At 39.9% G+C, this 1,153,433-nt stretch overlaps 4 protein-coding genes, 2 long non-coding RNA genes and 9 pseudogenes across 39 annotated transcripts; 5 read left to right on the forward strand and 10 right to left on the reverse strand.

Moving 5' to 3' along the window:
* Positions 1-672, forward strand: part of LOC711071 (SHC-transforming protein 1 pseudogene) — a 1,551-nt pseudogene extending 879 nt beyond the window's left edge.
* Positions 673-63,286: 62,614 nt separating this feature from the next.
* On the reverse strand, positions 63,287-65,037 carry LOC100424210 (la-related protein 4-like; annotated as a pseudogene).
* Positions 65,038-145,141: 80,104 nt separating this feature from the next.
* LOC106995223 (grpE protein homolog 2, mitochondrial pseudogene) lies at positions 145,142-151,650 on the reverse strand (annotated as a pseudogene).
* A 26,929-nt stretch (positions 151,651-178,579) lies between these two features.
* LOC100424394 (biogenesis of lysosome-related organelles complex 1 subunit 2 pseudogene) lies at positions 178,580-178,946 on the reverse strand (annotated as a pseudogene).
* Positions 178,947-206,243: 27,297 nt separating this feature from the next.
* LOC144338724 (uncharacterized) lies at positions 206,244-213,462 on the reverse strand. Its single transcript, XR_013413047.1, has 2 exons — positions 213,158-213,462; positions 206,244-209,576 (listed from the first exon to the last, which is right to left on the reverse strand). It is a non-coding gene; the product is annotated as an uncharacterized LOC144338724 (long non-coding RNA).
* Positions 213,463-253,755: 40,293 nt separating this feature from the next.
* On the reverse strand, positions 253,756-373,662 carry ZC4H2 (zinc finger C4H2-type containing). 3 transcript variants are annotated; one of them, XM_015127581.3, is made up of 6 exons: positions 373,550-373,662; positions 370,978-371,093; positions 259,891-260,062; positions 258,152-258,324; positions 257,118-257,280; positions 253,756-256,002 (listed from the first exon to the last, which is right to left on the reverse strand). In XM_015127581.3, the coding sequence occupies exons 3-6, from the start codon at positions 260,044-260,046 to the stop codon at positions 255,889-255,891; spliced, it is 606 nt and encodes a 201-aa protein (XP_014983067.1). In that variant the 5' UTR covers positions 260,047-260,062; positions 370,978-371,093; positions 373,550-373,662; the 3' UTR covers positions 253,756-255,888. The 3 variants fall into 3 exon arrangements, with proteins under 3 accessions (XP_014983067.1, NP_001248665.1, XP_014983068.1); NM_001261736.1 differs by lacking the exons at positions 370,978-371,093; positions 373,550-373,662 and adding an exon at positions 316,651-316,757 and having other exon boundaries at positions 254,568-256,002; XM_015127582.3 differs by lacking the exons at positions 257,118-257,280; positions 370,978-371,093; positions 373,550-373,662 and adding an exon at positions 316,651-316,779 and having other exon boundaries at positions 255,835-256,002.
* A 117-nt stretch (positions 373,663-373,779) lies between these two features.
* On the forward strand, positions 373,780-798,803 carry ZC3H12B (zinc finger CCCH-type containing 12B). Of its 5 annotated transcripts, XM_077989675.1 has the most exons (11): positions 373,780-374,190; positions 420,771-420,839; positions 672,513-672,580; positions 735,940-736,068; positions 738,128-738,297; positions 756,676-756,787; positions 779,423-780,186; positions 788,064-788,203; positions 789,924-790,158; positions 790,804-790,910; positions 792,706-795,268. In XM_077989675.1, the coding sequence occupies exons 7-11, from the start codon at positions 779,579-779,581 to the stop codon at positions 794,124-794,126; spliced, it is 2,511 nt and encodes an 836-aa protein (XP_077845801.1). In that variant the 5' UTR covers positions 373,780-374,190; positions 420,771-420,839; positions 672,513-672,580; positions 735,940-736,068; positions 738,128-738,297; positions 756,676-756,787; positions 779,423-779,578; the 3' UTR covers positions 794,127-795,268. The 5 variants fall into 5 exon arrangements, with proteins under 5 accessions (XP_077845801.1, XP_014983073.1, XP_014983071.1 ...); XM_015127587.3 differs by lacking the exon at positions 672,513-672,580 and having other exon boundaries at positions 792,706-798,803; XM_015127585.3 differs by lacking the exon at positions 672,513-672,580 and having other exon boundaries at positions 735,940-736,064.
* On the reverse strand, positions 695,526-696,485 carry LOC106995227 (mortality factor 4-like protein 1 pseudogene; annotated as a pseudogene).
* Positions 729,992-730,638, reverse strand: LOC711542 (peroxiredoxin-like 2C pseudogene; annotated as a pseudogene).
* A 4,989-nt stretch (positions 798,804-803,792) lies between the features above and the next one.
* LAS1L (LAS1 like ribosome biogenesis factor) lies at positions 803,793-825,499 on the reverse strand. Of its 25 annotated transcripts, none has more exons than XR_013413233.1 (15): positions 825,192-825,499; positions 824,315-824,440; positions 823,277-823,346; positions 822,112-822,193; positions 820,357-820,641; positions 819,974-820,020; positions 819,022-819,131; positions 815,837-815,922; positions 815,436-815,486; positions 814,928-815,134; positions 814,432-814,579; positions 811,572-811,687; positions 808,840-809,333; positions 806,034-806,181; positions 803,793-804,112 (listed from the first exon to the last, which is right to left on the reverse strand). XR_013413233.1 is itself a non-coding variant. In XM_015127591.3 (14 exons), the coding sequence occupies exons 1-14, from the start codon at positions 825,425-825,427 to the stop codon at positions 803,986-803,988; spliced, it is 2,217 nt and encodes a 738-aa protein (XP_014983077.1). In that variant the 5' UTR covers positions 825,428-825,499; the 3' UTR covers positions 803,793-803,985. The 25 variants fall into 25 exon arrangements, 17 of the variants coding, with proteins under 17 accessions (XP_014983077.1, XP_014983076.1, XP_077845805.1 ...); XR_013413232.1 differs by having other exon boundaries at positions 806,034-806,184; XR_013413235.1 differs by lacking the exon at positions 815,436-815,486.
* Positions 825,500-881,792: 56,293 nt separating this feature from the next.
* LOC144338851 (uncharacterized) lies at positions 881,793-920,362 on the forward strand. Of its 2 annotated transcripts, XR_013413240.1 has the most exons (4): positions 881,793-882,338; positions 883,386-883,509; positions 912,876-913,117; positions 914,850-920,362. It is a non-coding gene; the product is annotated as an uncharacterized LOC144338851 (long non-coding RNA). The 2 variants fall into 2 exon arrangements; XR_013413241.1 differs by lacking the exons at positions 912,876-913,117; positions 914,850-920,362 and adding an exon at positions 887,010-887,181 and having other exon boundaries at positions 881,818-882,338.
* Positions 920,363-958,320: 37,958 nt separating this feature from the next.
* Positions 958,321-1,033,774, forward strand: MSN (moesin). Of its 3 annotated transcripts, XM_028841824.2 has the most exons (14): positions 958,330-958,529; positions 959,020-959,055; positions 1,008,325-1,008,408; positions 1,019,475-1,019,570; positions 1,021,082-1,021,356; positions 1,022,751-1,022,834; positions 1,023,538-1,023,684; positions 1,024,889-1,024,985; positions 1,027,078-1,027,241; positions 1,028,602-1,028,732; positions 1,028,985-1,029,145; positions 1,030,359-1,030,451; positions 1,030,804-1,031,028; positions 1,031,566-1,033,774. In XM_028841824.2, the coding sequence occupies exons 3-14, from the start codon at positions 1,008,346-1,008,348 to the stop codon at positions 1,031,728-1,031,730; spliced, it is 1,701 nt and encodes a 566-aa protein (XP_028697657.1). In that variant the 5' UTR covers positions 958,330-958,529; positions 959,020-959,055; positions 1,008,325-1,008,345; the 3' UTR covers positions 1,031,731-1,033,774.
* A 35,609-nt stretch (positions 1,033,775-1,069,383) lies between these two features.
* On the reverse strand, positions 1,069,384-1,070,293 carry LOC709252 (homeobox protein NANOG-like; annotated as a pseudogene).
* A 13,500-nt stretch (positions 1,070,294-1,083,793) lies between these two features.
* On the forward strand, positions 1,083,794-1,097,984 carry LOC711957 (eukaryotic peptide chain release factor subunit 1 pseudogene; annotated as a pseudogene).
* Positions 1,097,985-1,122,901: 24,917 nt separating this feature from the next.
* LOC100424854 (cyclin-Y-like protein 1 pseudogene) lies at positions 1,122,902-1,123,919 on the reverse strand (annotated as a pseudogene).
* Between the last annotated feature and the right edge of the window lie 29,514 nt (positions 1,123,920-1,153,433).

Consider the following 1,153,433-nt stretch of genomic DNA (forward strand, 5'->3'; position numbering starts at 1 on the left):
CTTGGGCATGTAGTATACATGAGGCTTCGGGAAGCAGCCACTCTAGGGGCTGCTCAACCCTCTCTACCCAGTGCCCAGACCCCCAGCCACTTGGGAGCTACACTGCCTGTAGGATAGCCTGTTGGGGGAGATCCAGAAGTTTGCAAACAGATGCCACCTCCACCACCCTGTCCAGGCAGAGAGCTCTTTGATGATCCTTCCTGTGTCAACATGCAGAACCTAGACAAGACCCAGCAAGCAGGGAGTGGTGCTGGGCCCCCCAATCCTGCCATCAATGGCAGCACAACCTGGGACCTGTTTGACATGAAGCCCTTTGAAGATGCTCTTCATGTGCCTCCTCCTCCGCAGTTGATGTCATGGCTGAGCAGCTCTGAGGGGACCCCTGGTTCCATGGGAAGCTGAACCAGCAGGGGGCTGAGGCACTGCTGCAGCTCAAAAGGGACTTCCTGGTGAAAGAAAGCATGACCACACCTGGCCAGTATGTGCTCACTGGCTTGAAGAGCGGGCAGCCCAAGCATCTGCTACTGGTGGACCAAGGGTGTAGTTTGGACAAAGGATCACCACTTTGAGAGTGTCAGTCACCTTCTCAGCTACCACATGGACTATCACTTGCCCATCATCTCTGTGGGCAGAAAACTGTGTCTACAGCAACCTGTGGAGTGGAAACTGTGATCTGCCCCAGCACTCTCTTCCAGAAGATGCCCTCCAACCCCTTCCACCCTATTCCCTAACTCTCAGGACCTCAGTTGGGAGTGTTCTGTGGGCATGGCCTTGTGTCAGAGCTGGGAGTAGTGTGGACACTGGGTTTCATATCCAGCTGAGTGAGAGGGTTTGAGTCAGAAACCTGGGGAAGAATCCTGCTTCTCCCCAAGCATTAATCATCAAAGTATTAATGTACAGAGTGGCCCTTTACCTGGGTCTTTTCTGTGTCAACCTGATGCCCCTTCCCCAAGAAGGTGAGTGCTTGTCATGGAAAATGTCCTTTGCTGACAGGCCCAGTGGAACAGTCACCCTTCTGGGCAAGGGGGAATGAATCACACTTCTGGGCTTCAGGGTACCCCAGACCCCTCTCAACACCCCTACCCCTATGTTTAAACTTTGTGCCTTTGACCATCTCTTAGGTCTGAAGATATTTTACATAAAGAGTTATTGGGACCCTGAGTTCAATGACAGGGATGCCAGCACCTTCTTGGCTTCTGGGACCTGTCTTCTCCTTGCTCAGCACCCTCTCCGGTTTGGGTTGGGAGAACAGAGGCAGGAGTGGCGGCTGTCCCCTCTCTCTGGGGATATGCAACCCTTAGGGTTTGCCCCAGGGCCCCCTCCTGGCCAGGGAGGAGATGGATCCCTCCCTTGCTCAGTGGCTCCTGGCTGGGGGCCCCTCACCCCAAGGTGTCTGCATATACATTTCATAAGGCCCACCGTCCCATGTAGCATGCCTATTGTACTCTACAGCCAAAGTGTAGCCCTCCCTCCTGGAGCCTCTGCCCTGCCTCCCTTTCTGGGAGGGGGGTGGGGGTTATTGAATTGGGGCCTCTTGTAAGTTAACTCTCCCAGGTGGATTTAGTGGAGGTAGGAAAAGGGGCATTGAGATTCTAAAGCAGTAGACAATCCCCAAATACCATCTGTAGAATTGCAACTGCATTCTTTCAAAATTTTGTATGCATATATTTTAGGGCTGTAGACTTACTTTTCTAATTTTGTTTTCCATGGTTTATTCTTGAGCACAAAATGTTAATCAGTTATTACATTTATACATCACCTTTTTGACTTTTCCAAGCCCTTTTACAGCTCTTGGCATTTTCCTCCTCCAGGCCTGTGAGGTAACTGGGACCGGCAGCATTATCTTTTATACCAGAGACCTGAGGCAGATGAAATTGATTTCCAGCTAGGACTAGAAAAACTTGGGCCTCTTACCGCGAGGCTGAGAGGCAGAAGTTTGCCTGAATGCTGGTCAGTTTCACGGATGGGAAACGCAAGACCTACAATTCCTGAGTACCTTCTACAGGCCTGGTACAGCCTAGGCCCGGGGTGGCCACACCACAGCAAACAGGCTCCTCTCTTTCGGCCTTGTGGATAAGGGAGAGTTGACTGTTTTCATCCCACCCTCCTTTTGTTGTTATTTGGATGTTTCCACGGTCTCGCTTATACCAAAGGGAAAACTCTTCATTAAAAAGTCCGTATTTCTTCTACAAAAAAAAAAAAAAAAAAAAAAAAAGTTTTATCTGAGATTCCTTCTATGGAACAAAGTTTCATCAAAGCCAATTTAAAAGTCTATGTAAAAATGATTATTCTTGCTGCACGGTACACAAATAATTAGGCCAAGTATAATAAAGCTAACCAGTCCTACTGTAATCTGTCTTTAGTTAAAATGGAAAACTGGAGAGAGAAAAGTTATGTTTAAAAACTGTAGTACATCTGTTGTTAGATTCTAGCCTTACCTAATTTTTTAAAATTTTTATTATTTTCTACAGTTTGAACCAAATTCTAATTTTTCTTGACTATAAGACTGCTAAATAATGTTTTTATTTTTTTCCTTTTTCCCCATTTTTCCTAATTTGAAATTACTGGAAACTAAGCTGTGCTTTCATAAAGCCATGAATACTGAAGCTGGACAACTTAAACTTCAGAAGAAAATAATAGCATCCTATGTACATACGTAAGTGACTTCCATATCTGCCTACTGACGTATGAACTTCAGACTATGTGGCCTATATTGATTTTCCAAGATTGTTCTTTTGTTTGTTGTTGTTTTCCTCCCTTTTTTACCCCTATTTTCTCTTCACAGGACCTTCTAAAAATGAGCTTTCCTAATAACTCAGGGCCTACCTTTCTAGGAATAAAACGACCTAGCCATGAGAGATCAGATGAAACCTGAGACCAAAGACTCATTTTATTCTACTATGCTTTCTCCAAAAGATTTTTAAAAAGAAAAGGGGGAAAGTGTGAAAGAAAAATATCTTGGGACCCTAAAATCACTGAGCTAAAAAGGAAAATTTAAGCTGGGAACTGCTTAGGGCAAAACTGCCTCCCATTCTATTCAAAGTCATCTCTCCTGCTCACTGAGATAAATGCATATCTGATTGTCTCCTTTGGAAAGGCCAATCAGAAACTTACAATAATGCTACTATTTTTCTCTCATCTACCTGTGACTTGGAAGCTCCCCCTCTGCTTTGAGTTGCCCCTCTTTTACTTCAAATTGTCTCACCTTTCTGGATAGACCAATGTTCATTTTACGTATATTGATTGATGTCTCATATCTCCCTAAAATGTATAAAACCAACCTGTGCTCTGACCACCTTGGGTACATGTTATCAGGACCTCCTGAGCCTGTGTCTTGTGCAGACATCCTCATCTTGGCAAAATAAACTTTCTAAATTAACTGAGACCTGTCTCAAATTTTCGGGTTTCATAAGATAAAGCATTGTGTAAGTGCTTCAGGGTTCATAAAAGACTTTTATTATTTATTAATTCAACAAATATTCATTGAGTGCCTATTATACACTTAGTGTGAAGATATAAATTACAGTATTATGTAGTAAGTTACATTAGAAAATGTATTTATTTATTCCTTCAAATATTTACTGAGTGTTCACTATGTTTCAAGCACTGTTTCAAGCACTGACAACGTAACAGTACACAACATAGGAAAAAACAAAACAAAACAAAAACCTTGCTGTCATGGTGTAGCAGGATGAGCCGCAGACAAAACCCCACAGACACAGAAGTAGTGAAGGAAGTCACTTTAATCAGCTGGAAGCATCAGCAGACTAATGTCTGAGCTTCTTGAGTGCACAATTTCTGTCCCTTTTAAGAGCTCACAACCCTAAAGATTTTACATGAAAGGGCCGTGATTGATTGAGCACCCTAGGGGGTATGTGACAGGGGCTGAATGCACTGGTAATCAGAGTGAAACTGAACAGAATGGGAAGTTTCACAATGTCCTTCCATACAGTGTCTGGAATCTATGGATAACATCAGTTGCTAGGTCAGGGGTTGAATTTTAACTACCAGGTTAGGTCAGGGAGGCCCAGGCCTGGTTTTGGGTCTGGTTTTGGGTCTGGTGCCTGGTGCTGGGCTGCCTGCCTTTGGTTTCACTTCCTCGTTTCTTCTTAAAACAGGTACTGAGTATAAAACAATATAAAACAATATGGGGGGGGGGGTCTCTTTCTCTCTTCTCTCAATGGAACTTACATTTTAACCTGGGAGATAGATAGTACACAAAATAAATAGTACACAATGTGTCAGATGATGATGAGTTCCAAGAAAGAAATCAGAAAAGGTAAACAGGGAGTGCTGGAGCAGAGTGGGGGAAGTTTTACAATTTTAAATATTGGAGTTAAGGAGTGCCTTACCTATATCTAGTGTGTATCTAGGGGAAAAATATTCCAGACAAAGCAAAGGCTATGAGGTAAAGGCAAGATTGGTATGTTTGAAGCTGGAGTAAAGTGAACAAGGAAGGGAAGGGAATATAGGGAGATGAGATAAGTTATGTAAGGTAGATCTCATAAAGTCTTACAGGACTTTATGTTCTACTTCAGATTATTTGGGGAGCCTTTGGAGAATTTTGAGAAGAGGGTTGATATGATCCGACTTGTGTTTTAATGAGATGACTCTGGTTTCCATGTTGAGAACAGACTGCAGAACGGAAGAGGAGGAAGCAGGGAGACCTGTTAGGGGGCTACTGCAAATGATCCAAGTGAGAGATGATAGCAGCACAGACCAGGTGATAGTAAAACGGCCTTTGCAAAAATTATAGCAGTGAGAAAATTATGACACTGTAAGAGATCTGATCTAACCAACCCTTATCTTGCCTTTTTTTAAAAAAAAACAGGTGGGGTCTCACTCTGTCACCCAGGATGGGGTGCAGTGATGCGGTTATAGCTCACTACACCTTTGACCTCCTAAGCGCAAATGATCCTCCTGCCTCAGCCTCTCAAGTAGTGGGGACTACAGGTACATGTCACCAGACCTGACTAACTAAAAAAACAAATCCTTAAGACATGGTTTTACTATGTTGCATAGGCTGATCTTAAACTCTTGACTCAAATGATCCTTCCCCCTCAGTCTCTCAAGGTGCTGGTATTACAGAGGTGAGGAACCACGCCTGGCCCACATCTTGCCTTTAACCTTCAAATGTCCCTTAATTATTCCCGGGCTTGCACCAAGCTAACTTTGAGAGAAATTTGGTTTATAGTTTAAATGATAACAGCCCTTCCCCCAAAACTAAGCTGCCTTTATAAAGCTAATGAAAGGCCACCAGGTTAGGAGGATGTGAGAATCCTGAATTCTGCTAAGGTGTAGACATAAATGATTACCAGTAATGATTCCAGAGGTCACAAGATTTGCAACTTCCCCAATTATTTCTGCAGATAACATCACTATTGTAGAACCTAAGATTGGCCTTTTGAGATGTCTTTTCTGGTTTTTGCATTTCTGACAACTGATGGACCAATGGCTGCACCAGGACCTCTGATTCCCACTGACCATTCCTGTGGCCCCACCTAGAAGCAGATTCCCATGCCTTCCAAACTATCCTTAAAAAATGTTAGCCTCCAAATTTGGGGGGAGAATGATTTGAATAATAATAAAACTCCAGTCTCCTGTTCAGCTTGCTCTGTGTGAACTAAGCTCTTTCTCTATTGCACTCTGTCTTGATAAATCAGCTCTATTTGGGAAGCAGGCAAAATGAACCCATTGGGTGGTTATAGTAGCATGGGATATGGTAATAAACAGTTTGATTCTGGATGTATTTTGAAAGTAAAGCAAACAGAATTTGCTGATGGATTGGATGTGGGGTGTGAGAGAAAGGGAACATTCAAGGATAATGTAACCACCTGATGGGTTCTTCCCACTCACTGCACAAACAAAATCAACTCACAGAGACCATGGTGTTGCAGTAAATAAAGCATTTAATTGATGTGAGACTAGCCATGCCACATGGAAGATGGACTTATTACTCAAATCAATCTCCCCAAAGGCTCACAGGTTAGAGATTTTTTAAAGATAGTTTAGTGAGCAGGGGACTAGTGTAGGGAGCATGCTTATTGGTTGGGTCAGAGATGAGATTACAGGTAATCAAAGCTGTCCACTTATGCTGAGTCAGTTCCTGGGTGGAGGCCACAGGACTATTTGTGGGTCCTGGTGGTGAAGGCATCCGGTTGTCAAAAATGCAAAAATCTGAAAAGACGTCTCAAAAGGCAGTTCTTAGGTTCTATAATAGTGATGTTATCTTGAAGAGTAATTGAGGAAGTTGAAAATCTTATCACCTCCAGAATAATGACTGGCAATTATTTAAAATTCAGGTTTCCCTCATTCTCCTAACTTGGTATTCTTTCATTAGTTTTAAACAGTTTAGTTTTTGTGAAAGGTTATTATCATTTAAACTGTAAACTAAATTTATCCCAAAGTTAGTTTGGCCCATACCCAGGAATGAGCAAAGACAGCCAGCTTGTGAGGCTAGATGCAAGATGGAGTCAACCATGTCAGATTTCTCTTACTGTCATACTTTTGCAAGGGTAGTTTCAATAACACCAAGGTTCAGACCTTAACAACTGGAGGAATTTGTTATTTGCTAAAATGGACAAGACAGCAGGGGGAAATTTTGTGATGGGGAGCATGAGGGGATTGTAGATTGGGAGGTCAGTTTAAGTCATGTTAAGTTTAAGATGCCTATTAGACATCCAAACGAAAATAGAAAATGTTAAAGAGGCAGTTGGTTATACAAGTCTGCTATATATGTTTGGCATCCAGAAGATATGTCTGGATTGGAGATATCAATTTGGGAGCTTACAGAATATACATGGTATCTAAAATCACAATAATGGATGAGGTTACCAAAGATGTGGGTGCAGACAGAGAAGCCAGCCACATGGTTAGTCTGTGGCAGTGATACAGGAGCTAAGAATAAATTACTTAGGCAGATAGTAAGGGTATGGGAATCCTTGGTAAGGCTTTTCTTTTTAATGAAAAGCAGCCCCAAGTCATTTTCCTTTTTAACAAAGAACAGCCTGTAAAATTGAGCTGCAGATATAGATATCGGAAGTTGGGCCAGTCATGTTCAAGATGGCGCCTCCATCTTCCCTTCTCTTTGTTAGCCATGTGTACAGTAAGAAGCAGACAAGATGGTGCTGATCAACTGGAATGCTCATTTGCATAATAAGATTAGGGTGGGGCAACCAACCTTCCCCACCCACTATGTGGACATCATAACTGATTGAACCAATCTATGAGCCCCATGTAAATCAGACACCACCTCCTCAAACTGGACTATAAAACTCAGTGCATTCACACCAGCCAGTTCTTTTTTCCACTCTGACATTCTCTTTTGGGTTTTCTCAACATGAGGTAGCTTTTTCTCTCTCTTTTCTTTTTCTATTAAACCTTCTGCTCCAAAAGCCACTCCTCATGTGTGTTTGTGTCCTGAATTCCTTCTCGACAGACCAAGAGCCAGGTTATATACCCCAGACAACAGAGCCATTTCAGCAGGACTGGAATCAGTGATGTGCTAATAAATGTTTAACAACAAATTTTCTAAAGGACAGAAGCCCTAATTTATAGCATTTGCCAGTTTTTGTGATGTAAATTCTTCTACTGTGGCCAATTTCAAGCTACAAGGTGATGCCAACTAGTCACGAAATTCCTGAAAATTTATCAATTATCTCCCACTAGCTGATATAAGTGAGTTCCAGCATACCACCAGCTGGGATAGAATGTGGATCCCAGACATGAGATCTGAGTCCCAGTCTTCCTGACATTTGGGTCAAATCAGAGGTGTGTTAAAAAAAAAAAAAAAAAAAAAAAAAAAAAAAAAAGAGGTTAGAAGCAGTATCTGAGTCTTGAGTCTTTTTGGGTTTGGCCTACTGTTACTTACCAGAGGGATATATATATTACTTCACCCTTTGTTGGGAAAAAAACCTTCCTATCTACAAATCAATTTTCAATTTTCCACACTGCCTCCTTTAATAAAAACATCCTCTTCAAAAGACTATTGGCAAAATGCCAAGGTGAGTTCTACAAAGGTTGGCATGTTAACTCCTTAGCACTAATTAATATTACTTAGCTCTAGTCAGTTACTCCGCTGAGCACAAGGGTCCTGAGGAAATGATACCCAGGAAACGCAAATTTTGACAGGATATTAGGGTAATGGAAAGACAGTAGGAGATAGAAGTGACTACAATAAGGTCTATATGATTTCAGCATTTCTTCTCTCCAGAAATGTGCCACCATCTTCCCAAATGCTTAAGAAAGGCACTTGGCGATCATCTGTAACTATTCCTTCTCTTGCAAATCTACCACCACTCATCATCAGTCACCAAGTTCTGTTGATTATATTTCCTAAGTTTCTCAAAAGTCTGTCCACTTCCTTTTCATTGCCACCTGCACTACACTACTACATGCCACCCTCATCTCATTCCTAATGTCACCTTCCAGCTAGTGTCTCCCCCTTCAGGCTATGTATCCCACTGCCAGCCTATTCTCCACAAAGTAGCTAGAATGATGTTTTTAACATGCAAATCTGATGGCACTCTCTTATCTAAAACACTTCGGGGGCTTCCACTTACCCTTAGGATAAAAACAGGAAACCCCACCATAGCCTACAAAAGCCTGGCAACATTATGTTCTATCTACCTATTCAATTTTACTTTTCACTACAGTCCTTTCCTGTACACATTAGTCATACCTTTGGGAGCTGTGCACATATGATTCCTTCTGCCTGAACCCCTCTTTCCCTCCCTCATTAACTTCTGCCCTCTGGTGTCTCTTGATTATGCCTTCTTTTTTTTTTTTTTTTGAGACGGAGTCTCGCTCTGTCGCCCAGGCTAGAGTGCAGTGGCCAGATCTCGGCTCACTGTAAGCTCCGCCTCCCGGGTTTAGGCCATTCTCTTGCCTCAGCCTCCCAAGTAGCTAGGACTACAGGCACCCGCCGCCTCGCCTGGCTACTTTTTTTTTTTTTAGTAGAGACGGGGTTTTACCATGTTAGCCAGGATGGTCTCAATCTCCTGACCTCATGATCCTCCCATCTTGGCCTCCCAAAGTGCTAGGATTACAGGCTTGAGCCATGGTGCCTGGCCTTGATTATGCTTTCTCAGACTTCAGATTTCATATAAAAGTTGAACCAAGGACAAAAACCATATGATTATTTCAATAGATGCAGAAAAGGCCTTTGAAAAAATTTAACAGACCTTTACCCTAAAAACTCTCAATAAATTCAGTATTGATGGAACGTATCTCAAAATAATAAAAGTTATTTATGACAAACCCACAGCCAATATCATACTGAATGGGCAAAAACTGGAAGCATTCCCTTTGAAAACTGGGACAAGACAAGATGCCCTCTCTCACCACTCCTATTCAACATAGTATTGGAAGTTTTGACTAGGGCAGTCAGGCAGGAGAAAGAAATAAACAGTATTCAATTAGGAAAAGAGGAAGTCAAATTGTCCCTGTTTGCAAATGACATGATTGTATATTCAGAAAACCCCATTGTCTCAGCCCAAAGTCTCCTTAAGCTGATAAGCAACTTTAGCAAAGTCTCAGGATACAAAATCAATGTGCAGAAATCACAAGCATTCTTATACACTAATAACAGACAAACAGAGAGCCAAATCGTGAGTGAACTCCCATTCACAATTGCTTCAAAGAGAATAAAATACCTAGGAATTAAACTTACAAGGGATGTGAAGGACCTCTTCAAAGAGAACTACAAACCACTGCTCAACAAAATAAAAGAGGACACAAGCAAATGGAAGACCATTCCATGCTCATGGATAGGAAGAATCAATATCGTGAAAATGGCCATACTGCCCAAGGTAATTTATAGATTCAATGCCATCCCCATTAAGCTACCAATGACTTTCCTCACAGAATTGGAAAAAACTACTTTAAAGTTCATATGAAACCAAAAATGAGCCCACATTGCCAAGACAATCCTAAGCCAAGAGAACAAAGCTGGAGGCATCACGCTACCTGACTTCAAACTATACTACAAGGCTACAGTAACCAAAACAGCATGGTACTAGTACCAAAACAGAGATATAGACCAATGGAACAGAACAGAGCCCTCAGAAATAATACCACACATCTACAACCATCTGATCTTTGACAAACCTGACAAAAACAAGAAATCGGGAAAGGATTCCCTATTTAATAAATGGTGCTGGAAAAATTGGCTAGCCATATGTAGAAATTTGAAACTGGATCCCTTCCTTACACCTTATACAAAAATTAATTTGAGATGGATTAGAGACTTAAATGTTAGACCTAGAACCATAAAAACCTTAGAAGAAAACCTAGGCAATACCATTCAGGACATAGGCATGGACAAGGACTTCATGTCTAAAACACCAAAAGCAACGGCAACAAAAGCCAAAATTGGCAAATGGGATCTAAGTAAACTAAAGAGCTTCTGCACAGCAAAAGAAACTACAGAATGGGAGAAAATTTTTGCAATCTACTCATCTGACAAAGGGCTAATATCCAGAATCTACAAAGAACTCAAACAAATTTACAAGAAAAAAAAAAAAAAACAACTCCATCAAAAAGTGGGCAAAGGATATGAACAGACACTTCTCAAAAGAAGACATTTATGCAGCCAACAGACACATGAAAAAATGCTCATCATCACTAGCCATCAGAGAAATGCAAATCAAAACCACAATGAGATACCATCTCACACCAGTTAGAATGGCAGTCATTAAAAAGTCAGGAAACAACAGGTGCTGGAGAGGATGTGAAGAAATAGGAACACTTTTACACTGTTGGTGGGACTGTAAACTAGTTCCACCATTGTGGAAGACAGTGTGGCGATTCCTCAAGGATCTAGAACTAGAAATACCATTTGACCCAGCAATTCCATTACTGAGTATATACCCAAAGGATTATAAATCATGCTGCTATAAAGACACATGCACATGTATGTTTATTGTGGCACTATTTACAATAACAACAACTTGGAACCAATGCAAATGTCCTTTAGTGACAGACTGGATTAAGAAAATGTGTCATATATACACCAAGGAATACTATGCAGTCATAAAAAAGGATGAGTTTGTGTCCTTTGTAGGGACATGGATGCAGCTGGAAACCATCATTCTGAGCATACTATCACAAGGACAGAAAACCAAACACCGCAAGTTTTCACTCATAGTTGGGAATTGAACAATGAGAACACTTAGACACAGGAAGGGGAACACCACACACCGGGGCCTGTCATGGGGTGGGAGGAGGGGAAGGGATAGCATTAGGAGATATACTTAATGTAAATGATGAGTTAATGGGTGCAGCACACCAACATGGCACATGTATACATATGTAACAAACCAGCACATTGTGTGCATGTACCCTAGAACTTAAAGTATATATATATATATATATACACAAAAAAAAGAATGAAAAAGAAAAAGAAAAGTTGCTTTCTCTAGAAAGCCCTCAAAGAATATTCATACTAGGTTAGGTCCATCCAGGATATGCCCCTAAGCACCCTGCACTTGTCTTTCAGATTTTCAAAGAACTTGATCATTGGTCATCCTTCTCTATCAGGCTGATAGCATGAGAAGAGTTGAAATTAGTTTGCCTCATTCACTATTTCACCTCTCCACAATCACATAATAAATGACCAGTAGATATTTGTTTAATGAATCAATGAATTAATAGTTTTTAGGATCCTAATTCAAGCACATTTGGAGGCTGAAGAGGAAGAATTGCTTGAGCCCAGGAGTTCAAGACCAGACCAGACAACATAGGGATAATCCATCTTTACAAAAAATAATTTTAAAATTAGCTTGGCTGAGCTCAGTGTCTCATGCCTATAATCTCATCACTTTGAGAAGCCAAGGCCAGCATATTACTTGAGGTCAGGAGTTTGAGACCAGCCTGACCAACGTGGTGAACCTTGTCTATACTAAAAATAAAAAAATTAGCCGGCCATGGTGGTGCACCTGTAGTCCCTGTTACTCAAGAAGCTGAAACAGGAGAATTGCTTGTACCCAGGATGTGGAAGTTACAGTGAGCTGAGATTGTGCCACTGCACTCCAGCCTGGGTGACAGGGTGAGACTCCATCTCAAAAAAATAAATTAATTAGTTAAAATAAAAATTAGCCAGGCATGATGGCACATACCTGTAGTCCCAGCTACTTTGGAGGCTGAGGCAAAAGGATGCTTAAACTCAGGAGTTCAAGGCTGCAGTCAGCTGTGATTGTGCCACTGAACTCCAGCCTGGGTTATAGAGTGAGAATTTCTCTATTATCTATCTGTCTGTCTGTCTATCTATCTATCTATCTATCTATCTATCTATCTATCTATCTCTATAATCCTGCTCACTTTTGGTTTCCATTTGCATAAAATATCTTTTTATGTGATATTTCGATTACCTTCACATCCTATCAAAATTTGCTTTTCCTGGGTCTCATTCCCTCAGGACCCTTGTGCTCAGCAGAGTAACTGATATATACATATTTCAAAGTACATACAAAGATTTATATATATATATACACACACACATACACAGAGAGATTTTTCATCACATAAAAAGATATATGTATATTGATGTACATGTATAAATATCTTTCTCTGTACATATATACATACACGTACATTTATATGATATATATATCTACAGATAGATATACATACATATATGTACAGATAGAGACAGAGAGAGGCAGCATATGTCTCACTCTCTCTCTGTCTATATATATATAGAGAGAGAGAGACAGAGAGAGAGATAGCAGATTAAAAATAACATAGACAGCATAAACAAAAAGCAGTAACAACTTCTGGAAATGAGGGACACGCTTAAAGAAATGCAAAATGCACTGGAATGTCTCAGAAATAGAATAACATAAGTAGAAGAAAGAAATTCAGAGTTCAAAGAACAGGCTTTTGAATTAGCCAAATCCAACAAAGAAAAGAGAATTAAAATAAATGAACAAAGCCTCCAAGAAGTTTGGGATTATGTTAAATGACCAAATCTAAGAACAATTGATGTTCCTTAGGAAGAAGAGAAATCTAAAAGTTTGGAAAACATATTTGAGGAAATAATCAAGGAAAACTTCCCTGGTCTTGCTAGAGATACAGATATCTAAATACAAGAGCTGAAAAAAACACCTGGGAAATTCATCACAAAAATGTCACCGCCTAGGCACCTAGTCACCAGGTATCTAAAGTCAAGATGAAGGAAAGAATCTTAAAATCTGTGAGGCAAAAGCATCAAGTAACCTATAAAAGAAAACACAGCATATTAACAGCAGATTTCTCAGCAGAAATCCTACAAGCTAGAAGGGATTGGAGTCCTATCTTTAGTCTCCTTAAACAAAACAATTGTCAGCCAAGAAGTTTGTATCCAGCAAAAGTACGCTTCATAAATGAAGGAAACATAGTCATTTTTCAGACAAATGCTGAGAGAATTTGCCAATACAAAGCCAGCACTACAAGAACTGCTAAAGGCAGATGTAAATTTTAAAATAAATCTTTGGAATACACCAGAATAGAACATTCTTAAAACATAAATCTCACAACACCTACAAAACAATAACACAATAAAAACAACAACAACAAGGTATTCAGGCAACAAATAGCACAATGAATAGATGAATAGAAGAATACCTCACATCTCAATACTAACGTTGAATGTAAATGACCTAAATGCTCCACTGAAAAGGTACACAATGACAGACCAGATAAGAATTCACCAACCAAGAATCTGCTGTCTTCAAGATACTCACCTAAAACATAAGGACTCATATAGACTTATGGTAAAGGGATGGAAAAAGATATTTCATGCAAATGGAAACCAAGTGTGAGCAGGCGTAGCTAATTTTATGTGAGACAAGACAAGCTTTAAAGCAACAGCCCTTTAAAAAGACAAAGAGGAACATTATATAATGATAAAAAGACTTGTCCAACAAGAAAAAATCACAATTCAAAATATATATACACCTAACACTCAAGCTTCCAAATATATAAAAGTATTATTACCAGACCTAAGAAATGAGATGGACAGCAACACAGTAACAGTGAGGGACTTCAATACGCTGGTGGGAATGTAAACTATTACAACCCTATGGAAAACAGTGTGACAATTTCCTAAGAAATAAAAGTAGATCTACCATTTGAGTTAGCAATCTCACTACTGGATATCTACTTAGAGGAAACTAAGTCATTATACTGAAAAGATACTTGCACACACATGTTTATAGCAGCACAATTTGCAATTGCAAAAATATAGAACCAGACCAAATGCCCTTCAATCAACAAGTAGATAAAGAATTCCTGGATGGAATTGGAGATCATTATTCTAAGTTGAGTAACTCTGGAATGGAAAAACAAACATCATATGTTCTCACTCATAAGTGGTAGATAAGCTATGAGGGTGCAAAGGCATAAGAACGATACAATGGAATTGCAGACTTGGGGAAAGTGTGGAAAGGGAGTTAGAGCTAAAAGATCATTAATTGGGTACAGTGTATACTGCTTGGGTGATAGGTCACCAAAATCTCAGAAATCACCATTAAAGAACTTATTCATGTAACCAAACGTCACCTGTTTTCCAAAAACCTATTGAAATACAAAATTAAGAATTGTCTTCCTGAACATCATTCAGAGGCTAAAGTGTATCAGAAGATACACTTTATCCTATCAATTTGCTTTCTCTACTAATTGAATGTTGCTCCTGGGACCATTAATTTTCTCTGCATTTCTAAGCTACTTTTGAGCAAGCTCTACAGCATCAGAAAAGGCAGTAGGGAAGAATGCAGAAAGATGTTTATTGTGTTCTTGAGGTAGGACATTAGTAGCTTCAGGTAAGTCAGAGCTGTCAACCACAGCTGCAGGTAGACTCAGAGGTAGCTCAAAAGGATGTGATGTGGGTTCCAAAGGTTTCTGCTCAACTACTGCATTAATTTCTATTGATGTGTAAAACAAATTACCTACCATCTTAGCAGTCTTGTTTCTTTGTTTGTTTGAGACAGGGTCTTGCTCTGTCACCCAGGCTGGAGTTCAGTGGTGCCATCATAGCTCCCTGCAGCCTCAACCTTCTGGGCTCAAGTGATCCTCCCACATCAGCCTCTGGAGTAGGTAGGGTAACATGCACATGCCACCATGACAAGCTAATTTTTTAAAAGAAAAAAAGTAGTAGTGAGGAGATTTTGCTGTGTTGGTGAAGCTCATCTCAACCTCCTTAGCTTAAATGACCTTCCTGCCTCAGCCTCCCAAGTGCTGGGATAACAGGTGTGAGCCACAGCACCGGTCCAAATGTAGTGATTTAAAACAAAACTCATTTATTAACTTGCAGTTCTGTATGTCAGAAATCTAGATGGGTTTAACTGAGTTCTTTGCTTAAAGTTTTACACTGCTCAAATCAAGATGTCAACCAGGCTGGACTCCAATCTTAAGGCTCTGAGGAAGAATCCACTTCCAAAATCATTCAGATTACTGGCAGAATTCAATTTCTTATGGTTATAAGACTGAGGTACCTATTTCATTACTGGCTGTCAGCTGCTGAAGATCACTATCAGATCCTGGAGGCCATTCTCAGGCACTTTCATATGTCCTCCCCCACATAAGAAATGAAGAATCTTCCTCATTTTAAATTTAACTCAATTTGAATCACTCTGGCTTCTTCTTTTGCTTCCTTTTGGATCTGCTTTTGAAGGGCTCATATGATTAGGCTAGGCCCACCTGGATAATCTTCTTTCTTAAGGTCAACTAATTAGTAATATTAGCAATATCTGCAAAATCCCCTTAGCAATGTAATGTAACATAATTACGGGAGTAATACCAAGGAACAAAGGTTATGGAGGTCATCTTAGAATTCTTCCTACTTTAACTATCATCTACTTAGTTGCATCCTTTTTCTCCTCTCTCCCCATATTCAATCACTACATCATATCAATTCTACCTTGCCTCCAGTTTTTTCTATTTCGACCCTCTCCTCTCCATCCCACTACTACCCGGAGTCAGGCCCTATCTTCTCCTACCTGTACAATTGAAACAATCTCTTGAGTGATCTCTCCACTTTCAAGCTCACTCCTCTCTAGTTCATTTTCCACAATACAGTCAGTCAGAATTGTGTTTCTAAAGTGTTGTCCAAATCATGTCACTCTGCTTTTAAACTTTTTTATTGTTTAAAGGAGAAAGCTTAAATAATTTACATTTTATTTATGTATTCATACTCTGCCTTTCCAACAAACAAATGATAGCAACTTATAAAATATCTCATACAATATTATAGTAAATAATAAAGTCACAACACACAATAATGGAAGACAAACAGAAAATGAGGATCAAGGGAAAGAAAAAATATATAATGAAGATTATAGGGCTAGTTGAGTTTTACCCTAGGTTCTGAGCTTCCCCATAAGCAAGACAATGGTGGGATATGATCAATTACATTAATCTCCTTACCCAGAAAGGGGGAAGTAAATATGTGGTTATCACTTGGTCATGAAATAAATGATGTTTTGCCCCAACCTTTTTATGGTATAAGCAGCAATGAGATTTCAAATAACTATATATGAAACAGCTGGGCAGAACACAGCACGTTCTTTGCAGTCCATCTTTTACTTTCTTTTCAGACCCACTTCTGCCATTCCTTAAGAAAACAATTCTGCCTTGGGGCTGGGCGTGGTGGCTCAAGCCTGTAATCCCAGCACTTTGGGAGGCCGAGGCGGGTAGATCACCTGAGTTCGGGAGGTCGAGACCAGCCTGACCAACATGTACAAACCCTGTCTCTACTAAAAATGCAAAATTAGCCTGATGTGGTGGTGTACGCCCGTAATCCCAGCTACTCGGGACGCTAAGGCAGGAGAATTCCTTGAATCTGGGAGGTGGAGGTTGCGGTGAGCTGAGATTGTGCCATTGCACTCCAACCTGGGCAACAACAGTGAAACTCTGTCTCAAAAAAAAAAAAAAAGAAAAGAAAAGAAAAGAAAAGAAAACAATTCTGTGTTAGCTCTCAAGAATACTTTCTGCCCTGCAAACATAGCTTGTGGGTTGATGCATCCATGACTTTGCTTGAGTCTGTCCCTCTGCCCTATTTTTTAAGGCCTAGGTCAAATATTTCCTCTGTGAATTGTTTTTGTCACCTACTCTAGAGTACTCCCCTTTATAATAGAGGTTGAAAACTCAAATGCTTTCAGGAGTCAGACAAATATAATAGCAGCTGTGGAGAGATTATTACATTAACTCTTTAAATGTTCACAACTATAAGTTGGCACTATTATCTTTCCCATATAATGATAAGGAAATTGAAGGACAGATAGTAAGTGAGAGGTGCAGGCTATGTAAGCAGGAGATCTGACACCAGAGCCCCAGTATTCTTAGCCATTGCACATACTGGCTCTCAGAAAGCAGGTATGACAATAGGGAGTGGTATGGACTCCAGAGTTTATACCCCATGTAAAAGCCATTAGGCTAATATTTTTTAAAACACCATGCTGGCAAAACATACATGACCTCAGGTGATTAGGACACTAATTACTAGTTTGCCACCTTTGCTTTATCCTCTTAACCATAAGCTGTTTTACATTACTCTTAATGAGCTATATCCCACACCAGGTGCATCCTGAGGCCAAGTCTGCTTTCATGAATATTTCCTCCTTATGGTCCCCCCTCACCTCTTATCCAGGTTTCAGCCAGCCAGAGGGTGAAGCAGCTGTATTGCCAATTGCCACTTCCAATGGGCCAGGAGTAATACAGAGCTTAAGCTCTGCCTTTTTTTTTTTTTTCCAAGATAGTTTCTGGAACTGAGCCTATGAGAAGGGGATCTTACGTCTAATGGGGTTCTATCCATCTAGCAGATCTGCTGTTCAATTTCCTTTGACTAAATAAATTTCAACACCAAATGCTGGTAACAAAAAATAGCCACATTGCTGCTTGTGGTCTGGGTCTTTCCTCCTTCTCTTCCTCACTACTTCATTTGGTGCAGCACCCCAGGATTATGCAAGACTCTATTCAATCTCTCTTTGTCATTCTCCACTGATCACCCTCCACAAAAATGGGGTCTTATTCTACTTCTGGCATGGCCCAACAAGAGAGAGAGATATGCACTTTTCTTCAAATATTGAAACCTATTTGCGGAGGAAGAATTCCCTTCTTTAAGCAAACCAAGAGGATAACCCAGATTGTAATTGATTCAACAAAGAGCAAGCCAAACCACCTCTCAATTCTAGAAATCTGCTCTGAATCTGTTTCAGTTTAGAAAACAGAAAATTCTCTGACTTTCCTGCCTCAAGCAGCTTTCAGATCATTTTCATGGTTGAATTGTGGGTGTGCCAAGTCCATACACTTGGCTCTACCTGGGACATAGGCAGTAAGCACCTGGGAAATGGGGTGGGTGTCTGAAGATCAGTGAACAAAAAGTGAGTAGTTAAACCTAGAAGGTGAAAGCGCTGTGCCTGAGGTGAGCCGTGGAGTCTAAATTGGCCATAGGCTTAGTATTCTTTCAACAAGCCCTGCTGCTTCTACTCCATCAGTCTTCTATCCTCACCTTTTAAATTTATTTTTTTACTCCATTCTTGTCAACAGATTCTAAGAGATTTGACTCTGCACTACTCTGACCTTGTCTTTTGACACTGGTTTTCTCACTTATGGGTAGAATGTGAATGGGAAGGACATACCTTTTTCACATGGTGGCCTGAGAGAGGAGAGTGTGTATAGGAGGAAATATCAAAAACTTATAAAACATAGAAATATGGATGTTTGAGTGTTATAGTTACTGCTGTACCCCAGTAATCAGCACAGTGCCTGCCACATAATAGGTATCCAATAAATATTTGTTGAAAGAATGAATGAGTAAAAAAATAAACATAGATTTACAAGGGCCTACTATGCTGCAGATGTTATGTTAGACTATGCTGAGAAAATGAGATGGAAGGTATATTAGTCAGGGTCCTTTTCCTCAGTGCAGTTACCCTGGTGAAAATCCAGAGGTCTCCTTGGAGAAAGGAGATTCACTGCATACATTGTCAGTAATGTAGTGGGATCCTTTCTCAAGGGAACCCTGCCTGTCCTTTATTCAAGAAGTTCTGGGTCTAAAAACTGGCTCAAGTCTGGAAACTGAGGGGCCATGATTCTCTGGTTTTATAATTCAAATTAGTCTTTTGTACATTTGACCTAGAAATTTTCTGCTTGCATGAATTAGGTAGAAATGTATTAGGCTTCCTATCAATTTCACTTCTAGGCACACCGCGATTAATTAGCCCTATGCCAGAGCTCTACACAAGTTAGACTATTCTGATTGCTGGTTTGTCTCTGCTGTCAATTATGGTAGCTATGCCCAGCTAACTTTTGACAGTTGGGTGCCACCACTTGGCCCCACAGAGCTATCTAGTTATTCCCATTGTATTTCAATTTTATGGTTTAGTGACTGCAGTTTCCCCCATTAGATCTGACATACAGAGAAAAGCAATTACAGGGCTCTTCAAAGATGCAGGTGCTGCCTTCACAAATCTATTTCACAAGGTATTGGTCAAAGGTATGTCTTCTGTACCCTCCCAAATGGGATGAGTAGGCCTAAAGTGACTAATTCACTCCACCATCCCAACCTCCCTAAGCCTTTTGATCCTTCTCTACAATAAACCAAGGGAAATCAGGCATTTCCAGCTCACTCACAGTGGGCCACCTTTTAATCCATATTTCAGCAGACCAAGCAATGAAACCGTTAGAATCTTCTTAGCTTCCCGAGCTGAAACATTAAATGCAGAGCCCCTACTTAGTGGGCCCAAATCAATAAATTCAGCCTGATCCAACTCCATGTTCCTTCCACTATTTTCTGAAACCCTTACTATCCATTCCCATGCCTGTTCTCCAGATTTCTGTTTATATAAATTAGAAAACTCAAGCAGTTCTTTTTGCATGTAGTGCACCTCCTCATGGGTTACACTCTCAACCTTACCTCCAGGGGTCTACCAGGACTGAAGTCTAGTTATAGGTCTAGAAGCAAAGAGGAGTGTTGGAGGTGACTCCTGAGGAGAATCAACATTACCTTGCCTGGCAACTGCCTCAGGGGAGGCCACCACTGTTGCCTCAGGCATTGCAGGGTTTATCTCCTAAGACAAAGGTGGAAAGGCTGATGGCAGCATGCATAGGGGAGGAGACATTGCCACTACTGCCGATGGGGAGCTGTATCTTCTGGCAAAAAAGTTTCATCAGAGTTTACAAACTCAGTGTCCCCAGGTTCATCAGGGTCTTCCCACAAGTCCTCATTCCAAGTTGCAAGTTCCCACTCTTTTTCGATCAATGCCCTCACTTTAACGTAGAAACCTGGCGAGACTGTGCATACATCTTTCATTGCAGGTCAGCCACTTGCATGATAAGAGCTGTGTCTGTTTTTCTACAATTTCAGCTCTTTCTCTACAGGAGATAAGACTCTCACTCAGGGCAATCTTAGCAGATTTGAGGCTCAGTAAATGCTTCTGAAGCCAGGAGATAGAGTCTCTGAGTTCATTTTCTTTCATCACTTTGCCCTCTGAGCTTAGGAGCAACCAATCAGCTTCATTATGTCCTTTGGTTCTCCAAGTATGGTCAAAGTTATTATGTATAGAATCACTAAACTCCTTGCCTCTCATGAGCAATTAATCATGAGTGTCAAATGCATTTTTTGTATTACTCTGTAAACAGTTTACACAAAGGACAATCAGTGTTCTCTATACTATTAGAAGTAGAGTCCTTAGCACTTTCGGGTCTAATCATATCAAGCAGCCCACTCCAGAAACCCCAAAACCAACAAAATAACTCCATCTTTAATATTATGTTCCTCTAGAACCATTCCTGGTACCAAAATCTGTTTTAGTCAGGGTTCTCTATAGAGACAGAAATAATGGAATATACGTATATATAAAGGGGAGTTTATCAAGTATTAACTCACACAATCACAAGGTCCAACAATAGGCTGTCTGCAGGCTGAGGAGCAAGGAAAGCCAGTCCGAGTTCCAAAACTGAAGAACTTGGTGCCTGCTTATATTCTAGCTGTGCTGGCAGCTGATTAGATTGTGCCCATTCAGATTAAGTGTGGGTCTGCCTTTCCCAACTGACTGACTCAAATGATAATCTTTTCTGGCAACACCCTCAGACACATGCCCAAGATCAATTCCTTGTATACTTCAATCCAATGAAGTTGACACTCAATATTAACTGTCACAGGTGGAGATAGAGTCTCTGTCCTGTTATTGAAAGAGATGTTATAAATCAGTCAGGCAGCCAAATCTACCCATGAGTAGCTCTCTTGAGGTACGATGTGGTAGCTGCCATGACAAGAGCCAAAGAATGCTCAATGGGAGGACACAGGTGAGACAAATTAATCCAGAATGAAGTAATTTGTGGAAAATTTTGAAGGAAATGGAATTTGAGTTGTGGTTATGGTGATAAGCAGAGCGGTCAAAGCAGAGAAGCAGCAAACAGAAGAGAATTTCAGGTATAGAGGGGATAGTTTTAGCAATGGCACAAAAAATGGTAGAAACATTTGGACAAACAACAGGTTGTCTATGATGGCTGGCTGAAAAGTAATTTGCACTGATGGAGGCTAGAGTGAATGAGAAAGGCTGACTAGGGTCAGGGAGAGAGATGTCTGGCCCTTTAGACAAATAATAAAAATTAACAGACACCTGAGAGAGATAAATAGTGTGCATTTATAAAAGCAAGCAGTAAGCATACTGGCCTCATTTTTTTAAACTCTAACCTTTTTGCCCAATTAATGAAATGAAACACCAGAAAAGTCCATGCAGGAATACTTGTGGATGTTGAAATATATAGAAGATATTTTTCAGGCTCTTTGATTTTTCTGAACCTGAGTAGAAGCCTGATTTTAGATGTCTCAAAAGGCTGCTACCTCATTCTCACAACTTGAGACAAATTCTTGCCACCAAAAACATCTGTATTTTTTTTTTCAAATGACCCATCATCCATGAAATCTGGAAGAATTGCTTGCTATTTATAAAAAAATTCCATGCCCATTTCTAGTTTAAAATCTCCCAAGCCTCCATTGCTTTCTTGTAATGTCAGCTGTCTAGTATATTCTGCCCCATCACTGTCATCTTTGTTATTGCCATCATCACTGCCACCACCATATTTATGCTATTATTTCTTTAGAGTAAGAAGAGGGAACAAGGAGTGTTTCAGGGCTTACTTGAAGATGCTCTTTATCCTTGAAGATCTTTCCTCTCTCAACCAAGAAGGACCTTAGTATGAGCATCTTTGTCTGAGTGTTTGTTTTTACATTCCCAGTGTCCTTTTTTTTTTTTTTTTTTTTTTTTTTTTGCCTTTTGGTAACAGCCTCCTCAATTTCCTTTTGGGGAACATCCCCTTTCATTGTAAATCCATGTGGGTCAGATGGGCTAATACACTTCCTCCTCCTGACTCCAATGCGTTGGTACATAATATAGCTCTGGCCAATGAGATCTCAGAGTGAATGTTCAGGGATGGAAAATGACCAAAACTGAGCCAACTCTGGGACTTTTGCTGGGACTATTGGTAACAGTATGTTTTATTTCCATTGGAATTAATAGATGTTAAAATTAAGATAGTCACAGCAAGTACTTGTGGAATATTTATTATTGTTCTAAATCCTTTATGTATATTAACTTGTTTCATCATTATAAAAACTATGTGAGGTAAATAGTAGTATTATCCAGATTTTATAGAGGATACAGAGTCAAGTAACATTCAAAGTCATACAAAGTAAGTGGCAGAACCAGGATTCAAACTCCAGCAGTGGGACTCCAGAGCTTGTGCTCTTTACCACAATGGTATATTGTAGATGAATGTATGATAAAAGCCTGAAGTTGCTGAGGGTGGAGCTGGAGATGACTGAGGGTGAACGTGAACTATGAAGAGAGAGGCCAGGTTCTAAAGATGAAATTGAACTTCTGAATCCAAACTTCCTTGGTCTATTTAGGTATCTGAATTAATACAGTTTTTTGTTTGTTTGTTTGTTTTTTGTTTGCTTAAGCCAGTTTGAATTGAGTTTCTGTCACTGGCGGCCAAAATAATTTTGACTAGCCTCCCTTCCCTTCTTTCCTTTTATCTTATTCACAGCCTCAGATTTCTGTGAGTTGGAGGGAGGAAGGAAGAGTCCTGCATAGCATCAGGTTCTTACTGCTTCCTCATCTCTCACATCTGGAGCCACATGTCCTCTGCCTATAGGTGGAAGGCCACACTGGCCTTTGGAACTATCACTGACTAGAGACGAGGGAAGTGAAAGCAAAGCTCATTAGATTCCTCATCAAGTGTCGTTTGCTGGGAACCTTGCTTACATCTTGAATCACAATACTATTCACTGGGCTTTCGAATTGTTATCCAGACACTGCCCCTACCTTAAATCTTGGTTTTAGTCAGTCATTCACTTCCTGGATTACTTTTTTTCCCCATTGCCTTGGAAATCTGCCTAAAATTCCCAGCTCTCACTAACAAGGGTCAAGGATTGTTCTTGTCATTTACTCTTAGCTACTGGAGTCCATCTCGAAGCCCCAAGTTGATGGCTGGGGTTCTGCTATCTACTGAGAGATATCCCAAATGCCAAATATCTGCCTGAATTTCCTTGTATCTCACATATCTGTCTTCCATATGGGTCTTGCTATCAATCTGTCTTTGGTCTCTTGAATATAGGACATGCTCAGTAAAAGATAGCTGATTGTGATGGACACTTATTGTTTACCTTTTAAACAGCTATTGTGCAACAATTAACAACCCCATTCTCAACAATTCCAGATTTCTATTTTTTTTTTTAAGACCCACCATTTTCATGGCATATATTTATAGGATACAATGTAATTTTTAAAACATTTATTATAAGTTCAGGGGTACATGTTCAGGTTTGTTACACAGGTAAACTTGGAGGATGGGGGTTTGTTGTACAGGTCATTTAATCACCCAAGTATTAAGCCTAGTACCCATTAGTTATCTTTCCTGATCCTCTACCTCCTCCCACCCTCAACTCTCTAATAGGTACTATTGTGTGTTGTTCCCCTCTATGCATCCATGTGTTCTCATCATTTAGCTCCCACTTATAAGTGAGAACATATGGTATTTGGTTTTCTGTTTCTGTGTTAGGTTCCTAAGAATAATGGCCTCTAGCTACATCTATGTTCTGGCAAAGAACATGATCTCATTCTTTTGTATGGCTGCATAGTATTCTGTGGTGTATATGTACCACATTTTCTTTATCCAGTCTAACATTGATAGGTGTTTGTGTGGATTCCATGCCTTTGCTATTGTAAATAGTGTTGGAATGAACATACATATGCATGTGTCTTTATAATAGAATGATTTATATTTCTTTAGGTGTATACCCAGTAGTGAGATTGCTGGGTCAAATGGTATTTCTGTCTTTAGGTCTTTGAGGAATCACCACACTGTCTTCCACAATGGTTGAACTAGTTTACACTAACAGCAACAGTGGATAAGCATTCCTTTTTCTTCAAAACCTTGCCAGCATCTGTATGTTTTTAGCTTTTAAGAATAGCCATTCTGACTGGTGTGAGATAGTATCTCATTGTGGTTTTGAGTAGCATTTCTCTAATGATCAGTGATGTTGAGCTTTTTTTAAACATGCTTGCTGGCCTTCTGTATGTCTTCTTTTGAAAAGTGTCTGCTCATGTTCATTGCCCACTTTTTAATAGAGTTGTTTGGGTTTTTTTGTTCTTGTAAATTTGTTTAAGATCCTTATAAATGCTGAATATTAGATCTTTGTTGGATGCATAGTTTGCAAATATTTGTTCCCTTTGTACAGGTTGCCTGTTTACTCTGTTGATAGTTTCTTTTGTTGTTTAGAAGCTAATTTGTTTAATTAAATTCCATTTGTCAATTTTTGCTTTTGTTGCAATTGCTTTTGCTGTCTTTGTTATGAAATCTTTGCCTGTGCCTATGTCCAGGATTGTATTACCTAGGTTGTCTTAAAGGCTTTTTTTAGTTTTGGGTTTTACACTTAAGTCTTTAATCTCTCTTGAGTTATTTATTGTATATGGTGTAAGGAAGGGGTCCAGTTTCAATCTTCTGCATATCGCTAGGCAGTTATCCTAGCACCATTTATTAAATAGAAAATTATTTTCCCATTCCCTGTTTTTGTCAGGTTTTTCAAAGATCGGGTAGTTGTAGTTGTGCAATCTTATTTCTGGTTCTCTATTCTGTTCCATTGGTCTACATGTCTGTTTTTGTCCCAGTACCATGCTGCTTTTGTTATACTATCCTGTAGTATAGTTTGAAGTCAGGTAGCGTGATGCTTCCAGCTTCGTTCTTTTTGCTTAGGATTGCCTTGGCTATTTGGGATCTTTTTTGACTCCATATACATTTTAAGATTTTTTATTTGAGTTCTGTGAAGAATCTCAATGATAGTTTATTAGAAATAAAGCATTGAATGTGTAAATTACTTTGGGCAGTATGGCCATTTTAACAATATGATTTCTTTCTACCTATGAGCATGGAATTTTTTTTTTCATTTGTTTGTATCATCTTTGATTTCTTTGAGTATTGATTTTTCACTTCCCCTTGTAGGGATCTTTCACCTCTCTAGTTAGCTGAATTTCTAGGCATTTGATTCTTTTTGTGGCAATTGTGAATGGAAGTTCATTCCTGATTTGGCTCTTGGCTTGATTGTTGATGGTGTGTAGGAATGCTAGTAATTTTTGCACATTGATTGTGTATCCTGAGACTTTGCTGTAGTTGTTTATCAGATTAAGAAACTTTTGGGCTGAAACTAGAAAGTTTTTTTGATATAGGATTTTGTCATCTGCAAACAAGGATAGTTTGACTTTCTCTCTTCCAATTTGGATGCCCCCCCAATTTTTTTTTTTTTTTTTTTTTTTTTTTTTTTGCATGATTGCTCTAGCCAGGACTTCCAATACTGTGTTGAATGTAAGCAGTGAGAGAGGGCATCCTTGTCTCCTTGTCATGTGTTGATTTTCAAGGGGAATGCTTTCAGCTTTTGCTCATTCTGTGGATGGCTGTGGGTTGGTCATATGTGCCTCTTATTATTATGAAGATAGTTTTTTTTTTCTTTTAACGTGAATGAATGTCTAATTGTACTGAAAGACTTTTCTGCATCTATTGAGATAGTCACGTGGTTTTTGTCTTTAGTTGTGTTATGTGATGAATCATGTTTCTTGATTTATGTGCATTGAATCAAACTTGCATCCTGGGGATGAAGCCTACTTGGTCATGGTGGATAGAATTTTTGGTGTGGTGCTAGATTCAGTTTGCTAGTATTTGTTGAGAGTTTTTACATTGATGTTCATCAAAGATATTGGCCTGAAGTTTTCTTTTTTTTGCTGTATCTCTGTCAGGTTTTGGTATCAGGATGGTGCTGGCCTCAGAGAATGAGTTAGGGAGACGTCCATCTTCCTTAATGTTTTGGAGTAGTTTCAGTAGGAATTGCACCAGCTCCTTTTTGTAAATCTGGTAGAATTCAGCTGTGAGTCTGTCTGGTCCTGGGCTTGTTTGTTTATTTGTTTGTAGGCTATGTGTTACTGTCTTAATTTCAGAGCTCATTATTGTTCTGTTCAGGGTTTTAATTTCTTTCTGGCTCAGTCGTGAGAGGGTGTATGTGTCCAGAAATTTGTCATTTTTTTCTAGATTTTCTAGTTTGTGTGCGTGGAGGTGTTCATAATATTCTCCGATGGTTGTTTGTATTTCTAAGGGCTCAGTGGTAATATCTCCCTTGTCATTTCTGATTATGTTCATTGAAATCTTCTCTATTTTTTATTTTTCTAGCTAGCAGTCTATTTATTTTATTACTATTATTTTTAAAAAAACAGCTCCTGGATTCATTAATTTTTTGAATCTTTTTTTTTGTGTGTGTGTCTCAAGCTCCTTCAGTTCAGCTTTGATTTTGTTTTTTTCTTGTCTTCTGCTAGATTTGGGGTTAGTTTGCTCTCGGTTCCCTAGTTCTTTCAGTTGTGATGTTAGATTGTTAACTTGAGCTCTTTCTAGCTTTTTGATGTAGGCATGTAGTGTTATGAATTTCTCTCTTAACACTGCCTTAGCTGTGTCTAAGAGATTCTGGTATGTTTTATCTTTGTTCTCGTTAGTTTCAAAGAACTTCTCGATTTCTGTCAATTTCATTATCTACTCAAAAGTCATTCCGGAGCAGGTTATTACATTTCTATTTAATTGTATGGTTTTGGGCAAATTTTTAAATCTTGAGTTGTAATTTGTTTGTGCTGTGGTCTGAAAGACTGTTACTATTTCAGTTCCTTTATATTTACTAAGGAGTGTTTTACTTCCAACTATGTGGTTGATTTTAGAGTATCTGCCATGTGGCAAAGACAAGAATGTATATTCTGTTGTTTTGGGTGAAGAGTTCTGTAGATATTTATCAGCTTAATTTGATCCAGTGCTGACTTCATGTCCTGAATATCTTTATTAATTTTCTCTCTCAATGATCTGTCTCATGTTCTCAGTGGGGTATTAAAGCTTCTCACCAGTATTGTGTGGGAGTCTAAGTCTATTTGAAGGCTTCTAAGAACTTACTTTATAAATCTGGGTGCTCTGATGATGGGTGCATGTATATTTATAATAATTAGGTCTTGTTGAATTGAACCCTTTACCATTATGTAGTGCTCGTCTTTTTCTTTTGTTCTTTGTTGGATCAAAGTCTTTTTTTTTTTTTTTCAGAGACTAGGATTGCAATCTCTGCTTTTTTTTTCTGTTTTCCATTTGCATGGTAGATTTTTCACTATCTCTTTATTTTGAGCCTATGTGTGTCATTGCATGAGAGATGGGTCTCTTGAAGACAGCATACCAATTGGTCTTGGTTCTCTATTCAGTTTGCCACTCTGTGTCTTTTAATTGGGGAATTTAGCTCACTTAAATTTAAGGCTATTATTTATATGTATAGATTTGTTCCTGTCACCATGATGTTAGCTGGTTATTTTGCATAATATTCTAAAATGTTTTTCAAGTTGGTTCCAATCTTTTCATCTCTTTCAGGTACACCAATCTGTCATGGATTACATCTCTTTACATAATTCCATATTTTGTGGAGCTTTTGTTTATTTATTTGTATTTTTTCTCTATTCTTATCTGCCTGTTTTATTTTGGAAAGGCAGTCTTCAAGCAGTTAGATTCTTTCCTCTGCTTGTTCTACTCTGCCATTAATACTTACGATTGCTTTATGAAATATTTGTAGTGTGTTTTTTAGCTCTGTCAGGTCAGTTACATTCTTCTCTATACAGGCTATTTTTTCTATTAGCTCCTGCAGTGTTTAATCATGATTTTTAGCTTCCTTGCATTAGGTTATAACATACTCCTCTAGCTCAATGAATTTCATACCTATCCTCTTGGAGGAAAGAAGTCACTCTGGCTTTTTGTGTTTTCAGTGTTCCTGTGCTGATTCTTTCTCATTTTTGTGGACTTATCTAACTTCAATATTTGAGGTTGCTGAGTTTTTGATGTTTCTTTTTCTTTAATCTTACTCAACGACCTTCAGGGTTTGATTGTGGAATTAGGTGGATTCAACAAACTGTCTTCATTTCTGGGAGATTTTTAGGGGGCTAATGCTCAGCTCCCAATTCCATGATTGCATGCTCTAACTCTGGGGGTCTTTTATTGGGCCCTGACTTTGTTCTCTATCTCCTTGAGGTTTAAAGTTTACTGCGCTGTGAAGGTCGAGGTGTGGCAGCTGCTGCAGAGTACTAGCAAATGCAAAGATGCCTATTTCCCTGTGGATGTTCACCACAGTGGTAGAGGCAAGGCAGCTTGGGTCGGGGGGTGCAGGGGGCCCCTGTTGGACACTGTGTGCACTTTTGCACTTGAGGTGGTATTGGCTTAGGACAGTGTGCTGGCTAGCACATATCTGGGTACCTTCTCTGTGTCCTGTAAGCAGGAGTGATTGGTCATTTTGTGGGAGGATCCCCTGTTCTCTCTGCAGTGTTAGTGCAAGGGCAGGGCACTGGCAGCGGCAGGGCTTTCTGGCTTGGTGCTGACCAAGGCTGTCTGCAATGGTGGTTGGCAGGGATGTAGACGTGTACTGCAGTACCACCTGCTGGCAGAGTAAGCAAAGCAAAACCCACCCAGGCAGACTTGTGCCAGCAAAGTGATGTGGGGAGTTGCCATGGGCTTGAGGTAAGCTGCAGTATAAAGAGAAAACATGTGGACTGGTGTGTCACCATAGGGGCCACCTTGCTGGGGCTCTCCACTGCTCAGGTATGGTCTGGCAGCACAGAAGCTATGGTGTGGATGCTCAGGGCACTCAAGACTGCCCTGTAAGCAGGTGTGGCCAGACTGGGACCCTGGGAGAGGCCAGCAAATGAAGGAGTACTCAGGTAAAACCAGCTTTGTCTGATGTGCAAGACCACCCTGGAGAGATCAGGTCCAAGAGTCCCGCTAGGGCTAATGTCTCTTACGGGAGCAAGTAGAGCCTAAAGGGATGGCTGTCCCTGGCTGTGGTCCACTACAGACACTCCAGCACCAAACCCTCTGGGAACCATATCTGCTGTCTTGCTGTGCCACCATGTTGCTTGTCTCGTGAGTGTTCTACCCCAGAGAGATACAGGTCATCAATTGCTCATGACAATCAGCCCAGGATGGAGACTTTGTGCTGTGGGCCCAAGCCAGGGGTTCTTTGTCTGGTGATGAGCACTGGGGTGTGTATGGGACCCAGAGAAGATGGACTGTCCTCCTCTCCTTGGGTTGACTGCAGCTTTTTAGAGATGTGGGTAAAGCATTTAAGTTCTTGGCACCTTCGTTAGTCTGCGGGAATCAAGGACAGTTCTACTGCAGAGGCAGTAGCAGAGAGGCTTTCAGTTGCCCCTGGATGCTCTGTCCAGAGAGTTGCAGAGCTGCTGCCACTGGTTCAATAGCTCTGGTGGGGCTGGGTAGAGGCCCAGGCCTGGAGGACCTGCCCAGTGAGAAGATATGGGAAAGTACATCCACATAACAATCTGGCCGCTTTCCCATAATGCTGCTGTTGTATGCTGGAGGTTCCTAATCATCTTGGATTTTCCAGTACCTGGAGGTATCACCAGTGAAGAGTGTGAAACAGCAAAGATGGCAGCCTGTCCCTCCCTCTGGGAACTCCATCCCAGGAAAGTATGGACCTGTTGCTTGCTCAAATGCCCTGTAGGAGGTGGCTGGAGATCCTGGTTAGAAGGTCTCACCCAGTGAGGAGAAATGGGGTTTGGGTCCTACTTTAAAAAGCAGCCTGGCCACATTCTCATAGAGCAACTGCGCTGTGCTAGAGGTATGTTTCAGTTCCTGGTCGCCTCGGACACACCAAAGCCCAAAGGCTGGAATGGCTAGGTCGTCCAAATAGAAAAGATAGTGGCCTGCCCCTCTCTCTGGGAGCTCTGTCCAAGAGGTCTGAAACCTCTGTCAGCTGGAGAACACTGTTTGGGGTAGCTGGAGATTCTGGTTGGGAGGCTCCACCAGTGATGAGGAATGGGATTGGAGACCCACTTATAAAAGCAGTTTGGCCATGTTTTTGTAGGACAGCTGTGCTGTGCTGGAGTACTCTTGCCCCCAGTCAGTGTAAACTCTCCAAAACCTGAAGGTCGGAATGGCTAAATTGTCCAAACAGCAAAGATGACAGCCTTGCACTCCCTCTGGGAGCTCTGATCCAGGGAGGTTTCAAAACTATGTTGGCCGGAGAACATCGACAGGGGTGGCTGGAGACCCCAGTTGGGTGGTCTTGCCCAGTAAAGATGAAAAGAATTGGGGACCTGCTTTAAGAAGCAGCCTGACCAAGTTTTCACAGAGCAGCTGTGCTGTTCTTGGGGACCACCTCTAGCCTTGTTTGACTTGGACTCTCCAAAGCCTGAAAGCTGGAATGGCTAAGTCACCCAAACAGCAAAGATGGTGGCTTAACCCTCTCTCAGAGAGCTTCATCTCAGGGAGGTTTCAAAACTCTGTTGGCCAGAGAACACTGTCAGGTGTGGCTGGAGACCCTAGTTGGGAGGTCCCACCCAGTGAGAAGAAACAGGATCAGGAACCCACTTTAAAAAGCATTCTGGCCACGTTTGTGTAAAGCAGCTGTGCTGGGATTTTTTCTGTCTTTGATTGGCTTGGACTCTCCAAAACTCAAAGGCTGGGACAGCTAAGTTGCCCAAACAGGAAAAATAGCAGACCAAACCTCCCCTTGGGAGGCCCATCTCAGAGAGGTATAATGCTACTACTGGTGTCCAGCTGGAATTCCAAGCCAGAGGATCTTATCCTGAGAGGCACCATGGAAGTGAGGCCTGAAGATTCTTGCTGCTCAGACTCTGTGGATTTAGTCTCTTTCCTAGGAGTATGTATGAGAGTCTAACGTCCTGCTTTAATGGAGTTGCAGCTGCTTTAGACAGAAAGCCTGAGTATTTAACGCTCTTGGGTTTCTATGTGTGTCTGAGCAGCTGCTCTGCCAAGCCTCCACATAGCTCTGTGTGTCAGACTGAAGGTCCTGGGTTCATGAGGTGATCTCCTGACCTGAGGGTTACAAAAATGCATGGGAGAGGCATGGGTTTCCAGGTTCCCACATACATTCACCACTTCCCTGGGCAGGGGAGGTTCTCTTGGCTCTGTGTCACTCCCAAATGGGCCATCATCCTGCCTTGCTTTTCTCTATTCTGTGTGGGTTGTTTCCTTGATTGTTCCTAATGGGAGTACCTGGATATTTTGATTGACAGTTTTGATTGACAGTTTACTTGCCTCTTTCAGTTTTTTACCTGCCTTTAATTGACCATCTTGGTCACCTCCCCTTTCTGATTTCTTTTGGGGATCTATGTGATGTGGATTCAAGGAGGTTAGCCTATCCATAACTCTAGGGATTGAGCAATCAATAAATTGTATCCCCCATACACAGAGATTAATGGGTGGTTATGTGATTCAAGCTGGTCAAATCAGAATGAATCTCAGGAATATAAAGGGAACACTGGAATGATGATGCTTTCTTTTTTTTGTAGAAAATTTTGTAAAAATTGAATCAGGTAGGCTTTGTAGATATTGTCAGCCATCTTGGGATTCAACCTTAGTTTGAAGCCAACATCATGGCAAGCTGGGTGGAGAGAAGGAAAGAAATCAAGTCCTTTTAGACAATGTTGAGCTGCCAGATAAAGCCTCACCTGAATCTAACACTATCTCTGGACTTCTCAGTTATGTGAAATCATTTTATTTCTTAAATTGGTTTGGACAGGATTTCCTTTTACATGCAACCAGAAGAATCCTAAATGATATACCTATTTTTTATTGTGGGCCAAAGTATTTCTGGCCAGGTGCTAACCAGGCTACTCACAATAGCTTTGAGATATAAGATGCTAACATATGCTTTACGAAAGACAGAAATGAGTGGGGACAGTGTATGGAAACAATGTAAGGACAAGATACTTGAGTTAGAGGATGGCTATTTTTTAAAGTCTAGAGATGTACTGTCTAATCCAATAGCTGTTAGCTACATGTAGCAATTCAAATTTAAATAAATTAAAATTAGAAATTTTGTTTCTCTATCTCACTAGCCACATTTCTGGTTTTTGTTGTTGTTGTTGTTTTGAGACAGGGTCTTACTCTGTTACCAAGGCTGGAGTGCAGTAGAGCAACCACCAATCACTTCAGCCTTAACATTTTGGGCTCAAGTCATCCTCCTCTCAGCCTTCTGAGTAGCAGGAACTACAGGTGTACATTACCAGGCCTGGCTAAATTTTATTTTATTTTTTGTAGAGATGGTGTCCTCACTATGTTACTCAGGCTGGTCATGAACTCTTTGGCTTAAACAATCCTCCCACCTCGGCCTCTCAAAGTGCTGGGATTACAGGTGTGAGCCACTGTGCCTGGCTGATAGTCACATTTCTAGTACTTAACAGCCACATGAGTGGTAACTATATTGGATAATGCAAATTAACCAACTTTTTCATCATCAGAAAAAGTTCAATTGGACAGTGCTGCTCTAGAGTAAGAAGCAAGAGCAATGATTTTCAACCATAACTGCACACTGGAAACATCTGGGGAGCTTAAAAAAAACAAAAATGCTAACATTCACACTCCAAAGAAGATCAAGTCAATCAGGATTTCAGGGGCTGGGGCACAGTATCAATTTTTTAAAAAGCTTCCAGGATGTTTCTAATGTGCATCCATGGCTGCAAAACATTATGAGCCTTGCTATTTAAAATGTGGGCAAAGAAAACCAGCAGCATTGATGTTAAGGCTATAAAATCTTAGACACTGCTTCAGATCTACTGAACCGGAAACTGAATTTTAACAGAATTCCTAGGCGATTTATATGCACATTAAAGGTTGAGAAGCACTTTTCTATGAGAAATCAGGAAGGGCCAATAAAGAAACTGTATTAAAAGGTATGAATCTTAGGGGATACCCAAGCCAAACTGGAAGGTGTTGCTTTTCTCTCTAAGCTTCCATTTAATCTAACTGTAAAATGAAAGGGTCAGACAACATATCTATGGTCCTCCAATTTGCTTGGCTTTGTGTTGACAGGGACCTTAAAAGTCTGTGGCTCAAGGTTTCCAAGCCTAAACTAGACTTCAGAACAGTAAGTGGTCTACTATGAATCCTAGGAATAAGGAACAGAAATTGAGGAGCAAAATATTTGAGATTGAATGGTTTTCACCTTGAAAAGGGTGAGAGAGGGAACAAGCTTGAATAAGTAAAAATCTGCCTCAGTGAGTTAAGGACCAGTGGCTGGTAAACAGTACTTGTGGCTAATTGCTCCCAACCTAAAGCTTGAATTCATCTATGGCATTTCATCTAACTGGCTGTTCTACCCCTTTTTACAGATCGCAGTGATCAGATTTCCCCTAACTCATCAACAAGGTCCCTCATTCCATTCATGGTCAGCCCTGCAAATTCTTCCTTTTGTTGAGAACTCGATATCCCTATGTTTCTAACTATGGGTCCTATAGCTCTGGCCCTTGAGTTACACAGACTGCACCCTCTGTCAGGTGAGAGCACATCAATGGTTCAAAGACAGAGACCTTGTTCCCCTGAGTCTTTTCTACTCCAGACAAGATACTCTTGGTTTCTTCAATTAGTCTTCATGGAGCTTGGCGTAGAGCCCTCTCCCCAACCTGCTCACTACCCTCTGGACATGCCCCACATTTTCTTTCTTTTTTTTTTTTTTATTATTATTATACGTTAAGTTCTAGGGTACATGTGCATAATGTGCAGGTTTCTTACATATGTATACTTGTGCCATGTTGCTGTGCTACACCCATCAACTCGTCAGCACCCATCAACTCGTCATTTACATCAGGTATAACTCCAAATGCAATCTCTTCCCCCTCCCCCCTCCCCATGATAGGCCCCGGTGTGTGATGTTCCCCTTCCCGAGTCCAAGTGATCTCATTGTTCAGTTCCCACCTATGAGTGAGAACATGCGGTGTTTGGTTTTCTGTTCTTGTGATAGTTTGCTAAGAATGATGATTTCCGGCTGCATCCATGTCCCTACAAAGGACACAAACTCATCCTTTTTTATGGCTGCATAGTATTCCATGGTGTATATGTGCCACATTTTCTTAATCCAGTCTGTCACTGATGGACATTTGGGTTGATTCCAAGTCTTTGCTATTGTGAATAGTGCCGCAATAAACATACGTGTGCATGTGTCTTTATAGCAGCATGATTTATAATCCTTTGGGTATATACCCAGTAATAGGATGGCTGGGTCATATGGTACATCTAGTTCTAGATCCTTGAGGAATCGCCATACTGTTTTCCATAATGGTTGAACTAGTTTACAATCCCACCAACAATGTAAAAGTGTTCCTATTTCTCCACATCCTCTCCAGCACCTGTTGTTTCCTGACATTTTAATGATCGCCATTCTAACTGGTGTGAGATGGTATCTCATTGTGGTTTTGATTTGCATTTCTCTGATGGCCAGTGATGATGAGCATTTTTTCATGTGTCTGTTGGCTGTATGAATGTCTTCTTTTGAGAAATGTCTGTTCATATCCTTTGTGGACTTTTTGATGGGGTTGTTTGTTTTTTTCTTGTAAATTTGTTTGAGTTCTTTGTAGGTTCTGGATATTAGCCCTTTGTCAGATGAGTAGATTGCAAAAATTTTCTCCCATTCTGTAGGTTGCCTGTTCACTCTGATGGTAGTTTCTTTTGCTGTGCAGAAGCTCTTTAATTTAATGAGATCCCATTTGTCAATTTTGGCTTTTGCTGCCGTTGCTTTTGGTGTTTTAGACATGAAGTCTTTGCCCATGCCTATGTCCTGAATGGTACTACCTAGGTTTTCCTCTAGGGTTTTTATGGTATTAGGTCTAACATTTAAGTCTCTAATCCATCTTGAATTAATTTTCGTATAAGGAGTAAGGAAAGGATCCAGTTTCAGCTTTCTACTTATGGCTAGCCAATTTTCCCAGCACCATTTATTAAATAGGGAATCCTTTCCCCATTTCTTGTTTCTCTCCGGTTTGACAAAGATCAGATGGCTGTAGATATATGGTATTATTTCTGAGGACTCTGTTCTGTTCCATTGGTCTATATCTCTGTTTTGGTACCAGTACCATGCTGTTTTGGTTACTGGAGCCTTGTATTATAGTTTGAAGTCAGGTAGCGTGATGCCTCCAGCTTTGTTCTTTTGACTTAGGATTGTCTTGGAGATGCGGGCTCTTTTTTGGTTCCAGATGAACTTTAAAGCAGTTTTTTCCAATTCTGTGAAGAAACTCATTGGTAGCTTGATGGGGATGGCATTGAATCTATAAATTACCTTGGGCAGTCTGGCCATTTTCACGATATTGATTCTTCCTATCCATGAGCATGGTATGTTCTTCCATTTCATTGTGTCCTCTTTGATTTCACTGAGCAGTGGTTTGTAGTTCTCCTTGAAGAGGTCCTTTACATCCCTTGTAAGTTGGATTCCTAGGTATTTGATTCTCTTTGAAGCAATTGTGAATGGAAGTTCATTCCTGATTTGGCTCTCTGTTTGTCTGTTACTGGTGTATAAGAATGCTTGTGATGTTTGCACATTAATTTTGTATCCTGAGACTTTGCTGAAGTTGCTTATCAGCTTAAGGAGATTTTGGGCTGAGACAATGGGGTTTTCTAAATATACAATCATGTCATCTGCAAACAGGGACAATTTGACTTCTTCTTTTCCTAACTGAATACCCTTGATTTCTTTCTCTTGCCTGATTGCCCTAGCCAGAACTTCCAACACTATGTCGAATAGGAGTGGTGAGAGAGGGCATCCCTGTCTTGTGCCAGTTTTCAAAGAGAATTTTTCCAGTTTTTGCCCATTCAGTATGATATTGGCTGTGGGTTTGTCATAAATAGCTCTTATTATTTTGAGGTACGTTCCATCAATACCGAATTTATTGAGCGTTTTTAGCATGAAGGGCTGTTGAATTTTGTCAAAAGCCTTTTCTGCATCTATTGAGATAATCATGTGGTTCTTGTCTTGGTTCTGTTTATATGCTGGATTATGTTTATTGATTTGCGAATGTTGAACCAGACTTGCATCCCAGGGATGAAGCCCACTTGATCATGGTGGATAAGCTTTTTGATGTGCTGCTAATCTGGTTTGCCAGTATTTTATTGAGGATCTTTGCATCGATGTTCATCAGGGATATTGGTCTAAAATTCTCTTTTTTTGTTGTGTCTCTGCCAGGCTTTGGTATCAGGATGATGTTGGCCTCATAAAATGAGTTAGGGAAGATTTCCTCTTTTTCTACTGATTGGAATAGTTTCAGAAGGAATGGTACCAGCTCCTCCTTGTACCTCTGATAGAATTCAGCTGTGAATCCATCTGGTCCTGGACTTTTTTCCGTTGGTAGGTTATTAATTATTGCCTCAATTTCAGAGCCTGCTATTGGTCTATTCAGGGATTCAACTTCTTCCTGGTTTAGTCTTGGGATAGTGTAAGTGTCCAGGAAATTATCCATTTCTTCTAGATTTTCCAGTTTATTTGTGTAGAGGTGTTTATAGTATTCTCTGATTGTAGTTTGTATTTCTGTGGGGTCGGTGGTGATATCCCCTTTATCATTTTTTATTTCATCTATTTGATTCTTCTCTCTTTTCTTCTTTATTAGTCTTGCTAGCAGTCTGTAATTTTGTTGATCTTTTCAAAAAACCAACTCCTGGATTCATTGATTTTTGGAGGGTTTTTTGTGTCTCTATCTCCTTCAGTTCTGCTCTGATCTTAGTTATTTCTTGCCTTCTGATAGCTTTGGAATGTGTTTGCTCTTGCTTCTCTAGTTCTTTTCATTGTGATGTTAGAGTGTCAATTTTAGAACTTTCCTGCTTTCTCTTGTGGGCATTTAGTGCTATAAATTTCCCTCTACACACTGCTTTAAATGTGTCCCAGAGATTCTGGTATGTTGTATCTTTGCTCTCATTGGTTTCAAAGAACATCTTTATTTCTGCCTTCATTTCGTTATGTACCCAGTAGTCATTCAGGAGCAGGTTGTTCAGGTTCTGTGTAGTTGAGTGGTTTTGATTGAGTTTCTTAGTCCTGAGTTCTAGTTTGATTGCACTGTGGTCTGAGAGACAGTTTGTTATAATTTCCGTTCTTGTACATTTGCTGAGGAGTGCTTTACTTCCAATTATGTGGTCGATTTTGGAATAAGTGCGATGTGGTGCTGAGAAGAATGTATATTCTGTTGATTTGGGGTGGAGAGTTCTATAGATGTCTATTAGGTCTGCTTGGTGCAGAGATGAGTTCAATTCCTGGATATCCTTGTTAACTTTCTGTCTCGTTGATCTGTCTAATGTTGACAGTCGGGTGTTGAAGTCTCCCATTATTATTGTATGGGAGTCTAAGTCTTTTTGTAAGTCTCTAAGGACTTGCTTGATGAATCTGGGTGCTCCTGTATTGGGTGCATATATATTTAGGATAGTTAGCTCTTCCTGTTCAATTGATCCCTTTACCATTATGTAATGGCCTCCTTTGTCTCTTTTGATCTTTGATGGTTTAAAGTCTGTTTTATCAGAGACTAGTATTGCAACCCCTGCTTTCTTTTGTTCTCCATTTGCTTGATAAATCTTCCTCCATCCCTTTATTTTGAGCCTATGTATGTCTCTGCATGTGAGATGGGTCTCCTGAATACAGCAGACTGATGGGTCTTGACTCTTTATCCAGTTTGCCAGTCTGTGTCTTTTAATTGGAGCATTTAGTCCATTTACATTTAAGTTTAATATTGTTATGTGTGAACTTGATCCTGCCATTATGATATTAACTGTTTATTTTGCTCATTAGTTGATGCGGTTTCTTCCTAGCCTCGATGGTCTTTACATTTTGTCATGTTTTTGCAATGGCTGCTACCGGTTGTTCCTTTCCATGTTTAGTGCTTCCTTCAAGGTCTCTTGTAAGGCAGGCCTAGTGGTGACAAAATCTCTAAGCATTTGCTTATCTGTAAAGGATTTTATTTCTCCTTCACTTATGAAACTTAGTTTGGCTGGATATGAAATTCTGGGTTTAAAATTCTTTTCTTGAAGAATGTTGAATATTGGCCCTCACTCTCTTCTGGCTTGTAGAGTTTCTGCCGAGAGATCTGCTGTTAGTCTGATGGGCTTCCCTTTGTGGGTAACCCGACCTTTCTCTCTGGCTGCCCTTAAGATTTTTTCCTTCATTTCAACTTTGGTGAATCTGGCAATTATGTGTCTTGGAGTTGCTCTTCTCGAGGAGTATCTTTGTGGCATTCTCTGTATTTCCTGTATTTGAATGTTGGCCTGCCCTACTAGGTTGGGGAAGTTCTCCTGGATGATATTCTGAAGAGTGTTTCCAACTTGGTTCCATTTTCCCCCTCACTTTCAGGCACCCCAATCAGACGTAGATTTGGTCTTTTTACATAATCCCATACTTCTTGCAGGCTTTGTTCATTTCTTTTTCTTCTTTTTTCTTTTGGTTTCTCTTCTCGCTTCATTTCGTTCATTTGATCCTCAATCGCTGATACTCTTTCTTCCAGTTGATCGAGTCGGTTACTGAAGCTTGTGCATTTGTCACGTATTTCTCGTGTCATGGTTTTCATCTCTTTCTTTTCATTTATGACCTTCTCTTCATTAATTACTCTAGCCAAATCAATTCTTCCAATTCTTCCACTTTTTTTTCAAGATTTTTAGTTTCTTTTTGCTGGGTACATAATTCCTCCTTTAGCTCTGAGAAGTTTGATGGACTGAAGCCTTCTTCTCTCATCTCGTCAAAGTCATTCTCCGTCCAGCTTTGATCTGTTGCTGGCGATGAGCTGCGCTCCTTTGCCGGAGGAAATGCGTTCTTATTTTTTGAATTTCCAGCTTTTCTGCCCTGCTTTTTCTCCATCTTTGTGGTTTTATCTGCCTCTGGTCTTTGATGATGGTGATGTACCGATGGGGTTTTGGTGTAGGTGTCCTTCCTGTTTGATAGTTTTCCTTCTAACAGTCAGGACCCTCAGCTGTAGGTCTGTTGGAGATTGCTTGAGGTCCACTCCAGACCCTGTTTACCTGGGTGTCAGCAGCAGAGGCTGCAGAAGATAGAATATTGCTGAACAGCCAGTGTATCTGTCTGATTCTTGCTTTGGAAGCTTCCTCTCAGGGGTGTACTCCACCCTGTGAGGTGTGGGGTGTCAGACTGCCCCTAGTGGGAGATGTCTCCCTGTTAGGCTACTCAGGGGTCAGGGACCCACTTGAGCAGGCAGTCTGTCCCTTCTCAGATCTCAACCTCCGTGTTGGGAGATCCACTGCTCTCTTCAAAGCTGTCAGACAGAGTCGTTTGCGTCTGCAGAGGTTTCGGCTGCTTTTGTTGTTGTTTAGCTGTGCCCTGTCCCCAGAGGTGGAGTCTACAGAGACAGGCAGGTTTCCTTGAGCTGCTGTGAGCTCCACCCAGTTCGACCTTCCCAGTGGCTTTGTTTACCTACTTAAGCCTCAGCAATGGCGGGTGCCCCTCCCCCAGCCTCGCTGCTGCCTTGCCGCGAGATCACAGACTGCTGTGCTAGCAATGAGGGAGGCTCCGTGGGTGTGGGACCCTCCCGGCCAGGTGTGGGATATGATCTCCTGGTGTGCCTGTTTGCTTAAAGCGCAGTATTGGAGTGGGAGTTACCCGATTTTCCAGGTGTTGTGTGTCTCAGTTCCCCTGGCTAGGAAAAGGGATTCCCTTTCCTCTTGCACTTCCCAGGTGAGGCGATGCCTCGCCCTGCTTCAGCTCTGGCTGGTCGGGCTGCAGCAGCTGACCAGCAACGATTGTCCGGCACTCCCTAGTGAGATGAACTCAGTACCTCAGTTGAAAATGCAGAAATTACCGGTCTTTTGTGTCGCTCGCGCTGGGAGTTGGAGACTGGAGCTGTTCCTATTTGGCCATGTTGCTCTGCCCTCTGCCCCACATTTTCTACCTCATTGAGTTGCAAATCCTAAAACTGAACAAATACTCTTGGAGGTGTCAGACCAGTACAGAATCAACTATTTAATGTAGACCTACAGCAGAGGTGGCACATGTATCAGCAGGCAATATTATTTCATGAGTAGAAGCTAAGGCATTGCTGAGATCTGTCACCAATTCAAGATCCCCATCCTTGGCCAAGCATGGTGGCTCACGCCTGTGATCCCAACACTTTGGGAGGCTGATGTGGGAAGATTGTTTGAGCCCAGGAGTTTGAGACCAACCTGGGCAACATAGTGAGACCCCCATCTCTACAAAAAAATTTAAAAAGTAGATGAGTATAGTGTCATTCACCTGTTGTTCCAGCTACTTGGAGGCTGAGGTGGGAGGATAGCTTGAGCCTGGGAGTTCAAGGCTGCAGTGATCCATGATCATGCCCCTGCACTCCAGCCTGGGTGATGGGGTGACACCCTGTCTCTAAAAATAAAAATAAAAATAAAAAATTACAAAGGATTCCCATCCTTAAGTTGTGAGTCAGCCAGCTACGTTAATATCCTGATGATTTCTTCCCCAAATGTCGGAACCAAAATTCATGCTTTCCTGCCCTAATGAAGATCAATAATTCTGTAAAACCAAATGATCTAAGTTCACGTAGGTGCATGTGTATTCCCTTGTAGAAACCCGTATGGATTTGTATTAAAACATTAATTCAATTAACACAATTACTTGACAGCTCTTTTAAGGGGTATTGTGTCTGCTGGCCGTATTTCAGAAAGACAAAGTGCAGGAGGAAGAGTATTAGTCTACTCAGCCCAGGAAGCAGCTGTAGTCACTGTCAACAACATTACATTCAATCAAATTGCTAGTTTTTTTTTTGTTTTTTGTTTTTTTTTTCTTGTCAGAACCTATGATTCCTTTCTGCAAAGGGACTGTCATCTGAGAATGAGGATTTTTAATGCAAGTGGAAGTTACAATATGTAATTTTGGATCTGGATCCCCAAACCTTGATAGACTCACCTGCATTTACTGAGCACCAAGTATTTGCCAAATACAGTGCTAAGCACTTTACATATACAAGCACACCTAATATTTACCATCTATGGAAGGTAGATACTAGGATCCCTGCTTTTCAGATGGTCTAAAGTTCAAGGTCTATAGATGCCGTGAGTCTTTCAAGATTACCTTCCCAGTGTGGTGGAGCTACAGCCCAAACTTAGTACTGCCTGTAAAGATCATGCTTTTTTCCTATTATACCACAGATATGCCCTTCAAAATTAGCTAGTATTTCTCAATGACAACCAGTAAGCCTACCCAACTTGAATGATCATGATTTGGATATTACACTGATGGCTGTAATTCTCAACCAGCACTATATTTTAGGTGGGCCGATGGGTCTGAGATAGCAGAGGATCTAAACCAGAACAAGTTTGTATTCATGTAGTGATAGATTGAAAGTTTCCTCTGTCTTCCAATACATAAAACACTTAGATAATAATTTTACAGGTGTGAATTAAATAGAACTGGAGTCCAGCAAGCCTCAAGAATTTGACAAAATCTGGATTTAGACAAAGGAGTAACTGGAGAGGTAGAAGAATGGTTGGTAGGCATGGCTATAACTAAGCATGAGGGCATGATTAACCAAGACAAAATTCTAGGCTGGCAGATAAGTGGTAGAGTTACGGCTGATAAATCAGAAGGGAAGATTCAGAAGGCCTTACATATACATTATCATTTGATCCAGCAATGCCATTTTTGGGAATTTATTTTACATATACATTTGCACAAGTATGAAATGATGCATGTATGAGGTTATCCATTGTAACGAATGTAAAATTTGCTTCTAATAGCAAGAGACTGAAAACAACCTTAGTTCATCAATAAAAATTTGGTTAAATGCTATATATACATACTATACTATAATTAGTATGATCATACAAATAAATATTATGAAACTACAGAAAAAATATGAAGACATTCTCTGTAATTATACGAAAGATCAGCAAGATATATTATTAAGGGAAAACAGAGGACAAACAATATGTTACATTTGTTTAAGAAATAGAGAAAATAACAACACATATTTGTATTGGTTATATTTGGTTATATTTCCATAAGTAAAAGCTCTCTGAAAGGCCACAGAAGAAAATTAATAAGAGTGGCTAATTGTGCAAGTGGGGTATGGGGAAGAAAAGAAGCAGATAAAGCAGGGGTGGGAATCAGACTTTTTGCTTTATACCTTTTTATATTTGTTGATGTTTTAATCATGTGGGATTTTTTTTTAACATGGGTTTTTATTGCTAGAAAAGACAGAGCGGGGGGGCGGAGAGAGAGAGAATGAGAGACAGAATAAAGAAGCAGGGCAGCTTGAGAGTTAACTTCTGGGGCAAGAAGCACACAGATTTTAATGAAAGCTATTATAAGTATTACAAATATGCAGAAAAGTGTATGTGGCTATCCAGATCCCAGGGTCAGCTGGAAGCCGGAGTCTACTCAGCTTAAAATCCAGGACTCATTAAAGTAGGCTCAACTCTTAACATGTAATATACTATGTTCTTATCTTCCCAGGACTTGAGCATCCCTGTAGGTGTGTAATGTGGGTGGATTTAGGTCATTCTGAATGGGGAAAGCTCCTAGTTGTTCTTTTGGGCCCCTTGGGTTTCCATTTTCCTGAGCCTTCCTTTAGGATTCTCTACCACTGAGGGTGGCATCCAGGTTTTGGCAGAAAGCCTCCAGCTCACTCCTGGACAATTAAGGTATTTTGGCACATCAAAATGGACTATGTTCAGCCTGGCAGAGTGATCCATTCTGCCTTTATTTGTGTGTGTATATATGTGCTTTTACTTCATTTTATTTTTATTTTTTTCCAGCTTTATTAAGGTATAATTGACAAAAATATGTATACTTATGGTGTACAATGTGATATTATGTGCTGTATATGTGTTGTATATATAGTGAAATGAGTAAATCAAGGTAATTAACATATTCATCAACTCACATACTTATATTTTTGGTGAGAACATTTAAGATCTATTATCTCAGAAATTTTCAAGTATGTCATGTTATTTTTAACTATAGAAAGCTTGCTGTGCAATAGATCTCCAGAACGTATTCTTTCCATCTAACTGAAGCATTATATACTGTGACTAACATCTCCCCATTTCACCACACTCCCACCATATCCAGCTCCTGCCAACCACCACTCTACTGTCTGCTTCTATGAATTCAACTTTTTTAGATTCCACATGTAAGTGAGATTATACAATATTTGTCTTCCTGTGTCTGATTTATTTCACCCAACATAATATCTTCCAAGTTCATTCATGCTGTTACAGATAGCAGGATTTCATTCTTTATTAAAGTTGGATAGTATTCCATTGTGTATATATACCATATTTTAAAAATCCATTCATCTGTTGATGGACACTTTGGTTGATCCTGCAATAAACATGGGAGTGTAGACATCTCTTCAACATCCTAATTGCCATTCCTTTGGACATGTACCCAGAAGTAGGGTTGCTTCGTAATGCCCTTGTCTGGCTTCGATTTCAGGGTAATACTGGCCTAGTAAAAAAAGTTTGGAAGCGTTCCCTCCTCTTCAGGTTTTTGGAAGAGTTTGAGAAGCATGGGCATTAATTCTTCTTTAAATATTTGGTAGAATTCACCAATAAAGCCACTTGGTCCTGGGCTTTTCTTTTTTGGGAGGTATTTGAACAGATTCAATCTCTTTAGTCATTATTGTTCTGTACTGATTGCCTGTTTCTTCATGATGCAAGCCTGGTAGGTTGTAAATAAAATTATAAATGAAAGAGAACACATTGCAATTGATACCACAGAAATACAAAGGGTCATTACATACCACTATGAATAATTATACAGCAAATTGGATAAACTAAGAGAAATATTTTTTCAAATAACATTTTATTGATATATAATTCACATACCATAAAGTTCACCTTTTCAATGTGTAACATTAGTTAATTTTTTGTATACTCACAGAGTTCTGTGACCACCACTATCAGTTTGAGAATATGTTCATCAACCCAAAATGAAACACTGTATCAAATTCTTACTATGTCTTCCTGAGACCCTCCCCACAAGCCCAGAACTTGGCAATCACTAATTAACATTTTGCCTTTATAGATTTGTTTATTCTGGAAATTTTGCATAAATGGAATTCTACAGTATGTGGCTTTTCAGGACTGATTCGAATGTTCATATAAGTTTTCTATAGAAATATAATTTACATATCATCAAATTTACCCTCTTAAACTATAAGATTGATGGGTTTTAGTATATGTATGTAACTGTACAACCATCACCACTTTCTCTCTCCCTTTTTTTTAACTTTTAGATTAAGGGGTACATGTGCAGGTTTTTTATATAGGTAAATTGAGTGTAACAGGTGGTATACACATTATTTCATCACTGGGATAATAAACATAGTACCTGATAGTTTTTCAAGGCTTTCCATCCTCCCATCTTCCACCTTCAAGCACACATGTATCCATGTGTATTCAAAGTTTAGCTACCACTTATAAATGAGAACATGCAGTATTTGGTTTTATGTCCCTGCATTATAGTTCCCTTAGGACAATAACCTCTAGTTCCATCCATGTTGCTGCAAAAGACATTGTATTAATCTGTTCTCACACTGCTCATAAAGACATACCCAAGACTGGATAATTTATAAAGGAAAGAGGTTTAATTAAGTCACAGTTCAGCATGGCAGGGAAGGCCTCAGGAAACTTACAATCACTGGGGCAGGGAAAGTGAACACATCCTTTTTCACATGGTAACAGGAAGGAAAATGAGTGCTGAGCAAAGGAGCAAAAGTCCTTTATAAAACAATCAGATCTCATGTGAACTCACTATCGCAAGAACAGTAGTAGGGGGGTTACCACTCCCATGATTCAATTACCTCCCATCAGGTCTCTCCCAGGATACATGCGGATTATGGGAACTAGAATTCAAGATAAAATTTGGGTGAGAACACAGCCAAACCCTGTCAGACATGATCTCATTTTTTTTTTTTTTTTTTTGGCTGTATAGCATTCCATGGTGTATATGTACCATATTTTCCTTTTATTCATTTATTTTTAATTGTTGTGAGTACATAGTAGGTGTATAAATTTATGGGGTATATGAGATATTTTGGTATAGGCATGCAATGTGAAATAAGCACATCACAGAAAATGGGGTATCCATCCTCTCAAGTATTTATCCATTGAGTTACAAACAATTCAATTACACTCTTTATTTTAAAATGTACAACTATTATTGACTACAGTCACCTGGTTGTGCTATCAAATAGTAGGTCTTATTTTTTTTAAAACTGTTTTTTTGTACCCATTAACTATCCTGGCCTTCCCCACTTTGGCCTCCCACTATATTTCTGAGCCTCTGGTCACCATCCTTCTATTATCTATGTCCATGAGTTCAGTGGTTTTGAGTCTTAGGTCCCACAGATAAGTGAGAACATGTGGTGTGTCTTTCTGGGCCTGGATTATTTCACTTAACAAAATGATCTCCAGTTCCATCCATGCTGTTGCAAATAAATTGATTCCATTCTTTTTATGGCTAAATAGTGCTCCATTGTGTACACATACCATATTTTCTTTATCGATTAATCTGTTGATGAACACTTATGTTGCTTCAAAATATTACCTATTGTAAACAGTGCTACAACAAACATAGGAGTGCAGATATCTCTTCAATATACTAATTTCGTTTCTTTTGGGTATATACCAGGTAGTGGAATTGCTAGATCATATGGTAACTCAGTATTTACTGTTTTGAAGAGCCTCCAAGCTGTTCTCCAGAGTGATTGTATTAATTGATATTTCCACCATTAGGGTACAGGGGTTCTCTTTTTTTCGCATTCTCACCAGCATTTGTTATTGCTTGTGTTTTGAATATAAGCCATTTTAACTGGTGTAACACCAGCTAAAATGGTATCTCATTGTAGTTTGATTTGCATTACTCTGATGATCAATGACATTGAGCACGCTTTCATATGTCTATTTACCATTTGCACGCCTTCTTTTGAGAAATGTCTATTCAAATCTTTAACCCATTTTTTGATAGGATTATTATATTTTTTTCCAATAGGGCTGTTTAAGCTCCTTATATATTCTGGTTATTAATATCTTGTCAGATGGGTAGTTTACAAATATTTTCTCTCATTATTTCAAGTGTCTATTCACTTTGTTGACTGTATTCCTTGCTGTGTAGAAGCTTTATAACTTGATGGTGATCCAATTTGTACATTTTTTGTTTTGTTTACTTGTGCTTTTGGGGTATTGCTTAAGAAATTTTTACCCTGACAAATGTGAAAATTTTCTCCAATGCTATCTTGTAGTAATTTCATAGTTTGAGGTCCTAAAGTCTTTAAACCATTTTGATTTCATTTTTGTATATGGTGAGAGATAGGGGTCTAGCTTCATTCTTCTGCATATGAATATCCAGTTTTCCCAACACCATTTATTGAAGAGACTGTCTTTTTCACAGTGTATGTTCTTGGTGCCTTTGTTGAAAATGAATTCATTGTAGGTGTGTGAATTTGCTTCTGGGTTCTTTATTCTGTTCCATTGGCCTTTGAATCTGTTTTTATGCCAGGATCATACTGTTTTGATTACTATAACTCTGTAGTATAATTTGAAGTCAGGTAATGTGATTTTTTCCCCCATTTTCTTTCTTTTTGCTTAGGATAGCTTTGGTTATTCTGAGTCTTTTGTGGTTCCATATAAGTTTTAGGACTTTTTTCTATTTCTATGAGTAATGTCATTGGTATTTTAAAGAATCTGTAGATTGATTTAAGTCATATGGACATTTAAAAATTATTGATTCTTCCAATCCATGAACATGGTTTTTTTTAGTTTTTGTTGGTCTCTCAATTTCTTTCATCAGTATCTTATAGTTTTTATTACAGAGATCTTTCACTTCTTTGCTTAATTCCTCGGTATTTAATTTTATGTGTGGCTATTGTAAATGTAATTACTTTTTTTTTTTTTTTTACTTTTTCAGATCGTTCACTGTTGTCATATAGAAATGTTACAGATTTTTGTATGTTGAGCTTATATCCTGCAACTTTACTAAATTAATTTATCAGATCTAATAGTTTTCTTGAGGAGTCTTTAGTTTTTTTCAAATATAAGATCATATCATGTACAAACAAAAATAATTTGAGTTCTTCCTTTCCAATGTGGATGCCCTTTATATATTTCTCTTTTCTGATTGCTCTAGCTAGGAATTCCAGTACTACATTGAATAACAGTGGTGGCAGTACACATCCTTGTTGTGTTCCAGATCTTAAAGGAAAAGCTCACAGATTTTCCCCATTCAGTATGATACTATCTGTGGGTCTGTCATGTATGGCTTTTATTATGTTATGTTCCTTATATACTCAAAGTTTTGAGTTTTTTTATGATAAAGGGATGTTGAATTTTGTCAAGTGCTTTTTCAGCATCAATTGAAATAATTACATGATTTTTATCCTTTATTCTGTTGATATAATGTATCACATTAATTGATTTATGTATGTTGAACTATACTTGCATCCTAATCTCACTTGGTCATGATGAATGTTATTTCTAACATGTTGCATAAATCAGTTTATTAGTATTTTGTTGAGAAGTTTTGTATCAATATCCATAGATATTGGCCTGTAGTGTTTTTTTTGTTTGTTTGTTTTGTTTTGTTTTGTAGTTGAGATTTCTTTGCATAGTTTTGGTATCAGGGAAATACTGAGTTCATAGAATAAATTTAGAAGTATTTCCTGCATCTCTATCTTTCAGAATAGAGGATAATTGGTATTAGTTTGAGTAGAATTGAGTAAAATTAGTATTAGTTCATTAAATGTTTGGTGGAATTCAGTAGTGATGCTATCAGGTCTCAGGATTTTCTCTACTGAGAAACTTTATTACAGCTTCAATTTTGTTAATTGTTATTGGTTTGTTCAGGTTTTGTACTTCTTCCTGGTTCGATCTTGGTAAGTTATATGTGTCTAGGAATTTATCTCTTTTTCTGTAGGTTTTCCAATTTATTGGCATATAGTTGCTCATAATAGCCACTAATTATCATTTGAATTTCCAAAAAATCAATAGTAATGTCTCCTTTTTCATTTTATTTATTTGCAACTTCTCTCTTTTTTTTCTTAGTCTAGCTAAAGGTTTGTCGATTTTCTTTAAATTTCCAAAGACCAACTATTTGTTTTATTAACTATTAATTTTAATTTTATTTATTTCTGCTCTATTTATTACTATTTATATTCTTCTGCTAATTTTGTTGGTTTGCTCTTGCTTTTCTAGTTATTTAAGACGCATCATTAGAATGTATATTTCAAGGTTTTCTTTTTTTAATGTAGGCACTTATAGCTATAACTTCCCTCTTAGTACTGTTTTTGCTGTAGCCTATGAATTTTGGTATGTTATTTTTCAATTATCAATTGTTTCAATACATTTTATATTTTAAAAAATTTCTTTATTATCCCACTGGTCATTCAGGAGCATATTGTTTAATTTCTATGTATATGTATACTTTCTAAAATGCCTCTTGTTATTAACTTCTAGTTTTATTTTATTATGGTCAGAGAAGATGCTTGATATATTTCAAAATTGTTGAAAGTTTCAAAGCTTTTTTTGTCGCCTAACATATGGACTATTCTTGAGAATAATTTATGTGCTGAGGAAAAACATGTGTATTCTGCAGCCATTGAATAAAATTCTCTGTAAATATTAATTTGACCTATAGTGCAGATTAAGTTTGATATTTGTTGATTTTCTGTCTGGATGATCTGTCTAATGATAAAAGGAAAGTGGTGTGTTGAAGTCTCCAATTGTTATTGTATTAGGGCCTATGTCTATCTTTAGCTTTACTAATATTACCTTTTACATCTGCGAGCTCCAGCGTTGGTGCATATATATTTAAAATTGCTACATTCTGTTGATGCATTGACCCCTTTGTCATTATATAGTGACCTTCTTTATTTCTTCTTATAGTTTTTTTATTATTATATTTTAAGTTCTAGGGTACATTGTGCACAACGTGCAGTTTTGTAACATAGTTATACAAGTGCCATCTTGGTTTGCTGCACCCATCATTTACATCAGGTATTTCTCCTAATGCTATCCTTCCCCCAGCTCCCCACCCCCTGACAGATCCCAGTGTGTGATGTTCCCGGCCCTGTGTCCATGTGTGCTCATCATTCAATTCCACTTATGAGTAAGAACATGCAGTGTTTTGTTTTCTGTCTTTGTGACACTTTGCTGAGAATGATGGTTTCCAGCTTCATCCATGTCCCTACAACGGGCATGATCTCATCGTTTTTAATGACTGCATAGTATTCCATGGTGTATATGTGCCAAATTTTCTTAATCCAGTCTATCATTGATGGATATTTGGGTTAATTCCAAGGCTTTGCTATTGGGAATAGTGCTGCAATAAACGTAGGTGTGTATGTGTCTTTATAGTAATATGATTTATAATCCTTTGGGTATATACCCAATAATGGGATTGTAGGGTAAAGTGGTATTTCTAGTTATAGATCCTTGAGGAATTGCCACACTGTCTTCCACAGTGGTTGAACTAATTTACACTTCCACTAACAGTGTAAAAGCGTTCCTATTTCTCCGCATCCTCTCCAGCATCTCTTGTTTCCTGACTTTTTAATGATTGCCATTCTAACTGGCGTGAGATGGTATTTCATTGTGGTTTGGATTTGCATTTCTCTGATGGCCAGTGATGATGAGCATTTTTTAATGTTGGCTGCATAAATGTCTTCTTTTAAGAAGTGTCTGTTCATATCCTTTACCCACTTTTTGATGGGGTTGTTGTTTTCTTGTAAATTTGCTTAAGTTTTTTGTAGATTCTGGATATTAGCCCTTTGTTGGATGGATAGGTTGCAAAATTTTTCTCCCATTCTATAGATTGCCTGTTCACTCTGATGGTAGTTTCTTTTGCCATGCAGAAGCTGCTTAGTTTAATTAGATCCCATCTGTCTATTTTGGCTTTTGTTGCTATCACTTTTGGTGTTTTAGTCAGGAAGGCTTTGCCCATGCCTTTGTCCTGAATGGTATTGCATAGGTTTTCTCCAAGGGTTTTTATGATGTTAGGTCTAACATTTAAGTCTTCACTCCATCTTGAATTAATTTTTGTATAAGGTGTAAGGAAGGGATCCAGTTTCAGCTTTCTACATATGGCTAGCCAGTTTTCCCAGCAACATTTGTTAAATAGGGAATCCTTTCCCCATTTCTTGTTTCTCTCAGCTTTGTCAAAGATCAGATGCTTGCAGATGTGTGGTATTATTTCTGAGGACTCTGTTCTGATCCATTGGTTTATATCTCTGTTTTGGTAGCAGTACCATGCTGTTTTGGTTACTGGAGTCTCATAGTATAGTTTGAAGTCAGGCAGTGTGATGCCTCCAGCTTTGTTCTTTTTGCTTAGGATTGTCTTGGCAACGCGGGCTCTTTTTTGGTTCCATATGAACTTTAAAGTAGTTTTTCCCAATTCTGGGAAGAAAGTCATTGGTGGCTTGATGGGGATGCCATTGAATCTATAAATTACTTTGGGCAGTATGGCCATTTTCATGATATTGATTCTTCCCATCCATGAGCATGGAATGTTCTTCCATTTGTTTGTGTCCTTTTATATTTCACGGAGCAGTGGTTTGTAATTCTCCTTGAAAAGGTCCTTCACATCCCTTGTAAGTTGGATTCCTAGGTATTTTATTCTCTTTGAAGCAATTGTGAATGGGAGTTCACTCATGATTTGGTTCTCTGCTTGTCTGTTATTGGTGTATAGGAATGCATGTGATTTTTGCACATTGATTTTGCATCCTGATACTTTGTTGATGTTGCTTATCAGCTTAAGGAGATTTTGGGCTGAGATGATGGGGCTTTCTAAATATACAATTATGTCATCTGCAAACAGGGACAATTTGACTTCTTCTTTTCCTAATTGAATACCCTTTATTTCTTTCTCCTGCCTGATTGCCCTGGCCAGAACTTCCAACACTACGTTGAATAGGAGTGGTGAGAGAGGGCATCCCTGTCTTGTGCGAGGTTTCAAGGAGAATGCTTATCAGCTTAAGGAGATTTGGAGAGGTGGGGTTTTCTAAATATAGAATCATGTCATCTCCAAACAGGGACCATTTGACTTCTACTTTTCCTAATTGAATATCCTTTATTTCTTTCTCTTGCTTGATTGCCCTGTCCAGAACTTCCAACACTATGTTGAATAGGAGTGGTGAGAGAGGACATCCTTGTGTTGTGCCGATTTTCAATGGGAATGCTTCCAGTTTTTGCACATTCAGTATTATATTGGCTGTGGGTTTGTGATAAATAGCTCTTATTATTTTGAGATACGTTCCATCAATACCTAGTTTATTGAGAGTTTTTAGCATGAAGGGATGTTGAATTTTGTCAAAGGCCTTTTCTGCATCTACTGAGATAATCATGTGGATTTTGTTGTTGGTTCTGTTTATGTGATGGATTACGTTTATTGATTTGTGTATGTTGAGCCAGCCTTGCATCCCAGGGATGAAGCTGACTTGATCATGGTAGATAATATTTTTGATGTGCTGCTGGATTTGGTTTGCTAGTATTTTATTGAGGATTTTCCCATTGATGTTAATCAGGGATATTTGTTTAAAATTCTTTTTTTTTTTTTTTTTTAAATCTCTGCAAGGCTTTGGTATTAGGATGATGCTGGCCTCATAAAATGAGTTAGGGAGGAATCCATCTTTTTCTATTGATTGGAATAGTTTCAGAAGGAATAGTATCAGCTCCTCTTTGCACCTCTGGTAGAATTCAGCTGTGAATCCATCTGGTCATGGACAATTTTAGTTGGTAGGTTATTAATTATTGCCTCAATTTCAGAGCCTATTATTGGTTTATTCAGAGATTCAACTTCTTCCTGGTTTATTCTTGGGAGGGTGTAGGTGTCCAGGAATTTATACATTTCTTCTAGATTTTCTAGTTTATTGTGGGATTAGTGGTGGTAACCTCTTTACCATCTTTATTGCATCTATTTGATTCTTCTCTTTTTACTTTTTTATTAGTCTTGTTAGTGGTCTATCAATTTTATTGATCTTTTCAAAAAACCAGCTCCTGGATTCATTGATTTTTTGAGGGTTTTTTTGTGTGTCTCTATCTCCTTCAGTTCTGCTCTGATCTTAGTTATTTCTTGCCTTCTGCTAGCTTTTGAATTTGTTTGCTCTTGCTTCTCTGGTTCTTTTAAGTGTAATGTTAGAGTGTCAGTTTTAGATCTTTCCTGCTTTCTCTTGTGGGCATTTAGTGCTATAAATTTCCCTCTACACACTGCTTTAAATGTGCCCCAGAGATTCTGGTACGTTGCGTCTTTGTTCTCATTGGTGTCAAAGAACATCTTTTTCTCTGCCTTCATTTTATTATTTACCCAGTACTCACTCAGGAGCAGGTTGTTCAGTTTCCATGTAGTTGTGTGGTTTTGAGTGAGTTTCTTAATCTTGAGTTCTAATTTGATTGCACTGTGGTCTGAGAGTCAGTTTGTTGTGATTTCTATTCTTTTACATTTGCTGAGGAGTGCTTCACTTCAAATTATGTGATCAATTTTAGAATAAGTGCGATATGGTGCTGAGAAGGATTTATAATCTTTTGCCTTGGAGTGGAGCATTCTGTAGATGTCTATTAGGATCGCTTGTGCAGAGCTGAGTTAAAGTTCTGGATATGTTTGTTAACCTTCTATCTCATTGACCTGTCTAATATTGACAGTGGGGTATTAAATCTCCCATCATTATTGTATGCCAGACTAAGTCTCTTTGTAGGTCTCTAAGGACTTGCTTAATGAATCTGGGTGCTCCTGGATTGGGTGCCTTTACATTTAAGATAGTTAGTTCTTCTTGTTGAATTGATATCTTTACCGTTATGTACTGGTCTTGTCTCTTTTGATCTTTGTTGGTTCTGTTTTATCGGAGATGAGGATTGCAACCCCTGCTTTTTTTTGCTTTCCATTTCCTTTGTAGATCTTCCTCCATCCCTTTATTTTGAGCCCATGTGTGTCTCTGTACGTGAAATGGGACTCCTGAATACAGCACACTGATGGGTCTTGACTCTTTATCCAATTTGCCAGTCTGTATCTTTTAATTGGGGCATTTTGCCCATTTGCATTTATGGTGAATACTCTTATGTGTGACTATGATCCTGTAATTAAGATGTTAGCTGGTTATTTTGCCCGTTAATTGATGCAGTTCCTTCATAGCATCGATAGTGTTTGCAATTTGGCCTGTTTTTGCAGTGGGTTGGTACTGGTTGTTTCTTTCCTTGTTTAGTGCTTCTTTCAGTAGCTCTTGTAAGGCAGGCCTGGTGGTGACAAAATCTCTCAGCATTTGCTCGTCTGTAAGGGATTGTATTTTCCCTTCACTTACGAAGCTTAGTTTGGCTGGATATGAAATTAAGAGTTGAAAATTCTTTTCTTTAAGAATGTTGAATATTGGCCCTCACTCTCTTCTGGCTTATAGTGTTTCTGCAGAGAGATCCACTGTTAGTCTGATGGACTTCCCTTTGTGGGTCACCTGACCTTTATCTCTGGCTGCCCTTGACATTTTTTCCTTCATTTCAATCTTGGTGAATCTGATGATTATGTGTCTTGGTGTTGCTCTTCTCGAGGAGTCATTTTGTTGTGTTCTCTGTATTTCTCGAATTTGAATGTTGGCCCGCCTTGCTAGGTTAGGGAAGTTATCTTGGATAATATCCCAAAGTGTGTTTTCAAACTTGGTTCCATTTTCCCCATCACTCTCAGGTACACCAATCAAACGTATATTTTGTCTTTTCACATAGCCCCTTATTTCTTGGAGGCTTTGTTCATTTCTTTTTACTGTTTTTTCTCTAATCTTATTTTTTCACTTTATTTCATTAGTTTGATCTTCAATGACTGATATCTTTTCTTCCACTTGATTGAATCAGCTATTGAAGCTTGTGCATGTGTCATGAAGTTCTCGTGCCATGGTTTTCAGCTCCGTCAGGTCATTTAAGGTCTTCTCTACATTGTGTTTTCTAGTTAGCAGTTCATCTAATGTTTTTTCAAGGTTTTTAGCTTCCTCGTGATGGGTTAGAGCATGCTCCTTTAGCTCAGAGAAGTTTGTTATTACTAACTTCCTGAAGCCTACTTCTCTCAACTTGTCAAGTTCATTCTCCATCCAGCTTTGTTCCATTGCTGATGAGGAACTGCAATCCTTTGGAGGAGAAGAGGCACTCTGGTTTTTAGAATTTTCAGCTTTTCTGCTCTGGTTTCTTCTCATCTTTGTGGTTTTATCTACTTTTGGTCTTTCATGGTGACCTACAGATGTTGTTTTGGTGTGGATGTCTTTTTGTTGATGTTGATGCTATTCATTTCTGTTTGTTAGTTTTCCTTGTAACAGTCAGGTCCCTCAACTGTAGATCTGTGGGAGTTTGCTGGAGGTCCAGTCCAGACTCTGCCTGGGTATTACCAGAGAAGACTGTAGAACAGCAAATATTGCTGCCTGATTCTTCCTCTGGCAGCTTCCTCCTAGAGGGGCACCCACCAGGATGAGGTGTCATTCGGCCCCTACTGGGAGTTTTCTCCCAGTTAAGCTACATTAGTCCTCAGGGACTCGCTTGAGGAGGCACTCCATCCATTCTCAGTGCTTAAACGCCATGCTGGGAGAACGACTGCTCTCTTCAGAGCTGTTAGACAGGGACGTTTAAGTCTGCAGAAGTTTCTGCTGCCTTTTGTTCAGCTATGCCCTGCCCATCGAGGTGGAGTCTATAGAGGCAGTAGGCCTCGCTGAGCTGTGGTGTGCTCTGCCCAGTTTGAGCTTCTCAGCAGCTTTGTTTAACTACTCAAGCCTCAGCAATGGCAGGAACACCCCACAACCCCCACCAGGCTGCTGCTTTGCAGGTTGATCTCAGACTGCTGTGCTAGCAGTGAGCAAGGCTCTGTGGGTGTGGGACACCCTGAGCCAGGTGCAGGAGAGAATCCTCTGGTCTGCTGGTTGTTAAGACTGTGGGAAAAGCACGGTATTTTGGTGGGAGCTTCCCATTTTTCTAGATACAGTCTGTCTCGGCTTCCCTTGGCTGGGAAAGTGAAATCCCCCAACCTCTTTCACTTCCCAGGTGAGGTGACACCCCACCCTGCTTTGACTTGCCCTCCATGGGATGATGAACTAGGTACCTCAGTTAGAAATGCAGGAATCACCCATTTTCTGCGTCGATCACACTGGGAACTGCAGACCAGAGCTGTTCCTATTCAGACATTTTGGAACTGCCTCCTACATTGATTCCTCTTCTTAGAGTTTTTATGTTAAAATCTATTATAAGTATAGTGACTCTTTCTCTTTTTTTGATTTCCATCAATGTGGAATGTCTTTTTCTATTTTTAAACTTTTAGTCTATGTGTGGGTTTACAGGTGATATGTGTTTTTTGCAGGCAACAGATCAAAGAGTCTTGTTTTTTCATCCATTTAGACAGTTTATGTCTTTTGTTTGGAGAGTTTAGTTCATTTACATTCAATGCTATTATTGATATGAACTTACTCCTGTCATTTTTTTAATTTGTTTTCTGATTGTTATGTGGTTTTGTTTTCTTATTTCTTTCCTTCCTGCTTTTTTAATTGAAAATAATTTTCTCTGGTAATGGGTAATAATGATACAATTCCCTGCTTTTTACTTTGGTGTGCATTGTATATTTTTTGTTTGAGGTTACCCTGAGGTTTGCAAATGCTTTATTATAATTCATTATTTTAACCTGACAACAACAAAACTGTTTGCAAAAACAAAAAGAAAACTAATAAAAACTCAGTGCCTTTACAGTAACCAAAACAGCATGGTACTGGTACCAAAACAGAGATATAGACCAATGGAACAGAACAGAGTCCCCAGAAATAATACCACACATCTACAACCATCTGATCTTTGACAAAACTGACAAAAACAAGAAATGGGGAAAGGATTCCCTATTTAATAAATATTTCTGGGAAAACTGGCTAGCCATATGTAGAAAGCTGAAAATGGATCACTTCCTTATGCCTTATACAAAAATTAATTCAAGATGGATTAAACACTTAAATGTTAGACTTAAAACCATAAAAACCTTAGAAGAAAACCTGGGCAATATCATTCAGGATATAGGCATGGGCAAGGACTTCATGTCTAAAACGCCAAAAGCAATGGCAACAAAAACCAAAATTGACAAATGGTATCTAATTAAACTAAAGAGCTTCTGCACAGCAAAAGAAACTACCATTAGAGTGAACAGGCAACCTACAGAATGGGAGAAAATTTTTGCAATCTACCTATCTGACAAAGGGCCAATATCCAGAATCTCCAAATAACTTAAGCAAATTTACAAGAAAAAAATCAAACAACCCCTTCAAAAAGTGGGTGAAGAATGTGAACAGACATTTCTCAATAGAAAACATTTATGCAGCCAACAGACACATGAAAAAATGCTCATCATCACTGGTCATCAGAGAAATGCAAATCAAAACCACACTGAATCAACCCAAATGTCCATCAGTGACTGGATTAAGAAAATGTGGCACATATACACCATGGAATACTATGCAGCCATAAAAAAGGATGAGTTTGTGTCATTTGTAGGGACATGGATGCAGCTGGAAACCATCATTCTCAGAAAACTATCGCAAGAACAGAAAATCAAACACCGCATGTTCTTACTCATAGGTGGGAACTGAACAATATCACTTGGACTCGGGAAGGGGAACATCATACACCGGGGCCTATCATGGGGAGGAGGGAGGGGAGAGGGATTGCATTGGGAGTTATACCTGATGTAAATGACGAGTTGATGGGTGCTGACGAGTTGATGGGTGCAGCATGCCAACATGGCACAAGTATACATATGTAACAAACCTGCAAGTTATGCACATGTACCCTAGAACTTAAAGTATAATAATAAAAAAAAAGAACCACAATGAGATACCATCTCACACCAGTTAGAATGCTGATCATTAAAACGTCAGGAAACAATAGATACTGTAGAGGATGTGGAAAAACAGGAACACTTTTACACTGTTGGTGGGATTGTAAACTAGTTCAACCATTGAGGAAGACAGTGTGGTGATTCCTCAAGGATCTAGAACTAGAAACACCATTTGACCCAGCCATCCCATTACTGGGTATATACCCAAAGGAGTATAAATCATGCTGCTGTAAAGACACATGCACACGTATGTTTATTGTGACACTATTGACAATAGCAAAGACTTGGAATCAACCCAAATGTCCATCAATGATAGACTGGATTAAGAAAATGTGGGATATATACAACATGGAATACTATGTAGCCATAAAAAAGGATGAGTTCCTGTCCTTTGTAGGGACATGGATGAAGCTGGAAACCATCATTCTGAGCAAACTATCACAAGGACAGAAAACCAAACACCGCATGTTGTCACTCATAGCCGGGAATTGAACAATGAGAACACTTGGACACAGAAAGGGGAACTTCACACACCGAGGCCTGTCATGGGGTGAGGGGAGGGAGGAGGGATAGCATTAGGAGATATACTTAATGTAAATGATGAGTTAACGGGTGTAGCACACCAACGTGGCACATGTATACATATGTAACAAACCTGCACATTATGCACATGTACCCAAGAACTTAAAGTATAATTAAAAAAAAAAAAACTAAATGCCTTAACTTTGTTCCCCAGCTTTTTATCTTTTTATTTTCTCTATTTATATTTAATTATACTACTATGTTTTGAAAAGTTATTGTAGTTATTATTTTTGATTAGTTCATCATTTAATCTTTTTACTTAGGATAAAGGCAGTTTACACACAGTTTAGTGTTATAATATGTTGTGTTTTTCTGTGTACTTTTTTTTCAACTTTTATTTTAAGTCCTGGGGTACATGTGCAGAATGTGCAGGTTTGTTTTATAGGTAAACGTGTGCAATGGTGGTTTGCTGCATAGATGAATCCATCACCTAGATATTAAGTTCAACATCCATTAGTTATTCTTTTTGATGTTCTCCCACTCCCCACTTCCTCCTGACAGGCCCCAGTGTGTTGTTTTCCCATGTATCTGTGTGTTATCATTCAGCTCCAACTCATATGTGAAAACGTATGGTGTTTGGTTTTCTGTTTCCACGTTCGTTTGCAGAGAATAACAGCTTCCAGCTCCATACATGTCCATACAAATGACCTAATCTCATTCCTTTTTATTGCTGCATGGTATTCCATATTGTAAACATACCATATTTTTTAAATTCACTCTAACATTGATGAGCATTTTGGTGGATTCCATGTCTTTGCTATTGTGAATAGTGCTTCAGTGAACACATACATGCATGTATCTTTGTAATGGAATAATCTATATTCCTTTGGGTATATATCCAGTAATGTGATTGCTGAGCCCCATTGTATTTCTGACTCTAGGTCTTTGAGGAATCACCACACTATCTTTCACAGTGGTTGAACTAATTTACACTCACACCAATAGTTTAAGAGTATTTTTTTCTCTGCAACCTGGCCAGCATCTGTTGCTTTTTGACATTTAATAATTGCCATTCTGATTGGTATGAGATGGCATCTCATTGTGCTTTTGAGTTGCATTTCTCTAATAATTCTCTGATGATTGTTTATGTATTTATGTGGAGTCAGTGATAATATTCCCCTTATCATTTCTGATTGTGTCTGTTTGATTCTTCTATTTTTTCTTCTTTATTAGCATAGCTAGGTGTCTACCTATTTTATTAATTTTTTTTTCAAAATATCAGCTCCTGGATTCTTTGTTTTTTTGCAGGGTTTTTAATGTCTCTATCTCCTTCAGTTCCTATCTGATCTTGGTTATTTCTTGTCTTCTGCTAACTTTGGGGTTTGTTTGCTCTTGACTCTCTAGTTCTTTTAGTTGTGATGTTAGATTGTTAATTTTAGATCTTTATAGCTTTATAATGTGGGCATTTAGTGCTATAAATTTTCCTCTTAACACTACTTTAGCTGTGTTCCAGAGATTCTGGTACATTGTCTCTTTGTTTTCAGTAGTTCCAAAGAACTTCTTGATTTCTGCCTTAATTTCCTTATTTACCCAGGAGTTATTCAGGAGCATGTTGTTCAATTTCTGTGTAGTTGTGTATTTTGGGTGAATTTTTTAGTCTTGTATTCTAGTTTGATTGCACGATGGTCTGACAGACTGTTAAAATTTCAGTTATTTTGCATTTATTTAGGAGTGTTTTTCTTCTGATTATATGAGCAATTTTAGAGTAACTGTTATGTGACAATGAGAAGAGTGTATATTCTTATTTTTTTTTTTGAGAGGGGGGTGTGGAGAGTTCTATAGACATCTATGAGGTCCCCTTTATTCAGAGCTGAGTTCAGGTCCTGAAAATGTTTGTTAATTTTCCACCTTGATTATCTGTCTATTATTGTTATTTGGGTGTTAAAGTCACCCACTATTATTGTTTGGGAATCTAAGTCTCTTTGTAGGTGTCTAAGAACTTACTTTATGAATCTGGGTGTTCTTGTATTGGGTGTACATAAATTTAGGATAGTTAGCTCTTCTTGTTGAATTGCTTTCCTTAAATATCAAGCTGATTGGTTGTTATATCTTCAGGTACAATCAGAGCTTAGCAACTTGTTGAATAAAATATTAGAAATGTCAAAAAAGCGGACAAAATTTCAAACTAGAAAAAAATCCATTCACCACGTGAGCCAGGATGGTCTCGATCGCCTGACCTCATGATCCGCCCGTCTCGGCCTCCCAAAGTGCTGGGATTACAGGCTTGAGCCACTGCACCCGGCCAGAATTGATTCCTGGAAAAAAATCTCTGCAAATATTAATCAAAAACAAAATTATAGAAAAATTATGCTTTTTAAATCTATGTATGTGTGGATAAATAGTTAGATAGATAAATTAATGGATAGATAGATAGGAATCCTTCAGCCTTTAAAAATCACATTAGGGCTGGGTGCGGTGGCTCACGCCTGTAATCCCAGCACTTTGGGAGGCCGAGGCAGGTAACTTACAAGGCCAGGAGATCGAGACCATCCTGGCTAACACGGTGAAACCCCGTCTCCACTAAAAATACAAAAAATTAGCTGGGCGTATTGGCAGGCACCTGTAGTCCCAGCTACTCGGGAGGCTGAGGCAGGAGAATTGCTTGAACCTGGGAGGTGGAGGTTGCAGTGAGTCGAGATTGCACCACTGCACTCCAGCCTGGGTGACAGAGCAAGACTCTGTCTCAAAAAAAAAAAAAAAAAAAAAAAAAAAAAAAACATTAAAGGTGAATTTTTGGGGACCGTATCTGATACAGTTTGGCTGTGTCCTTACCAAAATCTTATCTTAAATTTTATTCCCATCATCTCCACGTGTCATAGGAGAGATCTGGTGGAAGATAATTAAATCATGGAGGAAGTTACCTCATGCTATTCTCGTGATAGTGAGTGAGTTTTCTTGAGATCTGATGGTTTTATAAGAGACTTTTCCCCCTTTGCTTGGCACTTCTCTTTCCTGACACCATGTGAAGGGAGACATGTTTGCTTCCACTTCCACCATGATTGTAAGATTCCTGAGTCCTCCTCAGTCCTGCAAACTGTGAGTCAATTAAACTTCTTTTCTTTGTAACTTACCCGAGTGTGGGCAGCTTTTTATAGCAGCATGAGAATGAATTAATATAGTAAATTGGTACTGAGGGAGTGGGACGCTGATGTTAGACTACTCAAAAATGTGGAGGTGACTTTTTAACTGGGTCACAGGCAGAGGTTGAAACAGTTTGGAAGGCTCAGAAGAAGACAGAAATATGTGGGAAAGTTTGAAACTTCCTAGAGACTTGAATGATTATGACCAAAATGCTGATAGTGATATTGACAATAAAGTCCTGGCTGAGGTGGTCTCAGATGGAGATGAGTAACTTGTTGGCAACTGGAGCAAAGGGATCATTGTGATGCTTTAATAGAGACTGACAGCATTTTGCCCCAGCCCTAGAGGTCTGTGGAACTTTGAACTTGAGAAAGATGATTTAGGGTATCTGGTGGAAGAAATTTCTAAGTGGCAAAGCATTCAAAAGGAAGCAGAGTATAATAGTTTGGAAAATTTGAAGGCTGATAATGAGATAGATAGAAAATAAAAACCAATTTTCTGGGGAGAAATTCAAGTCAGCTGCAGAAATTTGCATCAATAACAAGAAGTCAAATGTCAATCTCCAAGAAAATGTCTACAGGGAATGTCAGAGACCTTTATGACAGACCCTCCCATCACAAGCCTTGAGGCCTAGGAGGGAAAAATGGTTCCTGGGCCAGGCCCAGGGCCCCCTGCTCTATGCAGCCTCAGGACATGGTGTCCTGCATTCCAGTTGTTTCAGCTCAAGCTGTGGTTAAAAAAGCCTAAGATACAGCTCAGGCCATTGCTTAAGAAGCTGTAAGTCTCAAGCCTTGGTGGCTTACACATGGTGTTGAACCCGTGGGCGCACAGAAGTAAAGAATATAGGTTTGGGAACATCTGCCTAGGTTTCAGAGAATGTATGAAAATGACTGGATGTCCAGGCAGAAGTTTGTTGCAGGGGCAGAGCCCTCATGGAGACCCTCTGCTAGGGCTATATGTGACAAAAATGTGGGATTGGAGCCCACACACAGAGTCCTCACTGTGACACAGCCTAGTGGACCTGTGAGAAAAGGGTGACTGTTTTCCAGACCCCAGAATGTTAGATTCACCACCAGCTTGTATAGTGAAACTGAAAAAGCTACAAATAATTAATTCCAGCCTGTTAAAGCAGTTGGGAGGGAAGCTGTACTTTGCAAAGCCACAGGAGTGGAGCCCCCCAAGCCATGAGATTCCACCTGTTGCATCAACCTGAGCTGGATGTGAGACATGGACTAAAAGGAGATCATTTTGAAACTTTAAGGTTTAGTGACTGCTCTATTGTATTTCAGACTTGCATGGGGCCTGTAGTCCTTTTGTTTTGGCCAATTTCTCCTATATGGAATGGATGTTTTTACCCAAATGCCTGTACTTCCATTGTATCTGTGAAGAAACTAACTTGCTTTTGATTTTACTGGGTCATAGGTGGAAGGGACTTACCTTGTCTCAGATGAGACTTTGGAGTTGGACTTTGGGGTTAATGTTGGAATGAGTTAAGACTTTGGACGACTGTTGGGGAGGCATGATTATGTTTTGAAATGTGAGTACATGAGATTTTGGAAAGATCAGGGATTGAGAAATATGGTTTGGCTGTGTCCCCACCCAAATCTCATCTTGGATTGTTGTTCCCATAATCCCCTCTTGTTGTGGGAGGGACCCAGTGGAAGGTAGTTGAATCATGGGTGAAGTTACCCTCATGCTGTTCTCTTAATAGTGAGTGAGTTCTCATGAGATCTGATGTTTTTTTATAAGGGTATTTCCCCCCTTTTCTTGGCACTTCTTCCTGCTGCCATGTGAAGAATGATGTATTTGCTTCTTTTTCTGCCATGATTGTGTTTCCTGAGGCCTTCCCAGCCCTGGGGAACTGTGAGTCAAGTAAATCTATTTTCTTTATAAATTACCCAGTCTCAGGCAGTTTTTTATAGCAATGTGAGAACTGCCTAATACACTATCACTCACAACTCCAAAATCCATAATGATTTAAGGATGTACTTTCTCATGCTTCCCTCCTGGTTACCACCTCCACTCCAAAACAGTTCAATATAGCCATGGCTCAAGTTTAATAGGAAAAAAGAGAAACTTTTGAATAGTTTTTTGGGGTTGCCTTTGTTGTTTTGTACTTTGGTGATTTGGGTGGTACGTATTCCTCTTTGCCATTATATTGAGTAATTCCCTGAGGTATAGTCCTATGGCTAAACTGGCATCTCTTTTCCTTGATTTTTCCACATTTTCCCTGAGAATGGTATTGCCTCCAAAGCCAGAATAATCCTTACTCATCCTGGCTTCTGGCTTCTCATGTGGTTTCTCAGTGGATTTCTCAGGAACTTCCTTGTCTTCATTTTTGGTGGTAGACACTACAATGAGTGACTTTCCCAGAGTGGCTGCACAAAAACTGAAGATGGCTCTTTAGGGAGCTTTTTGCACACTTCAGCATAAATTAACTTTAGGGGTTCCTGTAGATCCACAGCTACATCTGCATTTATGTTATTATTACATGGTGAAGCAGTATTTGCCATTGACAACTTTGTAGCACTTGGAGGAGAAACTAATATAGTCATCTGGTTGAAACTGTACCTCTGAACAGAGGAATTGTCTATTAGATCTTTTTCTTGTGGAGTTGTGGTTAATGTAGGAAGCTCAGCTGCACATGGAGGACTGGTACTCGAGTTGATTTACCCTGATCAGAAGTGCATTGTCTGCTCATCTACAGGCACTGGACAACAAACAACTCTTTATTATCCTTTTCTTTGTAGACAACTTTAACAGCATAAGAAATCCTATTCTCCAAAATGAGTTCCCCTGGCATTCTTGATAAAGGTGGAAAATTTGAGGCTAGTAAGCCAAACTTTGTTGTTGGATCCTTTGATTCAGCTGTTGAACGATGGGGTCTTGGGATACTATCATCTTCTCATCACCTTCAACCTCTGAAAAGAGTTCTTCTGCTTCTACCATAGTCTCCATTCTGTTTTATCTGCACAGTGGAAGTCTCCTTTTGAAGTTAAGTTTGCTCCAGATGCTTCATTACTGTAGGATTATGTTGTTCAGTTTGGAAAGTTTCTTGAACTACATGTGTTCAATGATCCACCCTCCAATAATACAAAGCCCTCTATTTAGTGTTCTGAACCACTAGATGACCCAAAATGAGGTTTCACACACTTTTTTTTGGATGGTAGACCCATATTCATAGCAGCAGCATTTATTTTATGAGACCCTGGTGAATTAAAATTATTTGCAAAACTACCATTGGGAAAGGAAGCCAGTGGTGTTTCACAGTAAAGTGCAAGATTTGGAGATCAAGACTGAGGCAAAATACCGTAGACCGAGTGCTGTTGGTGAGGATTATATACAAGCTGCACAAAGACTGGTGAGGCATACTGTGCTTGAGTTTGAATGGGCTGGCTATATACACTAGAATCCATCAGTTGATAATCATTCTTAGCAAATAAAATGTATTGATGGCCTTTATCCTTGCAATGATTGGCTTGCCCTGAAATGTTTTAACTTATTCTCTTAAGCATTTAAAAGCCTGTTGTGCGTCTGTGTCTGACTGGAAAGTGATATACCAGTTGCGATTGTGTGCAAACTCACAGATTATCACTTTGGTTCAGTTTTCACTTTTGATCAAAGCTTTTTCTTCCTCTATTGATGTTCCAGAAATCTAAGAATCGCAATACAATGCTTATGACTTGATCTCACTTTCTCACCCTTCTCGTCAACTTGTACCATAGGAGAAGATCTCAACACTTCAAGAATTAGATCAGGGTCTGTGGTCAACTTTTTTATTTCCTCTATGTTGGCAACTGTCCAAATTTAGATGAAAAAATCAATATCCGTTGGAGATATCAAGTAAAGATCCTTTGACAACTTTTTTTGTGTGTGTGAAAAACACAATTCTAATTGTTTCTTCAAACATTCTTTTAAGTCTTCTGTAGAAATTGCTGAATTGTTTTCTGTAAAAACATCATATATTTGGTAATTCAGATCTTTTGGGCTTGAAATTAGTTTTCAGTTGATTCTTCAATGCCTGTAGTATTTCTTGTGATTTCACAAGATAAATAATACATTACTTTATATTCTTTACACATGTCTCCTGAGAGCTCTGCATTACTCTCAGGATGAGCACCTGATATAGCTGCTGTTTCATGCCAAGATATTTCAGTTTCATGAGTTACTTGGGTGGCATCAGTATTTCCAGAAGCAATTTTTTGCCATACTTTGGCATTAGGATTTAAACCAGTTCCTTTAGATGTTACCTGTGCATTTCACCTTTCTCCCTCCACAGCCTCACATGTTGTTCGCTTCCCTCCCAGAGGGCCTCAAAATATCTCCCTGTGTACTTACTATTACCAGTGAGTTTTTTACCCTCAGATAATTTCTTATTGTTTATTAATGTCTTTTCCTTTCAGATTGAATTGTTTCCTTAGCATTCCTTTTAAGACAGGTATGGTGTTGAAGAAAACCCTCCACTTTTTTTTGTTAGGGAAAGTCTTTATTTCTCCTTCATGATTGAAGGATATTATTGTCAGATATACTATTCTAGGATATTATTTTTTCTTCAACACTTTAAATGTGTCATGCCATTTTATCCCGGCCTGTAAAGATTCCACTGAAAAGTCTGCTATCAGACATGTTGGACCTTTACTGTGTGTTCTTTGTTTTTCCTTTTTCTCTTGCTGATTTTAGAATTTTTTCTTTATCCTTGGCCTTTGGGAGTTTGATTATTAGATTCCTTGAGAAAGTCCTTTTCGGGGTTAAATCTGCTTTGTGTTCTATAATGTTCTTTCACTTGGATATTGATATATTTCTCTGGGCTTGGGAAATTCTGTTACTATAGCTTCGAGTAACCTTCTTCAAGCTCACTATTTTTTTCTTCTTCTTCTTGATCAATTCTGCCATTAAAGAACTCTGATGCATTGTTCAGCATGCCAGTTGCATTTTTCAGCTCCAGAATTTCTGCTTGATTCTTTTAAATTATTTCAATCATTTTGTTAAATTTATCTGACAAAATTCTGAATTCCTCGTTCATGTTATCTTGAATTTCTTTGAGTTTCCTCAACACGGCTACTTTAAATTATCTGTCTGAAAGGTCCCTTCCCTGGTGCCTTACTTAATTAACTTGGTGAGGTCATATTTTCCTGGATGGTGTCAATGCTAGTAGATGTTCTTCAATGACTTGACATTGAGGAGTTAGGTATTTATTGTAGTCATCACTGCCTGGACTTATTTGTACCTGTCCCTGGGAAGACTTTCCAGATATTTGAAGGGGCTTGCTTGGATGTTGTGTTCTAAGCTGTTTCTTCTTTATAGGGCACCTGTAAACCCAGTAATGTTCTGGTTCTTGCAGACTTGTAGAGATACCATCTTGATGGTATTTGACAAGATCCAGGAGAATTATCTGGATTACCAGCCAAAGATTCTGATTCTCTTCCCTTGTTTTTTCCCAAACAGAGTCTTTCTCTCTCTCTGTTCTGAGCCATCTAAAGCTGGGGTTGAAGTGGCACAAGCACCTCTGTGGCCACCACCACTATGACTGTGCTGGTTCAGACCTGAAGCCAGCACAGCACAACACTGGGTTTCTCTCAAGGCTTGGTGTAACAACTCCCTGGGAGCCTGAGAGTTTAAGGCTGCAGTGAGTTATGATAATGTCACTTACTACAAACTGAAAGGCTTTCAGTTTTTCCCCATTCAGTATTATACTACCTGTGGGTCCTTTGTATATGGCTTTTATTATGTTGAGATATGTTTATTCAATAAACAGTTTTTTAAGGGTTCTTATCATGAAGGGATGTTGAATTTTATCAAATGCTATTTTAGCATCAATTAAAATAATCATAAGGTTTTTGTCATTTATACATATATTAAACCATACTTGCATCTCAGGGAAAAATCTCACTTGATCATAATGGATGATCTTTTTAATGTGTTGCTGAATTTGGTTTGGTAGTATTTTGTTGGAAATTTCTGCATCACTATTCATCCATGATATTGGCCTGTAGTTGTTTTTTTTTTTTTTTTTTTTTTTTTCTGTTTGTTTGTTTGTTTTGTTTTGTTTTTAATGTGTCTTCAGTTTTGGTGTCAGGGTAATACTGGCCTCATAGAATGAGTTTACAAGTATTCTCTTTTCCACTGTTCTTCAGAATAATTTGAGTAGAATTGGTATTAGTTCTTCTGTAAATATTTGGTAGAATGCAGCAGTGAAACCATCAGATCTTCGGCTTTTCTTCACTGGGGAAGTATTTATTATGGCTTTGATTTTTTTTTATTTGTTATTGGTCTGCTTAGGTTTCTAATTTCTCCATGGTTCAATCCTTGTAGGTGGTATGTGTTTGGGAATTTGTCTATTTTTTCTAGATTTGTCAATTTATGGCATATTGTTGCACATAGTAGCCACTAATGATGCCTTCAATTTCTGCAGTATCAGTCATAATGTCTCCTTTTAAATCTCTGATATTATTTATTAGGGTCTTCTCCCTTTTTGCTTAGTCTCCTTAAACGTTTGTCAATTTTCTTGTTCTTTTAAAAATCCAACTTTTTGTTTCATTTATCTTTTATGTTGTTTTCTCCATTTCAAATTCATTTATTTCTGCCCTCATACTTATTTTTTTCTTTTAATAATTTTGTGTTTGGTTTGCTCTTGCTTTTCTAATTTTTAGACATGCATTGTTAAAGTTATGTATTTGAAGTTTTTTTTTTTCTTTTTTGATGTAGGCACTTATAGCTATAAACTTTTCTCTTAGTACTGCTTTTGCTGTATCCCATAGGGTTTGATATGTTACGTTTCCATTATAGCTTATCTCAAGAAAGTTTTCAATTTTCCTTATAATATCTTCATTGTCTCACTGGTCATTCAAAAGCATATTGTTTAGATTCCATGTGTTTTTTAGTTTCCAAATTTCCTCTTATTGATTTATCATTTTATTCCCTTGTGGTCAGATAAAATGCTTGATATATTTAAATTTTTTGAACGTTTTATGCCTTGTTTTGTCACCTAACATATTGTTTGTCCTTAAGAATAATCTATGTTCTGAGCAGAAGAATGTGTATTTTAGAGCCATTAGATGAAATGTTCTATAAATATCTGTTAAGCCCATTTGCTGTGTAGTGCAGATTAAGTCTGATGTTTCTTTGTTGAGTTTCTCTCTGGGAGATGTGCCCAATGCTGACACTGAGGTTGTAATGTCTACAGCTATTATCTTATTGGGATATATTTCTTTCTTTAGCTTTAATAATATTTGCCATATATATCTGGATGCTCCAGTGTTAGGTGCATAAAGATTTACAACCATTATATCCTGTTATTGGATTGACCCTTTTAGCATTATATAATAACCTTCTTTATCTTTTACAGTTTTTTCCTTGCAATCTATTTTCTCTGATATCAAAATAGCTACTCTTGCTCTTTTTTGGTTTTCATTGGCATGAAGTATCTTTTTCTACCTCTTTATTTTTAGTCTATGAATATCTTTGTAAGTAAAATGTGTTTTTTTGTAGGCAATAGATCATAAGGTCTTGCTCTTTCGTGCATTCAGCCACTCTATGTCTTTTGATTGGAGAGTTTAGTCCATTCACATTCAATGTTATTAATGATAAGTAGGAACTTACTTCTGCCATTTTGTTAGTTTCCTGAATGTTTTGTCGTGTTCTCTTCCTTCTTTCCTTCCTTCCTGTCCTTCTTTGAGTGAAGATAAATTTTCTCTGGTGGTATGATTTAATTTCTTGTTTTTATTTTTATTTTTGTATCTATTGTATGTTTTTTTATTTGAGGTTACTCTGAAACTTGAAATTACTGTCTTATGACTCAGTATTTTAAACTGATGACAACTTAACACTAATTGCATAAACAAACAAAGAAAACATGCAAAAGACACTAATAAAAACTCTACACTTCAACTTTATCCTCTCACTTTTTAACTTCTTGTTGTTTCTTCTTATGTCTTGTTGTACTGTGTATGTCTTGAAAAGTTGTTGTAGTCATTTTTTTATTGGTTCATCACTTAGTTTTTCTACTTAAGATATATTTATACACCACAATTACAGTGTTATAATATTCTGTGTGCTGACTATTACTAGTGAGTTTTGTATCTTCAGATAATTTATTCTTGCTCACTGAAATCCTTTGCTTTTAGATTGAAGAACATTTTTCAGCATTTGTTTTTAGGACAAATCTGGTGCTGATGTAATCCCTCAGCTTTTGTTTGTCTGAGAAAGTCTTTATTTCTCCTTTGGGGTTGAAGAATGTTTTCACCAGATATCTTCTTCTCGGGTAAAAGTTTTTTTTTTTTTTTTTTTTCCTTCAGCTCTTTAAATATGCCATGACACTCTCTCCTAGACTGTAAGGTTTCCACTGAAAAGTCTGCTGCCAGACGTATTGAACCTCTATTGTATGCTATTTGTTTTTTGTTTTTTTCCTCTTGCTGGTTTTATAATCCTTTCTTTATCTTTGACCTTTGGGAGTTTGATTATTAAATGCCTTGAGATAGACTTCTTTGGGTTCTATCTTCTTGGTGTTTTATAGCCTTCTTGTATCTGAATGTTGATATCGTTTTCCAGATTGGGAAGTTCTCTAGTATTATCCCTTTGAATAAACTTTCCACCTGATCTTCTTCTCTACTTCCTCTTTAAGGCCAATAACTCTCAGATTTGCCCTTTTGAGGCTATTTTTGCATTTTGTAGCTTTGCTTCATTATTTTTTTTCTTTTGTTCTCCTATGACTGTGTACTCTAAAAGAGACTGTCTTCAAGCTCATTAATTCTTCATTCTGCTTGATAAAGTCTGCTATTAAGTGATTCCAATGCATTATTTGGTATGTCACTTGCATTTTTGCTTAATTCTTTTAAATTATTTTAATCTCTTTGTTAAATTTATTTGATAGAATTCTGAATTCCTTTTCTGTGTTAACTTCAATTTCTTTGAGTTTTCTCAAAAGGGCCATTTTCAATTCTCTGTCTGAAAGGTCACATATGACTGTTTCCCCAGGATTAATCACTGATGCCTTATTTAGGTCATTTGGTGAGATCATATTTTCCTGGATGGCCTTGATGCTTGTAGATGTTCATCCATGTCATCAGGGCATTGAAGAGCTATTTATCGTAGTTGTCACTGTCTGGGCTTGGTTGTGACTGTCCTTATTGAGAAGTCTTTTCAGGTATTCAAATAAACTTGGGTCTCAAGCTAAATATTGCTGTGGTTTTTGCAGATTTGTAGAGGTACAAAATTGGTAATTTTGGATAAGATGTAGAAGAATTCTCTAGATTACCGGGTAAGGACTCTTTTTTTTTGCCTTATTTTCTCTCAAATGAATGGTGCCCCTCTGTCTGTGCTGAGTCACCTAGGACTGGGGGTGTGGTGGTGCAAGTATCCTTTGGCTGACACTCCTGTGCTGGGTCAGACCTGAAGTCAGCACACACTGGGTCTTGCCCAAGGCCTGCTGTAACCATTACCCGGCTACCACCTATGTTTATTCAAGGTCTTAGGGCTCTACAATCAGCTGGTGATAAAGCCATCCAGGTTTCTGTTCTTCCCTTCAAGGCTGCAAGTTCCCCTAGGCCTCAGGCAGGTCCAGAGATGCCAACTGAGGTCAGAATTTGAAGTTAAAAACCTTAGAAGTTTGCCTGATGTTCTATTCTACTGCAGCTAAGCTGGGACTCATACCACAATATAAAGTCCTTCCCACTTTTCCCTTCCCTTTCCACAGGCAAAGGAGCCTCTCTCTTTGGGCACAACCACCACCAGCCCATAGAGCAGGGTGGGTCATTCTACCAGTCCACCACTAATGCTCACAAAGCCCAAGATCTTTTCAGTCATTTTGTGTTGAATGATGCAGGTCTGAGACTCACCCTTTAGGGCAACAGGCTCTACTCTGGCCCGGGGCAGGTCCAGAAATGCTGTCCAGGAGCCTAGGCCTGAACTTGGGGACCCTAATAGTCTGCTTCTTGCTCTATCCCACTGTGATTGAACTGGTACCTAAGGTACAAGACAATGTGCCCTTTACTTGTCCCTCTGCTTTTCTCAAACAGAAGGAGTCTCACTGTAGCCACTACAGCTGGAAATGCACTGGGTCACATCTTTAGTCGGCACATCTCAGAGCCCAGGGCCCATGGTGTACTGCCTGGATATTGCTGTTTGTTATTTAGGGACTAAGGACTTTTTAGTCAGCAGGTGATGAACTCTTCTAGGTCTGGGTCTTTCCCTTCAAGGCAGCGGGTTCTCTTTTGGTTCAGGCTGTGTATAGAAATGTCATCCAGGAGCTCAGACCTGTAACGAGGACCTTACAACTCTGCCTGGTGACATATTCTACTGTCGGTGAGCTGCTATCCAAGATTCAAGACAACACCCTATTTACCCTTTATTATCTTCTCCTTAAGAAGAAGAAAGAAGATGCTTTCATTGTTGTGAGCTACACTGCCTGGGGTTGGGGGAGGGGTGAGGCAAGCACTCCTTTAGCTGCCCCAGCAGGTGTCTCCAAAGATCACATGCCACTCTAGTCCTCTGGCTCTGAGCCCAGTCTAGCACTAAGAGTTGCCTAGGAATTGCAGTCCTTGTGTCCTAGATTGCCTTCCAAGTTTACCTAGTACCCTAGATCACTTTGGCCCATGCTGGTGAGGCTTGCTGAGAAACTCAAGTTCTGACGGATGGGATGGGCAGTTCTCCTCTGGCTAAAGCTGGTCCAAATACTTCTTCATGCACAAGTACTCGCTGAGCCCAGCACAGCTTCATTCTGTCCTGTGACAGGGTAGCACAGAGTTCAATGCAATGTCCCACAGTCACTGCACTCTCCCTCCCCAAGTGCAAAGACTCACTGTGCTTCATGGTGACCTGTGGGAGATGAGAGATAGGTGCCATTGGGGATTCAAGACTGTCTCTCCAACCATCCTCAATGCCTCTTTTAATGATATGAAGTTAAAACCAGGTACTGTGATTGCTCAGCTGATTTTTGGTTCTTGTTATGATGCTTTTCTGTGTGCAGGTAGCTGTTAAAATTTGGTGCTCCTGCTGGGGGTATAAATGGTTGTAGGCTCCTATTCTACCATTTTCTGTGTGTTATTTCTATTTTGAGAATGCCTTTGTAACTCGGAAATTATTTCAAAATATGCTCAGAGCTTCAAAAATGCTCACAACAGGAAATCTAACTGGCACAGTTTGGATCATGTGCCCATGCCCAGTCCAATCAACCATGCTCAGTCCCTTGGCTGTCCTTTTACTAATATGGGTGCTGGACATCAAGATTGTGAATAAAGGAGTTTCTTTTTTTTTAAAAAAAAGGTAAAGGGTAACAGCTTGTGGGATGAACAGACACCCCATAAGGTGATCATAATATGTCACATGCCCCCATTCATGAGCACCACATCCTGTTTCTTCAGAGGAATCTCACCATCACCAAGACTAAAGTAGTATTTTAGCCAGGAATTTCCCTTCATCTCTACATAAAGAATGTCAAAACTGGAGAGGCTATCAGAGATCCTTAGGATGAGCCTCATCATTTGTTAAGGATGAAGAAATAAGGCCCAGAAAAGAAACTGATATCACACAATGGGACAGTATTACATACAGATTCTGTGACTCAATTTCATGTTCTTTCTCCCAAATGAAATTCTACTTTAATCTGAGAAGGGATTCAGAATCTCATCTGTAGGGTTACACATTGGTTCTCAGTTGGCTAAAGCCTTAATTTCTGATTTCAGGAGATTTATTAATATATATGTGTGGGAGTGAGAATATTCATCCTTTTCCACCCTGGCTGTTCTACCCCTACCTCATCCTTCCCCCATTTGCAATTCCCCCTCTACCAGCCGCTCTTGGTAAGCTGGAAGATGTTGGGCCCATTCCTCAATAGGGGATGTTAGTGATTCTGGGTAAACTTATGTTGTGTTTTTGGCCAAGCCCAACCTCTTAGTGTGTGATTGGCTTTCCTTTTCTCTGTAGACTTTACCAATGGTTCCGATGTCAAAATATCTGGAGGTTCATGGACAAATTTTTTAAATATGTATTTTACAATATATTATATTGTGTGATTCCTTTCTGCTATCATATGCATTTTTGCAACAGCTGCAGCTCTCCTTTCAAATATGAAATTCAGCCTCACATTAGGAAGCTGGATCAGTAGGTTCAACCCACCTCCATTAAGACCACCCTCATCCCACACTACCTGGTTCCATCTAAAAAGGGATCTCCAGCATACTCTTACCATTTGGGTTTACTTCTAGACTGCTCTTTTTGACTGAGTCTTCACAATAGATTCTTTTTATTCAAAATTTACTTTATTTAAAATGTTTTTTATCAAAGCAATATATAGCTGGAATAGCAGGGTATTCCATCAACCCCATTTCTCAATAGATGCCAGTAACTCCTTCTGACTCCCCAGCCTATTTCCCAGAGTTAAACATCTCTAAATCTTTTTTTTTTTTTTTTTTTGGCTTGGTTAATTTTTGTATTTTTAGTAGAGACGAGGTTTCACTATGTTGGCCAGGCAGGTCTCGAACCACTGACCTCAAGTGATCCTCCTGCCTCGGCCTCCCAAAGGACGAAGGTTACAAGAGTGAGCCACTGCATCCAGCCCAGGTTTCTCTTTCTACATCTCCTAGGAGACACTGACCAGTTAGTTGATGGGTCTGTGATTCGAATCGGACATCCAGCAAAGCCCCCACGAAGCATTACTCACTCTTGCGGGAGAAATGAAGAAGAGTTTCCAGTAGGCTGTTAAAATGAGAAGCATCAGATTCTTAGTTCCATGGAAATGAATGCCTCTTGGAGTGTTTCATCTTTTAAAATAGAGAAGGAAGCTGAGAGTCATTCAGGCCATGCTCAGAGATGTCAGCCCAGGAACTCCAGGAACCCAGTATTATTTTCATTTCTTTCTCTTTTTTTTTTTTTTCCTTTTTTTTTGTAGCAATGGGTTTTCCTCATGTTGTCAAGGCTGGTCTTGAACTCCTGGCTCAAGTGATCCACCTGCCTGGCATTGGGGTCCCAAAGTGCTGAGATTACAGGTGTGAGCCACTGTACCCAGCCTATTGTGATTTTTTTCTTTCTTTTTTTTTCTGAGACAGGGTCTCATTCCGTCACCCAGGCTGGAGTGCAGTGGCACGATCTCAGTTCACTGCAATCTCCGCCTCCCAGGTTCAAGCGATTCTTGTGCCTCAGCCTCCTGAATAGCTGGGATTACAGGCACCTACCACCACACCTGGCTAATTTTTGTATTTTTAGTAGAGACAGGATTTCTCCATGTTGGTCAGGCTGGTCTCAAACTCTTTATTATTATTATTATTATTATTATTATTATTATTATTATTCTTTAAATTCTAAGGAACATCTCTAAATCTTTTTTTAAAAAATTTATTTATTATTATTATACTTTAAGTTGTAGGGTACATGTGCATAACGTGCAGGTTTGTTACATATGTATACTTGTGCCATGTTGCTGTGCTGCACCCATCAACTCGTCATTTACATCAGGTATAACTCCCAATGCAATCCCTCCACCCTCCCCCCTCCCCATGATAGGCCCCGGTGTGTGATGTTCCCCTTCCTGAGTCCAAGTGATCTCATTGTTCAGTTCCCACCTATGAGTGAGAACATTCGGTGTTTGGTTTTCTGTTCTTGGGATAGTTTGCTGAGAATGATGGTTTCCAGCTGCATCCATGTCCCTACAAAGGACACAAACTCATCCTTTTTGATGGCTGCATAGTATTCCATGGTGTATATGTGCCACATTTTCTTAATCCAGTCTGTCACTGATGGACATTTGGGTTGATTCCAAGTCTTTGCTATTGTGAATAGTGCTGCAATAAACATACGTGTGCATGTGTCTTTAAAGCAGCATGATTTATAATCCTTTGGGTATATACCCAGTAATGGGATGGCTGGGTCATATGGTACATCTAGTTCTAGATCCTTGAGGAATCACCATACTGTTTTCCATAATGGTTGAACTAGTTTACAATCCCACCAACGGTGTAAAAGTGTTCCTATTTCTCCACATCCTCTCCAGCACCTGTTGTTTCCTGACTTTTTAATGATCGCCATTCTAACTGGTGTGAGATGGTATCTCATTGTGGTTTTGATTTGCATTTCTCTGATGGCCAGTGATGATGAGCATTTTTTCATGTGTCTGTTGGCTGTATGAATGTCTTCTTTTGGGAAATGTCTGTTCATATCCTTTGTGGACTTTTTGATGGGGTTGTTTGTTTTTTTCTTGTAAATTTGTTTGAGTTCTTTGTAGGTTCTGGATATGAGCCCTTTGTCAGATCAGTAGATTGCAAAAATGTTCTCCCATTCTGTAGGTTGCCTGTTCACTCTGATGGTAGTTTCTTTTGCTGTGCAGAAGCTCTTTAGTTTAATGAGATCCCATTTGTCAATTTTGGCTTTTGCTGCTGTTGCTTTTGGTGTTTTAGACATGAAGTCTTTGCCCATGCCTATGTCCTGAATGGTACTACCTAGGTTTTCCTCTAGGATTTTTATGGTATTAGGTCTAACATTTAAGTCTCTAATCCATCTTGAATTAATTTTCGTATAAGGAGTAAGGAAAGGATCCAGTTTCAGCTTTCTACTTATGGCTAGCCAATTTTCCCAGCACCATTTATTAAATAGGGAATCCTTTCCCCATTTCTTGTTTCTCTCAGGTTTGTCAAAGATCAGATGGCTGTAGATGGGTGGTATTATTTCTGAGGACTCTGTTCTGTTCCATTGGTCTATATCTCTGTTTTGGTACCAGTATCATGCTGTTTTGGTTACTGTAGCCTTGTAGTATAGTTTGAAGTCAGGTAGCGTGATGCCTCCAGCTTTGTTCTTTTGACTTAGGATTGTCTTGGAGATGCGGGCTCTTTTTTGGTTCCATATGAACTTTAAAGCAGTTTTTTCCAATTCTGTGAAGAAACTCATTGGTAGCTTGATGGGGATGGCATTGAATCTATAAATAACCTTGGGCAGTATGACCATTTTCACGATATTGATTCTTCCTATCCATGAGCATGGTATGTTCTTCCATTTGTTTGTGTCCTCTTTGATTTCACTGAGCAGTGGTTTGTAGTTCTCCTTGAAGAGGTCCTTTACATCCCTTGTAAGTTGGATTCCTAGGTATTTGATTCTCTTTGAAGCAATTGTGAATGGAAGTTCATTCCTGATTTGGCTCTCTGTTTGTCTGTTACTGGTGTATAAGAATGCTTGTGATTTTTGCACATTAATTTTGTGTCCTGAGACTTTGCTGAAGTTGCTTATCAGCTTAAGGAGATTTTGGGCTGAGACAATGGGGTTTTCTAAATATACAATCATGTCATCTGCAAACAGGGACAAGTTGACTTGTTTTCCTAACTGAATACCCTTGATTTCTTTCTCTTGCCTGATTGCCCTAGCCAGAACTTCCAACACTATGTTGAATAGGAGTGGTGAGAGAGGGCATCCCTGTCTTGTGCCAGTTTTCAAAGGGAATTTTTCCAGTTTTTGCCCATTCAGTATGATATTGGCTGTGGGTTTGTCATAAATAGCTGTTATTATTTTGAGGTACGTTCCATCAATACCGAATTTATTGAGCGTTTTTAGCATGAAGGGCTGTTGAATTTTGTCAAAAGCCTTTTCTGCATCAATTGAGATAATCATGTGGTTCTTGTCTTTGGTTCTGTTTATATGCTGGATTATGTTTATTGATTTGCGAATGTTGAACCAGCCTTGCATCCCAGGGATGAAGCCCATTTGATCATGGTGGATAAGCTTTTTGATGTGTTGCTGAATCCGGTTTGCCAGTATTTTATTGAGGATTTTTGCATCGATGTTCATCATGGATATTGGTCTAAAATTCTCTTTTTTTGTTGTGTCTCTGTCAGGCTTTGGTATCAGGATGATGTTGGCCTCATAGAATGAGTTAGGGAGGATTCCCTCTTTTTCTATTGATTGGAATAGTTTCAGAAGGAATGGTAACAGCTCCTCCTTTTACCTCTGGTAGAATTCAGCTGTGAATCCATCTGGTCCTGGACTTTTTTTGGTTGGTAGGCTATTAATTATTGCCTCAATTTCAGAGCCTGCTATTGGTCTATTCAGGGATTCAACTTCTTCCTGGTTTAGTCTTGGGAGAGTGTAAGTGTCCAGGAAATTATCCATTTCTTCTAGATTTTCCAGTTTATTTGCGTAGAGGTGTTTATAGTATTCTCTGATGGTAGTTTGTATTTCTGTGGGGTCGGTGGTGATATTCCCTTTATCATTTTTTATTGTGTCGATTTGATTCTTCTCTCTTTTCTTCTTTATTAGTCTTGCTAGTTGTCTGTCAATTTTGTTGATCTTTTCAAAAAACCAACTCCTGGATTCATTGATTTTTTGGAGAGTTTTTTGTGTCTCTATCTCCTTCAGTTCTGCTCTGATCTCAGTTATTTCTTGCCTTCTGCTAGCTTTTGAATGTGTTTGCTCTTGCTTCTCTAGTTCTTTTAATTGTGATGTTAGAGTGTCAATTTTAGATCTTTCCTGCTTTCTCTTGTGGGCATTTAGTGCTATAAATTTCCCTCTACACACTGCTTTAAATGTGTCCCAGAGATTCTGGTATGTTGTATCTTTGTTCTCATTGGTTTCAAGGAACATCTTTATTTCTGCCTTCATTTCGTTATGTACCCAGTAGTCATTCAGGAGCAGGTTGTTCAGTTTCCATGTAGTTGAGCGGTTTGGATTGAGTTTCTTAGTCCTGAGTTCTAGTTTGATTGCACTGTGGTCTGAGAGACAGTTTGTTATAATTTCTGTTCGTGTATATTTGCTGAGGAGTGCTTTACTTCCAATTACGTGGTCGATTTTGGAGTAAGTGCGATGTGGTGCTGAGAAGAATGTATATTCTGTTGATTCGGGGTGGAGAGTTCTATAGATGTCTATTAGGTCTGCTTGCTGCAGAGATGAGTTCAATTCCTGGATATCCTTGTTAACTTTCTGTCTCGTTGATCTGCCTAATGTTGACAGTGGATTGTTGAAGTCTCCCATTATTATTGTATGGGGGTCTAAGTCTCTTTGCAAGTCTCTAAGGACTTGCTTGATGAATCTGGGTGCTCCTGTATTGGGTGCATATATATTTAGGATAGTTAGCTCTTCCTGTTGAATTGATCCCTTTACCGTTATGTAATGGCCTTCTTTGTCTCTTTGGATCTTTGATGGTTTAAAGTCTGTTTTATCAGAGACTAGTATTGCAACCCCCGCTTTTTTTTGTTCTCCATTTGCTTGGTAAATCTTCCTCCATCCCTTTATTTTGAGCCTATGTATGTCTCTGCATGTGAGATGGGTCTCCTGAATACAGCAGACTGATGGGTCTTGACTCTTTATCCAGTTTGCCAGTCTGTGTCTTTTAATTGGAGCATTTAGTCCATTTACATTTAAGGTTAAGATTGTTATGTGTGAACTTGATCCTGCCATTATGATATTAACTGGTTATTTTGCTCGTTAGTTGATGCGGTTTCCTCCTAGCCTCGATGGTCTTTACATTTTGTCATGTTTTTGCAATGGCTGCTACCGGTTGTTCCTTTCCATGTTTAGTGCTTCCTTCAGGGTCTCTTGTAAGGCAGGCCTAGTGGTGACAAAATCTCTAAGCATTTGCTTATCTGTAAAGGATTTTATTTCTCCTTCACTTATGAAACTTAGTTTGGCTGGATATGAAATTCTGGGTTTAAAATTCTTTTCTTTAAGAATGTTGAATATTGGCCCCCACTCTCTTCTGGCTTGGAGAGTTTCTGCCGAGAGATCTGCTGTTAGTCTGATGGGCTTCCCTTTGTGGGTAACCCGACCTTTCTCTCTGGCTGCCCTTAAGATTTTTTCCTTCATTTCAACTTCTGTGAATCTGGCAATTATGTGCCTCGGATTTGCTCTTCTCGAGGAGTATCTTTGTGGCGTTCTCTGTATTTCCTGGAGTTGAATGTTGGCCTGCCCTACTAGGTTGGGGAAGTTCACTTTCAGGCACCCCAATCAGACGTAGATTTGGTCTTTTTACATAATCCGATACTTCTTGCAGGCTTTGTACATTTCTTTTTCTTCTTTTTTCTTTTTGTTTCTCTTCTCGCTTCATTTCATTCATTTGATCCTCAATCGCTGATACTCTTTCTTCCAGTTGATTGAGTCGGTTACTGAAGCTTGTGCATTTGTCACGTATTTCTCGTGTCATGGTTTTCATCTCTTTCATTTCGTTTATGACCTTCTCTGCATTAATTACTCTAGCCATCAATTCTTCCACTTTTTTTTCAAGATTTTTAGTTTCTTTGCGCTGGGTACGTAATTCCTCCTTTAGCTCTGAGAAGTTTGATGGACTGAAGCCTTCTTCTCTCATCTTGTCAAAGTCATTCTCCGTCCAGCTTTGATCCGTTGCTGGCGATGAGCTGCGCTCCTTTGCCGGGGGAGATGCGCTCTTATTTTTTGAATTTCCAGCTTTTCTGCCCTTCTTTTTCCCCATCTTTGTGGTTTTATCTGCCTTTGGTCTTTGATGATGGTGATGTACTGATGGGGTTTTGGTGTAGGTGTCCTTCCTGTTTGATAGTTTTCCTTCTAACAGTCAGGACCCTCAGCTGTAGGTCTGTTGGAGATTGCTTGAGTTCCACTCCAGACCCTGTTTGCCTGGGTATCAGCAGCAGAGGCTGCAGAAGATAGAATATTTCTGAACAGCGAGTCTACCTGTCTGATTCTTGCTTTGGAAGCTTCCTCTCAGGGGTGTACTCCACCCTGTGAGGTGTGGGGTGTTAGACTGCCCCTAGTGGGGGATGTCTCCCTGTTAGGCTACTCAGGGGTCAGGGACTCACTTGAGCAGGGAGTCTGTCCCTTCTCAGATCTCAACCTCCGTGTTGGGAGATCCACTGCTCTCTTCAAAGCTGTCAGACAGAGTCGTTTGCGTCTGCAGAGGTTTCTGCTGCATTTGTTATTGTTGACTGTGCCCTGTCCCCAGAGGTGGAGTCTACAGAGACAAGCAGGTTTCCTTGAGGTGCTGTGAGCTCCACCCAGTTTGAGCTTCCCAGAGGCTTTGTTTACCTACTTAAGCCTCAGCAATGGCAGGCGCCCCTCCCCCAGCCTCGTTGCTGCCTTGCTGCGATATTGCAGACTGCTGTGCTAGCAATGAGGGAGGCTCCATGGGCGTGGGACCGTCCCGGCCAGGTGTGGGATATGATCTCCTGGTGTGCCTGTTTGCTTAAAGTGCAGTATTGGAGTGGGAGTTACCCGATTTTCCAGGTGTTGTGTGTCTCAGTTCACCTGGCTAGGAAAAGGGATTCCCTTACCCCTTGCGCTTCCCACGTGAGGCAATGTCTCGCCCTGCTTCAGCTCTCACTGGTTGGGCTGCAACAGCTGACCAGCACCGTTCGTCCGGCACTCCCCAGTGAGATGAACCCAGTACCTCAGTTGAAAATGCAGAAATCACCGGTCTTCTGTGTTGCTCACGCTGGGAGTTGGAGACTGGAGCTGTTCCTATTCGGCCATCTTGCTCCGCCCCAGAATCATATATTTTAGATGACATTTGTGACAAACTTTTAAGTCAAAGTTTCTCCTCAGAATTCATTCTAGAGAATGCTGACAAAATAGCTTCCAAAATAACTGAATGCAAGGTACACATCCGTAGCAAAATAAGCTCAAAGAATAAAACATTATGAACACAGGTAGCCAAAATGTGACCATCATAACACTATTTCTTCCGTGGCACTTAAATACTCAATATTTTAATGAATTTTGAATAATTTACCTACTGTAAAATGTGAAAGTATAAATTTTAGGCTATCGGTGTTTTGTTTGTTTGTTTGTTTTGAGACAGTGTCTCACTCTATCACCCAGGCTGGAGTGCAGTGATGCGATCTCAGGTCACTACAGCCTCAACCTTCCAGGCTCAAGTGATCCTGCTATCTCAGCCTCCAGAGTAGATGGGAGTGTAGTCACACACCACAACACCTGGCTTTTTTTCTTTTCTTTTTGGTATTTTTTGTAGAGACAAAGTTTTGCCATGTTGCCCGGGCTGGTCCCTCCTGAGCTCAAGCGTTCTGCCCACCTTGGCCTCCAAAAGTGCTGGAATTACAGGCGTGAGACACCATGCTCAGCCTAGCAAGCAGTTTTAAATCATAAAATATTCAGTAGTTAATCACTATTCTTAAGGTATTTCCTTCATATCCTTCTGAAGAGTTTTCTCACAATATTCATGGATTTCACTGAGGAAAAGAAAACACTTGGCATTTTCTTTAAAAGTTAAACATAGACATACCACATGATCTGTCCTTTCAAATTCTAGGTATTTACTCAAGAGAAAGGAAAACACACATCCACACAAGACTTGTACATGAATGTTCATAGAAGCTTTATTTATGTATTTATTTTTGAGATGGAGTCTCGCCCTGTCACCTAGGCTGGAGTGCAGTGGCACAATCTCGGCTCACTACAGTTTCCACCTCCCGGGTTCAAGCAATTTTCCTGCCTCAGCCTCCCCTGTAGCTGGGACTACAAGTGCCCACTACCACAACCGGCTAATTTTTGTATTTTTAGTAGAGACAGGGTTTCACCATGTTGGCCAGGCTGGTCTTGAACTCCTGACCTCAGGTGATCCACCTGCCTCAGCCTCCCAAAGTGCTGAGATTACAGGCGTGAGCTACTATGCCCAGCCAGAAGTTTTATTTTTAATAACAAAAAACTGGAAATGACCCAAATGTCCCTTAATGAGTTAATGCATAAACACATCTTGGTATATCCATAAACTTGAATATTACTTAGCAATATAAAGAAATGAACCATTGACACTAAACAGCTGGATAATTAACAACATAATTATGTTGAGTAAAAAATTCAGAAAAATAAGAACATATACTTTATGGTTCCATTATATGGCTCTCTAGATAATTCAAACTAATTTATACTGATAGAAAATATGTCAATGATTGCCTGGGGATGAGTGGGAAAGATTGCAAAGGGACATGAAAAAATGTTTGGGAGTGGTGGATTTGTTCATTTTCTTGATTGTGATGTTGGTTTTGTGGCTTTATGCATATATCTGAAGTTATCTAATGGTACACTTTATACATGTGCACTTTACTAGATATCAATTATACCTTAATAAAGCTGTTCAAATGTATCAACAACAACCATAAATCCAAATAACAATGGATTAAATAAGATAGAGTCATTTTTTTCTCTCTCATCATAACAAGAAGTACAGAGATGGGCAGTCCAGGGCAGGAACAGTGGCTCTAAGGATGTCAGAACAAGGTTTCTGATTCTGTTGGCTTTTCGCTCATGGTGGAGCACAGTATGGCTGCTTGACACTCCAGTCATTATTTACACATTTCAGTGAGGAAGAAGGAGCAATTACAAAGGCAAAATTATATGTGTCATCTGAGCTTCTTTCATATTTCTGAAAACATACACACACGCTGCTATGGTTTAGATATGATTTTTTGCCTCACCAAGTCTTGTGTTAAAATTTGATCCTCAGTATTCAAAGTGGGACATGATGGGAGGTATCTGGGTCATTGGTACAGATTCCTCATGAATGGATTGGTGCAATCCTGGTAGTAATGAGTGATTTCTCCCTGTATTACCCACCACCATCTGATCATTAAAAGAGCCTGACACCTCCTACACTCTCTCTTGCCTCCTTTCTCATCATATTATCTCTGCACGCACCATCTCCTCTTCCCCTTCCTTCATGAATGGAAGCAGCCTAAGGCTCTCCCAAACGCTGGCACCTTGCTTCTTATACAGCCTGCAGAAATGTAAGCCAAATTAACTTCTTCTATTTTTAAATTATCCAGCCTCAGGCATTGCTTTATTAGGAGCACAAATGGAATAAGACACACACATATTTTAAAAGCTTGCCACAAAGCACCACCAAATAAATTTTGGTTACATTTTATAGTCCAGTACTGTGTTTTATGACCATCCTTACCTGCAAGGAGGTAGGGAAGTGCTGACTCTTTAAAGTCTGAGAACATTCCTACCCCCAACAAAATCATAGTTCTGTTAGTCAGAAAGAAGAGGAGACTGGATATTGAGTAGACAATTAGCAATCTCCACCACAGATGAGAGCTACCTTTAGTTTTAAAATTTATCTTATTTTTTTTTTATTATTATTATACTTTAAGTTGTAGGGTACATGAGCATAACATGCAGGTTTGTTACATATGTATACTTGTGACATGTTGGTGTGCTGCACCCATCAACTCATCGTTTACATCAGGTATAACTCCCAATGCAATCCCTCCCCCCGCCCCCCACCCCATGATAGGCCCCGGTGTGTGATGTTCCCCTTCCTGAGTCCAAGTGATCTCATTGTTCAGTTCCCACCTATGAGTGAGAACATGCGGTGTTTGGTTTTCTGTTCTTGTGATAGTTTGCTAAGAATCATGGTTTCCAGCTGCATCCATGTCCCTACAAAGGACACAAACTCATCCTTTTTGATGGCTGCATAGTATTCCATGGTGTATATGTGCCACATTTTCTTAATCCAATCTGTCACTGATGGACATTTGGGTTGATTCCAAGACTTTGCTATTGTGAATAGTGCTGCAATAAACATACGTGTGCATGTGTCTTTATAGCAGCATGATTTATAATCCTTTGGGTATATACCCAGTAATGGGATGGCTGGGTCATATGGTACATCTAGTTCTAGATCCTTGAGGAATCGCCATACTGTTTTCCATAATGGTTGAACTAGTTTACAATCCCACCAACAGTGTAAAAGTGTTCCTATTTCTCCACAGCCTCTCCAGCACCTGTTGTTTCCTGACTTTTTAATGATCGCCATTCTAACTGGTGTGAGATGGTATCTCATTGTGGTTTTGATTTGCATTTCTCTGATGGCCAGTGATGATGAGCATTTTTTCATGTGTCTGTTGGCTGTATGAATGTCTTCTTTTGAGAAATGTCTGTTCATATCCTTTGTGGACTTTTTGATGGGGTTGTTTGTTTTTTTCTTGTAAATTTGTTTGAGTTCTTTGTAGGTTCTGGATATTAGCCCTTTGTCAGATCAGTAGATTGCAAAAATTTTCTCCCATTCTGTAGGTTGCCTGTTCACTCTGGTGGTAGTTTCTTTTGCTGTGCAGAAGCTCTTTAGTTTAATGAGATCCCATTTGTCAATTTTGGCTTTTGCTGCCATTGCTTTTGGTGTTTTAGACATGAAGTCTTTGCCCATGCCTATGTCCTGAATGGTACTACCTAGGTTTTCCTCTAGGATTTTTATGGTATTAGGTCTAACATTTAAGTCTCTAATCCATCTTGAATTAATTTTCGTATAAGGAGTAAGGAAAGGATCCAGTTTCAGCTTTCTACTTATGGCTAGCCAATTTTCCCAGCACCATTTATTAAATAGGGAATCCTTTCCCCATTTCTTGTTTCTCTCAGGTTTGTCAAAGATCAGATGGCTGTAGATGTGTGGTATTATTTCTGAGGACTCTGTTCTGTTCCATTGGTCTATATCTCTGTTTTGGTACCAGTACCATGCTGTTTTGGTTACTGTAGCCTTGTAGTATAGTTTGAAGTCAGGTAGCGTGATGCCTCCAGCTTTGTTCTTTTGACTTAGGATTGTCTTGGAGATGCGGGCTCTTTTTTGGTTCCATATGAACTTTAAAGCAGCTTTTTCCAATTCTGTGAAGAAACTCATTGGTAGCTTGATGGGGATGGCATTGAATCTATAAATAACCTTGGGCAATATGACCATTTTCACGATATTGATTATTCCTATACATGAGCATGGTATGTTCTTCCATTTGTTTGTGTCCTCTTTGATTTCACTGAGCAGTGGTTTGTAGTTCTCCTTGAAGAGGTCCTTTACATCCCTTGTAAGTTGGATTCCTAGGTATTTTATTCTCTTTGAAGCAATTGTGAATGGAAGTTCATTCCTGATTTGGCTCTCTGTTTGTCTGTTACTGGTGTATAAGAATGCTTGTGATTTTTGCACATTAATTTTGTGTCCTGAGACTTTGCTGAAGTTGCTTATCAGCTTAAGGAGATTTTGGGCTGAGACAATGGGGTTTTCTAAATATACAATCATGTCATCTGCAAACAGGGACAGTTTGACTTCTTCTTCTCCTAACTGAATACCCTTGATTTCTTTCTCTTGCCTAATTGCCCTAGCCAGAACTTCCAACACTATGTTGAATAGGAGTGGTGAGAGAGGGCATCCCTGTCTTGTGCCAGTTTTCAAAGGGAATTTTTCCAGTTTTTGCCCATTCAGTATGATATTGGCTGTGGGTTTGTCATAAATAGCTGTTATTATTTTGAGGTACGTTCCATCAATACCGAATTTATTGAGCGTTTTTAGCATGAAGGGCTGTTGAATTTTGTCAAAAGCCTTTTCTGCATCAATTGAGATAATCATGTGGTTCTTGTCTTTGGTTCTGTTTATATGCTGGATTATGTTTATTGATTTGCGAATGTTGAACCAGCCTTGCATCCCAGGGATGAAGCCCACTTGATCATGGTGGATAAGCTTTTTGATGTGTTGCTGAATCCGGTTTGCCAGTATTTTATTGAGGATTTTTGCATCGATGTTCATCAGGGATATTGGTCTAAAATTCTCTTTTTTTGTTGTGTCTCTGCCAGGCTTTGGTAACAGGATGATGTTGGCCTCATAAAATGAGTTAGGGAGGATTCCCTCTTTTTCTATTGATTGGAATAGTTTCAGAAGGAATGGTACCAACTCCTCCTTGTACCTCTGGTAGAATTCAGCTGTGAATCCGTCTGGTCCTGGACTTTTTTTTGTTGGTAGGCTATTAATTATTGCCTCAATTTCAGAGCCTGCTATTGGTCTATTCAGGTATTCAACTTCTTCCTGGTTTAGTCTTGGAAGAGTGTAAGTGTCCAGGAAATTATCCATTTCTTCTAGATTTTCCAGTTTATTTGCGTAGAGGTGTTTATAGTATTCTCTGATGGTAGTTTGTATTTCTGTGGGGTCGGTGGTGATATCCCCTTTATCATTTTTAATTGCGTCGATTTGATTCTTCTCTCTTTTCTTCTTTATTAGTCTTGCTAGTGGTCTGTCAATTTTGTTGATCTTTTCAAAAAACCAACTCCTGGATTCATTGATTTTTTGGAGAGTTTTTTGTGTCTCTATCTCCTTCAGTTCTGCTCTGATCTCAGTTATTTCTTGCCTTCTGCTAGCTTTTGAATGTGTTTGCTCTTGCTTCTCTAGTTCTTTTAATTGCGATGTTAGAGTGTCAATTTTAGATCTTTCCTGCTTTCTCTTGTGGGCATTTAGTGCTATAAATTTCCCTCTACACACTGCTTTAAATGTGTCCCAGAGATTCTGGTATGTTGTATCTTTGTTCTCATTGGTTTCAAAGAACATCTTTATTTCTGCCTTCATTTCGTTATGTACCCAGTAGTCATTCAGGAGCAGGTTGTTCAGTTTCCATGTAGTTGAGCGGTTTGGATTGAGTTTCTTAGTCCTGAGTTCTAGTTTGATTGCACTGTGGTCTGAGAGACAGTTTGTTATAATTTCTGTTCTTGTACATTTGCTGAGGAGCGCTTTACTTCCAATTACGTGGTCGATTTTGGAGTAAGTACGATGTGGTGCTGAGAAGAATGTATATTCTGTTGATTTGGGGTGGAGAGTTCTATAGATGTCTATTAGGTCTGCTTGCTGCAGAGATGAGTTCAATTCCTGGATATCCTTGTTACCTTTCTGTCTCGTTGATCTGTCTAATGTTGACAGTGGAGTGTTGAAGTCTCCCATTATTATTGTATGGGAGTCTAAGTCTCTTTGTAAGTCTCTAAGGACTTGCTTTATGAATCTGGGTGCTCCTGTATTGGGTGCATATATATTTAGGATAGTTAGCTCTTCCTGTTGAATTGATCGCTTTACCATTATGTAATGGCCTTCTTTGTCTCTTTGGATCTTTGATGGTTTAAAGTCTGTTTTATCAGAGACTAGTATTGCAACTCCTGCTTTTTTTTGTTCTCCATTTGCTTGGTAAATCTTCCTCCATCCCTTTATTTTGAGCCTATGTGTGTCTCTGCGTGTGAGATGGGTCTCCTGAATACAGCAGACTGATGGGTCTTGACTCTTTATCCAGTTTGCCAGTCTGTGTCTTTTAATTGGAGCATTTAGTCCATTTACATTTAAGGTTAAGATTGTTAAGTGTGAACTTGATCCTGCCATTATGATATTAACTGGTTATTTTGCTCGTTAGTTGATGCAGTTTCTTCCTAGCCTCGATGGTCTTTACATTTTGGCATGTTTTTGCAATGGCTGGTACCGGTTGTTCCTTTCCATGTTTAGTGCTTCCTTCAGGGTCTCTTGTAAGGCAGGCCTAGTGGTGACAAAATCTCTAAGCATTTGCTTATCTGTAAAGGATTTTATTTCTCCTTCACTTATGAAACTTAGTTTGGCTGGATATGAAATTCTGGGTTTAAAATTCTTTTCTTTAAGAATGTTGAATATTGACCCCCACTCTCTTCTGGCTTGGAGAGTTTCTGCCGAGAGATCTGCTGTTAGTCTGATGGGCTTCCCTTTGTGGGTAACCCGACCTTTCTCTCTGGCTGCCCTTAAGATTTTTTCCTTCATTTCAACTTTGGTGAATCTGGCAATTATGTGACTTGGAATTGCTCTTCTCGAGGAGTATCTTTGTGGCGTTCTCTGTATTTCCTGTATTTGAATGTTGGCCTGCCCTACTAGGTTGGGGAAGTTCTCCTGGATGATATCCTGAAGAGTGTTTTCCAACTTGGTTCCATTTTCCCCCTCACTTTCAGGCACCTCAATCAGACATAGATTTGGTCTTTTTAAATAATCTCATACTTCTTGCAGGCTTTGTTCATTTCTTTTTCTTCTTTTTTCTTTTGGTTTCTCTTCTCGCTTCATTTCATTCATTTGATCCTCAATCGCAGATACTCTTTCTTCCAGTAGATCGAGTCGGTTACTGAAGCTTGTGCATTTGTCACGTATTTCTCGTGTCATGGTTTTCATCTCTTTCATTTCGTTTATGACCTTCTCTTCATTAATTACTCTAGCCAAATCAATTCTTCCAATTCTTCCACTTTTTTTTCAAGATTTTTAGTTTCTTTTTGCTGGGTACATAATTCCTCCTTTAGCTCTGAGAAGTTTGATGGACTGAAGCCTTCTTCTCTCATCTCGTCAAAGTCATTCTCCGTCCAGCTTTGATCTGTTGCTGGCGATGAGCTGCGCTCCTTTGCCGGAGGAAATGCGTTCTTATTTTTTGAATTTCCAGCTTTTCTGCCCTGCTTTTTCTCCATCTTTGTGGTTTTATCTGCCTCTTGTCTTTGATGATGGTGATGTACCGATGGGGTTTTGGTGTAGGTGTCCTTCCTGTTTGATAGTTTTCCTTCTAACAGTCAGGACCCTCAGCTGTAGGTCTGTTGGAGATTGCTTGAGGTCCACTCCAGACCCTGTTTACCTGGGTGTCAGCAGCAGAGGCTGCAGAAGATAGAATATTGCTGAACAGCGAGTGTACCTGTTTGATTCTTGCTTTGGAAGCTTCCTCTCAGGGGTGTACTCCACCCTGTGAGGTGTGGGGTGTCAGACTGCCCCTAGTGGGAGATGTCTCCCTGTTAGGCTACTCAGGGGTCAGGGACCCACTTGGGCAGGCAGTCTGTCCCTTCTCAGATCTCAACCTCCGTGTTGGGAGATCCACTGCTCTCTTCAAAGCTGTCAGACAGAGTCGTTTGCGTCTGCAGAGGTTTCGGCTGCTTTTGTTGTTGTTTAGCTGTGCCCTGTCCCCAGAGGTGGAGTCTACAGAGACAGGCAGGTTTCCTTGAGCTGCTGTGAGCTCCACCCAGTTCGACCTTCCCAGTGGCTTTGTTTACCTACTTAAGCCTCAGCAATGGCGGGTGCCCCTCCCCCAGCCTCGCTGCTGCCTTGCCGCGAGATCACAGACTGCTGTGCTAGCAATGAGGGAGGCTCCGTGGGTGTGGGACCCTCCCGGCCAGGTGTGGGATATGATCTCCTGGTGTGCCTGTTTGCTTAAAGCGCAGTATTGGAGTGGGAGTTACCCGATTTTCCAGGTGTTGTGTGTCTCAGTTCCCCTGGGTAGGAAAAGGGATTCCCTTTCCTCTTGCACTTCCCAGGTGAGGCGATGCCTCGCCCTGCTTCAGCTCTGGCTGGTCGGGCTGCAGCAGCTGACCAGCACCGATTGTCCGGCACTCCCTAGTGAGATGAACTCAGTACCTCAGTTGAAAATGCAGAAATTACCGGTCTTTTGTGTCGCTCGCGCTGGGAGTTGGAGACTGGAGCTGTTCCTACTCGGCCATCTTGCTCTGCCCCCCCTTATTTTTTTATTTACTTTTTGAGGCAGGATCTTGCTCTGACACCCAGACTAGAGTACAATGTTGCAATCACGGCTCACTGCAGCCTCAATATCCCAGGCTCAAGTGATCCTTCCACCTCACCCTCTCAAGTAGCTAAGACCACAGGCATGTGTCACCATACTTGGCTTTTTTTTTTTTTTTTTTTTGTAGAAATGCTGTCTCACTATGCTTCCCAGGCTGGCCTTAACTCCCTGGGCTCAAGCAATCCACTCACCTCGGCTTCCCAAAGTGTTGGGATTACAGGTGTGAGCCACTGTACCTGGTCCAGAGCTACCTTAGTCTGATAAAAAGTTTCTACAAAAAGTGTACAGCAGACATCACACTTAAGAGTGAAACATTAGAAGTATTTCTTTCAAAGTCAGGAGTAAGACAAGGAGACCCATTACTAGTTAACACTTTCTACTACCACCGCTACTACTCAATGCTGTTCAAAAGGTTTTAGCTGGTACAGTAAGACACACACACACACACACACACACACACACACACACACGAGAGAAAAAGTACTAGTAATTGGAAAAGAATAAATAAAACTCATTTTTCATAAACAATATGTTTGTCTACTATTAAACTCAAATAAAAAACCTCAAATAACCTATGTGAAAATTATAATAAAAAGTTGAGCAGTGCTGTCGGGTGTATGATCAATACATAAAAATCCACTGCATTTCTATATGCCAGCAATAAACAGCCTGAAAGTGTAATTATTTAAAAAATTACCATTACAATGACAATGAAATTTATCAAGTATCTAGGAGTAAATTCAACCAAAGATGGACATGACCTTCGTGGAAAAAAGTATACAAATTTATTGAAAGACTTAAAAGAACAAAAACATGGTGAGACATATTGCTCTTATTTATAAGATACAAAATCATAAGAATGTTAATCCCCCAGACTAATTTATAAATTCAGTGCAAATCCCAACAAAATTTCTAAAATGAAATTTGACAGACTTAGTTGAAAATTTATATGGTATATTAAATATGCAAGAATAGCCAGAATAATTTTTAGAAAGGACAAAGTTAAAGTACTCTCTCTATAAGATATCAAGATGGATAATAAGGTTATATTGATGAAAACAGTGTGGTAATAATAAGAAAAGGGCAGACAAATACACAAATGGACAAAGAATAAGAATAAAGAATCCAGAAACACATTAATGTATATATGAAAATGTAGTACATCATAAAGTTGACATATCAAATAAGTTGAAAACAAACAAATAGTTTAATAAATATCTGTGGACAACTGAGCATTCATTGGGGGGAAAATTAACTATTTGTTTACTATCGTACACTTTTCATAAAATGCATCCCAGTTATATTTTAAATGTTTAGCCGCCAAAACCAAAACTGTAAAAAAAAAAGTATTTGAAAAATTATAGGCACATATGCTCATGGGTTTAGAGTATGGAATGCCCTTTTAAAGAGGACACAAAAAACATAAGAAAAATATTGGTAAATTTGACTACATTCCACATAAAATTTTTGTACAGAAAATAATCATAACTAATGTAAAAGACAAATCACATGCTAGGAGAAAATATTTGCAATATAAATAATAGACAAAATATTTGCATCCAAAATAAATCATGGGCCTCTACAAATCAAAAAAAAAGAGACAAATGACTCAAGAGAAAAAGAGGCACATGACAATTCACAGAAAAGTAGGTTGAAATTCCCACCTAGACAATTCACAGAAAAGGAATTATAATGTGGCCTACAACCTGGTAAAATTATACATAATTACGGAACTTCACTAGTATAATCGACGACATACAAATTAAAATAATTATGAGAAATCATTTTATACCAGCAGTTTGTTAAAAAGTTAAAATATTAATAATATAAAGTGTTTAGGGTATGGGGAAATGAATACACAGTTTGAACAAGTGCATATTAGTATGGCTACTGCAGAGGCCTAAGAAAAAAAATGAGATGCTTCTAATAATTAAGAAAACAGCAGCTGTAATCCAAAAGGCCCTCACATTCCTTTCTTTTCTTTTTTTTTAAAATTTATTTATTATTATTATACTTTAAGTTGTAGGGTTCATGTGCATAACGTGCAGGTTTGTTACATATGTATACTTGTGCCTTGTTGGTGTGCTGTACCCATCAACTCGTCATTTACATCAGGTATAACTCCCAATGCAATCCCTCCCCCCTCCCCCCTCCCCATGATAGGCCCCTGTGTGTGATGTTCCCCTTCCTGAGTCCAAGTGATCTCATTGTTCAGTTCCCACCTATGAGTGAGAACATGTGGTGTTTGGTTTTCTGTTCTTGTGATAGTTTGCTAAGAATGATGGTTTCCAGCTGCATCCATGTCCCTACAAAGGACGCAAACTCATCCTTTTTGATGGCTGCATAGTATTCCATGGTGTATATGTGCCACATTTTCTTAATCCAATCTGTCACTGATGGACATTTGGGTTGATTCCAAGACTTTGCTATTGTGAATAGTGCTGCAATAAACATACGTGTGCATGTGTCTTTATAGCAGCATAATTTATAATCCTTTGGGTATATACCCAGTAATGGGATGGCTGGGTCATATGGTACATCTAGTTCTAGATCCTTGAGGAATCGCCATACTGTTTTCCATAATGGTTGAACTAGTTTACAATCCCACCAACAGTGTAAAAGTGTTCCTATTTCTCCACATCTTCTCCAGCACCTGTTGTTTCCTGACTTTTTAATGATCGCCATTCTAACTGGTGTGAGATGGTATCTCATTGTGGTTTTGATTTGCATTTCTCTGATGGCCAGTGATGATGAGCATTTTTTCATGTGTCTGTTGGCTGTATGAATGTCTTCTTTTGAGAAATGTCTGTTCATATCCTTTGCCCACTTTTTGATGGGGTTGTTTGTTTTTTTCTTGTAAATTTGTTTGAGTTCTTTGTAGGTTCTGGATATTAGCCCTTTGTCAGATGAGTAGATTGCAAAAATTTTCTCCCATTCTGTAGGTTGCCTGTTCACTCTAATGGTAGTTTTTTTTGCTGTGCAGAAGCTCTTTAGTTTAATGAGATCCCATTTGTCAATTTTGGCTTTTGCTGCCATTGCTTTTGGTGTTTTAGACATGAAGTCTTTGCCCATGCCTATGTCCTGAATGGTACTACCTAGGTTTTCCTCTAGGATTTTTATGGTATTAGGTCTAACATTTAAGTCTCTAATCCATCTTGAATTAATTTTCGTATAGGGAGTAAGGAAAGGATCCAGTTTCAGCTTTCTACTTATGGCTAGCCAATTTTCCCAGCACCATTTATTAAATAGGGAATCCTTTCCCCATTTCTTGTTTCTCTCAGGTTTGTCAAAGATCAGATGGCTGTAGATGTGTGGTATTATTTCTGAGGACTCTGTTCTGTTCCATTGGTCTATATCTCTGTTTTGGTACCAGTACCATGCTGTTTTGGTTACTGTAACCTTGTAGTATAGTTTGAAGTCAGGTAGCGTGATGCCTCCAGCTTTGTTCTTTTGACTTAGGATTGTCTTGGAGATGCGGGCTCTTTTTTGGTTCCATATGAACTTTAAAGCAGTTTTTTCCAATTCTGTGAAGAAACTCATTGGTAGCTTGATGGGGATGGCATTGAATCTATAAATTACCTTGGGCAGTATGGCCATTTTCACGATATTGATTCTTCCTATCCATGAGCATGGTATGTTCTTCCATTTGTTTGTGTCCTCTTTTATTTCACTGAGCAGTGGTTTGTAGTTCTCCTTGAAGAGGTCCTTTACATCCCTTGTAAGTTGGATTCCTAGGTATTTGATTCTCTTTGAAGCAATTGTGAATGGAAGTTCATTCCTGATTTGGCTCTCTGTTTGTCTGTTACTGGTGTATAAGAATGCTTGTGATTTTTGCACATTAATTTTGTATCCTGAGACTTTGCTGAAGTTGCTTATCAGCTTAAGGAGATTCTGGGCTGAGACAATGGGGTTTTCTAAATATACAATCATGTCGTCTGCAAACAGGGACAGTTTGACTTCTTCTTTTCCTAACTGAATACCCTTGATTTCTTTCTCTTGCCTAATTGCCCTAGCCAGAACATCCAGCACTATGTTGAATAGGAGTGGTGAGAGAGGGCATCCCTGTCTTGTGCCAGTTTTCAAAGGAAATTTTTCCAGTTTTTGCCCATTCAGTATGATATTGGCTGTGGGTTTGTCATAAACAGCTCTTATTTTTTGAGGTACGTTCCATCAATACCGAATTTATTGAGCGTTTTTAGCATGAAGGGCTGTTGAATTTTGTCAAAAGCCTTTTCTGCATCAATTGAGATAATCATGTGGTTCTTCTCTTTGGTTCTGTTTATATGCTGGATTATGTTTATTGATTTGCGAATGTTGTACCAGCCTTGCATCCCAGGGATGAAGCCCACTTGATCATGGTGGATAAGTTTTTTGATGTGTTGCTGAATCCGGTTTGCCAGTATTTTATTGAGGATTTTTACATCGATGTTCATCAGGGATATTGGTCTAAAATTCTCTTTTTTTGTTGTGTCTCTGCCAGGCTTTGGTATCAGGATGATGTTGGCCTCATAAAATGAGTTAGGGAGGATTCCCTCTTTTTCTATTGATTGGAATAGTTTCAGAAGGAATGGTACCAGCTCCTCCTTGTACCTCTGGTAGAATTCAGCTGTGAATCCATCTGGTCCTGGACTTTTTTTGGTTGGTAGGCTATTAATTATTGCCTCAATTTCAGAGCCTACTATTGGTCTATTCAGGTATTCAACTTCTTCCTGGTTTAGTCTTGGAAGAGTGTAAGTGTCCAGGAAATTATCCATTTCTTCTAGATTTTCCAGTTTATTTGCGTAGAGGTGATTATAGTATTCTCTGATGGTAGTTTGTATTTCTGTGGGGTCGGTGGTGATATCCCCTTTATCATTTTTAATTGCGTCGATTTGATTCTTCTCTCTTTTCTTCTTTATTAGTCTTGCTAGTGGTCTGTCAATTTTGTTGATCTTTTCAAAAAACCAACTCCTGGATTCATTGATTTTTTGGAGGGTTTTTTGTGTCTCTATCTCCTTCAGTTCTGCTCTGATCTCAGTTATTTCTTGCCTTCTGCTAGCTTTCGAATGTGTTTGCTCTTGCTTCTCTAGTTCTTTTAATTGCGATGTTAGAGTGTCAATTTTAGATCTTTCCTGCTTTCTCTTGTGGGCATTTAGTGCTATAAATTTCCCTCTACACACTGCTTTAAATGTGTCCCAGAGATTCTGGTGTGTTGTATCTTTGTTCTCATTGGTTTCAAAGAACATCTTTATTTCTGCCTTCATTTCGTTATGTACCCAGTAGTCATTCAGGAGCAGGTTGTTCAGTTTCCATGTAGTTGAGCGGTTTGGATTGAGTTTCTTAGTCCTGAGTTCTATTTTGATTGCACTGTGGTCTGAGAGACAGTTTGTTATAATTTCTGTTCTTGTACATTTGCTGAGGAGTGCTTTACTTCCAATTACGTGGTCGATTTTGGAGTAAGTACGATGTGGTGCTGAGAAGAATGTATATTCTGTTGATTTGGGGTGGAGAGTTCTGCAGATGTCTATTAGGTCTGCTTGCTGCAGAGATGAGTTCAATTCCTGGATATCCTTGTTACCTTTCTGTCTCGTTGATCTGTCTAATGTTGACAGTGGAGTGTTGAAGTCTCCCATTATTATTGTATGGGAGTCTAAGTCTCTTTGTAAGTCTCTAAGGACTTGCTTGATGAATCTGGGTGCTCCTGTATTGGGTGCATATATATTTAGGATAGTTAGCTCTTCCTGTTGAATTGATCCCTTTACCATTATGTAATGGCCTTCTTTGTCTCTTTTGATCTTTGATGGTTTAAAGTCTGTTTTATCAGAGACTAGTATTGCAACCCCTGCTTTTTTTTGTTCTCCATTTGCTTGGTAAATCTTCCTCCATCCCTTTATTTTGAGCCTATGTATGTCTCTGTACTTGAGATGCGTCTCCTGAATACAGCAGACTGATGGGTCTTGACTCTTTATCCAGTTTGCCAGTCTGTGTCTTTTAACTGGATCGTTAGTTGATGCAGTTTCTTCCTATCCTCGAAGGTCTTTACATTTTGGCATGTTTTTGCAATGTCTGATACCGGTTGTTCCTTTCCATGTTTAGTGCTTCCTTCAGGGTTTCTTGTAAGGCAGGCCTGGTGGTGACAAAATCTCTAAGCATTTGCTTATCTGTAAAGGATTTTATTTCTCCTTCACTTATGAAACTTAGTTTGGCTGGATATGAAATTCTGGGTTGAAAATTCTTTTCTTGAAGAATGTTGAATATTGGCCCCCACTCTCTTCTGGCTTGTAGAGTTTCTGCTGAGAGATCTGCTGTTAGTCTGATGGGCTTCCCTTTGTGGGTAACCCGACCTTTCTCTCTGGCTGCCCTTAAGATTTTTTCCTTCATTTCAACTTTGGTGAATCTGGCAATTATGTGTCCTTGAGTTGCTCTTCTCGAGGAGTATCTTTGTGGCGTTCTCTGTATTTCCTGGATTTGAATGTTGGCCTGCCCTACTAGGTTGGGGAAGTTCTCCTGGATGATATCCTGAAGAGTGTTTTCCAACTTGGTTCCATTTTCCCCCTCACTTTCAGGCACCCCAATCAGACGTAGATTTGTTCTTTTTACATAATCCCATACTTCTTGCAGGCTTTGTTCATTTCTTTTTCTTCTTTTTTCTTTTGGTTTCTCTTCTCGCTTCATTTCATTCATTTGATCCTCAATCGCTGATACTCTTTCTTCCAGTTGATTGAGTCGGTTACTGAAGCTTGTGCATTTGTCACGTATTTCTCGTGTCATGGTTTTCATCTCTTTCATTTCGTTTAGGACCTTATCTGTATTAATTACTCTAGCCATCAATTCTTCCACTATTTTTTCAAGATTTTTAGTTTCTTTGCGCTGGGTACGTAATTCCTCCTTTAGCTCTGAGAATTTTGATGGACTGAAGCCTTCTTCTCTCATCTCGTCAAAGTCATTCTCCGTCCAGCTTTGATCCGTTGCTGGCGATGAGCTGTGCTCCTTTGCCGGGGGAGATGCGCTCTTATTTTTTGAATTTCCAGCTTTTCTGCCCTGCTTTTTCCCCATCTTTGTGGTTTTATCTCCCTCTGGTCTTGATGATGGTGATGTACTGATGGGGTTTTGGTGTAGGTGTCCTTCCTGTTTAATAGTTTTCCTTCTAACAGTCAGGACCCTCAGCTGTAGGTCTGTTGGAGATCGCTTGAGGTCCACTCCAGACCCTGTTTGCCTGGGTGTCAGCAGCAGAGGCTGCAGAAGATAGAATATTTCTGAACAGCGAGTGTACCTGTCTGATTCTTGCTTTGGAAGCTTCCTCTCAGGGGTGTACTCCACCCTGTGAGGTGTGGGGTGTCAGACTGCCCCTAGTGGGGGATGTCTCCCAGTTAGGCTACTCAGGGGTCAGGGACCCACTTGAGCAGGGAGTCTGTCCCTTCTCAGATCTCAACCTCCGTGTTGGGAGATCCACTGCTATCTTCAAAGCTGTCAGACAGAGTCATTTGCGTCTGCAGAGGTTTCGGCTGTGTTTGTTATTGCCCTGTCCCCAGAGGTGGAGTCTACAGAGACAGGCAGGTTTCCTTGAGCTGCTGTGAGCTCCACCCAGTTCGAGCTTCCCAGCAGCTTTGTTTACCTACTTAAGCCTCAGCAATGGCGGGCGCCCCTCCTCCAGCCTCGCTGCTGCCTTGCCGCGAGATAACAGACTGCTGTGCTAGCAATGAGGGAGGCTCCGTGGGTGTGGGACCCTCCTGGCCAGGTGTGGGATATGATCTCCTGGTGTGCCTGTTGGCTTAAAGCGCAGTATTGGGGTGGGAGTTACCGATTTTCCAGGTGTTGTGTGTCTCAGTTCCCCTGGCCTGGAAAAGGGATTCCCTTCCCCCTTGCGCTTTCCAGGTGAGGCAATGCCTCGCCCTGCTTCAGCTCTCGCTGGTCGGGCTGCAGCAGCTGACCAGCACCGATCGTCCAGCACTCCCTAGTTAGATGAACCCAGTACCTCAGTTGAAAATGCAGAAATCACTGGTCTTCTGTGTCGCTCGCGCTGGGAGTTGGAGACTGGAGCTGTTCCTATTCGGCCATCTTGCTCCGCCCCCTCCGAGACAGCGCTTTTGGTGTTTTAGACATGAAGACTTTGCCTATGCCTATGTCCTGAATGGTATTACCTAGGTTTTTTTCTAGTATTTTTATGGTTTTAGGTCTTAGGTTTAAGTTTTTAGGTGTTACCTTTAAGTCTTTAAACCATCTTGACTTAGTTTTTGTATAAGGTGTAAGGAAGGGGTCCAGTTTCAGTTTTCTGCATATGGCTAGCTAGTTTTTCCAACACCACTTATTAAATAGGAAATCCATTTCCCATTGCTTGTTTGTGTCAGGTTTGTCAAAGATCAGATGGTTGTCGATGTGTGGTGTTATTTCTGAGGCCTCTGCTCTGTTCCATTGGTCTACAGATCTATTATGGAAGTAGTACCATGCTGTTTTGGTTACTGTAGCCTTATAGTATAGTTTGAAGTCAGATAGCGTGATGCCTCCAGCTTCGTGTTTTTTTTTTTTTTTTTTTTGCTTAGGATTGTCTTGGCTATGTAGGATTTTTTTGTTCCATATGAAGTTTAAAGTAGTTTTTTCCAATTCTGTGAAGAAAATCAATGGTAGCTTGATGGGGATAGCATTGAATCTATAAATTACTTTGGGCAGTATGGTGATTTTCACAATACTGATTATTCCTACAAATGAGCATGGGACATTTTTCCATTTGTTTGTGTCCACTCTCATTTTCTTGAGCAGCGGTTTGTAATTCTCCTTGAAGAGGTCCTTCACATTCCTTGTAAGTTGTATTCCTAGGTATTTCATTCTCTTACTAGCAGTTGTGAATGGGAGTTCACTCATGATTTGGCTCTCTGTTTGTCTGTTATACCAATAACAGAAATGCTTGTGATTTTTGCACACGATTTTGTATCCTGAGACTTTGCTGAAGTTGCTTATCAGCTTAGGGTGATTTGAGGCTGAGAAGATGGGGTTTTCTAAATATACGATCATGTCATTTGCAAACAGAGACAATTGGACTTCCTCTTTTCCTATTTGAATACCTTTTATTTATTTATCTTTCCCAATTGTCCTGTCCAGAACTTCCAACACTATGTTGAATAGGAGTAGTGAGAGAGGGCATTCTTCTCTTGTGCTGGTTTTCAAAGGGAATGCTTCCAATTTTAACACATTCAGTGTGATATTGGCTGTGGGTTTTTCATAAACAGCTCTTACTATTTTCAGATACTTTCCATTGATACCTAGTTTATTGAGAGTTTTTAGTATGAAGGGGTGTCGTATTTTGTTGATTTGCATATGTTGAACCAGGCTTTTATCCCAGGGATGAAGCCAACTTGATCGTGGTGGGTAAGCTTTTTGATGTGCTACTGGATTTGGTTTGCCAGTATTTTAATGAGGATTTTCACATCGATGTTCATCAGGGATATTGGCCTGAAAGTTTCTTTTTTTGTTGTGTCTTTGTCAGGTTTTGGTATCAGGATGATGCTGGCTTCATAAAATGAGTTAGGGAGGATTCTCTCTCTATCGTTGGGAATAGTTTCAGAAGGAATGGTATCAGCTCCTCTTTGTGCCTCTGGTAAAATTTGACTGTGATTCCATCTGGTCCTGGACTTTTTTTGGTTGGTAGGCTATTAATTACTGCCTCAATTTCAGAACCTTTATTGGTTTATTTGGGGATTTGACTTCTTTCTAGTTTAGACTTGGAAGGGTGTGTGTGTCCAGTAATATATCCATTTCTTCTAGATTTTCTAGTTTATTTGTGTAGAGCTGTTTATAGTATTCTCTGACGGTAGTTTGTATTTCTGTGGGATCAGTAGTGATATCCCCTATATCATTTTTTTATTGCATCTGTTTGATTCTTCTCTCTTTTCTTTTGTATTAGTCTGGATAACAGTCTACCTATTTCGTTGATCTTTTCTAAAAACCGCCTCCTGGATTCACTGATTTTTTGAAGAGTTTTTTTGTATCTCTATTTCCTTGAGTTCTGCTCTGATGTTAGTTGTTTCTTATCTTCTGCTAGATTTGAATTTGTTTTCTCTTGTGCTATAAATTTTCCTCTACACACTGCTTTACATGTGTCCTAGAGATTCTGGTATGTTGTATCTTTGTTCGCATTTGTTTCAAAGAACTTCTTTATTTCTGCCTTCATTTCGTTATTTACCCAGTAGTCATTCAGGAGCAGGTTGTGCAGTTTTCATGTAGTTGTGTGGTTTTGAGTTAGTTTCTTAACCCTGAGTTCTAATATGATTGCACTGTGGTCTGAGAGACTGTTTGTTGTGATTTCTATTCTTCTGCATATGCTGAGGAGTGTTTTACTTCCAATTATGACGTCAATTTTAGAATAAATACAGTGAGGTGCTGCGAATAATGTATATTCTGTTGATTTTTGGTGGAGAGTTCCGTAAATGTCTATTAGATCTGCTTGGTCCAGAGCTGAGTTTTAGTACTAAATATTCTTGTTAATTATCTGTCTCATTGATCTGTCTAATATTGACAGTGGGGTGTTAAAGTCTCCCATTATTATTGTATGGGAGTCTAAGTCTCTTTGTAAGTCTCTAACAACTTGCTTTATGAATCTGGGTGCTCCTGTATTGGGTGCATATATAATTAGGATAATTAGCTCTTCTTGCTGCATTGATCCCTTTAACATTATGTAATGCCCCCCCCTTTTTTTTTTTGTCTCTTTTCATCTTTGTTGGTTTAAAGTCTGTTTTATCAGAGATTAGGATTGCAACTGCTGCTTTTTTTTTCTTTCTATTTGCTTGGTAAATATTCTTCCATCCTTTTATTTTGAGCCTATGTATGTCTTTGCACGTGAGATGGGCCTCCTGAACACAACACACCAATAGGTCTTGACTCTTTATCCAATTTGCAAGTCTGTGTCTTTTAATTGGAGCATTTAGCCAATTTACCTTTAAGGTTAATATTGTTATGTGTGAATTTGATCCTGTCATTATTATGTTAGTTGTTTATTTTGCCCGTTAATTGATGCAGTTTCCTCATAGCATCAATGGTCTTTATAATTTGGCATATTTTTTTTGCAGTGACTGGTACCAATTGTTCCTTTCCATATGTGGTGCTTCCTTCTGGAGCTCTTGTAAGGTAGGCATGGTCATGACAAAATCTCTCAGCATTTGATTGTCTGTAAGGGATTTTATTTCTCCTTCACTTAGTGAGCTTAGTTTGGCTGGATATGAAATTCTGGGTTGAAAATTTTTTTCTTTAAGAATGTTGAATATTGGCCCCCACTGTCTTCTGGCTTGTAGTGTTTCTGCCAAGAGATCCACTGTTAATCCGATGGGCTTCCCTTTGTAATCCGATGGGCTTCCCTTTGTAGGTAACCCGACCTTTCTCTCTGGCTGCCCTGGACATTTTTTCCTTCATTTCAACTTTGGTGGATCTGGCGATTATGTATCTTGGGTTTGTTCTTCTCAAGGAGTATCTTTGTGTTGTTCTCTACATTTCCTGAATTTGAATGTTGGCCTGTCTTGTTATGTTGGGGGAGTTCTCCTGGATAATATCCTAAAGATTGTTTTCCAACTTGGTTCCATTCTCCCCATCACTTTCATGTACACCAACCAAATGTAGATTTGGTCTTTTCACATAGTTCCATATTTCTTGGAGGCTATGTTTGTTTCTTGTCATTCATTTTTCTCTAATATTGTCTGCTCGCTTTATTTCATTAAGTTGATTTTTAATCTCTGATATCCTTTCTTCCACTTGATTGATTCAACTATTGATACTTGCAGATGCTTCACGAAGTTCTCGTGATGTGTTTTTCAGCTCCATTAGGTCATTTATGTTATTCTCTAAACTGGTTATTCTAATTAGCAATTCATTTTACCTTTTTTCAAGGTTCTTAGCTTCCTTGTATTGGGTTAGAACATGCTCCTTTAGCTCGCAGGAGTTTGTTATTACCCACCTTCTGAAGCCTACTTCTGTGAATTTGTCAAACTCATTCTCCATCCTATTTTGTTTCCTTGCTGGTAAGGAGTTATAATCCTTTGGAGGAGAAGATGTGTTCCGCTTTTTGGAATTTTCTGACCTTTTGCACTGGTTTCTCCCCATCTTTGTGGATTTACCTACCTTTTGTCTTTGATGTTGGTGACCTTTGGATGGGGTCTCTGAGTGGATGTGTTCTTTGAGTTTATTAGTTTTTCTTCTAACAGTCATTCCCCTCTGCAGCAAGTCTGCTGGAGTTTGCTGGAGGTCCACTCCAGACCCTGTTTTCCTGGAGTTTTGTAGCCACCAGCGGAGGCTGCAGAACAGCAAAGATTGCTGCCTGTTCTTTCCCCTGAAAGCTTCGTCCCAGTGGAGCACCTGACTTATGCCAGCCAGAGCTCTCCTGTATGAGGTGTCTGTCAGCCCCTACTGGGAGGTGTCTCCCAGTCAGGATACCTGGGGATCAGGGACCCACTTGAGGAGGCAGTCTGACCCTTAGCAGGGCTTGAGTACTGTGCTAGGAGGTTTGCCGCTCTTTTCAGAGCCATCAGTCAAGGACGTTTAAATCTGCTGAAGCTGCACCTACAGCCACCCCTTCCCCAGGTGCTCTGTCCCAGGGAGATGGGGGTTTTATCTATAAGTCCCTGACTGGGGCTGCTGCCTTTTTTTCAGAGATGCCCTGCCTAGAGGGGAGAAATCAGGCAGTCTGGCTACAGCAGACTTGTTGAGCTGCCAAGGGCTCTGACCAGTTCAAACTTTCTGGCTGCTTTGTTTACACTGTGAGGGGAAAGCCAACTACTAAAGCCTCAGCAATGGCGGATGACCCTCCCCGGAGCAGGCTCAATCCAAGTCAGACTATTTGTCGCCCTGGCTTCAGCCCTCTTTCCAGAGGAGTGAACGGTTCTGTCTCACTGGCATTCCAGGAGCCACTGGAATTTTTTTTTGGGGGGGAAACACTCCTGCAGTTAGTTTGGTGCCTGTCCAAACGGCCGCCCAGTTTTATGCTTGAAACGCAGGGCCCTGATCGGGTAGGTACCAGAGGTAATCTGGTCAGCAGGTTATGAAGACCATGGGAAAAGCACAGTATCTGGGCTGGAGTGAACAGTTGCCCATGCTCAGTCCCTCATGGCTTCCCTTGGGTAGGGGATAAAATTCCCCAACCCCTTGCACTTCCCGGGTGAGGCAACTCCCCACACTGCTTTGCACTTCCCCGGTGAGGTGACTCCCCACTCTGCTTTGGCTCGCTCTCTGTGGACTGCACCCACTGTCCAACCTGTCCCACAGAGATGGACCGGGTATCTCAGTTGGAAATGAAGAAATCACCCACCTTATGCATCAATGTCACTGGGAGCTGCAGACTGGAGCTGTTCCTATTTGACCATCTTGCCAGCAATCCCCCTAAGTATTACTTAGCTTTTAAAACAGGGATCCTGCCATTTGTGACAACATGGATAAACCCAGAAGACAAGATTAGGCTCAACAAAATAACCCAGACAGAGAAAGAAAAATATCACATGTTCTAATTTATATGTATGATCCTTAAAAAAAGACATAGGGCAGGGCCAAGATGGCAGACTAGAAGCAGCTCACGTGCACTGCTCTCAGGAAGAGGAAACAATGGCTAGCGAACATTGACCCTGCAGGCTGATCTTCTTGGAAGCCCCATCAGCATTCATCAAGGCACGAAAAGAGCACAGAAAGCAGAGACGAGAAAAGCTGGGCACCAGCCTGTCTCAGCTCAGTGCAGATCCAGAAAAATCTCTCTATCAGGGAAAAAGGTGGGTGAGTGAGAGTTCCTAGGGGATTCACACACTCCACAAGAACCTTTGCAAAACTAGGAATAGGAGAATCCCCATCTCCCATGCACCCCTCCCCCAACTGTGCTTCTGGACGTAGAGAGCTACCTTGTGGAAGCAACTCTGAAGTCCAAGGGATTTCTATAAGCCTAGGGCTATGGAGCTGACTAGCCCTGGTCCCATAACCTCAATAGAGGCTGCAGTTATGATGTCCTGGAGCAGAAAGAATGTTCTACCCACCATTGCCAGATGAGACCCAGCATCAGCTTCTGACCCAGCAGTCCTGCTTTGGCCCAAATTTGGCTGACCACTCCACCTACCCCCGCCACTCATAGCCAGGTAGACAATGCTTGCTAGAACTTCCAGCCCAGTGGTCCCACTTTTGGGTGAATTCCGCTGGAGGGCACAGCCTCCTGATATCCCAGGAAACACCCAGAGGGCAGGGCACATAACCTTACCCACCTCTGCTACTGATAGCCAAAAGGGCAATGCTTACAAGAGCTTCTGCCCCAGCCGTCCCACTTCTTTGTAAACTCAGCTGGAGGGCACAGCTTTCCATTCTCCTGGGAAACACCCAGACGACCGAACACGTGACCACATATGCCCCTCTACTGGTAGCCAGGTGAGCAACATCTGTTAGAACTTGCAGGCCAGCAGCCCCACTTCTGTGTGAGCTCATCTAGAGGACACAGCTTTCTGTTGTCCCAAGAAACATCTAGATGGTAGAGCACATGACTCCATCCACACCCACCACTGGTGGCCAAGTGGGAAATACTTACTAGAGCTTCTAGCCCAGTGGCCCCACTTCTATGTGAACTCGGCCAGAAGGCTCAGCTTCCTGTTGTCCAGGAAACACCCAGACAGCTGAATGCAGGACCGCACCCACCTCCACCACTGGCAACCAGGTAACACTTGGTAGGGCTTCCAGCTCAGCAACTTTGCTTCTGTGTAAACTCAGCCAGCAGGTGCAGCCTCCTGTTGTCTCAAGAAGCACCCAGATGGCAGGGCATGTGATATGGTTTTGCTGCATCCCCACCCAAATCTCATATTTAATTCCCACATGTTGTGAGAGGGACTGGGTGGGAGGTAATTTAATCATGTAGGCAAGTCTTTTCTGTGCCGTTCTCATGATAGTAAATAAGTCTCACAAGATCTGGCCACTGATGGCCAGGCAGGCAACACCTACTAGGGCTTCTGACCCAGTGGTCCTGCATCTATGGGAACTTAGCTGATGAACACAACCTCCTGTTGTTCCAGGAAGCACCTAGACATCAGGGTGGGCATCCTCACCCACCCTTGCCGCTGGTAACCAGGGGAGCCATGTCTGCTAGAGCTTCCAGCCCAATGGTCCTACTTCTACCTGAATTTGCCAAGGGGCACAGCATTCTGTTGCCCTAGAAACACCCAGACAACAGGGTGGGCAACTACACTCAACCCTGCCTCCCATAGCCAGATGGGACACACTCACTGGGGCTTCCACCTAGTGGTCTCACTTCTCCCTAAACTCTGCAGGATGAGGCAACCCCATGTTTCCCCAGAAAGCACGTGGACAGCAGATTAGGTCTCCTGGGAAGGATACTTTTGGCTGCTAGCTACAATCTCTGCCTGAGGGAGCCTTGTGGACCAGAACACCCAACAAAAGAAATGCAGGTAAAGACACAGTAATTGTAGGGGGCTACTCCAAGACCCAGGAGCAGACTAGAATTGAAGCCGGTGAACCAAACCCAACTTATAACATAATCAAACCCTATAGGTGTCAGAGAAGAAAAAAGCAGAACAAAATCTGTCCAAAAAACAACAACTTTAAAGACTGAAGGAACATCAAACCACCCAAATGACAAAGAACTAGCATGAGAACTCTGGCAGCTCAAAAAGTCAGTATCTTCTTTCATCCAAATTACCACACTAGTTCCCCAGCTAGGGTTCCTTATGAGACTAAAATGGCTGAAATGACAGAAATAGAATTCAGAATATAGATAGTAATGAAGATCACTGAGATTCAGGAGAACATTGAAACCCAATTGAAGGAAGCTACAAATCACAGTAAAAAGATACAGGAGTTGATAGACAAAATGGCTATTATAAAAAAGAACCAAATTGATCTTATAGGGCTGAAAACCCACTATAAGAATAGCATAGGCCGTGTGGTGGCTCACGCCTGTAATCTCAGCATTTTGGGAGGCTGAGGTGGGCAGATCATGAGGTCAGGAGATCAAGACCATCCTGGCTAACATGGTGAAACCCCATCTTTACTAAAAATACAAAAAATTAGCCAGACGCGGTGGCAGGCATCCGTAGTCCCAGCTACCCGGGAGGTGGAGCTTGCAGGAAGCCAAGATCGCGTCACTGCACTCCAGCCTGGGTGACAGTGCAAGACTCTGTCTCAAAAAAAAAAAAAAAAAAAAAAAAAAAAAAAAAAAAAAAAAAAAAAAGAATTGCATGATGCAATTGCCAGTATTAACAGCAGAATTGACCAAACTGAGGGAAAAAATCTCAGAGCTCAAAGACTGGCTGTCTGAAATAATTCAGTCAGACAAAAATAAAAAAGAATGACCAAAACATCTGAGACATAGGAAATTATGTAAAGAGACCAAATATACGACCCATTGGCATCCCTGGACAAGATGAGGAGAAAGTAAGCCACTTGGAAAGTGTATTAGGGATATTGTCCAGGAGAACTTTTCCAACATTGCTAGAGGGGTCAATATTCAAGTCCAGGAAATGAGGGGTACCTCTGTGAGATAATACACAGGAAGACCATTCCCAAAACACATAGTCATTAGATTCTTCAAAGTAAAAATGAAAGAAAAAATATTAAATGCAGCTAGAGGGAAGGGGCAGGTCACCTATAAAGGGGATCCCATCAGACTAACAGCAGATCTTTTAGCAAAACCCCAACATGTCAAAAGAGATTGAGGACCCATATTCAACATTCTTAAAGAAGAAAATCTGCAAGCAAGAGTTTTATGTCTAGCCAAACTAAGCTGTACAAGTGAAGGAAAAATAAGATCCTCGTCAGACAAGCAAATGCTGAGGAAATTTGTTACCACTAGATCTGCCTTACATGAAGTCCTGAAAGGACCATTACATAAGAAAAGAAAAGACCATTACCAAACACTACAAAAACACACTGAAGTACCCAGATCACTGACACTGACACTTACCCAGACACTGTAAAGCAACCACACAAACAAGTCTGCATAATAACCAGCTAACAACAAGATGACAGGATCAAATCTGCAAATATCAATACTGTCCTTGAATGAAAATGAGGTAAATGTCCCAATTAAAAGGCACAGAGTGACAAGCTAGAAAAGAAGCAAGACTCAATGGTATGCTGTCTTCAGGAGACCCATCTCACATGCAATGACATCCATAGTCTGAAAATAAATGGATTGGGAAATATCTACCAAGCAAATGGAAAACAAACAAGCAGGGGTTGCAGTCTTAATTTCAGAAAAAGTGGACTTTAAACCAACAAATGTAAAAAAAAAAAAAAAGAGAAACACTATATAATGGTAAAGGGTTCAATTTAAAAAGAAAACCTAACTATCCAAAATTCATATGCACCCAACACAGGAGCACTCTGATTAATAAAGCAAGTTCTAAGAGACTTACAAAGAGACTTAGAGTCCCACACAATAATAGTGGGAGAACTCAACACCCTACAAACAATATTAGATCATTGAGGCTGAAAATTAACAAAAATATTCAGGACGTGAACTCAACACTTGACTGAATGGACCTATTATGAATCTACAGAACTGCCCACTCAAAAACAACAGAATATACATTCTTCTCATTAACACATGGCATGTACTCCAAAGTTGACCACACAATTGGACATAAAATAGTACTAAGCAAATAAAAAAAAAATTTCATACCAACCACACACTAGGGCTGCAGCACAACAAAGATAGAGATCAATACTAAGAACATCACTCAAAACCACACAATTACATGGAAATTAAACAACCTCCTCCTGAATAACTTTTAGGGAATTAATTAAATTTAGGAAGAAATCACGAAATTCTTAGAAACTGAGCACAAAGATACAACATACCAGTATCTCTAGGACACAGCTAAAGCAATGTTAAGAGGGAAGTTTATAGCACTAAACACTCACATAAAGAGTTGCAAATATCTCAACTCAACAACATAACATCACAACTAGAAGAACTAGAAAAGCAAGAGCAAACCCACCTCAAAGCTAGCAGAAGAAAAGAAATAACCAAGATCAGAGCTGAGTTAAAGGAAGTGGAGACACAAAAAAAATCATACAAACTATCAATTAATTTAGTATTTTGTAATTTGAAAACATTAATAAGACATACTGCTACCTAAATTAATGCAAAATAGACAAATATCCTAATAAACATAATTAAAAATGACAAAGGGGACATAACAACTGGCCCCACAGAAATATAAAAAACATTCAGAGTACTATGAACCTCTCTATGCAGACTAACTGAAAATCTAGAAGAAATAAATACATTTATAGACACATACAACCTCTCAAGACTGAGCTAGGAAGAAATAGAATCCCTGAAACACCAATAATGGTTCTGAAATTAAATCAGTAATAAACAGTTTACCAAGCAGAATAAGTCTAGGACCAGAGAGAGTCACAGGTGAATTTTACCAGATATACAAAGAAGAGCTGGTACTATTTTCACAGAAACTAATCCAAAAAATCTAGGAGGAGGATGTCCTTCTCACCTCATTCTATGAGGCAACAAGCATCAGTTTGGTAGCAAAACCTTGCAGACACACACACACACACACACACACACACACACACACACACACACACACACAAGAAAACTTCAGGCTGATATCCTTGATGAACATAGATGCAAAAATCATCAACAAAATACTAGCAAACTGAGTCCAGCAACACATTGCAAATCTAATCCACCATGATCCAGTTGGTTTTATCCCTGGAATGCGGGGTTTGCTCAACATGCACAAATTGATAAATGTAATTTATTAAATAAACACAGCTAAAAAATCAAATGACATGATCATCTCCATAAATGCAGACAAGATTTCAAAGAAATTCAATGTCCCTTCATGTTGAAAAGATTCAATAAACTAGGCATTGAAAACACATACCTCAAACAATAAGATCCATCTGTGACAAACGTACAGCTAACATCAAACTGGATGTGCAAAAACTGGAAACATTCCTCTCGAAAACTGGCACAAGAAAATGATGCCCTCTCTCATCACTCATATTCAAAATATTATTGGAAACCTTGGCCAAAACAATCATGAAAGAGAAAGAAATAAAAGGCATCCAAATAAAGAGAGGAAGTCAAACTATTGCTGTTTGTGGATGACATAATTCTATATCTAGAAAACTCCGTAGTCTCTGCCCAAAAGCTCTAGATCTGACAAATCCAACAAAGCTTTAGGATACAAGATAAATGTACAAAAATTATTAGCATTTCTATACACCAACAACATCCAACCTGAGTGTCAAATCAGGAATGCAACCTCATTCACCATTCCCACAAAAAGAATAAAATACCTAGGAATACAACTAATGAAGGAGGTGAAAGATCTCTAAAAGGGGTACTACAGAACAGTGCTCAATATAATCAGAGATGGCACAAACAAATGAAAAAACATGTCATGCTCATGGATAGAAAGAATCAATATCATTAAAATGGCTATATTCCCCAAAGCATGTATAGATTCAATGCTATCCCTATCAACCTACCAGCTACATTCTTCACAATTTAAAAATTAATATGGAATCAAAAAAGAACCTGAATATCCAAGGCAATCCTAAGGAAAAAGAACAAAATGGGAGGCATCACCTTATCCGACTTCCAAATATAGGGCCACAGTAACCAAAACAGCATGATGCTGGTAACTAAAAAACAGACACATAGACTAATGAAGCAGAATAGAGAATTCAGAAATAAGGCTGAACACCTACGTGTATCTGATCTTTGACAAAACAGACAATAACAAGCAATGGGGAAAGGACTCTTTTTCAATAAATGGTTCTAGGATAACTGGTTAGCCATATGAAGAAGATTGGAACTGGACCCTTACCTTACACCACTATTCAAAAGTCAATTCAAGATGAATTAAATATTTAAATGTAAAACCTAAAGCTATAATAACTCTGGAAAATAATGGAGGACATACCATTCTGTACACAAAACTTGGCAACAATAACATGAAGAAGTTGTCAAAATAAACTGCCACAAGAACAGAAATTGACAAATGGGTCTCGTTAAACTACAGAGCTTCTGCACAGCCAAAGAAACTATCAACAGAGTCATCAGACAACCTACAGAATGGGAGAACATATATATTTGACAAAGGTCTAATATACAGAATCTAGAAGCAACTTAAACACATTTGCAAGGAAAAATGAAACAACTTTGTTAAAAAGTGGGCAATGGACAAAAGCAGACATTTTTTCAGAAGAAGACATACACATGACCAACAAGCATAAGAAAAAAATGCTCAACATCACTAGTCATTAGATAATATCAAATCAAAACCACAACGAGTTACCATCTCACACCAGTCAAAATGGCTATTGTTAAAAAGTCTAAATTAATATATTCTAGTGAGGTTGTAGAGAATAGGGAATACTTATACATTGCTGGTGGGAGTGTATATTCGTTCAGACATTGTTGAAAGCAGTGTGATTATTCTTCAAAGAACTTAAAACATAATTACCATTCAACTTAATCTCATTATTCAAGATATATCCATAGGAATATAAATCATTCTACCATAAAGACACAGGCACATGTATATTCATCAGAGCACTATTCATGATAGCAATGGTAGACTGCATAAAGAAAATGTGGTACAGACACACTATGGAATATATGCAGCCATAAAAAAAAAAAAAAAAAAAAAAAAAAAAAAAAAAAGCTCTTGAAAACTTGCAGAAGACAATGATGCCTTCTCTCACCACTTGTAATCAAAATAATATTGGAAGCCCTGGCCAGAGCAAGAAACAAGAGAGAAAGAAACAAGATCATGTCCTTTGCAGCAACATGAATAAAGCTTGAGGCCATTATTCTTAGTAAACATATGCTGGAACAGAAAACTAAATACCACATGTTCTTACTTGCAGAATGGAGCTGGAGGCCGTTATGCATAGCAAATGTATGCAGGAACAGAAAACCAAATACCACATATTCTAACTTATAAGTGAGAGCTAAATAATGAAAACACATAGACATTAGGAGGGGAACAACAGGCACTGGGGCCTACCTGAGGGTGGAGGGTGGCTGGAGGGAGAGGATCAGAAAAAAATGCCTATTGAACACTATGCTCATTACCTGAATGACAAAAAATTTGTACACTAAACCCTCATGACATGCAATTTACCTATATAAAAAACTTCAACATGTGCCCCTGAACATAAAATAAAAGTTTTTTTAAAAACAGAATACATAGCAACAGAGAGCAGAATAGTGGTTATCAGGGGTGTATGGGGGTGTGAGGAAGATAGGAATATACAGACCAAAGGTACAAAATTACAATTATGTAGAATGAGTAGGTCTAGAGATATAATGTGCAGCATGTGAGTTATAGTCAGTAATATTGTATTGTACACTGGGAATTTACTAACAGAGTAGATTTTAGTTACTGTTACCAAGAAAAAGAAGAGGAAAAGTAACTATGTGATGTAGCAGATACGTTAATTTACTTGACTGCAGTAATAACTCTACTATATATATCAAAACATCATGTTGTACACCTTAAATTTAGCCATACAATAATAAAAATAATTGTACAAAATAAGCTACTAAGAGTGCTATTTAACATAAAAAATAATCCTTAGTAGAAGGAAAACTGAAACATTCAGAAATATGTAGAAATTAAATAGCACACTTTTGAACAACCAATGGGCCAAAGAAGAAATCAGAAAGGAAATTAGAGATGATCTTGAGAAAAAAATAAAAATACAACACGCTGAACCCTATAGGATGCAACAAAAGCAATCCAGTACTAAGAAGGAAGTTTATAGTGATAAATGTCTACTTTAAAAAAAGAAAGATCTCAAGTGAGCAACCTAATTTTACTACAAGGATATAGAAAAAGAACAAAGTAAACCCAAATTTAGCAGAAGGAATAACAATAATAAAGATCAGAGCAGAATTACACAAAGAATAAAAAACAGTAGAAAAGTTTCAAAACTGAGGTTTTTTTTGAAAAGACAAAATTAATTTTCAGCTAGGCTTAATAAGAAAAAAAGAGACAAATCAATAAAATCAGAAATGAAAGAAGAGACATTACAACTGATGTCACAGAAATAAAAAAGATCATAAGAAACTAATATGAAAAATTAGATGCCAACAATTTGGCTAACTTAGAAAAACAGATAAATTTCTGAAAGCATAAAACCTACCAAGATTGAATCATGAAGAAGCAGAGAATCTAGAAAGAAAAATAATGAACAAGGAGATTGAATAGGTAATAAAATGTCTCAAAAAAAAAAAAAGAAAAGAAAAAGAAAACCCAGGAACAGATGGCTTCACCTGTCTACCAAACACTTAAAGAAGAATTATTACCAATCCTGAAACTCTTCCAAAAAATTTGATAAGGGGAAAAACTTATTTTATAATGCGAGTAATTATCCTGATACCAAATCCAGAGAAAGACACACAAGAAAACAAACTACAGGCCAATATCTCTGATGAATATAGTTGCAAAAATCCTCAACGATATACTTGCAAACTGAATTCAACAGCACATTAGAAGGCTCATGCAGCATGACAAAGTGAGATTTATTCCTGAAATGCAAAAATGTTTCAAGATGAGGAAATAAATTAATGTGGTACACCACATTAACAGAATAAACAATAAAATCATACGACATTCTCAATAGATGAAGAATAACCATTTGACAAAATTCACCATCCTTTCATGATAAAACTTTCAACATACTTTACCAGGCTAGTGTGGTGGCTCAGGCCTGTAATCTCAGCACTTTGGGAGGCTGAGGTAGAAGGATGGTTTGAGGCTATAATTTCGAGACCAGTCTAGGCAACATAAGGAGACCCATCTCTACAAAAAAAAAAAAAAAAAAAAAAAAAAAAAACCAATAAATTTTGCTTGGTGTAATAGCACACGACTGTAGTCCCAGCTAATCAGGAGGCTGAGGTGGGAGGATCACTTTAGTTTGCAAGGTTGAGGTTGCAATGAGCAGTCATTCTGCCACTGCACTCCAGCCTGTGCAACAGAGTGAGACTCTGTCTCAAAAAAATAAAATAAAATAAAATAAAAAATTAAAAAAGCGAAAGTACCTCAACATAATAAAGGTTATATATGCAAAGTCTATAGCTAACATTATATACAACTTTGAAAATCTGAAATATTTTCCTCCAAGATTATGATTGAGGCAAGGATGCCCACTCCTGCCACTTCTATTCAACATAGTACTGGAAGTCCTAGACAAAGTGATACTGCAAATAAATAAATAAAAACAAAGAAATAAAGGACATACAAATCAGAAAGGAAGAGTTAAAACCATCCCTGTTTGAAGATGACATTATTTTGTGTATAGAAAGCCCCAAATACTTCATTTAAATACTGTTAGAACTAATAAATGAATTCAGTAAAGTTGTAGGATACAAAATCAACATACAAAAACAGTTGTGTTTTTATACACCAACAATGAAATATCTGTAAAAGAAATTTTTAAAATCCCATTTACAATAACACCTAAAGAATAAAATAGGAATAAACTTGACTAAGGAGGCAAAAGACTTGTACATTGATAATTTTAAAACATTAATGGATAAAATTAAAGATGACACAAACAAATGGAAAGACCTCTGGTGTTCATGGATTGAAAGATTTAATATTATTAAAATGTCCATAGTACCCAGAGATTCAATGCAATTCCAGTGGCATTTTTACATTTTAAACATCCCAGTAGCTTTTCCTTACAAAAATAAAAAAATAAATAAATTCATGTGAAGCCACAAAGGACCTCAAAAAGCCAAATCGAGCTTGGGGAAGAACACAGCTGGAGACACCATGCTGCTTGATGTAAAAATACATTACAAAGGTGCAATAATTAAGCTCTATGGAAGTAGCATAAAGTCAGACATAAAGACCAATAAAATAGAATACAAGGCTCAGAAATAAATCCTTGCATATATATGTTTAATTGATCCTCTACAAGGATGCTATGAATACACAGTGTGGATGAGACAGTCTCTTCAACATATGTTTTTGGGAAAACTAGATATCCACATGCAAAAGAATGAAATCTAACCCTTATCTCACAACATATACAGAAAATCAAAATGTATTAATGAATGCCTCACATCTAGGACCTGTAACTATAAAACTCCTAGAAAAACAAAACATACAATAAAAGCTTTATGACATTGGTCTTGGCAATGCTTTCATGGACGTGACACCATAAGCAAAGGAAAGAGAAGCAAAAATAAATAAGTGTGACTACATCAAACTCAGAAGCTTTCGCACAGCAAAAGAAACAACCAACTGAGTGAAAAAGCAACCTATAGAAGGGGATAGCACACTTACATATTTCTGGGGATCTTGCAGAATATCATATATCCAAAAAGGAGGTTAATCTCCAAAATGTGTAAGGAACTCCAACAGCTCAACAACAATAAACTGATAACCTTATTTTAAAAATAGGCTATAGTAATGGAGAGTCATATAGATATTTCTCCAAAGAAGATATATAAATATCCAATAGATGTATGAAAAGATGCTCAATGTCATTAATCATCAGGGAAATGACAGTCAAAACCACAATGAGATTATTATTTCATACCTATTAGAATTGGATATTGTTTTAAAAACCATACAAAAAACCACAAGTGTCATCGAGGATGTGGAAAAAATTGGAACCCTTGTATAGCAATGGGGAGCATGTAAATTGGGTCAGCCACTATGAAAACAATATGAAAGTTCTTTTAAAATTAAAAATAAAATTATCGTGTGATCAAGCAATCCCGTATCTGGGTATTTATTTCACAAAGTTGAAATGAGCATCTCAAATAGACAATAGTACTCCTGTGTTTATTGATTTTAGCACTATTTACAATAGCCAATATGTGGAAACAAATGTCAATCAATGGGTGTATTGATGAAGAAAATGTGGTATACACATACAATGAAATATTATTGATCTTTTAAAGACAATTCTGGGGCATGGCAAGGTAGCTCATGCCTGTAATCCCAGCACTTTAAAAGGCTGAGGCAGGAGGACTATTTGAGGCTGGGAGTTCAAGACAAGCCTGGGCAACGTAGCAAGACCCTGTCTCAATATTTTTATTAAAAATAATTATCTGGCTACAGTGAACTATTATTGTGCCACTGCACTCCAACTCCAGCCTGGGCAATGGAGCAAGATCCTTCCTCTTTAAAAAAAAAAGAAAGAAGAAAATTCTGAAATATGCTACAACCTGGTTAAGCCTGAGGACATTAAATGAAATAAGTCAGGCACAGGACAAATACTGCATGATTTCACTTATATGAAATATCTAAAACGGTCGAACTCATAGAATCACAGAGTGGAATAGTAGAATAGTCAAACTCATAGAATCAGCCAGGGGCTACAGGGAGGGGAAAATGAGCAGTTACTAAACAATAAGGATAAAATTTCAGTTTTGCAAGACAAATAAGTTCTAGAGATCTTCTGTACCACATTGTACCTGGAGTTAACAATATAGTATTTATATGCTCGAACATTTTAAAGATGGTAGATCTTACAATTTGACCTTCTTACCAAAAAATAAAATAAAATAAAAATTAAGAGAACAACACACACACTACAGGATAGTGTGTGTGTTAATTAGATGTTAACTAGATAAGTGGTCAAGTTCATTAATACCTCACTTGATACAATGTAGATATTTAATAAATGGGTGATATTATTACTAGTTTCTAAATAAAAATAGAATAAATGAATGGTGAATGTTTGTGAGTCCAAGTAAGATAGAAAAGATAGCTATAATCTCGTCTAAACTAGCACATCATTTAAATATTTTTCTAGCCATGAAAGTTTCTTTTTTCTTTTTTTTTTTTTTTTTTTTTTTCAGACAGGGCCTCAATTTGTCACTCAGGCTGGAGTTCAGTGGTGCGATCTCGGCTCATTGCAACCTCAACCTCACATGCTCAAGCTATCCTCCCTCCTTAGCCCACGAAATAGCTGGGACTACAGGTGCGCACCACCACACCAAGCTAATTATTGTATTTTTTGTAGAGATGGGGTTTCACTATGTTGCAAAGGCAGTTCTCAAACTCCTGGACTGAAGCGATCTGCCCACCTTGGCCCCCCAAAGTGTTGGGAGCACAAGCACAGTGCCTGGAGCCTTTTTTTTTTTTTTTTTTGCCAGAGTCTTGATCTGGCATTCAGATTGGAGTGCAGTTGTGTAGTCTTAGCTCACTGAAGTCTTGAACTTCTGGGTTCAAGCAATTCTCCCACCTCAATCTCCCAAGGAGCTGAGACTACAGGTACAGCTACCATGGCTGGCTAATTTTTAAAATATTTTTTCTGCAGAAATGGGATCTCACTTTGTTGCCCAGGCTGATCTTGAACTCTTGGTCTCAAGCAATCCTCCTGCTTCAGCCACACAAAATGCTGAGATTACAGGCATAAGCCGGGCCTTGTTTAATTTTTTAAAGAGAACATAGAGGTGTCTACGTTTTGGGGGGCTGTGGGAAGAAGATTGTAAAGTAACTATGCTGTAATGGCATTAGAGTTACAAGTGAGGCAGGAGGGCTTCAAGCACAGAGAACATGGCTGGAAAACTTAATCGCAAGGGAGGTGATGAAAATTGAGGTAATTTTATAAAGTACATCTGCCTGGAGATTAGATGCACTAGCCAAAGTTTTAAGGTGCAAGAGATATCAAACCAAATCAAATTTTGGACTCCCAGTCATAACATCCATGGTAATATTATTTCATTTTCTCACTATTTGAGATAGCCTGAGCTCCTGAAGGATATGTGTGTGTGTGTGTGTGTGTGTGTGTGTCAAAGAGAAAGAGAGAGAGATACTTCTTTTCTTCTATGGAAGAAGTTTACTTCATGAAATTCCTGCAGGCTGCTTTTCACTATTTTCTACTTCCTTGCCTGGTAGGGCCCTCTAGTACTCATTCTATCACCAGAAAAAGACTTGAAATGCTCCAGCTTTGGAATAAGCACCAGTTTTATCATCCGCCCACCATTTTCTTGATGCCTACAGTGTGTCAGACATAGGTCCTGGGCAAAATGCTGGGTATACAAAGATAGCTTCTCTGCTTCACTTTCCTCCTTTGAAAAAATGGTGTAATAATTGAGTATCCTTCATAGAACTGTTGTGAGTCTTAATGATTTAATAGGTTTAAACACTTGGAATGGAGCCTGCACATAGTTTAGTGTTGCTACTGTCATTAATACGAATAAGATATGGCCCTTTCTCTTAAGTCTAATACTGTGGGACTTTAGGCAAGTCTCATAGTCTCTCTATGTACTTTGCAGAGTTTGTATTTTAAAAGATAACAACTCTGCCATACTTGATACAATAACCGGCAAAAAGTAGAGACTCAATATATGTTCCTTCTTTTCTTCTGTCCCAGGAACACTGTAACATCAAATCTGTCACATTAATTCACTTACCTCTAGAGTGAGGTTTAATGGGTTCTTGTTCTATCATTAACTACAATGTTCCAGTTTAGAACCTTGATTTGGCTAACATCTTTCTTTTTTTTTTTTTTTATTATACTTTGAGTTCTAGGGTATATGTGCATAACGTGCATGTTTGTTACATATGTACACTTGTGCCATGTTGGTGTGCTGCAACCATCAACTCGTCAGCACCCATCAACTCGTCATTTACATCAGGTATAACTCCCAATGCAATCCCTCCCCCCTCCCCCCTCCCCATGATAGGTCCCGGTGTGTGATGTTCCCCTTCCCGAGTCCAAGTGATCTCATTGTTCAGTTCCCACCTATGAGTGAGAACATGCGGTGTTTGGTTTTCTGTTCTTGTGATAGTTTGCCAAGAATGATGGTTTCCAGCTGCATCCATGTCCCTACAAAGGACACAAACTCATCCTTTTTGATGGCTGCATAGTATTCCATGGTGTATATGTGCCACATTTTCTTAATCCAGTCTGTCCCTGATGGACATTTGGGTTGATTCCAAGTCTTTGCTATTGTGAATAGTGCTGCAATAAACATACGTGTGCATGTGTCTTTATAGCAGCATGATTTATAATCCTTTGGGTATATACCCAGTAATGGGATGGCTGGGTCATATGGTACATCTAGTTCTAGATCCTTGAGGAATCGCCATACTGTTTTCCATAATGGTTGAACTAGTTTACAATCCCACCAACAGTGTAAAAGTGTTCCTATTTCTCCACAGCCTCTCCAGCACCTGTTGTTTCCTGCCTTTTTAATGATCGCCATTCTAACTGGTGTGAGATGGTATCTCATTGTGGTTTTGATTTGCATTTCTCTGATGGCCAGTGATGATGAGCATTTTTTCATGTGCCTGTTGGCTGTATGAATGTCTTCTTTTGAGAAATGTCTGTTCATATCCTTTGCCCACTTTTTGATGGGGTTGGCTAACATCTTTCTAAACCCATAGGCAGCCTTCCCTCTCCATCACCAGCACCCCACCCCTCCCAAACAAGTTTATTCATTCTTTGCGATCCCTCAAATACTGTAAGTTCCTTTGAGAGTAAGAACCACAACATTCATTTATACATCACCTACAACATTCATTTATACATTGCCTACAACACTCAGTGTAAAACTGAACACAAATTAGGGACTCCATAAATGTTTGTGAAACTAAACAACTGATGATCAAAAATCTTTCATTATATATCTTTTAGGAATTATGCTGTATAACTGAAAATATTTCCAGTATCTTCCAATCTAGCAACATGCTTTTTTCCTGTCTCCTTCACCCCTGTTGAGCGAAATTTCTTTGGCTTCAAACTTAGAAATTTTTCTTTTCTGAATAGGAAGTTAAAATGGACAGGTTTAAAAAATCTTTGTGCCTTGTGTCCTTTTCCTTACAACAACAGCACAGATGAAAACAACTAATCCTTTCCCAGACATTCAGAGAGTAAGAGGGGGGACTCAATTTCAGCTGGTAATAAATTCTGGTATTTAATAATTAACTCAGATAACAGCCCAAATAAATATGGAGAGTCACACTGAATATGTCTTCTCACTTTCTCTCTCTTTTCGTCTCCCCATTTATTTGACATTTCTGCTCTGAATTGCTATGTGAGTATACTTGGAGACCTATTAAAACAGATATTTTTATAAGTCGTGTGGCATTAAATGAGGGCCATTTAAATTGATTGTCCAGAATATAATCCAAAGCATTTCATCAAATACTACTACACATCACTACATGCTTTCAGACATTCTGAATCAAAAGACATACTGATGCACCAACAGGGTGCATACATGCCTTCATTTATTATTCACCCATTCATTTTTTTATTCACGCAAACATTTATGAGCACTTGGGGCTAGACTATGTGTTATTTTTCAAAGAGATAAAGATGAGCAAGATACAGCCTCTGCTTTTGTGTAACAGTTAGACATGAAAATGGACAACTATAAAGTCAGCAGAATATGAACAGATATACTTAGAAGGGCGGTAAGGTCTACTGAGAATAGGGCAATGAACTGTCCCTAGGGGTGGACACAGGAATGACTTTTCATAGTGCAGTATTGAAGACAATGTATAAATTTATCTGGTAAGGGTAGAAAAGAGAAAATTCATTCCAAACAGAGGAAATATCATGTGTAAAGCCACCAATAATAAAAATGCATAAACTATTTAAGGACCTAGATGTACCCAAACAGGCATAAATTAGCAATTGCTAGGAAATGAGATTGGAAGGGTTAGCAGGAGCCAGATTATTGTACACAATGAAGAGTTTTGGGTTATATACTTTAGGCCAGTGTTCCCTAACCTTTTTGGCAGCAAGGACCAGTTTGGTGGAATACAGTTTTTCACAGACCAAGGAGAGGATGGATATGGGATAAAACTGTTCCACCTCAGATCTTCAGGCATTAGATTATCATAAGAAGTGTATAACCTAGATCTCTTGTATGCACAGTTCACAATAGGGTTTGTGCTCCTATGAGAATCTAATGCTTGTAGCTGATCTGACCAGGGGCGGAGCTCCGGTGGTAATGCTCCCTTGCCCACGGCTCACCTCCTGCTGTGCAGCCTGGTTCTTAACAGGCCACAGACCAGTACCATGTTGGTGAGAGCATGGAGGAGAACTTGGGAGGGAAAACAGAACTAGGGAGGCAGAGAGACCAGTTGAGAGACTATGTTACTAGTCCTGGTAAAATATAATAATAAGGGCCTGAAATAGACTGGTGGCAGTGGGGATAAAGAATGAAAGAAATTGAAGAGGCAATTAGGCAGTAGAACAGAGGTGATGTGGTAACTCATTGAATATGGAGGCAGTAGGAAGAAGGAGATGGAGTAATCAAGGACAAGTAAGCTTTTTTGGGTACAGAGTGGTGCTGTTCCCAGAGCAGGGAACACAGGAGGAATGGGGGATCACAGAGAGAGAATGATTTCTGCAAACATGGTGAGTATGAAGTTCTTAAGACCCAGCCAGGTGGAGATGTGCAGTCAGCAGTTTGAAATGTGGATCTCAATACAGGAAAGGAGGTGACTATATATTTTGGAGCAATTAGTATGTTAAGAGTAGCTACCTAAATCCTGGACATTCAATACATGCAGAAATGTAAAAAAAGAGGATGGAACAGTGGGAAAGAACAACATTGAAGGGGTCAGTAAAGAAGAAATGATCTAGAAGAAATAGTATCACAGAAGCCAAGGGTGGGGTAGGGGTGGTGTGGTGTTACTTGTGGCTATCATTATTACTGGTGGTGTTTACCTTTGTTGAGGATCTGATTGACAAGTTTATATTTGTACTGAGAAAATAAATTCAAATCATGGAATATTTCAATGTAACACATGCTGAATCTTAAATTGGCTACCAAACTCTCATTGGGACCACTATACAGGTAATGTAGTCAGTACAGGTAGAGTGCTAGTTTAGTTCTGGGTCCTTTACATTAGAGAGGAAAATTCAAATAGAAGTACATTTATTGGGAGACATCCTAGAAGATACAAGATCTAACAGAGGCAACAATTAAAGAAACTAGCCATGCTTACCCTAATGAAGAGAATATTCTAGAGGAGGTGACCACTGCATTCAAATATCTGAAAGGCTAACATACGGAAGGGAAATTCATCTTCTCTGTGTTGTTCTAGAAAGCAGACCTAGAAACAATTAGAATCTGACTTAATGGAATACAAAGAAGAACTGCCTAGCTAGAGGAATTGCTCATTAATGTAACTGGCCTCATTTTACTAGAAATAGTGAACTCCCTATCCTTGAGGTATTTAAGCAAAGCCTATATGGCAAAATATCAGGAGTATGGTACAGAAGGCTTCTGCACTGACTGGGAGGTTAAAATAGATCTTCAAGGCCACTTTAAAGGTTTTTTTTTTTTTTTTAATTTCATGTGGAGCTGTGTAGTAACAAATGAGGCTATAGATTTCAATGCCTGTTGCTTTTTTTTTTAGAGTTAACGTTCTCAATTCCTTTCACCACAGTATGGGTTTCTCTACCTGCTATTGGTCCAGTTTATTTCTTTATTGTTATGATATTCATTAACTTACATTTATCGAGCACCTGTTCTACCAATAAAAGGTAGCACTGGTCCTAAAGAAATTTGAAAGAAAGATTAATATCAGAAAATCAAGCAATAGGCATCTGATTCTACTTTCCAGCCTTTGGATATTAGTTTTTTGGGGTCTCTGGGTCTTGAGTGCAGAAACTCTGAGTTAAAAGGTGTAGGTATATGTTGGGTTCTGATAAGTATATGGAAATCATTGAGGCAGGGAAGGGTATATCTTGGCTGGAGGTAGGAATTTGGAAACAGAGTGGGGGACACTGAAAATGCGATGTCAAAAAAGATTTAAAAGTGAGTGAAGGATGAAAGAGGGAGGCTATGATAAGCAGAGGAGCACTTTCTTTAAAAAGTCCAAGTGTCTCTCAGTGACTCACTTTCATTTTTTATTTAGGATTAATCTTACTTTTTGCTTTTTCTTCCTGACTCAAGGCTGCTATGTCACCAAAAATGAGTATTACATGTGCTGTGGTTTACATATGATTTGTTTGTCCCTACAAAAACTCATATTGAAATTTGTTCCCCAGTATGGCAGTGTTTGGTGGTAGGAACTAATGGGAGATGTTTGGGTCATGGGACACTGTCCTTGCTGGTGGCTTGGTGTCATTCTTGCAGTAGTGAGTTCTTTTTCTGGCAAGATTGGTTTAGTTCTTGAGGAAATTAATTAGTTCCCATAAGAATGGATTTTTATAAAGTCAAGATACTACTCAGGGTTTGTCTCTTCTCATGTGTTTTCTTCCCCTTTGACTTTATACACTGTTGAGTTCCAATTAGGGAAAAGGATTCAGGGTGGTGGGAGCAGAAGAAAGCAGAAAGAGAGACCAGATAAACTCTAAGTCTGCTTTTCTTCATGGTCCAGGACACATAGCCCTCCTGTGCAAATGACTCACAATTTTCCTGTGCTCATCTATAACCAGACCTTCAACTGACACAAAAAATACAAGTTAGCTAGCTCACCACATCCTTGGCGTTATCAGTACTGCACAAAGCCCTCTTCAGCTCACAGTACAGCACCATTCTATAAAATCCCCAGCAAGCCTTTGTCTGTTTGCAGTCAGTTCTTCTCATGCTGATCTGCCCATTGCTTTCTTGCAAAGTATTTTTATACTTTTTCTAATAAATCTGCCTTCTTTTACTCAGAGCTGCCTTAGTAAATTCTTCTTACCACTGTGTAATGGCCTTGAATAGTTGCTGCTCACCCACAACATACACCATGTTATGATGCAGCATGAAAGCCCTCTCCAGAAGCTAAGACCCTTGAACTTCCCAGCCAGAAGAACTGTGAGCTAAGTAAACCTTTTCTCTTTATAAATTAACCAGTCTTAGATATTCTGTTGCTACACGAAACAGACCAAGACAACCTGCAAATTCTGTGTTGTAAAAAGTATTGTTAAGTTAAAGGCACACTCTGCTACTGATTTTCATGTTTTGTGACAGGTGAAACCAGTTAATACAATATTTTTGTGTGTGTAAATCAGAAATACAGTTAATATGTTAGTACTCCTACATGTTCTAGGTGTTTTGCATGTTACCTCATTTAATTCTAACAATGCTGTAAGGTTGGGAGTATTCTCTTCATTTAAAGAGAAGAGGACACAGACACACATTAAATTACTTGCATTTAGTGGGAATATAGCTCTGGCCAATGCCAAATCTAGTCTACTTTCCTTTCTACCACATGGCCTATCTTCAATGTCCACACTTTAATGCAGATGCAGACATGTGAGGTGGCAGCATGAGTTTCGCAGCAGAATTCCTTTCCTATCAGGAGATGAGTGGCTTATCTAATGATGACCAAAATATGAGGTATTATCTGACTGAAGAAACTAATCAGCCTGGGAAAAGGCAGCATTGAGATGGAAATGTACTCCAGACTGTCAGCCCATGTGACACAGAAAACAGTAGTCAGTATTTCCCAGCAGAGACCTTGGGAATCTATTCTGCAGAACAGAAAAGATTTGTATGTTTCTTGGCTGGTGGGGCATGAGAACCTGGGAAGATTTAGAGGAAGGAAATGAAGTCACAGGCAGCACCAGTACAGGTATCCCAACTCACTGAAACAGTGGCTACCAGGTTCTGTGGGAGAATTCCCCTAACCTGGGTTGGAGGAGAAGACCCCAAATATGTTTTTCACATGGTAATATACCTTTACCAGACCCCAACAACTCTTCTCTAACAAGAGCTGCCACTGAATAATAATGAGAATCAAATTCCTGAGTATCTGCTCAGCACATGGCTATCATTTGCACAGGTCAGTACTGATGAACTGAAAGGGAAGTTTTAGGAAAAAGTTGTTACTGTTCTGGGATAAATGGCAGTGAGTAGCACATAAAAGAAAATGAATTACTTTCTGGGCCACCATGCAGTGTCAGTGCTTTTCTTCTGGAGAATGAACACTCTGTAAACTGATCCATGTTACTGGGATTTCGTGGATGAAAGGCAATGACATGCATTTAACATTCCAGAAACTACTAAGCACTTTTTCTTTCATTATTTCATGTGAGTGTCTTGACAATCTTGGTACCCACCTATTACAATTATCCCTATTTTACAGCTGAGAGCAACATGTTTCAGAAAAGCTGACACTTCTAATGTCAAATAGCCAGCAATTGGTGAATCCACACTATGAAATCTCAGGTTTTTCACTTGTAAGCAAGGATAAGTAGATGTAATTATTTCTTTGATCAAAATAAGTTACAATCATGATAGTGTGAAAGGAAAATATCTTGGACCCCCCCAAATCACTAAACTGTCAGGAAAATTTCAGCTAGAAACTGCTTAAGGCAAACCTGCCTCCCATTCTGTTCAATGTCATCCCTCTGCTTACTGAGATAAATGCCTATCTGAACTCCTCCTTTGGAAAGGCTAATCAGAAACTCAGAAAAATGCAACTGTTTGTCTCTCAACTACCTGGGACCTGGAAGATCCCTCTCCACCTTGAGTTGCCCCATTTTTTCTTCAAGTTGTTCCACCTTTCCAGACCAAACCAATGTTCATTTTATATATGTTGATTGATGTCTCATATCTCCCTAAAATGTATGTAAAAAATGTATAAAACCAAGCTGTGCTCTGACCACCTTGGGCACATGTTGTCAGGACCTCATGACGCTGTGTCACAAGTGTGCATCCTCAAACTTGGCAAGATAAACTTTAAAAATTTTTTTTTACTAAAACAGTTATTGCAACAGAGGCTATTTTTGGGTTTTTAATGGAACAATGTAGTTTAGACACTTAGAAATGTACTTGTTTTTAAAAAATTAAGTGCACTGTAAAAGCATCATGTGGTCTAGCCTCATAATAATTCTTCCTTTTTGGAAACCCAGGATAAAGTGGGCTCTGCCCAGAGCTTAGAGATCCAGTTAAAAAAAAAGAAAAAGATGCTCCCTATCTAAGTAAAATTGGTCTCCGTATACAATCTAACAATAGTTGCATCTTGAATTTAGTAAGGTTATCATAACTTCTAATCCTGTGACTTTAGGCAGTCTAGTCCACAGGCAGTAAGGAGGTTTGTTTTGGGAAATGACTGCTATCACCTGTGTTTCAAAGATAAACTATTAACTACGTTCCTCCCAAAGTTAGTTCGGTATATGCCCAGGAATAAGCAAGGACAGCTTGGAGGTTAAAAGCAAGATGAGGCTGGGCATGATGGCTCACAGCTGTATTCCTAGCACTTGGGGAGGCCATGGCAGGCGGATCACAAGGTCAAGAAATCACGACCATCCTGGCTAACATGGTGAAACCCCATCACTAATAAAAATACAAAAATTAGCTAGGTATGTTGGCACATGCCTATAGTCCCAGCTCCTCAGGAGGCTCAGGCAGGAGAATCACTTGAACCTGGGAGGCAGAGGTTGCAGTGAGCTAAGATCATGCCACTGCACTCCAGCCTGGTGACAGAGTGAGACTCCATCTTAAAAAAAAAAAAAGAAAAAACAGAAAGATGAAGTCAGTTAGGTCAGCTCTTTTTCACTATTACAGTTATTATTTTGCAATGGTGATTTCATAACTTTAAGTGATGATTATCACAGTTTTCATAAATAATATAGGAACAATTAAAATAATTAGGTAAATGTAATGGGATAAATACTTGTAGACAAACCTGTCATTATTTAGAATATAAAGTTAAACTAAATAAAAAATACTTTATTATTTGGCTATTTTCTTTATTATTATTATACTAGAAGTTCTAGGGTACATGTGCACAATGTACAGGTTTGTTACATAGGTATACATGTGCCATGTTGGTTTGATGCACCCATCAACTCATCATTTACATTAGGTATTTCTTCTAACACTATCCCTCCCCCAGCTCCTCACCCCCCAACAGGATCCAGTGTGTGATGTTCCCCTCACTGCATCCATGTGTTCTCATTGTTCAACTCCCACTTATGAGTGAGAACATGCGGTATTTGGTTTTCTGTACTTCTGATATTTTGCTGAGAATGATAGTTTCCAGCTTCATCTGTGTCCCTGTAAAGGACATGAACTCATCCTTTCTTATGGCTGCATAGTATTCCATGGTGTATATGTGCCACATTTTCTTTATCCAGTCTACTATTGATTGGCATTTGGGTTGGTTCCAAGTCTTTGCTATTGTGAATAGTGCTGCAATAAACATACCTGTGCATGTGTCTTTATAGTAGCACGATTTATAATTCCTTGGGTATATACTCAGTAATAGGATTGCTGGTCAAATGGTATTTCTAGTTCTAGATCCTTGAAGAATTGCCACACTGTCTTCCACAATGGTTGAACTAATTTACACTCCCACTAACAGTGTAAAAGCATTCCTATTTCTACACATCCTCTCCAGCATCTGTTGTTTCCTGACTTTTTAATGATCAGCATTCTAACTGGTGTGAAATAGTATCTCGTTGTGGTTTTGATTTGCATTTCTCTGATGACCAGTGATGATGACCATTTTTTTCATATGTGTGTTGGCTGCATAGATGTCTTCTTTTGAGAAGTGTATGTTCATATGCTTTGCCCACTTTTTGATGGGATTGTTTTTTTCTTGTAAATTTGTTTAAGTTCTTTGTAGATTCTGGATATTAGCCCTTTGTCAGATGAATAGATTACAGAAAATGTCCACCATTCTGTAGGTTCCCTATTCATCCAAATGATAGTTTCTTTCCTGTGCAGAAGCACTCTAGTGTAATTAGATGCCATTTGTCTATTCTGGCTTTTGTTGCCATTGCTTTTGGTGTTTTAGTCATGAAGACTTTGCCCATGCCTATGTCCTGAATGGTATTTCACAGGTTTTCTTCAAGGGTTGTTGTGGTTTTAGGTTTTACTATAATTAAGTCTTTAATCCATCTTGAGTTAATTTTTGTATAAGGTATATGGAATGGATGCAGTTTCAGCTTTCTACATATGGCTAGCCAGTTTTCCCAGCACCATATATTAAATAGGGAATCTTTTCCCCATTTCTTGTTTTTGTCAGGTTTGTCAAAGATCAGATGGTTGTAGATGTGTGGTCTTATTTCTGAGGCCTCTGTTCTGTTCCATTGGTCTATATCTCTGTTTTGGTACCAGAACCATGCTGTTTTGGTTACTGTAGCCTTGTAGTATAGTTTGAAGTCAGGTAGCATGATGCCTCCAGCTTCGTTCTTTTTTCTTAGGATTGTCTTGTCAATGCGGGCTCTTTTTTGGTTCCATCTAAAATGTAAAGTAGTTTTTCCCAATTCTGTGAAGAAAGTCAGTGGTAGCTTGATGGGGATAGCATTGAATCTATAAATTACCTTGGGCAGTATGACCATTTTCACAATATTGATTCTTCCTATCCATGAGCGTGGAATGTTCTTCCATTTGTTTGTGTCCCCTTTTATTTCCTTGAGCAGTGATTTGTAGTTCTCCTTGAAGAGGTTCTTCACATCTCTTGCAAGTTGGATTCCTAGGTATTTTATTCTCTTTGTAGCAATTGTGAATGTGAGTTCACTCATGATTTGGCTCTCTGTTTGTCTGTTGTTAATGTATAGAAATGCTTGTGATTTTTGCACATTGATTTTGTATCCTGAGACTTTGCTGTAGTTGCTTATCAGCTTAAGGAGATTTTGGGCGGAGACAATAGGGTTTTCTAAATATACGATCATGTCATCTGCAAACAGAGACAATTTGGCTTCCTCTTTTCCTGACTGAATATCCTTTATTTCTTTCTCCTGCCTGATTGCCCTGGCCAGAACTTGCAATACTATGTTGAATAGGAGTGATGAGAGAGGGCATCCTTGTCTTGTGCCCGTTTTCAGAGGGAATGCTTCCAGTTTTTGCCCATTCAGTTTGATATTGGCTGTGGGTTTGTTGTAAATAGCTCTCATTACTTTGAGATACGTTCCATCAATATCTAGTTTATAGAGAGTTTTTAGCATGACAGGCTGTTGAATTTTGTCAAAGGCTTTTTCTGCATCTATTGAGATAATCATGTGGTTTTTGTTTTGGGTTCTGTTTATATGATGGATTACGTTTATTGATTCACATATGTTGAATCAGCCTTGCATCCCAGGGATGAAGTCGACTTCATCATGGTAGATAAGCTTTTTGATATGCTGCTGGATTCGGTTTGCCAGTATTTTATTGAGGATTTCTGCATCGTGGTTCATCAGGGATATTGTCTAAAATGCTCTTTTTTTGTTGGGTCTCTGCCAGGCCATCATGATGATGCTGTCCTCATAAAATGAGTTAGGGAGGATTCCCTCTTTTTCTATTGATTGGAATAGTTTCATAAGAAATGGTACCAGCTAAAAAGTCAGGAAACAACAGGTGCTGGAGAGGATATGGAGAAATAGGAACACTTTTACACTGTTGGTGGGATTGTAAACTAGTTCAACCATTATGGAAAACAGTATGGCGATTCCTCAAGGATCTAGAACTAGAAGTGCCATATGACCCAGCCATCCCATTACTGGGTATATACCCAAAGGATTATAAATCATGCTGCTATAAAGACACATGCACACGTATGTTTATTGTGGCACTATTCACAATAGCAAAGACTTGGAATCAACCCAAATGTCCATCAGTGACAGACTGGATTAAGAAAATGTGGCACATACACACCATGGAATACTATGCAGCCATCAAAAAGGATGAGTTTGTGTCCTTTGTAGGGACATGGATGCAGCTGGAAACCATGATTCTTAGCAAACTATCACAAGAACAGAAAACCAAACACCGCATGTTCTCACTCATAGGTGGGAACTGAACAATGAGATCACTTGGACTCGGGAAGGGGAACATCACACACCGGGGCCTATCATGGGGAGGGGGGAGGGGGGAGGGATTGCATTGGGAGTTATACCTGATGTAAATGACGAGTTGATGGGTGCTGACGAGTTGATGGTTGCAGCACACCAGCATGGCACAAGTATACGTATGTAACAAACCTGCACGTTATGCACATGTACCCTAGAACTTAAAGTATAATAATAATAATAAAAAGAAATGGTACCAGCTCCTCTTTGTATATCTCATAGAATTCAGCTGTGAATCCATGTAATCCTGGACTTTTCTTGGTTGGTAGGCTATTAATTATTGCCTCAATTTCAGAACCTGTTATTGGTCTATTTAGAGATTCAACTTCTTCCTGGCTTAGTCTTGGGAGAGTGTATGTGTCCAGGAATATATCCATTTCTTGTACATTTTTTGGTTTATTTGTATAGAGGTGTTTATAGTGTTCTCTGATGGCAGTTTGCATTTTTGTGGGATCAGTAGTGATATCCCCTTTATCAGGTTTTATTGTGTCTATTTGATTGTTTTCTCTTTTCTTCTTCATTGGTCTTGCTAGCAGTCTATTTTGTTGATCTTTTCAAAACACCAGCTCCTGGATTCAATGATTCTTTTAAAGGGTTTTTTTGTCTCTGCCTCCTTCAGTTCTGCTCTGATCTTACTTATTTTTTGTCTTCTGCTAGCTTTTGAATTTGTTTGCTCTTGCCTCTCTAGTTCTTTTAATTGCAATGTTAGAGTGGTGATTTTAGATCTTTCCTGCTTTCTCTTGTGGGCATTTAGTGCTATATATTTCCCTCCACACCCTGCTTTAAATGTGTCCCAGGGATTCTGATACATTGTGTCTTTGTTCTCATCCATTTCAAAGAACATATTTACTTCTGACTTAATTTTGTTATTTATCCAGTAGTCATTCAGGAACAGGTTGTGCAGTTTCCATGTATGTGTGCAGTTTTGAGTGAGTTTCTTAATCCTGAGTTCTCATTTGATTACACTGTGGTCTGAGAGACAGTTTGTTGTGATTTCTGTTCTTTTACATTTGCTGAGGAATGTTTTACTTCCTATTATGTGGTCAATTTTAAAATAAGTGGGATGTGGTGCTGAGAAGAATGCATATTCTGTTGATTTGTGGTGGAGAGTTCCGTAGATGTCTGTTTGGTGTGCTTGGTACAGAGCTGAGTTCAAATCCTGGATATCCTTGTTAATTTTCCATTTTCTAATAAAAATAGATTGTAGGAAAACATTCTTTCTTAAAAAATGTGTCATTTATAAAGGGTGAACCATTTTTATCTAATTCAAAGCTTATTTAAAGGTTCTGTATAAAACAAGGTAAAAAGAGCCAGGACATCAGAGAAATGTAAATAAAGTTATAGAAATAAAATTTTATTTTTTTGTTAGTAACAAAGCTTAAAGTGAAATAATTTTATATGAGAAAGAATCATGTGTGGTAAATTCAGAGCTAAAATAAAATGACTGGTTTTTTAAGAAAGCAGCAGGTTCAGGACAAACCAGAAAGTCCAAGCTTGTTATGAATGGTCTATGTAAGTTACAATAGAGGGATATCTATATATCTATATATATTATATAGATATTATATATTTTTTACATAGATTTTTAAATTGGCTTTGATGAAACTTTCCTCCATAGAAGGAATCTCAGATAAGACTTTTTAAACTTGAGGCCAGCCATAGATTCAAGGAGGAACTCCTTGAAATTCAAGGAGATATATATATATATCTCCTTGAATCTATCTATCTATATATGTATCCTTGAATATATATATATATATATATATATATATATATATATATATATATATATCCTTGAATTTCAACCAAATTTAAGCGAAATTTAACTTTTATTGCATCTCTCCATTTTCAGTTTTCTCTCTCCTTTTAAAGGGCATTAAATGGTATTGCTCTCTTTCAACTTATTTCTAGCTCATATAAGTTTTTCGCTTTCATTTTTGTTTTTGTTTTTGTTTTTGGAGTTCTGTTGTAATGGCCTGATGCTAAGAATGTTTCTTAAAGGTCTAAAGAAAATGTTTTCTTCCAACATATTATTCTTTGCAGTGCAAAAGGTCTTTCTTCTAACTTTTGGTAACTGGCCTAACAGATTTACATTTTATCAAAACAATTCCTATGTCATTATTATTAAGATTTAGTTTGCTTAGGAAAAAAAGAGATTTTTTTTAATCAAAGGTTCTTACTTTTGTGTATCTCTCTGTATTGCTTTTAAAGTACTTGTGACATTGAGTTTTAGTGCTTTGACTCCTAGGTCTAAAATGGACACCAAGTCCTGCTAAATTTTAAACACTGACAGTAATTAAAGCCCCATCTTCAGGCCACATAGAAGATGCCAATGAAAATAAACTGCATTCCTAAGACACAATGCCAGAAATTAAAGCTATTTCAACTCAAGACCCAGGGACTATTGCAGAAGAGGTTGATGCATGATGCGTGAAGTTGTAGGAGTCAATTTCGTACAGTAAAATAAATTCGGTTTCTCTATATATTAATCATTAATGTTAAAGTCACACTGATGCAAGACCAGCATATGGGCTACTGTGTCAAATTAACAAGATTATCTTGAAGCATTAACCAACTCCTTAATAAGCATTATGAAGGCTAGAAAAGGCTTATGGAAGTTATATCTTACCATCACAATAAAAATTTTATATATTTTTGTCAAACTTTTAAAAACAAATTTAATTGGCTTCATGCTATTTATATTAGGGCTTATTGTTTGAAAAATTATTTCTCCCTTCTCAGAGAATGAAGGTTTTTGTTTTTCTAAATCTTTGAGTTATCATTTTGTTTAAATGAATTACTTAGTTTAAAATGACTGTGAACCTATTTTGTGATATCAGTTGTTTTAAACCTTTGATAGTTGACAAACTTTCCAAAATCAAATTATATATTATGCCTTTTTCTGGCCTAATAAATCCTTTAAGATATTAGGTTTCCTAAAGTCCAAAAAAATGACATAATTTGGTTTATTTGGTATAAAAATTATACATGAAGCATTGTCAAATATGAAATGGTGTTTAGTTTTTTTGCGGGGCTGTATTTGTATAAATATGTTAGTGGTATGTTTTCCAAAATTATGGAAAACTCCTATAATTCTGATAAAACTTAGTGTGTATTATTAGTAATTGTTATAACTGCTATATTAAAGTATTGTATGCCACAAAGGTGACAAACTTTCTTGTCAATTGTGTCTTTGACTATGGCTTCCCTAAAACTTTTTGTCATCCATAGACAATTGTTGTATTGTTTTGGACCTCTTTAGAAGGTGGTTTTATAATCAACTATAATACTCTAATAGGTGCTCTTGAATGCAGATTTCTGATAACTTTGGAGATTGTAACTTCAGAATAGAGAAAAAGCTTTCAAGACTCATGGAGAGCTAAAACATTCATGAATATAAAGCAGTCCAGGAATTAACTGGATGGACTGAACTAATCTTCTTGAATTTTTTCTTAAAGTGTTTCTGATCCTTTGTTTTGTTTTTCAGAGTCTTGAAACTTTTCTTTTGAGATATTGACAGTTTTAACAATTTAGTATACTCCTATGAACAACATTTGGAGCATATTTGTTTCTCTCTATGTGATTTCTAGAGAATTAGAAGCTATGTGTGAGTATTCTTAACTTATGGCAATACAGTTATTTGCATAAGTGTGATAAGAATCTGTTTCTATTTGTAACAGGGCACAATTGGAGAAACTGGTTATTTTATCAAGGCTTTGACTGGAATGGTGTGCTTTCTTTTAAGGAATCAAACCTGACTAATGGAGCCAAGGGAAGCCCTTGGGAAAACTGGTCTCATATTTTTTGTACACAGTTCCTGTACAGGCTTTCTGACCTGTGGTAAGTAAATAAGGTCACTTTCTGACAGGACCAGGAGCCCCAGGTTTATATTAGAACCTCAAGAGGAAAGGAAACACATCTACGGCTGGGCTCAGCTTTAAAAACTCTTATCTGAGATTACTTCTATGGAAGAAAGTTCTATCAAATTTAAAAATCTATGTAAAAAATAAATCTACCAATTAAAAAAAATCTATGTAAAAAATAGATTTAAAATCTATGTAAAAAATCTATGTAAAAAAAATCTACCAACTTAAAAATCTATGTAAAAACTAATTATTGCTTCACTGTATACAAATAATTAGGCCAAGTATAATAAAGCAAACCAGTCCTGCCATGATTTGTCTTTAGTAAAAATGGAAAACTGTAGAGAGATAAATTGTTTCAAAAACTGTAGTACAGTGGGGTCTTTTTTTTTGGTTCCATATGAACTTTAAAGCAGTTTTTTCCAATAGTGTGAAGAAAGTCATTGGTAGCTTAATGGGTATGGCACTGAATCTATAAATTACCTTGGGCAGTATGGCCATTTTCACAATATTGATTCTTCCTATCCATGAGCATGTTATGTTCTTCCATTTGTTTGTGTCCTCTTTTATTTCACTAAGCAGTGGTTTGTAGTTCTCCTTGAAGAGGTCCTTTGCATCCCTTGTAAGTTGGATTCTTAGGTATTTTATTCTCTTTGAAGCTATTGTGAATGGGAGTTCATTCATGATTTGGCTCTCTGTTTGTCTGTTACTGGTGTATAAGAATGCAACCATTGTGGAAAACAGTGTGGCGATTCCTCAAGGATCTAGAACTAGAAGTACCATATGACCCAGCCATCCCATTACTGGGTATATACCCAAAGGATTATAAATCATGCTGCTATAAAGACACATGCACACGTATGTTTATTGCGGCACTATTCACAATAGCAAAGACTTGGAATCAACCCAAATGTCCATCAGTGACAGAATGGATCAAGAAAATGTGGCACATATACACCATGGAATACTATGCAGCCATAAAAAAGGATGAGTTTGTGTCCTTTGTAGGGACATGGATGCAGCTGGAAATCATCATTCTTAGCAAACTATCACAAGAACAGAAAACCAAATACTGCATGTTCTCACTCATATGTGGGAATCGAACAATGAGATCACTTGGACGCAAGTAAGGGAACATCACACACTGGGGCCTATTGTGGGGAGGAGCGGGGGAGGGATAGCATTAGGAGATATACGTAATGTAAATGACCAGTTAATGGGTGCAGCACACCAACATGGCACAGGTATACATATGTAACAAACCTCACTTTGTGCACATGTACCCTAGAACTTGAAGTCTAATAAAATAAATAAATAAATAAATAAACTGTAGTACATCTGTTGCTAGATTCTAGTCTTGCCTGATGTTTTTCAATTTTTATTATTTTCTACAGTTTTGACAAAATTCTAGTTTCTCTTGGCTTCAAGTCTTCAACATAAAGTTTTCAATTTTTTTCTTTCTTTTTTTCCCGTTTTTCCTATTTTAAACTGTGCTTTCATAAAGCCCCATGAACAAAGACTAGATAACTTAAATTTCAGAAGAAAATAATAGTCACCTATTTACATGCATAAGCCATTTTCATACCTGTCTACTGATGTATAGACTTTAGAGTAGTGTGGCCTATATCAATTTCCCATGATTTTTTTTCCATTTGTTGTTATTTCTCTCCCTTTCTATTCTTGTTTTCTCTTCATAGGACATGGGACTTCACAACATTCTAAAAATGTACTTTTCTAATAACTTTGGACCTACTTGTACAGGAATAAACCATCCTGGCCATGAGAGGTTAGATAAAACCTGGGACCAAAACTCTTTTTTTTTTTTTCTAAAATGATTTCTACAAAAAATTTTCAAAAAGAATAGGGAAGAAATGTGAAAGGAAAAGGACTCCCAAAATCACTAAGCTAAAGAAAAAATTTAGGCTGGAAACTGCTTAGGGCAAACCTGCCTCCCTTCTATTCAATGTCATCCCTCTGCTAACTGAGATAAATGCATATCAGATTGCCTCCTTTGGAAAGGCTAATCAGAAACTCAAAAAAAATTCAACCGTTTTTTTCTCACCTACCTGTGACCTGGTAGCCCCCTTCCTGGTTTGAGTTGCCCCACTTTTACTTCAAGTTGTCCACCTTTCTAGACCGAACTGATGTTTATTTTATATATGTTGCTTGATGTTTCATATCTCCCTAAAATGTATAAAACCAGGCAGTGCTCTGACCACGTTGGGCACATGCCATCAGAATCTCCTGAGGCTGTGTTACAGGTGCATGTCTTCCACCTTGGCGAAATAAACTTTCTAAATTAATTGATACCTGTCTCAAATTTCTGAAGTTCATAATGGCATGTGCATGTGCCACATTTCTCTTCATGCATGTCTGCATTAGGTTTTTGGCTTATGTTTGGACCATGGACTACTATTGTGTATTATTCATCCTTTGATGATAGAATTTAGATGGAAGATTTCACTTAAATTCATCTTTTTAAAAATAAAAGCCATTTATTTTAGACTACACCGTGATACTAGATTCTCAGGATCTTGTTCTTGTTTGGAAAGGGAAATGTGTAATACCATTCATAGAAAGGAATTGAAGGGGTATACATCAGAGTCAACCATGAAGATCAGGAGTACAGAAGCAATAGCTGTATTTCAGCAAACCACTTGCATAATTAGGCAACCAGAATGGGAAGGAGTGAAAGTCACAACTCAATTTACCAGGCTAGAGAAAAAAGATGATGGTTCCAAGATCTCATTGATACTTTTTTTATGGCATATAAAAGCAGTATATGGCCTTCAGAACACAGTCACTTCCCCCATTGCCTTTGGGTGATTTAATTCATCTCCTGATTTAAAATGAAAAATATTGACCAGAAGGAATAATAGAATATCAAACGTGTAAAGAGACTTTAGAGGTCATCTAGCTCTACTTCTACTGAGAAAGCTCAGGCCATCATTGCTCAGAATTAATAGTTAGAAAGCCTTTTGCGATATCTCCCTAGATTTTCCTCCCGTTGGTTCAGGATATGTCTCTGGGAGTCACAATGAAACAAATTTGCATCTTTTTTTCCACAGCAACTTTTCAGAGGTCTGAAGGGACAATGGTCTCCTTCAAACCTCTCTCAGCTTCTTTTTCTTCTAGATTCTGGTGACTCATCTGTCCCCACTTTATTTCTTTGGCCCTTCACAGCTGGGTTAACTGGTAGGCTCTATCTATCCCATTCCCATTCTGAATCAATCTTGACCCTACCTTGAAGTGTCATTCAGGTTGGTTAACAGTATCAGTCACACAATCCAGTGGGGCTTGAGGTTAAGTCTCATAGACCAGATATAGGACCTGTAGATTTACCCCTGACTGCAGGGCTCCCACATGCCCCTATACTTCCACCCATGACTCCTTTGTTGAGGGAATGATTGTATCCTGTTTATCTTGCAATGCTTGGGAATATATAATTCCCAGGTACACTACCCAATAGAACAAGTATCTACATATGTATAGTGTCCTAAGTTCTCCTAAGGAAAAAAGTTCCAAGGAGACAAGAATGGGTAATTCTGTTAAATTCTGGGAAACACTTAGAAAATTCAGAAGTATTGACAAGCTTATTTTCATTCTATGTCCTACAGTCTAAATGAAGTAAGGGTTGTGCCCAACTAACAAATGATTTATGTACTAAAAGTGTGATTTTTGTATCAGTGTTTGGAACTTGATGATGTATTTCCATAGAATTTTTATAAAGTTCTACTCATCCTTTAGAATCTATTTTAAATGTTAACCAACCTCAAAACTGTTTTTGATCCCACAAGACAAACTAGATCTTTTTACTCACATAACACTTTGTGACATTTAACATATGCCTCTATTATTTATCACATTGCATCGTAATTTCTTGTTTATAGATCTGTCCTTTCCTTAATTCTTAAAGGAAGAAACTGTCCTTTTTTGCATCTGTAGCACATGGTATACTGTCTGCTCACCAATATAATGTCAAATTAATATACAAATAGCTTAATGTGCCCACATAATTTTTGTTCTGTAATTTCCTAAATAAATGAATCTGAGAAAATTACTTACACTTTTGAAGTTGAATTTCGTAGACTATGAACTAGAGGTAAAAACTATTTCCATGGGGTCACAGTGAGAATGTTCAATGAAATACCCGAAATGAAAGTTCATGAAACAGGGTACAATCTCAATTAATGTTTGTTGTATTAGAATGATGGAAATCAATGTTATATATGATGGTCATTTCTCAGGTATGGAGGTAATATAAAAAGAGAGAAGGAAAGTAAAATTTGACTACAGGACATCTGCAAGTTATATTTTATGTTAATTTGAAATATGATTATATCAATCAGTGATTTAGTACAAAAAAAGAGACTCGAAATGCTAAGATTAGATAGCCAGAAGACCAAGATCAGGGAGAAAAGAAAGAGAAAAATAGCTGAGAAGTAGGAAAGAAGCAAAAAAGCTGTAGAGACTGTAAGAGCAGAGTTTAGGAGGACAGGGTGATTATTTTGTGTCAAATTCTGAAGATGAGTATATGAGGAAGAATATTGAGAAATGGTCACTGAAAATGACAAGAAAATCACCAAGTATAATCTTCAATGTACATATTTTTTAAAGTCTCCTTCAAAAAACAACCAACATAAGCTAGGTGCCCACACTAACTGGAGGTGGTTTCTTCCAAGAGATCTCATTTTTTTGTGGTTTTATTTGCATCCTCTTAGTAAACAGTTGGAGAAGTGTCCAAGGACAATCTTGTTGGAGCAAGATGATAATCTAGAGGGTCTTCTGGATGATCTAGGTGCTCTAGGATGCCTCAGCTATTCAGGGACTATGCTTACTCACATCAACTGTCTCATGGAAGGACCAAAACACAGGGAAGTAGTTTGATAGTTCAAATATAGTTTATAGATGACAGCATGTCCTTTGTAGGAACATGGATTAAGCTGGAGGCCATTATTCTTAGTAAGCTAATGCAGGAACAGAAAACAAAATACCTCGTGTTCTCACTTATAGGTGGGAGCTAAATGATGAGAAGACATGGATACATAGAAGGGAGCAACACACACTGGGGTCTATCAGAGTCAGAGGGTGGAGGATGGGAGGAGGAAAAGTATCAGAAAAATAACTAATGAGTACTAGATTTAATACCTGGGTGACAAAATAATCTGTACAATAAACCTCTATGACACAAGTTTACCTATATAACAAACCTGCACAAGTACATCTGAACTTAAAATAAAAGTTAAATAAAATAATAATAAAAGTAAGCCCTTATTTGTAAAAATTAAAAAATATATAATCTCCAAGTGTATTTCCTGCTCTTAAAAATATTTAATTAATAAAGTAATTAATTCATTAATTTTTTTGAAAACTTGATGGGTAGACAGGGAAGTGTCTCCAGAAGCCACAGAGCCTACTGAGGCACCTCCTAACCCCAAAACAACAACAACAAAAAGGGCAATAAAACAATCACAACAAGAATACAAGAATATAATTACAGTCATGTCAGCTAGGGAAACATTATTAAATCTAGAATTCATCCAGCAATCAGGATGAGCCTGGTAGCCCAATTACCATCTAAACAAGAGCTGTTATGTATTGTTAAATGGACTCTCCAGATAAATAAAATTATTTTTTTACTCCAGTCCTTTGCAACATCAAAGAACATTAAACATGAGGGAGATGTGTTATAAACAAAAAAAAACTGAGGAAACCAAAAGTAGCTTGAACCACGCTAGTGAAATCCTAGATGCTCAAAAGATGTAACTTTGTGTGTGGTGTGTGTGTGTGTGTGTGTGTGCGCACATGTTTTAATTAAACACTGTTTGTTTCTCCTCATCTCCCAAATGGAGCTATGAAATATTAAGCATGCATTTCTTGCCTCCTAAAATCAGTGGATAAGTCTTGTAAAACTCAACATGGCTCAAGATAAGCAAAGCAGAATTTCTCTGTGAGTTTTCCCTTTTCCCACAGTTTCGGGGTACTCTCTATCAACATTTCTTGGATGTTGACGAAGGTTCTTTGCTTGACCAAATTTTTGTCAGGCTCTTGAACCTTTTTCTATACCTATCTGCATACTTGCTTGTAAAATCCAGTTTTATCAAGAATCCTGCTGTCAGCGTAGCAAGAACTCCCCACCCTTGATATCTGATCACATATCTTAATATGTGATCGAGTTTCTCATTCTCTATTATGCCCCAGGTGATGTCTGCTCACCTTGGCCTGTCTTCAGAATGAGTTCTGTCAAGCTGATTTTGCCAGAATGCCTCTTACCCCTGACGTTTCCTGATGATTTTCCATTTGCTGACCCTCATCCTGCTCCTTGGCTGTAAATCTTTGCTTGTCCATGGTGTATTTTGAATTGAGCCCAGTTTTGTACTGAAGTCTCTTTTTACCTATTGCAATAGCCCTGAATAAAATCTGTTTTTACCACTTTACTCTCCAACTCTGGCTTTTTTTTTGTTTTGTTTTTGATAGTGGTTCTCATTGTGTTCAGATTCTAGATGCTCAGTGAGGCCACCCAATTTCACAAGATAAAAGTACTGTGAGGTTTTTTCTGGAAATAATTAAATAAAGAAATGAATGGTCCAAGTTTCCTTTCCTTTAATTTCTTAATGGGTTATTTAATGTGCTCTAAGGTGAGAATAAGAGGGAGAGAGGATGATGACAAAGCAGACCCTTGTAATTTAGTCAATGGATGTTCAACTTTGTATCACTGGGGAGTAACTCCATAAGTACTTCTTTTTTGCAGTTATTTGAATTCAGGTTTTATCAATGTTGTTTCTGAATTTTTTTTTCAGTGATCCTTGTTCTGATGAATGTTACATTTCATCCTTAGTTTTGCTCATTTGTTTTTTGCTTTGATATTTTAAGAACTCTTATTCATTTATAAAATCCTTTGCTATGAATGAGAGCACCAAATAGCTTACCAATCCCCAACTACCTGATTCCTTTTTAGCAGTAAAAAAAAGTCAGTAAAGGGTTTGTACAATCCAAGTACTAAAACATCAAAATCCCCCCTTCAGGTTAGAGTGAGCCAAAGTTTCCTTAGTATCATCTGTAAGCCAATGTATTTTCACTATACCATTAAGATGAAAATAATGAAGAGCACTGACACGATTTTCTTGCTCTTTCCATCTAAAAACGTGGGTTTCTTGTGGTGTGGCTAATTTTTAAAAAACCAAAAACTGGAGGGAAAATAAGTCAGTGAATGATTAGCTCACATGTTTTTTCTGTTCATCATTAATCAGTCTTCCCTTTTCCCTAGATTTTAGGCAGCCATAAAAAGCCAGGAAAACAATAAGCATAATAAAAAAATAAATAAATAAATATCGGAGAGCCTACTGTAGTAGCCTTTTAACACATTTCACTTAATCCTCCAAATGTTGCAAAAGAATTATAATCATTTTAGAAATAAAGAACTAGGCTCAGGAGTGTGAAATGACTGGTGCCTAAAGTCATGCAAGTGACTGAGCTGGGATTTAAGTTCAAGCCTATGCTCTATTATGCTGCGTGGCTCTCCAAAGCCCTTCAATTTGACATTCTTACTACTATAGCTTCATCTTCTGTTTTTTCTTTTTTTATTATACTTTAAGTTCTAGGGTACATGTGGATAACGTGCAGGTTTGTTACATATGTATACTTGTGCCATGTTGGTGTGCTGCACCCATCAACTCGTCAGCACCCATCAACTCGTCATTTACATCAGGTATAACTCCCAATGCAATCCCTCCCCACTCCCCACTCCCCGTGATAGGCCCCGGTGTGTGATGTTCCCCTTCCCGAGTCCAAGTGATCTCATTGTTCAGTTTCCACCTATGAGTGAGAACAGGCGGTGTTTGGTTTTCTGTTCTTGTGATAGTTTGCTGAGAATGATGGTTTCCAGCAGCATCCATGTCCCCACAAAGGACACAAACTCATCCTTTTTGATGGCTGCATAGTATTCCATGGTGTATATGTGCCACATTTTCTTAATCCAGTCTGTCACTGATGGACATTTGGGTTGATTCCAAGTCTTTGCTATTGTGAATAGTGCCGCAATAAACATACATGTGCATGTGTCTTTATAGCAGCATGATTTATAATCCTTTGGGTATATACCCAGCAATGGGATGGCTGAGTCATATGGCATTTCTAGTTCTAGATCCTTGAGGAATTGCCATACTGTTTTCCATAATGGTTTAACTAGTTTACAATCCCATCAACAGTGTAAAAGTGTTCCTATTTCTCCACATCCTCTCCAGCACCTGTTGTTTCCTGACTTTTTAATGATTGCCATTCTAACTGGTGTGAGATGGTATCGCATTGTGGTTTAGATTTGCATTTCTCTGATGGCCAGTGATGATGAGCATTTTTTCATGTGTCTGTTGGCTGTATGAATGTCCTCTTTTGAGAAATGTCTATTCATATACTTTGCCCACTTTTTGATGGGGTTGTTTGTTTTTTTCTTGTAAATTTGTTTGAGTTTTTTTGTAGGTTTTGGATATTAGCCCTTTGTCTGATGAGTAAATTGCAAAAATTTTCTCCCATTCTGTAGGTTGCCTGTTCACTCTGGTGGTAGTTTCTTTTGCTGTGCAGAAGCTCTTTAGTTTAATTAGATCCCATTTGTCAATTTTGGCTTCTGTTGCTGTTGCTTTTGGTGTTTTAGACATGAAGTCCTTGCCCATGCCTATGTCCTGAATGGTGTTACCTAGGTTTTCTTCTAGGGTTTTTATGGTATTAGGTCTAACATTTAAGTCTCTAATTCATCTTGAATTAATTTTCGTATAAGGAGTAAGGAAAGGTTCCAGTTTCAGCTTTCTACTTATGGCTAGCCAATTTTCCCAGCACCATTTATTAAATAGGGAATCCTTTCCCCATTTCTTGTTTTTCTGAGGTTTATCAGAAATCAGATGGCTGTAGATGTGTGGTATTATTTCTGAGGACTCTGTTCTGTTCCATTGGTCTATATCTCTGTTTTGGTACCAGTACCATGCTGTTTTGGTTACTGGAGCCTTGTAGTATAGTTTGAATTCAGGTAGCGTGATGCCTCCAGCTTTATTCTTTTGACTTAGGATTGTCTTGGAGATGCAGGCTCTTTTTTGGTTCCATATGAACTTTAAAGCAGTTTTTTGCAATTCTGTGAAGAAACTCATTGGTAGCTTGATGGGGATGGCATCGAATCTATAAATTACCTTGGGCAGTATGGCCATTTTCACGATATTGATTCTTCCTATCCATGAGCATGGTATGTTCTTCCATTTGTTTGTGTCCTCTTTTATTTCACTGAGCAGTGGTTTGTAGTTCTCCTTGAAGAGGTCCTTTACATCCTTTGTAAGTTGGATTCCTAGGTGTTTCATTCTCTTTGAAGCAATTGTGAGTGGAAGTTCATTCATGATTTGGTTCTCGGTTTGTCTGTTACTGGTGTATAAGAATGCTTGTGATTTTTGCACATTAATTTTGTATCCTGAGACTTTGCTGAAGTTGCTGATCAGCTTAAGGAGATTTTGGGCTGAGACAATGGGGTTTTCTAAATATGCAATCATGTCATCTGCAAACAGGGACATTTTGACTTCTTCTTTTCCTAACTGAATACCCTTGATTTCTTTCTCTTGCCTGATTGCCCTAGCCAGAACTTCCAACACTATGTTGAATAGGAGTGCTGAGAGAGGGCATCCCTGTCTTGTGCCAGTTTTCAAAGGGAATTTTTCCAGTTTTTGCCCATTCAGTATGATATTGGCTGTGGGTTTGTCATAAATAGCTCTTATTATTTTGAGATACGTTCCATCAATACCGAATTTATTGAGAGTTTTTAGCATGAAGGGCTGTTGAATTTTGTCAAAAGCCTTTTCTGCATCTGTTGAGATAATCATGTGGTTCTTGTCTTTGTTTCTGTTTATATGCTGGGTTACATTTATTGATTTGCATATATTGAAGCAGCCTTGCATCCCAGGGATGAAGCCCACTTGATCATGGTGGATAAGCTTTTTGATGTGCTGCTGGATCCAGTTTGCCAGTATTTTACTGAGGATTTTTGCATGGATGTTCATCAGGGATATTGGTCTAAAATTCTCTTTTTTTGTTGTGTCTCTGCGAGGCTTTGGTATCAGGATGATGTTGGCCTCATAAAATGAGTTAAGGAGGATTCCCTCTTTTTCCATTGATTGGAATAGTTTCAGAAGGAATGGTACCAGCTCCTCCTTGTACCTCTGGTAGAATTCAGCTGTGAATCCATCTGGTCCTGGACTTTTTTTCGGTGGTAGGCTATTAATTATTGCCTCAATTTCAGAGCCTGCTATTGGTCTATTCAGGGATTCAACTTCTTCCTGGTTTAGTCTTGGAAGAGTGTAAGTGTCCAGGAAATTATCCATTTCTTCTAGATTTTCTAGTTTCTTTGCGTAGAGGTGTTTATAGTATTCTCTGATGGTAGTTTGTATTTCTGTGGGGTCGGTGGTGATATCCCCTTTATCATTTTTTATTGCATCGATTTGATTCTTCTCTCTTTTCTTCTTTATTAGTCTTGCTAGCAGTCTATTAATTTTGTTGACCTTTTCAAAAAACCAACTCCTGGATTCATTGATTTTTTGGAGGGTTTTTTGTGTCTCTACTCCTTCAGTTCTGCTCTGATCTTAGTTATTTCTTGCCTTCTGCTAGCTTTCGAATGTGTTTGCTCTTGCTTCTCTAGTTCTGAAAAGATCTAAAATTGACACTCTAACATCACAATTAAAAGAACTAGAGAAGCAAGAGCAAACAAATTCAAAAGCTAGCAGAAGACAAGAAATATAGCTTCATCTTCTAATTCTAAATTTACACTTTTAAGTCTGTAAAACTACTGAATAATAAAATAATCGAAAGTTATTCTCAATTTACTTGGCAAAACGGGAGATGTAATAGAGTACTAGAAAATGCTTCTAGCCTGGGCAATATAGTGACACCCCACCTGTAAAAATACAACCAAAAAACCAAACCAAACCAAACCAGAACAAAACAAAACTAGCCGGGCATGGTAGTGCACTTGCCTGTAGTCCTGGCTACTTGGTAGGCTGAGGTGGGAGGATCACTTGAGCCTGGTAGATAGAGACATCTCTAGGTAATCGTAGCATTCCATACCTAAAATTATTGTTAATTCTAATTAATGTTAATTCTAACTGATAATGGTAGCTAGCAATAAAAATCATTTGAAAAAGACACACAGAGAATAATTATAATCAGTTCATTTTCTTATTGTCACCATCTGTCAATCTCATAGAAATGAAGGCAAAAAAGGCAGCTTCCTACTGTGAACCTTGATTGTTCATTAAATTTACAATATACACTTAGTGAAATGCCAAAAGATGTTCTGGTTTTAAAAGCTTACCACCAGTCTTTTGATTGCATTTTAAAAGTGCCTTTTTACTTGTTTTTTAGGTGTCTAAATCTGATGAAGATGGTAGGGCCCACAAGGAGATGGCTTTGTTGATACATTTGTGTGCTGTCTTAGAATTATCTATAATGTGTAAAAGGATAACTTTTTACCACTCCACTGAATGAGGTCATCGAGTTCTAGTAGAAATGGAGTTATTTTATGAGTAGTAACTTAAACCTAAACCTATACAATCTGGACATCCAACAACATCTGATTGTCTGCTGGAAACTTATTTGCATGCCCATTAATCTTAAATGTTGGATGTTAATATCTAGTTGTTCCTTATATTCTCACTGAAATTTAGTCAATAGTTTAGAGATTCTTTTCCTTTGGTCCAGTCCTAAAATGACTACATTTTCATACTTCCGAAGCAGAAAAGGTGAGATTTGATTATTAAGGCTATTCCAACATTAAAATATCCATAATTGACTGCCTTCCTTAAGTTTTACTGATATATCATTCATTCATTAAGTCACTTATTGGACAAATCTTTTACAGAACACCAGCTATAAGACTGAAAAAAAAAAAAAAACTACATAAGCTCATTAACTCTTGGAGATTAATATGTAAAAGGTGAGCTAGATGTTTACACAAATGTGACCTAACAGATACAAAAAATAGGAAATAAAGGTTGTCAGTATAACAGAGGCAGTGATTGGTGAGTACCAACTAAAAAAAGAAATTCTCAGGCACAGTGTTGAGTGCCTGTAGTCCCAGCTAGTTGGTAGGCTGAGGCAGGATTGCTTGATCCCAGGAGTTGGATGTCAGCCTGGGCAACACGGAAAAAAATTGCTAAGAGGAGAGAATACTTACATTTAGGTTCTTGTCACAAAAATAACATAAATAAATCAAGAGGAAACTTTTAAAAATTTCAGTAAGGGCCGGGCGCGGTGGCTCAAGCCTGTAATCCCAGCACTTTGGGAGGCTGAGGCGGGCGGATCACGAGGTCAGGAGATCGAGACCATCCTGGCTAACACGGTGAAACCCCGTCTCTACTAAAAATACAAAAAGAAATTAGCCCGGCGTGGTGGCGGGCGCCTGTAGTCCCAGCTACTCCGGAGGCTGAGGCAGGAGAATGGCGTGAACCCGGGAGGCGGAGCTTGCAGTGAGCCGAGATCGCGCCACTGCACTCCAGTCTGGGCGACAGAGCGAGACTCCGTCTCAAAAAAAAAAAAAAAAAAAAAAAATTCAGTAAAACTATTAATAAACGAAATGAGAAGTCACGCAAACCTAACACTTTTGTCCTGATCATCACCTCCCATCATCTAATAAAGGATTATAAGGCTAAATTGACAAAGGGGAAGAGGAGTAAGGGCTGGTGAAATGAGAAGTTGTAGGTAAATTATCTGAATAGACCCATCTGGGTCTTTAGCTGTTAGTGTTGCCTCAATTTGCCAGAAATGATTATATGACAGGGAAGCTGAAAATAATTTGAAGATAACTCAGAGCAAAGACAGCCCAAGGCTTTTTGGTCATTCTTGTTTCAAAGGGTCCTGGGTATCTCAAATTTCCTGATGTTCCTTGCATTCCAAGACTCACCTAGACCTTTAGCCCCTGCAAATGGGGATGAGAAAGGGTGGGTATGAGATAATGATGTGAGCATAAAGCCTATGTAGTTGGGATTACAAGGACAAAAGATGACTAAAAGGAAAGAAAACAAAAGGTAAAGTCCTGAAAATCTATGTGAATAAAATAAATCCAAATGATTTAAATTTATACAGGAATAAATTTACAAGAATACAAAGACGCTTTATCCTCTAAGTACCTAAATGTTGAACCAATCCCTACAGTCACCTTTTTCCACAAAATACAAGATACTATACAATTCCTGTTATGGGGACCACTAGGAAGGAACATGTAGTTGAAAACACATAGTTAAAAGAATTTTGGATTCAAATTCATCAGAGTACCAATTCTGCTTACCATGTTTTCATAAAGGCCATCGGAAGACTTGTCACACTGTTCAAAGGCCCAATGGTAAGACTTCTGATGAGACCAAACAGGTCACATTAAATCAATAGAATATCTTAGACATAAAACCAGTATGACTAAATCCAAAACATATCACATGAAGTACCTCATGTACAATACAAACCTACTTTACTAAATAAATGAAGCACAGGTGACTGCGCTCTGGGAGAACATTGAGTTCCTGATGGCCTCTTCACAGTCTTCTCTGAGACTCCACTGCCACTTCTACCTGGGCAAGCCTAATGGTGCAGCCATGAAGTTTGTAACCATCTTGTCTTATTAATGCCATGGTGCCAGACTGCACCACAACACCAGCTGGCACATGACAGAGGATTCATGCTCGTGGGAATCATATTTGTCACCAATGGGTGTCAGTTTCTCCAGGCCATGCTTGGCAAACACACTTTTCAGCTTTGCTTCTAAAAGTGACAACCATTGGATGACCTTCTCCAGAGTGAGCTTCTGGTCCCCAGGCTCTGACTCTTCAGAAATGCACTCTGTAGTCTTCTCCAAAATGTCAGCCACCTCCACCAAGTCCTTACAGAAACTCTGGATTCCAAATATTTTGGCATCTTCCACACATCTCTGGGTTCGCCTCCTTATGTTTTCACAATCAGCTACAGCTCTCTGGTATCTCAGTTAAATCTTGGACTTCCTTCTCCAGTTTAACAGCTTTTACCCTTAAGGCTTGTTAAGCAAGAGAGGGCCCAAGCTTATCAGGAGGGTCCTCAGAATGGCAGTCCTCACCAGCTGTTCCCTGGGTGGCAGTGGGTGGTTTTCTGTTTCTGCATTAGTTTGCTGACGATAATGGCTTCCAATTTCATCCATGTTTCTGCAAAGGACATGATCTAGTGCCCTTTTATGGCTGCATAGTATTCCATGGTATATATGTACCACATTTTCTTTATCCAGCCTATCATTGATGGGCATTTGGGCTGATTCCATGTCTTTTCTATTGTGAATAATGCTTCAGTGAACATATGCATGCATGTATCTTTATAATAGAATGATTTATATTCTTTTGGGTATATACCCAGGAATGGGATTGCTGGCTCAAATGGTATTTCTGGTTCTTAATCTTTGAGGAATCACCCTACTACCTTCCACAATGGATGAACTAATTCACATTCCCACCAACAGTGTAAAAGTGTTCTTATTTCTTTTCAACCTTGCTAGCATCTGTTGTTTCTTGACTTTTTAATAGTTGACATTCTGACTGGCATGAGATGGTATCTCGTTGTGTTTTTTATTTGCATTTCTCTAATAATCAGTGATGTTGAGCTATTCTTCATGGGTTTGTTGGCCTCATGAATGTCTCAGTTTTTTTCAGAAGTGTCTGTTCAAGTCCTTTGCCCCCTTTTTAATGGGATTGTATTATTTTTAATGGTAAATTTGGTAAAGTTCCTTGTAAATTCTGGATAATAGACCTTTGTCAGATGGATAGATTGCAACAGTTTCTCCCCATTCTATAGATTGTCTGCTCTCTCTGGTAACAGTTTTGTTTGCTGTGCAGAAACTCTTTAGTTTAATTAGATCCAATTCATCAATTTTGGATTTTGTTGCAATTGCTTTCAACAATTTCATCATAAAGTCTTTGCACATGCCTATATCCTGAATGACACAGCCTAGATTTTCTTCTAGGGTTTTTATGGTTTTGGGTTTTACATTTAAGTCTTTAATCCAGCTTGAGTTAATTTTTGTGTAAATTGTAAGAAAGGAATCCTGTTTCAATTTTCTGCCTATGGCTAGCCAGTTCTCCCAGCACCATTTATTAAATAGGGAATCCTTTCCCCATTGCTTGTTTTTTGGGGGTTTGTCGAAGATGGGATGATTGTAGATGTGCTGTTTTACTTCAGACTTCTCTATTCTCTTCCATTGGTCTATGTGCCTGTTTCTGTACAAGTACCATGCTGTTTTGTTTATTGTGGCCTTGTAGTATAGTTTGAAGTAGGGTAATGTGATGCCTCCAGCTTTGTTGTTTTTGCTTAGGATTGTCTTGGCTAAGTGACCTCTTTTTTGGTTTTATATGAATTTTAAAATCGGGTTTTTTTTTTTTTTCTAATTCTATGAAGAATGTCAGTGGTAGGTCAATTGGAATACCACTGAATCCATAAATTACTTTGGGCACTATGGCCATGTTTATGATATTGATTCTTCCTATACATGAGCATGGAATGGTTTTCCATCTGCTTGTGTCCTCTCTGATTTCCTTGAGCAATTGTTTGTAGTCCTCCTTGAAGAGGTCCTTCACTTCCCTTGTTAGCTGTATTTCTAGGTATTTTACTTTCTTTGTGGCAATTGTGAATGGGAACTCATCTATGATTTGGGTCTCTGCTCATCTGTTGTTGGTGTATAGGAATGCTTGTGATTTCTGCACATTGATTTTGTATCCTGAGACTTTGCTAAACTTTCTCAACAGCTAAAGAAACTTTTGGGTTGAGACAATGGGGTCTTTTAGATATAGGATTATGCCATCTACAAACAAAGACAATTTGACTTCCTCTCTTCCTATTTGAATACCCTTTATTTCTTTCTCTTGCCTGATTGTCCTGGCCAGAACTTCTATCACTATGTTAAATAAGAGGGATGAGGGAGGGCATCCTCGTCTTGTACCAGTTTTCCAGGAGAATGCCTCTGGCTTTTGAAATTCAGTATGATACTGGCTGTGGATTTGTCATAAATAACTCTTATTATTTTGAGGTATGTTCCATCAATACATAGTTTATTGAGAGTTTTAAACATGAAGAGATGTTGAATTTTATCAAATTCAAGGCCTTTTCTGCATCTATTGAGATATTCATGTGGTTTTTCCCTTTAATTCTATTTTTGTGATGAATTGTGTTTATTGATTTTTGTATGTTGAACCGGCCTTGCATCCCGTGGATGAAGCTAACATGATCATGGTGCATAAGATTTTTTATGTGCTGCTGGATTCGGTTTGCCAGTATTTTATTGAGGATATTTGCATCAATGTTCATCATGAATATTGGCCTGAAGTGTTGTGTTGTTATTGTTGTTGTATCTCTGCCAATTTTTTGTATCAGGATGATGTTGGCCTCATAAAATGAGTTAGGGAGGAGTCCCTTCTTTTCAATTGTTTTTAATAGTTTCAGAAGAAATGGTACAAGCTCCTCTTTGTATCTCTGGTAAAATTCAGCTGAAACTCCATCTGGACGTGTTTTTTTGTTTTTGTTTTTGTTTTCTTTTTGGTAGACTATTTATTGCTTCCTCAATTTCAGAACTTGCTATTGGTCTATTCAGGGATTCAACTTCTTTCTGGTTCAGATTTTGGAGGGTGTAGGTGTCCAGAAATTTATCCATTTCTTCTAAGTTTTCTAGTTTATTTGCATAGAGGTGTTTATAGTATTCTCTGATGGCTGTTTGTATTCCTTTGGGTACAGTGGTGGTATCCCCTTTATCGTTTCTGATTGTGTTTATTTGAAACTTCTTTGTTTTCTTCTTTATTAATCTTACTAGTGGTCTATTTTGTTGACTTTTTCAAATAAACAGTTCCTGGATTTGTAGATTTTTTGAAGGGTTTTTTTCATGTCTCTGTCTGCTTCAGTTCCACTCTAAGCTTAGTTATTTCCTGTTTTTTGCTAGCTCTGGAGTTTGTATGCTCTTGGTTCTCTAGTTCTTTTACTTGTGATGTTAGGGTGTAGATTTGAGATCTTTCTAGCTTTTCAATGTGGGCATTTAGTGCTATAAATTTCCCTCTTAATACTGCTTTAGGTGTGTCCCAGAGATTCTGGTACATTGTCTCTTTTTTTCTCATTGTTTTCAAATAACTTCTTGATTTCTGCCTTAATTTCATTATTTACCCAGGAGTCATTCAGGAGTATGTTGTTCGATTTCCATGTAGTTGTGTGGTTTTGAGTGGGCTTTTTAATATTGAGTTCTCATTTGATTGTGCTGTGGTCTGAGAGATTGTTTGTTATGATTTCAGGATTTTTGTATTTGCTGATGAGTGTTTTACTTCCAATTATGTGATCAATTTTAGAGTAAGTGTCATGTGGTGCCAAAAAGATGTATACTCTGTTGTTTTTGGGTGGAGAGTTCTGTAGATATATATCAGGTTCGCTTTGTCTAGAGCTGAGTTCAAATCCTGAATATCTTTGTTAATTTTCTGCCTTCATGATGTGTCTAATACTGACAGTGGGGTATTAAAGTCTCCCACTATAATTGTGTAGGGTTCTAAGTCTCTGTGTAGGTCTCTAAGAACTTGTTTTATGAATCTGGGTGCTCTTGTATTAGGTGCACATCTATTTAATGTAGTTGGTTTATTTTGTTGAATTGAACCCTTTAACATTATGTAATGCCCTTCTTTGTCTTTTTTGACCTTTGTTGGTTTAAAGTCTATTTTGTCAGAAACTAGTATTGCAACATCTGCTTTTGTCTGCTTTCCATTTGCTTGGTAAATTTTCCTCCATCCCTTTACTCTGAGTCTATGTGTGTCTTTGCACATGAGATGTGTCTCTTGAATACAGCACACCAATGGGTCTTGTCTTTGTATCCAGCTTGCCATTTTGTGTCTTTTAATTGGGGCATTTAGCCCATTTACATTTAAGGTTAATCTTGTTATGTGTGAGTTTGAACCTCTCATCATTATGTTCACTGGTTAGTTTTGCAGACTTATTAATGTTGTTGCTTCATAGTGTCATTGGTCTGTGTATTTCAGTATGTTTTTGTAGTGGCTGGTAATGGTTTTTCCTGTCCATGTTTAGTGCTTCCTTGAGGAAGGCCTGGTGGTGACAAAATCCCTTAGCATTTGCTTGTCTGAAAAAGCTTTTATTTCTCCTTCGCTTATGAAGCTTAGTTTGGCCAAATAAACTCTGGGTTGGAATTTCTTTTCTTTATGCATTTTGAATATTAGCCCCCCGCCCCCCTAATCTCTTCTGGGATGCAGGGTTTCTGCTAAGAGGTTAGCTGTTAATCTGATGGGCTTCCCTTTGTAGGTGACCTGGCCTTTCTCTCTTTCTGCCCTTAACATTTTTTCCCCTCATTTTTAAATTAGAGAATCAATGATAATGTGTCTTGAGGTAGATCTGTTCATGAAGTATCTTATTAGGGTTTTTTGGATTTCCTGAATTTGAATATTGGCCTGTCTTGCTAGGTTGGGGAAGTTCTCCTGGATTATATCATTAAGTGTGTTTTCCAACTTTTCTCCAACCTCCCAATCTCTTTCAGGTACTCCAACTAGTTGTAGGTTCAGTCTTTTTACTTAGTCCCATAATTATCGGAGGTTTTGTTTGTTCCTTTTCATTCTTTCTTCTCTAATCTTGTCTGCCTGCCTTATTTCAGCAAGATAGTCTTTATGCTTTGTTATTCTCTCTCCTGCTTGGTCTATTTGACTATTAATGCTTGTTTTTGCATCATTAAGTTTTTGTGTTGTGTTATTCAGCTACATCAGGTCGTTTATGTTTCTCTCTGGACTGGTTTTTCTAGTTAACATCTCCTGTAATCTTTTATCACAGTTCTTAGCTTCTCTGCATTGGGTAAGAACTTAATCCTTTGGCTCAATCAAATTCATTATTACCCACTTTCTAAAGCCCACTTCTATCAGTTCATCCATCTCAGTGTCAGCCCCATTCTGTGCCCTTGCTTGTTAAGTGTTGCAATCATTTGGAGGAGAAGAGGCATTCTGGCTTTGGGAATTTGCAGCATTTTTGCACTGGTTTTTCCTATTCTTTATTGTTTTCCTCATCTTCATTGATTGTTCCTCATCTTCATTGATTTTTCCTCATCCACCTCTGATCTTTGAGGCTGATGACCTTTGGATGGGTTTTTGTGGGATCTTTTTTGTTGATGTTGTTGTTACTTTTTGTTCATGTTTGGTTTTTTGTTCGTTTGTTTTCTAAAAGTCAGGCCCCTCTTCTGTAGGTCTGCTGCAATTTACTGGGCTTCACTCTAGACCCTGTTTGCCTTGTATCACCAGTGAAGGTTGCAGAACAGCAGAGATTGCTTCCTGCTCCTTCCTCCAGAAGTTTTTTTCCACAGGGGCACCAACCTGATGCCAGCCAGAGCTCTCCTGTCTGAGGTGTCTGCTGACCCCTGTTGGGAGGTCTCACCCAGACAGGAGGCACTGGGTCAGGGACCCTCTTAAGGAGACAGTCTGTCCCTTAGCAGGGCTGGTGTATTGTTGAAATGGGAAAAGTTTCCTTATCCTCCTCACAGGGCATGCAATGGGGGTGTGGCTCGCTTCTTTGTTGCCCCAGTGCTCAAACCCCTAAGGGGAGCAGGCAGATGGGCAAGTTGTGGGACTCTGACCTGACAGCAGTGTCTAGGGGTGAATGTTTACAGCTCCTGAGGTCCCAGTGAGTGTGTGTTATTGTGTGCTCTTTTAGTTTAGCCGTCTGTAGGTAGCTTGTGTTAGTCAGCTCAACTAGACCCTCTGCCTTATCACAAGGACAGAGGGTTTTCTGTATCCTGGGGTTTCTTGTCTTAGTGTACCAGAAGAGTCAGATCACATGTGGGCTTGGAGAATGAGTGCAAGATTTTATTGAGTGGAAGTAGCTCTCAGCAGATTGGGGAGCCAGAAGGGGATAGAGTGGGAAAGTAGTTTTCCCCTGGAGATGGGCCACTTAGCAGCTGGGCTCCTTTCCAACCACCCCAGACAAACTCCGCATAGTTCTGCTGGTCGATGCCTGCTGGCCTGCCAGTGTCTGTCGGTGTGCTCTTCCACTGGCATGCTCCTCCTAACATTCTCTCAACATCCACCTGCTTGTGTTTTCTCCCAGTGATGTGTTCTTTTCAACATCTAGCATGCTTGTGTGCATGCCCACTAATGTCTCAGGGTTTTTATAGGCACAGGATGGGGATGTGGTATGCCAGGGTGTTCTTGGAAAATGCAACATTTGGGCATAAAAACAGAAATGCTTGTCCTCACCTAGATCTGTGGGCACAGGCCTGGGAGTGAAACCCTAGCCAGGGACCAGACCCTTCCCTTCCCACGACTTCCCTGCCCACCTTCCATATCACTATGTTGGGGGAATCCCCCTCATTGGGATCAGCTGATTTCTTCAGAGCCAGCAGGAAGGAAAAATTAAGTCTCCTGAACCCGGGACTATGGCCAAGCCTCCCCGCAGGTGCTCTATACTAGGGAGGTGAGAATTATGTTTATAAGCCCTTGACTGGAGCTGGTGGACTTCCTGCAGGATGCCCTGCCTGGTGAGGAGGGATCTAAAGGAGTCTGGGCACAGCTGCTTTGCTGTAATGTGGAGAATTCTGCCCAGCCCAAACCTCCAAGTCTCCTTAGCACTGTCAGGACACAAGCACCTACTAAAGCCACAGTAATGGCAGTCACCCTTCCCTCCTCTCAGAACTTGGTCATCCCAGGCAAACTCCAGACTACTGTGCTGGCAATGGGGATTTCAAGCCAGTGATTCTTAGCTTGCTGGGTTCCGTGTAAGTGGGACTTGCTGAGTGAGACTGCTTGGCTCCCCAGCTTCAGCCCCATTTCCACTGGAGTGAATGGTTATCCTGTCTCCCTAGAGTTCCAGGTGCCACTGGAGTATGTAAAAATTCCTGCAGCTCAGTGCCTGCCTGAATAGTGACCCAGTTGCATGCTTAAGACCCAGGGCCTGGTGGTACAGGCCTGATCTGAAGACTGCAAAACTCCATGGGAAAAGTGTAGTACTCCTGGTGGGTAGCACAGGCTCTCATCTCTTCCCTTGACTGGGGGAGGGAGGTCCCCCCACTCCATGCATTTCTCAGGTAAAGTGTCACCCCAACTTGCTTCTGCTCACTCTCCATGGGTCATGCCCACTACCTAGCCGGTTCCAATGAGATGAACTGGGTACCTCGGTTGGAAATGCAGAAATTACCCACCTTCTGCATTGGTCTCACTGGGAGCTACAGACCAGAGCTGTTACTATTCCAATTATTTCAACTTTTCACTTCCACCAATAAGCAAGAACATGCAAAGTTTGTCTTTCTGTGTCTGGCTTATTTCACTTAAAATAATAACATTCAATCCCATCCATGCTGCTGCTAATGACAGAATCTCATTCTTTTTTATGACTGAATAGTACTCCATTGTTTATATGTACCACATTTTCTTTATCCATTCATCTCTTCATGGACATTTAGGTTGCCTCCAAATCTTGCCTATTGTAAACAATGCTGCAATAAACATAGGAGTTTAGATATCTCTTCCATTTACTGATTTGCTTTCTTTTGACTATATATCTAGAAGTGGAAATGCTGGCTTGTGTGTTAGCTCTCTTTTTAGTTTTTTGAGAAACCTCCAAACTGTTCTCTACAGTGGTTATACTAATCTAATTTTCACCAACATTGTATGAGTGTTCCCTTTTCTTCACATTCTCACCAGCATTTGTTATTGCCTGACTTTCGGATAAAAGTAATTTTAACGGGGGTAAGATGGCATCTAATTGTAGTTTTGATATGCATTTCTCTGATGATTAATGATGTTCAGCAGCTTTTCATATACTTGTTTGCCATTTGTATGTCTTCCTTTGAAAAGTTTCTATTCAGATCTTTTGCCCATTTTTGTAATTATTTCTCTAGTTGCAAACACCTAGCTTTAAAAAACATGTCTTGCATATCCGCAGCTGTTTCTATACTGCTTTCCCCTCCAATCTCTAACTGGATAACTACATGTTACTTTACCACTCCATACTCACTTTGAATAGCAACCAAGTCATTTTGGGATGATGATACTTTGAAACAACCAAGTAACATCGCTGACAATCTTTCTACATTGATTTCCTTTTAGGAGAATATTGTTTGCTTGTTTAATGAATGTATGAACATGTTAAACTTTGTTTGTCTTTTATGGCTGACAGCTCAAGATAATTCCTCAGATAATTTTTTGATGAGCGCCTTCTTGAAACATTTGGTCTCTCCTTTTTATCAGCCACTGCTCAGTGATCTTTGGGAATACTCTCAATCCTTTTATTGATTTTGATCCTTTCCTTTTTCTTTCTATCTGTGAGCCCCTAATAACCCCAATGAAGGCCAGAAAGCAAGGGAAGGGTAGTACTAGTGATACAAAATCCTGATGTTTTTAACAGAAATAAGCAATTTAAGAAACACTCTATCATAAAATTGACAGACAGGTGGCATGCACCTGTAGTTCCAGTCACTAAGCAGTTGTAGGTATGTGGGCTACTTGAACCCAGGAGTTTGAGGCTGCAGTGAGCTATGATCACACCACTTCACTCCATCCTAGATGACAGAGTAAGACCTTCTTCCTAAAACATAAAAAATAAAGCTCTAAAGCCTTTGAAAGTGTCTACAGATCCCATTCAGAATCTCCATGAAATTCTATCAAATTCTGCAAATTACTGTGTTTAAATTTGTTATTACCTCAAGTACTGGTATTCAAAACAGGGAATTTTTCTTATTCAATTTTATTGCTTTTCCATTTTAATAATTAAAATTACAATAATATTTTATACTATTTATTGCAAATATATGTTATTTCAGTTGCATAACAAGATTAAATATACATTGTGGGCTAATAGACATAATCACCACTTATAGTATTGCCTCTATGAAAAACTACACTTTGAGTTATTACACCAAAACTTGCAAGCGAAGTTTTGAAATATGATAACTTTGTAAATTAGTGACTAACTATATATTTAGCTGTAACCTCTCATCTGCACTTCAGTATCATATTTCCAACTGCCTTCAGGACACCTCTATTTCTATATAAAGCTGTCAGTAAGTTCAAAATGTCTAAAATCAAATTCATTACATTCTCTAACCGTTCCTTTACTGCCCCTTCCCTTATATCTCAAGCTTCAAGTCTCAGTTGCTAAACAAAGTACTTTTGTTTGTTGTTTTCATCTTGTTTTTAAACTGTTTTGACTTACTCATGCCAATGCTGAGATTTCCTTTCTCTGAACTCATGACATTTGATTCTCCAGTCATGCCAGCCTTGGCGGACAATCAAGGCTTGGCAAAAGATGCACTAGCATTTTCTTGGAGAAGTATGCAAGGAAACATGCAGTTACTTTATTATGTTCTGTACCAGGTCAGGTGCATAAAAGAGTAATATTAATATCTGCCCTCAAAGAGTACGGTCTGGGGAAGGCAAAAGAGACAAGAGAAAAACAGGTAATTAACAAACAATGTAGTAACTGTTGTAAAAAAGTAAGTGAAAAGTGCTTTTTGCTTACTAAGATGGAGGTGGGAAAAATCTTCACAGAGAAGATGACAACTAGCATACCCTGTGAAGGGTTAATAAGCACTTGTTGGTTGAAGAAAAAAGAAAAATCATACCACATGATAGAAAATAGCATCCATAAAAGTAAAGAGAAATTAAAGAGGATGGAACATTTGGAGAATGGCAATAATTATGGTGTGACTGACTTGCGGTGGAAAGCAGAGCAAGAAAGCTGACGAGTTGATGGGTGCAGCACACAAATATGGCACAAGTATACATATGTAATAAACCTGCACGTTGTGCACATGTACCCTAGAACTTAAAGTATAATAATAATAATAAAAAAGAAATGGAGACTCAAAAAAAAAAAAAAAAAAAGAAACAGTTGAAGTGAGGAGTAGGCTGGGATCCCTCAATGTGAGTATTCTAAGAAGTATTGAATAGACTTTATTCTAAGGTATAGTGGAACCACAAGGAAGATTTCTGAATTGAGGAGTGATATTATCGTGTGTGGGCTTGAAACATTATTTCTTTGGTAAACTGGAGAGATTGAAGCAGACTGTTTGCTGATTCATCCAGTAAATATTTATTGCACCAGCAGTATGAGTCAGGTATTATGCTAGGAACTGGAAATATAATACTAAACAAAATCAGGCAAGTTCTCTGCCATTCTGGAGCTTACCAGTCTAACGGGAGAGACAGGCAGGGTAACTGAATGGATACCTCTCAAAAGAAGACATAAAAACGGCTAATAGATAGATTTTAAAATGTTCTACATCACTAATCATTAGAAAGATGTAAATTAAAACCACAATGAGATATCACCTCAAACCTATTAAAAATGGCTATAATTAAAAAGGCAAAAGATAACAAGTGTAGGTGAAGATGTTGAGAAAATGGTATATTTGTGCACTGTTGGAGGGAATATAAATTAGTACAAATGAGACAAGATAGTTCCCTTGATCCCTCCAAGGGACTGTTGAAGGCATGGCTTGCTTACTCAGCCCACAGTTCTCAATCTCCTTGTGGGCAGGAGAGCACACAGGTGAATAGACAGGTGTTGGGTACATTATTCTTTACACTGCTTCTATGGGTAAAATATTTTATCACATTTTGACTATAATGTACCTCGGAAAGGACTTTTTTGAGTTTACACAGTTTAGTGACTTTCAGGATCTGAATTTTGTATCTTCCCAAAATTTGGGTCTTTTCTACAATTATATTATTATATCCATTTTCCTATTTCTTCTCCTTTGGAAACTTCCATAAGGTGAAAATTTGGTTGCTGAATAATGTTTCATAAGTCTTGGAGGCTTCTCCATTATTTTTAATTCTTATTTTTTTCTGACAAGGTTATTTTAAGAAGACCTAGTCTTCCAGTTTAGAAATTCTTTTTTTTCTGGTGGATCTAGTCTGTTGTTAAATCCCTCATTCATTGAATTATTCAGCTCCAAGATTTCTGTTCAGTTCTTTTTATAGTATCTATCCCTTTGTTGAATTTCTTATTCAGATACTAAATTATTTTCCTAATTTTATTGAATTGTCTAACTGTATTGTCTTGCATCTTGCTGAGTTTTCTCATTTTTTTTTCTTTTGAGACAGAGTCTCACTTTTTCACCCAGGCTGGAGTACAGGGGTGTGATCATGGCTCACTACAACCTCTACCTCCTGGGTTCAAGCAATTCTTGTGCCTCAACCAGCCAAGTAGCTGGGATTACAGGTGTGAGCCACTACACCCAGCTAAGTTTTATATTTTTAGTAGAGATGGGATTTCACCATGTTGGCCAGCCTGGTCTTGAACTCCTGGCCTCAAGTGATCTGCCCACCTCAGCCTCCCAAAGCGCTGGAATTACAGGAATGAGTCACTGTGCCCAGTCTAAGATTATTATTCTGAATTCTTTTCAGGCTATTATAAATTCCTACTTCTTTGAGGTCAGTTACTAGAGAATTATTGTGTTTATTGGTAGTGTTATATTTCTCTGCTCTTTCATGTACTTTGTATTCTTTCATTAATATCTGTCCATATGGTAGACTGGTCACCTCTTCTAATTTTGTAAGGTATTCATACAAAAAGACTTTCTCCTGCAGTTGTGTCTAGGGTGCTGTTGGATAGGGTACATTCGTTTTCGTCTGGGTGGGTGCAGGAGGGTAGTCTCCCTGCAGTTTATTCAGCTATAGTCAATATCAGCAATGTCTTCATGTGCTTTGATGGCTCAGGTGATAGAATTTTGTGTAGCTGATGTGCCTACTTGGGATATGCTTTCCTGGAGGTTGTGTGCCTGCCTGCTTCCTGCTCCAAGAAAGAGCAGTGCTGGTTAACCAGTGGATCTGCTTGGGGGCTGCTTCCCTGGGGGTGGTGTGCTAGGCTGGATCACATTCTGGGGAAGCCCAACGCTGCTTCACAGTCTTGAGACTTGCCTCAGTTGAAATGAATAGCTATATGGAGATATCTGGAAGGATTCTAAATACAGGGGCTTTTTTTTTTTTTCTCCCAGATCCATCCCTCTGGCATGTAGATGTATTCTTTTTTACCAGCCTGAAAGCCCTCTGAGACACGAAAGTTTTTAAGAACTGTGTGACTGTACAATAATTTGTCAGAGACAGATAAATGGAATGTCTTATACACTATTGGTGGGAATGAAGACTTAAGAGGTAATTTGGAAATATCTAGTAAAGTTGTATATGCGCACATTCTATAACCCAGAAATTACACTTCGAGATATATACCCCAGATAAAGTGTTAAACATGCGCATACATGACATGGGCAAGATTGTTCGTTGTAGCATTGTTTGTAATAGTGAAAAAGTAAAAACTGTCTAAATGGTCATTAGCAGAGAAATGGATATGGTATAGTAAGTAATACAGAATACTATATTTCAATGGAGATGAATAAATAACTACATATATTAACAGAAATAAAAATTAAAAGTGGAGTAAATAAACAAATTGCAGAAATCTATGTGTATATGGAGCCATTTGTAAAGAAATTTAACTCTATGAAAAATACTGCCATTTTGTAAATATTTACACATGTAATAAAAATATAAAAACAGGCATGGAAATAATAAACCTCAAATGTAAGATATAATCATTACCTCTGAGATGTAGGAATAATGCAATCAGGGAGATAAATGAGATTTCAATTATATTTGTAATGTCTTATTTTTAAAAACTGGATGGTTCATTTTCTGACCTGAAGGATTTCATCACCACTAGCTTGCCTTTGTAAAGAATGCTGAAGGGAGTCTTACATCTGAAAGCAAAAGGACGATAACTACCATCATGAAAACATCAAAAATTATAAAATTTACTTGTAGAGAAGATGCACAAATGAGAAAGGAAACAAACCCAGTCACTGCAGAAAACCACCAAGCCTCAAAGATACACAATAAAAAGAAGAGGGTGGGAGAAAAGTAGAAAAGATAACTATTGGGTACTAGGCTTAATACCTGTGTGATGAAATAATCTGTACAACAAACCCTCATAACACGAATTTGCATATGTAGAAAACCTTCACATTTACCCCCTAAGCCTAAAATAAAAGTTAAAAAATTAAAAAATTTAAAAAGTAAGAAATAAAGTATATACAAAAAACCAGAAACAACAAAATGACAAGGGTAAGTTCTCACCTATCAATAGTAACTATGAATGTAAGTGGATTAAATTTCTCATTTAAAATATATAGACTGGATGAATGGATTTAAAATATTTCCCAAATATATAATGCCTACAAGAACCTCACTTCGCCTGTAAAGACACAAACAAACTAAAAAGTGAAAGGATAGAAAAAAATATTTTATGCAAATGGAAACCAAAAGCATGAAGCAATAGCTATATATACATAAAATAGATGCTAGGTCAAAACCTGTAGACAGAGACAAAGGTCACTGTATAATAATAAAGAGATCAATTCAGAAAGAGGCAGTAACAATATATGTAGACCCAAAACTGTAGCATGTAGATATATAGAACATTATTAGAAATAAAGTGAGATCGATTCCAATACAACAATAATTGGGAATTTCAACACCCCATTTTCAGCATTAGATATCATATAGACAGAAAAATGAAAAAAAAGAAATATCAGATCTAAACTGCATTATAAATCAAAATGATCTAACCACCATTTACAGAACAATTCATTCAATAGTTGCAGTATATACATTTTTCTTACCAGTACACGAAACATTCTGCAGAATAGACCACATTCTAGGTCCCCAAACAAGCTTCCACAAATTCTGAGAAAACAAAATTATCTCAAGTATCTTGTCTGACCACGATAGAATAAAACTAGAAATCAATAACAGGGAGAACTTCGGAAACTGTACAAATATGTAGAAACGAAACAACATACTCCCGAATGACCACTGGGTCAAGGAAGAACTTGAGAAACAGATTTTAAGTTGCTTAAATTAAGTGAAACTAGAAACACTGCACGTAAAAAATTGTGGGATACAGTAAAAACAGTATTAAGAGAGAAATTCATAGCAATAAACGCTTACATCATAAAAGTAGAAAGATTCAAATAATCTAACAGTGTACCTCAAGGAAGTAAAAAAGCAAGACAAAAACAAAACCCAAAAATTAGTAAAAAGAAAGGGATAATAAAAATGAAGCAGACATAAATTAAATAGAAACTAAAATATACAAAAGATTAATAAAACAAAATGTTGGTCTTTTGAAAAACTTAAAAAAAATTACGTAGACTAACTAAAATAAAAAGAGGGAAGACCCAAATAAATAAAACCAGAAATGAAAACGGAGACATTACAACTTATAGCACACAAATAAAAATGATCAGGGGAGGCTATTATGAACAGTTATGTGCCAACAAATTGAAAACCTAGAGAAAATTATCAAATTCCTGGACACACATAACCTATCAAGAGTGAATGAGGGAGAAATAGAACATCTGGGGGGAGGCGCCCAAGATGGCTGAATAGAACAGCTCCAGCCTCCAGCTCCCAGCATGAGCAACTAAGAAGACGGGTGACTTCTGCATTTTCAACTGAGGTACTGGGTTCATCTCACTGGGGTGTGTGGGACAGTTGATGCTGGTCTGTGGGTGCAGCCTGACCAGTGAGAGCTGAAGCAGGGCGAGGCATCACCTCACCTGGGAAGCGCAAGGGGGAAGGGAATTCCTTTTCCTAGCCAAGGGAAATTGAGACACACAACACCTGGAAAATCGGGTAAATCCCACCCTAACACTGCGTTTACCAAGGGTCTTAGCAAATGGCACACCAGGAGATTATGTCCCACACCTGGCCCAGAGGGTCCCATGCCCACTGAGCCTCCCTCATTGCTAGCACAGCAGTCGGAGATCTAACAGCAAGGCGGCAGTGAGGCTCGGGGAGGGGTGCCCACCATTGTGCAGGCTTAAGTAGATAAACAAAGCCGCCAAGAAACTTGAATTGGGTGGAGCCCACCACAGCTCAAGGAGGCCTGCCTGCCTCTGTAGACTCCACCTCTGGGGACAGGGCATAGCTAAACAAAAAGCAGCAGAAACCTCTGCAGTTGTAAAAGTCCCTGTCTCACAGCTTTGAAGAGAGCAGTGGTTCTCCCTGCATGGAGGTTGAGATCTGAGAACGGACAGACTGCCTGCTCAAGTGGGTCTCTGACCCCTGAGTAGCCTAACAGGGAGACATCCCCCACTAGGTGCAGACCGACACATCGCACCTCATATGGCTGGGTACACCGTGAGATGAAGATTCCAGAGGAAAAATCAGACAGCAACACTTGCTGTTCAGCAATATTCTATCTTCTGCAGCTTCCACCGCTGATACTCAGGCAAACAGGGTCTGGAGTGGACATCAAGCAAACTCCAAAAGACCTGCAGCTGAGGGTCCTGACTGTGAGAAGGAAAACTAACAAACAGAAAGGACACCCACAACAAAATCCCATCAGTACATCACCCATCATCAAAGACCAAAGGAAGATAAAACCACAAAGATGGGGAAAAAGCAGGGCAGAAAAGCTGGAAATTCAAAAAATCAGAGCACAACTCCCCCTCCAAAGGAATGCGGCTCATCACCAGCAATGGAAAAAAGCTGGACAGAGAATGACTTTGATGAGTTGAAAGAAGAAGGCTTCAGTCAATCAAACTTCTCAGAGCTAAAGGAGGAACTACATAACCAGCGCAAAGAAACTAAAAATCCTGAAAAAGAATGGATGAATGGATAACTGGAATAATCAATGCAGAGAAGACCTTAAAAGAACTGATAGAGATGAAAACCACGACACGAGAACTACATGACAAATGCACAAGCTACAGTGACTGACTCGATCAACTGGAAGAAAGATTATCAGTGATTGAAGATCAAATGAATGAAATAAAGTGAGAAGAGAAATGTAGAGAAAAAAGAGTGAAAATAAATGAACAAAGCCTCCAAGAAATATGGGATTATGTGAGAAGACCAAATCTACATCTGATTGGTGTACCTGAAAGTGATGGGGAAAACGGAACCAAGTTGGAAAACACTCTGTAGGATATTATCCAGGAGAACTTCCCCAACCTAGTTAGGCAGGCCAACATTCAAATTCAGGAAATAAAGAGAATGCCACAAAGATACTCCTCGAGAAGAGCAACTCCAAAACACATAATTGTCAGATTCACCAAAGTTGAAATGAAGGAAAAAATCTTAAGGGCAGCCAGAGAGAAAGGTCGGGTTACCTACAAAGGGAAGCCCATCAGACTAACAGCAGATCTCTCGGCAGAAACTCTCCAAGCCAGAAGAGAGTGGGGGCCAATATTCAACATTCTTAAAGAAAAGAATTTTCAACCCAGAATTTCATATCCAGCCAAACTAAGTTTCATAAGTGAAGGAGAAATAAAATCCTTTAAAGACAAGCAAATGCTTAGAGATTTTGTCACCACCAGGCCTGCCCTACAAGAGATCCTGAAGGAAGCACTAAACATGGAAAGGAACAACTGGTACCCGCCATTGCAAAAACATGCCAAAATGTAAAGACCATCGAGGCTAGGAAGAAACTACATCAACTAACGAGCAAAATAACCAGCTAATATCATAACGACAGGATCAAGTTCACACAAAACAATATTAACCTTAAACACAAATGGACTAAATGGTCCAATTAAAAGACACAGACTGGCAAATAGGATAAAGAGTCAAGACCCATCTGTTTGCTGTATTAAGGAGACGCATCTCAAGTACAGAGACATACATAGGCTCAAAATAAAGGGATGGAGGAAGATCTCCCAAAGCAAATGGAAAACAAACAAAAAAAGCAGGGGCTGCAATCCTAGTCTCTGATAAAACAGACTTTAAACCAACAAAGAGCAGAAGAGACAAAGAAAGCCATTACATAATGGTAAAATGATCAATTCAGCAATAAGAGCTAACTACCATAAATATATATGCACCCATACAGGAGCACCCAAATTCATAATGCAAGTCCTTAGAGACTTACAAAGAGACTTAGACTCCCATACTATAATAACGGGAGACTTTAACACCCCACTGTCAACATTTGACACATCAATGAGACAGAAAGCTAACAAGGATATCCAGGAATTGAACTCAACTCTGCACCAAGCGGACCTAATAGACATCTACAGAACTCTCCACCCCAAATCAACAGAATATACATTGTTCCCAGCACCACATCACACTTATTCCAAAATCGACCACATAGTTGGAAGGAAAGCACTCCTCAGCAAATGTAAAAGAGCACAAATTATAACAAACCGTCTCTCAGACCAGAGTACAATCAAACTAGAGCTCAGGACTAAGAAACTCAATCAAAACCTCTCAACTACACAGAAACTGAACAACTTGCTCCTAAATGACTACTGGGTACATAAAGAAATGAAGGCAGAAATAAAGATGTTCTTTGAAACCAATGAGAACAAAGATACAACATACCAGAATCTCTGGGACACATTTAAAGCAGTGTGTAGAGGGAAATTTATAGCACTAAATGCCCACAAGAGAAAGCTGGAAAGATCTAAAATTGACACCCTAACATCACAATTAAAAGAACTAGAGAAGCAAGAGCAAACACATTCAAAAGCTAGCAGAAGGAAAGAAATAACTAGATCAGAGCAGAACTGAAGGAGATAGAGACACAAAAAACCCTCCAAAAAAAAATCAATGAATCCAGGAGTTGGTTTTTTGAAAAGATCAACAAAATTGATAGACCGCTAGCAAGATTAATATAGAAGAAAAGAGAGAAGAATCAAAAGATGCAATAAAAAATGATAAAGGACATATCACCACCAACCCCACACAAATACAAACTACCATCAGAGAATATTATAAACACCTCTTTGCAAATAAACTAGAACCTAGAAGAAATGGATAATTTCCTGGACACTTACACTCTCCCAAGACTATACCAGGAAGAAGCTGAGTCCGTGAGTAGACCAATACCAGGCTCTGAAATTGAGGCAATAATTAATAGCCTACACACCAAAAAAAGTGCAGGACCAGACAGATTCACAGCCGAATTCTACCAGAGGTACAAGGAGGAGTTGGTGCCATTCCTTCTGAAACTCTTCCAATCAATAGAAAAACAGGGAATCCTCCTTAACTCATTTTATGAGGCCAACATCATCCTGATACCAAAGACTCACAAAGACACAACAGAAAAAGAGAATTTTAGACCAATATCCCTGATGAACATTGATGCAAAAATCCTCAATAAAATACTGGCAAACTGAATCCAGCAGCACATCAAAAAGCTTATCCACCATGATCAAGTGGGCTTCATCCCTGGAATGCAAGGCTGCTTCAACATATGCAAATCAATCAATGTAATCCAGCAAATAAAGAGAACTAAAGACAAAAACCCCATGATTATCTCAATAGATGCAGAAAAGGCCTTTGACAAAATTCAACAGCTCTTCATGCTAAAAACTTTCAACAAATTCAGTATTGATGGAACGTATCTCAAAATAATAAGAGCTATTTATCACAAAACCACAGCCAATATTATACTGAATGGGCAAAGACTGGAAGCATTCTACTTGAAACCTGGCACAAGACAGGGATGCCCTCTCTCACCACTCCTATTCAACATAGTGTTGGAAGTTCTGGCCAGGGCAATCAGGCAGGAGAAAGAAATGAAGGGTATTCAATTAGGAAAAGAAGAAGCCAAATTGCCCCTGTTTGCAGATGACATGATTGTATATTTAGAAAACCCCATCATCTCAGCCCAAAATCTCCTTAAGCTGATAAGCAACTTCAGCAAAGTATCAGGATGCAAAATTAATGTGCAAAAATCGCACACATTCCTACACACCAATAACAGACAAACAGAGAACCAAATCATGAGTGAACTCCCATTCACAATTGATTCAAAGAGAATAAAATACCTAGGAATCCAACTTACAAGGGATGTGATGGACCTTTTCAAGTAGAATTACAAACCACTGCTGAGTGAAATATAAAAGGACACAAACAATGGAAGAACAATCCATGCTCATTGATAGGAAGAATCAATATCGTGAAAATGGCCATACTGCTCAAGGTCATTTATAGATTCAATGCCATCCCCATCAAGCTACCACTGAGTTTCTTCACAGAATTGGAAAAAAAACTGCTTTAAAGTTCATATGGAACCAAAAAAGAGCCCGCATTGCCAAGACAATCCTAAGCAAAAAGAACAAAGCTGGAGGCATCACGCTACCCGACTTCAAACTATACTACAAGGCTCCAGTAACCAAAAGAGCATGGTACTGGTACCAAAACAGAGATATAGACCAATGGAACAGAACAGAGTCCTCAGAAATAATACCACACATCTACAGCCATCTGATCTTTGATAAATCTGACAAAAACAAGAAATGGGAAAAGAATTTCCTATTTAATAAATGGTGCTGGGAAAATTGGCTAGCCATAAGTAGAAAGCTGAAACTGGATCCTTTCCTTACTCCTTATACGAAAATTAATTCAAGATGGATTAGACACTTAAATGTTAGACCTGATACCATAAAAACCCTAGAAGAAAAGCTAGGTAATACCATTCAGGACATAGGCATGGGCAAGGACTTCATGTCTAAAACACCAAAAGCAATGGCAACAAAAGCCAAAATTGACAAATGGGATCTCATTAAACTAAAGAGCTTCTGCACAGCAAAAGAAACTACCACCAGAGTGAACAGGCAACCTACAGAATGGGAGAACATTTTTGCAATCTACTCAATCTGACAAAGGGCTAATATCCAGAACCTACAAAGAACTCAAACAAATTTACGAGAAAAAAACTAAAACCCCATCAAAAAGTGGGCAAAGGATATGAATAGACATTTCTCAAAGGAAGACATGCATACAGCCAACAGATACATGAAAATATGCTCGTCATCACTGGCCATCAGAGAAATGCAAATCTAAACCACAATGCGATACCATCTCACACCAGTTAGAATGGCAATCATTAAAAAGTCAGGAAACAACTGGTGCTGGAGAGGATGTGGAGAAATAGGAACACTTTTACACTGTTGGTGGGATTGTAAACTGGTTCAACCATTGTGGAAGACAGTATGGCGATTCCTCAAGGATCTAGAACTAGAAATACCATATGACCCAGCCATCCCATTACTGGGTAAATACCCAAAGGATTATAAATCATGCTGCTATAAAGACACATGCACATGGATGTTTATTGTGGCACTATTCACAATAGCAAAGACTTGGAATCAACCCGAATGTCCATCAGTGACAGACTGGATTAAGAAAATGTGGCACATATACACCATGGAATACTATGCAGCCATAAAAAAGGATGAGTTTGTGTCCTTTGTAGGGACATGGATGCAGCTGGAAACCATCATTCTCAGCAAACTATCACAAGAACAGAAAACCAAATACTGCATGTTCTCACTCATAGGTGGGAATTGAACAATGAGATCACTTGGACTCGGGAAGGGGAACATCACACACCGGGGCCTATTATGGGGAGGGGGGAGGGGCGTGTGATGGCATTGGGAGTTATACCTGATGTAAATGAGGAGTTGATGGGTGCAGCACACCAACATGGCACACGTATACATATGTAACAAACCTGCACGTTATGCACATGTACCCTAGAACTTAAAGTATAATTTAAAAAAAATAAATAAAATAAAATAAAAAGAACAAGATCATGTCTTTTTCAGGAACATGGATGCAACTGGAGGCTATTATCCTCAGGAAATTAACACAGGAACACAATAACAAATAGTGCATGTTCTCACTTTTAAGTGGGAGCTATATGATAAGAACTTATGAACACAATGACGGAAACAACAGACACTGGGGTCTGCTATAGCAGGGAGAGTGGAAGGAGGAAGAGGAACAGAAAAGATTGGGTACTGGACTTAATACAGCAGTGATGAAATAATACATGCAACAAACTCCCACGACATGCGTTTACCTATGTAACAAACCTTCACATGTACCCCCAAACCTAAAATAAAAGTTAAAAAATGGAAAAAAAAAAGTTAATGAAAATAAAAAAAGAAAAAAAAAAAAAGAAATAGAACATTTGAAAACACCAATAGTAAGTAATGCAATTGAATTAGTAATAAAATGTTTCCCCAAAAAGAATAGCGCAGGACCAGATTGCTTCACTGCTGAATTCTACCAAACATATAAAGAAGAACTAAAACCAATTTTTCTCAAACAAATTCAAAAAAATGGAAGGGGATACAATTATTCCAATCTTGTTTTATGAGGCCAGCATTACTCTGATACCAAAATCAGACAAGGACAAAATAACAGAAGAAAACTACAACAAATACCCTTGATGATACATGCAAAATAATCAAAAGTACTCGCAAACCAAATTCATAGCACATCAAAAAGATTATACACCATGATAAAGTGGAATTCAACCCAGAGATGCAAGAATTGTTTAACATATTCAAATCAATAAAAATGACACACCACATCAACAAAAGACAAAAAAAGATATATGATCATCTCAACAGACATGGAAAAGCATTTGATAAAATTTAATATCTACTTATGATAAAGAAAAAAGCCTCAACAAATTACATATCAAATGATTATGCCTAAACACAATAAAGGCCATATATATAACCAACCCACAATCAACATCATACTGAATGGGGAAAAGTTGAAACTGTCTCTGAAAAAACTGAAATTAAACAAGGATACTCACTTTCACTGCTCTAATTCAGCATAATATTGGAAGACATAGCCACAGCAATTAGGCAAGAGTAAACAATAAAACACATGTAAATTGGACAGGAATAAATTAAATTGTTCTTGTTTGCAGATGACATTATTTTATATATAGAAAAATCTAAAGATTCTACCAATGAACTCTAGAATTGATTAACAAATTTAGTAAAGTTCCAGGATATAATATCAACACGCAAAATTCAGTAGCATTTCTATACACCAATAATGAACTAGTTGAAAAAGAAATCAAGAAAGCAATTCCATTTATAATACCAATAAAAAATAACTAGGAATAAATGGAATAAATTTAACCAAGGGTGTGAAAATCTCTATAATGAAAACTATAAGACACAGATGAAAAAAATTGAAGATACAGACAAAAAACCCTGAAAAAACATGCTATGTTTCTGGATTGGAGAAATACATATTGTTAAACTGATCGTACAATCCAAAGTAATCTACAGATTCAATGAAACTATATTCAAAATATCAATGACATTCTTCAGAGAAATATAATAAAGAATCCTAAAATGTGTATGAAACTGCAATAACCCTGAATAGCCAAAGCAATTCTGAGGAAAAAGAACAAAGCTGGAGGCATCACACTATCTGACTTCAAAATATAGTATAAATCTACATCAATAAAGACAACATGCTACTGGCATAAAAAAAGACACACAGCCTAATGGAATGGAATAGGGAACCCCTAAATAAATCCACATATTTACAGCCAACTGATTTCTGACAAAGGTGTCAGGAATATACACTGTGAAAAGAACACACTCTTCAATAAATAGTGCTGGGAAAACTGGATAACCACATGCAGAAAAATAAAGCTAGATTACTATCTCTCACCATATACAAAAAATCAACTCAAAATGAATTAAAAATTTAAATGTAAGATCCCAAACTTTAAAACTACTAGAAAATACAGGGGAAATTATCCAGTGCATTGATCTGGGAAATGATTTTATGGTTGAGACCTCAAAAGTACAAGCAACAAAAACAAAAATAGACAAATGGAATTATAGCAAACTCAAAAGCTTCTGCATAGCAAAAGGAATAATCAGCAGAGTGAATAGACTACCTGAAGAATGGGAGAAAATATTTTCAATCTATTCACCTGATAAGGGATTAATATACAGAATATACAAGGAACTCAAACAATTCAGCAATAAGAAATAATCTGAGTAAAATATAGGCATAGACTTTGAACAGACATTTCTCAAAAGAAGGCATGCAAATGACCAACAAATATATGAAAAGCTGCTCAACATCACTAATTATCAGAAAAATGCAAATCAAAACCACAGTGAGACATCATCTCACCTCTTTTTAAATGGCTTGTATCAAATCGACAAAAAATAACAAATGCTGATCATAATACAAAGGAAAGGAAATTCTTGTACACTGTGGGTGAGAATGTAAATTAATAAAACCATTATGGAAAACAACATGAAGATTCCTCAAAGAGTTAAAAATATAACTACCATGCAATCCAGAAATCCCAACTCTGGGTATATATCCAAAGGAAAGGAAATCAGTATGTCCAGAAGATAACTGCACTTTCATGTTTCTTGCAGCACTACTCAGACTACCCAAAATATGGAATCCAACTAAGTGTCCATCAACAGATAAATGGGAAAAAAATTGATATATATAAACAATGAAATTAATTGTTTAATAAATTTATTTTATTAAACATAAAAAGGCCATAATAAAGAATGGAATTCTGTTATTTGCAGCAACATGGATAAGACGGGAGGAAATTATGTTAAGTGAAATAAGTCGGGTACAGAAAGCTAAATATCACATGTTCCCACTCATATATGGAAGCTGAAAAAAGTTGTTACAAAAAATGGAGAGTGGAATAGTTGTTACTAGAGGCTCAGAAGAGGAGGGAAGAAGGGGATAGAAAACGATTAGTTAATAGATACAAAATTACAGCTAGATAGAGGGAATAAGCTCCAGTGTCCTATAGCACTGTAGGGAAACTATAGCAAACAACAATTTATTATATTTTTAAAAATTTCAAGAAGGGAGAATTTTGAATGTTACTAACAGAAAAAATGATAAGATTTGAGGTAATAGATATGCTAATTGTTCTCCTTTATTTATTACACATTGCACACATGTATCAAAATCACACGGTACCCCCAAAATATAATTATAATAGTAAAATAATAAATACAAATTTCATGTGTCAAAGAAAAAAATATATTTATATAGTCAAAAGTTTCTTTTTTTAAATAATTATATAATTATTTATTTATTTATTATTATTATTATACTTTAAGTTCTAGGGTACATGTGCATAAAGTTTCAAATTTAATTTTCTAATTAAAAATAGAAAATCAGGTATAACTCCTACAACTTAAAGTATAATAATAATAAATAAATTTAAAGAAAAAAAAATAGAAAATCAAGACATACAACGGTATAATCAAATTCTAGCATACAAATATTGTACTAATCCTATTTCTTTCATTTGATTCTGTACATTTTATTTTCAATTCCAAAAATTGCTCCTCCTTCACTCTATTCTTATAAGATCATGGGGAACCAGGATTATCAACAGGGTTGGGAGACTGTCCTGATTGGATTTTATTTATAACATCAGCAGAGCCACAATCCTCAAACTGCAATCTGAGCCAATTTCCTCTATTATTCTTAGTTCTCCTCTCCTTCCTTCCAATATTACCAACTTCTTCCCATCCTGACTACTGTCACCTATAAATATCTAGATCACTGTCTCACATGTGCTGTCATATTTGGAATCTGGTTCAAAATCTGCCACTTTTTTCCTGGGAGATGCTCTGTGTGTGTGTGTGTGTGTGTGTGTGTGTGTGTGTGTGTGTGTGTGTGTGTGTGTATCTTTTTTTCCTTCAATCACTACCTATTCTCTTAGGCTATCCAGATTCCAATTTTGCTTTATTTTCTTCCCTACCCAGCCCAGACCTCAGGGGCAAAAGCTTCAATTGCCCTCTCACAGGCACCGTCCATTCCTTCAGTCTCTTAACCTTGTAGTGTAAATTCCCAACCTTGAAAACAAAAAACTAACAAACAAATAAAACCCACTTGTTCATTTTGTATACTCTGCTTCAGCTCCCAGGCTATACTCATATTCCGTTACATTAGCTCCAGTCTCAGCTAGGCCATCAGTGATGTTCAAAATCTTTCACTGGGCACCTTTCCTTTTCTCTACAGCAACTTTTCGGAAGTGTCATCATCCATACCCCTCTACCCTTTTCACTCTAAGAAAATTACTTAATTTTCTACTTAACAGAAAAAGATAGGCTTCAATTCCCATAACATTGTTCTCTAGCATCTTCAAAATCACATATATCTCCAATGATTTTTATCTCTTTTTATAAATTTAGTTTTAATTTTTATCAAAATTATATGGGAACACAAAGAGACAAATAATTTTACAAGGCTCATTAAGAAAACAACAGTCCCTTACTTGTCCCCACATGAACCACTTCCCACTCCCTGGAAACAGTCATTTTCAACTTTCTTAGATTATTCTTTTGTAAATATATCTCCATCTCTCTAAGTAAGAAAGAAGTGATCACTCATTTATTTTTTATATGTAGGGATTATCTATTGAATTCCCTCCAACAAAGATGAGGATTTTTCTCTTTCACCATCACCATTCTCCACCCTCAGTCACGCACAGGTAGCTTCCTAATACCACATGACTAAATTGTAATTTTGGTAATATAGATATGCAATGTTGACATTATTACGTTCAGGTAAAGCTATTCACTAACTGAACCACAGAGTAAACTATGATTACTTTTCTTTTACTGTATAACTCTAATTTTCTTGACGTTAATAATTATCTCATTTATTAGTTTTCTATGTGCTTATTACTAGTTCAACCCAAGTTATTCACCATTCATCTCAATCCTTCAAGAAATTCAGACATATCAAGTATTTAACAAATGTATTTTGTTGAGGAAAACTCTCCAAAGAGTTCCAATATGAATTAGTTGTCTTTTATTCAAATATTTTATTGTAAATAATTTCTCCCATTTGTGGGTTATCATTTTAATTTTAAGGTATCTTTGAAGCACAAAAGCTTTAATTTTTTAAAGTCCAGTTTACCTAATTTTTCTTTCTTTCTTTGTGTTTTGGGGATCATATCTCATAAAGTTTTACAACTATGTAAAGTTTTATATTTTCAGCTCTCACATTTAGCTCTCTGATCAATCCTGGGTTAATTTTCCTACTTTGTGTGAGGTACAGACCTGACTTCATTTCTTTGCATGGACTATCAAGCTTTCCCAGCATAATTTGTAGGAAAGATGATTATCCCCTTTTTCCTCAGTTGAATTTCTTGGTTTCCTTATTAAAAATCAATTGATGTTTTAGACATGAAGTCCTTGCCCATGCCTATGTCCTGAATGGTATTACCTAGCTTTTCTTCTAAAGTTTTTATGGTATTACGTCTAGCATTTAAGTCTCTAATCCATCTTGAATCAACTTTCGTATAAGGAGTAAGGAAAGGATCCAGTTTCAGCTTTCTACTTATGGCTAACCAATTTTCCCAGAACCATTTATTAAATAGGGAATCCTTTCCCCATTTCTTGTTTTTCTGAGGTTTATCAAAGATCAGATGGCTGTAGATGTGTGGTATTATTTCTGAGGACTCTGTTCTGTTCCATTGGTCTATATCTCTGTTTTGGTACCAGTACCATGCTGTTTTGGTTACTGTAGCCTTGTAGTATAGTTTGAAGTCAGGTAGCATGATGCCTCCAGCTTTATTCTTTTTGCTTAGGATTGTCTTGGCAATGCGGGCTCTTTTTTGGTTCCATATGAACTTTAAAGCAGGTTTTTCCAATTCTGTGAAGAAACTCATTGGTAGCTTGATGGGGATGACATTGAATCTATAAATGACCTTGGGCAGTATGGCCATTTTCACAATATTGATTCTTCCTATCCATGAGCATGGTATGTTCTTCCATTTGTTTGTGTCCTCTTTTATTTCACTGAGCAGTGGTTTGTAGTTCTCCTTGAAGAGGTCCTTTACATCTCTTGTAAGTTGGATTCCTAGGTATTTTGTTGTCTTTGAAGCAATTGTGAATGGAAGTTCATTCATGATTTGGCTCTCTGTTTGTCTGTTACTGGTGTATAAGAATGCTTGTAATTTTTGCACATTAATTTTTTATCCTGAGACTTTGCTGAAGTTGCTGATCAGCTTAAGGAGATTTTGGGCTGAGATGATGGGGTTTTCTAAATATACAATCATGTCATCTGCAAAGAGGGACAATTTGACTTCTTCTTTTCCTAACTGAATACCCTTGATTTCTTTCTCTTGCCTGATTGCCCTAGCCAGAACTTCCAAGGACATAGGCATGGGCAAGGACTTCATGTCTAAAACACCAAAAGCAATGGCAACAAAAGCCAAAATTGAGAAATGGGATCTAATTAAACTAAAGAGCTTCTGCACAGCAAAAGAAACTACCACCAGAGTGAACAGGCAACCTACAGAATGGGAGAAAATTTTTTCAATCTACTCATCTGACAAAGGGCTAATATCCAAAGCCTACAAAGAACTCAAACGAATTTACGAGAAAAAAGCAAACAACTCCATCAAAAAGTGGGCAAAGGATATTAACAGACATTTCTCAAAAGAAGACATTCATACAGCCTACAGACACATGAAAAAATGCTCATCATCACTGGCCATCAGAGAAATGCAAATCTAAACCACAATGAGATACCATCTCACACCAGTTAGAATGGCAATCATTAAAAAGTCAGGAAACAACAGGTGCTAGAGAGGATGTAGAGAAATAGGAACACTTCTACACTGTTGGTGGGATTGTAAACTAGTTCAACCATTATGGAAAACAGTATGGCGATTTTTCAAGGATCTAGAACTAGAAGTACCATATGACCCAGCCCTCCCATTGCTGGGTATATACCCAAAGGATTAAAAATCATGCTGCTATAAAGACACATGCACACATATGTTTATTGCGGCACTATTCACAATAGCAAAGACTTGGAATCAACCCAAATGTCCATCAGTGACAGACTGGATTAAGAAAATGTGGCACATACACACCATGGAATACTATGCAGCCATCAAAAAGGATGAGTTTGTGTCCTTTGTAGGGACATGGATGCAGCTGGAAACCATCATTCTCAGCAAACTATCGCAAGAACAGAAAACCAAACACCGCATGTTCTCACTCATAGGTGGGAACTGAACAATGAGATCCCTTGGACTCGGGAAGGGGAACATCACACACCGGGGCTTATTATGGGGAAGGGAGAGGGTGGAAGGGGGAGGGATTGCATTTGGAGTTATACTTGATGTAAATGATGAGTTGATGGGTGCTGACGAGTTGATGGGTGCAGCACACCAACATGGCACACGTATACATATGTAACAAACCTGCACGTTATGCACATGTACCCTAGAACTTAAAGTATAATAATAAAAAAAGAAAATCTATTGACCCTAAATGTAAGGATTTATATGTGGACTCTCAACCCTTTTTGCTTATAAAGTGAGACTTTTTTAATATCTTTATATTAAAGTGTCAAATACACATAAGGCAAAATCAAAATATCATAAAACATGAGGATACTATACTGCCAAGTAACTTCAGTTTTAATCTGTCTAGTGAGGCTAGACTGTGAACTGCTCCAGGAAAGGCTTATGTGCTTATTTTTTATTCATTTTTGTTCCCCCATGCTAGCACAGTGCCTGGCATCCAGCTCATAAAGAACAGTTAAATGAACACAATCTAATTCAAACAATACAGTTCTGGGGTTTTATTTCTTTTGCAGTGGCTATCTTTAAGGCTATACTTGTAAATAGTTTTGTTTATCCTGGATTTATCACCTCTTTGTTTTCCTCCTTTAGAAAAGGGAAGAGAGGGAAGGGACCTTAGTAAATGATAAGCAAAAAGAGCAGAAGTGAGGAAAACAAAGGTGATGAATAGGACAAGAGTTCCATATTAAAGAAGGGGTATCTTTATATTCAGGGTATGGAAACGGCTTATTTATCAGTTAAAGCATTTCTTTGACAGTGACAGAAACTGATTTTGGGTAACTTGACAAAAAAGGGTTTCAACTTAAGGCTCATGGGTGCTCCCTGGATCAAAATAAGGCTGGGAGGCTAGCCTTGGTTACAGGTACCAAGGGGGCTACCATGCAGCAGGAAGCAGAGCAGCCTAGTCAGGATGCTCCTCACAGTTTTTGTTATTGTTGTTGCTGTTTTACAAGGAGGTTGGGTGCTAAAAGGAAAGGGACGTGGGTCCTGGTATGCCAAAGGGGATATGTGTGTACCATTTGTACCACCGAATGATTAGGCTAGAGAGGATTGTGAATGTCATCTAGTCCCTCCTTCTTGTATCACAGAAGTGGACTCTAAATTTTATTTCTTAGATCTGTGTGTCTATCCCTATGCCATTGCCATGAATTCTTAAGTACTGTAGCTTTGCAGCAAGATTAGAAATGAAGAATATGAGTCCTCTAACTTTGTTCTTTCCCAAGATTGCTTCAGGTGTTCAGGATCCCTTGTATTTCCATATGAATTTTAGAACTGTCTTGTCAATCTATTTAAAATATGCAGTTGGGATTTTTATAGGGATTGCATCGAATCAGTAGATCAAAATTTGGAGAGTATTGCCATCTTAACAATATTAAATTTTTCCATTCATGAATACAGGATGTCTTTCCATTTATGCAGAATTTTTTATTTCTGATTTTGGTAATATAAGTATTCTTTAATTTCTCTAATAATGTTTTATAATTTTTTGTCTATACCTTGCACTTCTTTTGTTAAATTTATTCCTCAGAATGTTATTATTTTTGATACTATTGATATTATTGTAAATGAAATTGTTTTCTTTCCATTAGTTTCATATATATGTGAAACTAATAGTATATGACTATTTATGAGCTATATATAATAGACATATTAAACTAATAATAATATATTACTATATATGAAACTAATAATAATATGACTTTCCATTAGTTTCCATTATTTGTATATAAATAGATATATGAAACTTTACTTTATATACATATATGAAACTCTCCATTAGTTTCATATATATATACATTTTTATATAGTTTCATTTCAAACATGAACTATAAAACTATAAAAACTATAGTTTATCAAGTGTAAACAACTATATATAGTTTTATTTTTGTATTGTTCATTGCTAGTGCATGAATATAACTAAATTTTGAATATTGGTCTTTTATACTGCTTGCTCAGCTAGTTTATTAGCTCTAATAATTTTGTGTATGGATTCCTTAGGATTTCCAAAATACAAATCATGTCATTTGTGAAAGAATGTACTTTTACTCATTGCTTTCAAGTCTGGAGGCTTTGTATTTGCCAAATTTCCTTGGCTGTAGCCTCTAGTACAGTTTTGAATAGAAGTGGTGAGAGAAGACATCCTTTTCTTGCTCTTTATCTTAGGAGAACACTTTCAATCTTTCACTATTAAGTATGATAGTAGATGTGGGTTTTTCATAGGTGTGCCTCATCAAATTTAGGATGTTATCTTTTATAATTAGTTGTTAAGTGTTATTTTCATGAAATGTTGTTAGATTTTGTCAAATGACTTTTCTACATCTCATGAGATGGTCAGTGTATTATTCTATTAATAAAGTGTATTACATAGATTGATTTTTGTATGCTGAAGTAACATTGCATTCCTGGGATAAATCCTACTTAATTATGGTGTATGATCCTTTTTATATACTGCTAAATTCAGTTGCTAATATATTGTTAATGATTTTTGCGTTTGTATTTATAAGGGATATCGGTCTGTAGTTTCCTTTAGACGGTTTTGCCTGGCTTTGGTCTCTGGGTAATGTAGTGCTCTCATAGAATGAGTTAAAAAGTGATTCCTCTTTTTATATTTTTGGAAGAGTTTATGAAACATTTGGTAGAATTCACCAGGGAAACCATATGGTACTGGGCTTTTATTTTGGAAAAAAAAAATATTACCGCTACTCAGTCTCTTTATTTTTAAGAGATATTCACATTTTCTATTTATTCTTGACTCAGTTTTGGCAGTTTCTGTACATCTAGGAGTTTGATAATTTTGTCTACATTACCTAATTTGTTGGAACAAATTGCTTATAGTATTTCCTTAAAAACATTTTTGTGCATATGGTTCATAGTAATGTCTCACTTTTTATTCCTGATATTGGTAATTTAAGTCTTCTCTCTTCTCTTTCAACATTTATCAGTTGTGTTGATCTTTCAAAGAACCAGCTTTTGGTTTCATTGATGTTCTCTATAGTTTTTAAATTCTCTATTTCATGAATTTCTGCTCTAATCTTTATACTTTCCTTCTCTGCTTGATTTATTTTGCTTTTCTTTTCCTAGTGTCTTCAGGTGGAAGGTTATCGAATTCAGATTTTTTTCATTTCTAATATAGGCATTTATAGCTATAAATTTACTTCTAAGCATTGCTTTACTTGCATCCTGTAAGTTTTGGCATGTTGTATTTTCATTATTATTCACTTTAAAGTATTTTCTAATTCTATTGATTTTTTTCTTTGAATCTTTGCTAGAAGAATGTTGTTGGATTTTCACTTTTTTGTGTGAATTTCCCAAACTTTCTTCTGTTATGTATTTTATTTGATTGTCTCTGAGTAGGAGAACATAAAGTGAACTACATTTCTATATACCAGCAACAAACGGTTATGAAATATAATTTAAAAATACACTAATCTTAATAGCAACAGAAATAGAGAGTATCTAAATCTAATGAAATATGTGCAATATCTTTGTGTATAAATTATAAAACTTTACTAAGAGACATTAAAGAATACCTAAATAAATAGATATAAAAAGTTTGTGGATTTGAATATTAAATATTACAAAGATATTGATTTTTTCCCCAATTCATCTACAGATCTATAAAATGCAAAATAGAGTCAAATCCCAGTAAAGATTTAAAAAACATTTTTCATGGAACTTGATGAGCTGATTCTAAAGTTTGTATGGAACAACAAAGGTTAAATAGTAGCCGAAATACTCTTGAAGAACTGCCTGGTCAGGGGACTAGATCTAGTGTGTATCAGTACATTCTTAAACTATAATAATTCTACCAGTGTAGGCTTGGTGCTGGTATAGACAAATGAATGAGGGAATCAAATAGAAAGCCAGAAAAAAATGCTTGCCTATATGAAGATGATATGTGTTGGAGCAGACATTGCTGATCAACAGGAAAAAGAAGGGATACCTTGTAGATAGTGCTGGGATTATAAAATTATTGTTAAGTATAACTCATAAATAAATAAGTGTAGAAATAATATGCATGTTGATTAGCTTGACTTAGCCATTCCACAATGCATACATGTATCAAAACATAGTGTTGTACATCACAAATATAAAAAAATGTTTTCAATTTTAAAATGATATGATAGTTCATATGCAAAAAGGGATATCTTTCTCCGTATATTGAAAATCAATTCCAGATGGATCAAGTCTGAAATAGAAAAAGTAAAACTTTGAAATATCTAAAAAATATACTAATAAAAATATTTTTTGACTGCAGGGTAGAGAAGCATTTCTTCCTTTTTAAAAATTTTATAAAATGCTATATTTTATAAGTGACAACTTCCATATCCCCCCCCAAATCATGCACACATATACATATCTTGTCTTTGTCTTTAATACATTTCCAAAAGGGGCCAGTTATCAAGATGTCATCCATCTCCAAACATCTGACTCACGTAGAAGAGAAAAGAGTTGTTTATTTCATAGACCAAGCTATCAAAACATTCCTTTCACTATTTCTGCTCAACCTAAAAGATGCAGCCTGGAATTATTTTAAGCTGTTTATGTTACTTGCAATATTATGAGAAAGTAAATTACTAACATTCAGAAGGTTATAAGCTGCAAAATAACTACTTTGTTTTTTTAAAAGAAAATTAGAATCTCATTAATGATATATTAGTATCATTAACAGAAAAAAAATCATTTACAATAACTTAAAAACCAGCCATGTAGGAAAATAATGTGTTAACCACTACAGAGAAAATAGGTCCTCTTATTTGATTTTACTGGCACACCCAAGTGTATCTTGAACTTTGAGAGTCTCTATCCTGAATAGATGATGAAGCATTCAGGTAAAAATAAACAGTTGTAAGTGTGAGTTTTCAAGGGTTACTGCCTCAAAGGAGGTACAGGAGTAGCCACAGTCCTACAGTTTATTTCAACATTGAGATCTTCCTAGAAAGATCAGCATAATTTTATTTTGAGGAGAGTTGACAATTCATCAGCCTCAGTATTCACATCTTATAAAAAACATTCTTCCACATTAAAAAAGACTTTGTCCCAAAGAAATATGTTTTTCATCACTTCTCCAACTTTTTGTACTTGACTTCCAGTTTTTTTTTAAATATGCATTTATCTTTTAAGCTGTCTGCTCAAGAGCTGCTACCTGCTCTTCAATGATATTGATCTGATCCAGATAAGGCTGCAGTCCAGCAAACAACTGAACTTAAACTTAAGTCCTTTAAGTATCTACTAATGTTTATAGCAGTATCTTTTATTTCAAGATACTTCAAGCTGAGTAGTTTATTCATTTTCCAGGAGCTTATAGTCTTCACTGGTGGTCATCAATTCTCCAGTAAGATAAATGTCCATTTTGGAGAACATATCCCAGAAGAGCTCAGTGATCTCAGCTTCAGCAGGCTCCTTTGTTTCCTCAGGTGTCTCCATGGTGGCAATGTCTCAAGTTAGTTTCTCACATCGGGTCACTAGGACACCTCAGGCACCATCATCATGGCAGGTTTTGTGCTGCTTGAGAATCTTTTCTTTCCTTTTTCCATTTTTTAATTTATTTTCTTTCCATTTTATCATTTTTTATTTTCTTTTGATTTTTTCATTATTTTATTTTATTTTAAGTTCCGGGATACATGTGCAGGATGTGCAGGTTTGTTCCATAGGTAAAAATGTACCACGATAGTTTACTGTACCTTTCAACTCATCATCAAGGTATCAAGCCCAACACACATTAGCTATTTTTTCTAATGCTCTCCATCCCCATGCCTGCCCTCCACTGACAGTGTGTGTTCTCAATGTTCCATGTGTCCATGCGTTCTCAATGTTCAGCTCATACTTATAGGTGAGAACATGTGGTGTTTGGTTTACTGTACCTGCATTAGTTTGCTGAAAATAATGGCTTCCAGCTCCATTCATGTATCTGCAAAGGACATAATCTCATTTCATTTTATGGGTGCACGGTATTCCATGGTGTATATATAACACATTTTCTTTATCCAGTCTATCATTGATGAGCATTTAGGTTAATTTTATGTTTTTGCTATTGTGAAAAGTGCTGCAATGAACATACGTGTGCGTGTATCTTTATAATAGAATGACTTATATTCCTTTGGGTATATACCCAGTAATAAAATTGCTGGGTCACATGAAATGGTATTTCTGTCTCTAGGCTTTGAGGAATCACCACACTGTCTTCCACAATGGTTGAACTAATTTACATTCTCACCAACAGTGAAAAAGTGTTTTTATTTATCCACAGCCTCACCAGTATCTATTGTTTCTTGACTTTTTACTAATCACCTTTCTGACTGGCATGAGATGTCAACTCATTGTGGTTTTGTATTTGCATTTCTCTAATGATCAGTGATGTTGAACTTTTTTTCATATGTTTGTTGCCTACATAAATGTCTTCTTTTGAGAAGTGTCTGTTCATGTCCTTTGCCCACATTTTGATGGGGTTGTTTTATTTTTTATGGTACATTTGTTTAAGTTCCTTGGAGATTCTGGATATCATACCTTTGTCAGATGGATAGATTGCCAAATTTTTCTTCCATTCTGTAGGTTGCCTGTTCACTCTGATGATAGTTTCTTTTGCTGCGCAGAAGCTCTTTAGTTTAATCAGATCCCATTTGCCAATTTTTTGTTTGTTGCAATTCCTTTTGATATTTTTGTCATAAAATCTTTGCCCATGCCTATATCTTAAATGATATTGCCTAGATTTTCTTCTAGGATTTTTAGAGTTTGGGGTTTCACAGTTAAGACTTTAATACATGTTGAGTTGATTTTTGTATACGGTGTAAGAAAGAGGTCCAGTTTAAATTTTCTGCATATGACTAGCCAGTTCTCCTAACATCATTTAATAAATAGGGAATCCTTTTTCATTGGTTGTTTTTGTCAGATTTACCAAAAATTAGATGTTTATAGATGTGTAGTCTTATTTCCGAGTTCTCTATTCTGTTCTGTTGGTCAATGTGTCTGTTTCTGTACCAGTAGCATTACTGTAGCCTTGTAGTACAGTTTGAAGTTGGGTAGTATGATGCCTCCAGCTGTGTTATTTTTGCTTAGGATGATTTTAGCTATATGGGCTCTCCTTTGGTTTCATATGAATTTTAATGTAGTTTTTTCTAATTTTGTGAAGAATGTCAATGGCATTTTAATGGGAATAGCATTGAATCTGTAAATTATTTTGGGCAGTATAGCAATTTTCACTTCACAATATTGATGCTTCCTATTTATGAACATGGAATGTTTTTCCATTTGTTTGTGTCCTCTCTCATTTCCTTGAGAAGTGATTTGTAGTTCTCTTTTAAGAGGTCCTTCACTTTCCTTGTTAGCTGTATTCCTGAGTATGTTATTCTCTTTGTAGCAATTGTGAATGGAAATTAATCCACAATTTGGCTCTCTGCTTGTCTATTGTTGGTGATAGGAATGCTTCTGATTTTTGCACATTGATTTGAATCCTGAGACTTTGCTGAAGTTTCTTATCAGCTTAGGAATTTTTTAATCTGAGAAAATGGAATTTTCTAGATATGGGATCATGTCATCTGCAAAAAGAGACAATTTGACTTCCTCTCTTCCTATTTGAATATGCTTTATTTCTTTCTCTTGCCTGATTGCCCTCGCTAGAACTTCCAATACTATGTTGAATAGGCATGGTGAGAGAGGGCATCCTTGTCTTATTTCGTTTTTTAAGGAGAATGCTTCCAACTTTTGCCTGATCAGGATGATATTGGCTGTAGGTTTATCATAAATTGTTCTAATTATTTTGACATGTTTCATCAATACCTAGCTTATTAAGAATTTTCAACATGAAAGTGTGTTGAACTGTACCGAGGGCCTTTTCTCCATCTATTGAGATAATCATGTGGTTTTTGTCTTTAGTTCTGTTTATGTTATTAATTATACTTATTGATTTGCATTTGTTGGAACCAACCATGCATCCAGGACACAAAGATGATTTCATTGTGGTGTATAAGCTTTTTTGATGTGCTTCTGAATTTGGTTTGCCAGTATTTTATTGAGGATTTTTGCATCATGTTCATCAGGAATATTGGCCTAAAGTTTTCTTTTTTCTTGTATCTCTGTCAGGTTTTGTATCAGCATGATGCTGGCCTCATAAAAAGAGTTAGGGAAGAGTCCCTCATTTTCAGTTGCTTGAAATAGTTTCAGAAGAAATAGTACAAGCTCCTCTTTGTACCTCTTGTAGAATTCAGCTGTAAATTTATCTGGTCCTGGACTTTTTTTGATTGGTAAGCTATTTATTACTGCCTCAATTTCAGAACCTGTTATTGGTCTATTCAGGGATTCAACTTCTTCCTGGTTCAGTCTTAGGAGGATGTATGTGTCCAGGAATTTATCCATTTCTTCTAGATTTTCTAGTAAATTTGCATAGTGTTGTGTGTAGTATTCTCTGATGGCTGCTTGTATTTCTTCAGGGTCATTAGTGATATCTTCTTTATCATTTTTCATTGTTTCTAATTTGTTCTTCTCTCTTTTATTCTTTATTAGTCTAAGTAGTGGTCTATTTTATTACTTTTTCAAGAAAAAAAAAAGACAGCTTCAGGATTCGGTGATTTTTTGAAGGGTTTTATGTGTCTCTGTCTCCTTCAGTTCTACTATGGTCTTGGTTATTTCTTGTCTTCCATACCCTTGGGGTTTGTTTGCTCTCAGTTCTCTAGCTCTTTTAGTTGTGATGTTAGAATGTATATTTGAGATATTTCTAACTTGTTGATGTGGGCATTTAGTGTTATAAATTTCCCTCTTAACACTGCTTTGGCTGTGTCCTGGAGATTCTGGTACTTTGTCTCTTTGTTCTCATTGGTTTTAAAAAACTTCTTGATTCTGCCTTAATTTCATTATTTACCCCGGAGTCATTCAGGAGCACGTTGCTCAATTTTCAGATAGTAGTTAATTTTGAGTGGGGTTTCTAATACTGAGTTCTAATTTGATTGCACTGTGGTCTGAGAGACTGTTATGATTTCAGTTTGGCTGCATTTGCTGAAGAGCATTTTACTTCCAATTATGTGACCAATTTTAGAGTAAGTGTCATTTGATGTCAAGAAGAATGTATACTCTGTTGTTTTTGGGTGGAGAGTTCTGTAGATATTTATCATGTCCACTTCACCGAGAGCTGAGTTCTTGTCATGAATATTCTTGTTAATTTTCTGTCTCAATGAGCTGTCTAATGTTGAGAGTGCAGTGTTAAATCTCCCATTATTATTGTGTGGCAGTCTGAGCCTCTTTGTGGGTCTATAAGAACTTGTTTTAAGAACCTGGGTGCTTCCATATTGGGTGCATATATATTTAGGATAGTTAGCTTTTCTTGTTGAATTGACCCCTTTACCATTATGTAATGCCCTTCTTTGTCTTTTTTGATCTTTGTTGATTTACAGTCTGTTTTGTCATAAACTGGGATTGCAACCCCTGCTTTTTTCTGCTTTCTATTTGTGGTTGTATTTTTCTTTTTCCCTTTCTGTTGAGCTTATTTGTGTCTTTGCACATGAGATGGGTCTCTTGAATACAGCACACCAATAGGTCTCCACTCTTTATTCAGTTTGCTATTTTGTGTCTTTTAATTGGGGTATTTAGCCCACATACATTTAAGGTTAATATTGTTACGTGTGAATTTGATTATGTCACCATGATGCTAGCTGGTTATTTTGCAGCCTTGTTAATTTAATGCTTTGTAGTGTCATTGGTCTGTGTACTGCAGTGTTTTGTTTGTTTGTTGTTGTTGTTGTTGTTGTTGTTTTTAGTGACTGGCAAAGATTTTTCCTTTTCATAGTTAGTGGTTCCTTCAGGAACTCCTGGAAAGCAGGCCTGGTGGTAACAAATTCCCTCTCAGCATTTGGTTGTCTGAAAAGAATTTTATTTCTCCTTTGCTTATGAAGCTTAGTTTGGCCAGATATGAAACTCTGGTTTGAAAATTATTTTCTTTAAGAATGTTGAATATTGGTTCCCAATCTCTTCTGGCTTGTAGAATTTCCACCGAGAGGTCTGCTGTTATTCTGATGGGCTTCCATTTGTAGGTTACTGCCCTTTCTTTCTGACTGCCCTTAACAATTTCTTTCTTCATTTCGAACTTGGATAGTATGATGATTATGTGACTTGGAGTTGATCATCTCACAGAATATCTTACTGGAGTTCTACGGGTTTCCTGAATTTTAATGTTGGCTCATCTTGCTAGGCTGGGGAAGATGATATCCTGAAATATGTTTTGGATGATATCCTGAAGTAGCTTTGTTAACTTTGTTTCATTCTCACTGTTTCTTTCCAGCATCCCAATCAGTCATAGGTTCAGTCTTTTTACATAATCCCATATTTCTTGGAGGTTTTGTTTGTTCTTTTTAATTCTTTTTTCTCTAGTCTTGTCTGCCTGTCTTAATTTTGGCAATAATGGCTTCAAACTCTGAAATTCTTTCCTCCACTTGGTCTACTTGTCTATTGATACTTGTGGTTGCATCGTAAAGTTCTCTTGTTTTGTTTTTCAGCTTCATCTGGTCATTTATGTACCTCTCTCAACTGGTTATTCTAGTTAACAGCCCCTTTACTATTTTATTATGGTTTTTAGCTTCTTTGCATTGGGTTAGAACATGTTCATTTAGCTCAGCGAAGTTTGTTATTACACACCTTCCGAAGCCTACTTCTGTCAGTTCATCCATCTCAGCCTCAGCTCAGTCCTGTGCCCTTCCTGGAATGGTGTTGTGATCATCTGAAGGAGAAGAGGCACTCTGGCAATTACAGTTTTCAGCATTCTTTCATTGATTCTTTCTCATCTTCATAACTTTGTCTACCTTCAATCTTTGAGGCTGCTGACCTTTGGATGGGGTTTTATGGGGACTTTTCGTTGATGCTGTTGTTGTTGCTTTCCGTTTGTTTTTCTTTTAATAGTCAGGCCTCTCTTCCATAGGGCTGCTGTGGGATGTGCTGGGGGACCACTTTACACCCTATTAACCTGGGTCCCTCCTGAAACTGGCGATGTCACCAGTGGAGGCTGCAGAACAGCAAAGATGGCTGCATGCTTCTTTCTCTGGGAGCTCTGTCTCAGAGGGGCACCAACCTGATGCCTGCAGGAATGTTCGTGTATTAGGTGTATGTTGACCCCTCTTGGGACATCTCACTGAGTCAGGAGGCATGGTATCAGGGACCCACTTAATGAAGCACTCTGGCTATCCATTGTTGGAGGGTTTGTGTTGCACTGGGGGGACTCCCACTTGTCTGGACTGCCCAGATTTCTCAGAGCCAACAGGAGAAAAGATTAAGTCTGCTGATTGATGGAGATTATGGCCACCCCTCCCTCTAGGGGTTCCCATTTCCAGGGAGATCAGAGTTTTGTCTGTAAACTCCTGGCTGGAGTTGCTAAAATTCCTGCAGGGAGACCCTGCCTGCTGAGGAGGGATGGGTCCAAGTTCACCCTAAGAAAGCAGTCTGGACACAATCTGCCACAGCCACTGTGCTGGACTGTGGGAATTCCTCCTGGTTCCAAACTGCCCAGTGTCCCCAGCACCAGCAGGGGAAAACTGCAGACTGGAGCTGAGCTGCAGTGATGGCTGCTGCCACTCCCCTTAGGAACTCATCTTAGGAAGTAGGCAGCTGCAGTGGTGGTGGCTGCCCCTCCTTTCAGAAGCTCAGTTGTCTTAGGCAGCAGGCAGCCACAGTGATGGCAGCCACTCCTCACCAAAGGAGCTCAATCATCTTAGGCAGCAGGCAGCTTCAGTGATGGTGGCTGCTTCTGCCCCCATGAGCTTGGTAGTCTTAGGCAGTCTCCGGTAGAGCAGCTGCTGAGAATCTGCACAGCTCTGTGCTTAAGGCCCAAGGCCCTGGTGGTATGGGCTTACAAGGGGATCTCCTGATCCATGGTGTATACAGATCCATGGAAAACATGTGGCTTCCTGGGCAAGGTAGCACAATCACTCAGTGCCTCCCTTGGCGGGGAGTGAAAAAAGCATCTAAATGCCACATACGGTATGGTTTCATGTATTGTAAGTTAAAAAAAAAGAAGAAGAAGATATATACACATAGTGGTCAAACAATAAAGAAAAAAAGGCATAATTAATACAAAACTTAAGATAATGTTTATCATCATTGGCAAGAAAGGGCAGTACATTCTGGGTGAGTTATACAGAGGACTTTTGCACTACTAGCCATATTCTATTTCTTGCCCTAGGGTGGGTCCTTCTTGCAGGGGTGGGTCCTTCCCTTGCCCCGTGCAGCTCCCAGGTGGGCCATCATTCCACCCTGCTTTTTATCACTCTCTGTGGGTGATACCCACCACCTAATCAGTCTCAATAAAAGAACCTAGATACCTCAGTTGCTGGTGCAGGATTCACTTGCCACTTTTGTTCTTGGTGGGAGACTTTGACCACAGCTGTTTTTAGTCAGCCATCTTTGCCTCTTCCTTGGGAAACTTTTCTTAAACAAGACACTAAATATCCAAACCATAATGAAAAACTGTAACAAATTCAACTACGTTAAAATAAGAATTTATTGTCATCTAAAAATTACCACAAAAAGATGAAAATAAATAAGTTACAACTGGGAGAATAATATTCAATGTATCCAGCCAGAGTATTAGTAACCAAAAACACAACACACTTCTAGAAGGCAATAAGAAAAAGATAAACGCTTAATAGAAAAATCAGCAAAAAGCATGAATATGCCCTTGACAGAAGAGAAAATAAAAATGATACATAAATATATACAAATATATACAATATCATTGGTTATGAGGAAATTGAAAAATGAGTTCCTGAGATAACCTTTTACCAAAATCAGATGCGAAAAAAATCAAAAGTTTTGTAAACCAAGTTTTGGTGAAGATGTAGTACAATGGGAACTCTCACACATTGCTGAAGAGAATTTAAATTGGTAACCACTTCCAAAACTTACTATTTGTATCACCCAGAATAGTCAAGCATTTGCATTCTCTTTCATCCAACAATTCCCCTTAAATTAATTCTTGCATATTTGCTCCCAGGAAACATATACAGGAATGTTTCAGCGGCACTGTTTGTAATATTAAATATAAGGAAAAAACCCAAATGTCCATCAACAGGAGAATGGATAAATACATTAATGTATAAAGATAGAAAAGTACACAGCCTGAAAAAATGAATAAACTACAGCTGTATTGAGTGACATGTATGAGTCTCCAGAAAATAATGTTGAGTGAAAAAATCATCTAAAAACCACATACAGTATGGTTTCATGTATTGTAAGTTAAAAAAAAAAAAAGATATATACACACAGTGGTCAAACTATAAAAAAAAAAGGCATAATTAATACAAAACTTAAGAGAGTGTTTATCACCATTGGCAAGAAAGGACAGTGCATTCTGGGTGGGTTATATGGAGGACTTTTGCAATACTAGCCATATTCTATTTCTTGCCCGAGGTAGTAAGTATACAGATGTTGATTTTATTATTCTTTAAACTGTACATATATTATAGATAATTTTATGATGTATGTTTAATGCACAATAAAAATAGAAAAAGGTATACTACAGAATTAAGGTATTGAAATACTGTATCAGAAAACAACTGAACAAATGAATAATACATAATAAAATTAAAAGAGATGAGCAATACTGTATTAAATGATGATAGACATAAAGCCAATAGTTCGGAGTCCATTAATAGTGTAAAATTAAAATTTAAAAGCGTCATTTTTATTAAAACATGCTTTTCTCCTTATTTAAAAATGAATTGTAATAGTAATAAGAAAATGGCACAGCTAACACTTACATTAATATTTCCAGTGATCCTTCAGCCACTCTACTAGTAAAAGCAAGCAAATGAAAAAACCACTGATCCAATCAGATTTCATAAATTTGAACATGAATTTCAAAATTATCAAGACAGGTGTATGAACAGTAAAAATTAATATCTAAGCATCCATTAACAGTAAACTGTGTATTTGTTTGTTCTCACACTGCTATAAAAAAATACATGAGATTGGTAAATTTATCAAGAAAATAGGTTTAATTGGACTCAGGGTTCCACAGGCTGTACAGGAAGCATGGCAGCATTTGCTTCTGGGGAGGCCTCAGGGAACTCGTATTCATGGTGGAGGACAAGTGGGAACAAGCATCTTTCATGGCAGGAGTAGAACCGAGAGTTGGGAGGTGCTACACACTTTTGAACAACCAGATCTCATGATAACTCACTCACTCATTGTCACAAGAACAGGAAGAGGAGGATGGTGCTAACCCATTCATCAGAACTCTGCCCTCATGATCCAATCTTCCACCAGGCCCCACCTTCAACACTGGGTGTTACAGTTCAACAAAAGTTTTGGTTTGGGTGGGTACACAGATCCAAAATGTATCACGTTGTCTTTAGTCTTTCTAAAATAAATACTAAGCTGCTGAAACAAATTGAATATATAATCAGAGCTTTGGATGGTCATACCAAATGTTATACCAAGATCTTAAAAAAGCATATTCAATCACATTGCTACATCTAGATAATTTTTCAGTGAGAGTAAAAAGTTTTATTTTGCCATCAATAAATATACATTTAAAATTTCAATAATGTCATTTTCATCATCCTGTAATTAAACATGTCATATTTTGTGTACATTATTACAATGTTTATAATGCTCATACCATGATATAAAATTTATAAATGAATAAATATGTATGAGAATGCCTGTTCAAAAATGATTCACTGAAAGGGATGCAAAATTGCAGCATCAACATGTGTGACGACCACCACTGTAGTCAGCATTAAGGTACTAAAAGTGATGTAAACTCTCAGTGTGTCATGATTAGTTGTGAGGTACTTGAAAAATAATTCTATTTATTTATTTCTTAAATTTACATTTAGTTTTGAGTTTATTATTTTAAATGTCATAAATCTGAATGATGAAGTACCATTTTTTGTTCAGTTTTGAAGAAGCTTTTAATTCAAGTTCAGATGCAAACATTTATGCATTTTATTTTAAATCTTTCTTTAGAACTGTTATTGTTTTGTATTATTGTAGATATATTGCAGTCTTAAAAATGAAATAGGAATTTGGGGGTGAAGCAAGATGGCCGAATAGGAACAGCTCCAGTCTCCAACTCCCAGCGCGAGCAACACAGAAGACTGGTGATTTCTGCATTTTCAACTGAGGTACTGGGTTCATCTCACTAGGGAGTGCCGGACAATCAGTGCTGGTCAGCTGCTGCAGCCCGATCAGCGAGAGCTGAAGCAGGGCGAGGCATCGCCTCACCTGGGAAGCGGAAGGGGGAAGGGAATCCCTTTTCCTAGCCAGGGGAACTGAGACACACAACACCTGGAAAATCGGGTAACTCCCATCCCAATACTGCGCTTTAAGCAAACAGGCACACCAGGAGATCATATCCCACACCTGGCCGGGAGGATCCCACGCCCACACGCCTCCCTTATTGCTAGCACAGCAGTCTGGGATGTAACCGAAAGGCAACAGCGAGGCTAGGGGAGCGACGCCCGCCATTGCTGAGCCTTAAGTAGGTAAACAAAGCCGCTGGGAAGCTCGAACTGGGTGGAGCTCACAGCAGCTCAAGGAAACCTGCGTGTCTCTGTAGACTTCACCTCTGGGGACAGGGCACAGCTAAACAACAACTACAGCAGCAGAAACCTCTGCAGAAACAAATGACTCTGTCTGACAGCTTTGAAGAGTGCAGTGGATCTCCCAACACGGAGGTTGAGATCTGAGAAGGGACAGACTGCCTGCTCAAGTGGGTCCCTGACCCCTGAGTAGCCTAACTGGGAGACATCCCCCACTAGGGGCAGTCTGACACCCCACACATCACAGGGTGGAGTACACCCCTGAGAGGAAGCCTCCAAAGCAAGAATCAGACAGGTACACTCGCTGTTCAGCAATATTCTATCTTCTGCAGCCTCTGCTGCTGACACCCAGGCAAACAGGGTCTGGAGTGGACCTCAAGCTATCTCCAACAGACCTACAGCTGAGGGTCCTGACTGTTAGAAGGAAAACTATCAAACAGGAAGGACACCTACACCAAAACCCCATCAGTACGTCATCATCATCGTCAAAGACCAGAGGCACATAAAACCACAAAGATGGGGAAAAAGCAGGGCAGAAAAGCTGAAAATTCAAAAAATAAGAGCGCATCTCACCCAGCAAAGGAGCGCAGCTCATCGCCAGCAACAGATCAAAGCTTGATGGAGAATGACTTTGACGAGATGAGAGAAGAAGGCTTCAGTCCATCAAACTTCTCAGAGCTAAAGGAGGAATTACGTACCCAGCACAAAGAAACTAAAAATCTTGAAAAAAAAGTGGAACAAACGATGGCTAGAGTAATTAATGTAGAGAAGGTCATAAACGAAATGAAAGAGATGAAAGCCATGACACGAGAAATACGTGACAAATGCACAAGCTTCAGTAACCGAGTCGATCAACTGGAAGAAAGAGTATCAGCGATTGAGGATCAAATGAATGAAATGAAGCGAGAAGAGAAACCAAAAGAAAAAAGAAGAAAAAGAAATGAACAAAGCCTGCAAGAAGTATGGGATTATGAAAAAAAAGACCAAATCAACGTCTGATTGGGGTGCCTAAAAGTGAGGGGGAAAATGGAACCAAGTTGGAAAACACTCTGCAGGATATCATCCAGGAGAACTTCCCCAACCTAGTAGGGCAGGCCAACATTCAAATCCAGGAAATACAAAGAACGCCACAAATATACTCCTTGAGAAGAGCAACTCCAAGACACATAATTGTCAGATTCACCAAAGTTGAAATGAAGGAAAAAATCTTAAGGGCAGCCAGAGAGAAAGGTCGGGTTACCCACAAAGAGGAGCCCATCAGACTAACAGCAGATCTCTCGGCAGAAACTCTCCAAGCCAGAAGAGAGTGGCGGCCAATATTCAACATTCTTAAAGAAAAGAATTTTCAAACTAGAATTTCATATCCAGCCAAACTAAGTTTCATAAGTGAAGGAGAAATAAAATCCTTTACAAATAAGCAAATGCTTAGAGATTTTGTCACCAGTAGGCCTGCCTTACAAGAGACCCTGAAGGAAGCACTAAACATGGAAAGGAACTACCGGTACCAGCCATTGCAAAACCATGCCAAAATATAAAGACTGTCGAGGCTAGGAAGAAACTGCATCAACTAACGAGCAAAATAACCAGTTAATATCATAATGGCAGGATCAAGTTCACACATAACAATATTAACCTTAAATGTAAATGGACTAAATACTCCAATTAAAAGACACAGACTTGCAAATTGGATAAAGAGTCAAGACTCATCAGTCTGCTGTACTCAGGAGACCCATCTCACATGCAGAGACATATATAGGCTCAAAATAAAGGGATGGAGGAGGATTTACCAAGAAAATGGAGAACAAAAAAAAGCAGGGGTTGCAATACTAGTCTCTGATAAAACAGACTTTAAACCATCAAAGATCAAAAGAGACGAAGAAGGCCATTACATAATGGTAAAGGGATCAATTCAACAGGAAGAGCTAACTATCCTAAATATATATGCACCCAATACAGGAGCACCCAGATTCATAAAGCAGGTCCTTAGAGACTTACAAAGAGACTTAGACTCCCATACAATAATAATGGGAGAATTCAACACTTCACTGTCAACATTAGACAGATCAACGAGACAGAAAGTTAACAAGGATATCCAGGAATTGAACTCATCTCTGCAGCAACTAGACCTAATAGACATCTATAGAACTCTCCACCCCAAATCAACAGAATATACATTCTTCTCAGCACCACATCGCACTTATTCCAAAATTGACCACATAATTGGAAGTAAAGCACACCTCAGCAAATGTACAAGAACAGAAATTATAACAAACTGAGACTCAGACCACAGTGCAATCAAACTAGAACTCAGGACTAAGAAACTCAATCCAAACCGCTCAACTACATGGAAACTGAACAACATGCTCCTGAATGACTACTGGGTACATAACGAAATGAAGGCAGAAATAAAGATGTTCTTTGAAACCAATGAGAACAAAGATACAACATACCAGAATCTCTGGGACACATTTAAAGCAGTGTGTAGAGCGAAATTTATAGCACTAAATGCACACAAAAGAAAGCAGGAAAGATCTAAAATTGACAGTCTAACATCACAATTAAAAGAACTAGAGAAGCAAAAACAAACACATTCAAAAGCTAGCAGAAGGCAAGAAATAACTAGGATCAGAGCAGAACTGAAGGAGATAGAGACACAAAAAACTCTCCAAAAAATCAATGAATCCAGGAGTTGGTTTTTTGAAAAGATCAACAAAATTGATAGACCACTAGCAAGACTAATAAAGAAGAAAAGAGAGAAGAATCAAATAGACGCAATAAAAAATGATAAAGGGGATATCACCACCGACCCCACAGAAATACAAACTACCATCAGAGAATACTATAAACACCTCTATGCAAAGAAACTAGAAAATCTAGAAGAAATGGATAATTTCCTGGACACTTACACTCCTCCAAGCCTAAACCAGGAAGAAGTTGAATCCCTGAATAGACCAAAAGCAGGCTCTGAAATTGAGGCAATAATTAATAGCCTACCAACAAAAAAAAGTCCAGGACCAGAAGGATTCACAGCTGAATTCTACCAGAGGTACAAGGAGGAGCTGATACCATTCCTTCTGAAACTATTCCAATCAATAGAAAAAGAGGGAATCCTCCCTAACTCATTTTATGAGGCCAACATCATCCTGAATACCAAAGCCTGGCAGAGACAAAACAAAAAAAGAGAATTTTAGACCAATAACCCTGATGAACAACGATGCAAAAAACCTCATAAAATACAGGCAAACCGGATTCAGCAGCACATCAAAAAGCTTATCCATCATGATCAAGTGGGCTTCATCCCTGGGATGAACATTCGCAAATCAATAAACATAATCCAGCATATAAACAGAACCAAAGACAAGAACCACATGATTATCTCAATAGATGCAGAAAAGGCTTTTGACAAAATTCAACAGCCCTTCATGCTAAAAACGCTCAATAAATTCGGTATTGATGGAACGTACCTCAAAAAAAATAAGAGCTATTTATGACAAACCCACAGCCATTATCATACTGAATGGGCAAAAACTGGAAAAATTCCCTTTGAAAACTGGCACAAGACAGGGATGCCCTCTCTCACCACTCCTATTCAACATAGTGTTGGAAGTTCTGGCTTGGGCAATCAGGCAAGAGAAAGAAATCAAGGGTATTCAGTTAGGAAAAGAAGAAGTCAAAATGTCCCTCTTTGCAGATGACATGATTGTATATTTAGAAAACCCCATTGTCTCAGCCCAAAATCTCCTTAAGCTGATCAGCAACTTCAGCAAAGTCTCAGGATACAAAATTAATGTGCAAAAATCACAAGCATTCTTATACACCAGTAACAGACAAACAGAGAGCCAAATCATGAAGGTACTTCCATTCACAATTGCTTCAAAGAGAACCAAATACCTAGGAATCCAATTTACAAGGGATGTAAAGGACCTCTTCAAGGAGAACTACAAACCACTGCTCAGTGAAATAAAAGAGGACACAAACAAATGGAAGAACATACCATGCTCATGGATAGGAAGAATCAATATCGTGAAAATGGCCATACTGCCCAAGGTCATTTATAGATTCAATGCCATCCCCATCAAGCTACCAATGAATTTCTTCACAGAATTGGAAAAAACTGCTTTAAAGTTCATATGGAACCAAAAAAGAGCCCACATCTCCAAGACAATCCTAAGTCAAAAGAACAAAGCTGGAGGTATCACGCTACCTGACTTCAAACTATACTACAAGGCTACAGTAACCAAAACAGCATGGTACTGGTACCAAAACAGAGATATAGACCAATGGAACAGAACAGAGTCCTCAGAAATAATACCACACATCTACAGCCATCTGATCTTTGACAAACCTGAGAGAAACAAGAAATGGGGAAAGGATTCCCTATTTAATAAATGGTGCTGGGAAAATTGGCTAGCCATAAGTAGAAAGCTGAAACTGGATCCTTTCCTTACTCCTTATACGAAAATTAATTCAAGATGGATTAGAGACTTAAATGTTAGACCTAATACCACAAAAACCCTAGAAGAAAACCTAGGTACTACCATTCAGGACATAGGCATGGGCAAAGACTTCATGTCTAAAACACCAAAAGCAACAGCAGCAAAAGCCAAAATTGACAAATGGGATCTCATTAAACTAAAGAGCTTCTGCACAGCAAAAGAAACTACCATCGGAGTGAACAGGCAACCTACAGAATGGGAGAAAATTTCTGCAATCTACTCAGCTGACAAAGGGCTAATATCTAGAACCTACAAAGAACTCAAACAAATTTACAAGAAAAAAACAACCCCATCAAAAAGTGGGCAAAGGATATGAACAGACATTTCTCAAAAGAAGATATTCATACAGCCAACAGACACATGGAAAAATGCTCATCATCACTGGCCATCAGAGAAATGCAAATCAAAACCACAATGAGATACCATCTCACACCAGTTAGAATGGCAATCATTAAAAAGTCAGGAAACAACTGGTGCTGGAGAGAATGTGGAGAAATAGGAACACTTTTACACTGTTGGTGGGATTGTAAACTAGTTCAACCATTATGGAAAACAGTATGGCGATTCCTCAAGGATCTAGTACTAGATGTACCATATGACCCAGCCATCCCATTACTTGGTATATACCCAAAGGATTATTAGTCATGCTGCTATAAAGACACATGCACATGTATGTTTATTGCGGCACTATTCACAATAGCAAAGACTTGGAATCAACCCAAATGTCCATCAGTGACAGACTGGATTAAGAAAATGTGGCACATATACACCATGGAATACTATGCAGCCATCAAAAAGGATGAGTTTGTGTCCTTTGTAGGGACATGGATGCAGCTGGAAACCATCATTCTTAGCAAACTATCCCAAGAACAGAAAACCAAACACCGCATGTTCTCACTCATAGGTGGGAACTGAAAAATGAGATCACTTGGACTCGGGAAGGGGAACATCACACACCGGGGCGTATCATGGGTAGGGGGGAGATGGGAGGGATTGCACTGGGAGTTATACCTGATGTAAATGACGAGTTGATGGGTGCTGACTAGTTGACGGGTGCAGCACACCAACATGGCACAAGTATACATATGTAACAAACCTGCACGTTATGCACGTGTATCCTAGAACTTAAAGTATAATAATAATAATAAAATAAATAAATAAAAAATAACTAACAGTGAACAAAAAGAAAAAAAGAAAGTTCACTTCCCTCACACTTTCAAAGCATCAATGAGGAGAAAATCTTTTAAAAATGTTACTCATCTTATTTAATCCATATCTAATTACAAGGGCTAGTATTAAATTTTTAGGTTGCGGCACAACAACTAATTTATAGTAAGGCAGGTGTCAGCTTACTATTCTCCATAGCATAAAACTACAGGATAGTAGGAGAAACGAAGCAAATTTTGGGGAGTACAAATTAAGGCCTGACCTCAAAACTTCCACTTACAAAATTGCAACTACCATTGCTTGTGGCAAGTTCTTATTTTTTTAATTATATAGATGTATATAAAATGCAATTCAGTGTGAGGCAGAAATGCAGATAACTTTGGAGTAAATGTTCAGTCTAATGCAAAACAGATGATAAGTGTAAGTATTACTTAAACTCCTGATTCAAAGACATTAATATATTAATTAGGGAATAATTGCTGTATACACCAGACTAATACTATTCCTCAAGAGCACATCAAAAGTTTAGCAAACAGTGGCTTCCTGCTCATAATCATCAATGCTCAGACACCCAGGAATCAAGCAGGAGGTGGTTATGTTGATGTAGTAAGTGCTAAGAGAACTAAAAATCAAACAGCAAAAAATTTATCTTCATTCTACCAAATATATAAGTTTCTAGTCAATCAAGTGTCCAGAAATTTCAATCTCTAATGCTGTTACTTAAAATGAGAATCATAATGGGTACCAAAATAAGAAAAAATAAAGACCTATTATTTGATGAGCACAATAGGATTACCATAATCAATAATAACTGAATTGCATGTTTTAGAGTAACTTAAACAATTTAACTGCATTGCTTGTAACACACAGGATAAATACCTTAGGAATGGATGAATACCTCATTCTCCATGATGTGTTTGACTTTGCAAACTTGTATCAAAACATCTTATGTACCTAGTAAATATATACACCTACTATGTACCCACAAAGATATTAAAAATATTAGGAATAATAAAATAAAATGAGAATCCAACATTCAAAAGAAGGGTTGACTGATACAGTTTTACAGCTATCTATTCTAATAACTTAGCATTCCCATGTACTTTAAAAATTCCTTTGAGTTATTAGCATATAAGAGAGACCAGATCTAACTCTTTTCAAACTCACTAAATACAGAACAAAGGTAATGAGATTTTCTCGAGAGGAAGAAGAAGTGAGGAATAAAAATGATTCTGCTCTGAACAGGTGAATTATGTAGGTCATCTGTAAATTAAGAAGAAAGGTGAACTACAATACCCTTGTCTGAAATCAACACATTACGTTACTCTAATTAGATAATTTCCAAGATCTGTTGCAGATTAAGCAATTTATGATTAAAACTTGATGAAGAATAAGTGTCCCTTAGAAGGTTTCCCTAGGTCTTTTGTATTACACTAACTTCCTTGCAAGTCCCAATACAAAGAACAGTAAGCTTACTCAGAACTCAACATAGCAAGATCAAAAACTAGGTACTAAATTAGCAAGAAAACTTGCTCATTTGACCATCTAGCAGATTCCTTTTTCCAAAATAATCATGTGATCTTGTGTAAAATCTTTACCTCTCTGGACCTCAGTTTCTTTCTCTGAAAAAAGCAATGGGAGAGTGAACTAAATTATTTTTAACAATTCTTCTAATTTTATATTGTATGACTACAACTAAGGGAGACACAAATGGAAATAATTGGTTAGACTTTAACATATAAGCCTTAAAAAGTCATTTTAAAAAGCTACTGGAATCAAAGTAGGAGGGAAAAATTGAGATCAGTCAGGTGGATTCTGTGAAATAAAACTGTAAAGGTAAACTCCCAGAGAATTGGGAGAATCACTAGCTTGCAATATGTCTTTTCCAAACTCTCAGGTTGCTTTCCTCATGCTGATCCCACAGATACACATTTTACAAATCCACAAAGCTCATCAAACCCAGCTAGAAAGTGATTCTTGCTTACAGCTTTATATAAAAGCATAAAAAACGGTGCATTTTTTTGATAACATTACATAATAAATTTTAACTAATTAGGTGTAATTGAAGATGAAGTAGGAGAGTGACAGGAGAGGGCAGTTTGAACTAACATTTAGATATCTAAATTACTGACCAGATTTAAAACATGGAAGTTTGTTACTTTCAAGAGGATATAAAAACTTTCATTAAGTTCACAACGCTCTTTTTTTTATCAATCAAAATAAGCTATGTCTTTCAGGTGCCACCTCTTCAGTGTAAAGCCTTCTCTGATATCCCCCAGTCAGAAAGAATCATGTCTTTTTTTATTCTTTCACAGTGTATAACTATCCACTGTTAAGTACTTATGACATTCTATAATATGGTACTGGAAAGTATTTATACTTGTGTCTCACTCACCAGATTGTAAATCCACTCTGTAGACTCTCTAGGTCAAGCAAAGTACCTTGTGAATATTGGGCATTAATTAGCAGATGTTAAATTGAATCAATCGGTAGAAATAAATCAGTTGATACATGTTTACAAGAATAGACAATCAGGAGATTTAAGTGAGCAAGTTAATTCTGTGTAACAATCCCAGCAGCTTTTAACATGGTCAAGGATGCCTGAAAATAGCTTTTTTACTTAGCTTTTATCTGTTCCTTTCTGTCCACCTCTGTCAATCTTGTTCATATAATCAATTTTCAGGATGAAGAGAAAGTTTGTCAAGAAAAGATACACTTTTCCAGAACCTCTGTCCATAATCATAAGTTTTGAATGAGCTCAAACTGAAGATTACACTATATAACACAGATAGTCTCAGAATGAGCCATGTAATAACTAATATCTACCTCACATGCTCTCAAGAAATGTGGAGTGCTTTGAAAACCTGTAGCTATTTCTTTAACGTTTATAGTTTTTTTATGATATCCTAAGATACAGTTAGTTTCAATAACCATATCGATTTTATAATAACACTAATAGCACCAGACGGATTCACAGCCGAATTCTACTAGAGGTCAAAGAAGATCTAGTATCATTCCTACTGAAACTATTCCAAAAAGTTGCTTTATTACTTGCTTATAATCTTTTGGGTATCCATCTTATGATATTAGATTTAAGGTAACCATGAGGCTTCCAAATACAATCTTACAACTCATTCAGCTGTAAGCTGATAGTAACTTAACACTGTTTGCATAAAGAAACAAAGAAGAGGCCAGGTGCTGTGGCTCACGCCTGTAATCCCAGCACTTTGGGAGGCCGAGGCTGGTGGATCACAAGGTCAGGAGATTGAGAACATCATGGCTAATATGGTGAAACCCCATCTCTACTAAAAATACAAAAAATTAGCCGGTTGTGGTGGTGGGAGCCTGTAGTCCCAGCTACTCGGGAGGCTGAGGCAGGAGAATGGCGTGAACCTGGGAGGCGGAGCTTGCAGTGAGCCGAGAGCACGCCACTGTACTCCAGCCTGGGAGACAGAGCGAGACTGTCTCAAAAAAAAAAAAAAAAAAAAAAAAAGAAAAGAAAAAAAAAAGAAAGGAAAAGAAAAGAAAAAAAGAAAAGAAACAGAGAAGAAAAATAAAAACTAATAAAAATTCTATACCTTAACCTTTCCCTCTGCTTTTTTACTTTTCGTTGTTTCTATCTTACTGTACTGTCTGTTCCTTGAAAAGTTGTTGTAGGCCGGGCGTGGTGGCTCACGCCTGTAATCCCAGCACTTTGGGAGGCCGAGGCGGGCAGATCCCAAGGTCAGGAGATCGAGACCACGGTAAAACCCCGTCTCTACTAAAAATACAAAAAAAATTAGCCGGGCGCGGTTGTGGGCGCCTGTAGTCCCAGCTACTTGGGAGGCTGAGGCAGGAGAATGGCGTGAACCCAGGAGGCGGAGCTTGCAGTGAACCGAGATCGCGCCACTGCACTCCAGCCTGGGCGACAGAGCGAGACTCCGTCTCAAAAAAAAAAAAAAAAAGTTGTTGTAGTTATTAATTTTCATTGGTTTATCATTTGATCTTTCTAACTGAGAGTAGTTTACATGGTATAATTACAGTTTCCTAATATTCTGTGCTTTTACTATTACCAGTGAGTTTTATATCTTCATATAAACATCTCTTTTTGATTCATTTTAAAAGTATTTGCTGATAGGAACAGCTCCAGTCTCCAACTCCCAGGGCGAAAGACACAGAAGACAGATAATTTCTGCATTTTCAACTGAGGTACTAGGTTCATCTCACTAGGGAGTGAGGGACAATCGGTGCTGGGCAGCTGCTGCAGCCCGACCAGCGAGAGCTGAAGCAGGGCGAAGCATCGCCTCACCTTGAAAGTGCAAGGGGGAAGGGAATCCCTTTTCCTAGCCAGGGGAACTGAGACACACAACAACTAGAAAATCGGGTAACTCCCACCTTAGCAAACGGGCACACCAGGAGATTATATCCCACACCTGGCCGGAAGGGTCCCACACCGACAGAGCCTCCCTCATTGCTAGCACAGCAGTCTGCGATATCGCAGCAAGGCAGCAGTGAGGCTGGGGGAGGGGTGCCCTCCATTGCTGAGGCTTAAGTAGGTAAACAAAGCAGCTGGGAAGCTCGAACTGGCTGGAGCTCACTGCAGCTCAAGGAGTCCTACCTGTCTCTGTAGACTCCACCTCTGGGAACAGGCCACAGCTAAACAACAACAACAACAACAACAAAGCAGCTGAAAACACTGCAGACGCAAACGACTCTGTCTGACAGCTTTGAAGAGAGCAGTGGATCTCCCAACACGGAGGTTGAGATCTGAGAAGGGACAGACTGTCTGCTAAAGTGGGTCCCTGACCCCTGAGTAGCCTAACTGGGAGACATCCCCAACTAGGGGCAGACCAACACCCCACACCTCACACGTGGAGTACACCTCTGAGAGGAAGCTTCCAAAGCAAGAATCAGAGAGGTACACTCGCTGTTCAGAAATATTCTATCTTCTGCAGCCTCTGCTGCTGATACCCAGGCAAACAGGGTCTGGAGTGGACCTCAAGCAATCTACAACAGACCTACAGCTGAGGGTCCTGACCGTTAAAGGAAAACTAACAACAGGAAGGACACCCACACCAAAACCACATCAGGACGTCACCATCATCAAAGACCAGAGGCAGATAAAACCACAAAGATGGGGAAAAAGCAGGGCAGAAAAGCTGGAAATTCAAAAAATCAGAGTGCATCTCCCCCTCCAAAGGCACGCAGCTCATCGCCACCAATGGATCAAAGCTGGACGGAGCATGACTTTGACGAGATGAGAGAAGAAGACTCCAGTCCATCAAACTTCTCAGAGCTAAAGGAGGAATTACGTACCCAGTGCAAAGAAACTAAAAATCTTGATAAAAGAGTGGAAGAATTGATAACTAAAATAATTAAGGCAGAGAAGGCCATAAATGAACTGACAGAGATAAAAACCATGACAAGAGAAATATGTGACAAATGCACGAGCTTTAGTAACCGACTCGATCAACTGGAAGAAAGAGTATCAGCGATTGAGGATCAAATGAATGAAATGAAGTGAGAAGAGAAGTCTAAAGAAAAAAGAGGAAAAAGAAATGAACAAAGCCTTCAAGAAGTATGGGATTATGAGAAAAGATCAAATCTACATCTGATTGGGGTGCCTGAAAGTGAGGGGGAAAATGGAACCAAGTTGGAAAACACTCTGCAGGATATCATCCAGGAGAACTTCCCCAACCTAGTAGGGCAGGCCAACATTCAAATTCGGGAAATACAGAGAATGCCACAAAGATACTCCTCGAGAAGAGCAACTCCAAGACACGGAATTTTCAGATTCATCGAAGTTGAAATGAAGGAAAAACTGTTAAGGGCAGCCAGAGAAAAAGGTCGGGTTACCCACAAAGGGAAGCCCATCAGACTAACAGCAGATCTCTTGGCAGAAACTCTACAAGCCAGAAGAGAGTGGGGGCTAATATTCAACATTCTTAAAGAAAAGAATTTTCAAACTAGAATTTCATATCCAGCCAAACTAAGTTTCATAAGTGAAGGAGAAATAAAATCCTTTACAGATAAGCTAATTCAGAGAGACCTTGTCACCACCAGGTCTGCCTTACAAGAGACCCTGAAGGAAGCACTAAACAAGGAAAGGAACAACCGGTACCAGCCATTGCAAAAACATGCCAAAATGTAAAGACCATCGATGCTAGGAAGAAACTGCATCAACTAATGAGCAAAATAAACAGCTAATATCATAATGACAGGATCAAGGTCACACATACCAATATTAACCTTAAATGTAAATGGACTAAATGCTCCAATTAAAAGACACAGACTGGCAAACTGGATAAAGAGTCAAGACTCATCAGTCTGCTGTATTCAGGAGACCCATCACACATGCAGAGACATACATAGGCTCAAAATAAAGATATGGAGGAAGATCTACCAAGCAAATGGAGAACAAAAAAAAAGCAGGGGTTGCAATTCTAGTCTCTGATAAAACAGACTTTAAACCATCAAAGATCAAAAGAGACGAAGAAGGCCATTACATAATGGTAAAGGGATCAATTCAACAAGAAGAGCTAACTATCCTAAATATATATACACCCAATACAGGAGCACCCAGATTCATAAAGCAAGTCCTTAGAGACTTACAAAGAGACTTAGACTCCAATACAATAATAATGGGAGACTTCAACACTCCACTGTCAACATTAGACACATCAACGAGACAGAAGTTTAGCAAGGATATCCAGGAATTGAACTCATCTCTGCACCAAGCAGACCTAATAGACATCTATAGAACTCTCCACCCGAAATCAACAGAATATATATTCTTCTCAGCACCACATCACACTTATTTCAAAATTGACCACATAATTGGAAGTAAAGCACTCCTCAGCAAATGTACAAGAACAGAAATTATAACAAACTGTCTCTCAGACCACAGTGCAATCAAACTAGAACTCAGGACTAAGAAACTCAATCAAAACCACTCAACTACACGGAACCTGAACAACCTGCTCCTGAATGACTACTGGGTACATAACAAAATGAAGGCAGAAATAAAGATGTTCTTTGAAACCAATGAGAACAAAGATACAACACACCAGAATCTCTGGGACACATTTAAAGCAGTGTGTAGAGGGAAATTTATAGCACTAAATGCCCACAAGACAAAGCTGGAAAGATCTAAAATTGACACTCTAACATCACAATTAAAAGAACTCGAGGAGCAAGAGGAGACACATTGAAAAGCTAGGAGGAGGCAAGAAATAACTAAGATCAGAGCAGAACTGAAGGAGATAGAGACACAAAAAACACTCCATAAAATCAATGAATCCAGGAGTTGGTCTTTTGAAAAGATCAACAAAATTGATGGACCACTAGCAAGACTAATAAAGAAGAAAAGAGAGAAGAATCAAATAGACGCAATAAAAAGTGATAAAGGGGATATCATCACCGACCCCACAGAAATACAAACTACCATCAGAGAATACTATAAACACCTCTACACAAATAAACTACAAATCTAGAAGAAATGGATAATTTCCTGGACACCTACACTCTGCCAAGACTAAACCAAGAAGAAGTTGAATTCCTGAATAGAACAATAGCAGGCTCTGAAATTGAGGCAATAATTAATAGCCTACCAACCAAAAAAAGTCCAGGACCAGATGGATTCACAGCTGAATTCTACCAGAGGTACAAGGAGGAGCTGGTACCATTCCTTCTGAATCTATTCCAATCAATTGAAAAAGAGGGAATCCTCCCTAATTCATTTTATGAGGCCAGTATCATCCTGATATCATAGCCTGGCAGAGACACAATAAAAAAGAGAATTTTAGACCAATATCCCTGATTAATATTGATGCAAAAGTCCTCAATAAAATACTGGCAAACCAGATCCAGCAGCACATAAAAAAGCTTATCTGCCATGATCAAGTGGGCTTCATCCCTGGTTTGCAAGGCTGGTTCAGCGTACGCAAATCAATAAACATAATCCAGCATATAAACCGAACCAAAGACAAAAACCACATGATTATCTCAATAGATGCAGAAAAGGCCTTTGACAAAATTCAACAGCCCTTCATGCTAACAACGCTCAATAAATTCGGTACTGATGGAACATATCTCAAATTAATAAAAGCTATTTTTGACAAACCCAGGGCCAATATCATACTGAATGGGCAAAACCTGGAAAAATTCCCTTTGAAAACTGGCACAAGACAAGGATGCCCTCTCTCACCACTCCTATTCAACATAGTGTTGGAAGGTCTGGCTAGGGCAATCAGGCAAGAGAAAGAAAGAAAGAGTATTCAGTTAGGAAAAGAAGAAGTCAAATTGTCCCTCTTTGCAGATGACATGATTGTATATTTACAAAACCCCATTGTCTCAGCCCAAAATCTCCTTAAGGTGATAACAAACTTCAGCAAAGTCTCAGGATACAAAATTAATGTGCAAAAATCACAAGCATTCTTATACACCAGTAACAGACAAACAGAGAGCCAAATCATGAAGGAACTTCCATTCACAATTGCTTCAAAGAGAATCAAACACCTAGGAATCCAACTTACAAGGGATGTAAAGGACCTCTTCAAGGAGAACTACAAACCACTGCTCAGTGAAATAAAAGAGGACACAAACAAATGGAAGAACATACCATGCTCATGGATAGGAAGAATCAATATCGTGAAAATGGCCATACTGCCCAAGGTAATTTATAGATTCAATGCCATCCCCATCAAGCTACCAATGAGTTTCTTCACAGAATTGGAAAAAACTGCTTTAAAGTTCATATGGAACCAAAAAAGAGCCCGCATCTCCAAGACAATCCTAAGTCAAAAGAACAAAGCTGGAGGCATCACGCTACCTGACTTCAAACTATACTACAAGGCTACAGTAACCAAAACAGCATGGTACTGGTACCAAAACAGAAATATAGACCAATGGAACAGAACAGAGTCCTCAGAAATAATACTACACATCTAAAGCCATCTGATCTTTGACAAATCTGACAAAAACAAGAAATGGGGAAAGGATTCCCTATTTAATAAATGGTGCTGGGAAAATTGGCTAGCCATAAGTAGAAAGCTGAAACTGGATCCTTTCCTTACTCCTTATACGAAAATTAATTCAAGATGGATTAGAGACTTAAATGTTAGATGTAATACCATAAAAACCCTAGAAGAAAACCTAGGTAATACCATTCAGGACATAGGCATGGGCAAGGACTTCATGTCTAAAACACCAAAAGCAATGGCAGCAAAAGCCAAAATTGACAAATGGGATCTCATTAAACTAAAGAGCTTCTGCACAGCAAAAGAAACTACCATCAGAGTGAACAGGCAACCTACAGAATGGGAGAAAATTTTTGCAATCTACTCATCTGACAAAGGGCTAATATCCAGAACCTACAAAGAACTCAAATAAATTTACAAGAAAAAAAAAACAACCCCATCAAAAAGTGGGCAAAGGATATGAACAGAAAGTTCTAAAAAGAAGACATTCATATAGCCAAGAGACACTTGAAGAAATGCTCATCATCACTGGCCATCAGAGAAATGCAAATCAAAACCACAATGAGATACTATCTCACACCAGTTAGAATGGCAATCATTCAAAAGTCAGGAAACAACAGATGCTGGAGAGAATGTGGAGAAATAGGAACACTTTTACACTGTTGGTGGGATTGTAAACTAGTTCAACCATTATGGAAAACAGTATGGCGATTCCTCAAGGATCTAGAACTAGAAGTACCATATGACCCAGCCATCCCATTACTGGGTATATACCCAAAGGATTATAAATCATGCTGCTATTAAGACAGATGCACACGTATGTTTATTGCGGCACTATTCACAGTAACAAAGACTTGGAATCAACCCAAATGTCCATCAGTGACAGACTGGATTAAGAAAATGTGGCACATATACACCATGGAATACTATGCAGCCATCAAAAAGGATGAGTTTGTGTCCTTTGTAGGGACATGGATGCAGCTGGAAACCATCATTCTCAGCAAACTATTGTAAGAACAGAAAACCAAACACCACATGTTCTCACTCATAGGTGGGAACTGAACAATGAGATCACTTGGACTTGGGAAGGGGAACATCACACACCGGGGCCTATCATGGGGAGGGGGGAGGGATTGCATTGGGAGTTATACCTGATGTAAATGACGAGTTGGTGGGTGCTGACGAGTTGATGGGTGCAGCACAGCAACATGGCACAAGTATACATATGTAACAAACCTGCGCATTATGCACATGTACTCTAGAACTTAAAGTATAATAATAATAAAAAACATTAAAAAATTAAAAAAATATATCTCTTTTTTTTCTCATTAGCATCCTTTTCTTCTTTTCTTTGTGAATGAAGTACTCCGTTTAGTATTTCTTCTGTTTGTTCGGTTTCAGTTTTTTTTGAGACGGAGTCTTGTTCTGTCTCCCAGGCTGGAGTGCAGTGGCGTGATGTCATCTCACTGCAACTTCCACCTTCTGGACTCAAGCCATTCTCCTTTCTCAGCCTCCCCAGTAGCTGTGATTACAGGCATGCACCATCACGCCCACCTAATTTTTGTGTTTTTAGTAGAGATGGGGTTTCACCATGTTGGCCAGGCTAGTCTTGAACTTTTGACCTCATGATCCACCCACCTCAGCCTCCCAAAGTGCTGAGATTACAGGTGTGAGCCACGGGACCCAACATTTCTTGTAGGACACGTCTGGTGTTTTTGAAATATCTCACCTTTGTTTGTTTGGAAAAGTCTTTATTTGTCCTTCATATTTGAAGAATATTTTCAAGGGAAATACTATTCTAGAGTAAAAGACTTTTCCTTCAACACTTTAAATATGTCATGCCATTCTTTCTTGGCCTATAAGGTTTCCACTGAAAAGTCTGCTGCCAGATGTGTTGAAGATCCATTGTATGTTATTTGTTTCTTTTCTTTTGCTGATTTTAGGATCCTTTCTTTATCCTTGACCATTTGGAGTATGATTGTTAAATGCCTTGAAGTAGTCTTCTTTGGGTTAAGTTTTCTTGGTTTTCTTTAACTTTCTTGTGCTTGGATATTGATATATTTATCTAGGTTTGGAACGTTCTCTTTTATTATCCCTTTGAATAAACTTTCTGCTTCTTTATCTTTCTCTACCTCCTGTTTTAGGCCAATGACATTTAGATTTGCCTTTTTGAGGCTAGTTTCTAGATCTTGTAGGCATACTTCATTTAATTGTTTTTGTCTCTCCTGACTGTGTATTGTTTAATAGCCTACCTTTGAGCTCACTAATTCTTTCTTCTGATGAGGCTGATGCATTTTTCAGTATGTGAATTGCATTTTTCAGTTTAAGAATTTCTGTTTGATTCTTTTTGGTTATTTTGACCTCTGTTAAATTTATCTAATATAAGTCTGAAGTCCTTCTCGTTTTCTTGAATTGCTTTGAGATTCCTTTAAAAAGCTATTTTGAATTATTTGTATGAAAGTTCATATGTCTCTGTTTCTCCAAGATTGATTTCTGATGCCTAGTTAGTTAGTTTGTTTGGTGAATGTTGGGGTCCATGCCGGGGGTGGTGGAGAATGAAAGAACACACAAAAGACAAAGACACACAGAGAACATGGCGGCCGCACTCAGAGCCTCCGCCTCACTTTATTTATACTCCATAAACCCCACGTCAGCAGAAAGAATGCAATGCAAAACAAACTTTCTTTTCCCAGATGTAACCTTCTACTCAGTTCTTTGTTTCTATGCTCTTCCTTATCTGCCCACCTTCTTGGCGCCTACGGGAGTTCATTAAAAGTTCAATTGGAGATACTGTCCTTGAGCCCTATCTATTCTCAGCATACTGTTTTCAAAGGCCCCTGCATTTCCCCCCCTTTTTTTTGTTTTGCCTCAATCCTAAAAAGGTAGCCCATATTTGTTCTTGTGTTTTCTTTTGTTTTTGGAGGCAACGGAGGGAGCATCGAATCACCAAAAGAAGTAGACCCAATCCAAGTGCCCAAAGCAATATACTTCCAGAGATTGTAGAAATCCATGTCTTCATCTGGGTCCATGGGTTAAAGGCAGCAAGGCGCTGACCCAGCTCCTGAAGGGTTACAGTTCCGGACAACACATGTAATTGTTGTCGAAATGATTCGGAAATGTTCTGAGTGAGCTCTTGGATGTCCAAACTAATATTTTTATGGCCTACTAATAATTTTCGGATTACAGTCCAATTTTGAGAGATGTTAAAAGGCACAGGCCTTACACAAAATTGAGTGGAGTTCCAATCACATTGTAATGTCATCCGAGTACTGAGTACAGTGAGCTGATCTCCAAGCCAAGTCAATGCTTACTCCATGTTGTCCAATCTTTCAGCAAGTTAAGAGTCAATGTTTTGTTGTTGAAGCCATAACCGGTGAGATTGTTCGTGCCATTGCTGCATAAATTCAGCATTTTGTATGCTTTGACGAAGAGCGAGTCCTGCTATGGCTGCAGTGGAGACGATGGCGACAAGGCTCATCACCGAGGCAATTATAAGTCCAAGGGCACAGAGGGTTCACTGGAGAGAAGTCCAAATATAAGTCTCAAGAGGTGATGCCCCCCATGGTCGCGTAAGGTTAACAGGTAGCCAAATTTCCTTATGAGCCCTGAGGATATAAATATCCCCAGTAAAGTTGTGCCACCAGGAATGATTGAGGCAAGACAAAAATGTACACGTATCTGTACAATTAACAATCCCCGTAAGATTATCCCATGTCAAATTTCCTGCTAATAATAGGTAGGGCTTATGTACACAAGCAATAATATATCAGGAGGTATTCCGATATAACTGAATATGAAAGGAGTTATTCGGGTTAGAAAGATTAAGGGGCATATTCCCCACAAAAGTGCTAATGGCATCGCCTGCAACTAACAACTTCCAAAAATAACTCTGTACTTCAGGCCTCCTTCACGCCATACCAAGGTTTCATTACTGTTAGCAGCAATACTTTTATTTACCCAGTGTCATTTCAAAGGTATGTGACTAAATTTTGTTTGAAAATCACCGTGCACACTTCAATCAGTTATTTGCATCCCATTGTATTCTAATAAAATCCGGGGTTTAGTTCCCCGACATTGTTGTCACTCCAGCACCTCAATATTAGGAGAAACCTCTAGAATAGGACAAAAAAGTAAAGAACTAGGAACAGTTTCATTACTATATACAGTATGATTATATTAAAAACTTCTAGTTACAATAATAACAGTATTAGCAGCCACATGACTATGATTATAATGAACAGCCCAAGCTTCATGCGATTTTCGGAGACAATGAGGACTATTTCCCATACATATTGGAAGTCCTTCCACTCCAAATTGGTATGTGCTGATTATAATTGCTGTTTCCCGTTCTATGTTGTCCTTGTCCATATAGGGGGACGGCATCCAAGTAATGTTATTGGTGAAAACCTTAATTTCCGCCTCCTCCCAGGTGACTCCCTGATACAAGGGTGGAAAGGGAATATAAGTCCAATATTCATACAAAGCCTCACTAAGAGAAATAAGTCCCCCGCCGAGGAACATCTAACAAAGGAAGAAATGCATGCTGAATCCAGTTTTCTTTTCAACAGGGTTTCAATCATCTTGTAGGAAACCACTCAGGTCCACTCCCTGTAAGGACAAGAGCATAGCCCTGTCCCTGTTTTAGAACTTGCCCTTGAACATACTTACCTTCTTCATTAGGATACCAAACCTTTAAACTGTCAGCGGGGACTATCACCGAGGGAGTTGAGGAAAGATGGGTTACAACAGCAGAGTCTTGCAATTGTCTCCATTGATTCAAAAAAATTAAGGTAAAAAGAACCTTCAAAATCTGGTTTCAAAATCTGGTTTCTGGGGGGCTCATTTCCCCCTTTTTGTTTTGTTTTAATAGTTAAGTTTTTAAAGTTAAATTTGCGCGCTCAATGATGGCTTGACCTTGACTGTTGCCCGGGATACCGGTGATATGTTGAATATTGTATTGCTGTAAGAAAACTTGTAATTTACGAGAGACATAGGCAGGGGCATTATTAGTTTTAAGTATGAGGAATGCCCATGATGGCAAAATAAGCTAAGAGATGAGTAATAACAGAAATGAGAAAAGGTATCAATGGTATGATGAACATACTTTAATCGTCTAAAAGAAGGGACACCTCGTGGATTAACCCCAGGATGGAAGGATGGAATGCTCAAAGGAGCACAGGAAGGACAAGCTCGAATAAGAGAACGAGCTTGTTTATAAGTTAAATGAAACCATCGTTGAAGGCCAGAACTATTAGTATGATGTAGAGTATATTTTTGTTCTGCAGCATGTAGGTGGCCTATTAAAAGCAAATCAATCTGAGTATTACCATGAACTAATGGTCCAGAAAGTTGAGAATGAGAACGAAGATGAGTGATGAATAAAGGAGCTCGACGTTGGCTCAAAGTAAAGGATAACAAAGAAAAGAATTTCTGAAGAGAAGAAGTAGCACAAAGAGGTAAAGTGGCCTGAGAAATATAAGAAGTAACATAAACGGCATATTGAGAATCACTAACAATGTTACAACCAGTAGTAGGGAAATCAAGTAAGATCATCAGAACAGCAAACAATTCTCCCTGTTGCACCGAGGGATAAGAATAAACTGTAACTCAAGATTGATGAAGCTTCTTGCCAAGAATCAGAAGTTGCAAGAAGATAAGTGATCTGACTATGAGTGAATTGAGAGATAATTAAGGAAGGATCTCCTCCCCAAAGTTGTCGACAGTGATGCTGTCCTTTGATGATCAGTTCTGCTAAACGATCGATATAAGTAGCCAAGCGTTTAGATATTTTATTGGACAAAAAGATCCATTTTAGTGGTTGATTAGTTTGATGAATCATTCCTGTGGGAGAAGGTAAAGTATGAAATAAACAAAAGGAAGGGCCTTTTGAAGTTGCTCTTCAACAAGCTGGAGTTCCTGTAAAGCCAAAGGAGTTAAATGGCATGAGTTGTCCAAGTGACTGTCTCCTTCTAGAATAGAAAAAAGATGTTATAACTGATACGTTGGTATTCCTAAAACAGGACGCATCCAATTAATGTCTCCTAGAAGCTTTTGAAAATCATTTAATGTTTTTAAATGATCACGTCGAATTTGAATTTTTTGGGGTCGAATATTTTGTGCCCCCAAGGTATAACGTAAATATTGAATAAGAAAATCCAGTTAAATTTTTTCTGTGGCAATATTAAGTGAGTAGAAAGAAAGCTGAGTTTGTAATGATACAAAAGCATCTTGCTGCTTTTCTCTGGTTTTAACTTTGTGGGATAAGGGCAGGATTAGGAAGACCAGGCTGTAAACTTTCCCTAGGTTTAATGTAAACATTTATAGTTTTAAGACAAGACAAAGACGGGAATTCCATGCAGAAATACGTGGCTTTATATTCCTCTCAGCCATTTGTTTTTTGACTTACTCTTTTAGAGTCCTAAGTATTTCTTTAAATAATGGTCACTGTTTCACCTAAATAGGAGTGGTGGCTATGAGTTTAAAGGATTGTAGCCCATTTTGAACATCTTATTTTTGGCAGCTGAGGAAATATGAGGAATGTTTAAAAAAGCAGCAAATTGTTGTGAAAGATCTTGTTCCCAAAAATTAATATTGATAGGAAAAATATAAAAATAAAAAAAACCACTTGACCTTGTTGACCTTTAGGACCAACACAGGTTAAAGGTTCTACGTCTTGATAAATCACAGAAGCAGCACCCAAGCCAGTGAGTATAACTGAAACTTGTCTTTTTTCCCATTGTATAGGCCACTAATTTAAACAAATAATAGACATATTCACCCCCATATCAATTAACCCTTTAAAAACTATTCCATTAATATGCAATGAACATAAGGGCTTTTGATTAGAAACTAAAGTTTCCCAAAAAACAGTTTTTTCTGTGCTACCAAATCCTCCCTATTGAGAATACGTTCCCCTGCCTCTAGGCGTATAAATTGTGAAACTTGTACCATAATAAGAATTTTATTAGTAACATCAAGATCAATGATTTCTGGAATCATCATTAACTTCCGTATAGCACTGTTGTTTTGACCTAACAAAAGTCCTACATGTCCTTTTGGCAAAGGGTCACACACTCTAATAGCTAATTTATATACTCCTCTATTAGGAGACAAAGTATAAGGCTGAGTAATAGCTAAGTCAGCAGCGGCGCTCTGCTTAGTTGCCGCATAATGCTGAGAAACTGGGGTAAGGTGTGGGATCCTTAAGGAGGACTTGAATTTATTCCTTAATGTTGTAGGCCATTGCTCACTGAATATTGTAGTAGACTTGTATTGTAATTGTTGGGGCCCCAAGCCTGTGGGCCCCGACTCCCGTTTCCCAGGAGAGGAGACAGTAAATTTCCATTTTTATCAGTTTTGGAACGACATTTATTTGTCCAATGTCGACCTTTACCACAATATTTGTACACCTCTGAAGGCAGCTTTCTGCCTTGAGGGATAAAAGTGTTCAATTTTTATGACATTCTTTTTTTTGAAATGTCTAGGTTTACCACACTGCAAACAAACACCTTGTTTGTTATTTCCTTTTAAGGCTTTAGACAAAGCTCCAGCAAATAATTGAGCATCATAAATAGCCCCTCCAACACTAACACAAGTTTTAATATATTTATCTAAATTGGCCCCATTGGCCTTTAACGATTTTAACAATTTTTAACAGTCAGCATAAGCATTTTTAACAGACAATGTTTGTAACAAAATTTTTGAAGCAAGGCCAGCACCCACAATTTTGAAGACAGCATCCTGAAGACGGGCTACAAAATCTGAATATAGTTCATTTGTGCCCTGTAAAATCTTCACAGAGGAAAGGGAACATTTTCCTGTTATCTCTACCTTATTTCAGGCCCTTAAAAACAAAGTCTTGATTTGAGTAAAGGCAACATCATCTAAACCAGCCTGAGCATTAAGAGTAGCATATTGGCCCGTGCCTGTGAGTTGTTCCTCAGTGGGTCCAGGGGGATCACACATAATATTTTTCCTAGCCTATACATGTGCCTTGTTCATTTATCAGCTGTGCAATTGTAACCACTGAGAACGATCAAGAAAAGCCTTCGCCAAAGTCTTCCAGTCTATAGGAATCATCAAATTTTCTGATGAAAAAACATCAAGAAGACCAAGGATAAAAGGAGATTGAGATTCATAGTTAGAAATGGCAGCTTTCATTTCTTTTTAAAAATTTAATTTGTAAGGCATTAAATTGGACATTATTGCCACCATTTGAAAACTGAGCATTAGGAGCAAAAGAAGCACAAATAATTGGAAACAGATCCAGCTCCTTAAATTTTTTTTTAAATTAAAAGTATATATAATATATAATAATACTCATATCCCCAAATATAAAGAATCTCAACATATTAATAAGAAAAGGCAAATAACCCAACCAAAAGTAGCAGAACAAAGAAATGACAATAAACCTATATGTCTAACATCATTACTCACTAGGAAATATGTATATTAATACCAAATTGAGAATCATTACATACACAATACAATGGTTAAAATTTAAAAACAGAAAATATCAAGAGGTAGTTAAGGTGTTAAGCAACTCGAATACTCAACTTCTGTTTGGAGTGTAAATTGGTGGAACCTATGCACCCCTATAACATAACAATTTCCTAGCTGGGGTTATTAATACTATATTAATATTAATAGTTAATATTAATGTGTTTATTTATTGACTATTGAAATACTCATAATATTTTAACAAACAATAAGATATACATATACACTGGTTTTAACATATTAAACAGGTGTTTAGTATAAATTTAAAGTATGTCTCATGTGAACAGGGCTTCAACTTTGCCAAACAAAGGCAAAGATAAGGAAGCCGGGGGATTGGAGGCTCTGGAAAATCCTCTTTTAACAGGGCAGAAAGAAAAGAAACAGGGAAAGCTCGCAAAGGTGAATTAGAAGAATATATCTGTAATATTTGTTGAAGCATTTCCATAATACTCTGCATGTCAGAATTTCCCTTAGAAGAAGGAAGAGCTGGCTTTTTCTCTTCTCCCCCTTTTGCTACCCCCCCATCCTCTGTTATCCTGGCACAAATGGGCTTCATTTCAGATTTATTTTTTTTCCAAATCCTCAGATACCTTTCCTCCTGTGGCTACATTACCACACTCTGAATCAGTCTCAAGTAACTCTAATGTCTGAGTGATAGAGTCACACAAGGTCCACAATTTTAAAGGCATAATATCCCCTAACTGGAGAGCTCTAAGCAGAGTTTTTAATACCTGTAACCATTCTCTGCGATTCAGCTGCACTTTAGTCTGATACTGAAACCAGTAACAATGTTGTTCAACATGGGCAAACAATCACTTCAAAGTCTTTTTCTTTCACTTCTACTCCTATAGACAGCAATAGTCCTTGAAACAGCCGTAAATATTCTGAGGCCAGAGAGATGGAATTCCCCATAATGAAAGCTTAAGAAGGTTCCCCTTAACAATATCTGGGCCTTACCAGCCCCTAGGGGGTTCCCCTTCTTGTTCTCCCCTACTCACCCGTGCTGACCCTGCTCGCTGCGCCACTTGTTGGGGTCCGTGCCGGGGGGGGGGTTGGAGAATGAAAGAACACACAAAAGACAAAGACACACAGAGAACATGGCGGCCGCGCTCAGAGCCTCCGCCTCACTTTATTTATACTCCATAAACCCCACGTCAGCAGAAAGAATGCAATGCAAAACAAACTTTCTTTTCCCAGATGTAACCTTCTACTCAGTTCTTTGTTTCTATGCTCTTCCTTATCTGCCCGCCTTCTTGGCGCCTACGGGAGTTCATTAAAAGTTCAATTGGAGATACTGTCCTTGAGCCCTATCCATTCTCAGCATACTGTTTTCAAAGGCCCCTGCAGGTGAAGTTGTGTTCCTGAATGGTCTTGATGCTTGAGGATGTTTGTCATTGTCCAGACATTAAAGAGTTAGGTGTTTTTCGTAGTCTTCACAGTCTGGGCCTCTTTGTACCTGTCTTTCTTGGAAGTCTTTCCACGTATTTGAAAAGACTTAGGTGTTGTGTTTTCAGCCATATCTGTATTAGGGGGCACCCCAAGCCCAGTAACACTGTGGTTCTTGCAAACTCTTAGAGGTGCCACCTTGATCGTCTTGGATAAGATCTAGAGTAATTCTCTGGATTACCAGGCAGAGACTCCTGTTTTCTTTCCTTTCTTTATCCCAAACAAACAGTCTCTGCCACTGTGCTGAGACACTTGAAGTTGGAGAATGGGAGACGTAAGCACCCCTGTTACCACCCCACTGGGACTATGCTTGTTTATACATAAAGCCAGTACAGCCCTAGGTCTCACCCAAGGCCTACTGTAACCATTATTTGGCTACCACTTATGTTTATTCAAGACCCTAGGACTATGCAATCGATAGATGCTGAGGCAAGCAGAACTTATGTCTTTTACATCAATGCAATAAATTTCTCTGGGTCCTGAATGTGTCCAGAGATACCATCCAAGAGCCAGGTCTTAGAGTCAGAAACCTTAGAAATCGATATGGTGCTCTATTTTACTGTTTGTGAGCTGGCACCCAAACCACAAAATAAAGTCCTCGCTTTCTTCTCTCCTTTCTCCAGGCAGTAGAGTCTCTTTTCATGTTCTTCAGCTAACAGGCCCAAGGAGAGTACTGCCAGGCTACTACCAATGTTCACTCAACTCTCAAGGGCTCTTCGGTCAGCTTGCAGTGAATACTGATAGGCTTGCAACTCACACTTCATGGAAGTGGCTTTTCCTCTGTTAAAGCGCAGTTCCAGAAGTGCTGCTCTTAAGCCAATATATGGATCGAACTCACCAAGAACCCACTTGGTGGTTTAGGTGGTACCTAAGATGCAAGACAAAGGCCTCTTTATTTTTCCCTCGGCTTTTCTTAAGCAGAAGGAGTCTTTCATTGTAGCCACTACAGCTGGAAATGTGCTGGATCTCACCCGGAGCCAGCATATCTCAGATTCTCACCTAAGACCCATGGCATACTACTTGAGTATTAGTGCTGGTTATTCAGGACCCGAGGGCTTTTTAGTCAGCAAGTGATGAGTCCTGCTAAAAACTGGATTCTTCCCTTCAAGGCAGTGCTTTACCTTCTAGCTCAAGATGTGTCCAAAAATGTCATCTGGAAGCTACAGCCAGGTATGGTGGCCTCACAACTCTGACTGTTAACATATCCTACTGTGGCTGAACTGGTATTCAAAATAAAGGACAAAGTCCTCTTTACTCTTCTCTCTCCTCTACTCAAGTAGAAAGAAGGGATCTCTTTTGGTGCCATGAGATGTGCTGCTTGGGGTTCAAGAGGTGGCACAGGCACTCCCTTAGCTGCCCCATCTGGTGTCTCAATAGTTCACATGCCTCTCAAGTCAAGCTCTTAGCACTGCTCAGCACTAGGACTTGTCTAGGATTTGCAGTTCTTGTGGCCCAGTCTACCTTTCAAGTTTATTTAGAATCCCAGAGCACATTATCCCACAGTGGTAAGGCTTGCTGGAACTCAAATTCTGACCACTGGGATGCTCAATACTCCTCTGCCTAGAGCTTGTCTAAATACTCCCTCCATGGGCAAGCATCAGCTGAATTCAGCTTGGTTTTGCTTTTTGCTGTGACAGGGCGGCACTGAGTTTAATGCAAAGTCTCACAATCACTATGCTCTCCCTCTACCAAGCTGCTCAAAGATTCACTCTCCTCACCTGATTTTTGGTTCTTATGAAGGTCCTTTTTTATACTGATAGTTATTAAATTTGGTGTTCCTGTGGGAGGGCATGATCAGAGGAAATTTCTATTGCTCTGTTCCTTCCCATTTTTTTGAACTGTTACATAGTATTCCATAAAGAAGATAGTCTATTATTTATTTAGCTAGTTTCATATTCATGAATATTTAAGCTATTGTCAATCTTTTACTTTTTCAACCAGTGCTATCATAAGCACATTTGTACATTTCTCACTGTGTACATGCATATGTTTTTCTTCTGAACAGATGTCCATAAATGGAATTTCTGAGTTGAAAACTTGTGCATTTTTCCTTGCAATAGGTACTTTCAAACTGCCCTTCACTAAAATTGTACTAACTTACACTGTCACCAATAGCCAATGATATACCAGTTTTTTACAGTGAGGCAATATTGAGTTTGTTAACTTGTGTATAGGCAGTGATATAGTTTGGCTTTGACCCCACCCAAATCTCATCTTGAATTGTAGCTCCTATAATTCCCATGTGTTGTGGGAGGGACCCTGTAGGAGATAATTGAATCATGGGAGAGTTTCCTCCATACTGTTCTCATGGTAGTGAATAAGTCTCATAAGATCTGATGATTTTATAAAGATAAACCCCTTCACTTGGCCCTCATTCTGTCTTGCCTGCTGCCATGTAAGATGTGCCTTTTGCCTTCCACCATGATTGTGAAACCTCCCCAACCACATGGAACTCTGGGTCCATTAAATCTATTTTTTTATAATAATTTTATAAATTACTTAGTCTCAGGTATGTCTTTATCAGTAATAAAATTGGACTAATACAGGCAGCCAGTACCTCTCAGAAGTACGGAAATTTAGTTTCTCTGTATCTCCACAGCTGAAATTCCTAGGCTTAAAGACATGAGAATGAACACAGTCCTAAAAAAAAAAAAGTAAAATTTTACTCTTATGTAAATAAGATTGTAGAGTTCATATATGAGACCTTTTTAAAATTTGCTCATGCCTATACTTGCAACGCTTTGGAAGACTGAGGCGGGTAGATCGATTGTGGTCAGGAGTTCGAGAGCCTGGCTAACATGGTGAAACCATGTCTCTACTAAAGACACAAAAATTAGCCAAGCATAGTGGTGGGTGCCTGTAATCCCAGTTAATTGGCAGGCTGAGAAGGGAGAATACCTTGAACCTGGCAGAGATTGCAGTGAGCTGAGATCGTGCCACTGCACTTCGGCCTGAGTGACAGAGTGAGACTCTGGCTCAATAAATAAATAAAATAAAATAAAATAAAATAAAATAAAATAAAATAAAATAAAATAAAAATTTGCCTGCATTGTTTCACTCAGTGTGGTAAAGTTCTATAGGTATTGACAAATACATAAGGTCATGTATCTACCATTATAGTACAATACAGAAGAGTTTCACCACCCTAAACATCCTTTCTTCTTCATTATCACTCTCACCTTGAACTCCTGGCAATGACTAGTTTTTTTTCCCAGACAAGGGAGTACAGTTTTGAACTTCTGGGCTCACCAAACTTCTCACCTTGTCCTCCCAAAGTGCTGGATTATTTTTAGCTTGTTGTTTTGATACATTTTCAGTTTTATAAAAAAGTTGCATAAATTGTTTAAAAATCCCATAAACCCTTAACCTCTATCTTCCAAATGTGAGTATTTTACCATCTTTATTATTAATTCTCCACTCCTCCACATACACATACATCTTTCTTTTGAAACATGTGAAACTTGTAGACATGGTGGTTTTCCCCCCAAATCCTCCAGTGAATATTTCCTGAAAACAAGGGCATTCTAAGTGAACTATTGTTAAAATGACTTATAGCATTTAATAAATTACATAGCAGTTAAAACAAATGAAATAGATCTGTGTGTGGTGGCTTTCACTGCCAACTGCAAAAAAAATTGTAAAGTTGTAAAGTAGTATTATACCATTTTTTAAAATTAGGATTTACCAAAAAAAAAAATTATTTTTCCAGAGAACAGAATTATGGATGATTTTTACTTTTTCTGAAATCTGTTTCTGAAACTTTTTTTTTTTTTAATTATACTTTATATCCTAGGATACATGTGCAGAACATGCAGGTTTGTTACATTGGTATACATGTGCCATGGTGACTTGCTGTACCTATCAACTTGTCATCTAAATTGGGTATTTCACCTAACGCTATCCCTCCCCTATACCCCCACTCCCCAACAGGCCCCAGTGTGTTATGTTCCCCTCCCTGTGTCTATGTGTTCTCATTGTTCAACTCCCACTTATGAGTGAGAACATGTAGTGCTTGGTTTTCTGTTGCTGTGTTAGTTTGCTGAGACTGATGGTTTCCAGCTTCATCCATGTCCCTGCAAAGGGCATGAACTCATCCTTTTTTATGACTGCACAGTATTCCATGGTGTATATATGCCACATTTTCTTTATCCAGTCTATCATTGATGGGCATTTGGATTGGTTTTAAGTCTTTGCTATTGTGAAGAGTGTGGCAATAAACATATGTGTGCATATGTCTTTATAGAAAAATGATTTATAATCCTTTGGGTATGTACCCAGTAGATTGCTGGGTTAAATGGTATTTCTAGTTCTAGATCCCTGAGAAATTGCCACACTGTCTTCCACAATGGTTGAACTAATTTACACTCCCATCAACAGTGTAAAAGAGTTCCTACATCCTCTCCGCATCTGTTGTTTCCTGACTTTTTAATCATCGCCATTCTAACTGACATGAGATGGTATCACATTGTGGTTTTGATTTGCATTTCTCTGATGACCAGTGATGATGAGCTTTTTTTCATGTTTGTTGGCCACATAAATGTCTTCTTTTGAGGTATGTCTGGTCATATCCTTCACCCACTTTTTGGTGGAGTTTTTTGTTTTCTTCTTGTAAATGTGTTTAAGTTCCATGTAGATTCTGGATATTAGCCCTTTGTCAGATGGGTAGATTGCAAAAATTTTCTCCCATTCTGTAGGTTTCCTGTTTACTCTGATGATAGTTTCTTTTTGCTGTGCAGAAGCCCTTTAGTTTAATTAGGTCTTATTTGTCAATTTTGGCTCTCATTGCCATTGCTTTTTTTGTTTTAGTCATGAAGTCTTTGCCAATGCCTATGTCCTGAATGGTACTGCCTATGTTTTCTTCTAGGATTTTTATGGTTTTTGGTATTAGGTTTCAGTCTTTAATTCATCTTGAGTTAATTTTTGAATAAAGTGTAAGGAAGGGGTCTAGTTTCTGATTTCTGCATGTGGCTAGTCAGTTGTCCCAGCACCATTTATTAAATAGGGAATTATTTCCCCATTGCTTGTTTTTGTCAGGTATGTCAAAGATCAGAAAGCCGTAGATGTGTAGTGTTATTTCTGAGGCCTCGGTTCTGTTCCATTGGTCTATATATTTGGTTTTTTTACCAGTACCATGCTGTTTTGGTTACTGTAGCCTTGTAGTATAGTTTGAAGTCAGGTAGCATGATGCCTCCAGCTTTGTTCTGTTTGTTCAGGATTGTCTTGGCTATGTAGGCTCTTTTTGATTCCATATGCAATTTAAAGTAGTTTTTTCTAATTCTGTGAAGAAAGTCAATGGTAGCTTGATGGGGAGAGCATTAAATCTATACATTACTTTGGGAAGTATGGCCATTTTCACAACCTTGAGCAGTGGTTTGTAATTCTCCCTGAAGAGGTCCTTAACATCCCTTGAAAGTTGTATTCCTAGGTATTTTATTCTCTTTGTAGCAATTGTGAATGAGAGTTCACTCATGATTTGGCTCTCTGTTTGTCTATTATTGGTGTATAAGAATGCCAGTGATTTTTGCACATGGATTTTGTATCATGAGACTTTGCTGAATTTGCTTATCAGCTTAAGGAGATTTGGGGCTGAGACAACGGAGTTTTCTAAATAGACAATCATGTCATCGGAAAACAGAGACAATTTGACTTTCTCTCTTCCTATTTGAATAGCTTTTATTTCTTTCCCTTGCCTGATTGCCCTGGTCAGAACTTGCAACACTATGTTGAATAGGAGGAGTGAGAGAGGGCATCTTCTGCCAAGTTTTGGAATCAAGATGATGCTGGCCTAATAAAACGAGTTAGGGAGAATTCCCTCCTTTTCTGTTGTTTGGAATAGTTTCAGAAGGAACGGTTCCAGCCCTTTTTTGTACCTCTGGTAGAATTTGACTCTGAATTCATCTGGTTGTAGGATTTTTTAGGTTGTTAGGCTATTATTACCTCAATTTCAGAACTTTTTATTGGTCTATTCAGGGATTCCACTTCTTCTGGGTTTAGTCTTTGGAGGGTGTATGTGGACAGGAATATATCCATTTCTTCTAGATTTTCTAGTTTATTTGAATAGAGGTGTTTATAGTATTCTCTGATGGCAGTTTTTATTTCTGTTGGATCAGTGGTGATATCCCCTTTAACATATTTATTGTGTCTATTTGATTCTTCTCTCTTTTTTTCTTTATTAGTCTCACTAGTGGTCTATCTATGTGTTTAATCTTTTCAAAAAAAAAAAAAAAAAAAAAACAGCTCCTGGATTCGTTGATTATTTGAAGGGGTTTTCTCGTCTCTATCTCCTTCAGTTCTGCTCTGATGTTAGTTATTACTTGTTTTCTGCTAGCTTTTGAATTTGTTTGCTCTGGCTTCTCAAGTTTTTTAAACTGTGATGTTAGGATATTGATTTTAGATCTTTCCCGATTTCTCCTGTGGGCATTTAGTGCTATAAATTCCCCTCTTAACATGGCTTTAGTTGTGTCCCAGAGATTCTGGTACTTTGTGTCTTTGTTCTCAATGGTTTTAAATAATTAAATTATTTCTGCTTAATTTTGTTTTATACCCAGTAGTCATTCAGGAGCAGGATTTTCAGTTTGGATGTAGTTACACCGTTTTGAGTGAGTTTCTTTTTTTTATTATTATTATTATAATACTTTAAGTTCTAGGGTACATGTGCACAAAGTACAGGTTTGTTACAAATGTATACATGTGCCATGTTGGTGTGTTGTACCCATTAACTCATCATTTACATTACGTATATCTCCTAATGCTATCCCTCCCCTCTCCTCCCTCCCCACAATAGGCCCTGGTGTGTGATGTTCCCCCTCCTGTGTCCAAGGGATCTCGTTGATAAATTCCCAGTTATGAGTGAGAATATGCAGTGTTTGGTTTTCTGTTCTTGCAAAAGTTTGCTGAGAATGATGGTTTCCAGCTGCATCCATGTCCCTACAAAGTACACAAACTCATCCTTTTTGATGGCTGCATAGTATTCCATGGTGTATATGTGCCACATTTTCTTCATCCAGTCTGTCACTGATGGACATTTGGGTTGATTCCAAGTCTTTGCTATTGTGAATAGTGCCACAGTAAACATATGTGTGCATGTGTATTTATAGCAGCATGATTTATAATCCTTTGGGTATATCCCCAGTAATGTGATGGCTGGGTCAAATGGTATTTCTAGTTCTAGATCCTTGAGGAATCGTCACACTGTTTTCAACAATGGCTGAACTATTTTACAGTCCCATCAACAGTGTAAAAGTGTTCCTATTTCTCCACATCCTCTCCAGCACCAGTTGTTTCCTGACTTCTTAATGATTGCCATTCTAACTGGTGTGAGATGGTATCTCATTGTGGTTTTGACTTGCATTTCTCTGACGGCAAGTGATGATGAGCATTTTTTTATGTGTCTGTTGGCTGTATGAATGTCCTCTTTTGAGAAATGTCTGTTCATATCCTTTGCCCACTTTTTGATGGGGTTGTTTGTTTTTTTTTTCTTGTAAATTTGTTTGAGTTCTTTGTAGATTCTGGATATTAGCCACTTGTCAGATGAGTAGATTGCAAAACATTTTCTCCCATTCTGTAGGTTGCCTGTTCACTCTGATGGTAGTTTCTTTTGCTGTGCAGAAGCTCTTTAGTTTACTTAGATCACATTTGTCAATTTTGGCTTTTGTTGCCATTGCTTTTGGTGTTTTAGACATGAAGTCCTTGCCCATGCCTATGTCCTGAATGATATTACCTAGGTTTTCTTCTATGGTTTTTATGGTTTTAGGTCCAACATTGAAGTCTCTAATCCTTTTTGAATTAATTTTCGTATAAGGAGTAAGGAAAGGATCCAGTTTCAGCTTTCTACTTATGACTAGCCAATTTTCCCAGAACCATTTATTAAATCGGGAATCCTTTCCCCATTTCTTGTTTTTATCAGCTTTGTCAAAAATCAGATGGCTGTAGATGTGTGGTACTATTTCTAAGGGCTCTGTTCTGTTCCATTGGTCTATATCTCTGTTTTGGTACCAGTACCATGCTGTTTTGGTTACTGTAGCCTTGTAGTATAGTTTGAAGTCAGGTAGCATGATGCCTCCAGCTTTGTTCTTTTGGCTTAGGATTGTCTTGGTAATATTAGGTCTTTTTTGGTTCCATATGAACTTTAGAGCAGTTTTTTCCAATTCTGTGACTAAAGTCATTGGTAGCTTAATGGGGATGGCATCGAATCTATAAATTACCTTGGGCAGTATGGCTATTGTTGCAGTTGCAGCCCAATCAGTGAGAACTGAAGCAGGGTGAGGCATCCCCTCATCTGGGAAGCTCAAGGGGGAAGGGAATTCCTTTTCCTAGCCAAGAGAAACTGAGACACACAACACATGGAAAATCGGGTAACTCACACCTTAATACTGTGCTTTACTAAGGGTCTTAGCAAATGGCACACCAAGAGATTATATCCCATGCCTGGCCCGGAGGGTCCCACACCCACGGAGCCTCTCACATTGCTAGCACAGCAGCCTGAGATCTAACTGCAAGGCGGCAGCGAGTCTGGGGTAGGGGCATCCGCCAATGCCCAGGCTTAAGTAGGTAATCAAAGTCGCTGGGAAACTCGAATTGGATGGAGCCCACCACAGCTCAAGGAGGCCTGCCTGCCTCTGTAGACTCCACCTCTGAGGACAGTGCATAGCTAAACAAAAAGCAGCAGAAACCTTTGCAGATGAAAATGTCCATGTCTGACAGCTTTGAAGAGAGCAGTGGTTCTCCCAGCATGGAGGTACAGATCTGAGAACGGACAGATTGTCTTCTCAAGTAGGTCCCTGCCCCTGAGTAGCTTAACTGGGAGACATCCCCCACTAGGTGCAGACTGACACCTCACACCTCACAAGGCTGGGTACACCTCAGAGATGAACCTTCCAAAGCAAGAATCAGACAGCTACTCTTGCTGTTCATCAATATTCTATCTTCTGCAGCCTCTGCTGCTGAAACCCAGGCAAACAGGGTCTGGAGTGGACATCAAGCAAACTCCAACAGACCTGCAACTGAGTTTCCTTACTGTTAGAAGGAAAACTAACAAACAGAAAGGACACCCACACGAAAACCCCATCAGTAAGTCACCATCATCAAAGACCAAAGGCAGATAAAACCACAAAGATGGGGAAAAAGCAGTGCAAAAAGCTGGAAATTCAAAAAATCAGAGTACATCTCCACTTCCAAAGGAACACAGCTCATTGCCAGAAACAGAACAAAGCTGGACAGAGAATGACTTTGATGAGCTGAGAGAGGAAGGTTTCAGTTGATCAAATTTCTCAGATCTAAAGGAGGAACTACGTACCCAGTACAAAGAAACTAAAAACCTTGAAAACAGAATGGAAGAATGGATAACTAGAATAACCAATGCAGAGAAGTTCATAAACAAACTGCTAGAGATGAAAACCATGACATGAGAACTACGTAACAAATGTACAAGCTTCAGTAACCAACTCGATCAACTGGAAGAAAGCGTATCAGTGATTGAAGATCAAATTGATGAAATGAAATGAAAAGAGAAGTTCAGAGAAAAAAGAGTAAAAAGAAATGAACAAAGCCTGCAAGAAATATGGGATTGTGTGAAAAGACCAAATCTACATCTGATTGGTGTGCCTGAAAGTGACAGAATGTAAGCAAGTTGGAAAACACTCTGCAGGATATTATCCAGGAGGACTTCCCCAACCTAGCAAGGCAGGCCAACATACAAATTCAGGAATACACAGAACGCACAAAGATACTCCTTGAGAAGAGCAACTCCAAGACACATAATTGTCAGATTCACCAAAGTTGAAATGAAGGAAAAAATCTTAAGGGCAGCCAGAGAGAAAGGTCGGGTTACCCACAAAGGGAAGCCCATCAGACTAACAGCAGATCTCTCGGCAGAAACTCTCCAAGCCAGAAGAGAGTGGGGACCAATATTCAACATTTTTAAAGAAAAGAATTTTCAACCCAGAATTTCATATCCAGCCAAACTAAGTTTCATAAGTGAAGGAGAAATAAAATCCTTTACAGACAAACAAATGCTTAGAGATTTTGTCACCACCAGGCCCACCCTATGAGAGATCCTGAAGGAAGCACTAAACGTGGAAAGGAACAACTGCTACCAGTCATTACAAAAACATGCTGAAATGTAAAGTCCATCGATGCTAGGAAGAAACTGCATCAACTAACGAGCAAAATAGCCAGCTAATATCATAATGACAGGATCAAGTTCACACATAACAATATTAACCTTAAATGTAAACAAACTAAATGGTCCAATTAAAAGACATAGACTGGCAAACTGGATAAAGAGTCAAGACCCATCAGTTTGCTGTATTCAGGAGACCCATCTCAGATGCAGAGACACACATAGGCTCAACATAAAGGGATGGGGGAAGATCTACCAAGCAAATGGAAAACAAAAAAAGGCAGGGGTTGCAATCCTAGTCTCTGATAAAACAGACTTTAAACCAACAAAGATCAAAGGAGACAAAAAAGGCCACTATATAATGGTAAAGGGATCAATTCAACAAGAAGAATTAACTATCCTAAACATATATGCACCCATTACAGGAGCACCCAGATTCATAAAGCAAGTTCTTACAGACTTACAAAGAGACTTAGACTCCCATACAATAATAATGGGAGACTTCAACACCCCATTGTCAACATTGGACAGAACAACGAGACAGAAAGTTAACAAGGATATCCAGGAATTGAACTCAACTCTGCACCAAGCGGACCTAATTGACATGTACAGAACTCTCCACCCCAAATCAACAGAATATACATTCTTCCCAGCACCACATCACACTCATTCCAAAATTGACCACATAGTTGGAAGTAAAGCAAAAACAAAAGGAAGAGCATACCATGCTCATGGATAGGAAGAATCAATATCATGAAAATGGTCATATGGAACCAAAAAAGAACCCGCATTGCCAAGACAATCCTAAGCCAAAAGAACAAAGCTGGAGGCATCACACTACCTGGCTTCAAACTATACTACAAGGATATAGTAACCAAAACAGAGACTTCAATGTTAGACCTAAAACCATAAAAACCATAGAAGAAAACCTAGGCAATACCATTCAGGACATAGGCATGGGCAAGGACTTCATGTCCAAAACACCAAAAGCAATGGCAATAAAAGCCAAAATTGACAAATGGGATCTAAGTCAACTAAAGAGCTTCTGCACAGCGAAAGAAACTACCATCAGCGTGAACAGGCAACCTACAGAATGGGAGAAAATTTTTGCAATCTACTCATCTGACAAAGGGCTAATATCCAGAACCTGCAAAGTATTCAAACAAATTTACAAAAAACAAACAACCCCATCAAAAAGTGGACAAAGGATATGAACAGACATTTCTCAAAAGAAGACATTCATACAGCCAACAGACACATGAAAAAATGCTCATCATCACTTGCCATCAGAGAAATGCAAATCAAAACCACAATGAGATACTATCTCACACCAGTTAGAATGGCAATCATTAAAAAGTCAGGAAACAACTGGTGCTGGAGAGGATGTGGAGAAATAGGAACACTTTTACACTGTTGGTGGGACTGTAAACTAGTTCAACCATTGTGGAAAACAGTGTGAAGATTCCTCAAGGATCTAGAACTAGAAATACCATTTGACCCAGCCATCACATTACTGGGGTTATACCCAAAGGATTATAAATCATGTTGCTATAAAGACACATGCACACTTATGTTTATTGTGGCACTATTCACAATAGCAAAGACTTAGAATCAACCTAAATGTCCATCAGTGACAGACTGGATTAAGAAAATGTGGCACATATGCACCATAGAATACTATGCAGCCATAAAAAAGGATGAGTTTGTGTCCTTTGTAGGGACATGGATGCAGCTGGAAACCATCATTCTCATCAAACTATCACAGAAACAGAAAACCAAACACTGCATGTTCTCACTCATAGGTGGGAATTGATCAACGAGATCCCTTGGACACAGGAGGGGGAACATCACACACCGCAGCCTATTGTGGGGAGGGAGGAGAGAGGAGGGATAGCATTAGGAGATATACGTAATGTAAATGACGAGTTAATGGGTGCAGCACACCAACATGGCACATGTATACATTTGTAACAAACCTGCACATTGTGCACATGTACCCTAAAATTTAAAGTATAATTTTAAAAAAAGTCAGCACACTGAGTCTCCAGTGACCTTCCTGATAGGCATTATTTTACAGTGTTGTCACAGCTAATTGTTGGTGCAATTGTGTGTGTCCTGTGCGATTCCACTGAAAATGACTCTTGGAAGCCTATACCTGGTTTCCTCTGACTTTACCCCATCTCCCTTTTATTTGGCTGCTCTTGCTTTGTATCCTTTAACTGTAATAAATCATGAACATGGACTGGATTGAATCATGATGCTGAAACCTGTGAGTCCTCCTATAAAATCTTCTAACATGGAAGTGGTCCTGAGAACTTCCATCAAAACCACCATCCCGGAAACTTTCCTCATTCCTCTTCCCTGTTAATCCTAACATCTAATCCTTCAGAAACATTGTTCTAATTTCTTTCCCTATAAATTCATTTTGCCTCTTCTAGAACTTCTTATAGAATGTAATCATACAGGATTTACTCTTGTGTCTGACTTCTTTCAGTCAGCATAAGTGTTTTTTTAAGATCCGTATGTTGTCCACTATATCAAGAATTTGTTTCTTTTTCTTGCTAAATAGTATTCTTTTGTATAAATGTGTCATAGTTTGTTTATCTGTTCTTTTTTATTTCAATAGTTTTTGGGGAACATAATTTTGACTGTTGATTACATGGATAAGTTCTTTAACAGTAATTTCTGAGATTTTGATATGCCCATCACCCGAGCAGTGTACGCTGTATTCAGTGTGTAGACTTTTATCCCTCACCCCACTCCTGCCCTTCCACCTGAGTCCCCAAAATCCATTATATCATTCGTATGCCTTTGCATCCTCATAACTTAACTGCCACTTATAAGTGAAAACATAAGATATTTGGTTTTCCATCCCCGAGTTATGTTACTTAGAATAATGGTCTCCACCTGCATCCAGGTTGCTGTGAATGCCATTATTTCATTCCTTCTTATGGCTGAGTAGCAGGAAAAAGAGAGGGTGTACAGGGGAAATTCCCTTTATAAAACCATTAGATCTTGTCAGACTTATTCACTATCACAAGAACAGCACAGAAAAGACCTATCCCCATGATTCAATTACCTACCACTGGGTCCCCCCACAACATGTGGGGATTGTGGGAGCTACAATTCAAAATGAGATTTGGGTGGTGACACAGCAAAACTGTATCATTCTGTCCCTGACCTCAAATCTCATGTTCTCACATTTCAAAACAGTTCATGCCTTCCCAACAGTCCCCGAAAGTCTTAACTTATTTCAGCATTAACTCAAACATCCATAGTCTGAAGTCTTATCTGAGACAAGGCAAGTCCCTTCTGCCTATGAGCCTGTAAAATCAGAAGCAAGGTAGTTACTTCCAAAATACAATGGCAGCATTGGGTAAATACAACCATTTCAAATGGGAGAAATTGGCCAAAATGAAGGGGCTACAGGTCTCATGCAACTCGGAAATTCAGTGGGGTAGTCAAATCTTAAAGCTCCAAAATGACCTTTGAATCCAGGGCATCCAGGGCATGCTGATGCAAGAGGTGGGCTCCCATGGTCTTGGGCGACTACACCCCTGTGGCTTTGCAGAGTACAACCCCTCACCCTAGCTGCTTTCACAAGCTGGCATTGCGTGTCTGTGACTTTTCCAAGCACACGATGCATGCTTTCAGTGAATCTACCACTCTGGGGTCTGAAGGACAGTGGACCTCTTCTCACAGTTCCACTTGGTAGTGCCCTAGGGGGGACCCTGTGTGGGAGCTCCCACCTCACATTTCCTTCCTGCACTGCCCTAGCAGAGGTTCTCCATGAGGGCTATGCCACTGCAGCATACCTCTGCCTAGACAGCCAGGAATTTCCACACATCCTCTGACATCTTGGCAGAAGTTCCCTAACCTCAATTTTTGACTTTTGTGCACCTACAGGTCCAACACCACATGTAAGCTGCCAAAGCTTGAGGCTTGCACCCTCTGAGCAACAGCCTGAGCTCTACATTTGTCCCTGTTAGCCACAGCTAGGACACAGAGCATCACATCCTGAGACTACACAAAGCAGCAAGGCCCTGGTCCTGGCTCAGTAAACCATTTTTTCCTCCTAGGCCTCCAGGCCTTTGATGGGAGGGGTTGCTTTGAAAGTCTCTGACATGCCCTGGAGACCTTTTTCTCATTGTCCTGGTGATTAACCTTTGGCTCCTTCTTATGCAAATTTCTGTAGCTGGCTTGCATTTCTCCCCAGAAAAATGAAGTTTCCTCTTATATTGCATTGTCAGACTGCACATTTTCCAAACTTTTATGCTGTGCTTCCTCTTGAATGCTCTGCCACTTAGAAATTTGTTCTGCCAGATATCCTAAATCATCCCTCTATTTCAAAGTTCCACAGATCTCTAGGGCTGGGGCAAAATGCTGCCAGCCTCCTTGCATAGAAGAGTGACCTTTACTCCTGTTCCCAACAAGTTCCTCATCTCCATCTGAAACCACATCAGCCTGTACTTGATTGTACATATCACTATCAGCATTTTGGTCAGAGTCATTCGGCATGTCTCCAGGAAGTTCCAAACTTTCCCACATCTTCCTATCTTCTTCCGAGCCCTTGAAACTGTTTCAACCTCTGCCTGTTACCTAGTTCCAAAGTTGCTTCCACATTTTCTGGTATCTTTACAGTAGCATCCCACTACCCAGTGCCATTTTACTGCATTTGCCTGTTCTCATGCTGCTAATAAAGATGTACCTGGGACTGGTTAATTTATAAAGGAAAGAGGTTTAATTGATTCACAGTTCCACACGGCTGGGGAGGCCTCAAAATCATGGCAGAAGGTGAATGAGGAACAAAGATACGTCTTACATCATGGTAGGCACAAGAGAGGTTGTGCAGAGGAACTCCCCTTTATAAAACCATCAGATCTCATGAGACTTATTCACTATCATGAGAACAGCACAGGAAAGACCCACTGCCATGATTCAATTATCTCCCACAAAGTCCCTATCATGACATGTGGGAATCATGGCAGCTACAATTCAAGATGAGATTTGGGTGGAGACATAGCCAAACTATATCAAATCATGATGCTATTTTGGTGGAAATTCCATTGACTCTGTAGATCGCTTTTGGCAGTATGGTCATTTTCACAATATTGATTCTACTCATCCATGAGCATGGGATGTGCTTCCATTTGTTTGTGTCATCTATGTTTTCTTTTAGCAGTTTTGTAGTTTTTCTCGTAGAGATCTTCCACCTCCTTGGTCAGGTATATTTCTAAGTATTTTATTTTTTGCAACTGTTGTAAAAGGGATTGACTTCTTGATTTGTTTATCAGCTTGGTTGTTGGGGCTATATAGTAATGCTACTGATTTGTGTACATTGGTTTTGTTCCTGAAACTGTACTGAATTCATTTATCAGGTCTAGGAGTCTTTTAGATAAGTCTTTAGGGTTTTTTAGGTATATGATCATATTATCAGTGAACAGTGACTTTCTCTTTACTGATTTGGATGCCCTTTCTTTTTTTTAATGTTCTTTTCCTTTTTTTTTTGAGACAGAGTCTCACTCTATCACGCAGGCTTGAGTGCAGTGGTGTGATGTTGGCTCACTGCAGCCTCCATCTCCCAGGTTCAAGTGATTCTCCTACCTCAGCCTCCCAATGAGTTGGGATTACAGGCACGTGCCACCACACCCAGCTAATTATTTTTGTATTCTTAGTAAAGATGGAGTTTCTCCATGTTGGCCAGGCTGGTCTTGAGCTCCTGACCTCAAATGATCCACCTGCCTTGGCCTCCCAAGATGCTGGGATTACAGTTGTGAGCCACCATGCCTGGCCTGAATGTCCTTTCTTTCTTTCTCTTCTTTGATAGCTTTGGCTGGGATCTCTGATACTATGTTAATAGAGGTGGTGAAAGTGGGGATTCTTGTCTTGATCCAGTTCTCAGAAGGAATAATTTCAACTTTTCCCCATTGAGTATAATGTTGGCTGTGAGTTGGTCATAGATGGCTTTTATTACATTGAGGTATGTCCTTTCTGTGAAAATATTGTCGAGGGTTTTCATCACAAAGGGATGCTGGATTTCATCAAATGCTTTGTCTGCATCTATTGAAATAATAATTTTTGTTTATAATTCTGTTTATGTGATGTATCACATTTATTGACTTGCATATGTGAAACCACTGGGATAAAACCCACTTGATCGTGGTATATTGTGTTTTTGATATGCTGTTGAATTTGGTTAGCTAGTATTTTCTTGAGGATTTTTAAATCTATGTTCATCAGGGATATTGCTGTGTGGTTTTCTTTTTTGGTTTAACTCTGTCCTATTTTTGATATTAGGTTGATACTGGCTTCATATAATGGTTTACAGAGGATTCCTTCCTTCTCTATCTTTTGGAACACTGACAGTATTCCAAAAAAGTCCTGGGCTTTTTGTTGTTATTGTTATTGTTGGCAATTTTTACAACTACTGTTTTAATCTGGCTATTTCTTATTGGTCTGTTCAGAGTTTCTATTTCTTCCTGATTCAATCTAGGAGGGTTGTATGTTTCCAGAAATATGTCTATCTCTTCTAGATTTTCTAGTTTGTCTGTGTAAAGGTGTTCATAATAGCCTTGAATGATCTTTTGTATTTCTGTGGTATTTGTTGTAATGTCTTCCATTTCATTTCTAATTGAGCTTACTTGGATCTTCCATTTTCTTTTCTTGGTTAATCTCACTGACAGTCTATCACGTTTGTTTATCTTCTCAAAAAACCAGCTTTCTGTTTTATTTATCTTTTGTATTTTTTGTTTATTTGTTTCAATTTCATTGACTATGCTCTGATCTTTGTTATTTGTTTTCCTCTTCTGGGGTTGGGTTTAGTTTGTTCTTGTTGCTCTGGTTCCTTGAGGTGTGACATTCAGTTGTCCATTAGTACTCTTCCAAACTTTTTGATGTAGGCGTTTAATACTATGAACTTTCCTCTAAGATTTACTTTTGCTGAATCCCTGAGGTTTTGATATATTGTGCCACCGTTATTTGGCTCACAGAAATTTTTAATTTCTATTTTGATTTCATTGTACCCTCAAAGCTCATTCAAGAGCAGATTAGGTAATTTCCATGTATTTGTATAGTTTTGTGGGTTCCTTTTGTAGTTAATTTCCAGTTTTATTTCACTGTGAATGAAGAGGATACTTGATATAATTTTCTTAAGTTTATTGAGACTTGTTTTGTGACCTATCATATGGTTTATTTTGGAGAATCTTCCATGTGCTGAAGAAAATGCCATATGCTCTGCAGTTGTTGGATAAAATGCTCTGTAAATATCTGTTAAGTTCATTTGTTCTAAGGTATAGTTTAAGTCCATTGTTTCTTTGTTGACTTTCTGCATTGATAACCTGTCTAGTGTTTCCAGTGGAGTGAAGTTCCCATCAATATTTTGTTGCCATGTATCTCATTTCTTAGGTCTAATAGTAATTGTTTTATAAATTTGGGATCTCCAGTGTTAGGTGCACATATATTTAGGATTGTGATATTTTCCTGTTGGACTAATCCTTTCGGGGTTTATTGTTCTTGTCTTTTTTTTTTTTTCTTTCTTTCTTTTTACTGTTGTTGCATCAAACAACAGTTGTCTGATATAAGAATAGTGACTCCTGTTCAATTTTGGTTTCCATTTGGGTAGAATATCTTTTTCTTCCCCTTTGTCTTAAGTTTATGAGTCCTTATGTGTTACGTGAGTCTCTTGAAGGCAGCAGATTCTTGATTGGTGGATTTTTATCCATTCTGCCATTCTGTATCTTTTCAGTGGACCATTTAGGCAATTTACATTCTGTGTAAGTATGGATATGTGAGGGGCTGTTCTATTAATCATGCTAGTTGTTGCCTTAATACTTTGGTTTATTTGCATTGTGATACTGTTTTGTAGGCCTTGTGAGATTTATGCTTTAAGGAGGTTCCATTTTGGTGTATATCAAGCTTTTGTTTCAACATTTAGGACTCCTTTTAGCATTTCTTGTAGTACTGGCTTAGTAATGGTGACTCTCTCAGCATTTCTTGGTCTGAAAAAGACTTTATCTCTTCTTCATGTATGAAGCTTAGTTTTGCTGAATACAAAATTTTTGGCTGGCAATTATTTTGTTTCAGGAGGCTAAAAATGGGACCCCAATCTCTTCTGGCTTGTAAGGTTTCTGTCAACAAACCTGCTGTTAAACTGATAGGTTTTGCTTTATAGGTTATCTGATGCTTTTGTCTGACAGTTCTTAAGATTCTTACCTCTGTCTTGACTTTAGATAATCTGATGACTATGCACCTAGGTGATGATCTTTTTGCAATTAATTTCTGAGGAGTTCTTTCAACTTCTTGTATTTGATGTCTAGGTCTCTAGCAAGGCCAAATAAGTTTCCTCAATTATTCCCTCAAATAAGTTTTCAAAACTTTTAGATTTCTCTTCTTCTTCAGGAACATCAATTTTTCTTAGGTTTGGCCATTTTAATAATCCCAAATTTATTGGATACTTTGTTCATTTTTTTACTTGTCTTTGTCTGTTTGGGCTAATTCAAAAGCCTTGTCTTTGAGCTCTGAGGGTCTTTCTTCTACTTGTTCTACTTGTTCTAGTCTATTGTTGAAACTTTCACGCATTTTGTATTTCTCTATGTGTGTCTTTCATTTCCAGACACTCTGATTGTTTTTTCTTTATGCTATATATTTATCTGGAAAATTTTTCATCCAGATCCTGGTTGTTTTTGTTTTTTTAATTTCTTAAAGTTTGTTTTCACCTTTCTCTGGTATCTCCTTGAGTAGTTTAATAATCAACCTTCTGAATTCTTTATGTGGCAATTCAGAGACTTATTTTTGCTTTAGATCAATTGCTGGGGAGCTTGTGTGATCATTTGAGAGTGTTATAGAACCCTGTTTTGTCATATTAACAGAATTACTTTTCTGGTTCCTTCTTATTTGGGTAGACTATTTCAGTGGAGAGGTCTGAAACTCAAGGTCATCTCAGATTCTTTTGCTCTATCAGGTGATCCCTTGATGTGGTGCTCTCCCCCTTTCCCTAGAGATGATCCTTCCTAAGAACCAGACTGCAGTGAACATTATTGCTCTTCTGGGTCTACCCACCCAGTGGGGCTACCAGGCTCCAGGCTGGTGCTGGGGAATGTCTGCAAAGAGTCCTGTGATGTGATCCATCTTCAGGTCTTCTAGCCATGGATATCAGCACCTGCACTGGTAGAGCTGGCAGGGAAGTGAAGTTAGACTCTGTAAAAGTCCTTGGTTGTAGATATGTTTAGTGTGCTGGCTATCTCCAATGCTGGTTATGCCAGAAGTGAAGTTGTCCTCTGGACCTCTGGTTAGCCAGGATGTTGCAGGAAGTAGAATTAGATATTATCTTATCCTTCCTAGGATCAGGGTTATCCTGTCATGAGTTGCTGTAATGATCTGAGTTGGTCGACTTCCAGGCAGGCAGTGGCACTTTCAAGAGACCACCAGAGTTTCTATCCATTGTGTTTGGTCATCAGGGTGGGCCAAGAAATACCATCAAGTGGAGTCAGGGTTAGGTGGGTTTGGGCTCAGACTCTCCTTGGGCAGGGCTTGCCATGGCCACTGTGGGGGATATGGGAGGTGGTTCTTGGGCCCAATGGGGTTATGTTCCAGAGGAGATCTTGGCTGCCTCTGCTGTGTCATATACTTTGTCGGGGAAGTGGGAAATAGACAATAGCAAGAGGCCTCACCGAGCTCCCATGCAGTTGGCAAGGCTGGTCTCACCCCCTCAGTGCCCTGCTCAGAACTTGCCCCAGGCCATAAACTTCCCTGCTGGGAAAGCAAGCCTGGCTTTTGGACCTAGGCCCTTCTTCTCTCCCCCCTCTGTTGGAAGAGGCTCCTGTGCTCCTGTACTCATATCTGACTCAGGTCCCACTCATCTCCCAGACTTCACTCAAGAAAATTTTTGACCAGTTAAAACCACTACCAATTTTAATTGGAAGCTTTCTTCACCACATGACCCTTCCCTAATTCTGCTGGCTGCCTACCTCAAGGGACCTTGTGAGGTATAGTCAGGGATGGCTTCCCTGAACTCGAGCTGGAGACTGGGAGTACCACCAAGGCACTTCCCACTGTGACTTCTACTATTATATTTCATATGATTCCCCAAATCCATTTCTACTCTAGGTAAGGTTAAGTCCTTCTCCTATGATCTGGATTTTCAGACTCCCTAGTGGGAATGTGTGTTCAGAGGCAGGTTTTCCCTTCTCACACTTTGGAAACTCACAGTTTTGCAGAATTTGCAGTGCTGTGCTGCTTCTTTCAAAGGATCTTTGAATTCTCTGTTTTCCTGGTATGTTGCTGTGGTGGTTATAGCAGCAAAAGATTGTGGTGTGAGTCCTCACCTTCCGTTCTGTCCTTCCAAGGGGAGCTGCACATTAGCCCTGTCTCCTATCTGCCATCTTGTTCCTGAGTGTCTTATCCATTCTTTTATTGATAGGCACCTGAGCTGTATTTAGATTGGAGTTGCCATGGAAAAAACTGCAATGAACATTCATATGTAAGACATTAATGGACATTTTAAATTTCTCTTAAGTACATGTCTAGTAGTTATATGTACTACTGGGATATAGTGTTGCACTATAGTGCTGGTGACTATTTCATTTTAAAAGAAACTTCCAGGCCTTTTCCAAAGTGATTGATTTTAAGATTTTACATTCTCTCAGGCAGTGTATGAGAGTATTGGTTGCTCCACTTCCTCATCAACATTTGATGTCATCAGTCTTTAATATTGTATTAGCCATTTTAGTGGGTGTGTAGTGGTATGCATGGTCTGGTTTCATTACAAAGGTCAAACATACTTATTAAAAATAAAACAATTCAGAAGTATCAAGTATAGTAAATATTTCTCATCTATAATTCTTACCACCAACCACCAACCCCTATCTCACAGCCCATATGGGACCACAGGGAAGTGTTGGGTCCTCATTCTTCAAAGCTTTTCTCAAAAGGGAAGTCCCTGTCCTAGCATCAGGGGGCTACCAGAGTTGTGTAGGGAATAGCTCTCTCTCCATGCCTCAGCCCAGCCTGGATTTCCCCCCACTACACTGGCCAATATACCCAATTTCTATGTGGGGTGATTTCTAGGGAGAAAAACTCTAGCTCCTAGCAACTGATTATACTGTGGAAGTCACAATTCCCAATTAGCAAAGTACCTCTTCAAAACTACTCATTTGACCCCGGGGAAAAAAATTACACCATTCAGGGGCTGGGATTCAGGTCTACATTCCTGAAGCATTGACAAGTTTGCACTAAACCTCCTAATGTTACAGGCCAGAAATGCTCTAGTCATTTATTTTATCTTCATCCCTTGCTAAACATGAAGAGGAAGACGCTGGGCCTCAGGTTCTGAATTAAACCTTCTCCCTCATTGTGGCAATCGTTTTTTGTTTTCTTCCTTCCCCAGGAGCCCTTTTTCTCCCTTCTGAATTTTGGCTAAATCTGTTCCTCTCACACAATCCCTAATGCATTGTCTTAGTTAAGACACTTTTGCCTTAACTATTTCAGTAGCCTCCTAGATGATCTCTCTGCCTTTGTCTCTCTCTCACATCCACCTTTCGTGTTGCTATGTAAAACTATACTGAAGAAAAGACCAAGCTGTTTTGCCCAGCATGAGAACTGTATATTTTTCTGCACCTCAGCCTTTGGGTTGTGTTGCTGCCTTAGCCTGGAAAACCCTTTCTTCTCTGGTTCCACCTGTCCAAATTTTCCACAGCTTTCACAGTGCTTTCTGTGTGGATTTATCTTTAATTTCCCAGTCTTTCTGCAAAAGCTGAAAATAAGCTCTCCATGTGAAGAATTCTGTACCATTATCTTGGGAAATCATGGGGTTATTTTCTACCTAGTAGTAAAGTGGTTAACAACAAAAACTCTGAGGTTGAACAGATTCAAATTTAAGTCCTAATTCTACCACTTATTAACTGCTGCATTAGGCAAATTAATTAAGCAATTGAGCTTCATTTTTCTTAATAATTAAAATGAGGAGGAAAACAAAAAATATCCCTGCCTCCATAAAGCTTTTGTGAAGATTCCATGATAAAATGCATGTAAAATATTAGGCATGGTTTTTGGCACATGGCAAGTGCTCAATAAATGCCCATTGTCATTATTCTCCTACTTGTCTAGAGCTCAGGTGGGAAATCTGCATACAGAAATGCAGGTGATTGTTGTAGAGGGGCTGTTGAAATCAGGAAGTGGATGATATCTCTCAAAGAATTTGTTGTAACATGCAAAAAGAGAGCTGAGGTTGACACCTCAAGGTAGATCAGCTTCCAGAAAGCGGTCAGAGGTATAAGAATCTACAAAGAAGAATACAAAAGAGTCGCCATGGTAGGAGAAAGAACCTATACAGAGCATTGCAAGAAGCCAGGGAGTGTCATCAGTGCAAGAAGAGTTAATCATACAGTAGGCAAAGAAAGATCAAGTAGGATCAACTCAAGTCCATTGACTTCCATAATGTGAAAGTAATTTGAGTTTTCTCAGAGGTTCTTCATAGATTGGAAAACAAAGGTAAATTATAGTGATGGAGATGTGTATAAAGAAGTGGAGACAGTTGGCACAGACTATCTAGAAGTCTATGTAGAAGTTTGAATAAAATACAGAAGGAGAGAGGGTGGGATGTGAGAAACATAAAGTCTTAACAGGGGTGTCTCTTTTTGTTTCCTTTCCTTCTTTCTTTCTTTCCTTTTTTTTTTTTTCTAAAAGATGAGCACTAATTGAGCTTGTTCATAATCCAGGGTAAAGGTTGGGATTGGGGGAAAGAGGATGGATAAGTGATGGAATTAGTAGGGCTTGAGTGAGCAGAAAAAGGTGGGTCCACACAAAGATGTAGGGATTGGCTTTGGCTGGTCCAGAGATGAGAGGGAAGAGTATGTATGGATACAGGAAAATGTGTCTCATATGTCTTTGACTCTCCAAAACTTAGCAAGGCAGGGAGTGATATGCACTTGACATGCAGTAGGCCTCTGGGAAATGACAGAGTGACAAAGTACTAAGGAAAGTTGTTGAGAGACAAGCTGCCAGAATAGGAACTTTTTTTTTAATCACAAGAATTTCCCAATGCACAAATGATAAAGCCTGATATTGGGGCTGAGGAATGAGGGACATGAGGGGACAAAAAGCCAGAGGGTGAAGAGAGTTGTGTGTAGTATGCACGTGTGCACACGTATCAGAATTAGCAATGCATTGAAATGCCATTTACTACAACCTGGAAAACAGTAATTAAGTTGAATTAGGGTTAGTTCTGCTCTCCTGAAAGGCATCTCTTTCTTGTCATGGCTTAGTACCAAGGCGGCTGGAAATAAGTCTGGGATTGAACAATTAATGGCACCCCTTCTGACTGCCCCCTGTCTACTGTCCTCCACAATTGCAGCCTAATTTAGGTGAAATCTGCCTGGCAGTGTCCTAGGGGAAGCAGTGGTTGGATGACCTGTGCCAGTTCTCACTTTCCTATCTCCAGCTTCAGTTAGAGACCCAAACTGAGAGACAGATGAGAAACTATTTTTTTAGGAATAAAGGAGCTCATCTGTAATATGCTTCTGAAAGGCTTTCTCAGTCTCAGCAGCTCAGTACCTACTGGTAGAGGAGAGTGGTTTAGGCAGTTGAGGATACAGGATCCATTCTCTGGGAGCTCAGATTTAGTAGAGAATGAAGGCAGACAATCAGGGGAAACACTAATATATGTGCCTGTCAAGAGGGCAAAGGCTAGCTTGAACACTGGGTGGGGAGAATTAACCCCAGTGGCTTCTTATTGTAGCGTGTGACTTTGTCTCATCAATTTTCCTCCTCTCCTCATTGACTCTGAGCCAAGAAAAGATTCAAGCCTTCAAACTCCAAGTCTAGAGGAAGAGAATGAAATGTTATTAAGGACGTAGTTGTATCACATACTCTTCCAGGCATTTTTGGGATACAGTAGGATCAGACAGACCCAAATGTAAAGACACTTGACCTCTCCCAACCTCAATATTTTTGTCTCTAAGTTGATGACACTGAGTGTTGGTAGGAATATTTGATTTGTTTAGTTATTTATCAAACATTCAAATAATGCTTTTTATGTTCACATTATGAATATTAACTCATTTATTCTCCATAACAATCCAATAAGGTAAATTCTACTATTATCTCTATTTTACAAATTGGGGTACTGAGATTTCAGGAAGTTAGTGAGTTCACCAAAGGTCACATAGTTAGCAAATGGAATTTGCTGAGACATGAATCCAGACTATCTGGCTTTAGTATCCATGCTCTTAGCGATTATACTATGCTGCATCCCTTATGTAATTAAGTATATGAAAGCACTTAGGACAAAATCCACAACATTATGGGTATCCAATGAATGATGATTCTTTCCATCACTCTTTTTTTAAATTTTTTATTTTTAAATTATTATTATTGTACTTTAAGTTCTAGGGTACATGTGCATAACGTGCAGGTTTGTTACATATGTATACTTGTGCTGCAACCCCACACAGCAGGTATTATCTAAATTTTACAGATGAGAAAAACAGGAGATCAGAGAAGTTTAATAACTTGCTCAAGAATGCACTGCTACTAAATAGAAGATCTGGGATTTGAACACAGAAACAATTGGCTCCTGAGTCAGTGTCATTTCCCTGTACTGTGCAATATGGAAATCACTGAAGTGCAAGAGATCCTAGACTACTGATGGGGAGTACTTGTTTAAGGATGGACTTCTCTTCCCAGCCATAAGCAGAACAGAATGTAGTAAAAAAGGGAAATTTTACTTAGTTTTCAGGAAGGGCCTGTGTCCTTTACAACCATTAAACAGGTTAAATGACTGGTGGCAGCTGAGCCTCAGAGTCTTCTCAATCTTCAGGAAAGGCACCATGACTCCTAGCTGTCTGCTTGCCCTTTATGGGAGACCCTATACAAGGACAACCCTTCACCCATTGCACCGTCTGATTTTGCACATTTGGAATTCTGAGTAAGTCTTTATCATCATCATCATCATCTTCATCATCATCATCATCATCTTCATCATCATCATCATCATCATCATCCTTGGCTTCTCAGGAAGCTAATCATCATTACTAATATCTTCCGCATGACTACCACTAATTGAATACTTTTCAGGTACTCCTTTAGGTGCTTAACATGTATTAGCTAACTGAATCTTCGCGACAATGCTATAAGAAAAGGACTATTTAGCTGTTGAGGGGGCGGAGCAAGATGGCCAAATAGGAACAGCTCCAGTCTCCAACTCCCAGCGCGAGTGACGCAGAAGACAGGTGATTTCTGCATTTTCAACTGAGGTACTGGGTTTATCTCACTAGGGAGTGCCTGACAATCAGTGCTCGTCAGCTGCTGCAGCCCGACCAGCAAGAGCTGAAGCAGGGCGAGGCATCACCTCACCTGGGAAACACAAGGGGGAAGGGAATGCCTTTTCCTAGCCAGGGGAACTGAGACACACAACACCTGGAAAATCGGGTAACTCCCACCCCAATACTGCGCTCTACAAAGGATCTTAGCAAACGGGCAAACCAGGAGACTATATCCCACACCTTGCCAGGAGGGTCCCACGTCCACGGAGCCTCCCTCATTGCTAGCACAGCAGTCGGCGATCTACCAGCAAGGCAGCAGCCAGGCTGGGGGAGGGGCGCCCGCCATTGCTGAGGCTTAAGTAGATAAACAAAGCGGCTGGGAAGCTTGAACTGGGTGGAGCTCACAGCAGCTCAAGGAGTCCTGCCTGTCTCTGTAGACTCCACCTCTGGGGACAGGGCACAGCTAAACAACAAAAACAACAACAACAACAAAAAGCAGCTGAAACCTCTGCAGACGCAAATGACTCTATCTGACAGCTTTGAAGTGAGCAGTGGATCTCCCAACATGGAGGTTGAGATCTGAGAACAGACAGACTGTCTGCTAAAGTGGGTCCCTGACCCCTGAGTAGCCTAACTGGGAGACATCCCCCACTAGGGGCAGACCGACACTCCACACCTCACACGGTGGAGTACACCCCCTGAGAGGAAGCTTCCATAGCAAGAATCAGACAGGTACACTCGCTGTTCAGCATTATTCTAACTTCTGCAGCCTCTGCTGCTGATACCCAGGCAAAGAGGGTCTGGAGTGAACCTCAAGCAATCTCCAACAGACCTACAGCTGAGGTTCCTGACTGTTAGAAGGAAAACTAACAAACAGGAAGGACACCCACACCAAAACCCCATCAGTACGTCACCATCATCAAAGACCAGAAGCAGATAAAACCACAAAGATGGGGAAAAACCAGGGCAGAAAAGCTGGACATTCAAAAAATAAGAGTGCATCGCCCCTTGCAAAGGAATGCAGCTCATCACCAGCAACGGATCAAAGCTGGAAGGAGAATGACTTTGACGAGATGAGAGAAGAAGCCTCCAGTCCATCAAACTTCTCAGAGCTAAAGGAGGAATTACGTACCCAGCGCAAAGAAATTAAAAATCTTGAAAATAAAGTGGAAGAATTGATTACTAGAATAATGAATGCAGAGAAGGCCATGAACGAATGGACAGAGATGAAAACCATGACACGAGAAATACGTGACAAATGCACAAGCTTCAGTAACCGACTCGATCAACTGGAAGAAAGAGTACCAGCGATGGAGGATCAAATGAATGAAATGAAGCGAGAAGAGAAACCAAAAGAAAAAAGAAGAAAAAGAAATGAACAAAGCCTGCAAGAAGTATGGGATTATGTAAAAAAACCAAATCTACGTCTGATTGGGGTGCCTGAAAGTGAGGGGGAAAATGGAACCAAGTTGGAAAACACTCTGCAGGATATCATCCAGGAGAACTTCCCCAACCTAGTAAGGCAGGCCAACATTCAAATTCAGGAAATACAGAGAATGCCACAAAGATACTCCTCGAGAAGAGCAACTCCAAGACACATAATTGCCAGATTCACCAAAGTTGAAATGAAGGAAAAAATCTTAAGGGCAGCCAGAGAGAAAGGTCGGGTTACCCACAAAGGGAAGCCCATCAGACTAATAGCAGATCTCTCGGCAGAAACTCTCCAAGCCAGAAGAGAGTGGGGGCCAATATTTAACATTCTTAAAGAAAAGATTTTTCAACCCAGAATTTCATATCCAGCCAAACTAAGTTTCATAAGTGAAGGAGAAATAAAATCCTGTACAGATAAGCAAATGCTTAGAGATTTTGTCACCACCAGGCCTGCCTTAAAAGAGACCCTGAAGGAAGCACTAAACATAGAAAGGAACAACCTGTACTAGCCATTGCAAAAACATGCCAAAATGTAAAGACTATCGAGGCTAGGAGGAAACTGCATTAACTAACGAGCAAAATAACCAGTTAATATCATAATGGCAGGATCAAGTTCACACATAACAATATTAACCTTAAATGTAAATGGACTAAATGCTCCAATTAAAAGACACAGACTGGCAAACTGGATAAAGAGTCAAGACCCATCAGTCTGCTGTATTCAGGAGACCCATCTCACATGCAGAGACATACATAGGCTCAAAATAAAGGGATGGAGGAAGATTTACCAAGCAAATGGAGAACAAAGAAAAGCAGGGGTTGCAATATTAGTCTCTAATAAAACAGACTTTAAACCATCAAAGATCAAAAGAGACAAAGAAGGCCATTACATAATGGTAAAGGGATCAATTCAACACGAAGAGCTAACTATCCTAAATATATATGCACCCAATACAGGAGCACCCAGATTCATAAAGCAAGTCCTTAGAGACTTACAAAGAGACTTAGACTCCCATACAATAATAATGGGAGACTTCAACACTCCACTGTCAACATTAGACAGATAAACAAGACAGAAAGTTAACAAGGATATCCAGGAATTGAGCTCATCTCTGTAGCAGGCAGACCTAATAGACATCTACAGAACTCTCCACCCCAAAGCAATAGAATATACATTCTTCTCAGCACCACATCACACTTATTCCAAAATTGACCACATAATTGGAAGTAAAGCACTCCTCAGCAAATGTACAAGAACAGAAATTATAACAAACTGCCTCTCAGACCACAGTGCAATCAAACTAGAACTCAGGACTAAGAAACTCAATCCAAACCGCTCAACTACATGGAAACTGAACAACATGCTCCTGAATGACTACTGGGTACATAACGAAATGAAGGCAGAAATAAAGATGTTCTTTGAAACCAATGAGAACAAAGATACAACATACCAGAATCTCTGGGACACATTTAAAGCAGTGTGTAGAGGGAAATTTATAGCACTAAATGCCCACAAGAGAAAGCAGGAAAGATCTAAAATTGACACTCTAACATCACAATTAAAAGAACTAGAGAAGCAAAAACAAACACATTCGAAAGCTAGCTAGCAGAAGGCAAGAAATAACTAAGATCAGAGCAGAACTGAAGGAGATAGAGACACAAAAAACTCTCCAAAAAATCAATGAATCCAGGAGTTGGTTTTTTGAAAAGATCAACAAAATTGACAGACCACTAGCAAGACTAATAAACAAGAAAAGAGAGAAGAATCAAATAGATGCAATAAAAAATGATAAAGGGGATATCACCACCGACCCCACAGAAATACAAACTACTATCAGAGAATACTATAAACACCTCTATGCAAATAAACTAGAAAATCTAGAAGAAATGGATAATTTCCTGGACACGTACACTCTCCCAAGACTAAACCAGGAAGAAGCTGAATAACTGCATAGACCAATAGCAGGCTCTGAAATTGAGGCAATAATTAACAGCCTACCAACCGAAAAAAGTCCAGGACCACATGGATTCACAGCTGAATTCTACCAGAGGTACAAGGAGGAGCTGGTACCATTCCTTCTGAAACTATTCCAATCAATAGAAAGAGGGAATCCTCTCTAACTCATTTTATGAGGCCAACATCATCCTGATACCAAAGCCTGGCAGAGATACAACAAAAAAAGAGAATTTTAGACCAATATCCCTGATGAACATCGATGCAAATATCCTCAATAAAATACTGGCAAACCAGATCCAGCAGCACATCAAAAAGCTTATCCACCATGATCAAGTGGGCTTCATCCCTGGGATGCAAGGCTGGTTGAACATATGCAAGTCAATAAACGTAATCCAGCATATTAACAGAACCAAAGACAAGAACCACATGATTATCTCAATAGATGCACAAAAGGCCTTTGACAAAATTCAATAGCCCTTCATGCCAAAAATGCTCAATAAATTCGGTATTGATGGAATGTATCTCAAAATAATAAGAGCTATTTATGACAAACCCACAGCCAATATCATACTGAATGGGCAAAAACTGGAAAAATTCCCTTTGAAAACTGGCACAAGACAGGGATGCCCTCTCTCACCACTCCTATTCAACATAGTGTTGAAAGTTCTGGCTAGGGCAATCAGGCAAGAGAAAGAAATCAAGGGTATTCAATTAGGAAAAGAAGAAGTCAAATTGCCCCTCTTTGCAGATGACATGATTGTATATTTAGAAAACCCCATTGTCTCAGCCCAAAATCTCCTTAAGCTGATAAGCAACTTCAGCAAAGTCTCAGGATACAAAATCAATGTGCAAAAATCACAAGCATTTTTATACACCAGTAACACACAAACAGAGAGCCAAATCATGAATGAACTTCCATTCACAATTGCTTCAAAGAGAATGAAACACCTAGGAATCCAACTTACAAGGGATGTAAAGGACCTCTTCAAGGAGAACTACAAACCACTGCTCAGTGAAATAAAAGAGGACACAAACAAATGGAAGAACATACCATGCTCATGGATAGGAAGAATCAATATCGTGAAAATGGCCATACTGCCCAAGGTAATTTACAGATTCAGTGCCATACCCATCAAGCTACCAATGAGTTTCTTCACAGAATTGGAAAAAACTGCTTTAAAGTTCATATGGAACTAAAAAAGAGTCTCTTTGCCAAGACAATCCTAAGTCAAAAGAAAAAAGCAGGAGGCATCACGCTACCTGACTTCAGACTATACTACAAGGCTACAGTAACCAAAACAGCATGGTACTGGTACCAAAAGAGATATAGACCAATGGAACAGAACAGAGTCCTCAGAAAGGATACCACACATCTACAGCCATCTGATCTTTGACAAACCTGAGAGAAACCAGAAATGGGGAAAGGATTCCCTCTTTAATAAATGGTACTGGGAAAACTGGCTAGCCATAAGTAGAAAGCTGAAACTGGATCCTTTCCTTACTCCTTATATGAAAATTAATTCAATATGGATTAGAGACTTAAATGTTAGACCTAATACCATAAAAACTCTAGAAGAAAACCTAGGTAATAGCATTCAGGACATAGGCATGGGCAAGGATTTCATGCCTAAAACACCAAAAGTAACAGCAACAAAAGCCAAAATTGACAAATGGGATCTCATTAAACTAAAGAGCTTCTGCACAGCAAAAGAAACTACCACCAGAGTGAACAGGCAACCTACAGAATGGGAGAAAATTTTTGCAAGCTACTCATCTGCCAAAGGCTAATATCCAGAACCTACAAAGAACTCGAACAAATTTACTAGAAAAAAACAAACAAACCCATCAAAAAGTGGGCAAGGGATATGAACAGACACTTCTCAAAAGAAGACATTTATGCAGCCAAGAGACATATGAAAAAATTCTCATCATCACTTGCCATCAGAGAAATGCATATCAAAACCACAATGAGATACCATCTCACACCAGTTAGAATGGCAATCATTAAAAAGTCAGGAAACAACAGGTGCTGGAGAGGATGTGGAGAAATAGGAACACTTTTACACTGTTGGTGGGATTGTAAACTAGTTCAACCATTATGGAAAACAGTATGGCGATTCCTCAAGGATCTAGAACTAGAAGTACCATATGACCCAGCCATCCCATTACTGGGTATATACCCAAAGGATTATAAATCATGCTGCTATTAAGACACATGCACACGTATGTTTATTGTGGCACTATTCACAATAGCAAAGACTTGAAATCAACCCAAATGTCCATCAGTGACAGACTGGATTAAGAAAATGTGGCACATATACACCATGGAATACTATGCAGCCATCAAAAAGGATGAGTTTGTGTCCTTTGTAGGGACATGGATGCAGCTGGAAACCATCATTCTCAGCAAACTATCCCAAGAACAGGAAACCAAACACCGCATGGTCTCACTCATAGGTGGGAACTGAACAATGAGATCACTTGGACTCGGGAAGGGGAACATCACACACCAGGGCCTATTATGGGGATTGGGGAGTGGGGAGGGATTGCATTGGGAGTTATACCTGATGTAAAGGACGAGTTGATGGGTGCTGATGAGTTGATGGGTGCAGCACACCAACATGGCACAGGTATACATATGTAACAAACCTGCACGTTATCCACATGTACCCTAGAACTTAAAGTATAATAAAAAAAGTAAAAAATAAAAAAATAAAAATAAAAAATTATAAAAATATATATATATAAAAGAAAAGCACTATTTGAGGCCCAGAGAGGTTAAGTAACTAACCTAACAGTACATGGACTTGAGTTAATAGCCTTCCCCACGTTGAGCTTGGAAGATGTTGATCATTGTAAATATGCTGAGAGTTGCTATGGAAAAGCTGAGAGCATAATGATAACAGGAAACTGGACTTTACGAGCAGGACTGTTAAAATCACCTGACCTTTCCCTGTGGAGTGAGGTCCTACCTTTAGTGCAAGAGTCAGCCAGCAAAGCCTCTGTAGCCAGACTGTCTCTCTAGATTCCTCCTCTCTGGTCAGGGCATCTCTAGAAAAAAAGCAGCAGCCTCAGTCAGAGGCTTAAAGATAAAACCCCCATCTCTCTGGGACAGAGCACCTGGGGGAAGGGGCAGCTGTGGGTGCAGCCTTCAGCAGATTTAAACGTTCCTGTTTGTTGGCTCTGAAGAGAGCAGTGGTTCTCCCAGCACAGCACTTGAGCTTTGCTAAGGGACAGACTCCCTCCTCAAGTGGGTCCCTGACTCCTGTGCCTCTTGACAGGGAGACACCTCCCAGCAGGGGTTGACAGATACCTCATACAGGAGAGCTCCGGATGGCATGTGGCGGGTGCACCTCTGGGACAAGGCTTCCAGAAAAAGGAACAGACAGTAATTTTTCCTGTTCTGCCGTCTATGCTGGTGATACCCAGGTAAACAGGGTCTGGAGTGGACTTCCAGAAAACTCCAATGGACCTGCAGCAGAAGGGCCTGACTCTTTGAAGAAAAACTAACAAACAAACAACAACAAAAAAGAGCATCAACATCAACAAAAAGGAGGTCCACGCAGAAATCACATGCGAAGGTCACTGACAACAGAGTCGAAAGGTAGATAAATCCACGAAGATGGGGAAAACCCAGTGCAAAAGGCTGAAAATTTCAAAAACCAGAATGCCTCTTCAACTCCAAAGGATCACAGCTCTTTGTAAGCAAGGGAACAAAACTGGATAAAGAATGAGTTGATGAATTGGCAGAAACAGGCTTCAGAAGGTGGGTAATAACAAACTCCTCTGAGATAAAAGAGCATGTTCTAACCAATGCAAGGAAGCTAAGAACCTTGAAAAAATTAGAGGAATTGCTAACTAGAACAACCACTTTAGAGAAGAACATAAATGACCTGATGGAGCTGAAAAACACAGCACAAGAACTTCGTGAAGCATACACAGGTATCAATAGATGAATTGATCAAGTAGAAGAAAGGATATCAAGAGTGAAGATCAACTTAATTAAATAAATCATGAAGACAAGATTAGCAAAAAAAAGTATGAAGAGGAATAAACAAAACCTCCAAGAAATATGGGACTATGGAAAACGACCAAACCTACACGTGATTGGTGTACCTGAAAGTGATGGGAGAATGGAACCAGGTTGGAAAACACTCTTCAGGATATTATCCAGGAGAACTTCCTCATGCTAGCAAGACAGGCCAACATTCAAATTCAGGAAATACAGAGAACAATTCAAAGATACTACTCAAGAAGAGCAACCCCAAGACATATAATAGATTCACCAAGATTGAAATGAAGAAAAAAATGTTAAGGGCAGCTAGAGAGAAAGGTTGGGTTAACCACAAAGGGAAGCCCATCAGACTAACAGTGGCTCTCTCTGCAGAAACCCTACAAGTCAGAAGAGAGTGGGGGCCAATATTCAACATCCTTAAAGAAAAGAATTTTCAACCCAGAATTTCATATCCAATGAAACTAAGCTTCATAAGCAAAGGAAAAATAAAATCCTTTACAGACAAGCAAATGCTGAGAGATTTTGTCACTACCAGGCCTGCCTTAAAGGAGATCCTGAAGGAAGCACTAAACCTGGAAAGGAACAACTAGTAGCAGCCGCTGCAAAAGGATACCAAATTGTAAAGACCATTGACACTATGAAGAAAGAGCATCACTAATGGGCAAAATAACCAGCTAGCAACATAATGACAGAATCAAATTCACACATAACAATATAAAACTTAAATGTAAATGAGCTAAATTCCCCAATTAAAAGACACAGACTGGCAAATTGGATAAAGAGACAAGACCCATTGGTGTGCAGTATTCACCAGACCCATCTCACGTGCAAAGACACACATAGGCCCAAATAAAGGGATGGATGAAAATTTACCAAGCAAAGGGAGAAAGAGAGAGAGAGAAAAAAAAAGCAGGGGTTGAAATCCTAGTCTCGGTTAAAATAGACTTGAAACCAACAAAGATCAAAAGAGACAAATTAGGGCATTACATAATGGTAAAGGGATCAATTCAACAAGAAGAGCTAACTATTCTAAATATATATGTACCCAATACAAGAGCACCCAGATTCATAAAGCAAGTTCTTAGAGACCTGTAAAAAAACAGGCTCTCACACAATAATAGTGGGAGACTTTAGCACTGCACTATCAATATGAGACAGATCAACAAAACAGAAATCAAGAGACTATACATCCTTCTCAGCACCTCATCACACTTATTCTAAAATTGACCACATAGTTTGAAGTAAAACACTCCTCAGCAAATGCAAAAGAATGGAAATAATAAGAAACAGTATCTCAGACCACAGTGCAATCAGATTAGAACTCAGTATTAAGAAACTCACTCAAAACTGCACAACAACATGGAAATTGAACAACCTGCTCCTGAATGACTACTGGGTAAATAACTAAATTAAGGCAGAAATAAATAAGTTCTTTGAAACCAATGAGAACAAAGACACAACATACTAGAATCTCTGGGACACAGCTAAAGCACTGTTTAGAGGGAAATTTATAGCACTAAGTGCCCACAAGACAAATGAGGAAAGATCTAAAATTGATACCCTAACATCACAAGTAAAAGAACTAGAGAAGCAAGAGGAAACAAATTCAAAAGCTAGCAGAAGACAAGAGTTAACTAAGATCAGAGCAGACATGAAGAAGATAGAGACATGAAAAACCCTTCAAAAAAATCAAAGAAGCCAAGAGTTGGTTTTTTGAAAACATCAACAAAATATATAGATGGTTAGCCAGACGAATAAAGAAGAAAAGAGAGAAGAATCAAATAGACGCAATATTGTTCAGTTCCCACCTATGAGTGAGAACATGCGGTGTTTGGTTTTCTGTTCTTGTGATAGTTTGCTAAGAATGATGGTTTCCAGCTGCATCCATGTCCCTACAAAGGACGCAAACTCATCCTTTTTGATGGCTGCATAGTATTCCATGGTGTATATGTGCCACATTTTCTTAATCCAGTCTGTCACTGATGGACATTTGGGTTGATTCCAAGTCTTTGTTATTGTGAATAGTGCTGCAATAAACATACGTGTGCATGTGTCTTTATAGCAGCATAATTTATAATCCTTTGGGTATATACCCAGTAATGGGATGGCTGTGTCATATGGTACATCTAGTTCTAGATCCTTGAGGAATCGCCATACTGTTTTCCATAATGGTTGAACTAGTTTACAATCCCACCAACAGTGTAAAAGTGTTCCTATTTCTCCACATCCTCTCCAGCACCTGTTGTTTCCTGACTTTTTAGGAAGGGGAACATCACACACAGGGGCCTATCATGGGGAGGGGGGAGGGGGGGGGATTGCATTGGGAGTTATACCTGATGTAAATGATGAGTTGATGGGTGCAGCACACCAACATGGCACAAGTATACATATGTAACAAACCTGCATGTTATGCACATGTACCCTACAACTTAAAGTACAATAATAATAAATAAATTTAAAAAAAATAGATGCAATAGAAAATGATAAAGGGGATATCACCACTGATACCATAGAAATACAAAGTACCATCAGAGAATACTATAAACACCTCTAAGCAAATAAACTAGAAAATCTAGAAGAAATGAATAAATTCCTGGACACATACACCCTCCCAACTCTAAACCAACAAGAAGTCGAATCCCTGAATATACCAAAAACATGATCTGAAATTGAGGCAGTAATTAATAGCCTACCAAGCAAAAAAAGTCCAGGACCAGAGGAATTCACAGCTGAATTCTACCAAAGCTACAAAGAGAAGCTGGTACCATTCCTGCTGAAACTATTCCACAAAATAGACAAAGAGGGACTTCTCCCTAACTCATTTTATGAGGCCAGAATCACCTTGATACCAAAACCTGGCAGAGACACACACAAAAAAGAAAATTTCAGGCCAATATCCCTGATGAACATTGATGCCAAAATCCTCAATAAAATACTGGCAAACCGAATCCAGCAGCACATCAAGAAGCTTATCCAACACCATCCAGTCAGCTTCATCACTGGGATCCAAGACTGGTTTAACATATGCAAATCAATAAATGTAATCAATCACATAAATAGAACCAATGACAAAAACCACATGATTATCTCAATAGATGCAGAAAAGGCATTTGATAAAATTCAGCACCCCTTCATGCTAAAAACTCTCAGTAAACTAGGTATTGATGGAACGTATCTCAAAATAGTAAGAGCAATTTATGACAAACCCACAGCCAACATCATACTGAATGGGTAAAGACTGAAAGCATTCCCTTTGAAAACCAGCACAAGACAAGAATGTCCTGTCTCACCAATGCTATTCAACACAATATGAGAAGTTCTACCCAGGGCAATCAGGCAAGAGGAAGAAATTAAGCATATTTAAATAGGAAGAGAGGAATTCAAATTGTCTCTGTTTGAAGATGACATGATTGTATATTTAGAAAACCCCATTGTCTCAGCGCAAAATCTCCTTAAGCTGATAAGAAACTTCAGCAAAGTCTCAGGATACAAAACCAATGTGCAAAAATCACAAGTATTCCTATGCATCCATAATAGACACAGAGAGACCCAAATAATGAATGAACACCCATTCACAATTGCTACAAAGAGAATAAAGTACCTAGCAATACAACTTATAAGGGATGTGAAGAACCTCTTCAAGGAGTACTACAAACCACTGCTAAAGGAAATAAGAGAGGACACAAACAAATGGAAAAATATTCCATGCTCATGGATAGGAAGAATCAATATCATGAAAATGGCCGTACTGCCCAAAGTAATTCATAGATTCAAGGCTATCCCCATCAAGCTAACATTAACTTTTTTCACAAAATTAGAAAAAACTACTTTAAATTTTGTATGGAACCAAAAGAGAGCCTGCATAACCAAGACAATCCCAAGGAAAAAGAACACAGTTGTAGGCATCACACTACCTGACTTCAAACTATACTACAAGGCTACAGTAACCAAAACAGCATGGTAGTGTTACCAAAACAGATATATAGACCAAAGCAACAGAACAGAGGCCTCAGAAATAGCACCACACAGCTACAACCATCTGATCTTTGACAAACCTAATAAACAGAAGCAATGGGAAAAAGATTTCCTATTTAATAAATGTTTTGGGAAAACTGGCTAGCTATATGTAAAAAGCTGAAACTGGATCCCTTCCTTATACCTTATACAAAAATTAATTCAGGATGGATTCAAGACTTAAATGGAAGACCTAAAACCATAAAAACCATAGAAAAAAGTCTAGGCAATACCACTCAGGACATAAGCATGGGCAAATACTTCATGACTAAAAGACCAAAAGCATTGGAAAATAAACCCGAAATTGACAAATGGGACCTGATTAAACTAAAGAGCTTCTGCACAGCAAAATAAACTATCATCAGAGTAAACAGTCAACCTACAGAATGGGATAATATTTTTGCAATCTATCCATTCACAAAGGGCTAAAATCCAGAATCTAAAAAGAAGTTAAACAAATTTACAAGAAAAAAACAACCATCAAAAAGTGGGCAAAGGATATGAACAGACACTTCTCAAAAGAAGACATTTATGTAGCCAACAAACATATGAAGAAAAGCTCATCATCCCTGGTCATTAGAGAAATGCAAATCAAAACCACAATGAGATGCCATTTCATGCCAATTAGAATGGCGATCATTAATAAAATCAGGAAACAACAGATGCTGGAGAGGATGTGGAGAAATAGGAACACTTTTACACTGTTGGTGGGAGTGTAAATTAGTTCAACCACTGTGGAAGATAGTGTAGCAATTCCTCAAGGATATACAACCAGAAATACCATTTGACCCAGCAATCCCATGACTGGGTATATACCCAAATGATTATACATTATTCTACTATAAAGACACATGCACACAGATGTTTATTGCAATACTGTTCACAATAGCAAGACTTGGAACCAACCCAAATGCCCATCAATGATAGACTGGATAAAGAAAATGTGGCATATATGCACCATGGAATACTGTGCAGCCATAAAAAAGGATGAGTTCTTGTCCTTTGCAGGGACACAGATGAAGCTGGAAGCCATCATTCTCAGTAAACTAACAGAAGAACAGAAAGCCAAATGCCGCATGTTATCATTTATAAGTGGGAGTTGAACAATGAGAACACATGGACACAGAGAGGAAAACATCACAAACCAGGGCCTGTCATGGGGTGGGGGGCTATGGGAGCTATAGCATTAGGAGAAATACCTAATGTAGATGATGGGTACATGGGTCCAGCAAGCCACCATGGCATGTGTATTCCTATGTAACAAACCTGCATGTTCTGCACATGTGCCTCAGAACTTAAAGTATATATATATACATATATATATAAAGGCAGCCACCTCTAGCACAAAACATGCATACAATTAACCTCTGCTGTGTAAGGCATATACAGAATGCTACAGTCTGAGTGATTCCCAGATTGGAAGGCTTAGGTTCTGGTTATGGCTTTGCTCATAATTTGCTATGTAATCTTTGTTGGGCAAGTTGGTTTCCTTATCTGGGCCTCATCTGTAAAACGTGTGTGTTAATAATACATTCTTTACCAACAGAACAAGGTGAGCATGAAATGGAAATGTTGAAGAAAGTGCTTTCGATGTAAAGCAAATATAAAGGATACCTTGTCTTACTTCTGTTACTCTTCTTATTCACCCTCCTTTTCCTTCTTGTCTCTCTCTCCCAACCCCCTTGTCTTCTTTTTCACTATATTTTTTGTTCCTTTTCTTCCTTTCTTTATTCTCTGTTAACCAGGTCTTGGGTTCACCTGCAGCACTGCACTTAGGCAAAAGAAACACAGGTTTTCCAGGTTGACAGACTTGAGTCTGACCTGGCTTTGCCCCTTCCTACTTGTTTGTTAAGCAACAACTTTACCCTTTTTGAGTCAGTTTTATCATCTATAAAAAGGGACGCATATTACATTGGTACCAAAGTAAATGTGGTGTCTACCATTGAAAGTAGTGGCAAAAACCACAACAACTTTTGCATCAATCTAATGACACCTTCCTTAAAATACTGTTGTCAGAGAATGTGGTAGATTGTCTGTAAATATGGCTGGCAACAGCTCCTCCCATCAAAAGATGGAGTATTACCCCTTAAACCTGAGCTGGCCCTGTGACTCACTTTGACCAATAGAATGCAGAGGCAGTATTGCTATATGACTTCTGGTTTTATGCCACAAAAGGCCTTGCTGTTTATATGTGTTATGTGTCCATTTTTACAGATGATAAAACTGAGGCTCAAAAAGGGTAAAGTAATTGCCCAACAAGTAGGAAGTGGCAAAGCCAGGTCAGACTCAAGTCTGTCTACCTCAAAAGTCAGTGTTTCTTTTGCCTAAGTGCAGCGGAGCAGGTGAACCCAAGACTTGCTTAAGGGAGAATAAACAAATAAGAGAAGGAACAAAAATATAATGAAAAAAATAATACAAGGGGGTTAGGAGAGACAGAGAAGAAGGAAGCGAAGGGTAAGTCAGTCTGCTTTGGTTTTCACCCTCTTGGATGCCAGCTACCAGGGTAAAAAAGTCTGAATATTGAAGTGCAATGCCAAATGGAGAGAGGCCCTGGAGGATAAAAGACTACAAAGGTTGGAATGGGTATTAAGACATCCAGCCCACTCCTGTTCCAGCCACCCCAGGTGAGGTGCCAGATGAGAGTGCAGCCGTCTTGGATCTTACAGCCTTAGCCAAGCTGTCTGAGGCAAGACCACATAGAACAGAAATTAGCCGTTCCCAGCAAGTTCTGCTCAAACTGCAGAGTCATGAGCAAATAAATGATGGTTGTTTTAAGCCATTAAGTGTTTGTGTGGTTTGTTTCAGGGCAATAGATAAATGAACCAGAAAGACTACAAGACACTAGTGCCCTACCAAGTGGCTGGCAGGTGTAGGTGCTCAACACATGATTATTCTCTTCCCCTTCAAAAGCATCCCTAGGAAATGGCTTGCCTGGCTGTTGGTGCTAGGAGTTCAAAACCTCTTACCATTACTACAACATAATTGACAGACCTGGCCTCCTTTGTGCCAAGGATGCAGAGCTATGGCCATGCCTCCTGTGCTTTACAGGGACTCACTAAGGCCTATACAGGTTAAGGTGTACTCCAAGTTGTACAGATGAGTGTCCTCTCTTTGCCCAGAGTGAGCCTGAGCCACTTCAAAAGAAGGCCTGTAGCTATACAAAACCTGGGGTGATAAGGTAATGTCAGGGAAGATGAGTAGTATAATTTTTGACTAGTGTTCCAATCTACCTAAACCCAGAGGCACAGTGGATAAAAGGATGTTAAATACTTACGAGTGCTTACTATGTGCCTCACTTTGTTTACTTTCCCATGAAATAAGTGCTAATATTTTCCCCATTTTCCACAAGAGGACACTGAGGCACAGAGAGGTTTTATTTAGCTGTTGAATTCCCCAACAAGCAGAGAGAGAGATTAGTGTACAGGATATTACTTAGGGAGCCCTTGGGATCAACACCTGTGGAAGGGAAGGGGCGGTAAAGAAGTAGGATTAGACAGAGGGAGATGCTTACCTGTGATGCAGTCTTAATGGCAAACTCAGCTTACTCTAAGGGAGCTCTGAAGCTGGGATATCCATTCAAAGTTGTTCCCTATTGTATCCCTACAGGCAACAAGGCCTTTATATCCCTAAATCAGTCATTTGATACCCAGTTCTTGATTTCAGTTCCAAAGTTATTTCAACCACTCTCATCATCAAGCCATTCCAAAAGGGAGAAAGGTTTTCTTAAAAATGATCATGGAGAAGAAGTAGAAAAAAAATGAGCTCTGGAGTCGGACAAAGGTGGCTCCAAATCCTGCAATTTCCTCTTACTAGCTGTTTAACTCTGAAAAAGCTTTTAAGTTTTTGGAGGTTCAGTATCCTTTTTTTAAAAAAAAAAAAAATGGTGGTAAGAATACTTAGCTTGTAAGGTGTTTTGGAAATCAAATACAATCATTTATAGAGAGCAACTTGCATAGGGACCTGGCACAGAGTAGGTGCTAAGTAAATGGAAATTATTGTGATAATTAGGTAAATTATTGGCCTTGGTGCCTGGCTTTCTCATTTGTAAGGTAGAATGAATAAGAGCAAACAAGAGCTACCCAGAAAGGTAAATGACATTACATCTTTTGTATTATCCAATACACAGTAGATACTCAGAATTTACTCCAATGAATGCATGTTAAAAGGATTTGTACAGACACAACACTCTTACTTTCAAAGAGCAGAGGAACATTTTATATTATAAACACATACACACTGTGGCAATGTAAAACTACTTAAGGAAGGAAAAATATCCCCCTCCCCAGCCAGGGACTGAGACCTAGGGCTAAAATTTTTTGTCAGTCAGCCCCCATCCCCATCCCTTGTCTTCCAGTAACCTTACCAGGAAACCTGGCTTTGGTGGAAAGGAGAGCTGTGGGGCTTGGGGAGCCTGATGCCTTTTCTTTTGGGAGGAAAGGCCACCTGCACAATCCACAGGACAGGAGTGGCCAGCAGCTGTCCTGAGCTGAGGCTACAGAAGAAGTCAGATCCAAGAGAGTAAGGGATGAATGGAAGGAAAGTCTCACCCACCTTCATATGTAAAGTGATTGGCATTTACTCTAATCTAAATCTACTCCTCTCCTCCCTGCAATATACCATTGAGCATGTGCCAGAGTAATGGTTCTGAACAAAAGCCAACACAGATGTCAGCCTGGGGACCCTCTCAGCCTAAGGAAGCCCCTACAGCCCAGCCCTCAGCCCTAATGACTTAGGCAGTAGGTTACGCAGGAGATGTAGAGTTGGTCTGGCTCACTGATTTCACTGTGGAATCTTCTACTAGAATTTGCAAAGACTAGATATTGGGGAAAGGGTCACTGATCTTAAGATCCCAAGACACACAGCCTAGTACCTAAGAATTTTAGTATATCTGGGAGACAGAAGTGGAGCAAGCTAAAGAATTACAACAAGGCCTCCCAAATGATTGTGAAAAGGAGGGCTTGTCCAGGCTACCTTTGGGCCTTAAGGCTGAGATGAAGGTAGGAGTAGGGGGATACATGCACCCAGCCTGTTGGAGAATCCAACATGAAGACTATTGTCCCTTCAGAACCTAAGGCAAAAGTACAAGGAGGGGAAATACTGGGTCCTTTACCTGAAATAAGATATGGGCCTCCTCTGCCCCTCAGACCCTACAGCTCCTTAGGCTCCAGGCCTCAGGCACAAGAGATAGAGAATCATATCTGAGCCTTTTGCCCTTCCCTTAGCTCCAAACAAGGGCAGGGGTTGAAATGTGAGTGAGAGAGAAGGGATCATCAGACATACTGTTTAGCACCTGAACCACATCTCTTCCTAAACCGGAAATCCCAAGAGCAGAAAGAAATAGGAGCAAAGTGAGAGAGGGGTTGTGCTTCCATCACATTAAATAGGAGACTTCGTGGGGTTGGGCAAGGGTTGTTTCACATCAGGACATCAATGACTCTGGTCAAGGTGAGGGGTTATAATTAGCAAAGCTTCATGTGCTCTCCCTTTCTTTATTCATCCTGCTTCCGTTTCGGCTTTTTGGGGTTCCGGGACCGACTCTTGGCCTTGCATAGAGGGCATATAGGTGCATTCCGGTGAATTTGCTGGTGACATGACAAGCAGGCCTGGTGAGGGACACAGGAAAAAGAAAGTTAGTGGTCAGATTCTTCCAGGCAACAGCTTAGACTTCTGATTCCCCAGGGGTCCAGAAAGCAAAGTGATTTCCCATCAGAAGGGAGCAATAATCAGTGAGTAGACTCATATATTCTTGGATACCATAGAAGATGGGAAGGACGATATAACCCAGTTCAGAGAAAGGTGTTGAGAAAAAGTATACAAAACTAGAAAGTAAGGCAAAATGAGAACTACACATCTATTCATCATTATACTGAAACGTTGTCTAACAGGCCCACTTAAGGACTATTTAATTTTCTAGAAAGGGGTCAACAAACATTTTCTGTAAAGGCCAAGATAGCAAATACTTTAGATTTTTTACATCATATGATGTTTGCTGCAACTACTCAATTCTGTTTTACATGAAAGAAGTGATAGACAATAGCTTGCAAACACAGACATGCATGTGGGCCAATAAAACTTTAACAAAAACAGAGAACAGATTAGATTTGACCTGTAGGCTGTAGTTTGATGACCCCTGCTCTAGAAGAATGTCTCTTTGTTTGACTATTTATCAATTGATTAGGACCCAGACTCTGTGATGTTACACTAATAAGCTGCAAATGGCTTTTGCCCAGTAGAGATGCAAATTACTTCTGTTTGGAAGAAACAGCAACTATAAAGGTTACAGTTGTATTGCCCTGTAGGATGTAAACCAGTTTTGTATCTAACTTTGCAAATTTGTTTCAGCTTTCCTCTCCTTTCTCGATGATATAGATATCTGTGCCTCAAATGCTGCTGGAACCAGCTTTATAATCCTGCTGGTTCCTTCATTTACGATACATGCTCATTACATATTTGTGTAAGAGTTGTTTCCAACTTTTAGAATTGCACTTCAGCAGGGCCTGAAAATATCCCTGCATTCTAACACCTCTGGGAACATGGGGCAACAAAACCTGCGGGTCCAACACAGCACACCCATGTCACCCCCTCCTCTGTGTCACAAGCAAAGGCTATTAAAAGAAGGCCCAGCATAAACAAGGCCAAAGACCCAGAACTAGCCTTCCACAGCCCTTCCATGGGAGGATACTTTGCTTCCTCCACAACCCTTACCCAGCTCACTTACCTTCATAGGAGGGGGCTGCTGCCTGAAGGTGGCCGTCTGCCGAGTGTCCTGCTTCCTAGCCACTTGGAGCTGTTGGGCGGCAGCGGCTGCAGCGGCCAGGGACTCAGGGATGGGGGGCTCCTGAGGTTCCGTCTGCCATTCTGCTTTCTGCTTCTCAAAGTAACTTTGAAGATGAGAGACACTGGCTAGATCATTCTGAAAGCAACGAGAACCTTGCTCCTCTTAAAGACTCCATACCATATAACCAAGGGTTGAGCTGTGGCTCATTCTAGAAGGTCCCCAAACCTTTCCAAGCACAAGGCTATTGTCCCTGGGTACAAGGCCCAATCTCTGATGAGAAGGATAATCCTCTTGGTCCTTAGCTCTGATAGACCAAGAAGACCAAGAAATCTTGAGCTAGCAAGGTCCTTTAAGGGTATTCAGTCCTATCTGCTATCTCATGCTGTTTTGAGTATTCCTATTAAGTGTCCTAAGGCCTCTGGTGACATATCTCTAGGAAAAGGAAGCTCACAAACTCCACAGACACCTTGCTCTACCTTTAGGAAATGGTTTCCTCTACCAGGCCAAATTCTGTCTCTCTGCAAGACAAGCCTAGTTCTTAACTCTGAGCCTGGAGATGAAGTCCCAGGCTAGTCCCTGAAGACCAGGAAAGCTCAGTCTTTTGTGTTTTTAGAGGTTTCTAGATATCCCCTTCTAGACCCTGACTTGGGAAATGATCTCTTAAGAGTTATAGACATAGTCTTGTATTGTTAATATCACACAAAGAATTTAAAAAGCCACTTAGCAGTTGTTCTAATTCATCTAGTAATTCATCCAGTTTAATAATCCTCCTCCTGTTTTAACAAGCCGGCACAGAGACTTGCCCAAGATCACACGATGAGTCAGTCACTGAAAGGCCTGGAACTAAAACTAGGCACTCTGACTTTCAGGCTAGGCTTTGTATATGTATACATGCCCATGTATGTGTAGGTACATAGGTATGTATATGTGTCGGAGGGAGGGTATGTTGTAGAGACTGGGGGCAGGTAGCTTACTCCAAGGAAAGCTTCTCCTCTTCTTCACACAAATCAGGGAGCCTCTGCAGGCCCAGAGTCATGCGCAGGGCATCCACATGTTCTTTCAGTGGCTTATACTCATCATGCAGCCTCCTTGTAGACTCTAGCAGCTTGTTTAGGTCATTCTCAGATTGTTTGATAGTGTTTTCCATCTGGAACATAGAGTGGGACAGGCAAAGAGAAAAGATCCTAAGGTTCTCAGAGAGGCTCTATAGCTCAGTGAATAATAGAACAAGCTCCAGAGTTTGTTCAGTCTATATTCAAGTCCTTGATCTCCCATGTCCTCTCTATGTAACTCTAGTCAAGCCTCAGTTTCTTCATCTGTATAATGGTGATAATCTAGTGCTTAACTCATGCAATCTTGGTGAAGATTTAATGATAGAATTCATATAAAGCACTCAGTAAAGGGGCTACATTTAGTATTTACTACTAAATAAATGGTATTCTTCAAATACAGTATTTTAGAGTTGGAATGTCCTTCAGAGCTCATTTAGTCCACCTTACTCCCATTTTATAGAAAACTGAGGCTCAAAGAGAAAAAACGGACTTTCCTGGGGAAATACTTCTTAGTGGCAAATGCTGCATAAAGACTTAGGGCTTCCACCTCCCAGGCCAGCAGTCTTTCTCCTAGATCAGTGATTCTCAAAATGTGGCCAAGGGATCAGAAGCATCAGCATCACCTGGGGACTCAGAAATGCATATTCTTAGGCTCCACCTAAGACATACAAAGTTAGAAAATCGGGGGTGGAGTCTAACAACATGTGTCTTAGGCTCTCAAAGTGACTTTGATGCATGCTTAAGTTTGAGATCCACTGGCCTATATACTTAGCACTTCTGGCAAATATCTTCCTCATTTAACTGGCCCTGCATCATTGGTTAGCTGGCAGCCAAACTGTCAATACTTTACGAGATCTAGAATTCTGTGATCTCTAACACAGAAAATCCCAATTGCTTACTGTCCAAACCTCATTCATAATTCCTTTATGATCCTAGATCTGACAATATCAGAAAATGAGTATTGCCACAGAAATGAGTTTCCAAGAAATATAAACTTAGTTCCTTCGAAAGCAAATTTAAAAAATATATTCCTCATTGTTATAGGCGATAAGGGTTTGAAAAGACCTTACTGGTCAGCACTGCCAACCTCCTTCCTTGTGAAGGAATCATCAGTACAGCAGCTCATACAAGTGTCCATTAAGATGCTGCTTGAATAACTCCAAAAGAGGGGGGCTTACCACCTTAGCAGACAGTTCATATTCCATGTTCCAACAGTTTCCAAAGGAGATACCAATGAGGAAGCCCCACTTTGGTAGCAAGTAGAAATGATTTGTTTGGTCTGATTGAAAGCTTGGAGTGCTTTAAACTACATTCCAGAGGCAGCTGCCTGCTCTGCTTTTCCCCAAGACCAGCTCTCAACTCCTAGAATCTCAGAATGAGAGCACATCAAATCAGTACATTTAGAGGGTACTGAGTCCCTCTTATAGTGCAGAGAGGGAAAATGAGGCCCAGAGAAAAGGGACTTGTCCAGTGATATACAGTCAGTTAGTGACAGAGTCAGGGCTGGACCTTAGAACTGCTGAATTCTTCCACTCCACCACAGCCTGCACTGATACCTGCTCCCCGAGCTTGGCCAAAGTCACATCTCAAGGAGAGGTCCTATCATTCACCACTACCACTTTCTCAAGGGCTTTAGAGATAGGCTCCAGGCAGCCACGTACCACATTAATGTCAGCATGGATCAGTCGGAGCTCCTCCACATGGGCCATCTTCTCCTGTAGCAGAAGGTCCATCTCCTGCTTGTATTCCTTCAGGTGCCTTTCCTCTGACTCAAGTGCCTCAAACTCAGCCTTCAAACGAGCCTTGATCTTCTCCATCTGCAGGGTCTTGTTCCTGCAATTTGCAAAAAGTAGGAAACAGGTCAGCAAAAGAAGGGAGAAAACAGAAATGGAGCCAGCATTTTCTTTCTAAGCCTGCTTTCCAAGCTTCCCCCTCTCCAGGCAGAGCCAACCTGAGGCCATCTCAAAAAAGAAGGCCAGGTGTAGTGGCTCATGCCAGCAATCTCAGCAATTTGGGAGACAGAGGCAGGAGGATCACTTGAGCCCAGGAGTTTGAAATCAGCGTGGGCAACATAGTGAGACCTTATATCTACAAAAAGCAAGCAAGAAAGAATTAGCCATGCATGGTGGCACATGCCAGTAGTCTCAGCTACTCAGGAGGATAAGGCAGGAGGATTGCTTAAGCTATGAGTGCACTACTCCACTCCAGCCTAGGTGACAGAGCAAGACCTTGTCTCAAGAAAAAGTTAGATGTTTTCCTCTAAGATAAAAGCTCAGTGGGTCTCGAATGGTGTTAATTTTGTTCCCTTATGGGGCATTTGCAAATATGGAGGGTGTTTTGGCTGTTAGATTGACTCAAGGAAATGTGTCACTGGCATTTAGTGGACATGGGCCAGAGATACTAAATAGCCTCTCAATGCACAGGAAAGTTCTAAACGCAAAGAACTCCCACCCAAGAAACCAAAAATGACCTCTTGAGAAACTCTAAGGAAGCACTGCCTAATAAACTTACTACAGTGATGGAAATGTTTTGTATCTGTGCTGTCCAGTATAATAGCCACTAGGCACATGTGGCTACTGAGCACTTGTAATGTGGCCAGTGCTACTGAGGAACTGAATTTTGAATTTTATTTAATTTTATTTACTCAAACTTAAAATTTAAACAGCCACATGTGGCTAATGGCTGTCATATTAAACAGCACAACTCTAGAGGGTGTGTTTATCAGTTCCAGAAAAAGAAGGGGACAGGATACTGTGGGTAATTTCTTTCTTAGAAAAACAAAAACCTGGTTTTGGTCATTAAATCCCAATTGTATACCCTCTGGGTCAGGAATCCTATACTTGGGAATATATTTTAAGGAGGTAATTCAAGGAAGCAAAAAGTTAATACACAGAGATGTACTTTCTGGGCTTTCAGCAAAATTAGGATATTTGACAGCCATTGAAGACTTGTGACATAGACAATGTTGGAGATAAGATACTCACTAAAAAAGTGTACACACTAAGATTACAATTTCAAAATTTACATGCATGTGACTAAATAAGAAGAAGGTCTGAAAGAAACACAGTCTCAAGGGCCTTTAATAAGAGCATTTGAAGCCTGCCGCTGGGAAAGGGCTACAAAGTTTTGAAAGGGGTCCGCTCTAAGGCATGTTGTTGTCTTCCCACTGGCTCCCTACCATGCTTCTCAGGATCTGCCTAGCCATTATCCCCTTACTTAGATTTTGAGTATCTTTTCTTCTCCCTCAGTAGCTGATCTTCCCCTCTGCCCCAGTCTATCCTACGGGTGATCCAACTCCACACACTGGACTCTGGCTTCTGACGTCAGCCTGCTTGTCTTCAGTCTCTCTTTTTTCAGCATTGCCTGTGCCTCTTGCCTCACGAAGTAGTCTTCAATGGCACAGAACTACAGAAAGAACTGTTAGGTGGGTAGGATGGTGGGAGAAGTTTCTCTTTCTATACTAAGACAACATGTTTTCATGTTATTGTATTTTTTTTAACCTTAGAAATGGGTTAAAATGTGGGTGTTACCCCATTTGTAGAGAAGGGAATTGAGTGAGGTTCAGGGAGGTAACTTGCCTAGTACCACAGAGCTAGTAAATTGGATGTTGGGATTTGAACCCAGGGCTCTTTAACACCGAAGGCTACATACCATCCACTACTCTATATTGCCTTTGAACAGGGTTTCCAGGCTGAAGGGCATAAAAACATCAAAGGTTCTTATTATAGCTCATCAACTGTCTTGCAGAGGGATGATACTGATTTGTATTGGTTAACTCCTTATTTACTTATATCCCCATCTATCTAGACTTCTATTCTCCTCCTTTTCTAGGTTACATGAAGATAAATCTGAGCTTTGCCTACCCCCATAACCATTTTACAGATGGGAAAACTAAGATTCAGTGTAGTATAGTGTCTCACCCTAAGTATCACACAACCAGTTAGGGCAGTGCTGGGCCAAGAACCTATTTCTGCAGACAGAGTCATATCATAAAAGCATGCACTTTAGACTCAGACTTCGATTATAAATCCTGGTTCTGCCTCTGATTAACTATTTGCTTTTGGACAATAATAACAACTGTATTTTAACCATATTTATGAGCACTTATTATATATTAATTATAGAGGGTTTCAATATATAATCACTCAATATTTATCGAATACTTATCATGTGCAGGCATTGTACTAGGTACTAGGGTACTAGGGATAGAGCAGAGAACAGGACAGTTTATAGACAGCAAGTTTCATCTAATGAAGAAAATTGATTCTGAACACAGGGTTGCATGTAAACTCATATTAGTGGCAGGGAGGAGATGCAGAATGTGGTAGAAGGACACAACAAAGGGACCTAACATAGTCTGAGGGACACTATAGAGTAAAGGGGACAATCAAGGGAGGCTACCCTGAGAACTGAGGATGTGAAATCTAAGCTGAGACCTGAAGAATGAATAGGAGTCAGCTGGTGAGCACAGGTGGGCACACAGGAGAACAGTCCAGACAAAAAGAATAGCATGAGTAATGGCCCCACAGAAGAAGAATATAGCACATTAAAGGAACTGAGTAAAGAGCAGTGTGGCTGAAGCACCTACTGCAAGAGGGCCTAGATAAAACTAGGGAGGTTGACGGGGCCTAAAACACAGCTTGGAGACTGGGACGAGTTGGGACTTTTATCCTCAGAGGAAGGGGGGATTTTAGAATTTTAAGTATCAGGAGAGTGACATCTGATCATCTCACTTCACTTCCCTCAGCCTTGGCTTCCTCATCAGCAACACAGGAATAATAATGGCACCTACTTTACACATTATGTGGTGAGGATTAAATGAGCTAAGACATGTAAAGTCACCAAGCAGAGTATGTGGCACATGGTGGGCAGTCAACAAATGATAGGGTCTTTCTTTCTCCAGTCTGTCCAACTCTTCCACCATGGATATCTCCTTCACCATAGTGGTTTCCACTACAGCAAATAGGGTTTGTGTGTGTGCACATGCATGAGTGGCCAGGTATATTGCTGGTTACTGAGATTAAAATAATAATAATTAGTGGGGGAATGGGAAGGGAACAAGGGTTGAAAAATTACCTATTGGGTACAATGTTCACTATTTGGGTGATGGGTACACTAGAAGCCCAAACCTCAATATTATGCAATATATTCATATAACAAATGTACACATGTAGCCCCTGAATCTAAAATTTAAACAAATATTAGCTAAAGTCACATAATAATGTCAACATAAATAACAACATTTTATAAAGTTGACCCAAGCCTTCCCAATTTGTAATTAATTCGATTAAGATGAAAGTAACTACCACTAACTGAAAACAGGGGTAAGAAGGTCTCTCCCCTTGTCATTTAATAGAAATCAGCATAGTGCAGCTAGCCCTGCTTGGATGAGTCCCTTTTATCTAATCCTCCTTCCTCCCTCCATGCCTACTTCTGTTTACAGAAACCCATGTTGTTGGGCAAGAGACATGAATGCCAAAGTAAACCAAAGATTTTTCACCTCATATGTCCAGGGTCACAGTTAAGTGCTGACTTGGCATGGAAAATCAAAGGCACAAACCTTTCCTCAAAGCAACAGTGGCATTTCCTCTCTTTGGGGTGGAGGGCTGCCACCAGCAAGATGGTAGCTAAATCCTTTGGGTACAAGGTACATAGCTGCAATATCTGCCTCCATCCAAGGTGGTTGGGAGCCTTTGTCTATTGCCCACCGTGGCAAGAAATACCAAGGACCAAGACCCTGACTAAAGGGCAGAAAGACAAAAACTCCTTGTTAGGGGAGGGAAATGTGTTTACAAAGACAGGTTTCAGAAAGAGCCTCTATTTACTATTTGTAAAGTCAGTTTCTCTGAGGGAAGCCTGGCCCATGCTTTAGCGGAGGGACAGCAATGTCACTGCAGGCTTTGATGGTGCCGCTAATATCTTTCAGTAGTGGTGCATCAAGTACAAGGCAGTAACAACACTCTACCCTGGGGTGAAGACAATAAGGGGGTGTGCTGTGTGTAGACAATTAAAATACAAAAATGAAACCAACTAAAGTTGGTCTACTCTTTATTATCACCATGCAATGGCAATCTCAGACAACGTTTATTAAAGGACATCTAGACTGACTCTAATTTTTGGTAATTATGAATAAAGCCACTATGAATATCCATGTGCAAGTTTTAGGGTAACCATAAGTTTTCATCCAAGAGTACAATTGTTGGGTTATATGATAATTGCACATTTAGCTTTTCAATAAACTGTCCAACTGTTCCAGAGTGTATCATTTCACATGCCCACCAGCAAAATATGAGTGATCCAGTCCCTCCAACTGGCCAACTATTTTATTTTAACTATCATAATAAATATGTAGTGATACTTCAAAGTGATCTTAATTTGCATTTCCCTAATGCCTATTGATGTTGAACACCTTTCCACATACTTATTTGCCATCCGTATATCCTTTTCTATGAAATGTCTGCTCATGTCTTTGGCTCATTTTCTAACTGGATCACCACTGACCCTTGAACAACATGTGTTTGTACTGCACAGATGCACTTGTACATGGATTTTTTTCAGCAAAATATGGATCAAAAATACAGTATTTGCAGGATGCAATACCTGCATATATGGAGGGCTGGCTTTTTGTATACTCAGGGCTGACTATAAGATTGAGTATGGATATGTGAGAATTTTGGTACAGGTAGAGGCCTAGGACCAATCCCCTATATACACTGAGGGACAACTGTATTTGTTTTCTTACTGTTGAGTTGTAATACTACTTTATATATTCTAGATTTGAGTACTTCGGCAGACATGTGGCTTGAAAATATTTTCTCCCACTCAGTAGCCTGCCTTTTTGTCACCTTGAAAGGGTCTTTGGAAGAGTATTTAAAATTTTTTTATAAAGTCCAATTTACCAAATTTTTCTTTCTTTTTTAATTATTATACTTTAAGTCCTGGGATACATGTGCAGAATGTGCAGGTTTGTTACATAGGTATACACACGCCAATGGTGGTTTGCTGCCAACATCAACCCGTCATCTACATTAGGTATTTCTCCTAATGCTATCCCTACTGTAGCCCCCCACCCCCCGACAGGCCCTGGTGTGTGATGTTCCCCTCCCTGTGTCCATGTGTTCTCCTTGTTCAATTCCCACTTATGGGTGAGAACATGCAGTGTTTAGTCTACTTTTATTAATTAATTAATTAATTAATTTATTTATTTTTTATTATTATACTTTAAGTTCTAGGGTACATGTGCATAACGTGCAGGTTTGTTACATATGTATACTTGTGCCATGCTGCTGTGCCGCACCTATCAACTCGTCAGCACCCATCAACTCGTCATTTACATCAGGTATAACTCCCAATGCAATCCCTCCCCCTCCCCCCTCCCCATGATAGGCCCCGGTGTGTGATGTTCCCCTTCCCGAGTCCAAGTGATCTCATTGTTCAGTTCCCACCTATGAGTGAGAACATGCGGTGTTTGGTTTTCTGTTCTTGGGATAGTTTGCTAAGAATGATGGTTTCCAGCTGCATCCATGTCCCTACAAAGGACACAAACTCATCCTTTTTTATGGCTGCATAGTATTCCATGGTGTATATGTGCCACATTTTCTTAATCCAGTCTGTCACTGATGGACATTTGGGTTGATTCCAAGTCTTTGCTATTGTGAATAGTGCCGCAATAAACATACGTGTGCATGTGTCTTTAGAGCAGCATGATTTATAATCCTTTGGGTATATCCCCAGTAATGGGATGGCTGGGTCATATGGTACATCTAGTTCTAGATCCTTGAGGAATCGCCATACTGTTTTCCATAATGGTTGAACTAGTTTACAATCCCACCAACAGTGTAAAAGTGTTCCTATTTCTCCACATCCTCTCCAGCACCTGTTGTTTCCTGACTTTTTAATGATCGCCATTCTAACTGGTGTGAGATGGTATCTCATTGTGGTTTTGATTTGCATTTCTCTGATGGCCAGTGATGATGAGCATTTCTTCATGTGTCTGTTGGCTGTATGAATGTCTTCTTTTGAGAAATGTCTGTTCAGATCCTTTGCCCACTTTTTGATGGGGTTGTTTGTTTTTTTCTTGTAAATTTGTTTGAGTTCTTTGTAGGTTCTGGATATTAGCCCTTTGTCGGATGAGTAGATTGCAAAAATTTTCTCCCATTCTGTAGGTTGCCTGTTCACTCTGATGGTAGTTTCTTTTAAGTGCAGAAGCTCTTTAGTTTAATGAGATCCCATTTGTCAGTTTTGGCTTTTGCTGCTGTTGCTTTTGGTGTTTTAGACATGAAGTCTTTGCCCATGCCTATGTCCTGATCCTGAATGGTACTACCTAGGTTTTCCTTTAGGGTTTTTATGGTATTAGGTCTAACATTTAAGTCTCTAATCCATCTTGAATTAATTTTCGTATAAGGAGTAAGGAAAGGATCCAGTTTCAGCTTTCTACTTACGGCTAGCCAATTTTCCCAGCACCATTTATTAAATAGGGAATCCTTTCCCCATTTCTTGTTTTTCTCAGGTTTGTCAAAGATCAGATGGCTGTAGATGTGTGGTATTATTTCTGAGGACTCTGTTCTGTTTCATTGGTCTATATCTCTTGTTTTGGTACCAGTACCATGCTGTTTTGGTTACTGTAGCCTTGTAGTATAGTTTGAAGTCAGGTAGCGTGATGCCTCCAGCTTTGTTCTTTTGACTTAGGATTGTCTTGGAGATGCGGGCTCTTTTTTGTTTCCATATGAACTTTAAAGCAGTTTTTTCCAATTCTGTAAAGAAACTCATTGGTAGCTTGATGGGGATGGCAATGAATCTATAAATAACCTTGGGCAGTATGGCCATTTTCACGATATTGATTCTTCCTATCCATGAGCATGGTATGTTCTTCCATTTGTTTGTGTCCTCTTTTATTTCACTGAGCAGTGGTTTGTAGTTCTCCTTGAAGAGGTCCTTTACATCCCTTGTAAGTTGGATTCCTAGGTATTTTATTCTCTTTGAAGCAATTGTGAATGGAAGTTCATTCATGATTTGGCTCTCTGTTTGTCTGTTACTGGTGTATACAAATGCTTGTGATTTTTGCACATTAATTTTGTATCCTGAGACTTTGCTGAAGTTGCTTATCAGCTTAAGGAGATTTTGGGCTGAGACAATGGGGTTTTCTAAATATACAATCATGTCATCTGCAAAGAGGGACAATTTGACTTCTTCTTTTCCTAACTGAATACCCTTGATTTCTTTCTCTTGCCTGATTGTCCTAGCCAGAACTTCCAAAACTATGTTGAATAGGAGTGGTGAGAGAGGGCATCCCTGTCTTGTGCCAGTTTTCAAAGGGAATTTTTCCAGTTTTTGCCCATTCAGTATGATATTGGCTGTGGGTTTGTCATAACTAGCTCTTATTATTTTGAGGTACATTCCATCAATACCGAATTTATTGAGAGTTTTTAGCATGAAGGGCTGTTGAATTTTGTCAAAGGCCTTTTCTGCATCTATTGAGATAATCATGGGGTTTTTGTCTTTGGTTCTGTTTATATGCTGGATTACGTTTATTGATTTGCGTACGCTAAACCAGCCTTGCAAACCAGGGATGAAGCCCACTTGATCATGGCAGATAAGCTTTTTGATGTGCTGCTGAATCTGGTTTGCCAGTATTTTATTGAGGATTTTTGCATCGATGTTCATCAGGGATATTGGTCTAAAATTCTCTTTTTTTGCTGTGTCTCTGCCAGGCTTTGGTATCAGGATGATGTTGGCCTCATAAAATGAGTTAGGGAGGATTCCCTCTTTTTCTATTGATTGGAATAGTTTCAGAAGGAATGGTACCAGCTCCTCCTTGTACCTCTGGTAGAATTCAGCTGTGAATCCATCTGGTCCTGGACTTTTTTTGGTTGGTAGGCTATTAATTATTGCCTCAATTTCAGAGCCTGCTATTGGTCTATTCAGGGATTCAACTTCTTCCTGGTTTATTCTAGGAAGAGTGTAAGTGTCCAGGAAATTATCCATTTCTTGTAGATTTTCTAGTTTATTTGCATAGAGGTGTTTACAGTATTCTCTGATGTTAGTTTCTATTTCTGTGGGGTTGGTGGTGATATCCCCTTTATCATTTTTTATTGCGTCTATTTGATTCTTCTCTCTTTTTTTCTTTATTAGTCTTGCTAGCGGTCTGTCAATTTTGTTGATCTTTTCAAAAAACCAACTCCTGGATTCATTGATTTTTTGGAGGGTTTTTTGTGTCTCTATCTCCTTCAGTTCTTCTCTGATCTTAGTTATTTCTTGCCTTCTGCTTGCTTTTGAATGCGTTTGCTCTTGCTTCTCTAGTTCTTTTAATTGTGATGTTAGAGTGTCAATTTTAGATCTTTCCTGCTTTCTCTTGTGGGCGTTTAGTGCTATAAATTTCCCTCTACACACTGCTTTAAATGTGTCCCAGAGATTCTGGTATGTTGTATCTTTGTTCTCATTGGTTTCAAAGAACATCTTTATTTCTGCCTTCATTTCGTTATGTACCCAGTAGTCATTCAGGAGCAGGTTGTTCAGTTTCCATGTAGTTGAGCGGTTTTGATTGAGTTTCTTAGTCCTGAGTTCTAGTTTGATTGCACTGTGGTCTGAGAGACAGTTCATTATAATTTCTGTTCTTGTACATTTGCTGAGGAGTGCTTTACTTCCACTTATGTGGTCAATTTTGGAATAAGTGCGATGTGGTGCTGAGAAGAATGTATATTCTGTTGATTTGGGGTGGAGAGTTCTATAGATGTCTATTAGGTCTGCTTGCTGCAGAGATGAGTTCAATTCCTGGATATCCTTGTTATATTTCTGTCTCGTTGATCTGTCTAATGTTGACAGTGGAGTGTTGAAGTCTCCCATTATTATTGTATGGGAGTCTAAGTCTTTTTGTAAGTCTCTAAGGACTTGCTTTATGAATCTGGGTGCTCCTGTATTGGTTGCATATATATTTAGGATAGTTAGCTCTTCCTGTTGAATTGATCCTTTTACCACTATGTAATGGGCTTCTTTGTCTCTTTTGATCTTTGATGGTTTAAAGTCTGTTTTATCAGAGACTAGTATTGCAACCCCTGCTTTTTTTTGTTCTCCATTTGCTTGGTAAATCTTCCTCCATCCCTTTATTTTGAGCCTATGTATGTCTCTGCATGTGAGATGGGTCTCCTGAATAGAGCAGACTGATGGGTCTTGACTCTTTATCCAGTTTGCCAGTCTGTGTCTTTTAATTGGAGCATTTAGTCCATTTACATTTAAGGGTAATATTGTTATGTGTGAACTTGATCCTGCCATTATGATATTAACTGGTTATTTTGCTCGTTAGTTCATGCAGATTCTTCCTAGCCTCGATGGTCTTTACATTTTGGCATGTTTTTGCAATGGCTGCTACCGGTTGTTCCTTTCCATGTTTAGTGCTTCCTTCAGGGTCTCTTGTAAGGCAGGCCTAGTGGTGACAAAATCTCTAAGCATTTGCTTATCTGTAAAGGATTTTATTTCTCCTTCACTTATGAAACTTAGTTTGGCTGGATATGAAATTCTGGGTTGAAAATTCTTTTCTTGAAGAATGTTGAATATTGGCCCCCACTCTCTTCTGGCTTGTAGAGTTTCTGCCGAGAGGTCTGCTGTTAGTCTGATGGGCTTCCCTTTGTGGGTAACCCGACCTTTCTCTCTGGCTGCCCTTAAGATTTTTTCCTTCATTTCAACTTTGGTGAATCTGGCAATTATGTGTCTTGGAGTTGCTCTTCTCGAGGAGTATCTTTGTGGCATTCTCTGTATTTCCTGGATTTGAATGTTGGCCTGCCCTACTAGGTTGGGGAAGTTCTCCTGGGTGATATCCTGAGGAGTGTTTTCCAACTTGGTTCCATTTTCCTCCTCACTTTCAGGCACCCCAATGAGACGTAGATTTGGTCTTTTTACATAATCCCATACTTCTTGCAGGCTTTGTTCATTTCTTTTTCTTCTTTTTTCTTTTGGTTTCTCTTCTCACTTCATTTCGTTCATTTGATCATCAATTGCTGATACTCTTTCTTCAAGTTGATCGAGTCGGTTACTGAAGCTTGTGCATTTGTCACATATTTCTCATGTCATGGTTTTCATCTCTTTCATTTCGTTTATGACCTTCTCTGCATTAATTACTCTAACCATCAATTCTTCCACTTTTTTTTCAAGATTTTTAGTTTCTTCACGCTGGGTACGTAATTCTTCCTTTAGCTCAGAGAAGTTTGATGGACTGAAGCCTTCTTCTCTCATCTCGTCAGAGTCATTCTCCATCAAGCTTTGATTCGTTGCTGGCGATGAGCTGTGCTCCTTTGCCGGGGGAGATGCGCTCTTATATTTTGATTTTCCAGCTTTTCTGCCCTGCTTTTTCCCCATCTTTGTGGTTTTATCTGCCTCTGGTCTTTGATGATGATGGTGACGTACTAATGGGGTTTTGGTGTAGGTGTCCTTCCTGTTAGATAGTTTTCCTTCTAACAGTCAGGACCCTCAGCTGTAGGTCTGTTGGAGATTGCTTGAGGTCCACTTCAGACCCTGTTTGCCTGGGTGTCAGCAGCAGAGGCTGCAGAAGATAGAATATTCCTGAACAATGAGTGTACCTGTTTGATTCTTGCTTTGGAGGCTTCCTCTCAGGGGTGTACTCCACCCTGTGAGGTGTGGGGTATCAGACTGCCCCTAGTGGGGGATGTCTCCTAGTTAGGCTACTCAGGGGTCAGGGACCCACTTGAGCAGGCAGTCTGTCCCTTCTCAGATCTCAACCTCCGTGTTGGGAGATCCACTGCTCTCTTCAAAGCTGTCAGACAGAGTCGTTTGCAACTGCAGAGGTTTCTGCTGCTTTTGTTGTTGTTTAGCTGTTCCCTGCCCCCAGAGGTGGAGTCTACAGAGACAGGCCGTTTTCCTTGAGCTGCTGTGAGTTCCACCCAGTTGGAGCTTCCCAGCAGCTTTGTTTACTTACTTAAGCCTCAGCAATGGCGGCGCCCCTCCCCCAGCCTCGCTGCTGCCTTGTGGTTAGATGGCAGACTGCTGTGCTAGCAATGAGGGAGGCTCCGTGGGAGTGGGACCCTCCCGGCCAGGTGTGGGATATAATCTCCTGGTGTGCCTGTTTGCTTAAAGCGCAGTATTGGGGTGGGAGTTACCCGATTTTCCAGGTGTTGTGTGTCTCAGTTCCCCTTACTAGGAAAAGGGATTCCCTTTCCCCTTGCGCTTCCCAGGTGAGGCGATGACTCACCTTGCTTCAGCTCTCGCTGGTCGGGCTGCAGCAGCTGACCAGCACCAATTGTCCGGCACTCCCTATTGAGATGAACCCAGTATCTCAGTTGAAAATGCAGAAATCACCAGTCTTCTGTGTCGCTCGCGCTGGGAGTTGGAGACTGGAGCTGTTCCTATTCGGCCATCTTGCTCCGCCCCCTGTGTTTAGTCTTCTGTTCCTGTGTTAGTTTGCTGAGAATGTTGGTTTCCAGCTTCATCCATGTCCCTGCAAAGGATAAACTCATTCATTTTTATGACTGCATAGTATTCCATGGTGTATAAGTGCCACATTTTTTCTTTATCCAGTCTATCATTGATGGGCATTTGGGTTGGTTCTAAGTCTTGCTATTGTGAACCGTATTGCAATAAACATCTGTGTGCATGTGTCTTTATAGCAAAATAATGTATAATCATTTGGGTATATATCCAGTAATGGAATTGCTGGGTCAAATGGCATTTTGGTCTAGATCCTTGAGGAATCACCACACTGTCTTCCACAATGGTTGAACTAATTTACACTTCCACCAACAGTGTAAACGCATTGCTGTTTCTCCACATAATCAGCATCTGTTGTTTACAGACTTTTTAATGATCACCATTCTAACTGGTGTGAGATGGTATCTCATTTGGTTTCCATTTGCATTTCTCTAATGACCAGTGATGGTGAGGTTTTTTCATATGTTTGGTGGCCGCTTAAGCGTCTTCTTTTGAGAAGTGTCTGTTCATATCCTTCACCCACTTTTTGATGGGGTTCTTTGTTTTATTCTTGTAAATTTAAGTTCCTTGTAGATTCTGGATATTAGACTTTTGTAAGATGGATAGATTGCAAAACTTTTTTCCCATTCTGTAGTTTGCCTGTTCACCCTGATGATAGTTTCTTTTGCTGTGCAGAAGCTCTTTGGTCTAATTACATCCCATTTGTCAATTTTGGCTTTTTTTTGCCATGGCTTTTGGTGCTTTAGTCATGAAGTCTTTGCCCATGCCTATGTCCTGAATGGTATTGCCTAGGTTTTCTTCTATGATTTTTATGGTTTTACGTCTTACATTTAAATCTGTAATCCATCTTGAGTTAATTTTTGTATAATGTGTAAGGAAGGTGTCCCATTTCATTTTTCTGCATATGGCTAGCCAGTTTTCCCAACACCATTTATTAAATAGGGAATCCTTTCCACATCGCTTGGTTTTGTCAGGTTTGTCAAGGATCAGATGGCTGTAGATGTATGGCATTATATCCGAGGCCTCTGTTCTGTTGCATTGGTCTATATACCTGTTTTGGTACTAGTACCATGCTGTTTTGGTTACTGTAGCCTTGTAGTAAGCATAGTGATGTTAAGCAGGTTTTTCATATGATTACTAGCCATTTGTATATCTTCTTTTGAGAACTTACTATTCATGTCCTTTGCTTGCCTTCTTCTTCCTTCCTTTCTTCTTCTTCTTCTTCTTCTTCTTCTTCTTCTTCTTCTTCTTCTTCTTCTTCTTCTTCTTCTTCTTCTTCTTCTTCTTCTTCTTTCTTCTTCTTCTTCCTCCTCCTCCTCCTCCTCCTTTTCTTCTTCTTCTTTTTTTTTTTCTTTGAGGCAGAGTCTCACTCTGTCACCCAGGCTGAAGTGCAGTGGCATGATCTTGGCTCACTGCAATCTCCACCTTTCAGGCTCAAGAACTTCTCATGCCTCAGCCTCCCAAATACCTGGGACCACAGGCATGAGCCACTGCACCCAGCTTATTTTTGTGTTTTCTTTTTAGTAGAGACAGGGTTTTGCCATATTGGCCAGGCTCGTCTCAAACTCCTGCTCAAGTGATCCACCTTCCTTGTACTCCGAAAGTTGTGGGATTACAGGCGTGAGTCACTGCACCTGCCCCTTTGCCCACTTTTTGATGGGATTTTCTTTTTTCTTATTTGTTTGAGTTCCTCATAGATTCTGGGTATTAGTCCTTTGTCAGATGTATAGTTTGCAAATATTTTCTCCCACTCTATAGGCTGTCTGTTTACTCTGCTGATAATTTCACTGTACAGAAGATTTTTAGTTTAATTAGGTCCCACTTATTTATTTTTGTTTTAGTTGCATTTGCTTTTGGAGTCTTAGTCATGAATTCTTTTCCTAAGCCAATGTCCAGAAAAGTTTTCCAATGCTATCTTCTAGTATTTTTATGGTTTCAGTTCTTAGATTTAAGTCTTTGATCCATTTTGAGTTAATTTTTGTATAACATGAGAGGTGAGGAGCTAGTTTCATTCTTCTACATGTGGCTTGCCAGTTTTCCCAGCACCATTTATTGAATAGGGTGTCCTTTCCCCACTTTATGTTTTTGTATGCTTTGCCAATACTTACAGAAGGCTGTAAGTATTTGGCCTTATTTCTGGGTTTTCTATTCTTTTTCATTGGTCTTCATGCCTATTTTTATACAATTACCATGCTGTTTTGGTAGCTTATAGCTTTGTAGTATAATTTGATGTTGAGAAATGTGATGCTTCCAGATTTGTTCCTTTTGGTTAGTCTTGCTTTAGCCATGTGGGCTCTCTTTTGGTTCCAATGAATTTTAGATTGCTTTTTTCTAGTTCTGTGAAGAATGATGATGGTATTTTGATTAGAATTGCATTGAATCTGTGGATTATTTTGGGCAGTATGGTCATTTTCATATTATTGATTCTACCCCCTCCATAAGCCTGGAATACGTTGCCATTTGTTTGTGTCATCTATGATCTGTTTTAGGAGTGTTTTGTAGTTTTCCCTGTAGAGATCTTTCACCTCCTTGGTTAAGTATATTTCTAAATATTTTACTATTATTATTTTTGCAGCTGTTGTAAAAAAGGTTGACTTCTTGATTTGATTCTCAGCTTAGTCACTGTTAGTGTATAGCAGTGCTACTGATTTGTGTACATTGATGTTGTATCCTGAGACTTTACTAAATTCGTTTATCAGGTCAAGGAGCTTTTGGATTATTCTTTAGGGTATTCTAGGCATATGATTATATCATTAGCAAACAGTGACATTTTGACCTCCACTTTTCCAAATTTGGATGCTCTTTACTTCTTTCTCTTGTTGGATTACACTGGCTATGACTTCCAGTACTATGTTGAATAGAAGTGGTAAAAATGGGCATCCTTGTCTTGTTCCAGTTCTCAGGGGGAATGTTTTCAACTTTTCCCCATTCAGTATAATGTTGCCTGTGGGTATGTCATAGATGGCTTTTATTATCTTGAGGTATGTCTCTTCTATGTCAGTTTTTTTGAGTATTTTTATAAAAAAGCGATGTTCAATTTTATCAGATGCTTTTTCTGCATCTACTGAGATAATCATATGATTTTTTATTTTGATTCTGTTTATGTGGTGTATCACATTTATTGACTTGTGTATGTTAAATTATACCTGCATCCCTAGGATAAAACTGACTTGATCATGGTGTATTATCTTTTTGATATGCTGTTGGATTTGGGTAGCTAGTATTTTGCTGAGGATTTTTGAATCTATGTTCATCGGGGTATTGGTCTGTAGTGTTTTTGGTGGTGTTCTTTCCTGGTTTTGGTATTGGGGTGACACTGGCTTCATAGAATGATTTAATGAGGACTTCCTCTTTTTCTGTCTTTTGGAATGGTTTCAGTAGGATTGGTACCAATTCTTATTTGAATGTCTGATAGAATTCAGCTTTGAATCCATCTGGTTCTGAACTTTTTTTGTTGGCAATTTTAAAATTACAGTTTCAATCTCACTTTTTGTTATTGGTCTGTTCAGGGTTTCTCTTTCTTCCTGATTTAATCTAGGAAGCTTGTATATTTCCAGGAACTTGTCCATCTCCTCGACACGTTATAGTTTGTGTGTGAAAAGGTGTTCATAGTATACTTGGATAATCTTTCGGATTTCCATGGTATCAGTTGTAATACCTCCAGTCTCATTTCTGATTGAGTTCATTTGGATCTTTTCTTGGTTAATCTCGCTAACAGTCTATCAATTTTGTTTATCTTTTCAGAGAATCAGCTTTTTGTTTCATTTATCTTTTGTATTGTTTTTGTTTGTTCCAGTTTCATTGAGTTTTGCTCTGATCTTTGTTATTTCTTTCCTTCTGCTGGGTTTGAGTTTCATTTGTTCTTGTTTTCCTTGTTCCTTGAGGTGTGACATTGGTTTGTCCATTTGTGCTCTTTCAGACTATTTGATTTAGGCATTTCACACTATGAATTTTTGTCTTAGCACCACTTTTGCTATATCCCAGAGGTTTTGGTAAGCTGTGTAACTATTATCATTCATTTCAAATAATTTTTAAATTTCTATCTTGATTTCATTGTTAACCCAAAGCTCATTCAAGAGCAGATTACTTACTTTCCATGTATTTCTATAGTTTTGAGGGCTCTTTTTGAAGTTGATTTCCAGTTTTATTCCCCTGTGGTCTGAGAAAATGCTTGATATAATTTTGATTTTCTTAAATTTATAGAAACTTGTTTTGTGGCCTATGATATGGTCTATCTTGGAGAATGTTCCATATACTGAAAAAAAATGCATATTCTGTAGTTGTTGGAAAGAATGTTCTGTAAATATTTGTTAAGTCTATTTGTTCTAGGGCATAGTTTAAGTCCATTGTTTCTTTGTTGACTTTCTGTCTTGATGATCTGTGTAGTGCTGTAAGTATGGTACTGAAGTCCTCCAATATTATTGTATTGCTGTTTATCTCATTTCTTATGTCTAGTACCAATTGTTTTATAAATTTAGGTGCTCCAGTGTTAGGTGCATATAATTTAGGATGGTAATATTTTCTTGTTTTGCAAATCCATTTATTATTATATAATGTCCTTGCTTGTCTTTTTTTTTTTTTTTAAACTGTTGTTGCTTTAAAGTCTGTTTTGTCTGATGTAAGAATAGCTACTCCTGCTTCCTTTTGGTTTCTATTTGTGTGGAATATTTTTTACCACCCCTTTACCTTAGCTTACATGACTCCTTATGCATTAGGTGAGTCTCTTGAAAACAACAGATACTTGGTTGGTGGTTTATTTAATTCATTCTGCCATTACATATTTTTAAGTGTAGCATTGAGGCCCATTTACATTCTATGTTAGTATTGAAATGTGAGGTACTGTTTTACTCATCACGTAGCTGTTGCCTAAATGCTTTGGATTTTTTTCATTGTGTTATTGTTTTATAGGCCCTGTGAGATTTATGCTTTAAGGAGGTTATATTTTGGTGTATATCAAGGTTTTGTTTCAACATTTAGAACTCCTTTTAGCATTTATTGTAGTGCTTGTTTGGTGGTGGCAAATTCTCTCAGGATTTGTTTTTGAAGAAGACTTTATCTTCCTTTCATTTATGAAGTTTAGTTTTGCTAGATAGAAAATTTTAGGGTGACCATTACTTTGTTTCAGGGGGCGAAAGGTAAGAGTCCAATCCCTTCTGGCTTGTAAAGTTTCTGCTGAGAAATCTGATGTTAATCTGATAGGTTTTGCTTTATAGGTTATCTTTTATCTCACAGCTCTTAAAATTATGTTTTTTTCATCTTGACTTTAGATAACCTGAAGACCCTGTGCCTTAATGACAATTGTTTTGGAATGAATTTCCCAGGAGTTCTTTTGACTTCTTCTATTTGGATGTCTAGACCTCTAGCAAGGCCAGGGAAGTTTTCCTCAATTATTCCCTCAAATAAGTTTTCCAAACTTTTAGACTTCTGTTCTTTCTTAGAATCACCAATTATTCTTAGGTTTGGTCATTTTACATGATCCCATATTTCTTGGAGACTTTGTTTGTTTATTTTATTCTTTTTTATTTGTATTTGTCTGTTTGGATTATTTTGAAAGTCTTGTCTTCAAGCTCTGAAGTTCTTTCTTCTACTTGTTCTAGTTTATTGTTAAAATTTTCCACTGTATTTTGTATTTCCCTAAGTGTGCCTTTCATTTCCAGTAGCTCTCATTGTTTTTTCCTTTATAATATCTATTCCTCTGAAAAATTTTTCATTATATCCTGATTTTTTAAAATTTAAGTTGGTTTTCACCTTTCTCTGGTGTCTTCTTGAGTAGCTTAAAAATCAACCTTATGAATTCTTTATCTGGCACTTCAGAGATTTCTTCTTGGTTTGGATCCAATGCTGGGGAGCTAGTAGGATCTTTTCAGGATGATTTAGAACCCTGTCTTGTCATGTTACCAGAATTACTTTTCTGGTTCCTTCTCATTTGGGTAGACTAGTTCATCAAATTGTTCTTGAATTTATTTTTTATTGGACTGTGTTTCTTTTTAACTTCTTTTTTTTCTTTCTTAAGGATCATACTTTAATGTTTATTTTAACCTAGTTTGATTCTTGGTGATTTTAGGATGAAAACTCTTTATGAGTTTCCTATTTATAGAGAATCTTTTCCAACTGGCTTCCCCAGATGATGGTTTTAGCAGTTAAGTTCTTGATGTGTGGGCAAGTTCACCGTTTCTTATGGGGTCGGAATGGCAGGGATCTCTTAAAGCTTATTTCCTTCTCTCATGGTGTACACGTTGTTTATTTAATTTTCCCCCATTTTTATATTTGCTGAGTTGATGATTCAGGCTTCAGGTCAAGAGGAAAGGTATCCCTATATAGGTATCAATTGTAGCTAAGGCAGGTAGGTAGACATCATACATAATGGTAGGCTAAGTTCCCAGACTTGATGAGGGTGCTGGAGGAGCTCTCAATTAGATGTACTGGAGTTTTATCAGGGTGAAGAGTGGGAGCTACCTCAACTCCCCTGCCAGGTGAGCAGGAAAGCTATCCACCTCACAGCCTCACCCTTCTCCCAGTGTTTCGGGTATTCAGATCAGATGGACACCTCTGTTCCTATCAGCAGGAAGACCTGGGAGAGAAGGCCTGCTGTTCAGATTCTTTTGTTTCACAGAACAAAAGAATTTTGTTGTGGTGCTCTCTCCCTTCCCCTAGGACTCTTTTGTTGTGGTGCTCTCTCCCTTCCCCTAGGACTGTGGCTTCCTGAGAAACAGATTGGAAGATTCTCCTTAAACATTTGGAATATTCTCCAAAAATTTTTAACATTTTTACTCCATTGTAACATCTGGGCCTGAAGATTCGATTTTTGGAAATTGTTAAATTACACATTCAATTTCCTAAATAGTGACATAGGGTTATTCTAATTCTCTAATATATTGTGGGTGGACTGTGGTAGTGTTTGGATGAACTGGTCTATTTCATGTACTTTGTCCAATTTACACGTACACAGTTGCTCATAGTTGTTATTCTTTTGAAGCCTGTGGGGTCTGTAGCAATATCCTCTATTTCATTCCTGATATCAGAAAATTTGTGTCTTGATTGCTGGCAAAATGGCCAAATAGGAACAGCTCCGTCTGTAGCTCGCAGTGAGATCAAAACAGAAGGTGGGTGATTTCTGCATTTCCAACTGAGGTACACAGTTCGTCTCATTGGGACTGGTTGGAGAGTGGGTGCAGACCAAGAAGGGCGAGTCAAAGCAAGGTGGGGCATTGCCTCAACCGGGAAGTGTAAGGGGTCGGGGAACTCCCAGTCAAGGGAAGCCATTAGGGACTGCATTGTGCACTATAGCTCAAATAATGTGCTTTTCCCACAGTCTTCACAATCCGCAGATCGGGAGATCCCCTACCGTGCCTACACCACCAGGGCCCTGGGTTTCCAGCACAAAACTTGGTGGCCATTTGGGCAGACACCGAACTAGCTGCAGGGTTTTTTTTTGTTTTTTTTTCCCCCCATACCCTAAACACCAGCAAGAAAAAGACATTCACTCCCCTGGAGAGGGGCTGAAGCCAGGGAGCCAAGTAGTCTTGCTCAGTGGGTCCCAACCCCATGGAGCCCAGCAAACTAAGATCCACTGGCTTGAAATTCTCTCTGCCAGCACAGCAGCAGTCTGATACCGACTTGGGACACTCCACCTTGGTGGGGGGAGGGGCAACCGCCACTGCTGAGGCTTGAGTAGGCGGTTTTCCCCTCAAAGTATAAAAAAGCCTCAGGGAAGTTCGAACAAGGCAGAGCCCATGGCAGCTCAGCAAGTTTGCTGTGACTAGACTGCCAGATTTCTCCTCTCTGGGCAGCGCATCTCTGAAAAAAAGGCGGAAGCCCCAGTCAGGGACTTATAGATAAAACCCGATCTCCCTGGGACAGAGCACCAGTGGGAAGGGACGGCGGTGGACACAGCTTCAGTAGACTTAAAAGTCCCTATGTGACAGCTCTGAAGAGAGCAGTGGACCTCCTAGCACAGTGTTCGAGCCCTGCTAAGGGACAGATGGCCTCCTCAAGTGAGTCCCTGACCCCCGTGTTTCCTGGGTGGGAGATACCTCTCAGTAGGGACCAACAGACACCTCATACAGGAGAGCTCTGGCTGGCATCTGGCAGGTGCCCCTTCAGGAGAAAACTTCCAGAGGAAAGAACAGGCAGCAATCTTTGCTGTTATGCAGCTTCCGCTGGTGATACCCAGGCAAACAGGGTCTGGAGTGGACCTCCAGCAAATTCCAGCAGACCTGCAGCAGAGGGGCCTGACTGTTAGAAGAAAAACTAACAAACATAAAGGAAGAGCACATCCACTCAGAGACCCCATTCTAAGGTCACTAACATAAAGACCAAAGGTAAATAAATCTACAAAGATGGGGAAGAACCAGCACAAAAAGGCTGAAAACCAGAATGCTTCTTCTCTAAAGGATCACAACTCCTCACCAGTGAGGGAACAAAACCAGATGGAGAATGAGTTTGATGAACAGACAGAATTAGGCCACAGAAGGTGGGTAATAACAAACTCCTCTGAGCTAAAGAAGCATGTTCTAACACACTGCAAGGAAGCTAAGAACATTGAAAAAGGTTAGAGGAATTGCTAACTAGAATAACCAGTTTAGAGAAGAACACAAATGACTTGATGGAGATGAAAACCATAGCACAAGAACTTCGTGAAGTATACACAAGAATCAATAGCTGAATCGATCAAGCAGAAGAAAGGACATCAGAGATTGAAGATCAAATTAATGAAATAAAGCATGAAGACAAGATTAGAGAAAAAAAGAATAAAGAGGAACGATCAAACCCTTCAAGAAATATGGGACTATGTGAAAATACCAAACCTACATTTCATTGGTGTACCTGAAAGTGATGGGTAGAATGGAACCAAGAGGGAAAATACTCTTCAGGATATTATCCAGGAGAACTTCACCAACCTAGCAAGACAGGCCAACATTCAAATTCAGGAAATACAGAGAACACCTCAAAGATACTCCTTGAGAAGAGTAACCCCAAGACACATAATCATCAGATTCACCAAGGTTGAAACAAAGGAAAAAAATGTTAAGGGCAGCCAGAGAGAAAGGCCGGGTTACCCAAAAGGGAAGCCCATCAGACTAACAGCAGATCTCTCTGCAGAAACCCTAGAAGCCAGAAGAGAGTGGGGGCCAATATTCAACATTTTTAAAGAAAATAATTTAAAACCCAGAATTTCATATCCAGCTAAACTAAGCTTCTTAAGTGAAAGAGAAAAAAAAAATCCTTTACAGACAAGCAAATGCTGAGAGATTCTGTTACCACCAGGCCTGCCTTACAAGAGCTCCTGAAGGAAGCACTAAACGTGGAAAGAAACAACAGGTACCAGCCACTGCAAAAACAACAAATTGTAAAGACCATCGACACAATGAAGAAACTGCAACAAATGGGAAAAATAACCAGTTAGCATCAAATTGACAGAATCATATTCACACATAACAATATTAACCTTAAATGTAAACGAGGTAAATGCCCCAGTTGAAAGACACAGACTGGCAAAATGGATAGAGTCAAGATCCATCAGTGTGCTGTATTCAGGGGACCCATCTCACATGCAAAGACACACATAGGCTCAAAATAAAGGGACAGAGGAATATTTACCAAGAAAATAGAAAGAAAAAAAAAAGCAGGGGTTGCAATCCTAATCTCTGATAAAGCAGACTTGAAACCAATCTTTGTTGGTTGTGTTTGTTGGTCAAAAGAGACAAAGAAGGGCATTACATAATGGTAAAGGGATCAATGCAACAAAACGAGCTAACTATTCTAAATAAATATGCACCCAATACAGGAACACCCAGATTCATAAAGCAAGTTCTTAGAGACCTGTAAAGAAACACAGACTCTCCCACACAATAATAGTGGGAGACTTTAACACCCCACTGTCAATATTAGACAGATCAATTAAACAGAGAATTAACAAGGATATTCAGGACTCGAACTCAGCTCTAGACCAAGCAGACCTAATAGATATCTACAGAACTCTCCACTTCAAATCAAAAGAATATATATTCTTTTCAGCATCTCATTGAACTTATTCTAAAATTTACCACATAATTAGAAGTAAAACACTCCTCAGCAAATGCAAAACAATGAAAATCATAACAAACACTCTCTCAGAACACAGTGCAATTAAATTAGAACTTAGGGTTAAGAAATTCACTCAAAACCACACAACTACATGGAAACTGAACAATCTGCTCCTGAATGACTACTAGGTAAATAATGAAATGAAGGCAGAAATAAAGATGTTTTTTGAAACCAATGAGAACAAAGACACAATGTACCAGAATCTCTGGGACACAATTAAAGCAGTGTGTAGAGGGGGCATTTATAGCACTAAATGCCCACAAGAGAAAGCAGAAAAGATCTAAAATCGACACCCTAACATCACAATGAAAGGAACTAGAGAAGCAAGAGCAAACAAATTCAAAAGCTAGCAGAAGACAAGAATTCACTAAGATCAGAACAGAACTGAAGGAGCTAGAGACATGAAAAGCTCTTCAAAAACTCAATGAATTCAGGAGCTGATTTTTGAAAAATATCATCAAAATAGATAGACTGCTAGCCAGACTAATGAAGAAGAAAAAACAGAAGAATTAAATGGACACAATTAAAAAATGACATAGGGCATATCACTGCGGATCCCACAGAAATACAAACTACCATCATAGAATACTATGAACACCTCTACGCAAATAAACTAGAAAATCTAGAAGAAATGGATAAATTCCTGGACACATAACACCCCCCTCCCAAGTCTAAACTAGGAAGAAGTCGAATCCCTGAATAGACCAATAACAAGTTCTGAAATTGAGGCAGTAATCAATAGACTACCAACCAAAAAATGTCCAGGACCAGAAGGATTCACAGCCGAATTCTACCAGAGGTACAAAGAGCAGCTGATACCATTCCTTCTGAAACTATTCCAAACAATAGAAAAAGAGGGAATACTCTAACTCATTTTATGAGGTCAGCACCATCCAGGTACCAAAACCTTGCAGAGACACAACAAAAAAGGGAAATTTCAGGCCAATATTCCTGATGAACATCAATGTGAAAATCCTCAATAAAATACTAGCAAACTGAACCCAGCAGCACATTAAAAAGATTATCCACCACGATCAAGTCGGCTTCATACCTCGGATGCAAGGTTAGTTCAACATATTCAAATCAATAGTTGCAATCCATCACATAAATAGAACCAATGACAAAAATCACATGATTATCTCACTAGATGCAGAAAAGGCCTTTGACATAATTCAACACCCCTTTATGCTAAAAACTCTCAATAAACTAGGTATCAATGAAATGTATCTCAAAATAATAAGAGCTATTTATGACAAACCCACAGCAAATATCATACTTAATGGGCAACAGCTGGAAGCATTCACTTTGAAAACTAGCACAAGACATGGATGCTCTCTCACCATTTCTATTCAACATAGTATTGGAACTTCTGGCTAGGGCAATCAGGCAAGTGAAAGAAATAAAGTGTATTCAAATAGGAAGAGAGGAAGTCAAATTGTCTCTGTTTGCAGATGACATGATCGTGTATTTACAAAACCCCATTGTCTCAGCTCAAAATCTCCTTAAGCTCATAAACAACTTCAGCAAAGTCTCAGGATACAAAATCAATGTGCAAAAATCACAAGCATTCCTATACACCAATAATAGACACACAGAGAGCCAAATTATGAGTAAACTCCCATTCACCATTGCTACTAAGAGAATAAAATACCTAGGAATACAACTTTCAAGGGGTGTGAAGGATGTCTTCAAGGAGAAATACAAACCACTGCTCAAAGAAGTAAGAGAGGACACAAATAAATGGAAAAACATTCCATGCTTATGGATAGGAAGACTCAGTATCATACAAATTGCCATCCTGCCCAAAGTAATTTATAGATTCAATGCTATCCCCATCAAGCTACCATTGACTTGATTCATAGAATTGGAAAAAAAACTACTTTTAACTTCATATGGAACCAAAAAAGAGCTGCATAGCCAAAACACTCCTAAGCAAAAAGAACAAAGCTGGAGGCATTACGCTACCTGACTTCAAACTATACTATAAGGCAAGAGGAACCAAAACAGCATGGTACTGGTACCAAAATGGATACATAGACCAATGGAACAGAACAGAGGCCTCAGAAATAACACCACACATCTACAACCATCTGATCTTTGACAAACGTGACACAGACAAGCAATAGGAAAAGGATTCCCTATTTAATAAATGGTGTTGTCAAAACTGGCTAGCCAGATGCAGAAAACTGAAACTGGACCCCTTACTTACACCTTATACAAAAATTTACTCAAGATGGATGAAAGACTTAAATATAACACGTAAAATCATAAAAATCCTAGAAGAAAACCTAGGCAATACCATTCAGGACATAGTAATGGACACAGACTTCATGTCCAAAACGCCAAAAATAATGGCACCAAAAGCCAAAATTGACAAATGGGATCTAATTAAACTAAAGAGCTTCTGCACCGCAAAAGAAACTATTGTCAGAGGGAAAAGGCAACCTAAAGAATGGGAGAAAATCTTTGCAATTATTATAAAAGCTTTCCTATTTCTCCACATCCTCTCCAGCTTCTGTTGTTCTCTGAGATTTTAATGATCAACATTGTAACTGCCATGAGATACTATCTCATTTTGGTTTTGACTTGCATTTCTCTAATGACCAATGATGATGAGCTTTTTTTCATATGTTTGTTGGCCAAATAAATGTCTTCTTTCGAGAAGTGTCTGTTCATATCCGTTGCCCAATTTAATGGGTTTTGTTTTTTTTTTCTAGTAAACTTGTTTAAGATCCGTGTAGAATCTGGATATTAGATCTTTGTCAGATGGATAGACTGCAAAAATTTTCTCCCATTCTGTAGGTTGCTTGTTCACTCTGATGATAGTTTCTTTGTTGTGCAGAAGCTCTTTAGTTTAATGAGATCCCATCTGTCAATTTTGCTTTCGTTGCAATTGCTTTTAGTGTTCTAGTCATGAAGTCTTTGCCCATGCCTATGTCCTAAATGGTATTGCCTGGGTTTTCTTTTAGTTTTTTTTTTTTTTTTTAAATGATGATTTTAGGTCTTACATTTAAGTCTTTAATCCATCCTGAGTTAATTTTTGTATAAAGTGTAAGGAAAAGGTCCAGTTTTAGTTTTCTGCATATGGCTAGCCTGTTTTCCCGACACCATATATTAAATGGAGAATCCTTTCCCCATTGCTTGTTTTTGTCAGATTAGTGAAAGACCAGATGGTTGTAGACGTGTGGTGTTATTTCTGAGGCCTCTGTTCCGTTCCATTAGTCTATATATTTGTTTTGGTACCAGTACCATGGTGTTTTTGTTACCGTAGCCTTGCAGTATAATTTGAAGTCAGGTAGTGTGATGTCCGCAGCTTTGTTCTTTTTACTTAGGACGGTCTTGGCTATACAGGCTCTTTTTTCATTCCACATGAAATTTAAAGTAGTTTTTCCTAATTCTGTGAATAAGTTCAGTGGTAGCTTGATGGGAATAGCATTGAATCTATGAATTACTTTGGGCAGTATGGCCATTTTCATGATATTGATTCTTCCTATCCATGAGCATGGAATGTTTTTCCATTTGTTTGTGTCCTCTCTTACTTCCTTGAGCAGTGGTTTGTAGTTGTCCTTGAAGCAGTCCTTCACATCCCTTGTAAGTTGTATTCCTAGGTATTTTATTCTTTTAATAGCAATTGTGAATCAGAGTTCACTCATAATTTGGCTCTCCGTGTGTCTATTCTTGGTTTATAGGAATGCTTGTGATTTTTGCACATTGATTTTGTATCCTGGGACTTTGCTGAAGTTGCTTATGAGCTTAAGGAGCTTTGGGCTGAGACAATGGGGTTTCCTGAATATACCATCATGTCATTTGCAAACACAGAAAATTTGACTTCCTCTCTCCCTATTTGAATACCATTATTTCCTTCTCTTGCCTGGTTGCCCTGGCCAGAAGTTCCAATACTATGTTGACTAGGAGTGGTAAAAGAGGTCATTCTTGTCTTTCACTGAATTTCAAAGGGAATGCTTCCAGCTTTTGCCCATGCAGTATGATATTGGCAATCGGTTTGTCATAAATAGCTCTTATTATTTTGAGATGTGTTCCATCAATACCTAGTTTATGGAATGTTTTTAGCATGAAGAGATGTTGAATTTTATCAAAGGTCTTTTCTGCATCTATTGAAATAATCATGAGGTTTTTGTCATTGTTTCTAGTTATGTGATGGATTACGTTTATTGATTTGCATATGTTGAACTAGGCTTGCATCCCAGGGATGAAGTTGACCTGATCGTGGTGAATAAGCTTTTTGATGTGCTGCTGGATTCAGTTTGCCAGTATTTCTCTTTGATGTTAATCAGCAATATTGGCCTGAAATTTTCTTTGTTGTAGTTGTTGTGTCTCTCCCAGGATTTGGTATCACAGAATAATGCTGGCCTCACAAAATGAGTTAGGCAGTAGTCCCTCTTTTTCTACTGTTTGGAATAGTTTCAGAAGAAATTGTACCATCTTCTCTTTTTACCTCTGATAGAATTTGGCTGTGAATCCGCCTGGTCCTGGACTTTTTTTGGTTGGTAGGCCATGAATTACTGCCTCAATTTCAGAACTTGTTATTGGTGTAATCAGGGATTCGACTTTTTTCTGGTTTAGTCTTGGGAGTGTGTTTGTGTCCAGAAATTTATCCATTTCTTTTAGATTTTTCTAGTTTATTTGCATAGAGGTGTTTTTAGCTCTGATGGTAGTTTTTATTTCTGTGGAGTCAGTGTCGATATCCCCTTTATCACTATTTATTGTGTCTTTTTGATTCCTCTCTTTTCTTGTGTATTAGTCTGGTCAGCCGTCTATTTTGTTAATCTTTTCAAAAACCAGTTCCTGGAGTCATTGATTTTTTTTTTATTATACTTTAATTTCTGGGATACATGTGCAGAATGTGCAGGTTTGTGCCAAGGTGGTTTGCTGCACCCATCAACCTGTCATCTACATTACATATTTCTCCTAATGGTATCCCTCCCCTTGCCCCCCACTCCCCAACAGGCCCCAGTGTGTGATGTTTCCCTCCTTGTGCAACATTCTCATTGTTCAACTCCCACTTATGAGTGAGAATATGCAGTGTTTGGTTTTCTGTTCCTGTGTTAGTTTGCTGAGAATGATCGTTTTCAACTTCATCAATGTCCATGCAAGGAACATGAACTCCTTCTTTTTTCTGGTTGCATAGTATTCCATGGTGTATAATGCCACATTTTCTTTATCCAGTCTATCATTGATGGGCATTTGCATTGGTACCAAGTTTTTACTATTGTGAATACTGCTGCAATAAGCATACATGTGCATGTGTCTTTATAGTACAATGATTTATAATCCTTTGGGTATATACCCAGTAACGGGATTGCTGGGTCAGATGGTATTTCTAGTTCTAGATCCTTGAAGAATCGCCACACTGTCTTTCAGAAGGGTTGAACTAATTTACACTCCCACCAACAGTGTAAAAGCATTCCTATTTCTCCACATCCTCTACTGCATCTTTTGTTTCCCGACTTTTTAATGATCACCATTTTAACTGGTGTGAGATGGTATCTCATTGTGGTTTTGATTTGCATTTCTCTAATGACCTGTGATGATGAGCTTTTCTTCATGTTTGTTGGCTACATAAATGTCTTCTTTTGAAGTTTTGTGGTTTTGAATGAGTTTCTTAATCCTGAGTTCTAATTTGATTGCACTGTGGTCAGAGAGACTGTTTGTTAGTATTTCTGTTCTTTTGTATTTGCTGAGTGTTTTACTTCCAATTATGTGGTTGATTTTAGAAAAAGTGCTATGTGGTGCTGAGAAGAATATATATTCTGTTGATTTGGAGTGAAGAGTTCTGTAGATGCCTATTAGGTCCACTTGGTCTAGAGCTGAGTTCAAGTCCTGAATATCCTTGTATTTTTTTCCATCTCATTGATCTGTCTAATATTGAGAGTGGGGTGTTAAAATTTCCCATTATTATTGTGTGGGAGTCTTAGTCTCTTTGTATCTCTCTAAGAACTTGCTTTATGAATTTTGGTGCTCCTGTATTGGGTGCATAGATATTTAGGATAGGTAGCTCTTCTTGTTGCAGTGATCCCTTTTCCATCATGTAATGCTCTTCTTTGTCTTTCTTGACCTTTGTTGTTTAAGGTCTGTTTTATCAGAAACTACGATTGCACCCCATGCTTTTTTTTGCTTTCCATTTGCTTAGTGAATATTCATCAATCCCTTTATTTTGAGCACATGTGTGTCTTTTTTTGCACATGAGATGGGTCTCCTTAATACAGCAGAGTGATGGATCTTGAGTCTTTTTATCCAATTTACCAGTCTGTGTCTTTTAATTGGGGAATTTAGCCCATTTACATTTAAGGTTAATGTTGTTATGAGTGAATCTGGTCCTGTAATCATGATGCTAGCTGGTTATTCTGCACAATAGTTGATGCAGTTTCTTCCTAATGTCATTGGTTTTTATATTTTGGTATGTTTTTGCAGTGGCTGGTACCAGATTTTCATTTCCATATTTAGTGCTTCCTTCAGGAGCTCTTGAATGGTAGGCCTGGTGGTGACAAAAATCTCTCAGTATTTTCTTGTCTGTAAAGGATTTTATTTCTCCTTTGCTTGTGAAGCTTATTTTAGCTGGATATGAAATTCCGGGTTGAAAATTTTTTCTTTTTTCTTTTCTTTTCTTTTTTTTTTTTTATAAGGAGTCTCACTCTGTCACCCAGGCTGGAGTGCAGTGGCATGATCTCGGCTCACTGCAAGTTCTGCCTCCTGGGTTCATGCCATTCTCCTGCCTCAGCCTCCCAAGTAGCTGGGACTACAGGTGTCTGCCACTATGTCTGGCTAATTTGTTTGTTTGTTTTTTTTTTTTAGTAGAGATGGGGTTCCACCATGTTAGCCAGGATGGTCTCGATCTCGAAATTTTTTTTTTTAAGAATGTTGAATATTGACCACCACTCTCTTCTTGCTTCTAGGGTCTCTGCAGAGAGATCTGCTGTTAGTCTGATGGGCTTCTTTTGTTGGTAACCTGACCTTTTTCTCTGTCTGCCCTTAACATTTTTTCCTTTGTTTCAACCTTGGTGAATCTGACACTTATGTGTCTTAGGGTCAGTCTTCTCAAGGAGTATCTTAGTGGTGTTCTCTGTACTTCGTGAATTTGAATGTTGGCCTGTCTTGCTAGGTTGGGGAAGTTCTACAGGATAACATCCTGAAGAGTGTTTTCCAACTTGGTTCCATTCTCCTCATCACTTTTAGGTACACCAGTCAATCATAGGTTTTGTCTTTTCACATAGTCCTATATTTCTTGGAGGCTTTGTTTGTTCCTTTTCATTTTTTTTCCTCTAATCTTGTCATCATGTTTTATTTCTTTAAGTTGGGCTTCAATCTCTAATATCTTTTCTTCTGCTTGATTGATTCAGCTATTGATTCTTGTGCATGCTTCATGAAGTTCTCGTGCTGTGTTTTTCAGTTCCATCAGGTAATTTACATTTTTCTCTAAACTGGTTATTCCAGTTAGCAGTTCTTGTCACCTTTTATAAAATTTCTTAGCTTCCTTGCATTGGGTTATAACATGTTCCTCTAGCTCAGAGAAGTTTGTTAATACCCACCTTCTGAAGCCTACTTCTGTCAATTTGTCAAAATCTTTCTCCATCCAGTTTCGTGCCCCTGCTGGCGAGGAGTTGTGATACTTTGTAGGAGAGGTGGCATTGTAGTTTTTGGAATTTTCATCTTTTTTTGCACTGGTTTTCCCCCATCTTCATGGATTTATTTAACTTTGATCTTTGACTTTAATGACCTTTAAATGGGGTTTTTGTGTGGGCATCTTTTATGTTGATGTTGATGTTATTGCTTTGTTTTTGCTAGTTTTCCTTCTAACAGTGAGGTCCCTTTTCTGCAGTCTGCTGGAGTTTGCTGGTAGTCCACTCCAGATCCTGTTAGCCTGGGTATCACTGGTAGAGGCTGCAGAACAGCAAAGACTGCCACCTGCTCCTGCCTCTGGAAACTTCATCCCAGAGGGGCACCCGCCAGATGCCACCCTGACCTTTCCTGTATGAGGTGTCTGTTGACTCCTGTTGGGAGTTGTCTCTCAGTCAGGAGGCATGGGGGTCAGGGACCCACTTGACAAGGCAGTCCATCCCTTAGCATAGCTCTAGCACTGTGCTGGGAGGTCCTCCGCTCTCTTCAGAGCGGGTAGGCAGGAACATTTAAGTCTGCTGAAGCTGACCCAAGAGCCACCACTTCCCCCAGGTGCTCAGTCCCAGGGATGGGAGTTTTATTTATAAGCCCCTGACTGGGGCTGCTGCCTTTCTTTCAGAGATTCCCTGCCCAGGGAGGAGGAATCTAGAGAGGCAGTCTGGCCACAGTCGCTTTGCCGCGCTATGATGGTTTCTGCTAAGTCCGAACTTCCTGATGGCTTTGTTTACACCCTGTGGGGAAAACCACCTACCCAAGTCTCAGTAAGGGGGCAAGCCCCTCCCCCCACCAAGTTCGAGCATCCCAGGTCAACTTCAGACTACTGTGCTGGCAGTGAGAATTTCAAGCTGGTGGATCTTAGCTTGCTGGGCTCTGTGGGGGTAGGACCTGCTAAGTGAGACTACTTGGCTTTCTGGCTTCCACCTCCTTTCCAGAGGAGTGAACGGTTCTGTCTTGCTTGGGTTCCAGGTGCCACTGGGGTGCAAAAAGCAAACTCCTGCAGTTATCTCAGTGTCTGCCCAAATAGCTGCCCAGTTTTGTGCTTGAATCCCAGGGCCCTGGTGGTATAGGCCCATGAGGGAATCTCCTAGTCTGCAGGTTGCAAAAACTGTTGGAAAAGCATAGTATCTGGGGCAGATAGTGCAGCCTCACCGCTTCTCTTGGCTAGAACAGGGAGGTCCCTGGCCCTTTGCACTTCCTGGGTAAGGCGATGCCCCACCCTGATTCTGCTCGCCCTCTGTGGGCTGCACCCACTGTCTAACCAGTCCCAATGAGATGAACCGGGTACCTCAGTTGGAAATGAAGAAGTCACCCACCTCCTGCTTTGGTCTTGGTGGGAAATGCAGATCAGAGCTGTTCCTATTCAGCCATCTTGGAAAAACCCCTTGGTTTTTAAATTTTTTTATTATTTTATTTTATTTTTTATTTTTTTTGAGACGGAGTCTCGCTCTGTCACCCAGGCTGGAGTGTGGTGGTGCGATCTCGGCTCACTGCAAGCTCCGCCTCCCAGATTCACGCCATTCTTCTGCCTCAGCCTCCCGAGTAGCTGGGACTACAGGCGCCCACCACCACGCCCGGCTAATTTTTTGTATGTTTAGTAGAGATGGGGTTTCACAGTGTTAGCCAGGATGGTCTCGAGCTCCTGGCTGACCTCGTGATCCACCCATCTCGGCCTCCCAAAGTGCTGGGATTACAGGCGTGAGCCACCGCGCCCGGCTCCTTGGTTGTTTTATTTTATTTTATTTTATTTTATTTTTTTTTGAGACGGAGTCTCGCTGTGTCGCCCAGCCCAGGCTGGAGTGCAGTGGCGCGATCTCGGCTCACTGCAAGCTCCGCCTCCCGGGTTCACGCCATTCTCCTGCCTCAGCCTCCCGAGTAGCTGGGACTACAGGCGCCCACAACCGCGCCCGGCTAATTTTTTTTTTTGTATTTTTAGTAGAGACGGGGTTTCACCGTGGTCTCGATCTCCTGACCTTGTGATCCGCCCGCCTCGGCCTCCCAAAGTGCTGGGATTACAGGCATGAGCCACCGCGCCCGGCCTCCTTGGTTGTTTTAAATACACACACACACACACACACGTATATTTAAATATAAATTTCACTCAGGATCAATCCCTAGTTGTTCTATATATATTAAATATATATATTTAGATAGATAAATAGAGAGATAGATACTTAAAACAACCAGGGATTTATCCCAGGATTGGGATTTCACAGCACAGGTAATGTGCATGAAAAGTGTGTATGTTGTTTTAAATATGTAAATGTTTCATTCATTTCTTTGTTGCTTTTCTAGTCTCAATTTCATTGATTTCTCTGCTTACCTTTATTAGCTTCTGTTTTTTTGCTTGCCTTCATCTTATTTTTCTCTTTTTCCTAGAGTTTCTTGAAGTGGGAGCTTAGATTATTGTTTTAAGGCATCTCTTCTGTTATAACGTAAGCATTTAGCACTGTTAATTTTTTTTCATTACTGCTTTTACTGCATCTCACAATTTTTGATATTTTTCAGCTCACTCAGTTTAGTGTATTTATATTTTTCTTGAGACTCTATGAAATACACATCATTCAGATATATGTTGTTTAGTGTACAAGTGTGTGTAGATTTTTTTTTTCTGGCTTACTGGTTTTTTGTTTGATTTTATTAATGTCAGACAACACATTTCTGTATTTCTGTTCTTTTAAATTTGTTGGGGATTATTTCATATCCCAGGAAATGGTCTATTTTGGTATGTGTTCCATGAGCACTTGCAAAGAATGTGTATCCTGCTGCTGGGTGAAGTGTTCTATAAATGTCAGTGAGATTCTGATGGTTGATGGTGATGGTTCTATATCCTTGATGATTTCTGGCTTGTTTTATCAAATGTTGATAGAGGTGTGTTAAAGACTCCAGCTATACTTAGACTGTATACTTAGGCTAAACTAAATTTATCTTTAAAAATGTCTTTCTTCCATAATAAATTAAACTTAGGTTATTGCAATGTTTTTACTTTATAAACTTTAAATTTTAAAAAAACAATTTTACTCTGTTAAAGCAAACTAAATATGGCTGAGAAAGACTCAGTACTTCTACATTTGATACCTTGTGGATGAACCATAACCTAGTTTGAAGATTAAAAAGATTGAAAACCCAATTTAGGAGTATGTGTCTGTAACAATAGCTGAGCCTTGGCTAATCCCAGAAACCATACTTCAACCACTCATACACTGCTGAGTGTTCAAACTGTGAATAATGCAAACACCAAGCTGTGACCAATCCAGTTGTTTCTGTACCTCACTTCCAGTTTTTGTATGTCACTTCCCTTTTTTTTGTTTATAAATCTTCTTCCACGAAGTGGCTGTGCTGGCCTCCCTGAATCTTCTGTGATTCTGATTGCTATCTGATTCATTGTTCAGTTAAACTCCTTTAAATTTACTTTGGCTGAATTTTTTCTTTTAACAGATGGTGTCAGAAGTGGGATCTGAAGTAGAACTTCTAACAACCCCCAGGATCACTGAGTGAACAAGCAAGGTACATGCAAGGACCTATTTGTGTCGTTTGATCTCTCAGAGGAGCTGGAGATCTTGGTTATGTTCTCTCTTGGGTTTCAGAGCTTCATGAATTTGTGTTTTGAGCTCTTTGAGTTTCTTTGGGCGAATTTCTCATCCAAACTTGGTTTGTAAGTCACTACAGAAACTGTCCTTGGTCCAGGACTGGATTTGTTCCAGTGATTAACTGGCTTGGATCCAGTTAGAGGACTTTTACACCTGACTGGGTCAGAAAAAAACTGGCAGTAAATGGCAATATTGTAGACACTGAAAAAATTGGCTTCTACATATTCATGAGGATTTTTGTGTTCTACCCCTTTGTTTCACTTTTTTTTGTGCACACCTAGGTAGGAAAAGTCACTGGCTAAGTTCATCAAGGGAACCTGAGAGCAAAGTCAATATTTAATTTCTGAAGAACTGAGTTCCACTGGCTTACACATGCATAAATGTTAACCCGGGAAGCAGCGAAGTCTAACAGAAATGATGAAAGAGTCACACCTTATCTGTACTTCTGTCTGATTTCCTAGTATCCAAACCTACTACATAATTAAAATTACTTACTTGCCAGGTTTTTTTACCAAAAATAAAAATTCTGGAGAGTTACCATTATAACATGTATTTGAGACTACTGAAAAAACAGTTTTATTTGCAAGGTATATGAAGACAGTAAAGTATTTTTGGTAAAAGATTATAATAAGACATGGGAATGTAAATGTTTGCCTAGATTAGAGGGCTAAAGGATTGTTTTAAATTAGATAAGATAAAGGTAAACGTTTGACCAAGCTGTAAAGGGTTTGTAACAATTAATATTGTAAAACAAATTTTGTATGTAAACATATTGACTAAATTTAAAGAGGTATTATTATTTGTTTTTTTCCATAAAATTGAACATTGAAATAAAAGCACAACAGGGTCTTCTTAGAGCACTAATCTGCTCTTCAACAAAAATTTGTAAAGGGTAATAAAAGGTTTGTGGGAATCTCACCTTATGATACTAATGATTAAGATTGAATCAATTTGTCTGTAAGATTTCTTAAGAATTAGGGTTAACATTCATGGTACCCTAATGCCAGGGTGAAATTTTGCTTCCTCTCTTGAACAAGACTTTCATGTAATAGTAAACGATAATAGAAGATTTTTGTTTGCCTTCTGAATAAACTACCAAAAAAGAAGGGAAAGACAAGAGACAGATTGTTTGGAAAGCTAAGTTTTCTGCCTATTAATGAGTAATGGTTTTCACCTTTTTAAATTTTTTGAGTCATCATTTTGGCTAAATGAATGACTTACAGTACCTAGAATTCTATTTCATCATATCAAACTGCTTTAAATCTTTACCATATTTGATAGGCTTCCCAAAATCAAATTTCAGCTTCAAAATTATATTTCATGACCTCTAGCTTTGGAAGGCTCCAGAGGGCCCCTTAAGCACCCAAAGGAAAGGTAAACAGAATTATTTGACATATAAAGTTACATGGGAAGCACTGTCAAAAAAATTAACTTTCTTCAGGTTATATTTTAGTGAACGATATTAATATATGTTCCAAAATTGTATGGGATTTCAAAATTTTTAGTATATCTGAGTGTATGCTATTCATCATTATTATGGTTATTATGTTAAGTTATTGTAGACCACAGAAATAATCAAATTTTTCTTTCAATTGTGTTTTTAACTATAACCATTTGAAGTCATTTCTACAGTTAATTGCTTAATATTGATGCTGTTTCTGAAAAACTTCACAAGCATGCAAAATCCTAGAATATGGTGTGTTTTAGTAGGTTCATGAAAAGATGGGAAGGACCCTGAAAATCACTCTTGAATACAGGTTTCTAATAACTTTAAAATCATATCATTTGGACTGGATAAGAATTCCTGAAACTTTAATGAAAAGACTGACTGGTTTCTAAAACTGCTAACCCAAGTAGAACAAAAATTGATTGAATAACAAGAAAATACTCTGCCAGATTTGAATGCTAAATCAGCCAATACTGAAATTGTTTAGGTATACAATTTGAATAAACTCCATGGTCTAAGTCAAATTACCTATGATAACCCACCAATTATCAGTGCTATGTACCTAATTTGGAGAAACAACTGGTATTCAAGAAAACATAAGTCTAATGTTAATTAAGCATGGACTCATGGAGAAGCAGGACAGCCACTTTGTCCTCCCTGAGTCCTCAAAGCTTTTGTTATTAAAGGTTCTGTATTCCATGACTCATCATGGAAAAGATAAAATGATCCAAATTAATTATGTATTAATGTGGTATCTCCTAAATTCCTAAAATACTTTATGACCAATATTTGGTTTGTCACACCCATATTCCTGGGAAAACAATCAAAGCTTCAGGTGCATTTGGTTAGCTGATGGGCCATTTAAACATTTTATATAGGAATTTCATTCAACTATCATTTTCAATGCATGTTTTCTGGTTGTAAAAAAGTTTTTCCGTGCAAGAGCGTTGCTGTTATAACAGTAGATTATTATGCTACAGAGTATTTTCACCAGGTAAAGAAAGTTTTTATGGATCACTGACTGAGGACAATCAATCCCTTCACAATCTAGAACCCAAAAGTTGGATCTTCTGAGAACATCACAGAAAGGCTGTATTTGCCATCCACACTACAACAAAACTTCAAGACCTTGAATTTTAGGTTCATAATCTCACAACTGAGAAGGGTCTCTCCACACTCTCGGAACTGTACACCCAGTGGAGCCCTTAAAGTAAAGCTAACCAGGGAAGTTTCTCTCCAGAAGAAGATGGCATCTCTGATGTGAATAGCTTTTCCCAAGATCACAGATCAAGACTTCTCTAGTATCAAGAGATTCTTGTCTATTTTTTTTCCTTGCTTATGCCTCTATGAACAATAGAAGTGAAAAGAGGGTCTGTTGTGTGCACTTATGGGTTATACTTTTACTTGTGAAGGATTTTGCAGCCAGCCTTATACATGGACAACCTTATACTTCGATAGATAAAAGATGAAGGCTCAATGTAGATAAGAAGCTTTAACGGTACACATGTTGCCTCATAATCAATCAGAAAGAGAACATTGGTTCACTCCTCTTAACCCACATCATGGGTTAAAGCGAACATTATGAGGAGGCCTTCACTCTTCTAGAGGGCATCATTTGTTAGATCTTTTTTCCATGGTTTGGAGTAAAAGAAGCAATGATTAAAAATGTATCCCTCCTGATAGGCTCTATAGCAGATTTTACTGTAAAGGCTATGGTTACACAACAGACTAAATTCTCTTATGAAAGTTATGCTAAATAATAGAATTGGCTCAATGGAAAAGTATCTGTGCAGCTGCTGGCACTTGTCGCCTATGGATAAATACATCAAATGTAGATGATAAAAATTCAGTTGTAGGGGAATAATGGAAAGACTACTTAGCTAAGTGAGTAGACTCTATCTAGCCCATTCTTTAATCTATTTAATTTTAGGTAGTTTGATTTACGGGAACCCTGGGTAAGGAGCATACTACAAACTGTTGGTGTTATCCTCCCAATAGTCATAATAGTAGTCTCCCTTGTGTGCTGCATTCTCTCAAAAGTTTTAAATGTTTGCATGCAGCCATCTATAGAATATCAAAATGGTCTCTCTTCAACTGGGATGAACAAGAGCTGAAAAATATATGCGACCATGAAGATATGGTAACTTATGAATTACATGCTGAGACCAGAAACCCAAAATGATGTTAAGTGAGAGTGGCACTAAGGCCCTAGGTTTTGGTCACACTCTCACCTAAGTGAGAACCTGACCCCAAAAGGGGAATTTTTAAACAAAATTACAGGAGGCCATTGTTTTGGACTGAGCTCTTGCATTAGGCCCTAACAGATCAAACCAAACAAACATGGAGTCGCTCATGCTAAATGTGACATAATCAAATTAAGATTTTAAGGAAACACATAGATCCTAGAACAGACCAGATTTTATTTTTCTCCTGCAAACAGGATGTTCCAGCATAAGGAGGTACCGTCTACTCCGTCCTTGTTCTCACCTTGTAAAACCCACTGTTCTACTGTTTTCCAGTGGGTTTCAAGACCAAATAAGTACATTTACAATGGTGATAGTGACATCAATGACTAAAGTTTTGGTCAACATCTCAAAATTGAGAAAGTAACCAAAAGGGAGGAATTGTTAAAGCAAACTAAATATGGCCTGAGAAGGTCTCTACTTCTACATTTGAGTCCTTGAGGACAAAGCATAACCTAACTTAATAGGTAGACAAGATTGAAAACATAACTTAGGAGTATGTGCCTATAACAATAGCTGAGTCTTGGCTAGTCCTAGCAGCCATAGTTCAACCACTCATACACTGCTGAGGGTTCCAACTGTGTTCAAATAGTGCAAGCGCTGAGTTGTAACCAATCCAGTTGTTTCCGTACCTCACTTCCGATTTCTGTATGTCACTTCCCTTTTTTTGTCTATAAATCTTCTTCCACCACATGGCTGTACTGGAGTCTCTCTGCAGCTGCAGTAATTCTAAGGGCTGCCCAATTCATGAATCATTCATTGCTCAACTAAATTCCTTTAAATTTAATTTGGCTGAAGTTTTTCTTTTAACAACTCTTTGCAATAACATTTAGCTTGACACAAAAACATACTGTATAGGTGTACAAAAATATTTTATTTCTTTATATCCTTATTTCATAAGCGTTTTTTCTATGTTTGTATTTATTTATTTATTTTTGCTTTTTGGAGGTTTTGGTTAAACATAAAGATACAGGCTGGGCACAGCGGCTCAAGTGTGTAACCCCAGCATTTTGGGAGGCCAAGGCAGGAGGATCGCTTGAGGCCAGGAGTTCGAGACCAGCCTAGGCAACATAGGAAGATCCCCGTCTCTATAAAAATATATATATATATAAATTAGCCAGGTGTGGTAGTGCATGCCTGTGGTCCTAGCTACTTGGGAGGCTGAGGTGGAAGGGTCGTTTGAGCCTGGGATGTCGAGACTGCAGTGAGCCATGATTGTGCCCCTGCACTCCAGCTCGGGTGAGAGAGTGACACCAGGTTTCAAAAATAAAAAAAAATAATAAAAATAAAGACAGAAACACACATATTAGCCTAGGCCTACACAGGGTTAGAATTGTCAATATCACTGTCTCCCAACTCTACATCTTGTCCCACTGGAAAGTCTTCAAGGGCAGTAACAGGCATGGAGCTATCATCCACTATGAAAACAATGCCTTCTTCTGGAATACCTCCTAAAAGTCCTGCCTGAACCTGTTTTACAGTTATTATTTTTTTTAATAAGTAAGAGGAGTACACTCTAAAATAATGATAAAAAATATAGTATAGTAAATGCATAAGCAAGTAACATAGTCATTTGTTATCATTTTCAAGTATCATGCACTGTAGATAATTTTATATGCTAGACTTTTATATGACTGGCAGTGCAGTATCATCACAAACGTAATACATTGCACTATGATGTTACAGTGGGTACGTCACTAGGTGATAGGAGCTTTTCAGCACCATTGTAATCTTCAGGGACCACACTATGGTATATGTGGTCCATTGTTCACTGAAACATCATTATACAGCACATGCCTGTATATGTGTATATGTGTGTATATCTATGTGTGTGCATATATTTATGTACATATATGCGTATATATAAATTGTTATATTGGCCAATTTCCAAAATATGGTTTTCACACAGCAATCTCAAGTTAATATCCAGAATTCCTTGCTTCTATATATGGCTATCAACCACATTTTATCTGGTGACTCTTCCAGGGACAGATTCCCACTTTGCTTCCATCTCCCCACCTCCAAAACAACATTTAAATGAATAGCCTTGTACCCATCTCAGTAATTTTTTTTTTTTTTTGGTGGTGGTGGCGGGTGGTGATTTATCCCAGGAGTGGGATTTCAGGGGCCCAGGTAATGTGCATTTTTATTTTGACTAAGTAGTGCCAATTTGCTCAGCAGGATGGCTATAACAGTTCACAGTCTTACCAGCAGTTCATAAGGGCTCTTGTATCTGTGTTTGCATTCAGAAAGCTGGAGAATTAAGAAGGTGCTGGGGGTGACACCCAATTGGAGATCTGTAGGAGAATATACCCTGAGCTGATCTCATTTCTCTCTTAAACAACACAATACTTCCTGTCTCCCGAAATTCATTCTCCCCTCTTTCTATAGTAATAGACCCTCTGATTTTCAGTTGGGCATGTAGATTTCTGGAATAAGGACCATATTACCCCATACCTTTTGCAACTATTTGTGACCATATGACAACTTTCTGGCTAATTTTATGGAAGCAGAAATGATTTCTACAACTTCTGGATTGTGACTATAAATGGAAGAGCCATTCCCATTGCTATTTTCCTATTGGATAAAATCTGTACACAACAGTGGGCAATCTTGAATCATATAGATGAGGGCAATACCCTGTATACAGTGAAGCAACAATATAAAAATAGCCTAGGTCCCCAACATCAAACACCACCACAAACCACAAATACCTTGTTCCCAGATCAATAATGTGAGAGATAATTAAAACTGTCTTGTTTTAAACACTGTTATTTTAGGACTTTCTTGGATTAGCATTATTAACATCCTGGCTAATCAGTTATTTTATGTAATTGAATCTAGGATGCCTTTGAATGTAAGGTACACATTATTTTGTATGCTACTAAGAAAAAATGCTACCAATTACATTATAACAAATTGTTTTCTTATAATTCAAAATTTACATTTTATACAAATTGAAAGACCTAATGTAGACTTATTCAAGAGATTATTTTTATCAGAGTTTTCTGGTCTGAGTTCTTCTTCATATAAAATAGTTTTCTATTTTCATGGAGAATCATGGTGAAATCTTGTTGAGGACATTTTAAATGACAATTAACCTAAATACATGGTGGCAACTATGGACAGTACATGTTGGCAACCATGGACATAACTCAGTTTAAGAGAAGACAATATGAACAGTCATGGCAAAGTTCACATGTGCTCAGATATTGACAACAACCCCACAGCTGCATCCTGGCCAACAGCAGTCACATGTTTAAGCATGATTAAAACACCAACGGATTTTAAGACACACCCTGACTTTAGATTTTTTAATGTAAAATATGTGTCTTAAATGACAAAATCTGATCTTTTGAAACCATATTTGAGAAATAACCTTGACTTTCACTTCTAGTCAAGATAGAGTAACAGGGATCAGATTTACCCTCCCAGGCATAACTAAAAACAGAAAAAACTGACAAAATATAGGAAAAAATAGCACTTAAGTCACTGGACTTCAGGCAAGTAAGGTCAGCAATCTCTAAAAGATGGAAAGGCTTAGATGAGCCCTAAGATGGCCATATCTTCATGCCTAGATAAATGTTCTAGGCTGCAGGGAAGGGAAACTCAGTCAGAGCCTGCTAGTTTCCTTCAATTGAAAAAAATGGAGCCATGACTCTAGGGAAGCCAAGGTATCAAAAATTTTCAGAAAAGGGTTTTGGAGAGTGTAGACCTATGTAGAAAGAGAACTCTATTGCAATAGCACTGTTTTTATTTTTTTTTAATGAAAAAAAGGATTATCTCAATTTTCAGAAGATCCACACCCACCAGTTATTCAGTTAAATACTGATCAGCACATGTGTATGAGAAAACTACATAAGGCCAGGAAAATAACCACCCAAAGGGGACAGTGATCAGAGCCTACATGGACCTGAGAAGAGTCACTATTTCCAAAAGCCAAGGTAGAAGAACTTCACAATTCATAAAGCATTAAAGTACAAAGAAGGGTTTTGTAATAGCACTGGGGAAATGACTTCTAGACAAAACACTACTTTGGTTCCACTTAACTATGCTTAACAGTAAGACTTACAGGGATAAAACTGATACTAAGTATAGGAATACAAATACATGCAGCAACCAACAAGATAAAATTCACTATTTCTGGCATCCATTCACACTTTACTATTACCAGATGTAGAAATAGGCAGGAAAAATATAACCCTTAAGATGGATATTTGTGAATTTTCCAGTTTTCCTTCTACTGTTGAATTTCACTGTAGTCAGAAAAGATACTTGGTAGGATTTTGATCTTCTTACATTTGTTAAGATGTGCTCATTGTCCTAATGTGTTCTATCCTGGAGAATGTTCTGTGCACAGTCAGGAAGAGCATCTATTCTGTTGCTCTTGGGTTTAATGTTTTATATGTCTGTAAGGTCCATTTGGTCTGTAGTGTTACTCAAGCCTGCTGTTTTTTATTGATTTTCTGTCTGACTGTTCCATTCATTATTAAAAGTGAGGTATTGAAGTCTCTTACTATTATTGTTTTTCTGTCTATTTCTACCATCAGTTTGTCAATGTTTCCTTATATATTTCAGTGTTCTGATATTGGGTGTATATATATTTATAATTGCTATATATTTCTGGTGAATTGATGTTTTATCATTATATAATGATCTTCTTTGTTTTTTAATGACAGTTACCTGTATTTTTAGCCAAATGAAGTTGTCCCATAATTTGCTCTTACTGTTTATTTTTAAAAATCTTTAACTCTATGTATTTTGTTTGGGATAATGTCTATTACTATTTCTGGAAGTTCACTAATCTTTTCTCCCTCTTTTTCTAAACTAAGAAATTTTTAAATCTTAGACATAATAGTTTTCATCTATAGACTTTTTATTTGAATCTTTTTTATCTTTACCATGTCTCTACTTGGTCAGTTTTTCCTCAAGCTTTTTGAACATATTAAATGTACTCATAATAACTTTTAAAGTCATTAGCTAATAATTCTATTAACCATGTGATTTATTGGTCAGTTTTGAAGGAAATAATGAAGAGAGAGCAGAAATAAGCGAAATAAAGAATCAATTTTTAAAAATTCAACTAAGAGGGGTTTTTTAAATTAAAAAAATTGGCAAATCTTTAGCTAGACTAAGAGAAAATAGAAAATAATCAACTAATTGAAATCAGAGATGAAAGATGACACACTACAACTGATGCCAAGGAAGTAGAAAGGATCATAAGAGACTACTATGAAGAATCACATATCAACAAATTGGATAACATAAAAAATGGCTAAATTCCTAGAAACATACAATCTGGCAAGACTGAGTCCTGAATAAATAGAAAATCTGAGTAGACCTGTAGTTAGTAAGGAGATTGAAACAGTAATAAAAAACTTCCCAACAAAGAAAAGGCCAGGACCAGCTGGCTTCAATGGTAACTTCTGACAGACACTTAAAGAAGAGTTAATGCCAATCCTTTTCAAGCTTTTCCAAAAAAGTGAAGAGGCGACACTTCCAAACTCATTTTATGAGCCTAGCACTACCCTAATAATAAAGCTAGATGAAGATACTGCAAGAAAAGAAAACTAGAGGACACTATCTCTGATGAATATGCATGTAAAAATCCTCAACAAAAGACTAGCAAACTGATTTAACAGCACATTAAAAGTATCATACGACACGGCGAGTGGAATTTGTCCCTATCACGTGAGGATAGATCAGCAGGCAAAAATCAATTAATGTACTATATCACATCAACAAAATGAAAGATAACAGTCACATGATCATCTCAAGAAATGCAGAAAAAGCCTTTGACAAAATTCAACATTCTGTCCTGATAGAAACTCTCAACAATTAAAAATAGAAGGAAATTACCTCAACATAATAAAAGCCATATATGAAAAGCCCACAGCTAAGTCATACTTAATGGTAAAACACTAAAAGATCAGCAAAAAGACAAGGATGTCCACTCCTGCCATTTCTATTCAACATAGATCCTAGAGACCTAACCAGAGCAATTAGACAAGAAAATGAAATAAAAGTCACCAAAATTGAGATGGAAATGATATGATTATTGCTGTTTTCAGTTGACATAATCTTATTTGTAGAAAACCCAAAAAATTCCAAAAAGACTGTTAGAACTAATAAATGAATTTAGTAAAGTTACAAGATGCAAAATCAACATACAAAATCAGTTGTGTTTCTGCACATTATCAACAAACTATCTGAAAAGGAAATTCAGACACAATCCCACTTATGATAGCACTAAAAAGAACAAAATACTTAGCAATAAATGAAACTATAACATATTGATGAAAGAAATTAAGGTAGACACAAACATATGGGAAGACATCCATGTTCATGGATTGGAAGACTTAACCATACCACTCAAGGCAATCTACAGATTCAATACAATCCTTATAAAAATACCAATGGCATTTTTTTTTAACATCCATGTAAACTCCAAATAGCCAGAATAATCTTATTCCCTGATTTTATAATATATTACAAAGCTGCAGTAATTAAAACAGTATGGTACTGCCATAAAAACAGACATAGAGGCCATGGGAAAACATAGCCCAGAAATGAATCCACCCACATACGGTCACTTGATCTTTGACAAAGTTTACAAGAATACACAATGCAAGAAATGAAAGTCCTTTCAATAAATGCTATGGGAAAAACTATGTCCACATGCAAACGTACAAAATTGGACCCTTACCTTATACCATACACAGAAATTAACTACAAATGTATTAAACACTGAATATAACTTCTGAAACTACAAAACTCCTACAAGAAGCCATAAGAGAAAAGCTTCAAGACTTTCCTTGTGGTAGTGATTTAATGGATATGACACCAAAAGCACAGGCAACAAAAGCAACAATGACCAAGTAGAATCACATCAAATTAAAATGTTTCTGCACAGCAAAGAAAACAACAAACAGAGTAAAATGGCAACCTGCATAAAGGATGAAATATTTGCAAATCATATATCTGATAATGGATAAATTTGTATAAAATATAAGAAAATCCTACAAATCAATAGCACAAAAACAATTAACCCGATTGAACATTGGGCAAAGGAGTTCCATAAACATTATTCCAAAGAACATAAAAATGGCCAACAGGTATAAAAAGAGATGTTCAATGTTGCTTATCATCAGGGAAATATAAATCAAAACTATAATGAAATACCACCTTGCACTGGCTAGTATAGGTATTATTTTTTTAAAAAGTATATTGCCAAAAATGACAAGAAATTGAAGCCCATGTTCATTGTTGGTGGGAATGCAAAATAGTACAGCCACTATGGAAAATAGTATGAATGTTACTCAAAAAAATAAAATACAACTACCATATGATCCAACACTCCTAATTCTAGGTATTTGTCCAAAAGAATTGAAATCAGGATCTCAAAGAGATATCTACACTTCCATGTTTATCACGGCATTATTTACAATAGCCAAGATATGAAAACAACCTAAATAAATGAATTAACAATGTAGTATATTTATGCAATGGAATATTATTAAGCATTAAAAAGAAGGAAGTCCTACAATATGAGATAACATGGACATAATCCTAAGTGAAATAAGCTAATCACAGAAGGAGAAATACTGCATGATTCCACTTATATGAGGTATTTAAAGTAGTTAAATTCATAGAAGCAGAGAGTAGAATGGCAGTTGCCAGGAATTGAAGGAGGGGGAAACGTAGAGCTGCTATTCAATATGTATAAAGTTTCAGTTGTGCAAGATGATAACTGCAAGAGATCTGCAGTACAACATTATGCTTCTATTTAACAATACTGTATTATAAATATAAAAATTTGTTGAGGGTAGATCTCAAGTTCTGTGTTCTTGCCACAGTAAAATTAAATTAAATTAAATTAAATTAAAAATACAGATAACTGAAGACCAAGAAGAAAGAGGAAGATAAAAATATTTGAAGAATAAATGGCCAAAACTCTTTCAAATTTGATTAAAGCTATACACTCACTGATCCAATAGATTCATCAAACTCCAAGCATAAAATCCATAAAGAACGTGACACCAAGCTATATCATAATCAAATTGCTCAAAACCAGTAAAGCAGTCAGAAAAAAAGGACACATTACACAAAGAGTATCAAAGAATGATGGAAGCAAGATGACAGTGGTGTATCACTTTTAAAGTACTGACAAAATCCATGCCAATAAAGAATTATTTACCCAGGGAAAACAACTTTGAAAACAAAAGTAAAATGAGAACTTTTCACACAAGGAAAGATAAAATGCTATATCTTCAACAAACCTGCACTACCATAAATGTTAAAGGGAGTCCTTCAAGCAAAAGGAAAATGATAGCAGAGGGAAATGTATCAAAACAAAGGAATACAGAGCACTGAAAATGGTAACTGCATAGAAAAATATCATGATTATTTTCTTCCTTAATTAAGTTACTTAAAAATATAATCAACAGTTTAAACCAAAAAGTACAAAAATGCAATAGCACAGAGGCCAGAAAGGGAGAAATATAGTGTTGTATGCTTCTTACATTATATGTGCAGTATTATGAGCTCAATTGAAGGTAGGTTGTGATAAGTTAAGGATGTATATTATAAACTCTAAAGCAGTCACTGAAATAATAAAACAGCATTATAGCTAACAAGTCATAAAATAAGTTAAATGGAATCATAAAAATGCAATCTTGTATCTTGGATTAGATCCTAGAACACAAATAGGACATTATTTCATTTCACACTGGTGAAATCTAACAAACTAATCTATAGATCCAACAAAATCCTATTAAAATCCCAGTATGGTTTTTGATAGAAATTGACAAGGGGAATCTAAAACTCATAGAAATTCAAAGTGCCTAGAATAGCCAAAATTATTTCTGAGGAAGAATAATGAAGTTGGAGAACTTACATGACCTGATTTCCATAATTATTAAAAAGATATTGTAATCAAATCAGCAAACTATTGGCATAAAGATACACAAATAAAGAAATGACGCAGATAGGTCAGAAATAAACCCGCAGATACAAGGACAAGTCTTTCAAACAAATGATAGTGAAACAACTGAACATCCAAATGCAAAAGAAAATCCTTAACCCATACCTTGCACCACACAAAAAATTTAAGTGAAAATGGATCACAGACCTAAACATGAAACCTAAAAATAAAAGTTCTGGAAGAAAATATAGGAGAAAATCTTTGTGAACATGACTTAGGCAAAGATTTCTCCTAAATGGCACAAGAACTCACAATCCATAAAACATACTGATAAGTTGGATTTCTTCATCAACATCAAAATTTTCTGGCTGAGTGCGGTGTCTCACACCTATAATCACAACACTTTAGGAAGCCATGGCAGGAGGATCACTTGAGCCCAGGAGTTCATGACCAGCCTGGGCAACATAGTGAGACCCTGTCTCTACAAAATATTTAAGAAAAATTAGCCAGGCATGGTGGCACAAGCCTGTAGTCCAGTTATTGGGGAAGCTGAAGTGGGAGAACTTCTGGAGCCCAGGAAGTCAAGGCTTCAGTGAGCCGTGATGGCACTGCTCAACTCTAGCCTGGGTATACACACACACACACACACACACACATATATACAAGTCTGTAATTCAAAAGACACTGTTAAGACAATGAAGAGATAAGTCCCAGACTGGGAGAACATGTTTGCAAATCAAGTTTCTGGTCAAAATGTGTTTACAGAAAATTTAAAGAATACTCAAAACTTACAATCAGTAACCAAACAGCCCAACTGAAAAATGAACAAAAAGTTTGTAGAGAAACTGGGACCCTCATACACTCCCTCTTGGGATGGAAACTAGGACATCCACTTTCAAAAACACTTGTATCTTAAAAAGTTATACATATACTTACAATATGAAACAGAAATCTCACTCCTGAGAATCTAAGCAGTAAAAATGAAAACATTTTTCCACACAAAGACTTGTATACAAATGTGCAGAGCAGCATTATTCATAAGAGCCAAAATGGTGGAAATAACTGAAATGCTCCTTAACATGTGATTGAACACCCAAAATGTGGGATATCCATGCAATGGGATACTATTTGTCAACAAGAAGGAATGAAATACTGTTACATGTTGCAATGTGAATGAATCTCAAAAACAATAAACTAAGTGACTGAAGGCAGACCCAAAAGGCCACATTTGTATAACTATTTATGTGCAGCATCAAGAAAAAGCCACTCGATATAGACAGAAAATATATTACAGGTTTCCTGGGGCTGTGAATAAGAACAAAGATCAACTGAAACTGAACAAAGAGCCCATTTTGGAATGACGGAAATTTTCTAAAATATTATGGTGATGATTGCACAACTCTTTAAATTCATTAAAACATGCTGAATTGTACACTTGAAATGGATGTTTCCTATAGTATATAAAATACAACTCAAATTATTCTGTAATGAGCTTTTACTGTACCCAGAATTAAATCTAAACCTACAACTCCCAGTAAACATAACTCCTAAGCACGCTCATATTTTCCCAGAAAAATAAATGACTTGTCAAAAGGCTTACATAGAGGGAATGGATTTTTTTTAAGTTTGCTGATTAAGGCAGCCAGGAGAAATGAGAAGGAGCTTAATGGCTTAATAATAAATAAATAAATAAATAAATAAATAAATAAATAAATAATTTGTTGCATTTGAGGTAGATTGTCTTTACTATGCTCTTCAGGATTTGTATCTAATTCCCAGCCTTCCATTCTCTGTCCAGCATTTGAGAAGTTTGAGCTAAGCTTAAATCTAAATAAAAGGCCCTTCCTCTCTCTAATGTGCACTGAGTGTCATGCCAGTCACTGCTTAGATGTACTCACAATACCAAATTCACTCTTTACAAACTTCCATCAATCAAGCAGACTTAAAGATTATATTAAGCAAGCACCATTTATCCAGAAGTGTGCTGGTTCTTGTGGATGAATGATAAGATCCTTTCCTTCAAATAAAATAACTGATTGAGATCCAATATAGAAAACGGAACAAATCATAACTGTTATGGTTAAAGTGGAAGTGGGACCCCCAGAGTCATTAATCTGTCCTCGAATTCAACCATCACCTGACTCTATCACAGTGGCCCTTTATTACTCTCCCTAGAATTCCCTGGGCTATTTCAAAGTCATCCATGAAATCTATCCTCTTTATTTCAGAGGTGAATAAATAAAGGTCCAGGATGGGAAAGGGACTAGCACAAGGCACATAGTCATGGTTCTCTGAGTCCTCTAAAAAGTACAGATTTATGCATGAAGCAACTTGAAATCAGAGTATATACATGAGAGCTTTCTAGACAGTGGCACTATACCGTATTTCTCTCTTTAACCTCCACATCACCTATCATTCTGCTTTGGCCATAAGCGGGGCTCAATCATTACATTTGGAATGAAAACATACTGAATGCAAACAGGTGGTAAATCCAGGGGAGTGATTATAGCATCAGTAGCCTCAGAGAAGAAAAAACATTACCATGGGTGGCAAGGATTTCATTCATTTGGTTCACATTTATTAAGAATCTATAAGTGCCAGGAACTGAAAGCAGCCGTCTGTTAAGAAAGGCTTTATTTAATAATGGCTTTATTTAATAATAGCTTTATTTAATAACAATAGCTATTATATTTGTGGTGCCTACTATGTTCCAGCAACTGTATTAGGCACTTTTTATGCTATCAAAATTTAATCTTCACAAGAACCATACCAGCAGGTATGTTTTGCTTCATTTTTACACATGAAGAATTTGAGGCTGAGAGAAGTAAAGTGACCTGCCCAAGAACACTAATTCAGGAAGTGGAAAATCCAGTGTTGTAAATCTGATCACCTTTCCATCAAACCAAGGAATTTTCATCATATGATGGATTTAAAGTCATAAAAACCAGGCCAGTAGGGTGAATTCTTGTCCTGGCTCAGTCATCAATTTTCAGGGTGAAATAGTGCACTTCATGGAATCTTTTGGCACCTTGGAAATTCTACCTGGAAAGTAAGACTCAGTGTAGCCTTGCATGGAATTGTTGGATGATTCAATGAGATGAAATCTGTGGAATGTTTGGCCCTACAAGTGAGGAAGGCATCCAGATCATTAAAGATGCAATTTTATGTATAAAAATGTCCTAATGAGATTCTTCCAAGAGGTTAAAGCACAGCTAGTATGCCTAGTGAACCACAGGAAAACCACAGGGTTTTTAGGGTACTTTAGGGTTTCCACAGTCACCAGGATGACAGTCTTAGGTAACTTTTGGACCAGTATTCCTGAGTTCCTGTCCTAGTCTGTCTGTTCTTCTGTAACACTATACCATGGACTGGGTAATTTGTAAAGAACAGAAATTTATTTCTCACAGGTCTGAAGGCTAGGAAGTTTAAGATCAATGTGCCAACACATTTGGTGTCTGGTGAGGGGCTTGGTCTCTCCTTTCAAGATGGCACCTTGTTGCTGCATTTTCAGGAGGGAATGAATGTTTTGTCTTCATATGGTGGAATCACAGAAGTACAAAAAAGGGTCTAAACTCACTCCAAGTCATTTTCTAAGGCACTAATCCATTCTTAATGGCAGAGGCTTCATGACTTAATTACTTCCCGAAAGGTCTCTCCTCTTAATATCATCAAAATGGTAGGATTATGTTTCAACATATGACATTTGGGGTACATTCAAATCATAGCAGATTGCTAGGCCACAGGTTCTCCAGACAGACTCCTGAGCCAAGACTAAAACATTCAGCTGGATACCTTCTTTTCAATGATTTCTTTCTGGCAAATATGGAAGAAGACAGGTGCAAAGACGGAGAAGTTCTAGGGCCATGGATCATCGACTGCCAGGACAAACTTGGCAGGCTCATCTGTCACCCAGCTTCAGAGGTTACTCAGCCCCAGTGCTTACTCAAAAAGCAGGGTAGAACAGCTGGGACCTATAGGCCTCAAAGATGGGAAAATTAAGTGAAAAGATACTGTTTACTGGAGATTGATGGAAAAGTGCTAGTATTTGTTAATAAGTTGAGGGGATGATAAGAAGTGGACAATTCCAGATTATATTGTATAGGTATAACTGGCCAGGTCTTACTAATGCAGTTGTTCTCCACATGTAGTCCCTGCACCACCACCGGCAGCATTGCCTGGGAACTTGTTAGAAATGTAAATTCTCAGGCCCCACTCCAGATCTACTGAATCACAGACCCTGGAAATGGGGCTCAGCAATCAATGATTTAACAGCCCTTTAGGTGGAGCCTCCTGCATGGTCAAGTTTAATAACCACTATGCTAATGGTATGGATGGAGAGGGTCACATAAAAAGAGGAATAAAGAATGGCTTCCAGATTTCAGCATAGTGAGGCATTTACTGAGATGGGGAAGACTGGGAAAGAAAAATGTTTAGGGGTGGGGCTGGAGTTAAAGGCCTGTTCGAGATGCTAGTGATACATGCAAGGGTGTAAGTTAAATGGGCAGTTAGATATGTGAGTCTGGAACTCAAGGGAGAGATCAGAGCTATTGACTTTGATTAGAAGATCCTTCCAACAGGTCTAATTTATTGTAAGTGATGGGCTACCACAGGATAGCCCAACCCTGATTATGGCCCAGATCAGGTGCTCAGTAAATGCCACTGAATGAACACAAAGGAGCTAGCTTTTCCTACTTACTCCAGTCTGGTGAGAATATTGCCTAAGCACTAAGCATTCTTCCATGCAATATTTATTTGCTCAACTGGAAACAAAGCTACTGTCAGCAAAGTAGGTTTCTTATAACAGTTCATTCTGAAAACTTTCTCACATCTCAATACCAAATGCCAATAACTTTTCACTCTCTCTCCTCTGGCCAGCATTGTTTGGCTTAACTTGCCCATCCACAAGTCCCAGAGGATCCAGTTATCCTGTGCCTTGCTCTTGAGTAAGCACTGGTTCTGAGTCAATCCCCAAGCCAGGTAACAGAGGAGCCTACCGAGGCTGCCACAGCAATGGTGGAAGGAAGGGAAGAAGGGAAGAAGGGAGGAAGAGAGGAAGGGAGGAAGGGAGGGAGGGTGAGAGGAAGGAAGGAAGGAAGGAAGGAAGGAAGGAAGGAAGGAAGGAAGGAAGGAAGGAAGGAACATATGAATTCAAAATTGCATCATTAGATGGGATAACTTGAGTGCTATAATAAATCTCCCTGTGGAGACTGTGGTAGGGGTATTGTAATTCATTTTAACTGGGGAACTTGAGAAGGTTTTGGAGAAGATGAGGCATTTCATACAGGTCTTCCTTGAAAAATGAGTAGGACTTAGATGCTTGGAATGGGAGAGTGGCATTCTAGAATGAGGAATCTGCAGACGCAAAGGTCTGGCGGAATGAAAATATATAAAACAGTTAGAACTTCTATATGGCTAAAGGATAGGGTGAATAAAAAGCAGTAGTAGCAGATAAGGTCAGAATGGTGGGTATGGGACAGATTTCTGGGGAGGCAGCATGAATGCCATGGAAACACTGATAGGCAAATGTGTGTTCAACAGAGACACAGTAAGAAATGACGTAAGTGAGAAATGAATTTCACCTCATGACACAATACACACATACACATATTTAAAACTAAACAAAACCTTCCTCAAAGTATACCTACTTCTTCATATGCAATGTAAGTTGATAATTTCCTTTTTAGTTTAAAAAAGGTTTTTTTAAAAGTGCTACTAGGGACCAACCAAATTATTTTTATGAGGTAATAATGGGACGCAGCCTGTATTTTTCAAAAAGATTGTCATACATAATGAAAAGTTAGTGAATATGTTTGAGAAATAAAATAACACCCATGCTTTAGGAAGGTAGTTCTCATAGCTTCCTATGTGGATGACATTGCAGATACAGCAGAGACTGTATACAGGGAAGTAATTCTTCAGATGGAAATGGATACTGCATTACAAATATCCATGCCAGTTATAATGAAGGCTTGAAATGGAGCAGTAAACTGGGAGGTGGAGAGTGGGGCAGGTACTGAGTAAGATATTCAGGATAGAAATAGTAGAATTTGCTAAGTGATTGCAGGTGAGTCATTAAAGAGAAATAGGAGTCAACATTGACTTTCAGATTGCCATCTGAGGTAACTGTGCAGGAAATGGTGGCATTAAACCAAAGGTTTGGGGGGAGGAGCTTGATTGCTGTAGGAAGAGATGTAGATATAAATCTGAGAGTTATCTGTGAAACTTCCAGGCGGACAAGCCCACTAGGCTGTCATATGTGTGGGCTAAAGCATGAATGTGGGTGGAGTATACAGGTTGGAGATTTGGAAGATAATATTTGAAGCCATGGAAGTACAGGAATTTACTCAAAAGAGTGTGTAGAAAGAAAAAAAGAAAAGAAGGACCCAGTTGAGAAACATTCATTTAAGAGTATCTACTTAACACAACATCTCCTTCCAAAATGGTTTTTCTTTTTTTCAAGTGAGGAAAGCTCTTTGTGTATGGATATGTGTACATCAGGGTGTGAGTGTATGCAATACACATGAATGGATGGCATGTGCATTTTAAGGAAATATTGTTATGTACTTGGGGAGCTGGTGTAGGGCTCTGGTCCATTTAATGGTACCTGTACTCACTGTCTCTGTTTTATTACTGTTATCCCCCTTTCCCTCTTTTCTATCATCCTTCTTTTGTTCCATTCTTGTCTCTCTTCTTCCACTTATCTACATGCTCCTTCATCACCATTTAAAAGTCCAAGGAAAACATGGGCAAAATAGATTAGTTTGGGTTTTGGGGGCTGAGGTTGGGAACATAATGTGGGAGTGTGATTGGGATTGGCCTGAAAGACAGGGGTGGGCATGTGTTCAGAGTTAGAAGCAGAAAATGGTCTGTGGTGGGAGAATCCACTTCTGATGTTTTTCCCACTGCAAATTCTGCCATTGGTGTGAGTGCTGAGTATTAATGTGTACATTTCTGGGCTCGTGTCTGAATGTGTGTAAGGCTCTTAGCTTGACTTCAATAGGTCATTAGATGATGCTGCCGTCATCATTCCTGCTTCTGTCCAGCAAACATTATTTTTTTTTTAACAGAAATATGCTGCCATGCTTATACTTCAGGAGATTTAGGATTAGAGCAGTTAAGAAGGAAGGAAGAAAGGAAGATACATATCAATTCAAAATTGCATCATTAGATGGGATAACTTGAGTGCTATAATAAATCTCCCTGTGGAGACTGTGGTAGGGGTATTGCAATTCATTTTAACTGGGGAACTTGAGAAGGTTTTGGAGAAGATGAGGCATTTCATATAGGTCATATAGGTCATATTCACAGTGAATATGAATAATGGTTAATCCGATAATTAGCATTTGTAAGGGCAGTTAATAACATTGAAATGCATATGCCATGTGAATAGGAGGATATATTATTTTTTCTTTCCTAGCTGTGTAACCATGGGAAGGTTGCCTAACCTATCTGATCCTCAATGTCCTTATCCATAAAATGGGGGTAATAATTCCTATCCCAGATTTTCTTTGGGAAGACTAAAGAGTAAATGAGCCAGGAGCTTTGAAATTAAAAGGTGCTTGACAAATGTTAGTTCCTTTCTTCAGTTTCTTTGACTCTTTGCTCCTTCCTTGTTTCTACCTCCCATACATGTTTACCTGTCCATATGTGAATGTGAAGTATATGTTTATAGTACTTTCTCCACTTTAAATTCTTAAACCAAGTGGCTTAACCTTTGTATATTACTGTAAAATTGTCAAAAGCAGGTTAATTTAAGTCCCTTTTGGAACACACACATTTATTTTTCATTAAGTAATATCCATCTCTGTCCCTAGGAATTTTCTTTGCTCTGAAGTCTGTATTATTTGATATTAAGATGGCCATTCCTGCTTTATTTTGATTAATGTTTGCATGGTATTTAGACCATTTGTTGTGAACATAATTATTGATACATTAAGGCTATGTCTGCCTTTTTATTTTTTGTTTTCTGTTCTCTGTAATTTTAGTTTCTCCATTTTCTTTGCCCTGCCTTCCTGTGGGTGACGAGCATTTTTAAAAAATTCATATTGATTTATTTATAATGTTTTGAGTACATTTCTTTGTATAGCATTTTCAGTGTTTTCTCTCAGTAATATATTATATATACATAACTTATTTAATAATCTTCTGACTTCACCACTTTACATGCTTGAATGAAGTGTAGAAGCATGTCCTCCCCTTTACATCTCTTTACATTCCCCAGTTTACAATATAAATGTGTTAAATATTTCCTCTACATATGCTGAGACCACATTAGGTAACATTATACATTTAGCTTCAATTATCAAACATAAGAAATTTCAAGAGGAAAGAGAAAGTCTGCTGTATTAACCATGTTTTTGCTTACTGTTTATTGTTTCTTTTCTGTTTTCAGAGCTTACTATCATCTTTTTTTAGGGTATATCTAAATTTCCTTAGTATTTCTTCATTGGAGAATGTCTTGATTATCCATTCAGTACTGAAGGATATTATTATTGGACATAGATTTCTGGGTTGTCACTTCTTTTCCTTCAGCATTTAAAAAATGCTAGGGCATCATCAGTTTCTGATGATAAATCTGTCATTCTAAAGTTTTTTTTCCTTTGTAGAATTGTTTCTCTTCAGCTGCTTTGAAGAAGTTTCCTTTTTCTTTCATTTTTCAGAGGTTGATTACAATGTGTCCTGGAGTGTATTTCTTTGTGTTGATTATGTTGGTGTTTGCTCCTCTTCTTGAATCTAAATGTTTATGTCTTTTGCAAATTTGGCAAGTTTTTAGTCATTATTTTTCCTGATACTTTTCCAACCCTGCCCTCTTTCTCTGGGGAATCTGTTGGCATAAATGTTAAAGCTTTTGTTATAGTTCCACAGTGATTTCTACTGTTTTATATTTGTAAGCTATTTTTTTTCCCTCTGTCTTCTCCACCTTACTGTTGAACCCATCCATTGGGTTTTTGTGGGGTTTTTATGTTACTGTATTTTTCAGTTCTAAAAATGTCACTTTGTTCTTCTTTATGTTTTATATTTCTTTGTTGAGACTTTCTATTTATTTTCTGAGATTTTCTGCATTATCACTTGTTTCAAGTGTATTGTAACTGCTCACTGAAATGTTTTTATGACAGGTGCTTTAAGATCCTTATCAGATAATTCTAACATGGGTGTCATCTCAGTATTGGCATCTGTTTATTTTCTTTTCTCATTCAAGTGGATATCTTAGTATGGAAAGTGATTTTTTGATTAAAAGTTGGATACTCTGGATCTTATTTAAATCTTTTGTTTTAGCAGTTCTCTAACACTCTCCTGGATGGAAGAGGGACGGCAGAAGTCCAGTTTCTCCACTGTCTCTTGACATCCAGATTGGGGAGGGGCTGTTTGTTACTGCTGGTTAGAGGTGCAAGTTTGGCCTTTTCTCTGGGCCTATGCTGATTCCATCCTAGCTGGTTGAGGTAGAAACTCCTAGTTACCACTGGTAAGGGTAGAAGTTATGGTTCTCCATGTGGTCTTCACTGGGAAAGGTCTATTTTCACTGGGGATTAAAGTCCTTGCTCACAACTGGTCCTTTTCTGGGCATGGGGTGGTGGTTCCTTTGAAGCTTGGTGAGAGTGGAAGTCTAGGCTCTCCATTTGCAAGCCTAAGCTTCTGACTAGCTGCATTGTTATTATGACAGCTGGCATTCTACTGTACCAAAGTGTCACATTTTCTAGCTAACTTCTGATGCTTTTGCAAAAAAAAAAAAATTGCAACATATTCCTTTCTCCTTTCCAGACTTTGCCTAGGACATAGTGGGAAAAGGAATACCTTTGCAGGCAGACCAACAAAATGTGGCACTTTCAAGCTGGGTGGCTGTGGGAAAATCACTCAAATTCTCTGGGCCTCTATTTCCCCAGCTGTAAAGGAGGAGTAGGAAGCTCACAGGACTCTTGCTGAATGAGCAAAATTAGGTCAAAGGGCCTGGCACACAGGGGCGGGAGGGGGCTCAATAGATGATAGTTCCCTTCCTTTACCTCTCCTGTAGAAAGAGAGATGCAACCCCCCAAGAGGAAGAAGAAACCAAGGTGTTTTACCTACCACCACTAATCACCACGTGTAGGTCTCATCCAGCACTCTAAGGGTTAAATCTCATGCCCAAAGTCTTATTTCTTAAAGAGACACACTTGACATCTTCCACCTTGGGTTCTCAGAAAACACTCCAGGGAGACAGCTTGACCCAGGCCACTCTCAGAGTGAGAGCAAAAGCCAAAGCAGGGGCTCACGCTGAGAAGGGGAGGTGAAGACAGACCTTGTGCCAGCCCACACAGCCCGGCGCTATTGTGTTCTGAGCAAGGACAATATCATCGCTTTGCCAAAAGCTGCTCCAGAAGCAACCGGGTGGCGGACTCCACTTCGGCAACTCCCATTTTGCCAGCCTGCCTGTCACCTCCAGCTCCTCAGAGCAGCTGTCGCGATCCCACCATCAGCGCAGCGACCGCGTCCCCAATCCCCATTGCTCCCATCCCCCTCCCAAGCGCGGGATAGGAAGGAAGAAAGTGGCGAGTGAGTGAAAGGAAAACGAGCGCGCGCCATTCTCCCAGCTCCGCCCGCTGAGATTCCTCTGCAACCCCCACTTGGCAGCCCCTGGCAGCAGCCACCAGCCCTGATGCGCTAGACTTGGCTCTCAAAAGCCTTTCCCAAACTCCAGGTTCTCAAGTTGAACAAGAGACTGGAAAAAAATCTCGACTCCTAAAGAGCAAGGAGCCAAAGACACCTTGGGGCACACAAGTACTTTTTAAAAACGTGACCATGAATGCAGAGTCCTGACCCCCACCTCGAAAAATAAAACTGTCTTGGGACCAGCCCTGTGTTTCTTCCTCTTTGCTTTCTCAGCCACATCTGGCAAGCGGTCTCTCTCTCTCTCTCTCTCTCAACTCTCCTCAGCGCCCCTCCCATCCTCACCTCTCCTGCAAGTCTGTGGTGAATGGGCCCCTTTCCAGCTCCCCAGACAAGCAGCCCAACAATAGATAATTAGCCCTCTCCTGCAAGGAAGGGTTGGTTGGAGGGGGGCGGGGGGTTGAGGGGGACAACGTGCCACTTACCTGATCTCTTTAATGCTTTCCAATTTGCACATGATTTCTTGCTCATCTGCCATACTTTTCACTGACAATTTCACGTCCCGAGAGATGTACAAATACACCAGCCAAAGGATACAATAGACACAATGTAGCCACCTCCTCCGGGCTTGGGGCTCTGAGCCTGTGCGGTAGGGGCTTGGAGAGGCCTGGGAGCTGTAGTCCACAGCTTCAGGGCCAGCCAGGCAGCCCGGGGGCCTGTAAGACTACAACTCCCAGAAGGCCAAGCGAGACATGCCTGTTTCCCTTCCTGCAGCCGCACTTTAAATCAATTTGTTATAGATAATTATGTCAAAGGTTGTGAAGAGTGCAAAGGAATGGGGATATTCATCTGGCCCGTGTGTGGGAAAATGGGGAAAAAAAAAACTCCTGAAGGCCATTGGAGAGATGAGAGACGTACCCATTCGCTCCCCTTCGGGGGTCCTTGCACCTACTCACCCGCAAAAGATTAGCGGTAGTTGCTAATTATGCCTTGCGGATGGAAACAAAGCCTGCAGGGAAAGTAGCTTCGGAGATGTTGAATGTGCTAGCTGCTGCCTGGGGACCAGTAACTTTGGCATTCAAATTAGGGTGGGGCGGGGGTGGGGAAGAGGAGGATGGGAGGAGGAAGATGCTGCAAAAGCTGGGGGAAAGGAGAGTGGGGAGGAGAACCTTGTTACTTCCAGCTACCCGTTCAACAAACAATTACTTAAGCTCGGACTTTGTCAGTCAATGGAAGAAGTACTGTAGGAGTCACTGGGCGAGGCAGATAAATAAAAGCAAATCCTTGCCTTTGAGGAACAGAAGAGGCTGAAAATTTACCTATTAATTACAGTACAGTGTGGTGTCAAACAAAATACAGGAATAGATAAGGTGTAACCTGTGCAGAGAAGATGTAAATAGGTCTCAAGAGTGACTAACGATTTGTCAGACCATAGAGGAAAATAGGCTTTCCAGGTGAGGATACAATAGAGAGAGAAAGGAAAGGATGAGTGGTTCAGAGTGCCTGAAATATAGGATTCTTATATGAGGTGTAGAGGTGGAAAAAAGAAATGGGAGATGTAGTATTTAGAAAAGGCAGGTAGGAGCCAGACTATGAAATATGTTAAATGTCAGACTAAAGGGTTTGGACTTAATCCTATAGGCAGACATTTATCTAATAAACTTTTAAATTTATTTATTTATTTATTTATTTATTTATTTATTTATTTGACAGTCTCACTCTGTCGCCCAAGCTGGAGTGTAGTGGCACAGATCTCAGCCCACTACAACCTCCTTCTCCTGGGTTCAAGCAATTATCTGGCCTCAGTCTCCCAAATAGCTGGGATTACAGGTGCCCATCCACCATGCCCAGATAATTTTTGTGTTTCTTAGTAGAGATGGAATTTCATCATGTTGGCCAGACAGGTCTTGAACTCCTGAGCTCAAGTGATCCACCCGCCTCAGCCTCCCAAAGTGCTGAGATTACAGGCATGAACCACCACGCCCGACCCTAATAAGCATTTTTTAAGTGCTTACTCTGCACCAAATAATGTTTAATTATTGTATGTTTCAACGCACGGTAGTGATAAGGTTGGAGGAATATTTTAGGGAGAGACTCTGGAAGCAAAGTAGAGAATGATTAGAGGACATGAGTAACTGCCCAGGTAAGAGGCAGTTACTCAGAGTGCACAAATAGGCCTAGAGAGCTGGACTTCGGACAAAAGGAAGATGGTGACTCACTCCCAACTAAAGGTGAGTCAGAACTCTCCCTGAGTTTGTCCTTTCTTTTACTGAGCTTCAGTTTCCTCATCTGAAAAATGTACCTAGTGAGCCCACCTCAGAGGCTTGTTGTGAGGCCTCTATGAGATCATTCCCATCATCATGCTGAATACAGGGCTTGGTATATTGTAGGAGCTTGAGAAGTTTGTGCAACATGAATCTCATGTCATTCTGGATGTCCACAGTGATTTTAAGCATTCTCCAGGGAAGAAATTAAAGCCCTTCTCTTCTTTGGATCAAAGATGTAATAACTTTCTTAACCATAAAATTCTCCCTAGTGTCTACATTTTCCTATCATCTTGAAGGTTGCTACCTTGTAGAGCCACTAGTTGGTATTTAAAGAACACTGAGTTGGTTAGTCACAAACCCTGTGGATCCAGAGCCGAGAACTGGCCCCAGCTCTGTCTCATAAGGGGAGGAGGTAAATGACAAGCCTGTGTAAGTGCCTAGCATATACTGGCTACTGTGCTGAGTCTGATATGTACAACCTATCATTTTATCCTCACAACCAATATGAAGGGGGCAAGTAGATTCATCCCCTTTTAGAAGGAGGAAAACTGACTCAGATAGGGAAAGTTGTTTTGCCAAGGCCACACAATAAGTTATGAAGCTAGAGCCTGTGCCCACTTTGGACCAAGTTACTTGCAGATTAATGAAGATAGCATGTCTGGAAAAAAAAATATAGCAACCAAAACTAAAATGGGGTCCTGAGTGTACGTATCTATGTCAAACATAAAGTGGTTTATAATGCGTTAATGCTGGCTTGGGGAGAAGTGGAGGGTTTGTAAGGGATGTGTGGGAAGCAATTTATGAACCGTCTTTGAGATTTTAAATCTAATGTCTCTCTCTTTTTCCACTATCCCCTTCACCCAAAGAATCCTTACCACTGACTATGTTCACACATCTGGTAAAAGTCTGGATGTGGCTACGTATCTGTTTCAATTAAATATGTTAATGGGTTTAGAGTCTGATTTGGTAATAATTTGGGAACTATCTTGTCTTTCAAGCCTCACAGAAATCCTAGTTTATAGATGAGGAAACTGAGACCAAGAGAGGCAAAGGACTTGTCCGACGTCACCCAACTTGGCTGAAACAGAACCAAGACTCCTGACTCAAGGGCCTGTGCTCTTCCTATGGCCCCACGCGGCCTGTATGAAGCTGCTACTGCTACCATGGGGCCTGAATGCCTCTGTTACTTTTCAGCCAGAAGGTACACTCCAATATAGGGTGTCTGCAGAGGGCCAAGCATGTCCCATGCCTCCAATCTATGGACATTAAAGGAAGATAACAGTTAATCTAACAGAAGAGGCTGTGGGAAAACCTGGAGCTTGGAAGAAGGCTTGTGCTATTTGTAACAATTAAAATGTCCAAATACAGAAAGAGTAATATGCCTCTTAGCTTCTGTTGGTTTGCTTTTGGCTCTTTGACCTCTTTGAGAACAGATGTTTCACCTGTTCCTTGCTGAGTTTTAAGAATCCAGGCTAGCAATGAAAGGAAGGAAAATGTTGTAGAGAAAGTATGAGGAAGAGAAGGAAACCATAGCCTTCTGCCCCTTCTTCTGAAGCAGCACTTAAAACAGTATCTGCAAGCCAAGGTGGTGGCTTTTCCATAGTAAGTATTCAGTAGCTCTCAATTGATCAGAAGTTTGCAATGGCTGAAACAATATTTAAGATATGGGCTAGCAGTGAGTTCTAATGCATGATTTTATTAGAAGAACTGATTGATTTGAGGGGGTAGAAATAAAAAAAAATTCTTAGTTTTATCAGGGCCAACATTATTCTTATTGCTAAGAAACAAGTAAGTCAGGCAGGGTATGTTGGGGTTAATACCATTAAAATGCAAGAAATTAGCAAAAAGGAAGTCAGTCAGTCTCTTGTTAACATGATCATACTTTCAGGGAATAGATCAAGACTTTAAAAATGGAGGCCAGAATATTGAATTCACAGATCTTTCTTTGTACTTCAACAGTGAACTGAACTAAGAGGAGGCAGAGATGCAACAACATCCTTGGTCCCAAATTGCCTTTGAAAAAGTAGTGCAAATTACTTATTAAATTTCTCATTATATTTCTTAATCAGCATTTCTAAGAGAAAAATGAGCCAAAAGTTTTCAGCCCAAAAATGTTTATTGTATACTTATGATGTGTCAAGAACCATCAAGGTTTCAGTGAAGATTTCATAGCAGATATGACAGACATGGGCCTTGCCCTTACCAAGCTTACCATTTAGTGAGAGATCAGCTATTACAAAGATCATGCATACATATATAGCTATACCTAGCAATCAGGGCTTGAAATAAGTCTAGGTTCTGTGAGCACACACATAAGGGGAGAACCAACTTAGTCCTGAGAAGTGAGCAAGGAGTCAGGGAAAAGCTTCCTGAACAAAATTAGGCAGGAAGGGAGAGGAAGGGAGGGAAATAGCAGGAGGCATGGAGGATTAATTCATGCAAACAGCTAACAAATATTTACTGAACACTTACTACATGCCAGGCACTCTCCTAGGTTCCAGGGATATATAGTGCTTTGCAGGTATTAAGTTAGTTTAATCCTTGCAAAAATTTCACAGGAAATATATATTATTATCATCCTTATTTTACAGAAGAGGAAGTTGAGGCACAGAGAAGTTAAGTAACTTGCCCAGAGTAACACAGCTAGTAAGTGGCAGAATTGAGATTCAAATTTAGAGAGTCTGCCTCCAGAAGCCATGCTCTCACTTACTGTGTTCTATTAGTTACCCAGGATCCCAGTTCTCAGGAAGTTTACATTCTAGTACGAGGAGCCAGACAATAATGACAGAAAAGAAAAAGAAATAAACATAATAATATTAGGGGGAGATAAGCCCATGAAACACTAATTGAGGATAATAGGAGAGAATAGTGGCAGGAGGGGGAATGTTTTAGTTAGGATGTTCAGGGAAGCCTGCTGTTCAGAGATGACATTGTAGTGGAAACGTAAGGAGTTCGCCATACAATGATCTGGAGGAAGAGTACTCCAGGCAGAAGGAATAGCCAGTGCAATGGTCCTGAGTCAGAAAATGCTTAGCCTATGAAAAAAAAGTAGGTAGGGCTCTGGCTGATTAAGGGGAGCAGAAGTAGACTGAGGAGACAGTTTATGTCATTGAACTTTTATTCTAAAAACAGGGTATTGTAAACTATGGTGATGAGTTTGGATTTTATTCTAATTACAATAGGCAGATATTGAGGGTTTTAAGCAGGGGAGCAACATGATCTAGTTTTTAAACATCACTGACTGCTGTGAGAACAGATTTTATTGGGGCAAAAGTGGAAGTAGGAAAACCAGTGGGAAAACTATTACAGTTGTCCAGGAAAGAAATGATGGTGGCTTGAATTACAGTAGTAATAATAGATATGAAGAAAAATGGACTGATTGTAAACATATTATTGGGCACAGAAGTGATATGATTAGCTCATGGATGGGATGAAGAGGTACGGAGGGAAAGATAAGGCATCTAAAATGACTCCTGGATTTTTGGCTTCAGTAATAAGATCAGTGCCATTCACTGAGACAGGAAAGACTGGAAGGGAACCATACGATGTTAGGGCTGGAAGGCACTCATGTGGTATATGGAAAAACTGAAGAACAGAAATGGTAATTGACCTCCCTAGGTTAGGGAATTAGGAGCTGAGATAGGTAATCTCATTCTTCACACTCTCTCAGAAAATTTTCATGTTCTCCATCACTTCAGCCCTTCAGCTAGGGTGTTGAGGGGTGTGTTTGAAGCCTTAACTTTGAAGATTCCCCTAGGAGATGGGACTTGTGGATGATTAGCTAGAATTTGTATCTGCCTACATAGACTGTGCTAGGTGTTCTCAGGCAATGTTTCAGCTGAGATTCTTGCTGTTTTTGATGGCTTTATGTCATTGAACTTTCACTCCTGTATTCTTTCTCACCTACCCAATGTCACTGACCTAGATCCCCCAAATGCAAATTTCAGGGAACAAAGATCTGGCAGTGGGAGTAGGGGAGTCCCACTTTTTCCCTTTCCAAGTCTGAAAAACCCTAGTGTAAAAAATCCTATTATAAAAAGCAGTCTAGTGTACATCTACTGCATTTTCTTAGTAAACTTTCATCCACACCCTCCCCCTTCTTCAATTCCCACCTCTTTGAGAGTGACCAAAACTGACTCTCTAGCTCCAATGACCTTCCATTTCTAACAGCCTCCTTTATATCACCAGAACTAAGTATGGGATTGAGTTTCCCAAAGGACTGAGTCTTACCAGGTTCCCTGCACATCTTTCCCAGGCTGGGGTACTTTAGAACTATTCACAGGGCCCTTGTCCCCCTCATAGAGCTGTTTAATGATTAAATGAAAATAGATAAGGTATGAGAAAGCACCTAGCATGTTGATTGAAATATAATGGGCATTCAGTACAGGTCAATATCCCTCATCCTTCTCATCACTTCCCCTAATTCTCAGAGTCATTTTGAGAACCCAAATTTGGAGATAATTCAGTGAATAGAAACAGGAGAGGACCATGAAAAACTACAAATAAGTTGTCTTGATTTAAGCTTGAGAAGATAATGATACAGGCTTCATTTAAAGATCTCAAAATGGACAGGGCAGCATTTGATGTGAAGGTTGTAGCCATTATTTCCCCTGAGTCTGGGGCAAAAATGGTTTCAATTATAGTAGAGGCTTTAGAGGGATGATAACTTGTAAAGCCACAATGACAGATAAGCAACCCCAAGGAAAAGATGGACAGATTCAACTGTATAAAAATGTACAATGAAAAGTGACACTCATAAAATAAAAATGAAACAGACTGGGAAAGTAAAAATAACTCATAAATCTTAGTATTACCCCACCCAGGGGTTGGTTGCATTGTAAACAATAGAACAAACCTTATGCCTATGAATGAAACATCTGGCATCTGCAAGTAAATGGATTGGGAGAGGAGTGGGAAGGCAGATGTTCTCTCCTGGGCCTTCAAAATCCCCTTGCATATATCACATATAATTTCCCAGCTTGACTTCCCAGATAGCGCTTCCTTTCCTAGCACAGGTGGCAGTATGCATAGTGGTGAGGCACCCAGACTCTTCAGTCAGGCTGCCTGAGTTCACCTCTGCTCTCTACTGTTTTTAGCTAACTGACTCAAGGGCAAATAACTTCCCCTCTATGGGTTTTGGTCTTGTCATATGGAAAATGGAAATGATAGTAATTGTGACTAACTCTTAGGGTTGTAATTAAATTAATATATGTAACTGGCTAAAACAGCATAATAAATACAATAAAAGTGTCTGCTATTATTAAGATGGATATTCTTCAATAAACTTTCTTGTTACCTCCTTGTTTTCCATCATTGGCAGCCTAGCTACCCTACCAGACAGGTTCCCATTATCCTCTAAATCACAAGACTTGAAAAGGATTGTGCTTATCTACTTGGAAATGAAAATACCAAATATGCATCATAGATATGCCAATCTGTCATAAAATTGAGGATATAACAAATTTAAACATCTGACATTATTTAAAAATAGGAAAATCATGTTCCCAGTCCTATAAAATGATCATAAATTTACTATATACACTGATTACATAATCTACTCTTCCAATTAATAAGATAAATCATATATAGTATATGTTAGTACATAAAAAATATATCTCAACTTACATCATAAACTGGATCAAAAAATAACATGCGGCTCTACTGAATACTATTCAAACATTTAAGTTAAAAAAGTTTTGTCTTCTAAAAATTTAGATAAGCTTTTTGGGGAATAATTTGAATGATTTTGGGTTTCTTGAGAGAAAAAGAGTAATTGAAGAAACAAAGGAATTTAAGGAATTTCTTCCTGACCCAACATTTCACTTCAACATGTTTATTAGTACCCTCCTTGTTTTCTTTGTTGAAATTTTAGATTCAGGGGGTATATGTGCTTGTTTGTTACATGGATATTGTATGCATAATGGTGAGAGTTGAGCTTCTAGAATACCCATCACCAAAATATTGGACATTGTACCCAGTAGGTAATTTTTCAACCTGTACCTCCCTCCCATCCTCCATGGTTTTTGAGTCTCCAGAGTCTATTTTCTCCACCTTTATGTCCATGTATACCCTTTGTTTAGCTTCCACTCAAGTGAGAACATGTGATATTCTATTTTCTACTGCTGTCACTTAGGATAATGTAATCACCCAATGGTTTCATCTTGATCACTGCCCAGAAAAGGCAATGCATTGAGAACAGAAGGTTTTCGCAATAGAAAAAGAATTCAATAAATGCAAAGCCAGCTAAACAAGAGGACAGGAGTTTATTATTACTCAAATCAGCCTCTGTAAAAATTTAGAGGCTAGGGATTTTTAAGAACAGTTTGGTGGGCAGAGGGCTAGGGAATGGGGAATGCTGTTTGGTTGGATTAAGGATGAACTCACAGGGAGTCAAAGCTTGTTTTCTTGCACTGAGTCAGTTCCTGGGAGTAGGGGCACAAGACCAGATGAGCCAGTTTACTTGTCTGGGTGGCCCAGCTGGTCCATCAGAATGCAGGGTCTGAAAAATACCTCAAACACCAATCCGAGGTTTTACAATAGTGATGTTATCTATAGGAGCAACTGGGGAGGCTAGCAATCTTGTGATCACTGGCTGCATGAATCCTGAGCCATTATTTCTTATCTTGTGGCTACTTTGTTAGTTTTACAAAAGAGGCCTGATCCCCAAGCAAGAAGGGGATTTGTTTTGGGAAGGGGCTGTTCCCATCTTTGTTTGCTAAACTACAAACTAAATTCCTCCCACAGTTAGCTTGGCATATGCCCAGGCATGGGCAAGGGCAACTTGGAGGTTAGAAGCAAGATGGAGTTGGCAGTTAGGTCAGATTTCTTTCACTGTTAGAGTTTTCATATGTCAGATTTTCCTCACTGTCACAATGTTCACAAAGCTGGTTTCAATAATGGCCTCCAACTCCATCCATGTTGCTGCAAAGAACATGATTTTGTTCTTTTTATGGCTACATAGTATTCCGCGGTGCATATACACCACATTTTCTTTATCCAATCAACTGTTGGTAGACACTTAGGTTGGTTCCATGACTTTGCTGTTGTAAATAGTGCTGCAATAAACATACGAGTACAGGGATCTTTTTTGTTATAATGACTTCTTTTCCTTTGGATAGATACCCAATAGTGGGACTGCTTGGTTGAATGGTAGTTCTGTTTTTAGTTCTTCGAGATATATCCATACTGTTTTCCATACAGGTTGAACTAATTTACATTCTCATCAACAGTGAACAACTGTTCCCTTTTTTTCTAACATCTGTTGTTTTTTGACTTTTTATTAAAAGTCATCTTGACTGATGTAAGATAGTATCTCAGAGTAGTTTTAATTTGCATTTCTCCAATTATTTCTGATGTTGAAAATTTCTTCATATGCTTGTTTGCTGTTTGTATGTCTTCTTTTGAGAAGACATGCCCTTTGCCTGCTGTCCTAGGGGCTGGAGATCCAGAGAAATAAGAACAGTTCCTGCTTTGAGGATGCTCATAGCTTATTTGGAGATGGGCCAGTAAATAAGTAATGACAATACAATGTGAGCTGTGTTATAATGGAGGAGTGAATAGTAAACTCTGGGATAACGTAAGAGGGATTAAGAAACTCTACCAGGGATAATCTGAGAGGGTTTCCCAGACAGGTGTTTTCAGAACTAGATCTGTGGCAGGCACCATTAGAAACCTTGAATCAATTTTCCTATGGCAAGCAGAGGCATGCTGGTTGCTAGAGCACACTCCTCTAAGCCATCACATTTTGAGTAGAGGCTAACTGAACATTTCTCCTCTTGACCCTCTTACTTCCTCAGCTTATTTAGCCCTATAAATGTTAGTGGGCATCAAAGCTGGAAAGGCCTCTCAGAAGACAGCTATATCCATGGTTTTCAAACTGGGTTTGGCAGAACCCTAAGATTTTAGAGTGAAGGGAAGCCACCCCTACTCCTTTTTAAACTAGAACTTAATTGGTATTATTTTCATATTTGGGGATTTTGTGGAAGATATTTTTCAATACAGTGATCTGTTGCTTAAAAAGTATTTGAAAAACAGTGATTTATTCCAATTTGTCCTTATTTTAAAGATAGAAAAACAGAATCAAAGTAAGCAAGGCTTGGCCAGAGATCAAAGAAATGCAACAACAAAACAAGTGCTATCAAGACAAACATGCTTATCCTTTACTTGTCAAAGACAGCTTTTTGGTCTATTAGTCCTCCAGTCCCAAGCTAGATGCTCTGCCTTCCATGTTTCAAGATGTGGCCTGGTATAGCTTTATTAGCAGTGGCAAGCCAGGTCAAGCTAAAAGGGGCCAGAATCTAAGGCCAGGCATTCCTCCCATCTCCCTGCTGCTACATAATGACGTTGGAGTTAGTGAGTGGGGAGAGAAGACTCAGGCTCCGGGTATAAAGCTGGACTACAGTATATTAAGTGGCAAGCCACAGTTCAGGGAGTCAGTGGAGTATGACGTAAATTAGTAGGGGCATCCCAACAGGTAGAAGATGCAGAACAAGGAAGGCTCCAAGGCAGTCCATGTTTTGAAGGTCCCAGTGGGCAGTTGGTTCCAAGATGGTGTGTCCATAGAAACAGGGGTTTCAGCTACCAGACTTCAGGTAGTCTCTAAGATGGAAGTAATGGAGGAAGGTAGACAGATTGTCCAGTGAGAGAAAAGCAGGTCTTCATTTTAGAGGACCTGGTGACCTGGACAGCAAATTGGGGCATAAAGAACAAGGCAGGAGCCTAATGATAAACACTGGGACAAAATGTCAATTATCTCCAAATTGACATACAGGTTTAATGGCAACTGATATCAAAATCCAGAAATATTTTTGGTAGACACAGACAAGATAGTTCTAAAATTTATATAGAAAGGCAAGGGAACTGAAATAGCTAAAAACAATTTTGAAAGAGAATAAAGTGGAATAAATCATTCTACCTGATGTCAACATTTATTAGACAGCTACAGTAATCAAGGCTGTGTAGTATTGGTGGTGGAATAGACATATGGATCAATGGAACAGAATACAGGACCCAGACATAGACTCACACATATATGCCAAACTGGTTTACTATTTCTTTCTTTTTCTTTTTTTTTTTCCCACAAAGGTGAAAGGAAGATCTTTTCAACAAATGATGGTGGAGAAAGTGAATATCTGTTAGGAAAAAAAATTTTTACTCGAAAGACCTCACATCTTATGCAACAATTAACTCAAAATGGATGACGGATTTAAATGTAAAATGTAAACCTATCAAACTTTTAGGAAAAAAAAAAAAGGAGAAAACCTTTTGGATCTTGGACTAAGCAAAGGATTCTTAATTTGACACCAAAAGCATAATCCATAAAAGGAAAAGCTGATAAAATGGACTTTATCAAAATTGAAATATTTTTCTGTGTGAAAGAAGATGAAGAGACAAGCTATACACTAGGAAAAAATATTTGAAAACTACATATTCAACAAAAGACTAGTATCTAAAATATATTAAGAACCCTCAAAGTTCAACAGTAAAAACTTAACACAATTTAAATAATTGTCAAAAGATATGAAGAAACATTTCACTAAAGAGGTTATACAGATGGTAAATACATGAAAATTTCTTCAATGTCATTAGCCATTTGGGAAATGCGAATTAAGACCATAACACAATATCGCTATAACCTATCAGAAAGGCCAAAATAAAAAATGGTGACAGTACCAAATGCTGGCAAAGATACAGAGAAACAGAGTCACTCATACATTGCAGGTGAGCATGCACAATGGTACCACCATTATGGACAATGGTTTGTCAATTTTGTATTTTTTAAAAAGAAACACACAACTACCACATGACCTAGTAATTGCAATCCTGAACATTTATCCCAGAAAAAAGTGAAAATTTATGTTTATAACAAACCTATACATATTTATAGTAGTTTATTTATAATAGCCCCAAAATGGAAACAACCCATATGTTTTTCAACAGGGGAATGTTTAAACAAATTGGTATATCCATACCATGGAATACTCCTCAACAATAAATATTGATACATCTGTGGGTAAATCTCCAGAGAATTATGCTGAGTAAAAAAAGTCAATCCCCAAAGGTTACACACGATATGATTCTATTCATGTAACATTCTGGGAATGACAAAATCATAGAAATGGGAAACAGATTTGTGGTTACCAGAGGTTACAGAGGGAATGGTAGTGGGAGGGAAGTAGGTGTGGCTATAAAAGGGCAATATGAGGGTTCATTGTGGTGGTGGAAACGTTCTGTATCTTGATTATATTAATGTCAATATCTTCTCTGTTGTATTGTACTATAGTTCTGCAAGGGGTTACTTTGGGAAAAACACAGTAAAATTTACATGAGATCTATCCGTATCATTTTTCTGCAACTGCATGTGAATCTATAATAAAAACAAAAAGTTAATTAAGAAAAAATATTGTTTATCTTGATTACTGAGATTTTCAGCATTCCCTTAAAATTATGCTCAAGGCAACTACCTCCACTCACCTCACTCTAGTTTCAGCCCTCTTCCTTCTCTTTCTGTGTCTCCAGGGCCTAGTATAGACCCAGCCCTCAGTGAATTAATGCTGTACAGATGGGGAATGAATGACTTCCCCTCAGATGAATTATTCCCAGTCATACTATGCTCACAGAGAGAAACAATATGCCTTCTCTCTTCCTCCCCAATTTCTTTCTTTCCCCTCTGGTGTTAATGATCAACTTTCAACATTTTTGAGGCTGTCTGATTTCAGTTTGCGAGCCCAAATATATCAGCAATCTTCTACCTTTTTCAGAGGCACATAGGGGCAAAGACTACACTGAAAGGATCCTAGACCAGGTGTTGAAAATCCTAGTATTCAATGTAGGCTTAACAACTGATTGGATGTGGGACCTTGGACAAGGCACTTTACTTCTTGGAGCCTCAGTTTCTCATCTGCAAAAATGGGAAAATAATAATGCCTTCCTGCGAAGAAAGTATCATTACCTGGAAAATTCAGAGTAGCTGAAAGATTTGAATATTCACTTTACATCTCCCTATCTCTGTGAAATGAAGATGAAAGAGGGAAGGTATGGGAAGATGTAATGGTGATTGTATAAGAGCTTACTTAGGGGTTGTGGTGCTACATTGTCACTATTATCTCCACTGGACCTTCAAGATCATCCCAGTGGTCAATACAGGTTAAGCATAGGACTTAACAGTTGTTGAATGGCTCAAATTTCTTCCTATTTTTTAAGAATCCTGACATATTACAAAGTGGAGGGGTGCAGTGGTGTGGGCCTGTAAATCCAGCTACTCGGGAAGCTGAGGCAGGAGGCGTGCTTGAGCCTAGAAGTTCAAGACCAGGCTGAGAAACATAGCGTGACTCTGTCTCAAAATAAAACAAACAAAACTATTCCCACAGCTTGCCAGGAGTAAAAGAAAAAAAGTAGAAACATTGGCAGTTCCTCAAAAAGTTAAACATAGAATTACCCACATGACTCATTAATTCTACTCCTAGGTATATACCCAAGAGAAATAAAAACATATATCCACACAAAAACTTGTATGTGAATGTTTATAGCAGCATTAACCTTAAGAGCCCAAAAAGTAGAAATGAACCCAAATACCCATCGATTGATGAGTGGATAAATAAGGTTTGGTCTGTCTTTAAAATGAAACATTATTCATCCATAAAACAAATGAAGTATTGATCACATGCTAAAGCAAATGAACCTTGAAAATATGATGTTAAGTAAAAGTCAGACACAAAGGACTATATGTTGTATGATTCCATTCATGTGAAATATACAGTATAGGCAAGTACATAGAGACAGAGAGTAAATTAATGGTTGCCAGGGGCTGCCGGGAGGAAAAAATGGGGGAGTGACTTCTTAATGGTTATGGGGTATGAAAATGTTCAAGAATTAGATAGTCATGATGGTTCCAAAACATTGAAAATGTACTAAATTATACACTTAAAACATAACTGTATATTTTTATTGGTGAAACTTATGGTGAGTTATATCTTGATAAAAATGTCAAACCATGCCTTATTTCATTGACAATATAAACTCTTCAGTCTCAACTTAAGACCTTTCATAAATGAGACATTCAGAGCAAATAAGTGTTCCTGTTCCCCTTCCCCTCCTGACTCCAATCTCTGATAGGCTCAGATTGAACATCCCTCAATCTATGTCATCTACATGTCTGCTAAGATTGTAGCTGTATCCACTAATGCCCACATCGAGGCTCAGATATGCTCCAGTTTATAAGCTCATCAGCAAGACTTATAATAACCTCTGCCCACTGCCTTGTGGGGTTCAGAATTTATTCACATTCTCAAACTTGGGTTTGGGTGATCCCTCACAATAGCTGAATTCCCCAAGCTTCCTTTATCCCAAGCATACCCACAGTTCAGTGATCCCAGGGATCAGACCTGGTCATGTTGGTACGTCATTCCCTAACTCTAACTTGCCTGCTCTGTCTCATGGTGTGCCCAGTTTTCAGGGCTACATTTCTGCTTTTTTCCATCTTTTGTGCTGATGGTTTACTGTGGTCGATACCGCCAAGTTCCATTCCCTCTTTTCCTCCCACACATACCAAGCACTATCAAGGCTCATCATTCCCCACCCTGCTTTCAGTGTCTGCCAAAACCCTTATTTAAGACAGATCTGATCCTCGCACCTCCTGGATTCAGACCATGTTCTGGAGCAGAATCTTCCAAAATCCCAGGTGCTACCTCCTTGGTGATTCCTGAGTATTTCACAGGAATCTGGATCCTTGGCTGCCTGACACACCTACTAGAAAGCTTAACTTAGTGATGTCACATCAGGTATTGGACCCTGGTCCTGGGCCACTTAACTGCACTCTCATTAGCCAACTTCTGCAAGCAAGGCTGTTGCATCCTCCACATAGAGTTGCAAGATTTATCAAATAAAGATACAAGATGCCCAGTTAAATTCGAATTTCAGATAAACAACAAATACGTTTTTCGTACAAGTATGTGCCATGCAACATTTCAGACATATTAGGTTTTTTTGTATATAAAGTTCAAATTTAACAGGCATCTTGTATTTTATTTGACAACATTCCTCCAGTGGAGATGGCATCAGCTTAGCCACCTCTTCCCTTCAAGCTCCCTGTCTTGGTGTTATCACCCTGCCATTCATGTGTTGTCTGATTTATTGACAACACATGATTCTTAATTCCAGGTTTCCTAGTTGCTATTACCTGAATCTTTGTGTTCCCCTAAAAAAAAATTATGTTAAAATCCTAACACCCAAGGCAATGGTATTAGTAGCTAGGTCCTTTCTGAGGTGATTAGGTCAGTGTTCTTATAAAAGGGGACAGAGAGAGGCTCCTTCCCCCTCTGCCATGTAAAGTTACAGTGAGAAGAGAGCCATCTATGAGGAAGCAGTCCCTCACTAGACATGGAATATGTTAGTCCCTCGATCTTGGATTTCTCAGCCTCCAGAACTGCAAAAACCAAATTTCTATTGTTAATGAGGCACCCAGCTTATGGTATTTTGTTATAACAGTGCAAATGGAATAAGACCCTACTTATTGCTAAGGGTCTTCCTCTACCCTACTCCCCCAGAGCCTCCCCTCCTCTTCATTTTAAACCTGCCGACTCTTTTTTTCAGAATAATAATAAGAAATGTTTGAGCACTTATGTGCAAACACTCTGCTTGGTGCTTTACCTGCAGTCTTTCATTTCATCTTCAAGGCAGTTATTAGTTCAACTCTCGTTTTACAGATGAGAAAACTCAGATACAAATAGATGAAGTAAATTTGCTCAAAACCACTTACTAAATGGCAGAGTCAAGATCCTACTTATGTGTATTTTCATGTGTCTAAGATAATTACTTCCCACTTAAAAGGTCTATATCAGAATTTTAAAATGTTTGTGTCTCCACTTAAAAAAATGCCTCAAGTATTTTATTTTGCCAGTTATGGAAATATAACTTCACTTTTGCATGATGATTCATCATTAAATAATAAGTAACCTTCATTGAGTGATTAATATAGCCTAGGCACTGTTAACCCTTTACAGGTATTAATTACTATGATTCTCACAACAATGTTATGAATTAGGCTCTATTATTATTTTCATTTTTAAAGCGGCAGAAACAGACTCACAGAGAGGTAATGTAACTAGTCAAGGTCACCAAGTTCATAAGTGACACAGCAAGGGTCAAAGCCAGGCAATCTGACTACAGAGCTCATGTGTTGACCACTATGCAATACTTCATATAAACAAGTCAAATAAAACGTTATTATATCTATGTTGTTCAAATTAGGATATTCTTAGGGATCCATGAAAAGTTTTGCTTTATATTATTCAAGTTTCAGAAACCCTGCACTCTTTTTTTAGTTCCAATTTGTTCCTGTTAACTTTATCATTTCCAGCCTATGAACTTCATGGTTAAAAGGCAGGTTCAGGAATTCATTTCACAATCATGAATTATTATCTGTGATATACTTTTTGTGCTCTGCTTGGCTTTTTTATTTACTGAAGCAATATTGTGGTGTTAAAGCAACAGAATTTCAACAAATACTTATGGTAGATTCTTTAACAGTTTAAAGGTGACCCAGTAGTAGGTGAAAATATTAGAATCTTAATCCTATTCCCTTACTTGTCTCTCACCTTCTTCCACAAAAAGAATTTCATGCAGTTTACAGAGATACAAACATTGCAAAACAAACAAAAAACAAAGAAAATGAAAGAGTAAAGAGGGACAAATGGGAAATAAAAGCATAAAGTAAGATACATACAGAAGTAGAACTAGAAAACAAAATCTTACATAACTGCTAGTGGTAGCCACAAATCTATCTCAGAGCTTCTTAACAGCCAAAGTCGTAAGGAAATTACAAAATCAGTCATGCTTTTCTAGGATTCATGGGGAAAAAAGTAAATCAGTTTCACACAATCCCCTTGTCATTAAAAAACAGAATGGACTTTCTAGGTAATATCAGGAAAATGGCAGAGTAAACGGCTCCATTCCCATTCCTCTACAGGAATATTTAAAAAGAAGCAGAAACTATCAGAATCAACTTTATCAGCCTCTCAAAAAGAGTGGTTTATAGTAGCTGAGAACATGCCAAATCAAGAAAAAGGCAACTTTAAAATGGTAGGACATCTTGTGATGTTTTTACTTGCCTTTGCCCCACTGCCTCTCAAGCTTAGCAGTGGTCTTTTGTTTTGTTTTGTTGAGATGGGGTCTCACTCTGTCATCCAGGCTGGAGTGCAGTCCATGTCTCACCGCATCTTATGCCTCCTGGGCTAAAGTGATCCTCCCACCTCAGCCTCCCCAGTAGTTGGGACCACAGGCATGTGCCACCACGCCTGGCTAATTTTTGTATTTTCGGTAGAGACGGGGTTTCACCATATTGCCCAGGCTGGTATCAAACTCCTGAGCTCAAGCCATCCACCTGCCTTGGCCTCCCTAAGTGCTGGGATTACAGGCGTGAGCCACTACATCAGGCCTTAGGTACACTTAGCTACATCTTGAAGATGGTAGCTACACTCTCAGAGTGGAATCCTGGTCCCTGGTTCTGGAAGAAGCATAGCAGACCTCACATGCCAAGTATTTTCTAACTGTCTGGGGGCTGCCTGAAGGAATGATGCAAGGTACTCTTTTCTGTTTTACCTACCTTGAAATCCACTCAGACCAGAAAACTAGTGAGCATTGCTTAAAAATATTGTAAAGCAAGGCAAATAAACAACATGAAGATGCTTGGGGCAATAGATTACTCATGAAATATGCAATAGGTCTGGGAGAAAAATCTGGGGGAGTTTGCTTGGGAAATCAGGGCATTCAAAGTATCTGTGTACATGAAATAATTTAGAAAGCCACAGTTACGCCCAGGACAAGATGCATACTCAGAAAAGACCTGATAAGAGCACAGATTTCCACCTTGAGCTGATCCCTAGGCTCAGTGTTTAAAGGCTAAGATCAGGCTAAGTGATGATGGAGTGGCCCAGGATAGAGAAAATTTGTAAAGACAGAAATAGGTGAATTTTTTGTTTGTTTGTTTTAGCTCCTGGAATTCAAGGAAATATGTGAAAACCATAGGTGAACACAAGCTATGAAACATAAACTTCAGTAACCACAGACAAGAAATACAGTATCTGCAAAAATAGGAAAAGTAATGAAACAGGCTATTACAGTGTTTAAAAAAAAAAAAACAGCTAACTCTGAGAAAGAGAAATAATCAGATTTCCAGAGTTACCACATTATAATATTCAAATGTCCAGTTTTCAACAAAAAAGCACAAGGCATAAAAATAAACAGGAAAAGAAGGCTTATTCAAAAAGAAAATAAACAGACAGAAACCATTCCTGAGGAAGCACAGATGTTGAGCAAGCACAGATGTTGAGCTTACCAACAAAGACTTTAACACAACTGTCATAAATATGCTAAAAGAGCTAAAGGAAACCATGAGCAACGAACTAAAGGAAATCAGTAAACAATGTATGAACAAAATGAAAATATTCATATAGGAATATTAATTTTACAAAGGAACCAAACAGATTTTTAAGCTGAAGAGTACAATAACTGAAATAAAAACAATTCACTACAGGGGTTCACTAGCAAATCTGAGCAGGCAGAAGTCAGAATCAGCAAACCTGAATATAGGACAACTGGAAGTACCCAGTCCTAAGAACCACAAAGAGAAAATAATAGAGAAAAGTGAATAGAGCCTAAGGGACTTGTGGTATACCATTAAGTGAACCAACATACAAATTTGGGAATCCCAGAATGAGAAAAGAGAGAGAGAGAAATGGTAGAAATAATATTTCAAGAAATAATGACTGAATACTTCCAAAATTTGATGAAAGGCATGATTGTATACATCCCATAAGCTCAACAAATTCCAAGTATGATAAATTCAAAGTGATACAAACTGACACATACTGTAATCAAAGTATTGAAAGCCAAAGACAAAGAGATAATTTTGAAAGCAACAAGAGAAAAGCAACTCATTCTGTATATGGGATCCTCAATAAAGTTAACAGCTGATTCTCATCAGAAACCATGGAGGTCAAAAGGCAGTGGGAAAACATATTTAAAGTGCTAAAAGAAAAAATTGTTAATCAAGAATTTTATATTTGACAAAACTATCCTTTAAGGATGATGGTGCCATCAAGACACACCCAGACGAACAAAAGGTAAGGGAATTCATTAACACTGGACCACCCCTATGAGAAAACATACAGGAAGTCCTTCAGGTTGAAATAAAAGAAAACTAGATAGTAACTCAAAACCATATGAAGAAATAAAGATTTCTCGTAAAGGTAACCAAACGGGAAAATCTAACAGCCAGTAATATCGTATTTTTGGTTTCTAACACTGATTTTTATTTTCTACCTGATTTAAGAGATAAAATCATAAAAACAATTATAAATGTCTTACTGGTCACACAATATACATAGAAGTAATTTGTGACAACAATATAAAGTGTGGGGCAAAGATATATAGTGGCATTTTTTTTTGAGACAAGGTCTTGACCTGTTGCCTAGGTTGGAGTGCAGTGGTACAATCACAGCTCATTGCAGTCTCGACCACCTAGGTGCAGGTGTTCTTCCCACCTCAGCCTTCTGAGTAGCTGGGACTACAGGCATGGCAGGACTACACCACCAACAAAGAATATATATATATATTTGTTGTAGACATAGGGGTTTCACCATATTGCTCAGGCTGGTCTCAAACTCCAGGGTTCAAGCAATCTGCCCACTTCAGCCTTCCAAAATGCTGCGATTACAGGTGTGAGCAACTGTGCCTAGCCAAGTAGCAATTTTTGTAGGCTATTAAAGTTAAATCAGTATCAATTCAAACTAAATTGTTATAAATTTAGGGTGATAAATGTAATCTACATGGTAACCATAAAATATCTAAAAGTATAAACAAGAGGGAATGAGAAGGCAATAGAAACAGTGCATGCAAAAAAAGTCAACTAAATACACAGAAAAGACAGTAATGGAGGAAATAAGGGACAAAAAAAGATATAAGACATACAGAAAGCAAATAGCAAAATGGCAGAAGTAAACACAAAATATAAATAAACTCTCAATGAAAAGGCAGAGATGGACAGAATGTATTTACAAACATGATTCAATTATATGCTGTCTACAAGAGAATTCCTTTAGATCCAAAGATGCAACCACACTGAAAATGAAAAGATGGAAAATATATTCCATCCAAATAATATCCAGAAGAGAGCTGGTGTGGCTATACTAATGTCAGACAAAATAGACAAAAATACTTCTATTATAAGAGACAAACTAGGACATTATACATTGAGAAAAAGGTCAGAAATATATTCCAATTATAAATATATCAAACAATAGAACCTCAAAACATATGAAGCAAACACCAACAGACTGGCTAAATTGGTGGCCTAACATATCATCTATCCTCAAAAAGATATGCACTTGAGAAAAATGTGTATGCTATTGTTGTTGTGTACTGTTCTGCATATGTTAGATCTAGTTTATTGTAAAAGTTCTCTATATCCTTACTTATCTTCTGTCTGATTGTTCTACGAATTATTGAGAGTGGGATATTAAAGTCTCTAACTATTATTATAGAATCACTATTTTCTTCCTTCAATTTTATCAGTTTTTACTTCATATATTTTGATGATCCATCAAGTGTATAAATTGTATAATTTTATATTGGCTATATCAAATGCTTTATTAATATATAATATTTTTCTTTGTCTGTTATAATCACTTTTAAATCAATTTGTCTGATATTAGCATAACCAATCCTGATCCCTTTGAGTTACTATTTGCATTTAATATGAAAATATTCCATCCTTTCATTTTTGATTTGTGTCTTTGGATTGAAAGTGAGTCTCTTGTAGACAGCATACAGTTGGATTATGTGGGTTTTTTTTTTTTTTTTTTTTTTTTTAAATCTATTCTGCCAATCGTTGTCCTTTGATTAAAGAGTTGAATCTGTTTGCATTCAAAGTAATTACTGGGGTGGCTGGCAAGATGGCCGAACAGGAACATCTCCAGTCTGCAGCTCCCAGGGAGATCAATGTAGAAGGTGGGTCATTTCTGCATTTCGAACTGAGGTACACAGCTCATCTCACTGGGACAGATTAGACACTGTGTGCAGCCCACTACAGAGGGCGAGCTGAAGCAGGATGGGGTGTCACCTCACCCGGGAAGCACAAAGGGTTGGGGAACTCCCTCTCCTAGCCAAGGGAAGTACTGAGGGACTGTGCCTTGAAGAATGGTGCATTCTGGCACAGATACTATGCTTTGCCCATGATCTTCACAACCTGTAGACCAGGAGATTCCCTTGGGTGCCTATGCCACCAGGGCCCTGGGTTTTAAGCATAATGCTGGGCGGCCATTTGGGCAGACACTGAGCTAGCTGCAGGAGCTTTCTTTTCATACCCCAGTGGCTCTTGGAATGCCAGTGAGACAAAACCATTCACTCCCCTGGAAAGGGGGCTGAAGCCAGGAAGCCAAGTGGTCTAGCTCAGGAGATCCCACCCCCATGGAGTCCAGCAAGTTAAGATCCACTGGCTTGAAATTCTCACTACCAGCACAGCAGTCTGAAGTCGACCTGGGACACTCGAGCTTAGTAGGGGAGAGGCGTCCACCATTACTGAGGCTTGAGTAGGCAGTTATCCCCTCACAGTGTAAAGAGATTCGCCAGCATGTTCGAACTGGGTGGAGTCCACCGCAGCTTGACAAAGCCTCAGTAGTAAGACTGCCCCTCTAGATTCCTCCTGTCTGGGCAAGGCATTTCAGAAAGAAAGGCAGCAGCCCCAGTCAGGGGCTTATAGATAAAATCCCCATCTCCCTGGGACAGAGCACCTGGTGGAAGGGGCAGTTGTGGGCACAGCTTCAGCAGACTTAAATGTTCCTGCCTGCCAGCTCTGAAGACAGCAGTGCATCTCCAAGCACAGCACATGAGCTCTGCTTAAGGGACAGACTGCTTCCTAAAGTGGGTCTCTAACCCACATGCCTCCTGATTGGGAGAAACCTCCCAGCTCACTTCATACAGGAGAGCTCGGGCATCTGGCAGGTGCCCCTCTAGGAAGAAGCTTCCAGAGGAAGGAACACATAGCAGTCTTTGCTGTTCTGCAGCCTCCGCTGGTGACACCCAGACAAACAGGGTCTGGAGTGGATCTCCAGCAAACTCCAGCAGAGGGCCTGACTGTTAGAAGGAAAACTAACAAAAAGAAAGGAATAGCATCAACATCAACAAAAAAAGAATGTCTAGACAGAAACCCCATCAGAAGGTCACCAACATCAAAGACCAAAGGTAGATAAATCCACGAAGATGAGGAAACACCAGCGCAAAAAGGCTGAAAATCCCAAAACCCAGGATGCCTCTTCTCCTCCAAAGAATCACAACTCCTCTCCAGCAAGGAAACCAAACCAAACAAGAATGAGTCTGATGAATTGAGAGAAGTAGGCTTCAGAAGGTGGGTAATAACAAACTCCTCCAAGCTAAAGGAGCATGCTCTAACCTAATACAAGAGAGCTGAAAACCTTGGGAGAAAGGTTAGACGAATTGCTAACTAGAATAACCAGTTTAGAGAAGAACATAAATGACCTAATGGAGATGAAAAACACAGCACAAGAACTTTGTGAAACATACACAAGTATCAATAGCCAAATTGATCAACAGAAGAAAGTATATCAGAGACTGAAGATCAACTCAATGAAATAAAGCACAAAGACAAGATTAGAGAAAAAAATAATGAAAAGGAACGGACAAAACTTCCAAGAAATATGGGACTATGTGAAAAGACCAAAATACATTTGATTGGTGTACCTGAAAGTGACAGGGAAAATGGAACCAAGCTGGAAAACACTCTTCAGGATATTATCTAGGGGACCTTCCCCAACCTAGCAAGACAGGCCAACATTCAACTTCCAGAAAAAAAAGAGAACACCACTAAGATACTCCTTAAGAAGAGCAACCACAAGACACATAATTATCAGATTAACCAAGGTTGAAACAAAGGAAAAAATGTTAAGGGCAGCCACAGAGAAAGGTCAGGTTACCCACAAAGGGAAGCCCATCATACTAACAGCAGATTTTTTCTGCAGAAATCCTAGAAGCTAGAAGATTATAGGGTTATTGTGGGGGGGGGGGGCGGTCAATATCCAACATTCTTAAAGAAAATAATTTTCAACCCAGAATTTCATATCCAGCCAAACTAAGCATCATAAGCAAAAGGGAAGTAAAATCCTTTACAGACAAGCAATGCTGAGAGATTTTGTCACCACTGGGCCTGCCTTACAAGAGATCCTGAAGGAAGTACTAAACATGGAAAGGGAAAAGCTACCAATCACTGCAAAAACATTCCAAATTGTAAAGACCATCAACACTATGAAGAAACTGCATCAACTAATGGGCAAATTTGACAGAACCAAATTCACACATAACAATATTAACCTTAAATGTAAATGGGCTAAATGCCCCAATTAAAAGAAACAGAATGGCAAATTGGATAAAAAGTTAAGCTTATTGATGTGCTGTATTCAGGAGACCCATCTTATGTGCAAAGACATGTATAGACTCAAAATAAAGGGATGGAGGAATATTTACCAAGCAAATTGAAAGCAAAAAAAAAAAAAAAAAAAAAAAAAAAAAAAGCTGGGGTTGCAATCCTAGTCTCTGATACAACAAATTTTAAAACAACAAATATCAAAAAAGACAAAGAAGGGCGTTACATAATGGTAAAGTGATCAATAAAACAAGAAGAGCTAACTATCCTAAATATATATGCACCCAATACAGGACCACCCAATTTCATAAAGCAAGTTCTTAGAAACCTAAAAAGAGACTTAGACTCCCACACAATAATAGTGGGAGACTTTAACACCCCACTGTCAATATTAGACAGAGCAAAGAGCCAGATAATTAACAAGAATATTCAGGACTTGAACTTAGCTCTAGACCAAGTGGAACTAATAGACATCTAAAGAACTCTCCACCCCAATTCAACAGAATATACATTCTTCTCAGCACCACACCACACGTATTCTAAAATTGACTACATAACTGGAAGTAAAACACTCCTGAGCAAATGCAAAAGAAAGGAAATCATAACAAACAGTCCCTCAGACTGCAGTGCAATCAAATTAGAACTCAGGATTAAAAAACTCACTCAAAACTGCACAACTACATGGAAAGTGAACAACCTGCTCCTGAATTACTACTGGGTAAATAACAAAATTAAGGCAGAAATAAATAAGTTATTTGAAACGAATGAGGACAAAGACAACATACCAGATTCTCTAGGACAAAACTAAAGCAATGTTTAGAGGGAAATTTATAGCACTAAATGCCCACATCAGACAGTGAGAAAGATCTAAAATCAAACACTAACATTACAATTAAAACAACTAGAAAAGCAAGAGCAAACAAATTCAAATGCTAGCATAAGACAAGAAATAACTAAGATCAGAGCATAAGTGAAAGAGATAGAGACACGAAAAACCCTTCAAAAAATCAATGAATGAAGAAAAGATTAACAGAATAGATAGACTGCTAACCAGAGTAATAAAGAAGAAAAAAGAGAGAAGAATGAAATAGACATGATAAAAATGTTAAAGGGGGGCCGGGTGCAGTGGCTCATGCCTGTAATCCCAGCACTTTGGGAGGCCGAGATGGGCAAATCCCGAGGTCAGGAGATCGAGACCATCCTGGCTAACATGGTGAAACCTCGTCTTTACTAAAAATACAAAAAATTAGCCAGGCAAGGTGGTGGGTGGCTGTAGTCCCAGCTACTTTGAAGGCTGAGGCAGGAGAATGCTGTGAACCTGGGAGGTGGAGATTGCAGTGAGCCAAGATCGTGCCACTGCACTCTGGCCTGGGTGACAGAGCCAGACTCCATCTCAAAAAAAAAAAAAAAAAAAAAAGAAAGAAAAAAAATTATAAAGGGATATCACCACCAATTCCACAGAAATACAAACTAACATCAGAGAATACTATAAACACCTCTACGTAAATAAACTAGAAAATCTAGAAGAAATGAATAAATTCCTGGACACATACACACTTCCAAGACTAAATCAGGAAGAAGTTGAATCCCTGAATAGACCAATAACAAGTTCTGAAATTGAGGCAGTCATTAGTAGTTTACCAACCAAAAAAAAAAAAAAGGCCCAGGATGGATTCATAGCCTAATTCTACCAGAAGTACAAAGAGGAGCTGGTACCATTCTTTCTGAATCTATTCCAAACAACAGAAATAGAGGGACTCCTCTATAACTCATATATGAGGCCAGCATCATCCTGATACCACAACCTGGCAGAGACACAAGAATAAAAGAAAATGTCAGGCCAATATCCCTGATGAACATTGATGCGAAAAACCTCAATAAAACACTGACAAACTGAATCTGGAAGCACATCAAAAAGCTTATCCACCACAATCAAATCAGCTTCATCCCTGGGATGCAAGGACAGTTCAACATACGCAAATCAATAAACTTAATCTATCACATAAACAGAACCAATGACAACAACCACATAATTAACTCAATAGATGCACAAAAGGCCTTTGATAAAATTCAACACGGCTTCACGCTAAAAACTCCCAATAGTGTAGGTATTGATGGAACACATCTCAGAATAATAAGATCTATTTACAACAAATCCACAGCCAATATTGTACTAAATGGGCAAAAGCTGGAAGTATTCCCTTTGAAACCTGGCACAATACACGAATATCCTCTCTCACCACTCCTAGTCAACGTAGTATTAGAAGTTCTGGCCAGGGCAATCAGGCAAGAGAAAGAAACAAAGGGTGTTCAAATAGGAAGAGAGGAAGTCAAATTGTCTCTGTTTGCAGATGACATGATTGTATATTTAGAAAACCCCATCATCTCAGCCCTAAATCTCCTTAAGCTGATAAGCAACTTCAGCAAAGACTCTGAATACAAAATTAATGTGCAAAAATCACAAGTATTCCTATACAACAATAGACACACAGAGAGCCAAATCATGAGTGAACTCCCATTCACAATTGCTACAAAGAGATTAAAATACCTAGGAATACAACTTCAAAGGGATATGAAGGGCCTCTTCAAAGAGAACTACAAACCACTTATCAGGGAAATAAGAGAGGATACAAACAAATGGAAAAACATTCCAGGCTCATGGATAGGAAGAATCAATATTGTAAAAATGGCCATACTGCCCAAAGTTACTGATAGATCCAATGCTACCCCCATCAAGCTACCACTGACTTTCTTCAAAGAATTGGAAAAAACTACTTTAAATTTCATATGGAACCAAAAAAGAGCCCTCAGACCCAAGACAATCATGAGCAAAAAGAACAAAGCTGGAGGCATCACACTATCTGACTTCAAACTATACTACAAGTCTACAATAACCAAAACAGCATGGTACTGGTACCAAAACAGATATATAGACCAATGGAACAGAACAGGGGACTCAGAAATAATGCCACACATCTATAACCATCTGATCTTTGACAAACCTGACACAAACAAGCAATGGGAAAATGATTCCCTATTTAATAAACGGTCTTGGGAAATCTGGCTAGCCATATGAAGAAAACTGAAACTGGACCCCTTCCTTACACCTTATACAAAAACTATTACTCAAGATGGATTAAAGACTCAAGCATAAGACCTAAAACCATAAAAACCGTAGAAGAAAACCTAGGCAATACCATTCAGGACATAGGCACGGGCAAAGACTACATGACTAAAACACCAAAAGCAATGGCAACAAAAGCCAAAATTGACAAATTGTATCTAATTACACTAAAGAACTTCTGCACAGCAAAGGAAACTATCATCAGAGTGAATAGGCAACCTACAGAATGGGAGAATATTTTTGCAATCTGTCCATCTGGAAAAGGGCTAATATCCAGAATCTACAAGGAATGTAAACACATTCAGAAGAAAAAAGAGAAACAAACAAACAAACAAACAAACAAAAAAACCAAAAAAAACCCAAGCAACCCTATTAAAAAGTGGGTGAAGGATATGAACAGAAACTTCTCAAAGGAAGACATTTATGCAGCCAAAAAACATATGGAAAGAAAGCTCATCCTCACTAGTCTTCAGAGAAATGCAAATCAAAACCACAATGAGATACCATCTCACACCAGTTAGAATGGCAATCATTAAAAAGTCAGGAAACAACAGATGCTGTAGAGGATGTGGAGAAATAGGAACGCTTTTACAGTGTTGATGCAAGTGTCAATTAGTTCAACTATTGTGGAAGACAGTGTGGTGATTCCTCAAGGATCTAGAAGTAGAAATACCATTTCACCCAGCAATTCCATTACTGGGTATATACCCAAAGCATTAAAAATAATCATATTATAAAGACACATGCACATGTATGCTTATTGCAGCACTATTTACAATAGCATAGACTTGGAACCAACCCAAATGCCCATCAATGAAAGACTGAATAAAGAAAATGTGGCACATATACAACATGGAATACTATGCAGCCATTAGAAAGAATGAGTTTATGTCCTTTGCAGGGACACTGATGAAGCTGGAAACCATCATTCTCAGCAAACTAACACAGGAACACTCATAAGTGGGAGTTGAACAACGAGAACACATGGACACAGGGAGGGGAACATCATGCAGAGAGGCCTGTTGGGCGATGAAGGGCAAGGGGAGGGACAGCATTAGGAGAAATTCCTAATGTAGATGACAGGTTGATGGGTGCAGCAAACCACCATTGCACCTGTATACCTATGTAACAAACGTGCACGTTCTGCACATGTATCCCATAACTTAAAGTATAATAATAATAAAAAAGTTAAAAAAGTAATTACTGATAAGAATGGATGTACTTTACCATTTTGCTTTGTGATTTTTTTATACGGCTTTTTTTATCCCTCATTTCCTGCATTACTGTTTTCTTTTTTAGTTAATTTGGGAGTGAAATGTTTTGATTTGTTTTTCATTCTCTTTAATGTATAGTCTGTTGCTATTTTCTTTGTGGTTTCCATGAAGATTACATTTAACATCCTAAAGTTATAACACTCTAATTTGGTTTACAGAAGCTTAACTTCAATAACATACAAAAACTCAGCTCCTTTTCAGTTCTGTTTACACCCATTTGGGCTGTTGATATCATGAAATTCTATCATTATACATCGTGTGCTGCAAAACATAAACTAATAATTGTATTACATGCATTACTCTTTTTAAATTATATAGAAACCAAAATGTTGAGTTTCAAAGGAAAATAACAAAATGCTAGCTTTTAGATTGATAATTGTTTTTCTCTTTTATCCATTAAAACATTAGAAAACAAAAAGCAGTTACAAAATGCTACAGTAATATTAGCTTTTAAAATTGTCCATGTATTTATATTTCTTGAGATTTTATTTTTTCATATGGCTTCAAGTTACTGTCTATGGTCCTTTCATTTCGTTGTGCAGGATTCCCTTGAACATTTGTTGAAGGGCAGGTCTAGTGGTAACGAACTCCCTCAGCTTTTGTTTGTCTGCAAATGTCTCAATTTCTTTCTCACTTTTTCATGAAAAATTTTGCTAGATATAGGATTCTTAGGTTTTTTTTCTTTTAGTCCTATAAATATATCAGTTCACTATCTTCTGGCCTAACTGTCCTAAATATATATGCATAACTATCCTAAATATATATGCACCCAATACAGGAGCACCCAGTTTCATAAAGCAAGTTCTTAGAAACCTAAAAAGAGACTTGGACTCCCACACAATAATAGTGGGAGACTTTAACACCCCACTGTCAATATTAGACAGAGCAAAGAGCCAGATAATTGACAAGAATATTCAGGACTTGAACTCAGCTCTAGACCAAGTGGAACTAATAGACATCTAAAGAACTCTCCACCCCAATTCAACAGAATATACATTCTTCTCAGCACCAGTGTTTCTGATGAGAAATCTGCTGTAATGTTATTGAGGAGTCCACGTATGTGATCAGTTGCTTCTCTCTTGCTGCTTTCAAAATTTTTTGTTATTATAATATGTATTGCTGTGGGTCTCTCTCAGTTCATCTTACTTGGAGTTCACTGACCTTCTTGGATGTTTATATTCATGTTTTTCATCAAATTTGGGGATTTCCACCACTATTTCTTTCAATATTCTCTCTGCCCATTTTTCTTGCTTTTCTCCTTCTTGTATTCCCACAATGCATATAATGGCCAGGTTGATGGCTGATGTTCTATAGGTCCCTTAGGCTCTATTCATTTTTTTTCAATCTGTTTTCTCTCTGTTAATCAGACTTAACAATTTCTATTGCCTTATTCATGTTTGTCAATTCTTTCCTCTGCCTCTTCAAACCTGCCCTTGAATTCCTCTAGTGAATTTTTCATTTCAGTTGTACTTTACAACTTCAGAATTTCTTTTTGATTTTGTTTCAGATTTTCTCTTCTCATGGATATTTCTATTTTGTTCAAACATTGTTTACTGTTTTTCTCCACATCTTCCTTTAGTTCTTTGAGTATCTTTAAGACAACTGTTTTAAAATCTTTGTCTGATATACCTGCCACCAGATCTTTCTGAGGGACAGTTTCTGTTTATTTATTCATTTCCTTTAAAAGGGCCATACTTTTCTCTTTCTTTGTATGCCTTGTGATTTATCATTGAAAACTGGACAGTAGAATCTAGTAATGTTGGTAACTCTGAAAAGAAGACTGCCTCCCTTACCTAGGGTTTTCTAGCTTTTGTTACTGTTTTTATTTATTGCTTTGAAGTTTTTATTGCTGTAGACTGTCTCTATGCCAAGTATCAGCCTGAAGTGTAAATCTAAAGTCTTCTTGGGTAATTTCTGAGCCTTTCCCTGGGCAGGCACAGTCATTTTCTAATTTTCCCCATATATACAGTTGTTTTTGAATGTCCCAGTCTTTAATATCTGGCTCTGAAGAGGGGAAAAAGAGAAAAGTAAAAGGGGGAAAAAAGGGTGCCAACCCTTCAAACTTCTTGGAAGTCACTGCAGCCAGAGGAGAAGGGACTTGTAATAATTGGGGAGGTGCAACAATAATGGCTTCTGGCTTTTTTGTATCTCTGTGATCAGAAGAATCAATCACTCTTCAATAAATGGTGCTGGGAAAATGGGATATTCATATGCAGAAGAATGAAACTAGACCCCTATCTCTCACCATATACAAGAATCAAAATCAAATTTCATGGGATTAAATATTTAAATACAAGACCTGAAACTATGAAAATACTAGAAGAAAACCTTGGAGAAACACTCCATAACATTGGTTAGGGCAAACTTTTCTTGAGTAAGGCCCCAAAAACTCAGGTGACCAAAACAAAAATGGACAAACAGGATCACATCAAGCTAAAAAGCTTCTGCACAGCAATGGAAACAATCAACAAAGTGAAGAGATAGCACATAGAATAGGATAAAATATTTGCAAAGTACCATCTGATAAGGTATTAATAACCAGAATATATAAGGAGTTCAAAAAACTTAACAGGAAAACAACAACAAATAATCTGATTAAAAGATAGGCAAAATAAGTGAAAAGAATTTTCAGAAGACACGAACAGCCAACAGATACAAAAAAAAAAAAAGCTCAACATCACTATTTATCAGAGAAATGGAAATCAAAACTACAATGAGATTTTGTCTCATCCCAGTTAAAATGCCTTTTATCTGAAAGATAGGCAATAATGGATGTTGGTGAGGATATGAAGAAAGGAGAACCCCTGCACACAGTTGGTAGAAATTTAAATTAGTACAGCCACTATGGAGAACAATATGCAAGTTCTTCAAACAATTAAAAATAGAACTACTATATGATCGGGCAATCCCAATGCTGAGTACATCCAATACAAAGGAAATCCATATATCAAAGAGATAGCTGCCCTCCCATGTTTACTGGAGCACTATTCACAATAGCCAAGCTATGGAATCAATCTAAGTGTCTATCAACAGATGAATGGATAAAGAAAATGCAGTAAAGACACACAATGAAATATTATTCAACCATAAAAAAGAATGAAATCATGTTATTTCCAACAATCTGGATGGAACTGGGGCCATTATGTTAAGTGAAGTAAGTCAGGCATAAAATGATAAATATCACATTTTCTCACTAATATGTGGGAGGTAAAAATATTGAACTCATGGAGATAGAGTAGAATGATGGTTACCAGAGGCTTGGAAGGGTAGTGGGGAGGCTGGGATAAAGATGGGATTGTTAATGAGTACAAAAATACAGTTAAACAGAAGGAATAAGATCTAGTGTTTGGTAGCACAATAGGGTCACTATTGTTAAAAATAATTTATTATATATCTCAATATAGCCAAAAGAGTAGAATTAGAATGTTCCTAAAACAGAGAGATGATAAATGTTTGAGGTGATGGACACCGCAATTGCCCTGATTTGACCATTACACATTTTATGATAGTATTAAAACATTATATGTACTCCATAAATATGTACAACTATTATGTATCCACAATAAGTTACAATATTTTATTATTTTTTAAAAAAATTATTGGCAATACAAGCAAAGTTCTCCAATATTTGGAAGACAAGGTCCTTTTTGTGCCCTGCAGACTCCCACAAGCTCTTTGCAAGCTACTTCAGGAACACAGGGCACAGCTGCCTGCCACACAGATGAGTGCAGGGAGAATGGGTAGCTGCTACTGTGCTAAGACCTGAAATTGACCCAAATTAACTGCACCTTACTGTCCAAGCCTTCCCTCAGAAGTTGCAAGCCTTCAATAGACTCCAGAGTTTGAAAATAGTTACTATCAGGCAGACTCTGCCAGTGCAACTGCTGTCTAGGTGGGCAGACAGATTCGTGATGGTTTCCACTCCACCATCGTCCCAGAATCCTCTATTCTGTGCCAACTATCTTTTCAAGGATGTTTGTATAGCAAACAATCTTGGAAAATAGAGATAAGTGTCTTCATTCAGAGGATAGAAGGTTTGCTTATTCTTCAGTATAATAAAGGTAATGTTTCCCTGCAAAGCAAAAGTCAGGCAGGTTTGTTTACTGTGTATTATGAAAGATTCAGGTTCCCTAAGTTCAGTGTTCCTCAGCATGGCACAAATCCACTACATGTGCATCCGTACACCTGGGCCTTTTTAAATTACTCCTGTGAGATTTGGGTGGCAAGGGTAACCAACATAAATGTGATGTTTATGGTACTTGCTGTGCTGTAAGTAATAAAATCCTTTGTCTTTGACCCAGGAGTGTCATGTCTTCAGTCAGCACTAATGAAACTATGTCAGCCTAACTTGTTATCTTGCACATAGGGTAAAATCTCATACTCTTCAGAGTTCCTGACACTACATAACCTAAGTAGGAATGCCTGGAGCAGTCACATTTAATGCCAGAATTTGTGAAGACAAAGGAACATATTGAGAATTATTGAACTCACCTTCTTGAATAAAGACAATATGACGTTTTACTATCTATTAGCCTAAACTAATGTATAAAACAACCATAAAAAGGATGCATCAACTTCCATGTGCCCATCAGTCACAAATTAGGATAAACCTTTAGTTTCTCTTTTGGTCTTTTTAAAATTTCTCTTCACTCTGGTTCTGTTGGTCTCCACAATGGAATTGTCTGTCTTCTTTTTTATGAATATCTTTTTATTAATTTTTAGTGTATTTGAGCCTTATTGTCAAGTATTCTTGGAGATTTGAATTTTTTTTATTATACTTTAAGTTCTAGGGTACATGTGCACAACGTGCAGGTTTGTTACATATGTATACATGAGCCATGTTGGTGTGCTGCACCCATTAACTCGTCATTTACATTAGGTATATCTCCTAATGCTATCCCTCCCCCTTACCCCCTCCCCACAATAGGATGTCCCCCTTCCTGTGTCCAAGTGATCTCATTGTTCAATTCCTATCTATGAGTGAGAACATGTGGTATTTGGTTTTCTGTTCTTGCGATAGTTTGCTGAGAATGATGGTTTCCAGCTGCATCCATGTCCCTACAAAGGACACAAACTCATCCTTTTTTATGGCTGCATAGTATTCCATGGTGTATATGTGCCACATTTTCTTAATCCAGTCTGTCACTGATGGACATTTGGGTTGATTCCATTTGAAGGTCCTTATTGTTTGTGTTTCTGCTCATATGTGTAATGGACATCTTATTTTCAATCTGCACACTGAGATGTGCAAAAATTGTAACTTTACTTACAATCAAACTTAGTACTACATCAAGTCCCCTTCCTGTCCAGTGACAGAAAACTTAACCTAGTAAAGTCCAGATATACTGAGTCACATTTTCTCAGTTATACTCAAATAATTCAGGACTTTCAAATCTTTTTTTTATTTTGGGATTGACTTAAATTCCCATAAGGAATATTTCCAATCTTTCTTGGGATTCCACTCCTATTGAAGCTATCCCATAGTAGGGGAAAGGTGGGATTAGGGGATGGAGTACTTTGTAAAAGAGCCACAAATTACTTTGTATTCCTCCCCAAATCTCTCCGCTTACTGGAGCTTAGAGGAGCTTTACCTTTTAGACTGAGTATGTCAATAAGATTTTTTCCAAAATATTTCTTAAGCCACATAAAATACTTTAATTAGGGAAAAGACCGCATGTTCCTTTATTGACATATTTTAGAATATGCATTTATTTAAACATATTCAGTAAAACATAATTTAAAGCCAATGTGATGAACTTATTGTTGATAGGACATGGAGAGATTATTTAAAATAAATACATAATTTATTTTCATAGTTACTATTTTCAAACTGTTACTTCAATTATTGAAAGTAGTATTTGATTATACCTGCATAAACTCAGAGAAATTAAAAAATTTAGATAACCTCTTTGGTGAATTAGTTTTTTCAGCTTAAATGCTGAGGCTTTCAGAATAAATGAGATTTTAGTTGGATCTTGAGAGTTGGTAGCCGAGAAACAGAATAAACAGTCTTTTTCCTCTAAGCTTTAGATAAATTTTTCACACACACACAAGAAAAACAAAAACAAAAACAAAACACTTCATCATGCCAAGCGTAAGGCAAAGAACTTTTCTACAAATGTTGATACTTTTGTTCCTCACTATAATTCTGTGATAGGTATTATTATCCTTATATTACTGTTGAGGAAGCCGAGGCTCAAAAAGGTGAGTGACTTGTTTCAGGGTCACTTAGCTAAGTGGCTAAGGCTAGATTTGAGTCTGTCTGACTCCAAAGCCCATATTCTTTCCACTGTGTTACACCATGTTCCCCCTTTGCTCAATACATTTTCTTGGCTCAATTCTTATCTGATTCTGGTCTGTGAGAGAATGAGCTGGATTTAGAGAGGCCCTGGGTGAGGGAGAGTCTGGAACCCAATTTCAATATTTGTATAAGGTATGGTGGCAGTGAAGTTCTTCTGCCAGGATTCAATTTACAGTCTTTTTTGACAATCAGATTATGGTGATAAACCAAGAAAATTACAACCCCATAGATCTTGGACACAAATTGAGATGAACATCAACAAATATTTTGTGGAAGTGAACGAGTTCCCTGTTGAGTCTATCTGCAGTGACTGGGGCCAATAATGGCCAGATGCAGGAGATAAAGTATATCATCTTTTTTGTTGTTGTTGCTGTTATTAGATGGAGTCGCACTCTGTCGCCAGGCTGGAGTGTAGTGGTACGATCTCGGCTCACTGCAACCTCCGCCTCCTGGGTACAAGCGATTCTCTTGCCTCAGCCTCCCAAGTAGCTGGGACTACAAGCACGTGCCACCACACCCAGCTAATTTTTGTATTTTTAGTAGAGACAGGGTTTCACCACGTTGGCCAGGATGGTCTCGATCTCTTGACCTTGTGATCCGCCCGCCTCAGCCTCCCAAAGTGCTGGGATTACAGGCATGAAGGTATGCCATCTTTGAGTGACCTACATTAATGTAGCTGTTTGGTAGACTTCAGTCTAGGTAGCTCTACAGCTATGAAAGCCATAAAGAAATTTAGTACATTAGCCTGTAATCCTAGCTACCTGGGAGGCTGAGGCAGGAGAATCGCTTGAACCCAGGAGGCAGAGGTTGCAGTGAGACAAGATTGCGCCATTGCACTCAAGCCTGGGTGACAGAGGAAGATTCCATCTCAAAAAAAAAAAAAAAAAAAAAGAAAGAAAGAAAAGAGAAAAGAAAAAAAGAAAGAAGTCTAGTACATTGCAATCTTTAAGTCACATGCTTAAAAAAAATAACTCAAGTATTCATGCAAGGCATGTTTGGTTGCCAGTTACAGAAATTAGCTCAAGTAATTGAGGGTTATTGTAATGATACAGTAGAGAATCTTGTGTAACACACTTAGAAGAATGCAGTTATGTCTCAGAGAACTGGAAAATCTTTCCATCTCTTGCTCTCATTCACTCTCTCTTGTACTACATAATCTTACTTCTTCTTTCAAAACATCTGCTCAACAATCATATTTTTAAATTTATCCTCTGCTCACTATCTGAGTATGCTTAGCTAATCATAGCTGTCCAAAAATGTAAGTCCCAGTTCTCTACATGACTACATCAGGTAGGCATGGTTTCAGCAGCAATAAACAATTCCAACTACAGTGGCTTAAACAAGGGTTTTTCTCATTCAATAAGTATAAATGCAGGGGGTTATGGATGTTGATAGATTAGCTCAATGATAGCAGGACCAACATTTCAGTGACCTTCTCCATGTGCTTGCAAGGTGGTTACTTCACTTCTGGCCATGATATCCGCATTCGTGGCAGGAAAAATAAAGGAAGAGATAGAAAGAAATTCTATCTGTTTCTGTCCCTTTTTATTGGGAAAGAAAAGCATTTTCAGAAATGCCCATCAAATTTTCCCTTACATTTCATTGGCTAGAAATAGCCTTATGGCCACCGCAAGGTGCATGCAAAGGGAGCAGGGGAAGTGAACTAGGCACATGGTGGACCTGAAAAAAAATCTCAGGTGTGCTAGCAATGAAGAATATGAAAATGGATACTGTGTTGGCAGTTACAAGTCTCCGATACAAGGACCTGCCAGGTCAAATCACTGCAGCAAGTGACATAGTCTCTGTGTGATCTAATCCAAGTCAGTGTCTAACCTCCAACCCAGGGCAATCAGGAAACAGTGAGAAGGGTTACCTTGTTAGGGCTTTGCCAGGGATAGCTATTCTAGGGAGTGTAGAAGTATTCATGTAATAGGTAAACTTCTAAAGTGGCCTCCAGTGATCCCTGCCTTCTAGTATCCATTTCTCTGTGTAACCCCCTCCTATTAGGGGTGGCCTAGACTTAATGACTTGCTTCTGATGAACAGAATATAGCAAAACTCATGGGATGTCCTTTCCTAGATTAGGTTACAAAAGTTTGCAACTTCCCTCTTGCTAGCAGACTCTCTTCATTGATTTTTTTAGCTTGCAGGCCTTGATAAAACATGCTGCCATGTTGAAGAGGCTCTTGTGACAAGGAACTAATGGCAGTCTCTCTTCAATAGGTAGCAAGGAACTGAGGCCCCTCAGTCCAACAATCCACAAATAACTGAATCCTGCCAACGACCATGTGAACTTGAAAGTAGATTACACCAAAATTGAGTCTTGAGATGACTAGAGCCCAGCCAACACCTTACTAGAGCCCAGCCCAACCTGTGAAAGATCCTGAAGCAGAGGACTCAATCAAGCTGTGCTTGGATTCTTGACCCACAGAAACAGTGAGATAATAAATGTCAGTTGTTTTAAGCTGCTAGATTTTAGGGGTAATTTATTATGCAGCAAAACAATTACAGGAAAGAAATGATGGCCATCTCCAGAACATCCATTTAAACATTCTGCCATGGGCCAACAACTCATGATTCAGATATTTTCTCTTCTGCTCTCTCTTCTCACAGCTGTCTGCTTGTGTAGAAAAAAAAGTTTTCTAATAATCAGGTTAGAGCAGTCCAAAATTGGAAGTAAATCTTTCATAGGTGAATGAGTTCCCCATCTTTGAAGGTATTCAAGCAGAATCTGACTATCTGTTAGAGATTTTTGTGGAAAGGATTCAGGCCTCATATGAGTGGATGGACTAGAAGGATGCTTTCTAATTCTTTTTACATGATAGAAAATAATACTTGTATGTATAGCACACTGGAGGTAAAACAACAAGGCTGCCTGTGGCTTGAGTGACTAGTTTCCGTAGGTCCTACACAACCATTTTGAGGGCAAAAGGGATTCCTCTGCACACTTATAATTCACACCAGTGTACCTTGGTCCACTGATTTGGAAACCCAAGATGAGATGATTTCAGGCTTTTGTATACTTAGATTCTCTGGAGCTATGGTTCCCATGGTGTCATTCCAAGAACAGCATGGTCAGCATAACCTGGGCACTTTTAGAATGCAAACTCTCAGCCTTTCCCTAAACCTACTAAGTCAGAAACTATGGGAGCAATTCATGGGAGGAACAGTGGGAGCCCAGCAATTCATATTTCACCAAGTTCTACAGAAAAAACTGGGTTTAAGTCTTCATATTTGCACTTTTTGTCTGTAATCTGTGGGAAAGTCACTTTGCCTCTCTGGAACCCAGTTATATAATCCATAAAATTGGCTGAATAAACTATCTCCAAAGAATAAATGCTATATTTATAAAGTGTGTAGTGTAGTGCTCAACACATAATAGTTATTCAGTAAATGTTAGTTCAAAAAACTGAACTGAATTTATTTTAAAGAGCACTTATGAACATATTCAGTAGCTTGAAAATTGCACAAAATGATACAGAAAGCAAAAATCACCTACAATTTCATATAATTCTCAGCATTATGTGTCTATTATTCCAGTCTTGTCTCTGTACCCAGTTATACTTAGAATAAATGAACTGCCTAAACAACTTCTAATTGTGAGTAATGGCTGTACACTGCCAATTCTTGATTATCCATTTGGCTAATCATTCGTGGCAAATTAAAATCCCAAACTGGTTTCCCTCTGTCACACGGTGTGTATCTGTACGGCCTTCCCCTGCCATCAATTAATATTTGCTTGAGAATAAAAATTCATTTCCATATCAGCCTAAGGGAAACAAAATGCCAAGAAATCAGAGCCAGTGTTCCAGAGCATGCTAGAAATAGGACTCAGATTACCTGGCACATTATTTCTCTCCATAAAAGCAGAGCTTTGAAAATTGGACCGTTAAGCACCTAGTAGGTTTTAGGCATCTCGTTTAATAAAACACTGAATCAGACACACTCTTAATGGACAGTCTATTACTAAAGGAGTTAAAATAGGTATATTGAGAATTTCAATATAGGTCAGGTCTATTCAATTGAACTCAACAAGTATTTATAGATTATCTATGTTCCATGCAATGATGGGTATGATGGTACCTCGCTCCTCAAGGGGATCACCACTTGGTAAGGACAAGAAACACATATAATCCAAATGTTGGCTGGGTTAGCCTTACTCCTCAGAGATCTTGGAATAATTGGTTTAGGCCTCTCTCATTCCATGATATGTGAACTCCTGACTTTCCTCAAGATTCTATGATAATCCGTGGGGCTTATACACTCTTTTCTCAGGTTCTTTTCTCTGCCTCCTGCATCTACACATGCTATACATATTTCACTCTAATACAATATACATATGGACCTCAACCCTTCACTAGTTTACACAAGAAATCTATTCACAATAATACTTTCATGAGTTCTAGACTTTGTTAAAGATTTGGAGGTAAAGAGAAAGCTCAGAGGAGGAGCCACGTGTCCTTCCATCATCTTCTTTCTCCTCTTCCCATCTCTTCTCTTAGTCCTCTCCCTCCAAGATTGCTCCCATAGTTCCAAGCACATTCCCCTCTATTATGCAGAACACTTTTATCCTCCCCAATTCCTTCCTACTAGCTTGCTTACCTCAATACATAAAGATATATAGCCAAAAAAGCTCATTTTTAAAATGAATTACTCTCCTTGCAAGGCAGCTAGGTTTATATTTAGCAAATTTATTTTTGCATTATATCTATAAATAAATATATTAACGTGGCAGACCCTGTTAATTGCCTTCCTAATACCCATTCCCCTTTTATTCCTTGACAAAAGAGACTTAAATTTGTTCTGGGCATCAGTGTGGCCAGCTTCAGGTGAGATACTAACCTGTCTAGCTTCCTTCAAGTCAGGGTAGCCATGCACCCCGTTTTGACCAATGATCTTAAGTGGGAATCAGCTGAGGAAGCTTATGGAAAAGCTCTTGCTTTTCTGATAAAAGAGACAGATGCAGCTGATGCTGCTTCTTTACCCTAGGGAAAGTACTGACTGGCCTGCCTGAAATAATGTACTTATCCCCTGGTCCAATCAACTATGTTTAGGGCGTATGATCATGTTGTAATAATATAACAACTCTTGTTGCAACCATGTAGGTTGTAGGATGGACAAAAAAGATGACAGCAGACTTTTAAGAGAGAGTTTTGGAGTAGATAATCTCATAAGTACCTGCTAGCATAAAGTTAGAAGATGAATAGTACTGGGAATGTGAAGAGATTTTGTTGGTTTTGGCTAGAATAACCAAGAATGCTCAGATTCTGCCTTACTCTTCATTCTCAATTGTTCCCTGAGAACAGAACAATTAAAAAATTGGGAACAGAGCATCATGTTATTATTAGTTGGACCAGGGCCCAATATGTCTAATACAGAGTTCTGGGAAACCTGATTTGAAGTACATGGCTAGAGTTCTAAGAGAGTCTAGTATTTCCCTAACTCAGGATGAATAAAAATATTACCTTTCTATCAACTGCATATAGCTAAAAAGAAAGAACTTTGATGATCCCAGCAAAATGGAAGGAGCAGCTGGGACCAAGGATTTGCCCACCTGCCTGGTCTGTAGTCCAGTGTTCCCATTCTTTGGCCTACAAGTAAATGTGATCCAGGCATGTCTCGCATTATGATCTATTGGTTTGATGTTCCCTTCCGTTTAGAAAGAGGGAAGAAAATAGGAAAATATGTGGAAACCATCTGCTAGAGTTATTTCTGATGTGAAAAAAGGCATCAGGACACCTCTCCCCTTAGATTATTTTGCATTTTTTCTCTCACCTCTTTGGGCTTAATAGTCAAGATGATGGTCAGCCATAACCATCCCCCTTGTGAGGGAAGACCCATGGACTATCAGAAAAGAAGTTCTACCCCTCCTTTTCTAGCACCATTTCCCTGACACTCATCAATTATTTTGTTTATCCTCCCAGGACCAAAGCTGCACAGCAGTTCAAACATTTACCTGCTATTTTATTTCACATATCAAATTATGCATATCTACAGTTCTCAAACCTGGTTCAATGAGTACTGCATGGTAGTATAGTCCAAATAATGCAACATCAGCACAGCAATATCAGAATGTCTACATTTGAACAATATGAAACCACTCTAAGTATTAAGTTTCAGGAAAGTTAAAGTTTCATGCTGAAATCTATGTACTATGTAGAAATTGAACTCCCAAAGAAATTAAAGCCAAAAATAACTTTCTCCCCAATTTATTATTTTGCTATATCTCAGCCAGAGGAGGTTTCACTCAGATTCCTAGGTGGAGTCTATTTTCCTTCAGCAGTTGCATGCTTGGCTGTATTTCACTAGGGTTGTAACTCCTCTGAAGTTGCAATGATACAAATTCAAGTCTCCCTTGGATACCACTTTTCTTAAGTTCCAGTTCCACACTCATGAAATGTAGGATCAAGTGCTTATGACAATCTTAAGCAAAAATAACATTATCATATTGCTGTTACCAAGCCTGTTGTTCAGATAACAAGGATAGAGGGTGAAACAGAAAAAAATCGGGGATTTAACTTCATCTGTATGCCTGTCAATTTGTGCTAATTGTGCAGTGTCTATAACCCATTAAATAAAATTCAACTGAGAATTCTACCACTGAACCACCAATGCCAGTATCTAAAGAGCTTCTGCATAGCAAAAGAAAACATCGATAGACAACTCACAGAATGGGATAAAATATTCAAAAACTATGCATCTGACAAGGGTCTAATATTCAGAATCTATAAGGAACTTAAATCAACAAGCAAAAACTAAATAACTCCATTAAAAAGTAGGCAAAAGACATGAACAGACACTTCTCAAAAGACGACATACAAGCTGCCAACAAACATGAAAAAATGTTCATCGGTTGCTGGCAAGATGGCCGAATAGGAACAGCTCCGGTCTGCAGCTCCCAGCAAGATTGATGCAGAAGGTGGGCGATTTCTGCATTTCCAACTGAGGCACCCTGTTCATCTCATTGTGACTGGTTGGACCGTGGGTGCAGCCCATGGAGGGCGAGACAAAGCAGAGTGGGGCGTCGCTTCACCTGGGAAGCGCAAAGGGTTGGGGGATTTCCTTCCCCTAGACAAGAGAAGCCGTGAGAGACTGGACTTTGAGGAATGGTGCACTCTGGCCCAGATACTGCGCTTTTCCCACAGTCTTCACAACCAGCAGACCAAGAAATTCCCTCCAGTGCCTACGTCACCAAGATCCTGGGTTTCAAGCATGAAACTGGGCAGCCATTTTAGCAGACACGGGGCTAGCTGCAGGAGCTTTTTTTTTTTTTTTTTTTTTTTTTCCATACTCCAGTGGCACCTGGAATGCCAGCAAGACAGAACCGTTCACTCCCCTGGAAAAGGTGCTGAAGCCAGGGAGTGAAGTAGTCTGGTTCGGGGGGTCCCATCCCCACAAAGCTGAGCAAGCTAAGATCCACTGGCTTGAAATTCTCACTGCCAGCACAGCAGTCTAAGGTTGACCTGGGACACTCAAGCTTAGTTGGGGGAGGGGCGTCTGCCATTGCTGAGGCTTGAGTAGGCAGTTTTCCCCTCAGAGTATAACCAAAGCCACCAGGAAGTTTGAACTGGATGGAGCCCACGTTAGCTCAGCAAGGCCACTGTGGCCAGAAGGCCTCTCTAGATTCCTCCTCTCTGGGCAGGGCATCTCTGAAAAAAAAGGTAGCACCAGTCAGGGGCTTATAGATAAAATCCCATCTAACTGGGACAGAGGACCCAGGTGAGGGGCGGCTGTGGGTGCAGCTTCAGCAGACTTAAATGTCCCTGCCTGACAGCTATGAAGAGAGAAGCAGATCACTCAGGACAGCGTTCAAGTTCTGATAAGGAACAGACTGCCTCCTCAAATGGGTCCCTGACCCCCATGTATCCTGACTGGGAGATACCTCTCAGCAGGGGCCAACAGACACCTCATACAGGAGAGCCCTGGCTGGCATCTGTCAGGTGCCCCTCTGGGACAAAGCTTCGAGAGGAAGGAACAAGCAGCGATCTTTGCTGTTCTGTAGCCTCTGCTGGAGATACCTAGGAAAACAGGGTCTGGAGTGGACCTCCAGCAGGCTCCAGCAGACCTGCAGCAGAGGGGCCTGACTGTTAGAAGGAAAACTAACAAACCGAAAGGAATAGTATCAACATCAACAAAAAGGATGTCCACTCAGAGACCCAATCCAAAGGTCACCAACATCAAAGACCAAAGGCAGATAAATCCACGAAGATGGGGAGACTAGGGTAAAAAAGCTAAAAATTCCAAAAACCGAATGCCTCTTCTCCTCCAAAGGATCACAACTCCTCACCAGCAAGGGAACAAAATTGGACAGAGAATGAGTTTGACAAATTGACAGAAGTAGGCTTCAGAAGGTGGGTAATAACAATCTCCTCTGAGCTAAAGGAGCATGTTCTAACCCAATGCAAGGAAGCTAAGAACCTTGAGAAAAGGTTAGATGAATGGCTAACTAGAATAACCAGTTTAGAAAAGAACATAAATGACCTGATGGAGATGAAAAACACAGCACAAGAACTTCGTGAAACATACACAAGTACCAATAGCTGAATCGATTAAGCGGAAGAAGGGATATCAGAGATTGAAGACCAACTCAATGAAATAAAGCATGAAGACAAGATTAGAGAAAAAAGAGTGAAAAGAAAAGAACAAAGTCTCCAAGAAATATGGGACTATGTGAAAAGACCAAATCTATGTTTGATTGTTGTACCCTTGAAAGTGACGGGGAGAATGGAAAAAAGTTGGAAAACACTCTTCAGGATATTATCCAGGGGAACTTCCACAACCTAGCAAGGCAGGCCAACATTCAAATTTGGGAAATACAGAGAACACAACAAAGATACTCCTTGAGAAGAGCAACCCCAAGACACATAATCGTCAGATTCACTAAGGTTAAAATGAAAGAAAAGATGTTAAGGGCAGCAATAGAGAAAGGTCGGGTCACCCACAAAGGGAAGCCCATCAGACTACAGCAGATTTCTCGGCAGAAACCCTAGAAGCCAGAAGAGAGTGGGGGCCAATATTCAACATTATTAAAGAAAAGAATTTTCAACCCAGAATTTCATATCCAGTCAAACTAAGCTTCATAAGGAAAGGAGAAATAAAATCCTTTACAGACAAGCAAATGCTGAGAGATTTTGTCACCACCAGGCCTTCCTTACAAGGGCTCCTGAAGAAAGCAATAAACATGGAAAGGAACGACCAAAACCAGCCACTGCAAAAACATACCAAATAGTAAAGACCATTGACGCTCTGAAGAAACTGCATCAACTAATGGGTAAAATAACCAGCTACCATCATAATGACAGGATCGAATTCACAGATAACAATATTAACCTTAAAAGTAAACAAGATAAATGACCCAATTAAGACACAGACTGGCAAACTGGATAAAGCGTCGAGTCCCATCTGTGTGCTGTACTCAGGAGCCCTATCTTACCTGCAAAGACACACATAGGCTCAAAATAAAGGGATGGAGGAATATTTACCAAGCAAATGGAAAGCAAAAATAAAGCAGGGGTTGCAATCCTAGTCTCTAAGAGACTTTAAACCAACAAAGCTCAAAAGAGAAAAGAAGGGCATAACAGAATGATAAGGGATCAATGCAACAAGAAGAGCTAACTATCCTAAATATATATGCACCCCATACAAGAGCACCCAGATTCATAAAGCAAGTTCTTAGAGACCTACAAAGAGACTTAGATTCCCACACAATAATATTGGGAGATTTTAACACCCCGCTGTCAATATTAGACAGATCAATGAGACAGAAAATTAACAAGAATATCCAGAACTTGAACTCAGCTCTGGACCAAGTGGACCTAATAGACATCTACAGAACGCTCCACCCAAAATCGACAGAATAAACATTCTTCTTAGCACCATATCACACTTATTCTAAAATTGACCACTTAATTGGAAGTAAAACATTCCTCAGCAAATGCAAAAGAATGGAAATAATAACAGTTTCCCAATCCATAGTACAATCAAATTAGAACTCAGGATTAAGAAACTCACTCAAAACTGCACAACCATATGGAAACTGAACAACCTGCTCCTGAATGACTACTGGGTAAATAACAAAATTAAGGCAGAAATGAAGATGTTATTTGAAAATAATGAGAACAAAGACACAATGTACCAGAATCTCTGGGACACAATTAAAGCAGTGTGTCGTGGGAAATTTATAGCACTAAATACCCACAAGGGAAAGCAGGAAAGATCTAAAATCAACACCCTAACATCACAATGAAAAGAACTTGAGAAGCAAGTGCAAACAAATTCAAAAGCTAGCAGAAGACAAGAAATAACTAAGATCAGAGTAGAACTGAAGGAGACAGAGACTCGAAAAACCCTTCAAAAAAATCAATGAATCCAGGAGCTGGGTTTTTGAAAAGATTAACAAAATAGACCACCAGCCAGAATAATAAAGAAGAAAAGAGAGAAGAATCAAATAGCTGCAATATAAAATGTTAAAGGGGATATCACCACCAATTCCATAGAAATACAAACTACCATCAGAGAATATTATAAACACCTCTACGCAAATAAACTAGAAAATCTAGAAGAAATGGATAAATTTCTGGACACATACACCCTCCCAACTCTAAACCAACAAGAAGTCAAATCCCTGAATATACCAAAAACAAGATCTGAAATTGAGGCAGTAATTAATAGCCTACCAAGCAAAAAAGTCCAGGACAAGAGGGATTCACAGCTAAATTCTACCAGAGGTACAAAGAGAAGCTTGTACCATTCCTTCTGAAACTATTCCAAACAATAGAAAAAGAGGGAATCCTCCCTAATTCATTTTGTGAGGCCAGCATCATCCTGATACCAAAACCTGGCAGAGACACAACAGCAAAAGAAACTTTCAGGCCAATATCCGTGATGAACATCAATGCGAAAATCCTCAATAAAATATTGGCAAACCAAATCCATCAAAAAGCTTATCCACCACGATCAAGGAGCTCATCAAAAAGCTTATCCACCACGATCAAGTTGGCTTCATCCCTGGGATGCAAGACTGGTTCAACATACGCAAATCAATAAACGTAACCCATCATATAAACAGAACCAATGACAAAAACCACATGATTATCTCAAAAGATGCAGAAAAGGCCTTTGACAAAATTCAACACCCCTTCATGCTAAAAACTCTCAATAAAGTAGGTATTGATGGAACGCATCTCAAAATAATAAGAATTCTTTATGACAAACCCACAGCCAATATCATACTGAAAGGGTGAAAACTGAAAGCAAAGTCTCAGGATACAAAATCATTGTGCAAAAATCACAAGCCTTCCTATACACCAATAACAGACAAACAGAAAGCCAAATCATGAGTGAACTCCCATTCACAATTGCTACAAAGACAGTAAAATACCTAGTAATACAACTTAAAAGGGATGTGAGGGACGTCTTCAAGGATAATTACAAGCCACTGCTCAAGGAAATAAGAAAGGACACAAAGAAATGGAAAAACATTCTATGCTCATGGACAGGAAGAAACAAAATGGACAAAATGCCCAAGGTAATTTATAGATTCAATGCCATCCCCATCAAGCTACCAATGACTTTCTTCATTGCTTCTTTTTATCAGGTTTGTCAAAGATCAGATGGTTGTAGATGTGTGGTGCTATTTCTGAGGCCTCTGTTCTGTTCTATTGATCTATATATCTGTTTTGGTACCAGTACCATCCTGTTTTGGTTACTGTAGCCTTGTAGTATAGTTTGAAGTCAGGTAGCATGATGCCTCCAGCTTTGTTCTTTTTGCTTAGGATTGTCTTGGCTATGAGGGCTCTTTTTTTGGTTCCATATGAAATTTAAAGTAGTTTTTTTCCAATTCTGTGAAGAAAGTCAATGGTAGTCCTGAGATTTTGCTGAAGTTGCTTATCACCTTAAGGAGATTTTGGGCTGAGATGATGGGGTTTTCTAAATATACAATCATGACATCAACAAAGAGACAATTTGACTTCCTTTTTTCCTAATTGAATACCCTTTATTTCTTTCTATTGCCTGATTGTCCTGGCCAGAACTTCCAATACTGTGTTAAATAGGAGTGATAAGCGAGGGCATCCTTGTGTTGTGCTGGTTTTCAAAGGGAATGCTTTCAGTTTTTCTCAAAAGAAGACGTATATGTAGTCAACAAATATATGAATAAAAGCTCATCACTGGTCATCAGAGAAATGCAAATCAAAACCACAATGAGATACCATCTCATGCCAGTTAGAGTGGCAATGATTAAAAAGTCAGGAAACAAGAGATTCTGGTGAGGATGTGCAGAAATAGGAACACTTTTACACTGTTGGTGGGAGTGTAAATTAATTCGACTATTGTGGAAGACTGTATGGCGATTCCTCAAGGATCTACAACTAGAAATACCACTTGACCCAGTAATCCCATTACTGGGTATATACCGAAAGGATTATAAATCATTCTACTATAAAGACACTTGCACACATATGTTTATTGTGGCACTGTTCACAACAGCAAAGACTTGGAACCAACCCAAATGCCCATCAATGATAGATAGACTGGATAAAGAAAATGTGGCACATATACACCATGGAATACTATGCAGCCATAAAAAACGATGAGTTCATGTCCTTTGAAGGCACACAGATGAATTTGTAAACAATCATTCTCAGCAAACTAACACAAGAACAGGAAACCAACCACCACCTGTTCTTATACATAAGTGGGGGTTAAACAATGAGAACACATGGACACAGCGTTGGAAACAGAACACACCGGGGCCTGTCGGGGGTTGGGGGGTGGGGGCTAGGGGAGGGATAGCATTAGGAGAAATACCTAATGTAGATGATGGGTTGATGGGTGCAGCAAACCACCATGGCATGTCTATACGTATGTAACAAACCTGCATGTTCTGCACATGTACCCCAGAACTTAAAGTATAATAAAAAAAAAATGTTTACCATCACTGGTCATCAGAGAGATGCAAGTCAAAACCACCATGAGATACCATCTCACACCAGTCGGAATGGCTACTATTAAAAAGTCAAAAAACAACAGATGCTGTTGAGGCTGTAGAGAAAAGGGAACACTTATACACTGTTGGTTGGAATGTAAATTATTAACAGTTCAGCCCCTGTGGAAAGCAGCTTGAAGATGTCTCAAAGAACTTAAAGTGGAGCTACCATTTGACCCAGCAATCACATTCCTGGGTATATACCTAAAAGAATATAGATCATTATACAAAAAAACAAAAACAAAAAACAAAAACAAAACCCAAACCACATGCACTTGTATGTTAATCGCCACACTATTCACAATACCAAAGACATGGAATCAACCCAGGTGCTCATCACTGGTAGATGAGATCAATTAAATGTGGTATATATACACCATGGAATACCACACAGCCATAAAAAATTGACACCATGTCCTTTGCGGCAACATGGATGGAGCTGGAGGCCATAACCTAAGCGAATTAATGCAGAAACAGAAAACCACATATTCTCACTTGTAAGTTGCCGCTAAACATTGAGTAGACATGAATGTAATCATGAGAATAATATACACTGTGACCTGCTAGAGAGGGGAGAAAATGAGTGGGGCTTGGGTTGAAGAACTACCTATTGAGTATTATGCTCATTACTTTGGTACAATATATCCATATAACAACCCTACACATGTACTCCCTGTACCTAAAATAAAAGCTGAAAATAAAATACAATAAAATTCAACTGAGAGAAATTGCCTGTGGAGAGGGCGGTTGAGCTGCCATATTTATTTTCTAAAAACTTCATGAAATTCCAAATCCATGTTTTTTTATTGGTCTGTTTTTTGCTTTTTTTTTTTTTTTTTGGTCACGGTCTTTCTCTGTCACCCAAGCTGTAGTGCAGTGGCACAATTACAGCTCACGGCAGCCTCCACCTCCTAGGTGCAAACCATCCTCCCACCGCAGCCTCCCAAATAGCTGGGACCACAGGTGATCACCATGTCTGGCTAGTTTTTTAAAATATTTGGTAGAGACGAGGTCTCAATATAGTGCCCAGGCTCCAAATCTTTACTAGTTCTGTGCTGCTACTATTGGCACTTATCAAACATCCATAATCGCATTGCTTTCCTTCAGATTTTGAATTCTCTGGACTTTGGTTGTCTAAATGGTAATATAAACATTTCTCCTACCATTTACATTCCTGCCACAAAAAGATGTGATCTCTCTGGAGAAATATACCACTCCTCAGCTCCGGGTGAGAGAGTGGGATTGGGGAAAGCAAGATGCCATCCCTCCAACCAATGCCCCAAAATATGCAAACCAAAATCATTTTTTATCCATAGAGGCCATAAGGAGAATTTTGCTTTCTCCATGTGGAACTCTGCCTTCTAATCTAGTTTAAGTGGAGCTCTCCTCTTCAGTCTACATTCCCCAAGGATCTCCAATTTCAGGAGAGAATCTCTTTCCCTCCAAATACCAGCTGCAACTCTGATTACTAAACGTAGGATGCTGCACAAAATATTTTCTGTATAGAGCTATGGGAAAATGTGATTAAAAAGTGGCTCACTTGAACCCTTAATGAGGTTCCCTAATGGCATTCCTGTCCCCAAGCTCAAATCCAAATGTTAGTGTTCTCTGACCCAGCCACATAACACATAAATCTGAATTGATGCCAGTCTTCTTAGATACAGAAAGAGAATATTGCTGAAACTGCCTCAAGATAGGCCCTGGCCCTCTTACAGTATCCACCCACAGGGAAAGAGGAATAGGAATGGAAGGACCACGAATGGGTATGAGACCTATTTGCAAATATCGACCCTACCCTTTATTAAATCTGATCTAATCAGTGTCATGCCATCTGACCTATAATATAAATATTTCCCTTTGGGGAGGAAAGAATGAAGGAAGTAAGGGCAGAGTAGAAATATAGGTACCTTTCGGATACAGGTAAAGGGCCATTATAAATATAAATTATTCAGGCAAAACGGTTGTGGAAATAACTACTGTTTTGCAGGCAAAGGGAAAAGAATAAGCAAAGATACAGAAGAGCTAAGCAGCTTAATATGGGAGAGCAGAATGTTTGTACAGTTACTCAATTCAAACTAGCTTGAGCAACAAAAGGAATTTAGCACAAGGATAGAGGAGTGTCTTATGGAACCCAAAAACAAGAAGGCAGGTGGGCTTCAAGGAATAAGCTGCAGCTAGGAACTCAACTGCTATCTGGACTCTCTACCTCTCTCATTGCTGCATCTCTCTATGTTTCTGCTTCATCTTTTATAGCAGACCAGCATTTTCTTTTTCCCCAGACCATATGGTAGAAAAATGGCTGCTGCCAACAGCTATGAAGTTTATACTGCTCAGCGTAAGAAAGCAACCAGACCAGGATGAAATATCTTAATCTAGATTCCAGATTCCCAAGGAAGGACTATAGTAGTTCCAGATTGGTTGGTTAACTGTGGCCAATGGGTCACATAACATTAAAAACTTCTACAGTAACATTAGGATGGAAGTGGTGGAAAGAGAAGCTCCAAGAAGGGGGATGGTCAGCAAAGAACTGCAAGGAGTATTAGATTCCTGAGCATGAAGTAGAATGTAGAGAATGGTAGGGGATATGACTGGAAAAGAGACAGATTATGAAAAGTAATATGGAGTTTGAAGTGTAATCAATAAGGAATGGGGAATAGATCTGAAACGTTTTTAAGCAGGGAGAGAATGTGATAAGGTTTGCATTTTTAGATAACTTATTCAAGAAGCAGTGCAGAAGATGGTTTGGAAGAGAGGTAAGAACGAAGGTAAGGAGCCTGATTAGGAAGTTGCTGAAATACTCCTGAAAAAAATTAGAAGGAAATAAATAAATTAGGGCAAAATTGGTGATGGTGCAGGTGTAAAGGAATGATGAATGAATATGAGAGCTATTTGGGAGATAGAATCAGCAAAGCTTATTAACTTAATTAGATGTAGGAGGTTAGAAAAGAGACTCTGAGGTGACCTTTATGTTTTTTGTTTAGGAGACAAGGTAAAATACACCTACCCAGAGAGGGACAATAGGACTGTTGGGGGCCTGCCAAACTTGGAAGTGTATCCACTCTTGGGATTAGATCATACTTTGCTTTGTTTGGTATCAGTGAGACAGAAATTTCAGCATACCAAGAGAGAGCGAGCTCAGGCAAAGGGTTTCACGTGTCCTTTATTCACTATTGAATATAATGCCAAACGAGGTACCAATCAACCTTCTGTTTGAAGTGGGCATCTTCAGTTGCCTGAATTGTCTTGATTCCAGAAGATGACATTCCTTATGCAGGAATTGAAGGCATACTACAAAGGAGATTTTCCTAAAGCAGAGATCTGAGCATCTGGAAGAGCTGAAGAACTACCAAATGGCTATTCCAAGAGGCAGATAAAGTGTTTTTATCCCTCCCTCCCTCCTTTTTCTTTCCTTTCAATAGGCAGAAATCTGGGTGAAGTGCAGTTATAATTTCCTTTTGTCCTATTTCAGACACAAAAAGATATATACCTCCTTAATCTATGTATATACATTGATATAGATCTATATCTGTCTAGCCAGCTATCTAGCTAGCTAGTTAGCTGCTACAATCTAGTGGAATTTCCAAAGGGCCTTTAAGAAGAGGATATAGAAATTCATCCATTCATTTATTCGACAAAGATTTATTGAGAGCCTACTATGTGGCAGGTACCATTCTAAGCATTAGAGATACAGCAGTGAACAAAGTAGGCAAGAATCCCTGTCTTCATGAAGTTTCAATTCTAGTGATTCAACTTATTCTTCCTTGGTGCATATATGCAGCTTATTTTTCAGGAAAAGGTACAGAAGTCTTGGCTTGACTCACATAAAATGATCATAATCCAGTCATTTCATCTGTTTCTGTGAGAAGGTGAAATCATTATGTGACAATACCAGGGTCTCCCTTTGGGGATTTTTTTTTTTTTTTTTTTTTTTGAGACAGAGTGCAGTAGTGCCATCCCGGCTCACTGCAACCTCTGCCTCCTGGGTTCAAGTGATTCTCATGCCTCAGCCTCCCAAATAGCTGGGACCACAGATGTGAGCCACTATGCCTGGCTAATTTTTGTATTTTTAGTAGAGACAGGGTTTCACCATGTTGGCCAGGCTGGTCTTGAACTCCTGATCCGCCTGCCTCAGCCTCCCAAAGTGCTGAGATTACAGGCATGAGTCACTGTGCCAGGCCTCTCTTTGGGGAAATTTTTTTGGGAATCTACCCCCAAAAAGACAAATAACCCATTAGCATGGGAAAATATATTCAAGCATGGACAGGTTGAATTTGAACTGCTTGGGTGGCGTCCAAGTCAGGATGTTGAGTGGACAGTTGGACCAGTTTATCTAGATCTCAGGACGGCGGTCTGAGCTAGTAATATATATTTTAAAGTCATCCATGTGCAGGTAATAGAGCATGGAGAGTAGAACAAAAGAAATAGGCCAAAAGTGGAACTATGGGAGGGGGAAAACTAACATTTAATGGGTAGGTTGAAGGAGAAGAGTCCATGAAAGTTACATAAATAAAAAAGATAAAGAGGAAGGAAAAGAACAGAGAGTATATGTCTGGAATCAAGTGGAGTCGAAACTTTCAAGCAGACCCAAATGATAAATACTATCATATGTAGCAGTGAGGTCCAATAACAAACACTGAAAAGTGTCCATTGCATAGGGAAATTTGTCAGTAACTGGTGTTCTTAACAAAATAGCTTTTAGTGGAGAGGTAGAGGTTAAATCCCTATTACAGTGGTTGGAAAGTGAATGGGAAGTGAAGAAATAGAGGCAGTGAATGTAAGATAACCCTTCTCTGGGTGAGAAGGAAACATGATAGGGTAACAGGAGACACTTCTAGGAAACGGAAGGAGGCTCCAGGATCACAGGATAGTATGTCTTTTAAGAACGGAAGAGTCTTGAGTATGTTTACAGGCTGAGGAGAATAATGTAGTTGAGAGGGAGAGTTGTAAAGTACGTGAGATAGAAAGAAAAAGTGGGTAAGACCTGTACGGTGCTAGACGAGACAAAGATCAGGAGCTCAAATAGGAGATTTAGTCTATGTGAGACTGGAGGAATAAAGGTATAACATGGGAGCAGATGCAGATTGTAGGTGAGAAAAATTCCTGTTACCTGCAATTTTTTTAAGGAACATAGGTAATAAAGTCACCAGTTGGGTGGCAGATTTGCTGAGTGAAGGATGAGGTCATCTGTCATAGTAGAGAATGGTTAAAGTTTGGAGAAATAGCTGAGGGGAACTGGAGAAGGACTGACCATGAAAAAGGATTGCGAAGTAGTTCGGAGATGAGAAACTAAATCTGTGGCAACATCAATTTGCATTAAAAGGTCATAGTGATTTTCTTCAGAGGAGCTTGAATAGAAACAGTGAACAAAAGATGAAGATCTATAGCATACAGACACAAAGGGTTCAAGGGTCTGAAATTCTGAGAATTACTTCAATTCTGGAGACTCTTTTTTTTTTTTTTATTTTTTTGAGTCAGGGTCTGGCTGTCTTGCCCAGGATGGAGTGCACTGGAGCAACTGCAGTTCACTGCAACCTCTGTCTCCTGGGCTTATGTCGTCCTCCCACCTCAGCCTGCTGAGTAGCTAGGACTACAGGCACATGTCACCACACCCAGCTAATTTTTGTAATTTTTTTTTGTAGAGACTGGGTTTCTCTGCATTGCCCAGGCTGGTCTCGAGCTCAAGCAATCCACCTGCCTTGACCTCCCAAAGTGCTGGGATTACAGGAGTGAGCTACTGTGTCTAGCTGACCTTTTATGTTATATGTCAAGATGAAATCATCCAAGGAGCTTTCTCAGAAACTTCACTCAAAGTCTATTTCCAATCTCATACCCTCCCCCACAAATACATCTGTCAATTTGATTTCATTTATGTAAATTATTTATTAACTTGTCTTCCTGCATCATTAGATTATAAGCTCTTTGGGGCTGAAGCACTGTTTAATATTTCGGCTAGACTCCTAAACAAGTAATAGTACCTTGCCTCTGACAAAGACTCTCTCCTTGACCAAATTTGAGTTAGGCTCTTGTAAGACCTTCTTCTCAACTAAGCTCTGACCTTGGGCTCTGTCCTTGCCTTGCTTAGTTCAGTTTCAGCAAGAATCCTGCTGAGTCAGTTTAGTGGAAATTCCCTACCCTTGGTATCTGATCATTCTGGATATCTGATTAGATATCTCATCTCCCACCCCTGATATCTTATTACCCTGGTCTGCCTTTAGCAAGATTTCCATCAAGTTGGTTTAGCAAGAATACCCCTAGAATTAATGTTTCCTCTTAGTAATTTTCCATTAACTGATGCCTCCACTCTGCTCCTTGTTTATAAATTCCCACTTATAAATGTTACTCCCCCCTTGTTGGACTCAGAGTTAAGCCTCATCTCTCTCCTCTACTGTAAAACTCCATAACAATAATCCTCCTTGAATTAAGTCTTTCTTACCATCTTTAACAAGTATCATGAAAAAATTTTCTTTAACACCATATTTAGCAATCAGATATAGACCTTTTCCAAACTTTGGCGTGGCATACAAGGCATTTCACAATCTTTGCTCAGTCTACTTCTCTATATTCAACTCCATTACAACTTTACACTTCCCAGCCCATAAACACAGATAAAATAAGCATAAGTCACACTTTTCTACTTTTGCTGAATACGTCATGCACTTTCAAATTTTCTGGGCTTTTGAATATACCTTTTACTTTGCATGGGATATTTTTATCCCCTTTTGGCAAATTCCCACTCATCTATTGACACCTTCTTCTATGACTTTATTTATTCAAGGAAGATCTACTCTTGATTTACTAAGTGCATCTACTGTGCCAGCACAGAGTTCTGTTTTTGAAGAACTCACTGATTTGTAATTGTAAAGGTAAATGAAGGTGAATAAGGAAAAAAAAAAAAAAAAAAAAAAGAAATGAAAAGCAGGTGAATAAGGAGAAAGAGATTATTTTCTCCCCCTTAGTTCTTAATGTATCGCCTTGGGAGGCAGAGTGAACCTTTATCCTTTCTCTAACTTTTGGAATGTAGATAAATCTCTCCAGAGACCACAGAGAGACTACGCACACATATGTCCAAGGTCAAGGTCACATTTGTCTTTGAAATGCAAAGACATGTCTTCAAAGTTAATGTAGGAGCCCACTTCAAGGTGTAACCATTTGTCTTTCAGGAAGATGAGAGGTATCTTTGGGGAGGTAAGAAAAGTTTTATTATTCTGTTGGAAGAATTCAATTAACTAAACAAATAGCTGCCTCAATTCTCAAGTGGACTTTGTATCTGTTGTAATATATAAGTTGTGTAGAATTTCATTTTGAATTTGCAGTCTCTTGAAGGCTACTTATATGCGTGTACTCTGTTGTGCTTACTCAATAATAAATCAGCTTTCTTTTTTTTTTCCATGTTGACATAGAGAGTTCTGTTTGTTGTAGGAGTTTTTACCTTTCTATCGTAGTAAGGCAGATGCACTGATGTGGGCAAAGGAGATGAGATTTTATCTTGAAACCCCAGGAAAGATACTGAAGGAGTTTAAGTACAGCAGTGACACAGTTCTGTATCTAGAAAGGAACACAGAAGAATTAAAGATGATCAGCAGGATTTTATATACGTATTCCTCTATTCACTGTTAAAAAATGTGTGATATAATGTGATTAGTTCAATAAGTGAACAGAGAATGTAGGTTTTATGTGGCAAAATACAGGCTTTAGAAGATATAAGCAAATTTTGTAAAAAGTCTTTCCCCGTGAGTTACTGATGGTCATTAGAAAAGGCTGAACACTACGGAATTGTTTTCCTTTGAACCTGAAAGGCATGTCTGTTCCATATGGAAGGAAAGGTATGAGCTGTGTGAGAACTCTATCCAAGCTCATTGCTACATTTATACTTGTAATATATATTCCCTATGTTATGGTCCTCCACATTGGTTACAGCTTGTTGATGATCTCCAATCTGATACTTCTATTTAATTAGTTCTAGAGTGATTCACTCTTTTCCCCTTTCCAAATGTTCTTCTCTTTCTTCAGTCCTTTTTGGCTGATCTGTATAAAGTTTCATTTTAGTGTGACAGTCCATTTGAGCTCTCCTCTAGTGTTTCTTTTCTCTCTCTCTCTCTCTCTTTCTTTTTGGGACGGAGTCTCATTGTGTCACCCAGGATGGAGTGCAATGGTGCCATCTCGGCTTACTGCAACCTCCACCTCCCAGGTTCAAGTGATTCTACTGTCTCCGCTTCCCAAGTAGCTGGGATTACAGGCAAGTGCCACCACGCCTGGCTAATTTTTTTATTTTTAGTAGAGGAGGGGTTTCACCATGTTGGCCAGGCTAGTCTTGAACTCCTGACCTCAGGTGATCTGCCCACCTCGGCCTCCCAAAGTGTTGAGATGACAGGCGTGAGCCACCGCGCCCAGCCTGAGCTGAGATTCTTAACCTGTCTGAATCTGTTTCCTTATCAGTAAAATGGGGATAATTATAATACCTATAGAGTAGTTATGAGGATTAAATGGAAAAGTGCATGTAAAGCCCTTAACATACATAACTTACTGTGGCTCAGAGTAAGCACTTAGCAAAAATTGGAGTTATTTTTCAATAGATTCATTATCTATAATAAAGGAGAAAGTACAGATTTCCTAGCTTAACATTCAAAGTCCTCTAAGTTTCATTTTAGTGTGACAGTCCATTTGAGCTCTTGCCTCTATTTTTCTAGCCCTAGCTCCTTCCACGCCTCCTTAGGCACCCAGCTACAGATCAGTTTTTACCTTTTCTGAGACACATCTAGATCTATAAAGTGATTAGACATCTTTCCCAAAGGTTCACCTGGGTAAGAAATCTGCATAAACCCTCCAGTTAATGAACATGTAAATATCCAGTGATTCTTCCAAAACTACACTTTTTAATTTTAAAATATTGACACTGAGAATTGACATGTAGGCAATGGCTATGTACAAACTTGTGTGATATTCTAGGGACTTATTTACTTGATGTTTTTGAGATTAGGTTTAGAGTTTCTGTATTAAACTTAATACAATGTGTAAACATATTTACAAAATGTGCCCTGCTGGATGTTTATTTGGTAAAATATTTAAACATTTTAGAAAGTGTAAAAATAGCTACGCCATGTGTAAAAACTCTAAGAAGTCCTACGATAAGTGCCAGTGAAACATTAGTGGAGGGCCTGTAATCCCAGCTCTTTGGGAGGTGGAGGCGGGCTGATCACTTGAGGTCAAGAGTTTGAGACCAGCCTGGCCAACATGGTGAAACCCTGTCTCTACTAAAAATACAAAAATTAGCCAGGTGTGGTGGCTTGCACCCGTAGTCCCAGCTACTCAGGAGGCTGAGGCAGGAGAATCACTTGAACCCGGGAGGAGGAGGTTGCAGTTAGCCAAGATGGCGCCACTGCACACCAGCCTGGGCGACAGGGTGAGACTCTGTCTCAAAAACAAAAAATAAATAAAAATAAAAATAAAAAATAAATAAATAAATAAATAAATAAATAAAATTCTAGCTCAAGGAAACAGAGCTACTTGGTGGTGGAGCAGAAATTCAAATTTGGCTGTAATTTCAAAGCCCATTCTCTAAGCCACAAGGAAGTGAGATTAGCTTTTCATTTGATCACTGGTACAAGTATGAGAACAAATTGCAGAAAGACAAATCTAAAGGCAAAGAAACCAGAGTATGCTGTTGCAGTAGTAAATAACTGTTAGGCCCTATTAAGGGAGGTGACCCTTAACCACCTGAGTTATGCAGACCAGTGACATATCAGAGAAGTTATTTAGAAAATTACCCTGGCAGCCCTTGTGAAGGATGAATTGGAGGAGCCAAGGCAAATAAGTAGGCAAATAAAATAAAAGGCAAATAAAAGACAAATAAAAGGCAGCGAGACAAGTAGTGAGGTTGTTGGTACTGTCACTCTTAATTAACCGCAGAGGTGCCTGTCGAGGGGCTGAGAGACTGTCGTATCCCAAGTCCTCGGGCCTCTCGAATTGCAGAGCATCCTGGACCTCTCCTCACCCACCCTTACCTTCACGTCGCTCCTTCTAGGCCTTAGGAAGTGGGGTTTTGAGCACTTTCTAGGTCGCAGGCCTGCTGGTCTGAGCTCCGACAGCGGCGCCAGCGGTGGCAGCAGTCGCCGACAGGGGTGGGGCGCATGCGCACAGTTGCTAGGCAACGGCGGTCGGGCGCCGCGGCGGTAACCGCGCCGGGGCTGTGTGTGTAGGCAGCGGCGCCAGAGGAGGAGGAGCAGGAGGATGCAGATGCGACCGCGGCCCCAAGAGGGAGCCGCCGCTGCTCTGTGGCCAGGGGGGCCCAGGGACGGGAATCAGGCCTGGGGGTCGCGTTGCTGAGGGGACTGGGAACGGCGGTCACTCCAGAGGCTCAGGCCTTGTACCCCAGGAGGGTCCGGGCCGCTGGGCGAGCGCCTGCCCCCCATCGCCTCCCTTTGTCCCTCCACGTCGATGGTGGTGAAGTTGGCGGCGCCACGGAGCGCAAGGCACCAAGCTGTCTCCCTTGCACCCAGCTTCTCTCTGGCCCCGGCTCTTGGACACCTGCGCCGCCGCCTTCTCTCGCCCGCCGAGCCCACCCCCGGCGGCGGGCGGGGGAGGGGCTCCCCCCTGCAGGGGCTGCGTCGAGCAGGGCGACGACCGGGACCATAGGAGAGTAGGGGTGAGTAGTGGCACCGCACTCGCTCGGTTCTAGGGCGCCTTTCCGGCCTCCGGGGCCCCGGGAGGCGAGCGAATCGCTGCTTTCGCCTGCAGAAGCTTCTGACGCCTCTCCCACATCTGCTCGCGGCTCTCTATTCCCTTCGAGGTAGTTTTCCTTCTCATAGCCACCACTTTTTGGTCTCAACCCTGGCGTCCAGGAATGCGGGGTGGGTGCTTAAGGCCTGGCTTTGCTTCTTAGATGCCATAGATGCTGATAATTCTACGTACAGTCACGCAGTCTGGTTCCTGATTCGTGGACAGACTCTCCCAGTGCTGAGCTCGCCCCTTTCCCCTTGCTTTGGCTCTCGCTCTCAGGAGGCTCAGCCTGACCGCGGGCTTCTCAGGAGCCCATTCCCCGGGCTGCTGCCACTCCATGCCTCAAGGCTTGAACAGATAGCTGGAGTGGCCCCTTACTTTTCAGTGTTGTTGCTACTCGTGTGCTGAGAGCTCCCGAAAGCCTTGTGCCTGGCTTCTGACTCCTGACATGTACGTTAGGAAGATAGTACTTATATTAAATAATAAAAACAATAAAACAAACACACACTCCACTAGACTTCTAAAATGCCATCAAACTTGAGAAGTAGGCAGAATGGCTGATTGATAATAAGGGAAACTGGTTTTACAAACTACTTTTCATCGAGAATGGCATACTTCTTTTTTATTATAAATATGATGATGAAACCTAAAATATCCCAAATAAAAGCGAGGATGAGTTGTGATATATCTGTTCTTCCTGAGGTAGCCTGCAGTTGAAGATAATTCTGTGAGCAGACAATAAAAGATGGGTTCTTTTCCCTCCCTATTGGTTTTTAAGCCATTTCAGGTTTCTTTTATCTGATAAGACGTGGCGAGAAAGAAGCGTAATAATGGAAAAGCTAAATTTTCCTTTCTTTGTAAACGCTTTTGAGCTAAAGATTTTTTAAAAGGATATATAGATGCCATTTATGATTAAATGTATTGGATGAATCTGTCAAGACTGCAAACTTTGTTAGTTTGGGGTAAAATGCTTTGCTTTGGGAGCTTTCATGTTGTTTGAGGTTCTTTGGGGGTATAGTTTGAATTAAAGCACAATATAATTCTAGTACCCCTGCAAAATAATCTTGGACCTCGGAGAGTATTGTTTGTTTTGTGCGTTAGCAAGCTGACATGCTTCTAGTTGCTAGAGTCCAAAGACAATTTTTTTTTGTTTTGTTTTGGAAAAGCTTTTGATGAATTTAAGTCTGAATTATTTGGAATAATAGTGTATCATATGAATACTTGCTCTTCACCTTCAAATACTTAGAGGACCTGGCAGTAATTTGAATCCAATCTAGTATTCCATTGAAATGAGTATGGCTATGAAGGTGCCACATACTCTAAAAGCATTTACCTAGGGTGTCATAAACACATTATAAAATAAAATTGATGGCTTATTTTGCAAATGCTATCAAAACACTTGATCAGTGAACTCTTTTTTTTTTTTTAAGTGACTTTTAACAAGTTTTTATTTTCTAGCTTCTAATGAATGCCTACTACTATACCAGGTATTGTGGAGAATAGAAGAGAAATAGCAGTTTACCAGTTGGGTAAATTGCTTACCCATTAGAAAAAGGAAAATACATATATGAGACATCATGGTCAACAATTGGAACATAGAGTCATGTTGAATAAGGACTAAAAGAGTTACGAGTAAAGGGAGATTACTGTAGGCTGGATTTGTCTGAGAAAGCTTTGTAGAGAAAGTCATACTTGATTTGGCTCTTAATAGAAGTATACGCTTTCTTAGAAGGGGGAAGAGTTCAGCATAGCATGAGCTAAGGCACTTGATTTTCTAATCCTTGTGCATATTTTCTCCTAGATAAACCTAAAGGAGAAGAGGACTGTCAGTGGCAATTAACTTCTTTGTAGTGGGCATAATTTTCTATGATAAACTATATACTAAATTAACAAATTAAATATAATTTCACAGATATACATGCTATAGAAATCAGGCTTTAAAATAATCATCCTATTACCTGAGGCAATTGAGAATGTTTTCTAAGCAGATGTAGGTAGAGTGTTAAGTTCACATGTTTTTGTAACCTGTATATTTTTTTACTGTCCACTAAGAGACGGTTATATTCTGAGTGTTTCATACAACACTGGTCTGATTAGTACAGCCTTAAATTATTAATATGCTCCAAAGACTATTTCTTGATAAATTAAATTAGGGAAATTTTATATGCAACATTCATTTTGATCCATTAGTATATGGTAACTTAGTTTTTAGTACTATATTTAGTACTGCTATTGCTTTCATTTTCTGAAAACAAAGGGAGGGGTACATCAGAATCCCACAAATTGATGTCAGTCAAAGTTCTAATATCATGTTATTAATAATGTATGTATTAATAATTGACAACTAACATCAATGTTTAAACTGCAATTACAAACCTCTGCAAAGCTTATTTTGGTACATTTCTAATATCCTTTTGCTATATTGAAAATTAGTCAGATGACTAATTGTCTCCTAGGTTTTAGTCAGCCATTGTAAGTTGGCATTTACACATAGAAAAATAACAAAATATGGAGTTATTCCATCCATAGAGAGGTATGTCTCCTAACATAAATTCACATATTAGAATTCCAAATATAAAGAATTCACAGATTTACTCTCAGGAGCAATATACTCAAACTTGAAATTTTTGAGGATTTATACACCTTCTGTACCTTTTATTTGGTATCTTTTGCTGCCAGCAATAGTCTTCTCTGATTAAAGTTGACTTTAATTCACAGTAGCAAATAGTTTCTAGGCTCAACAAATATAATTGTTATTTTGAATATCCTCTACTTAGAATATCAGCTATTAAATAAACAGGTTATTAGAGAACAGAATGGCCTATGTGGACACAGTCAGCAAACAGCTATGATTATTGTTGGAAATTAACCAGTTAACAGATAACAAAATGTATTCAGAAGGCATTGGAGTAAATCATTTTTGCTAAGTTAGTATTGTACATTTCTGGTCTTATGACAGTATCAAAGGGATGATCTTTGGAAAGAGGAGGGAAACTGCCAAGAAATTAAAATTACCTTGTATGTCAAATTGTAAGTACTGTGGTGATTTAAGGCAGGTACATACTTTAGTTAAATTGCTAGGGCTCAGTGGTGGCAGCATGTAAAATAGGGTAAAGAACTGTCAGTTTCTGTTAAGTAAAATAGGCTCATTCTCAATATTTTTACCTAATGACTGAGTCTGGAGGTAGCACAGTATTACATTAAGTACCACTGATGCATCCAGAAGTTATAATTTTCCTTAAGTATGTGGTTTTAAAAGAATTATATTCTAAAGTATGATCTTTATTATATCATTGGACTAAAAGTTTTCCCAGCTGAGCACACATCTCTCAATTGTATGATGGAAGTTTGTGAGATAAATGACTTTTTGCCAGCGATTATTTTTAAGAGCAAGTTTTCCTGGAACATAACATTTTTTACTAAGTGAAAGATACCTATAGCCACTTCAATGTAGGAAAAAAAAGTGGAGACTAGAATTCCTTCTTAAAGTGTGCTATCCACAAAGAAAATACAACAAAAACCTTCATATATAAGTTGTAAACTAATATCCGCAGGAACTGTCTCATACACAGTTATCATTCTCTCAATATCATATCTTATGAATTGTTAATCCCCTTTAGACTCTTGGTATCTAAAAGTTCCCCTGTAGTCTGACTCATTCTTCTTTTCCTATTGACAAGTGCACCACTGGGATTTGACAGAAAGATTAACTCTGTTACTGACAGTATTCTACTGTAATAAGTTTTTTGTAACAATTTTTAAAATGCAATAAATATTAACTGAAACCTGAAATTGAATTTTGACACGATTAATAATGTGAAAATGGATATATTTCTAAAATAATATTCACTTAAAGCCATTGTACAGTAAGTTTTAATATCACTATAACCTTTCACTGCCTCAAATTACATAACTCCTCATTATGCTCACTTTTCTGTACCTCACTTCTACTTTTCCTAACTACTGTGGATATTGGTTTGTTCTCACTGTCACTCTTCACCTGCTTCTTTGGCCCTTAAATTAGTTTCACAAAAGATATCTATCTTTTTATAAAGTTATTTAGGAAAGATTTTCTGTGATTGTCTAAAAAGCCAAACCCAGACTGGATAAACTGCATTTAAAACTGGGTGATTTGACTGGAAGTGGTATTGAGAGGAAGAATTGCCCAGGTTCGTTTAAAATACTGTGACTAAATCAGGCAATTTTTGAATCACTAGGTTTTTATTTCAAAAATAATTTATTTTCTTTACCCTAGGAAGTAAAAAGTCAGAAGAGATTGGGTCCTTCTGGAATAAAAGTAGGGATCCTTTCATTTGGATTGTTTCAGATTTCCTCATTGCGTTTTTACCATCTAAACTTTACGTAGTTATACTTAGGAACTTTTTCATTTTAGAATAATGAAGAATATCTTCTCTATTCTTCCAGACTGTCTTATTACTACTGCTTTGTATTTATGTAGCATCTTTTATCAGATGAATTCAAATAGTTATTTTTTATTATGTGACATTTCTTACCATCTTTTTGGGATTAATTTTATTTTTCTTTCAAATTGAATACTAGTTGACATATTGGGGTGTGACCTAAGTAATAAGTTTGATTCCACAGGTCGTATATAAGCCAGTCTCATTACTTTTAAGTTGCTCCTTGTCCTTTTCAGGGCTGGGTGTATATTATATACTAATATATGTAATGGTTCTTGCTGAGTTTAATCTTTAAACGTGCACATAGATCCTTATATTCTATTTCTCTTCCTGCATACTTTTAGGACTATCATTATTAACTTTTTTTTTTTTTTTTGCTTATTATCAATAGATTTAATCTTGGATTATGTAGTTGTTGCTGCCAAATTGGTTCAGATACCTGTGAGTCTGTAGAAACAAGGAAAAAAGATAGGGGTATGAGAAAAATGAGTCTTAGATTTTATATGTTTCAAATTTTTCTTAATTTGCAATAATTTAGGGAGAACAAGTCTAAAATGGGCGAAGTTTTGAATTTTAGAATTTTTTTATGAACTGTAGTTTTTATGGTTTTCTTGTACATATATTAACCAGGATTAGATCAAGATCCCTTAGGGATCTTGATTTAATAAATATATGAGAGTGATTTATAGTTAGTGTATCGTTAGTGTATCAATGGATTACATGTAAAGAGATATTTCTAAAGTACTTAAAGGTGCTTGGAAGCATTGTTTAGTTTTTTTGTTTTGTTTTGGGAGGGGGAAGTTGAGACAGGGTGTCACTCTGTTCCCCAGGCTGGAGTGCAGTGCCATGATCTCGGCTCATGGAAACTTCCGCCTCCCTGGCTCAAGAGATCCTCCCACCTCAGCCTCCTGAGCAGCTGGAATTACAGGTGTGTGCCACCACGCCCGGCTAGTTTTTCTATTTTCAGTAGAGACCGGGTTTCACTATGTTGCCTAGACCGATTTTGAACTCCTGAGCTCAAGTGATCCACCCACCTCGGCCTCCAAAAGTGCTGGGATTACAGACGTGAGCCATCGTGCCTGGCCACATTTGTTCTTTTAAGTAGTTTTAATATCCTTTCTACTATCTTGTTTTTAAATTTGTTTAGTAAATTCTTTATGCAAAAGTAACCCTAAAGTCACTTTAATTTCAGCTCCTTTCTGAATTATTACAAATTCTGAATCAGTGGGGTCCAGATTACAGTACAACAAAATTTCATTATTTCAGGCCCCACTAACCAAAAACTTGTTATAGGCTAGATATATATATAGTAGTCATGCTAAAAATGAATTACACTCTACAGGAGAAGCAGCCAGAGTCCTACAAGAGGTTAGGCAGTATTGGAGCTTCTTTACTGGGTATCTGCATATGATACTGAATTAAAATAAGTTACAAGAATGGAGGAACATCTAAGTTTTGTGTATTTAAAAAATCTTCTAAGTGCTGTATTGCTAATCAGAGCCATTAATTGTATTGGGCTGTTTACAAGAAAAGGGATTTGAACATCACTTAGTGTAAGCAAAATTGAGGCAGGCTGTGGTAAACTGCTTTCAGATGTTTTAAAAACTGTAGTACCAATATTATCTGCAAGTAAATTCTGTGCACTTACAAACTCTTCCTATGAATTCATCAGAGTAAGAAAGTAAAGTGTGCATTAAAAGTTACACTTAGTAGTCTTTGTTGATGGTGTTGCTGCAGCTCTTAAAGTAGTAAAACTTCAGGATCTTCTTCTTCCCCATTTCTGAAATAATAATCATATAATGAGTGCATGCATATTGGTACTGGTTTGTTCTATTTATGTTATGATGCAAGAAGCACTAAGATCCAGCATTTCTGATGTTCTGAGATGAAATTCTTCTGACAATAAACTGGAACTTCTGGTCTGGCTAACTTGTTAAAGTTACAAGGTTAACTTGTTAAAGACTTGAACTATGAATGTCTTCTTTTGAGAAATGGCTGTTCATATCCTTTGCCCACTTTTTGATGGGGTTGTTTGTTTTTTTCTTGTAAATTTGTTTGAGTTCTTTGTAGGTTCTGGATATTAGCCCTTTGTCAGATGAGTAGATTGCAAAAATTTTCTCCCATTCTGTAGGTTGCCTGTTCACTGTGATGGTAGTTTCTTTTGCTGTGCAGAAGCTCTTTAGTTTAATTAGATCCACACAGACACATGAAAAAATGCTCATCATCACTGGCCATCAGAGAAATGCAAATCAAAACCACAATGAGATACCATCTCACACCAGTTAGAATGGCGATCATTAAAAAGTCAGGAAACAACAGGTGCTGGAGAGGATGTGGAGAAATAGGAACACTTTTACACTGTTGGTGGGATTGTAAACTAGTTCAACCATTATGGAAAACAGTATGGCGATTCCTCAAGGATCTAGAACTAGATGTACCATATGACCCAGCCATCCCATTACTGGGGATATACCCAAAGGATTATAAATTATGCTGCTATAAAGACACATGCACACGTATGTTTATTGCAGCACTATTCACAATAGCAAAGACTTGGAATCAACCCAAATGTCCATCAGTGACAGATTGGATTAAGAAAATGTGGCACGTATACACCATGGAATACTATGCAGCCATCAAAAAGGATGAGTTTGCGTCCTTTGTAGGGACATGGATGCAGCTGGAAACCATCATTCTTAGCAAACTATCACAAGAACAGAAAACCAAACACCGCATGTTCTCACTCATAGGTGGGAACTGAACAATGAGATCACTTGGACTCAGGAAGGGGAACATCACACACTGGGGCCTATCACGGGGAGGAGGGAGGGGGGAGGGATTGCATTGGGAGTTATACCTGATGTAAATGACGAGTTGATGGGTGCAGCACAGCAACATGGCACAAGTATACATATGTAACAAACCTGCACGTTATGCACATGTACCCTACAACTTAAAGTATAATAATAATAAATAAATTAAAAAAAAAAAAGAGTTGAGTGAGACAAAAAAAAAAAAAGACTTGAACTAGGGTGAAGCAGTCCATAGAGCACAACTACACCTAATACTAGAGTTGCTAGAGGCATGTTATTTACTATTTATGCTCTTTTTTCTTCCATCGATAAACCATTTTTTTTTCTTTTTTATTATACTTTAAGTTCTAGGGTACATGTGCACAATGTGCAGGTTTGTTACATATGTATACTTGTGCCATGTTGGTGTGCTGCACCCATCAACTCGTCAACACCCATCAACTCGTCATTTACATCAGGTATAACTCCCAATGCCATCCCTCCCCCATCCTCCTTCCCCATAATAGGCCCCGGTGTGTGATGTTCCCCTTCCCAAGTCCAAGTAATCTCATTGTTCAATTCCCACCTATGAGTGAGAACATGCAGTGTTTGGTTTTCTGTTCTTGCGATAGTTTGCTGAGAATGATGGTTTCCAGCTGCATCCATGTCCCTACAAGGACACGAACTCATCCTTTTATGCCTACATAGTATTCCATGGTGTATATGTGCCACATTTTCTTAATCCAGTCTGTCACTGATGGACATTTGGGTTGATTCCAAGTCTTTGCTATTGTGAATAGTGCCGCAATAAACATACGTGTGCATGTGTCTTTATAGCAGCATGATTTATAATCCTTTGGGTATATCCCCAATAATGGGATGCCTGGGTCATATGGTATTTCTAGTTCTAGATCCTTGAGGAATTGCCATACTGTTTTCCACCATGGTTGAACCAGTTTACAGTCCCACCAACAGTGTAAAATTGTTCCTATTTCTCCACATCCTCTCCAGCACCAGTTGTTTCCTGACTTTTTAATGATTGCCATTCTGACTGGTGTGAAATGGTATCTCATTGTGGTTTTGATTTGCATTTCTCTGATGGCCAGTGATGACGAGCATTTTTTCATGTGCCTGTTGGCTGTATGCATGTCTTCTTTTGAGAAGTGTCTATTCATATCCTTTGCCCACTTTTTGATGGGGTGGTTTGTTTTTTTCTTGTAAATTTGTTTGAGTTCTTTGTAGGTTCTGGATATTAGCCCTTTGTCAGATGAGTAGATTGCAAAAATTTTCTCCCATTCTGTAGGTTGCCTGTTCACTGTGATGGTAGTTTCTTTTGCTGTGCAGAAGCTCTTTAGTTTAATGAGATCCCATTTGTCAATTTTGGCTTTTGTTGCCATTGCTTTTGATGTTTTAGACATGAAGTCCTTGCCCATGCCTATGTCCTGAATGGTATTACCTAGGTTTTCTTCTAGGGTTTTTATGGTTTTAGGTCTAACATTTAAGTCTCCAATCGATCTTGAATTAATTTTCATATAAGGAATAAGGAAAGGACCCAGTTTCAGCTTTCTACTTATGGCTAGCCAATTTTCCCAGCACCATTTATTAAATGGGGAATCCTTTCCCCATTTTTTGTTTTTCTCAGATTTGTCAAAGATCAGATGACTGTAGATGTGTGGTATTATTTCTGAGGACTCTGTTCTGTTCCATTGGTCTATATCTCTGTTTTGGTACCAGTACCATGCTGTTTTGGTTACTGGAGCCTTGTAGTATAGTTTGAAGTCAGGTAGCGTGACTTTATTCTTTTGGCTTAGGATTGTCTTGGCAATGCATGCTCTTTTTTAGTTCCATATGAACTTTAAAGCAGTTTTTTCCAATTCTGTGAAGAAAGTCATTGGTAGCTTGATGGGAATGGCATTGAATCTATAAATTACCTTGGGCAGTATGGCCATTTTCTTGATATTGATTCTTCCTATCCATGAGCATAGAATGTTCTTCCATTTGTTTGTGTCCTCTTTTATTCCGTTGAGCAGTGGTTTGTAGTTCTCCTTGAAGAGGTCCTTTAGATCCCTTGTAAGTTGGATTCCTAGGTATTTTATTCTCTTTGAAGCAATTGTGAATGGAAGTTCATTCATGATTTGGCTCTCTGTTTGTCTGTTACCAGTATATAAGAATGCTTGTGATTTTTGCACATCCATTTTGTATCCTGAGACTTTGCTGAAGTTGCTTATCAGCGTCAGGAGATTTTGGGCTGAGACGATGGGGTTTTCTAAATTATACAATCATGTCATCTGCAAACAGAGACAATTTGACTTCTTCTTTTCCTAAATGAATACACATTATTTCTTTCTCTTGTCTGATTGCCCTGGCCAGTGCTTCCAACACTATGTTGAATAGGAGTGGTGAGAGTTTTTAGCATGAAGGGCTGTTGAATTTGTCAAAGGCATTTTCTGCATCTATTGAGATAATCATGTGGTTTTTGTCTTTGGTTCTGTTTATATGCTGGATTACGTTTATTGATTTGCATATGTTGAACCAGCCTTGCATCCCAGGGATGAAGCCCACTTGATCATGGTGGATAAGCTTTTTGATGTGCTGCTGGATTCAGTTTGCCAGTATTTTATTGAACATTTTTACATGGATGTTCATTAGGGATATTGATCTAAAATTCTCTTTTCTTGTGGTGTGTCTGCCAGGCTTTGGTATCAGGATGATGTTGGCCTCATAAAATGAGTTAGGGAGGATTCCCTCTTTTTCTATTGATTGGAATAGTTTCAGAAGGAATGGTACCAGCTCCTTCTTGTACCTCCAGTAGAATTTGGCTGTGAATCCGTCTGGTCCTGGACTTTTTTTGGTTGGTAGGCTATTAATTATTGCCTCAATTTCAGAGCCTGCTATTGGTCTATTCGGGGATTCAACTTCTTCCTGGTTTAGTCTTGGGAGAGTGTAAGTGTCCAGGAAATTATCCATTTCTTCTAGGTTTTCTAGTTTTTTTGCGTAGAGGTGTTTATAGTATTCTCTGATGGTAGTTTGTATTTCTGTGGGGTCGGTGGTGATATCCCCTTTAGCATTTTTTATTACGTCTATTTGATTCATCTCTCTTTTCTTCTTTTTTTAAATTTTATTTATTTATTTATTTTCTCTTCTTTTTATTTATTTATTTATTACTATTATTATACTTTAAGTTCTAGGGTACATGTGCATAATATGCAGGTTTGTTACATATGTATACTTGTGCCATGTTGGTGTGCTGCACCCCTCAACTCGTCAGCACCCATCAACTCGTCATTTACATCAGGTATAACTCCCAATACAATCCCTCCTCCCTCCCCCCTCCCCATGATAGGCCCCGGTGTGTGATGTTCCCCTTCCCGAGTCCAAGTGATCTCATTGTTCAGTTCCCACCCTTGAGTGAGAACATGCGGTGTTTGGTTTTCTGTTCTTGTGATAGTTTGCTAAGAATGATGGTTTACAGCTGTATCCATGTCCCTACAAAGGACACCAACTCATCCTTTTTTATGGCTGCATAGTATTCCATGGTGTATATATGCCACATTTTCTTAATCCAGTCTGTCACTGATGGACATTTGGGTTGATTCCAAGTCTTTGCTATTGTGAATAGTGCCGCAATAAACATACGTGTGCATGTGTCTTTATAGCAGCATGATTTATAGTCCTTTGGGTATATCCCCAGTAATGGGATGGCTGGGTCATATGGTACATCTATTAGTCTTGCTAGCAGTCTATCAATTTTGTTGATCATTTCAAAAAACCAGCTCCTGGATTCATTGATTTTTTGAGGGTTTTTTGTGTCTCTATCTCCTTCAGTTCGGCTCTGATCTTAGTTATTTCTTGCCTTCTGCTAGCTTTTGAATGTGTTTGTTCTTGCTTCTCTAGTTCTTTTAATTGTGATGTTAGGATGTCAATTTTAGATCTTTCCTGCTTTCTTTTGTGGGCATTTAGTGCTATAAATTTCCCTCTACACACTGCTTTAAATGTGTCTGAGAGATTCTGGAACGTTGTATCTTTGTTCTCATTGGTTTCAAAGAGCATCTTTATTTCTACCTTCATTTCGTTATGTACCCAGTAGTCATTCAGGAGTAGTTTTTTCAGTTTCCATGTAGTTGAGCGGTTTTGATTGATTTTCTTAGTCCTGAGTTCTAGTTTGATTTCACTGTGGTCTGAGAGACAGTTTATTATAATTTCTGCTCTTGTACATTTGCTGAGGAGTGCTTTACTTCCAACTATGTGGTCAATTTTGGAATGAGTGCGATGTGGTGCTGAGAAGAATGTATATTCTGTTGATTTGGGGTGGAGAGTTCTATAGATGTCTATTAGGTCTGCTTGCTGCAGAGTTTTGTTCAATTCCTGGATATCCTTGTTAACTTTCTGTCTCGTTGATCTGTCCAATGTTGACAGTCGGGTGTTGAAGTCTCCCATTATTATTGTATGGGAGTCTAAGTCTCTTTGTAGGTCTGTAAGGACTTGCTTTATGAATCTGGGTGCTCCTGTATTGGGTACATATATATTTAGGATAGTTAGCTCTTTCTGTTGAATTGATCCCTTTACCATTATGTAATGGGCTTCTTTGTCTCTTTTGATCTTTGATGATTTAAAGTCTGTTTTATCAGAGACTAGGATTGCAACCCCTGCTTTTTATTTATTTTCCATTTGCTTAGTAGATCTTCCTCCATCCCTTTATTTTGAGCCTATGTGTGTCTCTGCATCTGAGATGGGTCTCCTGAATACAGCAAACTGATGGGTCTTGACTCTTTATCCGATTTGCCAGTCTGTGTACATAATAAATGTGTACCTCAAACTAGCTTAAAGTAAAGAAGCATTTATGTTAAGTACAAGAGGAAAAAGAAAGAGCAGAAAGTGTAGTCTAGGTACATGAGAGACTCCAACTAAGTTGAGGAGCTGTCCATAGCTAATGGAATTTTCCTCCCTCTTTCTCTTCTCCTTCACCACCCCTGGGGCTGTAGGGTCATCTGTTTATCTCTGTTTCTTTCAGTGTATGTACTTCATTATTCTCACTTCCTCAGCACACAGCCAAACCTGGTTTATTCAAGAGATCCCAAGTTTACATATTCTGAATTCAGGCAATCAGAAGAGACTCAGTATCTCCGAATTCCAATTCCCAATTCTGATTGACACAGGTTGGGCTATATGTCCAGCCAGGATCTGATTATCCATGGCTAGAAGGGCAAGATCATGTCATATAAATATGGTTATAAATATGGTTATTAAGCCCCCACCCTAAGTGAAGGGACAATCAATTCCCAGAGAAGGGAAGATTGTGGGCTAAACAGAATCTCAGGTAGTGTCTACCACTAAGTGTAAACTGTGGTGCATGGAATAAACTATATGAAGACACATGTATGTTGCTTAAAAAAAAGCAAAATAGAGCACATTTGCCATATGTTTTTCTTCATTCATAGAACAATAATGAACATTAGAGATCATATTATGTACCCTCCTCATTTTAAGGAGAATCAAATTGAGGCCTAGAGATAATTAATAAAAATATAAAAACTTATCTAAGCTTTTATATATAAATTTATATATATATAATTATATACATTAACACAAAATATTAATAGAAAACTGTGAGTATAATCTGAACCTTGTGGTTTCTAGTTTTTCCTAGATACTGGCATCTCATTAACCAGAGTATCTGATAAAATGTTAACACACTTTAAAGAAGTCTCATAAAATATGCAGCAATGTTTGATAGATATTTTTGTCTAACCAAAGTAAATAAAGAGGTGAAGCAAAACCATTTCCCCATATCAATACGGCAAAACCGAAATAATATCAGAAGCCCATACATAATATCTGATTTTTCAAAAATAAAATCTTAAAAGATATATAAAAACAAAAGATTTGAATAACAAATAATTAATTTGATTATATAATATGAATTTGCTACACTTAAAGAAGCAATGATATAAATATGATATCTTGGCTACTGGGAAACCTAGATTGTAATCAAATCAGTTTTTCTCTTTTGATCTATATATTCATTCAACATTTATTGAGTGTTGCTACATGCACAGCCCTGTTTTAGGCACTAGGGAAACAGTGGTAAACAGAACAAAGTCCCTACATTCATGAGGTTTGCAATCTAGAGGATGATACATACAGTGAATAAACAAATAATACCTAATATATAACAGCAGATAATGATAAGAGCTATAAGGCTGATAAAACAAGATAAGGAAATAAGGAGCAATAGATGATGCTATTCTAGATACAGTGGTCAAGAAAGGGTATCTGATGAGGTGACATTAAGCAAAGACCTGAATGAAGCAAGGGCGTAGGACATGTGAATATCTGGAAGAAGAACATTTCAGACAGAAAGAATAGAATATGCAAAAGCCCTGAGGTGGGAGCCTGCTTGGTATGTTCAATGAATAGCAAGGAGGCTAATGTATCCAGAATGTAGAGAGTGTGTGAGACAGTGGGATAAAATAAGGCCAGAGATGTATTCAGAGGCCAAAACATATAGACTTTTGTAGGATAAAATAGGAATTTGGGATTTTATTCCATGTGATGGGAAGGCATTGAAAAATCGAGAGAGGGTGATTTGATTTGATTTATATGTAAAGAGAGAATATTAACTTGATTCGATTTACATGTAAAGAAAATATTCTGGCTTCCACATGGAAAGAGCAAGAGAATAAGCAGGGAGACCAATTAAAGAGGATGTTACAGTAACCCAGGTGAGAGAAAATGGTTGGATTAGGGTAGTAGTAGTGGGGAAGTGAAAATTAGTCAGATTATGAAGATACACACACACACACAAATATGTACAGTCACAGCTCACAGATATTGCAGGTTCAGTTTCAGACGACCACAATAAAGTGAATATCACAATAAAGCGAGTCATGCACATTTTCGGTTTCCTAGTACATATAAAAGTTATATTTATGGCCAGGAGTGGTAGCTCACACCTGTAATTCCAGCACTTTGGGACGCTGAGGTGGGAGGATTGCTTGAGCTCAGGAGTTTGATACCAGGGTGGGCATCATAGCAAGACCTCATCCCTACTTAAAAGTTATGTTTATACTATACAACAGTCTCTTAAGTATGCAATAGCACTATGTCTAAAAAGTCTTAATTATTTTAATTAAGAAATACTTTCTTACTAAATAAAATGCCAAGAATCACTTGAGCTGTCGGTGAGTTGTAATCCTTTTGCTGGTGGAGGACTTTTCCTTGTTGTAGGTAGCTGCTGACTGATCAGGGTGGTGGTTCCTGAAGGTGGGAGTGACTACATCATTTTCTTAAAATAAGACAAAAAAGGAAGTTTTTTGCATCAATAGACTTTGTTTCACAAGAGGTTTATCTGTAGCATCTGATGCTGCTTGACAACATTTTACTCACTGTAGAACTTCTTTCAAAATTAGAGTCAGTCCTATCAAATCCTACTGCTACTTTATCAACCAAGTTGATGTAATATTCTTAATTCTTTGTAGTTGCTTCCATAGTGTTCCTAGCATTTTCTCCAGCAGTAGATTCCAACTCAAGGAACCACTTTTTTTGCTCATTCATAAGAAGCAACTCCTCATCCATTATCGTTTTATCATGAGATTGAAGCAATTCAATTACACCTTTTGTCTCCCCTTCTAATTCTAGTTCTTTTGCTATTTCTACCAAATCTAGTTACTTATTCTGGTGTAGTCTTGCACCTGTCAAAATAATCCATGGGGATTGGAATCCACTTCTTTCAAATTCCTGTTAATGTTGATATTTTGAACTCCTTCCATGAAGCAAAATGTTCTTAATGGCATCTAGAATGATGGATTGTTTCCAGGTTTTCAAGATCCAGCAGAGGAATCATTATCTCTGGCAGCTGTAGATTTATGAAATGTATTTCTTAAATAGTAAAACTTGAAAATCCAAATTACTCCTTGATTCATGGACTGCAGAAGGGATGTTATGTTATCAAGCATGAAAACAACATTAATCTCTTTGTACACATCGATCAGAGCTCTTGGGTGACTAGGTATATTTTCAGTGAGCAGCAATATGTTGAGGGAAATATTTTCTTTGGAACAGTAGGTCTCAACAGTGGGCTTAAAATATTCAGTAAACCATGCTATAAACAGATGTGCTGTCATCCAGGCTTTATTGTTCCATTTATAAAGCACAGGCAGAGTAGATTTAACATAATTATTATGGGCCCTAGGATTTTTGGAATGACAAATGAGCATTAGCTTCAATTTAAAATCAACATCTACGTTAGGCTGTAACAGGAGATAAAGTCTGTCCTTTGAAGCTTTGAAGCCAGACATTGACTTCTCTCTAACTGTGAAAGTCCTAGATGGCATCTTCTTCCGATAGAAGGCTGTTTTATCTACGTTGTAAGTCTATTGTTTAATGTAGCTACTTTCATCCATTATCTTAATTAGATCTTCTGGATAACTTGCTGCAGCTTCTTCAGCACCACTTGATGCCTCACCTTGCACTTTTATGTTATGGATACAGCTTCTTGCCTCAAACCTCATGAATCAACTTCTGCTAGCTTCCAACTTTTTTTCTACAGCTTCTTCGCCTGCCTCAGGCTTCATAGAATTAAAGAGAGTTAGGGCCTTCCTCTGTGTTAAGCTTTGGTTCAAGGAAATGTGGATGGTTTGGTTTTTCATCCAGACCACTAAAACTGTCTTCTTAACAGCCATAGGTTGTTTTGCTTTTTTATTATTCATGTGTTCACTTTTAATTTCCTTTAATAACTTTTCCTTTACATTCACAGTTTGGCTAGCTGTTTGGCACAAGAGACCTAGTTTTTGGCCTATCTTGGCTTTTGATATGCCTTCTTCACTAAGCGTAATCATTTCTGGCCTTTGATTTAAAGTGAGGGATGTGCTATTCTTCCTTTCACCTGAACGCTTAAAAGGTCATTGTAGGGTTATTAATTATCGTAATGTCAATATTGTTATGTCTCACAGAATAGGGATGCCCGAGGGGAGGGAGAGAGATGGGGGAATGGCCAATCAGTTTAGCAGTCAGAACATGCACACATTTATTGATTATGTTTGCCATCTTATATGGGCACTGTTTGTGGTGCCCCCAAACAATTACAATAGTAACATCAGAGATCACTGATCACAGATCACCATAACAGATAAAATTATAATGGAAAAGTTTGAAATATTGTGAGAGTTAACAAAATGTAAGAGAGACATGAAGTGAGCACATGCTTCAGTAAAAATTGTGCCAATAGATTTGCTCAATGCAGGGTTGCCACAAAACTTCAGTTTGAAAACAAAAAACAAAAAACACAGTATCTGCAAATTGTAATAGAATGAGGTACCCCTGCATATTATTTTTGAAATGAAGATTCATAGAAAGTTGCAATAAATGTATAGGAGATCCTGTTCATAGCTCACCTAAACCACTTCAATGTCATGTTGCATAACTACAGTATGATACAGAAACCAGGAAACTAATGTTTATCTTATTCAGTTTTCCTTACTTTTGTAAGCACTCTGTATGTGTGTGTGTGTGTGTGTATAGCTCTACTCATCTTCTCACATGTGTAGTTTCTAACAATCATCACCACTCCAAAGGCTCTTTCAGGATAACACTTTATAAAGACACACTCATCTCCTTTTCCTCCTTCTCATACATCTGATCTCTAATTTGTTCTGTCTCTGTAATTCTGCTATTTCATGAATATTATATAATGTCCCTCTTTCTCCCTAGTAATTTAAAGTCTTCTTTATCTTACGTTAGTATATGTACTGGTGTTTTAAAAAAATCATATTTCAATGATATATCTTTTTCCATCCATTTACTTTCAACCTACCCATTTTGTTATATTTGAAGTGAATTTCTTGTAGACTGCATATAGCTGGGCTAAGCTTTTTTTTAAAAAAAGACTACTCTGCCAGTGTCTATCTTTTAATTGGTATATTTAGACTAGTTTATATTAAAATAATTACTCATATGTTAGGGCTAAGTCTTTAATTTTTAAAATTCTGGTAAAAAATAACATGATATCTACCCTCTTAAGAAAATTTTGAGTGTACAGCACAGTATTATAAATTATATGTACATTAATGTCCAGAAGATATCTAAAACTTTGTATCTTGCATTATTAAAACTCTATACTCATTGAACAGCATCTCTGCTTTTCCCCTTTTCCCTGGGTTCTATCAGTTTGATATACCTCCTGCAACTGAAATAATGTAGTATTTGTCCTTCTGTGACTAGTTTATTTCACTTAGCATAAAGTCCTCAGTGTTCTTTCATGTTGTATACCTGGATTGTACGACTGGATATGACAGGATCGTCTTCTTTTTAAAAGCTGAATAATATTCTATTATGCACATATGCCACATTTTCTATATCTATTCATCCACCGATGGACATTTAGGTTGTTTACATGTCCTGGCTATTGTAAATAATGCTACAATGAAGATAGGTGTGCAAATATCTCTTCTAGATACTGTTTTCAATTCTTTTGGATAAATACGCAGTGGTGGGGTTGCAAGATCATATGGTAGTTATATTTTTAATTTTTCGAGGAACCTCCATACTATTTTCCAAAGTGGCTACACCGTTATATAGTCCCAACAATAGTGCACAAAAGTTCCATTTTCCAATAACACTTGTTATTTTGTTTTTAAAGTAAATGTTATTATACATAAGTGAGGGGTGTATGTGTGTGTGTGTGTGTGTGTGTGTGTATATATAATGATGTTATGAGATACACATATATAGTAAAAATATTGCTATAGTGAAACAAATCAACATATTGGGTCATCTCATATAGTTACCTGTTTTCCCTCCTGTGGCAAGAGCAGCTATAATCTGTCATTTGGCAAAAATCATGAATACAGTGCACTACCGTTAGCTATAGATGTCATCTTTGTAAGACCTAATGTACGACACTAGTTATTTTCTGGTTTTTGTTTTGCTTTGTTTTAATCATGGCCATTTATTAGGCATGAGGTGATTACTCATTTTGGTTTTGATTTGCATTTCCCTGATGATTAGTGATGTTGAGCATCTTTTCATATACTTGTTAGCCATTTGTATGTCTTCTTTGGAGAAATATCAAGTCCTTTGCTCATATTATAATCAGTTCTTTTTTTCTATTGAGTTGTACGAGTTCCCTTTACAGTTTGGATATTAACTCCTTATCAGTTGTGTAGGTTTTCAAATATTTTCTCCCATTCAGTGGGTTTCCTTTAACTCTATTGATGTGTTCCTTTGCTGTGCAGAAGGTTTTTAGTTTGATTTGGTCTCACTTGTCTATTTTTCCTCTTGTTGCCTGTGCTTTTGTTGTCTTATCCAAAAAATCATTCCCAAGACTGATGTTATGAAGCAATTTCCTTATGTTTTCTTCTAGGAGTTTTATAGTTTCAGGTATTACAGTTAAGTCTTTAATCCGTATTGAGTTGATTTTTGTATATTGTATAAGATAAGGGTTCAGTTTCATTCTTTTGCATGTAGATATCCAGTTTTTCCGGCACCATCTGTTAAAGAGACTATCATTTTCCTATTATGTAGTCTTGGCACCATTGTTGAATATCATTTGACTGCATGTGTGTGCGTTTGTTTTCGGGCTCACTATTCGAAATTGGTCTATATGTTTGCCTTTATGTCAGTTTCATACTGGTTGTTTTTTTAATTTTTCAACAGAAATTTACTTATTATACAGCAAATAAAAACTTAAAGTGCATGATGGTTTACTGATTTCGTACAGAGTTTAAGGTGGAGAATTAAAATGTAATTAGACAAAGCACTGATAACATCAAACAATTGGAGGAAACATTAAGATTTTTAATAAATGTTGAGATACATCCTATTGGAAAAATATTTCTGGAATTATAGCAAAAGTCACTATAGAATATGACACAATATAAAAATACTATGAACTAAACACTGCTTAGTTGTAGACAACCAAGTACAAGTTTTAAAGTAGGCGTTAATGAAAAAAATCATTAGTCACATATTATGTTTGCCCAGTGATATCATTTAATATTTCTTTATTTTATTTTATTTTTATTATTATTATTATACTTTAAGTTCTAGGATACATGTGCATAACGTGCAGGTTTGTTACATATGTATACTTGTGCCATGTTGGTGTACTGCACCCTGTAGCTTTGTAATATGTTTTAAAATCTTGGAGTGTGATGTCTCCAGCTTTGTTGGTCTTTCTCAATATTGTTTTGGCTATTGGGAGTCTTTTGTGGATCTATGTGAATTTTAGGATTGTTTTCTATTTTTGTAAAAAATGCCATTGGGATTTTGATGGGGATCGCATTGAATCTGTAGATCGCTTTGGGTAGTATGGACATTTTAACATTATTAAAGTCTTCCAATCCATTAATACAGATGTATTCAACTTATTTGTGTCTTCTTTAGTTTCTTCCAACAATGTTTTGTAGTTTTGTAGATGTAAACTTCGGTTGTTAATTGAGATCGATCGATCTATCTTTCTTTCTTTCTTTCTTTCTTTCTTTCTTTCTTTCTTTCTTTCTTTCTTTCTTTCTTTCTTTTTAACGTAGATTTTTATCTCTATTAAATTCCGTTAGTACTGCTTTTGCTGCATCTCATAAGTTTTGGTATGCTGTGTTTTCATTTTTGTTTGTTTGAAGATATTTTGAAATTTTTATTAAGATTTCCTGTTTGATCTATTGGTTATTCAAAAATGTGTTTCTTAATGTACATATTTTGAATTTTCCAACTTTCTTTAAGCTGTTATAAAAGTCCTTTGTCACCTTGGTTAAGTTTATTTCTAAGTATTTTATTCTTTTGATGCCATGGAAAATACAATTGTTTTCCTAATTTTTTTGGATTGCTCATTGCTAGTCAATGGAAGTGCAACTGCTTTTTATTTGTCGATTTTGTAATTCTTCAACTTTATTGAATTTGTTTATTAATTCTAACAGGTATTTTTGTGGAGTCTTTAGGATTTTTTTATATATGAGATCACTTCATCTGCTAAAAGAGATAATTTTTCTACTTTCTTTCCTATTGGATGTTTTCATTTATTTTTCATAGCTAATTGCTCTGGAGAGGATTTCCAATGCTCTGTTGAATAGAAGTGGTGACAACAGGCATCCTTGCCTTGTTCCTGATCTTAAAGGGAAAGCTTTCAGTTTTTTATCATGAAGTATGATATTAGGTGCAGACTTTTCATATATGATTTTGTTGACCATATATGGTTTTGTCGAAAATTGTTGAGGCAATTATCTTTTGTTCTTAGTTTGTTTAGAGTTTGTCATAAAAGAGTGTTGAATTTTGTCAAACAATATTTCTGTGTCTATTGAGATGACCATGGAATTTGTATTCTTCACTTTCTTAATGTAATGTATCATTTTAAGTGATTTTTTATATGATTAGCCATCTTGGATTCACAAGGATAAATCTCACTTGGCCATGATTTAATAATCTTTTTAATATGCTGTTGGATTTGACTTGCTAGTATTTTGTTGAAGATTTGTGTATCTATGCTTATCAAATATATTGGCTTACTGATTTATTTTCTTGTTGTGTCTTTGTCTGGATTTGTTAATAGGGTAATGCTGTCTTCATAAAAGAGTTTAGAAGTATGCCTTCCCCTTCAATTTTTTTGGAAGATTTTAAGAAGGATTGTCTGTGGGAGGTGGGGTTATTAACTGATTTAATCTTCTTTACTAGTTATAAGTATGTTCAGATTTTCTTTTTCTTCATGATTCAGCGTTGGTAGGTTATAGATTTCTAGGAATTTATGCCTTTTTTCCAGGTTATTCAATTTGTGGACACATTGGTCATATTGGTTTATTTTAATCTTGTTAATTTCTGTGGCATCAGTTTTTATGTTTCCTCTTTCATTTCTGATTGTTTTGAGTCTTCTCTTTTTTCTTAGTCTAGCTAAAGATTTGTCAATATTTTTTATCTTTAAAAAAAGCAGCTTTTAATTTTATTGATCTTTTCTATATTTTTTTCTCTATCTCTGCTCTGGTTTTCATCATTCCTTTCCTTCTGCTCACTTTAATCTTAGTTTGCTCTTCTTTTTCTAGTGCCTTCAGATGTAAAGTTAAGTTGTTAATTGAGATCTTTCTTTCTTTTTTAGGTGGAAGAAATATGGATATGCTGTATTCTGTTTGAAAGGATTCATCATGAACCAGAAAAAATCAATGAAAGGGGACATTTCACCTAGATTAAATTTTGCAATTTTTAAAAAGCATATGAGCAAAGAAACTATCCTTCAAACATCCAAATAAGGAAGAATAGATTACCTAACAATAGGAACAAATTAAAAATAATTGATTCAGCCTAAGACTTTTTTTTTTTTTTTCCAGCAAAGAAGTAGTTTAATAATTGCAGGGCCAGCCAAGTAGGGAGAAAGGGAAAAAATTTCTCAAACCCATCTCTCTGAGAATTTGGAGGCTAGAGTTTTTGAGGACACTTTGGCAGGCAGGGGATAGGAAACTTTTTAAAAAATGATTGATTGGGGATGAAATCACAGGGGTGCCTGAAACTGTCTTGGCTTAGCTGAGTCAGTTCCTGGGAGGGGGGTGTCTTAGGACCAGGTGGCATCTCTTGGTCGGCTCTTGGTCTGCTGCTGAATCTGAAAAATATGTCAAAGACCAGTTTTTAAGTTTCATAATAGTGATGTTATCTATAGGAGTAGTTGGAGAAGTGTAAAACTTGTGACCCCAGTTATATGACTCGGCAGCTGTAAGCAAATTATAGAAAAACACATAAAGCAATGGCAGGTAATTGTTTAACTATGTCTACCGTTTAACAAAATTCAAGGCCCCACCATAATTCTTTTTCTAATTATTATTATTTTTAAAAATGTTTGTGGATACATAGTAGATATTTATATATTTGGGGTACTTGATATGTTTTGATACAGACATCCAATGTGAAAAAGCACATCATGGAGAATAGGGTATATATCCACTCAATAATTTATTCTTTGAGTTATAAGCAATACAATTCCACTCTTTAAGCTATTTTAAAATGTACAATTAAGTTATTGATTATAGTCACCCTATTGTGCTATCAAATAGTAGGTCTTCTTTGTTCTTTTTATTTTTTTTTTTTGTACCCATTTACCATACCCACCTCCCCCTAGCACCCTACTTCCCAGCCTCAATTGTTTTGATTTTCAGATCCCACAAATAGGTGAGAAAATGTGATGTTTGTCTTTCTGTGCCTGGCTTATTTCTCTTAATATAATGATCTCCAGTTCCATCTATGTCATTGCAGATGACTGGATTTCATTCTTTTTTATGGTTGAATAGTACTCCGTTGTGTATATATGCCACATTTTCTTTATCCATTAATCTGTTAATGGACAAATAGGTTGCTCCCAAATCTTAGCCATTGTTAACAGTACTGCAACCACCATAAAAGTGCAGATATCTCTTTGACATACCAATTTCATTTATTTTGTATATATACTCAACAATAGAATTGCTGTTATATTTGCTATCTCAATTTTTAGGTTTTTGAGGAATCTCCAAATTGTTCTCCATAGTGGTTGTTAATTTACTTTCCTACCAGCAGTATGTAAGGGTTCACTTTTCTCTACATCCTCACCAACATTTGTTATTGCCTGTCTTTTGAATATAAGCCATTTTAACTGGAGTAAGATAATACTTCCTTATAGATTTGATTTGCATTTCTCTGATGATCAATGACATTGAGCCCCTTTTAACAATTTAGAAATATTCCCTCCTGCTCTGTTGTTCACATGCCTGTTTGCCATTTGTGTGTCTTCTTTTGAGAAGTGTCTATTTAAATATTTTGCCCAATTTTGATCGGATTATTAAATTATTTTCTATAGAGTTGTTTGAGCGCCTTATATATTATGCTTATTAATCCCTTATCAGATGTGTGCTTTGCATGTATTTTCTCCCATCCTGTGGATTGTCTCTTCTCTTTGTTGGTTGTATCTTCTGCTGCTCAGAAGCTTTTTAACTTGATGTGATCCCATTTGTTCATTTTTGCTTTGGCTGCCTGCACTTTTGGGGTATTGATCAAAAAATCTTTGCCCGGACCAATATCCTGGAGATTTTCCTCAACGTTTTCTTGTAGTAGTTTTATATTTTGAGGTCTTAGATTTAAGTCTTTCATCAATTTCAATTTGATTTTTGTATGTGGCAAGAGCAGAGGTCTAGTTTCATTTTTCTGCATATGTATATCCAGTTTTCCCAGCACCTTTTTTGGAAGAGACTGTCTTACCCAGTGTATGTTCTTAGCACCTTTGTTGAAAATGAGTTTAGTGTAGGATTGGGGATTTGATTCTGGATTCTCTGTTCTGTTCCATTGGTCTGTGTGTCTGTTTTTATGCCAGTACCATGGGGTTTTGGTTACTATGGCTCTGTAGTATTATATAATTTGAAGTCACATAATGTGATTCCTCTAGTTTTCTGATTTTTACATAGAATAGCTTTGCGTATTCTGAGTCTTTTATCATGCCATATAAATTTTAGGATTGATTTTTCTATTTATGTGAAGAATGCCATTGGTAGTTTGATAGGAATTGCATTGAATATGTAGACTACTGTTAGTATGGGCGTTTTAACAATATTGATTCTTCCAATCTATAAGCATGGAATATTTTTCCATTTTTTGGTGTCCTCTTCAATTTCTTTCATCAGTGTTTTATAGTCTTCATTACAGCCATCTTTCACTTCTTTGGTTAATTCTCGTCATTTAATTTTATGCATGGTGATTGTAAATGGGATTACTTTTTAAATTTCTTTTTCAGATTGTTCACTGTTGACATATAGAAATGCTACTTAGTGTTGTTATGTTGATTTTGTATCCTGCAACTTTACTGAATTTATCATTTCTAGTAGTTTTCTTGTGGAATTTTAAGGATTTTTTAAATATAAGATGATATCATCTGCAAACAAGGATGATTTAACTTCTTCCATTCTAGTTTGGATGCACTTTATATATTTCTCCTGTCTCATTGTTCCAGCTGGGAATTCCAGTATTGTGTTGAATAATAGTGATGGCAGTGGGCATCCCTGTTGTGTTCCAGATCTTAGAGGAAAGGCTTTCAGTGTGAAACTAGCTGTAGGTCTGCTGTTTTTGCCTTTAATTATGTTGAAGTTTTATGTTCCTTCTATCGCCAGTTGTTTTAGGGTTTTCAACATGAAGGGATGTTGAAATTTATCACATGCTTTTTTCCACATCAATTGAAATGATCATATGATTTTTATGTTTCATTCTGTTGATATGATGTATTGCATTGATTGATTTGCATATGTTAAACCATCCTTGCATCACAGAGATAACTCCCACTTGCTCATGATGAATGATCTTTCTAATGTATTGTTGATTTCAGTTTGCTAGTATTTTGTTGAGGATTATTGCATCAGTATTCATCAGATACATTCACCTGTAGTTTTCTCTTTTTTTTTTATCTATCTTTGTCTGGCTTTGGCTTCAGGGCAATACTGGCCTCATCAAATGAGTTTGGAAGCCTTCGTTTCTCCTCTGTTTTTTGGAATAGTTTGTGTAGGACTGGTTATTTGTTCTTCTTTCAATGTTTGGTAGAAATCAACAGTGAAGCCATCAGGTCCCAGGCATTTCTTTACTGGTAGACTTGTTACTATAGCTTCATTTTCATTACTTGTTACTGGTTTGTTCAGGTTTTGGATTTCTTCCTGTGTCAATCTTGGTAGGTTGTATATATCTAGGGATTTGTCCATTTACTATAGATTTTCCAATTATTTGACATATAGTTGCTCTTTGTAGCCACTAATGATCCTTTGAATTTTTGCAATATCAGTTGTAATGTATCTTTTTTCTTTTCTGATTTTTTTTATTTTTATTCTTATTTTTATTTTTGTATTAGTTCTGGGATACATGTGTAGAACGTGCAGGTTTGTTACATAGGTATACATGTGCCATGGTGGTTTCCTGCACCCATCAACTCGTCATCTAGGTTTTAAGCACCACATGCATTAGATATTTCTCCTAATGCTATCCCTCCTTTTGTCCGACATTCCCCAACAGGCCCTGGTGTATGATGTTACCCTCCCTGTGTCCATGTGTTCTCGTTGTTCAGCTCCCACTTATGAGTGAGAACATGCAGTGTATTGTTTTCTGTTCCTGTGTCAGTTTGCTGAGAATGATGGTTTCCAGTTTCATCCATGTTTCTGCAAAGGACATGAACTCATTCTTTTTTATGGCTGCATAGTATTCCATGGTGTATATGTGACACATTTTCTCTTTATCCAGTCTATCACTGATGGGCATTTGGGTTGATTCCAAGTCTATGCTGTTGTAAATAGTGCTGCAATAAACATACATGTGCCTGTGTCTTTATAGTAGAATGATTTATAATCCTTTGAGTATATACCCAGTAATGGGATTGCTGGGTCAAGTGATATTTCTGTTTCTAGATCCCTGAGGAATCGCCACACTGTCTTTCACAATGGTTGAAGTAATTTACACTCTCACCAACAGTGTAAAAGCATTCTTATTTCTCCACATGATGTCCAGAATCTATTGTTTCCTAACTCTTTAATGATCGCCATTCTAACTGGCATGAGATGGTATCTCATTGTAGTTTTGATTTGCATTTCTCTAATGACCAGTGATGATGAGCTTTGCTTCATATGTTTGTTGGCTGCATAAATGTCTTCTTTTGAGAAGTATCTGTTCATATCCTTTGTCCACTTTTTGATGGGGTGTTTTTTTCTTGTAAATTTGTTTAAGTTCCTTGTAGATTCTGGATATGAGAGTTTTGTCAGATGGATAGATTGCAAAAATTTTCTCCCACTCTGCAGGTTGCCTGTTCACTCTGATGATAGTTTCTTTGCTGAGCAGAAACTCTTTAGTTTAATTAGATCCCATTTGTCAATTTTGGCTTTTGTTGCCATTGCCTTTGGTGTTTTGTCCATGAAGCCTTTGCCCATGCCTGTGACCTGAATGGTACTGCCTAGGTTTTCTTCTAGGGTTTTTATGGTTTTAGGTTTTAGGTTTAAGTCTTTAATCCATCTTGAGGTAATTTTTATTTAAGGTGTAAGGAAAGGTTTCAGTTTCAATTTTCTGCATATGGCTAGCCAGTTTTCTCTGGAACCATTTATTAAATAGGGAATCTTTTCCCCATTGCTTGTTTTTGTCAGGTTTGTCAAAGATCAGATGGTTGTAGATGTGTGGTGTTATTTCTGAGGCCCCTGTTCTGTACTATTGGTCTATATATCTGTTTTAGTACCAGTACCATGCTGTTTGGTTACTGTAGCCTTGTAGTATAGTTTGATGTCAAGTAGTGTGATACCTCCAGCTTTGTTCTTTTTGCTTAGGATTGTCTTGGCTATACGAGCTCTTTTTTGGATCCATATGAAATTTAAAATATTTTTTGTAATTCTGTGAAGAAAGTCAATTGTGCCTTGATGGGAATAACATTGACTCTATAAATTACTTTGGGCAGTGTGGCCATTTTCACGATACTGATTCTTCCTATTCATGAGCATGGAATGTTTTTCCTTTTGTTAGTGTCCTCTCTTATTTCCTTGAGCAGTGATTTGTAGTTCTCCTTGAAGAAGTCCTTCCCGTCCCTTGTAGGTTGTATTCCTAGGCATTTTATTCTCTTTGTAGCAATTGTGAATGGGAATTCACTTATGATTCGGCTCTCTGTTTGTCTTTTATTTGTATATAGAAATGCTTGTGATTCTTGCACACTGATTTTGTATCCTGAGGCTTTGTTGAAGTTGCTTATCAGCTTACGGTGTTTTTGGACTGAGACCAAGGGGTTTTCTAAATATACAATCATATCATCTTCAAACAGAGACAATTTGACTTTTTTCTCTCTATTTGAATATCTTTTATTTCTTTCTCTTGCCTGATTGCCCTGGTCAGAACTTCCAACAATATGTTGAATAGGAGTGGTGAGAGAGGGCATCCTTGTCTTGTGCCAGTTTTCAAAGGGAATGTTTCTAGCTTTTGCCCATTCAGTATGATATTGGCTGTGGGTTTGTCATAAGTAGCTCTTATTATTTTGAGATATGTTCCATCAGTACCTAGGTTATTGAGTGTTTTTAGCATGAAGGCCTGTTGAATTTTATTGAAGGCCATTTGTGCGTCTATTGAGATAATCATGAGGTTTTTGTCATTTTTTCTGTTTATGTGATGGATTATGTTTACTGATTTGCATATGTTGAACCAGCCTTGCATCCTGGGGATGAAGCCAACTTGGTTGTGTTAGGTAAGCTTTTTGATGTGCTGCTGGGTTCAGTTTGCCAGTATTTTAGTGAGGATTTTCACATCGATGTTCATCAAGGATATTGGCCTGAAATTTTCTTTTTGTGTTTTTTTACCAGCTTTTGGTATCAGGATGATGTTGGCTTCGCACAATGAGTTATGGAGGAGTCCCTGTTTTTCTATTGTTTTGAGAAGTTTCAGAAGGAATGGCACCATCTCTTCTTTGTACCTCTGGTAGAAATTGACTGTGAATCCCTCTGGACCTGGGCTTTTTTTGGTTGGTAGGCTATTAATTGCTGCCTCAATTTCAGAACTTGTTTTTGGTCTACTCAGGGATTCGACTTCTTCCTGGTTTAGTCTTGGTAGGATGTATGTGTCTAGGAATTTATCCATTTATTCTAGATTTTCTAGTTTATTTGCATAGAGGTGTTTATAGTGTTCTCTGATGGTAGTTTGTATGTCTGTGGGATCTTTGGTGATATCCTTTTTATCATTTTTTATTATGTCTATTTGATTCTTCTTTCTTTTCTTCTTTATTATTCTGGCTAGCAGTCTATCTATTTTGTTAATCTTTTCAAAAAACCAGCTTCTGGATTTACTGAGTTTTTGAAGGGTTTTTCATGTCTCTATATCCTTCAGTTCTGCTCCGATCTTAGTTATTTCTTGTCTTCTGCTAGCTTTTGAATATGTTTGCTTTTGCTTCTCTAGTTCTTTTAATTGTGATGTTAGGGTGTTGATTTTAGATCTTTCCCAGTTTCTGATGTGAGTATTTAGTGCTATAAGTTTCCCTCTAAACACTTCTTTAGCTGAGTCCCACAGATTCTGGTATGTTGTGTCTTTTTTCTCATTGTTTTCAAAGTACTTATTTATTTCTGCCTTAATTTCGTTATTTACCCAGTAGTCATTCAGAAGCAGATTGTTCAGTTTCCATGTAGTTGTGTGGTCTTGAGTGCGTTTCTTAATCTTGAGTTCTAATTTGATTGCACTATGGTCTGAGAAACTTTTTGTTATGTTTTCCATTCCTTTACATTTGCTGAGGAGTGTTTTACTTCCAATTGTGTGGTCAATTTTTGAATAAGTGCTATGAGGTACTGAGAAGAACGTATATTCTGTTGAATTGGGGTGGAGAGTCTGTAGATGTCTATTAGGTCCACTTGGTCCAGACCTCAGTTCAAGTTCGAAATCTCCTTGTTAATTTTCTGTCTCATTGATCTGTGTGATATTGACAGTGTGCTGTTAAAGTCTCCCACTATTATTGTTTGTCTCTTTTTCATTCTCTTAGAACTTCCTTTATGAATCTGGGTGCTCCTCTATTGGGTGCATATATATTTAGGATAGCTCTTCTTGTATTGATCCCTTTACCATTATGTATTGCCCTTCTTTGTCTTTTTTCATCTTTGTTAGTTTAAAGTCTGTTTTACAAAGACTAGGATTGCAACTCCTACTTTTTTGTTTTTCTTTCCGTCTGCTTGATAAATATTTCTCCATCCCTTTATTTTCAGCCTATGTGTGTCTTTGCACATGAGATGGGTCTCCTGAATACTGCACACTGATGGCTTTTGACTCTTTATCCAATTTGCCAGTCTGTATCTTTTAATTGGAGCATTTAGCCGCTTTACATTTAAGGTCAATATTGTTATGTTTGAATTTGATCCTGTCATTATGATGCTAGCTAGTTATTTTACCCGTTAATTGATGCTGTTTCTTCATAGTGTCGATAGTCTTTATAATTTAGTATGTTTTTGCAGTGAATGGTACCAGTTTTTCCTTTCCATATTTAGTGCTTCCTTCAGGATCTCTTGTAAGGCAGGCCTGGTCGTGACAAAATCTCTCAGCATTTGCTTGTCTGGAAAGGATTTTATTTCGCTACTGCTTATAAAGCTTAGTTTGGTTGAATATGAAATTCTGGGTTGAAAATTCTTTTCTTCTAGAATGTTGAATATTGGCTCCCACTCTCTTCTGGCTTGTAGGGTTTCTGCAGAGAGATCCACTATTAGTCTGATGGGCTTCCCTTTGTAGGTAACCTGACCTATCTCTCTCTCTGCCCTTAACAATTGTTCTTTTGTTTCAGCCTTGGTGAATCGGACGATTATGTGTCTTCAGTTTGCTCTTCTCGACGAGTGTCTTAGTGGTGTTCTCTGTATTTCCTGAATTGAATGTTCGCCTGTTTTGCCAGGTTAGGGCAGTTCTCCTGGATAATATCTTGAAGTGTATTTTTCAACTTGGTTCTATTCTCTTTGTCAGCTTTAGGTACACCAATCAATCATAGGTTTGATCTTTTTACATAGTTCCATATTTCCTGGAGGCTTTGTTTGTTCTTTTTTATTATTTTTTCTCTAATCTTGTCTTCCTTCTTTATTTCATTAAATTCATCTTCAATCTCTGATATCCCTTCTTCTGCTTGATCAGTTTGGCTATTGATACCTGTGTATGCTTCACACAGTCCTTCTGGTGTGTTTTTTCAGCTCCATCAGGTCTTTTATGTTCTCTAAACTGGTTATTCAAGTTAGCAGCTCCTGTAACCTTTTTCAAGGTTCTTAGCTTCCTTGCATTGAGTTGGAACATGCTCCTCACCTTGGAGGAGTTTGTTATTACCCACCTTCTCAATCCTACTTCTGTCAATTCATCAAACAAATTCTCCGTCCAGTTTTGTTCTCTTGCTGGTAAGGAGTTGTGATCCTTTGGAGGAGAATAGGCATTCTGGTTTTTGGAATTTTTAGCATTTTTGCCCTGTTTTTTCCTCATCTTAGTGGATTTATCTACCTTTGATCTTTGATGCTGATGACCTTTGGATGGGTTTTTTGTGGGTGTTCTTTTTATTGATGTTGATGTTATTGCTCTCTATTTGTTAGTTTTCCTTCTAACAATCAGGCTCCTCTTCTCCAGGTCTGCTGAAGTTTGCTGGAAGTCCACTCCAGACCCTGTTTCCCTGGGTATCACCATCGAGGCTGTAGAACAGCAAAGATTGCTGCCTATTCTTTCCTCTGGAAGCTTCGTCCCAGAGGTGCACCCACCAGATGCCAATCTGAGCTCTTCTGTATGAGGCGTTTGTCAACCCCTGCTGGGAGGTATCTCCTAGTCAGGAAGCATGGGGGTCAGTGACCCACTTGAGGTGGCAGTCTGTCCCTTAGCAGAGCTCGAGTGCTGTGCTGGGAGATGCACTGCTCTCTTTAGAGCTGGCAGGCAGGAACATTTAAGTCTGCTGAAGCTGCACCCAGTCGCCCCTTCCCTCATGTGCTCTGTCCCAGGGTGATGGGAGTTTTATCTATAAGCCCCTGACTGGGGCTGCTGCCTTTCTTTCAGAGATGACCTGCACAGTGTGCAGGAATCTAGAGAGGCAGTCTGGCTACAGCCGCTTTGCTGCCCTGCGGTGGGCTCCACCCAGTCTGAACTTCCTGGTGGCTCTGTTTACACCGTGAGGGGAAAACCACCTACTCCATCCTCAGTAATGGCAGATGCCCCTCCCCCAACCGAACTCCATTGTTCCAGGTCGACTTCAGACTGCTCTGCTGGCAGCAAGAATTTCAAGCTAGTGGATCATAGCTTGCTTGGCTCTGTGGGGGTGCAACCCACTGAGCAAGACCACTTGGCTCCCTGGCTTCAGCCCCCTTTCCAGAGTGAATTGTTCTGTCTCGCTGGGGTTCCAGGGGACACTGTGTTAAAAAAGAAACTTCTGCAGCTAACTCAGTGTCTGCCCAAACAGCCGCCCCATTTTGTGCTTGAAACCCAGGTTTCTGGTGGTGTAGGCACCCGAGGCAATCTCCTGGTCTGCAGGTTGTGAAAACCGTGGGAAAAGTGTAGTATCTGGGCTGGATAGCACCATTCTTCACAGCCCAGTCTCTCACAGCTTCCGTTTCCTAGGGAGGGAGTTCACCAGCACTTGAGCTTCCTAGGTGAGGTGAGGCCCTACCCTACTTCTGTTCACCCTCTGTGGGCTGCACTCACTGTCTAACCAGTCCCAATGAGATGAACCATGTACCTCAGTTGGAATGAAGAAATCACCCTCCTTCTGCGTTGGTCTCGCTGGGAGCTGCAGACCGCAGCTGTTCCTATTCTGCCGTCTTGCCAGATCCCATTTCTGATTTTATTTATTTGCATTTTCACTCTTTTTTTCTTAGTCTGGCTAAAGGTTTTTCAATTTTGTTTAATTTTTCAAAGAATCAACTTTTTGTTTCATTGATCTTTTTTATTATTTCAATTACATTCATTTCTACTCTGATCTTCGTTGTTTCCTTTCTTCTACTAATTGGCATTTGGTTTGCACTTGCTTTTGTAGTTCTTTATGATGCATCATTGGAATGTTCATTTGAAGTTTATTCTCTTTTTTGATGTAAGCATTTGTACTATGAACTTCCCTCTTGGTATTACTTTTGCTGTATCCCTTAAGTTTTGGTATGTTATGTTCCATTATCATTTGTTTCAAGACATTTTTCATTTTTTTCTTAATTTCTTCATTGACCACTGGTCATTCAGTGGCCTTGTTTAATTTCCATTTATCTGTGTAATTTCCAAAATTTCTCTTGTTATTGATTTCTAGTTTTCCACTGTGATCAGAGAAGATGCTTGATATTACTTTGTGTATGTGTGTGTGTGTGTGTGTGTGTGTGTGTCTTTTAAGACTTGTTTTGTGAACAGATCAGTGTGTCTTGTTTTTTTTTTTTTTTTACTCATTCAGCTAGGTTCTTTCTTTTAATTGGAGAGTTTTGTCCCTTTATATTCAATGTTATTACTGATAAGTAAGAACTCCTGCCATTTTGTTGTTTTCTGGTTGTTTTCTGGTCTTCTCTTGCTTCTTTGCTTCCTGTCTTCCTTTAGGGAAGGTTCTTTTCTCTGGTGATATGACTTACTTTGTTGCTTTTTATTTTTTGTGTATCCATTGTATGATTTTTGGTTTGAGGTTACCATGAGGCTTGGAAATATTATTGTATAATTCATTATTTTAACCTTATACTTCTTAACACTCTGCATAAAAAAAAACCAAACAAGCAAAAAGGAAACTAACAAAAACTCTATGTCTTAACTTTGTCCCCTTGCTTTTTAACTTTATGCTGCTTCTATTGATATCTTATTGTACTGTCTGTCTTAAAAGTTGTTGAAGTTATTACTTTCAATTGGTTCATCGTTCATTCTTTCTACTTAGTATAAGAGTAGTTTGTACACCACAGTGACAGTGTCTGTGTTTTTCTGTATGCTTAATATTACCAGCGAATTTTGTACCTTCAGGTGACTATTTATTGCTAATTAGCATCTTTTTCTTTCTAGTTGAAGTATTCCCTTTAACATTTCTTGGAGAATGTCTTGTGTTGATGAAACCTCTCATCTTTTGTTTTTCTGGGAAAGTATTCTTTTCTTCTTTATGCTTGAAGGATATTTTGGCCAGATATACTATTCTAAGATAAACTTTTTTTTTCCTTAAGTATTTTAAATATATCTTACTACTCTCTCCTGACCTGTAAGGTTTCCCCTGAGAAGTCTGCTGTCAGATGTATTGGAGCGCCATTGTATATTATTTGTTTCTTTTCTCTTGTGCTTTTAGGAATTTTTCTTTATCTTTTACCTTTGGGAGTTTGATTATTAAATGCCTTGAGATAGTCTTCTTTGGGTTAAATCTGCGTGGTGTTGCATAAACTTCTTGTATTTGGATGACAATATCTTTTTTTTAGGTTTGGGAGGTTCTCTGTTATTATCCCTATGAATCAACTTTCTTCCCCTGTCTTTTTTTCTACCTCCTCTTTAAGACCAATAACTCTTAGATTTATTCCTTTGAGGATATTTTCTAGATCTTGTAGGCGTGTTTCATCATTTTTTATTCTTTTTTCTTTTGTGTCCTCTCAATGTGTATTTTAAAATAACCTGTGTCCAAGCTTACTAATTCTTTCTTCTAATCACTAATCCTTCAGTTCTGCTACTGAAGAACTTTGATGCTTTCTTCAGTATGCCAATTGCATTTTACAGCTCCAGAATTTCCATTTGATTAACCTTAATTATTTCAATCTCTGCTAAATATATCTGATAGAATTCTGAATTCCTTCTCTGTGTTATCTTGATTTTCTTTGAGTTTCCTGAAGGCCCTGGGGTTCTGAAGTCAACAGGTGGCAAAGCAAGCCAGGCCTGTGTCCTCCTGCTTTAATGAGAGTTTTTAACATAAAGTGATATTGAATTTTATTGAAAGCCTTTTCTTCATCTATTCAGATAAGCATATGATGTTTGTCCTTAGTTCTTTTTATGTGATGAATTGCATGAATTGATTTACATGTGTTGAACCAACCTCGTATCCCAGGGATGAAGCCTACTTGATCATGATGGATTCACTTTTTGATGTGCTGCTGGATTCAGAATACAGTTTGCCTGTATTGTGTTGAAGATTTTTGCATCTATGTTCATGAAGGATATTGGCCTGAAGTTTTATTTTTTGTGTCTCTGCCAGGTTTTGGCATCAGGATGATGCTGGCCTCATATAATGAGTTGGGGATGAGTCTCACGTTCTTAATTTTTGGAACAGCTTTTGTGGGAGTGGTGCAGTTTTTTTTTTTTTTTTTTTGTACATCTCATAGAACTCGACTGTGAATTAGCTTTCTGTTTGTTTGTTTGTTTGTAGGCTATTTATTACTAATTAAATTTCAGAGCTCATTGGTCTTACGGGGATTCAATGTCTTTTTTATTTTCAGTCTTGTGAGTTTGTATGTGTTCAGTAATTTATCGTTTTCTTCTAGAGTGTCTAGTTTATGTGCATAGAGTTGTTCATAGTAGCCCCTGATGGATATTTTTATTGCTTTTTTTTTTCATTTTTTTCCTTGTTTCTATTATTTTCTTTTTTTTATTTTTATTTTTATTTTTTTTAATTTATTTATTATTATTATACTTTAAGTTGTAGGGTACATGTGCATAACGTGCAGGTTTGTTACATATGTATACTTGTGCCATGTTGGTGTGCTGCACCCATCAACTCGTCATTTACATCAGGTATAACTCCCAATGCAATCCCTCCCCCCTCCCCCCTCCCCATGATAGGCCCCTGTGTGTGATGTTCCCCTTCCTGAGTCCAACTGATCTCATTGTTCAGTTCCCACCTATGAGTGAGAACATGCGGTGTTTGGTTTTCTGTTCTTGTGATAGTTTGCTAAGAATGATGGTTACCAGCTGCATCTATGTCCCTACAAAGGACACAAACTCATCCTTTTTGATGGCTGCATAGTATTCCATGGTGTATATGTGCCACATTTTCTTAATCCAATCTGTCACTGATGGACATTTGGGTTGATTCCAAGTCTTTGCTATTGTGAATAGTGCTGCAATAAACATACGTGTGCATGTGTCTTTATAGCAGCATAATTTATAATCCTTTGGGTATATCCCCAGTAATGGGATGGCTGGGTCATATGGTACATCTAGTTCTAGATCCTTGAGGAATCGCCATACTGTTTTCCATAATGGTTGAACTAGTTTACAATCCCACCAACAGTGTAAAAGTGTTCCTATTTCTCCACATCCTCTCCAGCACCTGTTGTTTCCTGACTTTTTAATGATTGCCATTCTAACTGGTGTGAGATGGTATCTCATTGTGGTTTTGATTTGCATTTCTCTGATGGCCAGTGATGATGAGCATTTTTTCATGTGTCTGTTGGCTGTATGAATGTCTTCTTTTGAGAAATGTCTGTTCATATCCTTTGCCCACTTTTTGATGGGGTTGTTTTTTTCTTGTAAATTTGTTTGAGTTCTTTGTAGGTTCTGGATATTAGCCCTTTGTCAGATGAGTAGATTGCAAAAATTTTCTCCCATTCTGTAGGTTGCCTGTTCACTCTGATGGTAGTTTCTTTTGCTGTGCAGAAGCTTTTTAGTTTAATGAGATCCCATTTGTCAATTTTGGCTTTTGCTGCCGTTGCTTTTGGTGTTTTAGACATGAAGTCTTTGCCCATGCCTATGTCCTGAATGGTACTACCTAGGTTTTCCTCTAGGATTTTTATGGTATTAGGTCTAACATTTAAGTCTCTAATCCATCTTGAATTAATTTTCGTATAAGGAGTAAGGAAAGGATCCAGTTTCAGCTTTCTACTTATGGCTAGCCAATTTTCCCAGCACCATTTATTAAATAGGGAATCCTTTCCCCATTTCTTGTTTCTCTCAGGTTTGTCAAAGATCAGATGGCTGTAGATGTGTGGTATTATTTCTGAGGACTCTGTTCTGTTCCATTGGTCTATATCTCTGTTTTGGTACCAGTACCATGCTGTTTTGGTTACTGTAGCCTTGTAGTATAGTTTGAAGTCAGGTAGCGTGATGCCTCCAGCTTTGTTCTTTTGACTTAGGATTGTCTTGGAGATGCGGGCTCTTTTTTGGTTCCATATGAACTTTAAAGCAGTTTTTTCCAATTCTGTGAAGAAAGTCATTGGTAGCTTGATGGGGATGGCATTGAATCTATAAATGACCTTGGGCAGTATGGCCATTTTCACGATATTGATTCTTCCTATCCATGAGCATGGTATGTTCTTCCATTTGTTTGTGTCCTCTTTGATTTCACTGAGCAGTGGTTTGTAGTTCTCCTTGAAGAGGTCCTTTACATCCCTTGTAAGTTGGATTCCTAGGTATTTGATTCTCTTTGAAACAATTGTGAATGGAAGTTCATTCCTGATTTGGCTCTCTGTTTGTCTGTTACTGATGTATAAGAATGCTTGTGATTTTTGCACATTAATTTTGTATCCTGAGACTTTGCTGAAGTTGCTTATCAGCTTAAGGAGATTTAGGGCTGAGACAATGGGGTTTTCTAAATATACAATCATGTCATCTGCAAAGAGGGACAATTTGACTTCTAGTTTTCCTAACTGAATACCCTTGATTTCTTTCTCTTACCTAATTGCCCTAGCCAGAACTTCCAGCACTATGTTGAATAGGAGTGGTGAGAGAGGGCATCCCTGTCTTGTGCCAGTTTTCAAAGGGAATTTTTCCAGTTTTTGCCCATTCAGTATGATATTGGCTGTGGGTTTGTCATAAATAGCTCTTATTATTTTGAGGTACGTTCCATCAATACCGAATTTATTGAGCATTTTTAGCATGAAGCGCTGTTGAATTTTGTCAAAAGCCTTTTCTGCATCTATTGAGATAATCATGTGGTTCTTGTCTTTGGTTCTGTTTATATGCTGGATTATGTTTATTGATTTGCGAATGTTGAACCAGCCTTGCATCCCAGGGTTGAAGCCCACTTGATCATGGTGGATAAGCTTTTTGATGTGTTGCTGAATCCGGTTTGCCAGTATTTTATTGAGGATTTTTGCGTTGATGTTCATCAGGGATATTGGTCTAAAATTCTCTTTTTTTGTTGTGTCTCTGCCAGGCTTTGGTATCAGGATGATGTTGGCCTCATAAAATGAGTTAGGGAGGATTCCCTCTTTTTCTATTGATTGGAATAGTTTCAGAAGAAATGGTACCAACTCCTCCTTGTACCTCTGGTAGAATTCAGCTGTGAATCCATCTGGTCCTGGACTTTTTTTGGTTGGTAGGCTATTAATTATTGCCTCAATTTCAGAGCCTACTATTGGTCTATTCAGGGATTCAACTTCTTCCTGGTTTAGTCTTGGAAGAGTGTAAGTGTCCAGGAAATTATCCATTTCTTCTAGATTTTCCAGTTTATTTGCGTAGAGGTGTTTATACTATTCTCTGATGGTAGTTTGTATTTCTGTGGGGTCGGTGGTGATATCCCCTTTATCATTTTTAATTGCGTCTATTTGATTCTTCTCTCTTTTCTTCTTTATTAGTCTTGCTAGTGGTCTGTCAATTTTGTTGATCTTTTCAAAAAACCAACTCCTGGATTCATTGATTTTTTGGAGAGTTTTTTGTGTCTGTATCTCCTTCAGTTCTGCTCTGATCTTAGATATTTCTTGCCTTCTGCTAGCTTTTGAATGTGTTTGCTCTTGCTTCTCTAGTTCTTTTAATTGTGATGTTAGAGTGTCAATTTTAGATCTTTCCTGCTTTCTCTTGTGGGCATTTAGTGCTATAAATTTCCCTCTACACACTGCTTTAAATGTGTCCCAGAGATTCTGGTATGTTGTATCTTTGTTCTCATTGATTTCAAAGAACATCTTTATTTCTGTCTTCATTTCATTATGTACCCAGTAGTCATTCAGGAGCGGGTTGTTCTGTTTCCATGTAGTTGAGCGGTTTTGATTGAGTTTCTTAGTCCTGAGTTCTAGTTTGATTGCACTGTGGTCTGAGAGACAGTTTGTTATAATTTCTGTTCTTGTACATTTCCTGAGGAGTGCTTTACTTCCAATTACGTGGTCGATTTTGGAGTAAGTACGATGTGGTGCTGAGAAGAATGTATATTCTGTTGATTTGGGGTGGAGAGTTCTATAGATGTCTATTAGGTCTGCTTACTGCAGAGATGAGTTCAATTCCTGGATATCCTTGTTAACTTTCTGTCTCGTTGATCTGTCTAATGTTGACAGTGGAGTGTTGAAGTCTCCCATTATTATTGTATGGGAGTCTAAGTCTCTTTGTAAGTCTCTAAGGACTTGCTTTATGAATCTGGGTACTCCTGTATTGGGTGCATATATATTTAGGATAGTTAGCTCTTCCTCTTGAATTGATCCCTTTACCATTATGTAATGGGCTTCTTTGTCTCTTTTGATCTTTGATGGTTTAAAGTCTGTTTTATCAGAGACTAGTATTGCAACCCCCGCTTTTTTTTGGTTCTCCATTTGCTTGGTAAATCTTCCTCCATCCCTTTATTTTGAGCCTATGTATGTCTCTGCGTGTGAGATGGGTCTCCTGAATACAGCAGACTGATGGGTCTTGACTCTTTATCCAGTTTGCCAGTCTATGTCTTTTAATTGGAGCATTTAGTCCATTTCCATTTAAGGTTAAGATTGTTATGTGTGAACTTGATCCTGCCATTATGATATTAACTGGTTATTTTGCTCGTTAGTTGATGCAGTTTCTTCCTAGCCTCGATGGTCTTTACATTTTGGCATGTTTTTGCAATGGCTAGTACCGGTTGTTCCTTTCCATGTTTAGTGCTTCCTTCAGGGTCTCTTGTAAGGCAGGCCTAGTGGTGACAAAATCTCTAAGCATTTGCTTATCTGTAAAGAATTTTATTTTTCCTTCACTTATGAAACTTAGTTTGGCTGGATATGAAATTCTGGGTTGAAAATTCTTTTCTTTAAGAATGTTGAATATTGGCCCCCACTCTCTTCTGGCTTGGAGAGTTTCTGCCGAGAGATCTGCTGTTAGTCTGATGGGCTTCCCTTTGTGGGTAACCCGACCTTTCTCTCTGGCTGCCCTTAAGATTTTTTCCTTCATTTCAACTTTGGTGAATCTGGCAATTATGTGTCTTGGAGTTGCTCTTCTCGAGGAGTATCTTTGTGGCGTTCTCTGTATTTCCTGGATTTGAATGTTGGCCTGCCCTACTAGGTTGGGGAAGTTCTCCTGGATGATATCCTGAAGAGTGTTTTCCAACTTGTTCCATTTTCCCCCTCACTTTCAGGCACCCCAATCAGACGTAGATTTGGTCTTTTTACATAATCCCATACTTCTTGCAGGCTTTGTTCATTTCTTTTTCTTCTTTTTTCTTTTGGTTTCTCTTCTCGCTTCATTTCATTCATTTGATCCTCAATCGCTGATACTCTTTCTTCCAGTTGATCGAGTCGGGTACTGAAGCTTGTGCATTTGTCACGTATTTCTCATGTCATGGTTTTCATCTCTTTCATTTCGTTTATGACCTTCTCTGCATTAATTACTCTAGCCATCAATTCTTCCACTTTTTTTTCAAGATTTTTAGTTTCTTTGCGCTGGGTACGTAATTCCTCCTTTAGCTCTGAGAAATTTGATGGACTGAAGCCTTCTTCTCTCATCTCGTCAAAGTCATTCTCTGTCCAGCTTTGATCCGTTGCTGGCGATGAGCTGCGCTCCTTTGCCGGGGGAGATGCCCTCTTATTTTTTGTATTTCCAGCTTTTCTGCCCTGCTTTTTCCCCATCTTTGTGGTTTTATCTGCCTCTGGTCTTGATGATGGTGATGTACTGATGGGGTTTTGGTGTAGGTGTCCTTCCTGTTTGATAGTTTTCCTTCTAACAGTCAGGACCCTCAGCTGTAGGTCTGTTGGAGATTGCTTGAGGTCCACTCCAGACCCTGTTTGCCTGGGTATCAGCAGCAGAGGCTGCAGAAGATAGAATATTTCTGAACAGCGAGTGTACCTGTCTGATTCTTGCTTTGGAAGCTTCCTCTCAGGGGTGTACTCCACCCTGTGAGGTGTGGGGTGTCAGACTGCCCCTAGTGGGGGATGTCTCCCAGTTAGGCTACTCAGGGTTCAGGGACCCACTTGAGCAGGCAGTCTGTCCCTTCTCAGATCTCAACCTCCGTGTTGGGAGATCCACTGCTCTCTTCAAAGCTGTCAGACAGAGTCGTTTGCGTCTGCAGAGGTTTCGGCTGTGTTTGTTATTGCCCTGTCCCCAGAGGTGGAGTCTACAGAGACAGGCAGATTTCCTTGAGCTGCTGTGAGCTCCACCCAGTTCGAGCTTCCCAGCCGCTTTGTTTACTACTTAAGCCTCAGCAATGGCGGGCGCCCCTCCCCCAGCCTCGCTGCTGCCTTGCGGGTAGATCACAGACTGCTGTTCTAGCAATGAGGGAGGCTCCGTGGGTGTGGGACCCTCCCGGCCAGGTGTGGGATATGATCTCCTGGTGTGCCTGTTTGCTTAAAGCGCAGTATTGGGGTGGGAGTTACCCGATTTTCCAGGTGTTGTTTGTCTCAGTTCCCCTGGCTAGGAAAAGGGATTCCCTTCCCCCTTGCGCTTCCCAGGTGAGGCAATGCCTCGCCCTGCTTCAGCTCTCGCTGGTCGGGCTGCAGCTGCTGACCAGCACGGATCGTCAGGCACTCCCCAGTGAGATGAACCCAGTACCTCAGTTGAAAATGCAGAAATCACCGGTCTTCTGTGTCGCTCGCGCTGGGAGTTGGAGACTGGAACTGTTCCTATTCCAGATATTTTTATTTCTGTGAGGTCAGTGGTAAAGTTCCCTTTGCCATTTCTGATTGCATTTATTTGGATCTTTTCTTTTTTTCTTTATTAATGTAGCTACTGGTTGGTCTAGTTTCTTCAACCTTTGGGATCATCGATGTTTTGTATGTTTTTTTGTGCCTCAATCTCCTTTATTTCATCTCTGATTTTGGTTATTTCTTGTCTTCTGCTAGCTTTGCAATTGGTTTTCTCTTGCATCTGTAATTCTTGTAATTGTGATGTTAGGTTGTTAATTTGAGACCTTTTTAACTGTTTGATGTGGTGTTTAGTGCTATAAATTTCCTTCTTAACACTGCCTTAGCTGTGTCCTAGAGATTCTGGCTTGTTGTGTCTTTGTTCTCATCAGTTTCAAAGAATTTCTTGATGTCTTCTTTAATTTGATTATTTACCCAAAAGTGGTTCAGGAGTCACTTGTCTAAGTTCTATATAATCGTATGATTTTGAGCAATTTCCTTTGCCTTGATTTCTATTTTTATTGCATTGTGGTCCAAGAGTGTGGTTGGTTTGATTGCTGTATTTTTTTTTTTTTTTTGAGTTTGCTGAGGGTTGTCTTATGTCCAATTGCATGGTTGATTTTAAAGTATGTATCATGTGGCAATGAAAAGAATGTATACTCTGTTGTCTTTTGGTAGAGAGTTCTGTAAATGTGTTTTAGGTCCATTTGGTCAAGTGTTGAGTTCAAGTCCTGAATTTTTTTGTGATTTTTTTAACCTCAATGATTTTTTTTCATATTGGCAGTGGGGTGTTGAAGTCTCCCACTATTATTGGGTGTGAAACAAAGTCTCTTCATAGGTTTCAAGGAACTTGCTTTATGAGTGTGAATGCACCTGTGTTGAGTGCATGTAGATTTAGGATAGTTAGATCTTCTTGTTAAATTGGACCCTTTACCATTATATAATGCCTTTCTTTGTCCTTTTTGATCTTTGTTGATTTGAAATCTGTTTTCTCTGAAATTAGAATTGCAACCTCTGCTTTTTTTTTTCTGTTTTTCATTTTCTTGGTAGATTTTTCTCCATCCTTTATTTTGAGCCGCTGGGTGTCATTGTATGGAAGATGGATCTCTTGAAAACAGCATACCATTGGGCCTTTCTTCTTTATCCAGCCTGCCTGTGCCTTTTAGTTGAGGAATTTAGCCCATTTCCATTCAAGGTTGATATTGTTATGTGTGGATTTTCTCCTGTCATTATGTTAGCTAGTTATTATATAGACTTGTTTTTGTGGTTGCTTTTTGTTGTCACTGGTCTATGTACTTAAATGTGTTCTTGAAGTGGCTTGTAATGATCTTTCCTTTTGATTTGTAGTGTTTCCTTCAGGAGCTCTTGTAAGGCAGGTCTGGTGGTAACAAATTTCCTAAGCCTTTGCTTTTCTGGAAAGGATCTTTTTCTTGTTTGCATATAAAGCTTAGTTTTGCTGGATATGAAAATTTTGACTGACATTTCTTTCCTTTAAGAATGTTGAATATTGGCTCCCAATTTTCTTCTGGCTTGTAGGGTTCCTGCTGAGAGGTCCACTGTTAGTCTGATGGGCTTCTCTTTGTATGTGACCTGACCTTTCTCTCTAGCTGCCTTTAACATTTTTTCCTTTATCTTGACCTTGGAGAATCTCATGGGTATGTGTCTTGATGATGATCTTCTTGTGAATTATCTTGTGTGGGATCTCTGCATTTCCTGAATTTGAATATTGGCCTCCCTAGCTAAGTTGGGAAAGTTCTCATGGATGATATCTTGAAATATAATTTCCCAGTTGCTTCCATTCTCTTCATCTCAGGGACACCGATGGGTCATGGATTTGGTCTCTTTACATAATCTCGTATTTCTCATAAGTTTTGTTCATTCATTTTCATTCTTTTTTCTTTATTCTTTTCTGACTATCTTATTTCAGAAAGGCAGTCTTCAAGCTCTGATTCTTTCTTCCTTTTGGTCCATTCTGCTATTAATTCTTGTGATTGCATTATGAAATTCTTGTAGCGTGTGTTTTCAGCTCTATCAGATTAGTTATATTGTTTTTTATGCTGGCTATTTTGCCTGTCAGTTTCTGTAACATTCCAGCCCACATTTCTTTCTTTTTTTTTTCCTTTATTATTATTATTATCATCATTATTATTATTATTATACTTTAAGTTCTAGGGTACATGTGCATAACGTGCAGGTTTGTTATATATGTATACTTGTGCCATGTTGCTGTGCTGCACCCATCAACTTGTCAGCACCCAACAACTCGTCATTTACATCAGGTATAACTCCCAATGCAATCCCTCCCCCCTCCCCCCTCCCCATGTCCACATTTCTAATGTTGTTTCTGTGATTTCAGCCATCTCGGCCTGGTTCAGAAACCTTGCTAGAAGGCTACTGTGATAATTTGTAGGAAAGAAAGCACTCTGACTTTTTGAGCTGTCAGGTTTCTTGTGCTGGTTCTTTCTCATCTTTATGGGCTGATGTTCCTTTATTCTTTGAGGTTGCTGTCCTGTGGATGAATTGTTTTTCTCTTATCCTATTTGATGACCTTGATAGTTTGTGGTATTTGGTGGGTACAGTCAACTTGCTTTGTTTCTGAAGATATTAGGGGGCAGGGCTCACTCTGATGGGTGGCGGCAGCCAAAGAATTTCATGGGGTTGTGGCAGTGAGATCTGTTCTTGTTCACATGTCCTAGCAGCAGTGGCAGCAGCAACATGCTTGTTGGCTACCACAGGGCATTAGCAGGTGCCAGGGTGCAGGTCTCCATATGGGTGTTTGCAGAGGCAGAGGAGGTTGCATGGCTTGGGCACTGGGGGGACCCCTACTTGTTATAGTGCACCTCGTCATGCCAGTGTTGTTGTCAGCACAGAGGTGGGGTGTTGGCAGAAGCAATACTGTATGTGCCCCCTGTGCACATTCACACAGGTAGAGGTGGCCTCTCAGGGTGGCAGAGTGTCATTTGTTTTCTAAGCCTAGTTTTACTCCAGTGGCAGTGTTAGCCCAGAGGCAAGATGCTGATAGGAGTGGTGCTAACAGGCTCTGTGCCTGCAAAGACTCTGACTGCAATGGCCATATGGTTGGGGGATGGGAGGAATAATGCAATCACACTGGCAGCAGTGGCAGTGCAAGGTATACGTACACAAACACACACATACACACACACACATGCACACGCACACACACACACACACACAATGGTGGGACAGAGAAGGCAAAGTCTGTCCATGCACATGCATAGTGGCAAAGCAATGGCAGGGGGGGAGGTGTCCATGCTCTCGTGGGAAGCTGCAGTGGAGTGTGGGAGGGGACAGGCTGTTATGTGTTGGTGGGGGTCACTCTGCTGGAACTCTTTTCTGGTCAGGCATGGTTCACCAGTGCAAGAGCTACAATGTAGGCCCCCAGGGCACCTGAAGTCACACTGCAAGCAAGTCCAGCCAGGCTGAGGCCCTGGGAGAGGCCAGCAGACCAAGGGGTGTTCAGATTGGACCAGTTTTGTGTAATGGGCAAGTAAATTCTATAGAGTTCAGGTATGGACAGTTCCCCTAGGACTAAAGTTTCCTATGGAAGCAAGTTGAGCCTAGGAAGATGGCCATCCCTGGCTGCACTTCACTATAGACATTCCCACATCAAACCCTCTGGGCTCTACACCAGCTGGAGTGCTGCCCCTACCACTTCTCTAATGGCTTTCCCTGTCAACTCAAGTGTCCATGGTGGGAGGGAGTCTCCTCCTGCCAGAATTCCAGAAGCCCATTTTAGAGCATGTTGCTTCTTGCCAGTTCAACTCACCCATTCTCCCAGAGTTGTCAGAGGCCAAGAACAAGTCCTGCTGCACTGTCGCCCTGTGCAGGGTTTCCAGCTTCCTCCTCCTTCAGCCAAGCTTCTGGTCTTTCCTCCATCCACTCTTAGTGCCATACGTCTGAAGATCTGTTAGGAGTGCACCAGTTGTCCCAGTCCCTCAGTAGCAGCTGGTTCACCTGGATGCATCTAGTCAGCCATCTTGCCTAGCTTCTACAGTATTATAATATTTTGTTTTGTCCATATGTTTACTTTTAGCAGTAGAGGTTATACTTTCATTTGTCTTTGTGCTGTTTTCTATTATCCTTTCATATCAGCTTCAAAGGACTCACTTTAGCATTTTTTCATAAGGCACATCTAGTGGTGATGAACTCTCTCTGCTTTTGTTTATATGGGAAATCATTTCTCTTTCTATTTAGAAAGACAGTTTTTCTGGATATAATATTGTTAGTTAATAGGTTTTTTTTAATTACTTCAAATCTATCACATCATTCTTTTCTAACCTGCAAGGTTTCTGCTGATAAATCTACTGATAGTTTTATGGGACTGTCTTATATGTCATGAGTCACTACTTCTTTAAAAATTTTCTCTTTGTCTTTGACATTTGACAATTTAGCCATAATGTTGTCAGTTTGAAGTCCTTTGGTTTCCTATTAGTTGGGTTCTGTTGGGCTTCTTGAGTCTAGATGTCCATATTGTTTCCCAGATTTTGGATATTTAGGCCATTGTTTCTTTAAATAAATGTTTGTCCCTTTATGTCTCTTCTTTTTCTTTTAATATCATAGTGCATATATTGATCCACTTGATTGTGTCCCATAAGTCCTTTTAGACTTTCTGCACTTCTTTATTATTATTATTATTATTATTATTATTATTATTTTATCTATTTATTTTTTTTTTTGAGACAGAGTCTCGCTCTGTCGCCCAGGCTGGAGTGCTGTGGCCGGATCTCAGCTCACTGCAAGCTCCGCCTCCCGGGTTCCCGCCATTCTCCTGCCTCAGCCTCCCGAGTAGCTGGGACTACAGGCGCCCGCCACCTCGCCCGGCTAGTTTTTTGTATTTTTTAGTAGAGACGGGGTTTCACCGTGTTAGCCAGGATGGTCTCGATCTCCTGACCTCGTGATCCGCCCGTCTCGGCCTCCCAAAGTGCTGGGATTACAGGCTTGAGCCACCGCGCCCGGCCTCTTTTTTATTATTTTTGTTTCTCTGACTAATAATTTCAAATTACCTGTATTCAAGTTTGTGGCTTCCTTCTTCTGGTTGATCAAGTGTGATGTTCAAACTGTCTAGTGAATTTTTCAGTTCACTTATTGTATTCTTTAGCGCGTAATTTTCTGTTGGGCTCCTTTTATGTTTTCAGTTGATTTGTTATTTTCATTTTATTTATGTATCATATTCTGAGCTTGTTGAGCATCTTTATGATGGATATTTGAATTGTTTGTCAAATAATTCATATATCTCCTTTACTTTAGGGTCAGTTCCTGGAGACTTATTTTGTTGTTTTGGCTTTGTGCCATGTTTTCTTGTTTCCTTGTTTGCTTTGTACCTTTATGTTGGATCCATACATTTAAGAAAATGACCACCTCTCCAAATCTTTATAGGCTGGCTTTGTGCAAGGAAAGACCTTCACAAATCAGCCTAATTAGAGGGTCCTTTCAGACATTTTATGTGTATATTTCTTCTCTGGACTTGTATATGCAAATTTTTAATTAAAGAGATTTATTAGTTCACATCTCCCTTTAGTTCTTAGTTTCCCCCAGGCTTCTAGAGTGTACTGAACCATATCAGTGCTTTTTATCTAGTAAAATAAATTAAAGTCTGTTTTAAAGTAAAACAAGTTTCTTGGTCAGACCCCAAAAAGCTATAATGTTGAACACACACTTTACTCTTCTGTCTCCCCTCCCTGAAGGAGAAGCCTTTGAGCTGTGTTAACATCTGTCTTCTCTACTGCATGTCCTGTGGAATAGCAGCAAATCACTTACATCTCTTTTGTTTTCAGCATCCCCCAGAGATCTAGAGTATGCCAGCCCTGTCCACCTTCTCAGAGCAATGAGACAGAAACCCATTTCTCGAGCAGTCCCCCCAAAAAGACAGAATGTGGGACGCATGCCACAACTTTTTCCCTTCCTAGAGAGAAGCTGAGAGTTGGGAGTTTCACCCTCTCGTTCTATGCTGAGCTGGGAGGAGGGAGTATGGTGAGTGAGTGCTTTTTGTCTAAACTTTTGCCCTTGTTCTCAGTAGCCTTCAACCTAGCACACTTTTTCACGAGTCTCCAGATACAGGGAAGACAGAAATTATTTCCTCAGCCTTCCCCTGAAAAAGTCTTCATATTGGACATAGGTTTCAGCCTTCTTCTTTTTTCTCTCTAGGAAGAAGCCAAGAATTGGGAGTTTTCTGCTGATCATGCTATACTGAGCTGGGCAGAGAGACCATGGCGAGTGAGTACCATTAATTTTCCTACCAGCTTCAGTGTGGCTGGTTTTAGCTTGTCTGTGATGCAGGAGCCTTTTAACTAGTTTTTGGATTTCTCTTGAAGGGAATTGACCTGTGTATTTTTGCTTGTTGAATTGGTGTCTCCTTTGGGGGAAGAAGTTTTCTGACTTTCTATTTTGCCATATTCCTGACATCACCAGTCTCTATTTTATTATTTGTTTTCTTTTTGTTACTTTTGTTTCTTCTTCTCTTTTTTCCCTTCCTTCCTGCCTGCCTGCCTGCCTGCCTTCCTTCCTTCCTTCCTTCCTTCCTTCCTTCCTTCCTTCCTTCCTCCTTTCTTCCTTTCCTCCTTTCCTCCTTTCCTCCTCTCCTCCTTCCTTCCCTTCCTTCTTTCCTTCCTTCCTTCCTTCTTTCCTTCTTTTCTTTTCTTTTCTTTCTTTCTTTCTTTCTTTCTTTCTTTCTTTCTTTCTTTCTTTCTTTCTTTCTTTCTTTCTCATTCTTTCTTTCTTTCTCTTTCTTTCTTTCTTTTCTTTCTTTCTTCTCTCTCTTTTTTCAGCATCTTGCTCTGTCACCTAGGCTACTGGAGTGCAGTGGCGTGATCAGAGCTCACTGCAGCCTTGAACTCCTGGCCTCCTGTGGCCCTGTAGCTAAGACTACAGGCATGTGCCACCATGCCTGGCTGATTTTTGTTTCATTTTTGTAGGTATCAGGTCTCAACATGTTGCCCAGGCTGGTCTCAAACTCCTGGCCTCAAGCAATTCTTCCACCTCAATCTTCCAAAGAACTGGGATTACAGGAATGAGCCACCATGCCTGGCTTGTTACCCCTGTTTCTTGTTATTATTTAACTACTATTTCAGCCCCACATTCTTTCTCATCTCCTACTGGGATTCTGATAACAACAGACAGTGGTCCTGTCTTTTGTTATTGTTCCACAGATCCCTGAGGCTCTCTTCTTTTTGTTTCTTTTTCATGATACTTTCTCTTTGTTTGGATTGAATAAGTTTTGTTGATATGTCTTTAACTTCACTGATTCTGTTCCTTACCTCTAATCTAGTATTGAGTCCATCTGATGAGTTTTAAATTTTATTTTGGCTATTTGTATTTTTTAATTTTATAATTTACATTTGGTTCTTTTTAAAAATTAAATAACTCCTTTATCTTTGTTGAGATATTCTGTTTGCATTTGTTTAAAGGTATTTTTAATTACTTGTTGAAGCATTTTTATGAGAGCGGTTTTAATTTTCTTACCAGTTGACTCCAACTTCAGAATAATATTGATATTAATATCAGTTAATTATGTTTTCTCAGTCAAATTGTAGTTTTCCTTGTTCTTTGCATAAGGAATGATTTTCCATTTTATCACGGATATTTTGGTTACTATTTTAGGAATTTCTTGATTCTTAAATCTATTTTAGCAAGCAGTGATCCTGTTTAGGTTTAGAATATAGGTTCTGACCTATTTTTGTGGGTTTTAGGTCTAATGACAATTTAGTTTTCAGAACCATTCTGATGTATTTTGTCTTTCTGATGGTGCTTCAGTTTCCATTTATTCCCTATTAGTGCCATCTGCCATGGCACAAAGCACTCTGCTGGGCCACCTGGTGTCATTGAGCCACGTTATCCTGTAGGGGTTGAGTCAGAAGCTACGGGGACTGAGTCTTCTTGTGCCAATTAATAGAGGACTAAGAGATGATGGTGCCCTGGGTTTGGAATGGAAATTGGGTGGACCAGCCCTTCTCTGCTTCCACTGCAGGTAGACCAGCCTGCAAGCACTGCAGGTGTTTAGCCTGCAAGCACTACAGGTGTTGAGCACTACAGGTGTTGGGTTGGACTGCTGGAGCTTCACTGCTACTCCTGTGAGCTGTCAGTGTCCTAGTTGTGTATCAGGAGTTAAGATGGCCCATCAGGGTTCTGAAACTACTTATGTGGGCAGATCAGTTCACCTGCTGATGACCTCGTTGTGGGTGGAAGCTGGATTTTCCAGGAGCTTTGCAGCTGCCTCTCTGTGCAAATCAGGTTATTCTCAGGTACTTTGGTTGTAGAACAGGAGTTGGGGCTGTCCGCTAGGTCTCTGTTGGGCTTTTTATCAGAACATAGATCAGAGAAAGCAAGGTTAAGTTTGTTTTTGTTTTTGTTTTTGTTGTTTATGCCTGTTGGCAGTTCTGGATTGCAGGTGTCCCCAGTGCCTAGTCTGAGATATTTAGGAGGTAAAAAGAAAACTCAGGGAAATCATAGCATTCTTATTCCTCAAATCTTTAGGTTGCTAACTCATATAGTTTCTTACCATATTTCAGAGTCCTTTTATTTTTTCTGTTCAGTAATTTCCAGAGTATTTACTTGAATTTAGAGGATGGTAGCATGGAAAAGTAAGTTTACAATATCTTGTTCCAGAGTTTCTGGATATATATTAATGGTGAAACTAACAAGATTTGGTGATGGATTGCATTTTGGATGTGAGTGAAAGAGACTCAAGGGTCGTTCCAAGGATTTTATCCTAAGCAACAAAGTTAGTGGTGGCAGCATCTACCAAGAAGGGAGACAATGGAGGAAGACCAGGTTTGGTAGGACTAGGGCTGGGAATTAAGAGGTTGTTAAGTTTGAGATATGTGAGTGATAATGTCTATTACAAAGTTGGATTTACAAATATGTATTTCAAGGATGGAGATATAAATTTGGAAATCATCAGATTATAAGTTGTAAATATAGCTGTGAGACTCAGTACAATGACTTAGTGAATAAGTATAGATAAAGAATGAGTCCAAGGACCAGCTCTGGCACATTCCAACATTTCAAGTTCAGGAAGGAAAAGAATCGAGTGAAAGAGATGAGAATGAGTAGCTAGTAAGGTAGGAGGAACATAAGAAGAAATTATTGTCATGAAATCCAAGGGAAGTATTTCCAGAATGAGGGCAAAATCAATTGTCACAAATGTTGCTGAGCGATCAAACTAAATGTGATTTGAGGATTGACTATAGGATTTGACAATATGGAGATTATCAGTGACCTTAGTGAGAGAGATTTCAGTTGGAGGCTTGAAATCAAAGATTGATTGAAGTGTGACAAGAGAGTGACAATACATGGTATGGAGACACAGAGAATAGACAACTCTTTGGAGGAATTTTCTTTTGTTTTAATTTTTAATTTTTGTGGGTACATAGTAGGTATATATAGTAATGAGGTACATGAGATATTTTGATATAGACATGTAAGACATAATAGTCACATCATGGAAAATGGGTCATCCATACCCTCAAGCATTTATCCTTTGTGTTAAAACAATCCAATTATACTTTTTTAGTTAATTTAAAATGTACAATTAAATTATTATTCATTATAGTCACCATTTTTTGCTATCAAATATTAGGGCTCATTCATTCTTTCTTTCTAATTTTTGTATCGATGAATCATCCCCACTTTCCCCAAAAACCCCTACTACCCTTCTTAGCCTCTGATAACCATCCTTCTACTCTATATCTCTACAAGTTCAATTGTTTTGAATTTTAGATCCCACAAATAAGTGAAAACGTGTGATGTTTCTCTTTTTCTTCCTGGCTTATTTCACTTTACATAATGACTGTGTCATGTGATTTGAATGCCAACTCAGTGGCAGTACAAGAGAACACTAGATGGACATCTAAGGTTTTTTACTTCAGTCCCTGACACCGGGATGGCACCTCTGGACTCACCTGGGACTTGAGGGACCTCACTGCCCTGAAGGGAAGGATGCAGGGCTGGCCTGGATTGCTTTGCCACCTTCTGATTAAAGAGCTGCAGGGCTTGGAGTGAACATAGGCAGTAACCAAGGAGTGGTTACATCAGGCCTTGGGTGAGACCTAGTGCTGTACTGGACTCAGGTCTGACCCAGCACAGTCATAGTGGTGGTGGCCACAGGGGTGCTTGTGTCACTCTACTCCCACCTATAAGTGGCTCAGAGCACAGAAAGAGACTCTGTGTAGAGGAAAGAAAGGGAAAAGAACAAGCATCTGCCTGGTAATCCAAAGAATTTTTCTGGGTCTTGTCCAAGACCATCAAAGCAGTACCTCTGTAAGTCTGCAAGAACCACTGTGTTACTGGGCTTGGGTTGCCCACAAAAGCAGATACAGATTAGAACACAACACATAAGTACTTTCAAATATCTGGAAAGCCTTCCCAAGAAGGAAAAGAACAAACAAACTCAGACAATGAAGACTACAATAAATACTTAACTCTTCATTACCCAGACACCAAAGAACATATACTAGCATCAACACTATCCAGGAAAGCATGACCTCACCAGGTGAACTAAATAAGCCACCAGGGGCTAATCCCAATAAACAGAGATACATGCTCCTTCAGACAGAGAATTCAAAATAGCTGTGTTGAGGAAACTCAAAGAAATTGAAGATAACACAGAGTTGGAATGCGGATTTCTCTCAGATATATTTAACAAAGCAATTAAAATAATTTTTAAAAATTAAGCAGAAACTCTGGAGCTCAAAAATTCAGTTGACATACTAAAGAATGCATCAGAGTCTCACAACAGCACAACTGACCAAGCAGAAGGAAAAGTAATGAGCTTGAAGACAGGCTATTTGAAAGTACATATTTAGAGGAGACAAAAGAAAAAAAATGAATCACACCTATGGGATCTAAAAAATATCCTCTAAGGGCCAAATCTAGTGACCTTAACGAAGAGGTAGAGAAAGAAAGAGATAGGGGTAGAAAGTTTATTCAAAGAGATAATAACAGACAAGTCTCAAACCTAGAAAAAGATATTAATATCCAAGTACAAGAAGTTTATAGAACACCAAGAAGATTTAACTGAAAGAAGACTAACTTGAGGTATTTAATAATCAAGCTCCCAAAGGTCAAGGATAAAGAAAAAATCCTAAAAGCAGCAAGAGAAAAGAAACAATTAACATACAATGGAATGTAAAAATATGTGGCAGCAGACATTTCAGTGGAAACCTTACAGGCCAGGAGAGAGGGCATGATGTATTAAAAGTGCAGAAGGGAAAAAACTCTCACCCTAGAATAGTATATCTGGTGAAAATATCCTTCAAACCAGGAGAAACAAAGGCTTTGCCAGACAAATAAAAGCTAAGGGATTTAATCAATAACCGACCTATCCTAGAAGAAATGCTAAAGGGAGTAATTCAACTAGAAAGAAAAAGATGTTAATAAGCAATAAGTAATCACCTGAAGGTACAAAACTCACTGGTAATAGTAAGTACACAGAAAAACACAGAATATTATAACATGTCACTGTGGTGTGTAAACTACTCATATCTTAAGTAGAGAGACTAAATGATGAGTCAATCATAAATAATAACTAAAAACTTTTAAGATGTAGACAGTATAATATCAATAAAACAGTAAAAAGTTAAAAAGCAGGGGACAAAGTTAAGTAATAGAGTTTCTATTAATTTTCTTTTTACTTTTTTTTAATGCAAAGACCATTAAGTAGCTTTCAGGTTAGAATAATGGATTATAAGATAGTTTTGCAATCCTAATGGTAAACCTTGAACTATAAAACATATGGATACAAAAAAATAAAAATTAAATAAACTAAATTATATCACCAGAGAAAGTCACCTTCAGTAAAGAAAGAAGGGGGGGGGGGCAAAATGGCCGAATAGGAACAGCTCCAGTCTCCAACTCCCAGCGCGAGCGACACAGAAGACCAGTGATTTCTGCATTTTCAACTGAGGTACTGGAGTCATCTCACTAGGGAGTGCCGGACAATCGGTGCTGGTCAGCTGCTGCAGCCCGACCAGTGAGAGCTGAAGCAGGGCGAGGCATCGCCTCACCTGGGAAGCGCAAGGGGGAAGGGATTCCCTTTTCCTAGCCAGGGGAACTGAGACACACAACACCTGGAAAATCGGGTAACTCCCACCCCAATACTGCGCTTTAAGCAAATGAGCACACCAGGAGATTATACCCCACGCCTGGCCGGGAGGGTCCCACTCCCACGGAGCCTCCCTCATTTCTAGCACAGCAGTCTGCGATATCGCGGCAAGGCAGCAGCGAGGCTGGGGGAGGGGCACCCGACATTGCTGAGGCTTAAGTAGGTAAACAAAGCCGCTGGGAAGCTCAAACTGGGTGGAGCTCACAGCAGCTCAAGGAAACCTGCCTGTTTCTGTAGACTCCACCTCTGGGGACAGGGCACAACAACCTCTGGGGACAGCTAAACAACAACAACAACAACAAACAGCAGCAGAAACCTATGCAGATGCAAAGGACTCTGCCTGACAGCTTTGAAGAGAGCAGTGGATCTCCCAACACGGAGGTTGAGATCTGAGAAGGGACAGACTGCCTGATCAAGTGGGTCCCTGACCCCTGAGTAGCCTAACTGGAGGACATCCGCCACTAGGGGCAGTCTGACACCCCACACCTCACAGGGTGGAGTACACCCCTGAGAGGAAGCTTCCAAAGAAAGAATCAGACAGGTACACTCGCTGTTCAGAAATATTCTATCTTCTGCAGCCTCTGCTGCTGATACCCAGGCAAACAGGGTCTGGAGTGGACCTCAGGCAATATCCAACAGACCTACAGCTGAGGGTCCTGACTGTTAGAAGGAAAACTATCAAACAGGAAGGACACCTACACCAAAACCCCATCAGTACGTCACCATCATCAAAGACCAGAGGCAGATAAAACCACAAAGATGGGGAAAAAGCAGGGCAGAAAAGCTGGAAATTCCAAAAATAAGAGCACATCTCCCCCTGCAAAGGAGTGCAGCTCACGCCAGAAACGGATCAAAGCTGGACGGAGAATGACTTTGACGAGATGAGAGAAGAAGGCTTCAGTCCATCAAACTTCTCAGAGCTAAGGGAGGAATTACGTACCCAGCGCAAAGAAACTAAAAATCTTGAAAAAAGAGTGGAAGAATTGATAGCTAGAGTAATTAATGCAGAGAAGGTCATAAATGAAATGAAAGAGATGAAAACCATGACACGAGAAATACGTGACAAATGCACAAGCTGCAGTAACCGACTCGATCAACTGGAAGAAAGAGTATCAGCGATTGAGGATCAAATGAATGAAATGAAGTGAGAAGAGAAACCAAAAGAAAAAAGAAGAAAAAGAAATGAACAAAGCCTGCAAGAAGTATGGGATTATGTAAAAAGACCAAATCTACGTCTGATTGGGGTGCCTGAAAGTGAGGGGGAAAATGGAACCAAGTTGGAAAACACTCTTCAGGATATCATCCAGGAGAACTTCCCCAACCTAGTAGGGCAGGCCAACATTCAAATTCAGGAGATACAGAGAACGCCACAAAGATACTCCTTCAGAAGAGCAACTCCAAGACACATAATCGCCAGATTCACCAAAGTTGAAATGAAGGAAAAAATCTTATGGGCAGCCAGAGAGAAAGGTCGGGTTACCCACAAAGGGAAGCCCATCAGACTAACAGCAGATCTCTCGGCAGAAACTCTCCAAGCCAGAAGAGAGTGGGGGCCAATATTCAACATTCTTAAAGAAAAGAATTTTCAACCCAGAATTTCATATCCAGCCAAACTAAGTTTCATAAGTGGAGGAGAAATAAAATCCTTTACAGATAAGCAAATGCTTAGAGATTTTGTCACCACCAGGCCTGCCTTACAGGAGACCCTGAAGGAAGCACTAAACATGGAAAGGAACAACCGGTACCAGCCATTGCAAAAACATGCCAAAATGTAAAGACCATCGAGGCTAGGAAGAAACTACATCAACTAACGAGCAAAATAACCAGTTAATATCATAATGGCAGGATCAAGTTCACACATAACAATATTAACCTTAAATGTAAATGGGCTAAATGTTCCAATTAAAAGACACAGACTGGCAAACTGGATAAAGAGTCAAGACCCATCAGTCTGCTGTATTCAGGAGACCCATCTCACATGCAGAGACATACATAGACTCAAAATAAAGGGATGGAGGAAGGTCTACCAAGCAACTGGAGAACAAAAAAAGCAGGAGTTGTAATCCTGGTCTCTGATAAAACAGACTGTAAACCATCAAAGATGAAAAGAGACAAAGAAGGCCATTATATAATGGTAAAGGGATCAATTCAACAGGAAGAGCTAACTATCCTAAATATATATGCACCCAATACAGGAGCACCCAGATTCATAAAGCAAGTCCTTAGAGACTTACAAAGAGACTTAGACCCCCATACAATAATAATGGGAGACTTCAATACTCCACTGTCAACATTAGACAGATCAACGTGACAGAAAGTTAACAAGGATATCCAGGAATTGAACTCATCTCTCCACCAAGCAGACCTAATAGACATCTATAGAACTCTCCACCCCAAATCAACAGAATATACATTCTTCTCAGCACTACATCGCACTTATTCCAAAATTGACCACATAATTGGAAGTAAAGCACTCCTCAGCAAATGTACAAGAACAGAAATTATAACAAACTGTCTCTGAGTCCACAGTGCAATCAAACTAGAACTCAGGACTAAGAAACTCAATCCAAACCGCTCAACTACATGGAAACTGAACAACCTGCTCCTGAATGACTACTGGGTACATAACGAAATGAAGGCAGAAATAAAGATGTTCTTTGAAACCAATGAGAACAAAGATACAACATACCAGAATCTCTGGGACACATTTAAAGCAGTGTGTAGAGGGAAATTTATAGCACTAAATGCCCACAAGAGAAAGCAGGAAAGATCTAAAATTGACACTCTAACATCACAATTAAAAGAACTAGAGAAGCAAGAGCAAACACATTCAAAAGCTAGCAGAAGGCAAGAAATAACTAAGATCAGAGGAGAACTGAAGGAGATAGAGACACAAAATACTCTCCAAAAAATCAATGAATCCAGGAGTTGGTTTTTTGAAAAGATCAACAAAATTGACAGACCACTAGCAAGATTAATAAAGAAGAAAAGAGAAAAGAATCAAATAGACGCAATAAAAAATGATAAAGGGGATATCACCACCGACCCCACAGAAATACAAACTACCATCAGAGAATAGTATAAACACCTCTACGCAAATAAACTAGAAAATCTAGAAGAAATGGATAATTTCCTGGACACGTACACTCTTCCAAGACTAAACCAGGAAAAAGTTGAATCCCTGAATAGACCAATAGCAGGCTCTGAAATTGAGGCAATAATTAATAGCCTACCAACCAAAAAAAGTCCAGGACCAGATGGATTCACAGCTGAATTCTACCAGAGGTACAAGGAGGAGCTGGTACCATTCCTTCTGAAACTATTCCAATCAATAGAAAAAGAGAGAATCCTCCCTAATTCATTTTATGAGGCCAACATCATCCTGATACCAAAGCCTGGCAGAGACACAACAAAAGAAGAGAATTTTAGACCAATATCCCTGATGAACATCGATGCAAAAATCCTCAATAAAATACTAGCAAACCGGATTCAGCAGCACATCAAAAAGCTTATCCACCATGATCAAGTGGGCTTCATCCCTGGGATGCAAGGCTGGTTCAACATTCGCAAATCAATAAACATAATCCAGCATATAAACAGAACCAAAGACAAGAACCACATGATTATCTCAATAGATGCAGAAAAGGCCTTCGACAAAATTCAACAGCCCTTCATGCTAAAAAACTCTCAATAAATTCAGTATTGATGGAACGTACCTCAAAATAAGAAGAGCTATTTATGACAAACCCACAGCCAATATCATACTGAATGGGCAAAAACTGGAAAAATTCCCTTTGAAAACTGGCACAAGACAGGGATGCCCTCTCTCACCACTCCTATTCAACATAGTGTTGGAAGTTCTGGCTAGGGCAATCAGGCAAGAGAAAGAAATCAAGGGTATTCAGTTAGGAAAAGAAGAAGTCAAATTGTCCCTGTTTGCAGATGACATGATTGTATATTTAGAAAACCCCATTGTCTCAGCCCAAAATCTCCTTAAGCTGATAAGCAACTTCAGCAAAGTCTCAGGATACAAAATTAATGTGCAAAAATCACAAGCATTTTTATACACCGGTTACAGACAGAGAGTCAAATCATGAATGAACTTCCATTCACAATTGCTTCAAAGAGAATCAAATACCTAGGAATCCAACTTACAAGGGATGTAAAGGACCTCTTCAAGGAGAACTACAAACCACTGCTCAGTGAAATAAAAGAGAACACAAACAAATGGAAGAACATACCATGCTCATGGATAGGAAGAATCAATATCGTGAAAATGGCCAACATGCCCAAGGTTATTTATAGATTCATTGCCATCCCCATCAAGCTACCAATGAGTTTCTTCACAGAATTGGAAAAAACTGCTTTAAAGTTCATATGGAACCAAAAAAGAGCCCGCATCTCCAAGACAATCCTAAGTCAAAAGAACAAAGCTGGAGGCATCACGCTACCTGACTTCAAACTATACTACAAGGCTCCAGTAACCAAAACAGCATGGTACTGGTACCAAAACAGAGATATAGACCAATGGAACAGAACAGAGTCCTCAGAAATAATACCACACATCTACAGCCATCTGATCTTTGACAAACCTGAGAGAAACAAGAAATGGGGAAAGGATTCCCTATTTAATAAATGGTGCTGGGAAAATTGGCTAGCCATAAGTAGAAAGCTGAAACTGTATCCTTTCCTTACTCCTCATACGAAAATTAATTCAAGATGGATTAGAGACTTAAATGTTAGACCTAATACCATAAAAACCCTAGAAGAAAACCTAGGTAGTACCATTCAGGACATAGGCATGGGCAAAGACTTCATGTCTAAAACACCAAAAGCAACGGCAGCAAAAGCCAAAATTGACAAATGGGATCTAATTAAACTGAAGAGCTTCTTCACAGCAAAAGAAACTACCATCACAGTGAACAGGCAACCTACAGAATGGGAGAAAATTTTTGCAATCAACTCATCTAACAAAGGGCTAATATCCAGAACCTACAAAGAACTCAATCAAATTTACAAGAAAAAAAAACAACCCCATCAAAAAGTGGGCAAAGGAAATGAACAGACATTTTTCAAAAGAAGACATTCATACAGGCAACAGACACATGAAAAAATGCTCATCATCACTGGCCATCAGAGAAATGTAAATCAAAACCACAATGAGATACCATCTCACACCAGTTAGAATGGCAATCATTCAAAAGTCAGGAAACAACTGGTGCTGGAGAGGATGTGGAGAAATAGGAACACTTTTACACTGTTGGTGGGATTGTAAACTAGTTCAACCATTATGGAAAACATTATGGCGATTCCTCAAGGATCTAGAACTAGAAGTACCATATGACCCAGCCATCCCATTAGTGGGTATATACCCAAAGGATTAAAAATCATGCTGCTATAAAGACACATGCACACGTATGTTTATTGCGGCACTATTCACAATAGCAAAGACTTGGAATCAACCCAAATGTCCATCAGTGACAGACTGGATTAAGAAAATGTGGCACATATACACCATGGAATACTATGCAGCCATCAAAAAGGATGAGTTTGTGTCCTTTGTAGGGACATGGATGCAGCTGGAAACCATCATTCTTAACAAACTATCACAAGAACAGAAAACCAAATGCCGCATGTTCTCACTCATAGGTGGGAACTGAACAATGAGATCATTTGGTCTCGGGAAGGGGAACATCACACACTGGGGCCTATCACGGGGGCGGGGGGAGGGATTGCATTGGGAGTTATACCTGATGTAAATGTCGAGTTGATGGGTGCTGACGAGTTGATTGGTGCAGCACACCAACATGTCACAAGCATACATATGTAACAAACCTGCACGTTATGCACATGTACCCTAGAACTTAAAGTATAATAAAAATAATAAAAATTAAAAAAAAAGAAAAAGAAAGCAAGAAAAGGAAGAAGAAAGGGAAGATCAGAGAACAAACAGAAAACAAATATCAAACTGACATGAGTAATTTCTTATTTATCAATAATAACATCAAATGTAAATGGACTAAACTCCTGAATCAAAAGATGTAGAGCGACTGATTGGATGAACAAAGAAGATCCATTGATCGGTTGCCTACATGAAACACACATTACCTATAAAGACACACATAGTCCGAAAATGAAGGGATGGAAAAAGATATTCAGTGCCAATGGAAACAAAGAAAAGAGTTGGAATAGCTATACTTACATCAGACAAAATAGATTTGAAGACAAAAACTATAAGAAGAAACACAGATCACTATAAAATGATAAAGCGGTCAATTCTACAATATGATGTAACAATTTAAAGTGTATATGCACCCAACACTGGAGTATTTGGGTGTATAAAGAAAATGTTATTGGTGATAAAGAGAGGGATGGACCTCAATACAATAATAGCTAGAGACTTCAACACCCCAATTCCAGCATTGGACAGATTTTCCAGACAGAAAACCAACAAAAATAATCAGACTTAATCTAAACTGTAGGCCAAATGGATCTAATAGATATTTATAGAACATGTCATCCAATGGCTGCAGAATACACATTCTTTTTCTCAGCACATGGATCATTCTCAAGGATAGACCATAAGTAATGTCACAAAACAAGTCTCAAAAAATTGAAATATTATCAAACATCTTCTCTAACCACAATGGAATAAAACTAGTAATCAATAAGAAGAGGAATTATGGAAACTATACAAATTACACAGAAATTAAACAGTGTGCTCCTGAATGACCAGTGGTCAATGAAGAAATTAAGAAAGAAATTGAAAAATGTCTTAAAACAAATGAAAGTGGAAACACAACATACCAAAACCTGTGTGATACAGCAAAAGCAGTCCTAATGGGGAGTATATATCTATAAGTGTGTGCATCAAAAAGGAGGAAAACTTTGGAATAAATAATCTAGTGATTCATCTTAAAGGACTAGAAAAGCAAGTACAAACCAAACCCAAAATTAGTAAAATAAAATTGATAATAAAGATCAGAGTAGAAATAAATCGAATTGAAATGGAGAAAATAATACAAAAGACCTAGGAAACAAAAAGTTACTTTTTTGAAAAGTTAAGCAAAATTTACAAACGTTTAGCCAAACTAAGAAAAGTAGAGAAGATACTAATAAAGTTAGAAGTGAAAACGGATACATTACAACTGATACTGCAGAAATTCAGAGGATCATTAGTGGCTATGATGAGCTATATATGTCACTAAAATGGAAAATTTAGGAGAAATGGACAGTTTCCTAGCCACATACAACTTATCCAGCTTGAACAAGAAAGATATCCAAAACCTGAACAGATCAATAGCAAATAATGAGATCAAAGCTGTAATAACAAGTCTACCAATAAAGAAAAGCCTGGGGCCTGATGACTTCACTGATGAATTCTACCCAACCTTTAAAGAATGAAAAGCAATCCTACTCAAACTATTCCAAAAATTGGAGGAAGTGGGGGGACTTCCACAATCATTCTATGAGGTCAGTATTACCCTAACAAAACCCGGTAAAGACGTATCAAAAAAAACAAAAAGAAAACTGGAGATCAATATTGTTGATGAGTTTTGGTGCAAAAATCCTCAACAAACTCTAACAAACTGAATTCAACAATATATTAGAAAGATCATTCATCATGACCAAATTGGGTTTATCTCTGGGATGTAAGAATAGTTCAAAATACACATATCAATCAGTGACGTACATCATATCAACAGAATGAAGGATAAAAAACATATGGTCATTTCGATTGATGCAGAAAAATCATGTGATAAAATTCAACATCACTTCATGATGGAAACCTGCAAAAGAACAGGGGATAGAAGGAACTTATCTCAAGATAATGAAAGCCATATATGACAGACCCACAGCTGGTTTCATACTAAATGGGGAAAAACTGAAAGCTTTTCCTCTAGATTCTGGAACACAACAAGGATGCCCACTGTCACCACTGTTATTCAACATATTACTGGAATTCCTAGCTGGAGCAATGAGACAAGAGAAAGATATAAAGGGCATCTACATTGGAATGGAAGAAATCAAATTATCCTTGTTTGCAGATGATATGATCTTATATTTAGAAAAACCTTAAAATTCTACAAGAAATCTACTAGAAATGGTGAAAAATTCAGTAAAGTTTCAGGATACAAAATCAACATAACAACATTCAGTAGCATTTCTATATGCCAGCGATGAACAATCTGAAAAAGAAATTGAAAGAGTAATCCCATTTACAATAGCCACACATAAAATTAAACACCTCAAATTAACCAAAGAAGTGAAAGATTGCTATAATGAAAACTATAACACTGATGAAAGAAATTGAAGAGGACACCAAAATATGGAAAAAATATTCCATGCTCATAGATTGGAAGAATCAATATTGTTAAAATGTCTACACCACTCCCAGTACTCTACAGATTCAATGCAATCCCTATCAAAATACCAACGACATTCTTCACATAAATAGAAAAAAAAAAATCCTAAACTTTATGTGGCATGAAAAAAGACCCAGAATATGCAAAGCTATTCTAAGCAAAAAGCAGAAAACTAGAGGAATCACATTACTTGACTTCAAATTATATTATACTACAGAACCATAGTAACCAAAACACTGTGGTACTGGAATAAAAACAGATACACAGACCAATGGAACAGAATAGAGAACCCAGAATTAAATCCACAGTCTTACACTGAACTCATTTTCAACAAAGATGCTAAGAACATACACTGGGGAAAAGCCAGTCTCTTCCATTAATGGTGCTGGAAAAACTGGATATCCATATGCAGAAGAATGAAACTAGACCCCTACTCTTGCCGTATACAAAAATCAAATTGAAATGGATGAAAGACTTAAATCTAAGACCTCAAAATATGAAATTATTACAAGAAAACATTGGAGAAAATCTGCAGGAAAATGATCTGGGCAATGATTTTTTGAGCAGTACCCCACAAGCACAGGTAGCCAAAGCGAAAATGAACATATGGGATCACATCAAGTTAAAAAGCTTCTGCACTGCAAAGGGTACAACCAATAAAGTGAAGAGACAATCCACAGAATGAGAGAAAATATTTGCAAATTATGAATCTGACAAGGGATTAATAAGCAGAATATATAAGGAGCTCAAACAACTCTATAGGAAAAATAATCTGATCAAAAATGGGCAAAATATTTTAATAGGCATTTCTTAAAAAATGACATACAAATGGCAAACAGGCATATGAGAAGGTGCTCAACATCATTGGTCATCAGAGAAACACAAATAAAAACTGCAATGAGATGCCATCTCACCCCAGTTAAGATGGCTTATATTTAAATGACAGAGAATAACTAATGGTCGTGAGGATGTGAAGAACCCTTGTACACTGTTGGTGGCAACGTAACTTATTACAACCACTATGCAGAATAGTTTGGATGTTCCTCACAAAACTGAAAATTGAGCTACCATATGATCCAGCAGCCCCATTGCTGGGTATATACCCAAAGAATAGAAGTCTGTATATTTAAGTGATAGTTGCACTCTCATGTTTCTTGCAGCACTTTTCACAATAACTAAGAGTTGGAAGCAACCTAAGTGTCCATCAACAGATGAAGGGATAAAGAAAACTGGTACTTATACACAACAGAGTATTATTCAGCCATAAAAAGAATGATATCCTCTTATTTGCAACAAGGTAGATGGAACTAGAGATCATTATGTTACATGAAATAAGCCAATCACAGAATGACAAACATCACATGTTCTCACTTGTTTGTGGAATCTAAAAATTAAAACAATTGAACTCATGGACATAGTTGAAGGATAGTTACCAGAGGCTGACAGAGGTAGTGAGAGGATGGGAGTGGGAAGGTAGAGATAAGTGATGGATACAAAAAAATAGTTAGAAAGAATGAATAAGACCTACTATTTATTAGCACAACAGGGTGATTGTAGTGAATAATAACTTAAGTGTAAATTTAAAAATAACTGAAAGAGTATAATTGTACTGTTTGTAACACAAAGAATAAATACTTGAGGAGATGGATGCCCTATTCTCTTTGATGTGATTACTTGACATTGCATGCCTGTTTCAAAACATCTCATTTACCCCATAAACATATACACCTACTATGTACTCACAAAAATTAAAAATAAAAAAAAATCAAAAATGTGAAACCAAATCAACATGGTTTTGTGGTATTTTGTTTTTATTCTTAAGATTCAGAGGCTGGGTGTAGTGGCTCACACCCCAGTTTGTGTGGCTGAGATTGAAGGATTACTTGAGGCCAGGGGTTGAAGACCAGCCTGGGCAACATGGTGAGACCCCATCTATACAAAAAATAAAAAATTAGCCAGGCCTGGTTTGACGCACTTGTAGTCCCAGCTACTCGGAAGTATAAGATGGGAGGATCGCTTGAGCACAGGTGTTCGAGGTTATAGTGAGCTATGATTGTGCCATTGCACTTCAGTATGGGCTATACCCTGTCTCAAAAAAAGAAAAAAAAAAAAGATTTTGAAAGAATCACATATTTAGGGAAACGTTGGACATCTAGTACAAAGAACTTTTTAAAACTACCATTTGAGAGTCAGTTGCTGACCTGATTCATTATCACCCTTGAATATTTTAATACATATTTCCCACAAACAAGGACATTCTCCAACATGATCACAGAGCATGCAGCAAAGTAACAATGATATCAGATATTAGATATTAGATAACATTCTAATCCTCAGATTTAATTCACATTCTACCAATTGTGTTAATAATTTTTTTTTTTTTTTTTTTTGGAACATAGATCACTTCAAAATCATGTGTTACATTTATCTGTCATGTCTTTTTAGTATCCTTCAGTTGGGACAGTTTCCTACTCTTTCTTTGCCTTCTATGACCTTGGCTCTTTTGAAGATTACACACACTATATTTACATCTGTATTTATTTTTATCTATAAATATTAAAAACCATGAATTCTAAAGCCAGTCCTATATCACAGGGTTTGTTCTTGTTTTCTCTTTTTCTTTGTAACAATAAGAAACCTGACTTCTATTTTCCTTAATATATTTACTTGTTTGAGAAATTTCCTTGTAACCAATCTTTCATTTCCACCAGGATGCAGATAATCTCCTTGTCTTGTTCAGGAATTGACCTCTCATTCCAGCACACCCTTTCCACACAGTTACCATTTTCACTGCTGTGGTCTGAATGTTTGTGCCCCCCACCGAAATCCATATGTTGAAACCTAATTACTGATGTGAGGCTGTTAGGAGTTGGGGCCTTTAGGAGGTTATTAGGTTATAAGCACAGAGTTTTCACGAATGTTGTTAGTTATTGCCATTATAAAAGATCCAAGATAACTTCTTTGCTCCTTCAGCTATATGAGGTTACCGAGAAAAGAAGGTTGTCTGTGAGCCAGGAAGTGGCCATCATCAGGCACTGAATTTGTGGGTGCCTCGATCTTGAACTTTCCTGTCTCCAGAACTGTGAGAAATAAATTTATGTTGTTTATAAGCTACCCAATTTATGGTATTTTGTTATAGCAGCCCAAACAGACTAAGACATTCTTCATTCTTTGACTCTGATAACTCATGCCAGGCTTCGCCTCCACAAGGATAGGGTCCTAAGCTTGTTTCAGCTCTGATACCCAATGCTGGGCTGGCCTCCAACATGGATACCCACCTTACTCTGCTTGGACTCTAATATCCCAAGCTAGAGCACCCTGAGCATGGATACCTCCCTTATCCTGCTGGGGTTCTGATGCACTGGCTGTCCCTGTAAGTGGGCACCCTCTCTAACACACCCAGTCTCTGAGTCTTCTTTTTAGGTCTGCTCTCTGAATCTAATGGATGCCTTCATCATTACATTTAGCTCCAACATCCACAATAGGTGCGTTCCCCTCATCATCAATGCCCTTCTCACCTCCCTTGGGCTCTGGCATACCAGGATGCCCTCTAGGTGAATGCCCTCCTCATCCTGTTAGGACACTGACACCCTATGCTAAGCTAACACAGGCACACCCCCTACTGTGGACATCTTTCTTGCTTTTGCTTTATTCTACCTAATGGCTTTAGTACTGAATTGTTTGAAAAAGAAGAAGGATTGATTGAATTTAACTAAAGTTGGCAGTTTGCCAAGGCAGTATGACAAAGCCAGAGACTGGCAAGGGAGTTGAAGATATGTACAAGGGATAATTAAGGTGATGGATTTTAGAATCTAAACTGAATGAAGACATGAGAGGACATAGGGGCGATCGAGAGTCAAAGGTGACAAGATGAACAGAATAGATGTGCAATCAAAGAATTTTAGGAGTGCTCCTATTCTAGAAAGCCAGTAAAGAAAAGGGTAATAGAAAGTAGTATGCATGAAAATGAGACTTTGGAAGTGATATCATTACAGATAAAGGTCTAGGATCTGACCTAGGACACGGTAGCTAAGCTAAGGTGGAGGAAGATTAGTTGAAGGTCAATAAAGGAACTGAGAGTACAGAAAACTATTGTTTGTGTCAGTAGAAAACTTCAGAAATACTTGGGGCAACAGGTAAATACTACTCTTAACTCAAAATATTTCATACCGTGAGTTGAAACCCATTGGTTGGAGTCATGAAATCAATTTCATGTGTTATGGTCAGTAATTTTTAAAAGTTGAAATAGGAATAGAAAATATCAGAGTGCATTGGTACATAGTAAGGAGAAGTACTATTTAGTAATTTTGCACTTAGTAATGATGTAAAATGTATTGGCTATTATGGGTCATGTTTAAAACTATTTGGAGACTATTGCCTTAATGTAATCTGTGGCCTCCAGATATATCGTTGAGATGGTGACGGTGATAATGTTTACATTAGCCTGTGTAAGATTCCCAGCCTGCTGGATAAAATTAACATTCATAAAATCTTTCAAGTTACCGCTGAATCTTGTAATCTCTCTTTAAAAATCATCTATGATAGTGACTCTCAAAAGGGTGATAAGACTGCCTTTTTGGGTGGAGTAAGAGTTCCTCTGGGGGGACTTCTGTAAACTACCCAGACCTACTTTCCACCATGGTTGCAATAGTGGGGTTTTCTTTAGTGCCAGCAGTGATTTGTACTCAACTCTATCTAGATACTAGAACATTTTCAGCAGTGGATGGATGCCCTTACATTCACTCGCCACTCACTCATTGAGTCACCCAGAGCAACTTCTAGTTCTGCAAGCTCCATGGATGGTAAAAATACTGCATAAAAGGTTAAAAATGGTACTTCTCTATAGGATACTTACCATGTGTTCTTTTTCAGCTTCTGCTTAATCATTTCTATTAATGGGAGACACATAACCTGACAAAGCAGATTCAGAATGACCTATTGAACTCCTTCAAATTGGTAATTTTCAGCCCTTAGTCTTGGTCTTGCTTTCTATAATGACACAGACTAATTCTAATTCCTCTTCTACCTGATAATTCTTCAGTTATTTAAGGATTTTTTTTTCACTTTCTGAAATTGCTCTTCCATTTCCTGCTATGTTAATAAAGCAATATAGCTAAGTTGTGGGCTCTAGAGCTGGATTACCTGGGTTTGAACCTGGCCTTGAAGTTTACTATTGTATGTGATTCTGAGCAAGTTACTTAATTTGTGCCTTGGTTCTTCTGGAAAATAGGGACAATTAACACATAGTATCTACATCATAGAGTTATTGAAATAATTAAATTAGCTAATATAAGTAATATATTTAGAACAGTGCCTGGCATATTTACCATAAATATTAGTTATTTTTATGGATCTAACTTTTTAGTTCTTTCATGATCATAGTTATTTCCCCCTAGAAATGCATCAGTTTTTCATTGTTTCTTTTTAAATTGTGGTAACAAACTTCTGTCTTGTGTTACTTAATGTTGGGAATATATTCTAAGAAATGCATTATTAGGCAATTTTGTCATTGTGTGAGCATCATAGAACGTACTTACACAAACCTAGATGGTATAGCCTACTACACACCTAGGCTATATGGTATAGCCTATTGCTCCTAGGCTACAAACCTGTACAGCATGTTACTGTTCTGAATACTATAGGCAATTGTAATACAATGGTATTTGTGTATCTAAACATAGAAAAGAGACAATAAAAGTATAGTATAAAACATTTAAAATGGTACTTCTCTATAGGATACCTACCATGAATGGAGCTTGCAGAACTAGAAGTGGCTCTAGGTGAGTCAATGAGTTAGTGGTGAATGAATATGAAGGTCTGAAACATTACTGTACACTACTGTAAGTTTTATAAACACTGTACACGTAAGCTATACTAAATGTATTAAAAATATTTTTCTTCAATAAGAATTAATTTTAGCTTAGTATAACATTTTTACTTCATAAACTTTTAATTTTCTTAACCTTTTTGACTGTTTTGTAATAACACTTAACTTGAAATAAAAACACATATACAGCTGTACAAAATATTTCCTTTTTATATTCTTATTATATAAGCTTTTAAAAATTATTTATATTTTACTTTTTAAACTTTTTTTGTAAAAGCTAAGACACAAACACGTACATTAGCCTAGGCCTATTCAAGGTCAAGATAATCAGTTTCACTGTCTTCACCCTCTACATCTTTTCCCACTGGAAGGTTTTCAGGGACAACAATACACATGGAGCTGTCGTCTCCTATGATAACAATGCCTTCTTCTGGAATGCCTTCTGAAAGACCTCCCTGAGGCTGTTTTACAGTTAACTTTTAAAAATAAGTAGATGGGGTATACTATAAATCAGTGACAAAAAGTATAATATAATAAATACATAAACTAGTAACAGTCATTTATTATCATTATCAAGTATGTACTATATGTAATTGTATGTGCTATATACTTTTATATGCATGGCAGTACAGTAGGTTTGTTTACACCAGCATCACCAGAAACATGTGAGTAATGCCTTGTGCTACAATGTTGCAGTGGCTATGATGGTACCAGGGGATAGGAATTTTTAAGCTCCCTTATAATTTTATGGGACCACCTTTGTGTATGGGGTCCATCATTGACTGAAACATTGTTGTGTGGTACATAGCTGTATAATATTCTAAGTGTGATATAGCTAGGCCTCTTGTATAATATTCTAAGTGTGATATAGCTAGGCCTCTTGTCTCTGCACCCTCTACTTCTTTTGATAAATACATGTAGTATTTTTTTTTGTGTGTGTAATCAAGTCACACTGATGATCACATTGATTGCATCTACAATAATCTTGTTTTTAAATAATCTGCTGTTTATCTAGGGTTCTTCCCTACTCTGAACTTGAAACAGTTTTTTTTTTTTTTTTTGAAACAGTTTATTTTTTAATCTAGATGGTGACTTTACTTTTATACCTTGTGGTTGGCTCTGGACGATATCCAGCCCTACTCCCTGGAACCTGTGAATGTTACCTTATGTAGTAGAAAGGACTCTGCAGGTGTCCCTTTTAAATAAAGGATCTTGAGATGGGGAGATTATCCTTAGACAATCCGACTGGGCCCTGTTATAATTTGGATATGTAGCCCTACCTATATCTCATATTGAATTGTAATTCCCAGTATTGGAGGTGGGGCCTGGTGGAAGTGATTGGATCATGGGAGCGGATTTTTTATGAATGTTTTAGCACTATCCCTTTGTTGCTGTCTTTGCGTTAGTGAGTTTTCATGAGATCTGGTTGTTTAAAAAGTGTATAGCATCTCCCTGCCTCTCTCTCTTGCTCCTGATTTTGCCATGTGAAGTAGCTTCTCCCATTTCACACTATGATTATAAGCTTTCTGAGACTTTCTGAGAATCAGATGCCTCTCTGCTTCCTGTACAACCTGCACAACTGTGAGCCAATGAAACCTATTTTCTTTATAAATTATCCACTCTTAGGTGTTTCTTTATAGCAATGCAAGAATGGACTAATACAGCTCTAATGGTGTTATACATGTCCTTATAAGAGGGAGACAGAAGGAGATGTGTGATCAAAGATGAAGGCAATGTGGTGACTAAAACAAGATATGATACTGATGGTTTTGAAGATGGAGGAAGGGGCAAAGGAATGCAAGGAATGCAGCTCTAGCAGTCAGGAAAGTCAAGAGTCTCTGGAAAGAGTGTGGCCCTATTGACACATTGATTTTGGCCAAGTGAAATTGATTTTCAGTTTCTGACTTCCAGAACAGTAGAATAAGTGTTTGTTGTTTCAAACCACCAAGTTTGTGGTGATTTGTTTCAGCAGCCATAGAAAATTAATACATGCCTATTATGCTTCATTTTGTTATTTTTAGCCTATTATTCTAGCCTGTCAAGATTATTTGGTTGTTAAATAAACCTTTTGTATTTTTAGATGTTGAGTACTAGCTATGGATGAGGTGTGATGTAACATGTTACTTAGAGTGTCTCTACTCCTCTTGATGATACTTTATGTGAATATTATTAACCTCATTTTATAGATGAGAAAACTGAGGTTCAGAGTAAGTGGTTTGTCCAAGATCATACAAAAAAAATCTTACCTGTGTTCAAATACAAGTTTGTAGTTAGGAAGGTTTTGCATATGTGGAGACAAGGGTTATATGAGAATTATCTGTATTTTCTGCTCAATTTTGCTATGAACCTAAAATTGCTCAAAAATTAAAGTTTATTAATTAAAATAAAACAGGGTAATATGGTTTGGATCTGTGTCCTCACCCAAATCTAATGCTCAAATGTAATCCCCAGTGTTGAAAATGGGGCCTGGTGGGAGGTGATTAGATCATGGGGGTGAATCCTTTGTAACTGGTTCAGCACCATCCCTTTGGTGCCATTATCATGATAGAGCTTTCATGAGATCTTGTTTAAAAGTGTGTAGCACCTCATTTCTCACTGTCTCTTCATCCTCCTCTGGCCTTGTGAGGTGCCAGCTCCCTCCTTTGCCTTGCATCATGATTTTAAGTTTCTTGAGGTTTCCTGAGAAGTGAGCAGATGCCGGCATTATGCTTCCTGTACAGCCTGTGGAACCATAAGCTAATTAAATATCTTTTCTTTATAAATTACCCAGTGTCGTGCATTTCTTTATACCAATGAGATAATGGACTAATACAGAAAATTGACACAGAGAAGTGGGGCATTGTTATAGAGATACCAGAAAATGTGGAAGCAATTTGGAACCTGGTAATGGGCAAAGGTTGGAAGTGTGTGGAGGGCTCAGAAGAAGACAGGAAGATGAGGGAAAACTTGGAAATCTCTAAAGATTGGTTAAATGGTTGTATTCACAATGCTGACAATGAAGGCCAGGCTCAGGAGGTCTCACATGGAAATGAGGAACTTATTGGAAACTGAAACAAAGGTCACTTTTGTTATGTATTAGCAAAGAGGAACGCTGCATCATGCACAGATCTAGGAATCTGGAAATTTGAGCTTGAGAATGATGATTTAGGGTATCTGGCAGAAGGAAATTCTAAGCAGCAAGACATTTAAGATGTTGACAGACTGCTTCTAACAGCCTATGCTCATATGTGTGAGCAAACAAATGACAGAAAACTGGAACTTATATTTAAAAGGGAAGCAGAGTGTAAAAGTTTGGAAAATGTACAGCCTGACCATGTGATAAAAAAGGAAAACACATTTTCTGGGGAGGAATTCATGGCAGTTGCAGAAATTCGCATAAGTAAAAATGAGGCAAGTGCTGATAACCAAGACAATGCAAAAAAGGCCTCCAAGGCTTCAGAGACCTTTGTGGCAGCCCCTTCCATCATAGACCCAGAAACCTAGGAGGCAAGAATGGTTTCATGAGCCAGGCCCAGTGCCCTTCTGCCCTGCGCAGCCTTGGGACACTGCTCTCTGCATTCCAGAAGCTCTAGCTCCAGCTGTGTCTCAAAAGGGCCCAGCTGCAGCTTGGGTCACTGCTCACGAGGGTGTAAGCTGTAATTCTTGGGTGGCTTTCACGTGATGTTAAGCCTGTGGGTGCACAGAATCCAAGAGTTGAGGCTTGGAAGCCTCCATCTAGATTTCAGAAGATGTATGGAAAAGCCTGGATGTCTAGGCAGAAGCCTGATGCAGGAGCAAAGCCCTCATGGAGAACCTCTGCTAGGGCAGTGCAGAGGGGAAATGTGGGGTTGGAGTACCTATACAGAGTTCCCACTGGGTCACTGCCTAGTGAAGCTGTGAGAAGAGGGCCACTGTCCTCCAGACTCTAGAATGGTAGATCCACCAATGGGTTGCACCTTGTGCCTGGAAAAGCTGCAGACACTCAACACCAACCCTGAGAGCAGCTGTGTGGAGTGAACCCTGCAAAGCCACGGTGGCAGGGCTGTGCAAGGCCTTGAGAGCCCACCCTTTACATCAGCATGCCCTGGATGTCAGAAATGGAGTCAAAGTAGATTATTTTGGAGCTTTAAAATTTAATGACTGCCCTGCTGGGTTTTGGACTTGCATGTGGCTGTAGCCCCTACTTTTTGGGCTGATTTCTTTCTTTTGGAATAGGATTATATTTACCCAATGCTTATACCCCCATTGTATCTTTAAGTAACTAATTTGCTTTTGATTTTACAGACTCATAGGTGGGAGGGACTAGCCTTTTGTCTCAGATGAGACTTTGGATTTTGGACTTCTGAGCTAATGCTTGAATGAGTTAATACTTTGTCAACTGTTGATAAAGGATGATTGTATTTTGCAATGTGAGCACAGGTGATTTGGGAGGGGCCAGGGTGGAACGGTATGGTTTGGACCATAACTTGATATTTGGATCCAAATATCATGTTGAATTTTAATCCCCAGTGTTGGAGGTGGGGCCTGATGAGAGGTGATTGGATCATGAGAGTGGATTATTCATGAATGGCGTAGCACCTTTCCTTTGGTGCTGTTCTCATGCCAGAGTTCTCATGAGATCTGGTTGTTTGAAAATATGTGGTATCTTACTCTTTCTCCTGCTCCAGCCATTGGAGGTTCCCACTCCCCCTTTGCCTTCCACCATGATTGCAACTTTCCTGAGGCCTCCCAAGAAGCTCGGCAGATGTCAGCATTATGCTTCCTATGTGGACTGTGGAACTATTATGAGCCAATTAAGCCTCTGTTTTTTAAAATAAATTACCAAGTTTCAGGCATTTCTTTATAGCAATTCGAGTACTGACTAATACATTGGGGATTAAGGTAATGAAAAATGAAACAAGTTTGTACAACTGCAAAGCCTATAGAGGAAGCAGTGGTTAACTCCAAGTTTGTATGATTACAAAACCCATTATTCTTTTCAGCGTACAAAGGGCTCTCAGAGTGTGGTCCAAGGACCCCTGGAGTTCATGAGACTTTCAGGGGACCCAGGAGGTCAAAACTGTTTTTAATATAGGGCCTACGAAGTTATGATTTGGATTTTAAAAAAATGTTTGATAGTTTCACTCTTGGGGGAAAAACAGCTGTATCTGAGCACAAATTACAGCAGTGGTACTAAACTGTACTAGTATTTATTGTATTCTTCAGTACCACACACTCACAGTAAAATTAAAAAGTCAATTTTCATTAAAAATGTCCTTGATGAAACAATTAAAATTGTTGTAATTGTATTATATTTTGATCTGGAGTACATAGTCATTTAATATTCTTTGTGACAAAATGGGAAGTACACATAAAACATGTTTCATCATGAAGTATGGTGGTTGCCTTGAGGAAAAAACTTGTGTTTGAGTTGCAAGCCAATGTAGCCATTTTACTTATGGAATTGAACCCAAAGGAACAATTAACAGAAAAATAGTTATTCAGACTTAGGCATTTTGCAGACATTTTTCTCAAAAATGAATGAAATGAAATGAGTTTGTCTTGTCAAGACAAACTGGGAATATTTATTACCAGTGATAAAATTTGAGCTTTCAAATGAAAATTACAATTTTGGGAAACTTCTGTCTATCACTGTGAGCTTGACAGCTTCAAATACTTAAAAGCTGTTCTGATGAAATCATTGGTGATATTAAGTCAAATGTTTTTATTTTGTTAGATTACAAAATGGATCAGTATTAGGAGAATCTACATAGTTCAGTGGATCAATACAGATGACCAAACCATGATGTTACAGAATCATGAGTTTAAAAGATGCATTCAAAGTATAAAACAGAGACTTCTGATTTATGGCCTGGCATGTAAAGAACTTGGAAGTTGTAATTCGATCCTGACAACAGAAAAAAAGGACTGTAGAACTCTTCCCCTTCCTCTACACCTTACAACCACATCACTAAAGGCCTATTTACTGCAGTTTCTTTTAAACTGTGCATTATGCCCACCTTTCAACAAAAGATTACAAGGCATATTAAAAGACAAAAAAATACAGTTTGAAGAGACAAAGCAAGCATCAGCACCATAGTTAGATATGGCAGAAATATTATAATTATCAAATCAGCAATTAAAGATAACTATGATTGTGAATAGTGTTGCAATAAACATACAAATGTGTGTATCTTTGTAATAGAATGATTTATGTTACTTGGGCACAGGGAGGGAAACAAAACACACTGTGGCCTGTCGGGAGTTGGGTTGCGGGGAGGGAGAGCATTAGAAAAATAGCTAATGCATGCTGGGCTTAATACTTAGGTGATGGGTTAACAGATACAGCTAACCACTATGGCAAACGTTTACCTATGTAACAAACCTGCACATCCTGCACATGTACCCCAGAACTAAAAATAAAAACAAATTAAAAAACGATGATTAATACACTAAGGGTTCTAATGGAAAAATAGACAACATATAAGAATAGATGAGTAATGTAAGCAGAGACATGGAAATTCTAAGAATCAAAAAGAAATACTGGATAGAAAAAAATATTGTAACAGAAATGAAGAATGCTTTTAATGGGCCTATTAATAGACTGAATATGGTTGAGAAAAGACATTCTGAGCTTGAGGATATATCAGTAGAAAACTGCAAAACTGAAAAGCAAAAAGAAGGAAGACTGAAGAAAATGGAACAGAGAATCATTTTTTGGCCTCTTGGCTAAGAAAGATCAAGTTAAAATGGAGTAGACTATCTAAGAATTTTGCCACAACTGCACAAGTGAGACATTGAAGAGATTTGTAAAAGTATAAAACAGTACCACTTTTCTCACTTTTTTTTTGTAAAAAATAATCATTTTTATATTAATGTAAAGGGCCTATTGTTATTGAAAATATATTAATAATTAAAAATTGCTCTATTATAATATGGTTACTATTGATAGAATTCACATAAACAAAAGTTCTTTGGAGTCTTGTAAACTTTTCAAGAGTGTAAAGGGACCCTGAGACCAAAAAGATTGAGAAATATTATACTATACCATGTTACCTTATTCATCCCACTATCCATCCAACCCAGACTTGGCAATCATGCCTCCTTTGTCCATAAATTGTTAAAATTTTTTAGAAGAAAAGGACAAAAGTGGAGCCTTTACTGATTTGTTCCTAGATACATTTCTCCAAGTTGACATTAATTCATTAATCTTATCCTTTCTTTGTAACCTACTAGTTACAAGTTCATCTAACTTTGGGGTATCTTGAAAAATATGTCAAATCTTAAACTGAACAAGATAGAGCATATCTCTGGTGTGTGTTAGCTCTTTCAGTCTAATCAACCAAAAGAGGTTAATTTGGCATTACTAGTTTTATTGGGTTCATGCTGGCTACTACCAATATCCTTTCTAGGTTATTCATGAATCATCTATAATGGTAATTTACTCTAGAATTTTTTGGGGCTTTCATGTTACTTTTGATATTTTATAGTTTATATAGTTATTGGTTTTTCCCTTTCCTCCATTTTAGAAAAGCCAGAAAATGTTATATACAGTGTTCAGGTATCTCTTCTACTTTCTAACTCCTATCAGCCATTTTATGTGTACAAGTTTATAATGTATCTGGTCCTGGAAATGATATTATTTTAGAATAGCTGAATATTCCTTTACTCTGTCCTCATATATCCTAATGTACTTCAGTTCTCTCATGACCGTATTTGTTCACTTTCTAGTTTGATAATCATTTTCATAGAGAAAATGAAACAAATAGAGGTTGAATAGTCCTGTTTTTTCATCTGATAACATGATAGTGTATTTTAAAAAGAGTGAGCCCGTTACTTACATGGGACTTTTTGGTCTGATTCTACTTTTAATAAACCATTTTGCATTGTTATTAGCATCTTTGTAACCCTTATGCCACTCTGGGCTTTAGTCTTAATACAATTCTTAGAGTTATTGCCCTGTGACTTTTGTGTTCTCATCCTTTGTCAAATGTTCCTTCTTCCATTTTGATATATCTTTCTTTCAAATATGACTTCGTTAAAGAGCTGCTTAAGGGCTGTTTGATGTGTCATATGTCTTGTTTAAACACCATTTTGTTTTTTATCAGGATCCTTTAAAATTATTTTGGGAAAATGTTGCTTTTGAAAAATGCCGTTCTTAAACCAGCTCTTAGAATGTGTGTGCATCTCATTTATTAAGCACCTGTTATGAATGAGGGACAAAGGTCAAACTTTTATTTTTTTATTTATTTATTTTCTTGGTTAATATCTCTTTTTTTAAAATTTATTTATTATTATTATACTTTAAGTTCTAGGGTACATGTGCATAACATGCAGGTTTGTTACATATGTATACTGGTGCCATGTTGGTGTGCTGCACCCATCAACTCGTCAGCACCCATCAACTCGTCATTTACATCAGGTATAACTCCAAATGCAATCCCTCCCCCCTCCCCCCTCCCCCCACCCCATGATAGGCCCTGGTGTGTGATGTTCCCCTTCCCGAGTCCAAGTGATCTCATTGTTCAGTTCCCACCTATGAGTGAGAACATGCGGTGTTTGGTTTTCTGTTCTTCTGATAGTTTGCTAAGAATGATGGTTTCCAGCAGCATCCATGTCCCTACAAAGGACACAAACTCATCCTTTTTGATGGCTGCATAGTATTCCATGGTGTATATGTGCCACATTTTCTTAATCCAATCTGTCACTGATGGACATTTGGGTTGATTCCAAGTCTTTGCTATTGTGAATAGTGCCGCAATAAACATACGTGTGCATGTGTCTTTATAGCAGCATAATTTATAATCCTTTGGGTATATCCCCAGTAATGGGATGGCTGGGTCATATGGTACATCTAGTTCTAGATCCTTGAGGAATCGCCATACTGTTTTCCATAATGGTTGAACTAGTTTACAATCCCACCAACAGTGTAAAAGTGTTCCTATTTCTCCACATCCTCTCCAGCACCTGTTGTTTCCTGACTTTTTAATGATCGCCATTCTAACTGGTGTGAGATGGTATCTCATTGTGGTTTTGACTTGCATTTCTCTGATGACCAGTGATGATGAGCATTTTTTCATGTGTCTGTTGGCTGTATGAATGTCTTCTTTTGAGAAATGTCTGTTCATATCCTTTGCCCACTTTTTGATGGGGTTGTTTGTTTTTTTCTTGTAAATTTGTTTGAGTTCTTTGTAAGTTCTGGATATTAGCCCTTTGTCAGATGAGTAGATTGCAAAAATTTTCTCCCATTCTGTAGGTTGCCTGTTCACTCTGATGGTAGTTTCTTTTGCTGTGCAGAAGCTCTTTAATTTAATGAGATCCCATTTGTCAATTTTGGCTTTTGCTGCCGTTGCTTTTGGTGTTTTAGACATGAAGTCTTTGCCCATGCCTATGTCCTGAATGGTATTACCTAGGTTTTCCTCTAGGATTTTTATGGTATTAGGTCTAACATTTAAGTCTCTAATCCATCTTGAATTAATTTTCGTATAAGGAGTAAGGAAAGGATCCAGTTTCAGCTTTCTACTTATGGCTAGCCAATTTTCCCAGCACCATTTATTAAATAGGGAATCCTTTCCCCATTTCTTGTTTCTCTCAGGTTTGTCAAAGATCAGATGGCTGTAGATGTGTGGTATTATTTCTGAGGACTCTGTTCTGTTCCATTGGTCTATATCTCTGTTTTGGTAACAGTACCTTGCTGTTTTGGTTACTGTACCTTGTAGTAGAGTTTGAAGTCAGGTAGCGTGATGCCTCCAGCTTTGTTCTTTTGACTTAGGATTGTCTTGGAGATGCGGGCTCTTTTTTGGTTCCATATGAACTTTAAAGCAGTTTTTTCCAATTCTGTGAAGAAACTCATTGGTAGCTTGATGGGGATGGCATTGAATCTATAAATGACCTTGGGCAGTATGGCCATTTTTACGATATTGATTCTTCCTATCCATGAGCATGGTATGTTCTTCCATTTGTTTGTGTCCTCTTTTATTTCACTGAGCAGTGGTTTGTAGTTGTCCTTGAAGAGGTCCTTTACATCCCTTGTAAGTTGGATTCCTAGGTATTTGATTCTCTTTGAAGCAATTGTGAATGGAAGTTCATTCCTGATTTGGCTCTCTGTTTGTCTGATACTGGTGTATAAGAATGCTTGTGATTTTTGCACCTTAATTTTGTATCCTGAGACTTTGCTGAAGTTGCTTATCAGCTTAAGGAGATTTAGGGCTGAGACAATGGGGTTTTCTAAATATACAATCATGTCATCTGCAAAGAGGGACAATTTGACTTCTTCTTTTCCTAACTGAATACCCTTGATTTCTTTCTCTTGCCTAATTGCCCTAGCCAGAACTTCCAACACTATGTTGAATAGGAGTGGTGAGAGAGGGCATCCCTGTCTTGTGCCAGTTTTCAAAGGGAATTTTTCCAGTTTTTGCCCATTCAGTATGATATTGGCTGTGGGTTTGTCATAAATAGCTCTTATTATTTTGAGGTACGTTCCATCAATACCGAATTTATTGAGCGTTTTTAGCATGAAGGGCTGTTGAATTTTGTCAAAAGCCTTTTCTGCATCTATTGAGATAATCATGTGGTTCTTGTCTTTGGTTCTGTTTATATGCTGGATTATGTTTATTGATTTGCAAATGTTGAACCAGCCTTGCATCCCAGGGATGAAGCCCACTTGATCACGGTGGATAAGCTTTTTGATGTGTTGCTGAATCCGGTTTGCCAGTATTTTATTGAGGATTTTTGCATCGATGTTCATCATGGATATTGGTCTAAAATTCTCTTTTTTTGTTGTGTCTCTGCCAGGCTTTGGTATCAGGATGATGTTGGCCTCATATAATGAGTTAGGGAGGATTCTCTCTTTTTCTATTGATTGGAATAGTTTCAGAAGGAATGGTACCGACTCCTCCTTGTACCTGTGGTAGAATTCAGCTGTGAATCCATCTGGTCCTGGACTTTTTTTGGTTGGTAGGCTATTAATTATTGCCTCAATTTCAGAGCCTGCTATTGGTCTATTCAGGGATTCAACTTCTTCCTGTTTTAGTCTTGGAAGAGTGTAAGTGTCCAGGAAATTATCCATTTCTTCTAGATTTTCCAGTTTATTTGCGTAGAGGTGTTTATAGTATTCTCTGATGGTAGTTTGTATTTCTGTGGGGTCGGTGGTGATATCCCCTTTATCATTTTTAATTGCGTCTATTTGATTCTTCTCTCTTTTCTTCTTTATTAGTCTTGCTAGTGGTCTGTCAATTTTGTTGATCTTTTCAAAAAACCACTCCTGGATTCATTGATTTTTTGGAGAGTTTTTTGTGTCTCTATCTCCTTGAGTTCTGCACTGATCTTAGTTATTTCTTGCCTTCTGCTAGCTTTCGAATGTGTTTTCTCTTGCTTCTCTAGTTCTTTTAATTGTGATGTTAGAGTGTCAATTTTAGATCTTTCCTGCTTTCTCTTGTGGGCATTTAGTGCTATAAATTTCCCTCTACACACTGCTTTAAATGTGTCCCAGAGATTCTGGTATGTTGTATCTTTGTTCTCATTGGTTTCAAAGAACATCTTTATTTCTGCCTTCATTTCGTTATGTACCCAGTAGTCATTCAGGAGCAGGTTGTTCAGTTTCCATGTAGTTGAGCGGTTTTGATTGAGTTTCTTAGTCCTGAGTTCTAGTTTGATTGCACTGTGGTCTGAGAGACAGTTTGTTATAATTTCTGTTCTTGTACATTTGCTGAGGAGTGCTTTACTTCCAATTGCGTGGTCAATTTTGGAGTAAGTACGATGTGGTGCTGAGAAGAATGTATATTCTGTTGATTTGGGGTGGAGAGTTCTATAGATGTCTATTAGGTCTGCTTGGTGCAGAGATGAGTTCAATTCTTGGATATCCTTGTTAACTTTCTGTCTCGTTGATCTGTCTAATGTTGACAGTGGAGTGTTGAAGTCTCCCATTATTATTGTATGGGAGTCTAAGTCTCTTTGTAAGTCTCTAAGGACTTGCTTGATGAATCTGGGTGCTCCTGTATTGGGTGCATATATATTTAGGATAGTTAGCTCTTCCTGTTGAATTGATCCCTTTACCATTATGTAATGGCCTTCTTTGTCTCTTTTGATCTTTGATGGTTTAAAGTCTGTTTTATCAGAGACTAGTATTGCAACCCCTGCTTTTTTTTGTTCTCCATTTGCTTGGTAAATCTTCCTCCATCCCTTTATTTTGAGCCTATGTCTGTCTCTGCATGTGAGATGGGTCTCCTGAATACAGCAGACTGATGGGTCTTGACTCTTTATCCAGTTTGCCAGTCTATGTCTTTTAATTGGAGCATTTAGTCCATTTCCATTTAAGGTTAAGATTGTTATGTGTGAACTTGATCCTGCCATTATGATATTAACTGGTTATTTTGCTCGTTAGTTGATGCAGTTTCTTCCTAGCCTCGATGGTCTTTACATTTTGGCATGTTTTTGCAATGGCTGGTACCGGTTGTTCCTTTCCATGTTGAGTGCTTCCTTCAGGGTCTCTTGTAAGGCAGGCCTCGTGGTGGCAAAATCTCTAAGCATTTGCTTATCTGTAAAGGATTTTATTTCTCCTTCACTTATGAAACTTAGTTTGGCTGGATATGAAATTCTGGGTTGAAAATTCTTTAAGAATGTTGAATATTGGCCCCCACTCTCTTCTGGCTTGTAGAGTTTCTGCCGAGAGATCTGCTGTTAGTCTGATGGGCTTCCCTTTGTGGGTAACCCGACCTTTCTCTCTGGCTGCCTTTAAGATTTTTTCCTTCGTTTCAACTTTGGTGAATCTGGCAATTATGTGTCTTGGAGTTGCTCTTCTCGAGGAGTATCTTTGTGGCGTTCTCTGTATTTCCTGGATTTGAATGTTGGCCTGCCCTACTAGGTTGGGGAAGTTCTCCTGGATGATATCCTGAAGAGTGTTTTCCAACTTGGTTCCATCTTCCCCCTCACTTTCAGGCACCCCAATGAGACGTAGATTTGGTCTTTTTACATAATCCCATACTTCTTGCAGGCTTTGTTCATTTCTTTTTCTTCTTTTTTCTTTTGGTTTCTCTTCTCGCTTCATTTCATTCATTTGATCCTCAATCGCAGATACTCTTTCTTCCAGTTGATCGAGTCGGTTACTGAAGCTTGTGCATTTGTCACGTATTTCTCGTGTCATGGTTTTCATCTCTTTCATTTCGTTTATGACCTTCTCTGCATTAATTACTCTAGCTATCAATTCTTCCACTTTTTTTTCAAGATTTTTAGTTTCTTTGCGCTGGGTACGTAATTCCTCCTTTAGCTCTGAGAAGTTTGATGGACTGAAGCCGCCTTCTCTCATCTCGTCAAAGTCATTCTCCATCCAGCTTTGATGCGTTGCTGGCGATGAGCTGCGCTCCTTTGCCGGGGGAGATGCGCTCTTATTTTTTTGAATTTCCAGCTTTTCTGCCCTGCTTTTTCCCCATCTTTGTGGTTTTATCTGCCTCTGGTCTTTGATGATGGTGATGTACTGATGGGGTTTTGGTGTAGGTGTCCTTCCTGTTTGATAGTTTTCCTTCTAACAGTCAGGACCCTCAGCTGTAGGTCTGTTGGAGATTGCTTGAGGTCCACTCCAGACCCTGTTTGCCTGGGTATCAGCAGCAGAGGCTGCAGAAGATAGAATATTTCTGAACAGCGAGTGTACCTGTCTGATTCTTGCTTTGGAAGCTTCCTCTCAGGGGTGTACTCCACCCTGTGAGGTGTGGGGTGTCAGACTGCCCCTAGTGGGGGATGTCTCCCAGTTAGGCTACTCAGGGGTGAGGGACCCACTTGAACAGGGAGTCTGCCCCTTCTCAGATCTCAACCTCCGTGTTGGGAGATCCACTGCTCTCTTCAAAGCTGTCAGACAGAGTCGTTTGTGTCTGCAGAGGTTTCTGCTGGTTTTGTTATTTTTACTGTGCCCTGTCCCCAGAGGTGGAGTCTACAGAGACAGGCAGATTTCCTTGAGCTGCTGTGAGCTCCACCCAGTTCGAGCTTCCCAGCAGCTTTGTTTACCTACTTAAGCCTCAGCAATGGAGGGCGCCCCTCCCCCAGCCTCGTTGCTGCCTTGCCAGGGTATTGCAGACTGCTGTGCTAGCAATGAGGGAGGCTCCGTGGGCGTGGGACCCTCCTGGCCAGGTGTGGGATATGATCTCCTGGTTTGCCTGTTTGCTTAAAGCGCAGTATTGGGGTGGGAGTTACCCGATTTTCCAGGTGTTGTGTGTCTCAGTTCCCCTGGCTAGGAAAAGGGATTCCCTTCCCCCTTGCGCTTCCCAGGTGAGGCAATGCCTCGCCCTGCTTCAGCTCTCGCTGGTCGGGCTGCAGCAGCTGACCAGCACCGATCGTCCGGCACTCCCCAGTGAGATGAACCCAGTACCTCAGTTGAAAATGCAGAAATCACCGGTCTTCTGTGTCGCTCACGCTGGGAGTTGGAGACTGGAGCTGTTCCTATTTCGCCATCTTGCTCCTTGGTTCCAAACTTTTAAACTGTGACCCATAGTTATAAATGTATTTTCCAGTCATGTCCTAGTACACACGCGTGCATGCGCTCGCGCGCGCACACACACACACACACACACAAACTTGAACAGAAATTTAGAAAATAATTTTATTGTGTCAAAGAACAATCAAGAGATATTAATAGAAACCAGAAAGTAATTTGAACACAGAAAGTTATTATAAGGAATTAACAACTATAACAAAAGACTGGAGTAGTGGGAGACTGACTGATAGGGGATAAAGAGAATTCCAAAGAATACAGGAATAGGGGAATCTGGCAAGGTTGTGGAATATGAATTGCTCCAGTCTGCAGCTCCCAGCGAAACCAATGCAGGAGGCAGGTAGTTTCTGCATTTCCAACTGACGTACCCTGTTCATGTCATTGGGACTGAATAGGCAATGAGTGCAGCCCATGGAGGGCGAGCAGAAGCAGGGTAGGGTGTCACCTCACCTGGGAAGTGCAAGGGGCCAGAGACCTCCCTTCTCCAGGCAAGGGAAGGCATGAGGGACTGTGCTATCTGGCCCAGATACTACACTTCTACCACACTTTTTGCATTCCACAGACCAGGAGATTCCCTCATGTGCCTACACCACCAGGGCCCTGGGTTTCAAGCACAAAATGGGACGGCTGTTTGGGCAGCGATAGAGCTAGCTGCGGTTTTTTTTTTTTTTTCCTACCCCAGTGGTGCCTGGAACCCCAGCAAGACAGAATTGTTCACTCCCCTGAAAAGAGTGCTGAAGCCAGGGAGCTAAGTGGTCTCACTCAGCGGGTCCCATTCCCACAGAGCTCAGCAAGCTAGGAACCACTGGCTTGAAATTCTTGTTGTCAGCAGAGCAGTCTGAAGTCCACCTGGGATGATTGAGCATGGTGGGGGAGGGGTGTCCACCATTACTGAGACTTGAGTAGGTGGCTTTCCCCTAACCCTGGTAAGGACTGGGCGGAACTAAACACAGGCAAAGCAACTGTGGCCAGACTGCCTCATTAAATTCCTATTGACTGGGCAGGACATCTCTGAAAGAAAGGCAGCAACCCCAGTCAGGGGCTTATAAATAACACTCCCATCTCCCTGGTACAGAGCACCTGGGGGAAGGGGCGACTGTGGGTGTAGCTTCAGCGGACTTAAATGTTCCTTCCTGCCAGCTCTGAAGAGAGCAGCAGATCTTGACAAGGGGAGTTCTCCCACCACAGTGCTCAAGCTCTGCTAAGGGACAGACTGCCTTCTCAAGTGGGTCCCTGACCTCCGTGCCTCCTAACTGGTAGAAACCTCCCAGTGAGTTCACAGACACCTCATACAGGAGAGCTCTGGCTGGTACCAGGCCCGTGCCACTCTGGGACAAAGCTTCCAGAGGAAGGAGTAGGCAGCAATCTTTGCTGTTCTGCAGCCTCTGCTGGTGATATCCAGGCAAATAGGGTCTGGTGTGGCCCTCCAGCATACTGCAACAGACCTGCAGAAGAGGTTCCTGACTGTTGGAAGAAAAACTAACCAACAGAAAGCAATAATTTCATCATCAACAAAAAGGACCCCCCCCCCCCCCACATACACACACACACACACAGAAACCCCATCCAAAGGTCATCAGCCTCAAAGATCAAAGGTAGATAAATCCATGAAGATGAGGAAAAACCAGCTCAAAAATGCTGAAAATTCCAAAAACCAGAAAGCCTCATCTCCTCCAAATCATTGCAACTCATCTCCAGCAAGGGCACAAACTGGACAGAAAATGAGTTTGACAAATTGACAGAAGTAGGCTTCAGAAAGTCAGTAATAACAAACTCCTCTGAGCAAAAGGTGGATGTTCTAACCCAATGCAAGGAAGCTAAGAACCTCCACAAACGGTTACAGGAACTGTTAACTAGAATAACCAGTTTAGAGAAGAACATAAATGACCCGATGAAGCTGAAAAACACAGTACAAGAACTTCGTGAAGGATACACAAGTGTCAATAGCCGAATTGATCAAGTGGAAGAAAGGATATCAGAGGTTGAAATCAGCTTAATGAAATAATGCATGAAGACAAGATTAGAGAAAAAAGAATGAAAAGGAACGAACAAAGCCTCCAAGAAATATGGGACTATGTGAAAAGACCAAACCTACGATTGATTGGGGTCACTGAAAGTGATGGGGAGAATGGAACCAAGTCATTAAATGTACTTTGGGATATTATTTAGGAGAACTTCCACAACCTAGCAAGACGGGCCAACATTCAAATTCAGGAAATACAGGGAACACCACTAAGATACTCATCCAGAAGAGCTGATTGCACCAATTAAAAGACACAGAGTGGCAAGTTGGATAAAGAGTCAAGACCCATCAGTGTGCTGTATTCAGGAGACCCATTTCACATGCAAAAACACACATAGGCTCAAAATAAAGGGATGGAGGAATATTTACCAAGTAAAGGTAAAGCAAAAAAAAGAAAAAAAGCAGGGCTTGCAATCCTAGTCTTTGATAAAACAGACTAAACCAACAAAGATAAAAAAAGACAAGGACATTACATGATGGTAAAGGGATCAATGCAACAAGAAGAGCTAACTATCCTAAATATATATGCACCCAATAGAGGAGCACCCAGATTCATAAAACATAAAACAAATTCATAGAGACCTACAAAGAGACTTAGACTCCCACACAATAATAATGGGAGACTATAACACCCCACTGTCAACATTAGATCAACAAGACAGAAAATTAACAAGGCTATTCAGGAATTGAACTCAGCCCTAGACCAAGCAGACCTAATAGACATCTACAAAACTCTCCACCCCAAATCAACAGAATATATATTCTTCTCAGAACCTCATACTACTTACTCTAAAATCGACCACATAATTGGAAGTAAAACACTCCTCAGCAAATTCAAAAGAATGAAAATTATAACAAACAGTATCTCAGACCACAGAGCAATCAAATTAGGACTCAGGATTAAGAAACTCACTCAAAATGGCACATCTACATGGAAACTGAATGACCTGCTCCTGAATGACTACTGGGTACATAATGAAACTAAGGCAGAAATAAAGATGTTATTTGAAACCAATGAGAAAAAAGATACAATGTACCAGAATTTCTGGGATACAGCTAAAGCAGTGTTTAGAGGGAAATTTATAGCACCAAATGCCCACATCAGAAAGCGGGAAAAATCTAAAATCAACACCCTAACATCGCATTAAAATAAGTAGAGAAGCAAGAGCAAACAAATTCAAAGGCTAGCAGAAGACAATAAATAACTAAGATCAGAGCAGAACTGAAGGAGATAGAGACAAGAAAACTCATTAAAAAAAAAAAATCAATGAATCCAGGAGCTGGTTTTCTGAAAAGACTAACAAAATAGATAGACCACTAGCTAGACTAATAAAGAAGAAAAGAGAGAAGAATCAAATAGACACAATAAAAAATGATAAAGGGGACATCACCACTGATCACACAGAAATACAAACTACCATCAGAGAATACTATAAACACCTCTATGCAAATACATTAGAAAATCTAGAAGAAATGGATAAATTCCTGGACACATACACCCTCCCACGACTAAACCAAAAAGAAGTCGAATCCCTGAATAGACCAATAACAAGTTCTGGAATTGAGGCAGTAATTAACACCCTACCAACCAAAAAAGCCATGACCAGATGGATGTACAGCCTAATTCTTCCAGAAGTACTAATAGGAACTGGTACCCTTCTAATACTATTCCAAACAATAGAAAAAGAGGGACTTATCCCTAACTCATTTTATGAGGCCAGCATCATCCTGATTCCAAAACCTGGCAGAGACACAACAAGAAAAGAAAGCTTTAGGCCAATATCCCTGATGAACATTGAGGCAAATATCTTAAATAAAATACTGGCAAACTGAACCCAGCAGCACATCAAAAAGATTATTCACCATGATCAAGTTAGCTTCATCCCTGGGATGCAAAGCTGGTTCAACATATGCAAATCAATAAATGTAATCCATCACATAAACAGAACCAGTGAGAAAAACTATATGATAATAGCAAAAAAAGGCCTTTGATAAAATTCAACACATCTTTATGCTAAAAACTCTCCATAAACTAGGTATTGATGGTACATATCTCAAAATAATAAGAGCTGTTTATGACAAACCCATAGCCAATATCATACCAAATAGACAAAAGCTGGAAGCATTCCCTTTGAAAACTGGCACAAGACAAGGATACCCTCTCTCCCCACTCCTATTCATCATAGTATTGGAAGTTCTGGCCAGAGCAATCAGGCAAGAGAAAGAAATAAAGGGTATTCAAATATGAGGAGACGAAGTCAAATTGTCTCTGTTTGAAGATGACATGATTGTATATTTTAAAGAGCCTATCATCTCAGCCCAAATACTCCTTAAGCTGTTAAGCAACTTCAGCAAAGTCTCAGGATACATTTCTTTTTCTTCTTTTTTCTTTTGGTTTCTCTTCTCGCTTCATTTCATTCATTTGATCCTCAATCGCAGATACTCTTTCTTCCAGTTGATCGAGTCGGTTACTGAAGCTTGTGCATTTGTCACGTATTTCTCGTGTCATGGTTTTCATCTCTTTCATTTCGTTTATGACCTTCTCTGCATTAATTACTCCAGCCATCAATTCTTCCACTCTTTTTTCAAGATTTTTAGTTTCTTTGTGCTGGGTACGTAATTCCTCCTTTAGCTCTGAGAAATTTGATGGACTGAAGCCTTCTTCTCTCATCTCGTCAAAGTCATTCTCTGTCCAGCTTTGATCCGTTGCTGGCGATGAGCTGCTCTCCTTTGCCGGGGGAGATGCGCTCTTATTTTTGGAATTTCCAGCTTTTCTGCCCTGCTTTTTCCCCATCTTTGTGGTTTTATCTGCCTCTGGTCTTTGATGATGGTGATGTACTGATGGAGTTTTGGTGTAGGTGTCCTTCCTGTTTGATAGTTTTTCTTCTAACAGTCAGGACCCTCAGCTGTAGGTCTGTTGGAGATTGCTTGAGGTCCACTCCAGACCCTGTTTGCCTGGGTATCAGCAGCAGAGGCTGCAGAAGATAGAATATTTCTGAACAGCGAGTGTACCTGTCTGATTCTTGCTTTGGAAGCTTCCTCTCAGGGGTGTACTCCACCCTGTGAGGTGTGGGGTGTCAGACTGCCCCTAGTGGGGGATGTCTCCCAGTTAGGCTACTCAGGGGTGAGGGACCCACTTGAGCAGGCAGTCTGTCCCTTCTCAGATCTCAACCTCCGTGTTGGGAGATCCACTGCTCTCTTCAAAGCTGTCAGACAGAGTCCTTTGCGTCTGCAGAGGTTTCTGCTGGTTTTGTTATTTTTACTGTGCCCTGTCCCCAGAGGTGGAGTCTACAGAGACAGGCAGATTTCCTTGAGCTGCTGTGAGCTCCACCCAGTTCGAGCTTCCCAGCAGCTTTGTTTACCTACTTAAGCCTCAGCAATGGCGGGCGCCCCTCCCCCAGCCTCGCTGCTGCCTTGCCGGTAGATCACAGACTGCTGTGCTAGCAATGAGGGAGGCTCCGTGGGTGTGGGACCCTTCTGGCCAGGTGTGGGATATGATCTCCTGGTGTGCCTGTTTGCTTAAAGCGCAGTATTGGGGTGGGAGTTACCCGATTTTCCAGGTGTTGTGTGTCTCAGTTCCCCTGGCTAGGAAAAGGGATTCCCTTCCCCCTTGCGCTTCCCAGGTGAGGCAATGCCTCGCCCTGCTTCAGCTCTCGCTGGTCGGGCTGCAGCAGCTGACCAGCACCGATCGTCCGGCACTCCCCAGTGAGATGAACCCAGTACCTCAGTTGAAAATGCAGAAATCACCGGTCTTCTGTGTCGCTCGCGCTGGGAGTTGGAGACTGGAGCTGTTCCTATTCGGCCATCTTGCTCCGCCCCCCGGAAAATTGAAGTCTCAGGATACAAAAATCAATGTGCAAAAATTACAAGTATTTCTATACACTAATAATAGACAAATAGAAAGCTAAATCATGAGTGAACTCCCATTCACAATTGCTACAAAGAGGATAATATACCTAGGAATACAACTTACAAGGCACATGAAAGACCTCTTCAAGGAGAACTAAAACCACTTCTCAAGGAAGTAAGAGAGGACACAAACAAATGGAAAAACATTCCATTTTCATTGATAGGAAGAATCAGTATCATGAAAATGGCCATACTACCTAAAGTATTTGTAGATTCAATGCTATTCCCATTAAGCTACCATTTACTTTCTTCACAGAATTAGAAAAAAACTACTTTAAATTTCATATGGAACCAAAAAAGAGCCTGTATAGCCAAGATAATCCTAAGGAAAAAGAACAAAGCTGAAGGTATCATGCTACCTGACTTCAAACTATACTAAAGGCTACAGTAACCAATATAGCATAATACTGGTACCAAAACAGATATATAGACCAATGGAACAGAACAAAGGACTCAGAAATAACACCATATATCTACAACCATCCGATTTTTGACAAACCTGACAAAAACAAGCAATGGGGAACTGATTTTCTATTTAATAAATGGTGCTGGGAAAACTGACTAGCCATATGCAGAAAACAGAAACTGGACCTCTTCCTTACACCTTATGCAAAAAGTAATGCAAGGTGGATTATAGACTTAAATCGTAAACCCATGAAAACCCTAGGAGAAAACCTAGGCAATACCATTCAGGACACAGGCTTGGGCAAAGACTTCATGACTAAAATACCAAAAGCAACTACAACAAAAGCCAAAATTGACAAATGGAATCTAATTAAGCTAAAGAGCTTCTGCTCAGCAAAAGAAACTGTCGTCAGAGTGAACAGACAACCTACAGAATGGGAGAAAATTTTTGCAATGTAACCATCTGCAAAGGTCTGATATCCAAAATCTACACTGAACTCAAACAAATTTACAAGAAAAAAATCAAACCCATCAAAAAGTGGGTGAAGGATATGAACAGACACTTGTCAAAAGAAGACATTTATGTGGCCAACAAACATATGAAAAAAGCTCATTATTACTGGTCATTAGAGAAATGCAAATCAAACTAAAAGGAGATACCATCTCACGCCATTTAGAATGGTGATCATTAAAAGTCTGGAAACAACAGATGCTGGGGAGGATGTAGAGAAATAGGAAATGTACACTGTTGGTGGGAGTGTAAGTTAGTTCAACCATTGTGGAAAACAGTGTGGTGAGTCCTTGGGGATCTAGAACCAGAAATACCATTTGACCCAGCAATCCCATTACTGGGTATATACCCAAAGGATTATAAATCACTCTACTATAAAGACACATGCACACATATATTTATTGCAGCAGTTTGTACAATAGGAAAGAGTTGGAGCCAACCCAAATGCCCATCAATGATAGACTGGATAAAGAAAATGTGGCACATATACACCATGGAATACTATGCAGCCATAAAAAAGAATGAGTTCATGTCCTTTGCAGGAACACAGATGAAGCTGGAAACCGTCATCCTCAGCAAACTAACACTGGAACAGAAAACCAAACACCACAAATTTTTAGTCATAGGTGGGAGTTGAACAATGAGAACACATGGACACTGGGAGGGGAACATCTCACACCGGGGCCTGTCAGGTGGTGGGGGACAAGAGGAGGTAGGGAATTAGGACAAATACCTAGTGCTTGTGGGGCTTAAAACCTAAATGACTGTTTGATAGGTGCAGCAAACCACCATGGCACATGTAAATCTATGTAACCAACCTGCACATGCAGCAGATGTATCCCAGAACTCAAAGTTAAATTTTAAAAAAGAATACAGGAATAGCCGACATAGGGAGCAGTTACTACTCTTAATGCTGGGATAGAGTGCCCAGTGAAGGAAGAAACCTAGAAGATCGTCTTTCCCTTGGCCCAGGACTGAGATCTAGACCTTGTTGGAAAGGTCATGGTCATGACTCACTGTTTGGTAGAGAAATTAGCTGAGATGCTACACTGAAATGACTCACAGAGAATCTGGGGAAATTTGTTTTCTGAAATCCTACGGGGAATTATTCATGAAGAGGTACCCTGCCTTGGAACCTACTTCAGAGGTGCCTGAGGAAGTAGTAGGGGTAGCCATTCATGTGGAGGTGTCATGCAAGCAGCATTTTTTTGGGAAACTGCTTGGGTGGTGATAGGGAAGCATTTTATGGGAAGAAGCCACACTGATGGTACTCTATGCCTAAAGGATTGCCAGAGAGAAGCTTCCCATGGGGTGATGCTGCACATTGCTGTTCACCATTTACTGGATGAGTCTGCTAAGAAGGGCTTTTGGAACTGAAGGCAGTAAATTGATAACTGGAATTTTATTCTTATTATGTGCAGTGCTCTCTGATATCTTTTATTCTGTTTTATTTTTTAAAACAATGCTAGTGTGACACACTTAATTGCTTTAATTGGTCGTGGCCTGTAGTTTAGAAAATAATGAAGTAAAATATATAGAGATATAAGCAATGGTTCTTGACTTTGGGGAGCATTAAAACCCAATATGCCAAGATAATATTTTCATAAAGAAATGAAATATAAGGTAATGTAGATCAAGGGTTGCACAAATGCTATGGTCTCATGGGCATCCACTAATCATTAATAGCTTTGAAAGGTATAAATTAGATAAGTAGATAAGTTGGTATATATAGTAACGTATTAGATAAGTAGAGAGGAGTGTGGGGGGCATTGTGCTTGGACTTAAGCAAGTGTATGAATTGCCATTACAGAATTGTAAATATGGACATGATTTGGTCAGACTAGCATTTCATTTATTTGTTTTAACTTACCTTTTATGTATATTGCTCTGTGGGTAGTTTAGAGGATGAATTTGAAGAAGACAACATCAGAGGAAGGGAGATTGTGTAGGAGGTATTATAGTTCTTAAAATGCCTAAAATCGAGTATAAGTAATAGTGATAGAGAGGGAAAAAAGACTAAGAATAATATGGGTAAAGCCATTTCGTATTTGTTCTTGTTTTAATAAGAAGAAAAGGAAGGAGGTAGTTAAGAGTCCCAAGTTTTTGGTTGCAGAGACTGGAGAGATAATGAGGAAAGAACACATGGGAAGGACCAAGTAAGACAGGAAGATGACACATTCAGTTTAGTGAATAATAGTAATTATAATTTAAGCTAACATGAACTGATCACTTACCACACTGCAGTCAGTGTCTTAAGCAGTATATATGTATTAATTAATGTGATACTCATAACAATCCTATAAGGTAGGTACAATTATTAGTATTCCAATTTTCATATAAGATTATGTAACTTTTCCAGGGTCACACAGCACAAGTTGAAGCCGAGATTCAAACTCAGTCTGGTTCCAGAGCCTGTGAAGTGCCTATGGAAGATATTCACGTGGAGATGGATACTCAAATGAATGTAGGTTGAGATGGGAGATCTAGATATGGAAGCCATTAGTAAGTTGGTTGATAGTTTAAAAAAGAAGAGGTGAATGAGATCACCTGGGAAGTATATTAAAGAGTGCAAAAAGTTAGGAGGCGGCCAGATTAGGAAGGACCTTGAATGACAAATTTGCATTTTTAGCTCTTGAAAGTGGAGTGCTGCTAGAACTTTTTAACTCAAAACGAGATGAGGCAGGGATGTGCAAATATGGCTGTAAATGTAGGCAAAAGCTTTGTGGGGCAGAGAATAAAAGGAAAAAGACCAGTTAGTGGATTTTGGTCATCAGTTATGAGACAATAAAGACCTAGGTCAGTGTTAACAAAGAGGCTACAGAAAAAAGGGGTCTCTAGTCATCTGGTGGGCAGCATTTGAGTACAGTCATGTATCACTTAACTATAGGGATTCTTTCTGAGAAATGAATTGTTAGGCAATTTTGTCATTATGCGAATATCATAGAGTATACTTACACAAATCTAGATGGTATACCTTGATATGGTTTAGCTCTGTGTCCCCACCTAAATCTCACCTTGAATTGTAGTCCCATATCCCCATGTGTCATGGGATGGACCCGGTGCTCAGAGATAATTTAATCATGGGAGCAGTTACCCTCATGCTATTCTCGTGATATTGAGTGAGTTCCCACGAGATCTGATGGTTTTATAAGGGGCTTTCCCCCTACTGCTCGGCACTTTTCCCTTTTGCTGCCATGTGAAGGACACGTTTGCTTCCTTCCACCATGATTGTAAGTTTCCTGAGGCCTCCCCAGCCCTGCGAAACTGTGAGTCAAACCTCTTTCCTAGTCTCGAGCAGTTCTTTATAGCAGCATTAGAATGGACTAATACAAGTCTATTATACAACCAGACTATATGGTATAGCCTCATGTTCCTAGGCTACAAACTTCTCCAGCTGTTACTATAGTAAATACTGCAGGCAATTGTAACCCAAAGACAAGTGTTTATGTATCTAAACATAGAAAATGGAGAGTAAAAATATGGTGTAAAAGATTAAAAATGGTACACCTGTGTTTGACACTTCCAGTGAATGGAGCTTGTAGAACTGGAAGTTGCTCTGGGTACATCAGTGAGTGAGTGGTGATTGAATGTGAAAACCTAGGACATTGCTATACATACTGTAGACTTTATAAACACTGTATGCTTAGGCTACAGAAAATTTATTTTTAAATTTTTATTTAATAATAAACCTTCACTTACTATAACTTTTAACTTCGTGAATTTTGAAAAGGTTTTAACTTTTAAATTTATTTATAATAACACTTAGCTTAAAATACAAATACATTGTATAGCTATACAATATGTATTCTTTATATCCTTATTCTATAAGCTTTTCAATTTTAATTTAATTTCATTTCTTTTAACTTTTAAAACTTTTTGTCAAAAGTAAGACACACACACATTAGTGTAGGCCAACAGAGGACCAGGATCATCAATATCATTCTCTTCTACTTCCACAACTTGTGCCACTAGAAGATCTCCAGGGGCGGTAACATGCATGAAGCTGTCACCTACTATGATAACAATGCCTTCTGGAATACCTCCTGGAGGGCCTGCCTGAGGCTGTTTTACAGTTAACTTAAAAAAAAAATAAAAACTAAGTAGAAAGTGTACACTCTAAAATAACAATAAAAAGTATGGTGAAGTAAATACATAAACCAGTAACATAGTTGTTTATTATCATTGTCAAGTATTATTTACTGTATATAATTGCATATGCTCTATGTTTGTGTGACTGGCAGCATAGTATGTTTGTTTACACCAGCATCACCACAAACATATGAGTTATGCCTTATGCTACAATGTTATAATGGTTGCAGAGTCACTAGGTGATGGGAATTTTTCAGCTCTATTATAATCTTATGGGACCACCAACATATATGTGATCCGTTGTTGACCAAAACATCGTTATGTGATGCTGACTGTACATATCTTCAAGGTTTTCTGGGTTTGCCCCAGCTTTTGCCTGAAATGTCTAGTTTCACCATGGTGCCAGTACTTCAGGGTTAATTCAGGTACTAGTACAATTCAACACAAACTACCTCCTTCAGTATATTCCTAGAGTACATAATGACTAAAATATTCTTTTTAGCCACCAGATTATTGTTGCCTTCATCATTATATTTTACTTTGGGGACAGCTTTACTGAGATATAATTTATACATCATACAATGCACCTGCTTAAAGTGTACAATTTGGTGGCTTTTAATGTTTTCAAAGTTATGATTCCATTATGACAATTCATGTTAGAACATTTTCATTACCCCAAAAAGAAATCCTGCATCTCTTAGCCATCATCCCCTAATCAATACATTTCCTCCAGCCCAAGGCAACCACTAATCTACTTTCTGTTTTAACAGATTTGTCTATTCTGAGCATTTCATCTAAATGTAATCATAACATTTGTGGTATTTTGTGACTAGTTTCTTCCACTTTGTATGTTTTCCAGGTCTATGCATGTAGTAGCCTGTATCAGTACTTCATTCATTTTAATGCCCAAACAATATTCCATTTATAGATATACTACATGTAGTTTATTGATTCACTAGTTAATGAACATTTGGGTTGTTTCTGTCTTTTGGTTGTTATGAATAATGCTGCTATGAACATTTTTGTACAAGTCTTTTTGTTGACATATGGTTTCAGTTCACTTGGGTATGCACCCAGGGAGTGGAATTGGTGGGTCATGTGCTAACTTTATATTTAATTTACTGAGAAACTGTCAGATTGTTTTGCAAAGCAGATGTACCGTTTTATATTCCCTCCAGCAAATGTATAAGGGTTCTAATTTCTCCACATCTTCATCAACACTTGTTATTATCATTTTGTTAATAGCCATCCTAGTGGGCATTACGTATATCTCATGGTTTTGATTTGCATTTCTCTAATGAGTAATGATGCTGAGCATCTTTTCCTGTGCTTATTGGACTACTTTGTATTTTAGCCCATCTGACAGGTGTGCAGTGATATCTCATTTGTGTTTTTAATTTGCATTTCCTTAGTGGCTAGTGATGTTGATCATCTTTTTATGTGCCTGTTTGCCATCTGTATATCCTCTTTGCTAAAATGTATTTTCATGCCTTTTGCTTGCTTTCTAATTTGATTTATTTTTACTCTTGAGTTTTGAGAGCACATTCTAGATACTGGTCCTTTATTGGATATGCAGTTAAATATTTTCTTCTAACCTGTAGTTTGTCTTTCATCTTCTTAACAGAGTATTTCACGGAACAAAAACTTTATGTTGATAAAATTCAGTCTATCGATTTTTCCTTTATGAATTGTGCTTTTGGTGTCAAGTCTAAAAATTCTGCCTAGCCCTAGATCCTATGTATTTTCTTCTGCTTTTTTTTTTTTTTTTTTTTTTTTTTTTTTTTTGCTAAAAGTTTTATAGTTTGTTGTATTATATTTAAGTCTTTGATCCATTTTTAGTAACTGGTAAAAGACATGAGAATCAGATAGAGGTTTATTACCTATGGATGCAGAATTGCTCCAGCATTCCATTTTTGAAAAGGCAACTTGAATTTGCACCTCTGTCAAGTATTAGGCATATTATGTGGGTCTGTTTCTCTTCCACTAGCCTGTCTATTCCAGCATTAATTCCACACAATCTTGATTACTGTGACTATATAACTGTTCAAATCAAGAAGAATGTTTCTTTCCACTTTCTTTTCAAAATTGTTGTAACTGTTTTAGTTTCTTTATCTTTCCATATATATTTTAGAATAATCTTGTCTATATCTACCAAATATCTTGCTAGGGTTTTTTTAGGAATTGTCTTAAGTCTGTATATTTATTTAGGGAAAATCGACTTATTTCTATTTTAAGTATTCCAATCCATGCATTCATACCTCTGCATCTATTTAGATCTTCCCTAATACTTTTTCATCAGCATTATGTAGTTTTCAACATACAGATCCTCTCTATATTTTGTTATATTTATACCTAAGTATTTCAGCCTTTGGCCAAATGTAAATTATAAATGGTATTGTATTTTTAATTTTGTTGTTCACATGGTCATTGCTAATATTTACAGATACACTTGATTTTATGTTGATCTTGTATCCTGAGACCTTGCTGAATTCACTTATTAGTTCTGGGAGTGTTTTGTGGGTGCCTTGGGATTTTCTACATAGACAAGTATATCATCTACTAATAGGGATACTATTATTTCTTCCTTTCCAATTTTATATTGTTATATATAACAGTATATAACAATATATACTGTTATATGTAATTATATATACTGTTATATCCTTGTCTTGCCTTATTGCAGTGTCTGGAATTACTAGAACTATGTCAATTAGGAGTAGTAAGAGCATACATCCTTGCCTTGTTCCCAATTGTAGGGAGAAAACATTCAGCTTTTCACCATCAAGTATAATGCTAGCTGTAGGCATTTTGTAGATGTTCTTTATCAAGTTGAGGAAGTTCTCATGTATTCCTGGTTTTCAGAGAGTCTGTATCATGTAAATGTGTTGAATTTTAGCAAATGCTTTTTCTGCACTGAAGGAGATATATATACACACACACACACACACACACACACACACATATATATATACTTTGTCTTATTGCGCTTCACTTTATTGCAATTTGCAAGTATTGCAATTTTTTAAACAAATTGAAGGGTTTTGGCAGCTCTGTGTCAAGCAAGTCCATGGGTGCCATTTTTCCAGCAGCATGTGTCACATTTTGATAATTCTCACAATATTTCAACCTTTTTCGTTGTCATTATATCTATTATGGTGATTTGTGATCAGTGATCTTTGATGCTATATTCTAATTGTTTTGAGGTGCCACAAACCATGCCCATGTAAGATGGCAAACTAAATCAATAAATGTGTGTGTTCTGATTAATCCATGGACTGGCCATTAACCCCCTTCCCCTCCCATTTCCTGTCTCTTTCCCTCTTGTCTTGTTTCCCTATTTTCTGAGACACAATGGCCTCTAAATATTCAAGTGAAAGGAAGAGTAGCATATTTCTCACTTTAGATCAAAGGCCAGAAATGATTACACTTAGTGAAGAGGGCATTTTGAAAGCCAAGATAGTCTGAAAACAGGTTGCTTGCACCAAACAGCCAAGTTGTGAAAAGGAAAAGTTCTTAAAAGAAATTAAAAATGCTACTCCAGTAAACACATAAAGGACACGAAAGTAAAACTGTCTTATTAGCGGTAGGAAGAAACTTCTAATGGTCTGGATATTAGATCAAATAAGCCACAAAATTCCCTTAAGCCATAGCCTAATTCGGAGCAAGACCCTAACTGTCTTCAATTATATGAGGGCTGAGAGAGGTGAAGAAGCTGCAGAATAAAAATTGGAAGCTACCAAAAGTTGGTTCATGAGGTTTAAGGAAAGAAGCTGTCTTCATAACATAAAAATACAAGGTGAAGCAGCAAGTGCTGATGGAAAAGCTGCAGCAAGTACTCCACAAGAACTAGCTAAGATAGTTGAGGAAGGTGGTTACAATAGACAGCAGATTTTGAATGTTGATAAAACACCGTTCTATTGGAAGGAGCTGCCATCTAGGAGAAGTCAATGTCTGGCTTCAAAGCACAGGCTGACTCTTGTTAGGGGCTGATGCAGATGGTGACTTTAAGCTGAAGCCAATGCTCATTTACCATTCTAAAATCCTAGGACCATTAAAATTATGCTAAATCTACTCAGTCTAAGCTCTATCGATGGAACTATAAAGCCTGGATGACAGCATACCTGTTTAGAGCATGGTTTATTGAATATTTTAAGCCCACTGTTGAGACCTACTGCTCAGAAGGACTCATAAAATATTACTACTTATTGACAGTGCATCTAGTGACCCAAGAGCTCTGATGGAGATGTACGAGTAGATTAATGTTGTTTTCATTCTTGGTAACAGAATATCCCCTCTACAGCCTGTGGATCAACGAGTAATTTTGACTTTCAAGTCTTATTTAAGAAATACATTTCATAAGGCTCTAGCTGCCAGAAATAATGATTCCTCTGATGGATCTTGGAAAAATAAATTGAAAACCTTCTGGAAATGATTCACTGTTATAGATGCCATTAAGAACATTTGTACTTCAGGGGAGGAAGTCAAAATATCAACATTAACAGGAATTTGGAATATGTTGATTCCAACCCTTATGGATGACACTGGGGGGTTAAAGGCTTCTGTGGAGGAAGCCACTGTTGATGTGATGAAGATAGCAAGACAAGTAGAATTAGAAGTGGAGCCTGAAGATGTGACAGAATTGCTGGAATTTCATGATACAACTATAACGGATGAAGAGTTGTTTCTTATGGCTGAGCAAAAAGTGGTTTCTTGAGAGGATTCTACTCCTGGTGAAGATGCTATGAACATTGTTGAAATGACAACAAAAATTTTAGAATATTACGTAAACTTAGTTGATTAAGCAGTGGCAAGATTTGAGAGGATTGACTCTAGTTTTGAGAGAAGTTCTCCTGTGGGTAAAATTCTGTCAGGCCAGGTGTGTTGGCTCATTCCTGTAATCCCAGTGATTTGGGAGGCCAAGGTGGGAGGATCACTTGAGGCCAGGAGTTTGAGGTTGCAGTGAGCAATGATTACACCACTGTCCTCCAACCTGGGTGAGAGAATGAGACCTTGTTTTAAAAAAAAAAATGCTATCTAACAGCATTGCATGCTAGAGAGAAATCTTGCATGAGAATCCATTGATGTTGCAAACTTCATTGTTGTCTTATTTTAAGAAAACGCCACAGCACTCCAACCTTCAGGAACCACCACCCTGATCAGTCAGCAGCCATCAACATCGAGGAAAGACCCTCCACTAGCAAAAACATTCCAACTCAATGAAGGCTCAGATAGCATTTTTAACAATGAAGTATTTTTAAATTAAGGTATGTACATTTCTAGACATAATGCTGTTGCACACTTAAGAGACTGAAGTGTAGTATAAACATAACTTTTATATGCACTGGGAAACCGAAAAGTTTTTGTGACTCACTTTATTGTGATATTTGCTTTAGGCAGTTGTGTGGAACTGAAACAGCAGTATCTGAGATATGCTTGTATATATATATTTTTCATCTTTAACCTGTTAATATGGTGAAGCACATTGATTTCTGTATGTTTGAATATTGAGCAAATCTTATACCACTGGAATGAAGCCCACTTGGTCATGATACATGTTAAAATTTTCTGCTGAGTTTTATTTGCTAGTAGTGTGCTAAATATTTTTGTATTTTGTTCATGAGGGATATTGGTCTGCAGTTTTCTTGTACTGTTTTATTTTCTAAATTTGATATCAGTGAAATAGTAGCTTCATAAAATGAATTGGAAAGAGTTCTTTACATTCTGGAAAAGATTATAAGGAATTGGTTATAATTCTTTTAATACTTGGTAGACTGATTTGGTGAAACAATCTGTGATTGGAGATTTCTTTTTGGGAGTTTTAAAATTATGAATGTAATTTTCTCTAGGGTTCTAGAGCTATTCTAATAATATATTTCATATTGAATTTCTTGTGAGAGTTTGTATTTTTTAAATAAACAGTTTATTTTACCTAAGTTGTCAGATGTCTGTGTGAAGAGCTCATCATAGTATTACCATATTATTGTTTTCATGTCTGGAGGTTTTATAGTCACATCCCCTGTTTCATTCTTGATACTAATAAATTGTGGTTTTATTTTTTTCTTTGTCCATCTTGATTGAGATTTACTAATTTTATTGATATTTTCAGAGAACCAGATATTTAATTGATTTTTCTCTAATATTAAAATAATTTCTTCAAATTCATTGATTTATCTGATTTTATTTACTATTTTCTTTCTTTCACTTGTTTTGGGGTTATGTTCTGTTTCTAGGTTCTAGAGGTGGAAACTCAGATTATGAACTTGAGACTTTTATTCTTTTATGGCTTATTCAATTAGTGCTATTAATTTCTCTTTCAGCACTGCATTAATTGTGTCTCAGGATTTATTTTACTTTCCACAGATGTTTACAATGTATTTTTTACCTTACAAAGTTTTTAAATTTTGGGGGGTACATAGTGGGTTTATATATTTAGAGAGTACATGAGATTTTTAATTTTTATTATTTTTCTGTTTCCATAGGTTTTTTGGAACAGGTGGTATATGATTACATGAATAAGTTCTTTAGTAATGATTTCTGAGATTTTGGCACACCCATCATCTGAGTCGGGTAAATTGTACCCAATGTGTAGTATTTTATCCCTTGCCATCCCTCACCCTTTTCCCCGAGTCCGCAAAATCCAATGTATTATTCTTATACCTTTGCATCCTCATAGTTTAGCTCCTACATATGAGTGAAAACATAATGATATTTGGTTTTCCATTCCTGAGTTACTTCACTTAAAATAATAGTCTCCACTTCCATGCAGGTTGCTGTGAATGCCATTATTTCATTCATTTTTATTGCTGAGTAGTATTCCATTGTATATATTTACCACATTTTCTTTATGCATTCATTGATTGTTGGGCATTTGGGCTGGTTCCATATTTTTGCAATTGCAAAACATGCATGTGCTGTAAACATGCATGTGCAAGTATATTTTTTGTATAATGCCTTGTTTTCCTCTGGGTAGATACCTAGTAGTGGGATTAATGAATCAAACAGTAGACCTACTTTTAGTTCTTTAAGGAATCTCCCCCCATTGTTTTCCATAGTGGTTGTACCAGTTTACATTCCCACCTGTGGTATAAAAGTATTCCCATTTCAATGCATTGATGCCAACATGTATTTTTTATTTTTTTTATTTTTTGATAATGGCCATTCCTGCAGGAGTGATATGGTATCACATTGTGATTTCGATTTGCATTTCCCTGATTGTTATTGATGTTGAGCATTTTTCTATATGCTTTTTGGCCATTTGTATATCTTCTTTTGAGAATTGTCTCTTCATGTCCTTTCCCTACTTTTTTGATGGGATTGTTTTTTTTTTTTTTTTTTTTCTTGTTCATTTGAGTTCCTTTTAGATTCTTGATATTAGCCCTTGTCAGATGTATTGATTGTGAAGATTTTCTCCCACTCTGTGGGTTGTCTGTTAACACTGCTGATTATTTCTTGTACTGTGCAGGAGCTTTTTAGTTTAAGTAGGTCCCATCTATTTATCTTTGTTTTTGTTGCATTTGCTTTCGGGTTCTTGGTCATGAAGTGTTTGCCTAAGCCAATTTCTAGAAGGGTTTTTCTGATGCTATCTTCTAGAATCTTTACAGTTACAGGTCTTAAATTTAAGTCTTGGAGCCATCTTGAGTTGATTTTTGTATAAGGTGAGAGATGAGATCCAGTTTGATTCTTCAACATATAGTGTGCCAATTATCCCAGCAACATTTGTTGAATAGGGTGTCCTTTCTTTATGTTTTTGTTTTCTTTGTCTAAGATCAGTTGGATGTAAGTATTTGGGTTTATTTATGGGTTCTCTGTTCTGTTCTATTGGTCTATGTGCCTATTTTTATACCAGTACCATGCTGTTTTGGTGACTGTGGCCTTATAGTATAGTTTGAAGTCAGATAATGTGTTGCCTCCAGATTTGTTCTTTTTGCTAAGTCTTGCTTTGGCTATGCAGTCTCTTTTTTGGTTCCATTTGAATTTTAGAATGCTTTTTTCTTTCTTTTAAATTATACTTCAAGTTCTAGGGTACATGTGTACACTGTGCAGGTTTGTTACATAGGTATGTATGTGCCATGTTGGTGTGCTGCACCCATTAACTTGTCATTTACATTAGGTATATCTCCTAATGCTCTCCCTCCCCCTCCCCCCACCCCATGACCCCAGTGTGTGATGTTACCCTGCCTGTGTCCAAGTGTTCTCATTATTCAATTCCAACCTATGAGTGAGAACATGCAGTGTTTGGATTTCTGTTCTGATGACAGTTTGCTCAGAATGATGGTTTCCAGCTTCATCCATGTCCCTACAAAGGACATGAACTCATCCTTTTTTATGGCTGCATAGTATTCCATGGTGTATATGTGCCACATTTTCTTAATCCAGTCTATCATTGATGGACATGTGGGTTGGTTCCAAGTCTTTGCTATTGTGAATAGTGCCACAATAAATATACATGTGCATGTGTCTTTATACAAGCATGATTTGTAATCCTTTGGGTATATCCCCAGTAATGGGATGGCTGGGTCAAATGGTATTTCTAGTTCTAGATCCTAGATGAATTGCCACACTGTCTTCCACAATGGTTGAACTAGTTTACAGTCCCCCCAACAGTGTAAAAGTGTTCCTGTTTTTCCACGTTCTCTACAGTATCTGTTGTTTCCTGACTTTTTAATGATCACCATTCTAACTGGCATGAGATGGTATCTCATTGTGGTTTTGATTTGCATTTCTCTGATGACCAGTGATGATGAGCATTTTTTCATATGTCTGTTGGCTGCATAAATGTCCTCTATTGAGAAATGTCTGTTCACATTCTTTGCCCACTTTTTGATGGGGTTGTTTGATTTTTTTCTTGTAAATTTGCTTCCATCTTTGATCTTTTGGCTTAGGATTGTCTTGGCAATGCGGGCTCTCTTTTAGTTCCATATGAACTTTAAAGTATTTCTTTCCAATTCTGTGAAGAAAGTCATTGTTAGCTTGATGGGAATGGCATTGAATCTATAAATTACCTTGATTCTTCCTATCCATGAGCATGGAATGTTCTTCTATTTGTTTGTGTCCTCTTTTATTTTGTTGAGCAGTGGTTTGTAGTTCTCCTTGAAGAAGTCCCTCACATCCCTTGTAAGTTGGATTTCTAGGTATTTTATTCTTTTTGAAGCAATTGTGAATGGGAGTTCACTCATGATTTGGCTCTCTGTTTGTCTGTTATTGGTGTATAGGAATGGTTGTGATTTTTGCACATTGATTTTGTACCCTGAGACTTTGCTGAAGTTGCTTATCAGCTTAAGGAGATTTTGGGTTGAAGCGATGGGGTTTTCTATATATACAGTCATGTCATCTGCAAACAGGGACAATTTGACTTCCTCTTTTCCTAATTGAATACCCTTTATTTCTTTCTCCTGCCTGATTGCCCTGGCCTGAACTTCCAACACTATGTTGAATAGGAGTGGTAAGAGAAGACATCCCTGTCTTGTGCCAGTTTTCAAAGAGAATGCTTCCAGTTTTTGCCCATTCAGTATGATATTGGCTGTGAGTTTGTCATACATAGCTCTTAGTATTTTGAGATGCGTCCCATCAATACCTAGTTTATTGAGAGTTTTTAGCATGAAGGCTGTTGAATTTTGTCAAAGGCTTTTTCTGCATCTATTGAGATAATCATGTGGTTTTTGTCTTTGGTTCTGTTTATATGATGGATTACATTTATTGATTTGCGTGTGTTGAACCAGTCTTGCATCCCAGGGATGAAGCCCACTTGATCATGGTGGATAAGCTTTTTGATGTGCTGCCGGATTTGGTTTTCCAGTCTTTTATTGATGATTTTTGCATTGATGTTAATCAGGGATATTGGTCTAAAATTCTCTTTTTTTGTTGTGTCTCTGCCAGGCTTTGGTATCAGGATGATGCTAGCCTCATAAAATGAGTTAGGTAGGATTCCTTCTTTTGCTACTGATTGGAATAGGATGGTTTTCTCTAGTTCTGTGAAGAACGATGGTGGTATTTTGATTCGAATTGCATTGAATTTGTAGAATGCTTTTGGCAATATGGTCATTTTCACATTATTGATTCTACCCATCCATGAGCATAGGATGTGTTTCCATTTGTTTTTGTCATCTATGATTTCTTTCAGCAGTGTAATATAGTTTCCTCGTGGAGGTTTTTCATGTTCTTAGTTAGGTATATTCCCAGTTTTGTGTGCTTGTTTGTTTGTTTGTTTGTTTTGCAACTTTTGTGAAAGGGCTTGAATTATAGATTTAATGTTCAGTTTGTTCGCTGTTGTTGTATAGCAGAGCTACTCATTTGTGTAAATTAATTTTTTATACTGAATCTTCACTGAATTCATTCATTAGTGCTAGGAGCTTTTTGGATGAGTTTTTAGGGTTTTCTAAGTGTATGATTATATCATCAGCAAGCAGTGACAGTTTGACTTCCTCTTTACTGATTTGGATGCCCTTTATTTCTTTCTCTTGTCTGATTTCTCTGGCTAGACTTCCAATAGTGTGTTGAATAGAAGTATAGAAATGGTAAAAGTAGGAATCATGTCTTGTTCCAGTTCTCAGTGGGTATGCTTTCATCTTTTCCTGTTCATTATAATGTTGGCTGTAGGTTTGTCATAGATGGTTTTTATTACATTAAGGTATGTCCATTCTATGCCAGTTTTCCTGGAAGTTTTCATTGTAAAGGGTTGCTGGAATTTTTTAATGCTTTCTTTCTGTCTATTGAGATGATTATGTGATTTCTGTTTTTGATTCTGTTTATTGGGTGTATCACATTTATTGACTTACATATGTTAAACCATCCCTGCATCCCTGGTATAAAACCCACTTGATTATGGTATATTATCTTTTTGATCTGCTGTTGGATTCAGTTTGCTGGTATTTTGTTGAGGATTCTGCATCTATGTTTGTCAGGGATATTGGTCTGTAATTTTCTTTTTCTATGTTATTTCCTGGTTTGGGCATTAGGGTGATACTGGCTTCCTAGAATGATTTAGGGAGGATTCCCTCTTTCTCTGTGTTTTGGAATAGTGTCAATAGGATTGTTATCAGTTCTTCTTTGAATATCTCATAGAATTCAGCTATGAATTTTTCTGGTCCTGGACTTTTTTTTTATTGGCAGTTTTTAAATTACCATTTCAATCTTGCTGCTTGTTATTGGCCTGTTTAGAGATTCTGTATCTTCTTAGTTTAATCTAGGATGGTTGTATATTTTCAGGAATTTATCCATATCCTCTAGATTTTCTAATATATGCGTGTAAAAGTGTTCATAGTAGCCTTCAGTAATGTTTTAAATTTCTGTGGTATCAGTTTTAATATCTCCCATTTCATTTCTTATTGACCTTATTTGGATCTTCTCTCTTCTTTTCTTGGTTAATCTCACTAATGGTCTGTCAATTTTTCTTATCAAAGAACCAGCTTTTTGTTTCATTTATCGTTTGTAATTTTTTCATTTTAATTTCATTTATTTCTGCTCTGATCTTCATTCTTTCTTTTCTTCTGCTGGCTTTGGGTTTGGATTTTTCTTTTCTCTCCAATTTTTTGAGGTGTGATCTTAGATTGTTTATTTGTGGTCTTTCAGAGTTTTTTGATGTAGGCATTTAACGCTATGAACTTTCCTCGTAGGACCACTTTTGCTGTAACTCAGAGGTTTTCATAAGTTGTGTCACTATTATCATTCAGTTCAAAGAATTTTAAAATTTTCTTCTTGATTTCATTGTTAACCCAATGATTGTTCAGAAGCAGGTTATTTCATTTCCATGTATTTGCTGTATTTGCATGGTTTTGGAAGTTCCTTTTGGAGTTGATTTACAATTTTATTCCACTGTCGTCTGAGAGAGTTCTTGATACAATTTTGATTTTCTTAATGTACTGAGACTTATTTATGGACTATCATATGTTATATCTTGGAGAATGTTCCAAGTGCTGATGAATAGAATGTATAATTGTCTGTTAAGTCCATTTGTTGTAGGGTATAGTTTAAATCCATTATTTTTTGTTGATTTTCTGTCTTGATGACCTGTCTAGTGCTGTAAGTGGATTATTAAAGTCCCCCATTATTATTGTGTTGCCATCTATCTCATTTCTTAGTTATAATAGTAATTGTTTTATGAATTTGGGAGCTCCAGTGTTAAGTGCATATATATTTAGAATCTTCCTGTTGGGTGAGACCTTTTTATCATTATATAATTTCCTTCTTTGTCTTAGTAAACTGCTGTTGCTTTAAAGTTTATTTTGTCTAATATAAGAATAGGTAATCCTGCTCATTTTTGGTGTCCATTTGCATGGAATATCTTTTTTCACCCCTTTATCTTAAGTTTGTGTGAATTCTTACGTGTTAGGGGAGTTTTCTGAAAATAGCAGAAACTTGCTTCGTGAATTTTTATCTATTCCGCTATTCTGTATCTTTTAAGTGGAATATTCAGGCCGTTTACATTCAAAGTTAGTATTGAGATATGACGTACTATTCTATTAATTGTGCTATTTGTTGCCTGAATACCTTGTTTTTTGTTTTTTTTTTTTTCTTTTTTTTTTTAATTCAGAACTTTTAAGGAGGTTCTGTTTTGGTATATTTTGAGGATTTATTTCAAGATCTAGAGTTCCTTTTAGTGGTTTTTATTTAGTGGGGGCTTCGTAGTGGCATGTTGCCTCAGCATTTGTGTGTCTGGAAAGTACTGTATCTTTTTTTCATTTATGAGGTTAGTTTTTCTGGATACAAAATTCTTGGCTGATAATTGTTTTGTTCCAGTAGGCTAAAGATAGGACCAAAATCCCTTCTAGTTTGTATGATTTCTGCTGAGAAATCTGCTACTAATCTGATAGGTTCTCTTTAATAGGTTACCTGACGCTTTTGTCTCATAGCTCTTGCGATTCTTTCCTTCATCTTAACTTTAGATAACCTGATGCCTGTGTGCCTAGGCAATGATCTTTTTGTGATGAATTTCCCAGATGTTCTTTGAGCTTCTTGTATTTGGATGTCTAGATCTCTAGCAAGACTGTGGAAGTTTTTCTTGATTATTCCCTCAAATAGTTTTTTTCCAAACTTTTTGATTTCTCTTCTTTCTTGGGAACCCCAATTATTTTTAGATTTGAACGTTTAACATAGTCCAAAACTTCCTGGAGATTTCGTTCAATTTTTTTTTTTTTTTTACTCTTTTTTTCTTTGTGTTTGATGGATTAGGTTAGTTCAAAAGCCTTGTCTTCAAGCTCTGAAGCTCTTTCTTCTGCTTGTTCAATTCTATTGCTGAGACTTTCCAACATATTTTTCATTTAATCAAAGTGTGTCCTTGATTTCCAGAAATCAAGATTGTGATTGTTTTTTATTTATGCTATCTATTTCGCTGAAGAATTTTTCTTTTATATTTTGTATAATGCTTTTGTTTAAGTTGGACTTCATCTTTTTCTGGTGCCTTCTTGATTAGCTTAATATTTGACCTTCTGAATTCTTTTTCTGGCAATTCAGAGATTTAATCTTGTTTTGGATCCATTGCTGGTGAGCTGGTATGATCTTTTGGGGCTGTTAAAGAACCTTGATATGTCGTATTAGTCAGAATGGATTTTTTTGTCCCTTCTCATTTGGGTAGACTATGTCAGAGGGAAGATTTGGAATTAAGGGCTGCTGCTCAGATTCTTTTGTCCCACAGGGTGCTCCCTTGGTGTGGTGTTCTCCCCCTTCCCCTAGGACAGGGGCTTCCTTAAAAACGAATTGTAGTGATTGCTTTTGCTCTTCTGGGTCTAGTCATGCAGCAAAGCTGCCGAACTCCAGGCTAGTACTGGGAAATGTCTGCAAAGAATGCTGTGACATGATTCATCTTCAGGTCTTGCAGCTGTGGATACCAGCACCTGCTCTAGTGGAGGTAGCAGGAGAGTGAAGAGGACTCTGTGATGGTTCTTGGTTTTTTGCTTAGTGCATTGGTTTTGTGTTGGTTGGCCTCCAGCCAGGAGTTGCCAGTCTTATAGGGAGGATGCAAACTTGCCCTAGGGACACCTGGTTTAAGTATTCAGGTTTTTCAGGTGGTGGGTAGGGCTACAGAGCTCCTAAGAGATTATGATCTTTGTCCTTGGCTACCAGGGTAGGTAGAGAAAGACCACCAGGTTGTGGCAGGGATAGGTATGTCTCAGCTCAGCCTCTTCTTGGGGTTGGCTTTCTGTGGCTGCTGTGGGGGATGGGGATATGGTTCCCAGTCCACTGAAGTTATATTCCCCGGGAGATTATGGCTGCCTCTGCTGAGTCATACAGTTGTCAGGAAGTGGGGGAAGGCTGGCAGTCACAGGCCTCACCCTGCTCCCATACAGTCTGCATTCCCAAAGGCCAGTCGCACTTTTATTGTTTTCCCCACCAATGGCACAGTCTATTTCCAGGTAGCCAGTTTACCAAGACTGAGAACTTGCCCCAGACCACGAACCTCCTTGTTGAAAAAGCAAGGAGACTCACAGTTTTTCTGGCATTTTAGAGAGCCTGTAGCAGTGACCTAGTTCCTTCAAAGGGTCTGTGGTTTCTTGGCTTTCCTGGTATGCTTCTGTGGTAGTTCTTGGATGAAAGTTCACAATGTCAGTCTCTACATGCTGCTTTGTCTATCTGAGTAGGAGCTGCAAGCTAGTTCTGCCACCTATCTGACATCTTAATCCAAGTCCAGAGATGTTTTGATACAGGCATGCAATGTGTAATAATCACATCATAGAGAATGGGGTAGTATCTTAGGAATTTTGATGTTATATATTTTTTTTACTCAGTTCAATGTATTTTATTTCTTCTGAGATTTTCTTCTTGACCTATGGAATATGAAGACTGTTTTTTAATGTCAACGTGTTTGTAGGTTTTTGTATTATCTTTCTGTTATCAATTTCTAGATTGATTCCATTGTGGTTAGAAAACACACTTGGTATGATTTCAATTCTTTTAAATATTTTGAAGTTAGTTTGTGTTCCAGATACGTTCTATGTTGACATATATTTTGTTGGTACATTGAAAGAATGTGTATTCTGTTTTGGAGTGGATTACTCTAAATAAATATTGATTAATTCCTGTTGGTTTGTAGTGCTCTTGCATTCTCCTATATCCTTGTTTATTTTATAATTGTTCTATCACTTGTTAAGAGAGGGGTGTTGAATTCTCCAACTAAAATTGTAAGATTTGTCTATTTTTCTTTTCAATTCTGTCAGTGTTCACTTCACACATTCTAAAGCTATATTATTTGGTGCATTGACAATTATGGTTGCTGAGTCTTATTAGTGAATTGACCTTTTATAATAACATAATTTTCTTCTTTGTCTCTCGTATTTTGTTTACTCTGTTATCTACTTCAGCTAATATCAATATAGGCACTCCTGATTTCCATTGGTTAAGGTTTGCATGTTGTATCTTTTTCTGTCTTTCACATTCAGCTTGTTTATTATGTTTGAAGTGATTATCTTGTAGGTGGCATATTGTTAGGTCATGTTTTTTAGTCTACTCTATTAATCTCTCTTTTACTTGGTGTATTTATTTTATTTCCATTTAATGTAATTATTGACATGTTAGGGCTTATAAGCCTGCCCTTTTATTGTTTGCTTCAGAGTATTCTTTGTTTCTTTTTTTTTGCTCACCGTTTCTTGCCTTCTTGTGGGGTACTTGAACATTTTTTAGAGTTTCGTTTTGATATATCTATAGTGTTTTTTGAGTGTATCTCTTAGTATATCAATTTTGATGGTTCTGTTATGTGTGTATTTATATATATACACTAGAATATATATGTCACGTGGGTCTGTGTGAAGAGACCACCAAACAGGCTTTGTGTGAGCAACAAGGCTGTTTATTTCACCCGGGTGCATGCGGGCTGAGTCCAAAAAAAGAGTCAGTGAAGGGAGTTAGGGGTGGGGCAGTTTTATAGCATTTGGGTAGGTAATGGAAAATTACAGTCAAAGGGATTGTTCTCTGACAGGCAGGGGCAGGGGGTCACAAGGTGCTCAATGGGGGAGCTTCTGAGCCAGAAGAAATTTTGCAAAGTAGTGTCATCGGTTAAGGCAGGAACCAGCCATTTTTACTTCTTTTGTGATTCTTCACTTGCTTCAGACCATCTGGATGTATATGTGCAGGTCACAGGGGATATGATGGCTTAGCTTGGGCTCAGAGGCCTGCCATTCCTGTCTTCTTATATTAATAAGAAAAATAACATAAAATAGTGTTGAAGTGTTGGGGCCACGAAAATTTGGGGGTGTGGTATGGAGAGATAATGGGCAATGTTTCTCAGAGCTACTTCGAGCGGGATTATGGGTGGTGTGGGAACCTAGAGTGGGAGAGATTAAGCTGAAGGAAGATTTTGTGGTAAGGGGTGATATTGTGGGGTCATTAGAAGGAACATTTGTCATATAGAATTATTGCTGATGGCCTGGATACGGTTTTGTATGAATTGAGAAACTAAACAGAAGACAGAAGGTCTGAATAAGATAATGAGAGAAACAGGTATTAAAGGACCCAGGTATTAAAGGTATTAAGAGGACCCAGGACATTTAATTAGAGAGTGTCCAAGGGGGTTTAGTGTGATTATCTGCTTGGTTGGCGAGTTTTTGGGCTCTATCCTTGACAGAGTCCTCTTTTATTAAGTTGGAGGCTGAGCTTGGTGAGGTGTGTTTTTAAAAGACCATTAGTCAGTTTTACCTTTCATGAAGATTGAAGACAGTAAGGGGTATGAAGGTTTTACCGAATACCAAGAGCCTGAGAAACTGCTTGGTTGATTTGACTATTAAAGGTCAGTCAATTGTTGAACTATATAGAGGTAGGAAGGCCAAACCTAGGAATTATGTCTGACAGGAGGGAAGAAATGACTGCGATGGCCTTTTCAGACCCTGTGGGAAAGGCCTCTACCCATCCAGTGAAAGTGTCTACCTAGACCAAGAGGTATTTTAGTGTCCTGACTCGGGACATGTGAGTAAAGTCAATTTGCCAGTCCTGGGCAGGGACAAATCCCCGAGCTTGATGTGTATGGAAGGGAGGGCGCCTGAACAATCTCTGAGGAGTAGTAGAATAGCAGATGGAATACAAAGAAGTGATTTCCTTGAGGATAGATTTCCACAATGGAAAGGAAATGAGAGATTCTAAGAGGCAGGCCTAGTGGCTTGTAACCTACGTGGAAGAGGTTATGAAATGACGACAGAATAGAATGGGCCTGTGAGGCTGGAAGGAGATATTTTCCTTGGTCCAGAAACCATTTGCCGTGTGTGGGAGGAGATTGATAAGTGGAAGTTTCAGCAGGGGAGTAGGTGGGAGTGACCAATTAGAAGGAGAAAAACTGCCATAAGGGATAGAAGTTGGAATTCTAGCTGCTTTTTTAGCTACCTTATCAGCATAATTGTTGTCCTGAGTGATGGGATCTGATGCCTTTTGATGGCCCTTGCAGTGAATGACTCCAGCTTCCTTTGGAAGTAAAGCGGCCTTAAGGAGTTTTTATTAAAGAGACGTTAATGATGGAGGACCCTTGCATAGTGAGGAAACCTCTTTCAGCCCATATAACAGCATGGTGGTGCAGGATATGGAAGGCATATTTAGAGTCAGTATAAATATTGACGTGTAATCCTCTTGTAAGAGTGTGGACTCGAGTTAAGGCAATGAGTTCGGCTTGCTGAGAGGTAGTGGAATGGGGCAGAGCGGTACTTCAATGATAGATGTGGAAGACACTATAGCATTGCCTGCCTTTGCTGGTGAGGGGCAATTAGGTGTGGTGGAACTGCCATGAATAAACCAAGTGTGATCAGGGTGAGGAACAGGAAAGAAGGAAATATGGGGAAATGGAGTGAATGCCAGGTAGATCAGAGAGATACAGTCATGGGGATGGGGGCCAGCCCAAAATAGTAAGGTTACGTTGTTTGGACAGAAAGGCTACAGGGCGCAGTCCCAGGTCTTATGTAAGAATTTTGGCTTCACAGCCTCGTACTTTGGCTGTGTGTAGTGAAATGGGTTGGGATGAGTTAGAGTTAATGTGGGAGCAGCTTCTAGGGCCATTTTTAAGGAATGGAAAGAGGGGTGGCAAAAGGATTTAGGATCTATGGGATCAGCTAGGTTTGCTTTTGTGAGTTTATGTAATGATTTAGTCAGGATGGTAAAACAAGGTATCCAAAGGCAGAAGTACCTAACCATGCCTAGGAAGGAAAGGAGTTGTTTTGTAGAAGGGGTTGGGGTTTGGGAGATTAGCCAGACACAATCAGCAGGGAGAGCACATGTGTTTTCATGAAGAATTATACCAAGGTAGGTAATGGATGGAGAAGAAATTTGAGCTTTGGAGGGGGATACCTGATATTCCTTGGAGAATAAATGTTGAAGGAGCAGGAGGATGTCTTGTTGAGAAGATTCAAAGGAGGGGCTACAAAGTAGGAGTCATCAGTATATTGAATAAGGTGAGAAGCGGAGGGGTGGAAAGAAAGTAAATCATGAGAAAGAGCTTGGCTGAAGTAATGAGGGCTGTCCCTGAAGTCTTGCGGCAGTACAGCCCAGGTAAGCTGCTGGGACTGATGGGTGTCAGGGTCACTCCAGGTAAAAGCAAAGAGAGGCTGGGATGAGGGGTGTAAGGGAATAGTGAAAAATGCATCTTTAAGATCAAGAATGGAATAGTGAGTTGTGGAGGAAGGTATTGAGGACAAAAGAGTGTACGGGTTTGGCACCACAGGGTGGATAGGCAAAACAATTTGGTTGATAAGGTGCAGATCCTGAACTAACCTATAAGACTTACCCGGTTTTTGAACAGGTAAAATGGGAGAATTATAAGGAGAGTTTATAGGTTTTAGAAGCCCATGCTGTAGCAGGTGAGTATAACAGGCTTTAATCCCCTTAAAGCCTGTTGTGGGATGGGATACTGGCGTTGAGTGGAGTAAAGGTGATTAGGTTTTAATGGGATGGTAAGGGGTACATGATCAGCCCTAAGGAGGGAGTAGAGGTGTCTCATACTTGTGGATTAAGGTGGAGAGATACAAGGGGAGGATGCGAAGGAGGCTTTGAACTGGGGAAAAGGGTGGCAATGAGGTGTGGCTGTAGCCTAGGAATACCTTAGGGAAGCAGATAATTTAGCTAAAATGTCTCAGCCTAATAAGAGAACTGGACAGGTGGGGATAGCTAAAAAGGAGTGCATAAAAGAATGTTGTCCAAGTTGGCGTCAAAGTTGGGGAGGTTTAGAAGCCTGGCTGTCAATACTCACAACAGTTATGGAGACAAGGGAAACAGGCCCTTGAAAAAAAGGTAATGTGGAGTGGATAGCCTCCGTATGGATTAAGAAGGGAACGGACTTACCCTCCACTGTAAGAGTTACCCAACTCTTACCCACTGTAAGAGTTACCCAAAGTTGTCTGTGATGGTCTAGGAGGCTTCCGAGGTAATTGGGCAGCGTCAGTCTTTAGCCGATAAGCTGAGAAGATCTGGGAAGGAGCCAGTCAGAGAGACTTGGGCCAGAGTTCCAGGGGCTCTGGGAGTGGCTGCTGGGTGAATTGGACAGTCCAATTTCCAGTGGGGTCCCACACAGATGGGACATCACTTAAGAGGAATTCCAGGCTGCAGGCATTCCTTGGTCCAGTGGCCAGATTTCTGGCACTTGAAGTAAGATCCTGGGGGAGGCAGTCCTGGAGGAACTCCTGGTCACTGTGGTTCAGGCATTTGGAAGTTCTTGTGTGCTGGAGATGTGGCTGGGGTATGTCTCACAGTGGAGGCAAGGAATTGCAACTCAGAAATACGTTGCTACTTGGCTGCCTCTACTCTATTATTGTACACCTTGAAGGTGAGGCTAATTAAGTCCTGTTGTGGGGCTTGAGGGCTGGAATTTAATTTTTGGAGCTTTTTCTAATGTCGGGAGCCGATTGGATAATAAAATGAATATTGAGAATAAGACAGCCTTCTGGCCCTTCTGGGTCTAGGGCAGTAAAGCGTCTAAGGGTTGTTGTCAAACGGGCCATGAACTGGGTTGAGTTTTTATATTTGATGAAGAAGAACCTAAATGCTATCTGATTTGGGGGAGGTGGGATAAAGAAAAAGGAATATTAACCTTGGCTATGCCTTCAGCTCTAGCCACGTCTTTAAGAGGAAATTGTTGGGCAGGTCGGGGAGGGCTAGTCGTGGAAAGAAACTGTAATCCGGATTGGGTGTGAGGAGGGGAGGTGATAAAAGGATTATAGGGTGGGGGAGCAGAGGCTGAGGAAGAATTGGGACCTGGCTTGGCCTAGTGAGGAGTAGCCTGGGGAGGAGGGGAGAGGTCAGATGAGTCTGTAGAAAAGGAGGATTCAAAGGACTCAGATCTTGGGGTGGAGACTGAAGGAACAGACAAGAGAGAAGGAAGAAAGATTTGGGATGAGTCGCATTGGAAGCAGAGACGAGGGAGGGACCAATGTGTAAAAGAATGCTTGTACGTCAGGCACCTCAGACCCATTTGCCCATTTTTTTTTCCCAACAGAAATCATCCAGGTCTTGTAAAATGGAGAAATCAAAAGTGCCATTTTCTGGCTATTTAGAATCATTATCGAGTTTATATTGGGGCCAAGTGGTGTTGCAGAAGAAAATAAGACGCTTAAGTTTTAGGCCAGGTGAGAGTTGAAGAGGTCTTAAGTTTTTGAGAACACAGACTAAGGGAAAAGAAGGGGGAATGGAGGGTGGAAGGTTGCCCATAGTGAAGGAGGCAAGCCCCGAGAAAAAAGAGGGTAGAGACACAGAGAAGGGGGGTGGTGAGCAGCCCTGAGCTGCAATGTGGGTTAGCAGCCAAAACAGGCATCCATGCAATTGACTTGCCACCACGGGAACATGGGTGAATGACCAAGGCAGGCGTCCCTGTGGTGATCAGACACCAATGGAGTCTGGGTGAATAATCAGTCATGCGTCCCTGCAGTGATTAAACACCAACAGAAGACTGTCTTCCCGAGTCCATGACCGGTGCCGGAGTTTTGGGTCCACAGATAGAATGTGTCCCCTTTGTCTCTACTAGAGAGGAAAAAGAACTGGAATTGGAAGGACAGGGAGATTGAAGGGTAGCAAGAGAGGCTGGAGAAGAGAGTAAAAAGACTGCTTACCCAATTTGAAATTCATGAGATGTTCCTTGGGCTGGTTGGTTTGAGGACCCGAGGTCGTAGGTGGATCTCCTCACGGAGTGAGGGTGAGGACAGGGGACCAGTCTCCCGAAGGAGTCCTCCTGTCCCGAGTCTTTGGCACCAAATGTCACGGGTGTCCATGTGAAGAGACCACCAAACAGGCTTTGTGTGAGCAACAAGACTGTTTATTTTAACTGGGTGCAGGCGGGCTGAGTCCGAAAAAAGAGTCAGTGAAGGGAGTTAGGGGTGGGGCAGTTTTATAGGATTTGGGTAGGTAATGGAAAATTACAGTCAAAGAGGTTGTCCTCTGGCAAGCAGGGGCGGGGATCACAAGGTGCTCAGTGGGGGAGCTTCAGAGCCAGGAGAAGAAATTTCACAAGGTATTGTCATCAGTTCAGGCAGGAACCAGCCATTTTTACTTCTTTTGTGATTCTTCACTTGCTTCAGGCCATCTGGATGTATATGCGCAGGTCACAGGGTAGGTATATGATGGCTTAGCTTGGGCTCAGAGGCCTGACAATATATACATATACTGAAGTATATATACACACACATATGTAAAAACAGTCTACCAGTGTTATCATTTTTTCCTAGTGAAGTGTATAAAGCCTACCAACTTTTATGTTAATTAACTTTCCCACATTTATAGTTTTCTTCCCTCTATGTAAATTTAGAAGCACATCAGACAGTGTTGTAATTTTTGCTTAAACTCTCAAACATAATCTGGAAAACTCAATAGAGAAATCTATTTACTCATATTTTTTGTTACTAGGTTTTTAAAAATTTTTTTTCCTGAAAGTCCAAATTTTATTTTTTTAAATTTCTTTTCTGTTTAGAGGACTTCTTCATCCATTCTTTTGGACTTACCTTAAATAAGGTGTTCTTTTTCTTTGGTTGCTTTCAGGATTTTTTGTCTTAAGTTTTACATGTTTAATTATAATATATATAATAATGGATATATTTGAACATCTTTTTTCTGGGTTTTCTTCACCTTCTTGAATCTGTAATTTTGTAACACTGGCTAAATTTGGGATGTTTACAGCCAGTTATTTCTTATAGTACTTTTTCAGTCCCAGCCTTTTTCTTCTCTCCTTTTGGGACTTCAACGATACAATATTGGTTAAATATATTTTTTTTTTAGCCATGCATGTCTCTGACACTATATTTGTTTGTTTTCTTTTCTTTTTTTTTTTTTTTTGAGTATTTTTTTCTCCCTTCCAGTTTGCTGATTTTTTAATTTCATCATCCTCTTCATTCTGTTGAGCATATCCATTGGCCTTCTTATTTCAGCTATTTTTCAGTTCTAAAATCTCCATTTGGTTCTTCATTATATCTTCTGTTTCTTTGCTGAAGTTGTCTTTTCATTTGTTTCAAGTGTTTTCATAGTTGTTTACTATTATATATATTTTATTGTTCTATTATATCAGCTTTCAAACATTTGTCAGATTATTGGAATTTCTCTATTTTCTGAGTGTTGTCATCTATTAATTGTCTTTTAAAATTCTGGTTGAGACCTTTCTGGTCTTAATATGACGAATGATTTTCAATTGAAACCTCAGAATATTTGCTTTATGTGATGAGACTTTGGGCCTTGGTTAAGTGTTCTGTTTTTTAAACTGGCTTTCACTGATACTACAACAGCTAATGGGAGAAATGCCTCATTACTTGTAGATGGAGGTAATAGTCCAGGTTTCTCATTGAGCCTCTGTTGACAGAGGACCAATGGGGAGGGCCATTCATGACTTCTGGGTAGGGATGAGAGTTTTGTATCCCCATATGGCCTTTACTGACACTGTGTGTGTTTGGTGTGAGAGTTTTATTACTGGCTGATAAGATGAAAGTCTTGGCTTCCTACTTGGCCTTCTGAGACACTATGTTGGTGGGATTGTTAAGGCTACTTGTTATAGCCTTGCAAGAGTGGCTATCTAGGCTCCCCATTCAATTTTTGCTTGCATGGTTTGGGGTAATCTCACATTTTTTTCTTTGGTGTTTTGCTAAAAGATTTTGTTCTGCTAGACTGCCCTTTCTATGGTCCTTTGGCTAGAGAGAGCAGGCTTTTATTGAGACTTTTATTGTCTGTCCCAGTGGCATTTCTGGAATGCTGGCTTCTTCATTTTCAAGTTTGAGATATGAGACAAAATGAGAACCCAGAGGAACTCATTGCTGTGTTATCCCTCAACTCGTGAAGTCCCTAGCTAGGCTGCCTTCTTTTCTTCACCTTTCAGTCTTCTTATTTTTGTTTTATATATAATGTTCAAGAGTTTTGTTTGTACTTAGCAGGAGAAATAGGAAAAAGAATGTCTATTTCATCTTCCTGGAAGCAGAAAGTGGACCATGTGATTTAAAGATTCATTATTTCTCTAAAGTTCTATATTAAACAATCTAAAGTGCATGTGATTGTATTTATAGCCTCACAGCTGATATTTTATAAATTCATCTGGAAAAAATACTACTTAAAAAACTCACTTTAAGGAAATATAATTTAGTAAAACAACTTTACGTTATTTACCATTTAGATTATTTCCACTAAGACTATTTCAAATTTAGCAAACTTTTATTTAATTATACCTTCTACTAATATAAATTGAAAGTATTTTAGAAGCTTTTATAGTGTTAAAAAAGCTAATCAGTTTTTACATAAGATTTTTCAATTTAAAATCTTAGCATATCTGTTTAACAAAGACACAAATAATTTATTTTGATTTTAAATTTAGGGATGCCAATATTCACTTGTGTGTCAAAGCAATATTTAAGCTTTGTGAAAACAGTTTGGATTATGAGTAAAGAAAAAAATTAATAAAATTTCAGTGTTACTTGTTTGAGATAACACTTTCTGATGCTTATATTTGCTATCTCTGACCTTGATATGGTTTTGAATAGTTCGTTATGATGAAATTCTATTTTTGAGGCTGAGAATATAGAAACAAGTAATCTAGAATAAAATATAACTCTCTGTTTAATGCAATTTAAGCCACTCATAAGTAAACTATAGATAACTTAATTTTATATCACATGAGGAAAAATTATAAAAACAGTGGGTCAAGATCTGAATTATCTTTTTATTTCCAAATGTAAAAATTTGTTTGAACTAGATTTGTGTCATTTTTCAGTGTCATATTTATTTTTTAAATTAAAAGTGGATTCTCACATTTAAATATTTTGGAGTTAGTTTTTAATTTAAGAAAAAATATGTGAAATAATTTTAAATATCTGAAAGTTCAAAACAGTAAGATTTATTGTTTCTACTTAATATTTATTGACCATAGTCACATTTTTTTTTTCTTTTTGAGACAGAGTTTCGCTCTATCGTCCAGGCTGTAGGGCAGTGGCATGATCTCGACTCACTGCAACCTTCACCTAGTGGGTTCAAGTGATTCTTCTGCCTCAGCCCCCCGAGTAGCTGGGATTACAGGCATGCACCACCATGCCCAGCTAGTTTTTGTATTTTTAGTAGAGACGGGGTTTCACCATGTTGGCCATGCTGGTCTTGAACTCCTGACCTCAGGCGATCCTCCCGCCTCTGCCTCCCAAAGTCCTGGTACTACAGGCATGAGCCACTGTACCTGATCCATAGTCACATAATTCTTAGGGGAGTTTTATATATTGGTTCCAAGCATACTTTGGATTATCCCTAGATCACATTCTTGGGAAAATGCTAAATATTTTTTACTTCAATAGAACATGCTGAAAAAGGATTGTGAAAGATAATGAATTTACTGAGAAGGTGACTTAGAGCTTCTTTGGTCCACAGGACTGGATTAATTTTAAATGTATTTTGTGTTTGGCATCCTCTTTTCAGAGTTCTTTTTTTTTCTTTTTGAAAAAAAGAAGATTATTATTATTTCATCTATCTTTTAAATTTTTAACATTTTTGTTTTAAATTTTATTTTAACAAATATTGTACATATTTATTTTATAAAGCATAATGTTTTGAAGTATATATACATTTTTGAATAGCTTAATCAAGGTAATTGACATATGCTTTACCTCGCATATCATTTTTTTTGTTGTGAGAACATGTAAAGTCTACTCTCAGCAGTTTTTAATAATACAACACATTGCTGCTAACTCTAGTCACCAAATTGTATAATAGATCTCTTGAACATATTTCTATCTAACTGGAATTTGATATCCTTTCACTACATCTCCTCACTCCCTTTCTCCTCCACCCCTAACCCTTTCCAACCACCATTTTACTCTCTGATTTTATGATTTCAACTTTTTTAGATTCTACCTGTGAGATTGTGTGGAATTCGTCTTTTTTGCCTGGCTTATTTTATTTAACATTGTGTCCTCCAGGTTCATTCATATTGCCACAAATGACAGGATTTTCTACTTTTAAAAGGCTGAATACAATTTTATTGTGTATATATACCACATTTTCTTATTCCATTCATCCATTGATGAACACTTATGTTTATTTCATATTTTGACTATGTTGAATAGTACTGCATGAACATGGGAGTGTAGAACCTCTTTGAGATACTGATTTTATTTATTTCTATTTTTTGCACATATACCCAGTAGGATTGCTAAATTATGTGGTCATTTTATTTTTAATTTTTCGAGGAACCTCCATACAGTTTTTCATGATGGCTGCATTAATTTATTTCCCTCCAACAGTGCACAAAGGTTTCCTTTTTTTCTACATACTTTCTACCGCTTAATATCTTTAATCTTTTTGATAATAGCCATTGTAACAGGTGTGAGATGATATCTCATTATGGTTTTAATTTGCCTTTCCCTGACGATTAGTGATGTAGAGCACCTCTTCATGTACCTGTTGGCCATCTGAATGTCTTCCTTTGAGAAATGTCTACTGAGATGCTTTGCCCATTTTTAAATTGGATTGTTTGTTTGTTTTTTTACCATTGAGTAGTTTGAGTTTCTTATATATTGTGGATATTATCCTCTCATCAGGTGTATGGTTTACAAATGTTTTATCCCGTTTCATAGGTTGTCTTTTCACTATGTTGATTGTTTACTTGGCTGTGCAGAAGCTTTTTAGTTTGACATAGTTTCATTTGTCTGCTTTGTTTCTGTTGACTATGCTTTTGGTATCATATTCAAGCAATCATTGCCAACACCAATGTCAAGAAACTAGTCTTCTATGTTATCTTCCATTACTTTTAGAGTCTTCTGTCTTATCATTAAATCTTTAATCCATTTGAGTTGATTTCTTCATATTGTGTGAAATAAGAGTGTAGTTTTATCCTTCTGCATATGGATATGCAATTTTTCCCACACCATTTATGGAGGAGACTTTCCTTTTTCCATTATGCATTCCTGGTAACTTTATGGGAAATTATTTGACTATAAGTGTTTGGATTTATTTCTAGATTATTTTTCTGTGTTGGCCTATATGTCTGTTTTAATGCCAGTAGCATGCTGTTTTGGTTGCTATAGCTTTGAGGTTTACTTTGAGGTCAGGTAGTGTGATGCCTCCAGCTTTGTGATTTTTGCTTAAGATTCGTTTGGGTGTTTGGTACCTTTTGTGGTCCGTTATGGGTTTTAGGATTCCTTTTAATATTTCTGTGAAAAAATGTCATTGGAATTTTGATAGGGATTACATTGAATATATAGATTGCTTTGAGTAGTATGGACATTTTAACAATATTAATGATTTCAATCTATGAACACAGGATAGCTTTTCATTTATTCATTTGTATCATTTTCAGTTTGTTATCAGTGTTTTATAGTTATCAGTGTAGAGGTATTTGACCTTCTTGGTTACATTTATTCCTAAGCATTTTACTTTTTGTGTAACTATTTTAAATTGAAATGTTTTCTAGATTTATTTTTCCCAATAGTTTGTTGTTACTATATAGGAATGCAATTAATTTTTGAACATGGATTTTGTATCCTGTAAATTTACTGAAATATTAGTTCTAAAAGTATTTTTTGTTGGAATTTTTAGGTTTCTCTCTATATAAGACCATGTTGTCTGTAAATAGGGACAGTTTAGCTTCTTTCTTTCCAATTTGGATGTGTTTTATTTATTTTTCTTGCTTAATTGCTCTGACAAGAACTTCCAGTGCTATGTTGAATACAAGTGTTGACAGTAGGCATTCTTGTCTTGTTTTTGATCTTAGAAGAAAAGCTTTCATCTTTTTACTGTTGAGTAGAGTATGATATTAGCTGTAGGTTTTTCATATATGGCCTTTATTGTTTTGTGGTACCTCCCTTCTATACCTAAATTGATGAAAGTTTTTATTACAAAGGGATGTTGAATTTTGTTGAATGCTTTTTCTGCATCTATTTAGATGATCAACTGGTTTTTGTCTTTTTGCCTGTCACTGTGGTATATCACATTTATAAATTTGTGTGTATTGAACTATCCTTGCACTTCTGTGATAAATCACACTTGATCTTGATGAATAAACCTTCTAATGGGCTGCTGAATTCATCTTGCTAGTATTCTGTTGAGGACTTTTTATATCTATGTTCATCAGAGATTTTGACCTTAATTTTCTTTTCTATTATTTTCCTGTTGTGTCCACTGTAGTGTCCACTGGCTTTGGTATTATGTCTTCAATTTTTTGGAAGAGTTTGAGAAGGATTAATACTAGTTTCTCTCTAAATATCTGGTAGAATTTAGCAGTAAAGGCATCAGTTCTTGGGCTTTCCTTTGATTGGATAAATTTTATTAGTGATTTAATCTCCTTACTTTTTATTGATCTGTTCAGATTTTATGTTTCTTCCTTATTCAGTCTTGTTAGGTTGTATGTGTCTAGGAATTTAGCTATGTTTCTAGGTTGTCTAATTTTTTGATACATAGTTGTTCTTAGTGGTCACTTATGATCCTTTACAGTTTTATCATATTGTTTGTAATGTCTTCTCTTCTATTTCTGATTTTGAGGATTCTCTTTGATTATCTGTTAGTTTAACTAAAGGTTGTTGATTCTGTTTTATGTTTTCAAAAACCCAACTCTTACATACATTGATTTTTTTTCTTTTACTGTTTTCTAGTCTCTTTTTCATTTATTTCTTTTCTAATCTTTATTATCTTCTAGCTCCTTGAGGTGTAAAGTTATGTTGTTTATTTAAGATCTTTCTTCCTTTTAATGTAGGCATTAATTACTAAAAGCTTTTTTCTTAGAACTGTTTTTGCTGAATTTTGTAAGGGTGGTATGTTGCATGTCAATTTTCATTTGTCTCAAGATTTTAAAAGATTTCCGTTTTCATTTCTTCTTTGATGCATTTTTGTTCAGGAGCATGTTGTTTACTTTTTTATTTTTTATTTAATTGATAATTTATTAATATAAATCACAATAGCATTTTTGAAGACATACTACACATACACGGACTCCTTAATTTACCCTCATTAATAGTGTTATTATAATAAGGGTTCTATTTATTTCCATTCAATAGCTACATATGCCCTTTTTGGCTTTTTTTCTATTTTATTATTATTATTATTATTTTAATTTTTTATTTCCATAGGTTATTGGGGAACAAGTGGTGTTTCGTTTCATGAGTAAGTTCTTTAGTGATGATTTGTGAGATTTTGGTGCACCCATCACCAGAAGACTATACATTGCACCCTATTTGTAGTCTCTTATCCCCCTTCCCACCATTTTCCCCTACGTCCCCAAAATCCATTGTGTCATTCTTATGCCATTACATCCTCACAGCTTAACTCCCACATATGAATGAAAACATACGATGTTTGGTTTTCCATTCCTGAGTTACTTCACTTAGAATAATAGTCCCCAATCTCATCCAGGTCTTTGTGAATGCCATTAATTCATTCATTTTCATGGTCACGTAGTAGTCCACTGTATATCTACACCACAGTTTCTTTATCCACTTGATTGATAGGCATTTGGGTTGGATTCTTGTTTTTGCAATTGTGAATTGTGCTGCTGTAAACATGCGTTTGCAACCAACTTTTATTGTTTAATGATTTCTTTTCCTCTGGGCAGATACCCAGAAGTGGGATTGCTGAATCAAGTAGTAGTCCTACTTTTAGTTTTTAAAGGAATCTCCACAATTTTCCATAGTGATTGTACTAGTTTATATTCCCACCAGCAGTGAAGTATTCCCTGTTCACCACATCCATGCCAAAATCTGCTATTTTTTTATTACAGCCATTCTTGCAGGAGTAAGGTGGTATAACATGCTGGTTTTGATTTGAATTTCCATGATCATTAGTGATGTTGAGCATTTTTTATATGCTTGGTGGCTATTTGTATATCTTCTTTTGAGAATTTTATATTCATGTCCTTAGCCCACTTTTTGATGGGATTGTTTGTTTTTCTTGTTAATTTGAGTTCATGGTAGATTCTGGATATCATTTCTTTGTCAGATATATGGGTTATTAAAAACCTTTTCCCACTCCATGGGTTGTCTGTTTACTCTGCTGACTGTTCCTTTTGCTGTGCAAAAGTTCTTTAACTAATTCCTGGCAATTTTTCTTTGTTTTTATTACATCTGCTTTTGGGTTCTTGGTCATGAAATTCTTGCCTAAACCAATGTCTTGAAGGGTTTTTCCAATGCTATCTTCCAGAATTTTTAGTTTCAGGTCTTAGATTTAAGTCCTTAATCCATCTTGAGTTGATTTATGTATGAGGTCAGAGATGAAGATCCAGTTTCATTCTCTTAAATGTGGTTAGCCAATTATCCCAGCAACATTTCTTGAAAAGGGTGTTTCTTCCCTACTTTAGGTTTTTGTTCACTTTGTCAAAGATCTGTTGGCTGTAACTATTTGTCTTTATTTCTGGGTTCTATGCTTCTGTTTCATTGGTCTATGTGCCTATTTTTATACCAGTACCATGCTGTTTTGGTGACTATGGTCTTATAGTACAGTTTGAAATCAGGTAATGTGATGCCTCCAGATTTGTTCTTTTTTACTTAATCTTGCTTTGGCTACATGGGCTCTTTTTTTGTTCCAAAAGAATTTTAGAATTTTTTTTTCTAATTATGTGAAGAATAATGATGGTATTTTGATGGGAATTGTGTTGAATTTGTAGATTGCTTTTGGCAGTATGGATATTTTCACAATATTGATTCTACCTATCCATGAGCATAGAATGTGTTTCTATTTGTTTGTGTCATCTGTGGTTTCTTTCAACAGTGTTTTGTAGTTTTCCTTATAGAGCTCTTTCACGTTCTTGGTTAGGTATCTTCCTAAGTTTTGTTTGTTTGTTTGTTTGTTTTTTGCAGCTGTTGTAAAGGGGCTTGAGTTCTTTATTTGATTCTCCACTTGGTCACTGTTGATATACAACAGAGCTACTGATTTGTGTACATGAATTTTGTATGCAGAAACTTTGCTGAATTATTTTATCAGTTCTAGGAGCTTTCTGGAGTAGTCGTTAGGGTTTTCTAGGTAAATAATCATATCATCAGCCAACAGTTACAGTTTGACTTCCTCTTTACTAATTCGGATGTTCTTTGTTTCTTTCTCTTGTCTGATTTCTCTGACTAAAACGTCCAGTACTATGTTGAAGATAAGTGGTGACAGTGGGCATCCTTGTTTTGTTCCAGTTCTCAAAGGGAATGCTTTCAATTTTTCCCCATTCAGTATGATGTTGACTGTGGATATGTCATAGATGGCTTTTATTATATTGAGGTATGTTCCTTGCTTGCCGATATTATTGAGAGTTTTAATCATAAAGGGATGCTGGATTTTGTCAAATGCTTTTTCTGCCTCTATTGAGATGATCAAGTGATTTTTTTAATATTGTTTATGTGGTGTATCACATTTATTGACTTGTGTATGTTAAACCGTCCTTTCATCTCTGGTATGAAACCCACTTGATCATGGTGAATTCTCTCTTTTTTTTTTTTTTTTTATATGTCACCCAGGTTGGAGTGCACCAGTGTGATCCCGGCTCACTGCAACTTCCACCTCCCAGGTTCCAGTGATTCTTCTGCCTCACCCTCCTGAATAGCTGGGACTAGAGGCGAGCACCACCATGCCCAGCTAATTTTTTTTTTTTTTTAATTTTTAGTAGTGATGGGGTTTTGCCATGTTGTCCAGAGTGGTCTGGAACTCCTGACTATGAGTAATCTGCGTGTCTTGGCCTCCCAAAGTGCTGGGATTACAGGCGTGAGCCACTGCACCCGGTCTTGACTTATCTGTTTTATATGTTTTTGGATTTCGTTAGCTAGTATTTTTGTTAAGGATTTTAGCATCTATGTTCATTTGGCATATTGGTCTTTAGTTCTTTTTGGGATTATGTCCTTTTCTGATTTTCATATTAGGGTGATACAGGCTTAATGGAATGATTTGGGTAAGGTTCCCTCTTTATTTTGTGGAATAGTGTCAGTAGGATTGGTACCAATTTTTCTTTGAATGTCTGGTAGAATTATGCTGTGAATCAGTCTGGTCTTGGAATTTTTTTGTTGGTAATGTTTTAATTGCAATTTCAATCTCACTGTTTTTTATTGGTCTGTTCAAGGTATCTGATTCTTCCTGATTTAAGCTAGGACAGTTGTATCTTTCAAAGAATTTATCCATCTCTTCTAGGTTTTCTAGTTTATCTACATGACGGTGTTCATAGCAACCTTGAATGATCTTTTGTATTTCTGTGGTGTCACGTGTAATATCTCCTGTTTCATTGCTTATTGAGCTTATTTCAATTTTCTGTCTTCTTTTCTTGGTTAATCTTGCTCATGATCTACCAATGTTATTTATCTTTTCAAAGAGCCAGCTTTTTGTTTTATTTATCTTTTGTATTGCTTTTATGGTTTCAATTTTATTTACTTCTGCTCTGATCTTGGTTATTTCCTTTCTTCTGCTGGTTTTGGGTTTGGTGTGTTCTTGTTTCTCTAGTTCCTTGATGTGTGATCTTAGATTGTCTGTTTGTGCTCTTTCAGACTTTTGGATGTAGGTGTTCTGGGCTATGAACTTTTCTCTTAGCACTGCCTTTGCTGTGCCCCAGAGGTTTTGATTGGTTGTGTCACTATGGTCATTCAGTTGAATAATTTTTTAAAATTTCCATCTTGATTTCATTTTTGACCCAATGATCATTCAAGAGCAGGTTATTTAATTTCCATGTATTTGTATAGTTTTGGAGGTTCCTTTTGGGGCTTCCAGTTTTATTCCACTGTGGTCTGACAGAGTGCTTGATATAATTTTGATTTTCTTAAAGGTATGAGGTTTGTTTTGTGGCCTATCATTTGGTCTATCTTGGAAAAAGTTCCATGCACTATTAAATAGAATGTATATTCTGCAGTTGTTGGATAGAATGTTCTGTATTTGTCAGTAAAATCCATTTGTTCCAGGGTATAGTTTAAATCCATTATTTCTTTGTTGACTTTCTGTCTTGATGACCTCTTTAGTGCTGTCAGTGGAGTATTGATGTCCCTCACTATTATTATGTTGCTGTCTATCTAATTTCTTACATCTACTATTAATCATTTTATAAATGTGGGAACTCCAGTGTTAGGTGCATATGTAGTTAGGATTAGGATTGTGGTATTTTCCTGTTGGACAAGGCCTTTTATCATTATATAATGTCCCTCTTCTTTTTTTTTTTTTTTTTTTTTTTTAACTGCTGTTGCTTTAAAGTTTGTTGTGTCTGATATAAGAATAGCTACTCCTGCTCACTTTTGGTGTCCATTTGCATCATGTCTTTTTCCACCCCTTTACCTTAAGTTTATGTGAGTCGGTATGTGTTAGATGAGTCTCTTGTAGGCAGCATATAATTGGTTGGTGAATCCTTATCCATTCTGCAATTCTGTATCTTTTAATTTGAGCATTGAGGCCATTTACATTGCATATTAGTATTGAGATGTGAAGTATCATTTTATTCATCATGCTATTTGTTGCCTCTATACCTTCTTTTTTTTTGTTTTTTGTTTTTGTTTTTTAACTTGTGTTTCTGTTTTATAGGTCCTGTGAGATTTATGCTTTAAAGAGGTTCTGTTTTCATGTGTTTCCAGGATTGACTTCAATATTTAGAGCTCCTTTTGACAGTTCTTGTAGTGCTGGTTTGGTAGTGTTGAATTCTCTTAGCATTTGTTTGTCTGAAAAAGACTGTATCTTTCCTTCATTTATGAAGCTTAGTTTCACTGGATGCAAAATCCTTGGCTGATAATTGTTTTACTTGAGGAGGCTGAAGAGAGGGTCCCAATGCCTCTTAGCTTGTAAGGTTTCTGCTGAGAAATCTGATGTTAATCAGATATTTTTTCCTTTATAGGTTACCTTATGCTTTTGTCTCATAGCTCTTAGGATTCTTTCCTTTGTCTTAACTTTCAATAACCTGATGACAATGCCTAGGTGATTATCTTCTCTGATGAATTTCCCAGGTGTTCTTTGTGCTTCCTGTATTTTGATGTCTAGGTCTCTAGCAAGTCCAGGGAAGTTTTCCTCGATTATTCCCCCAAATATGTTTTCCAAACTTTTAGGTTTCTCTTCTTCTTCAGGAATATCAATTATTTTTAGATTTGGTTGTTTAACATAATACTAGGATTTTTGGTGTCTTTGTTCATATTTTCTTATTCTTTTTTCTTTGTCTTTGTTGGATTTGGTTAATTCAAAGACCTTGTCTTCAAGCTCTGAAGTGCTTTATTTTACGTGTATAATTCTATTGCTGAGACTTTCCAGAACATTTTGCATTTCTATGTGTGTCCATTGTTTCCTGACGTTTTGATTGTTGTTTTATTTATGCTGTTTTCTTGAATATTTCTCCCTTCACTTGGAATTTCTTACATTGGGCTTCACCTTTGTCTGATGCCTCCCTAATTCACTTAATAACTAACCTTCTGAATTCTTTTTCAGGTAAATCTGGGATTTCTTCTTGGTTTGGGGCCATTGCTGATGAGCTAGTGTGATTTTTGCAGGTGTAAAAGAACGTCGTTTTGTCATATTACCTGAGTTGGTTTTCTGGTTTCTTCTCATTTAGGTAGTCTCTGTCAGAGGGAAGGTCTAGGGCCGAAGGCTGTTGTTCAGATTCTTTTGTCTCATGGGGTGTTCCCTTTATGAAGTACTCTCCCCCTTTTTGTATTGATGTGGCTTCCTGGGAGCCAAGCTGTAGGGATTATTATCTCTCCCCTGGATCTAGCTACCCAGCAAGTCTACCAGGCTCCAGACTGGTACTGGGGATTTTCTTCACAGAGTCCTGTGATGTGAACCATCTGTGAGTCTGCCAGCCACAGATACAAGCACAGTATTTGGGATGTCTCCTAGGTCCTGCAGGAACAATTTGCTTCTTTCAGCAGGGGTCTGTGGGTCCTCTCAGGTTTTCTGATTTATTCTTGCAGTTGTTCTGGAGCAAAAGTACATGATGCAAGCTTCCACATGCCACTCTGTCCATCCAAGTTGAAGCTGAAATCTAGTCTGTCTGCCATCTGCCACGATTCCTCCTTTCACATGTTGTTTACTTTTTATGTATTTGTGAACTTTCCAAAATTCCTCCTGTTATGGAATTTGAGTTTTATACTATTGTGGTTGGAAAGATGCTTGATATGATCTGCACATTTGAAGAAGTGGCATTTTATTCCAGTTTTTACATACTGACTTTGGGAAAGCCCTTCACCAGTCAGCTCATCTAGAGATTCTAGGCAGGCTGTCTGGCATAGTCTGCTGGCAGGCTTGCTGCTGGAGTCCTCAGGAAGGCTGATCTGGTACCTTGGTCAGAAGTTGGATGGGCCCAGTGCCTGAGTATGTGGAATTGGATCTTGAGCCTGGATCCATTAGCATGTACCTGTTGATTGGGTGTGAGAGGTTGGGCTCAGAGCTTGGGTCTATGAGGGTGGGCCTGGAGCCTGTGTCCTTAGGAGCCAGCCTGAAGCCTGGGTCTATAGGGGCTGACCTAGTTCTTTGGTGGTCCTTGAGCAAGAGTCTGCAAAAATCAGGTAGGTCTTGGGATTGACCTGGCACCTGGGTCCACTGGGACAGGCCTGGAGCTTGAGTCCATGTTTGTTGGCCTAGTTCTAGGGTGGGTCTAAAGCCTGAGTCCATGGAGGCAGTGCTGAGTTTTGTGTCTATGGGAATTGGCCTAGAGCCTGAGTCATCAGGGATAATCCTAGACCCTGGATCTACTGGAGTATCCCTGAACCCAAGGTCTACTGGAGTCTGGGGCCATGGAGATTGTCCTGGAGCCTGGAGTTTGCCTGGCGCTGGAGAAAGCATGGAGCCTGGGTCTGCGGGGGCTGATCTGGAGCCTGGGTTCATGGGCTGGCCTTGAGCATGTGACTATGGGGACTGGCCTGGAGCCTGAGTGTCCTGAGGGGAAGCTTGCAGGCTGAGTACTTACCTGGAGACTAGGTTTTCAAGGCCTTGGTAATGAAGCCATGTAGGTTGGCCTGGAACCTGGGTCTCTGGAGGCTGGTCAAGCACTGGGGTCTAATGGGACGAGCTGGACCCTAAGTCTGCTGAAGCATGGGGCTACAGGGGCCAGCCTGGAGGATAGGGCCACAGGGACTGGCCTGGCATTGGGCAGTCCAGGGACTTATATCCACAGGTGCCAGCCTAGTTCCTGAGACCAGGAGTGCCAATCTGGTGCTAAGGTGGGCCTGAAGTCTGAGGCTATATGGGCTGACCTGGCTCTGGGCTGACCTGGCTCTGGGCTGATCTGAAATCTTGGACAGGCCTGGAGCCTGTGACTGTGAGGGATGGCATAACGCTCAGTGGGCCTGGAGACTATTTTCAGAGCCAGCCTGGAGGCTGGGTTCATGGGGGCTGGCCTGAAGCCTGGGGCGGCTGTGAGATCAGCTTAGTACTGCTGGTGGTCCAGAGCCCACAGCTGCTGGGGCCAGTCTGGTCCTGGAGCATGCCTAGACCCTAAGTCTCTGGAGGCAAGCCTAGTGTTGGCATTCATCTGGAGACCAGGTTGGGCTTGGAGGCTCAGTATATGGGTACCCGTCTGGAGTCTGAGTAGTCTAGCCTGCACAGCACTGGGCTTTGTTAGGGCAGACCCAGTGCTGAGGTCCAAGGCAAAGTCTAGTGCTCATTTCCCTCTTCTTCTCCCAAGCAGAGGGTATCTCTCCCTGTGCACTATGCTGCTTGGGGTTTGGGGAGGGGTGACATGGATAATGCATAACTGTCTTTACTGTCCTTTTATTGCATCTTTTCTTATTTCTGTGCTACACACAGATGTTGTAATGTCTCATCTGGTTTCTTTAGTTCTTGTGAAGATGTTTTAGTGTGTGGATAGTTATTCACATTGATGTTACTGTGTGGGGATAAGCACTGGAGAATTTTATTCCACCATCTTCCTGATACCTGGACGTGTCAGTGCTCTTTCTCTTCTTCTTCGTGTCTCCTCTATCTCTTTTTTTTTTTTTTTTTTTTTTTGTCTCCTTTTATGTTTCCACAAATCCATGCTAGTGTTAACTGGTTAATAGAAGTTTTAGTCGTTTGGGTTTAAAGTGTGTTTCTCTGTGTTTTTTTGGTTAGGACTTGTGAAGGAGAGACTATCTGGCCCCATTGCTCTCATTTCCCACCCTATCCATCCCTGTCTCAGGCCCCCAATGTATCTAAAACCTCAGGAGCCTTAAGCTTGGAGGAAAGATGCATCAAGGGTTCCCTATGAGACATCTACCTGTGCTTTACCAAGCCCACGTAATCTCCAGTCCTGTGAGAAAGCAACTGCTTTTCTGAGCACCAGCTGGGCTGCATCCTCACCTGGTCTCTGCCTCTAAAGAATGTGTGCTGTTGAGTTTTTTGATTTTTCTGTGCCCAGGTTTCTTTGTCAGTTATATAAAAATGTGAATAACAGTTTTCTAGCTCTTGAGGTTGTTATTAGGTTAAAATTACATAGCAGATAGTTATTTAACATTCCTTTAGGATAAAAGCACTTTTAAAAGTAAAGTATTATGGGCCGGGTGTGGTGGCTCACGCCTGTAAACCCAATACTTTGGGAGGCCAAGACGGGCGGATCACGAGCTCAGATCGAGACCATCCTGGCCAAGTGAAACCCCGTCTCTACTAAAAATACAAAAAAAAAAAAAAAAATTAGCCATGCATGGTGGTGGGCACCTGTAGTCCCAGCTACTCGGGAGGCTGAGGCAGGAGAATGGCTGAACCCAGGAGGTGGAGCTTGCAGTGAGCCAAGATCGCACCAGTGCACTGCAGCCTGGGCCACAGAGTGAGATTCCATCTCAAATAATAATAATAATAATGATGATAATAATAATAATAAATAAAAAGAAAAGTATTATGGGCATCTCCAGTAACTACCCTTATATAATGCTACTTATAGTAATGTTTATGTCTTACTAATAAAATCACTTAACAATTTACCACACATTGTCCAAGTAAAAATCAATAGAAAGCCAGTAAACTGATTGAGTTCGTTAAGTATCTGACTTTATTAAAAACTATTACCATAACAACTTAAATATCTATGAACATATTCTTTCTTCATTTGAAACCCCAGTGTCATGTTTTATTTTTATTTTACTCTACTACCTCTAATTAGTTGAGAACTCTTTTGAATTTTCACTTTGTCGTATCTCCTTTCCCTTTTCCTATTGCTACAGTTCTACTATATGTTATTATTACTTCCTTTTTGCACTGTGGCTACTGAACTTAAAGGTGGCAGGAATCTTCAAGGAGATTTCATAATGAAGCGATATGAACATTACTCATTTAGTGCTAGAAATAAATATTTTTTCAGCACCTACATCAAATGAACCCACTCCTTCTGGACCTTCACATTTGCTGAAACAAAGACTGAACATTTCAGTTTTTCTTAAAATTCTATTTTAAGTTCTGGGATACATATACAGAACATTCGGGGTTTTTTAAAACATATATATATATATATATACACACTTTAAGTTCTAGGGTACATGTGCACAACATGCAGGTTTGTTACATATGTATACATGTGCCATGTTGGTGTTATGCACCCATTAACTAATCATTTATATTAGGTATATCTCCTAATGCTAACCCTCCCCCTTCCGCCCTCCCCACAAGAGACCCCGGTGTGTGATGTTCCCCCTCCTGTGTCCAAGTGATCTCATTGTTCATTTCCCACCTATGAGTGAGAACATGCAGTGTTTGGTTTTCTGTTCTTCTGATAGTTTGCTGAGAATGATGGTTTCCAGTGGCATCCATGTCCCTACAAAGGACACAAACTCATCCTTTTTTATGGCTGCATAGTATTCCATGGTGTATATGTGCCACATTTTCTTAATCCAGTCTGTCACTGATGGACATTTGGGTTGATTCCAAAGTCTTTGCTATTGTGAATAGTGCCGCAATAAACATACGTGTGCATGTGTCTTTATGGCAGCATGATTTGTAATCCTTTGGGTATATACCCAGTAATGGGATGGCTGGGTCAAATGGTATTTCTAGTTCCAGACCCTTGAGGAATCAACACACTGTTTTCCACAATGATTGAACTAGTATACAGTCCCACCAACAGTGTAAAAGTGTTCCTATTTCTCCACATCCTCTCCAACACCTGTCGTTTCCTGACTTTTTAATGATTGCCATTCTAACTGGTGTGAGATGGTATCTCATTGTGGTTTTGATTTGCATTTCTCTGATGTCAAGTGATGATGAGCATTTTTTCGTGTGTCTGTTGGCTGTATGAATGTCCTCTTTTGAGAAATGTCTGTTCATATTCTTTGCCCACTTTTTTAGATAAAACTAATAACTCCCTAGAACAGAGCACCTGGGTGAAGGGGCAGTTAGGGGTGCAACTTCTGCAAACTTAAACGTTCCTGCCTGCCAGCTCTGAAGAGAGCAGTGGATCTCCCAACACAGCACTCAAGCTCTGCTAAGGGACAGACTGCTTTCTGAAGAGGGTCCCTGACACAATACAAAATGATGGAGGGGATAACACCACTGATCCCACAGAAATACCAACTAACATTAGAGAATACTATAAACACCTTTATGCACACAAACTAGAAAATCTAAAAGAAATGGATAAATTCCTGAACACATGCACCCTCCCAAGACTAAAGCAGGAAGATGTCAAATCCCCAAATAGACCAATAACAAGTTCTGAAATTGAGGCAGGAGCTAATAGCCTACCAACAAAAAAAGACCAGGATGAGACAGTCAAATTCTACCAGGGACACAAAGAGGAAATGGTACCATTTCTTCTGAAACTACTCCAAACAATAGAAAAGGAGGGACTCCTCCATAACTCATTGTATGAGGCCAGCATCATCCTGATACCAAAATCTGGCAAAGAAACAACAAAAAAGGAAAATTTCAGGCCAATATCCCTGATCAACATTGATGCAAAAATCCTCAATAAAATACAGGCAAACCAAATCCAGCAGCACATTGAAAAGCTTATCCACCACATTCAAGTCGGCTTTATTGCTGGGACACAAGGATGGTTCAACATACACAAATCAGTAAACGTAATCCATCACATAAACAGAACCAATGAGAAAAACTTCATGATTATCTCAATAGATGCAGAAAAGGCCTTCGATAAAGTTGAGCACCTCTTTATGTTAAAAGCTCTCCAGAAACTAGTTATTGATGGTACATATCTCAAAATAATAAGAGCTATTTATGACAAACACACAGCCAATATCATACTGAATGGGCAAAATCTGGAAGCATTCCCTTTGAAAATAGACAAAAGAGAAGTATGCCCTCTCTCACAACTCCTATTCAGCACAGTATTGGAAGTTCTGGCCAGGGCAATCAGGCGAGTGAAAGAAAGAAAAGGTATTCAAATAGGAAGAGAAGAAGTCAAATTGTCTCTGTTTGCAGATGACATGATTGTATTTTTAGAAAACCCCATCATCTCAGCCCAAAAACTCCTTAGGCTGATAAGCAACTACAGCAAAGTCTCAGGATACAAAATCAATGTGCAAACATCACCAGCATTCCTATACACCAATAGTAGACAAACAGCCAAACCGTGAGTGAATGCCAATCACAACTGCGACAAACTGAATAAAATACCTAGGAATACAACTTAAAAGGAATATAAAGGGCCTCTTCAAGGAGAACTACAAACCACTTCTCAAGGAAATGAGAGAGGACACAAACAAATGGAAAAACATTCCATGCTCATGGATAGGGCGAATCAATATTGTGAAAATGGCCATACTGCCCAAAGTATTTACAGATTCAATGCTATCGCCATCAAACTACCATTGACTTTCTTCACAGAAAAAACTCAGTTTCATATGGAACCAAAAAATAGCCTGTATACCCAAGACAATCCTAAGAAAAAGAACAAAGCTGGGGATATCATGCTACCTGACTTCAAACTATACTACAAGGCTACAGTAACCAAAACAGCATGATACTGGTACCAAAGCAGATACATAGACCAAGGAAACAGAACAGAGGCCTCAGAAATAATGCCATACATCTACAACCATCTGATCTTTGACAAACTTGACAAATACAAGCAATGGGGAAAGTATTCCCTATTTAATAAACAGTGTTGGAAAAACTGGCTTGCCGTATGTAGCAAACTGAAACTGTATGCCTTCCTTACACCTTATACGAAGATTAACTCAAGATGGATTAAAGACCTAAATGTAAGGTGTAAAACCATAAAAACTCTAGAGGAAAACCTAGACAATACCATTCAGGACATACGTGTAGGCAAAGACTTCATGACTAAAACACCAAAAGCAATGACAACAAAAGCCAAAATTGACAAATGGGATCTAATTAAACTAAAGCGCTTCTGCACAGCAAAAGAAACTATTATCAGATTGAACAGGCCACCTACAGAATGAGAGAATATATTTGCAATCTATCCATCTGACAAAGAGCTAATATCCAGAATCTACAAGGAACTTAAACAAATTTAGAAGAAAAAAACAGACTTTATCAAAAAAGCAGGCGAAGGATGTGAACAGACAATTCTCAAGACATTTATGTGGCCAAGAAACATATGAAGAAAAGCTCATCAACACTGGTCATTAGAGAAATGCAAATCAAAATTGCAGTGAGATACCATCTCATGCCAGTTAGAATGGCAATCATTAAAAAGTCCGGAAACAGCAGATGCTAGAGAGGATTTGGAGAAATTGGAACACTGTTGCACTGTTGTTGGGAGTGTAAATTGGTTCAACCATTGTGAAAGACAGTGTGCGATTCCTCAAAAATATAGAACCAGAAATACCATTTGACCAGCAATCCCATTACTGGGTATATACCCAAAGGATTGTAAAGTATTCTACCATAAAGACACATGCACATGTATGTTTATTGCAGCACTATTTACAATAGCAAAGACTTGGAACCAACCCAAATACCCATCAGTGATAGACAATATAAAGAAAATGTGGCATATATACACCATGCAATACTATGCAACTGTAAACAAGATGAGTTCCTGCCCTTTGAATGGACATGGATGAAGCTGGAAACCATCATTCTCAGCAGACTAAAACAGCAACAGAAAACCAAACACCACACATTCTCACTCATAAGTGGGAGTTGAACAATGAGAACACATGGACACAGCGAAGGGAACATCACCCATTGGGGCCTGTTGGGGTGTTGGGGGTAAGGGGAAGGATAGCATTAGGAGAGATACGTAATGTAGATGATGGGTTGATGGGTGTAGCACACCACCATGGCACGTGTATACCTATGTAACAAACCTGCATGTTCTGCACATGTATCTCATACCTTAAAGTTATTTTTAAAAATCTAAAAAAAAGGGCTAGAGAAGCAAGTGCAAACAAATTCAAAAGCTAGCAGAAGACACGAAATAACTAAGATCGGAGCTGAACTGAAGGAGACAGAGACACAAAAAAAACCCTTTGAAAAATGAATGAATTTAGGGCTGGTTTTTTGAAAAGACTAACAAAATAGGTAGACCACCAGCTAGACTAATGAAGAAGAAAAGGGAGAAGAATGAAATAGACACAATAAAAAAATGATAAAGAGGATATGACCTCTGATCCCACAGAAATACAAACTATCATCAGAGTATACTATAAAAAACCTCTATGCAAATAAACTATGCAAATTGCTACAAAGAAAATCTAGGAGAAATGGATAAATTTCTGGACACGTACTTACTCTCAAGACTAAACCAAGAAGAAGTCGATTATCTGAATAGAACAATAACAATTTCTGAAATCGAGACATTAATTGTCTGTCTACCAGAAAAAGCCCAGGACCAGATGACTTCACAGGCGTATTCTTCAAGAGGTCTAAAGAGGAGCTGGTATTATTCATTCTGAGACATTTTAAACAATAGAAAAAGAGGGACTTCTCCTTAACTTATTTTATGAGGCCAGCATCATCCTGATACCAAAACCTGGCAGTGACACAACAAAAAAGGGAAATTTCAGGCCAATATCCCTGATTAACATTGATGCCAAAATCCTCAATAAAATACTGGCAAACCAAATCCAACAGCACATCAAAAAGCTTATCCACCATGATCAAGTTGGCTTCATCTCTGAGATGCAATGCTGGTTCAACATTTGCAAATAAATAAACATAATCTGTCACATAAACAGAACCAATGACAAAAACCACATAATTATCTCAATAGATGCAGAAAAAGCCTTTGATAAAATTCAACACCTCTTTATGCTAAAAACTCTCAATAAACTAGGTATTGATGGAACATATCTCAAAATAATAAGAGGTATTTATGTCAGATCCATAGCCAATATCATACTGGATGGACAAAATCTGGAAGCCTTCCTTTTGAAAACTGGCACAAGACAATAGGAAGAGAGGAATTCAAATTGTCTCTGTTTGAAGATGACATGATTGTATATTTAGAAAACCCCATCGTCTTAGCCACAAATCTCCTTAAGCTGATAAGCAACTTCAGCAGAGTCTCAGGATACAAAATCAATGTGTAGAAATCACAAGCATTTCTATACACCAATAATAGACAAACAGAGAGTCAAATCATGAGTGAACTCCCATTCAGAATTGCTACAAAGAGCATAAAATACCTAGGAATACAACTTAGAAGTTACATGTAGAACCTCTTCGAGCAGAACAGCACCACACTCCTCAAGGAAATAAGAGAGGACCCAAAGAAATTGAAAAAAAAAAAAAATAGGAAGAATCAATATCATGAAAATGGTCATAGTGATCAAAGTAATTTATAGATTCAATGCTATTTCCATCAAGCTACCATTGACTTTCTTTCTCTTTTTCTTTTCTCCATTGCACTTTTATTTGAATGTAATGTTTGGGAAAATTATTCAAAAGGGCCAATATTTCCCAATTTAATCTGAAGTCATAACAAAACAAGCAACAAAACAGTGTTTGGGATTTCAGTTTCTCACCCTTATCATCAAGACTCACTGCCTCCTATCATCAATATTTATTGAGCATTTACAGTGTACTAGGCACAACAGAACATACAGAAAACATTGTCCCTGCTCTTGAGGAGCTTACATTCTAAAAGAAAAAATACACCTCTTTTAACATGGCATTTTTGTTTGGTGTTTTCTGCAAAGTACTGAGGAAATATTTTGTAAAGTGAGTTTTGGGTATAACTTAGCCGCATCATTGTTTAGAAAATAGAGGAAGAAGAAAGAGGAAGGATTTTAAAGGCAGACAATGACAGCCCACTCAGGATAGGTAGGGTTTTAAAGGGAGATAAACACAATCTCATTAACTACGGAGAGATTTGCTGCAGTAAATAGGATGAGGGAAATAGTCTGTGGGATGCAAGCGAAGGAAGCAGGGTGCCTTAGACATTGAGTGGAGTCAGAAAGATCATGCGGCCTTTTTCCAAGTACATGGCCACTAAGTAGGAATGGTTGATGACAAGACAGAAGGCTAAAAAGGAAAAGTAATCTTGTGCACCTGACAAATAGAAAGAATAAAGGATCAAATTCAAAGGCAGGCTATAAGAGTATCAAGAAATTCTTAAAAACCAAAAGTGATTTGGAAGCACAAAACTTATAGTTAATGCTACCCAGTGTCATAATGGGCAAAGATCACTGTGGCTTCCTTTTAAGTTAGAAAATGTCATATACCAAAATTTTAAATCGAACATAGTACATTTTTTTTCCCAATCAATCTCCCCCTCTCCCAGAAAAAATAGGAACTCATTGTTTTTCAGGGTTGGGAGGAAGAGAGGGGATCATGGGACATGGAAACAGTAATTATATTAGTAGTATTTTTGTTGTTATGATAAATTTTGTGTTTAAACTTGGAAAAGCCCATTAGCTGCCAAGAGGGAATAAGGAATAAAGTTTTAAAAATGTACAATTTCCTTTAGAGAAGCTTCAGAACCAAAAGACTAATTTACATGAAAAGCTGTAGAGAAAGTAGTTGAAAAATCCATTCATAAAACTTTTATTCCACTTATATGAATTTAATACATGTGTTCTTAACAATTATGCTTAGATTCATGAAAATTTCATAAGACATTAAACAAAGCTAGCCATCATCTCAAGTTATTTCCCTGTTAACTATTTTTACAGCACTTGCATGTTAGGCAAGTACCAAAAAAAAAAAAAAAATCACAAAAGCAAAAAACCTAAAAAAGTTAAACACATGGGTTTTTATTTTACTGCTGTGCTTGATATACATGAAGTAATGAATACCAAGCAATTCATTTTTACTGCATCTTTACTTTTACATTTGTTCTTAGGTTGCCTAAAACATTTAAATACAAATAAAATGAATGAAAGCTATCATTGACTTTCTTCTCAGAATTACCAGAAACTACTTCAAATTTCATATGGAACCAAAAAAAAAAAGCCCATGGAGCCAAGACAATCTTAAGCAAAAAGAACAAAACTGGAGACACCACGCTACCTGACTTCAAACTGTACTACAAACCTACAGTAACCAAAACAGCATGGTACTGGTACCAAAACAGACATATAGAGCAATGGAATATAATAGAGGCCTCAGAAATAACACCACACATCTACAATGATTTGGTCTTTGAGAAACCTGACAAAAACAAGCAATGGGAAAAGGATTTTCTATTTAATAAGTGGTGCTGGGAAAACTGGCTAGCCATATGCTGAAAACTGAAACTGGACCCCCTTTTTACACCTTATGCAAAAAATTAACTCAAGATGGATTAAATAGTTAAATATCAATCCTAAAATTATAAAATCCCTAGAAGAAAACCTAGGCAATACCATTCAGGACATATGAATGTGCAAAGACTTCAGGACTAAAACACCAAAAGCAATGGCAACAAAAGCCAAAATTGACAAATGGAATCTGATTAAACTAAAGAGCTTCTGCACAGCAAAGAGCTATCATCAGAGTGAACAGGTAACCTACAGAATGGGAGAAAGTTTTTGCAATCTAGCCATCCGAAAAAGGTCTAATATCGAGTATCTACAATAAACGTGAACAAATTTATGAGAAAAAAAAAACTCATCAAAAAGTGGGCAAAGGATATGAACAGACACTTCTCAAAAGAAGACATTTATGCTGCCAACAAACATATGAAAAAAGCTTACCATTGCTGGTCATTAGAGAAATGCAAATCAAAACCACAATGAGATACCATCTCACAGCAGTTAGAGTGGTGATCATTCAAAAGTTAGGAAACAACAGATGCTGGAGAGGATGTGAAAAAATAAGAATGCTTCTACACGTTGGTGGGAGTGTAAATTACTTCAACCATTGTGGAAGACAGTGTGGTGATTCCTCAAGGATCTAGAACCAGAAATACCATATGACCCAGCAATCTCATTACTGTGTATATACCCAAAGGATTATAAATCATTCTACTATAATGACATATGTTCATGTATGTTTATTATAGCACTGTATACAATAGCAAAGACTTGAAACCAACCCAAATGCCCATCTATGATAGACTGGATGAAGAAAATATGGCATATGTATACCATGGAATGCTATGCAACCATCAAAAAGAATGAGTTCATGTCTTTTGCCTGGACATGGATGAAGCTGGAAGTCATCATTCTCAGCAAAGTAAAACAGGAACAGAAAGCCAAGCACTGCACATTCTCACTCATAAGTCGGAGTTGAACAATGAGAATACATGGACACAGGAAGGGGAACATCACACACTGGTGCCTGTCGGGAGGTGGGGGCAAGGGGAGGGAGAGCATTAGGACAAATACCTAATGCATGTGTGGCTTAAAACCTAGATGATGGATTGATAGGTGTAGCAAACCACCATAGCACATGTTTACCTATATAATGAACCTGCACTTTCTGCACATGTATCCCAGAGCTTAAAGTGAATTAATTAAAAAATAAATAAATAAAAATAAAATGGCGGTGCTTGTCCAAGATCATGATGCTCCTGCTCTGTCAGTACCATTCTGTACATAGGCCATGACAAAGATTTCATGATGAAGACACCGAAAGCAACTGTAACAAAAAAATTAAGAAATATGACCCAGTTAAACTAAAGAGCTTCTGCACAGCAAAGAAACTATCAATAGATAGACAACCCACAGAATTGAAGAAAATATTTGCAATGTGTGCATTCACAAGGGCCTAATATCCAGAATATTTAAGGAACTTTATCAGTTTCACAAACAAAAAAGACAAAAAACGCTATTTAAAAGTTTGCAAATGACATGGACAGACACATTTTAAAAAGAAACATAAATGCAGCCAACAAGTATATGAAAAATTGCTCAATATCACCAATTATTAGAGAACGCAAATCTAAAGCACAATGAGATATCATCTCATACCAGCCAGAATGGATATTATTAAAAAGTCAAAATGAACAGTTGCTGGCTAGGTTGTGAAGAAAAGGGAACACTTATACACTGCTGATGGGAGTTTAAATTAGTTGAGCCATTGTGGCATGCAGTTTGGCAATTTTTCAAAGAACTTATAACGGAATTGCCATTTGCCCCAGAGATTCCATTACTGTGTTTGTACCCAAAGGAATGTAAACCAGTCTACTCTAAAGACACATGCACACATATGTTCATCACAGTATTATTCACAATGGCAAAGACATATAATCAAGCTAGATGCCCATCAATGGTAGACTGAATAAAGAAAATAAAATGTAATTCTATGCAGCCATAAAAAAGAATGAAATTGGCCGGGCGCGGTGGCTCACGCCTGTAATCCCAGCACTTTGGGAGGCCGAGACGGGCGGATCACGAGGTCAGGAGATCGAGACCATCCTGGCTAACACGGTGAAACCCCGTCTCTACTAAAAAATACAAAAAACTAGCCGGGCGAGGTGGCGGGCGCCTATAGTCCCAGCTACTCGGGAGGCTGAGGCAGGAGAATGGCGTGAACCCGGGAGGCGGAGCTTGCAGTGAGCTGAGATCCGGCCACTGCACTCCAGCCTGGGTGACAGAGCGAGACTCCGTCTCAAAAAAAAAAAAAAAAAAAGAATGAAATCATGTCTTTTTCATCAACATGGATGGAGTTGGGTACTATTATTCTAAGCAAACTAACACAGGAACAGAAAAGCAAATACCACATGTTTTCACTTATGTGTGGAAACTAAACATTGAGCACATATGGACACAAAGAAGAGAACAACAGACACTGGGGTCTATTTGAGGTTGGAGGGTGGGAGGGGGGTGAGGATTGAAAAATTACTTAATTGGATACTATGCTCATCATCTGAGTACACCAAACCCCAGTTACACACAATTTACCTACATAACAAACCTACACATGTACCCTTGATCCTGAAATAAATGTTAAGAATATTATACATATATGAAGAAAACAGTCTTATGGTTGTGGAATCAAAATTACACTTGGAGAAGTTATTGTTATTGGTGAGATACTTATCTTTTCCTGATGGAAATAAAGGTAGTAAAGGTTAATATATTTTTATAGTTACAGGTTTGGTTGTTTATTATCTGTCTTCCCAAATAGAATATATAAGGGACTTATCCCTATTGTTCATTGTTGAATCCTCGTGTCTGGATCATACTTAATATATAGTAAATGCATACGTTCTTTAGTTCAAGGAATATTTATAGATAAGTTGGAAATTAGAAAGGAAATAATTTGGGGAAGTTTTTACCTGATGCCCTTTATTATGTTGGCAAAGTAGAAAAGAGACATTCTGTGGGTAAATGAGGGTGGTGTATAGGATAATTTTTTAAAGTCAACTCTGAGAAGAATTGAAATAGGAAGTAAATGGACTGCCCAGCATATTTGGAATTCCAGGTGAGGTTGAACTTTTTCAGTTTTGAACTCCTATTGATACTATATATGTAAAGCACACAACATATTAACATATGGTAAGTATCAGATAAATGTTAGTTGCCTTCCTCTTCCTTTTCCTGATACCATGTGGCATTTTAGACTTTAACTTGTTTGAAGTATGTTATCTCAATATTTCTACATTTTTTATATCTTGATAGCAGAGTCCATGTCTTGTATTTATTTTGTTTTCTCAACCCCCTTTCCTCTTTTGATAGAATAATTATGACAATAGCAATATTAGCAAACTCATGTATAGTACACCATGTTGTATTTTACAGAGTCCTTTTGCAGATCATCTCATTTGATCTTTAGAGCAACATAGCTGTGGGTTTCACAGCAAGGTGGAAGAGCAGAACTCGACATCCTGCTAGATAATAGATCTCAATACATACCACCTGACTGAATCTGTGAGATATTGCAGAAGGTGGATTTTGTAATGGATGGAATTTGTAAACTAGTAAAAAGGGCAGTCAGAGATTGGTGGATACTAGGACCTTTTGAACAGTAATATGTAAATCGAGAATAGAAACCTTTGGGAAAGGGATTAAATTAGAGAGGGATTATTAAACGTATGTATAATTTGGAACTGTTGAAGTGTACTTGAGTTGTAAAAAGTGCTGCACTACAAATCACATCTAAAAAGAGATCTTACTAGAGAAACATGGTATACATGTATACAACATGGTATGCAACAGACTACTTCATTAGTAATATGTAAAGCTGAAAGTCTAAGGAGTATAATCCTGAACTGTAGCCCATCAGCAGTAGATTTTAACATAATATTCATTTCTCATGTTTTACTTTGTTTTTAATTGACACCTAATAATTGTACATATTTATGAGGTACTGAGTGATGTTTTGATACATATATACATTGTGTATATTATTTTTTTCATTTATACAGAAAATGTCCCAGTTAAGCTTAATGAAATCTACATAGACTTTTTCTCAGGTTTTGAAGAGCTTCAATTTTGTCCAGATCTCCATGCTCTTCACTGTACTAAGATTTTTTTTTTTTCCAGTTTCAGCTAGTTTCTCAACAGCTGTAAACCATAGCTAGGACAATCACAATATATTTTAAACTTAAAAGGTTTTTCAGTGGTTCCATCATGCCACAATGGATATGGATGGTATACAATCTGTTCAACTATTTCTTCACTTGTATAAATAGTGACTAACCATACAGCTTGTTTGTGTATCTTCAAATCTGCCTTTATTAAGACAAGGTCAAAATAGCCAAGAAATAATGACTAGAGGAAAGCAACAAGAATGGAACTTGTATGTGGTCCTGACAGATAGCTGTGATTTTTGACATTGTTCTTGCAGTTTTCTTCTAAATATTCGTTTTTGCTTTAGTAAGCAGGCTAGGGAAAACTGAAAGTGCATCTACAATCTGATTCTGTTGGTCTGTTCTACAGACAGTGTTTCCTGTGTCTCTTTAGACTAGTTGCATAGCTGGTAATTCAGTAGCTCCTAAAACCTTTATGAGCTGTGGCAAAACTCTTGTTTTTAAAACAATTTAAGTTGGTTCATTTGCACCATCAGTGAGGTAGGAAATAGTCTGCAGATATCCGTAAATACTTCAAGATCAATATGATACAGAAGATAAACTAAAGTAGAGAGAATTTGCTTAACAGCATCTAATAGTAGAGTTGGATTTTTATGACAACAAAAATTGGAAAGTGTCCAGGTAAAATTATATAAATAACCACACGCCAAAGATGATATATCAGAAACTGCAAGCAGAATTAATCAAGTATCTATTGCACCATTCTTGATAACCAAATCTTGAAAGATTTCCTAAAGCTCATATAGCTTATTTACTGATGTGTGAATGGTAAGATGCCAACAGAGCAATGAATGCTCTTCATCTACCACAGCTTTAGTCTATTGCGATTTCCCAAAATCTATATTAGCAAGTGCACCTAAACAAATTAAAGTTTAATAGTACTACAGAGAAAGACATGCATTTTGGAATCAAACCAATCTGGATTATGTTTATGGAGGGTTGTTTTTCCATAGAAAATAATTTTCTAGCACCTTTGGTAGCTTGTAGTTAGAGTACCAAATTATTACTCTTTGTGTCTTTCACAGTGACACCAACAGAACAATTTACAAAGCCCTAGTTGCTATGGTTTTTCTGTGATAGAAAAGTAGCAGGTGCTGGGTGCAGTGGCTCACACCTGTAATCCCAGCACTTTGGGAGGCCGAGGTGGGCAGATCACTTGAGGTTAGGAGTTCAAGACCAACCTGGCCCACATGGTAAAACCCCATCTCTACAAAAAAATACAAAATTAGTCAGGCATGGTGGTGGACACCTGTAATCCCAGCTCCTTGGGAGGCAGAGGCAGGAGAATCCCTTGAACCCGGGAGGCCGAGGTTGCAGGGTACCAAGATCTCACCACTGTACTCCAGCCTGGGCCACAGAGCAAGACTCTTGTCTCCAGAAAAAAAAAAAAAAAAAAAAAGAGTGGCAGGAAAAGAGCTTATATTTCTTTTGTTTTAAATTTAAATACGTTTTTGTGAAACAGGTCGTGTTTAGTTACGTGAATAAGTTCTTTAGTGGTGATTTCTGAGATTTTGGTGCACCCATCACCCAAACTGTACACTGTACCCAATATGTATTCTTTTACCCCTCACCGCCCTCCGCCCTTTTCCCCAAGTCCCTGAAGTCCAGTGTATTATTCTTATGCCTTTGCATCCTCATAGCTTAGCTCCCACATATGAATGAGAATATACGATATTTGGTTTTTCGTTCCTGAGTTACTTAACTTAGAATAATAGTCTCCAATTCAATGCAGGTTGCTGCGAATGCCATTATTTCATTCCTTTTTATTGCTGAGTAGTAGTCCATGGTATATATATACCACGTTTTCTTTATCACTCATAACACTCATTGATTGGTGAGCATTTGGGCTGGTTCCATATTTTTGCACTTGCAAATTGTGCTGCTATAAATGTGTGTGCAAGTATCTTTTTCATATAATGCCTTCTTTTTCTCTGGGTAGATACCTAGTAGTGGGATTGCTGGATCAAATGGTAGATCTTCTTTTAGTTCTTTAAGGAATCTCCCCACTGTTTTTCATTTTTTAGCATCCCACCTATCTTTCTTAGCTTTCCTCAGTTTCATATTAACTTCTATACTCTATTGTATCATTTCTCTTCTTTCTCTTTGTTCTTCCACCTGTAAAGGTGGACAGCTGGTGAATTGTCCTTCACATTGGTGGATGTATTTTTAGACCATTGAGAAAAAGTTAGAAGATAGTGTGGATCTGGCTCAGGTTCTATGGGTAACAGGGTCAGGGCTCACAGGCCTCAGGTCAGCACTTTCTAGATGGCTGAAAAAATTATACTTTAAAATTCTAAACTATAAATGCTTTCAGAGCTAATCTTTTGATTTTCTAATGATGTATGGAAAATGGTAAGAGACTCTACCATGGTGGGAAAATATATTTCTAATTCAGAGGACATTACTGAAGAGAGAAAAATATCTACCAATTGGAAAAAGTGATTTGGACAGTATTTAGTCAAGTGTATGGTAGAATGACTTTGCAATTATTAATGGCAAAAACCGCAATTACTTTTGCACCAGCCTAAATATTTTTATTGATTTTACTTTTTCTGGTACATAGTAGGGATATATATATATGGAGTACATGAGATGTTTTGATACAGATATACAATGCATAATAATCTCATTAGAGTATATGGGGTATCTATGATCTCAAGCATTCATTATTTCTTTGTGTTATAAACCATCTAATTATACTTTTAATTATTTTTAAATATAAACTATTGTTGACTGTAGCCACCCTGTTGTGCTATCCAATACTAGATGTTACTCATTTTATCTAATTATTATTTTCCATGCATTAATCATTCCCACCCTTACCCTCCAACCACTATCTTTCTCAGCCTTTGGTAATCATCATTCTACTCTTCATCTACGTGAGTTCACTTGTTTTAATTTTTAGCTCTCAGAAATATGTGAGAATATGCATAGTTTGTCTTTTGGTACCTGGCTTTTTTCACTTAACATAATGACCTCCAGTTTCAGCCATATTGTTGCAGATGATAAGATTTCATTCATTTTTATGGCTGAATATTATTCCATTGTGTATATGAACCACATTTTAAAAAATCTATTCATGTGTTGATAGACGCTTAGGTTGCTTCCACATTTTGGCTATTGTGAATAGTGTTGCAATAAACACAGGAGTGCAGCTATCTTTTCAATATACTGATTTCCTTTCTTTGGTCTATATACCTAGCAGTGAAATTGCTGGATCATGTGGTTGCTCAATTTTTTTTTTTTTTTTGAGGAGGCTTCAAACTGTTATTCATAGCGATTTTACTAATTTACATTCTCACTAACAGTGTACAAAGTTTCCCTTTCCTCTATGTTGTTGCTGGTATTTGTTATTGCCTGTCTTTTGGATATAAGCCATTTTAACGGGTGAGATTATGTCTTATTATAGTTTTGATTTGCATTTCTCTGATGATCAATGATATTGAGCACCTTTTCACATGCCTGTTTGCCATTTGCATGTCTTCTTGTGAGAAATGTCAGTTACATTTATTCTTAGGTATATTATTTTATTTGTAGCTACTGTAAATGAGATTATTTATTGGTTTCTTTTTTAGATTGTTATTTGGCATGTAGAAATACTACTGATTTTTGTATGTTGATTTTATATGCTGCAGTGTTGCTGAATTTTTATATTAGTTCTAAAAGTCTTTAAGTTTTTTCAGATATAAGATCATATAATCAAACAAGGATAATTTGACTTCTTCCATTCCAATTTGGATACCATTTATTTCTTTTTGTTGCCTGATTGCTCTAACTGGGACATTCAATACCATTTTGAATAACAGTGGGGTAAGTGGGAATCTTTGTCATGTTTTAGATCTTAGATAAACGGCTTGCAGTTTTTCCTCAATGTGATAGTAGCTGTGGGTCAGTGGTATATGGCTTTTATTTTGTTGAGGTATGCTTCTTCTATACCCAGTTTTTTGGGTTTTTTTTTTTAGGAGGGATGTTGAATATTATCAAATGCTTTATCAGCATCAGTTGAATTTATCATATGATTTTTGTCCTTCATTCTTTTGATATGATGGATTACACTGGCTGATTTGTATATGTTGAACCATTCCTCCCTCCCTAGGATAAATCCCACTTGGTCATGATGAATGATTTTTTTTAAATGTTTTCTGTTTCACTAATATTTTGTTGAGGGTTTTCACATATATATATTTATGTATATGTTTTTATATATTTGTGTGTATATATACAAATATTTATATATTTATATATGTAATATATATGTAATAAATATATATAATAAACATATTTATATAAATATATTTATATATAAAAATATATAATATATATAAATATATTTATATTGGTACCTAGATTTTTTCACTTAACATAATGACCTCCAATTCCAGCCATATTGCTGCAGATGATAAGATTTCATTCATTTTTATGACTGAATATTATTCCATTGTGTATATGAACCACATTTTAAAAAATATTTTCATGTGTTGATGGACACTTATATTTTTTGAGATGGAGTCTTCCTCTGTCACCAGGCTGGAGTGCAGTGGTGTGATCTCAATTCAGTTCAAGCGATTTTCCTGCCTCAGCCTCCTGAGTAGCTGGGACTACAGGTGTGTGCCACCACATCCAGCTAATTTTTGTATTTTTAGTAGAGATAGGATTTCACCCTGTTGGCCAAGATGATCTCAAGCTCTTGACCTCGTGATCTACTCGCCTCAGCCTCCCATTGTGCTGGGATTATAGCTGTAAGCCACCACGCCTGGTCTTTTGCATCAATATTAATCAGTGATATTGACCTGCAGGGTTTTTTTTTTTTTTTTTTCTCATTCTTTCTTTTAATGTGTCTTTGTCTGGTTTTGTTATCAGGGTAATTCTGGCCTCATAGAATGAGTATGGAAGTCTTCCTTCCTCCTCAATATTTTGGAATAGTTTGAGGAGGGTTGATATTAGTTCTTTAAATGTTTGGTAAGATTCAGCAGTGAAGCCAATTTGCTGGAAGATGTTTTATCCTGTCTTTGATCTCATTACTTGTTATTAGTCTGTTCCAGTTTTGAATTTTTTCTTTTTTTTTTTTTTTTTTTTGAGATGGAGTCTCGCTCTGTCACCCAGGCTGGAGTGCAGTGGCCGGATCTCAACTCGCTGCAAGCTCCGCCTCCCGGGTTCACGCCATTCTCCTGCCTCAGCCTCCCAAGTAGCTGGGACTACAGGCGCCTGCCACCTCGCCCGGCTAAGTTTTTTGTATTTTTAGTAGAGACGGGGTTTCACTGTGTTACCCAGGATGGTCTCGATCTCCTGACCTCGTGATCCGCCCGTCTCGGCCTCCCAAAGTGCTGGGATTACAGGCTTGAGCCACCGCGCCCGGCCGAAGTTTTGAATTTTTTCATGGTTCTGTCTTGGCTGGTTGTATGTGTTTAGGAATTAATCCCTTGCTTCTAAATTTTCCATTTTATTGGCACATAGTTGCTCACTGTAGCCTCTAATAATCCTTTTTCTTTCTGCAGTATGGGCTGTAATGTTTTCTTTTTACCTCTAATTTTATTTATTTGAGGTTTCTCTCTTTTTTCTTGTTCTAGCTAAAGGTATGTCAATTTTGTTTGTCTTTTCAGAAAACCAACTTTTCCTTTCATGAATCTTTTGTGTTGTTGGTTTTTCTTTCATTTTCATTTCCTTTATTTCTGCTCCAATTTTTATTATTTCTCCTACTAATTTGGGGTTTCGATTGGTCTTGCTTTTCTGGTTTTTTAAGATGAATCATTAAGTGATTTATTTGAAATTTTTCTACTTTTTTGATGTAGGAATTTTTACCTATAAGCTTTCCTCTTAGTGTTGCTTTCTCTATATCTCATTGTATTAGTCTGTTCTCACATTGCTATAGGATATACCTGAGACCGGGAAATTTATAAAGAAAAGAAGTTTTATTGGCTCATGGCTCCACAAGCTGTATAAGTACCATAGTGGCTTCTGCTTCTGAGGCAGCCTCAGGGAGCTTTCAATCATGGCAGAAGGCAAAGGGGGAACCAACACTTCATATGGCTGGAGCAAGAGGAAGAAGGGTGGAGATGTCACATATTTTTAAACAACCAGATATCACGAGAGCAGTGGCACAGGGGTAATGTACCCCCATAATCCTATCAACTCCCACCAGGTCCCACCTCCAACACTGGGAATTATAATGTGACATGAGATTTCGGCAGAGACAGAGATCCAAATCATATCACCCATGGATTTTGATGTGTCACATTTCCATTATAATTTGTTTCAAGAAATCTTTTAATTATCTTCTTAATTTCTTTATTGACTCACTGGTCATTCAGGGGAATATTTTGCTTAATTTCTGTGTTTGCATAGTTTCCAAACTCGTCTAGTAATTAATTTCTAGTTATTGGGTGAACCCCACCCCCAATATTCAATGTGGGTTCTTTTCTATTTCCGTAAGTGTTGGCTTGTCTGAGAAATAAACGGAAAGGGTACAACAGAGAGATTTTAAAGCTAGGTGTCTAGGGGAGACATCACATGTCAGCAGGTTCCATGATGCTCCTGAGCTGTAAAACCAGCAAGTTTTTATTAGTGATTTTCAAAATGGGAGGGAGTGTACAAATAGGGTGTGGATCACAGAGATCACATGCTTTACAAGGTAATAAAATATCAAAAAGCAAATGGAGGCAGGGCAAGATCACAGGACCACAGGATGGGGCAAAATTAAAATTGCTAATTAAGTTTTGGGCACGCATTGTCATTGATAACATCTTATCAGGAGACAGGGTTTCAGAGCAGACAGCCGGTCTGACCAAAATTTATTAGGCGGGAATGTCCTCGTCCTAATAAGCTTGGGAGTGCTATGGGAGACTGGGGCTTATTTCATCCTTTTGTCTACAACCATAAAAGACAGCCATCCCCAAAGTGGCCATTTTAGAGGCCTCCCCTCAGGGACGCATTCTCTTTCTCAGGGATATTCCTTGCTGAGAAAAAGAATTCAGCAACATTTTTCCTATTTGCTTTTGAAAAAAGAGAAATATGGCTCAGTTCTGCCCAGCTCACTGGCAGTCGGAGTTTAAGGTTATCTCCCTTGTTCCCCAAACATTGCTGTCATCCTGTTTATTTTTAAGGTGCCCAGATTTCATATTGTTCAAACACACATGCTGCACAATTTGTGCAGTTAACGCAATCATCACAGGGTCCTGAGGCGACATCTATCCTCCTCAGCTTACGAAGATGACGGGATTAAGAGATTAAAGTAAAGACAGGCATAGGAAATCACAAGGGTATTGATTGGGGAAGTGATAAGTGTCCATGAAATCTTCACAATTTATGTTCAGAGATTGCAGTAAAGAGAGGTGTAAGAAATTATAAAAGTATTAATTTGGGGAACTAATAAATGTCCATGAAATCTTCACAATTTATGTTCTTCTGACATGGCTTCAGCTGGTCCCTCCATTCGGGGTCCCTGACTTCCTGCAACACTAGTTTTATTCTTTTGTGGTCACAGAAGATAGTTGTAATTTCAAATTTTGTGAATGTTTTAAGACTTGGTTTTGACCTAATATATGGTCTATCCTTAAGAATTATCCATGTGCTGAGGAGAATAATGTCTATTCTGCAGCCTTTTAATGAAATGTTCTGTAAATATCTGTTAGGTCTTTTTGGTAGATAGCACAGATTAACTCCAATGTTAGTTGATTTTTTGGTCTGAGTGATCTGTCCAGTGCTGAACTTCGGTTGTTGAAGTTTCCAGTTATTATTGTATTGTGGCCTGTCACTTTAGCCCTAATAATTTATTGCTTTATATATCTGGGTACTCCAGTGTTGGATGCATATATATTTAAAATTGTGATATCTTCTTGCTCAACAAATCCTTCATCATTATATAGTGACCATATTTATCTCTTTTTTTTTTATAGTTTTTGTTTTGAAATTTATTTTTTCTTCAATAATTGTAGCTACTGCTGCTCTTTTTTTGTTTCTCTTTGTATGGAATATCTTTTTCCTTTATTTTCAGTCTAGTGTGCCTTTAAAGATGCAGTCCATTTGTTATAGTGAACAGATCATTGGGTCTTTTTTTCCTAAATTCATTCAGCTACTCTCTTTTTAATGGAGAGTTTAATCAAGTTCCATTTGCTGTTATTATTGATGAGTTAGGGTTTACTTTTGCTATTTTGTTATTTGTTTTCTGGTTGATTTGTGGTCTTCTTTCTTTCCTTTCTTCCTGCCTGTCTCCTTTTCAGTGGAGGTGATTTTCTGTAGTGTTATGCTTTAATTTCTTACTTTTTACAGTTTGCGTATCTGTTGTGGGTTTTTTGACTTGAGGTAACTATGAAGCTTGCAAATACCTGTAACCCGTTATTTTAAATTGATGATAAATTGGCACTGATTGTATAAACAAACAAGAAAAGAGAACACTAATAAAAACTCTACACTTTAACTTCATACCCTGCTTTTTAACTTTTTGTTGTTTCTCTGTCTATCTTATTGTACTATCTATGTCTTGAAAAGTTATTGTATTTTGTTAGGATTTGATCAGACTGGTGGGGAAAATATTAAAGATAGTTATAGTAATAGTCAAAAACTCTCTTGGAATGCCTGAGAGTTTGCATAGCTTCAGATTGCTTGGCTGAAGGCAGCCAGGGTCTCTTTGCAGGAGCCAGAAAAATTAGGTTGCAAGCACAAAGGAATGTGGGAAGTTTATGTTACTAACCTGTTTACTTATATAGGTTTAAGACTAACACCTTTGTCCTACTGGGAGTTACTTTACTGCCTCCTGCTCAGGGAGTTGACAGAAGTTTATTGCCCCCAAATGGTGTTTGCTTTAAGCCTGGAATCTGGCCTTTAATCTTTACCCTATAGTGGTGTTTACTCACAACTTTTGTTAATTAGTCTTACTGAATAAATGCAAGCCTCACTTTTTGATGAGGGCCAAGTCGAACTGTTTACAGAACTCAGCTTGGAGCCTGTAAGTGGCTGGGATCCTCAGCTAGACTGGCAGAACAGAATATCTGTGTGTCAGTGTACTTTATTCATCCATCGCTGAATCAGGGGCCTGCAGGAACAGACCACCCCCTCCCACCGCAGGTAGTGTCCCCGCCAAAGGAGTGCTGCCTCAGCTGGTGCCCCATGTGAGGACAGCCAGGGGTCTGCAGAAACACTCCCCCTGCAGTTGGAGCCCCCTGTGAGGCAAGCTGCAAAGGAAGTGTGAGGACCACCCTCCTGAGGAAAGCTATGAAGGAAGCGTGAAGAAGATGCGACCCCCCAAAAAATGAGGGTGAAAAGAGGAACTACGTGGTCAAGTCAGTGAGTAATCAGTAAGTCATTGGTGCCTATTCGAGGTTACCAAATTCTGGGGGGAAGTCGGGTCAAGCTGAGGTTTTATCATGGGACAACAGTTATCCGCTCAACAGAAACAGTATATAAAAGTGTTGAAACAGTTGCTTAAGGCTAGCAGAGTATCAGTTTCACAGGCTCAATTATAATGCCAACTGTTGTAACCCAAAGCCCATGTTTCCCAGAAGAAGGACCACCGGAAGTAGAACTCTGGGAACAATGGGGAGAAATCTTAAACAACATCAGGCACAAAGGCAACAGGTCCCAGTAACACCTTTAATGTTATGGGCTTTAATTAGAGCAGCCCTGGCTCCGTTACACACACAAGAGCCTAAAAAGGGAGATGAGGAGAAAACATCACCTGCCTTATCACCTCCTCTTTCCTCAGCCCTAATATCACCAGGCCAAAATAGCAAAGAGGAAATGGAGGTTTTACCTGAGCCGCCTCCTCCAATAGACAGGAAAAAAGACAGGATAAGCTACAGCTATCAGTCCCTTTCTTAAGCAGGCAGAATTAAAAGGAGAGGTCTTAGCCCACCTGGTAATGAAAGATCATCAAAGCGATTAGGTACCTAAAGGGTTAAAAAAAAAGGCATTAGAAGCCAAAGCCAAAGCAGAACAAGATTAAGTTAAAAAAGAAAGGCTTGGCAGCAGGGACTTTAACAGAAACCGAGCCAGCAAGTGCCCCCAGGAACTCCGCCCACAGGGCAGCAGTGGCAACAAAGAGCCTACTGGGGAAAGGCAAAAGGCATGTGACAAAGTCTGCCCCAGCAGGGCATGCACTACAACCCTAGCCGGCAACAGCCACCCTGCTGCTGGGAGAGGGAGCCAGCACAGGCAAAAAATGGCACAGGAAAAAAACTGGGCCTTTTTACAAACCTAAAACAGGCGCCACCGAGGGAACCACCTGCTCAAGCTCTCTAGCTCTGCAGGCAGCCCAAGGCGAAATCTCCTGTGCTCCTTGTTTACAAGCGACATCCCAGATTATAATTCTCTGTTAAAATTTAAGTAAAATGTAAAAATTTGAAAGATCTCTTTCTTTTTTTTTTCTTTTTTTTATTTTATTTTTTATTATTATTATACTTTAAGTTCTAGGGTACATGTGCATAACGTGCAGGTTTGTTACATATGTATACTTGTGTCATGTTACTGTGCTGCACCCATCAACTCGTCAGCACCCATCAACTCGTCATTTACATTAGGTATAACTCCCAATGCAATCCCTCCCCCTTCCCCCCTCCCCATGATAGGCCCCGGTGTGTGATGTTCCCCTTCCCGAGTCCAGGTGATCTCATTGTTCAGTTCCCACCTATGAGTGAGAACATGAGGCGTTTGGTTTTCTGTTCTTGTGATAGATTGCTAAGAATGATGGTTTCCAGCTGCATCCATGTCCCTACAAAGGACACAAACTCATCCTTTTCTATGGCTGCATAGTATTCCATGGTGTATATGTGCCACATTTTCTTAATCCAGTCTGTCACTGATGGACATTTGGGTTGATTCTAAGTCTTTGCTATTGTGAATAGTGCCGCAATAAACATACATGTGCATGTGTCTTTATAGCAGCATGATTTATAATCCTTTGGGTATTTACCCAGTAATGGGATGGCTGGGTCGTATGGTACATCTAGTTCTAGATCCTTGAGGAATCGCCATACTGTTTTCCATAATGGTTGAACTAGTTTACAATCCCACCAACAGTGTAAAAGTGTTCCTATTTCTCCACATCCTCTCCAGCACCTGTTGTTCCCTGACTTTTTAATGATCGCCATTCTAACTGGTGTGAGATGGTATCTCATTGTGGTTTTGATTTGCATTTCTCTGATGGCCAGTGATGATGAGCATTTTTTCATGTGTCTGTTGGCTGTATGAATGTCTTCTTTTGAGAAATGTCTGTTCATATCCTTTGCCCACTTTTTGATGGGGCTGTTTGGTTTTTTCTTGTAAATTTGTTTGAGTTCTCTGTAGGTTCTGGATATTAGCCCTTTGTCAGATGAGTAGATTGCAAAAATTTTCTCCCATTCTGTAGGTTGCCTGTTCACTCTGATGGTAGTTTCTTTTGCTATGCAGAAGCTCTTTAGTTTAATGAGATCCCTTTTGTCAATTTTGGCTTTTGCTGCCGTTGCTTTTGGTGTTTTAGACATGAAGTCTTTGCCCATGCCTATGTCCTGAATGGTACTACCTAGGTTTTCCTCTAGGGTATTTATGGTATTAGGTCTAACATTTAAGTCTCTAATCCATCTTGAATTAATTTTCGTATAAGGAGTAAGGAAAGGATCCAGTTTCAGCTTTCTACTTATGGCTAGCCAATTTTCCCAGCACCATTTATTAAATGGGGAATCCTTTCCCCATTTCTTGTTTCTCTCAGGTTTGTCAAAGATCAGATGACTGTAGATGTGTGGTATTATTTCTGAGGACTCTGTTCTGTTCCATTGGTCTATATCTCTGTTTTGGTACCAGTACCATGCTGTTTTGGTTACTGGAGCCTTGTAGTAGAGTTTGAAGTCAGGTAGCGTGATGCCTCCAGCTTTGTTCTTTTGACTTAGGATTGTCTTGGAGATGTGGGCTCTTTTTTGGTTCCATATGAACTTTAAAACAGTTTTTTCCAATTCTGTGAAGAAACTCATTGGTAGCTTGATGGGGATGGCATTGAATCTATAAATGACCTTGGGCAGTATGGCCATTTTCACGATATTGATTCTTCCTATCCATGAGCATGGTATGTTCTTCCATTTGTTTGTGTCCTCTTTTATTTCACTGAGCAGTGGTTTGTAGTTCTCCTTGAAGAGGTCCTTTACATCCTTTGTAAGTTGGATTCCTAGGTATTTTATTCTCTTTGAAGCTATTGTGAATGGAAGTTCATTCATGATTTGGCTCTCTGTCTGTTACTGGTGTATAAGAATGCTTGTGATTTTTGCACATTAATTTTGTATCCTGAGACTTTGCTGAAGTTGCTTATCATCTTAAGGAGATTTTGGGCTGAGACAATGGGGTTTTCTAAATATACAATCATGTCATCTGCAAAGAGGGACAATTTGACTTCTTCTTTTCCTAACTGAATACCCTTGATTTCTGAAAGACCTCTTTCTAATAATGGCCACTGTTGTTTTCTGTGTCCAAATTCAATTTAAGTAAAACATAACTTCTAAAGGGAGAGACATTACAAAAGGCCAATGAGTTAGTTAAGGACTAATTGAAAGCAAACTTCGCTCCCCATTAAAAAAGTTTCCTAATTACAGGATTATTAATTTTATGGGTGATATTCTACTAACAGCCCTTGGAATTTACCTATATACATCATTCCCAAAAAGTCTAGTAAATGTTTTACCTACAAAAATATTTTACTCTCCCATACCTAATGCTTTAACACTGTTTACTGATGGGTCTGGTAAACATGGGAAAGCGACAGTCTGGTGGAGACCACACAATGCAATCACTCAATCTGGGTTTACTAGCACTCAGAGAGCTGAAATCGGGGCTCTGATTCTGGCCTCGGGAACTTTTTCCCCTCAGCCCATAAATACGGTTAGTGACTCTGCATACTCTGTTTATATACTGCAAAACCTTGAGACAGCACTGATTTAGTCCAATCTGGAGCCAGCCCTGTTTACTCTTTTTCTCCAACTTCAGCAATTTCTAGATCAACGTACACATCCATTTTTACTACACACTTTCGATCCCACAGCTCTCTGCCTGTCCCATTGGCTTATGGCAATGATCAAGCCGACCTTCAGGTTATGACATCACTGCTAGACCAAGCCACCCAATTGCATCAATTTTTCCACCAAAATTGGAGAAACTTATCTAAAGAATTTCAACTTACCAAGAGGCTGGCAAAACAAATTATCCTACAATGCCCCCCCTTGCCAGCTCACATGCACAGTATTTATTATATTTTATTGGATTATCTGACTTCCAACTCAAGACATGGATAGTTTACGCATTATATTTACAGTTTTATAGCATTCTGTGTTTTTCTGTGTACTTACTGTTACCAATAAGTTTTTGTACCTTCAGATGATATCTTTATTGCTGATTAACATCTTTTTCTTTCAGATTGAAGGACTTCCTTTAATATTTCTTTTAGGATCTTGTAGGATAGGTCCAGTGTTGATGAAATGCCTCGATGTTTTTGTGTGTGGGAAAGTCTTCATTTCTTCTTCTTCTTTTAAGAATATTTTTGGTGCATATACTATTCTGTGATAAAAGTTTTTTTGGTACAGATTTTTAAATATGTCATGCCACTCTCTCCTGGCCTTTAAGGTTTCTACTGAAAAGTCTGCGGCCAGATGTGCTTTTGGGATCCTTTCTTTATGTTTGACCTCCATGTGTTTGAAAATCAAATGTCTTGAGGTTGTCTTCTTTGGATTAAATTTGCTTGCTGTTCTATAACCTTCTTGAACTTGGATATTGATTTCTTTCTCTAGGTTTGGGAAGTTCTCGTTATTATCCCTTTAATAAAGTTTCTGCACCAATCTCTCTCTCTACCTCCTTTTTAAGACCAATAACTTTGTTTTTTCTTTTTGGGACAGTCTCACTCTGTTGCCCAGAATGGAGTACAATGGCATGATCTCAGCTCACTACAACCTCAGCCACCCAGGTTCAAGTGATTCTTATGCCTCAGCCTCCCGAGCAGCTGAGATTACAAGCATGCATCACCTCACCAGATAAGTTTTGTATTTTTAGTAGAGATGCAGTTTGGCCATGTTGACCAGGCTGGTCTTGAACTTTTGGCCTCACGTGCCCACCTTGGCCCCCCGAAGATAAGACCAATAAATTTTAGATTTGTCCTTAAAAGGTTATTTTCTAAATCTTGTAGGCATACTTAATTGTTTTTCTTTTGTCTCCTCTGACTGTGTATTTTCAAGTAGCTTGCGTTCAAGTTCAGTAATTCTTTCTTCTGCTTGATCAGTTCTGCTGTTAAGAGACTATGATGCATTCTTCAGTATTTCAACTGCATTTTTCTTCTACAGAATTTCTCTTTGATTATTTTAAATATTTCAATCTCTTCATTAAATTTATCTGATAGAATTCTGAATTCCTTCTCTGTGTTATCTTGAATTTCATTGGGTTTCCTCAAGGCAGGTATTTTTTTTTCTTCACTTTTATATTAAGCTCAGGGGTACATGTGCAGAATGTGCAGGTTTGTTACACATGTGCCATGCTGGTTTGCTGCACAGATCATCCCATCACCTAAGTATTAAGCCCATCGTCCATCAGCTATTCTTTCTGATGCTCTCCCTAACCCCACCTCCCCCAACAGGTCCTGGTCTGTGTTGTTCTCCACTATGTGTCCTTGTGTTCTCATGATTCAGCCCCCACTTATAAGTGGGAACATGCAGTGTCTGGTTTTCTGTACCTGCATTTGTTTGCTGAGGATAATAGTTCCCAACTCCATCCATGTCACTGCAAAAACATGATCTCATTTTTTTTTTTTTTTGTAACTGCAGTATACCATGGTGTATATGAACCACATTTTCTTTATCCAGTCTATCATCGATGGACATTTAGGTTGATTCCATGTGTTTGATATTGTGAATAGTGCTGCAATGAACATATGTGTGCATGTATCTTTATAATAGAGTGATTTATATTTCTCTGGGTATATACCAACTAATGGCATTTCTGGGTCAAATTTCAAATGGTATTTCTGCCTGTAGGTCTTCGAGGAATCACCACACTGTCTTCTACAATGATTGAACTAATATACACTCCTACTAATGGTGTAAAAGCATTCCCTTCTCCACAACCTCACTGGTATCTGTTATTTTTTGACTTTTTAATAATAGCCATTCTGACTGGTGTGAGATGGTATCTCATTGTGGTTTTGATTTCCATTTCTCTAATGATCAGTGATGTTGAGGTTCTTTTCCATATGTTTCTTGGCCGCATGTATGTCTTCTTTTGAGAAGTGTCTGTGCATGTCCTTTGCCCACATTTTAATGGGTTTGTTTTCTTCTTGTAAATTTGTTTAAGTTCCTTGTAGACTCTGGATATTAGACCTTCATCAGATGGACAGATTGCAAAAATTTTCTCTTCTGTAGGTTGTCTGTTCACTCTGATGATAGTTTCCTCTTTTTTTTTTTTTTTTTTTTTTTTTTTTTGACACGGAGTATCACCGTGTCACCCAGGCTGGAGTGTAGTGGCACCGTCTCAGCTCACTGCAACCTCTACCTCGCAGGTTCAAGCGATTCTCCTACCTCAGCCTCCCGAGTAGCTGGAACTACAGGTGCACACCACCACACCAGGCTAATTTTTTTTTTTTTTTTTTTTTTGTATATTTAGTAGAGTTGAGGTTTCACCATATTGGCCAGTCTGGTCTCGAACACCTGGTCTCAGTGGATCTCCCCACCTCAGCCTCCCAAAGTGCTGGGTTTACAGGCATGAGCCACTGTACCTGGCCTCTGATTATAGTTTCTTTTGCTGTGCAGAAGCTCTTTCGTTTGATTAGACACCATTTTTCGATTTTTGTTTTTGTTGCAATTGCTTTTAGTGTTTTTGTCATGAAATCTTTGTTATGTGTGTGTTGAACCAACCTTGCATCCCAAGGAGGAAGCCGATTTGATCGTGGTGGATAAGCATTTCGATGTGATGCTGGATTCGGTTTGCCAGTATTTTACTGAGGATTTTTGCATTGATGTTTATCAAGGATATTGGACTTAAGTTTCTCTTTTTGTTGTATGTCTGCCAGGTTTTGGTATCAGGATGATGCTGGCCTCATAGAATGAGTAAGGGAGGAGTCCCTTTGTTTCAATGTTTTGAAATAGTTTCAGAAGAAATAGTACCAGCTCTTCTTTGTACCTCTGGAAGAATTCAGCTGTGAATCCATGTGGTCCTGGGCTTTTTTTTTTTTTTTTTTTGGTTCATAGGCTATTCATTGCCACCTCAATTTCTGAACTCAGTATTGGTATATTTAGGGATTCAATCTGTTCCCTGTTCAGTCTTGAGAAGGTGGGTATGTCTAGGAATTTATCCATTTCTTCTAGATTTTCTAGTTTATGTGTATAGAGATGTCTATAATATTCTCCGATGGTTGTTTGTTTTTTGGTGGGGTCAGTGGTGCTATCCCCCTTATCATTTTCGTTTGTGTTTATTTGATTCTTTTTTCTTGTATTCTTTATTAGTCTAGCTAGTGGTCTATTTTATTATTTTTTTCATAAAACAGCTTCTTTATTCATTGATTATTAAAAGGTTTTTTGTGCCTCTATTTTTCTTTTTCAGTTCAGTTCTATTCTTGTTTTTTTTGTTTTGTTTTGTTTTGTTTTGTTTTTTGTTTTTGTCTTCTGCTAGCTTTGGGGTTTGTTTCAACAGCTATTTTGAATTGTCTATCTGAAAGATCACATATCTCTCTCTCTCCAGGATTGGTTCCTGGTGCCTTAGTTTGCTTGTTAAGGTCCTTGATATGGTTTAGCACTGTCCTCCCCCCACCCCCAAATCTCATCTTGAATTGTAGTTCCCATAATCTCCACATGTTATGGGAGGGAACCAGTGACAGGTAATTGAATAATGGGGTTGATTTTCTCCATGCTATTCTCATGACATCAAGTTCTCAGGAGGTCTGATGCTTTCATAAAGGGCTTCTCCCTTCGCTCAGCTCTTATTCTTCTCCTTTTGCTGCCCTGTGAAGAGGTGCCTTCCACCACGATTACAAGTTTCCTGAGACCTCCTTAGCCATGCAGAACTGTGAGTCAATTAAACCTCTTTCCTTTATAAATTACCCAGTCTTGGGTATGACTTTATTAGCAGTGTGAAAACAAACTAACAGTCTTTTTATCCTGGGTGGTCTTGAAGCTTGTGAATGTTCATCAGTCTCTGGGCTTTGAAGAGTTAGAAATTTATTTTAGTCTTCACTGTCTAGTATTGTTTGTACCTGTCCTTAGGAAGGCTTTTCTCAAATTCAAAGGCACTTGGTTGTTGTGATCTAAGGTTTTGGTCAATGCAGCATAAGTGGGCACTCAAATCCCAGTAATGTTGTGGCTTTTTAGACTCAGAGTACAGCCTTGGTGGTCTTGGATAATAACCGGAAGATGTGTCTGGGTTACCAGGAAGATACTCTTGTTCTCTTCCCTTTCTTTAAAAACAGAAACAAAAAAAATGGAGTCTATCTCTTTGTTCTGAGCTTTCTGGAGCTTGGGCAGGGGTGACACAAGCACTCCTGTAGTCAATACCACTGAGACTGCACTGGTTCAGACCTGAAGCCAGCACAGCATTGGGTTTTACCTAAAGCCTGTGGTAGCCACTGCCTGGCTACCACCTATGTTCATGCAAGGCCCTAGGACTCTACAATCAAGTTGGTGAAGCCAGCTAGCCTTGTGTCCTTACTTTCCAGGTGGCAAGTCCCCCACAGCCCTGGGAAGGTCTAGCACTGTAGTCCAGGAGCTTGGGCCTGGAGTTAAAAACCTTAGGAATCTACCTGGTTCTCTGTTCTACTGTGACTGAGCAGGCACCCAAGCCACAAAACAAAGTCCTTCCCACTCTCCCCTTTTTTTCCAATCAGAGGAATCTCTGTGGCCACCACTGCCCCAGGACCATGACAAGTTCTGCATGGCTACTGCCAATGTTCACTCAAGGCCCTAGTACTCTTCAGCCAGCTTTTGTTGAATTCTGCCAAGCCTAGAACTTTCTCTTCAGGGCAGTGAGCTCCCCTCTGTCCCAGGGCATGCCAGAAATGCCATACAGGAGCCAAGGCTTAAAACTGAGGACTCTAGGAGCTGCTTACAACTCTTCCTCCTCTGGTACCTAAGGTGTGAGACAAAGTCCCGTTTACTTTTTCCTCTCCTTTTCCAAAACAGATGGAATCTCTTTCCATAGCCACCACAGCTCGGAATGTTCTGTGTTACACCTGAAGCCAGCACACCTTAAGTTATAGCCAAGGCCCATGCAAGTACTGCCTGGTTATTACTGCTGAACGTTCAGCGCCCAAGGGCTCTTTAGTCAGCGGGTAATGAATTCTGCCAGGATTGGGTCCTTTTCTTCAAGGTGGTACATTCCTTTCTGGCCCAGAGTGGGTCTAGAAGTGTCATCATGGAGTTGGGGCCTGGAATGGGAGCCTCAAGACTCTACCTGCTACCCTATCCTACTGTAGCTGAGCTAGTATCCAAGTTGCAAGACGAAGTCCTCTTTACTGTCCCTTCTCCTCCTCTCAAACAGAAGGAAGGATCCCCTCCTGGAGTTGCAAACTGCACTGCTTGGAGCTGCGGGATTGGTGTGGCAAGCACTTTCTTGGTCACCCTGGCTAGTGTTTTAATAGGTCGCATGCTCTGCAAGCGCACTGGCACTAAGCCCAGCACAGCACCAGGACTTGCCCAGGAATTCGAGTCTTTGTCTTTCACGTGTTTTGAGGACCACAGAGCACTGTAGCCTGTCATGGTGGGGCTTTCCTGAACTGAGGTTCCAAATGCTGGGATGAGTGATGCTCCTCTAGCTAGGGATGTTATAAATGGTTCTTCCTTGTGTTCCAGATTTGTTGTCTCATGTTGTTTTCCACTGTTACAGGCCAAAACTGACTTCGAATGCAGAGTCCCACAATCATTGTGTTCTCTATCCCTCAAATGCACATTCTCTCTCTATCCCCTGTGGCTGCTGCCAGGATATGAAGGAGCAGTGGTGTTGTCAATTCAGAACTGTATTTTCTACCCTCTTCAGTGCCTTTTTAAGGAATATGAAGCTAAAAACAGGTATTGAATTTATTCATCTGATTTTTGGTTCTCATGAAAGTGCTTTTCTATGTGGATACTTGTTCAATTTTGTGTTCCTGATGGGAGGCTGATTGGTGGATCCTTCTATTCAGCCATCTAGCTCTGCCTCTTTCATCTGAATTATTTTATTCTTAAATGGGTAAATTAGAGGTTTGGGGAGAGCGAGTTTAGATTTAACTAGAATTATGTGCTTTATTTTTTGCTCCTACTAAAATGCCTGCCATTTTTCAAAAGTATAGTATTATCAATGATTAGTATCTATTATAAAATAATCATAATTATTGACAGAAAAAAATCACATTTTCATTCTTCCTAGACTTTAGCTTAAAATACCTATAAAGACACAACACAAACTCATATCAACAAACTGTGGATGTTCTTTTCCCTGGCTTGTAAACAAACTGAAAATTAAGATGGGTAGGCAACATGTAATTAAGATTTATTTTCAAAGTGGCAGCCTTACCTTTTGAGAGAAATTTTCCTAGTTATAAAAGTAGCTCAATTTCTAAACTGAACATGCATCATCAATGTTAACAAAATTAGCTCTTAAAAACCTCACATATTTTGGAAATAACTCTTTTCTTTCTTTATTTCTTAATTGTGTTTCAATGGATTGTCTATATATTTGAATTTAAGAAACTCAGTAAGCTGTTATCTGCTGCTCATTTCCTACTCCTTTTCTCTGCAACTTTTATATGCAAGCTTTTGGGAAGGAGCAAAATCTCATTTTAAAGACAATTTAGTGTTAGTATTTCACAGTTGTTATTCAAAACTACTATTCTTCCAGCCTTGGAACTGCAGTAATCCATTATCTGCCTAGCTTAATTACAAAATAACTCGTTACATGTAAATATATGTATTGTAGGAATGGTAGCTTTTCAGTTCGTGAGAGAAAATATTTTCAATTTTGATGAGTACTTATAGAATCTTTGATTTCACAATAGAAAATACCAAATGTATTTTGACTTTTTTTTTGTTCAGCCAGATTATCCTTAACATTCTTTAACTCTACTTTCCAGTTTCTCCCTTCTTTCTTTTTTTTTTTTTTAAATATGATTTTTTTTTAAATTTATTTATTATTATTATACTTTAAGTTGTAGGGTACATGTGCATAACGTGCAGGTTTGTTACATATGTATACTTGTGCCATGTTGGTGTCCTGCACCCATCAACTCGTCAGCACCCATCAACTCATCATTTACATCAGGTATAACTCCCAATGCAATCCCTCCCCCCTCCCCCCTCCCCCCTCCCCATGATAGGCCCCTGTGTGTGACGTGCCCCTTCCCGAGTCCAAGTGATCTTATTGTTCAGTTCCCACCTATGAGTGAGAACATGCGGTGTTTGGTTTTCTGTTCTTGTGATACTTTGCTAAGAATCATGGTTTCCAGCTGCATCCATGTCCCTACAAAGGACGCAAACTCATCCTTTTTGATGGCTGCATAGTATTCCATGGTGTATATGTGCCACATTTTCTTAATCCAATCTGACACAGATGGACATTTGGATTGATTCCAAGTCTTTGCTATTGTGAATAGTGCTGCAATAAACATACGTGTGCATGTGTCTTTATAGCAGCATAATTTATAATCCTTTGGGTATATACCCAGTAATGGGATGGCTGGGTCATATGGTACATCTAGTTCTAGATCCTTGAGGAATCGCCATACTGTTTTCCATAATGGTTGAACTAGTTTACAATCCCACCAATAGTGTAAAAGTGTTCCTATTTCTCCACATCCTCTCCAGCACCTGTTGTTTCCTGACTTTTTAATGATCGCCATTCTAACTGCTGTGAGATGGTATCTCATTGTGGTTTTGATTTGCATTTCTCTGATGGCCAGTGATGATGAGCATTTTTTCATGTGTCTGTTGGCTGTATGAATGTCTTCTTTTGAGAAATGTCTGTTCATATCCTTTGCCCACTTTTTGATGGGGTTGTTTGTTTTTTTCTTGTAAATTTGTTTGAGTTCTTTGTAGGTTCTGGATATTAGCCCTTTGTCAGATGAGTAGATTGCAAAAATTTTCTCCCATTCTGTAGGTTGCCTGTTCACTCTGATGGTAGTTTCTTTTGCTGTGCAGAAGCTCTTTAATTTAATGAGATCCCATTTGTCAATTTTGGCTTTTGCTGCCGTTGCTTTTGGTGTTTTAGACATGAAGTCTTTGCCCATGCCTATGTCCTGAATGGTACTACCTAGGTTTTCCTCTAGGATTTTTATGGTATTAGGTCTAACATTTAAGTCTCTAATCCATCTTGAATTAATTTTCGTATAAGGAGTAAGGAAAGGATCCAGTTTCAGCTTTCTACTTATGGCTAGCCAATTTTCCCAGCACCATTTATTAAATAGGGAATCCTTTCCCCATTTCTTGTTTGTCTCAGGTTTGTCAAAGATCAGATGGCTGTAGATGTGTAGTATTATTTCTGAGGACTCTGTTCTGTTCCATTGGTCTATATCTCTGTTTTGGTACCAGTACCATGCTGTTTTGGTTACTGTAGCCTTGTAGTAGAGTTTGAAGTCAGGTAGCGTGATGCCTCCAGCTTTGTTCTTTTGACTTAGGATTGTCTTGGAGATGCGGGCTCTTTTTTGGTTCCATATGAACTTTAAAGCAGTTTTTTCCAATTCTGTGAAGAAAGTCATTGGTAGCTTGATGGAGATGGCATTAATCTATAAATGACCTTGGGCAGTATGGCCATTTTCACGATATTGATTCTTCCTATCCATGAGCATGGTATGTTCTTCCATTTGTTTGTGTCCTCTTTTATTTCACTGAGCAGTGGTTTGTAGTTCTCCTTGAAGAGGTCCTTTACATCCTTTGTAAGTTGGATTCCTAGGTATTTTATTCTCTTTGAAGCAATTGTGAATGGAAGTTCATTCCTGATTTGGCTCTCTGTTTGTCTGTTACTGGTGTATAAGAATGCTTGTGATTTTTGCACATTAATTTTGTATCCTGAGACTTTGCTGAAGTTGCTGATCATCTTAAGGAGATTTTGGGCTGAGACAATGGGGTTTTCTAAATATACAATCATGTCATCTGCAAACAGGGACAATTTGACTTCTTCTTTTCCTAACTGAATACCCTTGATTTCTTTCTCTTGCCTAATTGCCCTAGCCAGAACTTCCAACACTATGTTGAATAGGAGTGGTGAGAGAGGGCATCCCTGTCTTGTGCCAGTTTTCAAAGGGAATTTTTCCAGTTTTTGCCCATTCAGTATGATATTGGCTGTGGGTTTGTCATAAATAGCTCTTATTATTTTGAGCTACGTTCCATCAATACCGAATTTATTGAGCGTTTTTAGCATGAAGGGCTGTTGAATTTTGTCAAAAGCCTTTTCTGCATCTATTGAGATAATCATGTGGTTCTTGTCTTTGGTTCTGTTTATATGCTGGATTATGTTTATTGATTTGCGAATGTTGAACCAGCCTTGCATCCCAGGGATGAAGCCCACTTGATCATGGTGGATAAGCTTTTTAATGTGTTGCTGAATCCGGTTTGCCAGTATTTTATTGAGGATTTTTGCATCGATGTTCATCAGGGATATTGGTCTAAAATTCTCTTTTTTTGTTTGTCTCTGCCAGGCTTTGGTATCAGGATGATGTTGGCCTCATAAAATGAGTTAGGGAGGATTCCCTTTTTCTATTGATTGGAATAGTTTCAGAAGGAATGGTACCAACTCCTCCTTGTACCTCTGGTAGAATTCAGCTGTGAATCCATCAGGTCCTGGACTTTTTTTGGTTGGTAGGCTATTAATTATTGCCTCAATTTCAGAGCCTGCTATTGGTCTATTCAGGGATTCAACTTCTCCCTGGTTTAGTCTTGGAAGAGTGTACGTGTCCAGGAAATTATCCATTTCTTCTAGATTTTCCAGTTTATTTGCGTAGAGATGTTTATAGTATTCTCTGATGGTAGTTTGTATTTCTGTGGGGTCGGTGGTGATATCCCCTTTATCATTTTTAATTGCGTCGATTTGATTCTTCTCTCTTTTCTTCTTTATTAGTCTTGCTAGTGGTCTGTCAATTTTGTTGATCTTTTCAAAAAACCAACTCCTGGATTCATTGATTTTTTGGAGAGTTTTTTGTGTCTCTATCTCCTTCAGTTCTGCTCTGATCTTAGTTATTTCTAGCCTTCTGCTAGCTTTCGAATGTGTTTGCTCTTGCTTCTCTAGTTCTCTTAATTGTGATGTTAGAGTGTCAATTTTAGATCTTTCCTGCTTTCTCTTGTGGGCATTTAGTGCTATAAATTTCCCTCTACACACTGCTTTAAATGTGTCCCAGAGATTCTGGTATGTTGTATCTTTGTTCTCATTGGTTTCAAAGAACATCTTTATTTCTGCCTTCATTTCGTTATGTACCCAGTAGTCATTGAGGAGCAGGTTGTTCAGTTTCCATGTAGTTGAGCGGTTTGGATTGAGTTTCTTAGTCCTGAGTTCTAGTTTGATTGCACTGTCGTCTGAAAGATAGTTTGTTATAATTTCTGTTCTTGTACATTTGCTGAGGAGTGCTTTACTTCCAATTACGTGGTCGATTTTGGAGTAAGTACGATGTGGTGCTGAGAAGAATGTATATTCTGTTGATTTGGGGTGGAGAGTTCTATAGATGTCTATTAGGTCTGCTTGCTGCAGAGATGAGTTCAATTCCTGGATATCCTTATTAACTTTCTGTCTCGTTGATCTGTCTAATGTTGACAGTGGAGTGTTGAAGTCTCCCATTATTATTGTATGGGAGTCTAAGTCTCTTTGTAAGTCTCTAAGGACTTGCTTTATGAATCTGGGTGCTCCTGTATTGGTGCATATATATTTAGGATAGTTAGCTCTTCCTGTTGAATTGATCCCTTTACCATTATGTAATGGCCTTCTTTGTCTCTTTTGATCTTTGATGGTTTAAAGTCTGTTTTATCAGAGACTAGTATTGCAACCCCCGCTTTTTTTTTGTTCTCCATTTGCTTGGTAAATCTTCCTCCATCCCTTTATTTTGAGCCTATGTATGTCTCTGCGTGTGAGATGGGTCTCCTGAATACAGCAGACTGATGGGTCTTGACTCTGTATCCAGTTTGCCAGTCTGTGTCTTTTAATTGGAGCATTTAGTCCATTTACATTTAAGGTTAAGATTCTTATGTGTGAACTTGATCCTGCCATTATGATATTAACTGGTTATTTTGCTCCTTAGTTGATGCAGTTTCTTCCTAGCCTCGACGGTCTTTACATTTTGGCATGTTTTTGCAATGGCTGGTACCGGTTGTTCCTTTCCATGTTTAGTGCTTCCTTCAGGGTCTCTTGTAAGGCAGGCCTAGTGGTGACAAAATCTCTAAGCATTTGCTTATCTGTAAAGGATTTTATTTCTCCTTCACTTATGAAACTTAGTTTGGCTGGATATGAAATTCTGGGTTTAAAATTCTTTTCTTGAAGAATGTTGAATATTGGCCCCCACTCTCTTCTGGCTTGGAGAGTTTCTGCCGAGAGATCTGCTGTTAGTCTGATGGGCTTCCCTTTGTGGGTAACCCGACCTTTCTCTCTGGCTGCCCTTAAGATTTTTTCCTTCATTTCAACTTTGGTGAATCTGGCAATTATGTGTCTTGGAGTTGCTCTTCTCGGGGAGTATCTTTGTGGCGTTCTCTGTATTTCCTGGATTTGAATGTTGGCCTGCCCTACTAGGTTGGGGAAGTTCTCCTGGATGATATCCTGAAGAGTGTTTTCCAACTTGGTTCCATTTTCCCCCTCACTTTCAGGCACCCCAATCAGACGTAGATTTGGTCTTTTTACATAATCCCATACTTCTTGCAGGCTTTGTTCATTTCTTTTTCTTCTTTTTTCTTTTGGTTTCTCTTCTCGCTTCATTTCATTCATTTGATCCTCAATCGCAGATACTCTTTCTTCCAGTTGATCGAGTCGGTTACTGAAGCTTGTGCATTTGTCACGTATTTCTCGTGTCATGGTTTTCATCTCTTTCATTTCGTTTATGACCTTCTCTGCATTAATTACTCTAGCCATCAATTCTTCCACTTTTTTTTCAAGATTTTTAGTTTCTTTGCACTGGGTACGTAATTCCTCCTTTAGCTCTGAGAAATTTGATGGACTGAAGCCTTCTTCTCTCATCTTGTCAAAGTCATTCTCTGTCCAGCTTTGATCCGTTGCTGGCGATGAGCTGCGCTCCTTTGCCGGGGGAGATGCCCTCTTATTTTTTGAATTTCCAGCTTTTCTGCCCTGCTGTTTCCCCATCTTTGTGGTTTTATCTGCCTCTGGTCTTTGATGATGGTGATGTACTGATGGGGTTTTGGTGTAGGTGTCCTTCCTGTTTGATAGTTTTCCTTCTAACAGTCAGGACCCTCAGCTGTAGGTCTGTTGGAGATTGCTTGAGGTCCACCCCAGACGCTGTTTGCCTTGGTATCAGCAGCAGAGGCTGCAGAAGATAGAATATTTCTGAACAGCGAGTGTACCTGTCTGATTCTTGCTTTGGAAGCTTCCTCTCAGGGGTGTACTCCACCCTGTGAGGTGTGGGGTGTCAGACTGCCCCTAGTGGGGGATGTCTCCCAGTTAGGCTACTCAGGGGTCAGGGACCCACTTGAGCAGGGAGTCTGTCCCTTCTCAGATCTCAACCTCCGTGTTGGGAGATCCACTGCTCTCTTCAAAGCTGTCAGACAGAGTCGTTGCGTCTGCAGAGGTTTCGGCTGTGTTTGTTATTGCCCTGTCCCCAGAGGTGGAGTCTACAGAGACAGGCAGGTTTCCTTGAGCTGCTGTGAGCTCCACCCAGTTCGAGCTTCCCAGCAGCTTTGTTTACCTACTTAAGCCTCAGCAATGGCGGGCGCCCCTCCCCCAGCCTCGCTGCTGCCTTGCCGGTAGATCACAGACTGCTGTGCTAGCAATGAGGGAGGCTCCGTGGGTGTGGGACCCTCCCGGCCAGGTGTGGAATATGATCTCCTGGTGTGCCTGTTTGCTTAAAGCGCAGTATTGGGGTGGGAGTTACCCGATTTTCCAGGTGTTGTGTGTCTCAGTTCCCCTGGCTAGGAAAAGGGATTCCCTTCCCCCTTGCGCTTCCCAGGTGAGGCAATGCCTCGCCCTGCTTCAGCTCTCGCTGGTCGGGCTGCAGCAGCTGACCAGCACCGATCGTCCGGCACTCCCCAGTGAGATGAACCCAGTACCTCAGTTGAAAATGCAGAAATCACCGGTCTTCTGTGTCGCTTGCGCTGGGAGTTGGAGACTGGAGCTGTTCCTATTCGGCCATCTTGCTCCGCCCCCTCTCTCCCTTCTTTCATAGCTGTCACTTGTCACTGTCATTAAACCCAATTCTGGTTTGTTTAGCTAAATCTAGCACTTACCAGCAAAAGAAGTAACCAAAATTTTAAAGAGTTTTATGTTAATAAAAGTGAATAGACTTGAATGACAGTCAGAGGGCTCCTTGGTGCACAACATAAATAGAATTAAAAACAAAAATCACATGACCATCTCAATAGATGCAGGAAAAGTATTTGACAAAATCCAGCATCCCTTATGATTAAAACCCTCAGCAAAATCAGCATAGAATCAACATACCTTAATGTAATAAAAGCCATATATGACAAATCCACAGCCAACATGCTACTGAATGGGAAAAGTTGAAAGCATTCCCCCTGAAAACTGGAACAAGACAAGGATGCCTACTCTCACCATTCCTCTTCAACATAGTACTGAAAATTCTAGCCAGAGCAAGTGAAAGTAATAAAGAGCATCCAAGTTGGTAAGGAGGAAGTCAAACTGTCACTGTTTGCTGGTAGTATAATTATATACCTAGAAAACCCTAAAGACTCATCTAAAAAGCTCCTAGAACTGATAAATGAATTCAGCAAAGTTTCCGCTTACAAAATTAATGTACACACATCAGTAACTCTGCTCTACACCAACAGTGACCAAGTTGAGAATCAAATCAAGAACTCAACCCCTTTCACAATAGCTGCAAAAAAAGTAAAATACTTAGGAATAACCTAAGCATGTGAAAGACCCGTACATGGAAAACTACAAAACACTGCTGAAAGAAACCATAGACAACACAAACAAATGGAAACACCATGCTCATGGATGGCTAGAATCAATATTGAGAAAATAACCATACTGCCAAAAGCAGTCTAAATTCAATGCAATTTGAATCAAGATACCACCATTATTCTTCACAAAGCTAGAAAACAATCATCCTAAAATTCGTATGGAACCAAAAAAGAACCCGCATAGCCAAAGCAAGACTAAGCAAAAAGAACAAATATGGAGGTATCACAGTACCTGACTTTAAACTATAGTATAAGGCCATAGTCACCAAAACAGCATGGTACTGGCATAAAAATAGGCACATAAGACAATGGAACAGAATAGAGAACCCAGAAATAAAGCCTAACACTTACGGCAAACTGATCTTTGACAAAGCAACAAAAACATAAAGTAGGGAAAGGACACCCTATTCAACAAATGGTGCTTGAATAATTGGCAAGCCACATGTAGAAGAATGAAACTGGATCCTCATCTCTCACCTTATACAAAAATCAATTCAAGATGGATTAAGGATTTAAATGTAAGACCTGAAACTATAAAGATTCTAGAAGATAATATCAGAAAAATCCTTCTAGACATTGGCTTAGGCAAAGACTTCATGACCAAGAACCCAAAATCAAATACAACAAAAGCAAAGATAAATAGATAGGACTTAATTAAACTAAAAAGCTTCTGCACAGCAACAGAAACAATCATCAGGGTAAACAACCCACAAGAGTAGGAGAAAATCTTTGCAATCTGTACATCTGACAAAGGACTGATATCTAGAATCTATAAGGAACTCAAACAAATTAACAAGAAAAACACAGTCCCATCAAAAAGTGGGCTACGGGCATGAAGAGACAATTTGCAAAAGAAGATATAGCAGTGGCCAACAAACGTATGAAGAAGTACTCAACAACACTAATTATCAGGGAAATGCAAATCAAAACCGCAATACGATACCACCTTACTCCTGCAAGAGTGGCCATAATCAAAAAATTTTAATAAAGGATGTTGGTGTGGATGTCGTGAAAAGGGAACGCTTTTACACTGCTGGTGGAAATGAAAACTAATACAGCCATTATGGAAATCAGTATGGAGATTACATCAAGAACTAAAAGTAGAACTATCATTTGATCCAGCAATCTCACTACTGGGTATCTACTTAGAAAAACAGAAGTCATTATACAAAAAAGGTACATGCACACACATGTTTATAGCAGCACATATATATGTGTGTGTATATATATATGTGTGTGTGTGTATATATATGTGTGTATATACACACACACACACACCATGGTCTACTACTCACCCATAAAAAGGAATAAAATAATGGCATTTGAAGCCACCCAGATGGAATTGGGGACTATTATTCTAAGTGAAGTAACTCTGAAATGGAAAACCAAACATCATATGTTCTCACTGATATGTGGCAGCGAAGCTATGAGGATGCAAAGGCATAAGAATGATAACAATGGACTTAGAGGGCTCAATGGAAGGAGTGGGAAGGGAGTGAGGGATAAAAGACTATACATTGGGTACAGTGTACACTGCTCAGGTGATGGGTGCACCAAAATCGTAGAAATTACCAGTAAAGAACTTTTGAGACGTGTTTGTTCATATCCTTTGCCCACTTTTTGATAGAGTTGTTTGTCTTTTTTCTTGTAAATTTGTTTCTTTGTAGATTCTGGATGTTAGCCCTTTGTCAGATGGATAGATTGCAAAAATGTTCTCCCATTCCATAGGTTGCCTGTTCACTCTGATGATAGTTTCTTTTGCTGTAAGAATTTACTTATGTAACCAAAAACCACCTGTTTTCCAAAAACCTATGGGAATAAAAAATAACAATAATAAAATAATAAACCAAAGAGTTCCTTGGTAATAATAATAATAATAGTTGCCATTTACTGAGCACTTACTATGTTCTAGGCACCATGCTAAATTCTTTAATATACATTATATTGTTTAATCTTCACAACAGCCCTATCAGTTAGGTGGTACTATTTCCATCTTAGAACTGGAGAAACTAAATTCCAGAAAGGTTAATTAACTTGCTCAAAGTCATACATCTAGTAATTGATAGAGTTGGGTGCCAAACACAGATTGGCCAAACAACTTAAAATGATAATTATGCCTGTAATTATATATGTATTTCTCTTAACATCTTTCTGTCTCCCTTAGTTAGACTGTCAGCTCTATGAGAACATTGACTATATCTGGTTTGCTCAACATCATATCTCCAGCTTCTAGCACAGTGCCTGGAATGTACTAAATAGTCTGTAAATATTTTATTAACTAATAAATGATAATAAAGTCCAACCAGTTTGTTCACTTAATTATTCTTAGTTCATGGCACTTACCATCATTGGTCTGTGTAAGGGGCATAATTTGTTTTTGTTTTTGTTGGTTTTTGAATTTTTTCACTTTTATTTTTTATCCATTCCCTATTCTCTTCTCCACCTCCCCATATTATACCCTTCTGATGTATGATATATTCTTATGTGTGAATCCTTGTAAATTGTTTATTTTTTCTCTGCATATATTATAAAATTTATATGAATGATATTATATATATAATTATTGCCTTTTATTCAGCACTTAAAAGAAACTATCAGTGTGTCCATGAATATACCAAGTCTATTGTTTGGCTTGCTGCCTAATATTTTTTATACTCTATCTACCACATTTTATTTATTCACTCCTTTAGTAATGGGCACCTAATTTACTTCTAACTCTCCAACACCACAAATATTATTGCAATTAAAATTCTCATACGTGTTCCAATACTCTGTGAAAATTTCTCATAATGGGATCACTTGGCCCATAGGGTATACAGGTTGAGTATCTCTTATCTAAAGTGCTTGGGACAAGAAGCGTTTCTGATCTCAGAATTTGGGGATTTTGAAATATTTTCACTATACATGGTTGATAGAGTTTGAATGTTTGTCCCCTCCAAATCTCATGTTGAAATGTGATCTCAATGTTGGAGATGAAGCCTGGTGGGAGGCTCCACCTTTCTAGTTTTTTCTAGTCAGGTAACTATGAAGTGGTAATATTGTTTTTGTGTATATTTCTCAAATTACTGATGAATTTCAGCACATTATCTTGTGTTTTTAGTTTTAATGATTACTTACTTTTTGAAATACCTGCAGCTCTTCATCTTTATTACTGATTTCTAGGCACGCATTAAATATACAGGCAAACCTTGGAGATATTGCAGATTTGGTTTCAGACCACTGTATTAAAGCTAATGTCACTATAAAGTAAATCATTTGGAGGCAACAAGGTAAAAAATATATACACACACACACATACACACACACACACACACACACACACACACACACACACATATATATATAACAAGTCACATGAATATTGTGATTTTCCAGTACAAATAAAAGTTATGTTTACACAATATGGTATTCTCTTAGTGTGAAATAGCATTGTGTCTAAAAAATGTACATATCTCATTTCAAAGGTAATTTGTTGCTAAAAATGCTAATGATCATCTCAGTCTTCAGTGAGTTGTAATATTTTTACTGGTGGAGGGTCCTGCCTCAGTGTTAATGGCTGCTGACTGATCAGGGTGACTGATAAGGGTGGCGGTTGCTCAACATTAGGGTGGCTGTGGCAATTTCTTAAAATAAAACAACAATTAAGTTTGCCACATCAATGGGTTTTTCCTTTCATGTAAAATTTCTCTGTAGCATGTGATGCTGTTTGACAGCATTTTACCCACAGTCAAACCTCTTTCAAAATTGGAGTCAGTCCTCTAAAATTTTGCTGCTGCTTTATGAACCGAGTTTCTGTTGTATAAATTTATGTAAAATTCTAAACTTTTGTGTCATTTCCACAATTTTCACATCATCTTTACCAGGAGTAGATTCCACTTCAAAAACTTCTTCATTTTCTCAGTCATAGGAAACAACTTTTCATCCGTTTTACCACGAGATTGCAGCAATTCAGTCACATCTTCAGTCTCCACTTCTACTTCCAGTTCTCTTGGTATTTCTACCACATCTTCAGTGACTTCCTCCACTGAAGTCTTGAACACCTCAAAGTCATCCATAAAGTTTGGAATCAACTCACCTAAATCTCTGTTAATGTTGATATTTTTACCTCCTCTCCTGAATCATGAATGTTCTTTATGGCATTTGGGATGGTGATTTTTTTCCACAGGGTTTCAGTTTAATTTGTGCAGATGCATCTGAGGAATCACTATCTCTGGCAGCTATAGCTGTACAAAATAAATATCTTAAATAATAAACTTGAAAGTTAAAAATACTTCTTGATTCTCGAGTTGCAGAATGGATGTTGTGTTAATAGGCATGAAAACAACATTAATCTCCTTATAGCTCCCCATCAGAGCTCTTGAGTGACTAGGTGCATTGTCAATGAGCAGTAATATTTCGAAAAGAATTCTTTTTTCTGATGAGTAGGTCCCAACAATGGGCTTGATATGTTCAGTAAACCATGCTATTAGCAGATGTACTGTCATCCAGGCTATGTTGGTCCATTTACAAAGCACATGTGGAGTAAATTTGGCATAATTCTTAATGGCCTTAGAGATTTTGGAATGGTAAATGAGCATTGGCTTCAACTTAAAGTCATCAGCTGCATTAGGCCCTAACAAGAGTCATCCTGAAGCTTTAAAGCTTTAAAGTCAGGCGCTGACTTCTGTCTAGCTGTGGATGTCCTAGATGGCAGCTTATTCAAATAGAAGACTGTTTCGACTACACTTTCAGTGTAGCCACCATCATCTATTATCTTATCTAGATCTGGGAAACTTGCAGCTTCTCCATTAGCATGTGCTGCTTTACCTTGCACTTTAATCTTATGGAGATGGCTGCTTTAATTCAACCTCATGAATCAACTTCTGCTTGCTTTTAACTTTTCTTCTGAAGATTCCTTACCTCTCTGAGGCTTCATAGAGGTGGAGAGAGTTGGGGCCTTGCCCTGTATTGGACTTTGGTTAAGGGAATTTTGTTGTTCATTTGATCTTCAATCCAGACCACTAAAACTTTCTCACTATCATCAACAAGGCTGCTTCAATTTTTTATCATCTGCATATTCACTGGAGTAACATTTTAATTTCTTTCAATATATTTTGTTTTGCATTCACAGCTGCTAACTGTTTGGCAGAAGAGGCCTAGCTTTCAGCCTGTCTTAGCTTTCGACATGCCTTCTTCACTAAGTGTAATCGTCTCTAGCCTTTTATTTAAAGTGAGAGATGTGCTACTGTCTCTTACTTGAACACTTAGAGGCTGTTATAGGGTTATCAATTATTTTAATTGCAATATATTTTTGTCTAAGGGAATAGGGAAGCCTGATGAGAAGAAGAGAGATGTGGAAATGGCCGGTCATTATATAGCCCAACAATTAGTGATTAAGCTTGCTACATATGGGTGTGGTTTGTAGGACCCATATAATTGTTATATCATCAAAGAACACTGATCGAGGAAGAAGGCAGAGCAGCATGGCCAAATAAAATCCTCCAGCAGTTGTCTCCCCATAGGAACACCGAATTAAACAACTATATATGCAAAAGAAAGCACCTTCATATGAACCCAAAGCCAGACAAGTGGTCACAGTATCTGGTTTCAACCTAACAACAAGGAAAGGGTTATTGGAAAGGGTAGGAAGGACAATCTTACATTGCCTATATCACCTCTCCCCCAGTCCTAGGCAGTAAAGCACTGAGAGAGTATATGTGTGCTTGAGGGAGAGACAGCAAAGTGAGTGTGGGACTTCACAGTGGAATTCAGCATAGCCCTGTCACAGAACTCAACACTGGGCAGAAGTTTGATGGTGTCCACGGAGGGAGCATTTATAACAGCCCTTGGGCAGAGGGGAACCTTCCACCCCGGAGGAAGGAATTTGAGTCCTGACTGGCTATACCACTGGCTGACTAAAGTGTCCTGGGGCTCTAAATAAGTTTGAGTGTCAGTCAGGCTACAGAGAATGTAGTCCTTGGAAAAGCCCTGGTACAGCATTGGTCTCTGAGGCAGTGGGCTTGAGATACAACCCAGTGCAACACCTGCTGCAGTAACCACATGAATGCCCACTTCATTCTTTCCCCACCACCAGGCAGTGCAGTGCAGGGAGAGACTCTCAGCCTGAGGAAAGGAGAAGGAAGAGATCAGAAGACTTTTTCTTACCACCTGAGTACTAGCTCAGTCACACTAAAAATATCAGAGGGATTCCTTAATCCCCATATTCCAGGTCTTTTCCTTTGGATGGCATTTCTAGACCCACCCCAGACCATAAGAGAATATGCTGCCTTGGTGGGATGGATATAGTTCAGGGAGTGTTTACCACTTGCCGATTAAAATAGCTTTGGGGCTTGAATTAGTGGCAGTTAGGCAGTAGCAGCCACAGGCCTTAGGCTGGTGCCCGTACTGGGCTGGTCCAGGAGGTTATAGGCTTCAGGAGCAACCCAGAGCAGTACCAACTGTTGTGGCCACAGGAGTGCTTATATTGCTTCTCCCCCAACTCCAGGCAGCCCAGCACTGAGAGAGACTGCTCCTTGGGGGAAGGATGGAAAAAAGCAAAACTTTGTCTGGGAACCCAGGGAATTCTTCTTTATCATTTCCAAATCCACCAAGCCTGCATATCCAGGAGTCTGCATGAGTCGTAGTGTTTCTGGGCTTAGGAGGGTTCTCCTAGTACTGAAATGGCTGTGGGAACCACAAGTGTAGGTTAACAACACTCATTGTCCTTTGAATTTTTTGGAAACCCCTCTCAAGAAGTACGGGTACAAAGAAGCCCAAACTGTGAAGATTGGAATAAATACCTAACTCTTCAGTTCCCAGACATCTATGTACATCCACAAGAACCAAGAATATGTGGGAAACAGACCTCAGCAAACAGACTAAATAAGGCGCCAGTGACCAATCCTGTAGTGATGGAGATATGTGACTTCTCGGACATGGAATCTGAAATAGTTTTCTTCAGGAAGTTTGACAAACATCAAGATAACACAGACAAGGAAATCAGAATTCAATCAGATAAATTTAACAAAGATATTAAAATAATTTTAACAAGCAGAAATTCTGAAGATGTAAAATTCAATTAACAAATTGAAAAATGCATCATTGTCTTCCAACAGCAAAGTTAATTTAAAGATGAAATAATTACTGAGCTGTAAGATGGGCTGTATGAAAATATACAGAAAGAAAAGAAAAATGGAAAAGGAATAGAAAGAATAAAGCATGCCTACAAGACCTAGAAAAAGCCCAAAGGGGAAAACTTAAGAGCTGTTGGCCTTAAAGAGGATGTGGAGAAGTGATGGGGGTAGAAACTTTATTCAAATAAATAATATCAGAGAACTACTCAAAGCTAGAGAAACGTATGAAGACCTAGATACCAGAAAGTCAAGGAACACCAAGAAGATTCAACACAAATAAGACTAACTCAAGACTATATCAAGTGTTCAATGTAATCATCAAACTCTCTAATTTCAAATAATTCTAAAAGCAGCAAAAGAAAAGCAAATAACATATAAAGGGACTCTGTTACATCTTACGTCTCAGAAGAAACCTTATGTGCCAGGAGGGAATGATGTGATGTATTCTAAGTACTGAAGGAAAAGAAGGAAGAAGGTGGCAGATAAGAGGCAGGACTAACTTGCAGCTCCCTCTTAGATGGACAGAGCAGCATGTGGAGATCTACATCATGAACTTTTGCTCCAGGCATTACCGCAGGAACATACAAGGAAAGCCAAGATAATTCATAGACCCTTTGAAGGAAGTGGATTGCCACTGCAGGCTACATGGGACAGCTGAGGAACTGCGAGTCAGCTTGCTTTCTCAGCTAGGAGGCTTGTAGCCTGGAGAAAGTTCTTAACCCTGCTCACTGGCTGCCAGGAAATAAACTTGGTGCTGTTCACAGGGTAGGGTGGGAATGAGACAGGACTTTTCGGCTATAGGCTGCGTGGGAGCTGGGTGAGGCCTGTGGCTCCTGGCTTTCCCTCATTTTCTCTAGTGACCTGTGTGACACAGCAGAGGCAGACACAATCTTCCTGGGAACATAACTTCATTGCCCCAGGAACCACATGCCCATCCCACACAGCAGCTGCAACAAGCCCTGTCCAAGCAGAGTCTGATCTGAGACACACTTAATCCTGCTCCCACCTGATGGTCTTTCTCTACCCACCCTGGTAGCAAAAGAAAAAGGACATAATCTCTTGGGAGCTCGATGGCCCCACCTGCCACATGATTCTTTCTATACTACTGCAGCTGATGTACTCTTGAAAGGACCACCTCCTGGCTGGAAGACAATCAACACAAAAACAGTACACTTAACAAAAATGAAACCAAGGCCCCTCACAGAGTCCACTTCACTTCATTGCCACCTCCAACAGAGCAGGTGCTGGTATTCATGACTTGAAGACAGATCATATTACAAAACTCTTTGCCACTTTCCAGTAGCAGCCTGGAGACTAGTAGCTCTGCTGGGTGGCTAGATCCAGAAGACAAATAACAGTCACTGCAGTTTGGCTCTCAAGAAGCTCCATCTCTAGGGGAAAAGGTAAAGCACCTTATCAAGGGAACTTGCCTTGGGACAAAAGAATCTGAACAGCAGCACTTGAGCCCCAGATCTTCCCTCTGACGTAGTCTACGCAAATGAGAAGGAACCAGAAAAATAGTTCTGGTAATATGACAAAACAAGTTTCTTTAACTCCCCCCAAAGATTACACTAGCTCACCAACAATGTATCCAAACCAAGATAAAATGTCTGAATTGCCAGAAAAATAATTCGGAAGGTCAACTATTAAGCTAATAAAAGAGGCACCAAAGAAAAGTGAAGTCCAACTTCAAGAAATCAAAAAATGATACAGGATATGAATGGGAAAAAGTCCAGTGAAATAGATAGCATACATTAAAAAAAATCGCAACTTCTGGAAATGGACACACAGAGAATTGCAAAATGCACTGTAACCTCTCAGAAATATAATTGAAGAAGTAGAATAAGGAACTTCAGAGCTCAAAGGCAAGGCTTTTGAACTAACCCAGTCCAACAAAGACAAGAAGAATTTTTAAAAATGTAAAAAGCCTCCAAGAAGTTGGGGATTTTGTTAAATGACAAACCTAAGAATAATTGGTGCTCCAGAGGAAGAAAATAAGTGTAAAAGTTTGGAAAATATATTTGAGGAAATAATAAAGGAAAACTTCTGCAGCCTTGCTAGTGATCTAGATATCCAAATACAAGAAGTGTACACATACACACACACACACACACACACACACACACACACACACACCACCTGGGAAATTGTTTTGCAAAAAGATCATCACTTAGGCACATAGTCATCAGCTTATCTAAATTCAAGATGAAGGAAATTATTTTAACAGTTGTGAAGCAAATGCATCAGGTAACCTATATAGAAAAACCCATAAAATTAACAGCAGATCTCTCAGCAGAAACCCTACAAGCTGAAAGGGATTGGGTTCCTATCTTTAGCCTCCTGAAACAAAACAATTATTAGCCAAGAATTTTGTATCCAGGAAAACTAAATTTCATAAATGAAGGAAAGATATAGTCCTTTTCAAACAAATGCTGAGAGAATTCACCATTATGAAGCCAGCACTGCAGAACCTGCTAAAGGGAGCTCTAAATTTGGAAACAGATCATCAAAATACACCAAAACAGAATTTCCTTAAAGCATAAATTTCACAGTACCTATAAAACAACAACACAATGAAAAAAACACAAGGCATTGAGACAACAAATAGCATAATGAATAGAATAGGACCTCATATCTCTTTTTTTTTTTCTGAGATGGAGTCTCTCTCTGCCGCCCAGGCTGGAGTGCAGTGGCCGGATCTCAGCTCACTGCAAGCTCCACCTCCTGGGTTCATGCCATTCTCCTGCCTCAGCCTCCTGAGTAGCTGGGACTACAGGCGCCCGCCACCTCGCCTGGCTAGTTTTTTGTATTTTTTAGTAGAGACGGGGTTTCACCATGTCAGCCAGGATGGTCTCGATCTCCTGACCTCGTGATCCGCCCGTCTTGGCCTCCCAAAGTGCTAGGATTACAGGCTTGAGCCACTGCGCCCGGCCAAGGACCTCACATCTCAATACTATCATTGAATACAAATGGCCTAAATGCTCCACTTAAAAGATACAGAATGACCAAATGGATAAGAATTCACCAACCAAATATCTGCTGTCTTCAAGAGACTCACCTGACACATAAGGACTCATATACATTTTAAAAAGGTGGAAAAGATATTTCATGCCAATGGATACCAAAAGGGAGCAGGAGTAGCTATTCTTATATCAGACAAGACAAACTTTTAAGCAACAGCAGATAAAAAAGACAAAGAGGGACATTATATAATGATAAAAGGACTAGTTCAACAGGAAAATATCACAATCCTAAACATATACACAGCTAACACTGGAGCTCCCACGTTTATAAAACAATTACTACTAGACATAAGAAATGTGATAGACAACAGCAAAATAATAGTGTGGGTCTTCAGTACACCGCTGACAGCAGTAGACAGGTTATCAAGACAAAGTAAACAAAGGAACAATGGACTTAAACTATACCCTAGAAAAAATGGATTTAACAGATATTGCAGAACCTTCTACCCAACAACTGCAGAATATACATTCTAATCATCAGCACATGGAACATTCTCCAAGACAGACCATATGATAGGCCACAGCACAAGTCTCAGTACGTTTAAGAAAACTGAAATTATATCAAGTATTCTTTCAGACCACAGTGGAATAAAATTGGAAATCAACTCCAAAAGGAACCCTCATTACCATGCAAATACATGGAAATTAAATAACCTGCCCTTGAATGATCCTTGGTCAACAATGAAATCAAGGTAGAAATTTAAAAATATATTTGAACTGAATTATAATGGTGACACAACCTATCAAAACCTCTTGAATACAGCAAAAGGTGATGCTAAGAGGAAAGTTCATAGCATTAAATGCCTACATCAAAAAATCTGAAAGAGCAGAAATAGACAATCTCAGGTCACATTTCAAGGAGCTAGAGAAACAAATCCAAATCTAGCAGAAGAAAATAAATAGTTAAGATTAGAGCCGAACTGAGTGAAATCGGAACAAACAAACAAAAAACTGTACCAAAGATAAATAAAACAAAAAGCTGTTTCCTAGAAAAGATAAAATTGATAGACCATTCACAAAATTAACTGAGAAGAGAGAAGTTCCAAATAAGCTCAATTAAATACAAAATGGGAGATAATACAACCAATATCACAGAAATATGAAAGATCATTCTAGGCTACTGTGAACACCTTTATGTACATAAACTAGAAAACCTAGAGGAAATGGATAAATTTCTGGAAATATGCAACCCTCTTAAATTTAACCAGGAAATAATAAAGCTCTGAGCAGATCAGTAACAAGGAGCAAGATTGAAATTTTAATATAAAAAGTTACCAAGAAAAAAAGTCCAGGACTAGACAGATTCACAGCTGAATTCTGTCAGGCATTGAAAGAATTGGTACATGTCCTATTAACAATATTCCACAAGATTAAAATAAAGGAAATCCTGTCTAAATCATTCTATGAAGCCAGTATCACCCTGATACCAAAACCAGGAAATGACATAACAAGAAAACAAACAAACAAACAAACAAAAAACTATAGACCAATATTCCTGATGAACATAGATAGAAAAATCTTCAACAAAATACAAGCTAACCAAAGCTACTAGCATACCAAAAAGATAATCCACCATGATCAAGTGGGTTTTATATCAGAGGCACAGGAGTAGTTTAGCATCTGCAAGTCAATAAATATAATACACCACATAAACAGAATTAAAAACAAAGCTCACATGATCATCTCAATAGATGCAGAAAAAGCATTTTACAAAATCCAGCATCACTTTATGATTAAAACCCTCAGCAGCAGCATCATAGAAGGGGCATACCTTAAGGTAATAAAGGCCATCTATGACAAATCCACAGTTAACATGATTCTGAATAAGGTGAAGTTGAAAGCATTGCCTCTGAGAACCAGAACAAGACAAAGATGTTCACTTTTACCACTTCTGTTCAACATAATAGTAGAAGTCCTGGCCAGAGCAATCAGAAAAGAGAAAGACATCAATGGCATCCAAATCAGTAAAGTGGAAGTCAAACTGTGGCTGTTTGCTGATAACATGGTTGTATACCTTAAAAATTCTAAAGACTTATCCAAAAAGCTTCTAAAACTGATAAATAAATTCAGCAAAGTTTTTGGATACAAAATTAATGTACACAAATCAGTAGACATGCTGTACACCAACAGCAATTAAGCTGAGAGTAAATTCAAGAACTCAACCCGTATTACAATAGCTGCAAAATAATAATAATAATAATAACACTTAGGAAATTACTTAACCAAGTCTGTGAAAGACCTCTACATGGAAAAACTACAAAACATTATTGAAAGAAGTCAGATGACACAAAGAAATGGAAACATCCCATGCTCATGGATGACTAGAATCAATATTGTGAAAATGACCATACTGCCAAAAGCAGTCTACAAATTCAATGCAATTCACATCAAAATACCAGCATCATTCTTTACAGAACTAGAAAAAAATCATCTTAAAATCCATATGGAACCAAAAAAGAGCCCACATAGCCAAAGCAAGACTAAGCAAAAAGAACAAATCTGGAGACATCACATTACCAGACTTCAAACTATAGTATAAGGTTATAGTCACCAAAACAGCATGGTACTGGTATAAAAATAGGCACATAGATCAATGGAACAGAATAGAGAACCCAGAAATAAAACCAATTACTTACAGCCAACTGATCTTTGACAAAGCAAACATAAACATAAAGTAGGGAAAGGACACCCTATTCAACAAATGGTGTTGGATAATTGGCAAGCCACAGGTAGAAGAATGAAACTGAATCCTAATCTCTCACCTTATACAAATATCAACTTGGCCGGGTGCGGTGGCTCATGCCTGTAATCTTAACACTTTGGGAGGCCAAGGCAGGCGGATCATGAGGTTGGGAGTTCAAGACCAGGCTGAGGAATATGGTGAAACCCCGTCTCTACTAAAACTACAAATGTCAGCCAGGCGTGGTGGCACATGCCTGTATGCCTAGCTATTCGGGAGGCTGAGGCAGGAGAATCACTTGAACCCAGGAGGTATAGGTTGCAGTGAGCTGAGATCGTGCCACTGTGCTCCAGCCTGTGTGACAGAGGGAGACCCCATCTCAAAAAAAAAAAAAAAAAAAAAAAAAAAAAAAAAAAAAAAAAAAACACCTCAAGATGGCTCAAGGAATTAAATGTAAGATCTGAATCTATAAAAATTCTGGGAGATAACATCAGAAAAACCCTTTTAGGCATTGGCTTAGGCAAAGACTTCATGACCAAGAACCCAAAAGTAAATACAACAAAAACAAAGATATCAGGGCAACCAGCCCCTGATATTTCACATAGGTTCTTTTCTATTTCCCTATGTGTCAGCCAGTCTGAGAAATAAAGGGAAAGAGTATGAAAGAGAGAAATTTTAAAGCTGGGTGTCTGGTGGAGACATCACATGTTGGCAGGTTCCGTGATGCCCCCCAAGCCATAAAACCAGCAAGTTTTTATTAGTGATTTTCAAAAGGGGAGGGAGTGTACAAATAGGGTGTGGGTCACAGACATCACATGCTTTACAAGGTAATAAAATATCACAAGGCAAATGGAGGCAGAGCAAGATCACAGGACCAGGGTGAAATTAAAATTGCTAATGAAGTTTCAGACAGGCATTGTCATTGATAACATCTTATCAGGAGACAGGGTTTGAGAGCAGACAACCAGTCTGAAAAAAATTTATTAGGCAGGAATTTCCTCGTCCTAATAAGCCTGGGTGCGCTATGGGAGACTGGGGCTTATTTCATCCCGTATCTACAACCGTAAAAGACATACGTCCCCAAAGTGGCCATTTTAGAGACTTCCACTTGGGAACGCATTCTCTTTATCAGGGATGTTCCTTGCTGAGAAAAAGAATTCAGCAATATTTCTCCTATTTGCTTTTGAAAGAAGAGAAATATGGCTCTGCTCTGCTCGGCTCTCACGCAGCCACACCTAATGGTTATCTCCCTTGTTCCCTGAACATTACTGTTATCCTGTTCTTTTTTCAAGGTGCCCAGATTTCATATTGTTTAAACAATTTGTGCAGTTAATGCAATCGTCATAGGGTCCTGAGGCAACATACATCCTCCTCATTTTATGAAGATGATGGGATTAAGAGATTAATGTAAAGACAGGCATAGGAAATCACAAGAGTATTGACTGGGGAAGTGATAAGTGTCCATGAAATCTTCGCAATTTATGTTCAGAGATTGCAGTAAAGACAGGCATAAGAAATTATAAAAGTATTAATTTGTGGAACTAATAAATGTCCATGAAATCTTCACAATGTATGTTCTGCCATGGCTTCAGCCAGTCCCTCCGTTCAGAGTCCCTGACTTCCCGCAACACAAACATAAACAGATGAGACTTAATTAAAGTGAAAAGCTTCTACACAGGAAAAGAAATAATCAGCAAAGTTAACAGACAACCCACAGAGTGGGAGAAAGTTTTTGTAGTCTATACATCTAACAATTAATGCTCAGACTCTAGAAAGAACTCAAACAAATTAGCAAGAAGTAAACAAACAATACTATCAAAAAGTGGGCTAAAGACATGAAGAGACAATTTTCAAAAGGAGATATAGAAATGGGCAACAAACATATGAAGAAATGCTCAACATCACTAATGATCAGGGAAATTCAAATCAAAACCACAATGTGATACCACCGTATTCCTTCAAGATCGGCCTTAATCACAAAATCAAAAAAATAGTAAATGTTATTGTGACATGGATATGATGATGAGGGAACACTTCTACACTACTGGTGGGAATGTAAATTCGTACAACCACTGTAGAAAACAGTGTGGAGATTCCTTAAAGAACTAAAAGTAGATCTACCATTTGATCCAGCAATCCCACTCCTGGGTATCTACCCAGAGGAAAAGAAGTCATTATATGAAAAAGATACTTGCACATGCATATTTATAGCAGAACATTTCACAATTGTAAAAATATGGAACCAGACCAAATGCCCATCAATCAACGAAGGCGTAAAGAAACTGTGGTATTTATATACAATGGAATGTTAGCCATAAAAAGGAATGAAATAGTAGAATTCACAGCATCCTGGATGGAATTCCAGATTATTATTTTAAGTGAAGTAACTCAGGAATGGAAAACCAAACATCATATGTTCTCATAAATGGGAGCTAAACTGTGAGGATGAAAAGACATAGGAATGATACAATTGCCTTTGGGTACTCGGGAAAGAGTCAGAAGGTAGTAAGGGATAAAAAGCTATGAGTTGGGTGCAGTCTACACTGCTTGGGTGATGGGTGCCTCCAAATCTCCAGAATCACCAGTAAAGAACTTATTCATATAAACAAACATCACCTTTCCCCCTTCCCCCCCCCAAAAAAAATTGAAATTTTTAAAAGCATGGAAAAAAAATTCTAGCCCAAATATTATATTCAGCAATTATTCTTTAAACATGAAAGAGAAGTAAAGATTTCCACAGACAAGCAAAACCTATGGATTTATATCAACATCAGACCTTTATTATAGGAAATGCTTAAGGGAATTCTTTAGTCTGAAAGAAAAGAATGCTAATGAACATCAAAAATTTGTCTGAAGGTATAAACTCACTATCAAAAGTAACTACACAGGCCAATATAGACTACTTTAATGCTGTAATTTTGGTGCGTCAACCACTTCTATCTTTAGTATGAAGACTTAAGGATAAACCTATTCAAGATAATAACTATAACAATTTGTTAAAAGGTAGGCAATTATTGGTGGAACCAGTCCCCAATATTTAAACGTCTTTTCTATTTTCCCTAAGTGTTGGCTGATCTGAGAAATAGAAGGAGTACAAAGAGAGAAGTTTTACAGAAATTTTATGGTGGTGCCATCATATATTGGTAGGACCATGATGGTGACCCCGTGCCACAAAACCAGCAAGTTTTTATTAGGGATTTCAAAAGGGGAGGGAGTGTACGAATAAGGAGTGGGTCACAGAGATCACGTGCTTCAAAGGGCAATAAAAGATCACAAGGCAAAGGCAGAGCAAGATCACAAGGCAAGGGCAAAATTAGAATTACTGATGAGGGTCCGTGTCCCACTGGGCACACATTGTCTTGATAAACATCTTAACAGGAAACAGCGTTTGAGAGCAGACAACTGGTCTGACTAGAATTTACCAGGCTGGAATTTCCCAATCCTACTAAGCCTGAGGACACTTCAGGAGACCAGGGCATATCTCAGTCCTTTTCTCAACCGCATAAGACAGACACTCCCAGATCTACCCCGGGAATGCATTTCTTCCCCAGGGTCTCAATTACTAATATTCCTTGATGGAAAAGAATTCAGTGATATCTTTCCTACTTGCACATCCGTCTGTAGGTTTTCTGCAGGAAGAAAAATATGGCTATATTCTGCCTGACCCCACAGGCAGTCAGACCTTATGGCTCTCTTTCCTTGTTCCCTGAAAATTGCTGTTATTCTGTTCTTTTTCAGGGTGCACTGATTTCATATTGTTCAAACACCCATGTTTTACAATGAGATTTCATATTGTTCAAACACACATGTTTTACAAACAATTTTTAGAGTTAACGTAATCATCACAGGGTCCCAAGGTGACATACATCCTCAGCTTATGAAGATGATGGGATTAAGAGATTAAAGTAAGACAGGAGGCCGGGTGTGGTGGCTTACGCCTGTAATCCCAGCACTTTGAGAGGCCGAGGCAGGTGGATCACGAGGTCAGGAGATCGAAACCATCCTGGCTAACATGGTGAAACCCCATCTCTACTAAAAATTAAAAAAAAAAAAAAAATTAGCCGGGCATGGTGGCAGGCACCTGTAGTTCCAGCTACATGGGAGGCTGAGGTAGGAGAATAGCATGAACCCAAGAGGCAGAGTTTGCAGTGAGCCGAGATCGTGCCACTGCACTCCAGCTTGGGTGACAGAGCAAGACTCCATCTCAAAAATAATAATAATAATATAATAATAATAAAGTAAGACAGGTGTAAGAAATTATAAATATTTTGAATTTTGGTAACTAATAAATCTCCATGAAATTTTCACAATTTTTGTTCTTCTGCCGTGGCTTCAGCCAGTCCCTCCATTCGGGGTCCCTGACTTCCCGCAACAGGCAATGTAAAAAGATAAAGAACACAAAGTCAGAAGGTGGGATGGATGGAATTAAAGTGCAGGGTTTTTAGTATTTTCATTGCTTGTTATTTTGCTTTTCATTGTGATCAAAGTTTTAAAATAATTGCTTATAATGTGTTATTTGCAAGCCTTATGGTGCTCACAAAGCAAAAATTGTAATAAGTTCACAGGTAATGAAAAGCAATAAATTAAAACATGCTACCAGAGAAAATCACTTATACGTAAAGGAGGACAAGAAGGAAGGAAGAAAGGGCTAACAAAACAACACTAAAACAAATAACAAAATAGCGGTCGTAAGTCCTTACATATCAATATTAACATTGAATGTAAATGGACTGAATTATCCAACCAAAAGACATAGAGTGGCTGAATGGATGGGGAAGAAAAAAAGACTCAACTATATGTTGTCTACCAGAAACTTACTTCACCTGTAAAGATGTACATAGTCTGAAATTTAAGGATGGAAAAACATATTCCCTGCAAGTGGAAACCAAAAAGGAGGAGTAGCTATACTTATATCAGATAATATAGTTTTTATGCCAAAAATATTAAAAAAGACAAGGATGTGATTTATATAATTATAATAGGGTCAAGTTATCAAGAAGCTATAACAATTGTAAATATTTATGTGCCCAACAGTAGAGCATACAGATATTTAAAGCTAATATTATCAATGCTAAAGAGAGATATACACCCCAATACAGTTACAGTGGGGGACATTGAAACTCCTTTTTCAGCACTGGATAGATAATGTAGACAAAAAATTAACAAAGAAACATTGGACTTAATCTGGTGTATAGACCAAATGGGCCAAATAGACATTTACAGAACCGCTACAGAATACACACTTGTCTCCTCAGTATATGAAACATTCTCAAGGATAGACTATATGTTAGGCCACAAAGCAAGTCTTAAGTAATTCAGAAAAATTAAAATCATATTAAAGATCTTCTCTGACTACAATGGAATAAAACTTCAAATCAATAATAAGATTATTCATCATCATGAAGTGGAATTCATTTCAGGGTTTCAAAGATGGTTCAGCATATGCAAATCAATAAGTATGATACATCACATCAACAAAATAAGGGACAAAAACCATATGGTCATTTCAATATATGCCAAATAAATACTTGATAAAATTCAACATTTCTTCGTGATAAAAACTCTTTAAAGAACTTGGTACAGAAGGAGCATACCTCAATATGATAAAGTCAATATATTACAAACCACAACTATTATCATCCTGAATGGGGAAAAACTGAAATCCTTTTCTTTAAGATCTGGAGCAAGACAAGGATGCCCATTTTCACCACTATTATTCAACATAGTATTGAAAGTCCTAGCCACAGCAGTTAGGCAAGAGAAATAAACACAAGGTATTTAATTTGGAAAGGAGGATGTCAAATTATTTTTGTTTTCAGATGGTATAATTTCATATTTAGAAAAATCTAAGGACTCTACCAAAAGAATAATTTAAAAAGCCTATTTGAACTAACAAAGAAAATCAGTAAAGTTGCAGGATATAAAATCAGTAGCATTTATTAAGTTCCAGGATACATGTTCAGAATGTGCAGCTTTGTTACATAGGTAAACGTGTGCCATGGTGGTTTGCAGCACAGATCAACCCATCATCTTTGGTATTAAGCCCAGTATCCATTAGCTATTTTATTCTGTTGCTCTTTCTCCCCCTAACACTTCTCCAGACAGGCCCCAGTGTGTGTCGTTTCCTCCCCATGTGTTCTTATCGTTCAGCTCCCGCTTATAACTGAGAACATGTAGTGTTTTGTTTTCTGTTACTGCATTAGTTTGCTGAGGATAATGGCTTCCAGCTCCATCCATGTCCCTGCAAAGGACATGACCTTGTTCCTTTTTTTGGCTACATAGTATTTTTTTTGGTGTATATGTATTACATTTTCTTTATCCAGTCGATTATTAATAGCTATTTGGGTTGATTTCATGTCTTTGTTTTTGTGAGTAATGCTGCAGTGAACATATGCATGCATGTACCTTTATAAATATAAATTATATATAGAATAAATTATATTCCTTTGGGTATATACCCAGTAATGGGATTGCTGCATCAAATGGTATTTCTGCCTCCAGATCTTTGAGGAATTGCCATTTTGTCTTCCACAGTGGTTGAATTAATTTACACTCCAACCAACAGTGTAAACACGTTCCTTTTTTCTCTATGACCTCACCAACATCTGTTGTTTTTTGACTTTTTAATAATTGCCATTTTGACGGGCATGAGATGGTACCTCATTGTGGTTTTGATTCGCATTTCTTCAATGGTCATGTTACAGGATTCCTTTGGTGCGATTTCACCAGCTGGAAATCTCTCCAGCCACTGCCATCTCTGCCTGGGCCTCCCTCAGGGCCTGCTGGGCTCACTTTGCCCACTCAGCCTGGCAGGCTGAGTTTGGCTTGCATCCCAGCCTGGATTGCTTGCCTGCTGTGGCTCTGCACTCAGCCCACAGCTAGCCTGGGCATGCTGCAAGTAGGTTCCGACTTGGGCACCTGTATCTATATCAGGAGAACGTGGTGGTGCCCCAAAACTCGAAGATGCCAGCAATCGCGGTGCTTCAAGGGGTGTTACAGCTCTTGCTCTGGGAATCCTGAGGTCTGAGCTTCCACGAGATGTCACAGCTCTTTACTTCCATAGCTCAGCAAGTGGGACCGTGTTACCTCAGTTTTTACTTCCACCGTTCGGCAGTTTCTGGGTTCTTGTTTCATGACCAAGTGGAATAAAGTACATGGACACCAGAGAGTTAGTAACACAGAGCAGAATTTTATTGAGCAACAGAAGGAAAGCTCTCAGCTCTGAGAGGGAACCTGAAAGCAGGCAGTGGTCTTTGAAGCTGAGTCTGGCATTTTTATGGGCTTAGAATGGGGGAATGCCTGGTGATTGGTTTATGGTTGGCCTTTGGGAAAAACACCATTTTATTTTGTAAAAGGTATCTATCAGAAGGAAATAAACAAGAGAGAGAAGCTAAGACAGGGATAGAAGTTCTCACTCTGGTTGTGGACTCTATCCAGAACCGGCAGCACGGATTTCAGGCTTTCAACTCTCTTGGCTTGAAGATTGAATTTCACCAGGGACCTGTTCCTGTCTGCGTTGGAATTTATCTGTTTCCTGTGGCTATCAGCCACCGATGTTTAGCTTTTTTTCATATGTTTCTTGGCCACATGAGTATTTTATTTTGAGAAGGATTTGTCCATGTTCTTTACCCACTTTTAAATGGGATTGTTTGTTTTGTTCTTTTATATTTGTTTACATTCCTTTTAAAATCTAGATATTAGACTGTTGTCAGATGGACAGATAGCAAAAATTTTCTCTTACTCTGTAGGTTGTCTATTCACTGTGGTGATATTTTCTTTTGCTGTGCAGAAGCTCTTTCACTTAAATAGGTCCTATTTGTCGATTTTTCCTTTTTTCCAATTGCTTTTGGCATTTTTATCATGAAATATTTGCCCATGCCTATTTCCTGAATGGTATTTCCTAGATTTTCTTCTGGGATTTTATAGTTTTGTATTTTACATTTAAGTCTTTACTCCATCTTGAGTTAATTTTTGTATAAGGTGTTAGGAAGGCTTCCAGTTTCAATTTTCTGCATATGGCTAGCCAGTTCTCCCAACACCATATATTAAATAGGGGTCCGTCTTCCCATTGCTTGTTTTCATCAGATTTGTCATAGATCAGATGGTTGTAGGTGTGTGGTTTTATTTCTGAGTTCTCTATTATCTTCCATTAGTCTATGTGTCTGTTTTTGTACCAGTACCATGTTGTTTTGCTTACTGTAGCCTTGGAGTATAGTTTGATGTTGGGTAGCATGATGTGTCCGACTTTGTTCTTTTTGCTTAGAATTGTTTTGGCTATTTTGGGCTCTTTTGTGGTTCCGTGTGAATTTTGAAATAGTTTCTTCTAATTCTGTGAAGAGTATCAATGGTATTTTAATGGGAATAGCATTGGATCTATAAATTACTGTGCGCAGTATGGCCATTTTCATAATATCAATTATTCCTGTCCATGAGCATGGAATGTTTTTCCATTTGTTTGTGTCCTCTCTGATTTCCTTAAGCACTGGTTTGTAGTTTGTTTGTTTGTTTGTTTGTTTTGAAGAGGTCCTTCACCTCTCCTGTTAGCTGTATTTCTAGGAAATTGATTTTTTGTAGCATTTGTGAATGGGAGTTCATTTGTGATTTCACTCTCTGCTTGCCTGTTGGTGTGTAGAAATGCTAGCGATTTTTGCACATTCATTTTGTATTCTGAGACTTTGCTGAAGTTGCTTACCAGCTTAAGATGCCTTGGGTCTGAGATGATGGGATTCATTAGATATAGGATTATGTCATCTGCAAACAGAGATAGTTTGACTTCCTGTCTTTATAGTTGAATGCCTTTTTTTTTTTTTCTCTTGCCTGATTTTCCTGTCCAGAACTTCCAATTCTGTATTGAATATGAGTTGCAAGATGGGCATACTTGTCTTGTGTCCTTTTTTAAGGGGAATGCATTTAGCTTTTGTCCATTCAGTGTGATACTGGCTGTGGGTTTCTCATATATGGCTGTTATTATTTTGAGGAATGTTTCTTTAGTACCTAGTTTATTGAGAGTTTTTAACATGAAGTGATGTTGAATTTTATTGAGGCCTTTTCTGTATCTATTGAGATAATCATGTGTTTTTTGTTTTTAGTTCTGTTTATCTGATGAATTACATTTGTTGATCAGTGCATGTTGAACCATCCTTGCATACTGGGGATGGAGCCAACTTGATTGTGGAGGATAAGCATTTTGATGTGCTGCGTGATTCAGTTCATCAGCATTTTATTGAGGATTTTTGCATCGATGTTCATCAGGAATGTTGGCCCGAAGTTTTCTTTTATCTCTTTCAGGTTTTGGTATGAGGGTGACGTTAGCCTCATCAAATGCGTTATGGAAGAGTCCCTCCTCAATCTTTTGGAATAGATTCAGTAGAAATGTTACCAGCTCTTCTTTGTACCTCTGAAACAATTTAGTTGTAAATCTGTCTGGACCTTAGCTTTTTTGTTGGTTGGTAGGCTACTTATTGCTTTATCAATTTCAGAACTTGATATTGGTTTATTTAGGGATTCAGTGTTTTTCTCATTCAGTCTTGAGAGGTGTATGTGTCCAGAAATTTATCCATTTCTTCTATACTTTCTATGTTATGTGTATAGAGGTGTTTGTGGTATTCCCTGATGGTTGGTTGTATTTCTGTGGAGTCAGTGATGATATCCCGTTTATCATTTTTGCTTGTGGCTATTTGATTCTTCTCTCTTTTCTTCTTTATTAGTCTAGCTAACATATCAATTTTTTTTTTTTCAAAAAACAAGCACCGGATTCAATGAGTTTTGTGAAGTTTTGTTTGTGTCTGCATCTCCTTCTATTCCACTCTGATCTTGGTTATGTTTTGTCTTCTGCTAACTTTGGGGTTTGTTTGCTCTTAATATTCTAGTTCTTTTAGTTGTAATGTTAGGTTGTTAATTTGAGATTCTATAGCTTTTTAATTTGGGCATTTAGTGCTATAAATTTCCCTCTTAATACTGCTTTAAATGTATCTCATTCTGGTACGTTGTCTCTTTGTTCTCATTAGTTTCAGAGAACTTCTTGATGTCTGCCTTAATTTCATTACTTACCCAGGAGTGATTCAGGAGCAGGTTTTTCAATCTTCATGTAGTTGTTTGGTTTTCCATGAATTTCTTCATCTTTAGGTCTAATTTGATTGTGCTGTGGTCTGAAAGAGTTTCTTATGATTTCAGGGTTTTTAAATTTTGCTGAGGAGTGTTTTATTTTTTATTATTGGTATCAATTTTAGATTAAGTGCCATGTGGCAATGAGAAGAATGTGCATTCTGTTGTTTTTGGGTGAAGAGTTCTGTAGATGGGTCTACTTGATCCAGAGGTGAGTTCAGATCCTGAATATGTTTAATTTTCTTTTTCAGTGGTCTAATATTGTTAGTGGGGTGTTTAAGTCTCTCATTATTATTGTGTGTGAGTCTAAGTCTCTTTGTAGGTCTCTAAAACCTTGCTTTATGAATCTTGGTGCTACCATATTGGGTGCATATGTATTTAGGATAGTTAGGTCTTATGTAATTGACCCCATTTACCATTATGTAATGCCCTTCTCTGTCTTTTTTGGTCTGTTGGTTTAAAGTCTGTTTCTTCAGCAACTAGGATTGCAACCCCTGCCCTTTTCTTTTTTCCATTTGCTTGATATTTTTTCCTCCATCCCTTTATTTTGAGTTTATTTGCACATGTGTTTATCTACACATGTGATGGTTCTTTTGAAGACAGCATACTGATGGGTCTTGACTCTTTATCCAGCTTGTCATTCTATGTTATTTAATTAGGGCATTTCTCCCATTTACATTTAAGGTTAATATTTTTATGTATGAATTTGATCATGTTAAGATGGTAGCTGTTTATTTTGCAGACTTGTTTATGTGGTTTCTTGATAGTGTCACTAGTCTGTGTACTTCAGTGTGTTTCTGTAGTGGTCGATAGCAATTTTTCTTTTTTCTTATTTAGTGCTTTTTTTGGCACTCTTGCAGGCTTGCCTGGTGGTGACAAGTTTTCTTAGCATTTGCTTGTCTTAAGGGGATCTTATTTCTCTTTCACTTGTGAAGCTTAGTTTGGCCCAATATGAATTTCTGGGTTGGAAATTTTTTTCTTTAAGAATGTTGAATATTGGCCACCAATCTCTTCTTGCTTGCAGGGTTTCCACCGAGAGCTCTGCTGTTATTCTGATGGGTTTCCCTTTGCAGGTGACCTGGCATTTCTCTCACTTCCCTTAACATCTGTTATTTTATTTCAATCTTGAAGAATCTATTAATTATGTGTCTTGGGGTTGATTTTCTTGTGGAGTTTCTGACTGGGGTTCTCTCAATTTCCTAAATTTGAATGTTGGCCCCTCCTGTTAGGTTTGGGAAGTTTTCCTGGATGATATCCTGAAGTATGTTTTCCAAGTTTGTTCCATTCTTCCCATCTCTTTCATGTACCCCAATCAGTGATAGGTTCAGTCTTTTTACATAGTCCCATAATTTTGGTGGTTTAGTTCGTTTTTTGATTTTTTTTCTCTTTTTGTTTTCTCTGTCCAATTTCAGAAAGATAGTCTTCAAGCTCTGAGATTATTTTCTTTGCTTGGTCTATTTTGCTATTGATACTTGTTATGGCATTGTCAATTTCTCATATGTTTTTCAGCTCCATGAGGTCTTTTACATGCCTGTGTAGAGTTGCTATTCTGGTTTTCAGCTCCTGTGTATTTTTCATGATTCTTAGTGTTTTTGCATTGGGCTTGAAGATGCTTCTTTAGCTCGGCAAAGTTTGTTATTACTTACCTTCTGAATCCTACTTCTGTCACTTCAGCCACCTCAGTCTCAGCCCAGTTGTGAGCCCTTACTTGAGAGCTGTTGTGGTCATTTGGAGGATAAGAGGCACTCTGGATCTTTTTATTTTTCAACATTTTTGCACTGATTCTTTTTCATCCCTGTGGACTTATTTATCTTTGGTTTTTGAGACTGCTGACCTGTGAATGGGATATTTGTGGGGGGGTTTGTTAATAATGTTTTTGTTGTTGCTTTCATTTGTTTGTTTTTAACAAGCCACTTTCCCATATGGCTCCTGTGTTTTGTAGGGTGATCATTCCAGACCCTAGTTGCATTGGTTTCCCCTTACCTGGTGAAGGATGCTTCTTTCTCTGGGAGCTCTGTCCCAGGGGAGGTACTGACCTGTTGTTGCCCAGACAATCCTGTAGGAGGTGTCTGTAGACCCCTGTTGGGAGTTCTCACCCAGTCAGGAGATACAGGATCAGAGACCCACTTAAAGAAGCAGACTGGCTGGTTTTGGGTAGAGCAGGTATGCTGCATTGGGTGTAACTCTTCCTTGTTCAGACCTGCTGGACTCTCCAGAGCCAGCAGTCTGGAAAGGCTGAGTTGACTGAACTGCAGAGTTGTCAGCCACCCCTCCTCCTGGGGGCTTTTATTTAGGGAGAGATCAAAGTTCTGTTTGTATAACCCTGGCTGGAGTTGCTAGACCTGGAGTATACAAACCCAGGCTAGACCTGCTTAGTTGACTGAACCACAAAAATGGCAGCTGCCCCCCTTTCTGGGGGCTTCATCCCTGGAAGAGATCAGAGTTCTGTTTGTATAATCCTGGCTGGAGTTGCTGAAATTCCCACAGGGAGGTCGCCCCTGAGTGAGGAGGAATTGATTGGAGTTCCACTTTAAAAAATAGTCTGGCCATGATCTGGCACAGCAGCTGTGCTGCATTATGTGGGATTTCTCTTCAGGCAGACTGCCTGGACCCCCTAGATCCAGCAAGCTAGAATGGCTGATTCAACCTAACCACAGAAATGGCAGCCATCCTTCTCACCAGAAATTCGTTTGTGTCAGGCAGTCTCCAGCCTGTTGTGTTGGCTGGCTGGAATTCCAATCCAGTGGGTCTTAACTTGTGACGTGCCATGGAGGTAGGGCCTACAAAAAAACACTGCTTGGCTCTGTGCATTAAGCCCTTTTTCCGGTAGAGTATACGGATGGATCTCCTACTTTGCTGGCATTCCTGGGGCGAGAGTCAGTAAAACTCCTGGGTTTCTGTGAGCCTGAACTACTGTTCTGCCAAGATTCTGCAAACCTTTTTGGACCCAAGGCCTTGGTGGAGTGGGCTCACGAAGGGATCTCCTTATCCGTGGGTTGCAAAAATTTGTGGAAGAACTGTGGTTTCCCGAGTAAGGTTACACAATCACCACTTTCCTTGGCTATGGGTAGGGGTTACTTTTGGTCGGTGCCACTCCTGGGTGGGCTATCACCCCATCATGCTTTTTTTCATTCTCTGTGGTTTTAGCCGTTCACCTAGTCAATCCCAATGCAAGGACCTGGATATTTCATTTGAAGGTGCTGAATTTACTTGAAGTTTTCATTCTTCTCTGTGAGAGCCACAGACCCCAACTGCTTCTAATTTGCCATTTTGGCTTGTTTCCCCAAGTCAGTAGCATTTCATAAACCAATAGTGAACAGTCAGAAAAAAACAAGAAATTAATTTCATTTACAATAGCTACAAATAAAGTACCCAGAAATAAACGTAATCATAGAAATGAGAGATCTCTATAATGAAAAGTATAAAACAATGAACAAAATTAAAGAGGACACAAAAATGGAAATATTCTGTGTTAATAGATTGGAAGTATCAATGTTGTTTTTAATATGTCCATTGCCATCCAAAGTGATCTACAAATTTAATGCAGTTTCTGTCAAAATACCAGTGACATTTTTTGAAAATATTAAAAGATCCTGAAATTTATATGGAACCACAAGGACCCAAAGTATCCAGACCAATCCTGAGCGAGCAAAAAGAACAAAGCTGGAAGCATCATATTACTTAATTTCAAATTATACTACAAAGGTATAGTAGCCAAAACGACATGGTGCTGTCATAAAAGCATATGCATAGACTTATGGAATAGTTTATGCAAACCCAGAAATAAATCCACACATTTGAAGTCAACTCATTTTTGACAAAGGTTTCAAGAACATATTTGAGAAAGGACCATTTCTTCAATACATGTTTCTGGAAAACCTAGATGTCCACATGCAGAAGAAAGAAAATACTCTCCTGTCTCTTGCCATACATGAAAATCAAGTCACAATGGATAAAAGACTTAAATGTAAAACCAGGAACTATAAAATTTCTAGAAGAAAACATTGGGGAAATTTCCCAGTCTGTTAGTCTGGGCAAAGATGTTTTGAGTAAGAACCAAAAAGCACAGGCAATCACATTATAAATGGACAATTGGTATCACATCAAGGTATTAAGTTTCTGTGCAGCAATGGAAACAATCAACGAACTGAAGAGATAACACATAGAATTGGAGAAAATATATGCAAACTATACAACTGACAATGGATTAATAACCAGAATATGGAAGAAACTCAAACAACTCAATAGGAAAAACAATAAATGTTCTGTTTTATAAATGGGTGAAAGATCTGAATACACATTTGTCAAAAGAAGACATAGAAATGACCAAGAAGTATATGAAAAATGTTCAACATCACTATTTATCAGAGAAATGCAAATGAAAACCACAATGAGATATTGTCTTACTCCAGTTAGAATGTCTTTTATCAAGAAGGCAAAAAAATAATAAGAGATGCTGGTGAGGATGCAGACAAATGGGGAACTTTGTACATTCTTTGTGGGAATGTAAATTAGTATAGCCACTATGGAAAACAATATAGAAGGTCATCAAAAAACTAAAAATAGAATTATTATATAATTCAGCAATCCTCAAATGGGAATATATTTAAGAGGATGAAAATCAGTATATTGAAGAGATATCTGCGCTTCCATGTTTATTGCAGCACTATTCAAAATATCCAAGATATGGAATCAACCTAAGTGTCTATCAATGGACAAATGGGTAAAGAAAATGTGGCAAAAATACACAATGGAATATTATTCAGCAATAAAAATAATGAAGGTTTTTTATTTGCAGCAACATAGATGGAATTAGAGGACATTATATTAAACGAAGTTAGCCATGAACAGAAAGTCAGATACTACTTATTGTTGCTCATATGTGGGAGCTAATATAAAATTAAACTCATTGAGATAGAGAGCAGAATAATGCTTACCATAGGCTGGAAAAAGTAGTGGGAAGGAGTTATAAAGAAAAATTTGTTAATGAGTACAAAAATATAGTTAGAGATTAAAAGATCTAGTGCCCAGTAGCACAATAGCATGACTATAGTTAACAATAATTTATTACCTATTTCAAAATAACTAGAAGAGTGGAATGGTACTATTCCTAACACAAATGATATATGTTTAAGATGATAGCTATCACAGTTATCCTGATTTGATCATTATACATTGTATACTTGTATCAAAATATCAAATATACCCCCAAAATATTTATGCCTATTATGTATCTATAAAAATTAAAAGTTAAAAAAAATGGGGGGCAGAGCAAGATGGCCGAATAGGAACAGCTCCAGTCTCCAAATCCCAGCGCGAGCGACACAGAAGACCAGTGGTTTCTGCATTTTCAACTGAGGTACTGGGTTCATCTCACTAGGGAGTGCCAGACAATCGGTGCTGGTCAGCTGCTGCAGCCCGACCAGCGAGAGCTGAAGCAGGGCGAGACATCGCCTCACCTGGGAAGTGCAAGGGGAAACGGAATCCCTTTTCCTAGCCAGGGAAACTGAGACACACAATACCTGGAAAATCGGGTAACTCCCACCCCAATACTGCGCTTTAAGCAAACAGGCACACCAGGAGATTATATCCCACACCTGACCAGGAGGGTCCCACTCCCACGGAGCCTCCCTCATTGCTAGCACAGCAGTCTGCGATCTCGCGGCAAGGCAGAAGCGAGGTTGGGGGAGGGGCGCCCGCCATTGCTGAGGCTTAAGTAGGTAAACAAAGCCGCTGGGAAGCTCAAACTGGGTGGAGCTCACAGCAGCTCAAGGAAACCTGCCTATCTCTGTAGACTCCACCTCTGGGGACAGGGCACAGCTAAACAACAACAAAAGCAGCAGAAACCTCTACAGACGCAAACGACTCTGTCTGACAGCTTTGAAGAGAGCAGTGGATCTCCCAACACGGAGGTTGAGATCTGAGAAGGGACAGACTGACTGCTCAAGTGGATCCCTGACCCCTGAGTAGCCTAACGGGGAGACATCCCCCACTAGGGGCAGTCTGAAACCCTACACCTCACAGGGTGGAGTACACCCCTGAGAGGAACCCTCCAAAGCAAGAATCAGACAGGTACACTCGCTGTTCAGCAATATTCTATCTTCTGCAGCCTCTGTTTCTGACACCCAGGCAAACAGGGTCTGGAGTGGACCTCAAGCAATCTCCAACAGACCTACAGCTGAGGGTCCTGACTGTTAGAAGGAAAACTATCAAACAGGAAGGACACCTACACCAAAACCCCATCAGTACGTCACCATCATCAAAGACCAGAGGCAGATAAAACCACAAAGATGGGGAAAAAGCAGGGCAGAAAAGCAGGAAATTCAAGAAATAAGAGCGCATCTCCCCCTGCAAAGGAGCACAGCTCATCGCCAGCAACGGATCAAAGCTTGACGGAGAATGACTTTGGCGAGATGAGAAAAGAAGGCTTCAGTCCATCAAACTTCTCAGAGCTAAAGGAGGAATTACGTACCCAGCGCAAAGAAACTAAAAATCTTGAAAAAAAAGTGGAAGAATTGATGACTAGAGTAATTAATGCAGAGAAGGTCATAAACGAAATGAAAGAGATGAAAACCATGACATGAGAAATACGTGACAAATGCACAAGCTTCAGTAACCGACTCGATCAACTGGAAGAAAGAGTATCAGCGATTGAGGAGCAAATGAACGAAATAAAGCGAGAAGAGAAACCAAAAGAAAAAGGAAGAAAAAGAAATGAACAAAGCCTGCAAGAAGTATGGGATTATGTAAAAAGACCAAATCTACGTCTGATTGGGGTGCCTGAAAGTGAGGAGGTAAATGGAACCAAGTTGGAAAACACTCTTCAGGATATCATCCAGGAGAACTTCCCCAACCTAGTAGGGCAGGCCAACATTCAAATCCAGGAAATACAGAGAATGCCACAAAGATACTCCTCGAGAAGAGCAACTCCAAGACACATAATTGCCAGATTCACCAAAGTTGAAATGAAGGAAAAAATTTTAAGGGCAGCCAGAGAGAAAGGTCGGGTTACCCACAAAGGGAAGCCCATCAGACTAACAGCAGATCTCTCGGCAGAAACTCTCCAAGCCAGAAGAGAGTGGGGGCCAATATTCAACATTCTTCAAGAAAAGAATTTTCAACCCAGAATTTCATATCCAGCCAAACTAAGTTTCATAAGTGAAGGAGAAATAAAATCCTTTACAGATAAGCAAATGCTTAGAGATTTTGTCACCACTAGGCCTGCCTTACCAGAGACCCTGAAGGAAGCACTAAACATGGAAAGGAACAACCGGTACCAGCCATTGCAAAAACATGCCAAAATGTAAAGACCATTTAGGCTAGGAAGAATCTGCATCAGCTAACGAGCAAAATAACCAGTTAATATCATAATGGCAGGATCAAGTTCACACATAACAATATTAACCTTAAATGTAAATGGACTAAATGTTCCAATTAAAAGACACAGACTGGCAAACTGGATAAAGAGTCAAGACCCATCAGTCTGCTGTATTCAGGAGACCCATCTCACACGCAGAGACAGACATAGGCTCAAAATAAAGGGATGGAGGAAGATTTACCAAGCAAATGGAGAACAAAAAAAAGCAGGGGTTGCAATCCTAGTCTCTCATAAAACAGAGTTTAAACCATCAAAGATCAAAAGAGACAAAGGCCATTACATAATGTAAAGGGATCAATTCAACAGGAAGAGCTATCCTAAATATATATGCACCCAATACAGGAGCGCCCAGATTCATAAAGCAAGTCCTTAGAGACTTACAAAAAGACTTAGACTCCCATACAATAATAATGGGAGACTTCAACACTCCACTGTCAACATTAGACAGATCAACGAGACAGAAAGTTAACAAGGATATCCAGGAATTGAACTCATCTCTGCAGCAAGCAGACCTAATAGACATCTATAGAACTCTCCACCCCAAATCAACAGAATATACATTCTTCTCAGCACCACATCGCACTTATTCCAAAATTGACCACATAATTGGAAGTAAAGCACTCTTCAGCAAATGTACGAGAACAGAAATTATAACAAACTGTCTCTCAGACCACAGTGCAATCAAACTAGAACTCAGGACTAAGAAACTCAATCCAAACCGCTCAACTACATGGAAACTGAACAACCTGCTCCTGAATGACTACTGGGTACATAACGAAATGAAGGCAGAAATAAAGATGTTCTTTGAAACCAATGAGAACAAAGATACAACATACCAGAATCTCTGGGACACATTTAAAGCAGTGTGTAGAGGGAAATTTATAGCACTACACGCCCACAAGAGAAAGCAGGAAAGATCTAAAATTGACACTCTAACATCGCAATTAAAAGAACTAGAGAAGCAAGAGCAAACACATTCAAAAGCTAGCAGAAGGCAAGAAAAAACTAAGATCCGAGCAGAACTGAAGGAGACAGAGACACAAAAAACCCTCCAAAAAATCAATGAATCCAGGCGGTTGGTTTCTTGAAAAGATCAACAAAATTGATAGACCGCTAGCAAGACTAATGAGGAAGAAAAGAGAGAAGAATCAAATAGATGCAATAAAAAATGATAAAGGGGATATCATCGATGATCACACAGAAATACAAACTACCATCAGAGAATACTATAAACACCTCTACGCAAATAAACTGGAAAATCTAGAAGAAACGGATAATTTCCTGGACACTTACACTCTCCCAACACTAAACCAGGAAGAAGTTGAATCCCTGAATAGACCAATAGCAGGCTCTGAAATTGAGGCACTAATTAATAGCCTACCAACCAAAAAAAGTCCAGGACCTGATGGATTCACAGCTGAATTCTACCAGAGGTACAAGGAGGAGTTGGTACCATTCCTTCTGAAACTATTCCAATCAATAGAAAAAGAGAGAATCCTCCCTAACTCATTTTATGAGGCCAATATCATCCTGATACCAAAGCTTGGCAGAGACACAACAGAAAAAGAGAATTTTAGACCAATATCCCTGATGAACAATGATGCAAAAATCCTCAATGAAATACTGGCAAACCGGATTCAGCAACACATCAAAAAGTTTATCCACCATGATCAAGTGGGCTTCATCCCTGGGATGCAAGGCTGGTTCAACATTCGCAAATCAATAAACATAATCCAGCATATAAACAGAACCAAAGACAAGAACCACATGATTATCTCAATTGATGCAGAAAAGGCTTTTGACAAAATTCAACAGCCCTTCATGCTAAAAACGCTCAATAAATTCGGTATTGATGGAACGTACCTCAAAATAATAAGAGCTCTTTATGACAAACCCACAGCCCATATCATACTGAATGGGCAAAAACTGGAAAAATTCCCTTTGAAAAATGGCACAAGACAGGGATGCCCTCTCTCACCACTCCTATTCAACATAGTGTTGGAAGTTTTGGCTTGGGCAATCAGGCAAGAGAAAGAAATCAAGGGTATTCAGTTAGGAAAGGAAGAAGTCAAATTGTCCCTCTTTGCAGATGACATGATTGTATATTTAGAAAATCCCATTGTCTCAGCCCAAAATCTCCTTAAGCTGATAAACAACTTCAGCAAAGTCTCAGGATACAAAATTAATGTGCAAAAATCACAAACATTCTTATACACCAGTAACAGACAAACAGACAGCCAAATCATGAATGAACTTCCATTCACAATTGCTTCAAAGAGAATAAAATACCTAGGAATCCAACTTACAAGGGATGTAAAGGACCTCTTCAAGGAGAACTACAAACCACTGCTCAGTGAAATAAAAGAGGACACAAACAAATGGAAGAACATACCATGCTCATGGATAGGAAGAATCAATATCGTGAAAATGGCCATACTGCCGAAGGTCATTTATAGATTCAATGCCATCCCCATCCATCTACCAATGAGTTTCTTCACAGAAATGGAAAAAACTGCTTTAAAGTTCATATGGAACCAAAAAAGAGCCCGCATCTCCAGGACAATCCTAAGTCAAAAGAACAAAGCTGGAGGCATCACGCTACCTGACTTCAAATTATACTACAAGGCTACAGTAACCAAAACAGCATGGTACTGGTACCAAAACAGAGATATAGACCAATGGAACAGAACAGAGTCCTCAGAAATAATACCACACATCTACAGCCATCTGATCTTTGACAAACCTGAGAGAAACAAGAAATGGGGAAAGGATTCCCTATTTAATAAATGGTGCTGGGAAAATTGGCTAGCCATAAGTAGAAAGCTGAAACTGGATCCTTTCCTTACTCCTTATACGAAAATTAATTCAAGATGGATTAGAGACTTAAATGTTAGACCTAATACCATAAAAACCCTAGAGGAAAACCTAGGTAGTACCATTCAGGACATAGGCATGGGCAAAGACTTCATGTCTAAAACACCAAAAGCAACGGCAGCAAAAGCTAAAATTGACAAATGGGATCTCATTAAACTAAAGAGCTTCTGCACAGCAAAAGAAACTACCGTCAGAGTGAACAGGCAACCTACAGAATGGGAGAAAATTTTTGCAATCTACTCATCTGACAAAGGGCTAATATCCAGAACCTACAAAGAACTCAAACAAATTTACAAGAAAAAACCAAACAGCCCCATCAAAAAGTGGGCAAAGGATATGAACAGACATTTCTCAAAAGAAGACATTCATACAGCCAACAGACACATGAAAAAATGCTCATCATCACTGGCCATCAGAGAAATGCAAATCAAAACCACAATGAGATACCATCTCACACCAGTTAGAATGGCGATCATTAAAATTCAGGAAACAACAGGTGCTGGAAAGGATGTGGAGAAATAGGAACACTTTTACACTGTTGGTGGGATTGTAAACTAGTTCAACCATTATGGAAAACAGTATGGCGATTCCTCAAGGATCTAGAACTAGATGTACCATATGACCCAGCCATCCCATTACTGAGTATATACCCAAAGGATTATAAATCATGCTGCTATAAAGACACATGCACATGTATGTTTATTGCGGCACTATTCACAATAGCAAAGACTTGGAATCAACCCAAATGTCCATCAGTGACAGACTGGATTAAGAAAATGTGGCACATATACACCATGGAATACTATGCAGCCATAAAAAAGGATGAGTTTGTGTCCTTTGTAGGGACAGGATGCAGCTGGAAACCATCATTCTTAGCAAACTATCACAAGAACAGAAAACCAAACACCGCATGTTCTCACTCATAGGTGGGAACTGAACAATGAGATCACTTGGACTCGGGAAGGGGAACATTACACACCGGGCCGTATCATGGGGAGGGCGGTGGGGGGAGGGATTGCACTGGGAGTTATACCTGATGTAAATGACGAGTTGATGGGTGCTGACGAGTTGATGGGTGCAGCACACCAACATGGCACAAGTATACATATGTAACAAACTTGCACTTTATGCACATGTACCCTAGAACTTAAAGTATAATAATAATAAATAAATTTTAAAAAAAAAGGAAAAAGAAAATGTGGCACATATACACCATGGAATACTATGCAGCCATAAAAAAGGATGAGTTTGTGTCCTTTGTAGGGACATGGATGCAGCTGGAAACCATCATTCTTAGCAAACTATCACAAGAACAGAAAACCAAACACCGCATGTTCTCACTCATAGGTGGGAACTGAACAAATGAGATCACTTGGACTCGGGAAGGGGAACATCACACACTGGGGCCTATCATGGGGAGGGGGGAGGGGTTAGGGGGGAGGGATTGCATTGGGAGTTATACCTGATGTAAATGACGAGTTGATGTGTGCTGACGAGTTGATGGGTGCAGCACAGCAACATGGCACAAGTATACATATGTAACAAACCTGCACGTTATGCACATGTACCCTAGAACTTAAAGTATAATAATAATAAAAAATAAAAAATATAAAAAAAAGTTAAAAAAAATAAAAAAATCCACATAACGGTAATCAAAGATCACCATTACAGATGTAATAATAATGAAAAAGTTTGAAATATCGTAAGAATTGCCAAAACATAACACAGAAACATAAAGTGAGCATATGCTCTTGGGAAAATGGATCTAATAGAGTTGCTCATCACAGGGTTGCCACAATTCTTCATTAGTTAAAAAATTCTGGGTGTGGTGGCTCACATCTGTAATCCCAGTACTTTGAGAGGCTGAGGCAAAAGGATTGCTTGAGCTCTGGAGTTTGAGACCAGCCCGGGTAATATAGTGAGGTTCTGTTTGTACAAGATAAAAAAATAGCCAGGTGTGGTGGTGTGCACCTGTGGTGTGCACCTGTGGTCTTGAGAGGCTGAAGCAGGAGAATTGCTTGAGCCTGAGAAATTGAGGCTGCAGTGAACCATGACTGCACTGCTGCACACTAGACTCCGTGAGAGAACAATACCTTGCCAAAAAGAAAGAAAGAAAGAAAAAAACACAAATTATTTAAAGTGCAATAAAGCAAATAATGATGATAAAACAAGGTATGTCTGTATTGTATATTATAGTTTCTAATACTTATTTTGTATATTTGATTAAGAAATGACAACAAAGCCCAAAATTTTCAGTGTTTTACCATGATACCTGATATGGTTACAAAGCTCAGTCTTTAGGATAGCTATCTTAGGGTCTTCGTTTGAAGTTTTTTATCTCTTTACTATTGGTTACAGTTGTCTGAAATATGACATCTTGATAGGTAGAGAAGATTCAGATAATCACAATCAGAAATTATAAGAGGGACATTAAAACTGACCCTCCCCTGAAATACATACAATCATAAGACAATATTATGAACCCCTCTATCTACATAAACTCAACAATCTATAAGAAACGGATAAATTCCTGAACACATACAACCTCCTAAGACTAAACCAGGGAGAAATTGAGTTCCTGAACAGACCAGTAAAAAGTTCTGAAATTGAAGCAGTGAAAAATAGCCTACCAACCAAAAGAAGCCCAGGACCATTCCTACTGAAATTATTCCAAGAAAGTAAGGAGGAGGGATTCCTCCCTAACTCATTCTATGAGGCCAATATCATCCTGACACCAAAATCTGACAGAGATACAGTAACAGAAAAACTGCAGGCCAATATCCTTGATGAACATCAATGCAAAAATCCTGTAAAAAATAACTGGCAAACCGAATCCAGCAGCACATTAAAAAGCTTATTCACCGTGATCAAGTAGGCTTCATTCCTAGAATGCAAGATTGGGTCTACATACGCAAATCAACAAGTCTGGTTCATCATACAATCATAACTAAAGGCAAAAACCACATGATTATCTCAATAGATGCAGAAAAGGCTTTTGATAAAATTCAACATACATTCATGTTAAAAAAAAATCTCAATAAATTAAGCGTCAAATGACCATACCTCAAAATAATAAGACCCATGTATGACCAACCCCTAGTCAGCATCATACTCAATGGGCAAAAGCTAGAAGCAGTCCCCTTGAAAACTGGCACAAGACAAGGATGCCCTCTCTCACCACTCCTGTTCAACATAGTATTGGAAGTTCTGGCCAGGGCAGTCAGACAAGAGACATGTATACAAATGTAACAAACCTGCACGCTGTGCACATGTACCCTAGAACTTAAAGTATAATAATAATAAAAAAAAGAAATAAAGGGTATGCAAACAGGAAGAGAGGAAGTCAAACTATCCCTTTTTGCAGGTGACATGATTCTATATTTAGAAATCTTCATGGCCTTAGCCCAAAAGGTACTTAAGCTGATAAACAACTTTAGCAAAGTATCAGGATACAAAATTAATGTGCAAAAATCACTAGCATTCCCAAACACCAATAATAGTCAGCCCAAGATCCAAATCATGAACGAACTTCATTTCACAATTGCCACAGAAAGAATGAAATAGGGAGGCGAAAGATCTCTACAGGAGAACCACAAATCACTACTGAAGGAAATCATAGATGGCACAAAAAAATAGGAAAACGTCTAATGCTCATAGATAGGAAGAATCAATATTGTTACAATGGCTATGCTTCCCAAAGCAATTCATTGATTCAATGCTATTTTTATTAAACCATCATTGACATTCTTCACAGAACTAGAGAAAACTAATTTAAAATTCATATGAAACCAAAAGAGAACCTAAATAGCCAAGGCAATTCTAAGCAAAAAGAACAAAGCTGGAGGCATAATGCTACCTGACTTCAATCTATACTACAATCTATACTACAATGCTACAGCAACCAAAACAGTATGGTGCTGTTACAAAAAAAAAAGACATGTAGACCAATGGAATAGAATAGAGAACCCAGAAATAAGATTGCACACCTGCAACTTTTCAATCTTCAACAAACCTGACAAAAGCAATGGGGAAAAGATTCCTTATTCAATAAATAGTGCTGGGGAACTGGCTAGCAATATGCAGAAGATTGAAATTGGACCCCTTCCTTACACCATATACAAAAATTAAGATGGATTAAAGACATAAATGTAAAACCCAAAACTGTAACAACCCTGGAAGACAATCTAGGCAATATCATTCAGAACATACACACGGGCAAACATTTCATGACGAAGACACTAAAAGCAATTGCAACAAAAACAAAAATTGACAAATGGGACCTAGTTAAACTAAAGAGCTTCTGCACAGCAAAATAAACTATCAACAGAGTGAACAGACAACCTACGGAATGGGAGAAAATGTTTCCAAATTATACATTTGACAAAGATCTAATATCCAGCATCTATAAGGAACTTAAACACATTTACAAGCAAATAACAAATAACCCTATTAAAAAGTGGGCAAAGAACACATGAAAAAAGACGTACTTGTGACCATCAATCATATGAAAAAAAGCTCAACATCACTGATCATTAGAGAAATGCAAATCAAAACCACATTGAAGGCCATGTAACAACAATCAGAATGGCTATTATTAAAAAGTCAAACAATTACAGAGACTGGTGAGGTTGTGGAAAAAAAGGAATGCTTATACAATGTTGGCAGGAGTATAAATTAGTTCTGCAATTCTGGAAGACAGTGTGGTGATTTTTCAAAGACCTAAAGACAGAAATACCATTTGACTTAGCAATTCCATTACTGGGTTATATACCCAAAGGAATATAAATCAGTCTACTATAAAGACAAATGCACACATATGTTCATTGCAGCACTATTTACAATAGCAAAGACGTGGAATCAACCTAAATGCCTCTCAATGGGATACTGGATTAAGAATATGTGGTTCATATTCACAATGGAATACTATGAAGCTGTAAAAAAGAATGAGATAATTTCCCTTGCAGGGAAATGGATGGATTTGGAAGCCATTATTTTCAGCAAACTAATGAAGGAACAGAAAAGCGAACACTGCATGTTCTCACTTATAAGTGAGGGCAGAATTATGAGAACACATGGTTGGGAACAACACAGACTGGGGTCTGTTGCTGGGGTGGAGAGAGAGAGAGAGCATCAGGAAGAATAGCTAATGGATGCTGGGCTCAGTGTCTAGGTGATGGGATGATCTGTGCAGCAAACCTGCATGACATATGTTTACCTATGTAACAAATCTGCACTTGTAGCCTTGAAATTATAATAAAGGTTTAGTGTACTTTTATTGTTACCTATTTGAAATTGTTAACATGCCTTAAAAACTTACAATAAAAGACAAGCTTGAAAATATGTTTGAAAATTGACAAAATTGTTTTGAAATTCTGTTTGGAAGATCAAATAGGCAAGATTAGCCAAAAAAAAAAAGAAAAAAAATTTTTTTTGAGGTGGAGTCTCGCTCTGTCACCCAGTCTGGAGTGCAGTGACATGATCTCAGCTCACTGCAACCTCTCAGTTTCAAGCAATTCTCCTGCCTCAGCTTCCTGAGTAGCTGGGACCACAGGCACACCACCACGCCCAGCTAATTTTTGTATTTCTTTAAGTAGAGACGGGATTTCACCATGTTGGCCTGGCTGGTCTCGAACTCCTGACTTCAGGTGACCTTAGCCTCCCAAAGTGCTGGGATTACAGGCCTGAGCCACCACGCCCAGCCAGAACATTTTTTAGAAAGGAATATTTGGGAGAGCTTCCTTCATCAGGTAATAAAGTGACTTTTCAGACTAAAATACTCAAAAAAATGTAGTCTTGGAATAAGAACTGATATATTGCTCAATGGATAGAATATTTAGCCCAGATAGAAACCCTAGCATATTAAATCAGCAAATATTTATTCAGTGCTTACTATGCTGAATTACTGGGTATATACCCAAAGGATTATGTATCATTCTGCTATAAAGACACATGCACACGTATGTTTATTGCAGCACTATTCACAATAGCAAAGACTTGGAACCAACCCAAATGTCCATCAATGATAGATTGGATTAAGAAAATGTGGCACGTATACACCATGGAATACTATGCAGCCATAAAAAAGGATGAGTTCATGTCCTTTGCAGGGACATGGATGAAGCTGGAAACCATCATTCTCAGCAAACTATTGCAAGGGCAAAAAACCAAACACCGCATGTTCTCACTCATAGGTAGGAATTGAACAATGAGAACACTTGGACATAGGTAGGGGAACATCACACACTGGGGCCTGTTGTGGGGTAGGGGGAGTGGGGAGGGATAGCATTAGGAGATATACATAATGTAAATGACAAAGTTAACGGGTACAGCATACCAAATGGCACATGTATGCATGTGTAACAAACCTGCACGTTGTGCACATGTACCTTATAACTTAAAGTGTAATAAAAAAAAAATTAAGGCACTATGGACGCAGCAGTGAGTATAACAAGATCTCTGCTCTCATGGAGCCTACATCTCATGGCATGTCAAACTGTCAAATGGTAGTTCTACTTTTAGTTCTTTGAGGAATCTCCACTCTGTTTTCCGTAGTGGTAGTACTAGTTTACATTCCCACCAACAGTGTAGAAGTGTTCCCTGTTCACCGCACCCATGCCAACATCTACTATTTTTTATTTTTTTTATTTTTTTATTATGGCCATTCGTGTAGGAGTAAGGTGGTATCGCATTGTGGTTTTGATTTACATTTCCCAGATCATTAGTGATGTTAAGCATTCTTTTATGTTTGTTGGCCATTTGTATGTCTTCTTTTGAAAACTGCCTATTCATGTCGTTAGCCAACTTTTTGATGGGATTGTTTGTTTCTTTCCTGTTGATTTGTTTGATTTCATTGTAGATTCTGGATATGAGTTTTTTGTCAGATGGAAAGATTGTGAAGGCTTTTTTCTCACTCTGTGGGTTTTCTGTTTACTCTGCTGATTGTTCCTTTTGCAGTGCAGAAGCTCTTTAGATTCATTAAGTCCCAGCTTTGTGTTTATTGCATTTGCTTTTGGTTTCTTGATTATAAAATCCTTGCCTAAGCCAACATCTATAAGGGGTTTTTCAATGTTATCTTCTATAATTTTTATAGTTTCATATCTTACATTAAAGTCCTTAAGCCATCTTGAGTTGATTTTTGTATAAGGTTAGAGATGAGGATCCAGTTTTATTCTACATGTGGCTAGACAATTATCCTAGCACCATTTGTTGAAAATGGTGTCCTATCCCCACTTTATGTTTTTATTTGCTTTGTCAAAGATCAGTTGGCTTTACTTTTGGGTTCTCCAATTTGTTCCATTGGTCTGTTTGTCTACTTTTATACAGTACCATGCTGTTTTGGTGACTATGACCTTATAGTATACTTTGAAATCAGGTTATGTGATGCTTGCCGTTTTGTTCTTTCTGCTTAGTCTTGCTTTGGTTATGTCATTTTTGGTTCCATATTAATTTTAGATTTTTTTCTAAGTCTGTGAAGAATGACGGTGGTGTTTTGATGGGAATTGTGTGCTGAAACTACTTTTGGCAGTATCGTCATTTTCACAATATTGATTCTAGCCATCCATGAGCATGGGATGTGTTTCATTTGTTTGTGTTGTCTATTATTTCTTTCGTCAGTGTTTTATAGTTTTCCTTATAGAGGTCTTTCATGTTCTTGGGTAGGTATATTCCTAAGGTCTGTTATGGTTGTTATTTGTTTGTTTGTTTTTGTTTGTTTTGTTTTGTTTGTTCGTTTTTGCAGCTATTGTAAAAGGAGTTGAGTTCTTGACTTGACTCTCCACTTGGTTGCTGTTGATGTATAGAAGAGCTACTGATTTGTGTACATTTCTCTAATTTTTGTATGAAGAAACTTTGCTGAATTCTTTTATCAGTACTAGGAGCTTTCTGGAGGAGTCTTTAGGGTTTTCTAGGTAAATGATTATATCATCACCAAATAGCAACAGATTGGCTTCCTCTTTACTGGTTTGGATGTCCTTTATTTCTTTCTCTTGTAGGATTGCTCTGGCTAGGACGTTCAGTACTATGTTGAAGAGGAGTGGTGAGAGTGGGCATCTTTGTCTTGTTCCATTTCTCAGAGGGAATGGTTTCAACTTTTCCTCATTCAGTATTATGTTGGCTGTGGGTTTCTCATGGACAGCTTTTATTATATTGAGGTATGTCTTTTCTATGCTGATTTTGCTGAGAGTTTTAATCATACAAAGATGCTGGATTTTGTCAGATACCTCTTCTGCTTCTACTGATGATCATGTGAGTTTTCTTTTTAATTCTGTTTGTGTGGTGTATCACATTTATTGACTTGCACATGTTAAACTATCCCTACATTCCTGGTATGAAACCCATTTGATCATAATGAATTATATTTTTGATATGTTGTTGGATTTATTTTGTTTTGTTTAGTTTTGTTTTTGTTAGTGTTGATATATACTTTTTTATTACTATTCTACTTTAAGTCCTGGGATACATGTGCAGAACATGAAGTTTTGTTACATAGGTAAACATGTGTCATGGTGGTTTGCTGCACCCATCAACCCGTCATCTACATTAGGAATTTCTCCTAATACTATTGCTTCCCTTCCCCCCACCCCCTGACAGGCCCTGGTGTGTAATGCTCCCCTCCCTGTGTCCATGTGTTCTCATTGTTCAACTCCCACTTATGAGTGAGAACATGCATTGTTTGGTTTTCTGTTCTTGTGTTAGTTTGCTGAGGATAATGATTTCCAGCTTCATCCATGTTCCTGCAAAGGACACGAACTCATTCTTTATATGGCTGCATAGTATTCCATGGTGTATATGTGCCACATTTTATTTATCCAGTCTAACATTGGTGGGCATTTGAGTTGGTTCCAAGTGTATGCTATTGTGAATAGTGTTGTAGTAAATGTACATGTGCGTATGTCTTTCTAGTAGAATGGTGTATAATCCTTTGTGTATATACCCAGTAATGGGATTGCTGGGTCAAATGGTATTTCTAGTTCCAGATTCTTGAAGAATTGCCATACTGTCTTCCATAGTGGTTGAACTAATTATACTCCCACCAACGGTATAAAAGCATTCCTATTTCTCCACATCCTCGCCAGCGTCTATTGTTTCCTGACTTCTTAATGAACACCATTCTAACTGGTGTGAGATGCTCTCTCGTTGTGGTTTTGATTTGCATTTCTCTAATGATCAGCGATAATGAGCTTTTTTTCCGTATGTTTTTTGGCCACATAAATGTGTGTTTTTGAGAAATATATGTTCATATATTTCACCCATTTTTGTAGGAGTTGTTTGTTTTCTTCTTGTACATTTGGTTAAGTTTCTTTTTTTGCTTTTTTATTTATTCATTTATTTTTTTTTAATTATTATAATTTAAGTTCTATGTGCACAATGTACAGGTTTGTTACGTGTGCATACATATGCCATATTGGTGTACTGCACCGTTAACTTGTCATTTATATTAGATATATCTCCTAATGCTATCCCTCCCCACCTCCCCCCACCCCACAACAGGCCCCAGTATGTGATGTTCCCCACCCTGTGTCCAAGTGTTCTCATTATTCTATTCCCACCTATGAGTGAGAACATGTCATGTCTGGTTTTCTGTCCTTGCAATAGTTTGCTCAGAATGATGGTTTGCAGCCTCATCCATGTCCCTACAAAGGACATGAACTCATCCTTTTTTATGGCTGCATAGTATTCCATGGTGTATACATGCCACATTTTCTTAATCCAGTCAATCATTGATGGACATTTGGGTTGGTTCCAAGTCTTTGCTATTGTGAATAGTGCTGCAATAAACATACGTGTGCATGTGTCTTTATAACAGCATGATTTATAATCCCTTGGGTATATGCCCTGTAATGGGATAGTTGGGTCAAATGGTATTTCTAGTTCTAGATCCTTGAGGAATCGCTACACTGTCTTCCACAATGGCAATCCCACCAACAGTGTAAAAGTGTTCCTATTTCTCCACATCCTCTCCAGCCTCTGTTGTTTCCTGACTTTTTAATGATTGCTATTCTAACTGCTGTGAGCTGGTATCTCATTGTGGTTTTGATTTGCATTTCTCTGATGGCCAGTGATGATGAGCATTTTTTTCATGTGTCTGTTGTCTGCATACATGTCTTTTTTTGAGAAGTGTCTGTTCACATCCTTCGCCCACTTTTTGATGGGGTTGTTTGATTTTTTCTTGTAACTTTGTTTAAGTTCTTTGTAGATTTTGGATATTAGCCCTTTGTCAGACGGGTAGATTGTAAAAATTTTCTCCCCTTCTATAGGTTACCTGTTCACTCTGATGGTAATTTCTTTTGCTGTACAAAATCTCTTTAATTAGATCCCATTTGTCAATTTTGGTTTTTGTTGCCATTGCTTTTGGTGTTTTATTCATGAAGTCCTTGCCCATGCCTATGGCCTGAATGGTATTGCCTAGGTTTTCTTCTTGGGTTTTTATGGTTTCAGGTCTAACATTTAAGTCTCTAATCCATCTTGAATGAATTTCTATATATAAGGTGTAAGGAAGGGATCCTGTTTCAGCTTTCTACGTGTGGCTAGCCAGTTTTCCCAGCACCATTTTTTACATATGAAATCCCTTCCCCATTTCTTGTTTCAGTCAGGTTTCTCAAAGATCAGATGGATGTAGATGTGTGGTATTATTTCCGGGGGTTCTATTCTGTTCCATTGGTCTATATATCTCTTTTGGTAACAGTACCATGCTGTTTTGGTTACTATGGCGTTGTAGTATAGTTTGAAGTCAGGTAGTGTGATGCCTCCAGCTTTGTTCTTTTTGCTTAGGATTGTCTTGGCAATGCAGGCTCTTTTTTGGTTCCATATGAAGTTTAAAGTAGCTTTCTCTGAATTCTTTGAAGAAAGTCATTGGTAGCTTGATGGGGATGGCATTGAATCTATTAATTACCTTGGGCAATATGGCCTTTTTCACAATATTGATTATTCCTATCCATGAGCATGGAATATTCTTCCATTTGTTCATGTCCTCTTTTATTTCGTTGAGCAGTGGTTTGTAGTTCTCCTTGAAGAGATCCTTCACATCCCTTGTAAGATGTGTTCCTAGGTATATTATTCTCACTGAAGCTATTGTGAATGGGAGTTCACTCATGATTTGGCTTCTGTTTGTCAGTTATTGGTGTATAGGAGTGCTTGTGATTTTTGCACATTGATTTTGCGTCCTGAGACTTTGCTGAAGTTGCCTATCAGCTTCAAGATATTTGGGGCTGAGACAATGGGGTTTTCTTAATATACAATCATGTCATCTGCAAACAGAGACAATTTGACTTCTTCTTTTCCTAATTGAATACGCTTTATTTCTTTTGCTTGCCTGATTACCCTGGCCAGAACTTCTAGCACTATGTTGAATAGGAGTGGTGAGAAAGGGCATCCCTCTCTTGTGCCAGTTATCAAAGGGAATGCTTCCAGTTTGTGCATGTTCAGTATGATATTGGATGTGAGTTTGTCATAAATAGCTCTTATTATTTTGTGATCCGTCCCATCAATACCTAGTTTATTGAGAGTTTTTAGCATGAAGGGCCATTGAATTTTGTCAAAGACTTTTTCTGCATCTATTGAGATAATCATGTGGTTTTTGTCTTTGGTTCTGTTTATATGATGGATTACATTTATTGATTTGCGTATGTTGAACCAGCCTTGCCTCCCAGGGATGAAGCCATCCTCATCATAGTGGATAAGGTTTTTGATGTGCTGTTGGATTCGGTTTGCCAGTATTTTATTGAGGATTTTTGCATCGACATTCATCAGGGGTATTGGTCTAAAATTCTCTTTTTTTGTTGTGTCTCTGCCAGGCTTTGGTATCAGGATGATGTTGGCCTCGTAAAATGAGTTAGGGAGGATTCTCTCTTTTTCTATTGATTGGAATAGTTTCAGAAGGAATTATACCAGCTCCTCCTTGTACCTCTGGTAGAATTCAGCTGTGAATCCATCTGGTACTGAACTTTTTTTTGTTGGTAGCCTATTAATTATTGCCTGAATTTCAGTGCCTGTTATTGGTCTATTCAAGGATTCACCTTCTTCCTTGTTTAGTCTTTGGAGGGTGTTTGTGATCAGGAATTTATCCACTTCTTCTAGATTTTCTAGTTTATTTGCATAGAGGTGTTTGTGCTATTCCCTGATGGTAGTTTGTATTTCTGTGTGATCATCAATGATATCTCCTTTATCATTTTTTATTGTGTCTATTTGATTCTTCTCTCTTTTCTTCTGTATCAGTCATGCTAGCTATCTATCAATTTTCTTAATCTTGTCAAAAAACCAGCTTCTGGATTCATTCATGTTTTGGAGGTTTTTTAGTGTCTCTGTCTTCTTCAGTTCTGCTCTGATCTTAGTTATTTCTTGCCTTATGCTAGCTTTTGAATGTGTTTGCTCTTGCTTCTCTAGTTCTTTTAATTGTGATGTTAGGGTATCAATTTTAGATGTTTCCTGCTTTCTCTTGTGGGCATGTAGTCCTATAAATTTCCCTCTACACACTGCTTTAAATGTGTCCCAGAGATTCTGGTATGTTGTGTCTTCATTCTCATTGGTTTCAAAGAACTTCTTTATTTCTGTCTTCTTTTCCTTACGTACCCAGTAGTCATTCAGGACAGGTTGTTCAGTTTCCATGTAACTGAGCGGTTTTGAGTGAGTTTCTTAATCCTGAATTCTAGTTTGATTGCACTGTGGTCTGAGAGACAGTTTGTTATAATGTCTCTTCCTTTACAATTGCTGAGGAATGCTTTACTTCCAACTAGGTGGTCAATTTTGGAATAAGTGTGATATGGTGCTGGGAAGAATGTATGTTCTGTTGATTTGGGGTGGAGAGTTCTGTAGATGTCTATTAGGTCCACTTGGTGCAGAGCTGAGTTCAATTCCTGGATATCCTTGTTAACTTTCTGTCTTGTTGATTTGTTAAATGTTGACCGTGGGGTGTTAAAGTCTTTCATTATCATTGTGTGGGAGTCTAAGTCTCTCTGTAGGTCTCTCAGGACTTGCTTTATGAATTTGGTTGCTCCTGTGTTGGGGGCATGTATATTTAGGATAGTTAGCTCTTCCTGATGAATTGATCCCTTTACCATTATGTAATGGCCTTCTTTGTCTATTTTGATCTTTATTGGCTTAAAGTCTGTTTTTTCAGAGACTAGGATTGCAACCCCTGCTTTTTTTTTTTTTTTTTTATTTCCATTGGCTTGGTAGATAAATCTTCCTCCATCCCTTTATTTTGAGCCTATGTGTGTCTCTGCATGTGAGCTGGGTCTCCTGAATACAGCACACTGATGGGTGCTGACTCTTTATCCAATTTGCCAGTCTGTGTCTTTTAATTGGAGCATTTAGTCCATTTACATTTAAGGTTAATATTTTTATGTGTGCATTTGATCCTGTCATTATGATGTTAACTGGTAATTTTGCTCGTTCGTTGATGCAGTTTCTTCCTAGCATTGATGGTCTTTACAATTTGGCATGTTTTTGTAGTGGCTGGTACCAGTTGTTCCTTTCCATGTTTAGTGCTTCCTTCAGGAGGTCTTGTAAGGAGGGCTTGGTGGTGACAAAATCTCTCAGCATTTGTGTGTCCATAAAGGATTTATTTCTCCTTCACTTATGAAGCTTTGTTTCACTGCATATGAAATTCTGGGTTGAAAATTCTTTTCTTTAAGAATGTTGAATATTGGTCCCCATTGTCTTCTGGCTTTTATAGTTTCTGCTTAGAGATCCACTGTTAGTCTGATGGGCTTCCGTTTCTGGGTAACCATACCTTTCTCTCTGGCTGTCCTTAACACTTTTTCCTTCATTTAAATGTTGGTGCACTTGAAAATTATGTGTCTTGGAGTTGCTCTTCTTGAGTAGTATCTTTGTGGCATTCTCTGTATTTCCTGAATTTGAATGTTGGCCTGCCTTGCTAGGTTGGTGAAGTTCTCCTGGATAATATCCTGAAGAGTGTTTTCCAACTTGGTTCCATTCTCCCCGTCATGTTCAGGTACCCCAATCAAATGTAGATTTGGTCTTTTCACACAGTCCCATATTTCCTGGAGGCTTTGTTAGTTTCTTTTTACTCTTTTTTTCTCTAAACTTCTCTTCTCACTTCATTTCATTCATTTGACCTTCAATCACTGATACCGTTTCTTCCACTTGATCAAATCAGCTATTGAAGCTTGTGCATGCATCACGTAGTTCTTGTGCCATGGTTTTCAGCTCCATCAGGTGATTTAAGGACTTCTATACACTGTTTATTCTGGTTAGCTATTCAACTAATCTTTTTTCAAGGTTTTTAACTTCTTTGTGATGGGTTTGAACATCCTCGTTTAGCTTGGAGAAGTTTGTTGTTATTGATCATCTGAAGCCTTCTTCTCTCAACTCAGCAGAGTCATTCTCCATCCCGCTTTGTTCCATTGCTGGTGAGGAGCTGCATTCCTTTGGAGGAGAAGAGGCACTCTGATTTTTAGAATTTTCAGCTTTTCTGCTCTGGTTTCTCCCCTTCTTTGTGGTTTTATCTACCTTTGGGCTTTGATGATTGTGACATACCGATGGGGTTTTGGTGTGGATGTCCTTTCTGTTTATTTGTTTTCCTTCTAACAATCAGGACCCTCAGCTGAAGCTTCGTCTCAGAGGGGCACCTGGCTGTAGGAGGTGTCAGTTGGCCCCTACTGGGAGGTGTCTCCCAGTTAGGCTACTTGGGGTTCAAAGACCCATTTGAGGAGGCAGTCTGACCATTCTGAGATCTCAAACTCTGTGCTGGGAGAACCACTACTCTCTTCAAAGCTGTCAGACAGGGACTTTTAAGTCTGCAGAAGTTTCTGCTGCCTTTTGTTCAACTATGCCCTGCCCCTAGATGTGGAGTCTACAGAGGCAGGCAGGCCTCCTTGAGCTGTGGTGGGCTCCACCCAGTTCGAGCTTCCCAGCTGCTTTGTTTACCTACTCAAGCCTCAGCAATGGGAGACGCACCTCCCCCAGCCTCGCTGCCACCTTGTGGTTTGATTTCAGACTGCTGTGCTAGTAGTGAGTGAGGCTTCGTGGGCATGATACTCTCCAAGCCAGGCACGGGATATAATCTCCTGGTGTGCCGTTTGCTAAGGGCGTTGGAAAGGTGCAGTATTAGGGTGGGAATGTCCCGATTTTCCAGGTACCATCTGTCACGGCTTTCCTTTGCTAGGAAAGGGAATTCCCCGATCCCTTGCACTTCCTGGGTGAGGTAATGTCCCACCCTGCTCCGTGGGCTGCACCCACTGTCTAACAAGCCCCAGTGAGATGAACCCAGTACCTCAGTTGGAAATGGCAGAAATCATCCGTCTTCTGTGTCACTCAAGCTAAAGCTGCAGAATGGAGCTCTTCCTATTCGGCCATCTTGGAACCTCTCTCTCTGGTTAAGTTTCTTGCAGATTCTGGATATTAGCCCTTTGTGAGATGGATTCAGTTACCCAGTTTTTTTGCTAAAAATTTGAGCAACTATGTTCATCGGGGATATTTGTCTGCAGTTTTCTTTTTTGGTTATGTTCTTTCCTTGTTTTGGTATTACTGTGATACTAGCTTTGTAGAATGATTTATGGAGTGTTCCCTCTTTCTCTATCTTGTGGAATAGTTTCAATAGGATTGGTACTGATTCTTTCTTGAATGTTTGGTAGAATTCTGCTGTGAATCCATCTGCTCTTTGACATTTTTGTTGGTAATTTTTAAATTACCTTTTTAATCTTGCTACTTTTTACTGGTCTGTTCAGAGTATCTAATTCTTCCTGATTTAAGCTAGGAGAGTTGTATCTTTCCAAGAATTTATGAATCTCTTCTAGGTTTTTTAGTTTATACATGTAAAGGTCTTCATAATAGGCTTGAGTGATCTTTTGTATTTCTGTGGTGTCAGTTGTAATTTTTCCCATTTTGTTTTTTATTGAACTTATTTGGATTTTCTTTCCTTTTCTCATCATCAGTCTTGCTGCGGCTGCTATGGGGGATGGGGGTGAGGTTCCCAGTTTAATTTAGTTATGTTCCTAGAGGATTATGACTGCCTCCGTTGTGTCATGCAGGTTGTCAGAGAAGTGAGGGAAAGCCAGTAGTCACTTGCCTCACTTAGCTCCCAAGCAATCTGAAGGACTGGTCTCACTCCCATTGTTCCACCCCCACCCCCACAACAGCACAGAGTTTGTTTCTAGGCAATGGGCAAGCAGAACTGAGAACTTGCCCCAGGCTACCTGCCTACCAGCTGCAAAAGCAAATATGGCCTTTCTTCTTCCCCAGCATGTGGAGTCTGCACAAGGGATTCACATCCTCCCCCGAGATTTGGCCAGGAGGCCTCTCAATCAGTTCAAATTGTTACAGAGTTCAGCTGGAGATTTCCTTCTCCCTGTAGCCTTTGCCCAGTGCCTGTGGCCACCCTCCTGGAGGACCCCTTTGAGGTCAGGTGGAAACAGGTTCCTAGGGGACCCAACAAGCTCCCAGGGGTTTTCCTGCTGCTTTCTCTACCCGTGTATTTCACTTGGCTCTCTAAATTCACTCAGTTTCAGTTAGGGTAAAAATCTCCCATAATCTAGGTCTTCACTTTCCCCAGTGGGGGTGTGTGTTCAGGGGTGGACAATCTCTTTTTTCCACTTCCACAGTATGGGCACTTACAGTATTTGGGTTGTCTCCCAAGTCCTCCAGGAGTGATCCACTGTCTTCAGGGGGTCTGTCTATTTATCTTAAGTAGAAAAACTAAATTGTAAACCAATCAAAGATAATAACTACAACAACCTTTCAAGAAATAGACAGTATAGCAAGGTATACCTAGAAAGAACAAAAAAGTTAAAAAGCAGAAGTGAGGAAGAGATGAAGTTAAAGTGTAGAGATTTTATGAGGTATTTATTTGCTTGTTTTATAGTTTGCTTGTTTTTCTTCACAATCAGTGTTAATTTGTCAGCCATTTAAAATAACGGGTTATAAGATGTTATTTTCAAGCCTCTTGGTAACCTCAAATAAAAAAGTCTGCAACAGATACACACAAAATAAAAAGCAAGAAATTAAAACATACCACAAAAGAACACCACCTTCACAAAAAGAAAGACAGGAAGGAAAGAAGGAAGGAAGAGGAGACCACAAAACAACCAGAAAACAACAAAATGTCAAGATAATATTCTTACTAATCAATGATAACATTGAATGTAAATCAACTCAACTCTCCAATCAAAAGACATACATTGAATGGATTGAAAAATAAAAGACCCAACAATTTGTTGCCTACAAGTAACACACTACCTATAAAGGAACACATAGACTGAAAATAAATGGATGGAAAAAGATACTCCTTACCAACGGACACCAAAATAGAGCAGATGTAGCTATATTTGTTTCAGGCAAAATACAGTTAAAGAAAAAAAAGTATAAGAAGAGACAACTAAGGCCATTATATTATGGTAAAGGGGTCAGTTTATCAAGAGGATGTAACAATTTCAAATATATATACTTCCAACCCTGGAGCACTTATATATATAAAGCAAATATTATTAGAGCTAAAGAGAAAGATAAGACCCAATGCAATAAAAGCAGAGGACTTCAGCACTCCACTTTCAGCACTGAACAGATTACCCAGAGAGAAAATCAACAAAGAAACATCACTTATTCTACACTATAAACCAAATGCACCTAACTGATATTTATAGAGCATTTTATCCCATGGCTGTCAAATATACATTTCTTTCCTCATTACATGGATCATTCTCCAGAATAGACCATATGTTACTTCACAAAAGAAGTCCTAAATAATTGAAAAAATTTGAAATTATATCCATTTCTTCTCTGATGATAATGGAAAAAAATTGAATTCAATAACAAGAGGAATTTCGGAAGCCATACAAATACATGGAAATTAAGCATTATGTTACTGAATGACCAATAAGCCAATGAAGAAATTAAGATGGAAATTTTAAAAGAAATAAAAATGGAATCACAACCTACCAAAACCTATGGGATAAAGCAAAGGCAGTTCTAAGAGGAAAGTTTATAGCTATAAGCACCTACATCGGAAAAAAAAAAAAAAGAAAGAAAGAAAGAAAGAAAGAAGAAAGAAAGAAAGAAAGAAAGAAAGAAAGAAAGAAAGAAAGACTTCAAAGAAACAACCTAATGATATATTTTAAAGAACTAGAAAGGCAACAGCAGCAAAACTCAAAAATTATTAGAATAAAGTAAATAATTCAAGCAGACCAGAAATTAGTCAAATTGAGAAAATGATAGAAAAAAATCACCAAAACAAAAAGTTGATTTTTTGAAAAAGTAAACAAAATTCACAGCCCTGTACCCAGATTTGAAGACAATAGGAAAGATGCAAGTAAATAAAATCAGAGATGAAAGAGGAATCATTACAATTGATACTTCAGAAATACCAGGAATTATTAGTGCCCACTATGAGCATCCATAAGCCAAAAAATTGGAAAATGTTAAAAGGGGATGAATTTTAAACACATACAACCTTCCAAAATTGACCCATGAATAAATCTAAAACCTTAAATGAATATATGGTTTGACTGTGTCTGCACCCATATCTCATCTTGAATTGTAGCTCCCACACAATTCCCACAATTTATGGGAGTAACCTAGTGGGACATAACTGAATCATGGGGGCAGGTTTTTTCCATGCTGCTCTCATGATAGTGTATACATTTAATGAGATCTGATGGTTTTATAATGAGGAGTTCCCTTGTACAAGCTTTCTATTTTTGCTTGCTGCCATCCATATAAGACATGACTTACTCCTTCTTGCCTTTATTCATGATTTTGAGGTCTCCACAGCCATGTGGAACTGGGAGTCCATTAAACCTCTTTCCTTTATAAATTACCCAGTCTCATGCATGTTTATATTAGCAGTGTGAGAAAAGAGTAATACAGTAAATTGGGACCACTAGAGTGGGGTGCTGCCATAAGATACCAGTAGAGTGGGGTGCTTTATAAGATACCTGATAATGTGGAAGCAAATTTGGAACTGGTTAAAAGGTAGAGGTTAAAACAATTTGGAGTGCTCAGAAGAAGACAGAAAAATGTGGGCGGTTTGGAACTTCCTAGAGACTTTTTGAATAGTTTTGACCAAAATGCTGATGATGGTATGTACAAAGAAATCCAGGCTGAGGTGGTGTCAGATGGAGATGAAGAACATTTTGGGAACAGGAGTAAAGGTGGCTGTTGCTATGTTTTAGCAAAGAGACTGGTGGAATTTTGTCCCTGCCTTTTGTGGATCTTTGAACTTGAGGGAGATGATTTATGGTATCTGGTGGAAGAAATTTCTAAGCAGCAAGGCGTTCAAGAGGTGACTTGGGTGCCATTAAAAATCATTCAGTTTTTAAAGGGAGACAGAGCATAAAAGATCAGAAAATTTGCAGCCTAACAGTGCAATAGAACAGAAAATCCCATTTTCTGAGGAGAAATTCTAGTTGGCTGCAGAAATTTGCATAAGCAACTAGGAGCCAAATATTAATCACCAAGACAATGGGGGAAGTGTCTCCAGGTCATGTCAGAGATCTTCACAGCAGCCCCTCCCATCACAGGCCTGGAGACCTAGGAGTAAAAAAATGATTTCATGGGCTGGGCCCAGGGCCCCCCTGCTCTGTGCATCCTAGGGACATGGTACTCTGTGTCCCAACCAGTCTACTCATGGTTAAGAGGGGCTAATGTACAGCTCGGGCTGTTGCTTCAGAGGGTGAATGTCCCAAGCCTTGGCAGCTTCCATGTGGTGTTAAGCCTGTGGGTGCATGGAAATCAAAAACTGCGGTTTGGGAACCTTCGACTAGATTTCAGAGTATGTATGGAAACGCCTGGATGCCCAGGCAGAAGTTTGCTGCAGGGGTGGGGCCCTCATGGAAAACCTCTGCTAGGGCAGTGCAAAAGGGAAATGTGTGGTGCAAGCTCCCACACAGAGTTCCCACTGGGTTAGTGCCTAGTGGAGCTGTGTGAAGAGAGTCCTTCAGACCCCAGATTGGTATATTTACCATCAGCTTGCACCATGCACCTGAAAAAGCTGCAGACAATGCCAGCCCATGAAAGCAGCCAGGAGGGGGGCTATATCTTGCCAAGCCATAGGGGTAGAGCTGCCTAAGGCTATGGGAACCTACCTCTTGCATCAGCATGACCTAGATGTGAGACTTGGAGTCAAAGGAGATCATTTTGGAGCTTTAAGATTTTACTCCCCCACTGAATTTTGGACTTGCATGGGGCCTTTAGCCCCTTTGTTTTAGCCCATTTCTCCCATTTGGAATGGATGTATTTATCCAATGCCTGTACCTCTGTTCTATCTAGGAAGTAATTGCTTTTGATTTTACAGGCTCATAGGCAGAAAGGACTTGTCTCTGATCATACTTTAAACTATGGACTTTTGAGTTAATGCTGAAATGAGTTAACACTTTTGGGAACTGTTGGGAAGGCTTGATTGGTTTAGAAATGTGAGAACATGAAATTTAGGATGGGCCAGGGTCAGAATGATATGGTTTGGCTGTGTCCCCACCCAAATTTCATTTTGAATTGTAGCTCCCATAATTCCCACATGTCGTGGAAGAGACCTGGTGGGAGATAATTGAGTCATGGGCGTGGTTTCCACCATACTGCTCTTGTGTTAGTGAATAAGTCTCATGAGATCTGTTGGCTTTATAAGGGGAAACCCCTTTCACTTGGTTCTCATTCTCTCTTGTCTGCCACCATGTAAGATGTGCCTTTCACCTACCACCATGATTGTGAGGCCTCCTCAGCCACGTGGAGTCATGAGCCCATTAAACTTTTTTTTTTCTTTATAAATTACCCAGTCTCTGGTATGTCTTTACCAGCAGCATGAAAACAGATTAATACAAATGACAAATAACAAGTAATGAGATCAAAGCCACAAGAAAATCTCCTAGCAAAAAAAAAAGCCTGAGACCTTATGGCTACACTGCTGAATCCTACCAAACTTTTAAAGAAGTAATATTAATCCTATTCAGCAGATTTTGAAAAACTGAGAAGCAAGGAACACATCCAAACTCATTCTACCAGGCCAGTGTTACCCTGTTAACAAAACCATACAAATGCATATCAAAAACAAAAACTATAGGACAATATTCCTGATCAATATTGATGGAAAAATTCTCAACAAAATACTAGCACTGGATTTAACAACAAATTAAAATGATACAATGAAGAAAAGAGAGAAGATTTAAAAAAAAATTAGAAATGACAAAAGGAATATTACCACCGACCCCACAGAAATACAAAAACCCTTCAGTGACTACTGTTAAGATGTTCATCTGCACAAACTGAAAAATCTAGAAGAAATAGATATATTCATGGACACATACACCCTCCCAAGTTTGAACCAGGAAGAACGTGAACGGAATAAATCAGTAAGGAGCTCTGAAATTGACTCAGTAATAAAGAGCCTACAGGAAAAAAAAAAAAAAAAAAAAAAAAAAAAAAAAAGCCCAAGGCCAGAAGGATTCACAGCCAAATTACCAGATATACAAAGAACTGGTAACGTTTCTGCTAAAACTATTTTGAGAAATTGAGAAGGAGATACTCCTCCCCTATTTAATATACGAGGCCAGCATAATCCTGATACACAACCTGGCAGAGACACAACAAGAAAAAAAGAAAACGTTAGGCCCGTATATGTCAACATTGATGCAAAAGTTCTCGACAAAATACAACCAAATTAAATCTAGCAGCACACCAATAAGTGAATCCACCATGATGAGGTAGGCTTTATCCCTGGGATGCAACGTTGGCTCAACATACACCAATAAATAAATGTGACTTATGCGATAAATCACATAAACAGAACTAAAGACAAAAACCTCATGATTATCTCAATAGATTCAGAAAAGACTTTTGATAAAATTCAGCATCGCTTCATGTTAGAAACTCTCAATAAACTAGATACTGAAGAAGCGTACCTTAAAATAATACAAGCAATCTATGGCAAACCCTTAGTAAGCATCATACTGAATGGACAATAGCTGGAAGCATATTCATTGCAAAGCAGCACAAGACAACGATGCCCTCTCTCAACACTTTATTCAACTCAGTATTGTAAGTAATGGCCAGAGCAATCAGGCAAGTGACAGAAATAAACAGCATCCAAATATAAAGGGAGGAAGTCAAACTATCCTTGTTTACAGCTGACATAATTCTATATCTATGAAAGGCCAATAGTCTCAGCATAGAAGCTCTTTAAGCTGATATCTTCAGCAGTGTTTCAGGATACAAAAGCAACGTACAAAAATCACCAGCATTTTTATACAGCAACAACAGTGAAGCTGAGTCAAGTCCAAAACACAATCCCAATCACAATTGTGACCAAAAAATAAAATGAAATATCTAAGAATACATGTAACCAGGGAGGTGAAATATCTCTACAATGACAACTAAAAAACAGCAAGGCTGGTTCAACATTTGCAAATCAATAAACATAATCCAGCATATAAACAGAACCAAAGACAAGAACCACATGATTATCAATAGATGCAGAAAAGGCTTTTGACAAAATTCAACAGCCCTTCATGCTAAAAACGCTCAATAAATTCGGTATTGATGGAACGTACCTCAAAATAATAAGAGCTATTTATGACAAACCCACAGCCAATATCATACTGAATGGGCAAAAACTGGAAAAATTCCCTTTGAAAACTGGCACAGGACAGGGATGCCCTCTCTCACCACTCCTATTCAACATAGTGTTGGAAGTTCTGGCTAGGGCAATCAGGCAAGAGAAAGAAATCAAGGGTATTCAGTTAGGAAAAGAAGAAGTCAAATTGTCCCTGTTTGCAGATAACATGATTGTATATTTAGAAAACCCCATTGTCTCAGCCCTAAATCTCCTTAAGCTGATAAGCAACTTCAGCAAAGTCTCAGGATACAAAATTAATGTGCAAAAATCACAAGCATTCTTATACACCAGTAACAGACAAACAGAGAGCCAAATCAGGAATGAACTTCCATTCACAATTGCTTCAAAGAGAATCAAATACCTAGGCATCCAACTTACAAGGGATGGGAAAGACCTCTTCAAGGAGAACTACAAACCACTGCTCAGTGAAATAAAAGAGGACACAAACAAATGGAAGAACATACCATGCTCATGGATAGGAAGAATCAATATCGTGAAAATGGCCATACTGCCCAAGGTAATTTATAGATTCAATGCCATCCCCATCAAGCTACCAATGACTTTCTTCACAGAATTGGAAAAAACTGCTTTAAAGTTCATATGGAACCAAAAAAGAGCCTGCATCTCCAAGACAATCCTAAGTCAAAAGAACAAAGCTGGAGGCATCACGCTACCTGACTTCAAACTATACTACAAGGTTACAGTAACCAAAACAGCATGGTACTGGTACCAAAACAGAGATATAGACCAATGGAACAGAACAGAGTCCTCAGAAATAATACCACACATCTACAGCCATCTGATCTTTGACAAACCTGAGAGAAACAAGAATTGGGGAAAGGATTCCCTATTTAATAAATGGTGCTGGGAAAATTGGCTAGCCATAAGTAGAAAGCTGAAACTGGATCCTTTCCTTACTCCTTATACGAAAATTAATTCAAGATGGATTAGAGACTTAAATGTTAGACCTAATACCATAAAAATCCTAGAGGAAAACCTAGGTAGTACCATTCAGGACATAGGCATGGGCAAAGACTTCATGTCTAAAACACCAAAAGCAACAGCAGCAAAAGCCAAAATTGACAAATGGGATCTAATTAAACTAAAGAGCTTCTGCACAGCAAAAGAAACTACCATCAGAGTGAACAGGCAACCTACAGAATGGGAGAAAATTTTTGCAATCTACTCATCTGACAAAGGGCTAATATCCAGAACCTACAAAGAACTCAAACAAATTTACAAGAAAAAAACAAACAACCCCATCAAAAAGTGGGCAAAGGATATGAACAGACATTTCTCAAAAGAAGACATTCATACAGCCAACAGACACATGAAAAAATGCTCATCATCACTGGCCATCAGAGAAATGCAAATCAAAACCACAGTGAGATACCATCTCACACCAGTTAGAATAGCGATCATTAAAAAGTCAGGAAACAACAGGTGCTGGAGAGGATGTGGAGAAATAGGAACGCTTTTACACTGTTGGTGGGATTGTAAACTAGTTCAACCATTATGGAAAACAGTATGGCGATTCCTCAAGGATCTAGAACTAGATGTACCATATGACCCAGCCATCCCATTACTGGGGATATACCCAAAGGATTATAAATTATGCTGCTATAAAGACACATGCACACGTATGTTTATTGCAGCACTATTCACAATAGCAAAGACTTGGAATCAACCCAAATGTCCATCAGTGACAGATTGGATTAAGAAAATGTGGCACATATACACCATGGAATACTATGCAGCCATAAAAAAGGATGAGTTTGTGTCCTTTGTAGGGACATGGATGCAGCTGGAAACCATCATTCTTAGCAAACTATCACAAGAACAGAAAACCAAACACCACATGTTCTCACTCATAGGTGGGAACTGAACAATGAGATCACTGGGACTCAGGAAGGGGAACATCACACACCGGGGCCTATCATGGGGAGGGGGGAGGGGGGAGGGATTGCATTGGGAGTTATACCTGATGTAAATGACGAGTTGATGGGTGCAGCACAGCAACATGGCACAAGTATACATATGTAACAAACGTGCACTTTATGCACATGTACCCTACAGCTTAAAGTATAATAATAATAAATAAATTTTTAAAAAAAGAAAATAGCCCAAAACAATAAAAGAAATTATATTTGCTAAGGAAAAAAAATAAAAATAAAAATAAAACCAGCTCAACGAAATCAGAGACGACGCAAGGAAAAAGCATTCCATGGTAATGGATAGGAAGAATCAATATAAATAAATGGTCACATCGTGAAAATGGCCTTACTGCCCAAAGTAATTTATAGTCATTGCTATCCCCAACAAGCTACCACTGACTTTCTTCACAGAATTGGAAGAAACTAAACTTCATATGGAACCAAAAAAGAGCACGCATAGCCCAAACAATCCTGGACAACAAGAACAAAGCTGGAGGCATCATGCTACCTGACTTCAAACTATACTACAAGGCTACAGTAACCAAAACAGCATGGTACTGGTACCAAAACATATATAGACCAATTAAACAGAACAGAGGCCTCAGAAGTAGCACCACACATCTACCACCATCTGATCTTACACAAACCTGACACACACAGCAATGGGGAAAAGATTCCCTATTTAATAAATGGTGTTGGGGAAACTGGCTAGTCATATGCAGAAAACTGAAACTGGACCCCTTCCTTACACCTTACACAAAAATCAACTCAAGATGGGTTGCAGACTTAAATGTAAGGCCTAGGACCGTAAAAATCCTAGAAGAAAACCTAGGCAATACCATTCAGGACATAGGCATGGGCAAAGACTTCATGAATAAAACACCAAAAGCAATGGCAACAAAAGCCAGAATTGAAAAATGAATCTAATGAAACTAAAGGGCTTCTGCGCAGCAAAGGAAACTATCATCAGAGTGAACAGGCAGCCTACAGAATGGGAGAATATTTTTGCAATCCATCCATCTGACAAAGGCCTAATGTCCAGAATCTACAAGGAATGTCACGTTTACAGGAAAAAAAAAAAAAAAAAAAAAAAAAAAAAAAAAAAAACCCTATTAAAAAGCAGGTGAAGGATATGAACAGAAACTTCTCAAAGGAAGACATTTATGCAGCGAACAAGCATATGAAAAAAAAACTCATCATCACTGGTCTTCAGAGAAACGCAAATCAAAACCACAGTGAGATACCATCTCACGTCAGTTAGAATGGCGATCATTTAAAAATCAGGAAACAGATGCTGGCGAGGTTGTGAAAAAATAGGAACGCTTTCACACTGTTGGTGGGAGTGTAAATTAGTTCAACCATTGTGGAAGACAGTGTGGTGATTCCTCAAGGATCTAGAACTAGAAATATCATTTGACCCAGCAATCCCATTACTGGGTATATACCCAAAGGATTTTAAATCATTCTACTATAAAGACACATATACACGTATGTTTATTGTGGCACTATTCACAATAGCAAAGACTTGGAACCAACCCAAATGTCCATCAATGATAGACTGAATTAACCACACACAGCATAGAATCTACTCTTATCCTTAGAAATATAGCACTATTTATTGTAATAAATTTGTACAGAATATCATGATGATTAAAAACAGAGAATCTGGAAAAAAAAAAAAAGAAAAGAAAATGTGGCCTGTATACACCAAGTAATACTGTGCAGCCATCAAAAAGGATGAGTTTATGTCCTTTGCAGGGACATGGATGAAGCTGGAAACCATCATTCTCAGCAAACTATCACATGATCAGAAAATCAAACACTGCATGTTCTCACTCTTAAGTGGGAGGTGAACAATGTGAACACATGGACACAGGGAGGGGAACATCACACACCGGGTCCTGTGGGGGTGAGGGGCTAGGGGAGGGATGACATTAGGAGAAATACCTAATGTAGGTGATGGGTTGATGTGTACAGCAAACCAACATGGCACGTGTATACCTATGTAACAAAACTGCGCATTCTGCACATGTAACCCGGTACTTAAAGTATATATTTTAAAAAGGCCATACTACCTAAAGCAGTTTACAGATTCAATGTTATTCATATCAAACTACCAATGGCATTCTTCACAGTACTGGAAAAAAATATTTCAACATTTATATGGAACCGAAATATAACCCAAATACCCAAGTCAATCCTCAGCAAAAAGAACAAGTATGGAAGCATCATGTGTTTGGACTGCAAATTTTACTAAGGGCTACAGCAACCAAAACAGCATGGTACTGGTACAAAAACAGATACATAAACTAACAAAACAGTATAGACAGCCAAGAAATAAAGCCACATACCTACGACTATCTGATTTTTGACAAAGCTGACAAAAACAAGCAATAGAGAGAGGACTCTGTATTCAATAAATAGTGGTGGGATATTGGGCTACCTATATGTAGAAGATTGAATCCGGATCCCTTCCTAGCGCCATACACAAAAATCAACTCAAGATGGATTAAAGATATAAATGTAAAACCAAAAATTGTAAAAACCCTGGAAGACGACCTAGCCAATACCATCCTGGACATAGGAACAGGCAAAAATTTCATGACAAAGACGAGAAAAGCAATTGCAACAAAAGCAAAGATTGACAAGTGAGATCTTATTAAACTTAAGAGCTTCTGCACAGCAAAAGAAACTATCAACAGAGTAAACAGAAGACCTACAGAATGGGAGAAAATATTTGCGAACTCTTCATCTCACAAAGGTCTAATATCCAGCACCTATAAGGAACTTAACCAAATTTACGAGAAAAAAAGAACCACGTTAAAAAGTGAAAAAAAAAAAAAAAAAGACATGAACAGACACTTTTCAAAAGAAGACATACATGTAGTCAATGATCATATGAAGAAAAATTTAATATTACTGATTATTATACAATTGAAAATGAAAGCCAAAATGAGGTAACACCTAATATCAGTCAGAATGGCTATTATTAAAGTCAAAATATAACAGATGCTGGTGAGGTTGTGGTGAAAAGTGAATACTTATACACTGTTGGTGGGAGTGTAAATTAGTTTAACCTTTGTGAAAAGCGTGGTGGTGATTCTTCAAAGAGCTAAAAACAGAAATACCATTCAATCCAGCAATCCAATCAGTGTATATATAACCAAAAGAATGTAAATTGTTCTGTCATAAGTACACATGCCCGTGTATGTTCATTGCAGTACTATTCACTGTTCAATCTAAATGTCATGAAGATAGAGAGTAAAAAGATGGTTACCAGTGGCTGGGAAGAATAGTGGGGAGGGGTGTTGGGTGGAAGTGGGCGTCATTAATGGTACCAAGAAAAACAGAAAGAATGAATAAGACCCAGTATTTGATAGCACAACAGAGTGACTATAGTCAATAATAATTTAATTGTACATTTAAAATAACTGAAAGAGTATAATTGGATTGTTTGTAACACAAAGGATAAATGCTTGAGGTGGTGGATACCTTATTTACCATAATGTGATTATTATGCATTGCATACCTGTATCATAATATCTCCTGTACACCATAAATATATACACCTATTATGTCCCTATGAAATAAAAAACAAACTACAGTAAAAGAAATTATAAAGAAGGACAATGTAAATTCTGATGCTCAGAAGAACAGTAACTAAAAGGAAAAATATTTAGAGGATTAAATGGTTGATTTGAGGAGGCATATGATAAATTTAATTAATTAGAAGTTAGGTCAATTGGAGTAATCCAATCTCATGAGCAGAATGAAAAAACAATAAAATAATATTAACAAGTCTATGAAACCTGTAGTACATCAAGTATACCAATGTATAATAATTATAGACTCAGAAAAAAAGGATAGAAAGAAACAAAAGTACTTGAATGAATTGTTACTCATTTTTCTAAAGTTCAATGGAAGACATGAATCTGTAGATCCAAGATGCTTAAGTAATTCCAAGCAGGATAAACTGAATGAAATCTACTGCAAGGCATATTAGAGTCAAATTGCCTATATTATTAAAATTAATTTGCATTAATTCAAACTGAATTGTTATAAAGTTAAGATAGGAATTGTAATCCTCAGGTTAACAAAAAATGAACTGAAAAATACATGAGAAAATAAGCAGGGATTCTAAATGGTATAATAGGAAAAATGAATTAATTATATTTAAGGCAGTAACTGAGAAATTTCTAATTGAAACCAAAAACAGAGGAAAACTGAAAAGAAATCACAAATATGTAGCAGTTAAACATCCCATTCTCCAGTAAGAAATTGGCCAAATAAGAAAATACAAGGAAATAATAAAATACTCTGAGATGAATGAAATTGAAACATAACATAAAACTTATGGGTTGTAAGTGAAAGTATTGCTGAGAAAGAAATGTATAAATATACATGTTTAAACTCAAAGATCAATCTGAAATCAATAACCTGACTTTAAACATTAAGGATCTAGAAGTGGAAATGCAAGGTAAACCCACTACTTGGAGAAGGAAGCAAATAATAAATACTAGAACAGTAATAAATGAAATTGAGAAATGGAAAATAGAAGAGAATAAAGTAAACTAATATTTGGTTATTTACATTGTTCAGCAAAAGTGGATATTACTACAGACCTCAAAGATATCAAAATAGTTATAAAATTATATATAAACCAATCGATTTGATAACTTACATAATATGAACAAATTTTTAGTAACACAAGCTACCAAAACTGACTCAGAAAGAAGTAGAAAATCTGAACAGATCTATAACAAGTGAAAAGATGAATCAGTGATCAAAAACCTAACCACAGGTTAAAGACCAGGACCATATGTTTTCATTCTTAAAATTTCCAAACAGTGGCATTTATCTCAGGAATGCTGTGGTGGTTGAAAATTTTAAGAAGTCAATCAACATAATACACCAGAATATAAGAACCCTTGCTCCAAAACAGAAAGACAAACAACTAAGAAAGAAGCAAAGGGCATAAATAGATAATTGTCTAAAGAAGATATATGAATGACCAACAAGCATTTGAATAGATGCTCAACATTACTAATGAGTAGGGAATTGCAAATGAAAACCTCGGTGATATATCACTTGGCATTCACTAGTATAGCTATAATAATAATTTTTAAAACTATAAAATAACATGTTGGTGAGAAGGATGAGAAATTGTAACCCTCATACATTCACTGGTGGAAATGTAAAATGGTGCATTTCCTGTTGAAAATAGTTTGATAGTTTCTAAAAAAAGGCGAACATAAAGTTACCCATATGAACAGCAATTTAGCTCTTAGGCATGGAATTTTCAAAAATAATTGAAAACAGATATTCAAATATATATTTTTACCCAGGTGTTAATAGCAGTACTATTTACAATACCTATCAGATGGAAATACCCAAATCTCAATCAACTGATAAATGGATAAACAAAAGTGTTACATCAATACAATGAACTGGTACTCAATAATTAAAAGAAATAAACTGATACATGCTATAATGTGACTGAATACTGAAAATGTCATGATAAATGAGAAATGCCAGACACAAAAAGGTCACATATTGTATTAGCCCATTTATATGAAATATTAATATCAGCAAGATTCATACAGATATAAAGATTAATAGTTGACAGCAGTTTGGAGAAGTAGGAAATTAGGGCTGTCTGCTTAGTGTATTCAGGCTTTTTTTTTTTTTTTTTTGAGTGATGAAAATGTCTGACACTAGATGGAAATCATGTTGGGATAACATTTGGAATATAGTAAATACCACCGAACTGTATACATTAAAATGGTTCATTTTGTCACGTTAATTTCATTGCAATATTTTAAAAGTACTGTTATTTATTTGTTTTCTTTGTACTTTTTAAGTTAACATATAAAAATCATATATTTTATGGTGTACACCATGTTTTGATATATGTATACATTGAGGAGTGGCTAATCAATTTAAGTAAAATATCCATTACCTCACATATTTATCATTTCCTTTGTGATGAGAACACTTACAATCTTCTTTCTTAGCACTTTTCAAGTATACAATGCATTGTTATTAACTGTAGTCGCCATGTAGTACAACAGATCTCTTGAACTTACTTCCCCTGTATGATTAAAATTTTGTATCATTTCACCAATATCTCCCCAATCTTGTTACTAATCTTAGGGGAAAAGCTTTCAGCTTTTCACCATTGAGTATAATGTTAGCTGTGGGCTTTTGATATATGGCCTCTATTGTGTTGAGGTACATTCCTTCTATACCTCATTTCTTTTTTTCTTTTTTCTTTTTTCTTTTTTTTTTTTTTTTTGTTGAATTAACAGTTTAATTTAGAAGGCACTCTAGATGTTTTCCCAACCAGGATTTATGGGACACCTTCCCCAAGCCAGGCACTGAGCTAGCCTAGGAGATATGATGCCGAGCATGACAGACATAGCTCCTGTCTCCAGGGAGCTCACCTTCATGAATAGGAGACACACTTAGATAAGCACTAACTATGAGGTGTGAGCAGTGCTATGGCAAAGTGGTGCCCTGCACTCTGGATTTTAATGATTTGTCTTTTTTTTTTTTTAATTTATTTATTATTATTACACTTTAAGTTGTAGGGTACATGTGCATAACGTGCAGGTTTGTTACATATGTATACTTGTGCCATGTTGCTGTGCTGCACCCATCAACTCGTCATTTACATCAGGTATAACTCCCAATGCAATCCCTCCCCCCTCCCCCCTCCCCATGATAGGCCCCGGTGTGTGATGTTCCCCTTCCTGAGTTCGAGTGATCTCATTGTTCAGTTCCCACCTATGAGTGAGAACATGCGGTGTTTGGTTTTCTGTTCTTGTGATAGTTTGCTAAGAATGATGGATTCCAGCTGCATCCAAGTCCCTACAAAGGACTCAAACTCATCCTTTTTTATGGCTGCATAGTATTCCATGGTGTAGAATCAACCAAGCTGAGGAAAGAATCTCAGCTTGAAGAAAAGTTCTCTGACATAACTCAGACAAAAATAAAAAATAAAGAAGAATAAAAAACACCTCTGAGAAATATGGAGTTGTGTAAATAAACCAAATCTGTGATTCATCAGTGTCCCTGAAAGAGAGGGAGAGAAATCGAGCAACTTGGAAGACATATTTCAGGATACCATCTAATAAAATTTTCCCAACTTCACTAAAGAGGCCAATATTAAAACTCAGGAAATGGAGAAAACCCCTGTGAGATACTATACAAGATGACTATTCCCAAGACACATAGTCATTAGCTTCTCCCAGGTCAAATTGAAAGAAAAAATGTTAAGTCAGCTAGAGAGAAGGGGCTGGTCACCAACAAAGGGGAAAGTATCAGGCTAACAGTGGAACCCTCAATAAAAACCCTACAAGCCAGAAGAGATTGAGGGCTATAAGCAATATTTGTAAAGAAAAGAATTCATAGCCTGCCAGACTAAGCTTTATAAGTGCAGACGAAATAAGGTTCTTTTGAGAAAAGCAAATACTAATGGAATTTGTTACCACCTGGACTGCCTTAAATAAAGTCCTTAAGGGAATTCTAAACATGGAAATGAAAGACCATTACCAGCCACCACAAAAATACACTTATGTACATAGACCATTAACACTATAAAGCAACCATACAAAAAGTCTGCATAATAACCAACTAGCAACGTAACAGAATCACATCCATACCCGTCAGTACTAACTTTAGAATGTAAACAGGCTAAGTGTCACAATTAAAAGGCGCAGAGTGGAAAGTTGGATAAAGAAGCAAGACCTGGAATCAACCCAAATGTCCATCAGTGACAGACTGGATTAAGAAAATGTAGCACATATACACCATGGAATACTATGCAGCCATAAAAAAGGATGAGTTTGTGTCCTTTGTAGGGACATGGATGCAGCTGGAAACCATCATTCTTAGCAAACTATCACAAGAACAGAAAACCAAACACCGCATGTTCTCACTCATAGGTGGGAACTGAACAATGAGATCACTTGGACTCAGGAAGGGGAACATCACACACAGGGGCCTATCATGGGGAGGGGGGAGGGGGGAGGGATTGCATTGGGAGTTATACCTGATGTAAATGACGAGTTGATGGGTGCAGCACACCAACATGGCACAAGTATACATATGTAACAAACCTGCACGTTATGCACATGTACCCTAAAACTTAAAGTATAATAATAATAAATAAATTTAAAAAGAAAAGAAGCAAGACCCAATAGTAAGCTGTCTTAAAGAGACCTATTTCACATGCAATAGCACACACAGGTTGAAAGTAAACGGATGGAGAAAAATCTATGAAACGAATGGAAAACAGATAAAAGCAGAGGTTGCTATTCTAATTTCGGACAAAACTGACTTTAAATCAACAATAATCAAAAAAGTCAAAGAAGGGCAGTTCATAATAGTAAAGGACACAATTTAACAAGAAGATGTAGCTATTTTAAATACATATGTGCCCAACACAGGAGCACACAATTCATGAAACAAGTTATCAGAAACCTATGAAGATATATACATAACCACACAATAATAGCGGGAGACTTCAACACCTCATTGACAACATTAGACAGATAATTGAGGCAGAAAACTAACAAAGATATTTGGGACCTGATCTTGACACTTGAACAAATGGGACCGACAGAAATCTACAGAACTCTCCACCCTAAAACAACAAAATATACATTTTTCTCATCTGCATATGGCACATAGTCTGAAATTAACTACACAGTTGGACATAAAACAATCTCCAGCAAATTAAATACAAAACTGTAATTATACCAAACGCATTCCAGGACCACAGCACAATAAAAATAGAGATCAATAGTAAGAAAATCAATCAAAGTCATACAATTACATTGACATTAAACAACCTGCTCCTGAATGACTTTCAGATAAATAATGAAATCAAGGCAGAAAATAAGAAATTCTTTGAAACTAATTGGAACAAAGATGCAACGTACCGCAATCTCTGGGACACAGCTAAAGGAGTGCTAAGAGGGAAGTTTATAGCTCTAAACGCTCACATTAAAACTTAGAAACATCTCGAATTAACAACATAACATTACACCTAGAGGGCCTAGAGAAACAAGAGCCAACCAACCCCCAAGCTAGCAGAAGACAAAAAATAACTAACAACAGAGCTGAATTGAAGGATATTGAGACATGAAAAGCCATACAAAAGATTCAAGAATCCAGGAGTTGGTTTGTTGAAAGAATTAATAAGACAGACTGCCAGCAAGGATATGAACAGATACTTCTCAAAGGAAGACTTTTATGCAGCCAGCAGACATGAAAAAATGCTCATCATCACTGGTCATCAGAGAAATGCAAATCAAACCACAATGAGATACCATCTCATGCCAGTTAGAATGGTGATCATTAAAAAGTCTGGAAACAACAGATACTGGAGAGGATGTGGAGAAATAGGAGTTCTTTTACACTGATGGTAGGAGTGTAAATTAGTTCAACCATTGTGGAAGACTGGCAATTCCTCAAGGATCTAGAATTAGAAATACCATCTGACCCAGCGATCCCACTACTGGTTATCTACACAAAGGATTATAAATCATGCTACTATAAAGATACATGCACATGGAATATTTATTGCAGCACTATTCACAATAGCAAAGACTTGAAACCAACCCAAATGTCTATCAATGATAGACTGGATTAAGAAAATGTGGCACATATACACCATGGAATACTATGCAGCCATGAAAAATCATGAGTTCATGTCCTTTGCAGGGACATGGATGAAGCTGGAAACCATCATTCTGAGCGAACTATCACAAGATTAGAAAACCAAACACCACATATTCTCACTCATAGGTGGGAATTGAACAATGAGAACACTTGGACACAGGGTGGGCAACATCACACCCCAGGGCCTGTCATGGGGTGGGGGGCAGGGGCAGGGATAGCATTAGGAGAAATACCTAATGTAAATGACAAATTAATGGGTGCAGCAAACCAACATGGCATATGTATACCTATGTAACAAACCTGCACATTGTGCACATGTACCCTAGAACTTAAGGTATAATTTTAAAAAAGAGAAACTTTAAAAATATATATATAGACTGCCAGCTAGACTAATAAATAAAAAAGAGAAAAGGTTGAAATAATCATAAATGACTCAGGGGATGTTACCACTAACCCCACAGAAATACAAACAAACAAACAAACAAAAACCTCAGAGACTACTAAAACACTCCTATGCACACAAACTAGAAAGCCTAGAAGAAATGGGTAAATTTCTGGAAACATAAAACCACTGAAGATTGAACCAGGAAGAGATCAAAGACCTGAACAGACTAATAATGAGTTTCAAAATTGAATCAGTAATAAAAAGACTACCAACTGGAAGAACCCCAAGACCAGGCAAATTCACAGCTGAATTCCACCGAATATATATAGAAAAAAGAGTTGGTACCATTCCTACTTGAAACTATTCCAAAAATTTGAGGAGGAGAAACTCCTCCCTAACTCATTTTATGAGGTCAACATCATCCTTATACCAAAACCTGACAGACACACACACACACAAAGGAAAACTTCAGGCCAGTTTCCATGATGAATGTAGATGCAAAATCCTCAACAAAATACTAGCAAACCAAATCCAGCAGCACATCCAAAAGCTAATCCAACCACAATCGAGCACATCAAAAAGCTAATCCACCACAATCAAGCAGGCTTTTTGTCCCTGAGATGCAAAGCTTGTTTGATATACTCAACTCAGTAAATGATTCATCACATAAACAGAACTGAAAACATAAATCACATGATTATCTCAATAGATGTAAAAAAGGCTTTTGATAAAATTTAACATTCCTTCATGTTGAAAACCCTCAACAAACTAGACATTAAAGGAACATCCTTCTAAATAATAAGAGCCACCTATGACAAACCCACAGCCAACATCATACTAAATGGCCAAAAGCTGTAAACATTCTCCTTGAAAACTGGAACAAGACGAGGATGTGCTTTCTCAACACTTCGATTCCACATAGTACTGGAAGCCTTAGCCACAGCAATCAGGCAAGAGAAAGAAATAAAAGCATTTAAATAGGAAGAGAGGAAGTCAAACTATTTCTGCTTGCAGACTATATGATTCTATACTCAGAAAAACTCGTAGTCTCTTTCTTAAATCTCCTCAATCTTATAAACAACTTCAGGAAAGTTTCAGGATACCAAATCGATGTACAAAAATCAGCAGCATTCCTATATACCAACAATATGCAAAATGAGAAATTAAGAACACAATTCCATTCACAAAAGCCACAAAAAGAATAAAATACCTAGGAATACAGCTAACCAGGGAGGTGAAAGAACTCTACAAGGAAAATTACAAAACATTGCTCAAAGAGATCAGAATTAACACAAATCAATGGAGAAGCATTCCATGCCCATGGATAGGAAGAATCTATATCATCAAAATGCCCATACTGCTCAAAGCAATTTACAGATTCAATGTTATTCCTATCAAACTACTAGTGACATTCTTTACAGAATTAGAAAAATATTAAAAATTCGTGTGGAACCAAAACGAAGCTGGATAGTCAAGGCAATCGTAAGCAGAAAGAACAAAACTGGGGGCATCATAGTGCCCAATGTCAAACTATACTACAAGGCAACAATAATCAAAACAACATAGTACTGGTACAAAAACAGATATATAAACTAATGGATCAGAATAGAGAGCACAGAAATAATGCTGCACACCTACAACCATACAATCTTCTATAAAACCAATGAAAACAAGCAATGCGGAAAAAATTCTCTATTCAGTAATTGTGCTTGGATAACTGTATAGCCATATGCAGAAGATTGAAACTAGATTTCCTCTTTACACCTTATATGAAAGTCAACTCAAGATGGATTGAAGACTTAAATGTAAAACCTAAAACTATAAAAATCCTGGAAGATAACCTAGGGAATACCATTCTGGATATAGGACCTACCAAAGAATTCATGATGAAGATGCCAAAACCAAGTGCAAGTAAAATAAAATTGACAAATGGGACCTAATTAAACAGAAGGGCTTTTGCACAGCAATGGAAATACTTTTACACTGTTGATGGGAATGTAAAGTAGTATAACCATTATGGAAAACAGTGTAGAGATTCCTTTAAAGAAGTAAAAGTAGATCTACTGTTTTATCTAGCAATCCCACTACCAGGTAGCTACCCAAAGGAAAAGAAGTCATAATACGAAAAAGATGCTTGCACACACGCATGTATAGCAGCACAATTTGCAATTGCAAAACCATGGAACCACCCCAAATGCCCATCAGTCAATAAGTGGAAAAAGAAAATGTGGTATATATACACCGTGGAGCACCACTCAGCCATAAAAGAAAATGAAATAAAGGCATTTGCAGCAACTGGGATGGAATTGGAGACCGTTATTCTAAGTGAAGGAACTCAGGAATGGAAAACTAAATATCATATGTTCTCACTCATATGTAGGAGTTGAGCTATGCGGATGCAAAGGCATAAGAATGATACATTGGACTTTGGGAACTCGAGGGAAAGGGCAGGAAGTGGCGAGGGATAAAAAACTAGACATTGGATACAGTGTAGATGGCTTAGGTGATGGGTGCACCAAAATCTCAGAAATCACCGCTAGAGAACTTATTAATATAACAAAACACCGTCTGTTCCCAAAAACCTATTGAAATAAAAAAAATTTTAAGCAGTAACATTCCCTTACACCAACAATGTGCAAGATGAGAACTAAATTAAGAACACAATAGCCACCCAAAAAAAATAAAATACCTAGGAATACATCTAACCAGGAAAGTGAAAGAACTCTACAATGAAAATTAAAATGGGGTTGTATTCTTAATTAGTAGACACTAGGGACTACTTGAGGGTATAGGGTGGGAAGAAGATTAAGGATTTAAAAACTACCTATAGATTACTATGCTTGTTACCTGGCTGTCAAAATAACCTGCACATCAAGTCTTTGTTACATACAATTTACATGTAAACCTGTACATGTACCCTGAACCTAAAATAAATGTTTTAAAAGACAAAGAATAACAAATATTGGTGAGGATGTGGAGAAAAGAGAATGCTCATACACTGTAGAAATGTAAACTAATACAGCATCTATAGATAACTGTGGGAAGATTTTTAAAAATTAAATAAAAATAAAATTTCTTCTCTTTAAATCCTTTTGTTGATGTTCTACCTTTTTACATAGAGGTGAGTATAATATACTGAAAAGAAATTCACCTTTGCATTCAGAGACTGGTATAAATTCACAACTGTGTCACTTATATTAGCTGTTTGACTTTGGACAAATTAGAAAATTACCTGAATCTGAGACTGCTTATCTATAGAGTTAGGAAAATAGTATGTGCCTTGTAGAATTATTAAGCAATGAATGAGATAACTAATGTAAAGCCATAGCACAGTGCCTGTTATATACTGTAAGCATTCAGTAATATTTACCTTCTCTGCTTTTCATCACCTTTCCTTATAAAAATAATTTTAAGTGCTTAAAATAAAACATATAAAGAAATTCATTAAATCAAATTAAAAAATCACATTATACTAACCACAAAGATTAATATAGTTGCTAAGACTGAGCATCAGAGGTGTTGTAGAGCTTCTTAGCAACCAAGGTAAGAAGAAATGTAACAGAGCTTTCATTATGAAAAAGAACAGAAATAACCAAGTGTTTTCTGACACTAAATTTGAAAGTAAAGTTTTCATTTGGGACCTTGCACAGATATTAAACAAGATAATCAGCAATGTCTTTAACCCTTTCACAGCAATTTCAATTTGTATGTCTAGTCATTTTATATGACTATTTCTAGAAATAGCCCTCCATAATGTTATGGCAGTATAGCATTAAAGTACACCTTCTAATGATGATTTTGTAAGACATTGACTTAATATGGGCAAAGTATATAGACTTTCAGTGATCTCTCTTAATCTGAGGCAGTGTTTCCCAAAGCGTGGTATACATCCATACCACTGCTGGCACCTGAGATGATTTGAAGTATACTTAGATGGATTTATTTTATTTTACCTGTAACAGTTATGTGTTTATTTGATATTTATTAGGAAAAATTATCTACCTATCACATCAAACCCATAATTTCATGAATGAAATTTTAAAAAGGCTAAGCAAAAGATTTAGGAAAAGTATTTTAAGGGAAGTTTAAGAAAAGGTTAAATAAAAGTGAGTCAACTAAAAAAATCATAATACATGTAATACCCAGATATTATAATGCAGGTAGTAAATATCTAGATATGTCAAAACTTGTGAAGGTGGTTTGAAAAAATCTGAAATATAAGAATCATTTATCTAAAGAGAAAATTGCCTAAATATGCAGATGCTTAGCACATATTTTAAGTTTCACTCCCTAGATATAATTTAGCATAGCTCATTTTTTTTTTGTCTGTCAGTCTTTGAAGAGTTCATGTACCCTTAGTAAATTTTATAGTATTCATTTTTACTGGCACCCTCTTTTATTATGGGCTCCTTTTTATAGGCTCTTTAAAGTCTGTGGTTAGAAGTAGACTTAATTGAAAGGAAGTACTTTCACACTAGCTCCCAAATATAACCTATTATATAATCAATTTAGTATTTTAATTGTTTTAAAAAGCAAAGTTTTCTGATAACCAGGAAACTAACTCAGTTTTTCAAGCTATTCATTTGACCACAATTATATGGAGTTGGTACCTACCTATAGATTTTAATTGATATTAAGTTAGGTTGCTAAGTTCAGTGAAAAACCTTCAGTAGTGACCATCTGGAAGGAAGTCGATATCGTCTTCTGAGGAATCATTCATGTTCCCAAATAAATAAGCAGATTCTGCCAGCAGTATCCTCTGGCAGACTAGTTATGATTTCAATGGTTCTCTATTTTCTGAGCCTACAAAGTTTGAAATTTAATCATTTTGGTCAATTTGAGTGATGTTGTATAACTTGCTTGATAGTTTTATAGTGGTAAAGATAAAAACGTAGTAAGTTCCATTTCATTCATATTAGTCAAGGAGATCCCCCAAATAAATAGAATCATAGAATGTACAAGTTGAATACAGCATGAGATCATTTAGTGTATGGATGGGAAACTGAGATTTAGGAGGAGAAATAGTCACACAGCAAAACAGTGGTAGAGCCAAGACTAGAATTCAGGGCTGCAGACTTCCTCTCTGCGATTAAGACAGCCTTAGACAAAACCTTCCTTAGGCATAATAATTATGATCTCTAACATATTCAATGTCAAGTACTATGCTAACTATTTTATGTAGATATGTACATTTTGTCTTCTGAGGTAAGTAATACTATCTACTTCCCTTTTCAGAGAGACCTGATGCTCAGAGAAGTTAATTAGCTTGTACAAGAATAAAAGTAAGTAGGCAGGTAATCAAGATTTAAACATAGGCTGCCTAATTCCAAATTTACAGACTAGTGAAATAACAAATATCTGATACAGTGGGTCTAATAAAACAGGGATTATGGGCAACTGGAGTGTGCATGGTCCACCAAAATATATTGAAATTCAAGTTTTTAAATTAGTGTACTGGTCAAACAAAATTAATTAGTGAGCCATATCCAGCCTACTGGCAGCCAGGTGGCAGCCTTTATACTACTTCTCACTCAGTAGGAATTTTAGTGAAAACTGAATGTCTGGATTATGGCAACCATTAGAGGTCCTATCTCATGAGCAAGGGAATGGCTTGTAAACATTTCCTAATGTATGAAAATAGGTCTATAGACCATTTACATCGTTGCTACAATTCCACATACTGTAGCTGTATTTCTGCCAGTTTCTTTTAACCTTCTGAAGTCCTAATCAATTTATTTTAATGTCAAAGATATTAAGTAAGCACATCATTTGTTGTGGTTGTTGTTATTGTTACTGTTGTTTGTAACTTTCTGATTCTGGCCATGACAAAGTAATTGGAGTTCAACTTGCCTTGTTGACATAAATAATAAAAAAAACCAGCCGGGAGAGGGGAATAAATGAAACCTATTTCCAGACTGTGGCATAGTGGGTGGTAACACAACTAGAGCACAGTGGTCTCCCTGAATTGAGAAGCTAGATCAGAATTTGAGGAGGCTGAAATGGCTGGGAATTTTGCATGAGAATATTAGAGAGGCCATAACTATAGAGAGAAATAGCCCCAGAAAATTGCTTAAAAATTCTTTTGAGTATTTGGCCAAATAAAAAGCTGCATATGCATATAGTGAAATTCAGCAATAGCTGGTAAAGACAACTACCAGGGACTGTAATCTATTTCTTAGAACTCATACAGAGCTAGAGCTACATGGAACTAAAATTCCAATTAGAAAGATTAGAAATATCCATGTTACATTCTCAGGCATTCAGGAGAGTGAGATCCCCAAAGAGTCAAGTCTTAATTATAGTACCAAACTATCCCTAAAATCAAAGTCACTCCAGATCTGCCCTGGCAAAGCTTTAAAACAAATCTAGAAGGGACTGACACCACTGGAAATGGCAAATTAGGAAACTTGAGGGCTCTATTCCTCCACAAAAGCAACTGATGAGCTGAAGATAATCATCAGAATCAACTTTTGCAAAGTTGGGGAATTTATGAAAAAACTCAAAACAACCAAAAAGAGGCTTGAATAAATAAGCTGTTGTTTTGCAGTAAAGGAGTGCTATGGAATGTTGAATTGCTGCCCACCGTACCCCACACCTCAGATTAGTGGGGGCCATGAGGGCAAATCTTATGTTCCTGATGAAAGTTGCTACTGCCAGAGGGAGCACAACAAACCCTATTCTCAAAGAATTGTGTTTGTGGGTTTTCCACCTCTCTGGCAACTACCTGACCAGTGCAAGGGCTTGCCTTTGTTTCCTCTCAATCAGAATTTTAATGGTTGAGGTGGCTTCATGGGCAGCTTTTGTTAAAAGGATTTAAAGGTACAATTATTGGTCACAGCACATCAGGGCAAGGAACGATAGGACAAGCAATAGACTGAAAAGCCTGGAAGGAGGAGTCTGTGAGAGGCAACACATAGAGGAATAAGGGCGTTTTAAAGCTCCCTGGGAAATTAAGAAGTCCACATGAATCCTCAGAGCTTGACACATGCTCGGAAAAGGCCTGAGAAGACACTAAGCTTTCACCTCTGGCTGACATTCAGGCTCCACACAAGCAGGATATGAAAACTAAAGCAGGGTTGTAAAAAGGCTGCCTAAGTTTTGAAGGAGTGCCCCAAAACAGACCAATCTGCAAAGAGTGAGAGTATTTTCTTTTTCGTATTTATTTATTTATTTATTTATTTGGCTTTAGTTGTTTAAGAAAACTATGTTTAAAACACCAGCTGGCTGCTAAGCTAACAAAACACAGAATTCACTGGCTACACAAGAAAAAGAATTCAGAATTTAAAAACATAATTTATAAAAGTCACTAAACAAGCTAATACCAACCCACAAAAAACAGCAACAACAAACTCTGTAGAAGAGAGTGAACCTAAGTTCCAGGGTTACCACATTATAATATTCAAAAATTTCAGGTTTCAACAAAAAAATGAAGAAGTATGCAAAAAAAATATGTTCTATACACGGGGGAAAAAAAGGAAAAAAAAAAAAACCTGTCTGTAAGGAAGCTCAGATATTGGACTCATTAGAAAAAAATTTAAATCATCTGTGTTAAATATGCCTAAAGATCTGAAAGGAACAGTATACAAAAATCTAAATATAACCACAAGAGCAATGTCTCACTAAATATAGAGTAACTCTCCTGTACAACCACTGAGTCAAAGAAGAAATCAAAAGGGGAATTTTTAAGTATCATGAGAAAAGTGACAATGGAAAAACAACATATGAAAATCTATTGATTCAAGAAAAGCAGTTCTAAGAAAGAAGTTTGTAGCAATAAATGCCTAATTTTTAAAAGGATATTACAAATAAATAAGCTACCATTATATCTCAAGGAGATAGGAAAAGAAGAACAAACTAAATCTAAAGTTAGCAGAAGGAAGGAAATAATAAAGATCAGAACAGAACAAAAAATCAAGTAGCAGGAAAACCATAGGAAAAAAATGATAATCCTGTGAGTTGGTTCTTTGAAAAACTCAAATCAATAAGACCCTAGCAAGACTAACAAAGAAAAAAAGACATGAGACTCAAATAACTAAAATCATAAATGAATATGGAGACATTACAACAGATACCTCAGAAATAAAAAGGAATATAAGGGAGTATTATGAACAGTTGTATTTCAAGAAATTGGATAACCTAGAGGAAATGAATAAATTTCTAGAAAAATATAACCTACCATGATTGAATCAGGAAGAATTGGAAAGCTCGAATGTGTCAATAACAAAGAGATTGAAGAAGTAATTTTAAACCTTTCAAAGGAAAGCACAGGGACATATTATTTTATGGCTGAATTCTACCAAATGTTCAAAGAAGAATTGTTACCAATAATAATTTTTAAACTCTTTCAAACAAAGAGAGCTACAGGGACCACTTTCAAGCACATTTTATGAGGCCAACATCACCTTGACACCTAAGCCAAAAGAAAAAGACACCAAAAACAAAAAACCACAACTGCAAGCCAATATACTTAATGAACATTGATGCAAAAAATCTCAATGAAATATTAGCAAACCAAATTCAATATATAAAAAACATCATACATTGTGATTATGTGAGGTTTATGTCTAGCATGCAAATCTGCATTAACATATGCAAATCAATGTGATACATTAGATTCACAAAATGAAAGATAAAACCCACATTATCATCTCAATTGATGCAGAAAAAATAATTTGACAAATTCAGCATTGTTTCTTGATGAAAACTTTTGACAATTTAGGTATAGAAGGAAAGTTCTTCAACATAATAAAGGCCATATATGAAAAACCTACTATAATCAATGGGAAAAAACTGGAAAGTTTTCCACTAGGATCTAATACAAGGCAAAAATGCCCACTCTCACTACTTATATTTATCATAGTGTTAGTAAGAGCAATCAGACAAGAATAAGCAAAAAGTCACTCAGATTAGAAAGAAATAAAAGTATGTCTGTTTGCAGATTACATGACTTTAAATTTAGAGAATCATAAAGATAAAAAAGCCTGTTAGAATTAATTAATAAATTCAGTAACATTGCAGATACAAAATCAACGTAGAAAAATCAGTATTATCTCAGCCAGGCATGGTGGCTCATGCCTGCAATCCCAGCACTTTGGGAGGCTGAGGCAGCTGGATCACTAGGTCAAGAGATCGAGACTATCCTGGCCAACATGGTGAAACCCCATCTCTACTAAAAATACAAAAATTAGCTCCACATGGTGGTGCACGCCTGTAGTCCCCGTGACTCGGGAGGCTGAGGCAGGAAAATCACTTGAAACCAGGAGGTGGAGGTTGCGGTGAGCCGAGATTACACCACTGCACTCCAGCCTGGTGACAGAGCAAGACTCCGTCTCAAAAACAAAAACAAAACAAAACAAAATGAAAGAAAAATCAGTATTTTCTCTATACACAAATAACGGCCTAGCAGAAAAATGAATCAAGAATGCAGTCCTATTTACAATAGCATCAAAAAAATTAAAATACTGAGAAATAAATTTTATTTTTATTATTATTAGTTTTTTTTAATTTTTTTTATTTTTATTTATTTATTTTTTTTTGACAGGGTTTTACTCTGTCACCCAGGCTGGAGTGCAGTGATGTGATTATGACTCACTGTAGCCTCAACTTTCTGGCCTCAAGCATTCCTCTTGTCTCAGCCTCCTGAGTAGTTGGTATTGGGAAAACTAAATTTCAACATGCAAAAGCAAGAAATTGGACCCTTAACTTAAAGCATACACAAAAATGACTCAAAATGGATAAAAGACCTAAATGTAAGACCTGAAATTATAAAATTTCTAGAAGAGAACAGAAGGGGAATAGTCCTTGATACTGGCATTGGCAATCATCTTTTAGATATCATACCAAAAGCTCAGACTTCTGGTGCAAAAATAAGTAAATGGGACTACATCAAACTAAAAAGTTCTGCATAGCAAAGAGAATAATCAACACAATAAAAAGCCAACCTACAGCCTGGGAAAATATTATTTGCAAATCACGTAACTGACAGAGGGTTAAAACTGTACAACTCAATAGAAAAAAAAAAAATGAACAAAGTGAGAATTTTAACAAAGAGATAGAAAATATTAAAAAATACAAAACATTTTCCTCTTGGCATTGGCACTGCCTTCTGGAAGAGTCATGAAGGCAATAGAGTTATATCACTATTTTATGGCTGGATGGAATCCATGTCCATCTATCCTTTCCAAGCCCATGAAGACCCAGCCAAGTTTGTCATGCCTGAGAACATGGCATCCTGGAGCACCATCCCCACCAGGACTGCTGGAGGCTACAGGAAATGTTCCTATAAAGACTGAAAAGTCATTTCAGATCAATTTAGGAAATATCTACATGGCAAAAGAGGCTGCTAATGCTCTTAGAACAAGCTTTCAACCAAAAGGAAAGGATAAAAAAGTAAAAATAGAAAAAGTGATATGACCATTACATATGATGCTGCCACCATTCTGAAACAAATGTAAGTGTTACATGCAGCAGCCAGAATCCTAGTGGTGCTGTCTAAGGCTCCAAGATATAGAAGTTGGAGATGGCACCACATCAGTGGTCATTATTGCTGGATCTCTCTTATAGTCCTATAATAAGCTTCTTCAGAAAGGGATTCATCTAGCCATCATCTCTGAGTCATTCTAGAAGGCTTTGGGAAATGGTATTAAAGTTGTAACTGACATGTCTTAACCTATGGAAGTAAATGACAAAGAAACATTTTAAAATAGTATAACCAACTTATTGAACTCAGTGCTTATTTTTCAGTACTCCAGTCTAATTTATCCAATGAATATAGATACAGTGATTAAAGCAAGTGATCTAGCCACAGCTACCATTGTGTATCTTAGGGATATGAAAGTAGTTATGTAACTTGGTGGGACAGTTGATTGCAGTGAGTTAGTGAAAGTGATTATGACCCAAAAGGTGGAAAATTCTGGGATAGCCAGAGTTGAAAAGGCTAAAACTGGGCTTATTCAGTTTTGCTTCTCTGCTCCCAGAACAGATGGATAATCAAATAGTTTCAGACTTACCCATGTGGAACAAGTGTTGTGAAAAGAAAGAGCCTAATACTAAATTTAGTTAAAAAAAAAAAAACTGAAGATAACATCCTGCTCACACAGAAGTCTCTTCTAATTGGTGCTCTTAGTGATCTTGATTTACGTTTTCTAAACAAAATGAAGATTATGGTGATTAAGGATATTGAAAAATAAGGCATTGAATTTATTTGTAAGACAACTGGAAACAAGCCAGTTGCTTATATTGACTAATTCACTACTAACATGGTGGGTTCTGCTCCTTTAGCCAAGGAGGTCAATTTAAATGGTTCTGGCAAATTGCTCAAGACTGCAGGCTATGCACGCCCTGGAAAAGCAGTTATAGTTGTTGTTCTTCATTCTAATAAACTGATTATTGGAAAGCTAAATGCTCCATTTATGATACCCTATGTTTTATTTCCTGTTTAGTGAAGAATAGAGTTCTTATTACAAGAGATGGTGCTCCAGAAATCAGAGCTAGCTCTAAAATTACCTGAATATTCATTAACATTGAGAGGTATGGAATCCTACTGCATTTATGACTTACAGATGATATGGAGGTAACTTCATTTACAGTAGCTAAAAACACTGGCCTGAATCACATTTCTTCATTAGCAGAACTAGGAAATCAATATGCATAAGAAATAAATACTGTAGGTATTACTGTCCAAAAGGGTGACATTCTTAACATTTTAGAAGTAATTATTGCCCGACCTCTGTTGGTTTCAATTGGTGCCCTGACTTTAGCAACTGAAAGTCTCTGAGGCATTCTGAAACTGGATGATATGGTAAACACTTAACATTCTGGATAACACTGGCTGACTGTTCTGTTATGGCCACTAACAGTGTGACTTCAGTGAAAGAAGAGTATCTTGGTTATCCTTGATTTTTGGAATGATATTTTCTCTATGAATTTCCAGGATTGGTCTTCCAGTTAGCACTTGCTTGAAATTATATTGATACAATCTAAAGAAATGGTTAAGTGTTTAGTCCCAAAATTTTTAAAGAAATGTAGCAAATAGTTCCAAAGTTTTAAAAGAAATGTATCAGATAGACATCTGGGAGCTGAAGAATACAATAACTGAAAAATTCACTAGAGGGTTTCAACAGTGGACTAGATCAAGCAGAAGAAATGCCAGTGTAGTAGAAGACCGGTCATTGGAAATTATCCTGTCTGAATAGAAAAAAAAATGGAAAAGAGTAAAGAAAGCTTAAGGGACTTGTGGGACATGATCAAACAAGCAAATATATGCATAACGAAGTCCCAGAAAGAGAATAGAAAGAGAAAGGGGTAAAAATTTTATTTAAAGTCATAATGGATAAAAATTTCCCAAGTCTGGAGAAACAAATTGCCAGTCAGATCCAGGAAACTCACTGTGTCCCATATGAGATGAACTTAAAGACATCCACAGTAAGACACATTATAATCAAATTGTCAAGTTAGAAACAAAGAATTTCTAAAGCAGCAAGAGAAAGTGACTTGTGACATAAAAGAAAACCCATAAGATAATCAGGGAATTTCTAAGCAGAAACATTACAAAACAGAAGGGAGTGGAATTATAGACTCAATATACTGACAGGAAAAAAAAAACCTGCCAAATAAGTGTACAGTGCCTGCCAAAACTAAACTTCAGAAATTAAAAATAGGAGTAACATCAGCAAGATGGCTGACTAGAGATGCCTTGTATTCATCTTCCTTACCCAGTAAGGGAACACAGCAATTAATAAACAGCTAAGATTTTACTGCAGTGTCAAAGGAGTTTGTTGGAGTGCAGCAGGAGATTGGAGATGCAACTGTGGTTATTGGAAGTATAGGAGGGCAGCATGGAGTCACAGGGTCTCTGCAGCTTTGTCTCCCCCACTCAGACTGGATCTTCCTGGAGTAAGGAGGGACTCCTCATTGTGGGGAAAAAGTAAGCAGAAGATCCTCATTACTCCCCATTTCTACTGCAAACACCTACAGTCCTTACAACAGGAAAATTTCACAGTCCTTGCATGTCCTGGGCCAAGTTTGGAGAGTTGCTGAGAATTTATGCAGCTACATTGCCCAACATTAGGAGCCCAAGATGTGCACTTCCCATGCTCTGTGAGCTAAGCTGCAGCACCTCACCACCATCTTGGGACCAGAGACTCAGTGCACCTTGCTCTAGGGGCCAGTAGCTTCTGCATCTCTCCAGCACTGGGGCTCCATCTTTATTACACTCAAGCCCACATGGGTGTCTGAATGCCACAACCCCAACTGTGTGGAGCCTGAGTCCAAAATAGGCTTTGACTCTGGTTCTACACAGCAAGAAAACCAACCCCCATTGCCACACTTCTATCAAGAGCTTCAGTCCTACACATGGTGAACCCACTCTTGAGCCAGACAGACTGCTGCATACCCAACCCCAAGCAGAAGAGATTTCTGAGCCTCCAAGAAGCTGATATGCCGCTGGACCAGTGAAGTGACTGTGTGCTTCCACTCAGAACCTGATAAACAGCCCCACAGCATGCTCCCCCCTCAGACACCCTCCTATCCTGTCCAATGGCCATGTGCCCCCAATAAGGGTCTCAGAAACAGTCCTGCAGGTTGCCTCTTGCAGGCAGTCCCCCAGTCTGGCCAAGCATCCAATAGCCTATGTCCTGGACCTAAGAAACAGTCCTGAGGGACACACCTGCCAGACAAGCTCCAGGCCAGACAAGCAGCCTAGTATCTACATCGAAGACCTGAGAAATAGATCCTTGGGCCACCCCGGTAGACACACCCACAGGCTGGCCAGTAGCAGTGTATCCATATTTCATGCCTGAGAAACAACCCTGGAGGCTGCCTGTAGTGGACACATCCTCAGATTACTCAAGCAGCTTTGTGCCCACATCCAAGGTCTGTAAGACAGCCCTGTGGACTACCTTCTGCATAAATGTCCCACTGCCCAGCTAAGCAGCTGTGCAACTGTGTCATGGGTCTGAGAAAAACAACCCTCTGCTCACGTCAGGCAGACATGCCTTCAGGCTGGCTACATAGCCTTGAACCCATGTTCCAAGCCAGAGAAACAGTGTGATAAGCCACCACTGGCATTTAAGCCCCCAGGCCAGCCAAACAGCCTTCAGTCCAAGTGCCAGACCTGAGAAATGGCCCGGCAGGCTGCTCCTGGCAGGCATGTCTCCAGGCAGGTCAAGCAACTGTGTGCCTGTGCACCCAATCAGAGTTATAGCACCATGTCCCAAATGCAGTGAAGCAGGCTAAAGTTGACTGACCCACTATCTTCATGCATGTATTCCTGACCTGAGAAATAGCTTAGCAAGCTTATGCCTAGCAATCTGCCCAACTACCACCAGAAACTCTCTCAGCCTAAGCAACTGAGAAACTCACAGATGCTACTAGTGTGAATTACAGCTGAAGTAATTACAGAGGCCACACTACTGTGACCACCTGGAAGAAAGGTCAATGCACTTCACAAAACCAACACCTCAAGACCCATTTATACAAATCTCTTTTTTCCTACAAAATGTACTCCATAAAGTTGGAAGAGAAAACTTTTACACCAAATGCATGAAAATCAACATAGGGACACATCAAGCATGAAGAAGTCAAATAACATGACACCTCCAATGGAAAAGAATAATTCTACAGACTCCAATCATTGGAAAATATACACGATTTCAGAAAAAGTATTCAAAATAATAATCTCAAGGAAATTCCAGTGAGATGCAATAGAATACAATTAGACAATTCAGTAAAATCAGGAAAACAATCCATGATTTAAATGAAAAATTCAACCAAGAGATAGATGTAGAGAAAACCCAAACAGTAATTCCAGAGTGATTAATTAAATGAATTAAGTAACAAATACAGTTAAGAGCTTCAAGAACAGACTAGACCAAGCAGAAGAAAGGTTTTCTGAACTTGTAGATAGGTCTTTTGAAATAACACAGGCAGACAAAAAAGCAAGAAAAAAGGAATAAAAAAGAATTAAGAAAGCCAACAGGATTTATAAATTACCTTTAAGTGAACAAATATTTGTATTATGGATATTTCCAAAAGAGAAGGGAAAAGCTAAGGAAAACATATTGAATTAAATAATAGGAGAAAACTTTCCAAATCTTGGGACAGATATGAACATCTATGTCCAGGAAGCTCAAACAACTCCAAATAGATTGAACCTAGACAGGTCCTCTGCAAGACACATTACAGTCAAATTGTCAAACATTAAAGAAAATAATTATAAAACCAGCAAGAGAAAAGCGTCAAGTCACGTATAAGGGAATCTCCATTAGACTAACAGTGAATTTCTCATCAGAAACTTTACAGGCCAGGATAAAGTGAGATGATGTATTTAAAGTGTCTGGCAGAAAAAAACTATAAGCCAAGGATTTTATTTCCAGAAAAACTATCCTTAGGAAATGAAGGAGAAATAAAATATTCCACAGACAAGCGAAAACTAAGGAAATTCATCACCACTAGGCTGGTTTTAGAAGAAATGCTCAAGTGAGTCTTACATCTGGAAACTGTAAAACTCACTGGTAGAACTGACACACAAACGAGAAAGGAAAAGGAATCAAACCTTATCACTACAGAAAGAAACCCAACGTCAAAAATAAATAATAAGAGAGTAAGAACAAAAGATAAAAACAAACAATAAAATGACAAGCACAAGTCCTCATCTATCAATAATAACCTTGAATGTACATTTCTCATTGAAAAGATATATGTTGGCTGAATGGATGAAAAAACAAGACACAACTATATTCTGACAAGAAACTAACCTCATCTGTAAAGACACACATAGACTAAAAGGGAAGAAATGGAAAAAGGTGCTACATGCAAACAGAAACAAAAAGTGAGCAGAGTAGCTATAATTATGTCAGACAAAATTGATGTCAAGATTTAAAAAGAGACAAAAAATGAGTTATATAATAATGAGATCAATTAAGAAAGAGAAAATGACAGTTGTAAATATATATGTACCAACACTGGAGCACTTAAGTATATAAAGCAAATATTACTAAATCTAAAGAGAGAGAGACTTTAGTACAGTAATAGTTGGGGAGTTCAGCACCCTAATGTCAGCATTGGACAGACCATTTAGACAGCAAGTCAACTAAGATACATCAGATTTAAACTGTAACACAGACCAAATGGACCTAACAGACATTTACAGAATATTTCCCCTGATAGCTGCAGAATACACATTATTTTAATCATGAAATGGAACATTATACAGGATTGGTCATATGTTAGGACAGAAACAAGTTTCAAAAAAAATTTAAAAAATAAAATCCTCTCAAATATCTAATCTAATGACAATAAAATAAAACTAGTTATCAATAACAAGAGGAACATGCGAAATGATACAAGTGCATGGCAATTAAACAACATGCTTTTCAGTAACAAATGAGTGAAGGAAGAAATTAAGAATGAAATATAAAAATTTCTTGAAAAAATGAAAATAGAAGCACAAGATGCTATAAAATCTATGAAAAATAGTAAAAGCAATATTAAGAGGTAAGTTTATGGTAATAAATTCTCACATCAAAAAACTGGAAAGATTTCAAATGAACAACTTAATAATACACTTCCAGTAAATAGAAAAACAAAAGTAAACCAAATCCAAAATTAGTAAAAGGAAGAAGATAATACAGATTACAGCAAAAATAAATGAAATTGACAATAAAGAATATGAGAGATCAATGAAAGGAAAAGTTGTTATTTGGAAAAGGTAAACAAAATTGACAAACAATTAGCTAGAATAAATAAGAAAAAAAAATCAAAGAAGACCTAAATAAAATCACAAACTTAAAGAAGGCAACCCAACTTCAAAAATAAATAATATCTATCACAATGGATAACATTGTGTTATCAACATTGTGTGTGATCCATCACTGTGGATAACATGAAAATGCAAAAGATTATTAAAGACTAATAAAAACAAATACATGCCAATAAATTTGAAAACCTAGAGGAAATGGATAAACTCCTGGACACATACAATGTATTGAGTGACCTCTCATTGTCCTCGTGGCTCATTATATGCTAATTATAATGCACTAGTATGCTAAAAGACACTTCCACCTGTGCCATGACAGTTTACAACTGCCATGGCAATGTCAAGAAGTTACCCTATCTGTTCTGAAAAGGCGAGGAACCCACAGTTCCGGGAATTGCACACCCCTTTCCCAGGAAACTCATGAATAATCTCCGTTTAGCATATAATCAATAAATAATAATAAGTATCCTTAGTTGAGCAGCTCAAGCCATTGCTCTGCCTATGGAATAGCCATTTTTTTCCCTTTACTTTTTTGATAAACTTGCTTTCACTTAAAAAATAAATGAACTAAGAAGAAATAGAAAACCTAAACAGACAATAACAATGAAACTGAATCAGTAATATAGCCTTTCAACAAGTAAAGTCCAGGATCACGTGGCTTTTATTTTAATGTTTATTTTGGCTTCAGGGATTCATGTGAAAGTTTGTTACATAGGTAAACAGGTGTCACGGGGATTTGTTCAGATTATTTTATCATCCAGGTATTAAGCCCAGTACTCAATAGTTATCTTTTCTGCTCCTCTCCCTCCCCCTACCCTCCACCCTCAAGTAAACCCCAGTGTCTATTGTTTCCTTCTTTGTGTTCATAAGTTATTACTTAGCTCCCACTTATAAGTGAAAACATGCAGTATTTGGTTTTCTGTTTCTGCATTAGTTTGCTAAGGATGATAGCCTCCAGCTCCATCCATGTTCCTGCAAAAGACATGATCTTTTTTATGGCTGCATAGTATTGTATGGTGTGTATTACCACTTTTTTTTTAATTTAATCTGTCATTGATGGGCATTTAGATTGGTTCCATACCTTTGCTATTGTGATTAATGAACATATGTGTGTGGGGATCTTTATGGTAGAATGATTTCTATTCATCTGCATATACACTCAGTAATGGGATTGCTGGGTCAAATGGTACTTCTGCTTTCAGCTCTTGAAGGAATTGCCAAACTGCTTTCCACAGTGGTTGAAAACTAATTTTCAATCTCACTAACCGTGTTTAAGTGTTCCTTTCTCTCCACAACCTTACCAGCACGTGTTATTTATTTATTTATTTATTTATTTATTTATTTACTTATTTAACTTTTTAACAATAGTCATTCTGAGTGTTCTGAGATGGTATCAATTTTGGTTTGACTTGCATTTCTCTAATAATTGGTGATATTGAGGATTTTTTCATATGTTTGTTGGCCACATGTATGTCTTTGACAAAGCTGACAAAAACAAGCAATTGGGAAAAGACTGCCTATTCAATAAATGTTGTTGGGATAACCGGCTAGCCATATGCAGAAATTTTAAGCTGGACCCCTTCCTTACACCATATACAAAAATCAACTCAAGATGGCTTAAAAAATGTAAAACCCAAAACTATAAAAACCCTGGAAGACAGCCTAACCAATACCATCCTGGACATAGGAAAAGGCAAAGATTTCATGGCAAAGACACCAAAAGCAATTGCAACAAAAGCAAAAATAGACATGTGGGATCTAATTGAACTTAAGAGCTTCTGCACGGCAAAAGAAACTATCAACAGACTGAACAGACAACCTACAGATTGGGAGAAAATATTTGCAAACAATGCATCTTGCAAAGGTCTACTATCCAGCATCTATAAGGAACTTATACTTATTTACAAGAGAAAAATGAACAATCCCAATAAAAAGTGGGCCAAGGACATGAAAAGACACTTCTTAAAAGACATAGTGTGGCTTAACTGCTGAATTCTACCAAACACTTAGCAAAAAGGTAATGCCAGTTGTTCTGAAACTATTCCACAAAACTGAAGCAGAGAGAATTCTTTTTAACTCATTTTATGAAGACAGCATTACTCTGAAACCAAAAGCAAGCAAGGACACAACAAAAAAGGAAAACCACAGGCCAATATCCCTGACAAATATAGACACAAAAATCCTCAAAAAAATTACTCTGAAACTAAATTCAACTAAACACTGGAGATTACAACATGACCAAATGGGATTTATCCCAGGACTGCAAGTATGCTTTAAAATATTCAAATCAATAGACATCATGAATCACAGCAATAGAATTATGAACAAAAACCATATGATCATCTCAATAGAAGAATAAAAAGCTTTTGGTAAAATTATCACTTTATGATAAAGTCTCTTAATAAATTAGGTACAGAAGAAAAATATGTCAACATGATGATGATTATATATGACAAACCCACAGCTGACATCTTACTGAATGGGGAAAACCTGAAAGCTTTTTCTCTAAGAACTAGAACAAGACAAAGATGCCCACTCTCACCATTTTAATTCAACATAGTACTGACTGCCCATTAGGCAACAAAAAGAATTAAAGGGTATACAAATTGTAAAGAAGGTAGTCAAATTGCCCCTGTTTGCAGACAACATGGTCACATATAGAGAAAAACCTAAAGAATATCAGAAAACTTTTAGAACTGAAAAACAAATTCAGGAGATTTTCAGGTTACAAAGTTAATAGACAAAAATCAGTGGCATTGCTATACATGAACAACAAACTAGGTGAAAAAGAAATCAAGAAGGCAATATCATTTACAATAGCTACCAAAAAAAAATAAAAATAAAATACCTAGGAATAAATTTAACCAAGGAGGTGAAAGACTACAAGGACAACCATAAAATATGGATAAAAGAAATCAAAGATGATACAAACAAATGAAAAAACATTTTATGCTCATGGATCTGAAGAATATTATTAAAACGGCAATACAACCCAAAGCAATCTACAGATTTAATGCAATCTCCATCAAAATACAATGACATTCCTTACAAAATATAAAAAAGTAATTCCAAAATTCTATGGAACGACAAATAGCCAAAGTAATTCTGATTAAAAAGAACAAGATGAAGATATCACACTAACAGACCTCAAAATATACTAAACAACTCTAGTAACCAAAACAACATGGTAATGGCATTTAAAAAGGCATTTAAACCAATGAAATAGTATGAAGAACCTAGAAATTAATTCACATATCTATAGCCAACATTTTTTTTCTTATATTTTAAGTTCTAGGGTACATGTGCACAAGGTGCAGGTTTGTTACAAATGTATGCATGTGCCATGTTGGTGTGCTGCACCCATTAACTCGTCATTTACATTAGGTATATCTCCTAATGCTATCCCCCCCGCCCCCCTCCCCACAATAGGACCCAGTGTGTGATGTTCCCCTTCCTGTGTCTAAGTGATCTCATTGTTCAATTCCCACCTATGAGTGAGAACATGCAGTATTTGGTTTTCTGTTCTTGCGATAGTTTGCTGAGAATGATGGTTTCCAGCTGCATCCATGTCCCTACAAAGGACACAATCTCATCCTTTTTTATGGCTGCATAGTATTCCATGGTGTATATATGTGCCACATTTTCTTAATCCAGACTGTCACTGATGGACATTTGGGTTGATTCCAAGTCTTTGCTATTGTGAATAGTGCCGCGATAAACATATGTGTGCATGTGTCTTTATAGCAGCATGACTTATAATTCCTTGGGTATATCCCCAGTAATGGGATGGCTGGGTCAAATGCTATTTCTAGTTCTACATCCCTGAGGAATCGCCACACTGTTTTCCATAATGGTTGAACTAGTTTACAATCCCACCAACAGTGTAAAAGTGTTCCTATTTCTCCGCATCCTCTCCAACACCTGTGGTTTCCTGATATTTTAATGATTGCCATTCTATCTGGTGTGAGATGGTATCTCATTGTGGTTTTGATTTGCATTTCTCAGATGGTGAGTGATGATGAGCATTTTTTCATGTGTCTGTTGGCTGTATGAATGTCTTCTTTTGAGAAGTGTCTGTTCGTATCCTTTGCCCACTTTTTGATGGGGTTGTTTGTTTTTTTTCTTGTAAATTTGATTGAGTACTTTATAGGTTCTGGATACTAGCCCTTTATCAGATGAGTAGATTGCAAAAATTTTCTCCCATTCTGTAGGTTGCCTATTCACTCTGATGGTAGTATCTTTTACTGTGCAGAAGCTCTTTAGTTTAATTAGATCTCATTTGTCAATTTTGGCTTTTGTTGTCGTTGCTTTTGGTGTTTTAGACATGAAGTCCTTGCCCATACCAATGTCCTGAATGGTATTACCTAGGTTTCTTCTAGGGTTTTTATGGTTTTAGGTCTACCATTTAAGTCTAATCTATCTTGAATTAATTTTCCTATAAGGAGTAAGGAAAGGATCCAGTTTCAGCTTTCTACTTATGGCTAGCCAATTTACCCAGCACCATTTATTAAATATTTCTTCTTTTTGTCAGGTTTGCCAAATGTCATATGGCTGTAGATGTGTGGTATTATTTCTGAGGGCTCTATTCTGTTCCATCGGTCTATATCTCTGTTTTGGTACTAGTACCATGCTGTTTTGGTTACTATAGCCTTGTAGTATAGTTTGAAGTCAGGTAGCGTGATGCCTCTAGCTTTGTTCTTTGGGCTTAGGATTGTCTTGGCAATGCGGGGTCTTTTTTGGTTCCATATGAACTTTACAGCAGTTTTTTCCAATGCTGTATAGAAAGTCATTGGTAGCTTAATGGGGATGGCATAGAATCTATAAATGACCTTGGGCAGTATGGCCATTTTCACAATATTGATTCTTCCTATCCATGAGCATGGTATGTTCTTCCATTTGTTTGTGTCCTCTTCTTTTTCACTGAGCAGTGGTTTGTAGTACTCCTTGAAGAGGTCCTTTACATCCCTTGTAAGTTGGATTCCTAGGTATTTTATTCTCTTTGAAGCTATTGTGAATGGGAGTTCATTCATGATTTGGCTCTCTGTTTGTCCGTTACCGGTGTATTAGAATGCTTGTGATTTTTACACATTGATTTTGTATCCTGAGACGTTGCTGAAGTTGCTTATCAGCTTAAGGAGATTTTGGGCTGAGACAATGGGGTTTTCTAAATATATAATCATGTCATCTGCAAAGAGGGACAATTTGACTTCTTCTTTTCCTAACTGAATACCCTTTATTTCTTTCTCTTGCCTGATTACCTTAGCCAGAAATTCAAACACTTTGTTGAATAGGACTGATGAGAGACGGCATTCCTGTCTTGTGCCAGTTGTCAAAGGGAATGCTTCCAGTTTTTGCCCATTCAGTATGATATTCGCTGTGGGTTTGTCATAAAATAGCTCTTATGATTTTGAGATACGTTCCATCAATACGGAATTTATTGAGAGTTTTTAGCATGAAGGGCTGTTGAATTTTGTCAAAGGCCTTTTCTGCATCTATTGAGATAATCATGTGGTTTTTGTCTTTGGTTCTGTTTATATGCTGGATTACATTTATTGATTTGCGTATGTTGAACCAGGCTTGCATCCCAGGGATGAAGCCCACTTGATCATGATGGATAAGCTTTTTGATGTGCTGCTGGATTCGGTTTGCCAGTAGTTCATTGAGGATTTTTGCATGGATGTTCATCAGGGATATTAATCTAAAATTCTCTTTTTTTGTTGTGTCTCTGTCAGACTTTGGTATCAGGATGATGTTGGCCTCATAAAATGAGTTAGGGAGTATTCCCTGCTTTTCTAGTGATTGGAATAGTTTCAGAAGGAATGGTACCATCTCCTCCTTGTACCTCTGGTAGAATTCAGCTGTGAATCCGTCTGGTCCTGGAGTTTTTTTGGTTCCCAGGCTATTAATTATTTCCTGAGTTCTAGAACCTGCTATTGGTCTATTCAGGGATTCAACTTCTTCCTGGTTTAGTCTTGCGAGAGTGTAAGTGTCCAGGAAATTATCAATTTCTTCTAGGTTTTCTAGTTTATTTGTGTAGAGGTGTTTATAGTATTCTCCGATGGTAGTTTGTATTTCTGTGGGGTCGGTGGTGATATCCCCTTTATCATTTTTTATTGCGTCTATTTGATTCTTCTCTCTTTTGTTCTTTATTAGTCTTGCTAGTGGTCTATCAATTTTGTTGATCTTTTCAAAAAACCAGCTCCTGGATTCATTGATTTTTTGGAGGGTTTTTTGTGTCTCTATCTCCTTCAGTTCTGCTCTGATCTTAGTTATTTCTTGCCTTCAGCTAGATTTTGAATGTGTTTGCTTTTGCTTCTCTAGTTCTTTTAATTGTGATGCTAGAGTATCAATTTTAGATCTTTCCTGCTTTCTCTTGTGGGCATTTAGTGCTATAAATTTCCCTCTACACACTGCTTTAAATGTGTCCCAGAGATTCTGGTATGTTTTATCTTTGTCCTCATTGGTTTCAGAGAACATCTTTCTTTCTGCCTTCATTTCGTTATGTACCCAGTAGTCATTCAGGAGCAGGTTGTTCAGTTTCCATGTAGTTGAGCGGTTTTGATTGAGTTTCTTAGTCCTGAGTTCTAGTTTGATTGCACTGTGGTCTGAGAGACAGTTTGTTATAATTTCTGTTCTTTTACATCTGCTGAGGAGTGCTGTACTTCCAACTATGTGGTCAATTTTGGAATAAGTGTGATGTGGTGCTGAGAAGAATGTGTATTCTGTCGATTTGTGGTGGAGAGTCCTGTTGATGTCTATTAGGTCCGCTTGGTGCAGAGTTTAGTTCAATTCCTGGATATCCTTGTTAACGTTCTGTCTCATTAATCTGTCTAATGTTGACAGTGGGGTGTTAAAATCTCCCATTATTATTGTATGGGAGTCTAAGTCTCTTTGTAAGTCTCTAAGGACTTGCTTTATGAATCTGGGTGCTCCTGTATTGGGTGCATATATATTTATGATAATTAGCTTTTCCAGATGCATTGATCCATTTACCATTATGTAATGGGCTTCTTTGTCTCTTTTGATCTTTGATGGTTTAAAGTCTGTTTTATCAGAGACTAGAATTGCAACCCCTGCTTTTTATTTATTTTCCATTTGCTTGGTAGATTTTCCTCCATCCCTTTATTTTGAGCCTATGTGTGTCTCTGCATGTGAGATGGGTCTCCTGAATACAGCAAACTGATGGGTCTTGACTCTTTATCCTATTTGCCAGTGTCTGTCTTTTAATTGGACCACTTAGTCCATTTACATTTAAGGTTGATATTGTTATATGTGAACTTGATCCTGTCATTATGATATTAGCTGGTTATTTTGCTTGCTAGTTGATGCAGTTTCTTCCTAGCATCGATGGACTGCACATTTTGACATGTTTTTGCATTGACTGGTACCTGTTCTTCCTTTCTATGTTTAGTGCTTCCTTCAAGATCTCTTGTAGGACAGGCCTGTTGGTGACAAAATCTCTAAGCATTTGTTTGTGTGTAAAGGATTTTATTACTCCTTCACTTATGAAACTTAATCTGGCTGGATATGAAATTCTGTGTTGAAAATTCTTTACTTTAAGAGTGTTGAATATTGGCCCCCACTCTCTTCTGGCTTGGACTGTTTCTGCTGAGAGATCTGCTGTTAGTCCGATGGGCTTCCCTTTGTGTGTAACCCAACCTTTCTCTCTGGATGCCCTTAACATTTTTTCCTTCATTTCAACTTTGGTGAATCTGACAATTATGTGTCTTGGAGTTGCTCTTCTCGAGGAGTATCTTTGTGGTATTCTCTGTATTTCCTGAATTTGAATGTTGGCCTGCCTTATTAGGTTGGGGAATTTCTCCTGGATGATATTGTGCAGTGTTTTCCTACTTGGTTCCATTTTCCCCGTCACTTTCAGGCACACCAATCAGACGTAGATATGGTCTTTTCACATAATCCCATATTTCTTGGAGGCTTTGTTCATTTCTTTTTACTCTTTTTTTCTCTACACTTCTCTTCTCGCTTCATTTCATTCATTTGATCTTCAATCGCTGATACCCTTTCTTCCAGTTGATCTAGTCAGTTACTGAAGCTTGTGCATTTGTCACATAGTTTTCGTGTTATGGTTTTCATCTCTATCATTTTTTAGGGAATTCTCTACATTGGTTATTCTAGTTAGCAATTTGTCAAATCTTTTTTCAAGGTTTTAGTTTCTTTGCACTGGTTACGTAGTTCCTCCTTTAGCTCTGAGAAATTTGATCGACTGAAGCCTTCTCTCAACTTGTCAAAGTCATTCTCTGTCCAGCTTTATTTCGTTGCTGGTGATGAGCTGCGTTCCTTTGAAGGGGGAGATGCACCTGATTTTTTGAATGTCCAGCTTTTCTGCACTACTTTTTCCCCATCTTTGTGGTTTTATCTGCCTTTGATCTTTGATGATGGTGATGTACTGATGGGGTTTTGGTGTGGGTGTCCTTTCTGTTTGTTAGTTTTCCTTCTATCAATCAGGACCCTCAGCTGTAGGTCTGTTGGAGTTTGATTGAGGTCCACTCCAGTCCCTGTTTGCCTGGGTATCAGCAGTGGAGGCTGCAGAAGATAGAATATTGCTGAACAACGAGTGTTGCTGTCTGATCCTTGCTCTGGACGCTTCGTCTCAGGGGTGTACCCAGCTGTGTGAGGTGTGAGGTGTTTGTCTGCACCTAGTGGGGGTTATCTCCCAGTTAGGCTACTCAGGGGTCAGGGACCCACTTGAGCAGGCAGTCTGTCTGTTCTCAGATCTCAACCTCCATGGTAGGAGTTCCACTGCTCTCTTCAAAGCTGTCAGACAGGGGCATTTACCTCTGCTGAGGTTTCTGCTACTTTTTGTTTAGCTATGCCCTGTCCCCAGAGGTGGAGTCTACAGAGGCAGGTCGGCCTCCTTGAGCTGTGGTGGGATCCACCCAATTTGAGCTTCCCAGTGGCTTTGTTTACCTACTTAAGCCTCAGCAATGGTGGGCGCCCCTCCCCCAGCCTCACTGCCACCTTGCAGTTAGATCTCAGACTGCTGTGCTAGCAATGATGGAGGCTCCATGGGTGTGGGACCCTCTGGGCCAGGTGTAGGATATAATCTCCTGGTGTGCCGTTTGCCAAGAACCTTGGTAAAGCACAGTATTAGGGTGGGAGTTACCCAATTTTCCAGATGTTGGTTATCTCACTTTCCTTTGGCTAGGGAAAGGAATTCTCTTCCCTCTTGCACTTCCCAGGTGAGGTGATGCCTCGCCCTGCTTCACCTCTCACTGGTCGGGCTGCACCAGCAGACCAGTGCCAACTGTCCTACACGACCCAGTGAGATGAACCTGGTACCTCAGTTGAAAATGCAGAAATCAGCCGTCTTCTGTGTCACTCATGCTGGGAGCTGGAAGCTGGAGCTGTTCCTATTCAGCCATCTTGGGCACACCCCCCCTATTTTTTTTTTTTTTTTTTTTTTTTGAGTCAGAGTCTTGCTCTTTTTTCCCCAGGGTAGAGTGCATAGGAGCGATCTCGGCTCACTGCAACCTCCGTCTCCCAGGTTCAAGTGATTCTCATGACTCAGTCTCCTGAGTAGCTGAGATTACAGGTGTGCACCACCACGCCTGGCTGATTTTTGTATTTTTAGACAGGGTTACATCATGTTGGCCAGGCTGCTTTGGTTTTGAACTCCTAACCTCAAGCATTCCACTTGCCTTGGCTTCCAAAAATGATAGGACTACAGGCATAAGCCACTGCGCCTGGCTGTATAGCCAACTGGTCTTTGACAAATGTTTCACCAGTTTGTGAAACATTTGGGAAAGGACAGTGTCTTTGGTAAATGATGCTGGAAAATCTGCATTCATATGCAGCAGAATGAAACTAGACTCGTGCCTTTTATGTTATACAAAAATCAACTCAAAATTAACCAAACACCTAAATGTCATAGCTGAAATGTAAAACTGCTAGAAAGAAACACAGGGTAAACACTTCAGGATATTGGTCTGGGAAAATATTTCACAGTCAAGACGTTAAAAACCCAGGCAGCAAAAGCAAAGATGAACAGGTACGATTACTATAAACTAAAACGCTTCTGAACAGCAAAGGAGACAATCAGCAGAGTGAAAAGACAACCTACAAAATGTTAAGGAAGTTCAACAATCAAATGATATTTATCCCTAGGATGCGAAGATGGCCAAACATAGGGAAACAAATAAATGTGATGTACCACATTAAAATAAAGAATGATTTAAAAATATATTGTCTCAATAGATTCTAAAAAATAAGGTTTTTGAGAACATTCAACACTCTTTCATGATAAAAAAAGAAAGACTCTTAACACAGAAGGAAATTAACTCAACATAGTAATGGCTGTATATGAAAAGCCCACAATTAGTATTATGCTCAGTACTTACAAAGCAAAACCTTAGCCAGGCAAAGTGGTTCACACTTGTAATCTCAATGTGTTTGAAGGTGAGGCGGGATGATTCCTTCAGGCCAGTAGTTCAAGGCGAGCCTGGGCAACACAGCAATATCTCATCAGAAAGAAGAAAGAGAGAGAGAGAGAGAGAGAGAGAGAGAGAGGAAGCAAAAACAACAAAAACAAAAAATTTTAGTGAAATCTCTAAAATCATAAAGATGGAAAGGATTTTCAGTTATGTCACTTGAATTTAACAGTACTGAAAGTCCTAGCCAGAACAATAAGGCAAGGTAGAAAAATAAAAGACATCTAAGTCAAAAAGGAAGAAGTAAAATTATCTCTTTTTGAGACACAAAAAATCCTTCATAAAAGCAATGAATCCAGGAGCTGGTTTTTTGAAAAGATCAACAGAATTGATAGACCACTAGCAAGACTAATAAAGAACAAAAGAGAGAAGAATCAAATAGATCCAATAAAAAATGATAAAGGGGATATCACCACCAATCCCACAGAAATACATACTATCATCAGAGAATATAAACACCTCTATGCAAATAAACTAGAATATCTAGAAGAAATTGATAAATTCCGTGACACCTACACCCTCCCAAGACTAAATCAGGAAGAAGTTGAATTGCTGAATAGACCAATAATAGGCTCTGAAATTGAGGCAATAATTAATAGCCTACCAACCAAAAAAAGTCCAGGACCTGATGGATACACAGCCGAATTCTACCAGAGGTACAAACAGGTGCTGATACCATTCCTTCTGAAACTATTCCAATCAATAGAAAAAGAGGGAATCCCCCCTAACTCATTTTATGAGACCAGCACCATCCTGATACCAAAGCCTGTCAGATACACACACACAGACACACAGACACACACACACACACACACACACACACACACAAAAGAGAATTTTGGACCAATATCACTGATGAACATTGATGCAAAAATCCTCAATAAAATACTCACAAACTGAATCCAGCATCACATCGAAAATCGTATCCACCAAGATCAAGTGGGCTTCATCCCTGCGATGCAAGACTGGTTCAACATATGCAAATCAATAAACGTAATCCATCACATAAACAGAACCAAATGCAAAAACCACATGATTATCTTAATAGATGGAAAAAAGGCCTTTGGCAAAATTCAATAGCCCTTCACTAAAAACTCTCAATAAACTATGTATTGATGGGACACATCTCAAAATAATAAGAGCTATTTATGATAAACTCACACCCAATATCATACTGAATGGGCAAAAACTGGAAGCACTCCCTTTGAAAACTAGCACAAGACAGGGATGCCCTCTCTCACCACTCCTATTCAACATAGTGTTAGAAGTTCTGGCTAGCGCAATCAGGCAAGAGAAAGAAATCAAGGGTATTCAATTAGGAAAAGAAGTCAAATTGTCCCTGTTTGCAGATGACATGATTGTATATTTAGAAAGCCCCATGGTCTCAGCCCAAAATCTCCTTAAGCTGATAAGCAATTTCAGCAAAGTCTCAGGATACAAAATCAATGTGCAAAAATCACAAGCGTTCCTATACAACAATAACAGACAAACAGAGAGCCAAATCATGAGTGAACTCCCATTCACAATAGCTTCAGTGAGAATAAAATACCTAGGAACCCATCTTAAAAGGGACGTGAAGGACCTCTTCAAGGAGAACTACAAACCATAGCTCAATGAAATAAAAGAGGACACAAACAATGGAAGAACATTCCATGCTCATGGATAGGAAGAATCAATATTGTGAAAATTGCCGTACTGCCCAAGGTAATTTATAGATTCTATGCTATCCCCATCAAGCTACCAATTACGTTCTTCACAGAATTGGAAGAAACTACTTTAAACTTCATATGGAACCAAAAACGAGCCTGCATTGCCAAGACAATCCTAAGCAGAAAGAAAAAAGCTGGAGGCATCACGCTACCTGACTTCAAACTATACTACAAGGCTACAGTAACCAAAACAGCATGGTACTGGTACCAAAACAGAGATATAGACCAATGGATCAGAACAGAGCCCTCAGAAATAATACTACACATCTACAGCCATCTGATCTTTTTTTTTTTTTTTTTTTTTTTTTTTTGACACGGAGTCTTGCTCTGTGCCCCAGGCTGGAGTGCAGTGGCGTGATCTCGGCTCACTGCAAGCTCCGCTCCCCCAGGTTCACGCCATTCTCCTGCCTCAGCCTCCCAAGTAGCTGGGACTACAGGCGCCCGCCACCTCGCCCGGCTAATTTTCTTGTATTTTTAGTAGAGACGGGGTTTCACCGTGTTAGCCAGGATGGTCTTGATCTCCTGACCTCATGATCCGCCCGTCTCGGCCTCCCAAAGTGCTGGGATTACAGGCTTGAGCCACTGCGCCCGGCCCAGCCATCTGATCTTTGACAAACCTGACAAAAACAAACAATGGGGAAAGGATTCCATATTTAATAAATGGTGCTGGGAAAACTGGTTAGCCATATGTAGAAAGCTGAAATTGGATCCCTTCCTTACACCTTATATATAAAAACTAATTCAAGATGGATTAAAGACTTAAATGTTAGACCTAAAACCATGAATACCTAGAAGAAAACTTAGGCAATACCATTCAGGACATCAGCATAGGCAAGGACTTCATGAATAAAACACCAAAAGCAATGGCAACAAAAGCCAAAATAGACAAATGGGATCCACCAATGATTGACTGGATTAAGGAAATGTGGCGCATGTACACCATGGAATAATATGCAGCCATAAAAAAGGATGAGTTCATGTCCTTTGTAGCAACATGGATGAAGCTGGAAACGATCACTCTGAGCAAACTATTGCAAGGACAGACAACCAAACACCACATGTTCTCACTCATAGACGGGGAAATTGAACAATGAAAACACTTGGACACAGGGCAGGGAACATCACACACCAGGGCCTGTCATGAGGTGGGGGGAGAGGGGAGGGATAGCATTAGGAGAAATACTTAATATAAATGATGAGTTAATGGTTAGAGCAAACCAACATGGCACATGTATACATATGTAACCTGCACATTGTGGACATGTACCCTAGAACTTAAATTATAATCATAATAAAAAATAAAATAAATTATCTCTTTTTGGAACTGATATGATCTTATATGTAGAAAACCTTAAAGGTTTCATACAAAAACATCCATTAGAAGAAATAAATCAATTCAGTAAAATTGCAGGATAAAGGGTCGACATGAAAACAGTTTTGATTCTGTATACTAAAAAATAGACTGTATGAAAAGAAAATTAATGAAAATCCTCTTTACAAAAGCATCAAAAAAAAAATCCACAAGAATAAACATAACTAAGGAGGTGAAAGATTTCTATCCTAAGAAAACACAAAACATTAATGAAAGAAATTGAGAACATAAGTAAGTGTAAAAATATCCTATGTTCATGCCCTGGAAGATTTAATAGTGTTTACCCAAAGCATTTTTCAGATACAATGTAACTCCTATCAAAATCACAATGGCATTTTTTACAGTAATACAAAAATTATAATAAAACTCATGTGGACACCAGGCACTTCAAATCACCAAAGCAATTTCAGCAATACGAACAAAGTTGGAGGCTGGGTGCAGTAGACTACAGGCGTGTGCCACCATGCCTGTAATCCCAGCACTTTGTGAGGCCAAGGCAGGTGGATCACCTGAGGTCAGGAGTTTGAGACCAGCCTGACCAACATGGAGAAACCCCGTCTCTACTAAAAATACAAATATTAGCTGGGCATGGTGGCACACGCCTGTAGTCTCAGTTACTCAGGAAACTGAGGCAAGAGAATAACTCTGAGCCACGATTACGCCTTTGCACTCCAGCCTGGGCAAAAACAGTGAAATTCCGTCTCAAAAAGAATGAAAGAAAGAAAATAAAAGGAGACCAAAGCTGGAGGCCTCACACCTTCTGGTTTTAAAATATGTTCCAAAACTACAATAATCGAAATAGTATGGTACTGAGAAAAAGATATTTGCACCATTAGAACAGACTAGAAAGCCCAGAAGTCAATGCATGCATATATACTCAATTTGTATTAACCAAGGGTGACAAGAGTACACAATGGGGAGATAATAATCTCTTCAACAAATGGTATTGCGAAAACTGCTCCACATGTATTACTAAAATTGGATATCCACACGTAGAAAATGACTTAACTTTTATCTTTCACTATACACAAAAGTCAACTCAAAATGAGCTAATGACTTAAGCATAAGACGTGAAACTGAAATTCCTAGAACTAAATATAGGGGGAAAGCTAATGTCATTGGTTTTAGTAATTATTTCTTGGATGTGATACCAAAAGCACAGCAAAAAGTCAAAATAGACAAGTGGGATTGCATGAAATCAAAAATCTCTGCACAGTAAAGGAAATAGTTAATAAAGTAAAAAAGCTACTTGTGTAATGGGAAGGAAATAATTGCAAACCATATGTGTGATAAAAGGTTAATATTCAAAACACATAACAAACTCCTGTAACTCAATAGAAAAAATAAAATAACCTAGTTTAAAATGAGTAAAAGACTTGAATAGACATTTCTCCAAAGAACACATACAAATGACCAAAAGATATATGAAAAAAATGTTCAACATTACTAATCATCAGGGAAGTGCAAATCAAACTACAATGAGAGAGGGGAATTCAAGATGACTGACTAGAAGCATTTCATGCCTGCCTTCTTCACTTAGAAGAACCAGAGTAGTGTATAGACAGTCACACTTGAGTACGTTATCCAAAATAGAATGCTGGAATTTAGCAAAGAAGTGACAGGTTATGCCAAAAGAAGGGAATTAGGGAGAGAGGAGGCCTTTCTGAATGGGATTGGCTGGAAGCCAGGACTGTCTTCCTAATGCAAGGAAGTGATAAAGAGACTTTGAGTGGCCCACATCTGAACCGTGGAATTATGTATTATTGGCCTCAGGAGAACCCCTTGTCTTTCCCAACTCCTGAAACTAACTTAGGAAGCGTTTGGGAGACCATGGGAGGGAACTGCTCTATGGAGGGGATTCATACTGGGTTTCATACCCATTCTGAGACCTAAGTGGCTAAGCAAGGAACCATTTTGTAAACTTGCTTCTGGCAAACTACACAGATTCCTGGGACCCCTCAGCACCACTACTACAGTATTATAGAAACCTGGGCTATCACAAATGGGACAGGGAAATGATCTGGAAGTGCTCTCATATCTGAGGCTTGAAAGTGAGCAAGGCATGAGTGCAAACCCTGAAACTAACATTGGAGGCTGCTGGGAGGCCTTGGGACAGAACTTCTCCAGGAAAGGAGCTAGCACTAGATTCCACACCCTTTCTGACACCTAAGCCACTAAAGAAAGGTGCCATTTTCAGAAGTAGCCAGTGGCAACTGTACACTGTCATGATACCCAGTGGCACTGGGACTGAAGCATTATGGAAACTTGGGCTGTTGCTACTAGGATGGAGAGCAAACTGGGAGCAATCCTACAGCAAGGGTCAGGAAGTGGATGAAGCCTGGGTGGCAGTGCCCAGTGTCAATAATTGAGCACTGTGCTGCCGATATTTGATACAAGGATGTGAGTGGTGTTCGAGTTACTACTTGGACTTGGTTCTGAGCTGAGTGTGGGCTTTTTCAACCAGGATGGGGGATCGATCCCCAGCTGGACTGAGGAGTGAGGGGAATGTGCACTTTTTATCTTACAGCCAAATAAATTATACAGAGAGTATGCTATTATTTGCACCTAGAATCAAAGACAAAGTACCCAACCCAGCCATTACCATAGATACATCTTCATGATAGTCTTCCTCTATGAAAGTAAATTCAAAAATAGGAAGTGACGATTATACCAGATGTACAGATATCAATGTAAGGACACACACACAAAAAAAAAAAAAACTATGAAAAAGCAAGGAAATAAGAAACCTTCCAAGGAACGTAATAATTCTCCAATAATAGATCTTAATCAGAAGAAATTTTTGAAATCCCAGATAAAGAATTTCAAAGACTAGTTTTTAAAAATCTCAGTGAGATAGAGGGAATTCTGAAAAACAGTACAAAGAAAACAGAAAAACAATTCAGGGCATGAACAAGAAATTTACCAGAGACAAAAGGCCAGGCACGGTGGCTCATGCCTGTAATCTCAGCACTTTGGGAGGCTGAGGCGGGTGGATCACCTGAGGTCAGAAGTTCCAGAACAGCCTGGCCAACATGGTGAAACCTTGTCTCTACTAAAAATACAAAATTAGCTGGGCGTGGTGGCATATGCCTGTAATCCCATCTACTCGGGAGGCTGAGGCAGGAGAATCACTTGAACTGAGGAGGAAGAGGTTGCAGTGAGCTGAGATTGTGCCATTGCACTCTAGCCTAAACAGAAAGAGTGAAACTCCACCTCAAAAAAAAAAAAAAAAAAAAAAAGAAAAGAAAGAAAGAAAAGAAAAGAAATTTCCTAGAGACAGATATTTTTTAAAAGAACCAAACAGAAATTATGAAACTGAAGAACTCGTTGAAAGAAATAAAAACTATATTTGAAAGCTGCAATAATAGATAAAACCATGTAGAAGAAAGAATCTTAGAACTTGAAGGACTTTCAAAATAATCCAATTAGATAAAAATAAATGAAAAGGAATGAGCAAATCTTTCATGCGTTTTGGTAAAACATACAGTGACCAAATCTGCAAATTATTGGTATCCCCAAGGTCAAAGAAACAAAGAAAGGATTAGAAAACCTATTTAATAAAATAATAGAAGAAAACTTCCCATCTAGCAAGAGATTTATTATTATTATTATTTCAATAGTTTTGGAGAAACAGGTGGTGTTTGGTTACAAAGACAAGTTCTTTAACAGTGATTTCTGAGATTTTGGTACACCCATCACTTGAGTAATATACACAGTACCTAATGAATAGTCTTTTATCCCTTATCCTTCTCCCACCCTTTCCCTTGAGTGCCCAAAGTCCATGATATCATTCTCATGCCTTCTAGCAAGAGATTTAGACATTCAGATACTGGAGCCTCAATGAACCCCAGGCATAGAACTTCAAGTGCAGAAAGGTCTTCCCCACACCATATAGTAATCAAGCAGTCTAAAGTCAAAGTTTAAAAAGAAAATTCTAAAAACAGCAAGATAAAACTGTCTAGTCACCTAAAAAGTAAACCCCATCAGACTAACAGTGGATTTCTCAGCAGAGACCTTATAGGCCAGAAGATAATGGGATGATATATTCAAAGTGCTGACCAAAAAATACTACCACCCAGCAGCAAAATTATTTTTCAGAAACAAAAGAAAAATAAAGCATTTCCAAGTAACAAATGCTGAGCGAATTTGTTACCACTATGCTAGTACTACAACAAATGTTCAAGGGAGTCTTAATCCTAGAAGCGATACGACAGCATTCACCATTATGTAATCACATGAAGTATAAAATTCATTAGGAAAGCAAGCAAGCAAAGGAAGAACAAAAAGGACCCAAATGATACCACTATGGAAATTTACCAATCCACAATGACAGTAAGACAAAAAGAAAGGAACACAGAATATAGAAAACAACCAAAAATATTAAGAATATGACAGAAACAAAGCCTCACATATTAATAACAACCTTGAATGTAAATGGGTTCAATTTTCCTTTTAAAAGCCACTATGGAAAGCAGTTTGGAGATTCCTCAAAGAACTTAAAACAGAACTACCATTCAATCCAGAAATCCCATTACTTGTTATGTGCCCAAAGAAAAATACATCATTCTACCAAAAAGACATATCATATGTTTAACCTATGAATATTCACAATAGCAAAGACATGGAATCAACCTAGATGCCTATCAACAATTGACTGGATAAAGTGTGGTACACATAAACCATGGAATACTATGTGGCCATAAAAACAATGAAACTGTGTGCTTTGCAGCAACATGGATGCAGCTGGAAGCCATTCTCTTAAGTAAAGTAACACAGAAACAGAAAACCAAATACCATATGTTCTCACTGATTATTGGGAGCTAAACATTGGGTACACATAAAGATGGGAACAACAGACACTGGAGAATATGAGAGTGGGGAGGTTGGAGGGGACGAAGGGTTGAAAAAACTACCTATCAAGTGCTTACTACCTGGGTGATAGGATCATTTATATAGTAAATATCAGTGATGCACAATTTACCCATGTAACAAACCTGCACATGTACCCTTTGAACCTAAAATAAAAGTTGAGAAAAAAATATAGAATGTCTGGATGTGGGTGTATATAACATATACATATATTCTTCAGCAATGAAGGAAAAATAAAGCATTTATAAGAAACAAATGCATATACATATGTATTCTATACATTAGGTGTATATATGTATAAAATATATATTTTTTACAACATGATTCAATAATATGCTGCTCACAAAAAACTGTCCTTACCAGCAAACACACATGTATACACACATGAAAGTAAAGAGATGGAAAAAGATATCCCATGCAAATGAAAACCCAAAGCAAGCTGTTGTAGTTATATTCATATCAGGTAAAACAAATTTGAAGTCAAAACAGTAAACAAAACCAACAAAATCATTGTATAATGATAAATGAATCAATCAAGCAAGAGGATGTAACAATTTTAAATATATAAGTACCCAACACCGGTGCACTCAGATTCATAAAGCAAATATTACTAGATCTAGAGAGATTAACTGCAACACAATAATAGTGTGGGACTCTAACACCCCACTTCCAGAATTAGACAGATTATCTAGACAGAACATCAATAAGAAAAAAATCATATTTTAACTGGGGTTTTGGCCAAGTGGACCTAACAAACATTTACAGATCATTCTATTCAACAACTGCAGAATATACATCATGTTTATCAGCACATGGAACATTCTTTAGGGTAGATTATATCTTGGAGCACAAAACAACTCTCAGTATATTTTGAAAATTTGAAATTGTATCAAATATCTTTTCAGACCACAATGGAATAAAACTGGAAATTCATACCAAGAGGAAATTGGTAAGCTATACAAGCACATGGAAATTAAATGTGCTTGTAACTATTGAGTCGAGAAAGAAACGAAGATAGAAATGAAGATGCAAATTAACAATGCAACAATGCACTTCAAGGAACCAGACAAAACCTAATCAAAATTAGCAGAAGAAAAGAAATAATAACTGTCAGAGCAGAATTAATGATGTCTAAAAAATACAAAGTAGCAATGAAGCAAAAAGTTGGTTCTTCAAAAAGATAAACAAAATTCACAATCCACTAGCTAGACTAACCAAGATAAGAACCTAATAAGCAAAATCAGAAGTGGAAAAGAGACATTACCGCTGATACCACTGAAATATATATCACCAGAGACTATTGTGAACAGCTACATGCTAACAACTTTGCAAACTTTGAGGAAATGGATAAATTCCTGGAAACATACAACCTCCCAATATTTAACCAGGAAGATACCGAAAACGTGAACAGATCAATCACAAGTACTGAGATTTACTTAGTAATAAAATGTCTTCCAACAAAGAAAAGCCAAGTACAAGGTGGATTCACTTAATTCTACCAAATGTTCAAAGAACTTATACCAATCCTCCTGAAGCTATTTCAAAAAAACGAAGAGAAGGGAATTCTCCATAACTAATTCAATAAGGCCAGAAATTACCCTGAGGCAAAAACCAGACAAGGACACAAGAAAAAAGAAAACTGCAGACCAGTATCCCTGATGAACAAAGATGCTAAAATTCTGAGTAAAATACTAGCAGACCAAATAAAACAGTTCATGAAAAAGATAATACACCAAAATCAGATTGGATTTATGCAAGGGATGCAGTTATGGTTTAACATGTATAAAAGAATAAATGTGATACATCACATGACAAAGGACAAAAAACAATATGACTGTCTCAATAGATGCAGAAAAAGCACTTAATAAATTTCAACAAAATGCCATATATGATAAATCCACAGCTAACATGATACTGAGTGGGGAAAAGTTGAAAGTCTTTCTTCTTACATCTCGAATAAGACAAGGATGCCCACTTTCACCACTTCTATTCGGCACAGTACTAGAAGTCCTAGCTAAAGCAATCAGGCAAGGGAAAAAAAAAGTATCCAAATTGGAACAAAGAAAGTCAAATTGTCTCTCTTTGCTTGTAATATGGTCTTATATTTAGAAAATCCTGAAGACTTCACAAAAGAACTCTTAGATTTAATAAATGAATTTAGTAATGTTACAGGATACAAAATCAACATGCAAGTAACATTAGCATTTTTATACATTAAAAATGTTCTAGCTGAGAAATGCAAAAGACAATCCCATTTACAATAGCTACAAAACGAAAAAAATACTTAATAAATTTAATATAAGAGGTAAAATATCTGTGCCAGGAAAACTACAAAATATAGATGAAAGAAACTGAATATGACATAATCAAATAAAAAAAAATAACCCATGTTTATGGGTCAGAAAAGTTAGTGTTATTAAAGTGACCATATTGCCCAAGCTATCTACAAGTTCAATGTAATCCCAATCAAAATACCAATGGCATTATTCACAAAATTAGAAAAAAGACTATTTAAAAATTCACATGGAACGCAAACACAGGCTAAATAGCCAAAGCAATCCTGAGAAAAGTGAACAAAAATGCAAGCATCACATTACCTAACTTGAAAATATATTACAAGGTGAGAGAAGGGCGAGAGTTGAACAACTACGTATCAGATACTATACCCACTTCCTGGATGATGATATTATGCATAACCAAGCCTCAGTGACACGCAATTTACCCATTTAACAAATCTGCACATGTTTAAATTATTTCAAATTTCATTTTAGGTTCAGGGAGTACATGATATATATTATTATGTATATATTTTATATTATATAATTATAAATATTTTTATATTCATAATATCTAATTTAATAATATATATAAAAGCTATAGTAACCAAAACAGCATGGTATTGGTATGAAAATAGAGACTGATCAGTGGAACAGAATAGAGAATCAACAAATAAAGTCATACAGTCAACTAATCTTAGACAAAGCTGACAAGAATTTGCATTAGGAAAAAGGACGCTCTTCAATAAATGGTCCTGGGAATGTGGGATAGTCATATGCAGAAGAATGAAACTTGACTTCTGTCTCTCACTATGTACATAAATCAATCCAAAATGTACTTCAGTTTAAACATAACACACAAAACTATAATACTATTAGAAGAAAACAGATAAAACTCTTCTGGACATTGTTCTAAGCAAGGGATTTGTTATCCATCCTCAAGAGCATAGGCAACAAAAGCAAAAATAGAGAAATGGGGCTTAAACTAAAAAGCTTCTATGCAGTAAAAAATAAAAAAAAAAAACAGAGTGAAGAGATAACCTGTTGAATGGCAGAAAAATATTTCCAAACTATTTATCTGACAGGGGACCAATATCCAGAATATAAAATGAACTAAACAAATCAACAGGAAAACACAAATAATCCCATTAAATGTGGGCAAAGAGCATGAATAGATATTTCTTAAAAGGTGATATGCAAATGGCTTATGAAAAATGCTGAACATCACTAATCACCAGAAAAATGAATATCAAACCCAGTAAGATGTCATCGTATGCCAGGCAGAGTGGCTCTATTTAAAAAATACAAAACAAAAACAAAACACATTTTGGCAAAGTTGTGGGCAAAACGAATTGCTTATATACTGTTGGAGGGAATGTAAACTGTTACAAACACTATGGAAAACAGTGTTGAGACTTCCCAAAAAAGTAAATAAATAAACAAAACCTAAATGTAGAATTACCATTCACTTAAGCCATCCTACTACTGGGTATCTACCCAAAGGAAAAGATATCAATATATCAAAGAAATACCTGCACTCATATGTTAATTGGAGCACTATTCACAATACCAAAGATATGGATTCAACCCAGGTATTCCTCAATGGATGAATGGGCAAAGACAATATACATATATACAATGGAATAGTTTTATCCATAAAAAAATAATGAAATCACCTCATTTGCAGCAACATGGGTGGAACTGGAGGTCATCATCTTAAGTGAAATAAGCCAGGCACAAAAAGACAAATGCCACATATTCTCACTTATATGTAGGAGCTAAAAAATTTGAACACAAAGAGGTAGAGTGTGGAAAATACATAATAGAGACTGGAAAGGGGAATTGGGGGATATGGAAGGGTGAAGAGATGTGTGTTAAAGGGTACAAACAAAGATAAAAGGAATAAATTCAATGTTTGATAGCAGAGTAGAATGACTATAAAAAATGTATTTGATTTTCGTGATGGACATGCTAAATACCCTGACTTGATCACTATGCCTTAAATACATGTAGATATCTTAATGGGATATTTTCACTATCATGTGACTTGCACTACTATTGAAAATACCAAGATGTGGAAACTTTTAAATGTTCATCAGTGGATGTATAGATAAACAAAATGTAGTATATACACACACTGGAATATTATTCAATCTTTAAAAAGTAGGAATGCTGCCATATGTGACAACATAAATGAACCTTGAGGAAATTATTCCAAGTGAAATAGTTCAGTCACAGAATGATGATTACTATATGATTCTACTTATATAAGGCATGTAAAATATTGAAACACATAAAACAGAGTGTAAAATTCTGGTTGCTAAGGAGTGGGTGCTGGTGAGAATGGGTAGTTGTTATCCTATGGGTATAATTTTTTAGTTAGTGATGATAATTAAATTCTAGATATCTATAACACTGTGCCTATAGTTAATACTGTATGGTATACTTTAAAATTTGTTAAAGGGTATATTTCAAGTTAAGTATTTTTGCCAAAATAATAGTTTTTAAACAACAGATGGAGAAATACACGCAATGCTAACACTAACTAAAAGAACATTAGAGTACTTGTGTTAATTTCAGACATAGCAGATTTTACAGTAAGGGAAATTATCAGGGATAAAAGGGAGCATTACATAATGATGAAGGGATTAATTCCCTAAAGACATAACAATCCTCAATATGTATGAAACTATGTATGTCAAAATGTGTGAGGTGACAACTTATGAGAAATACAAGAAGAAACAGATGAATCTGCTATTACTTATGAAGACTTTAAAAGTTTTATATTAGAAATGGAAAGATGAGGCAGAAATCAGTAAAGACATAATTTAACTGAACTCAAAATCAATCAGTTCGATGTAATTAACATCTATGGACTACTAGTCACAACAGAACACAATTCTTCATTTCACATGGAAAATTCAAGAAAAATCACATTCTGGGCTATAAAACACATTAAATAGTTTAAGAGAATAAATGGCATGCAAAAAAGAATGAGATAATGTCCTCTGCAGGGACATGGATGGAGCTGGAGGCCATAATACTTAGCAAACTAACACAGGAAAGGAAAACCAAATACGGCATGTTCTCACTGTAAGTGGGAGCTAAATGATGAGAACACATGAATACATAGAGGGAAACAACATACACTGGGGGTTACTGGAGGGTGGAAGGTTGGAAGAGAGAGAGCATCTAATGGATGCTGAGCTGAATACCTGGGTGATGGGATGATCTGTACAACAAGCAAACTACTCTGGCTCACATTTACCTATGTAACAAACCTGCACATGTACCTCTGAACTTAAAATAGAAGTTTTTTTTTTTAAGCATACAATATATGTTCTCAGTTTACTATTGAGATTAACTGGAAATCAGTAATGGAAAGAGGCCAGGCATGGTGGCTTATTCCTGTTATCCAAGAACTTTCAGAGGCCAAGGCAGGAAGATCACTTAAGCCCAGGAGTTTGAGACGAGCCTGGGAAACATAGCAAGACTTTGTCTCTACAGATAATAAAAAATTAGCTGGGCATAATGGTACTTGCCTGCGGTCTTAGATACTCAGGAGGCTGAGGCGGGAGGATAACTTAAACCTGAACAGTCAAAACTGCAATGAGCCATGACTGTGCCACTGCACTCAAGCATGGGCAACACAGCAAGACCCTGTCTCAAAAACTACAATACAATAACAGAAAGATAGCTGGAACATCATTCAAATACTTTGACATTAAGCAACATTCCTGTAAATCATAAGTCAAAGAAGAATTCTCAAGAGAAATTACATGATCATCTCAATAAACAGAGAAAAAGCAAGTGATGGTATCAACAGCTGAGAAACCAGAAGATGGATCACACCACAGGACTCTTTCCATATACTCCTCAGTACCACCCTGGAGTCTGGTAGCCCTGCTGGGTGGCTACACCCAAAAAAGAAATAACAATCACTGCAGTTCAGTTCTCAGGAAACTTCAAACCTAGGGGCAGGGAACGAGCACCACATCAAGGGATCACACCTTGGGATAAAAAAAAAATCTGAACAATAGCTCTTGAGCCCCAGATCTTCGCTCTGACGTAGTGTACCCGAATGAGAAAAAACCAGAGAAGCAATTCTGGCAATGTGACAAAATAAATGTCTTCAACATACCCCAAGAGATTACCAGCAATGGGTCCAAACCAAGAATAAATTTCTGAATTGCCAGAAAAAGAATTCAGAATGTCAAGTATTAAGCTACTCAAGAACAGACCAGAGAAAGGTGAATACCAACTTAAAGAAATAAAAAAAGATACAGGAAATGAACAGAAAAATTTCCTGAGAAATACATAGCATAAATAAAAAATAATCACAAATTCTGGAAATCAAGGACACACTTAGGGAAATGCAAAATACACTGGAAAGTCTCTGCAATAGAATCAAACAAGTAGAAGAATAAACATCAGAGTCTGAAGACAAGGCTTTTGAATTTACCCAATCCAAGAAAGAAAGAACAAAGAATTTTAAAAATGAACAAGGCCTCCAAGAAGTTTGAAATTATGTTGAGTGACCAAACCTAAGAATAATTGGTGTTCCCAAGCAAAAAAAAAAAAAAAAAAGATAAATGTAACAGTTTGGAAAACATATTTGAGGGAATAGTTGAAGAAATCTTCCCAGGCATTGCTAGAGATCTAGACATCTAGGTACAAGAAGCTCAAAGAACACCCAGGAAATCTATTGCCAAAAGATCATCAACTAGCCACATAATCATGAGATTCTCTAAAGTCAAGATGAAGGAAAGAATCTTAAGAGCCATGAAGTGAAAGCATCATGTAACCTATAAAGGAAAACCTATCAGATGAGCAGCAGATTTCTCAGCAAAAAATTTGAAATCTAGAAAACATTGAGGTCCTATTTTTAGCAACTTTAAACAAGAAAATTATCAGCCAAGAATTTTGTATTCAGCAAAACTAAGCTACATAAATAAAGATATATCCTTTTCAGAAAACAAATGCTGAAAGAATGCACTACCAAGCCAACACTACGAGAAGTGATAAAAGGAGCTCTAAATCTTGGAACAAATCCTTGAAATACATCAAAATAGGACCTCCTAAAGGCATAGATCTTACAGGACCTATAAAACAATAACATAATGACAAAAAAGAACAAGGTATTCAGGCAACAACTAAAACAATGAATAGAATAGTAACTCACTTCTCAATACTAAAATTGAATGCCCTAAATGCTCCACCTAAAAGAAACAGAATGGAGGAATGGAGAAGAATTCACCAACTATCTGCTATCTTCAGGAGACTCACCTAAAACATAAGGACTCACATAAACTTAAGGCAAAGGGGTGGGAAAAGATATTCCATGCCAATGGACACCAAAAGTGAGCAGGAGTAGCTATTTTTATATCAGAGAAAACAGACTTTAAAGCAATAACAGTTAAAAAGAACAAAGAGGGACATTATATGATGATAAAAGGACTTGTCCAACAAGAAAATATCACAATCCTAAATATATATGCAACTAACACTGGAGCTTTCAAATCTACAAAGCTGTAAGTACTAGACCTAAGAAATGAGATAGACAGGAACACAATGATAATGGGGGACTTCAGTACTCCACTGACAGCACTAGACAGTTCATAAAGACAGAAAGTCAACAAAGAAACAATGAACTTAACCTATATCCTAGAAAAAAATGGACTTAACTGATATTTACAGAACATTCTACCAAAAAACTGCAGAATATACATTCTATTCATCAGCACATGAAAATTTCTCCAAGATAGATCATAGGTTAGGACACAAAACAAGTCTCAGTAAATTTCAGAAAATTGAAATGATATTAAGTATTCTCAGACTACAGTGGAATAAATTTTAAGAAAATTGAAATTATATTAAGTACTCTCAGACTACAGTGGAATAAAATTGGAAATCAACTCCAAAATGAACCTTAAAAACCATGCAAATACATGTAAGTTAAATAACCTGCTACTGAGTGATTATTGGGTCAACAATAAAATCAAGATGGAAATTAAAAAATTATTTGAACTGAACACTAATAGTGACACAACTTATCCAAACCTCTGGAATACAGGAAAAGCAGTTCTAAAAGGAATGTTCAGAGCATTGAATGCCCATCTCAAAAGGTCTGAAAGAACACAAATAGACAATCTAATAAGGTCACACCTCAAGGGACTAGGGAAATGGGAACAAACCAAATCCAAACCCAACAGAAGAAGAGTAATAACACATATCAGAGCAGAACTAAATGAAATTGAAACAAAAAAAGGACAAAAGATAAATAAAACAAAAAGCTGGTTCTTTGAAAAGATAAACAAAATTAGGAGAACATTAGTGATATTAACTAAGAAAAGAATAGAGAAGATCCAAATAAGCTACATTAGAAATGAAATGAGAGAAATTACCACTAAAAACACAGAAATACAAAAGATTATGTAAGGTTACTATGAACACCTTTACATGCACAAACTAGAAACCTTGCAGAGATAGATAAATTCCTGGAAATAAACAACCCTCCTACATTAAACCAGGAAGAAATAAATCTCTGAACAGACCAACAAGAAGTAGCAAGATTGAAACAGTAATAAAAAAAAAATGCCAACAAAAATATATCCAGAAAGGGTGTGGAGATCCTTTAAAGAACTAAAAGTACATCTATTGTTTAATCCAGCAATCCTACTACTAGTTATCTTCCCAGAGAAAAAGAAGTCATTATACGAAAAAGATACCTGCACATGCATGTTTATAGCAGCACAATTTGCAATTACAAAAATAGGGAGCCAGCTCTATTGCCCATCAGTCAATAAATGTGGTGTATGTATACCGTGGAATACTGCTCAGGCATAAAAATGAATGAAATAATGGCATTTGCAGCAACCTGTATAGAATTGGAGACTCTTATTTGAAGTGAAGTAACTCAGGAATGGAAAACCAGATATCTTATGTTCTCACGCAGATGTGGGAACTAAGCTATGAGAAGCAAAGACATAAGAAGGATACATTGGAATTTGGGGACTTGAGAAAGGGCAGAGATTGACGAGGGATAAAAGACTACACATTGGCTACAGTATACACTAGTCAGGTGATGGGTGCACCAAAATCTCAAAACTTACCACTAAAAAACTATTCGTGTAATGTAACACCATCTGTTCCCAAAAAACTTATTGAAATAATAATAATAATAATAATAATAATAATAATCAGACACACACACAGTCCAGGACCAGACAGATTCACAGCTGAATTCTATCAGACATTCAAAGGAAAATTGGTAGCAATTCTATTGACACTATTTCAAAAGATAAAGAAAGAGAGAATCCTCCCTAAATCATTCTACGAGGTCGGTATCACCCTAATACCAAAACCAGGGAAGGACATAACAAAAAAAGGAAAATACAGACCAATATCCCTGATGAAGATAGATGTAGAAAGTCTCAACAAAATATTAGCTAACTGAATCCAACAGCATATCAAAAAGATAATCTACCATGAACAAGTGGGTTTCATACCAGAGATCCAGGAATTATTTAACATATACAGGTGAATAAATGTGATACACCACATAAACATTATTAAAAACAAAAATTATGTGATTGTCTCAATAGCTGCAGAAAAAGCAGACAAAATATAACAACTGTTTATGAGCAAAACCCTCAGCAATATCGTCATAGAAGGGACATATGTTAAGGTAATAAAAGCCATCTATGACAAACAAAGGGCCAACATTATACAGCATGGGAAAAAGTTGAAAGCATTTCACCTGAGAACTGGAACAAGACAAGGATTCCCACTTTCACCTCTTCTATTCAACATAGTACTGGAAGTCCTAGCCAGAGCAATCAGACAAGAGGTAGAAATCAGGATCATCTAAATCAGTAAAGAGAAAGTCAATCTGTTACTGTTCGCCAATAATATAATCATATCTTTAGAAAACCCTAAAGACTCATCCAGAAAGCTTGTAGAACTCATAAATGAATTCAGTAAATTTTCAGGATACAAAATCAATGTACATGGATCAGTAGCATTGCTATACACCAACAGCAACCAAGAGGAATCAAATCCAGAACTCAACTCCTTTTACAATAGGTGCAAAATAAAATATTTAGGAATATACCTAACCAAAGAGGTGACAGACCTCTACAAGGAAAACTGCAAAACACTGCTGAAAGAAATTATAGATGATACAAATAGAAACACATCCCATGCTCATGGATGGCTAGAATCAATATTGTGAAAATGACCATATTGCCAAAAGAAATCTACAAATTTAATGCAGTTCTCATCAAAATACCACCATCATTCCTCACAGAACTAGAAAAAAAGTATCCTAAAATTTACATGGAACCAAAAAATTCCCCACAAATCCAAAGCAAGACTAAACAAAATGAACAAATCTGGAGGCATCACATTACCTGACTTCAAACGGTACTATAAGGCTATAAGTCACCAAAGCAGCATGGTACTGGCATAAAAATAGGCTCATAGACCAATGGCACAGAATAGAGAACCTAGAAATAAACCCAAATACTTACAGCCAACTGATCTGCAACAAAGCAAACAAAATAAACTGGGGAAAGGACACCCTATTCAGCAAAGGGCGCTGGGATAATTGGCAAGCCACATATAGAAGAATGAAACTTGATAATCATCTCTCACCTTATTCACTTCGAGATGGATCAAAGATTTAAATCTTCTAAGACCAGGAACCATAAAAATTATGGAAGATGACATGGGAAAAACTCTTCTAAACATTGGCTTAGGCAAAGACTTCATGACCAAAACCCAAAAGCAATTGTAACAAAAACAAAGATAACTAGGTGGGACTTAATTAAACTAAAAAGCTTCTGCACAGCAAAGAAACAATAAGCAGAGGAAACAGACAACCCACAGAGTAAGAGAAAATCTTCACAACCTGTGTATCTGACAAAGGACTAATATCCAGAATCTACAAGGAATTCAAACAAATTACCAAGAAAAAAAAATCCCATCAAGAGAATTTTAAAAATAATTTTAACTAGACAAAAATGAAAATACTAATTATTAAAATTTGTGGGATGCAGTGAAAGAAGTGATTAGTGGGAAATTCATAGCATTGAATGCATATATTATACAACAATAAAGATCTAAAATTGAGGATCTGAGCTGCTTCTACCAGAGGATACTAGGAAAAGATTAGCAAATTAAATTCAAGCCATTATGGAATATAGTATGGAGGTTACTCAATATGTTAAAGGTGGAACTACCATATGACCAGAAATTCTTCTTCTGGGTATATACCCAAAGGAAATGAAATCAGGACCTCACAGAGAAATGTGCACTCCTATGCTTATTGTTCATTCATAATAGCCAAAATATAGAAATAAACTAAGATTTTTTTGACAGGTGTATTAGTCAGTTTTCATACTGCTATAAAGAACTGCCTGAGACTGGGTAATTTATAAAAGAAAGAGGTTTATTTGACTCACAGTTCAACATAGCTGCAGAAACCTCAGAAAACTTACAATCATGGTGGACGGCAAAGGGAAAGCAAGGCACCTTCTTCACAAGGCAGCAGGAAAGAGATGTGCCAAGCAAATGGGGAATAACCCCTTATAAAGCCATCAGATCTCATGAGAACTCGCTCACTATCACAAGAATAGCATGGTGGAAGCTGCACCCATGATTCAATTACCTCTCCCTGGTCTCTCCCTTGACACGTAGGGATAATGGGGATTATGGGGATTACAATTCAAGATGAGATTTGGGTTGGGACACAAAGCCTAACCATACCAACAGGTGACTATAAATGAATAGTGATATACAGTCAGGAACTACATAATGACTTTTCAAAATAGAAAGCATGAAGTTCAGAAGGATTGACTGGTGAATTCTCAAACATTTAAGGAAGAAATTGTATGAATTCTCTACAGTGCTTTTTAGATTTTGCAAGAAAAAGGAATACTTTTTAATTCATTTTGTGAGACTATCATTACTATAAGGCCTACAACACAGGAAAACACAATAAAGGAAAACTACTGACCAATATCTCTGATAAACAGATGTAAAAATTATCAACAGAATATTAGCAGATGGTGTCCAACTATATATAAAAATAATTATTCAGCACAAGTAAGTGGTATTTATTCCAGGCATGCAAGGCTGATTTAACATTCAAAAGTCATTAATGTGAGATTACAAAGGAACTGGAAAGCCTGAATGGCCAGAACGAGGGGAGGTTCCTGAACTGGCCAATAATAATATAAGCATCAAAGATGGAATGCCCTAGGTTTTAGAGCTCAAATTCTGCATTTAAATTAAATGTTAGGAGAAAAATGGCAACTAACAGGCAGGACTAAATTGCACCTTCCGCTCAGATAGACAGAGCAGTGTGTGGGGACTCACAGTATGAAATTTTGCTCCAAGAACTACGTCGGGAACATACCAGGAAAGCTGAGAGAATCCACAGACCCTTTGAAGAAAACGGCTTGCTGCTAGAGGCTCTGTGAGATAGCTAAAAAACTGTAAGTGCCCAAAGGGTGAGAGGGGGAACGTCTACTCCCAAACACACATCCTTACTGGGGAACCTGAGGTTCCAGATTATGGGAGAAGGATTTCACCTTACATAGAGCTGAGATGAATTTAGAGAGCCAAGTGAAATATAGGGGTAGAGGGAAGCAGCAGGATAAGCCCTGTGGGCACTATTGATCCCCAGGGAAGTAATTCCTGAGTTTGTCTCACAGGGGTGTTTGAGTAGGGCTGCCAATAGAATTGGAGAAAGAGCACAGGGAGAAGGAAACTTCCAGATGAACTTCGTAACAATTTCAACTGAACGTGAAGTTTCCTGGAGAGAATTTGGGGGAAGGGTGAATGGGGAGTGCAGATACCAGCAGAGAAACCACAGCAGGAGGGCAGTCAAGAAACCTGAAAGCCCTGCTTGCTTTCTGTTCACCAGCTGCCTGGATATAAACTTGGTGCTGTCGAGGGGGCAGGGTGGGAGTAAGACTTGCCTTTTGGGCTGTGTGGGAGCTGGGTGAGGCCTCTCCTGGCTTTCTCCCACTCATCTGATGACCTCTATGACACAACAGAGACAGCCATAATCCTTCTGGGAAAGCAATTTTATCAGCCTGAGAAAAAGACCCCTAGCCCCCACAGCAGCTAAAGCAAACCCGGCCCAAGGAGAGTCTGAACTCAGATAGCCTAACCCTGCCCCCACCTGGTGGTCTTTGTCTACCCACCCTGGTAGCCAAAGATAAATGACATATCTCTTGGGAAGACTATGGACCTGCCCATCACAGGAGGAATCTGAGTACTTATCCAGTTAATCCTAGGGCAAGCTTGTATCCCCCCATACTACGGCAGCTGATGCTGTCTTGAAAGCATCATCTCCTGGCTAAACCAACACAAGACCACCAAAAGGCCAACCAACACAAAAGTACCGAGCTAAACAAAATTACAACCAAACCGTCACAGAGTCCACTTCACTCCCCTGCTACTTTTTAAATTAAACTAAAAAGCTTCTACACAGTGAAAGAAATAATCAGCAGAGTAAACAGACAACCTACAGAATAGGAGAAAAACTCTGTGAACCATGCATCTGACAAAGGTCTAATATCCAGAATCTACAAGAAACTCAAACAAATCAACAAGAAAAAAAAAAAAAAAGCCATCTCATCAAAAAGTGGGCTAAGGACATGTATAGACAATTCTCAAAAGAATATATACAAATGACCAGCAAACATATTTAAAACAATGCTCAACATCACTGTTGATCAGGAAAATGCAAATCAAAACCACAATGCAATACCTCCTTACTCCTTCAAGAATGCCATAATAAAAATTAAAATATAATACATGTTGGTGTGGATATGGTGAAAAAGCAACAATTTTACACTACTAGTGGGAATGTAAACTAGTACAACCACTATGGAAAGTTGTATGGAGATTTAGTCAGGGACTGAAAGTAGATCTACTATTTCTTTTTTTTACTTTTTATTTTTTTATTTTTTAATTAATTTATTATTATTATCATACTTTAAGTTCTAGGGTACATGTGCATAACGTGCAGGTTTGTTACATATGTATACTTGTGCCATGTTGCTGTGCTGCACCCATCAACTTGTCAGCACCCATCAAGTCGTCATTTACATCAGGTATAACTCCCATTCTGTAGGTTGCCTGTTCACTCTGATGGTAGTTTCTTTTGCTGTGCAGAAGCTCTTTAGTTTAAGGAGATCCCATTTGTCAATTTTGGCTTTTGCTGCCGTTGCTTTTGGTGTTTTAGACATGAAGTATTTGCCCATGCCTATGTCCTGAATGGTACTACCTAGGTTTTCCTCTAGGGTTTTTATGGTATTAGGTCTAACATTTAAGTCTCTAATCCATCTTGAATTAATTTTCGTATAAGGAGTAAGGAAAGGATCCAGTTTCAGCTTTCTACTTATGGCTAGCCAATTTTCCCAGCACCATTTATTAAATAGGGAATCCTTTCCCCATTTCTTGTTTCTCTCAGGTTTGTCAAAGATCAGATGGCTGTAGATGTGTGGTATTATTTCTGAGGACTCTGTTCTGTTCCATTGGTCTATATCTCTATTTTGGTACAAGTACCATGCTGTTTTGGTTACTGTTGCCTTGTAGTATAGTTTGAAGTCAGGTAGCGTGATGCCTCCAGCTTTGTTCTTTTGACTTAGGATTGTCTTGGCAATGCGGGCTCTTTTTTGGTTCCATATGAACTTTAAAGCAGTTTTTTCCAATTCCGTGAAGAAACTCATTGGTAGCTTGATGGGGATGGCATTGAATCTATAAATAATCTTGGGCAGTATGGCCATTTTCACGATATTGATTCTTCCTATCCATGAGCATGGTATGTTCTTCCATTTGTTTGTGTCCTCTTTTATTTCACTGAGCAGTGGTTTGTAGTTCTCCTTGAAGAGGTCCTTTACATCCCTTGTAAGTTGGATTCCTAGGTATTTTATTCTCTTTGAAGCAATTGTGAATGGAAGTTCATTCATGATTTGGCTCTCTGTTTGTCTGTTACTGGTATATAAGAATGCTTGTGATTTTTGCACATTAATTTTATATCCTGAGACTTTGCTGAAGTTGCTTATCAGCTTAAGGAGATTTTGGGCTGAGACAATGGGGTTTTCTAAATATACAATCATTTCATCTGCAAACAGGGACAATTTGACTTCTTCTTTTCCTAACTGAATACCCTTGATTTCTTTCTTTTGCCTGATTGCCCTAGCCAGAACTACCAACACTATGTTGAATAGGAGTGGTGAGAGAGGGCATCCCTGTCTTGTGCCAGTTTTCAAAGGGAATTTTTCCAGTTTTTGCCCATTCAGTATGATATTGGCTGTGGGTTTGTCATAAATAGCTCTTATTATTTTGAGGTACGTTCCATCAATACCGAATTTGTTGAGTGTTTTTAGCATGAAGGGCTGTTGAATTTTGTCAAAAGCCTTTTCTGCATCTACTGAGATAATCATGTGGTTCTTGTCTTTGGTTCTGTTTATATGCTGGATTATGTTTATTGATTTGAGAATGTTGAACCAGCCTTGCATCCCAGGGATGAAGCCCACTTGATCATGTTGTATAAGCTTTTTGGGATTACGTAAAAAGAACAAATCGACGTCTGATTGGGGTGCCTGAAAGTGTGGGGGAAAATGGAACCAAGTTAGAAAACACTCTTCAGGATATCATCCAGGAGAACTTCCCCAACCTAGTAGGGCAGGCCAACATTCAAATCCAGGAAATACAGAGAATACCACAAAGATACTCCTCGAGAAGAGCAACTCCAAGAAACATAATTGCCAGATTCACCAAAGTTGAAATGAAGGAAAAAATCTTAAGGGCAGCCAGAGAGAAAGGTCGGGTTACCTACAAAGGGAAGCCCATCAGACTAACAGCAGATCTCTCGGCAGAAACTCTCCAAGCCAGAAGAGAGTGGGGGCCAATATTCCACATTCTTAAAGAAATAATTTTAAACCCAGAATTTCATATCCAGCCAAACTAAGTTTCATAAGTGAAGGAGAAATAAAATCCTTTACAGATAAGCAAATGCTTAGAGATTTTGTCACCAGTAGGCCTGCCTTACAAGAGACTCTGAAGGAAGCACTAAACATGGAAAGGAACAACCGGTACCAGCCATTGCAAAAACATGCCAAAATGTCAAGACCATTTAGGCTAGGAAAAAACTGCATCAACTAATGAGCAAAATAACCAGTTAATATCATAATGGCAGGATCAAGGTCACACATAACAATATTAACCTTAAATGTAAATGGACTAAATGCTACAATTAAAAGACACAGACTGGCAAACTGGATAAAGAGTCAAGACCCATCAGTCTGCTGTATTCAGGAGACCCATCTCACACGCAGAGACATACATAGGCTCAAAATAAAGGGATGGAGGAAGATTTACCAAGCAAATGGAGAACAAAAAAAAGCAGGGGTTGCAATACTAGTCTCTGATAAAACAGACTTTAAACCATCAAAGATCAAAAGAGACAAAGAAGGCCATTACATAATGGTAAAGGATCAATTCAACAGGAAGAGCTAACTGTCCTAAATATATATGCAACCAATACAGGAGCACCCAGATTCATCAAGCAAGTCCTTAGAGACTTACAAAGAGACTTAGACTCCCATACAATAATTATGGGAGACTTCAACACTCCACTGTCAACATTAGACAGATCAACGAGACAGAAAGTTAACAAGGATATCCAGGAATTGAACTCATCTCTGCAGCAAGCAGACCTAATAGACATCTATAGAACTCTCCACTCCAAATCAACAGAATATACATTCTTCTCAGCACCACATCACACTTATTCCAAAATTGACCACATAATTGGAAGTAAAGCACTCCTCAGAAAATGTACAAGAACAGAAATTATAACAAACTGTCTCTCAGACCACAGTGCAATCAAACTAGAACTCAGGACTAAGAAACTCAATCCAAACCGCTTAACTACATGGAAACTGACCAACCTGCTCCTGAATGACTACTGGGTACATAACGAAATGAAGGCAGAAATAAAGATGTTCTTTGAAACCAATGAGAACAAAGATACAACATACCAGAATCTCTGAGACACATTTAAAGCAGTGTGTAGAGGGAAATTTATAGCACTAAATGCCCACAAGAGAAAGCAGGAAAGATCTAAAATTGACACTCTAACATCACAATTAAAAGAACTAGAGAAGCAAGAGCAAACGCATTCAAAAGCTAGCAGAAGGCAAGAAATAACTAAGATCAGAGCAGAACTGAAGGAGATAGAGACTCAAAAAACCCTCCAAAAAATCAATGAATCCAGGAGCTGGTTTTTTGAAAAGATCAACAAAATTGGTAGACCGCTAGCAAGACTAATAAACAAGAAAAGAGAGAAGAATCAAATAGACGCAATAAAAAATGATAAAGGGGATATCACCACCGACCCCACAGAAATACAAACTACCATCAGAGAATACTATAAACACCTCTACGCAAATAAACTAGAAAATCTAGAAGAAATGGATAATTTCCTGGACACTTACACTCTTCCAAGACTAAACCAGGAAGAAGTTGAATCCCTGAATAGACCCATAGCAGGCCCTGAAATTGAGGCAATAATTAATAGCCTACCAACCAAAAAAAGTCCAGGACCAGATGGATTCACAGCTGAATTCTACCAGAGGTACAAGGAGGAGCTGGTACCATTCCTTCTGAAACTATTCCAATCAATAGAGAAAGAGGGAATCCTCCCTAACTCATTTTATGAGGCCAACATCATCCTGATACCAAAGCCTGGCAGAGACACAACAAAAAAAGAGAATTTTAGACCACTATCCCTGATGAACATCGATGTAAAAATCCTCAATAAAATAGTGGCAAACCGGATTCAGCAGCACATCAAAAAGAGTTATTTGCTATATTAACAGGTTAAAGAAAAACCATGTGATCATTCCAATAGATGCAGACAATGCATTTGACAAAATCCATCATCCATTTTTAATAAAATATCTCAATAATCTAGGCATAGAAGGAAACTTTCTTTACCTTCTTTCAAAATTATATAGCTAGTATAAAACTTAATGTTGGAAGACTGCATGCTCTCCTACTTAGGTCTGCAACAAAATAAGAATTCCACTTGAACACTTTTATTTAACATTGTGCTGTAACTTCTAGTCAGTACAATCAAACATGAAAGTTTGAAGGACGCTAAGTAAATTTACAAAAATCAAACATATTTCTACATACCAGCAATAAACCTTGAGAATTTTAAAAGTCATTACTGTTTACAATAGTATAAAAATTACCAAATACATAGAGATGAACCTGATTAAAAAATGTGCGAGACCTGTACACTGAGAATTGTGAAACATTGCTGACAGTAAGTAAAGAAGACCACGTAAAATAGACAGATCTACAATACTCTTGGATCAGAAGACTCAATTTTGTTAAAGTGTCAGCTTTACCCAAATTGAGATATAGATTGAATGCAATCTCAAACTTTCAAACAGGTTTTTAAAAAGAAATTCACAAACCAATTTTAAACCTCATTTGAAATTACAAAATATCTAGTGGTGCCAAAACGTTATGTGGAAAATAGTGTAACGTTATAGGACTTACAATATCAAGATTAGAAATCTAACTTAAGACAGTGTGGTATTAACAATATAGATGAATAAATCAAAGGAAGAACATACTGAATTCAGAAATAGGCTTATATACATACATATCAATTTTCAACCAAACCTGAAATTTCATGGAGAAAGTATAGTTTCTTTAACTAATGGTGGTAGAATAATTGAGTAACCATAGGCAAAAAAAAAAAAGAACATTTACACATATCTCACAGTGTACAATAATTAAATCAAACCCAGTCATAAACCTAAATGTAAAACCAAAAATTAAAAAGTACACTTTTAGAAGAAAAAAATGGGGAATAATTTTTGTGTTATTAGGTCAGACAAAAATGTATTAGGTGTGACACCATAGAATGATCAATAAAGAAAAATAATAAATAAATTGGAGTTCATAAAAATTTTTCTGCTATTTGAAAGACATTTTTAAAATATTGTAAAGACAAGCTATAGACTTGGAGAAAATATTTACATTGTACAAGTGTAATAAATGTTTTAATCTCAATAAGAAGTAATAAAAAAACAAATAAATAATGGACACAAGCTTTGAACAGGTATTTTATCAATGATGATATGGAGATGGCAAATAAACACAAGAAACAATGATAAATATTATTTCTGATTAAAGAAATTCAATTAAAGTCACAATGACATATCACCACACATCTATTACACTGTCTTAGCTTTAAAAAGTTGATTATACTTTAAGTTCTGAAATACGTAATAACCCTAGGGATTAAGTACTATTTAGTTAAACTTTAAATCTCAGAGAAATGGGGAACTAAAACTTAATCACTAAACTCCATAAAATATTAAACAGAGCAGGGATTGAACTCCAGGTCTGTCTCACTCCACAATCCTTTCCCAATCTGCAACATTAAAAAAGAAGAAGATATTACCATTCACTTAATATATTGGAGGTAGCATAGGAAGTTGAAACTAAGCAAATAGTGGTTTTATATTTATTTAGTGTTGGAAATCAGACTCTTTAAAAGATAAAGATCTATTAGACTAAAGTATCCCTTGTGATCGTTAGTTATTTGGTAACACTATCAAGGTTTCCCATGCAGTACCTTTTCCTGTGTATTTTCTTATCTAGAAAGCCTTTCTCCCTTTCTCTGCCTGAGAAACTCCCACCCTTCTTTTTCCTTTCCTCATTCTTTCTTTTGATCCTTTGAATCATTCATTACTCCTATTGTGTTTTCTTTGCAGTTTGTATCTATAAGAAATTTGTTATGTTATTATTCATTATTTAAATGTTCATTTTCCCAGTTGGATTTTGAGTTTCTGGAGGAACTCCTCAGTGCCCTTCAAAATTGTACCTCATACTCAGTGGGTTAATAAATGGGCGATATCTCTCATTTTCGTGGATTAAAGGGACAGTGTGTTATAATGGCAAGAACACTATAACTGCATGAGTCATTTAACCAAATCTCTATTTTCTCTTCTGTAAATGGTGGATGTTGGGCTAGATAGCTTCCAATATTATTTCTAAATCTACTGTTGTCTGATTTACCCAAGTGCTGTTTTTACTGCCAGTAAAAAACATACATAGAAATCACTGAGAAATGACCTTTTGCTATATTTATTTATTTCTTCTATTTCTACTGTGCCAAGCAATATAAGAACTCATACCTTCTCTATCATAATAAAAATCAAATGCCTACAGATGTAGCATAAGGAAAAAAGTAATTTTCTGCATGCAGTTCTGATTTTCTTTTGCCTGTGATAATTGAAAATCCATCAACAGAAATGAACTTTTTGTTACAAATATATTTTTTTTAAGTTGATTATAAGAAATGTTGACTAGGTTATGGAACAACTAGAGCTCTCATACACTGTTAGTGGGATTGTAAATTGTCCAACATTTTGGGGAAAAGTTTGGCATTACTAAAATGTTAAATGTACACTGATATAGATTCAGCCATTCCACTCTTAGATTTATTTATGTATTTTTTTTCTTAGAGATGGAGTCTCGCTTTGTTGTCCAGTCTGGAGTGCAGTGGTGCGATTTCGGCACACTGCAACCTCTGCCTCCCGGGTTCTAGCAATTCTCCTGCTTCAGCCTCCCGAGTAGCTGGGACTACAGGCACACGCTGACAAGGCCGGCTAAATTTTTTGTGTGTTTTAATAGAGATGGGGTTGCACTGTGTTGCCCAGGCTGGTGTCAAACTCCTGAGCTCAGGCAATCCACCCGCCTCGACCTCCCAAAGTGCTAGGATTACAGGCATGAGCCACTGCACCCCGCCCACTCTTAGATATTGGGGTCCATGCCGGGGGTGGTGGAGAATGAAAGGACACAAAAGACAAAGACAAACAGAGAACATGGCGGCCGCACTCAGAGCCTCCGCCTCTCTTTATTTATACTCCATAAGCCCCACGTCAGCAGAAAGGACACAGTGCAAAACAAACTTTCTTTTCCCAGATGCAACCTTCTACTCAGTTCTTCGTTTCTATGTTCTTCCTTATTTGCCCGCCTTCTTGGCGCCTACGGGAGTTCATTAAAAGTTCAATTGGAGATACTGTCCTTGAGCCCTATCTATTCTCAGCATACTGTTTTCAAAGGCCCCTGCACTTAGATATTTAACCAAGATAAATGAAATCATAGGTGCATACAAAGATTGTTATACACATATTTATAGCAGCTCTAAAAAGGAAAATAACCTAAAAGTCTATTAACAGGTGAGTGAATAAGAAAGGTGTTGTATATTCCTTCAGTAGAATACCACTCAGCAATAAAAAAGAATTACCATTGATACATGCCACAAATTGGATAAATCTCAAGTAGTTATGCTGAGTGAAAGAGTGTGACAAATTAGAATATTTTGTGTGATTTTATTTATATGAAATTATAGAAAATGCAAACTAATCTGCCATGACAGAAAGCAGGTAAGTGGGTATGGTGAGAGGCTGCAAGAATTAACTATATCAAAGCATGAGAAAACTGTTAATGATAGTAGATATACTCATCTTCTTGATTGTGGTGATAGTATTCTAGGCATACGCGTATGTGAAAACTTATAAAATTGTAGAGTTCAAATGTTTAGTTTATTGTTATGTACTTACAACTTAGTAAAGGTGTTTAGAGTTTTGACAGTCTTTAAAGTAATAGCAATATCCAGATATTCAACAATGTCAATACAGTGTCTAGTATCCAGTCAAAACTTACTATAACTAAAAAAGCAGAGATATGTGTCCACGAATTAGAATAAAAATCAGTCAAGAGAAAAACACCCTCAAATGCCTAAGGTTTAGAATTACTGAATCCTTTAAAACATTGAATTTAAGTATAATCTAGGATATAAGGTAAAATATAAACTTTATGTACAGATAAATGAGCAATGGAAAAGGAACCTAGTGGGACTTTTGAAACTAAGAAATACAATATGAGAAATCAAAAAAGTCTTGAAGAGTTTTACAGCCTATTAGTGAAAATAAACAACAAGTTAATTGGAAACATAGGAAAACAAATTATGCACAATAAATTGCAGAAGAAAATGATCCTGGGGAAAAAAATGACGAGACCCTTAATTATCTGAGAGACAGTATCAAGTAGTCTAATATGTATGTGTATTCCAAAACAGGGTAAAGATTTTTTTGAATAAATTATTGTTCACAGAATCAAGAAGCTCAACAAACCTGTAGTAGAATACACAAAGAAAGCCACTCGCTGAAGCACGGCATAAGCAAATTGTTGGAATCAGTGATAAAGACAAATATTTAAAGTTGTCACCAGAAAGAAAACACATTTCTGTATGGGACAAAGATAAAATTTTACTTTGATTTCTTGTAAGAAATAGTGAAAGCCAACAGACAATGGAATGCAACCTTTAATAAAACACTAAAATAAAGCAAAACTGCCATGTTAAGTTTATTATATTCAGCAAAAAATATTCTTCAAAAACAAGTGTAAACACATTTTTAGTGACACAAACACTGTGGAAATTCCTCATAAGAACACCTGTAGTACAAGATACATGTTTCTACATCAGTACATGGAACATTCTCCAAAACAGACCATATGATAGGCCAAAAAACAAGTCTCAGTAAATTTAAGAAAATCAAAATTATATTAAGTACTCTCTCAGACCACATTAGAATAAAATTAGAAAATAACTCCAAAAGGAACCCTCAAAACCATAAAAATACGTGCAGAGAAACACATACGCTAAAAATAAAGGATGGAGGAAGATCTACCAAGCCAATGGAAAGCAAAACAAAGCAGCAGTTGCAAGCCTGGGGTCTGATAAAACGGACTTTAAACCAACAAAGATCAAAAGAGACAAAGAAGACCATTACATAATGGTAAAGGGATCAATTCAACAAGAAGAGCTAACTATCCTAAGTATATATGCAACCAATTCAGGAACACCCAGATTCATAAAGCAACTCCTTAGAGACCTACAAAGAGACTTAGACTCCCACACAATAATAATGGGAGACTTTAACACCCCTTTGTAAATATTAGACAGATAAATGAGAAACAAAGTTAACAAGGATATCCAGGACCTGAACTCGGCGCTGCATCAAGTGGACCTAATAGACATCTACACAACTCTCCACCCCAAATCAACAGAATATAAATTCTTCTCAGCACCACATCACACTTATTCCAAAATTGACTATATCTTTGGAAGTAAAACACTCCTCAGCAAATGCAAAAGAACAGAAATCACAACAAACTGTCTCTGAGACCACAGTGCAATCAAATTAGAACTCAGGATTAAGAAACTAACTTTCAAAACTGCACAGCTACATGGAAACTGAACAACCTACTCCTGAATGACTACTGGGTAAATAACAAAATGAAGACAGAAATAAAGATGTTCTTTGAAACCAATGAGAACAAACACAAAACGTACCAGAATCTCTGAGACACGTTTAAAGCAGTGTGTAGAGGGAAATTTATAGCACTAAATGCCCACAAGAGAAGCAGAAAAGATCTAAAATTGACACCCTAACATCACAATTAAAAGAACTAGAGAAGCAAGAGCAAACAAATTCAAAAGCTAGCAGAAGGCAAGAAATAACAAAGATCAGAGCAGAACTGAAGGAGATAGAAACACAAAAAGCCCTTCAAAAAAAAAAAAACAATGAATCCAGGAGCTGGTTTTTTGAAAAGATCAACAAAATTGATCGACTGCTAGCAAAACTAATAAAGAAGAAAAGAGAGAAGAATCAAATAGACACAATAAAAACTGATAAAGGGGATATCACCACCGATCCCACGGAAATACAAACTACCATCAGAGAATACTATAAACACCTCTATGCAAATAAACTAGAAAAAGAAGAAGTGGATAAATTTCTGGATGCATACACCTTCCCAAGACTAAACAAGGAAGAAGTTGAATCTCTGAATAGACCAATAGCAGGCTCTGAAATTCAGTCAATAATTAATAGCTTACCATTCAAAAAAAGTCCAGGACCAGATGGATTCACAGCTGAATTCTACCAGAGGTATGAATAGGAGCTGGTACCATTCTTTCTGAAACTATTCCAAACAATAGAAAAAGAGGGAATCCTCCCTAACTCCTTTTATAATGCCAGCATCATTCCGATACCAAAGCCTAGCAGACACACAACAAAAAAAGAGAATCATAGACCGAAATCCCTGATGAACATCGATGGGAAAATCCTCAATAAAATACTGGCAAACCGAATCCAGCATCACATCAAAAAGCTTATCCACCACGATCAACTCGGCTTTATTCCTGGGATACAAGCCTGGTTCAACATAAGCAAATCAATGAGCACAATCCATCGCATAAACAGAACCAACGACAAAAACCACATGATTGTCTCAATAGATGCAGAAAAGGCCTTTGACAAAATTCAGCAGCTTTCATGCTGAAAACTCTCAATAAACGAGATATTGATGGAACGTGTCTAAAAATAATAAGAGCTATTTATGACAAACTCACAGTCAATATCATACTAAATGGGCAAAAACTGGAAGCATTCTCTTTGAAAACTGGCACAAGACAGGGATGCCCTCACTCACCACTCCTATTCAACATAGTGTTGGAAGCACTGGCCAGGGCAATCAGACAAGAGAAAGAAATAGTGTATTCATTTAGGAAAAGAAGAAGTCAAATTGTCCCTGTTTGCAGATGACATGATTGTATAATTTAGAAAACCCCATCATCTCAGCCCAAAATCTCCTGACGCTGATAAGCAACTTCAGCAAAGTCTCAGGATACAAAATGGATGTGCAAAAATCACAAGCATTCTTTTACACCAATAACGGACTAACAGAGAGCCAAATCATTTGTGAACTTGCATTCACAATTGCCACAAAGAGAGTAAAATACCTAGGCATCCAACTTACAAGGGATGGGAAAGACCTCTTCAAGGAGAACTACAAACCACTGCTCAACGGAATAAAAGAGGACACAAACAGATGGAAGAACATTCCATGCTCATAGGTAGGAAGATTTAATATCATGAAAATGACCATACTGCCCAAGGTAATTTATAGATTCAATGCCATCCCCATCAAGCTACCAATGAGTTTCTTTACAGAATTGGAAAAAAAACTACTTTAAAGTTCTTATGGGGCCAAAAAGGAGCCCACATAGCCAAGACAATCCTAAGCAAAAAGAACAAAGCTGGAGCCATCATGCTACCTGACTTCAAACTATACTATAAGGATACAGTAACCAAAACAGCATGGTACTTGTACCAAAACAGATATATAGAGCAATGGAACTGAACAGAGGCCTCAGAAATAACACCACATATCTACAACCATGTGATATTTGACAAACCTGACAAAAACAAGAAATGGGGAAAGATTCCATATTTAATAAATGGTGCTGGGAAAACTGGCTAGCCATATGTAGAAAGCTGAAACTGGATCCCTTATATAAAAATTAATTCAAGATGAATTAAAGACTTAAATGTAAGACCTAAAACCATAAAAAACCTAGAAGAAAATCTAGACAATACCCTTCAGGGCATTGGAATGCCTGGGCATACGAATGGGCAAGGACTTCATGACTAAACACCAAAAGCAATGGCAACAAAAGCCAAAATAGACAAATAGGATCTAATTAAACTAAAGAGCTTCTGCATGGCAAAAGAAACTACCATCAGAGTGAACAGGCAACCTGCACAATGGGAGAAAAATTTTGCAATCCACCCATCTGACAAAGGGCTACTATCCAGAATCTACAAAGAACATAAACAAATTTACAAGAAAAAAACAACCCCATCAAAAAGTGGGCAAAGGATATGAACAGACACTTTTCAAAAGAAGACATTCATACAGCCAACAGACACATGAAAAAATGCTCATTATCACTGGTCATCAGAGAAATAAAACTCAAAACCACAATGAGATACCATCTCACACAAGTTAGAATGGCGATCATTAAAAAGTCAGGAAACAACAGGTGCTGGAGAGGATGTGGAGAAATAGGAACACTTACACTGTTGGTGGGAGTGTAAACTAGTTCAACCATTGTGGAAGACAGTGTGGTAATTCCTCAAGGATATAGAACAGAAATACCATTTGACCCAGTGATTCCATTACTTGGTATATACCCAAAAGATTATAAATCATGCTACTATAAAGACACATGTACATGTATGTTTATTGCAGCATTATTCACAATAGCAAAGACTTAGAACCAACCCAAATGTCCATCAATAACAGACTGGATTAAGGAAATGTGGCACATATACACCATGGAATACTATGCAGCCATAAAAAAGGATAAGTTCATGTCCTTTGCAGGGACATGGATACAGCTGGAAACCATCATTCTGAGCGAACTATCACAAAATTAGAAAACCAAACACCACATATTCTCACTCATAGGTGGGAATTGAACAATGAGAACACTTGGACACAGGGTGGGCAACATCACACCTCAGGGCCTGTCATGGGGTGGGGGGCAAGGGGAGGGATAGCATTAGGAGAAATACCTAATGTAAATGACAAATTAATGGGTTCAGCAAACCAACATGGCATATGTAAACCTATATAACAAACCTGCACATTGTGCACATGTACCCTAGAACTTAAGGTATAATTTTAAAAAAGAAAAGAAAAGTAACTAAGAGCTGGCATATTGGAGAGTGAAATAAAAGTTGAAGAACAACCAATACAGTAGCAGAGGGTTTCTTGGTTTTCTCCCTCTACTATCCCATAAATTTAATCTGAAGACAGACTGGAATGGTGAGTTGCACAAAGGGAACAGACAGTACCTCTGGGAGAAAACCATCTTTCTTTTCAGAGCATTGAGAACAGTGACCTCTGTGGGTTGGATATTGTGAAAGGAATCACTGAGGTTCTATTTTTTTTTTTTCCAGCCCTTCTCCAATGCCTGCCACAGTAATGAATCTGCACCTCTGTGCTGGCAGCACAGGCAACAAAAACGGTGAGGAAAAACTCATCTCTTTGGATAAAGGAGCCAAAAAATAAAAAATAAAATTGTGCCCCTCTTTTGCAAAGGATGGGAAATCACCATTATTATTTGTCTTAGAGCTCTCAGGCTGCTATAAGAAAATACTATAAACTAGGTAGTTTTTAAAGAACAAAAATATATCTCACAGTTCTGGAGAATGGGATGTCCAAGGTTAAGGTGCCAGTAGATTGAGTATATAGTGAGGTCTCATTTCCCAGTTTAAAATAGTGTCTTCACTCTGTCTCCTCACCTGGTGGAAGGGAAAAGCAGCTCTCTGGGACATCTTTTGTAAGGACACTTATCCCTCTCATGAGAGCTCCACCCTCATGACCTAATCACCTCTTACATTGCTCATTAATTTTTTTTTTTTTTTTTTTTTTGAGACAGAGTCTCCTTCTGTGGCCCAGGCTGGAGTGCAATGGTGCAATCTCAGCTTTCTGCAACCTCTGCCCTCTGGGTTCAAGTGATTCTCCTGCCTCAGCCTCTTGAGTAGCTGGGACTGAAGGCATGTACAAACACACCTGACTCATTATTGTATTTTTGGTAGAGATGGGGTTTCACCATGCTAGCTAGGCTAGTCTTCAACTTTTGATCTCAAGTGATTCGCTCATCTTGGCCTCCCAAAGGGCTGGGATTGTAAGCATGAGCCACCATGCCCTGCCTGGTTGTTAAGTTTTTAACACGAATTTTGAGGGGGACACAAACATTCAACCCATAGAATTATTTTTCTGTATTTTCTCTTACTACATTATCCTAATGATGGTTTCTATTTTAAGTGTGGAGTCTAAAATTATGGGAGAATTTTATTTTTTAAGTCAAATATCAAGAAAATGCCTCCTGCTAGTCACATAATTTGGGAAAAATTCTGGAGATGAGAGAGCCGAAGAACTGATCTCTTAATTTTGTGTGTGACCCTATACAACTTCAGGCTCATCTTCAATTTGTGGGTGCACATAATATATCCAAAGAAGCATAGCAAAGGCTTTAAGAACTAAACTATAATGTAAACTAATGCCTAAGTTGCAGACAAACCTATGATTCCCACTTACAAAGGGCAGGCCCAAACAGCTTATCAAAGGTTTTGAAAAATGACATCTTAACAAGCACAGAAAGTGAGACAGAATTTGTGATCCAAATATAACCAGGTTAACTGTCTACTAAAACAAACACAAATTAAGTGTTTTTCAGAATTTTAAAACTATACTATGCCTATGTCCTGAATGGTACTACCTAGGTTTTCCTCTAGGGATTTTATGGTATTAGGTCTAACATTTAAGTCTCTAATCCATCTTGAATTAATTTTCGTATAAGGAGTAAGGAAAGGATCCAGTTTCAGCTTTCTACTTATGGCTAGCCAATTTTCCCAGCACCATTTATTAAATAGGGAATCCTTTCCCCATTTCTTGTTTCTCTCAGGTTTGTCAAAGATCAGATGGCTGTAGATGTGTGGTATTATTTCTGAGGACTCTGTTCTGTTCCATTGGTCTATATGTCTGTTTTGGTACCAGTACCATGCTGTTTTGGTTACTGTAGCCTTGTAGTATAGTTTGAAGTCAAAACACCAAAAGCAACGGCAGCAAAAGCCAAAATTGACAAATGGGATCTCATTAAACTAAAGAGCTTCTGCACAGCAAAAGAAACTACCATCAGAGTGAACAGGCAACCTACAGAATGGGAGAAAATTTTTGCAATCTACTCAGCTGACAAAGGGCGAATATCCAGAACCTACAAAGAACTCAAACAAATTTACAAGAAAAAAACAAACAACCCCATCAAAAAGTGGGCAAAGCATATGAACAGACATTTCTCAAAAGAAGACATTCATACAGCCAACAGACACATGAAAAAATGCTCATCATCACTGGCCATCAGAGAAATGCAAATCAAAACCGCAATGAGATACCATCTCACAGCAGTTAGAATGGCGATCATTAAAAAGTCAGGAAACAACAGGTGCTGGAGAGGATGTGGAGAAATAGGAACACTTTTACACTGTTGGTGGGATTGTAAACTAGTTCAACCATTATGGAAAACAGCATGGCGATTCCTCAAGGATCTAGAACTAGATGTACCATATGACCCAGCCATCCCATTACTGGGGATATACCCAAAGGATTATAAATCATGCTGCTATAAAGACACATGCACACGTATGTTTATTGCGGCACTATTCACAATAGCAAAGACTTGGAATCAACCCAAATGTCCATCAGTGACAGACTGGATTAAGAAAATGTGGCACATATACACCATGGAATACTATGCAGCCATAAAAAAGGATGAGTTTGCGTCCTTTGTAGGGACATGGATGCAGCTGGAAACCATCATTCTTAGCAAACTATCCCAAGAACAGAAAACCAAACACCGCATGTTCTCACTCATAGGTGGGAACTGAACAATGAGATCACTTGAACTCGGGAAGGGGAACATCACACACCAGGGCCTATCATGGGGAGGGGGCAGGGGGGAGTGATTGCATTGGGAGTTATACCTGATGTAAATGACGAGTTGATGGGTGCTGATGAGTTGATAGGTGCAGCACACCAACATGGCACAAGTATACATATGTAAGAAACCTGCACGTTATGCACATGTACCCTAGAACTTAAAGTATAATAATAATAAAAAATAAAAAAACTATACTAAATAGTATAATATTGAAATTTTTAAGAATACAACCCTTTGTCAGATGAGTAGATTGCAAAGGGTTGTATTCTTAAAATTTTCAATATTATACTATTAAGTATAGTTTTAAAATTCTGAAAAAAATTTATGTTTGTTTTAGTAGACAGTTAACCTGGTTATATTTGGATCACAAATTCTGTCTCACTTCCTGTCATCTGACAAAGGGCTAATCTCCAGAACCTACAAAGAACTCAAACAAATTTACGAGAAAAAAAGCAAACAACTCCATCAAAAAGTGGGCAAAGGATATGAATAGACATTTCTCAAAAGAAGACATGCATACAGCCATCAGACACATGAAAAAATGCTCATCATCACTGGCCATCAGAGAAATGCAAATCAAAACCACAATGAGATGCCATCTCGCACCAGTTAGAATGGCAATCATTAAAAAGTCAGGAAACAACAGGTGCTGGAGAGCATATGGAGAAATAGGAACACTTTTACACTGTTGGTGGGATTGTAAACTGGTTCAACCATTGTGGAAAAAATTATGGCGATTCCTCAAGGATCTAGAACTAGAAGTACCATATGACCCAGCCATCCCATTACTGGGTATATACCCAAAGGATTATAAGTCATGCTGCTATAAAGACACATGCACACGTATGTTTATTGTGGCACTATTCACAATAGCAAAGACTTGGAATCAACCCAAATGTCCATCAGTGACAGACTAGATTAAGAAAATATGTCACATATACACCATGGAATAAAAAAGGATGAGTTCGTGTCCTTTGTAGGGACATGGATGCAGCTGGAAACCCTCATTCTCAGCAAACTGTCACAAGAACAGAGAACCAAACACTGCATGTTCTCACACATAGGTGGGAATTGAACAATGAGATCACTTGGGCTCTGGAAGGGAAACATCACACACTGGGGCCTATTATGGGGAGGGGGGCGGGGGGCGGGATGGCATTGGGAGTTATATCTGATGTAAATGACGAGTTGATGGGTGCTGATGTGTTGATGGGTGCAGCACACCAACGTGGCACAAGTACACATATGTAACAAACCTGCACGTTGTGCACATGTACCCTAGAACTTAAAGTATAATTAAAAAAAAAAAAAGAAGAAGGAGAAGGAGAAGAGGAAGAAGAAGAAGAAGAAGAAGAAGAAGAAGAAGAAGAAGAAGAAGAAGAAGAAGAAGAAGAAGAAGAAGAAGAAGAAGAAGAAGGAGAAGAAGGAAAAGAAAGAAGAAAGAAGAAAGCAGAAAGCAGAAGGAAGAAGGAAGGAGAAGGAGAAGGAGAAGGAGAAGGAGAAGAAGAAGAAGAAGAAGAAGAAGAAGAAGAAGAAGAAGAAGAAGAAGAAGAAGAAGAAGAAGAAGAAGAAGAAGAAGAAGAAGAAAGAAGAAGAAGAAAGAAGAAGAAGAAAGAAGAGGAAGAAGAGGAAGAAGAAGAAGAAGAAGAAGAAGAAGAAGAAGAAGAAGAAGAAGAAGAAGAAGAAGAAAGAAGAGGAAGAAGAAGAAGAAGAAGAAGAAGAAGAAGAAGAAGAAGAAGAAGAAGAAGAAGAAGAAGAAGAAGAAAGAAGAAGAAGAAGAAGAAGAAGAAGAAGAAGAAGAAGAAGAAGAAGAAGAAGAAGAAGAAGAAGAAGAAGAAGAAGAAGAAGAAAGAAGAAGAAGAGAAGAAGAAGAAGCCGATGTTCCTGTTTGAAGGCTATTTATCAGGAGAATTATCTTTTCCTTGAGGGAGAATCAGCCTTTTATTTCATTCAGGCCTTCAACTAATTGTATGAGGTGTGTCCACATTTCAGAAGGCAATTTGTTTTACTCAGTCTAATGACCGAAATGTTCATCTCATCCAGAACACCCTCCCAGAAACACCTAGAGTGATGTCTGAAGTATATGGGTACCTCATGGCCTAGTCAAATTGATACATAAAATTAACCATCACAGATATCTATGTTCTATCCCTGGAAACTGTGAATATGTTATCTAATCTGGCAAAAGGGACTACACAGATGTGTAGGACCTTGAGATAGGAAGATTATGCTGGATTATCTGAGTGTCCTTATAAGTGAAAGAGGGAGGCAGACAGTCAGAGCCAGGGAGAGATTTAAAGATGCTACACTGCTGACTTTGAAGATGGAAAGATCTATGAGGCAAGGAGTGAAGATGGCCTCTAGAAGCTGGAGGAGGCAGGTAATAGATTCTCCCCTAGAGGCTCCAGAAAGAATATAGCCCTCCCAACATCTTGATTTTAGCCTATGAAGTCTATTTTGGACTTCTGACCTCCAGAACTGTAAGATAATAAATTTGTGTTGTTGTTGTTGTTGTTTCTAAAAAAAGAATACAACCCAAAATTACTTTGTGTAGAAAGAACCAGAAAAATTTGACAAGTTTTCAAGTGAAGCAACAATCAACAGATGCCAACTTTGAAATGACTTAGATGACGGAATTAAAAGACAAAAATTTTGAATCAGATATTATAGCCATGCTCTGTGAGGCTAAGGTGAATACTCTTGAAATGAATTGAAACAGCAGTCCTAAGCTAAGAAATACAAACTATTTTTAAAAGATGAGAATCTTAGAACTTATGAAATACAGAATCTGATATTTTAGAAAAACTACTGGATGAAAACAATAGCAGAGTTGGGATGATAGAAGGAACTATCTTGGGTTTTGAAAATAGAGCAGCAGAACTTATGCATTCAGAAGAACACAGAGAAAACAAAAAGATTTTTAAAATCCAGATTCTCAGGGACATGTGAGACAATATCACAAGGTCTAATGTGTGTATTAATCGAGTTTCTGGCAGAGAGAAGAAAGAGAAGAGTACAAAAAAAATTGAAGAAATAAAAGCTGAAATTTACCCCAAATTGGTGAAATACATAAATTTACACATTTAAGAAGCTTAGGAGAAATACAAAGAAAACCACACCCAGACACATTACAATCAAACTGCTCAAAAATCAAACATAAATGAACCATGTTGAAGGCAGACAGAGAAAAATGACACATTAAATACAGCGGACAGTGATTTAAATTACTACTGATTTTTCACCAGAAATCATGAAGATCAGAGGATGGAAACAACATTGTTAAAGTGCTGAATAAATGAACTATCCATCCAAAATGTTATATCCTGATAAAATATTCTTCAGGAATTAAAGTGAAATAGAAAACATTCTCAGAGAAAGGAAATCTAAGAGAATTTGTTTCCAGTATAGCTTCCATAAAAGATATGCCAAAAATAATTTTTTTTGCTTGAAGGGAAATGACACTAGAAGAAAACTGATAATTCAGAAATGAAGAGCAACAGAAATCGTACATTCTGAGTAAACCTTGTAGACTAAATTTCCTTAGTATATATATAACTATCTATTGAAAGTAAAATATAATTTGGGAAAATTTTTGTTTATGTAGACGTAAGGTATAAATCAACTTTATGATAAAAGAGAGAATAAAGGAAACTATATGGTAATAAGATTTCTTTTTATTTTAGGTGGTAAAATATTAACTCAATTACCTGTAAGGAGTTAGGTATGTGTATTAAAATCTCGTGAACAATCATTAAAATGGTAGAGATATAGCAAAAAATCTAATGAATTAAAATTGAACACTTAAAATTATTTTAAAATCCAAAAGAAGTTCTTAAAACAGGGAGTAGAGGAACAAATAACACAAGGAGAAAACATAAATATAATAAATGGCAACTCTAAGTTCAGATACAATTAATTTTTATTTAGTTTGTATAATTAAATGTCTCAACTATATGCTGTATACAATAAACCCACTTTAAATATTATGATATGGAATGATTAAAAGTAGAAGTATGAGAAAATAACTGATTTTTCTAAAAAATTAGAAAAAAATAATAAATTTTATGGTTTTTAGCATATGTAGAAGTAAAATATATGACAGCAGCACAGAAGAATGGGAGAAGAAAAATGGAAGTATACAGTTTTAGGTTTCTTGAATTATATTGGAAATGATAAAGTAACATTTGAAAATACATTTGAGAAGCAAAAGGATACTGTAAACGATGTGGCAATCACTAACCTAATCTCCAGGTGCCAGAGGAAAAAGCCAGGGGCCCTGTAGCAGCCCCCCAGAGCTGGAGCACACAGATCAGGAGTGCTGAGCTGAGCCTTGGCCCCCTAAAATCATCCAGAAATGAAGCCAGTTCAATGAACCCATCTTATGTCACAATCAAACCCCAAAGACATCAGAAAAGGTAAAACCCCCCCCCCCCCAAAAAAAAAAAAGTCCATCCAAAGGAAAGCAACTTCAAAGACTGAAGGAACATCAGGCCACACAGATGAGAAAGAACCAGCACAAGAACTTTGGCAACTCAAACAGCCTGAGTGTCTTCTTACCTCCAAACAACCACACCAGTTCTACAGCAATGGTTCCTAATAAGGATGAAATGGCTGAAATGACAGAAATGGAATTCTGAATATAGATAGGAGTAAAAATCATCCATATCCAGGAAAAAGTCAAAACCCAATCCAATGAACATAAGGAGTGAAATAAGATCATACACAAGCTGAAAAACAGTATGGTAATTTTTAAGAAAGAACCAAACTGATGTGATATAGCTGAAAAACTAGCTTCAAGAATTTCATAATATAATTGCAAGTAATAACAGCAGAATTGACCAAGTTGAGGAAAGAATCTCAGAGCTTGAAGACCAATACTCTGAAATGACTCAGTCAGTCAAAAAAAAACAAAAACAAAACAAAAACAAATAAACAAAAAAAAAAAAAAAAAAAAAAGGAAAAGCAATAAAGAAGAATGGACAAGGCCTCCAAAAAATACGGGATTATGGAAACAGACCAAAGCTACAACATATCAGCATTGAAATAGAGAGAAACCAAGCAACTTGGAAAACATGTTTGAGGATAGTGTGCATGAAAACTTTCCCAATCTCACTAAAGAGGCCAAAATTTAAAATCAGGAAAGGGAGAGAACTCCTGTGAGGTACTATGCAATAGTCATCAGATTCTGCAAGGTTGAAATGAAAGCAAAATGTTAAATCACCTGGAGGGTTGAGAAAGGTGACCTTAAAAGTAACAGCATTAGGCTAACAGTGGACCTTTCAACAGAAACCCGATAAGCCAGAAGAGATTGGAGCCTATATTAAGCATTTGTAACAAAAAATTTCAATTAAGAATTTCATATCCAGCCAAACTAAGCTTCAAAAGTGAAGAAAAATAAGGTTATTTTGAGAAAAGTATATACTAATGAAATTCATAACCACCAGAACTGCCTTAAATAAAGTCCTTGAGAGTGCTAAACATGGAAATGAAAGACTGTTACCAACGACCACAAAAATACACTTAAGTACATAGACCATTGATGCTATAAAGCAAGTACACAATAAAGTCTGCATGACAATCAGCTAACAACGCAATGACAGAATCAAACCCACATATATCAATAATAACCTTGAAAGTAAAAGGCCTAAATAACTGAATTAAAAGGCAGTGTGGCAAGTAGGATAAAGAATCAAGACCCAACGTTATACTGTCTTCAAGAGATCCATCTCACATGCAATGAAACCCACAGGCTCAAAGTAATGGGATGGAGAAAAATCTACAGAGCAAATGGTAAACAGAAAATTGCAGGAGTTGCTATTCTAAGTTCAGACAAAGCCAACTTTAAACCAACAACAATCAAAAAAGACAAAGAATGGCATTATATAATGGTAAGGGAATAAATTAAACAAGAAAACCTAACTATCCTAAATATATGTACCCAACACAGGAGCACCCGGATTTATATAGCAAGCTTTTAGAGACATACGAAGAGACTTAGCCACAAAATAGTAGTAGAGCACATGGCATATACTCTAAAACTGACCAAAAAATCAGACGTCAAACAATCCTCAACCAATTTTAAAAAATCATAGCAACCACGGTCTTGGGCAGGAGTGCAATAAAAATTTAAATCAATACTAAGATAATTGCTGAACTGCATACAATTACATGGAAATTAAACAATCTATTCTTTTAAAATTTTTTATTTCCATAGCTTTTGGGGGAACAGGTGGTCTTTGGTTACATGAATATGTTCTTTAGCCATGATTTGTGAGATTTTGGTGCACCCATCATTGAGCAGTATATGCTGAATCCAATTTGTAGTCTTTTACCCCATACCCCCTTCCCACCCTTTCCCTATGAGTCCTCAAAGTCCATTGTATTATTCTTATGCCGTTGCATCCTCATTGCTTACCTCCCACTTATGAGTGAGAACATATGATGTTTGGCTTTCCATTCCTGAGTTATTTCATTTAGAATAATAGTCTCCAATCCCATCCAGGTTGCTGCCAATGCTATTATTTCATTCTTATTTATAGTTGAGTAGTATTCCATTGTGTGTGTGTGTGTGTGTGTGTGTGTGTGTGTGTGTGTGTGTGTGCATGGTATATATATACACACACACATATATATCTATATATATGCACACACTATATATATACACACACTATATGTGTGTATATTGTGTGTGTGTGTGTGTGTGTGTGTGTACATCACAGTTTATCCACTCATTGATTGATGGTAATTTTGAGTGGTTCCACATTTTTGCAATTGTGCTGCTATAAACATGCATGTGCAAGTATCTTTTTTGTATAATGACTTCTTTTCCTCTGGGTAGATATCCAGTAGTGGGATTGCTGTATCAAATGGTAGTTCTACTTTTGTTTCTTTAAGGAATCTCCACACTGTTTACCTAGTAGTTGTACTAGTTTAAATTCCCACCAGCAGTGGAGAAGTGTTCTCTTTTAACTGCATCCATGCCAACATCTATTATTTTCTGATTTTGGCCATTCTTGCAGGAGTAATGTTGTATCATATTGTGGTTTTGATTTGCATTTACCTGGTCATTCGTGATGTTGAGCAATTTTTAATATGTTTGCTGGCCATTTGTATTTCTTCTTCCTTCTTTCTTCTTTCTTCTTCTTTCTTCTTTTTCTTCTTCTTCCTTTTTCCTTCCTCCTCCTCCTCCTCCTCCTTCTTGTTCTTCTTTCTTCTTCTTCTTTTTCTTCTTCTTCTTCCTCTTCTTCTCCTTCTCCTCTTCCTCTTCTTCTTCCTCTTGTTCCTCCTCTTCCTCTTCTTCTTCTTCCTCTTGTTCCTCCTCTTCCTCTTCTTTCTTTCTTCTTTCTTCTTCTTTCTTCTTCTTCCTTCTTCTTCTTCTTATTCTTTTTAAGAAGGAGTTTCACTCTTGTTGCCCAGGCTGGAGTGTGGTGGCACAATCTCAGCTCAGCTCACTGCAACCTCTGCCTCCTGGGTTCAAGTGATTCTCCTGCCTCAGCCTCCCGAGTAGCTGGCATTGCAGGAACATGCCACCACACCTGGCTAATGTTACTTTTAGTACAGATGGTGTTTCCCATGTTGACCAGGCTGGTCTCGAACTCCTGACCTCAGGTGATCCACCCGCCTCAGCCTCCCAAAGTGCTAGGATTACAGGCGTGAGCCACCGCATCCAGCCCATTTTTATATCTTCTTTTGAGAATTGTCTATTCATGTCCTTAGCCCACTTTTTGTTGGGATTGTTTACTTTTTCTTGCTAATTTAAATAACCTTGTCTTGAATGACTTCTGGGTGGACAATGAAATTAAGGCCAAAATCAAGAAATTATTTTCAACTAATTAGAACAAAAAAAATACAATATACCAGAATCTCTAGGACACAGCTAAAGTACGGTTAAGATGGAATAGTATAGCACTAAATGCTGGCATCGAAAAGTTAAAAATATATCAAATGAACAACCTAACATTACACCTAGAGGACCTAGAGAAACAAGAGAAAACGTATCCCAGAGCTAGCAGAGCAGAAGACAAGAAAAAAAAAAAAATCAGAGTGGAACTCAAGGAAATTGAGTTGTGAAAAACCATACAAAGGTCAAAGAATGCTGGAGTAGGTTCTCTGAAAGAATAAGTTAGACAAACTGCTAGCTAGATTAATAAAGGGAAAAAGAGGAAGATCCAAATAAACACAATCAGAAATGACAAAGGGGATATTACCACTGAACCCACAAAAATACAAAAATTATCAGAGACTACTATAAACACCCTATGCACACCAACTAGAAAACCTGGAAGAAATAGATAAATTTCTGGAAACATAAAACTTCCCAAGATTGAAATAGGAAGAGATTGACTTCTTGAACAGACAAATAACGAGTTCCAAATTGAACTGGTAATAAAAAGCCTCCTATCCAGAAAAAGCACAGGCCTAGATGGCTTAACAGCCAAATTTTACCAGATGTATAAAGAAGAGCTGGTACCATTTCTACTGAAACTATTCCAAAAAATTGAGGAGAGATTCCTCCTTCACTCATTCTATTAAGCCAGCATCATCTTGATACAAAAACCTGGCAGAGACACACGCACAAAAAGGAAACATCAGGCCAATATCCTAGATGAACAAAGACGCAGAAATCCTCAACAAAATACTAGTAAACTGACTCTAGCAGCACATCATAAAACTAATCCACCTTGACCAAATATGCCTTACCCCTGGGATACAAATTAGGAACAACATACACAAATCAATAGAGGTGATTCATTACATAAGCAGGACTAAAAACAAAAACCACATGCTCATATCAGAAGCAAAAAGAGCTTTTGATAAAATTTAACATCTCTTTGTGTTAAATAAAAACCCTCAATAAACTAGGCATTGAAAGAAATACCTCAAAATAATAAGAACCATCTGTGACAAACCCACATCCAATATCATAGTGAATGGACAAAAGCTGGAAGCATTCCCCTTGAAAACTGGCACAAGACAAGGGTGCCCTCTCTCACCCCTCCTATTAAACGTAGTATTGGAAATCCCGCCCAGAGTAATCAGGCAAGAAAAAGACATAGCACATAAATAAGAAGAGAGGAAGTAAAACTACCCCTGTTGGCAGACGACATGATCCTATGTCTAGAAGAACCTCAAAGTCTCACCCCAAGAGCTCCTTAAGCTGATAAACAATATCAGAAAAGTCTCAGGACACAAAGGTCGGTGTACAAAAATTACTGGCATTCCATTACACCAACAACAGTCAAGCCAAGAACAAAATCAACACAATCCCTTTCACAATTTCCACAAAAAGATTAAAATACCTAGGAATATAGCTAACCAGGAAGGTTAAAAATGTATACAATGAGAAATACAAAACATTGCTCAAAGGAATCAGAGATGACACAAATAAATGGAGAAACATTCCATGCTCACGGATAGGGAGAATTGATATCATTAAAATGGCCATACTGCCAAAAGCAAATTGTGGTTTCAATACTATTCCAATTAAACTAACAATGATATTCTCCAAAGAAATAGGAAAAAAAAAAACTATTTCAAAATTCGTGAGGAACCAAAAAAAAAAAAAAAAAAAAGCCTGAATAGCCAAGGCAATTCTAAATAAAAAGAATAAAGCTGTAAGCATCATGCTACCTGTCTTCAAGCTATACTACAGCACTACAATAATCTAAACAGCATAGTACTGGTACAAAAACACACACATAGACCAATGGAACAGAATAGAGAGCCCAGAAATAAGGCTACACACCTACAACTATCTGATCTTTGACAAAGCTGACAAAAACAAGCAATGGGAAAAGGAGTTTCTTTTCAATAAATGGTGCTGGGATAACTGGTCAGCCAAATGCAGAAAACTGAAACTGGACCCCTTCCTTATATCATATACAAAAATAAACTCAAGATGAATAAAAGACTTAAATGTAAAACCAAAAACTATGAAAACTCTAGAAGACAACTTAGGCAATATCATTTTGAACATAGGACCTGGTAAAAATCTTATGACAAAGATGCAAAAGCAGTCACAACAAAAGCAAAAATTGATGAATGGAATCTAATTAAACTAAAGAGCTTCTGCACCACCAAAGAAACTATCAATAGAGTAAAAAGACAACCTACAGAATGGGAGAAAATTTTTCATATTATGCATCTGACAGAGATCTAATAATCAGCATCTATAAAGAACTTAAACAGATGTACAACAACAACAAAATAACTCCATTAAAAAGTGGACAAAGGATACAACAGTCACTTAAAAAAATAAAAGACACACATTTGGCCAAGAAACATATGAAAACAAAAAAGCTCAGCATCACTGATTATTAGAGAAATGAAAATCAAAACCACAATGAGATACTGTCTAACATCAGTCAGACTGGCTGTTATTTAAAAGTCAAAATTAACAGGTGCTGGCAAGGTTACAGAGGAAAAGGAATGCTTGTACACTGTTGGTGTAAGTGAACATTAGTTCAGCCATTGCAGCAAACAGCTTGGTGGTTTCTCAAAGACCTATAAACAGAACTACCATTTGACTCAGCAATCCCATTACTGGGTTTATGCCCCCAAAATATAAATAATTCTATTATAAAGACACATGCACATGTATGTTCATTGCAGAATGCTTCACAATAGCAAAGACATGGAATCAACCTAAACGCTCATCAATGGTAGACTGGATAAAGAAAACAGTACCTATAAACCATGCAGCCATAGAAAAGAGTGAGAACATGTCCTTTGCAGGGACATGGGTGGAACTGTATGCCATTACCCTTAAAAACTAATGCAGAAACAGAAAAACAAATGTCACATGTTCTCACTTGTAAGTGGAAGCTGATGATGAGAACACATGGACACAATGAAGGGAGCAATATAACTGGAGCCTACTTAGGGGTGTAGGGAGGGAGGAAGGAGCAGGTTGAAAGATTACCTATCACGTACTATGTTTATTACCTAGGTGATTAGATAATCTATGCAACAAACTTCCATGATGTGTTATTTCCCTATATAACAAACGTGCACATGTACCTGTGAACCTAAAATAAAATCAAAAACAGCAACAACAAAAAGCATGTCACCAACATCTTTTTCTTGTAAGGACTTCAGGCTGCTTCCAGTCATATTCGAACTTGAAGGGGATCTGTCATGCAAGGATCACATGGTGAGAGAGCAAGCAATAGAGATGGGAGGGAGGTGCCGGCTTCTTTTAAACAAACAGCTCTCACAGGAACTAATACAGCGAGAACTCACCTACCATCCCCCACCTTTCAAGAATGGCATTAATCTATTCATTAGGAATCTGCCCCCATGACTGGAACAGCTTCCATTAGGCCTCAACTCCAATATTGCAAATTAAATTTCCACATGAGTTTTTAAAGAGTCAAACAGACAAAACTGTAGCAAGTTGATTTTTGTGTGTGGTGGGACAAAAGGGACTAATTTCATTCTTCTGCATGTGTGGATGTTCACATTCCCAAACAACATTTATTGGGGGGACTGCTCATTTTTCATTTTGTGTTCTTGACATCTTTGTTGAAAATCAGTTAACCATAAATGTATGGATGTACTTCTGGGTTTCATATTCTTTTCCATTTGTCTATGTGTCTGTTTTTATGACAGTACCATGTTGTTTTGATTACTATATTTTTGTAGTAGAATTTGAAATCAGGTAGTGTGATTTTATCAGCTTTGGTCTTCACTCAAGATTGCTTTGGCTATTAGGGTTCTTCTTGGTTCCATGCAAAGTTTAGGATATTTTTTTCTCTTTCCATTTACAAATATTGAAATTTTGATCAGAATAGCATTGAATATGTAGGTTACCTTAACTTTTGTGAATATTTTAATATTAATTCTTCCAATCCATGAACATGGAATAATTTTTCCAATTATTTTTTACTTCTTCAATTTTTTATTAATGTTTTATGGTTTTCAGTGTTAAATTTATTTGTAAGTATTTTTTTGTGTGTTAGTGATTTTAATGGAATTATTATAAAGTTCATTTTTGGTACATAGAAGCCCTACAGATTTTTGTGTGTTGATTTTGTTATTTGATATTTTATATTCTTATTTTGGATTATGTTGTCAACAAACAACAACTATTTAACTTCTTTTTTTCCTATATGGATACTTCTTAATTCTCTCTTTTGCCTGATAACTCTGGAAAGGACTTCCAATACTATGTTGATTTTTTTTTTTTTTTAAGTTACATTGTCTTTATTCAAGGTCATCAAAGAGAAAGACAGACCTCTGTAAACAATGACAATAACAAACATACTTAATGAATTTTTTTTTAATTATACTTTAAGTTTTAGGTTACATGTGCACAACTTGCAGGTTTATTACATATGTATGCATGTACGATGTTGGTGTGCTGCACCCATTAACTCGTCATTTACATTAGGCATATCTCCTAATGCTATCCCTCCCCCTCCTCCCTCACCACAAAAGACCGTGGTGTGTGATGTTCCCCTTCCTGTGTCCAAGTGATCTCATTGTTCAATTCCCACCTATGAGTGAGAACATGTGGTGTTTGGTTTTCTGTTCTTGCGATAGTTTGCTGAGAATGATGGTTTCCAGCTGCATCCGTGTCCCTACAAAGGACACGAACTTATCGTTTTTTATGGCTGCATAGTATTCCACGGTATATATGTGCCACATTTTCATAATCCAGTCTGTCACTGATGGACATTTGGGTTGATTCCAAGTCTTTGCTATTGTGAATAGTGCCGTAATAAACATTATTTTATTAATGCTATTGGTCTATTCAAGGATTCAGTTTCTTCCTGGTTCAGTCTTGGCAGAGTGTAAGTTTCCAGGAAATTATCCATTTCTTCTAGGTTTTCAAGTTTATTTGTGTAGAGGTGTTTATAGTATTCTCTGATGGCAGTTTGTATTTCTGTGGGGTCGGTGGTGATATCCCCTTTAGCATTTTTTATTGCATCTATTTGATTCTTCTCTCTTTTCTTATTTATTAGTCTTGCTAGTGGTCTACCAATTTTGTTGATCTTTTCAAAAAACCAGCTCCTGGATTCATTGATTTTTTGGAGGGTTTTTTGTGTCTCTATCTCCTTCAGTTCTGCTCTGATCTTAGTTATTTCTTGCCTTCTGCTAGCTTTTGAATGTGTGTGCTCTTGCTTCTCTAGTTCTTTTAATTGTGATGTTAGAGTGTCAATTTTAGATCTTTCCTGCTTTCTCTTGTGGGCATTTAGTGCTATAAATTTCCCTCTACACACTGCTTTAAATGTGTCTCAGAGATTCTGGTATGTTGTATCTTTGTTCTCATTGGTTTCAAAGAACATCTTTCTTTCTGCTATCATTTCGTTATTTACCCAGTAGTCATTCAGGAGCAGGTTGTTCAGTTTCCATGTAGTTGAGCGGTTTTGATTGAGTTTCTTAGTCCTGAATTCTAGTTTGATTGCACTGTGGTCTGAGAGGCAGTTTGTTATAATTTGTGTTCTTGTACATTTGCTGAGGAGTGCTTTACTTCCAACTATGTGGTCAATTTTGGAATAAGTGTGATGTGGTGCTGAGAAGAATGTATATTCTGTTGATTTGGGGTGGAGAGTTATGTAGATATCTATTACATCCTCTTGATGCAGAGTTGAGTTCAATTACTGGATATCCTTGTTAGCTTTCTGTCTCATTGATCTGTCTAATGTTGACAGTGAGGTGTTAAAGTCTCTCATTATTATTGTATGGGAGTCTAAGTCTCTTTGTAAGTCTCTAAGGACTTGCTTTATGAATCTGGGTGCTCCTGTATTGGTTGCATATATATTTAGGATAGTTAGCTCTTCCTGTTGAATTGATCCCTTTACTATTCTGGAATGGCATTCTTTGTCTCTTTTGATCTTTGATGGTTTAAAATCTGTTTTATCAGAGACTAAGATTGCAACCTCTGCTTTTTTGTTTGTTTGTTTGTTTTCCGTTTGCTTGGTAGATCTTCCTCCATCCCTTTATTTTGAGCCTATGTGTGTCTCTGCATGTGAGATGGGTCTCCTGAATACAGCAAACTGATGAGTCTTGACTCTTTATCCAATTTGCCAGTCTGTGTCTTTTAATTTGAGCATTTAGTCCATTTACATTTAAGGTTAATATTGTTACATGTGAACTTCATATTGTCATTATGATATTAGCTGGTTATTTTGCTCGTTGGTTGATGCAGTTTCTTCCTAGCATCGATGGACTTTATATTTTGGCATGTTTTTGCAATGGCTGGTGTCGGTTGTTCCTTTCCATGTTTAGTGCTTCCTTCAGCATCTCTTGTAGGGCAGGCCTGGTGGTGACAAAATCTGTAAGCATTTGCTTGTCTGTAAAGGATTTTATTTCCCCTTCACTTATGAATCTTAGTTTGGCTGGATATGAAATTCTGGGTTGAAAATTATTTTCTTTAAGAATGTTGAATATTGGCCCCCACTCTCTTCTGGCTTGGAGAGTTTCTGCTGAGAGATCTGCTGTTAGTCTGACGGGCTTCCCTTTGTGGGTAACCCGACCTTTCTCTCTGGATGCCCTTAAGATTTTTTCCTTCATTTCAACTTTGGTGAATCTGACAATTATGTGTCTTGGAGTTGCTCTTCTCGAGGATTATCTTCGTGGCGTTCTCTGTATTTCCTGAATTTGAATGTTGGCCTGCCTAACTAGGTTGGGGAAGTTCTCCTGGATGATATACTACAGAGTGTTTTCCAACTTGGTTCCATTTTCCCCGTCACTTTCAGGCACACCAATCAGACGTAGATTTGGTCTTTTCACATAATCCCATATTTCTGGGAGGCTTTGTACATTTCTTTTTACTCTTTCTTCTCTACACTTCTCTTCTCACTTCATTTCATTCATTTGATCTTCAATAACTGATACTCTTTCTTCCAGTTGATCGAGTCGGTTACTGAAGCTCGTGCATTTGTCACGTAGTTCTCGTGTCATTGTTTTCATCTCTATCATTTCTTATATGATCTTCTCTGCATTGATTATTCTACTTATCCATTCTTCCATTCTTTTTTCAAGGTTTTTAGTTTCTTTGCACTGGTTACGTAGTTCCTCCGTTAGCTCTGAGATGTTTGATCAACTGAAGCCTTCTTCTCTCAACTCATCAAAGTCATTCTCTGTCCAGCTTTGTTCCGTTGCTGGCAATGAGCTGCATTCCTTTGGAGGGGGAGATGCACTCTGATTTTTTGAATTTCCAGCTTTTCTGCACTGCTTTTTCCCCATCTTTGTGATTTTCTCTGTCTTTGGTCTTTGATGATGGTGATGTACTGATGGGGTTTTTTTATGGGTGCCCTTTCTGTTTGTTAGTTTTCCTTCTCAGAGTCAGGACCCTCAGGTGCAGGTCTGTTGGAGTTTGCTTGAGGTCCACTCCAGACCCTGTTTGTCTGAGTATCAGCAGCGGAGGCTGCAGAAGATAGAATATTGCTGAACAGCGAGTGTTGCTGTCTGATTCTTGCTCTGGAGGCTTCATCTCAGGGGTGACCCAGTTGTGTGAGGTGTGAGGTGTCTGTCTGCACCTAGTGGGGGATGTCTCCCAGTTAGGCTACTCAGGGATCAGGAACCCACTTGAGCAGGCAGTCTGTCCGTTCTCAGATCTCAACTTCCGTGCTGGGAGAACCACTGCTCTCTTCAAAGCTGTCAGACAGGGACTTTTACATCTGCAGAGGTTTCTGCTGCTTTTTGTTTCACTATGTTGAATTTAAGTGGTGAGAGTTGGCATCCCTGTGTTGTTCTGGATCTTAGATAAAAGGGTTTTAATTTTTCAACAATGAATACAATGTTGTTGCCTTATCATATACAGTTATTATTGTGTTGAGTGTTGGGGTGATCAGACCCAACACCAGGTCGTGGGGGCCCCCACACCCCCCGACAGGTGTGTGATGTTCCTCTCCCTGTGTCCATGTGTTCTCATTGTTCAACTGCCACTTATGAGTGAAAACATGTGGTGTTTGGTTTTCTGATCCTGTGTTAGTTTGCTGAGAATGATGGTTTCCAGCTTCATCCATGTTCCTGCAAAGGACATGAACTCATTCTTTTTTATGGCTGCATAGAATTCCATAGTATATATGTGCCACATTTTCATTATCTGGTCTACCATTGAGGTGCATTTGGTCTGGTTTTAAGTCTTTGTTATTGTAAATAGTGCTGCAGTAAACATACGTGTGCATGTGTCTTTATAGTAGAATGATTTATTATCCTTTGGGTATATACCCAGTAATGGGATTGCTGGGTCAAATGGTATTTCTAGTTCTAGATCCTGGAGCAATTGACACACTGTCTTCCACAATGATTGAACGAATTTACACTCCCACTAACAGTGTAAAAATGTTCCCATTTCTTCTATTCATCTCCAGCATATGTTGTTTCCTGACTTTTTAATGATTGCCCTTTTTACTGTCATGAGATGGTATCTCATTGTGGTTTTGATTTGCATTTCTCTAATGACCAGTGATGTTGAGCTTTTCTTCATATGTTTCTTGATCGCATAGATTTTTGTCTTTTGAGAAGGGTCTGTTCATATCCTTCGCCCACTTTTTAATAAGGTTGTTTTGGGTTTTTTTTCTTGTAAATTTGTTTAAGTTCCTTGTAGATTCTGGATATTAGACCTTTGTCAGATGGGTAGATTGCAAAAATATTCTCCCATTCTGTAGGTTGCCTGTTCACTCTGATGATAGTTTCTTTTGCTGTGCAGAAGCTCTTTAGTTTAATTAGATTTCATTTATCAATTTTGGCTTTGCTTGCAATTGCTTTTGGTGTTTTAGTCATGAAGTCTTTGCCCATGCCTACATTCTAAATGGTATGGCCTAGGTTTTCTTCCAGGGTTTTTATGGTTTCAGGATTTGCATTTAAGTCTTTAATCCATCTTGAGTTATTCCACTGAGGTATAATGTTAAGTTATGTATTTGAGACCTTTCTTTTTTCATGTGAGCATTTATTATAATATACTTTTCTCTTAAAACTATTGTTGCTGCATTCCATAAGTTTGATATGTTTTCATTTTTGTCTCAAGATGTTTTTCAGTTTCCTTTTAAAAATTTTTATTGACTCCTTGGTTGTTCATGAACACGTTTAATATCCATATATTTGTGAATTTTTTAAATTTCTTCTGTTATTGATTTCTGGTTTTATACCATTGTCATCTGAAAAGTTACTTCATATGATTTAAGTTTTCTTAAAATTTCTATGACTCCTCTTGTGGCTTAACCTATGATCTATCCTGGAGAATGTTTCATGGGCACTTGAAAAGAGTGTGTATTATAGTCCTGCTTGATGGAATATTCTCTGTATGTCTTTTGTTTCCATTTGATCAAAACTGTTTTTTGAGTCTTCTGTTTTTTATTAATTTTCTGTTTGAATACCTGATAATTATTGAAAGTGGGGTATTTAAGTACCCTACTCTTATTGTATTGCAATCTATCTCTTCAGATTCTTTAGTATTTGCCTTTAGTATTTAGGTGCTCCAATATTGGGTACATGTAAATTTGCAATTTCATATATATATTCTTTTAACAAATTGATCTTTTTGGTATTATAAAATGTTTCTGTGTCTCTTTTTGCAGTTGCTTTTACATAAAGTTTATTTTACCTTATATAAATATTTCTACCCCAAATCTCTTTGGGTTTTCATTGCATGGAATACCTTTTTCTATTCTTTGACTTTCATTCTACATGTATCCTAATATCCAGAATAATAGAAAAATGCCCACTTTTGCCAGTTCCACTCAACATAGTATTGAAAGTCCTTGTCAGAGAAATAACGCTAGAGAGGAAATAAAAGTCATCTAAATGAGAAAGAAATTGCTATCTGCAGATGTCATGATATTATATGGAAAAAATTCTAAATATGTCACTAAAAAACTAGAACAGGTAAACAAATTTAGTAAAGTTTCAGAATACAGAATCAAGAAACAAAAATCAATAGATTTTCTTTACATTAACAATGAACCATCTGAAAAATAAATCAAGAGAGATATTCCATTTACAATAACTATTCCAAAAAATAAATAAATGAATTACTTAGGAACAAATTTAACCAAAGCAAATGATATATATAATGAAAACTATAAAAACATTTATGAAAGAAATTGAAAAACATAAGTTAATAAAAAGTTAGCCCATGTTTATGGATTTAAAGAATTATTTTTTTAATGTTTATACCACTCAGAGTGATCTAAAAATTCAGCACAATTCCAATGTCATTTTTCTTAAAAATAGAAAAAAATCCTAAAATCTCCAATTGTTAAGACAATTATGAACAAAAAGAACAGAGCTGGAGATATCATGCTACCTGATTTTAAACTGTCCTACAACATGGTAGTAATTCAAACAGCATGGATCTGAAATAAAAGTAGATGCATCAAAAAATGGATCAGAATATAGAGCCCAGAAATAAATGAATAAACTCACATATATATGGTCTATTGACTTTCAACAAAGGTTTCAATTATGTACAATGAGAAAAGGACAATCTCTTCGATAAATGGTGTTGGGGAAACCAAATATCCATATACAAAACAATAAAATTTGACCCTTGTCTCACACATTATAAAAAATTAACTCAAAATAAATTAAAGATTTAAACATGAGACCTAAAACTACAAAACCCATTAGAAGAAAGCATAAGGGCCTGGGCAATGTTATTTAATACTTGACTCCAAAAGCAAAAATAGACAAATGGGATTACATTGAAATAAAACATTTCTGTGCAACAGAGGAAACAATTAATACAGTGAAGAGACAACCTACTCATATGGATAAAATATTTGAAAGCCATATATTTGATAAGCAGTTAATGACCACAGTGTATAAAGAACTCAACGAACTCCATAGAAAGAAAACAAACAATTCCATTAAGAAATAGGCAAAAAACATGGATGAGACTGGAGGTCATTATTGTTGAGTTTAATAAGCCAAGCACAGAAAGACTAATCCTGCATGTTCTCACTTATACATGGAAGGTAAAAAGGTGGATCTTATGAAGATAGAGAGCAGATAAGGGATTACCACGGGCCAGGAATAGTACAGGGTAGGGAGGATAAAGAGAAGTTGATTAATAGGTACAAATATATGCTTGGATAGAAAAAAAATAAGACCTAGTGTTAGATAGATTGTCAGCATGACCATAGTTTACAATAATCTAGTGTATTACTAAAAAATAGCTAGAAGAAAGAATTTGAATAGTTCTAACATAAAGAAAACACAACTTTTTTAGAGTGATAGATATGCCAAGCACACTGATTTCAACTTTACAAATTATATGCATGTATTAAATAATCACATTAACTTCAAATAATAAAATAAAATTTAACTCACTTTTTAAAAAGAAATGGGCTAGAAACCTGAATAGACACTTTTAAAAGAAGACATACAGATGGCCCACAGATGTGAAAAAGCCCTCAACATCACTAATCATTAAGGACATGCAAATTAAAACAACATTGATATATCACCTCACTTCTGTTAGAATGGCTATTATTAAAAAGACAAAGATTAAGTTTTGGCAGGGATGGAGAGAAAAGGGAACACTTGTACATTATTGGGGAAATAAAAATTAGTACAGTCATTATGAAAAACAGTGTGGAGACTCCTCAAGAAACTAAAAATAAAATTACCATATGATCCAGCAATCCCACTTCTAGGAATTTACCCAAAACATTTAGAATCAGTATTTCAGAGATGTCATTGCAGCACTGTTCACAATAGCCAAGTTAAAGAATCAACCTGTGTCCATCGACACATAAATGGATAAAGAAAATGTGATAGATAGATAGATACAAATATACATAGATCTATATCTATATCTACATATCTACATATAGATGTACATACAGTGTAATACTACTTAGCTTTTTTGGAATTTTTAAAAATTTTTATTAAAGATTTTAAAAACAATTCCTAAAAGACTGACCCTTCCAGAAAACTAGGTATACATACATTGTGTCTGTTTTGTTAAAATTTGCATTAGACACAAACATAAAAACCATGAAAAAAGCCACCATTCTCCAACAATTTGAGCAAATATAAAACTCTGAAGAACAACATGGATGGCTTGCAAAGGATGAGCTCTTTATGCACCGTAAAAAAAGAAGCACAAATGAATGAGTGTGTTCACTTGTTACAATGAATTGAACCTTTGGTATTAGGAATCAGAGCATTTTGTCATATAGGATTACCATGTATTATAAAAGGGCATAGTGTCAAAGGAATAGAAACAGCAGCATTCAAATGCAGCTTCATAAACTAGGCAATAAAACACTCTATAGAATGTTTCTCTGTCATCCATCACTGAATACACCACTAGCAACTTTGAAATTTTTAAAAAGTAAGAAAAGAAAAAACGAACTATAACCCCTTTTATTTTCTCTGTTTAAAATCAAACAGAAAACAAGCATCAATTCTGTTATACACTAACATCTTCAAAATACGTCATTTGTACAAGAGAAAGTCTAAGAACAAAAAATATGTTTACAGAGATCCAAACATAACTGAGTGATAGTGCCTCTCACACAGCTTTACAATGGTACTCAAGAGGAGCCACTTGATAATCACTGGCCCTACACAAAGTTGCAGAATTCTTTGCAGGTACTTTAGGAAATCATGAAGATAATTCAGTAATAAAGCAAGGCTCTTCTCATCCAGTAGTGTATAGGCCAACATTGCTCCAATTTATACAAATAATCTCAGTAAATATGGCACTTTATACACTGGGAAAATGGCTGCATCAGGGTGATCTGCAAGAATTTCAGCATACAGTTATCTCAGATTTGTAGGGTAGGTGGGTGCCCAACATTACGTTGAAGTATTCTTTTATCCCTGGCATAACTTCATTAACAGCATAGTCATCATCTGTGTTTCCATGAGATTTCTTGTAATTTGCATAATCCTTTATAATGAAACCCACATTCTTCTTTGCAGAAAGATAAAACAGCTGTTTTTGCCTGGTAATTAAGTCGCAGTCATCAACAAGCAATAGTTTTAGCTCTTCAGGAACTTTATTTTATCTTCAACTCTGTTCATAAATGTTTCCTCATTTTCAAGAGTAGGATCTACCCAGGCCCTTTTCTTCCAAAAAGGCTGCAGAATCTCACTGCTACTGTCACCATCTCCATTTCCAGGTTTTTTCTGTTTCTTCTTTTTTGTTTTCACGTCAATATTTTTCTGTTGCACACAAGATGTCTTATTTCCTGGGGCAGCCCCTCTCATCTTTCCCTCTGCATGTTGTTCCTGACTGACTTTTTAAAGTTCTGTTTCTGCACATTGGTGTCCACGTATTTGACTACTCTGTTCTCTGGAATGATTCAACCCTATTTTTATTCCAACAATTGTAATGTACAAAGTATTTCACTTGTTTGTCCTTTATGGCAACCTCTACGCACTTTGCTTCATAAAAAAGAGGCCGAAGAGAGTGCAGCACTCACTCACCCTCCTGGAGTTTCGGCTTTGGCTCCTCCTTTGCCATCATTTATAAGTGATTCACTGCCTCCTCATTCTTCCAGCACCCCCAACTACCACACCCTACTCGCTCCTATTTAGCTCTTTAAAACGAAGATTTTTTTTTTTTTAATTTTCAACAAGGATGAAATTGGAGAACATTGAGATAAGTGAAATAAGCCAAACACAGAAAGACAAATGCTGTATATTCTCATTTATACATGGAATCTAAAATGATTTAGCTTATAGAAGCAGAGAGTAGAATGCTGGTTACCATAAGCTAGGGGTAGACAGAATGGAAAGATACTAGTCTAAGGGTGCAAAGCCTGTGAGATAGGAAAAATAAGTTTAATATTTATTTATTTACATTTACAGTAAAGTGAAAGCAAGTTTATTAGGAAAGTAAAGGAATAAAAGAATGGCTACTCTGTAAGCAGAGCAGTGGCTTGAGCTGTTCAACTGAAGATATTTATTATTACTTCTTGATTATATGCTAAGCAAGGGTGTATTATTCATGAGTTTTCTGGGAAAGGAGTGAGCAATCCCCAAAACTGAGTGTTTCTTCCCTTTTTAGAACATATAGGGTAACTTCCTGACGTTGCCACGGCATTTGTAAACTATTATGGCATTGGTGGGAGTGTCTCTTTGCATGCTAATGCATTATCATTAGTGTATAACAAGCAGTGAGGATGACCAGAGGTCACTCTTGTTGCCATCTTAACTTTGGTGGGTTTTGGCTGGCTTCTTTGCTGTAGCCTGTTTCATCAGCAAAGTCTTTATGACCTGTATCTTGTGCCAACGTTCTATCTCATCCTGTGACTAAAAACGTCTTAACATCCTGGGAATGCAGCCCAGTAGGTCTCAGCCTTATTTTACCCAGCCCGTATTCAAGATAGAGTTGCTCTGGTTCAAACACCTCTTGCATATTTCTCCCCCTCCCTTTTGTAAGAGAACAATTAATCCTAAGCATTGTAGAGGGATGAAAATTTGTCTTCTGTAACTTCTTCAGGCTGAACAGGGGCAATAATATTCCTCCCTAACTATTAAGGTCTCTCGTATTTGGGATAGAGAGGAGCTCAGTCAGAAAGCTTCAGTATGTCAAGGGGCATTCGTAACTCTGAGTTCCAACAAAAGGTGATATCTGGAAGATTAATAAATGTTCAATTTAAGAAGACATTCAGTAAACTTATCTTGTGTTCCTATACAAAGAGTACAACAGCACTATATTCTACAACAATGAAGCAAAATAAGCAAAATTATCCAAAGTAAACTAAATAAGAAGGCAGTCCATGAACTGTGCAACCGTTGGAACCAAGCTGATATGGGGTTGCTAGATGATTCCAATATGTGTTTAGAATTAGAATATTGATACTGATCCGGATTTTTATATTACCTATCCCTCTTGTTTCTTCTGGGATGCAGCCAGAGATCACTGGTTGATTCACAGAAATAAGCAATCAGTCTAAATTGCAGATAACTATGTTGTCTAATAACTATTAGATAACATAGTTTTTGAAACATAATTTTTCTCTCTCCAGTCTCCCATTTGTACTAAAGACAAATCATGGTAAGACCAATTTGGATTATTATACTTGGCCTGATTATTTGTATAAAGTGCAGCAAGAATAATTATTTGTCACATAAGCTCCTTTTAAATTGGCTTTGATGGAACTCTGTTCCATAAGGAATCTCAGATATGACATTTTTTAAAGCTGAACACAGCCATGGGTTTGTGGCATCAAATGCCTGTGAGTTGGGTAAATTCTTCTCCTCCTGAGGATCTAATATAAACTTGGGGCTCCTGGGCCTGTCAGAAAGTGACAATCTTTACTTACCACAGGTAAGGAACTCTGCACAGGTACTGTGTAGACAAGGTAGGAGGCCAGTTTTAGCAAGGGGCTTTTATTGGCTCTATAAGTCAAGTTGAATTTCTTAAAGAAAAGCACAACATTCCAGTCAAAGCATTGGTAAAATAACCAGTTTCTCCAGTTGTGTCCTGCTGCAAAGGAAAATAGATTCTTATTGTACTTATGCAAATAGCTATGTTGCCATAAGTTAAGTGTAATCACAACTAGTTTCCGAATACTGGAGAAATCAGGTAGAGAGAAAAAAAATCCTCCAAATTTTGTTCACAGGAGTACAGTTTACTCAATTGTTAAAAGCTGTATATAGCTCCCCAAAAAAAGTTTTCTTGACTCTGAAAAATAAAACAAAGGATTAGCAATGTTTTAAGCAAAAAGTCAAAAAGATTAATTCAGTCTTCTATTAGTTCAGTCCATGCAGTTATCACCTATCCTGCTTGATAACCATGAATATTTCAGCTCTCCATCAGAGTCCTGAAAGTTTTTTTCTTCTATTCTAATGTCACAATCTCCAAAGTTATCAGAAATCTGCATTTAAAAACACCTGTTAGAGTTCTATAGTTGACTATGAAACAACCTTCTAAAGAGGACCAAAACAAGACAAATTTCTGTGTATGACAAAAAGTCTTAGGACAGCCACGATTAAAGCCACAATTGATAAGGAAACTTTTGTTCCTTCTGTAGCATACAACAATTTTACACAACGATTATAACTATTAAGAACATACACTAAGTCACATCAGAATTATAGGAGTTTCTCACAAATTAGGAACACATACCAAAAACATATTTATACAAATACAGTCCAAAGAAAGCCAAACACCATTTCATTTTTGACAATGTTTCCTGTATGATTTTTATACCAAATAAACCATATTTCACCATTACATTAGTGTACTATTGATGTCAAACCTAATTCTTAATAAAACCTTATAAACAAATGTATCCAATCTTAATCAATATGACTATAAGTAAGAGTTTTTTTTTTTTTTTTTTTTTTTTGAGACGGAGTCTCGCTCTGTCACCCAGGCTGGAGTGCAGTGGCGCAATCTCGGCTCACTGCAAGCTCCGCCTCCCGGGTTCACGCCATTCTCCGGCCTCAGCCTCCCGAGTAGCTGGGACTACAGGCGCCCGCCACTGCGCCCGGCTAATTTTTTTCTATTTTTAGTAGAGACGGGGTTTCACCATGGTCTCGATCTCCTGACCTTGTGATCCGCCCGCCTCGGCCTTCCAAAGTGCTGGGATTACAGGCGTGAGCCACCGCGCCCGGCCATAAGTAAGAGTCTTTTTTTTTTTTTTTTTTTGTAAGAGTCTTATAAACTTTTATAACCCTTTACAATTTTTTTATTAAAGATCAGGTCGCTGCTCTCAGAAAACCCTGTTGTGCGTTTATTCCAATGTTCAATTTATGAAAAAACTGAATAATACTCCTTTAACTTTAGCCAATATGTTCACACGCAGAATTTCTTTTACAAGATTAATTTTTCACAAACCTTTCACAACTTGCCAAAACCTTCAGCTTTTTCCTCTCTAACTTAAAACAATCCTTTAACCCTTTAATCTAGGCAGAAAAATCTACATTCCTATACCTTCTTATAATCTTTCACCAAAAACACATTTCACTTTCCTTACATATCTTGCATGTAAAATTGTTTTTATTTTTCAAAATTATTTAAGTCACGTAAACTAAAGAGCATTACGCTTTTTGATTTTCTGAAAAAATATTTTTAAGCCCTTTAATTTGAGCGCCTTTATGTATAAACATCACACACACAACACATATAAATGCACAGAGAGACAGAAGAAGATCCAGTAGTTATAAGATTTTTCATTTGCCGAATTTTTAGTTGGATTACTGGCTTCAGAGTGGAGCTCTTGGAGGAACAGTGCCAGTTTCTCTGACTTAATGAGCTGGCACAACTGGAAGGCAAAAACAGATCCCCCAAAATTAAGGGTCCCATTTTTATATCAAATCTTAGATCTCCAAAAAGGGAAATGCTATGAAACAACACAGTGCAATGATCTTACCATGCATTTCATTACAAAGCAACCCAATCAGTCCAGTCTGTGATTGCCCCATCCCCCACGGGAGTCTTATCTCTCAGTGGCAGTGTGGGGACACTTCCATACCTTCCAGGTGGCTAAGAGCATGCTTCTCTGATCCAAATGTGCAGAGAGTGGAGTATTTCCTCATAACTTCCATGAGCTATCCGCAAAACTATATTTCCTACCTAGTTATTATACATCAAAGCTCTCTCATAATATGAAGTAATTTCTGATACCCCCAAAGTATAATACATCAGATAATGCAATGCAAAATGGAACAAAGCCTTAGATTTTGAGAAGGATCTATCCACTTCGAATTCCTAGGGTTTCATAAGGAAGTCAGAGGGACAGAGGATTTTTTCAAAATGGGGTCTGTGGCGCCTCCTCTTTTTTTCTGAAGGAGTCCCAGGCTGTTGGAGCTTGTATATCCACTTTTAATTAAGCTGACTTTTTAACCATAGTGCTTAAAAAAGAAAGTTCTTTTAAATCTATTACCCAACAGCCAAACAGCCAATATTTCTGGCTTTTTAGCTTTACCAAAGTTAACCTCTCAAGTGAAACCAATAAGCCTTTACTAAGGTTATAACTTAACAACGAGTATGCAAGGTATTTTCAAAGAGGTGGTAAGAGTTTTTACAAAATCTAGACTCCTCAAAGGTAGCTCAGAGAAAGGAAAATTCAAGACGGTTCTTGGAGGGGAATAGATCAACAAATTGTAAAGGTCACACCGATATCAAATGAGAAAGGACTCGTTCCCTAAGCTGAGAAAAGAACCCGGGTACCATTGTAAAATGGCAAAGCCTTAACTGCCAGACTACAGCATTGGGCAGCTTTCATTACTCTTCCCAGAGGGAGCCTAGAGCAGGCCAATTTTGAGCTTGCAAAGCCTTTTAACTGCTCGAGATAATTTTTAGGGCTAATTATGACATGAACCCCAAAATTCCTGTTCCCTGGATGGCAGAGACCAAGAGAAAGTACCACCAAATGGTTTCAAGGTCAAGCTCCCAAGAACATGAAAAAAAGATGAGAAGGAAACTTCATCTAGGTTTTTGTTTTGTTTTGTTTTGTTTTTGTTTTTTCAGGGAAGTGTAGCATAGTTTGTAACTGACCAGTTTGGTACGTCATCTTGAACAGAAGGCTTACAGGAATCCTAGGCCCATGTTCTATCCTAAGGGACCCCTCTTTCTGACAGAAAGATACAGAAAGACAAATTCATAGCACAAAGTATAACAAATTCACTACAGCTTAAGACTAGCCTCTTGAATCCTTTTGCTCATTAATTAAGACTTTACAGAGGAGATAAAGAGTGATTTTTATCATTCCTTCAACCAGTTTGCACAGAGAAGCTGGAAACCTAACTGGTAAGAAATTCATACCCTTTTGCTGGCTTGCCATGCTTCTGGGTTTTCTTTCCCTGAGCAGCGCTAGCGACCCAGCCCGCTACACCATTGCCCTGGGAGCCAAGCCACAACACAAAGGAAAATCACGGAATGAAAAGCAAAATCCTCTCAATTTTGCAAGTTTTCCCCCAACGGACTGCCTGGGGAAGCTAGATTAACATATTCCATTCCAGCCAGAGCAAAATACATGTGGCAAAACAGATATTACCCACTCTGCTTAGCACCCAATATCAAACTGGCAAGACTTAAATTTGCTCCAGGTTGTGTCCTGTCATCTTTAATTTATTCAGAGTGTATTGAAAGAGTTTCAACATGCGGTCTCTGGGCAAGACGGTCACCCTGAGTAACAGAAAATATAGAAAAGAGAAAGGAGAGGAAGGGAGAGAAGCATTGCCTGTGGCAGAGTGGGAAAGGCAAGGAGCTCAGGGAGGCCAGAGAAAGACCCACCTATTGCAGCGACTGTGAATCAAAAGTCCAGGTTTGTCGGTAGCAAAGAGACCTCTTTCACCAGTTCCATTAGCTCTCAAGTTTCCCGCTTTGGGAAGAAGCAAAGCTCCCATGTCCCATGACCCTGTACATGCCAAATCCTGTCATCCACAGACATCAGCAAAGAGTGAAAGGCAGACTAATCCAAAGAGAATAGGAGTTAACATCTCTTACTGCCAAACCCATTCTTAGTCAATAGGGACTTTACTGAGAAGGGGGACCTCCACCTCCCTAAATATTTGGGAGGGCTCTAACATTCCTAAGTTGGTCCCTGAACCCAAGTTCGGTCAAGCATTTTTGCTTTTTATTAACAGGAGTCTTTAACCCTCTCTGTCTTAGAAGAGACTCCTACTCCTCTAAGTTGAACCTCTAAGTTGAACCTCTAACCCAATCCCATTCTTTACCCAGGTACCCCACAACTTACTCAAAGTCAGCCAATTGGTGCTGCAGTCTATTTCCTTTTGGCCAAAGGTGTCCTCAGTATCATCCATTTGGGGCCCATCAGAAAGATGTTACCAGAATGGAGTCCCAATCTAGACCCCAAGAAAGGGTTCTTGGATCTTGCGCAAGAAAGAATTTGAGGTGAATCCATACAGTAAAGTGAAAGCAAATTTATTAAGAAAGTAAAGGAATAAAAGAATGGCTACTCCATAGACAGAATAGCCTGACTTTTTAAAAAGCTATTGTACAATGTGGTAGATGTAGCTAATAATCGAGTACTACACATTTCAAAATCACTTAATTTCAAATGTTTTCATTACTAAAACTGTTAGCAATTTGAGGTGATGGGCATGTTTCTTCACTTGACTTAATTATTCCACCTTATATTTAAAAATCACAACATCACTTTCTATTCCATAAATAGATACAATTATAGTTTTTCAATATATAATTTAAAATTAACTAGAAGGGTATTGATAACATGCATGATTCTCTAGCACAAAAGTGATTCTAAAGTTGGAGAAACAGATAAAAGATCTTTTTGAAAATTAATGAGAAAACATTTCTTACATAATTTGAAAATATCTATTAAATTCCTTGTGGATACATAGTAATGTTCTAGCATTCTGCCACCAGTTCACATTCTCTGTCTTCAGAACAATCCTTAGTACTCACAAGGGGATATTTGGCATTCAAAAATGTTTTGGGTGTCATTACATGTGAAACAGATCTTTTAAAGACAGCAGATGAATCAGTCTTATTTTTTATCTGACTTACCACTTTGTACCTTTTACGTGGGATATTTACACCATTTACACATTCAAGGTTAATATTGATATGTGAGGTTTTGATCCTATCCTGAAGGTGTTAGCTGATTGCTTTATAGTTTTTGTTATATGGTTGCTGTAGTAGAGTCTTTAGACTCTGTAGTTAAGTGATTTTTTCTTGTAGCAGATATTATTCTTTCATTTTCATGTTTAGAACTCCCATAAGGATCTCTCATAAGGGTAGTCTAGTAGTAACTATGTACACAAACTGTGTCCAAAATCTACAGGAAATGAATAAATTTCTGGAAACTCACAACCTTCCAATATTGAATCAGGAAGAAATGGAAACCCTGAAGAGACCAATATTAGATTGGACAATTGAATCAGTAATTTAAAAACCCACCAACCAAACGAAGTCCTGGAACAGATAGATTCACAGTTGAATTCCATTAGACATACAAAGAAGAGTTGGTACCAATTCTACTGAAACTATTCCAATAAATTGAGAAGGAGGGAACTCCCTTTTAACTCACTCTACAAAACCAGAATTACACTGATGCTAAAATCAGGCAAAGGCACAAGGAGAAAATAAAACTCTATGCCAATATCTCTGAAGAACATAAGGCAAAAGTGCTCAAGAAAATACTAGCAATCTGAATCTGGCAGCACATCAAAAAGTTAATTTTCCATGATCAAGGAGGCTTTATTCCTGGGATACAAGGTGGGTTCCACACATGCAAACCAATAAATGAGATTCACCACATAAACAGAACTAATAACAAAAACCATAAAATCATCTCAATATATGCAGGAAAAATCTTTCAATAAAATCCAACATCTCTTTATGATAACAATCCTCAACAAACTTGGCGTTGAAGGAAAATATCTCAAAATAATAAGAGCCTTCTGTGACAAACCTACAGCCAGCATCATACTGAATGGACAAAAGTTGAAAGTATTCTTCATAAGAAATGGAACAAGACAAGAATGCCCACACTTTTATTCAACATAGTACCGAAAGTCTTAGCCAGAGCAATAAGGCAAGAGAAAGAAACAAAAGGCTTCCAAACAGTAAAAGAAGTCAAATTATCTTTCTTTCCTGACAAAGAATCTATACCTAAAGAAACCCCTAAAGACTCCATTAAGAAGCAGGGAAAAGATGGCCAACTACATGCAACCAGGAACAACAATTGCCACCAAGAGACTAGGACTAGGATGACTAGCACACTCCTAACAGATCTCCAGAGGGAAGGCATGGAGAATGGACAGAGGGAAGACACAGAAGCTAGGCTGAAGCAGGAGGAAGCAGAGAACACTGCATGGGGCTACAGTGCACCAGAACTCATTTCTGTCTGCCAGTGACTTTGGGGAAATGGGTGAATTGAACTGGGAAAAAGCAAGTTGCTCTTGCCACAGGCCTCTGGAATTCTGGCAAGAGAAGACCCCTCAAACATCATAGACACTTGAGTTGGCAAAGAGAGCTGCTTAGAGAAGTGGTAAGGGCAGCATGCCAGTTGATATTGGTCCCAGAGTATTTGTTACAGGAGCATCTGTAGCAGAGCATGGCCAGCAATTTCCATCTTCCTAGGCTCAATTTGCTCCCATAGGAGATTTTAGCCCTAGGGGAAATGTCAGACCTGAACTCTGCAGGGTGATCTTGCTCATCAGACAAGACCAGTCTGACCTGAGCACCCCTTGGTGTGCTGGGGTCTCCTGGGACCCCAGCCTGGCTTTGCCTGTTTGCAGTGCTTTGGGAGCTCAGATCATAGCTTTTGAAATGATGAACCATGCCTGACTGGCAGAGAGCTCAAGTGGGGTGGCACCCATGATCACACACAAGCCCACCCATTTCCTCTCTACACTGCAGCTTCCCCCAGGCCCATGGCCACCCCCCACATTGCTTTTCTGGCATGGTGGGGGGCTGGATTTTGGCTTTAATGTTCTGATAGAGCATGTGGGCACACACACCCTGACCTGCCACTGCTGCTGGTGGGAGTGCACTTCACCCCCACAACCAACATACCACCATTGCAGTCAGAGCCTTGATGGGCACAGAGCCCACCAGCACTCCGACCCCCTACCAGTGACCCATTCCTGCACCAACACTGCTGCCAGAGTAAAACAAGGGAAAGAGAACAGTGAACTTTCCCTCACATGAGTGATCACCCTCACCTCCATGAATGCACAGAGGGATCCCAAAGAATGGCACCTACCAGATCCTTGCTTCTGTGCTAACACCACCACCAGCACAACCACTTACACAATTGCCAGTGGGGGCACCCTGATTGCCTGAGCCATCCTGCCTCCACTACTGCTGTGAACACCCACACATAAGCAGTTATCTCAGCACCTGCCACAGCCAACAATCATACACCACATTGTCCTAACACTGCCACTGCTGCTGAGACATGCAAAATGGATCCTGCTGCCACCAACCTATGAAACACTCTGGCTAGGACCAGCCATCAGAGTGTAGTTATCAGTGGTCTGGCAGCACCTCCATTCCCCAGTGCAGTGGGTTTCTAACCGCAAGGAGCCAAAGAACAAAGTTAGGGCCCAATACAGGTCTCCCAGATTTAGAGCAAGCAGTTCAGGAGTTAGGAGCTTAGCCACAGTTCCCTAAAATCTTCCAGAAATGAAGCGAATCAACTGAACCTACCTTATACCACAATCATACCCTCAAGGTCACCAAATAGGATAAAAGAAAAAAAACCCATCCAAAGGATAGCAACTTCAAGTATTGAAGGAACATCAGCCCACAAAGATGAGAAAGAACCAGTGCAAGGACTGAGACAACTCAAAAAAAACAGAGTGCCTTCTTTCCTCAAATGACCACACTACTTCTCCAGCAAGGGTTCTAAACAAGGCTGAAGTGGCTGAAGTGACAGAAATAAAATTCAGAATATGAATAGGAACAAAGATCATTGAGATGCAGAATATGTTGAAACCCAATCTAAGGAAGCTAAAAATCACAATAAAATGGTACAAGAGCTTACAGACAAAATAGCCAGAATAGAAAAGAATGTAACCCACCTGACAGAGCTAAAAAACACACTACAAGAATTTTATAATGCAAGCACAAGTATTAATAGCAGAATAGACCAAACTGAGGAGAGAATATCAGAGCTCGAAGACTGGCTTTCTGAAATAAGACAGTCAGGCAAGAATAGAGAAAAAAGAATAAAAAGGAACAAATAAAAGCTCTGAGAAATATAGAATTATGTAATAAGACCAATACTATGACTCATTGGTGTCTCTGAACGAGATGGGGAAAATGGAAGAAACATGGAAAATGTATTTCAGAATATCATCCATGAGAACTTTCCCAATGTAGCTACAGAGGCCAACATTCAAATTAAAGAAAGGTAGAGAACCCCAGTAACATACATCACATGAAGATCATCCCCCAGACATATAACCATCAGATTTTCCAAGGTCAAAATGAAAAAACAAAAAGTTAAAGTCAGCTCTAGAGAAAGGTCAGGTCACCAATAAAGAGAAGCCTATCAGACTAACAGTGGACCTCTCACCTGAAATCCTACAAGCCAGAAGAGACTAGGGACCAATATTCAACATTTTTAAACAAAAGAAATTTCATCCAAGAAATTGGCCATATCTGGCCAAACTAAGCTTCACAAGCAAAGGAAAAATAAGAGCCTTTTCAAACAATCAAATACTGAGGGAATTAGTTACCACCAGACCTGCCTTACAACAGTTCCTAAAGAAAGCACTAAATATGGAAAGGAAAGACTGTTACCAGCCACTACAAAAGCACACTTAGGTACACAGATCAGTGACCCTATAAAACAACCACAAAAAAAAAAAAAAAAAAAAAATCTGGATAATAACCAATGAACATCATGATGACAGGATCAAATCCACACATATCAGTACTAACTTTGAACGTAAACAAGCTAAATTCTCCAATTAAATGGCACAGAGTGGCTACCTGGATAAAGAACCAAGACCCAACAGTATACTGTCTTCAATAGACCAGTCTCACATGGAATGACACACATAGGCTAAAAATAAAGGTATGGAGAAAAATCTACGAAGCAAATGAAAAGCAGGAAAAAAGCAGGGGTTGCAGTCCTAATTTCAGAAAATGACAGACTTTAAACCAACTAAGATCAAAAAATGACAACGAAGGGCATTACATGATGGTAAAGGGTTCAATTCAACAAGAAGACCTAACTATCTTAAATATATATGCACTCAACACAGGATCACCCTGATTTAGAAAGCATATTCAGGACTTGAACTCAGCACTGGATCAAATGGGTCTGATAGACATCCACAGAACTCTTCACCCCAAAACAACAGAATGTAGATACATTATTTTCATCACCACATGGCACATACTCTAAAATCGACCTCGTAATTGGACATAAAACACTATTTAGCAAATGAAAACAACTGAAATCATAACAGCCACTCTCTTGGAACACAGTACAATATAATTAGAAGTCAAGACTAAGAAAATAGCTCAAAATCATAAAACTACATAGAAATTGAATAACCTGCCCCTGAAAGACTTTTGAGTAAATAACAAAAGGCAGAAATCAACAAGTTCTTTGAAACTAATGAGAGCACAGATACAACATAGCAGAACCTCTGGGACAACGCTAAGGTAGTACTCAGAGGAAAATTTATAGCACTAAATGCCCACATCCAAAAATTATAAAGATCTCAATTTAACAACCTAACATCACAACTAAAGGAACTAAAGAACAAAGAGCAAAGCAAACCAACCCCAAAGCTAACAGAAGACAAGAAATAATCAAAATCAGAGCTGAATTAAAGGAGACTGAGACACAAAAAAAATTCAAAATATCCAGGAATCCAAGAGTTTCTTTTTTAGAAAAGTTAATAAAATAAGTACATGACTAGCTAGACTAATATAGAAGAAAAGGGAGAATTGTATTCATTGGAAAGAATGAATACCAATTAGAATACAATTAGAAACAACCAAATGAATACAATTGAATATGAATACAATTAGAAACAACAAATGAATACAATTAGAAACAATGAATACAATTAGAATACAACTAATGAATACAATTAGAATTGTATTTTCCAAATGAATACAATTAGAAACAACAAAGGAGATATTACTACCTACTCTGCGGAAATACAAATAACCATCAGAGCATATTATAAAAACCTCTATGGAAACAAACTAGGAAATCTAAAAAAAAAAAAAGAATGGATAAATTCCTGGACACATACACCCTCCCAAAACTGAAACTGGGAGAAAATGAATCCCTCAACAGACCAACAACGAGTTCTGAAGTTGGTTCAGTAATAAAAGGCCTACAAACAAATTAAAAAAAAAAAAAAAAAAAAAAAAGCCCAGTACCAGACTGATTCAGGGTCAAGCTCTGCCCAGATGTATAAAGAAGAGCCGGTACCATTCCTACCAAGACTATTCAAAATAATTGAGCAGGAGGGACTCTTTCCTAACTCATTTTATGAGGACAGCATCATCCTGATACCAAAATCTGGCAAAGATACAACAACAACAGCAAAAACTTCAGCCAATATCCTTGATGAACATTGATGCAAAAATCCACAACAAAAGAGTGGCAAAATGAATCGAGCAGGACATCAAAAAGCTTATCAAACACCATCAGGGAGGCTTTATCCCTGGAATAAACAGTTGGTTCTATACACACAAATCAATAAGTGTGATTCATCACCTAAACAGAACTAAAGACAAAAGCCACATGATTATCTCAAAAGATGCAGAAGAGGATTTTGATAAAATTTTATACCACTTCATTTTAAAAACTCTTTATAAGGCATTTATTGAAAGAACATGCATGAAAATAATGAGCCATCTATAATAAACCTACAGCCAACATCATACTTAATGGGAAAAAGCTGTAAGCACTCCTCTTTAAAACCAGCACAAGACAAGGATGCCCTCTTTCATCAAAGGATGTCCTCTCTCATCACTCCTATTCAGCATAGTATTGGAGGTTCTGGCCAGAGCCATAAGGCAAGAGAAAGAAATTAAGGGCATCCAAACAGGAAGAAAGAAAGTCAAATGATCCCTGTTTGGAGATGATATGGTTCTACATCTACAAAATCCCAATCCTATAGTCTTAGCTCAAAAGCTTTTTAAGCTGATGAACAAATTCAGTGAAGCCTCAGGATAGAAAATCATTGTAAAAAATAAATAGAATTTTTATACACCAATGACGATCAAGCCAAGAGCCATATCAGGAACACAATTTCATTCACAATTGCCACAAAAAGAATAAAATATCTAGGAATACTGCTAACCAGGGAGTTGAAAGACTTCTACAATGAGAACTGCAAAACACTGCTCAAAGAAATCAGAGATGACGCAAACAAATAGGAAAACATTCCATGCTCATATTTAGGAAGAATTGATATTGTTAAAATGGCCACACTGCCCAAAGCAATTTATAGATCCAATGCTATTCCTATCAAACTGCAATGACATTCTTCATAGAACTAGAAAAAGCTAGGCTACAGTAACCAAAACAGAATGGTACTGGCACAAAAACAGACACATAGATGGATGGAACAGAATGGAGATCCCAGAAATAAGGCTGCACACCTAAGTCATATGATCTTCAGCAAAAATGATAAAAACGAGCTATGGGAAAAGGATTCACTATTCACCAAATAGTGCTTCGATAACTGGTTATCCATATGCAGAAGATCGAAACTGGACCCATTTCTTACACCATATACAAAAGTCAACTCAAGATTAATTAAAAACTTTAATGTAAAACCAAAACTATAAAAATTCTCAAAGACAGCCTTGGCAATACTATTCAGGACAAAAGAATGAGAAAAGATTTCATGAAGAAGGCACCAAAAGTGAATGCAATGAAAGGAAAAACTGAAAACTGAGATATAAACTAAAGGGCTTCTGCACAGCAAAAGAAACTATCAACAGAGTAAACACACAACCTACAGAATGGGAGAAAATTTTTGCAAACTATGCATCTGACAAAGGTCTAATATCCAGAATCTATCAGAAACATAAATTTACAAGGATAAAACAACCTCATTAAAAGCGGACAAAGGACATGAACAGACACCTTTTAAAAGAAGACATACATGAGGTCAACAAGCATATGAGGAAAAGTTCAACATCACTTATCATTAGAAAAATGCAAATCAAAACCACAATGAGATACCATCTCACACCAGTCAAAATGGCTATTATTAAAAAGGCTAAAAATAACAGATGCTGGTGAGATTGCAGAGAAAAAGGAACAAGTATACTGTTGGTGATAGAGTAAATTAGTTCAACCATTGTGGAAAGTCGTATGGCATTTCCATGAAGAGCTAAAAACAGTAATACCATTCAACTTAGCAATCTCATTACTGGGTATATATCCAAAGGAATGTAAGTCATTGTATCATAAAGACACATGCATGCATATGTACATTGCAGCACTATTCACAATAACAAAAACATGGACTCAACCTAAGAGCCTTATCAGTGGTAGACTGGATCAAGCAAATGTGGTACATATACACCATGGAATGCTATGTAGCCATAAAAAAGAATGAGATCATGTCATTTGCAGAAACATGTATGGAGTTGGGGTCCATTATTTTTAGCAAACTTACACAGAAAGAGAAAACCAAATATAGCTTGTTCTCACTTATAATTTGAGCTAAATAATAACATATGGACACATAGAGGGAAACAACAGACACTAAGGCCTACTGGAGGGTGGAGGGCGGGAGGAAGGAGAGGATCAGGGAAAATAACTAATGGGTACTAGGCTTAATACATGGATGACAAAATAATCTGTACAACACACCCCCATGACATGAGTTTAGGTACATAACCAATCTGCACATGTACCCCGACCTTAAAATAAAACTTAAATAAATAAAGTTTAAGCAATAAAAAGAAAGACCCCACCAAAAATCTCTTAGAACTGATAAATGACTCTGTAAAATTTCATGATACAAAATTGGTGTACAAAAATTGGTAACATTTCTTTATATCAACAGTGCTCAAGCTGAGAGACAAATCAAGAATGCATTTCTACTTACAATAGTCACACAAAAAATATACCTAGGAATAAATCTAATCAAAGAAGTGAATGATCTCTCCATGAAGAACTACAAAATACTGCTGAAAGAAATTACTGATGACAAAAACAAATGGAAAAACATTCCCTGTTCATGGACTGGAAAAAAAAATCAATATTGTTAAAATGATCATACAACCGAAAGCAATATACAGACTCAAAACTATTCCTATCAAACTTTTAATGTCATTTTTTCACAGAGTAGAAAAAAAATGTGTGTTTCTTTTTGTTGTTGTTGTTTTACTTTTTGGCCTTTTTATTTTTATTTTTTTAAAAATTTATTTATTATTATTATACTTTAAGTTGTAGGGTACATGTGCATAACGTGCAGGTTTGTTACATATGTATACATGTACACTTGCCATCAAAGATCAAAAGAGACAAAGAAGGCCATTACATAATGGTAAAGGGATCAATTCAACAGGAAGAGCTAACTATCCTAAATATATATGCACCCAATACAGGAGCACCCAGATTCATAAAGCAAGTCCTTACAGACTTACAAAGAGACTTAGACTCCCATACAATAATAATGGGAGACTTCGACACTCCACTGTCAACATTAGACAGATCAACGAGACAGAAAGTTAACAAGGATATCCAGGAATTGAACTCATCTCTGCAGCAAGCAGACCTAATAGACATCTATAGAACTCTCCACCCCAAATCAACAGAATATACATTCTTCTCAGCACCACATCGTACTTACTCCAAAATCGACAACGTAATTGGAAGTAAAGCACTCCTCAGCAAATGTACAAGAACAGAAATTATAACAAACTGTCTCTCAGACCACAGTGCAATCAAACTAGAACTCAGGACTAAGAAACTCAATCCAAACCGCTCAACTACATGGAAACTGAACAACCTGCTCCTGAATGACTACCGGGTACATAACGAAATGAAGGCAGAAATAAAGATGTTCTTTGAAACCAATGAGAACAAAGAGACAACATACCAGAATCTCTGGGACACATTTAAAGCAGTGTGTAGAGGGAAATTTATAGCATTAAATGCCCACAAGAGAAAGTAGGAAAGATCTAAAATTGACACTCTAACATCGCAATTAAAAGAACTAGAGAAGCAAGAGCAAACACATTCGAAAGCTAGCAGAAGGCAAGAAATAACTAAGATCAGAGCAGAACTGAAGGAGATAGAGACACAAAAAACTCTCCAAAAAATCAATGAATCCAGGAGTTGGTTTTTTGAAAAGATCAACAAAATTGACAGACCACTAACAAGACTAATAAAGAAGAAAAGAGAGAAGAATCAAATCGACGCAATTAAAAATGATAAAGGGGATATCACCACCGACGCCACAGAAATACAAACTACCATCAGAGAATACTATAAACACCTCTACTCAAATAAAGTAGAAAATCTAGAAGAAATGGATAATTTCCTGGACACTTACACTCTCCCAAGACTAAACCAGGAAGAAGTTGAATCCCTGAATAGACCAATAGCAGGCTCTGAAATTGAGGCAATAATTAATAGCCTGCCAACCAAAAAAAGTCCAGGACCAGATGGATTCACAGCTGAATTCTACCAGAGGTACAAGGAGGAGTTGGTACCATTCCTTCTGAAACTATTCCAATCAATAGAAAAAGAGGGAATCCTCCCTAACTCATTTTATGAGGCCAACATCATCCTGATACCAAAGCCTGGCAGAGACACAACGAAAAAAGAGAATTTTAGACCAATATCCCTGATGAACATCGATGCAAAAATCCTCAATAAAATACTGGCAAACCGGATTCAGCAACACATCAAAAAGCTTATCCACCATGATCAAGTGGGCTTCATCCCTGGGATGCAAGGCTGGTTCAACATTCGCAAATCAATAAACATAATCCAGCATATAAACAGAACCAAAGACAAGAACCACATGATTATCTCAATAGATGCAGAAAAGGCTTTTGACAAAATTCAACAGCCCTTCATGCTAAAAACGCTCAATAAATTCGGTATTGATGGAACGTACCTCAAAATAATAAGAGCTATTTATGACAAACCCACAGCCAATATCATACTGAATAGGCAAAAACTGGAAAAATTCCCTTTGAAAACTGGCACAAGACAGGGATGCCCTCTCTCACCACTCCTATTCAAAAAAATGTTTTAAAATTCATATGAAACCGAAGAAGCACCCAAATGGCCAAAGCAATGCTAAGCAAAAAGAACAAACCCAGAGGCACCTTGTTACCTGACTTCAAACTTTACTATAAGGCTACAGTAACCAAAACAGAATGGCACTAGTAAAAATATATACATATACACATAGAATAATGGAACAGAATACATAAACCAGCAATAAAACCACATTCCTACAACCATCTAATCTTTGACAAACTCAATAAAAGCAAGCAATGGGGGAAGGAATCCTTTTCAATAAATTGTGCTGAAATACCTGGCTAGCAGTATGCAGAAGAATAAAACTGCACCCCTATCTTTCACTATATACAAAAAGCAACTCAAGATGATTCAAATATTTAAATGTAGACCTCAAATTATAAAAATCCTAGAAGAAAACCCCAAATTATCATTTTTTACATTCTGTGCAAAAAATTTATGACCAAGTCCTCAAAAGCAACTGTAACAAAACCAAAAATTGACAGGTGGGTCCTAATTAAACTAAAGTCCTTTTAGACAGCAAAATAAACTCTCAACAGAGTAAACAGACAACCTACAGAATGGCAGAAAATTTTTGCAAAATATGTATTCAATAAAGGACTAGTCTGGGCGCGGTGGCTCATGCCTGTAATTCCAGCACTTTGGGAGGCTGAGGCCAGTGGATCACGAGGTCAGGAATTGGAGACCAGCCTGGCCAATGTAGTGAAACCCTGTCTCTACTAAAAATACAAAAATTAGCCGGGCATGGTGGCGCAAGCCTGTAGTCCCAGTTACTTGGGAGGCTGAGGCAGGAGAATCGCTTGAACCCGGGAGGCAGGGTTTGTGGTGACCTGAGATCATGCCACTGCACTCTAGCCTGGGCAATAGAGCAAGACTCTGTCCCCCAAAAAAAGTAAATAAATAAATAAAATAAAGGACTAATGTCTAGAATCTATACAGTATTTAAACAACAGACAAAAAAAGCAAGTAACCACATTAAAAAGTGAGTAAAGGACATGAACAGACACTTCTCAAAATAAGATATATATGAGGCCAACAAGTATATGAATAAATACTCAACATCACTCATCACCAGAGAAATGTAAATCAAAACTATAATGAGATACCATCTCACCCCTGTTCAAATAGCTATTATGAAAATGGCAAAAAGTAACAAATGCAGGAAGATTGTGGAGAAAAGGGTATGCTTATGTTCTGCTGGTGAAATATAAATTAGTTCAGGCATTGCAGAAAGCAGTTTGGAGATTTCTCAAAGGACTTAAAACAGAGCTACTATTCGACCCAGCAATCTCATTACTTATGTATACACCCAAAGGAATATACATCACTCTGACATAAAGACACATACACACATATGTTCATTGTGGCACTATTCACAACAGCGAAGACATGGAATCCATCTAAATGCCCATCAGTTGTGACTGGATAAAGAAAATATGGTACATGTACACTATGGAATGAAATTCTATACACCCAGTGTAAAGAATGAAATTATGTCCTTTTTAGCAATGTGGATGCAGCTGGAGGCCATAATCCTCAGTGAATTAATACAGAAACAGAAAACCAAATATGGCATGTTCTCACTTATAAGTGGAAGCTGAATATTGAGTACACATGAACACAAAGAAGAGAGCAAAAGACACCAGTATCTTCTTGAAGTTGGAGCACAGGAAGAGGGTGAGGATCAAAAAACTGCCTATTGGATACTATGCATATTACCTGGGTGATGAAATAATCTGTGCACCAAACCACTATGACACACAATTTACCCATGTAACAAACCCACACATGTATCCCCTGAACCTGAAATACAATTGGAAAGAATAAAGCCATACAAGAGGCAAAAAAAAATATGTATATATATGGTAAAAGCCTTCACATCACTAATCATCAGGGAAATGCAAATCAAAAACATGACATACCATCTCACACCAGTCAGAATGGCTAGAAAAGGGAATACTTATAAACTGTTGTTGTGTATGTAAATTAGTTCAGCCACTGTGGAAAGCAGTTTGGAGATTTCTAAAAGAACTCAAAACAGAACTACCATTTGAGTCAGAAATCCTATTACTTGGTATATGACCAAAGGAAAATAAATCATTCTACCAAAAAGACACATGTGTCTGTATGTTCATCAGAGCTCTATTTACAATAACAAAGACATAGAATCAACCTCAGTGCCCATCAGTAGTGGATTACATAAAGAAAATGTGATACTTTTATCACTATTGTGGACTATTATGCAGCCATAAAAGGAATACCATGCCCTTTACAGCAACAAGAAAACTAGAGGCCATTATACTAAGCAAATTAACACAGAAACAGAAAATCAAATACCACGTGTTCTCATGTATAAGTGGAAGCTAAACATTAGGTACACATAGACATAAAGATGGGAACAATAGACACTGAGGACTACTAGAGAAGGAAGAGTGGCAGAGTGGTGGGGGCTGACACACTACTTATTGCATACTATGCTCACTACCTGGGCGACAGGATCTTTCATAACCCAAACCTCAGTGTCATGTAACATACATATGTAAATATGTATATTTTTGGTAACTGAATAATGACAGGGGATTTTGTACTGCTACATAAAAAAATGCATAATGCCTCATTTAAATAGAATTATGCAGTGATCAACCTCTGACAACATTAAGCCACAGAAACACTCAGTTTAGGTTAACCTACATTAATAGAGATGGTAGACAGTGGACTGCCAATGGAGAATGCAATATGATAACTTTGGCAAAAGTCATTGCTTACTACTGAGTGCTACTTCATCTACTTTCACAAAATTAATGTTTTTAAAAAACATGTGAAGTTTTTCTGCCATTACTGGTTGGCAAAAGGTTTGTTTCTATTAAATTGGTCTATTCTGGGCATGGAATATTAAAATAGCAGTAAATGTACTAATCTTAGATGTACCACTTCAGATTATTAAAACTTCATAATTTTGGTTATATGGTTTTTACCAAAGAGTATTCTTGAATTTTTATCAAGTTCCTGTTATTTTTTTTTTTTGCATGCGTTCTGTTCTTCTTTAGTTAAATTGTCTTTAGAAATACACCCTTTCTAAGTTAAACAGAATTTTTAAAGTGACCCAATGCACACATTTTCTTTCTACACATCTTCCCCAGAAATTATTAATAAAAACCATATTTGTTACCCAAAAATAAGTTTCTACCCAAATAACATTTACCAAAATTTGCCCAAACTTTCTCTATGTTGTTTTTCTATGTGGCATTCTGTGGTTAAAAACAATTCCATGTTTTTCTGACCTTCCTGGATCTAGTTTCCTTTTTGCTTCCAATGGTATCCAATGGAGTTGGAGGCTATTTAATCTGAAACACTTAGTATTTAATTTGAAATCCCAAGCTTAAGTTTGTGAAGTTTTGTCTCCATTTCCCCTCCCTGATTTTAGTAAAGGTTGAATATCCCTTATCCAAAATGCTTCAGACCAGAAGTGTTTGAGACTTCAGAATCTTTCAGATTTTGGAATATTTGCATTATACAGTGTTTCTTTTCTTTCAAAAGAACTTCCTTTCATAATAATTCAAGCCAGCCTTTTAACCTTTTGTCAGTAATGTCTCTTGTTAAATCCTAATCTAATGGAAATGGTTACTCTATTTATAGCTCTCTTAATATTATTCTTGGTTTTACTTGCTGCTTATCACTACAACAAAGAATATGTGGAAATAAGCACTATGTACCACAGCAAATATACTTGTGTGTCATCAATATTAGTCTAAAATAGTAACTGTTTTCTTTGGTGAGCATAGGAATTGAAGCAGAATTCATGTGCTGATATTTCCTTCTTGATATTTACAAGCATAAAAGACTTTTGGGAAGAATTTGTGGTAAATATGCCATAAAGTATGTATCTTTGAGTGTTAATAAGTTATTTCTTACTAAAAAATGTAGGAATATTTATTACAGATGAAATAACTAATAAAGTTTAGACTTTCTCAACTATGTCTCTATATTATCCTAAAGTAGAAAGCTAGTCAATAAAAAGTTGTTTAAGTATCTTAAAAGTATTTTTTAATCAAAATTACTTCTAGATTTAAATATAAGGCAAGTCCTTTTTTATTTTATAAACCATTTTGGCTTTAAGTGTTTTCATTTTTTAAAATAATAAGTCTCTTCCTCAAATATTGTCTTCTTAACCACTCATATCTGCTATTTATGGTTCTGTGTGCTGGTTAGTTTCAAAACAAAAGCCCAGATCCTATGTGGTTGAACAAGGCTTTGTAAGTAATTCCCAGGCAGCTAAAATATATACTGATTTCATACTTGACATTTTATTAGTTGGAGCTATAGTCATTTGAAGATGGTTTGAATTTAAGATTTTTATTGCTCTTTTCTGATAGGTTTTGTCAGTGAAAATTAAATCCAGTGGCACTTTCTGTAAATGTAGGTGATTACTCTGTTCTTTTCTAGCCTGTGTTCCTTCTTAGTAAATTAGGTTCAAGATTATTTATAAATTCTTGCAGACCATTGGGAGTTACCTGGTTCCATACTACTATCTCTAGGTTGCTTGTCCCTTCATAAATTATTTTGCCCAGTAATTTGGGTGACTGTTATATGGTTTTGGAAATAATCCAGTTATTAAGACTTGGGGCAAATTAATAGCTCTTAACCAAAAATTGGAACCCAATTCATGCTAATCCCTATGCATACATTAATTGCAACACCATGGATCAAACGATCTATGGAACTAGCTAGAGCCTACCTTCAAATTGATGCAAATTGGGCTGGGCACAGTAGCTCACGCCTGTAATCCCAGCACTTTGGGAAGTAGAGGTGGGTGGTCACCTGAGGTCAGGAGTTTGAGACCAGTTGGGCCAATATGGCAAAAGCCCATCCCTACTAAAAATACATAAAATTAACCAGGCATCGTGGTGGGCACCTGTAATCCAAGCCACCTGGGAGGCTGAGACAGGAGAACTGCTTGAACCTGGGAGGTGGAAGTTGCAGTGAGCTGAGATCGTGCCATTGCACTCCAGCCTGGGCGACAGAGCGAGACTCTGCCTCAAAAAAAAAAAAAAAAAAAAAAAAAAAAAAAAAAAAAAAATTAGTGCAAATTGGTACAGGAGTTTAAAGTTTGGATTGGGGAATTTTCCAAAAAGACCTAAACAATCACTATCCCTATTTGAAAGAGGAAAATTTGAACAACACATGAAAGAAAAAATTGATAAGTTGGACTTCATCAAAACTGAGAACTGCTCATCTTCCTAAAATACTGCCAAGCGAATGAAAAGACAAACCACACAGTGGGGGAAAATATTTACAAATTACATTCCTAATAAAGGACTCATATATGAAATATATAAAGAATGATTGAAGATAATAAGGGATAATAAGGAAAGTGATAGGAGGCTAGCAAGATGGCTGAATAGGAACAGCTCTGGTCTGCAGCTCCCAGCAAGATAGACGCAGAAGGCGGATGATTTCTGCATTTCCAACTAAGGTACCCGATTCATGTCATTGGGACTGGTTGGATGGTGGGTGCAGCCCACAGAGGGCGAGCTGAAGCAGTGTGGGGTGTCACCTCACCCAGAAAGCACAAGGGGCTGGGGAATTTTCTCCCTTACCCAAGGGAAGCCATGAGGGACTGAGCCTAAGGAACTCTAGTACAGATATTGCGCTTATCCCATGGTTTTCACAACCTGCAAACCAGGAGATTCCCTCTGGTGCCTACTCCACCAGGGCCATGGGTTTCAAAAACAAAACTGGGCGGCCATATGGGCAGACACCGAACTAGCTGCAGAAGTTCTTTTTTTCCATACCCTAGTGGTGCCTGGAACACCGGTGAGACACAACCATTCGCTGCCCTGAAAAGGGGTACTGAAACCAGGGAGCCAAGTGGTCTGGCTCAGCAGGTCCCACTGCCATGGAGCCCAGCAAACTAAGATCCACTGGCTTGGAATTCTCTCTGCCAGCACAGCAGCAGTCTGAGATTGACCTGAGATGCTTGAGCTTGGTGTGGGGAGGGGAGTCCTCCATTTGAGGACTGCTTGAGTAGGCAGTTTTACGCTCACAGTGTAAGCAAAGCCACTGGGAAGTTTGAACTGGCTAGAGCCTCCTGCAGCTCAGGAAGGCTACTGTGGCCAGACTGCCAGATTTTCCTTCTCTGGCCAGAGCATCTCTGAAAAAAAGGGAACACCTCCAGTCAGGGACTTATAGATAAAAACTCCATCTCCCTGGGACAGAGCACCTGGGGAATGGGGGCGGCTGTGGGTATAGCTTCAGCAGACCTAAATGTCCCAGCCTAATGGCTCTGAAGAGAGCAGCGGACCTCCCAGGACGATGTTTGAGCTCTGCTAAGGGTCAGACTGCCTCCTCAAGTGGGTCCCTGACACCTGTGTATTCTGACTAGGAGACACCTCCCACTAGGGGCTGATAGACACATCATACAGGAGAGCTCTGGCTGGCATCTGGCAAGTGCCCCTCTGGGCCAAAGCTTCCAGAGGAAAGTTCAGGCAGCAACCTTTGCTGTTCTGTAGCCTCTGCTAGTGATACCCAGGCAAACAGGGTCTGGAGTGGACATCAAGGAAATTCCAGCAGACCTGCTGCAGAGGGGCCTGACTTTTAAAAGGAAAACTAACAAACAGAAAGAAAGAGCACATCCACTGAGAGACCCCATTCAAAGGTCACCAACATCAGAGACCAAAGGTAGATAAAACCACAAAGATGGGGAGAAACCAGTGCAAAAAGGCTGAAATTCCAAAAACCAGAACACCTCTTTTCCTCTAAAGGATCACAGCTCCTCACCAGCAAGGGAACAAAACTGGACGGAGAATGAGTTCGATGAATTGACAGAATTAGGCTTCAGAAAGTGGATAATAACAAACTCTTCTGAGCTAAAGAAGCCTGTTCTATCCCAATGAAAGGAAGCCAGGAAACTAGAAAAAAGGTTAGACAAATTGCTAAGTAGAATAAGTGGTGTAGAGAACAAAATAAATGACTTGATGAGCAAGTGGAAGAAATTATATCAGTGATTGAAGATCAACTTAATGAAAGAAAGAAGACAAGATTAGAAAAAAAATAAAAAGAAATGAATAAAGCCTCCTAGAAATATGGGACTATGTGAAAAGACCAAATCTACATTTGATTGGTGTACCTGAAAGTGATGAGAAGAATGGAACCAGTTGGAAAACACTCTTCAGGATATTATCCAAGAGAACTTCCCCAACCTAGCAAGGGAGGCCAACATTCAAATTCAGGAAATACAGAGAACAGCACAAAGATACTCCTCAAAAAGAGCAACCCCAAAACACATGATTGTCAGATTCGCCAAGGTTAAAATGAAGGAAAAAATGTTAAGCACAGCCAGAGAAAGGTTGGGTTATCCACAAAGGGGAGTCCATCAGTCTAACAGCGGATCTCTCTGCAGAAACCCTAGAAGCCAGAAGAGAGTGGGGGCCAATATTCAACGTTCTCAAAGAAAATAATTTTCAACCCAGAATTTTACATCCAACCAAACTAAGCTTCATAATTTAAGGAGAAATAAAATCTTTTACAGGCAAGCAAATGCTGAGAGATTTTGTCACCACCAGGCCTGCCTTACACGATATCCTAAAGGTGACACTAAACATGGAAAGGAACAGCCAGTACCAGCCACTCCAGAAACATACCAAATTGTGAAAAACATTGACACTATGAAGAAACTGCATCAACTAAAGGACAAAACAACCAGCTAGCATCATAATGACAGGATCAAATTCACACAGAACAATATTAACCTTAAATGTAAATGGGATAAATGCCCCAATTATAAGACACAGACTGCCAAATGGGATAAAGAGTCAAGACGCATCAGTGTGCCGTATTCAGGAGACACATTGGCATGCAAAGACACACATAGGCTCAAAATAAAGGGATGGAGGAATATTTACCAAGCAAAAAAGCAGGAGTTGGGATCCTAATCTCTGATAAAACAGACTTTAAACAAACAAAGATCAAAAGAGAAAAAGAAGAGCATTATATAATGGTAAAGGGATCAATGCAGCAAGAAAAGCTAACTACCCTAAATATATATGCACCCAATACAGAAGCAACCAGATTCATGAAGCTAGTTCTTAGAGACCTACAAAGAGACTTAGACTACCACACCATAATAGTGGGAGACTTTAACACCCCGCTGTCAATATTAGACAGATCAACGAGACAGAAAATTGACAAGGATATTCAAGACTTGAACTCAGCTCTGGACAAAGTAGACCTAATAAACATCTGCAGAACTCTCCACCCCAAATCAACAGAATACACAATATTCTGAGTACCACATCACACTTATTCTAAAATTGACCACATAATTGGAAGTAAAAAGCTCCTCAGCAAATGCAAAAGAATGGAAATCATAACAAACAGTCTGTCAGACCGCAGTGCAAACAAACTAGAACTCAGGATCAAGAAACTCACTCAAAACCGCACAACTGCATGGAAACTGAACAACCTGCTCCTAAATGACTCCTGGGTACGTAACAAAATGAAGGCAGACATAAAGATGTTCTTTGAAACCAATGAGAACGAAGACACAATGTACCAGAATCTCTCGGACACATTTAAACCACTGTGTGGAGGGAAATTTATAGCACCAAATGCCCACCAGAGAAAGCAGAGAAGATGTAAAATTGACACGCTAACATCAAAATTAAAAGAACTAAAGAAGAAACAGCGAACAAATTCAAAATCTGGTAGAAGACAAGAAATAACTAAGACCAGAGCAGAACTGAAGGAGATAGAGACACGAAAAACCCTTAAAAAAAATCAATGAATCCAGGAGCTGTTTTTTTTTTTTTTGTAAAGATCAACAAAATAGATAGCCAGACTAATAAAAAAGAAAAGGGAGAAGAATCAAATAGACCAAATAAAAAATATATAGGGTATATCACCACTGATCCCATAGAAATACAAACTACCGTGAGAGAATACTATAAACACCTCTATGCAAAGAAACTAGAAAATCTAGAAGAAATGGATAAATTCCTGGACACACACCCTCCCAAGTCTAAACCAAGAAGAAGTTGAATTCCTGAATAAACCAATAACAAGTTCTGAAATTGAGGCATGAATTCATAGCCTACCAACCAAGAAAAAGTCCAAGAACAAATGGATTCACAACCAAATTATACCAGAGTGACAAAGAGGAGCTGGTACCATTCCTTCTGAAATTATTCCAAACAATAGGAAAAGAGGGAATCCTCCCTAACTCATTTTATGAAGCCAGCATCATCCTGATACCAAAACCTGGCAGAGACACAACAAAAAAAGAAAATGTCAGACCAATATCCTTGATGAACATCAAGGTGAAAATCCTCAATACAATACTGGCAAACCGAATCCAGCAGCAAATCACAAAGCTTATTTGCCACTCTCAAGTTAGCTTCTTACCTGGGATGCAAGGCTGGTTCAATATATGCAAATCAATAAACATAACCCATCATATAAACAGAAGCAATCACAAAAACCTCATGATTATCTCAATAGATGCAGAAAAGGCCTTTGACAAAATTCAACACCCCCTCATGGTAAAAGCTCTCAATAAAGTGGGTATTAATGGAATGTATCTCAAAATAATAAGAACTATTTATGACAAACCCACAGCCATCATGCTGAATGGGCAAAAACTGGAAGCATTCTCTCTGAAAATCGGCAAAAGACAAGGATACCCTCTCTCACAGCTCCTATTCAACATAGCATTGGCAGGTCTTGCCAGGGCAATCAGGCAAGAGAAACAAACAAATGGTATTGAAATAGGAAAAAAGGAAGTCAAATTATCTCTGTTTGCAGATGACATAATTTTATATTGAGAAAACCCCATCGTCTCAGCCCCAAATCTCCTTAAGCTAATAAGCAACTTCAGCAAAGTCTCAGGATACAAAATCAATATGCAAAAATTACAAGCATTCTTATACACCAATAACAGACAGAGAGCCAAATCATGAGTGAACTCTCATTCACAATTGCTACTAAGAATATAAAATATGCAGGAATACAACTTACAAGGGATGTGAAAGACCTCTTAAAGGAGAACTATAAACCACTGCTCAAGGAAATAAGAGGGAACACAAACAAATGGAAGAATATTCCATGCTCATGGATGGAAAGAATCAATATTGTGAAAATGACCATACTGCCCAAAGTAATTTATAGATTCAATGCTATCCCCATCAAGCTACCACTGACTTTCTTCACAGAATTGGGAAAAAAATAAAATAAAATAAAATAAAATAAAATAAAATAAAATAAAATAAAATAAAAACTACTTTAAACTTTATATGGAACCAAAAAAGAGCCCGCATAAATAAGACAATCCTGGGCAAGAAGAAAAAAGCTGGAGGCATCATGCTACCAGACTTCAAACTCTACTACAAAGCTACTGTAACCAAACAGCATGGTACTGGTACCAAAAGAGATATATAGACCAATGGAACAGAACAGAGGCCTCAGAAATAGCACTGCACATCTACAACAATCTGATCTTTGACAAACCTGACAAGAACAAGCAATGGGGAAAGGATTCCCTATTTAATAAATGGTGCTGGGAAAACTGGCTACCATATGCAGAAAACTGAAACCGGACCCCTTCCTTACACCTTATACAAAGAACAACTGAAGATGGAACAAAGACTTAAAAGACCTAGAACTGTAAAAATCCTAGAAGAAAACCTAGGCAATACCATTCAGGACACAGGCATGGGCAGAGACTTCATGTCTAAAACACCAAAAGCAATGGCAACGAATGCCAAAATTTACAAATGGGAACTAATTAAACTAAAGAGCTTCTGCACAGCAAAAGAAACTATCATCAGAGTGAACAGGCAACCTACAGAATGGGAGAAAAAATGTGCAATCTATCCATCTGACAAAGGGTTAATATCCAGAATCTACAAAGAACTTAAATTTACAAGACAAAACAAACAACCTCATCAAAAAGTGGGTGAAGGATATAAACAGATACTTCTCAAAAGAAGACATTTATGCAGCCAACAGACATATGAAAAAATGCTCATCATCACTGGTCATCAGAGAAATGCAAATCAAAACCACAATGAGATACCATCTCACGCTAGTTGGAATGGCGATCATTAAAAAGTCGGGAAAGAACAGATGCTGGAGAGGATGTGGAGAAATAAGAACACTTTTATACTGTTGGTGGGAATTTAAATTAGATCAACCATTGTAGAAGACAGTGTGCTTATTCCTCAAGAATCTAGAACCAGAAATACAATTTGACCCAGTAATCTCATTACTGGGTGTATACCCAAATGATTATAAATTATTCTACTATAAAGACCCATGCACGAGTATGTTTATTGCAGCGCTATTCACAATAGCAAAGACTTGGAACCAACCCAAATGTCCATCAATAATAGACTGGATAAAGAAAATGTGGCATATATATGCCATGGAATACTATGCAGCCATAAAAAAAATGATGAGTTCATGTTTTTGCAGGGACATGGATGCAGCTGGAAACCATCATTCTCAGCAAACTATCGCAAGATCAGAAAACCAAACACCGCATGTTCTCACTCATAAGTGGGAGCTGAAAAATGAGAACACATGGACATAGGGGAACATCACACACCAGGGTCTGTCCTGGGGGTGGGAGGCTAGGGGAGGGATAACATTAAGAGAAATACCTAATGTAAGTGATGTGTTGATGGGTGCAGCAAACCACCATGGCATGTGTATACCTATGTAACAAAACTGCACATTCTGCAAATGTATCCCGGAACTTAAAGTATAATTTAAAAAAAAAAAAAGAAAGAAAGAAAAAGAAAATAGGGGAAGTGATAGCCCACGGGTATAGGTTTCTTTTTGGGGGTGATAAAATCTTTTTGGAATTAAATAGTGATAATAGTTGTACAATTCTCTATATACTAAAACTCACTAAGCTTTATACATACATATGTTTTTACTGTGCTTTACTTCATTATGTTTCCCAGATGCTGCCTTTTTTTACAAATTGGAGGTTTGTAACAATCCTGTGTAGAGCAAGTCTATTGGCATCATTTTTCCAACAATGTATGCTCACTTCATATCTCTGTGTCACATTTTAGTTATTCTCACAGTATTTGAAACATTTTCATTATCATTATATCTGTTACGGTGATCTGCGATAAGAGATCTTTGTTTTTGTTTTTGTTTTTGTTTTCTGGGATAGGGTCTCACTCTGTCACACAGGCTGGAATGCAGTGACACGATCATGGCTCACTGCAGCCTTGACCTCCTAGGCTCAAGTGATCCTCCCAACTCAGCCTGCCAAGTTGTGGGACTACAAGGTGTGCGCCACCACGCCCGGCTAATATGTGTGTGTGTGTGTGTGTGTGTGTGTGTGTGTGTGTGTGTGTGTGTGTATGATATTTCGCCATGTTGCCCAGGCTGGCCTCAAACTCTTGAGATCAAGCTATCTGCCCCCTTGGCCTCCTTCTTAGTGCTCAGATTACAGGCATGAGCCACTGTGTGTGGGTGATAAGTGATCTTTGATATTACCATTGCTATTATTTGGGGATGCCATGGACTGCACCCATATACAACAGGGTACTTAATAAATGTATTTTTATTATTAAGTGTATTTTATTATTAAAATATTATTAAATGTATTATTATTAAATGTATTTTATTATTAAGTACAACAGGGTACTTAATAAATGTGTGTTCTGAAACACACAACAAAAACAAAAACAAAGATCACCTTCTCCACTAACCAACTGTTCCCTCATATCTCCCCCTCTTTTGGGGCATCCCTATTCTCTGAGACAAAACGATATTGAAATTAAGTCAATTAATAATCCTACAATTAGTGTTCAAGTGAAAGGAAGAGTCTCATGTCTCTCAAGTTAAAACACTAGAAATCATTAAACTTAGTGAAGAAGGCATGTTGACAACCAAGATAGCAAGGTTCTTGCACCAAACATTCAGCCAAGTTCTGAATGCAAAGGAAAAGATGTGAATATAATTAAAACTGCTAGTTTTTCTTCATACCCCAGTGGTGCCTGGAATGCCAGTGAGACAGAACTGTTCACTCCCATGGAAAGGAGGCTGAAGCCAGGGAGTCAAGTGGTCTAGCTCAGCGGATCCCATCACCACAGAGCTTGGCAAGCTAAGTTTCACTGGCATGAAATTCTCGCTGCGAGCACAGCAGTCTGAAGTTGACCTGGGACACTCAAGCTTGGTGTGGGAGGGGTGTCCACCATTACTGAGGCTTGAGTAGGCGGTTTTCCCCTCACAGTGTAAACAAAGTCACCAGGAAGTTCAAACTGGGAAGAGCCCACCACAGCTTGGCAAAGCCGCTGTAGCCAGACTTCTTCTCTACATTCCTCCTCTCTGGGCAGGGCATCTCAGGAAGAAAGGCAGCAGCCCCAGTCAGGGGCTTATAGATAAAACTCCCATCTCCCTGGAACAGAGCACCTAGAGGAAGGGGCAGTTGTGGGCACAGCTTCAACAAACTTAAACGTTCCTACCTGTTGACTTTGAAGAGAGAGCACCAGATCTCCCATCACAGCGCTCCAGTTCTGCTAAGGGACAGGCTGTCTCCTCAAGTGGGTCCGTGACCCCTGTGCCTCCTGATGGGGAGACGCCTCCCAGCAGGGGCCGACAGACATCTCATACAGGAGAGCACTGGCTGGCATCTGGCAGGTGCCCCCTAGTACAAAGCTTCCAAAGGAATAAACAAGCAGCAATCTTTGCTGTTCTGCAACATCCGCTGGTGATACCCAGCAAACAGGATCTGGAGTGGACCTCCAGCAAACTCCAGCAGACCTGCAGCAGAGGGGCCTGACTTTTAGAGGAAAACTAACAAACAGAAAGTAATAGCATCAACATCAACAAAAAGGACGTCCACACAGAAACAGCATACGAAGGTCCCAACATCAAAGACCAAAGGTAGATAAATCCACGAAAATGAGGAGAAACCAGCCCAAAAAGTCTGAAAATTCCAAAAAGCAGAATGCCTCTTCTCCCCCAAAGGATCACAACTCCTCACCAGCAAGGAAACAAAACTATGGAGAATGAGTTTGATGAATTGACAGAATTAGGCTTGAGAAGATGGGTAATAACAAACTCCTCTGAGCTAAAAAAAGCCTGTTCTAACCCAATTCAAGGAAGCTAAGAACCTTGAAAAAAGGTTAGAGGTTTTGCTACCTAGAATAATTAGTTTAGAGAAGAAAATAAATGACTTGATGGAGCTGAAAAACACAGCACAAGAATTTCATGAAGCATGCACATGCATCAATAGCCAAATTGATAAAGTGGAAGAAAGGATATCAGAGATTGAAGACCAACTTAATGAAATAAATCATGAAGATAAGATTAGAGAAAAAGAATGAAAAGGAATGGAAAAAGCCTCCAAGAAATATGGGGCTATGTGAAACGACCAAACCTACATTTGATTGTTGTAATGGAAAGTGATGGGGAGAATGGAACCAAGTTGGAAAACACTCTTCAGGATATTATTCAGGAGAACTTCCCCAACCTAGCAAGACAAGCCAACATTCAAATTCAGGAACTACAGAGAACACCACAAGGATAATCCTCGAGAAGAACAACCCCAAGACACACGATCATCAGATTCACCAAGGTTGAAATGAAGAAAAAAATGTTAAGGGCAGCCAGAGACAAAGATTGGGTTACCTACAAAGGGAAGCCCATCAGACTAACAGTGGATCTCTCTGCAGAAACCCTACAAGCCAGAAGAGAGTGGGGGTCAACATTCAACATTCTTTTTTTAAAAAAAATTTAAATGAGAAATTTCATTTTATTGAATAAAAACATGATTATACAAACATGAAAATATATTCAAATATTTTAATACATTAATTTTTTGTAACTTCATATGCTTCATATAAAAGCATTGAGTTCAAAGCAATATTATACTTGCTAATAATTACCAAAATCCTGATTTTGCTGTACTTTTTTCATCAGGAATTCTGGGACACTTCCCAACTAAACAGATTAAGTTTCTAGAAAAATAAAAAATTGACAAATCTTCCAAATAAGAGCAATTTGCGGGTGGGAAATACCAGTTCTCTAGGAAAGCACAACTAAACCATAGGGTACATTTAAGTCACAAAGTTTTTAAAAATTTGAACAATTCTTGTCCAGGTGTGGTGGCACATGCCTGTAATTCTAGCACTTTGGGAGGCTGAGGTCAGGAGCTCAAGACCAGCCTGGCCAACATGGTGAAACCCTGTCTCTACTAAAAATACAAAAAGTTGCCAGGTGTATTGGCAGGTGCCTGTAATCCCAGCTACTTGGGAGGCTGAGGCAGGAGAATCACTTGAACCCAGGAGGCAGAAGTTGCAGTGAGCTAAGATAGCACCATTGCACTCCAGCCTGAGAGACAGAGCAAGACTCTGTCTGAAAAATAAATAAATAAAATGAAATTCTTACAGTTCCCTTTCAAAAAGCACACTAACTGTGTTTTAAATACATATCTTAAATATCTAAAACAAATTTTTTCTCCATAGCTCCCCCAATTCCCAAAAATCCTGGTGAAATGGATAGCAAGTGTATAATGAGAAGGTGCCGTGGACACTGGCTATATGTGAGATATTCGGATTGCCACACTTCCTGTGAGTAAAGCAATTAGGGTAGAAATATGGACTGCAGCCTATATAATTTACGCTTTAGAAGGTGGTTTTATAGGCATAAAATTGTCAGATAATGTTTAAAGACCTTTTCCTGGCCCAACAATATTAATCATGCTCATTATAGAACAGTTGGGAAATGCAGAAAAGAAAATAATAACACTATCATCTTAACACAGAGATACCTACTGGCAACATTTTGGTGTTTGTTTCCTGTCTTTTTCCTAAGCACACAAAAATACAAATATATACATATAAAAATGCAGTTACATTGTTGACAGAATTTAATATTTTGCTTTCTTCACTGAATACAATGGTCTTGTGTTGCTCTCCCTTCCCTTTATATATTCTTCATCAGAATTTGTATTAATTCCCCAAAAAATCTTTCATTGACTGAATATACTATAATGTAAAATGATTGAAATTATATTTATGATTTTATAATTTTTTAAAGTTATATTTTGTATATCCATATTTGTTATTTTGCATAAAATTTTAAAAGCTATAAAATGAAAGTATTATCATATTTTTGACAACTGATGCTTCTCAGCATGCAGTTCAACTGGTTCAAGGCCTCTTTATGCTTTCCTAAATCCTCAAAGGCTGGAAAGGGACAGCAGGTTAGACACTGCACAGGGATATTACACCCCAGCATTGAAGGTCACATTCCAGGAGGTCCAGTCGAAAGTTGCAGATACCATGTTAACTCACACATGGATAACTGAAAGTCTGTTTGTAAAGTTCACATGTTAAACTCCTACAAGCTGTAAAACAGTTGATAGGTTTGTGATCCAACGTATTCCTTTCATGGTGTATAAAATGGATGTTGTTACCTGAACCTAAAATGAGAGTTCCACCTTGCTGAGCTGGATCTCCTTGAAAATCAAAGAGAGGGCCAGTCACTGCCCACCACAAGCTCCAAAGGCTTCCTGAGAGTTTACGTGGGGGCTCTGTCCTGATGAGGCCATTTCTTCACCTCTTTTCATTCCCAATCTTTTATAAATTTCCCTCTCAGGATGAAATAGATTTCATGAGAATATCCAGGCAGTTTGCAAAAAGGCTCAATAGGATGGTAGGATGACTGTTCAATCACTATAAGGATGACATTTGCTTCTTGTAAGAAACTCTTCAGGATTTTTCACAGAGCCTCTACATATTCCTTGCAAATGTAAAACAGGAAATGCTGCACAAACAGTACCATGGTGCGGCGCTCCCGGAGGAGAGCTCCAAATGGCACCCACTGCCCGTGGGAGTCCAGCACTGGTAGCTCGGCTATGGCAGCCACCAGGGACTGCCCATGCTCAGGGCCACTCAGGGCCTGGACAGGGGCAACACCACCGCTGAACTTCAACATTCTTAAAGAAAATAATTTTCCACTCAGAATTTCATACCCAGCCAAACTAGCTTCATAAGCAAAGGAGAAATAAAATCCTTTACAGACAAACAAATGCTGAGAGATTTTGTCACGACCACTCCTGCCTTACAAGAGCTTCTAAAGGAAGCGCTAAATATGGAAAGGAAAAATCGGTACCAGCCACAGCAAAAACTCACCAAATTATAAAGGCCATAAACACTATGAAGAAACTGCATCAACTAATGTGCAAAATAACCGGCTAGCATCATAATGACAGGATCAAATTAACACATAACAATATTAACCTTAAATGTAAATGGGCTAAATGCCCCAATTAAAAGATATAGACTGGCAAATTGGATAAAAAGTCAAGACCCATTGGTGTGCAGTATTCAGGAGACCCATCTTATGTGCAAAGACACACATAGGCTCAAAATAAAGGGATGGATGAATATTAACCAAGCAAATGGAAAGAAAAACAAAAGCAGTAGTTGCAATCCTAGTCTCTGATAAAGCAAACATTAAACCAACAAAGATCAAAAAAGACAAAGAAGGGCATTACATAATGATAAAGGGATCAATGCAGCAAGAAGAGCTAACTATCCTAAATATATATGCACCCAATACAAGAGTACCCAGATTATGAAGCAAGTTCTTAAGATCTACAAAAAGACTTAGAATCCCACCCAATAATAGTAGGGGACTTTAACACCCCACTGTCAATATGAGACAGATCAATGAGACAGAAACTCAACAATGATATTCAGGACTTGAACACGGCTCTGGACCAAGCGGACCTAATAGACATCTATAGAGCTCTCCACCCAAAATCAGCAGAATATACATTCTTCTCAGCACCACATCACACTTTTTCTATAATTGACCACATAATTGGAAGTAAAACACTCCTCAGCAAATGCAAAAGAACGGAAATCATAAAAAACAGTCTCTCAGACCACAGTGCAATCAAATTAGAACTCAGGATTAAGAAGCTCACTCAAAACTGCACAACTACATGGAAACTGAACAACCTGCTCCTGAATGACTACTGGGTAAATAACAAAATTAAGGCAGAAATAAAGATGTTCTTTGAAACCAATGAGAACAAAGAGAAAATGTATGAGAATCTCTGGGACACATTTAAAGCAGTGTGTAGAGGGAAATTTATAGCACTAAATGCCTACAAGAGAAAGCAGGAAAGATCTAAAATTGACACCCTAACATCGCAATTAAAAGAACTAGAGAAGCAAGAGCAAGCAAATTCAAAAGCTAGCAGAAGGCAAGCTTTTCAACAGATTTTCAGTGTAGACAAAACAGCCCTGTACAGAAAGAAGCTGCCACCTAGGACTTATATAGCTAGACAGGAGAAATCATTTCCTGGCTTTAAAACTTCAAAGGACAGGCTGACTTGTTTGTTAGGGGATAATGCAGCTGATTACTTTAATTTGAAGCCAATGCTCATTTTCCATTTTGAAAATTCTAGTGCCCTTAAGAATTATGCTAAATCTACTCTGCTTATTCTCTATAAATGGAACAACCAAGTCCATATAACAGCATATCTGTTTACAGCACTACAGCATGGTTTATTGAATATTTTAGGCCTACTGTTAAGACCACCTCAGAAAAAAAAAATCCTTTCAAAATATTACTTCTCATTGAAAATGCATCTAGTCACACAAGAGCTCTGATGGAGATGTATAAGAAGATTGATGTTGTTTTCTTTCCTGCTAATGTGGCATTCATCCTGCAGCCTAGAGATCAAAGAGTAATACTGATTTTCAAGTCCTGTTATTTAAGAAATACATTTCATAAGACTATGGTTGCCAGAGATAATGACTCCTCTGATGAATCTGGGAAGAAGTAAATTATACCTTCTAGAAGTGATTCATCATTCTCGCTGCCATTAAGAACATTTGCACTTCATGGGAGGAGGTCAAAATATCAACATTAACGGGAGTTTGGAATAAGTTGATTCCAACCCCAAGGATGACTTTGAGGGGTTCAAGACTTCACTGGAACAAATAACTGCAGATTTGGTGGAAATAGCAAGAAAACTAGAATTAGAAGTGGAGCCAGAAGATGTAACAGAATTGCTGCAGTCTCATGTTAAAACTTTTTAATAAATGAGGAATTGCTTTTTATGTATAAGGAAAGAAAGCAGTTTCTTGGAATAGAATCTACTCCTGGTGGAGACGCTGTGAATATTGTTGAAATGACAACAAAGGACTTATAATATTACATAAACATATTTGATAAAGCAGTGGTGGGGTTTGAGAGCATAGACTTTAATTTTAAAAGAAGTACTGCTGTGGGTAAAATGTTATCAACCAGAATCACATGATGTAGAGAAATGGTATAAAAGAAAGGGTCAATGAATTTGGCAAACTTTACTGTTTTCTAGATTTAAGAAATTGCCACAGCTACCTCATTCTTTACGTGCCACCACCCTGATCATTCAGCAGCCATAAACATCAAGGCAAGACCCTCCATCAGTAAAAAGATTACAACTCACTGAAGGTTTGGATGATTGTTAGCATTTTCAGGCAAGCACTAAAATATTTTCAATAAAAGAATGTGCATTATTTAGACATAATGCTATTGCACACTTAATAGACTACAATATAGTGTAAACATAACTTTTATATGAAATAGAAAACTAAAAATTCATGTGACTCACTTTATTGTGATACTTACTTTGTTACAATATTTGCTTTCTTGTAGTGGTCGGGAACTGAATTTGCAGTATTTCCAAGGTATTCTTGTACTTTAAATGGATGAATTGTATTTTCATGAATTAAACTTCAATAAACTTGTTTTGTGAAAATTTGACAATATAAGAAAATTTTAAAAACACAAAATATGTGAATAGACACTTCACCATAAATAGAGATAGCAATAGCAAATAAATGCAGGAAAAGAAGCTCAGTATCGTTAGCTATTAGGGGAATGCAAATTAAAACCACAATGAGATACCACCACTTACCTATTACAATGGCTTAAAAATGGACCATATAAAACAATAGCAAGGATATGGAACAATTAGATCTCCTACATACACTGCAGATGGAAATGCAAATTGGTACAACTACTTTGAAAAACAGTTTGGCAGCTTCTTAAGTTAACCATACAACTACCATATGAATCAGTCATTTCATTCTTAGATATTTAATCAAGGCAAATAAAAGAATATATCTACACAAAGGCGTGTATACAAATAATCATAGCAACTTAATTTGTAAAACTGGAAATAACTCAAAGGTTCATCACAGTTGAATGAATAAACAAATTGTAGTATATGCATTCTAGCAGGCAGAAGAAAAAGTGTACTAGAGATCAGAAGACCTGTATTCCAGTTCTGGAGTTTCATGAGTTAGATTAAGTACAGTAACATTAAAATTTGTCACTGTTCTTATTTAGACAATGAAGGAAATAATATTTCCCTTTTTTATATGTTGGTTCTAAAACTCAAATGAGGTAAATATATGGAATTATTTGGTAAGCTATAATTTTATGACATTTTATTGGTTTTTAACTTCTTGATTTTTTTCTGATTGCATCTATGAAATTATATTTTCTGAAATTTTAGTTTTTCTTTCTTCAGATGTATTATCATATTAAAGAAGGCTATAGCCTTAGAACATTTTCTTTAAGTCCTTAACTAATAACTGACTACATTTTGACATTCTTGGAAGGTTCATTTGTGTTTGATAATTTACTTCCTGTGAAACACAGAAGGCTAGTATAAGGGGTAACAAGAATATCATCATGACTGATTGTTGATTTTTTAGCACATTAACAAACATTTATATTCAGTCTTTGAATTATATGTTTTGGGTTCCTGCACCCAATAAAAGATTTTGGGCACTCAAATATCCAGTCCATGTTTACTCTTGCATGGCCAATCTCAAATAATGCCTTCAAATTGGAGCATATCTTTATTGTTAGAAAATATAATTATGAATAACACATGTAAGTTAGGCTCCAAAGTTCTGCAGGTTTCTTCTCTCTGGTTTACTGTTCCTCTTAAAAACATTTTTGTGTAAAAACATAAAACTGAATGAAGCTAATTTCACCAAAGAATGTATATATTTAAGTCAAGCGCTGGACTGTTACACAGCATTATGCTACTTAATAGTCTCAATTTGGCTTTTATTGGCTTAAACTATATTGATGATTTACTGTACATGAACTGTCTATCGCAGCGATATATTTCTTGGTAAATATAGAATGAAAAAAAGAAAAAGAGAAAAAAAAAAAAAAAAGCCCAAGCAGAAGAAAGGTGGTTTTCCCCATCAGGGGAAAAATGGTTTCTGGTTTGTCAGTTCTACAAAAGAGGATGGTGCTTTTTTCCAAATGGTGGAAGAAGGCTTATTTTGTGGCGGCTTCTTCTTCTTCTTCTTTCTTTTTTCTTCTTTCTTCTTCTTCTCCTTTTCTTCTTCTTCTTCTTCTTCTTCTTCTTCTTCTTCTTCTTCTTCTTCTTCTTCTTCTTCTTCTTCTTCTTCTTCTTCTCCTCCTCCTCCTCCTCCTCCTCCTTTTCTTCTTCTTCTTATTCTCCTCTTCCTCCTCCTCCTCCTCCTTCTTCTCCTCCTCCTTCTCCTCCTTCTCCTCCTCCTTCTCCTCCTTCTTCTTCTTCTTCTGATGGGGTCTTTCTCTGTTGCCCAGGCTGGAGGGCAGTGGCACAATCTCAGCTCACTGCAAGCTGCGCCTCCCGGGTTCGTACCATTCTCCTGCCTCAGCCTCCTGAGTAGCTGGGACTACAGGCGCCCGCCACCGCACCAGGCTATTTTTTTGTTTTTGTTTTTGTTTTTGTTTTTGTTTTGGTGTGTGTGTGTGTGTATTTTTAGTAGAGACAGAGTTTCACCATGGTCTTGATCTCTTGATCTCGAGATCCGCCCGCCTCAGCCTCCCAAAGTGCTGGGATTACAGGCGTGAGCCACCGCTCCCAGCCTATTTGGCTTCTTCTTTTAATAGGAGCTCGTTTCTTCTTCATGATGGTCATCTGTCCTGACAGATAGCCCTTTAACTTGCTTATGAATTTTAGAAAATTCTTTGGATCATGTTGTGTTTGCATATGTATTTGTTCTTTGTCATTGCTATGCCATGTTTATTTTAGTTTACCTCCCTCTCTCTTTCTGTCTCTGTCTAGTCAGACAATCGTGAGGATTAATTTATGAAAAGCTAGCAAAGGCTAATATTCTTTTTTAATCCCTTTCACTACCTCTGTCTTCTATAAAGATTTAACTCTGAGGGGGTTATGTAATTAACAGTCACCAATTCTGTTTGTTTTTACCCCTCTACAAGGAAATAGACTAAATAGCCAAGTTGCAAGATACCACTGCTTCTTTTAAGAATGATGGGTTTCCCAGGTGATACTTGAAAGAAGAGATAATGACCACCTATCTCCTTCATCCTGGTCACACAGAAAGGTAGGTGAGTAACAGCTCCTCTAGGATACATATCTACATTTGCACTATTATGTGACTCACTCTGCTTCTTCAAAACATTGTTTCTTATTATGTTTGCCTATGTGATGATAGTCAACTCACAAAAATAGCTGCTATTCAATGATGAGTACAAAATGAAAAACTTGGAAGATCAGGAAAATGCTTTCTTCCTTGAGGATCTTACAAGTTATTTAGCAGTTATTTATTGAACATCTACTATATGCAAGGCTTAGCACAGGGCCTTAGAAATGAATAACACTCACCCTGTCCTCGTGAAGCTCAGTATAGCAGAATGAAAACTAGTCAGAACCTTCTTAGTGTACTTCCTGACTGTGGAGGCAACTTGTGACCCTTTTCTTGACTACCCACAAAGATATTGTTATTGCATTTATAAATCATTAAAACTGTAGGATCAGAAGGGGACTTCTCAGGAACAGATATAGGTACACAAGATTGACTCTTTCATCATGATAGTTGTGGCAACAAGGAGCTGCAAATAACATGTTTGCTAGCATGGTCAGCTCAAATCTCAGTGCTTCAAGGGAATAGATTTTTCCACAGCTTGATAATACAAAGTTGGGCAGTAACCCTAAGATCCCTACAATATCAACTCTAGGAAAGCACCTCACTCTTGAACATGTCACACATCTAATAGAGAGTTATGATTATATTTACATAAAGCTACATACCATTTTTTGAAATTTTCTTGTGTATGAATGAACCATGGAATATACTTTCTAATAATTTCAGATTAAATAAGATTTCCAGTTTCTTCTCGATTTTAACTGATTTTTTTACCTATCCAATAACCTTGACTCAGATGATTTATTCACACAGTAAACAAATTTTCCAAGGCATTCTTAATTTCAAACATTCTCTTTCATTATCTTTCTAAGCCTTCAGAATATCCCAAAACTTCTAATTTTTTTCTTTTATCTGTTTATTTTCTTGACACACCCTTAGGAGGTCCTAATGTCATGTGTCCTGAAATTCTAATTTTTTAATATCTAAGTTACACCTCCCAGATTGCATCCAGGACCAAGAAACAACACAAAACCCCCATGTGTCAGAACTTATGGCCTGATTTGGAGTTTGGAAAATACAGTCACTATACAACTAAAGTAATCTTTAAGGAATGGAAAAATTCCCAAAGCTGTGGAGTGGGAAGAATAATAAGAACCTCCACAAATCTTTGTTAGGCCACAATTTGCTTCTGGACCATAGTTTAATGATCTGACTTCTAGATAGAAAACATTTTTTGAACCACCTAAAATTATAAAATATCAAGTGGTTATCAGTGTAATGATTAACATTTTAATTTTAATGTTCTCAAAATGACTTATTATTTTATTTTGGAGTGAGGTAGAAAGGGATGGCTCTTCTTATTCAGGTGTTTTTTTGTTTGTATGTTTCTGTCAAGTTTGTAAACTGTACATATGTCTTTTCATTTAATTGGATCAGAAAAGTCTCCTCATGGTGAAAATCTGATGTATTTCAAGCAGTTAGGAATTAATGTTTATTCTAAATTGTGGTCTTTTAAGATTTATGATCTTATTTTGTTTTGCATAAAAGGTCAAAAAGAGGAAATAGTCATACCTAATCTGTAAATCATGGATAAGATCTATATAAAAACATTTGCTACTTAATAAAATTTAGATAATGGTTATTAAATTCACTGTTCATCTGTGGTTCTCTTTTTAAAAATAGTCTTATTTATAATTTATGTAAATATAATTCAAAATTATACGTATAACTCAGCTATTATTCTTTTAAACTGAATCTTACTTACGGTCACAAAATAAGTTTTCTTAGGCCTGTGGAATATTCTCAGGGTCAATATGTATAAAAGACTAAAAAAGTGCTACATCTCAGATTAGCACAATTATTGAATAATTGGCACAATTATCTCAGCCTGTGAGATCCAAATATCTTTGTGCCCTAATTATAATACATAACTTTAAATGGGTAAAAGGTGTTTCAGTGGTCGATTTATCAAGTTCTAATCATAGGTTTGCCTTCTGCTCATTGAATCTATTTTACCCAAGGCTATGGACTCCTTTTGGCATTTCTGCCTCAGCAACAGAGGATAAAAGCCATGTTGTGATAGATAAGTCACAAAAGTAAAAAATACAGACATGGACTACAGGCCTCCAAAGAAGAATTGAGCATGCTGAGGATCTGTGCCAGACATTGGACATTTTTGAGGTGTTAAGAGGTGGGTACTTTAGTGGTTGTTGTTGTTGTTGTTGTTGTGTGTGTGTGTGTGTGTGCATGTGCTTGAAAGGGTAAACTATAGTGAGATGATCTGTGTAATATGAAAAGTTAAGGCATTTTATTTGTAAGAAAGTGAAGCTTTCTTCCAGATAGACTGAGGCATCAAAGCAGTGGTGAAAATCTGAACAACACAGCTAATAAAATTATGTTCTTAGGTTGAAAATATGTAGGCTTTTGGAGTTAACAGGAAATCATCATAGGAAGGGCTGAGAGGAAAGGGAATATCACTTATTGAACTTTACAAATCAAGTATCAAGAGCTTTACATGTGTTATCACATTTAATCCTCATAGCAATCCTATGATGTAGGTATTATCGTCTCCATTTTACAAATTAAAAAACTATCTTAAGCAGGTTATTTGACTTGCCTAAGATCATATAACTATTAAATTTAGGGTTTTGTTTTATATCCAGATCTCTCTGACTTCTAACACTGTGCTTAGAAAGAACTAAATATGTAAGAGAAAAATGTGACTATATCATTTCATGCTTTTCTTATGAAGAATTCTACCTCCATTTCATTGTGCCCCTACTTTAGTTTTTGGAGGAAAGTTTTTCACGTGGTATATTCAGAAAATACTTCACAACCACAATTTATGCAACTTAAAAAAAATTGCACTAGAGAAAGAAGCAACGATTCTCAGGAATAAAGCATCTATGATTCTTTTTTTTTTCTTTTTCCTTCTGCATTTTTCCATATATTATTAATACATAAGTGAGAACCAAAATTTCCAGAATAAGTATATCCTTTGTAAGTGTAGAATTGAACCCTTCCAACTTCTGAGATCTGTTTGTTTAGCTAAATCAGCAATGCAAAGTTAATTCTAACTGATTCTAGACTTGTGTTGCATACTTTTGGACACTTGATCAGTCTAAGCAATTGAAGCCTCTTCTTATAATTTAGGAGTATTTAGGTAGTTGACCAGGCATGGTGGCTGTCTGGGCATGGTGGCTCATGCCTGCAATCCCAGCATTTTGGGAGGCCAAAGCGAGAGGATCACTTGAGCTTAGGAGTTCAAGACCAGCCTGTGCAACATAGTGAGACCTCGTCTGTATTTAAAAAAAAAAAAAAAAAAGGTAGAAAAAAAAGTATTTATATAGTTTCAAAGAAAGGTTGAGATATGTTTATTTTTTATAAAATATGTAAGTTTAGTTACAATCTTTAGAACTTCTTCCACGTGGCATTTATTAATTCACAGTCACATCTTTAGTAATATTTTTCAGAATTCATTAAGTATGGCAAAATCATAGGCCATTATGGTATACTGGAAAGATTCCTTCACTTGAGATCAGAGAATCTAGGTTTAAATCTCAGCTCTCTTGTTTACCGTGTAAAGTTTGGCTATTAATTTACTCTCTCGGAGCCTCAATTTTCTCATCTGTAATATGAAAATAATCCTTACCTCATGTATTTGTTGTGAAAATAACTTGAAATAAAAAATAGGAAAGTACCTTGTAAGCAATAACATTCTACCATAATGTGAGGAGAAATGGAATAAAATGAACACCAAAGGAATATTTACCATATGCTAGTCACTAACTTATTTTCTATTTGTTGCTCCAGCAAGACCAATATCTGTATATCCCTAAGGAAAAACTAACATGACCTCCAGCCTTGGTTCACATTTTCTGGTTGTCCTACCTATAGCCTCAGTAGCCATGCAATGGTTTACAATCTACTGGCAGGAAGGTAAAATGCGTGAAAGAATTGCCTTCTAGGTCATTCTCTTTGTGAAAAGTAATCTCCCACCAAGGAGAAGCCTGCTTGACAGTTCATATTAAAATCTTGGTTCAAAGCAGTGAATGAAAAGTTGGAGATGAACAGTAGTTTCCTAACAAAGCCCAACAAGACCATTTAGGTAAGACATTGTAGTAGAGTAGGAAATACATTGAATGGGAAGAAAGGGAACCAGAGGTCCAATCCTGATTTTACCACTGCCTGATTGTATAATCTAAAAAAGGTTTCTTTTTCCTCTTGGCCTCACTGTCCCCTTTTATACAGTAATGTGGGATAGACTAGATTATCTCTAAGGTCTATTCCAACATTGATATTTGAATATCCTATTCTTAATTTTAATAGAAAGATTTAAATTATATATTTAAGTTTTAGGATGCTATTTTATATCTCAAAAGGAAAAAGAAAAAAATGCACAAATGATTTCTCTGTTGTGAATTATAATAAACATTCACTTACATTAATAACTTTATTGGAAGTAGAATTAGCATAATCCTTTACATTTTCAAAGTATTTTAAAGATCCATCATATCATTTGAGTCTCATAATAATGACAATATTTTATTATTTATCTTTACATGGTAAATTAAGTAATTGAGCCTCAAGGAGGTTACAGGTTTGCACAAAGTCACATAGCCAGTACATGATGGATCCAGAAATCCAACTGTAGTCTATTTCTAAGCCCAGTTTTTTTTCCACTACCTCAAGCTGTAGATTATTTTATCCAGGCTTAGAATAAGTGGATCTCATCTGGAAAATGAATTAAAAAGGGAAGAGTCACTGTTATTTATGTATGCTAAAAGTATAAACAAGTAAGAATACTTAAGAATAAGGACAATGTTGAAGTTGCTTATCAGCTTAAGGAGATTTTGGGCTGAGACAATGGGATTTTCTAAATATACAATCATGTCATCTGCAAAGAGGGATAATTTGACTTCTTCTTTTCCTAACTGAATACCCTTGATTTCTTTCTCTTGCCTGATTGCCCTAGCCAGAACTTCCAACACTATGTTGAATAGGAGTGGTGAGAGAGGGCATCCCTGTCTTGTGCCAGTTTTCAAAGGGAATTTTTCCAGTTTTTGCCCATTCAGTATGATATTGGCTGTGGGTTTGTCATAAATAGCTCTTATTATTTTGAGGTACGTTCCATCAATACCGAATTTATTGAGCGTTTTTAGCATGAAGGGCTGTTGAATTTTGTCAAAAGCCTTTTCTGCATCTATTGAGATAATCATGTGGTTCTTGTCTTTGGTTCTGTTTATATGCTGGATTATGTTTATTGATTTGCGAATGTTGAACCAGCCTTGCATCCCAGGGATGAAGCCCACTTGATCATGGTGGATAAGCTTTTTGATGTGTTGCTAAATCCGGTTTGCCAGTATTTTATTGAGGATTTTTGCATCGATGTTCATCAGGGATATTGGTCTAAAATTCTCTTTTTTTGTTGTGTCTCTGCCAGGCTTTGGTATCAGGATGATGTTGGCCTCATAAAATGAGTTAGGGAGGATTCCCTCTTTTTCTATTGATTGGAATAGTTTCAGAAGGAATGGTACCAGCTCCTCCTTGTACCTCTGGTAGAATTCAGCTGTGAATCCATCTGGTCCTGGACTTTTTTTGGTTGGTAGGCTATTAATTATTGCCTCAATTTCAGAGCCTGCTATTGGTCTATTCAGGGATTCAACTTCTTCCTGGCTTAGTCTTGGAAGAGTGTAAGTGTCCAGGAAATTATCCATTTCTTCTAGATTTTCTAGTTTATTTTCATAGAGGTGTTTATAGTATTCTCTGATGGTAGTTTGTATTTCTGTGGGGTAGCAAAGTCTCAGGATACAAAATTAATGTGCAAAAATCACAAGCATTCGTATACACCAGTAACAGACAAACAGAGAGCCAAATCATGAATGAACTTCCATTCACAATTACTTCAAAGAGAATAAAATACCTAGGCATCCAACTTACAAGGGATGGGAAAGACCTCTTCAAGGAGAACTACAAACCACTGCTCAGTGAAATAAAAGAGGACACAAACAAATGGAAGAACATACCATGCTCATGGATAGGAAGAATCAATATCGTGAAAATGGCCATACTGCCCAAGGTTATTTATAGATTCAATGCCATCCCCATCAAGCTACCAATGAGTTTCTTCACAGAATTGGAAAAAACTGCTTTAAAGTTCATATGGAACCAAAAAAGAGCCCGCATCTCCAAGACAATCAAGACAATCCTAAGTCAAAAGAACAAAGCTGGAGGCATCACGCTACCTGACTTCAAACTATACTACAAGGCTACAGTAACCAAAACAGCATGGTACTGGTACCAAAACAGACATATAGACCAATGGAACAGAACAGAGTCCTCAGAAATAATACCACACATCTACAGCCATCTGATCTTTGACAAACCTGAGAGAAACAAGAAATGGGGAAAGGATTCCCTATTTAATAAATGGTGCTGGGAAAATTGGCTAGCCATAAGTAGAAAGCTGAAACTGGATCCTTTCCTTACTCCTTATACGAAAATTAATTCAAGATGGATTAGAGACTTAAATGTTAAACCTAATACCATAAAAAACCCTAGAGGAAAACCTAGGTAGTACCATTCAGGACATAGGCATGGGCAAAGACTTCATGTCTAAAACACCAAAAGCAACGGCAGCAAAAGCCAAAATTGACAAATGGGATCTCATTAAACTAAAGAGCTTCTGCACAGCAAAAGAAACTACCATCAGAGTGAACAGGCAACCTACAGAATGGGAGAAAATTTTTGCAATCTACTCATCTGACAAAGGGCTAATATCCAGAACCTAAAAAGAACTCAAACAAATTTACAAGAAAAAACCAAACAGCCCCATCAAAAAGTGGGCAAAGGATATGAACAGACATTTCTCAAAAGAAGACATTCATACAGCCAACAGACACATGAAGAAATGCTCATCATCACTGGCCATCAGAGAAATGCAAATCAAAACCACAATGAGATACCATCTCACACCAGTTAGAATGGTGATCATTAAAAAGTCAGGAAACAACAGGTGCTGGAGAGGATGTGGAGAAATAGGAACACTTTTACACTGTTGGTGGGATTGTAAACTAGTTCAACCATTATGGAAAACAGTATGGCGATTCCTCAAGGATCTAGAACTAGATGTACCATATGACCCAGCCATCCCATTACTGGGTATATACCCAAAGGATTATAAATCATGCTGCTATAAAGACACATGCACATGTATGTTTATTGCGGCACTATTCACAATAGCAAAGACTTGGAATCAACCCAAATGTCCATCAGTGACAGATTGGATTAAGAAAATGTGGCACATATACACCATGGAATACTATGCAGCCATAAAAAAGGATGAGTTTGTGTCCTTTGTAGGGACATGGATGCAGCTGGAAACCATCATTCTTAGCAAACTATCACAAGAACAGAAAACCAAACACCGCATGTTCTCACTCATAGGTGGGAACTGAACAATGAGATCACTTGGACTCGGGAAGGGGAACATCACACACTGGGGCCTATCATGGGGACGGGGGAGGGGGGAGGGATGGCATTGGGAGTTATACCTGATGTAAATGACAAGTTGATGGGTGCTGACGAGTTGATGGGTGCAGCACAGCAACATGGCACAAGTATACATATGTAACAAACCTGCACGTTATGCACATGTACCCTAGAACTTAAAGTATAATAATAATAAAAAATTTTAAAATATTTAAAAAAAAGAAGGACAATGTTTTATATTCTTTTAAAAAATTGTTCAGATTTGAGACAGAGGCTCTGAACAAGATGCAAGCAAATGTACAAATAAAATATTAATGTATCTTTCAGAGCTCTAGACATTATGAAAGATTAAAGAAATAGTGTTTGTAAAGCACTGTAATATCATTTGAAGAAAGTGGTTATTTAAATATAATATTTGGAGCTGTAACCCTCAGGCATACAACAGAAAGAGAAAGAATAAAGAACGGGATATATGAAGATGTCAATTTTTCTAGGGATTGTCTATCACAGTCCTTGTGTTAGTATAGACTTTTTAGAGACTGCTGAAGAAGTATACCTCACACTTTTTTCACTAACCTCCAACCAAAAGTAATTGCAAACTTTAAGGGGTTTAAAGTGAGTTATCTCTGCCAATGAGTGTAGTGACTGCTTGTTATTGGTGTCATAGCAACAACAAAAGCCACCAATGGAGAGTTTGTGTTTAAAATTGCTATTAATAATGATTTCAGAAAATGTGTAGTTTCTGGGGAAACCTATTCATTAAAATCAAAGAAACTGCATCTCCTTTTTGACAAATCAATGATTTGTGAAGATGGAAGCCATTAACTCACTTATTAGCATGTTGAAATTTTAATTAGATCCAGCAAAGTATTTTAGATTCAAAGGCTCTTGAAGTTGATCTTAGATGATGAGACTGTATGTAGACGCCTAGTACTCCAAAAACATGCATTCCAAGCCTTCCAATTCCAAGTAAATGTAGGTATCAAATATTATGAATTCAACTCTGTTGGGGAAGCAACAGAGGTTTAAGATATGTGCACTGACATCATGGGGCTTTAGCCTGATTGCAGACATATTTTAAGAAAAAAAGGGAGGGAGTAAGAGAGGAAAGGAGAGAGGAAGGGAGGAAGGGATGAAGGAAGGAAGGAAGGGAGGGAGGGAGGAAGGAAGGGAGGGAGGGAGGAAGGAAGGAAGGAAGGAAGGGAGGAAGGAAGAAAGAAAGGAAGGATAGGAGGAAGGGAGTGAGGGAAGAAAAGAGGAAGGAAAACCTTATATCAATTTGCTTATTTGATAAACCAAATGAGATTGTGAGGTAAGGATTGTTATCCACATTCCACAGGTGGGGAAACTGAGGTTTGGAGAACAAGATAACCTGTATAAAATAACACAATAAGTATGTCGTAGGTATCAAATATTATGAATCCAACTCTGTTGGGGAAACGACAGAGGTTTAAGATATGTGCACTGACATCATGGGGCTTTCAGCCTGATGGTGGACATATTTTAAGAAAGGAAGGGAGGGAAGAAGAGAGGGCAGGAGAGAGGAAGGAAGCAAGGAAGGGAGGGAGGGAGGGAGGGAGGGAAGGAAGGAAGGAAGGAAGGAAGGAAGGAAGGAAGGAAGGAAGGAAGGAAGGAAGGAAGGAAGGAGGGAAGACTTTATGTCAATTTTCTTATTTGATAAACCAAACGAGATTGTGAGGTAAGGATTGTTATCCACATTTCACAGGTGGGGAAACTGAGTTTTGGAGATCTATATAACCTGTATAAAATCACACAACAAGTATGCATCAAGGTCAGCTAGGAATCAAATTCATTAATTGTAAAATCTATGCTTGTCTTTTTACATTGCTAAATTACAATACACAGGAAAAGACTGAAAAAGAAAAAATAGCACGTCAGTAGTAAAATACATAAAACTGACTTTACAATAGGAATTCAGAGAAGGATGAACTGAATTCAAGTTGGATGTTAATCAGTCCGTGTTTTTCTTGTGAAGAATATAGTTCCTATGACGGGCCTTGTAGATCGTCTCAATAGAGAAAAAGGAAGAAAGAATAATGTCTCTGAGTCTATTTCTTCATTTATGCAACAGGGATTATGCCATTCACCCCACAGTAAGATTGTTAGAATTGAAAGAGATAGCATATGTAAAACCATTTTGTAAATTACTAAGCATTAATTGATTATGGATGGAGTACGATGGCTCCATCGAGCATCCCTCCCACAGGAACACCAAATTTAATAACTATCTAAACAAAAATATCACATTCTTAAGAAGAAAAAATCAGGTGAGCACTCATAGTATTTGATTTTTAACTTTCTATTACTGAAGTAGGCACTGTATTAGTCCACTCTCACACCACTATAGAGAACTGCCCAATACTGGGTAATTTAAAAAGGAAAGAAGTTTAATTGACTCGGGTTCTGCAGGGCTGGGGAGGCCACAGGAAACGTACAATCATGGTGGAAGGGGAAGCAATCATGTCCTTCTTCACATGGCAGCAGCAAGGAGAAGTGTCCAGCAAAAGGGGGAAAAGCCCCTTATAAAACCATCAGATCTTGTGAGAACTCACTCACTATCATGAGAAAAGCATAAAGCCAAACAAGACTGAACTCAGCTGATGCCCGCCAATGGAGGAGGCATTTAAACCAGCCCTAGCCAGAGGGGAATTACCCATCCCAGCAGTTGGAATTTGAGTTCACTGCAAACTAAAGTACGTTGGGGTTCTAAACAAATTTTAAAGGCAGCGTAGGACACAAGGACCATAACTCCTAGCTGAGTCCTAGTGCTATGCTAAGCAAAGAGCCAGTGCACATCAGGGGAATGTGACCTGCTGAGACACCAGCCATAGTGGCTAAGGGAGTGTGAACCACATCACTGCCAACCCTTGGCAGCACAGCTCATGGCTGCAAAAGAAACACCTTCCTTCCATTTGTGGAAATGAGAGGGAAGAGTAAAGAAGACTTTGTCTTGCACCTTGAATATCAGCTCAGTCATAGTAAGGTGGAGCACTGATCAAAGTTTTGAGTCCCCCATTGTAGGCCTTAGTTCCTGGATGACATTTCTAGATACATCCTGAGTCAGAAGGGAACCCACCACCTTGAAGGAAAGGACCCAGTCCAGGCAGGACCCATCACCTGCTGCCTAAAGATACATTGGCCCCTAAATAACCCACAGCAATGCCCAGGTAGTACACCATAGGCCTTGGGTGAGACTGAGACATGCTGGCTTCAGGTGAGATCCAGCACATTTGCTGTGGTAGCTATAGTTAGAGACTCCTCCTACTTGAGAAAAGCAGAGGAAAAACTAAAGGGGACTTTGTCTTGCACCTTAGGTACTAGCTTGGCCACAGGAAGGTAGAGTACCAAGTGGGCTCTTGGGGTCTCTGATTCCAGACCATGGCTCTTAGACAGCATTTCTGGATATGCTTTGGGCCAAAAGGGAACCCACTGCCCTAAAGAGTGAGTCTCAAGCCTGGCAACATTCACCACATGCTAAAGACTCATTGGGCATTAAGTGAACATTAGTGGTAGCTTGAAAATACTTCCAGTGGGCCTGTGGTGGTGGTGGTGATGGGCTGAGGTTCTGCTTCCTGTGGAGAGGATATGGAAAGCATCTCATTGTTTGAGCACCAACCCAGCCATAGTACAATAGCACAGGTAGATTTCTAAGGTTTTTGACTCTAGTGTTTGGTGGCTGGACAGTATTTCTGGAACTGCCTTGGTCCTGGCGAAACTTGCTGCCCTGAAGGGAAAGATGCAACCCTGGCTGGCTTCATGACTTGCAGATTGTAGTGCCCTCGGGCCTTGAGTGAAAATAGGTGGTAGCCAGACAGTGGTTACAATGAGCCTTGGGTGAAACCCAGTGTTGTGCTGGCCTCAGGTCTGACCCAGCACCTACCCAGTGGTGGTACTCACAGGGCTGCTTAAGTCACCCCACACCTAGCTCCAAGCAGCTCAGCAAAGAGAGATATTCTGTTTGTTTGGGAAAAGTAAGGGAAGAAAACAAGCGTTTCTGCCTTAATACATAAAATTCTTCCAGATCTTATCCAAGACCACCAAAGTGATACCTTTATGAGTTTGCAGGAACCACAGTATTATTGGGCTTGGGTTGCCCTCTAATGCAGATACAGCTAAGATCACAACACCCAAGTCCTTTCAAATACCCAGGAAGCCTTCTCAAGATGGATTGAGTACAAACAAACCCAGATCGTGAAGACTACAATAAATACATAACTTTTCAATGCCCAGACACCAAAGAACATCTGCAAGCATCAAGACCATATAGGAAAACATGACTTCACCAAGCTAAATAAGGCACCAGGAGCCAATCCCAGAGAAACAGAGATATGTGACCTTTCAGATAGAGATTTCAAGATAGCTGTTTTGAGGAAACAGAAATTCAAGATATCACAGAGAAGGAATTCAAAATTCTATCAGATAAATTTAATGAAAAGATTGAAATAATTAAAAATAATCATGTAGAAATTCTGGAACTGAAAAATGCAATTGGCATACTGAAGAATGCACCAAAGTCTTTTAATAGAATTAATCAAGCAGAAGAACAAATTAGTGGGGTTAAAGTCAGGCTATTTGAAAATGTACAGTCCGAGGAGGCAAAAAAAAAAAAGAATAAAAAACAATGAAGCACACTTAGAATACCTAGAAAACGGCCTCGTAAGAGCAAATCAAAGAGTTATTGATCTTAAAGAGAAGGTAGAGAAGATTATTCAAAAGAATAATAACACAGAACTCACCACACCTGGAGAAAAATATCACTATCTAAGTACAAGAAGGTTACAGAACCCCAAGCAGATTTAACCCAAAGAAGCCTACCCCAAGGCACTTAATAATCAAACTCCCAAAGGTCAAGGGTAAAGAAAGGATCCTAAAAGCATCAAGAGAAAAGAAACAAACAATATACAGTGGCACTTCAATACAGCTGGCAGCAGACTTTTCAGTGGACACCTTGCAAGGAACAAAAGAGTGACATGACATACATAAAGGGCTTTGGGGGAAAAAAAGAAACAGTTAACCAAATGAAAATATTCTTCAAACATAATGAGGAAATAAAGATTTTCCCAGACAAACAAAAGCTGAGGAATTTTACCAATACCAGAGTTAGCCTACATGAAATGCTAAAGGAAGTACTTCAATCAGAAAGAAAGGAGGATAGTGAGCAATAAGAAATCATCTGGAGGCCGGGCGCGGTGGCTCAGGCCTGTAATCCAAGCACTGTGGGAGGCTGAGGCAGGCAGATCACGAGGCCAGGAGATCGAGACCATCCTGGCGAACACGGTGAAACCCCGTCTCTACTAAAAATACAAAAAAATTAGCCAGAGTGTGGTGGCGGGCGCCGCTAGTCCCAGCTACTCAGGAGGCTGAGGCAGGAGAATGGCATGAACCCGGGGGGCAGAGCTTGCAGTGAGTGGAGATCGTGCCACTGCACTTCAACCTGGGCGACAGAAATAAATAAATAAATAAATAAATAAATAAATAAATAAATAAATCATCTGACCTTACAAAACTCACTGGAGTTGGTAAGCACGCAGGAAAATTCAAAATATTATAACACTATAACTCTGGCTTGTAAACTCCCCCTATCTTAAATAGAAAGACTTAAAGATGAACCAATCAAAAATAACTACAGCTTTTCAAGTCAAAGACAGTACTGTGAGATATAAATAGAAATTAAAAGATTGAAAAGGCTGGAAATTAATTTAAAAGTGTAAAGTGTTTATTGGTTTACTTTTTTCTTGTTTGTTTAGGTAAACAGTGTTAAGATGTTATCACCCTGAAAATAATGGGTTATAAAATAGTATTTGCAAGCCTCATGGTAACCTCAAATCAAAAAAATAAACAACAGATACAAAAAAAAAGTAAGAAATTAAAGCATACCACCAGCCAAAATTACCTGCACTAAAAGGAAGACAAGAAGGAAGGAAAGAAAGAAGACTACAAAACAACCAGGAAACACCTAACAAAATGGCAGGAGTAAGTCTTTACTTATCATTGAATGTTAGTAATTATTCAGTGTTACTAATAACATCAAATGTAAATGGACTAAACTCTACAATCAAAAGACATAGAGTGGCTGAATGGATTTTAAAAGGACCCAGTGATCTGTTGCCTATGAGAAACAGACTTCTCTTTTAAAGACACAGATAGACTGAAGATAAAGGAATGGAAAAAGATATTCTACAATATTTGAAACAAAGAAAGAACAGGAGTTGCTATACTTACATCAGATAGATTTCAACACACACAAAAAAAAAACCTATAGGAAGAGGCAATGGCCATAATTATATTATGATAAAGTGGTCAATTCAGCAGGAGATATAGCAATTGCAAATGTATATGCACTTAACACTTGATCACCCAGATATATAAAGCACATATTATTAGAGCATAAGAAAAAGATAAAGCCCAATATAATAATGCCTGGAGACTTCAAACACCCCCCCCAACCAACCTTCAGCATTGGATATATCTTTGAGACCAATAAAAATATATCAACAAACACCAGACTTAATCTGCACTATAGATCAAATAAACGTAAGAGATAATTACAAAACATTTCATTCAACAGCTGCAGAATACACATTATTTTCCTCAGCACATGGGTCATTCTCAAGGATAGACCATATGTTAGGTCAAGAAACAAGTCTTTTTTTAAAAAATTTATTTATTTATTATTATTATTATACTTTAAGTTCTAGGGTACATGTGCATAACGTGCAGGTTTGTTACATATGTATACTTGTGCTATGTTGGTGTGCTGCACCCATCAACTTGTCAGTCTTAAAGCATTCAACAAAATAGAAATAATATCAAGCATCTTCTCTGGAAAAACAGAGTAAAACTAGGTATCAATAATAACAATAATTTTAAAATGTTGTGGCTATTGTGTCATCGATGCAAAGAGACCAACAATAAAACTATAATACAAGAACATTCACAGCCTATTACACTGGGACAGACTGAGACATTTAGTTAATGGCAAGAACACAGTAAACACAAGCACCTGAAGATGTGCCAGTCAAGTAAAATGGTATATGGATTATACAGTGAATTTTCTAAGCCCATCTGAGGACTTTGTACCTTTTCAAAAATGTCCTATATCCCCCTCCAATTTACAGAATATCTGTCTTGTCTACTTACTTCATGGCTTTTTCAATATGAAAAGTTTACAAAATCTATTTATACCTTATTTACCTTTTTGTTTAATATACTATGGGGGAAAAGATGGAGACAAATATAATTTTCTGACTTATAAAATAATTATTACAGGCACATTTACTGTTTCATTCGAGAAACATCTCTGTTTCACAGGTTGATTATTCAGCAGCTGTGTGGTTTTTTAAAACAGTCTTTGATTTTGAGAAAACTAAGATATCTCTTTTCAGGCAGATTTTGATTCATAACACTGGTGTGGTTATGTGAATTACAGTGAATTTTACTGTGATAATTCATGCAAGCTTGCATCACAGTGTGGCTTCTCCTCAGGCAGCGCCTCATTACCATGCTCTTCCAATGATGTCAGGTCCCTGGTTGACTGAGGCTGTGAGCCAATGGAGGATATGGGGCCCAACAGGATGAAGGGCAATGGTTTGCTGGTCCCTTGGGCCTGGAGAAACTGGGCTCTAGACATGGAGCTAGTAGAGAACAAGGTAGTTGCTCCATGGACACTGGCTGGACTGTGTCCTGCAGTGATGATCCTTTCAATTGATGCTGAAAAAGCATTTGATAAAATTCAACATCCTTTCTTTTTTAATTTTATTTTAAGTTCTGGGAGACATGTGCTTAACGTGCGGGTTTGTTACATAGATATACATTTGCCATGGTGGTTTGCTGGACCTATCACACATCATCTAGGTTTTAAGCACCGCATGCATTAGGTATTTGTCCTAACGCTCTCCATCCCCTTGCCCCACAACCCCCGAAACACCCCAGCGTGTAATGTTTCCCTCCCTGTGTCCATGTGTTCTCATTGTTCAACTCCCACTTATGAGTGGGAACATGCAGTGTTTGGTTTTGTTTCCAGCCTCATCCATATCCCCGCAAAGGACATGAACTCATCTTTTTTATGACTGCATGGTATTTCATGGTGTGTAAGTGCAATATATGCAATAAACATACGTGTACATGTGTCTTGATAGTAGAATGATTTATAATTTTTTGGGTATATACCCAGTAATGGGATTGCTGGGTCACATGGTATTTCTGGTTCTAGATGCTTGAGGAATTGCCACACTGTCTAACACAATGATTGAACTGATTTACACTACCACCAAAAGTGTAAAAGCATTCCAATTTCTCTGCATCCTCTCCAGCATCTGTTGTTTCCAGACTTTTTAATAATCTCTATTCTAACTAGTGTGAGATGGTGTCGCATTGTGGTTTTGATTTGCATTTCTCTAATGACCAGTGATGATGAGCTTTTTTTCATGTTTGTTGGCTACATAAATGTCTTCTTTTGAGAAGTGTCTGTTCATATCCTTCACCCAATTTTTGATGGGATTGTTTGTTTATCTTGTAAATTTGTTTAAGTTCCTTGTCAATTCTGGATATTAGACCTTTGTCAGACTGATAGATTGCAAACATTTTCTCCCATTCTGTAGGTTGCCTGTTCACTCAGATAGTTTCTTTTGCTGTGCAGAAGCTCTTTAATTTAATTATATGCCATTTGACAATTTTGGCTTTTATTGCCATCGCTTTTTGTGTTTTAACCATGAAGTCTTTGCCCATGCCTATGTCTTGAATGGTATTGCCTAGGCTTTCTTCTAAGGTTTTTATGGTTTTAGGTTTTACATTTCAGTCTTTAATCCATCTTGAGTTAATTTTTGTATAAGGTGTAAGGAAGGGCTCCAGTTTCTGTTTTCTGCATATGTCTAGCCAGTTTTCCCAACACCATTTATTAAACAGGGAATCCTTTCCCCCATTGCTTGTTTTTGTCAGGTTTGTCAAAGATCAGATGGTTGTAGATGTGTGGTGTTATTTCTGAGGCCTGTGTTCGGTTCTATTGATCTATATATCTGATTTGGTACCAGTATTATGCTGTTTTGGTTACTGTAGCCTTGTAGCATAGTTTGAAGTCAGGTAGCATAATGCCTCTGGCTTTGTTCTTTTTACTTAGGATTGTCTTGGGTATATAGGCTCTTTTTTGGTTCCATATTAAATTTAAAGTAGTTTTTTTCTAGTTCTGTGAGGAAAGTCAATGGTAGCTTGATGGAAATAGAATTGAATCTATAAATTATTTTGGACAGTGTGGTCATTTTCATGATATTAATTCTTCCTATCCATATGCATGGAATGTTTTTCCATTTGTCTCCTCTCTTATTTCCTTGGGCAGTGGCTTGTAGTTCTCCTTGAAGAGGTCCTTCAGGTCCCTTCTGAGTTGTTAAGCTGTATTTCTAGGTATTTTATTCTCGTTGTAGCAGTTGTGAATGGGAGTTCAATTATGATTTGGTTCTCTGTCTATTATTGATATATAGGAATGCTTGTGATTTTTGCACATTGATTTTGTATCTTGAGACTTTGCTGAAGATGCTTATCAACTTAAGGAGTTTTTGGGCTGAGATGATGAGGTTTTCTAAATATAAAATCATGTCATCTGCAGAGACAATTTGACTTCCTCTCTTCCTATTTGAATACCCTTTATTTCTTTCTCTTGCCTGATTGCCCTGGCCAGAACTTCCAATACTATGTTGAATAGGAGTGGTGAGATAAGGCATCCTTGTCCTGTGCCAGTTTTCAAAGGGAATGCTTCCAGCTTTCGCCCATTCAGTATGATATTGGCTGTGGGTTTGTCATAAACAGCTCTTATTATTTTGAGATATGTTCCATCAATGCCTAGTTTATTGAGAGTTTTTAGCATGAAGGGTGTTGAATTTTACCAAAGGCCTTTTCTGCATCTATTGAGATAATCATGTGTTTTTTGTCATTGGCTCTGTTTATGTGATGGAGTACATTTATTGATTTGCGTATGTTGGACCAACCTTGCATCTCAGGGATGAAGCCAACTTGATTTGCTGCTGAATTTGTTTTGCCAGTATTTTATTGAGAATTTTCGCATGGATGTTCATCAGGGATATTGGCCTGAAATTTTCTTTTTTTGTTGTGTCTTTGCCAGGTTTTGGAATCAGGATGATGCTGGCCTCATAAATTGAGTTATGGAGAAGTCCCTGTTTTTCTATCATTTGGAATAGTTTCAGAAGAAATCGTACCAGCTCCTCTTTGCACCTCTGGTAGAATTTGGCTGTGAATCTGTCTGGTCCTGGCCTTTCTTTTGGTTGGTAGGCTGTTAATTACTGCCTCAATTTTAGAACTTGTTATTGGTCTATTCAGGGATGTGACTTCTTTCGGGTTTAGTATTGGGAAGGTGTACGTGTCCAGGAATTTATTGATTTCTTCTAGGTTTCCTAGTTTATTTGTGTAGAGGTGTTTATAATATTCTCTGATGGTAGGTTGTATTTCTGTGGGATCAGTGGTGATGTCCCCTTTATCATTTTTATTGAGTCAATTTGATTCTTCTCTCTTTTATTCTTTGTTAGTCTGGCTATTGGTCTATCCATTTTGTTAATCTTTTCAGAAAACCACCTCCTGAATTCATGGATTTTTGAAGGGTTTTTTGTGTCTCCATCTTCTTCAGTTCCACTCTGATCTTAGTTATTTCTTGTCTTCTGCTAGCTTTTGAATTTGTTTGCTCTTGCTTCTCTAGTTATTTTAACTGTGATGTCAGGGTGTTGATTTTAGATCTTTTCTGCTTTCTGATGTGGGTAGTTGGTGCTATAAATTTTCCTCTAAACACTGCTTAACTGTGTTTCAGAGATTCTGGTACATTGTGTCTTCATTCTCATTGGTTTCAAATAACTTATTTATTTCTGCCTTAATTTCATTATTCACCCAGTAGTTATTCAGAAGCAGATTGTTCAGTTTCCATATAGTTGTGTGGTTTTGAGTGAGTTTCTTAATCCTAAGTTCTAATTTGATTGCATTGTGGTCTGAGACAGTTTGTTATAATTTCCATTTTTTTTGTTTTTGTTTTTGTTTTTGCCTTTGCTGAGAAGTGTTTTACTTCCAATTATGTGATTGATTTTAGAGTAAGTGCTATGTGGTGCTGAAAAGAATGTATATTCTGTTGATTTGGGGTGGAGAGTTGTGTAGATGTCTATTAGGTCCACTTGGTCCAGAACTGAGTTCAAGTCCTGAATATTCTTGTTAATAATCTGTCTCATTGATCTGTCTAATATTGACAGTGTGGTGTTAAAGTCTCCCACTATTATTGTGTGGGAGTCTAAGCCTCTTTGTAGGTCTCTAAGAACTTGTTTTATGAGTCTAGGTGTTTCTGTATTGGGTGCATATATATTTAGGATAGTTAGCTCTTCTTGTTGCATTGATCCCTTTACCATGATGTAATGCCTTTCTTTGTCTTTTTTTGATCTTTGTTGGTTTAAAGTCTGCTTTATCAGAGACTAGGATTGCAACCTCGGCTTTTTTTTGCTTTTCACTTGCTTGGTAAATATTCCTCTATTCCTTTATTTTGAGCCTATATGTATCTTTGCATGTGAGATGGGTCTCCTGAATACTGCACACCTATGGGTCTTGACTCTTTATCCAACTTGACAGTCTGTGTCTTTTAATTTGGGCATTTAGTTCATTTACATTTAATGTTAATATTGTTATATGTGAGTTTGATCCTGTCATCATGATGCTAGCTTATTATTTTGCACATTGGTTGATTCAGTTTATTCATTGTGTCACAGTTCTTTATATTTTGGTGTATTTTTGCAGTGGCTGGTACCAGTTTTCTTTCCCATATTTAGTGCTTCCTTCAGGAGTTCTTGTAAGGCAGCCTGGTGGTACAGAATCCCTCAGCATTTGCTTGCTTGTAAACAATTTTATTTCTCCTTCACTTATGAAACTTAGTTTGGCTGGATATGAAATTTTGGGTTGAAAATTCTTTTCTTTAAAAATATTGAACATTGGGCCCCACTGTCTTCTGACTTGTAGGGTTTCTGAGAGAGATTCACTGAATTCAACATCATTTCATAATAGAATAACACCCTCAAAAAGCTAGGTATAGAAGAATCGTATCTCAATATGATAAAAAGCATATGCAATAGACCCATAGCTAGTATTATACCGAATGGGGAAAACCTGAAGGCCTTTCCTCTAAGATCAGGAATACAACAACGATGCTCACTTTCTCCACTGTTATTCAACATAGTACTAGAAGTCCAAGCTAGAGCAATCAGACAAGAGAAAGAAATGAAGAACATCCAAATTAAAATTAAATAAGTCAAACTATTCTTGTTTGCAGATGATATCATTTTGTACTTCACAAAACCTAGAGACTTTACCAAAAATCTATTAGAAATGATAAACAAATTCAATAAATTTGCAGGATACAAAGTTAACATTAAAAATCAATAGCATTTCTATATGCCCACATAGAATAATCTGAAAAAGAAATCATGAAGGTAATCCCATTTACAATAGCTACAAATGAAAAAAAAAATATGTAGAATGAAGTAACTTAGCCAAAGAAGTGAAATTTTTTTAAATTAAAATTAAAACACATGGATGCAAGAAATTAAAAAGAACACCAAAATCCGGAAAAGTATTCTCTGTTTGTGGATGGGAATAATCCATATATTAAAGTGTCCATTCTACCCAAAGCAATCTATAGATTTAATGCAACCCCTATCCAAATACCGTTGATACTTTTACAGAAATAGAAAAAAGCATTCAAAATTTTATGGGGAACCATAACAGACCCAGAATAGCCAAAGCTATCCTGAGCAAAAAGAACAAAACTGGAGTAATCACATTACCTTATTTCAAATTATACTACAGAACTATAGTGATATGATTTGGCTGTGTCCCCACACAAATCTTGTTTCAAATTGTAATCCCCATGTGTCAGGGAAGGGACCTGGTGGGTAGTAATTGGATCATTGGGGTGGATTTCCCCCGTGCAGTTCTCACGATAGTGAATGAGTTCTTACAAGATCTGACGGCTTAAAAGTGTGACATTTACACCCTCACTCTCTCTCCTGTCCTGCCCATTGTGAAGATGTGCATGCTTCCACCATTGCGAAGATGCGTGTGCTTTCCCGTCACCTTCCACCATGATTGTAACTTTTCTGAGGCTGCCCAGTCACGCTTCCTGCTAAGCCTGCAGAACTGTGAGTCAACTTAACCTTTCTTATTTGTAAATTACCCATTTTTAAGTTATTTCTTTATAGCAGCATGAAAATGTACTAATACTTATAGTAACCAAAATGACATGGTACTGGCACAAAAACACACAAATAGACTAGTGGAACAGAATAGAGAACTCAGAGATAAGCCTGTTCACCTGCAGTGGACTCATTTTTGACAAAGGTGCCAAGAACACACTTTGGGGAAAGGATTGTCTCTTCAGTAAGTGGTGCTAAGAAAACCAGATATCCATATGCAGAAGAATGAAACTAGATCCCTGTCTCTCACCATATACAAAACTCAAATCCAAACATATTAAAGACTCAAATCTAAGACCTCAAATTGTGAAACTACTAAAAGCAAACACTGGGGAAATTCACCAGAACATTGGACCGGGTGAAGATTTCTTGAGTAATACACTATTAAGTGCTATTTATTGCACTGGCAACCAACACAAAAATGGACAAATGTGATCACAAGTTTTGCACAGCAAAGAAAACAATCAACAAAATGCATGGACAACCTACAGAATTAGAGAAAATATTTGCAAACTACTCATATGACAATGGATTAGTAATCAGAATACATAGGAGCTAAAACAAACAACTCTATAGGAAAAATATAATAAGCAGATTTTAAAATGGGTAAAAGTCCTGAATAGGCATTTCTCAAAAGAGGACATACACATGGAAAACAGGTGTATGAAAAGGTGCTCAATATCATTGATCATCTGAGAAATGCACATCAAAACTGCAATAAAATATTATCTCACCTCAGTTAAAATGACTTTTATTCAAAAGACAGGCAATAACAAATGCTGGCAAGAATGTGGAGAAAAGGGAAACCTCATACAGTGTTGGTGGTAATGTAAATTAGTACAACCACTATGAAAAACAGTTTATTAGTTCCTCAAAAAAAGAAAAAAAGAACTACTATATGTTACAGCAATCCCACTATTAGATATATACCCAAAAGAAAGTAAATCAGTATATCAAAAATATGTCTACACTCCCATGTTTATTGTAGCCCTATGCACAATAGCCAAGATTTGGAAGCAACCAAAGTGTTGAACAGATGACTGGATAAAGACAATGTAATACATATAAACAATTGAGTACTACTCATCCATAAAAGTAGAATGAGATTCTGTCATCTGCAACAACATGGATGGAACTGAGGGTCATTATGTTAAGTAAAATAAGCCAGGCAGAAAGACAAACATCCCATGTTCTCACTTATTTGTGGGATCCAAAAATAAAAACAACAGAACCCATGGGAATAGAGAGTAGAAGAGTAGGTACAAGAGGCTGGGAATGGTAGTCGGGGGATAGGGAAAATGGGGATTGTTAGCGGGTACAAAAAAAAATAGAATAAATGACACCTAGTATTTGCTAGCACAACAGAGTGACTATAGTAAAAAGTAAACAGTATTTTAAAATAAAAAATATTTAAAATAAACAAAAAATACCAAAGCATCAATCAGTGTTATCAGTGCTGTTATTGTTATTTTGCCAAAGTATGAAAGTGGGAATATATGTTATATGTGCCCATAGAGTTGGCTGTGAGAAACTGGTTTATGGATAGACAACTCAGAGAATTTTAGAAATCTGAGAATTTTAAAATTTCAGAGTAGGAAATAAACTCAAGATCATCAGATCTATGCCTCATCTGGTGCTTTTAAAAAGACTCTGGAATCTCTTAAGGGAACTTATCTATAACTTGTTATTGTCATTCTCTTCTCAAATTCTGTTATTTTTAGACAGTAATGCTACAGATTTTTCATCAGTCTAACAAATTGTATGGAATTCACCTTTTTATGCTTGTAAAGATTTTAATAATGTTGATTGAAATCAAAGTGTTATAATTATTTCAATGCAGAATCTTCAAAAAATTTGCAAGGGGAAGACGGGAAAGCCATCTACTTAGTTCTTCTACTCATTGTTACTGAATTATACTCCTAAAAGCGAAGTCCAGTCATTTTATTCCTAAATAAAAACCCTGACTCTTTGGGGAGATGTTCTAACGCAAAGCACAGAAAATGAAAAGAAGATTCAACAGCTTCATTTTTCAGTTTACTTAATCTGGATAATAATCTCTACCTAGGTGATAATTCATCTCAGGGAAGAATTTACCACTATTTTGGATCAGATTGTACTTCATAGTAGGTAATCATTTCAAGGCAGTACTCAGTATAGGTGTTTAATCCAAAGGTAATGTTAGTTATTTTTCTGCAGCTGCAAACATATTTTCCAAGGAAACAATATTACAAAATGCATTTTCAGAGAGGACCAAGATGGCAGAATAGAAGTCTCCACCAGTCATCACCTTCACAGGGACACCAATTTAATTACTATCTACAGAGGAAAAAACAAAACAAAACAAAAACCTTCATTAGAACCAAAAATCAGGTGAGCCCTCATAATACCTGGTTTTAACTCTATAGTGCTTAAAGATGCACTAAAGAGATAGAAAAAAAAAAAAACATTCCTGAATCTTGAATGCCACCCTTTCCCCACCCTTGGCAGCAGCAGTGTGGTACAGAGAGCTTCTTTGGATGCTGGAGGAAGGCGAGCACAGCAATTGTGAGGCATTAATCTCAGTGCTATCCTTTAAGAGCAGAGAGGAAAACCAGACCAAGCTCACCTGTTGAGCTAATGGAGGGAGCATTTAAAGCAGCCTTAGCCAGAGGGGAATCACCTAGCCTAGTGGTCTGAACTTGAGTTCCCTCACACCTCGCTACTGGGGGACAAAGTGCTCTGTATCTCTGAGTAAACTAGAAAAGCATTCTAGGTCATCAGGACTGCAACTCTTAGGCAGGTCCTAGGGCTAAACTGAGCCCAGAGATGGTGGACTGGGAGGCCACATGATCTACTGAAACACCAGCCAGGACAGTTAAGGGAGTTCTGAAATCACCACATTTCTAACCACAGGCTGCAAAGCTTGAGGCTCCAAAACAGATCCCTTCCTTCTGCTTTAGGAGAGTAATGGGAAAAGTGAAGAGGACTTTGCCTTACATCTTAGATACCACCTCAGCCACAGCAGGATAGGGCAATGACCAGAGTCATGAGACCCCCATTTCAGGCTCTAGTTTCCTTATGACATCTCAAAACATGCCCTGAGCCAGAAGGGAACCCACGGCCTTGAAGAGAAGGACCCAGTCTTGGCAGCATTTATCACCTGATAACTGAAGAGGCCTTGGACCCTGAGCTACATCAATGGCCTTGAGCAAGCCTCTGAAATTTGTTGGCTTCAGATATCAGCATGACTACAGGAGGATATATCACCAAGTGGGCTCTTGGAGTCCTCAATTTCAGGACTTCACTCTTGGATGGCATCTCTGGACCTGCCCTGGGCCAGAAGGGAACCCTTTTCCCTGAAGGGTAAGTTCCAGGCCAGGCAGCATTCACCAAAAGCTGATGTCAGAGCTCTTGGGCCTTAAGGGAACATTGGTGGTAGTCAGACAGAACTCCTCATGGCCTAAGGTGGTGGTTGCTACAGAGTGAAGGTTCTTTTCCTTTGGAAAGGAGAAGGAAGATTTGAAAGAACTGTGTGTTGTGGTTTCAGTGCCAGCTCAGCCACAATACAATAGAACACAAGGTAGACTTCTAAGTTTTGTCACTCTATTTCCTGACTCCTAGATGACACCTATGGACCCACCTGGACCTGGGAGAACTCACTTCCCTGAAGGGACGGACACAGGCCTGGCTGGCTTTGCCACTTGCTGATTATAGAGTCCCAGGGCCTTGAGTGAATATAAGCAGTAGCCAGGAAGTGTTTACAGTGAGCCTTGAGTGAGACCCAGTGCTGTGCTGGCTTCAGGTCTGACCCAGCATGGTCCTAGTCCTAGTGATGATGGCCACAGGGAAGCTTGTATACTTCCAACCCCAGGTTTAAGTGGCTTGGAACAGAGAAAGAGACTCTATATGTTTAGGAGAAAATAATGGGAAAGAGCAAGAGTCTCTGCCTGGTAATCCAGAAAATTCCCCCAAATCTCATTTATGACCATCAAGGCGCAACTTCTATAAGTCTGCAAGAACTGCAGCATTACTAAGATTTGGGTGTTCCCTAAAGCAGATACAGCTTAGATCAAAACATCCAAGTCCTTTTTAATTTCTGGAAAGCTTTTCAAATAAGGACGGGTACAAACAAGTCCAGATTGTGAAAACTAAAATTAAATATCAATCATTTCAATGTCCAGATACCAAAGAATATTTACTAGCTTCAACACCACCCAGGAAAACATGACCTCACCAAAATGAAGTAAATAAGGCACCAGGGACCAATCTTGGAGAAACAGAGATATGTAACTTTTCAGACAGGGAATTCAAAATAGTTGTGTTGAGGAAACTCAAATTCAAGATAACACAGAGAAGAAATTCAGAATTTTATCAGATTAATTTATAAGAGATTGAAATAATTTTAAAAATCAAGCAGAAATTCTGGATCTAAAAAGTGCAGTTGGCATACTGAAGAATGTATCAGAGTCTCTTAATAGCAGAATTGATCAAGAAGAGTGAGATTGACAACAGACTATTTGAAAATACACTGGAGAGACAAAAGAAAAAAATATAAAACCACAAAACTTGCCTACAGGATCTAGAAAACAGCCTCAAAATGTCAAATTTAAGAGTTATTGGCCTTAAAAATGAGATAGAGGAAGAGATAAGGGTACAAAGTTTATTCAACAGGATAATAACAGAGATCTTTTCAAATCTAGAGAAAGTTATTAACATTCAAATACAAGAAGGTTATATAACTTCAAGCATATTTAACTCAAAGACTACCTCAAGGCATTTAATAATCAAGCTTTCAAAGACCAAGGATAAACAAAGGATGCTTAAAGCAGCAAGAAAAAAGACACAAATACAATAGAGCTGCAATATGTCTGACAGCAGACTTTTCAGTGGAAACCTTACAGTCCAAGAGAGTGTAGCATGACATATTTAAAGTGTTGAAGGGAAAAAAACTGTTACCCTAGAATAGTATATATGGCAAAAATTCCCTTCAATCATGAAAGAGAAATAAAGACTTACACAGACTAACAAAAGCTGAGGGATTTCATTCATAAGAGACCTGTACTATGGGAAATGTTTAAGAGAGTACATCAATTAGAAAGAAAAGGACATTAATGAGCAACAAGAAATCATCTGAAGGTACAAAACTCATGGGTAATAGTAAGTGCACAGAAAACACACAGAATACTGCAGTGTTATAATACTGCAACTGTCATAGGTAATCAACTAAAATGCTAGCTAGAAAAACTAAATGATGAACCAAACAAAAATAATAACTACAACAACTTCTTAAGACATAGACAGTACAATAAGATCTAAATAGAAACAAAAGTTAAAAATCTTGAAAATAAAGTTATGGCATAGAATTTATATTAGTTTTCTTTTTGTTTCTGTATTTATGAAAACAGGGTTGAGTAGTTACCAGGTTGTAAAATAGCATGTGCAAGCCTCACAGTAACCTCAAACAAACAAACAAACAAAATTACAATGGAAACAGAAAAACAAAAAGCAAGATAAATCATATCACTAGGGAAAATCACCTTCACTAAAGGAAGTAAATAAAGAAATAACACCAGAAAACAAATAACAAAATGGCAGGAGTAAGTCTTTACTTATCAATAATAACATTGACTGTAAATGAACTAAAGTTTACAATCAAAAGAAATAGAGTGGCTGAGTGTATTACAAACAAGATTCTGTTGCCTACTAGAAACACACTTTACCTATAAAGACACAAAGAGATTAAAAGAAAAGTGATGGAAAAGACATTCCATGCCAATAGAAACAAAAAATGATCAGGAGTAGCTATACTTATATCAAACAAAATAGATTTCAAGACAAAAACTATAAGAAGAGACAAAGAAAGTTACTATATAATGATAAAGAGGTAAATTCAGTAAGAGGATATATCAATTTTAAATATATATGCACCCAACACTAGAGCACCTAGATAAGCAAAGGAAACATTATTACAGCTAAAGAGAGAGATAGGTCCCAATACAATAATATCTGGAGACTTCAACAACCTACTCCCAGCATTGGACAGATCTTCAAGACAGAAAATCAACAAAGAAACATCAGACTTGATCTGCAGTATAGACCGAATGAATCTAGATTTTTTTTTTAATTTATTTATTATTATTATACTTTAAGTTGTAGGGTACATGTGCATAACGTGCAGGTTTGTTACATATGTATACTTGTGCCATGTTGGTGTGCTGCACCCATCAACTCGTCATTTACATCAGGTATAACTCCCAATGCAATCTCTCCCCCCTTCCCCCTCCCCATGATAGGCCCCGGTGTGTGATGTTCCCCTTCCTGAGTCCAAGTGATCTCATTGTTCAGTTCCCACCTATGAGTGAGAAGATGCGGTGTTTGGTTTTCTGTTCTTGTGATAGTTTGCTAAGAATGATGGTTTCCAGCTGCATCCATGTCCCTACAAAGGACACAAACTCATCCTTTTTTATGGCTGCATAGTATTCCATGGTGTATATGTGCCACATTTTCTTAATCCAATCTGTCACTGATGGACATTTGGGTTGATTCCAAGTCTTTGCTATTGTGAATAGTGCCGCAATAAACATACGTGTGCATGTGTCTTTATAACAGCATAATTTATAATCCTTTGGGTATATACCCAGTAATAGGATGGCTGGGTCATATGGTACATCTAGTTCTAGATCCTTGAGGAATCGCCATACTGTTTTCCATAATGGTTGAACTAGTTTACAATCCCACCAACAGTGTAAAAGTGTTCCTATTTCTCCACATCCTCTCCAGCATCTGTTGTTTCCTGACTTTTTAATGATCGCCATTCTAACTGGTGTGAGATGGTATCTCATTGTGGTTTTGATTTGCATTTCTCTGATGGCCAGTGATGATGAGCATTTTTTCATGTGTCTGTTGGCTGTATGAATGTCTTCTTTTGAGAAATGTCTGTTCATATGCTTTGCCCACTTTTTGATGGGGATGTTTGTTTTTTTCTTGTAAATTTGTTTGAATTCTTTGTAGGTTCTGGATATTAGCCCTTTGTCAGATGAGTAGATTGCAAAAATTTTCTCCCATTCTGTAGGTTGCCTGTTCACTCTGATGGTAGTTTCTTTTGCTGTGCAGAAGCTCTTTAGTTTAATGAGATCCCATTTGTCAATTTTGGCTTTTGCTGCCGTTGCTTTTGGTGTTTTAGACATGAAGTCTTTGCCCATGCCTATGTCCTGAATGGTACTACCTAGGTTTTCCTCTAGGATTTTTATGGTATTAGGTCTAACATTTAAGTCTCTAATCCATCTTGAATTAATTTTCGTACAAGGAGTAAGGAAAGGATCCAGTTTCAGCTTTCTACTTATGGCTAGCCAATTTTCCCAGCACCATTTATTAAATAGGGAATCCTTTCCCCATTTCTTGTTTCTCTCAGGTTTGTCAAAGATCAGATGGCTGTAGATGTGTGGTATTATTTCTGAGGACTCTGTTCTGTTCCATTGGTCTATATGTCTGTTTTGGTACCAGTACCATGCTGTTTTGGTTACTGGAGCCTTGTAGTATAGTTTGAAGTCAGGTAGCGTGATGCCTCCAGCTTTGTTCTTTTGACTTAGGATTGTCTTGATTGTCTTGGAGATGCGGGCTCTTTTTTGGTTCCATATGAACTTTAAAGCAGTTTTTTCCAATTCTGTGAAGAAACTCATTGGTAGCTTGATGGGGATGGCATTGAATCTATAAATTACCTTGGGCAGTATGGCCATTTTCACGATATTGATTCTTCCTATCCATGAGCATGGTATGTTCTTCCATTTGTTTGTGTCCTCTTTGATTTCACTGAGCAGTGGTTTGTAGTTCTCCTTGAAGAGGTCCTTTACATCCCTTGTAAGTTGGATTCCTAGGTATTTTATTCTCTTTGAAGCAATTGTGAATGGAAGTTCATTCCTGATTTGGCTCTCTGTTTGTCTGTTACTGGTGTATAAGAATGCTTGTGATTTTTGCACATTAATTTTGTATCCTGAGACTTTGCTGAAGTTGTTTATCAGCTTAAGGAGATTTTGGGCTGAGACAATGGGGTTTTCTAAATATACAATCATGTCATCTGCAAAGAGGGACAATTTGACTTCTTCTTTTCCTAGCTGAATACCCTTAATTTCTTTATCTTGCCTAATTGCCCTAGCCAGAACTACCAACACTATGTTGAATAGGAGTGGTGAGAGAGGGCATCCCTGTCTTGTGCCAGTTTTCAAAGGGAATTTTTCCAGTTTTTGCCCATTCAGTATGATATTGGCTGTGGGTTTGTCATAAATAGCTCTTATTATTTTGAGGTACGTTCCAACAATACTGAATTTATTGAGTGTTTTTAGCATGAAGGGCTGTTGAATTTTGTCAAAAGCCTTTTCTGCATCTATTGAGATAATCATGTGGTTCTTGTCTTTGGTTCTGTTTATATGCTGGATTATGTTTATTGATTTGTGAATGTTGAACCGGCCTTGCATCCCAGGGATGAAGCCCACTTGATCATGGTGGATAAGCTTTTTGATGTGTTGCTGAATCCGGTTTGCCAGTATTTTATTGAGGATTTTTGCATCGATGTTCATCAGGGATACTGGTCTAAAATTCTCTTTTTTCGTTGTGTCTCTGCCAGGCTTTGGTATCAGGATGATGTTGGCCTCATAAAATGAGTTAGGGAGGATTCCCTCTTTTTCTATTGATTGGAATAGTTTCAGAAGGAATGGTACCAACTCCTCCTTGTACCTCTGGTAGAATTCAGCTGTGAATCTATCTGGTCCTGGACTTTTTTTGGTTGGTAGGCTATTAATTATTGCCTCAATTTCAGAGCCTACTATTGGTCTATTCAGGGATTCAACTTCTTCCTGGTTTAGTCTTGGAAGAGTGTAAGTGTCCAGGAAATTATCCATTTCTTCTAGATTTTCCAGTTTATTTGCGTAGAGGTGTTTATAGTATTCTCTGATTGTAGTTTGTATTTCTGTGGGGTCGGTGGTGATATCCCCTTTATCATTTTTTATTGCGTCTATTTGATTCTTCTCTCTTTTCTTCTTTATTAGTCTTGCTAGTGGTCTGTCAATTTTGTTGATCTTTTCAAAAAACCAACTCCTGGATTCATTGATTTTTTGGAGGGTTTTTTGTGTCTCTATCTCCTTCAGTTCTGCTCTGATCTTAGTTATTTCTTGCCTTCTGCTAGCTTTCGAATGTGTTTGCTCTTGCTTCTCTAGTTCTTTTAATTGCGATGTTAGAGTGTCAATTTTAGATCTTTCCTGCTTTCTCTTGTGGGCATTTAGTGCTATAAATTTCCCTCTACACACTGCTTTAAATATGTCCCAGAGATTCTAGTATGTTGTCTCTTTGTTCTCATTGGTTTCAAAGAACATCTTTATTTCTGCCTTCATTTCGTTATGTACCCAGTAGTCATTCAGGAGCAGGTTGTTCAGTTTCCATGTAGTTGAGCGGTTTTGATTGAGTTTCTTAGTCCTGAGTTCTAGTTTGATTGCACTGTGGTCTGAGAGACAGTTTGTTATAATTTCTGTTCTTGTACATTTGCTGAGGAGTGCTTTACTTCCAATTACGTGGTCGATTTTGGAGTAAGTACGATGTGGTGCTGAGAAGAATGTATATTCTGTTGTTTTGGGGTGGAGAGTTCTATAGATGTCTATTAGGTCTGCTTGCTGCAGAGATGAGTTCAATTCCTGGATATCCTTGTTAACTTTCTGTCTCGTTGATCTGTCTAGTGTTGACAGTGGAGTGTTGAAGTCTCCCATTATTATTGTATGGGAGTCTAAGTCTCTTTGTAAGTCTCTAAGGACTTGCTTGATGAATCTGGGTGCTCCTGTATTGGGTGCATATATATTTAGGATAATTAGCTCTTCCTGTTGAATTGATCCCTTTACCATTATGTAATGGCCTTCTTTGTCTCTTTTGATCTTTGATGGTTTAAAGTCTGTTTTATCAGAGACTAGTATTGCAACCCCCACTTTTTTTTGTTCTCCATTTGCTTGGTGAATCTTCCTCCATCCCTTTATTTTGAGCCTATGTGTGTCTCTGCGTGTGAGATGGGTCTCCTGAATACAGCAGACTGATGGGTCTTGACTCTTTATCCAGTTTGCCAGTCTGTGTCTTTTAATTGGAGCATTTAGTCCATTTACATTTAAGGTTAAGATTGTTATGTGTGAACTTGATCCTGCCATTATGATATTAACTGGTTATTTTGCTCGTTAGTTGATGCAGTTTCTTCCTAGCCTCAATGGTCTTTACATTTTGGCATGTTTTTGCAATGGCTGGTACCGGTAGTTCCTTTCCATGTTTAGTGCTTCCTTCAGGGTCTCTTGTAAGGCAGGCCTAGTGGTGACAAAATCTCTAAGCATTTGCTTATCTGTAAAGGATTTTATTTCTCCTTCACTTATGAAACTTAGTTTGGCTGGATATGAAATTCTGGGTTGAAAATTCTTTTCTTTAAGAATGTTGAATATTGGCCCCCACTCTCTTCTGGCTTGGAGAGTTTCTGCTGAGAGATCTGCTGTTAGTCTGATGGGCTTCCCTTTGTGGGTAACCCGACCTTTCTCTCTGGCTGCCCTTAAGATTTTTTCCTTCATTTCAACTTTGGTGAATCTGGCAATTATGTGTCTTGGAGTTGCTCTTCTCGAGGAGTATCTTTGTGGCATTCTCTGTATTTCCTGGATTTGAATGTTGGCCTGCCCTACTAGGTTGGGGAAGTTCTCCTGGATGATATCCTGAAGAGTGTTTTCCAACTTGTTCCATTTTCCCCCTCACTTTCAGGCACCCCAATCAGACATAGATTTGATCTTTTTACATAATCCCATACTTCTTGCAGGCTTTGTTCATTTCTTTTTCTTCTTTTTTCTTTTGGTTTCTCTTCTCGCTTCATTTCATTCATTTGATCCTCAATCGCAGATACTCTTTCTTCCAGTTGATCGAGTCGGTTACTGAAGCTTGTGCATTTGTCACGTATTTCTCGTGTCATGGTTTTCATCTCTTTCATTTCGTTTATGACCTTCTCTGCATTAATTACTCTAGCCATCAATTCTTCCACTTTTTTTTCAAGATTTTTAGTTTCTTTGCACTGGGTACATAATTCCTCCTTTAGCTCTGAGAAATTTGATGGACTGAAGCCTTCTTCTCTCATCTCGTCAAAGTCATTCTCTGTCCAGCTTTGATCCGTTGCTGGCGATGAGCTGCGCTCCTTTGCCGGGGGAGATGCGCTCTTATTTTTTGAATTTCCAGCTTTTCTGCCCTGCTTTTTCCCCATCTTTGTGGTTTTATCTGCCTCTGGTCTTTGATGATGGTGATGTACTGATGGGGTTTTGGTGTAGGTGTCCTTCCTGTTTGATAGTTTTTCTTCTAACAGTCAGGACCCTCAGCTGTAGGTCTGTTGGAGATTGCTTGAGGTCCACTCCAGACCCTGTTTGCCTGGGTATCAGCAGCAGAGGCTGCAGAAGATAGAATATTTCTGAACAGCGAGTGTACCTGTCTGATTCTTGCTTTGTAAGCTTCCTCTCAGGGGTGTACTCCACCCTGTGAGGTGTGGGGTGTCAGACTGCCCCTAGTGGGGGATGTCTCCCAGTTAGGCTACTCAGGGGTCAGGGACCCACTTGAGCAGGGAGTCTGCCCCTTCTCAGATCTCAACCTCCGTGTTGGGAGATCCACTGCTCTCTTCAAAGCTGTCAGACCGAGTCCTTTGTGTCTGCAGAGGTTTCGGCTGTGTTTGTTATTGCCCTGTCCCCAGAGGTGGAGTCTACAGAGACAGGCAGGTTTCCTTGAGCTGCTGTGAGCTCCACCCAGTTCGAGCTTCCCAGAAGCTTTGTTTACCTACTTAAGCCTCAGCAATGGCGGGCGCCCCTCCCCCAGCCTCGCTGCCGCCTTGCCGGTAGATCACAGACTGCTGTGCTAGCAATGAGGGAGGCTCCGTGGGTGTGGGACCCTCCCGGCCAGGTGTGGGATATGATCTCCTGGTGTGCCTGTTTGCTTAAAGCGCAGTATTGGGGTGGGAGTTACCCAATTTTCCAGGTGTTGTGTGTCTCAGTTCCCCTGGCTAGGAAAAGGGATTCCCTTCCCCCTTGCGCTTCCCACGTGAGGCAATGCCTCGCCCTGCTTCAGCTCTCGCTGGTCGGGCTGCAGCAGCTGACCAGCACCGATCGTCTGGCACTCCCCAGTGAGATGAACCCAGTACCTCAGTTGAAAATGCAGAAATCACCGGTCTTCTGTGTCGCTTGCGCTGGGAGTTGGAGACTGGAGCTGTTCCTATTCGGCCATCTTGCTCCGCCCCTCACATCACTACTTAATACGTGTTTCTTTCAGTTTGAAGAGTTCCCATAAATATTTCTTTGTAAGGCAGATCTAGTGGCAATGAACTCCCTCAGTTTTTGTTTGTCTGGGAAAATGTTTCCCTTCTTTATTTTTAAAGGATAATTTTGCCGGATATAGTATTCTTTGATGGCAGGTATTTTTTTTTTTTTCTCTCAGGACTTTGAATATGTGTTCCTACTCTTTACTGGATTGCGAGGTTTCTGTTGAGAAATCCACTGATAGTCTTACCAGGATCCCTTACATGTGAAGCTTCGCTTTTTTCTTGTTGCTTTCAAAATTATTTCTTCATCCTTGTTTGTTTTAGTCTGTTCTCAGGCTGTTAATAAAGATGTACCCATGACTGGGTAATTTATAAAGAGGATTAATTGACATACAATTCCACGTGGCTGGGGAGCCTCACAATCATGGTGGAAGGCAAAGGAGGAGCAAAGTCATGTCTTACATGGTGGCAGGCAAGAGGGTATGTGCAGGGGAACTCCCCTTTATAAAACCATCAGAGACTTATTCACTATCACAAGAACAGCATATGAAACACCCACCCCCGTGATTGAATTACCTCTCACTGGATCCCTCCCATGACATGTGGGGATTATTACAGTTCCAGGTGAGATTTGGGTGGGGCCATAGAGCCAAACCAAATCTCCTGGATTGCAAGGTTTCTGTTGAGAAATCCATTGACAGTCTTACAGGAATCCCCTACATGTCAAGATTTTACTTTTCTCTTGCTGCTTTCAAAATGATTTCTTCATCCTTGACTTTAGACAATTTGATTATAATGGGTCTCAGTGAAGATCTATTTGGGATTCTTTTCACATCATGGGTCTAGATGTTCATTTTCCTCCCTAGATTTGGAAAGTCTTCTTTCATTTATTTCTTTAAATAAGATTTATGCTCCTTTTTTTCTCTGCCCCTTCCAAATTCTATAATGTATGCATTGTAGTTTTATACTATCTTGTAAGTCACACAGACTTTCTTCAGTCTTTTTCATTCTTTTTACTTTTTGTCTTTCTAACTGGATAGTTTCAATTATTTTCAAGTTCACAGATTCTTCTACTTGATCAATTCTGTTTTTGAAGTTCTGTATTAGGTTTTAATTTCTTTCTTTCTTTTTTTGAAAGTACAGAGATTTATTGCAAAGTGAAAAGTACACACTCAAGAAAGAGGAGTGCAGGCATATTCAAGAGTCAGTCACACAATAGAGTTTTCAGCTTCTACTTTTATGGGTTTATTTAACCAAGAAGTAGAATATTTATGAAGATTCCTGGAAAAAGGTGAAGATTTCTCAGAACTGTGGTGCCACTCATTTTTACACCACTAATAGGTAATCTCAGAACTGTCATGGTGCTGGTGGGTGTGTGATTTACTATGTTAATGAGTATATAATGAGGTCCTAGGTGAAACCTAGGTCAAATTCAGGACCATATTGGATTCAGTCAGTCTTAGCCAACTTGTTCCACACCCCGTTTTTCATGGTTTTATCAGTCCATAGCCTCTAGTCATGTGAAACTGCTGCCTGGAATTTTTTTTTTTTTTTTTTTTTTTTTTTTTTTTTTTTTTTTTTTTTTTTTTTGAGACAGAGTCTCACTCTGTCACACGGGCTGGAGTTCAGTGGTACGATCTCAGCTCACTGAAACCTCTGCCTCCCAGATTCAAGCAATTCTCCTGCCTAAGCCTCCCCTGTAGCTAGGACTACAGGCATGCACCATCACTCCTGAATATATATATATATTTTGTATTTTTAGTAGAAACGCAGTTTCACCATGTTGGTCAGGCTGGTTTTGACCTCCAGACCTCAAATGACCTGCCTGCTTCACTCTCCCAAAGTGCTGGGATTACAGACGTGAGCCACCGTGAACCACCTGCCTGGAATTCTTTGTTCATCCTCCTTCCTGATGATTAGGGGTAATGGCACTGCCTAGCAAGGGCATGGAAATCTCTGGCTGACTGGTCTAGGGGATCCAAGTTAAGGTCATCAAGAGAGTCTAAATCTGAGGCAGGGATTGATTGGAATCCTTGCATAACCATCATTTGATGTGGAATGTTGCAACCTAGAAGACACAAACTTTACAAGGAGGTTAAACAAGCATTATACACACACACACATGCACACACACACAACAAGAGTTGTGTGAAGAAGAGGAAAAATAAAAAACAGAAAAAATATTTGATGTCTAATGACTGAAAATTCCAAAATTTGATGGAAAACTTTAATCCACACATTCAAGAAGATCAATAGGCTGGGCACGGTGGCTCATGCCTATAATCCCAGCACTTTGGGAGGCTGTGGTGGGTGAATCACCTGAGGTCAGGTCTCTACTAAAAATACAAAAATTAGCCGGGCGTGGTGGCAGGTGCCTGTAATCCCAGCTACTCAGGAGGCTGAGGCAGGAGAATCACTTGAACACGGGAGGTGGAGGTTGCAGTAAGCTGCCAAGATCATGCCATTGCACTCCAGCCTGGGTGACAGAGCAAGACTCTCTCTCAAAAAGAAAAAAAAAATCAATAAACTCAAAGTTGGAAAAACTCAAAAACATTCCGGGGTGTGTGTGTGTGTGTGTGTGTGTGTGTGTGTGTGTGTGTGTGTACACTTGATATATCACAAGTCTCTTAGGCTCTGATCATTTTTCTTTATTTTCTCTTTCTGCCCTTCAGACTAGGTAATCTCAGTTAACCTATCAACATAAAGTTTGATGATACTTTCTATAGCCAGCTGAAATCTGCTGTTGATCTCTCCAGTGGATTTTTAATTTCAATTATTGTCCTATTCAACTTCAGAATTTCCATTAATATTCTCTATGTGATAAGACATCTTACATTCCTTTTGTTCTTTGACATACTTTCTTGTAATCTTTAAGCATATTTTAAATAGCTGATTTAAAATCTTTGTCAAGTAAGCCTGACATCTGGGTTTGCACAGGGACAGTATTTTTAAAATATTTTTTAAAGAAATGGGGTCTCACTTTATTTCCCAGGCTAGATTTGAGTTCCTTGGCTCAAACATTACTTCTACCTCAGCCTCTCGAGGAGCTGGGACTATGGGCTCATGCCACTATGCCCAGCTCAGGAGGGATAGTTTCTATTGACTTTTCCTTTCCCTGTATATAGGCCATACTTTTTTTTTCTTTGCATGTCTCATAATTTTTTTGTTGAAGACTGAACATTTTAAATAATATAATTGACAACCTTGGAAATCAGATTCCCTCTTCTTCCTGAGGTTTGTTTTTGTAATTGTTGTTTAGTGACCTATGAAGTAATTCTTTAAAGTCTGTATTATTTGTTGTGTGTGGCCACTGCCATCTCTTCTTGGAATAGCTTATTTGTCAGCTATTGGTTCAAAAAACTTTTTCTTAAATGCTTTCAACTAGCAAGTTTTCCTCCCTTTGCCAAGAAGCTTTGAATGCATATTGGGGCACACTCTCAACACCTAGAGAGCATTTGACAACTTTGCTTTAGCCTTTACCTCCTGATTACATAAACCCTTAAGGTCAACCAAAGATGAGGGATAAGGGACTTTTCAGGTCTTCCATGAACACATGCACAACCTTACACAAGCATGTGTCCTTCTAGATCCCTAGGAATATGTGGAAGCTTTTCAAAGCCCCTTATGGACATCTAATTCCCAGCTTTTCCTTGAAAGGTTTTTTGTCAACTTCTTGTTTGCTCTAGCTGTTGTTACCCCCTCGGGCAGCTGTGATATTTTTTTCAAGTGTCTCTAATTGTTTTCAACAAACATCCCGGAGGAAAAAGCTGTTCGTTGTTAGTGAGCTCTAAGTCATATCAAATAAACACAAGCCCTTGAAAATGCCAGGTTTTCCAAGGAACTTTCAGATAGGTCAGATAATAATAATTCTATGGAGATGGAAGTTTGGAGAAGTTCTAAATTTGTTCAATTTCCTCTGTTGACTTCTAGGCTGCTAATTCTCATGGCTACTGTGATTGTGAGGCTGTTGGCTTTCAAGGCCACCATGTTTCTGGGAAGAGGAGATGTAAATAGAGCACATTTAAATGCCACAAATTTTCTGTTCTTACCAAGGTTCAGCCAGGCTTTTGAATTTTTGTTTTCTTGTTGTTTAAATAAACACTATTTGTATTTATTTATTTATTTATTTATTTATTTATTTATTTTTTGAGATGGAGTTTCACCCTTGTTGCCCAGGCTGGAGTGCAATGGCGCAGTCTCAGCTCACTGTAACCTCCACCTCCCAGGTTCAAGTAATTCTCCTGCCTCAGCCTCCCAAGTAGCTGGGATTACAGGTTCCTGCCACCACACCTGGATAATTTTTGTATTTTTAGTAGAGAAGAGATTTCGCCACATTGGCCAGGCTGGTCTCGAACGCCTGACCTCAGGTGATCTGCCTGCCTCAGCCTCCCAATATGCTGGGATTACAGGTGAGATCCACCGCACCTGGCTAAATAAACACTATTTGGATTATTAAAAACCTTTCATTAAGTTCCAGATGTCACCAGTGGAGGGTGTCCAGGTTCTTGGTGTCTTGAACAAAGAATTGAAAAAAACGCACAAACAAAGCAAGGAAGGAATGAAGAGATTTATTGAAAATTAAAGTACACTCCACAGTGTGGGAGTGGGCCAGAGCATAGGGGCTCAAGGGCCCCGTTACAGAATTTTAGGGAGTTTAAATACCCTCTAGAGGATTCCATTGGTTATTTGGGGTACACCATATGTAAATGAAGAGGATGAAGTAAAGTTACAAAGTTATTTACTTGGCCTACGCCCTATGGAGATGATATTTCCTGCCATAGCTGAAGTATGAATTGGTCTTATGTTCCCTACTTCCAGACCCTATTTTCCTGCCTAACAGAATTCTGGAAAAGTTGATTTTAACAATTTGCCAGTGTTGTCAATGCTTTTATTGATAAGCAGATTTTTTAAGGTCCTTTCACTGTCATTACCACTGACATCATCCATTAATATATTTAAATTTATGTAACTATCAAAAGATTTCATGGCATAAATGTAATTACATGAACTTTTAAACATTTGGAGGTTTGTTACTATACATTGTTTTCACTATTTTTAATTTCTACTGTGGGAAAAAAGTGCTTTCTAAACAAGCTGATATTAATGTCAACTGAAATACAAAGTCACTCATAGATTTTTAATGATGTCTTTCCTGGATAATCAATGACTCACAAGAAATCATTTTAACCCAACTTACCACTACTTGAGTAAAAGCCAGGGCTATGTACAACTAGTCCAATGTCAAATGGTCTTTATAATTTTGATCAGCTGAACTTCACTTCAGGCTTCTATGAGTATGCCAGAGGCTGTAAGAGTACAAGGATGGGCCAGACACGGTGGCTCACGCCTGTAATCCCAGCACTTTGGGAGGCCGAGGGGGGGGCAGATCACCTGAGGTCAGGAGTTCAAGACCAGCCTGATGAACATGGCGAAAACACATCTCTACTAAAAATAAAAATATTAGCTGGGCATGGCGGTGGATGTCTGTAATCCCAGCAACTCGGGAGGCTGAGACAGAAGAATCGCTTGAACCCGGGAGGTGGAGGTTGCAGTGAGCCAAGATCATGCCATTGCACTCCAGCCTAAGTGACAAGAGCGAAACTCTGCCCCCACCCCCCAAAAAAAAAGTACAAGGATGAAATATTTAATAAAGTATTCATTGAAAACGTATCACATACATAAAGGTATGCTAAGTGTTGGGATTGGGGAAAGCAGAGATGCAAACATGAATGTGGACAGTTCTTTCTTTTAGTAGAGTTCACAGTCTAGTTGGGGAGAGAAACAAACTTGTTACAACTAGCAGGAGTTAAGTGGGTGAACTACAGGGGAGAGAACACTGTGTGGAGAGCATTACTCACTAATCTTGACCTCACCATTGTCTTTCACACCTCCATGCCCTTTCATATGCTATTCCATCTGTCTAGCATGTCCTCCCCAATTTCTCTCCCCCTTTCCTGATAAAACCAGCTCAAATTTCATCTCTCTTACCTCAGACAGCAGAATTACTTACCTCCTTACCCCTCCTTGGTATTACCCTAGCATCTATAAACAACCTTACGAAAACATATTCTATGTTCTGTGATTATTTGTTTGCATATTTATCTCACCTACCAGAATGTGAGCACCTCACAGGGACTGCATCTTATTTATTTTAGAACCCCCGGCACCTAGAGCAGTGCTAAGTACCTAGTATGCAGGATGGGAATTAAAAATTAGTGGTAGAGGGAATATTTGAACCCAAATACCCTGACTCCAGCTCCAATGCAGAAGGTTTCTGCCAAGAGCGTACCTATGTCATTATATGGTTGGCATATTTAATATAACAAGAATGCATTATTAAGCATTCCTTGTTCTGAAAGCCTCTGAAATACTTTTAAAATGGTGTTTCTTATGTACTTCGCGGGCCACAGAAGTACTCCTGCAGCTGAGATAAAACAGAGCAGTTCTTGAAAAAAGCAATATGTAATTGTTTGAGGAAGGAAGTGACAACAAACAACATGTTAGTTGAAATAATAACAATTAAAATTTGTAACCTTCTATTCCCTCTTTCCCTCCTACTCCTATTTGCCACCCAATATATCTTGAATTTCATCTGGGAGATTTTTGGAACTAACTAGACCAGCTGATGATGTCATGGCTGCAATACTGCAGCTACCCCTCAGAATTGCCCCGATCCTTGTGTCCTTTCTCATTCTTGCTAACGATTTAATTATAAAGAGAGAAAATAGGGTGTACTCTATTCCATACATTTAACAAAACAGTTAAATTGGAAAGAATCAAGAAAGATCAAGCCCAGTGTTGTTAACTGAATGAGATGTTCAAGATATATTTATCACTATTAAAGTCATAAGAAAGGCACTCTTTTTTTCCAATTTACTATAAGTTATAGAATTACATAGCCATATTTCCCTATAGCTTTTGACTAAGGGTCTTGGGATGGGGATAGGTGGCACAAAAAGAAAAAGAGAGGGAGGAGAGAAAGAAGAGAGAAGAGGAGGAGAGAGAGAAAAAAAAATAAACTTCACCGATGAATCATAGAAGTGGGCGTGTTTTCTGAAGAAGCCACTTTCATAACAGCTCCTCAGCTGTCACTAATGGCCAGAGAACACACATTCACTGAATCCTTACTCTAACAGAGACCATCTCCTGTAGCATATGATGCAGCTTCCCTGCATGATTTGAAATGATCTCCCTAGACCTTCTTTATATAGAGAGAAGAAAATAGTAAGTATGTAACCTACAGTTTTCTTGTCCTTCTGGAGTGTCAAGCACTAGAAATGGTTTTGTGTGGGGAAAATTGAATCAAGTATAAATTGAGGTTACATTTAACAATGTGGTTTTAATTAGTTTGGACAACAGAGTGTGTGTAGTATGAAATGTTTTAAATATCCTGGAGACGTACGTCCTTTCTAATGGAACACGTGGCAGTGGAAGGTAGCAGAAAAATGAGCCCCTGTTCAAAACTTAGGAATAATGGGTCTTGAAATCAAATCATTGTGTGTCTACTTTGCTTGAAGTCCTGAAAAAAATGAATGAGTAATGAAAATCAACAGACTGTTACTTTTTTGTAAACATTTTGTCTAAAGCTTCAACATTTGGTGTGGGAGTGAGAGGACAAGAATTGACGTAGTTTAATCATACAAAGCTCTTGGGTCTCCTTTGAAATGAAATCCTAAGTTTTGAATAAGGTCAGTTGTTGTTAGCTCTGATTGTGACAGTTTTTGCTGTGACATGTATCATTTTGACAATGTATTGAAGGTAAAGTATAAAAAAAAAAATTTGTTTGGAGGGTAATGTAAAACCAGATAGGCTGACAAGAGTGCTCTCATTGCTCAAGGGAAATCCCATTTTTACAAACCACAGAAAATATGCTATTTCTTAAGACTTGTTTCTTTGCTAAGTGTTACTACCTATAAACTATTCAAGAGCACACAAACAGATGGGTATAGTTGGAGGTTAAGAAACAATCTTTACCTCCTTTACGATATAATTGCTGCATGTGATTTATTATAAATAAAAATGGAAATATTTGAATTTTTGATTTTCTCAGAGTGCCTCTATGTGAACCTTTTCATTTTGAGAATCAGTAAAGTTTTCAAACTCTTTTGCCTCCAAAGTATCGGAGAAAGCCTTACTTTATAGCTCTTTCTGGGGCTTGTGTAACTTCTTTAGCTGATGTGCTTGACACAGGGGATTGGAGATGGGCTATATAAGTCATAACATCTCAAAACTGGGTTGTGTAGGTAATTATGTGGCTCTGTTGAGAGCATATATGTGAATGCACTTAGGCAACTCTAAGATGTAATGCAAATGTAAATGATTGTTCAAATGTTATTACTGTTATTGAAGTTTTATAACTTATTTGTGATTTTTAAAGTAAAATGCGATGATTTGATACAATACAGATTTGAATTTGTTCTTTTAGAAGCTAACTATATGTGTTCTCATCCTTTGGGTCCCATTTATAAGTGAGAACATGCAGTATTTGGTTTTCTGTTCCTATGTTAGTTTCCTAAGGAAAATGGCCTCCAGCTCCATTCACATCCCTGCAAAAGACATAATCTCATTCTTTTTTATGGCTACATACTATTCCTTGGTGTATATGTACCACATTTTCTTTATCCAGTCTATCACTGATGGGCATTTAAGTTGAATGTCTTTGCTATTGTGAATAGTGCTGCAATGAACATACACGTGCACGTGTCTTTATAATATAATGATCTATATCCTTTAGGTATGTACACCTAATGGGATTGCTGGGTCAAATGGTATTTCTGTCTTTAGGTCTTTGAGGACACATAGAGGGGAACAACACACTCTGGGGCCTAACAGAGTGTGGAGGATGGGAGGAGGGAGAGGATCAGGAAAAATAACTAATGGGTACTGGGCTTAATACCTGGGTGGTGAAATAATCTGTAAAACAAATCCCCATGACACAAGTTTACCTAGGTAACAGAGCTGCATATGTACCACTGAACTTAAAATAAAAGTTAACAAAAAAGTAATTCTGAAAACAGTGGTCCACTTCAGAGGAGAAACCAAGAAAATAAAGCTTAGTATTCTTATGATGATTGAACTATAGTCATTTCTCAATTATCTGGGCCCCACCAGAAATCCCACACAGCAGATAATTTTTGATATGTATATTTTCTTTGAGAATTCCTTTTATGAAAAAAAAATTACTAGAAGTGGCAGGAAGGGCAGCTGTCTAAGTAGGTATCCCTAAGTCTCTATCAAAACATGCATTCACAAAACACAATAACAAGTGGCTTGGTCACCTGCAGATAATTGAGAACTTACTATTTTGTTCTTGACTTGATTACTGCTGGGTAACTCTGTTCTATGTGGTTAATGGGCTTTCTGGAACATTTTCAAAGGTTTTGGCTCACTAGAAATGGCCAGATGTTTCTACCTCTGTATAGGATGTCATTTGGCAGATTCTGGAAAAGATGAAGTCGAGTTGGTAGTCAGATGAAATTATAGAACTGGATATAATTTGTTTTAAGAAGCTAAGAGCTTCGTCACCAGATAGTCACGTGTTGAAGATACAGAGCTTGCCTATAACTTGTTTAAGAATATGATTAAGCAAATGATTGCAAACTTGCATCTGAATCTAAAAAAAGCAGAGAAACATATGCAGGCAAAATCTGCTAAAAGTGACCTTGAGAAAAAAAGATCTAGTAGAACCTGAAGACTAATCTTGGAAAATTTCTCTATGCAAATGCAAACTGAATAAGTTGTATTTCCTAATAAAAAGATTAGTGGGAGAGAGAAGAAAGTAGAAGACTTTGATCTTTTTTTCTTGGTGGAAATTTCTCCTCGAGGATATGGTGTGGGATCTGGAAACACTTCCTGGCAAAAAGGGAGAGTCTTTCCATGGAAATATATGTATGTGTGTGTGTGTGTGTGTGTGTGTGTGTGTGTGTGTATATATATATATATATATATATATATATATACACACACAAGAATATATATATATTCTTGCTCCTTGTTGAAATGTGATGTTTCTCTTTCTCCAAATTGTTGTGGTAAGCAAATAACTTTAGCTGTTATTTTGTGTGCATGTCATGGGGGGCGGGACGGGGGGGCAGGAATTACAGCATTATTACCACCACTGAAATATTTATGTCTAGAATTATTATAGAATTAGGGACTCTTTAAGTTTAGTCTAATCATTGTAAGCAGAAAAATCAAATGCAAAAAAAAAAAAAAACCCTGTAGTTTCTTAAGAAGAAACCTCTGTATTCTAAAATGCTTTTCCTAAAGTTTACTAAATATGATGTGGTGTGTGTGTTTATTTGCAGGGAGTGGTAACATCTGAACATACCAAACCAAACAGGCAAACTCTTGCACCATCGCTACCACGACATTTTACCACAAAAGAATGCCACTGCATGTGGATTCCAAGCAGGCTAAAAAGAAAAAGAACTGATTAGACCTCAGACGACCCACTAAACGGGATGACGGCCACAGCTGAGGTAGAGACACCAAAAATGGAGAAGAGTGCCTCCAAGGAAGAGAAGCAGCAGCCTAAGCAGGACAGCACAGAGCAGGGCAATGCTGATTCTGAAGAGTGGATGAGCTCTGAGAGTGACCCTGAACAGATAAGCCTTAAGAGTAGTGACAACAGCAAGAGCTGCCAACCTAGGGATGGTCAGTTGAAGAAAAAGGAGATGCCCTCCAAGCCACACCGCCAGCTCTGTCGATCTCCCTGCCTAGATCGTCCAAGTTTCTCCCAGAGCAGCATTTTACAGGATGGTAAACTTGACTTGGAGAAGGAATACCAAGCTAAGATGGAGTTTGCGCTAAAGCTGGGCTATGCAGAGGAACAGATTCAATCAGTGCTAAACAAGCTGGGCCCAGAATCACTTATTAATGATGTATTGGCAGAGCTTGTCAGACTTGGGAACAAAGGTGATTCAGAAGGGCAGATCAACTTGAGCCTGTTAGTGCCTCGTGGGCCCAGCTCCAGAGAGATTGCAAGCCCTGAATTGTCTCTTGAAGATGAAATAGACAACAGTGACAATTTGAGGCCAGTTGTCATTGATGGAAGTAATGTGGCAATGAGGTAAGCCTGGTATGTTTTTTCTTTCATTTTAAAAACCTGCCCTGAGCTCATAGAAATTTTCTTCCTTTGCAAATCATTATAAGAGGCACATGGCTATTGACTGTGGTGTGTGTTTCTGAAGGTGGCCAGAGACTAAAATGATCCTGCTCTTGCCTTTTCTTCCTCCACTGAAGTTGCTGCCAATTTGTTTCCAGGTGTTCTAAAGGCAGCTTCAACATCAGTGATGATGCTTCAGAGGAGACATAGCCATTCAGCTTTGTTCCTTTTGTGGTCTGCTGTCCTACCCCTACTTTACTAGACTAATCATCCTGAAAATGCTGCTTTTATAAAGTCACTTTGCGGTTTGCTTAGGAACTTTCAGTAACTCTCAACTGTTATTATACCAAATTTGATCCTTTTTCCTGGCTTTAAGGCTCTTTGTAATCTGGCCTTTCCCTCCTCCCATTTGATTGTATCTCTCATGCTTACTGCATTTACATCTATCTTTTTAATGGTCTCCATGAAAATTATGCTGATTTCTATCCCCACCACCTGTGTTCATGCCTTTTCCCAACTTAGAAGTGCCTCCTTTGTATCTTCATAGCCTTCAAAATGCACCACCTCCACAAAGAACTTCCTAATTTTTCTGATTTCAATGATGATCTCTGAACTACAGTATCTGTGGTAGGCTGAATGATAGCCCCCCTAGAGATGTCCACATTTTAATCCCTGGAATCTCTGAATACATTATCTCATATGGTGAAATGGACTTTGCAAATGTGATTAACGTTCTTGAGATGGGAGAGATTACCCTGGTTTATCAAAGTGGGCCTAATGTAATCACAAGTGTCTTTATTAGAGGGAGGCAGCAAGATCAGAATGAGTAGAAGGAGATGCAATGGCAGAAACAAGAAGCTGGAGTGACATAAGAAAGGGACCATAAGCCAAAGAATGTGGGTGACCTTTTTGACCCATTGGACTGTTTCAGGAAGAAAAAAAAAGAAAAAAGAATGTGGGTGGCCTCTAGAAAGCTGAAAAAGGCAAGGAAACAGATTCTCTCTTTAGGCTTGCAGAAAGAACACAGCTTTGCCAACACCTTGATTTTAGATTTCTGACCTCTTGAACTTGTAAGAGAATAAATTGGTGCTATTTTCAGTCACTAAATGTGTCGTAATTTGTTACAGCAGCAGTGGGAGACTAACAGTACCTATAGTGCCTTCATAATTTATTCCATACTCTCTCATATCATTTTTTTAAGCCATAGGAATCCCTTCTTCTATTTCTCAAATGAATTGTCATCCAGTCTTGGTTTAAAAAACCGCAGTAATCAGGAGCCTTTTTCCTACTGAGTCTCTCATTGCTTGATGGACTCACTAGAATCCTTAGACCGTAGGCAATCAGAACAAAGTGAAAAAGCCTTAGTCTAGCAAGTTTTACATTAGATTATCCCATTGTCTTTGAAAGCAGGGATCTTGCCTTGTTTTCCCACAGTATTGGGTGCTCCCACAGAGACATGAGAGAGTGGGGATGGGAGAAAGTCATGAATGATACCATTGCTGTATACAGGAAATGCTTAGCAGACTATCTGAAAGTGCACTTTAGTATATAGTCCTGTTTAATGCTCACAGCAACTTTATCTTACAGATGAAAAAATAAGGCTCAGCAAAGGTAATTGACTTCCCTGAGTTTACATAGCTAGTAAGTACTAAAGTGAGAACTCGAACTTAAGTCCTCTGACTTCAAATGAATGCAATGAAACAAACATTTACGAATACTGATTCTGTGCCAGATTTTTTACATATGTGAATTAATCCCCACTGGAGAGCCTATAAGAATAAACTAATTTGGTTCATCTTTGCAGGTGAAGAGATTCAGGTTCAGAGAGTTTGAGTAACTACCCAAGGTTACCCAAGCTTACAAAGCTTAAATTAAAACACTAATCTGACTCCAGTTCTCTTTTCACAATATCATACAGTATTATGTGGCTATTAGTGTTATTAAGAATATTTGGGCCAGGTATGGTGACTCACCTATAATCCCAGTACATTGGGAAGCCAAGGTGGGAGGATCGCTTGAGCCCAGGAGTTCAAGACCAGGTTGGGCAATATGGCAAAACCCTGTCTCTACTGAAAATACAAAAATTATCCAGGTATAGTGGCACATGCCTGTAGTCACAGCTACTCAAGAAGCTGGGGTGGGAGGTTCTCTTGAGCCTGGGAGTCAAGGCTACAGTGAGCAGTGATCTCACCACTGCACTCCAGCCTGAGTGACAGAGTGAGACCCTATTTAAAAAAAAGTGTGTGTATGTATGTGTGTGTGTGTGTGTATGTGTGTGTGTGTGTGTGTGTATGTGTATATATATATATATATATGGCGTATTTGCTAGTAGCAGAGAATGCATTTACAGATTTCCTTTTTCAATTTTTTAAAATAATGACATCATCATCATTATAAGGTATGTAAAGCAGGCTAGACAGCTCCTTTGTTTTAATGAGGGGAAACCAAAAGCACGGTAACAAGAAAGTTAAATGACCTGCACACAATACTACAGCAATCAGAATGATGCAGTGGGCCAGTGAAAAGCAAAGGATAATGTCTGTATTCAAAAGGCCAAAGGTGTCTCTGCTCCCCTCCTATCAGGCATAAGAAAGGGTGATTCTTGAGGGGAAGGAGTTTGGGATGTGCCCAACTCAATCTGTCACCAAACCAGACCACCTAGAACACCCTAGACTGGACCTGATTCCCAAGGCCTACCCGTTTTTTTGTTTTGTTTTGTTTTGTTTTTGGTCTGGTCTGGTTTTGTGTTTCGGAGTTGAGGATGAGAAGAACCTAAGGCATTCGTGGGGACTTTGGCTTCATGGTAATGTAATATCTTCCTTTTCTCTAGACTTCTATTCAAGGATTGCTGATCACGAAGGACACTCTGGTTCTTTCGCTTTTTAAGAAATAATGCAGAGATTAATTACTTGGATAATTAGTTTCAACATATCTGGTCTATGTTAGTAGCAAACTATTATACTGACAGGAAAATGAACTTTTATCTCCTGTATGAGTTACTTTGCTAAATTAAAGGCATCTCGCATGATTTAAATAGAGCCAAAAAAATAGCATGCAACCTTACTGTTAGGAGCATATTAAAATAGTGCAGAGTAGACCATGTAATTTCTTTAAAATTGCCAGTTGAGTCCTTGTTAGCATCTTTTTCTTTTGTCTGAGTAGTAAATTACTGATGAGTCCCATTTATTCTGCAATCACATTTCACATGCTCAAAGTTCAGTGCTATAGTCTACTTATGGATTTGTTATTACTATTAATCTAAATTAGGTTTGTTTTCCTCCTTAGTTAGCTGTAAGTTTATGGTGAGATTGGTATTTCTTAGACAAACTACATGTTAATGTCTGTTGTTTCTCAGCCTGTTGGATGACCCTGCATTAAAATTATGATGCTAGCCAGGCACAGTGGCTCACGTTTGTAATCCTAGCACTTTGAGAGGCCAAGGCAGGCAGACTGCTTGAGCCCAGGAGTTTAACACCAGCCTGAGCAGCATGACAAAACCCCATCTCTACTACAAATACCAAAAAATAACCCGGCGTGGGGGTGCGTGCCCGTAGTCCCGGCTGCTTGGGAGGCTGAAGTGGAGAATCACTTGAGCCCAGGGAGGTTGAGGCTGCAGTAAGCCATGATCACACCACTGCACTCCACCCTGGGTGACAGAGCGAGACACTGTCTCCAAAAATAAAATAAAATTATGGGCCAGGCCTGATGGCTCACACCTGTAATCCCAGAACTTTGGGAGGCTGAGGCAGCAGGATCACTTGAGGTCAGGAGTTCGAGACCAGCCTGGCCAACAAGGCGAAACCTCATCTCTACTAAAAATAAAAAATTAGCCAAGTATGATGGTGGTGTGCCTGTACAGGAGAATCGCTTGAACCCAGAAGGCAGAGGTTGCAGTGAGCTGAGATTGTGCCACTACACTCCAGCCTGGGCAACAGAGTGAGACTCCGTCTAAAAAAAAAAAAAACAAACAAACAAATTATGATGCTTTGTTTGCCATTAGCAGCATTTGGTTAACATTTGCAGTAGTAGTGCACCTGTGGTCCACATACTGATTGATATATGCTAAGATCCTAAAGGGTACATTCATTCTGAGAGCTGTCTCTTTTGGGAAGAGAAATCCATTTCAGAGGAATGAAGGCTTTGAAATGTAAATGCAACCATATTCTTTGTTAAGTCTAGGAGAAGCCCAAACATTTGAAGCCCAGAGAAAACAACTGCAGAGGGAGGGGCTAATGACCTATCTGCTAAGCTGAATTTGGCTTGGGAACCTGGATCATGAGAGGTTCCTAAGCCAGTTTACAAGACAAAGTGAACTGTAGTGTCACCAAGATACTCTGTGACTTGCAGGTCCTAGGGTTTTCAGCGTTTATAGATTACAAAAGGACATTGTATGGGTTTAAGCAAAAACAAGCCACTTGAAAAGCATTACTTTATTTTCCTCTTTTTTTAAAAAAATATTTATTCATTCCTTAAATGTTTGGGGGGCAATAAACTTTGCATACTTGGCTGGTTGTGTAGGTATTCATTGCCACCTTGATAAATGTTGAAAGTGCCATCTGATTCTTATTGGGCATTTGGTGTGCCTGATGAAATGCTTCAGTGGCATACTTTTAATATATTTTAATAGGATGCTATAGGTATGTTACATTTTTTCTTAACATAATTCTCAGTATGTTAGGAAATTGATATCAGAATATAAATATATCAAAATATTAAGTGTTTGTCTCTGGATTGTAGTAAAACAGTTGGATTTTGGGGTTTTTTTCTTTATATTTTATGTATTTTCCACGTTTTATACTATATTACATTTTTTAATGATTATATTATTATATATTTATTATATATATATTTAATGATTATATATATAGATATATATTTATATATATATTTATATATTTATATATATATTTATATATATAAATATATTTAATGATTATATATATAGATATATATATAGATATATATATATATAGAGAGAGAGAGAGAGAGAGAGAGAGAGACAGGGCCTTGTTCTGTCACCCAGGCTGGAGTGCAGGGGCATGATCATAGCTCACTGTAACCTCAAATTCCTGGGCTCAAGTGATCTTCCTGCCTCAGCCTCCCGAGTAGCTAGGACTACAGGAGTGCATCACTATACTCAGCTAATTTTTTGTAGAGGCAGGGTCTCACTATGTTGCCAAGGCTGAAAAAAAATTTTTAAACACAGAATTTGGCAGTATAAAATATAAAATTGGCTGGGCGTGGTGGCTCACGCGTGTAATCCCAGCACTTTGGGAGGCTGAGGTGGGCGGATCACAAGGTCAGGAGTTCACGATCAGCTTTGGCAACTTGGTGAAACCCCGTCTCTACTAAAAATACAAAAATTAACTGGGCGTGTTGGCTTGTGTTTGTAATCCCAGCTACTTGGGAGGCTGAGGTAGGAGAATCTCTTGAACCCGGGAGGCAGAGGTTGCAGTGAGCCGAGATGGTGCCACTGCACTCCAGCCTGGGTGACAAAGCAAGACTCTGTCTCAATAAATAAATAAATAAATAAATAAATAAATAAATAAAATATAAAGTTGCAGTATCTAACAGCAAATTTTACTTTCATATTTATTTCCGGACTTAGACCACTTGGGAGAAGATCATAGTACTGCAGAGCCGAGGAAATTCCATCCCCTTCCTTCAAATCCCCTCTAATGGCAATTCTGATAATTTTCCCAAGTTCTGTTATTCTTTATACTTACCAGCACTGTAGCAGTGGGAAAATTCACAGCTGAACAACTTCTCTTCCACAGTTCATCCAATATTAACCATTTAAGCATAATTCTTGCATAATTTCCCCATTGTTCAACTTTTTAGGAGTTAGTGGTAGTTATCTCTAAGGCTACCTTGGAGTATATTGACAACTAAATATATTTTCCTTTTGTTTCTTAAGTGCTTTCAACTTTCAGTTGAGAGTATAATTGCTTTATGGTACTCACTGGAGAGCTTTAAACATGATTAGCATATGCTTGGAAATGTTAATAAAAACATTTAATAAATTTTTGCAATTTGCCTCAAGAGTGATAAGACAGTGGGAAGTCTTGCAGTACAAGAATTGATGAAGCCCCTGATATTATATATGAATTCATCGAAAGGGAACAATATGTTGGAGTTCATTTTTGTTGTAGCTGAGTGAGCTAGTGCCAGTGAGAAGGTGAGGAATCAAAAGCGAGAAGCCCCATCACATTGTCTTAATTAGCCTTCTAACAAAACAATTATTTCCTTCTGATCAGTCTTAACAGACAATAGCCACTTGATTGTAGTAGAATTGGTACACGTATGCCCATTTGTTCCCATCCAAGCTGTTTAATTAACTATAATTTAGTGTGGTTTATGTATATGTCAGAGCACTAGATACCACGCTAAGAGATCATAATTTTCACAGCCAAACAAGGCACAAATCTAGTGCACCTTTTCCCAATTTATCTGCAAATTTTCCCTCTTCCAAATTCTAGTTAAATGAATTCTGTTTGGCTTTTTAAGTTTTCACAATGTTTATTCCTATAAGTAATTCTGACAGTTTCTTCTCCTTTATATCATGTTCTGATTATAGAAAGAATACTTGAATTTTTTTTTCTTTTTAATAAAGATGGGGTCTCGCTATGTTGCCGAGGCTGGTCGCAAATTCTCCCACCTTGGCCTCCCAACCTGCTGGGATTATAGGCCTGAGCCGCTGCACCCGGCCAGAAATAGTTGATTTTTTAAGGATATTTTGGAATTAGAGGAAGAAAATAGATCACTTATAATCCTCTCACACAGAACAACAATATTTATTAATATTTTGATGTACTTATTTCTCGTATTTTTTCTAAGCTTATACATAGGTTTTCTTCTACAAAATTGGTGTTACATTATATATAGTCTGTATTTTTTCTTTTCTCTTTCAGAATTACGAGCATTTCCTACATCTTAAAATTTTCATGAATATGATTTTTGTTGGTGCATTATATTAAATGGATATATGTAATAAGAATTTTCAGTGAGCATTTATGTGCATATCTTTTTTGCTGTCGATGTTATTTTTGAAGCTTAATATATATGTGCTTAGGACTTATCCCGAATTAATACTCTATATAAACTTTAAACCTCTAGTAATACCTTTACTTTTTTCATTTTTTGTGAATATCGCAATCTTTGAAAAGAAAGTGGTAGGAGAAACAGAAAGAGAAGAGAGAAAATGGAACTAGTGATAGGAGATAGCCATCAGGGCTGCAATAAATTGGGAGTTGTTACTAACCATCTGTGGCCTTGAATGAAGTTTGTAATACTAATGGCAAATTTGTAACAATTAAATAAAAATAACTTGATTTGCTCTTTAAAAAGCATGTTACTTGGCATTATCAAGAAAGTAAATGTCATCGCTGGCCACAGTGGCTCATGCCTGTAATTCTAGCACTTTGGGAGGCCAAGGCATGCGGATCACCTGAGGTCAGGAGTTCGAGACAAGCCTGGCCAAAATGGCAAAACCCTGTCTCTACTAAAAATACAAAAATTAGCTGGGCATGGTGGTACGCACCTGTAGTTCCAGCTACTCAGGAGGTGGAAGCAGGAGAACCACTTGAACCTGGGAGGCGGAGGTTGCAGTGAGCTGAGATCGTGCCACTGCACTCCAGCCTAGGTGACAAAGTGAGACAAAAAAAAAAAAAGAAAAAAAGAAAGAAAAGAAAAGAAGCGAAAGGAAGAAAGAAAGAGAGAAAGAAAGAAAAGAATGTAAATGTCTATTATTAATACCTTGACACTAAGAAAAATCCTGCTTTAGGTATTTCTTTGCTATCTATTATCAATCTTCTCTCCTCTTATTCTGTATCTTCCTAAAGCCATGGGAATAAAGAAGAATTCTCCTGCAGAGGAATACAACTTGCGGTGGATTGGTTTCTAGATAAAGGCCATAAAGATATTACTGTATTTGTGCCTGCGTGGAGAAAGGAGCAATCCCGCCCTGATGCACCAATTACAGGTACTATGTCAAATAAGGTATTTCTTCTCATCTAGAGGCAAATCTGGAAAGATAGTTTCGGGATGGTCCCAATTTAGATATTTATTTTTCAAAGTTGTTAAGTATATTTAAAGTATTTGTATTAAGTGTATATTTGAAAAAAGATTCAAAGAAAGCCATCATTATTTTGTAGCATCTGACAGTTAAATAAAGAAAACTTCAATTCAGCAAAAGATAAAGCACATAGTTTTTTTAAAAAAGGAGTGCTTTTCTATTTGACCATAGACTTCAGACTAAAAGGAGATGAATCTGGTTATGAGCATGACTAAGTTTTCAAGAGAGTAAAAACACCATGGTGGACAATGGATCTCATTCTGTACCAAAGAAGTGATTGTGGGGTTTGCAAATTAGGGAATAAAAGAGAGAGAGAGAAAAGTCCCACAGCAGTCAGAGCCAACTTATCCATGAGACACAGTAGGTCTGGCACCTAGGGCGAATGATATTGTTAAGGTCCCATGGAAATGTCTTAATTTTACTTTCTTCTCACATCAGAAGAAAAAATTGAATATAATAGCAATGCATGTAAAATGATGTATCTAGCTGGGTTATCCTTGGCTTTATACCAAAGCAATTGAAAATGAAATTTTTAATATTTATATTTGTTTGAGACAGGGTCTCACTCTGTCACCTAGGCTAGAATGCCATGGTGTGATCATGGCTCACTGCAGCCTCTACCTCCCTGGGCTCAGGTTTTTCTCCCACCTCAGCCTCCTGAGTAGCTGGGACTACAGGTGTGTACCACCATGCCTGGCTAATTTTTGTATTTTTAGTAGAGATTGAGTTTTGCCATGTTGCCCAAGCTGGTCTTGAACTCCTGGGCTCAAGCTATCTGCCCACCTCAACCTCCCAAAGTGCTAGGATTACAGGCATGAGCCACCATGGCCAGCCAATATTTAACATTTCTTATGGAGGAAGAGGTCCAGGAAAGCAAAAATGCCTAAGGTTTTCAAAAGTCATGATGCAATCCTAATGGCAGAGGGGTCTCTACATTCATTTACAATAGTCTTCTGAGCATCAGCTGTTGCCTGATGTGCCTAATGAGAAAGTCCCATGAATGACTGTCTGAGCTGTGTGTGAAGCTATTTGCCATCTGCTGAACAGGCTCTTGAGCCTCCATCTGAGAATAGATCCTAGCCCTGCTCGAGCCCAGCCAGCAAGCTTTCTTGCCTCAGCAACTAATAGACCAAAAGGAAAGGGGATCAGCACTCAGTTGCTATATCTTGATGTTTCACCCTAGTTTTGGCCTTCCCTCAGGCAGAAGCCAAAAATGTAAGTCCCTAGGAGAGATGCTTTAGTTTCCTCCTGGCAGACACATCCTCAGTACTTCCCTGTTAGAAATCAACAACCAAAAAGCTGGTGCTTTGGCCAAAGGGCAAAACAAGCATCAAGAATGCTAAGATATCAGTGTCACTCTCACTCTCCATGTAGTTTTTAAAACTTAGATGTCATTGAATCCAGTTCCTTCATTTTATCAAAAAGAAGACTGAAGTCCAAAGGGGAAGATGACTTGCCTAAGGTCATAATCCAGATTGATATCATAGCCAGGAACAGGGCCTACTTTCCCTCTAAGGGTAAATAATATCTTCATCCAGTACCAACTTTTGCATTTTTAATATTGGGGTAATACTGTTAATTTCCAAAGATGATTTCTGCTCTGTGGCATATAATCATATTTTGACAGATCAAGATATTCTACGAAAACTGGAGAAGGAAAAGATTCTCGTCTTCACACCATCCCGAAGAGTCCAAGGCAGGAGGGTTGTCTGCTATGATGACCGGTTCATAGTCAAACTGGCTTTTGATTCTGATGGCATCATTGTGTCCAATGATAACTACCGAGACCTTCAAGTTGAAAAGCCAGAATGGAAGAAGTTTATAGAGGAGCGGTTGCTGATGTATTCTTTTGTGAATGACAAGTGCGTTTCTTTCCAGTAGGCCTATATTCAAGTTATCAGTAGGAATAGATTTTACTTTAATAAACATTTACCAAACACTTACTGTGTATCATACATTTTGCTAGTTGCCACAGACATAAAAGGATGAATAAGGAAGAGGACTCACCCTTAAGGGACTCAAAGTGTAGTAGAGGAGTGAAAGAGACAACCACAGTGTTTTGTTGTAAGAGCTACAGTTAAAAGTTTTAAAATTGCTTTGTCTATGTGAAGTAATAGAAAAAGGCATCCCAGAGGAGATGACATTTCAGATCAAGTTTACAGATGGAGGAAAGGGGGCTGCTAGGCATGAGAGGTGAGGGGGACATCATGAATAAAGTTATGAAGGTGTGAAAGTGGGTAGCATGTTGGTGGAACCAGCAGACATGCCAGTATGGCTCGAACATGTAGTTGATGGAAGAATGATGAACAGGGAAAATCATCCTTTCTATGTGATAAAGTGGCAACAAAGGGAAGAACTGCTAGATTAGCAGAGGATAGACTTGAGGCACGAAGGGCAATTAGAAGGCTGTGACAACGGTACAGGCAAGAGGTAATGAAAATCTGAACTCCTAGTAAGGAGTAGGGGACAAAAAGGAAGACAGTCACCTCTTGCTTACTTGCTTTCAGATTTATGCCTCCAGATGATCCATTAGGACGCCATGGCCCAAGCCTTGAAAATTTCTTAAGAAAGAGACCCATTGTTCCTGAGCATAAGAAGCAACCATGTCCTTACGGTGAGTACCTATGTACAAAACTGAGTTCTGTACCACCAGAAACATAAGGATTCTTCTGTGAATACTTTTCTCTTCCAGGTTTCCCTTTCAAATGGGAAATCTTGGCTTGTCCACTGTCTTTGAGTTAAAGTTTGTGTCTTCATGTACACCGTTAGGTATTTAAAGAAAAATTTTAGAAACTGAATGAGGAAAAGGTAGCTAGAATTGAAGGGAAGATCAGTTGTCACTTGTGACAATAGCACATGTGCTCTAGCTGCCTAAGTCCTGAACTATGTTGCTGGGAGCAGAGAAATGAAGAAACCTATATGGCCTGTGGAAGCAGAAAGGGCAATACTGAACTGAGTTTGGCCCCCAGATGAACCTGTGTCTCAGGCAGGTGACTGCACCCTCTGTCAATTAATACTAACCTTTCCTTTAGATCTGTCCTTTCCAGTTTTTTTGTTTGTTTGTTTGTTTTGAGACAGTCTCGCTCTGTCACCTAGGCTGCAGTGCAGTGGTGCAGTCTTGGCTCACTGCAACCTCCGCCTCCCAGGTTAAAGCGATTCTCCTGCCTCAGCCTCCCCAGTAGCTGGGATTACAGGTGCACGATGCCAAGCCCAGCTAATTTTTATATTTTTAGTAGAGACGGGGGTTTCACCATGTTGGCCAAGCTGGTCTCAAACTCCTGACTTCAAGTGATCCATCCACCTCGGCCTCTGAAAGTGCTGAGATTACAGGCATGACGCACCCAGCCCCTTTCCAGTTTTCTTTTTTTTTTTCTTTTTTTAATAAATATACTTTTCTAGAGTGTTTTCATGCTCTTATCCCAGTCCCTCTGATACAAGGTTTGTGCGCCTGACATTGTGACAGGGCTGCTTGATCTGAGGCTACTTTGAATGTCTGTTTTTTTGGATGATCATTTGTTTTGTGGGTTGTTTTGGTTTTTGTCCTCAATTAACATTTAAGTCACAGAGTACCTTCATATTCATTATCTCATTTAATCTTTACAATGACCCTATAATATAGGCATGATGATGAACTTTGTTTACAGAAGAGGAAAATGAGGCTCACAAAATGAAGTCACTTACCAAGGTCACACAGCTAGTAAGGGACGTAGCTGGAATTGAAATTCAGATCTGACTGGACTCCAAACCTGTGCTCTTTGCACTGCACTGTGCTGCTTTCTGTTACTCTATGCTGCTTCAGCATGCAAATTATGCCTAGGCAAAGTTGTACATTATCGAAAACTTAAAACTGCTCAACTGCTCAGCTTTAGCTTTTTTTTTTTTTTTTTTCTGAGACAGGGTCTTGCTCTGTCACCTGGGCTGGAGAGCAGTGGCATGATCATGGCTCACTGCAGCCTTGACCTTCCAGGCTCAAGAATTCTCCCACCGCAGCCTCCTGAGTAGCTGGGACTACAGACCTGCACCACCATGCCCAGCTAATTTTGTTTATATTTTTCTTTACAGATGGGGTTTCACAATGTTGCCCAAGTTGGTCTTGAACTCCTGGGCTAAAGTGATCCACCCACCACAGCCTCCCAAATTGCTAGGACTACGGACAGGAACCACTGCATCCAGCCAGCTATTAGCTTTTATGCTGCAATTTTCTCCATAGCTTTCCACTTTCTCTCTCCCATCACAGTGTGTGATGCCGCCTTGGTGTTGTCTGTCTCTCATCTTTGTGGACAGTTAATTTTCTGCCTTTACCCCAAACAGTAAAACCCTAACCTGAGTGACCAGATTGTTACAACGGTTTCTGGCACGGAGGGTTCCATCACTGAGAGAGAGTCTTACCCCAAGGCATTATTTTTCAGGCAAAAAATGCACCTACGGCCACAAGTGCAAATACTACCATCCGGAGCGGGCCAACCAACCCCAGCGTTCGGTGGCTGATGAGCTCCGCATCAGTGCCAAACTGTCCACAGTGAAAACTATGAGTGAAGGCACCCTGGCCAAGTGTGGCACAGGGATGTCTAGTGCCAAAGGTGAGATAACCTCAGAGGTCAAACGTGTGGCCCCCAAGCGCCAATCAGATCCCAGCATCCGGTCTGTGGCTGTGGAGCCTGAGGAATGGCTGTCCATTGCCCGTAAGCCTGAGGCTAGTTCTGTCCCCTCGCTTGTGACTGCCCTAAGTGTTCCCACAATCCCACCCCCAAAAAGCCATGCAGTGGGTGCACTCAACACCCGTTCGGCCAGCAGCCCAGTGCCAGGATCCTCCCATTTCCCCCACCAGAAGGCCTCTTTGGAGCATATGGCCAGCATGCAGTATCCTCCCATCCTGGTTACCAACAGCCATGGGACCCCTATTAGCTATGCTGAGCAATACCCAAAGTTTGAATCCATGGGGGACCATGGCTACTATTCAATGTTAGGTGACTTCTCCAAACTGAACATCAACAGCATGCATAATCGAGAGTATTACATGGCTGAAGTAGACCGGGGGGTGTATGCCCGGAATCCTAATCTCTGTCCTGACAGCCGTGTGAGCCATACCAGGAATGACAACTATTCCTCTTACAACAACGTGTATTTGGCTGTAGCTGATACCCATCCTGAAGGCAATTTGAAGCTGCACCGCTCAGCATCCCAGAACCGACTTCAGCCTTTTCCTCATGGTTACCATGAAGCCTTAACACGAGTGCAGAGCTATGGCCCAGAGGATTCTAAGCAAGGCCCCCACAAACAGTCAGTCCCCCACGTAGCTCTGCATGCCCAGCACCCAGCAACTGGAACACGTTCCAGCTGTCCTGCAGACTACCCCATGCCTCCCAATATCCATCCTGGGGCAACCCCCCAGCCAGGCCGTGCCCTGGTGATGACTCGGATGGATAGCATTTCTGACTCCCGCCTCTATGAGAGCAACCCCGTGAGGCAAAGACGACCTCCCCTGTGCCGGGAACAGCATGCCAGCTGGGACCCGCTGCCCTGTGCAACTGACTCCTATGGCTACCACTCCTATCCCTTGAGTAACAGCCTCATGCAACCATGTTATGAGCCAGTCATGGTACGGAGCGTGCCTGAAAAGATGGAGCAGCTTTGGAGGAATCCTTGGGTTGGAATGTGCAATGATTCCAGGGAGCATATGATCCCAGAGCACCAGTATCAGACCTACAAGAACCTCTGCAATATTTTCCCTTCTAACATCGTCCTTGCGGTGATGGAGAAGAATCCCCACACAGCAGATGCCCAGCAACTGGCAGCCTTGATTGTTGCTAAGCTTAGGGCTGCACGTTGATATGACATAGTACTTATTTCTTTATACAAATATGAATATTAATACTAACAATACACTAACACAATAATTATAGTAACTAATAATTTGTGTTGCGCTTTACAAGTTACAGAGTGTTTATATCATTTAAGCGCATAACAACCCTGTGAGGTACGTCTTACTAACATCCTCTTTTATAGAGAAGGAAGGTGAAGCTCAGTGAAATTAAGTGGCTAGCCAGGGTCACACTGCTAGCAAATGACTAAGTCAAGACACACACCCAAGTCCTCTAAATCCAAGTCCTATGCCCCTTTGCACTGCACCATGCAGGTAATGGAGGACAAAACCCAGGGGGAGAGGTCTAGACATAAGAAACCCCAGAGGATTCCATTACCAGAGTTTTCCTTTTTTTTTGTTTTTTTTTGTTTTTTTTGTTTTTTTTTTTTTGAGACAAAGTCTTACTCTGTTACACAGGCTGGAGTGGCACTATCTCTGCTCACTGCAACCTCCGCCTCCAGGGTTCAAGCGATTCTATGACCTCAGCCTCCCAGGTAGCTGGGATTACAGGCGTGCACCACCATGCCCGGCTAATTTTTGTATTTTTAGTAGAGACGGGGTTTCACCATGTCGGCCAGGCTGGTCTCAAACTCCTGGCCTCAAGTGATCCACCCGCCTCGGCCTCCTAAAGTGCTGGGATTAGAGGTGTGAGCCACCGCGCCCAGCCTACCAGAGTTTTCATAGTCACATATTCTATATTACAAAGTATGGATGATATATCCAATTTAGAGAGCAAAAGCATCAGGATCAGATCATATGTTGAATTAACCTTTTAGGTTTTTTCTAATAGAAATATTTAAAACTATTTAAAAGTAAATGCATACTTTATTGCATGGATATCTGATCATTCAATCTTTATTAACGAAGCTATAGGGTCACATTGAAGCTTCTAGAACTATATTTTAAATCTATTATTAGCAATTATATTGCATGTATGAATATATATATTTGGTTTGAGATGTGTGTGTATCTCTGTATAACCTTTTATATAGTGATAATGAGAGGGTAGGCTCTACACAGTCCTTCGTCTATAGCTGTATAGGTCACTAATCTGACTTGATGATTTTAAGTCACATTTCATAGTTTCAACTAGTTATGAGAGTGAAAATTATATGGCAATATTTGAACATTGTTTTCTTAGGCACCAGAGCAAAGCAGCTCTGTTTCCTTTGCACATTTTACCTGCCAACATTTATTAACAGTTCTTAGCTTCCAAGTCTCTTCACCTTAGCAAATCAGGGATCAGGTTGCAGTCTTCTGCAGAGGAACTGATGGTTAAGCTCAAGTTCCAAGCATAGTATGTGTGTGCTACACAAGCTCAGAAGAGTTTGACAAGGACCAGGGGACTTACTACCACAATCCACTTCCCTTATCCCAGGAGAGATGGCCAAACACATGTGGCATTAAATGGTGAATAAAAAAGCTCCACTCAAGGAGGGACTATTGGATGCTCTTTGGACTTCCAACCTATGCAGTATTCAACATCACTGGATGAAATGTAATGGAGGACAGTGCACAGCCATGTATCCACTTTCTCTTCCTGTCCACCCTTTGGGTAATAAGGTCAATCATTGGTGGAACAGAATTTCTCTAGGAAACAAAACCAGGGGATTTTCTATGTGGAAAAAGGAAGTTTCCAAAAGGGGATACTGCATCTTTACTAATAGCTGGCTCAGTTATGCACTTTAAATCCACGCAAAGAGAGTGCACTTGCTGTTAAATAATTGTTAGATGAGTTACTAGAAGGCAGGACTTTCAGTTTGGGCGACACCATTTGTGCAACTTGTATCTTGCTCAGGGTGGAAAACTTCATAGCTAAATGCCTCTAGAAGAGGTGTTTATTGTTTTTTTTAAGCTGCACTAAATGAATTCCCTTTTTGAATCCACTGTATATTTCAATATTTCGAACCATGACCAGCTCACTATTTCCTGAGCTGGAACTTGCTAACTTCTATGATCGTTTTTTCATGAAAGTTGAGAAGGCCGGGCCTTGGCCTTTTGTTTCTTCATGAGAAGGTGTGACACTGCCTATAAATGTTTCTTACTGTGAAACACTCTGAATGTGAGGCTGTAGTCAGGGTTGTTTCTGGTGGTTTGATAATGGCTTGCATGCTGCTTTCTGGCTTTCTGTCTCTGTCCAAGTTGATCAATACTGCATCTTAACCAATGTTTCACTTCAGTTAACCACAGCTTTACATTCTATCTCCTATCCTCTGATCTTCGTATACCCCAGCATATTGAAAAAGAGTAAAAGTATTTTCTATCAGGTAGGTCCACAGAGTGACAGTTGCCACTGCAGTGCTTGCTATTTCACACAAACACCATTTCATACCTTCAACTTCTTGGACTTTCTAAATTGGACCTGTGTCTAAATCAGGGTATTTGACAATCTCAGATGATGCTACTGCCTATGTGCCAGTTAGTTCATCTTCCTACCAAAATCATCAATGGCACCACAGTATCCACGAGCTGTACAATTTACAGGGAAGCACAAGATTAATCTTGTCACCTATAATTCGTCTTGAACATGTTCATATTTAGTACTCAGAAAACGTGTAAGCTCCTCCCAATACAGAAAATTCTTTTAAGGCAGCATATGTATTTCTGATTTACTAAAAATGATTGTCATCCTCCTCTCATTCTTCTTTTTGGTATGAACCAAAAGCGGCTAGGAGCAATGCCTCAAATAACCAGAAATGACCTTTTGTTGATACAAATTGTATCTCTTTTTTTCCTGATTGTATAGAAACAAATGTACAAAACTCATCTTAAGCTAGGTTTGGCACTGAATTTTCACCATGAGGTTTGTGGCACTGTGTGTCACAGGGAAGTAGCTCAGGGGTTGTGAGGGAGCTTTTATTTCTAAAGGGCAGTAGTAATTTATAGACAAAAACAATTTTTCAAGGCCTCTTTATTACCAGTGCACAGTTATCACGTGTACAATTTCAAGCATTATATTGCATAAGTTCTCTTTAGCCTATTAAATTTAATATGTCCTTGAAAAAGGGATTTTGTGTAAAAAGTGTCAGTGTTAGTGACTCATCTGCAAGAATCTATAAATGGAGTTATACAAATATGAATACATAAATACAGCATGGTTCTTAGTTATTAGAGAAACATTTTCTTTATATTGAGGTCTAGGCACTTCTTGACTTTCCATTTTGTCTGTAATTATAAAACAGCAAGTAACAAAGAAGCATTGGGACCCCCTCGGCTGCCTTGATAATAAAATCAAGCTTCCTTCATGGGGCTAAGCATGTGTCCTTCAGGATACTTACCTATAAGCGCTCAGCAGGGGTTACTACAAAGCGTTTTGTGTGGTTTTCAAGAAACAGTGTGTTTTGCAAGAGGTGCTTTGTAATTTTAATTATTTCACTGATTTTCTGACCTCATAGCAAGTCTGTGCCTGTTGAGGCCTTCAATTTTGTAGCTTTTCTGATTTTTTTTCTTCTTTTTGTGATTTTGTTGTTTTCATTTTGATCTAAAGGAGAAGTGTGACCCCGGAGTGGCATGGTCAATCCAGGGCACCCTTTCTGTAAGACAACTCAAAGGAAAAGAAGCCTTTTCAAAGGTAATATCGAGCCATTGCACTCTCTCTTAAGGTGCCAGGTATGGAAGGGAGAATGACAGATGCCTTACGGAAATGGTCTACGAAACTTTTCTTCTTCTAAGTAATAAAGCACATAGCATGATTCTCTCTCCCTCTCTCTCTCTCTCTCTCTGTCTCTCTGCCCACCTCCTGCTAGTTTCCAGGAGAATACTTCTCTAAAATTCATTTTTTTCTATTTTGGAATAAATTATCTTTATACAGTAATTCAAACACTGATTTCCATTAACCTTTGGCCCTGAGTTTTCTTCTAACATAGAAGAATTCATTTTGAGAGGCACTCAGTTACCATTCTATCTGTGCTGTAAGTATGGGACTTTGTACAAATGCCCTTTTTGAGGGCCAAAAATTTCAATACACTTTGTTCTACTTTGTGAACCAGGTCTGGATCTGCACAGAGAAAGTAATGCTGAGCTGTCGAGTCCGCTCAGGTCTCCCTCCTAACCCTCCTCTGCCTTCCCCTAGTTTGTTTATCCTCAGGTCTGACACTGAGGAGTGCGTAGTCTTCAACTGAAATGGCACTATAGTTAGTTCTCATTGGAAACAAACAAGTGTATTTCTGGAACCTGCTTGTCTAAAATAGTCAATGCCTTTGTAAAGACAGCATATTCAATATCTATTGTATGGTAGCTAGCTATATACATAGATTGACTATTTTTAGTCCTGGTTTGTGTATTGTTGAGCTATAGTAGTTTGCTTTATCCATTTGTGGGATTAAACAATACTGTTTATTGGTTGTAAACTTTTATAAAACCTCTTTGGGTTTTTTGTTTGACCCAAATATAATGTAAGTCTCAATGACAAAATACACAAAGTTAACCAGAGGTGAGTGAAAATATAGCCCTTCCCCAGTTTTGTCTGCCCCTATAATGCACGTGCATTGCTTTGTAATATGCTCTCACTAGCATGAATGTGCTATGACTACTTCATGAGGTTTTAATTTGTTTCACCTATCATTGTGATGGAAAATGCTGTATCGCTGACAACAATGAACTGTAACCAGTTATTTACTGCATAAACTATTTGTCTACTGACCACTCATGGCTCTGTTTATTTAAGAATACCAACAACAATGGGCCGGGCGTGGTGTCTCATACCTGTAATCTCAGCACTTTGGGAGGCAAAGCAGGAGGATCACCTGAGGTCAGGAGTTCTAGACCAGCCTGGCCAACATGGCGAAACCCTGTCTCTACTAAAAATACAAAAATTAGCCGGGTGTGGTGGCACGCACCTGTAATCCCAGCTACTCGGGAAGCTGAGGCAGGAGAACCGCTTGAACCCAGGAGTTGGAGGTTGCAGTAAGCCGAGATTGTGCTACTGCACTCCAGCCTGGGCGACAGAGACTCCATCTCAAAAAACAAAACAAACAAAAAACAAAAAACAAACAAAAACCAACAACAACAAAAGCCATACCACACATACATATACATATACTCTAGTTTGCTCCTAAAGTATTAGATTTATGTCCTTGCGACTTATATTGGGATAAACCATAAAGCCAGGGATTTCCCCAAATGTGTTCATCTGAATTTTACCACAGTAAGTATATGTCCTCAAATTTTTGAAGACTAACAGTTCCAAGTGCTAATCGAACTGGCGTTCCCTGCAGGGCAGGGCTGGGCCTGCTTTTGCCCACCAGTCAGAGCCAAGTGGTGGGCCCAGGGCCCAGACATAATTTTTGTATGCAGCCTATAGTTTCTCCCCTGAATAGCCTCAGGGCCAAAGATACATCATCTGCTGTCTCAGCCAGAATATCAGAGCCAAAAGGTGCCTCCTATCCTTCACTTCACACTCAGAGTGCTCAGCTGCATCAACCCCTTCAGGGTATAGTACATGAACTGAGGCTCCAAGAGCACTGAAGAGATTTGACCAAGACTGAACAGAATTAGTGGCAAAGGCAGGACTGGAAGCCCAGGCCTCATGACTCCCAGGCCAGTAAGCCCTTTATCATAGTGGAGTTGATTCTCTCTCTGGAGCCTCCTACCTACCCTCCACCGCACTCCAGGCCAGTCTCATTCTAAAGGTAGACGTAGCTATGATGGTTGCAGCAGAGCCCAGCCTACAAGCCTTTGGAAGAGGCTATTTGTGAATCTGAGAATCCTTTTTTTGTTATCATCCTCCATGGGACTAAGAGTGCTCGTCTCTCCCCACCTTTTTCCTCTTCTGTCTCTTACTCTTCCTGTCACATTCCTCGGGCATACACGTATCAAGTTCTTACTGAGTACCGGATGGGGGGGTCTGGCCTATACTAAGCTAGGCAGACAGAAGAGGAACAGTCCATCTTGGGGAACTTGCACTCTAGTGGGAGAATGAAGCACACTCAAGAGAATAGAGTAAGAAATTAAGTTGGAGGGCAGTGGCAGCATGAGGGTAAGTAGAGTGGTAAGAACTACTAGAATTCCAAAAAGGGACAATCAACAAATGTCCAGTTGTTCTGCCCTAATCTCAGGTGGAAAATGAACTAGTCTGGTCATATCCCTCTCCACCTCCCCTCGGGCCCCATGTAATACCAAATCCTTCACATCACCATGTTCCAATTATCCTGTACCCTGCACTTGTGCCCCCAACCATGCTTTCTCAACCTCTCCAGACTTTGACCTTCCTTCTACTCCTTGTTCTGACTAGTACTCTTGCCTTTAAAGATCCAGTGGCAATGTCCAACCTCCTGGTCAAGCCATTGTTAGTCCCTCCCCACAGTGGGCCTTGCAGGAATATTGAGCAATACCTCTTAGCTCTTGTCACTCACTTTGGCACACCGTCTCTACCACAAAACAGGGAGTTCCTTGGGCACGGGAACCATGTTATTTGCCACTGATGAATTACCTATCAGAGGGGACTCTCTGAATTACTGTTGTTGAATAATAATATAATCTATGCTCCCTTTCCTTGACCCCTATCCTTGTTTCCCAGTTAAATGTATGCATTTCAGGCTGGGCACAGTGGCTCACACCTATAATCCCAGCACTCTGGAGACTGAGACAGGAAAATCACTTAAGGCCAGGAGTTTGAGGCCAGGAGTTTGAGACCAGCCTGAGCAACATAGGAAGACCCCCATCTCTACAAAAAATTCAAAAATTAGCCAGGTGTCATGGTGCACACCTGTAGTCCCAGCTACTCAGGAGGCTGAGGTGGGAGGATTGCTTAAGCCCAGTAACTGGAGGCTGCAGTGGCCCATGATTGTGCCATTGCACTCAAGCCTGTGCAACACAGCAAGACCTTGTCTCCAAAAATAAAAACAAAAATGAAAATTGTGTGCAGTTCAGACTTTCTAATCAGTCTATCTCTAATCAGACAGAAAACATCCATGGGCACTAGGCTAAGTAAGGTTGCTTCCTGACAGCTCCACTCCCCACCCACCAACCCCTGCCGTCTGAAGCCCTTCAACCTGGCCTCAGAACTCCCAGGTTCCAGAAGGACACCAGCCAACAATGACCCTTGGCTCTTACTCTCTGGACCTGGACTAGAAATGAGCTCATGTAGTCTGCTTCTCATCTTTAGATCAGTCTTTGAGGGCCAGGGGAAAGCATGACAATGGTTTATTTATATAGAGACCTCAGTCCCAATTTCAAGGTTTATCAACCCTGGCATGAACCTACACCACTCACACATACAAAGCATAATATGCTTTAGACACTTTCCCATCTATTGTGCTTCAATCCTTATAAGCATGTGAGGCAAATATTATCTCCCTGCAGGTGAAAAGAACTGTGGCATGATTTGTCCAAGGTTGCTCCTCTTAAGTGGTAGAGCTTGTCTGGAACCCAGGTCTTTGGCGAGCTTTTTCCTGTATACCAGTGCATCCGAAACCTCAGTGTGCATCAGAATCACTTCAAGGGCTTGCTAAACCAAAGATTGCTGTCCACTCTCACCCCTTCTGATTCGAGTCAGGAGTGGAGTCCAATAATTTGCATTTCTAACAAGTACCCAGGTGATGTTCACATTTGCTAGAGAACACTGATCTATGCCGACCTATTAACTTGCTCTGTGGCCTTAGACAAATCCCTTTTTTTTTCCTATCCCACTGTCTCAATGCATACAATGGAGCGGGGTGGGGGTGTAGACTAGAACTGTGACTTCAAGACCTTCTTTTTTTTTTTTTAAGCAGCAAAACCCATCTTTCTGGCCAGGTGCGGTGGCTCACGCCTGTAATCCCAACACTTTGGGAGGCCGAGGCGGGTGGATCACCTGAGGTCAAGGGTTTGAGACCAGCCTGGCCAACATGGCAAAACCCCATCTCTACTAAAAATACAAAAAACAATTCGCCGGCCTTGGTGACGGGCACCTGTAATCCCAGCTACTTGGGAGGCTGAGGCAGGAGAATCACTTGAACCCGGGAGGCAGAGATTGCAGTGAGCCGAGATCGTGCCATTGCACTCTAGTCTGGGCGACAGAGTGAGGCTGTCTCAAAACAAAACAAAAACAAAAACAAAAACAAAAACATCTTTCCAAAGAAATCTTACATATGATTCCAATACGTAAGAATCTGGTGAAGTGCTGGATGGGAACCCAGAGCTTGTGGCACCTATCTCCCCACAGAGCAGGCACTGGAGTACCTCCTGAAGTACACAACTGCAAATCTTCACTAGATGGAGCCTACATGTTTTTGTTTTTTAATTGAGACGGAGTCTCGCTCTGTCCCCCAGGCTGGAGTACAGTGGCGCGATCTTGGCTCACTGCAAGCTCCGCCTCCTGGGTTCATGCCATTCTTCTGTCTCAGCCTCCCGAGTAGCTAGGACTATAGGCGCCCGCCACCACACCCGGCTACTTTTTTTTTTTTTTTTGTATTTTTAGTAGAGACAGGGTTTCACCATGTTCGCCAGGATGGTCTCGATCTCCTGACCTCGTGATCCGCCCGCCTCGGCCTCCCAAAGTGCTGGGATTACAGGCGTGAGCCACCGCGTCCAGCTGCCTATATGTTCTTTGAGAACGCTTCCAGCTCTGACATTCCAAGATGCCAACAGACTTCTAGCATTTGCCATCGTGAGGGGACAGGGGAGAGTTGGAAGGAAACTGATGCTGCACAAGACTGCTTTGCCCATGCCTATTGCTTGGATCATACACAGAAAAGATCTTAACACTGCTGGGCTGTTGGACTAATGGACCCCTTTGACAACTTGATAAAACCTGTGGACCAGCCCCTTAGAAAAATGATTATACACATACCCACAATGATACTCAGTATATCCTTTGAAGTGTTGTAGACACTCTAGGGGTCCTAATCCAAGTTAAAACTCTTGTCTGGGCTCTGGCACAGCACTTTTACCAAATTCCTCTTTGGCATTTTCTTAGTATAAGCCCTCTCCATCATTTCTTGGTGTGGCCATTTACAGAAATCCCTTAAGGCACCTAGCAGAGGCATCAGGTTATCATTTGGTGACTCTGTCCTTCCTCACCAGGCTGAAGGCTCTAAGGAATGAAAACATGGTTTATTCATCCCTATCTCTTGCTAGCTCAGGGCTGACATGGGGTAGGCACTCTAAGGTGAGGTGAGTTTCTGAGGGGATTTGGTGACCACAGAGAACAGTGGATCAGTCCCTAAGATATTTCTCTTGCTCTAATGCACACCACAAGGAAGCCCACTCTCATCTTTTCTAGGCCAAAAGAGTGCAGAAGTGACAAAGAAAATCTCTCCGCCTTTCAACTGCTGTTTCGTGTATAGTGTGAGCAGGTGTGGAGAACAGCAGGAAGCCTGTTGGGTAGCAGCAAGGCGGCCTGACTCTTCCCACTGTCAGGGAGGCTCTAAACAAACCACCTGGCCACTCGCTAGGCTCTGTAGCCAGCAGTGCCTCTGGGGCCTGATGCTTCCAAGTGAGCTGGCCTCATACTACAGCTGAGAACAGAAATGGTTCGAGGAGTCTGGAATAAGATATGGGTGGAGCCTGGTTATGGGAGCAATCAGAGCCAGAGGCCCACAGGGCCTCAGGACCTGGTTCCTGGTCAAGCCTTGTCTGGAGCCTCCACAGTAAAGGGAAAACTATACTGGTCTGCCCCAGCACCCACCCTCTTCATCTCACAAACACCAAAACTACAGTTGCCTGTTTATTATTTTTCAAAACAAAACAAAAACAAAAGACATTCAAAATTCCCCTGTGGTGGACAACTGAGTTGATGTGGCTGATCCAGGCTGTCTCCCAGGTTGTCTCAGGGAGCATCAGTTGTACTAGGGGGTAGGCTGTTGCCCTGGCAGGGCTAGATGAACACTTGCACCAGGGATGGCCATCAGAAGAGCTGCAGGCCAGTTTTGAGCCCATGCAGCTGCCCCTGGCTCCAGAGAAGGCCCTCGAAGTTGCTGCTGCTGCTGTTGCTGCAGTTGCCACTGCCGACACCACAGCTCAGGCCCAAGGTGCTGAGGAAAGAGTGGGAGGTCAGTCAGGGAAGGAGGCAGCTTTAGGCTCTGGAGGGGCCAAGTGTGCTTGACATGTGTGTATCTGTGGGATGGGCCCACTCTCCTGTCTGGCTTTACAAAGAGGCTGGAGCAAATCCTAGAAACGACTTCATGTGGGCCCCAGGGGTGGCTTGGCCCTCTCCTCAGTTGAGGAAAGGAGGGAAGGAGGCAAGGAGCTTTTCAAATGAAGCTTTATGCAGAGTCCTAGTAGATAAACCAGATTAAAGTAGAGCTGTTTGGGTTGAAGCAGGGGAGGGGGCCCCACACCACCTGACTCCCAAGACATTGAAAGTAGCTGCCTTAACAGGGCCACCTTTCAAGGCCTTAGAGCTTGGGGGCCAGGGCACTCCAGGCTGGATCCCTCCCACACCCAATAGCTGGTTAAGGGGTCCACGGCCAGGCTTGGGCTGTAAGACAAGGCCCACAATTGCAAGATTGCTTTAGGGAGGGTGGCTCTGCCCTCCTTCTCCCTGGCCCTGCTCATAACACTCTTGCTTCCCCTGCTTCCCACAGGTCAAGGTCCTTCCAGCTGGGTGAGGGTGACAGCTGAGAGCAAAGCCATCATCCTACCCTCAGGCAGATCCATGGTTACACTACTGCAGCTGAAAAAACCCTTATAGATGATCTAGTCCCACCACCTCCCATCACCCACAATCTTACAGACAAGTTAACTGAGGCCCAGAGATGGGAATGGACTTGCCCAAGGCCACGTAGCCAAGTCAGGGGTGGAGCTGAGACAAGGAGCAGGGATGGGCATGCCCCTCCACAGCAGAGGAAACCTCCTGACTACAGTTGGTGTGGGAGCTGGGCTGAATCAGCTTCCTTCTTGACTGAACAGCTCCAGCTGCCCACACTTCACCCTTGATATCCATGGTACTCAATAAGCCATCCTTACCCAGGTCCAGGCTGGATGGGAAGGACGGGTAAGGGCACCTCTGTCTCAGACATGTGAATCCCACTCCCAACTACAGATCTCCTGGCTTCCCCAGCTGCCGCCTCTCCTCTCCAAGAGGCCTGCTGGCCCTGGCCCGTGGCCTTGGACAGAGTCCATGGCATTGCCTTGGGTCTGGTCTGCTTCTGGGGCCCCTGGATTCTATAGCCCTCTCCCAGAATGTCCAGATGAAGAGGGGTTCATCTCCCAGGGAGTGGGCAGGCAGCAAAGGGAAAGACTCAGTTTCAGGGCCCTGCAGGGGTTCCTCTCTAGTACTCACAGGATTCCCCTGGTCAGAATGGCCCAGCATTCTGGAATGTATAGGCCCTTTGGATGGGCTCCTTTGTGTTACCAGCATAGCCCCTCAGCAAGGGCTGCTTGGTTTCTGGCTCCCTGGTGACCCAAGGGCTCCCACGCCTGTGATTCAGAGGCGAGTTTCGAGGGACAGCATGAAGCCCTGTGCAGGCCTTGCTACCAAGGTGCCTGGACAGTGTGGGGAGGCCTACTGACTACTCTGTGCACATTTGGACAAATCCCTTCCCCTTTCTGGGCCTTAGTTTTCTCCTCAGGAACATGAAAAAGCTGGATGAGAGCATCTATTCTTGACCTTTTAGGAGTGGTGGACCAGTTAAGAGAATCTGCTGAAAGCTACGGACCCTTCTCCTCCCAAAATGTGTGCACAGACACACACACACACATCCATCCATAAGCACAAACTGAATGCAATCTGAGAGGGATGCTAAGCCCAGCTTGTGTGGCTACTTCACTGGCTCCCCACACTAGGGACAGGGAGAGCTGGCAAGGGCCCAGCCAGGGACTGGGGCTTACACTTCACTCATTTAGGCCCTGACTGGGGACAGCTACCTCCCCCACCCACCTCACCTTGTCTTCTCTCCCTCCCACAGGTGGCAGAGAAAGGGGGTGAGAAATCCTGTTGCCATGGGCACTCACTCAGTCTTGCATGTTGAGGGTTCCAGCCGCTGCTCTAGCACAGGCTGGTCCAAAAGATACATGGTGTCATAATTCTCCAGCATGAGCTCTGCTGGGTCCTCGGTCTGACCTGGCATTCGGCCTAGGGGAAATGTGTCCCATCGCACGTCTTCTGTGGAGCAAAGGGAAGTGGCAAGACTGGGCTGATGAGCTGGTTCTCCGACTGGTGTACAGGCCTGCTCACCTTGTCCATCCACCCACCCCACTTAGCACGGGTGGGCTCTCTCAGGATCTCCAGCTTCACTGCTCTCGGTATCACTTCTCATGAGCCCCTCTCCACCAGAGTGCTTCACCACACATTCTTTATGGTCCTTCTTCCCCTCTATTTGTTTACAAGTATACAACTATAGACATTTTTGTCCCTCTTTGCTCTTTTCCTACTTCCCCAGGCATGTTCCCACACAGACACAAACAACAACTTCAGACCTGGCTGTATCACTGCTTCAACTTCTCATCCTCACCCCTATTTCCCTGTCTGCAGACACATGCATAGGGACACATCATGGAGGGTCTGGATGTCCCAGAATTCCCAAAGCACCTTCCCCGCAAACCCCAAATCCACCAGTACCTCAGAGTATCTGAATGACCTAGATTTCCTACAAATCTACACACACACTCCCCTGCCTGTTTGAATACCACATGTTTTCTTAATGCAGAGATACACACACACCCCCATGCCCATCTCAGGGTGGACTCCCTGAGATAATATGTTCCCCTGCCCCCTGCAGGTCTTGCCCCAAGATGCACAAGGTACACCCCTTTTCTGGGGAAGGGCTGTCTCACTACATATCCCACCCCTCACAGCCCCCCAAGTATGTATACAGAAGCACACATACATAAGCCCTTCACTCAGTGACTGTCCTGTTCACTCCCTGCCTCCCACAAACCTCATTCATTGGCATACAACCAGGAATCTTCCTGTCCCTACCTCCCCACACATGTGTACACACAGAAGGAGCAATGGCAAAGGAGAGAGGGAAAGAGTTAACGTTCTAGACTTTCCACATTCACAACTCACATCCCCCCACATACAGATGCTCCACTTTAGAATGGGGATGCCGGGCATCCCCCATCCCGCTCTGTCCTATCACTGAGACACCTACCACACAGTATTATATTAAATGTCCCTCCCCATCCTTCCACAAATGCATTCAGTGTTTTCAAATGAAGCCTTCGCTAGTGCATTCCACGTAGTTTCCATTTCTGGCCTTCTGCATCTCCCTGGTACTCAAAGAATTCTCCCTGTCATAATGCCCCTGGCATTCTATAATGTGTCAACCCTGGACCAACTTTTTATGTAACCCAGAGCTCCTCAGGAAGGACTGTTCCTCTACTTGTCCATCCCCCTCCCCTGGCTTCTCTTACTGGAAGTTGTGCCTGTCTTAATGTCCTGCATTACTCCATGATACAGAGACACCTTCGTGCACAGGGACCACTACCCACATAGGCTCTGTCCCTGACCCAATCATCTATCATCACTAATATCCCCAATGCTGTCTACATCACTGCCCCTGCTTCTTTATCCTGATACCCTTGTACATGTCCCCAGTGATGGTGTGAACATACAGGCCACCTCTGGATGGCTATATCTCATTGCCTGTTCCCACTACCCCTCCACAGATGCCAACCTCAATGCTGTCACTTTTCTCTCACAGACACCTATTAGCCCTCATGGATTTCAGCAACCCTGCCTCCTCTTCACAAAGCTGTACGACAGCCTGCTTGGCCATGACTTCTTTAACTGCCCCTACTTTTCCCTTTTTCCTACACACACACACACACACACACACACAATTCTGCTTATGCCAATGCCCCTCCCTTTCAATATTTACAAAGTTCCCCCAACACAGCCCTCCTTGCCCTAAGTTATTTGTCACTGGGCCATGGTTTGGCCAGCAGGTACAGGCACACGCCCATATACACACACAGAGAGACAGATTTTATGTTTTATGTTCCAGCCCTTCCACCCTGTCCATACAAGGGCAAACAAAGGCCATAGTATCTTTCTCTATAAACTCATTCACTGCCTCCCCTCTCACTTTCTGCCACTGCCCACCCCACACCACACAGGCCCAGCTGTTCTCCCTCCCTCCCCAGGCTTCAGCACACAGACTCCACGCTGTTCTGTCATTCCTTCCGGGTCTTCCAGCCTCCGAGGTTCCTGTTCATTAACCTAAGCAAGGGTACTCAAAAGGAAGAGCAGATCCCTATCACTAACCCTCCCTGCAGCCTCTTCCTGGCTTCAGTCTCACTAATTTGTGTGCTCACCTAAAAACCACAGCATTCCTTATTCTCTCTTGTGATTTCACTTCCTGTTTCTCTGACTTAATGCCCTAGGTTCCTTCTTTCTAATACACACAGCAAAATCTTGTCTCATGACCAGCCAGCCTCGAGGTACACACACACATACACAGAAAGCACTGTCTCACTGCAAGTGAAAAACACATGCAGAACCATATACATACACACTCCCTACTTTTTGCTATCTTCTGCCTCTATGTTACTGCCCAGGGCTCACACCCATGTCATCCTCTCAGAATGTGCTCTTTATATGAGGTAGCCAGCAGCCTGACAGTGGTCCCTGGCACTCATAGGCTCCACCCTAAGAGGCGGGAGAAGCCACCTGTCATCTATGCACCAGGCTGCCTCCAGGCTTGCCTCACATTGGCTACCTCCTGCTACTTTCCATCTCTTCCTAGGGTAGAAGGAAGCCTCAAGAGCCAGCCAAAGAGAAAAGAAGTTCATGTGGGGACAAAGTAGTTCTTACCTGAGCTAACCTGCCATGCAGAGCCCTGCAAAGCTCCTCTTTTCTGGGCCAGAAGCCTAGCATTCTCGGCAGTGGGGGACTCTTGCCCTGTAGAGAAAGGCCCCACCTCCATTCTGTCTTCCTCTTCATCATCTTCCTCATCGTCGTCTTCATCATCATCTTCGTCCTCCTCTTCCTCCACTTGGTCATTTTCTTCCTCCTCCTCTACCTGGTCTGGCAAGACCTCGTTCTCCTCCTTCTCCTCTTCCTTGACATCATTAACATTGCCCTGCTCCTCCTGCTGCTGGGCCTTTGCTTCAGACCCGAAGCTGGAGCTGGCTGGTTTGATGCTCCAATACAGGCTGTCTAGTGTATATGGAGACTTCCCAATGGGGGAGGCCTCAGAGCCCTCCTGCACCAGGCTGTTTTCTCCACTCTGGGTATAAATGGAACAGATGCGCAGCAGCTTCTCCTGCTCCTCGTCTGGCAGGCCCTGCCCCATGGCTTTGAAGATGCTGAGCAAAGGGAGGGATGGGGTAGGAAAGATTCAAAATCCCAAGCCACTTCATACCCCAACACTCCAGGGTTTGAACTTGGTCTCTGAACTTCCAGACCTGCCTCTGAAAGGCAGTGTAGTAGAGCAGACAGAACATAGAAACAACAGGACCATGGACCCCGAACAAGCTCTGTGGTTCATCTCTGTGCCTCACTTCCATTCTCAGGTAAAATGAGGACAATAATGATACCTAATGTATAGGATTGTTGGGAGGAGTAAATAAGAAAGCTCACATAGAATGCCTGGCACAGTGCCTGGCACATAGTGGGCATGCAATAAATGATAGCTATTAGTCTGCACTTAAAAGCTACATAAATACACAAAACAGCCAACAGGCCTGCAGGGCTGGAAATGAGCAGATCCCTCTCTTCTCTGGCCTAGCTGAGCAACCTGTCTTGAGCTCCAAGGATATGCCTGGAAGTGTTCTGGGCTCCTTCTGCGTGGAACACAAACTGTGATCCCTTTATGGGAGCAGCTACAGCCCAGCCTGGAATGGAGGAAAAGAAAAAAAAAGCAGCGGCTGACAAGACAAAGCAGGATGTGGGAGGGAGGCCAGATGAGCACTGCAAACCTACTGCAGGCACTGCGGGGCTGAGGGAGACAGAGAGCACGAGGAGGGCAGGAAAGACCAAGGGAGGGCTTTCGTGCAGGAGGTAGGGCCCCGGAAGCCCAGAGACAAGAGCAAGCACATGGTGCTGCTGCGTGCAGTGAGTAGCCCAGCTAGAGGGCACGGCCTGTGCTGAGGAGCCGTGGGAGGAAGAGAGGGCTGGGAAGTTATGTGTGTGCATTGGTGTGTGTGTGAGGGGTCACTTGCCAATTCTGAGTACACATGAAGGCCATGTTTCTGAAGATCACCATGGTGACCATGTGGAAGCTGGCCTGGACAGGCAGCCTGGAGGCAGGGAGACCAGGGAGGAGCCTGTTCCGACAGTTGAGGCCAGAGTCGGGGAGGGCTGACCTGGGGCACTGGCAGTGGAGATGGGATGGAGTGAAGCTGTGAAGGATACACAGACAGACAGAGAGCAGGGCTTGGTGACTGATGGCAGGGGTCAGGCAGAGTTAAAGATGATGACACTGTGCACACAAAAGACGGCGCCAACAGCAAAACCACCAACAGATACAGAGCTGCTGGGAAGGGGAGCTCGAGGTGAGAAGAGGGTGAGTACCCCTCACAGAGCCTCTCATAGAACCTGGTACCTAACGGGCACCCGGTCACAAATGGATGCGGATGGTTCACAGACGGGCCATGAGCTCAGCAGGCTGTTTTCTCTCTGGGCACATGCAGACTGGTCACATATGCAGGGTGACTGGTCAGTGGGGGCAGGGCTGGGGGGCTGATGACTTGACTGGGAGATCCTGTCTATGGAGCCAATTTCATATTCCAAGGGGATAGTAGTTCAAATTAAATTGATATTGGCTGGCTGGGGAAAGTGCTTGAAAAGCTTCCAGCCCTATCAGATGAAAAGCCAGAGAGAAACTCTGTCCTCTCATGGTGGTCCATTAGTGTGATTAATAACAAATATTCCCAGACACTTGATACTGGCAAAATGCCTCATCAGCCTGCTTATGATTACCCACCTGCTATCTTGAGCCATTAGTCTGACCACTAAGGTGCAGGGGTGATGTGAATCTTAAAATACACCCCCTTCCTCGAGTATGTCTGGTCATAGCTCAGGACTGAGAAGGTCACAGAATTCAGGCTGATGGAATGAAGGTGGACTTTGGGCTCACACCACCTGGGCCAAGATCCCTGTCCCACCATCAACAAATGTGTGGCTATTAGGTAAGTCCCATCACTCCTTAGAGCCTCAATGTCTTATCTGTCAAATAGATTATAATACATAATACTTCCACCTCCCAAGACTGCTGTGTCAAAGTAAATGAAATTAACCTCTACAAAAAAACACAGCACCATGCCTGACACTTAATTTCCAATAGTATCTTTTATTTTTTCTCTGGGGTAAACAAAAGCCAAGTTCTGTGTTTAACAGATGCTTTCTGCAATAATACAATCTAGTGGAGTATTACAGAAGAGCATGGGACTAACGACAGGCTATCTGGATTCTGGCCCCAGCTCTGACTTGCAGCATAATACCTGGGCAAACACCCTCTGTTCCCCACTCTGTGTAATGGGGTGATTAGGACTAGATTCACTGCTTATCTGGGAAAGGCAGGATCTGTGCACAAGAAATCGTACCCAAGTGAGCCGCTGTTACTGCTGGCATGTCTCGCATCCCTCTGGTATGCTTGGGTTGGGAGAAGATCTCTGTGGTCCAGACTTCTCCAAGACCAGCAGCTTCCACTCTGCAGGCACTTAGGATTGGAAAGTACCTTGAAGGCCACCTATCCAAACCTCTCCATGCTGCTCTTGTCATTCCCTCCCTCCCATTACATACACATGCCATGTTCCTTCTGGACTTTGAAACTTGCTTTATTCTTTCTCCTGCTTGAATTGTTCAAATGCCTCCTCTCGAAACTCTGACTCATCCAGGCCCTTTTGGTTCTCCTCCCAATTTCCCACCCATCCACATCACTTCTAGTCTGGAGCACACATCTGGCAATGTGGCTGTTCAGTCCCAATTTCTGGAAGTCTTGCCTTGACTGACTTTGTCTACAAAGCCACTTTTAAAATCTTACAAATACCTCTGTGTCCCAAATGTCACCAGGGTTAAAGAAAGACTTTTGGACTCAATAGGGGGATCAGGGACTAAGAGGGTCTTGGCATCCAGACTCCCACTTCATTCATTCCCCAGGCACTGGGTCAGCTCCCACCAAGGACAGCACTGCTAGGAATGAGAGAGCAGAGCATGGTTCAATTCAACAACATTTACTGAGGCCTGTTTGGTGCCTAGACTTGTGTGGTGTGCTGGGGCACAGACAGCTGATGTAGAGTCCTTGCCCTTGAAAAGTTTAGTCTGATAGAGGGAAGGAGACACTAGGGGAAGTAGACACGGCAACACAAAACCTCAGATTTGGGAAGTATTCGAGAGTCAACAGGACAGGGTAGATGGTGCCGCCACCAAGTGAGATAGGGAACAGAGGAGGAAGACCACTTTAGAGTTGAGATGGGGACTAAGACGACCAATTCTCTTTTGGTCACAGTAAGGTGCCTGTGGGCCATCCAAGGGGAGATGTCTCACATGCAGTCGAGTACAGGAGGCTGAATCTTGGGGGAAGGGCCAGAGCTAGACAGATTTGGGTCTCAGCACTTTATAGGAACTAGTAATAAGCACAGGCATTTTTCAAGGAGGGGGTGGTAAACAGCATCAATGCAGCAGACACAGAGACTGACAAGGGCCCACTGATTTGGTAACTAGGAGGTCAAAGCAACTCTGGGGGTGAATGTCAAATTGCAGCAGGTTGAGGAGTAAGAGGGTAGTGAGGAAATGGAGAGTGTTGAGTGTAGACTACTCTTTTGAGATGTTTTGATGGGAAGGGTGGGAATGATAAGCTGATGATAACCCAACAGAGGGATGCAGGGTCAAAGGAGATTTTGCTTGTGTTGCTGTTACTGTTGTTTTGTTTAAGATGAGAAAAGCTCAGGCACGTTCCTAGGTTGAAGAGCAAGAGCCAGCAGAGCAAGGTAGAGGCTGGGGTGAGGCCCCAGCGATGCTGGCAGAGGTGGCTCCAGAGCACAGGTGGAGGAGCAGGCTTTGAGGTGGGGCAAGGCCACCTCATCCTGAGACTGGCGAGAAGGTTGAGTGCAGCCGCAGATCAGTTCACGAGGGCTGGACCTCAGGTCGAGGGGGCCCTGCCGGATGCCTCCATGTGCTCGAGGAAGCTAGGGTGAAATGGGAGAGGGGGAGGGGCTTGAGGTGAGCGGTAAGGGTTTAGAATAGTGAGGAAATGGGAGAGAAAGTGGTCAGAAAACAAGTAAAAGTTCAGACAAGCAGAACTGAGGCCTCGCCCAAGATTAAAAATCATACCTCTGCAGTGGCAGCAATCCGCAGGGCTATGTGGTTTTCTCCAGCAGAGCTCAGCTACCCGGGCTGAGGAGCAGGGGAAGCAGAATGGGGAGGATCAATTATAGCTCAGGGGTTTGCAAGTCAGATATGGCCAAAGGATGGGCAAAGCTGAAGGTGCTGATGATGAGTGGCCGAACTGAGCAACCACAGACAGGATAGAGGGGAAGCAAGGTCAAGGGATGCAGGAAATGGAGGGATGGAGATCTGGATGCAGGCAAAGAGCAAATGTCATGGGATGCAAGGGTGAGAACTAGAAGGACGAGAAGTGGTGGTCACCGAGTGGGATGCTGGGATGTCAGCTTTCAGAGGTGGAACAGCTCCGAATGATGGAAATGGGTTGCTGAGTGTCGTGGAGAATGAAAGTCACTGGAGTTGAGGAGCTGCAGAGTGTCAGATGAGTCATCCAAATGAAACAGATATTGCTCAAGAAAGCAAGAAGGAAATCAGGTGCTAAAGGCTTCCATGATTATGAGGGAAGTGGCTCAGGGTCAGGAAATGACAGAGAAAAGGAAAGGGAGACAACCACAGGTATTTACCAGTGCAATATTCAGTTTGACCATAGAACCCAGGGTGGATGGGGTAAAGGAGACTCACAGGAGGTATGGCTACCATGGTAAGTTGGGCCAGAATCAGAAAGATCTTTGAATGTCAGGCTAAGAAGCCTAGACTTAACAGGAAGGCAATAGGGAGCAACTGAAGGTTGCTAAGCAACTATCAGAGGTATACTTTGGAAAGATAATAGAGGAAACAGCACTGGGCTTGGAGTCAGAAGACCTGGGTTCAATAATAAACAGCAGCTACCATTTATTGTGCACTTACTCTGTGCAGGCCACTGTGCTAAGCACTCTAGGGGGATTGTCTTATCCATTCCCACACTGGACTCAGTTCAGTCAAGTCTTAAGCTGTATGATCTTAGGTAAGAAAACCCTACCCCTCCCCTCTCTGGACTCAGTTGTCCCATCTGTCAGTGGGAGTGAGACTGGGCTAGATTGTCCCCAAAGGGCCCTTCTAACTCAGTCATTCTAGGGCAGTGTGGCCCCGAGGCTTGAAGCGCCTCACACCCTCTTACCGGATGGAATTCAAGAGACTTACATCCGAAGGAGTTGGGGGCTGGCCCAGCAAGGTGAGCCCAAGCAGGACTCAACCATCCGGGGCCAGTCAAGGGAGGCGGAGCAGTTGAACAGCCTCCAGCCCCTTCTTGCTTCCCACTGGCCTGCAGAAAATCGGCGAGCATTCCGTCCTGAGAGAGAAGAGAGGATCTAAGGAGAAGGAAGCAGTGAGCCCCCCACCCAACATTTCACCTCAGAAAGTTTGGCTCTGTCCCTCCCCATCCCCCCAGACTCCCCACCTATACCTCCCAACTGCTCAAAGAATTCAGGGCACTTTGCCCCAGCCCAGTTTAGTTGGCTCTGAGAAGAAAAGGAAAAGGGAGATTTGTCCACTGCTTCCGCGGGGCCCTCTTGGGCAAACCTAAACCTTTAACACGGGAGGTGTTTGCCTGGTGCTTCTTAGCAGAGAGCTGAGGACAGCGGCAGAGGCTCCTGCCTGGGCTGCCTTAGGCCCTAGGGCTAGGGCTAGTCTCCCTCACCAGTCTTGGTGTTGGCCACGATCAGTTCAACGGTCCATCTGAGGATGTAGGTAGGCCGGATCCCGCTGATCCCCAAGGCTGGCAGTTCAGAGAGCATCCTCTCCAATAGGGCCTGCGTGAAGTTCTGGGAGTGCAGGCCCCTGAGCAGGGGCTGCCAGAACTGAGAGAACGGCTTTGGCACCAGGACGTCATTCAAGTCCACGTTTTCTGGTTTGTAAGGGACACCCATTTGAGGGGGCAATAGGAGGGAGAGAGCAGGAGAGCACGAAAGAGAGAGCAAGAGACAGCAAGAGAAAGGAAGTGAGAGTGAGAGCAAGAGAATGTGTGCGCGCGCATGAGCCAAGCCCCCCACCAACAACAGAGTTGCCACCGCAGAACAAAGGAAAGAGGAGAGCAGAACAGTGGGGAGAGAGAAACCAGTTAGTATCTGGCAACCAACAACTGACTCAAAATAAAGTATAAACAAAACAGAGATCTGGTTCTAGCTTCAGCTTTGTCAATAACTCACTGTGTGACTTTGGGTCAGTACCTTCCCCTCTCTGGACCTCAGTCTGACCATCTGTAACATGAGGATGTTGGACTAGATGACCTCACAAGGCCCCTCCAATTCTGCTGTTCTAGCTCTCTAGCTAGCAGCTAAATCACAATGAACATGGCACAATAATGTCATTAAGACTCCCCGACCCCACCCCATCCCACCCCACCCCATTCCAGACCACTTAAGGACAGCCCCACAACTGTCAGTGGGGCTACCTGTTCTGCTCAGCCAGAAAGGCTGAGGGAATTTCAGAGACCGCGGAATGGCAGGAAACAGCCTTCACACCCCAAACCAGGGCCCCCCAGCCCATCCCAGGTGTTCCCACCCAAGAATCAGAACCCTAAGGGTGCAGTGAGCCCCCAGAACCCTACCTTCATACTCTATCTGCAAAGCTGCCAACTGTTCAAATGTGGGGACAAGGAAGCCATCATCCAGAAAAGCATCCAGCACAGCCTCCCTGGAACAAGAGGACACTAATTTAGCAAAGTGATGCTGGCAGAAGACCCTCTCCTACTCCTCCACCTACCTCCAAAGCAGTTAATGCCTTTGGCTCAAGTGGCTGAAGCAGTATAGGGAGAGGGGTGGTGGGTGGGTAGGAGTGGGGAGGAAGGGAGTTGACAATTGGATCTTAGGCTTCAGCCTCCTCGGGCAGGGGCTGGTTAGAGGCTGGGATCAGTGGGTTTTGAACAAGTGCTTACCAAGCACTAATGCTGATCTATGGCCCATAATGAGGGCAGTAGTGTCTGAATACACTTCAACACACAGACAGGAAAAAGTTCAACATCCACAGAGGAAGGAATTAAATGCCTGGTATCATGGGGTCAAGGGCTTTTAGACTCAGTTCTTGCAGTCTGTTTCTCTTAACCACTCCCCAGTACCCTACCCCTCCTCTTCTCCCTGGCTACCTTCTTTTAGATCCTAGAAGTAGAAACCTTGGGGACCCAACTGCTAGACCAAATATGGTCCACAGGCCTTATTACTAGGGGTTCTAAAAACCCAGAACAAAGTTAGAGGGGTTGCAGGAATAGGTTATAGAGGTAAATCACCCATCTCTATCTATTAACCCATTTATGCCTAGTGTTCCATTATTGGAACCGCCAGCATAAATGGGTTAACAGCTCAAACCTACACCAGCAACAGCAAGCTGATTCCTCCAGAGTTAGTGGCTTCCCAAGAGGCTCTCTGCTACAGTTTGGATGTTTGTCCCCTCCAAATCTTATGTTGAAATTTGATCCCCAATGTTGACCTTGGTGCCTGTAGAAGGGGTGTGGGTCACTGGGTCGGATCCCTCATGAATGACTTGGTGCTGTTCCCACAGTATCAAGTTCTTGTTCTATTAGTTTCCGCAAGAGCTGGTTGTTAAAAAAGAGCCTGACATCTCCCCCTCCACCTTGCCATCTGATCTCTGCAAAGTGGGCTCCCCTTTGCCTTCTGCCATGAGTGGAAGAAGCAGCCTGAGGCTCTCACCAGAAGCAAATGCTGGCACCATGCTTCTCGTACAGGATACAGAAGCATGATATAAACAAACCTCTTTTCTTCATAAATTACCCAGCCTCAGGTATTCCTTTATAGCAACACTAAACAGATACGGACATTCTCCTAGCTGACCAAGCCTAGACGTGGAAAAAAGAGCTCCCAAGGTGTCCTAATGCCTGGAAAATTGACATACTTAGATCCCTCCCTCCAGCATTACCAGGCAGACACTACTGTGTTAGCGGCATAGTTTTCCCAGCTGCTAATGAAGCCACCACCAACTCTTTTGCTGAAAGGTAGAGCCAAGAAACCTAGGCTGGGCAAACACTGATAAAATACTTTTGGAACTAGTATCCTGGACATGAATAGAAGACTCCAGGGGCAATCCCAGCCTACACTATAGTTTTCACCCAGGGTTAATCTGCCACCTACACCACCTACCTACACTCTCCAACTTCTCTCTAGCTGAGGTTTAGCACTGCCTCCACAGGTTCTTAGAGGAAAGTCCCCCAAAGCCCTTCCAGCTGAATTTAGGTAGAAAGCCCCCAAGAGCTAGGGAGGAAAGAAGAATGGGCAGACATACTATGTGCCTGCTCTGGACTGAGCTGAGCACTTTGTTTTGGGAAAAAAAGGCTCACAGCCATACTTGAGAGACAAGGAACTTAGTCTCTAGGAGCCAGACCCTGAGAAGGTCCTGCCTCTATTCCCCTAATCATGACTATCCAAGGGATGCTAATACCCTCCAATGGCAGTTCAAAAGAAAACACCAGGCTGGGCGTGGTGGCTCACATCTGTAATCCCAGCACTTTAGGAGGCCAAGGCAGGCGGATCACCTGAGGTCAGGAGTTCCAGACCAGTCTGGCCAACATGGCAAAACCCCATCTCTACTAAAAATACAAAAATTAGCTGGGCGTGGTGGTGCTTGCCTGTAGTCCCAGCTTCTTGGGAGGCTGAGGCAGGAGAATCCCTTGAACTCGGGAGGTGGAGGGTGCAGTGAGCCGAGATCGTGCCACTGCACTGCAGCATGGGCAACAGCGAAACTCCGTCTCAAAAAAAAAAAAAAAAAAAAAAAAAAAAAAAAAGAAAAAAACAAGACAAGACCAGGCCGGCTGCAGTGGCTTACACCTGTGATCCCAGCACTTTGGGAGGCCAAGGCAGGAAAATCTCTTGAATCCCCAAACTTGAAACCAGTCTGGGCAACATGGTGAGACCCCACCTTTACAAAAAATTAAAAAATTAGCCAGACGTGGTAGTGCATGCCTGTTGGTCCCAGCTACTTAGGAGGCTGAGGTGGGAGGATCTCTTGAGCCTGCGAGGTTGAGGCTGTGGTTATCTATGTTCGCACCAATGCACTCCAGCCTGGGTGACAGAGCATGACCCTATCATAAAAAAGGAGAAAAGGTCAGGCTCAGTGGCTCATGCCTGTAATCCCAGCACTTTCAGAGGTCCAGACAGGCAGGTCATTTGAGGCCAGGAGTTTGAGACCAGCCTGGCCAACATGGTGAAACCCTGTCTCCACTGAAAATACAAAAACTAGCCAGGCGTGGTGGCTCACATCTGTAGTCCCAGCTACTCTGGTGGCTGAGGCATGAGAATCACTTGAACCCAAGAGGTGGAGGCTGCAGTGAGCCAAGACTGCACCACTGCACTCCAGCCTGGGTAACAGAGAAAGATACTGTCTCAAAAAAGAAAAAAAGACAAGACTAGCAACACCTACCATATTATCTTTTACCTCAAACTTAGACAAGGGCTAGGCAGTGAGGTGGTAATTATCAAGGGATTTTCCTAGTTGTCAAGAGCTCCACATGCCACCCGACAGACAGGAAAGCAGCTGGCCAGGAGATGGATGACAGTGGGCATTCCTGCCTCTGGCCATTCTAGTATAGGCAACCCCCACCTGGAAGTTGGCAGGGTCGAGGGCAAACAGTTCTGCCAAATGTAGGGTCACTGTGGAGGAGATCAGGATTATCCCTGGGATTCTGTACAGCAGAGATTGGCAAGCTAGGATAGGGAAACCAATTTCAATGAGGCTGCTACCCTCTATCCTAGAGAATACGCAGCTCCCGGTTACCTAGTTACACACCTGTTCTCGCATGTAACGCCCTTGAGCTCTGCCAGGACACATTCTACACGTGGGGACGGGTTATTCCACGCCTTAATGGCCTTAGGTAAATACCTAAATTTCTCCAGCACCTGCCAGTAAAGAGGGTCCCATCAGAAGGCTGGTTCAGCCAAGCAACCCACCTCCACCCCTCCAGGATCCCTTCCCATAGGACCTCTCAGCACTGCCCTGCAGGGGACAGGGCAGGGCATGCAAGGGTGGGCCCACAACTCCCCTATTGGCCTTGCAACTAAAAATAGCCTGACTCTCAAATGCGAGACTTTCTCCTCTTTCTCTCTCCCTCCCTCCTCCAACTGAATTTCCTGTGGGCAAATACTGAGATGTTCAATGGGGGAATTTGGCTGGAGATACAGACTCTTAGGCCAAAGGGCCAGGGATGAGGGGAGGCAATGAGTTACAGAAGAAAGGTAACTGGGAGATCCAGGTACTAATCCTGGTTCTATCATTAATTGTATATGTGACTTTGGGCTTGTCCCTTCACTCATCCATGGCTTCAACTTCTTAATCTGTGAAACGGGAGGACTGAACTAAATGGTTTCTGGGTGACCTCCCTAAAAACAGCACCCCTCCAGCTCACCTGATTTAGGGAAGCTCTTGGGCCCCATCTACTGGTCAGCTGCGGAATTGCAAGGCTGCGCAACTACCCACTCCCAGTTGTTTCCTACCACCCAGTGGGGCAGATTATCCGCAAACTTCATCATCTGTTCCCTTCCATCGGTGTGGAGGATCAGTCACTTGGACTCTGCTCCTCTTGTGTCCTTCCTAGTTCCCCCCTCTCTCTTTCCGAGTAGTTCCCTCACGCTTTGTCACTTTTCTTTCACATTCCTTCTCAAGACTTGTCTCAGGTAGCTGGCAAGAGGGAAGAAATGGCTGGGGCAGATGAGAGCACATCAAGTCCAGGGCACTTTCTTACCGTAAACTGCTCCTCTTCATATGATACCAGCAGTTCTCGGGCTCTTTCTGAAAACAGAATGGGGAAACAGATAGGACTGCCAGCCCAGACCCCTGTTCCTGATGGGATTCTGAGCCTCTCTCACCTCATTTCTTGAGTTGTAATTGGGGAACTAGAATTCTTTCCCCAACTACTTCACAGAGCTCAAGATGGTTTGTGAAGTGAATGTGACAGCCATTATACTATGGAAACTAGCCAGGAAGATGGTTTGTGACAGTAATTTTTTAAGCTAAGACTCACCACAGCCCCAGAGGAAATGCTGAGCCAGGGAAATAAACAGCATTAACTCTTAAGCCTGAGCCTTCTGGGCTCATGGGCCCCTTTCTGCCCTCCAAAACACCTACCATATAGCTCTTTATGACTCAGGGCCTTTTTGCAATGAGAATCCACCTCTTCGCTGCCTTTGCTGTCTCCATCGGCCTTTACATCTGACTCCGCACTTTTCCCATTATCCTGAGGTTCTGGTTTCTGTTCTGTGATGTCATCAACAACAATGTTCTTATCTTCCTCTTGATCCTCTTCCTCTATCCCTTCCCTGAACTCCTCCAACTCCCAGGTCTCTCTCAGGCTGTTCTCCAGTTGGCGGCACCAATAGGTCTTCTGGAGCCAATCTAGGACAAAGTAGCAGCCTAGAGGAGGGAAGGAAGGCAGTGCCACAGGATCAGGCAGGCAGCTAGCAGGCCTCCAGCCTCATCTTGTGGGCATTATAGGAGGGCCCCAGGAAAAGGCTTGGCTCCAAGGTTCAAATCTCAAATATCCAGAAGCAGCCTCTTTCACTCTGGGTTATCCCCGTTCTTTGCTTTATCCTGCTCACAAGCACCTTTACTAGAAAAAAACTATTATTGGACTTAGAGACGGGATGCCAAAAACAGCAAGTGGCTAGTAAGTGGGAGAAGTAGGAATCAGCCCCATTAGCTAGTTACATGGTGTTGGCCAAGTCTCCCCTTTCCTAGATCTCAGTTTTCCCATCACAAAAGGTGAGGCTAAATCCGGGACTCTTAATCGGGATGGGGTGGATGTCCAAGGAACTCCTGGGTTCATGACACTGCTGATGGCTCATGTCTGGCAACCTCCCCACCTCAACTACGGAGAGGTATGTGAGACTAATGAGGGACTACGTCAGGAACAACATTTAATGGGGGAGTGGCCGGGCACTGTGGTTCACGCCTATAATCCCAGCACTTTGGGAGGCCAAGGTAAGCGGATCACTTGAGGTCAGGAGTTTGAGACCAGCCTGTCCAACATGATGAAGCCCCAACTCTACTAAAATACAGCCGGGTGCAGTGGCTCATGCCTGTAATCCCAGCACTCTGGGAGGCCGAGGCGGGCAGATCATGAGGTCAGGGGTTCAAGACTAGACTGACCAATATGGTGAAACCCTATCTCTACTAAAAATACAAAAAAAAAAAAAAAATTAGCCAGGCATGGTGGCGGGTGCCCCTAATCCCAGCTACTCAGGAGGCAGGGGCAGGAGAATCACTTGAACCCAGGAGGTGGAGGTTGTAGTGAACTGAGATTGTGCCACTGCACTCCAGCCTGGGTGACAGAGCGAGACTCTGTCTCAAAAAAAAAAAAAAAAAGTTAATCACGCGTAGTAGCGTGTGCCTATAGACCCAGCTACTCAAGAGGCTGAGGCAGGAGAATCACTTGAACTCGAGAGGTGGAGGTTGCAGTAAGCCAAGGTCCTGCCACTGCACTCCAGCCTGGGCAACAGGGTGAGACTTGTCTCAAAACAAACAAACAAAAACAACTTAAGGGCAGGCAAAAAAACCTCTGTAGTCAAGGTATCAAAATATGCCAAGCCATGTTGGAAGCTGAAACAAAAGGAGAAATCAGTAATACTAATCCTGCTTTATTTAAAGTTTTGATATTATGTTTATCATGAATTTTTCCACATTAATATGTTATTTATCTTGATTATGGAACTTTTGACTTCTCCCCGCTTTAAATGTTGTGCCCAAGGCGAGGCCTCACTTCTTTCACCCTAGTCCCAGCCTTGGCTCCAGGTGAAGACCCTCCTGCCTATCCCTCTACCCTTAGTGCCACCAAGCCCAGGCCCCTGGGTTTAACTGTAATAGGTATACCCTCTGAGGACTTACCTCTGCGGCAGTCATTTATATGGGGCATTTTCTTGTGGGTCAACTCATGGCGAAGGTCAACAATCCAATCCGGAATGTTTACCTGATTACAGGGGAGGGTGTGAGTATAGAAATTGGAAAATATTAAAGCTGGAAGGGAGCCAGAGATGAATTATCCTGACCACCCTCTGCCCTATTTTACAACTAGAGAAACTGAGGTCCTGAAAGAAGATTCCAATCATAGTGACAGAGCCAAGATCAAAAACCAGCTCTCCTTATTCTTTTTTTACTGCTCTATGGAGGAGGTATTGAAAATTAGAAAAGTGGGCCGGGCACAGTGGCTCATGCCTATAATCCTAGCACTTTGGGAGCCCAGGGCGGGAGGATCACTTGAAGCCAGGAGTTGGAGACCAGCCTGGCCAAAATTGTGAAACCCCGTCTCTACCAAAAATAAATGTAATCCCAGCTACTCGAGTGGCTGAGGCACGAGAATCGCTTGAACCTGGGAGGCGGAGATTGTGGTGAGCCAAGATCACGCCACTGCACTCGAGCTTGGGCAACAGAGCAAAACTCCGTCTCAAAAAAAGAAAAGAAAATCAGAAACAGAAAAGGCACACACCTCCCCTAACCACCAACCACCCTTTTACAACAAAGAAATACCTGTGAATGAGCATTAACAATCACGTTCTCCAGCCTCCCTCCACCATGTCCTTCTCCCTGAGTATCCTTTACCCCTGTTTCCCTCTTACACCTACTCTGGGAAGTGCTAATGACTGAGAACATGCCTGCCCTCTGGGCCTCTACACACTTCACATACTCACTCAGGGCAAGAATGTCTGAGTTACAGAAGTAGAGACATGGGATGGGAATTCCTGATTTACAAAGTGACTCACAGTGGCTGAGCTGTCTCCTCCTTCTGACTGTCACCTCTTTCCTGTCCCCACCCAGTGCTACATTTGGGCTCCTCCCAGCAAGTTGGGCAGGCCAAGCCCTCTGAGATACCAGTCATGAGCAAGGGAGCAACTGTGCCTCCTTCAGGCTGGAAGCTGAGGCTCTGGGATTCTTGCAGGGCTTGGCTGGTAGTGATGGGATGAGCTAGTCTGACTGTGTGCCCACATTACCCCATGCCCCATTTGGTGAACCCTCTTGGAGAGAGAATTGAGCAAGTTCACTGAATCATACGCACCTCTTGAGCCAGACACTTGAGGGGGACCTTGGCAAACTTTGTCTTCCTCTCCGAGATAAGATTCACAAACCTGGAGTTGAGGGAAAAATAAGTGGCACAGCCCAAGGAACCATTTTATTCCAAATGCTTTGCTGAGTTACTGAAACCCTGCATTTCCACAACTTTTCCACTGACTGTCCTGTCCTATTCTTACAGTTGGTGTCAGCCAGAGCAGGGACAGTTCCATCCATTACGACATTTAATGAGAGTCTGCCCTACAATGAAGCCATACAGATGAATAAGACACTGCGCTAGCCTTGAACAGTTCGGTCTAGGATAAATAATCATGACATAATGTAATGTATTAGGCTAGAACATAATATGCTATAAATGCTGCAAAGGACTATATCAGATAATGGGGAGCACAGCTAACCAATGGAGAAAATAAGAAGAGAAAGGGAGGATCTCAAGGCAGACAAGGGGAACAATAGATAAACAAAGACTTTGACAGATATGAAAACTCAGTAGCAACCTTTTTTCCAATGTGTATACAGCTAGAACCATTATGAGTCACTTTGTAAGTCAGGAATTCCCAGCCCATGTCTCCACTTCCATAACTCAGCAATCTTTCAGTGTTCATGAGGAGAGAAGGGGAAAAGGGTGGTGCTAGGAATAGACAGGGACAGGGTTGGAAAGTCCACATTAAATCACGGGCAAGGACATCGAGCCATTCAGACAAGTTCCTCTGGGTGAGGAATTCAAAGGTAAGAAAAAATATCAGACCATCAAGAGACCCACAGAGATCACCTGGTCTGAATCCCTTCTTCCACATTCCAAGAGAGAAAGAAAAATGGAAGAGAAGGCTTTCAGGAAAAAGGAAGAAAAAGAGGAATGTGTTGACGAGGGTACCAAAAGCTGTTAAGTCAGGCAATAATCACAGGCTGATCCACACTGGGTTTTGCTTCAGGTAACACTTGAAGCCAAGTTTTGCTTATCACATGCCTCCCCTGCCTCCAGTCCCCAAAGCCAACCTCCACCCCTACCCCATGCAGGTCTTACCTGACCAATGCCATGCCATAGAGCAGTCTAAGTTCATCAGTGCCCAAGCCACCAGTTACATCCAAGAGCTTACAGCGTATCAGGTCAGCAGTAGAAGCCACTGCCAGAGGGAGTTCGTTGCCTGACCTAAAGGGTCACAGTCCAGCACCATCATAAAGAGCCCTTACACTGGTCTACCCTCCACCTCAGAACCTAGGTTGTTGCAGGCTACACCCATCATATTCTGGTTCAAGAGAGCATGAACAGACACAAAACAAGAAGGTGAGGGAGACAGGGTAATGTCTGTGGGATCCAACAGTATACAGGGCATGAGGGGCTGACTAGGCCGTATACAGAACACCTAACTGGTAGACTGTCAATTAACAGTTGTGTGGACACACCCCTTTCTTTCACCCCCCACCCCCCCCAAATCAACTCATTGAGCTAGAGGAGCCCCTCATCCCTTGTTAGTCGGCTCCCAACTCAATCTTACCAACAGGACTGAGGCGCCCCACTCAAACATGGTTTTGCAGGCAAGACCTCCTCCCCATTGAAATCGGAAATCCACCCAAGGGTATTAACCTACTCCTTAAGCCCTGGCTCAGGCCTCACTAGTCCCTCCGGCATCCTCTCCAAGTTGGGAGAAGGACACTTTTTGGAGGTAATGGGTAAACCTCACAGATACAACAAGAGAATTGTTGAGGCACAACCCCTTACTTTCCATCCACAAACGGGATTAGCGCAAGGATGGCCGCGGCGTTCTCCCAGGCATTTGGGAGAGGGGCAACTTTAGGCGACTTAGGGGAAGACTGGAGAACAGGGCCTTATAGAAACTCGACAAAGGAAGAGGTACAGCGCCACCAGCACGCAGGCAAAAGGGCCGAATCCGCCACCTTACCTGCTCCTCCACACCGTGATGCGGTTAAGCGCGTACCGCTGCAACTTATGGTCGTCACAGAACAGATAAACGGTCACCTGGTCCCACTCGGCCCTGCTGAGCCAGGCGACCACGATGCCGTGGGCCAAGAGTGGCAACGACCCTTTCCCTTTGAAGCACTTTCCGTACCACGCACTCCACACGAGATCCATCCCCTGGGAACCCAGACCTGGCCCGGCCCCGGATTCCCACGACATACTGAGCTCAACACCAGGCTCTGTGCCGCGCCGCTCCGCACAGCCTTCAGCTCAACGTGCTACCCTCACTCCGAACCGCTACCGCACCAGCAGCCAATAGGAGAGCGTGACCCCATACGCAAGCCCGCCTTCCAACGTCAGCATGGCCAATCGGAATATGAGAGTTAGGCGCCGACCTAATGACATGCGGGGTTAAAAACTCGCCGGCCGGAAGTGTTCTTTTCACAAACCAAACCCTCCAGGTGCAAGCGTTCACCCTCCAGGTTCCGCCAATTTCCTGGTTGCTAACCGGCTTCTGTACCCGACCGGAAAGGGTGTGTCTTCACTGCAAGAGGAATTTTATTTGGCGCCCCTCGGCGGGCGGCAGCATGATTGTAGTCATCCAGTGAACTGAAAATGCGATTTTAAGTATGTTTTTATTGCTACGAATCAGGACCTAACCTAGTAAAACACTGGACACTGAAGCCGGGCTGCAGAGGAAATATCTCATCGAAATAAAGTTGGGTTGAAAAAATCTGCTTTCGTGGCCGTTAACCAGGGGCCCTGCCTTTTAAATTAGTACCAGCCTGGCCGGGCGCGGTGGCTCACGCCTGTAATCCCAGCACTTTGGAAGACCCAGGCGGGTAGATCACTTGAGGTCAGGAGTTCCAGACAAGCCTGGCCAACATGGTGAAACCCGGTCTGTAGTAAAAATACAAAAACTAGCTGAACATGGTGGCACACGCCTGTAATCCCTGTTACTCAGGAGGCTGAGGCACAAGAATCGCTTGAATCCAGGAGGCGGAGGCTGCAGCAAACCAAGATCGCACCCCTGCACTCCACCTTGGGTGACAGATCGAGACTCTGTCTCAAAAGTAAATAAAATACATACATATATACATACATACATACCAGCCTAGAGACCTGGGTTTTACTCTAAATTTTGCAACTAACTGTGTGGATTTAGACTAGTCTCAGTTTTCCCATCTGTACAGTGAGAGTTGTAGACTGGTCTCTAGGTTCTCTGTCACAGCTGAAAATTGTAGGATTTTACTCTGCCAACATTCCACTATGTTGGTTTCAACATCCACCAAGGTATACTTAGTTTTTCTGCAAAATTCCTTGGTATTTTGGAGTTCTGGGAGAAAAGCAGTATTACGAAGTTCCTCTGATTTTACAAGTTGGCTAAAATATGTTTAGGACTATGTCCCAATCCTTCTTGCAGAAGTTATTTTCCAATGTAACACTTGAGAGAGAGAGAGACAGAACTGTTGCTAGCGATCTTAACAGCATTGCTGTGAGTGGCACTTTCACGCTTTACAGCAACAAATCCCAGTTCATCCTCTGTATGTGCTTCTTTCTCCAGCCAACTTTTCCTAAGATGTAGTCTGCCCATGGTTATTTTATTTTATTTTTTCCTTCCTTCTCATTCTTTCTTTCTCTCTCTCTCTCCTTCCTTCCTTCTTTCCTTCCTCCTCTCCCCTCCCCTCCCCCTCCCCTCCCCTCCCCTCCTCTCCTCTCCTCTTTTTTTGACATGGAGTCTGGCCCAATCTCCCAGGCTGGAGTGCAGTGGCGCGATTCTCGGCTCACTGCAACCTCTGCCTCTGGGGTTCAAGTGATTCTCTTGCCTCAGCCTTCTGAGTAGCTGGGATTACAGGCGCCCGCCACTATGCTCAGCTAATTTTTGTATTTTTAGTAGAGACAGGGTTTCGCCATGTTGGCCAGGCTGGTCTGAAACTCCTGACCTCAAGTGATCTGCTGGCCTGAGCCTCCCAAAGTGCTGGGATTACAGGCATGAGCCACCGCACCTGGCCTGCCTATGGTTCTTGACTGACAGTTACTCTGTCCCAAGTAGCCATGCCAACCAGTTGGCCAGGTGTCTGCCTGAAACCAGATACCCTTTTTCCTTCGGGATCATGACAGTGTGCTGGCAAAGAAGTCTGGGGAGTGGTTTCTATGACTCCTCAAGATATAGTTCAGTCAGAGGAGCTGCCAGATCTGCGGCAATTATTCACACACATTTTGGGGTTTATAGGCTAAAAATTTTGCATAGTACTTTTCAGGTAAAGACCTATTTAACCCCATTCCATCCATATAGAGCTGAAGTTCTCTCTATTCCATGTGTTCTAAGAAAACATGACCAAAGCATGTAACAAGAGCACTATGTCTAATATGTTGCAAATGGAGCCTGAGACCGATTGAGAATTAGGAATTAGTGGACAAACTGTGTTAAATAGTGCTAATTTTGAAGGAGCACTGTGTTCGTTTCCTGTTGTTGCTATAGCAAATTACCACAAACTTGGTGGTTTATAACAACAGACATTTATTCTCTCATAGCTCTGGAGGCCAAAAGTTTGATAACAGTATCACTGAGCTGAAATCAAGGTACTGTTAGGTTCATGATTCCTCCAGCTGCTCTAGGGAAGAATACACTCCTTGTCTTTTCTAGTGGCTGCTAGCATTCCTTGGCTTGGAGCACATTATTCCAAACTTCAAGACCAGCATCTTCAAATCTCTCTGCTCCATCTTCCCCTCTGTGTTTGTAAAATCTCCCCCAGACTCCCTTTCAAAGGATACATGTGGTGGCAGAGTCCACCCAGATAATGCAGGCTAATTTCTACATCTCAATATCTTTAATTACAATGAAGTCCAATGTTTTTCTTTCTTTTTTCTTTTTGTTTCAACCACATAAAGTAACATTCATAGGTTGTAGGGATCAGGATGTGAGTATATTTTGGGGGACAATTGTTTCAGCTCACCACAAGGAATATGGATCTGTCCTGGCACATGCTCAAGAATCCTAAGAATCCCTAGGCTTGTGGTGATGTAGGACACTTCTAGCAGTAGCAGTGGGCATGAATTAAATAAAGTCTCCAAGTCCAAGGCATTGTCTGTGAAATCCTGAAGTTAATCAAATTTATCTTCAAGCTACTGTTTCCCTTTCCTTATTTCACCATTTCCCTCCCCCTCACTTGACCCCAACCTCCACTTTGTGTACCTAGTTCACCTAGAGCAGTCCTGTGGCCTCACCTAAGCAAACACCTATATGTTGATGTTCTTCAAGTCTCTAGCTACAGTTTTCTGTGGCACTCCAGACACATTTAATCAACTGTCTGCTGCACTCATGTGATCCCGCAGGCAACCCAATATCAACCTGTGTAAAACTAAAATACTTTCCCCCAAAATCTGTCCCTCTTCCTATATCATTCAATACATGGCAACAGTATCCACACAGTCATCTAAACCTCAATATCTGCACTCAGGTAGCTTGGGCTTGAATTTTGTCTTCACCACTTACTATTTGAAACCTTGAGCAAGTTACTTAACTTTTCTATGCCTTGTTTACTTCATCTGTAAATGGAAATAATAAGAGCACTTATTAATAGTGCTCGCATAATAGTCTTAAAGGACTGGTATGTGGATTAAAAGAGGTGAGCACTGGCCAGGTGCGGTGGCTCTCGCCTATAATCCCAGGACTTGGGAAGGCCGAGGAGGGTGGATCACTTGAGGCCAGGAGTTCAAGAGCCTTCTGGCCAACATGGCAAAACCCTGTCTCTACTAAAAATCACAAAAATTATCCGGGTATGGTGAGGCGCCTGTAATCCCAGCTATTCTGAGGCATGAAAATGGCTTGAACCCGGGAGGCAGAGGTTGCAGTGAAGTCCTTCTGATTTTACAGGTTAGCTAAAATGTGTTTAGGACTATGTAGCCAAGATCATGCCACTGTACTTCAGCCTGGGTGAAAGAGGGATACTCTGTCTCAGAAAGGAAAGAAGAAGGGGAGGGGTAGGGGGGAAGGACTTCTTAGGAGAGTGCATGACACACTGTAAGCACTTATACCTATTAGCATATATATATACACACACACACACGTATAATATACACACACATATACATATTTATTTATTTTTATTATTTTGTTTTTGGCAGAGTCTCGCTCTGTCTCCCAGGCTGGAGTGCAGTGGCATGATCTCAGCTCACCACAACCTCCACTTCCCAGATTCAGGCGATTCTCCTGCCTCAGCCTCTCAAGTAGCTGGGACTATAGGCACGCCACCACGCCAGGCTAATTTTTGTATTTTTAGGAGAGACAGTGTTTCACCATGTTGGCCAGGCTGATCTCGAACTCCTGACTCAGGTGATCCAACCACTTCAGCCTCCCAAAGTGTTGGGATTACAGGCATGAGCCACAGCGCCCAGTCTAGCCTATATTTTTAATTGTATTGTCAGAAGCGTGTGAACCAGAGCAACTCCGTCCCGAATAGGGGCTGGGTAAAATAAGGCTGAGACCTACTGGGCTGCCTTGCCAGATGGCTAAGGCATTCTAAGTCACAGGGTGAGATAGGAGGTCAGCACAGAATACGGGTCATAAAGAACTTGCTGATAAAACAGGTTGCTGTAAAGAAGCCGGGCTAAAACCCACCAAAACCAAGATGGCCACGAGAGTGACTTCTGGTCGGCCTCACTGCTACACTCCCACCAGCGCCATGACAGTTTACAAATGCCATGGCAAAGTCAGGAAGTTACCCTATATGGTCTAGAAAGGGGAGGCATGAATAGTGCACCCCTTGTTTAGCATATCATCAAGAAATAATCAGGCCGGACGCGGTGGCTCAGGCCTGCAATCCTAGTGCTTTGGGAGGCCAAGGAGGATGGATTGCCTGAGCTCAGGAGTTCAAGACCAGCCTAGGCAACACAGTGAAACACTGTCTCTACTAAAATACAAAAATAAACAAACAAACAAACAAAAAACAATTAGCCAGGTGTGGCAGCGTGCGCCTGTAGTCCCAAGCTACTCGGTAGGCTGAGGCAGGAGAATTGCTTGAACCCAGGAGGCAGAGGTTGCAGTGAGCCGAGATCAAGCCGCTGCACTCCAGCCTGGGTGACAGAGTGAGACTCCGTCTCTAAAAAAACCAGAAATAACCAGAAAAAAATGGGCAACCAGCAGCCCTCGGGGCTTCTCTGTCTCTGGAGTAGCCATCCTCTTATTCTTTTATTTTCTTCTTTTTTTTTCTGTTTCTTTTTTTTTTTTTTTTTGAAAAGGAGTCTCCTGTGTCACCCAGGTTGGAGTGCAGTGGTGTGATCTCTGCTCACTGCAAGCTCCGCCTCCCGGGTTCCAGAGATTCTCCTGCATCAGCCTCCGGAGTGGCTGGGACTACAGGAGCCCGCCACCATGCCTGGCTAATTCTTGTATTTTTAGTAGTGACGGGGTTTCACCATATTGGCCAAAATGTTCTCCATCTCCTGACCTCGTGGTCCGCCCACCTCAGCCTCCTAAAGTGCTGGGATTACAGGCGTGAGCTTCCGCGCCGGGCCTTCCTTTACTTTCTTAATAAACTTGCTTTCACTTTACTCTGTGGACTCGCCCGGAATTCTTTCTTGTACGAGATCCAGGAACCCTCCCTTGGGGTCTGGATCTGGACCCCTTTCCTGCAACATGTTTCTGGCAAACCCCAAAGGGACTATGGTGAGGAAACCCCCTACCCAAAGGCTAACTTTGGGTAAGTGGTGGGGTCCTGTAACAGTATTATCATTCTCCACTACTTCACCTCCTCACTCACTTCCACTGTTCCATCTTCTCCCTCACCCTTTGTGCCACCCTCCCCCAAAACCACATAATCTACCCACTACCTTTTTAATCAGTCCTCTTCTTTTCATTCTTATGGCCGCTCTTCTAATTCGGGCCTTGGTTTTCTCTGGATCACTGTACTACCTTTCTACATGGTCTCTCTGCTTCCATCCCTTACACAGAGGAGAAGGGGTCTTATAAACTGAAAACTCATCTTGTTAGAATAATAAACCCCTAGACTCTTTTCCTGAAATAGTAGGCATTAAATAGCTTTTGAAAGTTTTGTTTTTTGGCCTGGCATGGTAGCTCATGCCTGTAATCCCAGCACTTTGGGTGGCCAAAGCATGTGGATCACTTGAGGTCAGAAGTTCAAGACCATCCTGGACAACATGGTGAAACCCTGTCTCTACTAAAAATACAAAAACTAGCCAGGCATGGTGGTGTGCCTGTAATCCCAGCTCCTTGGGAGGCTGCGGCACAAGGATTGCTTAAACCCGGGAGGCAGAAGTTGCAGTGAGCCGAGATCACACCACTGCACTCTACCATAAGCAACAGAGCAAGACTGTCTAAAAAAAAAAGGGGATTTTTGTTGTTGTTGTTGGTTTGTTTTATTTTGTTTTTTGAGATAGGATTTCACTCTGTGACCCAGGTTGGAGTGCAGTGATGCCACCATAACTCACTATAAACTCAACGTCCTGGACTTTAGAGATCGTTCCGCTAAAGCCTCCCAAAACAGCTAGGACTAGACCCCTACCTACCAGCTGGGTGGGCATGCCACCACACCCAACTAATTTTTTATTTTATTTTTTGTAGAGATAGGGTCTCACCCTGTTGCCCAGACTGGTCTCAAATTCCTGGCCACAAACCCAGGCCTCCCAAATTACTGGAATTACAGGAGTAAGTTACTGAGCTCAGCCTTTGTTTGTTTGTTTGTTTGTTTTGAGACAGGGTCTTACTCTGTCACCCAGGCTACAGTATAGTGGTGCTAAAAGCTCCTTTGCAAAAATTATAACAGTAACAAAATTATGACAGTGAAAGTACAAGAGGTCTGACCTAACCCACTCCATCTTGCCCTTAACCTACAAACTGCCCGTGGTCATTCCTGGGTTTGGGCCAAGCTAACTATGGGAGAAATTTACTTTATGGTTTAAATTATAATAGCCCTTCTCAAAACTAAACTACCTTTGTAAAACTAATGAAAGACCACCAAGTTAGGAGGATGAGAGGACGCTGAATTCCGCTAAGATGTAGCCATAATTAAATGATTATCAGCGATTATTCCAGAGGTCACAAAATTTGCAACTTCCCCAGTTACTCCTGTAAATAACATCACATCACTGTTGTGGAACCTAAGATTGGCCTTTTGAGGTGTCTTTTCAGGCTTTTGCATTTATTTTATTTTATTTTATTTTATTCTATTCTATTTTATTTGAGACAGGGTCTCGTTCTATCACCCAGGCTGGAGTGCAGTGGTGTCATCTCAGCTCACTGCAACCTCTGCTTCCTGGGCTCAAGTGATCCTCCCCGCTCAGCCTCCAGAGTAGCTAGGACCACAGGCATGCAGCACCACACCAGACTAATTTTTTGGGTTTTGGGTAGAGATGGGGTTTCACCATGTTGCCTAGGCTGGTCTCAAACTCCTGAGCTCAAACAATTTCCTGTCCTTGGCCTCACAAAGTGTTGAGATTACAGGCGTGAGCCACCGTGCCCAACTGACTTTTGCATTTCTGACTGTTATATGGCCCCAGTCAGACCAACAACTCCCCTGTGATCCTCCACCCAGAAGTAGACTCCACATACAAGGACTGTTTTCCACACTCCTATGATTGCATTTCCAACCAATCAGCAGTATCCTTACCCTAACCTTCTGCTTGTCAAACTATCCTTTTAAAAACCTTAGCCTTCTGGGACTTCACCATGTTGGCCAGGCTGGTCTCTAACTCCTGATTCAAGTTATCCACCTGCCTCGACCTCCCAAAGTACTGAGATTACAGACATGAGCCACGGTGCCTGGCCCTAAACCGTAATTTCTAATCTTGTGGCTAATTTCTTAATCCTACGAAAACAATCTAGTCCCTAGGCAGGAAGGGGGTTTGTTTTGGGAAAGGGCAGTTATTATCTTTGTTCCAAAGTTAAACTATAAACTAAGTTCATCCGAAAGTTAATTCGGCCTATACCCAGGAATGAACAAGGACAGTTTGGAGGTTAGAAGCAAGATGGAGTTGGTTAGGTCAGATCTCTTTCACTGTAACAATTTTCTGTTATAATTTTGCAACAGTGGTTTCAATATGGGGTTCACTATGCTGCCCAGGCTAGCCTCGAACTCCTGGACTCAAGCGATCCTCCTTCCTTGACCTCCCAAAGTGCTGGGTTTACAGGCATGAGCCACCATGCCAGGCCACCTCCAGCTCAATTAATGATACAAGAAGCATCATGATATTGGAAAAGGAGCTATCATTTATTACTTCTCTACTACAGACTGGATGCTTTACATAACTCTTTATTATTTATATCTTCTTATCTTTCTCGTGTGTGTGTGTTTTGTCTGTTTGTTTTTTTTTTTTTTTTTTAAACAGAATCTCACTCTGTCACCCAGGCTGGAGTGCAGTGGCACGATCGTGGTTCACTGAAACCTCCGCCTCCTGAGTTCAAGCAACTCTCCTGCCTCAGCCTCCTGAGAAACTGGGATTACAAGCGTGTGCCAACACACCCGGCTAACTTTTCTGTTTGTTTTTGACATGGAGATTTGCTCTTGTTGCCTAGGGTGGAGTGCAATGGCGTGATCTCGACTCACTGTAACTTCCACCTCCAAGATTCAAGTGATTCTCCTGCCTCAGCCTCCTGAGTAGCTGGGATTACAGGCTCCTGCCACCTCACCCAGCTATTTTTTTCCCTTGTATTTTTAGTAGATACGGAGTTTCACCACATTTGCCAGGCTAGTCTCGAACTCCTGACTTCATATGATCCGCCTGCCTTGGCCTCCCAAAGTGCTGGGATTATAGGCATGAGCCACCACGCCCAGCCTTGAAGCTCCTTTGTGAAGCCTGTAGACCAAGTTTTATTGTTTCCATTTTCTAGATAAGAAAACAGAGGCTCAAGAAAGTGATGTGATTTTGCCAAGGTCATACTGTAAGTGACAAAGCAGAGACTGAGACCCAGATTTCCAACCCAAGTTCTCTTTTTATTATGCTGTACTAGAAGCAGTGGGGTGAATTTATTTATATCCCCTGTGATCTTGCGGACATGTGAATTTGTATCTGTAAGTGCTTTACTAGGAACTCATGGCAAACAGGGATTATAAGCTATTGATTTCCAGAATTCTTACAGCAGGATCCTCCATATTAGGAAGCAAATGTATATGGAAAGTAAGGAAGGAAAGAACACAGAGAAAATAATGGAAGGTTGGCAAGAAGAAAAATAAAGTAGAAGAAAAAAATGAAAGTAAGAAAAAAGAGAAAAAAGTAAAGGGACAGAAAGAAATAATATACATTGCTACATGTGTTAATTAAAGAAAGAATTCTCTTGTGCCTTTCAGAAGCAACAAATATATTGGCAAGAACATGAAGTTAGAACTCAGGGAACCATGGGTGCAGAATCCACCTCCTACTTAAACGCTCTATTACTTTGGCTGAAATTACGTTCCCTTCTAAGTCTGTTTCCTCAACCTGCAAAATGTGGTTAATATGCTAACTTTTAGGGTGGTTTGTGAGGAAAGCTTGAAAAAAAGAAAAGGTGTTTATGGCATCTGACAGGAACTCAATAACAGCATTCCACACCTATGGTTACTCCCACTGAGAGCCTAGAGCCTCAGCCATTCCATGACTGTTTAATCTTTTTTCCCTTCCAGGTTCTCTATGGGCAGACGGCGAAGGTCTTGGATCAGGTGCTCCAAAGCTTCCTCCCTGAGAACCCTGACTCCAGCGAGGTATAGGTACAGGCCTTCAAGACCCAGAAGGAGTCACAGTCAGCCTCTCAGAGGATGTTGGCTGCCTGGGGAAAGTGGCAGGAGGAGGAAGAGGTTGTGTATTGAAGTGATTAAAATCAGGTTTGAATTCAAAACAAACAACAACAAAAAACCTTGTGAATAATCCACTGTTTATTAGCATGTGGATAATTGAGAGCTGACCATGTCCTCTGAGCCTGCCTCAAGTCTGTCATTATTTGAGTTAAATGTTCCTTGGGCCTTTGCTAGTTGACCCCTGTCTTCAACTACTGTGGTATACCAGTTAGGGCAGAGGTGATTACATAGGCTTGAGCTGGGAGGCTCTGAGCCTTAATTTCCCTGATTCTCCTTCCCCTCACATTTAGCAACTGATATCCTGGATGAGTTCTGCACTCCCCTAGAAGTTCAAGCCAGGGCTGGACTGGCGCCCTTTTTCTCAAGTTTGTCATGGAGCACTTTGGCCATAATGTGAATCTGGCTAAACTTTGGCCCTTTTCTAATCTTCATCCCTCTTACCACACACATCCTGGCCTCTTTCTCGGCCTCCTGAATAAGTCTATATTTGCACCTCAGGAATCTATCTGTCTTTTTGTTTTTCTCAGACTCTTCTCAACCTTTCTGTTTCTCTTAGAATATCCTCCACTTTCCTTTACTGCCTCTTTCTCCTCAACTTGCTGAGTTTGATTAGGATGGGGTTGCCTTACGTGGTCTGGTTCATGATCCTTTGCAGAGTGCCCTCTGTCTGACAGTTTTCAGGGAAGGTAACTAGTGCCAAATACCAAATTAATCCCAGAAGCAAGTTTGCTTTTCCTCTTTCTTTCCTCTTGTATCCCTCTTCTTTCCATCCTTTCAAACTGAACCACTTCTACATGCCAGGTTTTGTGTTGGGCACTAAGAAAACAAAGAAATCAGATGGAATCCCTGCCCTCAATGAGATAAGCACCTCACTAACCCAGGTCTTTTCCTCTTACTAGCAATGAATTCTTCGGCAAGTTGTTTAACATTTCTGGGCTTTGCTCCTTAAATAAGTAGAAATCGGGGTTGAATATGAGTACTGTAAGAGAAACCAGAGGGAATTCAAAAGAGGGAGAGATCGGTTCCATCTCTGAACAACAGTGAAGGTGCCCTAGTTCATTTCTACTTCTATAACAAAATACCACAGGCCAGATAATTTGTACACAACATACATTTATTTTTCATAGTTCTAGAGGCTAGGAAGTTCAAGATCGAGGCACTGGCAGATTCAGTGTCTGGTAAGGACTGCTGTCTGCATCTGAGATGGCTCCTTCTTGCTTCATCCTCAAGTGGTAGAAGGGCAAAAGGGATGAACGCGTGGCAGATGAGATAAAAGGGCCAGGCAGCTATCTGAAGCCTATTTTATAAGGACATTAATCTCATTCACAAGGGCAGAACCCTCATGACTTAATCATTTCTCAAAAGTCCCCACCTTTTAATACCATCACCTTAGGGTTTAAGGTCCAACATATGAGTTGTTTGTTTGGTTTTGTTTGAGACTGAGTCTTCCTCTGTCACCCAGGCTGGAGTGCAGTGGCATGATAACAGCTCACTGCAGCCTCGACCACCTGGACTCAAGTGATCCTCCCACCTCAGCCTCCCAAGTAGCTGGGACCACAGGTGTATGCCCTCATGCTTGGCTAATTTTTAAAAAATATTTTTAGAGATGGAGTCTTCCTATGTTGCCCAGGCTGGTCTCGAGCTCCCAGACTCAAGTGATCCTCCTGTATTGGCCTCCTGAAGTGCTGGGATTACAGGTGTGAGCCACTGTGTCCAGCTAGACTATTTTCTATGTATGTTCAAATATCCATATATGTATGTGTGAGCATATAAGTGTATGTAAACAAAGGAAATGCATGTGAAAATATGGGAGCTTGTAGTGGAGTATGTGCAATATATGTGAATGGTGGGAGGTTGTGGTGTCTGGGAGAATATATATGAATAAATGCATTTGTATCAGAGTGTAGGGCATAAGACTATGGCGGAATATATATGAAAGTGTGGGCAAGATATGTCTATGGGAGCTCATGTAAGCTTTGCAAGTATCTGTATGTGAGTGAGAGTGTATGTCAGAGTTTGATACGAGTGTGTATGATGTGGGGAGGGGAGGACTTGCATTGTTTCATGTGAGTGTGTGGGTATGGAGAATAAATTAGTGGGTTGATTGGCAACCCTAGTTCTACTCCTTAGTTTGCATCATTCAGTGAAGGCTTTCCAGTGAATTGCTTTTAGCACCAGTTTCTGGGATTTGGGCACTCTAGGGTTAGGAAACTTGTTACTTTTCCCTTTCAGACCCTTTGTTGAGGTATACCCTCATTTAGCACCATACACATTTTATGAGCACTTACTGTGCACAAGGCGTTGCTCTTAGATCTTTCCTGGCAGATAAGAATACTCTCTGAGGAGTCATGTCTCTCAATATTATACCAAATCCTTTCCCTCACTGGATTCTCATAAGAGCTGACTTCCTTCATTGTATAAATAGAGACAGCAGGATCTGTTCAGAGCACGGGCTTGCAGGCAAATAGACCTGGCGTGAATTTCTCTCTCTGTTATTACCTAGTTGTGTTAGTTTGTAAGGGCTGCCATAACAAAATGCTACAGAATCGGTGGCCTTAAACAACAGAAATTTATTTCCTCACAGTTGTGAAGATTGGAAGTCCAAGAGCAAGGTCTTAGCAGGGTTGATTTCTTTTGCGGCCTCTTTCCTTGGCTTGCCAATGGCTACCTTCTTGCTGTGTCTTCAACATGGTCTTTCCTCTGTGTTAATGCATCCCTGGTGTGTCTGTCTGTCTTTTCCAATATTCTCTTCTTCTTCTTTTTTTTTTTTTAACAGAGTCTTGCTCTGTCACCAGGCTGGAGTGCAGTGGCACCATCTCAGCTCACTACAAACTCCGCCTCCCAGGTTCAAGCAATTCTCCCTGCCTCAGCCTCCCGAGTAGCTGGGACTACAGGCACGCACCATCACGCCCAGCTAATTTTTGTATTTTTAGTAGAGACAGGGTTTCACCATGTTGGCCAGGATGGTCTTGATCTCCTGACCTCGTGATCCGCCCACCTCGGCCTCTCAAAGTGCTGGGATTACAGGCGCAGGCCTCCGCACCCAGTCTATATTTTTTTCTTAAAAGGATGTCAGTCAGATTGGATTAGGGCCTACCCTAACAGCCTCATGATTTTTGTTTGTTTGTTTGTTTTTTGTTTGTTTGTTTGTTTGTTTTGAGACAGAGTCTCCCTCTGTCACCCAGGCTGGAGTGCAGTGATGCGATCTCGGCTCACTGCAACCTCCGCCTCTCTGGTTCAAGCAATTCTCCTTCCTCAGCCTCCTGAGTAGCTGGGATTACAGGCATGCGCCACCACACCCGGCTAATTTTTTTTTTTTTTTTGTATTTTTAATAGAGACAGGGTTTCACCATGTTGGTCAGGTTGGTCTCAAACTCCTGACCTCGTGATCTACCCTCCTTGGCCTCCCAAATGCTGGGATTACAGGCATGAGCCACCATGCCGGGTCCAACAGCCTCATTTTAACTTAATCACTTCTTTAAAGACTCAGTCTCCAAATACAGTCACATTCTGAGGTGCTGGGGGTCAGAGCTTCAACATACGAAGTTTGAGGGGATACAATCAGCCATATAACTAGCTGTGTGACCTTGGCCTCTCTGCACCTTGGTTTCTCCCCTGGGTATGTACAGATAATTAGGGGTGATATTCTGAATATTTGACACCTGGAAAGGACTCTGAGCACCTACAAACTTTGGTGGCCCTAGTGTTAGAGCAGAGTCCTGGAGGCCACTGCTATGCCAGGCATTAATCCTTTGGTTGTTGAATTATATGGGGAGGTCCTAGGGGGAAGAGTTCTCATGAAGGAATCAAGGTGGTGGTGGCGCGAGTGAAGAGTGATACCAATCAGTATAGAAGTTTTTAAATATTTTAACAACCTGTACAACTCTATCCTTGCATACTACCCAAATATCAGTCCCAGTAGAGTTAATGCCTACAGTATTAGTGTAGTTATACACACACATGTTGACCTCTTCCCCAAACACTCACCTTGGTTTCTCTAAAGAAATCCTATCAGGCCCCATTCTAGGGACTCAAAAACTCAGCTGCCCCAATGCTGAAGAGCTATTTTCTCCTCTCTCATCCACTGTGGAGTTTACCAAGATAGGGTAGCTGGTGGCTGTTTGGGGCATGGTCTCTATATTACTCTGTTCTCATGCCGCTAATAAGGACATACCCAAGACTGGATAATTTACATAGGAAAGAGATTTAATTGACTCACAGTTCCACATGGCTGGAGAGACCTCACAATCATGGCTGAAGACAAATGAGGAGCAAAGTCACATCTTACATGGCAGCAGGCAAGAGGGCTTGGGTAAGGGAACTCCCTTTTATAAAACCATCAGATCTCGTGAGACCTAATCACTATCATGAGAACAGCAAGGGAAAGACCTGCCTCCATGATTCACCAGGTCCCTCCTGCAAAAAGTAAAGTCGAGATTCCTTTTCAAAGACTTTCCTCCCCATCTAATTAGGAATAAATAGTAACTTCTTTTAGAAGCAAAATTTATTAAAAGACTTGTGCTAACATTCTTAAATATCTGCTAGCTGTAATAAAGAAATCAATGTACTTTACGTTCTTAGCTCCCCCAATTTAGCCTGAATATTTGCCCTGGCATGCTTATACTGGTCTAAGCAAGCATTAGGCCATTGCCTGTTCCTCTTCCTTATTTGAAGGTGTTTTCACCTTTCTCAGCGTTCTACAAGTTGATTCCTCCTTCCTTTGTTCTCCTCTGCCTTTGCCTCTTTTAAAAAGTTTTAAGTTGCTAGGCAATCAGGACAAATACAGAATGTGAGGTCCTGTTCCACCACATGGAAACTGGACACAGCAGTAGGGTGGACGTGTCAGGTTATAAATGACCCTGTCTCCTTTGTTCGGTGTACTCTCATGGCAAAACTGCTGGCAAGTGTACCCTTTCTGCAGAAAGTATAAAAATGGCCTTGCTGAGGAAGTTAAATTTATGTTTAAATGCTATTTCTTTACGGCACTGGGGAACAAGCATTTCAAACACTCCCATGACACATAGGAATTATGGGAGCCACCATTCAAGATGAGATTTGGGTGGGGACACAGCCAAACCATATCAGTTTCTAGCGACTCCAAGAAAGACACCCATCTCTATGTCCTGGAATGGTGTAGACTGTTTTATATCTACACCATTACAGTGTAGCAAAAGGCTAAGATTACAGTCTGGGCTTAGTTGCCTCCTCACCATTTCCCTCTCTTGGTGGACTTCACTCTTCCCTTTGTCCTACAAGGGGCTGGACAGTTCAATGTTCTGTGAGAGCTTTTGCTGGGAAGCAGAAAGGAACTTGAACAGTAGTCAAGTTAGAGTCATCTCTCTCCCTCATAGGAGACTCTTTCTTGACCTTGGGATCCATTTTATCCCATTCACCTTTTTTCCCAGGGGCCAGAAATGAGCCACCTTTGGGCAAGGAAGCCAGAGCAGGCTGCCTGCTTTCTCTTGACTGAGGGCCACTTCTCCATAGCTCTTTATGTCCTGACTCCTCTTTGCGTTTTTCTTTTGTTTTTGTTTTTTTTGAGATGGAGTCTCACTCCATTGCCTAGGCTGGAGTGCAGTAGCATGATCTCAGCTCACTGCAACCTCCGCTTCTTGGGTTCAAGGGATTCTCCTGCCTCTGCCTCCCAAGTAGCTGGGATTACAGGTGCCCCTCACCACGCCTGGCTAATTTTTGTATTTTTAGTAGAGACGGGGTTTCAACATGTTGACCAGGCTGGTCTCAAACTCCTGACCTCAGATGATCTGCCTGCCTCAGCCTCCCAAAGTGCCTACCTCATCTTTGGGAAGTTGGTAGAAAGGGGTGGGAGCAGAGCCTTTTCTTAGGGTTGGGGGTTCCTTAATGGGAACCCAGGCCAAGAGGGATAATATGAGATTTCAGGGCAGGCTACTGACCCCAAGTCTCAGATAGTTTAGCAAAACCTAAATGAAGGGTGTAGTCAGCTTCACTACCTCAGCATTCCTGGGGCTGTCCAGCAGGGCTCTTCTGGAAAGCTGAGGCCAAACAGAGAGAGAGAAGAAAAAGGTGCATCACGGTGGCAGAGGTGACTTTGTCAGAGGTGACTTTGGAAGTGGAGCAAGAGATCCCAGAACATTTGAGAAAGTTATTTATAAACAGCTCCCAGATTGTGAAGGTAGTGGTTATGAGCAATGTTTGCTGGGATGAGGGTTTAGGGAGGCCGGGGTGATTCAGTTTCATCTCCTCTCCTTGATGGAACCATGGGATCTCAGCCAGACTCCCTTGCAACCTAGTGGGGGTATTTTGTTTGTCCACCATTGAGTTGCTAGGGCAGCCTAATATTATTGAAAGAGCACTAAATTTGGAGCCACATGGTCTGAGCTGTAGCTCCAGCTCTGCCACTGAATTGCTGTGTGACTTGGGAAAATTTCATCTTAGATCTCTGTAACATGAGACAGGGAGAGACTTCTTGGTCTCTGTGGGATCCATGCTGCTCTATCATCCTAAGTCTCTGAGTCACTAGAGGTGGTGTAGGGTAGGAGAATGAACCGGCTTCTGCCTTCCAGCTTCCACCTTCAGCCTTGCCTCTTGGGATTAGGGCCAGCAAGCCTGAGAGAAGTCATTCCTCCTTTTACCTCTGCCTCCCAAGGGATGGCTCACTGACCCTCATTTTCTCTAGACCTCATCTACTTCTAGTTCTTTTAGTTGTGATGTTAGGTTGTTAATTTGAGATCTTTCTAACTGTTTGATGTGGGCATTTAGTGCTACAAATTTCCCTCTTAACACTGCCATAGCTGTGTTCTAGAGACTATGGTATGTTGTATCTTTGTTCTCATTAGTTTTAAAGAACTTCTTCATTTCTGCCTCAATTTCATTATCGACCCAGAAGTCATTTAGGAGCAGGTTATTCAATTTTCATGTAATTGTAATGTAATTGTATGTCTTTGAGTGAATTTCTTAGTCTTGGCTTCTAATTTGATTGCGCTGTGGCCCGAGAGATTGTTTGTTATAATTTCAGTTCTCTTCCATCTGGTGAGGAGTGTTTTACTTTCTATTATGTGATTTATTTTTATTTTTATTTTTTTTTTTTTTTGAGATGGAGTTTCACTCTTGTTGCCCAGGCTGGAGTGCAATGGCACAATCTTGGCTCACTGCAACCTTCGCTTCCCGGGTTCAAGCGATTCTCCTGCCTCAGCCTCCTGAGGAGCTGAGACTACAGGCATGTGCCACCATGCCCGGCTAATTTTTGTATTTTTAGTAGAGATGGGGTTTTACCATGTTGGCCAGGCTGGTCTCGAGCTCCTGATCTCAGGTAATCTGCCCGCCTCAGCCTCCGAAAGTGCTGGGATTACAGGTGTGAGCCACTGCACCCAGCCTTATGCGATTGATTTTAGAGCATGTGCCATGTGGTGATGAGAAGAACGTATATTCTGTTGTTTTTGAGTGGAGATTTCTGTAAATATGTAACAGATCCATTTGATCCAGTGCTGAGTTCAGATCCTGAATATCTTTGCTAATTTTCTGTCTCAATGATCTGTCTAATACTGTCAGTGGGATGTTTAAGTCTCCCACTATTATTTTGTGGGTGTCTAAGTCTCTTTGAAGGTCTCTAAGAAATTGCTTTATGAATCAGGGTGCTCCTGTGTTGGGTGCATATTATATTTAGGATAGTTAAATCTTGTTGAGTTGAACCCTTTACCATTATGTAATGCCCTTCTTTGTCTTTTTCTTTTCTTTTCTTTTTTTTTTTTTTTTGAGATGGAGTCTCGCTCTGTTGCCCAGGCTGGAGTGCAGTGGCCGGATCTCGGCTCACTGCAAGCTCTGCCTCCTGGGTTTACGCCATTCTCCTGCCTCAGCCTCCCGAGTAGCTGGGACTACAGGCGCCCGCCACCTCGCCCGGCTAGTTTTTTGTATTTTTTAGTAGAGACGGGGTTTCACCGTGTTAACCAGGATGGCCTCGATCTCCTGACCTCGTGATCCGCCCATCTCGGCCTCCCAAAGTGCTGGGATTACAGGCTTGAGCCACCGCGCCCGGCCCCTTCTTTGTCTTTTTAAAAATCTTTGTTGGTTTAAAGTCTGTTTTGTCAAAAACTAGGATTGCAACCCCTGCTTTTTTCTGTTTTCCATTTGCTTGATAGATTTTTCTCCATCCCTTTATTTTGAGCCTATGTTTGTCACTGCATGTGAGATGAGTCTCTTCAAAACAATGGTCTTGGTTCTTTATCCAGCTTACCACTCTCTATCTTTTAATTAGGTCATTTAGCCTGTTTCAATTTGAGGTTAGTATTGTTCTGTGTGGATTTGATCCTGTCATCATTTTAGCTGGTTATTTTGTACACTTGTTTATGTGGTTACTTTATAGTGTCAGTGATCTGTGTACTTCAGTGTGTTTTTGTAGTGCCTGGTAATGGTTTTTCCTTTCCGTATTTAGTGCTTCCTTCACTAGCTCTTGTAAGGCAGGTCTGGTGGTAATGAATTTCCTCAGCATTTACTTGCCTGAAAAGGATCTTATTTCTCCTTCACTTACGAAGCTTAGTTTGGCTGGATATGAAATTCTGGATTGGGATTTCTTTTCTTTAGGAATGTTGAATATTGGGCCCCCCATCTCTTCTGGCTTGTAGAATTTCAGCTGAGAGGTCTGCTGTTAGTCTGATGGGCTTTTTTTTTTTTTTTTTTTTTTTGTAGGTGACTTGGCCTTTCTCTCTGGCTGCCCTTAACATTTTCTCTTTTATTTCAACCCTGGAGAATTTGATAATTATGTGTCTTGGAGATGATCTTGTGATGTCAGCTATTCCTGATTCCTCACACACAACTAATGTTCCTGTATAAGGCTTTTATGGAACATTTCATCTTGCCCCAAATAAGGAGCTTCATGACAACTTTGCCTGATAATCTGCTAGACAGCTTGATCTTCTGCACTCACACAGTTGTTGAGATGCTAGGTACCATCTTTGAGGTGTTTGGGGGTCACCAATATCAGATATCCCCCTCAGAAACTTCCTCACTATAAAGGATTAATTCATATAGAGCAAGGAGTCTAGCAACACTCCTGTGCCTTTGTGCCACCATGGGAGAGGGGCCAGAGAAATAGGTCTTACTTGCCCTTGAAAGTACATCTTTTCATCTTTTTTTATTTTTATTTTTGGAGTCTCTCTCTGTCACCCAGGATGGAGTGCAATGGCACGATCTAGGCTCACTGCAACCTCCACCTCCTGGGTTCAAACAATTCTTCTGCCTCCGCCTCCCAAGTAGCTGGGACTACAGGCGCATGCCACCACACCTGGCTAATTTTTGTATTTTTAGTAGAAACGCAGTTTCACCATATTGGCCAGACTGGTCTCAAACTCTTGACCTCGTGATCAGCCTGACTCGGCCTCCCAAACTGCTGGGATTACAGGCCTGAGCCACCGCGCCCGGCCTGAGAATACATCTTTATAGAATACCCGGTATAGTGCTCTGCCTCCACACCCTGCTAAATTAAACTGGTTGTCACTGGGAAAAAAAATCTCCTGTTTGGGTTTTACCAAGGGACACACACAGTTTGACTTTAGTGCTGTCCCCCTCCCAGTGAAAGTGGCAAAAACAATAACTGAAAGAATTAGGCATTACTGTACTCTCTTTATTTGGGCAGTAGGTAAAAGTTATTTTAAAATTAACTATTTTTATTTTAATTTTAAAAACAGTACCTGCACATAGGAAAGCAGTACAAACAACCAGATTACCAGGTTCTTTCCACAAGGGTACCCAATGAAAACAGTTTCTTGTGTGTTCCTTTGAAAAAATGTTAATATTTCTATAGAACAACTTTTTTATTTTATTTTTTTTTATTCACACAAATGGACTCAAACCAGTTACACTGTTCTCTGCCTTACTTTGTCCCCTTAACTATTTGGATGCTTTTCCATATTAGTACAAACATATTCACCTCACTCTTTTTAATAGAGATATGGATGGAGGTAGAGTTTGTACCTCAGTTTAACTGATCAGTCCCTAAATGATGAATATTTGGGGATTCCAACCCCCCCCCAACACCCAGTCTTTTGCTACTAGAAACGATGCTATAGTGACTATCCTTGTACACATGTCCATGCACAGGTGTGATATATCTGCAGGCTAAATTCCTAGAAATATAACTGTTGGATCAAAGAGTATGCACATTTAACTTTTTTTTTTTTTTTTTTTTTTTGAGACAAGAGTGTCACTTTGTCACCTAGGCTGGAAGGCTGGAGTGCAGTAATGTGATCTCGGCTCACTGCAACCTCTGCATCCCGGGTTCAAGTGAATCTTGTCCCTCAGCTTCCCGAGTAGCTGGCACCACAGACACGTGCCACCCACTAATTGTTTTGTATTTTTTGTAGAGACGGGGTTTCATCATGTTGGTCTCATACTCCTGACCTCAAGTGATCTGCCTGCCTCAGCCTCCCAAAGTGCTAGGATTACAGGCATGAGCTACCACACCTGGCACACACTTAACATTTTTGATAAATACTGACAAATTGCCCTCCAATGAGATTGCCCAATTTATACTCTTAATAGACTGTGTAGAAGATGGACTGTTTTCCCACACTGTCACTTGCAGTAAGAATTAACAAACTTAATAATGTTATAGGTGAAAAGTTTTATCTCACTTTAATTTTAATTTCTTTCATTATGAGTGATGATGAGCATCTTTATCAGTAATTCATCTCTCTTACTGTCTACTTACTGTTCATGCCCTTTCCCCATTTTGCATTGTTATTCATCTTAATCTCATTGATTTATATGATCTTTTTGTTATTGAGGAAAGCAGCCCCTCTCTTACCTGTTTTATGTATTATAAAATCTGATACCACTTTGTTGTTTGTGTTTTGACTTTGTCATATATATTTTTGTGATGCAAAAATTTTAAATGTTATGTGAAATGTATCAATATTTTCTTGTATGGCTTTCGGATTTTGTATCATGTTTAGAGTTTCTTCACTTAAGGGTTATACATGTTTCTTCTTATACATTCATTAGTCTCTTTCTTTCTTAACATTTAAATCTTAGATCCATCTGGAATTTTCCTTACTTTATAGTTAACATTTCAAGCTTAGCACCACTAAATCTGCTTATTTCCCTCAGGTTGGTGCTTTTCAAATATTTCCACAAAAGGATATCTCAGAGGAGAGGAGTGTCCTTGAAACCCTGGGGATCTGGAGAGATTTGGTGCCAGCTACAGGATCAACATTTTTTTTTTTTTTTTTTTGAGACAGAGTCTTGCTCTGTCGCCCAGGCTGGAGTGCAGTGGCGTGATCTCGGCTCACTGAAACCTCTGCCTCCCAGGTTCAAGAAATTCCCCTGCCTCAGCCTACCGAGCAGCTGGGATTACAGGCACCTGCCACCACACTCAGCTAATTTTTGTATTTTTAGTAGAGATCCCCTGCCTTGGCCTCCCAAAGTGCTGGGATTACAGGCGTGAGCCACTACGCCTGGCCAGGATCAATTTTTTTAAGCCTCATGTTTTATCCTAAATAGCCATATCAGTTTTGCATTTTACTTCATGCTATGTCTATGTTTCCTTTAGTATAAAAATAGAAGTTTAAATTATTTACCCATTGAGTGAAAGTAGTGGCCCAAAAAGATAGGCCATGCCATGATTTACCCGTGACTTCATTGCCCTGCTTTAGCCTTTTGTGCACACACAGGCTTGCTGTATTCTGAGAGTGTGTGTCCGTGGAGGGAATTGCTTTTTGTACTTTGGAGCAGCAAAGCCTTGGGTTATTGGTCTAAAGTTAAGGTATGCAGCCATTAGGGGAGAGTACAGAGCCAATGGTACCTTTATTAGTGTCCTAGGGCTACCCTTGAGTACCATGATCTAGGTAGCTTCAAACACCAGAAATTTTTTTCCTCACAGTTCTAGAAGCCAGAAGTCTGAAATAAAAGCATTGGATCTTTCTTGGAGCCTCAGAGGGATAATCTGTTTCATGCCTCTCTTCTAGCTTTTGGTGATTGTTGATAATCTTCGGCATTCCTCGGTTTGTTGTGGCATAACTCCAAACTGCCTCTAACTTCACACAGTGTTTTCATTGTGTGTCTTTGTATCTCTTCTCCTCTTATAATATGACTTCAGTCATATTAGATCAAGGGCCCACTCTACTCCAGTATGATTTTATCTTAACCTGACTAATTATATTAGCAGTGATCCTATTTCAAAGTAAAGTCACATCCTGGGATTTTGGGAAGGACTTGAATGGGGGTGAGGGGGTGGTACTATCCAACTCAACAGTGCCTTTGTTAGAAGAAATTGGTTCAAAGAAGAGGGTGACCCTGGATTATGCCTGCCGTATCTTTCTGCCCACTCATTTTACTTTCCTATTAAGAACTTCCTTTCGAATTTTTATTTTAAGCTTTTTTAATTATGGAAACATTTAAATATATACAAGGTAGAGAGAATAATGTAATGGATGGACCCTCATGTATCAACCATCCAGTATCAATAATTTTCAACTAACGGTTTCATCTATAACCCCTCCCCACTGGATTATTCCACACATTATATTATTTCATCCATAAATACTTCAGCATGCATTTCTTTTTTTTCTTCTTCTCTGCCTTCTTTTCTTTTTTCTTTTTTTTCTCCTCTACCTCTCTTCAGTATGTATTTCTAAAAGGTAAGGACTCTTTTTTCTCTCTCTTTTTTTTTTTTTTTTTTTTTTTTGAGACTGAGTCTTGCTCTATCACCCAGTCTGGAGTACAGTGACATGATCCTGGCTCACTGCAACCTCTGCCTCCCAGGTTCAAGTGATTCTCCTGCCTCAGCCTCCCGAGTAGCTGAGATTACAGGAACCCGCCATCATACCCGGCTAATTTTTGTATTCTTAGTAGAGAAGGACTTTCACCATGTTGGCCAGGTTGGTCTCGAACTACTGACCTCAAGTGTTCCACCCGCCTTGGCTTCCCAAAGTGCTGGGATTACAGGCTTGAGCCACCCCAACTGGCCAAGATAAGGACTCTTAAAAATATATATATATGTCTATTTGCTCTTGTTACACATTAAAGAATTCCTTAATATCATAAGAAATCAGTTTTTAAATTTCCTTGATATAAAACAATTTATGAAGACCGTTTAATAAATTGATGTTTTAGCCAGATGCAGTGGCTCAGGCCTATCATCCCAGCAACTTAGGAGGCTGAGGCAGGAGGATTGCTTGAGCCCAGGAGTTCTAGACCAGCCTGGGCAACATACGGAGAAATAAAAAATAGCCAGATGTGGTGGTGCACACCTGCAGTTCTAGCTATTCAGTAGGCTGAGGTGGGAGGACTGCTTAAGCCCAGGATTTTGAGACTGCAGTGAGCTATGATGCTATGATTGCTCCACTGCACTCCATCCAGCCTGAGCAACAGAGCAAGATCCTGTCAAAATAATAATAATAATAATAAAAAGGAAGAAAAGAAAATAAATTGATGCTTTCATTAACATCAGTAATTTGTGGGGACTGCATGAGAAATTTTCATTGAAGGTGCCAAGCCCCAGTAACTTCCTTGCAAATCCTTAACTATCAGCCCCTAAGACTGAATTCTTTCAGCTTCTCTCTGAAACCTATCTTTGAGTCAGACTGCTGCCTTAATTAACTTTTTAACTTCCTTAGCTAGACCTTGTAGAAAATGAATTGTTCCTCCTTATTTCTCTTTAGAACTAGCCACTTTCAAAGGGTTGCTTTTGAAATATACAATACCTTGTTGTTAACTATCAATTTTTAAAAAGTTGCTTCTGACAATAAGCATAGAATTCCATCAATCTCAGGATACACTAGAAGCTTTTCTAAAATAATTTATTCCCAGGCACGGTGGCTCATGCCTGTAATCCTAGCACTTTGGGAGGCCGAGGTGGGTGGGTCACCTAAGGTCAGGAGTTGGAGACCAGCCTGACCAACATGGTGAAACCCCATCTCTAGTAAAAATACAAAATTAGCCAGGCGTGGTGGAGCATGCCTGTAATCCCAGCTACTCAGGAGGCTGAGGCAGCAATATTGCTTGAACCTGGGAGGGAGAGGTTGCAGTGAACTGAAAACGTGCTATTGCACTCCAGCCTTCAGGCAACAAGAGTGAAACTTCGTTCCCCCCGCCCCCGCCCCACAAAAAAAAAAAAAAAAAAAAAAGAAAGAAAGAAAGAAAGAAAAAAGAAAAGAAAAACAGAAAAAAAGTCTTTAAGTCATTTTGGCTGGGTGTAGTGGCTCACACCCGTAATCCCAGCACTTTGGGATGCCGAGGGGGCCAGATCACCTGAGGTTAGGAGTTCAACACCAGCCTGGCCAAGATGGTGAAACCCCGTCTCTACTAAAAACACAAAAATTAGCCAGGTGTGGTGGTGGGCACCTGAAATCCCAACTACTCAGGAGGCTGAGGCTAGAGAATCGCTTGAACCCAGGAGGTGGAGGTTGCAGTGAGCTTACGTCACGCCACTGCACTCCAACCTGGGTGACAAGAGCAAAACTCCATCTCAAAAAATAAAATAAAATAAAATAAATAAAATAAAATGAATTTCTCTTGTGGGAAACAAACACCTAGCTTTTTCATAGCTTTTCCTAATCTAAGCTGAAGTTCATGTCTCCTGGGGGAAAATTAAACAAAACAAGGAACAGAAGGCTGAGTGAAGGATCCTGGCAGAGGTGGCAGTGAAGCTGGTCTCTTTGGGATCCAACTTTAATCACCCAGAGAAAGGCTACGTGGTTGATAGGGCACATCTATGTTCCATCTCCTTGGAACACAGATATTCAGGGGGCATGGACTGGGATTAATCACAGTCTAGTTCCAATTTCAACCAGGCATAGAGAAGAGTTTCTCTGGTAAATATTTGACAAAATAGAAATGGGCACAGTGGCACATGCCTGTAATCCCAGCACTTTAGACAAGGCAGGAGGATTGCTTGAGTTCAGTAGTTTGAGATCAGCCTGGGCAACACAATGAGACCTTATCTCTATTTTTAAAAAGTAATATTAATATGCTGGGTGTAATGGCTCACGCCTGTAAACCCAGCACTTTGGGAGGCTGAGGCAGGCGGATCACCTGAGGTCGGGAGTTCGAGACCAGCCTGACCAACATGGAGGAACTTTGTCTCTACTAAAAATACAAAATTATCCAGGCGTGGTGGCACGTGCCTGTAATCCCAGCTACTTGGGAGGCTGAGGCAGGATAATCGCTTGAATCTGGGAGGCGGAGGTTTTGGTGAGCTGAGATCGCACCATTGCACTCCAGCCTGGGCAACAAGAGTGAAAGTCCGTCTCTAAATAAATAAATAAATAAATCGAGAAAATAGTAAGATTCATGTCTACCTTCCTAGTCTTCAGGAGGATATTACTCCCTTGCCTGTACACTCCCTTCTCCAACACACACACTCTGAGTAGAAGCATCTTATTCATCTGTCAGAGGCTGGTTCAGGTTGTAGGCTTGAAGGCTGGGATTTGAGTCTTGACCTAGGCGAAAACAAGGACCAGGGCCTGGCCAGGAAATGATCAAGAGGATACTGTTCACAACAACCCTTCCTATGAGTAGTGGGCGTTTTATATAACAAAACCTATTCATGTTCATGTTCATGTTCTTTTTTTTTTTTTTTTTTTTTTTTTTTTTTTTTTTTTTGAGATGGAGTTTTGCTTTGTCACCCAGGCTGGAGTGCAGTGGCATGATCTCAGCTCACTGCGACCTCTGCCTCCCAGCTTCAAGTGATTCTCCTGCCTCAGTCTTCCAGTAGCTAGGATTACAGGTGTGCACCACCATGTCTGGCTATTTTTTTTGTATTTTTAGTAGAGACAGGGTTTCACCATGTTGGCCAGGCTGGTCTTGAACTCCTGACCTCAGGTGATCTGCTCGCCTCGGCCTCCCAAAGTGCTGGAATTACAGGAGTGAGTCACCATGCCCGACCATGTTCATATTCTTTCTTCTTTTTCAATTTTCTTCTTCTTATTATTACTATTATTATTATACTTTAAGTTCTGGGGTATATGTGTAGAATGTGCAGGTTTGTTACATAGGTATACATGTGCCATGGTGGTTTGCTGCACCCATCAACCCGTCATCTACATTAGGTATCTCTCCTAATGCTGTCCCTTCTCTAGCCCCCTACCCCCAAATAGGCCCCAGTGTGTGATGTTTCCCTCCCTGTGTCCATGTGTTCTCATTGTTCAACTCCCACTTATGAGTGAGAACATGAGGTGTTTGGTTTTATGTTCTTGTATTAGTTTGATAAGAATGATGTTTTCCAACTTCATCCATGTCCCTGCAAAGGACATTAACTCATCCTTTGTTATGTCTGCATAGTATTCCATGGTGTATGTGTGCCACATTTTCTTTATCTAGTCTATCATTGATGGACATTTAGGTTGGTTCCAAGTCTTCGCTGTTGTGAACAGTGCCACAATAAATATACGTGTGCATGTGTCTTTATAGTAGAATGATTTATAATCCTCTGGGTATATACTCAGTAATGGGATTGCTGGGGCAAATGGTATTTCTGTTTCTAGATCCTTGAGGAATCACCACACTGTCACAATGTTTGAACTAACTTGCACTCCCACCAACAGTGTAAAAGCATTCCTATTTTTCCACATCCTCTCCAGCATCTGTTGTTTCCTGACATTTTAATGATCGCCATTCTAACTGGCATGAGATGATATCTCATTGTGATTTTGATTTACATTTCTCTAATGAACGGTGATGATGACCTTTTTTTCCCATATGTTTGTTGGCTGCATAAATGTCTTCTTTTGCCGGCCGCGATGGCTCACGCCTGTAATCCCAGCACTTTGGGAGCCCGAGGCTAGTAGATCACGAGGTCAGGAGTTCAAGACTAGCCTGGCCAAGATGCTGAAACCCCGTCTCTACTAAAAATACAAAAATTAGCCAGGCACTGTGGCAGGCACCTCTAATCCCCACTACTTGGGAGGCTGAGGTAGGAGAATCACTTGAATCCTGGGGGCTGGAGGTTGCAGTGAGTCGAGATTGCACCACTGCATTCCAGCCTGGGTGACAGAGTGAGACTCCATCTCAAAAAATAAATAAATACATAAAATAAAATAAAAATAAAAAATAGATGTCTTATTTTGAGAAGTGTCTGTTCATATCCTTCACCCACTTTTTGATGGGGTTGTTTTTTTCTTGTAAATTTGTTTAAGTTCTTTGTAGATTCTGGAAATCAGCCTTTGCCAGATGGATAGACTGCAAAAATTTTCTCCCATTCTGTAGGTTGCCTGTTCACTTTGATGACAGTTTATTTTGCTGTGCAGAAGCTCTTTAGTTTAATTATATCCCGTTTGTCAATTTTGGCTTTCATTGCCATTGCTTTTGATGTTTTAGTCATGAAGTTTTTGCCCATGCCTGTGTCCTGAATGGTATTGCCTTGGATTTCTTCTAGGGTTTTTTATGCTTTTAGCTCTTACGTTTAAGTCTTGAGTTAATTTTTGTATAAGGTGTGAGGAAGGGGTCCAGTTTCATTTTTCTGTATATGGCTAACCACTTTTCCCAACACCATTTATCAAATAGGGAATCCTTTTCCCATTGCTTGTTTTTGTCAGGCTTGCCAAAGGTCAGATGGTTGTAGATGTGTGGTGTTATTTCTGAGGTCTCTGTTCCGTTCCATTGGTCTATATATCTGTTTTGGTACCAGTACCATGTGGTTTTGGTTACTGTAGACTCATAGTACAGTTTGAAGTCAGGTAGCGTGATGCCCCCTGCTTTGTTCTTTTTGCTTAGGATTGTCTGCTATGAGGACTATTTTCTGGTTCCATATGACAGTTAAAGTAGTTTTTTTCTAACTGTGAAGAAAGTCAATTGTAGCTTGATGGGGATAGCATTGAATCTATAATTACTTTGATCAGTATGGCCATTTTCACCATATTGATTCTTCCTGTCCATGAGCATGGAATGTTTTTCCATTTGTTTGTGTCCCCTCTTATTTCCTTGAGCAGTCATTTGTAGTTCTCCTTGAAGTGATCCTTCACATCCCTTGTAAATTGTATTCCTAAGTATTTTATTCTCTTAGTAGCAATTGTGAATGGGAGTTCACTCATGGTTTGGCTCTCTGTCTATTATTGGTGTATAGAAATGCTTGTGATTTTTGCATATTAATTTCGTATCCTGAGACTTTGCTGAATTTACTTATCAGCTTAAAAAGATTTTGAGCTTAGATGATGGGATTTTCTAAATATACAATCATGTCATCTACAAACAGAGACAATTGACTTTCTCTCTTCCTATTTGAGTACCCTTTATTTCTTTCTCTTGCCTGATTGTCCCAGCCAGAACTTCCGATACTAGGTTGAAGAGGAGTGGTGAGAAAGAACATCCCTGTCTTGTGGCAGTTTTCAAAGGGAATGCTTTCAGTTTTTTCCCATTCAGAATGATATTGTCTGTGGGTTTGTCATAAATAGCTTTTATTATTTTGAGATACGTTCCGTCAACACCTAGTTTATTGACAGTTTTTAGCATGAAGGGGAGTTGAATTTTGTCAAAGGCCTTTACTGCATCTATTGAGATAATCATGTGGTTTTTGTCATCGGTACTGTTTATGTGGTGGATTATGGTTATTGATTTGTGGATGTTGAAGCAGCCTTCCATCCCAGCTATGAAGCTGACTTGGTCGTGGTGGATAAGCTTTTTGATGTGCTGCTGAATTCGGTTTGCCAGTATTTTATTGAGGATTTTGCATTGATATTCATCAGGGATATTGGCCTGAAATTTTCTTTTTTTGTTGTGTCTCTGCCAGCTTTTGGTATCAGCATGATGCTGGCCTCATCAAATGAGTTAGGGAGAAGTCCCTCTTTTTCTATTGTTTGGAATAGTTTCAGAAGGAATGATACCAGCTCCTTCTCTATCTTCTCCTTCGTTATTCTGGCTAGCAGTCTATCTATTTTGTTGATCTTTTCACAAAACCAGCTCCTGGATTCATTGATGTTTTGAAGGTTTTTTTGTGTATCTATATCCTTCAGTTTGGCTCTGATCTTAGTTATTTCTTGTCTTCTGCTAACTTTTGAATTTGTTTGCTCTTGATTCTCCAGTACTTTTAATTGTGATGTTAGGGTGTCAATTTTAGATCTTTCCTGCTTTCTCTTGTGGGCATTTAGTGCTGTAAATTTCCCTCTAAACACTGCTTTAGCTGTGTTCCAGAGATTCTGATACGTGTGTCTTTGGTCTCATTGGTTTCAAAGAATTTATTTATTTCTGCCTTAATTTCATTATTTACCCAGTAGTAATTCAGCAGCAGGTTGTTCACTTTCCAGTAGTTGTGCATTTTTGAGTTACCTTCTTAATCCTGAGTTCTAATTTGATTGCACCATAGTCTGAGAGACTGTCATGATTTCTATTCTTTTGCATTTGCTCAGGAGTGTTTTACTTCCAATTATGTGGTGAATTTTAGAATAAGCGTGATGTGGTGCTGAGAAGGATGTATATTCTGTTGATTTGGAGCGAAGAGCTCTGTAGATGTCTATTAGGTCCACTTTGTCCAGAGCTTAGTTCAAGTCCTGAATATCCTTGTTAATTTTCTGTCTCGTTGATCTGTCTAATATTGACAGTGGGGTGTTAAAGTCTCTCTATTATTGTGTGGGAGTCTAAGTCTCTTTGTAGGTCTCTAAGGACTTGCTTTATGAATCTGGGTTCTCCTGTATTGGGTGCATATATATTTAGGATAATTAGATCTTCTTGTTGCATTGATTCCTTTGCCATTATGTAATGCCCTTCATTGTCTTTTTTGATCTTTGTTGCTTTAAGTCTAGGAGACTAGGATTGCAACCCCTGTTTTTGTTTGTTTGTTTGTTTTTTGTTTTTTTATTATGATACTTTAAGTTCTAGGGTACATGTGCACAACGTGCAGGTTTGTTACATATGTATACACGTGCCATGTTCGTGTACTGCACCCATTAACTCGTCATTTACATTAGATATATGTCCTAATGCTATCCCTCCCATCTCCTCCCACCCTACGACAGGCCACAATGTGTGATGTTCCCCTTCCTAGGTCTAAATGTTCTCATTGTTCAATTCCCACCTACGACTGAGAACATGCGGTGTTTGGTTTTTTGTCCTTGGCGATAGTTTGCTGAGAATGATGGTTTCCAGCTGCATTCATGTCCCTACAAAGAACATGAACTCATCCTTTTTTATGGCTGCATAGTATTTCATGGTGTATATGTGCCACATTTTCTTAATCCAGTCTATCATTGATGGACATTTGGGTTGGTTCCACGTCTTTGCTATTGTGAATAGTGTTGCAATAAACATATGTGTGCATGTGTCTTTATAACAGCATGATTTATAATCCCTTGGGTATATGCCCTGTAATGGGATGGCTGGGTCAAATGGTATTTCTAGTTCTAGATCCTTGAGGAATCACCACACTGTCTTCCACAATGGTGCAACTAGTTTACAGTCCCACCAACAGTGTAAAAGTGTTCCTATTTCTCCACATCCTCTCCAGCACCTGTTGTTTCCTGACTTTTTAATGATCACTCTTCTAACTCGTGTGAGATGGAATCTCATTGTGGTTTTGATTTGTATTTCTCTGATGGCCAGTAATGATGAGCATTTTTTCATGTGTCTGTTGGCTGCATAAATGTCTTCTTTTGAGAAGTGTCTGTTCATATCCTTTGCCCACTTTTTGATGGGATTGTTTCTTGTAAATTTGAGTTCTTTGTAGATCCTGGATATTAGCCCTTTGTCAGATGAGAAGATTGCAAAAATTTTCTCCCATTCTGTAGGTTGCCTGTTTACTCTGATGGTAGTTTCTTTTGCTGTGCGGAAGCTCTTTAGTTTAATTAGAACCCATTTGTCAATTTTGGCTTTTGTTGCCATTGCTTTTGATGTTTTAGACATCAAGTCCTTGCCCATGCCTATGTCCTGAATGGTATTACCTAGGTTTTCTTCTAGGGTTTTTATGGTTTTAGGTCTAACATTTAAGTCTTTAATCCATCTTGAATTAATTTTTGTATAAGGCGTAAGGAAGGGATCCAGTTTCAGCTTTCTACTTATGGCTAGCCAGTTTTCCCAACACCATTTATTAAATATGGAATCCTTTCCCCATTTCTTGTTTTTGTCAGGTTTGTCAAAGATCAGATGGCTGTAGATGTGTGGTATTATTTCTGAGGGCTCTGTTCTGTTCCATTGGTCTCTATCTCTGCTTTGGTACCAGTACCATGCTGTTTTGGTTACTGTAACCTTGTAGTATAGTTTGAAGTCAGGTAGCGTGATGCCTCCAGCTTTGTTCTTTTGACTTAGGATTGTCTTGGCAATGCGTGCTCTTTTTTGGTTCCATATAAACTTTAAAGCAGTTTTTTCCAGGCCTGTGAAGAAAGTCACTGGTAGCTTAATGGGGATGGCATTGAATCTATAAATTACCTTGGGCAGTATGGCCATTTTCACATATTGATTCTTCCTATCTATGAGCACAGTATGTTCTTCCATTTGTTTGTGTCCTCTTTTATTTCACTGAGCAGTGGTTTGTAGTTCTCCTCGAAGAGGTCCTTTACATCTCTTGTAAGTTGTATTCCAAAGTATTTTATTCTCTTTGAAGTTATTGTGAATGGGAGTTCATTCATGATTTGGCTCTCTGTTTGTCTGTTATTGGTGTATAAGAATGCTTGTGATTTTTGCACACTGGTTTCATATCCTGAGACTTTGCTGAAGTTGCTTATCAGCTTAAGGGGATTTTGGGCTGAGACAATGGGGTTTTCTAAATATACAATCATGTCATCTGCAAAGAGGGACACTTTGACTTCCTCTTTTCCTAATTGAATACCCTTTATTTCTTTCTTCTGCCTGGTTGCCCTGGCCAGAACTTCCAACACTATGTTGAATAGGAGTGGTGAGAGAGGGCATCCCTGTCTTGTGCCATTTTTCAAAGGGAATGCTTCCAGTTTTTTCCCATTCAGTATGATACTGGCTGTGGGTTTGTCATAAATAGCTCTTATTATTTTGAGATACGTCCAACGAATACTTAATTTATTGAGAGTTTTTAGCATGAAAGGCTGTTGAATTTTGTCAAAGGCCTTTTCTGCATCTGTTGAGATAACCATGTGGTTTTTGTCTTTGGTTCTGTTTACATCCTGGATTACGTTTATTGATTTGCATATGTTGAACCAGCCTTGCATCCCAGGGATGAAGCTCTCTTGGTCACGGTGGGTCAGCTTTTTGATGTGCTGCCGGATTCGGTTTGTCAATATTTTATTGAGGATTTTTGCATGGATGTTCATCAGGGATAGTGGTCTAAAATTCTCTTTTTTTGTTGTGTCTCTGCCAGGCTTTGGTGTGAGGATGATGTTGGTCTCATAAAATGAGTTAGGGAGGATTCCCTCTTTTTCTATTGATTGGAATAGCTTCAGAAGGAATGGGACCAGTTCCTCTTTGTCACTCTGGCAGAATTTGGCTGTGAATCCGTCTGGTCCTGGACTTTTTTTGGTTGGTAGGCTATTAATTATTGCTTCAATTTCAGAGCCTGTTATTGGTCTATTCAGGGATTCAACTTCTTCCTGGTTTAAGTCTTGGGAGGGTGTATGTGTCCAGGAATTTATCCAATTCTTCTAGATTTTCTAGTTTATTTGCATAGAGGTATTTATAGTATTCTCTGATGGTAATTTGCATTTCTGTGGAATCAGTGGTGATGTCCCCTTTAGCATTTTTTATTGGGTCTGTTTGATTCTTCTCTCTTTTGTTCTTTATTAGTTTTGCTAATGGTCTATCAATTTTGTTGATCTTTTCAAAAAACCAACTCCTGGATTCATTGATTTTTTGGAGGGTTGTTTGTGTATCTATCTCCTTCAGTTCTGCTCTGATCTTAGTTATTTCTTGCCTTCTGCTAGCTTTCGAATGTGTTTGCTCTTGCTTCTCTAGTTCTTTTAATTGCGATGTTAGAGTGTCAATTTTAGATCTTTCCTACTTTCTCTTGTGGGCATTTAGTGCTATAAATTTCCCTCTACACACTGCTTTAAATGTGTCCCAGAGATTCTGGTATGTTTTATCTTTGTTCTCATTGTTTTCAAAGAACTTCTTTATTTCTGCCTTCATTTCCTTATGTACTCAGTAGTCATTCAGGAGCAGGTTTTTCAGTTTCCATGTAGTTGAGCGGTTTTGAGTGAGTTTCTTAATCCTGAGTTCTAGTTTGATTGCACTGTGGTCTGAGAGACAGTTTGTTATAATTTCTGTTCTTTTACATTTGCTGAGGAGTGCTTTCCTTCCAACTATGAGGTCAATTTTGGAATAAGTGCGATGTGGTGCTGAGAAGAATGTATATTCTGTTGATTTGGGGTGGAGAGTTTTACAGATGTCTATTAGGTCTGCTTGGTGCAGAGGTGAGTTCAATTCCTGGATATCATTTTTAACTTTCTGTCTTGTTGATCTGTCTAATGTTGATAGTGGGGTGTTAAAGTCTCCCATTATTATTGTGTGGAAGTGTAAGTCTCTTTGTAAGTCTCTAAGGACTTGCTTTATGAATATGGGTGCTCCTGTATTGGGTGCATATATATTTAGGATAGTTAGCTCTTCTTGTTAAATTGATCCCTTTACCATTATGTAATGGCTTTGTCTCTTTTTATCTTTGTTGGTTTAAAGTCTGTTTCATCAGAAACTAGGACTGCAACCCCTGCTATTTTTTGTTTTCTATTTGCTTGGTAGATCTTCCTCCATCCCTTTATTTTGAGCCTATGTGTGTCTCTGCATGTGAGATGGGTCTCCTGAATATAGCACAATGATTGGTCTTGACTCTTTATCCAATTTGCCAGTCTGTGTCATTTAATTGGAGGATTTAGCCCATTTACATTTAAGGTAATATTGTTATGTGTGAATTTGATGCGTCATTATGATGTTAGCTGGTTATTTTGCTCATTAGTTGACGCAGTCTCTTCCTAGCTTTGGTGGTCTTTACAATTTGGCATGTTTTTGCAGTGGCTGGTACCTGTTGTTCCTTTCCATGTTTAGTGCTTCCTTCAGGATCTCTTGTAGGGCAGGCCTGTTGGTGACAAAATCTCCCAGCATTTGCTTGTCTGTAAAGGATTTTATTTCTCTTTCACTTATGAAACTTAGTTTGGCTGGATATGAAATTCTGAGTTGAAAATTCTTTTCTTTAAGAATGTTGAATATTGGCCCCCCACTCTCTTCTGGCTTGTAGAATTTCTTTCAAGAGATCTGCTGTTAGTCTGATGGGCTTCCCTTTGTGGGTAACCCGACCTTTCTCTCTGGCTACCCTTAACAATTTTTCCTTCATTTCAACTTTGGTGAATCTGATGATTATGTGTCTTGGAGTTGCTCTTCTCGAGGAATATCTTTGTGTCATTCTCTATATTTCCTGAATTTGAATGTTGGCCTGCCTTGCTAGGTTGGGGAAGTTCTCCTGGATGATATCCTGCAGAGTGTTTTCCAACTTGGTTCCATTTTCCCTGTCACTTTCAGGCACACCAATCAGACGTAAATTTGATCTTTTCACATAATCCCATATTTCTTGGAGGCTTTGTTCATTTCTTTTTACTCTTTTTTCTCTACACTTGTCTTCTCGCTTCATTTCATTCATTTGATCTTCAATCGTTGATACTCTTTCTTCCAGTTGATCAAGTCAGTTACTGAAGCTTGTGCATTCATCATGTAGTTCTCGTGCCATTGTTTTCAGCTTCATCAGGTCATTTATGGACTTCTCTGCATTGGTTATTCTAGTTATCCATTCATCCATTCTTTTGCAAGGTTTTTAGTTTCTTTGCACTGGTTATGTAGTTCCTCCTTTAGCTCTGAGAAGTTTGATCAACTGAAGCCTTCTTCTCTCAACTTGTCAAAGTCATTCTCCATCCAGCTTTGTTCTGTTGCTGGTGATGAGCTGCATTCCTTTGGAGGGGGAGATGCGTTCTGATTTTTTGAATTTCCAGCTTTTCTGCCCTGCTTTTTCCCCATCTTTGTGGTTTTATCTGCCTTTGGTCTTTGATGATGGTGACGTACTGATGGGGTTTTATTGTGGGTGTCCTTTCTGTTTGTTAGTTTTCCTTCTCACAGTCAGGACCCTCAGCTTCCGGTCTGTTGGAGTTTGCTTGAGGTCCACTCCAGACCCTGTTTGTCTGGGTATCAGCAGTGGAGGCTGCAGAAGATAGAATATTGCTGAACAGCGAGTGTTACTGTCTGATTCCTGCTCTGGAAGCTTTGTCTCAGGGGTGTACCCCACTGTGTGAGGTGTGAGGTGTTGGTCTGCACCTTGTTGGGGGTGTCTCCCAGTTAGGCTACTCAAGGGTCAGAGACCCACTTGAGCAGGCAGTCTGTTCGTTCTCATATCTCAACCTCTGTTCTGGGAGATCCACTGCTCTCTTCAAAGCTGTCAGACAGGGGCATTTACGTCTGCTGAGGTTTCTACTTCTTTTTGTTTAGCTATACCCTGTCCCCAGAGGAGGAGTCTACAGAGGCAGGCCGGCCTCCTTGAGTTGTGCTGGGCTCCACCCAATTCGATCTTCCTGGTGGCTTTGTTTACCTACTCAAGCCTCAGCAATGGTGGGTGGCCCTCCCCCAGCCTCACTGCTGCCTTGCAGTTAGATCTCAGACTGCTGAACTGGCAATGAGGGAGGCTCCGTGGTCATGGGACCCTCTGGGCCAGGTGTGTTATATAATCTCCTGGTGTGCTGTTTGCTAAGACCCTTGGTAAAGCCCAGTATTAGGGTGGATGTTACCCGATTTTCCAGGTGTTGTGTGTCTCACTTTCCTTTGGCTAGGGAAAGGAATTCCCTTTCCCCTTGCGCTTCCCAGGTGAGGTGATGCCTCGACCTGCTTCAGCTCTCTCTGGTTGGGCTGCACCCAAGGACCAGCATCAATTGTCCGACAAGGCCCAGTGAGATGAACCCCTTACCTCAGTTGAAAATGCAGAAATCGCTCATCTTCTGTGTCACTCACCCTGGGAGCTGGAGGCTGGAGCTGTTCCTATTCGGTCATCTTGGGTGCACCACCCCAAACATTTTTTTTAAGAATGTTGAATATTGGCCCCCACTCTCTTCTGGCTTGTAGGGTTTCTGCAGAGAGATCTACTGTTAGTATGATGTGCTTCTTGTGAGTAACCCGACCTTTGTCTCTGGCTGCCCTTAACATTTTTTTCTTTCATTTCAACCTTGGTTAATCTGACTATTATGTGTCTTGTGGTTGCTTTTCTCAAGGTATATCTTTGTGTTGTTCTCTGTACTTCCTGAATTTGAATGTTGGCTTGTCTTACTAGGTTGGGGAAGTTCTCCTGGATAATATCCTGAAGAGTGTTTTCCAACTTGTTTCCATTCTCCCTGTTACTTTCAGGTACACCAATCAAATGTAGGTTTGGCCTTTTCACACAGTCCCATATTTTCTAGAGGCTTTGTTTATGCCTTTTCATTCTTTTTTCTGTAATCTTGTCTTCACACTTTATTTCATTAAGTTGATCTTCAAATTCTGATATCCTTTCTTCTGCTTTATTGATTTGGCTATTGATACTTGTGTATGCTTCACAAAGTTCTCATGCTGTGTTTTTCAGCTCCATGAGGTCATTTATGTTCTTCTTTAAACTAGTTATTCTAGTTAGCAATTCATCTAGTCTTTTTTCAAGGATCTTAGCTTCTTTGCATTGGGTTAGAACATGCTCCTTTAGCATGGAGGAGTTTGTTATTACCCACCTTCTGAAGCCTACGTCTGTCAATTTGTCAAGCTCATTCTACATCCAGTTTTGTTCCTTTGCTGGTGAGGAGTTGTGATCCTTTGGAGGTGTTCTGGTTTTTTAAATTTTCAGCCTTTTTGCTGTGGTTTCTCCCCATCTTCGTGGATTTATCTACCTTTGGTCTTTGACGTTGGTGACCTCTGGATGGAGTTTCTGAATGGATGTCTTTTTTTGTTGACGTTGTTGCTATTAATTTCTTTTTGTTAGTTTTCCTTCTAACAGTCAGGTCTCTCTGCTGCAGGTCTGCTGGAATTTCCTGGAGGTCCACCCCAGACCTTGTTTGCCTGGGTATCACCAGCAGAGGCTGCAGAACAACCAAGATTGCTGCCTGCTCCTTCCTCTGGAAGCTTTGTCCCAGAGGGGCAACCACCAGATGCCAGCTGGAGCTCTCCTGTATGAGGTGTCTGTCTGCCGCTGCTTGGAGGGGTCTCCCAATCAGGAGACACAGGCATCAGGGACCCACTTGAGAAGGCATTCTGACCCTTAGCAGAGCTCCAATGCTGTGCTTAGAGATCTGCTGCTCTCTTCAGAGCCAGCAGGCAGGGATATTCAAGTCTGCTGAAGCTGTGCCCACAGCAGCCTCTGCTGACAGGTTCTCTGTCCCAGGGAGATGGGGATTTTATCTATAAGCCCCTGATTGGGGCTGCTGCCTTTTTTTTCAGAGATGCCCTGCCCAGAGAGGAGGAATCTAGAGAGGCGGTCTGACTACACAGCTTTGCTGAGCTGTGGAGGGCTCCACCCAGTTAGAACTTCCCCAGGGACTTTGTTTACACTGTGAGGGGAAAACCACCTACTCAAGCCTCAGTAATGGCAGATGCCCTTCTCCCCACCAAGCTTGACGGTCCCAGGTCGACTTCAGAGTGCTGTGCTGCCAGTGAGTGTTTCAAGCCAGTGGATCTTAGCTTGCTGGGCCCCGTGGGGGTGGGATCCACTGAACTAGACCACTTGGCTCTCTGGCTTCAGCCCCCTTTCCAGGGGAGTGAATGATTCTGTCTCACTGGTGTTCCAGGCACCACTGGGGTATGGAAAAAAAAATAAAATAAAACTCCTGCAGCTAGCTCAGTGTTGTCCAAATGGTTGCTCAGTTTTGTGCTTGAAACCCAGGGCCCTGGTGGCGTACACACCTGAGGGAATCTCCTGGTCTGTGGGTTGTGAAGACCATGGGAAAAGCATAGTATCAGGCCTGAGTGCCCCATTCCTCACGGCAAAGTCGCTCACAACTTCCCTTGGCTAGGGGAGAGAGTTCCCCAACCCCTTGCATTTCCCGGGTGAGATGACGCCTCACCCTGCTTTGGCCCGCCCTCCATGGGCTGCACCCACTGTCTAACCAGTCCCAGTGAGATAAGCTGGGTACCTCAGCTGGAAATGTAGATATCTTCCGCCTTCTGCATTGATCTTGCTGGGAGCTGCAGACTGGAGCTGTTCCTAGTCAGCCATCTTGCCTGAGTCTAGACATGTTCATATTCTTAATGCCCATCAGTGAAGTGGGTGCTTTCATCTCTACTTGTTAGATGAGGAAATTAAGTCTCAAGAAGGAAGAGGCCCTCCAAGGCCACAGTGAGTGAGTATCAAAACTGACTACAAATCAGGCCTTGTAAACTCAGGTCTCTGGCTTCCAAACTATTATGATTTTCCCCAAATTTGTCCTCTGTCAGTGGCCCATGGTGGAACTGCTCTCACAGATAATCCCCACTCACCTTATCTGAGCCCTGGAGATTTGGGGGATAATGGGCATCACTAAAGGAGGGCAGGGGCAGAAGGAGCACTTTGGCTGACACTACCTAGGCAAGGACGTGGCTGTAGCATTTCCGTGGAAGTGGTACAGTCTCCTCTGCAAGACAGGCCTCTTGGAGGAATTCATTTTTCTGAAGCTCAAGAAGCCTAGGAAAATCTTGTCAGCCCTATAACCTTCAGTCATGGCATTTATCTCATACATAACCTGGTACCAAGAGGGCCTGGGAATACCACTCCTTCCCCTGAGGAAGTAGATAGGGAGTAGCAGCTCATTCAATAACCAGACGCAGGGAGTCATTGAGCACTGTTCAATGGAGTGGAGAAATAGAGGAGCAGAAAAAGAGAGAGGAAACCCTGACAGTCAGCCTCTATATCCTGACCGTCACCCCAGGATCCATGAGAAGGATTCAAGAAGTCTGGCTGAAGAGTCAGTTCTTTGTTATACCTCTCTATTCATTTCTCCTCTGGATCCTGAAAGCCACCCCTGACCCCTATTCATTGAACAAGGGACAACCTGGCTGTTTTCTCACTCCTCTTGGTGCCCATGGGCAAGATGGAGGTAGTATGAAGGCCCAAGAACCCTATATCTTAGATGTGAAAAAACAAAGGGATGTGATGTCCCCAGGATCTACCCTAGGGAAACAAAAGCATTAGACAGTTTACCCCTTGAAATTGCAAGACAGATCTAAACGTTGGGTCACAGGCAGGACCCTGGCCATTAGCAGCCACTCTTGGGCTCTGCTTGGCTCAGAGAGGGAGCCAGCAGGGGTCTCAGTCTAGGAGTTTGGGGTCAAATCTGAGAACCTTCAGCTTTTTTATAGAAAAAACAAACAAACAGACAGACAAAAAAACAGGCTCCCAAGTCCCTCCCCAAAAGCTCATGCAAGAGTTCCTCAGGCTGCCGCTGTCCCCAGGCCATATTCAGCTATGGAGACACTATACCTGCCTTCCTAAATGCTGGTTTTGATACCAGTCTTATGGCTCAAGTTTCCTGTTCCAGGGCCATGGTGGAGTTCTGCTGTCTCCAGATTCCAGGAATTCTCTTGTATTCCATCATCATATACCAGACTGAGGATAAGAGGCACAGAATTGCAGCCATGGTCTTCTTCACCAAGGTAAGAACTACCTCCACTCTACAGAAGCCAGGAGTTGGCCTAGGACTGACATGTATATCTTCCTCTAAATATAACTCGCTTTTGTGCAGGACATTGCTCAGTGTCTGGATTGTTGTATGACTCTAACCAGTCATTGACTCTGGGACTTGGTATGGTCATCTGGAAAATGAGGGGTTCAGACTAGAGAATATGAAATCCACAGTATGTAGGACAATAAGGTTCCTGGGGAGATCCCATAGAAGTTTTCTTGCCCTCCTGAAACATTTTATCTCCTTGAAAAGAACAGACAGCAAGCCTCTGTTCCTACTCTGGTAGGGACAGACTTGGGATGACCCAGGTTATGCTTAGCAGGTGCAAGTCTTATCTAGTTCCTTCAGTTCACCAGCATGTGGTTCCAGTGGGCATTTCTCCTCTGAGATCAGGGTAGTTGTGGGTTGGTAACAGGGGCGCTGATGGCAAAAGTGCCTCCTGCTTTGGGGAGGACTCATCTCAGCTGGCAGAATATGAGCTGGAAAGCTTTTCGGGGTCAAAAACCTCAGGGACTGACTCTTCCAGTATTTTGAAGCTCTCTGATGTCCAAGCTGTTGCTTTGAGACTCGTTTCTGAGCTGCCTGTGTAAAGGCATCTGTGACAAGAGCATGATGGTGAGGCTGGTGAGTCTGCATGGCTTCAACAACATCTTCCACACCCTGGGTATATTGGGTGCACAGGGTCCAAATGTGGGGTGTAAGGCTGAGCAGAAGGAGGAAGGGAGGAATGCTCTAGCACCACTACCTCAGACCTTCAATTAGCAAAGGCCATCCTCTAGGAATGGGGAAGCTGGGGAGGGTGGATTTTCTCATCACCCTCCTCCCCTTGCTGTGAAAGCATTAGTGTGCTCCATGATACGCAGTGTGGCTTAGTGAAAAGACCCCTGGCTTTTCTGTTAAGATCTGGGGGATCTTAGGCCTCCTCTGGGCACTCGAGTTAGATGCTTAACACTTGAAAGAACCTTGATCTGGGATTCAGCCACCCTGGATTCTCACGACAATTCTGTCCCTAACATGCAGTGTAACACTGGGAAAATATCTTCATTTCCCTGTAAAAATCCCTGTACATATTTTTCCCATCTGTAAAAGGATTTTTTTCTATTAATAGATGCCTAGCACTTTGCTTCAAGAGTCAGGACAACTAAGTTCTAGTCTCAGTTCCAATTTGCTAGCAATTTGTTGTGTGACCTTGTTCAAATCACTTTGGGCCTCATGTAAGTTTTCCCACCTGTCAGTGGAGAGGGATGCATTTGGATCCAGGGATCTCTGAGGTGCCTTCCTGATCTACCATTCCATGTGTCTGTGCTTGATAACCCAGAGTAGTTTCCATCAGGCCTAGCTGCCAGCCCTTCTGAATGCATTCTTTGAGACAAATGAGTAGGTGATTTTGGCCAGCATGAGTGTCCTGTCAGACATATTCTACCCATTGGGTAAGTAACGCATGGGAACCTGGGCTTTGACATCACTCTTTCCTCAAAGTCCTTCTTTGATGATGCAAAATGTGAAAAGGGAATTACTGCATGTGTATTTGGGGGTACATGGGCCTCTTCAAATGTGTTCCGTGGAGTTTGTAGGTGGGTGAACCAAGTGTACAGAGCATGGGTACAGTGGAGAGATGAAGACTCACACTCTGCCTCTGAGACCCAGATCCGCATGCCACCCTGGGAGGCATTGTCTGACCCTCACCACTACCACCTTCCCTCCAAGGCAGAATCAAATTAGCTCCCAGAGTCTTTTCCCCAGCCCTCTAGTGCAGGGGTCATCAAAATTTTTCTGTAAAAGGCCAGATAGTAAATATTTTCATCTTTGTGGCTATATGGTCTCTATGACAATGGCTCAACTCTGCCATTGCAACCACAGACAACATGTAATTGAATGGGCATGGCTATGTGCCAAATAAAACTTTATTTCCCCAAACAGGCTGGGTGCAGTGGCTCACGCCTGTAATCCCAGCAATTTGGGAGCCCGAGGCGGGCAGATCACTTGAGGCTAGGAGTTCAAGACAAGCCTGCTCAACATGGCAAAACCCCATCTCTATGAAAAACACAAAAATTAGCCAGGCATGGTGGTTCATGCCTGTAGTCCCAGCCACTTGGAAGTCTGAGGTTGACCCCAGGAGGTGGAAGTTGCAGTGAGCCAAGATTGTGCCACTGCACCCGAGCCAGGGTGAAAGAGTGAGACTCTGTCTCCAAAAAAAAAAATAATTTGCCAACCCCTGTTCTAGTGTAATACTGAGCCCTATGAATCACGGGCATTTTGTGTTCACATTTGTTTCCTCTGCCACACCAAGGGCAGGGACAGTGACGTAGTCATCATTTCTTTAACCTCAGAGGACCGCCCAGGGATTGGAAATTTTCAACCCAACTAATATTTATTAAATACCTACTATGTCTTCAGCTCCCCTCCACCACCCCCCTATGTCCCAACATCATACACATGCAGAGAACTGAAACATGGGAAATGTCTATTGAATTGTTTAATTTAAACATGCATACATAATTTTTGAAGCTGGGTGATGGGTTCACGGATGTTCATTTTACTATTCTTATTACTTCTGTATAGTTCTGAAAACTTTCATATGGAAAAGTTTTTAAAAAGTAAAAGAGTACTAGACAAGGAGCCAGAAGGAAGGATATCACACAGACCTAGGAGAACTTGCAAAGCAACATAAAGCATTAGTACTTGCAAACCAATCTGCTGAGTACATGTAGGAAGTACTGGATGTGTATAGGTAAGCACAGAGGGTGAGAGTCTGTGTGAATTACTGTGGTTGTGTGTCTCCGTGTCTGTATATCATTATGTGAGTGTGTAAAGAAACGGTTGTGTGCGTTCGCAAAGGAGGCTTCATTGTGAACAGATTGTGGACATGTTTATGTCCAAAGGAGATGAATATGAATGTTCTGAGTGTGGCTAGATGTATATGTACAGGTTTCTTTGAGTGTACACATATGTAGTGTGTGAGAGTCTGTATGTCCAGGTGTGTGTACTTGTGGATATTTTATGATTGTGTATGTCATACACACATACATGTCTAGGGGGAGGTAGGTACATGTGTTTCTGATCAAGGAGCAAGTTGCATGTGAGTATTTAATGGTAAACTTGGCTGAGTCATGTGTGTGTGTGCCAGAGGAGTAATGGTGACTTACTCAGGGCTGGGAATCTGAGTATACTATGTTCTGTACCACTTACCTGGGGAACAGAGGTTGAGTGCTACAGAAACAGGCTGTCATGGCTGGACTGGGGCACAGGCACACAAGACCCTAGACACATAGTTTTAATCTGCACAGGAAGAAGGCTGTGAACGCACAAGAACTGTCATCATGTTTGGAAACTTGGTAGGTAGTCTAGAGAACAAAAGGAATGTGACCTTCCTCCATGATCAGACTTGCCACAGGTTTATTCCCCTGCTCTTTCTTCCACCTCATAGATAAGAATAAGGAAGTGGTGAAGGTGAACTCACAGCCCTCAGCTAATTTCTCCTATGTTCCCCTCTCCCTGCCCCCTTCTTCCCCTTGCAGCACCCCCAGTGTCTATGAGCAGCAAGCTCCAAGTTGGCCTCTATAGTCACTGGATGCTCTTTTCCCTGTGGTTGTCTCAGGCCTGTTGCTGTAAGCAGGGATGCCTGGGCAAAGCCCACCTCTATTCCTGGGGCTCAGCTCACTGAAAACCTAAGTTGGTTGATACCCACCCAATTGCCTTGTCACTGCTCTCTTCCAGGAATCAAAGGTCTCTTGTCCTGTCCTATCCCTTTTCCTTTCTCCCCTTCTTATTTCCTCTGGTTAGGACTGGGCTAGAGGCCCACTATCTTAGTCCATTTTGCATTGCTATACCTGAGACTGGATAATTTACAAAGAAAAGAGATTCTGCAGAGTGTATAAGAAGGATGGTGCTGGAATCTGCTTCTGGTGAGGACCTCAGGAAACTTTCAATTATGGCAAAAGGCAAAGGGGGAGCAAATGTGTCACATGACGAGAGAGGGAGGAAGAAGGTGGCAGGAGGGTGGCAGGCTCTTTTAAACAACTAGCTTCCATGGGAATTAATAGAGAGATAACTCAATTATTACCATGAGGATGACGCCAAGCCATTCCTGAGGGATCCACCTCCACGACTCAGACACTTCCCATTCGGTCCTAACTCCAACACTGGGGATCAAATTTCAACATGAGATTTGGAGGGGACAGAAAGCCAAACTGTATCACCCACCTCACCCCCTCCTCCCAGAAAACAGAAAAAAAGGCCAGTGCATGTCTAGGGGGAGAGGAATTGTTGGAGGATTCTCAGAGCCTGGGACCAGAGCAGCTGCCTGACTCCCTCACATCAGCTCCCTTTTCTTGCTCCACAGATTGTCAAACTCATCTTCTTCCACTGTGCCTATTTCCTCCAGTTGTCAGAGCTCTAGAAGTTCTTTTGCCAGATGGCCTGGGATAGAGACCTGTGGGTTCTGCAAATGTCTGAAAGTCCTTTATAAGGGTGGATTTAATGGTTGAGACTGGACAAGGTTTTGGTCAAGGGTCTGGACTTTGGATTCTCTTATGTCTCTCTGGGACCACTGGGGCCCATGCTAGGGACCCATGACATGGCAACTAGGGTGCCTGACTTGGCCCAAAGATAACTGAGCCTTAGTCCTGAGTTCAAGCCTGTCTTTGTCTCTTTTATATAGGCAGAAAATGATGTTCATGTTCTGCAAAGTGGACATTTTCCTCTACCAGGCCATCAACTATATCCATTGCAAGCAACTGATTTAGGCAGAGCTGCAGGCAGTCTATATGTTGATACATAGACTTCCTCTTCCACAACATCTCCACCTTTCAGTTCCTGACACCCACAAAGCTCCTTCATCTATTTTTTGGGCTGTTTACAAGTATTGGATGGTCTAATTCTCTCCAGCCTCTACCTAAAAGTGAAAATATAGGGATAGAAAACTGGCTTAGGATTTTGGATAACTTAAGTTTCATCCTTCCCAATTCTGCCACCTGATGCAAATCTCTTTGCTGCTCTGGCCTCAGTTTCCTCCAGCTATAAAATGGATTCATTGTAACTTGCCCTGCCCACTGCCCAGGGCAGTTGGAGAACAGTCTTTGAAGGTTGGGTATAGATGTGTCTGCATGCAAAATAAGCTAGATGACATGTAGACCTGGTTTCCTAGAGAAATTAGATTGTGGGTATCAGAGCACTGAACAATGTATCTGGAAGATGAACATCCTTGTAGAACAACATGCAAGTGATTTCTCTGGTCTTGAGCTTGACAGCACAGTTAATTTTTGAAATATTCTATATAGCCCTGCTCATAGTATATTGCCTCTTTTTTTTTTTTTTTTTGAGACAGAGTCTCGCTCTGTCGCCCAGGCTGGAGTGCAGTGGCGCGATCTCAGCTCACTGCAAGCTCCGCCTCCTGGGTTTACGCCATTCTCCTGCCTCACACTCCCGAGTAGCTGGGACTACAGGCGCCCACCACCTCGCCCGGCTAGTTTTTTGTATTTTTTAGTAGAGACGGGGTTTCACCGTGTTAGCCAGGATGGTCTCGATCTTCTGACCTTGTGATCCGCCCGTCTCGGCCTCCCAAAGTGCTGGGATTACAGGCTTGAGTCACCGCACCTGGCCAGTATATTGCCTCTTTAGGGAAATTCCTGTTTCTAACCTGAAACTCCTTCTCAATTTGTTACCACATTCTTCCAGGGTTTTGAGGCTGGCTCTGGTTGCTCAAACAACATTTGGGAACCTCCGACTTGAAGGAAAATGACTAGCAAAGATGCTTCCCTAACCTTTTCATTCTCTGTTTTTGTTTGTTTGTTTTGTTTTGTTTTGTTTTGTTTTTGAGACAGTCTCACTCTGTCTCCCAGGTTGGAGTGCAGTGGCACGATCTCAACTCACTGCAACCTCCACCTCCTAGGTTCAAGCAATTCTCCTGCCTCAGCCTCCCAAGTAGCTTGGATTACAGGCACCAGTCACCATGCCTGGGTAATTTTTGTATTTTTAGTGGAGATGGGGTTTCACCACGTTGGCCAGGTTGGTCTCGAACTCCTGACCTTAAGTGATCCACCCGCCTCAGCCTCCCAAAATGCTGGGATTACAAGCGTGAGCCACTGTGCCTGGCCCATTCATTGCTTTTTGATCCTTTGAGGATATGCTGTCAACTTGCTATCTTATGCTGTTTCCAGGGTTCTGTTTTAGAAGGGGTGTGGCACTCCTGCTTGAAAGTGAGGCCTGAACAGGGGATTATCTGGATTGTTGGGATGAGGACAAGAGGACAGAGTGTGTATAGAGTCCTCATTAGCTTTTTCAGGGTCCGTAATTTGAGTTCTGCACCCTAAAACTGACTACTCCAGCATCCTTTAGCATGGCTAGAGGAGTATTTAGCGGCTCTTTATCCCCAAATGTGAGATATAGCTGTGGCTGACTTGCTGGAGCAACTTCCCTTTAGGCTTCTTCACCTTTAAATCAGCAGTGGTGGAGAGCAGAGAGGAGCATTGGCCTAGACAGGCCCTGATATTATTTTTCCAGGGATAAGTGTCTGTCTCATGAATGCATACTTTAGCAGGGCCTATTCATTAGGTATCTTCTTGGTGGAGTGTTTTCATGGGAGTCGGAAAGAGCCTTCACACTTTGGTCTCCTGATCACTGAGGAGGAAGGACCTATCTATCCAGATGTTGAGGTGCCATCCTCTAGTTAGACTAGATGGCAGCACTACATGGGGTGAGGGGTTGTGGGGGTGGCCCCAGGCTGAGGGTTCAGCTTCTTGCCTTTTTTAAAGCTACCTCTGTACAACCTTTTCTTTTCCTTTTATCCCTTAACTTCTTTTGTCTCTTGAATGTTCCTCACTCCTCTCATTCCCCAACAGCCCTCTCCACCATTCTTCCACTGTTTTGCTTCCTGCCTATCATTCCCTGGCCATAAGCATCCAAAATGAATACTCAGCTGGGCGCGGTGGCTAAGGCCTGCAATCCCAGCACTTTGTGAGGCTGAGGTGGGTGGATAGCTTGAGGTCAGGAGTTCCAGACTAGCCTGGCCAACATGGTGAAACCCTGTCTCTACTTAAAAAAAAAAAAAAAATAGCCAGGCATGATGGTGCGTGCCTGTAATCCTAGCTACTTGGGAGGCTGAGGCAGGAGAATCACTTGAACCTGGGAGGCAGATGTTGCAGTGAGCTGAGTCGGCACCACTGCACTCTGGCCTGGGGTGACAGAGCGAGACTGTCTTTCAACAAAACAAAACAAAACAAAACAACAACAACAACAAAAAACCCTAAAATGAATACTTACAAATGCATTCACTTATACCCAGCTGTACAAAAGATGTCTCTCTAATTCCTGGGGGGAAGTCAAGTAAGGTGAAGAGGATACAGATGTTGTAGATCATTTCATTGTTCCCAGGGTCTTCATAACTCAACAGAGGTCCCAGTGAGAATTCAGAGATCAGGCTAGCCAACCTCGGTTGAGAAAGATCCCATGTCCTTCCCTTCCCTTCCCTTCCTTGCCTTTTTTTGTTTTTTCTCTTCCTTATTCTTACTCTTTTGAAAAATTCCTTGCTTTCCTTTTCTTTAAAAATGACAAAGGCTCCCTCACCAGGGGTGACTTTTCAAGAGCAGGGCCATGCAAGGAATAAGAGGACTGTATGGAAATGGTTATCTCCTCCTCACAATGTTTCTTTAACTGAAGAGAGAGCTAGGAAACCATTTCCATTCCTACTGCTTCCTTGGGTCTCCCCAGGGACAGATGGTTACTGTGAAAACCAGTGAGTGGATAGGCTGGTTGAGAGGAAGCCCCTGCTAGCAGAGTATAGAGGGCTGCATCCTGGATTAGGAGTCCAGAGCCCTTTATATATCCATGGGAGGGAGGTAAACAGGGAGAGAGGGAGAAGGAGGCAGAGGGAGAGAGAGGGAAAAGGAAATAGTAGATTCTAAGCTATGTCCTACAGAACCTTTTTCTTGCTTAGATGTAAGTCCAGGTCTGGCAAGGGCAGGGTGAGCAGCGGGAACAGTGGTGGGCATGGGGTGGGCACAAGAGTGCCTCTGTCCTCTGCACTGAGGATTCAGGTGAGGTGAGAACCAGACTTAGTGTCTCCACGAATCAAAAATATGGAGTGGAAAAGGAAAAAAATTAGTTGAAGGAACTTTTTGTTTGGTAAGCGTCATGCCAAGAAGCTCAGCTGATTGTTTTCCACTAAATTAATCAGATGAACCAATTTGACCAAAACGGACCATATGGTCTGCTTAGTTTTGATGTCATATAAACAATAACTTCTCCCTGGGCCCCAGTTTTCCTACTAATACTAGTCTTATGTATGATGCCTATTACTTATATAATTGCAACACTACAGAATTATTTCTTAGGTTAGTTTCTCTGGTTCAGGATACACTTCTCCCCCATCTTCAATTCCAAAAGAGCAGCTGCTCAGAGTTAGAAGAGAGCTCATTCCTTTTTTTCACAGCTGCTCAGAGCTAGAAGAGAGCTGCATTCCCCCGACCCACCCAATTTTTTTTTTTTTTTTTTGAGATGGAGTCTCACTCTCTTGCCCAGGCTGGAGTACGGTGGTGCAATCTCAGCTCACTGCAACTTCCACTTCCCGAGTTCAAGTGATTCTCATGCCTCAGCCTCCCCAGTAGCTAGAATTACAGGGGCCCACCATCACGATCAGCTAATGTTTGTATTTTTAGTAGCGATAGGGTTTTGCCATGCTGGCCAGGCTGGTCTCGAATTCCTGATCTCAGGAGATCCACACATCTCGGCCTATCAAAGTGCTGGGATTACAGGCGTGAGCCACCGCACCCAGGCACACATTCTTCCTCTTAAAATTTCATTCTCTGACATTCCAGTGAAGGATGAGGAGTTTATCTGCAACATGGCAGCTGTTAACCTGGAAGGTCTGCACAAAGTGGCCCAATTGGAGTAGCACTCCAGTTGGGATCAGACCCCAATGCTGCCTCCTCTAACCAACACCCAAACTTCTAATCCTAGGCTGGCTGGATAGCCTTCAAATCTTCTGGGTTCCATGAAGTTAGTTAGACTTTCCCTTTCCCTCCCACCTCCAGTCCTATCCCATCTCTCCCATCCTTTACCTGGCCCAGACACTTTTCCAGGATAAAGGCTTATTTTCAGCACTCTATCACTTGTTATCTCTTTCTTTTGCTCAGGTGATTTTGCCCCCTCCCGCCTTGAGTCTTGATTTGGCTACAACATAAGAGGATGTCTGATGCAAACTAGCTAAAATCATGTAAAAGCTTTCAACTTGGGAAACAGTAAGGTCCCCAAAGTCAGGTGCCAGCTCCTCTTTAAAGCCCTGGGTTCCTAGATCAAGCCCCATACCTAATAGGCTATGGGTTGAGGACAAAGTTTGCCTTAGATCAGAGTGATTTCCAAGTTGCTGCAGGTGTTTGAGTACCCAGTCACTGAAAATGGGCATTGAGGGGTACGCGGAGTTGGGCCTTGAGTATCAAAATGTGATTTTGACTAGAATGATCTGAGATCTATCCAGCACTGAGATTCTGCATCTAATCAACTTCATCTCTCTGAGCCTCAATTTCCTCATTTGCAAAATAGAGAGAACTCTGCTGGGTGTAGTAGCTCACACCTGTAATCCCAGCACTTCAGGAGGCAGGAGGATCACCTGAGTCCAGGAGTTCAAGACCAACCTGGGCAACATAGAGAGACTCCATCTCTATTAGACAGAGAGAGGAGAGAGAGAGAGAGCGCTCTCCACATCCTGCCAACTTCACAGAGCTATGGGGGTGCTAATTAGATGGCCATCCAGGTGGTAACCTATTATGGCCAGATTGCCCTAGTATTCTAATTGTAAGATGTTGAAATGTAGCTGAAGTATATGAAATACTCCATGGATGTAAAGAGCTTATATAATGAGTATTAGAATAATCCCTGCTCCAGAATCAGCACCCCTTTGGGATGAGGGGACAACTTCAGGGGACAATGGCATTGTATGTTCCGGGTCTGAAGAGGGGAATAGATGGAAGAGAAACTTGTGGTCTGAGACCTTCGTGTGTGGAAAGTTGTCTTGCTTTACTGCTAGGAGTTCCAAGCCAACCAGGAAATTGATTTCTAAGATCACTTCATTTAAACATCATTTGGCCACATAAATTCCATCCCAGCCCACAAAATATGTTTTGACCCCTGCCTAAGCGCCTGTTACCCCCCACTGCTCTCCATTTTCCCTTCACTTATTATCCTTTCCTCCCCTCACCCAATTTTCTAAGCATCACAACCAGCCTGCCGGCAGCCAGCTCACTCAGGGCCTCATCCTTTGGACAAATTCCTAGAATTCACAGCCTAGATGGGAGAAAAATGAAGATTCATTTACCCCAGGACTCTTGCTTGATTTGTTGCTGAGCTTTTGCCTGATTTTCAGTCATCAGCCCCCAATTTTATTCCCAGAGCCAGCTAGGGCCAAGCCTCATTTTCCTGGGAGCCCAATTCCTCCCCCATTTTCCTTCCATCCAGGCATCAAGCCATAGGCCAAACGGGGGTCAAGGATGATGGCTTATTGGCAGGGCCAAGCAGGTGCCCCTGGCCTGCATTCAGCCCTGGGGAGCTTTTTGTTTTCGCCTGAACTTCCAAGAATCTCAATTCCCAGATGAGGCATGCTGTCAGATCTTGGCATATGACACGAAACATGACCCCCTTTCCCTCTTCTGCCTAAGTCTGAATGTCCCTTTTCCTCTGACCTACAATGTAGAAGATTCTTGCTAAGAGCTGGATGAGGAAGGCTTTGTGGGGCCAGGCGGGGCCAGGGGGTGGTGGGTCACATCAACTAGAGCGCAGTTCTATGTGCGAAGAGGGAAAAGTCCAGCTTCTGAACCTCCAAGATAGCTTGTTTAAAATTTCTATTGAAAGAATCTAGGGGTATTTACCTCTCAGCTCTGGACGCTGAGTTTTCAGACCTGCATATTTTGGGTAGAAGGGCCCGTGTCAGGCTGTGAAGCCAGTTCCTGGCAGGCCAAATGTGGCAAAGAACCATTCAGTAAAGCAGCCAGCCCAGCAACACAGGCCCAGAAGGCAGCCTTCAGAGCTGGTTCAGTTACAGAAGGTCTGAGACCCCTCTTCCAAGCCCCTTTAGGAAGCCTGACTCTGGCTTCCAAGCTGCCTGCTGTCCCCAGTACCTCTCTTTCTGGTGAAGACACTGAAGAACACGGTTGTGTCTTGTTTTCTGCCTGCAGCAGCTGGGGCTATTTGAATATTCTGTGGGATATTCCTGGAAGGTGACCTCCCTGGATCCTCCTCTTTCAGAGTCAAAGGCAAAGCAGGATGTGGCTGGGAATTACACTTTTAAGGAACAGCACCATTAGGTGACGCTAAGCCTCTTAGCCACTATGTGGCGCCATTTACCCATTTTTCTGTGCAAGGTTCGTGGGTGGTGGCTACATGCAAAGCAAACCAAATTTCAAAACTTGAAAATTTTTCAGGGATCTGGTTCTGACTAGGATCCTAACATGTTGAGGGTACTGAGGCAAATCTCTTGACCTCTAGGAGCCTCAGTTCCTCATTTTGTGAAATGAGAGACAGATAGGGAGTCCCTGAAGTCCCTTCCAGCTTCATCATTTTGCAACTATGTAAGTGAATTCCCAATGATCATCCAAGTGATGCAATTTTGGGCCTTTGGGTCACACAGAGGGTGGGTAAAAAAAAAAAAAAAAAAAAAAAAAAAAAAAAAAAAAGGCGCACAGGGCCAAGGCATGGGTTTGGGGATGAGGGTGAGAAGGGGGTGGTCATGGAAGCGGGGATCCTCTACAACACACTGGCCAGGATTTTTCTTGAGCCTTCTTCCATGGCACTAGGGAAATGATAAGGGAGCCATTCATTTGCTTAGTAAACATTGATCACCAGCTAGATGCCAGGCACTGTGTGATAGAGGCAAGGCTGCGTTGGTGGGTGGGAGAGAAGTGAATGGTGGGTGGGACACCAAGATGAGTAAACCCCAAAGTGTTTACCAGCCAGTGGGGAATAGATGAGTAAACAAATAACCAGTACACAAGGGAGAATGGAGTCTGTGCTAAATAGAACTACAAACTGCTGGGGGTGACAGGGAGGAAGGAGTGATAAATTCTGACCAGATAAGAAAGGTCTCACCGAGGAAGAGCCATTTTAGCTGGGCTTTGAAAGATGAACAGATGTGTGTGTGGTGGGGGAGGGGTTCAGGAGGGGGAGGGAAAGGCAGGCATTCTGGGCGGAAGGAAGGAAGCAGGCATTCTAGCTTAAGGAAAAACAGAGGGATGGGTACATTATGCTGTTTTGGGGGAATAGGGAGTAGTCCAAGGTGGCAGGAGAAATGGAGTGGGAAACGAGTTCACAAAAATGGTTTGGGGCCAAATTCTGGATTTACGGAGACTTTTCACTTGGCCAGATAGGTACAAAGTGTATGGGACAGGCTCCCAAGATATGGACAGAGTTCTAGCCCTCTAGTATGGAGAGGGCAAGAGCCAGTACTTCACACATATACAAGGCCACCAAGGGTCGGTTAAGGTGAACAAGGCAGGCAGGCCTGACTGAAAGTATGGTAGATTAAAGGAGAAGGGAGCCTGAGAGGGCATTCTGAAGGAGGGCAGTCTTCCAACAGCGAATATTCCACTCTCTTCTGTCCTAAAACCTACACAGTAGAAGCTTTTAAAAATTATTTAACTTTTTTTTTTTTTTTTTTTTTTTGAGACAGCGTCTCACTCTGTCGCCCAGGCAAGAGTTCAATGGCATGATTTCAGCTCACTGCAACCTCAGCCTCCTAAGTAGCTGGGATTAAAGGCACTAGCCACTATGCCTGGCTAATTTTTGTATTTTTAGTAGAGACGGAGTTTCACCATGTTGGCCAGGCTGGTCTCCATCTCCTGACCTCAGGAGATCCACCGGCCTCAGCCTCCCAAGCTGCCGGGATTACAGGCGTAAGCCACTGTGCCTGACTTATTTAACTTTTATTTTAGGTTCAGGGGTACACGTTCAGGTTTGTTAGATAGGTAAATTGCATGTCATGGGGTTTTGATGTGTAGATTATTTAGTCACCCAGGTAATAAGCACAGTACCTGATAGGTAGTTTTTCAATCCTCTCCCTCCTTCCACCCTTCACCCTCAAGTAGGCCCTGGCCTGTTTCCTTCTCTGTGTGCATGTGTTCTCATCATTTAGTTCCCACTCATAAATAAGAGGATACAGTATTTGGTTTTCTGTTCCTCATTAGTTCGCTTAGGGTAATAGCCTCCAGTTCCATTCATGTTGTTGCAAGGGACATGATATCACTCCTTTTAGTGGCTATGTAGTATTCCTTTTTTTTTTTTTTTGAGACAGATTCTTGCTCTATTGGCATGGCTGGAGTGCAGTGGTGTGATCTCAGCTCACTGAAACCTTCACCTCTCAGGCTGAAGGGATTCTCATGCCTCAGCCTCTTGAATAGCTGGGATTACAGGTGTGTACCACCACGGCCGGCTACCTTTTGTATTTTTAGTAGAGATGGGGTTTTGCCATGTTGCCCAGGCTGGTCTCGAACACCTGGCCTCAAGTGATCCACCCGCCTCGGCCTCCCAAAGTGCTGGGATTACAGGTGTGAGCCACTGCATGCGGGCTTTTTATGTCTACGGGCTCTTTATAGTATTCTACGGTTTATATGCACCACATTATTATTATTATTATTATTATTATTATTGAGACAAGGTCTGACTTTGTCGTCCAGGCTAGAGTGAAGTGGCATGATCTCAGCTCACTGCAATCTCTGCCTCCTGGGCTCAAGTGATTCTCATGCCTCAGCCTCCCAAGTAACTAGGACTACAGGCGTACGCCACCACACCTGGCTAATTTTTGTATTTTTAGTAGAGATAGGGTTTCACCATGTTTCCCAGGCTGGTCTTGAACTCCTGGGCTCAAGTAATCCTCCTGCCTTGACCTCCCAAAGTGCTGGGATTACAGGCATGAGCCACCGCACCTGGCCCCACATTTTCTTTATCCAGTTTATCATTGATGGTCATTTAGGTTTATTCCATGTCTTTGCTATTGTGAATAGTGCTGCAATGAACATAGGCGTGCATGTGTCTCTATAATGGAGCAATTTATATTCCTTTGGTTGGATGTATACCCAGCAATGGGATTGCTGGGTTGAATGGGAATTCTTTTTTCAGTTGAGAAACTGCCACACTGCTTTTATTTATTTATTTATTTATTTATTTATTTATTTATTTTGAGACAGGGTCTCTATTACCCAAGCTGGAGTGTAGTGGCATGATCATAGCTCACTGAAGCCTCAAACTTCTGGGCTCAAGTGATCCTCCCACCTCAGCCCCCCAAATTGCTAGGATTACAGGTGTGTGCCACCATGCCTAGCTAATGTTATTATTTTTTTATTTTGTAGAGACAGGGTTTTGCTATGTTGCCCAGGCTGGTCTCAAACTCCTTGTCTCAAATGATCCTCCTGCCTCAGCCTCCCAAAGTGCTGGGATTACAGGAGTGAGCCAACGTGCCTGGCCCTACACTGCTTTCCACGATTGCTGAACTATATTCCCACCAGCAGTGTATTCGCATTCCCTGTTCTGCACAGCCTTGCCAGCATCTGTTATTTTTTGGCTTTTTAATGCTAGCCATTCTGACTGGTGTGAGATAGTATCTCATTGTGGTTTTGATTTGCATTTCTCTAATGATAAGTGATGCTGAACACTTTTTCATACACTTGTTGGCTGCATGTGTGTCTTTTTTTGAAAAGTGTCGGCCAGACGCAGTGGCTAACACCTGTAATCCTAGCACTTTGGGAGGCTGAGGCGGGTGGTTCATGAGGTCAGGAGTTCAAGAACAACAGCATTGCTAACATAGTGAAACCTCATCTCCACTAAAAATACAAAAAATTAGCCAGGTGTGGTGGCAGGTGCCTGTAGTCCCAGCCAGTTTGGAGCCTGAGGCAGAAGAATCGCTTGAACTCGAGAGGCAGAGGTTACGGTGAGCTGAGATGGCACCACTGCACTCTAGCCTGGGCAACAAGAGTGAAACTCCATCCCAAAAACAAAACAAAACAAAACAAAACAAACAAACAAAAAAACAAAAAGAAAATTGTCTGTTCATGTCCTTTGCCCACTTTTTAATGGGGTTGTGGTTTTTTGCTTGTTAATTTAAGTTTCTTATAGATTGTGGATATTGCACCTTTGTTGGACGCATAGTTTGCCAATATTTTCTCCCATTTTGTAGATTGTATTTACTTTTTTGACTGTTTATTTTTCTTTACAGAAACTCTTTAATTTAACTAGGTTTCATTTGCCTGTTTTTATTTTTTAATTTTCTATTTTTGTTTTATTATTATTATTATTTGTTTATTTTTGGAGATGGAGTCTTGCTCTGTTGAGCAACCTCTGCCTCCCAGGTTCAAGCAATTCTCCTACCTCAGCCTCCTGAGTAGCTGGGACTACAGGCGCATGCCACCACACCTGGCTAATTTTTTTGTATTTTTAGTAGAGACGGGGTTTCACTGTGTTGCCCAGGCTGGTTTCGAATTCTGCCAGCAATCTGCCAGCCTCAGCCTCCCAATGTGCTAGGATTACAGGCGTGAGCTACCGCTTCCGGCCTTATTTTATTTTTTGTGACAGACAGAGTTTCATTCTGTCACAGAGGCAGGAGTGCAGTGGCACAATCTCGGCTCACTACAACCTCTGCCTCCCAAGTTCAATCGATTCTCTTGCCTCAGCCTCCCTAGTAGCTGGGATTACAGGCACCCGCCACCATGCCCGGCTAATTTTTCTATTTTTAGTAGAGACGGGGTTTTGCCATATTGGCCAGGCTGGTCTCGAACTCCTGAGCTCAAGTGATCCACCCGCCTTGGCCTCCCACAGTGCTGAGATTACAGGCAATTATAATTTTTATTTTTGCAATTGCTTTTGGCATCTTGGTAGAAGTTTTAAACACCTGACCTATGAGGTACAAGAAGAGGTCCTGCTTCAAGGATGGAAGAGTCATTCCAGGAAACCTGGCAAACTGCCTCTGCTGTGGCTGCATTTGCAAGACTAGTCACCAGTTTGTCTCCAGTTAGCCCTCACCAGCCAGCGGCAAATAGGAAAAGGCTGAGGCATTATGGGAGCTGGCATCAGTCTAATTAGGATAATAAAGCAGGTGGGATTTAGGTTAGACTTAAGGAAAGCAGAAGACTGTATTCTGAAAAGTGAGAGATCTGGTAACCATATAAGGTTATAATTTGTATTTGTTCAATAGCCGATGAGTGCCTACTCAATGCCAGGAGCATGGCTGGAGGGAGGAGTATGAAAAGTACTCTAGGAAAAAAAACCAAAGCAGGTTATGAGAATGCAGAGGACAGCACCCTGTCTTGGAGGAAAGGCATCAAGGAAGGCTCCCACAAAGTGGTGAGACATTTTGGATATGGAAGAAGTAGTTGATATACAGCTGGAGGGGATAGAGCAGTGTCCCGAAGAAAAGCACCATGCATGAAAGAGACTGGCAGGTTTAGGGAAGCAAGAAGCAAATGCACTGGAGTGGTTGCGGGTAAGCACAGGGGGCGGGCAGAAAGAGGGAGCTGCTGCTTCTACCCTCCCCAGTCTGAAAATCTCCAAGTGCCCAAGTTCTTATTTGCCATTTTTTGTTGAGTTAAGAATCCAGTTCTGTAGAGCTGAACTCAGGGGTCCCTGTGCACCTTTGTGTTTGTCACCACTCCCCTCCGCTTCCATTCTAGCCATGAAGTCCACTGAGGAAACTACCCCCTGACCAGCCATACAGCAAGTCAGTAATGAAGAGGGAAGAGGAGCCAGGAGCCTGCTAGCATGTCTTGAAACTCTCAATTCAGCTCAGCCCTGGCTCTGAGGGAGGAATGGGCTGAAAAGGAAGAGTTAAGGAGGGTGTTGGATTGTGGTAGGAATTTTTATTCCTCATAGAAATTTCTGGTCTGGTGAAGGGAGAGAGGCATGGAGGCTGGGCCAAGGGGTGGGGGCTACCTTGGAATTTAGATTCATCTGGGTGCTCCATTGGCAAACTCTCATTAGCAAAATAGGAGACTGGCTCAATCCTCAGGGAGGGGTCCTGGAGGCAGGAGTCGGGGAAGGGTGGGAGGAGGGGCTATGGCTTGTCTCAAAGGGTCTGGGGTATCTGCCAGTTCTGGCACAGGCCACAGGCAAGCAGGATTCTCTCTTGTTCCCCTGCCCCTCCCCTTCTCCAATCTCTATCCCCTGCCTTGGCATGAGGGCCTCTAGAGAAAAGAACATAAAAATGAGTGGGCAGAAACAGCTGGATACAGTCAGGAACACAACTGGCCTCCCGGGCTGTCTCCTGGTCCTTGTTTTGCTCCTCCCCCCACGCCCCTTCCTCCTCTGCAGACTTCTGATAGGAGGACTGCAGCAGAGCTGGGGGAAGGGTGGGGAATTAGAGTGGGGCTGGGTGATGGGGTAGAAAGTTGTTCCAAATATTAACTGGTCTCGTGAGATGTCTTCTTGGCTGGAGCCTGACCATCTAACTTACTGTTTTTCCTCCAGCTGCTGCCTCCTCCTTTCCCTCTGCGGCAGGCTGGAACGAAGGGCGGCGGGTGGCGGGGGGAGGAGAAGGAGGAGCAGCAAAGTTGGCCAGGTTCCTGCTGGCTGGGGGCCAGGACTGCCTCCCTAAACAAGCAAGCAGGGGCACATACAGCCCTGGGTTGAGTTGTTGCCCTTAATCATCTGGCCACAGCAGGAACAAGAGGCTCCCGGAAAACCCTGGCTCTTGGCTATCTCTTCCATGAGCACACCCTGGCCCTGGGGCCTGAGATCTCTCCATGCAGAGGCAGCCATGAACTGCGGGGGCAGCAGCAAGGCTGGTCGCACCACCCACCCCGCCACCTCCGGCCCCGCCGCTCAACCAGCCATCAGTCCCTTAACTGCCAGTGTTCGTGGACCATGCAAAACAACCAAGTGAGTGAGCAGGGGCTGGCTGGGGGTTGGGAGAGATTCCTGGACTGGGAATACCAGCCTGTGCCCTCTTTTTTTGCCCTCAGGGACAAACATGGGAGGCTTAGGCAAACTCTTCTCAGGGGGTAGGGGACACATAAATGTTGATCAGTGTAGGTGTTTTGACCCCCACCCCCCAACCATTTGCTTTTCTGTGTTCCTCTTGTCCTCTCTCCCTCTCTCTCTCTCTCTCTCTCCTTCCCCAACTCCCCACTCTGTTCTTATTCCTTTCTATTCCCAGGCAAGGAACTCATTAAGCCCAAAGCAATTTTAGGGTGCCCAGTAGAGAGACTCACAGAGGCTGCTAGTGCCGATGCTGCTGGTGCTGCTGCTGAGGAGTGCCCAGGACCGGGCGCCAGGGGAGTTGGAGTCAATAACCATCACTGTCCGATCTGCTGACCCTCAAGCCAGTTTCTCCAGTCAGGCACCTCCTACTCCCTATGGAGGCCTGGGGATCTCTAAGGCCCTCCAGCTTCCCTGTCACTCCCATTTTCACTCCACTCTCTATCCCCTGCACTTAGCCTCCCTTGGTGGCTTTTCCATTTACTCCTTTCCCCATCCCACCCCACCCCAGTCCCAAGTTTTCAAAGTGATGACAGAAGATTAAGAGACGCCCCATTCCTATCTTGGCCATTTAGTCTGCAGTTGCTGTAACTTCCCCTGCTGTATACCGTTGCACAACTATTCTCTCAGAGCCACCAGGTGCCTCCCAAGAGCCCCTGAAAGACATCTGTTTCCAGGCTAGGCTGGTTTTTCTCCTGGAACTGCTGGGCCCAGGAGAGACTGGCCAGTCACTGTGACCACACTTGAGAGCTTGCTGTCCTCCTGATTCCTGAAGACCCAGGAGGAAAAGGCACTCCAGCTCCCTGCCTGGGATAACCTCCCTATGGTGCCTGGGCTGTCATATCACTTCTGTGGCTCTCAGCCCCCTTTCTGCCCTGGCCAAACATGGGAAGGGAGAGGAAGGCAGGAGGGCCATGTCCTAACCCCTGTCATCCCTCCTTTTGCCAGCAGATCCCAGCCAGCCTAGAAGCAGGCTCACAGTTTTCCATGGAGGACTTGGATAGTAAACTGATTCTGGATGTTGGCGGCATATGCCACCTGATCTACATCAACACCATGAGGGCCTTTCCAGGTACCTGCCTCTACAAGCCAACTGAGCCATCCCCGCCTGGCACCCCAGGTGCTCAGGGCCCACTGGTTCAAGAGCTTTTCTTTTCTTTTCTTCTTTTCTCTTTCTTTCTTTCTTTTTTTTTTTTTTCCTGAAATGGAGTTTCGTTCTTGTTGCCCAGGCTGGAGTGCAATGGCATAATCTCGGCTCACTGCAACCTCTGCCTCCTGGGTTCGAGTGATTTTCCTGCCTCAGCCTCCCAAGTAGCTGGGATTACAGGTGTACACCACTATGCCCGGCTAATTTTTTGTATTTAGTAGAGACGAGGTTTCACCATGTTGGTCAGGCTGGTCTGCAACTTCTGACTACAGGTGTGAGCCACTGTGGCCAGCCAAGAGTTTTTCTTTGACAGCAACCCTGAGCTCTCTGGCTATGTGCTGGGTTACTACCATACTCAGCAGCTGCACTGCCCTGCCAACGTTTGTTGGGATATCCTAGAGGAGGAGTTGGCTTATTGGGGCCTGGCAGAAGCACCCCTGGCACCTTGCTGCCGGCTCACGCTAAGTGGCAAGGAGACCCATACCCAGGACTTTCTGTCCTGGGAGGCCTGTGAGAATGCCTGCATGCATGAACACCTTCTTCTGAACCACATAGAAGGCCAGGGACTGCAAAATACTTAGAAATCCTGGCTCTGGGTGCTTCTTGACCAACCTCAGTCTTCCTTAGGGGCCAGGGTAACTAATTAACAGTGTGTGGCACCATGCTAGACACTCCTACCCCTAAAGGACCCTCCCAAAATGCCACAATGGCTACACACTTGACATAGTGCTTGGGACTCGAATCTATAGACTTCCGGCACAATTTGGGGGCATCCCTCAAAAGGGAAGCCAAGAAGGGTGGAAGTATAGTTAGAGAGGTGGGGATGCTGGCAAACGGGATTTCTCACAAGCATCTTTTTCTCCAGTGCGTTTCCCTGATCTCCACACTCTTTGCCATGTATGCCCTGGTCATCTTTTTCCAGGAGACAGAGGTCCAGCTGGATTACTTCTCTGTCAACTTTACTACTACGGAACATGGGATGGGGGTAGGGGAAAACCAGCAGCAGCAGTAGCAGCAGAACAATGGTTTTGTTTACCGCCATGCCCCACATCTGCTATACCTGGAGCTGCTCTGTCCCCTTTGGTTTGGAACTGAGCTCTTTGCCTGGACCATTTCTTGCCTTGATAAGGTGCGCTTCTTGTGTAGCCCTCTCAGTCTAGCTGATATCTTCTGTTTGTTCCCTGCATTGGTGGAATTGGTGGTAGGTGACAAGGCTGTACAGCAACTCTATCTTAGCCGAATCCTTGGGGCCATTCGTTCTCTCTATGTCCTCAAGCTGGTTCGTCTCCTGGGCTTCTTTGAAAAATCCTTGGCCATGAGAGTCCTTGTTCATACCCTCCATTTTTCCTGGAAAGAGGTGGTGCCTTTCTCCTGATTTAGGTTGCTGAAATCTTATTCTTTGGCTTGTTCTTCCTCTATGGGGAGCTCTTAGGCATGTCCATCTCAGGTCAAAGTGAGCCCCACTTGGGAGACATCTTTACATGTCTCTGGTGGACTGTCATAACTCTCACTACTGTCGGCTATGGAGATGTCTATCCCCTCTCTGCTTCGGGCCAACCCACTGCTGCTCTCACAGCCACTGCAGGCATGTACACTGGTATCTTGCTGGTTCCTGTGCTCCTGATCCGCTTCCAGCGCTCTTATGCTGTAGCCCTGGCTCGCCAGAAACTAAGGCCCAGTGGGACCCTGCAAATAGGCCCATTGATCAAGAGGGATGGACCCCACCTTCCCTTCTTTCCTTTTGCCAGTTTCTGGTTACAGAAAAGAAAGAGCCCCAGATCATGGCAATTCCTGCTAGTCAGGATCAGCTAACCATTACCTGCAGGTCATACTTTTCCCTGTTATCAAGGGGACACCCTGAAGGAAGGGACCTGGGGCAAGGCTAGCTAGGCTTCAGCTTTCCCTTGCCCTACCCTAGGCCTTTTTCTTAACCTTGGAGTGACCAGAAAGGATAGAAAGTAGTTCTTCCGGGATTTGTGCTATATCTCCCTCTCAACCAGTTCTCCTCTTCCATTCCCTCATCCCTGCCCCTGCCATCTAGACTAGGGTCCAGATGAGAGACTTCTGAGTGATGGTAGCCATAGGATATCAACATCGATTGCCTATGAGTATTAATGGTGATTGCCTGTGGGTATTGATAGTAATTATCTGTGAGTACCTGACAACAACTGGTTATGGGTATTGATGGTAATTGGTACCTTCAGTGCCCAAGCATAGCCAGATTGTAGCATTGCTCCCCCTACTGCTCCTGGGACAAATGCTCCTTAGAGCTATAAGGGGGCCTTTGAAGGTTCCCAGAGACTCCAAGCAGATGCAGGTCAGTCAGGTCTGAACCAAAGCACTCTAACTCCATGATATCCTCTTCATCCTTTTTTCTTTTTTTTTTTTTTGACGGAGTCTCTCTCTGTTTCCAGGCTGGAGTTCAGTGACGCCATCTTGGCTCACTGCAACCTCCACCTCCTAGGTTCAAGCGATTCTCTTCCCTCAGCCTCCCGAGTAGCTGGGACTACAGGCACGTGCCACTACACCCAGCTGATTTTTGTATTTTTAGTAGAGACGTGATTTCACCACCCTGGCCAGGCTGGTCTCAAACTCCTGACCTCGTGATCTGCCCACCTCAGCCTCCCAAAGTGCTGGGATTACAGGTGTGAGCTACTGCGCCTGGTCTCTCTTCATCCCATTTTATCCTTGCCCACTCGTCCTCATCTCTGTGACTTTTTCATAATATTTTAGATACAGTATTAGCCATCATTAATCACAATGTATTAGCCAATATTAGTCACAATACTTCAGCCATGATAACAGTATGTAATCACCTATAGATATGAAATGTTATCATTGCACATCACATGGACAGGAACGAAGAAACTGGGATTTTTGGCAACAATTGGCAAGCAATTTCCTCTTCCAGATTACAAAAACAATTTTGAGGCCGGGTGCAGTGGCTCACACCTGTAATCCCAGCAATTTTGGGAGGCTGAGGTGGGCGGATCACTTGAGCTCAGGAGTTCAAGACCAGCCTGGCCAATATGGTAAAACCTCGTCTCTACTAAAAATACAAAAATTAGCCAGGCATGGTGGTGCACGCCTGTAATCCCAGCTACTCAGGAGACGGAGGCAGGAGAATCGCTTGAACCCAGGAGAAGGAGGTTGCAATGAGCCTAGATCACATTACTGCACTCTAGCCTGGGAGACAGAGAGGGACTCCATCTCCAAACAAGACCAATTTTGATTTTGCTTATTTATTAATTCTTTATTATTTTTTCCAAACACTTTTTAGTACCTACAATGGGTCTACCCCAATCCTCGCTGCTACCTTCCCACCTCTTCTACTTTTTTTTTTTTTTAACTACCTGCATGTTTTTTCCTCCCTCCTTTTCCTGTGGTGCTTCCCACCATACACATCTTTTGGAAATGGCTTCCAGGAGGAAGAGAAGGGACCTTCTCAGGTCTGACTTCAAATCAAGCCACTGAGTTGTCTGAGGAAGTATCCCAAGCAACTAGTCTGGACTGGGAGGTTGAATTGAGCTCTTGCTGTTGCTGAAGCTGTGAGAATAATTCTGTTTACAAAACTTTTAAATAAAATATCCTTCAAAATATCCTTCAAAGTCTCCGTCCCAGGGTCTGTTTGTGGTTTTTCTGGGAGAGGCTTGTGGGAATCAGCAGTGGTGGGGTGGTGCAATAAACTAATGACAAGACCATATAGACAAATTATTTTATTTTATTTTGTTTTATTTTATTATTTTTTTGAGAGGGAGTCTTGCTCTGTCACCCAGGCTGGAGTGCAGTGGCGTGATCTCGGCTCACTGCAACCTCTGCCTCCCCGGTTCAAGCGATTCTCCTGCCTCAGCTTTCTGAGTAGCTGGGATTACAGGCGCATGCCATCAAGCCCGGCTAATTTTTGTATTTTTAGTAGAAATGGAGTTTCGCCATGTTGGCCAGTCTGATCTCGAACTCCTGACCTCAGGTGGTCTGCCCATCTTGGCCTCCCAAAGTGCTGGAATTACAGGCATGAGCCACTGCGCCCAGCAGGCAAATTATTTGATAGGGTAAAAAGCAGTTTGTTATCTTCATTGAGTCTGTTCCTCACAGTAAACTATTATGACTCACAGACACCTTGATTGGGAGAGAAAAACTTTTTGTTCGTGTTGGGACCAGGTTGAGGAAGGGAAGGAGACAGGTCTAGGAGTTGCTGGTGGAAACTGCGGGTACTTATCAGGGGTGGGAGGCTGTAGGCAGAGAGGTTTCCATTTAAGGAACACTGAGAGAGGATCAGAATTATGGCAAAACATCAAAGACAGTCTCGATCTTCTCATTGCCTAGAAGTGAAAGATGTTGGAGCAATTTGCTGCTTTCAGAGACCATTCTAGTCCACCACCCTTAATTTTGAGTTGGGAAAAAATTAGGTTTAGAGAAGTGGGGGTATTTTCCCAAGGGCACAAAGGGAAGAGTGGCAGAACTGGGAGTTCTGTCACCTCAGAGCAATACTGTATCAATCTTTATCAACTCATTAGCATCAGAGGTGGGTTGTTAGAATTTCCAAACAAAAGTAGAGAAGACTGCACCCTGTTCTAGACAGCAGCAATGGTGGTAGTGGCATGAGGGGATGGTGGTGGGATGAAGTGGTGGGGGTGGGACTAGGATATAATGGAAAGCCTTGGAAGCTTGAATGAGTAGGCTTGGATGTTAGGGTTGAAAGGACCTTTGGGAATTGGTGGCCCCTACTCGGGTAGGGGCAGAGAAGCATAGAACACCATAGAACATTATAAAAAGAACCAGATAGAATGTCAGGGCTGGGAGAAACCTGGAAGCTCATCAAGTCCAGCTTGCTCCTGTTTCAGGTGGGGAAACTGAGGCCCAGAGAGATGCTGAAACTTGACCTGGTTTCTACAGTGAATTAGGAGAGAAGTAGGGCTGCAACCATCCCTGTCACATAAGAAGAAACATTGACTGCCTTTGTTGTTTCCCTTGCATCTGAGTTAGGTGGTCAGACTTTTTAACCAAGAAAGAGAGATGGGGGAGGGGAGCCCAGTGTTGCATGGCCTGTCTAGTACTGCTTATATAATAAAACATTATAGAATGACAGTAATGAAAGCCTTAGTATGCACCTGTTTCTGTAACATAACCCTATATCTGAACCCATCCTACACCTCCAGCATGTAATGCCCTGCAATACTGTGTCCAAGAAGCCCCTCAAATTTAGTGATACCTCAACACTGAGCCCACAAATCCTCTAGACAGTAGGGCCTTCCCTGAATACCAAGCACTCCCTGGTCTTTCTCATGATTTAGTCCTTCTCATGATTTAGTCTTTCTCATGATTAGGTTCTCACTCTGACACTAAGGTCGCTCCTTTTTTCTGCCCAGGCATAAATTTTATCTTCTCTGAGGAGGGAAGGGAGTAGATGGGGATGCTGAAAAGCACTTTCATTTGAGCAGTTCTTGCCATATCTTTGCCCCATATGTGAAAACTTCTCAGCCAAGAAACTAACTTGTTCCCATACCCACTCTCATAGCACAGTCACACTCCACCCCCATTCATCCACACCCCCGACATTCACTTTGCCCATGGCAGAGACCCTACTGGCCATGCTCTCTGCACAGCCCTGGAAAACCTCTTGTTTCTAGTCACTAGGAGAGAAGGTTCAGTCTCCCAGCACACACTTCTTATCTGGATGTCTCTCATTGTGAGGGACTGGGAGGTCTGTAGGTCAACCGCAGCCTGATTCTGGCCCTATCTAGTGAAGTACTCAGTGATCTCTTGCGCTCCCCTCTGGCCTCAGCTCTTTAGCAGTTGCTACAGCAAGTGGTCTAATTGGGCCTGCACTTCCAGGTCAGACCCATAGAGGGCAACCACTTGCCAGTTTATGAGAAATTACTCTGGGTGTGGCCTCTCCCTTTCTTCACTTCCTTTTCAGTACTTGTAAAATTCTAGAACCATAGGCTGTCAGAATCAGAGGGTGTGTTTAGATAACTTATATTTGAATATCCTCACGATAAAAGTACAGAAGCAAGCCCGGAGAAGAGATGAGACCTGTCTAAACTCAGGCAGTGATTCACTCTGGCAGTTAGGGCTAGAATCCACGTTTCCTGAATGCCGGTTCAGAACTTTTGAAACACACTGCCAAGCATCTAACCCAAATGCCTCATTTTATAGTTGTGAAAACTGAGGCCCCGGAAAGAAGTTGACTAAGGTTGTACAGTCGTTGTGATGGAGCTAGGACTCAAACCCAGGTCTTCTGAATCCCAGTCCAGATTCAGAAACATAATGTTAGGCATCTAGTTCATCCTGTTAGTTTTTTTTTTTTTCTTTACAGATGAAAAGAGTTCAGAGAGGGAGTGTAATTTACCTGAAGCCACAGAGTAAGTTAGTGAAAATAAGAACTGGAGCCCAAGGCTGGCTGTAGAACTGGGACTGAATGGAAATTGGAGACTCTCACTTCACTTCTAGTCTCCGAGAAACCTCAATAACTTAGGGATCCCAGTGTCTCAGAATTAAATAACAGGTAGGGATGCAGTCCTTGCTTAAGCTGACTATGAATCCCCAGAAGGCTGGAATCTGGGGTATAGTTTGTATGTGTGTGTGTTGGGAGTGAGGGGGTCTGCTCTGGTCCCCTCCAAAAAACTCTTAAGAAAAGGCTCACCTCATTTCTTCTCTTTCAAGGCCTCTGGCTTTGAGAGTGAGAAGATGACTCACTCATTGCCCACAGTTGCCGCTGAGAACATAATTGCTAGCTGGGACATCACCATAGCATCCGGCCATCACAATTGCAAAGTAGTGTCTTGTTTTTGTCAAAGCTCTTTCCTATTTTTTCTTTTTTTTTCATTTCAGCTTCCTCAAGCTCCAGGGAGCCAGATGAGGCAGATACCATTACCTCTTCTTTTATAAAGAAGAAACTCATTTATGGAGGAGTGGGAGCTGAACCAGTGTTGGACAGATTGAGACTAAATCCCCAGTCCTTTGATTTCCAGCTTTTTGGAGTCTCTGCATAAATACCCAGAGTCCCAGAGGAGGCATCAATGTCCCTCAAATGCCTGATGACAACTCCCTCCCTCATTTATTAATCACTGAGCTGGGGCCAGATACTGTATGGGGCTTTCACTGGAAACAAAGTTGACAGAGACCCTGCCTTTAAGTGTTCGCAATCTGGATATTGATTAGGTCACCACTCTGCCCATTTCAATCCTCAGCTTTCTCTTCTTCTACTAGAAAAATAACCCCAACAGTGCTTTATTTTATTTCATTTATTTCTTATTTATTTATTTGAGACAGAGTCTCACTCTGTTGCCCAGGCTGCAGTGCAGAACTTGATCACAGCTCAATGAAGCCTCAACCTCCTGGGCTCAAGTGATCCTCTCACTTCAGCCTCTTCTGAGTAACTAGGACCACCATGCTTGCCTTTTTTTTTTTTTTTTTTTTTTTTTTTTTTTTTTTTTGAGACAGCATCCCACTATGTTGCCGAGCCTGGTCTCAAACTCCAGGACTCCAGTGATCCTCCCACCTTGGCCTCCCAAAACACTGGGATTGCAGATGTGAGCCACCTGCCCAGCCTTGTTTTATTATTTTTGAGACAGGGTCTGGCCCTATAGCTCAGGCTGGAGTGCAGTGGTGTGATCACAGTTCACTGCAGCCTCAACCTCCTGGGCTCTGGTGATTCTCCCACCTCGCCCTCCCTAGTAGCTGGGACCACAGGCATGCAACACCATGCCCAGCTAATTTTTAAATTTTTTGTAGACTTGGGGTCTTGCTCTGTGGCCTAGGCTGGTCTTAAACTCCTAGGCTCAAGCGATCTTCCTACCTCGGCCTCCTAAAGTGTTGGGATTACAGGTGTGAGCCACCATGCCCAGTCCAATAGTGGTTTTTGGCTGGTGATGTTGAATCAATTTTATAATCTTTTCAGAATTTGATTAGGAGTCAGAACACTAACATTCTAGTTCCAGTTCTGCTACTTCACTGTGTAATAGTGAGCCAGTCCTTTCCTATGTGTGGGCTTCATTTTTCACATCTGCAAAATGATTTTGTGGGATTGCGTCAGAAGAGAGTAGGAATATGGTTTCTAAGAACTTCTGGCTCAGATCATTTAGGAGATGAAGACCCTTTGTAATCTGTGGGCAGTGTTGTTTCTTTGGGTGAAAGGCTGGAGGGTAGGAGCCAATGGGGCATGTTATGAGACCTTACATTCTGCTGCCTTCCTCCTTAGCTTTGTGAGGTACCCTTCCCAAGGAGCAGGGAACTTGAGCTTTCTGAAAACCTCAGAGGGACCCCATTTCTACCTGTCCTCACCAGCAATACTCAGGAAGCACCAGAACTATTTTGGATTGGAAGTTATTCAGCCAGATTCCGAGGTTGAAGTTCATGAAACAGAGAGAGAATCAGAGAAGGAGAAGAGAGAGGCATAAAGGAAGAGGCAGAGAGACAGACAAAAGGAAGAAAGAGGTTGGAGGGACAGAGGGAAAGACTTAGAGGAAAGAAAGGAGGAGAGAGAAAAATAGAGAGTAGGAATTAGAGACAGAAACAGATAGAGACAGGAAGAAAAAGAAAGAAACAGAGAGACAGAGAAACAGAAGAGAGAAGGAAACAGAGAAGGGAGGAGGAGAGAGGAGAGAAAAACAGGGGAAAAGAGACAGAAACAGGGAAAGACAGAGAGAGAGAAAATATATGAATGAATATGATAATATGATAGTGGACATACCTAGTCCCAGGCAGCCGCATAAGAGAAGCTGCATAAAATCATACATCTTGAACAGAATCTAGAAGTGAAAGTGAATCTAGAAGTGAAAAATCGAGGCCAGAGAGCAATTGAGCTTTGTTCATAGTCACACAGCAAGCTGGTGGAAGTGCCAGGACTCAAACCCATGAGGCACTGGCATCAGGGAGTTTTGCCCTCTTCCCCCATCAGTTCTCCTCTGAGGATGAAGACATACAACATACATGCATGCTTACTAAGGCTGACTAGGGTCAGTTTGGTTCTATTACACAGCACTTTTGGGAGATTAGAGGCAGACTTCATGGAGGAGGTGACTTTTGGGTCAGGGCTTGAAGGATGAAAACGAGAGCCAAAATTTTAATTGCGGCCAGGCATGCTGGCTCACACTGGTAATCCCAGCACTTTGAGAGGCCAAGGAGGGTTGATTACCTGAGGTCAGGAGTTCGAGACCAACCTAGCCAACGTGATGAAATCTGTGTCTACTAAAAATTAAAAAAAAAAAATTAGCTGGGTGTGATAACACGTGCCTATAGCCCCAGCTACTGGGAAGGCTGAGGCAGGAGAGTCACTTGAACCTGGGAGACAGAGGTTGCAGTTGCAGTGAGCTGGGATCGCACCATTACACTATAGCCTAGGCAACAAAACTCTGTCTCAAAAAAAAAAAAAAAAAAAAAAAAAAAAAAAAGAATTTCAAAGATGCACTTATTCTTTAAAAAAATTCAAAGTAAGGCTGGGCACAGTGGCTCATGCCTGTAATCCCAGCACTTTGGGAGGCTGAGGCGGGCAGATCACGAGGTCAAGAGATCGAGACCATCCTGGCCAACATGGTGAAACCCCATCTCTACTAAAAATACAAAAATTAGCTGGGCGTAGTGGCGTGTTCCTGTAGTCCCAGCTACTTGGTAGGCTGAGGCAGGAGAATCACTTGAACCCAGAAGGCGGAGGTTGCAGTGAGCCGAGATGGCACCATTGCACTCCAGTGTGGGTGACAGAGTGAGACTCCATCTTTAAAAAAAAAAAAAAATCTAAGTAGGTAAGATTTTGATAGATACAGAAGCGGGTGGTTCTAGTTCATGGTAATAGCACAGTGGGTAGGAGTGCCTGAGGAGCACATGAATAGGCGGCTGAGCAAGGTGTCATCTGCCTTCTGGAGGGCAGAGGGCATGAAAAAGGGATCCCAGATTTTGGTTACCCCATGAATGACAGGTGTCTGGGTTGGCTTGTGATGACAGTGAGGAGGAAAGGGAGGCTTTTGAGCAGGGATGCTGTAAGAACAAGGTTGAGTTCTAGGAAGATTCCCTCTGCCAGGCAGCCTGATGGAGGATGGATTGGAGAAAAGATACTGACATCAGGGAGCCGTGACAGAAGATTTTTGCTGTAGTTCAGGTGACAGATAAGTAATAAGAATCTGATGTGGCGTGGTGGGAGTGGGTATAGACGCAGTGGTTTTGGGGGTGGCTTTCTAAGGTTCCTTTGGAGAAAACATAGGATCTGAATTAGTACCACTGTTGGGAGAATAAGGAGAGAGATGAGCAGAGGGCCAAAAAGCAGCCATCCAAAACTCCAGACAGGTAGCTGTCTTTTCCTAGCTTATGGTTGGAGTTTGTGTGTGTGTGTGTGTGTGTGTGTGTGTGTGTGTGTCTTTTTAAAATTTTCCGTTGGCTGCTCTGAGAGTTTGTGTGTCTCCCAAAGTGTGTGAGCAACCTCCTGCATATGCATCTGTGTATGGATGTACGTCTCCAGGCGTCTAAATGCGTCTGTACCTTGCTCTGTGCTTGTTTCACCTAAACCATGCTGTGGTTAAACTGATTGGCTAAAGGAATGACTTCACATTGCTTCATGCATCTTAAAGTGCAGGAATAAGCATCTTTGCTCCCAAATGTGCTTCTAAATTCTGTTTGCTAAGCTAGGCTGTGGTGGATTTGATTGGCTAAAAGAGCTATTCCGAATTGCCTGTGCTCTGTGGCATAGCTACAGCTTGAAATCCTACTACTGCTGGCTACAGAAATTACCATAATGTGTTTGGCTTGATTTTCCAGACAATAATTTAGAACCTTGCCACCTCTCTATGCAGATCTACCCAGCTAAATGAGAAGTGGAACTGGGAATCTTTTTTGCAAACAAAACTCTGGCCCATTAAGAACTCTCTGCTGCCTTGTGAAGGGAATAGGGAGGGGAATGCAGCCTTAAAGGACCCCACAACTCTGATTATGGTTTGATTCTGCCCAGAGACATAGATATGGAGTCCACATAGGCTTAAGGTCTCTTATAGAATTTAGACCCTTTCTTTCATTTTCTTTCCGTTCCAGCCTGTGAAATGGTGAGTGTTCTTATCATGCCTTCTTCTCATTCTCAAGAGCCGTCAGCTCTACCAAGAACAGTAGGCTCTCAATAAGTATTTATTGCCTTGAAATTGAATTATAGCTGTCAAACCCAAAACCCGGAGAGAAAGATAAATTTATTCAAGATCTCACAGAGGAATTTGAACTTGAATCCTGGTTTCTGGATTTCCTGTCAAGAACTCTTGCAACAATGTCATCCTGCCTTGTGATAGCTCAGGTTCAGACCTCTGGCAGTAGAGGGCTTATACGGCTCTGACCAATGTGTGATTGGGTCTAGTCTCTTTACCCCTCTGGGCCTCAGTGCTCTCATCTGCACTGTGTGAAGATTAGGCTACAAGGTATTCAGAGGGCCTTTCTAGTTCTGCTTCTAGGAATCTGTGACCAACACTGAGAACATAAACCTGTAGGCCCTTGGGTGGGGTGAGGAGGGGAGGAAGCAGTTGGGGCCTGCCTCAGAAGCTGTGTGTCACACCTTCCTCCCTCTCCCCTGACTCCAAATCTCCATTAAAAGAAGTAGAATAACTTTTCCGGTTTGGGAAATCATTCTCTGACCCAAAAGCCATTGGGCCTCTGGAAAGTGGGACAGCGTGTCCAGCCCACAGCCTCTAAATGCCTTATAGGGCTAGAAAGGCCAAGGTGGCTGGCTGGGCAGGTGGGAAATGGTTGGCTTGGAGAAGTTCCCCACTTCTGGAGATCTAACCCTGGTGGGGAAGGGAGGTGACTGCCACTCAGCCCTGGCAGGTTGACAGGCTGGGCTGAACCAGTGTGTTCTGGAAAGGCCAGGAATGATGTCATGGGACGCTTTGGGCTGCAACAACAGGAAACCACTGAGTGTTTACATTGGCTCTCAGAGCTCAGGCAGCCTGTTTTTTCTTCACTTCCTCAGTCTATCTGTTTCCTCTGATTCAAATACTATGAAGAGGGACTCATTGCCCAGGCTAGGGAAAGTGGAAAGGAGGCCCAAGAAGAAAGAGCCTCCTTCCCAGCCCAGAATGTCAGATGCTTGGGAGGGAAGGCCAGCTTTACCCTAGCTGGGCCCCTGCCAATAATAGATCGTAGGGTAGGGAAGCAAGACCGTTAGGGCCTACTCTGAGCAGTCTACTGCTCCATAGAAAGCAACTTCAAAATTCTTCCAAAGACCCAAGTTCTAAACTTGGAAGCCATCTTGTATTCTCTTCCAATTTAATCAGTTACCAAATCTTGTTAATTAAATCTAATTGAATCCGTTTTAACCAACAGTGGATTTGTGTGCAAAGTGCTATGTTGTGCTGTCTGTGTGTGTGTGGGGAGAGAACACAGGTAGTGGGTGAAATACAAAGATAAAAAAGAGTTCTTGCCCTCAGGGAATTAATGATAGAGTGACAGAGAGTAACAGTAGGATGTCCTCCATCTGTTACCATCTCTTCATCCCCAAGGCTGCTGCCCCAGTCCAGGAACACCCATCATTTCCCATTTGCATGCAACAGTCATTTAATGGGTCTCCCTGTTTCCAGTCTTTCCCCTCCCATGCTTCCTTCATAATTATATTGAAGTGACTCCGATATAATTATGGAGGAAGGCTCTCCAGCTCCACTCTCCAGCTCCACTCTCTCTCATCAAGCCTCCTAGATGGTATGGCAGGGTGGCTTCGAGTTTGGTCTTGGTGTCAGGCAGACCTGGATTTGAGTGGGTACCTTACCATTCACTATTGGCTGTGTGACAGTGGGCAGTGGCTTTGCTTTTCCAAAGCACTATTTCTCTAGTTTTAGCTTCTTTATTGACAAAATGAAGATAAATTCTACCTCACAGGGCTGTTGTGAGAATTAAATGAAATAATGTATGTATGGTGCCCAGTACAGAGTTAACATTTGATAAATGGCAGTTCTAATTACTGTGCCTCAGATGTGTCATGTTCATTTCTATCTCAGCTCCTTTATGCCATCTGAAACAGGCTCCTTTCTCTTAAAGACTACTATAACTGGTAGGGACCTTAGAGACCATATACAGGAGTCTGATCACTCCTACTGAGGCCTGGGAGGGGAAACAACGTGCTCAAGGTTACACAGAAAGTGAATTCCAGGTCAGGTGCAGTGGCTCACACCTGTAATCCTAGCACTTGGGGAGGCCGAGGTGGATGGATCACCTGACATCAGGAGTTCGAGAGCAGCCTGGCCAACATGGTAAAACTTCGTCTCTACTAAAAATACAAAAATTATTGGGGCGTGGTGGTGGGTGCCTGTAATCCCAGCTACTCAGGAGGCCGAGGCAGGAGAACAGCTTGAAGTTGGCAGGTGTAGGTTGCAGCAAGCTGAGATCACGCCACTGCACTTCAACCTAGAGTGACAAGAGCAAAACTCCATCAAAAAAAAAAAATAAGAAAAGAAAAGAAAATGAATTCCAGAACCACAACTAAAACACTTTACAAATGTTAACTCATTTTATCTTTACAGCAGCCCTGTAAGGTCGGTAGTAGGGGTAGTATGTACTATTATTAGGTCCATTTAATAGATCAAAGGACAGGATCAGATAGGTTAGGTAACTTGCCTAAGGTCACACAGCTGGAAATGACAGATCCAGGATATGCATCTAAGTAGTCTGACCTCAAGCAGCTGAGCACTTGAAATGTGATTAGTATGACTAAGCAATTTCATTTCTAATAATAATTTATTTTAATAAATCTAAAGTTAAAATTTAATAGCCACTTGAAGCTAATGGCTACCATGTTGGACAGGATGGTTCTAGGCTTAGTGCTTCTTCAGACTCCAGAAGGATAAGAACCATATCTAATAAACTGTTATGTCATTGCAGTGCCCAGCACTGTGCATGACACATCTACCATTATATTCAAATTCAGCTATGTTAGTAGGCTCCTGTGATCCAGGCAAAAAGGGAGCCTAGAATATGGTAGTCACAGTCAAGAGGGACAGAAGAGGACATATTTGAGAGATCATTATTATCACTATTGTCATCATCACCATTATCATAGTAAAATTAATAGGTAATTAAGTACTTACTTATGTGCCAGACAACTGTTTTACGTGCTTTACATAGATTAATTCATTTGATTCTTACAACAACTTTATGAGGTAGGCTTAGGTACTATTACCATCATTCCCATTTTGCAGGTAAGGGAATGAGGCACAGAAAGTTGAAGTGACTAGTAAGTTGCAGAGTCAGGATATAAGCCAAGGCAGGCTGGTTTTAGAACCCAATGTCTTAACAACTACTTTATATCATGCACTGGAGCAGAGGACAGATGTCCAGGGAGCAATATGAAAGTTTGGTTCATGGTAGGGTTGTAGTGCACGTGGGATATCCACAGGGAGATAGCCAGTAGATGGCCATGTGGGTTTCAAGCTCAAAGAAGAGCGCAGGGTTAGAGATCAAATGTTTGAAATCATCAGCCTAAAGATGGCAATTGAAGCCACAGGAATTCATGTCATCCCACCGGGAAAGTGTGCAGTGTTAATAGAGGTTAGGAAACACTATGCATCAACATAAAGGAGGGATTCTATGCCGGGCGCGGTGGCTCAAGCCTGTAATCCCAGCACTTTGGGAGGCCGAGACAGGCGGATCACGAGGTCAGGAGATCGAGACCATCCTGGCTGACACGGTGAAACCCCGTCTCTACTAAAAAATACAAAAAACTAGCCGGGCGAGGTGGCGGGCGCCTGTAATCCCAGCTACTCGGGAGGCTGAGGCAGGAGAATGGCGTGAACCCGGGAGGCGGAGCTTGCAGTGAGCTGAGGTCCGGCCACTGCACTCCAGCCTGGGCGGCAGAGCGAGACTCCGTCTCAAAAAAAAAAAAAAAAAAGGAGGGATTCTCTGATAATGGATTTCAGGTAGAAGGAATAGGCTCCTTTTGAAGGTGGCAGCAGATCAGAAATAAGCATAGGGAGCAAGAAGGGCAGAGAAAGGGATTGAACTAAACATCTTTCCCCCAAACCTGCTCTTCGTTAGTGGTCTCTACCTCAGTGAATGGCTCCACCATCAACATAATTGGACAAACCCAGAACCTGGGGATCATCTCTAACTCCTCCATGTTCAATCTAACACCTCTCATATTCAATCTATTATCAAGGTCCATTGGCTCTTTGCAAAATTTATCCTGAACCTAACCTCTTCTGCCCACCTCCACCACCACTACCCTGGTCTAAGCCACCATCACACTTCACCTATATGACTGAAGTGGCCTCCTTCCTGGTCTCCCTGCTTCCATACTTACCTCCCTACAGTCAGTGCTCAACGCAGCATTCAGAGTGATCATGTTAAAAACAAAAGTCGGTTTACGTCATTCCTCTGTTTGCAACTAGCCCATGGCTCCTCCAGCACGCTCAGAACTTACAATCCCCTTAAAGATGCCTCAGCCTCTGTCCTGGGTTCCAGATTAACGTTTGACATCTCCATGTGATAAATTGCCATTTGATAATTTGACATCTCCATTTGGTTTGACATCTACATGTGGTATATTACCATTTGGTAAATTCTCCATTTACCACGGGTAAATCAAAGACAGCCAAAACAGAACATTGCCACTCCAAAGCTTGTTCCATCACAATCTTTCCCGCCAAAGAAACGGCACCACCATCCACCCAGGTAGCAAGTCAGAAATCTAAGACTTAGATTTGCCTCCTCTTTCTTATTACCCCTAACCATTCAGCTTATCAGCAAGTCCCACTACACTCAGAATATATCCCTAACACATTCACCTCTCTCCTCGTTTACTTCCCAAAAGTCCAGTTCAAGTCCCTGTCGTCTGTCAACTGGATGACTTGCCCTAACCTCCTTACAGGTCTCCTGGCTTCCACCCTTGCCCCCTACAACCCCTTCTTTACAATAAATCCAGAAGAATCTTTGTAAAACATAGATCATGCTAACCCCCTGCATGAAACTCTCCAGTGTCTGTCCATCACACGAGGACCAAAAGCCAAATGTTTTGCCATAGCCCACAAGGGCCTACATGATCTAGTCTCTGCAAATTTCTCCAACTCCTTCTCCTACTACTCACTCCTTTTCTCACCACAACTCAGCCACTCTGATCATTTTTCCAGCATTTGAACAGCTCAAACCCATCACCACCTCCTCTCCTTACTTATCACCTGATTCACTCCTTCCTCAGGCATCAACTCAGATACTCACTGGCTCTGAGAGACTCTTTTCCATATCCCAGACTAAGAAATTCCTTCTGTGTGTCACTCTCACAGCATCCCGTCATTCTCCTTCACAGTGTTAAGCCTAGGTTCAATCGTTAATTTAATTAATTGATTAATCAATTTTTGAGACAGGTTCTTGCTCTGTCACCCATGCTGGAGTGCAGCGGCATGACCACAGCTCACTGCAGCCTTGACCTCCCAGGCTCAAGCGATCCTCCCACCTCAGCTTCCCGAGTGACTGGGTCTACAAGTATGCACTGCCATATCGAGTCTTTTGTTTGTTTGTTTGTTTGTTTGTTTGTTCGTTTCTATGTTTTGAGACAGAGTCTTGCTCTGTTCCCCAGACTGAAGTATGGTGGTACAATCTCGACTCACTGCAATCTCCACCTTCAAGCGATTTTCCTGCCTCAGCCTCCTGAGTAGCTGGGACTACAGGCGTGTGTCACCACGCCCAGCTAATTTTTGTATTTTTAGTAGTTGAGGTTTTGCCATGTTGGCCAGGCTAGTTTCAAACTCCTGAATTCAAGCAATTCTCCTGCCTTGGCCTCTCAAAGTGCTAGGATTACAGGTATGAGCCACTGCATCCAGCCTGATTGTCAATTTAATTACTAGATTGTAACCTCCATGAGAATAGGGACAGTCCATCATAGAATTCTATCCCATATGCCTAACACAGTAGCTGCAATATAGTATTAATTTATTTGTTTATTCATTCATTCAAAAATATTTATCAAACACTCACTATTTGCAAGTTACTATTCTAGGAGCTTGAGGTACAAAGCAGACATAAATGACTTGCCTTCATGGAGCTTACATTCCAGTGGGACACACACTGAGTGGCAAGAATTATATTTGATATTTATTGGATCTGTGATCTTAAGCCTGAGTATAACCGTATTACTTAGTTTATTCATTTATTCAACAAACATCTATTGAATATTTTCAATTGACCAGGTACTTTAGACATCTTTTCATTTAATCTGTGAAACAACCCTGTGAGAGAGATATCACTAGCCCCATTTCTAAGACAGAGAAACTGAGGTCAGAGAGGTTTAGCAACTTGCCTTAGGTTAAGTAGCAAGCAGTCAAGTGCATGTAGTTTGACCACACAGCTTGCCAGCTTACTCATCACACTACAACATACTGCTTTTGACAAGTCAGTTCTGGCCCTAAAAGGATACAAAGGAACTCCTGCAGGGCGCTTGACCCAGAGGGAGATCTTGAGAAAATGAAGCCATGGAGAAAGCTCCCAGCCTACACCAGGCCTGTTATAACCCCGATGTAGTCTCCATTCCTTATGGTGATAGAGTAGACCTCATAACTGGGTTTTCTTTGACAGATTGGGAAAATAGGACACAAGGTCAGGGAAGGAGTCACCCAAAGGCACATTAGCAGTGAAGAAAGACCCTGGCACCCTTGTATTCAGGATATCATAGAATAAGGCACTGAGAGTTAACTTTACGAAGGAGACCAGTGGTGGTAGCTACAGAACAAGTACCCAATTGTCAATCTTAAGCCTGGGTTCTTGGGTAAGGTCCTGTTTCCACGCCTTTATGTGAACCCAGGAGGTCTTTGCTATTCCAGATCATTTCTTGCCCTCACTTCCAATTCCTCCCTATTCTGAGCTAAATGTTTGAAAGACAGGAGGCAGGGGACATGGTTCTGGGGCTCAACCTCTCCCACCATAAAGGCAAATATAAGGAAAAGTCACTGGGCCTGGTGACACATGCGTGTAATTGTTGCTACTCAGGAGGTTGAGGCAGGAGGATCACTTGAGCCCAGGAGTTCAAGACTCTGTCTCAATTAAAATTAAGAAATAAAAAGATATAAGGAAATGTCTTCAACACTGAAAGGGAGGCAGGGTGCAAGGGCAGGTGGAAAGGGGCATAGCCCTACCAGACTGCCCTTCCCTGAGGTGCAGAGCAAAGCTCTGTCTGTGTAGTCACCTCTGCGAAGTGATTCCAAATGCCACAGTGTGGGGCAGACAAACAAGGAAAGGGGGTGGCAGGGATTCACAATCTTTGGATATGGGCTAGGCAGAGCCTGTCAGTGGGTAGGAGACTGTGTGTGAGTTAAATGAAGACAGTTTTGCATGGAGACAGGGCAGGCCTGGGAGAGGAGGAGAAAGGGAGGAGCATGAGGCAGGGTGAGTGAAGAATCTCTGTACCCAGTTTTGTTGCTAGAACACAGCTGTGACTGTGTATTTCTAGGAGATGTGTTCATACCTGAGTGGGTGGGTGGAAGGCAGGGCTTATTTATGCAAGGCCTATGCAGGAATATGTGTATGCAAGGTGTGTGTGTGTGTGTGTGTGTGTGTGTGTATGCGAAGTGTCAGGGGAGGAAAAGTTGTGGGTGTCAGTGTCCTTGTAAAGTCAGTCTGGATGTGCATTTCGTTTTTTGTGTGGAATGCAAGAAACACAAAATATAGGTAGTGTGTATCAGGGAGATTTTATATGTGAGATATGTAAGAGGAAAAAGGGGCTAAGCATGCAGTGTGTGCTGACGGTTATAGGGGAACATTGAGGTGAGGTGTTGGCAGAGTACATGGCATGCTGTCTGTGTGGAGTAAACAAGAGCTTTGGAATGGTCTAAGTGTACCAGGCATTCTCAGTAACCTCAGCCATGTCTCTCTGAACCTCAACTTCTCTGCTGATAAAAAAGATAAGCTCCACCCACATACAGGGTTGTATAAAAATTCAGTGAGTTAATTCATGAGAATTGTCCTGCTCACAATAGGTGCTCAAGAAATGGTTAATACCATGATTCTGGTTGTGAAGTGAAATTGCCAACACCTGAGACAGAGCTCATTAAATGTTTACCAAACTGAAGAATAAATGACTTGTTGGTTTGGTTTTGCCTGCTCAACACCAAATAGTCAATTGATAACTTAACTGGGGCTTGTATTAGCTCATTATTTTTTATTCATTTGTATTTTATTTTTTATTATATTTATAGATCCAGGGCTCTCATTATGTTGAGAGCCCTGGAGCTATAGATACAAAGTCCCTGAAGGGGTTGGTGGGGAGTAAGGAAGGGAAGAGATGGTTTGAAAGCCAATCAGACAGGCCTGGGCAAAAAGCAGGGGAAGATGCCAAGAACTCTCTATGCACTCAAGGAATTGAGTCAAGAATGCAAAGGTATATAGGGTTTCCATGCCTACCCTGGGCTCCGTCATTCCAAGGCAGCTCTTGAGTTTAAGGCTCAGGCCTGCCCAGAACAAGGCAAAATTGACCTCCTAAAGAGCAGAGGAAAGGGAGGGGCAGAGACTGCTTGTACGGGAAATGCCCATTGCTGTGAACTTGATCACATATAAAGCACGTAGCTCTACAACCTAGTCTCTAGAACTTGACCCAAGCCGGGGCTCAGCAAGTGGTCATGGAGAACAGAAGCCACATAGTCCCACAGCCATAGTATTAAGGTTAAAGAGTAGATTTCCTGGCCAGGCGCAGTGGCTCACATCTCTAATCCCGGCACTTTGGGAGGCTGAGGTGGGCAGATCACGAGGTCAGGAGATCAAGACCATCCTGGCTAACATGGTGAAACCCCGTCTCTACTAAAAATACAAAAAATTGGCCGGGCGCGGTGGCTCAAGCCTGTAATCCCAGCACTTTGGGAGGCCGAGGCGGGCGGATCACGAGGTCAGGAGATCGAGACCATCCTGGCTAACACGGTGAAACCCCATCTCTACTAAAAATACAAAAAACTAGCCGGGCGCGGTGGCGGGCGCCGGTAGTCCCAGCTACTCGGGAGGCTGAGGCAGGAGAATGGCGTAAACCCGGGAGGCGGAGCTTGCAGTGAGCTGAGATCCGGCCACTGCACTCCAGCCTGGGTGACAGAGCAAGACTCCGTCTCAAAAAAAAAAAAAAAAAAAATACAAAAAATTAGCCAGGCATGGTGGCATGCACCTGTAGTCCCAGCTACTGGGGAGGCTGAGGCAGGAGAATCGCTTGAACCCAGGAGGCAGAGGTTTCAACGAGCTGAGATCGTGCCACTGCACTCCAGCCTGGGTGACAGAGCAAGACTCCGCCTAAAAAAAAAAAAAAAGTAGATTTCCTGACTCCTTATTTGTGTGTATATTGTCTGTCTCCTCTCACTAGAATGTTCTTCATTACTATTTTTCTGGTACCTAGACCTAGCATGGAGTAGGTACTTCATAAATGGTTACAATAGATTATAGCCATAAGAGTAATATTTCACAGCCGTTATTACCATTTTTTTCTTTTTGGTATTTTTTTTAACTGCAGCAAAATACATATCACAAAATTTTCCAACTTAACCATTTTCAAGTGTTCAATTCAGTGGCTTTAATTACATTCACAGTGTTGTGCAACCATCACCACTTATCTATTTCTGAAACTTTTTCATCATACCAAACGGAAACTCTGTAACCATTAAGCAATAACTTCCTACTCTCTGCCTCCCTCCTGTCCCTGGTAACCTCTAATCTACTTTCTGTCTCTGTGAATTTGCCTATTTTGAATATTTCATATAAGTGTCTTTATATAATATTTGTCCTTTTGTTTTTGGCTTATTTCATTAACAATGTTTTCAAGGCTCATTCACATTACAGCATATATAAGAACTTCATTCCTTTTAACAACTGAATAATATTCCACTGTATGTATATACCATATTTTATTTATCCATTGATCTGTTGATGGACATATGAGTTGTTTCCACATTTTGGCTATTGTGAATAATGTTGCAGTGAACACTGGCATACAGGTATCTGTTTGAATACCTGTTTTAAATTCTTTTGGGTGTATACCTAGGAGTGGAATTGCTGGGTCATATGGTAATTCTATGTTTAGCTTTTTGAGGAACTGCCAAACTGCTTCGCATAGCATCTGCACCATTTTGCATTCTCATCAACAGTGTATGGAACTTAGACTTTCCCCACAACTTTTCAACATTTACTTTCTATTCTTTTTTAAAGCTTTTAATACTTGTTTATTTTTAACTGTAGCAAAATATACATAACATACCACTGTACTCTAGCCTGGGTGACAGAGTGAGACTCCTCAAAAACAAATACACATAGCATAAAATTTACCATTTTAACAATTCGTAGATTTACAATTCAGTAGTGTTAAGCATATTCACATTGTTGTGTAACCAATCCCCAGAACTCTTTTCATCTTGCAAAATTAAAACTCTATACCCATTCAACAACAACTCCTCATTTTGCCCTTCCACCAGCCCTAGGGAAACCATAATTTTTCTTTCTGTCTCAATGAATTTGACTACTTCAGGTACCTCATACAAGTTACGTCATACAGTTTCTTTCCCTCCCTCCCTCCCTCCCTCCCTCCCTCCCTTCCTTCCTTCCTTTCTCTCTCTCGCTCTCGCTCTCTCTCACTCTTTCTTTCTTTCTCCTTCCTTTCCTTCCTTTCCTTCTTGTTCTTCCCCTTCCTTCCTTCCTTCCTTCCTTCCTTCCTTCCTTCCTTCCTTCCTTCCTTCCTTCCTTCCTTCCTTCCTTCCTTCTTTCGAGTCTTGGTGTCTCATCCAGGCTGGAGTGCAGTGGCACAATCTTGGCTCACTGCTACCTCTGCCTCCCAGGTTCAAGTGATTCCGCCTCAGCCTCCCAAGTAGCTGGGATTACAGGTGCGTGCCACCACGCCTAGCTAATTTTTGTATTTTTAGTAGAGATGGAGTTTCACCATGTTGCCCCGGCTGGTCTCAAACTTTCTGACCTCAGGTGATCCACCCACCTCAGCCTCCTAAAGTGCGGGGATTACAGGCATGAGCCACTGTGCCTGGCCAGTATCAATATTTCTGTGACTGCTTTATTTCACTTAGCATAATGTCCTCAAGCTTCATCCATGTTGTAGCTTGTGTCAAAATTTCCTTCCCTTTTAAGGCTGAATAATATTCCATTGTATGTCTATACCACATTTAGTGTATTTCATTCAACCTTTGATGGACACTTGGGTTGCTCCTACCTTTCAGCTATTGTGAACATTGCTGCTGTGAACATGGGTGTATCAATATCTCTGTTTTCCAAAGTGCCTGTACCATTTAATATTCCCACCAACAGTTCACAGAAGCTCCAATTTCTCTATGTCCTCACCAATACTTCACTCTTTTTGGGTTATAGCCATCCTAACGGTTGTGAAGTGGTAGCTCATTGTGGTTTTGTTTTGCATTTTCCTAATGACCAAAAATGTTGAGCATATTTTTATTTGCTTATTTGATATGTTATATCTTCTTTGAAGAAATGTCTATTCAAGTACTTCGTCCGTTTTTAAAATTGGCTTGTGCTATGGTTTGAATGTATCCCTCCAAAAGTGTGTTGGAACTTACTCCCCAATGCAACAATTGGGAGGTGGGAGGTGGGTCCCAATGAGAGGTGATTAGGTTATGAAGTGTATTAACACAGGAGTGGGTTTGTTATTGTGGGAAAAGATTCATTATAAAAGAGCAAGTTTGGTCCCCTTTTCTGTCTCTCACCCTTTCTTGCCCTCTAGCCTTTCACTATGTGATGACACAGCAAGATAGCCCTCACTAGATGCTAGTTTCTTAATCTTGGACTTCGCAGCCTCCACAAGTGTACGCCAATACATTTCTGTTCTTCATAAATTACCTACACTCAGGTATTCCGTTATAGCAGCACAAAATGGACTCAGGTTATTCATTTTGTTGAATGAATTTTGTTGCTGAGCTGTAGCAATTATTTATATATTTTGGATACTAACTCCTTATCACATAAAATTTGAAACTATTTCCTCCCATTTTGTAGCTTGTCTTTTCTGTTTCTTCATAATGGCTTTTTGTTTGTTTGCTTTAGTTTGTTTTTGTGAAGCAGGGTCTTGCTCTGTCGCCCAGGCTGGAGTGCAGTGTTACGATCTTAGCTCACTGAAACCTCCTCCTCCTGGGTTCAAGTGATCCTCCTGCCTCAGCTTCTCAAGTAGCTGGGACTACAGACACTTGGCCCCACACCTGGCTAATTTCTGTATTTTTAGTAGAGATGGGGTTTCACCATGTTAGCCAGACTGGTCTCAAGTGATCCACCTGCCTCAGCCTCCCAAAGTGCTAGGATTACAGGTTTGAGCTACCGCACCCGAACCATAATGTTTTCTGATACATAAAAGTTTTAAATTTTCATGAAATCCAATTTACGTGGTTTTTTGTTGTTGTTGTTGTTGTTACTTTTTGTGTCCTTTCCAAGGATCCATTGTCAAATACTAGATTATGAAGATTTTCACTTAAATTTTTTTTTTTTGAGAGTTTTACAGTTTTAGCTCTTATATTTAGGTTGATACTTTTTTGTTTTTGCTATTGTTTTTGAGACGGAGCCTCCCTCTGTCACCCAGGCTGGAGTGTAATGGCATGATCTCGGTTCACTGCAACCTCCACCTCCCAGGTTCGAGCCATTCTCCTGCCTCAGCCTCCCAAGCAGCTGGGAATACAGGCGCATGCCACCACACCTGGCTAATTTTTTGTAATTTCCATAGAGACGAGGTTTCACTGTGTTAGCCAGGATGGTCTCAATCTCCTGACTTCGTGACCCGCCCACCTCCGCCTCCCAAAGTGCTGGGATTACAGGTGTGAGCCTCCGTGACCCGCCCAGGTTGATATTTTTAAAAATTTTAGTAACTTGTGCAAACAAGTTTGATACATTTTGACTTGATTTTTGTACATGGTGTCAGATAAGGGTCCAACTTTATTCTTTTCATATAGAAGTTCAATTTTCCTGGCACCATATGTTGAAAAGACTATTCTTTCCCCCAGTGAATAGTTTTAACACCCTTATCAAAAATCAGTTAGCCACAGATGGCTGCATTCATTTCTGCCTTTCAATTTTATTTTATTCATCTATATGTCTGTACTTATGTACAGACATACATACTTATGTACCACACTGTTTTGATTTTTGTACCTTTATAGTAATTTTAGAAATTAAGAAAAATGACCTCCAAATTTCTTCATCTTTTTCAAGATTGTGTTAGCTATTCAGGGCCCCTTGTAGTTTCATATAAATTTGAAGACTAAAAAAAATTTGAGGATTAGCCTTCCCATTTCTGTAAGAAAATACCTGTCGGAATTTGATATGGATTGCATTAAATCTGTAGATCATTTGAGATAGTACTGTGTTTTAAAAAATATTAAGCCTTCATATCAATTAACATGGAATGCTTTCTGTGTATTTAGGTTTTCTTAAACTTATTTCAGCAAGGTTTCCTAGTTTCAGTGTACAAGTTTTTCAACTCCTTGATTAAATTTATTTTTAGGTATTTTATTCTTTTAGATGCCATTTTAATGGAATTTCTTTCCTAATCACCTTTCCGGATTCTGTTGAATAGAAATACAAGTGATTTTGTGTATTGACATTGTACCCCACAATTTGGCTGAATTTGATTATTAGCTCCAATAGTTTTTTTTGTGGATTCTTTGGGATTTTTAAATATATGGGATCATGTCATCTGTGAATAGAGGTAGTTTTATTTCTTCTTTTTTTTTTTTTTTTTTTTTTTTTGTGAGATGGAGTCTCACTCTGTTGCCCAGGCTGGAGTGCAGTGGCTCCATCTCAACTCACTGCAACCTCTGCCTCCTGGGTTCAAGCAATTCTCCTGCCTCAGCCTCCCAAGCAGCTGGGATTATAGGCACCTGCCACCACACCTGGCCAATTTTTGTATTATTTTTTTTTTTTTAGTAGAGATGGGGTTTCACCATGTTGATCAGGCTGGTCTTAAACTCCTAGCTTCAAGTGATTCACCTGCCTCAGCCTCCCAAAGTGCTGGGAGTACAGGCATGAGTCACTGCACCCGGCCTTATTTCTTCTTTACAATTTTGATATTTTAATTTCTTTTTCTTGTCTTATTGCTCTAGCCAGAACTTCTAGTACAATTTTGAATAGCAGTGATGAAGCTAGGCATCTTTGTCTTTTTTTTTTTTTTTTTTTGAGATGGAGTTTCACTCTGTCACCCACGCTGGAGTGCAGTGGCATGATTTCTGCTCACTGAAACCTCTGCCTCCTGGATTCAAGTGATTATCTTGCCTCAGCTTCCTGAGTGGCTGGGACAACAGGTGCACACCCCCACATGCAGCTAATTTTTGTATTTTTAGTAGAGACAGGGTTTTGCTATGTTGGCCAGGCTGGTCTCAAACTCCTGACCTCAAGTGATCCACTAGCCTCGGCCTCCCAAAGTGCTGGGATTATAGGCATCTTTGTCTTGTTCTTGTTCTTGATGTTAAAGGGGAAAAGTTTTCCGTTTTTCTCAATTGAGTATGTTAGCTGTGAGTTTTTCCATAAATGTTCTTTTTAATGTTGATAAAGTTTCCTTTTATTCCTAGTTTTCTCAGTGTTTTTATCATCAAAAGGTATAGATTTTGTGAAATGCTTTTCCAATCTCAATTGAGAAGACCATGGGGTTTTTTCCTCTTCCTTCTTATTAATGTAATGGATTACATTGATTGGCTTTTCTTAAGTTGAATGTTCTTTCAATTCATGCAATAAATCCTACATGATTATGATGTATAATCCTCTTAATATGCTACTAGATATTTTGTTAGTATTTAGTTGAGGACCTTTGCCTCTAAATTCATAAGGGAGGCCAGTCTGTATTTTGTTTTTAACATTGTATGCTTCATCTGGCTTTAGTATTAGGTTAATTCTGGCCTCAAAGAATGAGTTAGAAAGTATTGCCCCTTCTTCTATTTTTTGAAAGAGTTTCATAAGGGATGTTAGCCTGTAATTTCTTTCTTTTCTTTTCTTTTTCTTTTCTTTTTTTTTTTGACATTGTATGTCTTCATCTGGCTTTAGTATCAGGCTAATTCTGGCCTCAAATAATGAGTTAGAAAGTATTCCCCCTTCTTCTATTGTTTGAAAGAGTTTGAAAATAATTGGCATTAATTCTTCTTTAAATATTTGGTAGAATTTGGCCGGGCACAGTAGCTCAAGCCTGTAATCCCAGCACTTTGGGAGGCCAAGGCGGGGGATCACCTGAGGTCAGGAGTTCAAGACCAGCCTGGCCAACGTGGTGAAACCCTGTCTCTACTAAAAATACAAAAATTACCTGGGGCGTGGTAGCAGGCGCCTATAATCCCAGCTACTTGGGAGGCTGAGCAGGAGAATCGCTTGAACCCATAAGGCAGAGGTTGCAGTGAGCTGAAATCGTGCCATTGCACTCCAACCAGGGCGACAAGAGAGAAACTCTGTCTCAAAAAAAAAAAAAAAAAAATTGTTGGAATTTATAAGTGAAATCATCTGGCTCTGGTCTTTCCTTTGTTGGGAGTTTTTTCACCACTGATGCAATCTTTACTTGTTATAGGTAGCTTAAGATTTTCTATTTCTTCTTGAGCTGCTTTAGGGAATTTTTGTGTTTCTAGGAATTTGTCCACTTAATCTAATTTATTCATGAACAATTGTTTATAGTATTCTTCTGTAATAATTTTTACTTTGCAAGGCTGGTAGAAATATCTCCACTTTCATTTATTATTTTACTTACTTTTTTTTTTGTTGTTGTTGTTGCCTAGGCTAGAGTGCAGTGTTGTGATCTTGGCTCACTGCAACCTCTGCCTCCCGGGTTCAAGTGATTCTCCTACCTCAGCCTTCTGAGTAGCTGGGATTACAGGCATGCGCTACCACACCCGGCTAATTTTGTATTTTTAGTAGAGATGGGGTTTCTCCATGTGGGTCAGGCTGGTCTCGAACTCCCAACCTCAGGTGATCCACCTGCCTCGGCCTCCCAAAGTGCTGGGATGACAAGCGTGAGCCACCATGCCTGGCTTATTTTACTTACTTACATGCGTATTCCCTCTTTCTTTTTTTGTCATTCTGGGCAAAAGTTTGTCAATTTTGTTGTTTTTTAAAAATGAACGAACTTCGGGTTTTATTGATTCTCTCTACTGTTTTCTATTCTCCATTTTGTTTATCTCAACTCTAATATTTATTATTTCCTCCCTTTTGCTAGTTTTGTGTTTAATGTGCTTTTTTTTTTTTTCCATCAATGGGTAAAGTGAAGTTGTTGACTTGAGCTCTCTCTTTTTATTTTTTAATGTAAGCATTTAGAACTATAAATTTTCAGTCCCAGCTACTCAGGAGACTGAGGCACAAGAATTGCTTGAACCGGGGAGGTGGATGTTGCAGTGAGCCAAGATCGCACCACTGCACTCCAGCCTGGGCGACAGAGGGAGATCCTGTCAAAAAAAAAAAAAGAAAGAAAGAAAAAGAAAGAAAGAAAGGAAAGAAGGAAAGAAAGAAAGAAAGAAAAAAAGAAAGAAAGAAAGAAAGAAAGAAAGAAAGAAAGAAAGAAAGAAAGAAAGAAAGAAAGAAGGAAAGAAAGAAAGAAAGAAAAGAAGGAAGGAAAGAAAGAAAGAGAAAGAAAGAAAGAAAGAGAAAGAAAGAAAGAAAGAAAGAAAGAAAGAAAGAAAGAAAGAAAGAAAGAAAGAAAGAAAGAAAGAAAGAAAGGAAGGAAGGAAGGAAGAAAGAGAGAAAGAAAGGAAGAAAGAAAGAAAGACAGACTATAAATTTCCCTCTAATCAGTGTCTTCACTTTATTCCCAAATTTTTGGTATGCTGTGTTTTCATCTTCATTCATCTCTAAGTATACTTTAACTTCCTTTGTAATTTCTTCTTTGACTCATTGGTTGCTTATGTCATTTAACTTCCACATATTTGCAAAATTTCCAGTTTTCCTTTACTTATTGACTTCATTGCCTGTGGTCGAGGAAGATACTTTGTATGATTTCAATGTTTAAAAAATTTATTGGGACTTGTTTTATAACCTAATATATGGTCTATTCTGGAGAATGTTTCATTTGCGCTTGAGAAGAACGTGTATTTTGAGAAGAATATGTATTCTGCTGTTGTTGAGTGGAGTGTTCTATATTTGTTGGTCTAGCTGGTTTATGGTGCTGTTCAAATCCTCTACTTTGTTATTCATCTTCTGTCTATCCATTATTTAGAATAGGGTATTGTGTCTTCCACTGTTATTTTAGAACAGTGTATTTCTTCCTTCATTTCTGTCAGTTTATTTCATATTTTGAGGTTTTAACTGTTTGTTGCACATATGTTTGTAATAATTATACATTATTAATGAATTGACCCTTTTATCAATCTATAATTTCATTCTTTGTTTCTTGTAACAGTCTGTTTTGTCTGATATAAATATTGCCACCCAGCTATCTTTTGGTTACTATTTGCATGGAATACTTTTTTCCATCATTTTATTTGTGTCTTTGAATACAAAGTGAGACTGTTGTAGACAGACAACATACAGTTAGATCGTGTTTTTTAACTATCCTGCCAATTTCTGCCTTTTGATTGGATGATTTAATCAATTTACATTTAAAGTAATTACTGATATGAAAGAACTTACTTCTACCTTTTTGCTATTTGATTTTTGTATTCCTTTTCCCTTTTAAATAATTTTTATCTCTTTATTGATATTAAAAATTTCAAATATATATCTGTCCTGATTTTCTTTAGTACTTTGTCCAAGTTTTCCTTTAGCTCTTTTTTTTTTTTTTTTTTTTGAGACGGAGTCTCACTCTGTTGCCCAAGCTGGAGTGCAGTGGCGTGATCTCGGCTCACTGCAAGCTTGGCCTCCCAGGTTCACACCATTCTCCTGTCTCAGCCTCCCGAGTAGCTGGGACTACAGGCGCCCACCACCACGCCAGGCTAATTTTTTGTATTTTTAGTAGAGACGGGGTTTCACTGTGTTAGCCAGGATGGTCTTGATTTCCTGACCTCGTGATCCACCTGCCTCGGCCTCCCAAAGGGCTGGGATTACAGGCGTGAGCCACCGTGCCTGGCCTCTTTTAAAGTCTTTGTCTCAAGTCCATTGTCTGGACTTCCTTGAGGATGGCTTCTATCCATTCATTTTGCTACTTCCCCATTTTATTGTATGCTTTGTGATTTGTTTTTGTTGAAAACTGTACATTCGAATATTACAGTGTGGTAACTGTGGAAATCAGATTCTCCTCTTTTTTCAGGGTTTGCTGTTTTGTTGATTGTTGAAGGCTGTTGTAGTCTGTATGTTTAGTGACTTTTCCAATCTCTTTTTGCAAAGGTTGTATCCCTTGTCATGTATGGTCACTGAAATTTCTGGGTTTTTTTAAAAAGCTTATGTTCAGCTGGTGTTTTCATAGACATTTCCTTGAATTTCAGGAGCTAGAAACAAAAACAAACAATAAACAACAACAACAACAACAAAAAAGCAACCTCCTCCTCCTGCCAAAAAATCCCAAAATCAAAACCAAACACCTATTAGAATGGACTTACACTATAATTTGTGAATAATATCTGCTATGCTATTCCTGGAACCAGGGATCAGGGTCCCACGCTGGGAACATGGGATGCTACTGCTTTAAGACTGCCACTACACCCAGGAGGAGATGGGACAAGCACAGGTAAATACACTACACAATTTACTTACCATTTTCAGCTGCCTTTTTTTCTTGATTTACTTGGTTGTTGTAAACATTTTGACTGTTTTCCAGAGTTCTGACAAAGTTGGTTCTGACAGTTTCTGCTTGTTTTCTGATATTTCTGTGGAGGGATGAGAACTTGAAGCTGTCTATGCTGCCATTTTGCTACATGGTCTATAACTTTTAAATAACAGCTTTATTGAGATTTAACTGACATGCCATATGTATTAGGCCATTTTCATACTGCTGATAAAGACATACCTGAGACTGTCAAGAAAAAGAGGTTTAATTGGACTTACAGTTCCACATGGCTGGGGAGACCTCAGAATCATGACAGGAGGCGAAACGCACTTCTTACATGGCAGTGGCAAGAGAAAATGAGAGAGAAGCCAAAGCGGAAACCCCTGATAAACCTCACGAGACTTTTTCACTATCATGAGAATAGCATGGGAATGACCGGCCCCCACGATTCAATTATCTCCCCCTGGGTCCCATTGTGGGAATTCTAGGAGATACAATTAAGTTGAAATTTGGGTGGGGACACAGCCAAACCATACATATCATTTTGCCCTGGCCCCTCCAAATCTCATGTCCTCACATTTCAAAACCAATCATACCTTCCCAACAGTTCCCAAAAATCTTAACTCATTTCAGCGTTAACCCAAAAGTCCACAGTCCAAAGTCTCATCTGAGACAAGGCAAGTCCCTTCTGCCTATAAGCCTGTACAATCAAAGGCAAGCTTAGTTACTTCCTAGATACAATGGGGATACATGTATTGGGTAAATACAACCATTACAAATAGGAGAAATTGGCCAAAACAAGGAGGTTACAGGGCCCATGCAAGTCTGAAATCCAGTGGGGCAGTCAAATTTTAAAGCTTGAAAATGATCTCCTTTGACTACAATTCTCACATCCAGTTCACGCTGATGCAAGAAATGGGTTCCCATGGTTTTGGGCCGCTCCACCCCTGTGGCTTTGCATGGTACAGCCTCCATCCTGGCTGGCATTAATGTCTGTGGCTTTTCCAGGTGCACAATGCAAGCTGTTGGTGGAGCTACTATTCTGGGGCCTGGAGGACGGTGGCCCTCTTTTCACAACTCCACTAGGCAGTGCCCCAGTAGGGACTCTATGTGGGGGCTCCAGCCCCACATTTCCATTCTGCACTTCCTTAGCAGAAGTTCTCCATGAGGGCCCCGCCCCAGCAGTAAACTTTTAAACTTTTGCTTGGGCATCCAGGTCCCATACATCTTCTGAAATCTAGGCAGAGGTTCCCAAGCCTCAATTCTTGACTTCTGTGCACCTGAAGGCTCAACACCACATGGAAGCTGTCAGGGCATGGGGCTTCCACCCTCTGAAGCCACAGCCTGAGCTCTATGTTGGCCCCTTTCAGCCATGGCTGGAGTGGTTGAGACACAGGGCACCAACTCCCTAGGCTGCACCCAGCTCAGGGACCCTGGGGCTGGCTCATGAAACCACTTTTTCCTCCTAGGTCTCTGGACCTGTGATAGGAGGGGCTGCAGTGAAGACCTCTGACATGGCCTGGAGACATTTTCCCCATGTTTTTGGGGATTAACATTAGGCTACTTATGCAAATTTCCACAGCAAGCTTTAATTTCTCTTAGAAAAAAAAATGTTTTTTTTTTTTTTTCTTTTCTACTGCATCATCAGGCTGGAAATTTTCTGAATTTTTATGCTATTTCACTTTTAAAACAGAATGCTTTTGGCCGGGTGCTGTGGATCACGCCTGTAATCCTAACACTTTGGGAGGCTGAGGTGAGTGGATCAGCTGAGGTCAGGAATTTGAGACCAGCTTGGCCAACATGGTGAAACCCTGTCTCTGCTAAAAATACAAAAAATTAGCCAGGCGTGGTGGTGGGTGCCTATGATCCTAGCTACTCGGGAGGCTGATGCAGGAGAATCGCTTGAACCCGGAAGGTGGAGGTTGCAGTCAGTGAGCTGAGATCATGCCACTGTACTCCAGCCTGGGCAATAGAGCGAGACTCCATCTCAAAAAAAAAAAAAAAGAAAAAGGGAATGTTTTTAACCGTACCCAAGTCATCTCTTGAATGCTTTGCTTCTTAGAAATTTCTTTCACCAGATACCCTAAATCATCTCAAGTTCAAAGTTCCACAGATCTCTAGGGCAGGGGCAAAATGCCACCAGTCTGTTTGCTAAAACATAACAAGAGTCACTTTTGCTCCAATTCCCAACAAGTTCCTCATCCCCATCTGAGACCACCTCAGCCTGGACCTTATTGTTCATATCACTATCAGCATTTTTGTCAAAGCCATTCAGCAAGTCTCTGGGAAGTTTCAAACTTTCCCACATTTTCCTGTCTTCTTCTGAGCCCTCCAAACTGTTTCAACCTCTGCCGGTTACCCAGTTCCAAAGTCGCTTCCACATTTTTGGGTATCTTTTCAGCAGCACCCCACTCTATTGGTATCAGTTTACTGTATTAGTCTGTTTTCATGCTGCTGATAAAGACATACCAAAGACTGGGAAGAGAAAGAGGTTTAACTGGACTTACAGTTCCACATGGCTGGGGAGGCCTCAGAACCATGGCAAGAGGTGAAAGACACTTCTTACATGGTGGTGGCAAGAGCAAAATGAGGAAGAAGTAAAAGCAGAAACCCCAAACAAATCCAGCAGATCTTGGGAGACTTATTTACTATCATGAGAATAGCATGGGAAAGACTCACCCCCACGATTAAATTACGCCCCCACCGGTCCCCACCACAACTTGCGGAAATTCTGGGAGACACAATTCAAGTTGAGATTTGGGTGGGGACACAGCCAAACCGTATCACCATAAAATTTAGTCTTTTAAAGTGTACAATTCATTCAGGCGTGGTGGCTCACACCTGTAATCCTAGCACTTTGGGAAGCTGAGGTGGGCAGATCACTTGGGGTCAGGAGTTTGAGACCAACATGGCCAACATGGTGAAACTCCATCTCTACAAAAAATACAAAAATTCGCTGGGTGTGGTGGCGGGTGCTGGTAATCCCAGCTACTCGGGAGGCTGAGGTTCAAGAATCACTTGAACCTGGGAAGCGGAGGCTGCAGTGAGCCAAGATCACGCCACTGCACTCCAGCATGGGTGACAGAGCAAGACTCTGACTCAAAAAAAAAAAAAAAGTGTACAATCCATTGGCTTTTTGTATCCTCACTGAGTTGTGTAATCATCACCACTATCAAAACGTAAAACATTTGTATCACCCTAAAAAGAAACCCTACAGGCTGGGTGCAGTAACTCACACCTATAATCCCAGCATTTTGGGAGGCTGAGGCAGGAGGATTGCTTGAGCCCAGGGGTTTGGAACCAGCCTACGCAACATAGTGAGAGCCCATTTCTTTAAAAATAAAATAAAATAAAAAAGAAAATGTTAGCTGGGTATGGTGGTATGTACCTGTAATAATCCCAGCTACTGGGGAGGCTGAGGTGGGAAGATCACTTGAGCCCAGGGGCTGAAGGATGCAATGAACTATGATCATGCCACTGCATTCCAGCCTGGGTGACAGAATAAGACCCTGTCTCAAAAAAGAAAAAAAAAAAACCCTAAAAAACCCTGCACCTTTTACCAGTCACTCCCATTCCTATCACCCTCCTTACCCCAGTGCTAGGCAACCACTAGTCTACTTTCTGTTTCTATGGATTTGCCTTTTCGGAATATTTCATATAAATGGAATCCTACATTATGTGATCTTTTGTTACTGATTTCTTTCACTTGGTGTAATTTTGCATGGTTCATATCATATCATGTGTCAATACTTTTAAAAATTTTTTGAAATTTTAATTTTGAGATAATGGTAGATTTACATACAGTTGAAAGAAATACTATAGTCCTCTGCATTTTTCCTCAGTTACCTGCACTCATAAAATCTTGCATAAGTATTGTGTAATACCACAACCAGGATATTGACATCGATATAGTCAAGATACAGAACATTTTCACTACCACAGAGATCTCTCATGTTGTCCTATTATAATCACATCTACTTCCCATCTACTCCTACATCCTTCTTTTTTTTTTTTTTCTGGGACAGAGTCTCACTCTGTTGCCCAGGCTGGAATGCAATGGCGCCATGTCTGCTCACTGCAACCTCCACCTCCCGGGCTCAAACAATTCTCCCGCCTCAGCTTCCAAGTAGCTGGGATTACAGGCGCCCACCACCATGCCCAACTCATTTTTGTAATTTTAGTAGAGACGGGATTTCACCATGTTGGCCAGACTGGTTTTGAACTCCTGACCTCAAATGATCTGCCTACCTCGGCCTCCCAAAGTGGTGAGATTACAGGCGTGAGCCACCGCACCCAGCCCCCTACATCCTTCTTAACTGCTGACAACCACTATTCTGTTTTCCATGCATTTAATTTTGTCTTTTCAAAAATGTTATATGAATGGATTCTTACAATGTATAACTCTTGAGATTGACTTTTTTCACTCAGTATGATTCTTTTAAAGTTAATCCAAATTGTCACTTATATCAATAGTTCATTCCTTTTTACTGCTGAATAGTATTCCCTGTTATTGATGCACTGCAGCTTGTTTATCCATTCACCCACTGAAGGACATTTGGGCAGTTTCTAGTTTGGTACTGTTATTATTACTTTATTTTGAGACAGGGTCTCACTCTGTTACCCATGCTGGAGTGCAGTCGCATGATCATGGTGTGCTACAGTCTCAACCTTCTGGGCTCAAGTGATCCTCTCACCTCAGCCTCTCAAGGAGCTGGGACCACAAGCATGTGCTGCTATACCTGGCTGATTTTTTCATTTTTATATTTTGTAGACATGGAATCAAACTAAAGACCCAGGCTTGTTTCGGATTCCTGGGCTCAAGCAATCTTCTTGCCTCAGCCTCCTAAAATGTTGGGATTACAAGCATGACCCGCCCCCCAACACATGCCCAGCCTGGGCTATTATTAATGAAACAGTTATGAGCATTTCTGTACAGGTTTTCATGTGAACAGAAATGTTTACTTCTCTGGGATAAATGCCTAAGGGTGCAATTACTGTGTTATGGTTTGAATGTATCCCCCAAAAATCATGTGTTGGAAACTTAACCCCTAATGCAACAGTGTTGGAATGTGGGGCCTAATAATAGATTGTTAAGCCATGAGGCTGGAGTGAATGGATTAATGCTGTTATCATGGGAGTGGGCTCATTATAAAAGGGGAAATTTGGCCCCCTTTTGCTGTCTCTTACTTACCCTTTATTTGCTCTTCTGCCATGGGATCATGCAGCAAGAAGGCCCTTGCCAGATGCTAATCTCTCGATTTTGGACTTTCGAGCCTCCAGAAAACATGAGTCAATAAATTTCTGTTCGTTATAAGTGATCCAATCTGTGGTATGCTGTTATAGTAGAACGAAATAGACTAAGACATACTAGGTCACATTGTAGCTGCATTTCTAGTTTTATAAGAAACTACCAAACTATTCTTCAGAATGGCTGTGTCATTTTACATTCCCAATAACAATGTATGAGTGATTCCGTTTCTTCATATCCTTCACTGATTCAGTTCCTTAAATTTCTTCACAACGTTGGTGTTGTCACTGTTTTTTAAATTGTAGCCATTCTGATAGCTGTGTAGTGATGTCTGTTTGTATGACTTGGGCATATAGTACCTACCTCAGTGGGACTCATGTGAAGGTTCACGTGCATAAAGCATCTGGCACAGCTAGATATATGTTAGCTATAATTATTACTACATAGATGGAGATGACATGGTCCCTGCCATCAAAGTAGTTATTATTTCAAGGAAGACAAAGATGTGGAAACAAATAATGTTAATCCAGATGGCTAAATGGAGGAGTCATGATCCAAAAAATATTGGACTCCAGACTGAAGATGAAGGATCATCAGGGAGGATTTTTCAGGAGAAGTAATCCTCAGCTAAGCCTTGAAGGATAAGTTAGTTTACCTAAGCAAAGGGAGGGCTGGCATGAATGCATTTCAGGCAGAGAGGACAGAAAGGGCATATTATGGTAGCCATAGATTTAGTATGGCTGTAGGTTAGGGAGGTAGTAGTGGGAATAAGCCAGAGATGTAGCTGGGGAGGACATTGTGAGGGATCAAGCAAGGACCTACTAGTTACAAAAAAGAGTTCAGACTTTTTACCCCATAGACATTGGAGAGCCACAGAATCCCCAAGAGTGATATTTGACCGAGGTGGAGACTTTTTTGCACCCCTTTTCTTCTGGAAATTTCTGCCCAGATGCCCACTGGAAAGAAGGGGACTTCCTCATGGGACCCTTGGTAGGCTGACATGCTCCCTTTTCAAGGGCTTCTGTTATAAAAAGCTCTTTATGTATTAGGCATATTTACAATTCTTCTCTAACCTACCACCAAACAAAGCACAAACATGGCCATAAACAATTAATCACATCTCAGTTCTTATTAAGACAAAAAACCCAGATTTCCATTCTTTAAGTCACTGCCCCAGTGTGACCTGTATTTCCCCAGGCCTCTCACAGGCTTTCTTGCTCTCTCCTTTGTCCCTGTTCTAGTGAAATTCAGAAAACTTTGGCCTGATAAGGAAACCTGCATTCTAGGACTGGTCTGCCATTAACTGGTTGTGTTCCCTTGGGCCAGCCTCTTCTTCCTCTGGGCATTAGTTGCCTCATCTGTATCAGGAAACATGTCAGCCTTCAATGGTCTAACATTCCCTAAAGGTATTTGTAATAATAGGTAGGAACCTTTCTCATACTTGTAGTTTTCGATAGTTCATTCTCACAGAAATGCCATGAGAACGCTAACATGATGAGTATTAGTCTTATTTTATTAAGAAAGAGGCTGTGTTTCAGAAGAATGGTCATGTGTCCAATGTCATACATCAATTCAAGAGCAGAGTTTGGCCCTGAACTTACTCAGTCCGATGGCTTACCACCAGACCACATCCCCTTCTTCACCTTCTTTATCAATTCCTTTAACTCATCTCCTTGTTTCCCCTGACTAGCTCCCACGACCCAACCACCACACCACAAAGGACAGTTTTATGCTAAAAAGAATCTACTGCTGTCCAGGGATCCAAGAATCCTTGGCGTGGCAAAGAGGACTGAGAAGAACAGAGAGGCATTGAAACAGGACCAGGAGAGGAGCATGTCCTTTGCTTCACCCTACACTGCAACCCAGAGCCATGGTGGCAGGGCCAGATTAAGGCTTTAGAGGCCCTAGATGATGAACAGATTGTGATGCTCCTGTCCATATGTAATGCAAAAGAAAAACAACAATAAGTCATTGAAGGCCAGGTGTGGTGGCTCATGCCTGTAATCCCAGCACTTTGGGTGGCTGAGGCAGGTGGATCACCTGAGGTCAGGAGCTCGAGACCATCCTGGCCAACATGGTGAAACCCTGTCTCTGGCCGGGCGCGGTGGCTCACGCCTGTAATCCCAGCACTTTGGGAGGCCGAGGCGGGCGGATCACAAGGTCAGGAGATCGAGACCACGGTGAAACCCCGTCTCTACTAAAAATACAAAAAATTAGCCGGGCGCGGTTGTGGGCGCCTGTAGTCCCACCTACTCGGGAGGCTGAGGCAGGAGAATGGTGTGAACCCGGGAGGCGGAGCTTGCAGTGAGCCGAGATCGCGCCACTGCACTCCAGCCTGGGCGACAGAGCGAGACTCCGTCTCAAAAAAAAAAAAAAAAAAAAAAAAAAAAAAAAAAAAAAAAAAGAAACCCTGTCTCTACTAAAAATACAAAAATTAGCTGGGCCCAGTGACAAACACCTGTCATCCCAGCTACTCAGGAGGCTGAGGTAGGAGAATCACTTGAACCCGGGAGGCAGAGGTTGCAGTGAGCCAAGATAGCAGCACTGCACTCCAGCCTGGGCGACAGAGCCAGACTTGGTCTCAAAATAAAATAAAATAAAGACATTGAAATCAGTACAAGGAAGTTTATTAATATTCTGATCATCCTCATGATGACTAATATAAAATGTTTTTAAATATCAGACAGGAAAGTATTCCCATTTTGGAGGCTAGCTTTTTGTGCACTTGTTTGAGGGTGACTATTTATCTACACATCTGCAGTACATGGTGGACGTGAGTGCCTGATCCGCTTGGGCTCACTGCTGTTTGGGCTCACGTATCTTGGGCCATCTGTCTGTTATGGCCCCTGGGAGCCCTGTCAGTACCCCTCGGGCATTGGACTCCACAGGGACCACTCCCAGGACTCAGCCCAACCCTCCAGCCCAGGCTGTTGGCCTAATGCAAGGGTTTAGGGCAGGACAAATAATCGAGGCTTCTTTTTTATTCTGTCTTTATGGCTCCTACTCTCCCTTTTCCTCTCTGCCTGTCTCTGACTCTGTATACTTTTTCCCACCTCTCTTATTTTTTCTTTTCTGCTGTATTCTTTTCTGTCGCTGAGTCTTTCTCCTTCTTTGCCCCAGTCTCTTGGACTGTTTCTCCTTTTGTCTTATCCTTTCTGTTTGTCTCTCTGCCTCTTGTCTTTTCTTCTCTCTCTTCCCCATACTCCAGTCTCTCCTTTTGTTTTTTGACGTCTACGGGTGTGTGTCTCAGTCTCAACCTCTCCCTGTCTTTGTCAGTCTCATTTTCTTTCCCATCCCAGAGCCCACAGAGACCTTTAGAGAGGGTAAGCTGTTATATCCTGGGCTCTCTCTCCAGAAGAGATAGAAATGGTGACTTAGGGCTAAATTTGAACTTTTCAGGCCTGGGTGGGGGCCCTCCAGCAGACAGTTAAGGAAAAAGGAGGGAAAGCTGGTTTATTCAGTCAGGGGACGGAGACTAGGGTGGGAACTTGGCAAAGACTGTGAGTTCCAATGCTGTCCCAGCCCTACACTCTCTGACTGAGGCCTTGAGGCTATTTTTGGAAGCTTTCAAAATATCCCAGAAGGCGTGTTTATCCCCTCCATTCAGTCCAGGATGCCAGAGGATTCACTGAGGATAGCATAGCTGTAGCATGTCCTGTATTCTTCCTCAGCTTCCACCAGCCACTGACAAAACAACAGTAACGCTGTCCCCAGATTGGAACATCATGGAAGAGAGGAGAGTAGTAGCAGCAGATCATGAGTCATCCAGAGAGTGGGAAGGGATGAGTAACGTATGCCTCAATTTCCAAGACCCCAAAGTATCCAAGCTAGAAGGGATTCTAGAGGTCAGCTAGTGTCACCCCTTCAATATTTATATGTGAAGGCCAGAGAAGGCGCTATTAATATCACCCCTTCAATATTTATACGTGAAGATCAGAGAGGGCGCTATTAATATCTCTCAAGAAGGAAGGGAGAAAAAAGAATCTCTTAAATCCATTTCCTTGATCTCTACCCTAGTTTACTCTCTCTAGCGTGGATTGTTGCAACAGCTTGGTTTCTCTGCCTCCAGTTTCTCCCTGGGCAATCTAGCTTCTATAATGGACAGATAGACCTACCATATTTTTTGGGGGGAGGGGTGGGTGCGGGGGAGAGGCAGCCCTGCCTGTGTCACTTCTACTTCAGGTTTTCGCTAGTTTACCACTACCGACTGGATAAAATCCAAAACCCCTTAGCCTGAAACATAAGCCTATTTGTGATTTAGCCCCTACTCACCTTTTCAAACTTCTTTCTTACTTGCTGTGTTTCCCTTTAGAACCTTCCAAACTCTCTACCATTCTCCGAAACTGACATTCTTTCCTCTCTGTGTTTCTTTCTCTCTCACATGCCTGCAGGTAGAAATTCGAACAGCTTAGAGAAATGAAAAGCAGGCTGAGTGTGGTGGCTCACGCCTGTAATCCCACCACCTTGGGAGGCCGAGGCAGATGGAACGTCTGAGGTCAGGAGTTCAGCAGCTCCAGACCAGCCAGGGCAACATGGTGAAATCCTGTCTCTACTAAAAATACAAAAAATTAGCCGGACGTGGTGGTGGGCACTTGTAATCCCAGTTACTCGGGAGGCTGCGGCAGGATAATTGCTTGAACCCAGGAGGCGGTGGAGACTGTAGTGAGCCGAGATCTCGCCATTGCACTCCAGGCTGGGCGACAAGAGCAAAACTCCATCTCAAAAGAAAAAAAAAAAAAAGAAAGAAAGAAAGAAAAGAAAAGAAAAGAAGGGCCGGACGCGGTGGCTCACGCCTGCAATCCCAGCACTTTGGGAGGCTGAGGCGGGCAGATCACGAGGTCAGGAGATCGAGACCATCCTGGCTAACACAGTGAAACCCCATTTCTACTATAAAAAAGAAAAAAAAAATTAGCCGGGCATGGTGGTGGGCGCCTGTAGTCCCAGCTACTCGGGAGACTGAGTCAGGAGAATGGTGTGAACCCAGGAGGCAGAGCTTGCAGTGAGCAGAGAGCGCGCCTCTGCACTCCAGCCTGGGTGACAGAGCAGGATTCCGTCAAAAAAAAAAAAAAAAAAGGGAAGGAAGGAAGGAAGGAAAGAAGAAAGAAAATAATATTAGGCCAGGAACAGTGGCTCAAGCCTGTAATCCCAGCACTTTGGGAGGCCGAGGCAGGCGAATCACCTGAGGTCGGGAGTTTGAGACCAGCCCGACCAACATGGAGAAACCCCATCTCTACTAAAACTACAAATTAGCTGGGTGTGGTGGTGCATGCCTGTAATCCCAGCTACTCGGGAGGCTGAGGCAGGAGAATCGCTTGAACCCAGGAAGCGGAGGTTGTGGTGAGCCAAGATCGTGCCATTGCATACCAGCCTGGGCAACAAGAGTGAAACTCCATCAAAAAAAAAAAAAAGAAAAAAGAAAAAGAAAAAGAAAGAAAGAAAGAAAGAAAGAAAGAAAGAAAGAAAGAAAAGAAAAGAAAAACTCTTTAAGCTTTTCGCACCATACTCCTGTCCAAAGATAAACCTTCCACCTCTCTGACTTAATCCCCTACTATTCTCTGTCCCCAACCCCCACCCCACAGTGATCCAATCATAAAGAGCCTCCTTGCTGTTCCTAGAACATATGAGCTCCCACCTTAGGACCTTTGTCCTTGTTAATTTCTCTGTCTAGAATTCTCTTTTACCAGATATCTTGCTTCTTCCCTCAGTTCATTCATGTCTTTACTTATTTCTTTTTATTTTTTTTTTTATAGAGATGGGGTCTCACTATGTTGCCCAGGCTGGTCTTGGACTCCTGGGCTCAAGCAATCCTCCCACCTTGGCCTCCTTAAAGTGCTAGAATTACAGGTGTGAGCCACCATACCTATATTGAATTGTTGCCTTTCAGTGAGGCATTCACTGACCTTCCTTTTCTACATTTGCAATGTCCCCCACACCTCCTTCCCTGCTTTATTTAACACTTATTATCATCTAACATACTATACATTAGACTGATTTACTTGTTTATTGCCTGTCTTCCCCACTAGAATGTAAGGTCCATGATGGTAGTGATTTTTCAGCATAGCTATCTCCCCAGTACATGATAGAGTACCTGTTAGATCATGGATTTTCAATAAAAGTATTCATTGCATAAAATTCAACAGGTGTTAACCATAAATTCTGTTACATATTTCAGATTTCTTCTAGATTGTATTCTAATCCATTGATTTGTTTGCCCTTTCTTTGGTAGAACAGTGTGTTGTACTTGATGTGTGCTGTCATACTTCTCACTTCTGTACATGCTGGTCCCTCTGCCTTGCATGAGTTTCTCTCTCCATGATCTATGTGGAGAATTCTTGCTCACTCTTTAAGTATTTGTTTAATCTCCATCTTTTTGTGCTTCCCTTCCACTCTCCCATAGCATTTCTGCTTTCTGCCATTGTATTTATCACTCTGTGCCTTGATAGTCTATTTATACATCTGCTTCCCCTACTAAACTGTAAGTACCTTGAAGGACTAGGAATTATTGATGGTGGCATCCGCGGTGTCTAGCATAGTACCTGGCATTTAGTAGGAGCAGCTGTAATCAGAAAGACCTGGATTTTGGTCTTTTTTTTTTTTTTTTTGACAAAGTCTCACTCTTTCACCCAGACTGGAGTGCAGTGGCACGATCTCGGCTCACTGCAACCTCCACCTCCTAGGTTCAAGTGATCCTCCCACCTTAGCCTCTCAAGTAGTGGGATTACAAGCATGCGCCCATGCTGGGCTAATTTTTTGTATTTTTAGAAGAGACAGCGTTTCACCACATTGGCCAGGCTGGTCTCAAACTCCTGACCTCAAGTGGTCCACCCGCCTCAGCCTCCCAAAGTGCTGGGATTACAGGTGTGAGCCACCACACCCTGCCAGAAAGACCTGGATATGAATCCAGCTCTGCCATTTCCTAGTGTGATCTTCAGCAAGTTTACTTCACTTCCTGTGTCTCCCTTGTAATACAGGTATCATGATACTCACTTCAAGGTGTTATGGTAAAAATGCAATGAAATAACTCTGCATGCTAGAACAAATATGTGAACCTTTAGTTATCTTACTTGCTCCTCCTGGCTCCTCCTGAGGGAAATAGGGCAAGTATTATAAGCTTCATTTTTTTCAGAAGAATCAATAAAGGTCCAGAAAGAGAAAGTTCATTTTCTTTTTTTTCTTTTCTGAGATGGCGTTTTACTCTTGTTGCCCAGGCTGGAGTTGCCCAGATCTTGGCTCACTGCGACCTCCGCTTCCCAGGTTCAAGCAATCCTCCTGCCTCAGCCTTCTGAGTAGCTGGGACTACAGGCACCTGCCACCATGCCCAGCTAATTTTTTGTATTTTTAGTAGAGACAGGGTTTCACCATGTTGCCCAAGCTGGTCTCGAACTCCTGACCTCAGGTAATCCACCTGCCTCGGCCTTCCAAAGTGCTGGGATTACAGGCGTGAGCCACCATGCCTGGCCTGAAAGTTCATTTTCTAAGGTTGCAGGGTAAATAAGCAAAAGAGCCAGGAACCAAATCGGAATCTCCCAAATTGGAGGTTTGCTGTCTGCCAGGGAAGTGGGAAGGGTGTGGACTCCAGGGTTCCTGGCTTCTAAGCCAGCATATGGGTATTGTGTGTTGTTCTTAGAGAAGACTGGCACCTCCTAGACAGCGTGACCTGCCCCACCAAGGGAAACAGAATGAAGTCCCCCTTTGCCTCCAGACCCACCTTAGTACAGGGATTCTTGGCTACCTCAACATCTTAATCAGGAAGCAGAAGGCAGTCCCTCAATATTTGATGTTGGAGGGAGTAGAAACTTAAGAGCTTTCTTTCATAAAAGGTAGCTGAAGGTCAGGCCTGATCTGGGAGGATTCTGAGAGGGAAGGTAAGCACGGGAACCACTATACATAGTACCTACTGCTTGCCAGCTACTTTCTCACGTGTCCATTAATTCAGATTATAAACATTTACCGAGCACCTACTATCTGCCAGGTGCTTTGCTAGATGCTAGGGGTGCCCCAGTGAATGAGACCAGAAAGGAAGGACACACATGGCAAACAGGTGACAATCATAATTAACACATGGTAGTCTTCTTATTTTATGGATAAAGAAAGTGGGTCTTAGGAGAGGACATAAATTGTCAACATCACACAGCTAGTATCGGGACTCAAAATGCAGATTTGTTCATCTTTAAACTTGATACTCTTTCCATTACACCACCCCACCTCCCTGAATCTGCTGCCTCCAAATCATTTCCCTCACATTCCTATTTCAGCACTCAAAATGTCACCATTGGCCCGGCGCGGTGGCTCACACCTATAATCCCAGCACTTTGGGAGGCCAAGGTGGGTGAATCATGAGGTCAGGAGTTCAAAACCAGCTTGGCTAACATAGTGAAAACCCGTCCCTAATAAAAATCTCTCCCCCCAAAAAAGAATTAGCTGGGCATGGTGGCGGGCGCCTATAATCCCAGCTACTCGGGAGACTGATGCAGGAGAATTGCTTGAACCCAGGAGGCGGAGGTTGCAGTGAGCCGAGATAGTGCCATTGCACTCCAGTCTGGGCAACAAGAGTGAGACTCCGTCTCAAACAAACAAACAGTCACCATTAGAGAGATACTCCTGTGGGATAACACTAGCTTCTCCAACAATTCACTGTTAAAATATCAGAACAGCACACCCGGTGGCCTGATATTAGCATATCTCAGTTTATCAGCTTTAATTTATCAGTCACCTAGCAGGAAGCAGAAGGGAGTGGGTAGCAGATGGTGGGTTCTGATGGAGGGCAGAGAAAGGAGGAGGATAGATATGGTAGCCTAAATGTATTAGAAGGAAATATGGATTAATAATTTTATAATCTTAGCACAGGGCCGGGCACAGTGGCTCATGTCTGTAACCCCAGCACTTTGAGAGGTCGAGGTGGGCAAATTGCTTGGGACCAGGAGTTCCAGATCAGCCTGGGCAAAATGGCAAAACTCCGTCCCTACTAAGAATACAAAAATTAGCTGGGCTTGGTGGCTCATGCCTGTAATTCCAGCTTCTTGGGAGGTTAAGGAACGAGAATTGCTTGAACCCGGGAGGCGGAGGTTGTGGTGAGCCAAGGTCGCCATTGCACTCCAGCCTGGGCAACAGAGCAAGAACCCGTCTAAAAACAAACAAACAAATAAATAAATAAATAAATCTTGGCATAAGACAGAAATAATAAAATAAGTATTATTTTATTGGTAGAGTTGACTACATAAAAGTAAAACAAAAATTATTTTGTGTTGCAAAAGTTAAAGCAAATTCAAAAGACAAATGATAGGCCAGGTGTGGTTGCTCACGCCTGTAATTCCAGCACTTTGGGAGGCCAAGGCAGGCAGATCACTTGAGGTCAGGAGTTTGAGACCAGCCTGGCAAACATGGCGAAACCCTGTATCTACTAAAAATACAAAAATTAGCCGGGCATGGTGGTGTGCGCCTGTAATCCCAGCTACTCGGGAGGCTGAGGCAGAAGAATCGCTTGAACCTGGGAGGCAGAGGTTGCAGTGAGTCAAGATCATGCCACTGCACTCCAGCCTGGGCGACAGAGTGAGACTCGGTCTCAAAAAAAAAAAAAAAAGTGAAGAATATATATATTATATATATTAGCATATTGGCAAAGATTAAAATGACTGATGATACCAAGTGTTGACGGGCATGTGGGGATAATAGCTCTTGTATCCATTGCTCATGGAAATGGAAGCTAGAAAACTCTCTCTGGAGACTGAAAACATGTATCAAAATTTAAAATTTGTTTACTGAGGAATAAATGTAGCTAAGTGTGTAGAAATATATGCCTAAGGTTATTTATCACATAATTGTTTAATAGCGCAAAATTGAAAACAACTGTGTCGGCTGGGTACAGTGGCTCATGCCTGTAATTCCAGCACTTTGAGAGGCTGAGGCAGGTGGATCACCTGAGGTCGGGAGTTCGAGACCAGCATGACCAACATGGAGAAACCCCGTCTCTACTAAAAATACAAAATTAGCTGGGTGTGGTGGTGCATGCCTGTAATCCCAGCTACTCAGGAGGCTGAGGCAGGAGAATCACTTGAACCCAGGAAGCAGAGGTTGCGGTGAGCCGAGATCGTGCCATTGCACACCAGCCTGGGCAACAAGAGCGAAACTCCATCTCAAAAAAAAAAAAAAAAAAGAAAGAAAGAAAGAAAGAAGAAAACAACTCAGTGTCCTTTGACAGCAGAATGGTTAAATAAACTATAATACATCCATGCAATTAAACACTATGAAGCCACATAAAATGGTGAAATAGACCTATATTAGTTGGCATGCAAAGATGCCCAAGAATACTGTTGAGTGAAAAAAAGCAGGTTATAAACCAGAATGTAGAGTGTACATTATGGGGTGTGTGTGTGTGTGTGTGTGTATCTTGTATTATATTAACAAATATATTATTTTTAGAAGAAATGAGGTAATAGTTCATTTGTACATTGGGCAGAGTCCTCCAGGTCCCAGGTTTGGACATGGCATATCATACAAAGCCACACAAGTCATAGACAAGGCATACAAACAAGTGACAAACTGGAGTCTGTCCAGAGGGAAGCAAGTAGGCTGAGAGGGAGTGGAACTGAAGTCAGGGAAACAGTTGAAGGATCTGGGCCAGAGAGAATATAAATCTCAGGGAAACTGATTTTGACTTGTATAAATGCAGCTCTTTGAATCCCTAGCTCTCTTGTGATTGAGTAGGCTGTCTAGCTAGGGACCGGGAGTGAGCTTCTCATCACTGAAGGTGTAAGGAGATGGTCAGGGAGTTAGATGACCTCTGAGTCCTTTTTTTTTCTAGTTTTTGAGATGCTCAGACTTGACAAATGTGGACGTGCATGGCCTGCCTGAGGCTGATGGGAAAGGCAAGGGCAGGGGCCTCAGGGAAAAAAGACCAATGGGACCTACTGTGAATTAGGGCAAAGGCCAGTCAGTTTAGCTTCCCACCCCTATCCCCTCAGGGAGATGTCCCCTCCCCAGCCACCCCATCTCATGGGTTTCTCCCTTATCTCAGAGCATCTGACCTGTAGAAACTGCAGGTCTTCTAGTCCTTAGATTAGAACTCCTCCCTCCTCTTCCCTTCTTCTGAGTCAGAGAGCTTAAATTGGCTCCATTACTAGGCTGAATAGGTAGGTGGTTACCTAGGTGGTGTGATTCCCAAGGGCACTAGACCCATTCCCTTGTTTCAGGATACCTCCCCAATGTCTGATTTTTCATTAGTGCTTTGTACTTTAAATCTTGAATGCTTTCCAAAATTCCTTTGCAAAAAGGCCAATAATTCCGGGAAGAGGATCACCTTAAGCTGCCAGGAAAGCGGAGGGGTGGGGAAGGGCTTCTGTATTCTGCACAGGACTGCTTCTGAGTGTCTAGAGGAAGTTTTGTATGCTGGGAGACTGGGCAAGGCAAGAGTAGGAGGAGACGTTTGGGGAGGGGTTTTTCTATTCAAGGGCCCAAGTACTCTGTGGTTAAAGCTTAGAACCAGCTAGGCTCCATAGTTCCTAGGCCCAGCACACATTCGAATCACCCAAATAACTTTTTTTTTTTTTTTTGGAGACGGAGTTTCGTTCTTTTTGCCCAGGCTGGAGTGCAATGGCACGATCTCAGCTCACCACAACCTCCACCTCCTGGGTTCAAGCAATTCTCCTGCCTCAGCCTCCCGAGTAGCTGGGATTACAGGCATGCGCCACCATGCCTGGCTAATTTTGTATTTTTAGTAGAGACAGGGTTTCTCCATGTTGGTCAGGCTGGTCTTGAACTCCCGACCTCAGGTGATCCACCTGCCTCGGCCTCCCAAAGTGCTGGGATTACAGGAGTGAGCCACCGCGCCCGGCCTTCAGATAACTTTTAAAAATATTGATGCTAGAAAGTTCTAGCAACTGGGTGGCTCAAGCCTGTAATCCCAGCACTTTGGGAGGCCGAGACGGGCGGATCACGAGGTCAGGAGATCGAGACCATCCTGGCTAACCCAGTGAAACCCCGTCTCTACTAAAAAAAAAATACAAAAAAAAAAAAAAAAACTAGCCGGGCGAGGTGGCGGGCGCCTGTAGTCCCAGCTACTCGGGAGGCTGAGGCAGGAGAATGGCATAAACCCGGGAGGCGGAGCTTGCAGTGAGCTGAGATCTGGCCACTGCACTCCAGCCTGGGCGACAGAGAAATACTCCGTCTCAAAAAAAAAAAAAAAAAAAAAAGAAAAAGAAAAAAAAAGAAAGTTCTAGCAACTGTACTCAAGCTAGAAAATTCTAATTTAGTTGGCCTGGGGTGATGTCCAGACATAGTTGTTTTTATAAAACTTCCGAAGTGATTCCAATGTGCAGCCAGGGCTTTGAATCACTAAACCAAGAGAAGCCTAGTTAGATATAATCTAGTTTGAGGAAGAAGAAAAAGGGGCTGGATTAGCTTCTTGGTCCTCTGTCAGGTGGGACCCACTGGGAATCATGGTACTACTCTATTGCTCCCTGGCTACAACCCATTGTCTCAAGGGTGATTGAGGGCTGGAAAGCTGATTACCTATGTATGGTGACCCAACTTTCTGGTTTGCCTGGGACTTTCCTGGTTTTGAAATGGAAAGTTCTGCATTCCCAGCAAACTGGAAATGTTTGTCACCTTACACAGGGTGACTGCAAGTATTTAGACCTTAAGTTATTTGAGCACTGATTGGGACAACCACTTTTTTCTCTCCCTCAGTTTTCTCTTCTGTAAAACAAGGCCAGCCTTTAAATGCTTGTTCTGCCTCTCTCACTGGCTGCTGCAAAATGGAATAACATTAGCAAAAGGGCTCAGTGATCTGTATAACACTTCTGGATGGAATGGTATAAATAAGAAGCAGTACCTGCCAGGCTGGAAAGGTCACAGGATGCTCGCCAATTAAATCTGTAACACCCATTGTGGTGGTAGGCTGGCTTTCATATATTCTTTCCTTCTCTCCCATGAGTTCCTTTACCTTTTCCCCTAAATCCTAGGATATCAGAGCTGGAAGGGACCATAGACACTTCTTAGTCCTATTCCACCATCAAACAGATGGAAAGACGGAGGCCTAGAGAGGTAAAATAACTGATTCAAGATCATACAGCTCATTAGTGGCAGAGCTGGGTTTCTTTTTTTTTCTTTTTTTTTTTTTTTTGAGACGGAGTCTCGCTCTGTCGCCCAGGCTGGAGTGCAGTGGCCAGATCTCAGCTCACTGCAAGCTCCGCCTCCCGGGTTCCCGCCATTCTCCTGCCTCAGCCTCCCGAGTAGCTGGGACCACAGGCGCCGCCACCTCGCCCGGCTAATTTTTTGTGTTTTTAGTAGAGACGGGGTTTCGCCGTGTTAGCCAGGATGGTCTCGATGTCCTGACCTTGTGATCCGCCCGTCTCGGCCTCCCAAAGTGCTGGGATTACAGGCTTGAGCCACCACGCCTGGCCAGAGCTGGGTTTCAAACTTAGCACATCATTATGCCCAGCTCCTTCATCTCAGAACTGCATATCACTGCCCAACCACCTCTCTGACCCCCATAATCCCATAAAAAGGACATTGTGTTTTATTTCTCCCACAAATACTCTTTGAGTACAAAGAGAAAAGGAAGCTCAAGGGACTGTGGCAGCTCAGGGCAGGGGGAATCAAATTCAGACTGGGGAAGCAGCTATGGTCAGGGACTTCTTAGATGAGGTGAGCTGAGACTAGAATAAAAGTAATAGTTCTCCAGGTAAGTGGGGGAAGCCATTAGGGGAATGACATTCTAGGCAGTGGAAACACGTCCAATGACCCAGAGGAGGCAGACAACATGGCTTTTCAGTCCAATCCAGGGCTTGGGATGACTGGAGAGCAGGGTGATGGGACAAGAGATGAGACTGATCATATATGCCCTGCTAAGGAATTTGGACTTTCCACTGTAGGTGTCACAACACTGTGAAGGGATTTAAATAGCCAATCATAACTCCAGGACAAACAGAGGGGGATTTTAAAAACAATGGAAAAGTTAGAGTTACCCCCAATCTCAGAACAGAGCTAACACTCACTCTTCTAGCACCAACTGCCAAGTACTGGAGCTAACGCCAAGCCCTGAGTCATCCTTGGGCTACTGGGCTGGGAGGAGGCCCAGCCCCACCCTCCCCTGTCTGGGCTTGGTTTAGGCTGAGCCATGTAGACTCCAGGCCTAGGCTGGCAGGCCTTCAGGCCATCCTTCCCCAAGTGTGCTTCCCAGGCTGCTCTGAGCCTGGAGCTATCGGGACCCTCCTGGCTTCTGATAGCTGATAGCTAGCCTCTGACGATGCAGCCCTCAAGGTCTCTGCTTTGATTCTTGGGCTCATCTGTATCAGTAGAGTTTTTCCTACCTCTCTTCTGGGCTTCGTGTAATGACCCCTCCTACTCCAAGGTCTCAGTAGCACAGAGTTTCCTTTCTTTCTGCCCCCATGGATTTTCCCTAAAGCATGTTTGTCAGGGAATTGAGTGTCCAAAGCATTGCGGGGACACAGAGAAGAAAGGGAGTTTCTGTGGGGGGTGGGAGTGAGGGGGACAGCTTTTCACAGAAAATGACATTTGACTTGTATTGTGAAGGGTGAGTATGAGTTGGTCAGGTGAAAAAAGATTATAAAACTGAGGAGCAGAAGGCTCAAAGGCACAGAACTTTGAACCTATGTGGAAATGCTTAGGTGTGGCTCCAACACAGAGGAAATGCTTGGTGAGGTGATGAAGACCTGGGATGGAAGAGGAAACATTGAGATAAAACTGCTCAGCTGCCTCCACCTTGATGGTTCATGGGTACCTCAAATTCACCATGTCCAAAAACTTCATCCTCTTCCTTCTGCTCTGCAAGTTGGTACTGTTATAGGGCTTCTAATCACTAATTCCTATCTGTTCTGTAATACCTCTTTAATCCCTCAAATTTATCCTCTTCTCTCCATTTCTAATATAGATCTAGTATCCCTAATCCAAAAAGTTGGCACTCAAAAAGTTTCAGATTTTGGAGCACTTTGAATTCTGGATTTTTGGATTAGAGATGTTCAATTGGAATAATGCAAATATTCCAAAGTTTGGAAAAATCATAGTTTCAAAACACTTCTGGTTCCAAGCATATTGGATAATGGATATTCAACGTCTACTACCATCGAAGTCCATAACTGAAGCATGAGTATGTCTTTTCCTTTTCTGCAATAAAAACTGGGTGTCCCTTTTCACAGTTCAGTTGCATGTGACCTGTGGCTTCCATTCTGTACTCTATTCTTAATGATTTAGAATGCTCAGAACCAAATTCACAGCTCAGTTGCATGTAAGCGGTGGCTTCCATGTCTGTACTCTATTGTTAATAATTTCTCCTCTTTCCTTTCCCCACTCAACAGGGTTCCTCAGTTTTAACTTCCTGATCTTCACTTCTCTCATTCTGATTTTAAAGTTGTATTTATTTAATTTTATAATTTCATTGCTTCCTTTTGGTGAATTACCTCAAATCATTTGTGGAATGAATTGAGAGATGAATGAGTTGAGAGATGGCTGGCCCACAGGAAATAACATAGCTCACATCCTCATTATTTTTTGCCTGAACTATTACAATGGCTTCCAAACTGAGTTCTATATCCCCCATCTCATCTCATCCCCTCAATTCTGTCTTCCTTTGGCATGTGACATTATCTTTTCTAAAAACGAAAACCTGATCAAGTCACTTCCCTGCTTTAAAACTATAAGCGGTTTCTTATTATCCTGAGGATAACATTCAAGACCCCTAGTATGGCCGGACACGGTGGCTCATGCTTGTAATCCCAGCACTTTGGGAGGTCGAGGCGGGAGGATCACCTGAGGTCGGGAGTTCAAGACCAACCTAACATGGAGAAATCCCATCTCTACTAAAAATACAAGAAATTAGTTGGGTGTGGTGGTGCATGCCTGTAATCCCAGCTACTCGGGAGGCTGAGGTAGGAGAATCACTTGAACCCGGGAGGCAGAGGTTGCAGTGAGCCAAGATCGCAACACTGCACTCCAACCTGGGCAACAAGAGTGAAGCTTCATCTCAAAACAAAACAAAACAAAACAAAACAAAACAAAAACAAAACCCTAGTATGAGGTACAAGGCCCTGTGTGAATTCACCACCTCTCATTCACTCTTATTATAGACACTGGTGTTCAATAGTGATAAAAAGCAAACACTGTTCTTGCCTGCCTTCATGGAACTTATGGTTTGCTTGGGGAGACAGACATTAATCAACTCAAGACTCAAATAATTGTATATTCGCAAACTGTAGTAAGTTAGTAAGTTCTCTGGACGAAAGGTGGTTAGTTCTCTCTCTCTCTCTCTCTTTTTTTTTTTTTTTTTTTTTGAGATGGAGTCTTGTACTGTCATCCAGGCTGGAGTGAGGTGGCGTCATCTGGGCTCATTGCAACCTCCACCTTCCAGGTTCAAGTGATTCTCCTGCCTCAGTCTCCCAAGCATTTGGGATTACAGGTGATTGCCACCACATCTAGCTATTTTTTTTGGATTTTTAGTAGAGGCGGGGTTTCACCATGTTGGCCAGGCTGGTCTCAAACTCCTGACCTCATGATCTGCCTGCCTTGGCCTCCCAAAGGGCTGGGATTACAGGTGTGAGCCACTGCACCCAGCCTGGTGGTTAGTTCTTTAAGGACATATGGTAGGGATCCTGACATATGGTGGGTTTTAGAGAGTTCCACAAGTAGTGATATTTGATCTAAAGGAAGGATTGAATTGGTGTTAACTAGGTAAATGGTGAAGGTGGGGAAATATGTGCTCCCCTGCAGAATAAATAGTATGCAAAGACCTTCATGGAGGATGGACTGGAGGAAGCATAACACATTTTAGAGATGGAAAAATGGCTAGTGTGGCTGGAATGCAAGCAGTGACAGGGAGAGTTGGTAGAGAGAGGCTAGAGAAATAGGTAGGAGCCATACCATAAATGCCTTTTAAAGGCCACGACAAAGATTATTTTCATCATAAAAGCACAGGGGAGAAGCCATTGAAGGTTTTTAAGCTGGAGAATGACATGATTTTGCATATTGAAAGTATTTCTCTGACTTCTTCGTGGACAAATGGATGGAGGAGAGCCAAAAAGGATGTGGGGAAATCAGTTAGGAACCTGCTGCAGTTATCCATTTGACTGGGCTGGGACCAGGGTAGTGGCAGTGGACATAGAGAGAAGCAGACAGATTTGAAAGTTTTTAGAATGGCTCATTGATAGAACTTGGCAATGGGTTGAAATGGCGGGGGTGGGGCAGAGTGAGGAAAAAGAAGATTTTAAAGATAACTCTTAGATCTCTGGAAGGGGACAAGTTTGAGGAGAGGAATGATCAGAAGGGTTTTTGAGGCCTGGAGTGGTCGCTCATGCATGTAATCCCAACACTTTGGGAGGCTGAGGCAGGAAGATCTCTTGAGCTCAGGAGTTTGAGACAAGCCTGGGCACCATAGAAAGACCTCCATCTCTACAAAAAATAAAATTAGCCAAGCGTGGTGATACGTACCTGTAGTCCTAGCTATTCTGGAGGCTGAACCCAGGAGTTGAAGGCTACAGTGAGCTGTGATTGTACCACTATACTCCAGCCTGGGTGACAGACATAACTGTTTCTATCCCTTTTTTTTTTCTTTTTGTTGGGCAGCCTCCTAAATCATAGTAGACTCAAAGAGACTCCCCCATTTTTTTTTTTTTGATATAGAGTCGCACTTTGTTGCCCAGATTGAAGTGCAGTGGCACGATCTCAGCTCGCTGCAACCTCTGCCTCCCAGGTTCAAGCGATTCTTCTGCCTCAGCCTCCCGAGTAGCTGGGACTTTTTGTATTTGTAGTAGAGACAGGATTTCACCATATTGTTCCAGGCTGGTCTCAAACTCCTGACCTCATAATCCCCCTGCCTCGGCCTCCCAATGTGCTGGGAGTACAGGTGTGAGCCACCGTGCCCGGCCCCCCATTTCTAAAAGAAAGAAAGAAAGAAAAAGAAAAAAGGAAGAAAGAAAGAGAGAGAAAGAAAGAAAAAGAAAGAAAGAGAGAAAAGAAAGAAAGAAAGAGAGAGAGAGAAAGAAAGAAAAGAAAGAAAGAAAGAGAGAGAGAGGGAGGGAAGGAGGAAGGAAGGAAGGGAGAGTTTTTGGAAATGTTGAGGTGGAGGCATCTGTGAGTTGGTGCCTATTTGCCGCAGAAACCTACTGCTCCAGCCTCATCGATCTATTTGCAGATCTCTACATTTCCAGGATCTCTCTTGCTTCCTAGACTTTATAGATCTTGTTCTTTCTGCCTGAGGCACTATCTTCATTACTCTCTCTACCCCCAACCTTCCAACTCCACTTTCCAGGAAGAAGATGTCTTAGTCCATTTCTACCGCTATAACAAAATATGTGACACTGAGTAATTTATAAATAATAGAAATTTATCCCCTCACAGTTCTGGAGGCCAGGAAGTTCAAGATCAAGGTTCTGGCAGGTTCTGTGTCTGGTGAGGGGCTGATTTCTCCTTCTAAGATGGCACCTTGAACACTATGTCCTCACATGGCAGAAGAGACAGAAAAGCAAAAAGGGCCTAGTTAGTTCCCTTCATCCCTTTTATAAAGTTACTAATCTCATTCATGAGGGCAGAGACTTTATGGCCTAATTACAACTTAATACTGTTGTATTGGGGATTAAGTTTCAACATAAATTTTGGAAGGGACACACACATTCAAACCATAGCAAAAGGAATTGCTAGAGGAAAGTCTCCAAGGTGTGAATGAGTACACTGCGTGAGTGTGTGTGTTTGTGAAAACAGAATAGCCAAAGAAGCAGAGTGGTTACAAGTGTGAGCCCTGTATCAGAGCATCTTGGCTCATAGTCTGCCATCCTTAGGTATCAATGACCTTGGGCAAGTTATTCTCTCAGCTTCAGCTTCCTCATCAATAACATGGGGATAATAATCACACCTATGATTTGAGGTCGTTATGAGGATTAAATTACTTAGTAATGCATATCAAGTACTCAGCAAGATGCCTGGCACAAAATAAGCACTCAATAAATATTGATCATAGTTATTGCAGAGCGTTTGGGTGTGTGTGTGTGTGCGCGTGCGTGTGTGTGTGTGGAGTGGACATGGGCAATGAAGACACTAGTCTGAGTAGAGAAATCCAGCTGCATTTAAAAGAAAAGATGTGGGCCAGGCATGGTGGCTCACACCTATAATTCCAGCACTTTGGGAGGCCAAGGTGGGTGGATCACCTGAGGTCAAGAGTTCAAGATCAGCCTGGCCAACATGGCAAAATCCTGTCTCTACTAAAAATACAAAAATTAGCCAGGCGTGGTGGGGCGCACCTGTAGTCCCAGCTATTTAGGATGCTGAGGTAAAAGAGTTGCTTGAACCTGGGAGGCAGCAGCTGCAGTGAGCCAAGATCATGCCATTGCACCTCCAGCCTGGGCGACAGAGCGAGACTCCATCTCAAAAAATAAAAATAAAAGTAAAAAAAGGCCGGACGCAGTGGCTCACGCCTGTAATCCCAGCACTTTGGGAGGCTGAGGCAGGCAGATCACCTGAGGTCAGGAGTTCAAGACCAGTCTGGCCAACGTGGTGAAACCCCATCTCTACTAAAAATACAAAAGTTAGCCACGCATGGTCATGGGGGCCTGTTATCTCAGCTACTTGGAGGCTGAGGCAGGAGAACTGCTTGAACCCGGAAGGCAGAGGTTGCACTGAGCCAAGATCGCACCACGGCACTCCAGCCTGGGTGACAGAGAGAGACTTCATCTCAAAAATAAAAGTAAAAATAAAAAATAAATAGAAGAAAATATGTGGCTGGAAATGAGAAGTGAGGCCTGGGTATGGATGAGGAGAAAATGCGAAAGATCACACTATCCATAAGCGGCCAAGTGAACACCTGAATCTAGGCTGGGATGTCAAATCCTGTGACCTTTCTACTCAACTTACGGCTTCTTTTTACTGGGAGGAAAAATGGTTGCCGAAAAGCATAGTGTATTACTTCAGCAGGGAGAAGGTAGAATGCTCAAGATATGGCCTAAGGGAAGAGACAACATAGGTCCAATGTGTACAACCTTGTGTGTAAGGGAGAAGTGCTGGTAGGTGGTAGCTTAAAAAAAAAGAAAAAGAAAAAAAAAATATATATATATATATGTGGCCGGGAGCCATGGCTCATGCCTGTAATCCCAGCACTTTAGGAGGCAGGGGCAGGCGGATCACAAGGTCAGGAGTTTGAGACCAGCCTGCCAATATGATGAAACCCCATCTCTACTTAAAAAAAAAAAAAAAAAAAAAGCCGGGCATGATGCCGGGTTCCTGTAGTCCCAGCTACTTGGGAGGCTGAGGCAGGAGATTCGCTTGAACCCAGGAGGTGGAGGTTGCAGTGAGCTGAGATCATGCCACTGCACTCCAGTCTAGGTGACAGAGCAAGATTCTATCTCAAAAAAAAATATATATATATATATATGTGTGTGTGTGTGCGTGTGTGTGTGTGTATGTATGTGTATGGATACATATATGTGTGTGTGTGTATATGTGTGTGTATATATATGTATATAAAATTGGTTATAGTGTGTGTATGTGTCTGTATGTATACATATGTGTGTGTGTGTGTATGTGTGTGTATATATATGTATATAAAATTGAGTATAGTGTCTGTCTGGAGAGCTGGGTTCCAGCTCACTGGCTGTGTGGCCTTGAGCTGGGCTCATACTTTGTCTTTGCCTTTTCATAGTAGGACTAGGAATCCCTACCCCACCAAAGCAAGGAGCAAATGAGGTAACAAAAAAATAACATGTGAAACAGACCATTACCACCACCATCCACAAATAACATATGCATAAGCTCCTGGCACTGCATATGACACACACTAGGTGCTCCAGAAAAGGTTCTGGAATGAGAATCATCATTTCTCTCTATATATAGGTATGAAAAAAAGAACATGTGCACATTGTTGTGTGGATAGACAGGTGGTTAATATAGACTCCACAGGCCTCCTTTTTTCTCTTTTTTTTTTTTTTTTTTTTTTTTTTTGAGGCAGAGTGAGACTCTGTCACCCAGGCTTGAGTGCAGCGGTGCGATCTTGGTCCACTGCAATCTCCTGCTCCTAGGTTCAAGCGATTCTTGCACCTCAGCCTCTCGGATAGCTGGGACCACAGGTGCGTGCCACTATGCCTGGCTAATTTTTGTTATTTTTAGTAAAGACAGGGTTTTGCCATGTTGGCCAGGCTGGTCTTGAACTCTTGTCTTCAAGTGATCCACCCGCCTTGGCCTCTCAAAGTGCTGGGATTACAGGCATGAGCCACTGTTCCCAGCCAACAGGGCTCCTTTTCTGAGAAATAAAAGATGTAGGTGTTCTCAGGCTTCCAGCTTCTCTCCTACCAGGTTCTGGCTGGGGAGGTGTCAGCCTCCTTTGGACTCAGCCCCTTGGATGAAATGGCACCCCACATCAAGGGGCATTATGGAGGCAGGATCCGTAAGGCATGTCCAGGCTTCACTCATTTATTTAACCTAATATTAATTGAGGTCCTACTCCGTGCTGGGTGCTACACGGTATGCTGGGGCTATGATGGTGAGCAGAACAGACCTATTTCCTGCCCTCATCAAAATCATGATCTAATGGGGGAGTGTAATAGTTTTCCATGTGTCCAGTAACAAATTACGAGTGGCTTAAAACAATAATTAATTTTCTTACCGTTCTGGAGGTCAGAAGTTTAAAATGGGTCAGTAGGGCTGAGTTCCTTCTGAAGGCTCTAGAGAAGAATAAATTTCCTTGTCTTTTCCAGCTTATTGAGATTGCCTGCACTCCTAGGCTTGTGGTCCCTTCTCTCTTCAAAGCCAGCAATAGCAGGTCAAATCTGCACACTGCATCACTCTTATATCCTCTCATGCCTCCCTCTTCCACTCTTCCACTTATAAAGACCGTTGTGATTACACTGGGCCCACGTGGGTAATCTAGGATAATCTTTCCATCTCAAGGTCAGCTGATTAGTTACCTTAATTCCATCTGCAACCTTAATTCCTCTTTGCAATGTAGCATAACATAGTAATAGGCTTTGAAAATTAGAGGCCGGGTGCAGTGGCTCATGCCTGTAATTCCAGCACTTTGGGAGGCTGAGGTGGGCAGATCACTTGAGTTCAAGAGTTTGAGACCAGCCTTGCCAATATGGTGAAATCCTGTCTCCACCAAAAATATAAGATCACACCTGCACTCCAGCCTGGGCAACAGAGTGAGACTCTATCCTAAAAAAGAAGAAGAAGAAGAGGAAAAAGAGGAAGAAGAAGAAGAAGAAGAAGAAGAAGAAGAAGAAGAAGAAGAAGAAGAAGAAGAAGAAGAAGAAGAAGGAGGAGGAGGAGGAGGAGGAGGAGGAGGAGGAGGAGGAGGAGGAGGAGGAGGAGGAGGAGGAGGGAAAGAAAGAAAGAAAGAAAGAGAAAGAAAGAAAGAAAGAAAAGAAAATTAAGTTGTGGATATGTTCAGGGTGCCATTATTCTGTCTACTACAGGGAGGTAGATATTAAACAAGTAAATACATAAATAAAATACATTATTTCAAACTATAAGTTTGAAGGAAACAAATCTCTGAGATTGAGAATATAGTGTTTTTTTGGGGGGGATGGATTTTATTTTAGTGAAAATAGGCAAGGAAAGAAGAAATTATTATTATTATTATTATTACTATTATTATTTTGTGATGGACTTTCGCTCTTGTTGTCCAGGCTGGAGTGTAATGGCACGATCTCGGCTCACTGCAACCTCCACCTCCTGGGTTCAAGCGATTCTCCTGCTTCAGCCTCCCGAGCAGCTGGGATTACAGGCACCCGCCATCACGCCCAGCTAATTTTTTGTATTTTTAGTAGAGACGGGGTTTCATCACGTTGGCCACGTTGGCCAGGCTGGTCTCAAACTCCTGACCTCAGGTGATCCACCCACCTCAGCCTCCCAAAGTGCTGGGATTACAGGCGTGAGTCACCACACCTGGACTTTCAGTTACTCTTTACTTGCTGTTTTTCCCTTCTATCAGACATCCCTCTAGTCATATTAACACCATCCCAGGTCAGGCGTGGTGGCTCACTTTGAGGAGGCAAAGGCGGGTGGATCACTTGAGGCCAGGAGTTCAAGACCAGCCTCTACTTTCATCCCCTGTGCAGTCTATGAGGTCAGAGCCCTAAGGATGGGAAGCAACCTCCCTATGCCAGCAGGCAAGCCCATGACCCTTGGGATGTGCTGTGGTAATCCAGCCCCTTGGAAGATGGGGGCAACTAGAATGTGGAGCACCGGAAGGCTGGTGCACTTGCAGTTTAGTGATGCAGCCAGTCAGAGGGTTCATCAAGATGGAGACCTTTGCCCACAGAGCCAGGATGATTTCATCTCTATGGCAAGCATCATCAATCAATCAGGAGGCTGGAGCTCGGCAAGTTTTTGGGAGATGAAAAGAGAATGCAAGCCACAATCCTTGCCTTCAGGAGCTTTTATTGGAGATCCAGAACCCATGTCACAGGAAGAGTAAGACCTCTCCAGTTTCCAGGTCAGCTTCTAAACAAGAGAAGCTCTCATTTCTCCTGAGTCTCAGATCTGGCCCCGAGCCATGGTAGGTACTTGGTCCAGGTCTGCTCTCAGCAGAGAGATCCACCAGCAAGCCCCTGTAATTTTTTCTCCCTCCTTAAGACTTCTCAGCTTCTATTTTCAGATGTCCCCAAAGCAACAGGAGCATGGGATCATTAATCTTTTATATTAACTTGCTTGATTCTTTTTTTTTTTTTTTTTTTTTTGAGACGGAGTCTGGCTCTGTCGCCGGGGCTGGAGTGCAGTGGCCGGATCTCAGATCACTGCAAGCTCCGCCTCCCGGGTTTATGCCATTCTCCTGCCTCAGCCTCCCGTGTAGCTGGGACTACAGGCGCCCGCCACCTCGCCCGGCTAGTTTTTTGTATTTTTTAGTAGAGACGGGGTTTCACCGTGTTAGCCAGGATGGTCTCGATCTCCTGACCTCGTGATCCGCCCGTCTCAGCCTCCCAAAGTGCTGGAATTACAGGCTTGAGCCACCGCGCCCGGCCAACTTGCTTGATTCTTATTGCTCTTGAGTCTGGAGACCCAGTGGAAAGAACCCTAGCCTGGGAGTCAGGAAAACTAGTCTTTTCCCTGACCAAGTCCATTCACTTCCCTTGGCCTTAGTTTTCTCACTTGTAAAATTGGGACACGGAGCCTAGATGATGTTAAAGGTGTAATATTTTAAGATTCTGATTTCTGTTTTTACTCTTTCATAAGGATGTGGGAGAGATGGATTTAGGCAGTGATGAAGGACCATGCTCTAAGATTCAGAGGTTCTATGAGTTAAACACGGGGCTCTCTCTTCTCCCAAACATTCTGATTCTCAGAATAAATAGCTGGATGTCTTTGGAACCAGTCATCTGGCAGTATATTTAGGACTTTGTTGGCCTGCAGAAAGTAGAACCAGACCTCTTGGCCCCCAATCCCAAAGTCTTAGAGAAGTGGAGGCTGGGGAGTTGGGAGTGGTGTGTGTGTGACAGGAAACTGGAGAATGGCTTCTCCTCTTCCCCTGTGGCATTATTTTGCCAACACCACATTCTCTGGAGCCACTGGAGAGGCACATGATGTGGCTGGTTTGAAGGGGCACTTCAAACCCAGAGGAGGGCCCTGTATTTTCCCCACTGAGACACAGCCACATACGGGCTCACATCTTCATGTAAACACATGACTAGGCTGAATATAAACCAATGTCTTTGGTGCAGTGTGAAGTAGGGGGAAGTCTCTTAAAAATAGTTAGGAATTTTTGAGGCCTGTATTTCTCAGAAAAAAATAATGTTAAAATGTGTTCTGGTCTGAGACTAGGGACTAAAGAATGAGAAAAAGTGTTTTAGGAAGGTAAGTGGTGGGAGGAAGGGGCTACTATATATTAGGCTGACTTGGAAATAGAGATTAGGCCCAACAACACACATACAAGCAAATGGGCATATAAACAGGCAAGCATGGGAGCCTGTTTGCTCCATGTTTATGTCATCCGTGTGTATGGATAACATACATATGGCCAAACAAAGGCACATCTGGGCCCAGGAAGACTCTGGAACATACATTTATATACCACATACACATAGCTATGATCACCCTTTTTCTATGTACAAGTATTTTTTTGTTTGTTTTTTTTGAGACGGAGTTTTGCTCTTGTTGCCCAGGCTGGAGTGCAGTGGCACGACCTCGGCTGACTGCAACCTCCACCTCCCAGATTCAAGTGATTCTCCTGCCTCAGCCTCCCGAGTAGCTGGGATTACAGACGCCTGCCACCACACCCAGCTAATTTTTTGTATTTTTTGGTAGAGACGGGGTTTCACCACATTGGCCAGACTGGTCTTGAACTCCTGACCTCAGGAGTTCAAGACACATGTGAGTCACTGCACCTGGCCCTAAGCAATCATTTTATGGTTTGTAAAGACCCTCCTTTTTTTTTTTTTTTTTTCGAGACAGAGTCTCTCTGTCACCCAGACTGGAGTGCAGTGCAGTGGTGCGATCTCGGCTCACTGCAAGCTCTGCCTCCCGGGCTCACGCCATTCTCCTGCCCCAGCCTCCCGAGTAGCTGGGACTACAGGTGCCCGCCAGCATGGCCGGCTTTTTTTTTTTTTTTTTTTTTTAGTAGAGATAGGGTTTCACCGTGTTAGCCAGGATGGTCTTGATCTCCTAACTTCGTGATCCGCCCGTCTCGGCCTCCCAACGTGCTGGGATTACAGGTGTAAGACACTGCGCCTGGCCTTGCAAAGACCCTTCTTATAGCCAACCTTATATATCCTCCTGATAAATAATCTTGGAAGATAGCTATTATTATTACCTCAATTTTTACAGGAAACTGAGGCTTGGGTTAATCAATTGATTTACCTAAAGTTGCTGAACTATTTATTGGAAAAGCAGACTAAAACCAGGTCTTCTGTTTCCAAAATTTACTGCTTTCAAGGTGGCACTTTCTCTCTCTCTCTTTCCCTCATACATATACGAAAGAAAAAAAAATGTGTCGGTATCTTGCTATATATACATAGAGGCATATACGTACGAAAAAAGCATATATACCACCAGTGGCCAGCAGGAGTTTTTGGGTTGTGCTCTCATGGAGGCCTTAGTAAGAAGAGAAGGGTCTGCTCAAAGCCCTGAGCCATCCTCCTTTCTGTTCCTTGTCCAGTCACCTATGACTGTTTTTTCAGAGCATTGTAGGTGGGAGCTTTTTATGCTGGGGTAATAGTTTTTATTGGCCCTGCTGAGATGAAGTCTTTGATCCCCCTACCTCAACACTTAGGATGTGGGGAGTGGTGAAAAAATATATTATATTCCTGTTACTTTGTCTGTCTCCCTCACTAGGTTGTGAGCCCTGTAAGGGTAGAAACTTTTGTTTTTTTCATGTCTGTATACACAGAGCCTAGCACAGTGTCTTTTGTATAGTAAGCATACACACAAAAAATTGTTGAATGAATGAATGAATGGATGAATAATAAAGTCAGATAGGCTTGTTTCAAGACCCTACTTGTAGTGAGATCATGGCCAAGTGACCTTACTTCCTTGAGCCTCAGTTACCTTATCTGTCAAATATGTATTGACACTCTGATTACCTAAGATGTTCTTGGTAGTGAATGACATAATGATTTGAAAATGACTCTGTTTTTATTTGAGGGCTTCTAACATATTGATTTTATAGACCCTTAGAGCATAGAAATTTTCTCTTTAACCTCCCAGAGTATGGGGTCATCTAACCTTTGTTAACCAACTTTCAATTATGAGGACCTCAGTACTTTTTGAATGACTCTCTCCAGTTTTGGACAGCTGTGACTATACAGACCTTCTCCCTCCTGTCGCCCCGTGGCTTTCTCCCACTGGTTCCAGCTCTGCCTCTTGGCATTCAGAAGTCTGATTTAGAAGAAGACATAGACATCTCCCTGAATCTTCTCAAAGTCGAACAAGCTCAGATGCTTCAACTGTTCCTCATGCGTCCTGGGTGCCAGCCCCCTCTCCAGCCAGCTTACTCCCCCATGGAGAGACCCTAGTGTGTATGTGTCCTACTTAAAGTGGGGGCCACAGCAGGATACAGTTCTTCAAATGAGGTGTCACTAGGGAAGAAGAAGGTAGCACTGTTCCCTTCCTCCTGGACCCTAGACTTCTGGGTTTGAATGAACTCTCCTGGCAGCCACAACTTCCTGCTAACTTTTATGGGGTTTATTATCAAGTAAAACTTCAGAGATCTTTTTAGCTATGCTGCTACTAAGCCGCATCTTTCTTATCTTTTCCTCCATGAGGTTGGCTATTTGGACTCAAGTACAATTCTTCCATTTGTTCTACTTTTAAGCTTTACTATTATTTGGGCTTGTCATAAATTTGGGTGCAGATTCTGTTGCCCAAACGATTTACATTCTCTTTGAGATCCATCTTATTTTTCTCTTTTCTTCTCTTCTTCTTCCTTTTCTTCCTCTTCTCTTTCCTCCTCCTCCTCTTTCTTTTTTTAGTGTTTTATATAATTACAAAAGTAATTCATGCTCATTAAAAAAATCAAAGAATACAAAAATACACAAAAATATTTACATTACATAAAAATTATCTCTTTACTCTTTTCTCTGATCCTGATCTTCTCTTCAGAGATAAACACTGTCATCAGTTTGCTGTGCACCTTTCCCCTTTTCTAGGGACCTATGAAAACATGCGTGTAAAAGTATGGATATTTTAATTCATAAATGGGGTCATACTATACATATTGATATTGTTCTGTGACTCTTAGTAATAGATCTAATAGATCAAAACCCTTTTCCCATGATAGCTTGTGGTTTTTTGTTTTGTTTTGTTTTGTTTTTTGAGACAGAGTCTTGCTCTTGTCATCCAGGCTGGAGTGCAGTGGCACGACCTCGGGTCACTGCAACCTCCGCTTCCCAGGTTCAAATTGTTCTCCTGCCTTAACCTCCCAAGCAGCTGGGACTACAAGTGCCCGCCATCATGCCTGGCTAATTTTTGTATTTTTAGTAGAGACAGGGTGTCACCATATTGTCCAGGCTGGTCTCGAACTCCTGACCTCAGGTGATCCACCCGCCTCAGCCTCCCAAAGTGCAGGGATTTATAGGCATGAGCCACCATGCCTGGTTGATAGCTTGTGTTTTCAAAAGATTGAATTACTGTATGGATATACCATAATGTATTTAATTAGTACTCTAGTGATGGACATTTATGTTGTTTCCCTTGATTATTATAGCATTGCAGTGAATGTCTTTGTAAATGCCTCTCTGTACACAGTAGAGTGTTTATCTAAGGCAGACTGGGAACAGAGCTGAAATGATTTATACCTCTGTGTGTGTGTGTGTGTGTGGTTTTTGTTGTTGTGAGTTGGGAGAGAGGAAGTGATGACATAGGATACTCTGTTCCATTAGTCTTGTCTCGTAACAGGATAACTTGAGGCAATGTGAAGGGGAATATGTGCCCTTAGAGAAATGGAACATAATACAAGTTGATAGGCCTAGAAGGCTGGAAATGAGCAGATCCCTCTCTTCTGTGGCCTAGCTGAGCAACCTGTCATGAGCTCCAAGGATATGCCTAGAAGTGTTCTGGACTCCTTCTGCGTGGAACACAAACTGTGATCCCTTTATGGGAACAGCTACAGCCCAGCCTGGAATGGAAAATTAAAATAAAAAAAGCAGCGGCTGACAAGACAAAGCAGGATGTGGGAGGGAGACCAGATGAGCTCTGCGAACCTACTGCAGGCACTGCGGGGCTGAGGGAGACAGAGAGCACGAGGAGGGCAGGAAAGACCGAGGGAGGTCTTCGTGCAAGAGGTAGGGCCCAGGAAGCCCAGAGACAAGAGCAAGCACATGGTGCTGCTGCGTGCAGTGAGTAGCCCAGCTAGAGGGCATGACCTGTGCTGAGGAGCCATGGGAAGAAGAGAGGGCTGGGAAGTTATGTGTGTGCATTGGTGTGTGTGTGAGGGGTCACCTCCCAATTCTGAGTACACATGAAGGCCATGTTTCTGAAGATCACCATGGTGACCATGTGGAAGCTGGCCTGGACAGGCAGCTTGGAGGCAGGGAGACCAAGGAGGAGCCTGTTCCGACAGTTGAGGCCAGAGTCGGGGAGGGCTGACCTGGGGCACTGGCAGTGGAGATGGGATGGAGTGAAGCTGTGAAGGATACACAGACAGACAGAGAGCAGGGCTTGGTGACTGATGGCAGGGGTCAGGCAGAGTTAAAGATGATGACACTGTGCACACAAAAGACGGCGCCAACAGCAAAACCACCAACAGATACAGAGCTGCTGGGAAGGGGAGCTTGAGGGGAGAAGAGTGTGAGCACCCCTCACAGAGCCTCTCATAGAACCTGACACTTAATGGGCACTCGGTCACAGATGGCTGTAGATGGTTTGCAGGCGGGCCATGAGCTCAGCAGGCTGTTTTCTCTCTGGGCACATGCAGACTGGTCACATATGCAGGGTGACTGGTCAGTGGGGGCAGGGCTGGGGGGCTGATGACTTGACTGGGAGATCCTGTCTATGGAGCCAATTTCATATTCCAAGAGGATAGTGGCTCAAATTAAATTGATATTGGCTGGCTGGGGAAAGTGCTTGAAAAGCTTCCAGCCCTATCAGATGAAAAGCCAGAGAGAAACTTTGTCCTCTCATGGTGGTCCATTAGTGTGATTAATAATAAATATTCCCAGACACTTGATACTGGCAAAACGCCTCATCAGACTGCTTATGATTATCCACCTGCTATTTTGAGCCATTAGTCTGACCACTAAGGTGTAGGGGTGATGTGAATCTTAAAATACACCCCCTTCCTCAAGTATGTCTGGTCATAGCTCAGGACTGAGAAGGTCACAGATTCAGGCTGACAGAATGAAGGTGGACTTTGGGCTGACACTACCTGGGCCCAGATCCCTGTGCCACTATCCAGAAATCAACAAACATGTGACTTTTGGATAAGTCACATCACTCCTCAGATCCTCAATGCCTTCATTTCTACCAATGTAACTGTCATTTCTCGTGAGGGTTACATTGGGGTTAGATATTGAAATGGCCTCCCTAATGCTCAGCACATAGTAAGTGCCTTGTTTAATATTATCTTCTCTCCTTTTACCCAAATAAGCTTTTTTTCTTAAGAAGTAGCTACAGGACTGAGGATGGTTAAAAGCATGATTTTCCTACTACTGCAGTTTGTACTCTCAGCCACATTATGCTGTTGAGAGGGTCTTTTTCCTTAGGGGAGACAACAGTATCTAAATAATAAGCTAAAGAATACTTTAGTTTATTCTCTTTTTTTGTGTAAGGGGCACAAAGAGTCAAGTGTTTGCACTACTGACCCAGGGGAAGAAAAAGAGAGAGAGAGAGTGTGTGGGGCCCCAAGCCGATATTTTTTCTCATCTGTCTCTGACACATTTCTCTTCTATGAATGAAGCTAGAACAGCAATCTCAGGGGCTTAGTTAATTCTTCCTGCAGGAAAAACCCAAGAGCAAATGTGCTGAGTGAAGCAGAAGGACTTTCCAACAATGATGAAAATGAAAAACAGCCCTCAGAAAGTTTTGAGTGATGGGGAACTTTCAATTGCTACCATTCAGTGAATTGTTCGGGTGGAGGGATTCTTTTTGCAATGTATCCCTAGGATTCAAGACTGTTCCCCAACCAGTCTGTCTCTGATATTGCCTCTTCTGCACTGCACTGCATCCCCTGAAGGAGGAATGCCACTTGAAATGCAGAAGCTTCTTGATTGCAGTGAACTTAGATCTAGGATGGGAACAATATATGCGCAGATAATTAAAAGTCCAATTTCATTTCTCTGTTGAGCTTGGACATAGGCTTTCTTTTTCTTTTTCTTTCTTTCTTTTTTTTTTTTTTTGAGACAGAGTCTCACTGTGTCCCCTAGGCCCAAGTGCAGTGGCGCGATCTGGGCTCACTGCAAGCTCCGCCTCCCGGGTTCACGCCATTCTCCTGCCTCAGCCTTCTGAGTAGCTGCGACTACAGGCGCCCGCCACCACACCTGACTAATTTTTTTGTATTTTTAGTAGAGACGGGGTTTCACTGTGTTAGCCAGGATGGTCTCAATCTCCTGACCTCATGATCTGCCCACCTTGGCCTCCCAAAGTGCTGGGATTACAGGCGTGAGCCACCGCACCTGGCTGAGCTTGGACATAGACTTTCATATAAATCAGCTTGATTTTTCTTTTTTTCTTTTCTTTCTTTCTTTCTTTTTTTTTTTTTTTTAGATGAAGTCTTGCTCTGTCGCCCAGGCTGGAGTGCAATGGCACAACCTCGGCTCACTGCAACCTACACCTCCCAGGCTCAAGCGATTCTCCTGCCTCAGCCTCCCGAGTAGCCGGGATTACAGGCATGTGCCACCGTGCCTAGCTAATTTTTGTATTTTTAGTAGAGACATGGTTTCACCATGTTGAGCAGGCTGATCTTGGACTTCTGACCTCAGGTGATCCACCTGCCTCAGCCTCCCAAAGTGCTGGGATTACAGGCGTGAGCCACCGTGGCTGGCCACCTTTTTTCTTTTTTCTTTTTGAGATGGAGTCTCATTTTGTTGCCCAGGCTGGAGTACAGTGGTGTGATCTTGGCTTACTGCAACCTCTGCCTCCCGTGTTCAAGTGATCCTCCTACCTCAGCCTCCCAAGTAGCTGGGACCATAGGTACGCACCACCATGTCCGGCTAATTTTTTGTATTTCTAGTAGAGATAGGGTTCACCATTTTGGCCAGGCTGGTCTCGAACTACTGGCCTCAAGTGATCCACCAGCCTTGGCCTCCCAAAGTGTTGGGATTACAGGCATGTGCCATCGCACCCAGCATCACATAAATCAGCTTCATGCAGTTCTTGCTTGCTGTTCCCTTGACTTTGATGCCCAGACTGGCTGTAGCTCCAGAATCTTCCCAGGCCCCAAGGAATCCTGAGCCTTTCCAACTGGACCCCAACTCTGGCCCTAAAGCCCTGATCAAATATTCCTTTGCATCTCCTGCCCACTGACTCAGATGACCCTAGCTTCCTTGGACTCCAGCTCCAGAGTGTCCCTGTACCACTTCTGCTCATATTGGCCCTCATTAGCTGTACTGCTTGAAAAAGACTTACCTGTCTCCCTTAGAACTTTCTGAATTTATGTTGTCTAAAAACGCAAATCTCTTCATACTCCTTACGTTCCTCTCACAGAGTAACCAACCTATGTGTAGATGTATGGCTCCTATTTCTATGTCTTCTCTCTAGAAACACTGACAACCCTCATCAGATCTAAACCTACTCATGGGTATTACTCTGGCCCCAGGATGATTGATCTAACTCTCAGTTCAAATAGGATCACAGTAGGGGGTAAGGTGGGGAGACTATCAGAAGTTTGGGCAATATAGGCGTGAAGTGGTTCACAAGGAGATAGGAAACAAAGCTGTTTCACTGCCATCTTGAAGAACAAGATAGTACCTCAGCTGCCTCTGCTCTGCTCTGGAGACAGGGGCATAACTGAGATGAGTACCTCCTAGCCAAAGTGTTTAATGTCTAGCCCCTAAACAATGTCTAGCTATTGACCATAATCACCATAACCAGCTTCTGTTTGGTGAAGTGGGGAGGAAGGCACTACTTCTCTAGTTCTAGCCCTCAAAATATATTGCTTTATTTATTTGACTCTCAGCCTGAACATTATTGGTGTATAGAAATGCTACTGATTTTTGTACATTGAGTTTGTATTCTACAACGTTGCTGAAGTTGTTTATCAAATCTAGGAGCCTTTGGGCAGAGATTATGTGGTTTTCTAGGTATAGAATCATATCATCTGCAAAGAGAGATAGTTTGACTTCTTCTTTTCCTATTTGGACACCTTTTATTTCTTTCACTTGCCTGATTGCTCTGGCCAGGACTTCCAGTATTATGTTGAATAGGAGTGGTGAGAACGGGCATTCTTGTCTTGTTCCAGTCCAGTTCTTTTTTTTTTTTTCTTTTTTTTGAGACGGAGTCTCACTCTGTTGCCAGGCTGGAGTGCAGAGGTGCAGTCTCGGCTCACTGCAACCTCCTCCTCCTGGGTTCAAGCAATTCTCCTGCCTAAGCCTCCCAAGTAGCTGGGATTAGAGGCACGCGCCACCACGCCTGGCTAATTTTTGTATTTTTAGTAGAGATGAAGTTTCACCATATTGGCCAGGCTGGTCTTGAACTCTTGACCTTGTGATCTGCCCGCCTTGGCCTCCCAAAGGGTTGGGATTACAGGCGTGAGCCACTGTGCCCGGCCAAGTCTTGTTCCAGTTCTTTAGGGGAAAGGCTTTCAGCTTTTCCCCATTCAGTATGACGTTGGCTGTGGGTTTGTGATAGATGTCTCTTTTATTTGTTTGTTTTGTTTTATTTTTTTGAGATGGAGTCTTCCTCTGTCACCCAGGCTGGAGTGCAGTGGCATGATCTCAGCTCACTGCAACCTCCGCCTCCCGAGTTCAAGTGATTCTCCTGCCTTAGCCTTCCAAGTAGCTGGGATTACAGGTGTCTGCCATAATGCCTGGTTAATTTTTATATTTTTAGTAGAGACAAGGTTTCACCATGTTGACCAGGCTGGTGTCGAACTCCTGACCTCAAGTGATCTGACCACCTCGGTCTCTCAGACTGTTGGGATTACAGGCGTGAGTCACCTATAGATGGCTCTTATTATTTTGTGGTATGTTCTTTTGATGCCTAGTTTGTTGAGGGTTTTTTTTGGTTTTTTTTTTAGACTGAGTCTCGCTCTGTCACTCAGGCTGGAGAGTGCAGTGGCGCAATCTCGACTCACTGCAAGCTCCACCTCCTGGGTTCATGCCATTCTCCTGCCTCAGCCTCCCGAGTAGCTGGGACTACAGGTGCCCGCCACCACACCTGGCAATTTTTTAAATTTTATTTTTAGTAGAGATAGGGTTTCACTGTATTAGCCAGGATGGTCTTGATCCCTGACCTCGTGATCCACCCACCTTGGCCTCCCAAAGTGCTGGGATTACAGGCATGACCCACCGTGCCCAGCTGAGGGTTTTTATCATAAAGGGATGTTGAATTGTATTGGAACCTTTTTCTGTACTATTGAAATGATATGATTTTTGTTCTTAATTGTGTGTATGTGGCAAATCACATTTATTGATTTGTATACGTTGAACCAGGTTTGCACTCCAGGAATGAAGCCTATTGATCATGGCATATTAACTTTTTGACGTGCTGCTGGATTCATTTGCTAGTATTTTGTTAAGGACTTTTGCATCTATGCTCATTAGGGATATTGGCCTGAAGTTTTCTTTTTTCATTTCGTCTCTGCCAGATTTTGGTATTAGGCTGATGTTGACTTCACAGAATGAGTTAGTGAGGAGCCCCACCTCCTCAATTTATTTTTAGAATAGTTTCAGTAGGACTGGTACCAGTTCTTCTCAAGAACACATCCCCATTTACAATAGCCACAAAGAGACTTGGCGCTGTGGCTCACACCTGTAATCCCAGCACTTTGGAAGGTTGAGGTGGGCAGATCACCTGAGGTCAGGAGTTTGAGGCCAGCCTGGCCAACATGGTGATGCCCTGTCTCTAGTAAAAATACAAAAATTAGCCAGGCAAGGTGACATATGCCTGTAGTCCCCACTACTCGGAGGCCAAGGCAGGAGAATTGCTTGAACTCAGGAAGCGGAGGTTGCAATGAGCCGAGATTGTGCCATTGCACTATAGCCTGTGTGACAGAGCAATACTCCATCTCAAAACCAAACAAAACAATAGCCACAAAGAAAATGAAATATCTAGGAGTATAGTAGCTAACCAAGGAGGTGAAAGATCTCTCCAAGGAGAAGTAAAAATCACTGCTCAAAGAAATCAGAGATGACACAAATAAATGAAAAAATATCACGTGCTCATGGATCGGAAGAAGCAATATCGTTAAAATGGCCATACTGCCCAAAGCAATTTACAGATTCAACATTATTCCCATCAAACTACCAATGTCATTCTTTACAGAATTAGAAAAAACCGTTCTAAAATTCACAGGGAACCAAAAAAGAGCCCAAATAGCCAAAACAATCTTAAGCAAAAAGAACAAAGCTGGAGGCATCACACTACCCAACTTCAAAGTATACTATAAGGCCATCATAACCAAAACAGCATGGTACTGGTATAAAAACAGACACATAGACCAATGAAACAGAATATACAGAAAACTCAGAAATCAGGCCTCACACTTATAACCATCTGATCTTCAATGAGGTCGACAAAAACAAACAATAGGAAAGAACTCCCTATGTAATAAAAGGTGCTGAGATACTTGGCTAGTTATATGTGGAAGCATGAAACTAGACCCTTACCTTTCACCATATACAGAAATTAACTCAATATGGATTAAATATTTAAATTTAAGATCTCAAACTATAAAAATCACAGAAGAAAACCTAGGAAACACCCTTCTTGACATAGGCCTTGGTGAAGAATTTTTGTCTAAGTCTCAAAAAGAATTACAACAAAAGCAAAAATTGGCAAGTGAGACCTAATTAAACTAAAGAGCTTCTGCACAGCAAAAAGAAACTATCAACAGAGTAAACAGACAACCTACAGAATGAGGAAGATATTTCTAAACTATTCAACTGACAAAAGTTTAACATCTAGAATCTATACGGCACTTAAATCAATAATCTAAAAATAAATAACCCCATTAAAAAATGAGCAAAAGGCTGGGTGTGGTGACTCATGCCTGTAATCCCAGCACTTTGGGAGGCTGAGGTGGGTGGATCACCTGAGGCCAGGAGTTTGAGACCAGCCTGGGCAACATGGGGAAACCCTGTCTCTACTAAAAATACAAAAATTAGCCAGGTGTGGTGACACACACCTATAATGCCAGCTACTCGGGAGGCTGAGGCAGGAGAATCACTTGAACCCAGGAGGTGGAGGTTGCAGTGAGCTGAGATTATGCCATTGCACTCCAGCCTGGGCAACAAGAGTGAAACTTTGTTTCAAAAAACAAAACAAAAAAAACTAATGAGCAAAGGACATGAACAGACACTTCTCAGAAAAAGACATACAAGTGGCCAACAAATATATGAAAAAAAAAAAAAACAAAAAACGCCTGTCATCACACATCATCAGAGAAATGCAAATCTAACCCACAATGAAATACCACCTCACATCAGTCAGAATGACTAATATTAAAAAGTCAAAAAAGAAACAACAAATGCTGGCAAGGCTGTGGAGAAAAGGGAATGCTTATACACTATTGGTAGGAATGTGAATTACTTCAGCCACAGTGGAAAGCAGTTTGAAGATTTGTTAAAGAACTTAAAACACAGCTACATTTGTTCTAGCATTCTTATTGCTAGGTATATACCCAAAGGAAAATAGATCATTATACCAAAAAGACACATGGACTTGCACGTTCATCGTGGCATTATTCACAATAACGAAGACATGGAATCAATGTAGGTGCCCATGATCAGTGGTCAATTGGATAAAGAAAATGGTTGACTGGATAAAGAAATGGTTGACTGGACAAAGAAAATATGGTACATATACACCATGGAATACTGTGCAGCCATAGAAAAGAATAAAATTGTCCTTAGTAGCAACATGGATGGAACAGGAGGCCATAATCCTAAGTGAATTAGTGCAGGAACACAAAGCCAAATACCGCATGTTCTCACTTATAAGTGGGAGCTTAACATTGAGCACCTACAGACATAAACATGGGCACAACAGACATTGAAAACTACTAGAGGTGGGAAGGAGGAGGACATGGGTTGAAAAGCTTCCTAATGAGTACTATGCTCACTGCCTGAGTGCAATATATCCATGTAACAAACATGCACATGTACCCCTTGTATCTAAAATAAAACATGAGGAAATAATATTTAAAAAATTTCTTGCTTGTACTATCGCCACAGCTTCTTAACTGAGCTCTTTGTCTTCTGTACATTAGCTGTCTGGCCTTGAGTAAGTCCTTTCCTCTTTCTGATCCCCAGTTCTCCTGACCTGGAGTGAGACTGGACTAACTAGTCTCTGATAGTTTATGCTCTCCCTCTATTTCCCATCCTCTTCTCTCCAGAGGTCCAACCTCATCTTTCTCCCTCAGCCCCTCTTTCCTCCTATTTCTTAGCTCCCCCAGCCTCTGACGCCCCCTGCCCCTGCTTGGACTTCTATGCCCCCTTTCATTTTTTTTTTTTTTTTTTTTTTTTTTTAAGACAGAGTCTCACTCTGTCACTCTGGCTGGAGTACAGTGGCGTGATCTTTGCTCACTGCAGCCTCTGCCTCCTGGGTTCAAGCAATTCTCCTGCCTCAGCCTCCCGAGTAGCTGGGATTATAAGCACATGCCACCACACCCAGCTAATTTTTGTATTTTTAGTAGAGATGGAGTTTTGCTATGTTGGCCAGGCTGGTCTTGAACTCTTGACCTCAAGTGATCTGCCTGCTTCAGCCTCCAAAAGTGCTGGAATTACAGGTGTGATCCACCACACCTGGTCCCTGTTTCCCTTTCAGTAGCGTGTTCAGCTGCTTGACACTCTCTACCCAACTCTCCCCTGTGCATATGTGTTGTCGGGAGTGGTTGGCATGGGAGGTGGGGAATGACACAGAGGGAGTTTCCACTTTCCAGAAAGTTGGAGCTCCAAGTAAATTCTTTGTCTTTAGGCATTTAGCTTCATGCCAGGCCCCTGTGGGTTCTAGGTGAACATGAGTGAAGAAATCAGTTGAGTTCCTTGAACATCTGGTGAAAAAGGGCCTATGGCAGTATTAAGGAGTGTGATGAGCTGCCATTGCTACTCCTGCTGCTGAGGCTTTCTGGTGAGTGCTGCTCTTCCTTGGGGACGACTGCTCATGAAGACTGTTTGGACTTTCCGATGAGTGCTGCTCTTTGAACAAATGCTTAGCTCAAGGAAATGATCTTGGCAGGGAACTTTGTTTACCCTAGCACACATCAATCAATCTTGTCAGCAGTGAGAGAAACCGAGGCACATTGAATCGTGACACTGTTGGGCTAGGAAGGCAGAGGAGAATGGAATAAGACTACTGGTTCCTGAATGCAAATGCAAGACCAGCCCATATGCAATCCTCTTAGGCTCATCTATTGTCCTAGGGAGTATATTTCCTTTCTCATCCCTTTATAATGTCAGAGTGGGAAAAGACCTTGGAAGTCCAGGAGTCCAGTCCTTTCTTGCTACAGAAATGGAAACTCAAGCCCAGAGAGGGGAAGGGAATTACCCAAGGCCACATAGTGGTCACAGGATGAGTTAATGGCAGAGCTATGAGTAGAAGCCAGGTGTCCTGACCTCTCAAATATCCTTTCCATTGTCTCAAACTGGCTTACCATCTGTGGTGCCTTACCTCACAAAGGATACTCAGACCATGCCTTCACACGGTTGCCAGCGGAGGGGAGGAATAAAGGACTATTGCCAGCCACTTTCAAACTAAACTCAGACTTATTTTATTTTACTTTTTTTGGAGATTGAGTCTTGAGCTATTACCCAAGCTGGAGTACAGTGGCTCACTGCAACCTCCGCCTCCCAGAAGTGATTCTCCTGCCTCATCCTCCCAAGTGCCTGGAACTACAGGCGCATGCCATCAAGCCCGGCTAATTTTTTTGTTTTGTTTTGTATTTTTAGTAGAGATGGGGTTTTGCCATGTTGAGCAGGCTGGTCTCGAACTCTTGACCTCAAGTGATCTGCAGACCTCGGCCTCCCAAAGTGGTGGGATTACAGGTGTAAGCCACTGCGTATGGTCTCACTTATTTATTATTATTATTATTTTTGAGACAGAGTCTCTCTGTGTCACCCTGGCTGGAGTGCACTGGCACAGTCTTGGCTCACTGTAACCTCCGCCTCCTGGGTTCAAGCGATTCTCCCGCCTCAGCCTCCTGAATAGCTCGGATTACAGGCACATGCCCGTCTAATTTTTGTAATTTTAGTAGAGACGGGGTTTCACCATGTTGGCCAGGCTGGTCTTGAACTCCTGACCTCAGGTGATCCGCCTGCCTCAGCCTCCCAAAGTGCTGGGATTACAGGAGTGAGCCACCGTGCCTGGCCCTCACTTATTTTTTATATAGATATGGGAAGGGGTCTTGATATGTTCCCCCAGGCTGGTCTCAAATTCCTAGGCTCAAGCAATCCTCCTGCATCAGCCTCTCAAAGTGTTAAGATTACAGTCATGAGCCACCACACTCAGCCTAAAACTCAGACTTGACCAGACGACTTCAACAGTCTAGAACACTGCCATCCTGGGATTCTGTGACCTTGACAAGAAGCAGAAAGGGAGCTCGCAGACAAACCCCAAGGGTGTGGACTAGGGAGGTCACATCCAACCTGAGGGAATTATAGCCAGCCTCATCAGGACATCAGAAAGTGAATGTACTGGGGGAGGGGCTAAAGGATCAGGGCACTGATTTGAGGAAGGTGAAGACTGGCATTTAGAGGAAGGAAAGATAAATGAGGACTGAGCAAGGATGGGTAGGAAATATAATGGGGAGAGTCCTACAGAAGAGAATGGATGAAGTGTTGGAAGAGGTGAGGCATTTAGTCAAAAGAAAAGTTTCCTGTGGACCTGAGATCTTCAGGCCTTTGAGGAGCTGTTAGGGACAACAGGGGATTTGTGTGGCCTCAGGGAGCAGAACTGAGATCCATGGATGGAAGCCATAGAGAAAAGGAGTTCAGACACGGCAAGAACTTTCTAAGAGCCAGAGTTGTCTAGAGAAGGAAAAGATAGCTGTGATAGGTAGTGAGCTCCCCATCAGTGGAAAGTTGCAGTCAGGGGCTGAGTAAGCATCTGTCAGGGCCCAGGGTCTGGGGCCTGAGTGGGGGTGGGGCTGGAAGGCCAGGACGTGCAAGGCTGGGGGCTGTGATGGGGGTGGGAGAGGAGCGGGGTGGGTCTAGGTCGGGAGTGGTAGCTACCTTAGGTCCGCCTGGGCCCAGCCGGGGCCTCCCACGTGGGCGCTGTGGTCTGGCTGCGCCCGGCCGGGCCAGGCGGGGCTGGGCGGGGCAAGGCCAGCGGTCGGCTGGGAGGCGGGCGCGAGGGCGGGGAGCGGCGCGGAAGCCGGGCCACATAAAGGAGCGGGCGGCGCGACAGGGGCGTCTCTTTCCTGGGTGGGGTTTGTGAAGTCGTGGCCCGTTAGCAGGAAGCCTAACAGTCGCCCCGACGCTAGTGAGGGACCCAATCTGAGTCCCCGGCCAACCGAATCCGAGCCGTGTGTACTGCGTGCTCAGCACTGCCCGACAGTCCTAGCTAAACTTCGCCAACTCTGCTGCCTTTGCCGCCACCATGCCCAAAACGGTGAGTGCCGGGGGTGGGCGCTGTCGACCCCAGGGCTCTGGCTGAGCCTCATAGTCCTTTGCTGATGGCTGAGGGCTTGGCCAGCCACCGGCCCGCCTGGGACGCCGCTCCCTCCGCCATAGCCAAGGGTAGGGAGGGGACCGGAGTGGGATCCTGGTCTGGTGCGCCCTCAGGGGTTGAGGGGGTGTCCAGGCTGGAAGTTTGGACAGGGCGAGGCCTGCCTCTTTCTCAGGTTCCAGTTCCCTGTGTCTGAGATGCAACAGTGAGGACGGCTTCGTTGGGGCCTGGGGTTTCCCCTTTTCTCTGACGGGCCATGGGCACAGAGGAGAGGATTCTGGTCCAGAAGACAACACTTTCCCCAACTCAGTAATTGACACATTTCTGGGGCAAGGCTGCCAATGTCCAAGAGGGGCCATGGGAACAGAGAAGCAGGGAGGAAGGAGGGAGCCGCTCGGGGCGGATCTGGCACCCCCACTCATCTTTCCCACAGCCTCACCGGGTGGCTCCAGCTGTTTTCCACTAGGAGGTGAGGAGAGAGATGTGAGGAAATCGTCATCGAGGATGCACCCGAGAGCACCAACACTTATTTAGGCACCAGTCTGAGGAGAGGCCTACCTCATCTCCTGGGAGAGAGGACCGGTTTCTCCCTCCCCTCCACCCCCAAATCCCTGCCCCTCCTGTTGCTTAATGCCTCTCTATCTCCTCCTATCCCCTCCGGACTATTTCGTGTGGTGTGGGTTCTCTCGTGGGGCCACACCTTTCTAGAGTGGTGGTTGATTTGGGGATGCGTCTCCACCCCACTGGCTGTTATGAGAGGAACAGAAGCCTCCTGGGAGTGGGGATAGGGGGGCCGGATGCCCAGGAGGGAGAGGGGAGGAGGGGTGTGCCTGACTAATGAGCTCTGCTTGCTTTTGTGCAAGTCATGCCAAATGGCTGCTGAGGCCCTTCCCTTGCTCAGAAAGGCCTGGTGACCACCCTGGCTTGAGTCCCTTAGGCCAAACAGCTTGTTGGGCTGGCCTAGGCAATGCAGTGCTCCCAGATATGTCTCCCCAGGACTGCTTGAGACTTGTAGAGGTGAGATAGTGACTAGTAGCCTTGAAAAGGGCTGAAGGCCCCTGGGATGAGAGGAGGCAAGTTGAGGGACCAGCCTTTTGGGTTTGTGATGAGCTTTGGTTGCCACGTTACTGTATACCAGCCTCACTGCCAAGTCGTTCTTGCCTTTCCAGAACGTTGTCCTTCAGAAACACCAAGTTTTCAAAAAGTATGTGCTTCACTGTCTGTCTCCTTTAAATTGCTTGTGGTTTTAGGACATGCGACTTTTACACACTTTCTTCCCTAACCCCTGCCCCCAAAGAGAGAGTGAGTAATGGTTTTGGAGAGAGGGGAAAATACCCCATTGTCTGCCAAAACAGGATTATAAAGATCCTGTCAGGAGCGGCTCTTTGGGTCTCTTTCTGCGGTTGAGTCCTGACTCCTCTTAAGGTGCGGCTTTGCCTGAACAGTTGGGTGGATCCCTGGGAATAGACATTGCTCCATGGCCTTTCTTCTGTAGTGGCATATCTCATCCTCAATTCTGAGATAGCCCACTTTGAAACACAACTTCATGGGCCTGGAAGTTGCCTCAAACTTGCATTAATGTCTCATCTGAGTCAAAGTGGAAAAGAAGACAAGACAGTGTGTTTATTGTTTTCCTGGGAACGGAGAGAGATTGAAGTATAAGCTGTTTGTAGTCAGTCCTGGAGTAATGAAGGTACCTAAATACTAAAGGCATTTTTATGCAGATTGACTGAAACCTGAATCAAATTGGAGGGAGAGGGCTGAGTTTTGATAGACTGGAAGCATTAGAGAATTTTCTATGCTTCGACTCAAGGAATGGTCAACTTTTAGGAAAAGCAACTATATTATGTCTGTTAAGACCGTAGAATCTTAATCTGAAAGGGACTTTGGAGACTATCTATTTAGTAAAACTCTCTTAAAAACAAAAACAAAAACATAAAACTAATGAGGATATTGAGACCTACAGGGAAAGACCTACCTAAGGGCACATGGTGACTGAGCCAAGATTGGGGTCCAGGCTTTCTGATGCTCATCTCATTGACCCTCTATTCTGACCCAATGATTGAGTTCTTGACATTTGAGTTCCCTTTCTTGCTTCAAACAAATTGCCCCTGTTCTCAGACCTTTATGGGCCTCAGATAAAAGGAAATGAGTAAATTGAGCAAAGTGGCCAAGGTTGGCATTTGTGTGGTCTCCTGGTAAGGTTCAGTAGTGTCACCACGTGCCTCCTGTTACTTTTCTTATTCCTCATACCAAGGCCGAGGTGTTCAGGGGCACACCCTAGTTCACTGAATACCAACCAGTAATGTTAATTAAAAGGGGAAAAAATTTCCCTTTCTCTGCTCCATTTTCATTTATGTGCTGTAGGCTATTTCTAGCATATGACAGATAGAGAAAGGTGTGGAAAATCAAACTCCTTCATTCATATGCAGCATGTCTACAGCCTATCTAGGGTTGGTTTCACTTTTATAGCTAATTGTCCCTCCTAGTCAGCCCAACCACCCCTATATCTGTTAAAACATGCCGGCCGAGCGCAGTGGCTCAAGCCTTTAATCCCAGCACTTTGGGAGGGCAAGGCAGGTGGATCACGAGGTCAGGAGTTCGAGACCAGCCTGACCAACATGGTGAAACCCCGTCTCTACTAAAATTACAAAAATTAACCAGGTGTGGTGGTGTGCACCTGTAATCCCAGCTATTTGGGAGGCTGAGGCAGAAGAATCGCTTGAACCCGGGAGGCGGAGGTTGCAGTGGGCCGAGATCGCATCACTGCACTCCAGCCTGGGCAACACAGTGAGACTCCGTCTCAAAAACAAAAAAGCAAAAACCAAAAAAAACATGCCTCACTATCCACCGCCACCCTTGCCTTCTTGCCATTCCTTGGACTCTGCTTCTGGTTGCCAGTTTCCTGAGTCTGCTTTAGTAGCCAGAATGGAAAAGCTTATTAATTGCCATCTACATTTTTTGGTGATGATGACAGTTATATATATATTTTTGAAAAGGCCTTTCCCCCTCCCTACCTTCTTTAATTTTTTTCTTTTAAGATCACAAAGGACTTGAGGCTTTCTTGGATTTCCTAAAAAAAGAGTGTTTTGAATTTTTGAGATGTTCTTGAGTTTCTGGGATTTATTAAATGCTAGTATTGAAAAGGCTCTCTACAACTACAAAGTCCAATTCCTCTCATTGTATAGATGATGAAACTGAAACCATGTTAGGGAGAGACTAACCTAGAGTGATGCAGTATGCCAGTTGCAAAGCTAGGACTTGAATCCAGGTCTTAGTTAGAGGGTTAGTCTTGGTGAAACACCTCTTTGATCTGCTGGGGTTTTAGCCATAGATCAACAGATCAGGGGAAAGGCAATCAAGTGGTCATTTGATGGGACCATCAATGTGAGCAGACATAGAGCCTAGATCCTTGAAGTATTTGAAGGTGTGTGGGTCAGCATTCAGCTAAACTTTAACAGAGGCTATGTGAACTGTTTATTCTCCTGCCATTCCTAGCATTACTTGAGCCACTCGAGTGGCACTAAAGTGGTACTTGGTAAATAGGAGCCAGAATCTCAGTCTTTTAACCCTTGAACCAGCCCTGCCTGCAGACTTAAGTGTGGGGAAAAGGATCAGGAAGAGAGGTTGTATGAGAGAGGATCCTGCATCTCTCGACTTTGGTTCTTCAGTTCACTTGGCCCTTTGTGAAAGTGTAGATGATAGAGACAGAGCAGGAACCATCTTGGGAATTTCCTTTACACATTTCTTTTAACAGCCCTCTGGGTAGGGAGGGGGCTGGTGGGGCAGGAAGGCCTTTGTGGGACCCACACTAACTAATCTATACTCTCGTGTTAGGCTTGGAGAGGGAAAGGTTGCTCTGTGAGTCAGTGATAGAAGTAGTATTGACCACTAATCTTCTGACTTTCCGTTCTCTAGCTGCCTGCAACAGTAGCTTGTTTTAGGGTGTTGTTCTTACTTTTCTCTTACCTCCTGCTCCCATGAAACTGCTTTAGCGAATGATGGAGCTGGAAAGGACATTTGGAAGTCATCTAGTCTATTCCCCTGCCTCCAAATCTAATTCTCTCTGGATGAGATAATATGACAGCTACAATTATTCTGAACTCTGTTCTGGTGTTGCATGGCAACAGCCTGTCTTAGGTCCCTTTGTATCTTTCTGGGAGTTTCCCCCACTGGAATTTCTAAACTCAGGGTCCCCAGAGGGGAGAAGATCTGGCTACCAACACTACCAGAGTTAGGCGTTTCATAACCATAGCTGCTGGAAGTTTGGCATTGTTACAGATTGCAAACAGTCTGTCTCCAATGGTTCAAAGATAGAATTGAATTTATCATATGCCTCTTTCCTAACTCACAATCTTCTTTCCCTGCCACCTGCTCTATTACTTTGCTTGCAAAGGAGAAAAACAGGTACAAATGTGGTCTCCTTTGGGGTAGTCTGTTGGTTCAAGTGAAGGGGGTGGTATTTTCACGATTGACTGGCTTTGCTGTCCATCCCTCCTTCTATTTCATGCTTAGAGCTGAAAAACTTTTCAATTCCAGGTTCTAATTTGTGGTGTAGAAGTTGTCACTTTGGAGGGTTAGCTCAGGATTCCATGAATTTGGAAGGTGGGTATTGGGAAATGGAAAGCAACACTGAACTGAGAAATTTTCTTCCCTTTCCATGTAAGAAGAACTTCTCTCCTGTCCTCAGTAAAGTGAGCCAAATGAAGTGGGACTTTAGGCAAGTCCTTTCTTTTTTTTTTTTTTTTTTTTTTTTTTGAGACGGAGTCTCACTCTGTCCCCCTTGCTGGAGTGCAGTGGCCGGATCTCAGCTCACTGCAAGCTCCGCCTCCCGGGTTCAGGCCATTCTCCTGCCTCAGCCTCCCGAGTAGCTGGGACTACAGGCGCCCGCCACCTCGCCCGGCTAGTTTTTTTGTATTTTTTAGTAGAGACGGGGTTTCACTGTGTTAGCCAGGATGGTCTCGATCTCCTGACCTCGTGATCCATTCGTCTCGGCCTCCCAAAGTGCTGGGATTACAGGCTTGAGCCACCGTGGCCTAGGCAAGTCCTTTCTTAAGGCCCTCTGTCTCTCCAGCTTGTCATGAGGGAGCTGTACCAGTGATGGGTAAACTCTAGGAATCCCTCCAGTACTGATGCTTTTGAGAATCTTGATGGTATAGCATTAAGTCTCTTATTTGTATGTTCATTTCTTCAGACATTCTTTCGTCAATGTTTGGGCACCTATGTGCCAGGCAGTATTGGAAATACAAAATTGAACAGTGCTTATTAAAATGTTTCCTCTTGTCCCATTATACTTCTGGAGTGCTGTTTCTTCTTGAGTGCTGAGTTCAGAATGGACTGTTTCTCACATGGGAGTTAGTTTGTTTCATTAGTAGATCCAAGAAGAATACTGTCTTGAGTACTCTTGGCCATTTCTTCCTGAGTCTATGGGAGAGAAAGGGCTGTGTCTTTCCTTACTGTGGAAAGAAATAAACCAAGTGAGAGTATATTATGAAGGCTGTGGGTTGACTGAAAAGCTTTGGACAAACACCAGAAGCTTCATAGATTTTCCTGCCATTCTTCCCACATTTTTCAATGACTGCCTGCCTGATAGTAGAATAGTCCCTTTTATTTCTGCTGAAAGGAAGGCCTGGAAGCTACTAGATTATGTTTCAGATTTTCTTCTAACATGGTTAGTGTGGTAGTTAGATATATTGGTAGATATTGAGGCCTTCCTAAGGGCTCCGAAACAAGCCTCCTAAAGTATCTACCACCAGTGAGCTGAGGACTGGCTATTGTGGGGTACAGCTTTTATTTTATTTTATTTTATTTTTTGATACGGAGTTTTGCTTTTGTTGCTCAGACTGGAGTGCAATGGCGCGATCTCGACTCACCGCAACCTCTGCCTCCTGGGTTCAAGCGATTCTTCTGCCTCAGGCTCCCCAGTAGCTGGGATTACAGGCATGCGCCACCACGCCCGGCTAATTTTGCATGGGGTACAGCATTTCAAAGGCATTTGCATCTAGGGCAACCCAGAGCTTCCCTAGCCTTAAGCTTTCCATTACCTGGTTGTTCTGGATGGGCAGGGTTTCTCACAGGAGTGTTTTGAACCATGGAACAACTGAGTTGGCCTTAAATCTTCTGCCTCAGCCTTTATCTTCTTGATGGGGGCACTAAAGTCCAGAAAAGGGAAAGGATTTGAGTGAACTGGTTATAGTGCCAGGAATAAAACCTAACTTGCTTGGCTCCAGTGTAGGGGAGGGACGTTGAATGCCTACCTTCTAAATAGCACTCACTGCGAGGTGCTCAGTGTCTTCTCCCTCTGTGCTGGTGGTGACATGACTGTGGAGTTATGGTCATGGAAAGAGCAAGTTCTTCTGAGAATGTAGAGCTGACCTCATGGGTTTCTTTATTTGGAAATGGTTCAGGCTCTGACCTTGTCTCAAGAACTCTTTGTAGCACTTCCCAGGAAGGTAAGTGTTTTGCTTTGGCTTGTGAAGGGTGGTGGAAGGCATATGTATAGGCTGAAAGGAAGTAGAGAGAGGATACTAGTTACATTTTCCTGCTTGAGACTAGGCCTTGCTGTCCTAAGAAACTTTAGGGAGTAATTTCTTCATCGTATTCATAGCCAGAGGGGTTAGGCAGCTTGTTCGAGGTCACAAAGTTGGTAATGGTATTGAAAGGAGAACTTAGATTTCCTAATTCCCAAGTTAGTGGTCTCCCACTGGACTTGGCTGTCTTAGAAGGATGACTCCATCCAGAGCACAGACTTCCAGAGAATTGGCTCTGTGGTGATTACATTAACAATATGGCTACAATGGAGTTCCCCTAAAATGCTTTTGCTATAGCAAGTTTTTCTGGGATCTCCAATGACTGTCTTCTCTTCCTGCCCACCCCTCACCCCAGTTCCCTGCTTTCTCTTTGCCCTGTTTAATTCTGAGCTCTGACCTCTTTGAATTCTGAATTCTGACTCAGTGCTCCAGCTTGATCTGTCCCTTGAGTTAGGAGAGCAGTATGGCACTTTTTCAATTTAGTGACAATATTTGCTGCTGTAGCAAATTGTTTGAATGCAGACTGGAATCTCCTGGCCTCAAACTTCACCACTCACCTCTAGGTGCTTATAGGCCAAGTCTGGGGCGGGAAGCTAAAAAAAGACCTTTCAAGCCTCCATGGAAAGGAAGCATAGTGTTGCAAAACAGACTCTGAAACTAGACTGCTTGGAGTCACATCTGAGCTCTGCGACCAACTAGTTATATAGCCTTGGACAAGTTATTTAACTTCTACACCTCATTTTCCTCAATCATAAATAATAATAGTACTTACAGGGTTGTTGTGAGGATTACATGAGGTAATTTATGTAAAGGGCTTAGAACTGTGCCTAGAATCTGACAAGTGATATACAGATGTTATGATTATTTGTTGAATTAGTATATGCCTAACTTTGTGCTAGATGGGATGGACAAGAAAGAAGACAGGTAGTTGAATTCTCACCATTTAATGAGTGGTTACTATGTACTATTTACCATAAGGGATAGAAATAAATGAAGGGATGATGTAATTGCTGCCTTCAAAGATCTCCTATCTCCTATTTAATTGGGGATTTAGGGTTAACTCACTTAAAAATGACTTGAGAAAAATATATACTTTGCATGGCATTTTCTACAACTCTTTGAGGAGAAAGGGTTTACTGGGACATGAACAGGGCCTTAAAGGGTGTGTACACTTGGGAGCAGTGGCCGTTCTGGGTGGGAAAGTGATGTGTTTTGGGTATGTGGGTATAAACCAGGTGGCCCTAGGCCGATGCTCTCTTGACAGTGACTTTTTCTGAAGTGAAGGGAGGCTTGAGGTGCTGACTGATTCAAGGGGAGCCACAGATATAAGCATAGACGAAGCTGCTCTTTCTAGGGCCATATGGATCCAACAGTCCTTTCTTAATTGGCAAACAAGGGTCTGTGGGGGAGACTCTACCTTTGGTTTTCCAGAATTGGGCAAATTAATTTTTTTTTTTTTTGAGATGGAGTCTTGCTCTGTTCCCCCGGCTGGAGTGCAATGACGTAATCTTGGTTCACTGTAACCTCCGCCTCCTGGGTTCAAGCTATTCTTGTGCCTCAGCCTCCCAAATAACTGGGATTACAGGCATGAGCCACCATGCCCAGCTAATTTTTGTATATTTAGTAGAGACGGGGTTTCACCATGTTGGCCAGGCTGGTCTTGAACTCCTGACCTCAAGTGATCCACCCGCCTCGGCCTCCTAAAGTGGTGGGATTAGAGGTGTGAGCCACCACGCCCCGCCTGGGCAAATTAATTTTTAAAAATGTTGCTTTTGTTGCCTAAGTAGGTATGTGAGAGGGTCTTTTCTTCATGCTTACAAATGAACTAAACCAAAGAATAGAGCTTGGCAATAACTTTTTATGTCAGCAGCCTAGAAACAGCCTTTAATTCTCCCATTGACTGTGCTAGAAAATCAGGTATTTGGGAAAGGGTGGAGATACAGGGAGGATTTCTCAGTGTGTGGTTGTTGGAGGTGGAGGAATATGACGTTTTCTGGCCAGGGCACAGCTGCAGCATCCGTGTCTTGAATTTGGAGAAAAGGCCTTTTGGGCAACTTTCAAAGCATAGCCCTTTGTTTGTGCCACAGATACCAGATCTGATGCTTCTTTCAATCGGCTTGTTATGGCATAAGGTAAGTGTTGATATATCTCCTAGGCCACTAGTATGGCAAATGGCTCTGTGCTTGCTTAATAGAACTTTTTTGCCAGTTATCTTCTGTGATTGGTAACTTTGAAGTTTCTTCCCATTCCTGGCAACCCTTCTACCTTGTGGGAATTTGACAGATACATTGTACATCCGGGGTATTGGTCTGGGCCTAACGAGAGAAGAGTTGAGATGTGACAATTTGGTTGTACAAAACAAGATACAATCCTGAACTTTTCCTGGGTATATATTTGGGAAGTGACTGGGGCCAAGGCCTGGGAGGGGGAACAAGGCATACCTATCAGGCTTGATCAGTATTTCTTTCCCTTTCTTTAGCCTTGGCCTCCATTAAATACCTGAGAAGGATCAAGTCTTATTTTTCTCAAGTTGTGTGTTTAGATAAGGTTCCTGATCTCACTTTCTTGATCTAATCTGCCCTCCCTCCACCCATGATTCATTTCTTTTTTTTCTTTCTTTTCTTTTCTTTTTTTTTTTTTGAGACAGAGTCTTGCTCTGTTGCCCAGGTTGGAGTGCAGTGGCATGATTTCGGCTCACTGCAACCTCTGTCTCCTGGGTTCGAGAGATTCTCCTGCCTCAGCCACCCAAGTAGCTGGGACTACAGGCGTGCACCACCAAGCCTGGCTAATTTTTGTATTTTTTTTAGTAGAGACGAGGTTTCACCATGTTGGCCAGGCTGATCTTGAACTCCTGACCTCAGGTGATCTGCCTACTTCAGCCTCCCAAAGTGCTGGGATTACAGGTGTGAGGCATTGCGCCTGGCCGATCCATTTAGTTTTTCAGAATCTCAACCTGGATGTTTGATGAAGCTCACCAAGAGCCTCTTTTTTATCTGTTGTAATTTTTAACTGAGGTTGACTAATCTATGGTATGGAGTTGGAGGGTGAGGGTCAAAGTAACAGTCAATCTGGGTATCATTAGTTAAGTCGTACAAATCTTTGCTATTTTCAAGGGTTTTAAGTGGGCTAAACTCCTCTCCAAACATCCTTGTAGATACTTGTGGGAGACTGACTAATTCCTTTACAAAGAAGAAAAGTCACGTAACTTCTTTGCCTTCTAATTTTCCTTTTCTTCAACATGAAAATATCAGCAATATTAGAAATAGGCAAATGGAATTTGAGCGTGGTGGCTCATACCTGTAACCCCAGCATTTTGAGAGGCCGAGGCAGGTGGATCATTTGAGGTCAGGAATTTGAGACCAGCCTGGCCAATATGGTGAAACCTCGTCTCTACTAAAAATAGACAAAATAGCCAGGCGTGTTGGTGGGCGCCTGTAATCCCAGCTACTGGGGAGGCTGAGGCAGGAGAATCACTTGAACCTGGGAGATGGAGGTTGGAGTGAGCTGAGATCACGCCGTTGCACTCCAGCCTGGGTGACAAAGCAAGACTCTGTCTTAAAAAAAAAAAAAAAAAAAAAAAAAAAGAAAGAAAGAAAAAAGAAATATGTAAATGGAAAAGAACAAAACCCCCTCCCAGGTTCCTTATTTCCTTTGGTGCCTGGGCCATTGTAGATCTAGCATATGCCTGGTGGGAACATCTACCATTTGCTTTAGGGTTACACTACAGCTTTCTACTTTGAGTGCTTGAAGAGCTGCTCCAGCAGGGCCTATTGTTGGCCTGGTGAAAATCTAGCCTAGTTGCCTTTCTGTCTGCCATAGCCTGGGCATTTTCCTAAGGTTGGGATTTTTTTTCCTTCTGGCCTTAGGCCAGTTGCCAGAGGAAACCGATGACTAAAGGCTTCCTCCCTGCGACGTCAACTTCTGGAACTTTTCCTGATGATTCCTACCAGTCAAGTCTGCCTTATTTGGCTATTTTCTCCCCCCTCAAGTTACTCCCTCTCCTTGCCACCCCACCTCAACTAGTCCTCTGTTCCCCTTTAGTACAGGGATTGCCTTCTTCAAGTTTATACAATACCACCTGCAAACTTCTTTTCTTCTTGTTTAGAGTCCTAATATGGGGGAGGAGTGGGGAAGATGAGAGAGCTCTGGAATGACTGTGATTTCTCCACCCTGCTTTCTTATCTCCCTTTATCCTCTTGGCACTGCCTGGTCACTCCTCTCCAGCTTCTTACCTAGATCTTTGACAGCCTAGGAGTGGTCTCGATTGGCCTAAAGAGGTTCAGAGTGTAGGGGTGGGATGGGGCTAGGGCTTTCAGCATTTGAAACTATTTCTTTGGAGCAGGTAAAGCCTTCCAGTTGGTAAGTCTAGTTCTTTAATTATGCCTGTTGTATGCCCAGGCTTCTCACTTGGCTTTCCAGGGTGGGCTGAGTCTAAGTTCCCTCTACCTCCCCTTCCCAGTCCTGAGCTATCTAACTTTAGGTTAGAAGAGCTGAGCTTTTGACACTTACAGCTTGGGACAGTTGTCTAGGTGTCTTTTTAAAAATACCTTTTGAGAAGCTTCCTTTTCCCATTTAGAATGGCATTGAGTGTGTCATTTTCTCCTCCAGCTATCAATATATGAGCAGCCCCCTCTATTTCAGTGAGCTCTGCTCTGGATATACTGGATTTACCTACCAGAGAGCTCACTGTGGAGATCCTGGCTTGGAGACACAACTGTTGACTACATGCCTTGGGTGGGGTCTTGGAGTCCAGCCTGCAGACTACAGTTGCTGGCTATTTTTGGTTATCTGTGACTCAGGAAGAATAGAAGACCCTTGGATTGGTCATTGTTCCATCAGGGAAAGGGAAGACAAAGAAACAAACTAAAACTGAGCGCATATGAGATTTGACTTCCTTTACTCCCTCCCCCACAACATCCCTCTTTGTAGGGCTATGAAATTGCTTTTGACTGAGTCTTAAATTGCTAAGCTCCCTTTCCCCTTCCTCTATCTGAGTCATTGTTGACTATGTTGCCCTTGGACGGGTAGAGTTGGTGATGTGGGCTTGGGTGGAGCAAAAGGGAGAATTTCTAGTCAGGAAGATTGCCATACACCTAGTATTGGGCTTTCAACTGATCTTGTATTTTGTAAATATGATTTCCTTTGGTATTAGTCCTGGAGATCAAAGGAGAGGGACTTCTGAATTTTCTGTGAGGGCCTACAAGGCTGATAGAGAATAAGCAAGTTTCTGGGAGAGGTGTACCCTTCACTGGATCTGTTTTTGCCCATCCTCTACTTCTTCCTCCTTTTCTTCCTTCTCACTTACATTTTATCCAGTGCTTGCTTGTGAAACAAGGATCCCACGTTGGATCTCTAGCCACCTAAGAGTTGGCCATGAACATAAAACTTAACTGCTCTGAGGCCCCTGGAGAAAGCGCAAGAAGAAGTCTTGGCATCTGTTTTCCTTCCTTTAGAAACAAGTTCCTTGGGCATCCTTGGGCAGTTTAACCAGAGAAGCCTTAGTTGGGTAGTGCTGGGCAGTGCTATTAGGGGGAAGATTCTTCTCCAGCATTGAGCTGGAATGGCCTTTGGGCTATGCAGGAGCTTGCTGCTGGAAGCAGCTGCCTTGCTGGAAGCTTCTCATTCTTCCTAGGTGCCTCACATGGGTTGTTAGCCATGCCAGTTGTAGGTGGTGGATCAAAATGACCGTTGGTTTGGGAAGGTAGGCAAGCAGGTGGAGGAGGAAGGAATATAGAGTCAAATGGAAAAAGAGTGGTTCTTTATTTTTATATTTCCCCTTTTTGTAAAACTCAGCATGACATATGACAAAGTTTAGCAAATAGAGAAATTGTGTATAAATTCATCATTTTAACATGGCAATAATTATTTGTATTTCTTGTCATATCTCATATATGTACCTTAGTTTTCGATGGTGCAATCATTGTGTACATAAAAAAGTTCTACTTCTTTCCCCCTACTTAACACATCACTAAAAACTTAGATAAATGCTATTTAATTTTAAGAAATGAACATTCTAATGGCCATGTAAAATTCTATTCAATGGCTATGCCATAATTTAAAATCATTCTCCTTTGGGGGAGCATTTAGATTACTCCCAGCATTTCCTAGTATAGATAACATTCCCATGAATGTGAAAAGAGAAAATTGAAACCTCTTAGCATGGCATGTAGGGAGATCCCTTTGGTACCTCACCCCATTCTAGCTTCCTCTCCCAACTCAGATCCCATTTATTCCCACATGTATGCTATGTGGTAGCTTTGTGGGCCCAAGGTTTCCCAAGTCCAGGTAAGCCATACCCATCCTTTTTCTTCTTTTCATCCAGCTTTCTCAGGTTGAATTTTTGTTGTTGTTGTTGTTGTTTTGTTTTTTTGAGACAGAGTCTCACTCTGTTACCCAGGCTGGAGTGCAGTTGTTCAAACTTGGCTCACTGCAACCTCCACCTCCTGGGTTCAAGCGATTCTTGTGCCTCAGCCTCCCCAGTAGCTGGAATTACAGGCATGTGTCACCACACCTGGCTAATTTTTGTATTTTTTTAGTAGAGTCAGGGTTTTACCATGTTGGCCAGGCTGGTCTTGAACTCCTGGCCTAAAGTGATCCACCCACCTCAGCCTCCCAAAGTGCTGGGATTACAAGCAAGAGCCACAGTGCCTGGCCATGATTTTTTTTTTTTTTTTTTTTAACTGTGGAAAGCAATGGCATACTTCTTCTTTCTGCTTTAGCCTATGTTCTTTCCTTCAGCTTGAAATTTCAGGTGCCTCTTCTTCACCTCCCCCCACCACTCCATGTCACTTCCACTGGAAATTTTCTTTATTACTCCCAGATAGTATTGTACTATCTTTTGTGTGTCCATTGTACTTTGTAAGAACTTCTGTTATGTTATTTACCATGTGGCATTGCAGCCATCTGGGCTCCTAGGGTTGCTCTTTCATTAAACTCATGCATTTGGAAATTTCTAGCTCTTCCTGCCTCAAGAAGGGGCCATTCTCCAGGTGGAGGTGGTTAGGAATGGACAAACCTTTGAGGAGCATTTGGTCAGTAATATACATGGTGAGGGAGAGGCAGTAGCAATGAATGCAGGGGATCCAACAGTGTTGGATGAGCACCTGGTAGGGCATACTAACCACTAGTAATAGAAAAAATACACCTTGGAGAAGGGACAGGTATATTAGCACCTATAGGGAAGAGAGGCCTGAGGGTAAGTACAGAGAAAGCCTAGCTGGCCTTGAGTCACTAGTGCAAATTCTGAAACCATTCCAGATTTTAGTTCCCCATCTGTGGAATGGAGAGAGTAATAGCACCCTACTTTTTAGGGTTATGCTGAGGATTCATTCAGTGCACTAATGCATCTGCAAGTGCTCTGTGAGGTGTGAGGCACAAAGGAAGGTAGGCCCAGGACATTCCAGTATGTTTGTTCCAGTTGGCCTTTTAAAATTCTGTCCTATGTATGATTCCAATCAAGCCTCTGAACCCAGAAGGCTAGATGCTACAGTTTCTCTGAACCCCATATAGGTGCCCCTACAGCTGGTTTTTTTTTTTTAAAGTAGGAGGTATGCAGGAAAGTACCATCTCCTCTCTGATTTGAGCAACATAACTCCAACTGACCCTAGCACAACCCTACTCAAGAATGACCACAAGTGCCTGGGGAGGGAGGTGTCACCTTCACCTTAGCTCTTTAGTATAAAATAAGAGGTTTAGAGTAGAGGGTTTCCTAACATCCTTTTAGCTGTAGATAGAAGTATAGAAGCTGCAGTGAAACTGAGCAGCTTTCAGGTCTTCTGGTCTGAAGCCTGCCATGCACTGTGGGAAGAACAGATCTTCATGTCTGTCACTAACTGTATACTCTTCAGAGGCCTGCCCATCTCATCTGTCTTAGGAAAACAGTTCATGAAGAACCATCTAAGCCAAATTCAATGTCTTTGAGTGGAGAATCCCAATTAATTGCTTTTTGTTTTCACCACATACTACCCATGGCTTCTTTTGTTGTTTTTGTTGTTGTTGTTGGGACCCTTGGCTTCTTGCTGCTGCCTTGGCCATTTGCATACCCCCAGTCCACCCCAGGATTTTATGTTTTGTAAGGAAGCAAATTACCTAAGCCAGTGGAAGATCTACTCGTATACTATAAATCAACACGAAGAAGGGACTTGCTCAAGGTCACGAATTGAGGCAGAAGCAGAAACTGGTATTGAATGCAAGACTCTCAGGAGTGTGGTCTTTCCATTATATCAGTCTAGCCCACTAGTATGTAAGCTTCATGACAACAGAGATGGTTTCCCACCGCCCATTGTATCCCCGGTACCTAACACAATGATGCCTGGCATAAAGTAGATTCTCAACAAATATATATTGAATAGATATGTTAATAGCTACTATTTTCATGTTGGAACTGTATTCTTTAGATTCCTTTAGCTAGATCTACCAGACAGCCAAACAACAATTCCATTGATCCACTGGAAACTACCTAATGTGGACCCAGCTGGGCCCTGGCAGAATGGAGCAGGGTAGCACCAGGGAATGGGAAGGCATTGTCTCTCTTGTGCATCTTGGAGAGACTGTTTATCCGTGAGTGGCCAGCATGTTCATAGCCATTTCTGCTCCCTTTTCCCATATCTTCACATAGTACTGTAGTGTTCATGTCAAGTGAGAATATTGAAATCAAAGCTTTTTGTGGATTCTAACAGGCAGCCATGCAAACATTTCTGTCCACCTTTGTGAAGTAGCCCAAAGTTTGGCTGTAGAGTACATATTTGAGACATTACTGAATTTTTTATTTTTTGTATTTGTGCTACTCATTATGGCATGGCCAGCAGGCAGGGCTGCATTGTGTAATTTAATCCTGAGAGGTTTTGTGCACCTGAGGTTTAGGGATTCGGTTGGCCCCTGTGCTGAGGCCTAGGAAGAGACAGGCACAGATCAGGGAGGATAGCAAGGAAGTCCTGGAGATCATAATGTTGGGGCATCCAGTGGATATCCACTCTTGCTATTGCTACTGTTTCCACCACCACCACCACCACCACCACCCAGGCTGCTTTAGGGCCCAGAGCTGCATATCTTTGCAGACTTGGTATGTTTTGTCCAAGGTAGGCTAATTTTGGGGGCAGTAGGAGGTATTTTCCTACCATCCACTCCTGAGAGAGGGGTAGGGACAGCATTTGAGAGGTGTAGGTTTATGCTTACTAGGTAAGGTTGGCTGTCCTAAAATAGAGAGAGCTTCTGAAGGTCACTTCGTCTTTAAAGGACTTTTCCCATCTGTTTTTTAAGTCCTGAGCTAGACGGCATATAAGGAAAGTTAATAGACACAATTTCTGCTGTGTGGTAGGACAGATTTAAATAAAGACAGGCTTTGTTTTACAATTTTGGATTAATTTTTCATTATGAAACTAAACATATTTGTTGTAAGAAGTGAAACAGCATTGAAAAATATAAAACCTCCTGTCTTCTGTCCCGGCTGTATTCTCCAGAGACAACCATCATTAACCAGTTAGTTATGTGAACATAGACTCTTTTTTTCTGTTTTTTTTTTTTCTTCTTTCTTTCTTTTTTGAGATGGAGTCTTGCTCTGTTGCCCAGCCTGGAGTGCAGTGGTGCGATCTTGGCTCACTGCAATCTCTGCCTCCCAGGTTCAAGTGATTCTCATGCCTCAGCTTCCTGAGTAGCTGGGATTACAGGCGCCTGCCACCATGTCTGGCTAATTTTTTCTATTTTTAGTAGAAATGTGGTCTCGCCATGTTGGCCAGCCTGGTCCTGAACTCCTGACCTCAGGTGATCCACCCGCCTTGGCCTCCCAAAGTGCTGGGATTATAGGCATGAGCCACTGTGCCAGCCCATAGACTTTTTTTTCATGCATTTGTACATATATGCCTTTAAACACACAGATAGTACAAATCCATATTGTTTGGCTTTTTTAACTTAGTATGTGCTGGCCATCTTCTAATGTCAAATCTGATTTTAAAGTCTACAGGGGCTCATTAATAAGCAAATTAACAAATAGGTAGAACACTTTTTAAACATTATTTTTATTTTTTTTATTTTTTTGAGACGGAGTTTTGCTTATTTTGCCCAGGCTGGGGTGCAATGGTGTGATCTTGGCTCGCTGCAACCTCCGCCTCCTGGATTCAAGCTATTTTCCTGCCTCAGCCTCCTGAGTAGCTGGGATTACAGGCGCATGCCACCACAGCAGACTAAGTTTGTATTTTTAGTAGAGATGGGGTTTCACCATGTTGGTCAGGCTGGTCTCGAACTCCTGACCTCCACTAATCCACCTGCCTCGGTCTCCCAAAGTGCTGGGATTACAAGCGTAAGCCACTGTGCTTGGCCAAAATTTTTTTTGTATAGAGACAGGGTCTCACTCTGTTACCCAGGCTGGACTGCAGTGGTGTGGTCGTAGCACACTGTAACCTCCAACTCCTGGGCTTAAGCAATCCTCCTGTCTCAGCCCCCTGAGTGGCTAAGACTACAGGTGCATTCTACCATGCCCATTTATTTTTTTTATTTTTTTGTATGGACAGGGTACTAGCTATGTTGCCCAGGCTAGTCTTGAGCTTCTGGGCTCAAGCAATCCTGTCACCTCAGCCTCCCAAAGTGTTGGGATTAAAGGTGTGAGCCACCAATGCCCGGATAAATTGGTGGAACACTTAAAATCTATACAAATATAGAGGCCATACTCTTCATTAAGTGGAAAATAAAGAAGATGTAGTGAGGATTTGTCTGTTTGAGAGGGAAGGCTTTCTGAAGATGTGATATGTGAATCCTTCTGCTGGGATGAAAGATGATGGTAGCTGCTCCCCTTTCCAAGCTCAGTAGGCCCCACCTATAGAGATTGCTTTAGATCCTGTGTCTAAATGATCTCAGTGGAGTGATTAGTGGTAGGATAAACTTATTTTCTGTGCTTAGCATGGTCCCCTTCCTGTTCTGTGGTTCTGCCAACTTGGGGTGGTTTGATTCCAGACAGTACCTGACTGAGAATCCTGCACCTCAGAAGGCTGTTGGAGCTGTCTGAGGTGAAGGAAAGAAACTTTGTGAGTGTACATATGTGTGTGTTTGTGGTAGGCACATGCTTTTCCAATGTTCTCCAAAGAAGGGCAGTGGAGACTGGTCCGATGGTAGTGAGTTTCTGATGGTACTGGGTTATCAGAACTTATTAACATTAGCATCACCAAAGTTTTTGTTTTTGTTTTTCTTTTTTTTTGAGACAGAGTCTTGCTCTGTCACTCAGGTTGGAGTGCAGTGGCATGATCTTGGCTCACAACAGCCTCCACCTTCCAGGTTCAAGCAGTTCTCATGCCTCAGCCTCCCAAGTATAGGCATGCACCACTGTGCCTGGCCAATTTTAATATTTTTAGTAGAGACAGGCTTTTGCCATGTTGGTCAGGCTGGTCTCGAACTCCTGGCTTCAAGCAATCTGCCTGCCTTGGCCTTCCAAAGTGTTGGGATTGCAGGTGTGAGCCACCATGCCTCAGCCACCAAAGTTGGTATACAACCCCCCACTGCTAAATTTGACTGGCTTAAAAAAAAACCAAACAAACAAGAGCTTTGGAAGGGCCTGTCAATTATCAGAGAAGCTGGATTAGAATCCCCTTCCTAACAACATACACATCAGGAATCTTGTCCAGGTGGTAGGAAAGTGGAATTTTGCAGGGTACTCAGCTGTAACTGAGCCACTAGTTGAATAATTGAGGAAGATAGTGATTTGTGAAATACAAATATTTTGAAAGAAAAATTCTAGCCTAGTGGTTGCTGGTCCTGGTCTTAGAAGCTTTCTAGCTTGAGGGTATTGATTATGTTGAAGGAACCAGGCCAGTAGAGGAGAAGCAGAATTACCAGAAATGCTGGCTCTATTCTGCCCACTCATGGCAGGCCCCACCTTTCTCTTGCCTTTTTATTCCCATACTTCCACAGTGGGTGGGGCGGAGTTCTGCTTGCCCAGCCTGGAACCTCTGCTACCAGAGGTTGACCCTGACTGGGCTAGGCTCACAGGCCACTGCAGGCATTATTCCCTTCCCCTTCAGACAAACAGGAAGCTGCCTGCAAACTCTGAGTGACTGACACTTCCAGAAGCTTTGTGGGGCAGGGCATTTGAGATGAGGCTGCAAAAGGAAAAGGAAATGACATTTTAAATAATGTTTTGGGCTACTTGAGAAGGTGTGGATCCAGAGTATCTCCAGGCATTTATTGTAGGCCAGGCTTGTAGGAATATCTGTGTTTCCATACTTACTTGCTCTTTGACCTTGGGGAAGTTCGTTAACCTCCCTGAGCCTCCCCTTCTCCCATTGGTAAAGTGGGAAGGATTATGTGTTAACCTCAGAATTGGTGGGAAACTTGGATAAGTTAACAGTGGAAGGCTCTGAAATGTTAGCTCTGTAGAAAATCAAGTGTACAGGATTCAGGTGCTCAGAGAAGTTTAAATCATGTTTTAATAGTCTCTGTTGACAAAAGTAGTAGAGTATGTCAGTAGATGAAAGACTTTCAGCTCACCACTAAGAATAGTTATGATCCTTAAAAGGGTGAGCCTCAGTTACCAGAAAATGTTCAGTTCTGTGGTACAGCTCATTTTTAGACCATTTAGGACCAATGAGGCATTGCCATATAAATCATCTCTCAACCATCCATAATAAAACTCTCTTCTCGGCCGAGCATGGTAGCTCATGCCTGTAATCCCAGCACTTTGGGAGGCTGAGGCGGGCGAATCATGAGGTCAGGAGTTTGAGACCAGCCTGACCAAAATGGTGAAACCCCGTCTCTACTAAAAATACAAAAAAATTAGCTGGGTGTGGTGGCGAGTGCCTATAATCCCAGTTACTCAGGAGGCTGAGGCAGGAGAATCACTTGAATTCAGGAGGCAGAGGGTGCAGTGAGCTCAGATTGAGCCACTGCACTCCAGCCTGGGTGACAGAGCGAGACTGTGTCTCAAAAAACAAACAAACAAACAAACAAACAAATCCCCTCTCTTCTCAGCTACCTGTGGACTGCCTGTTCTAAATAATGTGAGCTCAGGGAATTTAAGCTCTTCTGATAGTACAAATAACACATAATTAGTTATGCAAACATGTCCCAAAAGTTTCCAGGGTGAAGTGGTTAGGTTGCTATTGCTGAGTAATCCATGGAGTATTACTCTTATGTTGATATGGGTAACTGATCTTAACTATAAGGAAAATGGTGAACTTTGCACTCTGGAGCAAGGAAAGTGATAGGCTTCTACTTCTCAGATCATTTGTGCCCTCACTGACCATCCCTCCAGCTGTGAACTCAGGTAGAGGCAGCACATTTATGAGAATCGGATTGGAAAGGAGGCAATCCTTCAAAGATTGGAGGTTGAGAAGACATGTTTGAGTGTGCCCTGCATAGACTTTTATTCCAGGGAGAGTCGAGTAGTTCCCCCTTCACCACACTCTGCTGAGATTGTCCTTTGGCAAGAAGAACCAAGCTTAAAGAAAATCTTAAAAGAGCCATTAGGAACCTCTTGGGGCAAGTTCTTCTGGAACCTCTAGCTGTTTAACAACCCAGAAAAGGAAATTCTAGGGTTAGGAAGCCGGAAAGGATTTATAATTTTAGGGTATAGCTGCCCATTTTACAAATAGTTTTCTGTTTAAAATAGCCAAGTCAGATGCGAATTGAAGGAGTCTCTTGATAGGTTGGCTGGCATTGCCCTGTAATTTTCTTCCAGTGTCCATGTAATGATAATTCTCTATATTTGTAATAAGTTTCATAGTTGTAAAACTCTTTTTTATTGTTATTACTGTGTCATTTGATATTCATCAACTCTCTACAGTTATGGATTATTATAGTTATCCATAGGTTAGGAATTATTATCTTTTTTTTTTTATTTTTTAAAATAGAGACGGGATTGCACTGTGTTGGCCAGCCTAGTCTCGAACCCCTGGGCTCAAGAGATCTGCCCACTTCAGCCTCTCAAAGTGCTGGGATTACAGGTGTGAGTCACCACACCCAGCCAGGAATTATTATCTTTACTTAAACATAAGGTAAAACTGGGGCTCAAAGACTTTAAGTGGCTGCAAAAATTACTCAGCTAATGAGTAATGGAGACAAGGCTTGATTGGGAGACAGACTTTGGTTTTCGACTATGCACAGGGTGGAGTGTGGGAAGGGAAGGCAGTGTTGTTTCATAAAGGCCTAGACTTAAGCTCTGGTCATGATTAGGTCAGAGTTCTGAAGCTAGAAAGGAAGTTTCAGCTTTGAACATTTGGCCCTTCCCCCGTTCCAGTGGTTGCCCAACCTCTTTTCAGTCTCTCTTCTAAAAGATCGTAAGTCAAGACTAATGTTTAGAGAGAGAGCACTTGGGGGCTGTGTGGGGATGGCCACCTGTTATGTTTGTGTCCTGCCTGCTTGGGGCCTGGCCTGACTCTGGTTTTGCAGCTGGCTTCCTGTGTAACGCATTCTTGGTAGTGTCAGACCACTACCTTCAAGGCTAGTTGTGCTTTCTACCTGGTTGAGCCAATAACTTATTTTGTTTTGCCATGCTCCTGGACGTATAGGAGTTGCTTGTTAGTAAGTGAAAATTGTTTGGGAGCTGCTTAGACTTAGCTAATGTAGGGTCTTGTTTGTACCTTGGTGGGAGCAAGAGCATTGATCCAACTTTTTGTTGAGAGGAAGAGGTATTGGAGAATCATGCAAAGGGCACTCTTTTTCAGTTGAAGAGCTGTTGTTTATTCTGGGCCCTGCTGTTAGCTTTCCAGAGCAATCTTGACAAAGTCCTTGCTCCTTTTTGGGCCATGGCCTGTTCCACAGGAGGTTGGTTTGGCTAATCTCTGAGGGCTATTTCCTGCTCTGAAGCTCTGATTTATTCAGAAATGTTATATTCCCCTAACAATGGAGGCTGGTCTGCCCCACCATGGGTACGGGAATGGTGGCACACATCTCAGAAATGGTTTTGTTCTGTGGAGACCTGAGCCAAATGGACAACTCTACCAGCTCTGAAAAGTTGGAAGTGGTCAGCTGTGTCTGAATTTTGTAAGGGAGCATAACTGGGCCGAGGGATGGGCAGGCAAGGGTGGTAGGCATCATTAGAGGCCGGATGTAGATGAAGAGGGAAGAGGTGCCCTGGAGAGGTAGTTCATAGATAACCCACCAGAAACAGGTGATAAACTGACATCATAAGGTAGATGGTTTATCCCAGTCCGTGGCCAGGTAGTTCCTAGTCACAGGCAGTTGGTACTCCCTCAGGAATGTGATACCATCACATGGGAATGTGTCACTAGAGCAGCCAAAAGGCTGTGGATGCAGGAAGAGCAGCTCTCTCTTGTCACCATTCCCTCTGTGTAGGGTGGGAGGTTCTTAAAATTGGGCCATAGAGACCATATATGGCAAATGAAAAAAACAATTCGTAATGGCAGATAGGACTGGTCCTTTAGAGAAAGGAAAAGTTGTAATGCTTGCTTGATGTCAAAGCATGTGGGGTTGGATTTGCTAGTTCCAATACATTTTAATTTTTTTTCTTGTGGACTTGAAGCAAGGTTTGGAAAAAGGGGGAAATTTGAACTCATGACCCTAGGAGACCAGAATGAAGCTGAATGTTGACTGCTAGAGCTGCCCTTCTTATAATAGGGGGCTGAGTTTTGCATGGAGCCATCTAGGCTCCCTGACTTCTCATCTACCTTGGCCAGGGTGTACCTGGGGAAGTCCAGCTTGCCTGTGTAATTGATCTTGATCAGTTGCTAGGAGCACATGTAGACTCTGATTAATTGGTTTGGGTTAAGGCTTTGGGAATCAATATTTTCTAAGCACTCCCACAGGGACTTCTAACATTGGGCAAAGGTTGATACTACATCTCTAGTAGAAGCCTCTCCTTGCTACATGTGACAAAACTGAACCAGAGAAAGGGGAGGGAGGCCTGTGCCCATGCCAACATGGCAAGGATACAGCTGATCTGAGCTCTGAGCTAATGCTTTTTCCCGGGCTCTTTGGACTCTTCTAACAGTTCAACTGGGCATCCTCTAAACTTGGTCAGAGGTCCAGGAGGAGATAGTAGTTATGGCGCCCAACCCACAAGTGCTGGAGGAAGGGGTGGGGTTAACTAATTGCACCCAAGGGAGGTGAGCAGCCCTTTTTAGAGAGTGAGTTCACTGTCTAGGCATGAGCAGACCAGTGGTTGGGGGAAAGGGGAAGGATAGAATAGGGTAGGAGGTGAGTAATGCTGTGAGCATCAAGACATTCAGTTAGTGAGAACTTTATAGGGAGCTGGTGAGCTCCAAGGACCTGGTGACTTCACTCCTCAGATCCATGTGGACTTGCAGGGCTGGGACCCTGTCTCAGTGTCCAAGACTTGTGTCTTGTGCTTGGGAACTGAGGACTGCTTGTTCTCTGCTTCCTGCTTCAGCTGGATGGCCTTTACACTTGATTAGGGAGTGAGCCCAGCCATAGAGCAGCCTCTCCTTGGCCCCAGCCCCTACTGCTACTATCCTTTCAGAGTGCATTAAGCTCTCCCACATGTTGGGGCACACCATACCATAGTGTGGTCTTTGATTATTTTTCCACTGTTTTACATGTAGTATCCCGATTAGAGAATAAGTTCCTTCTGCGGTAGGAAAGGGGTCTTTGTTCCAAATCCTTCCTGGGGGTATGGGAAGGTGCTTAATGGAGAGAAGCAAGTAGTTTGAGTAGGACACTTTGGGTTTCTTTTCTCTCATCAGTATCAAAAGGAACTTTTCTTAGGAGAGAAAGGTGACTTGGAGCTTTAGGGTGGATATAGTACACACTTCATTCTGTGGGGTCCAAGAATTATGTCTTTTTCCTACTAGATGGGGAACCCCTTGAAGTAGTACTTGTCATAGTGTCTGTATTCCCAGTGCAGAGTAAAATACCCCACATTTTGCAGGGATTCAATAGCTGCTGAATTGGTTTAAGGACATTTTTTGTCTTACCCTCTCCCTTGAGTCAGATTAGATTCCCTAGAAGCCCCCTATCTCCTGGCTAAAGACTATGGAAGCTAACGGGGGAGGAAAAGAAGGGCTGTATCCACGGTTGGCTGTCTATGGCACCTCTTATATCCAGAAATCCACCTATAATTCTTAGCAGTAGTTAACTTTTCAGGTGTATATACTTTCACATGCAGATGTTTTTTATTTCTTTTCTTTTCCTTTTGTTTTTTTTTTGAGATGGAGTTTTGCTCTTGTTGCCCAGGCTGGAGTGCAATGGTGCAATCTTGACTCACTGCAACCTTCGCCTCCCGGGTTCAAGTGATTCTCCTGCCTCAGCCTCTTGAGTAGCTGGGATTACAGGTGCCCGCCACCATGCCTGGTTAATTTTTTATATTTTTCGGTAGAGATGGGGTTTCACCATGTTGGCCAGGCTGGTCTTGAACGCCTGGCTTTAGGTTATCTACCCACCTCAGCCTCCCAAGGTGCTGGGATTACGGGCATGAGCCACTGTTCCTGGCTCTTCTCTTTTTCTATAGGAGGAACAAGTGTGAAGAGCCAGGGTGGGAGGTTAGAAGGTAGGCACTCCTGAATGGTTGTTTCTTCGCACCACTTTTGAGAGAAGGGCCAAGCAGATCATGAACATCCTATACTTAGTCCAGAGGAGAAAGACCTTAGTGTAGTGTTGGCCACTAATGGAGGTCATTGGCCATGGATCTCTGTGGTGGCCTTCTTTCATTCTTAGCCTCTCACTTCCATTGAGTTTGGCATCCTTAGCTTGATTTCCTTTTATTCTCCAATCCTTTTCTGAGGGAATAGGGAGAGAAGCAAGGCACACATGTTCCTTTGCTTCTTGAGCCCTTAATTGGCCAACTGGGAGGGATCCCCTTCTTGCTTCTTTCTGCTTCATGCATGCGGAGCCAGAGGCCTGGGAGTCAGGTATTTTATGGCTCAGCTCCTGGCCTGGGGCCTCCTATCGTGGGGATCAGCTTGGCCCAGGGCCTTCCTAGTATGAGAATGAGCTTTTGGGGAAGATGGTTAGTGGTCTAAGCTTATTATCTATTTTTTCTGCCAGTGCCTTTGCATAGGAAGGGAATAGGTATGTATGATTAATTGGTATGTGAGCCAGTTATCTTTGGCTAACTTTCAGATAAAACCTTTGCTCTCCATCTTTTTTGGAAAGTAGAATGTGAAAAGAGATATTTATCCAGGTTTGAGGCCTTGCAGATAGTCAGTGGAGTTATCAGACTACTAATATTTGGTTTAGTCTAGGAACTGGTGAACTTGCCTGTTGGACCAGTTTTTGTATGTATCGTAAGACTAAGTTTTACAATTTTAAAAGCATTTTTTGTTTTTTTGTTTTAATTTTTTTGTTTTGTTTTGTTTTGTTTTGCTTTGAGACGCAGTTTTGCTCTTGTTGCCTAGGCTGGAGTGCAGTGGCATGATCTTCGCTCACTGCAACTTCTGCCCCTTGGGTTCAAGCGATTCTCCTGCCTCAGCCTCCTGAGTAGCTGGGATTATAGGCGCCCATCACCACTCCCAGCTAATTTTTGTAGTTTTAGTAGATACAAGGTTTCGCCATGTTGGCCAGGCTGGTCTCAAACTCTTGGCCTCAGGTGATCCTTCTGCCTCGGCCAGCATTGTTTTTTTTAAAAAAGAGAAAAGAATATGCAACAGAGACCATATGTGGCTTACAGAGACAGTTTGCCAATCTCTGCTACTCTATGCTTTAGACTGCCAATTTATTGTATACCTATTTCTTATATACTCATGACTTCTTAATAGTCACCTCTTTCCTGAGCCAGACATACTGCAGGCCTTCGAATCCTGCTTCTTGTAGCCAATCATAAATACCTTTCATGTTGGTTACTAACTAACCAAACCACTGTGTCTCCTTCCATGTATACATGTGGTCTGTGGTCACCTAGGGTTAGAATTAAAATTGTATCCTTGGAATGGAAATAACTTGGTAGATGATGCTTTCCTCCAGCTCAGTGTTCCTTTGTAAAACTTTGCTTTTCATCGCAGATAGCCCCAAATCTAGAAAGTACACAGCTCCTGTTGATAGTAATTAGGGAGATTTGAAAACACAAACACAAAAGTCCAAAGCTGTACTCAACAGGAGATTCCAGAGCTGGGGCCAGCTCTTTCTGTTACTTCCCTCACACTTAATTCCTGGTTTTGTTGAGCCTCCTAAAATCAAATCTGGCTTTTTGAGAATGTGCTTTGTGTTCTTGTGGGACCACGCCTGGACAGAGAATCTTGGCTACTTTGGAGCAAGACACTGAAACTGTTTGGAGTTGTGAGGGTGATACTAGTGTAGTTCTAGTGATAGGCTTATCCAGCCAGGGAGGCATTCCTGGCTTCATCTGTAGCCCTTATGCCCTTTATACTATGTTAGCTTTTGTGTATTTATGGGGGTTCATACCTATTTGAACACCCATACCCATTTGTGTCAGGTCTTTGGGAATCCTGGAGTGGAAGGAGTATGGTGCCAAGGCTAAGTCACTCTCCTGGAAAGGTCAGGATTCTTTTTTTTTTTTTTTTTTTTTTTTTGAGACGGAGTCTCGCTGTGTCTCCCAGGCTGGAGTGCAGTGGCGTGATCTCGGCTCACTGCAAGCTCCGCCTCCCGGGTTCACGCCATTCTCCCGCCTCAGCCTCCCAAGTAGCTGAGACTACAGGCGCCCGCCACCACGCCTGGCTAGTGTTTTGTATTTTTAGTAGAGACGGGGTTTCACCATGTTAGCCAGGATAGTCTCGATCTCCTGACCTCGTGATCCACCCGCCTCGGCCTCCCAAAGTGCTGGGATTACAGGCTTGAGCCACCGCGCCCGGCAGGTCAGGATTCTAATAGGAGGTGCCTCACGTCTGCTCTGGAATGCCTTTTCTTCTCCCTGCTGCTGTGCCTGCCTTCCTCAAACACACCTAGGATTGTAGATATCCACCCAGCTCTAGGCTACTAGGCCTGGGAGACTCAACCACTGGGCTGACTGACCGCTGGGCTCAAAGAGTTGAGCAGCACTTACCAGGGCTGCTCCTTTTCTCCCCTTTTCTACTGCTCCCCAAACCCTGCACCTCTACCCACAGTAGCATAATGGATATCAGGAATATGAAATGATGCTTCTGCCCTTTAAGGACTAAAGAATATTTATGAGTAGTCAATGAGTGAGGTTGGCTTAAATGGTTTTCAGGTGATAATTAGTGGTGAGCATCCTAAGTAGAGTTGCCTCAGGTCTTCCTGTGATTTTTTTTTGGAGGGCCTAGAGTCTGATCAACATTGCTCAAGTTGATTCAAGAGAAAGGAGGGTGGTAGTTATAAGATAAATGAGAAACCAAATATTAGAATCATTTTAACCATTATTTATTGCTGCATGACTTTGGGTAATGTATTTAATGTCTCTGAACCTTAGTTTCCCCATTTTTAAAATGGAGGATAGTGGGCTGGGTGCGGTGGCTCACACCTGTAATCCCAGCACTTTGGGAGGCCGAGGCGGGCAGATCATGGGGTCAGGAGATCCAGACCATCCTGGCTAACACGGTGAAACCCCATCTCTACTAAAAATACAAAAAATTAGCTGGACGTGGTGGCATGTGCCTGTAGTCCCAGCTATTCGGGAAGCTGAGGCAGGAGAATTGCTTGAACCCGGGAGGCGGAGGTTGCAGTGAGCCGAGATCTCACCACTGCACTATAACCTGGGTGACAGAGCGAGACTCCATCTCAAAAAAAAAAAAAAAAAACCAAACCCAAAATGCAGGATAGTAATGATACCTACTTCACTGAGATTTATGAGAGTTAAAAGAACTCAAGAGTATGAATATATCTAGGAGAGTATCTGGCATATTGAAAGTGCTCGATAAATGGCTGGATTCCCTAAATCTTTTCCATCATATTTTGCCCTCTTTAAGGATTTGAGATTGAATAATTTTAGAACCCTAAAGTCTGCTTTTAATTTGTGAGTGTGCCTCCTGTACTGCACTATCTCTTTATGATTTTTTTCCAAAAATCATGAAAGTGCTGGGATTTTCCAAAAATCCCAAAGTGCTGGGATTACAGGCATGAGCCACCACGCCCGGCACTCTTTATGATTTTGTTTTAATAGATGAGGAAACCGATACTTCAAACGGTGATACCAATGACTGGCCTAGTTTGTGGTGAAACCCACTGAGCCTTCTGCAGCAATCTGTTGGAGGGAACGGTTGTCTGAGAATCCAATGTGGGTGTGTCCATCGCTTTGTAAAGAGGAACTCCAGCTCTGGGGGGCCTTAAAAGTCCCAGGATGAGGGAGTAGTAGAAAAGGAGAAGAGGCACATGAGACCCAGGGTAGAAAGGAAGGTTATGGGGTGGGAAGAATGGAGGATGTATGGAGGAGAAAATGATTAGAGGAATTCTTACTTAAGAAGGCAAAACAGTTTGTGAAATCAGTGGATCTCCGCCCCTTTGCAGAAGCCAGGCAGCCTTGGCTGAGGCCCACCTCAGACCCTTGTTATGCTGGTAGCTTTCACTTCCTCTTTGTGTGTGTGTGTGTGTGTGTGTGTGTGTGTGTGTGTGTGTGTGTGTGTGTGTGTGGTGGAGTGTAGATGCAGAGGGATCTTAGTTTGGTTGCCTTTCCAGGTCTATCTGTAGGTGGGCAGGTTATCCATGTGTATTGAAAGTATGTTGTTCAGCTGGGCATGTTGGCTCACACCTGTAATCCCAGCACTTTGGGAGGCTGAGGTGTGTGGATAACTGTTGATCAGGATAACCTGATCAACATGGTGAAACCCCGTCTCTACTAAAAATACAAAATTAGCCATACGTGGTAGCACATGCCTGTGATCCCAGCTACTTGGGTTGCTGAGGCATGAGAATTGCTTGAACCTGGGAGGTGGAGGTTGCAGTTAGCCGAGATCATGAGATCGTGCTATTGCACTCCAGGCTGGGCTGCAAGACAAAACTCCATCTCAAAAAAAAAAAAAAAAAAAAAAAAAAAAGAAAGAAAGAAAGAAAAGAAAAAGAAAAAAGAAAGTATGTTGTCATGGGCTCCCTCAAGTCCTGAAGAGTGATTCCCCTGAGGTCTGTGTGAGCTAGGACGCGGAGTGCTCATTAAGCTAAGCTGGTGCCTCAGTGGGGCTGTGGGAACATAATTAGCTTCTTACCTTTATTTTATACATTAGTCCACCTTGCCTGGCTTTGTCTTCAGGGATTTCTGTCTCTGATTGTGGCCCATCTCCCCCAAATCTTATGACCTGGCACCTAATGCCAAAGTGGTGGGAAGATCTTTAATTCATTTTCTTCTGATAAATTCTGGGAAGAGGGTCAGGAACCTGGGAAAGGAGACATTGATATTTAACTTCATGCCTTTGAGAGAGTTTTTGCTTGTATATTTCTCTGTGTTATTTGAAAGGAATACTTTGTGTTTCTTACCTCTGTATCCCTGTACATGCTGTCTCTCTACCCAGAACACCATGAGGCTCCTTTTCCCTTTAATCTTTTTCCTGTGATAGTCTCCTTTATCCTTCAGGAGAGGTCAACTCTATCTCAAGAAACTTTCTGCCTTCTCACCTCCCCTTGTCTCCTCACCTTCCCCATTATGGCCTGGATGCCTCTTGCTTGTGTTTCCACAGTCCACTTTAATTACCTCTATCTCTGCCCTTGCTGTAGAGAATGATAATTTCTCATCCATTTATCTGCATATTTCCTCCATCTGACAAAAAATGCCCTCACGTGCTTGCTCATTCACACACACACACGAATTATTTCAAAGCCTGATCTGATCCATATTGGGTGTCTGATAAAGTGGTGGTATGTGGCACCTGTATGTGTTTACATATGTCTGTGTTGATAATGTGGGTTCTTTCTGAAACACCTGAGGTAGGTAAGAGGTAGTCTTACTTGTTTTTCCAGATCTTACTAGAATTGTAGATTTTTAGGGTTTGCTTTGGATTATGGAACAATGTATGTTGCCTTGACCATTAGGGAGGCTTCTGGGTAATTTCCGTAGAGATTCTGGCTGGCCTCTTTACTGTTGTCTGAAAAAACTAGACCAAACATTCGGTGCTGAGGGTAGGATTCTTATTCTCTCCAAAGAACTGATATGAATATGTGTGTGGGGGGCTAGGTGGGTTCATGCTTGCTCACCTCAGCATTGAGGGGTGTGAAGGTTATATGTTTGTGGTGGTAGGGGTGCTAAAAACCCTTTTATTATTGCAGGATAGGTTAAATAGCTTTTACTAGTCTCAGTAAATTGTTAGCTGAATTTGTGGTTTGGAGGGAAAGATGTGGCTTTATCAACTCGAAAAAACAAAGCCAGCTTTTGGAGAAGTTATCTCAAGCTACATAGGGACCAAAACTAATAAGCTGGATGCCATGTGGTCTCTTATCTTATCCTTGCCACCAAGGGACTTTTCCAAAACAATCATAGATCCATAGAGCCCAAGAGCATTCTTTGGGCTCTCTATACCTCTGCTTCCAGGAAGGTGGTCATGACAGAAATGAAGGCTGTGAGCTATTGGCTGTAAACAAATACACCTGCAGCAGGTTATGAGGCCACCTTTCAACCTTCATTACATCCACTGGAGGTAGGTATATTTGAGAGTAGGTATTTTCTTAAGGTCTACATGGTAAACCTTGTTCCCTAATGGGGATGAGAATTGGATTAGGCTGTAAGATTAGGTGTAGGGGAACAGCAGGCTGGGTGGGGGTTTGGGGACATCCTGCTTAGTGGTAGCCAGCCAAAGTCCCCCATACAAGCCCAACCAAGGATCATGCCACATTGAAGGTCTGCACTTAGTAGTGAGGCATCTGCCTTCCAACTTCTCACGTGAGTAAGGAGGCCCTCCCTGAATATTCAGATGGATGTTCAGCCACATTATTTGCTATATTTATAGGGTGGGAAGGGAAGACATGGGGGAGCCAGGGAGTCCGAGCTGTTTAGAGAGGAGAGAAGGAAGTTTCAACAATGAGTAGGTTCAGGCTGTGGTACACCCTGGCTGCGTCTTCCTCTTTGAGTTTGTCAGGGGACCTTCCTATGGCGTGAGATCATTTTCTTTTTCAAATGGGCCAAAGCCACTGTAGGCACATTTAAATCAGGGTGCTTTAACAGAAATACCAATGCTGGCATCTAAAACCCATGTGTAATGAGACTTGAGTGACACTTGGGACCTTTTTAAAAATATAATTTTCTTGTGTTTTTGCATTTCCTGGTTTGTTAATCAAGGAAGAACACTGGCATGTCATCTTCCAGTCTCCAAATGTAAGTTAAATTGTCAATTTGGGTTTTTCCAGAAAATTAATTTTTCCAGAAGTGTTTTGAATCATCATCATCTATCTGTAGGCATGGATCCTCCAATTTAGAAGGTGCTCCTAGTGTTACCTAGTTACCCTTCCTGTTCCATTCTGTGAAACTGGGAGATTTACTGTAGATTATTCAGTCTGGTCAGATAGAGAACTGCAGCTCCCTCCCCAGTCAACGAAAGCCACCTCTATGGAGGGGAAGTATGGTAATGACATTATCTTTCCTTAGGCAGCCACGTGTTCTCTGAGAACAGGATGTGGGGAGGGCTGGGCCCCAGTCACAGGGTATGGGGGTGGGCACCGGAAAATGGGCTGGTGGTAAGGCAGTGAGGATTAGTGCCTGCCTCCTTGGCTTTGAGAGGCATGAAGAGCTCCTGTATTCTTGATTGTTCACTCATGTGTACACCTCACCCTCGCACATGGCATGTCTGTGTTCTTACCCTAAGAAAGACTGTACCTGAGAAACACTTTGTGTAAGAGCCCCAGATCTTTGGCCTGCAGAAACTGAGTGAGGCGGAGTGAGTGGGTCCAGGCTGCTCACTGTACCAACCCATGCCTTGTGATTCTTTATGACAGCCTGTGGCTTCAGGCCACTTTGGCTAAGCTTTGTTGGGGAGCTGGGCCCCGGTAGATAATGGGCAGCTTTGCTGCTCTTTCTCAGGGCCCCAGTTGTTTCCCTCCCCACAAATGGCTCCTTAGCTGAGGTGATTTGCATGTTCAGCTTCCTTTCAGGCCCCATCCTTCTCTTCTCCCTGCCCCCCACTGTTTCTGCTGGGGACCTTTGGTGATGTGCTGCCTGGGGTGGGGAAAAGAGGATGTAGCTAGCTTCCTGTGCAAAAGAGGGTGGGGCGCCGGCCTTCCTGCCTGTCTGCCCACCCACCCAGTGCTTGAGGAATTGCCTGAAGAGTTCAGTTCAGAGTCACCAGAGGCTGAAGGGCTTTCTTCAGAGTGGAGATTGACCTTTGCTCATGCTGGTCTTGGTCTCTCTCCACAGTTTTCTACTGTGGGAATAGCTGAACACTTTTTTCCTGAAATTGCAAAGCTGAAAGGGCCTTTAGAGGCCAACTAGTCCAACCGCTTCACATTACAGATGGGGAAACTGAAGCCCAGAAAGTCATATAAGTGCTATAAGGAATCAGTGGCAAAGCTAGGGATGAGTAGAATTCTAGAAGGTCAGACCTAGAGCTCTCTCCCTCCCCTCAAGCTGTTAATCCAGTGGGTTACAAACTGTTTGGCTGGGCTACCTGGTGAGTTACAGCCTCCCTTCAACCAGAACAGCTCTACTTTTACATACTTCATATTTTGAAGTTTTGTGTGATTTTCAGTTTGGGAGATTGAGGAGGCAGGAAGCTGCTAAAAATGTAATAAAGTCAAAACCACTGAGTAAAACCCAGACATTACAGTTGGGAACACTCAGACCTACAGTGGGAAGGGAGTATCCCAAGTTTACTGGGATTGGATTCAGACCCAATCTCTGAACCACCATTCGTTGCTGGTTGCTCTGAGCTAATGATGTGACTCCTTCTACCACAAGGACTGTTCCTACCCTGTGTTACCAATGCTCTTCTCCTGTCCCAAAGACAGCCTCTTTTGTAGCATCCTAAGACAGACCTGAAGTCCAGAGGCTGCTCAGTTTCTTGGGTGAAACAAATGGTAATAGGCAAGCCTTTGGAAGGACCTTTGTGTAGCCTTAAATAAGAGAAGCTTGGAAAGGCAAAGAACAGAATACTAGTAGTTAGGGAGATCAGGGTTCTAGTTCTGTTTCTTTCACACTTGAGCATGTTGTTCTTTACCTCACTGAACCTCCATTTCTCCCTTCTTTAAAATGGTACTTGTCTCGGTCCTGTCTTTTTCTTACAGGGTTTAATTCAGTGAGAAAATGCATATGGGCAAGTATCTTTTAAATTGTAGAGCACTGCACACATGGGGCTAGGATTATTGTTGTATACAAGTGAGCCAGAGGCCCTGGAAGAATCTGGGTTGTATAATGGGATTGCAGGAGAAAGGAACTAAAATTTATGAAACATCTACTACATGCCAGGTACCAAGCCAGGTGCTTTTCTATTTGTAAAGGATAAAATGTCATCCTTGCAACACTCTGATGAGGTAGGCATTATTACTCCCATTTTACCTGTAGGAAAACTGAGGCTTTAAAAGGTCTAGGGACTTGTAATGTTCCACAGACTACCTCTACAGCCCAGGGTTTCTATCAGGTATTTGTGAAGAGACCTTAAGAATGCTTAAGAATGTCCTGTGGTTTCTACTGGGGCTTTCTAGCCCACTCCCTGCCTCACTCCAGCCTGTCTCCTCTGGTGGGGATGAGACTGTCTCTTGTTGGCTTCATGTCTCAGTCCTGAACTCTTTATCCTCAGATTTCCTTGGTGGTGCACTGGGCACAATTAGGTGCCCTTGTTTGACCTTTAGCTGATGGGGAGCCCTTTGGGTCAGCCACCTTTTGCCTGATAGTAAGGACGTCCTGCTACCCTGAGGTACTGGTAAGGAGAGCCAGGGATTTGTAGCTAGTCAGACAGACTTGGCTCTTGGTCAAGGTCATGCAGCTAGAAAATAGCAGTTGGTTCCTTTCTTTGAGACTCAGTTTCCTCATTCATAAAATGGGTTTAATAATGCTTAACTTGCATGTGTCTCTTGTCCAGTGTGCTGGTAAATGTTTAACAATCAACTCTTTGGCAAATCCATGATTTTTACCGTTTGCCAATTCCCATGGTATAAATACTCCCACCATGGCTGATTTCAGGCTACCAATATGCAGTCCTTGGTGGAGGAGTTGGGAAGAGATGTGCATGATCAGCTCTACTGCAAGCTGGTTCTAGTGCACCATTGCTAGTCACACCTATTTTAGACTCCTACCCTCACCCTCCAACCTACTCACATCTGTATGCAAATGCAGCATCCTCTCAACCATGCCTCTTCTTTTCCTCAAGTTCCAAGAACATCAAGGAAAGGAAGAGCTTCATTTAAGGTCTGCTCCTTGCCCGAAAGTTCTTCCAGAAAGAGTGAATGTGGAGTGTTTAAGAGGCAGAGAACTCAAGAGGGCTTTGAGTGGGGCCCTAATTATAGCATCATGTTTTGAATGCTGAAGTATCTGAACTGTCTGTTTTCTCCCACTGTTTGATTCTTAGCTAGATGGGACGATGGTTGAAGATCCTGGACAATGGCCTGAGGGTGTGGTGCACTTAGCGTTCTGATTGTGATTTCAAAGTCTCCTCCTCTTCCTGCCATCTGACCATACTTTGCTGGATGCTAACCTCAAGGTCCCAGTCATGGGGATCTCTGGGCCAGAAAGCAGTTTGGATGACCAGACGCCTGGTCCTGTTCTCTCATTTCAACAGCATCAGGGCCATATGTTGTTTCTTTGAACTTTTCAGATGGAAAGAATCACCTGAGGCATTTGTTAAAAATGCTAATTCCCCAGCGTCTCCTCTGGAGAGTCCAATTCAGTAAGCTTAGGGTGGTGTCTAGAAGTCTGGACTTTTTGACCAGTGCCAAATTCTTATAGTAGTAAGCTAAGTTTGGGATATACCTCATTAAGCACTGCACAACACTCCTGCCATGGTGGCATCATTATACCCATGTAACAAGTTGAAATTTAAGAGTTCATGGCTTATTATTGGTAGACCTGGATCTTGAGATCAGGTTTTCAGAACACAAAGCTATGTTGCTCTTACTACAGAGACATTACTTTAGTGCACAGTGGTGTATGTGGTGGTGTGTAGTGATTATTCTAGGTAGGGAGGAGCAGGGATAATCCCTGCACTACTTTCACTACTTTACAAATAGGGAGGCCAAGGTACAGAGGGATTTGAGGGCAGTAGCAGAACTGATCACATCCTTGCATCCTTTATCTTTTGTGGATGTGGACTGTATTCAACCCTGGAGAGCCATTTACCAGGTCCAGCAGCCCAGATGTCTCTATAGTTGGCTTTTTTTTTTTTTTTTTTGACAGAGTCTTGCTCTGTCGCTCATGCTGCAGGACAGTGATGTGATCTTGGCTCACTGCAACCTCCGCCTCCTGGGTTCAAGCGATTCTCCTGCCTCAGCCTCCCAAGTAGCTGGGACTACAGGAATGCGCTGCTACACCCGGCTAATTTTTGTATTTTTAGTAGAGATGGAGTTTCACCATGTTGGCCAGGCTGGTCTTGAACTCCTGGCCTCAAGTGATCTGCCCGCCTTGGCTTCCCAAAGTGCTGGGATTACAGGCGTGATCCACCGCACCCGGTCTTTCAGTTCTTTACTTGTTGTGTTTCCCTTCTATCAGACATCCCTCTAGTCCTATTAACACCATCCCAGGCCAGGCATGGTAGCTCATGCTGGTAATTCCAGCACTTTGAGAGGCAAAGGCGGGCGGATCACTTAAGGCCAGGAGTTCAAGACCAGCCTGGACAACATGGTGAAACCCCTTCTCTACTAAAAATACAAAACTTAGCCAGACATAGTGGTGGGTGCCTGTAATCCCAGCTACTTAGGAGGCTGGGGCAGGGGAATTGCTTGAACCTGGGAGATGGAGGTTGCAGTGAGCCACGATCACGCCATTGCACTCCAGCCTGGGCGACAGAGCGAGACTCTGTCTAAAACAAAACAAAACAAAACAAAACAAAAAAAAACAAAAACAAAAAACTCCATAAAACACCATTCCATGAGAGGCTGGTTGGCTCGGGGGGTATAATCTATGCCACGGGCTCCCAAATCTGGCTAGGTCTTGGAATTACCTGAGTTGCTTAACTTCTGATGCATGGTCCCTACTTCTGACCTAGTAAATCAGAATCTCTGTGGACAAGGTTGGGAAATCTATATTTTAAAAATTGACCTCAGGTGATTCTGATAAGCTAGTTTGCAAACCCAGTTTGTGATCTTCTGGATACCATCTGAGGGAGTTTGGAGGTCCCAGTAGGTTGTGTTGAGGGTTGCAGACTTGTATGTGTTACTGGGACATAACTGGAGAAAATGGCAAGGCAGAATCCAGAATAAGGAGGGAAGATCAGGCAGCCTTTGAAAATAATAAGGTAGCATAGGTGCTGTGTTATGCTCTGCCTCTCCATAGGATTCTGCTTCTTGGGGAGGAAATCCCCATCCCTCTCAAGAGATAAAATATTTAAAATAATGCTGGAATATGTGTGTATTTAACTGTTGTGCACGGTTTCACATTGTCTTGCCAACTCGAAGTGTAATCACCTTTTAGTTTTCCCTGAAAGTGAGAGTCCTTTATGCTAGAAGGGCTCTTTAGGGGTCTTCTTGGGCAGCCCCTAGCCCTCTGTAGTGGAACAGGTTTTGTTTTAAATTATTCCTGACAGGTAGGATATTCGTCATAATATGGCTAAAAGGGGAGTGGTTAGTAATCATCACATTCTACTTATGATGTGTCAAGTACTTTCATGTCTGTTATTATTATTATTTTATGTTTTTATTAGTATTAAATTATTTTCTTCCTCCAGTGTCAAACATGTTCTATTATTTTAACTTAAATCTCCCAATAACCCCGTAGTGAGGTCGATATTATTAGACCCGTTTTATAGATTAGGAAACTGAATTTTAGAAAGACGAAGGTCAAAAAGGCTCCAAAGCTCAAAATGCTGATACCATTATTTCCAGAACAAGGGCTCCAGTTTTGTGGGTTCGACAGATACTAGGTTTGGTTCTTAGCTTACCAGCAAGGTAGTTAGGAAGCCAACCTTAGCCTACCCCTGGGGTTGAAACTAGAGCTTTGCTTTGCTTTGCTTTTTTTTTTTTTTTTTTTTTTTTTTAAATAGGATCTCTCTCTGTTGCACAGGATAGAGGGCAGTGGCGAGATTTTGGCTCACTACAACCTCTGCCTCCTGTTTTCAAGCAAGCGATTCTCATGCCTCAGCCTCCTGAGTATTAGTAGCTGGGACTACAGGCGTGCGCTACCATGCCCAGCTAATTTTTATACTTTTTGTAGAGACAGAATTTCTCCATTTTGCCCAGGCTGGTCTTCAACTGGGCTCAAGCGGTCTGCTCACCTCACCCTCCCAAAGTGCTGGGATTATAGGCATGAACCACCACACTCAGCTGGAAACAGAGCTTTTTGATTAGGGCCAGAAGCGTCCCCCTGCAACTGCATATTTGACTAATCCTGGCTTCAGCAGTTTTAATATTCCCATGAGCAATAGATGGAACCCAAGTTTGGGTTTGGATCAGCTCCAGTGTGCTTCAGAAGTATGATACTGGAGGTTGCTGGAGTCTGTTCCTAAGCAGAGGGAATAGAGCCCTCTTCTGGCACCCGGGGCAGAGCTGGCATATTCAGGCAGCCAAAAATGGTCAGTTTCCAGTCTACAAATACTTCCTGTGAAACTTGCTGGCAGGAAGCTGGGTCAAGCAGGAAACTGACGCTAAAGAGTGAAGCTCAGCTAGGTGTGGCCCCGGATAGGGGCTTTGCCCATTTGGAGATTGACTTTATTAATGATGGACCTGCACTCCTTTTATTTCAGCAGCTTTGAAGTTTTATGGGAGTTGAACGAATCTGTTGTTCTTGGCTGCCTAGATATGAACCCATTACTCAAATTCCCTTCCTCTTTCTCTGCTCTGTGCCCTCCTCAATCCCCAGCTTGAGTCTTGGCTATGCCTGTTACTGGGGGCCTTCCCAACCAGTTGCTATTTAAGTTTTTCCAAAGGAAACAGTTCTGGAAACAAGGCTGTCTGAGTTTTCCTTCCATGGTGTTATAAAACATTTAGTCTCCCTAGAATGGGTGGTGGTGATTGTCTCACAGCCTGAAAGTTAGGCCTGCCCTCTGTTGAAAGCTAAACTTCCAAGCAGTGCCAGCTTGGAGTTTTTCACAGAAACAAATTGATCCAGCCTCCTCCACGTAGTTTTTTTAGATCAATAATAGTATGCTTGAAGTATCTACTGTTTTCTAAATGCCAGGCTGGCACTATGGCTTACTAAATAGGCTAGTGGATCAAAAGCCAGTTTTTTTGTTTTTTTTTTTTTTTGAAACGGAGTCTTGTGCTGTCACCCAGGCTGGAGTGCAGTGGCACAATCTTGGTTCACTGCAATCTCCGCCTCCCGGGTTCAAGCAATTCTCCTGTCTCAGCCTCCCTAGTAGCTGGGACTACAGGCACACGCCACCATGCCTGGCTAATTTTTTGTATTTTTAGTAGAGACAGGATTTCACTGTATTGGTCAGACTGGTCTCGAACTCCTAACCTCAGGTGATCCACCCACCTGGGCCTCCCAAAGTGCTGGGATTACAAGCGTGAGCCACCGCGCCCAGCCTCAAAAGCCAGGTTTTTAACCCCTCCTCCCACACTGCCTAGCAGCTGTGTGGCTCTGGGCCAGTGCCTCCATTTCTTTGGACCTCAGTTTCCCCAGCTGTATGTTGCAAGGTTCGAATCGAGTGATCTCTGAGGTCTTTTTCAGGTCTGACAATTTGGAATTCTGGACTGTTTATTTTCTTAGAGGACAAGTTGAAGTTCAGAAGGGAGAAGCCATATGAGATTCTAGGATGCCTGGGTTGAAATAATGAGAAAATGTAAAAAGGAATGGCCATGCTAAGGAGCTGGTGGGACAACCCATGTGCCTAAGAAGGAAAGATGAGTTGGGGCTGGAGAGTATTTGCCCTGGGGATATGGTTTGGCTAAGGTGATTTTGAAAGTAAGAACTGAAGTTAGGTTCAGACACTAAGGAGATGGTTTTCTTCCTGACTTTCACGTGTGGAGAGAAAAACAAGAGGGCTCTACCTGGGCCTGAGGTTGAACAAAAGGCCATGCAATTAAGGCTGGATTAACAAAGAAACTAACTTGCTAAAGTGACATCACTATCTCTGATTTTTTTTTCCTTCAATTTTCACCTTTGACCTGAGCTCTGCTCCCACAGGGACGAGGTGGTTATATTTCCATTGCTAACCATCACACATATGGTAATTGGAGGAGTAACTCCCTGTCTCCAGTATGCCCTTGTCTTCCAGTTGAAATACTTCTTGAGGAGCTTTGGATGACAGGGCTGGGTCAAAACAAATGAAAGCGGACCCTTGTCTCGCATGCCCTCTGGAGCTGTTGGAGTGGTTGAAGAACTACTACTAACCCATTAAGCTGTGAGTGAGGTTGGGTGTTGTTCTTCTTTCTAGAAGCTACTGGGAAAAGGCATGGGCATACAAAAGGTTAACCCTAGGCAGGTCTTATGGGCCGTATTGAGAGTCTGGAAGAGGTCCTAGTAGATAACTGTACCAGTTACCACTTCCAAGTCAACAGGGAAGAGGCTGGCTTGCTGGGAAGTGAGTGAGTCAGTGAAGGAGGAGGAGGAGGAGCAGAATGGCCCCTAGGCTAAAGATTCAAAGCAAACCTTGTTTTCCCTCTTACGGAAAATAGCTGCTTGAGACAGTGCTGTCATCCAGAGAGGCAAAACAGATCAGGACCTGCCTTGCCCTGCCTTGTCCCCACTCTTAGTAGCAGGAAATGGTGGGAACTGGAGCCTAAACAATAGAGTTTAGCCTCTGACCTGATGAAGGCAGTGTGAGTGACGCTGTGATGACTATTCTTTGGCCAGGGAAGATACTAGAACTCTGGGATTGTGTTAGTAGGGCTCATCCTTCCTCTGGCTTCCCTGCCCCACTTATACTTGCCTTCTTTTCTATACCAGCAGCCCCACTGAAAGCCCAGCGGGGGTGGCCCCTGGGGGAGGTGGCAGGTGGGAAATGAGGTCATCGAGCTCAGACCCAATTGGGCTGACTCACAAGCTTTGCCCCAGTGAGACAAGGGGACCTTCCCAAGCAGTGCTTCCCAGATGTGCCCAGGCTTCCTATGCCAGAATGTTTGAGTCTTAGCCAAAATAGTTGCCAAGGCAGTGTCTGAAGACAACATGACAGGAGAGGTGGGTGGAGTTGTGGAAGGAGCTCCAGGAATGTCCAGAAGACCCGCCTCCACTACTTGTTGGCTTAATAAATGTGACCTCAGTGATGTTAAGTGAGACTGTGTGTGATGAGGCCGACACATTGTTGGCATTCAGTAAGTGTTCATTTCCAACCTTCTGTCACCTGCCTCTATGCACTTCAGTTTTCTCATCTATGAAGTGGGGATGGTAATGTTCATCCCCTCGGCTCGGAGGTCCATGCTCCAGGCAAGTTACTTGTAATTATTTGACTTACTTTCTGCTTTTCTCTCTGACTCTTCCAAACTTCTCTCCAGGAAAGAGCCATCTTATAGTTCAGTGACATGGGGTAGGTGAGGGGAAACCATTGACAATCCCTTTTCCTGTAGCTGGGCTACTGCTCACCTGGGTGCTCCTGACAGTAGGCAAAGAGAGGGTTGCTTATTTGAAACTGGCAGGCCCAGAGACCAAAGTACCTCAGCTGCTGGTGCCAAGACAGAGGTAGTATCTGGCCTAGTTACTTCTGTGTCTCAGCCCAGCTAACTGGGGACATGAGAGAGATCTCAGTTTGTTGAAGGCTTTGGACAGTGGACCACCGAGATGAATTTGTTTGTGCTTAGCGAAGTGCTTGGTGTGGGAAGTGTCTATGTTGAATTGCTCAGTAAATAACAGTGGGCTTATTGTTCTTGGGCAACGGGTGGGAGGGCCAGGGCATGTGAGAGGATGACACTCCCCCTTCCCCAGACACACATGCAGACATTTTGTTATTGTTCCTTCAACCCTTAATGTTCTCCTGAGACACAGTCTTTGACCTCATGCTATGCCTAGATCCTCAGGGCCTGGCTTAGGCAGGGATCTAGCCTTATAAACAGTTCTCTGCTGGGGACTACATCTTGAAATGCTACCCCACCCAGGTCAGCTCCTTTATTCCTGTCAAACTGAAGGGCTGACTGGGAATTTTCTGCCAACTTTGGAAACTTCATTTTTAGGTTCTTTCCTCCCAAACAAGACCACTGTCTTCTCTTTGGGGAGAGAGCAGCATCTAGGCCCGAAAAGAAGACCGTGGGTGCCCACTAAGGGTGAGCATCTAGTGGGCCCTCTGTGGCAGTGGGTCTGGGTCTGCAGCCCATCTTGCACTCTTGGATCCCAGATGAATCTAAGAGAGAACAAAGGGATATTTTTGATCAGGACTTCTATCGATCACCTTCAGGCCCCAGCTGTTACTACCCTTACTCCTTGCTACCTCTGACATGTACACAGAAAACAGGAGAGCATAGACCCATGGCCTTGTCCTCATGACTTAACATTTGTTATTATTTTTTAACCTTTTTTTTTTTTTTTTTTTTTTTAAATAGAGATGGTCTTGCTATATTGCCCAGGCTGATCTCTAGCTCCTGGCTTCAAGCTGTCCTCCCACCTTGGTCTCCCAAAGTGTTGAGATTTACAGATGTGAGCTGCCGTACCCAGCCTAATTTTGATTTTTTTAACCTGATACATATTAATAAATGCGTACATAAATTGTACATATTTATGGGGTACATAGCAGTGTTTCGATATATACAATATATAGTGATCAGATCAGGGTAATTAGCATACCATCATCTCAAACATTTATCATTTCTTTTTTTGAGACAGGGTCTCACTCTGTCGCCCAGGCTGGAGTGCAGTGGTATGATCTTGGCTCACTGCAACCTCTGCCTCCCAGATTTAAGCGATTCTCCTGCCTCAGCCTCCTGAGTAGCTGGGATTATAGGTGTGTGCCACCATGCCCAGCTAATTTTTGTATTTTTAGTACAGGTGGGATTTTGCCATGTTGGCCAGGATGGTCTTGGACTCCTGGCCCCAAGTGATCCACCCGCCTTGGCCTCTCAAAGTGCGGGGATTACAGGTGTGAGACACCATGCTCGGCCGGGTGTTTAACTTTCTGTGCCTGGCTTATTTCACTTAACATAATGTCCTTCAGGCTTATCCCTATTGCTGCAAATGACAGGATTTTATTTATTTATTTATTTATTTATTTATTTATTTATTTATTTATTTTGAGACGGAGTCTTGCTCTGTTGCCCAGGCTGGAGTGCAGTGGCATGATCTTGGCATACTGCAACTTCTGCCTCTCAGGTTCAAGCGATTCTCCTGCCTCAGGCTCCTGAGTAACTGGGATTATAGGCACACGCCATCACACCTGGCTAATTTTTGTGTTTTTAGTAGAGACTGGGTTTCACTGTGTTGGCTAGGCTGGTCTTGAACTCCTGACTTCAGGTGATCCACCCATCTCGGCCACCCAAAGTGCTGGGATTACAGGCATGAGCCACTGTGCTTGGCCAGGATTTCATTTTTTATGGCTGAATAATATTCCATTATGTATATATGCCACATTTTCTTTTCTTTTCTTTCTTTCTTTCTTTCTTTTTTTTTTTTTTTTGAGACAGAGTCTCACTCTCTTGGCCAGGCTGGAGTGCAGTGGCACAATCTGGGCTCACTGCAACCTCCGCCTCCCGGGCTCAAGTGATTCTCCTGCCTCAGCCTCCTGAGTAGCTGGGATTACAAGCATATGCCACCACGCCCGGCTAATTTGCCACATTTTCTTTATCCATTCATCTGGTTTTGCACACTTGGGTTGATTCCATATCTTGGCTATTGTGATGTGGTGATGCAGTAAACATGAGGGTGCAGATATCTCTTCAATATACTGATTTTTTTCCCTTTGGATAAATGCCTAGTTGTGGGATTGCTGGATCATATGGTAGTCCTATTTTTAGTTTTCTGAGAAACCTCCATACTGTTGTCCATAGTGGTTATACTGGTTTACATTCCTGCTAACGGGACTCACATTTGCTTCTGAGTTAAGTGGGGACAGGAATGGGAATTCTTTTGTGTTTGTTTTTCTTTCCAATTTTTTAAAAACCTAAAGTTATTTATCTCCACAATGAAGTTCAGGAAACCTCAGGCTGCTGTCCCTGGGGAAGAAGACACAGTGGAATGGCAGAAACCCTGAGTAGGGATTCAGAAAAAAATAGGTTCTGGTTGGGTTTCAGCTCACACTTTCAGATTTTGGTAGAGCCCTTGTACTAGGGTGATCCACTAGGAGGGAGGAAGCATGGGCAACCCTAGCCTCTCTGACATGCTTATTCAACATTCAGGATGGGCCCTTCTTTACCAACTGATTTATTTAAGAAATATTTGTTTAATGAATATTTGATTACATACTTTGGGCCAGCACTGGGCTCCACCCTTGATTGGTGCCCTGAAGATGCTGGATTGGCATGATCTACAATTGACATGATCTGTACGAGACACTGGCTTGCTTCCTTTGAAAATTATTTCCAATATTGAGAATTAAAGGGAACTTGTGGGTTTTGGAATATGTCCCTGGAATCCCACCCCTTCCCCTTCCCTTAATTTCCTTCCTGGGTGTTTTCTTCCAAAAAGCCCAGCTCTGATTGTGCCCCACTCTGCCTGGAACTTCTAGACTGGCTGGCCACTGCCAACAGGATTAAGGCCCAGCCTTCTAGCATAGCCTTCAATGCCCTCTACCTACCTTCCTAGACTCTGCCCTCTCTTCACTTTGCAGGCCTCATTCACCCTGGAGTAGGTGTACATACTGACTTCTAAAGGGGCCATCTGCATCCTTGCCTCCCTCTGGGCCATCATACATGTTGTTTTCTCTATCTGGGACATTTGAGTGCTCTTGTCCCTACCCACACAGTCTTTCTTTTCCACAATCCAACTTATTCTTTGGAATCAGTGCAAACACCACTTTGAACTGTGGTTCCTAATTTCCATGAAAGGTTTCCTCTGTTCTTCTGTTATGGCACTTCTCAGGGTCTCCCTTGTACATTTTAGTTTTTGTGTTTTTCAGTAAGTGCCTTGAGATCAGGGACTGGTTCTACTGCTCTGTTCCAACCATAGTTCCTTAAACATTGTGTTCCATTAATATTGGGTGAATTGAAATGAATTTATAGGAAGCTCCTTAACCTGGAGTCTTCAGACCTCTATGGGGTCCATGGATAGAATTTGAAGTGGGAAGGATATATGAACTTGGATGGAGGAAAATAACTTATTTGTTTTTTTACCAACCTCTCCTTTGTAATTTAGCCATTTGTTCAATTATGAATGTAGGCAAATAAAAATAAAAATAAAAATAAAAATAAAAATAAAATAAAGGCAGCAGTAATGGCAGTACCCATGACCTTGTTACCAACTCTTAGGTTGTGGAGTGTTTTCCTGGATTCTACCTTTTTTTTTTTTTTTAGTTTGCTTAATAATAGAAGTTTATATAGAAACTATCTAATATACTTCTTTTTTTTTTTTAGATGAAGTCTTGCTCTGTCACTGAGGCTGGAGTGCATTGATGTGATCTCGGCTCACTGCAGCCTCTGCCTCCTGGGTTCAAGCGATTTTCCTGCCTCAGCTTCTGGAGTAGCTGGGACTGCAGGCATGCACCACCATGCTCGGCTAATTTTTGTATTATTATTTTTATTTTGAGGTGGAGTTTTGCTCTTTTTGCCCAGGCTGGAGTGCAATGGCATGATCTCAGCTCACTGCAACCTCTGCCTCCCAGGTTCAAGCGATTCTCCTACCTCAGCCTCCCAAGTAGGTGGGATTATAGTCATGTCCTACTATGCCCAGCTAATTTTTTGTATTTTTAGTAGAGGTGGGGTTTCACCATGTTTGTCAGCTGGTCTTGAACTCCAGACATCAGGTGATCCACCTGCCTCGGCCTCCCAAAGTGCTGGGATTATAGGCGTGAGCCACCGTGCCTGGCCTAATTTTTGTATTTTTAGTAGAAATGGGGTTTCACCATGTTGGCCACGCTGGTTTCGAACTCCTGACCTCAAGTAATTCGCCTGTCTTGGCCTCCCAAAGTCCTGGGGTTACAGGCGTGAGACACCACACCTGGCCCCTAATGTACATATTTTTATATCACAATTAGTTATTGTATATTTGTCAAAATATTATTTGTGCTCAATACATGTTTGAAATTACAGTAGCAATAACTAACTAATAAGACCTAGTGCTAGGTAATTACTTAATGTGGTAATAAGCACATATTATTAGATTTTGATTTACATTTCAACTGTTTCAATATAATTTTGTTTTATTGTGTCTACTTTATTTCATGCATTTACAAATATTCTGAGAAGGGGTCCATAGGCTTCACTAGACAGGCAAGAATGATTCATGGCACAAAAAAGTCAAGATGTCAAATATCCCCATCTCTGTGTGTGTATATTATGCTGTATCTATCTCCAATATCCCCTTGTTTGGTACCCATTCATTTAGCCAACATCTTGTGTGAGTACCCATTGAATCTTGAGTACTGGAAAGGTAATTCTAAGTAAGATGTAAACTTTGAGGTGAGAATGAAGCCTATTGTTCTAAAAGCCCACTGCCCCCTTTCTATTCTCTCCTGTCCCTTCAGTCATTGGTGTTTTGAGGTCACCCCTGACCCGGCTCAAGGGTGATTTGCGGCTGGATATAGCATGGTGCCCTTCAAATTCCAGTCCAATGGCCCCATCCTACTTTATGAGGGCCCATTCTATAGGGGTCACTGAGTTGGCAGGAAGCCTAGGGTAGTACCAAATCAAAGTGGCTAACCTTGCCTTACTCCCACTGGGGTACTTGCCTTACTTGTTCCTGCCTTCAGGGCCTTTCCTGTCCCATTGTCAATCCTAAAATAGATTTCCTCCTTGGCTCCCTAGTGAGATTTATTTACAAAGTTGTTTTCTGGGCCTGATCCTCATAGTAATTGTTTATCTGGCAAAATGGCTGCCTGGCCCCCTCTTCCCTGCTCCTGACCCGTGTGTCCAGGAAAGTCCTAGGGGTTCAAAGACTGATAAGGCTTAATGTCTTACTCACTCCATGGAAATTTGCATCTTTGGCAATACTATATCTAGTGCTTTCCCTCAATACTATTAGTAGTATGTGACCACCTTAGAAAATGTAGAATTTTTTTTTTTTTTTTTTAATTTAAAGAAGGGAGAAAGCATCCATAAGATCACCACCCCAAAACCAAGCCTGACTATTACTTGGACAAGATTCCAATCATCCCTCTATGTATACATTTTACAAAGTTGAGCTCATGGACTCTATGAAATACTGTTTACACTTCCTCATTCAATATTACTAAAGTGTCTTCCCTAAGCATGAAATTGTCTTCATAAAGGTTTTATATGACCATATAACAAGCCATCTTGTGGCTGTACTATATACATTATTTAAGCAAAATGTCTAACAACTAAAAATCAATCTTTTATTTCTTTTAATGGTAGACTTTTGCACTCTGTAAGAGGAATTTAGTATATTGGTTTACATTGTGAGGTTTGGATTTAGACCTGGATTCAAACCCTGTCTCCCCTGCTTAATAGCAATGTGACTTTAGACAAATACCTATTTCTTTATCTCCAATGTGGAGATAATGCTCTACTTCACAGGGTGATTATTGATATTAAATGGGGTAGTACATATGAAGTGCCTGGTGAGTAGCAAGTCTTGATACAGGAAAGCTGCTGCCTGTTACTATTACTACTGCTACCATTACTACAGAGTTTTCAGCCAAAGGAATAAATCTCTAATTATGAAATTTCAGCTATCATTGACCTAGGTTTGGGGATCTATTTGTAAAGGTGGTGAATATTTTTTCTAGTGACCGTGAAGTCATATGTGTGTGGCTGTCTCTTATTTTGGTCTGGGCCTGTTTCTGGACCTTTGTCTCCCTACTGACTTGGCTTTGGTAGCACCTCTATGCTGCCCATACCTACCCCTACTGAGGCCCCCTTCCCCTCTTGAGCCTAAGAAAGCCAATGAGACATAAATATAGGAAGCATTAACAATGCAAGGCAGTATATAGAACCACAGACATCAGCACTGAAATGGTCTTTGGACCATTTATCTTGTTTAATTGGCTGCCCTTCATCTCATTCCTGCCTTTGCACAGGTGAGGGAAACTAAGGCCCAAGAAAAGGACAGGAGTTATCTACGGTTGTAGATTTGACCAGTTACATGCTAGGCTTGGAATCCAGTGTTCTTCTTTGTTTTTAATTTTTATTTTAAGTTCAAGGGTACATGTGCAGGTTTGTCATATAGGTAAACTCGTGTCATGGGGATTCATTGTACAGATCATTTTATCACCCAGGTATTAAGCCTAGTACCCATTAGTTATTAATATTTTTTCCTGATCATCTCCCTTCTCCCACCCTCCACCTTCTGTGTGTCCATGTGTTCTCATCATTTAACTCCCACTTATAAGTGAGAACATGTGGTATTCTGCAACCTCTGCCTCTCAGGTTAAAGCGATTCTCATGCCTCAACCACCAAAGTAGCTGGGATTACAGGTGTGTACCACCTTGCCTGGCTAATTTTTGTATTTTTAGTAGAGGTGGGGTTTTGCTGTATTGTCCAGGTTGGTCTAGAACTCCTGGCCTCAAGGGATGTGTCCACCTTGGCCTCCTAAAGTGCTGGGATTACAGGTGTGAGCCACCACGCCCAGCCTGGCATTTGATTTTCTGTTCCTGCATTAGTTTGCTAAGGATAATGACTTCTACTCTATTCATGTTCCTGCAAAGGACATGATCTTGTTGTTTTTTATGGCTGCATAGTATCATACATTTCCTTTATCCAGTCTACCATTGATTGGCATTTAGGTTGATTCCATGTCATTGCTATTGTGAATAGTGCTTCAATGCACATGTGCGTGCATGCATCTTTATGATAGAATGATTTATATTCCTTTGGGTATATACCCAGCAATGAGATTGCTGGGTTGAATGGTAGTTTTGTTTTCAGGTCTTTGAGAAATTGCCACACTGTTTTCTACCATGGTTGAACTAATTTACACTCCCACCAACAGTGTATAAGGGTTCCCTTTTCTTTGCAATCTCACCAGCACCTGTTTTTTTCTTCTTATTATTTTTTAATAATAGCCATTCTGACTTGTGTGAGATGGTATCTCATTGTGGTTTTGATTTGCATTTCTCTAATGATGTTAGTTTGTTATATATGCTGCTTGGCCACATGTATGTCTTCTTTTGAAAAGTATCTCTTCATATCCTTTGCCCACACTTTAATGGGGTGTTTGTTTTTTTTCTTGTAAATTTGTTGAAGTTCCCTATAGATGCTGGATATTAGACCTTTGTAAGTTGCATAGTTTGCAAATATTTTATCTGGTTCCATAAGTTGCCTATTTACTCTGCTGATGGTTTCTTCTGCTGTGCAGAAGCTCTTTAGTTAGATCCCATTTGTCAATTTTTGCTTTTGCTTCAATTGCTTTTGGCATCTTCGTTATGAAATCTTTATCCATTCCTATGTCCAGAACGGTATTGCCTAGGTTTTCTTTCAGGATTTTTTTAATTTTTGAGTTTTACATTACTTTTACATTTAAGTCTTTAATACATCTAGAGTTGATTTTTAAATATGGCATAAGGATGGGGTCCAGTTTCAATCTTCTGCATGTAGCTAACCAGTTATCCCAGCACCGTTTATTGAATTGGGAGTCCTTTTTCCATTGCTTTTTTTGTGGACTTCGTCAAATATCAGATGGTTGTAGGTGCGTGGCCTTATTTCTGGGCTATTCTACTCCATTGGTCTCTCTCTGTTTTTGTACCAGGACAATGCTGTTTTGGTTACTGTAGCCCTCTAGTATCATTTGAAGTTGGGTAGCATGATGCCTCCAGCTTTGTTCTTTTTGCTTAGGATTGCCATGGTTATTCAAGCTGCTTTTTTTTGTTTCCATATGAATTTTAAAACAGTTTTTCCTTGTTCTGTGAAGAATGTCATTGGTAGTTTGATAGGAATAGCATTGAGACTATTCTATAAATTGCTTTGGGCAGTATCACCATTTTAATGATATTGATTCTTCCTATTCGTGAGCATGGACTGTTTCTCCATTTGTTTGTGTCATCTCTGATTTCTTTGAGCAGTGGTTTGTAGTTCTCCTTGTAGAGATCTTTCACTTCCCTAGTTAGCTGTATTCCTAGGCATTTATTCCTTTGTGGCAGTTCTGAATGGGATTGCCTTCCTGATTTGGCTCTTGGCTTGACTGTTGTTGGTGTATATGAATGCTAGTGACTTTTGTATGTTGATTTTTGTATACTGAGACTTTGCCGAAGTTGTTTATCAGATTAAGGAGCTTTTTGGCTGAGACTATTGGAGTTTCTAGATATAGGATCATGCCATCTGCAAACAAGGATAGTTTGACTTCCTCTCCTCTTGCTTGGATGCCCTCTATTTCTTTCTCTGGTCTGATTGTTCTGGCCAGGACTTCTAATACTATGTTGAATATGAGTGGGTGAGAGAGGGCATTCTTGTCTTGTGTCGGTTTTAAAAGGGAATGCTTCCAGCTTTGGCCCATTCAGTATGATGTTGGTTGTGGGTTTGTCAGATGGCTCTTATTATTTTGAGGTATGCTCCTTCAATACCTAGTTTATTGAGAACTTTTAACACGAAGGGGTGTTGGATATTACTGAAAGCTTTTTCTGCCCTTTAGATTATCATGTGGAACCCAGTGCTCCTTATCCTGCTATTAATTTGCCTCTGCAATTGTTTACCAGTGCTGTAGATAATCCAGGTAGATCAGAGGTGAGAAGAGAACCCTGTGAGCTGAAGCTGGCTAGTATAGATGGAAAGGCCTTCCTGGAAGAAGTACAGTTATCATTTGCCTGCTCTTAGTTGTAGGATGATTTGCATTCTTTTTTAAAATTTTTTTTTAGAGAAAGTCTCACTCTGTTGCCCAGGTTGGAGTGCAGTGGTGTGATCTCAGCTCACTGCAACTTCTACCTTCTGGGTTCCAGCAATTCTCATACCCCAGCCTCCCAAGTAGCTTTAACTACAGGTGTGCACCACCATGCCTGGCTAATTTTTGTATTTTTAGTAGAGATGGGGTTTTGCCATGTTGCCCAGGCTGGTCTCAAACTCCTGGCCTCAAGCAATCTACCCACCTCAGCCTCCCAAAGTGCTGGGATTACAGGCATGAGGCACTGCGCCCAGCCTACATTCTTGTCTGTTCTTTGGTAAGTATTGCTCTGTGACTGTGTTGTTTGTCTTCAGTAAGCTGCTTGGGAGCAGGGGTTGTGTTCGGGTCAATATTCTCCCTTCATCCCTGTCAATATCCAAGTTGCTCAGGCTCTTAGCATCCTAGCTCTCTCCTTTGTGGTTGAGCAAAGACACTTGTCTCAGGCTCTGTTGAACACAGAGCCAGATGACTAACCTGCTTCCTTTGATCTCATCCTAGATCAGTGTGCGTGTGACCACCATGGATGCAGAGCTGGAGTTTGCCATCCAGCCCAACACCACCGGGAAGCAGCTATTTGACCAGGTAAGGTGGAGATTCCTTAGCCTCCTCTCCTTCTCCCAATAGCTTCCACCACAATGCCAACAATCCATGCCTTTTGCCTCTTGTCAAAGAATCTCTCTTCCTGTTCACTCCGAGATAGGTCAAAATGAAGGCTGATTCCAGCCTTAATATAAAAGGAGGCAAAGTTTAACTTTGGCAACCTGCACCCTATGGTCCTGATTAATTTTATCTTTGGTCCTGAATAAGGGAGAAAAGAAAAGGGTGTATATTCTATGCTAGATGCTTTAAAAATCTTAGCATATTGGCCGGGCGCGGTGGCTCAAGCCTGTAATCCCAGCACTTTGGGAGGCCGAGACGGGCGGATCACGAGGTCAGGAGATCCTGACTAACATCCTGGCTAACACGGTGAAACCCCGTCTCTACTAAAAAATACAAAAAACTAGCCGGGCGAGGTGGCGGGCGCCTGTAGTCCCAGCTACTCGGGAGGCTGAGGCAGGAGAATGGCGTAAACCCGGGAGGCGGAGCTTGCAGTGAGCCGAGATCGCGCCACTGCACTCCAGCCTGGGTGACAGAGCCAGACTCCGTCTCAAAAAAAAAAAAAAAAAAAAAAAATCTTAGCATATGGAGCCTTCCTTTCAACTCTGAAACATGTAAGTGATGTCTTCTCCATTTTAATGATGAGGCTCAGAAGTTAAATAAATTAATTGCACCCAAATGTTATTTGACTGGGATTTGCACCCCATATTCTTGCCACTGCACCACACTGCCTCTGTCTCATGTTTTTACTTCCTAGTAGAAGGAAACTAACTTACTCTTCTCGAAGTAGTAAGCTCTATGTACATTTCTCTCAAAAGAATGTTGGGACTTAGGACAACATGGGAGGTGATAGATGCAGTAGGAGGCTGCTTCATCTCCTGCAGGCATGCCATGAAGATAATTGCTTACTCGTCATAGTGAAGTGGTCATTCCCATCTCCAACCCAAAGGATGTCCCTTTGTTGTGAATCATTATTGTCAGAAAGGATGTACTGTATACTATAATAAACAGATGGGAGCTACAGACATTTTTTGCATTCAAGGGAATGTGCCATCTGTGGCCAGACTTCTAGGAGCAAAAATGAGGCTCCCATTTCCAGAGGCTGGGACCTCACCAGACAGGCCATTATCCCATTTCTCCACCAGCCTCCAATGAGGTAGAGGTCTGAGTTATTGTCTGGGATGTTAGGCTGCATATCACCCTGATGGATTCTCCAGGCCCTCTTGCTTCCCTTTCTTCCTTGCTCTCTGTATCCTTCTACCATATGAGAACTTCCCCAGGGTTGGGGAGAGGAAGAAAGAAAGAAGGAGGTTGTGTTCAAATAAGCTAATTCTATTCCTGTGAATACTCCTGACTGGTGAGAGAAAAGACAAGAGTAGAATGGAGACAGGGGTAGGAGAGGGCTAGAAATTTGAGAACAGCTTGTGTACGCCTTCTGAGTTCTTATTACATAGAGTGGGAAAATTATTTTCTGTGGCTAATACAGATGAGAGTTAACATTTATCCAGGACTCAGTGTATGCTAAGTATTATGATAAGCATTTGACTATAACAAAGCTCTGTGAGTGCATGAATTAGTACTGGCACATTTTGCAGATGAGGATGCAAAATCCTCATTTTCCTAGTTAGACCCTGGGAAAATTATTGAACTCTCTGGGTTGGTATCCTCATCCCCCCAACCACTGCCCACCAAAAAAAAAAAAAAATCTAATACTTACCTCACAGGATTTTTGTGAGTATATTATGTTTTGTATCTTACCTGTTACTCAAAAAACTGATTATAGTGGCATATAAGGATATCTAATCCAAAAAGATAAATTAGAAATCGGTGAGAAAGATAAGAAAACACAAATAGGAAAGAAAGTGTTAGCTGGAAGAAAGCATCCAGCATATAGTAGAGAAGTAATAAATGATGGTTCCCTTTCCAATACCATTGTGCTTCTTGTATTATTAATTGAGCTGGAGTTGACGTGATGTGGTGGCTCATGTCTGTAATCCTAACACTGAGATGGGAGAATTGCTTGAGCCCAGGGGTTCGAGACCAGCCTGGGTAACATAGTGAGACCCTGTCTCTACAAAAAAATTAAAAATTAGCCTGGCATGGTGGTGCACACCTATAGTCCCAGCTACTCAGGAGATTGTGCCAGGAGGGTTGCTCAAGCCCAGGAGTTCAAGGTTACAGTGAGCTATGATCATGCCACTGTACTCCAGCCTAGGTGACAGAGCAAGACTCTGTCTCAAAAAAAAAAAAAAAAAAAAGTGAAGAAAAATAATCTAGAATTGGGAAAGTTGGGAGATGGGCTTAATGATCCTCAAAATATCTAACTTTAGATTTAGGTGGAATTTACTTCTCTGGAGTTTGTTTTGTGTTTGTTTTACTTTGAATGGCAAAGTGTAATCATTGATACTTAATTTGTGAAAATACAAATTAGTCTGAGGAATATTTAAATATAAGTTTACTACAATTCAAGTAACGTGCTTACATTCACATAGCTCACAAGTGATTACGGTGCTAGTCTGGAATGACTAAATGCATTCGAATTATAATTGTGCTTTTCATTCTCCCTTTGCAAGGAGGTTATATTGGAGAACTTTTAAAGGGACAGCCTAGTGAAGTCAAAAGGGCCTGGATAGACAGCCATGAATCTTGGGCTCTAGGGCTGGCCCTGTCACTAACTCCCTGTGATACAAACATTTCCCTTCTTTGGGCCTCAGTTTCTCATCTGTACAATGCCTAACGTGTTTCTCAAATCTGGTTATCTCTCAAAAAATTTATCTGACATTTATTTGTGTATTCCATCTCCCTTTCTCTCCCATTTCTGTTCCTAGTATTGGGATTTCAGACAATCCTTTTCTGTAAAAAGGAGGGAAATGCGTCACCTGAGTATGATCAGCTGCTGGCATATGTGAGGAGGTAGGGCTAGCTGGCAAGGGATCATCTCTTCCTTGACAGGCTTCTTACTATCTCTAAGACAAAAGGGAGGAGGTGTCCATAGAATACATATGCTTTTGGACCCTTTGTTTTAGATAGATGTTTTGCTATCATTCTGGGTAGCAGCTATTAGAGAGGGAGGAGGTTAGTCAGTGCAGATTTTACAGACCAGCTGGGAGCCAGAGGCTCCTTTGACATTTACCTATACTCCTTCCAAGAGCCCTGATTCTAATTCCCCCTCCCAAACCAGATGATGCCATTCCCTACCCTCAACACTGGGGGCTTTGTGTATGTGCATTGCAGGGGGATGGCTGTGGAGGGTGAGGAAGGCATGATTTGGAGCCTGTGGGGGGCAGAAAAATTCTTGAACAAAGAGGTTTATTAACTTCAGAAAACCTCAGTGCCTGGTAGTTTTTGTTAGTGTTGGTTTGGTTTGTGTGCTGTGGGTGTGGATTTGAGGGAAGCCCAGGTAGTAGGGAACCCTGGCCAGATTGGTATGCTAGTTCTGAATGCTACTGCTTCCAAAACAAAGCCTTTGAGAGACTTGGAAACCAAGAAGTCCATGACTTCCCATCATTGTTATCTTGAGAAGTATTATTTATTCAACACATACTATGGACTATCCCTGGCTAGGCGCTTTAATCCTCACAATGATCCTGCCTCTGCGAGGTAAAAGAACATACCCTAGGTCATGTAGTTAGTAAGTTGTGATATGAATTTTGAATACAACTCTGATCACAAAACTATACTTTTCCTGCACTGCACTACTCTGTTTGGGGTGATTGAGAGTATTTAACTTAGAGAAGACTCAAGGAATATATGCTTTCTGTATTCAGACCTCTGAAGGACTGCCATAAGAAAGAGAGGGGCAGTCACATTCTGTAAGTCAGAGGGACAGAGGTGAACCCCACAGGTGAAAAAATACAGGGAAAAAGATTTGAACTCAAGGAATTGAGCATTTGGCCCTCTTGAGGCCAAGGCAGGTCAGGTCAGGAATCAGTAGAGGTATGTGTTCATAGGCAGTTGGAGGATGTGAGCTCTTCTCTCTCTAACTTGATGAGGCATAACGGAGGAAGTCCGTTCTCTCTGACCTTTGGGACCCATCATTCAAGGGGGCCCTCCTGGTGGAGCCTGGGCCTGGGAGGAAGGAGCTAGACTCCTTGGCAGGAATTGGCAAAAGCTCTACGGCCATCCTGGAACACAGCAGTCATCTGGCCGATGACCAGAGAGGAAGCCAACCAAAGAGGAAGTACTCCTTGGCACTAGCAATAAATAATAGGCAACAATGGGATGCCATAGCTTGAGGAGGTCTAGGGCCTGGTGGGAAAGGGAAGTAGGGCTCATAGTTTCTCTCATTTACCTCTCTTCTTGTGAGTGTGCTTACAGCTAGAGGGGAGAGAGAACATGTTTTGCTATAGTGATTCTGTCACTTGCTTCAACTTCTAAAGCTTTTGATCTTGGATTACCTAGGTGCCGCTAAAGGGCAGTGCTCAAAGACAGAGGTGAAATCTCACAGCATCGATTCATTCATCTATTTACTGATTCATTCAATATTGACTGAAGGTCTACACTGTCAAACGCCATCTCTGTTCTTCAGGAACTTTGAGTTCCTTACCTATAAAGGCATAGAAAGGAACATGCAACTCTCTACCCACAAAGAATGAAATAAACGCCCTTGAGGCTCAGGTTCATGAGGTGGTATATAAAGCATAGGATTTAGAACCAGCCCTGAGTTCGAATTCTGTCCTGTTACTTCGCTGTGCGACCTTGGATGGCTCATTTAGCCTCTCAGTACTTAACTTTCCTTAGTAAAATGATAATCACTCTAATCTCAGAGATTTTGTGTTTTAATCCTCAAATAAGTAAAATGCCCGTCGCATACCAAGCATTCTAATATTGGTGGTTCTTATTAAGGACTAAAGTAGGTGGCTTTGCTCTGAGAGTTCAGATGAGGGAGCTAGGAAATCAGGAAGTTCTTCTGGCTCAGTAAAGTACTTAGTACTTGAATACTCTGCAATAAGGACAGTAAACCTTTTTATCTTTCATTTTATAAAATAACTAACATCTATTATTGTAGTAGGAGGATCTCCATCTTACAGATGAGGAACTGAGGCTTACAGAGGTGAAATTATCTGTTTAAGGTCATATAGCTAGGAAGTGGTATAGCTGGGGCTTAAACCAGGGCACGTAGCATTTCCAGTTTTTCTTATGCTTTTGGTCAGCTGTCCTCTGGAACCTTCTTCCACTTTACCTGCTTCCAAAACTTAGAACCCTAGCTAGGTTGGGCATGGTGGCTCATGCCTGTATTCCTAGTGCTTTGGGAGTCCAAGGTGAGAGGATCACTTGAGGCTAGGAGTTTCAGACCAGCCTGGGCAACATAGCAAGACCCCATCTCTACAAAAACTTAAAAATTAGCTGGGCATGGTGGTGTATGCCTGTAGTCCTAGCTACTTGGGTGGTTGAGGCTGGAGAATCACTTGAGTCCAGGAGTTCAAGGTTACAGTGAGCTATGATTGCACCACTGCACTCCAGCTTGGGTAACAGCAAGACCCTATCTCCAAACAAACAAAAAACAATAAAAGAAATAAACTTAGAACCTCAGCTGAGTATGTTCTGTGTTATAGAGCAGGTGACCACTTGGCCACAGGCAACGTGTAATAACAGAAACAGCACTAGTGGTAGCCCATCTTGGTACTTTCCAGTGGTGCAATAATTTGCTTTCAGGTGGGTGGCTGATGTAGATGCTGCCAGATCTGTAATGGTATCTTGAGGGTCTCAGGTGTTTGGGCATTGATGCAATTTTGCACATTGTTCTCGCACAGTTCTTCTCTTGTGACTCCAGCATTACTCCCTCGCTCTGTCACCCAGGTTGGAGCGCAGTGGTGTGATTTCACTGCAACCTTCGCACCCCACAGTCTCAACTGATCCTCCCACTTCAGCCTTCCAAGTAGCTGGGACCACAGGTGCCCACACCAGCTATCTTTTTGTATTTTTAGTAGAGATGGGGTCTCACCATGTTGCCTAGGCTGGTCTCGAACTCCTGAGCTCAAACAATCTGCCTGCCTCAGCCTCCCAAAATGCTGGGATTACAGGCATGAGCCACTGTGCCCGGCCATGCTCTGGGCTTTTGAAGTGGCTGATGTCATCACTAGTTTGTTTACTCAGATAAATGCATGGGGGATTCAAGAAGAGAATCTCTGGGCTCCTAAGCTGACCTGATCTCCCCTCCCCTTTACAGACCTCAGATGTAGGTTGCCTCCACATGACAAAAGGAGATAAAAGTTTTTTTTTTTTTTTTCTTACTTCCAGAAGCTCCTGATAATTAATGAGGATTTATTCCGAGGCAGATCTTTTCTTTTCACTGGACATCAGTTTTCCAGTTTTTGTTGCTTGAACACTGTAACTCTCCACAGTCATGGAGCTGAGTAGAATACACAGCCTCCAGTTTCTTAAGCTAGTGTCTTAACTGAAGTCCTAGTTTCTTTAGGTGTATGTGTCAGGTTCCAAGAGGTACACAAAGCTATGAGATGAATGTGATTTAGTATTCTAGAGCATTAATTTTACTTGCAATAATTTTTAAAATTCATCCTTTATGGAGTAGAATATAAAATTTGCACAAATAATTAAAACTAAACCTGAGGCTTCAAAGAAATTATAGCTGGCTTACAGCCATCTACCTATTATCTCCCCCTACCCCATCCTACCACACCCACTGTGTCCCTTGGTATATGCATTCATTATTTTCTGTTGCTTAAGGACTTTTTCCTGGGAGCTTTGAGAAATACTGGCTCAGATCAGATAAGCTGGCTGTCGGGTCAAAGGGAGCCAATAAAGAATTTTCTTTTTCCTCAGGGATAGAACCATTTCTCAGAGTGGAATGATAAGGACCCTAGTCACTGGAGCCACAGAGGTTATTCCTGGAACTGGAAGCTATATGCTAAGCTCTCACTTGAAAATAATGTTTCTCTTTCTTCTGGAATGGAGGTCTCAACTGGAAGCAAAGCTGGAAGCAAGAAAAACTTGGCTTGGAAAAGGGGTTTAGAGTTGCCTGATAAAATGGTTCATAGCACCCGCATGGACCTTAGAGATTTCCTTGTAGCCTGGGGTCAGGAGTCATCCATTTTTGTTCTTTGTTCTTTTTCAGTTTCAATTCTGATTTCAGACCATATTTCCTTCCCGCCACGTCCTCAATTTCTCACTTTGGGACTTCAGTGCAGGCTGAGAGATATTACTCATCTCTTTAAGCCCTAGAGCCTAAGGAAGTGGAAAATTTGTGTTTCTGATTTCTTTATGTTCACAAAGGAAGAGGCAGTGCTCAGAGAGATCACTCCCCCTCCCCCCACCACTGAGCCTGAATTCTCTCTCTCTCTTTTTTTTTTTTAATAACGCTTTAGGTATTACTTTGTCCAACTTCTCCTCAGTTACTATGGATCTCAGAACTACTTTAGTCACCATGATCCTCCTTCTCTCTCTCTTTTTTTTTCTTTTTTTTTTGAGACAGAGTTTCACTCTTGTTGCCCAGGCTGGAATGCAATGGCATGATCTCGGCTCACGGCAACCTCCACCTCCTGGGTTCAAGCGATTCTCCTATCTCAGCCTCCCAAGTAGCTGGGATTACAGGCATGTGCCACCACACCCAGCTACTTTTCTATTTTTCAGTAGGGACAAGGTTTCTCCATGTTGGTCAGGCTGGTCTTGAACTCCTGACCTCAGGTGATCCACCTGTCTTGGCCTCCCAAAGTACTGGGATTACAGACATAAGCCACCACGCCTGGCCAATCCACCTTCTCTTATCACACCCCTACTCCCACCCAATAGTGAAACAGACAATGTGGTGCAAAAAGAGGCTAAGGGGCTCACTCCTGGGATTTCTGGGACTGGCTGCATAGTCTGTGCCTACCTCACTTCCTTTCAGTCGTGGAGTCTCTGAGCCTGTACAATTAGTACAAAACTGTACTAACTACAAGTTAGTACAGGCAAAGATCAGTTGCTGCTTGTCTGAGTCCATTTTATGTGTTTTTTTTTTTTTTTGATGGTGTCTCGTTCTGTCACCCACACTGGAGTGCAGTGGTGCAATCTCAGCTCACAGCAACCTCTACCTCCTGGGTTCAAGCGATTCTCCTGCTTCAACCTCCCAAGTAGCTGGTACTATAGGCATGCACCACCATGCCCAGCTAATTTTTTGTATTTTTAGTAGAGACCAGGTTTCACTGTGTTAGTCAGGATGGTCTCGATCTCCTGACCCTGTGATCTGCCCATCTTGGCCTCCCAAAGTGCTGGTATTACAGGCATGAGCCAACACTCCTGGCCCATTTTATGTTCTTATAATAAAATACCTGGGGCTAGGTACTTTATAAAGAAAAGAGGTTTATTTGTCTTGTAATTGTGGTGGCTGGAAAGTCCAAGAGCATGGCACCAGCACCTGCTCAGCCTCTGGTGAGGGCCTTCGTGCTGCTTCATAATGTGACAAAAGGTCAAGTAATTCACAGGAACAGGGGTCCCCATGACTGAAACACCTCTCATTACACACTGCCTCTTAATGATTCTACCTCCCAGCACTGCCACACTGGCAATGAAGCATCAACATGAGTTTTGGTGGGGACAAACCACATCCAAACCATGGCACTGCTCTACTACTTCTGTTCCAAGTCTGTTCTCTCCCCATGACCTAATATCCTGGCCCTCATGGTCCATCTTCTCTTCAGCATCTTTAGTGGGTCTTCTCTCTCTCTCTCTCTCCCTCTCTTTTTTTTTTTGTCTGTCTCTCAGCTGGATTGTTTCTTGGATCTTGCCTCTTCCCACCAACTGCATCTGGACACACTATTCTTCTGCAACCCTGTGGAAAATAATTAGAAATGTTCATTGGGCCTTGGGCCCTGTTTAGATCTAGGATGATATAAGAGGTGCTTTAAAAATTTCTTTTCTGTTCACGCCCACCCACTACCTTCATCCTCTGCAAAAAGCCAATATTACATTTCAACATAAGCATTCACATTTCTCCATCTGAAACTTTCTGGCAGTTCCAGCTGCCTATTGACTTAGAGTCGGGGACTCACCTGGCCATTGAATTCTGGAAGCCTTTTGAACTTTCCTCATTACCTCCCAACCCCATTGATCTTTTCTAAACATGTTTTTAATTATCCACATCAGCAAGAGGTAGTTGGGAAATGGGATTGTTTTTATTAACCATCTGCAAAATAACCTTGTAATGTAATTAGTACAATGATAGAACTTAAGAGAAGAAAGAGATCATTGAAGCCATACTCCCCAATTTGGATGGATAAGGAAGGTGAGGCCCAGAGAGGAAAGGTGCCATCTTAATATCATACAGCCAGTTGGAGCCAGACATGAACATTTTGCTCAGGTTTCCTGATACTTGATCCAAGCTATGAAAGGGAAGGGTGACCTGGTAAGCAATGGAGGTTGATGACTAGGGGGACATAGCTTCTCCCCAAAGTGGTTGTTGCTTGGATCTGTATGCTTGCCAGGAAGCATATCTCGATGCAGAAGTAATCAAAGTTTATTATCTGGATGGGATATTTAGGCTAAAAGAGAGACAAGACAATTAATTACTTGAGAAGCTCAGGAGTCCTAAGCTCGTATGAGTACCTGGCATTAAGAGATAGCATGCTAGAGAAGAAAAGGTACAAGCTTATTTAGTCAGACACATCATGGTTCTGTATGGCTCTGTAATTTTAGATGCATTACCTCTTTAAGCCTTAGTTCCTCATTATAATATGTTGCTATCTCACAGGGTTGTTTACTGTTCAGTGCCTGACACATGATTGGTGCTTAATATATATGAGCTACTTTTTTCCTTGGGGCCTCTGAAGCTCTAGATTGTAAACTCAGGGTGTGACCGTGGGGCCTGACTTTGGATCCATAAAAGAAACTTTGTGGATACAGTGTTGGTGTGTATATGTGTGTCTTTGTGAGTGTCTGTGTGTGTATTTTGAAGGGAGATACTAATTCGTTCATAAGGGAAGGACATCAGCAACACTGGGTCCTTGTTCCCTGCTTCCATCTCTAGGTATATTTCTGTGATTCTTTCTCACCTTACCCTTACCCTCCACTTGCATCCTTCCCCCAAAAAAACAAAATAAAGAAGACTGCCTAAGGCCAGCCTGACCTCATTAGGATGTGGCTCAGCTTCACTGCTGCCATCGACAGGGACAGGGGTGGGTATGCTGGGGTTGAGCTGACAGCCAGACTATTAACATGCTAATGTCAGGGACTAGAGAACAGAGCTCATCTGTGTTCTCTTGGCAAGCCTCCCTTTCCTGCCCACTGTTCAGCCAGGAGGCTCAGGACAACAGGGAGCACCTCAGCTACTACACTGAGGTACTTACCCTATTTCTACCCTCAGGTCCACCCTAAACCTGTGTAAGAGGAATCATGACTGGGCTCTGATCAGGGTTGGAAAAAATCCTCTCAGAACCCAGGCACAGCATGGCTTCAGAGTCCTTCACAGTCCCTGTTTTATCTTCTCAAACATTCTTTATTTGGGGTATTGTAAATGGAACTCAGTCTTAAGGGTGTGGGTACTACCCCCAGTTGCTAAGGATAAAGGACGATATATGGGAGCAACCCAAGAGAACAAGATGCAGGAGTTAATCCAACAATCTCCACAGTCAGTCTTTAATCCATCATGGAAGTGGAAAGTGGCATGACATTGTAGAGGGAGGGAGAAGGTGGCAGAAATCACTGGATATGCATGGATTTGGAGTCAAACAGACATGGTTTGAACCCTAATTTTGTCACTCATGACCTGAACCTTGGGCATTTCTTCGAACCTTGTTTTTGATATATATAAAATGGGCCTAAATATAAGTCTAGCATAGGGATATTATGAAAATTAAAGGAGATGATGGATGTAAGGTTCTTGGTATGTGTCAGTGCTCATAAGTAATAGATCCCTTTCCTACCCCAGCAGTACTTTGTGCAGAGAGATGCCGACATCAGTTCTTGATTGCTGCCCAAGTGTATTTTCTTGCCAGACCCTGAGCACCTTAAAACCTTTAAGGGCAGATATCATATTGACTTCAAACTTTGTGTCAAACTTTGTGTCACATAGAGGAGGTATTCAATCAATGGTTGGTTGTTTTGGTTTTCTCTTCTAGGTGGTGAAAACTATTGGCTTGAGGGAAGTTTGGTTCTTTGGTCTGCAGTACCAGGACACTAAAGGTTTCTCCACCTGGCTGAAACTCAATAAGAAGGTAACTGCTTATTCCTCGGTTGGGTTTAGAATTCTTTTCTTTTCCAGAACATTCCTGGGAGGGTACCATGTGCTAATTGGCAAATCCTGGATACCTAGGGCTGTGTTTGTGACTGGGTGGTCTGTTGACCACCTGGATCAGAATAAGGACAGAGGACTCAGGCAAGTAAAAGCTCTTGCTCTGTCTCCACTTTGACTTCTAACAGCAACAATGGCCAGCATTCAAAGAAGAAGAGACTCTTTCTACTGGGAACACTAGCTTGAACTTTGACTTGTTTTGGATCAAATCCATTAGTGGCTGTTCAAGAGAGGATTGGTATCCCCTTCATCTCTCCAAAGTCAATGGCTTTAGGGGATTTTTTTTTTTTTTTTTTTTTTTTTTTTTTGAGAAGGAGTCTCGCACTCTCGCCCAGGCTGGAGTGCAGTGGTGCCATCTCAGCTCACTGCAAATTCTGCCTCCCAGGTTCACGCCATTCTCCTGCCTCAGCCTCCCGAGTAGCTGGGATTACGGGCACCTGCCACCACGCCTGACTAATTTTTTGTATTTTTAGTAGAGACAGGGTTTCACCATGTTAGCCAGGATGGTCTCGATCTCCTGACCTTGTGATCCGCCTGCCTCGGTCTCCCAAAGTACTGGGATTACAAGCGTGAGCCACTGTGCTCAGCCGGGGATTTGTCAAAAAGAGCCACAGATTCTTGAACTAGAAAAAAAAAAAATCTGAAAGATCTCACAGTCTTATGCTGCACCTTCTCCAGCAGTCAACTGATATCTGAACCCCATATAGATGTTTCCCTCTTTCTTGACCTTTTACCTCAGTTGGACCCCAAATGGAATGGTTTGAGTCCATGCAAGCTCTCCACCCCAAGCAGCATCTCCACGAGAACCTGGTAGCCTTCCATCTTCGTATCCTCAGACTGGCTGGTCTTGTCCTTAGAAGTCTCCATACTGTCCTGCAGTTTGCTTCTCTGATTGTGTCTAGGGAGTAGGTACCCCACCTTCTGCTGGTAAAGTCTTGTTTTCCTAAAAAGTTGAATCTTTTGCTGGACAAGTGTGGAGCCACTAGTATTCCATTTCAGGCTTTAAAAAATGGTCTAATTTGTGCTCTTGTCTAGCCAATTCTCAATCCTTAGTCATATATCCTAGTCCTTACTTTGCTAATTTATGAAATTGGAGGAGACTTATAAGACAAGCTGAAAAGAAGAGCTTATGCCTACTCTCAGAATTTGGGGATAGTTGGATATAGTCAGACAAAAGTGGTTTGAAGACTTCTGATCATCAGTCGGTATTAAGGTAATTTCAGGAAGAAATTCCCAACAGAAAGTGATTACAGACATGGGATTCAGTCCCCAGTGAAAGTAATGTATTGTTTTTCTTAATTACCAGGGGGTTGCCACCCAGCTCTCTAAGATTATGCAAATTGATGATCTTTCAGTGTGTTTCCCCTACCCCACAGCCACTCTGTCACCCTTAAAACCTATTTTTTGAGAGTCCATAACCCTTACTGCTCCCAGGTGACTGCCCAGGACGTGCGGAAGGAAAGCCCCCTGCTCTTTAAGTTCCGTGCCAAGTTCTATCCTGAGGATGTGTCCGAGGAATTGATTCAGGACATCACTCAGCGCCTGTTCTTTCTGCAAGTGAAAGAGGGTATTCTCAATGATGATATTTACTGCCCGCCTGAGACTGCTGTGCTGCTGGCCTCGTATGCTGTCCAGTCTAAGTATGGCGACTTCAATAAGGAGGTGCATAAGTCTGGCTACCTGGCCGGAGACAAGTTGCTCCCACAGAGGTGAGGTGATTCCCTGCCCTCCTTTGCCTTGGCCATAAGGGGCTGCAGCCCACAGCTGACCAATCCCTGCCCCACAGGGGATGCCAGATCTGTTCCTCTCCATTGGGATCTGTCTGAAGACTGTGTTATGCTGCTCAAGAGACATTTGCATATAGTGTCATACTCTGTTGTTATTTTTCTGGCTTTCCAAATAAAAAGCCTTTTTTCCCCTCTGTCTGCCTGATTACAGAACTTTATTACCTGGGAGGCAGGTGCTTATGTAGAACCAGAGATTGAGTAATTTCTTTCACCTCTCCCTGGTTCCATTTTCTCAGTTCTTTTTACTGATTTAGATCTCTTATATCAGAAGTTCACAGGGGAGAGAGAGAAATAAGCAAACCAGGGACATGGAGAACTCAAATAGTCTTTTAATATTGACAGCTAGTGTACAGAGCTTTCTCCTTTTGTAAACTTCAAAGTCAAAAGCTCTAAAACCCTCATTATTTTTGTTTTTGCATCACAATAACACACAAAATGAACAAAGCAGGCATTATCCTTATTTCCTGGCCGAGGAAATAGAGGTGCAGAGGTACTCACACTGACTTTCCCCATCTGCTGCAGCTCATCTGAGGCAGAGCCAGAGCCAGACCTGGAAGCTTAGCACCTTAATATTTTAACACTAAATTTTTTCCAACTATACACAATGGCTGTTTCCATAGTCTTTTGGATTAGAAGGAAAAGCTTTGCTTCATTCTGGGAGCCTCAGTCCCACTGGAGTTATGGCATATATGTACAACACACTCATAAGATATTAGGGATAGTGCTTGTACCCTGGGGACTCTCCCTGAGTCATTGCCATGATATCTGAGATGGCATGTTTAAAGCTAACCTTGTTTATAATCTAGTAGGTCTTGGAGGTTGGGCCTGTTGGTTTTTCTCAAAGCCATTAGGACTCAGTTCATTGCTCTGTAGCCAAAGGCCATTCTTTCATTTCTGAGCAGTATTCTTATAAACATAGACTGTTGGTCCCAAGAGGATCTAGGAGAGAGTATACCTGGCTCTATGAGGTCCATCCCTACTTTTAGCCCCTCAAGTCAGCACAAACTCCTGATGCTTTATTGCTATGCTTAGGGACCACAGCACATCATTTGATTTGTGGATAAAGGTACAAAGGAAGGTGTTCCCCTTGTTGTTTTTGATCATCCATTCTTGTAGCTCTCTTACCTTTCAGGCAATTCCTTGTGTCTAATTTAATACCTTTTTAGCTATAATTTCAGTCTGCTTCCAGCGTGACCTCAGTTGGCTGACTCTACATCCTCTTTGCATCAGCCCCTTAGAAAGCTAAATGGGCTTCCCTTCTCTCCTGCACAGGGACTTTTGCGCTTTAAACTACTCATCACCCATTGTCTTTCCAGAGTCCTGGAACAGCACAAACTCAACAAGGACCAGTGGGAGGAGCGGATCCAGGTGTGGCATGAGGAACACCGTGGCATGCTCAGGTAAGCTTGCCCAAGCAGTGGTGGGCCCCACTTCCCTTATAGGGTGAATGAGAATGCGTTCTGGGGAGAAGAGACAGATGACAAGGGACATTGGTAGATGTTGGAGAAGAGGGAACAGGGATGATAGAAGGCAAACTAGGACCATTATAAGGTTGTTTTTTGTTTGTTTGTTTTGCTGAATGGTGGTAACTGATAGCACAAACAGTTTTGACTATCAAGAAATGGAGGGGACCTCAGGATGTCCAGGGAGCTACTGGGCCACCAAGGACTCCCCGCCCCCTGCCAGAAGGAAATAAGGAAGGAGCTCTTAAACATGGCAAAGCATTTTTGAGGGTTGTCTAGTTGAAGGACAAATATCATCATTTTGCCATAACCACATTCTGAGCCCTGCTAAGAATGTGTAAGAGGCTGTCACAATGAATGAGAGAAAGAAAATTGCTTCTGTGGCAGCCAACATGCCAGAGGCCAGCAAGGGTCAACCCATCTTTATTCCCTTTGGGAGCATAGACCCTAGGTTTTTGTTAGGAGATTTTGCTTTGCAAAAGTCATGCTATGCTCTGTTCTCCATCATCTGGTTGCCTTTTGTGCCCTTTCCCACTCCTGATAGCAAGATACTTGTCAGAAGTACAGAGTAAGCAGGCTTTCTCTCTCCTTGGGTCTGACTCACAAGCCCCACTTTGTGACCCCCAACTGTGTCATTTAGGGAGGATGCTGTCCTGGAATATCTGAAGATTGCTCAAGATCTGGAGATGTATGGTGTGAACTACTTCAGCATCAAGAACAAGAAAGGCTCAGAGCTGTGGCTGGGGGTGGATGCACTGGGTCTCAACATCTATGAGCAGAATGACAGGTATATCTCAGATCTCTTTTAGTTTATTTAGGTTATGTTAACATCTAGGGCTCACTTTTCACCAAGGAGCAAGGCCATAGCTCTTGGGTCCCACCTCAGTTCTTTTTCTGCCTAATTTAGTCCAGCCCAGATGATTTCACAACTTTCCTTAGGCCTCTAAATTCTGTATTGACTAGACTCACACTGTCAACTGTGGTAGCCACCAGCCACATGGGGCTATTGAACACTTGAAATGTGGCTACTTTGAATTGAGATGTGCTGTAAGTGTAAACTACACACTGGACTTTGAAGATTAGTGTGAAAAACAGAATGCAAAAATGTCTTAATATTTTTAAAAATATTTATTTACATGTTCAAATGATAATATTTTAGATATATTGGGCTAATTAAACTTATTAAAATTTTATTACATCCATTTCTTTTTACTTATTTTCATGTAGCTACTAGAAAACTTAAAATTATATATGTGACAGTCATTATGTTTTTATTGATTTGTGCAGGCCTAGACTGTCTTATCGGGATATATTTTGATTAGTCTCCTGTGATAATTAAATGGCTTTTGGCCTATAATCCTCTCACTGTAGCCTTATCTCACTTGCTTATATTTTTCACTTGGTGTGCTCTTGGTGAGAATGGAGATCAATAGATTATTGTTCCATATAACTGCTGAATCTTGGAGTTCATTATTTACGTTTTCTCTAACTTTTGTAAGCTTGGATAGAAGAAACTCAGTTAAATAGGGCTGGGGATTCCCTTGAGGAATTGTTACAAGTTCCATGCCTCAAACAAAAACATAACAAAACAAACTCGAGACAAGGAATCATATGTTAGTTGTAGTATCAGGAGATCCTTTAGTGAACTCAATGCTGGCAACTGACCTGGTGGCATGTGATGACACTGGCTGAGCTGGCACCGAGTCTACCTCCTCCAGAGAGAAGTGTTTGTTTGGCCAAGCTTGGTGGCTCATGCCTGTAATCCCAGCACTTTGGGAGGCTGAGGAGGGAGGATCGCTCGAGCCCAAGAGTTCAAGACCAGACTGGGTAACATAGTGAGACCTCGTCTCTATTTATTTAAAAAAAAAAAAAAAGAGAGAGAGAGAGAGAGAGACATAGAAGCTTGGGGGTGATGTGAGGGCAAGCCACCAGTTCTCTACGCCCTTCTTGTCTTGCCCTTGTCCTGATATTATTGGTTTCCATTTCTACAGACTAACTCCCAAGATAGGCTTCCCCTGGAGTGAAATCAGGAACATCTCTTTCAATGATAAGAAATTTGTCATCAAGCCCATTGACAAAAAAGCCCCGGTGAGTGATTCCTCCCTCTGACCAAGACGGGTACTTGCCAAGGCCTTCTATAATGAGCAATCATGCTATTCTATTTTTCTCTTCCTTTGCTGGTTTGTGTGTGTGTGTATGTGTGCGTGTGTGTGTGCGCGTGCATGTGTGTGCACACATGCACGAACAGGAAGCACAGATAGAGATTGGGAATGGAGGGAGATGTTGATGCCAAAAATGGCCAGCAGACATCCTGTACCTGATTCTACTCTGCTACCTGTCTCCCTCACTGTGGATGAGGGAGAGCCACAGGCAGTGTTAAGTACTGCTTCTTAGCCGTTGTCTCTGCCGCCCTGAGATTCTGGGGTGGAAACCAAATGCATCTCGTATTTCCAAGCCCCTGGGGTCCCGAAAAGTGGACACTGTTCACATATTTGATTCCTTTCTTTTCTTTTCTTTTCTTTTTTCTTTTCTCTTCTCTTCTCTTCTCTTTTCTTTTCCCCTCCCCTCCCCTCCTCTCCCTCCCTTCCCCTTCCCTTCCCTTCCTTCCTTTTTTGACAGAGTCTCGCTCTGTCGCCCAGGCTGGAGTGCAGTGGCACAATCTTGGCTTACTACAACCTCAGCCTCCCGAGTAGCTGGGATTACAGGTGCATGGCACCGTGCCCGGCTAATTTTTGTAGTTTTAGTAGAGACAAGGCTTCGCCATGTTGGCCAGGCTGGTCTTGAACTCCTGACCTCAGGTGATTTGCCTGCCTTGGCCTCCCAAAGTGCTGGGATTACAGGTGTGAGTCACCATGCCCAGCCCTTGATTTCTTTTTTTTATTATGGAGAAATGGCTGTGACCAGAGAAGTACAAATCCCAAGATGATCCTACAAACTTCTTGGTAGAACTTGACTGCTGCCCTCTCAGACTTTTCTCCAGAGCATTCCAAGACCAAAAAAGTGCTTTAACTTCACTCATTTCTCTAACACACTCGCCACACTTCTTACCCACTCAGTAGCCTGCAGCTAACAAGACCAGACAGCTGGTGATTGTGGTAGGGTAGGAAACTGAGCTGAGTATCTCCTTTTCTGGGATACCTCATGTTCAACAAGGCCCAGTGACAATACTGCGCCTGACCCTTTTCATGAAGGCTCAACCATTCTTCTCCAGCCCTGAGGTGTCTGAACTTTCCCTGCTAGGGACTTTACACGTTGTCTCCTTAAACCCTCAGCAACATGGTCAGGTAGGTAGTAAGTAGCATACTAATTTTATGGTTGACAAAACTGAGGTTAGAGAGATGGAGTGATTTGTTCAAGATAACACAGCTAAAAATGGTAGAACTGGGATTTGTACCTAGGTGATTTGACTTTGAGAGCCTGTGCTCCCTCCACTGCACCCCAAGCTATATGAGACAGTAGCAGTGTGTGGTCAGTGGCAGAGGAGATGGCGGTTAGCCCGTCAGCTGGTGACTTTGGTCCAGTGGTATTTGTAGTAGCAAACTCAAACTCACTGGATTTTCTTGTGTGTTTTCTTTTATTGCTACTGTGCTCAACTTTTATCAGAAAAAGTTGAGTAACAAAGCCAGCTGAGATCAAGGGCTCATTTTAAAAACAACAACCAGGACAAGCAGTGATCAGGAGATTTATGTATTTATATATGTATTTACAGCCTGCCTTGTTCCAAAAAGGATTTAAGGGGCTGGCTCTAGGATTTGCTTTCAGGAGATTGTAGAAACAGTCCAGTCACCCATACTGCACCCACCAGCGTATTGTCAGGGGTCATTTGGCTTCCAAAAGAGGTCACCTGAGACCTAGCATGTTCCCTAATTAGCAGAGAAAGTTTGAATCCTTCAACTTGATTAAGAGTAATTTAGGATGCTTTCATAAGCAAAGATTGAAAGAAATTGTGGGAAGAACACGGGTTTCAGAGTCAAGAAACCTAGGTTTCTAGTCTTTGGTCTGCCTGCTGTCTGACCCTGGGTAAGTCACTTTACCACTCTGATAATTGGTCTTCCCATCTGTAGTGCAGGAGGTTAGATTAAACATTCTTTTCAGTGCTTTTGGATTTAGCTTTTCAGAAGGCAGAAGATCACCTTCACCTGGCCCTCCGAATTCTTTCTGATTGCTGATTTCCCACCAGGACTTCGTCTTCTATGCTCCCCGGCTGCGGATTAACAAGCGTATCTTGGCCTTGTGCATGGGGAACCATGAACTATACATGCGCCGTCGCAAGCCTGACACCATTGAGGTGCAGCAGATGAAAGCACAGGCCCGGGAGGAGAAGCACCAGAAGCAGATGGAGCGGTAGGTGCTGCACACTGATGTGGGGGGCCAGGGCTGGGGCAAGGAAGCTTCTCAAAGGTACCCAGCCTGCTAAGTCAGGACATGAGGCCAACCTAGGACTTCATAGATAAGAGGTTAGACACCAATGTTCACATTTATTCAGAAAACATTTACCAAGTTTGAGGGGCAGTTTTTACAGAGCTGGATCTAGCAGGAACCTGCCCTGTAGGACCTCACAGTCTACTCAGTCTAGTAGCAGAGAGAGGGAAAACAATATATACATAACTCAAGGTACAAACGCCATGCCATTCATTCACTTAATAAATATTTATTGAGCAATGAATAAGAAAAGACCAAAAATCTCTGCTTTTGTGAAGCTAGCATTCTAGTGGGGAGGAGACAAACATAATAAATAAGCAAATTATGTGGTACATAAGATGGTTAAGAATTGCTATGGAGAAAAAAACATAGAAGAGGGGTGGGGAGAAGGGTAAGCCAAGTATTCTGAGGGCTCAGATGGAGAATACCTAGCCAAGGGAGATAAGAAGGTTCCTGGAAGAGGTGCTAGGGCAAGAAAAAGCAAATACCTATTCCAGATTTGTAACAAACTCTGGGAAAAAGAAGCCTAGAGCTGGGCTTTAGGGCAGACAGATTTGGACCTGAGGACTGATGCACTAGCCATAGAGATTACTGGACTTGAAGCACTTCATCCCAGCAGAGAGCCAAAACTTGTCTCCCTACAAGGTATATAGGGCAGGTCTTATTGGACCATTTTCAAGATAGGGGAACAAGAGCAAAGCAGTGACATAGCTAAGGTCACCCAGTGGGTTGGTGGGAGAGCTAGGATTCCTGACTCAGGGGCACATTGACAGGGCCCCGTGTACACTGGCCTATGTGGGGCTGTGATATGAGGACAAAGGTATAGAGGTAAGGGAGGGTGGCCCAAACTCACAATCCCTGAGTGTGTTGAGAAGGTTGGGTTGAGAGACCCAGAGGCAGCAAGCCTTGCAATTCCCCAGGCTTTTTTTTTTTTTTTTTTTGAAAATGGAGTCTTGTTCTGTTGTCCACGCTGGAGTGCAGTGGTGCAATCTCAGCTCACTGCAACCTCCGCCTCCCAGGTTCAAGCGATTCTCCTGCCTCAGCCTCCCGAATAGCTAGGGCTACGGCCGCATGCCACTACGCCCAGCTAATTTTTTGTATTTTTAGTAAAGACAGGGTTTCATCGTGTTTGCCAGGATGGTCTCGATTTCCTGACCTCATGATCTGCCCGCCTCGGCCTCCCAAAGTGCTGGGATTATAGGCGTGAGCCACCATGCCTGGCCTCCCCAGGCTTTTATGGAGCTTTACTATCCTGTTCTATCCATTTTATCTCCTTCCCTAGTGCTATGCTGGAAAATGAGAAGAAGAAGCGTGAAATGGCAGAAAAAGAGAAAGAGAAGATTGAACGGGAGAAGGAGGAGCTGATGGAGAGGCTGAAGCAGATTGAGGAACAGACTAAGAAGGCTCAGCAAGGTGAGGCTTGGAGTCACCTTGGAGATTGGGTTTTTCCAGACCTGACTCTGAGCTGGAGAACCTTCTTCCTGAGCTGTACACACAGACAATATAGTTCAGGTGTGGCTACAGACTAGAAAAAGAATGGGCAAGAAGAGAACTCAGAACTTTCTGCCAGCTTTGTCCTGGGGTGGATCATTTCCAGGAAGGAAGCTAGTGTGTCATCTTTATCTCTGTGCTCTTCACTGCCTTCTCCCCTCCTTTTATGCCCAGAACTGGAAGAACAGACCCGTAGGGCTCTGGAACTTGAGCAGGAACGGAAGCGTGCCCAGAGCGAGGCTGAAAAGCTTGCCAAGGAGCGTCAAGAAGCTGAAGAGGCCAAGGAGGCCTTGCTGCAGGCCTCCCGGGACCAGAAAAAGACTCAGGAACAGCTGGTAAAGCTGTAGGATGGACTGGGGTTTTGGGAACTGAGCTTTCTTCCTTGTCTGCCTACTTACTTATAGATACTTTTGCTTACATGCTGGCTCTTTAGAGCAGGCTACCACTCCATGGGCCTCCAGCAAATAACTAGTTCAGAAGCAAGCTGAGAAGTCACTAGTGTGGCCCAGGAATTTTTGCAATCTTCCCTAACCCTTAGTTTCTGTTCATTTTCTTTACCCTTGGGTATCTGAGCTGATTGGCCTGGCAAAGAAAAGGGAAGGAGAAAGGAACAAAAGGAACTCATACTTGAGTTCCTGCTGTATGTTGCTGTGTTGGAAATATTTCCCTTTTCCTTACTTATTTCTTCTTCCCAGTAACCCTATGGGATTAACCTCATATGAGATAATATGCCCAGATAAGGAAATTAGAGCTCAGAGAAGAGATTCACCAAAGGTCACACAGTTGTGGCTAAATAAGGATTAGAACCCATTTCTGCCTCTGTTTGAAAGCTTTGCTCCCTGAAATCACATGCAACTGTGTCTATGCATTTTGGGATCAATACTTTCATCAATACTTTCATCAATACTTTCATCACAGTTTGGCATCAATACTTTCATCACAGTTTCCAAGGGTTCTGTGACACAGAAGTAAAGAACCTGTGGTCCAAACTCCTTGACATATACTCTTCCCCTCTACTGTTGGAGGTGGGAATATAGGGAACCAAGACCTGTCTCTCATGAGGAAGCTGTCATGGGAGATTTACCCAAGGTGTGCATAAGCTTTTTTCCTTGTTCAGATCACCTTGTGACACTTGAGTGTCTTTCCTGTACTTGTCCTGGGAAGAGTCTTAGTGGAATCCTGAGCATTCTAGGATATCAGGAAAGGATCTGCCACTTCAGGAAGTGACCCAGTGATGGCCAAAGCTTTACTGAGGCCCCAGCTGCATACTTGCCAAGAGGGGCATGGGGAGAGATAATGAGGAAGGGACAGAGATGGCATATTGTTTGTCTTCAGGAGGCCTACAGTCTAGGTGGGGGAACTCTGACTTGAAGTGGTGGTCAGGAAAGATGGGACTGGAATGAAGTGGTGTGGTAAAAGAGTCTCTGAGGCAGCAAGCAAGTGGAGCAGTAGGTCCCTTACTAGTCCCCAAGGGGAACTTGGGTTGAAGACACCTGGGTCCTGAGGACCAGAAGGCCCACCTCTCACAGGCTTCCAATTTTTCCGTAGGCCTTGGAAATGGCAGAGCTGACAGCTCGAATCTCCCAGCTGGAGATGGCCCGACAGAAGAAGGAGAGTGAGGCTGTGGAGTGGCAGCAGAAGGTAAGACACAGGGCGTAAAACAAAGCATTGAGGGAATGGGTACCATATGCATAGGTTACAGCTCCTTAGATTCCTTATGTTTTGGCTCCCTCCCTCTTTCATACTTCCTACAGCAGGCATCATGGGAGAAGGTACTCATAGTTTCCTCAAATACTTACTGGAGTTCTTCAATACCTTTAGGAAGTTGGTACAATTGCTCTTGTTTTATGGCTGAAGAAACTAAGGATCAGGCAGATGAAGTGTCTTGTCCTACCTGGTACCTGCCTCTTGCCAGACCATTCTAGGCATATACAGGATGCCACAGTTTAACTGGTCTCACTGAAAGTCTTTCTCTCCTTCTGTCGCTGTACAGGCCCAGATGGTACAGGAAGACTTGGAGAAGACCCGTGCTGAGCTGAAGACTGCCATGAGTACACCTCATGTGGCTGAGCCTGCTGAGAATGAGCAGGATGAGCAGGATGAGAATGGGGCAGAAGCTAGTGCTGACCTACGGGCTGATGCTATGGCCAAGGACCGCAGTGAGGAGGAACGTACCACTGAGGCGGAGAAGAATGAGCGTGTGCAGAAGCACCTGAAGGTATCCGAGTAGGGCCAAGGGTCAAGGAGACTATATGCATTGATTTAGTAGCCCATGGTATTCTCTAACCATCATGGGAGATAGGTATAAGATCCTGTCCCAGTGCTGTGTGGGAGCCCAAGCCTTTCTTAAGTGACAGCTTTAAGGATAGGTACCTCTCCCTTATTAATCAGACCTTGGGCTATCTCTTCCCTTTTTGAGATTTTCTCTCTGCCCCATCTCCCACTCACTACATTCACCTCTTACATTAAGAAAATATCTAGCTGACAAAATTCCCACCTGAATCTTTGGTATGTTGTTCTACTCTCAGAGAGTACCCATTATCAGCTGGTCCCCTAAGTCTGTTTTATTTTATTTTTTTTAAATATTCTTGCCCCACTGCAGTTCTAACAGAGTTGGAAATGACTCAATATTTATATAGAGAGAGAAAGGGTGAGGAAGAAAGAAGGAAACAGAAGAGAAGAGAAGTCTGGTCAAATAACAGGAGGTAAAATGAGAGAAAGCCATTGACCTCTGTGTTCCTGTGCACCCTCACAGGCCCTCACTTCGGAGCTGGCCAATGCGCGAGATGAGTCCAAGAAGACTGCCAATGACATGATCCATGCTGAGAACATGCGACTGGGCCGAGACAAATACAAGACCCTGCGCCAGATCCGGCAGGGCAACACCAAGCAGCGCATTGACGAATTTGAGTCCATGTAATGGGCACCCAGCCTCTAGGGACCCCTCCTCCCTTTTTCCTTGTCCCCACACTCCTACACCTAACTCACCTAACTCATACTGTGCTGGAGCCACTAACTAGAGCAGCCCTGGAGTCATGCCAAGCATTTAGTGTAGCCATGGGACCAAACCTAGCCCCTTAGCCCCCACCCACTTCCCTGGGCAAATGAATGGCTCATTATGGTGCCAATGGAACCTCCTTTCTCTTCTCTGTTCCATTTAATCTGTATTGCTAGAATATCCTACTTGCCCAGCCCAGAGGTACTTTCCACTTGATTTTGCAAATACCCTTACACTTACTGTTGTCCTATGGGAGTCAAGTGTGGAGTAGGTTGGAAGCTAGCTCCCCTCCCCTCCCTTACCACTGCCTTCTTCTTCAGGGTCCTGAGGTTTACAGGGTTAGAGTATTACGCAGTTTAGGGAATGAGGCAGGACCTTGGATATCTGCTCCAGGATGTCAACTGACCTAAAATTTGTCCTCCCGGTGCCCATCCCGTTTAGAGTTATTTAGGCTTTGTAATGACTGAGGGATAAAAAGATATTCAGTCATTTTTGTTTCTACCTCCCAGATTGGACCTGTTATAAACTCAGCCTCAATAAGCCTTGTCATTGACTTTAGGGACTCAATTTCTCCCCAGGGTGGATGGGGGAAACAGTGCCTTCAAGAGGCTTCACCAAACGTACTAGAAGGCCATTCTGTTCTGGCAAGGCTGAGTAGAAGATCCTACCCCAATTCCTTATAGGAGTATAGGCCTGTCTAAAGTGAGCTCTGTGGGCAGAGCTACCCCTTACTTATTATTCCAGATCTGCGGTCACTTCGTAGGATCTGCCCCTTCCTTCTTCAATCCCCAAATCCTCTCCAGCTATAACAGTAGGGGTGAGTACCCAAAAGCTCAGTCAGCCCCATCAGGACTCTTGTGAAGAGAGGATATGTTCACACCTAGCTTCAGTATTTTCCCTGCCAGGGGTTTTAGGTCTCTTCCCCTCTCAGAGCTACTTGGGCCACAGCTCCTGCTCCACAGCCATCCCGGGCTTGGCATCTAGAGCTTGATGCCAGTAGGCTCAACTAGGGAGTGAGTGCAAGAAGCTGAATATGGTGAGAGAAGTCTGTGCCCTGATCCCAGTTTACTCAACCCTCTCACGTGACCAAAATCCCCTTCTCATCACTCCCCTCCAAAGTGGTGACTGGGCCCTGCCTCTGTTTGACAAACCTCTAACCCAGGTCTTGACACCAGCTGTTCTGTCCCTTGGAGCTGTAAACCAGAGAGCTGCTGGGTATTCTGGCCTAGTTCCTTCCACACCCTCACCCATTGCTCTCAACCCAGGAGCATCCACCTCCTTCTCTGTCTCACGTGTGCTCTTCTTCTTTCTATAGTATTATGTATTTTACTGATATCTAAATACTGATTTCTGCCTTCCTTGCTAATGCACCATTAGAAGATATTAGTCTTGGGGCAGGATCATTTTGGCCTCATTCCTTTACCACCCCCACACTTGGAAAGCATATACTATATTACAAAATGACATTTTGCCAAAAATATTAATATAAGAAGCTTTCAGTATTAGTGATGTCATCTGTCACTATAGGTCATACAATTCATTCTTAAAGTACTTGTTATTTGTTTTTATTATTCCTGTTTGTCTTCTCCCCAGGGTTCAGTCCTCAAGGGGCCATCCTGTCCCACCATGCAATGCCCCTAGCTTAGAGCCTCCTTCAATTCCCCTGTCCACCACCCCCGACTCTGTGCCTGACCTTGAGGAGTCTTGTGTGCATTGCTGTGAATTATTGACACTCACTTGGTGATATGTCCTATATTGGCTAAATTCAAACCTGGAATTGTAGGGCAATCTATTAATAGCTGCCTTAGAGTCAGTAACTTACCCTTAGGGAGGCTGGGGAGAAAGGTTAGATTTTGTATTCAGGGGTTTTTTGTGTACTTTTTGGGTTTTTTAAAAATTGTTTTTGGAGGGGTTTATGCTCAATCCATGTTCTATTTCAGTGCCAATAAAATTTAGGAAGACTTCACAGTGACTCAATCTTTCTTTGTAGTATGAGTGGGTAGCTCTAAGATATTTCACTGCAATTTCTATTTACTCTATATATTACCGTCTTATCTTTGGTCTCATTTCATCTATACCTTAGTTCTGTGGAGAGGAGTGATATGACTATCCCCATTTTATACAGGAGAGAATAGACTCAAAGAAGTATAATAACTTCCCAAGGTCACAGGACTGTCTAACTTAATAGTTTGTGCCCTTTCTGTAGTTCCAGGCCAACTTTTCTACTGTGGGTGTGGATCCTGCATTGACCATGTGATGCTCCTGGACTTGCCTGGCATTGGGACCTAAGAGATACTTATTTGTATTTCTTTATTTCTCTTGGGGTGGTCAGGCCTTGTCCTGCCTCCTTGTCAGGAAGGCCTTCAGGCTTTTCCCACCTCCTACTACTCTCACATATTGTAGTGCCAATAAAGGTCAGGAAAACTACCTTGGGTCCTGTTTCTGAAGGCAGTGGGGAATGGAGTGTGAAGTGAGGGTGGAGAGTGTGTGTATGTACAAAAGCTATTGGGGAGTACTTTATAGTTTATAAAACATGTGTAAAACATTTTGTAGCCTAGATATGGTTATCCTTATTATGCATATGAGGAAACTGAGGCCAGACAAACCTTCTAAACTGTCCTGGACCTGGCACTCTCATCAGTTTCCTTCCTGGTAAGCCAACACTTGCAAGGAAAAGTAAGTTATCATATGTTCTCTTTTTTCTTTCTTTTCTTTTTCTTTTCTTTCTTTTCCTTTTTCTTTCTTTCTTTCTTTCCTTTCTTTTCTTTTCCTTTCTTTTCTTTCCCTTCCTTCCTTCCTTCCTTTCTCTCTCTCTCTTTCTTTCTCTTTCTTTCTTTTTCTTTCTTTCTTTCTTTCTCTTTCTTTCTTTTCCTTCCTTCCTTCCTTCCTTCCTTCCTTCCTTCCTTCCTTCCTTCCTTCCTTCCTTCCTTCCTTTCTCTCTCTCTCTCTCTCTCTCTCTCTCTTTCTTTCTTTCTTTCTTTCTTCTTTCTCCCCTCCCCTCCCCTTCCCTTCATCTCACTCTGTTGCCCAGTCTGGAGTGGAGTGGTGCAATCCTGGCTCATTGCAACCTTCAAGTGGTTCTCCTCCTGCCTCAGCCTCCCTAGGAGGTGAGACACTACAGGCACACACCATCATGCCTGGCTAATTTTTGTATTTTTAGTAGAGATGGGGTTTCACCATGTTGGCCAGGCTGGTCTTGAACTCCTGGCCTCAAGTGATCTGCCTGCCTCAGCCTGCCAAAGTGCTGAGATTACAGGTGGGAGGCCATGAGGCCTGTCCCAGTTATCGTATGTTTTGTGAGCTTTAAATCCTTACAACAACCCTTTGAGGCAGTGGCTCAAAAACTTGTCTGCACATTAGGACCCTTTAAAGATTCCAAAGCCCAGACCATATCCTCAAATCAAATTATAATCTCTAGTATTGGGATCCAGGCACCAGTGTATTCGATGATTCCAGTGTGTCCTCCTGGGAGTGGGCAGACATATACTAGGAAGAGGAGACATTTGCACAGCTTCAATTCTAAGGTAGCAGATATAGTTCTAAGTCCCTGGAACATCAGTGTAGGAGGAGGCCTTAGGAATCTCTGCTAATGATTATCCCAACTGTTGTTGCCTTGGGAAGTGAAGGAGTTTTAGATCCCTTCCAACCACAACCAGAGGATGTCTGTTTTTGGATATTGAGTTGTATGTGTGGTAATTATTTATTTATTTATTTTAAATGGAAAACAGGTAGACTTCTTCCAGAAAGATGGATGTGGCAGGCAAGATAATGGCCCTCTAAAGACATCCATGTTCTAATCCATGGGACCTATAAATATGTTACCTTACATGGCAAAAGGGACTTGGGATGTCATTGGGTTAAGGGTTCTAAGATAGGGAAAGGGTGCTGTATTATCCAGGTGGGCCCAATATAATCACAAGAGTCATTAAGATGGAAGAGTGTCAGATTCAGAGAGATTTGAATATGCTGTGTTGCTGATATTAAAGATGGAGGAAGGGGTCATGAACCAATGAATGCAGGTGCCTTCTATAAAATGGGAGAGTCAAGGAAATTGATTCTCCCCTAGAGCTTCCAGAAGAAATGCAGCTTTGTGGACACCTTAGTTTTAGCTCAGTTTTAGCCCATTTTCGACTTTCATCTTGTTACTGGAAAGATGTTCGATCCAGACCCCAAGAGAGAGTTCTTGGACCTCGCACAAAAAAGAATTTGAGGTGAGTCCATAGAGTAAAGTGAAAGCAAGTTTATCAGGAAAGTAAAAGAATGGTTACTCCATAGGCAGAACAGCAGTATGGGCTGCTCGATTGAGTATACTTGTAGTTATTTCTTGATTATATGCTAAACAAGCAGTGGATTATTCATGATTTTTCTAGGAAAGGGGAGATATTTCCCCAGAACTTAGGGTCTCTCCCCTTTTTAGACTATATGGAGTGACTTCCAAACGTTGCCATGGCATTTGTAAACTGTCATAGTGCTGGTAGGAGTGTCTTTTAGCATGCTAATGCATTATAATTAGTGTATGATAAGCAGTGAGGACAACTAGAGGTCACTTTCATTGCCATTTTGGTTTTGGTGGGTTTTTGCTGGCTTCTTTACCGCATCCTGTTTTATCAGCAGGGTCTTTGTGACCTGTATTTTCTGTTGACTTCCTATCTCATCCTGTGACTAAAAATGCCTAACCTCCTGGGAATGCAGCCCAGTAGGTCTCAGCCTTTTTTTTTTATCCAGCCCCTACTCTAGATGAAGTAGCTCTGGCTCAAACGCCTCTGACAATCTGACCTCCAGAACTACAAAGTAATCAATTTGTTCTGTTTTAAGCCACTATAGCATTATTCTCCATTTCCCTATTTCTTGAAAATCCTTATTCTTGAAATGACAATATTATAGAAATGGAGAAGGGAACAAATTATTGGTTGCTGCAGTTAAAGAACAAGGCAGGGGATGGACAGCATGTGAGAAATGGATATGGCTATGAGAGAGAAACAGGAGGGGTCCTTGTGATACCTAGTGTCTTGACTATATCAATGTTAAAATTTTGGTTGTGATATTGAAGGCTAATTTACAAGATGATACCACTGGGAGAACATGAGTAAATCGTACATGGGATCTCTCTGTATTATTTCTTACAACTGTATGTGAATCTACAAAGACTTCAAAAAAATTAATTTAAAAACTAAGGGGTAAAGGTGCTGGGTGTATATCCAAGAGCAATGAGTGCTTATGTCCACCAAAAGACATAGCAATACTATTTGCAATAGTGCCCAATCTGGAAACTAGCCAGACTTTCATCAACAGGAGAATGAACAAAACAATTGTATATTCATAAATGGGGTATTGCTCAGCAATAAAAATAAATGGACTACTGTGATATTGTGAAATAAATATATTTGGTCTTCCTCCCATTTCCTGGCATACCACTCCTAAAGTCCTTGGGATCTCCAAACTGCTGTCTTTTTGTATGCTAATGATTGACTAATAACTTCAGTGTGGGGCTGGTCACCAGAAAGACAAAGCATGAAAAGAAGGTTGGGACTTTAACCTCCAGGGAGGGAAGAGGGGCTTAAGGTCAACTTGATAGCCAATGACCAATAGTTTAATCAATGATGCCTACATAATGAAGTCTCCATAAAAATCTATTAAGTTGGTGCAAAAGTTATTGCTGTTTTTGCCATTAAAAGGCTCTTCACTATTTGACTTGTCTTATCTTCCACTATCCGTCATCATCTATCTCCCCACAGCACTTTGCATTCCAGGCATAGTAGACCTGGCATCCCTCAAAATTCCAGACTTTCTCATAACGACGTTCCTTATAATAATAATTGTAATTAGCATTTATTAAATACTTACTCTATGCTAGACACTGTTCAGCATGCTTTACAGTTATTACCAGATATCTTCACAGTATCTCTGAGGCAAGGGCGATTTTTACAGATAAGGAAACTAAGGCACAGAAACGATAAGTACTTGCCCAAAGTCACATAGCTTGGAGTGACAGAGGCAAGATTTAAATGTTTCCTGGAGCTTCAAATTCAGAATAACAAATATATTATTTTTATTCTTATTCCACTTGGCTCATCTTCTTATGTCTCTCTCTCACTTGGTGGCGCCACTATCCACACCTTTTTCCAGAATAAGAACTTGGATATTTTTTCTTGACAATTTTCTTTCCCTAGCTCAGTCCCTGGGCCCAATCTCCTGCCTTTCATCCTGCAAATAGCTTTTTAATGCCACATCTACTTCTCTTCTGCTGCTGGGACCGTTGCCTCCAGTGAGTGGCCTCCTCACTAGATCTCCAGTCAACTTTCTATCCTCTGCTGCCAATAACTTGTCAGAAACTTCTACTCTTCTCTCACCTTCTTTGCTCAGCTTCTCCATTCCTACGTGAGTTGGTCTCACATTCTCTGCAAGGCACAAGTGATTTCACCAGTTCAGTGACTAATTATGGCCTATGTACTCATGACTCCCATGTTTATCTCTCTAGTCCCTAACTCTCTCCAAGTTCAATTTGGACAACTAACTGCTCTCTTGAAACCTCCACCTGCATATCTAATACAATTCTTAAAGTTTACTCAGTCGAAGCAGAACTCTTGATTTTCTTCCCAAATCCTTTCCTCCCTCAATCTTCCTCACTTCAGTAAATGATACCACCATTTACCCAGTTGCTCAGGCCCCCAAATCAGGCACCATCATTCCTCTTCTCTTACTCCTAGAACCAGTCCATCGGTAGTAAGACCTGTCCAATCTTCTTTCTTTCTTTATTTTATTTTTATTTTTTTCCATACGGACTTTCACTCTGTTGCCCAGGCTGGTGTGCAGCAGCATGATCTCGGCTCACTGCAAACTCCACCTCCTGTCCTCAAGTGATTTTTCCGCCTCGGCCTCCCAAGTAGCCGGGACTACAGGCATGCACCATCACTCCTGGTTAATTTTTGTATTTTTAGTAGAGACGGGGTTTTGACATATTGACCAGCCTGGTTTTCAACTCCTGACATCAAGTGATGCGCCCACCTTGTCCTCCCAAAGTGCTGGGATTACAGGTGTGAGCCACTGAGCCCAGTCTATCCAGTCTACTTTCATATGTGACTCCAAACACAACTACTTTTTACTTCCTCCAATAAATCACCTAATCTGAGCCATTATTACCTCTGGTCAGGACAATTGAAATGACTTCCCAACAGGTCTCTCTGCCTCCACTTTTGCTCTCCTACAGTCCATTCTTCACACAGTAGCCAGAGAGACCTTTTACAAGTGTAAATTAGGTTACATCACTCCCTTACTTTAAACCTCCTGTGGGTTTTTTTCTTTAATCACACTCAGAATGAAATTCGAATCTGTGCTATTACCTTCCAGGCTCTAGGTAATCTGGCCCTTGCTCACCTCTGATTTCGTTTCACCTCTTAGCACCCTTCTCTGGCTTACTATGCTTCAGCCACATTGTCCTTATTTCTTTTCCAGTAAGATCTTAAGCTCATCCAAGTATCAGGCCTTTAACTGCCCCATTGTCTGGAATGTTCTTGCCAGAGAATTTCCCATTACCGGCTCCTCATCATTCAGGTCCCAGCTCACAGAGGTAGTCCTTTGTCACCCTATCTAAATTAGTCCCCACTTCCCAACTCACATACACACCTATAATAGCTAACGTATATGGCTTACAATGTGCCAGATACTGTTCTAAGCCCTTTTGCATAAATTAAATCACCCTTGCTATGCTCCTACAAGATAAATACTGTTATTGCACCATATTACAGATGAGGAAGGACACTAAGACACAAAAAAGTTAAACAGCATTCCTAAAGTTACACAGCTAATAAAAGGGCAAACCATGATTTGAATTCATTCTCTATTCCATTATCCTGTTTTATTTTTTCATAATATTTCTCACTAACTGAAATGATCTAATTTATGTATTTCTTATTGTTTATTACCCATCTGTCCATCTAGAATATAACCTTCACAAAGGCAGGGACTTTTTTGCTCATAGCTGTATTCTCCAACATTACCTGGACACAGTAAGTACTCAATGTTTGTTGAATGAGTTAATGGCTCCTCCCTAGGAATGCGCGGCTTTCTCTAGTTGGGATGATCTTCCTCTTTCTTTCTGAATTCCAACATATAATCTTTTTTAAAATTTATTTTGTAAATGTTTTTAAATTCTTATTTCCATAGGTTTTTGGGGAACAGGTGGTGTTTGGTTACATGAGTAAGTTCTTTAGTGGTGATTTGTGAGATTTTTGGTGTACTCATCTCCCAAGCATAGTATATACTGAACCCAATTTGTGGTCCTTTATCCCTCACCCCCTTCCCATTCTTTCCCCCTGAGTCCCCAAAGTCCCAACATCTAATCTTTTAGGACCAGCTTTAGTCTTGCTTTCCCTCAGAAACCTCCTGTCCAGCCTCCCCTCCTCACTAATGTACCATATTGTCTGCTCCCCTGGCTTCAGCTCATGAATGAAATGACACTGAGTGGCACTCTTCATGTGTGAATCTACATTATGTCATCTCAACCTGATTATATAATCCCTCCGAAAAGGGACAATGTCTTTTTCATCACAAAATCTTCCACTGCTAGACCAAGCTTAGTACATAGGTTCCACATGAATACTTGCTGTATGAATTGGAAACTCAATTTCACTAAATGCATTACCTGGCTCTTCAGATCATTTATAACCATGTGAAATTGCAGACCTGTCCTGTGGTAGAATTTGCTGTCAAAAGACATTGTTATTTTAACCTCTTGTTTTCTGTGTCCCAGCCAGCTTGCCCACCCATAGCTGAAAGTCTTCCAATCCCAGAATAACTTAATTTTTCTCACAGCCCTTGGTTTGGATCTTGTCAGAGGGGTTTAGGAAGTGTCAGTTCCACCCACTGTTTTTACATATCCATTGACCTCTCCAGGAAAACTTCTAGTTTAGCTTGAGTCCCTTGTCTTGTCTTTCTCTGTCAGTACAACTTTCTTCCTCATCCTGGTTAGGGGTATTTTTAGTGAGTTTTGGGTCTACGTAAATAGAACAACTTGGCAGCAGGGTAGTTCAGATGCCACTTTTCTGGATAAGTGAAAAACTGTTCAATGGTCTACATTTCTGAGAAGGTAAGGTAAGGGTCTTATTACCAGTGGCAGAATTTAGTCTCACACAAATAGAAATGGGCTTGTGGCAAAATATCCAAAATAAAGACAGCTCCATAAACTGCTCCTTACAAATGCAATATCTTTGCAAAGTAAAACCCTGCCCAAGTATTGTCTGTTAGGAATTTGCTGAGCTGTGTGTGTGTGTGTGTGGTTTTTTTTGTGTTTTTTTTTTTTTTTTTTTTTTTGCAATCAATGCAGGCCCAAAGGGTCTTTGCTAAAATCCACTCTTGAAACTTGAAAATCCAGAATTATTTCTTCTTCTGAATTATTTCTTCTGATCTTGGAGCCCATGTTTTGTTCCTCTGTTCCTCCTTTATTGCTTTCTTTTGCAGTAAGTATTTCCTAATGCAACACTTTAATTTATTTAGTGTTTTCTGCTTTTTTTGTTGTTGTTGTTGTTGTTATTTTGTTAATGGTTGCTCTAGGGCTTACCATATACATCTTAACTTGTGAAAATCACCTTCAACTTATACAAACTTAATTCTGGTGAGATAAAGAAACACATGGCTCTATTATCTCCCCTTTTTGCACTATTATTGTTATGTGTGTGTGTGTGTATGTATATACATATATATATACACACACACTGGGAGATATATACACACACACATATATATAACATATATGTCACAAATGCAATAATATATTGTTATAATTATTACTTTATACAATTTCAAGTCTATTAAAGAAATGAAGAAAAAGAGGAAAGCAAGTATATATTCGTGGATTTCATTATATTTTGTTTCTTTAATATAAATTTGCTCTCGTCTACCTCCTTTGAGCTATCACTGTCAAATATATGACATTTCTATATGGTATAGACCCAACAGTATACATATTGCTTTATACAATTGTCTTTTAAATCAGTTAAGGAGAACAGAGAAAAACATGAATTTATACTGTCTTTTATTCCGTAAATAACTTTACTACTGCTCTTTGTTTCTATGTGTGGATTTGAATTGCTGTCTAGAATCACTTTCTTTCAGCATGAAGAACTTTTCTTAATCCTAGAATTTCCATTTGGTTATTTTAAAAAAACAATTTACATCTCTTTATTAATATTCTCTATTTGATAAATCTCATGGCATCTTTTACTTTCTTTTTTAATTGTAATTTTTTAACATTAAGATGAAATTCACATATTACAAATTCCACACTTTCAAAGTGTATAATTCAGTGAATTTTAGTCTATTCACAAAGTTATAGGCCGGGCCTGGTGGCTCACCCCTGTAATCCCAACACTTTGGGAGGCCGAGATGGGCAGATCACCTGAGGTCAGGAGTTCGAGACCAGCCTGGCCAACATAGTGAAACCTCATCTGTACTAAAAATGCAAAAATTAGCTGGACGTGGTGGCAGGCACCTGTAATCCTAGCTACTCAGGAGGCTGAGACAAGATTGCTTGAACCTGGGAGGCAGAGGTAGCAGTGAGCCAAGATTGCACCATTGCACTCCAGCCTGGGTGACAAGAGTGAAACTATGTCAAACAATAACAACAACAACAACAACAACAGCAACAGAAAAAAAAACAAAGTTATACAAATACCACCAGTATCTATTTTCAGGGCATTTTTATCATCCCTAAAAGAAACTTGATATTCATTATCAGTCACTTTCTACTACCCTCCTCTCCTTACCACAAGCCCCTGGTAACTTTGTGGCCCTAATAAATCAATAAGTTAACAGGAACCAGGGAGGAGCCAGGCTGGCAGAACAGGGACCTAACCCGGTTTGCAGGGCTTACCTCTTTGTGTGAAAAACCACAGTCAGTATCTTGCAACACCAGAAACGGAAAGCATGTGCGTTGCAAGACAGCTAAAAGTAGCATAGTGTTTCCCCTGGGCACCTGCATAGGAAAGACCTGGCAGTTAAAAATTACCCCAACATATTCTTAGCATACAGCACAAATTCACTTGCACATAGCTCCCACCAGCATGATCTTATAAAACTTTTGTCCATCCCCTGCTTCTTTGCAGGCAGCCTCTTCTCTGCTGTGCTGCCCATTGCTTTCTTGCAACATGTCTTTGTATCTTCTCTAATAAATTCCTTTTCTTTTACCCACAACTGTCTTGGTAAATTCCTTTACTGCCCACAACATCGGCCCCAGCTAGTCACAACCACAACATTTTGGTGGCCCATATGGGGAGTGTGTGGGACTGATCAGGGAGACTCCGAGACTGCTCGAAGAATGCTTGGGAACTGCTCAGGGAGTGCTCAGGAACTGCTTAAGAATGTCTCTCCTTGTTTCTCCCTTTTCTCTTCCCCAACTCCAACCTCTTGGTGGACAGTGTCCAAGCCTGGAGACAATTGATGGTCCCAGTCGAGGCCAGAAGATGGTCCCCAGAAAACCAGAAGATCCTGATAACACGTCTGACCACTGCCCAGTTGGATGGAAGTTTAGAGTTTTGCTTTTCTTTCCAGTCTTCCTGTGAAAAAATTCCAGTATCCTTCTGGCAATTGATGGTCACTGACCAGGGCCACTCTCTGGTGTGGCCTGAAGGTTAGGGGCTGAACAGGTTTGTCTACCTTGCTCGGAAGAGAGGAAAACTCTCTCTCCAAAGTCCCCAATCCCTACACGTAGCACGATTGGCAGCTAAAGCTTGACTATAGCTAAGCTACACATGTTTTGGGGAACTCAGACCCCCTCTTTCTCATTCTAAATTTTCCTGTAAAGACAGTCAAACCTGCTCTGGATGTTGCCAAATCAGATGATCTCAAGCGGCCTCAGGTGAATCTCCCCATTGCCATTCCCTCTCCTGGGCTAGTTCCAGGCTGAGTTCTCCCTTCATCCTTATTCCTCCTACCTGGACTGGCCATTCAGCATAAAACCCCAGGGCCATCAGCCTCAATGCTGGGAGATCCTTCCAATAGGTAGGATGTCCCTTTGGAAAGTGCATCTCGAAGTCCCTCAGTGGACATGAGTGGAACCCTTGTCCTCGGCGGGATTCCCTGAGACAAAGTGTGGTTCATGACCCCAGCGGACATTACCCCCCAGCGGCTTGTCATTTTCAGTCCCATCATGAGACAAATCTCATCTATTCCCTCAGACTCATCTCGAGGTTGCTTCCTAAAACACTGGGATAAATTTAACCCTCAGACTCTCAAAAAAAAACGTATATTGTGTGTGTGTGTACTACAGCATGGCCCCTATGCAGGAAATCCTCAAATTAGCCTCCTCATTCTTTTGTAACTGAGAGCAGAATAAGGAGAACAAAGCTAATAAAAAAGAAAAACACAGGAACATTAGGTAGTCTCAACTGTTGGCTATTTTACAAGCCCCCAGCCCCCTCCAGGTAGCCCTAAGGACACTCCTACAGGTAACTACCATCGTGCAAAAGACCAGGCCACTGAAAGGCAAACTGCCCTAACAGGATAAATGTGAAAAGGCCCTGCATGGCTTGCCCCCTCTGCCACAAGCTTGGCTACCGAAAATGGAACTGCCCTAAGGGTCAAAATGTTCCCCGGAACAGAATCCCAACCCCTGATGGCTTTGAGCTACAGGTACTCTCTTCTCTGACTGGCTTCCAAATCAGAGTCACCATCAACAAGACAAAGCCAAGGGCAACTCTGGAAGTGGCAAATAAAATAAATTTCTTTTTTAAGTTCAAGAACTGCCTACTCTGTACTAATCTTCTCTAAGCAACTCTCCTCCAAATCCTGTTGGGTAATAGGGCCAAATGGCATCCCTTCCTTCAGTAGAAAAATTCACACCACTTTATTCTACTTAAAGGATAAATTACTATTCTCCCAAGACTTTCTGGTAATATCTAAATACCCCACCCCTCTTTGGGACAAAAATATACTTTCTATGATGGGTGTCTGCTTCATATTTTCCCAACCTCTAAATTCCTCTTTCCCTCTAATAATTAGCCCTGTTTCTCCCAGAAAAGCTACCCAGATCTATAACCAATAACTTCAAACTAAATATTCCTACCTCAGGGGTTTTAAAAATAGCCCACACTTATTCAAACAAGCAAGAAATCTAACTGAGCAATCACTTGATGGGGGATAACTTCTACATCATGTAGATAACCTCCTTATCTGCTCTCTCTTCTCAGGACTCACACAACAGCATGTAATACAAACCATAACTTCCTAACAGAATAAAAGTACCTTGTCTAGTTAAAAGATTATAAAGGTGAAGAGGTATTTTTGGTAAGAAATGTGACAAAGAAAGAATCTTGTATGGGAAATTCTTGTCCTAAAGTAAAATAACTGGTTGCTTAAGAAAAGAGGATGCCCAGTACAAGTTAGATAGTCCAACAAGTATGTCACTACCAAAAGCAATCTACATATTCTTTTTCTTTCTTTCTTTTTTTTTTTTTTTTTTTGAGACAGTCTCTTTCTGTCACCCAACCTGGAATGCAGTGGCACAATCTTGGCTCACTGCAACCTCTGCCTCTTGAGTTCAAGCAATTCTCCTGCCTCAGCCTCCTGAGTAGCTGGGATTACAAGGGTGTGCCACCATGCCCAGCTAATTTTTGTATTTTTAGCAGAGACGAGGTTTCACCATGTTGGCCAGGCTGGTTTCGAACTTCTGACCTTAAGTCATCTGCCTGCCTCAACCTCCCAGAGTGCTGGGATTACAGGCATGAATCACTGTGCCCAGCTGCAATCTATATATTCAATGCAATTCTCATCAAAATACCATCATCATTCTTCACAGAACTAGAAAAAACAATCCTAAAATTCATATGGAATTTAAAAAGAGCCTGCATAGCCAAATCAAGATTAAGCAAAAAGAACAAATCTGGAGGCATCACATTACCTGATTTCAAACTATACTACAAGGCTATAGTTACCAAAACAGCATGACACTTGTATAAAAATGGGTACATAGACCAATGGAATAAAATAGAGAACCCAGAAATAAAGCCATATACTTATAGTCAAGTGATCTTTGAAAACGCACACAAAACCATAAAGTGGGGAAATGGCACACTATTCGACAAATGGTGTTGGGATAATTGGCAAGCCACATGTAGAAGAATGAAACTGGATCCTCGTCTTTTACCTTATACAAAAATAAACTCAAGATGGATCAAAGACTTAAATCTAAGACTTGAAACCATCAAAATACTAGAAGATAACATTGGAAAAACTCTTTTAGACATTGACTTAGGCAAAGACTTCATGACCAAGAACCCAAAAGCAAATGCAACAAAAACAGAGATAAATTGATGGAATTTAATTAAACTAAAAAGCATCTGCTCACCAAAATAGTCAGCAGAGTAAACACACAACTCACCAAGTAGGAGAAAATCTTCACAAACTATGCATCCGACAAAGCAGTAATATCCAGAATCCATAAGAAACTCAAACAAATCAGTGAGAAAGAAACAAACAATCCCATCAAAAAGTGGGCAAAGTATATGAATAGACAATTCTCAAAAGAAGATATACAAATGGCCAACGAATATATAAAAAAAGTTCAACATCACTGTCAGGGAAATGCAAATTAAAATCACAATGCAATACCATCCTACTCCTGCAAGAATGGCCATAATTAAAAGTTAAAAAAAAAATAGATGTTGGCATGGATGTGAAAAGGGACTACTTTTACACTGCTGGTGGGAATGTAAACTAGTATAACCATTGTGGAAAACAGTATGAAGTTTCCTCAGAAAACTAAAAGTCAAACTACCATTTGTTTGAGTTGGAGAATGTATCTTCTTCAATTTTTTGGAAAGGTTTGTGAACAATTGGTTTCAATTGTTTAAGTGTTTGGTACAATTCACCAGTAAAACCATCTTGTTCTGATTTCTTTGTGAGCAGCTTTCTGAAGACAAATCCAATCTCTTTACTTATAAGTCCATTCAAATTTCTATTTCTTTTCGAGTCACTTTCAGTAATATGTATTTTTCTAGGAATTTGTCCACTTCATCTAGGTTATTTAATTTGTTGGCATACATATTTTCATCGTATCCTCTTATAATCCTTATTTCTGTAAGCTTCAGGTTAACATATTCCCTTTCAATGCTGATTTTAGTCATCTGAATTTTCCCTTTTATTCTTGGTCAGATTAGCTAAAGCTTTGTCAATTTTGTTGATCTTTTCAAAGATCCAACTTTGGTTTTGTTGATTTTCTTTATTGTTTGTAGAGTTTTTAAAATTTATTTCTGCTTTAATAATTACCCTTTCATTCTTTCTGTTTGCCTTGTGTTTATTTTTCTTTTTTTCTAGTTTCTTAAGGTGGAACACTAGGTTATTAATTTAAGATCATTCTTCTTTTTAATGTAGGCATTTACAGCTATAAACTTCCCTCTAAGCAGTGCTTTACCTGCTTCCCATAAGTTTGTCTAAGTTAGGTTTTTGTTTTCACTCATCTCAAATTATTTTCTAATTTTTCTTGTAATTTCTTCTTTGATCTCCTGTTGTTAAGGAATGTGTTGTTTAACATATTTATATATATTTTCAGAATTTTATTTTTATTGATTTCTAATTTTATTCCATTGTTTTCAGAGAACATATTTTGTGTGGTTTTAATCCTTTTAATTTCTTTGTTTTTCTTTTAAAATGTAGATAAATAGATATAGATATATAGTATGCTGGAATGAGGTATTCCTCCTCCCCAGGGTTTGTTCTTGTCTCTATTTGTTTATTTCATGAATTTTCACTACTAATTCTGCAAAGCCTTTTTTTTTTTTTTTTTCTCATGTGTAGCTATTGAAACCTCTGCTTGCTTATCTTAGTGGCCAGCTAAAAATTCGACAAATATTAACTTAAATGCCTAGAGCCAATAAGTCTAACAGTCTTCACTGAAGGGCTTTGTGTACATGTTGAAACACGATTTCAACCCTCAGCCAGGCAGTTTACAACTTCACTTTAACCTTTACTTCCTGCTTGTGCAGCGCCTTAATGACAGCCAGAGGTGAGAGCTTGTGGTCTTCTCAAGTCTTTTATGAGCATGTGCCCAGCCCTGACCATGGATACAACCCTAAACATGTGAATGGCCCTCTACAGTCCCAGGAATATGTAGGAGATTATCAAAGCCCCTATGAGTGTCCCATTTTTCAGGTTTTTAAAAAATTTTATTTTAAACTTTTTGGTTTAGTGTTTGCACCAACTCTTATCCACACCTCAGGTAGTGTATTGGTAAAACAGTTGCCTCTGTTTCTGATAAACCCCCGGGAGAGGTCTTTTTGTACTCAGTCAGGTCTTCAAGGGAACAACCAAAGAGGTCGTATAATAGCAAATTCTCTCTGAATGAGGCTTTGAAGCTCTCAACCCTGTTTTGCCCTATGTAGTTGTTACCATGTTGCTAATTTTCATCATGATAGTGGGCTGTTGGTTTTCAAAACTACCACGGAACTGGGAAAGAGGAGGTGGAAACACTAAAGATAAACATGCCGTAAGACTTGTGGCTTGCTGTTCTTAGTAAGATTCAGCCATATATATATATATGTATATATATATATATATACATATATATATATATGTATATATATATATATATATATATACATATATATATATATATATATACACACACACATATATATATTTTAAATGAATGGTCCCCGGACGGCTGTAAGACTTTAGTTAATGTCTGTGTCCAAAAGAGTTGATTCTGACAGTTTTAAAACCAGTTGTCTTAGTGTATTTATGGAGGATAGAATATATAGATGTTCTTACTCCTTCATTTTTACTCCTTCCTTTTTTTCTTTAAGAATGATTTCCTTTAGTTCTTTGCACATTATTTTTTAATGTACTTTATTTGTGCGCAATTTTATGTTCACAGCAACATTGAGTGAAAATATAGAGTTTCTATATACTCTGCCCCCACACATGCATAACCTCCTACTTTATCAACATCTCACAACAGAGTGGTATATCTGTTACAACTGATGAACCTACCTTGGCATCTCATTATCACTAAAAGTCCATAGTTTACATTAGGGTTCACTCTTGGTGTTGTGCATTCTGTGGGCTTTGAAAAATGTATAACATGTATCCACCATCATAGAATTACACAGAGTATTTTCACTGCCCTAAAATCATTTGTACTTTACCTATTCATCCTTCCCTCTCCCTAACCCCCAACACCCACTGATCTTTTTACTGTTTCTGTAGTTTTGTTTTTTCTATAGGCTGATTTCTTTCACTTAGTAATATGCATTTAAGGTCCCTCCATTTCTTTTCATTGCTTGATAGTTCATTTCTTTTTGCCACTGAATAGTATTCTATTATGTGGCTGTACCACAGTTTATTTATTCATTTACCTGCTGAAGGGATATCTTGGTTGCTTCTAAGTTTTGGCAATTATGAATAAAGCTGCTATAAACATCTGTGTACCTTTTCTTGCACGGACATAAGTTTTTACTCATTTGGATAAATACCAAGAAGTATGATTCCTGAATTATATGGTAAGAGTATGTTTAGTTTTGTAAAAAACTGCCTAACTTCTCCATGATTCTCCCATCAATGCCTTCCCCCAAGAGGTAGCGATTGATGACCTCTGTCATCACAGATTTGTTTTGCCTTTTTTGAACTTCATATAAAGGTTATATAAAGTTTACATACAGTACATTTGTATATAAACTTTATATAAAAAGTTTATATAATGTTTATATATAATATGTTAAACTATAAAGAGGTTGTATAAAGTTTATATATAGTATGTTTGTATATAAACTTTGTATAAACTTTATATGCAGTATGTCATCTTTTGTGTTTGGCTTCTTTTCCTCCACATAATGTCTGTGAGATTCATCCATATTACAGTATGCCAAGTTGTATTCCAGTGACCTGGAATAGTCTCCTTTTGATGGATGTTTGGGATGGCTCCAGTTTTTGCCTATTATGGATAAAGTTACTATGAATATTCTGATAGAAGTCTTTTAATGGTCCTGTGCACTTATTTTTTTGGGTATATTTCTAAGAGTGGAATTCTGAATTATATGGTAATTATTTTAGTTTTAACCAGTAGTGCCAAACAGTTTTCAAAATGGTTAAGCCAATCTACATTCCTATCAGCAATACGTGAAATTTTCAGTTGCTCTACATCTTCGCCAATTTATGTTGGTGTTTTAATTTTAGCCATTCTAGTCAATTCTAGTCATTTTTAGCCAATAAGATACCATAAGTGGTATCTTATTGTGGTTTTAATATGCATTTCCCTGATGACTACTGACGTTGAACACATCTTAGTATATTTGTTGATATTTGGATATCACCTTTTGTGAAATGCTACATTGTGAAGTTCTATTTTTAATTGTGTTGTCTTTTTCTTACTAATTTGTAGACGTTTATTAAATATATTCTGGAATGACTATTTTGTCATATATATAATAAATATTTGCTCCCAGCTGTGGCTGGTCTGTTCACTTTCTTTATGATGTTTTTGGATGAAGTAATTTTAATGAAGACCAATTTGTTGTTGTTGTTGTTGTTTGTTTGTTTGTTTTTGAGACGGAATGTTGCTCTGTTGCCCAGGCTGGAGTGCAGTGACATGATCTCAACTCACTGCAATCTCCACCTCCTGGGTTCAAACAATTCTCCTGCCTCAGCCTCCCGAGTAGCTGGGACTACAGGCGCACGCCACCATGCCCGGCTCATTTTTTGTATTTTTAGTAGAAACAGGGTTTCACCGCATTAGCCAAGATGGTCTTGCTCTCCTGACCACGTGATCTGCCCGCCTCGGCCTCCCAAAGTGCTGGGATTACAGGCGTGAGCCACCACGCCCAGCCTATTAATTTTTATAGTCTATGCTTTTTATTATGCTCCGTTTTTAAATCTTTGTCTACCCCAAGTTCACAAAGTGCATTTTTATCTAGCAGATTTTTTTTTAGCTTTTATGTTGCATCATCTTGAATAAATTTTCATGTATGGTGGTAGGTGTCAAGGCTCTTTTTTTCCTATAGATATCAATTTACTTCAGCAAGATTTATTGAAAAAACTATCCTTCCACACCCATGAACCTTCAAGTGCAATGATAGATATGTTATAAATCAAGTGACTGTATATGTAGGAGTCTAATTCAAGACTCTGTGTTTTGTTCCATTGTCCATTTGTCTATCTTTGCACTAATATCACACTGTCTTAATTGCTGTGTAAAAAGTATTGAAAGCTGGTAACATTAGAAAAATACACTTTGGAGAAAAATTGCCTATTAAACTATGTGTCCTGACAAGACCAGACAAGAGAGCTCACAAAGGGTAAGATTCAGTTGTGTGGACAGCTGAGGCCAAGGTACTAAGTATTCATATTTGGCAGGGCAGAGACAACCTGAGATGGGGCACGGGAAGAGAATTGGGCTTCAGAGTTTGAGCTCCTGTGGAGTTGCACAAAATATCCAAAGAGCAGAACTACCTGAGGGTGGAGGCAAAAGGCACAAATCAGGCCCAGAATTTGTTAAATTCCAGGAAACTGAAACTGATGACAGATCTCTCTGTAGGAATGGACCAGGAAGTATGAAACCACCATTGAAAGCAGTTCCAGATGGGGGAGTGAGTAATTAGCCAGGCCAGCTGTCAGATAATCTGTCAGTTCACAAGAATGGCCTTCCTGAGGTGCAGAGGCCAGTTAGTGGCTATCCAGAAATCATAAGGAAGATTGGGCAAGTTGGGAAGCTGGGGCTCCAGGATGGACATGCCCAGGACTGGTATCAGGCACAACACACTAGTATGTCCAAACCAGCTGTTTTTTAAATATTAAAGCACTTTGATTCCATGGTCGTTAGTCTTCCTTCTCAACATTGCCCTGTCCACTATAGACCCCTTTCTAGGACTCCCTAGATTTTCCTACAATCAAGCATCTGCCTTAACTGAGGGTTTCTGAGACTCTGCTCCAGCTCTATGGCCAGCTTGCTTTAAGATAGGTTGGTGCCCTGTGCCTTTACTATTGCTGGTTATTTATAAAATCCCTCCTGAAGGCTGGGCAAGGTGGCTCACGTCTGTAATCCCAGCACTTTGGGAGGCTGAGGCAGGCAGATCTCTTGAGGTCAGGAGTTCGAGACCAGCCTGGTCAACATGGTGAAACCCTGTCTCTACTAAAAATACAAAAAAATTAGCCAGGCTTGGTGACACATGCCTTTAATCCTAGCTACTCCAGAGGCTGAGGTGTGAGGATTGCTTGAACCCAAGAGGCAGAAGTTGCAGTGAGCAGAGATCACACCACTGTACTCCAGCTTGGGTGACAGAATGAGACTCCGTTTCAAAAAAAAAAAAAAAAAATCCCCCCTGAAGACATACTAAACAAGGACACTGAGGCAGAAGTTTAGTATATACCGAAGGAGAGTAGGTAGTTGTTACTCATACGCTTCTAAGTTGCTCAGAACTCACCCCAATAACATGTCTAAACTAAGTCACAGTCCTACTGTATGACGTCACTGACCTACCTTAAGGCAAGGTTGGGATTTGTTCAAGAATGGGACATGTACACCAATGTTCATGGCAGCATTACTTACAATCACTAAAAGGTGAAAACAACCCATGAGTCCATCAACAATTGAATAGATAAACAAAATGTGGTACATACGTATAATGGAATATTATTCAACCTTAAGAATGAATGAAGTTCTGATACATGCTATAACATGGATGAGCCTTAAAAATACAGTATACAAGACACAAATGAAAACATTGTATGAGTCCACTTATATGAAATAACTAGAATAGGTTAATTAATAGAGATAAAAAGTGGAAAAAATGTTATCAGAGGATGGGGAATGTGGATGGAGAGTTTTTGCTTAATGATTAGAATTTCTGTTTGAGATGATGAAAAAGTTCTGGAAATAGAGTGGTGATGGTTCCACAACATTGTGAATGCAGTTACTGTCACTGAATTGTACATTTAAAATGGTAAATTTTATGCTATGTATAATTTACCACAATAAAAAACATGCTTTGTTAAAAAAAGAATTGTCCATGGTGATTCAGTGGTTAGGATAATTTTGAAAGAATGAGACAGCAGGTTGGGAAGGTGGATGGGCATCGGTGACTCAAAAAGAAAGGTAGCAGAAGCTGACACCAGACGTACATGAAACAGACCCAAAGGCCTAGAATCTCCAAAGTCTCCAGTTATCCAGTCAGTCCCCAACCCCAACAATCTCTAATACTACTTTATTCTCTACGGACAACGTCAGAACCCTTCCATGTTCAATGCTTCTGAATTGAAGCTCTTATTTGGGGTGAAAACTACATGGCCTAAGTGCTTTCTGTTGTCTGGTATAAGATCTGGCAGCATCCAGGTGATTCCACTGTTTTCCGGTCCCTGGGGGCACAGTAGCACTTTCGCCTTTTCATTTATGCCCAACAACACAGATGTAAAAATTGGAACAGATGGTGAGGGGGTTTCAAATTTGTTGGCTGGTTCTCAACTCAGGAAAAGCAGCACAGGGAAAGATCTGCTCAACAAAACAAAACATGATCCCCAGCAGGTCTAAACAAATAAGTGTTCAAAATGTATTTAGTGGCACTGAACCACCAAAGGAGAGAAGGGACATCTGACAGCATGGGAGCAGGAAGATACATACTAAATAAAATTATCATTATTATTATTATGAAGCAAGCCACTGACAAGCTGGACGATTTGGGGCTCGTGCATTTCTTTTATTACTTTTGTTAGGCAGATTGGCTGGAAGAATGATTTCTCTGGGTAGAATGGGACTACTATGGACTCTTTTTTTTAAAATTATACTTTAAGTTATAATAATAAATAAATTTAAAAAAAAAATAAAAAAAAATTATACTTTAAGTTCTGGGATATATGTGCAGAAGGTGCAGATTTGTTACATAGGTATGCACTTGCCATGGTGGTTTGCTGCACCCATCAACCCGTCATCTACATTAGGTATTTCTCCTAATGCTATCCCTCCCCTAGCCCTCTATCTCTTGACAGGCCCCAGTGTGTGATATTCCCATCCCTGTGTCCATATGTTCTTATTGTTCCACTCCCACTTATAAGTGAGAACATGTGGTGTTTGCTTTGCTGTTCCCGTGTTAGTTTGCTGAGAATGATGGTTTCCAGCTTCATCCATGTCCCCGCAAAGGACACGAACTCATCCTTTTTTATGGCTGCATAGTATTTCATGGTGTATATGTGCCACATTTTCTTTATCCAGTCTATCATTGATGGGCATTTGGGTTGGTTCCAAGTCTTTGCTCTTGTGAATAGTGCTGCAATAAACATACGTGTACATGTGTCTTTGTAGTAGAATGATTTATAATCCTTTGGATATATACCCAGTAATGGGATTGCTGGGTCAAATGGTATTTCTGGTTCTGGATCTCTGAGGAATCGCCACACTGTCTTCCACAATGATTGAGCTAATTTACACTCCCACCAACAATGCAAAAGCATTCCTATTTCTCCACATCCTCTCCAGCATCTGTTGTTTCCTGACTTTTTAATAATCGCCATTCTAACTGCTGTGAAATGGTATCTCATTGTGGTTTTGGTTTGCATTTCACTAAAGACCAATGATGATGAGCTTTTTTTCATATGTTTCTTGGCTGCACAAATGTCTTCTTTTGAGAAGTGTCTGTTCATATCCTTTGCCCACTTTTTGATGAGGTTGTTTGATTTTTTTCTTGTAAATTTAAGTTCTTTGTAGATTCTGGATATTAGCCCTTTACCAGATGGATAGATTGCAAAAATTTTCTTCCATTCTGTAGGTTGCTGGTTCACTCTGATGAGAGGTTTTTTTTGTTTGTTTTTTTGTTTGTTTGTTTTTTGTTTTGTTTTGTTTTGTTTTTTGCTGTGCAGAAACTCTTTAGTTCAATTAGATCTCATTTGTCAATTTTGGCTTTTGTTGCCATTGCTTTTTGTGTTTCAGTCATGAAGTCCTTGCCCATGCCTATGTCCTGAATGGTTTTGCCTAGGTTTTTCTCTAGGGTTTTTATGGTTTAGGTCTTACATTTACATCTTTAATTCATCATGAATTAATTTTTGTATAAGGTGTAAGGAAGGGGTCCAGTTTCAGTTTTCTGTATATGGCTAGCCAGTTTTCCCAACATGATTTATTAAATAGAGAATTCTTTCCCCATTGCTTGTTTTTGTCAGGTTTGTCAAAGATCAGATGGTTATAGGTGTGTGGCATTATTTCTAAAGCCTGTGTTCTGTTCCATTGGTCTATATATTTGTATTGGTACCAGTACCATGCTGTTTTGGTTACTGTAGGCTTGTAGTATAGTTTGAAGTCAGGTAGCATGAGCCTCCAGCTTTGTCCTTTTTGCTGAGGATTGTCTTGGCTCTGTGGGCACTTTTTTGGTCCATATGAAATTTAAGGTAGTATTTCTAATTCTGTGAAGAAAGTCAGTGGTGGCTTGATGGGTACAGCATTGAATCTATGAATTACTTTGGACAGTATGGCCATTTTCACAATATCAACTCTTCCTATTCATGAGCCAGTCTTTCCACCTGTTTGTGTCCCCTCTTATTTCCTTGAGCAGTGGTTTGTAGTTCTCCTTGAAGAGGTCCTTCACATTCCTTGTAAGTTAGATTCCTAGGTATTTTATTCTCTTTGTAGCAATTGTGAATGGGAGTTCACTCATGGTTTTGCTCTCTGTCTATTATTGGTGTATAGGAATGCTTGTGATTTTTGCACATTGATTTTCTATCCTGAGATTTTGCTGAAGTTGCTTATCAGCTTAAGGAGATTTTGGGCTGAGACAACAAGGTTTTCTAAAAATACAATCATGTCATCTGCAAACAGGGACAATTTGACTTCCTCATTTCCTAAATGAATACCCTTTATTTCTTTTTCTTGCCTGATTGCCTTGGATAGAATTTCCAATACTATTTTGAATAAGAGCGGTGGGAGAGGGCATCTTTGTCTCGTGCTGGTTTTCAAAGGGAATGCTTTTAGTTTTGCCCATTCAGTATGATATTGGCTGTGGGTTTGTCAGAAATAGCTCTTACTATTTTGAGATGCATTCCATCAATAGCTAGTTTATTGAGAGTTTTTAGCATGAATGTGTGTTGAATTTTATCAAAAGCCTTTTCTGTATCTATTGAGATAATCATGTGGAGTTTGTCATTGTTGTGTTTATGTGATGGATTACGTTTATTGATTTGCATATGTTGAGCCAGCCTTGCATCCCAGGGATGAAACCAACTTGATCATGGTGGATAAGCTTTTTAATGTGCTGCTGGATTCACTTTTCCCGTATTTTTCTGAGGATTTTCGCATTGATGTTCCTCTGGGATCTTGGCCTGAAATTTTCTTTGTGTGTGTGTGTGTGTCTCTGCTAGGTTTTGGTATCAGGACAATGCTGGTCTCATAAAATAAGTTAGGGAGCAGTCCCTCTTTTTCTATTGTTTGGAATAGTTTCAGAAGGAATGATACCAGCTCCTCTTTGTACCTCTGGTAGAATTTGGCTGTCAATCTGTCTGGTCCTGGACTTTTTCTGGTTGATAGGCTATTAATTACTGCCTCAATTTCAGAAGGTGTTATGGGTCTATTCAAGGATTTGACTTCTTCCTGGTTTAGTTTTGGGAGAGTGTATGTGTCCAGGAATTTATCCATTTCTTCTAGATTTTCTAGTTCATCTGCGTAAGGGTGTTTATACGCAGAGTTGAATACAAACTCTGATAGTAGTTTGTATTTCTGTGGGATCAGTTGTCATATTCCTTTTATCATTTTTTATTGCATCTATGATTCTTCTCTCCTTTCTTATTTATTAGTCTGGATAGTGGTCTATTTTGTTGATCTTTTCAAAAATCCAGCTTCTGGATTCATTGATTTTTTTTGAAGGGTTTTTCGTGTCTCTATCTCCTTCAGTTCTGCTCTGATTTTAGTTATTTCTTGCCTTCTGCTAGCTTTTGAATTTGTTTACTCTTGCTTCTCTAGTTCTTTTAATTGTGATGTTAGGGTGTCAATTTTAGATCTTTCCTGCTTTCTCTTGTGGGCATTTAGTGCTATAAATTTCCCTCTAGACACTGCTTTAATTGTGTCCCAGAGATTCTGGTACACTGTGTCTTTGTTCTCATGTATTTCAAAGAACTTATTTATAACTGCCTTAATTTCGTTATTTCCCCTGTAGTCATTCAGGGGCAGGTTGTTCAGTTTCCATGTAGTTGTTGTGTGGTTTTGAGTGAGTTTCTTAATCCTGAGTTCTAATTTGATTGCACTGTGATCTGAGAGACCATTATGATTTCCGTGTTTTTTCATTTGCTAAGGAGTGCTTTATTTCCAATTATATGGTCAATTTTAGAATAAGTGTGATGTGGGGCTGTGAAGGATGTATATTCTGTTGATTGGGGATAGAGAGTTCTGTAAATGTGTATTAGTTCTGCTTGGTCCAAAGCTGAGTTCAAGTCCTGGATATCCTTGTTAATTTTCTGTCTTGTTTATCTGTCTAATATTGACAACGGTGTATTAAAGTCTCCCACTATCATTATGTGGAAGTCTAAGTCTCTTTGTAGGTCTCCAAGAACTTGCTGTATGAATCTGCATGCTCCTGTATTGGGTACATATATATTTAGGATAGTTAGCTCTTCTTGCATTGATCCCTTTACCTAATGTTAATGCCCTTCTTTGTCTCTTTTTATCTTTGTTGGTTTCAAGTCTGTTTTATCAGAGACCAGGATTGCAACCCCTGCTATCTTTTGCTTTCCATTTGCTTTGGAAATATTCCTCCATCTCTTTATTTTCAGCCTATATGTGTCTTTGCAAGTGAGATGAGTCTCCTGAATACAACACATCGATGGGTCTCATCTCTTTATCCAATTTGCCAGTCTGTGTCTTTCAACTGGGACATTTTGCCTATTTACATTTAAGGTTAATATTGTTATGTGTGAAGTTGATCCTGTCATTATGATGCTGGCTGGTTATTTTGGCCATTAGTTGATGCAGTTTCTTCATAGTATCGATGGTCTTTACAATTTGGCATGTTTTTGTGGTGGCTGGTAAGGGTTTTTCCTTTCCATCTTATGAAGCTGGATATGAAATTCTGGGTTGAAAATTATTTTCTTTAAGAATGTTGAATATTGACCCCCACTCTCTTCTGGCTTGTAGGGTTTCTGCAGAGAGATCCACTGTTAGTCTGATGAGCTTCCCTTTGTGGGTAACCCAACCTTTCTCTCTGGCTGCCCTTAACATTTTTTACTTCATTTCAACCTTGGTGAATCTGATGATTATGTGTGTTGGGGTTGCTCTCTCGATGAGTATCACTGTGGTGCTCTCTGTATTTCCCGAATTTGAATGTTGGCCTGTCTTGATAGCATGCAGAAGTTCTTCTGGATAATATCCTGAAGAGAGTTTTCCAACTTGTTTCCATTCTCCTCATCATTTTCATGTACACCAATCAAACGTAGGTTTGGTCTTTTCACATAGTCCCATATTTCTTGGATGCTTTGTTCATGCCTTTTCGTTATTTTTTTTTCTCTAATCTTGTCTTCACGCTTTATTTCATTAAGCTGATTTCAATATCTGATATCTTTTTTTTCTGCTGGATCAATTCAGCTATTGATACTTGTGTATGCTCACAAAGTTCTTGTGCTGTGTTTTTCAGGTCCATCTGGTTATTTATGTTCTTCTTTAAATTGGTTATTCCAGTTAGCAATTCATCTAACATTTTTTCAAGGATCTTAGCTTCCTTGCACTGGGTTAGGCCATGCTCCTTTACCTTTGAAGAGTTTGTTGTTACCCACCTTCTGAAGTCTACTTCTGTCAATTCATCAAACTCATTCTCCATCCAGTTTTGTCTCCTTGCTGGTGAGGAGTTGTAATCCTTTGGAGGAGAAAAGGCATTTTTGGAATTTTCAGCCTTTTTGCGTGGATTCCTCCCCATCTTCGTGGATTTATCTACCTTTGGTCTTTGATGTTGGTGACTTTTGGATGGGGTTTCTGTGTGGATGTCCTTTTTGTTGATGTTGATGCTATTCCTTTCTGTTTGTTAGTTTTCCTTGTAATAGTTAGGCTCCTCTGCTGCAGGTCTGCTGGAGTTTGGTGGCGGTCCACTCCAGACCCTGTTTGCCTGGGTATCACAAGTGGAGGCTGCAGAACAGCAAAGATTGCTGCCTGTTCCTTCTTCTGGAAGCTTCGCCCCAGAGGGGCACCTGCCAGATACCAGCTGGAGCTCTCCTGTATGTGGTGTCTGTCAACACCTGCTTGGAGGTGTCTCCTAGTCAGAAGGCACAGAGGTCAGGGATCCACTTGAGGAGCCAGTCTGTCCCTTAGCAGAGCTGGAGCACTGTGCTGGGAGATCCACTGCTCTCTTCAGTGCTGGCATACAGAAATGTTTAAGTCTGCTGAAGCTGCGCCCACAGCTGCCCCTTCCCCCAGGTGCTCTGTCCTAGGGAGTTGGGTGTTTTATCGATAAGTCCTGACTGGGGCTGTTGTCTTATTTTTCAGAGATGCCCTGCCCAGAGAAGAGGAATCTAGAGAGGCAATCTGGCTTCAGAGGGTTTTCTGAGCTGTGGAGGGCTGTGCCAGTTGGAACTTCTCTGTGGCTTTGTTTACACTGTGAGGGGAAAACCACTGACACAAGCCTCAGTAACAGCAGATTCCCCTCCCCCCACCAAGCTTGAGCCTCCCAGGTTGACTTCAGACTGCTGTGCTGGCAGCAAGAATTTCAAGCCAGTGGATCTTAGCTTGCTGGGCTCCATGGGGGTAGGATCCACTAAGCTGGATCACTTGGCTTCCTGGCCTCAGCCTCCTTTCCAGGGGAGTGAATGGTTCTGTCTCACTGGCATTCCAGACACCACTGGGGTATGAAAAAACACTCCTGCAGCTAGCTCAATGTCTGCCCAAATGGCCACCCAGTTTTGTGCTTGAAAATCAGTACCCTGGTGCATAGGCACCAGGGGGAATCTCCTGGTCTGCCAGTTGCGATGACCATGGGAAAAACGTAGTATCTGGGTCAGAGAGCATCGTTCCTCAAGTCACAGTCTTTCAAGGCTTCCCTTGTCTAGGGAGGGAGTTCACTGACCCCTTGTGCTTCTCGGGTGAGGTAATGCCCCACTCTGCTTCAGCTCACCCTCCATGTCTGCAACCATTGTCTAACCATTCCCTATGAGATGAGCTGAGTACCTTAGTTGGAAATGCAGATGTCACCCACCTTCTGCATTGACCTCGCTGGGAGCTGCAGACTGGAGATGTTCCTATTTGGCCATCTTGCTTGCAACCTACCTAAAGTTTTAATGTGTATGGCCAAACTGTTGTGTTAATTTATACATCAAAAAGTTGTATTAATTTGTATTTCCATGTGGTTAATTCTAACCATCTTCTTTTATGTTATTAGGTGCTGAATTAACAGGTTAAATATTTAAATTAAAAATTTTTTTTTTAAATATAAATGACTTTTTCTCATGGGTACTGATTACTCGTGTTTGTTCTCATTTGAATTGCCTTTCCATGTTCCTTGCCTTTTTTTAAATTGAGGAATTGATTTTTCTTTATGATTTAAAATAATTATTTATACAATTCATGAAATATATCCTTTGTTAAAGATAATTTAAATATACCCTTCCTCCCATTTGTCAACTTTGTTTATGGTGTATGTGTATGCACACAGATGCATGGGTTTAAGCATTCAGAATATTTTCTTTTAGTCATATATTTGATTTCTTCCTTAATTTGAGTTTAATTTTAGCTTTTGCAACTGCTTGTGCCTTAAGAATAGAAACTAGTTTTTTTCTTATCCTCCATGGTGTCTATGGCAGGACTTTGCAAATAGCAGGGGCCCAGCACATGTTTCATTAAAATTAAATCAGTCTTTTGACAGATTTGAAGAATGCAGTGGAATTAGTCAAAGGACATGTTTTTCAGATGACCTTACCCTGAATGTGACTTATTGTATATACTTTCTTTCCATTCCTATTGAGGTAGTTGAGGGTTGAGTATTGAGATACAAAATGTATCCAGCCATCTAAATGTTTTTGATGTTGTTGGCATTCATGTGGTCTGCCTTGGCCTGTGTCAACACACATGGCCTTGTTGTGATCCAAGAACCATTATGACTATCACTGAAGGGGAAGAGGAGGAAGAGAAGAAGTAGACTTGGATAAGTAAATTCCCCTTGGGGACTCAGAAGGGTAAAGTGAGGTGGCTGACACAACCCGATGTACCTGAAGGTAGGGCATTGTGGATCCACTTTGGCTAACTCTTCTCTAAATGGAATTCCTTCCAAGAACACAGGCGGCAGTAGAGGAGCACGTACCAGGTAGTGTATGCAGAGCCATGAAAAAGATTTGGAAAATTATGCTCCCTACTGATTACTTGTAGAAGAGGGCAGGAAAAGCTGTCTGGTTGAGTAATTACAAACATAAGGCAACTCATCCCTCAAAGCCTCCAGCTTCATCCCAGAGCTAAAGGCTGTGTTTACTTTCACCCAAGGATTCAAAGCCAAAAGGGTCAGTCAGCAGGGCCCATTGATGCCAGACAGGTACAACATTCAAAACAATGCATCTTCCATAACAAACAAACAAATAACAAAGCACAGGAAAGCTATTTGATGCTGACCAGAGACACTCTTTTGACCTGCCCTCACCCCCTCCACACTGGCCCTTTAAGGAAGCATAAAGTCCCATAAATTAAGGAGATTCAATCAGAGGGCCAGGACTAGACATGACAGTGCTATCTCTCAAGAAATCAGACCCATTGCTGATACCAAAATATTGACATTGATACAATCCACAGATCTTATTCAGACTTCACCATTTTATTTAGCCTTATTTGTATGTGTGTACTTAGTGTTATAAAATTTTACCACATATGTAAGTTTGTGTGTGCACCCCCACAGTCAAGATACAGAACAGTTCTATAAGAAGAATTACTCACGTTACTCTTTAATAACCACACCCACCTCCCTCTGGTCTCTGTCCCAAACAACTGGCAACTATTAATCTGTTCTCATTCTAAATATTTGTTTTAAAAATATTAAATAAATGGAATTATACAATATGTAACATTTTGGTTTTAATTTTTAAATTCAGTATAATTACCTGGAGATATGTTATTAACAAATAGTACAGAAGCATTATTCATACAGCCAAAAGTAAAAACAAATATAAATAAATTAATGAATGGATAAGCAAAATGTGTTATATATAGATACAATGGAATATTATTTAGCCATAAAAAGAACAAAGTGCTGATATATGTTACAATACGGATGAGCCTTGAAAATATGCTAAGTGAAAGAAGCCAGACAAAAAGGATTGCATATTGCATGTTTCTAGTTAAATAAAATGTCCAGGATAGGCAATTCATGTATCAGTCATTTGTTCATTTTTATTGCTGAGTAGTATTACATGGGATGGATGTACCACAGTTTGTTTAACCATTCACCCATTGAAGGACCTGGGTTGAGTCCAATTCTTGGATATTACAAAGAAAGCTGCTATTCACATTTGTGTCTAATTAATGTGTTCATTTTTTTGTGTGTGTGAACATGTTTCATTTCTCTAAATAAATGCCCAAGAGTGCAATTGCTGTGTCTATGGTAGTACCATGTTTAGTTTCTTTAAAACAATTTTATTGAAATATAATTTGTTTTACACAATCACCCATTTGACATGTATAATTTTTTTTTTTTTTTGAGACACAGTTTTGCTCTTATCACCCAGGATGGAGTGCAGTGGCATGATCCCAGCTCACTGCAACCTCTGCCTCCTGGGTTCAAGCGATTCTCCTGCCTCAGTCTCCTGAATAGCTGGGATTACAGGAGCATGCCACCATGCCTGGCTAATTTTTGTATTTTTAGTAGAGATGAAGTTTTGCCATGTTGGCCAGGCTAGTCGAGAACTCTTGACCTCAGGTGATCCACCCACCTTGGCCTCCCAAAGAGCTAGGATTACAGGCATGAATCACATGTCAGCGCCCGGCCTGACATGTACAATTTAATAGCTTTTGGTACCTATTATGCATCCATAACCAAAATCAATTTTAGAATATTTTTATTATTCCCAAAACAAACTATGAATCATTTGTGTGAGAAACCACTGCCAATCCTACTCCTCCATATCACTTCACCCCAAGAAAACCACTAATCTACTCTCTTCCTCTATAAATTTGCCTTTTCTAGACATTTCATATAAATGGAATCATGCAATATTTAATGATTTTTGTCTGGCTTCTTTCACTTAGCATAGTATTTTCAAGTTTCATCCATATTGTAACACGTGTCAGTATTTTGTTGTTTTTAAAGCTGAATAATATTCCATTGTATGGATATACTACATTTTATTTACCTATTCATCAATTGGTAAATATCTGATTCTCTTTTTGGCTGTATGAGCAATGCTACTGTATTTTTCATGAAGAAGTTTTTGTGTAAACATACATTCAAAATTACCTTGAGTAAATACTTAGAAATAGAACTATCTATATCTATATGATCTGTATGATAACTCTGTTTAATGTTTTGAGAAACTGTCAGTCTTCAAAAGCAGCTGCACCATTTTACAATCTTGGATGCAATGTTTTAGAATTTCAATTTGTATACATTCTTGCTAACATTTATTTTTATCATTTTAAAATTGTAGCCATCTGCTATTGTTTGGATATAGTTTGTTTGTCCCTAGGAAAGTTCATGCTGAAATTTGATTCCCAGTGTGGTGATGTTGGGAGGTGGGGCCTGGTAAGTAGTATTTGGGTAATTGAAACTGATTCCTTGTGGATGGCTTGGTGACATTCTCGTAGCAGTGGGTTCTTACTCTTGCAAGACTGGATTAGTTCTTGTAGGAATGGATTAGTTACCGTGAGAGTAGATTATTATAAAGTCAGGATGTCCCTCAGATTTTCCTGTCTTCACAGGTGCCTGCTTCCCCTTTGACCCTCTTTGCCATGTTGTGATGCAGCAAAAAAGCCCTCATCAGAAACCAGGGCTGTGCCCTTGAACTTCTCAGCCTGTAGAACTGTGAGCAAAATAAATCTCTTTTCTTCATAAATTACCCAGTCTCAGGTATTCTTTCATAGCAACACAAAATTAACTAAGATACTATTCCAGTGGGTGTAAAGTGTTATCTCACTGTGGTTTTAATTTTCGCTACCATAATAAAAAATAATGTTGGGAAACTTTCCATATGTTTATTGGCCATTTAAATATTTTCTTTGGAGAAATGTCTATATAGATCCTTTACCTACTTATGTTGTTTTTTATTGTTGATGTTAAAATTTTCTTTATATATTTTAGATTTAAGTCCCCTATTAGATGTATGTTTTACAAATGTATTTTTACATTCTATGGGTTGCCTTTCTACTTTCTTGATAGCATCCTTTGAAGCACAAAGGTTTTAACTTTGATGATGTCCAGTTTACCTATTTTTTCTTTTGTTCCTTTTGCCTATAGTGTCATATCTAAGAAATCATTGCTTCATAGAAGGTTACAAAGATTTACTCCTAATATTTTATTCTAAGAGTGCTATAGTTTCAGCTCTTACATTTTACCAATTTTGAGTTAATCGTTATATATGGTGTCAAGTAGGGGGTTCAACTTTATTTTTTATGTGTGTTTATCCAATTGTCCTAGCACTGTTTTTTAAAGATTATTCTTTCCCAATTGAACTGTCTTGGCATTTTTGTTGAAAATCATTGACTGTAAATATGAAGGTTTATTTCAGAACTAAAAATTTTATGTGTCTGTCCTTATGCAGGTAGCACACTGCATTGACTACAGTAGCTGTGTAGTAAAATTCGAAATTAAGAAGTACTAGTATTCCATTATTGCTCTTCTTTTTAAAAATTGTTTTGGCTATTTTGGTTTCTTTGAATTTACATACGAATTTTAGGATCAGCTTGTCAATTTCTACAAATAACTTAGCTGGGGTTCTGTTAGGAATTGTGTTGAATTTCTAGCTCAATTTGAATAGTATTGCCATACTAAGAATGTTTAGTCTTCCAATCCATGGACGTAGAATGCTGATATGGTTTGGATTTGTGTCCTCGCCCAAATCTCATGTTGAATTGTAATCCCCAGTGTTCGAGGAGGGGCCTGGTGAGAGGTGAGTGGATCATAGGAGTGCATTTCCCCCTTGCTGTTATCATGATAGTGAGTGAGCTCTCATGAGATCTGGTTGTTTAAAAGTATGTAACATCTCCCACTTCACCCTCTTTTCCTCCTGCTCTGGCCTTGTAAAACATGTTTCCTTTTTCTTTGCCTTCCACCATCATTGTAAATTTCCTGAGGCCTCCCCAGCCATGCTTCCTGTACAGTCTGAAGAACCATGAGCCAATTAAACTTCCTTTCTTTGCAAATTACCCAGTCTCAGGTATTTCTTTATAACAATGACAGAATAGACTAATACAGAAAATTGGTACCTAGGAGTGGGGCATTGCTATAAAGATACCTGAAAATCTGTAAGTAACTTTAGAACTGGGCAATGGGCAGAGGTTGGAACAGTTTGTAGAGCTCAATAGAAGACAGCAAGTTGAGGGAAAGTTTGGAACTTCTTAGAGATTTGTTGAATGGTTGTGACCAAAATACTGATAGTGATATAGACAATAAAACCCAGGCTCAGGACGTTTCAGATGGAGATGAGGAACTTATTGAGGACTAGAAAAAAGGTCATTCTTGCTATGCTTTAGCAAAGAGACTGGCAATATTGTGCCCCTGCTCTAGGGATCTGTGGAACTTTGAACTTGAGAGTGATGATTTAGGGTATCTGATGGAAGAAATTTCTAAGCAGCAAAGTATTCAGAATGTCGCCAGACTGCTTCTAACACTGTATGATCATATGCATGAGCAAAGAGATGATCTGAAACTGGAACTTATATTTGAAAGGGAAGCAGAACATAAAAGTTTAGAAAATGTTCAGCCTGACCATGTGGTAGAAAAAAATTTGATTTTCTTGGGAGAAATTCAAGCCAGCTGCAGAAATTTGCATAAATTAAGAGGAGCTGAATGTTAATAGCCAAGACAATGGGGAAAATGCCTTGAAGGCATTTCAGAGACCATTGTGGTAACCCCTCTCATCACAGGCCTGGCCTAGAAGGGAAGAATAGTTTCATGGCCAGGCCCAGAGCCCGCTGCCCTGCTCAACCTTGGGACACTGCACCCTGCATCTTAGTCACTCCAGCTCCAGTTATGACTAAAAGTGGCCCGAGACAGGTCTCAGACCACTGCTCCACAGAGTGCAAGCTGTAAGTCTTGACAGTTTCAACATGGTGTTAGGCCTCCAGGTGCACATAAGGACAGAGTTGAGGCTTGGGAGCCTCCACCTAGATTTTGGAGGATGTATGGAAACACCTAGATGTCCATTCAGAAGTCTGCTGCAGGAGCAGAGACCTCATGGAGAACCTCTAGTAGGGCAGTGAGGAGGGGAAATGTGGGGTGGATCCCCTACACAAAGTCTCCACTGGGGCACTGCATAGTGGAGCTGTGAGAAGACAGCCACCATCCTCCAGACCCCAGAATGGTAGATCCACTGACAGCTTCCACCATGCATCTTAAAAAGCTACAGGGACTCAATGCCAGCCCATGAAAGCAGCTGAGGGAGCTGTACCCTGCAGAGCCACAGGGGAACGCATGCTCTGGGCCTTGGGAGCCCAACCCTTGCATCAGTGTGGCCTGGATTTGAGACATGGAGTCAAAAGAGGTTATTTTGGAGTTTTAAGATTTAATGACTGCCCTGCTGGGTTGTGGACTTGCATGGGGCCTGTAGTCTCTTTGTTTTGCCTGATTTCTCCCTTTTAGAATAATTGTATTTACCCAATGCCTGTACCTGACTGTATCTTGGAAATAACTAACTTGTTTTTGATTTTACAGACTTTCACGTAGGTGAAAGGGATTTGCCTTGTCTCAAATGAGACTTTGCACTATGGACTTCTGAGTTAATCTTGAAATGAGTTAAGACTTGGGGGACTGTTGAGAAGGGATTATTGTATTTTACAATGTGAGAAGTATATGAGATTTGAGAGGATCCAGGGCAGAATGATACAGTTTGAATTTATGTCCCCACCCAAATCTCATGTCAAATTATAATCCCTAATGTTAGATAAGGGGCCTTGTAGGGGGTGATTGGATCCTGGGGGAAAACTTCCCCCTTGCTGTTCTTGTCATAGTGAGTTCTCACAAGATCTAGTTGTTTAAAAGTGTGTAGCACCTCCCCCTTCACCCTTTCTTCATCCTTCTTTGGCCTTGTAAGATGTGCTTCTTTCCTCTTCACCTTTTGCCATGATTGTCAATTTCCTGAGGCCTCCTCAGACATGCTTCCTGTACAGTCTGTGGAATCATGAGCCAATTAAGCCTCTTTTTTAAAATAAATTATCCAGTCTCAGGTAGTTCTTTATAGCAATGCGAGTGTGGAGGAATACAAATGGCTTTCTATTTATTCAGATCTTCATTGTTTTCTCTCATTAGCATTGGTAATTTTTAGCCTACAGAACTATACATGTTTTCTTGTATGTATAACTAAATATTTTCTTTGAGTGATTGTACATTATATTGTGTTTTAAATTTTGATTTCCACATGGTCATTATTACTATATAAAAATGCAAATGATTTTTGTGTGTTGTTGTGTCCTGTGACCTTGATGAGTTCCCATATTAGTTCTAATAAGTTTTTTGTATATCTCTTGATATTTCCTACGTACATCATCATTTCACATGTAAATAGGGACAATTTTACTTCTCCCTTCACAATCTGTTTTCTTTTGTTTCCTCTTTTGCTTTATTGTGATGGCTAGAAACAAGAGTGATAAGGGCCAGGCGCGGTGGCTGATGTGTGTAATCACAGTACTTTGGGAGGCCAAGGTAGGCAGATCACAAGGTCAGGAGATCGAGACCATCTTGGCCAACATGGTGAAACCTCGTCTCTACTAAAAATACAAAAATTGGCTGGGTATGGTGGCACATGCCTGTAATCTCAGTTACTCAGGAGACTGAGGCAGGAGAATCGCTTGAACCAGGGAGATGGAGGTTGCAGTGAGCTGAGATCACACCACTGTGCTCCCGCCTGAGTGACAAAGCAAGACTCTGTCTCAACAACAACAACAACAACAACAAAAAGAGAGATAAGAGTAAACATTCTTTTTTATTATATATATATATATATATTTCTTTTTTTTTTTTTTTTTTTTTTTTGAGACAGAGTCTCTCTCTGTTGCCCAGGCTGGGGTGCAGTGATGCAATCTTGGCTCACTGCAACCTCCGCCTCCCAGGTTCAAGGATTCTCCTGCCTCAGCCTCCTGAGTAGCTGGGACTACAGGCACCCAACACCATGCCCGGGTAATTTTTGTATTTTTAGTAGAGACGGGGGTTTCACCATGTTGGTCAGGCTGGTCTCGAACTCTTGACCTTGTGATCTGCCTGCCTCGGCCTCCCAAAGTGCTGGGATTACAGGGAGTGAACATTCTTGATTTGTTCCCAATTTCATGGGAAAGCATTCAGTCTTTAATTATTAAATATCATGCCAACCTTAGGTATAATGTAGACACTCTGTATCAGATTTCCCTGTATTCCTAGTTTGCCGAGAGTTTTTATTATTAATGGTTACTGAGTTTTGTTGAATGTTATTTCTCTATCAGTTAATATGATCATACAGTTTTTCTTCTTTAGCCCATTGATATTACATTTGTTGCTTTTTAAATATTTTTAAAGAAAAAATGGTTGTTTTATTCATTTGTACTTAAACCAGCCAAAGTAGTATTGATATCATTATAACGCAGCAAATACAAGACTTCTTTCCACAAATATTAGCATAACCAACAAAATAGGGGGTATAGTAAAACAGAGCCATAAAGGGCTGAGGAAGTCAACGAAGTGTGTTATAGCTTAACTCTTCACCCTTCACCTCAGTCCTTCACCCTTCACCTCAATAGAGTTTTTATTTTATTTTATTTTATTTTATTTTATTTTATTTTTTTGAGACAGAATCTGGCTCTGTCACCCAGGCTGGATTGCTGTGACTCTATCTCGACTCACTGCAACCTCCACCTCCTGGGGTCAAGTGATTCTCCTGCCTCAGTCTCCCGAGTAGCTGGGATTACAGGCTCCTGAGACCACACCAGGCTAATTTTTATGTTTTAGTAGAGAGAGGGTTTCATCATGTTGGCCAGACTGGTATTGAACTCCTAACCTGAGGTGATCTGCCTGACTTGGCCTCCCAAAGTGCTGGGATTACAGGCATGAGCCACCACACCCGGACTCAATATTTTTTTTCTAAAAATAAGTAAAGCCCAATCCCAAACAATAGGAATATACCTTCATCACACCCATTTGTACTTTTGTTTCTTATTCTTGAGGTTAGATTCTAAACCCTAAAGGTATCCAAACTAGTATTAGATCTACTTATCTAAAGCCAGAGACAGCTTCTATCATGTTGTCCTTAGCAGCCAAGGTTATTAAAATGTCTTTTCTCCAGGAAGATCTAATAGGAAAAAAGAAAGAAACCTCTCTGATTAGGCTCCAAGCATTCCCCACCCTCCATCAAATTGACTGGGTAGGCATAATGGAAACCAGAACACGTGGTTTCCAAACAACAGAAATCCTATGAGGAAAGGGAGGGGAGAGGAAGGATTCAGCCAGTGCCCAGACTGAAACTGAGTAATGTCGACTTCACTCATCTTCACACATCTTAAGGTTGCATGTTTGTGGAGTACTTCAGGAATAAATCTATGAATTGTGGAGTACTAAAATACCTAGTGGTCTGCTGTACTACATTATGGCTTTCCCCAGCAGTTTCCAAGGAAACCTCCAAGTCAGGAAAATTTGGCTAGAACTGCATGCAGGACTGCAGAGATTCCTCTCCATAGTTATAGAAGGAACTGTTTCAGGCCTGATTGTTCCAGGACTGGGTGCACCAGGTCTGAGTGTTCCAGGAGTGGTTGCTCCAGGACTGGATGTTCTGGATCTGGTTGCTCCAGGTTGAATTGTTCTAGGTTTGGTTGCTCCACATTGGAAGGTTTCCAGTCACGTTCACCAGGCATCCCTGGTGGTAGGAAGAGTCGAGACTGGGATAGGTACGTGCTGAGGCCTTCTGAATCACACCATTGCTATTCTTTGGCCAGTTGTTTCTCTGCGACCTCTTAGATTTTGTTCTCTGGTTCTGGAACCAGGTCTTCACCTTTGTAGCTGAGGTTCAGGATGTTGGAAAGTTCTTGCATCTGCTGGAGGCTGAAGTATTTCTGTCTCTGAAATCTATCATTGAGTACACACAGCTGGTTGGAAGAGAACACAGTTCTGGTCTTCTGTTTCTTGACCGGGACCTTGTTTTCCTTTTTTGTGGCACTCTTCTCTGCAGAAGTGGGTTGTTTGCCTTTGGGACTGGTGGAAGAATCAGGGCTGTCCTGAATAAGCAGATCCATGGAGGAAGGAAGAGGAGAGACAGTCTCTGTGTGAGGCATCTCAGCAGAAGACAATTGCAAGAATGGATAGTTTTCTTCAGGCCCACAAATTACAGGTGTAGGTGAAGAGTCTTTACAGTCGGATGCTTCGGAGCAAGGCAGGCTTTGTGGACAAGCTGGATCCACACTCATGTCATTATTGGGGAAGAGGAGGAAAAAATTTAAGAGTTGGACTGGAAAAAAGGCTACGGTGGCTTTAAGACATTTTTTCTGGAAGATCTTAGAGAAATATGACCTCCAGAAGCAAAAGTATCAAGAAGTTCGGATGAAGTGAGTCACCGCCACAATAACAGAAGGCAACCAGCTCAGTCCAGCAAAACTGCTTTTTAAATATTGAAAGAACCCTGCAGACATAGATAGACTAACTCTTACACTTTTATGGTGTATTATTCTTTTTTATAGACGGCTATGGTCTGAATGTTTGTGTCCCTCCAACATTCATATGTTGAAATCTAGTCACCAAGGTGAGACCATTAAGAGGTGGGGAATTTTGGAAGGTGATTAGATCATGAAGGCAAAACCCTCATTGTTGGGATTAGTGCCCTCATAAAAAACCCCAGGAAGCTAGCTATCTTCTTCAACCATGTGCCATCTTTCAGTCAGAAAATAGGCCGTCACCAGACAATGAATCTGCTGTTAACTTGATGTTGGACTTCCCAGTGTCCAGAGCTATGAAAAATAAATTTGTATTATTTATAAACTACCTAGTTTATAGTACTTTGTTATAGCAACCTGAACGAACTACAATATAGACTGTTGGATTAGATTTACTTAAATTCAAATGAAGACCTCCACATCTAAGTTTACAAGATGCTGGTCTATGCTTTTCTTGGTTTGCACTGTCTTTGACTGATTTTGGTTTTAAAGTAATACTAGCTTTATAAGATGAATTGAGTAGTGTTTTCTATTTTCTGGAAGAGTTTGTGTAAAATCAGTGTTAATTATACTTTAAATGTTTGTAAGAATTATCTAGTGAAAACATCTGGTCCTATAGATTTTTCATTCAGGAGCTTTTAAATTAATTTTTGTTAATAATTATAGAAATATCCAGATTGCACATTTCATCTTCATTGAGTTTTGGAAGTTTGAGATTTTTAAGAAATTGGTCCTTTTTTCTTGTCAAATTTTCAAGTGTAACTTTTAAAATAGTATTCCTTATTATCTTTTTAATAGTTGCAGGTTCTATAGAGATACTCTCTACTTTATTCCTAATATTTGGATATACTGTCTCTGTCTTAATCTTTGTCAGTTTCGCTAGAGGTTTATCAATTTTGTTAATTTGTTTTTCCTAGAAAACCAGCTCTTTGTTTCATTAACTTTTCTGTTTTGTTTTGTTTTGTTTTGTTTTGTTTTTTCAATACCTCACTCTGTTGCCTAGGCTGCAGTGCAGGGGTGCTATCATGGTTCATTGCAGCCTCGACCTCCTGGGTTCAAGTGATCCTCAGCCTCCCAAGTAGCGGGAACCACAGACACACACCACCATGCCAGGCTAATTTTTATATTTTTTGTAGAGACAGGTTTTTGTCATGTTGTCTAGGCTTGTCTCAAACTCTTCTGGCTAAAGTTATCTGCCCATCTTAGCCTTTTGAAGTGCTGGGATTATACTTATGTGCTACTGTGCCCAGCTGGTTGTTTCTTTAATATTAAATCTCATTAATTAAAAAGATCTTTGGGCCAGGCAAGGTGGCTCACGCCTGCAATCCCAGCGCTTTGGGAGGCTGAGGCCGGCGGATCACGAGGTCAGGAGTTCGAGACCAGCCTGACCAACATGGTGAAACCCAGTGTCTACTAAAAATACAAAAATTAGCCAGGCGTGGTGGCGCACGCCTATAATCCCAGCTACCCAGGAGGGTGAGGCAGGAGAATTGCTTGAACCCGGGAGGCGGAGGTTGCAGTGAGCCAAGATTGCATCACTGCACTCCAGTCTGGGTGACAGAGCAAGATTCTGTCTCAAAACAAACAAACAAACAAAAAGGCTTTACCAATTCCTTCCTTCTGTTCATTCCTTCCTTCCGTTCACCTTGGGCTTACTTTGCTCTTCTTTTACTAGTTTTTATTTTTGCAGTAGACATTTTAAAAAAGAGAAGACCTTTTAAAATTAACATTTAATGATGTAGTTTTTCCTCTCGGCACTATTTTAACTCATCCCATCTATTTTAATATATTCTATTTTGTTTTCATTAAGCTCTATGTATTTTCTAATTGAGGTAAAATTCAGGTAATATAAAATTAACCATTTTAAAGTGTACATTTTAGTGAAAGCTACTATATTGACCATGTTGTATAGCCATAACTTCTATCTGGTTCCCAAACATTTTTATCCCTACAAAAAGTAAATGACATAACCATTAAGTAGACACTGCCCACTGCTTTTACCCCCAGCCCTGAGCAACCACTAATCTGCTTTCTGTTTCTCTGCATTTACGTATGCTGGATATTTCATATCAATGGAATCATACATTAGTGACCTTTTACATCTGGCTTCATTCACTTAACATAATGTTTTTGAAGTTCATTCATATTGTAGCATGTATTAATGCCTCCTCCTCCTCCTCCTCCCCCCCTCCCCCTCCCCCTCCCCCTCCCCTCCCCCTCCCCCTCCCCCTCCCCCTCCCCCTCCCCCTCCCCCTCCCCCTCCTCCTCCTCCTCCTCCTCCTCCTCCTCCTTCTTCTTCTTCTTCTTCTTCTTCTTCTTCTTCTTCTTCTTCTTCTTCTTCTTCTTCTTCTTTCTTGAGAAGGAGTCTCACTCTGTCGCCCAGGCTGGAGTGCAGTAGCACGATCTCTGCTCACTGCAACCTCTGCCTCCCGAGTTCAAACGATTCTCCTGCCTCAACCTCCTGAGAAGCTGGGACTACAGGCATGTTCCACCACAATCAGCTAAGTTTTTGTATTTTTAGTAGAGATGGGTTTCACCATGTTAGCCAGAGTGGTCTTGATCTCCTGATGTCGTGATCTGCCCACCTCGGCCTCCCAAAGTGCTGTGATTACAGGCGTGAACCACCACACCCAGCCCAGTGCTTCATTCTTTTTAAGACCAATTAATATTCCACTTTATGCATATACTGCATTTTGTTCATCCGTTCCTCAGTTGACATTTGGATTCTTTCCACTTTTTCGCTATTGTAAATAGTGCCATGGACATCATGCACATGTTTCTGTTTGAATACTTGTTTCTTGGATATATGCTTAAAAGTAGAATTTCCCAACAGAAAAGTACAAGGGCTGCAATCTTTCCATATCATTCCTAACACTTGATTTTTTTTCCATTTTAAAGGAATTATAGCCACCCTAGTGGGTATAAAGTGGTATCCTGCTGTCATTTTGATTTGTATTTCCCCAATAGCTAATGATGTTGAAAATCTTTTCATATGCTGGCTGATCATTTGCACGTCTTCTTTGGAAAAATGTCAATTCTAATCCTTTTTACGTTTTAATTTGGTCAATTGTCACTTGGTTGTTGAGTTGTAACAGTTCTGGGTACTAGAACCTTATCAGACATGTGATTTGCAAGTATTTTCTCCCATTCTGGGGTTGGTGTTTTTACTTCCTTTGTAGTAACCTTTGATGCACAAAAATTTTTAATGTTGACACTGTCTAATTTATCTTTTTTTTGTGTGTGTGTGCATTTGGTGCATACCTAAGACTTCATTGCCAAATCCGATGTCTTGAAGACTCACTACATATTTTTTCTGAGTTTTATACTTTTCCCTCTTACACTTAGGTGTTTCATTTTGAGTTAATTTTTGTACATGGTGTGAGGTAGAATGTCCACTGTTTTTGCATGTAGATATTCAGTTTTTCTAGCATTCTTTGTTGAATATTTTTTCCATATTGAAGGATTTCGACATCCTTGTTAAAAACCAGTGGACCAGCTGGGAGCAGTGGCTCATGCCTGTAATACCAGCAGTTTGGGAGGCCAAGGCGGGTGGATCACTTGAGGTCAGGAGTTCAAGACCAGTCTGGCCAACATGGTGAAACCCCGTCGCTACTAAAAATACAAAACTTAGCCGGGTGTGGTGGCAGGTGCCTATAATCTCAGCTGCTCTGGAGGCTGAAGCAGGAGAATAGCTTGAACCTGGGAGGCGGAGGTTGCAGTGAGCTGAGATCAGGTCAGTATACTCCAGCCTGGGTGACAGGGCAAGACTCTGTCTCAAAAATAAATAAATAAATAAAAATAAAAAATCAATGGACCACACATGTAACTGTTTATTTCTGGAATCTCTATTCTATCCCATTAATTTATATGTCCATCCTTATGCTGCTATGACAATATTTTAATTACTGTGGCTCTGTAGTAAGTTTTGAAATAGGGAAATGTGAGTCTTCTAATTTTATTTTTCTTTCTCTAAATTGTTTTGGCTATACAGGGCCCCTTACAATTCTACCTGAATTTTAGAATCAGCTTTTTCATTTCTGTGACAAACGCCTTTGAAAATTTGACCAGGATTACATGGAATTCCTAGGTCACTTTGTGTAGTATTGGCATCTTAGCAATATGAAGTTTTCCAATCAATGAACACAAGATGTCTTCTCATTTATTTAGATCTATAATATTTTCAGCAATGTTTTATAGTTTTTCAATGTATATATCTTGCATTGTCTTGGTTAAATTTGTTCCTAAATATTTTATTTTTTTGATTCTATTGTAAATGAAATTGTTTTCTTAATTTCCTTTGCAGATTGTTAATTGTTTGTTTATACATATACAACTGATTTTTGTGTATTGATTGTGTATCCTGAAACATGGCTGAATTCATTAAATGAGCAAGTTTGTGGAGTTTAAGTGATTTTGTATATAAAAGATCATTTTATCTACAAACAGAGATAGTTTTATGTCTTCCTTTCCAATTTTGATGTATTCTATTTCTTTTCCTTGCCTAATTGCCCAGGCTAAATCTTCACATAAAATGTTTGATGGAAGTTGGGAAAGGGAGCATTTTTGTCTTTTTTTCTGATTTTAGGGGGAAAATTTTTCAGTTTTCATCATTGTGTATAATGTTAGCTGTGGGCACGTACCATAATATCTGGGACATATTTGAAGCAGTGTGTAGAGGAAAATTTATAGCACTAAATGCCCACAAGAGGAAGCAGGAAAGATCTAAAATCGGCACCCTAACATCACAATTAAAAGAACTAGAGATGCATGACCAAACAACCTCAAAAGCTAGCAGAAGGCAAGAAATAACAAAGATCAGAGCAGAACTGAAGGAGATAGAGACACAAAAAACCCTCCAAAAAATCAATGAATCCAGGGGCTGGTTTTTTTTGAAAATATCAACGAAACTGATAGACCACCAGCAAGACTAATAAATAAGAAAAGAGAGAAGAATCAAATAGACGCAATAAAAAATGATAAAGGGATATCACCACCAATCCCACAGAAACACAAACTACCATCAGAGAATACTATAAACACCTCTGCACAAATAAACTAGAAAATCTAGAAGAAATGGATAAGTTCCTGGACACCTACACCCTCCCAAGATTAAACCAGGAAGAAGTTGAATCTCTGAATAGACCCATAACAGGTTCTGAAATTGGGGCAGTAATTAATAGCCTACCAACCACAAATAGTCCAGGACCAGACAGATTCACAGCCGAGTTCTACCGGAGGTATAAAGGGCAGCTGGTATCATTCCTTCTGAAACTATTCCAATCAATAGAAAAAGAGGGAATCCTCCCTAACTCATTTTATGAGGCCAGCATCATCCTGATACCAACGCTTGTCAGAGACGCAACAAAAAAAGAATTTTAGACCAATATCCCTGATGAACATCGATGCAAAAATCCTCAATAAAATACTGGCAAATCATATCCAGCAGCACATCAAAAAACTTATCCACCACCATCAAGTTGGCTTCATCCCTGGGATGCAAAGCTGCTTCAACATACACAAATCAATAAACATAATCAATCACATAAGTAGAGCCAAAGACAAAAACCACATAATTATCTCAATAGATGTAGAAAAGACTTTTGACAAAATTCAACAGCCCTTCATGCTAAAAACTCTCAGTAAACTAGGTATTGATGGAATGTATCTCAAAATAATAAGAGCTATTTATGACAAACCTACAGCCAATATCATACTGAATGGGCAAAAACTGGAAGAATTCCCTTTGAAAACTGGCACCAGACATGGATGCCCTCTTTCACCACTCCTATTCAACATAGTGTTGGAAGTTCTGACCAGGGCAATCAGGCAAGAGAAAGAAATCAAGGGTATTCAGTTAGGAAAAGAAGAAGTCAAATTGTCCCTGTTTGCAGATGACATGATTGTATATTTAGAAACCCCCATTGTCTCAGCCCAAAATCTCCTTAAGCTGATAAGCAACTTTAGCAAAGTCTCAGGATACAAAATAAATGTGCAAAAATCACAAGCATTCTTATACACCAGTAACAGACAAACAGAGAGCCAAATCATGAGTGAACTCCCATTCACAATTGCTACGAAGAGAATAAAATACCTAGGAATCTAACTTACAAGGCATGTGAAGGACCTCTTCAAGGAGAACTACAAACCATTGCTCAATGAAATCAAAGAGGACATAAACAAATGGAAGAACATCCCATGCTCATGGATAGGAAGAATCAATATTGTGAAAATGGCCATACTGCCCAAGGTAATTTATAGATTCAGTGCTATCCCCATCAAGCTACCACTGACTTTCTTCACAGAATTGGAAAAAATTGGAAAAAACTACTTTAATGTTCATATGGAACCACAGAAGAGCCTACATTGCCAAGACAATCCTAAGCCAAAAGAACAAAGCTGGAGGCATCATGCTATCTGACTTCAAACTATACTACAAGGCTACAGTAACCAAAACAGCATGGTACTGGTACCAAAACAGAGATATAGACCAATGGAACAGAACAGATGTTGTCAGAAATAACATCACACATCTACAACCATCTGATCTTTGACAACCCTGACAAAAACAAGAAACAGGGAAAGGATTTCCTATTTAATATATGGTGCTGGGATAACTGGCTAGTCACATGTAGAAAGCTGAAATTGGATCCTTTCCTTACACCTTATACAAAAATTAATTCAAGATGGATTAAAGACTTAAATGGTAGATCTAAAACCATAAAACCCTAGAAGAAAATCTAGGCAATACCATTCAGGACATAGGCATGGGCAAGGACTTCATGACTAAAACATCAAAAACAATGGTAACAAAGCCAAAATAGACAAATGGGATCTAATTAAACTAAACAGCTTCTGCATGGCAAAAGAAACTACCATCAGAGTGAACAGGCAATCTACAGAATGGGAGAAAATTTTTACAATCTACCCATCTGACAATGGGCTCATATCCAGAATCTACAAAAATTTAAAACAAATTTGCAAGAAAAAAACAACCCCATCAAAAAGTGGGCAAAGGATATGAACAGACATTTCTCAAAAGAAGGCATTTACACAGCCAGCAGGCACATGAAAAAATGCTCATCATCATTGGTCATCAGAGAAATGCAAATCAAAACCACAATGAGATATCATCTCATGCGAGTTAGAATGGCGATCATTAAAAAGTCAGGAAAACACAGATTCTGGAGAGGATGTGGAGAAATAAGAATGCTTTTACACTGTTGGTGGGAGTGTAAATTAGTTCAATCATCGTGGAAGACAGCGTGGCCATTCCTCAAGTATCTAGAACCAGAAATACCATTTGACCCAGTGATTCCGTTACTGGGTATATATCCAAAGGATTATAAATCATGCTACTAGAAAGACACATGCACACATATGTTTATTGCGGAACTATTCACAATAACAAAGACTTGGAACCATTCCAAATGTCCATCAATGATAGACTGGATTAAGAAAATGTAGCACATATACACCATGGCATACTATGCAGCCATAAAAAAATGAGTTCATGTCCTTTGCAGGGACATGGATACAGCTGGAAACCATCATTCTCAGCAAACTATCAGAAGGACAGAAAACCAAACACCTCATGTTCTCACACATGGGCGGGAATTGAACAATGGAAACATTTGGACATAGGGTGGGGAACATCACACACCGGGGCCTGTCATAGGGTGGGAGGCTGGGGGAGGGATAGCATTAGGAGAAATACCTAATGTAACTAATGAGTTGACTGGTGCAGCAAACCAACATGGCACATGTATACCTATGTAACAGATGTGCACATTGTGCACATGTACCCTAGAAGTTAAAGTGTAATAATAGTAATATAATATTAGTTGTGGGTTTTTCATAAGTGTCCTTTTTCATGTTGAGGAAGTTTCCTTACATTTCTAGTTTGTTGAATTTTTAAGGAAGTGGTATTCAATCATAGAAAGTGTTTCTTCTGCATCAATTGAGATGATCCTTTAGTTTTTTTCTTTTTTTCATTTTAGTAATGTTTTATATTTCACTGGCTGCTTTTCCTGAATCAAACTTGCATTCCTAGAATAAATTACATTTGGTCATTATGTATAATCTTAATATGCTGTTGGATTCATTTTGCTACAGTTTTCTTCCTTGTAGAGTCTTTGTCTGCTTTTGGCATCAGGGAATGCTAGCCACAAGAAATGCTTTAGAAAGTATTCCCTCCTCTTTTGTTTTTGGAAGGGTTTGAGAAGGATTGATGTGAATTCTTTCTTTGGTTGGATTCAACAGTGAAGCTGTCTGGTCCTAGAATTTTCTTTGTTGGAAGGGTTTTGGTTGCTGACTCAATCTGTTCCGTTGGTATAGATTCGTTCAGATTTTCTGTTTCCTCTTCAATCAGTTTTGGTAGCTTATATGTTTCCAGGAATTTATACATTTCATTTAGGCTGTTTTTTTGTGTGTATAATTGTTCATAAGTATTATCTCATTGGTCTTTTTATTTCTGTAAGATCTATAGTAAAGTTCTCACTTTAATTTCTGATTTTAATAATTTGAGCCTTTTTTTTCTTAGTCAGTGGGTATTCACAAACTTTGTGGTTGGGGGAGTAATTTTACACGTCTGTATATTCAGACACCATCTGATCTCCTAATTTTTAAAATTTCCTTCCTTCTCCTATCTTTGGTTTTATTTTATTTTTTTTTTCTTGTTCTTAATGTGCAAAGATAGGTTATTGATTTTGGATTTATTTCTTATTTTTAATATAGTCACTTACAGATATAAATTCACCTCTGAGCCTTCTCATGAGTTTTGATGTGTTGTGTTTTCTTTTTCATTTGACTCAAAGTATTTTCTGATTTTACTTATAATTTCTTCTTTGTTTAATGTTGTTTAATATTTCTATGTTTGTCAGTTTTCCAGTTTCCCTTTTGTTATTGAGTTTTAGTTTCATTACATTGTTGTCAGAGAACATATATGCTTTTACTTTTTTGTGGCCAATATATGTATTTTAGAGAAGGTTTAACATGCATCTGAGAAAAACGGAACAATAGAATAAGCAAAACAATGGTGTCCTGATATTACTGGGTGTAGTGTTCCATAGATAGTAGGTCTAGTTGGTTTAGTGTGGCTTAAGCCCTTTATTTTTCTTCTGTCTAGTTATTCTATCCATTAATGAAAGTGGGATTTTAAAATCTCCAAATATTATTTTAGAACTGTCTACTTTTTCCCTTTAATTCTGTCAGTTTTTCTTCATAGGTTTGGGGCTCCTTGTTAGGTGCATACACGTTTATACTTTATCTAATTTCTTGACAGATTAATCCTTTTATCAATATATAATGTCCTTTGTCTCTTGTAACAATTTCTGTCTTTAAGTCTATTTTGTCTGATATTAATATAGCTACCTTAGCTCTTCTTTTTTTGGTTTGCTATTTGCATGGAATGTCTTTTGGTATTATTTTACTTTCAATTTATTTGTGAATTTTGATCTAAAGTGAGTTCTTTGAATTATTTTTGAGAGTTGATTTTTTATTATTAGTCAATGTTCATAATTTGTTTCAACCAAAAGACAATACACACAACAGAATTCTAATGCATTTCATTTTACATCCATTTTATTCCTCACTCACCTCTAAGACTTATCATTTAATTAAAATTTTTTTTACATCTCAAAAATATGTCTGCAATAATTAGAGCTTCATTAGCTGTCCCACTTGGAAACAGGTTTTTAATATTTTTACAGTAAAGAAGACGTGATGGGACATAACGAAAATGTAACTTAAAACACTATGAAAGAAAAGGAACTTTACAGGAACACAGTGGGAGTTCATAAGGAAAGAGTTCAGAAGCTCTTTCTCCTGGGGCCCCCAAGTAGAAAACAAAAACAAAACACACAAAGCACAACCACAGGTTCTTTGAGGAAAACAAAACCAACTCCAATGCTCCATCTTGAAGCCAGAATCAGCCTCTTAGAAGTTTGTAAAGCAACTATGCAAGCTGCTTCACCAATTCCTTCTGTTAAAATGTTCCAGGTCCTGGAACCCTGTCAATGGGACTCACTGATATTGCTTGAAAAAGTTATTCACTTCCGGTTCTGCAAGCAGCCCCACTCTCCCGAGCCAAAGCTGGTCAAAAGTGTTTTAAATTTCAGGACTTTCTGTGCAATTCTCTCTTCAATGATCATCTCCACTTCCAAAGTCATGAATATACAGACGTGTAAAATCACTCCCCCAATCACAAAGTTTGTGAACACCCACTTTTTCCTCTCTAGATTTCTCAGTTTAGGACACTGCGGTTCAAACACATTCACTAGAAAAAAAAAAAAAGTACATTCAAACTCATTTCCCCTAGTTCTCATGGCCCAAATATTTTCCAATGCAGAAGATAATGAAGTTGAACCTCAAAAGCAGTACTTCCTAACTTCCAATCTCTTCTAGAAGGACATAAAAAAATGGAAAGCATGCTATATCAACCATTAGTGTTGGATAGTTTTAAAAGTCTATTTTCACATATAAATGGGATAAACAAGGGGTACAAATTGCACCTTTAAACTAGCAAGAGGAAAGAATCTCTTCCCAAATGTTACACTGAGGAATGTATCTTTAAATGAGAAAGGCCTTAAAATTAACAGATGATCACTATACACAGTCTGAAACTTCCATGACTGTCCAAAGCACCTCAAGGTAACAGCATCAAAGCACTGTGGGTGAAGCTTCTCGGGCAGAGCACCCCTCCTACAGTTTTTTGAGATTACTTATATGAATTAATTCTCCTTTAGGATTCCCTGGGATGGGGCAGAGACTAGAATAAAATTGACTTGTGAGGAGGGAAATAATGAGGTACAAGTGCATGTGGAATTTTTGAAGTAAGCATGTGATAGATCACTGCTTATCACCCCAGGGTTATCAAAACAGCCTTGGAAATTGCTCTTTCCTCATAATGCCTCTGAAGTTGTAAATCCATCCAAATTTGCTCCCCCTTGAGTCATTATACTCGGGAAATGAATTATTAAAATGTGCAAGTATTCACAGAAATTGAAAAGTTTCTCCTTTTAGCTTCAAGGCCAAATGAGAGGAAAACTAATTCTGATCCTAGAAACTAAGGTACGCTGAAGCTTTCAAAGAATCAATCATTTGAATTAGTCTTCACAACCATCAGTATCCTAAGTAGTTATTTGGCTGCTAGTCCTTCAGTATGGTGCTTGTGTTCAATTTCCGAAATCAATTCATATTCTATGCAGCACCTTTGTGTTAAAGCCATGATATTTTACTCCTAGACAAAGCTATGGATGATCATAAACTCTACTTCAAAACTATGGTCACCCAAGGAAATGCTCTGTCAGTGGAGTAGACCCTTTCCAACTCCATTAGCTGACACTGTCTTATAGCATGGTCTTGAACAGATTTCTTCAGAGATTCAATCCAGTTCAAATTAAAATAAAAAACCTGAGCTGGTTAGATACAAATATAAGAGAGAAAAATAAAGCCTCTATACAAAGAGCTTTATTTTATCTGACAAAGAGGAATGTTAAGACAAATTCTATTCAAGACATCCACCAAAGCCTCTATACAAAGAGCTTTATTTTATCTAACAAAGAGGAGTGTTAAGATAAATTCTATTCAAGAAATCCACCAACATTATGTTAATCCTATCATGTTTCACAGCATTACGTATCCATCCAGTGAAATCAGTCGGCAAAGAAACCCATTAAAGGCTATTTTTCATTGTACAGGCAGAGCAGTTGTCTGAAATATGCACTAGTCCACACTTACATTACTGAAAACTATGGAGGAGATAATATCCTGTGATTGACTCAGTCAACCATTTACCCAGTGGAGTAGGTTTTAGCAGATCTTGCTCATACATACTAATAAGACCAGAAACTTTCCCCTGTGGAGCCTTTAGTTAAACTCCAGTTTGTCAAATGTTAGGAATAGTCTAGCATCTGAAACAGAGCTATATTTGACAAGACACTGAAGATTTTAAGTAAAGGCTTGGTGAAATGGAGGGGAAATAAAGGATATTTGTTTCCAGGTTTAAGATTGAAGCCAAAATAGTCATTATACTGTATTCAATACAGTAACAATTGCAAACATTATAAGAGCAAGGTGGGCCACACTTTTTCTTTCTTCTTCAGTATATAAGACATAGTGCCTGAATACTTGAACGTACATAGTACATTCATCGTGTACCACAGAGAGAGTCACCTCTACTTCATTCCAGCAACTCAATTTCAAAGTTTAACAACACATAGGTCCTTTCTAAAAAGCACTTGGCACTCTCACTAGTTTAAAAAACTCAAGCCTTTGATGTGGATATTTGTGAGATTTGTCTTTTAAAGGAGGCCAATTTCTCAGACTCAGGAAAAGCTATTCATACCCTATGGTGTCCGTAAGACTTCCTCTGACATGGGGGCAAGGAAGTTACAAGGCTTCACTCCAACACCATAAAGTACAATATAGGGAAGATTTCTTTAACCATGTGGTCTTTATTTCAGTGCCAATGTTACAGATACAACACAAATGTTCCAGTCAGAAGGAATTCAAATGGAATGTCAAGGTCCAAGCAAGGCTCAGGAAATAAAAAGAGAGGTTTGAAGCAATAGATAAGATGACTCCAATATACTCCAGGATGAGTCTGATACTCACTCTTCCTAATGGCAAAGGTGCTTTTGATACAGAGTCTGATCTTTAAAACTGGTGAACTACTCTTTCCACCCATTACCATAGTTAAAACAGGCAAGTTATGGGCTTAAGAGCACTTCAAAATTCGTAGTAGGAATAGGGCCATTAATAACTATGAATATATCTTTTAGATAACTTTTTGATCTAAAGTGAGCATATAGATAGATCCTTTAAAAAAACCCTCTCTCTGCCATATCTGCTTTTTGATTTGAGAATAAACCCATTTACATAGAAAGCAATTATTGGTAAGAAAGGGTATAGTTCTGTATTTTGCTATTTATTTTCTATATGTACTAGTCTTTTTTGTTCTTCATTTCCTCCATTAATTCCTATATATATAATATATTGTATTACATATGACATAATATATATGTAATTACATATGACATAATATATATGTAATTACATATATATTGTATACATATTTGAAAGAAGGTTCTTCCATGTGTGCACTGGAAGCTGGAGCCAACTGAAGGTCTCCGCATGGGAAAATGGGGAAAGTGATGGGGAGCTGGATCTGGACACGAGGAGCATTACTTCTATCAGGAGAGATGCAGATGCCAAGGCTATTTTGCCCAAGAATGAGAAACTGAAGCTGAGGAGCCAATGATGGCTGCAGAAAACCAAAGCCAAAAGTTGGCTGAGCAGAAGTGCAAAGAGCAGAGGCAGAGGGCCACTGTGGTGGTAAGGAACCTGCACCCACTGAGGCACACTCTGGCGGAGCTGCTGAGGCTGGAGGCCAGCACCTAGAACCAGGCTCATGACAGGGTGAGCAGCAAGCCCAGGCCAACGGAGCTCAGTCAGATGGGTGCAGCCCAGAGAAAGGACCAGGTTTCAGGAGCTCCAGGCCAACAGAGCTAGCCCCCTGCTGGCTATAAGGCAGCAGCTGACCCACCAGGTGCAGCTGGAAGGTGATGTGGGACACACATGTAGGCCGAGATGCCAAGAAGATGGCCGGCATCTTGAAGACCGTGGCCTGAGTCTGCTGGGCACCCTCCTATTTGGTCTTTTTGCCATGTTACGGGATAAGTGAAGAGAGCTGGTTGTGAGAACCAATAAAGTGCTCTATGAACTCCTTCCCTTGCGCCTCCAAGGGCTAGGGCTGGGCCGACTCTGGGAGAACTGCCCTCTCTCCCCTCAGGATGACAAGTCGTGTGCCCCAAGCTGGGGGCCTCCAAACTCCCATGCAGAGTGAAGATGACCAAAGTGGTGGGTTTGTGGGGGCTACACTTGCAGGAAACTTATGGCCTGCCAAGTCCTTGATTCTGTCACTAAACAGGTGTAGACGCACCCCACTCCTAGACTGCTGTATGGCTTCCTGGCTGTGTTAGATGCAGGAATCTGTGTAACTGTATGCGTTATTAACTATGAGAAAGGCGCCTGGGAGGGGACGGCCTGCTGTGCTGGGTTCTGCCACAAACCGCTGTCTTTTGCTTCAGCCTGAGTTTCTGCTGTGGCCCTGGTGGGGTCCAGGAGCACTCAGGCCTGTGAAGTCTGGAGCCAAGGGTGGCTCCGGGCTCTCCTGGCCTTGGAGTCTGCCCCTCAACCCCCTCTTAGTCACAAGGGTTAAGTTGGCACTTGTGAGCACCCCCCACCCTCCACTTGCTTTCTCACTTGTTGTACCCACTCCCTTTGCCTTGCTCCTGCCAGCTCTGAGCCCAGGACTCTCAAGATCTCACTTTGGTGATGTCAGAAGGGAGGGCCTTCTTGCACTGAGGAAATGTGGAGCAGGCCCAGTGGTGAAGCCTCTCAGCTGACTCAGAAGCAAGACGGATTGACGTTTGTTGTTAGAAGCCATTGGGATTTGGAGTTTGGTTGTTGGAGTGCAAATCACTGACTGGTCAGCCCTTGATTTCAGGATATGGAAAGTGAGAGGGCAGTGCGTTCCCAGCCCCCTGAGGCCCAGCTGGGGTTCCCCCTGCCCCAGCTCTCTCCTCAGGTGTCCCCCAGTGCTGTGTGGGACTTGCTGGCCCGTATCCTGCCGGGGGGCCTGGGTAGGACCACTCTCAGCTCTCAGGGTGGGGCCCAGTACCCTAAGCCTTCACAGGCTGCCTGGGGTGGGGTGGCGCTAGGTACCCCAGGACCTCCTGGCTCCAGGATGTGTGCCTGGACTCCCTGCTGATGTCCCTGTGTCATGAGCCCTCTATGGTCCTGACCTCCCATGGCACACCCACGTGCTCAGGGTTCAGAACCCCAGCAGTGTCCAGGAAGACTGCCCAATGAGAAGGTGGCCAAGAGGAATCTGAGCCTGTGTTTCCTCCATTCAGTCCTAGGGTCCTGGGCCCCTACTCCACAACAAGAGACTTGGTGGTGTCCACAGACACAGCGTGGACACCCTCCAAGGCACTTGACAAATAAGAAGGGACAGCAGTGGCTGGCTTGACTGCCTGGCAAGAGAGCACCAACCCTTCTGACAGAGGAATTCTCACTTAATTGAGATAAGTAGTTTAGAAAATTGAATTTATGATAAACCCATTTTTGCAATAAAGTGAATGTTAGGAACAAAGCCTGTCAAATGCACAGACAGCATAGCCTGATTGTCAGGGAGGCAGGGTGGGGGTGGCCTTCACTTTCTTCGCACTTTTCTGTATAGTCTGAATTTTTGTATAATGGATATGTATTCTGTGTTATTTTAAGAGGAAAACCTTCTAGTTTCCTAGTCTTCAAATGACTTCAGTCTGACTGTGGGCTGGTGTGGCTTGAAACTCCCCTTCTAGGGATGCTCCTGGGCTCAGGAGCTTCTGACTCCTGTCCAGAAACAGGTGCTTTCCCTTTGAGGTCCTACCTGAGAAAACAGGCCCCATGCAGCAGAGACTGCAGAGTCACGTGTGGACAATGTTGAGGAAAGAGGACTGGCTGGGCGTTGTCAGGGAAGACATTTAAACAAAGACTTAGAGAGACAGGGGCAGTGGGCATCCTGTCAACTGAGATAGACTCAGAATTGTCCCAAGAAAGTAGCCTAAGAAACCACAAATGTTGGGGGATGTCATCCTAGCATTTTTTTGCAAGTGCAAGAAACCCAAACACTCAGTGATGGGCTTGTGCTCAGACAGACAGGTTAATCCCTGCATCAGAAGAGCATTCTTGAGTTTATTTATCATCACTTATGTTAAACATGGTTATTAGCTGAGCACTGCTCCGTTCCAGCCACCATGTAGAGAGAGGGAATCTCTAGATAGAGGATGGAGTAGTCCCATCTTGCCCCAAAACAAATCATGTGCAGTCCCTTTGGACAAACATTGGGAGACTCCCTGGAATCAATAGATCTGAGTGAAGAAAAGTGTAGAATCTTTTCTATATATATATATATATATATATTTTTTTTTTGGTGTGTATTTTCTAATCTTTGTAGCATGAATATGAATTACTTGGTAATATAAGAAAAAATATAAATATATATATATTTGATTATTTTGTTTTGTTTTTATTTTTAAAATTTGTGTAAATTTATGGGATGCAAGTGTAATTTTGTTACATGCATGGACTGTGTAGTGGTGAAGTCAGGGCTTTTAGGGTAACCATTGCTCAAATAATGTACACTGTACCCGTTAAGTAATTGCTCATCATCCACCCCACCCAAAATATACCATATGAATTTACTTATCTTTTTCTGTATAGTTTTAAATTTTTTTTCTTACACTGGAGATTACAGTTAACATCTTACAATTAACATCTTTGTTGACCAGCCTGGGCAATAAAGTAAGACCCTATCTCAAAAAGCAAACAAACAACAAGAACAACACAAAAACAAAAAACAAAGAAACAAAAAACCTCAAAAATGCAGTAACAGGGACTTTTATATTTACCTATGCAGCTACTTTTACCATTGTTCTTTATTTGTTTGTATGATTTTGGGTTACTGTCTAGTGTTCTTTCATTTCAGGTTGAACAACTCCCTTATAATTTCTTTTAGGGTAGGTCTGTTAGTGACAAATTCCCTCAGTTTTTTGTTGCCTGAGAATGTCTTAATTTTGCCTTTATTTTTGAAGAACAAAAGTTTTGCTGAATGTAGAATTATTGGTTCATAGTTCCCCCCCCCTTTGGCACTTAAAATATATTATGCCCATCTTCTGAAGTCTATGGTTTCTGAAGAGAAATTGATTTGTTTCTCATTGAAGATCCCTTTTTCATTTGTGGGAAAGTCACTTTTCTCTTGCTGCTTTCAATATTTTCTCTTTGTCTTTGGCTTTTTACACTTTGATCATAACTTGTCTCAGTGTGGATATGTTTTAGCTTTTCCTGCTTGGAGTAAATTATGCTTCTTGGATGTGTAGATTCCTATCTTTCATGATTACTCAAGAAACTTTTGGACATTACTACTTTAAACATTCTTTTGCCCATTCATTTTATGTTCCCTTCTGGAGGTTTCACTATTCAAATGTTGGTATGCCTGATGGTTTCCCTCAGGTCTCTAAGACTCTATTTATTTTTATTTTTTCTTTGTATTTCTGTTCCTCTTACTGCACACTCTTGTTTGACCTATCTTCACCTTTACTGATTATTTCTTATACCAGCCCTAATCTACCATTGAGCTCCTCTAGTGAAGTCTTTATTTCTGTTATTTTACTTTTGTTCTCCAGATTTTGTATTTGTTTCTTTTTAAGAAATGACTTCTCTTTATTGATATTCTTTATTTGTTGAGACTTTGTTCTCCTGGTTTCCTTTTATTTATTTATTTATTTATTTATTTATTTATTTATTTATCCATGATTACTATAGCTCTTGGAGCTAGATTTTTTTTTTTTTTTTTTTTTTTTGAGATGGAGTCTTACTCTGTCACTCAGGCTGGAGTGCAGTGGCACGATCTTGGCTCACTGCAACCAACCTCCGCCTCCTGGGTTCAAGCGATTCTCCTGCCTCAGCCTCCCAAGTAGCTGGGACTACAGGTGCATGCCACCACATCCAGCTATTTTTTTGTATTTTTAGTAGAGATGGAATTTCACTGTGTTAGCCAGGGTCTCAATCTCCTGACATTGTGATCCACCTGCTTCCCATAGTGCTGGGATTAAAGGGGTGAGCCACCATGCCTGGCCAAAGAGAGGAGATTTAAAGCCTTTGTCCAATGCCTAGCCTTTCTCAGGGAATGTTTCTATTAATTTCTTCTTCTTCTTCTTCTTTTTTATACTGAGTGCACCTTTGCATGTCTCATAATTTATTGTTGAAATCTGAACATTTTATGTATTATGAAGTGGCAGCACTTGGTGTCAGATTATCCCTGTTCCCCTAAATTTGTTTTGCTGCTTGTTGTTACTTTTTAGTGACTTTTGTAAACCATTTTTTATAAAGCCTGTATTCTTTATGTGTGGCTACTGAAGTCTGCATTCTGTTAGCTTAGTGGACGCTCATATTTTGAAAGCATTTTCTTAAATGCCTGAAACTCACCCCTACAAAATACTCTCCCAGTCTTTGAATATGGACACTGTGTTGGGGCCCTCCTTCAATGCTTTGCTTTGAAGTCTGTTTTATCTGATATTAATGTTTACATAATATGCATTTTCCCCTAATTTTTGCCATACCTTTGTATTTAAGGTGAATTTCTTGTAAACCATAATTTTAAACATAATTCCCTCCCCCAAATCTCTCTCTTTTAATTGGTATATTTAGATGATTTACACATAAGGTAATTATTAATATATTAATGCTTATGTCTGCCACCTTATTATGTGTGCTCTACTAGTTTACGTTACTTCTCAATTCTTTTATTTGCCTTTTAATTTTTAACATCTTGTTGGTTAAGTAGAATATTTTGGATTACACCTTGATTTATTTATACCATTTTTTTCTTTCTCTTTAAAATATTACCTGCAACCAACTCACACCATATACTGTTTTTGAGTATACCACTTTGCATAGTTTTCTTTATAATTGCTTTAGAGATTACCATATGTATACTAACATATCACTGTGTACTGGTATCGGATTTTTAATACTAATATTAAATATAAAAACCTTGCTTCTACTTAGGTCATTTTATCCTGTGCATTCAAATAAAATATAACTGTCTAGGGGGCGGAGCAAGACGGCCTAATAGGAAGAGCTCCAGTCTCCAACTCCCAGCATGAGCGACACAGAAGACCGGTGATTTCTGCATTTTCAACTGAGGTACTGGGTTCATCTCACTGGGGAGTGCCGGACGATCGGTGCTGGTCAGCTGCTGCAGCCCGACCAGCGAGAGCTGAAGCAGGGCGAGGCATTGCCTCACCTGGGAAGCACAAGGGGGAAGGGAATCCCTTTTCCTAGCCAGGGGAACTGAGACAAACAACACCTGGAAAATCAGGTAACTCCCACCCCAATACTGCGCTTTAAGCAAACAGGCACACCAGGAGATCATATCCCACACCTGGTCGGGAGGGTCCCACACCCACGGAGCCTTCCTCATTGCTAGCACAGCAGTCTGCCATCTCGCGGCAAGGCAGCAGCGAGGCTGGGGGAGGGGCGCCCACCATTGCTGAGGCTTAAGTAGGTAAACAAAGCTGCTGGGAAGCTCGAACTGGGTGGAGCTCACAGCAGCTCAAGGAAACCTGCCTGTCTCTGTAGACTCCACCTCTGGGGACAGGGCAATAACAAACGCAGCCAAAACCTCTGCAGACGCAAACGACTCTGTCTGACAGCTTTGAAGAGAGCAGTGGATCTCCCAACACGGAGGTTGAGATCTGAGAAGGGACAGACTCCCTGCTTAAGTGGGTCCCTGACCCCTGAGTAGCCTAACTGGGAGACATCCCCCACTAGGGGCAGTCTGACACCCCACACCTCACAGGGTGGAGTACACCCCTGAGAGGAAGCTTCCAAAGCAAGAATCAGACAGGTACACTCGCTGTTCAGAAATATTCTATCTTCTGCAACCTCTGCTGCTGATACCCAGGAAAACAGGGTCTGGAGTGGACCTCAAGCAATCTCCAACAGACCTACAGCTGAGGGTCCTGACTGTTAGAAGGAAAACTATCAAACAGGAAGGACACCTACACCAAAACCCCATCAGTACATCACCATCATCAAAGACCAGAGGCAGATAAAACCACAAAGATGGGGAAAAAGCAGGGCAGAAAAGCTGGAAATTCAAAAAATAAGAGCGCATCTCCCCCGGCAAAGGAGCGCAGCTCATCGCCAGCAACGGATCAAAGCTGGACGGAGAATGACTTTGACGAGATGAGAGAAGAAAGCTTCAGTCCATCAAATTTCTCAGAGCTAAAGGAGGAATTACGTACCCAGCGCAAAGAAACTAAAAATCTTGAAAAAAAAGTGGAAGAATTGATGGCTAGAGTAATTAATGCAGAGAAGGTCATAAACGAAATGAAAGAGATGAAAACCATGACACGAGAAATACGTGACAAATGCACAAGCTTCAGTAAGCGACTCGATCAACTGGAAGAAAGAGTATCAGCGATTGAGGATCAAATGAATGAAATGAAGCGAGAAGAGAAACCAAAAGAAAAAAGAAGAAAAAGAAATGAACAAAGCCTGCAAGAAGTATGGGATTATGTAAAAAGACCAAATCTACGTCTGATTGGGGTGCCTGAAAGTGAGGGGGAAGATGGAACCAAGTTGGAAAACACTCTTCAGGATATCATCCAGGAGAACTTCCCCAACCTAGTAGGGCAGGCCAACATTCAAATCCAGGAAATACAGAGAACGCCACAAAGATACTCCTTGAGAAGAGCAACTGCAAGACACATAATTGCTAGATTCACCAAAGTTGAAATGAAGGAAAAAATCTTAAGGGCAGCCAGAGAGAAAGGTCGGGTTACTCACAAAGGGAAGCCCATCAGACTAACAGCAGATCTCTCGGCAGAAACTCTCCAAGCCAGAAGAGAGTGGGGGCCAATATTCAACATTCTTAAAGAAAAGAATTTTCAACCCAGAATTTCATATCCAGCCAAACTAAGTTTCATAAGTGAAGGTGAAATAAAATCCTTTACAGATAAGCAAATGCTTAGAGATTTTGTCACCACTAGGCCTGCCTTACAAGAGACCCTGAAGGAAGCACTAAACATGGAAAGGAACAACCGGTACCAGCCATTGCAAAAACATGCCAAAATGTAAAGACCATCGAGGCTAGGAAGAAACTGCATCAACTAACGAGAAAAATAACCAGTTAATATCATAATGGCAGGATCAAGTTCACACATAACAATCTTAACCTTAAATGTAAATGGACTAAATGCTCCAATTAAAAGACACAGACTGGCAAACTGGATAAAGAGTCAAGACCCATCAGTCTGCTGTATTCAGGAGACCCATCTCACACGCAGAGACATACATAGGCTCAAAATAAAGGGATGGAGGAAGATTTACCAAGCAAATGGAGAACAAAAAAAAGCAGGGGTTGCAATACTAGTCTCTGATAAAACAGACTTTAAACCATCAAAGATCAAAAGAGACAAAGAAGGCCATTACATAATGGTAAAGGGATCAATTCAACAGGAAGAGCTAACTATCCTAAATATATATGCACCCAATACAGGAGCACCCAGATTCATAAAGCAAGTCCTTAGAGACTTACAAAGAGACTTAGACTCCCATACAATAATAATGGGAGACTTCAACACTCCACTGTCAACATTAGACAGATCAACGAGACAGAAAGTTAACAAGGATATCCAGGAATTGAACTCATCTCTGCAGCAAGCAGACCTAATAGACATCTATAGAACTCTCCACCCCAAATCAACAGAATATACATTCTTCTCAGCACCACATCGTACTTACTCCAAAATCGACCACGTAATTGGAAGTAAAGCACTCCTCAGCAAATGTACAAGAACAGAAATTAAAACAAACTGTCTCTCAGACCACAGTGCAATCAAACTAGAACTCAGGACTAAGAAACTCAATCAAAACTGCTCAACTACATGGAAACTGAACAACCTGCTCCTGAATGACTACTGGGTACATAACGAAATGAAGGCAGAAATAAAGATGTTCTTTGAAACCAATGAGAACAAAGATACAACATACCAGAATCTCTGGGACACATTTAAAGCAGTGTGTAGAGGGAAATTTATAGCACTAAATGCCCACAAGAGAAAGCAGGAAAGATCTAAAATTGACACTCTAACATCACAATTAAAAGAACTAGAGAAGCAAGAGCAAACACATTCGAAAGCTAGCAGAAGGCAAGAAATAACTAAGATCAGAGCAGAACTGAAGGAGATAGAGACACAAAAAACTCTCCAAAAAGTCAATGATTCCAGGGTTGGTTTTTTGAAAAGATCAACAAAATTGACAGACCACTAGCAAGACTAATAAAGAAGAAAAGAGAGAAGATTCAAATCGACGCAATTAAAAATGATAAAGGGGATATCACCACAAACCCCACAGAAATACAAACTACCATCAGAGAATACTATAAACACCTCTACGCAAATAAACTGGAAAATCTAGAAGAAATGGATAATTTCCTGGACACTTACACTCTTCCAAGACTAAACCAGGAAGAAGTTGAATCCCTGAACAGACCAATAGCAGGCTCTGAAATTGAGGCAATAATTAATAGCCTACCAACCAAAAAAAGTCCAGGACCAGATGGATTCACAGCTGAATTCTACCAGAGGTACAAGGAGGAGTTGGTACCATTCCTTCTGAAACTATTCCAATCAATAGAAAAAGAGAGAATCCTCCCTAACTCATTTTATGAGACCAACATCATCCTGATACCAAAGCCTGGCAGAGACACAACAAAAAAAGAGAATTTTAGACCAATATCCCTGATGAACATCGATGCAAAAATCCTCAATAAAATACTGGCAAACCGGATTCAGCAACACATCAAAAAGCTTATCCACCATGATCAAGTGGGCTTCATCCCTGGGATGCAAGGCTGGTTCAACATTCGCAAATCAATAAACATAATCCAGCATATAAACAGAACCAAAGACAAGAACCACATGATTATCTCAATAGATGCAGAAAAGGGTTTTGACAAAATTCAACAGCCCTTCATGCTAAAAACGCTCAATAAATTCGGTATTGATGGAACGTACCTCAAAATAATAAGAGCTATTTATGACAAACCCACAGCCAATATCATACTGAATGGGAAAAAACTGGAAAAATTCCCTTTGAAAACTGGCACAAGACAGGGATGCCCTCTCTCACCACTCCTATTCAACATAGTGTTGGAAGTTCTGGCTAGGGCATTTAGGCAAGAGAAAGAAATCAAGGGTATTCAGTTAGGAAAAGAAGAAGTCAAATTATCCCTGTTTGCAGATGACAGGATTGTATATTTAGAAAACCCCATTGTCTCAGCCCAAAATCTCCTTAAGCTGATAAGCAACTTCAGCAAAGTCTCAGGATACAAAATTAATGTGCAAAAATCACAAGCATTCTTATACACCAGTAACAGACAAACAGAGAGCCAAATCAGGAATGAACTTCCATTCACAATTGCTTCAAAGAGAATAAAATACCTAGGAATCCAACTTACAAGGGATGTAAAGGACCTCTTCAAGGAGAACTACAAACCACTGCTCAGTGAAATCAAAGAGGACACAAACAAATGGAAGAACATACCATGCTCATGGATAGGAAGAATCAATATAGTGAAAATGGCCATACTGCCCAAGGTCATTTATAGATTCAATGCCATCCCCATCAAGCTACCAATGAGTTTCTTCACAGAATTGGAAAAAACTGCTTTAAAGTTCATATGGAACCAAAAAGAGCCCGCATCTCCAAGACAATCCTAAGTCAAAAAAACAAAGCTGGAGGCATCACGCTACCTGACTTCAAACTATACTACAAGGCTACAGTAACCAAAACAGCATGGTACTGGTACCAAAACAGAGATATAGACCAATGGAACAGAACAGAGTCCTCAGAAATAATACCACACATCTACAGCCATCTGATCTTTGACAAACCTGAGAGAAACAAGAAATGGGGAAAGGATTCCCTATTTAATAAATGGTGCTGGGAAAATTGGCTAGCCATAAGTAGAAAGCTGAAACTGGATCCTTTCCTTACTCCTTATACGAAAATTAATTCAAGATGGATTAGAGACTTAAGTGTTAGACCTAATACCATAAAAATCCTAGAGGAAAACCTAGGTAGTACCATTCAGGACATAGGCATGGGCAAAGACTTCATGTCTAAAACACCACAAGCAACGGCAGCAAAAGCCAAAATTGACAAATGGGATCTCATTAAACTAAAGAGCTTCTGCACAGCAAAAGAAACTACCATCAGAGTGAACAGGCAACCTACGGAATGGGAGAAAATTTTTGCAATCTACTCATCTGACTAAGGGCTAATATCCAGAACCTACAAAGAACTCAAACAAATTTACAAGAAAAAAACAAACAACCCCATCAAAAAGTGGGCAAAGGATATGAACAGACATTTCTCAAAAGAAGACATTCATACAGCCAACAGACACATGAAGAAATGCTCATCATCACTGGTCATCAGAGAAATGCAAATCAAAACCACAATGAGATACCATCTCACACCAGTTAAAATGGCGATCATTAAAAAGTCAGGAAACAACAGGTGCTGGAGAGGATGTGGAGAAATAGGAACACTTTTACACTGTTGGTGGGATTGTAAACTAGTTCAACCATTATGGAAAACAGTATGGCGATTCCTCAAGGATCTAGAACTAGATGTACCATATGACCCAGCCATCCCATTACTGGGTATATACCCAAAGGATTATAAATTATGCTGCTATAAAGACACATGCACACGTATGTTTATTGCAGCACTATTCACAGTAGCAAAGACTTGGAATCAACCCAAATGTCCACCAGTGACAGATTGGATTAAGAAAATGTGGCACATATACACCATGGAATACTATGCAGCCATCAAAAAGGATGAGTTTGTGTCCTTTGTAGGGACATGGACGCAGCTGGAAACCATCATTCTTAGCAGACTATCACAAGAACAGAAAACCAAACACCGCATGTTCTCACTCATAGGTGGGAACTGAACAATGAGATCACTTGGACTCAGAAAGGGGAACATCACACACAGGGGCCTATCATGGGGAGGGGGGCGGGGGGAGGGATTGCATTGGGAGTTATACCTGATGTAAATGACGAGTTGATGGGTGCAGCACACCAACATGGCACAAGTATACATATGTAACAAACCTGCACGTTATGCACATGTACCCTACAACTTAAAGTATAATAATAATAAATAAATTTAAATAAATAAATAAATAAATATACAAAAAAAAATAAAAATAAAATATAACTGTCTTAAATACTTACTGTGCATATATTGAGTACCATATCACATAGTGTTATAATTTTCGCTTCAATCTTCAGATAAGATTTAAAAACTCAAGAGAAGTAAGATTATCTCTTGCTATTACACCTCTTTTTTGTATTCCTATGTTCTTCCTTTTCTGAAGTTCCAAGCCTTCTTCTGTTATAATTTCCTTTCTAAGAAAGTTTAAAGAACTTCTTTTAGCTATTTTTTAAGGATAGATTTGCTAGCAACAAATTCTGTTTATTTTTCTTCATCTGAGAATGTCTCGATTTACCCTTCATTCCTGACAGATATTTTTGCTGGATATACAATTTGTGTTTGACAAGTCCTTTCTTTCAGCACTTAAAATATGTTGTTACTTATTTCTGGCCTTTATGGTTTTAGATGAGAAATACATTTTCGTTTGGATTAGTATCATCCTAGAGGAAATGTGTTGTTTGTCTCTGGCTGCTTTCAAGATGTTTTCTTTATATTTAGTTTTCAGAAGCTAAATATCACGTGTCTTGACATGTGTTTCTTTGGATTTATCCTATTTGCAATTCACTGAACTTCTTGAATCTGTGGGTTTATGTGTTTCACCAAATTTGGGAAGTTTTCAGCCAGTATTTTTTTTTGAGTATTCTCTCAGCCATACTCCCCTTTACTTCTGGAACTCTGGTAATACGAACTTTTATATCTATATTTTTTATACATTCTCACACGTCCCTCAGGTCCTCTTCTTTTTTAAAAATTCTATTTACCCCCGTTGTTAAGATTGAATAAATTCTATTTATCTGTCTTCAAATTTACTGATTCTATCCTCTGTCATCTCGACTCTACTATTAAGCCCATCGAGTAATTTAAAAAAATTTGCTTATTGCCTTTTTATGTTCTATAATTTCCATTTGTTATTTTAAAATATAACTTGAATTTCTTTTCTGACATTTTCTTTTTTTTTCATTTATTTCAAGGAAATTTGTAAGTCCTTATTAAAGCAATTGTATGATGGATACCTTAAAATCCTTGTAAGGCAATTCTAACATCTCTATCAACTCAGTGTTGGCATCTATTGATTGTCTTTTCTTATTCAAATTGTGGTTTTCCTGGTTGTTGGTATGATGAGTGATTTTTTATTGTATTCCAAACATTCTGGAAATTATACTGTGAGATGTTTAATTACACTTAACATTATTTTAAAGCACATAGTCTCTATGTTGAAGTAGCACAAGAGCTGGATATGTTCAGCTTCCTGTTGGCCTCACTGACACCAGGGAGTATGGAAGTGGAGCGCTGAATCATGCCGCTTTGTTGCTGCATGGTAAAAATGGAAGCTCAGTTTCTAGTTGGACCCTGCTGACAATGGGGAATGGTGGGGGAGTTGTCTTAGTTTAGGTTGCCATAACAAAGTACTATATACTGCGTGGTTTAAAAAAAAAAACAAATGCTCTGAGTGACAAAATTATTAGCAGACGAGTTTGGAATTGCATCTAACATTGAGTCATGAATAAACTGTCTTTCAGTCCTGGGAGCCATTACATCTGTACAACAAAGGCTCAAACTTTATAACAAAGTACCTTCAAATGGTCTGGTTGTTTACTGTGGAACAACTGTAACAGAAGAAGGAAAGGAAAAGAAAGTCAACATTGACTTTGAACCTTTCAAACCAATTAATACATCATTGTACTTGTGTGACAACAAATTCCATACAGAGGCTCTTATAGCACTACTTTCAGATTATAGCAAATTTGGCTTTATTGTAATAGATGGTAGTGGTGCAGTTTTTGGCACACTCCAAGGAAACACAAGTCCTGCACAAATTCATTGTGGATCTCCCAAAGAAACACGGTAAAGGAGGTCAGTCATCCCTGTGTTTTGCCTCTTTAAGAATGGAAAAGCGATACAACTACGTTTGGAAAGTAGCAGAGACTGCTGTGTAGCTGTTTATTTCTGGAGACAAAGTGAATGTGACTGGTCTAGTTTTAGCTGGATCCGCTAACTTTAAAACTGAACTAAGTCAATCTGATATATTTGATCAAAAGTTGCAATAAAAGTTTTAAAGTTAGTTTGTATATCCTATGGTGGTGAAAATGGATTCAACTAAGCTATTGAGTTATCTACTGAAGTCCTCTCCAATGTGAAATTCATTCAAGAGAAGAAATTAATAGGACGATAGTTTGATAAAATCAGCCATGACATGGGCAAGTACTGTTTTGACATTGAAGATTCGCTAAAGGCTTTGAAAATGGGAGCTGTAGAGACTCTAATAGTCTTTGAAAATCTGGATAATGAGATATGTTCTTCATTGACAAAGCACAGAAGAGGAGAAAATTCTCTAACTCCAGAGCAAGAAAAGGATACATCTCATTTCATAGACAAAGAGACTGGATGGGAACATGAGCTTATTGAGAGCATACCCCTGTTGGAATGGTTTGCTAACAACTATAAAAAATGTGGAGCTACGTTGGAAATTGTCACAGATAAATCACAAGAAATGTCTCAGTTTGTGAAAGGATTTGGTAGAAGTGCAGGTATCTTGTGGTACCGAGTAGATTTCCAGGGAATAGAATACCAGGAGACGATGAATTTTTTTTACCTTAGTGACTAGTAGATAGTCAGCAAAACGTGCCTCACCCTCCAACATCCAACCCAAGGAGCATACCCATGGTCGAATCCAAACATATCCCTGCCTCACAATTGGAACATTTTCGGAATTTAATCCATGAGCATTGGATATTGAAAAGAAAACCGAAACAAAACCAGACCCAATCCTACACTTTGGTTTGTCATGGTGTTAACACAGCAGCCTACAACTAAGTTCCTAAATGCACCTTTGGACTAGTGTAAAAAGGAATCCCAGTTTTCACTTTACTTGGTAGTAAAATTGGTTGCTCTTGTATTTTATGAAAAAAAAAATCTTTTTTTTAACCTTCATACGTAGAAGCAAAAATACTTTAATTGTTGTAAACTTTCAAAAGTTAATAGAAGTGAGATCAGACTGGTTTGTTTCTTATTTTGATTGGAGAAAAATTAAATTATTGCATTTTGTAGTGACCCATTTACATGGCATTCTCAGCTTAGACTGCATAAGAAAAAATATATGTGGTGAAATGTTGGAACCATTTCTCTCTTGGTCTCTGTTTGATGTTGAAAGGGTGAGCTAATAGGAGGCAATTTCAACTTCACTCCCTCACGCTACCCACTCCCCTGCCAGTCTGGCAGTTTCAAGGATGCAAATTGCATTGCAAAATCAAACTGACCCCTGAAGTATTTGGGACAATGCACTGTTTGCTTCCATTTGTTTGGCAGACACATTTGTGCCAGCATTTGGGAGCCCTTTGAATCAATTGTTTTGACAAGGGTCCTTATAACCTTAGCCTACTAGAAACCAGTTTGGGATGGATATGATGGGGCTTCTGTCTGCTGCCGGGATTGGGAGAAATAAAACATGCAATCTAAGTGGAAATGAAGAAATTTAAAGATGATTTTATTTTGTTAGGGCCAATTCTCGTTTAAAGGGAGGTGGGCGTGTTTTCCTTGTGTTGGATGGCATGAAATTATGTGAATGTTTTGATTTATTAAACTGAACTGCAAGGTTTTTCACAGAAACGACAGACATGTATAACTACATGTAATTATAAACTCCTGACCTCCTGGTGGGGTTGGGACATCTGTTTCAAATGTGGGACTTACAATCACCTCTCACATGAGAAATTAGGGGCAGGTGGAAAGGGATAGGACACAGCTCTGGCACCATGGACTTAAGACTATTTTGGATTCAAGAGTTGGCCTGAAACCTTGAAGCTTATGCTTCACATCTGGGCTATAAGTCAGACTTGAACCCAGTTGACATGCATGCCATGCTTGATGTGGTGACAGCTAACAAAGTGTATAGTATGTGCCCAGTGGTAGCAATGGAAAAAAGTATAATGAATGGACTTTGAAGGACCAAAGTCAATTGATATCACTTCCACACTGACTAGGATAGTGGGGTGCATTTGGTTTTCAAACTGGGTACTTTTAACACTTTAGTGCCTGACTGCTGTTCTTTGCTGACTTGACTTAGTCACTCGTAACTTTATTGATCTGAACCAGCATCTTGTTCCCAGGTTACAGATCTTTCCAATAATCCTATTTCACTTAAATGAAGGGAGTATGTCTTAAATGTAAAGCTTCTGGTTCTCACACTGTACTCTGAGGTCCAAATGACTGTCTGTTAATGAGTAACCTGATGTCTCAACCCCCAGTGAGAGGAGTTGATTATTTGGTGTTCACCAACATGGGAGACAGTTTACTGGAACAAGCTTTTTTTTTTTTTTTTTTTTTTTGCTTTGGGCTCTGCTATTTGTTTGTAGAACACCCAAGAGTGAGTAAAAACGCTCTCTTCACAGAAGTATCTTAGGATTTTGCCATTGTAAATGGGTCTGAAGTGATATGACAAGACCAGAGAAATTGGAGGTAAATTTACATTTTTGAATATGCTTGTTGTTTCACATGATACATTTAGGGTATGAGGCTCCTTTTGTAGATTTAATTTTTACTATTTAAGTTTGGAAATGATGCCTAACTTTTGTATTTCTTTAATCAATGTGTTCTCTTTGGTGATATATATTGCATGATATATTGATGTTTGTATTAATATATACTGACATGTATTACACTTACACATACAAACACATAAATAAGAGGGGGTGAAAATTGTAGCCTTTGCATTCTCTATAGCTTCTTCAGAGAGATCCTAAGCAGCAAAATCTTGGTGTTGTGATGTACAGAAATGGAAAAGAATATTAAACCATATTTAAGAATTAAACATGCTTATTTCTCACAGTTCTGGAGGCTGGGAGTCTGAGAAGAGGGTATCAGCCTGGTCGGGTTCTGGTGAGGGCCCTTTTCCAAGTTGTAGACAGTTGACTTCTACTTGTATCCTCACATGGGGTAAGAGAGTGATCTAGTTCTCTGGCCTTTTATAAGAACACTAATCTCACTTGTGTGGGCTCCACCTTCACGACCTAATTACTTTCCAAAGGTGCCACCTCCAAATATCATCAGATTAGAGATTATACATCAACATATGAATGGTGGGGGAGGACACACACATTCAGTTCATAATAGGAAAGAACAAGAATGGTCAGTATCCCTGCTTCAAACTGCCTTGTTTAGTCTTTTTGCTGCTGGGTGGATGTATAGGTTTAGCTCTTCACTAGGTCCCAGTAAAACTAGGCATTTGGTGATAATAGATTGCTGACTAGCACCAACTCTCACTGCTTTTTTCAGTCACATGTTGTTGGATTCAGGTGGATAGTCAGCTCTCCATTAGGCCTTGATGACTTGGGGTTGAGAGGATTAACTGTAGTGATAACTAGCCTCTATGCCTTAAACCACCTCACCTCCTATGTCTCTTTGCTGCTGGGTAGGGTTGAAGTTTCAGCTGATTGTTGGACCCCACTGACTCTACTCTGGTGGGAAAATTGAAGCACTGCCTGCTTTTTCCAGGAGAGTTATAGAAGTTCAACTCTTCTCTCAGTCACAACAATATGACCCTGGCAGGGATTTCCATTGCCTTTTGATCCAGAAACCCTTTACTCTACATACATCTCCAGCAATACATATGCATACATAATGTTAGACATCTTAGCTTTGTTTGCAATTGAAAATATTACAATCAGCCTAAGTGCTGATACATAGAACAATGGTTGAGTAAACTATAGTACATCCACAAAATGGAGTATTATACATTTGTAAAAGAAAAAGAATGAGGAGTATCTGGATGATTTCTTATGGAGTGATTCTAGAATGTTAACTAAAAAATCAGACTGCAAAAAAACCTACAGTATGCTACTTTATGTTTAAGAAGAAAAAAGGTAATAAGAAAATATACATACATCTGTTCATTCATGCAAAATGAAACACAGAAAGGATAAACCAAAAATTAATGAGAATGATTACCTCTGAAGGTAGGTGAGAATTGGGTGGAAACGATTAGGAATTAGAACAAGATGCAAAGAATGGGTGGCATTTCTCTGAATATAATTTTTTGTATAGTTCTGACCTTTCAAACCATGTTGATGTTTCACATTCTCAAAAATAAAACAAAATTCACAAACATGGAGGTTTAAAAATAGAATATAAATGGAAACAAATGAATATAAAAGTATTTCAGATGAATAAAAAGACTAGAATAAACAGAGGAAAAACAAATTAACCCAAGTAAGTTTTGAACACAGTAATTTGACTATATTCTCTATAAAGACAAAAAATGTGTAAACAAATATTGGATTCCAGTTAATAGGTTTGTTTTGCAGTTATGAATTAGCATTCCCAAATTGCTTTGTGTATGTACAAATTATGAATATGTTGTGGATAATGTAAAGTAGTTTCCTCATTCTTGAAGACAGGAATTAAAAATATAGAAAAAGGAAGGTTAAATAAACCTCATGGTGTTGGAATGGAATTGGATACGTAAGAATAGCTTATGGTTTATTTCATACATATTGCTTATAAAATATATATGTATATACTTAAACACATTTTTTGTGTGTGTGTATGTGTGTATCTGCATGCATGTGTATGATAGGACTGCCCACTGAGAATAACTAGAAGCATTGACATTACAGTAGCAGTAAGCACACCTTGCACCCAAATCTGGATTTCTACATACAGACAGTCCCTCACTTATGATGGTTCAATTTTCCATTTTTGACTTTATGAGGGGCTTACTGGAGTACTAAATGCATTTTTGACTTACGATATTTTTGACTTACATGGGTTTATTGGGATGTAACCCCATCATAAGTCGAGGGACGTCTATACCATTCTCCACTAAATTGAACCAGGGAACCTTGGATAAATGGCTTATTTCAGTCCTAGAACCAAGGAAACACAAGAGCCTAGAACATCTTTTTGTGCTAGAAATTAAGGGAGTATCAAAGAATGATAAGGGCATGTCAAAAGGACACATGAGCCAGTTTGAAAGGGGTCCCACTGACCAAATCTGAGATACTTTAAGCATCAAATATATTTTAGAATCTGTTTATCTGAAAATAGTTTGTTGTCATTTGGATTGCATTGAACGTATACATCAAATGGGAGGTTTTGACATCTTAACAATATTGAATCTTCCAATTCATAATTGTGAAATTTCTTTCCTTTTATTTTGAAGATATAAATCTTTTTTATTTTTTCACAAATGTTTTGTAGTTTTTCATAAGCACATTATATACGTATTTTGTGAGACTTACACATATTTTATCATTTTTATGCTATTCAAAATAGTATTGCTTTAAGATTTTCAAATTCTAACTGTTCATTGCTAGTATATGAGAAAGAATTTGACAGTTATAGATTGACCTTGTATCCTGTGACATTGCTATAATTGCTTATATTCACAGGAGAGTTTTGTTTATAAATCCTTTAGATTTTTCTATACAGAATTATGTTATCTGCAAATAAAGACAATTTTACTTCTTCCTTTCCAATCTGTATATCTTTCATTTCTTTTTCATGTCTTAGTTCACTAGCTAGAGCTTCTAGTATAATATTGACAAGTAGTGAGAGAGCACATCTTTGCTTTGCCTTAAGGCAAGAGCATACTTGGCAAGTTCATGGAAGAGTAAGGAGACCCTAAAATTGATTGCACATGTAACAATGCTCTGTTTTAATCTTCCTTTTTCTGGATCTGGATCTAATTGCAAGGCTTGATTTAATCTATTTTAAATGTGCTTATTTATAGAAAGGGCCTCACCCAGGACCTAGCACAAAATGGTGACAATTTTCTTCAATTGCCATTTTAAAAATTAAGCCCATCTTTCACTTTGGGTCTTTTCTGATGCCTGTTTCATGTCCCAGATTGAGGTCACCTGCAGATATTAAAGTGCTTCTTCCATATCTATATTCAAGTCCAGTATAAGCATGCTTCTCAAATCCAGCCAAATATAAAACCTTTCAAGTTACCATCAAACAGTTGCCCTCTTTGGATACTGCATTTAACCAGTTACAATGGCACTTGACTGGTCTTGTAGTTTCATATTTCATAAGTTTATCCACAAGACTATCTCGAGTTTGTCAAATATCTGGTTTAATTCCCATACAAGTCTTCTCTTGGCAATCCTGTGGAAGAGGTTGCCTTTGTCTGATGGGTTGCTGTAACAAAATACTATAGGCTGGGTGGCTGGCTTCAGCAACAGATATTTATTTCTCACGATTACCGAGGCTGGGATGTCTGAAATCAGGGAGCCAGTAAGGTGGGGTCCTGATGAGGGCTATCTTCCTGGCTTGCAAACAGATGACTGGCTTCTCACTATGTCCTCACATGGGAGGGAGAAAGCCAGAGGAGGGGGCTGGGGAGACAGAACCAATGAATGAGCTCTGTTCTCTTCCTCTTCTAATAAGGGCATTAATTCTATCATGAGGATTATATCCTTATGATCTCATCCAACCTAATTACCTCCAAAGGTCCCATCTCCAAATGTCACCATATTGGAGTATAGGGCTTCAATGTGTAAATTTTGGAGTGACACAAGCTAGTCCACAACAGGGGTAAATTAATCTCATCTGACATGTCTGAGTCTCTGCCACAGGGCTCAGGCCATTCAGCATAATCCAGTTTCTAAACATTTCCTGAAAGCCTATGGTAGGGCTAGAAACTGCAGAGATATGTAGAGGGACCCATGAACTGGATTGTGTGTTAGAATACCTGGGTTACAGCCTTGACTGCTTCAATCTTGCTGGCAAAATTGAGGGAAGTCACGTTGCTGAGCCTCACTTTCTTTGTAAAGGGAATAAGCCATACTTTCCTCAAAGTTATGAGAATTAAATGAGCAAAGACTGACTGGCTGAAATCAGTAAGGCAAAATTTGTAATATATAGGTGTAAACTTCATATTTAGATTAAAAAATAAATTCTGAAGATGGCTTACTATAAACAGCTAGTATGCACTGTTCTCATAGAGAGAAATAGAAGGAGTGAGTAAATACAGCACCTTTAACTGTACTTCTGGGTACATGCATTGGGATTCATCAAGGAAACAAAGCTGGACCAAAGATGGCTGACTAGAAGCAGCAAGGACTCTTGGCTCTCATGGAGAGAAATGAAAGGGGCAAGTAAAGACAGCAATTTCAACTGAAACATTCACGTTCTCACATTGAGACTGATCAGGGAAAGAGCTCAACCCATGGAGAAAGGAGAAAAGCAAAGCAGGGCGACAGTCTACTCGGGAGCAACATGGAGCCAAGGGAACCTCTCCCTGCCCAGGGAAGCAGTGAATGAATATGTGATCCCTAGCAACCACACTTCTCCCATGGACCTTTGCAACCCTTGGGTCAGGAGATCCCCTCATGAATCCACTCCACCAGGACTTGGTCTGACACACAAAGCTGCATGAAGTCTCTGCTGAGCAACTGCCCAGGTGTGCACAGAGTCCCAGGAGCTTTACATACTCTAGCGCCAGGATCCCTGGTCAGAGTGATTGCAACTCAGGCAAGGTGGGAGGTTGAACCTCCACACACACCCCTAGGAAGGGAGTTGAATCCCAGAGGCCAAGTAGTGTCGGCCTGTGATTCCCACTTCCTTGGCACCTCACAGGATAAGACCCACTGGTTTGGATTTCCAGCCAGCCCTCTGGCAATGGTGTTTTGCCTACCTGGGATGGGATGGAGTTCCCAGGGGTGGGAGCAGGCAGCTATCTTTTCTGTTTGGACAACTGGGGACTGACGGGACCTCCCAGCACAGCACAACTGCTCTACCAAAACATGGCCAGACTGCTTCTTTAAGTGGGACCTGATCCATTCTTCATCTTAGGGCAGGGCCTCCCAACCAAGGCCTCTAGCCAACTCCACCCATATTCTCTGGCAGACAGAGTTTTGATTTCTCCCTGGGATGGAGTGTGGAGGAGTAGGGAAGGGCCATTATCTTTGCTGTTTGGACAACTCAGTCATTCCAGTCTCTTGGCTTAGGAAAGTTCAAACCATCTGAGGGCAGAAGTGGTACCCCAGCATGACACAACTGCTCTACAAAAGCATGGCCAGACTGCTTCTTTAAGCAGGTGCCTGATCTGTTCCTCCTCACTGAGAAGAACTTCCCAACCAGGGTCTTCAGCCACTCCCACTGATGTTCTCTGGCTGACAAGGGTTTGGAAACTTCCTGGGACAGAGTTACTAGAGAGAGTGGCAGGCTGCCCTCTTTGCTGTTTCCACAATTTAGCCATTCCAGCTTCCAAGTTTTGGAGAGCCCAACACCATGAGGGGCAGAAATGGTATCCCAGCATAGCTCAGCTGTTCTACAAAAGTGAGGCTAGACTGCTTCTTCAAGTGGGTCCCTGATCCTGTTTCTACTGGCTGGGTGAGACCTTTCAACCAGGGTCTCCAGTCACCTCCTACAGGTGGGTTCAGGCTGGCAATAGATTTGTACCCCCCTGGGACAGAGCTCCAAGAAGAAGGGGCAGGCTGCCATCTTTGCTGTTTCACAACCTTAACTGATGATACCTCCAGGTACTAGAAAATCTGAGGTGACTATGTTCTGGAATGGATGACCAGCAAACCGTAGTATCACTACAGTAAAGGTCAGACCGTTAAAAGGGAACCCTCCCTTCAAAAACCCCATTCAAAGGCTAATCTCAAATATTGAAGGTAGATAAGCCCACAAAGATGAAAAAGAATCAGTGCAAGAATATGGAAAACTCAAAAACCCGGAGTGCCGTCTCTCCTCCAAATGACCACATCACCTCTCCAGATAGGGTTCAAAATGGGGCTGAGGCTGACATGGCTGAAATAACAGAAGTAGACCTCAGCATATGGATAAAAGTGAACTTCGCTGATCTCAAGGAGCACGTTCTAACTCAATGCAAGGAAGCTAAAAATCACAATAAAACATTGTAGGAGCTGACAAAACAGCTAGGATAGAGAAGGGCATAACCGGTCTGATGGAGCTGAAAAACACAATACAAGAATTTCATAATGCATTTGTACATATTAATAGCAGAATAGACCAAGTGGAGGAAAGAATCTCAGAGCTTAAAGACTGTCTTTCTGAAATAAGACAGGCAGACAAGAATAGAGGAAAAAAAGATTGAAAAGGAATACACAAAACCTCTGAGAAATATGGTATTACGTAAAGAGACCGATTCTATGACTGATTGGTCATAGACGTTTTCCAAAGTATGAAATATTTTGCTCTTTCAGGGGAGAATGGAACCAATTTGGAAAATATATTTCAGGATATCATCTATAAGAACTTCCCCAACCTTGTTAGATAGGCCAACATTCAAATTTGGGAAATGCAGAGAACCCCAGTAAAATATTTCATGAGAAGATTATCTCCAAGACACATAATTATCAGATTCTCCAAAACTGAAATGAAAGAAAAAATGTTAAGGGCAGCCAGAGAGAAAGGCCAGGTCACTTACAAAGGGAAGCCCATCAGACTGATGCATTGAGAAGCAGACTTCTCGGTGGAAACCCTACAAGCCAGAAGACATTGGGGGTCAATATTTAACATTCTTAAAGAAAATCAATTCCAACCCACAGTTTCATATCTGGCCAAACCAAGCTTCATAATTGAAGGAGAAATAAAATCCTTTTCAGACAAGCAAATGCTGAGGAAATTCACTGCCATCAGACCTGCCGTACAAGAGCTCCTTAAGGAATGATAGACGTAGACATCAGAATGTGGATAAATATGGAAAGGAAAAACCACTACCAGCCATCAAGAAAATAACTCAACCCATGGAGGATGGAGAAAAGCAAGGCAGGATGACTGCCCACCCAGAAACAACACAGAGGCAGAGAAGCCACCCCCGCCCAGGAAAGCAGTGAGTGAGTGAGTGACCTCGAGGACCCATGCTTCTCCCATGGGTCTTTGCAACTCTTGGGTCAGGAGATTTCCTCATGAACCCACTCCACCATGGCCCACATTCTAATATGCAGAGCTATGTGGAGTCTTGGCAGAGCAGATACTCAGACACACACAGACCCCTAGGGAGCCTTAGATACCTGGGCTTCCTAGCAAAAGTGGCTGCAACTTCAGTGAAGTGGGAGGTTAGACTGCCATACATACCCCTTAGGAAAGGGGTTGAATCCAGGGGGCTGAGCAATGATGGTCTACAGGCCCTGCTTCCATGTCACCTCACAGAATAAGACCCACTGGCTTGGAACTCTAGCCAGCAGGTGGTAGCGGCATTACACCTCTCTGAGATGGAGCTTCCAGAGACGGGTGGGGCAGGCCACCATCTTTTCTGTTTTGCAGCCTTTGCTGTTTTTGGAATCAGCCTACAGAAAAGTAGACAGGCTGCTTTTTTAATTCGGGTCCCTGATCTTGCTTCTTCTCACTGGGTGAGACCTCTTGACCGGGGTTATCAGCCACTTTTCCTGGTGTTTACCAGCTGGCAGTTCTGGGCCTCCCTGGAATGGAATTCCCAGGGAGAGGGATGGGCAGCCATCTTTGTTGTTTCACTGCCTTAGTCATTGTTGCCTTCAGGCTCTATGGAGTCTAAGGTGACTAGGGACTGGAGCGGTCCCCCAGCACAGTGCAGCAGCTCTATGGTGAAGTGGCCAGACTGCTTTTTCATGTGGGTCCCAGATCCCTTTTTACTTCATTGGGAGGAATCTCCCAGCCAAAGTCTACAATGACCCCCACCAATGTGTTTGGGCCAGCAACAGACCTATACCTCCTGGAGACACAGCTTCCAGAGGGAGGGGCAGGCTGCCATCTCTGCTGTTTTGCAGCCTTCACTGTTGATACTTCAGGTGCTATAAAATCTGAGGTAACTAGGGACTGGAGTGGATCCCCAGAATACTGCAGCAGCTTTACAGAAAAGTGGATGGACTGCTACATGGGTCCCCATTCCCATATCTCCTCACCAGGTGGAGTCTCCCAGCCTGGGTCTCCAGCCACAACCCACTGGGCGTATCAAGCCAGTAGCAGCTTTGCACCTCCTTGAGAGAGAGAGAGAGAGCTCCCAGTGGGAGGAGTGGGTTGCTATATTTGCTGTCTTGCAATGCTCATCCTTGCTGTCTTCTGGCTTTGGAGAGTCCAGGAGAACCAGGGGCCTGTCCAGACCCCCACGTCATGGAAAAGTGGCCAGACTGTTCTCCACGTAGGTCCTGGTCCTCACTTCTCCTCACTGGGCAGGGTCACCCTACCTGGGACCCCAGTACATCCACCTTGTACTTGCCTGACCATTTCAATCAGAGACAGCCCAGTAGTTAAGAAACACCTACAAGCAGAGATGAGAAAGAACCAATGAAATAACTCTGGCAACTCAAACGACTAGAGTGTCCTATGTCCTCCAAATGATTACACTAGGTCTCCAACAAGTGTTCTTAACCAGAATTAGTTTGCTGAAATGACAGAAATACGATTCAGAGTATGGATAGGAACAAAGATCATCAAGATTTAGTGTGACAAAACCCAATCCAAGGAAACTAAGAATCACAATAAAATAATGCAGGAGCTGACAGACAAAATAGCTAGTATAAAAAAGAACATAATTGATAAGAGAGAGCTGAAAAACTCACTACAAGAATTTCAGAATGCAATCAGAGGTTATTTTATTTATTTATTTTTTTGATGGAGTTTCCCTTTTGTTGCCCAGGCTGGAGTGCAATGGTGCAATCTTGGCTTGCTGCAACTCCCACCTGCCAGGTTCAAGCAATTCTCCTGCCTCAGCCTCCTGAGTAGCTGGAATTATGGGTGCCTGCCACCATGCTTGACTAATTTCTTTTTGTGTTTTTAGTATGGACAGAGTTTCACCATGCTGGCCAGGCTGTTCTCAAACTCCTGACCTCAGGTGATCCACCCACCTCGGCCTCCCAAAGTGCTGGGATTACAGGTGTGAGCCACCGCACCCATATTAAAAGCAGAGTAGACCAAGCTGAGGAAAGAATATTGCAACTTGTCGACTGGCTCTCTGAAATAAGACAGTCAGACAAAATTAAAGAGAAATGAATGAATAGGAATGAACAAAACCTTTGAGAAATATGGGATTATGTAAAGAGGCCAAATCTATGAATCACTGGCATCCCTGAAAGTGATGAGAGAAAACAAACAACTTGGAAAACTTGGTACATTTAAGGATACTATCCATGAAAACTTTCCCAATCTCACTAGAGAGGCCAACAGTCAAATTCAGGAAACACAGAGAACCTCTGCAAGATTCTACACAAAAAAATTATCTCCAAGACACATCATCATTGAATTTTCCAAGGTTGAAATGAAAGAAAAAAATTAAAGACAGCGAGAAAGGGCAGGTCACCTACAAAAGCAACTCCACCAGGCTAACAGTGAACCACTCAGCAGAAACCCTATAAGCCAGATGAGATTGAGGGCCTATATTCAACATTCTTAGATAAAAAAAAATCTACAATCGGGTATTTCGTACCCTGTCCAACTAAGCTTCCTCAGTGAAGAAGAAACAGGATCCTTTTCAGATAAGTAAATGCTAAGGGAGTTTGTTATCACCAGACCCACCTTACAAGATATCTTGAAAGGAGCACTAAATATGAAAAGGAACCATTATTACCAGCTGATATGGTTTGGATCTGTGTCCCCACTGAAATCTTAAGTTCAATTATAATCCTCAATGCTGGAGGTGGGGCCTGGTGGGAGGTGATTGGATCATGGGAGTGGATCTTTCATAAATGGTTTAACACCATCCATTTGGTGCTGTTTTCATGATGGTGAGTTCTCATAAGATCTGATTGTTTAAATGAGTGTGGCACCTCCCATTCTCTCTCTTCCTCCTTCTCTGGCCATGTGAAGTGCTAGTTCTCCTTTGCCTCCCACCATAGTTGTAAGTTTCCTGAGGCCTCCCCAAAAGCAAAGCAGATGCTGCCATGCTTCCTGTACAGCCTGCAGAACTGTAAGTCAATTAAACTTTTTTCTTTATAAATTTCCCATCTCAGATTTTTTTTATAGCAGTTCAAGAACAAGTTAATACAGAAAATTGGTACCAGGAGTTAGATATTGCCATAAAGATACTTGAAAATGTGGAAGCAGCTTTGAAACTGGGTAATGGGCAGAGGTTGGAGTAGTTTGGAGGGCTCAGAAGAAAACAGGAAGATGAGGGAAAGTTTGGAACTTCAGAGACTTGTTAAATTGTTGTGGCCAAAATGCTGATAGTGCTATGGACAGTGAAGTCCAGACTCAGGAGGTTTCAGATGGAGATGAGGAACTTATTGGGAACTAGAGTAATGGTCACTCTTGCTATGCTTTAGTAAAGAGACTGGCAGCATTGCGCCCCTGCTCTAGGGATCTGTGGAACTTTGAATTTGAGAGTGATGATTTAGAGTATCTGGTGGAAGAAATTTCTAAGAAGCAAAGTGTTCAAGATGTGTCTTGGCTGCTTCTAACAGCATATGCTCATATGTGGGAGAGCAAAGAAATGATCTGAAATTGGAACTTATATTTGAAAGGGAAGTAGAGCATAAAAGTTTAGAAAATGTGCAGCCTGACCATGTGGTAGAAAAGAAAAACCCATTTTCTGGGGTAGAAATTCAAGCTAGCTGTAGAAATTTGCGTAACTAAAGAAAAGCTGTTAATTGCCAAGACAATTGGGAAATGCCTTGAAGGCATTTAAGAGACCTTTGCCATAGTGCCATCCATCACAGGCCCACAGACTTAGGAGGGAAGAATGGTTCTGTGAGCTGAGCCCAGAGTCCCAGTGCCCTGCACAACCTTAGGACACTGATCCCTGTGTTCCTGTTAGTCCAGCTCCAGCCATGGCTAAAAGATCCCCAGATATGTCTCAGGGTGCTGCTCCAGAGGGCTCAAGCCACAAGCCTCAGTGGCTTCCATGTGGTGCTAAGCCTGTGGGTGTACAGAGGGCAAGAGTTGAGGCTTGGGAGTCTCCAACTAGATTTCAGAGGCTCTGTGGCAATGCCTAGATGTCCATGCAGAAGTCTGCTGCAGGGATAGCCCTCATATAGAACCTCTTTTAGGGCAGTGAGGAAGGGAAATGTGGAGTTGGATTCCCCACACTGAGTCCCCACTGGGGCACTGCCTAGTGGAGCTGTGAGAAGAGGGCCACCATTTTCCAGACCCCAGAATTGTAGATTCATTGGAAGCTTGCACTCTGTGCCTGGAAAAGCTGCAGGCACTCAATGCCAGACCTTGAGAGCAGCTGTGGTGACTGAACCCTGCAAGGCCACAGGGGTGGGACTGTCCAAGGTCTTGGGAGCCCACCACTTGCACCAATATGCCCTGGATGTGTGACCTGGAGTCAAAGGAAACTATTTTGGGGTTTTAGAATTTAATGGCTCTCTGCTGGGTTTTGGACTTGCATGGCGCTTGTAGCCCTTTTTTTGGGTCTGATTTTTCCCTCTTGAAATGTGAATACTTAACCAATGCTTATTCCTCCATTGTATCTTGGAAGTAGCTAGCTTTTAAAAATTTTAAAGGCCCATAAGCAGAATGGACTAGCATTGTCTCAGATGAAACTTTGGACTTTTGAGTTAATGAGGAATGAGTTGAGACTTTGGGGGACTGTCAGAAAAGAATGATAGTATTTTGCAATGTGAGAAGGACATGAGATTTGGGAGAGGTCAGGGGAAGAATGATATGGTTTGGATCTGTGTCTCCATCCAAATGTCATATTCAATTATAATCCTCAATGTTGGAGGTGGTGCTTGGTGGGAGGTGATTGGATCATGGGAGTGGATCCTGCATGAATGGTTTAACACCATCTCCTTGGTGCTGTTATCATGATGGTGAGATCTGGTTGTTTAAAAAGTGTGTGGTACCTCCCCCCTCTCTTGATTCCTCCTACTCTAACCATGTGAAGTGTTGGCTCCCCCTTTGTCCTCCATCACAATTGTAAGTTTCCTGAGGCCTCCACAGAAGCTGAGCAGATGCTGCCTTGCTTCCTGTGCAGCCTGAAGAATGGTGAGCAAATTAAACCTTTTTTCTTTATAAATTACCAAGACTCAGGTATTTCTTTATAGTGGTGTGAGAACAGACTAATTCACCAGCCATTATAAAAACACACAGAGCAGTGACACTATAAAGAGCAGTGACACTATAAAGCACTCACACAAATAAGCTGGCATAGTAACCAGCTGACAACAAAATGACAACATCCAATCTACCCATATCCATACTAACGTTGAACGTAATAAGCTAAATGCCCCATTTAAAAGGCACAGAGTGGCAAGCTGGACAAAAAAGCAATACCCAATGGTATGCTGTCTTTAAGAGACCCATATCACGTACAATGGCACATGGCGTCTCAAAAGAAAGGGATAGAGGAATATTTACTAAGCAAATGGAAATCAGATAAAAAGCAATGCTTGCAATCCTAAATTCAGATAAAACAGACTTTACATCAACAAAGATTAAAAAGAAAAACAAAAAATGGCATTCAATAATGGTAAAAGATTCAATTCAACAAGAAGACTAACTATCCTAAATATATATGTACCCAACACAGTAGTGCCCAGATTTATAAAGAAACTTCTTAGAGAACTAAAAAGAGATGTAGACTGCAGCACAGTAAAAATGGGAGACTTGAACACTACACTGACGGTATTAGACAGATCATCAAGGCAGAAAATTAGCAAAGATATTCAGGACCTGAGCTCAAAATTAGACCAAATGGATCTGATAGACCTCTACAGAACATTCCATGTCCAAACAACAGAATATACATTCTGTTCATTGCCACATGGCACGTACTCTAAAATAGACCACACAATTGGACATAAAACAATCCTTAGCAAATGCAAAAGTGTCAAAATCATACCAAACACACTTTCAGACCACAATGCAATAAAAATAGAAATAAAGAATAAAAAATGTTCAAAATCATGCAATAACATCGAAATTAAACAACCTGCTCCTGTATGACTTTTGGGTAAATAATAACATTAAGACAAATTGAGAAGTTCTTTGAAGCTAATGAGAGCAAAGATATAACATTCCAGAATCTCTGGGATACAGATAAGAAAGTGTTATGAAGGAAATATATAGCAGTAAATGCCCATATCAAAAAGTTAGGAAGACATCAAAACGTTTGCAAACCAAATCCAGCAGCACATCAAAAAGCTAATCCACCATAATCAAGTAGGCTTTATCCCTGGGGTGTAAGGTTGGTTCAACATATGCAAGTCAATAAATGTGATTCGTTACTTAAAAAGAACTAAAGACAAAAACCACATTATTATCTCAATAGATGTAAAAATCCTTTTGAAAAAATTCGACATCCCTTCATGTTAAAAACTCTCAATAAGCTATTTATTGAAGGAATATATTTCAAAAGAATGAGAGCCATCTATGAGAAACTCACATCCAACATCATACAGAATGGGCAAAAGCTAGAAGCATTCCACTTAAAAACCAGCATAACACAAGGATGCCCTCTCTCACCACTCCTATGCAACATACTATTGGAAGTCCTAGACAGAGAAATCAGGCAAGAGAAAGAAATAAAGGGCATTGTATTATTCAGGGTTCTCTAGAGGCACAGTACTAATAGGATAGATGTATATATGAAAGGGAGTTTGTTAAGGAGTATTGACTCACGCAATCATAAGGTGAAGTCCCATAGTAGGCTGTCTGCAAGCTGAGGAGCAAGGAAGCCAGTCTGAGTCCCAAAACCTCAAAAGTGGGGAAGCCAACGGTGCAGCCTTCAGTATGTGGTCAAAGGCCAGAGAGTACCGGGAAAACCACTGGTGTAGGTCCAAGAGTCCAAAAGAAGAAGAACTTGGAGTCTGATGTTCTAAGGCAGGAAGCACCTGGCATGGGAGAAAGATGGAGGCCAGAAGATGTAGCCATACAGGTCCTTCCATGTCTTCTCCCTGCTTTTATCCTAGCCATGCTGGCAGCTGATAGATGGTGCCAACCCAGATTGAGGGTGGGTCTGCCTCTCTTAGTCCACTGACTCAAATGTTAATCCCCTTTGCAACACCCTCACAAACCCACCCAGGAACAATACTTTGCATTCTTCAATCCAATCAAGTTGACACTCGATATTAACCATCACAATCATCCAAATAGGAAGAGAGAAATTTGAACTATTTCTGTTTGCAGACAACATGATTCTATACCTAGAAAATCCCCATAGTTACAGCCCAAAAGCTCTTTAAGCTAATAACTTCATAAAGTTTCAGAATACTAAATCAATGTAAGAAAATCACTAGCATTCCTAAACAACAACAGTCAAGCTGAGAGCCAAATCGGGAATGTTATCACATTCACATTTGCCACAACAATTATAAAATACCTAGGAATACAACTAACCAGTGAGGAGAAAGATCTCTATAATGATAATTACAAAACACTGCTCAAAGAAATCAGAGATGACACAAACAAAGGGAAAAACATTCCATGCTCATGGACAGGAAAAATCAGTATCATTAAAATGGCCATACTGCCCAAAGCAATTTACAGAGTAAATGTTTTATTATTATTATTATTATTATACTTTAAGTTCTAGGGTACAGGTGCATAATGTGCAGGTTTATTACATATGTATACTTGTGCCATGTTGGCGTGCTGCACCCATCAACTCGTCAACACCCATCAACTCATCATTTACATCAGGTATAACTCCCAATGCAATCCCTCCCCCTTCTCCCTCCCCATGAAAGGCGCCAGTGTATGATGTTCCCCTTCCCGAGTCCAAGTGATCTCATTGTTCAGTTCCCAACTATGAGTGAGAACATGCAGTGTTTGGTTTTCTGTTCTTGCGATAGTTTGCTGAGAACGATGGTTTCCAGCTGCATCCATGTCCCTACAAAGGACACAAACTCATCCTTTTTTATGGCTGCATAGTATTCCATGGTGTATATGTGCCACATTCTCTTAATCCAGTCTGTCACTGATGGACATTTGGGTTCATTCCAAGTCTTTGCTATTGTGAATAGTGCTGCAATAAACATACATGGGCATGTGTCTTTATAGCAGCATGATTTATAATCCTTTGGGTATATACACAGTAATGGGATGGCTGGGTCAAATGCTACTTCTAGTTCTAGATCCTTGAGGAATCCCCATACTGTTTTCCATAATGGTTGAACTAGTTTACAATCCCACCAACAGTGTAAAAGTGTTCCTATTTCTCCACATCCTCTCCAGCACCTGTTGTTTCCTGACTTTTTAATGATCGCCATTCTAACTGGTGTGAGATGGTATCTCATTGTGGTTTTGATTTGCATTTCTCTGATGGCCAGTGATGATGAGCATTTCTTCATGTGTCTGTTGGCTGTATGAATGTCTTCTTTTGAGAAATGTCTGTTCATATCCTTTGCCAACTTTTTGAAGGGGTTGCTTGTTTTTATCTTGTAAATTTGTTTGAGTTCTTTGTAGGTTCTGGATATTAGCCCTTTGTCAGATGAGTAGATTGCAAAACTTTTCTCTCATTTTGTAGGTTGCCTGTTCACTCTGGTGGTAGTTTCTTTTGCTGTGCAGAAGCTCCTTAGTTTAATGAGATCCCATTTGTCAATTTTGGCTTTTGTTGCCATTGCTTTTGAAACAGAACCAAAGACAAGAACCACATGATTATCTCAATAGATGCAGAAAAGGGTTTTGACAAAATTCAACAGCCCTTCATGCTAAAAACGCTCAATAAATTCGGTATTGATGGAACGTACCTCAAAATAATAAGAGCTATTTATGACAAACCCACAGCCAATATCATACTGAATGGGCAAAAACTGGAAAAATTCCCTTTGAAAACTGGCACAAGACAGGGATGCCCTCTCTCACCACTCCTATTCAACATAGTGTTGGAAGTTCTGGCTAGGGCAATCAGGCAAGAGAAAGAAATCAAGGGTATTCAGTTAGGAAAAGAAGAAGTCAAATTGTCCCTCTTTGCAGATGACATGATTGTATGTTTAGAAAATCCCATTGTCTCAGCCCAAAATCTCCTTAAGCTGATAAGCAACTTTAGCAAAGTCTCAGGATACAAAATAAATGTGCAAAAATCACAAGCATTCTTATACACCAGTAACAGACAAACAGAGAGCCAAATCAGGAATGAACTTCCATTCACAATTGCTTCAAAGAGAATAAAATACCTAGGAATCCAACTTACAAGGGATGTAAAGGACCTCTTCAAGGAGAATTACAAACTACTGCTCAGTGAAATAAAAGAGGACACAAACAAATGGAAGAACATACCATGCTCATGGATAGGAAGAATCAATATCGTGAAAATGGCCATACTGCCCAAGGTTATTTATAGATTCAATGCCATCCCCATTAAGCTACCAATCAGTTTCTTCACAGAATTGGAAAAAACTGCTTTAAAGTTCATATGGAACCAAAAAAGAGCCCGCATCTCCAAGACAATCCTAAGTCAAAAGAACAAAGCTGGAGGCATCACGCTACCTGACTTCAAACTATACTGCAAGGCTACAGTAACCAAAACAGCATGTTACTGGTACCAAAACAGAGATATAGACCAATGGAACAGAACAGAGTCCTCAGAAATAATACCACACATCTACAGCCATCTGATCTTTGACAAACCTGAGAGAAACAAGAAATGGGGAAAGGATTCCCTATTTAATAAATGGTGCTGGGAAAATTGGCTAGCCATAAGTAGAAAGCTGAAACTGGATCCTTTCCTTACTCCTTATACGAAAATTAATTCAAGATGGATTAGAGACTTAAATGTTAGACCTAATACCATAAAAACCCTAGAGGAAAACCTAGGTAGTACCATTCAGGACATAGGCATGGGCAAAGACTTCATGTCTAAAACACCAAAAGCAACGGCAGCAAAAGCCAAAATTGACAAATGGGATTTCATTAAACTAAGGAGCTTCTGCACAGCAAAAGAAACTACCATCAGAGTGAACAGGCAACCTACAGAATGAGAGAAAATTTTTGCAATCTACTCATCTGACAAAGGGCTAATATCCAGAACCTACAAAGAACTCAAACAAATTTACAAGATAAAAACAAACAACCCCATCAAAAAGTTGGCAAAGGATATGAACAGACATTTCTCAAAAGAAGACATTCATACAGCCAACAGACACATGAAGAAATGCTCATCATCACTGGCCATCAGAGAAATGCAAATCAAAACCACAATGAGATACCATCTCACACCAGTTAGAATGGCAATCATTAAAAAGTCAGGAAACAACAGGTGCTGGAGAGGATGTGGAGAAATAGGAACACTTTTACACTGTTGGTGGGATTGTAAACTAGTTCAACCATTATGGAAAACAGTATGGCGATTCCTCAAGGATCTAGAACTAGAAGTAGCATTTGACCCAGCCATCCCATTACTGGGTATATACCCAAAGGATTTTAAATCATGCTGCTATAAAGACACATGCACACGTATGTTTATTGCGGCACTATTCACAATAGCAAAGACTTGGAATCAACCCCAATGTCCATCAGTGACAGACTGGATTAAGAGAATGTGGCACATATACACCATGGAATACTATGCAGCCATTAAAAAGGATGAGTTTGTGTCCTTTGTAGGGACATGGATGCAGCTGGAATCCATCATTCTTAGCAAACTATCACAAGAACAGAAAACCAAACACCTCATGTTCTCACTCATAGGTTGGAACTGAACAATGAGATCACCTGGACTCGGGAAGGGGAACATCACACACCGGGGCCTATCATGGGGAAGGGGGAGGGGGGAGGGATTGCATTGGGAGTTATACCTGATGTAAATGACGTGTTGATGGGTGCTGACGAGTTGATGGGTGCAGCACAGCAACATGGCACAAGTATACATATGTAACAAACCTGCACGTTATGCACATGTACCCTAGAACTTAAAGTATAATAATAATAAAAAATAAAAAAATAAAAAAAAGAAAAAGAATACAAGTTGTTAATAGTATTATGATGACATATTATTATTCACTACAATAAAATGTAATTAAAAATTCTAAAAAAAAAAAATATGAAACCAAAAAAGATCCCAAGTAGCCAAGCAATTCTAAGCAAAAAGAGCAAAGCTGGAGGCATCACATCACCAAACTTCAAACTATACTACAGGGCTACAACAACCAAAACAGCATGGTACTCATAGAAAAACAGATGCATAGACCAATTAAACAGACTAAAAAACCCAGAAATAAGGATACACACCTACAACCATCTGAACTTCGACAAAGCTGATAAAAACAACGGGGAAAGGACTCCCTGTTCAATAAGTGGTGCTGAGATAACCGGCTAGCAATATGCAGAAGATTGAAACTGGACCTCATCCTTATACAATATATAAAAATCAACTCTATATCGATTAAAGACTTAAATGCAAGTCCCAGAACTATAAAAACCCTGGAAGACAATGTAGGCAATATCATTCTGGACATAAGAACTGGCAAAGAGTTCATGATGAATCCACCAAAAGCAACTGCAACAGAAGCAAAAATTGACAAATGTGAAACAGTTAAACTAAAGAGCTTTTGCAGAGCAACAGAAACTATCAACGGAGTAAACAGACAACCTAGAGAACAGGAGAAAATATTTGCAAACCATGCAACATACAAAGATCTAACATCCAGCATCTATAAGAAACTTTAACAAATTTCCAAGAAAAATGCAAACAACCATATTAAAAAGTGTAGAAGGTGGGCAAAGAACATTAATAGACACTTTTCAAAAGAAGACATACTTGTGGCCAACATGCATATGAAATAAAGCTCAATATTCCTGATTACTAGAGAAATGCAAATCAAAACTACAATGAGATACAATCTCACAGCAGTCAGAATGGCTATTATTAATATATCAAAAAAAAATAAAAAATACTGGCAAGCTTGTGGAGAAAAGAGAACATTTCTCTTGTAAAATTAAAAGAGTTCATTAGCTTTTCTTTTCTATTTTATTTTATGTTTTTTCTTTTTGAGACAGAGTCTTTCTCTGTTGCCCAGGCTGGAGTGCAGTGGCACCATCTCTGCTCATTGCAACCTCCACCTCCCAGGTTCAAGCAATTTTCCTGCCTCAGCCTACCAAATAGCTGAGACCACAGGCACACGACACTATGCCCGGCCAATTTTTATATTCCTAGTAGAGACAGGGTTTCCCCATGCTGGCCAGTGTGGTCTCAAATTCATGACCTCAGGTAATCTGCCGGCCTTAGCTTTTCAAAGTGCTAGGATTACAGGCGTGAGCTACCATGCCTGGCCAGCTTTTCTTTTAATATAAACATAAGAAATTAAAACCACATAAAATTGCAGCATTCTTTTCAAAATAAAACTGCAATCAATACTTGAATCTCTAAACTCTGAACTCCAAATGCTTTTTTTTTTGAGGTGGTAGATCATAATATTTTTATACTATTATTTACTGTTTATGTCTGTGTCTTTCAAAAATAATAAACTGCAGCACAATATGATGTGAAGCATTGCTATATTAGAGGAAGTATTCTTGGCCCAGAAATGCTTTTTTTATAAGCAAGATTCTTATGATTATATTTGAGAAAGTAGGAGAAATAGATTTCACCTAGTTTAGAACATTAATCTCTTTTCAATATTTCAAATTTAGGTGGCATTGTTATCAGTCTCCTAAAATTATTTGCTCCTTGCCTTTTAAAGCCTGAAGTAAGACTTCCTAAGGGTTACGTAAGTAGTTTCTTAAATAGCAGGACTTAACGGGACACCTACAGCTTGGTAACATGTAGGATGATAAAAGAGCTGTTCATACCAGCTTCTATCATTAGGGTCCATTTCCTTTTATTACATGTTAATTAACACTGCTCTTCAAAATCTTCCTTTACATTAAAGAAACTTTGGTGATCAAAGCATATAGAGCACAGCCCTGCAAGTAGCTACTTTTAAAAAGAGGAGCTACTTTTAAAATCTACATTTTATGGAGATACAAGATATTCCAAAAGTTTAGTGTAATTTTAAGCTTTGATACATGTAGAAGTATAACTGCTATAAACACAAACCTTTACAAAAACTTGTTCGAATGCTTTTCTTTTTTTCTTTCTTTCTTTCCTTCTTCCCTTCCCTTCCCTTCCCTTCTCCTTCCTTCCTTCCTTCCTTCCTTCCTTCCTTCCTTCCTTCCTTCCTTCCTTCCTTCCTTCCTTCCTTTCTCTCTTTCTCTCTTTCTCTCTCTCTCTTCCTCTCTTCCTCTCTTCCTTTCTTTCTTTCTTTTTCTTTTTCTTTTTCTGTTTTTTAGACAGGGTCTGGAAGTTACCCAGGCTGGAGGGCAGTGGCATGATCATGGCCCACTGCAGCCTTGATTTCCTGGGCTCAAGTGATCCTCCCAACTCAGCCTCCAGAGTAGCTAGGACTACAGACACATGCAACCACATCCAGCTAATTATTTTTATTTATCATTATGTTTTTACAGACAGGGTCTCACTATGTTGCCTAGACTGGTCTTGAACTCCCATGCTCAAGCAATCCTCCCACCTCAGCCATCCGAAGTACTGAGATTATAGGCGTGAATCACTAAGTCCAGTCCATTTCTTTTGCATTTAATTTTGCATTTTTTAAAGAGATGGGGTCTCACTGTGTTGTCCAGTTTGGAGTGCAGGAGCAATTCCTATAGGCACCATTATGGTGCACTGCAGCCTCCAATACTTGACCTCAAACAGTCCTCCAGCCCCAGCCCCACAAGCAGCTGGGACTATAGGTGTGCACCACCACACTCAGCTTCATTTTGCAAATTTTGAACATAAAGCTCTTAATTGTTTGCCTCAGTCAATGTCTGCTATCTTTGAAAGTGACTGAAACAAAAGAATTAAAAGTTTACTATTCAGGAGACAAGTGCCAGGTGTGCCTGTAGTCCCAGCCACTCATGTGGCTGATGCTAGAGGATGGCTTGAGGCCAGAAGTTCTAGGCTGCAGTGCACCATGATTGCACCTGTGAACAGCCACTGCACTCCAGCCTGGACAACACAGCAAGACCTCATCTCTTAAAAGAAAAAAAACTTTCAAAGGATGTTTTTTAAAAGGTTTATGGCATTTATACTCATGCTTCAGTGACTTCGAGGGCCCAAGCTGTATTACAGTTTAAAACCGCTTTACTTTTTTTCAATCGTCACTAAGCCACCATGTTGGTTGGCATTATGAAAATATCTATTAATACATTTATTTAACAAGGGAAAAATTATCAGAAAATTAGAAGCATCATTCTTAGTTCACAAGAAATGCAACATGGATCCCAATAGAAGTAGGATAAGTCATTTATGCAACCAACAAACATATGAAAAAATGCTCATCATCACTGGTCATTAGAGAAATGCAAATCCATGTCATGCCAGTTAGAATGGTGATCATTAAAAAGTCAGGAAACAACAATGCTGGAGAGGATGTGGAGAAATAGGAGCACTTTTACACTGTTGGTGGGAGTGTAAACTAGTTCAATCATTGTGGAAGACAGTGTGGTGATTCCTCAAGGATCTAGAACTAGAAATACCATTTGACCCAGCAATCCCATTACTGGGTATATACCCAAAGGATTATAAATCATGCAACTATAAAGACACACGTGTGTTTACTGTGGCACTATTCACAATAGGAAAGACTTGGAACCAACCCGAATGTCCATCAATGATAGGCTGGATAAAGAAAATGTGGCACATATACACCATGGAATACTATGCAGCCATAAAAAAGGATGAGTTCATGTCCTTTGCTGGGACATGGATGAAGCTGGAAACCATCATTCTCAGAAAACTATCACAAGGACATAAAACCAAACACCTCATGTTCTCACTCATAAATGGGATTTGAACAATGAGAACACATGGACACAGAGAGGGAAACATCACACCGGGGCTTGTTGGGGGGTGAGGGAATAGGGGAGGGATAGCATTAGGAGAAATACCTAATGTACGTGACGGGTTGATGGATGCAGCAAACCACCATGGCACGTGTATACCTGTGTAAAAAAACTGCACGTTCTACACATGTACCCCAGAACTTAAAGTATAATAAAAAATAAATAAATAAATAAAAGAAGTAGATACCAATAACTGATACTGCCTCTGTTTATGCCTCCAAACATGCTAAAATGCTAAAGTAATGTTTGCAAAGAATATGAATGACAAATGTTATCCAGCAGCTTTTTGGTTTAAAATGATTGCCGATGACCAGCAACTTCAATGGTAACAGTAGGGAGGAAGAACGCTTCAATACCTAACTATGCTGCAGTCTGCTCCTAAGTGGCTTTGAGTCCCATGTTTTAGTAATACTGCATTGATTCTAAAGGCATATGCAGCAAAATGTGGGGAGGGAGAAAAATTGGAAAAAACATAAAAGTTACATGGTTAGTGTCTTTAAAGTCTAAAAATTAAAACTATTGTTTAAAAAACCTTACATAGTTCACAGCTATCGGCCCACATAGTAAGCAAATATCTGTGTGTGAAAGGAACCTTCACTTTGTAGTCGTTTTTGTAACTGTTTACATTTAAAAGGACAGAAGAATGTTTTGTTGCATTGACAAGGTCCCATTCTTTTCTATGGAGTATAATCCTTGTTGTCCATAAATCTCTCGAATTCGAGATCCATCCTATTGATGAAAACACTAATTTTGCCGGGTTTTGAGCAGGAAAGGTGATATTTCTCCAATCTTTGTAGATAAAGGTGCCATGACGTGACGTTATAACCCCTCATATAACCTTCTCATAGGGGCTCTACACAAGTCTTTGTCTTCACAACCTAGAAATAGCCTCTAGGTTCTGTGCTCTTTCTTTGCTAAGAGGAGCGAACAGAAAATTAAGGTTATTGTCATCTGCTAAGGAGCGAAGGTCAAAATAGTATTTGGCATAAACACTGGTAGGAACATTAATATTAAACTGAAGAAACTAAAAAAAAATGCCTTTCCATTTCATTCGTGTCCTCAACTGTAATGTCCTTGAAGATCTGGCAGTAGTACATATTCCATACAGCCTGATCGTCCCAAATCTTGGAGGCAAGAAGAATGGCTCCCAGACCAATCCTTTTCCAGTTAGTGGGACAAATGTCGGTTTCAGCATAAGTTAAAATTTTTTCTAAGTAAACCAAAGTTACTATTGCACATTCAGCTGTTAGTTGTGCGGCACTAAAAGGCGTATGAACAGATCTGTAAATAAATTTGTGCTCAGGATCATGCTTAAACTATTCTTCTGGAATCTTTTCTTGTGTAAGTGGATGTGATCTCTCATCAAAAATATCTAGGGATCTATTTGCATCTCGGTTCTTTATGTGGTGATATATTGCTAGGGTCACACATTTTACTGTGGTTCTAAGATTAGACTGGTTGATTGTGCTGTCATGTAGAAATATTGTTGAGCGTGAGCTATACTTTTTAGTAAGCTACCCTGGAGATACACAGTTTAAATGATTGCTCTTCCTCTTTTCTCTCACATCGGTTTGAGATTTGCGCCGGAAAATTGTGCTTGCCCTGGGATGGTCAGAATGGTTTGACTCCAAAGCTAAATCTTCCGGCATCTCGCGGTCACTGAGGTGCTGCAGGTGGTGGCCCTCACCTTCTCCGAAATCAAACTCGGCAGGCTCCACGGCAGCAGGCGCTACCGCCACCGCGTCCCCGGACGCCGCCTCGCAGATGTCGGACGCGCGGACCCCGCGCGCCGGCCCAGCTTGGAGCTGGCATTGAGGGACACGCAACAAGTCAGTGTGTTCCCCGTGGGGCGCCTCCGCTCCTCTCCGCCGCCGTTGGCGCCTTCGCGTGTCTCCTACTCTGCCTCGCTCAGCAGCGGCCCCCTCCCCCAACAATGGCGCGGCAACACCGCGCAAGCAGAGGCCACCTCACCCAGGGTTCACCCGTCCGCCCTGCAGCCGTGCCCCGGGCAGGGCTGGGGCCTGGGCCGCACCCCCACCCCCGCGCAGCTGCCACCTCCCCTGAGCCGACTTGTCTGCCAAGAGAACACTTATATACTGTTGGTGGGAGTTCAGTCATGGTGGAAAGCAGTGTGGTGATTCCTCAAAGAGGTAAAAACAGAACTACTATTAAACTCAGTAATCCCATTACTGGGTATATACTCAAAGCAATAAAAATACTTCTACTGTAAAGACACATGTATGTGTATATTCACCCCAGCACTATTCACAATACCAAAGACATGGAATCAACCTAAATACCCATCAATCACAGACTGCATAAAGAAAATGTACATGTAGACCATGGAAGAATATGCAGCTATAAACAAGAATGAGATCATGTCCTTTGCAGGAACATGGATGGTGCTGGAGGCCATTTTACTTAGCAAACTAATGCATGAACAGCTAACAAAATACCGCATGCCCTCACTTATAAATGGGAGCTCAATGATTGGAACACATGGACACAGAGAGGGGAACAACTGACACTGGGGCCTACTTGAGGGTGGAGGGTGGGAGAAGAGAGACAATCAGGAAAAATAATTATTGGGTACTAAGCTTAGTACCTATGTGATGGACTAATCTTTACAAAAAAAAAAAAAAAATGACACAAGTTTACCTGTATAACAAACTTGCACATGTACCCCTGACCTAAAAAATATATATGTTTTTAATGAATTCCATGAGAAGTAAAGGAGGAGGCCTAGCCTGGCAACTCTTTGGAGTTATGATATCTGGGGATTTTAACTAATCATGGTTCAAAGTAAGACAACAGAATATTGTTGCTATGTTGCTACTAAAAAGAAATTGGAATGTCAGAGAGACCATTTTAGATTTGATGTTAGGATGCAAGGCAAGTTGCAAAATCAGAGAATGGGAAATAGTGTAGGTGAGGGTGTGTGTGGATGCATGCATCTTAAGACCGAGGTAGGATGGTGTAGGTTGGTGTGTTAATCCGTTTTCACGCTGCTGATAAAGACATACCTGAGACTGGGCAATTTACAAAAGAAAGAGGTTTAATTGGACTTACAGTTCCATGTGGCTGGGGAAACCTCACAATCATGGCAGAAGGCAAGGAGGATCAAGTCAGATCTTACATGGACGGCAGTAGGCAGAGAGAATGAGGAAGATGCAAAAGCGGAAACCCCTGATAAAATCATCAGATTTGTGAGACTTATTCACTACCATGGGAACAGTATGGGGGAAACCACCCCCATGATTCAATTGTCTCCTACCGGGTCCCTCCCATTACACATGGGAATTATGGGAGTACAATTCAAGATGAGATTTGTGTGGGGACACAGAGCCAAACCATTTTATTCCACGCCGGCCCTTGCCAAATCTCATATCCTCATATTTCAAAACCAATCATGCCTTCCCAACAGTCCCCCAAACTCTTAACTCATTTCAGCATTAACTCAAAATTCCACAGTTCAAAGTCTCATCTGAGATAAGGCAAGCTCCTTCCACTTATGAGCCTGTAAAATCTGCAGTGGTAAACTAACATTTGTACAGCTATTTTTCCTCTGTGGGTATTTTCTGCTTTCTGGTTTGCATTAGGCTGAAAACACAGACATGGCTCCAGTCAGAAGGCTGCTGCTGAGAGTTAGAGAAACCAACAGAGCTTTTGATAGTGCCTTGGTGCTGGAGAAACAAAACAGGAGAATATGACAGAGCCCAGTTACATGGGAAATGTAGAGAACTGAGCCTATGAATAGCTGGTTTTTGCCTTAAGATGTTTGCCAAATTCTGGAGCTCAGAAGGCTAAAAAGCTAAATAGAAAGCTTTCAGAAAGTAAAGTGAAGATTTTGCCATTAAACTATGTGAAGTCAAGGATTAAAATTCTGGACCCATCAAGGGTAAACATGCCAAATTCTCCATTGGAAACCCTGGAGAGCTAACACCCCAGAAACCAGAGGTATTCTGGTTTACCATGAAAGAGAAAGAATAAAAATAGCCAATAGAAACAAAACAGACCCATAGATGTTTCAGATATTACTGTTATCAGACAAGGACTTTTAAATGATTATGACTAATATGTTCACGAAAATAGAAAAGAAAAAGAGAAAAGATAGATGAAATGAGGAGAATTCCAGAGAGCTAAAATCGATTTGAAAGAACCAGATGGGAATTCTAGAAGGAAAAGAGTATAAAAATTGAAATAAAGATCTCAACAGACAGATTTAAAAGCAGCTTAGACCAATGAAATGATCTAAAAGAAATGATTAGTAAACCAAAAGACATAAATATACTTCTCTCAATAGCTAACAAAATAAGTAGACAAAAACCCGGTAGTTGAGATGAGAAGGTTTCACAGGTGATAGTCTGAGCAGATGACTGTTGGAAGTGTAATAAGGTATAGTATATGTGGGGTTGCTGGAGATGGGAGGTTGGGTAGGAGAAGTGGCAAAGAGAGGCAGGTCTTCAGTATTAGAGAGAGCACAGCAGAGTGGATGTCATATGTACGTTCAAATCCCAGCCTTATCACTTCAAGGTTATGAGACCTTGGGCATGTTTCTTAACCTTGGTTTCTTCATTTGTAAAATGAGGCTTAGAGTATTACCTATCTTAGAGGGTTGTTGTGAAAATCAAATTTAAATGAGACAATGTTTGTAAAGTGTGTAGATAGTGACAAGGCACATAGTAGTTACTTGACAAATGGTAGCTGCTAACATTAGATGGCCTGGTATACTATGTAAGTTAGTAGTGTAAGGATTTAGATATTAAGAGCCAGGCAAAACTGTTTTCTGCCTATGTAACCTTCTATTTTAGGGGATGTAGGGAAAACTGGAACATAGAGGGAAACCTCATCCTTTTTTCCCATAAATCTGGCTTCCCATCTTTGTGGGCACAGAGTGTAAGAGGCAGTTTATGGCCCAGTATCATTTTTTGCTGGTTTTCAAAGGAACCAGGATAGAGGATAGGGCCATGTGCCAGACCTTCTTTTCTAGGAACCCTTCTCTGCAAGCTGCAGGCTTTCTGGTTGACTCACTTGGTTTCTATGGGGATACGGGTCTTGCTAAGGAGAAAGCTAGAGCACCCTGTGGCTAGAATCAGCTCCTGTTTCTGATTCTACAGTACTAGGTGGGGGACTCCACTAAATGCTGCGGTGTGAGGTTGGGTTACAGTAGTTTGTTTCTGCTCTAACTCAGTGGATTGCACTTTTTCTAAAGAGAGGTTCTGAGGTTTCATATTTTTTGTAGGATTTTTTGACAAAGGCAAAGATAGCAGATGTGAAGTAGGGGCCTGTTTTCTCAGGCCAGGTTAAACATCCTCTCAGCTTCAGGACATGACACCAAACTTGATTTTGTCAATCACTTTTGACAAACAGCCTGGTTTCTACAAGGACAGGCTTTCTGAGAAGAGTGTGAATATGTTCACAGGTATTCTGTGATTATGTTTATCATTTACAATTAGCTTAAAGGGCTTACTAAATACCTAGAATTGTTGGGAGTAAACTTGCAAAATCAAAATATTACTATGCCTTTATGATCCAAACAAACAAAAATAATAATTCCGTTAGTAGTTGCAAAGTGTAATAACATTGATTGAGCATACATTGTGCTTCTAAGGATATGAAAACACATGGATGATAAATAAAAATTACACTCACATTCTTGGGAAGACTTTGTATTGCTGTGACTAATGCACAAACATTAATTCCATGAATAGTTAAACATCACATCTATTCTCTCAAAAATAATTTCCTTTTTAGACTTTTAGGACAGTGGTGGATAGGAGGCAAGATGCAGGTTTCACTTGGATGGACAGAAGAGCATGTAGACTTTTGCTCCAAGAACTACTGCAGGAACATACCAGGAAAACCAAAGAATTCACAGACCCTTTAAAAGAAGGAATGTGCTGTGGCAAACTCTGAGAAGGAGCTGAAAAACTGAGTGCCCAAAGTGTGAGAGGGGGAAAGTCTGCCTCTGAACACACATCCTCAGTGGGGAGCCTGAAAATCCAGATCACAGGAGAAGGATTTAACCTTACCTAGAACTGAAACAAATTTAGAGAGCCAAGTGAAATGTAAAAGTAGAAGAAGCAGTGGGAAGGACCCTGTAGGCACTCCTGGCCCGCAAGGAAGCCCAGAGAACCCATTTCTGACGTTATCTCACAGGGGTCTTTGGGGAGGGCTGCCAGTGGAATTGGGGAAAGACCACAGGGAGAAGGAAACTTCCAGCTGAACTTTGTAATAATTTCGACCACGTGCAAATTTTCCAAGGCAGAATCTGGGGGTGGGGGTGAACAAGAAGCACAGATAAGAGCACAGAAGCCACAGTGGGGAGGGGCAAAGCTGAAAGCCCTGTTTGCTTTCTCAGCAAGAAAATCCGTTTGCTTTCTCAGAAAGGATGCTTGTAGCCTGGGGCAAGTTCCAAGCCCTGCTCACCAGCTGCCTTGATATAAACTTGTGCCATTGGGGGAGCATGGCAGGAGTGAGATTGGCCTTTCTGCCTGAGTAGGAGCTGGGTGAGGCCTGTCACTGCTGGCTTTCCCCCACTTCCCTGGTGACCTGTATAACACAACAGAGGCAGCCATAATCCCCTGGGAACATAAGTTCATCTGCCTGGGAAACACACCCCCATCCCCCACAGCGGCCACAACAAGCCCCACCAAAGGAGAGCCTAAGGTTAGATATGCCTAACCCTTTCCCCACCTGATGGTCTTTCTTTACCCACACTGGTAGCCAAAGACAAGAAACATAATCTCTTGGGAGCTGTATGGCCCCATGCACCACCTGAGAAACCCAAGTACTTATCCAGGCAACCCTAGGGTAAGCTTGTATGCTCTCTATACTACCACAGCTGATGCTCTCTTTTGAAAGTGCCACTTCCTAGCTTAGGGGCAACCAACTTAACCACTACAGCAACTCATAACAGAACAATCCTGCCCCATGAGAGGAGAAGTCAACAGCTAATCCCACCACCTGTAACATCCTGGCTAGCCAGAGGTCCTGAGGCTATCCACATGACAATTTTACAGCCAGCACAACCAGCAGTAGAGAAAAACAGCACACTAAACAAAACTACAATCAAGGTCCCACACAGTCCACTTCACTCCCCTGTTACCTCCACTGGAGTAGGTGCTGGTCTCCATAGCTGAGAGACCTGAAGATGGATCACATCACAGAACTCTTTGCAGACACTCCTTAGTACCAGCCCAGTGCCTGATAGCTCCATTGGTGGATAAACTCAGAAGAGAAATAACAATCACTGCAGTCTGGCTCTCAGGAAGCCCCATCCCTAGGGAAAGGGAGAGAGCATTACATCAAGGGAGCACTTTGTGGGACAAAAACAATATGAAAGTAGCCCTTGAGCCCCAAATCTTTCCTCTGATATAGTCTACTTAGATGAGAAGGAACCAAAAAAACAATTCTGGTAATATGTCAAAACAATGTTCTTTAACATCCCCAAAAAGATCACACTAGCTCACTATCAATGGATCCAAACCAATAATGAAACTTTGAATTGCCAGATGAATAATTCAGAAGGTTAATTATTAAGCTACTCAAGGAGGCACAAGAGAAAGGTGAATACCAACTTAAAAATTTTTTAATGTTAGAGGATATGAATAAAGAAATCTCCAGAGAAATAGAGAGCATAAATAAAAAACAATCACAACTTCTAGAAATGAAGGACACACTTAGAGAAATGCAAAATAAAACTGAAAGTCTCAATAATAGAATTAAACAAACAGAAGTAAAAACTTTAGAGCTGGAAGACAAGGTTTTGAATTAACCAAATCTGTCAAAGATAAACAAAAAAGAATTTTAAAAAGTGAACAAATCTTCCAAGAATTTTGAGATTATGTTAAATGACCAAACCTCAGAATAACTGGTGTTCCTGAGGAAGAAGAGAAATCTAAAAGTTTGAAAAACATATTTGAGGGAATAATTGAGGAAAACTTTCCTGGCCTTGCTAGAGATCTAGACATCCAAATACAAGAAGCTCAAAAACACCAAGAAAATTTATTGCAAAGAGATTATTGCCTAGGCACATATTTATCAGATTATCTAAAGTCAAGATGAAGGAAAGAATCTTAAAAGCTGTGAGGCAAAAGTATCAGGTAACCTATAAAACAAAACTAATCAGATTAACAGCTGATTTCTCAGCAGAAATCTTACAGGCTAGAAGGGATTGGGGTCCTATCTTTAGCTTTAAACAAAACAATTGTCAGCCAAGAATTTTGTATTCAGTGAAACTAAGCTTCAAAAATGAAGGAAAGACACAGTCTTTTTCAGACAAACAAATTCTGACAGAATCTGCCACTACCAAGCCAGCACTACAAGAACTGCTAAAAGGACCTCTAAATCTTGAAACAAAATCTGAAAATACATGAAAATAGAACCTTCTTAGTCAAAATACACAAAAATAAAACCTTCTTAAAGCATAAATCTCACAGGACTGATAAAACAATAACACAATAAAAAAATTGAAAGGTATTAAGGCAACAACTAGCATGATGAATAGAATAGTACCTCACATCTCAATACTAATGCTAAATGTAAATGGCCTAAATGCTCCACTTAAAAGATACAGAATAGTGTAATGGATAAGAATTCACCAACCAAGTATCTGCTGTCTTCAAGAGACTTACTTAACATATAAGGATTCATATAAACATAAGGTAAAGGGGTGGAAAAAGATATTCCATGCAAATGGACACCAAAAGCAGTAGCTATTCTTATATCAGACAAAACAAACTTTAAGGAACAGCAGTTAAAAAAGACAAAGAAGGATATCATATAATGATAAAAGGTCTATCACAATCTAAATATATATGCAGCTAACACTGGAGTTACCAAATTTATTAAACATTTACTACAAGACCTAAGAAGTGAGATAGATGGCAACACAATAATAATGGGGGACTTCAATACTCCACCGACAGCAGTAGACAGGTAATCAACACAGAAAGTCAACAAAGAAACAATGAACTTAAACTGAATCCTGGCCTACTTTTGAGAGCTGTGGTTTCAATGTTACAAATTTCCTATCCTTTGTATTTCTATTTGAGTCTGTTTAGTTTGTGTGTCACTCAGAGGCCACTCTGAAAGTCTGGATGGCATTCCATACTTTGGTTCAGTTTTCATACCTTTTGGATCTTGATTCTGATCAGTTTCATTTTGGGATCTGTCAGGAGTCTGCCCAGTACTTCCTATGCAGGTTTAAAGAATCTCCCTTTCTTTTCCTAGATTCTCCTCTTACTCTCTAGTTGTAAAAGTGAGGGCATTGCCTACCACCACTGAACAGGGGTGAGAGTCCAAACTCTTCACTATGTTTCCTCTGACAATGAATTATTACAGATGGGGGGCACCACCCTGGGTCTTCTACTGCTTCCAGTTGTGGGGAAGGAGATGGACATTCTGTTCCTTCTCTATTGACAATGCTGGCATGGGAGAAAAGCACTTACCTGATTCTGCCTGCTGCTACTGGGTGGGGTACAGGAGTTAGAACTCCCTGCTTGTGTGTGCGGGCACCCTCCTAGCAGAGGCAGAAAGAGCTCACCTGGGCCTGCCTGCTGACTAAGTGAAGAGTGAGAAATAGTACTTTGTATCTGATCTCTGCTGGCACCGCAAAAAAGAGGATTGTCCACTCTGTTATGCTGTTGTATGGCATTGTTAAAAAAAAAAAAATGGTTTCTATCCTGCTTTGCTGTTCCCTTCCCTTTCCTTTGGCTAGAGAGAACAATCTTTTCTTTAGTCTTAAAAAATCTATTCTAACAAAAAATAGACCACAACATCTATCTTACGACAGCAGCAACAACAACAAAATCTATTACTGTTGGCAGTTCTTGGTTGCAGTGCCCAGCCTAGGATATATAGAAGATAAAAAAAAAAAAAAAAAAAAAAAAAAAAAAGAAAAATTCAAGGAATTCACTGTATTGTCATTCATCAAGATTGAAATATCTAGTCAGTCTGCCTTCCTCTTTTCAACTTCTTGAGTTCTTTTATAATTGTCTATTGTGTTACTTCCAGGGTTTTTAAGTGTAGTAATAGGGAAAGATCAGAGAAATGTGAGTTTATGTTATTTTGATGAGAACCAAAAGCATAAAATTATTTCATTTAAAATCTTCTCAAATGTTACTTCAATACAGGCTATATGGTATAGTGGTTAAAACCATGGATTCTAGAACCAAACCGCCTGGTTTTAAGTAAGTCCTGGCTCTGCCACTTACTAGATGTATAAACTTGTATAAGTTATTTAGCCTTTCTCTTTCTCAGTTTTTCCATCTACAAAATGAATAATAATAGTACCTACTCCATAGAGTTTCTAGGGAATTGATTTAATATATGTAAAGTGCTTAGAACAGTGTCATAGAAGCTACAATTCTTGCATCCCATATTCCTGTTGAGAAGTTTAAGTTTAATCTGATTATTGTTCCTTTGGAGATGAGCTTTTCTTTCTTCAGCTAGCTTTTACATTTTTTCTCTTTCTTTTTAATATGCTTAAATTTTACTACGATGTGTTCAGATGCTTTACTTTATCTCCCTATTGAGCACTTTGATCACTATTCACCTGTGGTCTCTTTTCTAGATTCCAGGAAAATGTTTCCTCATTATTCATTACAATAATTTCTCCTTTTTGCCTCTTATTTTAATACTCCTATTATCTGAGAAAATTTGTCTGTCAATAGGGAGGATAGAATTGTGAGAAGCTATATTAGGATATATTAGTCCAGGTGAGAGTTGATGAGGGGCCTGACCTATGCATAATGGTGGGGCATGGATGTGAGTGACAGTGGATATAGGGGAATTATGAGGGGAGACAAGGAGAATAACAAGAGGATCAGGCTATGTGCTATATGCTTGGACCACTGGGAGTTTGAGAGGATCATTAAAGAACACAAAAGTCTGAAAGAAGTGTCAATGATGGGGATGGAAGAGGACTTGTGAAGTCTTTGAATATACTTTTCTTTCCATCTCAGCTTGACAGAACTGTCCTGAGCCAGTTTCAATGCCATTATGTGGCTGAGAACTGAGAATCCTGGATTTGCTCCCCTGTGCCCTATACTTCTCTATTCTATGGAAAAGGCAAACATGGTTTGATCACTGCAAGTCTGAATTCTCCTATGCTAAATGTGTTTCCCACTTCCAACCAATCACCCTATCAATTATATAACCATTCTTTTCCTCACCCCTGTGAACTTCTTTTTATTCCCCAAAGTAGTGTTATACACAACCCCTCACTATCACTTCTTATCAGTAATTATCCTCATTACATAGATGAAGAGCAGAGGCATGGAGAAATAAAGTTGCCCATCCAAGATCACACAACACATCAGTTATTATGTTGAATCTTCAGCCACATCCTAGATGAGTATGTTTATCTCACATGTCCCTATTTGAAATAAAATATACCTCACCAAGTTTGCCAGAAAATACTGGTTAATATGTCATTGAGTGCATACTCTGTGCCAGGGGTCCTTTAGTAGCTCTTAAATGTATTATATCATTTAATCCTTATAATAGTCTTAGATATTAATATCCTCATTTACAAGATAAGGAAACAGGCTAGGTATAAGTAAATAGCACAAAGTCACACAGCTTCAAAGCAACAAGAACTGATGTTTGAATAGAAGCAAGATGGTTCTGGAGCCTGTGTCTTAAATCACTATGCAATACCCTTTCTCAGACTTTGGTTGTTTATAATTCACCTTCATTTCCTGAAGAAAAAATATCCAGAATAAAATTATAGAATCTGGACTACTGTTTTTCAGACCTGGCTCTGCCACTAGAATTAAAATGTGCTATGTGACCCTGGGCCTTCTTCCTCTTCTGTAAGATGCAAATTTTGAACCAACTGAAAGCTATGGTCTCTTCTAGCAATTAGCCTGCAGTCAAACTGAACAATGGCCATTTCCTGCCTGAAACCAAAGTGCCATTCTTAAAGCTGTGGAAATCGTTCTGGAAATACCTGTGGTCTATACACTTTATGGGGTAGGGTGGGTGGGGGACCCAGGATGCAGAGCAACTACTCCAAACTTATCCCCTTTCTCTCTCTTACCTAGTTTCTAGTCATGCATACTTCTAGTCCCAGTCCATAGAAGGATGAAATGGGCTGGCCTCACCCCTATAGAAGAAGCCAGGTTCTACTACAGAGCCAGTAGGCATCTGGCACAGCAGGAGGGCAGAATCCAGAGAAGCAAGCCAGCCCAACCAGTATGCCGTTCCATGGTACCCTAAGCCAGGTTCAGGCCCTGCAGCCCTGTGTGGCCCACTTGCCTACCCAACCACAACTGGTGAGATTCTTTACTAGCGAGCACCCAACAGTTCCAAAAGGATGCCCAGGATTCAGAGTGAGTTGGATACTCCCTTTGCCCATTTAAAATGGACCCTTAAAGATCCTTACATACTCTAGCAAGAGAATGGGTTGTTAACCTCCCTAAGGGTCCTTATGATCTGAGGTTTTAAATTGCTGAGAAGGCCACCATCATATAGCAGAGCAGAACATGTCAAACCTTGCATGCAGGCATTGACTTGTGCTCTTTCTTGCTTCACTGCCTGAGCAGATGCCTGTGAGGGCTCCCTGGCTAGTTCCATCTATCACCTCAACTTGGAGGAGAAGGATTTTTGGTGCCTCAGACCCATCTCTGAGGATGAGCTGGACACGATTGACTTGACCTGCAGAATGACAGAAACCTGAGTGTTTGTGGTTCAGTGCTGGCTGGCTTGATTCCTTGGGGCATGCAATAGGTTCTGATGGTGACAGTGCCGTGGTGACTGGCATAGCCTGTACATTTGTTGGGTCAGGCTGCTTTTCAGGTGGCTTGGGCTGTGGCTTGGTTGGCTCACCCAGTTTATGCTGTTCCTTGCTCTACTCCTCAGTTGGTTTGGCCTGAGCCTCAGTCACCTCAACTGCTATCTTAGCTACTTCGGTCTGTAGCTCAGCATGCTCTCTGGTCTGCTCTTCAGCTGACTTAGCCTGTGCCTTGCCCAGCTCAGTCTATACCTCACAGATTTCACCCTGAATCTTGGGGCGTTCAGCCTGCTTCTTTGCCTGGACTTCAGTCAGCTCCTCCTGTGCCTCTGTCTGATTCTCACCTGGCTCAACTTCCTTCCTGAGTGGTTGAGCCTGTTTGTTGGCTGGTATGGCCTGTTCCTCATATGGCTCAGCTGTTCTTCGGCTGGTTTAGTCTGTGCCTCAGCCTACTTTTTATCAGGTTTGGCCTGCTTTTTGGCTTGTTGAGTCTGTACTTCAGCTGGTTTGACCTGTGTGTCAGCCTGTTCCTTGGATGCCTTGGCCAGTGCCTCAGTTTGCACCTGGGATGGTACAGACCATACTTACACCCTGGATAACTTGGCTTATGCCTCAGCCTGTTTATTGGCATTTTTGGATTGCTTCTTGGCTAATTTGCCCTGTGCCACTACCTGTTCCTTAACTGGTTCCTGGGCTGGTTTGACCTGTTTTCCAGCAGATTCTGTTTGCTCCTTTGGCAGCTTCCACCTGTGCCTCAGGCTGCCCCTGGGCCTGCTGCTCATTTGCTTTGGCCTGTGACTTAGGCTGCTCATCAGCTAGCTGGGCTTGTTTCTCAGCTACTTTGGCCTACCCCTTGGCTGCTTCAGTATGTTCCTCAGCCTGCACCTCCCATAGTTTGAACCATAACTCAGTGGGTTCAGCCTGCACCTTGACTGGCTTGGCCTGTGACTCAGCTGGTTCAACAAGTGCAGGGGCTAGTTTGACCTTTGTCTTGGGTGAGTTCACCTGTACCTCACAGTCACAGAGAGCACCAGAGTCAGCTTGAATTTTATCTTAGGTAACTTAGCCTGTACCTCAACTGGTTCAGTTAGTGCCAGGGCCATGTTGGCTTTTGCATTGGCCTTTGTCTTAGCTTTGTGGTTAGCTTGGCTAGCTTGAACTGCATGTGGGCCAGCATGGCTTTTGCATCAACTGGTTCATCCTATGTTTCCATAGGCTCAGCTTATGCATTGGCCATCTCCTGGGCAACTTCAGTCTGCATCTCTGCTGGCTGAGCCTGCTTCTTGATCTCCTGGGCTGGCTTGACCTGTGCCTCTGTCTGGGTGGGTGGGGCCTCCACTTCAGTGTCCTTCTGGGCATCTGCTTCTTTGTCTTCATCCTCCTGAAGCTGAAACTCATGACATCCTTTGATGGTCTTCAGCACTGCAATTGAAGATTTGGGCAGAGTGAGTCAGTGGGAAGGCAGAAGCAGCATATGGGAAGCAACAGAGGAGCCACATTGGCTTGGCTGTTCCCTACCAAACAAGCTGGAGACAGACCCTGCCTAAACCTGTATAGTCTTTGTTATCATTTGTCTCCATGCAGGTGGCAATAAACCCTTCCCTTCAGACTCCTGTCCCTTATTCTATTAACACCCCCAGGCATAGCAAAGCTGGAAAGGGGTCATAGAAACCAAATATTCCTCCTTGGTGGATTCCAACCTAGACCCTCTAAGAGAGCAGTGGAGGGTGGGGAATGATTTCTGATATTGTAAGAGGAATAGCAGAAATTGTACATTTGCCCACAATAAAGCTGCAACGCAAGCTTCACTCAAATATCAATTTTTTTTGGGCTCGGAAGCACAGCTTGTCTCATGGTGATCAAAGGCTTTGACTGGTCTTTATGTGTCTTTGAATCATGAAAAAGTGGGAAACTGGATTATTAAAAAAATTCAACCTGTTCAGCAGACAAAAATTTCCCAAATATGAGTCCCGGTGCAGGAAACATGATGAGATGGTCCTAGTGGTGGAGAGGTTGGGGGCCACAGGTGTGAGCCAAGTTCTCCTCTCAGTGAGGAAGAAATGATAGCCACCAAGACCTGGAATGGTTATAGAATTTGCTTAAATTTTCACAGAGAGTTAGACCCACAGCCCAGCAAAGTCAAAAACAAGCATAATCAGAAGTCATTCATAGCATGGTGATTTTCAACTTGTGTAGACTCAGCTTTTCTTCCAATGATAACACACATGGATGCCTATGAAAGCAATTCAAGTAGAATTATTAAGAATAAAGACTACAGTCCAAGAAGCTCCCTGATTAATTCCTTATGATCCCTTGCTCTGCCTAAGGTGTCCCTGAGGAACTTCAGGATGCTGAGAGCACAGTTGAAAAACTATGAAACCTAGTTCACCCTGCACTTCCTGCTGATGACACAGATGGGGACTCCTGAAGCCCACTTTAGAGCCAGAGCTAGGTCTAGTACCTAGGTGTACAGCTCCTCAGTTTGGTGGTATCTCCCTGCCACCTCACTGCTTTTTCTCTATAAATCATGCCTCACTGGTCAGTGAGATATGACCAAGGTATGGACAATCTGAACTTCCAGATCCTCAAAGGACAGGCTGAATCTTGGACACCTAAATAGTGGATCTCAAATGCTTACTTGTGTTTACTTGCACCCCTCCCAAGTACCCAGCCGTGGGAGGGCTTAGAGCCAAGGAAACCTGCCTTGAAGTTGCCTGGGAGGCAGGAAGTGGATTCAAAAATCTTCCTAGTGGTAGTTTCTACTACTTTCTGTATCTCACCACTGTCTAGAAACTTCTAAAGCTTTCAGAAACCTCACCACCCAACCTCCACAGTGTCCTGCCTTTTTGACTCTCTTTCACTTAATTATCCAACTAGGTTGTAAGCTTCCTGAGGGCAGGGAAAATATTTGTTTCATTTCTACATCCCTGATACCTGACATATCGTAGACAGGTTTTAATAAATATTTGTTGGCTTGAACTCAACTCTCACTACTCATATGTAGCATGCAAAATGGAGATTATTAATCTCAGGCTCCAAGTAAGTAAATTTAAATTCAGAGAAGGGGAAGTAACTCCCAGGAGCACACAGAAGGTTAAGGATATTGCTAATACTCTGCTTTCCAGCTAACACTGGCCTTCTCATGGGGTACTGGTGAAGGCTGAGGGATTTCTAGGAACCATGGGGAAGGGCCAAATGCAGTGGGAAGAGGAAACTGTAAAAGTACAGAAGTGAGGGAGTTTCTGGGAGAGAGGGCTAGAGTTCACTTTGAGAATGGACATGGGTATGGGGGAAGATGTTGGGTCCAGTGGGAGAGGCCCTGGTATTGCAACTTGAGCCTGTGTTTGTACTGTCTCTTTGTACTCTTTTGCCAGTCTTCCCATCACAGGGTTGACATCTTGCTAGTAGTTCCCAGGCATTTTCAGTACATGTCCGTCCCAGAAAAGATAAATGGTAAGAGCACATTGACAGCAAATGCAGAGTTACCTAGAGCCCAGATGGGTCCTTTTAAATTATTAACTCAGTTGCGATAACCCACAGAACAGGGGTGGAGAGTCTTTTGGGCCTGGGTGAGTACTCACTTTGGGGTTGACCAATTCAGGGAGGAAGGTGCAGAAGGCCTTAGGATTTGAGCCTATGCTGCCAGTGATCCTTGACTGTTCTTCAGGAATATATACAGTGGAATGTATGGTGCTTTTACTGACTGGGAGAAACAGGAGGAAGGGCTAACAGTGGTTAGTTTGCTTTTTGTTGGGCACACAGAGGACCAGGATTCTTTATGTTTGATAGATCCATTAAATATAGTGACTGGAATTCTAGCCTCATCTCTCTACCCATCCACTGTTTTGATGGCTGTAAGAACAATGTATATCTCTCAGGCCTTCTCCCCAATTTATTTAGCCCTCTCTTTCTGGCTTTTCTTGCCACTGCTGGCTTCTTACTTCATATCCCATATCCCAAAAACTTGGCCTCCATGCTCTCAGGAAAGAGCTAGATACCCCAATACCCCTTCTTTGGGCTCTTACACTTGGTTAGACCCAGGGCATCCCTTATGGGAGGATTTTAGGTGAAGGAGATTCAAGAAGCTCTGTGTACTTTCTTATGCTATTATTTCCCACACTGTGAGGACCTCTTTTGCATCACCTCTGTCACCTTCTTTACTTGCTCAAATCCCCCAACACTCTGGATTCTGCAAATGCCTTTCTGACCTCTCCCTCTATAGGTAAAACAGAAATTAAGAATCTTTTTCCTACCTTATGCCCCAAGTTCAAGTACCCCTGGAGAGATCAACATCCCTTCTGCAAGAAACTTCCAGTTATGGAGGAGGCCATTTTGCTGGTGCTGTCTGGTTCTAAAACCAGAAGCTATAAGGAGGAAGCAGTGGGATCTCAGTAGATTCTGGAATACCTCAAGGGAGGTCTAGCTCTGGGATGAAGATCCCAACTGAGGTGGCATCCCAACTGAACCATACACCAAAGTCATTGCTACTTCTGACTTGTTCTCTGTACCACCTCAATCCCTCCTTCCATAGCCCTCCTTCCTTCTTTCTATCAGATTACAATTTCCTTGATAAGAGCTTTGAGCTTCACTGAAGGTTTTGGTCATCTGATATCTTAGGGTTTCACTTGTACTGGACTGGATCAAGCATCACATGACTCTCCAAAACAGTGATGGGAGCAGGTATTTACTTAAATAAGAGAAGGTCCAACTGCTGAAAGCACTTTTGACCCAATTTCTGTGGACACCAGCATGATAAATACTGTTGAGGGTGGCTTGAGATGCCACTTTTAGCTCAGAAGCTTGTGACTGTGTTGTATAAGTTGTATCCATAGGCTCCAGAGGTCTATGCTGCCCTTAGAACATCATGCCATCTAGGCATGGGTAGTTCTTCAGGGAGTCTGAGGATTAGTTCTAACCTTCCCTTTCTTGGGGATCAGATAGTATGTGATGTGAATGTGGTTAGACCCTTCCTTGTTCTGACTCCCTATTTCAAACATCCTGTTTTGATTCACTTTTTAGCCATCTCCAGGTTGATTTTTCTGCTGCTTTCTGGGGAGTCCTTCTTGGTTTTGAAGGGTGGCTGTCAACTAGAGTCAGGTGACTTGATTACAGAAGCCCTTGAAGGTCATTATTTTGCTTCCCCTCTGCTTCTATTTAGTGGACGCTTGGGTGCTCAGCATCCTCCAGAATGCTGTAGGCTTCTCCCTGTCACCATTGCTGCCCTCTTCAATTTCCTCAGGACATAGTTATAGCTTCATATGTGGGTAGGTACTGGGGGCAGTGGTGATCACTGACTCCTTTAAAATGGATGGCATGCTTGGCAGTGTTGAAGGGATTGGAAATGAGGTAGACTTGCTCAACTTGAAGAGCAGGGTTAGCACAGTCAGAGGGATGAAGCAAGATGGCTTAGACCACTAGGAAAAGGCATGCTCCAGAGGGTTAACATGGAAGGCAAAAAGGGGGCTGAGGCAGTGGAGATGCTGGTGGGTAATGTTCCCACCTCTGCGTATGTCCCCAGAGACCTAACATGGGCCACCTTCTGAAGACACTGGGGCTCCAAGCCCTTGCCTAGGAACTTGGGGTGCTACAGTGGCAGCCATAGGAGCAACCATATAGAAGGTGTCTGGAGTGCAGGTGAGGGTGGCATCAGAGACAGAGGGGTAGACCATGGGATTTTGCCAGGATTAGGGGTACTGGGCTCAGAGGTATAGTGGGTAATGATGGGCTACTCAAGTGTCAGGTCCTGCTCAGATTGCTAAGTAAGCCTCCAAGCACCACCATCTCTGCCTCTGCTGGGATCCTGCGTGGCCATTCCTACCATGCCCTCTTCTTTGTGGCCTAGATCTACCTCTCAGAGCTAAGCAAAGCCCATAAGTTTTGGCATAGGATATGGCCCATGTCTGTGGGGCGGGAGGTGGGGGGGTGGGGGAGGGAGGAAGTGGGGACGAGTTCTGGATACCATGAAGAACAGGGTCATGAACTCTCAGAAGGCAATGGAGCACGTACTGGGGGCTTATGAGACAGCATTTCCTGGGCTCTGAAATCTATTTTGCCATCAATTTGCTGTGCAACTTCAGGCATAAATCGGCTTTTCTTGAGGCCCATCTGTAACTTACGGAGGTAAACTAGGAATTGTAAGGAACCTTCTGGCTTTGAAGTTTTATGGAACAGTAAGTCGATGAGGCATAGGTTTTAATTCCTTCCAGGGTTTGCTTTGTTCCAGAGTTATGGATGTCTCTTTTTAAACAAGCCCAAACCTTTATTCAGTATTCCAAGAAGGTCAAAGATGTAAAGAAGATAGAAATGGAACAGGGGATGAAGGTTCAAAGTCCCACATGCTGAGGACCCCTTTTCTTCTTCACTCAGAGCAACCTTTTATGGAAATGTAGAGTAAAAGCAGGGAAGAAGAGAGAACTGTCATGGCTGGGTGCGGTGGCCCACATCTGTAATCCCAACACTTTGGAAGTCTGAGGTGGGTGGATCACTTGAGGTCAGGAGTTCAAGACTAGTCTGGCCAACATGGTGAAACCCCATCTCTACCAAAAGTATAAAAAATTAGCTGAGCATGGTGGTGTGAGCCTGTAATCCCAGCTACTCAGGAGGCTGAGGCAGGAGAATCGCTTGAACCTAGTAGGCAGAGGTTGCAGTGAGCCAAAGTCATGCCACTACACTCCAGCCTGGGCAACAGAGCAAAACTCTGTCGAGAGAGAGAGAGAGAGAGAGAGAGAGAGAGAGAGAGAGAGAGAGAGAGAGAGGAGAGAGAGAGAACTGCCATTTTACTAAGCCCCTGCTAGCAGCCAGCATTGCAGTAGGTACTTTACACTCATCCAATTAAAAAGCCTCACCCACACTTAAGCAAAGTTCTCATTCTCCTCATTTCTCAGACAAGGACACTGAGACTCACTGAGATGATGCGCCTTGCCCAAGGTAACATACCTAGGACATTTCAGAGCTGGGGTTAAAACCCAGGGCATGTTCTGAATAATTTATCAGGAGAGAAAGTAGAGAGTAATGACTATCTGTTGGGGAAAAGTATCAAGAGTGGGCATCACATTGTAAGAATGAGACCATTAAGAAAGGAGGTGGTAAGCTGAGAAGGCAAATTTACAAATCCTACTATTAGCCATGGGTCAAATAGGCATAGGACTTAGTGGCTCAGGACATACATATATACCCCATCCTGTAATATCTGTGCTGCCTTAGTGTGTGCCTATGTGGGCATACATATGCGTGAGAATATGAGCTCCCTAACCTCTACTCTGAGGACCAACTTCCCCAACTGTGGGCCATTCGTGAGGCATTGGGGTTGACCACCAGCTGCTGACACTCTACTCCTGCTACTCTTTCAGCTACTACCTATGGTTCCCAGTGGAAACAAATAAAACTTCTTCTATTTATGCCTCTCTGCCTGTAGGATCAGGGCCCTTTGCAAATCTGCACCTCTGTTTACCTGGGTCACAGTGCTTCTCATCACATCTTTTGGGAGTGAAGAAGGAAAACTAGTAGCGATGGGACTAGAACATGCTCTCTAGGTCAGGCATTCCCTCCACATATCCAGTCACAATTCATTCCCATTTTAGGCAGCAATTGTGATTTTCCCAGTGGCCCACATGTGAGAAGCAAAGACTTAGAGAAGGAAAGGATCTTTCCCAAGATCTAGTCCCAGTGACACAGATGGGACTGGAACTCGGTTCTGCCCTCCTGGCTTCTAGTCTAGTGCTTTTTCTAGCACACTACACATTGAAAACAAAGTTCCCTGGCCCCTGAGGACTTGAGGGCTACCCTCTTACATGGCATGTCTTCAGCGCAGCTGGCACTTACAGCCTGTGTTTACAGTAACAGCATGAGGGTATATTCTCCAAATATTTCAGGAGTATTTTCAATCAGGAACTGAACGAGAGTTTGTTTTGTTGTTCTCTTGCTCCGCCTCAATTTTCCTTCCACGGACACTGAAAAATATAGCTACCCAGTTGTCCAGCATGTAGCTGATTCAAGGGATTTATTGGATTTTATTGGTAAATTTTATAATTTTGCCTTCTGGAGGAGGAGAGAAAAATCTAATTTCTCTTCACATCACTGTTTTTTTCAGCAATTTAAATGATTATTCCCCAAACTTTGTTCTGATTATTTTTGTTGCATGAGGTGGCTATAGCAGTAGCTCTCAAGATTCTCAGAATTAAACAAATTGGGAAATACTGCATTCTAGACTGGTCCCTTTGTTACACATACTAATACATTCGTAGCTTAGAGAAATCCTACGGTAAAGAAATGCATTTCACTTTCTTTTTCTTTTTAAATTATACTTTAAGTTCTAGAGCACATGTGCACAATGTGCAGGTTTGTTACATACGTATACATGTGTTGTGTTGGTTTGCTGCACCCATTAACTCGTCATTTACATTAGGTATTTCTCCTAATGTTATCCCTCTCCCATTCCCTCACCCTATGACAGGCCCCAGTGTGTGATGTTCCCCACCCTGTGTCCAAGTGTTCTCATTGTTCAATTCCCACCTATGAGTGAGAGCATGCGGTTTGGTTTTCTGTCCTTGTGACAGTTTGTTGAGAATGATGATTTCCAGCTTCATCCATGTCGCTGCAAAGGACATGACCTCATCCATTTTTATGGCTGCATAGTATTCTGTAGCATATCTATGCCACATTTTCTTAATCCAGTCTATCATTGATGGACATATGGATTGGTTCCAAGTCTTTGCTATTGTGAATAGTGCTGCAATAAACATACATGTGCATGTGTCTTTATAGCAGCATGATTTATAATCCTTTGGGTATATACCCAGTAATGGGATGGCTGGGTCAAATGGTATTTCTAGCTCTAGATCCTTAAGGAATCACCACAGTGTCTTCCACAATGGCTGAACTAGTTTACACTCCCATCAACAACGTAAAAGTGTTCCAATTTCTCCACATTCTTTTCAGCACCTGGTGTTTCCTGACTTTTTAATGATCGCAATTCTAACTGGCATGAGGTGGTATCTCATTGTGGTTTTGATTTGCATTTCTCTGATGACCAGTGATGATGAGCATTTTTTCATGAGTCTGTTGGCTGCATAAATGTCTTCTTTTGAAAAGTGTCTGTTCATATCCTTTGCCCACTTTTGATGGCATTGTTTGATTTTTCTTGTAAATTTGTTTATGTTCTTTGTAGATTCTGGATATTAGCCCTTTGTCAGATGGGTGGATTGCAAAATTTTTCTCCCGTTCTCTAGGTTGCCTGTTCACTGTGATGGTGGTTTCTTTTGCCATGCAGAAGCTCTTTGGTTTAATTAGATCCCATATGTCAATTTTGGCTTTTGTTGCCCTTGCTTTTGGCGTTTTAGTCATGAAGTCCTTGCCTATGCCTATGTCCTGAATGGTATTGCCTAACTTTTCTTCTAGGATTTTTATGGTATTAGGTCAAACATTTAAGTCGTTAACCATCTTGAGTTAATTTTTGTATAAGGTGTAACGAAGGGATCCAGTTTCAGCTTTCTACATATGGCTAGCCAGTTTTCCAAGCACCATTTATTAAATAGGAAATCCTTTCCCTATTGCTTGTTTTTGTCAGGTTTGTCAAAGATCAGATGGTTGTAGCTGTGTGGTGTTATTTCTGAGGACTCTGTTCTGTTCCATTGGTCTGTATCTCTGTTTTGGTACCAGTACCATGCTGTTTTGGTTATGGTAGACTTCTAGTATAGTTTGAAGTCAGGTAGTGTGATGCTTCCATCTTTGTTCTTTTTGCTTAGGATTATCTTGTCAATGCAGGCTCTTTTTTGGTTCCATATGAACTTTAAAGTAGATTTTTCCAATTCTGTGAAGAAAGTTATTGGTAGCTTGATGGGCATGGCATTGAATCTATAAATTGCCTTGGGCAGTATGGCCATTTTCATGATATTGAATCTTCCTATCAATAAGCATGGAATGGTCTTCCATTTGTGTCCTCTTTTATTTTGTTGTGCAGTGGCTTGTAATTCTCCTTGAAGAGGTCCTTCACATCCCTTGTAAGTTGGATTCCTAGGTACTTTATTCTCTTTTTAGCAATTGTGAATGGGAGTTCCTTCATGATTTGACTCTCTATTTGTGTGTTATTGGTGTATAAGAATGCTTGTGATTTTTGCACATTTATTTTGTATCCTGAGACTTTGCTGAGTTGCTTGTCAGCTTAAGGAGATTTTGGGATGAGATGATGGGGTTTTCTAAATATACAATCATATCATCTGCAAACAGAGACAATTTGACGTCCTCTTTTCCTAGTTGAATACCCTTTGTTTCTTTCTCTTGCCTGATTGCCCTGGCCAGAACTTCTAACACTATGTTGAAGAGAGGTGGTGAGAGAGAGCATCCCTGTCTTGTGTCAGCTTTCAAAGGCAATGCTTCTACACACTGCTTTAAATGTGTCCCAGAGATTCTGGTACATTGTGTCTTTGTTCTCATTGGTTTCAAAGAATATCTATTTCTGCCTTAATTTCATCATTTACCCAGTAGTCATTCAGGAGCAGGCTTTTCAGTTTCCATGTAATTGTGCAATTTTGAGTGAGTTTCTTAATCCTGAGTTCTAATTTCATTATACTGTGGTCTGAGAGACAGTTTGTTGTAATTTCTGTTCTTTTACATTTGCTGAGGAGTGCTTTACTTCCAACGATGTGGTCAATTTTGGAATAAGTGCAATGGGGTGCTGAGAAGAATGTATATTCTGTTGATTTCGGGTGGAGAGTTCTCTAGATGTCTATTCGATCTGCTTGGTGCAGAGTTGAGTTCAAGTCCTGGATATCCTTGTTAACCTTCTGTCTCGTTGATCTGTCTAATATTGACAATGGGGTTTTAAAATCTCCCATTTTCATTGTGTGGGGAGTCTAGGTCTCTTTTTAGGTCTCTAAGGACTTGCTTTATGAATCTGGGTGCTCCTGTATTGGGTGCATATATATTTAGGATAGTTAGCTCTTCTTGTTGAATGGATCCATTTACCATTATGTAATGGCCTTCTTTGTCTCTTTTCATCTTTGTTGGTTTAAAGTCTGTTTTATTTGAGACTGGGATTGCAACCCTTGCTTTTTTTTTTTTTTTCTTTCCATTTGCTTGGTAGATCTTCCTCCATCCCTTTATATTGAGCTTATGTGTGTCTTAGCACATGAGATGGGTCTCCTGAATACAGCCCACTGATGGGTCTTGACTCTTTATCCAATTTGCCAGTCTGTGTCTTTTAATTGGGATATGTAGCCCATTTACATTTAAGGTTAATATTGTTATGTGTGAATTTGATCCTGTCATTATGATGTTAGCTGGTTATTTTGCCTGTTAGTTGATGCAGTGTCTTCCTAGCATTGATGGTCTTTACAATTTGGCATGTTTTTGCAGTGACTGGTATCAGTTGTTCCTTTCCATGTTTAGTGCATCCTTCAGTAGTTCTTGTAAGGCAGGCCTGGTGGTGACAAAATCTCTCAGCATTTGCCTATCTGTAAAGGATTTTATTTCTTCTTCACTTATGAAGGTTACTTTGGCTCGATATGAAGTTCTGGGTTGAAAATTCTTTTCTTTAAGAATGTTGAATATTGGCCCCCACTCTCTTCTGGCCTGCAGGGATTCTGCAGATAGATCCGCTGTTAGTCTGATGGGCTTCCCTTTGTGGGTAACCAGACCTTTCTCTCTGGCTGCCCTTAGCATTTTTTTCCTTCATTTCAACCTTGGTGAATCTGACAAGTATGTGTCTTGGGGTTGCTCTTCTCAAGGAGTATCTTTGTGGTGTTCTCTGTATTTCCTGAATTTGAATGTTGGCCTGCCTTGCTAGGTTGGGGAACTTCTCTGGGATAATATCCTGAAAAGTGTTTTCGAGCTTGGTTCCATTCTCCCTGTCACTTTCAGGTACACCAATCAAACATAGATTTGGTCTTTTCACATAGTCCCATATTTCTTGGAGGCTTTGTTCATTTCTTGTTACTCTTTTTTCTCTAAACTTCTCTTTTCACTTAATTTCATTAATTTGATCTTCAGTCACTGAACCCTTTCTTCCACTTGATCTAATCGGCTACTGAAGCTTGTACATGTGTCACATAGTTCTCGTGCCGTGGTTTTCAGCTCCATCAGGTCATTTAAGGTCTTCTCTACACTGTTTATTCTAGTTAGCCATTCATCTAACCTTTTTTCAAGGTTTTAACTTCCTTGCGATGTGTTCCAACATTCTCCTTTAGTGTGGAGAAGTTTATTATTACCGACTTTCTGAAGCCTACTTCTGTCAGCTTGTCAAAGTCATTCTCTGTCTTGCTTTGTTCCATTGCTGGCGAGGAGCTGTGATCCTTTGGAGGAGAAGTTGTGCTCTGATTTTTAGAATTTTCAGCTTTTCTGCTCTGGTTTCTCCCCATGTTTGTGGTTTTATCTACCTTTAGTCTTTGATGATGGTGACCTACAGATGGGGTGTTGGTGTGGATGTCCTTTTTGTTGACGTTGATGCTATTCCTTTCTGCTTGTTAGTTTTCCTTCTAACAGTCAGGTCCCTCAGCTGCAGGTTTGTTGGAGTTTCTGGAGGTCCACTCCAGAGCCTGTTTGCCTGGGTATCACCAGTAGAGGCTGCAGAACAGCAAATATTGCAGTACAGCAATTATTGCTGCCTGATCCTTCCTCTGGAAGCTTTGTCTCAGAGGGGCACCCAGCTGTATGAGAGTGTCAGTTGGTCCCTACTGGGAGTCATCTCCAAGTTAGGCTACATGGGGGTCAGGGACCCACTTGAGGAGGCGGTCTGTCTATTCTCAGAGCTCAAACACTGTCCTTGGAGAACCACTGCTCTCTTCAGAGCTGTCAGACAGGGACATTTAAGTCTGCAGAAGTTTCTGGTGCCTTTTGTTCAGCTATGCTCTGCCCCAAGAGGTGGAATCTATGGAGGCAGGAGGGCCTCCTTGAGCTGCAGTGAGCTCCACCCAGTTCGAGCTTCTCAGCTGCTTTGTTTACCTACTCAGGCCTCGGCAATGGTGGATGCCCCTCCCCCAGCCAGGCTTGCCACCTCGCAGTTCCATCTCGGACTAGCTGTGAGCAAGGCTCCGTGGGCGTGGGACCTGCTGAGCCGGGCGCTGAATATAATCTCCTGGTGCGCCACTTGCTAAGGCTGTTGGAAAAGAGCAGTGTTTAGGTGACAGTGTCCTGATTTTCCGGGTACGTTCGGTCATGGCTTCCCTTGGCGAGGAAAGGGAAATCCCCCAACCCCTTGTGCTTTTCGGGTGAGACGATGCCCCTCCCTGCTTTGGCTCACCCTCCGTGGGCTGCACCCACTTTCCGACCAGTCCCAATGAGATGAACCAGGTACCTCAGTTGGAAATGCAGAAATCATCCCTCTTCTGCATCGATCACACTGGGAGCTGCAGACCGGAGCTGTTCCTATTTGGCCATCTTGGAACGGATCCCCACATTTCACTTTCTTAAACCAACACTTCCCAATTCACTCAGGCACTGAACAACCCCCTTTTCCCTACAAAATAAGAGTGAACAGAAACCCGGGCTTAGGACACACTGCTTTTAAGTGACAATACTATTCAATAAGTCCTTTGGATGTCTCTTTTCAATCCCTGCTGCTAAGATGTAAATCCAGTTCTCTTTGTCTTGAATTTGTCTTCTTAATCTATCAGATGCCCACTGAGTAAATTGCAGATCTCTCTGTATTTCCAGAGTCCTCTGTAACTCCTGTGGCCTCCCCTTCCTGATCTCCTCTCCCATGTTTAAACCAGTGATCCTTGCAGCTAGGGGCCCACTGAACATAGATCCCAAGCTGCTGAGATCCTCAGGCCAAAATGGAACCTAGTTCAAGCCCTCGTAGAACTCAGAAACCTTACTAATGAGTGAGTAAGACAGGGCCTCTTTTGATGAATTCACCCACAGCAAAAAATCACAGTATTGGCCCTAAGGAAAGTCAAGGGCAAGGTAATGATATGAAGAGGAGGCAGGTGCAAGCACATCAGGGTGGGGCCTGGCAAGACTGCCTTCTCCTCGCCTTTCACAACCAGGAGAGGCCATGGTGTTTCCTGAAGAAAGCAGCCATGTTTTCCCTACATCCTCCTCCATGAGGCTCTGTAGACTGTGGGGGTCTTCATGGAGGACACCAAGCCATGGTCACCAAAGAGAATCAGAGTTGATGCCAGGAACCACCAAGGAAACAAAGGCAGGGTAGGGTAGGACTAATAGAGGGGGTGCTGGGGTAGGCACAGGGCAATGCTGAAGGGAAGAGTCAAGAATAATATGGAGAGGGAGGAGGCCTGGACAATGAAAACTGGGGGGAGGGTTTGGGAAAACTCTGAATAGGTAGAGCCCAGGCAATATTGAAGAAGGTTGTATTAGTTTCCTAATGCTTCTCTAAAATATCACCACCAACATAGTGGCTTGAAACAATGCAAAGGCATTCTTTTACAGCTCTCGAAAACAGAAGTCTAAAATGGTTCAGCAGAGCTCCATTCCTTCTTGTGGTTCTAGGGGAAAATCATTTTCCTTGCCTTTTCCAGCTTCTATCGAATGTCTACATTCCTTAACTGCTGACCCCTTCCTTCATCTTCAGAGGCAGAAGTGTAGCATCTTCCAATCTCTCCGCTCCCTTCCTCCCTCTCTGTCTTCTTCTCTCTGCTTACATCTTCCATTACTTTTTTTCTAACTTTGACTCTCTCACCTCCTTCTTATAAGGACCCTTGTTATTACACTGGGCCCACCCAGATAATCCAGGATATCGACACAGAAGACAGGTGATTTCTGCATTATCAACTGAGGTACTGGGTTCATCTCACTGGGGAGTGCCAGACAATCGGTGCTGGTCAGCTGTTGCAGGCCGACCAGCGAGAGCTGAAGCAGGGTGAGGCATCACCTCACCTGGGAAGCTCAAGGGGGAAGGCAATCCCTTTTCCAAGCGAGGGGAACAGAGACACACAACACCTGGAAAATTGGGTAACTCCCACCCCAATACTGCGCTTTAAGCAAACGGGCACACCAGGTGTGGGATATCCACACCTGGCCGGGAGGGTCCCACGCCCACGGAGCCTTCCTCATTGCTAACACAGCAGTCTGTCATCTAACCACAAGGCAGCAACAAGGCTGGGGGAGGGGTGTCCGCCATTGCTGAGGCTTAAGTAGATAAACAAAGCCGCTGCAAAGCTCGAACTGGGTGGAGCTCACAGCAGCTCAAGGAAACCTGCCTGTCTCTGTAGACTCCATTTCTGGGGACAGAGCACAGCTAAACAATAACAACAACAACAACAACAACAACAACAAAAAAGCAGCAGACACCTCTGCAGACGCAAACGACTCTATCTGACAGCTTTGAAAAGAGCAGTGGATCTCTCAACACGGAGGTTGAGATCTGAGAAGGGACAGACTGCCTGCTCAAGTGGGTCCCTGACCCCTGAGTAGCCTAACTGGGAGACATCCCCCACTAGGGACAGACCGACACCCCACACCTCACACGGTGGAGTACACCCCTGACAGGAAGCTTCCAAAGCAAGAATCAGACAGGTACACTCACTGTTCGGTAGTATTCTATCTTCTGCAGCCTCTGCTGCTGATACCCAGGCAAACAGGGTCTGGAGTGGACCTCAAGCAATCTCCAACAGACCTACAGCTGAGAGTCCTGACTGTTAGAAGGAAAACTAACAAACAGGAAAGACACCCACATGAAAACCCAATCAGTACGTCACCATCACCAAAGACCAGAGGCAGATAAAACCACAAAGATGGGGAAAAAGCAGGGCAGAAAAGTTGGAAATTCAAAAAATAAGAGCGCATCTCCCCCTGCAAAGGAATGCAGCTCATCGCCAGCAACGGATCAAAGCACCCAGATTCATAAAGCAAGCCCTTAGAGACTTACAAAGAGACCTAGAATCCCATACAATAATAATGGGAGACTTCAACACTCCACTGTCAACATTAGACAGACCAACGAGACAGAAGGTTAGCAAGGATGTCCAGGAATTGAACTCATCTCTGCACCAAGCAGACCTAATAGACATCTACAGAACTCTCCACCTCAAATCAACATAATATACATTCTACTCAGCACCACATCACACTTATTCCAAAATTGACTACATAATTGGAAGTAAAGCACTCCTCAGCAAATGTACAAGAACCAAAATTATAACAAACAGTCTCTCAGACCACAGTGCAATCAAACTAGAACTCAGGACTAAGAAACTCAATCAAAACCGCTCAACTTCATGGAAACTGAATAATCTGCTCCTGAATGACTACCAGGTACATAATGAAATGAAGGCAGAAATAAAGATGTTCTTTGAAACCAATGAGAAGAAAGATACAACATACCAGAATCTCTGGGACACATTTAAAGCAGTGTGTAGAGGGAAATTTATAGCACTAAATGCCCACAAGAGAAAGCTGGAAAGATCTAAAATTGACACTCTAACATCACCATTAAAAGAACTAGAGAAGCAAGAGCAAACACATTCAAAAGCTAGCAGAAGGCAAGAAATAACTAAGATCAGAGCAGAACTGAAGGAGATAGAGACACAAAAATCCCTCCAAAAAATCAATGAATCCAGGCGGTTGGTTTCTTGAAAAGATCAACAAAATTGATAGACCGCTAGCAAGACTAATAAAGAAGAAAAGAGAGAAGAATAAAATAGACACAATAAAAAATGATAAAGCGGATATCACCACCGACCCCACAGAAATACAAACTACCATCAGAGAATACTATAAACACCTCTACGCAAATTAACTAGAAAACCTAGAAGAAATGGATAATTTCCTGGACACCTACACTCTCCCAAGACTAAACCAGGAGGAAGCCGAATCCCTGAATAGACCAATAGCAGGCTCTGAAATTGAGGCAATAATTAATAGCCTACCAACCAAAAAAAGTCCAGGACCAGATGGATTCACAGCTGAATTCTACCAGAGGTACAAGGAGGAGCTGGTACCATACCTTCTGAAACTATTCCAATCAATAGAAAAAGAGGGAATCCTCTCTAACTCATTTTATGAGGCCAACATCATCCTGATACCAAAGCCTGGCAGAGACACAACAAAAAAAGAGAATTTTAGACCAATATCCCTGATGAACATTGATGCAAAAATCCTCAATAAAATACTGGCAAACCGGATCCAGCAGCACATCAAAAAGCTTATCTACCGTGATCAAGTTGGCTTCATCCCTGGGATGCAAGGCTGGTTCAACATACACAAATCAATAAACGTAATCCAGCATATAAACAGAAACAAAGACAAGAACCACATGATTATCTCAATAGATGCAGAAAAGGCCTTGACAAAATTCAACAGCCCTTCATGCTAAAAACTCTCAATAAATTCAGTATTGATGGAACGTATCTCAAAATCATAGGAGCTATTTATGACAAACCCACAGCCAATATCACACTGAATGAGCAAAAACTGGAAAAATTCCCTTTGAAAACTGGCAGAAGACAAGGATGCCCTCTCTCACCACTCCTATTCAACATAGTGTTGGAAGTTCTGGCTAGGGCAATCAGGCAAGAGAAAGAAATAAAGGGTATTCAGTTAGGAAAAGAAGAAGTCAAATTGTCCCTCTTTGCAGATGACATGATTGAATATCTAGAAAACCCCATTGGTCTCAGCCCAAAATCTCCTTAAGCTGATAAGAAACTTCAGCAAAGTCTCAGGATACAAAATAAATGTGCAAAAATCACAAGCATTCTTATACACCAGTAACAGACAAACAGAGAGCCAAATCATGAATGAACTTCCATTCACAATTGCTTCAAAGAGAATAAAATACCTAGGAATCCAACTTACAAGGGATGTAAAGGACCTCTTCAAGGAGAATTACAAACTACTGCTCAGTGAAATAGAAGAGGACATAAACAAATAGAAGAACATACCATGCTCATGGATAGGAAGAATCAATATCATGAAAATGGCCATACTGCCCAAGGTAATTTATAGATTCAATGCCATCCCCATCAAGCTACCAATGAGTTTCTTCACAGAATTGGAAAAACCTGCTTTAAAGTTCATATGGAACCAAAAAAGAGCCCGCTTTGCCAAGACAATCCAAAGTCAAAAGAAGAAAGCTGGAAGCATCACACTACCTGACTTCAAACTATACTACAAGGCTACAGTAACCAAAACAGCATGTTACTGGTACCAAAACAGAGATACAGACCAATGGAACAGAACAGAGTCCTCAGAAATAATACCACACATCTACAGCCATCTGATCTTTGATAAACCTGAGAAAAACAAGAAATGGGGAAAGGATTCCCTATTTAATAAATGGTGCTGGGAAAATTGGCTAGCCATAAGTAGAAAGCTGAAACTGGATCCTTTCCTTACTCCTTATATGAAAATTAATTCAAGATGGATTAGAGACTTAAATGTTAGACCTAATACCATAAAAACCCTAGAAGAAAACCTAGGTAATACCATTCAGGACATAGGCATGGGCAAGGACTTCATGTCTAAAACACCAAAAGCAACGGCAGCAAAAGCCAAAATTGACAAATGGGATCTCATTAAACTAAAGAGCTTCTGCACAGCAAAAGAAACTACCATCAGAGTGAACAGGCAACCTACAGAATGAGAGAAAATTTTTGCAATCTACTCATCAGACAAAGGGCTAATATCCAGAACCTACAAAGAACTCAAACAAATTTACAA

The sequence above is a fragment of the Macaca mulatta genome, chromosome X, assembly GCF_049350105.2.
Source record: "Macaca mulatta isolate MMU2019108-1 chromosome X, T2T-MMU8v2.0, whole genome shotgun sequence".
In the NCBI taxonomy this organism is placed as follows: domain Eukaryota; kingdom Metazoa; phylum Chordata; class Mammalia; order Primates; family Cercopithecidae; genus Macaca; species Macaca mulatta.

What these genes read in the sequence shown, in the direction of transcription:
- MSN (XM_015127583.3), top strand. Translation starts at nt 967,216, where the DNA reads ATGCTTCTTTCAATCGGCTTGTTATGGCATAAG. An exon ending in GGAAGCAGCTATTTGACCAG is followed by an intron (nt 1,008,409 to 1,019,474) that starts GTAAGGTGGAGA and finishes TTTCTCTTCTAG; the next exon opens with GTGGTGAAAACTATTGGCTT. An exon ending in GACTAAGAAGGCTCAGCAAG is followed by an intron (nt 1,028,733 to 1,028,984) that starts GTGAGGCTTGGA and finishes TTTTATGCCCAG; the next exon opens with AACTGGAAGAACAGACCCGT.
- ZC4H2 (NM_001261736.1), bottom strand. Translation starts at nt 316,703, where the DNA reads ATGGCAGATGAGCAAGAAATCATGTGCAAATTGGAAAGCATTAAAGAG. An exon ending in GAAAGCATTAAAGAGATCAG is followed by an intron (nt 260,063 to 316,650) that starts GTAAGTGGCACG and finishes TGCAAATTGCAG; the next exon opens with GAACAAGACCCTGCAGATGG. An exon ending in GAGGAGAAGCTTTCCTTGGA is followed by an intron (nt 257,281 to 258,151) that starts GTAAGCTACCTG and finishes TCATCTTCAAAG; the next exon opens with TTACTTTGAGAAGCAGAAAG.
- ZC3H12B (XM_015127587.3), top strand. Translation starts at nt 779,579, where the DNA reads ATGACGGCCACAGCTGAGGTAGAGACACCAAAAATGGAGAAGAGTGCC. An exon ending in TATTCTTTTGTGAATGACAA is followed by an intron (nt 790,159 to 790,803) that starts GTGCGTTTCTTT and finishes ACTTGCTTTCAG; the next exon opens with ATTTATGCCTCCAGATGATC. An exon ending in GAAGCAACCATGTCCTTACG is followed by an intron (nt 790,911 to 792,705) that starts GTGAGTACCTAT and finishes ATTATTTTTCAG; the next exon opens with GCAAAAAATGCACCTACGGC.
- LAS1L (XM_015127590.3), bottom strand. Translation starts at nt 825,427, where the DNA reads ATGTCGTGGGAATCCGGGGCCGGGCCAGGTCTGGGTTCCCAGGGGATG. An exon ending in GGCGTTACATGCGAGAACAG is followed by an intron (nt 815,923 to 819,021) that starts GTGTGTAACTAG and finishes CTCTTGTTCCAG; the next exon opens with GGAGGCTGTGCTGGATGCTT. An exon ending in TTTGCAGATAGAGTATGAAG is followed by an intron (nt 815,487 to 815,836) that starts GTAGGGTTCTGG and finishes CTCATGTTACAG; the next exon opens with ATGGTCAGACTGAGGTCCAG.